The sequence below is a fragment of the Bos mutus genome, chromosome 10 (genome assembly GCF_027580195.1).
Source record: "Bos mutus isolate GX-2022 chromosome 10, NWIPB_WYAK_1.1, whole genome shotgun sequence".
Classification (NCBI taxonomy): Eukaryota; Metazoa; Chordata; class Mammalia; order Artiodactyla; family Bovidae; genus Bos; species Bos mutus.
This window is the reverse complement of record NC_091626.1, coordinates 60,183,411-61,303,787: the sequence shown is the minus strand read 5'-3', so window position 1 is coordinate 61,303,787 and position 1,120,377 is coordinate 60,183,411. Positions and strand designations below refer to the sequence as shown.

The following is a 1,120,377-nucleotide window of genomic DNA, read 5'->3' as shown; positions in this document are numbered from 1 at the left end:
GTTTGATCCCTAGTCAGGGAACTAAGGAGAAGGCAATGGCAACCCACTCCAGTACTCTTGCTTGGGAAATCCCATGGATGAAGGAGCCTGGTAGGCTGCAGTGCAGGGGGTTGTGAAGAGTCGGACACGACTGAGCGACTTCATTTTCACTTTTCACTTCCATGCACTGGAGAAGGAAATGGCAACCCACTCCAGTGTTCTTGCCTGGAGAATCCCAGGGACAGGAGCCTGGTGGGCTACCGTCTATGGGGTTGCACAGAGTTGGACACGACTGACGTGACTTAGCAGCAGCAGCAGCAGGGAACTAAGATCCCACATGCTGTGGGGCAACTAACCCACTGACCGCAACTACTGAGCCCACACGCCGAAACTAGAGGGAAGCCCGATGCTACAAGGGAAGCTCCTGCATGCTGCAACTAAGACCTGACACAGCCAAGTAAAGACACTTAAATTGAAAGAAAGAAAAGAAGCCATTCACTGGTTAAACATGGATTAATAGAAAACAAAAGTTCTTTTCAAAGAATTCTCAGAGAAATGAATTATAATATTCACAAACAAACAAGGAATTATGAAATAAGAAGTGAAACAAGAACATAAGATGAAAAAGAACTTATCAGAAATCATAAAAATAAAAAATCATGAGAGCTTCAGAAAGAGTATCTCTTCCTGAGCTGGAGGTACACATTTGGTGAGCTGTCTCTATCCGAGGTCAATTTTTGTGTTTCCTCTAGTTTTTATTTTTGCAGGCTAATTGTCTCCAGATGCTATTCTTCCTATCTCAAGGTTTCCAGGCCTCAAACTGGCTCTAAGAAATGGATATAGTACTCAAGAATCTACCAGTAAAGTGAGACCATCAGTTCCCATTCTCTGGACATTCTTACCAGTTGTCTCACAGCATTTGTTCATTATGAATTTGTTGTCAGCAATCAAGTCTTTATATAATCCAGGTAGTCAAACCCAGCTTCTCTTCCATAATCAGGTACTTGCAAGATTGACTTAATATGTATCTTTATTGACCTTTATTTTATTGGTTTTGACTTTGTAGTTCTGGGTATTATTTTTCATCTAAATTATGGCAAAATAAACCTTTTGGCTCTCATGTTATCTGCAAACATGGTATAGGCAAACTTTCTAATTCAAAAATACTGAAAAAGGCTCGACCTTAGAATCCACTAGTACACCAATGGAAACTTCTCTCCAGGGGATCAGAGGTCCACTAGCCAGTACTCTTTTGATGTGGCTGTTCAAACAAATGGGAGCTCATCATTGCTATTCTGTGACCCACTATTGTGTGGTATCCTGAAGATAATGCTTCTGTTTCCTCCTCTTTTTTCCCCTCTTCTGAATGTTTCTCATTGTACTCTTGACCTCAGGTTCACTAAAAGCTTTTTGCAAGCCCTATTTTACTCATGCAACACATATTTATGGGTATCTGCTCTTTGCCAAAGTTGATACTGAGATTACAATGGTGATGAGAAGAGACACAGTCTCAGCCCTCCTGAAACTCACAGGCTGGAGGGTAAGGCAGTCATCAGTCATATAAACACAAAAATAAAGGTAAAATCCCAGCTACATTAAGTGCTGTGTAGGAGAAATGCAGTGTGTTGAAAGTTTATAAGGGTGAAATTTCATCTAGTCTGGGAGATGTGGCTTTCCCGATTAAGTGAAATTAGATCTAAAACGTTAAAGTTAAATAGAAATTAACTTGGTTGAATACGGGCAGAAAGAAAGAGGAAGTGTTCCATGCACAGGAATCAGTAAGTGCGAAGGCCCTGTGGTGGGAGAGAGGACGTTTCATGAAAGGAAGTAAAAGACAACCATGGAAACTGGCATGGAGAACTAAGGAAAGTGAGGTGAGGGATGAGGCTGCAGAATGACCACTCAGGATCTTCTCTCTCTCCCCCCGTCACTTTCTTCGAAAAAGGAATACTCTTCTAGAGCAGCTTCTAGTCCTGCTCTAGCACATACTCTAATAAGTAGTATTATGAGATACTATTTATTTTCTTGGTTTAACATTTCATCATTCATATTCTGTGCTTTGGTCATAAGTTTTGTTATTAATCAGCTTCCTGTTCCATCTTCCAATCCCAAGAATTACTGAGTTACTTCCTCCTTCACACTGATACTTTGTTTTTCACATTTGTTCCTGATACTATCTGGTTTAAAAGTTTTGTTTCAGTGGCTTTTTCTTTTACCCCTTAAATTTTCTATAAGGATACACTTTGTTTTTTTTTAAGTGTTTTTAAAAAAAAATTTATTTATTTATCTATGGCTGTGCTGGGTCTTCGTTGCTGTACGTGGGCCCCCTTCAGTTGCGGCGAGCGGGGCTACTCTCCAGTTGCAGTGTGCAGGCTTCTCATTGCAGTGGTTTCTCTGGTTTCGGAGCATGGGCTCTAAGTGTGTGGACTCAGTAGTTGTGTCACATGGGCTCAGTAGTTGTGGTGCACAGACTTAGTTGTCCCTCGGTATGTGGGAATCTTCCCAGACCAGGGATCGAACCCGAGTCCCCTGCATTGGCAGGCAGATTGTTTACCAGTAAGCCACCAGGGACGCCCTGAGCATATATCCACTTTGGATGGATATATGCTCCATCTTGGGAGTATCTATTAGCTATTAATCATGCTTATAATTCATGACCCAGCAACACCATTTTTAGGTTATATATTCTAGAGCAGTGACTTCCCAAGTATGGCCCTATAATTATTAGCATTGCCTGAGAACTTGTTAGAAATGCAAACGCTCAAGTCCCACTCAGATCAGTTTAAAATCCCACCAGCTGATACTGATACAAGCTAAAGTTTGAAAAAAAAACCTACTCTAAAGAAATATCTGCACACATTGTATCAGATAACTTTCACTGTTAGAGCAAGTATTTATTTAGCTCACAGGTCTCCAGGTTGGCAACGTGCACTGGACTCAGCTAGGCAGGTTCTGATTTCCTCTGGCTCAGTCCGGTGCTGAGATAGCTGGGGGCTGGCTGGTGTAGGATGCTCTAGGCTGACACAGCTCAACTCTGTTCATGTGGTCTCTCTTTCACCAACATGCTGGTCTGGGTTTGTGCATTCACCTGGTGCTTGGACAAAGCTCCAAGAGATAGAAAGCAGAAGCATTCAAGACCTCTTGAGGTCTAGGCTTACAATTGGCACACTGACATGCCTTCCACTGGCTGAATTAAGTCCAAGGTCATCCTAGTTTCAAGTGGAGGAGAAAAGGACTTTATCTTTTAGGAAGAGCTGCAAAATCACATTGCAAAGTGTGTGGATACAAGGAAGGTGGAGATTGTGACTTTTTTTTTTTTTTTTGCCATTTTCTACATGTGTGCATATAGAAACAACATAAGGCTGTTTATTACAGCATTTTTTATGATAACAAAATAATGAAAACAATCTAAGTATCCTTCAGTAAGGAGGTGGGCAAATTGTGGCACATACATACCAAAGCATCCTATGTATTCACTGAAAGGAATGAGCTAGGTCCCTTTCTAGGTCAACAAGAAAAAATAAAAAAACTTTTTTCTTTTTTAATGAAAAAAGGAAACTGAAGAGCAATTTGTAAGACTAATATCATTCATATATTTTTTTTAAACCTATACAATATTACATATTTCTGGTGGGGTACACATGTTTGTGGAAATATTAGCAAGGTATATACATCTAACTTATACCAGTAACTATTCTTGGAGAGTGAAAAAGGAGGCAGTAATTCAAAGTGGTAGTCAGAGAGGATATTAGTTTTATCTGTTAGGTTCTCATGTAAAAAATACATTTATATGTATTCTGTGAAATTAAAAAACTTAAATTTCACTAGAAGCTCATTTCTGGATGAGTCTCTTCTTGACAATGTTCTTTCAGGTCGTTATGAAGATTCTGTTATTCACTCAATCACATTTAGTGAAGCCTGGAAGGCAATGGCACCCCACTCCAGTACTCTTGTCTGGAAAATCCCATGGACGGAGGAGCCTGGAAGGCTGCAGTCCATGGGGTCGCTAAGGATCAGACATGACTGAGCGACTTCACTTTCACTTTTCACTTTCATGCATTGGAGAAGGAAATGGCAACCCACTCCAGTGTTCTTGCCTGGAGAATCCCAGGGACAGGGGAGCCTGGTGGGCTGCCATCTATGGGGTGGCACAGAGTCGTACACGACTGAAGCGACTTAGCAGCAGCAGCTGTGTTCTATGCACTGTACTAGTTGCTAAGAGTGCTCAATCCTTTACCAAGTTCCCATCATTTTAGTCTCTAAGTCCTACAGTTTCTGACCCATATCTTCAAAGTCTCTAGCAAGAAATTCCAGGCTGTTTTTTCTTACTGCATCATGGAGTTCCTTGTTTACCAGAGAAAAGGGCAGTGGTTGGTGGGACTTAACCAATTTGGATCCCAGAATATGCACACCTCCCAGTGGACCTCCTCATGATCCAACAGGTGGATGCAGGGCCCACATACTGTGTCAGCATGGTCATTCATGTTCATCCCATCCCTATACTCTCTCACAAAACCTGTTCTCAGAGAGCTTGCTTCAGAAACTTTTACTGAGCAGAAGACAGAAGTCCATGTGCCTGTGTACTTGTTACAAGTGATGGGATGACAGGTAAATCCTTACCCAAGGTAGGCCAGATCAGATTTTTTGTACCAGAACTGTGTAACTGTGGTACAGAAATTCTGGTCAGTCTTTCTTGAGTAGTTGGGCTGGCAGATTCAGGAGGACCAGATAGCTACCTTTTCCCTCATGCACTGAGAAATAGAGAAAACTTGTCTGCAAAGAGGAGTTTCTTTGTTAGTTAGACAATTGAGAATAGGAGCTGCTTTAATTTGATGGCTTAGCTTCCAGCTTACCATGACTCTCAGTGTTTGGGAGGATGTCTACAGGAATTCCTTTAAAATTTCCAATAATCTCCCCAATTCTTTCTTTGATTTTCCTTTTCCCCCAAAATTAGTCTGATGGGTTTCTGTTAACTTTTAATCAAAGAGTCCTTTACTACAGCACCAACCATCACAAAGCATGTCTCCTACATGAGGTGGCAACCTATTCCTTCATGCCAGGACCTGCAAATCTATCTTTGGAATCAAGATACATACCATTCTTCTGAATGTCTGGAACAACACCCTGTATGGAGAAAGTCTTATACAAGGGAATTGCTTTGACGGTTTAGAATTTCATATTAGCTTCCTCTGTTTTGATATTTTTCTACTTCTAAATAATATATTGGCCAAAGATGAGCCTCAAAAAAAATTTAAAAAAATACATTCAAGTGAACAAAAGTGAAATACAATATATCAAAATTTTTGGAACAGAGATAAAGTTGTGCTGACTGGGAAATTTACAGAACTACTCCCTATAAATCAGGAGCTGCTATACTTAAAGAAAGAGTCAATGTATCAAATCAATAACGTAAGCGCCTACCTAGAAAAAGAAGAGCAAAAGAAGCCCAAATCATCAGAAGAAAGGGAATAATAAAGAATATATATCAATGAGATTGAAAATTAAAAATGAGAGAGAGAAAATAAATTAAAAAAGGCCTGGCTCTTTGAAAACATCAACAAAGTTGACACAATTTACCCAAAGCATAATTTGAATAAAGATCCCTGGAGAAGGGAATGGCTACCCACTCCAGTATTCTTGCCTGGGAAATCCCATGGAAGAGCAGCCTGATGGGCTACAAAGAGTCAGACGCACCTGAATGACTAACGAACTACTGTTAGGATAATAGTTATAGTGTAGTATTTTATAATTTTATAAGGTAGTATTTAACTTATAATTTAAATACTCTCCCAAGCAAAATCTCCAAGCCCAGATAGTTTCACTGGAGAGTTCTACTGAGTGTTTAAATAAGAATTAGCCCTAATTCTATAGAATCCTTTTCAGAAAATAGAAGAGAAGGGAATTCATTTTATATAGTAGTACAACCTTGACCAACCTAGACAGCATATTAAAAAGCAGAGACATTACATTGCCAACAAAGGTCCATCTAGTCAAAGCTCTGGTTTTTCCAGTAGTCCTGTATGGATGTGAGAGTTGGACTATAAAGAAAGCTGAGCACAGAAGAATTTATGTTTCTGAACTGTGGCATTGGAGAAGACTCTTGAGAGTCCCTTGGACTGCAAGGAGATCCAACCAGTCCATCCTAAAGGAAATCAGTCCTGAATATTCACTGGAAGGACTGATGTTGAAGCTGAAACTCCAATACTTCGGCCACCTGATGCGAAGAGCCGACTCATTGGAAAAGACCCTGATGCTGCGAAAGATTGAAGGTGGGAGGAGAAGGGGACGACAAAGGACGAGATGGTTGGATGGCATCACCGACTCAATGGACATGAGTTTGAGTAAGCTCTGGGAGTTGGTGATGGATACAGAAGCTTGGCATGCTGCAGTTCATGGGGTCGCAAAGAGTCAGACACAACTGAGTGAACTGAACAACCTTGATATCAAAACTAGACAAAAGTACTACGGAAATTATAGCACAATATCCCTTAGGAAAATGGATACAAAAACTTCTAAAACATATCAAATAAAATTCAGCAATATGTAAAAGGAAATATACTCCATGACCAAATGAGATTTATTCCAAGGATACAAGGTTATTAAAAAAAACTAAACATGCAACTATCATATGACCTAGTATTTGCAATTTTGAGCATTTAGCTCAGAGAAATAGGACTTATATTCAGACAAAAGCCTGTACATGAATATTTATACCACCTATATTCATAATAGTCCAAATGTCCTTCAAACGGGTGACTAGTTAAAAATATATATACAAACAAAAAAACCTTGGGTACATCCATACCATGGATTACTACTCAGCCAAAAAAGGAACAAACTATTGATACACACAACAATCTGGATGACTCTCCAGAGAATTTTGCAGAGTGATAACAGCAATTCCCTAAGGCACAGGTCTGTATGATTCCATTTATATAACATCCTTGAAATGACGAAAGTAGAGAAATGGAGAACGGATTAGAGTTTGCCAAAGGTTAAGGAGGGGGTAGAAGTGAGAGGGAAGTAGATGTTGCTTTAAAAAGGCAACATGAGAGATCCTTGCAGTGAAGGAGCTTTTCTATTTTTTCAATGCATCAATTGTCAGTATCCTGGTTGTGATTAATGTAGTACAGTTTTGCAAGACTGTTACCAAGCGGAAATTGAGAAAGAAGTACATAAGACCTTTCTGTCTTATTTTTCAGAATTGCATGTGAATCTACAGTTATCTCAAAAGAAAAAAATACAAAATTTTTTCTAAAACAGTAAAAGGTGTGTTAGGAACCAGGATGAATATTTTGAAACTCAATCATATCTATCCCCCATGTGAAATGCTTTAAACCTCCCTTTACCAACAGGAGAAAGTCCAGACTCCTGTGGTTAGGCATGTGGATAACTATGGAGAAAAACTTTTTTTTTCCTTGGGGGGAAAAATTCCACAAGAGTATCACATTTTCTCCCCAGCCAAGATGGTAGCCAGACCTCTGGGTCCTGAAGGTCTGGGCTTTCCTTACACCACCAGGAGGTAGTTAACAACTATAACTGGTCCTTTGAGAGGTCTCAAACCAACGCAGTATAAACAGAGAAGGGTTTGTCTTTACTAGCTATCTAATTTGCTCAGCCAAATCCTTTCCTACTGGGTATCAGGGAACTTTAATGACATCTTTTCTTGGTCCAAAACCTTCTAAGCCTTACCTAGCTATAAAAGTAGTGTGTTTCCTAGGGAATATTCAGTTGCATTAGATACTTTTTCCTCTGCCAAGTCCATTTTAATGCCCTCTCTCCTGGAGTTGGACAGGGTACCTCTTGCACGGAGGCCCTGGCAGGGCATGAATAGCAGTTGTGCAGTTTGTTGTTTTTTAACCAAGTTGTCTGCTTGCTTTCTTTCATCTCCGGGTTCCTTTCCTTCTAGTCCTTCAGACCCACACCCAGTGTCAGGAGCAGGTGTGGGGAAAGGGAGTAGACTGGAGAATGCTGGTTGGTACAGGTTCCCAGTTGCTGGGCCATGCAGCTGGCAGAGCCTTGGAGAACCGGCTCTAGAGGGTATGGCTGCCTGTGTACCTTGAGCAGGAACCACCGAAGACTGGCTTTGCAAAGCTCAGCAAGGCCAGGAGAAGCTAAGTGGCTCATGGAAATAAAGTTAAATGGCATAATCAAAATTTTAATTAGGGTTAACTCCATAGCCGGCCCACTTCCTTGCCTAGTCTTCCTGGGAATCTGTGCAAAGTAATTCAGGCAAGGGAGTGTGCATTCATATGAAAATTTGCACAGGAAGGTCATAACCTCCTACAGCTTCCAACCCCCGGTCCAGCACTCTGTGTACTGTCTTTTCAGCCTGTTTCTTTATCTCTATCTTCAAATGGAGACAAAATAGCCAGTGACATTACTGTAGGATTTCAAAGCTGGTAGGCACAGTAGATGTTACCTAGTGTGGTTTTTGTGGGATAGGGCATTTGGAAACGCACCTAATTACTTTTGCATAATGTGGTGGTGGGGGTGATTTTTAAAGTCCTCAATCTGTGGGAGAGTTGTACTGACAAAGATTCTCTCTTTGACCAAACTCTAGCCAGCCTCCTCTGAGCCCTCTTCTTTATTTATTTACTATTTTTAAAAGCAGCTGTGTGCCTTTTTTATTTATTTGACTACCCTGGGTCTCAGTTGCAACACGTGGGATCTTTGAATTTTGTTTTGGCATATGGGATCTTTAGTGGATCTTTAGCTGGCTTAAAACTCCACATTCAAAAAATGAAGATCATGGCATCTGGTCCCATCACCTCATGGCAATAAATGGGGAAACAATGAAAATAGTGACAGACTTTATTTTTTTAGGCTCCAAAATCACTGCAGATGGTGACTGCAGTCAAGAAATTAAAAGACACTTGCTCCTTGAAAGAAAAGCTATGACAAACCTAGACTGCCTATTACAAAGCAGAGACATTACTTTGCCAACAAAAGTCCATCTAGTCAAAGCTATAGTTTTTCCAGTAGTTATGTATGGATGTGAGAGTTGGACCATAAAGAAAGCTGAGCGCCGAAGAACTGATGCTTTTGAACTGCAGTGTTGGAGAAGACTCTTGAAGAGTCCCTTGAACTGCAAAGAGATCCAACCAGTCCATCTTAAAGGAAATCAATCCTGAATATTCATTGGAAGGACTGATGCTGAAGCTGAAGCTCCTTTGGCCACCTGATGTGAACTGACTCATTAGAAAAGACCCTGATGCTGGGAAAGATTGAAGGCAGAAGAAGGGGAAGACAGGATGAGACGGTTGAATGGTATTACTGACTTGATGGACATCAGTTTGAGTAAGCTCCGGGAGTTGGTGATGGACAGGGAAGCCTGGAGTGCTGCAGTTCGTGGGCATTCAAAGAGTCAGATATGACTGAGCAACTGAACTATCTTTAGCTGTGGCACATGAACTCTTTCTTAGCTTCGGCATGTGGGATCTGGTTCCAACACCAGGGATTGAACCCAGCCTCCTGCATAGGGAATGTGGAGTCTTAGCTACTGGACCACCAGAGAAATCCCTGAGTCCTTTTCTTGATGCAAGGCCTCAATTTTGACTATGAAGTCTTGAACTAATACTAACAGTTTCCAACAGTTCAAGGGCAACTTAAAGTGTCTGCCTGATAAAAACCCAAGGCTGCCAGAATCATTTACTGTTTGCTTCAGCAACACCCGATGATAGGGCCCCTGTCTCTTTGTGGGAGGGTAGGGGCCTAACTTTCAATTAATAATTAATAAGCTTCAGTCAATAAGCCAGTTAGCAAATCTAGATGGCTTTCAAGTGGACTAACGCCTTTGTCCAGTTTTTCGTAGTTTTTCCTTGCTCACTGCCTCCTTCCTTCTCCTCCATTCCCTCTGCACAAACAGAACTGGTGCTCAGCTTTCCTTCTACTGTCAGTTTCTGAATAAATCTGTTTTCACAAATTTAACTAATGTCCAGCTGTGTTTATCTATGACAGTTCACAAAAAAATTGTTCTGCCCAAAATACCACCCTTGAGAAACAGGAATCTTTTTTCTAAAACAAGGTCTCATAAGTGTTTTCACTTTGTGAAAATTTGTACACTTATGAACTGTGTACTTTTCTGTCTATATCTTATACTTCTTATATTATAGATCAATGGAACAGAATAGAAAGCCCAGAAATAAACCCATGTGCCTATGGTCAATTAATCTACGATGAAGGAGGAAAGAATACACAACAGAGACATAGTGCTGGGTAAACCGGACAGCTAATGTAAAAGAATGAAACTAGAACATTCTCTAACACCATAGAGAAAAATAAACTTAAAATGGATTAAAGACCTAAATGTATAACTGGACACTATAAAACTCTTAGAGGAGGGAAGAAGACTTCCCCAGTGGCTAAGATTCGGTGCTTCCAATGAAAGGGCCCCAGGTTTGATCCTGGTCAGGGAACTAGATTCCACATGCTGCAACTAAGTCTGCATGCTGTAGTGAAGACTGAAGATTCCAGGTGCACCTGGCACAGAGCTGTGGCACGTATATATAATGGAATATTACTCAGCCATAAGGAGGAACGCATCTGACTCAGTTCTGATGAGGTAGATGAACTTAGAGCCTATCATACAGAGTCAGGTAAGTCAGAAAGAGAAAAACAAATATCATATATTAATGTATACATGTAGAATCTAGAAAGATGGTACTGATGAACCGATTTGCAGGGCAGCAATGGAGATGCAGACATACAGAACAGACTTGTGAACATGGGTTACCAGGAGGAAGCAGATGGTGGGACGAATGGAGAGAGCAGCATGGAAACATACACACTGCCATATGTGAAACAGATAGCCAAGGGGAAGCCGCTGTGTGACTCCGGGAACTCAAACCGGGGCTCTGTGACAACCTAGAAGGGTGGGATAGCGTGGGAGGTGAGAGGGAGGTTCAAGAGGGAGGGGACATATGTGTACCTATGGCTGAATCATGTTGCTATATGTCAGAAACCAACACAATATTGTAAAGCAATTATCCTTCAATTAAAAATAAATAAATAAATAAAAAGACCTGGAGTAGCCAAATAAATATTAGAAAAAAAAAAAAAAAACAACCTCAGAGAAAGAACATGGGCGGAAGACTCTGACATAAATTGCAGCAATATCTTTTTGGATCCATCTCCGATAGTAATGAAAATAAAAACAAAAATAAGCAAATGGAATCTAGTTAAACTTAACAACTTATGCACAGCAAAGGAAACTATACACAAAACAAAAAACACAATCCACAGAATGGGAGAAAATATTTACAAGTGATGTGACCAACAAGGAATGAATCTCCAAAATATACAAATAGCTCATCAAGTTCAGTATCAAAAACAAAGCAAAAAGACATACAGATGGCCAAAAAGCACATGCAAAGATGCTCAATATCTCTAATTATTAGAGAAATATAAACCAAAACTATAATGATGTATTACCTCACACTAGTCAGAATGGCCATCATCAAAAAGTCTACAAGCAATAAATGCTAGAGAGGGGTGTGGGGAAAAAGGAACCCTCCTACACTGTTGGTGGGAATATAAACTGGTACACCCACTATGGAGAACAGGATGGAGGTTCTTTAAAAAACTAAAAATAGAGCTGTCATATGATCCAACAATGCCACTCCACTCCTGGGAATGTATCTGGAGAAAACCATAATTTGAAAAGATACCTGCACCTCAGTGTTCACTGCAGCAATATTTACAATAGCCAAGACATAGAAAGCAACCTAAATGTCCATCAACAGATAAATGAATAAAGAAAATGTATATGTGTACAATAGAATTGTACTCAGACATGACAAAGAATGAAACAATGCCATTTTCAATGACAGGGATGGACCTAGAAATTATACTAAGTAAAGTACAATAAGCCAGAAACAGAAAGTGCCATATCATATCACTTATATGTGGAATTTAAAAAAATGATTGAAATTAACTTCAATTAACTTTTTAAAAAAATGGACTTACTTACAAAACAGAAACAGACTCACAGACTTAAAAATAAACTTATGGTTACCAAAGAGGAAAGGTGGGGAGGGGAGAAATAAATTAGGAGATTGGGATTAACATATACACACTATTATATAAAAATGGATAACCAATAAGGACCTACTGTTTAGCACAGAGAACTCTATATTCTGTAATAACCTATATGGGAAAAGAACTTGAAAAAGGATACTGAGTATATGTATATGTCTAACTGAATCACTTTTCTGTACACCTGAAACTAACACAGCATTGTAAATCAATTATATTCCAATATAAAATAAAAATGTTTAAACGAATAAAGACTGCAGAAATACACCCACATAATTATAGTCAACTGCACTTTGACAAGGAAAAGGCAGCACAATGGAGTAGAAATAGTCTTTTCAATAAATGGTGCTGTAACAACTGAACATTTACATACATATGTACATACTTAGGCCTTACACTCTTTACAAATATTAACTCAAAATTATCTAAATGCAAAACTATAAACCTATAGAAGAAAACATAGGAGAAAACCTAGATGACCTTGGGTATGGCAATGCCTTTTTAGGAACAACACCAATGATATGATTAAATATGAAAGAGTTTATTGATATGCTGGACTTCCTAAAAATTAAAAGCTGTTCGGTGAAAGACAGCATCAAGATAATGAGGAGACCAACCACAGACTGGGAGAAAATACTTGTATAAGAAATATCTGATAAAGGACTACTATTCAAAATATAATAGAATCGAATCTGCCTGCAATGTGGGAGACCTGGGTTCAATCCCTAGGTTGGGAAGATCCCCTGGAGAAGGCAACAGCTGCCCACCCCAGTATTCTGGCCTGGAGAATTCCATGGACTGTATAGTCCATGGGGTTGCAAAGAGTCAGACACAAATGAGCAACTTTCACTTCCACTTTTCATTCAAAATATATATGGGTGTTTGTTTTTTTTTTCAGGTCCACAAAATAAAGAATGAGCTAACAGACTGCTTTAGGCATCTGTTTTAGTCTCACAGCTCTAAACAATTTCCAGTTGTAGATGTTCAAATATCCAGAATCCACGGAGAACAGAACAGACGACATAACTCATCCAGCCTCTGCTGCTCCGAGGGCCTTCTGTAATTCACAGCATTTGATGACATGTGGGCAGTCAGTTTGGCTGTGCTCATGGGCTGCCTTCAATTCACTGGAGTTCATAAAACCTTTCACAGAGAGTCATTACAGGGCCAGACATCTACGCTGGGGACGTACAAGCATGAACAAGTGCCAGGGCCTTCAGGAGCTCTTTGTTAGCAGAGAGGACAGGTGGAGAGTCTCTGCACACAGTCGACAGGCTCTGTCCTGCACAAGGGAGTCTGTGGAGGGGTGAGGGAGTAGATGCAGCCTGTGCGCCTGCGTCTGGCTCTGAAGGAAGGGTGACTCTTTCTAATATGCACAAATGAGCAAGGTGTGCTCCCTGCAGCTCTGGACTGAGGTGCAGCCTTAGAGCTCATTAATATAAAAAGAAAAGTGGGACTTCCCTGGTGGTCCACTGCTTAGGAATCTGCCTTGCAATGCAGGAGATGTGGGTCTGATCCCTGGTCGAGGAACATGCGAGAAGCAGCTAAGCCTGCACACAGCGACTACTAAGCCCCTGTGCTCCGGGGCTCATGTGCTGCTACAACTAGATAATCCATGCACCACAACAAAAGATACCCAACTAAGACCCGACACAGCCAAATAAATACATAAATATTCAAAATATATGTAAAATAAGAAAAGTGCTGTCCTAGAGGCAGATATCAATAGCTGTGAGGCGGGAGGAGGGAGCAGGAGAGTCTTCTGGGGGAAGAAGTTAAAGGGAGTGACAGAGATTGAGGGACATTTCACGAGGGCTTTGGAAGAGGAACAGGAATTTGCTCCTTTAGTGAAAGAACAGCAAACAAGGCAGGGGAAATAGAGTGAGCAAAGATTCAGAGGTTTGACTTTACAAAATCTGTTTCTAGAACAGGGAGCAGTTCAACCTGGCTGATGGAGGTAAGGTCAGAGGGTAGCCACAGCCAGATGGTGCCGGCCTTCTAAGCCACACTGAGCGCACTGGGCTGCTGCCCCCAGGCGAGTGGTTCTCAGATTCTGGTGTGGTCTGAAACACATGGAAAGCCTGTTTACAAGTGTGGTTTCTTTGGCTGGAGCCCCAAGGACGAGTTCTGATTCAGGGGGTTTGGGAAAGGGCTCAAGAATGAACATTTAAAATGATTTTCCTATAGGATCTGGGTATAGTGGTCAGCTGGTAAAGAATCTGCCTGCAATGTAGGAGACCTGGGTTCAATCCCTGGGTTAGGAAGACCCCCTGGAGAAGAGAAAGGCTACCCACTCCAGTATTCTGGCCTGGAGAATTCCATGGACTGCATAGTCCACTGGGTCGCAAAGACTCGGACAGGACTGAGCGGCTTTCACTTTCACATGGTGGTCAGAGAAGAAGCAGCGCTGAGACAGAAGGGTGTTCAGAGGAGTTAGGCAGCACAGGGCCTGCGGGCTCACTGGGGCAGAGCTTGCCAGCTACCAAGTGGAAAGAGGTACAGCTGCGGGAATCCACTTTGCCTGTACGTGCTCTTAGAAGCTATCTCAGAGGCCAACTCTCAATTAATTCCCCCTACCCCCAAATGCAAAGGTCTGGCAACAGCTTAAAATGTGAAGGAAGCAGACACTGGGGACAAAGATTTCAGGACTAGCTGTACCACCTGTGGGTTGGGTCACTCCCAGCTAATAATTACTTCCCTTCTGAGTCTCTGTCTGTACACCAGCAGGACCTCAGGGCCCCTCTCAGCCACATGATATACGACGTTTCAGTCCCTCCTAGAGAGAGGTTCTTTGTATAAGGGGATGTTGAATAAGGCCAGGAAAAAAAAAAGACTCTAACAGTGGAAGCTGGAACAGACTCAGAGTTGTTTTAGGGAAGGAAAGTTCTTTTTTTGCCCAAAACCTTCTCAAGCCGCCCTGAGTGCCTCCCAGCACCCAGCCCAGTGCCTTACACCCTGCAGGCATCTGATACATATCACGTAATGATGCACGGCATCAGGGTGTCAGTGTTGGCTTTCAGGGCTGAGCACATCTGAAATGCCTCCTCTGTACTTTATTCAGGCAATGATCAGCCTACATTTCATATGGTGACCCTACTAGTATCCAGACTTATTAAATTAGGGTTCTCAATTATCTGGGTATTTGAAAATATTCTCAGGTAACGATAACAGTAACCGTGGGAGGCTGTAACCTTTAGGTGATGGAATGGGGGAAAGAAGTAAAGGTTTTAGAGGTGATGAAAAGTTTTTCTTGGGCTTAAAAAACCTTTAATATATGCAGATTTGGGCTTTGAAACTTGCCAAATGGAGGTAGTTTTGTAGGATATTTGAAAGTATAATAGAAAGCCTATGCCAGACAAAGCAGCCTTTGGTTTGCTGGGGAAATGGTATTTCTTCCCAGCACAAATCAAAAGACAAGTATACATTTCCTCCACTGGTATTTTCTGGGACCGTCTCCCAGACAAACCACCACTGCTGGAATCCTTGTCTCAGGTAGCATTTCTGGGGAAACTCCAACTAGACATCAAGTCACAGGGAGGGTGACACTGAGGGCATTGATCTGTAGTTGGGGTGCTAGCAAAAGACAGGGCTATCACTGGGTTTGCAAAGCTGCAGAGAAAGTAGCTGGAGGGACCCACATTAAAAACGCTGAGGACAGCAAAGACTCATGGTAGAGTTGGCACATGTGGGAAGAGAGGGGTAACGTTGAATGGGTGCCTACTCTGGTGCTGACCCTGTGTTTGGTGTTGGACACACATCACCTCTCTCAATCCATACAACCCCAGTATAAATCAGGAAGATGTCATCTCAGGCCTGGAGGAGGGATTTAAACTCGGGCCTCTCTGGTGCCATAGGCTGTGCTTTGTTCCCAGAGCTCACCTAACAGCCCACACAAATGAGTAATTATCCGTGGCCAGCATGGTCTTTACAAAGAAGAGACAGGGGTGCCTTAGGCCAGGTGAGGTAAGGCATCCCAGGGTGGAAGGAAGGACCTTTAGGGAAGTTGAGGTCAGCCATACCGGTTCTCAGCAGATTCAGAAATTTGGTCTATGTTTCTAGCAGGGATCTGGCCCAGGAGAACTGAAGGAAAACAGTTAAACTCTCCAGAGACTTATGCATGATCGAGGAACTAATCTGTTGGCCAGATACTCATATCACCGTGTATTAGTTTCCTACTCCTGCTGTAACAAATTGCCACAAGCTTAGTGGCTTCAAGCAACACACACTGGGACCTAGAGATTATCAGACTAAGTGAAGTAAGCCAGAAAAAGAAAGAAGACTATAATATGACATAGCTTATATATGGAATCTAAAAAAGAATAAGATACAAATGAACTTACATACAAAACAGAAATAGAGCCACAGACACAGAAAACAAACTTATGGCAACCAAAGGGGAAAAGAGGCTGGGAGGAGGGATAAATTAGAAGGCTGAGATTAACAAATACATACCACACTATTACATACCAAATAGATAACCAAGGGGACTTTCCTGGTGGTTCAGTGGTTAAGAAACCACCATGCAATGCCGGGCACTGAGTTTGATCCCCTGGTTGGGGAACTAAGATCCCACATGCCTCAGAGCAACTAAGCCCACATTCCAAAACTAGAGAGTCCGTGTGTCACAACAAAAGAGCCCACAACTTAATGATGCAACGAAGACCCGAGTGCCACAGTTAAGACCCAATACAGACAAATAAATACTTTAAAAAATTTTTAAAAATAGGTAACCAACAAGGACCTACTGTATAGCATCTGTCAGTCAGTTGAGTTCAGTCGCTCAGTCATGTCCGACTCTTTGCGACCCCATGAATCGCAGTGCGCCAGGCCTCCCTGTCCATCACCATCTCCGCATAGGGAACTATAATCATTATTTTGTAATAACCTATAAGAGGAAAGAATATGAAAAGATGTATATGTAGAGCTAACTCACTTTGTTGTATACCTGAAACTAACAACATTGTAAATCAACTATGTTTCAATACAATAATAACAACAACAAAACCCCCTACAGATGTATTATCTTGCAGTTCTGGAATTAAAAACCTGAAATTTGTTTCACTGGTCTAAAATCAAGGTGTGGGCATGCCTGCGTTTCTTCTGGAAGCTCTAGAAGAGAATATTTCTTTGAGTTCTCCAGCTTCTAGAGACGCCCTTCGTTCATTCTTTGGCCCTTTCATCTATCTTCGAAGCCATCAGCACTGCCATCTCCCCATCTCTCTCTGATCCTGCTCCTGCCTCCCCCTTGGGATTATGTTTGGTTTATCTAGATAATGCAGCACAATGTCCCCACCTCAAAATCCTTACTAATCACATCTGCAAAATCCCTTTTACCACATAAGGTAACACAGAGACAGGTTCCAGGGATTAAGATGTGAATATCTTTGGGGGTCAACCAATGATATTCAATCAATCCACCAATCCTTTGGTCATTACTCAACTAACCGCAGTGGGTCTGTTTTTGTTTCCACTGTAGCAGGAAGGCTCCGTATAGTCTATGATCAGGGACTGCTTGGGGAACCTGAGACTAGAGCCTTGTGGTGTGGATGATCTGCATGGTCAGAGTTATCAGTCAAGCATGAGCCAGCTGAGCAACAATCCTCCATCCAACAAACAGGGAGTGGGAACCTCTGCTACTCAGGCCTTTCTCCTTGTTGATGCCGTGCATTTTCATCACGCAGACCACATGCCACTGGTCAGTTGCTACTCTCTAGTTATAGATCTGGGTGGATCCCAACTCCCCAACATGGCACGTTAACAAATCATTTCTTCTGGTGGTTTGATGGGACCTGACCTGTCTCATCCTCGGTCCCCATTAATTGTGCCTATTAACGTGGTCTGACAGACCATGTTACAAACCGGTCTCCAGAGACTGTGTTTAACCCAGGTCAGCCCAGGACCTCAGTGCTCCCTGCTCTCTCTCTCCCTCTCCCTTATGCATGTGTGCTAAGTTGCTTCATTTGTGTCCTACTCTTTTTGACGCCATGGACTGTAGCTCATCAGGTTCCTCTGTCCATGGGATTCTCCAGGCAAGACTACTGGAGTAGGTTGCCATGCCCTCCTCCAGGGGATCTTACCAACCCAGAGACTGAACCCACGTCTCTTATGTCTCCTGCATTGGCAGGCGGGTTCTTTACCACTAGCACCACCTGACTTTTGATCATATACTCCAGGCAGTCCTCTGTGGTTTTGACAAGCTGTTAGGAATTTTCTCTCTCCTGGATTCTGTGCACAGATAATCTCATCTATTATGTGTTTCAGGTTTAAAAAAAAAAAAAATTTATTTATTTATTTATTTGGCTACACCAGGTCTTAGTTGCTGCAACACAGGATCTTCGAACTTCACTGTAGCATATGAACTCTTAGTTGTGGCCTCTGGGATCTAGGTCCTTGACCAGGGACTGAACCTGGGCCCCCTGCATTGGCAGTGTGGAGTCTTAGCCATTGGAAGTCCCTCATTCACTATGTGTCCATTTTTATGAGTAACCTTGTCTCGAAGTTTTGAGAATAATTTACCTTACCTTCAAAAGTACTGACCTTTTAAAACAACAACTCTGACTCATAGCTGTCTGTTTCCCACTCAGTGTCTACCTCTGAAATGCACCCAAAGAATGTTCCATGGGAATCTATTTGCCAGGCACTGGGGTAAGGGCCCAGGGATATGACAGTGAGCAGTTGTGCTCCTGGTCTCACAAAGCCTAGAGACCAATAGGGAGATGAATCTTTATCAACTAATCACACTCATGAATGTGTAATTAAAAATGGAGGTAATTACTCCTTTAAAAAATGGAGGTAATTACTCTTAAGAAAAGAAACATGGTTAGTGAAAATTTAAAGAGACTGGCCCTAAATACGGGGTGTCATGGGAAACTTCCCTATGAAGTGCCATTTGAACTGTGATCATTGGGTGAGTGGAGGAGAAAGGTGGGGGAAGCTGTGAGGTTAATGTGGCTGCAGGCAGAGAGGGCTGGATAGAAAAAGGGTCAAGATGAGGTGGCAGAGGCAGGGAGAGACCAGGGAAGGGTTCTGGGTTTTAGCCTAAGAACAAAAGGTTTTTAGCAAGGGGAGGGTGTTGACACACTCAGATTTGGGTTAGAGCATGGCCAACAGATTTTGTTGGGGAGGGGAGTGCAGAACTGGAGCAGAGAGGGTAGTAAGGAGGCTCTCACAGTAACAGAGGAGACATGAAGGTGACTTGGTCAGCGTGATGGCAATGGAGAACAGAAGTGGCTGGTTCATAGGATTCCCTGGTGGTCCAGTGGCTAAGACTCTGCGCTCCCAATGCAGGGGGTCTGGGTTCAATCCCTGGTCAGGGAACTAGATCCCACAGGCTGCAGTTAAGAGTTCACATGCCAAAACTAAAAAGAAAAGATCCCACATGCCATAACTGAGATCTCATGCAGTCAAATAAATAATAAAATTAAATTAAATTAAAAAAAAGAAGAAATGGCTGGTTCCTTGTGGTAATTTGGAGGCAAAACTCATTCAGTTCAGTTCAGTTCAGTTCAGTCGCTCAGTTGTGTCCGACTCTTTGTGACCCCATGAATTGCAGCACGCCAGGCCTCGCTGTCCATCACCAACTCCCGGAGTTCACCCAGACTCACGTCCATCGAGTCAGTGATGCCATCCAGCCATCTCATCCTCTGTCGTCCCCTTCTCCTCCTGCCCTCAATCCCTCCCAGCATCAGAGTCTTTCCCAGTGAGTCAACTCTTCGCATGAGGTGGCCAAAGTACTGGAGTTTCAGCTTCAGCATCATTCCCTCCAAAGAAATCCCAGGGCTGATCTCCTCAGAATGGATTGGTTGGATCTCCTTGCTGTCCAAGGAACTCTCAAGACTCTTCTCCAACACCACAGTTCAAAAGCATCAATTCTTCGGTGCTCAGCCTTCTTCACAGTCCAACTCTCACATCCATACATGACCACAGGAAAAACCATAGCCTTGACTAGATGGACTTTTGTTGGCAAAGTAATGTCTCTGCTTTTGAGTATGCTATCTAGGTTGCTTGTAACTTTCCTTGCAAGGAGTAAGCTTCTTTTAATGTCATGGCTGCAGTCACCATCTGCAGTGATTTTGGAGCCCAAAAAACCCATTAGGGCATGTTGAACATGCAGGGCAAAAGAATGAAAGGCTTCAAAGACAAAACAAGTTTAATGGCTAACATAAATTCCTATTAACTGAATGTGTGTTTACATTCAACTGCAATCAAACACTTGAATGAAATGCTCGCTCTTGTGTATATTCTGACAGGCCTAATGAGAACAGACGCATTCAGTGTAAGACAGCTGCCCATCCTTATGAACCTGAGACATGACCATGGTGGTGGCATGACCATGGTGGTGGCTTCTGGAAGAAAATGACATACCCAAGATCAGGTCCTTGCATGGACAATATGGTTGCTGATTTTACCATCAGAATCTCTCTCACAGTCTTCATAGTAGAGGGAAGGGCTGTCTCTAAAACCAAACCACTAGCAGAGTGGGCTGACCTTAGAAGGAGAGGCTTACAATTAATGGGAGAATTCTGGGAATCCAACCCCAAGAATGCTGGCCTCTTTCCCCATTTGTGACTGCCTTTTGAACTTGAGGATTTGGCAGTCATTCAAACCAAATAACTCTGGGGTGCAAAAGCAACAGAGTCCAGAGCAATCTCTGGCTCATTGTTTCAGATTAGATGTCTTTATTGGGCAGGTCTCTGAATCCTTGCCCTTTTCACTTACAACAGATTCTCTGGTCTAATGAGAATCTGCACGGATATATTTTTCTTGATATGCTTTTCTATAACACGGAATTTGGTTGCTTCACTGGGAGAGAAATTCTAAGACTTTAAACTTGAGTCTCTGGTCCTAAGTATCTTGCTGGCATCACCTGGATGTTTCTCATTAAAATCACTTGTTAAAGTGAGTTGGCCCTTATGGAACATCCTGGAAGATTCTGTTCACCCAAGGGTCAGAGATCTGAGACCTCCGAGCTCAGCAAAGGAGCAGTGGGGAGAGAAGTGGGTATCCTGGAATGAACACTGAAGGCCCCCAAATGGGAAGTAGGGTCAGTGAGCTCCAAACTTGGCCATTACATTCAATTATACATTACGAAAGGGGAAGGGATAATGAGAACAAATTTGCACTTAATAATTATTGCATCCAGGACTTCCCTGGTGGTCCAGTGGTTAAGAATCTGCCTGCCAACACATGGGACGTGGGTTCAATTCCTGGTCCAGGATGATTCCATATGCCTCGGGGAACTAAACCGTTGTACCACTACTGAGCCCACACTCTGGAGCCCATGATCCACAACAAAAGAAACCACTGTGATAAGCCCAGCACCGCAACTAGATAAAGTCCACATGCGGGAAGAAAAACCCAGCACAGCCAAAAATAAATTAAAAAACCCAACCAAAACAAACCAAAACTATCGCATCCAGTCCAATGCACATGTAAGGCTCTGAAATCTCACAGTTGAGATCCATGCACATCTGAACCCTGACCTTCATCAAACCGCTACTTCATTATTAATATCTGTGATTCTCAACCTGCACTCTGAATCATGGGGGTGGAGGTATGGGAGTTGGGGGTTTTAGTAAACAAACATATGCCTTTGTTATGCTGTCAATCATTTCCACATGATAGGTGAGTCACCCAACTCACTCCATTTGTACCTTACCTGATCCTATAAGGCAAGCTATGGCCACTGCAGTTCTGTTCTGTTATCTGTCTACCTGTCTAGCACATTTGCCCCTGAAACAAGGCATTCACCTGTGTTTCCTGTTTGAGTCCAGCTCGTATTCCCTATCTTAGCATTTGAACCTTGTGTGGTTTAAGAACATGGATACTCACCTCTCTGACACTCTCCTTTCTGGTCTCTGCTAATTCCTGCCTTCAGGAAAATGACTTGGCTCTGACCTGCTTAGTTAGTGCCTACACCCCCCATTAGGGACTGTGGGCAGCTGCTAAGATCTTCATAAGCAATTTGTGAAGCAGGAGAAATTGGAGAAATTAATGCTCAGATATGGTAAGTGCTCCGTATAAGACCACCCAGCTGTGGACTTTACTGCTTTTTGATTCTATAATACAAAGAATTCATTGTTCTAATTTTAGTTGTTAAAACATAAAAAATTATTACCCACTTACTTAGAGAGTGAGGATTAAATTGATACAGATAAAGAGGAGCTATCCCATGTTGAGGTCAGGAAGGGCAGCGGTGAGGAGATACCCCTCATCCAAGGTAAGGAGTGGCAGTGGTTGCACCTTGCTGGAGCAGCTGTGAAGAGATACCTCACGCCCAAGGTAAGAGAAACCCAAGTAAGATGGATGATAGGTGTTGCAAGAGGGCATCAGAGGGCAGACACACTGAAACCAAACTCACAGAAAACTAGTCAATCCAATCACACTAGGACCACAGCCTTGTCTAACTCAATGAAACTAAGCCATGCCCGTGGGGCAACCCAAGACAGGCGGGTAATGGTGGAGAGGTCTGACAGAATATGGTCCACTGGAGAAGGGAATGGCAAACCACTTCAGTATTCTTGCCTTGAGAACCCCATGAACAGTATGAAAAGCAAAATGATAGGATACTGAAAGAGGAACTCCCCAGGACAGTAGGTGCCCAATATGCTACTGGAGATCAGTGGAGAAATAACTCCAGAAAGAATGAAGGGATGGAGCCAAAGCAAAAAAATACCCAGCTGTGGATGTGACTGGTGACAGCAGCAAGGTCTGATGCTGTAAAGAGCAACATTGCATAGGAACCTGGAATGTCAGGTCCATCAGTTCAGTTCAGTTCAGTCGCTCAGTCGTGTCTGACTCTTTGCGACCCCATGAACTGCAGCACGCCAGGCCTCCCTGTCCATCACCAACTTCCGGAGTTCACCCAGACTCACATCCATCGAGTCAGTGACCATTCCAGCCATCTCATCCTCTATCATCCCCTTATTCTCCTGCTCCCAATCCCTCCCAGCATCAGAGTCTTTCCCAATGAGTCAACTCTTTGCATGAGGTGGCCAAAGTACTGGAGTTTCAGCTTTAGCATCATTCCTTCCAAAGAAATCCCAGGGCTGATCTCCTTCAGAATGGACTGGTTGGATCTCCTTGCAGTCCAAGGGACTCTCAAGAGTCTTCTCCAACACCACAGTTCAAAAGCATCAATTCTTCGGTGCTCAGCCTTCTTCACAGTCCAACTCTCACATCCATACATGACCACAGGAAAAACCATAGCCTTGACTAGATGGACTTTTGTTGGCAAAGTAATGTCTCTGCTTTTGAATATGCTATCTAGGTTGGTCATAACTTTCCTTGCAAGGAGTAAGCGTCTTTTAATTTCATGGCTGCAGGTCCATGAATCAAGGCAAATTGGAAGTGGTCAAACAAGAGATGGCAAGAGTGAATGTCGATATTCTAGGAATCAGCGAACTAAAATGGACTGGAATGGGTGAATTTAACTCAGATGACCATTATATTTACTACTGCAGGCAGGAATCCCTTGGAAGAAATGGAGTAGCCATCATGGTCAACAAAAGAGTCTGAAATGCAGTACTTGGATGCAATCTCAAAAATAACAGAATGATCTCTGTTCATTTCCAAGGCAAACCATTCAATATCACAGTAATCCAAGTCTATGCCCCAATCAGTAACGCTGAAGAAGCTGAAGTTGAATGGTTCTATGAAGACCTACAAGACCTTTTAGAACTAACACCCAAAAAAGATGTCCTTTTCATTATAGGGGACTGGAATGCAAAAGTAGGAAGTCAAGAAACACCTGGAGTAACAGGCAAATTTGGCCTTGGAATACGGAATGAAGCACGGCAAAGACTAATAGAGTTTTGCCAGGAAAATGCACTGGTCATAGAAAACACCCTCTTCCAACAACACAAGAGAAGACTCTACACATGGACATCACCAGATGGTCAACACCGAAATTAGATTGATTATATTCTTTGCAGCCAAAGATGGAGAAGCTCTGTACAGTCAGCAAAAACAAGACCAGGAGCTGATTGTGGCTCAGACCATGAACTCCTTATTACCAAATTCAGACTGAAATTGAAGAAAGTAGGGAAAACCACTAGACCATTCAGGTATGACCTAAATCAAATCCCTTATGATTATACAGTGGAAGTGAGAAATAGATTTAAGGGCCTAGATCTGATAGATAGAGTGCCTGATGAACTATGGAATGAGGTTCGTGACATTGTACAGGAGATAGGGATCAAGACCATCCCCATGGAAAAGAAATGCAGAAAAGCAAAATGGCTGTCTGGGGAGGCCTTACAAATAGCTGTGAAAAGAAGAGAAGCAAAAAGCAAAGGAGAAAAGGAAAGATGTAAGTATCTGAATGCAGAGTTCCAAAGAATAGCAAGAAGAGATAAGAAAGCCTTCTTCAGCGATCAATGCAAAGAAATAGAGGAAAATAACAGAATGGGAAAGACTAGAGATCTCTCCGAGAAAATTAGAGATACCAAAGGAACACTTCATGCAAAGATGGGCTCGATAAAGGACAGAAATGGTATGGACCTAACAGAAGCAGAAGATATTAAGAAGAAGTGGCAAGAATACACAGAAGAACTATACAAAAAAGATCTTCATGACCCAGATAATCACGATGGTGTGATCACTGACCTAGAGCCAGGCATCCTGGAATGTGAAGTCAAGTGGGCCTTAGAAAGCATCATTACGAACAAAGCTAGTGGAGGTGACAGAATTCCAGTTGAGCTATTTCAAATCCTGAAAGATGATGCTGTGAAAGTGCTGCACTCAATATGCCAGCAAATTTGGAAAACTCAGCAGTGGCCACAGGACTGGAAAAGGTCAGTTTTCATTCCAATGCCAAAGAAAGGCAATGCCAAAGAATGCTCAAACTACTGCACAATTGCACTCATCTCACACGCTAGTAAAGTCATGCTCAAAATTCTCCAGGCCAGGCTTCAGCAATACATGAACCGTGAACTTCCTGATGTTCAAGCTGGTTTTAGAAAAGGCAGAGGAACCAGAGATCAAATTGCCAACATCCGCTGGATCATGGAAAAAGCAAGAGAGTTCCTGAAAAACATCTATTTCTGCTTTATTGACTATGCCAAAGCCTTTGACTGTGTGGATCACAATAAACTGTGGAAAATTCTGAAAGAGATGGGAATACCAGGCTACCTGACCTGCCTCTTGAGAAACCTGTATGCAAGTCAGGAAGCAACAGTTAGAACTGGACATGGAACAACAGACTGGTTCCAAATAGGAAAAGGAGTACATCAAGGCTGTATATTGTCACCCTGCTTATTTAACTTATATGCAGAGTACATCATGAGAAACGCTGGGCTGGAAGAAACACAAGCTGGAATCAAGATTGCCGGGAGAAATATCAATAACCTCAGATATGCAGACGACACAACCCTTATGGCAGAAAGTGAAGAGGAACTAAAAAGCCTCTTGATGAAAGTGAAAGAGGAGAGTGAAAAAGTTGGCTTAAAGCTCAACATTCAGAAAATGAAGATCATGGCCTCCGGTCCCATCACTTCATGGGAAATAGATGGGGAAACAGTGGAAACAGTGTCAGACTTTATTTTGGGGGCTCCAAAATCACTGCAGATGGTTGACTGCAGCCATGAAATTAAAAGACGCTTACTCCTTGCAAGAAAAGTTATGACCAACCTAGATAGCATATTGAAAAGCAGAGACATTACTTTGCCGACAAAGGTCCGTCTAGTCAAGGCTATGGTTTTTCCAGTGGTCACGTATGGATGTGAGAGTTGGACTGTGAAGAAAGCCAAGTGCCAAAGAATTGATGCCTTTGAACTGTGGTGTTGGAGAAGACTCTTGAGAGTCCCTTGGACTGCAAGGAGATCCAACCAGTCCATTCTGAAGGAGATCAGCCCTGGGATTTCTTTGGAGGGAATGATGCTAAAGCTGAAACTCCAGTACTTTGGCCACCTCATGCAAAGAGTTGACTCATTGGGAAAGACTCTGATGCTGGGAGGGATTGCGGGCAGGAGGAGAAGGGGACGACAGAGGATGAGATGGTTGGATGGCATCACTGACTCAATGGACGTGTGTCTGAGTGAACTCCGGGAGTTGGTGATGGACAGGGAGGCCTGGCGTGCTGCAATTCATGGGGTCACAAAGAGTCGGACACGACTGAGCGACTGAACTGAACTGAACATAAACAAGGCTTGGGTCACTGGGAGATACTGACTAAATTGTGTGCATATTACTCCCAAGTGTTGCTTTTTGTATCTAGTCAACTCTGGTTGTCATGACAAAATATTGTAGATTGAGTGACTTAAACAATAGATATTTATTTACTCACAGTTTTGGAGGTTGCAAGTCTGAGATCATGGTGCCAGCAAGGTCAGGTTCAGGTGAGACTTTCTTTTTGGTTAGAGCACACAGCGGACCTCATATGTCTCTTAAAAGGATACTAATCTTATGGTATCAGGGCCCTGGACCCTTATGATCTGAGGTAACCTTAATTATCTCCTAATGGGTTCTACCTCCAAGTATTAGCGATTAGAGCTTCACTTTAGGAATCTGGGACTTCCCTCGTGGCTCAGAAGGTAAAGAATCTGCCTGCAATGCAGGGTTCGATTCCTGGGTTGGGAAGATCCTTTGTAGAAGGGAATGGCTACCCACTCCAGTATTCTTGCCCCGGAAATCCCATGGACAGAGGAGCCTGGCCTGCTACAGTCATGAGGTTGCAAAGAGTCAGACATGACTGAGCAACTAACACACTTTTAGGAATTTAGGGGGACACAAGTTAGTCTTGAGAGTCCCTTGGACAGCAAGGAGACCAAACCAGTCAATCCTAAAGGAAATCAGTCCTGAATATTCATTGGAAAGACTGATGCTGAAGCTCCAATACTTTAGCCACCTGATAGGAAGAGCTGACTCACTGGAAAAGACCCTGATGCTGTGAAAGATTGAAGGCAGGAGGAAAAGGGGAAGACAGAGGATGAGATTGTTGGATGGCATCACAGACTCGATGGACATGAGTTTGAGCAAGCTCCAGGAGTTGATGATGGACAGGGAAGCCTGGCATGATGCAGTCCATGGGGTCGCAAAGAGTCGGACACAGCTGAGCCACTGAAGTAAGCGTATAACATGTGTCTAGAGAAATCACTAAATCTTGAACCAAAGGTCATCTTTGTTTGCGCACTCCTTCCCAACAGCTTTCTCTGCAGTTTCCTTTCCAGAGGCACAGAGGAGGGAGGGGAACCTCACTCCCCTCAGGCTCCAGGGAAGTTTATCCAAACAGACTTTAATTGTTCCAGGGTTTCTCCTGCCCTTGGATTGGTTATTCACACAAAAGCCTCAAGGATTCCCAGGGAAAGTGCCTCAAATTCTAAGACTCAGGCTTCTACCCTGGATTCAACACTGTGTTCACTGGGCCAATCTTCCCATCTTAAGGGAAACACTAAAGTACAGGGCTGCTTTTCATCCCCTGGGGAAGGAAATGACAACCCACTCCAGTATTCTTGCCTGGAAATCCCATGGACAGATTGGGCTAAAGTACACGGAGTCTCAAAGTCAGACATAACTTGAGACTAGACCAGAGAGCCATTTTACACAGGAAGTAAAGAGGATATTGGAAAACAACCCCAAGTGTAGGCCTGAAGAACTCATCTCAGTGACAGCCATGGCCTCCAGCAGCATCCTCCACGGTGAGAGGTCAGAGGGTTAGCTTCCCTCAGGAGAGGTCAGAACGTCTAGTTTTGTCCTAAGAGGCTTCTCTTATTAAGTTGTTAGAAGTTGTTAGAAGCTGGGCTCACTGAGAAAAATCTTAAGAGGCCCTTACTAAAATACTTTCAAGAAGCTTAAAGTGTAGCCATGTCAGCAGGGCTCTCCTGTGAAAGGAGAGTTAGGACATTTTAGATGGTCAGGGACCCGAAGCACTTTCTACAATGAGCTGGGCAGTTTTTCAGAGCTCTGTACCAGCAGAATGGGGTGAAGGGGTGAGAACTCATGATAAGGAAGCCCTGTAGTTCGTCCTCTTCAAGGTGTCCACTTTGGCTTCAGCCAGCAGTGTGCGCTCACTCACTTCAGTCGTGTCTGACTCTTTGCAACCCTATGGACTGTAGCCCACCAGGCTCCTCTGTCCATGGGATGCCATGCCCTCCTCCAGGGGATCTTCTTGGCACAGGGATTGAACCCTAATCTCTGAAGTCTCCTGCATTGGCAGGCGGATTCTTTAACACTAGTGCCACCTGGTCAGCCGGCAGACCAGAGGTTAATTCCCGCCTCTCTTGCTTATCTCTCTGTTACCAAGCTATCTCATTTGAGCTCATTTTCCTCAGCACAACCCTGAGAGGGAGTGTGGGGTCCAGCTGCTGACCCCGCAAAAGCCAATTACATGGCAAGGTTGGTGGAAAGGAAAATTTGCTTTATTTTGGAAAAGTGAGAGATTAAATAATTTAAGATCTATCGCTAGAGAAGGGTAGAACTTTGGAACCAGAGCCAGGCCCAAGAACAAACTTAAAAAAATAGTTCTTGAAAGTGGAGAGAGGAGAATGAAAGAGCAAAATGCTTTCTTAACCTAATTTGGCAAAAACAGTTGCATACTTTTACCTCCCAAGTGAATCTCTGTATTATCCTGTGGAACTGCTGGACGTACTCTTTTATTTATTATTATTTTTTCCACTCAGCTTGAGAGTTCCCTGACCAGGGATTGAACCCAGGCCCCCGGCAGTGAAAGTGTGGAGTTCTAACCACTAGACTGCCAGGGAATTCCCAATTTCTTTTGTTTTTAATAATTAATTAATTAGGCTGGGCTTCCCTGGTATCTCACATGGTAAATAATCTGCCTACAATGCAGGAGACCTGGGTTCAATTCCTGGGTGGGGAAGATTCCCTGGAGAAGGTAATGGTAACCCACTCCAATATTCTTGTCTGGAAAATCCCATAGACTCCTCCCATAGAGGAGTCTGGCTAGCTGTAGTCTGTGGGATCGCAAAGAGTAAGACACGACTGACTGACTAACACATTCAGGTTTTAGCTGTGGCATGACAGATCTTTAGTTGCAGCATGTGAACTCTTAGTTGTGGCATGGGATCTAGTTCCCTGACTAGGGATTGAACCCGGGCCCGCTGATGTGGAAATGTGGAGTCCTAAGCGCTGGGCAGTGGCTGCATGGCGCTGGAATGGCATGCAGCTGAGAGAAGATACCCCATGTCCAAGGTCAGGAGCAAAGGCTGTGAGAAGATACCCCACGTCCAAAGTAAGGAGCAGCCGTGAAGAGATACCCCATGTCCAAGGTAAGAGAAACCCCAATAAGACAGCAGGTGCTGAGAGAGGGCATCAGAGGGCAGACAGACTGAAACCACAATCACAGAAAACTAGCCAATCTGATCACACAGACCACAGCCTTGTCTAACTCAGTGAAACTAAGCCATGCTGTGTAGGGCCACCCAAGACAAACGGGTCATGGTGGAGAGGTCTGACAAAATGTGGTCCACTGGAGAAGGGAATGGCAAACCACTTCAGTATTCTTGCCTTGAGAACCCCATGAACAGTATGAAAAGGCAAAAAGATAGGACACTAAAAGGGGAACTCCCCAGGTTGGTAGGTGCCCAATATGCTACTGGAGATCAGTGGAGAAATAACTCCAGAAAGAATGAAGAGATGGAGCCAAAGCAAAAACAACAGCCAGCTGTGGATGGGACTGGTGATAGAAGCAAGGTCCGATGTGGTAAAGACCAATTCTGCAGAGGAACCTGGAATGTTAGGTTCATGAATCAAGCCAAATTGGAAGTGGTCAAATAGGAGATGGCAATAGTGAACATCAACATTCTAAGATGTTGCAACTAAAATGGACTGGAATGGGTGAATTTAACTCAGATGACCATTATATCTACTACTGCAGGCAGGAATCCCTTAGAAGAAATGGAGTAGCCATCATGGTCAACAAAAGAGTCTGAAATGCAGTACTTGGGTGCAATCTCAAAAACGACAGAATGATCTCTGTTCATTTCCAAGGCAAACCATTCAATATCACAGTAATCCAAGTCTATGCCCCAATCAGTAACGCTGAAGAAGCTGAATTTGAATGGTTCTATGAAGACCTACAAGACCTTTTAGAACTAACACCCAAAAAAGATTTCCTTTTCATTATAGGGGACTGGAATGCAGAAGTAGGAAGTCAAGAAACACCTGGAGTAACAGGCAAATTTGGCCTTGGAATATGGAATGAAGCAGGGCAAAGGCTAATAGAGTTTTGCCAAGAGAAGGCACTGGTCATAGCAAACACCCTCTTCCAACAACACAAGAGAAGACTCTACACGTGGACATCACCAGATGGCCAACATCGAAATCAGATTGATTATATTCTTTGTAGCCAAAGATGGAGAAGCTCTATACAGTCAGCAAAAACAAGACCGGGAACTGACTGTGGCTCAGATCATGAACTCCTTCTTGCCAAATTCAGACTGAAATTGAAGAAAGTAGGAAAAACCACTAGACCATTCAGGTGTGACCTAAATCAAATCCCTTATGACTACACAGTGGAAGTGAGAAATAGATTTAAGGGCCTAGATCTGATAGAGTCCCTGATGAACAACTATGGATGGAGGTTCGTGACATTGTACAGGAGACAGGAATCAAGACCATCCCCCAAAAAAGAAAATGCAAAAAGGCAAAATGGTTGTCTGAGGAGGCCTTACAAATAGCTTAGAGAAGAAGAGAAGCGAAAAGCAAAGGAGGAAAGGAAAGATATACCCATTTGAATGCAGAGTTCCAAAGAATAGCAAGGAGAGATAAGAAAGCCTTCCTCAGAGATCAGTGCAAAGAAATAGAGGAAAACAACAGAATGGGATAGACTAGAAATCTCTTCAAGAAAGTAGAGATACCAAGGGAACATTTCATGCAAAGATGGGCTTGATAAAGGACAGAAATGGTATGGACCTAACAGAAACAGATGATATTAAGAAGAGGTGGCAAGAATACACAGAAGAACTGTACAAAAAAGATCTTCACAACCAAGATAATCATGAAGGTGTGATCACTCACCTAGAGCCAGACATCCTGGAATGCAAAGTCAAGTGGGCCTTAGGAAGCATCACTACAAACAAAGCTAGTGGAGGTGATGGAATTCCAGTTGAGCCATTTCAAATCCTAAAAGATGATACTGTGAAAGTGCTGCACTCAATATGGCAGCAAATTTGGAAAACTCATCAGTGGCCACAGGACTGGAAAAGGTCAGTTTTCATTCCAGTCCCAAAGAGAGGCAATGCCAAAGAATGCTCAGGTTCAGTTCAGTTCAGTCGCTCAGTCGTGTCCGACTCTTTGTGACCCCATGAATCGCAGCACGCCAGGCCTCCCTGTCCATCACCAATTCCCAGAGTTCACCCAGACTCACGTCCATCAAGTCAGTGATGCCATCCAGCCATCTCATCCTCTGTCGTCCCCTTCTCCTCCTGCCCTCAATCCCTCCCAGCATCAGTCGTTTCCAATGAGTCAACTCCACATGAGGTGGCCAAAGTATTGGAGTTTCAGCTTTAGCATCAGTCCTTACAAAGAACACCCAGGACTGATCTCCTATAAAATGGATTGGTTGGATCTCCTTGCAGTCCAAGGGACTCTCAAGAGTCTTCTCCAATACCACAATTCAAAAGCATCAATTCTTCGGCGCTCAGCCTTCTTCACAGTCCAACTCTCACATCCATACATGACCACAGGAAAAATCATAGCCTTGACTAGACGGACCTTTGTTGGCAAAGTAATGTCTCTGCTTTTCAATATGCTTTCTAGGTTGGTCATAACTTTTCTTGCAAGGAGTAAGCGTCTTTTAATTTCATGGCTACAATCACCATCTGCAGTGATTTTGGAGCCCCAAAAAATAAAGTCTGACACTGTTTCCACTGTTTCCCCATCTATCTCCCATGAAGTGATGGGACCAGGTGCCATGATCTTAGTTTTCTTTTTTTTTTTACCTTAGTTTTCTGAATGTTGAGCTTTAAGCCAACTTTTTCACTCTCCTCTTTCACTTTCATCAAGAGGCTTTTTAGTTCCTCTTCACTTTCTGCCGTAAGGGTGGTGTCATCTGCATATCTGAGGTTATTGATATTTCTCCCAGCAATCTTGAATCCAGCTTGTGCTTCTTCCAGCCCAGCGTTTCTCATGATGTACTCTGCATATAAGTTAAATAAGCAGGGTGACGATATACAGCCTTGATGTACTCCTTTTCCTATTTGGAACAAGTCTGTTGTTCAAACTACCGCACAATTGCGCTCATCTCACATGCTAGTAAAGTAATGCTCAAAATTCTCCAAGCCAGGCTTCAGCAATACATGAACCATGAACTTCCAGATGTTCAAGCTGGATTTAGAAAAGGCAGAGGAACCAGAGATCAAATTGCCAACATTCGCTGGATCATCGAAAAAGCAAGAGAGTTCCAGAAAAACAGCTATTTCTGTTTTATTGACTATGCCAAAGCCTTTGACTGTGTGGATCACAATAAACTGTGGAAAATTCTGAAAGAGATGGGAATACCAGACCACCTGACCTGCCTCTTGAGAAACCTATATGCAGGTCAGGCAGCAACAGTTAGAACTGGACATGGAACAACAGACTGGTTCCAAATAGGAAAAGGAGTATGTCAAGGCTGTATGTTGTCACCCTGCTTATTCAACTTATATGCAGAGTACATCACAGGAAATTCTGGGCTGGAGGAAGCACAAGCTGGAATCAAGATTGCTGGGAGAAATATCAATAACCTCAGATATGCAGATGACACCACCCTTATGGCAGAAAGTGAAGAGGAACTAAAAAGCCTCTTGAGGAACGTAAAAGAGGAGAGTGAAAAAGTTGGCTTAAAGCTCAACATTCAGAAAACTAGGATCATGGCATCTGGTCCCATTGCTTCATGGCAAATAGATGGGGAAACAGTGTCAGACTTTATTTTGGGGGGCTCCAAAATCACTGCAGATGGTGACTGCAGACATGGAATTAAAAGACGCTTACTCCTTGGAAGGAAAGTTTTGACTAACCTAGATAGCATATTCAAAAGCAGAGACATTACTTTGCCAACAAAGGTCCGTCTAGTCAAGGATATGGTTTTTCCAGTAGTCATGTGTGGATGTAAGAGTTGGACTATAAAGAAAGCTGAGCGCAGAAGAATTGATGCTTTTGAACTGTGGTGTTGGAGAAGACTCTTGAGAGTCCTTTGGACTGCAAGGAGATCCAACCAGTCCATCCTAAAGGAGATCAGTCCTGGGTATTCACTGGAAGGACTGATGTTGAAGCTGAAACTCCAATACTTTGACCACCTGATGTGAAGAGCTGACTCATTTGAAAAGACCCTGATCCTGGGAAAGATTGAGGGCAGGAGGAGAAGGGGACGACAGAGGATGAGATAGTTGGATGACATCACCAACTCAGTGGACATGAGTTTGGGTAAACTCCGTGAGTTGGTGATGGTCAGGGAGGCCTGGCGTGCTGCAGTCCAGGGGGTCGCAAAGTCAGACATGACTGAGCTACTGAACTGAACTGAACCACTGGATTGCTAGGGAATTCCCTATCTCCATTCTTTGTTCCTCTAGTCCTGACAATTCAAATAGCATTACTTGGTCCCAGTCCTATTCAAACACAGTGCCCACGCAGACACTGAAAATGTGTTAGGGTATTCAGAGGCTGGACATATGACCCAGAATGTGCAACCATTAATCTTATCTCACACAGGCATCAAGTGAAAAGACAGAAGGTGGAAGTCCTCATTCAGGGACCAGAGGGTGGGTCAGCAGGGCCAGAGCTCCATGCGAATGAACCACAGAGCCACTGGGAAACCTGTTGTTTTTACCACCTATTGTATGGGTTACTGAGCAGCTTCTTAAGAGCTGTATTTAAATACCATCTTAAGAGTTATTCTTATTTCTATGTTGCGGGTCTCAGTTGGAAGTGTTTTCTTTTCAGTCTCCTTCATCACTGAGGGTCAAAGATCAAAGTCCAGGTCCACCCTTTGTTCTTCTTCCCAGAGTCTCCACCAGGCTGTCTTCATAACCCTCGTCTCCCTCCCAAAGATGCCTCCTTGCTCTGGGTGCACAGGTCCTAGGTCATCTCCCTTCAGCTGTCCCACGCTCTGCCTTAACCACCTTGCCATCAGGCTCTCCAACAGGGCATTACATGCTTTTCCCAGGTACTCAAAACACTTGTGTCTCACAGGAGAAATCCAGGCAGCAGAGAGTATTAATATCTTCATCTAGTACTCTGTCCACACCAAGAAGGTGAGAGAAATAATTGGTACCCAAACTTCCTTTTAGAAGAGGAGAGTAGCCAGCCCTGCCCCTGGAATGCACATCACAGCCAGGCCTGTAGTGTGTAGTGGAGTGGACAGACCTGAAATCGTTGACAGATATTGGCTGGAAATCACCCATCAAGAATTTCAGTTTTGCTATTAAACCAGCTATACAAATTCCAGATATTCTGAGAAGAAATATTAGATTGGCAACATGAAAATTAATTGGTATCCAACTGCGAGCATCTAGACCCAGTTGGAAGAAATGTTCAGGCAAACAGAATCTGGTGTGATGTTTTTAGCTGCTGAGAGGGAGCCAGGCCTCTTAGCTTTGCTGTTTGTGTCGGTTCCCAGGGGAATGTGAGTGGAAAAAGCCCCCTCCAGTTTTCTCAGTTTTTCATTGCCCGTTTGCTAGATGCCTTGCCTGAAAGAAATGGTGTGAATCTTGTGAACCAGAACCTTGGAAATGACTCTGACAGTCTCAGATGGGAGAGACAGTTTCAACGATGAAAACTTTTTCTCTTAAAAAAAAAAAAGAATCTCATACCCTTTTCAGTATTTCGTATTCTGGTGCAGATACACAATAAAATGCACGTGAAATGACTTGAGGCATAATTTTGATAAATTCAAAATCAGTCGTAAAATAATAAAGGGAAGTGCTTTATTAAGTAAAAAAATAATTGATTGTTAAAAATATTAACATAAGCAGAGGTTGATTTTAGGCATCCGGGGATGTTTAATTGTTCCACATCCTGGCTTGTCCTTTACATATATAACTTTTTTTTTTTCTGATAAGAAGGTAGATTTTAGAGGGAAAAAACTTATTTCATTTTAAAAACAGTCGCATGAAGCTCATCTTTGTTTTGCAGGTGAAGACATAGACTCAAAGGAACAAGGTCTTGTCCCGAGGTTGCACGCCTCACAAAAATCTCTGCATCCTCTTACTGGAGCCCTTCTACTTCTGCTAAGGGCATACACTTCCTGCATTTGAAACTGAGCAAAGGTGGAAATTCTCTTACCCAGGCTGTAGAAGGGGTCTGGGGAAGACAGGGTGAAGATCTTGAGACATGGGTGCAGGAAGGCAGAGGACAAGCCCCTGGATGAAGAACGTGTGAACAGCAGGTGGCAGCAGTGCCCTTGGAGTCTGGGTTTGTCCCCGGCAGTTCTTAGAAAGCAAGGTCAATAAGCACCACTTAAGGTGCAGATCCTAATACCTGCCCCGAGACATCTGACCTGCCTCGCACCCCTCATCTGCCTCCAGCTGAGCCAAGGGGACTGTCTTGATGTCTAGTAGAGAAAGGGTGCTGCCCTTTCTCTGCGGTGTCTCCCTGAGGAACTCACAGGGGAGACTGGGAAAGATGACCTGCAAGTCATTTACAGAGGAGAGGCTCTCACTGAGATCATTAATGTCACGTACAATGCTGTGAGCTTCGTTACCCTCTCTGTTCCTTGATCTGCTTTTCTGTACAACGGGCTAACAATGGCCACCTGCCTTGCAGAATCACTGAGATGACTGAAGGAACTGAGATGATACATACGTAGTCTTAGAACAGCATAGTGAAAGCAACACACACTCCTCGTTAGTACTGTTCTTTGTAGAGAGCTGTATCACTGTAGTGGGCTCTTTCATACGTCAGCATGTCACTCCATCCTTCCTCCATATTTTAAGATGTAGATACCACAGACTGAACAGAGAAGGACTCTGAGGTTAAGCCAGAGGAAGTAACACTAGTATGAACTTTGAAGTCAGATGAGGAAGTCAGATTCCTCTGGGGTGTGAGACCACATGCAAGTTGCTTAATAATGCTTTGGAGCCTCCATTTCCTTGTCTGTAGAATGGTGACAATATTGCCTATCTTGTGTGTTTGTTGTGAGCACTAAATAAAACCACACATATGAAGCCCTCTAGTATAGTTCCTCTTCGGAGAAGGCAATGGCACCCTACTCCAGTACTCTTGCCTGGAAAATGCCATGGACAGAGGAGCCTGGTAGGCTGCAGTCCATAGGATCGCTACGAGTTGGATACAACTGAGCAACTTCACCTTCACTTTTCACTTTCATGCATTGGAGGATGAAATGGCAACCCACTCCAGTATTCTTGCCTGGAGAATCCCAGGGACGGGGAGCCTGGTGGGCTGCCGTTTATGGGGTCGCACAGAGTTGGACACAACTGAAGTGACTTAGCAGCAGCAGCAGCAGTATAGTTCCTCTTATGTTCAGTTAAGTTCAGTCGCTCAGTCGTGTCCGACTCTTTTCGATCCCATGAATTGCAGCACGCCAGGCCTCCCTGTCCATCACCAACTCCCGGAGTTCACCCAGACACACGTCCATCGAGTCAGTGATGCCATCCAGCCATCTCATCCTCTGTCGTCCCCTTCTCCTCCTGCCCTCAATCCCTCCCAGCATCAGAGTCTTTCCCAATGAGTCAACTCTTTGCATGAGGTGGCCAAAGTACTGGAGTTTCAGTTTTAGCATGATTCCCTCCAAAGAAACCCCAGGGCTGATCTCCTTCAGAATGGACTGGTTGGATCTCCTTGCAGTCTAAGGGACTTTCAAGAGTCTTCTCCAACACCACAGTTCAAAAGCATCAATTCTTCGGTGCTCAGCCTTCTTCACAGTCCAACTCTCATATCCATACATGACCACTGGAAAAACCATATCCTTGACTAGACGGACCTTTGTTGGCAAAGTAATGTCTCTGCTTTTGAATATGCTGTCTAGGTTGGTCATAACTTTCCTTCCAAGGAGTAAGCGTCTTTTAATTTCATGGCTACAAGCACCATCTGCAGTGATTTTGGAGCCCAAAAAAATAAAGTCTGACACTGTTTCCCATCTATTTCCCATGAAGTGATGGGACCAGATGCCATGATCTTCGTTTTCTGAATGTTGAGCTTTAAGCCAACTTTTTCACTCTCCACTTTCACTTTCATCATGAGGCTTTTTAGTTCCTCTTCACTTTCTGCCATAAGGGTGGTGTCATCTGCATATCTGAGGTTATTGATATTTCTCCCGGCAATCTTGATTCCAGCTTGTGCTTCCTCCAGCCCAGCGTTTCTCATGATGTCCTCTGCATATAAGTTAAATAAGCAGGGTGACAATATACAGCCTTGACATACTCCTTTTCCTATTTGGAACCAGTCTGTTGTTCCATGTCCAGTTCTAACTGTTGCTTCCTGACTTGCATACAGGTTTCTCAAGAGGCAGGTCAGGTGGTCTGGTATTCCCATCTCTTTCAGAATTTTCCACAGTTTATTGTGATCCACACAGTCAAAGGCTTTGGCATAGTCAATAAAGCAGAAATAGCTGTTTTTCTGGAACTCTCTTGCTTTTTCCATGATCCAGCGGATGTTGGCAATTTGATCTCTGGTTCCTCTGCCTATTCTAAAACCAGCTTGAACATCAGGAAGTTCACGGTTCATGTATTGCTGAAGCCTGGCCTGGAGAATTTTGAGCATGACCTTACTAGCGTGTGAGATGAGTGCAATTGTGCAGTAGTTTGAGCATTCTTTGGCATTGCCTTTCTTTGGCATTGGAATGAAAACTGACCTTTTCCAGTCCTGTGGCCACTGATAAGTTTTCCAAATTTGCTGGCATATTGAGTGCAGCACTTTCACAGCATCATCTTTCAGGATTTGAAACAGCTCAACTGGAATTCCATCACCACCACTAGCTTTGTTCGTAGTGATGCTTTCTAAGGCCCACTTGACTTCACATTCCAGGATGTCTGGCTCTAGGTCAGTGATCACACCATCGTGATTATCTGGGTCGTGAAGATGTTTTTTGTATAGTTCTTCTGTGTATTCTTGCCACTTCTTCTTAATATCTTCTGCTTCTGTTAGGTCCATACCATTTCTGTCCTTTATCAAGCCCATCTTTGCATGAAATGTTCCCTTGGTATCTTTAATTTTCTCGGAGAGATCTCTAGTCTTTCCCATTCTGTTATTTTCCTCTATTTCTTTGCATTGATTGCTGAGGAAGGCTTTCTTATCTCTTCTTGCTATTCTTTGGAACTCTGCATTCAGATGCTTATATCTTTCCTTTTCTCCTTTGCTTTTTGCTTCTCTTCTTTTCACAGCTATTTGTAAGGCCTCCCCAGACAGCCATTTTGCTTTTTTGCATTTCTTTTCCATGGGGATGGTCTTGATCCCTGTCTCCTGTACAATGTCACGAACTTCAGTCCATAGTTCATCAGGCACTCTATCTATCAGATCTAGGCCCTTAAATCTATTTCTCACTTCCACTGTATAATCATAAGGGATTTGATTTAGGTCATACCTGAATGGTCTAGTGGTTTTCCCTACTTTCTTCAATTTCAGTCTGAATTTGGCAATAAGGAGTTCATGGTCTGAGCCACAGTCAGCTCCTGGTCTTGTTTTTGCTGACTGTATAGAGCTTCTCCATCTTTGGCTGCAAAGAATATAATCAATCTGATTTTGGTGTTGACCATCGTCTTATGTAGTAACACTTAAAATCATTAACAAGGTATCTTAAAACATACAGAAAAGTGTTGAAATAAAATTCACATTTTAAGACGAGAGAAATTGAAAGATAAACTTTTTCTCTGCCCATTGGCCTCGTGCTTCCCCTCTAGGGTACATTGTGCCTCTGCACTATGTGTTAACCAGATCTTCCCAAGGGCAGAAATACCTGTTCAACCATGAAAATCAATTTTTCTCCTTCTGGTGCCAGTCCTGTAACTGCATAGAAGATAACATTCCCTTCTCAATCCTGTAAGGGGTCACAGTAATTCCCACTCCCCTTGTACGTGCAGGCGTCTTTGGTGAACTTAATGTACAATGTCAACACATCATCCCTTAAAGCAGAACAGACTGGTCAGACAACCTGGGGGGATACTGGGCCCCAGCTAAAGGAAGTTCTCAGTTTAAATACTTACCTATGATCTTATCAATGTTACTTGTATTTTGCCTATTTTACAAGATTATTATTTCTTGTATTATCAAATATGTGATTGAGCCTCAGGTAAAATGAATGATTAGGTGACTTGAAATGATTGGCCAAAGATATAGTTCAATAAGATCAAGGATTGGGCTTCCCTGCGGGTTCAGTAGTAAAGAACCCGCCTGCCAATGCAGGAGACACAAATTTGATCCCTGATCTGGCAAGATCCCACGTGCCACAGAGCAACTATGCCCGTGGGCCACAACTACTGAGCCTGTGCTAGAGCCCAGGAACCACAACTACTGAGTCCAGGTGGTGCGGCTACTAAAGCCTTCACTCCCCGAAGCCTGTCTACAGCAAGAGAAGCCACCTCAGTGAGAAGTCCATGCACCGCAACTGGAGTAGCCCCTGCTCACCACAACTAGAGAAAAGCCCCACACAGCAACAAAACCCCAGCACAGCCATAAGTAAAGTTTCATATATCTATATATATAGATATGTGTGTGTATGTATATGTATACACACACATATATAGATCAAAGATTGTAATGGTGTATCTCTAGGTATGGGAAGAAGCAACAAGAGGGAACCATGTACTGAACAATAACAGACAGATGGTGCAGAGGCTCTGGGCTGCTGTTCACAGGGCCTCGTCCAGTAATAGCACAATAATGAAATACTCGCCTGTCCTGGGATGTCTAGCACTGTGAGACAAATTGGTCACTACATGCCTCCCAAACTTCAGTTGAAATTAAGACTGAAAGGGAAGGGATTGCAAAGAATGTTGCCCACCATCCAGTTCTCCAAGAATCAAATCATCAGTTGCTGCAGTTTGGTATATCTGAGAAGGGAATTCAGGGTGAAGATCTGGAATGACGCACTATGTGCTCTGGGAAATCTGGCAGAAGGCCTTCAGATAGTTAGATATTTTAAGGAAAATTTTCTTATAGCCTGGATTCTTACACCTTTGCATACTTAGAAAAGCACTGCAAACATCATCTAAGGTATCTGTTCCTCGTGACTAGCAACAATCTCCTACTGAGATGTGTGCTTGGTTGCATGTACCTCTTTATCAAAAGCACATTACTGACCTCTCCCCTTACCTCTTCAGAGCAGTTCCCCAGAGTATCCACTGTCTCCTGGGCTATGGTTCTCAGGTCGACTCAAACAAAACTTTCTGTTTCTTTCTTTGATGATTGATTAATTTTTTTCCTTGACAAATTTATAAGGAAAACAAGTAAAGTTACTCATGATCCTACCACCCAGAAATAACCCTGTTATTATCATAATGTGTTTTTTCCCCATAGTGTTTGTACATAACATGGCTGAGATCACATCACATATGTACAAGTGAGATGACCCTAAAAAAGAGGCAGAGCTGGGCTGACACCCTGGGGCGGCTGGCTCTGGGTCCAGACCTTCCTATGCAGCCATTTCGCTGTACTGCCTCTAAAAAGTTAAGGCTTATATCCATTTTGAGAAGCTGATGAAAAAATATTTAAATGTTTTAAGTTTGGAAATATACACTTACATTCAAAAGCACGTAAAGAAACCAGAAGTAGCCAAAATAATTCTATCATATAGTTAAAAGTTGGAATTTTGCCTGGAAAAGTATTAGTGTTTCATGTGGAAAAAATGTTAATTTCTACTATTTCTGTGTAGCCAACATTTTAATTATTAAAACATCACTCTTGAAGCTCTTAAAATGAGTAAGTTTGGTAAAATGAGTAAATGAGTCAGTTAACAAAGTGATTAAATTGACAAGTCAAGTGAACTGATTATGTCGTAGATTGGGTTTTGGGGGGCACTGATTTTTGGCAAATTGCCCTGCTTTTATTGGAGATGGAGCATTGCTTTATTAGAATTGGAGATACACACACACACACACACACACATACACACACACTTATTGAGTGAATAAATAACATGAATGAATGAATAAACTGAATTTTGCTTTAACAGAAATGATCTTTCCAAAATTTTTTACATGGTGTAATGGCTTTACATGCTGTCAGCATTTTAAGAAACTTGAGAGTTGCCTGAGATAGAAATTCTGGTTCTGGATCACAAGTATTCACCGTGTGCATATTCCTAGTTCAAATACATACTCATGGCTGATTGGCTGCTTAGTGAGAGCCAGTACTTGCTGTGGGTTCTTGGTCCAAGCCCCACACACTGTGAGTGAGCTTGGAGTCAGAAGAGCGAGGTTCCAACCTTGATAGGCTTATGCATTACTAGTCCCAGAACACTGGGTAGTCAGTGCACCCCCGAAATGTTTCCTCACCTGTAAAATGGGCATTGTTCTGACACCTGCCCCACCTTGTTCCCAGCATCACAAGGTGCAGGGAAGTACTAGAGAAGACCAGTTCATTATTGTGAAAATGATTAGACCTCAGGGTCTGAAGTGACCCTGGTGTGGTGGAGGGAGCCCTGGGAAGAGGGCCACTGCTCTGCTTTGCTCGGGTTGCTGCTTTTCTGGTCACTGGTGCCCATGACAGAGAGACACACAGACCCAGTAAACTGCCTTCCTCAGGTCACCTGCCATGAAGAGCAAACAGCATGGCTTTACAGCCAGCGTGTCCTCACAGCTACTTCCAGCCTGACTCTGCGCAGAGCCCCTGGTGCTGGGGTGACAGGGAGGGCCCGGGTTCTCCCACAGTTACCCCTGGGGCCCCTCAAACTGGCCTCTCCCCTCTCTACACTCCCAGCTCTGTACCCAGCCTGCAAGGCTTCTGAGGGGTATCTAATGACCACTTTTGTGAACTCAATGAAGGAAATTTGTAGGTAAAGACACCTGGCTTGAGAGGGTGGGGATAGGGAAAGAACACAGGGCCTGGCATAACATGAGCCCGGGAGAGCCTCAAAGACAAAAAATGGGGGAGAAAGAAGTCTGGGAAGCACTGTTTTTTTCCCTCCTCTTTTTCCTCAAGTGTTACAATGAAATCATTAAGGGGCAAAAAGGGGGGAAATGGCATTGAGTGCTGTATTAGAGTGCTGGGGAAGGTGACAGTCCATTCCAGCTACCATCAGGATACCTACCACTGCTAAGTCCAGCCAGTCCAGGCCACCGGCCCCCAGCAACTCCTTGCAAACACACCTGGACCTCCTGACCTGGGCAGGATCCCTGCCACCAACCAAGTAGTAATTTATCACCCGCTCATTCTGGCTCACTTTCTCCTTCATGAGTTACATTAGCCCTAGTGGAGACCTAACATAACAGTTCAGTTCACTTGTAAGGTGCTTATTTCTTCCAGAGAGCTTTATATATGCAATATAAGAGTTTATACATCTGCATAAAGAAGTGGTGGTATATACACACACACACACGTGTGCACATATACACACACGTAGAAAAGAATGACATGTTGCCGTTTGCGGCAACATGGATAGATTTGGAGGATTATGCTAAGGGTGAGACAGTGAAAGACAAGTACTGTGTGCTATCACATACATGTGGAATCTAAGAACTGTAACAAGCTAATGAACAGGACAGAAAAGCAGCACACTCACAGATACAAGGGAGCCAGAGATCACCAGTGAGGCAGGAGGGGCACTACAGGGACTGGGGAGTGAGAGGTACAAACGACACGGTGTGAGGCTACAAGGAGACATGTTTTGTACAACACGGTGAATATAACCAACATTTTGTAAATGGAGGGTAATCTTTCAAAATTGTAAACAATATACAAATTTTTTAAATGATTAAAAATGTATAACACATTGTATATAAAAGATAAAAATAGAAGCTTACACATCTGACTAGCTCTTCAGGGTTGAAAGCACTTGTGTGCAGATGGACTGTGAATTTGAAGGTTCTAGTTCACCCAATGTAATTATTATCTGACATCAGATAAGGCCCCCATCTCACTCCTCAGAGATCTGGTTCAACTTAGCCTATACCCCAGTTCCAGGGCCTGTGAACAGGGCTGGTTTCAGACCATAACAGGCCCTGAGCCTTTTAATTACAGAGTCTACATTCCACATTAGACCAAACACATCAGTATATACCCACATTTCACATTAAATATAACATTTTTTGCTGTGAAAAAAAATAAAAGGGTTTTCCTAATTTTGCTTTTGAAATTATTTAGGTACCCGTCATTCACTGACTATATGATTGGCTATGACTTTTGAGCTATTATCATACATACACAGGAAATTCTATACAGTGAGAAAATCAAACCGTAGGTTTCTTTTCAAATGTAAAGAACTGACAAATACTAAACTGAAAAATGAATGAAGTCAACATAATTACATCTTACAGATGTTTCATTAAAATGTATTACTTTCAATTTTATACTTTTATTCTTGTGTTTTAGGTCCATTAACTTGTTTCTCATCTCACATGTTTTCACAAGCTTTTGAAATAGCTGGTCTGCCAGGGGCCCTGTTTTCCCAAGGCCTGCTGGCCAGAAGATCCTGTTACTAAAAGACCTTCTCAAGACTGGCCTGGCCTGCACTTCACTTCTGGCATCTTCTGATTCCTGGTCACAAACTTAGCTCCTTCGTTGTCTCCTACAACATATCCAACCACACTGAATCTTCAACAAAGGGGAGACACAATAAGTTCTGAGGGCTGTGGACAGAGGTCACTTACATACCTCGCAGCTTTCTGCCCTCTGGTCAGCACTACCCTTTCACCCCCTGTCCACCATCCCTCATCCCACATCCTCCAATCTGCCTGTGGCCACCCTGCCCAGGGCAGCTCTCCAGGGTCATACCCTCCCCTTCCCTTGTCGGGCTGCTTCTCTCTGAAAGAGCAGACCTGCCAGGAAGGCTGCACTCCCCAGGCTCATTGAATTTCCTGTCTCCTTTCATAAGCATTTATCTGGTGCATTCGTTTCTGGAGAGCCCCTGGGCAGGAGCCCCTGCTGGCCACTGTCTGGATGAGGACTTCTCATCTCTCAGGTCAGAGCTTCTGCTTGCCTTTTCCACCATTAGAAACTAACAAGATCATGGGACTTCCCTGGTGGTCCAGTGGCTTAGACTTCACGCTCCCAGCACAGGGAACCCCAGTTCTATCCTTGCTCGGGGAACTAGACCCCACATGCTGCAACTAAAAAGATTCCATGTGCAGCAATGAAGACTGAAAACCCTGCCTGTTGCAACTAAGACCTAGTGCAGCCAAATAAACAAATTAATTAAAAAAAAAAAAGAAACTAATTAGATCAGTCCAAGTTCTGGTTTCATTGAAACTTCGTTTCCCCCTCGTGGTCTCCTCTGACCTTTAACGTTCCCCTGAAACAACATACCCCTGTCTTCACAGGATAATGGGAGGAATCAAGTGACAAAGTCCCAACTGAGACCCTGTCTTCCCCACTCCCGGTCCTGGGCTTTTTCAGGGTTTCTTTCCTTTTGACTGTCTTTTATTACTTGGCTTTCTTCATGAAAGAAATGCACTGCACTGTGAATTTCCTTCAGTAAACACAGACGCTTGGCTTGTTTGAGCAAACAGGGCCACAGAGATGGGACGGAGCAGAGGGGGCAGGGTGGGCAACAGGTCCATCTTCTCTGTTAACCACAGGAGGTGCAGTGTCCAGGGCCCACGAGGCTTAGGAGGCCCATGAAAATGTTTAATTTCTTTAAAAAAAAAAATTTATTTGGCTGTGCTGAGTCTCAGTTGTTGGGATCATGTTTAGCAGCATGTAGGATCAGGAACAGAACCTGAACCTGAATTGGGAGTGCAGAGTCTTAGCCACTGGATCACCAGGGAGGTCCTTTAATCTCTTTTAAAATCAGAAGGAAAAAAACAAACAATTTTTAGGTTGAAGGAAATGTTTCAATATATAATAATATTTGTCTTCATACCAATACAGACATAAAATAAAATTTAATCATTTTTTTAAGAAGGAAGGAGCCCACAAAAGCAAGAGTATCCAGGGTCCATGGCAATTGTAATGTGGCCCTAGTGGGCAGGTGTCTGCTCACTGAACTTTACATGTGAAAGTCCATTTAAAGTTGTGCTGCTGGTTGGGGAATGGAAAGTTGGCACCTCCTGAACTATGAATAACCATCACTTATGTCAGGTAAACCAGAGGAACTAATTACAAGGCTGGTTCTGTCTTCTGGGTCAGCATGGACTGGAGCCAGCAGCCCAATCCTCTTGTAAAGCCATGGACCACGCTCTGGGGGCAGGGGCTCAGCTTTCCCCATCTGGGGGGAAGTTCGCCTCCTCTCTTGGACTATCATTCCAGTTACAGCTCAACCCAGGGTTCCCTGAAGCTCAGGTAGGCCATCCATTAGAAGGCCTTGGAACCTTGCCTGGCCCATCCTCAAACCAGCCACTCCCACTGGGCCCCTCCTTTCCTCCCTGAAGCTTATTAGCATTCTCAGCAGAGAAGTGGCAGAAAAGGGTAAAAAACAACTTGAACTTTGCTCCATATACAGTCATATATTTGACTCCAATACAGTCAGCCCCGTATTCCAACCCCAGCTCTAGTACTTGCCAACTTTGTGTGCTTTCTGAGCCTCGATTTTTTCAATTAAAATGGGGATAACATTACCTGTTTATACAGTTATTGCAAGCATTGAATAAGAGAACCTGTGCAAAGTCTGAGGACCCAGTGGTAGCCTAGGGTTGGCAGCATGATAGTAGAGTCTAGGGCATATGTCTTAAAGTTGTGTTTTTGTACTTTCTGCAATATAAATAAATATTGATAGCTGCAGCAAAGATGGTTCTTCCTCTGGCATAGAGTAGTTCCTCTCACTCTTTTTTAATGTCCTAATCCTATCCATTAATAATCTGCCTTCATGGTTCTGTCTGCCACCCACCTCCACTAGCCAAGGGAAGACAGTGTGGTGTGCTGGGAAGTCATCTGGGTAAGAGCTCAGGGACCCTCAATTATAATGTGAACCCTGCTGCCCCTGAGCTGCAGAATCTTGGGCAATTTGCTCCAACAATTTGGTCTTCAGTTCCATATCTGTAATATTAGGTTTCCCTCTGTGAAATAATAAACACATATATATGTCTATACCTGATTCCTGACAAAGAATTCCTAAAACTCTTGAAAAATAGAGGTCCTAGGGAAATTTTCTAATACTTAAGTCTTTGACTCTAGTTCCTAACATATAGCTTCCAAGACCTTTTAATTTCCTAAGTGATAGGAGTGTCATTTGTTCTAATGAGGTGCCCTGTGGTCAAATTCTCGATAAGGATTTGTCACCAGAAGGACCAAGCCATGATCACAATCTTAGAACTTTCAGCCCCAACCCCCCATTCTCTGGGGCTGAAAATGGAGTTAATAATTGACCTGGCTTCCCAGGTAGCCCAGTGGTAAAGAATCTGCCTGCCAATGCAGGAGACACAAGAGATGCAGGTTTGATCCCGGGGTAGAGCAGATCACTTGGAGGAGGAAATGACAATCCACTCCAGTATTCTTGCCTGGAAAATCCCATGGACAGAGGAGCCTGGCAGGCTACAGTCCATGAGATGGCAAAGAGCAGGCACGACCGAGCACATACATACCTATATGGTGCTGCTGCTGCTGCTACTAAGTCGCTTCAGTTGTGTCCGACTCTGTGCGACCCCATAGATGGCAGCCCACCAGGCTCCCCCGTCCCTGGGATTCTCCAGGCAAGAACACTGGAGTGGGTTGCCATTGGTGAAGCCTCCATAAAAATCCCAGTAGGACCAGGTTCGGGAAGCTCTGAGATGAGCATTGACATGCTGGGATAGTGGCATGTTGCCACTCCACAGGCACAGAACTCCTGTACTCGGGACTCTTCTGGACCTCACCCTCTGTATCTCTTCATCTGGCTTTAATCATTTAATTAATCATTTTAATCATTTAATCTTTATTGTGTCCTTTACAATAATCCTGAGTTCTGTGAGCCATCCTAGCAAATATTTTAACCCAAAGAGGGGTCAAAGGAAATCTGATGTGTAGCCAGTGGGGGTCAGAAGTACAGGTGACAGCCTGGGACTTGGGACTACCACCTGAAGTGGGAGCAGTCTTGTGGAGCTGAGTCTTTAAAAAAATTATTTTTGCATTTTAATTTTTTTACTAATTAATTTTTGTTACAGAATAGTTGCTTTACAATGTTGCATTAGCGTCTACTGCATAACATAATGAATCTGCTCTATGTATACATAAACCGTCTCCCTTTGGGGGGACTGAGCCCTTAACCTTCGAGATCTGATGCTAACTCCAAGTGGACTGTGTCAGAACTGAACTGAATTGTAGGCCACTTGGCTGGTGCCAAACAGCTTGTTGTAGTGAAGAATCCACACGTGTGGTGTCAGAAGTGTTGTGAGTGTGGTCACTGCTTGGTTTTATGATTCTGGGCAATGGCAAAATTTCTTTACACAAAGAAAAGACTGGGGATTCTTTGTTTAAAGGTGTGTGCATGCTCAGTCATTCAGTTGTGTCCAACCCTTTGCGACTCCATGGACTGTAGCCTGCCAGGCTCCTCTGTCCATGGGATTTCCCAGGCAAGAATACTGCAGTGAGTTGCCATTTTCTTCTCCAGGGGATCTTCCTGACCCAAGGATTGAAACTGCGTCTCCTGCACCTCCAGCATTGCAGGCAGATTCTTCACCCTCTGAACCATCGGGAAGCATGACACTACAAAAATGGGAGATGGAAAAATTCACCAGAAAAGGCAGAGTGAAAGCCTTCTATTAACTTCCCTCAGTTGAAACCCTGAAGGTGGAGTTGGGTTTCAAGTTGCTTACCAACAATCCAGAGCCTGGCTAGAAGGCTCCTGTGCTGCTAGTGGCCTGCGAATTCTCATAGGGCACTGAGATGAGAAGGGAAAATGGAGCTTTAAGACTCAACACTGCTGAGAGCAACAAAATCCCCAAGGCAAATCCAGGAACACACAGGATTCCCGAGAGCCTGGGGGAATCACAGGTTTCAGGCTGGGATCAGGCTTCATCAACTTTCCCGACTGGGAGGTAAGGTCACACTTGAAAATCCCATTGCAACCAACTCAGCCCAAGTTCCCATTCCTTCAGGCAACCAGCTGCAAAACCGTAAGTTTGTGGAGAGAGTCTGTGTGAGGATGTGGGGCCAGACAACCTCATTCCGACTGCTAACCTGGAGGGGGGGTGGGAGGCAGGGGACAAGGGACACCAATTCTGGAATTCCTATCCTTGCCTGTTCCTGCCCACCCCGCTCTTTGCAGTTACAGAAACAATTTCATTGCAGACAGGTGATTTCTCAGGCATGTTGTTGGCAGTACATGGAATAAATCACTTTCTCCTCCACCCTGAGAAAAATTGTCCCTCTCCTGTAGGAGCATAATTCAAGCAGTCTGCCTCCAGGGAGCTGAGAGGAGTGCAACCAGTGCCGGTGGCCTAAGCTCCAAGAATTACGAGCAGCAAAAAGACACGATGAAGAGGAGGTGCCTCAGCGGTAAGGCAGTGCCTGCCTCAGATCAACCTGACACCGAAACTCAGACACAGGACGTTTTCTTCTCTCTACACCTAAATAACCATTTAAAGTAGAAGTATGCTGCTGCTGCTGCTGCTGCTAAGTCGCTTCAGTCGTGTCCAACTCTTCGTGACCCCATGGACTGCAGCCTACCAGGCTCCTCCATCCATGGGATTTTCCAAGCAAGAGTACTGGAGTGGGGTGCCATTGCCTTCTCCAAAGTAGAAGTATAAAACCCACTTAAACCAGGCTTCCTCAGTGGTTCAGTGGTAAAGAATCTACCTGCCAATGCAGGAGATAAGGGTACCATCCCTAGCCCTGGAAGATCCCACATGTGGTGGAGCAACTAAGCCTGTGCGCCACAACTATTGAGCCTGTGCTCTAGAGCTCACGAGCTGCAACTCCTGAGCCCATGTGCTGCAACTGCTGAAGCCTACGCTCCCCAGAGCCCGTGTTCTGCAACAAGAGCAGCCACAACAATGAGAAGCCGCAATTGTAGAGTAGCCCTTGCTCACCGCAACTAGAGAAAAGTCCACACAGCCAAAAGGACCCAGCACAGCCAAAAACAAATAAATAAAAATTATTATTATTAAAAAATCTTTTTAATTAAAAAAATAAATTTAAACCATGAGTCTATTTATAAGATTTCTACTTACACATAACTTTCTGGTAATCTATGTAGCTTCTAAAATGAGTGTTGGTTCCTCACTAAAATTAGATTATATCTAGTGATACAGATATATTTGTACATTTACATATTTTGTAAAAACAAAATACTGGAACAAGCTGATAGGATTAAGTGTAGGAGTAGAAACAGCCTCCTTTGAGAGCATGGAGTCAACAAACTTCTTCTAAATAGTAAATAGTTTAGACTTTGTGGACCTGTAAGTCTCTGTCACAGCCACTCAGCTCCATCATTGTAGCACAAAACAGTCACAGACGTCGTCGTGTCCCAGTAAGCCTTTACTTAAAACTGCTGACATTTGAATTTTACATAATTTTCATATGTCATGAACTTTTATTCTTCTTTCAAGCTTTTTTCAATCATTTAAAAATTTAAAAGCCATTCTTAGCTCTCAGGCTGTATAAAAACAGGCTGTGATTTGAAGAGTGCCCACAGGAGACAGTTTGCCCGATTCATCAGAATTCCCAAGGCAAAAATATAATGAAGGCAAAGTTTTGTTTTTGGTTGATTTAATCCTTTCCCTTCCCTATGGCGTACTATTTTAAAGTAAGATGGAAAAAAAAAAAAAAAAATAAGACCATGGTGAGGGTGGGGGTGGGGTGCAGTTTAGGAGTTTGGGATTAGCATATACAAACTACCATATATATAAAATAAGCTAAACAACAAGGCCCTACTGCATAGCACAAGGAACTACATTCAATAGACTATAATAAACCACAATGGATAAGAATATGAAAAAAATACATATGTATGTCTAATGAATCACTTTGCTGTACAGCAGAACCGAATACAACATTGTCAATAAACTATGCTGGTGCTACCTCAATTAAAAACAAATCCCATTCAGGGAAAACAGAACCACTCAGGGCTGCTGTGGTGGTAAAGGCACCCTGTAACCCTGCCCTTCATGCGTGCACGCGTGCTCGGTTGTGTCCTACTCTTTGCAGCCCCCTGGACTACCCAGCTCACCAGGCTTTTCTGTCCATGGAATTTTCCAGGCAAAAATACTGCAGTGGGTTGCCACTTCCTACTCCAGGGGATCTTCCCGACCCAGGGATCAAAACCACGTCTCTTTTGTCTCTTGCATTGGCAGGTGGGTTCTTTACCACTGTGCCACCTGGAAAGCCCATCCCCACCCTAAACAAAACCAAGCCTTCCTGAGACTTCCTTGATGGTCCAGTGGCTAAGACTCCCATGCTCCCAATGCATGGGGCTTGGGTTCAGTCCCTGGTGGGGAAACTAAAGACACTGCAACTAAGACCCGGCACAGCCAAATAAATAAAAATAAATAAATATTAAAACAAAACAAAAAGCCTGCAAACCTTCCTGCCTCGACAGCTGAAATGCCTTTAACAGAGGATAAGTTCTGGAATTTGACATATTAAATTAATAGCCACAATAAGGATAAAAATAAAGTAAGATAGGTGGGTAAGGAAAAAGGTAAGTCAAAGGAACACATTATCAACACAGGAATTTCAGAAAGAGCAAGGGAAATATTTTGAAGAAGGTCCCTCTTTTGCTACCTTGTAACCAACTACCGACTTTACCTTCAAGGCGAATGAATTTTGCTTCTGGCAAAATCAACAGACTTCTGTCGACTCCCACTATATTCCAGGAACACAGAGAGTGCAAAGATGAGGCAAAACAGCCCCTGCTCTCAGGTAGAAGAGAACTGCTATTAGATAATAAAAGGTCCTTTCCATTGAGTGCCAAGAGTCAATGATTCATTGAACAAAACATTTACTGAGCACAAAAAGGTAAAACGGTTGTCTGAGGAGGCCTTACAAATAGCTGAGAAAAGAAGAGAAGCTAAAGGCAAAGGAGAAAAGGAAAGATATCCATCTGAATGCAGAGTTTCAAAGAAAAGCAAGTAGAGATTAAAAAAAAAAAAAAGTCTTCCTAAGTAATAAGTGCAAAGAAATAGAGGAAAACAATAGAATGGGAAAGACTAGAGATCTCTTCAAGAAAATCAGAGATACCAAGGGAACATTTCATTCAAAGATGAGCACAATATAGGACAGAAACAGTAGGGACCAAACAGAAACAGAAGATATTAAGAGTTGGCAAGAATACACAGAAGAACTATACAAAAAAGATCTTAATGACCCAGATAACCATGATGGTGTGATCACTCACCTAGAGCCAGACATCCTGGCCGCGAAGTCAAGTGGGCCTTAGGAAACATCACTTATGAACAAAGCTAGTGGAGGTGGAATTCCAGCTGAGCTATTTCAAACCCTAAAATATACTGCTGTGAAAGTGCTGCACACTATATGCCAGCAAATTTGGCAAACTCAGCAGTGGCCACAGGACTAGAAAAGGTTAGTTCCAATCCCAAAGAAAGGCAATGCCAAAAATGTTCAAACTACTGCACAATTACACTCATTTCACATGCTAGCAAAGTAATGCTCAAAATCCTCCAAGCTAGGCTTCAACAGAACGTGAACTGAGAAATTCCATATGTTCAAGCTGGATTTAGAAAAGGCAGAGGAATCAGAGATCAAATTGCCAACATCCACTGGATCATAGAAAAAGCAAGAGAATTCCAGAAAAACATCTATTTCTCCTTCATTGACTACGCTAAAGCCCTTGACTGTGTGGATCACAACAAACTGTGGAAAATTCTTAAAGAGATGGGAATACCAGACCACCTTACCTGCCTCCTGAGAAATCTGTATGCAGGTCAAGAAGCAACAGTTAGAACCAGACATGGAACAACAGACTGGTTCCAAATTGGGAAAGGGGTACGTCAAGGCTGTATATTGTCACCCTGCTTATTTAACTTATATGCAGAGTACATCATGAGAAACGCTGGGCTAGATGAACCACAAACTGGAATCAAGATTGCAGGGAGAAATATCAATAATCTCAGATATGCAGATGACACCACCCTTATGGAGAAAGTGAAGAGCAACTAAAGAGCCTCTTGATGGAGGTGAAAGAAGAGAGTGAAAAAGCTGGCTTAAAACTCAATATTAAAAAAAACTAAGATCATGGCATCTGGTCCCATCACTTCATGGCAAATAGATGGGGAAACAATGGAAACAGTGACAGAATTTATTTTTTTGGACTCCAAAATCACTGCAGATGGTGACTTCAGCCAAAAATTAAAAGATGCTTGCTCCTTGAAGAAAAGCTGTGACAAACCTAGACAGAGTATTAAAAAGCAGAGACATTACGTTGCCAACAAAGGTCCATCTAGTCAAACCTATGGCTTTTCCAGTAGTCATATATGGATGTGAGAGTTGGACCATAAAGTTGAGCACCAAAGAATTGATGCTTTTGAAGAGTGGTGTTGAAGAAGACTCTTGAGAGTCCCTTGGACAGCAAGAAGGTCCAATCCATCAATCCTAAAGGTAATCAGTCCTGAATATTCACTGGAAGGACTGATGCTGAAGCTGAAGCTCCAATACTTTGGCCACCTGATGTGAAGAACTGACTCATTAGAAAAGACCCTGATGCAGGGGAAAGACTGAAGGCAGGAAAAGGGTACAACAGAGGATGAGATGGTTGAATGGCATCACTGACTTCATGAGTTTGAACAAGCTCCAGGAATTGGTGATGGATAGGGAAGCCTCCAGTGCTGCAGTCCATGGGGTCACAAAGAGTCAGACACTCTCTTTCAGCAAGCGAACTGAAGAAGAATTACTACATTCCAGGTCCTGGGTTGGGTCTTCCTCCTTTTCATTTGGTTATCTGCTTTTCTTAATGCATAAAAGTGTCAAGCTGGCAGTCCCAGATGGAACATCAAAGAGGGAAACCACAGAGTGACTGGTCTCTGCCCTAGCAGGGCTGGACTAGGGAGAGGTGAGTGAGAACTCCAGGATGCAAAACCAAGGAAGTCTTAATGTGTATGTGCTTGCATGACCTGGAGAGTGGGCACCTCCTTGAATTTTGCACTGTAGCGCCCCACCTGGCTGTACTGGCAGAGCCTGCTATGAGCCTGGGAGGGCTGGAATTGGCATTTTTGGGTTTGGGTTACCTAAGACCCCCCAACTCCCTGGTGAGGAATTACATCTTTCTCACTGTATCCATCCTGCGGAACTCTCCCATGGCCTTGATTCCCCAGAGACTAGGCTGGTGCGGGCGTCACAGGCTCCCTTCCGGACTGTGACTCCTGGGCTGAATGAGCTAGTTTCTGTTTCTTCCCATCATCTACAGTCTCCTGAGTAATGCTGACATTCCAGTCCAGGTCCATGGACCAGCATCGCCTGGTGCTGGTGAGAAATGCAGACCCTCAGGCCTGTCCCAGACCACAGTCAGAATCTGCATTTTGACAAGGTCCCCCACTCCTTCCACCATGGCATGGCCCTTGCTACAGCCCTTGAGGTTCACAACAGAAGGCCTGGCAAAGCAGCTTTGCTGAAAATGCACCACTTGTTCCACTGCAGAGGCTGGGTTTGATTCCTGGTCAGGGAACTATGATACCACGTGCTGCAGGGTCAAAAAAAGAAAAAAAGAAGTGGGGGCCAGGGGGCCAAGGGGCTCTTAATGTTGTTCAGGGATACTTGCCTCTTACAGATCCAGTCTCAATGTTTTTCTGACATCCTAGTGATAGCAGACCCTGATATCACAGTTAATACTGTGAGGAGACAAAATAATGAGAATAGTTTTACCAAAGACAATGAAACATTGTATAATGTCTGTATTTCACCATTGATTTGAGTGCACCCTTAGAAAACTAAGTGTAACAAAAACCCAGGACATTTTTGGAAACTGTATGCTCTAGCAACTCTTTGTAGAGTTTTATACAAGTACTCTTTTATGAGTTATATAAAATGTTATAAATGTAGGGAAAAAATGCACCACTTGCTGAAACTCAAGGAGGCTCAGGGCTGGCCCTGCCCTTCCCAGTTGGGCCTCCCTCCCTGAGGAGTCCTCAGACACACTCATCTGGTGCTTTGTTAATGGTTGACTCTAAAATAAAACAAATAGGTATTAATTTGATAAAATGATGCCAGCACCACCATTTGAACAAGCCTCTTTCCAGAGATGCCCCTCCTTTTTAAAGTGGAGGTGGGTGACTCAAGAGGCTACTTCAAAGTGTAAAGGTACTCCCCTCAGTCTTGAGCTAATATGAGACAGTGGTGGTTCTTTTTTAGAGACAGACCTCTGGTCTTTCTTCCTTTTAGAATGGGCCAGGAGAGTAGAGAAGAGGTGTCAACAACTCTAATACTTACTGATAGCCTACTACACACCAGACCCTGGACATATATTTTTTATTCTTTAATGCTATCATAAAGGACAGGCTTAGACAGAGGATGAAACAAATTCAGAGAGGCCAAAAGAACTTGCCTCAAATCATCCAGTGTCTACCTGGGAAGAACCAGACACTGAACCCAGGTTCTATGTGTTTCTGACTCACAAGAACATATGAAACCTAACACATTACTGCAGCCAGCCTTTGCCCCATGTGAGAGTAGTGGTGGGGGTGATGATGGCTCTGGGTGTGCATGTATGTGAACATGTGTTTGGGGATGGTGGGTTGGGGTGCTCAGGAGAGGCAAAGGCAAGTGAGAAGCTTGCAGGCAGGCCCAACTCCTTGTGGTGGCCGGCCATGGCATCAGTGAGATATGCAGTCAGCTTAAGATTTCACATGTTTGTAAATTAAAATGAGAGGACTAACAAGGACCTACTGTATACCACAGGGAACTATATTCAATACTTTTTAAAATTAAACATTTTGCGGGGGGGGGGGCACGTGGCATGTAGCATCTTAGTTCCCCAGTCAGGTATTGAACCAAGGCACCCTGTATTGGAAGTGCAAAGTCTTAACCACTAGACTGCCAGGGAAGTCCTATACTCAGTATCAGTTCAGTTCAGTTTAGTTCAGTCACTCAGTCGTGTCTGACTCTTCGTGACCCCATGAACCACAGCACGCCAGGCCTCCCTGTCCATCACCAACTCCCGGAGTTCACTCAGACTCACGTGCATCGAGTCAGTGATGCCATCCAGCCATCTCATCCTCTGTCGTCCCCTTCTGCTCCTGCCTCAATCCCTCCCAGCATCAGAGTCTTTTCCAATGAGTCAACTCTTCGCATGAGGTGGCCAAAGTACTGGAGTTTCAGCTTCAGCATCATTCCTTCCAAAGAAATCCCAGAGCTGATCTCCTTCAGAATGGACTGGTTGGATCTCCTTGAAGTCCAAGGGACTCTCAAGAGTCTTCTCCAACACCACAGTTCAGAAGCATCAATTCTTTGGCGCTCAGCCTTCTTCACAGTCCAACCCTCACATCCATACACGACCACAGGAAAAACCATAGCCTTGACTAGACGGACCTCTGTTGGCAAAGTAATGTCTCTGCTTTTCAATATGCTATCTAGGTTGCTCGTAACTTTCCTTGCAAGGAGTAAGCATCTTTTAATTTCATGGCTGCAATCACCATCTGCAGTGATTTTGGAGCCCAGAAAAATAAAGTCTGACACTGTTTCCACTGTTTCCCCATCTATGATGGGACCAGATGCCATGATCTTCGTTTTCTGAATGTTGAGCTTTAAGCCAACTTTTTCACTCTCCACTTTCACTTTCATCAAGAGGCTTTTTTAGTTCCTCTTCACTTTCTACCATAAGGGTGGTGTCATCTGCATATCTGAGGTTATTGATATTTCTCCCGGCAATCTTGATTCCAGCTTGTGTTTCTTCCAGTCCAGGATTTCTCATGATGTACTCTACATACAAGTTAAATAAGCAGAGTGATAATATACAACCTTGACGTACTCCTTTTCCTATTTGGAACCAGTCTGTTGTTCCATGACCAGTTCTAACTGTTGCTTTCTGACTTGCATACTGGTTTCTCAAGAGGCAGGTCAGGTGGTCTGGTATTCCCATCTCTTTCAGAATTTTCCACAGTTTATTGTGATCCACACAGTCAAAGGCTTTGGCATAGTCAATAAAGCAGAAATAGATGTTTTCTGGAACTCTCTTGCTTTTTCCATGATCCAGTGGATGTTGGCAATTTGATCTCTGGTTCCTCTGCCTTTTCTAAAACCAGCTTGAACATCAGGAAGTTCACGGTTCACATATTGCTGAAGCCTGGCTTGGAGAATTTTGAGCATTACTTTACTAGCATGTGAGATGAGTGCAATTGTGCAGTAGTTTGAGCATTTTGGGCATTACCTTTCTTTGGGATTGGAATGAAAACTGACCTTTTCCAGTCCTGTGGCCACTGCTGAGTTTTCCAAATTTGCTGGCATGTTGAGTGCAGCACTTTCACAGCTTCATCTTTCAGGATTTGAAATAGCTCAACTGGAATTCCATCACCTCCACTAGCTTTGTTCATAGTGATGCTTTCTAAGGCCCACTTGACTTCACATTCCAGGATGTCTCAGTGTACTCAGTATAATAACCTATAAAGGAAAAGAATTTGAAACAAAAAACGTATGTCTAACTGAATCACTTTGCTGTACACCTGAAACTATCACAGCATTGTAAATCAACTATACTTCAAGTAAAAATAAAAAATACAAGTGGAAATAAGCATATTTAGATTTTTTTTCAATGGTGATTTCATCAATGCTTTTTTGGGGAAATATTAAAACCTAAATTCTATCATGTTTTCTAATTCTTTTGGATCCCCTGCTTTTGCTGACACACTCAGTACACAACCCTGTAAGACCCACCTTAATGCCAGTTCTGAGGTTGAGGGTACCCGGCCCAGCTATGTGGAAGTGGTGGTGACAGCTTCTACCTGGGAGACCAGCAGTGCAAGGTGTGGTTAGGGAGGCGGGGAGGCTGCAAACTTTAGAATGAGCTACTGCTCCAAGAATTTCTGGAGTGCCTGTTTTCCCCATTCCTGGGCTCTGAGTCAAGAATGTAATTGAAGCCAGGGGACAATAGAGTGTGAAAGGAAAGATGTCCCCCGGTGTCAGATACCCTAGCCAACCAGACCCAGACACACAGAGCAGGTGCTTGGCTTTTGCTCCTGGTGCTGGCTGGGTCCCTGCACCCTGCCCCACACTCTGTGATAAAAGCCACAGCTCCTGCCTCTGTACCTCCAGAACGAGCTCTGACTGAGAAGAGCCTGCTTCCTCCTCCCAACCCCTTGTTTCCAGGCTAGAGATACAGAGGCAGGAGCCATATCTCAACAGAGGAAACCATGAAGCAGGACCTCAGATGCTAAGGACTTCCCAGAGGAGGGAGAGGATTTTGTTATTGTCTGAAGAAAAAGTTACCCTAGATAACCTTCTGGTGTGTGGGAAGAGGATCAATAGCCGGGTGAGCTGGGTTTGCATAGTGTCACTGAGAAGCCCCCATTGTGCCCTGGTGGAGACACAGGACCTGCATGCTGTCTTCTGGATGGCATGGGGGAGGTGGCTCCCACAGGGCTGGTGATGGTTGGCCTTTCCGTCTTGCAGGGTCTACTTAAGCCCTGCCTCCCCCACTGGAGAGGGGCTGTTCTTATTGTTCATCAGTTTTGGATTTTAGGGGTTTTTTGGCCACAATGTGCAGTTTGCAGGATCTTAGTTCCCCAACCAGGGATTGAACTGCCATCGTTAGTAGTGAAAGCGCAGTGTTAACCACTGGACCACTGGGGAATTCCCTGGATTTTAGTTCTGTAGGGCAATGAAACCTTATTTCCTTGTGATTTCAGGGGGAAAATCCAAGTGGGCTATCTGGCTCTGAACCATCCTGATGAACACCAGAGGCAGGCTTGAAAGAGCAAGGGCAGCACCATATGGCAGCCTCCCAGGTGAGTATGGAAGAGACAAGAGGCAGCCTTTTCCTTGAAGCCAGGGAGGGTGGCTGTAATGGCTGATGGCAGACACAAGACTCAGGTGTGTTTAAATAACAACACAAAAAAATGAAGCTATCTCTCTCTGAAAGCTTGCTGTGTCAGACACTGTACTAAAAACTTTACACGTAGCATCTTAATCATGCCCTGGATGCAGGTACTATTATTATCACCCCCATCATGCAGACAGAGACATTAAATAGCTTTCTCAAAGTGATACAACCAGTAAGTGGCAGAGTGACTTCAAAAATCTGGTCTTACTTCAAAGTCTGGCTTTTTGATTTTTGTTTTTGTAGTTGTATGTTTTTATTTTTGTCACACAAAGAAGGAGAGAGGAGGCGAAGGGGCGGAGCCCAGCAACATCCCTGGAACAGACTCTGAGGCATAGGTTCTGAGGCATACATTCATTCGGGTTTGTTCTGAAATGGCAATTTCAGTCCATGTTTCAGGAAACTCTCCAGGCTGTCAATCTCAGGGCAAAAAACTTACAGTAAAAACCTCCCACCTGTTCACCACATGGGGACACAACACAAAATGCAAAACAAACTTGTTTGGAAAATGTCCTTAAACAAGAATGGGCAAAGCCTGGGATTTTGACCTCTATCCTAGACCGCATCCGTCATAGTGCAGTTTAAGTTTCTCCTATTGCTGCTTCATCCATCTATCACCATTCACTACCAGTAGTTAAGGCTCTTACCAAAAACGGAGGTCAGAGTGACCCTGAGCAGTGCCTCGGAGACCACACAACAGTTCAGTTCAGTTACTCAGTCGTATCCGACTCTTTGTGGCCCCATGGACTGCGGCATGCCAGGCTTCCCTGTCTATTACCAACTCCCAGAGCTTACTCGAACTCATGTCCATTGAGTCGGTAATGCCATCCAACCATCTCATCCTCTGTCATCCCCTTCTCCTCCCACCTTCAATCTGTCCTAACATCAAGGTCTTTTCCAGTGAGTCAGTTCTTCGCATCAGGTGGCCAAAGTATTGGAGTTTCAGCTTCAGCATCAGTCCTTCCAATGAATATTCAGGACTGATTTCCTTTAGGATGGACTGGCTGGATCTCCTTACAGTCCAAGGGACTCTTGAGAGTCTTCTCCAACACTACAGTTCAAAAGCATCAATTCTTTGGCGCTCAGCTTTCTTTATAGTCCAACTCTCACATCCATACATGACTACTGGAAAACCCATAACTTTGACTAGACGGACATCTTTGTTGGCAAACACCCATATTCACTTTTATCAACTTCGGGTCTAAACATGGGTTACAGGAAAGAGTGGCCGCCATGAAAGCATCTGTTAAAGTTCAAGTTTGTGAGTTTACGTTGGTGGGAGGAGATGGGGGAGAAACAGAGATAACATGGAACTGGATTTCTTAAAGCCCTCTATTTCAACCAGCTTGGAGAAACTGTCTTGTTTGTTTGTTTGTTTGTTTTTTAAGAACCCAAAGGCTGGAAATCAAATGGATTGTCCAGTCCAGGCTGGAGCAGGAATCACTGCATATTGATAAACAGTTTAACACTATATTTAGGAAATCCTACACTTAAAATAAATAGTTTTTCCCCCCCAAAGTGTATGTTTTCATTTCCTATGAGTCAGAAAATATACAAAGAATTTCCTATCAGTTCTAGTTATAAGAACAAAAAAAATCAGAAAGAATCCAAATGTTTCAAAAACAGGAGAATAACAAACTATGGCATATTAACCATTTCATATAATGATACCGTGAAGACTAGATTAGCAAATAGGAAGGTATGCAAAGTTTTAAATAGAAAGTCCTCTGCATACACACAGGCAAAACACATGGAAAATAATTTTTTAAAGTGATAGTGAGACTTCTAGTGACCTTTTTCTTTATAGACTTTCTATTTTTACAATCTTTTGTGACAAATAAACTGAGAAATGTTTACAGTTATATGGTGCCTTGTACTTTAAATGTACATTTGGCTTATTTACCTTGCAGTCCTATATCCAAATATGGCAAATAGGTTTTCATTTGAATTTCTAAATCGCTACATGAAATTTACATATTCCTTTAAATATGTAACACCTATTTATTGCTGTTATGCAAGCTGGAGTTAATTCTCCCGGTTAGTGTTTTTCATTCAAATTTCATTATTCCATGTTAATCACTAATATTTTATTTTTCTTGGGTCGGAATCCAAACTAGTAAAGTGAAAGGGAGCTGCCATCACCAAGCAATTCCTATGGATACAGCAGTATAGGGACTTCCCTGGTGGCCTAAGGGTTAAGACTGTGCTTCTAATGGATGGGATGAGGATGTGATCCCTGGTCAGGAAATAAGATCCCACATGCTGTGCCCAAAAAGTAAAAATTAAAAAACAAAACAAAAAAAAAACACAGTAGTGAAAGCCCATGTACATTACCTTGCTTTCTGTCTTTCATGGAAGGCTGGAAGAAAGATTACCTAGAGACCCCCAGGGCTCCTATCCCATTAAGAAAGTTGAAGTCTGGCAACCCCAGCAGGTCAGGTGACTCTTCTCTAAGGGCCTCAGGAAAAGCACGGAGGAGTCTTCCCACGGACTAAATGAGTTCGTGGTGATGCTCATCCATCTGCTTTCCTGGGAAGCAAAGGCTGGCTCCCTGCAGACCTCCCTCATGGAGTAGAAAGCTGATTTTGTAATCTCGAAGAGCCTATGTTTATTTAGGTATACACTACTCTTTGCTCTGAAGATTAGGAGATGCTCTAAGAGAAAAGCAAAAGTATAGTAAGATCCCAATTTTTTTGTTTTTTGGAAAGTCAATGGCATAAAACAAGAAATGAGGGGAGGGTAAGAGGGGAAAAGTTGTAAATTAAGTTCGACGAAATAAACCTACAATAATGAGCAAAAACTTGGTGGTGAGAGTAAATAGTAAGATCAAAGCAGATCTAAACTAACAGAGCTCTAGTTTCTAAGGTTTGAGAGGTAAGGGTGAGTTGTGCATGACTGTGGCTGGAATACTCAAGAAAATTATACAGCATGCCCAGAAAAGCCTTTCCCATTGGTTTTAGGTGCTTAAAAATCTTCCAGGAAGGGGGAACAATGCCTGTTTTCCATGCACTTCTGTATAATTTACTCTCATTTTGCCAATCATATCCTATTATTATTATTTAACATGTCTGCATTGCCTCCTGTAGATTATAGACTCTTTGCAGCCAAAAATTCTATACTTTTTCCTCCAACCTCCAACATATAGTCCCTAAAATAATAGGAGTGCTTTTTAAGTGGAAATGGAAATTCTTAGTCCTGTAAGCCAAATTACTGATGTATTTTTGGGTAAGTTTCTTTTTGATTTGGACCATTTTAAAAAAGTTTTTAATGAATTTGTTACAACACTGCTTCTGTTTTATGTTTTGGTTTTTTGGCCACGAGGCATGTGGGATCTTGGCTCCCTGACTAGAGATCCAACCCACACACCCTGCACTGGTAGGCAAAGTCTTAACCACTGGACTACCAGGAAAATCCCTACTTACAATTTTAATCTCCATGTACTCTCTAGTCACTACAAGACGATATACAGAGTCCCTGGTGGCTCAGAGGTTAAAGCATCTGCCTGCAATGTGGGAGATGCGGGAGATGCGGGTTCGATCCCTGAGATGGGAAGATCCCCTGGAGAAGGAAATGGCAACCCACTCCAGTATTCTTGCCTGGAGAATCCCATGGAGGGAAGAGCCTAGTAGTCTACAATCCACGGGGTCACAAAGAGTCGGATATGACTGAGCTACTTCACTTCACTTTCTATGTTTGAGAGTGAGCAGAATAAGAGATTATAATGAAAAACTACAGCTGGAGGGGAAAGAGAGAAGACAAACCAGAAACAGGAGAAGGTCCAGATAGGAGTTTTCAAGCAGAGGATCAGGGATGGAAGAGATGTGAACAGTTCTGCCAGGATTTGAGACCAGATACACTTCACTGAGTCACATTTTCTTTACATTGATTACATCTCTATTTCTAGGCAAATTACCCACCACATTCTTTTTAATTTCTTGGGAAGGTGCTAAGGCAGACAGTCCTGGAGTATCCTGGAAAAAGAGAGTACTTTGTGAGAACAGAGCAGGAAGACACATGATGGAAATGGTGGTCATTAAGCTCAAGTAAGCCACTGATGAATCACTTTCCAGCTGGTTCCTAAGATACAGATAAGCCAGCCATCTCCATGAAGCTAGCACTTACTTTAAAAACGAAAATGAAAAACCCTATTGCCTGGGTGCTTGGTCACACTTCTAATATGCCGATTGCTGGACTTTCAGCAACAATGCCAAACCCTTTTGGGATAGCAATGGTGCTCACTTTGGATAATGGTGTCTGTAACCACAGCATGACTCAAGGGCTTAACTGGCAAACTGTTTTACTGTGAAACGTACTTTTCAGAGGAAGTGGGCTTGGGACAGGGTGGGTGGGTGGAGGTCCTAAAGCAGGAGGTGGCCAGCACATCAAAACCTGGTTCATCAGAAGGCCACAGGGCTATAGGATCCCACTGCATCTACTGGAGAATTTAATTTTCCATTTATGAGTTCAAGCAATGAGTTCCACTGGAAAGGCAGCATTTCAAACCCTGAGTTGATAGGAGGTTAGGACTCACTATCATCAACTGTACTCCCCTCTTACCTCCATCCCTATGCAGCATCCATCCAGGGGAGCCCACTCCTTTGTGCTTCTGGCCCAGCCATGTCCAGCTGGCCCCTTGGGAGTAGAACAGTGTTCTGTGTGTTCCTGGGCCACATACAGAAGGGCTTTTCACCTTTCTCGTCACTAGGTTTCCTCTGGAGATGGGGATCTACTGCAGTCTCTTAAGAACGAACGAGGGCTGATCTGTCTTCACTTGTATTTGCTGCAAGGTCAACCATCAGGATCTGATGTTCTGTTCCCTTTCACTCAGCAACACATCCAAATGCAGTTCAAGAAATGGAGTAACAGAAATTTTCAAGAGCCAGTATTTTACTTAAAAATGAGATATGGCTCTTGCTACTCTGAAACATTCTTCACCTTCTATGCACAGGTGATTATGCTGAAATTGTTACCTGAGCATTTGTGTCTGGGTCAATCAACAACCATACTGTGAATGCCTTTTATGTGGAAGTACCACTGCAAAGCCATGAACAGTCTACTGGAGATTGGTGCTCAGGATTTTCATTTCAAAAGGAAAAAGTTATTTCAGTTTCCCCAAGGACCAAACACAAGGGGAAGAAAAGGCTTGGGTCAAGGGCCAGAAGAACTGGAAGCAGAGGCAGGGCGGGGGTGGGGCGTCCACACACATCACCTCATTTAGTTCTCGGTCTTGTGAAGAAGTGCACAGGCAAACCATCTTTAAGGTTGGAGAAATTGCTGCACAAATGGTTAAGATTAACCAGGGGTCACTCAGGAAGTGGTGGAGGACCTGAAGCAGGTCTCTCTGGTTTCCAAGCCCCACCCTGTGCTGCCTAGCCTGGAGGGGAACTGGGGTTGCACACAAGCAGATGGTGACCTTGAGCAAGCCACCGAGCTCTCTAGCGTTGAGGACGATAAGCCTCTTTCGGCTCCGCATCAGCATTTCAGTTATGGCATTAGCCTTGGCAGGCCCTGATAAGGCCTTGACTCCCCTCTTTGTTCTCCATGGCTTTGGTAACAGACAGAAAGCAAGCTCACAGGCAGCAGGAACCAGTCTTATCTTTTAGGTTGATGCCTATTCCTCAAGAATTTGGCAAAAGTTGCAATCACATTAGTGAGCCCTCAACATATCTTCATTCATCGTTTGACACAAAATTTATGACATCTGTCAGAGGAATGTAGGCCTAAAAACCCTCAATCAAAACGTGTATACAATGGAAGGAATACTTCTTGCATCGCCTGCCATTCCTAGCAATTTCTTTCCAAATCTGTCTCCAATTTTCGAAATGATGGCTCCCTGAACACCTCAGCATTTTGTTTTGATTGGAGAATTCAGAGGATTTTCTTGGTATGTACATCTGAGGGCATTTTCTTTTTTAATCACATTTATGAATAGTGTTGAAAAGGTAAAAAAATGGTTAAGATAGATTCAAGCACTTTTTTGAAGTGAAAAATAATTTTTCTTGGAGAAAAAAAATAATCAGGCCCAAGGTTTTAAACTCTGGAGGATACATAACAACATACACAAAAGTTAGATTTTGTTTCTGCTAATGATATCTCTAAGAGCAGTAAGTACTGTTCTCTTCAATGCCAGCCAGCCTCAAAAGGTTCAGAATGTACCCACAAAGTGGTTTTCTTTTTTCCTTAATAAGACATCATAGAATTCCCATCACAAAATTAAGTATTTTTGGAAGATGCTTATATGCTTACCTTGTAACCTTTCTCTGTGGAGTTCCACATTGTTTTACCCTGAACAAGGCAACATGTCTGGCAGTGCATTCTGAAATCTGGGCCTGCTAAGTCTTGACAATGGAATTCAGAGTACGAACCTTTAATTCTTTGTCTGCACTACATGGTTTTCTAAATGGTGACTGTATCAGCGTCCGGCCTTGGTGTTGGCACTCTGAAGACCTGTCACTGTTCTCCCCTGACCTCACTGAGCAGCACGTTCAGAGACGATCACGCTGGGTGTAAGACATATGCCCCGTGGGGACAGGGCGTTCTTCCTTTTCTATGTATCAGAATCATCAGTTAATAACAATTCTATGAACTAGCATGAGGCCACAGTAATCCACTGATTTCATCTGGTCCCTGGAACCCGGGAGGAAGTTGGGCCCTATACCACCCATGGGGGTCAGGGCAGCTGCAGGCTGACTCAGCCTCTGGCCCCATCCTCCCACAACCGTATCTGCCTCCTCATCTGGTTCTATCTATGTCCAGGAGCTGCTTTTCTTCTGCTGCAAAATGTCTGAAACACGTGGAAGAAGAGCCCAAACAGGGCTTTGGAGTTGCACAGGCCTGAATTTGACATCTGACCACACTACTTGCGAGCTCTGGACCCGAGAGCAGGTTCGCTCAGCCTCCCTGAGCCTGTTCTGTAAGTGAAATGGGGCTGAGGTGAAGCTGAAAGAACAGCTCTAAGGCGCTCACGACGGGTTGTTGCCCAGGGTATCTAAGAGAGTCCTCATCGCCATCGGGCAGTTAGTGTTGTACCAGCATCCACCAGTCCCCTGTGGTGGTCTCTGGGCACAAGGGGCAGCAGCAGGAGTGGTCATTGAGTCCGCTTGAGGTACTGTGATGCATACTCGTCACCCGGCTCACACATTCCAGTCCCATGCTAGTAACCTGTGTGCTAGGTACCCATTCCATAGATGAAGAATCTGATTTAGGGACCTGACAGGCTAGGCAGCTAGGAAACGTGAAGTCAGATCTGGCTCCCCAGGTGAAAACACGCTGGCATAGGAAAGCTTTTGAGTGGAGGCAGGGGTATCTCTGTCTACCTGGGAGTGGGCAGGGGAGTGCCCAGGGCTGGTGAAGATGCGAGAAGGCTGAGACACAGAGAGTTCATATTTGCTTTGAGCAAAAGGACAGCTTTTTATTTAAATACCAAAAACATTTTGTACTGAGGTATAGCTGATTAACAATGTTGTGACAGTTTCAGGTGAACAGTGAATGGACTCAGCCATACATATACATGTATCCATTCTCCCCAAACCCCCTCCCCCCACGCCCATCCAGGCTGGCACATAACATTTGAGCAGAGTTCCATGTGCTATACAATAGTTTTTGTTGGTTATCATTTTAAATATAACAGTGTGTACATGACCTTCCCAAAGTCCTATCTATCCCTTTCCCTGGCAATCACGAGTTCAGTTTTCTGAGAGTCTGTTTTATAAGTAAGTTCATTTGCATCATTTCTTTTTAGATTCCACATATAAGGGATGTCATATGATATTTCTCCTTCTCTGACTGACTTCACTCTGTTTGACACTCTCTAGGTCCGTCCATGTTGCTGCAAATGGCCTTATTTCGTTCTTTTTAATGGCTGAGTAATTTTCCATTGTATATACACACCACATCTTTTTTATCCACTAAAAGGACAACTTTTTAGAGGTGGGAACTGTAACTCAGATGCCAGGCTTCTCTCTGGGTCTCTGCAGAGAATACCTGAGAAGAGTGTGGAAGAACAGCTAGAGATACTGGATCCTTTTCAATGAAAACATCTGTGCATCCAAATGAATGTTTCCGTTTTACTGTGTTTGCTTTATATGAGAATGTCCTCCTTTTCCCCTGTAGTACAAGTTTAGCCAATTAACAGTGTAATCTGTTTTTCTTTGCTTAACGTCTTCAAGACTGGCCAGTGATGTTTTCAGTTTCCAAGTCCAATAAAAGGATGTACTGGCATTCAGAACTCAAGCACGAGTTAGAAAGCAGAAAATCACCAAGATCCTTTACTTCTACTTAAAAAAAAAAAAAGTTAATATTCATTTATTTGGCTGTGCCAAGTCTTAGTTATGGCATGTGAGATCTTAGTTCTCCAACCAGGGATCAAACCCAGGGCCCCTGCATTGGAAGCACAGAGTCTTAGCCACTGAACCACCAGGGGAGTTTTTTTAAATAGAATCACTTCTACTTTTAAATAGAATCACACTGCTGGGGGACAAAACATTTGGTGCATTAACTCGCAATTTTTTGATGTGTATGATCGCCACTGCTAAAGACTTAGTTAAGAGTTGAGGAAAACTCCCCAAACTGGTAGAACCACAGCAAAAGGCCTACATGTATGTATGTGCAGATATAACCCATAACCTGGAGGAAGGCTGGGACTTGGGAAGGGTCCCCTGCTACTTGTTTTACCTTAGTCGTTCAGTTGTGTCTGACTCTCTGTGAGCCCATGGACTGTAGCCTGCCAGGCTCCTCTGTCAGTGGAATTTCCCAGGCTGCCATTTCCTCCTCCAGGGAATCTTTCTGACCCAGGGATCAAAACCATGTCTCCTGCAGTGGCAGGTAGATTCTTTACTACTGAGCCACTGGGGAAGCCCCTTTGCTGCTTGCTGCAACTTTAACAGACTAAAGGGATCCTGCTTTGAGTGCTTCTGGGAGGATCACACAAGAAACCCACTCCCTGCCAGACACTGAGATATTCGTAAGCTTTAAGAAACATGTGTCAGGGAAGGTAGGTCAGTCACGCGATCTGAAGTTCACAAAGTAAAAACGGACAAACGACAGGACCACCCTGTTTAGAAAACGTCCTACAATGTGCATTTATTCCATATCATTGTACAAGGCTTCCATACAGTTGTAACTCTTAAGACAATGTGTTTTCTTCACCATTGTATGTGGTGCCCACATCTTTCACTTGAACATGCTGGAAATCCACATCGCATGCTATCCCACAAGTTGTAACGAGCTGCAAATACGCCAATTAGAAGAGCACAGTGGCTTACAAAGCTTCAGCTTTAGTGAATTCTGGCAGACAGGATCCACAGTCTCACCTCATTGTAAAACTCACGACAAAATAAATTAGTGTTGGACAGACTTCTAAATCGTACAATATTTAAGGAGAGACCATAGTGGGACCTTTTGTTTAAAGTAGCACCAATCCACACCCGATTGTTTCCAACATTACCCTTCCTGGTCATTGGCAGTTTGAGTGGAAATCTTTCTGCTTCCTCAAGGATTCCTGGACTGACTAAGCATACTGTGTCGCTAAACTCTCTACGGTGTGGCAATGTCAACTTGGGAAATGGCACATTTAAATCATTGTCACCTTGAACACGGGCTTGCCTGTGTGTGTGTCTTCCCCACCCCCGATCTAGCTGGTATCCTGTGGATGTTTTTGTGACAGTGGTGAAAGTAAATAAAAAATGCATTAAGGGGTTTCATGGTAAGCATGGTGTTTAAAAACAAAACAAAACAAAAAGATAAAACAACATGAAAGAATGTGGTCGCAGCTAAGGAGGTTTTCACATGTTGTTTAACTCCAGTAAAGTCTGATCCAGCATCTGGTGCATACTAAGGTTTTCTTCTTTGGCATGAGCCACTTTCTCTGTGGTGGGATTAGAAAATTAAGTCATGAATAGCTGAGCTTTGGACACAGCGGTGGTTTGTACACTTAGGCAGGCAAACATCAATCACAAACACAGGATGAGATGATTAGGACCGGGCATGCTCGTACGACATGACTCATTTCCAGACAGGGACCTACAAAGGGGACGCTGTCCTGGACCTGAAGAAACTGCAGGCACAGCAGGCTCTCACAGAGCGGCCAGGTGAATCTCCACCAGTAATCCCCGGGGAACAAAATGCAGGTGGGGCTGGTGGATGTTCACTGCTCATGCGCTGTGGGAACCGGGAGAGGTGCGCGCAGCACTCAAGTTATAACAGCAGCAGACATTTCTGAGTTACAGGCAGCTAAGGTCCGAGAGTTGTGTTGTAACACAATCTCAGAGAAAACAAAGATGACATAACTAGGCCTTCTGACAACGTTTCAAGGATTTATTTCTGTTGCTCGTTTAAAAAAAAAATAACCAACATGTTTCATGCACACTCCAGTAGGACATTCTCTTATTATTCTCACAGTGTTCTATTTATTATTAGCATGACATTCTCACCAGATTCCAACAACACTGTTAAGACTAAATAAAAGCATACCTTTCAGACAATCGGGGACTTCTGACATGAACTCCTGTTTTCAAAAGCTATTTTGCCCAAGCATAGGTACATTTAATCATATTTCAAACACTATACCAGATACTTAGAAGTGAGAAATATGAATATGTAATAGGAATATATTATTATATATATCATATCCTATATATTATATATATATACATATATATATATATATGCTGATACACATCCTCTGCTTTGACTTTCTAATTTTAAGCAAGACTCAGTTCTCTGTAGGAAATAGAAAACATGTTTTTGGTTCTCATTATGCATCAGTCCAAACAAGAGGACCTGCTATTGCAAAGACGAGTGCTGAACTGATTATAAACATTGATCCATATACACAGATGTAATTTTACCATAAAAGCAGTTTGGGGATTAAAGAGAACTTAATTATTCCAGATATAAGAGGAAAATTGCAGGCAAGGCCAACCTTTCAACTGATTCATGTTCAATTCTGCAGAATTCTGCAGAAAGCAATCATTTCCAACCCTACTATCTGAAGGTATGACAGTCTTATATTTCCTGACACGGGCTGCATTCCTAGAATTCAGCCCAGGTTCTTCCCCACTTAAGTTTAATCCTCATTCAGGGCCAGCTTTAGTTGGTTAGTTAGGCGGCGGTTTTGCTCAAGTTGCTGGTAGAGTTGATCTGTACAGGTCAGCAAGCAGGTTAGCAGAAGAGAAGAGGCAGAAGGAAGAGAGGTTAGCTGGAGTTGGTGAGAAGGAGTAAACAGAACACAGAGATACCTCAGGTACTGGTCACTTGCTGAGCAGGTTCCCCTCACCCCATGAGAAGCTGTCCTGTGCTCAGGGAAGGCCTGGCTGACAAAGGAAGAGCCAGGACTCCTCTCTTGGCAGGAGGAAAGGGAAACAAGAGGGGGGAAAAGGATCCTCCTCCTTGGCAGGATCCGAGGAGGAGAGAGGGGGCATGTTCCTCATGCATCTCACTAAAACCACCATATGAACTGAGCCAAATGAAGCTTCTGGCAACAGCCTTAGGAACTGGGGCAGGGCTGGAGGTGAGCCTAGTAGGCCATCCATTCCTTGCAGGACTCAGTGACTGAGAGACTTGCCTGCAAAACCTTGACCTACTGTTTCTGCTCATCCCTCCCTAGAACCCTTTCATCTCCACTGCTAGGGCTGGCTTTCCTTTCAGGTGGCCCCGAGAGGGGCCACTCCCACTGTATTAACAGTTTTGGAAATGCAGAACTAATAAGCTCCACGTCTCTGCCCCAGTCACTGTGTTACACAGTATAAACTCTCATCCAGCTTAGACGTAGGGTGTGTTACTCTACACAAACAGCAAAAGAATAAGCACTTACCCCACTCAAAACTGATTTAACTGTTGACTTCCTAGAAGGATGGCATTCTCTGGTGCTAAATGGGCATGTATAAAATCCCAAACGTCCACATGGAGACTGGTGTGAAGTACATTTTGCCCAAGGGCATGTAATCTTCTCATTTGGCAAGGAAGGCAGCTGCTAGTCAGCCTTTTATCTGATGGGGATACCAGGGGATGCCCAAACAAGGACAAGAACCTGGCCCTTATCACGGAAAGCTGGAGGTTACAGAACTGTCTTGCATGCCAGGGACAACCTAAACCACAAACTCTAACTTAACGATCCTGAAGGCTGACAATCCTACACCTGGGGAGAATAAAAATGTTCAGTTTCTAGTTCCCAGGTTTGTTGGGAAATCAATCAGTCCTCATTTTAATGTTCTCTCATGTATGAAGAATCTGCCTGCAATGCACAACTGGGTTTGATCCCTGGGTAAGGAAGATCCCCTGGAGTAGGAAATGGCAACCCACTGCAGTGTTCATGCCTGGAGAATTCCATGGACAGAGGAGCCGGGAAGGCTACAGTCCATGGTCACAAAGAGTCGGACACAACTAGCCGGCTAACACTTTCACTTTCACATATGGTAGGAGATGAGGAATACCTTATATTCATTGTGTTTTTTAGCTTGGAATATCTCTGCCTTGTCTTCTTTGCTGATCCAAATGTTCTGAATATGCAAAACCCCAGTCAAATGTCATCTTCTCCAGGTAGCTCCCAATCAGAATTACTGTCTCTATTCCTCACGGATTCTAAATGTACACCATCTGTTAGGTCAGACCTGCTTCACTCATCTATCTTCCTACAAGATGGCCAGCTCACTGAAAACAAAGAACATTTCCAGTTCATCTCCTGACCACACCCTCCCTCCCTTTCATGATGTCCTGCATGTTTGGGGGCTGCAAAATTTAAACCCCACTAGCACATTCACACTCTCACGTGGGAGACATCATCATGGGCATGTAGATGTCTTAGCTTCTGAACCAACGTACAGTCAAGCTGGGATGAAAGAACTCTGCAGGAACCCTAGAGAACCTAGAGGGTTGATGTGAATGCAGTTTAAATGACAGTATCCTTACGGCCTCATTTGGACCTGCTCTACTCTGGCTACCATAGAACTGGTATGCTTGGGGGGCCTGGGAGGATTATGTTTGAAAATATTTTTCTTTCCTGTTCTACCTCCCCAATATCTGGGATGTCAACTGCCAAGCAATGCTTTTGTGGTTTGGTCCAACCAAGGCTATTGCAGCAGCTGCCTCTAAGTTGGCATGATCCACTGAGCTAGAAGCCTGGGCCCCGACAATTTCTTGATAAAATCAACTAGCTAGTCATCCTCTTGTGTGCCCATACCTTCTTGGGCTGTTTCAGATTTTTTTTTTTTAATTTGGCTAAACCCTGTGGCATGTGTGATATTAGTTTCCCGACCAGGGACTGAACCTGGGCTCCCCGCACTGGAAGGCAGAGTCTTAATCACTGGACTGCCAGGGAAGTCCTTGGGCTACTCCAGATTTGCCTTTGCAGTCCATCGGTTTCCCATTTCCCCCTGTAGAATATACCTAGAGAAAGTGTAAGAGCCTATGGAATGGTTCCCAAAAAATTGATGTGCCTCCAGAACTAACTAAACATCTGTTCAGCACAACTTTCAGACTTGTCATTTCTTTCTGTGGCAGAAAGCAGGGTTACTCAGAGAAGGGACCACTTTTATTACTCTGAATTTTAAAAGAACAAAGCAGGAATCAGTCAAAAGCAGGCCCAAGAAGCCTTAGGAAAAGAAAAGAAATTACAGGAGTCCTGACACTCTCAAGGGAGAGAGACTGTCTAGATTATAAATTTTTAAAAGTCTATTATACCACTACTAAATTCACAGCCCTCTTAAAAAGAGTACTTTTACTCTGTTCTGAAGTCTTTGTAGAGTGACTGACATTTTCAGTTTGCTCAAATTTATTTGAACATAGGGATATATAAGTACTTAGGCTCAGAAAAACTATACATAGATAACAATCACCCAAATTTAAAACACAGGAGAAATATAGTCAGATTGTTGAGGATGAGAAGTGTTGGGCATTAAGAGAGAAAACTCCACATCATTTTAAAGTTCTAATTTTGTGATATGTTTAAAAAAAAAATCACTTAAATGCTGTTCTTTAATTTATAAATATAACTGATAAACCATAACTGAACAATTTCTACTATTTTTAGGGGGTAAAAAAAAAAGAACCAACTTTAATAGCTATGCTTTAAAAATATTCACAAATAAAAAAAAGTTATCACAAAGATTATATAAGTATAACCCCTCCTAAGAATATATGATGTGCTTAAGAGCAAAAAAATAAATCTTGACTTGAACATACTCATATATTCCTAAAACCTAAGAGTGTCATTTCATGATCAAAATGAAGGTGGCTGAGGAATGAATATACTTTTCTTTGTGCTGTAAAAGGATGATCAACAATGATCTCAACTTACACTGTTTTTGTATCCATATCCTTTTCATCTTTCCGGATATTCTAGCAGTGTGGGTTGGCAGCCTTTCCTTAGTTAGCTACCCACTCTCAAGCAGGACCATCTAAATACCAACACAGCAGGCTCTGCTGCTGCTAAGTCACTTCAGTAGTGTCCAACTCTGTGCAACCCCATAGACGGCAGCCCACCAGGCTCCCCCGTCCCTGGGATTCTCCAGGCAAGAACACTGGAGTGGGTTGCCATTTCCTTCTCCAATGCATGAAAGTGAAAAGTGAAAGTGAAGTCGCTCAGTCATGTCCAACTCTTTGCAACCCTATGGACTGTAGCCTACCGGGCTTCTCCGTCCATGGGATTTTCCAGGCAAGAGTACTAGAGTAGGTTGCCATTTCCTTCTCCAACACAGCAGGCTCATCACACCCCAAACTCAACATCTGCACACAAAGGCCCTGCTCAAGGCAGACCTTCTGGCTTAAACAAGCAACATCCTCTGTGTGGAAGTTCTCAACCCATTTCATACACCAGTACCATCCCAATCCCTAAAAAACATCCCTGGACCTAACTCTAACCTTTGCAAACCAAAACCCAGAGATGGGCCCAGGCATGTGTATTTTGAAAAAGTTCCACAAGGAACTACCGCTTTAGAGACTGTTGATTTTAATGAATGATGTTCAGAATTGGAAAAAAAAAAAAGCAAAGCAGCAGCCAAAAATTAACCCTCCTGTGTGTGAAGCAGATTTGTGGTTTTATTCAGCGTTTAAACTAAAATATCAATAAATAAGAAGTAAAAAGAATAGCAAACAGAAACAGCTTACATAGTGTTTATTTTACACTGAAGTGAAGAGCTTCTGTACAACAGGAAGCACAGTGTGTACCTGGCCCTAAGGCAGGATGTGAAAAGAAAGAATCAGGGTCAGCTGGAGAACAGACAAACTGCAGAGCTCAGAGAGGTGGGACATCCAGCTCGATGAAGGGGTCTTGGGAGAAGTGAAGCAAAGAAACTTATCTGCATGAAGAGAAAAGGTGGGAGAAACAGAAAAAAAAAAGTGGTACAACAGAAAAAACAGGGAAGCTAAGTGAACAGATGAGAGCAGCACTCCAAACAGGTGAGAAGCAGACATGCAAAACCTGCTGCCAGTCACAGCTGTGGGAGGATGTAAATCCTTGCCCACCAGGGCCTGGGCCCGAGGCCAGCACAAGCCTCTTCTCCGGGAGGGATCATTGTAAGAAGACCAGTGAACAGAACTCAGATTTTAAGCTAAGCCCACCTTTCAGAGTACATAACCAAACGTGATGCTGCAAGTTTTCCTCATAGAATCACCACATTTTAGCAATCAGAGACAGATGATCTGATCTACCCCCTCATTTATAAATGAGTGGAGAGAGGATGCAAGTTTCTCCAGTTTCCATGGTAACAGTCATGTCTCCGGGGGTAGCATGATGATTCTATAATGTGTAAGGCAGCAGGCACATGCCAACACTCTTCAGACTACCATTTTTCTGCATGGGTAAAGGAATGACAGGTGGGCCTGGAAAGTGAAATTTCCAGCTTATGTGGAATTCAGTGCCATCTTGTGAGATTAAAAGGAAGCCTCTGTGAAACACTCCAAGTTAGAATTTAGTGGGGCAGAACCGGTTCAACGTTCAGGCTTGGTTAGTAATACGAAAGTTAGTTGTGTATGCTCCAGGTTCTCGTGAGATTAAGACTATTTACTCCACCCTTACTGCCCAGAAGTAGTAAAAGCTGGGCCATTAACCCTCAAACTCATATCACACAATCTGTGCTTTATGTCCCATTTCTTTGACACAGGTTGTGCTGTTTGCATATTACTTTTTATATAAACAGAAACTTAAACCCCTCCTAAAGAACACATGATGTGCTTAAGAGCACACAATCTATGCTTTATGTCCCATTTCTTTGACACAGGTTGTGGTGCTTATATGTTAATTCTTTTTATATAAACAGAAAATTAAAGGCTTGGCTACTCAGCAAAAGGTTCATTTTTGTCTAAAATTCTTAAAAGAAAGATGTGATGTTTTACAGCAACATCCTTTATGCTGTTCTGGATCAATTTCCCTCCTCTCAGAGCCTCAGTCATCTGAGGATGTAGAGTTCCTTAAATTTGTATTTTTTTTTTAATAAAAAATGTTCACATTATATTTAACTGAATCACAGGAAACTGGCTTTTGCTATTTCTTGGGCAATTCTTGCACAACTGCACGGCCTACTGATTTTACTTGAGCCTAGTGTACGTTCCTACAAGTACAGTGCCCAAGTCACTTCTATGCCAGTTCACTGCATGGTGGGAACGATCTAGCTGAGACAATGTGGAATGAATGGATTCTGAAAGGAAGACGGTTTGTATAGACAATCTACTTGGCCTGTATACTAGTAGAATGTGAAAAAAACCCAAACAATGACTCTCCTAGATTGTGCAAAGAGAGTGAGCAGAAAGGTGTAAAGGCAGAGATTCTGGAGATACAAGAGGGAGTGGTGGCGAACTGATCATATTAGCATGAGGGCACGGATGTGAGCAGGCAGGGTGGATGAACATTTACATGGAAGTCATGTCGTTGAGAGCGTGGTCCAGCTCCTCGCTGATGGCTTTGTACTTCAGTTTCTGAGCGTACAGCTCGTCTATGACCAGGAAGTGGAAGGCAGAGGTGCAAGGACATGGAGAGTGATCAAGAGATGGAAGGTGAATGAGGGTGGCAGGGACACCATCCCGACACAGCAGCAAGAAAAGGGCAATGCATGAAGGAAGTGATGCCGCAGCAGGTGGCCAATGCAGGAGACGTGCGTTTTGTTTTTGTTTTTTTTTTAATAAAATTGAAACAAAAACAGAAAAAACAAAACCCATTAGAAAATAAAACAAGAAACTCAATATGAAAATCGTAACAAATATGGTAGGTATACCAGTAAACCATGTTAAAACCCTAAACAAAACCACAGAAGGCTATCTCCCGCTTGGGGAGGAGCAATAGGACAGCTTTGCTTTTATAGAGCTATAATTTAACTGCACTGGAGTAGTCAGCCACCTGCAACTATAAACAGTGGAAAAAATAGCCACGGGCATTGTTTTGGAGGAACAATTTGTGACTACAGTCTGTAATCCTTATCTGGCTCCACCTTCAAACCACTGACTTCCTGACCGAGCTAGACCACTGGGAAATGGATTTCTCGGTGCTATCCAGACTACTCCCTGTGGCCTTCCCACTCAAGCTTCCTTCAGTGGTCCAGGAGGCTTGAAAACGGAGGAGAGCCACGCTTCTTACAGTGTCACTGTGCCAAGTTTGCACTTCAGTTTTTCTAACAATGAAGGTGTCATACCTTGCTGCGCTTTGGAGACTGTTTTGCACCATGTGTCACCTTCTCTTTTCCACCAGCTTGGGTATCATCTGAACCAACCCCCAATTCCTTCTCTAGCCCCCTCCACCTTTGGTACATATATTTTACATATTTTTTCCTTTCTTTTTTCACAGCCTTGGAGCTCAACATTTGGAATTTCTGAGAGACAGAGAGGGTGTTATCAAAATAAAACCTCAATATCTTAGCGAAGAAATGCTTACGTATAATGTCCAAGTGCAATAATGCCCTGTTACCCTCCACCCTCCTTTCAGGGCACAGAGCATATGCCAAGATGATTAGTAACTTAGAAAATAAACCCAAGCCCTTACATTGAATTCATACCTGGGGAAAGATTAAGTTGTGCCTAAAAACCAAATCCTTACCATTCTGACAATAAGAAGGTATCACTAAAGACAGAAAACACACCAGTCATTCTCACCTACAACCGCCTCACTCACAGTGAAAAATAAACCAGCCACACTTCTAAGAGTGTGCAGTAGAGCCACTTGGCATCTGCTGTTACAAAAAGAAGACGGGCCCCGTCTGGTGGCTAGAGGTCATCTGGTGATCAGAGAGCTTAAGAGCCATAGAACTCCACAGAGCAGACCGGAAAAATGTGCAAGAGCAAAGGAGTGTGTCAAGGAGGATGCCATGACTGGAAAGTCACTTTGCCACATCAGTATTCAGCCATAAGGACTAAGTTAGAAACAAGACTTAAGATCTTACCTTCCAAGTCATCAATGCTTTTCTCCAATTTAGTTACTGACCTCTCCGCAAACTCAGCTCGAGTCTCAGCCTGCAATAATTCAATTTATTTCAATCAAAATTGGGAAGTTTTAGGTGGCTGGTAGCTATAAAGATAGGGAAACCAGAAAATGAAAGTCAAGCCTGGCACCCACAAAGTGGTCTGAAACCACCCACCAGTGAATCACCACGGTGAGAGGTGGCTGGCTACCACTGCTGGCTCTCCAAGCCCACCCCGGAATATTCCTGGATCATTGTAACATTAAAATGAAAAATGTCTCGGCTCCATAGAGACAAACTCAATCCAGTTGGCTTTGTTCAAAACACCCTAATATTACCTCCTTCAGCTTGTCAGAAAGGACCTTGATCTCTTCCTCGTATTTGTCTTCCTTCTGCGAGTACTGTAATCAGAAAGAACGTTCCAGATGTCAGGCCACAGCTCACCCTATACTTGTGTCTTCTAATACAAAGAAAGTGCCAGCCCAGCCAACAGATGTTGAGCATCTCTCAGGAGGTAATGGAGCCTCTGGGATCAGATGGCATGCCACAATGCGGTCTCTGCTTTCCTGCCTATTGTTTTACATGGGATAAGAACAAGATCACTTATCCATTTGGCACTTCGTTTAAATTAATTGTTATGGATGACTCACATACTCAACACAAAATGGATTTTCCATTGAATGAAAAAATAAAAAAGAAAGAATCTGGTATCAATAACCATCAGGAAATCGCCTCAAAATGAGGCCTCTGGCTAAAGTCTCTAATGGACTATTCCTCTGACTGGCAGGGCCTTAGAAGGGAAAAAGCGGGTGTCTCTTGAGTAGCTCTTAAATGATGCCTCTCCCCGACATGGTGCTCCTGGCCTACCTTCTCAGCCTGAGCCTCCAGTGATTTCAAGTTGTTCGTCACAGTTTTCAACTCTTCTTCAAGCTCGGCACATTTGCTAATGTTTTCGATCAGAGGTAGAAAGGGTGGGAGACAGGCCAGAGGAAGGAGGAGAGAAAAAGGAGAGGGATGGGAAAAAAATGAAAACCGAGTCCTAGAGAACAAAGGGCTGCCTTAAAGAAGCCAAACCATCAGGGGCTGAGATGTCCAATTTCACTATGGACACTGCCCTGGACCTTCCTTCCAATGCAGAGAGGTGGGGAGACAAAATCCAACAACTTCAAAGTGTGATGATTTGGCTTCTTTTTTGGCTGCACCAAAGAGCATTTATGAAGGAAAAACAAAAGAGTATAAAGGACCCAAAGAAAGCACTTAAAGCAAGATATAAGATAGCAGAGGGTGTAGTGAAGGTGCAGTCGTTATAAAAACGGACCAGTAGGCATTGGAAGCTGAAAGACGCCTGGGTTGCAGTTAAACCTAAACCCATACATGAGCCATCAGTACCTTATCCTCTGCAGCCATTAATGCTTTCAAGGTCTGATCCATTATTCTTAATTGTTCTTCCAGCTGTCGAACTTGGCTGTTAGTGGACACAGGAAATGCACAAGGCCATTCTAAAAATCAGTGTGCAGGTAAGGCATGCAGTGATACACGCATTCATACACAGACACCCCACACAAGTCCTCCATGTTCCAGACTCGTGGCTCATCCATGTCGAATGAGCACATGAGGAGCCCGGAGCTGAAACAGGTAAATGTGCAGCTGCCAGAAGGTCATGCTGTTTAGTCACTGCTCCGCAGCACCCCACACAGGGCCTCCTGGCGCCGGGCCCGCTTACCCTTCTGAAAGCTCAGCCCGCTCCTCTGCACGCTCCAGGTCACTCTCAATGATGACCAGCTTACGGGCCACCTGCAGCAGGACACACATAAAACACAGACACCATGGGGCTTCCAAGCTCTGAGGACGGTGTGTGTGTGTGTGGGAGGAGAGCAGGGGCTAGACTCAGCCCCTGGGAGTTCTTGCCTACAAACAAGATGATCCTCTCTCCCGTGGACTGGAAGGGAAGCAACTCTCTACCAGGAATGCCCATGGAGAGGAGGCCATCTGCTCACAAAGATCCAGAATGGTCAGTTATGAGTAGGCAGGCACATTTGAAGTCTGACCCAACTGAAGCCTGTATAATTACACAGCAGCCAGACCAACTGTGGAAGGAGGGGAAGAGATGAAATTCACCATCTCTGAAATAGCAGGATGATGAGACATGATGCCTTTTATGCTGAAAAGGTGGGAGCTGCAAGGCAAGACTGAAAATAACCCTAAAAGAACTTCATCAATTTAGAGCTCTGTACCTCCACTTCCTTTTGTGGAGGAGGTTAAAAATGCCAACAGAAATAGCAAGAAATGCTAACATGAGAAGTTGGTAAGAGAACTAATGAGGTCGAAGGAAGAAAGGACCAGGAAGAAGGGATCCTATGAAGCATTTCAAAATTAGCGAGCATAGCGTAACCTGGAGAGGATGATGATGATGAAGAGTCAGTGGTGTTTCAGGAGAGCTAAAGGGAAAACTAAAACCTTAAAGAGTCATGTGGGCTCTTAACACAGGAGGGTGCTTTCATGGGGACATGACCAGGAGGTGATTCACCTGGGAATCGTGAGGAGAGAGGACAGACTGAGAGGTGCCTCCATGAATCCAGGAAGCGAATGTGTGGTCTGTGTCTCCACCCTGCCTAAACTGGGACGCACCAGGTGGATCTCACTAGGGATAACTGTTTGCATGGTGACAGCATGAGAGACTCCTTTCACAAAACATAAGAGACCCAACCTTCCCTGCTGTCTGGCCAAAGATCTTTTGTCCTAGTCTTTGAGGGTGGAGGGACAACAAATCCCTGGTCTTTCCCAGTGCGAATGACTCCCTAGCAGGATCAAAATTAAGAACCATCTTCTGGAGACAAAGGAAATCTCCTTCTCAAAAACACTCATTTCTGCTAAGGAAGCAGATGGTTTCATTGCTCCCCCAGTCCCTGCTTCTGGGCCATGGCTGAGACCCATGAGGCCTTGAGCTCTAGGATCTGACCTCTTCATACTTGCGGTCGGCATCCTCAGCGATGTGCTTGGCCTCTTTCAGCTGGATCTCCTGAATCTCCATCTTCTCCTCATCCTTTTGGGCTCGGCTCTCAATGACTTTCATGCCTCTGAAAAGGAAGATCGGCAGGAAAAGCCAAGATTTAGAGGTGCCTTCCATGAACTCCCATTGCACAGCCATGGTTTGTGAGGTTCAGTGTGACTGACCGACTGAAACATAGCTACTTTCATCTTCCAAGCCATAATGTGAGACTTTCCAGAGCCGAAGGCAGGAAAAGACATCCACTTCCCTCTCTCTGTTTATTGTGAAGGAAAGCTTATTCTTTTGGTACGGCTGACACTGTCCAGGCAGCTCATGTTTAATGAAAGGCACCATGGCATGGTCCTTTTTTTTTTGAATCTGGAAGGGGTGGAATCAGAAAAGCCAACATGCTTTACTTGCTGTATAAATAATGGGACTTCTTCCCTTTTCCAGTGGTAAGCCTTAGCCTGGAAATGGATCAAGGTTAGAACAAAAGCAAATTTACCTTTGTGTACTTTTTTCCCACAAAGAAAGTAATTTTTCTTACCCCTTTAGCCACAAATGTAACTATTAGATTGAATCAAATGAAACTGCTAGTATTTGACCATGCTGCTGCTGCTAAGTCGCTTCAGTTGTGTCCAACTCTGTGCAACCCCATAGATGGCAGCCCACCAGGCTCCCCGTCCCTGGGATTCTCCAGGCAAGAACACTGGAGTGGGCTGCCATTTCCTTCTCCAATGCGTGAAAGTGAAAAGTGAAAGGGAAGTCTCTTAGTCGTGTCCGACTCTTTGCAACCCCATGGACTGCAGCCCACCAGGCTCCTCTGTCCCTGGGATTCTCCAGGCAAGAATACTGGAGTGGGTTGCCATTTCCTTCTCCAATGCATGAAAGTGAAAAGTAAAAGTGAAGTCGCTCAGTCTGTCCGACCCTTAGCGATCCCATGGACTACAGCCTTCCAGGCTCCTCCGTCCATGGGATTTTCCAGGCAGGAATACTGGAGTGGGGTGCCATTGCCTTCTCCGAAGAGATGGTGAGTCATCTTTAAAAATTCCAAAACTCTTAGTTAGAAGAGACAACACACAATGGTGAATAATGAACTGAAAAACTTCAGCTAACGAGCTTTTTTAATCCTAAAGTCTGAAATCACCCTTTTCCCATGGTGGCAGGGAGCAGAAATGCACCTCAAAAATGGAGAAAGGGACAAAAGGATTGACTGCATATACCTGCCAGGTCATAGCACAGATACCGACTGCCAGTGTCTGAGACACTACACTGCTTCCTCATCTCTCTAAGGACAGAACTCTCTCCAGTATTATGGAGTCTTTCTTGGAGTGCTTCCAAGCAACAGGAGTACATTAACTTGAACAGCTAAGCATGAGAGAAAATGCCTGCTGGAATAACATGATGGCTGATATGGCCCTGGTCTTCCTTTACTACCACAAGGCTGGATCTTGGGGTCATAAGTCAGGGAGAGCCAGGTCACGGGGTGAGTGGGCTCAGAGGACATGCAGATCTGACTGTATTTACTTGTGCACGCATGACTTACCAGCTTTACTAAGTCCAACACAACTTACTTTTGTGGATTATATTTCTGGTTTATCTGTGCTTTCTCTTTCACTCATTTGTTGGGCTATTTGACAACTGACAGCCCATACTTTATTTACCTCAGCCTAAGCCTTCTTGGTGTATTTTAACATAAAGTTATCTTTTAAACAAAATGCAGAATTGCTCCATGGTCAGCAGGAATGAAAGAACCAAATCACATCCCTAGAACCTCCCGTTTATACATCCATCTCCCTCGCTGGGTGGTGAGCTCTAGGAGGGCAGGAACAGAGTCTTTTTCTTCTTTGCAACCTTGAGATTTAAAACAAAAGTGTTCCACTAGTGTTAAACAAATAAAACCAGTAGTTACCCCTGGATCAAGTGAGGAAATGGCACCAAGGTGCTGTGAAATCCTCAGACACCCAAGATCAGAGAGCCCTCTGGTTCCATCAGGGGGAAAGGTTGTGCTAACAGGTGGGCTGGACGAGGGGGCCTCACCTCTCACTCTCATCTGCTGCCTTCTCGGCCTCCTCCAGCTTCTGCAGAGCTGTTGCCAGACGCTCCTGGGCACGATCCAACTCTTCCTCAACCAGCTGGATGCGTCTGTTCAGAGAAGCTACGTCGGCTTCAGCCTGGGCAGAGAATGAGAGGTGTTTTAGTGTTGGAGAGGATGTGAGGGTAGTGCCTTCAAGAGGGGCTGGACTGAAACGTTGGTTCAACAAGGAAGCCTGGCTTTGTGGTGAGCTACCCTAAAGTGTGCTACAAGCCGTGGTCAACTCTGGAGTTGCTGGATATGTTCATCCATTGATTTATCCAGTGGTTGTCCACATATATCCACATATATCATCCCCGCGAGACAGAGAGACCGTCAGCAACACTTTCTCATTTGGTTCCTTTCTACCACAGATTTCAACAGGCTGGCTTTATCTGACTGTCAGAGGGGAGCTTCATCACAGCCACCTCACACGGTGGGGGATGAGGTGTGGATAGAGGCGACAGGACTGACCCAGGCTCCATCACACAAGATGAGAGGAGCTCGGCGAGAACTCTGACTCAGGAGTCTCAATTCTCCTTTCTTCTGATCACATTCTCAAAGGGGCTTTATTAAATATTTTAGGAACTAAAAGATTTTTAAGTTCAGTGGTTCTAAAATATAAAACCATACAGAGACACAACAAAACCCAGTAAGCCCCCGTGCCCTTCAGCACCTCTTGAGGATAACAGGTCACACTGGAATAGTGCCAAGACAAATTTCCCAAGCGCCTGTGACCTAAGCCTACAGGCATTTCTCACAAGTCAGGGTTGCTACAAGAAGAGTTTCAAGCTCCTTAGATACTGTTTTCACTTGGTATCTATCTCTGAAATATGCTCCTTTTTTTGGGATGTGATGTTTACCTACAGTTACAAGCATTTATTACTATGAGCCTCAGGACACTTGCAAGACTGGCTGAGTCCATTACATACACTTGCATTGGTGGCTGTTTAAATATTATGCACGGAAGTGAAAGATGGAATTTGCTAATCTGGTAGTGTTTCCTCATCTACTTTCAGTTCAGTTCAGTTCAGTTCAGTCGCGTCTGACTCTTTGCGACCCCATGAATCGCAGCATGCCAGGCCTCCCTGTCCATCACCAACTCCCGGAGTTCACTCAGACTCACATCATCTACTTTGAATGTGTGCTTATCCTGCAATGATGGGGTTTTCAGGACATTTGGGAGTTTTCTAAAAATTACGGCCTGCACTTAGGGATGATGCTAGCTCTCTACCTACAGTGCTATCTTCCTTACTCACGTTCCTTCTTATGTGCAAGGAATCATGATTCTCTACACGGAGTATGGGCTCAGTAAATGTCTACCGAATAAAATAAGCAAAAACAACTTAAACAAAAGCAACTTTCTGAGTTCTGGACCCATGGTACACGGGCTTGAAATGTACAAGTAGTGAGAGTCTACGATCACAGCCTTGAACTAAAGGAACATGAGAACACTCTGCTCTCTGCTCATCTAGATTTGTAAAATTTTAAAAGCCAAGTTCTCTCTGGGAAAGAGAGGTGATTAGGGCATCTCCAACCTCGGTGAAGGACTCTATAAAAACATTCAAATACACTTTTATCTCGTCAAAAATTAACTATGTAGTAACAACTGGCTGATGGAGGCAGGGAGTAGGGGGAAATGTGAAACGAATCCAAGGTCAGTTTACAACTGTACCCACCCACAAAGTCAATCATTATAGATGCACAGTGAGAATTGGGCCCCACCAGGTCTCAATGGCCAGTGAACATGGTTTTTTGGGGGCTGGCGGTGGCGGGAGGGATGAGGGTAATATGGATAACACATTTCTTAAGTACGAGAACTTTTAAAAGTTTTTAGCCCTGTATTAAAAAAAAAAAAAAAAAACTGGAAGAAGGTATACATTAACGGCATATCTTTGGGTCAGGTCAGATTTCTGTATTTTCCAGTTCCAGAAAAATTCTATTCCTTTTTTCACTCCCCTCAACAAGAATTATAATATTTATTTAAAGCAATACATTTACAGCCCAAAGAGTTCTACATTATACACTTCAGGTTTAACCAATTTCATAAAAATACTTGAGAACAGCTGTATCCACAGATTTAGACTACTAAATTATTTCCTTGCCCATTTTTCTCTTTTCTTTCCTGAATAACCTCTTTTAGATATGGTTCAAGGTAGAATTTATCTGCCTCGTATTTTGTCCACTGCTCTTTAGGCAGGATCTGCTGCCTCATGCTCAGGTCCAGCGCTCTCTTAATGCGAAACCCTCTGTCGTTATAAAGGTTCTCAGGAAGCCTTCTTATGGCTTCTTTTACATCGTCATTCTCATACATTGTATCATCTGGCATTAAGCCCAGTTTATTGAACCCAGTAGCCTTGCATACCATTTTCGAATACCCTCCAGCTCCACCTGCTTGATGCCGAAACGGCTAGCCTGTTTGCCATGTTGACCTGAGATAGAAGGAAAATTCTATTCCTTTTATGAACTGGGGTGGGAGGACAAGCAAGCAACTCTGAAAGCTGAAAACTAAAATGAAGAGCAAAACAAACCCACCCCCTAAAATACCACCAAGAAAAAAAATCAGTAGAGTGTCTAGGTCATGTACTCAAAAGTATTTTCTCCCTCTTTCTTAAATATGCTTGTTATAGGTGCTGTGGCCAGAGAAATGTCAACAAGATTTTCAAAACAATTTCTGTAGCCACCACACTAGAAGTTTCCAGCTCTGTTTTCAATCTGGGCCCTGACCTCAAGGACTTTGTACTCACAGAAAGGAGACTGTTTATGCTCTAGGGAAAGGACCTTTCAGGTGACAGGCCACTCTGGGTCCCCAGGCTCCCATGTACCTGGGGCGTTGGAGACAGCACTCCATGTTCATTCCTGCCTCTGCACAAAAGATCTCCCTCCCTGAGAGGAACCCCCATTGATCCAAATCTTTGCTCTTCTGGCCTCCACTCTGCTTTTTCTTTAGCTCTGGATGCAGTTTTATAAATGGAACTTCTTTCCCCCTTAGAGCATTTTGTAGAATCTACATTAGGGGTTGTGTCCTATAGGAATACCAGTCGACAGGCCCCATAGAGGGCACCCAAACAACAGCCAGGAATGGATACCAGTTCCAGGAGCCCCACTGGGTCAATGCAGAAAACAGACCTGTGAGTGGTCCACAAAAATGGGGTCTCAGATGTTTAGCTCAAAGGGTCCCTAATTCCCACAAATGGCTGTCTGAGTTCACCTGAAGACACATATTAAAAGTACACATTTCCAGGCCCCATCCCTAGAGATTCTGATCCAAGAGGTCAAGAGAGGAAGGTGGGAATCTGCACTATAAAAAAGCACCCACCCACCACCCCACCCAAAGACGCCAGCAAAGCCTACAGGAAGCACTTATGCAGCTCTTTGTTGAGCAAATAGGAAGAGGGAGGGACCTCTGACCCTGAGGGTTGAAGCATGCTTGGGTCACATAGCCATCAGCGGGAGACAGGACAAGTACCCAGTCCCTGCTCCTCCTGTACAGGCTCGCCTGTTTCACTTTTCAAGGCTTCCTGGAGCCTCAGAGAAGCCCTGGAATTGTTGGTTCTCACCTATGGGGTCTTTCCACCTTCTGACATCAGCACGGCAGGTTCTCTACAGTCACCCCCAATTCAAGCCCCTGACTCAAAGAAAGGCCTTCGGGACAAGGCCTAACCAGGACTAGGAGAACTGTACTCATTATCATCTGCTGAGCAAGTCCTCTCAATGCTTTTTGAAAAAAGGCGTGGTATAAAATCAAAAACATCATCAAGTAATACCAAGGGGGAACAGCTCACACAAGGACACAGAGCATTTGTTCTCAACCCAAGAAGCCAACGGCTGCTGCCCTGGGAGGTTTCACAGCAAGATGGGCAAAGGTGCTTGTAGGTTACAGCCTGGATTTGAATGCAGTATCTGGGGAGTAAGTATCCTTACAAAAGGTTCCCCAGGGAAAAACCTGGACTCTTCCAGGCTTCTCAGAAGAGAAGTACAGCCTTACAGTACTGGTCTGATCACAATTAAGTTTGGCTCCCTAGAACTGAAGATACATTCAATTTCATCAATTAAGGGCACTCTTTTCACTTTTTTTTTGGATTATGCTGTGTTCAAAAGGCTCACATCTCTCACCTTCACTAGCTTTTATTTCTGGTGTGTATTCTCTGAGTTCTGAGGCTTATTCAGGTATTTTCTAAGGTTGTTTTCATCACAATACCTGGGCAGTCTACTTAAGACTTCACTGGCTGTTGCCTCAGTACAAACCTCACAGCCACAGGACCTTTTGTTATTTAAAAAGCAGATATAAATAACAAGGCGTTTGGGAAGGGTCACGACCCCAGACGCAAATTATTTCCAGGCATGAAAATCCCCCTCAGTGTCCTAGGTTATCTTCTAACAAGGTAACCCATGTGTTGACACTGCTGGCAAAGTCTTTGTTTAGGATGTTAGTTTCTTTTATTTCAAAAATGCTATTGTGTCTCAACATGCTATGAGCTACTCAGAAAAGAGACTGCTATATTAGTAAAGGTTACCAACTGTCTTCCTGGAGAATTGTTGTTAAGCAACCACCAGGTGCCCTGCACTTGTGAGGTGCCTTAGAGCTGTATGTGCCTTGCCCCATCCCCTTCCACAAGGGGTGTGCTCAGCTGTTCACTCATGTCTGATCCTTTGCGACCCCATGGGTTATAGCATGCCAGGCTCCTCTGTCCATGGGATTCTCCAAGCAAGAATACTGGAGTGGGCTGCCATTTCCTGCTCCAGGGGATCTTCTTGACCCAGAGATCAAATCCAAGCCTCTTTTGTCTCCTGTGTTGGCAGGTGCATTCTTCACCACTGAGCCACCTGGGAAGCCCTCTTCCACAGGGCAGGTGTACACCATTCCTGTGCTCTTCTACAAGACGCTACAAAGCTACAAAGCCATCAGAGGCATGCCCACACAATACAGCAAAAATATTTCTCCAAGTCAGATCTGAAAGAAAACTTTTACAGGGCCTAGATTTTCACAAAATCCAGATGTTACAGTCAATATACCTAGAGACAATTTAAAAATAGCAATGACTTTTACTTTAAAAACAAGTAGTCCTGTTAACACTTAAGAAGAAATAATGGTAGGAGAATAGTATTATATTCTAAGAACAAATCCTCTGAATATATTTTCCAAGTCCTCCTGAACTGGAGTGCAGCATGGGATGATCACAGGTCAGGTCTTTTTATTTCATTCAAAGTGTAGTTGTCCAGAGACGGTTTCACCCTTTACTGTGTAAGACCAAGCCACTACTGCCAAGTTAAACTTCTGCCCTTATATGGTAAGGAAAGGGGGAAAAAAAACACGCATGACATTAAGGGGCACTCCCATGGATAAGAGATAAAAACAACCTCTCTATCCGCACCAAAGCCTATAATTCATGAGGCATATTTGTACAATGAGCAAGAAGGGATATGAACAGGGCATTGTAGTGCCTTAGCCTCATCTATATATGAAAGCAGAAAGGCAGAGAGTACACTCCTGTTATTGCCACCCTGGGGGTGCCAATGTGAACACAAAATACACTTTTAGAATCCTGGTCTCAGAAATATTTACCAATTCTAAAGCGGGAAAGGGCTGGGATTTTTGTAAGTTGGTTTTTCCTATGATTTAATAAAGTTACCAATTAAGAACCTACAGGTTGCAACTGTAAGTCCCTTTGTTTGCTGGGTACCATCCAGAAAGGAGAAAGGAGGACTGGCTTCTTCTTGCTCCCTCTTTTCCTTTGATAAGGACAAAAGACAAACAAAACCCCAGTGGGTCACAAGACCTAGAGTCAACCATTACATCGAGCAAAGTAGTTGCATTCCAACATTCTGAAGGGCCCACACACCTTGGAAAAAATAAACCAGTAGAAAAAGAGAGATGACTGCTTTTTCCAAGGTAAGTGCTGGTGTAACAGGGCCAATTAACTACAGCCTGTCTGAACCTTTGAGACTCTGAATGTAGAGGTAACTCTCCAAATATTTTTTTGCAGTGGTTCACGACTTTGTCACTAAACTTTTATCTCTGCTACCAAGAAAAACTGTGACTGCTAGCTTAACTCATAGCTATGTCTGACAACTACCAAGAAACCACCTTAAATTAGCTATCTTCAAGTTTCAGTTTTGTAAGTTAGGAACACCTCTCAATCTGAAATTCCCTCTTCTGTGGGCTGACCCAGTCCTTAAGTTGTTTTCATAAAAAGTTCTGTGTCCATCTGTCCCATCTTCTGGATAGACTATTTTCAAAAATTGCTTTAAAAATTGAAGTTATTTAAACTTTTTAACACAAAGCTTTGAAAAGAATGAAAGCACTACCTTTACCCAACTGGCCCAGGAAGAGTACTGTTATAAAAACTAAGCCCAAAAGAGAAGGTGAGTGTAATAGTCACAACGTGCCCTTCATAAAATTTATCTTCTGTGTCTAACATCAATCACCAGGACAGGAGTCCATAAGAGGCGCTCCTGTACAAGACCACATATACCCTTTCTTAGCAGGGGGAGGGAAGCTCTACCAACTTCCACCACTAACACTGCTTTGACCCATCAAACATTCCTTCCAGCCTGCCTGTGTCCTCTCTCTGTTCAAGTTGAAATAAGAATTACTGATTAGAAGCATTGAAATGGAGTGTTTTAAGATATAGTGAAATGAGCATCCCATTTTTAAAGCCCTTTGATAGCTGGAGAACTGAAAGCAAGGGAATAATGAGCGATGCAGAGTGCAAAGCCATTCTAATACTAACTGACACAAGGCACTAGTGTGCTAAGCGCCATGGCAACTTCTTTACACATACTCTTTTCATCCTCACAACAGGCAGGTACTACCATTACAAACATTGTGCAGTCCGCGAACTGAGGGGCTGACACGTTCAATGATTCGCAGCCAGGGTCAAAAGTTCTTATCCATCATCCTGTTCTGTTGGTTCTAATGGTTCAAGGACAACAGCGAGTCAGAGAAGGAGTTGGAATTCATTCATTGCCTGGCGAAATGCAGAAACAGCCACGGGACCTTTGCTGTCTTGTCCTTTACAGAAAATGATTTCTTGCCTATCGATTTCCTGGTTCCTCTCCATTTTATCTGAAACTGCATCTAGTTAGGCTTTCTTCTTAAGAGGATCCATTTGCTTCTAGGTATTTTATGCAACACAGGTCCCATAGCTTCTACAGCCCACCATAACACCATTACACACACTTCTCATTACATACACTTTTTCTCTAAAGGCTTCTATTAGTACTGCACGCTACAGTCCACGGGGTCGCAAAGAGTTGGACACGACTGAGCGCGCACAGGCCCCGCGCACGCGCGTGCCCACACCCTCCCACCCACCCAACAAGCACGACAGTGTATGAGCGCTTGTCCTAAAATTTCCAAGGTGTTTGAGTATCCTGATATAAAACACACATACTCAAACAGCGAACAAACAGCGAACGCCTAAACTACCTCTGAGATCCTGTTCCTGTTTGCTGGATACGTTTGCCTAGGAAAAACGAAGGAAGCCAGATATTACACTCAAAGTGGGGGAGGGGGAAGCCGGCGGGAGAAAACACCCAATAATCATAGCCATTTAGCCAACTTTTTCAAGACTCGGTAACAAAGGAACATCTATCTGTACAGGAGAACTTGGGAGGAGGGCTGGTTAAGAAAGGGAAAGGCAAAGGGCCGCATACTAAGTCAAAACACGCGCTGTCAGTGTCTCACCCACCCCACAGAAACAGGCTTTCAAGAAACCAAGGCTAGACAGAGATGGGCGAGTTCAGCATCCCCGGGCCTCAAAACCTGGCAATGCCTCAGACGTGATCTGTTAGCGTCCTTCCCAAAAGAACAGATTTCCACAAGGAGGGACCTCTTTTGTCCCCACCTTCCGAGTAAATAATGCCAGGAGGGCAAAGGGCACATCCCTTTGCCTCGGGGGACCCGAGGCGCCGTGTCGAACGCAAACACCCCACACAGAGCCCCTTCTGGGAAAGTGCTGCTTCCAGAACCTTCTCAACACCACTCCTGCTTTCCCCTCGGTTCTTTGACTGTAGACCAGAGAGATGAAAACGGCCGAGGTGAAGGGGCAAGACCCCTCCCCAGACGACACCTGCGGGCCCAGGTGCGCCAGGTGCCCCCCGAGGCAGGGGGAGGGGTAGAGAAGGTGGGCTCCGGGAGGACTTGCGGGGCGCCGGGGCGGGGGCGGGGGGGCGATCGGGGAGAAGGCGCCTCTGGTGGTGGGTGATGGGTGGGTCCCTTACGGTCTCCCTCAGCTTCCTCTCGTAGTCCAGTTCGCGCTGCAGGCTGCCCGCGCGCTCCTCCGCGGCGTCCGCCTGCTCCTGCAGGCTCCGAATCTTCCTCCGCACCGCCTCCAGCGAGCTGCTCCCCGCCATCGCGCCGGGCGGCGGCGGGCCGGCAAGCGGGCGGGCTGCGGTGGGAGAGGCGGGCTGCTGCGCTCCTGCTGCTGCTGCGGCTGCGGCACTCCGACCGACCGCCCGCCCCGCCCAGGCCGCAGCGCGCGACGGCGGCGCCCCCTGCGGCCCAGGCTCAGCCCGGAAGTCTCGGCCTCCCGGGAAGCTCAGGCGAACCGCAAGCGGGTGCGCGAGCGCCGGGGGCGGACCCAGCGGGCGGGGCGGGTCGCGCGCCGCGGACCCCGGGAATTCTCCAGTCGCGGGAGGCACGGCGCATGCTCGCGGCTGCCCGGCTGAAGGGCGCGGCGCGCGCTGCGGGGGCACCAGGTGGGCAGGAGACGGGGCCCCATGGCGCCTAGGATGTTACTTGGACTCCCAGCGCCCCGCCCTGGCGCCGCGGAGAACCCGGAGTAACGGATTTGGCTGCAAGGGGCGACGGTGCCGCCTACTGGCGGCGGGAGCGCTCCGCTCCGGATTGCCAGATCCCTGCCCAAGAGGGAGAGAAGCCGAGCGAGGGTTTTGGGGCTTAAATGTGTCCCCAAAGGGACTGTAAAGAACCCCAGAACACCAGATCCTAACCCAGCAACTCTCCTCCCCTCCAAACTCATGACGTGAAAACCACTAACATACTGCAGAGGTTAAACCTCCTAAATGCTGTCTTGCTGGGTTTTGGTTCTCGCCTGGCTGTGTGACTTGGAAAACAACGTGACTTCATCTGTAAAAGCGCGGTTAATAGTAATACATGCTGCTGCTGCTGCTAAGTCGCTTCAGTCGTGTCTGACTCTGTGCGACCCCATAGACGGCAGCCCACAGGCTCCCCCGTCCCTGGGATTCTCCAGGCAAGAACACTGGAGCGGGTTGTCATTTCCTTCTCCAGTGCATGAAAGTGAAAAGTGAAAGTGAAGTCGCTCGGTCGTGTCCGACTCTTCGCGACCCCATGGACTGCAGCCCACCAGGCTCCTCCGCCTATGGGATTCTCCAGGCAGTAGTACTGGAGTGGGTTGCCATTGCCTTCTCCAAGTAGTACATGAGGATTATGAAATAATAGAAAGCGCGAAGCACAATACAAGGTAAGTAGGGAACTCAATGATAGCTTTAGTTAATAACAGGCATTGTCTTAGAGGAGAAATACGGTATGCTGCTGCTAAGTCACTTCAGTCGTGTCCGACTCTGTGTGACCCCATAGACAGCAGCCCACCAGGCTCCCCTGTCCCTGGGATTCTCCAGGCAAGAACACTGGAGTGGGTTGCCATTTCCTTCTCCAATGCATGAAAGTGAAAAGTGAAAGTGAAGTCGCTCAGTCGTGTCCGACCCTCAGCGACCCCATGGACTGCAGCCTTCCAGGCTCCTCCGTTCATGGGATTTTCCAGGCAAGAGTACTGGAGTGGGATGCCATTGCCTTCTCCGAAATAAGGTATGAAACTCCTTAAATGAACTTACAAGACAGAAACAGACTCACAGACTTAGAGAATCAACTTACGGTTGAGGGGAAGGGATGGTTATGGAGATTGGGATGGACATGTACACTCTGCTATATTTAAAATGGATAACCAACAAGGACCTACTATACAGCACAGGAAGCTCCACTCAATCTTATGTGGCAGCCTGGAGGGGAGGAGAGTTTGGGGGAGAATGGATACATATATATTTGGCTGAGTCCCTTCCCTGTTCACCTGAAACTATCACACAATATTGTCAATCAGCTATATTCCAATATAAAAAAGTTAAAAAACAAAACAAAACACACACAAGCACTGTCTTAAGAGTCAGGCTATGGCCCATAACCATCTGTGGGACCTCAGACCTGCCAGCCTCTCTGGAACTTACTTTCTTTTCCATAAAAACAATTGTCTCAAGGGTCCCTTCTAGTTACAGCCTTCTCTGATTGTAGGAAGGTTGTAATCTGGAATCTGACCAATTCTGGGCTGGACTGAGAAGCCTTTTAAAAGCACACCAAGGTAAAGAATGTGACTGCCAATGCAGGTGGGTTCAACCCCTGGATCAGGAAGATCCTCTGGAGAAGGAAATGGCAACCTCTCCCAATATTTTTGCCTGAGAAATCCCATGGACAGAGGAGCCTGGCAGGCTACAGTCCATGAGGCTGCCAAGAGTCAGACACTTAGTGACTACACAACAACAATAAATACAGACAAGATACTGAACATTTCCTTTACCCCAAGGATCCCTCAAATTGCCTTTTGGAAGTCATGTTCACTTATCCCCTGCCTCATCCCTTATATAAGCCCTGGCACCTACTATTTTTCTTCTCTATAATGTTATAATTGTTTGAATGTTATATAAATGCAACAATACAGTATGTAACCTTCAAGAAGTTAAAAAAAAAAAAAAGCACACCAAGGAAGCCAACAGAACCCTATGAGAGCATCCGGCTGCAGCTGGATGAAAACCAAAGTGGACACAATCTCTGGGAACAAGTCTCGGTCCATACTCCCCTTGGGCTATGTTTTTAAATGTCTTCTAAATCTCATGGCTTTCTTTCCTCACCTTTCTCACAGAAGGCCCTTCAAGTCAGTTCCAATGTGTTTAAGTGTGGGAATAATGAAGAGAAAGAAAACACAGTTGACAACCCCCTCCTCCTCGAAAGCCCTAACAACTGAACTTGCTTTTCTGACTCATTTGCTAAGGACATTATCACAGTCTCTGCTGAGACTCACAAGTCCCAGCATGGGCTCTCACATCCTGTAGGTGGAGCCTCTCGCTTTGTTTCCACAGTTTGTCTAGTCAGGAGGGTGGTCACAACTGCTTCCCTAAGGGTACAGACAGTAGGTCTCCAACTTTGAGGGTGGGAGAGGGAGCATCTGGGAACCTTCAGGAGCCCTGGAAAATGCTGGACACGTGCACATGCTCCAAGCAGCCAACTAGTGACTTAATGTCTTGCTTTTCAAACACCTGGGAAAGTCAGTTTCAGGTGAGTTCACTTTCATGCTGATGTCATTATACAAAAGAGTTTAGGACAGTTGTTCACAGCCTTGGCTGCACATTGGAATCACCTCAATCCCAGCGATTCTAATTGGCCTAGGGTGCAGCTTGGATTTTAAGTTTTTAAACCATCAATGTTTAGTTAAGGTTGAGAATCACTGATTTAGGAAGAAAAGACCTACCTACATATTGGGAATAAAGACTCACATATTGCAGATGTCATAGACATCACAGTTATTAGGGAAGGGGTTTAAAGCCAAAGAAAATGGAGCCCTTGATCCCCTCCAGCCTCACTTAGGTGGAGAGACCATAAGAAATTCAAAACAAAGCCATCAGAGATTTGACCATGTGAATTACAACCTTTCAAGCTAGGACGAGCCCATTTCTGGAATAGGATTTGTAAATCGTTTGGTAGAAAATTAGTAGAAAAATGTTTTTAGCAGTAGAAAAATGTAAAAATATTTTACACTGGTGAGTAATGACAATCCAATGCCCTAGTCCCAAATGTAATATGATTCGACCTCAGGAAGTTGACCTCTCTCCTACCTCCTCCTTCCCTTTGTGACATCTGTCTCTTCCTCCTCAGGTCTTGACTATTTTTACTAGTTAGGAATCACTCTAAATAAAGCATTTCTTCACGAATGTCTTCTACATCCCTACAGGTTGCAAACAACCTAAAAGAGGAAGATAATCAATATACTACCCCCCCAAAAAAGTGTACCATATTAGGGACAGTTTTCCAGTGGGGGGGAGGGAACAGTTTCAGAAACCTCCCCCTCCTCCTGGCTCCGCCCACTCCCCCCCTCCCATTAGCTTTAAATATCCTCTTTGCTACTTCTGCCTCATCTCATTCCAAAGCTCCCTTAAACAAGATTTTTCAATAAAGACATGATAGCACCACATAGTTACACAATAATTATGATTTTTTTTCCCCCTTAAGAATTGTAGTAGCTTTTTTCTCCTCTTGCTTTCAGTCTTACTGGGCTATTTTCAAATTCTCTGCATTCTTTTCCTTATAAGGAATATCTCTCCTTGATCTATCAGCGGCCCTTTTGAAAAAGCTAAATAAACGTCCTGCTGGAGAATCTGGGGAGACAGGCCTCCTCCATTTAACCATATACGGAGCAGACATCTGATCTACATTATACAAAACTGGTGCAGAGTTATACATGTTTTTTGGCTCTTTTTCTAAAGCCAGGTAGTTTGTGACTTAAATATTTTAGCTAAATCAGTGCTTCCTTGAACCCCCTCTCCAGGGACCTTGCTCTTCACTGAAACTTTTTCTTTTTGTCAGATTCTAAATGTCCTGTGTCTGGATCTCTCATTTACAAAGCACGCTTGGAGATTACATTTCACACCTTTCACATCACAGAAAGCCTTTACTGATTTCAAAACCCAGACCCTCCATCAATGTATACTTTACTCCCATACAAAAAATTCTGCCGTTGCCCTTAGTCGTTCAACTTTCTGGGCATAGCTTTCCCTGGTGCTCATACATTCTTGAAATTGTTGCTCACTTCCCTAGGAATTCTTGCCTAATTGGGCCTCTAGGCTTAATTAGCTTCCAGAATGGTGTGAAAAAGAAGTCATTTCTTTGGAAATCTAATGCCTGTCTTGACTTATGCAGCAGAAGAGGCAAGCTCTTCAGCTAGAAGAGATTTCAGAGGGCAGAAGACAAAATACTGGCAGAGCTTTTGTGGTGTGTGCATCATCCTCGAGACTATGTGGTGGCTGTCAGAGGCTGGCAGGTTGGGGCGGGGCAAGCAGGGGAACCAGGGGCAGCTAGCACACTATACCATATAAAGCACTGAGCTATATATAACTCCCAGCTTACTTTCTGTATCTAGTGCCCTCAGAGTGCAGACCCAAGCAAGTATCATCTTCCCAGGCAGATCTGAAGGGCTGGATTAAGACTTCCCTGGTAAGGAGGCCTCAAGGGTTTCTGAGGCCCACCATCAAGCTTAACCTTCTCAGAATAAGTAGCACACACTATGTCATTCTTTCAATATAGAGGCCAGGTCTTCTGAATCCTGACTAGATTGGTCACTGAAAACCAGGCCTTCCCACCCACCAGAGATAGCAAAAAGAAAGAAAGTGGAGAAAACTAGGCATTCTGCTTGCACAAACCTTGGTGATGACACCTCAGAGGTTTTCTGCCACCACGGGGAAGGGTTCACCTCCAGAGTCCAATTTCAGTTGCTGTGTTCTCCCAGATTCTCACCACCCCCACCCGCCTCCAACCCCAGGGGTGAGGGAAAGAAGGAGAAAAAAGAGAGGAATGGATGAAATAAAAATGAACGTGTGCAGTAGCAGTTGAGGGCAGCATCCAGTGCTCTGGGCCATGGCAGGCTGTGCGCACGTGTCCAGCTAAGAGGAGGTGACCCTCCTCCATGGTTCTCTGGCCTCTGTGGTGACCCCCAGAGCAGGCCCCAAGGGCAGCAGGTGAGGGGGGCAGCGTGTGCGTGCACTTACGTCGGTGGCCTTTTTCTCCGCCAGCTCCAGCTTCTCCTGGGCATCTTTGAGAGCCTCGGAGTATTTGTCCAGTTCATCTTCGGTGGCCTTGAGTTTCTTTTGCAGCGACACCAGCTCATCTTCCAGCTGGGAGTGGCCGTGGGGGACGGGGACGGGACGGGGTGGGGGGTGCGGCAGGCAGCGTGATCCCGCAAGGGAGGGTTGTGGGTGCACAGAGCCAGAAGGACAGGGACAGCGGGAGAGAGAAAGGGAAAGACAGGGAGGGAGAGAGAGAGAGAGAGACAGAGTTAGCCATTCGTGCGCCGCGCCGCGCGCGCCCGGGGTACCTTGGCGGCGGCCTCGTCGGCGGCCAGGAGGCTGTCCTCTGCCTTGTGCAACTCCTCCAGCACCCGGTCCCGCTCGTCCTCCGACACCCGCAGCAGCTTCTCCTTGGCCGCTATGTCCTCCTCGAGCTGGGGGGCGGCGGCGGGCGGGCGCGGGCGGCCGGCACGGACCGGGTGTTAGACACACACACACAACACGGGCACCGGGTTGGCTGGGGCCCTTCAGCTTTGGGGCGCCACCGAGTTGGGGTTCAAGGGTCCTTAGGTAACCTCCTCTTGTCCCGAGGCTACTTCATACCCCCCACCGCTCCCGGGGACGAGACTCCTACCGAGGTCTCAGTGGGCTCAAGGCCACAACTTAGCATTGCAGAAGAAATGGATGGGCCCGATTCCGCGCCCGCCATACCCTCTCTTCTGTCCCATCTTTGTTTTAACCAAAAAAACTCCGTGACTGTCGTTCCCCACTCCCGGACTTCCCCCCTCCCCCAGTTGAATGTTTTATATTCCCCGGTCAAAAGTCCAGAAGAACTTCTAAAACTTTCTGGACTTGATTCCCTTCAACCCTCCTCCTCTCCCCCACCCCCAGATCCAAAACTGTTTTCTGATCCTCAGAACGAAGTGCCAGAGCACTTGATGGGACTTGGCGGGCTCCGGCAACCGGAGAAGGGAAATAAGCGTCCCCAGGTAAGAGAAAAAGTTAGAATAAGCCAGTTCTGCTCTTCCCCTCCCGCTTCTCAGGCGCCCTGGAGTGGGGATGGCTCCCGGAGTCCTCGGGGTGAGGGGCCAGGAAGGGGTGCTAGGCCGGGTCCCGGGGCTCCCGGCCCCAGGGCGGGCGGAGCGCGGGCGACCCGCGGGCGCACGGTTGGGGAGGCGCAGACCTGCTTGCTCCTGTCCTCCGCTGCCTTCTTATCGGCCTCCGCCTGCTCCGCTCGATCCAAGGCGTTCTCCTTGTCGAGCTTGAGCATCTGCATCTTCTTCTTGATGGCGTCCATGGTGGCGGCGGCGAGGGGCCCTGGGGCTGCGGCGGGAGCAGGGAGGCGAGCGCGCGGTGAAGCGGCGGAGCCGGAGTGCGAGCGCAGAGCCGCCTGCTGCTCCCAGATATGTACTTTCCCAAGGGGGCGACCGCATTCCTCAAGACAGCCAATACTTTTTTGGAAGAGCTTTTTTCTCCTGCCCCCTTTCCCCCTTCTCCTCCCTCCGCCCCCCGCGCCCTCCCCGCTGCTCCCGCGGGGGCTGCTCGCCCATTCGCTGCCGCCTGCCGGCCTCCCAGTTGACGGTGGATATGACTATATATGGGGACCCGAGCAGCCAGCCGAGGCAGCAGCCGGGCGAGGCCTCCCGTTTTCCAAACCTGAACGCCAGGAAGAGGGCACTTGGGCCTCTCCGGACCGGGGCCTCGGTGCTATCCTCCGCCCTCTGCGCCCCCTCCTCCCAGGGTTCACGCTCCGGCCCTAGGGTCCCCAGCCGAGCCGTCCTAAGTCACAGGAGGCCTGAGGAGCCAGCCGGGCAGGTAGAGGATGCGCGTCGCTTCCTGGGCCGCCAGACCCAGCGGCTCGCCAAGCATCTGACCTGGGGTCCCCGCAGCCACCGCGACGGCGCCCAGGCCCATGCGCTCCCGGCGCCCGCCCTGCCTACAGGGTGTCAGCCCGGGATGGCTCTCATGTTCTGGAAACTCAACTGGAGCAGAGAAAGGACAAGTTGGGAGGGAGGCCTGGGGTGCTGTATATGTCTGCTGGTGAGGGCCAGAACGTCTGCAAATCTGTCTTATGTGGTTCCCTGTCCCCCAGGGGAGAGACAGTTGTATACCTTAGGGACATAGGACCCGGTTCTGTGTGTGCCTGTGTGTGTGGTACTTCCCCAAAGGGTGGGGTGTGTTTGTTGGTGTGTGGGTGGGAGCTTGTGACTTTAACGGAAAAGGCTATTGAGTTTAGAGTCAGGCAACTTAGTTTTTTGGTCTCTATCACCAGCAGCTCTGTAACCTTGACAAGTGAGTTGGCCTCTGTGCTACATCTTTAAACCTGGGGATGAGGGGTAGATGATCCCTATGGTGCCGCCAGATCTAACTTTTAATCATTTTCCTTGCACTGAGTTTAGGGAGTTGGCCTCTTTCCATGTTAGGCACTCAGGTACTAGGTTACCAGAACACAGGGATAAATGTTATCCCAGCCAAGTCATTGTATCCACAGCTATAACTCTGAGGAGGGAACAGGCCCTGCTCTGTACAGTAAGCTCTGCTCAGAGGCAGGAGGATTTCCTCCTATAACTCTTACTCCTCCCAGTCCCCATGGGGAAAAGCCTGCTCTTTTCAGACTTTCGATGGGAAGGGAAGAAAGGGCTGTTCCCAAACCCTGCTTGAGACTGGCTGAGGCAGAGCTGGTGAGGGTCTTGTTGGGTCTTATTAACAGTCCCTGCAGAATAATTCACAACCTGTCCTACATGGATACTGAATATTCCCTGGACGGTATCTGAGCAGATCAGGCAGATCAAACAACTTGTAAGTCCTTCAGAGAATGATCAAGTTCCTCCCAGGATTTTATCAGGTTTCTTCCACTAACCCAACTTCCCAGGAGGGGGAAAAAAATACCCTGACCTAATGGTCAGAACACTAGATTTGTGTGCACAGGCACTGCATGGTACAGAAATTCACCAGGACCCTTTAATCACCGCACGTGAACCCAGCCACTGGAACACTGACAGAGTTCAAGGCCTCTGGGTGATATACAGATGTGTGGACCCCAGGGAGCTGACTTCCCAACTTGGAGCTCAGCATAAGGTTTATGAGTAGGGACCCCAGAGTTAGACCCTGGAATCCAAACTTGGCCTGGCTACCTCCTTGCAAGATGGCCTTAACCACGTTATAATCTCTTTAAGCTTCAGTTTTCTCTTCTGTAAGGTAGGTATACAAACTCTTCCCTCTTAGGGTTGTTACAAGGATGAAAATGAGATAAAGAATGAAAAGCATTTTGTCTAGCGCATAGCAAAGTACTCAGTAAATTGTGGCTGCTCGGGTGGCAGAGGGCAAGTCATCTCTTGTCTCTGGGCCTCAGTTTTCTCATTTATAAAATGAGGCAACTGAACTAGAGTAACTCCTGGAGGGACCATGTATTGTGAATTTTCTCTACTGTGCCAAACATAGAGAAGCACGCTAAAGTTCCCTTAAATGAACTAGTGTTATAGACCATCTATTCAAACACACCACTGGTGAGCACCTTTTATATACCAGGTAGGCACTAGGCTCCAGGATCCCCAATTAAGTAAGATACATCCATGTCTTCCAGGTGTTCAGCATGAACAGTGGAGAAAGAAGTAGAAATGACCAGGTCAGAGACAGACAGATAAAACTATTCTGACAGACAGATAAAAACTATTCTGAAAAGTGGTGGTTTTTAAACTGATTTTAGAGGAAGGATAGCAATTAGATAGAGAGGAGGGTATTGTATGAGCCAAGGGTAGAAAAGAGAATATTTGATGGTGGTTGGACAGTAGGTTCACTTGGGGATGAACTGGGACGTGAGACTGGAAAGGTAGATAAGAGGGGTGTATGGCAAAGGGGCTTGAATTTAGGGATTCATACATTCAGGCCTTATTGTTTAAGTTTAAAACATCCATTTTTTCTTCCCCTCCCTGCCTCTCTTACCTGCTTAGAAGTCAAAGACTATGGTGTCCAGTATGCAAATGGAGCTGCACAAAGCCAATTTAAAAAATTCCTTGGTACCATATCAGTAATCCCCAGACTGATGGGTTAACATAACAGGTCCCTGGCCTCAGTCATTTCCATTTCACCACCGGTGAGATTCTGCTCCATGAATAGCCTGGCAATCAACCAGGTTCAGCCCAACTTCATGGTCTGCACCATCCACTACCCTTCAAGGGTTAGGACCAGGCAAAATATCTTCACTTAAACAAGAATTTCTTCTATATTGGTCAGATCTCCTGGTCTTTGGATAACATCAAGGGTGTGGGCTGGGGACTTCCCTGGTGGTCCAGTGGTTAAGACTCCATGCTCCCAATGTAGGAGGGATGGGTTGATCCCAGCCAAAAAAAAAAAAAAGAGGCAAGCTAGACAGCCACGGGATATACAGTATATTTCTGTTCCCCACCTGAGTGGCTATGACTTAAGGACAGATCCATAGACTAGCCAGGGACTTAGGGTTGTGGCCTGTTAGGCAGAGATGGACTGTGCCTCTGGGCTTCTCTTTGACTGTAGTTTGAACTGAGGAGCATGGAAAATATGAATCCATAGCTGAAGCAGCTGAAACAAAAAGGGGTTATGATCTTGGGCTGGAGATCACTTGTAAGAGGGTGATTAAGGTTGTTTACAGATATTTGGGCTTTCTTCCCAATCAGGTCTTGGTAGGATTGATTGCACATCCCCACCCAATTAAGTGTGCTCATTTGACGTGCTTTGGCCAAAGAAATGTGAACAGAACTAACTTATGGTAGATACTATGAGTTAGTATGACTCACTGTGTTCTCTTTCAAAGTTGTTGCTGTTTTGTAGTCTGAATTTCCAAGTGGCTGTGGTAAGTAGAGTTCCCCTCTCTCCAGAACTAACCCTTGGTGGACATGTAGCACAAGCAAGATATAAACCTCTGCTGTTTCAGGCCATTGAGAACTGGGGGCTGTTTGTTACTGAAGCATTACTAGCTTCTCCTGACTAATATATCATGACAGGCCATGTATCATTTAAGGTATGAGGAAGCAGAGAAGTTGGTTGTAGAGAAAAAGAATGGGATAGACATATCATGGTAAACAGAAACACCATTAGGAAAAAAGACTGGGAAACAATGACCAAATCTCAGTTCTGGGGGTCCTTATAATTATACCCTTTCCTTCCTGAGGTTACATGAGAGAGTCAATGTTCCTTGGAAGTTGAAAAACTGACCAGATCATGGTGATGTGGAACCCCGCACAGGATCCTTGGTCCAGAGGTTCTGTGTGAACACCAAGAGCATCCTTGGAATTTCCAGAAGATTTCTCCAGTGCTTGGTATTCAGTCATCTCTCCATAAATGTTTGTTGAATGACTGTTTTCTTGGCTGTTAACCATACAAGTAGGAGAAACAGTTCCTGGGAAGGAACCACAAGAAAACTAGGCTCAAAAGACTTAATTCCATTCAAAATAGAGATTCTATGTTATGTTGCCTGAAGAATGGGTATGTGTTGTGATAGGGTAGGACAAATGTCCCACAAATATTTACTGAGCCCCTTTTGTGTGCATGGCACTTAACTAGAGTTTATAAGATCAAGGGAGGTGGGTAAGAGATGGATCTTTTCCTCCAGGAGAAGCATCTATGTATGTTACAGGGTAAAACCCTCTTGGTGGGGGGATGGGGTGAGGCGCAGGGGAGGTCACTTATTATGTTTTTCAACTATATTACTGTTGTCCCAAATGCTGTCTGGGCTCTCCCCCCCATAGCTGTGAGGAACATATTGCAGATTTTTAAAATACTTTTTTTGCAGGGGAGGCACTCCCCAAAGGCAGCATGTGGAATCTTAGTTTCCTGGCCAGGGATTGAACCCATGCCCCCTTCAGTGGACATGTGGATTCCAATGGACCACTGGGAAAGTCCCCATATCACAGGTTTTCTAGGAGATCTTTCATTTTAAATACACTGTCCCTTCCCTCTATAAGAGCCCCCATACCTACCAGACTATGTTTCCCAATATTTGATTAGAAAAGTGAGTCAAAAAAAGAAAAAAAAGAAAAGTGAGTCAACATTAGTGTAGCTTACTAATGTGACACCTTTAAAAGGAACACTTACTTGAATATGTACATCAAGGTCTGTTTGTTTACAAAACAAAACAAAAACCTTATTACCTAATAGTCCCACCCTACTTAACAGCAATGCCTCTCTACCTGTGTTATTGTGACTCCCCCAGAGTCCACAGTGCTGACTCACACAATTAAGGGAAAGTGAAGAATCTGTAATTAAGCTGATAGACAATGGCTTCATGCACTGGGTTTTGGAATGCAGCATGTCATGTCCCACGGAACAAGATACGGCATGTTCTTCTCATACACAAGAACATTTTCTTTCTTGAGGGTTTGTGATACTACCCTCAAGAACCCAAGGAAAATATGCTCTGTTTCTAGGGAGGGTTTGGAGCTCTGAGAAAGGTCTTTAGGACATCGCGGACATCTTCCTTAATTGTTTAGTGACACACTGCTGGTCCTGATTCTGTGGCGAGCTCCCTGAATACTCTTGCTATCTGGAGGGTTTGTATGGGCAAAATGGTTCTCCCAGTACAAAAAAAGACCACGAGTTTTCCTGTCTTATATCTTAATTCTCTTTCAATAGCAGCAACGAGGTATAGATTTAATCATGCTGACTCGTGAAATTGAGCTGTCTCAAGAATGTCAATATTGGAACATCCCTGGTGGTCCAGTGGTTAAGAATTTGCTTTCCAATGCAGGGGATGCAGGTTCGATCCCTGGATGGGGAACTAAGATCCCACGTGCCTTGGGGAAACTGAGCCCAGCTAGAGAAGCTCATGTGCTGCAACTGCTGACCTATGCTGAGCAACAAGAGAAGCCTGAGCATGAAAAGCCCTTGTGCTGCAACTTAGAGAAGCCCCTGCACACTGCAGTAAAGACCCAGTCAAAGGAAAAAAAGAAAGAACAAACAGCAATATTCTCTATGGCTGTAAAATTTAGAAGGCACCTAAAAAGCTTATTTTCTCTTTCTCACAACTTCTTATGTCAGCATCAGGATGAGTGCTATTCTCCTCTCTATAGATTAGAAAACCAAAGGCAGTGATGACTCAACATCACCCACCTGGGAGGTAGTTGTGTGGGAATAAGGATGTGAATGCCCCAGTTCCCAGAAATGGCGCTTTTTTCATTAACCATTCCCAACTGTTTTTATATTAATACTTGATTTTGTATTTAAAAGCAACACATTATAAGGTGAAGAGGAGAGGAGAAGGGGCCACCAGAGGTCTTGTCTACATATCATGGTGGTGCTCAGACACTCAGTTATGACCGACTCTCTTGTGACCCCATGGACTGTAGCCCGCCAGGCTCCTCTGTCCATGGGATTTTCCAGGCAAGAATACTGGAGTGGGTTGCCATCTCCAGGGGATCTTCCTGACCCAGGGATCAAACCCACATCTCTTACATCTCCTGTATTGGTAGGCAGATTCTTCACAATTAGTACCACCATATGAACATGGTTAAAAGATAATAGTAACAAGGCTGGGACTGAAGGCTCACCCTGCATGGCCCAGCCCAGGACTGCAGCCTAGGCTTCTAAAGGCACCCTCATTCCCCAGTGATAGGAGAACTTGGTGAGAAAGTATGGTTGGGCCAAGGCAACCAACCTTCTTGCCTACTCTTGTGTTTATGGCCCAAGATGGGACAAAAAGAACATCTTTATGAAGACAGAAGGATAAGTACAATCATTTTGTTCCCAGTAGCTTTAAAGGAGAGTTTGAGGTAACTGTTAGAAACCTACACCTCCTTTTTTAAAACCTTTGGATCAGCAAAAGGTTTAAGCTACCAGTCCATCCAGGCAGTGTGTTTGAGGAAAAATGAAGACAAAATATGTGATCAGGACAGCACTGGGTGCTTCCCCAAGCCAGAGCCTGGGCAGAAATGAAAGCATCTACAGACTTCACCAACTAGAGACCTGAGCCAGCTTCAGGGGCCACATCGAGGCTTTGGCATGGTTTTAATCATTGCTTCCCAGCAATTCCTGCATTCCTTCATATTGGATGCCACCTATTCATTTTTATATTTTTATACTTGGTTCTCGAGTTTCTACTGAGAACATATGTGAAAGTGACCTTTGCAGCCTCCCAAGTGGTGAGCAGAGCTCCACGCTTACTCTGCAGACTGTGAAACCTGATGCAAAAATGCCATGGATGTGGACAACCCTGGTGCCTCCTGCTCGAGCTGAGGTCTGGCTCCCAACCATCTGGGCTCTAGGAGAGCCGCTGCATTAGGTTAGTTCAAAATTGGGGTTTCTAAAATTTTATTTCTGGGCCTATGCCCACTACTGCCAACAGCTTCATCTTCAGTTGAGATGATTTGGTTTGGTGGCCTATGGTTCTGAAAATAGGCAATAGACTTCCTTGTTTTTATAAATACCCTTTCTTGCCTGACTAACAAAATCCTTCTTTCCAAGTGCATTCTACCGGGACCCTGGCTTCTCCTTAAGAGAGACTGTTGTCATGATTTAGTAGAAATCGCTATTTCTCAGTAGAAGTGCTTCTTTCAGTATGTTTTCTCCAGAGGACCATTTCCACCTCAGTAACTTCAGCGGAGGAAGGAGCCAGACCTTTCTCACTGCTTGAGGCGAAGGAAACTCTCTGTTCTTTTTCTGAAGTCCTGGCACTGGAGGACGGAGCTCCGGCTGCCGGCTGAGTTCCAGAAGAAGCTGGGTATTTTTAGTGTGGCCTTCTTTACTTCCCAGCACCTGCCATGATCTGTAACCCAAGGGTCTACTTAAATGCCAGCGAGATGACTGAGGACAAGGCAGCCTGAGCTAATGTCCTAAAATACCACCCAAGGGAGGCTTTTCTTGTGGGAGACATTGCATTACCCGCTCTGTTCCTCTTCTTATTCCTCCCCAAACTGTGGAGCTTCTATGGATCCTGGTTGGTATGTGTGACATCTGCCTTGGGAAGAGGTTGGAGAAAACCACTAGATCCGTGTACCTCGATGCCAGCCAATGTCGTTTTGATGATTTTATTCTTGGCTCCCAACTTCAATCTTTCTCTCTACTGCTCATGCCAGATGGAAGCAACAGGAGAATGTCTGTACACATTTCCCTGAAGCAAAATCCTCTTTTGATATCTATGAAAATATGTGGAGATTAGAGACAAACCCTAGCTAATGTTCTAGATCAGCCTGACAGGGTTGATAACAGGGATACCATTTTTTTTCTCATAGCACATATAACTCACTGGATTCATTATCTCCTAAAGATGAGGCAAACTGGAAATAGAAATAGGTTCTTAAGACGCCTGGTACATATATGGAGGATAGTGTAGCATGGGTCATAAAAGATAATGGGAATGGTTTGGATGTCTCTAATCCTGGAGTTTGATCTCAGCCCATGCTATGCACTGTGTGCCTTTGTGCCACTGTCAGACATACAGTAATGAGTTGGTCAATTCCAGGGCAGCAAGGAAATGGAAACAGCCATTCCTAAAGGAAATGAACCCTGAATATTCATTGGAAGGACTGATGCTTAAGCTCCAATACTTTGGCCACCAGATGCAAAGAGCCAACTCATTGGAAAAGGCCCTGATGGTAGGAAAGATTGAGGGTAGGAGGAGAAGGGGATGGCAGAGGATGAACTGGTTGGATGGCATCACCGACTCAATGGACATGGATCTGAGCAAACTCAGGGAGATAGTGAAGGACAGGGAGTCCTAGAGTGCTGCAGTCCTTGGGGTCTCAGAGAGTCAGACACGACTGAGTGACTGAATAACGATTCTAGGGCTAGCCCAGAGTGGAAGTTCTTCTGTGCCTCTGCTGATTTCTCTGGCTATTCTTAATTCTCCCAAATGCCTGGTCATAAATTTAAGAACTTATTTCAAAAAGAAGTGAACCAGAATTTAAATATTTAAATGAGTTTGCCTCTTTAAAGTGGTCACTTTTCATTTAGTTGAGTGAAAAATGCAAGCAGTGAATCACACATACCATGTACATTTTAGTAAACAATATGTTTGATATATACAGTATATATGTATAATACATATGTATCAGATCAGATCAGATCAGATCAGTCGCTCAGTCGTGTCCGACTCTTTGAGACCCCATGAATCATAGCATGCCAGGCCTCCCTGTCCATCACCAACTCCCGGAGTTCACTGAGACTCAAGTCCATCGGGTCAGTGATGCCATCCAGCCATCTCATCCTCTGTCGTTCCCTTCTCCTCTCGCCCCTAATCCCTCCCAGCATCAGAGTCTTTTCCAATGAGTCAACTCTTCGCGTGCGGTGGCCAAAGTACTGGAGTTTCAGCTTTAGCATCATTCCTTCCAAAGAAATCCCAGGGCTGATCTCCTTCAGAATGGACTGGTTGGATCTCCTTGCAGTCCAAGGGACTCTCAAGAGTCTTCTCCAACACCACACTTCAAAAGCATCAATTCTTCAGCACTCAGCCTTCTTCACAGTCCAACTCTCACATCCATACATGACCACAGGAAAAACCATAGCCTTGACTAGATGGACCTTTGTTGGCAAAGTAATGTCTCTGCTTTTGAATATGCTATCTAGGTTGGTCATAACTTTCCTTCCAAGGAGTAAGCATCTTTTAATTTCATGGCTGCAGTCACCATCTGTAGTGATTTTGGAGCCCAGAAAAATAAAGTCTGACACTTTTCCACTGTTTCCCCATCTGTTTCCCATGAAGTGGTGGGACCGGAGGCCATGATCTTAGTTTTCTGAATGTTGAGCTTTAAGCCAACTTTTTCACTCTCCTCTTTCACTTTCATCTAGAGGCTTTTTAGTTCCTCTTCACTTTCTGCCATAAGGGTGGTGTCATCTACATATCTGAGGTTATTGATATTTCTCCCGGCAATCTTGATTCCAGCTTGTGTTTCTTCTAGTCCAGCGTTTCTCATGACGTACTCTGCATATAAGTTAAATAAACAGGGTGACAATATACAGCCTTGGTGTACTCCTTTTCCTATTTGGAACCAGTCTGTTGTTCCATGTCCAGTTCTAACTGTTGCTTCCTGACCTGCATACACATTTCTCAAGAGGCAGATCAGGTGGTCTGGTATTCCCATCTCTTTCAGAATTTTCCACAGTTTATTGTGATCCACACAGTCAAAGGCTTTGGCATAGTCAATAAAGCAGAAATAGATGTTTTGTATACACACAAATATAAGCAATTTTGGAAATTTGCACATCTATCTGATAATTGAATTCACTTCCTCTGGGGAGGGAGTGTAGGATTGGATATGGTGATCAAAAAGGAGTGCAGCCATATCTTTAAGATTTAATTTGCATAAATGAATATTTTTATGAATTATACAATTAAATTATTAACAATTTCTCATTTTTCTTACTGTTGCTTTAAAATATATTCCTGAATGTATCACAAAAATTTCTAGAAGTCTTATCATAGCCCAAGTCTCTTAGAGGATGGAAAATCCACTTTGGCATGTATACAGGCTAAAGCCATACAGCAATTAAAAATCAGTTAAGGTGCTTCTCTGGTGGTTCAGTGGTAAAGACTCTACCTGCCAATGCAGTAGACACAGGTTTGATCCCTGGTCCGGGAAGAACTTACATGCTGCAGAACAACTAAGCCTGTGTACCACAACTACTGAGTCCGCCTCTAGGGCCGGAATACTGAAACTGCTGAAGCCTGCTGTACCCTAAAGCCCATGCTCCACAGCAGGAGAAGCCACTGCGATGAGAAGTCAGAGTAACTAGAGAGTATCTCTACAGGCTACAACTGCAGAAAAAAGCCCAGGCAGCAACAAAAACCAAGAATAGCCAAAAAACAAATACAAATTTTAGAAAATCAATTTAAAAAAATGGAGAATTACCTGGAGGTCCAGTGGATAGGACTCTGAGCTTTCACTGCTGGGAACATGGTTTTGATCCCTGGTCAGGGAACTAAGATCCTGCAGGCTGTACAGCATGGCCAAAAAAAAAAAAAAACAATTAAAAAATAAAGTGGTCCAGCCCAGCATTCTGGCCTTCCATGAGATCCTTTATTGCTAAGCCACTGTTGTGGCAAACTCAAATCTCAAGCTACTGACTGGAACAATCGTTAGTGCTGTTTTACAAGCCACGTCATAAAATTAGTTTCGTAACTTTACCATCTGTGTTTGGACCGAAAGCCACGTGGCTTCAGCTCAATCACTAACCAAATTTCTGGTTCCTGGCAACTTAAGGCTGTTCCAGAATGCCAACCTACCTTCAAAGGATAAAGATTTGCCTCATGAGGTAAATTCCAAAGAATGTGCTACCAAGTCTAAGGAGCCAGGCTCCTAGTGTGGAGCTCAAAACTATTTCTGGAAAAATTACAAATAAAAGGGTATATGGCAAGATACATTTACTGTATATTTCTTAGATAATGGAATTATGAGACATTTCTGAAATACTTTCTGTACTTTTCAAAGTTTCAAAAATGAACATGTTTTAATTTTATAATAATAATTAAAAATCAATAAATGTTCAGAGACTCCTTTCAGTTCAGTTGGCAACAATGCTTTATATGTAAATATGAGACCTCCCAAAGGAACGATTTTGAAAGGGACAGGGCTTATAACTCTGAATAATCTGTTAGGTTCCTTGCCATATTCTGCATGTTTCTTATTTCACAATCACAGGCTATTTGTGTACTTGTCTTAATGCCTCTCCCAGCAGGAACACTCCTTGAGTACTACTCTCCTTTTTCCCCAGGACCCAGCTTAGGACTTGCACTGAGTCCTAGGTAATAGCAGCAGCAGACTCTCACTAGACTAGGTTGAACAAGGCTAGGACTTGAACCCAATTCTGACAGACACCAGAGTTCACCTTCTTAACCTCTAGACTGTATCACCTCTCCCAATACTTAAGGACAGTGGACCCACAACACACATTTATTGAGTGAACAAATGTTACACGGATATATTAAAAAAAGTACAGTTGCTGGGCTTCCCTGGTGGTCCATGGCTGGGAATCCGCTTGCTAATGCAGGGGACATGGATTCGCTCTCTGGTGTGGGAAAAGTCCACATGCCACGGGGTAGCTAAGCCCGTGTGCCACAACTGCTGAGCCCATGTGCCTTAGAGCCCGTGCTTCACAACAAGAGAGGGCACTGCAATGAGAAGGCCTTGAACTTCAACTAGAGAGTAGCCCCCACTCACCACAACCAGAGAAAAGCCACATGCAGCAGTGGCACCAAAGACCCAGTGAACCAAAATAAATAATAAAAAATAAATGAAATTAAAGAAAAAGTACAGTTACAATAACTTGTACTGATAGGTTATTAACAGCAATAGGAAAGTCAGCTAGTATCGTCCCGGCTAAGAGAAAAAGAGAAGACAAAGATCACTGTTGCCTGTTTTCATCTCTGCTCACTCTCCATCCACTTCACTGTCTAAGCAGCCATCTGGCTGCAAAGGCTGTGTTTCTCCCAGGTGTATGTTCAGTGGGGGAGCCATTACTCACGTCCTTCTGTCGTCTGGGGAGGCCAACTTCCCAGACATCAGTCAGTTCCTCCAGGGCACAAATGCTGGTGCTTGCTCTCCAGGCTCCTCCATTACAGGGAACCCACAGTGGGTTCAACGTGACTCTTTTTTGGTACTTGCTGAGTTAGTGGGCCCGGGAACCCTGGAATTGTCGGAGATAAACAGAAGCCCCAAGTATCACAACCCACTCCCTGAGCACACCTGATCCAGGGCAAAGCCAGGCCACATATGAGCCTTCTTGTTCAACCCAAGAGCTGAATGGGTCCCATCTTAGAAGTCAATGCCAGGAGACAGACTGCCTTGTTTGGGGATAAAAATGCCTTTCTGGTCTTTGGCATCAACCAGGGTAACAATTTGAATAGGGATGATGGCCCTTTAATCTCTCTTAGCCTCAGTTTCTCCTTCTGCAAACTATAGACTATCCACCTCATAATATTTTTAGGAGGATTAAGTGTCATAACAGAACCATAATGTCTGTTGCTCCCCCTAAAACAGTTACACATAGGAAGATGATCAGGGAATCCTATTTACTCCTCAAAACAAACAAGCTTGCTTGTCTTGCTACCAGGTATGTCATTAGTATAAACCGTGGATGAATGAAAGAGGACATGTCTTGTCTTATGTTTCACACATGAGAATCGAGGGTATACACTTCTACTTGCATATTTTTTAGGGAGTTGGAAAGTACTATTTGAAAAACATTAGACTTTGGAATTAACCCAACCTGATTTTGCCATTTATTAGCTCTGTGACATTAGGCAAGTCACTGAACCTCTCTGGCCTCAGTTTCTTCAGCTGAAAAATGAGAGTAAATAATAGTACCCATTTCATCAGGTTGTTGTGATAATCGAGTTAATTGATAAGTGTAAACCAGTGCTCCCCAAACTGCCATTTGAGGGGCATTTCTGACTCTAGCACAGCATCCAGCTACAGTCCTTTCATCTGGCTCTGAGAATCAACTCTGGTTTTATAGACACGTGCTCTGCAGTTTCTCCCCCTGAGGAGGGTGTCCCATCACAGCACAGACCTGGCCCCCAAAACTAATTTCCTGGAGGCAGGGACCACCAACTGTTTATGATGATAATTATTATTGCAGATCATTGAAATTCCTGCCCAGATTTCAGAAGTCACCCACATGCAGGAGAGTTCACAGCAGCACCCTGAGTCCTGCATAATTCATGGTCAGAGTAAAGAACATAAAGCTGGACGTATGGTCCCAACTCTGCTCATGTCACGTGTGTGGGGCAGAGCCAGAGGCAGGGAACTGTGCTAAGTGTCCTTTACATACATGAAGTCATTTAATCCTTGCTGCAAATCCAAGAGAGAAGCCATTACTCCTCATTTTTTTGGATGTGCAAACTGAGGCAGAGAGTGTAAGTGTAACACAATTAAAGACCATTATCATTTGTAAGTGCTTTCCTCCTTATTATCTCACTTCATCCTCAAGAAACCTCATTTTGTAGATGAGCTGCTTATGGCTCAGTTTCCCAATTTTGCACAAGTCATAAGTGGTGGAGGCTGGACACAGACTCAGAACACTCCTATCCCCCAAGGCAAATTCTCAAATAACTGTAATAAGAAGCATATGGAGAAGAATGCCTTTCGATGATCCAGGTGAAATTCTGTGGCATTACAGAGACTGGTGAGCTCATATACAGATGGAAGAAATTGAGGAAGGATTGAAAGAGATTTTTAGACCTAGTGCTCAAGAGTAGGCGGGCAGTGCTGGACAAGCATAACTGGAGGAAGAACACTCCAGGAGGACTCTGCATGAGCCAAAGCCTGGAGAAAAGGAGTATCCAGGGAACAGTGGGAAGTCTTTTGACGGCATCACTGACTCAATGGCTACGAGTCTGAGCAAACTCTGGGAGATGGTGAAGGACAGGGAAGCCTGGCATGCTGCAGTTCACAGGGTTGCAAAGAGCTGGAGTGAACAGTAGCGACTGGACAACAACGAACAACTTTTGATGTACCGGGGAGACTGGTGGGCAGAGTGTGGAATGAGATCGGAAAGCCAGGATGCCTCTCACCTGGGCCATGGTACCTGCCACCTTGGCAAGTTGGGACAGACGGGGTGGTGGGTCGAGAACCCGTAGGTAGAGCTTGTGTCCTCAGAATCCCCTGACTGAACTTCCTTGGCTTCCCTGGGGGCCTATGGTTAGGGACAGGGTGGGGGCAGCAGTTGGGGCGCCACGTTATTTACAAAGTGCTGGGGAGATTCAGCAACTTTCTAAAAGCAGAAACAATAAAACTTTTATAGACTGTTACGGAGTCAGTTGCCCTTTAAGACATAGAAAGATTGTGGGTATGGGTTGGGAAATTTGCAGATCAGGGAGGGTAGGGACCAAGCTAGGGAGGGGTTAGAGCTGAGCATGGTCTCCTCTGGTTCCATGTAGGTTTCCACTTCCAGATGCATAGCTTATGGGAGGACACCAGCTCTTCTCTGAGTCTCAGTTTCCTTATCTACAAAATGGGAGATCAGAATACATATCACTCAGGATTGCTGCAGGAATCCAGTGAGATGTACAAATGTGTCTTGGGATATTACTTTCACTGTTATTGTGTACTATTATTGACCTTTTCTCATGGGTGAATACCTTTTCACCTAGAGAATAAAAGTCTTCAGGAGTCAGGGCCACATCATCTATTTCTTTTTATCAATTTAAATTTATTTTGAGGATAATTGCTTTACAATATTTTGTTGGTTTCTACCTTATATAAACATGAATCCACCATAGGTATACATATGTCCCCTCCCCGATGAAACTCCCTCCCACCTCCCAGCCCTCTAGGTTGTCACAGAGGACTGAGTTTGAGCTCCCTGCATCACGCAGCAAATATCCAATGGCTATCTAATTTTACATATGGTAACATATATATTTCAATGCTATATGTTTTGATGCTTTCAAACTGTGGTGCTGGAGAAGACTCTCGAGAGTCCCTTGGACAGCAAGGAGATCGAACCAGTCAATCCTAAAGAAAATTAACCCTGAATATTCATTGGAAGGACTGATGCTGAAGCTGAAGCTCCAATACTTTGGCCATTGGATGTGAAGAGCCAACTCATTGGAAAAGACCCTGATGCTGGAAAAGACTGAGGGCATGAGGAAAAGGGGATGACAGAGGATGAGATGGTTGGATAGCATGACTGACTCAGTGGACATGAGTTTGCACAAACTCTGGGAGATGGTGAAGGACAGGGAAGCCTGGCATGCTGCAGTCCATGGGGTTACAAAGAATGAGACTCAACTGAAGAATGGTAACAATGTTTCAGTGCTACTCTCTCAATTCTTCACACCCTCTCCTTCCCCCATCCCATGTCCATCTTTGACTGCTGCTACTGCTGCTGCTGCTAAGTCGCTTTAGTCGTGTCCGACTCTGTGCGACCCCATAGACGGCAGCCCCCTGGCTCCCCTGTCCCTGGGATTCTCCAGGCAAGAACACTGGAGTGGGTTGCCATTTCCTTCTCCAATGCATGAAAGTGGAAAATGAAAGTGAAGCCGCTCAGTCATGTCTGACTCTTAGCGACCCCATGGACTGCAGCCCACCAGGCTCCTCCATCCATGGGATTTTCCAGGCAAGAGTACTGGAGTGGGCTGCCATTGCCTTCTCCGACAGTGCCAAACAAACATGCAACAAATTGTTTCAACAAACCAAACAGACAAATGTTTAGTATAGTTTTGGAAGTCTTAGCTTATTCCCTCAAACTGTACTGTGCCCGAGCTGCAAGAAGCAAAGGCAAGTTTCACATCATTCTTCAATACTCACCAACCAAGCTTCATTGAGCCCTTGACCTGTGAGTTCTATTCCGTGGACCTTCTGCTCTAAAGGTGTAGATTATTTTAGAATCAAGAACATGGAAAGGTGATTGCAAATGAACGATCAAGTTATGACAAATGAGAGTCATCTTTGTGATGCTGTGGGCTCCTCAGCAGAAGAGAGAGTTACTTCTCTCTTGAGCCTCACTGGATAGGGCAGCCAGTGGGCTGCCTTTTGTTGAGCCCTGCACATCTTCCCCTGGAGGATGAGAATGGGGTAGAGGGTTGATAACAAACTGCTTCATTGTGTGTGCATGTGTGTGTGATTCCAGGAGCCAGCATCTGGGATGTTTTACAAGATCTGGTTAAGAGGAAGTCTTGGTTGTCCTAGGGGAGAAGGGGTCAGGGGCTTGGGGTTTGGATTGGAGAGATGATGGGAGACCTTCATTCCTGAGGGTGGCAGGACCCAGGGTGGGATGCCTGCTTCGACGCTTAAGGACCTAGGTGCAAACACCGTACTTACACAACTTTGGTTTCTGTCCCATGCCTGAGTGTGGCATGGTGGTCGTGGATATGTTTGTGGAGCAGCTCACCTTTAGAAGGACTCCACAATCTTTGACCAGGGACCTCAACTGTGACCATGAGGAACCACAACTAAAGGACTTGCTTATGGGTCATGAAAGCCCCAAAGAGAAAACAGAGAAACTACCAAAAAATGACCCAAATCGGACTTTACACTGAATTTGGATTGTGAGGAACCAGAGCCCAATTTGATTTAGTTCAGAAACATTTCCAGTAATAACAATTCTTACAGCTCAAGGAAGGCACAATGACGTGTGTTAGTTCAGTTCACACTGGTGAATGTTGTTAGAGAAACTGCTGTAGAAAAACTCCCATAAAGAGTACAAAGGGCAGAGGTTTACATGGAGAACTCAGGACAAATCTACATAGCATCTGGGTGATTTGGGTAGGGGGAGGAATTTAGTTTTGGAAAGAATACCCGGAAAATTTTATAAATTTGAAAAAGTAAGAGATGTTACAAAACCACAAGCAGTCTCTAGAGTGGGAAAAAGGAATTTGGGTGGGAATGTGTCATTTCACATTGTATTATCCTTTTTGTGGTTAGAGGATCAAGCTATAGAAGGCAAAGATATTTTGGGAAATGAGGACTTTATTTTGGTTACTCTGTATTTTGTTTCCATTTGATTATCCCCAGAGCTCTTGGGCTAAGTCCTCTTGCCAGTGAAGTTTCTTGACTTGACTCCTCATTGGAGACTCACAATATGGTGTCATCACTAGAGTTTCATTGTTATCTGTTTCAGAGACATTGTCCATTGTCGACAGGCTACAAGATGGGGAACAAAAACTGTGATAGTATGATTAAGCAGAGACAGCTTCCCTTGAGATTTTGGCATGGAAAGATGTGTAAAAGGCCCCCCTCATGGCAAATCTAGGTAAACTCAGACTCAGGAACTAGAAAACATTGAGGTGAGAATAGTGAACACTCTAACTGTGGGATGGGTGCCCGGCTGAGAAGGTCCAACTGCTGGATGAGCAAGCAGGGAAGGGCATTACTTATGGCAGCAGCTCAAGGATGCTTTGCTAGATTGAGGATGAAGAATCATAGTTGGGGGGAAGATTAAAAAACAAAACAAAACAGGGGCTGTGGGACGAATTGGGAGACTGGGATTAATGTACGTGCACTGCCACGTGTAAAATAGATAGTTAGTGGGAACCTACATCATAGCATGGGGAGCTCAGCTCAGTGCTCTGTGAGGACCTAGATGGATGGGATGCAGGGAGGGAGGTCCAAGAGGGAGGGAATATATGTATACATACAGCTGATTTACCTCATTGTACAGCAGAAACTAACACAACATTGTAAAGCAACTATACCCCAATTAAAACAAACAAACCAAGGGGACCGTTCAGTTCAGTTCAGTTCAGTCACTCAGTTGTGTCTGACTCTTTGTGACCCCATGAATCACAGCACGCCAGGCCTCCCTGTCCATCACCAACTCCCGGAATTTACTCAAACTCATGTCCATCAGGTCAGTGATGCCATCTAACCATCTCATCCTCTGTCGTCCCCTTCTCCTGCCCCCAATCCCTCCCAGCATCAGGGTCTTTTCCAATGAGTCAACTCTTCGCATGTGGTGGCCAAAGTATTGGAGTTTCAGCTTCAACATCAATCCTTCCAATGAACACCCAGGACTGATCTCCTTTAGGATGGACTGGTTTGACCTCCTTCCAGTCCAAAGTACTCTCAAGAGTCTTCTCCAACACCACAGTTCAAAAGCATCAATTCTTCTGTGCTCAGCTTTCTTCACAGTCCATCTCTCACATCCACACATGACCACTGGAAAAACAATAGCCTTAACTAGGCGGACCTTTGTTGGCAAAGTAATGTCTCTGCTTTTTAATATGCTGTCTAGGTTGGTCATAACTTTCCAAGGAGTAACTGTCTTTTAATTTCATGGCTGCAGTCACCATCTGCAGTGATTTTGGAGCCCAAAAATCAAAGTCTGTCACTGTTTCCACTGTTTCCCCATCTATTTCCCATGAAGTGATGAGACCAGATGCCATGATCTTCATTTTCTGAATGGTGAGCTTTAAGTCAACTTTTTCACTCTCCTCTTTAACTTTCATCAAGAGGCTTTTTAGTTCCTTTTCACTTTCTGCCGTAAGGGTGGTGTCATCTGCATATCTGAGGTTATTGATATTTCTCCTGGCAATCTTGATTTCAGCTTGTGCTTCTTCCAGCCCAGCATTTCTCATGATGTACTCTGCATATAAGTTAAATAAGCAGGGTGACAATATACAGCCTTGATGTACTCCTTTTCCTATTTGGAACCAGTCTGTTGTTCCATGTCCAGTTCTAACTGTTGCTTCTTGAAGGGGGCCGTAATGGGTGCCAAATCCAAAAGGTAGCTGAGGTGGCAGAGGAGAGAGGTGAGGGTGTGATTGGGAGGAGAGATTGGGCTGAAGAGTCAGGACATTCTGTGAAGGCAGTCATGTGCTAGAGTGCCCTTGACACCTGGTGGCTGGTTCACTCTCCAGAGGAGAGTGTTGATCTTAAACACTCACCCCTGAGTCCCTTGAGAATCTGTGGAAGTCATCTGCATGCTTGTCTGCTTTTCTTAACCATCCTGCTGCCTAGACTCGATTCTCTAGACTGCTTGAATCCATCTATCTAGTTGACCCTCGATCCCAAGTGGCCAGGGAGAAGAAGCACAAAGAAACCACAAGAGTCTACTTGGCCACAGACCAGCAACAATAATGAAAAAGCAGTTCCAATGGAGGCTCAGAAGTTGAAATCAGTAAACATTTTAGCTCATGGTTTGGTTTATGTCTCTCTACTTTGAGGAAAGAGATTTAACACCTTATACCAGCTGGATCCCTCTCCCAACTCACAGATGGATCTAATTTCTGCCCATTCTGCTCTCTACTTCACCAGACAGGGAGCCTCTTTAACTGTCTCTGCTGCACGCTGTACTCTGTTTTGGGCTCCTGGATCAAGCAAGGTCTCAGATGGGGTAATGGCAGGACCTAGAGCTGCAGTCCTGTAGACATGTGCTGAATCAGTCTGCCAGCTGGTCTATAGCTTTGGTTAAGCTGGCTTGAGCTCCAGGTCTGGGCTTCTGACTCATTCACCACTGATTCCCTAAGCTTCTGAGACTGGGTTTCTTTATTTTGTCCCTCATACTTCACGTTACAGCCTTCTCTTAGTCTGGAGTCTTGTCTTTGAGTCCCAGTACCTACCTTCTCTCCAAATTATACCCAATACTTTCCTCCCTCCAATATGGACCTAGCCTGGATCTGTCTGGCTAGCCAGGAGAATATTCACTGGTTATCTCCAAAACTCCTGTAGGCCAGCCCATCCCTCTGGACTTCTAGATCATCTGTGGCTGAGACCATTCTCCACAACCTGACTTGCTTTGGTGGGTCTCTCGTGTCTTGGCCAAACTTGTGTGACCTGTTCCCTGCCCTCTAAGCCACTGTTGTGCTCAGTGGTTTTAAAATCATTAACCCAACAGCCAGCAAACACTTATTTATGAAGCACCATCTACATGGTAAGACCATGATGCCGGGAAAGACTGAAGGCAGGAGGAGGGGGACGACAGAGGATGAGATGGTTGGATGACATCACCAACTCAATGGACATGAGTTTGAGTCAACTCCGGGAGTTGGCAATGGACAGGGAGGCCTGGCTTGCTGCGTGGGGTTGCAAAGAGTTGGAATGACTGAGCGACTTAACTGACTGAACTGATCTACATGGTTGGTGCTATGGGAGCAATGTTGCCCAGCCAAATGACAAATGAGAGGCAGTAAACATCAGTTTGTAGTGATATGAAGCCAAATGTGGCCTTGTTCATTTATCCTTAGGGGACAATTATTTGACCAAGACTGTTGATTATCTGTTGCTATATAACAAATTACCTCAACATCTGGTGGCTTAAAATAAGAAAAAAATAATGTCTCTCATTATTAGTATAAATGGTACATTAGTATAAAAATGTACCAAGGAAACATTTCATGCAAAGATGGGCTCAATAAAGGACAGAAATGGTATGGCCCTAAAAGAAGCAGAAGATATTAAGAAGAGGTGGCAAGAATACACAGAAGAACTATACAAAAAAGATCTTCACGACCCAGATAATCACGATGGTGTGATCACTGACCTAGAGCCAGACATCCTGGAATGTGAAGTCAAGTGGGCCTTAGGAAGTATCACTACGAACAAAACTAGTGGAGGTGATGGAATTCTAGTTGAGCTATTTCAAATTGTAAAAGATGATGCTGTGAAAGTGCTGCACTCAATATGTCAGCAAATTTGGAAAATGCAGCAGTGGCCACAGGACTGGAAAAGGTCAGTTTTCATTCCAATCCCAAAGAAAGGTAATGCCAAAGAATGCTCAAACTACCGCACAATTGCACTCATCTCACATGCTAGTAAAGTAATGCTCAAAATTCTCCAAGCCAGGCTTCAGCAATACGTGAACCCTGAATTTCCAGATGTTCAAGCTGGTTTTAGAAAAGGCAGAGGAACCAGAGATCAAATTCCCAACATTCACTGGATCATCAAAAAAGCAAGAGAGTTCCAGAAAAATGTCTATTTCTCCTTTATTGACTATGCCAAAGCCTTTGACTGTGTGGATCACAATAAACTGTGGAGAATTCTGAAAGAGATGGGAATACCAGACCACCTGAACTGCCTCTTAAGAAAACTATATGCAGGTCAGGAAGCAACAGTTAAAACTAGACATGGAACAACTGACCAGTTCCAAATAGGAAAAAGAGTACATCAAGGCTGTAAATTGTCACCCTGCTTATTTAACTTATATGCAGAGGACACCATGAGAAATGCTAGGCTGGAAGAAGCACAAGCTGGAATCAAGATTGCAGGGAGAAATATCAATAACCTCAGATATGCAGATGACACCACCCTTATGGCAGAAAGTGAAGAGGAACTAAAGAGCCTCTTGATGAAAGTGAAAGAGGACAGTGAAAAAGTTGGCTTAAAGCTCAACATTCAGAAAACGAAGATCATGGCATGTGGTCCCTTCGCTTCATGGCAAATAGATGGGGAAACAGTGGAAACAGTGGCTGACTTTATTTTTTGGGCTCCAAAATCACTGCAGATGGTGACTGCAGCCATGAAATTAAAAGACAGTTACTCCTTGGAAGGAAAGTTATGACCAACCTAGACAGCATATTAAAAATCAGAGACATTACTTTGCCAACAAAGGTCCGTCTAGTCAAGGCTATGGTTTTTCCAATAGTCATGTATGGCTTTGAGAGTTGGACTGTGAAGTAAGTTGAGTGCCGAAGAATTGATGCTTTTGAAGTGTGGTGTTGGAGAAGACTATTGAGAGTCCCTTGGACTGCAAGGAGATCCCAATCAGTCTATCCTAAAGGAAATCAGTCCTGGGTGTTCATTGGAAGGACTGATGTTGAAGCTGAAACTCCAATACTTTGGCCACCTGATGTGAAGAGCTGACTCATTTGAAAAGACCCTGACGTTGGGAAAGATTGAAGGCAAGAGGAGAAGGGGACGACAGAGGATGAGATGGTTAGATGGTATCACTGACTCAATGAACATGAGTTTGGGTCAACTCCGGGAGTTGGTGATGGACAGGGAGGCCTGGCGTGCTGCAGTTCATGGGGTTGCAAAGAGTCAGACATGACTGAACAACTGAACTGAACTGATAAGTCTCTCACAGATTCTGTGGGTCAAGTATTAAGAAGTGGTTTAGTTGGGCAACTATGACTCAGGACTTCTCATGAGATTGTAGTTAAGATGTCAGATGGATTGCAATTATCTAAAGGTTCGTCTGGTGCTGAAGGGTTTACTTCCAATATAATGCATACAACTTGGTGCTGAGTGCTGAGAACACTGTGTTTCTCCCCACAGGCCTCTATGTAGCTTCGTAAGTGTTCCCATGACATGGTGGCTGGCTTTCTCCAGAGCAAGTAATCCAAGAGACCAAGGATGGAGCAGCAATGTCTTTTATGACTTAACCTTGGGAGCTGCAGATGTCACTTCTACCATATTCAATTGGTCACATAGGTCAGATTCAATGTGGTGGGGGCAACATAAGGGCACAGATAATAGAGTTGAGGGTCACTGGGGACCATCTTGGAGACTGACCACCATGCCAAAGAACACTTCAGCTTAGAGGTCAGGAAGAAAATCAGTTTTATCTATTATCAAGATAATATTTATTTAATGCTTTATCTCTAATATTGGAACAGTGCCTAGCACACAGAAGGTACTCAATAAACATTGAAGGAATGCATGATTGAGTGAACTATATATATATGCATATGTTACTTTCACAAAGTACTTTGTAGTTTATAAAGTACTTTTCTAGATCTTTTAGAATCTGATTATCACCTCTGTGCAGTGGATCAGACTAGCATTATTAACCATTTTATAGAAGTATCGATATTAATATGCAGTGTTACTAATACCATTTTATTTCTGGTATGTAAAACATCACCCAAAGTCACACAGTTTGAATCTGATGCTCTTTCTTCCCCTGGTCTAGTCATACCCCAGGATCATGCTGTAATCCCAGTTCACCAGGCTATTTCCATCTCATTGTCTCTAAGGTAGGTTTTTTTGAAGTATAGGTGAAATGACCCTTGGGAATCTGAGCCAACTGCCTTTTATGGTTTACAGGACAGATTCATTGTGAAGCTAGTGACACTTAAGGCTCGTTACTTGTACTGGCCTTTGCAGGGCAATTCTAAACTCTTTGGCAAGTAAGAACCCTTGGTCTGTGACTTCATGTAACAAACGGAAACCATTCCAGAAGATGGTAACCTGCTGTTAGGCAATATTTACAGTCAGTCATGACAATGCAGCTGTAAGCACTTGTGAAAACATCAGTGGGTTCTCAGAATAGATGGTATGGCCAGCTGATTTCCTTAATCTCACAGGAGAAATCTCTCTTCCGTGACACCTGAATTTGCCGACAGTTTCAGTGTTTCCAACAGTTACATTTCTTTTTTTTCAGGTTTGTCTCCTGGGTGGAATATTTTAAACAGATATTGACTTAGGTTTTTTTCCTTAAAGAAACTCATTTTTCTTTAGCTAAATAATTGAGAATATTCAGATAAAAATGAGTTGACTATGGACTTCCCTGATGGTACAGTGGATACGAATGTGCCTGCCAATGCAGGAGTCACATGTTCAATCCCTGGTCTGGGAAGATTCCACATGCCACGGGACAGCAAAGCCCACGTGCTACAACTGGTACGGACAACTGCAGTACTTCACGACTACTGAAGTCTGTGCGCCTAGAGCCTGTGCTCTGCAACAAGACAAGCCCCTATGGCCGTAACTAGAAAAAGCCCACATGTAGTAACAAAGACCCAGTGCAACCAAAAAAAAAAAGAAACCATTCTGAAATCAACGAAATGCACATAAATTAATCTGATATCAAGAAATGAATTGTAACAAGAGAAATTTCAGTGCCCAAAGCATTAATTCATTAGGAAGAAGTACATTTTTGAAGATAAGTAATAAAAACAGGGCCTCAGACTTTTGATAATTCCATCTCTAGGGAGGGGCTCATCTGGGTGGGTGGCTGTTCCCCCACGAAGAAATATTCCATTCTCCATCCAGGGTCTGCGGGCTGCAGTTCCTAACAACCATAGCCAGACAGGGGACCCCAGTGACCTTGGCCTTCTTCTGTAGGCTCATGACTGCCCAGCTCCTCCTATGACCCACGCGACCCAGCTTCTCTCTAACAAGCCAGTTAGGAGTTCTTAGACATCACCAGATAAAAAAAAAAACCCAGAAGAAACATTCAGTATTTTGTATAAAGTAAATATTTGCGTCCCCTGGCTACTCTATCCTCCTTCAGTTTCAGAAGAACTTTTGTCTCTGGACTAGTCCAGCTGAAGTTATTTTTCTCACCATCTGTAAGGGGGATTTTCAAATTTTTTCCAACAAGAAAATAACCCTTGGGCCAAAGGAACTGTGAAAATGTTTAGTCTCCAGAAAGGCATGCAGACTCTCAGGGCGGCAGAAGCCCTGCAACTCAATTTTGAAGAGTGCCATTTTGTCATTGATGAAATAGCCTCTTTTGCTTTGCCTTGGCACACTCAGTGTCAAATTTCTGGCCCACAGTTCACAATAACTGTTCTTTAGGATGTCATGGAGAGATGACAGGGTGGGGTGCTGCAGGAATGCACAATTACTTAACTAGGTGGTGTGGAGCAAGAGAAGGGATGCTGGGCTGGGAGTCTGGAGAGCTGGCTCTAGTTCCAGTGTTGTTGTGTGATCACAAGCAAGTCATTTCCTCCCCACGTGCCTTAGTTTCCCCAATTGTAAAAAGTGTGATGAACTGGTCAATCTCCTTTGTAGTCTTAATGATTTATGAGTTACTCTGAGAGGGGGCCTAGAGAGGCCAGGGTCAGGCTGGTCTATACAAATGGTTTATATATGAAATGAGTGATGAAGGAGACCATTCTCTATGTATTCTTGAGGGGACAAGAGCAGTTTTACAGCATATACTGAGTTGACCAAAAAGTTCGTTTAGCTTTTTGCATAAAATCTTACTTTTTGGCCAACCCAATATTTGTACTAGTGAACTGTATCACACTAGTCCAATGGATGTGAGGGATACTTGTTGGGAAGGAGGGGGCTATGGTGATGATCAAAGCCAAGTTGACAAAGACTTGGTTCAGGAGGGCAGTGCTCACACTGACGAGCAAGGCAATCTGCAAGCTGGGTGAATAGTTAGGTTCCAAGGGACAGTCAGAAGGCGAAGGTTAAAGCAAGACCAAGTGAGGAAGTGAACAGCATACACAGTAGCCACTGGAACAGTTTGTAAGAGAGGCCCCTCCTGCCCATTCAGAGAGCCTTTTACGTGCTTCCTGCTGAATCAGGTGCTGATGGTAAGGGCTCCACACTTGGACAACCCACTGTTTTCCAGCTCAAGTTGTGGGGAGAAAAGTGAGTGTGACTGGAGTGGGATGTGAACCCATCCAATGTTTTTATGTGACTGAATATTTATGCAAATAAATATGCAAAATAATCTGTTGAAATGAAATATAAAATATAAATGATAATCAATTCATATCAACTTTGCAAATCAACATTAAGGCAAAATTTTACCTTAAAACTAAAGTGGAGTTGCTACGTAATCTCTTGAAAATGCAATTGAATGTTTAAAAATGTTTTTATGAATATAAAAATAAAACTATGATACCTAAAATAAAATGTGCAGGTGGAAACATAAGTAGATAACATGATTCTAGCTTTCAATATCTGTCTGTGGTCAATACAAAGAACTAGTCTGATGCCTCTGGTATGTTATGGCTGGGCCTGCCAATAAACAAAAGTATTATGATTTGTTTATTATCACAAAATAGCCCCTGTGTAATTGTTGTGAATACAGCCTTGATTTTTAAAACTGAGGTACAATTGACATATTACATTATATAGTTTCACCTTCTATGGTTGTCCTGAGGCTTACTTATGGTGGTATGTATGAAATATTTAGCACAGTGTTCAGTGTTGTGGTTATTCTATTATTTACCTATGCAGAACCGTCTCCTCGTCTTGCCTCAGCGTTGCCATGTAGACACACCAGGCTGTGTACACCAGGGCACTTGCAAGGCTATTGCCAGGAAGTATAACTGTTAGGTCACTTTCTAAACTTAAACAGGACGCAGTGTGTGGAAGGCCCGCAGGTGTCTGAGCTGACTGGGAGAGAGGAAGGATTAAGGAACCCATCAAAGCTAAAAGAGTCCTGGGACACACGAAGCATAGATCTTCAGTTGTCATTCTCCTCCTGGAGGGTGACGCTGTCTGGCAAATATTTCCTGCACTAATGGGGTGGTGGTGACGGCCCTGTCCTGAAGCAGCTCCCGTCAAAGGCTGGGGAGCTGGGGAGGAAGGAGTAACTTGAGACCTTGCTCCAGAAGGCCTGGAATCTCAGGGGAAACAGCCCCAGCCTGCAGACCAGCAGATTGCCAGGCTTGCCTCATCTCTGGGGTGGCCTCCAGGACAGGTCCTGCTTACAGCCTGGAGAAACACATGGGGCTGTAGTGGGCTGGGGTGTTCCTACCTGTCAGCTGACTCTCAATTACCTGCATGGGTCCTGAGAGGCACCCTGCTTTCCACTGCCCCACTGACCACAATATCTGCTATTTTAGGCCTTGGGAGGCAGGGTCTGCAGCCCATGTGTTATGCCGTCAGTGGAGCAGTCACTCGACAAACATTTGTAACCTCTGATTCATCTCTGGGCGTGGGGCCGGGCGTGCAGAGGACAGGAAGAGGGTCAGAAGGCTCTTCATTCCACAGCTTACACTCTGGTTGGGAAATGATATGGCTGTTCTCCAGCTGTTAATGTAATAAATGTAGGTCCTAAGTGTCACATTGCTGTTTTGGAGGGCAAGGGAGAGGCCCGGACAGTTGACTGGGGTGATTGAGGAGGGAGCCTCAGAGTAAGGGGGGCTTGCTTTCCATGTAGGATGACTCTGGACTTGCAGTTGCCCATCTCTCTGCAGGCCTTGCACAGCCAGCTTAGGTGCCACCCTCGCCCAGCTGTCAGGATTTGGGGGAGGAGGTGGAGGAGGGGCTTCAGCCTTTTGCCCAGACTAGTATGAGAGTGTAATTCTTCCAGCAACCTGAGATGAGGTTTGCAGATCACTTCTCATGAATACCCCAGGCTCTGGGGCAGCTTTTAGAAAAGGCAAAACACCATGGAACAACTTGCCCAGCTTAAAGAAGAGAGGGAAGGAAAAAGAGTTCCTGCTGGGGTGGGAGAGAAGCCACCTGTCAACTCCCAACAAAGACTTGGCAGCCAGGTGATGGAGCCACCTTGGTATCAGATCTTCAGCCCCCGTCAAGCCTTTAGGTGACCGCAGCCCCAGCCAACATCTCCCCCACCCCATTTCTCATTTAAAAATTTATTACTGAATGAAGAATACAAAGAGATAAGGTAAAATATGTTTTGACATGAGGAAATGTCCATGATCTGACTACAAAACTGAATATAAAGAGTGATTGTATAGATCAGGGGTTCCAAGCCTCAGCCACGTTAACATTTTGGGCCAGGTAATTCTTTGTAGGGGGCTGTCCTGTGCATTGTAGGATGTTTAACACATCTCTGGCCCCAATACATCAAAGGTCATTAGTATTCCCAATGGTACTTCTCTCCTGACCCAGCAGTGACAACCAACAAGTCTGCAGACAATGTCAGACGTCCCCTGGAGGTCACAGTGACCCTGGATTGAGAACCACTAATATAGGTGTGGGGCTTCCCAGGTGGCACAGTGGTAAAGAATTCACCTGCCCAGCCAACATCTTGACGTCATCAAAGACCCAAACCTGAACCACCAACCTAAGCAACTCCTTAGATTCTCAACCCACAGAAACCATGAGAAATAAGAACTGTTCATTGTTTTAAGGCACCAAGTTTTGGGGTAGTCTGCTACATAGGAAGAGATAATGAATGCAGGAGGGAGATCTCTCTTGGGCTCATGTGTCAGGATTGGTGGGATTCCACTTGACATTTCTATTGTTCATCCTATTGGAAAGTCCTTCATAAGAGAGAGATAAAGAGAGAGAGAGAGAAGAGCCATGGTGCCCCTTTGTCCTCTGCAGAGCTGGGAACAGGGATCAGACAACTCAGGCTGCCTCTTTGGCTCTCAGCTAAGCTAGCCAGCAATGCTTTGACCATTTTACCAGGAGTCAGCAAACTCTCCCTTAGAAGGCCTGATAGTATTTTAGGCCTTGCAGGGCACACACAATATCTCTTGTTGTTTAGTTGCTCAGTAGAGTCTGACTCTTTGTGACCCCATGGACTATAGCCTGCCAGACTCCTCTGTCCATAAGATTTCCCAGGCAAGAATAGTGGAGCGAATTGCCATTTCCTTTTCCAGGGGATCTTCCCAACCCAGGAAACAAAACCTGTGTCTCCCACGTCTCCTGCATTGGTGGGCAGATTCTTAATCACTGAGCCGCCGCGGAAGCCCTGATATCTCTGTAGTTCTGCTCTTGCAGCACATAAACAGCATTAGACAATACACAAATGAGCGAACATGGCTGAGTTCTAATACAGCTTAACTTACAAAAGGAGGGGAGTTATTCATGGGCTGTAGTGTTCTAATCCTAGGTTTTTATAAAGGAAAAACACATTATGGGAAGGTCTGTGGCCAGACAGGCTCAGAGGGCCAGAAGGACACTTCCCATAAAGGGGAGGCTGCTCACGAACTGCCTTACATGGGGCTCCACCATCGTCTTACCCTTGCTTCAGGAGGCCAAGATATTTAGCCTCTCTTGCAAACAAAACTACATGTGAAGTATATGTAAGGGACCTCCAGGTTTACTGACAGTCTGAGCATCTGTTAGGTATGTTACTGAGGAAATGGCCACACCTGCCGGAAAGTCCCTTTCAGCCCCGGGAAGAACTGCGTGTCAGGTACTGCTCCAGTGGTTAGCTTTCACACATATTACCTCCCCTTATCTCCTTATCTCCAGTTATTGTTGTACAGCAAATTAACCCCAGACTCAGTGGCTCACTCACATGGCTGGAAAGATGGTTCCCCTCCACATCACTGTCTCCAGGAGGCTGCTTGAGCATCCTCACAATATGGCAACTGGCTTTCTCCACAGCTACATATCAAGAAGACCAAGGAAGGAGCTGTAATGCTTCTATGACCCAGCTCTGGAAGCCACGTATCGGCATATCCGTTGCATTCTATTGTTAACCTAGGTCAGCCCTGATTCAATGTGAAAGGGACCATACAAAGAGCAAGAATACCAGGAGATAAGGATCACTGGGGCAATCCTGAAGGCTGGGTAGAATGGGTGAGTCCTGAGATTAGTGTCACACTAACAGTGTGTTTGTGTGTGTGCGTGCTCAGTTGTGTCCGACTCTTTGTGACCCTTTTGGACTGTAGCTCACCAGGCTCCTCTGTCCATGGGAATTTTCAGGCAAGAATACTGGATGGGTTGTCCTTTCCTCCTCCAGGGGATCTTTCCAACCTGGGGATTCACCCTGGGTCTCCTGCATTGCAGGCAAATTCTTTACTGCTGAGCCATCGGGAAACTACAAAATCTTAAGTTTGGGGGTTGTGATGAGGAGGAGTAAATGGAACAGACTCTTATCACCTCAAGTCTGTATGGGTGACTTGTTTTTCCAGGCCCTCAATATTGAGGGCAATAAGGCTAGGTACCGACAGCTATGGTTTTTAGCTACATTTGACCAAGTTTTCATCACTGGGATTCTATCCTTGAGGCTCTGCCATTCCTGAGACTCTGCAGTGAATGTTTCTCATTCTGTTCTGGCTTCCCAGCATCTGAATACCTTCCTAGGTGAATTTCCCATTGTGTGAGTCTTGGTAGGGGTGGGTTCTTGCCTGCTTCTTCAGTTTGTCAGTCTTTGATTTACCCTATGTCTCTCCCAAACCCCTTTGATATTTAAGTTAGCTATTCAGTTTCTGGTTTACAACCAGGAATCCTGGCTGGCCCTACAACTCCAGGAGCTGCACTCAGAGGAAGCTCATTTGGTGTCAAGGCCACTGCATCTCTAATGCTGTTATAGTAACAGTTGACAGAGTAGAACACAGACCTCAGAGTCAGACAAATCTAGATGTGAATCCCAACTGTGCCACTTTAATGCAAAAAGTTAACTTTCAACAAGTTATTTAACTTCTCTGAACTTGCATTCCTTCACCCATAAAATTAAGACAGCAACATTTAGCTTGCAAGATTGATCTGAGGGTTAGCATATAGCATTGTGCCTGACACTTGGTAGATGCTTAATAACTGCCCTTATATAGTAAATGATAATGGTTCCCAGGGGGTGCAATGGTAAAGAATCCATCTGCTGATGCAAGAGATGTGGGTTCGATACCAGTATTCTCGCCTGGAAAATCCAATGGACAGAGGAGCCTGGCAGACTACAGTCCATGGGGTCATAAAGAGTCGGACACGACTGACACACACATACTACGACAGCCACCATGCAGACGTGAAGGTAGTAACACAGCAGGCAGCAAGGAAAGCATTTCTCTCACTCTGGCCTCAGGGCACTCCCCAGCCTCCTCGCTGTGTGGACGCATCTAAACACACCACAGGCCATCGAGACTCATCTCTGGCTTTCATGCTCTATATGGACTCTGCTGGAACAAGTGAAGCTGCTCTTATATAATAATGGTGGCAACGATGGACACGTGCTGTGCTTCCTCCTTATGTAAATCCCTTTCAGGGTTTCTTGAAGATTCAAATTTACTCCTATCTGATGAGAGGTCTTTGGAACTTGAACTTCCCAATCTCTCAATAATAACTGCTCTTTAGATTTCTCAAAGCTGATCCTACCTGTGGAGTTGAATAGACTCTTCCAATAAAGAACTTGCTACAAGTCCTCTAGGAACCAGTCCACAGCATGACTGAAAGATTCCCCCAGTTTCATCAGCGGTGCTTTGCAAATGGAACTCTTTGTGGGCTGCCCTGAGAGCCTAGAGCATCCAAGGTGGGCCTGTTACTTCAGGCCTTGCTGTGGTCCTTGCACTGAGGTCTCAGGTCATTCAGGACTTTGGCCTGGGTCCCCATCCTGATGTAGCCTCGAGGCTACTAGAGACTCACTTGATGGAAAGGCACATTCTGAGATGCTCAGCTCCAGTAGGAACTCTGATTTCTCCAGTGCCTTCTTTGAGTGGGAAAGCTGGTCTGTGGTGTTTCTCCTTGTCGATCCTGGCTGCTGAGTCAGTGCCGGTTGTTCACAGGTGGTTTCAGTCCCACCCCATGTGGGTCTCTCCGAAGTTTGCTTGAGTTGCTACATCGTGGCACTGCCTTGCCCAAGAGAAAGCACACCATCATTTCTGTAACATCCTCTTAGCTACCTATCCTCTTGTGTAGGCAAGGAGGGACCACACTGGGTGAATACCTAGAGGCAAGAGTCACGTGGGCCCTTTTGGAGGCTGGATACCACACATCTCACTCCAAATAAGAGTGCTCACGGGTGGTAGAAAGTGTCCTGTATCTAAAGAAAGAGATGGAGGCTCTTATTGGTCTCCTTATGGTGGGCTGGAGAGGACTGGGGGTTGGCAGTTAGGACCTGGGCATCAGTGTTGGCTCTGCCCTGGCCTCCTGTGTGTCCTTGAATAAGTCACATCCCCTGGTGGATCTCTAGTTTTCTTAACCACGAATAAGAAAGGGTTTTGAGCTTGGGTCAGTGTGGCATAGGGGCCCAATCCCTGCCAGTTAGCCAGTTCCTTCATTTCTGTGGACTTCCATTTCCTCATCTGTAAATGTGAGGATAAGAACACTATCTCCCTCCTAAGATTGATGTGGGGAATAAAAGCTGTGCCATGTACTAATCCCACCACACAGAAGGTGCTCAGTAAATGTCTGCTTACATAATTAGCAGTAGAGATAGCAACATCACCTCTGGCTTTAAGATCTTTGATTCCACAATCTGCTCTGAGCCCTGAGAAAAAGGGGCTTCTGTACCCTCCTCCTCCCCCACTGGTTCAGACTCTTGATTCCCTCTGGGGCTGGCTTTGGACAGTTGCACTCAGGTCTCTGGAGTAGACTGGGGATGTGTGTCTGTTTCCTGTCTCAGCATCTGGTTCCAGGCACTTGCAAACCTGTGACAGCTGAAACCAGGAACTAAGCACCCAGAACAGTCTCACGCTGAGAGTTGGGGCCAGTCCTTGGGACAACTGTGAAATATATGATCACAGGGTGCAGAGATGGAGTGGGCCTCAGACGTCATCTGGTCCCTGATCTGACCACCCTTCCAACCTGTGGAGCTACCCTTCCTCTTCACCAGCTCTGTGTGAACAGCTGTCTGAAGACCCACCATCTACAGCTTGAGGTCCATGGAAGCAGCCCTCAGATGACTGTGGGCTTGAGCCCTGCCTGTCCAGACCCAATCTGTGACCAAGCCATTGTAAAAAGGCTTCAGCTGCAAACCTCACCCCTCTACTAGAGACCATGGGGAAGACATCCATCCTAGCAAACTCATTCTCCTCATGCTCAGCCAGGAACCACAGTCTCTTCAGGTGTCCTTGGGCTCCCAGGCTCCATCCCCACACTGCTCTGTTCATTTGCTTAGTTGGCCTGCCCTGCTTCCCCTATCCATTTATCTCCACCTCTCCCTGACAGTAAGCGCCTCTGTAACTTTGGCCTTTTCATTGGACACTCCTTTCTCTCTGCCTGCCTTCTTCTTGGGGCGGGGGTGGAGTGGGGGGGGTGCTGCTCTTCTCACATACCATTCTCAGGGTCAGAGGATTAGTCTGCAGTCCTCCTGGCTCCCTTAAGCCACACTTACACTCCCTTTCATCTGATAAAAGCCTTGGCTCCTTCACACTCACATCATTCACTCCACTTCCCATCCCTGATGCTTCCTTGGGCTTCTGGTCAACCATTTGCTCACTGACCATCTTGGCTCCTGTAGTTCTTTCCACCTCAGCTTCTTCCTGATTCCTAGGCCCTTCATCCTCCGTGAGGGTAACTTTTCCAAGATCCCAATCTCAACCTCATTGCCATGAACACTTTCTTACCTCAGCTACCCATTCCTTTCCCATAACAAAAAGGGCTGCTGCTGCCAAGTCACTTCAGTCATGTCCAACTGTGTGTGACCCCATAGACGGCAGCCCACCAGGCTCCCCCGTCCCTGGGATTCTCCAGGCAAGAACACTGGAGTGGCTTGCCATTTCCTCCTCCAATGCATGAAAGTGAAAAGTGAAAGTGAAGTCACTCAGTCGTGTCCGACTCTTAGTGACCCCATGGACTGCAGCCCACCAGGCTCCTCCATCCATGGGATTTTCCAGGCAAGAGTACTAGAGTGGGGTGCCATTGCCTTCTCCAACCAAAAGGGCATAACCCCCCAAATTCCAAATTCTAGTATCTCACTCCCTGGTCGTAATTGTTTCTCCTTCCAGCTTACTTTCTTAAGGTCTCCTGCAACAATTCTTTGACCTCATCGTGCACCCAGGCCTACAGGGACCAGTTCTTCCCCACTACCTGTCAGTGGCTTCACTTCCCTTTCTGTCTCAGGTTCCTTCACTGGACTCACTCCCTTGAACACACCTCCAACTCCCTTGCTCCTGTTGGCCTCCTTTGCCCTATACCCTCCTTGCAATAACATTTGGCCTCAGTGCAGGGCTCTTGTGTTTCTAGAGCTTCTGAAAACATATAATTTCCTTTGGACATCTCGGTGGTCACTACGCTGTAGGGCAGGTAGGAGAGCAGGAATTTCTATTCTGTCTTATGTATAAGGTACTAAGGCTGAAAGAGGTGAAGTGCCTCTTCCAGATTCGTCTAAAGCTGAGCCTCAAACCCAAGTTTCCTGGCCCCAAGGCCACCTCACCTCTCAAAGGCAGCTCTTCTAGAGTAGGTTGGGATTTGGATACTTGGTGACGAGTGTGTGAGTGGGGGAAGAGCACCCCAACAGAGGGGAGAATGTTCCCTAGTGATGGTGGGGGCAGGAAATGTGGAAGTCTAGAGAGAGCAGGCCCATGGTGTTCCTTACAGGCCTCACAGTGGCTGAGAATTCTCTCACAGGCTGTCTTGCAGAGGTGCACCGGCCATGAAATGCAAAACCCTATGCCAATTGGTAAGGCACACTGTCTGAAATAGAATTCCTCCAGCTTCCTGGCCTTCTGCAAATCCCATTTCTTTCCTTGTCAGAGCTACGGGGCTGAGGGCCCTGCCCCGCTCTGCACATCAAAGACACCGCCCATTTTCCCCACACATCTCTCAGAGGCTTTTAACCAGCCTCTGACAATAAAATCGCTTTTAAATAAAAACCAAGACTCAATATTCGGCAGGAAAGGGATTAACAGGACCAGTCAGGGGATGACATCATGCTATTTTTGTTGGCACTTACCCAGCTCAACTGTGAGGAGTCTGGGTGTGGAGGGAGGAGATACATATATACATACATATATTTTTTTTCTTTATTTTTCTTTTCAACTGACTTGGCTGCTCTGAGTCTTGGTCTGGAAAATCTGGGGAGCTAGAGGGAGCTGGCAGGGCTTGGGATGATCCTCTGTCAGGTCAGGGCATCTGCCAGCTGGAGGGAGGTGAGCACACCAGGTCTGCGGGGACAGAGCAGAGACGGGTGGGCTTTCTGATGTGTCATTTTCCTGGGGCCTCAGGCAATGGGCAAGGAAAGGCCCCATTTGGTGATCAGGCCCTCAGCTTAGAGAAAGGTGCCCTCCAAAGTGGGCAAATGTACAACCAGTGGTAGAGACAGATTGATCTAGAGAACTAGGGCCTGGCCTATCACCCACAGCCCTCTGGGTGATGCCAACAGGCCATGCCAGAATGACAGAGACCTGAGGGCCTTGGAGGACACCTGCTCCACTGGTTCCCAAACTTAATTTTTTTTGTTGTTAAGGAACTTCAGCTTTAGGTGGCCCACTGCATGCTGAAGACTGAAAGAAGACAAGCTACAAGGCTTGGAGCCTTCTGGCTGTACTCCCCTGGTTCCTGGGACTCCCTTGGAATCTAACACCAAACATACAAACCCAACATTTCTGATCATTCATTTGTGAACACTTACTTAGTGCTTTCTCCATGCCTGACATTTCTCCAGGTATAAGGGGCACTCTGGTGAGCAAAACCAGGCACAGTCTCCCCAAACCCACCCCATGAGGCTTATCTTTTGGTGTTGATTCATACTCGTTAAATAAATAATGACAGAAATAAATGTTAACTATCTCCACCCCAACATGCATGAAGAAATTCACTTGTTTCTTTTGTGCCAGATTCTTAGTACTCCAGGCTCTGGACCACCTAGCCTTTCCAATTTGGTCCCACACTTCCCTCCCACCTAACCCCCAGCACCATCCAGTCCTCGATGCATTTTTCCAGGCTTAACTTGTGTTTCCTACCTCCGGGCTGCCCCCGCTCCTCTTTTCTCCTTTCTCTCCCACCAGACATCTCCAGTGCGCCTGGAAAACCCCGGACAGCCCCACATGTCTGAAGTCTCTTCCACTGGAAGTGACCTTCCAGCCCTCCTCATCACCACTGCCTGGCCCTGGGAGAAGGGGTGCTGCCAGCATTGGCTGAGGAGCAAGAAACCTGGATGGGATCCCCATCCTGCTGCCAAGATCTCAGATGAGTCACCCAAGCTCACAGAGGAACTCGCCCATGAACTCACCTCAAGTCCAGACGTGTCTGATCATCTCAGGTGTGCCCAGCTCCTCACCGGGGGAAACTCCTTGAAGGCCGGGTCCATTCTCTCTTTCATCTTCTCCCAGTGCTTTGAGCTCATTTGAAGCCAAACATGACACTTATCCATTGGCTATGCATCTTATTGGGTGCTCCTGGGCCTGCGTCTCTCACTTGCTCATTTGCTGCTCAGAGCTTTCTTCTCCTGGGAAGACTGAAGAAGCTCCTGCTGGGGTCTCATTCAGACCCCCAAACATCTGTTGATCACCTTTTGCTCTCCAGATCCTGTGCTCGGACGGCATCTTCTCTTCCCTTCAAAGAGTATAGGACCTAGGCGAGGAAGCAGGCAAGTAAAACCACTGTGCTGTTGTTGTGGACTAGGTGGATCAGGGATTCCAGCCAGCTGTAGGCCCCCTCCCTCCTCCTTTCAGAAGGTGGCATTGTTGAAACTATAGGGGTGATCAGAAGGTTGGGTTATCCCCCTGTCCTCTCAGGCCCTCCCCTAGTATTGGCATGTCTGCTTCCTGGAACCCTGAGTTACTGGGTATTTGAGAGACTATGAGTCCCTCTCCTCTGAGGCCAGCAAGTAGATGAGCACTCTTTTGTGACCCCATTTTATTGGGCTTCCTGAAATAGCCATGTCAGACTGAACAAGGCATAAGTTGAGTTCTCTACTGAAGAAAAGACCCTGATGCTGGGAAAGATTGAAGGCAGGAGGAGAAGGAGACGGCAGAGGATGAGATGGTTGGATGGCATCACTGGCTCAATGAACATGAGTTTGAGTAGGCTCCTGTAGTTGGTGATGGACAGGGAAGTCTGGTGTGCTGCAATCCATGGGGTAGCAAAGAGTCGGACACGACTGAGTGACCGAACTGAACTATTGAAGAAGTTGTGGCCACTTTGGAATTATAAAGTAGAAGAAGAAAAGTCCTGTTTCTTATTTGTAAATTTATTTTACAATGTTGTACAGTACATTACACACCCATACATACACAACTGGAACAAAAGTGTCATAAAATCACACTTGTCTCTTTCCCCTGGCTATTCTTGTACATGCAATGGACTCTGTACGTTCTTTCTTTCTTTTAAAATTTCATTGAAGTGTAGGTGATTTACCATGTGTGTTAATTTCTTCTGTGCAGCAAGGTGACTCAGTTATATATTGTTGTTGTTCAGTCACCAAGTCATGTCTGGCTCTTTGCAACCCCTGGACGGCAGCACGCCAGGCTTCCCTATCCTTCACTATCTCCTGAAGTTGGCTCAGATTCATGTTCATTGAATCGGTGATGCCATCCAACCATTTTATCCTTTGTTGCTCCCTTCTACTCCTGCCCTTAATCTTTCTTTTTAAAATAACATGATTTTTATTCTGTTGTTCAAGTCCCTCCAATTTTTAAACATTTCATTATTTAGCATGTATTACTTGTACTTTTTTTAAAAATAGATTTTAAGGATAAAGAAAAAGAGTGCTTATTTGATTTGGACATTTTATGTTTAATGGATATATTACCATTAACAGGCAGATGAGAGTGAGTGAGCCTCAGGAGAGGTGAAATGATTTCAGGGCCCTTACTATAAATGAAGATATTTGACAATGGAATTCTGAGAAGGTGGAGGGAAATACATGTGTGTGTGTGTGTTTTAGAATCCATTGATAAAGGACTTGTCCCAAAGTATGACAATGGGAACAGAATTGGCTTGATCTTCTCAATTCAAAGTCACAAATAAACCATAATGGAAAAGAATATAAAGAAGAATGTATGCATATGCATAATGGAGTCCCTTTGCTGTACAGCTGAAATTAATATTGTAAATCAACTAGGCATCGATAAAAGTAAAAGCTAAAGTCACCATGGTGCTTGTGGGAAGTGTCCTGAAGGACTTCAAGGTCATGATTTGGAACATCCTGTTGGGGGATGTTTAAATTACACTCACCTGGAGAAGCATCTGACATGTTGGAGACTCTAGTGCCATACTGTACACAACGATGAAGGCTCATCAGCTTTGAAAGTAAGTTCGGTGACCTTCATCTTCTTGACCACTCAGGTTCTGAGGATTTAGGTCTATTTCTTATTCATTTGGATTTGCTCCTGAGTTTTAAAGGAAAGGCACTTAAAACAAAGTCCAAAGCAGAGGTCCCAATGACCTTCTCTTACACTCAACCTGGTTCCCCGAACCCTGAGCTTCCCCCACACTTTAGCAAGGGTCCAGGTCATCCCATCTCCACCTGGCTCCTTGGGAAACTTCTTCCCCTTGCCACTAGAAGTTTCCAACTCTCTGGCTCATCCTTTCTAGCCCCTCCTGATACTCTGGCCTTGGGACATTCATTATAAAGGATTACCCTTTCAGCTATTTGCTCAGCTTTCTCTATCCTTTCCTCTCCAGGCTCTCTTGTGGCCCCTCAAATCCTGGGGCCCAGCAGGGACCAAGGAGGGAAAAGTTCCATATACTGTAGTCCATGGTCACCAGAGGACATGGATTCTTCTCTTTGGATTTCTTCTTAACATTTCCATCAATGTGAGCTGCATGCATGTGGGTACTGTGATCTAATAGCACCATGAAATCACGAATATACTCTTCTCCCCTAAACAGTAATTAATGTTGGAGAGATAGTACTGTTTAAGCCACAGAAGAGAAATTTAGCTGTTCAGTGGGTGCTTGAGACAGCCCATACCAGCTTGCAAAAGGTGACTGATAAGTTTTCTGGCATTTGCAAGTCAGTAAGCAATGGCACCCCACTCCAGTACTCTTGCTTGGAAAATCCCATGGATGGAGGAGCCTGGTAGGCTGCAGTCCATGGGGTCACTAAGAGTCGGACAAGACTGAGCGACTTCACTTTCACTTTTCACTTTCACTTTTCACTTTCATGCATTGGAGAAGGAAATGGCAACCCACTCCAGTGTTCTTGCCTGGAGAATCCCAGGGACGGGGAGCCTGGTGGGCTGCCATCTCTGGGGTCTCACAGAGTTGGACACGACTGAAGCAACTTAGCAGCAGCATAATAAACACATTTTATTGAAAACAAAATTTAATAAACACTAAAAATATTTTACTTCCTTATTGTTTTATGACACTTAACATCTGTGTTCTTGCAGTTACTCACATCTACTGCATTTATCTGGTGTTAACTTCATGGCAAATTATGTCCTAATGCATGAGAACAGAAGAACTCTTGTAGTCTGTGGAATCAGAGAGATTTGGGCTCAAATCCTGGCCCATTAATGACCAGAAATGGTTTCTTTTCTTCCACTTTATTTTCCAGTCTCTGAAACAGGTTAGTGAGCAATAGCACCTCCATCACAGGGTTATTGTGAAAATTAACTGATATAATTACAAGCCAGCTGACTCCGAGAGGACAGGTATGCTTCCCTTTACCCACCTCTGCTCCTCCCCGCCCCTGGGATTCTGTAAAGGATGAGGAGGCTGCGCCATCCGCAGGCAGGGCCCTCAACCCTATGTCACAGCTCCTGTCCTCACAGCTCCCTGCTCCCACCTCTTAGCCCTTCAGTCTCCACTAGCAATGCTTCACATCACCCATCCTGGGGTGCTGCATTCTCCACCATACTCTGCCCACACTTCAAAAAAATATTTTTTTGGTTATACACCATAGCATGCAGGACCTTAGTTCCCCTACCAGGGATTGAACCTGTGCCCTCTGTATTGGAAGGCAAAGTTTTAACCACGAGACCACAAGGGAAGTCCTTCTGTCCATAAACAGTCCTGCTTTGTAAACAGCTGCTTTCTTTAACTCTCCTCAAATTAACCTGACATGAGGGTCTAACCTACTTCTTGCGGGGCCTTATGGAGAAACTGAGCACAGCACCTGGCACCTAGTAGGTGCCTCATGAATGGAGCAGAAAACTCTGTTCCTTGTTAAAGGGATACCTGGCATATTAATCCAGCAACACTCCCTGATGTAACGTGCACTTATCTGCATTGACAGAGGAGTCACTGGACCTCCAGGGAAGTTCTGCTACTTATCACATGTTATTACTATTTTTTTTTTTTATGAAGCACCTGTTGCGTGGCAGTCCCTGAGGTCTCTGGGGATTAACCTCTTGCCTATTGGTTTCAGCAGGGGAGGGGCTTGCTGGTGTTTCCTCTCTCATGACACCTACAGGCAAACTCACCAGTCTCAAGATGATGTACCAGTCAGAGCTCTCACCCAGGACTGAGCAGTAAGTCATTATCGGGAAAAGTGGGTTCCACTCACTGTGTGTTCTCTGGGGAGGACACACGCACAGGGGTAGGTGGCCCTGTCAAAATGGGCCTTTTTCTGGCCCAAACCTAGGTGTGAAGCTGTATGCCAAAGGCTCTCTCCCTAAGGGAGAGCCTTGGATGGGGGTGGAAGGCTGGGTTCTAGTGCTGTTTAGCTGCTGCCTTTCTGCGGGTGGACAGTGAATGGTCTTGGTTTCTTTCTCTGTAAACAGATGCTTGGTGGATTAGTTTTCTGAGGCTGCAGCAACAAAGGACCACATACTGAGTGGCTTAAAACAACAGGAATTTATTCTCTCACAGTTTGAGAGGCCAGAAGTCCCAAGTCAAGTTGGCAGCCAAACATCTGAGCTGGTTCCTTATCAGTCAGATTTGCCATGCCTTGTAGGTGTGTGTATTTGAGTATAATATCTTGTTAAAACTAGACTCTTACCCATCAATTTTGGATAGTTAATCAGTTATACTTCTGGACTCCTGCTGACACAGCTAAAGTCAATTGTGAAATACTTAAAGATCTAAATAAAACAAGATAGACTTTCAGTTAATCAGCATGCTGATTAAAAAGAGAAAAGTTGTCAGCAGGGTCATGCTCCCTCTGGAGTTTCTATGGCGCATCCTTCCTTGTTCTTCTGACTCCTGGTGACCCTGGAGCATGGTACCTCATGGTAGCATGGTAGCTACCTCATGGTAGCATCCCTCCAATCTCTGCATCTGTCTGCACTTAGCCTTCTTGCCTCTGTGTGTCCTCTCTCCTTCTTCTAAGGACACCAGCTATTGGATTTGGGGCCCATCCAGATTCAGTATGATCTCATCTTGAGTTTTAATCACTTACATTGCAAAGACCTCATTTCCAAATAAGGTGATATTCTGAGGTTCATGGTGGGCATGAGTTTTGGGGGGATACTATTTAACCTGCTAGAGTTGTGTTATAGGCTTTTAGTAGTTCTTACCAGTTTCAGCTCTTTGGAAGTTGGTGGGTATGTGGGATTCCCTAGTCAGGCACCTCTCCTTGGTTGGGATGCCCCTGCAAAAGACTGGGCGAAGCAGGATGTCCTCTGAGCTCTGTGGAGAAGAACCAAGAATTATTGGTGGGACGAATTACCAACAAGCAGCATGACTACCACTCAACAGCAGATCACATTCCCCTCTTCTTTTCTCTACTGTCACGACTTGGCCCTTCTACCCTCCTCTCCCTCCCCATTCCCTTCCCCATTCTTCCTACTGGCCCCTATTGGAGTCTGTCTGTGTGCAGGGCACCGAGCTAGGCACATCCATCATTTCTCTTCCTCCCAGTGGTGCAATGAAACTCGTAGCACTACCATCCCCACATAAGTTATAAACCTGAGCATGTGTACAGCTATGAAGTGGCAGACCCAGAATCTGCCCATAAGTCTGACTGATCCAAAGATCTCATGCTCTTGCCACATACCTGGATGCTTAAGCAACAGGGAAACAGGACTCAGCTCTGGCTTTACTTGAATGACACTTGTGTTCAAGGTGACATTATGAAACTGGCAAATTAATTTATAGAACTTCCCTCTGAGTTGTCATCCTCATCTTTTCTTTTCTCCCTGTGCCCCCAACCCCCATGGTGGTGTCTAGGACCCCAGAGTCTGCTCTGGCCCCTTCACTTTCTTAGGTCCCTCCCTCCTACCCAGGTAGCAATGTCTGATGGCAGCATATGGTGCTGCCCACACCTCACCCACAACCCTCCAAAGGTCTCTGCGTTTTCATTAGCATGTGGGCCTATGTGTGTGGAAACCCATTTTCTCTGCTCACTTTTCCTACCTTGTCCCTAATTCCTTCTAAGGGCACGCTGGGCTCTGCCTATTTGACCAGGATAGACATTCCTGCTGCGCTTTTAGAGCTTTTACCATAATAGTGTGCGGTCTAAACTTTTATTACACAGTAGTTCTTTCTGGAGGTTTCCCTGGTGGCTCAGTGGTAAAGAATCCACCTGCCAGTGCAGAAGACGGGGGTTCCATCCCTGGGTTGGGAAGATCCTCTGGAGAAGGAAATGGCAACCCATGTTCTGGAAAATCCCATGGACAGAGGGGGAGGAAAGGTAGGCTATGGTCCATGGGGTTGCAGAGAGTTGGACATGTCTGAGCACAGCACAGTTCTTCTTTGAGCTTAAATATAAACTTTTTATAGTTTTTGTTTAAAAATTTAAATACATACTATTGGAGAAGGCAATGGCACCCCACTCCAGTACTCTTGCCTGGAAAATCCCATGGATGGAGGAGCCTGGTAGGCTGCAGTCCATGGGGTTGCTGAGTCGGACACGACTGAGCGACTTCACTTTCATTTTTCACTTTCATGCATTGGAGAAGGAAATGGCAACCCACTCCAGTGTTCTTGCCTGGAGAATCCCAAGGACAGAGGAGCCTAGTGCGCTGCTGTCTATGGGGTCGCACAGAGTTGGACACGACTGAAGTGACTTAGCAGCAGCAGCAGCAGCAAATACATACTATAGCCAACTCCTAAACAACAGTACTTATGGAAACAGGGATTTTGTGTGCTTCATAGTTTTTCTAATACTTTAAACAGTTTCTTTTTTTTCAGCCTATTGTCTTCTGTATTCAGTGGTGTGGGGGTCACCGTTTGGTGAGTGATGATGAACTTAGTGGTGCTACCATGTCCTGCTGCCCAACTGAGGCACCCTCCAAGGATGCTGGGTTTTTTCTTGGAGGGTCATATCAGTAAAGATCAAGAGCAAAAGTTTGGGGGTTCATACACTGATGTAACTCTTTTGGAAATCAGTCTGGAGATGTGTATTAAGAGCCTTATAACATTTAAATTTATATTTCTAAAAAATAATTCCTGAGATATAACAATTCTCAAAGAAGGAAAAATCTGATTTCATAACTCCATTTATAATAGCAACCATTTAGACATTGATCTAAGGTTCCAATGATTGGGACAAATCATTTGTGGTGTATCCTTAATCGAACACTATGCAACTATCAAAATGATGCTTATTCTATAAATTAAGTGAAAGAAGCAAGACATACACAATCAGGATAAATACACAGGATAATCATTACTATGTAAAATAAAATTTGCATAAAAGACTTGCAAGAGATGTTGCTGAATGTTAGCAAAGGTGTTTGGAGAGTGGGACTACAGATATTTTCCCCTTGATTTTCTGCCTTTTTTTTTTTTTAATAATTTCCAAGTTTTAAAAAGTAAGCTTAAGAAGAGGGGATTAAACCACTGGTAAAATATTTATGTATCTTTTATTTCCACTCTGTGAACAGAGATAGTGCCATTCAGTCCAAACTGAAGTCTCCAAAGAGAAAATGAGGCATAACATGGTATGTAAGTGTGTGAATGTGAATGTGTGTGTGTGAGTGTGGATGTGTGTGAATGTATGTATGAATGTGTGTGTGTGAGGGTGCAGGGGTAAGTCGTATGAATGCCTCCCACTACAGATCAACAGGGAGTCCCCAGGGAAGGGAGACCCCAAACCCAATCCCCAAATGTCCCATTGCAACCTGCACACCATGGCCCTGGCAGTACTTGTAAACACATTGTCCTCTAAGAGCAGTGCCCAGCTGACATCTCAAGTTACTTCCCAGGGCCAGGGGAGAGAGTGGAGAGATTCTCCAGGGGTGGGGTGCCTCCTCCTGGATGTCTTCAGACAGTCCCTTTGGCCATCAAGTTTCTGAAAGGCCAACAAGTACCAGGGGGGCCCCAAGGTAGGCTCTGAGTTAGGCACGTGGGAGCAGAAAACAGGTGTTGAGATGAGAACAGGTGTGAACTAATGAGAATAGAATAACCATAACAACCAAGGAGCTACTCTTTACTGAGTGCCTATAATGCATACAGTAAATGTGATACCAATTTTATCTCTTTTAACCTTCATAACCACCCTAAGGGACAGGATTATAGCCCCTATTTTGTGATGAGAAGACAGATTCAGAGAGGTTAAGTAACCTGCGCAAGGTCACACAGTTGGAACTCATACGCAGGTCTGACTCACTCCAATTTTTTCAAAGCTGCTGCCCTGACTCCATGGAAGGGATCTAAAGCTATTCACCCTCTCCCCTGCTTTACAGGTCTGTTGAAGTGTTGGGTAATTGGGGGTGGTAATGAGTCAAGCAGTGGCTTTTGGGGGATATAAACCGCAAGTGCTGCTTTCACTTGCTTAATTAAGTCAAGTTCATCTTAGCCTACTACAGGCTGCCAACATGCTCAGCCTGGAGAGAGCCAGCATCCATGGGAGGTGCTGAGATGCTGATATGTATGTACGTGATCTCTTATGGCCTCAAAGACCAGCTTGCATGTACTTTATTAAGAAGGTAGTCATGTTGATTACCTTAATAAGAACTATGGTTAGGAGCCCCCCTTTCTCCCTGGCTCCCTCTCATGCATCAGGTTTCAGCCTGCAGCGCATAGTTGTGGTTAAATTTTCAACCCCTAAAACAGAATAGAAAAGACGATGACAGCTATAACCACCGGCCTCACACACACACACACACACACACTCTCTCTCTCTCTCTCTCTCTCTCTCTCCCCCCTTCATGCCATAACCATTTGCTGAAAATGCTGACTTAATCATGTCAACCTAATTGCTAGGTTGAAATAATGATAATGATGATGATGATGATAATAATAACAGAATTGCTTTCAAATTGTTTTGAGCAATGTTGCAACATCAAGCTGCCATCCTCATGCCCCAGGAAAGAATTTGCATTTTAGGATTCAGTTCATATCAGGCAAATGACTCCAGGAAGGTAAATGCAGTCTTTAATGAGGTTTTTCTTGCCTAGAGTGCAATCTTACTTCTTTCTGTAAAAGCAGGTAAACGCCAATTTTCTAGGCAGGATTTGGGCCCAAAGTCCAAATTTGCAATTACCAGAGGGTAGATTGTGCAATGAAATCCTGGGCTCTGATTTAAAGTGGCCTCCTTGCATTGTAGCTGTGGTTTCAGTGGGGGCCATGACCTGGTGGGTATGTGGCTCCCTGGCTCTCTCTGACACGGAAATGGTTTGAGCTTCTGTGGCACACCTCTGGAAACCAGAGTTGGGGGGCTTCCTTCCAGTGATGGCAGGTAGGCCACAGTCTGAAATGTTCCAGGTAATTGAAGACATAAGGGTGGAGATGAAAACCCCAGTGGTCCTTCAACAAAAACTTTCTGAGTGCTGACTGTGTGTAGCTCTAGGTAGTGAAGAAGGCTAGGATGTAGCCTCTACTCTGCAGAGTTTATAGCTGTTGTAAAGGAGAAACATGTATACAAATAATTACTTGTGATCAAAAAGTGCTCTAGAAAAGAGATGCTGAAGGAGCCAAAGGTAAGCTGAATCAGTAACATTTGAACTGGTTCTTAATGTATGAAAAGAAGTTAACCAGATGCAGGTCAGGGTGGGGAGGCAGACGTAGGGTATGCAGGGGAAGAAGGCATTTCAGACAGAGGCAACAGAGTAAAATAAAAGCAGGAAGAAATCAAAGGTATGTGAGATTAACATGTATACACAGCTGTATATAAAATAGATAATCAGGAGAGGGTGGGAGGTATGGAGAGAGTGACATGGAAACATACATTCAGTTCAGTTCAGTCGCTCAGTCGTGTCTGACTCTTTGCGACCCCATGAACCGCAGCATGCCAGGCCTCCCTGTCTATCACCAACTGTCAGAGTGCACCCAAACCCATGTCCATTGAGTTGGTAATGCCATCCAACCATCTCATCCTCTGTGGTCCCCTTCTCCTCCTGCCCTCAATCTTTCCCAGCATCAGGGTCTTTTCAAATGAGTCAGCTCTTTACATCAGGTGGCCAAAGTATTGGAGTTTCAGCTTCAACATCAGTCCTTCCAATGAACACCCAGGACTGATCTCCTTTAGGATGGACTGGTTGGATCTCCTTGCAGTCCAAGGGACTTTCAAGAGTCTTCTCCAACACCACAGTTCAAAAGCATCAATTCTTTAGCGCTCAGCTTTCTTTATAGTCCAACTCTCACATCCATACAGGACTACTGGAAAAACCACATCCTTGACTAGACAGACCTTTGTTGACAAAGTAATGTCTCTGCTTTTTAATATGCCATCTAGGTTGGTCATAACTTTCCTTCCAAGGGGTAAGCATCTTTTAATTTCATGGCTACAATCACCATCTCCAGTGATTTTGGAACCCAAAAATATAAAGTCAGCCATTGTTTTCACTGTTTCTCCATCTATTTGCCATGAAGTGATGGGACCAGATGCCATGATCTTAGTTTTCTGAATGTTGAGCTTTAAGCCAACTTTTTCACTCTCCTCTTTCACTTTCATCAAGAGGCTTTTTAGTTCCTTTTCACTTTATGCCATAAGGGTGGTATCATCTGCATATCTGAGGTTATTGATATTTCTCCCGACAGTCTTGATCCCAGCTTGTGCTTCCTCCAGCCCAGCATTTCTCATGATGTACTCTGCATATAAGTTAAATAAGCAGGGTGACAATATACAGCCTTGACGTACTCCTTTTCCTATTTGGAACCAGTCTGTTGTTCCATGTCCAGTTCTAACTGTTGCTTCCTGACCTGCATTAGGTTTCTCAAGAGGCAGGTCAGGTAGTCTGGTATTCCCATCTCCTTCAGAATTTTCCACAGTTTATTGTGATCCACACAGTCAAAGGCTTTGGCATAGTCAATAAAGCAGAAATAGATGTTTTTCTGAAACTCTCTTGCTTTTTCGATGATCCAGCAGATGTTGGCAATTTGATCTCTGGTTCCTCTGCCTTTTCTAAAACCAGCTTGAACATCTGGAAGTTCACAGTTCACATATTGCTGAAGCCTGGCTTGGAGAATTTTAAGTATTATTTTGCTAGCGTGGGAGATGAGTACAATCGTGTGGTAGTTTGAGCGTTCTTTGGCATTGCCTTTCTTTGGAATTGGAATGAAAACTGACCTTTTTCAATACATTACCATTTGTAAAACAGGTAGCCAATGAGAATTTGCTGTATGACTCAGGGAACTCAACCTGGGGCTTGGAAACAACCTAGAGGGGTTGGATGGGGAGAGAGGTGGGAAGGATATTCAAATGAGATGGGACATGGGTAAACGTATGGCTGATTCAGGTTTATGTTTGGTAGAAACCAACACAATACTGTAAAGCAATTATTGTTCAATCAAAAATAAATAAAAGAAAAAAATAGATAATCAGCAGGTACCTACTGTACAGCACAGGGAAGTATACTCAGTATTTTGTAATAACCTATAAGGGAAAAGAATCTGAAAAAGAAGGAGATACATACGTATGTATAACTGAATCCCTGTGCTGTACACCTAAAACTAACATGATATGGTAAATCAATTGTAGTTCAATTTTTTAAAAAAAGGTATTTGAGGAATAATCTCATCCAGCCCTACTGTAACTCTATCTGCTCTAACTTTCAAGGCTTCCAACTGCATCAGAGCCCCATTTTCTCGGTATATCCCTGTGCTACGGAGATGTTCGTGGGGTGGTAATTGTATTTATGTGGCTCTTTGCTATATAATACCTTTTTGTCATTCGGTTACAAAATATTTAAAAATTTCCATGATTATTGTTTATTTGACTCATTAATCATTTAGAAATCTATTTAGAAATTTTCTTACCACCTGGGTTTTGTGTAGAAATGTTTTGGTTTCTGACATAACTTTATTCCACCGCACAGAGTATGTGGCCCATACACTATCAATTCTTCAGTGCCGTTTGATATTTCTTTCATGGCCTAGGGTACATGATTAATTTTCCAAAAGTTTTATTTAAAAAGCTATTTATTCTTTACTTATGAGATTCAAGGGTCATAAATTTGACCCACAGTTCAAATCTTCTACAGCCTTTCTAATATTTTTGTTTGGACCCTTTCTGAGATAAGTGATTAAAATCCATCACTATGATATGGATTGTCAATATTTCCTTATAATGTCAGTTTTTGCTTTATGTATTTTGAGTCTATGTTGCAAGATGAGTATAGGTTCAGGATAGTTATATTTTTGGGGTGAACTGTTCCCTTTATCAAGACCTTCTTTATTGCCAAGTTTCTGTCTTCAGGTCTATTTTGTTTCAAATTAATACTGCTAAATCAACTTTCTTTTAGTTAATATTTACTTGGTATATTTTTCCTAATCTTTTGCTTTCAACTTTCTTCACATGTATATTTTGTGAATAACTTTAGCTAGATTCCAGTGCCTAAAACTGGTAATTATTTCTTGAACGAGTGAATGAAAAAAAAAGTAAATCCAAGCTGAAAATTTGTCCTTTAGCAGATAAGTTTAATATGTTTGTATTTGTTGTTGTTACTGATATATTTAACTAACCTCTATCGCTTTTTGTTTTCTAGTTACTTGTGTCTTTTTCGCTTTGTTGCCGTCTACTGGATAGATTAAATATCTTTTCCTTTTTTTCTAGCTTCAAAGTGATTCTTTTACTCCTTAACTGAACAATGGCACAATCACTTTTCATCTTTGTGTTACCAAGAAGAAAACAGAGAACAACTATCTATCAACTGTCTTTCGATGGGCACCGTGTTAGACATTTACTATGTACTTTGATCAGCACAGAACTCCTCTAAGCTCAATATGAGTATCCCCATTTTGCAGACAGGAAAATGGAGACTCAGAGAATTAAGTCACTTGTCCAAGGCCCCACAGCCAGAGACCAGCAGATCTGGGACTGAAACCCATTCTGGGTGACCCTGAAGGCTATGCACGTCCCCCTGCAGGCAACACTGCTGGCAAAGACTAACCTCAGACACTGAAGGGCGATTATCAAGGTCTTTCTTAGTCCTCACAGTTGTATTCTGATCAGCAGACCTCGTTATCGGTGTCTCAGTGATAATTCAGAAATGGAAATAAATAAACACAGGCCCGGGTACAAGTTCTCAGCAAGAGAAAGTTAAAAGCTGAGACGTGAGCAGAGCTCTTAAAACCCTCCAAAATGAAATCTTTCAAAAGCTGGATTACTCCTGTCAATATTTTTTTTAAAACAATATCTCAGAGTTGACCACTTCCTCGGTTTGGGAATGTTCTTTCTTTTCCAGGGCTTCCCTGGTGGCTCAGATGGTAAAGAATCTGCCTGCAATGTGGGAGACTTGGGTTCAATACCTGGGTTGGGAAGATCCCCTGGAGAAGGGAATGGCAACTCACTTCAGTATTCTCGTCTGGGGAAACCTATGGACAGAGGAGCCCAGTAGGCTATAGTCCATAGGGTTGCAAAGAGTCAGACATGACTGAGTGTCTAACACTTTCTCTTTTCGTAGTGGATAGCTGTCCACAGCCAGAGCCCCTTAATAAACACACACAAAGAACTGTCCTTCTTCCCACTATCTCTAAACACTGGTCTTTGGGTATTTGTTCTTTCTTCAAGTATTTGATTTCCTCCCTCTAGGAAGAAGGGCCATGAAGTCAGTGTTGTAGGAAAGTTGGGACAGAAGCTTCTGAGGCAGTACTGCATGCAGTAAGCTTTCAATGAGGTCACCCATGGAGGAGGTAGGGGCCATGAATCAGATTACCCACAATCCCCTTGGCTCCCAGCCTTCCCATTGCAGTATACAATGCCCAGTGGAATGATAATCTTGAATGTCCCACTGATTTTGCAGGGGTACAGGTGCATCTTTGTCTGAAGGACTGGCAGTTCCTTTTCAAGATGAGAGTGTGAAAGAATGTGACCAAATTCCTGAAATACCACTGAGGGACAACAGGCATGCCCAGCAACAGCACTGGAGCAGGTGGTTTCCAAGAGTGCAGCCCAGGGCTGGCCACAGGGCCTTACTGGGCTCTGCCTGGGATTTCATCTCCAGTGGAGGCACGTGACAAAGATTGGCTTTTGAGAGGCATTTTTCAAAGTGCAAACCACCTGAATCAGTATTGCCTAGGTGGGGGAAGGAGAGCAAGTGTGCTTTTTAAAATGCTAATTTGGGGCCCCAGCCAAGACTTACTGGGTCAGAATCCTATTGGATTCTGCATCCTGGGGGACCCCAGGAATCTGTACTTTCAATAAATGGTCCAGGTGATTTGGTACTCAGTCTAGATTGTTCTTCAAGGGCTCTCTGCAGGTGTCCGAAGCTTCTGGTGGGGTTGCCAAGCTGGTGGGAGCAGGCTTGTGGGAAGTGGACAGGAGTCCTGAGCCCCACTTTGCTTTCGGTTTGCTGTGTGTCCTTGACCAACTCACTTCATCGCACTGGGCTTCAATTCCTTGCCTGTTAAATAAGAGCCTACAGAGCTTTTAAATTGAGGGACCAGGTGAAAACTAAGAACTCGGGTCTCCATTTTGACATATGAATTTGAAGTGAGAGCAGGACTTCTGTCGTTTACTTGCTGAGTCATGTCCAACTCTTTCTGAACCCATGGACTGTAGCCCACCAGGCTCCTCTGTCCATAGCATTCTCCAGGCAACAATCGCCAGTCCCTTCTCCAGGGGATCTTCCTGACCCAGGGATCAAACTCAAGTCTCCTGCACTGGCAGGCAGATTCCTTACCACTGAGCCACCTGGGAAGACCTGAGAGCAGGACTTCTGAAAGGAGATAATACTTATGGCTAATTTTTATTGTGGGCTCACTGTGTTCCAGGCACTGTTGGACAGATTGATGTATATGAGCTCATTTTCTTTTCCCCACAGCCCAAAGAGGTAGGTATGTTCCTATTCCCATTTTACAGATAAAGAAATTGAGGCAAAGAAACATTAAAGTCATGGAGGAGGCAGAACTGAGTTCCAAACTCAGACAGTGAGACTCCAGAACCCTTGTCCTTAACAACAGAGTTATACCATTCTCAGCCACGACTGTCCTGCTGGCAATCAGAAATACCGGACACAGTTAAGAGGCCTGATCATCAGGCAAATGTGGCAGTTGTCTAAACAGAGGCGACAGGTGCAAAGCCAGAGAAGCATGGAAAGAGCATCAATAAACATCTGTGACTAATCAACCAAAGGGGACACAGCCTTACCACTTCTACAGGATTGTAAATGTGACTCAGATGGTGGGAATTTATAGCATCATGACAGGTGAGAGGGGGATCTGAAGGGGGAAGCAAGGCCCATTCTAGAGCCCCCTCTCCCCACCACCACCTGCCCGGAACACTGTGGGGTAATAGCTTCAACTACACCCTTTTCTTCATAGAGGTCCAAGGGCACAGATGGGTCCCAGCTTGTTCCAAAGACACATTCAGGAAGTTACAAAATGAGCATGAAGCCACGCCTCCTTCATCAGAAGAGACTTGGCTGGCAGGTAACACCAGGGCCTGATGTAGCAGCAGGCAGAGACTGAGCCAGAATTTGATCGTTGGTAAAGCAAGTCCCTGAGGAAGGTTTGGCTACAGGGAGTACTGTTTCCTGCTGCTGAGTGAGTGAGGGGCTGCATTTTCCATGAGAGTGAAGGACCTCACCAGGGACAGATGCCATTCCCGGACTTTCTCATCCTTGCAGCTCTCCCTGGGGAGGGAGGGATGCCTTGCATGGAACCCAGGGATCTTTGGGAGTCAGACCCACCTACTTTCCCAACCCCATGCTCAGCCTCTGCATTCCAGCCACATCTATGCCCTTTTACACTTTGGTATCTTTCCTCTGACTAATTAAAAAAAAATTAGAATACTTTTTCTTACTCTGGCAGTCTGAATGCACTTTATCCTTCAAGACCTGTCTCAACTCCTCTGAGAAGCCTTCCAAAACTGCAACACTCCCCCTCCTCGGATTTCCTCTCTCCTCAGAGCTCCCATCACAGCGGTGGCTGACCACTAGCACACACTTGTCCTTTGGCATTGCTAAGAGTTTTTCATGTGTCCTTCCTGTGAACACCAAGCTTCTCCACAGAGAAAGGTCTGTATCACACTCAGAGAGAAGCGCTCGGTCAGAGACACATAATTTTGTCATCCCAATGCCTGGTGAACGCTCAGGAGACGTGGTTCAATCAGTGAACACCTGATTCAAGAAGGGGGTCCGAATTTCTGTAAAAATGGGCCTGTAGTTTATGGGGACCTTTAGACTTTATTCTGGGAATAGGGAAGGACAGACACCTGAAGAGCCTGGCCAGATGCCACGTGTGCAGTTCTCAAAGAAGTGCCAGATGTGGGTGCCTCTAGGCCGCCCATGGCCACTTCCCCTCTTGGGTCCCCAGTCCTCAACTCACCATCTTCCTGTCTGTCTGTGAGCCCAGGTCTCTCCCTTTGTTCCAGTTCTGGAAATTACTCCATCTCTTCTAGGAAGGCTCTCTTGCTGAAATGGGATGGGGGAGACAATGTGAGCTTTCCCAAAGCTTCAAACAGCCTTCCCCTCTCTGACATTTCAGATTAACTGGCAGAGTGAATTTGGGAAAGCCCAGAAGAGGCCAAGTTTTGCCTCTTAGCCCCATTAGAGCAGCTGACACCCTAAACCCTTCATTAGAATCTCCTGGGCCATTCTGGACCTATTGGATTGGAATCCTCAGGGCACTGGCCAGGAACCTCTGTTTTTCTATTTTTCACAAGTACCTTGGGCACTTTTTTTTCTTAAAATAACCATCAGACAAGTTAGAAAAACCTCTGTGTTAGAATTTAGCTGCCAAACAGATAAATAAACTTCTGTGAGCTCATTATGTGAAAGTGGTATGTATTCATCATCTACATAGTGAACATTTGTTGAGCACTTAGGGGCTTGGCACACTTTTAAGCCATTTACATGTATTAACTCATTTGTTCTCTTTAACAACCCTGTGAGGCAGGCACTGTTATTACCTTCACTTAACAGATGAGGAAATTGAGGCACAGAGAAGTGAAGTAACTTACCCAGGGTCCCTCAGCTGGAAAGCAGAGAGCTAGGATTAAAATCTAAGCAGTCTGTGCCCGGAGTTTATACTCTTAACCTATGACACACAGAAGATTAGCATTATTAGAGCAGGGGCATGCTGCTACATGCTGTAGACAGTGAGTAAACATTCATGGAAAAGAGGAATTGGAAGCAGACCTAATGGAATGTTTGATTTATTAGCCTTTTCACTCAGAGACTGCCAGGTCCCCAACATCAATAACTTGTTCACTTTTACAGCATCCGCAGGGAGAAACTCTGGAGCCAGCAGTGCTCTTTTGGTTCTGCAGTTGAAGAAACCAAGCCAAGCTGGAGAGGGTGTGGAGAAAAGGGAACCCTCTTACACTGTTGGTGGGAATGCAAACTAGTACAGCCACTATGGAGAACAGTGTGGAGATTCCTTAAAAAAACTGGAAATAGAACTGCCTTATGATCCAGCAATCCCACTGCTGGGCATACACACTGAGGAAACCAGAAGGGAAAGAGACACATGTACCCCAATGTTCATCGCAGCACTGTTTATAATAGCCAGGACATGGAAGCAACCTAGATGTCCATCAGCAGATGAATGGATAAGAAAGCTGTGGTACATATACACAATGGAGTATTACTCAGCCATTAAAAAGAATACATTTGAATCAGTTCTAATGAGGTGGATGAAACTGGAGCCTATTATACAGAGTGAAGTAAGCCAGAAGGAAAAACATAAATACAGTATACTAACGCATATATATGGAATTTAGAAAGATGGTAACGATAACCCTGTATACGAGACAGCAAAAGAGACACTGATGTATAGAACAGTCTTATGGACTCTGTGGGAGAGGGTGGGAAGATTTGGGAGAATGGCATTGAAACATGTGAAATGTCATGTATGAAACGAGATGCCAGTCCAGGTTCAGTGCACGATGCTGGATGCTTGGGGCTGGTGCGCTGGGAAGGCCCAGGGGGATGGTATGGGGAGTGGGGAGGGAGGAGGGTTCAGGATGGGGAGCATGTGTATATCTGAAATTAAAAAAAAGAAAAAAAAAATCACTAATTGTAAGTGAAAAATCAAAAAAAAAAAAAAAATAAAGAGATTGTCTTTTCTCAAAAAAAAAAAAAAAAGAAACCAAGCCAAGGAGGCCCAATAGGCAGACTTCAGCATGGAAACCAACCTCCATCCAACTGATGAATGGGAGTCTACCATCTAATGCTCTGCAGCCACAGACCCAGCTATGGGTCCCTTTCTTATTACACAATTGACTTAAGGCCACAGGAATTTAGTGCAATAAATCATTCATGAAAATATGTAAATCAGATAACCAATAGGATGTCAGGCTAAAGCTGGCTTCTATTGCCATGACACCTCACTCTCACAGGCTTGGTCAGTGGTTGGACTTCACTGCTCTGGACCTTAGGACAGTATTCCTGCCCACCTCCTCTCATGTCCCCTGGTGAATCCAGATGAATTCTAGAATGTGTTCCAGCTGCTGCTAGCTGGAGGGAATCACATCCGACTTAGGAAAGTATTGAGATTGGGACAGGGTAATCTCAGCTCCACGAAAGCCCACAACTCTATTGTCTGGGCAGAGACTGTGGGCCCTCTCTTCCTTCTCTGGGTTGTGGAGAGAATGCCTGAGTGGAGGTGAGAGACGGAGAGGATGTGGAGGGCGAATGAGCTCCCCAGCAGGGCTGGCTCCCTCTGTTGGGCCATGTACCTGGGGCTACTCCGGTCATAGGCAAGAAGCAGGAGATAAGTCTCTCCTAACTCCCCTGAGATCTCTGGGGCTGGGGTGGGGAGAGGGAAGGTGGTCTCACCAGTGAGAGCTGGCCTACGGCTGTACACCAGGCCCCATCCTATAATTCAATGCAGCAGACAGCTGCCTCTGGGATGTGACTAAACAGAATAAATTGACTAGACTCCTCATGGCACCTCAGCTGTCTCTGTGCCTTATTTGTCACCACTATGACCATTCAGCCCTCCCTGAGGAGGCCCCTTCAAAATGTATCTTTAGATCTGAGAGGGAAGCCCTTGGTGGTGATGAAGCCAGGTGTACACCTCAGCCCCTGTGTTAGGCATCTGGGATGGAGCAGATGTGGGCGCTCAGAAGGGGACCTGGAGAAGAGAGTTGCAGGGATATAGGAAGGAAGCAGGGGAAGAAGAAGTGAAGAAGCAGAGTTAGAACTTCACAGCTGTGTCCCTATACTGCCCCAATCTTTCCAGCAGAACACTGGTTTACAACTTTGGCTGCACATCAGAATGAAGTGGGACATGTACCCAAGACAGCCTCTTCCCATCAAAACCCAGATTCTGACTTCAGTGGTCATCAGTATTCTTTATGGCTCCCTAGGGGGTTCAAATGTAAGCCAGGGTTGGCCCTGCCCTCACCACCACCCTGAGGGTGTTTGTAGGCCTCACAGGCAGGCTGCTGCATCATTTATTCCTAGGCTAAATGTGGGCCCAGCTTCAGTCTGTGGGAAAAAGCAGTTTGTTTTTTAAAAATCCCTCCACATGGGGAGAATTTACATCCCTAAAGTTCTGTGACTCTAGCCTGTGAGCTCTGTGAGGTAGAGACCACTCCTGCCTTGTTTTCTTGGGACCTCAGCATCTCTTACGGATAGCTTTTTAGGGGGTTTCCCTGGTGGTCCAGTCGTTAAGACTCTGACCTCTAATGCAGAGGACTCAGGTTTGATCCCTGGTTGGGGAACTAAGATCCTGCATACTGTGAGGCAACTAAGCCCAAGTGCCACAACTGCTGAGCCCTCACGCTCCAGAGCCCACACTCCACAACTAGAGAAGCCCGGGCAATGCAAGGAAAGATCCCACACGTCACAACAAAAAGATCACGCACGCTGTGTCAATATCTGACACAGCCAAATAAATGTTGGAAAAAAAAAAGAATGGCTGTTTGGTATCAGAGTTTGCTTCAAACCCTGTTTTCCTGAAATCTTTTGAGTTGGGGAAGCTCATTGCTGCAAATGATCCTTAACTTCTTCAACAGAAAAATGGGTTTAGCAACAACGAAGTTTACCTCACTGTGTTGTGAATATTGAGTGGGGTTGGTATAGGAAAGAGCTTGGGAAAGCCTGATTCAAATGCAAATTGTTTCACTGCCCCCTGGCTCTAACAAATGAGCTATTCATCCTTTATAAACCTTTTCAAATATCACTGTTCTGTGAATTCTTCAGAATATTAACCACACACTGTACACAGAATTCTATAAGGCACATATCACTCTATATTCAGCATTGATGTTAGTCAGTGGCTCTTGAGCTCTTCCTCTGCCAGGCTCTGGGCAAAAGGTTCACTGCAATGATGTATTTTTCATTCCAGGCAAGAGAATTCGAGCTCCTGAAGGGCAGAGGCCATACGGTGAATTAATCAATCTTGCACAGTTCCTAGAAGGGTTTTGCTTCTGGGAAATTTTTAGCAACTAAGACTATGTGTTTTTCAGTCTTGAGTAACTCTTGGGGATTTATAGAAAAAGTGGGATTTTGGAGTTGGGAGAAGAGAGAGCAAAGGGAGTTGGGAGAAGAGCGAGCAAAGGGAATGGTGAGTGGGGGCAGATGGCTTTAGGATGCAGGCAAGGGATGGAGAAGCAGGTGACTTCTCCTCCACATAAGGTCTCTTGAACAGTCTGGCTGCTTTGGAAGGAAGACATCATTGGTGGAGGGCCAAGGCGATGAAGCCCCAAGAACTTATGAGAAGATTAAAGAAGAGCCAGTTAAGCATGGTGGAAAAGTTAACAGAAGACAACCCTGAACTGGATCCATCTGAAGGTTCACAGTTTTCTGCACTCTTGAGATCCCAAAGGGACCCAGTGGAATGAGACAATATCTCAGAATCATGAAACTGAAAGGCATCAGCTTTAACTGGAAGAAACAGTAAGTGTCTTATTGTGTAGGGTAACAGCAACAGAGTTTAACTGATTATAAGCCTTTGATGAGAACTTTTGATGAAATAGGCTTTCCAGCAAAACCAGTGTCAACACTGACAAAGACAGTTCCAAAGTGCATTCCTCAGACATGAGCTCTATAAGATGTTAATAGGAATTGTGGGGACCTCCCTGGTGGTCCAGTGTCTAAGGCTCTGTGCTCCCAATGCAGAGGACCCAGGTTCAATTCCTGGTCAGGGAACTAGATCCCACGTGCTGCAACTAAGACTTTGCATGCCACAACTGAAGATACTGCATAACTAAGACCCAGCACAGCCAAATAAATAAATAAAAATAAATAAATAAATAAATATTAAAAAAAAAACGAATTATGTCAAATAGGGACTCCTATGGTCAATCAGTTTGGGAAATACTGGGTTATACATGTTTAAACCCTAGTTTCCCTCTTTTTTCTTTTTTTAATTGCAGCTTGTCTCAGAATCTCTAAAATGGGACTATACCTTGTGAATCTCCAAGAGGCATATGTAATATTTTCCAAATTAGTTCTAGCACAGAACTTCTGGTCTCTTCCCTTTCCTGTAGCACAATTCATAGCAATAGTGTTCCACAGAACAGATTTTGGGACATGCTGCTATAAGCTAAGCTCACTTGTACAAAAGGCAGCTATAAAAAATTCTAGACAGAACATCAATGAATTAAATTAAATTCAAAAATTTCTCCAGGAAAAACTAGTGATATGATTCTAGAGATATAAAGATATTTAATATTAGGAAATTAAAGGTAATTCCTAATATTAAGAGGTAAAATTTTAAAATATGATAATCTCAACAGATAATGAACATATATCTGAGAAGTTTCTATATCCCATCTTTATTTAAAAGACTAAAGACCCAGATTAGAAAAATAGTTCCTTAATGGGATAGAAATAATCCATAGTAAATTAAGAAATATTATTGATTTTCCTGATATTATTAAACATGGTTTTTTAAGCTATACAATGATTCACAAAACAAAATTATACATATGGAGGAGAAGATAAAATTATCATTATTTGCAGATGGTATAGTTGTCTTCCTAGGAAAAAAAGGGAATCAACTGATAAAGCATTAGAATCATTGAGAGAGTAAGAGATGCAGGATAAATTTTCCAAATCAATTCAAATTAGGAGAAGGCAATGGCACCACACTCCAGTACTCTTGCCTGGAAAATCCCACTCCAGTACTCTTGCCTGGAAAATCCCATGGATATAGGAACCTGGTAGGCTCCAGTCCATGGGGTTGCTAAGAGTCGGGCACAACTGAGCAACTTCACTTTGACTTTTCACTTTCATGCATTGGAGAAGGAAATGGCAACCCACTCCAGTGTTCTTGCCTGGAGAATCCCAGGGACAGGGAATCCTGGTGGGCTGCCGTCTATGGTGTCACAAAGAGTCGGACACGACTGAAGCGACTTAACAGCAGAGAAAATAGATGCTTCCAACAAAAACTTTAAAATATTAAAAAAATAAACCTCAAAAAGAATATGTAGGACCCATCTGAAGGAAACCTTTTCACTTTATTGAAAGATATTTAAAAGATCTGACTAAATAGATAGCCATACAATATTTATGGAAAATCTGAATATTGTAAAAATGCCGATTTTACCCAATCAATTTATAAGTGCAATAAACTTGCAGTCCAAGAAACTATGGCTTATTTGTTTATCACAATGAATCTAAAACTTATAAAGAAAAAGGGTTGAGAATAAATTTTTAAATCTATTTAAAAAAACATCTTTTGGCTACACTGCGTGGCATGTGGATTCATTTCCTGTCCAAGGATTGAAGTTGCACCCTTTGCATTGGAAGCATGGAGTCTTAATCACTGGACTGCCAGGGAAGTCCTGAGAATAATTTTTTAAAGGTTGAAATAAAAGTGATGATGGAGAATTCAAGCCATCAAGGATTAAACTCTCTTATAGAATAACGATAATTTAGTGAGTGAAACTTGCTCAGTCATGTCCGACTCTTTGTGACCCCATGGGATAGTCCATGGAACTCTCCAGGACAGAATTCTGGAGTGGGTAGCCTTTTCCTTCTCCAGGAGATCTTCCCAATCCAGGGACTGGACCCAGGTCTCCTGAACTACAGGTGGATTCTTTACCAGCTGAGCTACCAGAGAAGCCCAAGAATACTGGCTGCTGTTAAGTTGCTTCAGTCGTGTCCGACTCTGTGCGACCCCATAGACGGCAGCCCACCAGGATTCCCTGTCCCTGGGATTCTCCAGGCAAGAACACTGGAGTGGCTTGCCATTTCCTTCTCCAATGCATGAAAGTGAAAAGTCAAAATGAAGTCGCTCAGTCGTGTCCGACTCTTAGCGACCCCATGGACTTCAGCCTACCAGGCTCCTATATCCATGGGATTTTCCAGGCAAGAGTACTGGAGTGGGGTGCCATTGCTTTCTCCACAAGAATACTGGAGTGGGTAGCCTATCCCTTCTCCAGTGGATCTTCCTGATCCAGAAATTGAACTGGGGTCTCCTGCATTGAAGGTGGATTCTTTCCCAACTGAGCTATCAGGGAAGAACCTTATAATAATGTAAGCACTGTGGTATTAGGGAAGAATTGGCAGGCACAGTAATGAAACACGATAACCTTGAACCAGACCCTAGAATGTATGTGTATCATACACATGTATGATACATCCATGCATGCATATACACATACATATTAAGACAAAGAACTGGAAGGAAATATATTGAAGAGTTAATGGAGGTTTGTCTGGGTGGTTGGATTATGGGTTTTGACTTTCTTCTTCATATTTTTTATACCTTTCAAATTTTCTGTGATGGACATGTGTTCATGATCTAATCATAAAACAACAAACCTGTGTGTGTGTGTGTGTGTGTGTGTGTGCACGTATGGTTAAAGACTGCACACACCTCAATATGGAAATCCCCTGGGGAAAAGTCCCCTTTTTGTTGCCATTCCAGTCTCTGCCTCTCCGGTGTGAGCTGCTTTGAATGAGGAGGGGTGGGAAGGAGGGATGGGGTGAGGGGGACCAGGGCCTCTGGAGAGAGGGAAGGGTGCAGAGCAGAGCAGGGGTGGTTGGGATGAAATCTGCGAGCTTCACAGTTTTGCCCTAAACTAGGAATTACAAAGTCAAGAAACAACAGAAAGGAGACAGCTGTTTTCCTTGGCAGAGGAGCTTTGCTCTGAGGTTATAACACTGCCCTGAGAGTTGTAATAAATGATGGTGAGTGGAGAAAGTGATCCTGACTTGATCTGCAAAAATTGCACCTTGGGATTTCAATAAGGGTTCCAACTGGCAATATTTAGTAGGGTGTTTGTGGAAAAGTTGTCCTTAAACCTGGGGTGGGGGCTCTGGAGTTGCTGTAAGTACCCATGGGCATCTGGGCTCTCTGACTGAAGAACTGCTCCAAAAGCCATGCATGGGGATGGAGAGATATTATAGAGACCTTTGTTACTATGGCAACTGCTCAGTGGACCACCCTCCATCTGCCTAGGGAGTGGTATGTGGTCCTGATAGTAGGGCTATCAGTATTCTTGTGGAGAAGCAGATGGGTCTGCATTCAAGTCCTGCCTTGGATAAGGGAGGGTGGCTGATCACGTTCCTTAACTTCTGCTGGCTGTGATGTCTCCCTCTGTGGCGCAGAGACAGTCACCCTTATTTCTCCTTACCCCCGCCCCCTACCCCCAACTGGAGCTTTCTGAAACACTAATTAGGAATTCAGATTTGGCTGAGAGGGAAAGGAAGAAGGAAAATGAAAAGCATAGGTAGCATTTGAGCAATAATCCCCTCTGTGACCCCAAACAAACTTTGTCAAAGGCTGTAATTTCTGAAACAGCAGCCCTGGAGGCGGTGGCTGGGCAGTCATTTGAGGGTGGGGGTAGGTAAGAAGGGAACACTCGGGACGCTGCTTCAGGGTCATGGGACGCTGGTCATGGGACTGTCCTTTGGTTAGAGAATCACAGTTTTTACAACTGGAGGAGGGGGCACTCAGTCAAACAGGGAGAGATGAGGAGCTCAATAATTAACACTGAGTTAACATGGATTCTAAAATGAGGTCCCAGCACAGGGTTCTTTGCAGTGTGACTTTGGTCTGGGAAAAGCCAGATAAAGGCGCTATCATCACTATGAGGCTTCCCCTTTCTTTCTCACAGTTGTTCAGGGCTAGTAAATGCCAGAGGAAACATGATTTGAATCTTCCTTGGTTTTAATTTTATTTAATTTTGAAATACAATTTCAGGAAAATGTCTAAGTCAAGATGGCTTTGTAGGACAACCCTTTCAGAATTCTGTTTTCAAATGCTGAGGAAAGAAAGCCTAGATATAAGTTCAGTTTAGTTCAGTCGCTCAGTCGTGTCCAACTCTTTGTAACCCCATGAACCGCAGCACGCCAGGCCTCCCTGTCCATCACCAACTCCCGGAGTCTACCCAAACCCATGTCCATTAAGTCAGTGATGCCATCCAACCATCTCATCCTCTGTCGTCCCCTTCTCCTCCTGCCCTCAATCTTTCCCAGAATCAGGGTCTTTTCAAATGAGTAAGCTCTTCGCATCAGGTGGCCAAAGTATTGGAGTTTCAGCTTCAACATCAGTCCTTCCAATGAACACCCAGGACTGATCTTTAGGATGGACTGGTTGGATCTCCTTGCAGTCCAAGGGACTCTAGATATAAGGGAAACCCCCAAAATTCACAGGAACATTTAACATCCCATTGTTCAGTGAACAGCACAGGACACATATATATGCACTGCTATGTATAAAATAGGTAAACAACAAGGGCCTACTGTATGGCCACAGGGAACTGCATTCCATATTCTTGTAATAACCTTTAAGAATATGAAAAAGAATATGTGAGGCTTCCCTGGTGGCTCAGATGGTAAAGAATCTGCCTACAATGCCGGAGTCCAGGGTTCCATCTCTGGGTCGGGAAGATCCCCTGGAGAAGGGAATGGCAACCCACTCCAGTATTCTTGCCTGGGAAATCCCATGTACAGAGGAGCCTGGTGGGCCATGGGGCCACAAAGAGTCAGACGTGACTGAGTGACCAACACTTTACATATAAAAGCAACACAATGTTGTAAATCAACTATGTTTCAATAAGAAAAAAACGCAGAGGACACAAACCTGCGAGGCGGGATAAATGAGCTGGGGCACGGAGCTCTGCGGCTGGGAGCAGGAGGGGGAAAGAGGCCATTCCCGCTCCTTTTGAGAAATGGGGAGTAAAAGTACCCTGCGTCAGGGAGGGACAAAGCCAGGCCCCCTGTGCGTGACCAGGGAGGGCCCCCAGACCTGTGAAAGGAGGCTGAAGGGAAGTAGCACACTGTGCCGGTACTGCCTCCCTGAAGCTGCGGGCCAAGGGAGGCAGAGGAAGCAGGCCTGGCCGGGTAACCAGGACCTGGGCAATGCCAGCACCTTGCCAGAGTCAGCCCCAGAGAAAACCCAGAAACACCAATATTAGACTCGGCTGTGAACTGGGAGCCCTGGGTCAGGGCAGAGGCAACAGGACAGCGAGAGGGAGAGGGGGTGACCAGAGAGGGAGGAAAAATGCACAGTGAAACAGAGCAAACTCCAGCTCCAGAGCCATTTGCAAACCTCAGTTCCAAACTAGGAGGCAAAGGGATGTTAGAAAAGAGGGTCACCAAGCAGGAGAAGTGTTTCAAAAGGGATACAAAGGGAAAGAAACTTGAAAACCCAAGACTTTTGTAAAACAAAAAGCAGGCAGATAGGAGGCAAGAGAAAGATGGGTATAAAGAAAAAACAGCTATAAATTCTATCATTGAAAATATAGTTACTGATAAACTCAATAATCAATGTCAAGTTTAGTTGGGTGTAGATTCACTTTGCTGTACAGCAGAAAATAACACAACACTATAAAGGAACTATACATCAAAAAAATGTTTTTTAAAGAAATTATATGAAAAAAAAAGAAAAGACAGCACTGAGGACCTCCCCCAGAGGGAAAAGGAATGATTGAGACATATAGGCTTAACTAAGAGACACTAATATATATTGGATAATATTATATCCTAATATTATATTAGGATAATAACAATTGGATAGGAATTTCAGAAGATGAGAACAGAGAAATGGAGAATTATTTGAGGAGATGATGCAGGGAACCCAAAGTCGGTGCTCTCTGATGACCTAGAGGGATGGGTAGGGGAGGGAAGTGGGAGAAGGGTACAGGAGGGAGGGGACATGTGTATATCTATGACCAATTCATGTTGCTGTATGGCAAAAACAATCACAATACTGTAAAGTAATTAAAGGCAGAGGAACCAGAGATCAAATTGCCAATATCCGCTGGATCATTGAAAAAGCAAGAGAGTTCTAGAAAAACATCTATTTCTGCTTTATTGAGTAGGCCAGGCCTTTGACTCTGTGGTTCACAACTAACTGTAGAAAATTCTGAAAGTGATGGGAATACCAGACCACCTCACCTGCCTCCTGAGAAATCTGTATGCAGGTCAAGAAACAGCAGTTAGAACTAGACATGGAACAACAGACTGGTTTCAAATTGAGAAAGGACTATGTCAATGCTGTATATTGTCACCCTGCTTATTTAACTTATATGCAGAGTATATCATGTGAAATGCCAGGCTGGAGGAAGCACAGCTGGAATCAAGATTGCTGGGAGAAATATCAATAACCTCAGATATGCAGATGACACCACCCTTATGGCAGAAAGTGAAGAGGAACTAAAGAGCCTCTTGATGAAAGTGAAAGAGGAGAGTGAAAAAGCTGGCTTAAGACACAACATTCAAAAAACTAAGATAACGGCATCTGGTCCTATCACTTCATGGCAAACAGATGGGGAAACAATGGAAACAGTGACAGACTTTATTTTCTTGGGCTCCAAAATCACTGCAGATGGTGACTGCAGCCACAAAATTAAAAGATGCTTGCTTCTTAGAAGAAAAGCTATGACCAACCTAGACAGCATATTAAGAAACAGAGACATTACTTTGCCAACAAAGGTCTACCTAGTCAAAGCTATAGTTTTTCCAGTAGTCAGGTATGTATGTGAGAGTTGGACTATAAAGAAAGCTAAACTCTGAAGAATTGATGCTTTTGAACTGTCGTGTTGGAGAAGACTCTTGGACTGCAAGAAAATTCAACCAGTCAATCCTAAAGGAAATCAGTCCTGAATATTCATTGGAAGGACTGATGCTGAAGCTGAAACTCCAGTACTTTGGCCACATGATGCGAAGAACCAACTGATTAGAAAAGACCCTGATGCTAGAAAAGATTGAGGGCAGGAGAAGAAGGGGACAACAGAGGATGAGATGGTTGGATGGCATCACTGACTCGTTCGACATGAGTTTGAGCGAGCTCCGGGAGTTGGTGATGGACAGGGAGGCCTGGCATGCTGCAGTCCACAGTGTTGCAGAGTCAGACACGACTGAGTGACTGAACTGAACTGAAAATAAGATATATTAAAAAAAAAAGAAAAGAAAACAAACACAAAGCAGGACTCCACCAGGTAGGCCTGTGGGGAAGCTCACCTTTTCCTTCAGCGGATGTTGTTACTGGCACTATCTCATACAGTGCTCACAGCCACCTTCTGGGACTGATGTGAGATTTCCTGTTTTCAGATGAGGAAACTGGGAGACTGGCAGGTGGGCAGGCTTCCTTAATATCATACAGTCGCAAGTGGTGGAACTGAACGTCCATGTCAGGCAGAAATTTCCAAGTGGAGACAGGGTGACCACCTTGTCTCAAGGTGCCCAGGATCCTCCTGGTTTTAGCATAGAACATGCATTATGTTCTAGGTGTTATGGAGACATTCAGTCTCGGGCAAACAAACTGGGATAGTTGGTCACCCAAGGTCAAACGCACAGACTTTAGAATTTGACAGACCTCGTTTTGAATTCCACTTCTACACTGCCTGTGTGTTCCTGGGCAAATTATTTAACCCTTCTAAATCTCAATTTATTATCTGTAAAACAGTAAGAACACAGGCAATGTGCGATTAAATGGTGATTCATTTAAACCTCTTAGTTCCGATACTTGGCACCTGGCAGGCAACCAGTAAACGATAGCTGCTGTTAGACAAAAATGTTGCTTGCCATTCCAGTAAACAAGGAAGGTTGTCCACCATCAACCACTGCCACCATCCCCGATGGTGCACCCTGAGGGGAATTCAGGACAAAGAAAAACAAGATCCTGGTCCGAGATTGTTTATGTGTATCAAAGGAATAATTTCAGGGAGTCCAGACTCTTGCATCTTCCCATAAATAGAAAAGCACTAAAATCATTAACCTGAGATATCTGTTTTTGTCATAAGCGATCTTTTGATGCTTGACTATTTTTTTTTTTTTTTTCCAAAAACTCCTGTACATCTTGACTCCTCCCTTATCTCTTTGGAACAGTTCTTCAGCACTATTCAAGAGGCTGATCCCAGGTTATAGTCCCCTGAATAAAATAAAACTCTCAGCTTTTAGGTTGTGTGTGTGTGTTTTTTTTTTAATTGACAATTACTGCACAATTTGTGTGTGTCTCACTATGATGCTCCACCTGTATAGAGTCGATCCAGCTCCCAGAGGCTTTGGATGCCAGGATTAAGGGTACAGATGACATCCCTTAGGCCAGCAGTCCTAAAACCTAACGGTACATTGGAATCAGCTGGGAGCTTTCTTTAAAACCAGGACACAGCCTCAACAATTCCGAATCAGATTAAAAAAAAAAAATTCTGATTCAGCATGTCTTGAGGGAGGGCCTGCTGGCTCACAGTAAGAAATCTCTGAAAACTGTTTATATACCCTGAAACTTTAGAAGACTGTAGTCAGTGTCTTGGCCGGTTTTGCTGTCTATGAATGTTTTGAATTGTGGCAGGCCTTAGCTGTGGTCAGATTGGCAAAGTTAACTCAAGGTTAAGTCCTCTGTTAGCCAGGACAGGAGAAAAGCCCATTGTTTTTTGTTTGTTTGCTTGTTTTCTTCCTGAGGCGTGAGCTTGCAGGAGGGTGAAACTAAGAAGCATCTTGTTGATGCCCCCAAAGATCTCTGATGTGCATGATTCCTGCTTCTGTGTCCCCGGGCTGTGCTTCCCAGACCACACTCCTGGCAGTCAATCTAGGCTCCCACCTCTGCTTTTAGAAGGCATTCCTTCCCCACAACCTCATCAGAGTCCATTCCTCCTTAGGCCAGGACTTTCTGCCACCCATTCTTCATCAACACAGGCCCCTCTGGCAAACAGAGTGCGCACCATACAGTCAGTGTTCTCCAACTCTGAATCAAGATGGGGACCTACTCTGGGGCATGAATCACCTTCAGAGATGGTCTGGTTTAGAGCAGATTTCTGAACTGTTTAGAGATTGCAAAACAGCAAACAATATCCTTTTATCGAAAATATCTGTGAACCTTTTCTCAAAGCAAGTCATCAAATTGAAAAACCAAATAATTCCTATTGCCACCTCTTGCCCTTCAAACCGACATAAACAAAAACAAAACCATTATATCAGACTTCATTGCAATGAAGAGGTAGTGCCTCATCTGGTTTTACTAAGAAGATTCATATAACTTTCAATAATTCCTTCTCTCATGGCACACCTGGGCATTGTTAAGGGAACAAGCATTCTGTTAAATGACAGTTTAGAAATGCTGCATAAGTGAGGAAACTCCAAACTGAGAGGTAGAGGATCTCTGGGTTTGTCACCAATGGATCCAATGACCTTTGGCAAAGACCTCACTTTCTGGGCCCAGGTTCTCCTCCATGAGAGGGGGCAGGGTGTGGTGGGAGGTGACTGGAGTAGGTTTAAGTGGGATTAGTTCAGAGCTGTGTTGTCCAGTGCACTAGCCACTTTAAATGTAAGTTAATTTAAAATTAAATAGAATTAAAAATTCACAATTTCAGTTACACTAGCCACATTTCACGTGTTCAAAAGCCATGAGAGGCTAGTGGCCACCATATTGGACAGCGCAGATAGAACATTTCCATCGTTGCAGAAAGTTGTATTCACATCACTGGTCTAGATTAGAAAGTATACAATTCCATTCTACCACTTTTTTCATAGCGTGCCCCTGGCAGACGTTCCTAATCGATCACAGTAGTCTTTCCCCTGGATCTTGATATGTCTTCACTATCTTTCTCAGAGATCCCTGAATATGGTGTGAGAGAGATTCTGTGCTTCCAGGGACTAGATCTGAGTTCTTAACCTCTTCCGTGCTATAGCCCCTTTGGAAGTCTAATGAAACCTATGGATTCCCCTCTCAGAAGAATGTTTTTAAATGCATAAGACAAAATACCAAAAATTACAAAAGAAAGCAGTTATGTTGATATAGCTTTCAATATAATTGAAAAAAGAATAAATACTTGATATAATAATAGATATGCTTCTTTACTAATGTATCAAATAAGATCCAGTGGCAGGTAAGTTTTACTTATAATGTTATCATTGTACTGTAATTTTGAACCAATATTGAAAGAAAATGATTATTGTGAGATTTTTGCAATATTTATATTGAGATATAAACAATGAGTACAACTTCTTTGGTGAAAAATTAACAGATGGCAGCACTATTGTGGGGTGTTATCTTTATTCATAATTTAAGAAAATGCTAAATTTCAGTGAGTAATGAAAATAAAGATTGAAACTTTCCATCCAAATTCATGGACTCACTGAATTCTATCCACAAATCCCTTAGAATTTCCATGGACCCTGGTGAGAAGTCTCTGAAGGAGAGGACCTATGATGTCTCTCAGATTTGCCATTTCGTCGCCACATAAAATGCCCTTCTCCAATTTGTTCATGCATTTATGGAAGGTCAGTGTTCCAAGACTACAGTCCCTGATGGTGATCTCCCTTCTTCAAGAACATTTCGTACAGTTGGGATGACACAGAGTAGGGTGATAGTGAGGTCTGTTAGAAATGGAAAGGAGAGGTGAATGAGGAAAGAAAAAGGGGATCAGGGGAAACTGGAGAGATCCTTCTCACCTCTGTCACTCCCTTGGTGAAGATAGGAAGACAGGGATTAATTGCCACTGAGGACTGCAGCTGACCACATTCCCTCCACAAAGAACACGAAATGAATACCATGCACTCAATGCATGAAGCTAAAAACCAAATGGTTGGCATCTGGAGCTGACACCCCATCCTCTTAGTGTCCCCCTCCCCAAAGGCCTCTTACATCTTGACCTTCAGTACTTTTTGGACAGTTTTATGTCTTTTTCAAAACAAATGGAATGACCATTAGTGAAAAAGGAGTTTCTACAAACACCAGTGACAGTGAGGGGATAAATATTTATAGCCTGGGCTCTGAAACCAACATATTCTCATTTCTTACAGTGCCCGGAGCCAGATCTATGCCAGTGAAAATTAATTTACACAAGAATTTCTTTTCAGTTTATAAGAAACATGTGCCTACTACTTTCTTCTGGGAATTCTGACAGATCACAAATTCAGTCAAACTTACAAGAATTAGCTGGCTGCAGCAAAAATCAAACTTGATTTCCCATTAATCAACATTTCATGATCTTGGAGCCAAGCAGGAAATCTATCTACAGTTTCCCCTCTGGCAGAATGAGTTCCCATGGCAGCCAAAAAGTCCGTCTCTTTCTCTAACAGGGCCACTCTGGTGTGTTTAGAATGCATTGTTTCATTCCTTCAGCCTTTTGTCATTCATTTACTCATTCACTAACTTGTTTTAAAAATAAGTACTTTGAGTTACTGTGTTTTCAGACCAGGATTAGACATTAGAGGGATGAGAATTACCATTTATTGGGCACTTTTATGTACCAGGTACAATATGATACCCTTTTCCATCTGTTTCCACATTTAATTCTCACAACTGCCCTATAATGTTGGAATTATTATCTAGTCCTAGATATGAGGAGGAGAAGGCAATGGCACCCCACTCCAGTACTCTTGCCTGGAAAATCCCATGGACGGAGGGGCCTGGTGGACTGCAGTCCATGGGGTCGCTAGGAGTCGGACATGACTGAGCAACTTCACTTTATTTTTTCACTTTCATGCATTGGAGAAGGAAATGGCAACCCACTCCATTGTTCTTGCCTGGAGAATCCCAGGGACAGGGGAGCCTGGTGGGCTGCCGTCTATGGGGTTGCAGAGAGTCGGACACGACTGAAACAACTTAGCAGCAGCAGATATGAGGACCTCGAGGCCCAGAGCAGTGAAATAATTAACTAGTTAATTGACCAGACATTAATAAGTAATTCCCTAGAATGGAAAAACAAAAATGTATATGATCCTGAATCTCCAGGGGTTTGAGTCCAGATGGGGAGACAGTATCGATAGAGCTACAGTTAGAACTATAGGCATGAGAAATAAGAAAATAGAATATAAGATAGGCTGATTACATTTTGAAATAGAAGAGATAAGAAAGATACAGGGGACTTCCTTGGTAGTCCAGTGGTTAAGAATCTGCCTGCCAATGATGGGGGACAAGGGTTTGATCCCTGGTCCAGGAAGATCCCACATGCCATGGAGCAACTAGGCCTGTGAAATGCAACTTCTGCACCTCTTTGCTGCAGCTACTAAAGCTCACAAACCTAGAGCCCATGCTCTGCCACTAGAGAAGCCCAGGCAGTACAACCAGAGAGTAGTCCCCACTCCCCACAATTAGACAAAGACTGTACAGCAACGAAGACCCAGCACAGCCAGATAAATAAATACTTCAAAATGCTTTAAGATGGAAAGATATGGGGATCATTGTGAACTAGGAAGGTCAGTAAAGGTAGGCTTACATCAAAGGATGGAAAGACTTGGCAATTGGGAAAGGGTTGAAGGATGACATTTCAGGCAGTGCGGTGGTGGTGAGCAAAGGTCCAGAATCAAGAAATCAGATGCAGTTTGGAGATGGAGTAGAGCATGCCTTGAGGGTATAGACCTGTTACAGTGAAGATATTAATTAGCATAGTGCCTTATATGTGTGTCCTGCCTGCTAAGTCATTTCACTTGTGTCCGACTCTTTGCGACCCTATGGACTGTAGCCTGCCAGGCTCCTCATCCATGGGATTCTCCAAGCAAGAATACTGGAATGGGTTGCCATGCCCTTCTCCAGGGGATCTTCCTGACCCAGGGATCGAACCTGAGTCTTCTGCAGCTCCTGCTCTGCAGACAGATTCTTTACTACTGAGCCACTGAGTGAGTGAAGTCGCGCAGTCATGTCTGACTCTTTGCAACCCTATGGACTGTAGCAACCTACCATGCTCCTCTGTCCATGGGATTTTCCAGGCAAGAGTACTGGAGTGGGTTGCCATTTCCTTCTCTAGAGGATCTTCCCGACCCAGGGGTTGAACCCAGGTCTTCCACGTTGTAGGCAGACGCTTTACCATCTGAGCCACCAGGGAAGTCCACTGAGCCACTGGGGAAGCCCAAATACTCGATGGGGGAACAATCAGAAGCATAAGAGAATGAAAGAATATGTGGCTGGGAATACAGCTGGCTGGATGCAGTCAGCCTGAGTTACAGAGGGCTTTGTCAGGAGGAATGGTGTGTCCACTCATGGGAACACATTGAAATCCATTCCCCTGGAATCTAAACCACACAGGACTTTGGAGATAGATTTTGGTCTGGATAGAAGGGGATCATATGCTTATTCCTGATTCTTTATTTGTAAAGCATACATTAGAGTCAAATATATTAACATCATGAAATCAAAACCCAATCTATAATGAAGAGCTCTGGTAACCAAACAAAAAAATTTTTTTTAAAGTATAATCATGTACAAGAAACCCAAACATTCCATGATAGAAGAGTGGTAAAGTCAATGATGGGGCAAGATTGGAGACAGGGAGACTAGTTAAGAGCTGCTGAGAGCTTGACAGTAAGGACTGGAGAAAACAGAATGGATTTCAGAGATATATTGGAGGTAGAATCCCCAGGACATGGTGACTGATGAATTTGAGAGATAGAGAGGGTGGTGTCAGGAATAAGTAAGGACTGCATTTTTGACTTGGGTAACTGAGTGGATAAAGGTGCTATTTACTGATGGGGGACATGGGAGGAGCTGGTGGAAATGATAAATCTGCTTTCTTCCAGCTGAGCTTGAGACCTCACCAAAGATATTCATCACACAGTTGGATATATGGGTCTGAAGCTGAGGAGAGACATCTGAGCTAGAAACATAGATTTAAAAAGCACTGGCTATGCCTGGTAAATGAAGGTGTGGAAATGGGTAGAGTTGCCCTGGCAATACGTGTAGAGTGAGAAGTGGTCTAAGAGGCTTGAGGAACCCCAGCGTTTAATAGATGGATACAAGAATAGGAGCCCAGAATGGAGACTGATAAGCAGCTGCCAGAGAAGTAAAAGTAAAACCCAGGAAGGGAGATTTTTGGTTAACAGCATCACATGGTGCTAAGAGGTCAGAAAAGAAAGGGGCTTACCAAGGTCGATTGGATTTAGCAAAAAGATGGTCATGGGTAACTGTGGAAGGGACAATTTCCATGGAGTAGTGGGGACTGATCAAGTACTGTGAAGAGCAATCAGGAAGTGAGTTTAGCCAAGCTGTTTAAGAAGCTGGGCTGTGAAGGTGATAAAAGAGATAAGGTTAACAGCTGAAGGGGAACAGAGGATAAGAAAAGGTTTTGTTAAGATGGGACAGACATAAGCAACTTTAAATACTCCAGTGGAGTTAGTAGTAAAGAACCCACTTGCCAATGCAGGAGATGTAAGAGATGTGAATTTGATCCCTGGGTCAGTAAGATCCTCTGGAGGAGGACATGGCAACCCACTCCACTATTCTTGCCTGGAGAATCCCATGAACTGAGGAGCCTGGTGGGCTACAGTCCATAGGGTCGCAAAGAGTTGAACACGACTGAAGCGATTTAGAACACACGCACACAGGAGAAGAAGCAGTGGAAAGGACATGGAAAAGATTTGGAAGGACAAATGCTGAAATGGTAACAGTGATTATCTGTAGATAGTGGCATCAAGAGACTCTGAATGTCCAAAAACAGATGGAGTTTTGGTACTGTCTATCTTGTTCATATAGAATTCTCTAAAACATGTCAATTTACACATAGCTTCACTCAAATATGCAGAGATTTGATGGGAATATCCTGGCCCTGACTGTGTCAGAGAGCAGAGGAAGCATTTGCAATGATGGGAGCCAGCTTCCATCATGGCCCCCAATTATCTACACCTCCTGATATTCAAGCCTTTGTATGAGCCCTCCCCGCACTGAGTCAGGGATGGCTGTGTGGCTAATATATATTGTAAAATGACAATTAGGGCCAAGAACAGGTCCTAAAAAGCACTGGCACTTCAGCCCTGGTCTCTTCTGCTTGTTCTGGATGAAGCCAGCTGCTGTATCTCAAGGACACTCAGGATATCCCACAGAAAGGCCCACGTGGAGGGAAAAAGGCTGCTGGGCCAACATCAACTCACCACTCACAGGAGTGAGCCACTTTGGATGAGGGTTCTCTAGCCCCAGTTAACCTCTGGGTGCAGCCCCGAAGTCCAGCTGACACTGGGCTGCAACTTCAGGAAGGACTCTGAACTCGAGCTTCCAGCTGAGCCGTTCCAAAATTCCTGACCCACAGAAACTGTGAGAAATGTGGAATGATTATTGCTGTTTTAAGCTGCTGCATTTTGGGGGTGATTTGTCTTGCAACAATAAATGACTAAAGCAGGCACCTTGCACATTTTATGGGGCCCACGGGAGGTTTCACCTACCAGACAACAGTGTGGAGGCAATGGCATTTCACAACGGATGTACTGATCGTGTTAGATTTGAATAATGGGCCAGATGCTCAGACATTCTTTTGTGTGTGGAGCACCACCTCTCCTATGCTGCTGCACCACAAAAGTGAGCAACATGGGCTGTTTTGCAGATATTTAATGCCTAAGTGTTGTACATGACTCAGATATGACTCAAAGGTGTGTGGAGGCTTTCTGATACCATAATTTCAGGATGTAATTTTGGTGGAAGTGGACTTGAACAGTTTCAAATTGTATAATTAATGGCATTCCATTTCCATGACAACTACTAATTAATCCTGTCTGTTAGTGTGAACTTTTAGCCTGTGGGAGTTTAGGTCCTCCTCACTGACATGGGGGAGCAAATTACATTAGACTTTCATTTTTTAATAAAATGATTGGTGGTGGAAGGAAGGAAGGGGCGGGGTGGGGGTGGGGGTGCTGCTCCCGGGAGCCCACAGACCACGAATTCAGCACCTGAGCTTATCAAACCTCCTGAAGTCAGAGGACGGCTCTCTCCCACCTGTTTCCCCATTGTCGACCCACCACCTGGCACATAATGCTGGCTCGTGAAATATTCGTTGAACAACTAGCAGCTGAATAAACCATAGTTCCATTCCTCCTCCCCCGCTCACCGTACCCTTGGAATTTAACAGACACTCTTTAGAAGGTTTCAACCTGTCCTGCTTCTGCAAAGGGTCACTGAGGGAAAGCATTTCACATGGGAGCTGAAGTATTCTTCTGGAGCCACTATGGCCCTCCCTTTCCCCTCTCCCACCTCCTCATGGCCCAGGAGGGTTTGAAAGTGGGTTCCTCCCATAGAGTCCTCTCCTCTCTGGGAGCACAGCGCCTGGCACACGATGGGTCAGGTGGACATCACCACCTGGTTGAGTAAATGGAACACTGGCTGGAAAGTCAGTCACCAGCAGCCATGGTGGCAGCGTAACCAAGCAGGACCCTACGTAACCTTCCCAGAACAGCCTCCCCACCCAAGTCCTCTGCCTGCCTCTTGTCTGTAGAAAAACCGCAGCCTCCTAGGCTTCCCCAGGTTCCTAAGAGTGCATTTAATTGGAGAAGTTAAAAAATGCAAAAAGAAAGGAAAACAGTCAAGCGAGACAGAAATAAAAATAGTTTAGCCATTAAACAAAGTCAAGGACCTTTAGTTCTTCTTCAAAGACTAGAGATAATATTCTGAGCTGTGTCCTTTGAGCTGTTTTGTAGAGGCTGAAACCCCCTACCTAGTAGAAGAAATCATCTAGAGGCTTACCACAAGCACGTAGACCCCAGACGGGTTGGAACCAGAAGATTGATGATGCTGATGCCTGATTACCTCACCACCAACCAATCAGAAGAATGTCCATGAGCTGATCACACACTCCACAACCCCTCTCTCTCACCCTGTCTTTATAAAGCTTTCCCTGAAAGCCTTCAGGGAGCTCCAGCCCTTTAAGCACTAGCCATTCTGGACTCCCTGCTTGGTGCCTGCAATAAACACTGTACTTTCCTTCACCACAAACTGCTCAGTAGGCAGGTGAACCCAAGTTTGGTCTGGTAACAGTAGAAGCTGGAAGGTGTCTGAAAGCCAAGTGAAGAAACTCAAGTGAGATACATTCTTATCCAATAGACCCTCCTGGTTTCATTCTGTGGCCCAGGGGTAGAATGTAGCAGCTGGGAGACACTGCGGCTTTCCAAATTAGCTTGACCAAATCTGCTACCGTCCTTTGAAGGGAGGCAAATCTCCCTCAGGGCAGTTAAAGGATTTGTGCCTGGCCCTGGTCACTGTGGTCATTTCCAGAAGGAAACAAAAATAATTTTCTACCCCCACATCTGGCCAGTGTAGGGCAGGGAAATCACTTGCCAAGCCAGACAAAGACATTCCTGGCTTGCTCTGGGGCATTCTTTGAGCTCATCACCTGGGTCTGATGACAAGAGGAAGAGTTGCTGCTGGGGGACACAGGGAGCCAAGGAGCTTTCACGGGCAACAGGGAGGATCTAGTTCATACCACTGAGGCCACCAGCAGCTCTTTAACTTCCGTGATGATTTGTGGGTCTACCGGAGAGATGGATGGCTGGAGATTGGCAGAACACTTGTCCTGGATTTGGGTAGATTGGGGACACAAGGCAGCCTGTTGCTGCAATATCTGTACAAGAACACTTGTTTCTGAAACGAGATACTTTATTATAACCAGCTCTTCTTGCCTCTCCATTTAGAAATGATGGAGGCAGCTGGTCCTGAGAGAGGACAACATAACACAGGAATTAGAACAACTGTGTGTCCAGACCAGCCCAAAGGCTGTGGGTGAGTCTGGCAAAGCGTGTTTCCGGTGGTCTCAGGTACCCCTCTGTGGAGCATATTTCGACCCCACAGAGGCTCCTGTGTTCACTCCCTCCTTCTGCTCTATCAAAAATCTTCTCCCCATAAAGGCTCTGATATCAGTCATGGACACTGTAGTGAGAATTAAAGCCACACAAGGCTTTTCTCTGAATGTGCCTCTGATAAGTTAGTCTCATCTGTGAGAGGTGGTCTACTTTGGTTTCCCAAAGGCCACAGTGCAAATCAGGCTTAATTCAAATAAATTCTGGTGTTGATGCTTTATCTATTTTGTTTTGGCTGTGTTGGGTTGTCGCTGTGGTGTGTGGACTTTCCCTAGTTGCAGCTCCAGGGCTCTAGAGTACACAGACTCAGTAGTTACAGTACCTGGCTTAGTTGCTCCTCTGCATGTGGGAACCTTAGTTTCCTGACCAGGGATCAAACCCATGTCCCCTGCATTCGAAAGCAGAGTCTCAACCACTGGACCGCCATGGAAGTCCCTGGTTTTGACACTTCAGAAAAAAGAAGCTAAATAGTTTTTACTTTTTTTGAGAACTTGCAAAGTATGCAAGCTTTATTTTTTACCTTCTTGTAAATTTGGGAAGTAAGCTGGAAAGTTATTTTTTCTTCATGCTAGCAGAGAAGAAACTGAGGCAGAGAACTTAAATGATGTGCACAAACTCAAGGATGCATTCATGGGCTGGGATCAGCATGAAAGGACTCCTAACTGAGGATAAGGGTCTTTCCAGGGACCATATATGCCTATGTAGCCAAAGACAGCTCCACATACTGGTTCTCTCTTCCATGTGCTAAACGCTTTATGACCAACTACCACTTAATCCACACAACAGTCTTAGGAGGCGGGCAAGAAGGCAAGAAGAGCTGGTTCCCCCTTAAACAGATGTAGGCATGAGTGCTCAGAGAATTTAAGCAATTTCTTACTGCCAGAATTTTTTCACTCCAAGTCTCTAACTCCTAACTGTTTCTTCCACTCTTAGAAGGCCATTTAGAGCCTCCTCCAGCCCCTCTTAATACCTAAGTAGAGGGGGATGGGAATTACACAGGGGGCTGGAATTCTGAGGCCTCCAGCTTTGATGGGGGGAGGATTCCTGGGGACCTTTTCAAGTCTCCAGGGGACGGCAAGTTCCTATGGATGTGAAGATCTGCTGCATGTGCGCTCCGTTGCTCAGCCATGTCCAACTCTTTGTGACCCCACGGACTATAATCCACCAGGCTCCTCTGCTCATGGGATTCTCCAGGCAAGAATAGTAAAGTGGGTGGCCATGTCCTCCTCCAGGAGATCTTCTCGACCCAGGTATGGAAACTGTGTCTCATGTTTCCTGCATTAGCAGGCAGGTTCTTTACCATCTGAGCCGCCAGGGAAGCCCAAAGATCTGAGTTGGATGGGGAAAAAATGCAACTTTAGCTTTTTGAAACCACATACCATTTTAGTGATTTATTATCCTATAAAGGCTAAGAGGGCAAAAACAAAATAGAGGAACAAGTGGCTCCCTATAGAGAAAAGGGACTGGTCCCTGCCGCGTTGCTTGTTTATACAGAACGGGACAGCAGATGGAATTCCTCTCCTAAATGCCTCAGGCGAGGGTCTCGGAGCCTCTGAATTCCAATCCTGTGCTGTCACAAGACAGGGAGTCTTGTAAAATCAAGAAAGGACTTCAGTGTCTTCTGCTTCACAACCCTCTCCCCACCTCCAAAAGCCTGTTGACTAGGAAAGAAAGGTCACAGAACTTCTAGCAAAACTGCCCAGCAATTCACTGAAATAGAGCTTCTCCCAGCCATCTGCTTTCAACCCTATAACACCCAGTATCCATTTGTACGAGGTGCTGTTTATTTATTTCACACATTCAAATATATACATATTGTATACAAATCATCATAACAGCTAATATTTGGTGACACTTACTCTGTCCCCAAGCACTGTTTCAAGAAACTTGCATGTAAGAACTCATCTCATCCTCATACTACCTCTATGAGGTAGGTAATTTACAATGCTCTATAGATTTCCCAGGTGGAGCTAGCAGTAAAGAATCCACCTGCCAATTCAGGAGACACAAGAGACGTGGGTTTGATCCTTGGGTTGGGAAGATCCCCTGGCGAAGGGAATGGCAACCCACTCTAGTATTCTTGCCTGGAAAATCCCATGGACAGAGAAGCCTGGTGGGCTACAATCCATCGGGTTGTAAAGAGTGTGTGTGTGCACGCGCATGCGCGCACACACACACACACACACACACACACACATTTACAGATTTGGAAAATGAGGCATAGAGAAGTAAAACATCTTAGCCAGAGATAACACAGAGGTTTGAACCCAGGCAACCCAAATGCAATGGATTGCTCTTACCTTTTGTTAGAAACCATATCCAAGAAGACAGGAAAGCCTGCCTAATAGACATGTGAACAGTGCCTGGGGAGCACAGAGCAGGGCGAGTCCATCTGCTTGAGAGAGGCCAGTGGTGAGAAAGTGGTCTTTCATTGAAGAAGTGGTCTGTGAACTGAGACCTTGAAGATAAATGCTTTTCTGCCCATATGATCGATCAGTTCAGTTCAGTTCAGTCGCTCAGTCGTGTCTGACTCTGTGACCCCACGAGCTATAGCAGGCCAGGCCTCCCTGTCCATCACCAACTCCCGGAGCCTACTCAAACTCATGTCCATCGAGTTGGTGATGCCATCCAGCCATCTCATCCTCTGTCGTTCCCTTTTCCTCCTGCCCCCAATCCTTCCCAGAATCAGGGTCTTTTCCAATGAGTCAACTCTTCACATGAGGTGGCCAAAGTATTGGAAGTTTCAGCTTCAACATCAGTCCTTCCAAAGAACACCCAGGACTGATCTCCTTTAGAATGGACTGGTTGGATCTCCTTGCAGTCCAAGGGACTCTCAAGAGTCTTCTCCAACACCACAGTTCAAAAGCATCAATTCTTCAGTGCTCAGCTTTCTTCATAGTCCAACTCTCACATCCATACATGACCACTGGAAAAACCATAGCCTTGACTAGACGGACCTTTGTTGACAAAGTAATGTCTCTGCTTTTGAATATGCTGTCTAGGTTGGTCATAACTTTCCTTCCAAGGAGTAAGTGTCTTTTAATTTCCTGGCTGCAATCACCATCTGCAGTGATTTTGGAGCCCCCCAAAATAAAGTCTGACACTGTTTCCACTGTTTCCCCATCTATCTCCCATGAAGTGATGGGACCAGATGCCATGATCTTCGTTTTCTGAATGTTGAGCTTTAAGCCAACTTTTCACTCTCCTCTTTCACTTTCATCAAGAGGCTTTTGAGTTCCTCTTCACCTTCTGCCATAAGGGTGGTGTCATCTGCATATCTGAGGCTATTGATATTTCTCCCGGCAATCTTGATTCCAGCTTGTGTTTCTTCCAGCCCAGCATTTCTCATGATGTACTCTGCATATAAGTTAAATAAGCAGGGTGACAATATACAGCCTTGACGTACTCCTTTTCCTAATTGGAACCAGTCTGTTGTTCTGTGTCCAGTTCTAAACTGTTGCTTCCTGACCTGCATACAGGTTTCTCAAGAGGCAGGTCAGGCGGTCTGGTATTCCCATCTCTTTAAGAATTTTCCACATTTTATAGTGAGCCACACAGTCAAAGACTTTGGAATAGTCTATAAAGCAGAAATAGATGTTTTTATGGAACTCTCTTGTTTTTTTGATGATCCAGCGAATGTCTCATATGATCGATAGCTGCTCCTTAGAGTCTTCATGGGAATGGAGTAACAATGAGCTTATTACTTGCAGTAGTAAGAGCAAGAGCAGCAACACTACTAACAATACTGATGCAATGCTTAATTTACCCAGTCTTTTGGCAGGGGTCCAAGCTTTGGATCCATAAATCTCCTTGATCATTGAAACCTACCTTTTAAGGGTAACTTGTGTGCTGGCTGCAATTTGTTATGTCATTTAGGGCCCTCAACAATTCTGTGAGAAGGCTCTTAGTATTCCCATTGTGCCTATAAGGAAACTGAGGCTCAGAGGTGTTACTTGTTCACATCAGTAGCCTGGTTAGGATGGAGCTGGGGATTTTGTTGCTCTTTATATAGCTACGTTAAAAAGTTATTTATTATTTATTCATTTACTTTATGGCCACGCTGGGTCCTTGCTGCTGTGCATGGGCTTTCTCTAGTTGTGTCAAGTTGAAGGCTCAGACTTCTCATTGTGGTGGCTTTTCTTACTGCAGAGCATGGGCTCTAGGGTGTATGGGCTTCAGTAGTTGCAGCAAATGGGCTCAGTAATCGTGGTACATGGGCTTAGTTGTCCTGTGGCATGTGGAATCTTCCTGTACCAGGGATTGAACCCGTGTCCTCTGCATTGGCAAGAGGATTCTTAACCACAGGGAAGTTCTGGAGCTCAGTTTGAATCTATGTCTACATGACTTTCCCCCTTCCCCTTGGTCCCATTTTAATGAAAATCTTTCTAAAATACGCTTCAATGGCACCTTCCTTAGTAAACATGGAGCAACACAGTCCAGCCTGTTTTTCTTGCTGTGAGGCCAGCCCTCTGAGCACAAGCCATTGTCTGGTGTGTGCTTGAGCACCAGGGCGGGGCCTAGTCACTGCCTTGAGCCATCACTACTTGGCCAGAATTACCCTGTTGCTTTCCACCTCCCCATAGATACTTTGAGGGGATTATTAAGTTTTACAGGGTGACGAAGCTTTATAGCCCTATAAGTAGCTCAGTGTGTTCTGTTCTCAGAGTTGTTGTTTTTTCAGATTTTCACCTTGTGACCTTCTTTGTTCTCTGTCATCACTTCTAGAAGCCAGTTGCCTGGATATCCATTTCTACAACCTCCGCACATTTCCCTACTCTGTCTGGAACTGAGGGTAGAACTGAATCAAGACTGCCCAAGGAAACTAAAGGACTATGTTTAAAATGAAGTAAAATATGATTTGTGCCCATAGTAGAAACAGCCCTTCGGGCTTCCCAGAGACCTTCCTAGTTCGTACCTCAACAACACTGTGTTTTTGGCAGATACAGTGACATTTCCACCGTTTGACAGGTCTGAAAACAGAAACTCAAAGATATTAAATGGTTTGCTTGGATTCACATTAACTCATGAACTGGAATTTGAAACAAGGTCATTTGAATGCTAGTGGAGGTGATGGAATTCCAGCTGAGCTATTTCAAATCCTAAAACATGATGCTGTGAAAGTGCTGCACTCAATATGCCAGCAAATTTGGAAAACTCAGCAGTGGCCACAGGACTGGAAAATGTCAGTTTTCATTCCAATCCCAAAGAAGGGCAATGTCAAAGAATGTTCAAACTACTGGATAATTGCACTCATTTGGCACGCTAGTAAGAGGTTATACTCAAAATCTTTCAAGCCAGGCTTCAACAGTATGTGAACCAAGGATTTCCAGATGTAAAAACTGGATTTAGAAAAGGCAGAGGAACCAGAGATCAAACTGGCAATATCCATTGGAACATAGAAAAAGAGGGAACATAGAAAAAGATAGAGAATTCCAGAAAAAACATCTACTGTCTCATTAACTACACTAAAACATTTGACTGCAGATCACAATGAACTGTGGAAAATTTTTAAAGAGATGGGAATACCAGACCATCTTACCTGCCTCTGGTGAAACCTGTATGTAGGTCAAGAAGCAACAATTAGAACCAGACATGGAACAACAGACTAGTTCCAAACTGGGAAAGGAGTACGTCAAGGCTGTATATTGTCACCCTGCTATTTAACTTATATGCAGAGTACATCATGCAAAATACCAGGCTGGATGAAGCACCAGCTGGAATCAAGATTGCCAGGAGAAATGTCAATAACCTCAGATATGCAGATAACGCCACTCTAATGGCAGAAAGTGAAGAACTAAACAGCCTCTTGATGGAGGTGAAAGAGGAGAGTGAAAAAGCTGGCTTAAAACTCAACATTCAAAAAAATGAATATCATGACATCTGGTCCCATCACTTCATGGCAAATAGATGGGGAAACAATGGAAACAGTAACAGACTCTATTTTCTTGGGCTCCAAAAGCACTGCAGATGATGACTGCAGCCATGAAATTAAAAGACGCTTGTTCCTTGGAAGAAAAGCAATGACAAACCTAGAGAGCGTATTAAGAAACAGAGACATTACTTTGCCAACAAAGGTCTGTAGAGTCAAAGCTATGATTTTTCCAGAAGTCATGTACAGATGTGAAAGCTGGACAATAAAAAGGCTGAGCGCTGAAGAATTGATGCTTTTGAACTGTGGTGTTGGAGAAGACTCTTGAGAGTGCCTTGGACTGTAAGGAGATCAAACCAGTCAATCCTAAAGGAAATCAACCTTGAATATTCATTAGAAGGACTGATGCTGAAGCTACAATACTCTGGCCATCTATTGCGAAGAGCCGACTTATTGGAAAAGACCCTGATGCTGGGAAAGATTGAAGGCAGGAGAAGGGGACAACAGAGGATGAGACAGATGGATGGCATCACTGACTCAATGGACATGAGTCTGAGCAAACTCCGGGAGTTGGTGAAGGATAGGGAAGCCTGGTGTGCTGCAGTCCATGGGGTGGCAAGGAGTTGGACACAACTGAGTGACTGAACAACAACATTTCAATGCCTAGCTTCCTTCTGTGCCTACCGGGTCAGCTGGCAGCATATAACAATAGTCAGACATTTCTAGCCACTCACCTTTGATTTCACTGGGACAGCGACTTATCTGGGAAGATAGGGTTAAAAGGGTCCTTGGAATCAGGGTTCATGAACTTAAAGAACTCCCAGATAATTGTCTCAGCTCAAAAGCATCTCTCACATGGACCCTGAAAGCCACTCCACGAGACAATGATGGCCATAGGAAGTGATTTTTTTTTTTGGATTGGGGGGAGAGGAACATGCACTAAGCCACTATATATAGCCCATTAACATTCTAGCCATAATTAATTTTTCATTCATGCATTCATATGCCAGGTATCAAGTATCCTGGATTTTAAGATTCAAATGAAATAACCTTAACCTCAATCCATGTGTGATGGAACCCTCCCTCTCCCGCCTAATTTTTCTGTGGACTCTGGTGGGGAAAGGGGCTTGGGCTTTTCACCATTACCTTGGGCTCTGAGTGTCAGCTTCTACTGAATTAGTTCTGTGGATTTCTCACATCTATCCTCTCTGCCTTCTCAGGTCACGCTAGTGGTAAAGAACCTGCCTGCCAATGCAGGAGACACAAGAGACACGAGTTCGATCCCTGGGTCAGGAAGATCCTCTGGAGAAGTAAATGGATGGCAACCCACTCCAGTATTCTTGCCTGGAGAATCCCATGAACAAAGGAGCCTGGCAGGCTACAGTCCATGGAGTCGCAAAGAGTCAGATACGACTGAAGCGACTTATCTCACACACACACACACACACACACGCCCCCTCTGCCTTCACTCCAGATGTGCAACACTGCTCCACTTCTTTGATTTCCCATAAACTCATACAAGGTTTCTATCAGTGCAGCATGTGTCACTGAAGATTGAGGATATGGTGAGAGATGGCTCCATCATACCCTATAAATCCCAGAGTCAAATATCAAGTTCTTCTGCTCTTAAAAAGTCCTGTGGCCATTTCTATTTAGTTGGGTTCCTGCCATGTACATAGACTTTCCTCCCTTCCTCTTTTCTCTCCTCTGTCCCCCCAAATTCTAGTTCATTACTTACAGTAAGTAATCCTGTTTTCTCTAACCTCTCTCTCATCATATAACATTTTCTCCTTCCATTACACATTCATCCACTTATTTATTCAACAAAGCAATATTCACCGTAAGGCATCACGCCAGGTATAGCTGAAGATGCGAAGATAAATTTGACATGGATCCTGAGCCCAAGGAACTGATAATCTAGTAGAGGAGATAAGATACACACTGGATAATCCAGAACATGAGGTAGAAAGTGCTAAAAAGTTGAAGCATGTGAGGAGAGAGGCTTCACGTGCCGTGGGTGACCAGTGACCAATGACCAGGCTGCAGATGGACTTAGATCCTTCCTGAGAGGGGGAAGAAGAGGTCTACAGCCTGAGGCATGGCATTGTGGGTAAAGAGCAATAGTTGGGGACCAGGGGGAGCTGAGGGTGTGGCTGGAAGGACTTGGGAACCTGAGATGCTGCACCCAAAGAAGGGATCAGGGCACAATATTTCTCCCTCCTATCTCCACCTCCCAATCCTGACTCTCCTTCAGGCTGGGCTAGAGCAGGGTGTAAAGGGGAGTAGGTCCCTCCTCTGGATAGCATGGGTTGGACCACTTAGACTCTTCAATAACAGCAATGGCCAAGGTCATCACTCATACTTCTGTGTGTGTAATTATTAGAGGAAGAACCTGGCACACAGTAGGTGCCCAATGACTATTTGCTAAATGAATGAATGGAGGATGAATAGGACTGAAGATGGCTGTTTGGGTTTGATGTAAGATATAAATTATCCTGGTGAAAAGATAGAAAGGTGTAAGACTTGGGATCAGAGGTTGTGAGATCTGGATTTTAGTTCTGGATTTAGTTCTCTTCTATTTCCTAGCTTGGGCAGGAGTTCACTTAACCCATTCATTCATTCATTCAATGAGCACTGAAAGTATCCACTCAATGTCTAACTCTAGGTAACGAAAACTGAATGCAGAGCTGAAGTGTTATTGTACAGACAGAAATGTACCAAATGTTGAAATAACTGTGTACATTTAGAAAAGAGAATTTTACAAATATTAGGATAGAGAGGCACTCTGAGATCCTTCCCAGACAGTTTCAGGATTAAATAGGATGAGATGACTCTCGCTCAACCTCCCTTTGTCCAGCCTATCTGGGCAGTCTAGTTTAAAATAATATCTTTGGAGTGCATTTAAATTATTTATATCCTGTGATTTGCAAGTAGTGAATGCTGTTTCATTCTGACAAGTATCACTGCACTAAAGAGTAAGATGTAGAACACATGGGGCACATTGAATGAAAAAACATAGACTAGGCTTCCTTTGATCCTGTCCACTAATAGAGCCCAGGTGGGCTTAGGAGGAGCTCACACCTTGAAGGGGGAGGCAGGCTCCAGTCTGACTGCCAAGGAGAAGCATGTGTGCTGTGCATGGACTGAGGAGGCAGAAAAGAGACCCAACTCTGCTTCCGTGTGCTGGGGTGAAACAAGAGCATTCATTCCTTATTCTAGAAACATCCTGGGGCCCAGCTTCCATTTTTACTATATATGTGTATGTGTCTATATAATGTCATAGATTTGCATAGAGGAAAAGACTGAACGGACATATAAAGAATGTTATTAATAGTATCTGTCCCTTGAGTTCTTACTATGTGTCAAGTGCTTTGTAAATATTATTTCAGTTGATCCTATAACGAACCTACGTGGTGCAGTGTTCTCTCTGGTTTAGATGAGGAAAACAAGGATCAAGAGGTAGGCTCACTTGCCTGAGATCCCACCAGAATGGGCAATGGAGCTTCTCTACTGATGCTGGGCCTGTGCTGCCATGAACCACCTCCTCAGTAGTAGTATTAGTGACATGTAATCTCTGGGTCAGGGGATGTTGGGTGGTTTTTTGGTTTGTTTTTAATTTTTTTTGTGATGCCATGAGGCATGTGGGATCTTAATTCCCTGACCAGGAATCAAACCCACACCCCCTGCATTGGAAGTGTGGAGTCTTAACTACTGGACTGCCAGGGAAGTCCCTGTTGGGTGAATTAAATGTTCCTTTTGACTTCCATATTTTTAATTCTTTTCAGTGAGTAAATATTGCCTTTGTCATAAGGAAAAAGCAAAAGTGTAATTGAAACCTCTCTTTTCCCATTCTTTAGAACCATTCTAGGGAGTCATTCAACTTTTCCTGCATCCTTCTTCTCAGCATTCCTGAAGAGCCAGCAGCACCCAGGCCTCTGCCAGGAATCGGGAACCAGAGTTGTCCTCTAGAAAGAGCTCAGAGTTTCATAAGGCCTCTTCTGTCACAGTGTGGGTGTCACCGCTTCAGGTGAAAGAGTCAGGACCCCCAAGGAATTGTGTCAATCAAGGCGGGTCAAGATGGGATGGCGGCCACATTACTTCAGTTAGTAAAAACACATGTGCAAGATTTTAAATGGCCAGATTCTAGTGTTAAACATTACTTCCATTTTCAAAAAGCCCAATGAAAACAGAAAAAAAAAAAAATGTGACCAAGGGGGAAAGAAAATGAGAGCAGAATTACAGAAGACCAGCCCAGAGGAAGGTAAGTGTGAGCATACGTGTAGGAGGAATCAGAACAATTGTAGGCAAACGCAGGTGTAACTACAGTAACAGATTTGAAAAACTAGAAGAAATGGTAGCGTATAAATAGATGCGATGAGATGAAAAACTTGAATAGGTCAACACCGTCAACTTATATGTGAAACCTGAAAAAGTACAAAACCAAAATCTAAGTAATCTAATTTGTGAATAGAGATACCAATATACCCTTACATATTGGGGATAAATCCTTGGGTCAAAATGTATTATTCTTTTGATTTAATGCTAATATTTTATTTAGACTTCTATATTCATCAACAAATTAAAGGAAGAAAATGTGATCAGATCAATGGAGGTTGACAAGGCATTCAGTAAAATTCAGCAGCCTTTCCCAATAGAAATCCTAAGAAAAACAGAAGGAACTATTAATATATTAACTATAGTTAATATAATTAAATATCAAAAGACAACGAATACTACAAATAGTGATTTGTTAAGACACTTCCATTTAAATCAGGAACACTGTCCCCATTATTGTTAAATATTGTTTTGGAAGTTTTAATGGGTACAGAAAGAAAGGAGAGTGAAATAATTTGTAGAAAATTTTGGGGGAAAAAGAGATAAAATTGCCCATTTTGTTGATGGTATAGTTATATCTAGAAAACCTCAGTATTCTAGAGTTAGTAAAAGCAAACAAACAAACCCCAAAGTAACTCCTCCCTAATAAGGAAATTTGGCACTTGGTACCATCACTTCATGGGAAATAGATGGGGAAACAGTGGAAACAGTGTCAGACTTTATTTTTTTGAGCTCCAAAATCACTGCAGATGGTGACTGCAGCCATGAAATTAAAAGATGCTTACTCCTTGGAAGGAAAGTTATGACCAACCTAGATAGCATATTCAAAAGCAGAGACATTACTTTGCCAACAAAGGTCCGTCTAGTCAAGGCTATGGTTTTTCCTGTGGTCATGTATGGATGTGAGAGTTGGACTGTGAAGAAGGCTGAGCGCCAAAGAATTGATGCTTTTGAACTGTGGTATTGGAGAAGACTCTTGAGAGTCCCTTGGACTGCAAGGAGATCCAACCAGTCCATTCTGAAGGAGATCAGCCCTGGGATTTCTTTGGAAGGAATGATGCTAAAGCTGAAACTGCAGTACTTTGGCCACCGCATGCGAAGAGTTGACTCATTGGAAAAGACTCTGATGCTGGGAGGGATTGGGGGCAGGAGGAGAAGGGGACGACGGAGGATGAGATGGCTGGATGGCATCACTGACTTGATGGACATGAGTCTGAGTGAACTCTGGGAGTTGATGATGGACAGGGAGGCTTGGTGTGCTGTGATTCATGGGGTTGCAAAGAGTCGGACATGACTGAGCAACTGAACTGAACTGAACTGAGATAAATATGTTAAAGTGTAGGGTTTTTATTTCTAAACTAGTAGTAGACTAGCCATAGGAAGAAATGGAAAATAACTCATTCATAACAGCATCATAGTTATAATAAGTTTAGGAATCAATTTGAGAAAACAGGTACAGGAATTATAGGAAGAAAACTTAAAGTCTTAAAGAGCTGAACAAATGGAAGCACATCCATATTCTTGGACAGAAAATATAATAAGAAGGTAGTATAGTTTTAATTGGCATCTCGATGGCTTGCATGTCTTCTGGATAATAAGGCTAGAGGGCTTTACAAGATATTAAAACATACCGCAAAGCCTCTGCAATCAGAGTCGGAATAGTCCTGGCACAAAAATAGATGGATAGAACACTGAAACAGAAGAGAAAGCCCCAGAATAGTCACAATGCATGTGACTGTAATATTGGGTTGGCCAAAAAGTTTGTTCAGATTTTCTGCAGGATATTATGAGAAAACCCAAATGAACTTTTTGGCCAACCCAATATGTGACAAAGGTGAGATTTTATTTCAGTTGCAAGTGAATATTTCTTTTTTTTTTTAAAGAAAATTATTTATTTACATTATTATTTTTTTACGGCTGCACTGGTTTTTCGTTGCTGCCTCAGGCTTCTCTAGCTGACTGCAGCCAGCGGGGGCTATTCTTTGTTGTGGTGCATGGATTTCTCACTGTGGTGACTTCTGTTTTTGCAGAGCACAGGTGCTTGGCACATGGGCTTCAGTAGTTGTGACGACAGGCTCAGTAGCTATAGTGCATGGGCTTAGTTGCTCCATGGCATGTGGCATCTTCCTGGACCAGGGATTGAACCTGTGTCCCCTACATTGGCAGGCAGATTCTTAACCACTGGACCACCAAGGAAGTCCCTGAATATTTCTTTAATAAATGATAATCACATCATTGGCCATCCATATGAAAGAAAATAAAGTTGGATTCTATTCTTATCTTACACTGTATTTACAAATAAATTCTAGATTAAAAGCTTAAATGTAAAAAATAAAACAAAAATATTGAAATCTAGGAAAATATATGTATAGTCTAGGGAATAGCAATACCTTTTAATCTAAGGCAATAAACCTGAAAGCTATAAATGAAAAAAAATAGATTAATTACTACATGAAATTACAATATTAAATTTGAAATAAATGTATGATACCATAAACAAGATGAAAAAGCAAATGTTAAAGTTGGGGTGAGGAAACAGATACACAGCTCATATGACAGATAAAGGATGAAAATTTATAATAGAAAATTCTTATTAAATAAAAAGGATGAGTAGCTCAATAGAAAAATTACAGGGCAAATCCAAATTGATTGATAAACAAATGAAAAGATGCTCAGCCTCACTGCCTCATTACCAATGTAGAAAATGCAAAATAAAGTAACAATGAGAAGGACTACCCTGGTGGTCCAGCGGTTAAGAATCCCCATTCCAATGCAGGGGACATGGGTTCGATCCCTGGTGGGGGAACTAAGATCCCACATACCATGGGACTCCTGAGCTCATGCTCTCTAGAGTCTGTGCACCAAAATGAAGACCCCACACAGCAATCCCCCCACCAGAAAACAGTAACAATCAGATATTGCTGATGACTGGAATTGGGAGATAGTGGGAATTTCTGCTCATATACTGCCAATGCCAATGGAAATGTAAGTTATTAACTTTTTTTGAGAGGAGAGAGAAGCAATATGGCAGGACCTATTACAAGTAAAAACACACAGATCTTCCGACCCAGCAGTCTCACTGCTGGGTGTGCTTTCCACAGGAACAAAAGTATCAGAATGGAAGACTAGGCACGAGATAATAATAACTGCAGCCTGCATTGCAGGGTGACACAGTTATGTGAATACAGTCCTTGGAGGTGGGTGTAACACGATGGCATTGAGAGAAACACATGTGTAGTGGCCAAACATGGGAGATCGGGCTACAGTCTCTTGGTGGACAAACAACTGAGTGCCCAGGGTCCACACATACCATGGAATATTGGGCAGTCATGAAAGGGAATGAGCTGGATCTATACTAACTGGCTCAGAGGGATTTCCAGGATATATCAGGGAAAAGAAAGGCAAGGTGTGGAGAGATATATACAGCAAAGTCTCAGTTTTTGTGAAATATACTATGCTTCCAACCCCCTCACATTTGAATGAACATGAAGAAAGATACTTGAGGATACATGTCAAGGAGGGAGGCTGGGGAGGTAAGTTCAACCAAACCAAACCAAATCGAACCAGATGAGATCAGATCAGATGTGATCAGAAGAGAGTAGACCAAACCAGGCCAAATCAAGACAGATCAGATCAGACCAAATCAAACTAAATCCAGCTAAAATCGATCAAACAGAACACATCAAACCAAACCAAACAAAATCCAACTAAACCAAATCAAATGAGTGAAACCAAAGCAAGCCACACCATACCAAACGACACAGACCAGACTAAACTCAACTAAACCCAACCAAGTCAGTCAAGTCCAGAACAGACCAAACTAAACTAAACCTAAACAAAAACACATCGTTGAAATGTCTGTGATTAAGCATCATGTGTGACATCCCTTTCATGTTAAGGTATGTGCATGTCTGTATATGATGATGAATGAAATGATGGTTACTAAATGATCAGTGGTAACAGCTCAGTGTGGCGAGAACTCAGGTGATTTTTATTTTCTTTGTACTTTTTTGTGGTATTCAATTAAAAAAAATTATAGTATAGAATATATGTTATTTACCTAATTAGGAAAAAATTAGAAATCTTTTCCACTGTGGTAAAGGTTTCCTTTGAAAAAAGGAAAAGGGTTGCAGGGAGAAAAGAAACCTCTTGATTCAAGTTAGCAAAAGCTTGCCTCCGGGTCCTTCTGACTTAAGTTAGGAGGGGACTCCATCCCAGAGCTTCTGGAACACAAGCAGGACCGCTGACTGCTAAGCCCCCAAGGAGCCTTGTGCCCACAACAGTGAGTTTCTGGGCTCCAACCACATTGCGGTGCCTCTTCTGCATCAATTTGGCTTCTGCTCTGGGCCTCTTCCCAGGAATTTCGAAGGAGAGAGAGCAGAGCAAGCTGGTGGACGGTCCCTCTCCAGGACAGGAAACCCAGCCCTGCTGCAGAGTTCATGGAAACAAAAAGGGAAGTTCACCATGGCACAGGGCTAAGTCATACTGCTGGATAAGAAGGATCTCTCATTACAAGGCGTCATTACTCAGACTTCTCTCTCTCCAGACCCCAGACTGCTCTGAAACATGTGGCCTTCCACGGAGGCCCACGGGATTGAGAAGAGAGTGGGCTCATGACTCTACTTTCAGTTGTCTACTATCTAAAGCACAGTTCAGACTCTCATCTGGATCCCTGTTGGCTGGGCCTCTGGTGGAGCTTTCTATAATCCCCAGCAGCTCTAACTTGGGTGGGGGACATCCTTTACCCTCCTCCTCTGCACAGTGACTGATGTTGGAAGGGAGAGTCCCAAGGCCACAGCTCAGCACTGCCTGTCTTGTTTCATACACAGCTTGGGTTTCTGTGGGCTCTCTTTGTTCTTGGCTTTGCCATCCTTTTTTTTTGTATGCTCCTGACTCTCCCTGATTATGGGAAAGAGTTCTGTCTCAGGGTTAAAACGTGAAAACATGAGCAAATTGCAAGGACAGACAGATAGACAGACATGAGAACTAAGTTCAGGAAATGCCTTTCCAGTACTTTTTGAAGTAACCCTCTTGGCTTTGGGAGATATTGACAAAGTTCACCATGGTGCCTTGCACTAAATAGTTGCTCAATAAACACGGATTAGCATAAGGTCTGTGTCTTCCTATACTGTGTGTGAGAGGCCATGTGTGGAACCACCCACCTCACTCACATGTCAGCATGGGCTCATTTAGTGGATTAACACACACACCAAGACCACCTGTTACAGAAGATCCCTTTTGACTCCCAGGGATTCCCTAGGCACTGATGGAATGAGACAAGGGAGTGTATATTTTTAAAGTCTGGGACAGTGAGGAAGCCAGGAGGGAGAGGTAGATGCTACAGAGAAAGATGGACAGGAATGGAGTCAAGGAAAGGGGAAGAAGGCCATTCAAGAAAGGTTGGAAGACTGTTGAAGATAGACAACAGTAATGACAATAATAGTAATGGGATAGTGGCCATTGGTGAGGTGCTTCCCAAGGACTTGGGAGCTAAAACACTTCCGACTTGTCCTGCAGGGGATGTTGGTGGGGTTCCTTTTTACTTTACTTCTCAGTCCCCAGGCTCGGGAATGGATCACTGGGCCAGGGCCACATGTCCTCAACCCAGGTTCTCAGCAGCCATGGCAGAAGGGCATGCTCTTCAGCAGGAGATTAGGGTGATGGGAGAGCTGGAGGAAGCCTCTGGGGAGGGCTGGAAAAGCAGGGCAATGAATCAGCTATTGCAAAACCAGACAAGGGGGCTGAGCCTGAATCCCAAGCCCTGGGCCAGGTCCTGTCCCCGCAGCTCCGAGTTGGCCTGGGGAAATGAGCTCACTACTGGCTCCTGTCCAGGTCTGGTCAGCCTAAAATCAGGGCAGGTTCAGGATGCTGCGTGGTTTCCTGCTCTGGGCATTCTTGCCAGCCCCCATTCCCCAAACTGACCCCAGCAAGGCCCACTGGCCTGCAGAGGGTCAGGTTTATCTCCTCCAAGAAATCTTCCAGGCTCCCTAGAGACAAGACTTCCTCAAACTCTGGGTTTCTGTACATCTTGTTTTCTGACCCTGGAGATGGTTGGATGGCATCATCAACACAAAGGACATGAATTGAGCAAACTCCAGGAAATAGTTAAGGATAAGGAAGCCTGGCATGCTGCAGTCCACAGGGTTGCAAAGAGTCAGACATGACTTAGCAACTAAACAACAACAGCAAGCTGTTTCTGGGCAGGGCTTGACACCAGTCCCTTTCCTGGTCTCCACAGCACTTGACAAGCTGTCTGGTACACAGGGGGGTCCTTAGGGAACATCTGAGAACCAGCTTTGAAGTCAGAGAGATTTGGGTGCAAATCCTGCCTCTGCCTCTACTCAGCTGTATGACATGGGCCAGAGGCGTTTTCTGAGCCTCAGTTTCCTCATCTGTAAACTGTTGACAAATATTTTTTAGGACAGTATGAGTATTAAATAATTTGGCAATCAAGGTAGGGAAAACCACTAGACCATTCAGGTGTGACCTAAATCAAATCCCTTAAGATTGTACAGTGGAAGTGACAAATCAATTCAAGGGATTAGATCTGATAGACAGAGTGCCTGAAGAACTACAGATGGAGGTACATGACATTGTACAGGAGGCAGTGATCAAGACTATCCCCAAGAAAAAGAAATGCAAATAGGCAAAATGGTTGTTTGAGGAGGTCTTACAAACAACTATGAAAAAAAGAGAAGCGAAAGGCAAAAGAGAAAAGGAAAGATATCCCCATTTGAATGCAGAGTTCCAAAGAATAGCAAGGAGAGAAAAGAAAGCCTTCCTCAGTGATCAATACAAAGAAATAGAGGAAAACAATAGAATGAGAAAGACTAGAGATCTCTTCAAGAAAATAAGAGATACCAAGGAAACATTTCATGCAAAGATGGGCACAATAAAGGACAGAAATGGTATGGACCTAACAGAAGCAGAAGATATTAAGAAGAGGTGGCAAGAATACACAGAAAAACTATACAGAAAAGATCCCAGATAATCATGATGGTGTGATCACTTACTTACAGCCAGACATCCTGGAATGAGAAGTCAAGTGGGCCTTAGGAAGCATCACTACAAACAAAGCTAATGGAGGTGATGGAATTCTAGTTGAGCTATTTCAAATCCTAAAATATGATGCTGTGAAAGTGCTGCACTCAACATATCAGCAAATTTGGAAAACTTAGCAGTGGCCACAGGACTGGGAAAGGTCAGTTTTCATTCCAATCCCAAAGAAAGGCAAGGCCAAAAATGTTCAAACTACTGCATGATTGCACTCATCTCACACACTACCAAAGTAATGCTCAAAATTCTCCAAGCCAGGACTCAACAGCACATGAACCGTGAACATCCAGATGTTCAAGCTGGATTTAGAAAAAGCAGAGGAACCAGAGATCAAATTGCCAACGTCTACTGGATCATCGAAAAAGCAAGAGAATTCCAGAAAAACATCTACTTCTGCTTTATTGACTATGTCAAAGTCTTTGACTGTGTGGATCACAACACACTAGAAAATTCTGAAAGAGATGGGAATACCAGACCACCTGACCTGCCTCCTGAGAAATCTCTATTTAGGTCAAGAAGCAACAGTTAGAACTGGACATGGAAAAGACTGGTTCCAAATCAGGAAAGGAATAGGTCGAGGCTGTATATTGTCACCCTGCTTATTTAACTTATATGCAGAGTACATCATGAGAAATGCTGGGCTGGATGAAGCACAAGCTGGAATCAAGATTCCTGGGAGAAATATCAATAACCTCAAATATGCAGATAACACCACTCTTATGGTAGATAGTGAAGAAGAACTAAAGAGCCTCTTGATGAAAGTGAAAGAGGAGAGTGAAAAAGTTGGCTTAAAACAGAAAATTAAGATCACGGCACCTGCTCCCATCACTTCATGGCAAATAGATGGGGAAACAGTGGAAACAGTGACCGACTTTATTTTTGGGGGCTCCAAAATCACTGGAGATGGTGACTGCAGCCATAAAACTAAAAGACACTTGCTCCTTGGAGAAAAGTTATGAACAATCTAGACAGCTTATTAAAAAGCAGAGACATTACTTTGCCAAAAAAGGTCCATCTAGTCAAGGGTATGGTTTTTCCAGTAGTCATGTATGGATGTGAGAGTTGGACTAAAAAGAAAGCTGAGCACTGAAGAATTGATGCTTTTGAACTGTGGTGTTGGAGAAGACTCTTGAGAGTCCCTTGGACAGCAAGGAGATCCAACTAGTCCATCCTAAAGGAAATCAGTCCTAAATATTCATTGGAAGGACTGATGCTGAAGCTGAAACTCCAATACTTTGGCCACCAGATGTGAAGAACTGACCGACTGAAAAAGACCCTGATGCTGGGAAAGATTGAAGGCAGGAGGAGAAGGGGACAACAGAGGATGAGATGGTTGGATGGCATCATTGACTCGATGGACCTGAGTTTAAGTAAGCTCCAGGAGTTGGTGATGGACAGGGAGGCCTGGTGTGCTGCAGTCCACGGGGTCACAAAGAGTTGGACATGACTGAGCAGCTGAATTGAACTGAACTGATACACATGGCTCCATTCCAGCAAAGGTCTGATTCATGTAAAAGGTAGCATATGATTATTCTTTCCTCAAAAAGAGTGGGGCATATAGCTACGAGCTCTGAGAACACACTTAACAAATTTTTATTTTATTATTTTCCTTGCTATCGAACAAATTCAGAGAGGAAATTAAAATGCAGAGAAGAAAATAAATGCATTTGCTACTTTTTAGAATGAATTAATTTGTAATTAAAAAAAAAAAAAAAAACCACTCTCACACATCTGTCAAGCACAGCATGAAAGAAAGGAGTGATTTATGGGTTGTTTTCCCAGGAATGGAACCAGCCTCAGTAGAGAGTGACGGGCTCAGCCTGCAACTGGTCAAGAAAACTCCAAAATGTGTGAAGTAATGTCTGCAATTTCTTAGCACAGAATAAGGAATCTAGAAGGGTTGATAGGGGTTTCCCTGGTGGCTCAGTGGTAAAGAATCCCCCTGCCAATTCAGGTGACACTGGTTCTGTCCCTGGCCCAGGAAGATCCACATGCTTTGGAGCAACTAAACTCATGTGTCACAACTACTGAGCCCATGCAGCGCAACCACTGAAGCCTGCGTGCCCTACGGCCTGTGCTCTGCAATAAGAGAAGCCCCTGCAATGAGAAGCATGAGCACCGCAGCAGAGTAGTCCCCACTGTCTGCAACTGGAGAAAGCCCATGTGCAGCAATGACCACCACCGCAGTCAAAAACAAAGCATATAAGTAAATAAATCTTAGGGAAAAGAAGAAGTGTCAGTGACATCGGTATCCCAACAACCTACTCAGCGGGCATGAGCTGAGACCGTGAACAGTTGCTGGGGTCTTTCTGCTCCGCAGTGGTGACAGCTGACTTGGGGCCCCGAGTCCTGGCTCCAGAGGCAGAAAAGAGAGCAGGAAGGACAGAAATGCCCCCAAGCTCACCCCGGGGGGAGGTTCATTTTTGAAAATGAGAAACAGATTAGGAAAGCTGTAATGCATCCATAGCAAGGTGGTGTCTCTGGGGAGTCCCAGGCCCACAAGTCCACGGTCTGGAGGGGTGCTTGGGATCCCTGACTCAGGAGTTCTCACAGAATGTCCCACAGACCCTCGAGGGTCCCTGAGACTCCTTCACAGGGTTTGAGCGGCCCAGACAATTCTCATGTCCATACCACGGCTGCATGACACTTGCACTGCTGGTGCAAAAGCAGAGGTGGGTGTGAAGGTGGGCACTGGGCGTGAACCAGCCATCATCTTCGCCAGAATGAAAAGGAAAAACAGAAAGAAAATGCCATACAGATGTAGAAATCAATCTTATTGGTTACCAAAGGGAAAGGAGCAGTGATAAATTTGGAGTTTGGGATTAATGAGAAAGGAACAAAGGAAGGAAGAAAATGCCAGTTACAGTTAGAAACATCTTTGATGAAGCAGTAAAACTATTAATTACATCTCAGCTCTTGAGCAGTTTTTTTAATTTTTAATATCCCAAGTGATGAAATGGGATATATGCTGCCGTGTACCCAAGTCCACTGGTCATTGTCTCCAGGACAAACAGTTGTGCCACTATTTGAGTTGCGAGATGAACTAGTCACTTTTTTGGTGGAACATTGCTTTGACTGCCCAGAATGACTGACATACAAACTCCAGTTCTTTACGCTTGTTGTATTCGGCACACAGATTCCTGAAGCTGGATGAAGTGGATTTTCATCACTGGCCAAAAGAGCAATAGGAGCTAAATTTATTCTCTCACTCTAAACAAACAAATGAAAACAGCCAGGCAAAAATATAGAAAACAATGGTCTTCAGATACTAGACAACAGACAGTGTAAGTGAGCAGGACCCTATAATAATGCCTTCCCAGAATAGACCCCCAGCCATGTCCTCTACTTGCCTTGTGTCTGTAGGAAAACTTTAGTCAAAGAATAAATTTAATCAGAGAAGTGAGAAAATGAGGAAAATGAGGAAAACAGTCAAGCAAGACAAAATAATGATACTTTAGCCATTAAACAAAGTCATGAGTTCTTCCTCAAGGACTATAGATAATATCCCGAGATATTTTGCAGAGTGAAACCCTCACCAGATGGAAGAAGTTAACTAGAGGCTGACCACAAGCACGGAGACTCCACACTGGTTGGAATTAGAAGGTTGATGATGTTGACCCCTGATTACCTCAACACCAACCAGTCAGAAGGCTGTCCACAAGCTGATCATGTACCCCACAACCTCCCTCCCCGACCCTGTCTCTATAAACCTTTCTCTGAAAGCCTTTGGGGAGTCTGGGTCTTTTAAGCACTAGCTGCCCTGGACTCCTTGCTTGGGGCCTGTAATAAACACTGCACTCTCCTTCACCACAACAGATTGACTTTACCAAGTCTGGTTTGGTAACAACAGCTTGGGACAGTGATTCCCAGAGAGAAGTGAGTCCCAGCTCACTGTCAGAAGAGCTTCCAGGCCACATAGTGGGGAGGACATGCACAGAGCAGCCATCTCTCCAGATTGAGAAAACAGAGCTGCAGGTTCAGAGGGGCCCAGGTACCTAGGATGTGGAGTGCAAAGCACAGAGAGGAGAGAGAACTCCACAGGTTTGTTATTCAGTCTTTGATTAACAGAGATACCCACAAGGGCCTGGGCAGAAGATCACTGCTCCTATTAAAAGGATTCAAGACAGCAGCAACTTCACATAGATGAGGTTGTGAGGAGCATGGAGGGCCCCCTAAAATGACTCTCTTGGTGTCTTTGTCCTTCACCCCAGCATCTCTAACCTTTCAGGACCCAAATTAACCAACAGGGCTGAGGCTCAGGAGTGAAAGAGGCAAGGGGAGGGGAGAGGGTTTGCTGAGGAGGGAGGCCTGCGTTTTGCACCCCAAAGTGTTCTGGAACTCACTCTGGCCATTCCCACTTAGAAGGGGGTGGGGGTGGATTTACGAGGAAGTTAGTGAGACTGAAGCTGTAGGGTTCCTAACAGACAAGTCCTGGGCATGGCCTCTGTACATGTTTTTGTGAGCCTGCCCATGTTATATTTTTGTCAACTTTATTTTTCTTCAAAGGGGCTCTCAAATTATATAAGCTTTGGGGTTCCCCTGTCTGTGGACTGTGTGGCACACCCTTTATGCAACACAAAATGTCCCATTAACAAACCAGCTCATTTTTATTCATTCATCTATTTAACAAAGGTGCCCAGGACCATCTCTCGAACACAAGGCTGAGCAGGACAGCTGTGGTCTCTGTCTTTATGGAACATTCAGTCTAACATGGAGAAGGCAATGGCAACCCACTCCAGTACGCTTGCCTGGAAAATCCCATGGACGGAGGAGACTGGTAGGCTGAAGTCCATGGGTTCACGAAGAGTCAGACACAACTGAGCGACTTCACTTTATTTTTCACTTTCATGCATTGGAGAAGGAAATGGCAACCCACTCCAGTGTTCTTGCCTGGAGAATCCCAGGGGCGGGGGAGCCTGGTGGGCTGCCATCTATGGGGGTCACACGGAGTCGGACACGACTGAAGCGACTTAGCAGCAGCAGCAGTCTAACATGGGAGAAGGGAGTTAGTAATCAACCATGGTGATGTCACTAAACAGGTGCCGAGTGTAATGAAGGCGTGGAAGGCTGTGAGCAAGGCCCGCAGACTCTTCTGGAGGGTGGAGGTCAGGGGGTCTTCCCTGGAGAAGTACCAGGCCAGGTAATGGTGACTGATGGGAGGGGTGATGGCAGGCAGAACAGGCATCTGTGACAAAGCTAGGAGGGCGAGGAGCCTAGCCAGTGGGAAGAGCTGAGGATGGCTAATATGCGTGCTAGGGCCTGGGTGGGGTGGGGGTGAAGGATGAGGCTGGCGTGCTCAGTGGGGTCAGTCCCACTGGCTGCTGCCAGTTGGTATTAAGGATTTTGACTTCTCAAGTATTTCTTTTCAGAAAGACTCAAAGCTAGGACCAGACTGTGTTGGCAGGGTTTCAGCCCAAATCACAGGCTCTCTTTATGATTCCTTGTAATTCTGCTCACATCAAAGTCAAAATTGCCTGCATCTGGACGGCCACTCTCTCCAGGCCAAATTACAGACCCTGATCGTGAAGTGTCCAATGGCAACTCACCACTTCCTCCCACAGCCCCAGCCCTGCAGGCCCAGCCAGAGCCCAGCCTGAAAGAAGAGCCAGAGTGAACTGGGGCCAGGCCAGGGTATGGACTGACGGACGGCTGCCACAGAGGTCACCTGGGTGACCACACCTCAGAAGAAGCCATCTGGGACTGACCTTGCCAGGGAGTATTGGTACCCAGAGTAAACTGCTTGTAAGCCTCACCCTGCAATTTGCCTGTTGTGTTACCACCCCTCCCCAACACACAGACACAACCAGGTCACAACGGTCCTTAAGCCATTTCCTGGGAGCCCACAAAACCTCCAGTCACCCCTTAAAGAGACAGCCTCTGTCATGCAGTTAGGCTAACATATGGTCCTTTGAGATCAGCTTAGGGAAGGATTGAGGTGGGAAGACGTAGTGGGATCCAGCATTCAGCGAGGACCTGCCTGTTTTCTGTCAGACATTGTACTACTGGGAACTGGCTGCGTTGTGAATTCAATCCTCACCTGCACCTGGTAGACACCTGTGTCCCACAATAAACTCAGGACTCTTGGTTTAAGCTTTGGCTTTCATTCATGAGGTGTTGCGCTCAGAAGGAACACTGGTCCTACATCCAAATATAAAGAAAAACAATTTAAATTGTTTCTGTTTTCTCTTGAAAAACATCTAAATGAAAGTGTTAGTTGCTCAGTAGTGTCCAACTCTTTGCCACCCCACAGACAGTAGCCTGCCAGGCTCCTCTCTCCATAGAATTTTCTAGGCAAGAATACTGGAGTGGGTAGCCATTTCCTTCTCCAGGGGACCTCCAGTCTCCTGCAGGGCAGGCAGGTTCTTTACCATCTGAGCCACCAGGGAAGCGTTGAAAAGCATCTAAAGAGACTGTATATCCAAAAAGCATAACCAAATGTTTAGAACTACGGGCACACACACATCACACATCCCCTCATGAGAACAGAGTGGATGCTCCAAGACCTCTCATCATCCCATCTCAAAACACCCCAACCTCTCAGGGAACATGTCTCTCTTTCCTCTCTTTTGACTTCTCTTTTCTCCTCAGGATGGATGGTTCTTGGCGCCTCCCACCAACAATCAATCTAGCTTTCTCGGTCCACTCAGTGTCCACTCAACTGGACAGGCACAGCCTCCCACCTCTTTCCAAAGGTCTCTGCCCCAGAGCCACACTATTAATTCTCGTGAAGCCTTTGATGTTTGGAAGGAGGGAGGGGTGTGGCTGGTCTTGTAACTCTAGATTTATCTGCTGGCCGGCAGGCCCAGGTACCCCCTGGAGTCTGGCTCCTGTGTCCTGCTGACCTGCAGGCTGAGACAGTGGGAAGGGAGGGGGCAGAGCTGGTCCATCTCGGGAGGGGAGGCAGGTGGTGGCTGGAGCAGCCTTCCCTTCATCAAAGCATGCGGGCTGGCTGCAGTTTACAGGAGACAAAGGCCCCACCTCTGTGAGGCCTCTGCTGAGTGAGCCAAGGGGATCAGTACAGACAGAAACAGACAGAAACATCCATGCCATTGATTCTTTTTCTGCTGAAGATGAGAAGAAACAACCAGAGTTCTCCACAGCTGCCAAAGCGGGAGGGGCAACTGCCTCGGGTGTGCTTCCTGTCCTGCTCTGATTACCCTGTTTCCCCTCGATCTGATAAACCCCTCGGCGTCAGTGGTTTATCAGTGGCTGTGGTTCAGTTTCTTTCTTTCATGCCACTCTGCTTACAAATACTCCTTGATCTCCCTGGCAGACTCACTTGGGGAATTTTTACCAAAATGGCCCCCCAGTTGCCAGACCAATTAAATCCAAACCCCTGGGGTATGACTGGGGCATCCGCATTTTGAAAAAACTCTCCCCAAAGCTGGTCTGATGCATGTACATCAGTGAAGTTAGAACATTCCCTCACACCATCCACAAAAATAAACTCAAAGTGGCTTAGAGACTGAAATATGCAACACGGCACCTTAAAACTTCTAGATGAAAACATAGGTAAAATATTCTCTGACATAAACCATAGCAATCTTTTTTTGGGTCAGTCTCCCAAGGCAAAAGAAATAAAAGCAAAAATAAACAAAGGGGAGCAAATTAAACTTACAAGGCTTTTCATAGCAAATGAAACCAGAAATAAAACAAAAAGACTAACTTTTTGTTTTGTGGAATGGGAGAAAATTTTTGTAAATGATGTGGTTGACAAAGGATTGATTTCCAAAATCTACAAACAGTTCATACATCTCAATATCAAATAACAAACAACCCAATCAAAAAGATGGGCAGAAGACCTCAATAGACATTCCTCCAAAGAAGACATACAGATGGCCCAATAGGCACATGAAAAGATATTCAACATTGCTAATTATTAGAGAAATGCAAATCAAAACTATTGGTTGACCAAAAAGTTCCTTCAAATTTTTCCATAACATCTTACAGAAACCCAAATGAACTTTTTGGCCAACCCAACGCAATGAGATATCACCTCACGCCAGTCAGAATGGCCATCATCAAGTCTATAAATAACAAAAGCTGGAGAGGGTGTGAAGAAAAGAGAACCTACTTACGCTGTTGGTGGGAACGTAAAGTGGTGTAGCCACTATGAAGAACGGTATGGAGGCTTCTCAAAAAACTAAAAAGAGAGTTGCCATATGATCTAGCAATCCCACTTCTGAGCATATATATGGAGAAAACTATAATTTGAAAAGACATATGCACCTCAGTGTTCATAGCAGCAGTACTTACAATAGCCAAGACATGGAAGCACTTAAGTGTCTATCAACAGATGAATGTATAAAGATTATGTGGTATATATATATTTACACGCACACACAGAATATTCAGTTCATTTCAGTCTCTCATTCGTATTCAACTCTTTGCAAGCCCATGAGCTACAGCACGCCAGGCCTCCCTGTCCAACACTAACTCCTGGAGCCCACTCAAACTTATGTCCATTGAGTCACTGATGCCATCCAACCATCTCATCCTCTGTTGTCCCCTTCTCCTCCTGCCTTCAATCTTTCCCAGCATCAGGGTCTTTTCAAATGAGTCAGCTCTTTGCATCAGGTGGCCAAAGTATTGGAGTTTCAGCTTCAGCATCAGTCCTTCCAATGAACACCCAGGACTGATCTGCTTTAGGATGGACTGGTTGGATCTCCTTGTGGTCCAAGGGACTCTCAAGAGTCTTCTCCAACACCACAGTTCAAAAGCATCAATTCTTTAGCGCTCAGCTTTCTTTATAGTCCAACTCTCACATCCATACATGACTACTGGAAAAACCATAGCCTTGACTAGATGGAAATTTTTTGGCAAAGTAATGTCTCTGCTTTTAATATGCTATCTAGGTTGGTCATAACTTTCCTTCCAAGGAGTAAGCATCTTTTAATTTCATGGCTGCAGTCACCATCTGCAGTGATTTTGGAGCCCCAAAAAATAGTCTCTCACTGTTTTCACTGTTTCCCCATCTATTTCCCATGAAGTGATGGGACCAGATGCCATGATCTTAGTTTTCTGAATGTTGAGCTTTAAGCCAACTTTTTCACACTCCTCTTTCACTTTCATCAAGAGGTTCTTTAGTTCCTCTTCACTTTCTGCCATAAGGGTGGTGTCATCTGCATAACTGAGGTTATTGATATTTCTCCCAGCAATCTTGATTCCAGCTTGTGTTTCATCCAGCCCAGTGTTTCTCATAATGTACTCTGCATATAAGTTAAATAAGCAGGGTGACAATATACAGCCTTGACATACTCCTTTTCCTATTTGGAACCAGTCTGTTGTTCCATGTCCAGTTCTAACTGTTGCTTCCTGACCTGCATACAGGTTTCTCAAGAGGCAGGTGGTCTGGTATTCCCATCTCTTTCAAAATTTTCCAGTTTATTGTGATCCACACAATAAAGGCTTTGGCAGTCAAAGGCTTTGGCATAGTCAATAAAGCAGAAAGAGATGTTTTTCTGGAACTCTCTTGCTTTTTTGATGATCCAGCAGATGTTGGCAGTTTGATCTCTGGTTCCTCTGCCTCTTCTAAAACCAGCTTGAACATCTGGAAGTTCACGGTTCACATATTGCTGAAGCCTGGCTTGGAGAATTTTGAGCATCACTTTACTAGCGTGTGCTGCTGCTGCTGCTGCTGCTAAGTCGCTTCAGTCGTGTCTGACTGTGTGACCCCATGGATGGCAGCCCACCAGGCTCCCCCGTCCATGGGATTCTCCAGGCAAGAACACTGGAGTGGGTTGCCATTTCCTTCTCCAATGCATGAAAGTGAAAAGTGAAAGGGAAGTCGCTCAGTCATGTCTGACTCTAGAGACCCCATGGACTGCAGCCTACCAGGCTCCTCCGTCCATGGGATTTTCCAGGCAAAAGTACTGGAGTGGGGTGCCATATTAGCGTGTGAGATGAATCCAATTGTGCGGTAGTTTGAGTATTCTTTGGCATTACCTTTCTTTGGGATTGGAATGAAAACTGACCTTTTCCAGTCCTGTGGCCACTGCTGAGTTTTCCAAATTTGCTGACATATCGAGTGCAGGACTGTCACAGCATCATCTTTCAGGATTTGAAATAGCTCAACTGGAATTCCATAACCTCCACTAGCTTTTTTCGTAGTGATGCTTTCTAAGGCCCACTTGACTTCACATTCCAGGATGTCTGGCTCTAGGTGAGTGATCACACCATCGTGATTAACTGGGTTGTGAATCTTTTTTGTGTTCTTCTGTGTATTCTTGTCACCTCTTCTTAATATCGTCTGCGTCTGTTAGGTCCATACCATTTCTGTCCTTTATTGAGCCCATCTTTGCATGAAATATTCCCTTCATATCTCTAATTTTCTTGAAGAGATCTCTAATGTTTCCTATTGTTTTTCTCTATTTCTTTCCATTGATCTCTGAGAAAGGCTTTGTTATCTCTCCTTGTTATTCTTTGGAAATCTGCATTCAAATGGGTATATCTTTCCTTTTCTCCTTTGCTTTTAGCTTCTCTTCTTTTCACAGCTATTTGTAAGGCCTCCTTAGACAGCCATTTTGCTTTGTTGCATTTCTTTTTCCTGGGGGATGGTCTTGATCCCTGTGTCCTGTACAATGTCATGAACTTCTGCCCATAGTTCATCAGGCACTGTGTCTATCAGATCTAGTCCCTTAAATCTATTTGTCACTTCTACTGTATAATCATAAAGGATTTGATTTAGGTCATACCTGAATGGTTTAGTGGTTTTCCCCACTTTCTTCAATTTAAGTCTGAATTTGGCAATAAGGAGTTCATGATCTGAGCCACAATCAGCTCCTGGTCTTGTTTTTGCTGACTGTATAGAGCTTCTCCATCTTTGGCTGCAAAGAATATAATCAATCTGATTTCGGTGCTGGCCATCTGGGAATGTCCATGAACAGTATGAAAAGGCAAAAAGATAGGACACTGAAAGATGAACTCCCCAGGTTGGTAGGTGCCCAATATGCTACTGGAAATCAGTGGAGAAATAAGAAAGAATGAAGGGATGGGGCCAAAGCAAAAACAATACCCAGCTGTGGATGTGACTGGTGATAGAAGCAAGGTTCGATGCTGTAAACAGCAATATTGTATAGGAACCTGGAATGTCAGGTCCATGAATCAAGGCAAATTGGAAGTGGTCAAACAAGAGATGGCAAGAGTGAATGTCGACATTCTAGGAATCAGCAAACTGAAATGGACTGGAATGGGTGAATTTAACTCAGATGACCATTTTATCCACTACTGTGGGCAGGAATCCCTTAGAAGAAATGGAGTAGCCATCATGGTCAACAAAAGAGTCCGAAATGCAGTACTTGGATGCAACCTCAAAAACGACAGAATGATCTCTGTTCGTTTCCAAGGCAAACCATTCAATATCACAGTAATCCAAGTCTATGCCCCAACCAGTAACGCTGAAGAAGCTGAGGTTGAACGGTTCTATGAAGACCTACAAGACCTTTTAGAATTAATACCCAAAAAAGATGTCCTTTTCATTATAGGGGACTGGAATACAAAAGTAGGAAGTCAGGAAACACCTGGAATAACAGGGATATTTGGCCTTGGAGTACGGAATGAAGCAGGGCAAAGGCTAAGAGAGTTTTGCCAATAGAATGCCCTGGTCATAGCAAACACCCACCCTCTTCCAACATGAAATCTTACTCAGTCATAAAAAAGAATAAAATCATGCCGTTTGCAGCAACATGGATGGACGTAGACATTAACATGCTAAGTGAAGTAACAGACAAATGTTGTGATATCACTTATATGTGGTCTAAAAAATGATACCGATGAACTTGTTTACAAAACAGAAACAAACTCACAGACACGGAAAACAAAACTACCAAAGGGGAAAGGGACAGTGGAGAGATAAATTAGGAGTTTGGGATTAGCAGATATATGCTGCTGCTGCTGCTAAGTCGCTTCAGTCGTGTCCGACTCTGTGCGACCCCATAGATGGCAGCCCACCAGGCTCCCCTGTCCCTGGGATTCTCCAGGCAAGAACACTGGAGTGGGTTGCCATTTCCTTCTCCAATGCATGAAAGTGAAAAGTGAAAGTGAAGTCGCTGAGTCTTGTCTGACTCTTAGCGACCCCATGGACTGCAGCCTACCAGGCTCCTCCGTCCATGGGATTTTCCAGGCAAGAGTACTGGAGTGGGGTGCCATTGCCTTCTCCACAGATATATGCTACCGTATATAAAATAGATAAACAGCAAGGTCCTACTTATGCACAGGAAGCTATAGTCAATATCCTGTAATAAACTATAACGGGAAAAAATCTGGAAAAGAATGTATATATAGATACCTCTGTCTATCTATCTATGGCTTCCCAGGTGGCGCAGTGGTAAAGAATCTGCCTGCCCATGTAGGAGACACAAGAGATGCGGGTTCGATCCCTGGGTTGGATTGATCCCCTGGAGGAGGGCATGGCAACCCACTTCAATACTCTTGCCTGGAAAATTTCATGGACAGAGGAACATGGCAGGCTATAGTCCAAGGTGTCTAACAAAGAGTTGGACATGGCTGAGCAGACAGGTATATATGTGTATATTATATATAGACCAGAATCACTTTGCTCTACACCAGAAACTAACACAACACTGTAAATCAACTATAAATAAAATAAAAACAAACAATAAAAACAAACAAAACTCCCCCTGGGGTTTCTAAGAGAGAGCCAGGATTGAGATTGTGAGACCCAGAAACAGTCAGAACTGGGAGGCTCCTTAGCGCTCATTAGGAGCCCAGGCCCCTGGGGCACACTCCTGAGCTGGGGACCGAGCTGCTGGATCTGGGGGCAGGGTTGCATCTTGTTCAGCAGAAGGTGCTGGCAGGAGCCGGTGTGGGCAGGAGCTGTAGGGCTTCGTCGCTCAGAGAGCAGCACTGAAGTTCAGGCTAATCGGCAGCTTTTCCTTCCCCACCTCCCCCTCAGCATCCCACTGCCTCCAGAAGGCCTGAGCAGGGAGGAGGGAGAAGGGAGGCCTGAGGGCTGAGACTCGGCTTGGCTACCACGTCTCCAGGTTGCCCGAGGGCCACTTCTGCTTCTCTGAGTTAGTCAGTTCAGTCGCTTGGTCATGTCCAACTCTTTGCTACCTCATGGACTGCAGCATGCCAGGCTTCCCTGTCCATCACCAACTCCCGGAGCTTGCTCAAACTCATGTCCACAGAGTTGGTGGTGCCATCCAACCATCTCTGCTGCTCTGAGCTGGGTTCCAAACCCAAGGGAGTTTGGGCAAGTTATTAACCCTTATTAAATAGCCAGCCATTAATCTCAATTAACTTGATTGTTAATTGAGAAAAAAAAAGCAGCAAAAACAGCACACAAAAAAGTTCAAAAAACAGCTCAAAAATAGGGAGGAAGACTGTCAAAATAAAAATCACTCATGGCAGGCAGACAGGCTGCGGTCTTTGAGAACCAGTGGGAGTCAGGAGGTCCTATCTGTCCACCCTTTTGTGAAGACCTGAGGGGAGCAGGAGTTTGCAATGCTAAACCAGGAGCTGATGGACAGTTATAGGGCATCTGTTATGTAGATGAGCAATTTTCAGAGAATTGGAAAAACAAATAAATTCAAACTAAAAACCATACTGAATAGTCTATAATTTCTCTTTGCTACAAACTACATTTCAGACTTGTGCCCTGTCATTATATCATATAAACATTGATTAGAATCACACAGCAGTGTAAGTAGGAATAACAGGCGCTCAATAAATAGTTATTGACTAAAAATGCTTTCTAAGACCCTGAGATGGGGTATCAGTGGTTTACTTTGATTGTTACTTTATATTAGTGCATGTTTATTGTGGCAAGCTTGAGCGATGGAGAAAAACATAAGAAAGTTGCCTTGAGATCACTGTAGCGAACAGTTTTGTGTATATATTTCTAGTTCTCTTTTTCTATGTACATATACACAGCTTTCAAAGATAAAATCTTTGATGCGAAAGTAAGTGGGGCAGGGGGAGGATATATTAGAAGTCTGGGATTAACCTTTACATACTGCTATTCTTGCCTGAAAAGTCCCATGGACAGGAGAGCTACAGTCCATCGGGTTGCAAAGAGTCAGATGAGACTGAGTGACTGAACAACAAATCCTAGGCAGGAAGGATGAGAGGTCCCTAGTTAAGGAGGCTCTGGGTATGTTATGTACAGTTTCTAATCCCCCCTCTTCCACCAATTCATGGGAAGGACTGGAATGAATCTCTCCACTCTCTGAGCATCTGTCCTTTCATATACAACAAGGGATCTGGACACACTGATGTCTAAGATGCTCTGCAGATAACACCCTGAATGGGGCTAAGAAGAAAACAGAAAGTGGCCTCTAGAGTTGCAATCGTAAGCCTCAGGCAAAGGTGACAGATATATTAATTGAGAGAGGCAGTTGCCACGATAAGAGAACCCACAGGGCAAAACTTAGGGCCTGTGAATAAATTCCATTTTGTGACCTCAAAGCTCTTTTACAGAAGGAAGGGAAAGGAAAAGTGAAGTCACTCTGTCATGTCCAACTCTTTTCAACTCCGTGGACTGTAGCCTAACCTGGCTCCTCCGTCCATGGGATTTTCCAGGCAAGAGTACTGGAGTGCGTTGCCGTTTTCTTCTCCAGGGGATCTTCCTGACCCAGGGATCAAACCCAGGTCTCCCGCATTGCAGCCAGAGGCTTTACCCTCTAAGCCACCAGGGAAGCCAGGGAAAAAAGAAAGAAGGTTGAGATCACAGAGTGGGTACCTTCCAGGAAGTACATACAGGGGTCAAGGGGAATAATGGCTGGAGCAGCAACTCTCCTGGCTTATGGGATCCATAGCCTGGACAGAATGGGCCTGATATCAAAGAAGAGTCAGTGTGAAGTCACATAGCCTCCTGCACTGCACTGTGCCTCCCAGAGCTTGTGTAAAGCTTGGAGGTCAGTCGCACACCCTAGAGCCACAACCACCTGGTCACAATCCAGATGCTGAATGAGCAGGGCTGTTTCTGGACAAATTTGAACTGGTGAGTCTACCTTCATACCCTCCTCAGCCATCCCCCTTCCTTTAGAATTTTCCTTTGGTGCTTCAGATGCTCAGAGTTTCTTAGCAGCCTCCAAAAATGGTGCCTAATCAAGGTTGATGCCCTGTAAACACGGCCTGTGTTCCAGAATTTTCCGAACTTCTAGGTTTCCTCTCTTGTACCATTCAATTTGGGAGCCACTAGTCACATGCAGCTATTTGCATTTCAAATTTCTTTTCTTTTTCTTTTTTTTTGGCTGTGCTGGGTCTTCATTGTGGCACACGGTTTCTTTGCTGTGATGTGTGGGCTCCTTTAGTTGTGGCACTTGGGTTCTTTAGTTGTGGGCAAGCTTAGTTGCCCTGTGGCATGTGGGATCTTAGTTCCCTCACCAAAGATCAAACTCATGTCTTCTGCATTGCAAAGCAGGTTCTCAACCACTGGATCACCAGGAAATTCCTTTCAAAATTCAATTCATTAAAATTAAATAAAAATGTGGTTCCTCAGTCACACTAGCAACAATTTTCAATGCTCAATAGCTACGTGTGGCTAGTAGCCATCATGCTGGAGAGTGCAGATAAAGGACCTTTTCAGTGTCACAGCAAGTTCTAGCTGACAATGTTGCTGACCCCTCATGGCCTGAGCACTCAACTCCAAGGCTTCCAGGCTTCCTTACAAAAATCTGGATGTAGGAAGGGCAAGCAGAAAATGGTTTGGGAGACCTTGTGCCCAGAGTGTTTTAAACCCTTACTTTCAATTCCACTGGTTTGAAAAATTACAAGTATAGTTAATACTAGCAATGATCATTACAATGAACTGAATGTTTGCATCCCTCCAAAATTCCTCTTATGAAGTTCTATTCTCTCTCTCTCATTTTTGCTCGGTTGTGTCTGACTCTTTACAACTCCATGGCCTATGTCCACTGGGCTTCTCTGTCCATGAAATTCGCCAGGCAAGAATACTGGAGTGGGTTGCCATTTCCTTCTCCAGGAGATCTTTCCAACCCAGGGATTGAACCCAAGGATCAAACCCAGGTCTCTTGCATTGCAGGCAGATTTTTTACTGTCTGAGCCACCAGGGAAACCCCTTGGAAATCCTAACCCTCAGTATAAGTAGGACGTGAGACCTTTGGGAAGTGATTAGGTGATGAGGGTGGAGCCTTTATGAATAGGATTAGTGCCCTTATACAAGACCCACAGGACTTCCCTGGTGGTGCAGTGGATGAGAATCCATCTGCCAATGCAGGGGATGTGGGTTTAACCCATGGTCTGGGAAGATTTCTCATGCTGTGGACCAAGGAAGCCCCTGGGCCACAACTATTAAGCCTGCATTCTACAGCCTGTGAGCTGCAACTCCTGAGCCTTTGCCACAACCACTGAAGCCCACACGCCTAGAACCTGTGGGCTTCAACAAGAGAAGCCACTGCAGTGAGAAGCCCGTGCTCCACAAGTAGAGAGCAGGCTCCGTTCACCAGAACCAGAGAAAGCCCATGCCAAAAGCATCGAGACCCAGTGCAGCCAAAAGTAAATAAACAAATAAAGAGACCCAGAGAACTCTCTTGCCCTCTTTCTGCCATGTGAGGATACTATAAAAAGAGGGTCCTCACCAAAATCCAACCATGCCTGTACTCTAATCTTATGATTCAGCCTCCAGAACTGTGAGAAATAAACTTCCGTTGTTCCTAAACTACCCAATCTGTGATGCTTTGTTACAGCAGCCCAAGCAGACTAGCAGACATACAGCTGCTCTGAAAGCAATTCTGAGGCCACACTGGGCATTTTATGCAACATAGTGGCGGAAGGCAGGCAACTTAGTTGGTGAGGGGCCAGGAGGGGAGGGGTACAGAATTCCCAGAGCCAACACATTCAGAGAACAGCAGATGGTACCTGAAGGCTAAGAGTGATATCTGGACTTGCCAAAGGAGGAGACATATGGATGAACAAGGAAGGCATTCTGAATACTCCTGCATGCTTCATGTACTGGCCAGATCTGTCACCAAGTGAATAAAGCTCAGGAGTATTTTCAGGCATCATCGTGGCATGTCTCCTAGAGCCTGCCCATTTCCCCTCAAGAGCAAAGGCTGTCGGGAGTGTGTGTGTGAGTTAGTTGCTCAGTTTTGTTAGACTCTTTGTGACTCAATGGACTGTAGCCCACCAGGCTTCTCTGTCCATGTAATTCTCCAGGCAAAAATACTGGAGTGGGTTTCCATTTCCTTCTCCAGGGGATCTTCCCGATTCAGGGATCAAATCCGGGTCTCCTGCATTGCAGGCAGATTTTTACTGCTGAACCACTAGGGAAGCCCACTGTAGGAGTGTTCAATAACAGTAACTGTTGTACTTCAGGGAAATGTGTTTATTCAACACAATGTGTATTTAGGCACAGTTACTGTTCTTGGAAGGAAAGTTATGACCAATCTAGATAGCATATTGAAAAGCAGAGATATTACCTTGCCAACAAAGGTCCATCTAGTCAAGGCTATGGTTTTTCCAGTGGTCATGTATGGATGTGAGAGTTGGACTGTGAAGAAAGCTGAGCGCCAAAGAATTGATGTTTTTGAATTGTGGTGTTGGAGAAGACTCTTGAGAGTCCCTTGGACTGCAAGGAGATCCAACCAGTCCATCCTAAAGGAGATCAGTCCTGGGTGTTCATTGGAAGGACTGATGCTGAAGCTGAAATTCCAATATTTTGGTCACCTCATGCAAAGAGCTGACTCATTGGAAAAGACTCTGATGCTGGGAAGGATTGGGGGCAGGAGGAGAAGGGGACAACAGAGGATGAGATGGCTGGATGGCATCACTGACTCGATGGACATGAGTTTGAGTGAACTCCAGGAGTCGGTGATGGACAGGGAGGCCTGGCATGCTGAGATTCATGGGGTCACAAAGAGTCGGACATGACTGAGTGACTGAACTGACTGACTGACTGACTGTTGGAGAAGACTCTGGAGAGTCCCTTGGACAGCAAGATCAGACCAGTCAATCCTAAAGGAAATCAATCCTGAATTTTCATTGGAAGGACTAATGCTGAAGCTGAAGCTCCAATACTTTGGCCACCTGATGCGAAGAGCCAACTCACTGGAAAAGACCCTGATGCTGGGAAAGATAGAAGGCAGCAGGAGAAGGGGACGACAGAGGACGAGATGGTTGGATGGCTTCACAGACTCAATGGACGTGAGTTTGAGCAAGCTCCGGGAGATGGTGAAGGAAAGGGAAGCTTGGTGTGTTGCAGTTCAAAGGGCTGAAAAGAGTTGGACATGACTGATCGACTGAACAACAACAACTGTTCCCTCTGGATGGGTGCCTCATGGGACCCTTAACTAAGTGTAGATTATTCAAACTAATTTTATTTGGTGGCACTTGCTCTCAAGTTTCTTATTTTGATCTTGCTTTGATATGAGTTAAGACTGTTTTGGTTTCCTACTTTCCTGGAACATGCTGGGGAGAACACGTGGTCCAGCAGAGAGAGGGTGAACTTCAGCACCAGGCAGCTTGGCTTGAATCACCACCTTGCCCTGTGAGCTGTGAGACGGTAGGCACGCGATGTCACCTCTCTGCCTCAGAGTGCTGTGGCAGAGACACAGTGAGATAAGTCCACGAAATCACCCACACAACATCTGACCCAGAGGTGCCAGGAATCAACAAATAGTCTCCTCCCTCTTCTCCCACCTCCTGCGGAACTTATGGCTACAGCACTCTGCACTGCAATCTCAAATCAAACTCCTGCTTTATTTTTTCCCTCCTCCTTTGGCTTTGAATGCAGCGGCTGGCCGCTTCTTTACCCACCAGTATTTGGAAAGAGGAGGCATTCATCATTGGCAGCTCTCTTCTCTCTCCTGGTTGTGCAAATTTCTCTGCAAACTACCAATCCTTTATTTTGTGGCTGGGTTCTATAATTCACAAGTTGGTGTGGGTACTTCTTGGAAATGGCAGAGGGATGATCTTCTCTGGGGTTTATCGAAACTGCTGAATTTGAACTCTTTTTGCCAAAGCCCCTTCTGTAGGATGTGAAGCAGATGGTGGGTTGGCAGATGCTGTCCTAGCAGGAGAGAGGCGCCTGCAAAACAAGGACTCTGATGAAAATGTCAGTGAGAGGTGCCCAGGCCTGCAGGAGGGGATACTCAGCACAGACAGATGGCCTGGCTACAACACTGCCCTCTGCCTCCCACCAAGTACGGTTGTGGCTGCTCCATCCAGGATGGAACCCTCATAATCAATCAAGGTGTCAGTCCAGATGGCCTGTGACGAAGGCATGGGGGCCACAGGTGGGCAGGCAGGTAACAGAGCTCTGGCAGCCCCCTCCCGTGCATGGTTAATGCATGAGGTGACATTCAATCACCTCCCCATGGAGCAGTTGGGAGCAAGAGAGCGGCTAACTACACAGCAAATGACCAGCCTAGACACCACTGGAGTCAGGCTGTAGCTCAACAACCAAGTTCTGTGCTGGTTCCCAGTACATTGTTTCCAAAGCTGGCCAGGGAGGATTTCCTACAGCCTGGATTAAATCAGCTTACTTCTTTCCCTCAAGCTGAAAGAGAGGGCCTGGGGGCTTCTGTCTTGTGACCTGAGTGATGGCATGGTGATGGGGGGTTGCGGGGATCATTTTCAATCCTGGACAACTTTGGAAAAGACTGGCATGTGGGAGGGAAGTCAGCAAGCACAAGGTACTGGCAAGCCCAAAAACATGACTGACAGGGGAACTGTGGCCAAGACTGGGGATCAGGGCCCAGGGAGTGGGGAGAGGCTGCTGCCAGGGCAGGGCATGTCACCAAGAAGTCCCCATGCAAATGAGAGCTGGCGGCCCTGCCTGCCTTTAACTACATGGTGGCCCCACCTGGAGGCTGTTGACCCACCCATCCTGATCCACTAGGGGCCAGCTGACAGCTCCCCTTTGCCCCGAGACCTTGACACCCAACTGGGGGCATGGGAGCGGGTCTGTGTCCTCAGGGCAGGAGTGAGCTCTCAGCCAGATGCGAGAGAGGGGCCCATATTCTCAGTTCTCTTTCTGACTTCTTCTGTGAGGTCAGAGCTAGGAGTGGTTGACAGAGAGTGAGGGGACATTCTTTCTCTGTCAACCACAGGAAACTGTGGGCAAAATTTCAGTGGTGAGGAAATACATCTTCTAAGCGTCGAGTCGCCTGTCATTTAACAAGGCCCGGGTGTGTGGACTGGGTCAAAGTTCTCGTGTCTCAACCAAATTCCTTGTTACCACCTCCCCCTAGGTCTGTTCCACCCCTCAATCCTCCTGGTTAAGCATGACAAAGGGACTCTACTTCTGGTAACTCCAGCCAAACCCTTTAAAGCCATCCTCTTCCCCTCTCAAACCCCACATTCTTTCTCTCATCAAGCCTTGTTTCTCCTCCTTCAGGAAGCCCACCGTCTAAACCACCACCCCTTGTCTCCCAGCTGGTCTCCCTGCCTCCTATGTGACCCCATCCCAAGCCATCCTCCAACCTGCGTCCCCAGTGATCTTCCAGAACATCCCTCCCCTTGTAAGACCCCTGCCTGTGGTTCTCTACACTCCATGGGATAAAGCAAAAGCTCCTTTACCTGTCTTATTATGCCCTTTGTGGTATTACCGCTTCTTACTTTTCACAGGCCTCTCACACCACTCCCCTCCCCCACTGCTGGCCCTTCCACCACCATCCAGGCCTTTATTTATTCATTTTTATTAGTGACTCATTCACCAAATATGTATCAAGTTCTTACTGCCTGCCAGCCTCTGTTCTAGGTACAGTGAATACAGCAATGAACAATACAGCAAGGGCAGCAAATGATCTGCCACCAGAGAGCTTACAGTCTTTAGTGGCAGGGGTGGGGGTGGGGGAGCAGGACAAAAATATGTACTGAGCAAATACGCAGTATGTCAGACGATGATAAGGGCCAAGGGGAAGATGGAGCAGAGGAAGAAATGGTTGGTAGGGATTTCTAGCACTCACCTACATCCAATTGCTCTCTCCTTCTAGCCCATGGCCTAGCAGGGTCACCCTCCCTTGCTGTCCTCTGAAGTTAGATGGGGCTAATAGATATGTGGTTGCCAAGGGGGAGGGAGTTAGGGAAGAGATAGAGTGGAAGGTTGGAATAGCAGATGTAGGCTATTACATATGGAATGGACAATCAACAAGGTCCTACTGTGTAGCACAGAGAACTATAGTCACTACCCTGTGATAAACCATAATGAAAAAGAAAATAAAAAAAGAATGTATGCATACAGATAACTGATCATTTTGCTATATATCAGAAATTAACACAACATTAACTATAAATTAACTATACTCCAATTTTTAGAAAAGGAAAAAAGTCAGATGAAGCTATCCGACTAGTTCTTAGCAATGGGACGTGAGCCTTAGTGAGGCGAGAGTCAGTTTGGGGCTAAAGCGTTTACTGGGGCGAGGTCTTCCAGTGCTCGCTTCCCCAGCCTTCTCTGGCTCTCTCCAAGTGCACATTCCTCAGTAAGTCACTCAGTACTCTTCACAATTTTGACCTTCATTCTTACCTCCTTCAATATCTTCCCCAGCATCTCCCTCCATCCCCCTGGCTCCCCTTTCCTCCAGCCATAACAATCTACTCCTCCCAAGAAGACACCTTGACATCTTGTGCCTCCTTTCTCCACTCCCCTATCTGCCAACATTTCAAGGTTTGCCTCAGATTCTATCTTCTCAAGAAGTCTTCTTGGATTTCCTCATCAGGGTGAACTTTTCCCATCTGTAGGACCCCACCACCATTAGCATTTCTGTTTTAGCATTTCTCAGAGGCTGCGTTTGTTAGTTGCCTGGTTATATGTGTGTGCTCGCTAACCAGTTTTGGGGCTTCTGGGGATTGAAGACTCTGCCATATTCATCTCTGTCTCCAGGGCTGCTGTATAGGGTTGCGCAGGTGGGACTCTGCACAAGAACATCCAGCTTGGAAGTGAGGGGAAGGGTGAAGGGAGAGGGTTGTGGGAGATGATGTAGGCTGAGCATTGCTCACCAAGCTGTGCTGCCTGGCAACAGCCTGCGTCAGCCCAGAGGAAGAGATGACTTTTTACTTCACACAAAGATTCTGTACAGGTGAGAAGGGGCCTAGCCTGTGCCCCTCTTAATACCTGAGCATTTTGCTTTGCAGGTGATAAGGGCTTCAAGAACATTTGCAGGTGAAGCAGCCCAGTTCTTACCATAAATGCTAAATAGTGATTGAAGGCCGTTGATGAACAGAACAGATCATGCCCTCATGTTCTTTTCCATGGCTGCCTCTGTGGGCCACTTGAGTGGTTCACTTTGTTATGAAGACCCTGCATACGCCTGTGAAAGGATTTAGGAAATCTGTCCTGTATCACGACCCTCAGCCTGCAAAGCTGTCAGCCCCTCCCCCTTGGACAGCAGCCTACTTGTCCTTGTTCTCAAGTGGGTCTCAGCCTCGGCCACATCCTTGGGTGGCTGGTGGAAGATTCTACTACCAGAGTCACAGAAGGCCTGGAGCCAGCTGGAAAAATAACTGCATTTCTGACCCCAAAGTGAAAATTGTCCATTTTCGTGTTTCTACCTGGGCCAGCCCTCGGTGGCGTCATCACGTCCACCAACTCTTTGCCAAGCCCAGGGGGAAGGGAAATTGTTAACAGGAAATTCCTTTCAGGGGCGTCCAGAGGCCACCTGGACCTCCACATAGGAAAGTCATTAAAAGGAACAAGGGCTGTGCTTGGGGGCAGGAGAGAATGAGGGAAGGTGGGGGAAGACTATGAGGCAGGTTGGCCTGTCATGGCCTGAGGCCCAGTAGGTTCCCAGGCTGGGAATCACTTGGGGGAGCTGTTCCTGAAAACAGCTGAGACTGGTTGGGGTGGGGTGCGCCTTGACCTTCCAGGCTCTTGCCCTTCTGCCTGTGTCTTCGCTTGCTCTTCACTTTCCAGGCCCTGCATCTCTGCACATCTTGGCTGGTCAGCTTCCTTCTAAAAGTCTTCACTCTTCTGGCTTCTACAGCACGGCACCCCAGTCTCTCTGGATCCCTTCCCTCCCAGGGCTCCTCTGTGCCTCCCCTCTTCCCACCTCTGCCACCCACTCTTGGATGCTGGTGGACGTCTGATCTCATACTGCAAGCCTCCCTGGCTAGCCAACACAATGGAGGGTAGCCTCATAGCTCTTCTCCCCTTTGACGGGGTATGAGTGCACACACATAAGCTACTTTTTTAAAAAATCAAGAGTTTCCTACTATGTGTACTGTGTTCCTGATTTTACCTGATAGCACCATCATCCTCTGGTAGCAGAGGCAGAAGTCTGGAATCAACCTTGACTCCTATTTCTCATGCTTTCCAATTTAATCTTCTAAATCATTCTGAATTGCCCTTCTTGTCTATTTGGACTATGCCCACTCATCACCTCTTACCTAGATGATTATAATAATTTTCTAATTGGTCTTTCCATCTCCAGATTGGTCTCTTTTAGATTAAGCCTTTACATCATTAAAAAATAGGGTTTTTGAAATTGAGATGAAAGTCACATAATGTAGAATTCACCATTTAAACTATTTTAAAGTGTGCAGTTCAGTGGGTTTTTTGGTATATTTATAATACTGTACCATCATCATCACTATCAAATTCCAGAATATTATTATACCAGTGTTTTTGAACTCCAAGCCTTGGCCTATTACTGGGGGGTTATGAAATCAACTTAGTAGTTTGAAACCATTATGTAATTAAAAAAAAATAAAATCACCATAGATCAGGGATCATTGCAAAGGTGAAAAGGTAACTACTGTTTCATGAAAATTTTGTTTCACCTAGATGCTTTATATGTTTCTTGTGTATACAAAAAATTGAAATGAATTTCCAACTGTGAATCATGATTTTAAAAAGGGGAGCAAGAAGACCATTATGAGTCCACAGTGTCTAGCTAGAGAGATTTTAAATTATAAATCTAAGTATGTCACACACATCCCCCCCCCCCACCCAAATCTAATGCTTGCCAGTGGCTGCCTAGCTAAATCATTCATTAAGAAACATTTGTTAAGAGCCTAATATGTACAAGTCACTGTTCTAGGGGCTGGGATATAGCAGTAAACAGAGTGGACAAAAACACCCGCCCTGATTCAGTTCATATTCCATATGGGGGAACATAGTAAATAAGAAAACTGTACAGTATATTGGGGTTTCCCTGGTGGCTCAGTGGTAAAGAAGCCACCTGTCAATGCTGGAGATGCAAGAGACATGGGTTGGATCCCTGGGTCAGGAAGATCCCATAGAATAGGAAGTGACAACCCACTCCAATATTCTTGGCTGGAAAATTCCATGAGCAGAGGAGCCTGGCGGGCTACAGAGTCCATGGGGTCACAAAAGAGTTGGACACAACCCAGCAACTAAACAACAACACAGTGTTAAAAGGTGGTAAGTGCTCTGAAGGAAAAAAATTCAACGGGGTGCAGGGGTTTGGAGTGTAGATGGGGGAAGGAAGCTGATGCAATTTGGGAAAGGATGTCAGGGCAGGATTCATCAAGAAGTAACATTTAAGCAAGACTTAAAGGAGGTGAAGGGGTGAGCCATGTAGATGCCTGGGAAAAGAGCACTTGCACTGGAGGGAAGAGGCCAGGCAAAGATCCTGGGGCAGAAGCTGCCTGGCTGATCTGAGGGCTAGGGAGGAGGCTGGGAGAATGTGTGGGGGCCACTGGAAGGAGATATGGTCAAAGAGGGAGCTAGAAGCTAGGCCTTGTTGGGCCTGTGGGCCATTGTGAGGGTTTTTACATGGGGGGAGTGGAGCCATTGCAGAGTTTTGAATAGAGGAGTGACATGCTCTGGGCTACATTTTTAAAAGACCATCCAAGGACTTCCCTGGTGGTCCAGTGGCTAAGACTCCACGCTCCCAATGCAGAGGTCCTGGGTTCAATCCCTGGTCAGGGAACTAGATCCCATATGTTGTAACTAAGAGTTCGCATGCCACAACTAAGATTGCATATCCCATGTGCCTCAACTAAGACTGCTGCTGCTGCTGCTACTGCTAAGTCGCTTCAGTCGTGTCCAACTCTGTGCGACCCCATAGACGGCAGCCCACCAGGCCTAGGTACAGCCAAATAAGTAAGTGAATATTAAAAAAAAAAATAAATAGACCATTTATTGGATTAGTTTGAGGTTCACAGTCCTTTATGTTTTGGTCCTGACTACAGATCTAGATTCACTTCTGGCCACTTCTATCAGCAATACCAAAATGCTCTCATTTCCCTCCAGGTACTGTGATGTTTCCCACCCTGGGACTTTGCTGTTCATTTAGCTTGAAAGACCCCTCCCCTGTGGCTGGGCTCATTCTCCTCATATGCTCTCAGCTCAACTGCTCCCTCCTGTCTCAGTCCTCCCTTGGACTGGTTGATGTGCTCCGCTACTCAGCCCCCACCCTTCCCTGAATGTCTAGCAGTTTCCTGGATTGTACTGTGACTCGTGTTACAGTGTTCAGCTTGCTTGCACATCTCTGATTCCTGGGAGTCACAGGACCTTGCCTCTTGCATCTTCTCATCCCATTACCTACAGCAGTGGTGCCCGTAGATCAAGGAAGTAGTACAGGGATGGGTATTGAATCAGCTGTTGCTGCTGAGAACTCAGAGAGGCCTAAACCAATTGCCCAAGCCACGCAGCTTAGTGCTACCTGCTCCTCGCTGATGTCCCTTCCACTACACCTTGAGGTTTCTTTCCTGGGGTTCTCTGAGGTTTTCCTGGGGTAGGAGGAGTTGCAATTCTGCAATGTCCCTGGAGGAATTTAATGGATGGGATGGGACAAGCTGAGTGGTGGGAGGGCTGGGGTAGGGAAGAGACTTAGAGGTGGCAGCCTGCCTAAGGTTATGCCATGCTCACTGGACTTGGGGGGGTCCCCTTGCAGCATCTGGCTCTGGACCATGATCAGTCTACATGATATGCCCCAGGCCTGGCTGTATCTCTTCTGAGCAGCAGATCTCCTTACACCCAAAGTGCTTCATCACATTAGAACCAGATCAGAGGGGACAAGCCGGTGTCCCTGTGGCCCCTGGCATAGACAGAGCTTTGGCATAATTTGGGAGCAAACTCAGGGACTCCCCTGAGACACCAGAGTGTTCTGCCCTGGGCTGCCCGGCCAGTGCTCAGAGATTAGGAAAGAAGGGGTGCAGACTTCCCCTGTGAGCTCCTCTCTCCTGTGGTGAAAAAGACACACATGGAGGGGAGGGATAAGTGAGGAGCTTGGGATTAACAGATACACACTGCTATATATAAAATAGGTAAGCAACAAGCGCCTCCTGTACAGCACAGGCAACTCAGTATTTTGTAATAACCTATAGTTGAAAATAATCTGAAAATAATATATATTTTATTATATATTATATATATACACATTATATATTATTATATATTTTTATATACATATTTTATATAGTGCTCAGCCTCTTGGAGGTGTCCAACTCTGTATGACCCGTGAACTGTAACCTGCCAAGGCTCCTCTGTCCATAGGATTTTTCAGGCAAGAATACTGGAATTGGCTGCCATTTCCTACTCCAGGGGTCTTCCCAACCCAGGATTAAACCCGTATGTCTTGCATCTCCTGCATTAGCAGGTGGACCCTACCCTGTGCCACCTGGGAAGCCCTATATATTTTACATACAAATATATATATTCATTTCAGGTTATTTCTTATATATATATATTTATATATAATTATATATAATGCATATAACTGAATCACTTTGCTATATACCTGGTATCTAACACAGCATTGTAAATCAACTATATACTTCCACTTTTAAAAAAGCCAGGCACACAAGAACAGGGGCACGATTGAAAGTGAAATAAAAGGTCACACACTGTTCCCTTCCCACACGTTTTTTTCCTTCTTTTCTCCCCTGTCTCCCCATAGGCAACCAAGAATCACACTTTCTGGACACACTATGAGCTTCCTCTTCCAAGCATCTCTGCAGCCTAGACTTAGAGTTTTTCCTTCCCAGGTCTATTTCCTTATAAATATTCCAAGGTGAGGCTGCCAGCCGGTGATTTATTTACGAGGGAGTATCATTTCAAGCAGCTGTGGCTACTACACCTCTCACCAAACTTAGCCTCGTTATCTATTTTAGATGAGACCAGGATGATTCACTGTATCTTGAGTTTTCATTCCAGCCAAGCTAAAATGATTTCTGCTTTAAAAGATCTAGAACGTAAAAAATTGACAAGTCGAACGAGTGGCTGGTCTGATGGCGGCCACTACTTCTAGTGCTCGAACCTTCTCACAGGGAAGGCACCCATGTGTGCACACACTGGTGTGCCATCACCCTGGGGCCTCTGTCGTGGTTCTCCACCCCCAAAGGGAACCTTACAAAAGAGACAGAGGAGCGCACACGGCCAGGCCAGTCTTGCTATATGGCTGCTTATCCCAAATCTTTCTAAGCCTCCTTATTCCACCCCTGTAACTTCTGGGGGAATGAGGGCTCTCTTGGGATTTCCCAGAAGATGATGCCTGTGCCCACGTGCAGACCACTTCTGCCTGTGATTCCAGGAGATGCCGGAGAGTGAAGGGCAGCAGATATAAGGCAGCAGGTGCTGGAGGAGGCTCGAGGGGGCAGCAGTCCAAGGGGGTCAGGACGAACGGGTAGGGATAGGGAGGGGTAGTTGCAGTCTGGACCCTGGTTTAGACTTGGTGACAGAGAGGAAATGAGAAGACCTTCAAAGAAGAGATGATTCAAGGTAGAGGAGCAGACACTCAGATGTCGTGCTGTGGAGGAACAATAAAGGGAAGGCAGCGAGCGCTTACTGAACACTGCTATGTCCCAGTCACTGGGGTATGTACCAGAGGGTATAAACAGGTGTGGTCCCTCACCTGAGAGAGCACAGAGTCTAGTGGGGCGGGCAGGTGAGTCCTGGGTGCCATTAACTATAATACAAGTCAGGGGGCATCAGGGAGCAGTAGTGCCATTGTCAAGTCCAGAGGCTGCAGAGGGGCTGTGATGGACGGGCACCCCTGGTTCCAGGGTCCTCACCCCCAGGGCAGAGGGATGGCTTCCCATTAGGGGCTGGGCCCTAGGGGCAAATGCATGATGCCTCAGTTAAGGCTTTCAGTTTTCTGGAGGTCCCTGCCAGCTCCAGCTTCTCACATCAGACACAGGCAGGGTCATATCTTGTTTTCTGGTGTGGTGACTCAGCTGACCAAAATAACTCATGCTAGCAGCAGCTCTTTCTGCACCTTGTGGGCTGGGGACAGGCAAGCTGGGAAGGCCCACACTGCCAACCACGGAGATGAGAGGACTGCTCCATCTGACTCAGCCACAGATACGGAAGGGGAGAAGAGAAGCAGAGACTCAGAGAGAGACGGAGAGATGCAGAGTGGGGCTTCTTCTAGCAGTAAGGTCGGGTGCTCCTCAGCTCTTGGTTCGGCAGCTGGGGAAGTCACAGGGTGATGACTACCAGGGAAAACAGCTTATGAGTCTCAGAACTCAGGATGCTACCCCCCACCCCGAGACACTGCTGGCCACACCTGCAAGGTGGTGTGACTGTCCCCCCTAAAATGGACTCCTCCCAGTCAGTCTGTCTGCTCCCAACTTGCCCAGGCTCTCACACTTCCCTTGCTCTTGGCTCCAGGATGGTCCCGCACATTCTGTCCCCAGGATCCCCTTGTCTTGGCCCTTGGTTGCAGGGTATGAATGTGCACTTCACAGAATCACTTCACAGGTGCCCTTCTCCTAAGGCCGCCTCATTCTGTAAGTTGGGATTTGCCAGTGAAGAGGGTTGCCAATCCATCTTTCTGCTCATCCATATCCAGTTCACACACCAAGGCTCATTCATCCCCACTTCTTCCATCTAGAGTCAGCACAAGAAGCTCACATTTAAAAGTGGGTCTCTTACACTGTTGGTGGGAATGCCAACTAGTACAGCCACTATGGAGAACAGTGTGGAGATTCCTTAAAAAAACTGGAAATAGAACTGTCATCAGATCAGATCAGATCAGATCAGTCCCTCAGTCATGTCTGACTCTTTGCAACCCCATGAATCGCAGCACGCCAGGCCTCCCTGTCCATCACTGGGCATACACACTAAGGAAACCAGAATTGAAAGAGACATGTGTACCCCAACGTTCATCGCAGCACTGTTTATAATAGCCAGGACATGGAAGCAATCTAGATGTCCATCAGCAGATGAATGGATAAGAAAGCTGTGGTACATATACACAATGGAGTATTACTCAGCCATTAAAATGAACACATTTGAATCAGTTCTAATGAGGTGGATGAAACTGGAGCCTATTATACAGAGTGAAGTAAGCCAGAAAGAAAAACACCAATACAGTATACTAACGCATATATATGGAATTTAGAAAGATGGTAACAACAACCCTGTATGTGAGACAGCAAAAGAGACACAGATGTATAGAACAGTCTTTTGGACTCTGTGGGAGAGGGAGGAGGGGGATGATTTGGGAGAATGGCATTAAAACATGCATAATATCATATAAGAAATGAATCGCCAGTCCAGGTTCGATGCAGGATACAGGAAGCTTGGGGCTGGTGCATTGGGATGACCCAGAGGGATGGTATGGGGAGGGAGGTGGGAGGGGGTTCAGGATGGGGAACACGTGTACACCTGTGGCAGATGCATGTTGATGTATGGAAAAACCAATACAATATTGTAAAGTAAAAAAATAAAATAAAATAAAAGTGGGTCTGGCACCTTGCTGGGGCTTCTCTGATGGTTCAGCAGGTACAGAGTCCACCTGCCAATGCAGGAGACATGGGCTCAATCCCATGGAAACACAGGCTGAGAAGATCCCCTGGAGAAGGGAAATGGCAACCCACTCCAGTATTCTTTCCTGAAAAGTCCCATGGACAGAGGAGCCTGGTGGGCTACAATCCAAAGGGTTGCAAAGAGTCGGACACGACTGATCAACTAGGCATGCATCGCCACGGCACTAGGCTGAGTGCTGACCAACATCCTTTCATCTAGATAATAAGCCCAAGACACAGATACTGTTAAGTAGGGGAGAAAACTGAGTCCAAAGAGCGTCAGTGATTTGCCCAAGGACTGATCCTGAGGCTGAAGCTCCAATACTTTGGCCACCCAATGTGAAGAACCAACTCATTGGAAAAGACCCTGATGTTGGGAGAGATGGAAGACAGAAGGAGAAAGGGGCGGCAGAGGATGAGATGGTTAGATAGCACCACCAACTCAATGGATATGACTTGAGCAAACTCTGGGAAATAGTGAAGGCAGAGAAGCCTGGCATGCTGCAGTCCATGGGGTGGCAAAGAGTCAGACGTGACCGAACGACTGAACAACACAAACACCGGTGGTTAGGGTGCAGCTGGGTCTGGGCCCAGTGCCTTCTGAGGCGTTGCACCCAGGGTCACATCCACATGCCTCTCTCTCAGAATCCGACTGTGGTGCTCAGAGCCCAGATAACTCAGAAATACAGGTGATTTTATATTAATAATAGCAAGTGGAAGTCCTCTTTTCCTTGTGATTAGGACTTGTAGTTGGTTGATTAATCAAGCTGTAAAGTCAAAATAGGACATGCATAATCTTATTTTGATGTGAATCCAGGGCCTTTTCTTTAAAAATAAAAAAGCCCCCTAATGATAATCTTCTTTGTCTTGCACAAGCCACACTCATAATTTCTGTTTTTATAGAGAGAAATTAAGCCATGAAACAATTTAAATGCAGAATCCTAGATTTAACAAGTAGCAGTAGTGTTAGTTGCTCAGTCATTTATGACTCTCTGTGACTCCATGGACTGTAGCCAACCAGGCTCCCCTGTCTGTGGGATTCTCCAGGCAAGAATACTGGAGTGGGTTGCCATTCCCTTCTCCAGAGGACCTTCCTGACTCAGGGATTGAACCCAGGTCTCCTGCATTGCAGGTGGATTCCTTACTGTCTGAGCTACAGGGAAAGCTCCCTCTGATTTTTACTTATCTCATCTTTGAAAGATTTTTTAGTGGTTCACCTTTGCCAAGTTTTTCTTAAGTATTGTGTTTGTCATAAAATAGCAATAGTTATCTTTTGTTCCACTCCTCTCTTTTGGTTTATATTCCTTTTGATTAAATCGAATCATTACAGTGTTAAGTATAAGTATCATAAATAGATTGGGGAAAAAAATAATTGATTCTTGGTAAACATTTGGTGGGAGCCAAATGGTGACTGCCATTGTAGATTTGGGCAAAAGGCATTATATGTCTTCACCTGTTTTCTTCTCTGTAAGCTGAAGTGATTATGTGAAATTGTCTGGGAAGGCTCTCCTGGCCCTGTTAGTTTTGAGCATCTCAGGATCAGGTTTCCTGTTCACTCTCGTCCTTGGGGATCTCAGTCACCCTCAAGGTGACAGCACGCTTCCCTAAGACTGTAGTGACCATTTTGCCCCCACATGTTCTGCATTGAGCAGACCCATGATTCCTGCTGTTCATCCAGCTGCCCTGCAAGTGGGATGACCTGACCTCTCTTGGATGAACAGGTGAGACATTTTAGACGAACTAAATGCAAAAGCATATTGTCAAATGACAATTACTAAGATAGTACCTCTCTGGAGCACAAAGGGCTCTCTTATAAGAACATAATACATGATAAAGGAACTAATGTTTGGTATTAGAAAAGCTAAGTAATGGTTTGGGAAAAAATCATTTAGGCTCACATCTCAAACTATACTCAAAAATAAATAAAGTTTTTCTTAAATGTAAAACAATTTTTTCTACAGAAAAATCAAGACAAAATGTAACAGAATATTATCAAAGCCCTGGAGAGAAATGTCTCTGAAAGTCTAAAAGCCATGGATAAACTCACAAAGGGAAAGAATAATTGGTTTCACTGGTAGCTCAGAAGGTAAAGAACCTACCTGCAATGCAAGAGACCTGGGTTCAATCCCTGGGTCAGGAGGATCCCATGGAGAAGGGAATGGCTACCCACTCCAGTATTCTTGCCTGGAGAATCCCACTGGCTATAGTCCATAGGGTCGCAAAGAGTTGGACATGACTGAGGGACTAAGCACATGTAAAAATAGGTAAAAGCAGTTTGTGAAATAAAGAAAGGGGCGGCAGGAAATATTTCCAGCTAAGATAAAACATGAAGGGTTAACAGATAAGAAAACCAGCAAGACACCTATCAACAAATGTTTCCTTGTAAAAGAAGACATTCAACTGGTATGGTAAAAATTCCAAACTTTCCAGTAGTTACATACATGCATGAAAATTAAAATAAGAACAAATAAACCATTAAATTAAGCAGAACATAAAAACTTAGACTATTAGTGCTGATAAGGCTAGGAGAAAGTTGCCAGGTGGAACTATTAATTCCAACCATTTGGAAATTGATTTCACTTCAACACATTTAAAAATGGCCTTGTTCCCTTTGATTCTGCTTCTAGAAAAGCATCCTAAGAAGATGATGTTAAATATAGATAAGGCTATTTCTAATGAAGCTGTTCATCAGAACATTTTTAAAGGAAACACTATATATGTTACAGAAGAGGGATGAGTTAAACATCATGCATTAATGCCAACCCAATGAATGATTTTGCAGACATTGAAAGAATCAACACTACGGCAAGGTGGAAAATGACATTTACGTTGCAGCTCAGTGACCCTCTCTGAGCTTCAGTTTTCTTATTAACAAAATGTGGGTAGTAATAGTAATTTCCTTGAGAAACTATAATTTGAAAAGATATGTTCAATAGCAGCACTGTTATCAATACAAGAGCCAAGACTGAAATCAATCTAATTGACAGATGAATGGATAAAGATGGGGTACATATATACAATGGAGTATTACCCAGCCATTAAGAAAGAATGAAATAATGCCATATGCAAAAACATGGATGAACCAAGAGATTATCATACTAAGAGAAGTAAGCCAGACAGAAGAAGACAGACATATGATATCACTGACAAGTAGAATATAAAAAAATGATACTAATGAACTTACTTACAAAACAGAAGTAAAGCCACAGACATAGAAAACAAACTTATAGTAACAAAGGGGAAAGTAGGGGGAGGGATAAATTAGGAGTTTGAGGTTAACATATACTACTACTATATATAACATAGACAACCAGCAATGACCTATTGCATAGAACAGGGAACAACATTCTTTATTTTGTAATAACTTGTAGGAGAAAATAATCTAAAAAAGATACATATACACATACATACAAATATATACACACACATATATGAATCACTTTGCTATACTTTTGAAACTAACACAACATTGTAAATCAACTATTCTGAAAAGAATAGTAACTTCCTTAGAATGTGTTATAAGAATTGAATGAAATCATGTGTGCTGTGTGCTTAACCTAGAACCCGGGCTATGGGAAGCATGCAATAAAGGTCAGTTAATGCCATTATTTCCATAATTGTCAAATACAGATAATATAGAATTGGAGTGGAATATAAAAAACATAATAGTTATGTTAGGGTGGTGGGCTTATAGGTGTTTTTTCCCTTCTATTTTCCAAACTTCACATACTATTGATATATTTGGTTTATAATCATAACAGCTTTATTGAAGATCAATTTATATAGCATAAAATCTATCCATTTTATGTATACAGTTCAGTGCTTTTTAATATAGTACAGAATTGTATGACATCACCAAAACCTATCACCCTAAAAAGACTGCTTGTGCAAGTTTGTAGTCCCTTCTTGTTCATACCTCAGCCCCAGGCGACAGCTAATCTGTTTTTTTGCCTCTACAAAGTCACCTCTTTTGGACATTTCATACAGATGGATATAGGCAAAAATGGTCTTTGATGGGCTTCCCCAATGGCTCCCCAGCAATAAAGAATCTTCCTGCAACGCAGGAGACACAGGAGACCCACATTCGGTCCCTAGGCAGGGAAGATCCCCTGGAGGAGCATACGGCAACCCATTCTAGTATTCTTGCCTAGGAAATCCCATGAACAGAAGGCCACAGTCCAAGGGGTCGCAGAGTCTGAAGCGACTGAGCACAGCACAGCACAAGCACATGACCTTTTGGGTCTGGTTTATTTCAGTATATAATTTATGGGAGTTCAAAAGAAGAGTATGCCACTGTCATTGCAAAACAAAAAACAAAACAAAAAGCAGTGGTTGTTCCTTGGCATGGTTGTCCTTTACATTTTCATCCAAACTTCCAATAACAGCCAGGGTCCTGGCAGAAACAGATGCCCACTTGGAGAGGTCAACTCAAGAGAGTTTAATGGAAGCACTGTTTAGAGAGGGGCTGGTTAAGTGAAGGGACCCGATGGTGCATCATCCAAGGCCTCCCATCAGACAGCATCTGGTCCCACCTTGAAGCCTAAAGGACAGAGGGGAAGTGCAGTGGTGCTGGAACCTGCAGAGTAGGGCCAGACGAGCTGGCACAGAGGAAGTTGGTGGACGGTGGGTACCAACATCCCGACCTTGCTCCCTGTCCTCCATCTTCATCTGCTGCCTCCTATTGGCTAAACCCAGCGGGAAGGCAGCAGATTGGGAGCTCCTAGAGGTCAGCCTTCAGGGCAAGAGGAGAACAGAGAAAGGTCATGTATGGGCGTAGAGGGGCCACAGAGACCCCAGAGCACAGTTTTCCATTCATGTCTCCCTCTGTCTCCACACCCTCCAGCACTGTGCACTTAATCCCACTACAGCACTTGGAAACCTTCCCCATGCTGTGAACTTTAACATCCTCTTGCGTGTGTGTGTGTGTGTGTGTGTGTGTATTCGGTTATGTCCAACCCATGGACTATAGCCCACCAGGCTCCTCTGTCCATGGGATTTCCCAGGCAAGAACACTGGAGTGGGTTGCCATTTCCCTCTCCAGGGGATCTTCCTGACCCAGGGATCTCACCTGAGTCTCCCACATCTCCTTCACTGGCAGGCGGATTCTTTATCAGTGGGCCGCCTGGGAAGCCACCACAGGAGGTTTAGTCTCTTAGAAGAGCATTAGTGCATTTTGCTGTAATTCTGTGTTGGCATGACTCTCCATTTCCCTGGAGGGAAGTAGCTGTTTTAGTCATGATGCCTGGACTAGCGCCTGTCACATGGTAGGTGCCCAAAAAATATTTGTCCAAAGGAACAGTGCCCTCTAACTTTTCTGTGTTCCTGCCACTCCGTCCCATTAGCATCATCCCCAGTGTTGTCTTCTAGCTCAGAGGATGGATTTTAGTGTGCTGGTAAATGATGAATAACCTTACATTTTAGAGATGCTCTAAGATAAGGCAACTGCATCATGACCTCTGACTTCGGGATAAGCCCACAACCTAATGAAGGTGGGAAGTAAGAGTATGAATGCTCCTTTTGTACAGATGCAGAGTGACTTCCTCACCATTTTATTTATTGAAAAAATATTTTATTTGTTTACTTAGCTGCACCAGGTCTTAGTCACAGCACATGGTATCCTTGATCCTCACTGTGGCATGTGAACCCTTGGTTGCAGCATGTGGGATCTAGTTCCCTGACCAGGGATTGAATCTGGGCCCTCTGCATTGGGAGTGTGGAGTCCTAGCCACTGGACCACCAAGTCCCTGGGAAGGTTTTTAAATTTAATTAATTTACTTATTTTTGTACTGCACAGCATATGGGATCTTAGCTCTTAAACCAGGGATCGAATCTGTGCCCCCTGCATTCACAGTGCCGAGTCTTAATCACTGTACTGCCGGCCAAGTCCCTTCCTCATTTTAAGCAGCTCCAAGCATTTCACTTTCTCCAGGTCCTCTATCCCAAAGGAAGGGAACCTCTCTAACTTTTTGCTCAGCACTCAGCTTGCCCTCTCTGATTAGGGAGACAGTAATCATCCCTTGGACTGCAAGGAGATCAAAGCAATCAATCCTAAAGGAAATCAGTGCTGAATATTCATTGGAAGGACAGATACTGAAGCTTCAATATTTTGGCCACCTGATGTGAAGAATTGACTCAGTGGAAAAGACTGATGCTGGGAAAGGTTGAAGGCAGGAGGAGAAGGGGAGACAGAGGGATGAAATGGTTGGATGGCATCACCGATTCAACGGATGTGAGTTTGAGCAAGCTCCAGGAAGGAGTTGGTGATGGACAGGGAAGCCTGGCAAGGTGCCATCCATGGGGTCGCAAAGAGTCAGACATGACTGAGAGACTGGACTAAACTGAACTGAACCATCCCTAAAGCAGAATCAACAGAGTGAAGCTAAGACAGTGAGTGAAGTGGCATGAACCAGGCATTCACAGATGCCCAATAAGAGCTCAGCCCATTGGAGAAATCTGCTTTTGAGACTATCACCCATTTCTCTCATTTCGTTGGTTCTCAAGCTCCTATAAAAGTCCTCAAAGGAAAGAAAAAGAAAACAATTTTCACATTCAGGTGCCCTCCCAGCTGAAGTAGATGCCTCTGTGTGCAGCCTCAAATCCAGTGGCATTTCCTGACTGGCCACTGCAGTGGGCATTCCATCGGGAGCTTTGTCCTCCAAGTATCATCCCTGGCAGGGAGACTCCAGGCCACAGAACAGACTTAAAAAACTCCGAATCCTGGGCCACAGAGCAAAGTTAGTTATCTGGCAAGAGAAGGAGGAACGGCATTTGGGAGGGTAGCTACTGGATCCCAAGAAAAATACAGAATGAGTACAATGCCATGCAGATGACCATGAAAATGCCCCTTTCAGAAATGGTCCAGAGGGTAGAGTGGTGGAGCAAGAAGATGATCCTTTGAGCAGATCCTTGTCCAAACCCTGCCTTTGACACTCATTGGCTGGGGTAGGGGGTAGGGGCAGCATGAGGGTTCTCAGGACACTATTAAAACAAGATTTTCTGTTGGCTTCTTCCCAGGAAGGCAGCATAGCATAATTGCAAGGGCATGGCTTTGGAATGACACAGACCTGAGTTTGAATGTGAGTTCTGTTATTTACTAGAGCATGCACTGCCATTTTGCATAGGATTTTTAGCTGGGCACATTAGCCACTGAGCTAAAAGCTGCATTTCCCAGCTTACCTCATGGCTGGATATGATCGTATGACCCCAAGTGGGAGTGAATATGCAACTCACTCACCTGCCCTGAAAGTGAAGGAGCATGTACCACCCTTCCCCGTCCTGACTTTCCTATTGTCTGAAAAGTAAACAGGGGGTCAGGGGAGTCTGCTTGGATCATGCAAATCCCTCAGGTGACTGGCAGAAGCAAACCCAATTCATCTCTCTGTGTGTTAGTTGCTCAGTCTTGTCTGACTGTTTGCAACCCATGGACCATAGCCCACCAGGCTCCTCTGTACATGGAATTTTCCAGGCAAGAATACTGGAGTGGATTGCCATGCCCTTCTCCAGGAAATCTTCCCAACCCAGGGGTCGAACCCAGGTGTCCCGCCTTGCAGGCAGATTCGTTACTGTTTGAGCTACCTGGGAAGCCCAATTCATCTCTGGAGCAATGCAACTTCTATTTAGGCCTCAAAGAACTCCATAAAGAACCAAGGCATAAATGTTCACAAGACAGAGACTGAGAAAAAAAATATATGCAAATAACATATCTGAGAAAAGACTTTGTCTTAGTTCATTCAAGCTGCTATAACAAAGTACCACAGACTGGGTGACTGAAAAACAAGTGAGAGGTATTTCTTACAGTTCTGGAGACTGAAGTCCAAGATTTGGATGACAGCATGGTTAGGTGCTAGTGACAGCTACTTTCTTGTATCCTCACAAGGCAGAGGGAGAGTTAAGGAGCTCCCTGGGGTTGTTTAGCCATTTAGTTGTGTCTGATTCTTTGCGACCCCATGGACTGTAGCCTACCTTGCTCCTCTGTCCATGGGATTTCCCAGGAATACTGGAGTGGGTTACCATTTTCTTCTCCAGGGGATCTTCCCGACACAGGGATCAAACCTGCGTCCCCTGCTTGGAAGGTGGATTCTTTATCACTGAGCCACCTGGGAAGCACCTGGGGTCTCCTTACAAGGCCACCGATCCCATACATGAGGACCCCACCCTCATGACCTCCCAAAGGCCCACCTCCTAATACTATCACACTGGGGGTTAAGATTTCAATATATGAATTCTGGGGGGACAGAAACACTCATTTTATAACAGACCTGTGTGCAGAATAAAGAAAGAACTCTTAACAACTCAATAATAAGAAGATAAACATTCAATTAAAATGGGCAAAAGATTTGATTAGACAGTTCACTGAAGAAGATAAGCAAATGGTTAATATGTGATGAGAAGATGCTTAGTATTAATACCATTAGTCATTAGGGAAAAGCAAGTTAAAACTACAATGAAGTACAGTTTGACACCCATTACAATGGCTACAATCAGAAACAGACAACAACAAATATTGACAGGAATGTGGAGAAATCAAAATCCTCAAGTATTAGTATTGGTAGGAACCTGCTTTGGAAAAATGTTTCAGTTTCTTAAAACTTAAACATAAAGTTGCCGTGCTGCTGCTGCTGCTAAGTCGCTTCAGTCACGTCCAACTCTGCGACCCCATAGACAGCAGCCCGCCAGGCTTCGCCGTCCCTCTTAGAGATAATAATCAAGAGGAATGAAAACATATGTCCACATAAAGACTTGCATACTGTTCATAGCATCATTAATCACAAAATGGAAACAAGCAATTAGTGAATGGATAAACCAAATGTGCTGTGTTCATACAGTGAAAGACTAAGTAGAATGCTGAATGAAAGAAGCCAGACACAAAAGGCACATGTTGCATAATTCCATGTATATGGAAAGCCCAGAAAAGGCAAATTTTTAGAGACAGAAAGTAGACTAATGGTTGCCTAGGAGTAAGAGAAGGAATTAACTATGAATGAGTATAAGAGATCTTACTGGGATGATATAAAAGTTCTAAAATTGTATTATGATAATGGTTATATTACATTATACAACTCAATAAAGTCACAAAACTATTGAATTGCACGCTTAAAATGGATAAATTTTATGAGATATAAATTATACTTCAATAAAGTTGAGACATAGAATTGTATACCATTAAATTTTTCTTTTAAGAACAAGAACAAAAAAATTTTCAGATAAGCACAAATCAAGAGAGATTTTAAAAAGACAGTTTTTTAAAAAGACATTTTAAAAAGGAATCTTTAAAGGAGATAATTTAAGAAAAAATAATATGGGAAGGAAGATTGAGGAAGGAGAAATGATGAGCAAATAAACTAGGAAGGGAAGAAAATAAATTAACCTGATCCAAGGCAACTATAGGAGATTGCATAATTACCTTCTCAGAAAAAAGAATTTATAAATAAATTATTAGAATTAATGAGATTTTAACAAAGCTGATGTATTGAAGGTCAATATGCAAAATTCTGTTATACTTCAACACACCACCAACAATGTTTGAACATATAATTGAAATGATAAGATTTATATATAAACAAAATATGCAAAGTATGAAATTAACCAGACATATGCAAGCTCTTTATGGAGAAAATTGCAACACTTTCTTGAAAGTCGTTAAAAAAAATAAGCTGAATTAAGAACTAAATCATGTTCTTGGATAAGAAGATTCATCATTGTAAAGATATTGATTATTCACAACATAGTTTAATGTAGTTCCAAGAAAAGCCCTAACAAAATCATTTGTGAAACTTGAAAAGACTTCTAAAATTCATATTGAAAAAAAAAAACAACCCAAGATTATCTAAGACACTCTTGAAGAACAAAGACTTGGGAATTAATCAGCTTGCTGCTGCTGCTGCTGCTAAGTCACTTCAGTCGTGTCCGACTCTGTGCGATCCCATAGACGGCAGCCCACCAGGCTCCCCGGTCCCTGGGATTCTCCAGGCAAGAACACTGGAGTGGGTTGCCATTTCCTTCTCCAATGCATGAAAGTGAAAAGTGAAAGTGAAGTCGCCTCAGTCGTGTCCGACTCTTAGCGACCCCATGGACTGCAGCCTACCAGGCTCCTCCGTGCATGGGATTTTCCAGGCAAGAGTACTGGAGTGGGGTGCCACTGCCTTCTCCTTAATCAGCTTAATATAAAATAATTAAGATAGTGTGGTGCTAGAGCAGGAATGGATAAGTAGATCACTGGAGTAGAACAGAGAGATCAGAAACAGACATAAACATATACAGAAACCTGAATTATTACAAAACAGTATTGCATATAAGCGGGGAAAGGATGGACTATCAATAAGTGATGCTACAACATTCTTGATAAATGCTCCCTGAGGACTGGAGGGACATTGACTATCTATCTCACACCACACATAAAAGCAATTCCAAGTGGGTTAAGCACTAAACAACGAAATGCAAATCTATACATGGGACCAAATTATGTAAAAACCATATACACACACACACACACACACACATACACACAGAGTATATGTGAAAACTGGTGAAGACAGAATAAGGTCTGTCATCTAGCCAAAGTTTCTGGGTTTTTACATTGTACTATAGGTATACAAGATGTCACATCTATTCATTGGTTTTGCAACTCTCTGTGAGTTTATAATTATTTCAAAATTAAAAGTTAAAAAAAGGAAAAGCTATTAAATGTTTAGAAGACAATATGGAATGTGTCAAAGACCTCAAGGTGGAAAAGACTTTCTTAGCCAAGACAGACGATGTAGAAGCCATAAAGGAAAAGATGAATAAATATGATTACACTAAAGTTAGAAACTTCTTCATAAAATGACATCTTTTATAAAGAAGATAAGAATACAAGAAAATACATGTGCAACATATATAGTCACCAAAGAATTAGCCTCTAGAATATAAACTAACTATGCATCATCAAGAAACAGAAAAACAAGACTTCCCTGGTGGTCCAGTGGTTAAGATTCCACCTGCCAATGTGGGGGACGTGGGTTTAATCCCTGGCCTGAGAGGATTCCACATGCTGCAAGGCAACTAAGCCCACGCACTGCAAATATTGAGATCTGAGCAGCAACTACTGAGCCCATGTGTCTTGGAACCCATGTTCTGCAGTAAGAAAAGCCACTGCAATGAGAAGCCTTTGCACTGCAACTATAGAAAGCCTGCACACGGCAACCAAGACCCAGCGCAGCCAAAATCAAAAACAGATAGATAAATAAAAACAAAGCCAAAAACAACCCAATAGAAAGATGGGCAAAATGTACCATAGACATGTTCAGAGAAAAAATAAAAATAGTCTAGATATATGTGAAAAAAAAATCCCCAATCTACTTAGTAGTCAGGGATGTGTGAAATGGAATCTCAATGAAATACCATTTTATACCCAACAGATGAGCAAAAATTAAAAAATCAGACAGTATTAAGTATAGAAAGGGATGTAGAGAAATAGGAACTCACAAATACTGAGGATGGAATTACCCACTGTGGACATCTGGCAATAGCTACTAAAACTGAACATATACATATCACATGACCCAGTAGTGCTGGTGATAGGCAAACACTGGAAGTAACACAAATGTCCGTCCATAGTTGAACAGATACATTGTAGACTATTTACATGATGGAATACTACACAGCAATTAAAATGAACAGAACATAACTCTACAAAACAAAATGAATGAATCTCACAAGCACAAGTTTGAATGAAAGAAGCCAGACACTAAGGAATATATAGAAGATGATTCCATTCCCAAAACAGGCCAGATTAAAATATGTTTCTTAGTGATACACTCACAGAGGGTAAAACAAAATGAAAGGCAAAAAAAAAAAAAAAAGATTACTTCAAAAGTCAGGAAAGTGGTTATTCTGGGGCATTAGGGGAGTGGGATTTGCTTTTGATCAGTGAGGAGCAGACAAATGGCTTCTGAGGTATTGGCAGATATTCTCAATCTAGATCTGAGTCATGGTCTTTTTGGTATCCATTTGTAATTATTTCTTAATTTGTATATATGGTATAGATGGCGCTAGTGGTAAAAAACCCATTTGCCAATGCAGGAGATGTAAGAGATGCAGGTTTGATCCCTGGGTCTGGAATATCCCCTGGAGGAGGACATGGCAACCCACTCCAATATTCTTGTCCGGAGAATCCCATGGACAGAGGAGCCTGGAGGGGTGGGGCTTATGGTCCACGGGGTCGAAAAGAGTCGGACACAACTGAAGCACTTGGTCGGACACAACTTAGCACACACACGCACACAAACTTTTCTATATGTGTGTCTCCCAATGAAAGAGGAGGGAAAAGCAGAGCATGTTCTACTCTACATTTCTTCTATTACAGCCTTTATCACCAGATTACAGTTGCTCATGGCACCGTTGACCCATTACCATATAAGACACACGAGAGCAGGAATCACGTCCAGTTGTCCTTTTAGCCTTGCTGGGCACTGAGGAAGTGCTCAATGATTGTTCAGGGAATGAACAGTAACCTGCCACTCTTTGAAGCAAAGCCTGAGCTCCGGAAATGGCATCTGATTTTACAGCCTAACTTACCCTTCTGCCCAGGAATGACAGAAAAAGACTCAACCAGCAACTCTCACCTCCACAAGGGCGCTGTGACCACAGTGAACCAGAGAGAGGGGACACATCCAGTTGGCTGCCAGCTCTCAACACATCACAGAATGTTAGACAACTTGTGGAGAGAAATTACATCTCAGCTGGGTGGCTCATGATTTAAGGCCTTCAACATCCTCAGTGGATGGTCTGTGGTGAGAACTGTCAGGAAAATGTGCCTGCCTGGAGCCAGCCCCTGTCTAGTGAGGTCCCTGGAGAAACTTAAGACAATGACAACAGCCCTGGGTTTGTTTACAATGTATGGTTCTCTGCTTATGACCTGACATCAAGCCGCTGAACCCAGCTGCCTGGTAGATGATAGCAGTTTGCCTCCCCAACATGGGTCCCAGCAGACAGAGGAATAAGGAGGAAAGAGGTCAGGGAATCAGACAGTCTTTTGTTCCACGGGAAAACTGTGGTCTAGTGATTCAAGCAGAAAACCTGTATTTCTGCCTTCCTGCTCCCATAGGCTTGGAATGTGATTGCTAGCAAAGCCTGAGTCAAGTTAACCCACAGCGGTTGAGTCACAAAGGTCAGGGATGCTGGGGCTCACATATGGAATGGTCTGGGGGTACACACTTGGTGTTCACACATTCACTCAACAAGCATGCGTTGAGTGCCCACCACGGGCAGCTGTTGTGCGGGCCCCAGGGAGAGTGTCCAGAGAAGAAAGTCAGATCACCTTTCCAGACTAGACTGGTGCAGGTTGCTGTTCAGGAAGGCACAGATATGGTGGAATTGACCAGCAGTCTCAAGATGCTGGTCCTGAAGGAGTTTCCTTGAGGATGGAACTCAGGAGTTTTAGGACCAAGGAAAGGAGGCATCACCTTGCCAGATTTCTCATGGGAAGCCCTGGAACAGGCTGGGGAATGTCAATGCTTACAATACAAATCTGGGTTGACTGAACTATAAAGGGAGACACAGATGTTTGGGGAAAGACTCCCAACTTTTGAAGTTATATCAGGAAGAGTAACTATTCTTTTTAAAGAGCTGTGCCTTGCTATCATGGTTAGAGACAGCATGCTTGGCTAACAAAAGCATGAGCACCGAACCTCCCCATGGCCCCAGTAGCATTTATGGAGCCCAGGCTAAGGCCCAAACAGTCCTTGTGTGGTGGGATACATGCTGAGCCCCTCACCACGATAACACAATGGGCTTATGCTGTAATGGGGCTACATGAAACACTTTGTCCTTTTTCTTAAGAGTTCATCTCAGCACATTTTTTTTTTAATTGGAGCACTCCTGCCAAAATATGGAAAATATTCAGTGATCCTGTAAGAAGCAGGTTTATTAACTTATATAAATATTGATACTGAGAGGTGACAGGCAAGTATGCAGCTGTTTATAAGAATCATATACATTTCTGATCATTTATGTCATTAACCTTCTCAAATCTAAACTTAGAATTCCCACTCCATGAAATGTTTTTTGAACAGTACATAAAAGTGTGTGAAATCTGGATATTCTCAACTGTATATTTAGTTAATCAAAGAATTTTATGCATTCTGAACTCTTATGTGTTTAATTATGGATTTGAAAATTTAAAGAAGCATAAAAATAAACTATGATAGAAACTTTGAGAAACCATGGAAGAAAAATTAATTAAACATCAAAGGCGAGAGCAGACAGACTGCAAGACTGATTTGAAAGTCTACTGGTGTCTCAGTCAGTAAAGAATCTGCCCACAATATAGGAGACCACGGTTCAATCCCCAGGTTGGGAAGATCCCATAGAGAACGAACTAGCATTCTCAGTCGTATCCAGTTCTTTGCAATGCCATGGACTGGGGCTTGCCAGGCTCCTCTGTCCATGGAATTCTCCAGGCAAGAATACTGGAGTGGGTTGCCATTCCCTTCTCCAGGGGAGCTTCCGAACCCAGGAATCGAACTTGGGTCTCCCGCATTGCAGGCAGATTCTTTACCATCTGACCCACCAGGGAAGCCCAATTGTGGTCTAACTTATAATTAATGCCCTGTGTACTTTTTTCTTTTTATGTGAAAATTTAATAAAAGATGTCCTGTCCTGTAAACTCTAATATATACATAAATATATATATATATACATATATGTATATATATATTTACAAAAACAGCTCATACAACTCCATATAAAAAAAAAAATCAACAAAAGGGCAGAAGACCTAAATAGACATTTGTCTAAAGAAAATATACAGATGGCCCAACAGGCACATGAAAAGATGCTCAACATTGCTAATTATTAGAGAAATGCAAATCAAAACTACAATGATGTATCACCTCACATCAGTCAGAATGGCCATCATCAAAAAAACCTGTAAATAATAAATGCTAGAGACGATGGAGAAAAGAGAACCTTCCTACACTGTTGGTGGGAATATAAATTGGTGCAGCCACTATAGAGAACAGTATGGAGGTTCCTTAAAAAACTAAGTTACCATAATATCCAGCGATCTGGTTCCTGGGCAATATATATATATAATAAAAGGTGAAAACTTGAATTCAAAAAGATACATGTACCCCAGTGTTCACAGTAGCACTATTTACAATAGCCTAGACAATCAACAAACTAAATGTTTATTGACGGATGGATAAGGAAGATGTGATATAAATATTATGCAGTCATAAAAATTAATGACATTTGCAGTAACATGGATGAACCTAGAAATTGCCATAATAAGTAATTCAGACAAAGAAGGATAAATATCGTATGAATCATTCATAGCAGAATCTTAAAAAATGATACAAATAAACTTATTTACAAAACATAAATAGACTCACTGATATAGGAAACAAACTTATGGTTAGCAAAGCAGAAAGGGGTGGGGGAGGGATGAATTAGGAGTTTGGGATTAAAAGATACATACTACTAAATATAAAACAGATAAACAATGAGCATCTACTGCATAGCACAGAGAATGATATTCGGTACATTGTAATAACATATAATAGAAAAGACTCTAAAAAAATCTTTATATGTGAATATATAAAGATGTGGGCCTTGGCCACAGCAGATTTGGAAGCCATGGAGGGTATAATCAGACCTGGGATTTTATGAGTAATCATGATGACACTGTGATGTCCAGTTCAGTGAAGAATGATACTAAATTCAGGCTAGGCTGGAGAAGACCACAACAGCCTAGGGAGGCAGGATGAGGCTGCAACAAGGGAGGGAGGGACAATGGGGTGAGGAGAGGAGCTGGTCTGAGAAGCATGTTGGTGATAGATGGACAGATCTTGGAGTCACTTGGCTGATGGACAAGGAGAGCTGGACCAGAACATGACTCTGGGGAGGATAAGTCCAGGGCATGGAGGTAACAGGCTGAGGGACAGACCTGAGACAGATTCAATATGGGGGACATTGGAGTCTTTGTAGAAATGTCAAAGGGATCACCCAGGGAAGAAACTTAGAGAGAGCAAGAACACTTAAGGGAGGGCAGAGGAAGAGAAGACAACAACAAAGAGGAGGAGGTGGAGAGAGGTTAGTTGGCTCCGAAAGGTTGTTCTTTCTTATCATCTTACAAAGAAAACAGCTTCTTTTCTTGAGTGCCTCCAGCATCCTAGGCCCTTAGCCTCTATGACCTCTTTTTATCTTGTCTCTGCATTACTGACCTTTCTGTGTCCTTTCCTATGTCACCGTGGTGTGATTGTGGACCTCCAGCCTTTGTGGCGAGGTTAGCTCTATGGCTACTTCCCTTGCACAGGCCAGACCAGCAGTGACCCTTGGCTCAGGCATGGACAGAATGGAAGGACCCCCTGAATGACCTTTTGGACCCTACCCAGTTTCTTTAAACAATTCAGCTCTAAAGAAATAGCCCCCGTCATGGAAATCTATGGTTTCAAGTGAATCAAAATGGGCTTCCTTGGTGGCTCAGACGGTAAAGAATTCTGCAATACAGCAGACCTGGGTTCAGTCCCTGGGTCAGAAAGATCTCCTGGAGGAGGGCATAGCAACCCACTCCAGTATTCTTGCCTGGAGAATCCCATGGACAGAGGAGCCTGGTGGACTACAGTCCATGGGTCACAGAGAGTCAGACACAACTGAGCGACTAAGCACACACCGCCTCAAAATAGTCAGCTTGGGAGTTTGTTTCCCATAACAGCCCTCCCCTGAAATAGTGCTCTGAGGCTCTCTCTTAGTCAAACAAAAATGACACTGTGCTCACACTGTGCCTGTAGAGCGGCCTTAGAACTCAAGACCATGCTTTTTATGGGAACAAAGCCAGATGATGCTCAGGATCTAGTTAATGGAGTACAGTCTTTGCTGGGAGAGCACAATCTCCAGGTGTTAGCCCACGGCTGGGAGCAGTGTTCACTGTAAGAACATGGATAATCATTTACAAGAGCCTGCTCGGTGTCAGGCTCAGTGCCAGGCCCGGTGGGGAGGGGCAGGGGTAGGGGGATGGGATATGGCCTCACTATTGACTGCTTCAAGGAGAGGAAAGACAGAGGCCTGGAGCCTGTAAAGATAAGTACAACCCATCTTAGACAAGTCCTGCTGCTGCTGCTGCTAAGTCGCTTCAGTCGTGTCCGACTCTGTGTGACCCCATAGACGGCAGCCCACCAGGCTCCCCCGTCCCTGGGATTCTCCAGGCAAGAACACTGGAGTGGGTTGCCACTTCCTTCTCCAATGCATGAAAGTGAACAGTGTCGGACTGAAGCTGAGTCGCTTCAGTCGTGTCCGACTCTTCGCGACCCAATGGATTGCAGCCTACCAGTCTCCTCCGTCCATGGAATCTTCCAGGCAAGAATACTGGAGTGGGTTGCCATTGCCTTCCTAGGGAGACAGATACAGAGGCAAATCCATTTCAGAGAAATGAAATAGGTTGGCAACCTTCCCCAACATCCTCAATTTTCACACATTAAAAATAAGATTATCTTGGGGACTTCCCTGATGGTCCAGTGGTTAAGACTCTGTGTTTCCGGCAGATGAATAGATAAGAAAGTTGTGGTACATATACACAATGGAATATTACTCAGCTATTAAAAAGAACACGTTTGAATCAGTACTAATGAGGTGGATGAAACTGGAGTATGTTATACAGAGTGAAGTAAATCAGAAAGAAAAACACTTAGGATACAGTGTATTAACGCATATATATGGAATTTAGAATGATAGTAATGATGACCCTATAAACGAGATAGCAAAAGAGACACAGATATAAATAACACACTTTTGGACTCTGTGGGAGAAGGCAAGGGTGGGATGATTTGAGAGAACAGCATTGAAACATGTATATTATCATATGTGAAATAGAGCAGCAGTCCAAGTTTGATGTATGAAACAGGGCACTCAAAGCCGGTGCATTGGGACAATCCAGAGGGGAGGGAGGTGGGAGGAGGGTTTGGGATGGGGGACACATGTACACCCATGGCTGATTCATGTCAATGTATGGCAAAAACCACCACAATATTGTAAAGTAATTAGCCTCCAATTAAAATAAATAAATAAATTAATAATAATAAAAAAAAGAGAATTTGCCTGCCAAGCAGGAAATGTAGGTTTGATCCCTGGGTTGGGAAGATCCCTTGGAGAAGGTAATGGCAACCCACTCCAGTATTCTTGCCTGGGAGATCCCATGGACAGAGGAGCCTGGTGGGCTACTGTCTATGGAGTTGCAAAATGTCAGACACAACTTAGTGACAAATAATAACAACAACAATATATATAATCTACAAATTTTTTTCAGGATAGTGAAGTGAAGCTACAAAATATATTAAAAAGGAGTTACTGGTTTTGAATGGCTGAAATGTTCTAAACTTTTAAGATGAACTAAATTCTGAGAAAACTTAAGATATGATGTTTATTACACAAATCAACAACAGAAGCTTGAAAACTGCTCTAGTTTTGTAGGTCAGGCTGGCTAGAAGCTGCCAGGTATTTTTATACACATCTAGAACATGGGCATGGTAGGAATAATTCAGATTTATTCCGTTAGTAAATTTGATGGTTATATTTATTTTTTACTTTATTTTAGAATACAGCAGTTAACAATGTTTTGATACTTTGAGATACATAGTCAAGTGACTCAGCCATACATATACATGTATCCATTATTGTTGTCTATAATCATTACACTGCATTAGACCTCTAGGACTTTTTTACCTTTTGGTTGTAATACTCTTAAAAAACATCTGTTCCTGCACCCTTTAGCCCCTGGTAACCACAATGTTATTTTCTGTTTTCATGCATTTGGCAATAGGGGTGCCAACTGATGCTACAGTAGCAATCATATTGCAATATGTGAATATATTAAATCATCAGGTTGTATGTACACTTTAAACTTACACAATGTTATATGTCAAATATATTTCAATAAAAAATAATAAAATTTTACAGCACTGTTTACAATAGCTAGAACATGGAAGCAGCCTAGATGACCATCAACAAATGAATGGATAAAGAAGTTGTGGTACATATACACAATGGAATTACTCAGCCATAAAAAGGAATGTATTTGAGTCAGTTCTAATGAGGTGGATCGACCTAGAGCCTATTATACAGAGTGAAGTGAGTCAGAAAGAGAAAGATAAATACCATATTCTAACGCATATATATGGAATCTAGAAAAATGGTACTGAAGAATTTATTTGCAGGGCAACAGTGGAGAAACAGACATAGAGAATAGACTTATGGACACGGGGAGAGGGGAGGAGAGGGTGAGATATACAGAAAGAGTAACATGGAAACTTATATTACCATACATAAAATAGAGAGCCAATGGGAATTCGCTGTATGGCTCAGGAAACTCAAATGGGGCGGGGGAGAGGGGGGTGTTTCTGTATCAACCTAGAAGGGTAGGACAGGAAGGGAGATGGGAGGGAGTTTCAAAAGGGAGGGGATATATGTATACCTATGCTGATTCATGCTGAGGTTTGACAGAAAACAGCAAAATTCTGTAAAGCAATTATCCTTCAATAAAAAATAAATTAATAAAAAGAAAACAAAAAATAAAAATTTTTAAATGGGGCATGTATAAGCCTACATCAAGTTAAAAAAAAAAAAAAGACTCTGTGCTTCTTTTGAAGAAGGCACGGGCTTGATACCTGGTCAGGGAACTAAGATCCCACATGTCAGCGAGGCAAAGAAAAAATTAGAGTATCTTGAGGAAAGTTTTCTTTATACTAATAAAAGGTAAATTAGAAGCTTCATCTCTGCTTAGACTTGAGGGAAAACATATATTAAATATTGTGGTAAAGGATAAGAATCAACGGTTAACATAAAACATCACACTGAGCTAAAGAGTTTGTATTTCTTTCTGTTGTTGTTTAGTCACTAAGTCATGTCCCACTCTTTGCAACCCCAAAGACTATAGCCTGTCAGGCTCCTCTGTCCATTGGGTTTCCCAGGCAAGAATACTAGAGTGTGTTGCCATTTCCTTCTCCAGGGGATCTTCCCCATCCAGGAATCAAACTTGAGTCCTACTTGGCAGGCAGATTCTTTACCACTGAGCCGCCTGGGATAGCTGTATTTCTTTTTATTTGCCATCAATTCTATATGTTTAAGTCTTATTTAAAATGGTATATTTTTATATAATAGAATAAAATCCATTTAAATTGCTTATTCTCTGCTTTTTTGACATCTAAAATGATCTTTTTACAAAAACAGAATTTAGTAGAATCTTTGGATTATTTATCCAGGATTAAGGAGAATCTATCTGTAAGATTTCAAGATTAGATGTACGCACTATTATTCAGGTGGCAGGAGCTTATCCACATGAAAAGAATAAATAAAAAAATTGATGCCTATGAAAACATCAGTATATAAAATTATTATAATCACAACATTGTTTATAATAGCGAGAAATTAAAAACAAGCAAAATGCACAACAGTAGGGAACTGAACGAATTCATTGTGGATAAGTTCTACATTATTGCTGTTAAAAATGATGCTGTAGAGTAAATTTCTGGGGGTTTGGGTGTGAGGTTGGGTATACAGATTTTCCCACGTCCCCCTCTTTCCTTAAGATTCTGGCCAAAAGGAAATCGTTGGACAAAACGGTATCAAGATAATAGCATTATTACTAACAAGGGAAACACCAATAACCAGTACCAGCCTACAGGAGAACAGGACTTGGAGTTGATGCCAAACTAGAGCCTCCTTCTTCCCCTGGATACAGACTTAAGGACTTGTCTGTAGGAATGAGTAGGCCCACCCAATTATCTCTGAGTCCAGTTCCCCTACTGGCATCATGGACTTGGCTTGTCTCACTTGCATGGTTACTGCAGGAAAAAAAAGAGAGAGAGAATAAAAGAGGGAGGCACTGGGCCTTGCCCTGGATGAGTTTACCACACGGAGAAAGGAAGCTAAGGAGAGGTCAAGCGAGTCCACCCTCAGGAGCTGGCCTTTAACGTTTTAACTCTGCCCACTAGCCAAACAGAGCCTGATGCTGGGCCTCACTAGAAGAGCTACTTCTGCCCACTTGAGAAGAGTAACTGAATGTAGAGAGAGAAAACAGAAGAATGAGTTCCTTCCAACTCTCTCCAAGGGAAAGGAGATATGGGTTCCCTCCTCCATTTGTTGTGGTAGAAATACAAAAAGAACAGTGTTCTCCTCCCCCCAGTACATAGAAACATGAAAAGAATACTCTGATATATGGTTATTGTATTATTTATATTCTCATATATAAAATATAACATGTTTTAAATATTTTTTTCTTTACAGACAGATTTTTTTTTACCATTAGCATTCATTACCTTTTAAAAGTAATTCATTTTAAAAATACCAATAAAAACAGTAACATTAGGGTAAGCTGGGTAAAGTATGTATCAGAACTCTGTATTTGCAACATTTTCATAACCCACTCCAGTGTTCTTGCCTTGAGAATCCCAGGGATGGGGGAGCCTGGTGGGCTGCCGTCTATGGGGTTGCACAGAATCAGACATGACTGAAGCAACTTAGCAGCAGCAGCATAACTTTTAAATTATTTCAAAATAAAAATCTTAGGAGATACTAGCCTTGTAAATACTACAGCATGATGGAAAAGTGTTTGATGTCATAAACATCATCCGGTAAATGGGGTTTGCCTATGCCTTCTGTCCTAGCTGAGATAGAGCAGTAGGAACTGAATATACCCACCTACTTGAAATAACTAAAAACTGGATAAATGGTTTTCAAGACATTGGACAACAAGCAATGACGGTCAGGGGTCTTGGAGAGCTGGGAAACAACTAAGGGAAGCCTGCAATTACTCTCAGTAGAATTTACAGGCTATAGCATGGAGAGAGGGGGCCCAGGCGGATCCTTGGTGCTCCCCCCGAGTTGAGGGGATGGAACTGGGAGTTTGGTGAAGCCAAAGTGAGTAGCTTTCACAGGGCCAAGCACCAGAGAGGTGAAAGCTACACAGAGAGAAAATTCCAGAGATCCTCAGAGCAGCCACCTGAGTACTGGAGAGTACATTCGCATGAAGAAGTTGCCCAAAGCCGGAAAGAGAACCACCCTAAAGGATTAAAAGGAACAATCCTCAGAGGCCACACAGAACTGAAAATAGTGCTTGTTCCCACAAGCCAGATGGAAAAACTCATAATTCCAGAGGGCAGTGGTAGAATACACAGGAAGCTTTTGCCTCCGTAGTGGGAATAATTAACCTCAGGTGGAGTCCTCTAGATCCACCTAACAAGTCATAAAAGCAAAACCCAAAAGCATCAAGATGTTTCCAAGTAACTGAACTACGTCTCAGAACAAAGCTCAAGAATATTTATAAGAATTCAAAAATATCCAGTGCCCCCAAGTGCATGGCATCAAATAAAAAATTGTCAGGCATGCAAAGAAGTGGGAAAACAAGAGCCACACTGAGGCAATAAATCAATCAACCCAAACTGACCCATCCTTTAAAAATTGTGAGTCACTGTATTGTATACTTGTAACTTAAATAATACCATCCAGCAACTATACTTCAATAGAAAAATAAAGGGAGGACAAAAACACTTAAAAAAAAAAATGACCCAGAACTGACACAGATGATAAAGTTAGTTTAAAAGGACATTAAAACAGTTATTATAATTCTATTCTATATATTCAAGAAACAAATGAAAAGACTGAACATGTTCGAAGGTAACATGGAAGATATAAAACATATTCAAATCAAACTTCTAGAGATGAAAACCATGTCTGAGATTAGATTAATGGGAGATTGCATGGAATTGCGAACCTGAAGACTAGTGAAAGATTCAGTGCAATAAAAATGATCCAAAACTATCCAATAGAAAGAAAAAAGAGTGGGAAATAAAGGAACAGAGCACCACCGAACCATGAGAGAACTTCAAATATACGTGTAAAAGAAGTCTCTGAGGGAGAATGGGAGAAAGTTGGGAAACAAAAAGTTACTTGAAGAAATAATGGCCAAAAATGTTCCAAATCTGATGAAAACAATAAACTCACATGTCCAAGACTGGGACAAACTCCAAGAAACATGAATAAAGCTACACCAGGGCATTGCACAGTTAAATTGCTCAAAACCAACAATAAAGAAAAACTCTTAAAAGCAACCAGGAAAATAAGACAGATTATGTACAGAGGAACAAAGATACGAAGGTCAGCAGTTATTTTTCTTTGTAAATAATGTGAGAAAAGAGTGGAGCAATATCTTTTAAGGAATGAAGTTTTAAAAAATACAACTTGTCAATCTATAATTCTATATCTAGCAAAAATATTTTCCAAGACCAAATGTGAAATAAAAACCTTTTAAGACATACGAAGCTGAAAGAATCCATCAACAGCAGAACTGCAATATAAGCAATGTTAAAGGAACTTCTCTGGTCTGAAGGAAAATGACACAAGATGGAAACAGGGATCTCAGTAAAGGAATGAATAGCACCAGAGATGTTAACTTCATGGCTAAATAGTAAGATTTTAAAAATTATTTGGTGTGTTAGTCACTCAGTCATGTCCAACTCTTTGCAACCCCATGGACTGTAGCCTGCCAGGCTCCTCCAACCATGGGATTTTCCAGGCAAGAATACTGGACTGGGTTGTCATTTCCTTCTCTAGGACATCTTGCTGACCCAGGGGCTGAACCCCAGTCTCCTGCATTGCAGGCAGATTCTTTACAATCTGAGACAACTTAAATGACTTTTGACTGTTTGGGGCAAAAACAGTAACAATATATGATTACATTCATATGTGGAATCTAAAAAAAATTTAATACAAACAGACAAAACAAAAACTAACTCATAGATACAGAGAACAGACTGGTGGTTCCCAGAAGAGAAGGGGATTGAGGTGGGTGAAACGGGTGAAGAGCGTCAGTTGCATGGTGATGGATGAGAACTAGACCTTTGGTGGTGATCACCTAATAGAACATACAGACATCAAAGTATAACGTTGCACGTCTGAGGCTTACATAATGCCATGTACTAATTGTACCTCAGTAAAAAGTAAAACAAGGTAGTGTGGAGTTTGTAAAATATGTAGAAGTAAAACATGTGACAATGGCAGAAAGGCCAGGAATGAACAAATGGAGCCATTCTGTTATAAAGTTCTCATACATATGAGAAGCCCACTTGAAAGTGGACGTGGTAAGTTAAAGACGTTACCATGTGCTTTCCATTGGGCCTGTTAGGGAAGAACTGATAGGCTTGGAAAGACGCGGGTCAGGAACATCAGGATCAGGGCTGCTGATCCTGGGGATGGACTTGGGACAGGAGCTGGACACCCCCTCCCTGGTCAGACAATGCTGCAAGACCAGGGTAAGTGGGAGGAGGCCAGAGCCAGCCTCGAATAAACCATAATTTCTTAGACTCAGAACTGAACTTGAGTGGCAAGAGGGTTCTTTTCAGTATTTCTTCTCACTGGCTCTGCATTTAGAAGTCATGTGGATTGTTCCAGACTATAACCAAATAAGATTCCATATTCCCAGTGGGTGCTATAGTTCATTTGACATTTTTTGAGGCCAAATACAATAGTGTCACAGGTTAAGACATTGAGATTAGGAGGAGCAAAGATGGCGGAGGAGTAGGACGGGGAGAACACTTTCTCCCCCACAAATTCATCAAAAGAGCATTTAAACGTCGAGTAAATTCCACAAAACAACTTCTGAATGCCGGCAGAGGACATCAGGCATCCAGAAAAGCAATCCAACTCTTCGAAAGGAGGTAGGAAAAAATATAAAAGACAAAAAAAGAGACAAAAGAGGGAGGGACGGAGTTCTATCCCGGGAAGGGAGTCTTAAAAAGAGAGAAGTTTCCAAACACCAGGAAACCTTCTCACTGCCGAATCTGTGCTGAGCTTTGGAAGCACAGAGGGCAACATAACGGGGAGAAAAAATAAATAAACAATTAAAACTCGGAAGACTGCGAGTCCTACGGTAACTCCCCCAGCGGAGAAGCAGCGCAGACGCCTGCACGCGCCATTAGCAAGCGGGGGCTGGGCAGGGAGGCGCAGCGCGGGCTGCATCGCTTAGAGTAAGAATCTGGCCTGAATACCCTGAGCACTATCTGAGCGAAATAATTTGGGCTAGCAAACCAGACTGTGGGATATCTACCACGCGAAAAGCCAGCCCCAACCTAAGACACCGCCAGGCCCGCGCACGGAACAAAGAACTGAACAGAGATAGCTGGCTGCAGACCTTCCCCCTCCGGTGACAGGCAGCCAGAGCCGGAAGGAGGCAATCGCAGCCCCAGAGAGACATTATCTATAAAACTATAAGCAGGCTTCTTTGCTAACTAAAACTTCTTGGGGGTCTGGACGGTTAACATCTGCCTGAGAAGGTGTGCTGGTTTTACATCCAGATAACCGAGTGGCGGGGAGGCGATAAGTCGCAGCATTGGCGCTCGCCAAACACCTCATCACTTGAGCTGCTCGGACCTGGAAAGAGCACAAAACTCAGGCCCAACTGAGTCTGCGCCTCTGAGGACTGCCCGAGTGCCTGAACCTGAGCGGCTTGGACCTGGGAGGTACATGCAGCCCAGGGCCAGCCTCGGATTGTTCCCGGCGGAACAACCTAGAGCCCGAGCAGTGTGGGCAGGGAGGCTACATGCGCCGTGAGCGGGGGCAGACCCAGTGTGGCTGAGGCACTGCGAGCACACGCTAGTGTTATTTGTTTGCAGCATCCCTCCCTCCCTCCCCACAGCGCGACTGAACAAAGAGAAGAAATACAGCTCCATCCATCAGAACACCGACACAAGCTTCCCTAACCAGGAAACCTTGACAAGCCACCTGTACAAACCCACACACAGCGAGGAAAAGCCACAATAAAGAGAACTCCACAAACTGCCAGAATACAGAAAGGACACCCCAAACTCAGCAATTTAAACAAGATGAAGAGACAGAGGAATAGCCAGCAGATAAAGGAACAGGATAAATGCCCACCAAACCAAACAAAAGAGGAAGAGATAGGGAATCTACCTGATAAAGAATTCCGAATAATGATAGTGAAATTGATCCAAAATCTTGAAATTAAAATGGAATCACAGATAAATAGCGTGGAGACAAGGATTGAGAAGATGCAAGAAAGGTTTAACAAGGACCTAGAAGAAATAAAAAAGAGTCAATATATAATGAATAATGCAATAAATGAAATTAAAAACACTCTGGAGGCAACAAATAGTAGAATAACAGAGGCAGAAGATAGGATTAGTGAATTAGAAGATAGAATGGTAGAAATAAATGAATCAGAGAGAATAAAAGAAAACAAATTAAAAGAAATGAGGACAATCTCAGAGACCTCCAGGACAATATTAAACGCTACAACATTCGAATCATAGGGGTTCCAGAAGAAGAAGACAAAAAGAAAGACCATGAGAAAATACTTGAGGAGATAATAGTTGAAAACTTCCCTAAACTGGGGAAGGAAATAATCACCCAAGTCCAAGAAACCCAGAGAATCCCAAACAGGATAAACCTAAGGCTAAACACCCCAAGACACATATTAATCAAATTAACAAAGATCAAACACAAAGAACAAATATTAAAAGCAGCAAGGGAAAAACAACAAATAACACACAAGGAATTCCCATAAGGATAACAGCTGATCTTTCAATAGAAACTCTTCAAGCCAGGAGGAATGGCAAGACATACTTAAAATGATGAAAGAAAATAACCTACAGCCCAGATTATTGTACCCAGCAAGGATTTCATTCAAGTATGAAGGAGAAATCAAAAGCTTCTCAGACAAGCAAAAGCTGAGAGAATTCTGCACCACCAAACCAGCTCTCCAACAAATACTAAAGGATATTCTCTAGACAGGAAACACAAAAATGGTGTATAAATTCGAACCCCAAACAATAAAGTAAATGGCAACAGGATCATACTTATCAGTAATTACCTTAAACGTAAATGGGTTGAATGCCCCAACCAAAAGACAAAGACTGGCTGAATGGATACAAAAACAAGACCCCTACATATGTTGTCTACAGGAGACCCACCTCAAAACAGGGGACACATACAGACTGAAAGTGAAGGGCTGGAAAAAGATTTTCCATGCAAATAGGGACCAAAAAAAAGCAGGAGTAGCAATACTCATATCAGATAAAATAGACTTTAAAACAAAGGCTGTGAAAAGAGACAAAGAAGGTCACTACATAATGATCAAAGGATCAATCCAAGAAGAAGATATAACAATTATAAATATATATGCACCCAACACAGGAGCACCGCAGTATGTAAGACAAATGCTAACAAGTATGAAAGGAGAAATTAACAATAACACAATAATAGTGGGAGACTTTAACACCCCACTCACACCTATGGATAGATCAACTAAACAGAAAACTAACAAGGAAACACAAACTTTAAATGATACAATAGACCAGTTAGACCTAATTGATATCTATAGGACATTTCATCCCAAAACAATGAATTTCACCTTTTTCTCAAGCGCACATGGAACCTTCTCCAGGATAGATCACATCCTGGGCCATAAAGCTAGCCTTGGTAAATTCAAAAAAATAGAAATCATTCCAAGCATCTTTTCTGACCACAATGCAGTAAGATTAGATCTCAATTACAGGAGAAAAAACGATTAAAAATTCCAACATATGGAGGCTGAACAACACGCTGCTGAATAACCAACAAATCACAGAAGAAATCAAAAAAGAAATCAAAATTTGCATAGAAACGAATGAAAATGAAAACACAACAACCCAAAACCTGTGGGACACAGTAAAAGCAGTCCTAAGGGGAAAGTTCATAGCAATACAGGCACACCTCAAGAAACAAGAAAAAAGTCAAATAAATAACCTAACTCTACACCTAAAGCAACTAGAAAAGGAAGAAATGAAGAACCCCAGGGTTAGTAGAAGGAAAGAAATCTTAAAAATTAGAGCAGAAATAAATGCAAAAGAAACAAAAGAGACCATAGCAAAAATCAACAAAACCAAAAGCTGGTTCTTTGAAAGGATAAATAAAATTGACAAACCATTAGCCAGACTCATCAAGAAACAAAGGGAGAAAAATCAAATCAATAAAATTAGAAACGAAAATGGAGAGATCACAACAGACAACACAGAAATACAAAGGATCATAAGAGACTATTATCAACAATTATATGCCAATAAAATGGACAACGTGGAAGAAATGGACAAATTCTTAGAAAAGTACAACTTTCCAAAACTGGACCAGGAAGAAATAGAAAATCTTAACAGACCCATCACAAGCACGGAAATTGAAACTGTAATCAAAAATCTTCCAGCAAACAAAAGCCCCGGTCCAGACGGCTTCACAGCTGAATTCTACCAAAAATTTAGAGAAGAGCTAACACCTATCCTACTCAAACTCTTCCAGAAAATTGCAGAGGAAGGTAAACTTTCAAACTCATTCTATGAGGCCACCATCACCCTAATACCAAAACCTGACAAAGATCCCACAAAAAAAGAAAACTACAGGCCAATATCACTGATGAACATAGATGCAAAAATCCTTAACAAAATTCTAGCAATCAGAATCCAACAACACATTAAAAAGATCATACACCATGATCAAGTGGGCTTTATCCCAGGGATGCAAGGATTCTTCAATATCCGCAAATCAATCAATGTAATACACCACATTAACAAATTGAAAAACTAAAACCATATGATTATCTCAATAGATGCAGAGAAAACCTTTGACAAAATTCAACATCCATTTATGATAAAAACTCTCCAGAAAGCAGGAATAGAAGGAACATACCTCAACATAATAAAAGCTATATATGACAAACCCACAGCAAACATTATCCTCAATGGTGAAAAATTGAAAGCATTTCCTCTAAAGTCAGGAACAAGACAAGGGTGCCCACTTTCACCATTACTATTCAACATAGTTTTGGAAGTTTTGGCCACAGCAATCAGAGCAGAAAAAGAAATAAAAGGAATCCAAATTGGAAAAGAAGAAGTAAAACTCTCACTATTTGCAGATGACATGATCCTCTACATAGAAAACCCTAAAGAATCCACAGAAAATTACTAGAAATAATCAATGACTACAGTAAAGTTGCAGGATATAAAATCAACACACAGAAATCCCTTGCATTCCTATACACTAATAATGAGAAAACAGAAAGAGAAATTAAGGAAACAATTCCATTCACCATTGCAACGGAAAGAATAAAATACTTAGGAATATATCTACCTAAAGAAACTAAAGACCTATAAAACACTGGTGAAAGAAATCAAAGAGGACACTAATAGATGGAGAAATATACCATGTTCATGGATTGGAAGAATCAATATAGTGAAAATGAGTATACTACCCAAAGCAATTTATAGATTCAACGCAATCCCTATCAAGCTACCAACAGTATTCTTCACAGAGCTAGAACAAATAATTTCACAATTTGTATGGAAATACAAAAAACCTCGAATAGCCAAAGCGATCTTGAGAAAGAAGAATGGAACTGGAGGAATCAACCTACCTGACTTCAGGCTCTACTACAAAGCCACAGTTATCAAGACAGTATGGTACTGGCACAAAGACAGAAATATTGATCAATGGAATAAAATAGAAAGCCCAGAGATAAATCCACGCACATATGGACACCTTATCTTCGACAAAGGAGGCAAGAATATACAATGGATTAAAGACAATCTCTTTAACAAGTGGTGCTGGGAAATCTGGTCAACCACTTGTAAAAAGAATGAAACTGGACCACTTTCTAACACCATACACAAAAATAAACTCAAAATGGATTAAAGATCTAAACGTAAGACCAGAAACTATAAAACTCCTAGAGGAGAACATAGGCAAAACACTCTCCGACATACATCACAGCAGGATCCTCTATGACCCACCTCCCAGAATATTGGAAATAAAAGCAAAAATAAACAAATGGGACCTAATTAACCTTAAAAGCTTCTGCACATCAAAGGAAACTATTAGCAAGGTGAAAAGACAGCCTTCAGAATGGGAGAAAATAATAGCAAATGAAGCAACCGACAAACAACTAATCTCAAAAATATACAAGCAACTCCTACAGCTCAACTCCAGAAAAATAAACGACCCAATCAAAAAATGGGCCAAAGAACTAAATAGACATTTCTCAAAAAAGACATACAGATGGCTAACAAACACATGAAAAGATGCTCAACATCACTCATTATCAGAGAAATGCAAATCAAAACCACTATGAGGTACCATTTCACACCAGTCAGAATGGCTGCGATCCAAAAGTCTACAAATAATAAATGCTGGAGAGGGTGTGGAGAAAAGGAACCCTTTTACACTGTTGGTGGGAATGCAAACTAGTACAGCCACTATGGAGAACAGTGTGGAGATTCCTTAAAAACTGGAAATAGAACTGCCTTATGATCCAGCAACCCCACTGCTGGGCATACACACTGAGGAAACCAGAAGGGAAAGAGACACGTGTACCCCAATGTTCATCGCAGCACTGTTTATAATAGCCAGGACATGGAAGCAACCTAGATGTCCATCAGCAGATGAATGGATAAGAAAGCTGTGGTACATATACACAATGGAGTATTACTCAGCCATTAAAAAGAATACATTTGAATCAGTTCTAATGAGGTGGATGAAACTGGAGCCTATTATACAGAGTGAAGTAAGCCAGAAGGAAAAACATAAATACAGTATACTAACGCATATATATGGAATTTAGAAAGATGGTAACAATAACCCGTGTATGAGACAGCAAAAGAGAAACTGATGTATAGAACAGTCTTATGGACTCTGTGGGAGAGGGAGAGGGTGGGAAGATTTGGGAGAATGGCAATGAAACATGTAAAATATCATGTAGGAAACGAGTTGCCAGTCCAGGTTCGATGCATGATGCTGGATGCTTGGGGCTGGTGCACTGGGACGGCCCAGAGGGATGGTATGGGGAGGGAGGAGGGAGGAGGGTTCGGGATGGGGAACACATGTATACCTGTGGCGGATTCATTTTGATATTTGGCAAAACTAATACAATTATGTAACGTTTAAAAAATAAAATAAAATTAGAGAAAAAAAAAAATAAAATAAAATAAAATTTAAAAAAAAAAAAATAAACTAAAAAAAAAAAAAATAGTGGGAGACTTTAACACCCCACTCACACCTATGGATAGATCAACTAAACAGAAAACTAACAAGGAAACACAAACTTTAAATGATACAATAGACCAGTTAGACCTAATTGATATCTATAGGACATTTCATCCCAAAACAATGAATTTCACCTTTTTTCAAGCGCACATGGAACCTTCTCCAGGATAGATCACATCCTGGGCCATAAAGCTAGCCTTGGTAAATTCAAAAAATAGAAATCATTCAAGCATCTTTTCTGACCACAATGCAGTAAGATTAGATCTCAATTACAGGAGAAAAACTATTAAAAATTCCAACATATGGAGGCTGAACAACACACTGCTGAATAACCAACAAATCACAGAAGAAATCAAAAAGAAATCAAAATTTGCATAGAAACGAATGAAAATGAAAACACAACAACCCAAAACCTGTGGGACACAGTAAAAGCAGTCCTAAGGGAAAGTTCATAGCAATACAGGCACACCTCAAGAAACAAGAAAAAAGTCAAATAAATAACCTAACTCTACACCTAAAGCAACTAGAAAAGGAAGAAATGAAGAACCCCAGGGTTAGTAGAAGGAAAGAAATCTTAAAAATTAGAGCAGAAATAAATGCAAAAGAAACAAAAGAGACCATAGCAAAATCAACAAAGCCAAAAGCTGGTTCTTTGAAAGGATAAATAAAATTGATAAACCATTAGCCAGACTCATCAAGAAACAAAGGGAGAAAAATCAAATCAATAAAATTAGAAACGAAAATGGAGAGATCACAACAGACAACACAGAAATACAAAGGATCATAAGAGACTATTATCAACAATTATATGCCAATAAAATGGACAATGAGGAAGAAATGGACAAATTCTTAGAAAAGTACAACTTTCCAAAACTCGACCAGGAAGAAATAGAAAACCTTAACAGACCCATCACAAGCACGGAAATTGAAACTGTAATCAAAAATCTTCCAGCAAACAAAAGCCCAGGTCCAGACGGCTTCACAGCTGAATTCTACCAAAAATTTAGAGAAGAGCTAACACCTATCCTACTCAAACTCTTCCAGAAAATTGCAGAGGAAGGTAAACTTCCAAACTCATTCTATGAGGCCACCATCACCCTAATACCAAAACCTGACAAAGATCCCACAAAAAAAGAAAACTACAGGCCAATATCACTGATGAACATAGATGCAAAAATCCTTAACAAAATTCTAGCAATCAGAATCCAACAACACATTAAAAAGATCATACACCATGACCAAGTGGGCTTTATCCCAGGGATGCAAGGATTCTTCAATATCCGCAAATCAATCAATGTAATACACCACATTAACAAATTGAAAAATAAAAACCATATGATTATCTCAATAGATGCAGAGAAAGCCTTTGACAAAATTCAACATCCATTTATGATAAAAACTCTCCAGAAAGCAGGAATAGAAGGAACATACCTCAACATAATAAAAGCTATATATGACAAACCCACAGCAAACATTATCCTCAATGGTGAAAAATTGAAAGCATTTCCTCTAAAGTCAGGAACAAGACAAGGGTGCCCACTTTCACCATTACTATTCAACATAGTTTTGGAAGTTTTGGCCACAGCAATCAGAGCAGAAAAAAAGAAATAAAAGGAATCAAATTGGAAAAAAGAAGTAAAACTCTCACTGTTTACAGATGACATGATCCTCTACATAGAAAACCCTAAAGACTCCACCAGAAAATTACTAGAACTAATCAATGATTATAGTAAAGTTGCAGGATATAAAATCAACACACAGAAATCCCTTGCATTCCTACACACTAATAATGAGAAAACAGAAAGAGAAATTAAGGAAACAATTCCATTCACCATTGCAACGGAAAGAATAAAATACTTAGGAATATATCTACCTAAAGAAACTAAAGACCTATATATAGAAAACTATAAAACACTGGTGAAAGAAATCAAAGAGGACACTAATAGATGGAGAAATATACCATGTTCATGGATTGGAAGAATCAATATAGTGAAAATGAGTATACTACCCAAAGCAATTTATAGATTCAATGCAATCCCTATCAAGCTACCAACGGTATTCTTCACAGAGCTAGAACAAATAATTTCACAATTTGTATGGAAATACAAAAACCTCTCGAATAGCCAAAGCGATCTTGAGAAAGAAAAAATGGAACTGGAGGAATCAACCTACCTGACTTCAGGCTCTACTACAAAGCCACAGTTATCAAGACAGTATGGTACTGGCACAAAGACAGAAATATTGATCAATGGAACAAAATAGAAAGCCCAGAGATAAATCCACGCATATATGGACACCTTATCTTTGACAAAGGAGGCAAGAATATACAACGGATTAAAGACAATCTCTTTAACAAGTGGTGCTGGGAAATCTGGTCAACCACTTGTAAAAGAATGAAACTAGAACACTTTCTAACACCATATACAAAAATAAACTCAAAATGGATTAAAGATCTCAACGTAAGACCAGAAACTATAAAACTCCTAGAGGAGAACATAGGCAAAACACTCTCCGACATACATCACAGCAGGATCCTCTATGACCCACCTCCCAGAATATTGGAAATAAAAGCAAAAATAAACAAATGGGACCTAATTAAACTTAAAAGCTTCTGCACATCAAAGGAAACTATTAGCAAGGTGAAAAGACAGCCTTCAGAATGGGAGAAAATAATAGCAAATGAAGCAACTGACAAACAACTAACCTCAAAAATATACAAGCAATTCCTACAGCTCAACTCCAGAAAAATAAATGACCCAATCAAAAAATGGGCCAAAGATCTAAATAGACATTTCTCCAAAGAAGACATACAGATGGCTAACAAACACATGAAAAGATGCTCAACATCACTCATTATCAGAGAAATGCAAATCAAAACCACTATGAGGTACCATTTCACACCAGTCAGAATGGCTGCAATCCAAAAGTCTACAAATAATAAATGCTGGAGAGGGTGTGGAGAAAAGGGACCCTTTTACACTGTTGGTGGGAATGCAAACTAGTACAGCCACTATGGAGAACAGTGTGGAGATTCCTTAAAAACTGGAAATAGAACTGCCTTATGATCCAGCAATCCCACTGCTGGGCATACACACTGAGGAAACCAGAAGGGAAAGAGACACGTGTACCCCAATGTTCATCGTAGCACTGTTTATAATAGCCAGGACATGGAAGCAACCTAGATGTCCATCAGCAGATGAATGGATAAGAAAGCTGTGGTACATATACACAATGGAGTATTACTCAGCCATTAAAAGAATACATTTGAATCAGTTCTAATGAGGTGGATGAAACTGGAGCCTATTATACAGAGTGAAGTAAGCCAGAAGGAAAACACCAATACAGTATACTAACGCATATATATGGAATTTAGAAAGATGGTAACGATAACCCTGTATACGAGACAGCAAAAGAGACACTGACGTATAGAACAGTCTTATGGACTCTGTGGGAGAGGGAGAGGGTGGGAAGATTTGGGAGAATGGCATTGAAACATGTAAAATATCATGCATGAAACGAGATGCCAGTCCAGGTTCAATGCACGATACTGGATGCTTGGGGCTGGTGCACTGGGACGACCCAGAGGGATGGTGTGGGGAGGGAGGAGGGAGGGGGGTTCAGGATGGGGAACACATGTATACCCGTGGTGGATTCATTTTGAAGTTTGGCAGAACTAATACAATTATGTAAAGTTTGAGAATAGAATAAAATTAATTAAAAAAAAAAAAAAGACATTGAGATTAAGGAACTGATCTGTGAGATGGAGGAGATGAAAAGAATAAACACAGTGAAAAGAAGGCATGATTCAAAGACAACTCAGGGTCTACAATGAAAAAGCCAGACTTCATGAGATGAATTTTAACCAAGAGCAGGCTCCTAAACATACAGTGAAGTAACACACAGAAGTCAGGTTTCTCCACATAGAATAAAACATCCAGGGACGGCCCCGGTGGTCCAGTGGTTAAGAATCTGCCTTGCAATGCAGGAGATGCAGGTCTGAAATCTGGCTGGGGAACTAAGATCCCACATACCATGGAGCAACTAAGCCCACATGCTGTAACTACTGAGCCTGCCCACCAGAAGTAGAGAGCCTGTGCACAGCAACTACTGAGCCTGGGTGCTTCAAGCAGAGTCCATGTGCCTCAACAAAAGATCCCACAAGATGCCATGAAGATCCCATGTGCCAGAATTAAGACTCAATGCAGCCAAATAAATTAATATTTTTAAAAAATAAAAAAGAGAACAAATCATTTTAAGAAAAAGCAAGAATAAAACATCCAGGTGGGGGAACACATGAAGAAAGTCTTACCTCCATTTCACTGATGAGGAGTGCAAAGCTCGCACAGAAAGATTTGCCCAAGGATATGCTCAAATATCAGAAACAGGTCTTAAGACTCAGGCTTCTTGCCTTGTGATTTAGACTTCTAACTAATTTTAAACTGGTGCATCTTTGAAACATTTTAATGAAGTATAATATGTAGGCAGAAAAGTGAACAAATAAAGGATCAGAAACCGAACACACCAGCATAACTAGCACGCACATCAAGAAACAGCACTCCCAGCCCCAGAAGTCACTGCCCCCGCCCCTTTCCACTCGCTTTCCCTATGAATTGATTACTAGCCTGATATTCAAGCACATAGAATACTTTTGTCTGCTGTTTTACTTTCTAGAAATGGAAAGATAAATATTTTTTTGCTTCTGTTTGCTTTAGCTAAGCATTTTTTAGTGAGGTTCACCCATATTTTTGCATATTCATATGCAAAAATGAATTTCATATTGCATTTCATTGCATTTCATATTCATATGCAAAAATATGGATGAACCTCACTAAACAGTCTATATTCATATAGACTGTTCAGTCTCATTGCTGTACAGTATCCCATTAAGGGCTTCCCTGGTGGTTCGGGTGGTAAGGAATCTGCCTGCAATGCGGGAGACCCAGGTTATATCCCTGGGTTGGAAAGATTCCCTGGAAAAGGAAATGGCAACCCACTCCAGTATTCTTTCCCGGAGAATTTCACGGACAGAGGCGCCTGGCAGGCTACATAGTCCATGGGATCACAAAGAGTCAGACACGACTGAGAAACTAACATACACATCCCACTATGTGATTATGCCACAATTTATTCTTTCTATCAAATACTACAAGCACTTAAGTAGTTCTCAGTACAAAGCTATTACAAAGAATGCAGAAATTAAAGTCCTTTTAGGTGGCTCTGATGACTATATGTACACATTGCTGGTGGATACATATTTAAGACTGGAATTGCTGAGTCTTCAGGTATGTATATGCTAAGCTTTAGTAAACACTATAATTGTCAAATTTAAATTTTGGTTATCATAGTTTGAAAATCACCTAACTATAAAATTCAGAATTTGTTTACATCTGGGCATCAGTCTCATATTACTGAATAACTGTCTTCTCTGCTTATTTGGATCACTGGGGAGCAGCTCATGACTTGAACTTTTCTTTTCCTCCTTGGTGCTGGATACTTGGGGTAGGTATACAGTATCTGTTATATAAATACTTTCTTATCCAAATGTAGAAAGAACTGCATAGGCATGAGTCTGCTCCCAGACAGAATCACTGACTCAGACACACATTCAAAAGACACAAAACACCTCAATAGAAAGAATAACGAAACGAAAATTGGTTTAAAAACTTGGGAGCAGAGCTCATGGTTCATGAATCTTTGCCTCCCTCACAGTATCTAATACTGTCTCAAACAGAATAGGTGCTTAATGTCTATTTGCCAAATGAATGAAATCAAGATAGGGATGGCTGTGAATTGCATTTACCACCTACAGCTCAAAGGCAAGTGCCTTTTGAGATGGGAAAACAAGATGAATATAGAATCAGGTAAAAATTGGAGGAAAACATGCTTTAATCCAACTCACAGAAAATATTTCATACAGGAAAGAAACCTAAGTGTTTTATTAATGTTCTGGCCCCTCCCTCCAGAGACAGAGAAACCCTGGATCTCTTGCCCTGATCCTAAACAATGTAAAACTGAAGAACAGACAAGTTTGAGGTGCTGGACGTTAAACTTTATTCCTCAGTACCTGGAGGCAGTGCAGTGGGAGAAGCAACATTTGAAAAGTTCCAGTAACACCAAAGACAACTGCAGCTCTCTGAGAGACCCTCACCTTGAAGACTCAAGGTGAGCCCTGGGGTGGTGGCTGACAGAGGGTCTGAACACTGGCACAGACTCTGGTTACTAGGAATTAAGGTTCAGCTTCCCCGTTTATGCAGCAACAACGTTCATAAAGACAGGCTTAAGCCCTAAGAAACTGAGACAAGAGGGTAAGCTGTTTCTTGAAAGGGTTTTTTAGAGAAAAGCAGAGCTTTGAAAAGAGATCTGAACTTGACAGTGTCTTGAATCCCTCGACAGACCGTAGGCCCTGGCAGACAGACAGCATGTTACCCAGACGTGCATTTCTGCTGAGGGCAACACAAAGGAAGTGTCTTTTGTGCATTTCAAAGCCAGAGAGAATGAAAAATAGACCTCTGTGAGTTATGCTCATGGCCTGTTTTGACATCTCACAAGAAATCACAGTTCTGCCAAGGAAAAGCCAAGGGTTTTTGGTCAGGACCCAAAGGAGCCTTTCAAACTTCTCATTAGCAAGCCAGAGGACAGTGTGAGCGTTCTCACCCACCCTGTAAACCGTGGTGAATCCCCTTCATTCCAATCAGAAAAACCCACGAATATTTTTTTAAATGGGGAAAGAACTCGAAAAGGAGAATCACAGCTGTCCTACAGCCAGGATGGGAGGAGTGACGCCTTCTCAGGGCCACTGTCGGCAGGTGAGCCCAGCCCAGTCCCACCTGGGCTTGAGAGAGACAGGAAAGGAGATGTGGGATGGGATGGGGAGTGGAGAGAAAGGAAGGGAAGACGAGGGAAAAACTAGGAGCATTAGAGGTGGAGAAGAAAATGAAAGTTTATTGAGCACCTATTTATAAACTAAATAGTTTATTTTTATGTAAACTATTTCATTTGATCCCCAAAGCACCTCTGACAATGAAGGTGTATTATTCCTACTTTTGCAGTCAAGGAAATTAATGCTTGCCTAAAATCACACAGCCAGTCCCCTTCCCCTTGAGCAAGTGGGCTCTAGAGGGCTGTACTATGGCCAAATTGCTCTCCATGCGGTCAAGAGACCCAGGGGCAGGGGATTTCCCAGAGCCTGTGCATCCCTCATCTAGATGCTGCTCCAAGTACCTGCAACCCAGGAATCCCCTATCAGAGGACCCCCAAGCCTTCTTTCAAGGTCCACAGAGGTTTCTTCCCTGAGTCCATAACCCTGAAGGGGTGCTGAGACATTAATGTGTATTCCCAGGCCTCAGGGGGGTACCAAGGGGTTACTGTTGGCAGGGGTGAGCTGGTGTCTGCACCCATCCATGTGAGATTTCTTGTGATGTAGGATAGTCAGGGTTGGGGAAAAAGTGGGGAGAGAAGGATGGGACAGACACGGATTGGGGAAGAGGCTGGAGCCTGGGTCTTCTCACAGTATCAGAGCTGAAGTTCAAGGAGGCTGGGAATTCTGAATCAAAGCTGGACTTCCAGATTCTTACAAAGGTATGTTTATCAAGGTATAGGATAGAACTCACATTTAACCATTTGTTATATATATACATATACATGTAAAACATACATTTGTTATATATATGTTTATGTTTGTTTTATGTATAAATATAAATAAATAAATAAATATATATATAAAACACACATATATATTTAACTCTTCAATATTGAGCCATACAGCATGGCAGTCTTCATTTCTGCTCTTGCATGGCTCCTGCAAGTGTTAGTGGTGGGGCTGCGTACAGCCTATAAGAGATACAGCTGGTGGGAACTGAATCTAGCTCTGTCCAACATCAAGGGTGAATGCTTTCAACCAACTGCCCCGTGACTCCTGACCCCACAGAGAAGTGGGACACAGGAACAGAGCTGCTATGTAATTTATGGACATGTTCTCATTTTACAGAAATTATCCCAGATGATTTCCCATGGCAGGTCCTGAACTGTTATGAACATGCTGCCCTTGGAAAGCCACCTGCTCCTCTGGACTCAGTTCCCTCTGCTAGGAACGAAGGGCCGATGACCTCTAAGGAGTCATTCAACTTGAAGACGCTGGGCATCTGAAGAGTACTAAAACCTGTTTTCTGACTGTACTGGGTCTTAGCAATGACAGTAAATAACACTATAAAGACCATGATGGTGAAGATAACAAAAGGAACAAGTCACCTCGGACAACTGAAGGGCCAGGCTTTGGCCATCAATGTCTGGAAAGGGCAGGGGCAGTAGTAGGGAAAGAGGGTGGAAAGCTGAAGATCTCTTCTGTGATGGGAAACCAGAGGATCTAGGGAGCTTCTGGGGGTTGGGTCACTGGGGTCTGGCCCTGGGATCCCATCATGGCCCCTCCTGCTCCATGTCTTTTGGAGGAGAGGGGGCAGGAGGCTGGGGATAGACCCTGGAGAGCGAAAGAGTGCATTTGGGCCCCTGGGCAGCCAGAGCCAGGCTGAGGGAAAGGAGGGGCCTGGTTCTGGGTAAGGTGGGACCCTGACAAACTCCCCAGAGGACTCCCAGGTATGGGTCTTCTCATCTTGGGTCTGGAGATGTGTTTCTGCCTCTCAAGCTCCATCACCCTGTTCTCTGTGTGAAGAATTCTGCCTCCCTCTCCCTTCAGTTCAATAGGCTATTTCCTATCCATTAGCCTAAAGGGTCAGTGGGTACTGAGATTCTCTGCAAGAGGGGTGGGGTGGGGGGTGGCTATCTCTTTAGAAAGATGCATTGGTCTCTTGCCCCCTACTCTGAGCCTTGGATCATCAACCCTGCTCCCCACAGACCCAGTGCTGAGGCAGCTGGCAGTCCTCCATGGGCCCTGGTCCTCCTCAGGTGTGCTGAGAGAGGGTACAGGTGGGGAACTACAGGATGGGAGGAGCTTTGGATTCTTGAATAAGCAGATCTGGGGTTAATCTCTTGCTTCCTTCCCTAGTGGCTCTATGCTCTTGGGCAAGACTCTGCATTGTTCTGAGACTCAGTTCTTCTCATTCGTAAACTGGGGATGATAGTTTCCTATCTTTGAACCATGAATTTAACACCAAATTATACATGCATGTATTTCAGTACTTCATATTAAGGTCAATGTTGCCTTTAAAAAATAAGCAACATCATGCGTATGGATTTCCTCTTTCCATGCTGTCTCAACCCTCTTCACTTATTCTGTGGGTCTTTCCCAGGGCAATCAGATAAAAGGCATGTGCACTGGAATCTGGAATAAGACCTGGCAGCCTCTAGATTATGCCATTGGTCTCCCAAAGGGTTCTTACATCTCCCCAGACATTTCCCTCCACTGGACTTAAGCATCTAAGCATTATTTATGGAGAAGACCAGACAAATAGACAATGGAGGAGACAGGAAATCAGGACTTGTGTGTTGAGGAGAAACACATCTGGCTCAAGTTCTGGCTTAAAAGAAGGACCCGGCTTCTTTCAAGCAGCAGACAGCCTTCTGTTGCAAACTCTGCCAGGTCAGTCCCTGGATTATCAGAGTAAAACCCAGAGGACATGCAGGCAAAAGCCTTGGCTGTAGAAGACAGAGAAGCAGACGTGGGGAGCATCTACTGCATAGAAGTGGACCTCCAAAATGAGTAAGACATACTGTACAGCCTATGTGCTCAGTGGCCCAGGCCTGGGCAAGGTAGGGGTTTGAGGGGCTGGGTCAGAGCAGAGTAACAGGTGACAGGACAAAGAAGGTGAGCCAGGCTGTAGTTACGGCTGTGTAGGAGGTTGAATGCACAATCCCATTTCCAGTTCCTAGACTGCCAGACCTGGGGATGGTGTGTGCCCAGGCTGGACCAGACAGTAGCCCTCGGATAAGTGCTGAGACTAAAATACGCACAAAGGGATCTAGAAACATAAGTGAGAGGGCCATGGTTTCTGGCTCTGTGTGTGTGTGTGTGTGTGTGTGTGTGTGTGCGCATGTACAGCATGGGGAGATAAACGTCAATACTGATTCCACCAATACCTCCTCTAGACCTTCTTTCTGCACCCTCCTCCTCTTTTTCTTTGGCAAAAATCCCTACTTTTTGACAGTGTATCATAATGACTGGAATGATTCTTGGCTCCATAATTCTTTGACATGCACAAGACTTGGCAGACTCACAGGAAAATGAGGTCATTTAATAGAAACCTTATAATGATTGGAACCTGTGCTCTTTATGGTAGGCAGTGAGGCAAGGGACGAGGGGGAGGGAGAAGTAACCTGGGACAAAATCTTGTCAGTCGGAAATGTTCAAGCTGGGAATTTCTCTTCTTCGGGGAGGTGTGATGGATGGGGGGCTTTTATGTCTGGGAATGGGTTTCATACCATTGAGCAGAAGCCTTTGTGCTGAGAACATGGCTGGGTTGGCCTGCCCATTCCAGCTGCTTTGCACATAAAATCTGAGCAAGCTTATTTTAGAAAGATATTTAACGCCAAATGCCGAGTGCATGGCTCACACATACCTGAAAGTGGTGGGGGCCAGTCCATCACAGGACGGAGAGCAAATCAAAGTTGTCCTGTAACATTAGCCGCCGGGGGCAGGGGGTAAACTGATAGCTGACCGTGCTTACCCCATCCTCCAGAGTCACCAGTTCACATTCTCACAGGATAGCGGATTAACAGCTACAGGTGTTCCTACCTTGCCACATGCCCTGAAGTCTATGAGCCACTTTCTGCTATAAACACTTTTGAGAAGAAGCAGGGGTTCTTAGCACCACAGAACAGCCTGTGCACGTGCAACAAACTGCTCTTTTTTTTAAAAAAAGTATTTTTTGTATGGATCATTTTAAAAGTCTTTATTGAATTTGTTGCAATATTGCTTCTGTTTTTCATGTTTTGGTTTTTCAGCAGGGAGGCATGTGGGATCCTAACTTTCCGACCAGGGATTGAACCTGCATCCCCTGCAAAGAAAGATGAAATCTTAACTACTGGATCACCAGGGAAGTTCCCAATCTACTTCTTGATTAAAAAAAGAAAGAAAGAAATGTCCCTAGGGTCTAATGCTTCTCTAGTGAAGTCTATCTTTCTGGGAGACTGTGGCAGGGTTGGGGGGGTAGTGCTGAAAGGAGTGACGAGGCCAGGGTCTAGTTTTGGATCCTTTTCTTACTATTAAAAGCGCTGAGTTTCTTTGCCAGATCATCTGTCTGCTTTAGCTTTATTATATATATATATATATATATATATATATATATACACATATATATTTTTTTTTTGTCTGTTAACACACATTGATATCTGCCTATCCCTTGAGGTCAAAATAAATCAGATACAACACCCCAAGGTACTGTGAAAGCTAAAAGTGCAATAGGACTATTGTTATTTTGCTGTATAGTCAATGTTGGACTACTCTTTCTTATGAGCCCTAATTCTAATCAACGTGAGACATGTGAAAAGCCTAATCAATTCATCCACTTCATGTATATTAAGAAACTACCATGTGCTAGGAATTCTGAGATTCATGCGCTAGCCACTGAGAATATAAAGATGAATATTACATGATTTCTATTTTCAAATTGATTGAATTTTAAGTCCTCTGTATGCACTTGTGGGCTGTATATTTATGAGTTAATGAACTAACAGACATTTCACTTCCATCTGCCTTGGGACTCCAGGAGATATATAAACACACACACACTTATCCTCACTTCTTTCCAAAACTGCGACCCTCTGGTTTCTGCTCCTCTGCTTGTAGCTGGGGTGTGGCACAGTTAGCTCCACATGCAATCTTGCAGTAAAAGAGGGTCTAGTGCTCTCAACACATGAAGCTTTCAGGGCCTCACACAGTCAGTCCTTGGTGTTTCAGTGGGAGAAAGAGAACTCAGTTGAGTTCACTGAGACCTGGGTTTGAGTTCCAGCTTTGTTTATTAGCAGCTCTGTTACTTGTATTCCCTTTAGCAAGGCTGAGCCCAGCTTCTCAGCCTATAAGGCACCCCAGCTCAGCGTGCTCTCCTAGAAGGACCAGAGGAGCCCCCAGTTCAGATCCCTTCTCTACAGCTTGGACGGCTTCTTAACCATGCTGAGAACTAGTGGCAGTCATTCACTCACCCTGTAAATACTCACTGGGCACCTCCTCCGTGCCAGGCACTGCTCTCACCATGGAAGAAAGCAACAGCCAGGGGCCTGCTCTCCCGGAGCCCATCCTCCAGCTTCTTCATCACAGGGCTCTTCCCAAGGACACCCAGGCCTTGAAATCCCAAACAAGCATCTGGACTCAGCCCCTGTATTCTGATCTGGAATAATTGGTTGGGCTTTTTTTTTTAAACAAATGCTGCATTATTTCCACGCCCCCCCTCACCCCCGAGCCCTTTTTTCTTTTTGACCACACCATGTGGCATGGGGAATCTTAGTTCCTTGACCAGGGATTGAACCTGCTCCCTCTTCATTGGAAGCATGGAATCTTAACCACTGGACCACTAGGGAAGTCTCAGTTGTTGTTGTTGATTAGTTGTTAAGTCGTGTCTGACTCTTATGTGACCCCACAGACTATAGCCCACCAGGCTCCTCTGTCCATGGGATTTCCCAGGCAAGAATACTGGAGTGGGTTGCCATTTCCTTCTCCAGGGGCTCGTCCCAGATCAGGGATCAAACCCATGTCTTCTGCTTGGCCAGCAGATTCTTTACCATTGAGGCACCTGGGAAGCCCATAGGAAGTCTCAATACAGCCTTATTTCAATTGTGGTCTGATAACTGGGAAAACCAAGATCTAAACAATGATTTAGATCTTAATTTGTTCCCATGGTTTGCTTCCCAAGTGCTATGGCTGCTTTCAGGTTGGCCCAAAAACAGTGCCTGTGAGGGTCCTATAAACAGAAGGGTCTCATTCACAGCCATCAGCACACACAAATTATGGAAGTCGTGGCCCACGGGTTCTTTTTGAGTCGTGTGGGAGGGGCCTGGTGCCAAGCTGCAGACCCTGATGCAGGACCCAGGAGGTGCAGCAAAAAGCTGGGGTTTCCTTAAATCTTGCTGGGTTCCAAATTCCCCTGTCTCTGCATCTCAGTGGCCTCGTCTCCCACTGAGACTATCACTGGCCATGGGATCTGTATTAGGACCAAATAAAGCAATGAAAAGCTTCCTTGAATAAGCACACACACATGACATTTAACAATAAGAAAAATAATATCATTTCAGGATGATCTCACTGTCTATACGTTGATATCACGTGGCCCTCTTTGGGTTCACTTTTCCCAAGCCATTAGTTTTCCTTGGTAGAGAAAATGGAACTCACAAAGCTGTGTCTCTGGACAGAATGTAGCCCTGCTTTTGCAAACAGAGTGGAGGCAGTCAAAGAAAACGTGTGGGCCAGCGGAGAGGGCAGATGCGCAGGTTTGCTCCATGTTATAGACAAACCATCAGGCTTCCTCTGCAGGAATGTGTGAGGCCAGTCAGCCCAGAAGTCAGTCTAATCTGGCTGGGATGGAAAGGGATATTTGCATTCACCCAGGCAAGCCTGGAGAACAGGTGACAGGATCTACCATCCATGGTAGGCACAGGACTGACTCTCCTGAGACACACAGGGTCTGACTGCCTATTGGAGCCCTAAGAGCCACAGGATCAGCCTGGGGTGGGCGAGGGTAGGGGCCTCTGACTCCTTCCAGGGTGCCTGGTGTCCTACAGAGAGGCCTGACCCTCCAACATTTAACTTAGAAACGGTTCAGCCAAGGCCTTCTGGGCTGTAGGCTGGGTCAGCTTCCCATGCTGAGTGCAGGCCTGGAGTTTCCTGGCTCACTCACTTTCTGCCTCTTCTGTGACACAGGGTGAGGCTCTGTGATATGAGGGTGCCAGAGGTGGAACCTGCTGAGCATAGCCAGTCCCGAACAGCAGTGAGGATGCTGTGGGTGGGCAGAAATCCAAAAGAAGGGGGCTAACATTTATTGAGTTGTACTATACCAGATGGCTTTGGCTTCCTAGGTAGCTCAGTGATAAAGAATCCACCTGCCAATGCTGGAGACGTGGGTTTGATCCCTGGGTCGGGAAGATCCCCTGGAGAAGGAAATGGCAACCCACTCCAGTATTCTTGCCTGGAGAATCCCATGGACAGAGGAGCCTGGCAGGCTACAGTCCATAGGGTCTCAAAGAGTTGCACGTGATCGAGTGTCTGAGCACACACGCAGTATACGAGGTAACTTATGCTAGGGGCAAAAGAGGGCAAGGGTCATGCCTCCTGAGATTACCTGGGTTCAAATGCTGGCTCTGCTACTCACTTGCTGTGGGGCATTGAGCAAACTGCTTTACCTCTCTGGGCCTGGTTTCCTCACCTGAAAACAGGAGGGGTAGTGGGCACTTCCATCGTGGGCATCAGAAACAGATTCTGGTTCACTTAAACAAAGGGGGACTGAAGGTGTAGGTAACTCACAGAGGAGGGGGACAGCTGCAGACAGGGGGGCTCGGACACATCGAGCCCCACAGTTACTCCGGGGATCCTGGAAGCCAGACACCAGCCCAGGTTGTGTTCTCCGTTGGGGATGAATCAGGCCCTCTCAAGCATCCCAATCCTGATGGAGACTTCCCTCATGGTCCAGTGGTTAGGAATTCGCCTTGCAATGCAGGGGACATGGATTTGATCCCTGGTCAGGGAACTAGGATACCATGGGACATGGGACAGCTAAGCCTGAGCACTGCAGCTACTGGGCCCACATGCTGCAGCAAAGTTCCCAAGTGCTGCAACTAAGACCGGACACAGAGAAATAAATAAATATTTTTTAAAAAGAAAAAGGGCCAATCCTGGGGGACAGAACTCAAATGACCTTTCAGGGTCACCTGGCCAACCTATGGCTAAGAGAGGAGGTGAGACAACCTGGCCAAACCGCCCTGTGCGTGTGAAATAAATCCAAGTGGCTGATACATATTGCTGGGGTCTCCTGTGCCCCCACATCTCTGTCTACGTGCGTTTTCCGCTATCCTTCAGACTTCATTTGCAAAACAGGAATTGAAAGATAAAATTACTAAGGATTTCAGGACAGTGATGGCAAAGCATTAAAACCAAAGGACAGAGAAGGACAGAGATTGCTCTCAGGACAGAGCTGGTTGCAGGACCAGGAGATGGCATGAATGGCTGCTGGAGCCAAAATATCAGAGGAATCCAATGTATGGGCAGTATCACCCACTGATGGCATTGTTGTGAGGAACAAATGAGATCAAACGGTAAAGTGCTTTAAAAAGAATACATTTGAATCAGTTCCAATGACGTGGATGAAACTGGAGCCTATTATCTAGAATGAAGTCAGAAAGAAAAACACCAATACAGTATACTAACGCATACATATGGAATTTAGAAAGATGGTAACGATAACCCTGTATGCGAGACAGCAAAAGAGACACAGATGTATAGAACAGTCTTTTGGATTCTGTGGGAGAAGGCGAGGGTGGGATGATTTGAGAGAATAGCATTGAAACATGTAAATTATCACATGTGAAACAGATCACCAGTCCAGGTTTGATGCATGAGACAGAGTGCTCAGGGCTGGTGCACTGGGATGACCCTGAAGGATGGGATGGGGAGGGAGGTGGGAGGGGTTTCAGGATGGGGAACACATGTACACCCATGGCTGATTCATGTCAATGTATGGCAAAAACCACTACAATATTGTAATTAGCTTCCAATTAAAACAAATAAATTAAAAACAAACACCTCAGACAAACAGTAAAGTGCTTAGCACAGTGAGTCCTAAGCGGTCCCCAAGGTTTAGCTGCCCAATGACTTATCTTAATTCTCAACAACTGTGAAATATTGCCCCCATTTTCCAGATGGGAAACTGTGACTCCCAACTGGTAAAGAGAATTACCCAAGGCTGCCCGAATGCCAAGCAGGATCCTGACCCCAACACTGGCTTCAGAGGCAGCTACTCAAACTGCAAAGCCCTGTGCAAGGCAAAAATCGAGGGACCCTTTATTCAAAAAGCAGGGGGAAAAGATACCATTCGAGGAACTTAAACAAAGCTTTTTCCTTCCTCCAGTGTCTCTCTCTAGAGTATTGGTGTTTTTTTATTTCTACTTAATGTCATTAAATTAAAATTTTTAATTATTACTGTCAATTTTACTGGCCATTAAATTGGGCAATGCCAGTTTTAAATGCACATAAGAGCATTTAACTTGTATGTGGAGTCATCAAGTCATCTGCACGAGTGGTTGGCGAATCCAGAGAAGTAACATGAGTAAGAAAGGATAGAGTTGACTTCCTTAGATGTTCCTGCTTCTTGCAATAGCACTGCCTTCTTTTTGCCTGGAAAGAAAGTTTTGATTTGATTGGAAAGCGTAGCCTCTTGTGGTTTTCAGTGTCATAGGTCTAACACTCTTACCTTGTGCTGATGCTGGGTCTCACTGGATTCCCATGCATCATGGGTCCCCTGGAATTCTGCATTCACGGGGCACCTTGAGAGCCTTGAGCATGTGAGACAGCTCCAACTGGCTGAGACGTATTGCTGGGGTCTCCTGTGCTCACACATCTCTGCTTACGTGCATTTCCCGCTATCCTTCAGGCTTCATTTGCAAAACATAAATTGAAAGATAAAGTTACTAAGGATTTCAGGACAGTGATGACAAAGCATTAAACCAAAGGTGAGGCCCTTCTGAACTGGTCCTGCTTGCCGCTGACCTCAGAGCCTTGGCTTGTGGAACACACGTACCCCTGGCCCCAGGAGTCCACAAGCCTCTTCCTCCTCTGGGTTTACTTTTTGTTCTATGACAGAAACTGAGTTCTGCCATTAGGGCTCCAAGAGCTGAGGAGGAGGAGGAATGTGTGCCCAGGAGCCTCTTTGCACAGAGTATAGGGCCACAGGGACTGTGAGCTCCAGCAAGGGCTGTATTGTTCATACCCAGCACACTGTGGTGAGGGAGAGACACAGGTCTGCAACTGGAACCCTGATTCTCTGAGGGTAATGCTCCAATGGATCTGCCCAGCTTCAGCCAGCATGAAGCTGAGGGGTTGGAAGCATAGTACCCCTCAGGCAACTGTGTCCTGGGCCTCTTGGTTGCAGGTGGCCCCCAGGGTGAGCTCCCCAGGGAACATGAAGCACCCACAAGACTTGCTCTTGGGTCCAGAGCAGAGCGGGTACCCTGCCTGCTGACTTCTCCTCCTCAGGAGTACCCCTCCAGCTCTGAGGGCTGAGCCGCCACCTCTCTTAAGCATCAGACCCATGCTGGCTCTGTCAGCTCCAAGGGGCTCAGCCAGGATGCCTCCCAGGGTCTTGGAGGCCAGTTCTGGAAACTTCTCCCTCCCCTGCCCCCCACCTCTTGGGGATTCCAAGTGGTTAGAGGAGAACCACCCCACACCCACAAAGCTCAGCTACACACACATAGGTGCTTCCTGGGGATTTTATTGGCAATCCAGCCACTGGAGTGACCAGTAGGCCCCCTTGGTGTGGGTGGGAGGCTGAGGCAGTCTGAGCAAAGAGCCATTTCTCCTTTGTTCTTAAAGAAAAGAGAACAAAAAAGACTCAGATTTATCTTCTGTTCCCAAGAAGCCAATAGGGGCTTCCCAGATGGCGTTAATGGTAAAACAACAGCAACAGCAAAGAACCCCTCCTGCCAAGACAGGAGGCATAAGAGATGCAGGCTCAATCCTTGGGTCCTGAAGATCCCCTGGAGGAGGGCATGGCAACCCTCTCCAGTATTCTTGCCTGGAGAATCCCCTGGACAGAGGAGCCTGACAGTCTATGGTCCATGGGGTCGCAAAGAGTCGGACATGACTGAGCAACTAATACACACACAAGAAGCCAATAAGAATATTGACACTGTGACTCGTTTCTTACCTGTTAAACAGGAAATTTTTCAGAGGAGGGAAAGCGAGAAATAAAATGTGGAGACTGAGCTGTAATGGTTGTAAAGCCTCTCGACATCCCGGGCTCGGCCACCCACCACCTCCTCCACAACCTGTGCTAGCCTGCACCAGCCCCTGTGCCTGCATCTGGAAGGGAGACGGGGTGCCCCCAGCCTCTGTGAGGATTACGGCCATACAGGCTGGGACGTGCCCAGGCAGTGCTGCGTGGAGGTGCTGTCCTGTTGCTACTGTCCGATTTTCAGAAACTCTCCCAAAGCAGATTTGCTTCCTTTTAAGCAGACAGTAACCTTTGTCTCCACCAGTTTCAGGATTTTATATTTGAAAGAAAGAGCCACTGTATCAGAGAACAGGAAATAAGATTTGACCCACAAATGTTTCATTTTACCAACTGCCTTGGGGAAACTTTGTGGTCAACACCCTCCCTTAAAAGCTTGCTGTGGGAGCTCTGAAATCGTCTCCCTCATCCCTGGAGAACCTTTGTCTTCTTGGCAGGAGGATGCCTTTCTAGACCCACAGTAAATCGTTGTGGGTCAAGGGGCCCAGTGAGAGAGGGGTTGCAGCCCTGCAGTTAGGGCAGGCTGAGGAGGAACCAGGCAGATCTTAGGACTGGAGCCTCTTCAGAAAACCCTCCCTCTGCCCACACAGAAATACCATCTACCTTGTGAGGAAGGCCATCCTCCCACGCTCCTCTCCTTTGTTCTAAAATGTGCGCTCAGGGCCCAGAGTATCTCCATGGGCTGGGCCTGTCTGACCAAAGCTCCCGGGCAGGTCTGTGCCGCCCAACTGCTGCAGGATGCTGAGCCCTCCAGTGTGGAGCCATCTGCCGTGAACTCACCTCTCTGTCTTGGGTCAGAAAGGAGAAGAAAAATCCACTCTCAGGAGCTCAGGTCGGCGTTTCTTGCTCAGGCCCTGGAAGTGGGAAATGGCGCTCCTGGGCTGGACAGGTGCGGGTTACTGTCTGCTAATGAAGTCTTTAAGCCCTGCACGTGAACCCTGCCCACAGGGGCCCAGCAGCCTACGGGGCACTCTCATTAAAGGGCTGTGGAGGAGCTGGAAGAGATGGCTACATTTTAGGCACAGGAACAGCCACCAAAATTCCCTTTCCTTATAGACGCTGGCCATTCCATATTGGTGAGGTTGGCTCCTTACCCTGAAAACAGAGGCAAGGGGAGGAGCAGCAGGCTATGCCTGCATCCTGGCCCCTGCTGACGCCACCCTCCCCCACTCCCACCCCACACCCTCCTCCCCATGCCCTCCTCCCCACCCCCACTCCAACAGCACAAACATTTCTTTTGCTAGGCTCAAGGATGGGGGGTGGGCATCAGCGAGTTGGCGTCTGAAATGTGTCAAGTATAGAAACCACACCAGAGGGACTGGGTGTCTATTTAACATTCCAACTCTTCCAAGAAGCCTCCTTGACTTCTCCAGAGCAGGTAGATTATTCCTTCTTGGAAACTCACACAGTATGGACAACCTGTACTATAAATGCACCCTTAGATAGGAACACAGTCTGCCTGGCCCCAAATCTCACCTCTGTCATTGACTAGATAGATGTGTGACTCTGGGTGAGTTACCTTCTCTCTACTTCATTCCATTACTTTCACTTTCACTTCCTCTTACTTTTCTGAGAACACTGAAAATGCCCACTGCATAAAGTCATGGCAAGTACAGTACTTAAGATACACAAAGTGCTTAGAACAAGCTTTAGACAAGAGGCTGCTATTGTAGTCATATCATTTTTTTTTTTTTGTGGTAAAGTATGCATAACACACGGAGAAGGCAATGGCACCCCACTCCAGTACTCTTGCCTCGAAAATTCCACGGATGGAGGAGCCTGGTGGGTTGCAGTCCATAGGGTCGCTAAGAATCGGACACTTACTGAGCGACTTCATTTTCACTTTTCACTTTCATGCATTGGAGAAGGAAATGGCAACCCACTCCAGTGTTCTTGCCTGGAGAATCCCAGGGATGGTGAAGCCTGGTGGGCTGCCGTCTATGGGGTTGAACAGAGTCAGACACGACTGAAGTGACTTAGCAGTAGCAGCATGCATAACACACGGAGAAGGCAATGGCAGCCCACTCCAGTACTCTTGCCTGGAAAATCCCACGGCTGGAGGAGCCTGGTGGGCTGCAGTCCATGGGGTCACGAAGAGTCGGACATATGACTGAAGCGACTTAGCAGCAGCAGCATGCATAACACAGGGCTTCCCTGGTGGTTCAGCAATAAAGAATCTGCCTGCACTGCAGGAGACCAGGGTTCAATCCCTGGGTCAGGAAGATGCCCTGGAGGAGGGCAAGGCAGCCCACTCTGTTACCCCTGCCTAGAAAATCCCATGGACAGAGGAGCCTGGCAGGCTGAGGTCCGTAGGATCACACAGAGTCGGACATGGTTGAAGCAACTAAGCAGCAACAGCTGCAGCATACATAAAAATTATGATTTTAACCATTTTTAAGTGTTTAGTTCAGTGCCATTAAGTGCATTCACATTGTTGTGCAACCACTGCCACTGTCCATCTCTAAACCTTTTCATCATCTCAAATTGAAATTGTTTCATTAAAGAATAACCCAGCACTTCCCCTTCTCCCCAGCCCCTCATAACCTCTTCTACTTTCTGTCTCCAATCATAACTTTTTATATAAATGTCTTATTTTCTTTATTTGACAAGTAGTTATTAAATACTTACTTGGCACCTGGAACCGAAATAGAATTTGGGGACACAGTGGTCAAAAAGATTGATAAGAGTCTATGCCCACATGGAGCTTTTACTCTAGTAGGTTGAGGCTCAGTTCAGTTCAGTTCACTCAGTTGTGTCTGACTCTGAGACCCCAGGGACTGCAGCACACCAGGCTTCCCTGTCTGTCACCAACTCCCAGAGCTTTAAACTCATGTCCATTGAGTCGGTGGTGCCATCCAACTATCTCATCCTCTGTCGTCTCCTTCTCATCCCGCCTTCAATCTTTTCCAGCATCAGAGTCTTTTCAAATGAGTCAGTTCTTCACACCAGGTGGCCAAAGTACTGGAATTTCAGCTTCAGCATCAGTCCTTCCAATGAATATTCAGGACTGATTTTCTTTAGGATGGACTGGTAGCATCTCCTTGCAGTCCAAGGGACTCTCAAGAGTCTTCTCCAATATCACAGTTCAAAAGCAGCAATTCTTCGGTGCTCAGCTTTCTTTATAGTCCAACTCTCACATCCATACATGACTACTGGAAAAACCTTAGCTTTGATTAGACGGACCTTTGTTGGCAAGGTAATGTCTCTACTTTTTAATATGCTGTCTAGGTTGGTCATAGCTTTTCTTCAAAGGAGCAAGCATCTTTTAATTTCAAGGCTGCAATCACTATCTTCATTCTTGAAGAACTATACAAAAAGTTGAGGCTGGAAATGAGCAAATAAATACAAAAGACAATCTCAGATAGAGATGCATGCTACTGTTGAAAAAATAATTTGAACTTGGAAATAGGCAAATGAGAGTACAGTACATCCTTTCAAAGCCACACATGGGTTTTCTTTAACAGTACTGCCCAAAGATCATTCAGTACTCCAGAGGACACACCCATGTTTGATTTAACTATTTACCATTTGATCAGATTGCAGACACTGGGAGTTGCATGTTAACTTGCAGATTTCTTGCCAGTGGAATAGATTATCCCAAAGATTATGGGTTTATTATCCTGTAGGACAGTAGCCAAGTTTGTAGCTAACTAGACTGATGAACTATGGACGGAGGTTCGTGGCATTGTACAAGAGACAGGGATCAAGACCATCCCCATGGAAAAGAAATGCAAAAAAGCAAAATGGCTGTCTGGGGAGGCCTTACAAATAGCTGTGAAAAGAGAAGTGAAAAGCAAAGGAGAAAAGGAAAGATATAAGCATCTGAATGCAGAGTTCCAAAGAATAGCAAGTAGAGATAAGAAAACCTTCCTCAGTGATCAATGCAAAGAAATAGAGGAAAACAACAGAATGGGAAAGACTAGCGATCTCTTCAAGAAAATCAGAGATACCAAGGGAACATTTCATGCAAAGATGGGCTCAATAAAGGACAGAAATGGTATGGACCTAACAGAAGTAGAAGATATTAAGAAGAGGTGGCAAGAATACACAGAAGAACTGTACAAAAAAGATCCTCATGACCAAGATAATCACGATGGTATGATCACTCACATAGAGCCAGATATCCTGGAATGTGAAGTCAAGTGGGCCCTAGAAAGCATCACTACGAACAAAGCTAGTGGAGGTGATGGAATTCCAGTTGAGCTATTTCAAATCCTGAAAGATGATGCTGTGAAAGTGCTGCACTCACTATGCCAGCAAATTTGGAAAACTCATCAGTGGCCACAGGACTGGAAAGGGTCAGTTTTCATTCCAATCCCAAAGAAAGGTAATGCCAAAGAATGCTCAAACTACCGCACAAGTGCACTCATCTTACACGCTAGTAAAGTAATGCTCAAAATTCTCCAAGCCAGGCTTCAGCAATACATGAACCGTGACCTTCCAGATGTTCAAGCTGGTTTTAGAAAAGGCAGAGGAACCAGAGATCAAATTGCCAACATCTGCTGGCTCATTGAGAAAAGCAAGAGAGTTCCAGAAAAACACCTATTTCTGCTTTCTTGACTATGCCAAAGCCTTTGACTGTGTGGATCACAATAAACTGTGGAAAATTCTGAAAGAGATGGGAATACCAGACCACCTGACCTGTCCCTTGAGAAACCTATATGCAGGTCAGGAAGTTGGAACTGGACATGGAACAGACTGGTTCCAAGTAGGAAAAGGAGTACGTCAAGGCTGTATATTGTCACTCTGCTTATTTAACTTATATGCAAAGTACATCATGAGAAACACTAGACTGAAAGAAACACAAGCTGGAATCAAGATTGCCAGGAGAAATATCAATAACCTCAGATATGCAGATGACACCACCCTTATGGCAGAAAGTGAAGAGGAACTCAAAAGCCTCTTGATGAAAGTGAAAGAGGAGAGTGAAAAAGTTGGCTTAAAGTTCAACATTCAGAAAACGAAGATCATGGCATCTGGTCCCATCACTTCATGGGAAATAGATGGGGAAACAGTGGAAACAGTGTCAGACTTTATTTTGGGGGGCTCCAAAATCACTGCAGATGGTGACTGCAGCCATGAAATTAAAAGACGCTTACTGCTTGGAAGGAAAGTTATGACCAACCTAGACAGCATATTGAAAAGCAGAGACATTACTTTGCCAACTAAGGTCCGTCTAGTCAGGGCTATGGTTTTTCCAGTGGTCAAGTATGGATGTGAGAGTTGGACTGTGAAGAAAACTGAGCACCAAAGAATTGATGCTTTTCAACTGTGGTGTTGGAGAAGACTCTTGAGAGTCCCTTGGACTGCAAGGAGATCCAACCAGTCCATTCTGAAGGAGATCAGCCCTTGGATTTCTTTGGAAGGAATGGTGCTAAAGCTGAAACTCCAGTACTTTGGCCACCTCATGCGAAGAGTGGACTCATTGGAAAAGACTCTAATGCTGGGAGGGATTGGGGGCAGGAGGAGAAGGGGACGACAGAGGATGAGATGGCTGGATGGCATCACTGACTCTATGGCGTGAGTCTGAATGAACTCCGGGAGTTGGTGATGGACAGGGAGGCCTGGCGTGCTGCGATTCATGGGGTCGCAAAGAGTCAGACATGACCGAGCGACTGAACTGAACTGAGAAAACTAATAGGATGAGAGAGCTCAGAAATGAACCCATGTTTATATGTGCAATTAATCTATGACAAAGGAGGCAAGAATATACAATGGGGGAAAGACAGTCTCTTCAATAAGTGATGGCTTCTCTTATGACTCAGATGGTAAAAAGTCTGCCTGAAATGCAGGAGATCTGGGTTTGGTCCCTGGGTCGGGAAGATCCCCTGGAGACAGGAATGGCAACCCACTCCAGTACTCTTGCCTGGAGAATTTCATGAAGAAGGAGCTTGGTGGGCTACAGTCCATGGAATTACAAAGAGTTGGACACAACTGAGTGACTAATACAGCCTCAATAAGTGGTGCTGGGAAAACTGGACAGTTGCATATAAAAGAATCAGACTGGTCTACTTTCTCACTCCATATACAAAATTAAATTTTAAATGGATTAAAGACTTAAAAGGTAAGACCTGAAACCACAAAACTTCTAGAAGAAAATATAGGTAGTACATTCTTTGACCTTGGTCTCAGCAATATATATATATATATATATATATTTGGTTCTGTCTCCCTAGGCAAGGGAAACAAAAGCGAAAACAAACAAATGAGACTACATCAAGCTAAATAGCTTTTGCATAGCAAAGGAAACTATTAACAAAATGGAAAGACTGCCTATTGAATGAGAGAAGAAATTTGCAAACAATATGTAGGATAAGGGGCTAATATATAAAATATACCAAGAACTTCTACAATTCCATATCAACTCCCCCCCCCCAAAAAAAACCCAATTAAAAATTGTAAAGAAGATCTGAAAGGATATATTTTCAAAGAAGGCAGAATGGCCAACAGGCACATGAAAAGATACTCAATAACATCTCAAACTACTCCAAGCCTGGGCCAGCTGTTTCTTCCACCAGACTTTGTCTCATCCCTGGCTGTGAGAGTTTGGGTTCGGGAAGTGGATGCCCTGCAGAAAGGCATGGAGAGAGAGGGGCCAGACCTGGGCTGGCTGGTAGGAACCCAAGAGAGGAACGTCCAGTGAACCCCAAGAAGTTGCCCTAGGGCTCAGCAGTTGGCCGTGGTCACCAGTGTGTTGGATTCAGGGACTTGGTCGCACTCCTGCTGTAGGACCTGTCCAGTCAAATATGAGTGATACTTTCACCTCTAAAGCCCTCCAGAATTCCCTGAACACCACCCCCAAAACTACTCTTCAAATCCCCTTTCTTGCAGCGAAGAGTCCTCATGATAGCGCTACTGAGCAGTGCCCTCTAGGGAACCCTGTGTTCTGGCTGGAACCCCTCTGGGGGAAGGGATGACAGGCTTTTCACAGAGGCCCAGCCCACTCCAGTCCTCGGAGCGCCTGCTGTGCGCTCTTTAAGGTGCCATCAGCTGTTGTTAGGTCTGGGAGCAGCACAAGAGCTCGCCGGTCTTGTTCACCTTTGGGCCTCAGCACATCATATTGCCAGCACATACTGAATATTCCTTAAGTGCTTTTTAAATGAAAAAACAAGATGCAGTGTTTGGACCTTAATGAAATCAATGTGGGGACTGTCTTGTGTTACTTCAGAGCTCTAGCATGAGCAGAAGTTGTGTCTTAAATTAAGCTCAGCCTAACAGGCAGCTGTGTATACTGTTAAGCAGAGTTCTGGAGTCAGACGGCCTGGCTGTGCCACTTATCAACCCTGTGATCTCTGATAAATTACTTAATCCCTCCAGATCTAAATTTCTCTTCTGTTAAAACAGGGCTACCTCATTGTATTGCCATGAGGGTTAAAATAATTAAAAATTGTAAAGTATTTAAGAGTACCTTTGCACTGTGTTAGTATATGTTTAAAAAAAAAAGGGAAAACTTGCTAAAAAATGGAGTACACAATAAACAGTCTAAGTAATATGGTACTGAATTGTCCATAACAGAGGATGTGTTAGCTCTTTAAGATAATCAATCATAACTATTATCTATTAGGCACGTAATGTCCTCCAGCACTAATGCTAAGTACTATGCACTTTTTATCCTATCTGTCATTGTCTGATGCAGGAAACAGAGGCTTTGTGACAAGTTGAGATCCCTTAGCAGGGAGCTGTTGATTCTGAGGTGAGTCATGTTCAGGGAACACCTGGGTGCCCGAGGTCAAGTGGGGCATGGGAAACACGAGGAAAAGGCAGGTGAGTGATCTGTGGGCTGGAGGGAACACTCTAGGATTGGCCAAAGCCCAGGGCTTGGTGATAAGAAACCCTTTGTGTTGGCGCCCAAACGCAGAGGAAAGGCAGTTGGGGGCAGGGATGCGGAGGCAGCTTTGGTAGCAATCAATCAGATAGTCAACCCACCCACCAAGCCAGAAACATGCTGTGTTTGGCAATGGAGGGAAGGGAGGGGCTGACAGGTGCTTCCAAATGCCCCAGGTGCAAGGCAGTGTCTCAGCCGGTCCATGAAGCTCTTCAAAGCAGGTGTCCCTGCAGAGACAGAGCTGGAAAATACTGGAGGAGGGAACAGCAGGTAGATGGGATGAGCGATGGGGGGGAGGGGGGACTTCCTCGGCAAAGTGGGGACAAGCCTTTCACAGCAGGAACAGGACGGAGGACAGGAAGGGAGAGACATACCTAGAGGCAAAGAGGAAGGCTTTGCCGTTACAAAAAAAAAAAAGTGGAGATTCAGTTTTGTCTTTTATAATAAAAAAGGAGCTGAGATCCTCAAGTTAAGGGCATGAAGTCCTGAGTTTGGAGGCTTGAGAAAGGCATAGTTTGTAATAAGCCTGAGTGAGGTATCCTAGCAGAGCAAGAGAAGCAAAGAAATCTTGACCCAGCAGGCAGATCTGGGGAAGGAGGGTGGGAAATCAGGGGTGCTCAGCAAGACAGATATTTATATGTAGGGGAGGCGACTGCTAGCTTAGTCTCTCTGCTACTCAGCCCCCTGGTTCTTGTGTGAGAACTCCAAGTTCTGGGCACTCTGGGAACTGTCCTATTCACCTATAAGTTATTCTTTCTCCTTGTCCAGCCACTCAAGAGCACATGGAGCCCTTTCAGTGGCCCCATAAGACTCCGTGGGCTTACACATCTGGTATACTCTCTACCCACTTCCTTTACCCTGTGCCTTCTCCACACTGACTCTCAGGAAGACATCAGTGACCAAAGAGGGGCGTGGCTGCAGCCTCCAGACTGTGTTCCTGGATAAAGCCTTTCCCAGTTATCTCACCGGCGGCTAAGTGGGCATCTAATGAACACCGTGACTTTGTTTTCCAGGTTGGGAGAGTTGACTGTATCAGGTTCTCCATCAATAGAAGCTGCATCAGGCTGCCAGCAGTTGTCTTGATATTAAGGCAAGAAGTGTCTGGTGCTGTGGTCTGTACCTCTCTCCGTCCATGCAGGACCACTCCCATCATTGTCCTAACTGTGGGGTTCCAGGGGGTGTTGGGGCAGGGATGGCAAACACTTGAAACACACATCTCACCGTGCTTTAATCTGGCGTCTGTGGCAGACACCCATAATCTGTCATGCACTGTTTCTCAACACGGTACTCCAGGCAGCAGCACAAAACGAGTGCAGTGGGAAATTATTCCATTTGTCGGGTGGGTTGCTCCAACACCCTTCCTCCTGTGAAGCGGGATGGCTGAAGGTCAAGTTGTGAAGGCATGAGGTGTGGCTTTGCCCCTCAGCCCCGCTTCCCCTTTACTTCCAGAGCTGGGTTCTCTCCTGAAGGTCAATCTCCTCAGGGTGCTGAGGAGCTAAACAGATTATCAGGGTCATTGGTTGGCCACGATGGGAGGAGCAATGGGTTCCCATCACAGCCACGCCCCCTTCACTGCCTTCCTCTTGCTAAGGCTTTTCTTTTCTGTAAAGGAGACAAATGGCACCCACCTGTGAATCCTTGGCCCTAGGACTGGGCTCAGGATAGAAATGAGTCCCTGTATGTGTAAGATTCTAAATTGAAATGATCTTTATCAACCTAAGAAAATCTTACATTTAATCCCCAGCAACAACACTTCGCATATTTTAACAGGTGCTTTGAGGGCATGGGGCTTCCCTGGTGGCTCAGACACTAAAGAATCTGCCTGCAATGCAGGAGACCTGTGTTTGATCCCTGGGTCAGGAAGATCCCCTGGAGAAGGAAATGGCAACCCACTCCAGTATTCTTGCCTGGAGAATCCCATAGATGGAGGAGCCTGGTGGGTTACAGACCATGGGGTCACAAACAGACACAACTGAGCGACTTTCACTTGGGAGCACAGCTTTTTAGTTTGAAAGGAACAATTTAAAAAGGAATTTTAAAAAATGTACTTATTTATTTATTGGGTCTTTGTTGTGGAATGCAAGATCTTTGGTTTTAGTTGCAGCATGAGGGCTTTAGTTCCCTAACCAGGGATTGAACCCAGGCCTCCTGCACTGGGAGCTCAGTGTCTTAGCCACTGGACCACTGGAGAAGTCCTTTATGGTAGAATCTTTAACTGGCGTAGATATTTGGAGGCCTTGTGGCACCCTCAAATCTACCTCATGCTGCCACAGAACTCACATGTATATGGTGCTTAACCGGTGATAAATAAACAGCTGATAAAGGGTTTGGCACTTTCTCTTATGAGCACTCTGTTGCTATTTTAGTGGCATCAGCATGGCTTTGTAAATTTCCTACCTGGTAGATGCTGCAAATTCCTTACTTCCCCCTCCACCCATTTTTAATCAAGGGCTCATGATGGAAGGTAACTTGCTGGGCAGGGACCATGGTGGACAGAAGTTCTGTCTAGGCTGAAAATGTTTAATCTGGGATCATTCACCCATCTCTGCCCCCAAGGGCAGGGAGAGCATAGCCAAGCCAAGCCAAGGGGAGGGTTATTTTTAATCCCAAAGATGCAGCGTTTGAGAACAAACAGCCTTGGCCCTGGAGTACCTGCCAAATGAATGTGGGCCTGGAGGTGTCAGAACATGGCCACTTCCAAGAGCTCCAGGGCCCCTCCAGAAACTAGAGCTGCGCGGCCGTGCATATTTTTACACTCGCTGACTTGCTGTGGCCTCTGAGGGCCAGCAGGTCCTATGAGGACGGGGTGGGAATCCCATGAGCCATGACCTTTAAATCCAGTCAGGCCCTAACCTGAGATGGTGCCTGGCATCCCCACCCCTCCCCCAATTTCTCATTGCCTGATGCTCCCAACCCCTCCACCTGCTGCCCCGTCCCTATTCCAGCCTCACAGAGCTGAAGGCCACTGGTGAGTATGCTTTCTTTCTTTTATATTTTCCTCTTCTCTTCCTTTATTCTCTGTAATGCAGATAATTCATATTCATTGTAGAAAAAATAGAATATTGAGATGAACAAAAAGAAAAGAAGGGACCTCCCTGGCAGTCCAGTGGTTAAGACTCCAACTTTCCAATGCAGAGGGCATGGGTTCAATTCCTGGTCAGGGAACTAAGTCACAGGCTGTTCAGTGTGGCAAAAAAAAATTTTTTTTTTTTTAAATTTAAAAAAGAAAAGAAAAATCCCTATCACCCCCTGATCCTATCCCACTGTGGGTGAGGACCAGCACTTGGTAATACTTGGTGGATATTTTCCCTGACTTTTTGCTATAAATATTTTTTACACACATTTATTTTTTTCAAAACAGGAACTCCACCCAAGGCCTGGTACTGAGGAAATCATGACGGCTCCTCATTTAGGAGGAATGCTGACCTTCTTTCCCACTGAGGGCCACAGGCTTTATGGCCAGAGCTTTGAGAATGTTACAGGAAAATGCAGCCCAGTGCCTATTTCATACACGCAGTTCTCCTCTCCATCCTCATCTTTCCCAGCAGGAATCATTTTGCCAGTGTCAGGTTTTGTCTGTCCAGTTAAGAAGGCAGGCTCTGGGGACTCCCCTAGTAGTCCAACGGCAAAGACTCCAAGCTCCCAATGCAGGGGAGTCTGCGTTCAATCCCTGGTCAAGGAGCTAGACGCTGCATGCCACAACTAAAAGTTCAAGTGTATGCTCAGTCCTACTCTTGCAACCCCATGGACTGTAGCCCACAAGGCTCCTCTGTCCATGGAATTTTGCAGGCAAGAATACTGGAGTGGGTGTCATTTCCTACTCCAGGGGATCTTCCTGACTCAAGAATAGATCCCACATCTTTTGTGTCTCCTGCATTGGCAGGTACTTCGCTACCTGGGAAGCCCAAGAGTTTGAGAGCTGTAACTAAAGATCTTATGTGCTGTAATTAAGATGCAGCCAAATAAATAAATAAACATTTGAAAAGAAGAAGAAGAAAGCAGGCTCTGGAGTCAGGAAGCTTCAATCTAAACCCTTGCTCTGCTTCTAAATAACTGTAAAGTTGGGCAAGTGGCTTAAATCCTTCGTGTTGAATTTCCTCATTTGTAAAACAGAGATGAAGATAAGATACCTGTTACAGGCCTGGCATGAGAATTCAGTGAACTAATACAGGTAGAGCAGCTGGAAGAGAGGCTGGTACATAGTAAGTGCTCAATAAACATTAGCTCTTGTTCTGCTATAATGAGTATCTTCTTCACTTGTATGGAGCACCTTCTGTTTCTGGCACTAGTCAAGCTTCCTGTATGACTTGGGGCAAATTAATTATCTGATCTCTTTCTTACTTCATTCGATAGGTGTTCAAGGCAGTCGTGGAATGGGGAGTAATTCTGGGTACTTGGATATCAGGAGATGTAACACATTTGCATCATGGGGTCACTTTTAAGTGTTAAAAGCCATGTGGCTTTCGTTGGAATTCTCACCCACATACTACTCCAGTTGTATACTACTTTTGTGTCTGTTTGAAAACTTCCATAATAAAAATTTTATACATATATATGTATATAATATGTCCAGGGCTTCCCTGGTGGCTCAGATGGTAAAGAATCTGCCTGCAGTGTGGGAGACCCAGGTTCAATCCCTGGGTCAGGAAGATCCTCTGGGGAAGGGAATGGCAACCCATTCCAGTACTTCAGTATTCTTGCCTGAAGAATTCCATGGACAGGGGAGAATGATGGGTTACAGTCTATGGGGTTGCAAAGAATTGGACAAGACTGAACCACTAACACACACACACGTGTATATAATATATATATCCTAAAAAATCCACATCACTCTACTTTCACATTTTTTCTTCATTGTTTTAACATACTTCTTTACAATGTTAATCTTTTTTTCATTAATCAAGACAATGCAACCATTAGAAAGGGCTTCCTCTGGGACACAGTGGTGTTGACAGAAGCCATGGCTGGTCTGTAACAGGTTCTGACTCTGGGCTGGTCATACTCAGCTGTACTGATGACGTGCAGAATTCCCAGCTGACAGGTGATGGGGACAAAGAGCAGACACGCTCTGCACCTGGTGCCAGGCTGCCCAACTTCCTTTCTTTGCTTCCCAGTACTGGCTTCCGGCCCTTAGTTTGGGTCACCCTCATCTTATCTTTGTCAATGTCCAGCACTTAGTGTCCACCACTAAAACTCTGAGAACAGAAGAGGCGGAGGTTAGAGACACGCATCGGGATCAATCAGAACTTTCCACCTCAAGGTTAAGCGGCCCTGACGTCTGTCCCCTCCCTCTTCCGGGAAGCAGAACAATCAGCAGATTGCTCACATCTTTCTCCCTGGTTTTGGCACCCCTCCAGACTCTTGACAACACAATGTCATGTCCTCTGTTGAGAGGGCCAAGCTTACCTTGCTTTTTGTGATCATCCAGATGCATTGGCTGTTTTTGTTGCTACGAACGTTATTATTGTGAATAATTACAGCTTCCAATTACTGATTGATTACTGGGCATCAAGTGTTGTTCATCCATGGGTATGGTCTGATTTAATCCACACAACAGCCAATAAGGTAAATACTGTCATCCCATTTTTCAGAGGAAGATGTTGACGCTTACAAAGGCTGAGTGACTCATCGAGGGTCCCAGAGCTAATAAATGGAAATTGAAATCACAGGCTGATTCCAAAGCTCATTTCTTGTTGTTGTTATTTAGTCACTCCGTTGTGTTGGACTCTTTGCAACCCCATGGACTGTAGCTGCCAGGCTCCTCTGTCCACGGGATTCTCTAGGCAAGAATACTGGAGTCAGTTCCTTCCTTCTCCAGGGGATGTTCTGACCCAGGGATCCAACCTGCATCTCTGCGTTGGCAGGCGGATTCTTTACCACTGAGCCACCAGGGAAGCCTTCCAAAACTCACGCTCTTGACGCTATGCTAATTAAGACTCTTTTCCATCCTCAGAAAGAGGAGAGGGATGTAAAAGAATGGCTGGCTTTTACTAGGCCTACAGTTTTGTTGCTGTTTTGTCTATATCATAAACAGAGATTACCATGAAGAAGAACTCCTTGTTTCCTGGGCTATGGCCTTTCATAAAGGGACCCTAGGAGGTGGGTATGTTCATGTGTGTGTACCTCTAAATGTATGAGGGCTGTCCACAGGTAGAGGACTGTCAGGTAAGACTCAGCACACACGGTTCCTGCCTCGGTTCTGACACTCACCAGCCTGTTCTCTTGACCCAACCCATTCCCCCTCTCTGGGAATCAGTTGCTTCATCTGTAAAACAGGGATAACAAAACCTAGGTTACTGTCAGCAAGCACATTCAAGGAGATCCCAAGTGGGATGTGCCCAGCTGAGTGTCTAACTAAAGTAGAGCTTGAAAACAAAGGTATGCCTGAGACAGTGGTCCCACAGCAGGATCTGGAACAGGAGAGAAAGGGGCAGTGGGGGTGTGTGTGTGAGTGGAACGAAAGAGGGTGGAAACCATCCTGTTCTGAGCGCTAAGTCTGCCCTCTCTGCCTCAGGTTCCCTATCATCTTGCCCAGGGTGCTGGCCGGCTCTCCACACACCCTCCATCCTGCTCCCAGCCAAAAAGAAGATCCTGTTCCTTGTCCACAACACAGGTCACAGCCATGTGTTCTGGGCAGCAGGTGGTTGGCGAGATCCTAGTGGGCTTCTGGTCCAAGAAGTTTGGCCACCTGGGCTATGAGCCACCTTCTCTTAGGAAACCTAGAATCAAGTGCATTCCTGACCACCTCTCTCTGCCAAGAACACATGCACACACATACACACACACACACACGGACAGACACAAAGATGCACAGACACACTGGCTCTCTCCCAACCCACAGGGCCAGCGGTACCCCCTCTCCAGCTCTGACTCTGTCGTCTAATAAGGATGAGTGAGAAAGGGTCATGCGATTCCAGAGAGATTCCCAGTGCTCTCCTCCAAAAGCCTTTCAGTTGAATGTTCAGCTCTGGGCTAGCGTCCAGAGCCCAGGGCCCCAAGGCTGAGTCATGGGTTCCTCAAGCCCCAAGTCTCAGTTTTAGCCCAGTCCAGACCTTGGGCCTTTTAAAAAAAACTCACAGGTCATCCCTCTGAGTCAGCAAAGGTTCCCACAGAAACTCCATTTGGTGTGCATTTAATCACAGGGTATTTTTAAAGCCTCATCTGGAGGTAATTTGGAATTTAAATTACCAGGAGAGAGGATATTTTTACCAGAAGAAGGGCTTGAAATAGTTATATCCTGTCAGTTATTGATCAACCATTTCCAAAGGATTAAAAAAAAATAGACCTGTTTTTACCAAATATGTTATAAAAATTCCCTTCAGGATTTGCTCATTATTAGCGTAACTGATATAAATTGTTCCACGACACTTAGGAATGTGTTCCATGACACATTTCATGAATTTTCTAAATCAAATTGAATCATACTTAGACCTCCATCTACTGGGACCGCAGAAAATTCCCAGCCACTTGCCAGGGCCCCTCACTCTCCCTCCACACAGAACTCTGAGGCCTTCAGGATTCCAGAAACATGGAGAAGGGCACCGGGTCTGTGATGGTCACTACTGAGTGGCCTCTTGTCCAAGCTCTAGCAGACCACTTGGAGGCTGCTGCTGCTGCTGCCCACAGCATCCTCTCCAAATCCAAGGCCGTGGCGCACGTGTTAGGTCCCGGGCATCCCTTCCCCTCTTAGTCACTCCCCCAAGGCCCTGCCAAGTCCAGCGTGCCTGGTGGAGGCCCAGCACTCAAGGGTCCTCCCAGCCCTTAATGACTTCTGGGCTCCAGGCCCCCTCCCAACCCTCTCCATCTCTAACAACTAGTGTTAAGACTCCAAACCCTTAGAAAATCGAAGAAAGGCCTCTAACTTTTCCCTGGGGCAAGAGAAACCCAACCCTCCAAAACGCAGAGGCCTCTGGAGAGGAAAAGGGGAAAATAGCTCACATTCTTTTCCAGTGAGCCTGTAGAAGAAAAACAGACATGGTTAATTTCTCAATCACAGTAGTCCCTGACTTAGACAATAATTACTCGATTTACTTCGTATTGCACACTCTTTGGGGAGTAAGTAGAGAAACTTTTGGGACCAAAACAAAAAACAAAAACAAAACCCCTTCCTTAATAAAGGTTATGAAATCTTTTGGCTTCTGTGATTTTCAGGGTCTCTCTAGGATACTCCTGTTTGGACATGACATCAAGCCACACAGATGCCATCTAGTAGCTTGGTGTCCAGTAGCTTGGTCTCATGGTTGTTCTTCTTTGTGGAAGAACTACACTCCATTTGAGGACAGATGAGGTTGAGATGCTTCCTAGGTGGTACTAGCAGTAAAGAACCTACCTGCCAGTGCAGGAGACACAAGAGACATGGGTTCAATCCCTGGGTCAGGAAGATTTCCTGGAGGAGGGCATGGCAACACACTCTAGTATTCTTGCCTGGAGGATCCCTGGACAGAGGAGCCTGATGGGCTACAGTCCATAGGGCTGCACAGAGTCAGATACAACTGAAACGACTTAGCGTGTATGCATGAGGTTGAGATAAGGGATGACACTGAAATTCAAGTAAACATGGGTTAGCTTCAACTCACACCCAATACCACAGAAGGCAGGGGAGCTTATGGTTAAAGAGGAATGGCTGTGGAATCAAATCAATCAGTTTAAGTTCTGGCTCCATAACTTTTTGGCTGTGTGAATTTAGACAAGTTACTTGGCCTCTCTGAGCCTCAATTTTTCCATTTCTAGTATATCAACAACCTTGCAATTAAAAGAGCTTTTCTTTACAGGATTAAGTAAAAATTTCATAAGCAACTTGTGATTTATAATAAGTATTCAGTTCAGTTCAGTCACTCAGTCATGTCTGACTCTTTGTAACCCCATGGACTGCAGCCCGCCAGGCTTCCCTGTTCATCACCAATACCAACTCAAACTCATGTCCATCGAGTCAGTGATGCCATCCAACCATCACATCCTCTGTCATCCCCTTCTCCTCCTGCCTTCAAACTTTCCCAGCATCAGGGTCTTTTCAAATGAGTCAGTTCTTCATTGCATCTGGTGACCAGAGTATTGGAGTTTCAGCTTCAACATCAGTTCTTCCAATGAATATTCAGGACTGATTTCCTTTAGGATGGACTGGTTGGATCTCCTTGCAGTCCAAGGGACTCTCAAGAGTCTTCTCCAACACCACAGTTCAAAAGCAGCAATTCTTCGGCACTCAGCTTTCTTTACAGCCCAACTCTCACAGCCATACATGACCACTGGAAAAACCACAGCCTTGACTAGATGGACCTTTGTTGGCAAAGTAATGTCTCTGCTTTTTAATATGCTGTCTACGTTGTTCATAACTTTTCTTCCAAGGAGCAAGTGTCTTTTAATTTCATGGCTGCAATCACCATCTGCAGTGATTTTGGAGCCCCCAAAAATAAAGCCTGTCACTATTTCCATTGTCTCCCCATTTATTTGCCGTGAAGTGATGGGACCAGATGCCATGATCTTAGTTTTTTGAATGTTGAGTCTTAAGCCAGCTTTTTCACTCTCCTCTTTCACTTTCATCAAGAGGCTCTTTAGTTCTTCTTTAATAAGTATATATTTGATCAACATCCCTCTTCCTGGCATGGAGCTCCTAGGACCCTTGGAATTTCCTGTAACAAGTGTCTTTTGTTGTATGAATGAGGTGACTTTGGGGAAGCACATAGGTCGCCTCAGAATGGGGACTGGTCACCAGAGGAATCAACAGGTGATTAGAGACAACTTTCAGGCCTCTCTGGGGAGGGGAGAGCAGCTGAAGACTGAGTTCAGTCACTAAGGGCCAGTAATTCAATCTATTGTGCCCATGTAATAAGGCTTCTGTAAAACCCGAAAGTGGAAGAGTGGCAAGCTTGGGGGGGCATGGACACTCTGAGCCCCTCCCCACATACCCTAGCCATGCTCCTCTTTCACCTGGTTGTTCCTGAAGCATATTCTCTTATATATACTGGTAACCTGTTCCCAGGTGGCTCAGTGGTAAGGATTCTGCCTGCCAGTGCAGGAGATGCGGGTTCAATCTTTGGGTCAGGAAGATCTCCTGGAGGAGGAAATGGCAACTCACTGCAGCATTCTTGCCTGGATAATCCCATGGACAGAGGAGCCTGGTGGACTACAGTCCATAGGGTTGCAAAGAGTTGAAGAGGTGTTGGAGAAGACTCTTGAGAGTCCCTTGGACTGCAAGGAGATCCAACCAGTCCATCCTGAAGGAAATCAGTCCCGAATATTCATTGGAAGGACTGATACTGAAGCTGAAACTCCAATACTTTGGGTATCTGATGTGAACTGACTCATTTGAAAAGACCCTGATGCTTGCAAAGATGGAAGGTAGAAGGAGAAGGGGACAACACAGGATGAGATGGTTGGATGGCATCACCAATTCAATGGATATGAGTTTGAGTAAACTCAAGGAGTTGGTGATGGACAGGGAAACCTGGCGTGCTGCAGTCCATGGGGTAGCAGAGTCGGACATGACTGAGCAACTGAACTGAATTGAGTGACTAAGCACACACACATAATCTAGTCTAAATGTTTCTCTTGAGTTCTTGAGTTCTGTGAGCTGCTCTAGCAAATTAATTGAACCAAGGATGGGGTCACTGGAATTCGTAGTGTTTAATATGTTGGTCAGAAGCACAGGAGAGAACCTAGGCTTGCAACTGTCACATGTGATGGTGGCAGGTGGGAATAGTCTTGTAGGACTAAGACCTTAACAAGGGGAATCTGATGTTGTCTCCAAGCAGACAGTGTGAGATTTGAGTTGCAGGACACCCAGCTGGTGTTGGAGAATAGCTTGGTGTGGGGGGAAAACCACATTGAAATTGGTGACAGAATCTTACAACTATGACACATGAAGACAGAGATATCTCTGTGCCCAGAGCTTCAGAAATTAAATTTTGTACAGTTTTTCATAGTCCATAATATTTCAGAAAGGGAAATTCTCTGGCCTGGGTTGGTCTTCTCTGCCTTTATTGAATATAAACACATTCTTCAGCCACTGAGTGGACCACAGCCTGAATTCAACAGTGACAGGATGTGTGTCACTCAAGAAGCCAGACTGCCTGATGGAGCTGCCCTCTGAAGGACCTTAACAGCACCCAGGGAGCTCCAGCATCAGTCCTCCTCTCGGAAAGAAGCAAGGACTTAAATAATTAGAGAGTACCATGTTTCCTAAAAGTCTTGTTGATGTATCTATTCCCTAAAATTATCCTTCAGAAAAGAAGGAGTGGTCTTAGACAAGCTCTTAATTACAGGGTGTTCTCATAATAATTATATTTTTGAATAAGAGAACACTATTTGGAGAATGTGCAAAATCCTCAAAGAAACTCTATCGATGTTATTTTTAGGTTGGTAAGGAGATCACTCGACAGATTTTGGAGGAAGCAAAGAAATGAATATAAATGTACTCATTGCTGGGGCAAGATGTTCACAAATGTGAGTGCTGGTGGTGGTGGTTTAGTCACTAGGTCGTGTCCGACTGTTGCAACCCCATGGACTGTGCCCCGCCAGGCTCCTCCGTCCATGGGATTCTCCAGGCAAGAATACTGGAGTGGGCTGCCATTTCCTTCTCCAGGGGATCTTCCCAACCCAGGGATCGAATCCATGTCTCCTGTGTCCCCTGAACTGCAGGCAGATTCTTTTGCCTCTGAGCCACCAGGGAAGCACTGGATATCACTACAAACAACTGTTTAAAGATCACTGATCAAAACGATACTAAAACTAGTTGTTACAGAAATCATACATATACTCCCAAAAGAAACTTAGAAAATTTGTCTTACAAATATGCCAGTGGGTACTTGTGGCTTGGTATACATTTCCAGTAACAACAAGAAACACAGATTCACAAAGTGCTGGATTTCAAACAGTTTTAGGAATTAAAGATGACTGTGGGAGAGGACTCAAGAAGCAGCTCCAGTGAGAGAGACAGTGATGGTAAAGAGAAGTTGGAACAAATCTGTTCCATGAAATGCAAAAGAGGGGAAAAAAACGTAATCTTTCTCTGTGATTTTTAATCATGTGATTTGTAAGTTTGTTGTAAATAATATTAAATATCATTAGCTGTACTTGACTTTTCTGCCAACATTCCTAAAACTTAATACATTCGAGTTGTGTCCCTTTCCCAAAGTTTTTTGTTGTTGTTTGTTTAATCTCTCATTTGGAAAAAAAACAAAAGATGGTCAATATTCAGGGTTGACTTTTGCTTGGGTATATAATTTAAGCTGTAACAGGAAAGAAGGTGATGAAGGTCCCTGACCTTCCTTGCCAAGCAAGCCCAGCTGTACTGGAGGTAACAGACTCCACTTAGACTTGCTTTTATTTGTGCCTCTTTGGCAGGTCCAGGTTTGAATCCCTGGGAACCTGAGCACACTGAGGACATGTCGTTGTTCAGTTGCTAGCTGTGTCCTACTCTGTGGGACCCCATGGCAGCATGGCAGGCTTCTCTGTCCTTCACTATCTCCCAGAGTTTGCTCAAATTCATGTCCATCAAGTCGGTGATGCCATCCAACCACCTCGTCCTCTGTTGTCCCCTTCTCCTCCTGCCTTCAGTCTTTTCCTTTTGCAATGAGTCAGCTCTTGGCATCAGGTGGTCAAAGTATTGGAGCTTCAGCTTCAGTATCAGTCCTTCCAATGAATATTCAGGGTTGATTTCCTTTAGGGAACTTGGAACTACTGCCTTCACTTACCCAAGAGCAGATAATTGCCTGGTTCTTCCCAAGAAGAACTCCTAAATGCTCTGGACTGAAGGTGTCCCCCACTCCCCAAATTCACATATTGAAGTCCTAACCCCCAGTGAGATGGTGTTTGGAGATGAGACTTTGGGAAGGTAATTAGGTCTTAATGAGAAGATGAGGGTGGGGTCACTGTGGTGAGATTAGTGCCCTTATAAGAAGAGGAGGGGACCAGAGCTTCCTCTCTCTGCTGCATGAGGATCCAGGCAGAAGGCAGCCATCTGCAGGCCAGGAACAGGCAGCAAAGAGGTAATGAACTTCTGTCCGGCTTCCCTGTGGAACAGCAGAAGAACTGACTTCCTCTGTTCATGGCTTTCAAAGTCCAAGCCCAACACAGTGGAGAACCATCACTAAAACCATGGGTTGGAAAGGCTCATGATCCCACTGGGAGCGTATGGTTTCCCTCTCCCTACTGGGTGTCCCCCAGGCATCAAGGAAGGCAGGGAGGGAGGGTTACCAAATTCCACCCTCCTTTGCAGCCCAGGAGATAGTCGGGGGATAATTGACTGTCTGAAAAGGACCCTGTCAGGGCCTCCAGGAGCTGACTTCCCACCCCTTCATCCCCTCCCAGCTGCCAACTCTGTCTGAACCGTAGACAAAGCAGCCAGTTGTAACCGAAATGACAGAGTATAGAATATCTGAGGTTGTTTCCAATTAGTTTTTCAAGCAGTCCTACAGAAGGGGTTGGGTTTTTTTAAGTGCTATTTTGCACATTAGGTAATCATCACTTTCGGCCTCTCTGAGCAGAGCATCCAGAGTACCTTCTCTTGGGTCTCCTGGGCAGGAATCCAGAAGTTTCCATTTCATGGAAATCCAGAGCCTTTATCCTTCCTGTCAACATTGCTGATAAAAGTTGTAGATCATTAGATCCTGGGTAACTCAATGTGGCAGCAGCCTTTCATGATGTTTACTTTTTAAAAAAGTTATAAAGTCGAGAAGGTAAGAGCAAACTGTTCCTGGTGAGATGCCTTCCCTGTATCAGCTCTGTCTCCAGTAACGCTGCCCCATGTGGAGGTTTGTGCAGAAGCTTGACAAGGTGCTAAATGACCTCAGTTTATTTCAATGGGAGGAAGGTTGTTTTAGTTGAATTCATAAGCAGATCATAAGAAAATCAGTGAGGCCCAGTGGAAAATGGCCATGATGAGCAGGATTGAACCATGATGATTTAAACCCGTTGGTATTAAGGCAGAAAATGTATCACAAACTCCCCTTCCCTGAGTAGTTCATGAAACTTGGATACACATAGATGGAAGACCCTAGAGTTATGGCAAACCTTAGGCACACCTTTGGAAAGCTTCAATAAAGAAGCCTCCACCAGAAGCTCATAAAACCCAAGTGGGATGGAGTTTGGGGGTCAGAACAGAGCCTTCAGCTCCAGGACATCTTGGAGCTTCACCTCATGCTGTTCCCTTCTTCGTGGAGGCCATCCTTCCCCTCTTCCCACCTTGGCAACACCTAGCCATTCTCAAGGACCATCTCAGGGACTTTCCTGTGGTCCAGTGGTTAATACTCCACACTGTTAATGCAGGAGGCCCTGGTTTGATCCATGGTCAGGGACTAGACTCCACATGCCATAACTAAGACTTGGTGTAGCCAGATAAAGAAATTTTTTTTTTTTTAAGGACAAGCTCAAGTCCTGAAAATTAATTTGACATCAGTCTTGGAAAGTCCAAAATTATCACCTAGTTCTATAATCTACCCCCCTTTATACTTTTGAGCAAGAGTTTGAACACCATTGTTGACTGGAGACTCATTACCCCCAGAGATAATTCCTTCTAGCTCCAAATAGCTTCATTTTTATTAATAACAATATATACTATTTGGGCTTCACTCGTGGCTTAGCTGGTAAATATTCCACTTGCAATGCAGGAGACCTGGGTTCGATCCCTGGCTTGGGAAGATCCCTTGGAGAAGGGAAAGGCTATCTACTCCAGTATTCCTTCCTGGAGAATTCCATGGACTTTGGGTCCCAAAGAGTCGGACACAACTGAGCAACTTTCACTTTCATATACTATTTACTGTGTATTAACTTATGCCTGACAACTGTCACGTGATATAATTCTCACAAGAACCTTATGAGGGAAGGTTTTGTTTCTCTTTGGGAACCCAGGATGGACTGCACAGTGCTGAGCACACCTCTGATGGACTGAGTGGCAGTGGAGAGAGTATCAGACCAAGAGTCTGGCGTCCTGGATTCTGGTTCCAGCTCTGCCACCTCCAGACCAGTCTGGCCCATTCTCTAGCCTCTGTTTCCCCACATGAAGCAGATGATGTGTTGATGTGTGCCCCCACCTCTCTTTGATGCTGGCCAGCTAAGCGCTGGAGCTCTTTCAGGCCACAAGACTTGAAGTTAAGGCCAGGGAGATGGAATCCATTATTTAGACTGAATCACGTCTGCAGGCACCCACCTGGAGAAGCGGGAACGGTCCTTAGAGCACACAGCTGGCACAGGGAGCCAGGTAGAACCCATGGGCAAGCGCTAACTTCTGTAGGCACCTTGATCTATTTGTCCTCTACACTCTCCAGGCTGATAAAAAACAGAACTAACCCTTGCATAATTCAGAGTCTTTCAGCCTCTAACCTTTTCAGAATTTTCTCAATATTTAGCAAAATATAATTGCAAGAGATAATAAAGATACTCCACTCATAAGGTTATTATGAGAATAAAATCATGTGACAAATGTCAGGCAAAAGTTAATAAACAGTAAATAGTATATATTATATTATTAATTAATATTATAGTGACTGAGTGACTTCACTTTCACTTTCATGCATTGGAAAAGGAGATGGCAGCCCGCTCCAGTGTTCTTGCCTGGAGAATCCCAGGGACGGGGGAGCCTGGTGGGCTGCCATCTATGGGGTCACACAGAGTCGGACATGACTGAAGCGACTTAGCAGCATAGTATAGTATAGTATTATATTATATTATTAATAAAAATGAAGCTATTTGGAGCTAGAAGGGGTTATCTCCCTTCTTTTCCAAATCTCAATATTTCACACAGTGTCACTGATAATCTCCAGAAATTTCTTTGGAAAATTCCTTGCTGGAGGTGAGGAGGGTGGACTGGGTCCAGCCTCCAGCGTGGTGTTGGGGAGTTTTTCATTCATTCGCTCATGCACTTCACAACCTGTGTGTGGCAGGTGGCAGGGGTGGCTGTTATATCCCAGGCACTGTGCTGAGTGGTGTCTTGATCATCTACAATGATGAATAAGACTGGACATAATTCCTGTCCACAAGGGGTTTATAGTCTCACTGGTGCTAAAAATATTAAGCAAATAATCACACATTATGATTAAAATTTGTGGTGTCATAAAAAAAAAACACACACACACAGGGGGCTACCAGGGAGACCTATCTTAACCTGAGGGTGAGGTGGGATCAGAGAGGGCTTCCTGGAGGAAGTGGCATTTGCACTTAGACCTGAAACATTCAGGAAAGAAGCGTGGTGAGGGTTGGGGAGAGGTGGCTCCAAGGAGGGATAACGTGTGATCTGACCCACAACATACTGTGGTGGGTGGCATGGGACTCATAATCCCAGCTCTAGCTTTCACTGACTGTGAAACTTTGTGTGAATCACCTAACCTTTCTGGGCCTCAGGGGCTTTTCATTTTGTTTGGGTTTTGTTGGTTTGTTTTTTATCCCTTCTGTAAAATGAAGATCTGCTACCTCAAGCAAATGTTGTGATGCTCAGATGAAAGCATTGGCTAAGATACCACCCAGAAAAAGAATTCTACGTGAATAAATATGAGAGATTCTTATTATTGACATTTACCTTTGAAATTCACTGCATCTGTGAAAGTGAAATTGTCTGTGGGAGAACTTCAATTGACATTCAGAAAAAATGTGAGTGGAACGGGTTTTCCTTATTTGGATTCTCCACTTTAAATGCAATATTCCCAGATAATGTACAGACACATGAAGGGGATGCAGAGGGATTGGGAAACCTGGTCCCAGCTGACCTTGAGAGGGAAAAGCCAGCAGACGAGTGATGGGAGAAAGGGGCTTATTAAACAAACCTCACCGACAGTCACTCACCCTTCTTTTCCAGATGCGCCTCAGAACGTTTGCCAAGAACTCTAATGAGAAACAGACCCTCGCTCCATCCTTCACCTGCAGATTTCTAAGCAGAGATATTGCTGCCACTTCTGCTCAGAGTCCAAGAGTGGTTTGTTTTCAATTCTCCCTTGTAGTAATCGGGACTTTGAGAGCTGGAGAAAACAGTTCAGATTTTTCCTTCTTCTATACTCCAGCCAAAATGCACAGGGTCAAAAAACGAAAGGGAGAAAACCCAGGACATTTGGTGGAGGCCTGGGGCTAATCACCCACCGGAAGCCCTGGTAGTTAATTACCCAAACCTGTATGTTGAGAGGAAGCAGAGGAACCCTAGTTTGCACACAGAAAAGTTTACTCAGTCGTGGGACTGTCCAAGTTTATGGTCCCCACCCACCCACCCACCGGCTTCAGTGTGGGTCAATGAATCTATTGTGGAAAAAAGAAAGCCAAGGCAAGACCTTAGCCAGCAAAATGTAGAAGTGGGATTTGTCTCCTTAGCCTGAAACAGAGGTTATAAACAGAGATTTGCCAACTTCTACCATCTTGGATTGGGGGTTTCCTTCCTAACTGCATAACATTCTAAGACAAATGTGTTCTCCTCTTTTGTCTTTTGGGCCAGAAATCCAGGCCTGCCTCTCTTCTCCACCACCTGTCCTCGTTTCTCTGAGGACTGTTTCAATCTGTCTTGCTTGTTTCCTCTGCTTTCCACAGACTTTGCTTGCCTGCTCGACCTGCAGAGCCAGGATGGAGATTCTTTCTGCAAGGCACTCTCTCCAAGAAGCCAGCACAGACCCTCGCTCTCTCTTTCTGTGTTTACATACAACTGTGGGAAGACCATACTTTTCTATTTCTCATGTCATGCTGTCTCTTAAAAAAATCCTTATTTCTAAAAACTTTTCCTTCCTGGGACTCCCCTGGTGGTCTTCACTCCTTAGTTCTGATGGCTAAGACTCTTTACTCCTAAAGCAGAGTGCCTTCAATCCCTGGTCAGGGAACTAGATCCCACATACTTCAACGAAGATCCAGAGCAGCCAAATACATAAATATTAAAGTAGCGTGGGGGACAAAAACCTTTCCCTTCTTACAGGCAATCAGGATAATGGTTTGCTAAAAAAGAGTTGAGCTATAATCGGCATAAGTGGTGGGAAAACCCAATTCTTGACGTCCTTTTGGATCTGTTCACCCTACAGCACCCAATTTCTCTCCATGAGAGCGCTATGCTCTTTAAACCAAGCTTCACCCACATGAAAGTTTGCCAAGACAAACTCTCTATGCGGGAGGAGCTCCCGTCAAAGCCTCTTGTTGGAATAGTGTGCCATGTGCCAAATGAATGCGCAGAGGCTAAAAAACAAGCTGGGAAACCATTTTTATGATAAAGTTACGTGAAAAAGAAAAGCTGGAAGCAAAACTGGAATTTCATGTGTTCAAATGTATGGAACCCAAACATTAAAAATAAAAATGCTTGCTTAAAAATAAGAAAGGTTGAAAGAGAAGATTCCAAGATGCACTATAGCTGTGAGGATAGTTGAGTGGGATGAGAATGTGCTATGGGGCCAGGCTACTTGCCTCCAGGTAACAGCTCTGAGTGAATTCTAGGAGCCTCAGTATTCTCATCTGAAAATGCTCCTCCTCTCTGAGGGTTCTGGTGAGGATTAAATAAAGTGATGTATGTGAGAGTTCTGGGGGCCTCCCAGGCAGTACAGTGATAAAGAAAGTCCCCATGGACTGTAATCCACCAGGCTCCTCTGTTCATGGGATTCTCCAGGCAAGAATACTACAGTGGGTTGCCATTCCTTTCTCTAGGAGATCTTCCTGACCCAGGAATCAAACCTGGGTCTCCTGTATTTCAGGCAGATTCTTTACCATCTGAGCCACTAGGGAAGGCCCAGTGGTAAAGAATCCCCCTGCCAATGCAGGAGCTGCAGGAAACATGGATTCGATTGGGTCAGGAAGATTCCCTGGAGTAGGAAATGGCAATCCACTCCAGTACTCTTGCCTGAGACAGTTGGACACGACTGAGCAACTGAGCACACAGCACGCATATGAGAGTTCGAGCAACACCTCTTCAGCTTTAAGTTGTCTACTATTCTGCACTTTCTAAACTTTCCATGATGTTTGTATCCTCATTGTGGGGAAAAGTAAACTTATAATAACAACAATCTGGTCCAAGTCATTTCAAACAAGGTACATTTCAAACAAGGTAATGTTACCCAGATTGGATATCATATCTAGTGTGGCAAAACTTCTAAAGTGTTTCCGAAAGCTTTAGTAATAACTGGTCTAAAAGTGCAATTATTTTATCCTGCCAATAACGCAACCATAGACTCAATCTGCCATGGTAGAGAGAAGGTTTCATTTCTTTGTAATGATGGCTACTCCAGGGAGCACATTTTAGAATACTGATGCCTCCCACAGAGATGCAAGGAACTTGGCTTTCTGCTTTGAAAGATACCCAGCAGGCTGAATGTCTCTGAGGAATGAGAGTTCCCCTCCCCTAACCCTTTATATCCTCTGAAATGGCAACATTCTTCTCATCAAACATTTTCATTAGCATCCTATTGTAACCCATTAAGTCCTTAACAGCAGCTTTGACGGGTCCCACCTGTTTTCCATCAAGATTTCAACTGTAAGCCAGCACAAACACGTGTGATAAGTTGATGCTAAAATACCATGACACACTCCTTGGATTTACTAGCGTTTAATAAATGAAGGAGAAAGCTTTGCCTTTTATAGCTCTGAGCCTCCCAGGCCCAAAGCAGACATAGCTGTTGCTTCCTGCTAAGCATTCATCACCCACTGCTTCCAGATCCGAGGGCCAGTCACCTCCAGTCCCTATAAGGGCAGGAGGACCCCTCTCTTTAGGAGTAGCAGGTCCAGCGTTCTCAGTCCTGACTGTAGCTCAGTGTCAACCAAGTCGTTTTCTAAGAAGCCCCCAGGCCCAGGCCCCAGTCCCAGAGATTCTGATTTAATTGGTCTTTGGTGTGTGTGTGGTGGGGGTGGGGGGTGCGGGGAATGGGAGCTGGGGACTCAGGGAGTCATAGTTTTTAACAACTCCGCAAAGGCCTCTTGTGCATAGACAGGACTGGGATCTGCTGAAAGTGATTTAGATCATAAGCAGTATGAAGTGAAGTGAAGTGAAGTGAAAGTTGCTCAGTCGTGTCTGACTCTTTGCAACCCCATGGACTATACAGTCCATGGAATTCTCCAGGCCACAATACTGGTTCCTTAGGAGAATATAGTATATTCTACCATCATCTTGGATGATAAAACCTCTCTTCAAAGCAAAGTGCCTATCATATAAAGGTCAATACAACACCGTAGTAGAGATTCTAGTCAACATAATAAAGCAAAAAGAAGAAATAAGACACATAGACTGCAAAAGGAAATATCAGTTCAGTTCAGTTGCTCAGTTGTGTCTGACTCCTTGCACCCCATGGACCACAGCATGCCAGGCCTCCCTTTCCATCACCAACTCCTGGAGTTTACCCAAACTCATGTCCATTTGAGTAGCTAATGCCATCCAACCATCTCATCCTCTGTTGTCCCCTTCTCCTCCTGCCCTCAATTTTTCCCAGCATCAGGGTCTTTTCAAATGAGTCAGCTCTTTGCATCAGGTGGCCAAAGTATTGGAATTTCAGCTTCAACATCAGTCCTTCCAATGAACCCCCAGGACTGATCTTCTTTAGGATGGACTGGTTGAATCTCCTTGCAGTCCAAGGGACTCTCAAGAGTCTTCTTCAACACCACAGTTGAAAAGCATCAATTCTTCGGCACTCAGCCTTCTTCACAGTCCAACTCTCACATCCATACATGACCACTGGAAAAACCATAGCCTTGACTAGATAGACCTTTGTTGGCAAAGTAATGTCTCTGCTTTTTAATATGCTGTCTAGGTTTGTCATAACTTTCCTTCCAAGCAGTAAGCGTCTTTTAATTTCCTGGCTGCAATCACCATCTGCAGTGATTTTGGAGCCCAAAAAGATAAAGTCAGCCACTGTTTCCATTACTTCCCCATCTATTTGCCATGAAGTGATGGGACCAGATGCCATGATCTTAGTTTTCTGAATGTTGAGCTTTAAGCCAACTTTTTCACTCTCCTCTTTCACTTTCACCAAGAGGCTCTTTAGTTCTTCTTCGCTTTCTGCCATAAGGGTGGTGTCATCTGCATATCTGAGGTTATTGGTATTTCTCCTGGCAATCTTGATTCCAGCTTGTGCTTCATCCAGCCCAGTGTTTCTCATGATGTACTCTGCATATAAGTTAAATATAAAATTGTCCTGATGTGCAGATGGTGTGTCTACATAGAAAATCCAAGGACTATTAACAAATGCTATTGAAACTAATAAATTTAGCAAGATTGGAGAACCCAAGGTCAATGACAAAAACCAATTATATCTCTAAATCCTAGCAATGAGCAACTGAAATTTTTGGTTTAAAAAGCAATACCAGGGCTTGCCTGGTGGCTCGGTGGTAAAGAATCACCTGCCAATGCAGGAGAAATGGGTTCAATCCCTGGTCCAGGAGAATTCCACATACCACGGAGCAATTAAGCCTGTGCACCACAATTACTAAGCCTGTGCTCTAGAGCCCAGGAACCACAACTACTGAGCCCATGTGCTGCTTCTACTGAAGCCTGCACACCTTAGAGTCCGTGCTCTGCACCAAAGAGAAGCCACCACAATGAGAAACCCAAGCGCTGCAACTAGAGAGTAGCCCCTGCTCGCCACAACTGTGGAGAAGTCTGTGCAGCAAAGAAGACCCAACACAGCCAAGAATAAATAAATAAATTAAAAAAAATTTTTTTAAAGCAATACTATTTACAACATAAAAAAAACATGAAATACTTAGGTTTAAATTTTACAAAATATGTGTAGGACCTATATGTTGAAATCTAAAAGTCACCATTAAAGAAATCAAAGGAATCTAAACAAGTTACATAGATTAGAGGGCTACGTATTAAGATATCAATTATCCCCAGATTGATTGAGTATAGTCCAAATCAATATCTCAGTAGACTTTTTGTAGAAATCAACAAATTGATGCTAAGATTTATACAGAAAAACAAGGGACTTAGAACAGTCAAAACAACTCTGAAAAAAAAAAAAGGAGCTGGAGGGTTTATATTATCTTATTTCAATACGTACTATGGAACTAGAGTAATCAGGACCTAGTGGTATTGGTGAATGAAGAAACGGGCCCAGAAATAGATCCACATATTTATACGGTCAGCTGATTTTTGACAAAGGTACAAACACAATTCAGTGGAAAAAGAACGGGATTTTTCAACAAATTGTGTTGGAACAACTGGATATTCATAGTAAAAAAAAAAAAAAAAAAGAACCTTGACCCTTGATCCACATTCCATAACTTGTACAAAAACTAACTCAAAATGCACCATAGACATAAATGCAAAACCTAAAACTACAAAACTCTTAGAAGAAAACATAGGAGAAAAATCTTTCTGACACTGGGTTAGACAAAAATGTCTTAGATATGACACTCAAAGCACCATCTATAAAAGAAATGAATAAATCAGACTTTGTCACAATAAAAAAAAATCTGCTCTGTAAAACCACTAAGAAAATGAAAAAAAACAAGCCACAGACTAGGAAAATATTATTGCAAAATGCATCTGACAATGGGCTTATTATGTTCATAGTGCATAAAGAACTCTCAAAATTGAACAAGAAAACAAACAACCCAACTTAAAAAAATGGACAAAATATTTAAATAGGCAACTTAACAAAGACCATATAGATGGCAAATGAGCATATGTAAATATAACCAGCATTACTACTAGAGAACTTCAAATAAAAACCGCTATATACATTAGAGCAGCTAAAATTTAAAAAAAAAAAAAATTGATAATATCATGTCCTGTTTAGGTGGGGAGCAACTACAATTCTCATATATTGTAATGGTGTAAATGCAAAATGGTATAGCCACTTTGAAAAGCAATCTGTTAGCTTATAAAGTTAATAAGCACTTATCAAATGACCTAGCAATTCTATGTCTAGGTATTTATCCAAGAGAAATAGAAACATTTTCACATGACAGTCTGTATACAAATATTTACAGTGATTTTATTTAAAATTACCAAATGTGGAACTCAAATGTCCATCAATGGGTAAATGAATAAGCAAACTGTAGTATATCCATGCAATGAAATACTACTTAGCAATAAAAAAGGAAAACCAACCACAGATATATCTAATACACAGATAAATCTCAGATGCATTTTACCAAGTGAAAGAAAAGTGAAAGTGTTAGACACTAAGTTGGATCTGAGTCTCTGCGACCCCGTGGACTGTAGCCCACCTGGCTCTGTCCATGGTATTCTCCAGGCAAGGATACTGGAGTGGCTTGCCATTCCCTTCTCCAGGGGATCTTCCTGACCCAGGGATCAAACCCAGGTCTCCCGCATCACAGGCATATTCTTTACCGTCTGAGCCACCAGGGAAGCTAGACACAAAAGTCAGCAATTTATGTGATTCTATTTATACGACATTCAGCGAAAGGGAGACATTTAGGGACAAAGAATAGATTAATGATTGACAGAGGCTAGAAGTAGAAAGAAAGGATGACTACACACAGTGATATGAGGGAAGTTTGGGGGGTTATTTAATTGCCCAATGTCTTGATTGTGATGGTGGTTATATCAATATATGCATTTGTCAAAACTCATAGAACTGTACAACAAAAAGTGTAAATTTCATTGTATGTAAATTATACCTCAATTTTTAAAATGTTGGGGCATCTCTGAAATAAAGAAATATAGAATCTCATTGATATGTGGATTGGTTTGACTCAAAGGTCAAGCATTGGGTGCAAGTGATTCTTCTGCAAAGTCAATCACAAAATTAAAAGAACTGTATCAAGTTAACTAGACCAGTGATTTTAAATCTGGGTCATTGGAGCCCTGGGGATTTATCTAAAAAAGGTAATGATTAGGAATATGGAGTTATTTCCATATTTCAAAAAAAAGTCCTAAGAAAAGTTATGTTTTATATGAGTAAAATCTCACATTCTTTTGCTTTTGGCTGGAATTTTCTTTTTCTGCTGGTCATATGTAATTCATAGAGAGTTAAAAAGCCCAACCTGTAGCTTGTGGATAAAAGTCCTTCTGAAGACGAGGCTCATGGGGAGAAAATTGTAAAAGGGGTTTTTGGCAGTGAAAAGGTTGTGAATGGCCAGATAAAACCAGACATATGAGGGAGGTGAAGGCATACACTCCTCTGGGAAGGTCTGAAAAAATCCAAACATGGTTTTATTTGCCCGAGATAAATTAGGCTCATCCTGAGAAATGGTGGGGAATAGCCCCCCTCCCACCCCCCACCTCAGATCCTTTCAGGCCTGTAGGAGCTCCAAACCAGGCTGTGTGTAAATCAGAGACTGAACAAACCCTCGAGGTCCGATACCACATGTCAACCCCATCTAGAGCTCCTCTCTCAGTACTAGGACATCCCAAATGAAAAGAAGTGCGTTTCTAGGGACTTCCCCGGTGGCCCAAGGGCTAAGACTCCCACTCCCAACGTTGACGGCCTGGGATCAATCCCTGATCAGGGAACTAAATCCCACGTGCTGCAACTAAGTGTTCACATGCTGCAACTAAAAAGATCCCGCATGTTGCAACTAAGACCTGGCTCAGTCAAATAAATAGATATCTAAAAAAAAAAAAAAGTGCATTTCTAGGCCCAGCCTGAGCCTCTTTGTTGACAACTAGTTCATTGGTTTTATGATTGTTCATCGTAGCAAGAAAAGTTGGGGTTTTGCATCAAGCAACACTGAAACAAGTGACACTGAGCCCAGGCTGAGGTGGGAAAATGCAAGAGATTATGACAGCAACCTTAGACCCACCTGTACAGCGGCCAGTTAACATGCCCTCCTCTGATCAGCTTGCACACAGCTCAAGGGAGCTTAACGGGATTAGGGATAAATACCTTGTTGTTATTTTTAACATAGCTCAACTCTCTAGTAAATCTCTCATTGTCCCTGCCAGTAACCTCTTGGTAAGCAGAGGCATTCACCCTTAGAGACACAGCAGGCAAGACTAGACAATTATTTGTCTGAGACCTTACCCAGCAGTACCTAAAAAAGAGACTCATAATCTTTGACATCTGTGCCCTTTACGGCATGATAGGAAGTTTAAGTGCTTTGAAGCCAGGTAGAGCCAGATTTGAATACCGATTCTGCCACTTATGAGTCATGGTCAAGTTATCTTGCCTCTTTGAAGCTCAGTTTTCTTTAGAACAAGGAAAATATTACCTACCTCATAAAATTATTTACTTCACATAATGAATGCAGAGTCCCTGAAATGGAATTTATTCCCTAGGAGATGCTCAGTAAAGGTTGGCTACACACACACACACACACGTATGTACTAAAACCTATATTCACATGTAGCGTGCATGTGTGCTAAGTCTCTTCAATCACGTCTGACTCTTTGTGACCCTATGGATGTAGCCCGCCAGGCTCCTCTGTTCATGGGATTCTCCAGGCAAGAATACTGGAGTGGGTTGCCATACCTTCCTCCAGGGCATCTTCCTGACCCAGGAATCAAACTTGCATCTCTTACATCTCCTGCATTGGCAGGTGGGTTCTTTACCACTAATGTCACCCAGGAAGCCCATACACATATAAGTGTATATTTAAATTTTAATTAATAAATAATTAGAAGAAAAATAAGATGCACACTTTTTCACCTTTGAACGTTTCTGAGAGTGGCTTGTGTCTTTTAATTGATGTCAACCAAAATTTGCTAGCAGCAAATAGAGGAGTGACTCATGACATGGTTGTCATCACAGAGCTGTGCAAACTTAGCGGGTCTCTCCAAGTAGATCATGGACGTGAGAGCTGTGAGAAGCTGCTGGGGCTAATTCGTGCCTTGTGGAAGATTATCACTAGACACGACACATCCATTTGTCAAAAGTGCCTGGCTGACTTTCGGATTTCCAGTGATATGCAATTCAGTAATGGAGAAAATGAAACCATGAGTTTAACCAAACAGGAAATACATGCAAAACCTGACATTAACTGTCTTTACTAAGTACACTCAGGAGGTCAAGTCCACGGGTGCAGGCTCTGTAACTCTACATATCTTTGGCAGTATTTGCCTCAAATGGGAAGTATCCCTAGACTTTAAATGCAGAGAAAACTTAGAGTAGATTGTAAATGGTTACATTAAAATAGAAAATGACATGTAATTGTATAGATAAATAAATGTACACCATTATTCATTACAAATTTTAGACGAATTTTAAATTACAATATGATGTGTCATTTCTTTTTTTAATCTACATCAAATTGATGATGCATCTTATAATTGAAGGCATCTTATAATACACTGAACATGCTAATAACTAAGTCTGATAACCTCACATGGTCGTGTTTTCTGTGACATTGGCTGACTGGGCTGATTCAAAGGGAGCAGTGGCAGGCAAAATATATGGCCAACTAACACATCCAATCTCATTAATAATTAGGAAAACACAAATAGAGATTACAATGAGATGCCATTTTATAACCATTTTTGGGGGTAAAATGTGTAAAAGTCTGAAAATATTCAGGTGCTGGAGAGAAAGTGAATTCACAAGATCTTCTAGGCATTCTTGTAATTTAGTATAACTACTTTGAAAGACAGTTTGGTGTTCTCAATAGCCAACTCATTGGGAATGACCTTGATGCTGGGAAAGATTGAAGGCAGGTGGAGAATAGGACAACCGAGGATGAGATGGTTGGATGGCATCGCCGACTCAGCAGACATGAGTGAAAGTTGCTCTGTCATTTCTGACTCTTTGCGACTCCATGGACAGCGGCCTGCAAGGCTCCTTTGTCCATGGAGTTCTCCAGGCAAGAATACTGGAGTGGGTTGCTCTTCCCTTTCCAGAGGATCCTCCCTACCCAGGGATCAAACCTGGGTCACCTGCATTGCAGGCAGGTTCTGTACCATCTGAGCCTCCAGGGAATGGACATGAGTTTGAGGAAATTCTGGGAGATGGCAAAGACAGGGAAGCCTGGGGAGCTGCAGTCCATGGGGTCACAAAGAGTCCAACGTGACTTAGTGCCTGAACAACAACAACAGGAAGTTGAACACACATATACTCTATGGCCCAGCAATTCCATTCCTAGTCCAGGAGTCTTTTTGTTCATGTGGGCCAAGAATCAACATGAGGAAGAGGCTAGTTCAGCCCAGGACTCAGTCACACAAATGCTGGTATCACGACGTCCACTGTGCCTCTCTGTGTGTGCTTCCTATTTTTTTTTTTTTTTCTTTTTTGGCATAATAATTTTTTTCTTTTTTTTTTTTTTTTTTTTTTAGTTTTTATTTTATTTTTAAACTTTACATAATTGTATTAGCTTTGCCAAATATCAAAATGAATCCATCACAGGTATACATGTGCTCCCCATCCAGAACCCTCCTCCCTCCTTCCTCCCCATACCATCCCTCTGGGTCGTCCCAGTGCACTAGCCCCAAGCATCCAGTATCGTGCATTGAACCTGGACTGGCATCTCGTTTCATACACGATATTTTACATGTTTCAATGCCATTCTCCCAAATCTTCCCACCCTCTCCCTCTCCCACAGATTCCATAAGACTGTTCCATACATCAGCATCACTTTTGCATGCAAGATATTATAGACATGCTCAAGAGTTGAGGTTTAATAAAATTAATAAGTTTTACTGTTTTATTAAGACATCATCTTAATGAAACTGCCAATTCTTTTCTTGTGGTATGACAATGAAGAATGAAAGGTGGTATAGTGGTTAAGACTCCCTGCTTTTGACGAAGGGAGCCTGGGTTCAATCCCTGGTCAGGGAACTAGAACCTACATCCTACAGTGAAGATTGAAGATCCCATGTGCTGCAACGAAGACCCAGCACAGGCAAATAAAAATTTTTTTAATGAAGAATACAAAGAGCAACAAGTACAGTGAAATGTTACTGCCTCAATTTATGTTCAGTCACTCAAACTTTAATCAGCCATTGCTTGCCCACCATCAGTGGCATATAAAAATCAGTACAAATGTTAATAGAGAGGAGAAGGTAAATAATGTCTTAGAATTATTCTGAAAATAATCTGACCTTGTAGATTTCCTGAAAGGATATCAGGGTCTCCTAGGGCCAGGCCACACCATGAGATGCTGCTGCGTGGCATTCCATAATATGAAGAGCCTCCAAATTAATTGATGTATTCTAATGCTGGGCTTTCCAGGTGGCACAGTGGTAAAGAATCTGCCTGCCAATGCAAGAGACACAAGAGACATGGGTTCAATCTCTGGGTTGGGAAGAGCCCCTGAAGTGAGAAATGGCAACCGGCTCCAGTATTCTTGCCTGGAAAACCCCATGGACAGAGGAGCCTGGTGGGTTACAGTCCACAGGGTTGCAAAGAGTTGGACACAACTGAGCACACACGCAATACTGGTGGACGTTTGGGTAGTTTCCAGTTTGAGGCTATTGCAAATGGTTTATAGCAAGCTTTTTAAATAAAGTTTTCTCCCTGCTACATAAGATATGTACTCAATTCAGTGTCTAACATACAGTACATTTAATGCATTATGATTATTAAAATTCCCTTACAGAGATGTCCTCATTCTGTTCTGTTTGATTCCCCTATCCCATCCCACACAGGACGTAGTGGAATTTCCACGCCTACAGATAATAAAAGATGTTTTCTCAAAAAGCCATAAAGATAAATGAATTAGTCACACTGGAAAAGGCAGAAACAAAAATTCACCTCTTCCCTCCCCTCACCCTGGTCCCCAAGGGTATTCCTAAACTTTTCCATAGCATGGGGGCAGGGATAAAAGACTTAATGAACGGGCTGCCCATCCCCAACAGGAAGTACCTCTCCAGCCAAGAAAAGGACACCCAAAGAATGGCTGATGCCTGTCCCTTGGGGCCTCTAGGCCTCCTTCCCCTGCCACCGGGAACCAGAGGGTCCTACTCTCAGCCTGCTGGCAGTACGAAGGGGGAGATGGGATCCAAGTCCGTACAATTTGGAACTCAGACCATTGGAGGAAAGATGCAGAGATGGTGTGAAATTACTCTTGGAAACAGTAGCTGTTTGCTGGACATGCCCTAGCCCTGCTGGCTGCCACCCTGCCTCACTTGGTTCCCATCTACTGAAGCCTGGATTCTCTGGATTTCCTGCTGATGTGGGCTCCCTACAGACTTCTGTGCTTGAGTCAGCTCATGAATCTCTGTCACCTGCCCTCAGTGACCCTGGCTCACTCCAGCCCTTCATCGGAAGCCAATTCTAAGGATCCTCTCTCAGAAGGAGGTCAAGGCCAGGCTGCCACCCAGGGAGCCTTCGTAGGGGTCACCGCATGTTGGAGTCTGTTCACTCCAGGTGAACAGTGAATTCACTGTTCACATTCAGCCCTCCCTCCAGGCCTCACCTGGACGCACTGTCAGCCTCCTGATCGGGCAGCAGATCAAGGTGACAGCCCTCAGAGCCTCTTTGCTCCCACGGGCATTAGTCATGACCGCCTCCACTCTCCCAGTACCTTGTCTTCACCTCCCATGAGGGACAAATCACATTCTTCCGCAGCTGTTTGTTTACCCACCTGCCTCTGTGTCCCTCAGGGCTGTGGGCCATCAGGGTGATGATGATGATCCAGGAAGCAGTTTACACTGTAGCTGATGACCCAGCACCAAAATGACCCAGACCGAAGGGCCAAATGTGCTCTTCTTCTCACCTTCCCATGAGCAAGCCAGGGCTGAGGAACTCAGTTCTACAAAGAAGCCGCAATTTAGAAGGAGAAGGTTAGTTTTCAGAGAACATACTTGCGTGCTTTCCTTGGGAGAGAGCTTTGCTTAGATTCTCAGAGACATTTCCTAGCACGGAAGTTGCAAGGCACAGCCTACACCTGGAAGGTTGGAATCCTCACGAGCTCTACCTCCAGCTGGAGAGTCACCACAGCAGCCTCTGGACCCTCTGGACCCAGGAAGCAGCTGCCTGGAGTGAAACAGGCTACTAGAAGTGAAAAGCCCTGAGTGGCCAGATGAGCACACTTCCATAGCACCATTGGCCTCAGAATCCCATACCTGCTGGGGAAAGCCCCCTGGGAGTGATGGTGTTATTGGTTCAAGGGTCCTCAGGCAAACCTCCTTTACCTGCATGTGGATCCTTCTGAATGAAAGGTCAGAGGTGGCAGTGGCTGTATCACCCCTGGGGCCCTACTCCTGAGGCTCTATGACGCCAGGTGACTGCCTGGCCTGTTGCTGCAGCCTGCTCTGGGCCTTGTTTGCCCAGCAAGAGCTGAAGGGACATTCAGTGCAAAGTTCAGGATGGTCCTGGGCTGTCCCCCATGGCTGTAGAATTGAAGGGGACCCCAAAGGTCATCAGTTGCCTGCACCTGGCAAGGCCACCCCAAAGTTCTCCCATCTCTGGTCCAGGCAAAAAGCTGTTTCCCAGAAGTGGCGTTACCTGGGAAAGCATTCCCTGTGGGTCCCCTGAGTTAGCTGTCTTTCTCATTGTGACCAGACCTCGGGGAAGGTAGACAGGGGCTATCATGTCATGGCTGCAAGATAAGACAGGGTCCCTTCTCAAAGGGCATATTATTAAGTAGCCATGATCACAACACAAGGGGTTTTCAAAGGCTAGACTTGTCCCCTAACACTCCAGAGATTCCAGGGGCAGGCGCCTCACTCTCAGAAATCAGGAGGCAGAAGGTGATGGGGCACAGGATATGGGGCTAAGTTGGGGTGGGGGAGCAGCATTCTTTTGGAGAGAGAATTAAGGTGTAACAAGTTCCTTGGCTGATAACTTTTATGTTTCTTTTTTAAAGAAGACTTTTAGTGTGGATCATTTCTAAAGTCTACTGAATTTGTTACAACATTGCTTCTGTGTTTTCATGTTTTGGGCTTTTGGACCAGAGCAATCTTAGCTCCCCAACCAGTGATGGAACCCACGACCCCTGCTTTGGAAGGCAAAGTCTTAACTACTGGATCACCAGGGAAGGAAGTCCTGAAACTTGTATGCTTCTATCATCAAAAAATGATTCTATGAGGACTCATGGCTGATGGGCTACCAGAGATCAGCTACCCCCACCCTCACCATGGGCTCCACTGCCCTGAGCCTCTCCTGCGCCCCACAGCAGACAGAACCCACGGCTGAGAGAGAGAGAGAGAGAGAGAGAGAAACCTAGGACTGAGGGCCGCTCTCCCTGGACTCCTCAGACTCTCCCGTTTACCCCACCAACTCTCAGCTTCTTCACCTCTCAAGGAGGGAAATCTGAAACCTCCTAAGGGTTTTGTGAGGCTCCCGAGAGACAGGGCAGGTACACTGAAGTGTGAGGTGCACAGAGCTGCACAATGTGAGCTATTTTTAGTGTTATTGCTGACTGCTGAGTGTGGCCATCCCTGACGGGGAGGTGGCATGCAGAGAATGCCCAGCTGGAAGGGAAGTGGGCCACAGGGGACTTGCTGGGGCCTGTGATTCGGGACAGTGTGCCTGGAAGCCAGGTGTGTGAATAGGGAGTGTGTCTGAGGCTGTGGACACATACCCCACACACAAAAGTGTAGGTAGTACGGGCAACCCCGCTTTCAGGACCAGCTCTTCCTCTAGCTCAGCTTGGAGCTGGGAAGCAGAAACAGGGGGCGGATCAGAGCTTGGGGTTGGAGATGATGAGGGGGCTGAGGTGGACCTGCCTTGAGCGTCTGCTGTGGGAATGCCATTGAGCACATGCCCTCCACTGTTGCTGCCTGGCTGGGTAGAACCAAGCCCCTGTGCCTTTAAAACTGTTTGACATCTTTGAGATTGGAACCAGAGCTCCCCAGCGGAAGGCCAGCGGTAGCTCTGGAATGCTGTTCTAATAGAAAACTCACTCTGGGTGGATTTCAACCAATACTCCCACTGTCAGGCTTCAGAGCGAAATCACCTATTATGGTCCTGAAAAAAGCCCCAGATTTCCTGGGCTGATCTCGCACCCATGTAGGTTTGTGAGAATCAAGCTGTTTTCCTCTCAGGCTGTGCAGACTTTTCTTCCACCCCAGCTCACCGAGCCACCCTGAGGTTCCCATTTGGATGCAGGGCTAAGAGCTCAGGGCTGGGGAGCGAGTGCCAGGGTGGGCTGCCTGAGCCTCCTCTAGCCTGGCCGCTCCGGGTGAGCCTTGCCCAAGCACTCACTGTAGGCGAATGGCAGAGCCTGGACTGGCAGCCAAGACTCCCCTCTGCTGCTTCCCCCAGCTTCCTCCACTGCCTCCTCCCCCAGACCATATGTGGGTGCACATTTTGTGTGTTCATGGAATCCAGTTGAACTTGGACACTCTGGCCCCTCTTCATGGCCAGTCAGCTTCCTGATGGGAGGGTCCCTTTGTCCCACTGTGGGAGTTCCTCATTACAGCCAGAAGCCTTTCCAGCCACGTCCCTCCTGGGCTGGGCCCTGCCAGTGGTCAAGTCTTCTCTTCAGATGCAGGCCCTGGAGGCAGAGAGAGCAGGGTTGAAACCTGGCTGCTGTTCAGCAGCTGTGTTACCCAGGGCAAGTTATTAGACCTTCCTCATCCTCACTTTCCTTATCTGTAAAATGGGAATAGGGAATATAACCCTTTGAAGGTGTCAGGAGAATTAAATAAGCTAGGCTAAAAATAACAACCTAGCTCAAGAGTTCTCAAAATGTAGGTGGGGTCCTCGGAAAGTTCCCAAGATCCTCTCAGGGATGTGGGGTCGAAACTATTTTTCTGAAAATATTAAGATGTTTTTTGCCCTTTTCACTCTCATTTCCTTGAGGGTACAGTGGGGTTTTCCAAAGAGTACTGACTCTGTCAGGTAATGGAATGTGTGCTGGGTATTCTTTTTTTTTTTTTTGCAGTCTCTACGTGTGGCATGTGGGATCTTAGTTCCTCCACCAGGAATTGAACCCATGCACCCTGCATTAGAAGTGCAGACTTAACCACTGGGTCTCCAGGGAAGTCCCTGTGCTGGGTATTCTTGCTTTTAATTGTTCTGTTTTAATTTATAGAATAGTACATGCCAATAGATATAATACACATCAACAGAAACTCTCTGAGGTCATCGATAATTTTTAAAAGTGTAAAGGGGTCCAGAGGCCAAACACTTTGAGAAATGCAGACCTGGTACAACAATGGGTGCAGAGATTTTCTTGTCTTGGGCTGTCCTCCTCACCCACGTCTCCACTCTTCCGTTCATTTGGTTCCATCTTTTGCACCATCAAGGATGCATTTTACTGTTACTGTTCCAGTCCCAACTTGTACCTTCACATGTGGGAAGATTCTAAGTATTCAGCCTGATGTGTTGGTCATTGTTTCTTTGCTCCTATTGCTTAAAGGGGTTTATGTAAATGCCCATCTGGCTTGCAGCATGACCTCACTGTTGATATTATCCTGTCCAAACTGTAAAAGCAGTTTGGACGGTTTAAGAAGACTAAGCAGTGTCACTGAAGGTGAAAGTCAGGCTCAGACCTGTGGGTTTCCTATGGCTGGACAGTAACAGGGACTCCTGGAAATGTGGACATGGCCTTGATATTCAGCCAAAATCTGCTTTGCTTGGTCTTCAGACTTTGGAAGTTCAAATAGTCCAAAGTCTTCTTCAAGATTCTTCATCATCGCTGAACATTGAGTGTGATCAGTGATTTTGTGACTGTGTATGTGATTGTATCAGTTGGGGTTTTAGTCAAAATAACATAAGCCGTTCTAGGTATTTTCAATAGGAGGAGGTTGTGCAGGGAATTAGAGGCATTCACAACCTTGGGACAGCAGTGAGAGGAGAGGTCAGAAAGGCGGCTTTCAAATCTGGAAGTTCAGAGACCATAAGGAAGTGGTCAGACCATTCTGAGGTTTCAGAATCCTGGAGCACCTCAGTGGGTGATTCTCAAGGAGATGCCCCCAACCACATGCAAAACCCCACAGATGGAGCTGCTTATGTGCCTGTTTGGACTGCTTCTGAGACATCAGCCTCTCCTTATTTTCTGTATCCCCTCCAGATGCCAATCTTGGACAGAGCTAGCCAGGGAGTCTGGGAAGTCTTATTTTCAGGCTTCGTGTCCCTGTGGTTTGGGTGACTGCTTAGAAGTTCAGGGAATCAGCAAACAATATGCCTCATGATGGTTTGTGCTCAGTTATTGAGTTGTGTCTGAATCTTTGTGACCCCATGAGTGGCAGCCAGTTAGGCTCCTCTGTTCATGGAATTCTCCAGGCAAGAATACTGGAGTGGGTTGCCATTTCCTTCTCTCCAGGTGATCTTCTCTACCCAGGAATCGAACCCAAGTCTCCTGCACCAGCAAGCAGATTCTTTACCACTGAGTTATCAGGGAAGCCCTCCTGACAGCATATGTGGCTAATTGGCGAAACAATGTTGGTAGTATGAACAACCATTCAGAAAGATGTACATGTGAGTATTTCCTCTCAAACTCTGAGAAGTATTCTAGATGTATACTTGATTTTTTTCTTCCAAAAAATATTCTGCTTAGAAATTCTTCATGCTTTCTGAGATTCATTAGAAGTAAAGTGTCAGCTTTGCCACCCACCTTAAAATTTCAGGAGGTGCAAATGAAATGTGAAATCATCTAAGCATGCATGATGAATCATTCTTAATCCAGAAATTAAATAAAGTATATAAAGAGTGTTTGCTATGACCAGTGTGTTCTCTTGGCAAAATTCTGTTAGCCTTTGACCTGCTTCATTTTGTACTCCAAGGCCAAATTTGCCTGTTACTCCAGGTGTCTTTTGACTTCCTACTTTTGCATTCCAGTCCCCTATAAAGAAAAGGACATCTTCTTTGGGTGTTAGCTGTAGAAGGTCTTGTAGGTCTTCACAGAACCGTTCAACTTCAACTTCTTCAGGGTTACTGGTCAGGGCATAGGCTTGGATTACTGTGATATTGAATGGTTTGCCTTGGAAATGAACAGAGATCATTCTGTTATTTTTGAGATTGCATCCAAGTACTGCATTTTGGACTCTTTTGTTGACTATGATGGCTACTCCATTTCTTCTAAGGGATTCTTGCCCACAGTAGTAGATATAATGGTCATCTGAGTTAAATTCACCCATTCCAGTCCATTTTAGTTCACTGATTCCTAAACTGTTGATGTTCACTCTTGCCATCTCCGGTTTGATCACTTCCAATTTGCCTTGATTCATGGACCTAACAATCCAGGTTCCTATGCAATATTGCTCTTTACAGCATTGGACTTTACTTCCAAGATGAGTCACATCCACAGTTGGGTATTGTTTTTGCTTTGGCTCTGTCTCTTCACTCTTTCTGGAGTTATTTCTCCACTGATCTCCAGTAGCATACTGGGCACCTACCGACCTGGGGAGTTCATCTTCCAGTGTTGTATCTCTTTGCCTTTTCATAGTGTTCATGGGGTTCTCAAGGCAAGAATACTGAAGTGGTTTGCCATTCCCTTCTCCAGTGGGCCACATTTTGTCAGAACTCTCCACCATGACCAGTCCGTCTTGGGTGGCCCTACATGGCATGGCTCATAGTTTCATTGAGTTAGACAAGGCTGTGGTCCGTGTAATCAGTTTTGTTAGTTTTCTGTGACTATGGTTTTCATTCTGTCTGCCATCTGATGGAGAAGGGTGAGAGGCTTATGGAAGCTTCCTGATGGGAGAGACTGACTAACAGGGAAACTGGGTCTTGTTCTGATGGGCGGGGCCATGTTCAGGAAATCTTTAATCCAATTTTCTGTTGATGGATGGGGCTGTGTTTCCTCCCGGTTGTTTGACCTGAGGCCAAACTATGGTGGAAGTAATGAAGATAATTGCAACATCCTTCAAAAGGTCCCATGCAGGCATTGCTACACTCAGAGCCCTTGACCTTGCAGCAGGCCACCACCGATCCACCCCTCTGCCAGAGACTCCTGGACACTCATGGGCAAGTCTGGGTCAGTCTCTTGTGGGGTTACTACTTCTTTCTTCTGGGTCTTGGTGTGCACAAAGTTTTGTTTGTGCCCTCCAAAAGTCTGTCTCCCCAGTCCTGTGTAAGTTCTGGTGGCTCTATGGTGGGGTTAATGGTGACCTCCTCCAAGAGGGCTCTTGCCATGCCCAGGTCTACTGCACCCAGAGCCCCTGCCCCTACAGCAGGCCACTGCTGACCTGTACCTCCGCAGGAGACACTCAAGCACAGTTCTGTCTCAGTCTCTGTGGGATCTCTGGGTCCTGGTGTGCACAAGGTTTGTTTGAGCCCTCCAAGCGTCTCTGGCAGATATTGGGTTAGTTTCCAGATGCTATTTTGCCCCTCCTACCATCTTTCTGGGGCTTCTCCTTTGCCCTTTGACATGGGGTATCTTTTTGGTGGGATCCAACATTCTTCTATTGATGGTTGTTCAGCAGCAAGTTGTAACTTTGGAGTTCTCACAGGAGAACATGAGCACACGTCCTTCTACTCCGCCAAACTCAGGTCTCCTTGCTTCCATATCTTCCTTCCATAGCACAAAATGAATCAGATCAAAGGCTAACAGAGTTTTGCCAAGAGAATGCACTGGTCATAGCAAACACATAGAGAAGATTCTACACATGGACATCACCAGATGGTCAACACCAAAATCAGATTGATTATATCCTTTGCAGCCAAAGATGGAGAAGCTCTGTACAATCAGCAAAAACAAGACTGGGAGCTGACTGTGGCTCAGATCATGAACTCCTTATTGCCAAATTCAGACTGAAATTGAAGAAAGTAGGGAAAACCACTAGATCATTCAGGAATGACCTAAATCAAATAGCTTACAATTATACAGTGGAAGTGACAAATAGATTCAAGGGATTAGATCTGATAGACAGAGGGCCTGAAGAACTATGGACAGACGTTTGTGACATTGTAGAGGAGGCAGTGATCAAGACCATCCCCAAGAAAAGAAATGCAAAAAGGCAAAATGGTTGTGTGAGGAGGCCTTACAAATATCTGAGAAAAGAAGAGAAGCTAAAGGCAAAGGAGAAAAGGAAAAATATACCCATTTGAATGCAGAGTTCCAAAGAATAGCAAGGAGAGATAAGAAAGACTTCCTCAGTGATCAATGAAAAGAAATAGAGGAAAACAAAAGAATGGGAAAGTTGGACACGACTGAAGTGACTTAGCAGCAGCAGAGATCTCTTCAAGAAAATTAGAGATACCAAAGGAACATTTCATGCAAAAATAGACACAATAAAGGACAGAAATGGTATGGACCTAACAGAAGCAGAAGATATTAAGAAGAGGTGGCGAGAATACACAAAAGAACTATACAAAAAGATGTTTATGACCCAGATAAACACGATGGTATCATCACTCACTTACAGCCAGACATCCTGGAATGTGAAGTCAAGTGGGCCTTAGAAAGCATCACTACGAACAAAGCTAGTGGAAGTGATGGAATTCCAGTTGAGCTATTTCAAATCCTGAAAGATGATGCTGTGAAAGTGTTGCACTCAATATGCCAGCTAATTTGGAAAACTCAGCAGTGGCCACAGGACTGGAAAAGGTCAGTTTTCATTCCAATCCCAAAGAAAGGCAATGCCAAAGAATGCTCAAACTACCGTACAATTGCACTCATCTCACACGCTAGTAAAGTGATGCTCAAAATTCTCCAAGCCAGGCTTCAGCAATACATGAGCCATGAACTTCCAGATATTCAAGCTGGATTTAGAATAGGCAGAGGAACCAGAGATCAAATTGCCAACATACCCTGAATCATTGAGAAAAGCAAGAGAGGTCCAGAAAAACATCTACTTCTGCTTTCTTGACTATGCCAAAGCCTTTGACTGTGTGGATCACAATAAACTGTGGAAAATTCTGAAAGAGATGGGAATACCAGACCACCTGACTTGCCTCCTGAGAAATCTGTATGGAGGTCAGGAAGCAATAGTTAGAACTGGACAAGGAACAACAGACTGGTTCCAAATAGGAAAAGGAGTACGTCAAGGCTGTATACTGTCACCCTGTTTATTTAACTTCTGTGCAGAGTACATCATGTGAAATACCAGGCTGGATGAAGCCCAAGCTGGAATCAAGATTGCCTGGAGAAATATCAATAAACTCAGATATGCAGCTGACACCACCCTTATGGCAGAAAGCAAAGAACTAAAGAGCCTCTTGATAAAAGTGAAAGAGGGTAGTAAAAAAGTTGGCTTAAAACTCAACATCCAGAAAACTAAGATCGTGGCATCTGGTCCCATCACTTCATGGGAAATAGATGGGGAAACAATGGAAACAGTGACGGACTTAATTTTTCTGGGCTCCAAAATCACTGTAGATGGTGACCTCAGCCATGAAATTAAAAGACACTTGCTCCTTGGAAGAAAAGCTATGAACAACCTATACAGCATATGAAAAAGCAGGGACATTATTTTGCTGATAAAGGTCTGTCTAGGCAAAGCTATGGTTTTTCCAGTAGTCAAGTATGGATGTTAGAGTTGGACTATAAAGAAAGCTGAGCACCTGAAGAATTGATGCTTTTGAACTGTGGTGTTGGAGAAGACTCTTGAGAGTCCCTTGGACTTCAAGGAGATCCAACCAGTCCATCCTAGGAAATCAGTCCTGAACATTCATTGGAGGGACTGATGCTGAAGCTGAAACTCCAATACTTTGGCCACCTAATGCAAAGAACTGACTCATTTGAAAAGACCCTGATGCTGGGAAAGATTGAAGGTGGGAAGAGAAGGGGATGGCAGAGGATGAGATGGTTGGATGGCATCACTGACTCTATGGACATGAGTTTGAGTAAGCTCTGGGAATTGGTGATGGACAGGGAAGCCTGGTGTGCTGCAGTCCATGGGGTCACAAAGAGTCAGACATGACTGAGCGACTGAACTGAACTGATATAAAGAATATGAAACAATGAAGTGTTAGAGAAAAACGAGGTTTTCAAAAATATATTTTTATCTCACTCATCACACTTTACAACAGATTTCAAAAAAATGCTTGAAAAGATCATTTGTTACAGTTTTGAATTATAAATGCTAAATTTTTTAATTGTCAAAGCAGTTGCTATAGAGTGCTAACCATTTTTACAAATGGAAGCGCAAGGATTAAAAAAATATATATATATTTCCCAAAGTTTCCTATTGCTGCTATAGGAAATTAACCACAAATTTAGTTGCCTAAAATGACATAAATCTATAATCATACCATTCTGGAGGTCAGACTGAAAAGTAGGTTTTGCTGAGCTAACTTCAAAGTGTCGGCAGGGCTACATTCTTACAGAGGCTCTGGGGAGAATCTGATCTTTGCCTTGTCCATCTTCCAGAGGCAGCCCACATTCCTTGGCTCAAGGCCCCTTCCCCATCATCAAAGTCAGTCATCACATCACTTTAACTTCTGCTTTTGTCTTCCCATTTCCTTCTCTAACTCTGACTCCTGTGCCTCCCTCTTATGAGGACTTTGTGATTATACTAGGCTCACCCAGATAATCCAGGATAATCACCCCATCTCAAGATTTTAACCTAATCACACATTAAAAGTCTCTTTTGCCATGTAATGTGATATATTCACAGGTTTTGAGTCTCAGAGTATAAGCATCTTTAGGGGTCAGTGGCTGAGATGGTTTGGATGGCATCACCAACTCAACTGACATGAACTTGGGCAAATTCTGGGAGGTGGTGAGGTTCAGGGAGGCTTGGCATGCTACAGTCCCTGGGGTTGCAAAGAGTCAGACACAACTTGCTGACCAAAGAACAACAACAAATCTTTGAGGGGTCATTTTCCTGCCTACAACAGTTAAGAAAAATAATAAAATCAGAAGCGCCAAAACTTATGGGGGATTGAGCCTTAACTGATGTTAAAAACAAGTTATGTCAAGTTTTAGAAAGCATGTAACATTGATTAATTCAAGGTCTAGTGTAAATGAATTCTCTAGAAAGCCTTTCTAACATTTTTACATTAATCAAGTTTTCAACAAAATGATTGATTAAAAAACCCTCCTTGGGCTAAGTTCTCATCACTTTTAACGATTCTATTATAAAATAAATAATAAAGAGCCAAAAAACAAAAAATAGTTTATTGAAAAATGTTTTCCTACATTATACTGTCCTGTGTCAAAAGGTTAGAGAGATTATGTGTGCCAGCTGAGTGTGACACCTACTTAGCAATAGAAATGTGCAGCATAGTAACCACGCGAGCAATCTGAAAACTGATATTGCTGTGTGTTTTTTTTTCCCCCTTGTAGCATCAGATCAAAGTTTAAGGGTTTGAAATTTTAACTAAAATAACATTTCCCTTAATAAAATTATAAAATAATTAAAATCTAAAAGTAAAATTTCAGCCTTATTCTTGTATTCTCAAAGTTATTCTATAATCATGCTATTTGACTGATGTTGAATATTTATTTTAACACTTGGCCTTTCAGTTTCAACTAAAATGTAGATTTTGTGCGTTCTTGCTCATGTGCTCAGTCATGTCCAATCTTTGTGGTCCCCATGGACTGTAGCCTGTCAGACTCCTCTGCCCATAGAATTTTCCAGGCAAGAATACTGGAGTGGGGCACCATTTCCTTCTCCAGGGGATCTTCCCTGACCCGGGGATTGAACCGAGTCTCTTGTGTCTCCTGCATTGGCAGGTGGATTCTTTACCACTAATGACATCTGGGAAGCCCTCTTGTTAACCCTTGCCCAAGACAATACAGAGTATGAATAGAGAGAAACAGTGTTTTTTAATAAAACATTATACTTCTCTCTTACGTCTATCTGCTCTAGATATAATACACTTTAACTTATTAGAAAATGTCTTTCCTTACCCAGTTTTCGATCATTTGTGACTGGGTGTCTTGACTCTCTCACGCTCAGCTAGGACAGAGGTATTAACATACTTGTAGTTACAACGTCTATTTGTGTGGTTTAAAAAGTTTTCTTTCGTTTTTCACTCAACTGAATTTCATCATTTTCTTTTTTTTGTCTTTGTGATGTTCCAAGCTAATAACCTCCTGGGAGGCATCTAAAAGGATTTCAAACGTGGATAGCAACTTCCCAGTGATCAGCACAGAGTAAGCATCACTGGTTTTCATGCGTCCAGCTGCTTGACCCTGGCCCTGCAGGGCCCACTTACTGTCCAGGCTTAGGGCTGCTGGTCCCATCCCCCGCTTCCCAAGAGTGCTTGGTCAAAGTCTCTCGTGGGGGCAGCCTAGAGGCTCCACAGAGGGACTTTCCACCCTCATTTCCTCTAGAAAACGCTGTCACTTCCACTTGTCTTTTTTTTTTTCCAAGTATTTATTTATTTGACTGCCCAGGTCTTAGTTGGGGCATGTGGGATCTTTCATTGCAATATGTGAGATCTAGTTCCCTGACCAGGGATTGAACCTAGGTTCCCTGCATTGGAAGCACAGAGGCCCAGCTACTGAACAGCCAAGGAAGTCCCATCCTTCACTTACCTTTAACCAGCTAAATAGGGTGCTATACTTGGAGACAGGCATTAAGTGGCACCATCTTTCTGACTTGGTTGGCTGGTGTTCTGGTGCCTTCACGGACTTGTGACCTGGACAGCTGGCCCAGTACTCCATCCAGCTCTGTTAAGAATAAAAACTTTGGTGTCTGATAGGCTTTTTTTTTTTTTTTTAAACACTGACAGTAGCTTGTGGACAGCCCTTCTTCCCCATGATACCCAGCTGGGGACAACTTCCCCATCTACTTCTTCACAATCTTGACCTTTTCTCAGGAAAGTTGAGGCCTTAGTGGGGACCAAACAGTCCATAGTGAGATACTCCCTTAGGGTTTCAAAAGGCTTTCTGGTCCCATCACCCAGAGCAGAACATGGCACTAATTAAAGATGATTTGGATCCATTTAAAAGATTAAGGGGACCCTGAACTGATTTGCACCCAGTAGGAAAGGCTGTGCAATAGAAGTGGCTCTGGTTGTTCATCTGTGAGCTGGGTCAGAGAGAGGACTCCATCAAGGCGGGGATGAAAGACACTGTTGATCTGTGGATGGGATCCGGAGGTGAGGGGATGGAACTGGGGTTGGAGATGAGTTGCGAGAGGTAAGCCGACTTGCTTCACTTTGTGTGGCAGAACCTAGGTCTATCCACATCACTACAGATGACTCAGTCTCGTTCCTTTTCATGGCTGAGTAGTATTCCATTGTGCTCAGTCTCGTTCCTTTTCATGGCCGAGTAGTATTCCATTGTGCTCAGTCTCGTTCCTTTTCATGGCTGAGTAGTATTCCATTGTGTACACATATCTCATCTTCTTTTTCCATTCGTCTGTCACTGGTGTTCCAGGTTGCTTCCATGTCCTGGCTATTGTAAAGAGTGTTGCAGTGAACACTGGGGTATATGTATCTTTTCTGTATGACAGTTTTCTCAGGGTATATGCTCAGCAGCAGGTCAGGCTGCAAATGTAGAGAATGGACATGTAGACACAGCAGGGGAAGAGGAGAGTGAGGCAGACCGGGAGAGTAGGACTGACATATACATACTACCACGTGTAAAACGGGTAACTAGCGGGAAGCTGTTTTACAGCACGTGGAGCTCAGCTCTGTGCTCCGTGATGACCTAGAGGGGAGTGATGGAGAGGTGGGGGGAGGCTCAAGTGGGAGGAGATATATGTATCCATACAACTGATTCCCTTTGTTGTACAGTAGAAACTAACACCACATTGTAAAGCAATTATACTCCAATAAAAAACAGGGGTAAGCAGAGATCACAAGACTGCTGCTGTAGTCTGCTTGGGCTGCTGAAGAAAGCAGCGCAGACTATGTGGCTTTGAGCAGAAGTATACTGTCTCACAGATCTGGAGGCTAGAATTTCAAGACCAAGGTTCAGTAGAGAGTTGGTCCCTTCTGAGGGCAGGGAGGGAAGCATCTGTTTCAGGTCTTCTTCTTTGGCTTGTAGGTGGCTGTCTTCCCTCTATGTGCCCCTGTGTCCACATTTCCTCTTTTTACAGTAACACCAGTCAAGTTGGATTAGGGACCACCCTCATGACCTCATTGTAACTTGACTCATTCTATAAAGACCCCATTTCCAAATAAGGTCATATTCTGAGGTACTGGGGGTGGGTGTTGAGACTTCAACATATGAATTTGGGGGGACACAATTCCACTCATAACAGGCTCATGATAAAGTGTGACGGTGTCGTGATCTCAATATGAAAGTACTCTGCACAGACATAAACTTGGACACAGCACATGAAGTCAACCAGGTGTTCGTTTCTGGGCAATCACACTTAAGTTGATTTTTGATTATCATGCCTCTTCATAGTTCTACATTTTTAAACTTGAAAATATATTCATGTATAACTGGGTGAATACTCTGACAAATAAACATTAGTGGGGGAGGAGAGAAGAGTAAAAACTGCCAAGTTCCAACTGCCCATGCTCAGATACTGGCTCTGTCACCTTGCGGCTTCATACCCATGGGTCAGATAACTAAGTTCTATGTGCTTTGTGTCCTCATCCAGAAAACGGGAACAGTAAGTAATACGTAATAGAATATATGAAGATTGCATAAGTTAATATGCGTACGGTTCTTTCAACAGAAATGACAAAAACATAAGCTGTTATTCATTTATTGCAGTATTTTTGAGCTCTTGCTTGTACTACACGAGGTGCCAAAGACAGCCAAGTATACAGATAGTATCATGATGGTTAATACAAACTAAACCCTTTCTATAGGCCAGATGCCTTTCTAGGCCTTTATGTCATAGAGCATTTAATTCTCACCATAATTCTCTGATACAGTTCCCATTTCTGGTTCTCTCTTCTAAGTGGGGAAACCAAAGCACAAGGAATATTAAGCAGCAGAGCAGGATCTGAACAGACAGCCTGGTTTTTAACCACTTCGTTGCCACTCCCCAAATGCATCCAATAATGGGCTATCGGAGGCCTAAGGTGACTGAAGTCTGTCTCAGGCATCACAATTCATGGCACATAAGCTATTTAGGAAGAAGGGACACTTCACACTTAAATGACAGCACTTCAATACCAGGATCAGGGCACACCTGCCAGCTTGGCTGTACCAAATGCAAGGATGCTTTACCCAGGGATGCAGATCTGGAGCTTGGCGTCTGCTGGCTTCATGTGGATCCTCCTGCCTTGATTTTCCTTTCATTAATACAGAGATATTAGCATAGTTTGTGTCAAGATCCATGTCCACCCTCTTATTTTACTCTCAAAAGAAGTCTGTGACTCGAGAGAACGAAAGCTCAGAGGGGTTTTCACAACCTGCCCAAGATGACACAGAGGAGGGCATAGAGCTGTCACCAGAGTTGGGTCTCCTGACTCCTGGCCCACAGTTGCTCTTTCACTGGGCCCCGCAGCCTCCACAGGAGAGTGTGGGCACAGAGGGCTTCTCCCCTGGACAGAGGAGCGCTCACATGGCCAGGGAGCCTCTCCCCTGCCCCGCCTCCCTGCCTGTCCTGCTCTCAGAGGGCAGGGTCCTCTGCTCCCCAGCAGCGGACACAGTGCCTGGTGTTAATATTCACACATTAATGGGGGGATGGGGCTAGAAGGTACCTGGAGATAGCCTTCGTGTTTGAGTTCTTAAAGCACCAGACCCCTTTTCCAAGTGGAAATACACATGGAAGCCCAACACGAAAGCAGATAAAAGCAGCTCCATCGAAGTAGGTACAGGGTCCTGACTTTCAGCGTCCCCTTCACACATTCCTGCAGAAGAGGCTCCTGGGAACCTTCTGAAAACCCTGGACTCCATGAAAATTTAGTGTGAAAATCACCAATCTAGGGATTTCCCTGGTGGTTCAGTGGCTAACACTCTGCGTTCGCAATGGAGGGGGCCTGGGTTTGATCCCTGGTCAGGGAATCAGATTCCACATGACACAGTTAAAGATCCCATGTGCCCACAACGAAGATTGAAGATCTACAACTAAGACCTGGCACAGCCAAATTAAAAAAAAAAATTTTTTTTTAAAGAAAACTGCCAATCTAGTCCAACTGCACCCCCTTTCCCACCTCATCACTTGGAAGGCTGAGATTTACTGAGGGTAGGTGAGTTACACATGGACCCAAGAGCCAGGATATGAAGACAGGTCCCCTGACTCCATCCACTTCCCAGCACTCGTTTCCTAGATACACAGCCAGTGTTCAGTGTGTTCACACAGAGGACGCAGGCATGGAGGATGGAGTTTCTTTGTTTTCATTTTTCAATGATGAGAAAAACCGTGGGCTTCTTGGTTTGGAAAGACCACTTGCCCTGGAATCAGACGGAACTGGGTCGGAATGCCATTTCTACCCTTTAGCAGATAAAGATATTGTACCTTAGCATCTTTATCTATCAAATGGAGCCAATACAACTCATGCTGCAGAACTGCTGAGTGGTGAACCAGGCAGTGGATGTGATCTGGTCCAGCAACGACTGGCACAAGGGTGCTGAAGAAACATTTACTGCTTCATCTAGGAACTAAAGAGTTGGTATTCACAAAGCACAGACTCCATCTGTAAGAACTGAAGAACTGTCAGTAAAGAAACGGTCAAAATTACAGAAGTAATTAAGAAAACCCAATACGCCAAAATCCAGATTTGCAAACCAAATAAAGGTAAATGATTCTTCTTGCAGAAGGATTCTCCTATTTCTAAAACAAAACAAACAAAACTCTGAAACATGCACAGGAATCCCCTTTAAATTATGAAGTAGTAATTTTACTTATCCAGTCTTCAGGAATGTATTTATTGCATAAAAGCAAATTCATGACAACTTGGACAGCTCCCTCTCAGAACTGCCCAGGGTCTGAATTCCCATAAAGGGAGGAGGAATTTACTTCTTTTAAATAAGAGTTAACCATAAGCCTTTGAGATTAAAAAAAAAAATGCCCCTTGGATATTCTCAGCATAAATGTTTTGATCTCACGGTCACAAAGAAAATGCCATAAAGGGAAGTGTTTCAATAATACCACAGGAGTGTAATTCACAGGAGGAATCTTCTCACTGGAGGTTCATTGCACGTCTCTCTTTATCAAAACCGTTGCTTAGCTCTGTGGCCTTGAGCCAGCTAGGTGACCTCTCTGAGCCTCAGTCTCTGAGTCTATGATTAGGGCTTGGAGAGGGGGGCTAGTCTACATGTCAGACAACAGGCCTGCATTAGGCCTTGCCCTGAAAGGCCAGCTTCCTTCCCTGAGGCGGTCACAGCAGGAGATCTGGCCACCACTACTGTTGCCATTTCTGTGCTCTCTGTAAAACACTTGTTATTGATTTTGACATCAAACAGTCTTCCGAGCTGATGCCCGGAGCTGGACTTTGACCCACAGTGGACTGGGGAAAGGCTTTGCTTTGAAGGACACCAGGCTTAGCTGGATGCGGGTGGGAATGAGGCCAGCAGAGGCACCACGCTGTCTTCATGGACAACAGCTTTCAGCCCACCTGGAGCAGACGTCTGTGTACCGGTGAGTGGGTGGCTCGTGCAGGGCAGAGTTCTCATCCTTGGCTGCAGGTCAGACTCATCAAGGAAGCCTTTAGAAAAATACTGATGCTCAGCACCCACCTCGGACAAACTGAATCTGAGTCTTGGGGTGTTGTCACGTAGCCCTGCCTGATTCCAGGCCATAGTCATGGAACCAAACTCCCCTTTTGTGACCCTCCTTGGCTCAGGGGAGTCCAAACCACTGTCAGTTTAGGCAATAGCAGCGAAGCCTCCTGCCACATTCCTTGGACATGCTGGGACTTTTTCATTTTATTTCAGCCTCATAAACACTGGTGCTTGGCAAGACAGTAGATGAGCAGCCAGTATTTTGCGAAAAAATGTTAACAAGGACATTCAGGCTCAAGGAGATAAGGAAGCTCGCCTAAGCACACATGGCTGCAAAATGAAGACAACAGGATTCGGGGGCAGTTCGCTTGCCTCTGAAGCTAGTAACACCTGGGTTGGCAAACTGTAGCCTGTGGGCCAAATTCAGCTTGCTGTTTACTTTTATACAGTTGGGGAGCCCAAAAGTGGCCTTTACATTTTAAGACAAAAATAAAAACAAAGGCGATGCAACAACAGATGCTATGTGTGGCCTGCCGAGCCTAAATATCCACCATCTGGCCCCACTGTAGAAGTTTGCCAGCCCCTGGTTAAGACAGTGACAGATGCCTGCGTCTGAGCTCACGCTGGGATGGCTGAGGAGATGACCCTCGATGAGGTGTCCCTCCAAAGCTTCACTGTGACAAGCAGCCTTCACAGCGGTTCTGACCCTTACATGACTAAGGTCTTCAAAGGCTCTTGCAATCCTTGTTCTCCTAGCTTGGCATGAAGGTGATGCCCGCTCGTTTGGAGGCACCACAGTTTGCCGGAGCATCCCAGAGAGTTAAGGGCTTCGCAGTGTAGCCTGCTTTTCATCAAAGGCCTCGTTTCACATGCCGGGGCTGAGCCCAGTGGCTGGTCCGCCATAAATCAAAAGCCAGAACAATGACTGACCCCATCTGCTGTTTTATTCACTCCTATTTGATCCTCGCAAAAATTCTGTGAGATGGAAGAGAGGGTATTGTTATCCTAACTTGAAAAATCTTAGATGATGCAACTATGGCTCAGAGGTATAGAGGTGAATAGGCACACAGAGTGGCGGGCCACAATTTGAACCTGGTGGTCTTCTAATGTGAATTATCACGCTCTTCTAGGTTACAACAGCCTTGGCGGGGTGGTGGTCATCAGCCCAAGCATCCAAAACTTGGAGTTAGGAAAAAGAACTGCATGGAGACACACCAGAGGCTCATCGAGTTTTCTAGGGATATATTCCTTTGTTTTGACCTTCTATTTACCAGTTGACTGAAGCACTGGATTACTTCAAATGATGTGAAATCACAGGAGACTGACAGTATTGACAGCTAATTCTTGTCTTACAGAGGCACCATGATTTTGTCTGGAAGAAGAGATTACAACCCAACAGTTATAGTTTCGCTGCCTTATAAAATAATTAATTTAACAGTGATAACCCACATACTCTATTCCAGCAATGATTAATATTTTTCTTTTTGAATGAAACTTGCCATTCTGCTGGTTCCTTCATGAATGAATTCAATAAATCCTTGATGTATGTTCACTCTATATTTGTATAAGATTCATGTTTTTTAGCTTTTAAAATTATATTTTGACACCCTCATCCATGGATACAAATGGAGACCTCCAATATCAGATCTACCAAGATGCAGTGGTCATGCTGGGTGTTCGAAGAGTCTTCTCTCTGGGTGTATTCACCTACTGAGAGGGCAGAAAACCTTTGGAAAGGTTTGTTTTGAAAACAAAGAGGTTCCAAGAAGTCAAGCAATGTTCCCAGGATCATTCAGCTAGAGCCAGAACCCAAATCCCATGACTCCCAGGCCACATTCTGTCCCCTACACAAAGCCCAGGAGCCAGACACTGAATCTGTGTTATAAACGGCTCAGCTTCCTGCCTGTCTTATTCTCCCTATAACTTTCCTTCCCAAGGAAGCGTCTTCCTCCTGCTGCTGCTACTCCTGCTTCTATATTTCAACTTGACTTCCACTGGGGGGCCAGAGGAAAAAGCCAGAGCCTGAGCAAACAATACCAGGTAGACGATGGCACCACGCAATCCCAGATGCAGGAATAGAGGCCGAACCGTCCCGCTCCCTCCCTCTAATTTCCACTCCCCTGGGGTCCTCAGCTCTATGCTTGTGCCTCCAGACAAAATAGTTCAGGATTCCCTTGCCAAGTGATGAACAGAAAAAACAAACCCACGCCATACCACATAACCCTGCATACCAGACATTCCTCGGATGGTTTGCTTTGTAGGTGATTGGCCACAGACGGCACCACCTTACCAGTGGCAGATGTCCGAGAGAGCAGGCATGGAGACTGGGGGTGGAGGAAGTGGAGGACCTGTGCTCCTGGTGCTCGTCCCAGAGTCAAGAAATGGGACTGAGACCTCTGCTCTTCACATGCACATCTATTATTACTTCCATTCCCACTGAGCCAGCCATAAGCTGGAGTCCAGGCATGGCCAACATCACCATTTAGAGGTGAGTCCCAGGTTAAGAGTCATTCAAATACTTACTGAAGACCTGCCATGAGTCTAGCGCCATATTAGGCTCACAGGATTTAACTCTTGAAAGTGGAGGAGATGGGATTTTCTTGGGACACATTCTCAAGATTGCATTTATGTAGGCATGAGGCAAAAAGGAAACTTTACTGAATGCCTACTCTGTGACCAGATGCTTGCTGGCCTTTCCGCACGTGACTGCTGCCTGGGATCAATTACACTGTGTTGGCAACTCAGGCTGGCTTAAATATGGCAGGAATGTATGTGGTTAGGGACTAGGATGTATGAAAGAATTAGACATGTTGATCAACAATGTCACCAAATACCCAGATTCTTTGATTATCTTTGCCATCCTTGGTGAAGGCTCCATCCAGAGGCTGGTTTTACTTGTGGTCAGAAGAGGTTTCTTGATCCAACCCTGATGCAGGGTGGGGAGGCTGATGCCCCAGCAGACACTTCTTCCCAGTTCCTTGGCCAAACCAGGTTTTAGTTCATCTGAGAACCAATCACCATTGGGAGGAATGATGCTGTCATTGTGTTGCAAGAAGGGAGATCCCTTCCGGGGTCTGAGAGTGGGCTCTTGTCTAACACTCAAAAATGAACTGTCCAAAGAGACACATGTGCTGACAAAGTAAGAGACTTTATTGGGAAGGGGTGCCTGGGTGGAGAGCAGCAGGGTAAGAGAACCCAGGAGAACGTCTCTGCCACATGGCCCTTGAATTTTATGGTAATGGGGTTAGTTTCCGGGTTGTCTCTGGCCGGTTACTATGACTCAGGGTTCTTCCTAGTGGCACGCGCATCGCTCAGCCAAGATGGATTCCAATGAGAAGGCTTCTGGGAGGTTGGCAGGACAAATAGACCGGAGTCTTCTCTCTCCTTTTGACCTTTCCTGTATTCTTCCAGTTGGTGGTAGCTTGGTAGTTATGCATTCCTCACCAGGACTTCCTGATGTGAGGTAAGTCATGCATATGAGATAATTCATTGCCCCTGGCCAGGGTGGGCAGTTCCAGCCCGTGTTTCCCCCAACACTTGGACTAATCAGGCCAGCTGTAGACTTGCCGATCAACTCTCCCAAATTACTGCTGTGGCTCCGCAGGATAAGCAGATGTTGGGAGGTGAAGTACAGTGTTCAGTCCATATCCCCACAGGCTTGGAAGGAAGTAACTGGCTGAAAGTCACGTCTCTCTTAAGTCCAGAGCCCCCCAGGTGTGCTCTTTTCACCTCACCGTGCTGCCTTATGAGGCGAGAAAAAGGAAGGAAGAGGGGTTGGAGAGTCACATTTCAGGTGCCCTTCAGCTGCAAGGGGAAACTCTGGCTTTATTAAAGAAACCTCCAGCTCAGCCTTTCCCTTTTTTCCAGATGGCCTCCACATTCCGCTGGGATTTGGGCCATGAGCACCATTTTACAGCCATCAGCTCACAGCATCTGAGGTGTTTTCAATATTTTATTAACAACCCCCTACTGGCTGGCGCCCATCTTCTGGATTTTTCTGAACAACGGTGTTACCAGGAGGTTTCAGGATATATAGGATCAAGTTGTGCTTCCTTGCAGCTGTCTTAGGAAGGGAATCCCAGGAAAGCAATTTTCTGAGGAATTATTTTAGCAAAAGTGTTGCCCTCTGGCATGGTGGGGCCCCATGAGGGTGTGGGAAGGGAAGGAACAGCTGTAGTGTATGACTGGGTTTTTTTTTTTTTCTCCCTATTCAAGTTCAAATCCAAGCTGGAGTCCAAGACAGCTGATCCCCAGGTCATAAACACTGATTGCAAACTGCATGGTCTAACGATCACCCGGGCAATCAATCTTCATTGAATTTCTCACATATCCACAGCTCAGTTTTAGGTGCTGAAAAAGCTACATGTGACAAGATATGATCTCTGCCTGTGACCTAGATGAGGCTGCTGCACAGACGAAATATTACCTAGTAACGCTAGACAGAGCACCAGCCACGTGTGCTAAGGGGGCAGGGGCACAAAAGAGTAATTCCACTGGAATTTTAGGACAGGGTTTCCCAAGGCACGATCCTTAGAACATCTGTCCCTCAAAATATACTGGAATAAAAATAAAAAGTGCTTCAAGGAGCAAAAACAAAAACAAAAACTGGGGCAAAACCATATGTCAAATGCTCCTTTTGGAGGTAGCCAATATATTGGTTGGTCAAAAAGTTTGTTGGGGTTTTCTGAACGAACTTTTTGGCCAGCCGAATATATGCATTTCTTACAGGCCCCAAGACACCTTATAGAGAATTAAGACATTTGTTTGTCTAAATTTAATACAATGATTCTTACATTGATTTGCCCACAAAATGTCCTCTTGTTTTCCTTAAGGAAAACAGGAATGCTCTATTACTGTCCCATGGAACCACACTGCCCCCTGTGGTCACAACCTGCCAGGACACCTAACAGAGAAGACAATTTGGGTGCTGAGGGCTTTCCTCCCAGGAAGCCAGAACAGCCCCAGTGGCAGGAGGGCTTTGGCAGGAGCCATCTAATCTGCAGACAGGGGGCCCTCTAGGATGCAAACCAAGAATGGGCTCCACGGTGCACAAACATCCCACGCATCAGGTGAGCACATGGTGAGCTGGCAGACATAAAGGGCAAGCGTGAAGATTGTGGCCCTGAGGCAGAGTGCCACCAGCCTGAAAGCTTTGCTGCGTCTCTCCTCTGCTTCTCTGTCTTCTCCTTCCTTTCGGATGAAGCTCTGATTCCACAGAGCACACCTCTGCCCCGACTCCTCTCCCCAGCTCCTGGCCTCTCTGTGGTACTCTCTCTCCACCTGCTCCTTCCTGCCTGCAGGCCTAGGCCCCCAATGTCCTCCCTGCTCCTGGCAGCTAGCCCAGCCCAACTGTTTTCCATCAACTGCGGGTCTCCCCTGCTGGCCTCCCCGCTAGCCCACACTGTTGCTCGTGCCCTGATGCCCCACACCCTCCCAGCCCTCAGCCCAGCAGAAGGCAACTCGCACTAGTCTCACCTTCCTCGCAGGAGACTGCATTCTTCAGGAAGGTTTGAAGGGTACAACTGCGCCTTTTAGTCTCTTTCCATTTTCATCTTCCCTCATGCCCATGGAGTCTGGTCTGCCTCTTCCTTCGTGCTTCTCCTTGAACGCCCCGACAGTATCGGGGTGCTAGGACCACAGGACCGGGGAGCCTGGCTCACCCTGGGCTGCCACAATTACAACATGGCCTGCCTCTCAGAGAACCCAGTAAGAACTTCTTCAACATTCAGTTCTGGGCTTTACTGACCAGGATTCTCTTTCTAAAAAGTAAGTTCTAGAGTCCCACTCCAGTACTGTTGCCTGGAAAATCCCATGGATGGAGGAGCCTGGTGGGCTGCAATCCATGGGGTCCCTAAGAGTCGGACACGACTGAGCGACCTCACTTTCACTTTTCACTTTCATGCATTGGAGAAGGAAATGGCAACCCACTCCAGTGTTCTTGCCTGGAGAATCCCAGGGACAGGGGAGCCTGGTGGGCTGCCGTCCATGGGGTCGCACAGAATCGGACACGACTGAAGTGACTTAGCAGCAGCGGCAGCAAAGTCTCTGGAGAGAGAGGCCCAAGCGGACAGGAAGCTGTTAATGATGGCCTGTACCCATCCCCCACCTCTATGCCCAACACACACACACACACAAGTTGCCAGACCCACCAGGCACTTCTGCCTCCGGGCACTGAGGGCTTCTTGCTTTGGGATATTCAAGGAGCAAACCTGCCGGAATCCTGCCCTGCTCAGGGTGGAGAGTGTTCAAACAAAAACATATGGTTGAATTGCTCTGAACCACAGGGTTACTCTTGAACGCTGGTGGTTTAGACTCCGTAGAGAATTGTGATCTGAGAGAAAAAGACCCCCAAACAGGATTTTTGAGACACCAGGTAAGAGTAGAGCCAAGCCAGGCTTGTGGTAACCTGTACATTAAAAAAGAAAAGCTCCTTAGCTGGGTGCCCATTCAGTGACCCTCATACAGACGCAGACTCACCACCGACTCCTGTGGTCCCTACTGTCCCCGCGACCCCCCACCCCACCTGCCCCCTTCTTGGACGTCCTAGGCTCTACCACATGACACGTGGTTCCCTCTGCTCCAAGGTCTTTCTCTTTACCTCTGCCTAATTTCCATCTAATCTGCCAGGCTCAGATAGCTTCTCCATCAACTCTTAGCTAAAAATGAGCTTTGGAAACAAACTGGAGTTTCAGCTTCTGCTTGGCCACTGGTGTGTGATCTTAACACCGTGGTTGGGAGATCCCAGTTCTGTTGGCTGTGTGGCCTTAGGCAAATGACCTAACCTCTCTTAGGCAAAAGACCTAACAGTCTTACCTATGTCTGTGTGTGTGCTCAGTCGTGTCTGACTCTTTGTGACCCCATGGACTGTAGCCCACCAGGCTTCTCTGTCCATGGGATTTTTCAGGCAAGAACACCCTTATCTATACAATAAACATGAAAGACTGCCTATGCTTTGGCCTTCCCAGGTTCCCCAGTGGTACAGAACCCACCTGGCAATGAAGGAGACAGGTTCGATCCCTGGGTTGGGATCCCCTGGGAAAGGAAATGGCAACCCACTCCAGGATTCTTGCCTGGGAAGTAAACAGCAACGTGGGTCATGCTTTACATGTTGTGGTGGGGACTCAGGGTAATAAAGGCCCACGCCTGGGCACAAGTACCTACTGGTATAGTAGTTCAGTAAGTGCCAGGCATCTGGAGACAAAACCCCCTCTCCCCTCTAAGCAAAGCCTGTCCCGACTCCTGGCATTGGTCCTTCCTGCTATGGGATCTCCCTGAGAGGCTTGGTGGCTCGGCTCCCATCCTCTTTCCTTGCTCTGAACATCTCAGGCCCAGCAGCTTGGGACCCACTTACTCCTGAGTTAGTGACCATGGTCAGGTCATCCCCACACTTGGATTGTGAAGACAGAATCTCTCTTCTGATGCCCCCACAGAGCGATTCATCAGCTAACTGTCCCAAGTGCCTTGGCCTGAGCAAGGCCCTCCTTGGGCTCCTGGCCGCCTTTCTCTCCGTGCCGCTCGCCCTTATCCCTGACCACACTGAACCCTTACTTGTCCCCCTAAGCAACCAACTCCTCATGAATCCGGGTCTTTGCATGTGCCCTTCCCATTGCCTGGAACGCTGCCTTCACCTTCTCCCCCAGCTTCTCTGCCCGGGAACGCCGATTCATCAGGAGTCAGGCCAAACGCCCTCTGTGTGAAGGCTGTTCCTATTCAGGGTTTTGCCCTCTTTGTCTCCTGGCCTGGGGTCAAGTTTGTCCTCCCTGGACTGTGACCTTCTCCAGGAATAAGATAGGGGCCCCAGTGTGCTGCACATAGTAGGTGACGGGGCAGTGAGTAATTTTTTATAATCTTTGATTGTAATCAGCCTGATTTAGCTGCAGAGGGTGTGAATTCCCACAGACAGCTTCCAATCTCACGCCTGCCACTGCCCAACTTTGCTGAGTTGTTGTCCCTCTGAAAAACAGCCACAGCACCTTCCCCATTGTTGGTCAGGGCTGAGAGGGTTGCATGTCCAGTGCAGTCCATCCAGGACACCCCACAAACATCGGCACCCCCTCACCCACTCTTGGACGGCACACCTCAGACTTCCCACCTTCCTTTCTCTGATAGTCCCACCCCCATTTTTAAGTCAAAGATAGAAAAACATGACTAATGGGCTTAGTGATTCTAAATCACCATTTTAAGAGGAAAAAGCCTCTTAGTTGTCAGACATAGTGGTGACATTCTCTCCGTCGATATGGTGAATCTTTGACATTATCCTCTCACAGACTAGAAATGACGCACAGTTTCGCCAAGTCTGGTTCCCCCAAACAAGGACTCTGGCCAAACAACCTGCGTGCCCACTCTCTACAGGAAGGAGGGGTCACAATCTCTGGAGGCTGCCTTTCTGCCTCGGCTGCTGAAGGTAAAATGATCCTTTTGGGGTCAGGCTCCGAGTCAGGTTCACGGAAGAACATCTGCACAGGGCATCCAGCTGTGCAACCTTCGCATCAGGGGATGTGTGTGGTCCCACGGCCTGAACTCCTTGTCTGGGACCCTGCTTCTTTAGGAGGAGGATAATAGCATCTTCCTACTTAGGGTCTATTTCTTACTTGGATTTCCTCCAGAGTCAACAATGCTGTATGGAATTCAGTGGTTCCCTGTGGCTTTGCCTTGGTCTCTCTCTCCCTCACACACACACACACACACACACACACACACACACACACACTGTCTCCCCTCCTCTAACACAGGTTGGTGACTACAGAGCTAGTGCTCAAAGGGGAGTTTCTCTCACATGATAAAGACACAGTCTCCTCTTCCTCTTTTCCATGTTCCCATTCCCGTGAGACTTTCACACGGGTTCAGTCCTTTACAAGTTTATTTCTGGTGAATAATAAAAAAAAAAAAAATTTATGTGACCAGATCAATAAAGACATCACGACCCAGGGCAGAACTCAGCTATCCCACTTCCTTGCAGCTTTATCAGCTTGGAAAGAAGGTAGCTATGGGAGACCCAGCTGCATGCTTTGTGGAATCAGGAGCTGCTCACACGACTGGGATGCCTATGGGGGTGGGAGGGGGCTCTGAGGAACAAAGCCAAACCTCTTTACAGAGAAGAACTCTCTCTTTGTAGTGTTTGTTTCTTCAGTTCACAGATGCTCTGTCACATGCCTGTTCCTAATGCCCGTGAACATCACACACCGGGCAGATGCTCAGAAGGATGGAGCAGTCATCTCAGGGACATTTAAATATGGCGCCTGGGGACTCTGTAGGGGAAGATGCCTGCTCCACCAGAGGCCATCCTGAGGCCAGCACTTGGAGGAGGCTGTGCTGAGGTGGGACTTGAGTTGCTGATAAGCTCTCAGGACCACTGGGTTTTTTAATTCTACTGCCTCTGAGCCTGAAGTGAATATCCCCCAGTTCCTTGGGATCCCCTCAAAGCTCTGAGAGATAGCCATCACCTCGGTCAGCAGAGGCTGCCTCCTCCAGGATTCTGAGTGCTGAAACATATGGATAGCCTGTGCTGGGAGCACATAGCCCGATCCCTGGGGGCCCAGCCAGTGTCCAGAACCTCAGCGCTGGGGGATACCTGGGGGTTCACACCCATGGAGGAAGCAGGCTTGCTCACCACATCACCCTGCTGCCTGGCTCCCGTGTGAGGTTGTGGCTTTGGGAACACATGGGTGGTAGGGTTCACTCTCCTGGGTGAATTTTGGTTGTAACATTTTGAGAAATATGGAATACACTTTGGTTGTCTGTAAACTCACTAACAACACACCTAGAACGCAAGCAGGGAGAACCCATGAGGAGCCTTAAGGGGCTTTCTGGGATAAAGCACACAGGGCTCATCACTTAACCATGTGAGTGCTCTGCCGGCGGCCTGGGGGGCTCACAACACCGGACTGAAAGGTGCCTACAACCCAAGGTTCCTGCTGGCACTGATCACCTGGCCTGCACCTGACCCGATGCCAGCAACTTAAACAAGAGCTGCTTGTTCAACTGAATTGGCTTGAGCATTCTTACTCAAAGACTTCTTCTGAAAGGCAGAACCAAGCAAAGCCCAAACTCCCCAATCACCTGGCAGTTCTGAACTCCAGTTCAGGTTCCTTTTTTTGACCTTCAGATCAGTTCAAGTTTCCTGTCAGTTCCTCTCATGGGGCACACACCTACATACCTACTCCCCCTTCACACAGAGAGGCATCTTTATGCTCCAGGCTTGGAACCATTTTCCATCTGAAACCACTCTCTTGTTAGATGCTCTGAAATGAAAATTCACACCCGCTCCCCCCAAATTCATATTTCCTTTTGAAGGAAAACCAGAAGCCTCCCTCCCTTGCTGCCATCCGGGCACACCTACAGGAGCACCTATTACATCATGCCCGAAGCACAGCCTTTCCCCCATTTCATGAAATGGGGAGAGACCAAGTCAGTCACGAGGCCACTCATGTATGTGGCAAAGGGTGGACGGGGGAGGGGCAGATGAAAAACCAGCAACACGCCAGGTGGGGAACCAGCTTCCCTAATGCTCACAGCTGCAGAACGTGCCGGATGGAGGACATTCACCCAGGTCCTACAAAATCAACTTTGTTCCGTACCTGTTTTTTGGAGTTTAAAAAGGGCAGGCCTTCCACCTGGCTTTCTGATATCAAACTCAGGACAGGTTTTAAACGACTCTGAGGCAGGGACACAGAACTCACTGGCTGGCTCCTGGGATGCCAGGCTGTGACCCAGGACAGCTGGAAGGGGAGGAGCAATCACATAGCCTGGAAGACAAGGAGGTGATGGTGGGGTGTGGTGGGGCTCCCCAGAGGCCTGCTATGTGAGGCCATTAGCACATCTAGATCCTGAGCCTCTGGATCTGATTCCTAAGAGTCTCAGAAAGCATGGTACGCCCACCTGCAAAGGGATTCTTGGAGACAGCCCCCAGCCCACGGGCTAAGAAATGACAGGGTGCAGCCCAGACAGCAGTGAAGACTTGTGCTGGCCACACTTGAGCAGGGCGAGCCACAGATTTGTTAGTTTCTCCCATTAGATGGCAGGGCCCGGCCAGCTCCCTCTTCTTTAGGGTTGATTCCTTCATCCCTAGCTCTCTACAGACTCTCTCCACTTGCTTCTCATTTATACTGTATTTCTTGTAGCTTCCTACGTGCCTGGGAAAAAATTCTATGTGGAGGACTTACAAGTCTCTTATAAACAGGAGGAGCCATCCAAAGTTTAACTGCATTTTACAACCACGGCATGGGCCAGGGTCTGTTAAAGCAGGACCATTGGGCAAAGTCTACAGGTGATTCTTTTTGAGAACCAAAGCATCATCTTTTCCCTGGGTGGAATATTCAAGCTATCCTGTGAATGAAATATAAGATGTGAGACCACAGGACTGGATAAATGGAGGATGACTGCTGTCAACAGTTACCAGCTTTAAAAAACCACATACCTCCATCACCACTGTCTTCCCTCAATTAAATTTTTTTCAAAGACACCTGCTACCTGGCATTAGTAGCTATCCCACAAGCCATTCATCCTTCACATACTGTCTTGGGATAAGGCTCAAAAAAGTCTTAAAATGCCCTTCCAAGGAGAGGGCTCTGAAAAGAGAAAGGAGGTGGGGGTGGGAAATATAAGATTCTTGAACTGTCGCATCCAGAAGACAAACTCTGAAAATATCGTATGTCATCACTTTTAAGATGGGCTAATTAGCAAAACTATGTTGTTAGAAATTCATTATGGTGTTAGAACGCATCTAGGTTTTAGGACTATCAGGACATAGAGAAAACATCCATCTTGGGTTAGAGAGTGGGTGACAGATTTTTAAACAGAATTCTGAATGCTGACCATTTTGAGAGCAGAAAATCTGATATGGGACCTAGAAGACAGGGTCACCAAGGAATGGCTTTACTGGAGTTGAACCCTCAGTTTGAATGCCTAAGGTGGGGGCTGCTGTATTGACTGCTACCTGGAGGACCTGGGTTTATGTGGATGAATTTGTATGAACTCAAACAGCCTCTGCAGAGTAAGGAGCCCACACATTTTATTACAGCCCCTGCTCACCGAGCCCTGACAGTCCCCCATGCCTCTGTCCTTTGGATTATGGAGGAAAAAAAATCATTCAATTTTCTGGGCCACAGAATACAAGTTGGAGCTAGATTGTACAAGGAGCTTACACACAGAGGCAAAAAAGCGTGCAAACAGGAGCAGGTATTGTTCACCCTCCGGGTGAACCAGTGCTAGTGACAGGCAGGAAGGCCTGAGCTGCCCTCCTGGAGTCCACACTGGTTTATGTTTCTGGCTTTTATGAACTGTGTCCAACTCCAATGTCCACCTTCGCCTGAGAGGGAGAAGAAGATCTTTGAGTATCTATGGCATTAATGATTTCCCCCGAGCTGTTTTCGTTTTTTCCTATTAAGATTTCACAGCAGGCCCAGCAGCAGGCCTAGGAAAGGACCGACAGAAGCACGAGTGTCCGAGGGCGACGTAATACTGCCTTCGTTTTGGTAACAGTCCGTGAGCCCGCGCCCCTCTCTCCTGAGATGTGTGAGGTGGGGGGAGGCGGCGGAGGAGCTGTGGGGGGCACTCACTGTACCGTGCGACATCACGATCATGCAGCCGGTGCCTGACGGCACAGCGGAGGGAGCCGGAGCGCTCAGGCCCCGGGCTCGCCCCAGGGGGAGGTGGGCGGTGCCTGGGCAGTGCCCGGCCTCCCAGGACCGCTGTCTGTCCAGTTCGCGCGCGGCCGTCCCCTGGGGCGCGCACCCCTGGCTCTGGCCTTATCCTTCGTCCTCCCTCAGCTCAGTGGGTAGGAATTTATACTGCTGTTGGCGGATCTGGGCCAGTTTTTTCCTTGCTTCTTCCAGTTCTCGTTCCTTCTTCAGCATTTCCTCCTGGGCGGCGATGATCTAGAGGGAAAGCAACAAGCTGGAGGGGTGTGAAAGATTCTAGCAAACCGCCCTCCCCTCCATGCCTGCCTCAAGAGCTCCCACAGCCTCTGCTACCACGGGACACAGCACTGCTTCAAGACTGTGTACTCTTAGCTCTGGAGACCCACCTCTGGGCCATGGTTCAGGTTTTAAGACTAGTGATCCAAGACAATAAGCTGATTTCTGGCCCCTGATTTAATAACCGACATAACCTGCATCCCTACAATGCACCCGGCTCTGGTTTAAGCACTTTACATAGAGTGTTCCATCACCTCCATGGTGACATTGTAAAGTGTGGCCTATTGATAATGTCTCATTGTTCCAAAGAGAAACGTGAAGCTCAAGAGATGTGGGTCCACTTTCCCGAAGGGCCTCAGCTAGTGGAGTAGGACCCATCTCAGGTATTCTTGAAGCTAAAACTGGAGCCCTTAACTATTAGACAGCTTTCATATATTTATTTCAAGCCTCTAAGGTGTGATCTGAAGAATATTAGTTCACAGGTTTCAAGGGGAAAGGGTAAGCCTGTGCTCTAGAAAGCCACATAGATTTCTGAAAAGCAAAGGTCTTTTCAGAGCCTTGCTAGACTAACGAGCATTGTGATATCTAAGGAAGGAGAACAGAGTTCAGCCATTCCCAGAACTGCTGGATCACAGAATCTTCTTCATGGAATTTCTCATGGAACTACTGTATTGAGAAAGAGATTCCGGTAAAAATGTATCCTGCTGCTGCTGCTGCTAAGTCACTTCAGTTATGTCTGACTCTGTGTGACCCCATAGATGGCAGCCCACCAGGCTCCTCTGTCCCTGGGATTCTCCAGGCAAGAACACTGGAGTGGGTTGCCATTTCCTTCTCCAATGCATGCATGCATGCTAAGTCGCTTCAGTCGTGTCTGACTCTGTGCGACCCTATGGATAGCAGCCCACCAGGCTCCTCCATCCATAGGATTCTCTAGGCAAGAATACTGGAGTGGGTTGCCATTTCCTTCTCCAAAAAATGTATCCTATGTATTTCCAAATACAGGAAATGGTTCAGGAGGAGCTAAGGAAGGTGTGGGAATGAGTAAGTTCAGCCACGGAACCTCAGTGCTCCTGGTGGAAAACCCATCTTGCATGAAGGATTTATATGAACATACCCAAACTGCAAGCCCAGTTTCCTGACCTTTCCACCGCACTCCCATGCACAAGAATGCAGGCCCGCATAAGTCAGATTCCCATCCACTCTTGTAAAACTTCTGGGAGAGGGTCATCGTTCATTCTTTCTCTAGGGCCAAAGATCTGGAGTAGCAGCTCCAAATGCAACATTTGAAGATAATATTGCTGTCCTCTAACTCTCTTCTTTCCCTTTTCTATAAGAGAATCCCTGATTTTTAGGCAGGCACACTACTACTCAGAGAAGAATACTGCGTTTCTTTGCATCCTTTGCAGCTAGGTTGGCCATGTGACCGAGTGCTGGCCAATGGCATGTGAATTAACTGAGGCAGACAACTTCAAAGTCATGCCTGCCCTAACTTTTCATCTTCCTGCTGGCTGGAAACCTGAGGCGATTATCAAGCCATCTCAGACCGAGTGGCCAAGGGAACATCTCGGGGATGGTGGAGTGATAAGGCAGATGGAACCTGGATCTCAGACACAAAGAAGCCGCCATACCATGCCTGGACTCCTTATACCCAAGACTGTCTTACCAGGGAGAAATAAACTCCCATCCTGTTTAGGCCACTGTTATTTTGTGTCTCTATTATAACTCAGTGCTCATCTTAGGAGTAAACACTGTCTGGGTTTAATCACAAACCTGAGCAATGCCCCCTACAAACTTTGTTTTCACTACAACATCGTCATCATCAGCTTTGCCAAATGCTGCCTTCTGGGCTGCACGAACAAGGTTGTCTGAGGCTCTTTTCACAGCATTTCCTGCTGCCTGGAGAGGGGACAAGACACACATGATATCATTAAAAACAGTCATTTGGATTCAGCAAGAACAGACATGGAGGCACAGCTCACGAGACTAGGTATCTATTTATCACCCAATTATATACAACACAGTTTCTCTCTAGGTAGTATTCATTTGTCTGTCCGTCCACTCATCCACCCATCCATCCAACTATTTATCCATCCATCCATTGATTCTACCAGCATTGGCACCTACCTAACCTTAGCTCATTCATTAGATTGAGACACACTTCCTGGCTCCCAAGGAACATGCAATTCTAATGGGAATTACAGTTATGTGAACACATGATTATAGCACTATGATACGAAGGTTAACAGAAGCTTGCTCAGGAGCTGTCTCCTGGGTGAGAAATTCACCTCCTCCTGCCCCATCCAGCTGAGGCATACTTGAGGAATTGGCTCAGAGATCACTTTTTCTGTCCTCCTTGACCTTACCCACACCCTCCCACGCGCCCCTGGAATGCTCTGTGCTGGCTTCTTTGCAGCCCTTACCACACTTGTGGTTGCCTCTCTCGCCCCTGGACAGTGAGTAACTTGAAGGCAGGGGCTGTGACTTGAATCTTTGCATCCCCAGCACTGGGAGCAGTGGGTACCCAGGGCTTGTGCTCACCTAAGGCTTTCTGAGGGAATGAAGGGAACACAACCTACCCCCCGCCCCCCGCCACGGGAGGAACGGAGCCCTGCAGTAACTAGGGCCTTTACAGAAGTGGTTTTAGAGTCACAGCTGGCCTTGGGCTGCAGGCTCAAGGAAGTGGCAGGTGGTAAAGACAGTTACAGAAGGGATGGTCCTTATGCAGCCTGGATCTGCAGCGAGGGTGGACCAGGGGGCTTGCCCTCTGCCACCTGAGGTTTGGAATTTCCTTTTCATTGTGGTTAAGGTTTGGTTAAATCTCCCATAGTCCTTGCCCAGCCCCCTTAGAGTCAAGAACTTGCACTTGAGGGTAAGCCATCAGAGTGATGAAATTTTCTCAAAGTTAACTGGGGACTTCCCTGGTGGTCCAATGGTTAAGACTCCACACTCCCAAAATAGGGGGCCCAGGTTTGATCTCTGGTCAGGCAACTAGATTCCCACATGCTGCAACTAAGACCCAGTATGATCAAATAAATAAATAAATATGAAAATAAAAAGTTAACTGGCTCATCTGGTTGGTGGTTTAAAGTGGCCAAGGGGTTTAAAAAAAGAAAAGTGGCCAAAGGGGACCATGAAGGCTTGCACAAGAAGGGAAGGTCAGAAATTATTAGTGCACTTTTCTATGTAGAAAGTGAAGTTGGGTAACCTAAGATTCTGCAGCTGATAAATTATAGAGCTGGGATTCGAACAGAGGTCTGTGTAGCCCCAGAGAACCTCTGGGTCATTGTAAGGGACTCATACAACATTGCAGCATACAGTTAAGTCAGAAATGATGACATAAGAGTGATGCTCGGCTACACCTGTGTAAATCCTTAGGACTTACAAAAGCACTTTCACATTTCTTGATTCTTGTAAGAGCCAGTGCCAGCATCTCTATCCTCATTTTACGAAAGAGGCAACTGAGGCCTGAAAGGTTTGAAATGATTTGTATAGGACATTGCACTTAATGAACTGTAGAGGCATCAAGGTCTTGAACCTAGGTATCTGTAGAGGTCTTGAACACAGGTATCTCTTAACTCAGGATATTTTCCAAAGAAGTGTCCCCCAAATCCATAAATCACACATTCACAAACATGCAGCTCCCGACTTCCCCCCTGGGTTTATGCCAGGAGAAAAATGAAGGCAGGTGAAGGAGAGAGATTGACACAGGAGGACCAAACGACCGTAACACACTTTACAACTTAGGAAATAACAAAAAAGTCTGGAGTTTCACTGGAATCATTCAAATATTTCTGCCAGTTATGATCTTACATAAACATTTTTAGCAACATAAACAATGTGCATTACAACATTTATAATAGCAAACATCTAGAAAACTGGACACAAATATGTCTAATTTTGTAAAGAGAAATTCTGGAATAATTAGTTGATAGAATGTCATGCAATCATTAAAAATGAGACTCATGAAGAATGAACCAGTTAGCATTGCACAGGGCCATTACGAAGACTTTTCTTCCAGGAAAAAAAAAGTGTAATAAAATGTGAAGTGAAAAAATGCAGACTGTCTCTGCTTAGGATGACAACTAGACAAAAGCATTTTATATAAGATAAAAATAGGATGAGAAAAAACATAACATTGGACACATGAAGATGCTGAGGCTATCTTTTTCATTCCCACATTTCCTTTACTGTGTTTAAAATACTTTTATAATGAAAACAATCAGGAAAACTTAGATCCACTGGGCAGGATTCATGCGTCACCCTCATAAGTATGTTCTTTGAGCTCTGGGAAACCTTAGCAGCATCTCATATAAATTCTTCAGTCCTTTGGCTCCTTTCTTTAGCAAACACTAAATGAGAGCCTTCACTGAAACAGGTACCATCTTAGGGGTGAGATGCAAAGATAAAGATCTGGGACCTGCACCCAAGAAGCTCAGTCTCATCAAAGGCAGACATACAGATAAATCTGGTGGTACAGGGTGACAGGAACCATTAGGTTGGTCTGATCAGAGGCTCTGGCAGGGCAGAAAAAGGACTGACTCCCCAAGGCCTAGGAGTCAAGGAGGGCTTCCCAGAAGAGGTGGCTTTGGAGATGAGTCATGAAGGATGAGCAGGAGTTCACCAAGATTGGTCTGGTGGGAGGAGGGCCCCAAGACATGAGACCAGAAAGTACATGTGGAGAACATCAGTTTGGCGGGGCGGAAGGTATAGGATGCATGCCTCACGTGGCAGGAAATGAGAAACGTGGGACAGAGCTGGCTGATGGAAGGTCCAGTAGGTCATGCCAAGAAAGTTAGACTGCTTACCCTCTGGTGACACTTACCCGCTCCAACAGGAGTATTTTCCCACCAGCATCAGTGACCATTACCTGTAGCCGCCTCATGGCCTCCGAATCCTGATCAGCCTTCACCTTGCAGGCCACAAGCAGCTGAGCCGTGGATGCAGCTACCTGCTTGGCAGATGAGATGAGCTTCTCCTCGCTGGCGTGTCCCTGCACTGAGGCGTTGGCTGCCTCACAGAGACTGCTGGTCGCGGCTGCCACCATCCGGGCCTGGCGACAGTCAACAGAGAAGTGACCCCCAGCCCAAACCTCCCTCAGGGGATCTAAAAAGCCAATGGGGAAGAAGGAGAGAGCGACTCACGGCAGAAATCAGGCCCTGCGACCACTGTCCGTCGTCCGCAGCATTGGCAGGAATGGAACCCACCTAGAGAGGAGCATAGAAGGGGTAAGGAGAGTGGGAAGGTGCAGGGTGACTGCACCCCTCATGCCCTACTCATGACCTGCAACTGGACAGAAAAGCAGCTCATCAGACATGCAGCATCTCCTGGGGACCCCTGCCAATGGCACCTTTTCCCACACAGGACCCTAGCAGCTCCAAGACTGCAGGTCCTGGCCGGTTTCCACCTGGGCCACAGGCGACTGGAAACGCTCTCAATGGCCTCCTTTTAGCCATCAGGTACTACATTTCTGGGAAAATGGCTTAGGAACGATGGATGGGGCTATCTTGATATGTCTGTTTCCTCTGCTGACCCCTCCCCGTTTCTAACACGGGAGCCATGGAGGCCTCTTCATTTAAGAGGTGAGGGAAGCTGAAATCTCTCCTGATTCCTGACTCTGGAAGTCACACTGTGACTTTCTGGCAGATGATGTTAAAAAAGGAGTACATCTCTGTACAACTGAGCACAGATCCTTGTCTTAAGGAAATACAGACCATTTTGTCAGGGGTGGGTATAGAAGTAAGAAGCTGGAAGTAGGATGATCTCTGTTTCTATTTAGAAATTATGGCAACAAATAAAACGTTTTCTGATCAGATGTAGAAGGAACTATGGGAGCAAATACCTTTACTGGTGGGAGGTGTGTGGAGAGGTAAGAGATGAGTAGCTAAATTTGAATATGAAACTGGGGATCTCTTAGCAATTACAGGCATCACATGAGGGCTTGTTGAAGGTCAGATAAGGCCCCAGGGTTCTGCATACAGTTCCCCCAATCCAGCTGGACCGCTGCTGTTGTTGTTCAGTTGCCAAGTCATGTCCAACTCTGAGAACCTCTGTTACCAACTTTTTAAATGCTTGAACATATAAGTTCCTTGGAGGACAAAGCCTTGGCCATGCTCAAGTTCAATTCTCTAATATCCAACCCTCTGTCCAGCATGCAGACGAGTCTTCATCAAGATGCAGATGAACTGAACTTTCTAGGTAGGATGTTCTTCTCAGTGATCCATATTTGGTCTTTACATATCAACCAGTTAACAAGTCCTAGGTGAGTAAGGACTGCACTCTGATCCATCAATAGGGGATTAGTGAGAAGGGGAAAGGGACAGATTTATGCTGGCTGGGGAGATGTGCATACATTAAATTGGAACACAATGGTTTGGAAAGAGGAGCCAATGTACGCAGGTTGGATTAAGACATGGCTAAGCTTCCCTGGTGGCTCAGTGGGTAAAGAATATGTGTGCCAATGCAGGAGAAATGGTTCAATCCCTGGGTTGGGAAGATCCCCTGGAGGAGGAAATGGCAACACACTCCAGTATTCTTGCCGAAATATTTCCATAGACAGAGGAGACTGGCGGGCTGTAGTCCATGGAGTTGCGAAAGAGTAGGACACGACTTAGCGACTAAACAACAAAAACAAACAACCTTACGAGAGACTTCATGGAGGAAAACGGAAGGCCACTAGCTGAGCCTAGCCATCTCTATTGCAAGTTTTTAGGTCAAGACACAATTGCATCTGTCATCTGTACACTGACAGTAAAGAGCTTTTAATATCAAACAGAAGTGACTGACAGGTATGGTGACCAAATCTCCCCAACCTGTCAGGATTTCTGTGGTGCCTCTATGATTGAAAGTCTTTTCTGCAAGATGTAATTTCGATGGAGTGGTTCCATGCTATATAGGCATAACAGGACACACGGAATATTTTCAATTGAAAGGCCTTCCCACATGCAGGATTAGTCTAATGTACTATTAATCCTCTGGATCACTGAAAAAGAACTAAGCTTTCATGCTAATGCAGATGGAATGGGTGACTGGAGATAAAGCAGGTCGAAGAAATCTCAGCTTTAAAAACAGACCAGTTTTTTGACCAAAGGACTCAGGAAAATGCTAACTGCAGAGCTGGATGGCATTCAGCTCAACAGTCCTAAGAAAATGGAGTCACTGGAACTGAACAAGGTATTACAAAGCCCCTGACTACGGTGCTTATATAGCCATCCACCGGGAACATATGACAGTTTACATCTTTAAATAGACTAATGGACAGCAGGGAGATAAATGAATGTTCAGGCCCTGATGGCTGCCTGGAGGGGGAGCTCTCCTTAACAAGAAGCAGGTGAGAGGCCTGGAAGCCAAATCCTTCATTCTGTATGTTAAGCTGAAGCAGAGTGTGCAGTGCGATGGGCAGAGCAGGGTGACTCAGGGAGGGATGGGGCGACAGGGCTTCCTTGCTCAGAACACACGTGGTACTGCCTTTCCCTCGGTCCTCAGAGGCTCCAGCAGCCTGACGTTCCTCACGTGGCCAGCGAGGTTTACAAACCTTTCCTTGGGCCACCAGCTCCCTCTGGGCTGCCGAGGCCGATTTGACCAGGGCACTCGTGGCAGCAGCAATGGATTTAGCAGCCTCCAAGATCTGTTCTTCAAAATCCAGGGTCTCGTCCGCTTGCTATAACCAAAAGAAAAAAGCATCATACACAATTCATATCCCAAAGGACATTTTCTGCCAAATGACTTACTTCTCGGTCACCTGGCTCTTCAACTGTACATGGCTTCTTATGGACAAACCATACCCAGGGTAGAAAGGCTTAAGTTGGCTGGAGGCCTCTCCATCTGCTACCTCCCCCCACCCCCTCTCTAAAAGATAAAAATTACCAGCATTGAGATTCTGTACACATTTAAAATCAGGCCATTTTAAGACGGATTATTTTTCCAGACCAGAGTCTTTAAAAAGACATAAATTCACTGGGAAATAAAATATATACAAATATATACAAATGGTTTCATCAACATCAACAACTCAAATCAAAATAATCAATAATCAAAATTCAAAGACTAAGTGGTAGCACACTCTCTCGCCGTGTAAGGCTTGAAAAATGGGTTGAAAAAAGGAAGATGGCTATTAGCTGTTGAAAAACCTTATTTCTCTTGGGTGAAAACAAAGGTAAAATAGTATTTGCATTTCTGTGGTTGAGCAGAGAGTCACATGCCAACCAGAGATCACATGTGGTAGAAAGGAAGCCAGGCAATGTGACATCAAGGTAGGGCTGGCCCCTTGGAAGCCTGAGGCATGGCTCCACCTGGGGAAGAACACAGGCTCTGACTGCACCGGGGCTCTCAGGTCATCAGGGCTCTGCTCGAAATTCGCCATCACCAGGTTTCCTGCTGCCAAAATGCCTGGGTTGTTGAAGAGAAGCTTTTGGGAAGTTGGGCAAGTGTAAAGACCCTAGTCCCAGGCTCAGTGGGACAGAGCATCACCATAAAGGGTGGCCAGACTAGATAACCTGCAAGGTCCCCTCCAGCAGCATTGCTCTGTGGCCATGAGCCAGTGTGGATATGGATAAGTGCCTCTTTGGTCACAGTACCTTAAAGATGTGGCTGGTACCTTTCAGGCATTAAGAGATGATGGTCAAGTATAGCAATAGTTTTCTTTGTGTGTGTTCGTAAAATAAATGTAACACAAAATTTACTCTTCAAATCAACTTAAAGTATACCATTCAGTGGCACTAAGTACATTACCAATGTACAACAGCAATACTTTTTTAAGAGTGCCTACTATGTGCAGGTATTTACTTCCATGCACATTGACTTGTTTAATTCTCACCAAAAAAGCAAAAAGTCTTGCACTGAAGTTATCTTTATCCTTATATTTACATTGGAATACTCAGGCTGAGGGAGGTGGAGTACTGGCCTGAAGGAGGCCAGTGGAGGCATGAAGACTCTCGACATGATCTAAATCTAAGCTTCTCTGCCTTCATCAGGATAGGCTTTTCCCAGACCAGGCCACCTCTTAGGGCATCAGCTAGGGGCAGACTTCAGGTCAGAGGCTCCAAGTCGGCTCACGGATGGTCCCATGTGAACCACCAAACAGGATGGATACACAGATACAGTGCTTTTCCAGTTCCCTATTCTTTATGGGATTTCTCATGATTCAAGATGTGGCCATTCTCATTTCTGTTTTAATAACTCATTATCAGAAAAATATTTCCACGCAAGTCCTGTGGATCTGAAGACGGACGGCAGCACTTGAGAAGTTCTGAGACAGAAGCAGTATATTCTCTATTTCTGACAAAGTCTTGCTCCAGGAGCATTCAGGATAGAAATGGGCTCAGTTCCAAAAGATTAAGTTTGGATTCCTGGGGTGGGGAAGCCTGTGGTAATGGTGGAATATAAAATTTGTTTATTGAAACATAAAACAACCCATCGTAACACACTCTGGCATAAAAGGTACTGGTATATTGAGTTGGCCAACAAGTTCACTTGGGTTTTCTGTAACATCTTTAGGGAAAAACTCAACTGAACTTTTTGGCCAACCCAATACACAAGCCATGAAGAAATGGTACTGGGCTCTGATCGGTGTATTCAGTGACTTTGAATTAAGAACTTTTCTGGAAATTTGTTCTGCAAAAGTTAAGAAAAGTTAAGCTTATAAAAGACATAAGCACTGGGGAAGCCATAGAGTGTCTGAGTCCAAATGGAGCTCCTACTCCTTTTGCAGATGAGGAGATGGAGGCTTGCTGGTGGCTCCTAACATCTCCCAGGCCCTTTTCACAGGCTCTCAGCTATGCTATGGCTTCTAAGATCGAGTCCACTTCACAGGAGGTTTCTGATTTCCCAAATTTTAACATGCACAAAAAATGGAATTTCCTTAAAACTAAGTGCGAACTCTAAGCATGGACAGATCTAAAAGAATATCTCATTAGAATCAACGTAAAAGACCTCTCCCATATCTTTTGCTACCCTTGAAGTATTCTGTTTTGTTTTCATAAGACACATGGATTAACATATGCCATATGCACACTACTATATATAAGACAGATAACCATCAAGGACCAACTGTGTAGCACAAGGAACTCTACTCAATATTCTGTGATAATCTATATGAGAAAAGAATCTGAAAAAGAATTAATATACATGTGTGTGTGTGTGTGTGTGCATAAAATGAAGTCACTTTGCTATATACCAAAACCAATGCAACACTGTAAATCAACTACACTCCAAATAAATCTAAAAAAACCCCACGTGCTTGAAATATATATTCAACTTGGAAATATTTCTTATACCTACATATTTTTCTTGCCATGGCAAGTGTTGTAATGCCCTTTGATGAATATCTTTTCCTTTCTATAAGATCTCTAGATTTCAAAATAGACATGGCAGGAAGCCTTATCTCTGGGAGACATTTGCTTTGATTAAAAAGTATGAGAGTTTCCAAACAAAAGGCTTAATAAAGCTGACTGTGATGGAGAGCAAACATTTAAATGCTACAGTTGGGCACAGTTCCATGATGATATCTGCTTTCTACCTGCCAGATCTGTATCTTTCTGCAGGCCAGATTTACCATCAAGACTAAATGCCCACTTTATCTCTCCTGCTGAAATTATGCATTAACACTTGATGTTTCCTCACACCATACAACTTCTAGCCTAAGAGAAAATGGGATTTTTCCAAGTCAAGGAGAATTCATGAAAAGCCATGGTACTGCAGTCTGAGTTCCTGTTGGCTTTAGCTCCTCCCACCAACATACAAGATGGACTCTGGGAGAGGGGTGTGAGGGCAGCAAGAAGAAGGACATATGCTTAACCATGTTGCAAAAAAGGAGACAAGTGGAACGGGCGTAGTCTTTGAAGGCTTTCCCTAAATAAAACAATCACAATTCAAATGCTGGACTGTTAATAGAATAAACCCCACTGTAGCTGGGAGATCAAGAACAGTAACTTGGAGATGCAGCTAGGAAACCCTGGGAAATAATTTGCAGACCAGGACACCTGAATATGAGGAAATGCTTTCACTCAATGGGCAGGTAAACGGACAGCCCTTCCTTGCTCAGATCACTGAGGATCTGGTGCAAGATGCAGGTGGTAAAGGCTGCTGCTGCTGCTAAGTCACTTCTGTCCGACTCTGTGCGACCCCATAGACTGCAGCCCACCAGGCTCCCCTGTCCCTGGGATCCTCCAGGCAAGAACACTGGAGTGGGTTGCCATTTCCTTCTCCAATGCATGAAAGTGAAAAGTGAAAGTGAAGTCGCTCAGTCGTGTCCGACTCTTCACGACCCCATGGACTGCAGCCCACTAGGCTCCTCTGTCCATGGGATTTTCCAGGCAAGAGTACTGGAGTGGGGTGCCATCGCCTTCTCCGTGGTATAGGCTACCCTAGGGTAAATGCAGGCCTGGGCTCAAGACACCAGTGAGCTGAATCCTACCAGCCTGTGATCTCCTCCAGGGCATGGATTGTTGTTTTATCCAACTTATGTCTCTGGAGCATAGCATGAGGCAGAGAAACCCATGCAGAAAAGGTTTGTTGAGAGAATGTATCCATTTAAGATGAGTTTCTGAGTACTAGAGTTCAGCCAGAGGACAATTTACATGGTAAGCAAAGGGGAGAGGCATGGAGTAAGTGCCCGCATCAGTAACTTTCCTTTCCTGATCTCTGGGGATAACTGGACATACACATCAAGGCACTGGCTCCTGCCCTGTGGAACACTGTGGGTTGTTAATTGTATGCCCTGCCTGTATGCCTCAACTGGCACTCACAGTCTGACACTGATTCACGCATATACAGATGCAAAACACAGCAGCATGTTACTAAGAGGCCCTCTTAACAAAATAGTGTAACAGATGTTAAGCTAAGAATCTGCCCTTAATGAAGGTGTCAGCTGCAGCCTCTGAGATCTGAATCCACCTTCTCATCCTCTGTACAATACTCTTTCCCTGGTCTCTACTCCAAAAGAGTATTGACCAGGTCACCTGTAGTACTCAGCAACTGTCTTTTCTGGACTGTTGAGTAGACTCTAGCTTTGACTTTTCAGTAGCTTTGAGAAAAATCTAAGTACCCTTTTGCTGACATTTTTCCTGTGAGGTGATCTTCTCCAGAACTCCTTTTTTAAAAAGTTAGAGGTTGGGTGAGATCCCTCTGGGAAAGGCCACACTTTGGGCTGACTCCCTCACTACCTGCTTCCCGTGCACGAGAGAGCATTTGAGACTCTTGTTGTACTGATGGAGAAGAGGAAGGAGAGGGAAAAAGAGGGCGGAAAAGGGAGGCCTTTACTCATTTCTGTCTTTCGACCTTTCAGGAATTCTTGTTCTAGGGACAAATCTGACTCCATATTGGATCTGTTTTTGTTTTTAAACTTTAACGTCTGTATTCTATTGTGTTTGCTATGAGTTAAGAATGTTGTCTAGAACCTGAAATATATAAAGTAGCCCACTCTCAAGGCTCTGGCCTCTAAAGGCATAACACTTTTCCATTCATCTAGAGACAAAAAGTTGCAGAACAGACAATAACATGTGTCATGTTTGAGTTTATAGAAATGTTGTGACCAAACCTACACGGACAGCTGCAAGAACAAAGGATTCCAGAACCAAGAAGTTTGTACCAACCAAGCACACCCTCTTCCCTTTTAGTATTAAGGGAGCCTAAATCCTAACTCAGGGAAGATGGTTCTTTGGGACAGGAGTCACCATCTTCTTTGTCGGCTGGCTTTCTGAATAAAGTTGCTATTCCTTGCCCCCGTGCCTCATCTCTTAATTTACTATCATGTTGTGTGGCAAGCAGTATGAGCTTGGACACAGTAACATTCTGAGAACATAATCTTTGTGGCAGTTCACTCATTTTCCTAACCTACCTTCCAGCCTGCTGCTGCTGTTGCTGCCAAGTCGCTTCAGTCGTGTCCGACTCTGTGCGACCCCATAGACAGCAGCCCACCAGGCTCCTCTGTCCCTGGGATTCTCCAGGCAAGAATACTGGAGTGGGTTGCCATCCAATAGGGCAGTTATATATAAATTATTAATATACACAGAGCATATAGTAAATGCTCAATAACTCCCAATTAACTTCATTTTTCTTTCTATTAATACACATACTTTTTGTGGTTTTCAACAACAGTTTTTCAGAGTGTGAGTTAAACTAGTTTGTTTCTCTGCCTGAACCCTATTCTTCACCCATAATTCTAATACAGGTTCTAGCTGCTATTTCTGAATACAACCTACAATACAAACAAAAAAGACAAATCAAAGATAAATGAAGTGTCAAGCGTCGGCACTGCTTCTAGCTCCTCCTTTGACACCCAACCAGGAAATAGACAACTGGGTTTCAGTCCCTGCTCTGCCCTGTCTGGCCAAGTGATTGGGGAATTTGATGCCCTTCTCCAGATATCAAACAAACATTTCATTTTCTGCTTGTGAAATCTTTTTAAAGAATGCATGGACTAAAATTAGCACAGACTCCATTTTTACTTCCTTCCTCTCTTTTGGCCTCCTTCCTAAAGGATCTTTACTAACGTCCACCAAGCCCATCCTCCTACACAGGTCCCTGGGCATGCACCTGGCAGAGGAAGAACATTTCCGCCTGTGGTCCTCTTTTTTGCCCTTGTCTTTGTGAATTACATCCCTGAAACATCGTGTCCCTTCCCCGATGGACTTGACAGTGAAGGAGCTGAAGACAACCATAGGAGATGGCCTAAGGGTCACTAGCCTCATTTCTGCCTCCCTCCCTGAAAACCTCCTCTGAGGGATCACCTTGCTGAGTGCTGATAAGCATCATAGTCATCTCTCTCACAGCTGGCCACTAAAACCAGACTACAACTCACTGCACTATCTTTCCAGTTAGGAATCACGCTGTGTTTGGTGTTACTGAAGGCCTTGTGCTGCTATTGCTGCTAAGTCGCCTCAGTCGTGTCCAACCCTGTGCAACCCCAGAGACGACAGCCCACTAGGCTCCTCTGTCCCTGGGATTCTCCAGGCAAGAACACTGGAGTGGGTTGCCATTTCCTTCTCCAATGCATGAAAGTGAAAAGTGAAAGTGAAGTCGCTCAGCCATGTCTGACTCTTAGCGACCCCATGGACTGGAACAGGCTCCTTCGTCCATGGTATTTTCCAGGCGAGAGTACTGGAGTGGGGTGCCATTGCCTTCTCTGAAGGCCTTGTAGACACTTAGAGTTAAAAACAAGGTCATAAATCACATCAGAAATTAAAAAAAAAAATTGGGTATAATTTTTTTAAAGTGTGAACATCTGCATATAATTTAAATGTCCTCCAGGAAAAAAACAGAAGGCAAACAACAGGAACTCCATAACGTGAGTGAAGCATTTTCCTGCCAGGTGGAAACCTGAGTGGAACAGGCAGTCCCAGGTTCCTCTCTTTTGGTAGTGAGTCTGGCCACTAGCGGTTTGCTTCTGATTTTGAGTTGAGAGGAGCTGGAGGGGAGACCTTACCTGTACTCAAAGACCTGAACAGTATGTGAGCCAGGTCAGCTTCTCTTCTGGAGGACCCCAGGTGGGTTGTCTTTAGGACTACCACGCTTACTAGTCCTAATAAAAGGGAAACTTCTCAGAACCACGGGTACTGCCAAGAGACCAGAGCTGGTCAGCTGGCCTGGTCTCCCCAGGTTGATCTGGTCCCAGGGGAAACTCCAGGGAAACAGTCAACAGACAAAGCAGGTGCCAGAGAGAAAGCGCTGCCAAATGGTTATGCCAGCCACCTGGGAAGGGACTGGCCTCTGCACCCAGATGTGGAATAACTGCATGTTTCTGCAACATCTGATGGACAAAGTCCAAGCTAGTCGGATTAGTATTCTGGGAGCAGTTTTCCCACAGCAGCCACCACTCTTTCTTTAAATACCACTGGAATAATCTTTTAACTATTTCTGTTCTTTTTTTCCTGTATGTCATTCCAGATTTATGTTACTGATATCTATCCATCCATCTGTCCTTTATCAGAGGAGAAGGCAATGGCAACCCACTCCAGTACTCTTGCCTGGAAAATCCCATGGATGGAGGAGCCTGGTAGGCTGCAGTCCATGGGGTCGCTAAGAGTCAGACACGACTGAACGACTTCACTTTCACTTTTCACTTTCATGCATTGGAGAAGGAAATGGCAACCCACTCCAGTGTTCTTGCCTGGAGAATCCCAGGGACGGGGGAGTCTAGTGGGCTGCTGTTTATGGGGTTGCACAGAGTCGGACACGACTGAAGCAACTTAGCAGCAGCAGCAGCAGCATCCTTTATCAGAATCTACTAATTGCGCTTTCTATTTGATAGAAAAATTCTTAAAGATGTGTCAAACTCTTAAAAAAAATATATAGGCACTCGAGTGTCTATCTAGGTAGCATGGATGAAGAACAGATGACAGGATTTTTCCAAAGATTTAATTAGGTAGAATTGTTACACTGTAAAGCCATGTGACATGAATCCTGTGTGTGTCTGAGGAGGGTCTGAGAGACCCACTGCTCTATTTGGTGGGGAGTCATGTGGGAATACATGCTGACTAGGGACCCCACTCACCTTTACTCTTCCGCCCACCTCACGTCTCCTGGCCTGGAAGCAGCTAGTGGTACAGGAGCTCAATGTCCACTGCTTGGTCATAGAGAAAATGCTGTATCCTTCTCCCTGAACATCTGGCTGCCTTTTCCCATTTGCCCAACTAATCGGCAGAGCCTGCTGGTCAACAGCAAAATGTACCCTAAAAAGATATGTCAATTCTAATGTAGGGGCTTCAAACTTCAGGTCCTTTTAAACTGAGCTTTTCATTATTCAGAACAGCTTGCTGTTGCTTTTCCATGACTGTCATTTTGGCCAAACAACTTTAACTGGGCCTAAAACCCAAAACAACGCCATCTAGCTGCACGAAGGTAGCATTGACTACGGAAGCATCTTGGCTGGCGTACAGCTCTCTTCTCAATGAGGAGGATCCCAGGGACAGGCTCCACTTCCTGACTCTGGAAGCTGGGACCCCAACACTGTACTGACCTCCCCTGTGTCACCACTTGTCTGCTGCTGTGACCTGTCACTAGGCGGTCCCTGCCAGCAGCGTTGGGCTGGCTCTTAGACCCACCAGAAGAGGCTTTTCTAATCCACCTGTACACACTTCTGGCTCACTATCTTCATAGAGTAGTGTTTGTATGTTCAGGAGTGACCTTTACAAGAGCACATCCTCTTTGCTCCAAAAATCGGAGCCATTAGCACAATACTTCCCCTTTCAGAAAGCAGAGTTTTAAGTCTTTTGTTGAAAGAGATCAGAATGAACTCACATATCCTTCACAGGCTCTTCTAGGGGGAGGAGGTCAGAGCTAACCCAGTTAGGCTGTTACGTGCCAGGAAAAAATGTTTCACAATCCCGAACTTCCTGTTGCACCCAATTAGGCTATGGAATCACTTTCTGATTGTCGGCATATTCTAAATATTATCAACCTCTTCTGACAAGTTAACCTGCAACAGGAAACTCAACAGACAGAGTATATTCCACACTGCGTTATCTTTATTAGATATATTTCGTCCCCAAGGTTTATATAAAGCCCAGTGACTCACCATCCATACATTTGGTTTGGCTGATTTGGTTTATACATTTTGTTACTGTGGGTGGAAAGCAACGTTACAGAGAGTTGATTTGTGCTTGAATTTTTTGCTGAAAGCTTGATCGTGAAAATTACTAATTTCTAAATTGAAGATCAGGATAAAACTGAATTAAAATGAAATGTAAATCTAGATGTGTCTGGAGGTTATAATCCTGACCCTGTATCACAAACATGGGTTTTATTCCCCCACATTGAGCACAGCCTTTAAGGATTCATCATTGCACAAAACTAAGCTATACATAATACCTAAGCTCTTATGAAACATCATTAATTATGATTTGTTTCTATAATAAACAAAATAATCTAGCAGTACAGATACAGGTTTTAAATGCTACAAGAAGAAATGGAATATAACGAAAGAGATGTAATGAGTAATCTACCTCTGATTCTAACATATTCTTTCCTGTTGCCTTATAAGCTATATTAGGAACCCCCGGAGATAGGGCAAGACACTGTAGGAATATGTTTGATATATAGTTGGATTAAATAACAACCTAATATATCAAACATATCACACAGAGGCCTGCAGAAAGGCATCCAGGTCTGACTGAGCTGAGAATGGGGCACAGCATTGCAAGCTGCAGCCACGTGGGGGTGGGGTAGGGAGGGCGCCACTGTGGCACCTCCGTTACCTGTCTGTGGAGCACAGGAATGTCTGCAGGTATGGAAACGGCGCCATCAGCGGGATCCTAGGCACACGCACCTGGGCTCACCGACATTCTCATTTTGCCTTTTTACCATCTTCCCAAGCAAACGGTGGATCCAAAGATGCCAATTTGTTACTTGTGTCTGGGTGATTCCCGGTAAAAAGAGATGCTTACATTTTTAAGGGCCCAAGCTGGGAATATACCAGGAATCATCTTTACAAACTCTGGATCATTCTGTTTTTAAAACAGGCAACCTGGGAATGTGGTGGGCAAAGCAACGGAGACGAAAACACTGCCCATCCCCCAAACTCCCTCAAAGCAGTGGAGCTGCTTCCCAGGGACAGAAGCAAAGCACATTCACCCAATCTTGGGTGCCTGGGGTTTTATGTAGTTACCAGGGGCAGAAGTATGGCAGAAATGGCCTACTTACAGAACCCTGAGGATTTGGAATTGACTGACTTCCATTTTGGAAGGGGATGGAAAGAATTGGTTGGTCTCAAAAGACTGATTATGATGTCAGATTGGGATCTTTTTTTTTAAACTGGGGAGAAATTCCTTCTTGAAGTCAAGAAAGATATTTTATTTCATGCAGGCATTAACCACAGAGGAGATGGCATTCCCAGACAGGCACAGAATCTGGTCTTGGGTGATGGGTTCTTCAGAATGGTTTTATAGATAACACAATCCATGTGGTGGGAACCTTTGTCACTGGCTGGAGTGAGATTTTTAATCATTTTAAAGATTCAGGAAGGGCCAAATACTCCTTCATATGAAGACGGGAGTGACACAGTGTAGGTACCCCCAAGGAAGGGACTCAAATCAACACTTATGTCAACTGTGACCCTGGCTTTCCCTATAAATCCACACTGTAAACAGAAAGGCTGGGTGATCCTGGGGCAGCGGGGGAACGCGCACTGACCCAGTTCAGCAGTCATCACTAACTTTTTAAGTGCTATTATTTTTAAAACATTGTCTTATGAAATTTTAAGACATAGACCCTCCCACCACCCCAGTCCCACCATCATTCTTACACATTCCTCACCTGTCTCCTTCACTCACAAGTGTTTCTTTTAACAGAGTTGTGCTCATACTGAGTACATGACTCCACATCCTGTTTTCTTTTCACTTAATATTATGCCAGGAGCACCTTCTTCATGCTACACAGACTGATCATCCATTATTCTGAACAGCTACATACTCGTCCTTCAAGGAGACACTCAGGGTCACCTCCAAATTCTTGCTGCTTTGAATAGGATGAAAGGAGCAACTCTCTCATGCACACAAGACTTTTATCCTCTCTGGATTTCCTCCTCTGGACAGATTCCCAGAGGTGGGATTAATGGCTCAAAGGGTATGGGTAAACCAAAAACATCCCCCATGGGACTGCACCAGAGTTCCTGATACTAGGTAGGCCAAGAGGACTGGAACAGGCTAAACTGCCACCTGGAGCCCACGCAATGCTGCTTCTAGCTTGGTCGAGGTCACCTGACTCTGGCAAGTAATTTGCCTCTGATTCCGCATCCCTAGAGCAGGGATGCTAATGATGCTGCCTGGTGGACTTGTAAGGACCAGATGAGTCAATCTATGTAAAATACCTAGAAGATTGACTAGCATGTGCTTGGTACTCAATCAGTGTGAGTTTTTTTTTTTTTAAGCTAAGGCCATAAGCTCATGGATCCATGGAATAACTTTTGTTTCAGACATTTCCTAGGAGGTAGAAGATAAAAGTTCCAGAAGTGTATTTTTGGTGACAGTGATATTACTAAGTCTTATGACATGTCAGACACTATTTCTAAATTATCTAATATGTTATATTAATAATCCCATGGGGTAGGAACTCTAATGACCTTGTTTTTCAGATCAAGAATCATGAGATAAATCAAGAGCTGGACAGAGGGGAAGCAGAATTGAGAGCAGACAGAGCTCGGGAAGATCCTGCCGAAGGACAACAGGACTGGGGTTGAGACAGCAGCTCTTAGAGCTTGGGAAGTGCTGGGGTAAATTAACGCCAGGCTGATTCTCCAGGAGAAAGAGCAACTGACACGGCTGCAGCGCTAGCAGACAGAAGCTTTCCCCAGAGGACAGCAAAGTATGTGGCAAATCAGAGAAGGAAAAGGAAAATGAATTAAGTTTAAGCCTCAAAATCGCAGTTAATGGCTGCCTGCTTCTTAGCTGAAAGAAGTTTTCCACTCACGCTGAACGTATTTTATAAAGCAGAAATAAAGTCAAGTCCAGAAGACGGAGCTGCCCTTACCCCTACACTTAGCTCTGAAGTTTGCAGAGAAAAACTTGGTTAAAATCTTGTATCACCTAAGACCCTCAGGTTAAGGCCAGTAAAGAGGACCTTGACAAACTCAAAAACTAGAAGCTAAAACTCTGAAGTTTTGAGTTCAGATGAGAAATTCTAAAAAAGGCCTTTACCAAAGTTAGAGTGGCAATTAGGAGACTGGCTCTAAGAATTCCAAGGTTTTAAGAAGGTTTGCAAACTTAATAGATTGACTATATGCCCATGTCTATTTTACACACATCATGAGCCCAAGAACTGCTTTTGAGCACTTTGGTGTATTTTAGTACTCAAACTCCACCCTTTGTTTTTTTTTTAAAGGTACACTTTTAGGCATATCTAAACTGGAGATCCAACTTTTTTTTGAGAAGAGCCAGATTTTACTTCCTAATGTATGAGGGTCCTTGGAAGGGAGGTGAGGTTATCAGCAGGGACTTGCTTGATTAGAAAGATGGCTCCCTTTGGTTCCACCATCCTCCTGGTGAAGACAGCCATGGGGGAAGACGGGATTATGGTTTCTTTACAGGGTTGGGCTTTGTCCCCCAGACAGCACCAGTGCGCTGTCTTTTTACGAATTAATTGTCCTCTCTACTGCACTACCTTAAAGTATCTCTTTCTTTTAAATGACTTTCTCTTAACACATATTTATGATCTTAAGTTCTCAACATTTATCTAGATGACAACCATAGATGGAGAAAACATGCCAGTTAACCACAGTCTCCAGCATGTACTGAAAAAAGTCAGTTACTGGGTCCACTTTTGAGGTTCACATTGCTCTCTATTGATTTTTAAGGAAAGGAGAGACCCAGCATTGCTACTTTTGGTAAAAAGCATTATGGAAACCAGAAAATTACAGGGTGACAGTCTCACATTCAATTACTGGGGCTTTCTATAGAAAACATCCAGTACCTGCTTCATATAATAGTGAAACAAAAATCACGTTTTTCAAGAAACACCTGGATTCTTCCTCTGGCTATCCAAAGGTATTTCTTGGGGTGGTTAACCTGAAAGACCCACTCTTGGGTTTTTTCCATACCCTGTAAAAAGGGGCTAGGCAGGCAGAACAGGTTTGCAGGTTACTAGTTCAAGCACAGGTAGGGACATGAGCTCCCTGCAGCCCACCTGGCTCCACTCACAGCCATCCACTGGAAGACCTGCTGACATCAGATAAGCAGCCACACATGGACACTCACTTTCGGTTTTGCTCTTGGCTTCAGCTGCTCTAACTTCTTAGCAGCAGCCTCAATGGATGCTGCAGCCCCCAGTAATTCTGTTTCTGCAATGACGGTTGGGTCTTCGGGATCCACCCACTCTGTTCCTAAAATCAGTCCAAAAAGGGTCATTCTTTGTAGCTGCGGAACTCAGAGCAGTGACTTAATTGCAAACAGTATCGGGATTTGCATGCAGGCATGCTCCATAAGCCGACCAGCTGCACTCTCCTAAGGGATGTTCTCCCCAAGCTCTCGCAGAGACCAACTGGGTGCAGTGGCCGCCTGTCTGATCCTCGCTTTCCAAACCAGTTGTACAGACAGCCCTACCACAGAAGCAGCCGTCAGTGTGAGCTGCAAAAGTCAAGATCTTACAGACCGAGGCTAGCTTGAGTTTTACTCTGATTTGTAACTTAAAGCTCATGAATGCAAGTCAGCATCCACAGGAGAAATGAGATCATGCTGAGCACAGAGATTTGTCATTCTCTTCTGGGAACTCATCCTCATGAGTTCCCAGAAGAGAACAACCACTCCCCTCAATGCAAACAAAGGGAGATTGGTTAGAAAACCCTTCGTGGGTGAGCTGATTGCTTCCATGTTAACCATGAAGGGGTGTGTAAACAATGTACCCAGATAGCACCATTTCTAAACATGAAGTGTATTATTTAAATAAAAATAAATATTCAAAGAAAAATACAGAAGAAAATGGATGGCAAGACCCTTAAGAGAGAAGTGAACAGTTCTAGATGGATTATGCCATTTATGTTGAAGCACTTAATACATAACTTGTATTATGTATGAGAAAAGACTTGTTTCAGAAGGATATTACTTTTTAAGTCTAACTCTACTCCTATTTGCCTTTAAAAACTTCCTCACTCTATTCCTCTGGCTGTCAAGAAAAGGCCTGTGTTGGCTACACATCTTCTCTGCTCAGCTGGCTGTCCAGACTGCCCCACAGGATGACATGTGAGAATCCGGCCTACCTTTCATGGCCTCTGCTGCCTGGATGAGCTCAGTCACAGCGCCAGCCACGCGCTTGGAGAAAGCAGCCAGCTGGTGCTTAAGTTCTGGTGTTGGTTTCTGAAGAATCTGTGTGAAGAACACATCAGACATGTAAGGAAGATGGCAGCCATTGTGACAGGAAGCCCACTCTTGCTGGTGGATGCAGAGCTGGACCCCCTGGTTTGAAGTTGCAACTCTGTCCCTGAGTGACTTCAGAAACTTAGGGGAAACACCTAAGACTCACTGGCCTTCAGTTTCCTCACGTGAGAAATGAAAAGTTGAGGAGCAGGGGTTTTCCTAAGGTCTTTCTGACATACTTCCCTGAGACCATAAGGGAGATGAAGTTCTTAGTTGTCCTTTTGTTTGTACCTAAAACAAATCTACACACATGAAAATTACCCAAGGTGAAAGAATGCTCTGAGTGAACATGAAAGCCCAAGGCCACAGGTCATTTGGTGCTTGTGACAAAGCAAATATGGGGCCAGAAGACACGTGTGACTCAGGTGGGATCTTGGAGGGAAAAATCCCCAAGAGGAGGGCTGTTCCTAAAAGGACAACTCATTTCCAGGGTTCTGACTGCAAGCTCTCCTGGGAGAAGTCCTACAGACTTTCCTTCTTTTAAACCTAGCTTCAAGCGGCTTTAAACTTGCTTTTTTTTTTTTCTTTTTTTATGGTGTTAAAAAACATCCTAAAAAATAACCCTAATCCAATTTAAAGGACATCCTCAGCTGATTTCTTCCCAAATTAATTCAAGAACAGAACTGTGAAATAGATGAGCACTCCCTACCATCCTCCCCCCATGGATTTACATCTGACTTACACCATCTTCTTCCTCCCTAATCTTGAAATTTCCTTCTTTCAATATTCTTTTCTGCATCTCTTACCCATGCTTTACAGGGGTCATGCTGAGATTTAGAAATGCTCAGACATTCAGGAGGAAAGCACCACTCCTGATGACTATGGACAGTTTTGGAGCCTCTGAGCAGTAGACAAAGCATGGGCTTTGGCTTTGTCAAACCTGTGGTTCAAACCTGGCTTCACCTGCTCCTGGTTTGTGACAATGGGCAGATTACTAACCCCCCTCAGAACCTGTTTTCTTATTTGTAAAACTGTAATAATGTTTACTCCTTAGGAGTGGCATAAACATCAAACGGAATCACACACAAGAAGTATCTTGCACAATGCCTGGAACAAAGTAGGCATTCATGAAACGTTAAATTCCCTTTTTGGTGTCCTATACCCTTTTCACATGGCCAGGAATTGTACTCTTTCTCATGAGTTTGGAAAATATTTCTTTTGAATCCAAAAACTATAAGAGAATTTTAAGAGAAGCTTGGTGAAAAATCTGGGGTTGGGAGAGTTAACAGGGTTACACATTGACCCAGACATACCAGTGCACAGAAGACATTATGCTTGAACTGATCAGTCACAGATTCTGGAACATCACTTCCCAGGCCTCTATCCCTACCCTCCTTCCTCTGGCACTCTTCTAAATGTTATATTTGTTACTGTTCTGAGTTCAGCTGTTCTGTTTTTCTCATTTCCTCACCCTAGGACCTACCTACACATGTCACCATGCAGATATTAACTCAGTACAAACCTGTGAATGACTGAACAAATAAATGAAGTACAATTGTCTTTGTTTATAAATAACATGAACGTCTATGTAAAAATTTTTAAGGCATTTGTTAAAAAAAATAAAGGAAAAAAAGGTAAAATAAGTGAGTTTATTAGCAAGGTCACAAGATATAAGGTCAATCTACAAACACCAATTATATTTCTACATATTACCAGTGAGTAAAAAAAAATTTTCACTGTCAATATGCTACTACATATTAGGAGTGAGAATTAAATTTTTTTAAAAAGCAATACCATTTATAGTAGCATAAAAATTATGAAATACCTGTTAAATTTGATAACAAATGTGCAAGATGTGGATGCTAAAACTATATTGTTGAAAATATTAAAGAAAACCCACATAAATGGATAGATATACTATATTCATTGATTAGAAGATTATTAAGATATCAATTGTTCTCAGATATCTCCATGATCCTAGCCAAAATCCCAACAAGATTTTTTTTTAAAAGATACTGACAAGATGATTCTAAGCTGCATGTAAAATGCAAAGGACCTAGAACAGCTAAACCATTTTGAAAAAGAACAAAGTTACAAGTCTTATAATATCTGATTTTGAGACTCATGATCAAGTTGTAGTAGTGATCAAGACAACATGATATTGTACAGACATACAGATCAACGGAGCAGGAGAGAGTCCAGAACTAGATTCAGTTGGCCATATTGGTTGACTGATTGAGAACAGGATAATTGTGTCAACAAATGATGCTGGAACGATTGGATAGCCATAGGTAAGAAAATGAACCTGACCCTTTCCTCACACTACATGCATACATGAACTAGAAATGGAGTAGAAAGCTGACTGTAAGAATGAAAACTGCAGAACACAGGAAAATAACCGTAGTGATCTTAGCTTCTTAAATAGGGGACAGAACACATAAATTATGCTTTAAAACTTTAAAAAGCAGGAACCTGCAAGTTTGTCTTAGAACCTTAAAAACATTACGCTGCATGAAAGAAGCCAGTTACAAAAGACCACACGCTGTATGATTGTGTTTATATGCAATGACCGAAATACGCAATTCATCAGTTCAGTTCAGTCGCTCAGTCGTGTCCTACTCTTTGCGACCCCATGAATCGCAGCACACCAGGCCTCTCTGTCCATCACCAACTCCCGGAGTTCACTCAGACTCAGGTCCATCTAGTTGGTGATCCCATCCAGCCATCTCATCCTCTGTCGTCCCCTTTTCCTCCTGCCCCCAATCCCTCCCAGCATCAGAGTCTTTTCCAATGAGTCAACTCTGAGGCATAAAAAAGATCAGTGTTGGTCTTGGGCTAGGAGTGGGGCTGAAGGGAATGAGGAGGGCTAAAGAGTATCAGGTCTCTTTTTGGGAAGAAGAAAATGTTCTAAAATTATTATGGCCATAGTTGTACAACTCTTAAATACAGTGAAAATCAAGGAACTGTATGACTTAACTGGAAAAGTTTGTCATATGCCAATTATATCTCAATAAGGTCGTTAACAAGAAGAGAATTAACTAGGCAGCCAAATGAAAGAAGAAAGCGAGGAAGCTGGTAGTAAAGTATGTCACTCCAGAATGTGCCTCTTTGGCACACAGATTGCTTTCAGTTGGTTATTTTGAGAAAAGTCAGACACAGGAGATGCTCTGAAAACAGGGAAGTTACCCTTTGAAAGGGAAATACACATTTATAAAAGAAACCTCCTTCTCTGTACCAGTAAGAGAAGGCTGACTCAAAATCACAAGAGAATGCTGTCAATGAAGACGGCTCTGACTTGGACTTTCCCCAGTAGTGTAATGGATAAGAATCTGCCTGCTAATGCAGGGGACATGGATTCGATCCCTCTTCTGGGAAGATCCCATAGGCCCAGAGCAACTAAAACCATGGGCCACAACTGCTGAGCCTGTGCTCTAGAGCTCACCAGCCACGACTACTGAGCCTGCATTTTCTAGAGAAGCCACCGAAACGAGAAACCCATGCACAACAATAAAGAGTAGCCCCCACTTGCAGCAACTAGACAAAGACCACGCAAAGCAACAAGGACCCAGTACAGTCCAACAAGAAAAAACGCTCCGACTTAAATCTGCTAACAATCTTAACCCTCATTAACCCTGCTTTTCCTGACCACCTGCTCCAACCAGCCTCTTCGCACCATATACACCTTTCCCTTTTTTTTTTTTTTTTTGCCTAAAGGCAGTATATAATCGGGTGGCTTAGGCCAGTTTGTGAATTACTTGTTTTTCCCCTGGGTAGCTTCCATTTATCCATGGGGTACACATGTGAATAAAATTTTGTTTGTTGTTCTCTGGTTAATCTGTCATACTATATGCGATCTCAGGCAAGAACTCAGAGCAGAAGGAAAATTATTTTTCTTCCCCCACACTGGGATATAATCCTAAAAATAACTTGATAACCTTGGTGAACAATCTGCCTGCAATGCAGGAGATCCAGGTTTGATCCCTGGGTCAGGAAGATCCCCTGGAGAAAGAAATGGCAACCCATTCCCATATTTTTGCCTGGAGAATCCCCATGGACAGAGGAGCCTGGCAGACTACAGTCCATGGGGTCGTAAAGTTGGACACGACTGAGTGACTAACATACACTTGCAAACAAACATTCAGTTCTTCCTAAATGTTTAATATTTTAGATATAAGACATATCTTAGTTGCACTTTCATTTTTACTCAAGTTCTATCTGCACTTTTTTGTTTTTGGTCTGCATTGCTGTAATTTTTTTCCTTTTAAATATACATTTGTCTCCCGCTGCCAGACACTGTTGGATTTCCTTGGTGGCTCAGATGATAAAGAATCTGCCTGCAATGCAGTAGACCTGCGTTCAATCCCTCGGTTGGGAAGATCCCCTGGGAAGATCCCCTTTGGCTCCTCGCTCCCCTCTAGTATGCACTGTGCATCTGCATTATACGTTAACAGATCTGCCCAAGAAATAGCTGCTCAACCATAAAGATCAATTTTTCTTCTTCTGATGTCGCCATGTAACTCCTTAGAAGATAAAATTCCTTTCTCAATCCTGTAAGGGGTCACAATGATCCACTATTCACACCATGTTCATGCAGACTTCTTTGGTGAACTTTACGTACAATGTCAACATACCATTTCCCTTAAAGATAGAGATGGATGCAGAGTAGATTGTTTAGACAATCTGAGGAGATACTGGGCCACACCTAATGAAAGTTCTCAGCTTAAATACTTACAACCTTATTAATGCTACCAGCATTAATAATTACTTGTATTCTGCCTATTTTACAAGATTATTGTTTCTTGCATTACCAAATGTGTGACTGAGCTTCAGATAAAACTAATAATGACTAGGTGAATTGAAACGACTGACCAAATATATAGTGCAAGGACATCAATGACTGTAACAGTGTAACTCATGATATCGGAAGAAGAAACAAGAGGGAACTGAATCCTGGACCATAACAGACTAGTAAGACCGGTGGTCCAGAGGCCTCTGGTTACTGTTAACAGGGCCTGGTCCTATAACAGCACATTGAGTGGCCTATCAACAAAATCCTGGCCTGACCTGTGAATGAGCATTTCTAGTGCAGTGGCACAAATTGGTCACAAAATGCCTTCCAATCTCTGGTTGCAATTAAAACTGAAAGGGAAGGGAGTGTAAAATAAAGAATATTGCCCCCCCATCCAGGCCTGTAAGGATAAAGTCATTCTCCACTAAGTTACTGACCTATAATACATCCTCAAAGAAATTTAGGGCAAGGATGAGGCCTTTTGTGCTCCAGGAAAACCGACTGAACTGGTCCTAAGAGAAATAGATATTTTTAAGAGATTTTAAAAATGAACCTGAATTCTTACATCTTGTACTGTGAAAGCACTTTAACTAAGATGTCTATTTCTAGTGACTAGCAGCAAGCTTCTCCCGAGATGAGTGCTTAATTGTATGTAGTCTCTTTGCTAAAACCACATATATACTGATGCCTGCCTTCTCACTTTTCTCTTCAAAACAGTTCTCAGAGCTCTCTGAGACTGTCTCCCAGGATATAATCCTCAGGTTCACTCAAATAAAAGTTTTCATTTCTTTCTTTGATTGACTATTAATGTATTTCACCGACATGACAAAGAACTCATGCCTAGAAAATATAAAGAACTCTAATCAATAAGACAAAAACCCAATTAAAAAGGGCAAAAGATCTGAACAGAGATCATCTGAGAAGATATACAGAAGGCAAACCGGTACATAAAAGATATTCCATGTTGTAAATTAAAACCGCAGTAGACTTCTCTGGTGGTCCAGTGGCTGGGACTATGTGCCCAGTACTGGGGGCCAGGGGTCAATCCCTGGTCAGGGAACTAGATCTCACATGCCGAAACTAAGACCTGGTGCAGCCAAAATATATAAATATTAAACAGAAACCACAATAAGATACCACTTCATACCCACTAGAATGGATAAAATTGAAAAGACTGACCATTCTAAGGGCTCACAAAGACGTGGAGAAATGGGAACTCTCATATATTGCTAGTGGAAATAACCACTTTACAAAAGAATTCAGTAGTTTCCTAAGAAGTTAAAAATATACCCATACTATGATACAAATACTCCACTTTAATATATTTATCCAAGAGAATGAAAACATATAGGCAAAAACACATATATAGGATGCTCTTAGCAGCTTTATTTTTAACAATCAAACCTGGAAACAACCCAAGTATCCATCAACAGGGAAACAGATTAGAGAACACCATGTAACAATAAAAGGGGTGAAATTACTGCTACACATAAGAATGTGGATGGAATTGAATACACTGATGCTGAGTGAAAGAAGCTAGACAAAGAGTATACACTAGAGGATTACTTTTATATAAAAGTCTGGAAAGTGTAAGCAAATCTATAATAACAAAATGCAGATCAGTGGCTGCCTGGCAGTTTTGAAGAGTAATAGATATACTCATTGTTTTGGTTGTGGTGATGTTTTCACAGATGTATTCAAATATCAGCACTCAAACGGTAAACTTCAAATATGTGTTTATTGTATGCTAGCTATGCCTCAATAAAGCTGAAACAAAAGTGAAGGGTGTGGTAGGGAGATTCACTTAAATCATCCAACTGGAGTGGTGAAAGACTTCTGTCGTTAAAAGAACCTTGATGGAAAGAGAAAACCACTTCTGTATACACTCTGGCTCTAAGAAAGGGAATGGCTCTGACAACAAAGCACGCTATTTAGACAAGGCAGAGCAATGGAGGTCTATTTTTATTCTGCAATTAAGTCAACATGATTTCTAATAGCAGGAAACAGAACAGAATTAAAGTGCAGCTAGTGAAAGTGAGGGTAATTTTAACCTTGTCAAAGAGCTCATATTGTGGGTTAGCAGCAATATTGAACTGTGGTCACTGCAGAGGCCAATTGGCTGTCTCTCATCCTGCAGTAGAAGTCCTCCACGACAAACCAGCTAACAACAAATGCAGAAGGCCAAAACTGCTCAAACAGGCATAGCTAAAGCTGCATAAAGTAGCTCCCAGGGCAGCAAGGACAGGGTTCTGCCTAAATTAGATCCCTCTGTTTATAGACTGATAACTGGATTCTCAAACAAACAAACAAATCATTCCCCAAGGAAGGGTTCTCGATTTGGAGTTTCTAAATTCCCAAAGGATGGAGCGGAGTATCTGGGAATCCTCCTAACAGTTTAAGGGACATTTGTGTTTATGTGCTGATGTTTCTCCTATGAGGGTAGGGAGATGGCAGGAAATGGGCTTTTACCTAATTCAGGGAGGCCCAAATCCATGAAAGGTTAAGAAAGCTGAAATCATGATAGTTATTCGTGCCTCAATAGAGAAAAAAAAGGAGAATGGTATTGGTAAAGGATATAAAATTAATTATTGAGAGTTTTTTTTAAAACAAAATAAGAATCTGAAACAAATAAGACAAAATATTAATTAACAAAGTTAATTATAGATGGTAGACACACAAATGTTGACATGGTTTTCTGTGTTTTAAGATTTTTTTTCTAAAGTTAAACTAAAATATACAAATCAGCCAAAACAGGTGAGGAATCCTTGACTCTAAGATATTTGAACCGAACAAGCCAAAGCAGGATACCTTCTCCCACATTTTCGTGTGTCTAAATTTAAGAAAAACAGCCCCTAAAGAAGATAGCTGAACTTCTCTGGACCACTTGAAAGTGATCTCAGTTTATTCCTCTAAATTGCCAGACACTTTATCCAAGTGAGGAGGAGGGGAGGATGGGGAGTATGGTGTGTGTGTGTGAATCTCTAGTTTTCACTGCTTTTTAATTCACCACTCTCAAATAGCTTATCTTAGTATTCTTTCCCTCTACCCTAAAGGTAATTTCCAAATAAATCTAATGTCTTCTCTGAATTTGCAATTTGGCTTTCTTTATCTGACTCTAAGTTCCCTCAGAAGTGAACACTAGTGTCTATGTCTGTGCATTTCCATTTTCTTCATTTCTTCTTGGGTTGGGGCTCCACCAGCTCTGTCCTAAGCAGTCTTATGGCTCATGGTCCTCTCATGTGGAGGGCTTCCCTGGTGGCTCAAGTAGTGAAGAACCTGCCTGCAGTGCAGACGTGGGCTCTATCCCTGGGTTAGGAAGATCCTGTGGAGGAGGAAATTGCAACCCACTCCAGTATTCTTGGCTGGGAAACGGACAGAGGGGCCTGGCGGGCTGTGGTTCATGGGGTCACAAAGAGTCGGACATGACTGAGCAACGAAGCACGCACGCCTCTCATGAGGAACAATCTTCCTCATACTTAGCATCGTATTAGCCCAGATTTCTTTCAAATCTGTTTGGAGAAGGAGTGAGGGCACATGAGGTGAAATGTGAGCTTATTTTCAGCTGCAGGACCAAGGAAACTACCACTGTCTGCAGCTTGGAGGTCGGAACGCTGTCACAGAGGTTCCACCGCTTTCAGTCAGGAACTCGTATTTTTCATGTTTATGATAATGAACATTATTATCTGGATGTTTCCTTCCTGTATTTTTATTGGAAAATATCCTTTATGGAATATGTGCAAGTCTCTAAAGAAACAAAAATATATGAGCTAATTTTTTAAAACAAATATTTGATGTGATTTCATTCTTATCTTCTTGGACATTAGAACCATCAGCACTTGTCACCATAAATAGGCAATAACATCCTTCTTGCAAAACATGAGACCAATTCTGTACGCTGTATAAAAGTTTTCATGTCATCTAGCTTTTTTTCCTATTAGTGATTTCAAATTAGCACCAGCATTTTTCACACCGTAAATCTCAAAACAACTATGGGGAAACAGGACATTTATACTTCTGCTTTACTTATGGGTTACAATGATAATAATTGTATAGAAAAATAAAAAGAAATTCAGGTGGCAGGCTTCTAACAGACACATCGACCACCACACAATCAACCAAATTAGGTTTGAAAACATAAGGTTTCAGAGTCCTGTTTCTTTAGCAAATATCAGGAAGAACTCATAACAGAAACACCGGGGAAGCATAGCTAGCTGTAAGGTGCAGTGGTGCTCGTGGGTCCATGAAAAGAAGCGAGTGGTCGCTCCCCTACTGCCAACCTCTGGCTTCACATGAAACCTCCCTGTGGAATGTAACCTTCCTGTTCCAGAAGAACCTGCTGATTATCACTAGGGCTGATGCCTGACAGTCCTTGTGTCTGTGCTAAGGCGCTTTAGTTGTGTCTGACTCTTTGTGACCCTATGGACCGTAGCCCTCCAGGCTCCGCTGTCCATGGGATTCTCCAGGCAGGAATATTGGCATGGATCGCCATGCCCTCCTCCAGGGGATCTTCCCGACTCTGGGACTGAACACGCGTCTCTTACGTTTCCTGCGTTGGCAGGTGGGCTGTTTACCACTAGCGTCGCCTGGGAAGTCCGACACAGCCATTAAGTGGCCATAAAGCTGGGGTCTCTGAGTGTGTGGCCTGGGAACGGCTCCTAGGTCTTCCCTCACGTTCACTGACACCCGGAATCCTGGGCTTCTTCTTGAGCAAAGAGGCCGACCATTCCCCCTGCCCCCACCCCCAGGAGGCCTGTCTTCTGCCACTAACACACGGCGTGCAGGAGAGGAGCTGAGGAGACAGGAAGCGCCTTGGTGGATGCCGCATCTGGTTCCCAGGTACTGGGAGAGGGGCTACAGGTGGCTTGAGGTCAAGGAGGGGACCCTATGAGGGCTCCCTTTTCCTTCTCTCTTGGGAGAAACTTCTCAAAACAAGTGCAGGTACCTGTCCTTCCTCATGCAGACAGAACTCACCCGGGACTAGGGGGGAAGGAAACTCGACATTGTCACTGTTTGCCTTGAAGTCTGCTGCATCGTTCCATGCAGCTTCATGGATTTGGCAAAGACGCCACTGCAGGTGGGTCCCAATGCAGTAACATTCTCGTTAAATGGTTCACCAAGAGCAAAGGTGTGCAGGGGCCTGGACCTACTAACCCTGAGTCAGTTGTCAGTGCAACACAGATATGGACATAGGAGTGGGAAAAAATATGGATTAACCAAGAAATGGACCTGGAGGAAACAGGTGAAGTGAGGATCCCTCCTGTGAGTAATAGGAAGATGCCAGAATTGTGGTGCTGGAGAAGACTCTTGAGAATCTCTTAGATAGCAAGGAGATCAAATCAGTCAATCCTAAAGGAAATCAACTCTGAATATTCATCAGAAGGACTGATAATGAAGCTGAAGCTCCAATAATATGGCCACCCGATGCAAGGAGCCGACTCACTGGAAAAGACCCCGATGCTGGGAAAGACAGGGCAGAAGTAGAAGGGGCAGCAGAGGAAGAGATGGTTGGATGGCATCACTGACTCAATGGACATGAATTTGAGCAAACTCCAGGAGATAGTAGAGGACAGAGGAGCCTGGCGTGCTGCAATCCATGGGGTCACAAAGAGTAGGACACAGCAACTGAACAACAAGGAAGTATTAAACAACAGAGACAGAAATCAAAGCATAGGAGAGACAAGGAGAAACGGGGGGTCAGGGGAGAGCCCCACTTAGGAAGCAAGGTGGGCACTATTGCTGTAGCCCCGCACCTCCGCTCAGCCAGGACGGGTACCTTCCAGAAGTATTTCAAATAAGTGTGCAGCAGATGTAAGCTCAGCCAGTGCCCTGGCCTCCCCACAGTCTCACTTAATCCTGAATAAGCTGCCTGTCTAACATCTGAGCAAACTCAAGCCCAGAAATGGCAGTTGTGGAGCTAGTTTCTTGGCAGAGCCTGAATTTGAATTCGAGGGTTCTGAACCTTAGCCTAAGACTGTTTCTACTATGCTTTCTAATGTTTGGACATAACAAGATTCCATGTGTCCAGAACAGATCGTCTCATCCAGAAAATGATATCTTTTGGAAGCCTTACTGGCTTCATTCTCTTTACACTGAATTTCCTGCTAAGTGTGCTCATGGGCTGAAAACTTCAGTCCCAACACAGAGAGCTGGTTTGGCTGAGGGAGGCTCGTGCCTGCAAACGCTGACTGACCAAGATGTTCTCACCTGGCTCTCTGGGTCAGGAAGATCTCCTGGAGAAGAAAATGGCAACCCACTCCAGTTTTCTTGCCTGGAAAATCCTATGGACAGAGGAGCCTGGTAGGCTACAGTCCATGGAGTTCCAAAGAGTTGGACATGACTTAACAAAATGACTGAACAATAACAGTTACCTGGGTGAAGAATGTAAGTAATGCTCCCTTAGAAAACCAAAAATGCTTAACATCAGAGGGAAATTTAAGGTGAAGAGAAGGCACTGAAATGCTAGGATGGGGACAGCTGAGAATAGTAAGTAGGACATGGTCCCAGGTCTCCCATTAGTAGCTGGTAACCTCAACCAGGAGGCCAAACATCTTTGAGTCTTGGATCCTTCCTTTGCCCTGTGAGCCGCATGTGGTTGCATGAAAAGAGAAAAATTTCAATACCCAGAGAATCAAAAGTCTTGACAGTCTTTGAGGTACATGTGTTGTATATCTGAAAGTGATGGATCTTTTTTTTTTTTTTTTTTAGGTTTGGGAAGAAGCAAAAGTAACGAAGGGAGCGGAGCTACCGTCAAGTCTCTCCTGGGGTGTTGTTTATGACTCCTGAACAAGCTTTCTTCCCGACCTCCCTCAGTTCTTTTGGATTTGAATGGCACCTCTCTCCAGTCTACACCTGTATCTTGTGAGTTGGAGCAGTGAATTGTGAGACGCTTTTTGGCTCAATCTAGTCCGAGCCTTGCAAGTGGAGCTTGCATGAAGCTCTAAGTGGGATTTTCCCAAGGAAAGGATGCTTAGCTCCTCCCTAGCCCCAGCGCTGCCCACACCCCTCCTCACCACCAAGACGTGCTCCAGGAGGTCCAGGTAGCCGAGGGTGCACTCCGTCCCATACCGCAAGGCTCTGGTGCGCACCTCCTCACTGACATCAGGGTGGAAGGAAGCTTGCTGGAGAAAGAAAGGAAGGCCACCTTAAGACAGGAAGAACCAGGAGGCAAGTGGACCAGGCGGCCACGTGGTGCTGTGCGTCCTACCTGTTTCCACTTTAGGTTCTCTGACAAGTTTGTGTCTGGCTTTTTCCAGTGCCCAGGGGCCAGACAAAAGCAAGCGAATCTGGCCTCTTTTTTCTTCCTTTCTCATCATGCCGATGCTCACATCTTTTATTGAAAGGAAGAAATTCCTCACTCTGTGACCAGACCACACTACAGTCATAGCCAGTCTCCTGACCAGGCCCACTGGCTCCTGGGAACCTTCAGAGAGCGAGCTCCCCAGCACCCTTAAGGTGCCATAAATAACTCACATTATACATGTCGAGATAAGCCAACCAGGACATATGGTTAACACAGCATCTGGCCCCCCTTCTTTTTGTACTTGTGACCTGCTGACTTGAGTTACTCAAGAAATATCGTTTCACATGGCATGTCCATTCACAGGGCCACCAGATGAACCACATAACATCCAGTGATGTTTGAATTTTGAATAAACAATGAAAACTTTTAGCCTAAGTATGGGGCACCCTGGTGTGGCTTTTTTATTTTTTTGCTCAGTCTGGCAATCCTACCCATTTAGCCTTTCCTGCTAATAACTTCACTCTGGAAAGAACTCGAAGGGACTTACAAGAATACAAAAAACAGAAAACTGCTAAAAAAAAAAAAAAATTCACAAGTCAGGACAAACACAAATCATGCATTAGGATAAGAGGTCAAGGCAGAAGGGGAAGAGTGACCTGTCTCCATGCTTCCTCCAGTCAAATCCTTCTTCCCAGGGATTGGGGGCTATTTGGAGAATACCTGGGATTTCTCCTCACCTGCCCCCAATTTGAGTGGCCAGCATCTATCATTTATGAGCCTGGTTTTATTCATCTGAGAACTAACAGGCCAGGCCTTTAACTCCTTCCACACTTTCATCAGCCTTGCTCCCCCATGTCTCCAAGTGTGAGGACAGAGCCCAGGTCTGGTTCAACGGGGAAGACAAGGGCTACGATGCTCCTCTGGTAGGTAGTGCACAAGACCCTCATTGAGAGCTGTGTGGGTGCTGATGATCACTGCTGGTCATCACTGCTGGTGCCTCTAACTTGTCAGAACCCTTGGGGAAAGCAACCTAGCAATAACTAGAAAGTCACACCATTTGACCCACTAATTCTACTTCTGGGAGTTTTGCCTAAGGATATTATCCAAAGCATAGAAAAATACCCAAAGATGCCCAAAGATGTTCACTGAAGTTGATGATTAAGGAAAGTGCAGATAATCTAAATAGCTGATGGTAGGGGAAAGAGTATATTCATTAACAATGTATTTCATGCTCATTAAAGAATCAGTTACAATGACTTACAGTAACAAAGAAACAGTCATGTAATGTTAATTGTAATTGGAGGTATGAAGTTGTGTCTGATAAAGACATATGAACATGAAAGCACGCTCAGAAAGAAATACACACTGGAATTAACTGGGGGTGCAGGGAAGTCTGTGTCCCCACTGGAGCAATTAATGTAATCCTCCGTGTCTGGTAAGATGAGTCAATATGGGTTGTACCCCACTTCTGTTTCTGCCCTGGCTGCCCTGCTCAGACCCAAAGGCGGTGTTCAAACACCACCATGTAGCCCTCTGCTTGGCACAGAATTGTTCCTTCTTGGCCCACCAACTGGCATGCCTAGTTTTCTATCTATTTACTGCACACCTTTTCTAGAAAGCTGTCTCATTTCCTTTCTGCAAGGGATGGGAGATACCAGAGACCACAGGAAACGTAGGCATCTGTAAGTCCTGTCCTGAGAGGAGTCTCTGGGCTTAGCAGTGACCCTTGTCATCGAGTCTGGTGTTGGCATGTGAGCTCTGGCTGAAAATCAGGATGGCTTGAGCCAGGGAGAGATCATAATGAAGAGTCAGGGCTAGGCCATTGGCACCTGTACTTTAATCCTTAACCTCTTCCCCTGGAGATGGGAGCACAGGGGAGGAAAATCAGAGCTGTCTTCCATTTCACATCTGTAACACGGAGACAGAGGTTCCCGTTCACCATGGTGACCTTAATCTCTGTGACTGGGAGGCCACGAGGAGCAGAAAGAGACGGGACCGGAGCTCAGAGGGTACGATCTCAGTTCTGGTTCTGATTGTATGACCTTGGTCATGCCACATCACCTCTCCAATCAAATAAGGAGAATTCCTAGTTAGAAGAATTCCCTTACCCTACCCATCTAGGATCGATTCTAAAACTATGAGGTGCTCTGCATGTGAACCGTGGTGGTGCTCACTAGCCATATCTGGCTGGCAAATACTGCAGTGATGGAGGTTATAACCCAAACAGAATGATCACTTCTGCCAGGGTAGATCCCATTGAGGGCATCAAAACTGTACTTGGGAGACTTCCCCGGTGGTCCAGTGGTTAAGAATCTGCCTTGCAATGTAGGGGACGTGGGTTTGATCCCGGGTCAGGAAACTAAGATCCCACATGCCAAGATGTCAAGGGGCACTTACACCCTGATGCCACAGCTGTTGAGCCCACGCGCCACAACTAGAGTCTGCATGTCTCGAGGAAAGATCCCTCGTGACTCGACTAAGATCCAACACAACCAAATAAATAAAAGAAATAACATAGTAAAACTATACTTGGGGCCTGAGGAGAGAAACTGCCTGGCCCAGCACACGTGGGACTCGTGACAGCGGCCCCACCCTCTTGTCACCCTCTTCTCCTCCCACCTCCCCTCCCCCGCACCCCGGGGTCCAGGAAATGCAGTGTTGTTCGCCACACCCAGCCCTCTAGCCTGACTGCCTTGCCCTGCCTCTGCCCAGGGACACCAGCCCATCCATCCCTGCTGAGGAACAGGAGAAGCCATCGTCGGACCCTGCACCAGCTCTCCCCACAACTCACTTCACCACAGAGAAGGGCCTGTTCCCAAGGACCCCAAGGTGCAACAGCTGCTTTTCCCCTTCTGTGGTTCATCTCTATCTGCTGACCAGGGTGGTGGGGGTGGGGGGATGAGGGGGGGGGGGGGTAGGGGTGAGGTGTCACTGATCCATCATGGGGAGAAGTCAGGGTTCCAGGGACATGGCTATCCCCAGAAGGGTGTTGGACTGGGGTGGGGCTGCTCAGTGGGAGGTGGGGGGCCTCTTATGGCTCCTTGGCTTAACAGATGTAAAGTCAAAGTTATAAAGCTCAGGTTATAAAGCTCAGGTCTCCCCAGCTCTCTCCAGCAGCACCAGCTCAGGGCAGCTGCCCCTGCTGTCCCCCTAAGGGTCAGAAGAGCTTCCCCAAGACGCCTGGTGCTGTTTGGTTCCTCTAACTCACTCCCTCACCTAATCATGGCAATATCCTTCCTGGCGCAAAATGGCTGATCGAGGAAGCAGGTAAGGGCACAGGCTGACGAGGGGTGCAGTTTTCCTTTGGAGGGCCTGGGACAAAACCTCACAGTCCTGCTCCACTACTGCAGCCCCTATAAGAAGGTGTCCCCCACCTATTTAGGAAGAACTGAGAGATGAAGTGGGAGGGCAAGTCAGCAGACCAAGTCCACGCCCTCTTAAATATGAAGCTACCTCCAGAGTGTCACCTCCCATGGCTGACGGGCACACCTGTCATCAGTGTGCACTCTATCACACAGGCCAGGGTACTGAGCTGCTCACTCCTACACATGGCCAGTCCCTCTCCTTCTCCAGACTGACTGCAACAGCTCAGCCACGACAGAGCACCACCCTACCCACCCCAATCAACGCCAAGGCCTTTACCTTGCAGGCAGTCAACATGTCCGACACGGCCTTCCGGCTCAGATTGGCAGTGGCTATCACGTCCTCCTGTCGACAAGAGTTCCCAGCAGCCACAGCTTTGGCCGTTGCCATGGTGATGCCTTTGGTCATCCTGATGGATTCTTCAGGTGATGATGTCTTCTCAGGTACCTCTTTTGACTGGAATACCTGGAAGTGAGAAATGGAAAAGCTGAAAAAAGTCAAAGAGGGAAGAATGGAAATAACATATGCTTCCCCTACTGGCTGCAGCGCAGTGTCTGAAAACCGAGCCAGCTATGGGAGGAAACTGGTCAAATGGCAGGAAATCAGAAATGTAACTGGAGTACAGTAATATCATTCTTGCTTTCAAAATTCCAGCGTGGATAAGCCCCACACACCTGTCTGCAGCATTCCTGGGGGGAGAGTGTGGGGCGGAGAATGATCCACACTGTTAACATGCTTGCCTGCGGACACTGACACTCCATGTGCATTAACTCCACCCCCGGGGTGGTGGGGTGGGGTGGGGTGGACTGTGCAGCTTCCCAGATCTTCTGGCCCATTCCTGCTGATACCTCAGTGGTCCCCAGAAGCTCCACAGCCCTGATGCTGGTTCCAGAGCAAGACTGACCTGGATGAATCACTCTGGACTCAGCTCTCTCTCTTAAAGACAGTGTGAAGCTGGGGAAGAATAAAGCATTCCATTTCTTCTATTCTCAGCCTGTCTTACAAATATAACTGCCTAATTGTGTGGAGGTGTTCATGTCGAGCCTGCCACCGTGACATTGTGAATTATTTAACAATACTCATACACCTTTAGAGAAGCTGAAATACATTAGCTATGGTAAGTGAGTATCTCACTTTAAAATTCCACCTGCCAGTCAAGCCAACCATTTCTGCTTCCAGCCCATCTGCCACGGTTCTACCATGAGTGATGGATCCCTGAATACGAGGACCCCTGAAACAGGTGGGGCTGCTCTGTCTTCAGTCCTTGTTGTTGTTCAGTCGCTAAGTTGTGTCTTTGCAACCCCATGGGCTGCAGCACACCAGCCTTCCCTGTCCTTCACTATGTCCCAGAGTCTTCAGCCCTAGGCAGCCATGTTTGAGCCACGATTAGAAGGGAGGACCCAGCTGACATCCCTGTCATGTGCCCATCAGCGTCAAACATCACTAACCCCCTAAAAATGAACAACAGCAATCTACTGCCCAGGACCACCCCTTAATGCTGCAGTGTGATGAGCATGGACAGAGCCCTCCATGCTAACATGGGCCTTAGGGCTCATGCTACTTTGGGAACCTCCTATGTTCATGGACATGCATCGTCTAGGTCAATTCTTTTTTTTTTTTTGATCTAGGTCAATTCTAGGCTGACCATCTGTAATATCCCAGGAATTACAAATCTCTTTCATTGCCACTGTTTGGCCCACCCACACCTGTCAGAATGTGCTCTAGACTTTTGATAAGAAACCTCAGCCTAGGGACTTCCCTGGTGATCCAGTGGTTAAGAAACTGAGCTTCCAATGCAGGGGGTGCGGGTTCCATCCCTGGTCAGGGAACTAAGATCCCACATGCCATGTGGTATGGTATGGCCAAAAAATAAAATTAAAAAAAAAGAAAAGAAAAGAAACTCCTAGCCCATGTAGGCAGGTGAGAGCCAGGCAGCAGTCTTAAGGATACTGCCTGCAGTTTTTAGTTTCTTCTTTGTGTGAGAACTAAGCACAATGGCAACCAAGGTTGGAGTCATTAAAAACAGGACACAAGAACCCAAGTCTTCACCACTAAAACCCAACAGAATTGCTCATCTCTGCTGCTTCCCAGATGGCACTAGTGTTAAAGAACTCGCCTGCCAATGCAGGAGACATAAGAGATGTGGGTTTCACCCCAGGGTCATGAAGATCCCCTGGAGAAGGAAATGGAAACCCACTTCAGTATTCTTGCCTGAAGAATTCCATGGACAGAGGAGCCTTGAGGGCTATAGTCTGTAGGGTTGCAAGAGCTGACATGACTGAAGCAACTTAGCACGCACACACTGCTGACCCTCAGGAGCTTGTGGCCTTTGCAGGTGACTCTCTGAAGACTCCTCCTTCCAAAAGAGAAGCTGAATCTGTGAGCAGATCTGCTATTAAAAAGGAACCTCACATGATGGCCCATGTTGCCTCTGCATTTAAATTTTATTTATCTGCGATTCTTTGAAAAATATCCTAAAGCTGTCTGTGTAAGTCATTTGGCCTACTAAGAATAAAGGTACATATAAAATAATGAAAATAAATAGCATTTGTAATAGTAAATTAAAAAAAGAGGAATCTTAGTTTGAAGGTACTCATTTTCAGCATATTTGTTTCAAGGGATTAGGATGAGGCAATCCACAAGGCAATCCACGACCACCATGGAGTCAAAAGAACAGGAGACAACCACAGTAACCCCAGGATACCCTCATTCTAAGACAGTGGAACTGGGCAAGAGTGAACACAGGGTCGGAGTCTCTGAGATCAGACACCTCACGTGGAAGGCAGCCTGAAGTTAAAGGGAAGTGTCCCCAGTAAAAGCGTCTGGGTTTTCCTAACAGTGAACTCAGACTCCCACATCTATCTGTGTGCAGCAGGATGAGCTGCTGTTGGTGGCCATGGGAATCAGGCGAGGACTTCCCTGCTGTCTCAGTGAATAAGAATCCGCCTGCCAATGGAAGGGACACAGGTTTGGTCCCTCGTCCAGGAAGATTCCACATGCCACGGAGCAAGTAAGCCCATGTGCCGTGACTACTGAAGCCTACGTGCTCAGGGCCTGTGAGCTGCAACTGCTGAATTCTGTGCACCCTACAGCCCATGCCTCACAACAAGAGAAACCAGCGCAGTGAGAAGCCTGTGCACCGCAACAAAGAAACAGCCTGTTTCCCACAACTAGAGAAAGCCTGCATGCATCAATGAAGACCCAGTACAACCAAAAATGAATAATAAAATAAGTAAAATTAAAAAAAAAAGCATAAACTCAAGGCGAGTGCAAAGGGCCACAATGAGTTTTCCCTTTGCCGAGGCTCTTCTGCAGTGCTTTCATTTTATGCTGCTATTTTAGTGGAATTAAACATGGTCCCAAGTCATACATTAATTCATTTAATTACATTTGCAAACTGATCCTAGCCAAACTCTGAGGTCAGTATCACATAGGTTCTCCATGGCACAAGGCTACCAGCAGGCAGGTGAGTGGGCCCCCCTAGCTCAGGCACTCCAAGTAAAATCTCAGAGAAGTTGCACTGGGGTCGGCTATTGCACACAGGGCCCTAGGGAGGTGACTGGTGGCTCCTTACCGTGAGCTCCTGCTTCATGTACTCGATGGTGGCCTCTAGTGCCCGTGTGCCCCGAGTGGCCTCGTCCTCCACTGCCTTCACGGTCTTGAGGAGGGAGGTGACATTGGTCACCATCACCTGCATGGGAAGACAGGCCAAGAGAAAACAGTGAGCTGAGGTCCCATCCCTCTTAGTGCAGCTCTAATGTGCCCACACCTCTATGTGAGGAAGGAACTCAGATGCTCACTGCCCCCTTCAAAACCCGAGAGTGTCATCTCTGTCTCTCACTGGAGCACCCCTGGCATACTTGCCCCTGGCTGGGGCTCCACTCTACCTTGGCAGCCCCCTTGAGCTGGTACATGGAGGGGTCATCGGCAGGCTTGCTGGCAGCTCCCTTGGTAGCACCAATGAGATCTGAGAGGGCCTTGGCCACGTCTTTGATGGCATTGATCAACACTACCTGAAAGAGAGCATGCACCCCCGGTGAGCAGCCGCACCAAGATCACAGCACAAGAGCAGGGCAGGGGGGACCTGGGAGGCGGGGCTCAGTGTCCACAGCTCCCCTGCCCACAGCACAGGACCAAGATCACACAGCACAAGAGCAGGGCTGGGGGGACCTGGGAGGCGGGCTCAGCGTCCACAGCTCCCCCGCCCGCAGCACAGGACCAAGATCACACAGCACAAGAGCAGGGCAGGGGGGACCTGGGAGGCGGGGCTCAGTGTCCACAGCTCCCCTGCCCGCAGCACAGGACCAAGATCACACAGCACAAGAGCAGGGCAGGGGGGACCTGGGAGGCGGGGCTCAGCGTCCACAGCTCCCCCACCCGCAGCACAGGAGAGTCCCCAGGGCCTGCCCTTGGAGACTCCAGTGTAGGAGTCTGGGTGGAAATCCAGAATCCACGCTTGAAGAAGTTCCCTGAGGGAGGCAGGTACTGAGCCAGAATGCCGAACCCAGGTACAGTCTATCTGGCAAGTTCAGAAACATGTCCTGGCTGACAGCTCTGCTGAAAAGCTGCCTGTTAAAGGATGAAGGCAGCTAGGCAGACACCCCGAGAGGCAAAACCACTCACCTGTACCCAGAACTGGTCACCAAAAGCACTGAGAACAAAATGCACGCCCCCTGGCCTGGCCTGCAGCTCCCATAGCAGCCTGCCTGCATCCCCAAGTGGGATCCTGACCCACTCGCCATGCTACAGGCATGGAGGTCTATCTTTTTCCCCATTGGAAATCCTCCCCGACTCTGACCTCAGGGCCTCTGCTCCATCCCCTTCTCTGCCTGGACCCCAGCTTTTTTATCCTTCAGGTCTCAGGGCAAATGTCACGTCCTCAGAGATCCTACTTGACCACTTGCGCCACAAGCCCATCTCCACCGGAATGCCCTCAGCTCACCCTGCTTTATTTAATGCACTTAGCTGTAGTATAATAGTGATAAAGTAATGTGGAATTAGTTCATTATATACCATCTGCCTTCCTCGACTGGGATGGATGCTCCAGGAGGGCCAGCCTGGACTTCTGTTGTGTCTTGCACTCAGAACAAGGCCTGGCATGTGGTGGGCACTCAGCAAATCCTCAGGCAATGAGTGGATATACAGATGTGAACCCACATAACACTAGATGGAACTCAGCGCCTTCACTCTTCTAACTGAACAGACAACAGACCACTTCTGGGTGACTTGGAATCTCAAGTACCAGGCGTCCTTAGGAATTCCATGATGCTGGGTATGACATTTAAGTCTTCTGGGTCCAATAGCTACAATAACAACTCCTAATTCTTACAACAGCAGCTTCCCTGCACAGAGGGCAGTGTTCCAGGTGCCGAGCCAAGTACAACGCACACGATCTTATTTAACCCTCATCACTACCTTTTCAAGTGGGAACTACAATAATTGTGTCCATACTTGAAGAGCCTGGGATCAGCTGGGTTGGGATTCAGACTCTGGTCAGTGTGATGCCAAGGACACGGTCTTCACTTCCACACTGTATTGGGCTCCTGTGGCCCTGGCTCCTTATCTGCAAATGGGGTGCCAGCCGCACCCCCCCACCCCCCTACCACACTGCCGGCAGATGAACCAGGTAACAAATGTGAAAACATCTTAGAAACACTAGCGTCCCAGACACTGCAAGCACAGCCAGGCTGTGACTCCCAGCCTCCCACCCTCTCCATCTCGTGGCTTCTCACCCACAGAGTGCACGAACCTCTGCCAGACTCTAAAACCACAGGGCAGGCTGGGTTGTGACGGGGCTCCCGAGGAGGGGCTGCGGTGGGGACCACAGGGGAGAGGCAGAGTGGGCAGTTGTGCTGCTGACACCTGGCACAGGCTGTCCCCTCCCAGGCACTGGACACTGACCAGGAACAAGTGGGTGTACCTTTCAGACAGGGCATTTTGCACTGGTGGTCTCAAAAGAAGATGGGTTCTGGGACATCTGGATCATTTGGGAGTTAAAGACTAAGCAATTCGATACATTTTGGATTTAAATCCAAAGATCTAAATCCTCCCAGCTGATTCATTCCAGGTTGGGCCAGGCTCGGGTTCCAACTGCACTCATGCATTTTCTAGCTTTTCCTTCTTCCATGCGGGTAAGAACAATGCCCAGGCAGAGACTTCTGTGAATGCTTTGAATTCCACAGGGCAGTCAATCTGGGCTCTGATATTATCAAAGAGAAAGCCAGCACAGGAGTAAAAAGCCAACACATGGAATGTTTCCTTCAAGGGGCTCCACTCCACTGGAAGATGTCAGGAAGGGAGGGGTCACAGCCGTGTGGGAAGAGAGCTGGTGGTCTGGTTGTATTCATCAGCACAGTAGCTGTCATCAACTCTGGCACAGGACGGAGGGACCCTTCGTCTCCAGTGATGTCCAAATGGGCCTAACAGGCTTGTTAATTGAGTATAGTTTAAGCAATGGAAACTGAAGTGTTTACCATTTAATGGTGCTGGGGGGTGAAACAACAGAGGGATGTTTAAATTTTGCATTCAGGAATGGGAAGAATCCATCAATGCTGGCCATGGTTGGCTGTTAGTTCAGCAAGAGCTCAACTACTCTGTTGGGCATCCACAATGTGTGGAAGCCATGAGTTTGTTTCAAAGATCAATAAACCATGGTTTCTGTCCTTGAGGAGTTGATGGTCTTGGCTGGGGGCTGAGCACCCCAGCAGGTAACATCAGTGAAGTGGCTGAATCCAAAGCAGAGAGTCACAGAGCCTGGAGACCATCTCTGCCCCCCAGTTCCTCTCTCTCTTCCCCTTCAGAGTCAGATTTCTCAAATGGGGCATCTATACATACTGCCTCCTACCTTCAGCCTCATCTGGCCACTCCTCACTAACAGCCCTGACAGGGTGACCGCTGCCATCCATGGCGCTGGAGCTGGCTCTCACATCTCCTTTCTTGCCTCCTCGGCAGCGTCTCTGGAGGGCTGAAGCACTGCTTCCTCTTAACATCAGGCCCCTGGCTTTCTTCCCACCAGCTGCTGCCACTTCTCAGTCTCCTTGTGCATCTTTTTCCTGAAGATGGTCCAAATGATGGGTTCCTCAGCTTTGCCCTGACCCCGTCTCCTCATTCTCCTCTGTGGCTGTGGTCACTGTTTATTGGAGAACAAGCCCTGCATCCACACCCTCCAACCTGAGCCAGCTCAAGCCTACTCACTTGTTCCAGCTGAGTGTCTCTCTGGAACTTCTAATTCAACACACTGCAATCTGAATCCATCTGCATCTCCACCCAGGCCAGGCCTCCCTCCAGGGAGCCTCGGCTGGGTACCGGGAGCCACTGTCCATTCACTGATGTAGCCTGAAACACACAGTTGTCCTGGCCAGCTCCCTTGCTGTTATCTCCAAACACTCAGCGTGACCAATCATTTACCAAGCCCAGCAGAGACCTCCTTACAGATTCCTCTCAAACCTGTGGGCTTGTATCCATCGCCACGGCTGTGCTACAGTCCATGCCACGATCCTGCCTGGATAACTGCTTCCTACCAGTCCCTAAACCACAGACGCACCCACACACATACTGTCTATTCCCCAAGTTCCTATTCTGCCTTCAGTTTCTTCTAAGACCTGTGCATAGAGTCTGTGGGAACATGAGGCCTGACGACATGCCTACCTGGGTCTCGGGGTCATCAGAGCCCAAGCTGGCAGCCCCCAGCTTGACCACCTCAGCGAGCTGGGTGATGGTGGCTGCAGAGGACTGAGCTGCCTGGGCCAGCTTGTCTGGAGTGGATGCAGCCCCCGACACCAGCAATTTTGTGTCTTCCACCAAGGCCTTGGCTGTCTTCAGAATGTTCTCCCTGAGGGGAGGGAGTGCAGGGGAAGGGGGCAGACAAAGGGTAGACATTGGTCACTGGTAGTCAGGAAGAAAACAAACCCTGTGTGTGTGTGCTCAGTCATGTCTGACACTTTGCGACCCCATGGACTGTAGCCCGCCAGGTTCCTCTGTCCATGGGATTTTTCAGGCAAAAATACTGGAGTGGGTTATTTCCTACTCCAGGGGATCTTCCTGACCCAGGGAATGAACTCACATCTCTTTTGTCTCCTGCATTGGCAGGTGGATTCTTTACAACTAGCACCACCTGGGAAGCTCAGTTAGGAAGAAAAGAAATCCTCCTAAGGGCTTCTATTAAAGAAGAGAAGGGATCCAGTTCTCCTCTTGTAATAGGAGGCTCTCATCTCCATGTAAGAGAATTAGGATAGAGGAGAGGAAAGTCAGCTCAGAATTCCCAGTTAATCGTAAAACTTCAATTATAGATTCAGGGCTATCAGTTTGGTCCCCTTCCCCCGCCCCGTACCTTCCTCCCTGTGGTTCCTAGTGGCCCTGAAAATACTTCATAGCGACAGGGGGCTGTGAGGACACATGGGCAAGGGGACCTGGACATCAGAGCCCAGGGGGCTGAGTTTTGGAAGGGGTGACAGGGCACTGGGAATCACCTCCCCTGCCCAGTCTTGGGGCAGTGGAGAGAGGAAGAAAGGTGCGGGACACGTGGCAAGGACACGGGGGGATATATCCAGCAGCAAACGGAGACCCTAGCACCAGCCTCCGAAGCAGAGTCTGAAGAGCCAGCCTGGGAGAGACAGCAGACTTGGAGCTTCACTCTCCATTTAGGTAGGAGCTAAATGCCTGCCCGGGCCACTCCCAGTCCCACTAGGGTTACTGAAAAAATCGAGGGCATAGCTTTTTAGCTTAGGAATAAAAAAAAAGACGAAAAAGTTGGAACAGACTGGATGTAGGCTGTGAATGGCAGAGCTGGAACACAATTCTGTTTGCAGTTGAGAAAAGGCACTTATTTGGATTACGTGGTCCATTTCCCCCACTTGAACATCCTTGCAAAATAAAAATGCATAACCATATTTCTGGATGTTGGTCAGCATCTCCAAAGTCCATCAGGCCACAATGAACGTCTCCCTGTCCAGGAGCCCCCAGGATGGCTGTCACTCCCATACCTGTGGTCTGCGAATGTCTCGTTGTTCTCTGCATTCAGGGTCCCTGCAGTCGCAAACATGATGGTGGTGTCCAGGTCGGCGATGATCCCGGATACGGCAGTGGCAGCTGTGATACATGCCTGGGTCCCCTTGTTCCCAGCCTGGAGAGCGGACAGCACCAAGGATACCTGAGGGCAGAAAGGGAAAGTCAGTGGGTGTGGAAGATGGAGAAAATACAACCCTGAAGTTTAAAAACTAAAAAAAAAGACCACAAAGAACACAAAAAATAGAAGAGGAGGAAACTCTTCCAAACTCACTTTACGAGGCCAACATTACTCTGACACCAAAACCAGGCAACGATACCACAAAAAAAAGACAATTACAGGCCAATATCCTTGATGAACACAGAGCAAAAATCCTCCACAAAATATCAAGAAACCAAATTCAACAAAACAATAAAAGTATCACACACCATAATCAAGTGGGAATTACTCCAGGGTTGCAAGATTGGTTCAACATCCAGATATCAATGTGATATACCACATTTACAAAACAAAGGGTAAAAATTAAATAAGTCATCTCAATAAATGCAGATAAAGCATTTGACAAAATTCAACAGCCATTTATGAAAAACACTCTCAACAAAGTGCATATAGAGAGAACATATATCTCAATACAATAAAGGCCACATACAACAAGCTGATAGTTAACATTATATTCAAAGGTGAAAAGCTAAATGCTTTTCTTCTAAGATCAGGAACAAGACAAGGATGGCCACCCTCACCAGTTTAAGTCAATACAATAGTAGAAGTCCTAGCCAGAGCAGTAAGACAAGAAAAAAAATAAAAGGCATGCAAATTGGAAAGCAAGAGTAAAACTGTCCCTATTGGCAGATGACATGATATTCTATATAAAAAACCCTGATGATTCCATAAAAAAACACCAAACTTTTAGAACTAATAAATGAATTCAGCAAACTTGCAGGATACAAAATCAATAAACAAAAACCTATTGTGTGTCTATATACTAATAATGAACCAGCAGAAAGAGAAATTAGGAAATCAATCCCATTTATAACTGCATCAAAAAGAATAGAATACTTAGGAATAAATTTAACCAAGGAGGAGAAAGACTTGTGTACTGAAAACTATAAGAAGTCAAAGAAATTGAAAAAGGTACAAATAAATGAAAAGATATTTGTGCTCATGGATTAGAAGAATATTGTTAAAATATCCATACTACCAAAACCAATATACAATTTAACACAATTCTTGCCAAAATTAAAATGGCATTTTTCACAGAAAATGAACAGTCCTAAAATTTGTACGGAACCATAAAAGATCCAAATAGCTAAAGCAATCTTGAGAAAGAACAAAACTGGGGGCACTATGCTTTTAGATTTCAAACTAAATCAGAAAGCAACAGCAATGAAAACAGTATGGTAAAGGCATAAGAACAGATATGTAGATGGAATTAGAAAGCTCAGAAATGAACCCATTCATATCTGATCAATTAATTTATGACAAAGGAGCAAAGAATATACAATGGGGGAAGAACAGTATAGTCATTAAATGGTGTTGAAAAAACTGAACAGCCATATGCAAAAAAATGAAACTGTATCACCATGATTCACCATACACAAAAATTAACTCAAACTGGGTTAAACATAAGACCTGAATATAAGACCTGAAACCATAAAACCCCTAGAAGAAAATATAGCTGGTCACTTCCTTGACAGAGGTCTTGGCAATGGATCTGACACTTAAAGCACAAGCAACAAAGCAAAAATAAACAAGTGGAACTTGTTTACATATTGATATACGTATATATGTACATATATATGAATATATAAAACTAAAAAGCTTCTGCACAGTAAAGGAAACCACCAACAAAATGGAAAGGCAATCTACTGAAATGGAGAAAATATTTGCAAATCATATATTTGATAAACATAAATAGAACTCAAACTTACACAACTCAATAGCCAACCTCACCCCCCCCCAAAAAAAACCCATCATTTTAAAAACTGGCAGACTATCTAAATGGACATTTTTTCTGCAAAAGATACACAGATGGCCAATCAGTTCAGTTCAGTTGCTCAGTCGTGTCCGACTCTTTGCGACCCCATGAATCGCAGCATGCCAGGCCTCCCAACAGGCACATGCAAAGATGCTCCACATGACTATCAGGGAAATGCAAATCCAAACCACAGTGAAATATCTATCACCTCACATTGTCAGAAAGTTTATTCTCAAAACGAAGTAACGAGTGTGGGCAAAGATGTAGAAGAAAGTGAACCCTTATGCAACTTCTGCTGGAAATAAAAACTGGTGCAGGCGTATATGAAAAATTTTATGGAGATTCCTCAAAATATAAACATAGAACACTCATATGACCCAGCAATTTCACTTCTGGCTATGTATTCGAAGAAAAAGAAAACACTAACTCAAAAAGATATATGCACCTTCAAGTTCATTGGAAAACTATTTGTCATAGTCAAGGCATAGAAAAAATCTAAGCATCCATCAAAGGACATTAGATAAAGGGAATGTGGTACATATATGCAAAGGAAAATTATTCAGCCATAAGAATGAAATCTTGCCATTTTCAACAACATGAATGGACATCAAAGACATTATACTAAGAGAAATAAATCAAAGAAGGACAAGTGCCACATTCCTCCCTTTTATGCGGAATCTGAAAACAAAGACAAAAACAAACACCAAAGCCCAAAGATACAGAGAACAGATCGGTGACTGCCAGCGGCGGGGGATGAGGAGGAGGAATGGGTAAAAGAAGAGAAACTTTTTGTTCTCAGTTTAAATAAACTGAATAAAATTGAAAACAAAACAAATTCAATCAAATGCACAGAAAAAGAGATCAGATCTGTGGTTATGGTAAGGGGGTGGGGTAGAGTTTGGTGGTGGTGAGACAAGGAAACTGGTCAAAGGCAGAAACTTCCAGTTCTAAGGTAAATCCTAGGGATGCAGTGCACTAATGACGACTATAGCCAACACTGCTTTGTGATCTTTATAAAAGATGCTGAAGTCCTAAGAGTTCTCATCACAAGGAAAAAAATACATAGACACATACACTTTTTGCATTTGTAATGAAGTATGAATAACATACAGCGTTATCTGTCAACTATATAAATCTCAATAAATCTGGGGGGTGGGAGGAGTAAAAAACAAAACAAAACAGAACAAACAGAAGAGTGAATTTTCTCTCTGGGAGTCAGTGTGGCTTGGGGTTACCAGCAGTTTGGATTCAGCAGCCTGCCCGCCTTGGCACTGCCTTTGCTGGCGACACAACCTTGGGCAGGGTGTTTCACCTCTCTAAGTCTCAGTTTTCTCATCTGGAAAAGCGGGCTATTACTTCTTACCAATCAAGGCCGATGGGAGGAATAAGTGGGGGAAAATGCATGTAAAGTACTTGGCATGTAATAAGGGTTTACTAGATGGTGCTGGAGAAGACTCCTGACAGTCCATTGGACTGTAAGGAGATCAAACCAGTCAATCTTAAGGGAAATCAACCCTGAATACTTGTAGGAAGGACTGATGCTGAAGCTCCAGTATTTTGGTCATTTGACGTGAACAGCCAACTCGTTGGAATGGGAAAGATTGAGGGCAGAAGGAGAAGAGGGAGTCAGAGGATAAGACGGCTGGATGGCATCACCGATGCAATAGACATGAACTTGGGCAACCTTCGGGAGATGGTGAGGGACAGAGAGGCTTGTCCTGTAGTCCATGGGGTCACAAAGGGTCGGACATGACAACAACAGAGGGCAGGTGCTACTTGATGATAAAAACCACAAAAAGGGTTAAGGGTCAGGCTCCTATGAACAGTGTGCCTGTTTCTGTCCCCACCGATCAGACTTTCTGTAGAACAGCCCTCTGCTGACACTTGTCACTCCTTCCTTTGGCTGCCTCTTTACTAGAAATTCTCCAGAGTGGACCCCAAAGGGGCTGGAGCCCAAAGAGGATGCCTTCCTTTAACCTCTCTACTCCACCACTCCCTTGCGTCACCACCTGCCACCAGCATACTCTTATGCTTCTAGAAACATTTCCCCCACAAGGCAAGCTGGATCTGCCCCACCCCTGGGGATGGCTCTTCTGCCACGGTAGAGAGGAGCTGAGCTCCCTTCACAACCACCTCCTATCTTCCAGGCCTCCCTCCATGTTCCTGCCACACCAGCCCCCTCCTTCCTTCTCCAGCCACCTGCTGTCTTCCTCTTATGGGTCTGTCCTCCTGGCTGGGGATGATCACACAGACATACCTAGACAGGTAAGGATGGTGCTGGGTGGAGATGGGAGGGCAGGGAGATGCAGCAGGAATCTACCCGTAAGGCTAGATGCTCTGAACAAACCGACTCCCTGCCTCTGATCCCTCTCCTGGCATCCTGAGTCAGGGGTACTCTGCTTGGAGAAGCAGGAAGATGGAGGGAGGCCAGCTCAGGAAGATCAGCCTGCGTGGCCACGCTCACTGGCACCTTGCAACTTGGACCACCTCCTCCCCTCCTTCATGCTCCTATTCCAAAGTCTCCTACAGGGGAACTTGGCAGGAGTAACTTCAACAGGAAGGGCTTTCAAAGGAGGGAGAATGCCTTCCTCGAGCTGAGAGATTTATTTCCTCGTCCTGGGGAAGCCTGGCTAGTCCTGTGGGCTGCGGGAGACCGATGCCTGACCACGGTGAGAGACCACAGACAGAGGAGCCTCTGTCCCGGCAGCTTCAGGGGGAGGGTCCCCTGTGCACCCCTCAAGTCCCGCTGCCAAGCTTCTCAACAGTGCGGAGCTCTCTGTCCTACAACCCAAGCGAAGGACAGGGAAACACCCGCTAAGCACGGGTGCTGCTGCTGGCACCCCACGCGGCCTGTACAGCAGCGGCCCTGAAAAATAACTCCGAGAAACCAGCCAAGCAAAACCGTCAGCAAACTGCAGGAGGGTCCAGGAGGAACGGACATTCAGAATGGGGTGCTGTGAACCAGGGAAAACCTCCCAGAAGAAGGGGTGTTGAACAGACTTAGGGAACAGTGGTTGAAATCAATCAAACTTTGAATGGTGTGCCTGGCATGGTGCCAAGCTCTTTGACACTCATCACTGTATATAACCTGCATAACCCCTGGGCCAGGCATTCTTCTTCTTCATCCTCCCTTGACTGACAAGGAAATTGAGGTGTGGCGGGGGAAGTAGCTTAGCTGAGCCCTATGCTCTCTGCTATGAGAGTCTGTCTCTACAAACAGCTGCCCATAGAGTCAGGAAATGTCCTGTGGCTCCTGTCCCCCTTCCTCACTGTGTGAACTTGGGAGGCTTAACCCTGCTGACTGCACTGTCTCCTCTGGAAATAAACAGGTTACACAAGAGGAGATGTGATCCTTCTTACCTAGTCTCAGCACTTGGGAGCCTCCCTGAAAAGGGAGGGTGGGGGCAACCATGTCCCCAGGGGCTTTAGGAGAGGTCCTGGAGCTGACTGTGACTTGGACATGGTCTGACCAGTCTATCCATAGGAGAGCCCATCAAAGTGACCACCAGGGCCCTGACCTTGGTGGGACAGTCCCTCCGTTTCTCAGGACGACAGATCACCCCCAGCTGCCCTGGGGAGACCCTGGGTGGGAGCGAAGACATCTGGACCTGACCGGGCTGGCTGGTTTTGGGCTTGGTTGCCTGGTCTGTGCCTGGGCACAGCTGGGTGCCATTGTGCCCGCCTGGCCTGAGGGCTGCTCCTTACCTTCTCTGTGACAGCGCGGGCACACTCTATCAGCTCCCTCTTGGTGTAGCTGTCCGTGGGGCACACCTGGAGGGCCCCCGCCTTCTGCACCAGGAAGATGCAGCCGTGGCCCAGGTCCTGTACGCGAGTGCGAATCTGGAAGCCGATCTGTGGAGGCAAGTCCGGGGTGGGGAGGCGAAGTATGATGGCCCTGCTGTCGAGGTCTTCCCTCCATGGAAAATTTCTTCTATGTCCTAGGGGAGCCTGGCTAGGAAAATTCCACTGCTATTAGGAGCCTGTGTTTGGTGAACTATGGAATTTGGTTGGGTTTGCTTCCCTTTTCAGAGACTGTAAAATGCCCACAGTCCCCAGTAAGCAAGCTTGGTAATATTTGTTACCTTTTCTGCTGCATTGCTTATCTGTATCCTGAGCCACTAAGTAAGAATGTTAATTAGATGAACTCTGTGGGATTATTCATTCAACCCGTGTTTATTGAGCCCTTCCTGTGTGTCAGGGCCTCTTTGAAGCAGGCAAGGCATTTAATTTCATTGATTCCTCACAAAAGCCTGGAGAGGGTAATTAGAAGTTCAGAACATACAGCTTTAGTATAAAGCATATTTTAAAGGGTTCAGATTCTTACAAGTTGCTGTGTTTGCCGACCAGAACACCTTTTTTCCTCAGCTGTACCACGGAGTGAGAGCAGCCGTGCTGGGCCCAGGCTTCCTTTCCAGCAAGCCAGGTTGAGGTTTCCGTAAACAGTTACACTTTGAGAGCTGCTGGCCCAGCAGGCATGCATGCTTTTAATGACCTCTACGTTTGTGTGATCAGAAATGGTAATTTGCTTAAAAAAAGCCAAGTAAGCTCCATTATGGATAAGGTGCAGCTGTCTCTTTGTGGTGTAATAAATTCCACCTCCATTTCCCAACTATGGTTTTTCTAGTAGTCATGTACGGATGGGGAAGCTGGGCCCTAAAGAAGGCTTAGTGCCAAAGAATTGATGCTTTTGAAATGCTGGGCTGGAGAAGACTCTTGAGAGTCCCTTGGACAGCAGGGAGATCAAACCAGTCAATCCTAAAAATCAACCCTGAATATTCACTGGAAAGACTGATGCTGAAGCTGAAACTCCAATACTTTGGCCACCTGAAGCAAAGAGCCAACTCATTGGAAAAGACCCTGATACTGGGAAAGATTGAAGGCAAAGGAGAAGGAAGTGACAGAGGATGAGATGCTTAGATAGCATCACTGAGTCAGTGGACATGAATCTGAACAAACTTTGGGAGACAGAGGAGGACAGAGGAGCCTGGTGTGCTACAGTCCATGGGATCGCAAGAGCTGCACAAAACTTAGCGACTGAACAACAGCAAACTATCTCCCAAAGTTTGCATTCTTCTGGCTCCGTTTCACAACAATTTTCATTTTGGTCTGATCAATACAGCCCAAGTAAGCAAATGAACACAGAACAAAATACCCCTAAGCCAAGTGTTATTTTCAAAAATCCATCATAATTAGAAGCTGAGTGCTTATCCTTCCAGCATCTCTCAAGAAGAGTTACTCAGAGAGTCCAGGTTTTATGACTAAAACTTGGGAACTCACACACCTGGGAATTTGAGCTACCTGGGTGCAGTCTTTCAACATCATCCCGTGTGTCAGAGTTTAAGAAAGGGTGATTCCGGGGAGTGAGGAGGCTGCAGCTGCTCACTCTGTTATAGACAGACATAATGCTTTCAGGGGAAAATGTTATTTCCTTAACCCTCTGAGGCCCAAAGGATGTTTAAATCCATTTGGTAATGCATTCTCCTGCCTAGGAAGTGAGCTTCTGCTCTTTGGGGTGTCTTCTAATCACACATGAGCAGGTGCTACTAAAGCTCTGTAATTAGGCAGGGCTTCTTGCTGACCGTCTCCACATGGAATGAGACACGAGCATCAGGCCAGAATCGTGCAACCAGATAGCTCTGAAAACACATCTGGACTAGTGCAGCATCAAGGTCACCATTGAGAACGAGACAGGCTTGAATTCAGCCCACACAGTGGCAATGCCATTTAAGTGCATCTCTTTGCTGGGCATGTCTGCTGGTTTAAACATAAGGTCAACCTGAAGCATGGGGATGCCCCAGTAAAGACTATTCTCAGTCTAGCTCTAGAGGCTTTTCAGACCCATATGGTGTAACCCTAAGTTCTCAAGAGTCAGAGCAAGGGACTTCCCTGGTAGCCCAGTGGTTAAAAATCTGCCTGCCAATGCAGGGGACACAGGTTCAATCCTTGGTCCAGGGAGATTCCACATGCCAAGGAGAAACTAAACCTGTGTGCCACTACTGAGCCCTAGAGCCCATGCTCTGCAACAAGAGAAGCCAGTGCACCACCACAAGAGAAAGCCTGTGTGTAGCAAAGAAGACCCAGTACAGCCAAAAATAAATAAAATTTAAAATTAAAAAGAGTCGGAGCTCACCCCAAGGTAAGAGCTCTGCTGTCAAGGATGAGCACAGGTCTTTAAGGGGCAAGACACTAACAGGGAAGTCAAGTAAGGGGGGGATGGAGAAAGAAACAATCACAGACTTTCAAAATAAACAAAGACCTCATGAGTTCAGTCTTCCCATTTTACAGATGAGGAGACTGAGGCCCAGAGAAGTGCTGTGATTAGCCAAAGATCATACAGCCAATCCCTCACAAAGCCAAATGACAATCTAAGTCTTTCATCCCAAGCATGGTGCACTGTTCATTAGATCAGTGTTTTTCTAATAATTTTTTTTTTTTTTCTACTTAGCAGAACCCTTTCCCACTCCCCAAGAAAATGTTTCATGGAAACTCAACATCTAAAACTTAAGTAACTTGTTATTACTATACTCTTTCTTTGGAGTTAAAATTTATATTCTTGACTCAAAAAGTCAACAGTTGAGGCTAAGTGATCCAAACATGGGATTATAAAGGCCAGTTACTGCCTTGGCCCCCAACTTGTTTCTGTATTTTGCCCTGCTTGCATGGTGTGGAGGATACTCGCCTGTGCATAAAGCAAAAGGGGAGCATTTTCTTACAGATCCCTGGCCACCCCAGACAGAGCAGATGCCGTGCCAACCGGAGGCCAGCATAAAACCACCCATGCCCCAGGGCAAGGCAGGGGGGGCAGCAGTGTATGTTTAAAAAGGGAAACTTGAGTCAAACGTGCAGAACTTCCAGAGCACCAGCTGCTTGAGGGTTCTAGAGAATGTGGTGTGAGGCTACGGTGCCAGAAAAGACCTGGTTTCCAGAAGAGCCTTCTCCAGGCACCTCTCCTGCTCCCTGTACAGAGCTGAGCCTGGGCTTTCTGTTTGCAGAATGACAGGGCACTGGGGAAACCACAGGCCACTGAAATCACTCCCCAGTCACGTGGGGGTGGGAGGGAGGAGGACCCACTCCTGAGCCATTCCAAACCTGATATCTATGGGCTGACAATGATAAATGGTGGGAAGACACCCCCTCACCCCCCGCCACCACAACCCACTCATGTTCTCTTAGCCCCCTCAGAAGGCTGTGCTATAAAAACACCCCAACATCCTGATGTTCAGCCTCCTTCCTGGAGATGACATCACGTTTGTAGCAAGCAATCCTCTAAATACAACTATGGAGCTGGCACAGTGGTCACCAGTTAGGAAGCCCAAGGAAGACCAGCACCAGAAAGCAAAGGGATGAGACCAAATGAATTCAACAACAGAAAAGCTTTGGAGTCCTTAGTCAACCCTGGGCTTCGTCCTGGAGTCTGGGTTTGTGCTAGATCACATGACTATCTTCTATAGCCTGGTGTAGGGCAAAGAGCACAAACTGTGATCCCCACTACACAGTAACTTGTTACCTTATTACACTTGAAACATTCACTTACTGCAAAAAGTTATTTAAAAACAGGGCTTTGGACTTCCCTGGTGGTTCAGTGGTTAAGAATCCATCTGCCAATGTCGAGGACACGGGTTTGATCCCTGCTCCGGGAAGATTCCACATGCTGCCGGGCAACTAAGCCCGTGTACCTAGAGCCCTTGTTCTCAACAAGAGAAGGCACGGAAATGAGAAGGCTGCTCATATGGCACCTATAGAGTGGCCCCGCTCACTGCAATTAGAGAAAGCCTGCGTGCAGCAATGAAGACCCAGTGCAGTCATAAGTCAGTCAAATTTTAAAAGGAGGGTGGGTTCAACACTAACTATTGCAGCTGTGTGGCCCTGGGCATTTCTCAGAGTTCCTTGAGTCTCCTTCGTTTGCTTATCTACAAAATGGGAAGGGCGAATGAGTCTCGCCTTACACAATGCAGTTGAGGGAAGATGGGCCAGAGCCCATCACACCATCTGTGCCATATGGATTGGATAAATGGTTCGCATATTCCTATCTGTCTCCACGGGCACACGGGTTAGTGAAGGACACCAGAATCAACACACTCAATGCTACTGCAATTTCACGGGAGGTTTTGTACTGCTGGAGGAACATCCTAAAAGGGAATGCATTTTGAAAGGCTGTTTCAGATAAGGGCTTTAAAAATGCTAAGCTTCTCAAAGCAACACTAAACTTCTCAGCAAACAGGACTAACCCCTTCCACCTCCCACCTCCCCTCCCGCAAAGTGATCCAACTCACCACCAGTGTTTATTATAAAGGAATGTTGCTCCAAGACATAAAACTTGGAGTTTGAAATTGGCAACTTGGGTCAAGCAATACTTAAACCTCAAGAAAAACCCTCAATTCCCCCATCCTGCCCAAATAAAAGTAAAATGGAGAAGATTGTCTCCTGGTTTTGTGCCTTGCGGGAAATTAGAAGCCTGGCTTTCATGAAGTTCTGGCTCTCATTTCAATTGGAGGGAGTCTAAGAAACACTGATCCATCTTTTACTGCCTCAAACTAAACAAAACGTACAGATTTTTCTCAGGCTTCAAGATCAATTACATCGGAAACCAGGTCAAGTGTAATTTGCCTGGGAGAGCTTGTGGAAGTTGGAAAGGCAGTAATGGATGTTATCTGACAAACTACAGTTTCTCCTGAGACAGAAAACATGGCAGGGAAAACCAGCGTGTAGAGCAGAAGCAGGGCATTGCTTTCCCACCTACAGAAAGTGTGCCTTGGAGTGGAAAGTTTTAGGGACGTCTAGAGTGGACGCCCGTCCCATCTGGGGGAGAGGGCTGTGGTTCTCAGCACGGGCTCTTGACAAATGTTCCTGCCAGCTTTTAAGACACCCAGTGTTATGAGTGGTTACAGCAACGTGCTCTCAGACATGGCACCATCATCACTAAACCTTTCCACAGTATTTACATTTAGAAGCCGGTGGCTCACGGGATTTGTATCTTTTTCCTTCTTTTTTTAAAAAGAGGAAGTGCAGTTGCAGTGTAGTGTTAGTTGCTCAGTTGTGTCTGACTCTTTGCAACCTCTTGGACTGTAGCCTGCCAGGCTCCTCTGTCCGTGGGATTCTCCAGGCAAGAATACTGGATTGCCATTCCCTTCTCCACAGGATCTTCCTCTGGGTCTCCTGCATTGCAGGCAGATTCTTTACCATCTGAGCTATAGGGAAATCCCTTTAAAAAGAGGAAGTGCATCATAAAATGCCAAGCTGCCAGAGGGTTTTAACTTTTCTGGAGAAGGTATTGCAGAGATGTTAGCAAAAGTTTTGAATTTTCCATGGAAAAACTAGCAGATACAAAGCTCCGGCTTGATGTTCAGAGGGCAGAGCCAGGACTTTTCCTGTCATTGTCACATTCTGGAAAAGCCCAAAATGCTGACTCGGCAGAGCAGACTGCAGGCCCTCAGTGAAGGGGGCAGCTTCTTACTTGCCCTGGATATAAATATTTTCACATGCTGTGATGTGGGGCTCTCTTGGGTATACACATAATTCCACAGTCTTGGGGAAAAAAACTACATTGCTTCAGGGATCTCCTAGCCTTCTCAGTTTTCCCCCAAATATCTGTCTGGCAAATGCACACAAAGAATTTTCCTTTAGCAAGCCACCGGTAATTTTATATTCTCTCTGCCCCTCTGCGCTCCAGGTCATACTGCTCGTGTGTCTGGAATGTAAAACACATCTCAAGATGTAACGGTAAACAGGGGAAACCTTAATGGAAACGTCAGCTGCCGCAAAGGCAGGGCCAGGATGTAAAGGAACTTGCTGCTTTGCTTTTAGCAATGAAATTTTTTTCCTGGCCTATTTTGTTTCAGTGGTCTGGGCTGCAATTAGAAAACTGTTTGCTTCATACACAGGGTAGGGTTGCTAGCTCATAAGAACTCAGATGTGGAAAGTGTTCTATAGATCATGAAGTCTTCACTCAGCAATGCTGTTTAGGCTAGCACTGAAACTCTAGGAGTTGGTGATGGACAGGGAGGCCTGGTGTGCTGCAATTCATGGGGTGGCAAAGAGTCGGACACGACTGAGCGACTGAACTGAACTGAACTGAAACTAACCAAAGAAAAATCATGGAAATTCCATCTTTAAAGATTTCTAGAGACAAGAGATCCAAACCAAACCTCCCCCTACAATCACAGTCTCTTTTAGTTTTCAATCCTCTCGAAAAGCCAAACACGTCTTCCTTTTGTCCAACCAAGCTTTCCCTTACTGTAACAGAAGTTCCCTTATGCTTGTTTATGAAATTCAAAATTGCATGTTAATCAAATGAATTATGAGTCCAGTTGCTCTTAATAAAGGTGGGGGGGGGTTCTGTTTTTTGTTTTTTAAATGATGGGCCTGTGTAAAGAAATCAAAGGAATCTTATGTGGGTCTCTGATCATTTTTCTTTCCTGGTAGTGACTTGACAGACTCATGGCAAATAGAATTATTCATGCTGCAGTCTAAAAACTCAATCATCCTAAAATCTCAAAACGCAGGCACTGTTAGAAACTAAGGTCATCCCATGCTGGATATATATGTATGCAATACATATATATGTGGTACTCCCATTTACATGCATTGTTACAACATACGTTAGAAAGTGATTTGGTTCTGGGTCTTCACTTCAGTAGTGTCGCTGGGAGTCTTGGTGAAGACATGCTTAGACCTGACTCCCAGGAGAAACAGTAACTTGGGGACACTGTCTGTCATCGAAAGGAGAAGGGAAGACCAGCCACAACCTTCTGCCTTGACAGCCTGGTACATCTCAGAATCCCATGGATGTCGTTCCCTTGTTTTCCCTGGTCCCTGAAATTCACTCCACTGTTCTTTACTGCAAGCTGGTCTGTCTTTCTCTAGGGGGCCTTGCACTGGGTCAGGCCCCTTCCATGTGTTTAACACTGATACAGGTGTAATCAGGGACCCCAGAGTTTCACCCACCCTGTATGCTGGTCAATGGACCATTCGATTTCTCAGAGGTATGAGATATGGGACCTCTCAGAGAGTGGCTTCTGGAGTCAATCTTTTGCCACTTTAAGCCTCCTACAGGTATAGGTGTTCCAAGGTGAGTCTGTGTTGGTCGTTAAGGAAAGTGGCTGAGGGAAGATGGGAGGGAAGGACAAGAAGTCCACAGGGATCCAAGGACAGGGATCTGGACCAGTTCTTCAAAAGTTACCAACAATATTTGGGCAAGACTTTGTTTCACAAAAGCAGGCTGGCTACGCAGGTTTTTCTTAAGGGAGGGGTGGGTACATCCCATACTTGGCTTGTCTAATACTTCTGTGAGCCTTTGGAAAATATACAAATAATCAAGTAGGCTGCTAAGCAAGCACAGGAAGTACGAGGAGAATGGCAATGTGTGCCCTGCTCTTGGCATCAGGTGATGGGCTGGGGGACAGGAGACATGGCAGAAACTGTCAACAGAGTCCTTCTGAAAGCCCACCTCGCCAGGTGGCTCCAGCTCTATGCCCAGCAGCCTTAGGAAGGGCAGTGAGCCTGGAACACAGGCTGGGGCTGCTGGGTGTGAACCTGCGGGGTTGGCAGCAGAGGAGAGGGAACTATGCCTGGCTGTGGCTATCGGGGTGGGGTGTTCTGGAGTGGAGCTGAGCTATGGAGACTGCCGCCCCTCCCACCCCCACCATCGCCCGGCCGGGGGAGCGGGCACTAGTGTGGGTTTGCTTCTAAAAACAGGGACTTAAGGTGGCAGACCTCCTCTGGTTCCGCCGTGGCTGCTGCCAGCTGGCCCTGGAGAGCCAGGTGCCCATAGTCACTGGTCATTTGTGAAGCCAGTCCTCCCAACTCCTCCGGGTTAGTAACCGACTTAGTCATCTGGAAAAAGAAAACAAGCAAGACACAAACACACAAAGACACACAGAGAAAAGCATGAGAACCACGTGTTAATACCACTGGGAGCCAAAGGGTCTCATTCACTTTTAAGCTTGTGGCTTGCGTGTGGGGGCTGGACGCTGGAGAGCCCAGTTCAAGCAAAGCCCATGCTGCAGCCCACACGACAGGCCAGCGGGTCCTGGCTGGGTCAGGCGACATGCTCGGGTTCAGGCTGTGCAGTGTGGAGGCCGGGCCAAGGGGTCCACTCTCTGGGAGGTGAGAGCGGTAGCCTCCACCAGCCCTGCCCTGCGGGGTCACCAGGGGAGCCCCCCCGAGAAACCACAAGGGAGCCCAGCCCTGGGCAGGGCGCACCCCTGGTCATATGCTGCTCCCAGGCTGGTCTGGTCTCTGGGGACCCAGGAGCAGGTGCCATGCCACCGAGAGAGGGCACGAGGACAGGATCATCAGGAAATCATGCCTGCGGTGATGAGTAAGTCTAACGTTTTGGTGGCAGGAACTCACAGAACACAGCTTTGTAATAACACTGCTCTGAAGAATAATGATGTTTCAGTCATAAATTCAATGAGGAGAATACTGTAGCCTAAATGGTCAAGTTCTGCCCTTTTTACTCTGAAGATATTCTATAGTTATCTTCCGCTTCACAGAAAAACTCACCTTAGTGTACTCTATCGAGCTAATGTGCTTGCTTCTGTTTTTTTTTTTTTTTTCTCCTCTGACAAAAACGCCTCTTGTCTCACAGGGGCAGTCTTAAGCTGCCACCGACAGGTGTCCACGTCCCTGTTGGATCCAAGCCCTCCTCCCTCCGTCCCTCCTGTTCTCTCACTCTGGGTGACAATACTTCCTCACTCTTTGTGGCATTTGAAGTCCTTGATTTTAAAGGACTTGAAAACAAAAATCTGTTAAATGACTACACAACCATTCAAGCTGGACAGGAACATGGGCCCATCTAAGGCATGTTTACCAGGAAATGTCACAGGCTTTCGGGTAGAGGTGTGGGTGTGCAGGAAATACACACTGCATGCCAAGAGAACAAGGCTGTGCCCAGAGCTGCTCCACGTGACCCTGCCGTGAGGAGCACGATGACCCTGGGGGCCGTCGGTGTAGGGGGCTCTCACCCCCCAGGGCTCTTCACCCCTCAAAGCTCTAGCCAGTCCACCCAGGAGCAGCAATACTGGGCTCCTTAGGCGTGTGGACACCGAGGGTCAAGACAGGCGGGCTGAGAAACTTTCTTCCAGAAACTCCTGAGGCCACTGAAGATATTTTCGCCCCTTCTGTGATGCTCCCTGCTCAGAGGAGTCAGCACTGCTGGGCTGCCGGATTTGAGCCACGATGCCCCTAAGCGCTCCTGAGCAGGGCCAGCTCAGGGCCAACTCCAGCCTTCTCCTCGTCGCTGAGATGGGCACTGTTCCTTCCTCTGCAGTCCAAGTCCTTTTCAACAACATTGAGCCTGGCACAACTGCAGAGTTTCTAAGAACGAACAGCTGCCGCCAGGGGAGCCTCTGTGATCCAAGCTCAACCTCTAGTGGACACAAGACTACATGACAAAACCATCCGGAGAGGCGCCTGGCCTGATGGGGCAGGGACCACGAGGTGGCCCAGTCTGGTCCCTGCAACTCAGGCTTAGGTGGCAGCATCTAAGAGGCCATCTCTTAATTTTATCCTGTGACATCTGAGCCTTCGGAAGTTAAGAACTTTCTTACTAGGTCCTCGTATTAATGCTTTGAGGACAATACTTTTCTTTCCTTATACAACTTTTTAACCTATCAAGATAGTAGTCACTGAATCTCAATGCCATTTACAGCTAAATATCCATATAATACAATTCTGAATACATTACATTTTAGAAACAAAACAAAACAAAAAAGCCACCTCTAAAAGTTGCATGCCTTCTGTTGCCAGGAGAAAAAATTTTTCATATAACCACAGTGTTTCATTTTGCCTGAAAGACTGTCAATATTGTACTATTCATTATAAGCACTGTCCAAACATTAAAATTTGATTCATCAGACAATCTCAGTTTTGTCTCCAAATGCCTTCTCTTGTACTGTAACTTAAGCGTTAAAAACATCTCAAGTTTTCTGTGAGATAAATAGGATTTTGTTCTTTCTCTGTAACTCGCAACTTCCTTCTCATTTCCTCCCTTCTCTTCGCTCCCCTGTCCTCATGCCCAACTCTCAGTCATTTTCATCTGGAGCTTCTTCATGAGAAGAGTGTCCACTGTAGCCTGTGTCCAGTGGCCTGGGGCTTCTAGACCACAGGCAGCCAGAAAGACCACAGACTGGGATGAAGCTGGGGCCTGGGAGGAACTAGGAACACAGAGGGCTGATCTCTCTGCACCACAGACCCCAGACCTGAAGATCCAGTGGTGTGGTGGGTAAAAGGGCAGCCAGCAGCGGTGGAGCAGCCCCTTTTCTTCTTACCATTTCCTGAGCTGTTACCGCGATAGCTTTGGAGTATTTAACCACCGTCGTCTGATAGTCGACAAACGTCCCCTTCGGTTCTGGAGGAGTACCTTCATCCAGCTACAGGGGAGAGGAAAAGAGCCCAAGGGTCATCAGAGGCCTGTTCATTTTTGAACAAAATGAACAAAATGTGAGCTTCATTTTTCAGAATCAGTAACTTGGGAAAAATGGAGAGGCCTGCAGAGTTTTTTGGTCCAGAGTCAACAGAATCCCCCAGCTTCTGTGATAGGGACTTCTGTGACAGAGGGGCACACAAGTTACTCAGGGCACACAGACAAGGAGAGGCTCCCCGTTTGTTGGAGGAGAGTGGCAGGGCTGTCTGGAGGAATGGTGATCCAGTCAAGTCTTACCAGGTAAGGAGTATGCCATACACAAAAGGTGGGGAAGGAGTCTCAAGGAGCAGGATCAGCACTCAAGCATGTGCGGAGGTGTGTGTGAGTCGGACACATGCAGGAAGGTCAGAACGGAGAACAAAGAGCTGGGGGAGGACAAAGACCCTCCATCACAAAGGGCTTTCCTAGGAACGGTGTAGCCCAAAGATGTCTATGCTCTAGAACCCTTGCTTCTGATCTACCTTGGGGAAGAGAAGGAGGTGGAAACATAGGAAGAACTTGTTTATCTGACTCTAGTGCCACAAGAATTGAGAGATCAGTGTGGAGGGGAAGGGATAGAGGGTCTGCCCCTTGAAGGGCTGGAGATTTTACTGGCTCAGAAGACTTGATTTGAGACCTGGTTCCGAGACTTGTGAATGGGCCTCAAGCTGGGTATTTAAACTGGTTCTCTGGTCTTTCACTGGAAATTTCAAAGCTCATCATAAGGTTGTAATAAAGACCAACTGAGATGATACCCCATCTACATGAATGGAGTGGAAAGGATAAGCATGATAATGAAGATGATGATGGTGATAAAGTCCATGATGGTTATGAGGAAGGCAACCCATCCTCACCACCACCATCATCATGACTGTCACCACTGATTGCCAAACAATATTCTAGGTGAGGAGGCAAGGTGAACAGAAATGAATACAGCAAGAGACAGCAGTGAACAGGAGAGAGCTGTGGAGGGGGTGGGAATCAGGCTGGACCTATTTAATAAAGAAGTTTGTAATCATGAAGAAAATGGTGGGATCTGCAGTAGGCAATGATCTATCTGAGATCTCCCTGGCAGCTCTCTGCTAGACAGACTTCAGTCTGGGAACACACTAGGGACCACAGAGCAGTTAGGAAAAGGTTAGATGGAGTCTTCAATGGGAGCTACTTATCGTGAGCAGATCCCTGCTACAATGTGAGTTGAATGAATGTGTCACTGTAGCCTAGTATAATGTGCCTGCATAAACTGGATGTAATCGCTACTAAACCAACAACACAAACTCCAGGATAGACTTTTTTTTTTTATGTTTCTTTATCAGGAGATAGGGGGCCTCACTGGTCAAATGAGGACTGAGGTGTGGACTCACACACTCAGTATAAATTAACTGGGCATCTCGTAAGGGTCAGGCCACGTGCCAGGAACCTCCATATGAGATGTGGTGTAACTGCAAACGTGCCCGGATATTGGAGCTAGACGGCAGCTTAGAACACAGTGTCCACAGGCTGCCATGATGAACCTTTTCCCAGTGTGAAGACAATGAGAGCAGTAAGAACAAAGAAGTGACTATTTTAAAAAATAGGATTTAAAATTCATTTAGTTGAAAGAACTTTCCTTCATTCTGAAATTATAGTCTTTTTTTTTTTGGTGTTAACATGTCCTTTATTTTATGGAATATTACTGATGTAGATACCAAGGGTTTTGTTTGTTTTGTTTCTTTAATTACCTTCCTTGACCAAAAGGAAAAAAAAAAAAATCGCCCAAACACAAAAACAAACAAAGAAAAGTGACTTGATCATAAAATCCCAAAGACTGAGACTAAGCTCATTGAATGGAGGAAAACAAGGTTTAGAAAGCTTCAGTAATTTGCCCAAGGTTACCCAGAAAGCTTATTACTTCATGCTGCTAAGTGCTGCTAAGTCACTTCAGTGTCCGACTCTGTGCGACCCCATAGATGTCAGCCCACCAGGCTCTCCCATTCCTGGGATTCTCCAGGCAAGAACACTGGAGTGGGTTGCCATTTCCTTCTCCAATGCATGAAAGTGAAAAGTGAAAGTGAAGTTGCTCAGTCCTGTCCGACTCTTAGCGACCCCATGGACCGCAGCCTACCAGACTCCTCCATCCATGGGATTTTCCAGGCAAGAGTACTGGAGTGGGGTGCCATTGCCTTCTCCGTGGTAACCTATTAATTCTCAAACCTCTGTGCTTATATACAGAGAGAAAAGTCTCAAAGAGATCCTCCAGAGCAGAGGCTCTAAAAGTGTCAAGAACTGTACCCAAGTTAGAATTAACTTTGTGTACACTTGGGTTTTTTCTGTCACTCACTGCCTTTTGGAACTTCAGACAATGATTCTAATAGTATGTCAGTGTTTTAACCAAATAACCCAAGCTCAGAAAATGACATATTTATATAATATATACTTACATAATGTGTTGCTGCTTAGGTGATCAAAAGACCTGAGATATCACTTAATACAGAGTTCCCAGTGATGAGCAGGCCCGGGTGGGCTTAGCAAAGGAAAGAGACACTGTGTGGTACTTGGGATGTAAGGTCAGGGTAGATAGGAGTTCAGGAGCACCAGTGAAATCCCAGTCATAGTAAGTCCCCTACATATGAAGGAAATCTATTCCAAGAGCGTGTTTGTAAGTCCAGTTTGTTTTAAACTCCAAAAAGTTAGCCTTGGAGTTAACCAACTAACACAATCAACTATATAGCACTGTACACTGTAATAGGTTTATAATACTTTTTACACAAATAATACATACAAACAAAAAATAAACATTTAAAATCTTACAGTACAGTACCTAGAAAAGTACAGTAGTACTTTACAACAGCTGGCATACCAGGGCTGGCATCGAGTGAACAAGCAAGAAGAGTTACTACTGGAGGAGAGAGAGGAGGTAGGAGATGGTAGAGCTGAAGGATCATCAGCAGAAAGAGATGGAGGGCAAGCTGCAATTTCACTCATGCCTGACGTTGATGGCACAGGTTCTGGTTCCTTGCTGGAACCAGATGCATGTTTGCAACTTGAAGGTTCATTCATATATAGGGGACTTACTGTATATACTTTGCAGAACTGAGGGGGAAAAAACCCTCTGCTCATAGCCTCGGGGGCTCTTGTTATTAGCAGTTCCTAATTATTGCCCTCAGGTAACACCAGGCCTATTCCCCAGTACTTCCAAAAGAATCCAGTGTGTCCTAGGCTGAGAGCAGAGCTGTTACACCCCTGAAATCAGACAGTACAAGAGCCACTTTCCTTCTTGAAGAGCTATCACAATATGCAAGGCTCAAAGGCTATCAAAAAAGACTTCCCTCTTCTAGGGATTTATGCAACTCTTCCCTATAATAAGAGTGATGGTGAAAAGCACCTCCTAAGAAGGAAAAGATTATCATTTGACTTTCTAATTTGTACCTTGAGTTGCATTATTTAATATCGTTGGTAGATACAGGGCTTAATTTCAAAGTTTTGTTGTTCCGATTTTCTAAAAATCAAACAAGCCCACTAAGACTTAACTAAGGGCCTTGAGGAAGCGAATTCCATTCATTTTCTGCCAAACTGTGCAAAGCTGAAGCATGAGAAGCCCATGGCAGAAACTACTGGAGTGCTTTGACAAGGAAGCTTGGGGTCTCTGAGGGATCCCAGCACCCCAGCCCAGCTTGGGAGCTTATCAGTCTGATAATGTCTGCATAATGTTTAATGGGAATTATCCTAATGATAGTTTCAGGCTATCATCTCTTTACAGAGATACACACCAACCAATCTTCTCTAAATTAGCAATTAAAGACCACTTATTATCCTGAAAAACCACGTTAGTGTATTCACCATTGACAATGGACATTCCAAAACACAGATGAAGTCTGCAGTTCTTGGCTATGCTATCAGAGAATGGCAATTAGATGCTGATGAAGAGTTGTTCATTCTAATGAGCAGCAAGCTGGCACGACTAGGGAAGGATTCCTTGAGGACAGAGCACGAGATACTGTCCGGTCATCCTTTCCTACTGACCCAACTCAACTGAAGGGTCACTGGAGAAGAATTGATACCTCTGACATCTCTGTCTGCTGTTCTCTGAGGGTTTTACACTTACCATTTCAGTGGTCTCTGCAACGGGTTAGATGCCAGAACCATGGGGAGATTTTTTTAAATACTAGGATCCATGTTAAAAATAAATAAAGTAAAATAGATTAAATTAAATTAAAAAAAATACTAGGATCCACCACCCCACAGAGATTCCAAAGGATTAGGGCTGGGAGAGAGTCGAGGGATGTACATTCTAAAATGCTCCCAGGGATTCCAAAGGAGCCATTTTGAAGACCAGCACTTGGGAATCACTTCATTACTTCATTTTAGAGTTTGCTCCCTACAACAACTCTATGAGGTGTTCAGGGAAGGTAAATAATTACTTCCATCTTATAAGTGAGGGGACCAAGGATGCCTTCTCCATTTTTCCCCTGTGTAAATGTGGAAGGAAGGCTTACAAAAGTAAATGAATGAGTAATAAAGAATAAAGAGTATGCTGGACGTTCATTAAGCAGACCCCTCAAGAAAAGAGGAGGCTTGGCGGTGTCAGCCTGGACTGCCAGCTCCTTAGAGAAAAACCTCTGGGACCAAGTTCAAGGGAGATCTTGGAGGAAATGGAGTTAAGGAGTGCAGGAGGGCGTCTGGGAGCCCAGACCCACCTTGCTCATGGCTTCTGCGATGGCGTCAACCATACCTCCCACCAACCCCACTTCACTGGCAGCTTCATTCAGTGTCACCATGATGTCGTCCACGGCCTCTTTCATGAGCTGGGCGGCCTCCGTGATGGCATCGTGGGTGTGCTGTGCCTGAGAAGGAGGGGTCGGAAGAAGAAGATAATTGTAAGCTGTTTCCATAAGCAGAAGACAATGGTGCTTAATCTCTTTAAGAATTACTTCACTTTTTAAAAAAGATAACGTTAAAAAGCAGAATATAAAACTATATTCTCACTATGTAACACAAAAATGTATTCTCTATTTTTTCCTTTCCTTTTATTATATTTGTATACATTTCTTTGCCAGATAAATAAAAGCCAGAAGGACAAATAGAAAAAAATCTTTTTGGAATCAAAATGGAAAAAACCCCTGCAATTTCAACTAGCATCTTATGACTAATTTTATGTTACTATGTCTAGGGTGGTAGAAAAAGAATGCCACAGATTCCCTAAAATACAAATTGACAGATTTAATAGGAAAAGAAAAATGATATAAATAAAAAATGTGTTCACAACCAACACTGCTGCTGCCGCTGCTAAGTCGCTTCAGTCGTGTCCAACTCTGTGGGACCCCACAGACAGCAGCCCACCAGGCTCCCCCGTCCTGGGATTCTCCAGGCAAGAACACTGGAGTGGGTTGCCATTTCCTTCTCCAATGCGTGAAAGTGAAAAGGGAAAGGGAAGTCGCTCAGTCGTGTCCGACTCTTAGCGACCCCATGGACTGCAGCCCACCAGGCTCCTCCATCCATGGGATTTTCCAGGCAAGAGTACTGGAGTGGGGTGCCATTGCCTTCTCCGACACAACCAACACACTTCTATTCAAAGTTACCCCACACACTAGAATTCCATTTCTATAAACACGACTGGATTATGGAAAAATAAGTACAGACAGGAGAGAGAAACCTGCAAAAGGCTACATGGGCTTTGAAACTGAGTCACACATTATATTTACATGAGGTTGGAGGATGAATGGTGAAAGTTCTCCAGGGACAGACACTCTGCAGGCAAAGCTGGAGTGCTCATGAGTTCCCCTAGACAGTCCTCAGAGAAGCTTTAACAACACGTATGCAGTCCAGAGCAGGCACCGGCGAGTGAGTGCATGAAAGGCTGAAAGAATGGTAGTGCCAGCCTCCTTAGAAAACACCTAAGTGACAGCAAGATGAAGTGGGGAAGAGCTAAGGTCCTGAGGTCAAGAAAAAATTCTGGGGCTGAAATCTGTCTCCACTGCTAACTAGCTAAGTGGTCTGGGGTGAGGCTTCCTAAGCAAAATGGGAATGATTATAACCATGTTATGCAGTGAAAGTCTAATGAGGTGATACGGTTGCAGGCATCTTATCATGTATAATAAGAGCAGTCTAGTAGGGGACTGTGCCCTTACTCGGGAAATCTGACCTAATGCTGGGCAATTGGTGTCAGAATTCTATCGCACCAGGTACTGGATGCCCCCACACAGTGGTCACAGCTGCCCTGATGCTCCTCGGAGGAAGATGAACCCTTGAAAAGGACCAAGAAACTGCATCTTTACTTTAGTAGATGAGAAAGTAAGGAAGCCAATAAGAGATGGTAAGTGATAACTCCTTTGCATGATTAAATAAAAGAGAAGAGTTAGGAAGAGGCTACATGAGCCACACGAACTGGCTCAGCCTGTGGCATTGAAAAGTCACGGGAACCAAGCAGAGTCCTTTCAAATCAACATCTGATGAGATGTGAAATGTATTAATTATGGATGGTTATTCTCAAGGTGGGGCTTCCTATGTGGCTCAGTGGTAAAGAATCCACCTGCCAAGACAGGTTCAAGATGTAGGTTCGATCCCTGGGTCAGGAAGATCCTTTGCAGAAGGAAATGGCAACCCACTCCAGTACTCTTGCCTGGAGAATCCCATGGACAGAGCAGCCTGGTGGGCTACAGTCCATGGGTCACAAAGTTGAACACGACTTAGCGACTGAACCGTAACAACAACATTCTCAAGGCAATGGTGCTAGGACACAAACGTTAACTACTGACATTACTACTAAAATCACTTTAGAAGGTAATAATGTCAAATAACCTTGAGGAACAAAGATTACTTTGTTCCTTTGACTCTTCCCCAGACCAGTGTCCACCTTCTCTATTTCTCAGGCCCTCCATGGGGTTGGGAGGCACCTCCCTCCCAGACAAATTCCCCCATCTCCCTGGCACAGAGTTCTGGCTGCCACCTGGCTGGTTTCCTCACAGCTCCACCCTCTCATGCTCTGCCTGCAGAGACTGGCTCTGTTTGTCTCCTCCCTCCTCCCCTCCATCTAAATCCTAGCCCTTTTTTCAAGGGCCAACCTCAATACCACCTCCTCCCACAAGCCCTCCAGGGATGGTTGTGTGCTCATCAACCTTCCTCTACATTCCTACAGCCCTGAGAGGAAACTCAGGAGTCAAAGAGTCATCAGAAGGCAATGGCCTCAAAGTAAAGAACTGGGGGACAAGTGATGATGCCTGATTTCTGGTCATGGAAAACGATACAGCTTCTGCCTGGCTCTCTCTGAGGATGTGTGCCTTTGAAGTCTTCAGCCTCTATGTGAGAATGTTGGCTATCTTGAGGCTGTATGGCTGGCAGACTGCATGGTGAGACCACAGTAGAAGTAGCAAGGGGTGTTCCAGACCTCCAAAGTCCGGGTGATTTCTGCTCAGGAGCCAGACCCGGGAGTGACTGAGCCTTAGGTCCTTCAAGCCCCAGCGGCCATATGGCTACAGCTGCAAGAGGGACTGGGTGAGGACTGCCTCGTGGGGCCCAGTGGATCTGTACATCTGCCGGAGAGAATACAAAACTGGCAGTCTTTTAAAAGTCACTTCATTTCAGGGTGGCTTGTTTGTGGCAACAGCCGAGTGGGACAGCACCTAAGAAGGGCTCCTAACCCAGCCTTGGCATCAGAGAAGACTTCTCAGATGTGTCTAGGCCCTGGAGGAAGAATTCAGTCTCTCACAGGGTGAGGAGAAGCGGGGAATGGAGGCAGCTTCCAGGCAGAGGGGACAGCCTGTACGGAGGTCGAAGGGTGAGAAGGCATGTGCGCTGTGAAGAGGAGAGGAACGCCGTATGGGAAGGGTCTGGTGCAGTGCCTGGCACACAGCCCCTGCCCCCTTCTGCTGTCTCTCCAGCCAGGCTCTGAGCTCCTTGCAAGCCATTTGCTCTGCTTTCCTCTAGAAGATGGGTTTAAGGTGCTGAAAGAGACTCATATTTATTTTTGGAGGTATTTTTATAAGCATAGCCTTCACAGGCCACTGGTGCAAATCTCTCCTCTGGAGACTCATTCAGAAATAAATGGAGCCATCTTGGGACTTCCCTGATGGTCCAGAGGCTAAGATTTTGCACTCCTCATGCAGGGGGCCTGTGTTTGATCCCTGGTCAGGGACTAGGTCCCACATGCAGCACTAAAGATCCTGCATGCAGCAACTAAAAGACCCCACATGCAGCAATAAGACCCAGCACAGCCAAACAGGTAAACAGAAAAAAGAAAGAAATGGAATCATTTGTTTTTAGGCTTCAAAAGATCATGGGTGGCACACTTGGGGGCAGAGATGTGGTGTGTGTTGGGTGTGGGTCAGACTGGGCTCACTGGGGCTGTGATGACATGCCCCCACTCCTCTAACTGGACCAAGAAAGCCCAACATTCCTAAGGACGTTGGCAAGATGCCAAGGGTTAGCGTGTACTTGTATATGTGAAAGCCAACCTGTGGACCCAATGAGACTTTTGTTCAGTTTTAAAGTCTTGGTTCTTGTATCCTGGGCTGGGTATTTGAGCATTTTATAGACAATGCTTCATCTTAGGTGTCAGACAGAGGCCAGGAATAACAATAAACATCAAACCACAGAAAAGCGGCAATGCAAGGACAGCCGCTAATTTGCAAGGGACATTTCCAGGGGACCCTTCTGTGCTAAGCACTACGCTGAGTGCCATACACCTTCTGAAATCCCTACAGCACTCTGGAAGGTGGGGATTGGATGAGAGCCCTCTGACAGGTGCAATCTGGAATGGGAGCTTAAGCACTTAGAGCTTACAGGCCTGGTGGAGGACAATCGCCACTTACCAGCTGGCCATTTGCTGAGCCTAGGCCACCAGTCAAAAGGGAAATGAACCTATGGCTAGATCAGGTCAGGTTTACCAGCACTCCTGAAAAACCTTAATGGAGGGAATGTGCCATCTACAAGGGGGAAGTTTCAGCCTGTCCCTCTAAACAGGGTGCTTTTAAACAAAGTAAAACAACCAGGTACCATGTGGCAAAAGCAAGAGACCTCAGGATCAGGAGCTATCCAGAAAGTTGGCTGGGCGCCCCCTCACCTAACATCCTGGCATCAGCCTGGCCCCAGCTCTGTCAGCCACTGCGGCCTCCACACCTGACCATGAACTTATTACCAGTTCCCCAATTTTTTCCCGGAGGCTCACTCCTCGCCTCCCATGGCCTAGACTGCATGTGTCTTTCAACTCCAGGTAGCCGGCCACTGGATGAAACCCAGCCCTGGAACCTCACCCACTGCTGAAAACTAAGACATTTGGTTGATCTTTGTCCTCAGTTCCTAGGAACTTTTAACCCCTTAGTATTTCCCAAATGATCACACAAGTGTCTGTTATTTATGGTGGCCACACAGTAGCTTATGCCAACAAGATCTCATGGGGCCATTAGGTAGATTCAGAATGGGGCTGGCTGGGTCTTTAAGCAACACAGTATCACCCTGACTGCCACATCTGGGGAAATGAGGGGGAATGATGGAATGGTTCGTCATATGACTAAACTCAGTCCATCAAGGCTACTTCGTGAAATCCCAATAAAAGCTCTGGACTGGAAGCTGGTGGGTGATGCACAGCAGTAAACGGGAAGGGTGACACATCCTGAGGATGTGGGAGTTGCAAATTTGAGACCCTCCCAGATCTCACGCTCTGGGTTTCTTCTTTTGGCTGGTTATATCCTTTATCATGGACTTCTCAGGCGGTGCTTGTGGTAAAAGAACCCGCCTGCCAATGCAGGAGACTTAAGAGATGTGGGCTCAATTCCCGGGTAGAGAAGCTCCTCCAGAGGAGGGCACAGCAACTCACTCCAGTACTCTTGCCTGGAGAATCCCATGGAGAGAGGAGCCTGGAGGGCTATACAATCCATGGGGTCATAAAGAGTCAGACATGACTGAAGTGATTTAGCATGCACACACACGCATCCTTTATAATAAAAGTGTGATTGTAAGTAGAGCAATTTCCTGAGTTGAGTTGTTTCAGAAAATTAACCAACCTAAGGAGTGGTGAGAACCCCTGAATGTAGCCAGAGCTGGTCAGAGTAAGAGAGGTCTAGGGAGCCTGGAGCTTAGGGCTGGTGTCTGAATCGAGGGCAGTCTAGCAGGGGCCTGTGGTCTTACCCGGGGAATCTGACCTAATGCCAGGTAGTGGGAGAACCATACTGCCCAGGTACCATGCAGTGGCCGTGGCTGCCTTGATCCACCTTAGGGAGACAGGAGCCTTCCAAAAGACCCAAGAAACTCCTTTGGTAGATGAGAAGGTAGTGAGAGATGGGAAACGATAACTCTTTTGAATGATTAAATGAAATAGGAGAACTCCAACAAGAGGCTATGTGAGCCATAGGAAGGTGAAAATTGAAAAGCCACGGGAATCAAGAAGAGTCCTTCAAATACAACATCTGATGAGATGTGACATATGTGATCATGGATGGCTATCCTGCGGGAACTGTGTCAGAACGCAAAGCTCTCTCCCCGAGGGATGTGATGGAGGGGAGCTGGTCATTTTAGGCCAATGGTGGATTTCATGGCACGGAGAAGGTAAAACAAAATGCGCAGATTGCTTCATTTTGATGGAAGCCTGAAAAATGACATCTGTACATAATTCTTCAGAGAGAGAATCTCACATAAATATGATCTCATTGATAAAAAAGGTAAAATATAAGGTGCGTTTCTGTAAATCTCACTTAGACTGAAGTGACTATGGGTGGCAAAAAATGTCAGCAACTCTGTGCTTTTATAATAAAGCAAGTACACATTTTGAGGGAGAAGAGAGCGACTGGCCAAGTTATCTGGTTTTCCATAAAGGTATAGTAAGGGATCAGAAGCTAATTTGGGGAGTGGCAGAAGTAAATCACAAAACAGTTCTCTGAAACTCCCTGGAAAACATAAAGGACACTTCCCATACCAAGCATCAAAACCTACAAAAATACATCCTTGTTCTTGGCTGTCCCAGAAATGAATCACCCAGAATTCTGTTCTCCTTCATTCCACATATTAAAGTTTTACAGATACTTAAAGGGCCAGCTCAGAGTCTTTGAAGCCTGCTCCAATTACTCCATGCCTCACCCAGGACTGCTTTCTCTAACTCCAATGGCAAACCTCATCTTGATCACACTGCGGAGGCCAAACCCCACATGCAGGCAGCTTGAGCACACCAGCTTCAGACAGGGAAAGACACAGCAGGCTCTCAATTAAGGCAGGCTTAGCCATACAAGGACATCTGGAAAGGGGAGCTGGCAGGCTCAACAATGAGGTTGTTATCTTAGAATCTGGAGGGGCTCCTTGTTTTGTTCCTCACAGAACAACACAGGAGAAAAATCAGACTTCACTCCTCTTTGGAAACAAGTCTGAAGTCGAATTCCAAGGGAGCCTTACTTCTTTATTACAATGTTTCAACTACAAAGCCCAGTAAAGCAGGCGTGGACATCACAGGAGTTTGGAAAATGGAAGAAAAGGCTACTAGGGCAGACCTCACCTTTAGTAGAGAGAAAAAAACAACTAATAACGAGAACTGCCCAGTGATGGACACCAGGGGATATTTGTTGGAATGTTACAGGCAGAAGTTGGAAGGTCCCTTCAAGGAGGATGGGGGCGGGGGAATGAGTGGGGGAGGATTGGTGGGGGCCAGAGCTCTGGAGGTAGAGAAGGAGTGTAGAAGGGGCTCAGTGGGATGGGGTGAGGTCATACACCAAATGCCTTGTACTCGTGATTCATTAACACCAGGCTCTGGGCCTGCCTCTTTTTAATTTTTTTTCTTGCTAGATCAAAGCCACTGAAAACCATTCAACCACATTTTAACCACATTTCCTCTGCAAACAAGGACTGTGACACCTAATACATACATACATGCATATATCACCTAACACACAGCAAGTAACACCTAGTGAATATTTGCCCAAAGAATTAGCAATCCCCTGAATCCAAGGGGATTAAGTCTCTGCATTTGGCCTCTTAGGAAAGAGGCTGCAAGCCCAGGTGCAGTGTCCCGGGCTCCCTGTGACAGGCCTGGAGGAGTCAGCAGACAGCACGGGTGATTGCTGTTGGTGAGAGGATCCACAGCTAGTCCTGAGCTGCTGTCGCTCATCACACGTCTTAGTTCCTCACCTGGTGCTTTAGGCCTTTCACTGGAAATGACCCCACGCTGGTCTCCAGCCACCACCTCCAATCAGAAGATGTCATTATCAAGCTTACAGTGCTGACTACAAATGCTCAACCATGAGTTTCCTTGGCAAAAAAACAGACTTCCACGAGGACCTCAGAACCCACAGTCCCAGCAGATGTGCTAATATTGTAAACATGCAGAAGCATCCTAATTTGAGTTATTCTCTGAGAACAAAACTCCCTCAGGTTAGGAGTAGAGATGCGGCATTTAAACAGCCCTGGAGAAAAGACAACCCAGAACTGAGTCTTGAAGGTGAGTCCTGGCTCTTCCAGTTCAGGGATGGAGCAGAGTGGGTGGGCCTGACTCTGGGACACCTATCACTAACACATCACAGCCAAGAGGGCGTTCTTGTTCTTGCTCTGCCCAGCGCTTCAGCAACTAGACTTATTTCGCCAGAAGACTCAAAACAACTTGAGGGCCGAGGCTGGCTCTCAATATTTTTAGCATCCCCAGAATTAGTCTCTTAAGAGTTGCCAGATGCATGAGTGAAAAACTGAACATAGAGGCTGCAAGTCAAAACATTATCCATGCTGTTTCCAGAATGGTGTTTCTAGACTATTGGTGGGTTGTCATCATCCCACATTGCTCACAATAAAGCCCCAGCTGCTCCATGTGGGGAGGAAGCCGGTCACAATACAACCTGGACTCCCCTCCCATCCCACTGTCCCTACACTCTCCATGCCCTATACACACCAGCATGTACGTGCTCAGTTAGGTCTGACTCTTCGTGACCACATGATCTGTAGCCTGTCAGGCTCTTCTTGTCCATGGGATTCTCCCGGCAACAATACTGGAATGGGTTGCCATTTCCTTCTCCAGGGGATCTTCCAGACCCAGGGACTGAGCCCGAGTCTCTTTGTGTCTCCTGCATTGGCAGGTGAATTCGTTACCACTGTACCACTGGGGAAGCCCAGGCCAAGTGCTAAAAAGATCCCAATCCTTCTATAACTCTAACTATACCTTTGCAGATGCTGTTTCCTCTTCCTACCATGGCTCTAGCTACCCTTATATGCCAGGTAATTTCCTTTTGTTGAGACACATCAGCCCTCCTCCCTGTATCTCTCCTTGACCCTCCCAGCCCTGCTCCAGGCTGAGTCCGCCGTGTTTCCGTAGGGTGCAGGCTCAGCCCTGTCCCCACACGCACCTCATCAGACATCTCCGGCAACTCAGCAGAGACGTCAGCTTCCACATGTGTACAATGCGAACCACCTATGTCACAGAGTTTTTATGAAGATTAAATAGGATGAGGGCATAAGATGTCGTAAATGACATAGAGTCAGCACTCAATAACTATTAGCTCCGAGAACACTATTTGTGATTCTGACTCAGTCTAGAGTTTTCTCTGCTATACCGCTTGACTCATTTGAAGATCTTAGAGATACAACAAAACACACTAAGAAATACATATGGATCCCTGGAGCTTATAGGTCAGCATCCTAGAGAAATCTTTCCAGTAGTGCTCCCTCAAGTCAGTCTGCTTAGAAGAAGACATTCAGATCAGATGACTTAATGGAGGAACCTGTTAGAACAAAATATGAGTGTAGTGGGAAGCCTCCACACCCTCTCCAGGTTCTAGAAACCTGAGGAAACTTAAGGTTCATGCTGGATTTACAAGTAAAACAATCACTCTGACAAAATCATTCCCAAGAGAAAAGAACACGCTGCCACCATCTCTGGCCACTTAAAGTACCCGAGCGACACATCAGGCTGAAGAAATGTTCCACTTGCAAACTGGTGAGGGAGATTTTCATATTAAACTACTGTCCCCAGGCAACAGCGGCATATGCCACAGGTGACCGGGCACCATGTTACTCTTTGAACTTAACTACCAGGAATGGAAATGACACTTACTGGAAAACAACAGAAGTTTGCTTTGTGTAAGCTGCGTGTCAACACCAAGTAGGTGCCTGGCTGGTATGGTTTTTATTCCTGTAATAACCACACAGTATATTTTTCTTTCCCAAGGACTCTTGCCTCTACATACCTGAGCTCTAGAGCCTGTCAGCCTCAACTACTGACCCACACAATGCAGTTACTGAAGCCCATGAGCCTAGAGTCTGTGCTCTGCAACAAGAGAGGCCACCGCAATGAAAAGCCCATGCACGACAACAAAGAGTAGCCCCCGCTCCCCGAAAGTAGAGAAAGCCCATGCGCAGCAAGAAGACCCAACACAGTCATAAAATAATAATAAAATAATTAATTAAAAAAATGCCACCATCCAAAATGTGGAGGTGCCTTCCCTGGAGGGATATGATACAGAGGAACTTCTGATGGCTTCTCAGTGTCCTTGGTGAGTCCCTAGCATCCTGAGTTGTACCTTGGGGTTTCCTCCGCCTTCCTTGGCTGCATACAGCATCTGCAGGGCAGACTCTGCGAGCGTCTTGGTCTGGTCCAGCACCGTCATCTGCTGCTGATGGTCCAGAATCTTGGAGGCGACACCCACTGCAGCTAAGATCAAGGGCTCAAAGTAGCTCGCCAGCTGTGTCACCTTTCAAAAAAAAACAAACACATACATGAGTCTCCTTTAGGGGTCCCACTGGTGACGAGGGAGCTTCCTGGGTGGCTCAGTGTGCCAAATCAGGAGATGCAGGGGCTGAGGGTTTGATCCTTGGGTTGGGAAGATCTCCTGGAGGAGGAAATGGCAATCTACTTCAGTATACTTGCTTGGAAAATCCCATGAACAAAAGAGCCTGGTGGGCTGCAGTCCATGGGGTGGCAGAGAGTCAGCCACGACTGAGCACAGCACTACCACCGGCGGGGAGAGTGGGGAGAGACGAGGGCAGAGACGGAAAGAGTTGCAGGGAGAGGGAGATCTGCTGGACTCCACTTTTGTTTTTCTCTACTGTACATCCATTGCTATGAACTATAGTCGCCATGTTCCATTTATTAGATCCTCGGACCTTATTCCTTGTTCAGCTTCAATTTTGAGAGTACTTGTAATGAATGAACTCTTGCTTGGATTTCTATTCCTCTGGGAAGTTCTCTGTCTCTCTCTGATCATAGCAGAAGTGCTAAGAAATCTGTCCTGAGATCCAGAGTTAGGTGTGAGAATTTTACAAATCTTACATAGTTTTAACTTCACGAATAGAAGAGCTTTTGAAAGAACCAAAGGTAAACAACGTACAGACTCAAAAGAAAGGGGGCTAGGAGAGCGGCAGGGGAGCAGATGAGAGAAGCAGCCTGAGAGTAAGGGAAGGGAAGTCGCTCAGTCGTGTCCAACTCTTCGTGACCCCATGGACTGCAGCCTACCGGGCTCCTCCATCCATGGGATTTGCCAGGCCTTAGAGTAAAGGCACCCTCAAAAGGGTTTTAGAAAGTCAGCCCACTGCCCTCCACCCCCAAGTATTTTGACCAAACCATGGATTTGGGGAAAAAAAATGATTTCCCGTCAAAAATGTTCTGTTTATGATGAACCCAACCTGGGATAGATCATGGCACCTGGTCCCATCATTTCATGGCAAATAAAAGGGGAAAAAGTAGAAGCAGTGACACATTTTATTTTCCTGGGCTCCAAAAATCACTGCAGATGGTGACTGCAGCCATGAAATTAAAAAGACATTTGCTCCTTGGAAGGAAAGCTATGACAAACCTAGACAGTGTATTAAAAAGCAGAGACATCACTTTGGTGACCAAGGTCCATATAGTCAAAGCTATAGTTTTTCCAGTAGTCATGTATGGATGTGAGAGTTGGACCATAAAGAAAGCTGAACACTAAAGAATTGATGCTTTTGAACTGTGGTGTTGGAGAAGACTCTTGCAAAGAGTCCTTTGCAAGGAAATCAAACCAGTCAATCCTAAAGGAAATCAACCCTGCATATTCATTGGAAGGACTGTTGCTGAGGCTGAAGCTCCCATACTTTGGCCACCTGATGTGAAGAGCTGACTTACTGGAAAAGACCCTGATGCTGGGAAAGACTGAGGGCAGGAGGAGAAGGGGGTAGCAGGGGATGAGATGGTTAGATAGGATCAGCAACTCAATGGATATGAATTTGAGCAAACTTCAGGAGATAGTGGAGGAGAGAGGAGCCTGGAGTGCTGCAATCCAGGGGGGCACAGAGTAGGACATGACTTACTGGTTGAACAACTACGTGGGAGAACAAAAAAAGTCCATCGAGACAGTTAAGCGCTGCTACAGCAGAGCTCTGTCTCTAGTTGGTAACACTATAGATGGCGCACACAGTGGTCCCTTGGTATCTGCAGCGGGTTCCAAGATCCCCGTGAATACCAAAAATCCGAGGATGCTCACATCTCTTATATGAAATGCTGTAGTACAGTCGGCCCTCTGCATCTGTGGTTTCAGCATCCGTGGATACACGGGGCTGAGTGGACATGGTCACCAAAGCTCACCATCTACCTAGCATCTGTAATATCAGATGTTAACATTTTGCTGTACTTGCTTCAAATGCCATCATCTATTCCCACTTGGATAAAATACAAGAGGCGGGTGGTGGTGGTGGGGGCTGTGGCAAGGTGAGGGTCCAAAATATGAATGTTCATTACAGTAATACTGTGAGACTTCCTTGGTGGTCTAGTGGTTAAGACTCTGTCTTCCCAAGGCAGGGGGCCTGGGTTCAATCCCTGAGTGGGGAACTAAGATCCCACATGCTACAACTAAACCTATGTGCTGCAACTAGAGAAGCCCGCACATCGCCAAGAAGAGCCTGTGAGCCACAGTGAAGACCCAGCACAGCCAAAATAAATAAGCAAATAAAGTAAAATTATAAATATATATGTATATAAAGCTAATAGTGAGATAAGACTATCAGTGAAAAACATACACTTTTACTTTTCTATCCCCAATTACAGTTATCTTAGACATAGGTTTCAAAGCACTTGAGCAGGGCTGCTGCTGGCCCTTATGGTGCTTTATATGAATTTTAAAGGGGCTCCCCATCCTCTGAGCAGACTGATTGATGCCAAGGCACGTGACTTGGCTGGGTTTTGGCCCCCAGGCTCCCTGCTTCAGGCAAAGACCTCTGTGTCAGGCCCAGTCTGCATGATCCAGGGCACAGTCCTGCATGTTTGCATTGGATTTCATCTCCACTTCCCCAGGAAGGGCACTGGTCTCACCACCAAGAGCAGTGATGGGTCATCAGGAGTCAGGGCTCAGGATGGGTCCTGTCAGTACTAAAAGAGTAAAAATATTTAACACACTAGAATCCAACATGTTTTCTAGATTAGTTTTACTCAGATAGAAAAGAATCTGCCTGCACTGTAGGAGACCCAATTTCTATCCCTGGGTCGGGAAGATCCCCTGGATCCCTGGAAAAGGGATAGGCTACCCACTCCAGTATTCTTGCCTGGAGAATTTCACAGGCAGAGAAGCCTGGCAGGTTACAGTCCATAAGGTCGCAGAATCGGACATGACTGAGCAACTAACACTTTATTATTTTGAAAGTGCATTTTAGGGATTTCCCTGGTCCAGTGGTTAAGACTCAAAGCAGGGCGCCTGGGTTCAATCCCTGGTCAGGGAACCAGACCCTACATGCTGCAACTAGAGATCCTGCCTGCTGCAACTAAGACCTGGCACAGCCAATAAATATATATGTATTTTAAAAAGTACATTTTTTCAATGCAACTATAAAATGCTGTGCGCTGAGCATAAGTGAACACAGCTAACCATGTGCCTGACTGCCTCAGGGAGGGAGGGTGGTGGGGTGATGGGGAGTAAGCTATAGCTGCAAAGCCTCTAGATTCGAATTCTCCCTACTGACTCTGTTTTAAGACATCTTAGGCAGGTTCCATCCTATTATTAATACTAAATTTTAGTTTTCTCCTTGGTAAAATGTAAGTAAGTTTCTTCAGATTTCTCAGGGATTAATTCAGCATATGTAAAGGCCTTAGCACCGGCCTCCATGTGGTATAGCCTGCACTAGGGGTCCTTATTCCTCACATATTGTGGGGCAAAGGTTTCAAAGGCATGGGATTTTTTTTCTGTATTTAAGAAGTCTGGCAAGGACTCCAACAGCTTCTGTTCTTAGAGACATGATAGAAAAGGAAATCTTCTTACGTGGGTTAGCACAGAAGTTAAAATAAAACAGAATTTTGAGTATTTGGTACATGATGTGAGTCCCTAGGCCTAGGGAAGGTGAGTGGGTTGAATGGTGACCCCTCCCCAAAGGTATGTCCATGTCCAAACCCTGGAGCCTGTAAAGGTGATCTTACAAAGGGATCTTTGCATGAATATTTATGGATCTTAAGATGAGATCACTTTGCCAATAAAGATCTGTATAGTGAAAGCTATAGTTTTTCCAGTAGTCATGTATGGATGTGAGAGTTGGACCACAAAGACGACTGAGCGCCAAAGAACTGATGTTTTCACATTATGGTGCTGGAGAAGACCCTTGAGAGTGCTTGGACTGCAAGGATATCAAACTAGTCAATCCTAAAGGAAATCAACCCTTCATTGGAAGGACTGATGCTGAAGTTCCAATACTTTGGCCACCTGATGCAAAGATCTGACTCATTGAAAAAGATCCTGATGCTGGGAAAGACTGAGGGCAAAAGGAGAAGGAAGTGGCAGAGGATGAGATGATTGGATGGTATCACTGACTCAATGGATGAGTTTGAGCAAACTTTGGGAGACAGTGAAGGACAGGGAAGCCTGGTGTGCTGCAGCTCATGGAGTCACAAAGAGTCAGATACAACTTAGTGACTGCACAACAGCAGCAACAAAGATGAGATCATCCTGGATTTCTTGGGTGGGCTCAAAACCTGATGACAAGTGTCCTTAGAAGAGACAGGAAAAGGGAAGGCAGAAAAGTGGGCAAAAAAGTGATCAGGGAGAGAGACTGGCCAAGATTCAGTCAAGGAAGGCCAAGAACCACCACCAGTAGGAAGCTGCAAAGAACAGATTCTCCCCAGAGCCTGCACAAAACTTGTGGCCCTGCCAACACCTTGATTTTGGGCTTCTGGAGTCCAGGGCTGTGAGAGATTAAATTTCTGTTGTTTTAAGCCCCCCAGCTTGTGGTACTTTGTCTCAGGAGCCGTGGGAAAACAATCCAGGTGGGGTCTGAGAATCTGCCTTTATCCCTCCAAGTGGTACTGAAGCTGCTGAATTGGGGCCCCACATGAGCACCTCCACGAAACACTGGAACGAGGTGAGTATTAACCATCAGCCCATGATCTCTGTGGACCAAGGGCCCCTAGGCTACCTTTGTCTAGAACTCCCTTTCAGAAGATGAGCCTTGTTTAGCCAAAGGGCCAAGAATCAATTGATAACTCAAGTGACACAAGTTAAGTTTTCTTCTCAAGCCACCCACGGACAGAGGAATTAACCTTCCACACAAACAACATACTGGCAGAGATAAAGATATTACCCTGGAAGTTTAGAAATATTTTCTTATGAAATTCCTCCTGGAATCAAAAGCAGCTGTTGGGGACTTTACTGATGACCCAGTGGTTAAGAATCCACCTACCAAGGCAGGGGACACAGGTTCGATTTCTGGTCCTGGAAGATTCCATGTGCCACTGGAGCAGCTAAGCCCACTACTGAGCCTGATGCTCTGGAGCCCATGCTCCGCAAGAGAAGATACTGCAATGAGAAGCCTGTGCACCTAGAGAAAGCCTATGCTCTGCAATGAAGACCCAGCACAGCCAGAAAATAAAATAAATACGTTAAAAAAAAGTAACTGCTGAAACGAAGTTTGGCTTCTGTGTCAAACTTACTCTGCCCACAGTAGTCACATACACTGCACGCCAGCCTCCAGGCCTGTCCTTCTACCCAAGCAAACCATTCCACACCGGTGGACAAGCCCTTTTTTATCATAAAGGGGCTCAGTTGAGAAATGAAACTGGCCACACTTGAAATGGCAGAGAGACATTGACCATTTTAAATCTCAAACGCCTCTCCTTAGAACTGGCAGGAAGCTTAGTAGGCCCTTAGGTAATTTGAAAAAGCAGGAATATTGATTTTTTAAAATCAATACCTGCAGAGACAATTTGGCTACTAGATTTCTTGATCTGCACATTGCTGACGGTGGCACTGATAAATGCTAGGAAACCCTGCATGTTGCTAAAAATCCAATGTCTGTCCTCTCTCTGCTGAGGCCTTGACAAGTCAATGCTCCCTGAAGGATCTGCAAAATGACCCCAAACAGGCAAAGCGTTATGCAGTGCCTGAAACCATGTGGGTCTGAGTGCTCAGTTGAAGGGCTGACAGAGTAGCCACACTGAGGTTTTAGCCATTGAGGGTGAAGTCTGAAAGTCTGCTTTGCTTCCTCATGTCTGAAAATGGACACAATACCAGAAACTGTGGAGGAACACTGTGTCCTAAACACGCTGGGAAGAGGCTGGCCAGCCAGGGCAAAAAAAACGGCAGACACCAGGCCAGGAATGCCAAGTTCAGTCTCTGGCTTGTTCCAGGAAAGATGAAGAGCAAGAAGTAAATGCCTTGTTAGCTGCAAAGTCTGACCATGGCTAAGTTTTAAGACGCTTCAGTCGTGTCCGACTCTTCAGGACTGTATGGATTGTAGTCTGCAAGGCTCCTCTGTCCAAGGGATTTCCCAGGCAAGAATACTGGAGTGGGTTGTCATTTCCTACTCCAGGGGATCGTCCTGACCCAGGGACTGAACGTGAGGCTCCTGTGTTTCCTGCATTGGCAGGCAGGTTCTTTACCACTAGTGCCATCTGGGAAGCCCCAGAAAAATTTCCCTGCAGTTTCTGTCTCAATGCCAAGTCAAAAGAGATCCTCGAGGGGGTCATTTTTGGAGAAGCTGTTGAGGGAGGCTGAGTGGTCTTTTCTCTAATGTAGGCCAGCACTGACCTGGCTCTAACACCGGCCAAGAGCCTTTGAGGAACAAGAGCAACAGAATCAATATCCTCTCTCACTCCCACCCCCACCTCCTCCTTGCACTCTTGGCAGGGTCCCCGCACCCAGCGTCTGTTACCTTATGTCCCAGCTGAGCTGCTTCTCCCCGAGCCGCTGTGGCAATGGGATCGATAAGGTGCCCGATTTCCTGGACCACTGAAGTCAGCTGCTCCTGTAACGCCTGATAAGGAGACAGATCTGTCAAGTTTACCCCACAACAGCTCCCCAAGTAGTTGTACTGATTTAAAAAGGCCCATGTGAAAGATAAGGGAGGTCACAAAAAATGGATGTCAAAATGTCTGGGCGTACCCTCCAGCCACTGTTCCACTCTAGCCCTCCCAGGGAACCTCAGTTCCCCTGGGATGGACCCCCCAGTTCTACCAATAAGGGGCATGAGGTGGGCCCTAGGAACACTTTTGCTACTGGTTTCTCACTCAACTGGTGCTAGTGGTATCTTTTTTTTGGGTTACTCAGCATCATTACTGGAAGAGTGGAACTGTGGTGGCTTTCCAGTAAGGGAAAAGAACTGTGTCCAAATGGAAGGAACTGCCTTGGGGTCTGAGGGATATTCAGGTTGCTGCATCCTCAGTATTAAGAACCCCTTAAGTGGGGAACAGGGAGGAAGGTAACCTAAAAATGAAATTGGCTCTTAAAGCAGGACTATTTCCCAGACACCATCCAATGAAAATGCCCGATGAGGTGCCCACTAGGCTTAGGTCAGGCGCTCTATGCGCTGTACTTGGTGACACGGATACCATTGTTGAAAATGGCACCCTCAAGGCATTTCTTCTCAGGTTTGAGAGACAGTTTAATTTCTCCATCCCAAAGAATTGAACTGCTCTCAAGAGACGGGGGAGGTACCTAGATGATTCTGAAGTATGAAGGGGGTGAGGAATTCAAAGATGGAGAGTGCTAACTGGTAGTGGGAAAGATCAGATCCTTCAGTGGGAATCTTCCACGGAGCTTTCCGAGACAGACAGGATTTCTAGGTCAGAATGCTGGGTGTTTTGGGTCTGCACATGCCAGCATGGAATGGGGTGATTCCTAAAAAGGTGACAATGTCCTGCCTATTCAATAGGACATCTGGGCTACTTTCCCACCCAGCAATGCTGCACATGGGCTGGCGAGCTTTGAGCAGAGTTCACTCAATGAGAGGAGCAACCTAACCCACAAGCTTGGAAACAAAATCCTGGGTAAGAAATAAAAAAAGGAAAGAGAGTGATAGAGGTGGGTGGAGAGAAACCTCCACACTTTCAAGGGTCTTATTTAGCAAATTACTTCTGGTCTTCCCACTCATAACTGCAGTTAAGAATGTGAGACTATCCAGGCAAGGTTGTCTTGTTAAATTAAATATGGCTTGTTAAATTAAATATGGTATAAGCAGGAAGCACATGCAGATAAAAGGGAGGGATTTTCTTCCCAAGGAGAAAGTCAAGACAGAGGATATACTTTGGAAGGGTGGTGAAAGAATGGGAGAGCAAGAAGTGGGAGGGGTGATCATCATCTCAGTTTCTTGCTCAGGGTGCTAGTTACAGGATGTGCTTAGTTGGTGGTGGTCTATGAAGCTGCACACATGTGACAAGCACACTGTTTTGTATGTATATGCTACTTTAATAATAAGTTAACAATAATTCTAACATTCTACATGGAATGAGAATGCACATTATTTCTTTCTTTCCTTGGAAATGGGGAAGACGGATAAAGTTGGAGTGAAATAGTTCTATTAATAAAAATAACCAATTCCAACTCCAGACCCTGCTTAGAGACAGGCCAAAGTTCTTTTTTTTCCCCTATTCTTTGGCCATCCTACACGACATGCGGGATTTTAGTGCCCCAACCAGAGACTGAACCTGTGCCCCCTGCAGTGGAAGCACAGTGTCTTAACCACTGGACCACCAGGGAAGACCCCAAGGTTTATTGCTGATGAGCTCTGGGTCAGGAGGGAAACATCAGTCAATAGACCATCCAAATTTATTAAGCACCTTGAGTGTCAGGCACTTGCACACAGGAAAAAAAGGAGTATGAATCAGGGGACTTTGTAATAAGTAATAGAAAAAACTCAAGGGAGCAAAGTAGGAAAGTCTATTCTCAACTTCAAAATAATGGGCAAGAGAGGGCATAGTGGCTCTGAACAGAATACAAGAGGTGTCTCAATACTAGACACTAAGTAACAAGAGCAGAATCTGTGATTTCTGCATGGACAAAACACAGAGCATTGAACGCTGAATTTGCCCATTAGTCTAAAAAGCACATTGCTGAAATATGATAGGAAGCACTCAAAATTTACATGCTTAGGCCTGCTCTACTGAGGTATTCAACTGAATATGGTAACTCCACTTACAGATACACTTTTATTTGACAATAATCATTGCCTCCCAAATTTCAGCCACAGTGCACGTGTTCCTTCACCAAAGCATTGTTCTCTGCTCCACATGTGCCCTACCCCCTCCCAAGAACTTCCCAGGCTGGTTCCAGGGGAAGATGGTCCAATGATGAAACTCTTGCATCAACAACATGTTGGTACTATTCCCCCATTCCCAAAGCCTGGTGCCGGGATTCTTCAGTCCTTCCAGAGGCTTTCAGGCTGACCACACAGCCCCATATACCTCCACGGAGATGTCATCCCTCGTGGCCAAGCTCTGGCTGACGGCCGCCAGCGAGGCCTGCTCGATGTCCCGGATGCACCGGTTGATGCTGTCGATGGAGAAGTCACACTCTCTCTGTCCCGGGGCCTTGTCCCTAGAAGGGACAGGGCAAGTTGAACACAGGGTCCATGAAGTGCAAGTCCTACAACCTGCTCCAGCACTAGCGGGCCAGGAGCCCCTGTCTACTTTCTACCCCACTCCATTGCTTTAGCGAGTAAATCCCTGACTTTTGCTTGGCAATGCTTCTCTGCAGACCCTAGGCATTTCTTCATTTAACACTTGTGCTCAGTCTACTTATTTATGGTGGGAAGGGTAGGGTGCTGTCCTGCATCACAGGCAGGTTGCCAGGCAAATGAAACAGTTTGGTATTGGATTCTCCATTCAGTGGCTTAAACATAGAAACATCATTTAAACAAAATGAAAATCAGTGCATTTCCAGTGTAAATATACTATGCTCTCTACATTGCACACTACTCACAAAGTCCTGGGCTATGGCAGGAGTTAAAATATTTAGTGGATCTTTCTTCGCAAGGCATGAGAAAGTTGACGTGATCCTGAGTTTTAAAAGCAATTGAAAGACAAAATACAACTGAGGAAAGGGATGCAATTCCATACTGTGGGCTATTAACTTTGGTCAACTTCAAAAATGTTTTATCTACGCAGGGAATAACTTTTCAGGCTTCTACTATCACCAAGGAGGGTAGGGATGCCAAGAGTTACTGTAGGACCTAGAATATTCTTTTCATCTTATCAGCAAGGTAAGTTAACCATGAAGTGAAAGTGAAAGTTGCTCAGTCGTGTCCAACTCTTTGAGACCCCATGGACTATACAGTCCATGGAATTCTCCAGGCCAAAATACTGGAGTGGGTAGCCTTTCCCTTCTCCAGGCGATCTTCCCAACCCAGGGTCGAACCCAGGTCTCCCGCATTGCAGGCAGATTCTTTACCAGCTGAGTCACAAGGGACAAATGTACAAAGTACAAAGTGAAGTTGCTCAGTCGTGTCCGACTCTGCGATCCCATGGACTGTAGCCTATCAGGCTCCTCCGTCCGTGGAATTTTCCAGGCAAGAGTACTGGAGTGGGTTGCCATTGCCACAAGGGAAGCCCAAAGTTAAGCACGAATCCTGCTAAATATACAGTGGTGCTCTCTGCCTAAGCTCCTAGGTATAGACAATACGGTACAATGGTTAGAAGGACTGAGGCTAAAGCAAGCAGACCTGGAGATGACCTTGGGAATGTCATCTAAATTTCTTTCTGAATTCTCTCATCAGGAAAAGGGAGATAATAGCAGCATCTATTTACAAGGTTGTTATGATAAACATAACATTAATACAGGTAAAATGCCTTGAATAGTATCGAGCACGTAACAAATACTTAAGTTAGTATTTGTATTGTTGCGACAAGCGCTACCATTGGTCCCAAAGAGGCAAAGAAGAAAAAATGATGACAATAATCAATAACACTGCTGTTAAATAAAAGTCCCGATGGGCTTATCCCCCTCCTGCCCTGTCAGATGCAGGCTGCAAGCAATTTCGGAAGGAGACACTAACCTGATGGACGTGATGAGACTCTTGATAGAGTCAGACACAGTGTGGGAATGTCCGGCTAGCACAGACCAGGTGGGCGGGTCTTTGGGGTTGATGGCCAGTGAGCGGGCAGTGCGGATGAGGTACGATGAGCTTTCCAGCATAGTCTTGGCTGAGACCAGGATAGGTTCCTGTGCCTGGGAGCCCTGGGACCAGACAGCGGAAGTCAAGTGCAGGGCACACAGATTAAGTGAATGAGTTTGACCCAGGAAGGTCATGTTCTTTATCAAGACAGAGGGAAGGGAACCACGGAGTCTAGCTCACATGGAGCCTGGATGGGGAGAACTTGGGGCCGTGTCCAATCTTTAAGTATCATTTTTGAGTTTGACATATACCAAGAATCAGCCCCAAACCTACGCCCAGAGATTATTCTCAACATATAAAACCAAGACATCACCTTTTGAGAGATATACCAACACAGTTTCATTAACTGCATATGTCATCACCGACAAAATAACAGTGCCCTATGTACTGACAGACAGGGGTTTTGGAATTCTTAACTGTTCATTCCATTCAGGGACACACAAAACTAGCCACAGGCTTCAATGTCACTGTTGCTGTGAAGACTCCCTACCTCGGAGCTGATCTGGGCGGGAACGCTGACAAACTCAGGGTTGGAGGCGAATGCCGTCAAGTTCTCCACGGCTGCGATCAAGGGGGCGGTGGCGACGCGACACTTGTTGCGGTTGTCCTCGGAGAAGTCCCCATCCAGGGCCTGATGGGGGCAAACGCAGAGATCACTCCTGGGCCACAGCAATCACCGCCCAGTGAAAAGGTTCAATGGGAATACTCAAAAGGTCTGGTGAGTTCATAAACAATGAATAAGAACTGACGAGCAGGCTCTCCGCCATCAAGCAGACTGACTAAGTGAGCAATGATAAGGAATAAAGCACAACATATGGTTCACAGGCCAGCCGACCTCACAGTCCATCAACTCCCGGCTCACGTGCTTCAAAGGGTGCCCTGTTCTCCACTCCCCAGTCATGCTACCAACCTTGCGGCTGAGTCACTTTCTTCCCTACTTTTGAAACTATGTTTTGGCCCCTCCATTTCCACTCCAATTAATTCTATTCCCTCCCAAACTATAAAAATACAGTTTTTCACACTGTGTGGCACTTTGAACTTCTAAGTTTACCCGGACGTCCCTGAATAACTGACAGAGGGAGGGCTTTTGTATCTGCCCTTCTGAAATGAGCAAAATGGAATGCAATGGAGAAAAAACAGAACTATTTTAAAGTAGAGTTTAAACTAGTTTAAACTTTAAACGAGTTTAAACTATTTTTAAACTATTTAAAAAACTAGAACTATTTCCTAAAATATGGACAAATCTCACAGATTTAATGTTTAGGGAAGGAGGTCAGACACAATACGATACCCACAAATTCCATTTGTGCAAAGTACAAAGGCAGGTGAGACTAATTCTGAGTGTTGGCTGTCAGATCAGTGACACTTTGGAGCCAGTGAGATTAACGGAACACAAAGTGGGCTTCTGGGGGCTGGCCACATTCTGTCTCTTCATCTGGCTGCAGTTACTTAGGTGTGTTCAGCCTAGAAAATTCACTGAACTCTACACATATGGATTTTTTGGTCTATGTATCTTAAGCTTTCAAAGCTTATTTCTTTTTAAAGTTAGCAGCATTAATACCACATCCTTCTTCTCCTTTTGCCTTGGGTGTAAGATGAGATGGTTAGATAGTATCACCAACTCAATGGATATGAATTTGAGCAAACTCTGGGAGATAGTGAAGGACAGAGAAGCCTGGTGACTGCAGTTTATGGGGTTGCAAAGAGTTGGACATGACTTAGTGACTGAACAATAACACCATGACCAGAGCACTGAATGATTCATCACATCACCGATTAATAGCTGGCCTGGAAACCAATCCAGGAAAGCAGCCTGTGATGCATGCCAGGCAAACCCACAAAGGGTTAACACTTGGATCCAAAGTTCCCCGACCCCGGACTCCACATTCTCAAGTCCAAGACTGTTAGAACCAACAGTCTGTGATCCAGTGACAGCACTCCTGCCTCACAGCAAAGGGCTACATTTGAGAAGGCAGTTATGTTTGTAGAATAACATATACTTCCTTGTTAAATGACCAACTAAACTTTTAATGTAACCATTATGAGCAGTATATAAAAGTCAGTTTAGACAATTAGTGAGCAAAAAGCCAGAGGCACCAGAATTACGAAATAAACTGGATCTGAGATGGGAATGTTTCTATTTTTCAACACGGCAAGAGGCGGCAGGCATGGTTAGATTTAAAGGCTATTTGAATAACAACTATATTCCAATCAAGTCTTGGCAACTTGGGACAGTAATTATACATGCACCATGCTACTATTTTTCAGAGGAATCCCCATTAAGCCTCGTTAATTTAGTGTCTTTGCTAATACTGTGCAGAGCTCACCTCTGCTCAGGCCCTTCTCCACCAGACAGGCACTGACTTTGACCCAACCTTGCTCATTCTGCGGTTCTTCCAGGCCCAGTGGAAATCCAACGTGCCTGCTACTTACTCATGTTGATGGCTTCAATTCTGACTGCCACACGTACTCACTGAGTGTTAAGTTAGCACCACCCGTTACTGCCCTGCAGCACCACACTGGTGATGTGGCAGTGAGCAATCTCGCTGCTCTCATGATCTTACACTCTTAGCATCACTGACTGCTTGAGGTCAGGCCCTTCCAGCTCAATGGACAATGCCCATTCTCTGGGCGGTGCCACTTATTCCTCCTGCTCTTGCCCTCTCTGCTCTCCTCCCATCCTCTTCTTTACTTTCGACAACGCCCTCAGTCTATTAGGAAGGCAGATTTCTGATCATGTCACCAACCCTCAGGTGAACTTATGAAAAATGTCAAGATGATTACCCCAGGTAAATTCCAAGGAATGGTTTTTCTAATTGTGCAGTTTCATCAACTGCACCAACAGGATGATGAAAATATTTTTTTTTTTTTGAGCATGGGCCCTAAAATCATAAATCATGTGGCCCACTGCAGGTCAAGGGCGGGACCCTGAATAGCACAGACTGTGGACTAGGATGCCAAGCTCCAATCTGGCACCGTTGTTCATTTTCAAGAGGGAAAAGCACCGAGCGTCAGAAAGGATGGTTTGTTTACATGGAGAGTTATTTCACTTCTGAATGTGGCTTCCCCTCTGGGGATGGCTGAGACACCCCAGTAAACTGAATACTTAGATCTGGCTACAGGTAAATTTTAGGCAGGCATGACAGTTTTCATAGAGACATTCCACATCACATAATGACTAGCACCCCAGCCATAACAACATAAAGGTAAATCCACTGAGCCAAATGCGCAGGCCCCACCAGGAGAAGGGCACTCTCTATTCTGGGCCCGCAGCTCTGAATTTTCTTATTTAGCAAAATCTCACAGAGTTGTGGGAGAAATCATTTCTGCGTGTGCAACAGAATCAAGGCTTCATGGATTTCAAGGATTAGAAGGGATCTTGCTGCTGCTGCTTAGTCGCTTCAGTTGTGCCCGACTCTGTGTGACCCCATGGACTGTAGCCCACCAGGATCCTCTGTCCATGGAATTCTCCAGGCAAGAGTACTGGAGTGGGTTGCCATGCCCTCCCTCCAGGGGATCTTCCCAACCCAGGGATTGAACTTGGGTCTCCTGCATTGCAGGTAGATTCTTCACTGCTCAGCCACCAGGGAAGCCCCAGAAGGGATCTTAAAGATCACTTTAAGATCTTTAAAAAGCTCCAATGTTCCAGGTGACAAAACTAACACCTAGGAAGTGACATGCGAGGCTAAGCTCATGCCTCAAACCAGAATCCAAGACCCCTGGCTCCCTTCCCTCCTACTGACCTTAGAAAAGGCAACAAGAAAAGGCATAAGAAGCCCAAGAGGTTTTTTTTCCTCCCTCCTTTTTATCTCAAGAAACCCACTTTACCAATTCAAACAAAAGGATGATCAAGAAAGCATACTTACAGCCGAGTTTAAACTGGTTAGTGAGAGCTGGACCTGGTATCTTTTGGACGCCCTGGAAGTGCTTCATGGCAAAACCCTGAGCTTCAGCTCTGCTGTGAAACGCAAGGCTGAGCTCCGGCTTCTCAGAGCAACAGAAGCCGTTGTTGCACAACTTCTACTTGGCATCCAAACCTGAGTGACTGCACATTTAAAATAACATTCCATTCCCCACATCTGATTTGAGGCTAGGTAAGAAGCTGATGAAAGGGAGAAGCCGGCACGGGTGCATGTGGGGACGAGCAGGTAGATGGCACCCGTGGTTAGGGGTCCGTGTGCTTCCAACTTGGCCGGCATCGAGAGCAGGGCCTGGTCAGAAGGAGGGTGCACACATTTATTCTTTCTGAGCCATGCTTTGGGATTGCAAAGAATGCCATCAGTAGAGATTTATGATTCCTGGAGGCAGACATTCTAATGGGCGCTGATAACCCGCTGTGATTTAATCTGCTCCCTGCTCTCCAATGCCCCTCCGGGGAGGGGGAGGTTCCCCCCTTTCTTCAGGACTAGAAAGGTGTGGCGCTTAGGCATACCCTTGTGATTTAAAGAGAAAAATAAGGTTGACTAAGAAGTACAGAACTTAGAGCAAAATGCAGCCTTGATGGCAGCCATTTCAAGCATTTAGGGAATTAAATATTTATTTGTTCTGCTATTTGGCAGAATTCTTAACCATTCCTTAACTCAGGAGATCTATTTGATATGTAGTATGGTATCGGAGAAGGCGATGGCACCCCACTCCAGTACTCTTGCCTGGAAAATCCCATGGACGGAGGAGCCATGGATGGTGGGCTGTAGTCCATGGGGTCGCAAAGAGTCTGACACGATTGAGCGACTTCACTTTCACTTTTCACTTTCATGCATTGGAGAAGGAAATGGCAACCCACACCAGTGTTCTTGCCTGGAGAATCCCAGGGACGGGGGAGCCTGGTGGGCTGCTGTCTATGGGGTCGCACAGAGTTGGACATGACTGAAGCGACTTAGCAGCAGCAGCAGCAGCATGCTGCACTGAAAGGAACTTCACCATTTTTCTATTAGTAAATTAAAAACGAAGTTTATTGTCTTCAGCAAAGCCTGCCCCCTGATGGGAATTGAAAAGCCAAGCTCACTTCAGCAAGCTGAGGGGTGAGTGGGTCATTTCTATGTCTCCTGCGCTGCTATGGATCCCTGGAGTACTGGCGGGGGAGGAGGCCTCCATCTACCCCAGTTAAAGCATCCTGCATGCACAGGCCTTGCTTTCAGGCCATCCCAAGAGATCATTGGCTATAGGGAGCTACAAAGAGGGCTTGCCACTGTGAGGAGAATCTGAAAAGGAGATGAGATCTTAAAGGAGACAGGTTAGGACTGAAAACCAAGGAATCGGGCAGGAAAGAAAGGTTTCCCAGAATTTGTAAAGAAGAGTTTCTTACCTTTTCCCCTCCTTGGCCCATCTAAATACAGCCTGTTTTATGACAATCAAAAACCTTGATCGTAAAATGGTCAAGTTTAACTAAAGTTAGTAAATTACATGGCAATGAACTATGATGTCATTACTTTTCAATTCTACTGCTGTCTTCCACCCCTGCATCTCCCCAAACTTGCACACAAGCACTCTAAACACACCCAGGGATTTCTTCCCAGGCTGGTGAGAGGGGTTAGTCTCTCCACGGTATGTACTCTGCAGGCCAAGAGCGAGAGCGGGTTTGGAAAGAGCAGGGGATCTGGGTTTGAATTCCAATCCACTCCTTACTGGCTGAGTCACCCCAGGAAAGTTACATAACCTCCTGTAAAGATGGGGATGATAAGCACAGGGTGGTTGGTTGTGTGGCCTGAATGAGAGATCTATACAAAATATGGAACAGGCCTTGCTCAAATTAAATATTAAAAAATGTAAGCTTTCTTCATTTCTAATACCGTGGATCATGATGGTCATTAAAGTGAGCTGCCACCAGGATCCTGAGGGCACCTGAGCGTGAACTTTATTTATTCATCTTCAATCGATCTTGAGGTGCCTTTTACTTTTTTAAAAGGCTGTTTAAACAGCTGCACAATCTCTCCTTGGCTTCTGCTTGGCCCAGCCTGTTGACTAATTTCTCCAAAAGATTAAATTGGCTTTGTGGACAGAGGAGTCTGGTGGGCTAGAGTTCATAGGGTCACGGAGTCGGACACAACTGAATCGACTTGGCGTGCAGGCACAGTGCAGGAATGAGGTGTGTGGTATCATTTCCTCTGGAGGGAATGGGTGGTAGGGAAGCCCCGCTCCTCCAGGACTTGCCCAGCAACAAAGCAGCTCACCTCACCTCCATGACCGTGAAAACCCTTCAGTAAAGTCAAGCCTTCTGACACCCCTCCCTCCAGCAGGTCTGGTTTGCACAGAACTGGCAGCTTGCCTCTCTGACAGTCTCCTTTGGAGGCTCTTTGCCTGGGGTCAACTGTCTAGACGGCGGCTGTCTTCCCACCTGGTCAGCTGCTTGCTCTCTGCTTAGTGTCCCACGTCGGGCAGGCCAGGTTTACAGTCTGATTGCCCAGATACAAACACTACAGCCCAGCTACTGCAAGTGCCTCCTCACAGGGCACCCTGCCCTGCCACTCCCACCCCTGCACCTGTTTACGACCTCGATCACAAAGATGAACTTGTTATCAACATGGGATATTGCATTTTAAGAAGTTGATGCTCCACTGAAAACATTTAAACAACTATAAATGGAAGAGATGTCATAGGCTAGAATAGATTTAAAAAAAAAAGACGAAAGAGATTTTCCCAGCAATTCCCCATTCCCTTCTTCTTCCACCTTATCTCTTAGTCCAGAGATATGTAACCATGGTAGGGCGCCTCAGAACTGTCCCCCTCCCAAACACACAGCTCACCCCTCCCTACACACTATGCAGAAGGTTCGTAGACACCAAGGCTGTTGGTTTTTCCTAATAACTATGTCCATCACCAACGAACTCCTCCTCAGTGACTGAAATCACGAGAACAAACGAGAAGTTGCCCCTCACTAGAAGCAAGTCTAGGAGCCGAGCTTCATTGCCATCTCGCTCTCTCACCTGCAGCAGGTGTTACAAAGATTCCTGAGGTCTTAGCTCAGTGACCTACCTTTATGGTCTTCACCAGGTTGGCGGTGCTGTTGGCGACCTCCTTGGCGGACTGGACAAAGTGCCTCTTGGCCACGGGGTTGCCCGTCTTGGATGAGGCGATTCGGCAGGCGTTGCACAGGGCTGAGGTGTGCTTGGCGACAATCGTGGCAGCAGACAAAACCTACAAAGCAGGGACTGCGTTGGGGGCACCCTGTGCTTCAGTGCAGAGGGGGTCAGTTCAAAAGAAGGCCACCCTGGTCCCCAGCCCTGGATTCCCCCAACTCACACGTCTAGGGCTGCTGTAACTAAAACCCATGTCTCTAGCTCTGCTACCCCCAGAGTCCCACCAAGAAAGGGGAGGGCGAGAATTATTAAGGTAGAAAGAAGAAACAAAGAAAGAGAAAGCTGGCGCTGCTGTGGTGATGGGAGAGGGCTGGGCTCCAGGTGGTCTTAGAGGAGAGGCTGTCAGTATGCTTTGTAACCACTAGCCAGGAGGGATATAGCCCAGGGCCTAGGCTGGGGTTACCCAACAGAAATACAGTGCAAACCACACACCTAATTTTAAAATTTCTAGTAGCCACATTAAAATAAGTACAGAAACAAGGGAAGTTATTTTAAATAACATATTTAAACCTCAGATATCCAAAATATTTCATTTCACCATGTAATCCATTTAAGAAGATTAAACTTTCATAATCCTTTATCATACTAAGTCTTTGAAATCAGTCTGTATTTTATACTCACAGCCTATCATGGTTTGGACCAGTTACATTTCAAGTGCTTAACAGTCACGTGCAGCTGATGTCACCCCCACCCCCAGGCGGGCTGTAGGCACCTTATGAAGGGGTCTGGCTCAAGAATTTTGCAGGCTCCAGCTCAACTGCTTTTCTGAATCTGCCTGATCCACTTTGCCGAGGCTGGTAACACTCTTTGGCCTTAACTGGACAGGTGAGGCATCTCAGGTACACTGATGCTTGTTTGGGGTCCCGGTGGTCCCTGTATTATCTCCTTTACTGGGGTCCTTCTCTTGCCTCAAGGATACTGGTCCCAGGGTCAAGCATGGACGAGCCCCTCATGAGCTGCCTCTGCTGGCCCATATAGGCCACTCTTGTTCCTTATAGTACATACTGCTGGAATTACTGGGCTTACCAGGTGGTGCTAGTGGTAAAGCACCTGCCTGCCAATGCAGGAGACATGAGAGAGGCAGGTTCGATTCCTGGGTCAGGAAGATCCCCTGGAGGAGGGCACAGGTCGCACAGAGTCAGATAAGACTGAAGCGACTTAGCACAGTGGAATTACTGAACCTGATCCATGCCACTTGGGTATCAGAAGTATCATGGAAAGTCGCAAATTCTGTCTAGTTCTCAAATGTCTCTATGGCTCTTTCTGCACTGCAGGTTCTGACCCAGCTTTGGGGCCTGGGTCAGCACCACTATTTCCAGGAAGCGACCCTGACAGCCCCTCAGAGAAACCATTGACAATCCTGGCATGGTCATCATTACCCCAATCACTCCAGCTTCCAAATTTTATCCAATAGTAAGAGTTAAGGGGGTAGGGGATTGGGTCTTACTCATGGTGACCCTCAGTGCTGAGCACAGAACCAGTAATCCATGTATCTCCCCTGAACTGATGAATGGAATTGTGAGCCTCCTGATGAATCTCGCTGTGATTACACCACTGTGACTGCCTTCCAGCACTCCATTTCAAAGCACCTACCTGTATTCACCTTCATCATATTTTGCAATAATCCTCTAAGTCATTATCTGGCTGGCCTTGCAAGCTCTGAAAAAACAGTAATCTTCATTCTTCCAGTCTCCTAGCACCCACCTCCAAGAGCTCAAGGATGCACAGACTTCACATTCCTCACCCCCTTCCCCTGCCCAAGGTTACCTGTGACGGGCTGCTGCCGGGATCCACCAGGTTCTGGCACGCCATCTGGATAGCCTGGTTGGCCCTGGCAAACTGGATGGGATCCACAAGGCCCTGGTGGCCTGCCTGGCTGTTTGGATCAGAGACGCCGACCAGGTAAGCAGCCTGGGAGGGAGGAAGAAGGCCACAGCTCAGGCTCTCTGTGCACCTAGATAAGCCTCTGGGGGATTGTGGTCCCACAGTGTACATGCAGCAGTCATTCTCAGGTACTCCCAGTGCAAGGTGGTCAGAGTCATCTCATCAATAAGCGTTTAGGGGTAGACAAGCCGATGCTCGCTTGGGCCAGGGAAGTGCCAGCAGAAGTCTGCTATGGGCTCTGGGGAACAAAGTCTCCTTATTCTTAAGAGAGCTTTGAGAAGCTCTTCCAGGGGAACATGGTCAAGGATGCATGTAGCCCTGAGTGCTCTGGCAGCCACTTTATGACTCCGAGGAGGCCCAGGCTCAGCATGAAGCTTACTCTTTAGCTGGCAGATGGGAGAGGGAAAAAAACCAAGTGGGTGTAGACTGATGGCATGGAATTGCTGGGTAAGCCAACCCTGGAACCTGCCCTACATGAGGGCTTCTCATCTCATAGTCTAATGTATCCTTGGTGTTTTGGCCAATTTTTTCAAACAGTAAGTAAGAATGAGTAAGATGGTTCAGGGAAACAAAATAAAGGTAATATTTAGTCTCCAAAAGGACAAGAGGGTAGAAGAGAAGGTCTTTTCTTCAAACGCTTTGAGTGTGTTAGCCAAATAACAAGGAAGAGATGAATCTGTGAGGGGGCATTTTAACCTCAGCTCATTTCCCCTGAGATGTGAGGGGCAGAATAGGAGGGAGGCAATTTCACCCCCCAAACTAGAGATGTTTTTCTTTGGTTCAATAACATCTTCCAGGCTTGAGGTAACGTCAGATGATAAATCCTTCAAGGTAAATGCTGACATTTTTGAAAGTTCAGTGATATGAGCCCAGTAATTATTGGAAATGCACAGGACCTTCAAAGACGAGCCAGGAACATGCCTGATCACGTCTCTGAGTGATGGCATCTAATTTTTTTTCCCTCTGATTCTAAAAAAGAGCATGACTAAGATTTTTGCAACTCTAAAGCCTCAGAGGGAATTTGAATTATGTAGTACCCATCTTCCCCCCACCCCAAACAACTTATCTGTAACTATGACCTTAAAAAAATTTTTTTTTAAAAAAGCTGGCCTCTGAACCCTTATGTTGGCTTTATAGTACTCAGTGTCCTCTCCAGTTTGGTCTCTTCCTGGGGGTAACTGGCTGATATTTTGCCTAAATGCTCAGGAAGCAAAAGAGCCACCATGGTTTCCATGGTTTAAGTGGTGGTGGTCGGAGTTGGAGCTGAAGCCCCCCCATGCCTTCCTCGTGGACCAGGCACAGGATGGGCTGGAAGGCCTACATCATGGGGCATGGGGACCAGTCCCTTACCTGGGCTGCAGCCTCCGTCAGCCCACAGAGAGCCTTGGACGCAATCCCCACACACTCCCCAAAGGCAGGGAGGTCCCCGGTTTTGGCATTCTGCGAAATCCCTGCCATCGACTCTCCCAGAACCTGCAAAACACATCACCAGTGATATTGTGACCAGGATTCCTTCAGACCATGAGGTAAAGGGGCTACCCTTCCAACTTGAATACTCAAGGACATTTTATTTATAATATTTGCATTATTTTACTTTATTTGCAGTAAGAAGAGATTCAAGATAATTATATCGCTTGTATCTCATTAAAGAGAAATACATAATGAAAGTATGAAGCTTTCATCTAAAAGTTATCTATATCTCAAGGAGGTACAGTTAATATACACCAATCACTAAAGTAAAATCTATACAGGGCACCCTATGGGCAAATGGTCTAAATTGACCATCACACAAAATCACACATATCTGCTGAGCTGTAGATGAAGACACACCCAGAAAGTAGAAAACACACCCGTCCCTTCATTTATTTATTGACTGCTGCTGCTGCTAAGTCGCTTCAGTCGTGTCCGACTCTGTGCGACCCCATAGACGGCAGCCCACCAGGCTTCCCCATCCCTGGGATTTTCCAGGCAAGAACACAGGAGTGGGTTGCCATTTCCTTCTCCAATGCATGAAAGTGAAAAGTGAAAGTGAAGTCACTCAGTCATGTCTGACTCTAGCGACCCCATGGACTGCAGCCTACTAGGCTCCTCCGTCCATGGGATTTTCTAGGCAAAAGTACTGGAGTGGGGTGCCATTGCCTTCTCTGTATTTATTGACAGTAAAATCTAAATATATTTTTAAGGAGTGTACATATAAAGAGGAAGATAGTCTGAAACTAAGGCTAAAATAATTTTTAAGGCTAAATTCTTAAAGTATTTCCCTTTACTTTGAAAATCATTGGTATATTCTCTTTTCAGAGGTCTTGAAAATAATAGTCAAAAGTGATTTTAGTATTCAGAATACAACCCAGGGAGGTCAAGCACCCTGTACAAGGGGAGACAGAAGGTCACGGGGGCAGAGGCAGGGTGTCTGCCCCATATCTGGGGCTGTGTCTTCTACAGTCTCCTCACGTCCCAGGAAGGCAGGGGTTACTTTCCAGGGTCACAGATGGTAGAACTAAAGGACGTGCAAGGGACGCTTTAGAGAGACTATCAAATTCATGTCTAGAACACAACACAGAGCTCTTTGTCAAGATGCCATCTTGGATGGGCAAAGAGAGAAATTCCCTAAAGTTGCCTAGATACACAAAATAATCCAGTTTACATAAGGACTTGCAAAGCAGTTAGTGGGTATTTTTATGTACGGTATTTTCCTTTCCTTCTCCCTGCATCCCTCTTTAAGAAGAACAGTTTCTTTGGATCTAAGTGTGGGAAACACGTGCATTCTCCGTTTAGACAATCCACAGTACCATAAAGGATGCTGGACAAAGCAAACTCTAGTCTTAGCCTAACTTGAATAAGACTTCCTGACACCACCAATACAGCTGTGTCTCCAAGCAGAAGAGCCCAAGCCATTCTCATTGTAGGCTTGTTGTTGTTCAGTCACTATGACAGGTTGGGCTCTTTTGCAACCCCATGGACTGTAGCCCACCAGGCTCCTCTGTTCAGGGGATTTTCCAGGCAAGAACACTGGAGTGGGTTACCATTTCCTTCTCCAGGGGATCTTCCTAACTCAGAGGTTGAACCCGCATCTTCTGCATTGGCAGGCAAGTTCTTTACCACTGAGCTACTAGGGGAGCCCTGCTGTCTCCCCAAAGCTAATGTAAACGTGATGTAAGCTAATGAGCAGGAACACTCCATGTACAAAGCCAAATGGCAACTGCTCAATATCCATTCAGCTGACTTGCATTTCATGTCACCTGGTTCTGAGATGTTCTCAAAAACACTGGTGTATATGCAGAGTACATCATGAGAAATGCTGGACTGGAAGAAACACAAACTGGAATCAAGATTGCCAGGAGAAATATCAATAACCTCAGATATGCAGATGACACCACCCTTATGGCAGAAAGTGAAGAGGACTCAAAAGCCACTTGATGAAAGTGAAAGTGGAGAGTGAAAAAGTTGGCTTAAAGGTCAACATTCAGAAAACGAAGACCATGGCATCCGGTCCCACCACTTCATGGGAAATAGATGGGGAAACAGTGGAAACAGTGTCAGACTTTATTTTCCTGGGCTCCAAAATCACTACAGATGGTGACTGCAGCCATGAAATTAAAAGACGCTTACTACTTGGAAGGAAAGTTATGACCAACCTAGACAGCATATTCAAAAGCAGAGACATTACTTTGCCAACAAAGGTTCGTCTAGTCAAGGCTATGGATTTTCCTGTGGTCATGTATGGATGTGAGAGTTGGACTGTGAAGAAAGCTGAGCGCCAAAGAATTGATGCTTTTGAACTGTGGTGTTGGAGAAGACTCTTGAGAGTCCCTTGGACTGCTAGGAGATCCAATCAGTCCATTCTGAAGGAGAATAGCCCTGGGATTTCTTTGGAAGGAATGATGCTAAAGCTGAAACTCCAATACTTTGGCCACCTCATGTGAAGAGTTGACTCATTGGAAAAGACTCTGATGCTGGGAGGGATTGGGGGCAGGATGAGATGGCTGGATGGCATCACTGACTCCATGGACGTGAGTCTGAGTGAACTCTGGGAGTTGGTGATGGATAGGGAGGCCTGGCATGCTGTGATTCATGGGGTCGCAAAGAGTCGGACACGACTGAGCAACTGATGGGATCTGATCTGATCTGATTACCAAAGGTCAGTGTTTCTCAACCTTTCAAAGTATTATTATTACTGCTCTGCTAAGAAGTCTTTTTAGACTACCCTCCCTCCAATTGCCACCCATATTAAATTAAATACTAAGAAATCAGAATCTGTTGAGCAAGGTTAAGATTTGGAGAAGGGAGGATATAAACCATTGTATTATCTTAGATATTTTCACTGCTTGCACCCCCAAAACCCCCACAAGTTTTCATATCCCTTTTTTGGATCAAATTCCATAATATTTTATTTATTTTTTAATTAGGTAAAATTCATGGTTAATATTTTTCTTTTTTTATTTTCAAAGTAATTTATTTATTATTATTTTTTTACTTTACAATATTGTATTGGTTTTGCCATACATCAACATGCATCCGCCACGGGTGCACACGTGTTCTCCATCCTGAACCCCCCTCCCACCTCCCTCCCCATACCATCCCTCTGGGTCATCCCGGTGCACCAGCCCCAAGCTTCCTGTATCCTGCATTGAACCTGGACTGGCGATTCGTTTCTTATATGATATTATACATGTTTTAATGCCATTCTCCCAAATCATCCTCCCCCTCCCTCTCCCACAGAGTCCAAAAACTGTTATATACATCCGTGTCTCTTTGGCTGTCTCACATACAAGGTTGTCGTTACCATCTTTCTAAATTCCATATATATGCGGTAGTATATTATATTGGTGTTTTTCTTTCTGGCTTACTTCACTCTGTATAATAGGCTCCAGTTTCATCCACCTCATTAGAACTGATTCAAATGTATTCTTTTTAATGGTGGAGTAATACTCCATTGTGTATATGTACCACAGCTTTCTTATCCATTCATCTGCTGATGGACATCTAGGTTGCTATTATAAACAGTGCTGTGATGAACATTGGGGTACACGTCTCTTTCAATTTATGCCCCTTGAGAACACATGCCATAAATGGATGGCAACAGGAGTACACAGGAGAGTCTCACATACGGTCACTGATAGGCTTTCCCCAGCATGCCGTCCCAGGTGATGGACATGCATGCTTAGATTCACAATAAGACGTATCCCTGAGAGGGTATAAGCAGTGGTTCTCAGAGTGTGGCTCCTGGACCACAGGGCCAGACCTGGGAACTGGTCAGAAATGCACAATCTTGCCCATTTTGGGATGTACTGAATCAGAAACTTAGGGGTGTGGGTGTGGCCTAGCAATCTGTGTTCAAGACCCCCAGGTGATTGCGATGCATGGCTAGGATTGAGAAACACCTGGGCAAAGGCACCATGAGCCTTTTAAGACATGGGCACCCCCAGGCCTGCGCACACAAAGCACGTCCCGATTCCTTCCCACAGTGGGGAGGGACGCTAACAGCACAGTCAGGCTCACCTTGGAGTTTTCCATCACACTCTCGATGCAGTCAAAGTACGAGAGGTCACTGACGGGTTCATTGGGATTGTCCAACATCCCCTTGACAGTCTACAAAGGAGAACATGACTTAAAAAGCAAGCAAGCCTTAGAACAAGGGAAACAACAAAAAATACCAATCATCAATCTCCCTGGCACATGCAGCATTCTGATCACAATCGCTCATTGGACACATTCCTGGGAGGAATTTCAGCTGCAGCAACCTGGGTCTCAGTCAGGCCCTTCAGAAGGTGCAATTAACTCTCCCCTCCACCCCTAGCCCACCCTCTCTCACATGGTAAGTATTCCTATTTCAGAAAACTAAAGGTACGTAGGGTACGACCAAGCCACACCCACTGAGATAAACAATACAACCTGAATTGGTTAAGACTGCTTTATGGACAAGTGGGCACACGGATTTTATTTTTACTCACATATACTCTATGGGCATAAATAAATTTTCCATGAAAAATAAACCCTAAGTATGAATATAAATTGATTAGCACCCACCCTGTGTTCTGGGCCACCAGGGGCCTCATGGCCACCTTCATAGTAATAAGTGTTACTCTTGGGTTTTCTCTAATGCATCCTCTACATGCTACAAAATCAAATGTACAGGAAGACCATTTTTACTCAAAAAGTACTTTATCCTAGCTTCTCAGCCCTAGAAAAATCACTCTCAAACATTTTAGGTAGAAATTACTCATTCTCAGCCTCCATTCAATACTGGAGGCCTCTTCCTGTTTGAAATAAAGACTCTCTTAAAAAAACAACTCTTAGAGGAAATACGGAGGCAGGGGTGATAACCTCATCAAATCTAATTTTTCTTGAATTCCATCCCACGAGATGGATGGAATTCAAGATTAGAACTTTGGCCCCAAAAGTTTCCTAGGAAAGATAAAAGGCAAGAAGAAAGGAGAAGAACCTGACCCTGGAGGGAAAGGACAGACAGACACATGCTCTTAAATCCTCAGCAGCCTTTCCAGGGACGCACCTCGAGTTCCCGCAGGGCGTTATCACATTCCTTCTGGCCAGGAGCTTGTTGCGTGCACAGCGTGATGAGCTGGTTGATGCTCTCAGTCACAGCTCTGAGACAGAAACGGGAAGAGTGTTTTGGGTTGTGTTTTGTAAAGATCAACAGAAATTTACCCAATGATGTTTTGTGGGTTTGACAGGAATACAATTAATTCACTATAAAGGCTGCAGTCCCCTTTTGTGAGAGCTCTTTCACAAGGCTCTAAACCAAAAATAAACCAGTCAGTGAAGAGAGAATGAGAATCCACACCTTGCTTCTCATTATTTATTCACTGATTTACCCTTAAAAGTACAAATAGGTCTCTTAAGAAAAGTGTGGCTATATACTCAGAAGAAAGAAGTCACAACCAAGTTGCAAATCGCAAAGAGCTCCTGTTAACACTGAAGTCAGTATCCTTCACTAGCAGCCCATCAGGAATAAGATGATCTCAGCCAGGCTATTTTGGACAGCCTTTATGTAGTTTGGACTATTCTGTATATTTTAAAATAGTCACACTGTAAACTGTGCCTTATGATTTTAAAACCTCTTCTTTCCTTTCATTTCTACATGATTGACCAATTCCTAGAAGCTATACCAAAACTATTCTTTAGAAGAGCTATTTTCTTTGTTAACATTAATAGGAACCAGAGATTCTTAGATGATTTTATGTGTGTTTCTGTTCTTCTAAGAACTTAAGACACAGCCCAGATTTTTTTCTTCATTGGCAAGGGTTCTCCCCTTCCTGGGCAGTCACTGTTTAGGTTAAGCCATGGATATATTTTAGAAAGGCATGGTCCATTCTGAGTTAATTCCTTTAATAAGGTGTGAAATATGGATCCAGATTTTAATGGGGGGGGATATATGGAGATCTAATTATTCCATTACTTTTTTGATCCAGATTTTAATGGGGGGAGAATATCAGTTCAGTTCAGTCACTCAGTCGTGTCCGACTCTTTGCGACCCCATGAATCGCAGCACACCAGGCCTCCCTGTCCATCACCAACTCCCGGAGTTCACCCAAACTCATGTCCATCGAGTCAGTGATGCCATCCAGCCATCTCATCCTCTGTCGTCCCCTTCTCCTCCTGCCCCAATCCCTCCCAGGGTCTTTTCCAATGAGTCAACTCTTTGCATGAGGTGGCCAAAGTATTGGAGTTTCAGCTTTAGCATCAGTCCTTCCAAAGAACACCCAGGACTGATCTCCTTTAGAATGGACTGGCTGGGGTGATATATGGAGGTCTAATTATTCCATTACCTTTAAAAATGTCATCCTTCCTGATTTAAATTGCTTTTGTAACTTTGTGGACAATCAGTTGACCATATTTGTGTGGGTCTACTTCTGGATTCTATTCTATTCCATTGAACTGTGTGTCTAACACTGTTTGGATTACTACACCTTTACACTAGGTCTTAAAACTGAATATAGTATGCTTGTTTTTATAAATGAAAGAGAGAGAGAGAGAGAGAGATGAGATAATTCCCTAAGGAGATGTTACAATAAGGTGCAAAAACAAGACTTAAACCCATGCTTATTTGACTCCAGTGCCAGATCCAAAACCATTTTTCCACAGGGTGATAACTGGTCTGTACCTTTGGCAGGACCCTGAATGCTATTCAGTCGGTAACCACTGCAGCTAACGGGCAACTTAAACAAACAAAATAAAAATAGGATGCACATTGCTGCTGATCAGTAACACTGTCTAATGTAAAAATGCCTCATTTTATTAGTTAAATTGGCTTTGCAGCTTCCCACAGAATATCAAATTAGATGGAAAATGATGTTGCCAATGTACGAAGGCAATCAGCTTAATTATTTGATGAGGAGCTACTGCTTTGAATTTTAAATTTAGCAAGAATGATGGGAAGAAGAAAAACATTCCTCAACTCAAGAAAGAATCCTCAAATAGTTTCTGTTAGATTGATTCATTTAAAAAAAACAAAAAAGATCGATTCATTTATTTGGGGAAAAGTGCTTAACTATGTGTCATGGGGGAAGCACTGTGTCTTCCAGGTGCAAAGCAAAACAAAGACAAGTGACATAGCAGGACAGTCTCTAGTTGGGACCACCTTTGGAGGGTGCAGTTCATGACGTATTCATTGGAAGGGGCCCCCAAAGTCCAACACCGTGTTCTGTGTGGCAGCCCTCGAGACACATTTTAGAGTGGGCAGGCTAGATGTTTCAACATAGCAAAGGGTGCAAAATGACCCTAACTAGGATGACACAATCATTTGGGGAATATTTCCACATATCACACACACTTTCCATTTAGCTTCTTCAATGTTTCCCATTTATCTACATTAAAAAAGTGTGGTCTCTATATAAAGATATTTCCATTAGAAACTAAGTATTCATGGGAATTCCCTGGTGGTTCAGCGGTTAGGATTCAGTACTTTCACTGCTGCGGGCCCAGGTTCCACATTTGGTCAGGGAACTAAGATCCCATAAGCCTCATGGTGCAGCCAAAAAAACCCCCAAAACAAAGACACACTACTATGTATAAAATAGGTAACTAACAAGAACCGACTGTATAGCACAGGGAATCCAAAAAAGAGGGCTCTATGTATACATATGGCTGATTCATTTTATTGTACAGCAGAAACTGACACAGCAGTGTAAAGCAATTATACTCCAATAATAATAATAATAATAATAATAAAAAACCAAGCGTTTACAATTGGTGAATTCAGAGACTGTGTAGCTATTCATTGGCCTATTTCAAATATTTTTTAGAAGTAAAAAATATCTAATAAAAACTTGGGACAAAAAAAAAAATCCAAAAACCCAACAGACTAAGGGTTTGTGGTTGGATAATCCATAACAGTGCCAGCATGGCACTGCTTGTCTGAATGAGTCACTTGGTAATACTGATCCATGACTGAAAAGCATTATTTAGGTATCATTTATCCTCATAACTCATTTTAGAGTGTGAATTGCATAGCTAAATAAAAAATGTACAGAGGCAATTGGTTATGTAGATCTGACAATTGGAAATAGTATTTTTATGGTTCAAACTATAAAACATATTCATAAGAGCAAAGGATTAGAGAAAACCCAAACACGCAACAATAAAGGAATGACGAAGCATACAGTCTACAACATAATTCTGGAGATTATTCCTTGTATCACAGAATATTCATGATATACAACTAAGTTGGATATACAACTAAGTTAATGTTAGAAAAGAATATATAAATATATATAAAGAATATATAAACGTGTAAACCATATGAGCCAATACCAAAATGTTAAGTGATTTTACAATATTATTTTTAAAATTTATTATTACTATTGCTTGCCATTTATCGGCTTGCAGATCTAGTTCCCTGACCAGGGACTAAACCTGGGCCACAGTAGTGAGAGTGCCACGTCCTAAGCACTAGACCACCAGGGAATCCCCAAACAATATTATTTTAAAGCAAAGATTTTAGTAAATTGACTAAAACAATATGAACCAACCAACTCACATCATCATAAAAATATGGCCAAAATTAGTTGCATGCTACCTCTGCTACATGTAAATTCCATTAGGCTTGAATTGTAGTTATTTTTATTTTCCCCACAGTTTTTTTTGTAAAGATCAAAGCTATACAAATTCATTTTTAAAATACAAAAAATTAAATAACCATAATTTCATCATCTAGAGATAGTGTTTTCTTAAAATTCACTCTTTATCTAAGCATATGTAGCTACTCTCTGTCTTTAAACAATTGGAATCTACAACCTTAGATGTTAAAGGCTTTCTAACCTATAGCCAGTTAGTGTTCAGAGATACTAAATTGATTCAGACAGGAGTTTGTGAGCTCTGGAAGGAAACGGTTTATAGACAGGGAATTGGGGCAGAGGTGAGAGAAGAAAATCAATCAATTTGTGCTCATGATGATCTATTAAGCATCCAATAGCGAGCTTGGAGGGAATAAAGCAACTTCAGACAATTCCCATCCTTAAAGGAGGATATGCTTAGGAAAGCAGCAAAGAGCAAACCAAAATTTAACCTTTGGTATTCCCTGGGTCCTACCATCACAGGCATGGGGAGTAAAAAAATAATACAGTTTAAAGCTCTCTAGGAAAGCAAGATGCCAGCAATCCTGTTGGAGAGGCAAGATAATGAACAGATAAGACATGAAGGTGCACCAAAGGAAGCAGTGATGGGGGTGTGACATCAGACAGGACTGGTGGGACACAGGCAGGACTCGCTGGGAGTGAAAGAAAATTAAAGCCTTGACCACAGGTGTGGGCTCTGCCTGTTAGGGAGAGCCATACAGGGACCACAGCAATTGTAAAGTCGGGGCTCAGCAAGATCCCAATTTGGATAATGGGAACAGAACATTGTAGAGGAGACTAAGACAGAAGAAGGCCCAGTGTACACTTTTCTACTTTATAGCATGGAATTGCTATTTGGTGGGTCATCCTTTTTCACCATCTCTGGAGCCAGAAAGATGCCTGCCTGGCAGGAACCTCAAGGCAAAGGGCAGCATGGGGAGAGGCACCTCCTGCAAGGCCCTAGGGAGCCCTGGGAAACCGGAAAGCAGCAGAACACCTGGCTTAGGACGGTCCTGCTGCTGCCGGCAGTGGGCGTCAAGTCTTCAGCTCCCAAGAGTCCTTTTGAGCAGGGAGACTGTAGGCTGAGAAGCAGCTTGGGGGTGCTTGGAGGTAGAACACTCCTTTTTTTTTTTTTTTTTGCCACTGCAAATTGGCTTTTCAGTTCCTTGACTAAGTTTAGGGAGCATCAAACCAGCCCCAAGTCACAGAAAAAGCTGATAAACAATTACAAGAGTCTCTGGCCCACCCAACTGGCCAGAAAAGAGCCGGAGCCAAGCAGTTACACGGGAAGAAGAAGAAGAACAAGCCAGACACTCCACAGAAAATGACTTCCTCCCCACGAGGCATCAAAAACCAAGGGACCAGTTTGTACCAGGGCTCAAATGCAGAATGATGAGCAAAGCAAAAAGCACACATACTCTACTGCTCTCCCAGAAGTAAACCTTTTTTTTTTTTTTTTTTCTAAAGCAGGAAGAATCATGGTGACTAGAAAGAACAAAGAAAGGGTTCAAATCTGCTGACATAGGAGCAGGGTGGAGCTGAGTTGGTCCAGGTGTGGGTCCCTACAGTGGCATGGCTGGGGTCTTTGGACATCCACAGGGACAGGGAGGGTACCGCTGTCTTGAGAATAGGGAGGCCAGTGGGACTGCACATGAGGACAATAACCATCAGATTCCTGCTACCCAGCTCCAAAGGTGCTTATACACAGGACTTTTGTGAGGCCCAGAGAGGATGGCGGCCGTATGCCCTGGATGTGCCTGTCCTGACTGGACTGGGGCTGTCCTTTCTTACTCACTGTGTGTGCCCAGCACTGGGCCCATATCAGGCATGCAACAAAAATCGGTTTAATGAACAGATGAAGTAACAAGAGAATGAATGATTGCACCCCATGGACAGAGCTTTACCCCAAAGAGGAGCTGGCCTGACTCACTCAGGCAAGCTCCCACTGGGAAAATACCCCAGGGAGCCGAGCTTGCCAAGAAGCCAAGGAGAATAGGCCAGCAACTTCCTGCAGCAGTTCCAACCCAAGGCTATCAATTCACGTGATGATTTTTGAGTGCTTACTTGGCTGTGGAACCATCAGGCTGGGAATTCTCCCTATCAACTGCTGAAAGCCAGGACAGACAGGGCAACGGAAGCTTTCTCACCTCACCTCCAGGGCCCTTCCTCAATGTAACCACCAGGGGGCGTGCAGACACTCACAGAGCAAGGACACCAGCAATAAGCTCTCAGGTCCCGGAGTCCTTTCTTTAAGGGGCTTTCAAAATGCCCATTTATACTCTCCTTTCCTTCTCACAATTTACGAGAGACGTCAACACGCCTCTGAGTTGGAAACTGTAATTTTGAAAAGGGGCAAAAAATTGAAGATAACGAAAAACAACTGAGTTCAGGTACCTGGAAACATTCGCTGCTTTATACAAAGGCTGTTCTTGAAAAAAAAAGTGATTAAGAGGGTTTTATATCAGAAATAGCTGCTCAATAGAGAGGACATCACCGTTCCTCCTCATCCCCACCCTGAGCTCAGGAGGGCATGCACCTGCTGGAACAATCACAAGCAAAGCACAAGATGGAGGTGGGGAGATGTGAGTATGTATCCCATCACCTAGTGGCTCTCGCTGTTGTTTGAAGGTAAAGTATCTTTGGGCCTCCCAGGGGGCACTAGTGGTAAAGAACCCACCTGCAGATCCCCTGAAGGAGGGCATGGCAAACCACTCCAGTATTCTTGCCTGGAGAATGCCACGGACGGAGGAGCCTGGAGGGCTACAGTCCCCAGGGTTGCAAAGTGTTGGACATGACTAAAGCAACTTAGCACTCAAAGTATGTTGATGAGAATGAATGAAGAAATTCAAAAGTTTTCAAGGGAGTTGCTCTGAAATTATCTAAATCCCCCCATAAAAAATAATACTGCAAACAAAGAGGAGGCCAGAGACAGGTATTAACCAGTGGTACCAAGATACCTTGTCTATTGGGAATGGAACAGAGCTCAAGGGTGATGTGGGCTATACACATTCCTGTTTTGTGAATGGGAAAGTTAAGACGGGTTGAGTGGTCTGACCAAAGTAACCTACTTAGTCAAGCAATGAAGTCTGTATTAGAATTTAGGACTCCTGATTCTGACAACTTAAAAAAAGCCAGGAGAGATAAAGACATTGGAAAACAAGTAAGCAAACAAAACCAAATTTTAAAAATTTTAAGTAGAATTCAAGCCATGCTTTTTAAAAATCACTCATCTGTGTATTTTGAAAATGTTTCCAATTAGGCTACAAATCCTAACGGTCCTGCATTTAATCTTTCACTGCTGCTAGTTTTCCGATAAAGTGATACTAAGTAAGGCTAAGAAAACAGGCCTGCACCACCACAGAATTACAGAACACCCTACCCCCTTGGTTCAGGAATATGAATGTGGGATTACCAATATAAAATCTTCCTTAGCTATCACTGCAGTTTCTCCAGATACCAGCATTCAATCACTAGTCACTGAACTAAATTGCCAGAGTGGACGTGGAGCAGAAATTAATATCATATTACCTACTTCCTTGGGTGAAAACAACAGCAAAGAAGGACATTCACATCATCCCAAGTTCAGATTCATGTTTTAATATATTCCCCCCAATTTACTCTCATCATCACCCCATCCATCCTGACTTTGAGCCCTTCTGCATGTGACAAAGTGACCATGTTTAAATCTAGCTAATTAACATGGGTGCCAGGCTCATAGTAGTAAACACACAAGAAATGTTGAATGGCTAGTTGAGCATCTTTTTTTTTTTTTTTAAACTTTTCAGCATCTTCTGATTTCTTTTTAAAGAACATATGGTACTTTCATAATCTGAATGATATTAGCACTACTTAAAAAAAATCTAAGCCACCATATTTATAAATCAATGGAGGCCTTCAGTCTAAACAAGTCCTCCTGAAAAGGCTTTAAGAGGAGACAGAAGGCATCTTTAGCGGAGAATGCGCATGCAAATGAGTCCATTTAATAAGATACCAGCATCTATGTCACTCTCGCTTCCAACTCTGAGAACAGAAGGTTAGCACCACTTCTTCACTCAGCAAAAGCAGCAGGATGTCAGGCGGACCTCGCAAACACTGATGTTATTTAACCAACATGAAAGCCCATTTTGTTCCACACTTACCTTGCAGCTGCAGCCAGGAGATTTTTCGCATTGGGGGCTCCTGGGTCTACGGAGAGAGATTTGGCAGCTAACAGTAGCTTGCTGGAGGCCATGGAGATATTCTTGAGGTTCCCTATGACTTGGATCTGGTCTTCTTTCGTCTGGAAGGTGAAAAGGAGCTAAAGTAATTAGGGGCTGCCCATTTCTCCTAAGCAGCATTCAGAGCTAGGAGCAGTACCCTGAAATGGAAGGAGGTTATCTGTACAGATGGCATGAAGCCCAATTAGTCTGCAGACGCCTAGCGTGTCGAGACTCTGCCTGGTATCTACTGTTCCCCAAACAGATTCCCAAACCGAGATGCACACAGAGGCACAGAAATCCATTCCCAAGTGGGTCAGCCAAGAACTATGCTGTATCACAAGTGTGGGTATTAATGGGGGGAGAGGGTGGGAGTGAGTAAGAGCGTAAACAGACCAGGCCACAGTCCAGCATCTTGCTCAACAGTGCTGGAGATGTCCAGGGGCTGGTGCATCCCAGCCTGGCACATACCACCATCACTGCCTGGACACTGAGAGCTGACTGCATCCCAAAGGCTTCTGACTCTGCAAATAATACATTGCTCACCTGGCTTCCCATCCGAGAAACAGCCCTTTGTATATAACAGAGTAAGAAGCATGCTGGGTCCCACTTTGAGGGAGTTCGAAGCAAATAAATAGCTCGCAAATAAATAGCTCGCAAATAAATAGCTCAGTGAGCTCACCCCAGACCAGTCATCCTCCCTTGTTCTAAAGTAGGGGTTTAATCTGTTCATCTGAAGGAGGTAATTTTGAATCACTTGATACTCAGGGTTAGACACAACCTTTTCAAATGGACTCACCAAACCTGAAATAACATGAGTTTTTATAGTACCATACTACATTTGAAGTATAGGATGCAGGGCTCTCCTCCTTCTCTCCTCTGCCCTCCTTTCAAACAGTATAAGATGATGAGTTCTGCTGGAGGATCATGGCAGAAGTTATCGGTCATCTTCATCTCACACATAAGCTAATAGCGTCTTTGGGAATATCATTCCTGTAAGCTCACGAAGGTCTCTGAGCAGCAAAGATGATGTAAAGCCGTGGGCTGTTCACAGCTTCCCAGCTCCTATTTGCCACTTAGCCTTGGGGGCTGACAGTCCACCAGAGGCGAGAGGCAAGGGTCAGCTCCACTCGGCAACCCCCTCCCCCTCACCTGCGCCTGGCCTGCCATCTCAATGCCAGCATCGAGGAACTCATCGAAGTCATCACTGAACTTCCCAGAGGCTGCGGCCAGCTCTCCGCTCTGGCCCCGGGTGGCGTGGACCACTTCCCCTGCAGACTGGTTCAGATCGGCGGCTGCTTGGTTCAGTTCACTCTGGGCTTCCTGGAAGGGCTTTGTGCTTGGCGGTAACTGTGGGAAGAGAGGGCACAATTGCAGAAGTTTTACTGAGGGTAGAAGGAATGGTGGACGCGGCAGAGGGAAGACAGACTCTCCAGGATGCATTTCTGAATCGTTTAGGTGAAAAGGCTCTGTGTGGCCTGAGCCCACGTTACGTTTGACCTTCAAATAAATATACCCATTCACTTAAATTTGCTGAACACTTATTCAGTGCTAGACAGAGTGGATCTAAAAATAGTAAGGATGGCTTTCCACAGGGCTTCTGGTCTCCTAAGCTGCACAGCCAAGATTCATACCTGGACAGCCTGACTCTGGGATCTGCTCTCTGAACCCACGCTCTATCTTGGCATTCTCAGATGAAAACTTGCAAAGTTTTAGCTTTCTGGTACTAAAAGGCAGATGCTATTAATCTTTAAATCCTATTTTTCCAAACTAATAGTCACCAATTTTATTCATCAGTTGGTCTCTGCTAACAATATAGCTTTCCCTCAGAAGTGCCACTAGCAGAACTGTAACTGTTGGTAAAAAGTTCTAGAGAGTTAAGCTAGATTATATGAGTCACACCACACCCACTGTCTGCATACCTGGTTATGTGCAGGCACACAGCAGAGAAGAAACAGAGATGAAGAAGGCCAAGTCCCCCCAAAGGGGGCTTACAAAAAAAGAAGGGAACAAGCTCCACCGTGAAATTCCACAGACCACTCACTCTTTCAGTGAGTCCTGATGAGAGGTCAGATGATCCAAATCCTCCCCGTCAACAGCCTGCCCCATTCTTGGCTCACAGGGATAACCCAAGATCGAAGGGCAACGTGGGCTCAAGGAAAAAGTAAATTTTAGATGCTCTACCTGGGAATTCGGCTGATTGGAAAGCAAAACAAGGAAAAGGCAAATAGGCACGAAAACCAACCCCTAAGGGAAGGTGAGCTACTCAAAGGGTCCCTGGAGGGGAGAAGACCCCACCTGCACCTGAGGTGAGCCCAGGGCCCCAGGTACCCCTTCCCGAGCCAAAACCTCTCACCGAGTCCACCAGCAGCTTCTTGCTCGACTCCCCAATGCTCTTCAAGGCCACATCCACATCCTTCTGCCCAGGGAGACAGTTCACACAGTTATTCAAGGAGTGAGAAACGGCTTTGGCCACCTGAATACACAGAGGGAGAAAAGCCCCGTCAGAAAGCAGCTTCCAGGGCAAACAGACTTGCACATGTGTTGCGAATGGGCAGAGCTAAGAAAGACGGAAATGACCCGCCAGCATCTACCTGACACTGTTTACCATTGCATCAGGGCATTTAGGCCTCTCAGTGGCGTGAACATCCTGTGTCTTGGCACCAGCTGTGACACAGTGACAGAGCACGCTCTACCTGCTCTGGAGGCCAGGCCAAGTCCTGACTGTGACTCAGATACAGCCCTCCAATATTCTGTCAGGTTCCAAAACAAAGATGGCCAGTACCAAGAGGAAGAGAAACAGTTCCCTGCTAGGGAGTCCTGCAGAGGGCCTGAGGTGGAAGGAGGCCCCGAGCTCTTTGGATCACTGTTAGGCAGGCCTGTGATGAATTTCTGCTCAGTGACCCTCTGGTGCCATCACCTCCACACCTCACCCAGCTCAAGGGCTGGAGGGGCGCTCTGAGCTCTTCCAGACCAGCTTGGAGTTTGCCCACACGCTGCCTTTAAAGGAGGTTGTGAGGCTCTCCGTCCGTACTCTCTGGGAAGACTCATCTGAAGAGGCACTAGAGAGAGTTTAAAGTGTTGAGTTTCTAAACCAAGTGTATCTACCTCACCTCCCAGGCCAGGAAGAGGGATACATGTAAGTACACTAGGGCCCAAGACAAGCTTGCTGTGTCCAGACCCTTCAAGTTCCAAGCACAGGTCTCAACAAAACCCCTGTACTTTCTGTTGACTGAATTAAGAAGATCTCACGTTATGGGGGCTACCAGGCAAAGCTTCTGAAAGTGCTCATTACTGGGTGACAGCCTGTCAACATGTCACCGCGATGGTGACCTTAGCTGCCAGTTCTGGGCCTCACCTGCGCTAGTCTCTGCTGACTCTCGGCGTCTCCGGGTGCAATCAGGGCCTGTTTGGCCTCCTGGATGAGCATGGCCGAGCCCTCCATCACGTCCCGGGCAGAATCCAACATGGCGCGCGCAGCCGCCGGGTCACTCGTGGATGCAGCCACGCCCCGGGCAGCCTGGGCCAGCGTTTTCAGAGCTTGGGCCGTCTCTCGAGCAGCCACCCCTGGGGATTTAAAAGAAAAAAAGGCCCACCAGACTTTCTATTAGGTTTTATCCAAAAGCCATCCTTTTACTTGGGAGTAAATCTCTAGGTCCTTCTAAAGAGAAGAGAATCCTCAGACAGTGCCTAGCACAGGTAAGCTCCAAATTGCTTTTTATAAAATTTGAATTGATGTGCTTCTCAAAGAAGTAGCCCATGCCACTGGCTCTGGGCTGCTCCAAGAGGGATGTTACAACAAATGCCACACTAAAATCTATTTCTTTCTGCTTCTGTCACCTGCACTGTCCCGTCTGTCCTTAGACCTCAAATGCCAAGTGCACAGGATCCAACTCACAGATAAATCATTCTAATTCACTTTTCTTTCCAGTCATTTCTATCAGGGCATAACCCACATACAACAAAGTGAACAAGTCTCCCAGAACGTACAAATGTGTACACCCACGTACCTGGCATCCAGATGCAGATGGAACATTTCCATCACCTGTACTCCTTCCCAGTTAATAGACTCTCACACCAGAAGTAATCCCTATTCTAGTTTTTATCACCTTAGCCTAGTTTTACCTGCTCTTAAACTCCATGTTTATTGAACCACACAGTAGGTGTTCTTTTGTGTTTAGTTTCTTTCTCTGACCGTAACGCTGTGAGATTTACCCATGCTGTTACACACAGCAGGCCATTTCTTTTCCTTGCTGCGTAATATTCCATTATAGGAACACAGCAACATCTGCTTATCCATTCTTGCTGGACATTTGGGGACTGTTTCCCTTGTGGATTATTGTGAATAAAACTACCAGAAAAATTCTCATAGCAGCATTTAGGTAGACAAATGGAAGTGATTCTAGCAGATTTAAACCTAGGAGCTGAATTCCTGGGCCACAGAGTAAGTGTGTATTTAGCTTTGGTGGACACTACAAAACTTCTTCAGAATGTTTTTGACATTTTACACTCCACCAGCACTATATGAGAGTTCAGTTACTCTGCATCCTGGACCAAACTTGCTAGATTTTTTTTAGCCAACTCTGATGAGTGTTCAGCTGCATCTCACTGAGATTTTTCTTTTTTTGGGGGGGCAGGTGGCACTGCTCGACATGTGGGATCTTAGTTCCCTAACAACAGATCGAATTCATATCTCCTGCAGTCCACAGAATTAAAGTCTTAACTGCTGGACCACCAGGCAAGTTCCTTACTGAGGTTTAATTCTTCTGCCCCCAGTGAGCAGTGATGTTGGACACTTTTCTCAGTGGCTGTTTGGACATCCTCTTTTGTGAAGTGCCTGCTCATCTTTAAATTTACTTCTAAAGATGATGGGATTTGGTGATAAACTGTAAATATAAACCAATTCTTAAAAAACGATAGGACTTCCCTGGTGGCACAGTGGATAAGAATCCGCCTGTCAATGCAGAGGACACAGGTTTGATCCCTGGTCTGGGAAGATTCCACATGCCTCTGAGAAACGGTCTGGAGCCACAACTACTGAAGCCCACACCCTCAGAGTCTGTGCTCTGCAACAAGAGAAGCCACCACAAGGAGTATGCACACTGCCATGAAGAGTAGCCTCCACTCACTGCAACTAGCAAAAGCCCACAAGTAGCAACAGACTCAGCACAACCAAAAATAAATCAATTAAAAAAACTTTAAAAACTATAGCACCACCTCTCATGGAAAGGAGAGGTGCCACCCTACATGACACCTAGTACTTGGCACATCCAAGAAAAGGATGAAGACTGGAAATGCCAAAGCATGTGACAAAAGGCTCCTAGAACCTGCGGAACTGCAGAATATCCAGCCTCAAAGCTTGTCTCATGAAACCATTTCAGATGAGGACCAGCGCTGCAAAGCTTCTTATCTGTGGACACACTTGAGATCTGAGGTTTCTTACATCTCAGATGTGTAAGAAAGGGGTCAGACCCTGCTCAGTGCTCTCTGGGACACAGAACCATGAGGGATTCTTGTCAGAACCCACAACATCCGCATGAAAAATTCAGATCATCTTCTTTTTCACCACAGGCTTCAGGTATAGGCCAAAGGCCTCATCTACAGGCTTCGGCTGGGTGGTCTCCGGGCACCACTGAGTGTGGCCTTTACTGCCGCTGATTCAGCTGAGTGGGCACAGATGCAGCAGGTGGTCCTTGCCTTACTGGGGACGAGGTGACCTAATATAATAAAGAATGTGAAAGGCCCCAGACCCATAAAACAACCTCACAGTGTTGCAGGCTGGCTCATCTGTAAATATTTAGGAAGCCACACAGCTGGGACATAACTCTACAATCTAATCAAGAAAAATCACAAAGCTGCCAATCTACCCTTTATCACCTGGCACTTCTGAGCATAGCGTGTGGAATGAATGCATGTTTTTTTAAAAGTGTTTTTTATGGAAGAGGAGAAAACATTAAGATAAATAAAGCCAAGGTGAAGCAGACAGACACGCCGAGCAGAAGTCTGCATTTTATGCTGAAGTTGCTGGCACAGGTTGGAAGGACATCCTTGCTCAGAAGGGCCCCAGGGTGGTTAAGACCTTGTCCAGCTCTGGGGCTGGCGAGCTGCATGGGCTAAACTCCTGCCACCTTTTCCCTCTGGGCCTTGGTTTCCCACAGGTTGTAGGAGAGGATGAGACCGCATCTTTGACCAAAGAAAATTCGACACAGTGATTTCTTAGACCTCGCCTCTTGACTTCCTACAGGGACTCTTGAATTTATCTGAGTTGTATGATTTTGGAAGAATAAAACACTTATCACATCTAATTAGAAAAGTCATGATCATGCAAAAATCATTCACCAAAAACCTTTTATAGACTCAGACAGTTTTTCTAAAAGGCAGAAACCAGGAGAGTGGAATTCCAAAAGCTGAGGCATATGCACCCTATGTGTTTTCTGCTGAGGACTCACTATGAAATCTCTAGGCACATCAAGAATCCTCTCTGGAAGGATCAGGTTTTGGAGAAAGCAGAAGCCACACCAACAAATGGATGAAAGAGGACCACCAGATGCCAGGAAGCCCAATAGACATCGAAGTCTGTACATGGCTGAATTTATGGCAACGTTCTCAATAGTGATGTTGGTTATCATCAGGGTCATGTGTCCAAGCAATCACCACTCCCCCCCTGCCCCAAATTATTCCTGTAGTCAAGGGTGCAACATACCCCAAACTGCCAGTGGGAAACACTGAAGCAGACAACTATTTCAATAACCACAATCCTTGGAAGACACAGATTACGTTCACAGTATTCCTGCCAGCTACTTCTCAAAATACTGGGTTGGCCAAAAACTTCATTTGGCTTTTTCCATAAGCTGGAAGTGAAAAACCCGTACGAACTTTTTGACAAACCCAATATATTCAGCAACAGAGCTTAAGGAGACACATTAATAATATGAAATACAGGGGAATTCTTTATCAAATCATCAATCCTGATCAGAATTCATGTAGATTGTGGGTAGACAGCATTAGATCACATATCAAACTCACAAGGTAAAAACCATGTATGCATACTCATAGCTGATTCATGCTACTGTAAGCAGAAACTAAAGACATTATAAAGCAACTATACTCCAATTAAAAAATAAACTTAAAAATTCATGTATGAAAGATTTTTTTAACCTGCCCCCAAAGGATCTGGAAAGGGTTCTATGTAACTGTAATCAGACGAGACTAAATGCATTTTGAACACCATGCTGGCCAACCCCCACCCCCAACCCCGCCCCCCTGCCCCAGACACATACATCTGCATTAGAATGCAGTTCAGGGGTAGCTTGTGTATAACTTCTGAATACCCCACACATCACAGATGTGGAGAGGGAACTGACACCCAGAGAGAAGTCGTCCACACTCACGTCCTCTCCCTGCTTCCCATCAACTCTTCGACTTTATTGAAACAGCCGTCAACAGGGAGAGTCAGTGACTTAGTTTTTCCTTAAGCCAAGCGGATGCTTAAGTCCCTCTCTTCAGTGTCTTTCTAGGCAGACACTGAGCTGAGAGACATCCCTTTCTCCTGGTTTCCTTGCTCTAAGGACGCACATTCTCATGTCTTTCAAAGATTTCTATTGCTCAGCCTTCTCCTCAAAGGGTTCGGCAGGGTTATATCTGATAAAATTTTTCTTATTGAACCACTACCCCCACCCCAAGGCAAACTTCTCTACCTCCCTATCATGGTATCAATCAACACCATTTTATTCAAAATTTAAAAATATTTATCTCCAGCTCAGACTTCTCTACAGAGTTCCAGAGGCAAATATCTAGTTGCCTAATGAGCGCCTCTCTGTGGATATCCTGCAGGGACTTCAAATTGAATCCATTTGAGGTTGAACCTGGAATCCTGAAATTCCAGCCTTCAACATGTCTGCCCATGATCCAGTGTTTCTACCACAGTGTGTTCAGCCATGAGGCTAAACTTAGAGCTGTCTATGTTACTTTCCTTACTCCCATTCCTACCAACTTCTAATCCCACTGCCAACAATTGTCAAGTCTCTGTCTTTAATCCATCCCTCATCTCCAAGGCCATTTCTAAATACATTTTTACGTTTGGAAGTTCTCAGATCACGTACAGCTGAAGCCTGGTGTGAAGGACTTTGAGGACAGTCTTGTCAGCATGTGAAGTGAATGCAATTGTATGGTAGTCTGAAAATTCTTTGCATTGCCTTTCTTTGGGATTGGCGTGAACACTGACCTTTCCCAGTCTTGTGGCCGTGGCTGAGTTTTCCAAATTTGCTGATATATTGAGTGCAGCACTTTAACAACATCCACCTAGCTCAGATGGAATTCCATCACCTCCACTAGCTTTGTTCATAGTAATACTTCCTACAGCCCACTTGATTCCAGGATGTCTGGCTCTAGGTGAGTAACCACACCATAATAATTATTGGGTCATTAAGACCTTTTTTTGTATAGTCTTCTGTGTATTCTTGCCACCTCTTCTTAATCTCTTCTGCTTCTGTTAGGTCCTTACTGTTTTCTGTCCTTTATCATGCCCATTTTTGCATGAAATATTCCCTAGGTATCTCCAATTTTCTGGAAGAGATCTCTAGTCTTCCCTAATCTATTGTTTTCCTCTATTTCTTGGCAACGCTCTTATCTCTCCTTGCTATTCTCTGAAACTCTGCATTCTGTTGGGTATACCTTTCCTTTTCTCCTTTGTCTTTCACCTTTCACTTCTCTTCTTTCCTCAGCTATTTGTAAAACTTCCTCAGACAACCACTTTGCCTTCATGTATTCCTTCTTCTTTGGAATTGTTTTGTTCACTGCCTCCTGTACAATGTTACGAACCTCCGTCCATAGTTCTTCAGGCACTCTGTCAGATCTAATTCCTTGAAGCAATTTATCACCTCCTCTTTATAATCATAAGAGATTTGATTTAGGTCAAATCTGAATGGCCTGGTGGTTTTCCCTACCTTCTTGAGAGATTAAAATGCCAGTATTCTTTGGATCATGGAGAAAGCAAGGGAGTTCCAGAAAAACATCTACTTCTCCTTTATTGATTACACTAAAGCCTTTGAGTGTGTGGATCACAACAAACTGTGGAAAATTCTTAGAGAGATAGGAATACCAAACCACCTTACCTGCCTCCTGAGAAATCTGTATGCAGGTTAAGAAGCAACAGTTAGAACCTGACATGGAACAACAGACCGGTTACAAACTGGGAAAGAAGTACATCAAAGCTGTATATTGTCACCCCGCTTATTTAACTTCTATGCAGAGTACATCATGTGAAATGCATGGCTGGATGAAGCACAAGCTGGATTCAAGACTGCTGGAAGAAATACCAAAAACTACCAATATGCAGATGATACCACTCCAATGGCAGAAAGTGAAGAGGAACTAAAGAGCCTCTTGATGAAGGTGAAAGAGGAGATGAAGAAACTGGCTTGAAACTCAACATTCAAAAAACTAAGACCACGGCATCTGGTCTCATCACTTCATGGCCAATAGAAGGGGTAAAAGTGGAAGCAGTGACAGATTTTATTTTCTGAGACTCCAAAATCACTGTGGATGTTGACTGCAGCCATGAAATTGAAAGGCGCTTGCTCCTTGGAAGGAAAGCTATGACAAACCTAGACAGTGTATTAAAAAGCAGAGACATCACCTTGCTGACAAAAGTCCATATAGGCAAAGCTATGGTTTTTCCATTAGTCATGTACGGATGTGAGAGCTGGACCACAAAGAAGGCTGAGCACCAAAGAATTGATGCTTTCAAACAGCGATGCTGGAGAGGACTCTTGTGAGTCCATCAGACTGCAAGGAGATCAAACCAGTCTATCTTGAAGAAAATCAGCTCTGAATATCCAATGGAAAGACTGTTGCTGAAGCTAAAGCTCCAATACTTTGGCCACCAGATGACAAGAGCTGGACTTACTGGAAAAAGACCCTGATGCTGGGAAAGATTGAGGGCAAGAGGAGAAGGCGGTGACAGAGGATGAAATGGTTGGATGGCATTGTCAACTCAATGGATATGAGTTTGAGCGAACTCCAGGACATAGTGAAGGCCAGGGAAGCCTGGAGTGCTGCAGTCCATGGGGCCACAAAATGTTGGACACAACCTAGCAACTGAACAACAACAAAATCTCCACGACAAACCACTAACATTTCTTACATGGATAATTGCAACAGCCTTCTCACTGGTCTCAGTGGCCCCAACTTTGTTTCTAACTTATCTGCACAGGAAAGAAGGGTAATCTGCATTAAAGGGGAATCTAGACTGTGTCCATGGATGCAAACTTTTCAGTATTTTCACATGCTCTGAGATTAAATTTCAATTTATTTATTGTTTTAAAAATGTGTATTTATTTGGCTGTGTCAGGTCTTTGTTGTGGCTCATGGGCTCTCCAGTTGTGGGGCTTCAGCTTCAGAGTTGGTGGGTTCAGAAGTTGCAGTGCACAGGTTTAGTCGCCCTACCACATGTGGGATCTTATTTCCCTGATCAGGGATTGGACCTGTGTCTCCTGCATTGCAAGACGGATTCTTTTTTTTTTTTTAATAATTATTTTATTTTTGGTTGCACTGGGTCTTCATTGCTGTGCACAGGCTTTCTCTAGTTGCACCAGCAGGGGTGTCTCTTGTTGCAGAGCACGCGCTCCAGGTGCACAGGCTGCAGTAACTTCAGCATGCTGGTTCAGTAGTTGTGGTACATGGGTTTAGTTGTTTCACAGCATGTGGCATCTTCCCAGACCAGCTATCAAACCCGTGTCCCCTGCACTGGCAGGCAGATTCTTATCTACAGGACAACCAGGGAAGTCCGAAAGGCAGATTCTTACCAATTGACCACCAGGAAGGTCCCTCAATTTATGTAAATTTGCTTATGAGGCCTTTTGGGGCTTCCCAGAAGGCTCAGTGGTTAAGAAACTGCCTGTCAATGCAGGAGCCACAGGAGATGTGGGTTTGACCCCTGGGTTGAGAAGATCTCCTGGAGGAGGAAATGGCCACCCACTTGAGTATTCTTGCTGGGAAATCCCATCAACAGAGGAGCCTGGTGGGGTACAGTCCACAGTGTTACAAAGAGTCTGACACTACTGATGGATTGAGGATGTATGCATGACGCCTTTCAGGATCTGACCCCAGCCGACCTTCACAGCCTTATCTTCTCACTGCCTACCTCCCTGCCTTTTACTAGGATCCCTCTCAGTTCATTTGATTAGCCTTCTCCTCCTGCTTTTGGGACTTCACATATGCTGTTTCCAAGTCTACCTAGTTGGTACCTGCCAAAATGAAATGGGGCTATTCCTAGTCTGCTCTTCAGACACCAGCTAGACAGTTTGTCATTCTAGATGTTAATCAGTATCAGATGATACAAGTTGTAAAGCAGTCATTCCTTCAGTAAAAATCCATTTCATCATCTACATAAAATTTGGCAAGATTTCAGCAATGTGCAGAAATTCTTGAAACTACATCTCTATTATGCCCTACACTTTTAAAAATTTACATACACTTCTTCTCCGTAGATACTATGTGAGTTGTAATAATCCTTAAGACCCCTATCAAGTGTCAATTCTGCTTTAGTATCTTCCTTTAGCCTCTCATGAAGACAGAATTGCTCATTTTTACTGTTGTAGGTACTATATTACACTATGCTATAATTCTTGTGTTCGTGTTATGCTTTTATTTTCAAAGTAATAAATATACACAGTTTTTTAAAAAACTAAAGAGGCAGAATAACTTATTGCAGATGAATCCTCCCCTCCTGAGAGACAACTAGAAACACTGGGGAAAATATATGAAACATCTGTTTGAAGACAATGGAGAGGTACCAAGGAGCCAAGGTAAAGAAAGCCAAGATCCTGAAGAGAAAGAAAGCACTTAGAAATGAGTACAATGTTACTTTTCCCTCAAGGCATTTTCTAATTCGTAAACTGCTGCCCAGAAGCTGAGAGGCTGAGCAAAACCTTCTGCAATGGCGTGGGGTTGGGATGCTAAACATATAGTTCTGAGTTCAACTGTCAGAATGGCCCTCATAAACACCACAGGTGTTTGGACAGCTGGCACAAAGGGCTACATCATGGAACGTACATTGGAAATAGACTTTACAATATCCAGTCAGTTCAGATCCACTCATATTATGGTGATCTGCTCATTTCTAAACCACCTGCTAAAATAAAAGAATAATCCTCTGTATCGAAGAAAGCACAATCTAGAACCTCAAATTATCTCTACAATGAAAATACCAATGATTAGCATTAAATTTTTAAAATATCAGAAACATCAGGAGATAAGATCAATAATTGAAAACAGAGGGAAAAAACCCCAAAACAGACAATAAGATGCCCATAGTTGATCTTGACATTGGATCCTCAAGGCTGGGACTTTGGAACTTCCCTGATGGTCCATCCAGTGGTTAAGACTGTGCTTTCAATGCAGGGAGCATGGGTGTGATCCCTAGTCAGGGAACTAAAACCTTACATGCTACATGACCAGGCAGAAAAAAAATTTTTTTTTTTTTTAATTTTTACCTGGGTTTTAGGTAAATGTGAAAAGTATGTTGAAGAAGTTAGATGACAAGATAGAGAATTTCTGCAGAGAAGGGGGAAGTATAAGAAAGCTATCAAAAGACTAGTATAAAATATGACATTAAAAATTAAAAACCCAACAGAAGGTTTAAAGATAGAATAGACACAAATAAACAGAGGAATAGTGAGCTGCAGATTAAAAAAAAAGCCCACAGAATAAAGCATGAAGAAAAATCATGCCCAACATAGAAAAAAAGCATAGGAGACACATATAGTGAAAATGTCCAACATAGGGGGTAACTGGAATCTACAAAGAGGAGAGAAAAAATGGGATGGAAGCAATATTAGAAGGTGCAGTGGTTGAGTTTTTTAAAAGTGACCTAAGATAACAAATCTCATCTTCAAGGAGTACTAAAACCCAAGGCAGGATAAGTAGGCAAAACAGCACACAACAAAACTCTGGCACAGTGGTTGAAAATCAAAGACTGAGAAAATTCAAAAATTCAAAAAAAGATTGAGAAAGTTCAAGTAGCAGAGGGAAAACTAAAACCACATTACCTGTAGAAGAGTAAAGTGACAGCTAACTTCACAGCAGAAATAAAGGAAGCCAGAAACCAAAGGAATAACATCTTCAAAAGCTAGAAGAAAACAACTGTCAACCTAAAATTTTATAATACATAAAATTATCCACCCAAAATAAAGGTTACACAAGGCATTTTTAGGCAAACAACAACTGAAAGAATTGGTCACAGCAGACTCGCACTAAAGGAAGTAATGAAGGGAGTTCTTTGGGCAGAAAGGAAACAATCCCAGGTGGAGGCACACTGAGATCAGGGAGGAATGAACAACAGTGGAAAGGTCAATGTGGAGGAGCACTTGATTATTACTATGACGCAACTCTGAATCCGAATTGAGGAGGTTAAATATATGTAGAATTAAAACACTCAACAACAAGGAACGAGTTGGAAGAAAGATAAATAAAGTGTATGTGTCCCAAGATTCTTGCACTGTCCAGGAAGAGGTAAACATACTAACCTATATTATACTTTTAAAAAATTGTTAAAGAATAGGCAATGAGGACTTTCCGGGTGGACCACGTGGTTAAGAATCTACCTGCCAATACAGGGGACATGGGTTTGATCCCTGTTCCAGGAAGATCCCACAAGCCAGGGAGCAACTAAGCCTGTGGGCCACAACTTTGCTCTGCAACCAGAGAAGCCACCACAATAGGAAGTCTGCACACCGCAAAGAAGAGCAGCGCCCGCTCACTGCAATTAAAGAAAGCCCGTGTGCAGCAACAAAGACCCAGCACAGCCACAAAACAAACAAAATAGGCAATGAAAGTACAGAAAACCAATCAAGGGTAATGGATTTTATAAAGCACTTATAAATCCGAAAGAAGGCAAGAAAGGAGAGAAGAAGGGAACCTAGGGTAGGTAGGACATAGAGAAAAGAATAGTAAGATAACAAATTCAAACCTTGATATATCAGTAATTACATTATATGTAAGTAGACCAAATACTCCAACTGAAACGCAAATAGTGTCACAGCAACAAACAACTTCTCCCCCCATAAAAGGACAACTACATGATATAACAGGACACACATTAAATATAAACATAGAGCAAAACTGAAAGTAAAAGGGGAGAAGCTTGATGATGCATACTATAATGAAAACCAAAATATCTATGCAAAAAACTATAAAACAATATTCAGAGAAAGGAAACCTAAATAATGTAGACACATGCCGTATCCGTAGATTGTAAGACTCGGTGATATAAAAATGCCAATTATCTCCAGATTCAGGAAACCCAAATCAAAATCAAACCACCAAGAAAAAAAAAAAAACTAAAAAGGCTTTTATTGGTGGGAAGGCACAAATTGATCGGCTGCATCTAAAACAGAGTGGATATAAAGGGTCAAGGAAGTCAGGACTAACTTGAGGAAGAACAGTAGGGTCAGGGCACTCACGTTCTTGGATACAGTTAGTATAAAACTGCAGTGATTAGGCAAGTGTGGTACTAAGGTAGGAACAGGCAATTACAGCAATGAAAAAGAAGCAAAGTTTAGCAACTGATTCACACACATTGATTCACTTAATTTATAATGAAGTGGCCCTCAAGACCATTGGGGAAAGGAAGTGCATGGATGCCCTAGTGCAAAAACAACTCCACTAGGACCCCGTTTGCCACTCAGTTCCAGGTGGATCACAGTTCTAAATATAGCAAGTCCATTACAAATGAACAGGTTCCATTCCAAGAGCACATTCATTAAGTCCAATTTGTAAGTCCAACAAAAATAGCCTACCCAATAGGCTATTTTATAAAAAATAGTTACCCAACTGACACAATCAGCTATTCAGTACTGTAATAGGTTTATAATACTTTACACACAAAGAATGCATAAAAACACACACACACAAATATTTTGTCTTATAGTACAGTACCTGGAAAAGTACAGTAGTACAGTAAAACAGCTGGCATACAGGGCCTGGCATCAAGTGAGGCAAGAAGAGCTACTGACTGGACAAGGGAGAAGAGAGGGGAGAGGGTAGAGCTGAAGGACTGTCAGCAACAGGAGATGGAGGGCAAGCTGCAGTTTCACTCATGGCTGATGCTGATGGGATGCATATTTGCATCTTTGAAAGTTCACAGCCTGAAGGATCATATACAGGGGACTTACTATACGGAAAGTGAAACAAAGCTTCTAGACTATAACAGCGAAGAATATCTTTATGACTTGGAAAAGTAAAATTGTTAAATGGGACACAAAAAGCACTAACCATAAAGGAGAAGTACAAATTGGACTGTATTAAAGTTTAAGTTTTGTTTATCAAGATACACCTGTAAGACAGCAAAAAGGTAAGCCACAAAATATGTGACAACTAATTCCTGCAGATATATAAGGAAAAGACAGAAAATCAATATTTTTTAAAATGCACAAAAGACATGAAGAGATGCTTCACAAAGAAGGTATCCAAATGGTTGATACACTGAAAATATCCTCAACCACACTGCTTCTCAGGGACACACAAATTAAAAACCGTAATGTGATTCCACTACACACTGAATAGAAAACCTAAAATTGACAGAATAGAGCGGGGCCCAGGATGTAGAACAAGTAGAACTTTCAGGCACTGCAGGAAGGAGTGTAGCTGCGTAGCTGCACAGCTTTGTTTTCTGTTAAAGTTGCAAAGTCGTGTCCAACTCTTTTGCGACTCCATGGACTGCAGGCCACTAGGTTCCTCTGTCCACGGGATTTCCCAGGCAAGAACACACCCTCAGTTCAGTTCAGTTCAGTTCAGTCGCTCAGTCATGTCTGACTCTTTGCGACCCCATGAATTGCAGCACACCAGGCCTCCCTGTCCATCACCAACTCCCGGAGTCCACCCAAACCCATGTCCATTCAGTCAGTGATGTCATCCAACCATCTCATCCTCTGTCATCCCCTTCTCCTCCTGCCCTCAATCTTTCCCAGCATCAGGGTCTTTCAAATGAGTCCACTCTTTACATCAGGTGGCCAAAATATTGGAGTTTCAGCTTCAACATCAGTCCTTCCAATGAATACCCAGAACTGATCTCCTTTAGGATGGACTGGTTGGATCTCCTTGCAGTCCAAGGGACTCTCAAGAGTCTTCTCCAACACCACAGTTCAAAAGCATCAATTCTTCGGCGTTCAGCTTTCTTCACAGTGCAACTCTCACAGCCATACATGACCACTGGAAAAACCATAGCCTTGACTAGAAGGACCTTTGTTGGCAAAGTAAAAAGTCTCTGCTTTTTAATATGCTGTCTAAGCTGGTCATAACTTTCCTTCCAAGGAGTAAGTGTCTTTTAATTTCATGGCTGCAACCACCATCTTCAGCAATCTTGGAGCCCAAAAAATAAAGTCAGCCACTGTTTCCCCATCTATTTGCCATGAAGTGATGGGACCGGATGCCATGATCTTAGTTTTCTGAATGTTGAGATTTAAGCCAACTTTTTCACTCTCCTCTTTCACTTTCATCAACAGGCTCTTTAGTTCTTCTTGGTGTCATCTGCATATCTGAGGTTATTGATATTTCTCCCGGCAATCTTGACTCCAGCTTGTGCTTCGTCCAGTCCAGCATTTCTCATGATGTACTCTGCATATAAGTTAAATAAGCAGGGTGACAATATACAGCCCTGACGTACTCCTTTTCCTATTTGGAACCAGTCTGTTGTTCCCTGTCCAGTTCTAACTGTTGCTTCCTCACCTGCATACAAGTTTTTCAAGAGGCAGGTGAGGTGGTCTGGTATTCCCATCTCTTTCAGAATTTTCCAGTTTATTGTGATCTACACAGTCAAAGGCTTTGGCATAGTCAATAAAGCAGAAATAGATGTTTTTCTGGAACTCTCTTGCTTTTTCCATGATCCAGTGGATGTTGGCAATTTGATCTCTGGTTCCTCTGCCTTTTCTAAAACCAGCTTAAACATCTGGAAGTTCACAGTTCACATATTGCTGAAGCCTGGCTAGGGGAATTTTAAGCATTACTTTACTAGCGTGTGAGATGAGTGCAATTGTGTGGTAGTTTGAGCATTCTTTGACATTGCCTTTCTGGGACTGGAATGAAAACTGACCTTTTCCAGTCCTGTGGCCACTGCTGAGTTTTCCAAATTTGCTGGCATATTGAGTGCAGCACTTTCATAGAGTCATCTTTCAGGATTTGAAATAGCTCAACTGAAATTCCATCACCTCCACTAGCTTTGTTTGTAGTGATGCTTCCTAAGGCCCACTTGACTTCACATTCCAGGATGTCTGGCTCTAGGTGAGTGATCACACCATTGTGATTATCTGGGTCATGAAGATCTTTTTTGTACAGTTCTTCTGTGTATTCTTGCCACCTCTTCTTAATATCTTCTGCTTCTGTTAGATCCCTACCATTTCTGTCCTTTATTGAGCCCATCTTTGCATGAAATGTTCCCTTGGTATCTCTAATTTTCTTGAAGAGATCTCTAGTCTTTCCTATTCTATTGTTTTCCTCATTTCTCCCAGCAATTCCCCTGGGATGCCAAAAAATCACAAATATTGATAGTTTGGGGGAATCATATTTGATTAGTTTTTGTATGCTTAGCATCAAGCCCAGTAACAAGCATGTGGAATGTGCTTGAGAAATGTGTGTTGAACTGCTGAAATAAAAACATCAGGTTCATTGTCAAATCAATGAACTCCTCCCACCAGCCCGTGGTCTGTACCTGGCCTCAGGGCATCATGAAGGCGAGTCTCACCTGTGTAGTGCTCATTGCCTTGAGCAGCACAGGTCAGGAGCTGCGCCATGGAGGAGCCTACTGCTTTAGATGTACTTCCCAGGTCCTGAGCACATTTTTCCAGCTGTAAGAATATGCAACAGGGAGAAGAACTTAGAAGAACCAAATCATCCACAAAAGTCTTAGTCCCCAAATAATGCAAATCAAACTCTGGGCTTCAATTCTTTCCCATCTAATATACCAATGGCCCTACGAAGAAGGAGGGTGACAGAGGGGAAAGAACCCAGGTTTCAGGGTAAACAAATCTGAGTTCACACCCTGCCCTCTGCTCCCCTCCTCTACTTGCTACCTGTGATAGGTTTGGGTAATTCACTGAACCTCTCCAAGTCTCTGTGTCCTGAGATTATAGTATCTAGCTCAAAGGTTTTCAGAGAATTAATGTAGGTACTCAACAAATGGTAGCTATTAGTATTATGCCTTTAAAAGCTAATTCAGAAAGTCTGCAAAAAATCCTTAGTGAGAATTAATTATGCCTTGGCAGGAAGTGGGCAGACATCCAGCTGTTCCACCTTCCTGGCACGTGGGACCATTACCATTGTTCAATTTGATCATAATACTTTTATGGAATTCTAACCAGAAGGAAATGCAATAGAAATAGAGGCTTGGAGTGGTAAATGAGATTATAAAAACGGGCAAAGTGCTTGCTTCCCATGACGAGCACATCATCTTGCTTTGTCAACAGAATAAATAATTCAGAGAATAAAGTCAATAGAGGCCTAGGATACGAGTAATTGTTTGATTACTAGATGAGGACAACATTTTGGAAGAGAACTTTTGGGTGATCAGGAAGTGCATGCCATTTTAACTGCAAAACATGTTTTCTAAGAGGCATTTTCTTCAAGTAAAAAACAGCCTGGTCCATTACAGGCAACCATATAATACAGTACACACAACAATTTCTTAAAAAATTACATGATGTTTCTTGCATTCGAACTAACCAGTTGTTGTAGGTAAAGGCAGAATGGGCTCCTTGGAGCACAGAACTGTGCAATGGGACCCTGGACCACAGTTCAGAGCCGCTGGCCCAGGAGCCAATCCTGACCTCAACATTAGCTGGGGCACTTTAGGTAAGTGACTTAACCTCTCTGAGCCTGAGTTGCCTAGTTTTTACAATGAGGGGTAGCTTGACTTGATTATTTTCTGTGTGCTTCCTATGTACCAGGCATTGTTCAATGATAAATTAGTCTTCTTATATTCTTAACGTTTTTAGTTCATCCAAAGAGTGGCACTAGTTAAAAGCTCTCAGTGTAAAATATCAAGGACATGGGTTAGGGAGTCCTGTAGATCTGGGTTCAAACCATGATTGCGATGCTAATGCCAGGTAGCATGAAGAAGAACAGTGACAAACACACACCTCTGTTTTCTCAGCTGTAAAATGGGATGAACAACACTTGTTAATTAAGTTACTGTCAGGATAAACTAGATGGCTTGTGTGTGTATACACTGCTTAACAGGTGCTTAATAAATGAAGGTATCTCATCAGCAATGTTCAAGAGAGAGGGAAAGGAGAAATCTATATACAAACAAGGACAACTGGTAAAACTGTAGCCAAGAAAACCCTGGCACAGGCATTAGGAGGTATTGTAATAGGATTAAGTTAGATTTCTGGTGCCATCATCCCATGTGCTGTTGTGGGTTTGCTACAGCAAAGTGCTTTGTCACTGCCCATTATACGATGGAAAAAAATTTTTTTGAATATGATTGTTGAAAATAATTTGCATTTATCTTTATAACTTAACTGCCACCCATTTCACAGATAAAATACTTGGAACACGGAGATCAGGACTTGCTCACAACTGGTAGATGATATATCCTGAACCAAGAAAGCCAGAACTTCTATGTGTAAACACAGTTCATTCAGCTGCACTGGGCATTCTTTTCAGAAAAAGGCACAACCACCAGCAGGTATTGTTTATGGAAAAGAGGGGTAAATATTAACAGATGCCTGGTCATCCCAGGCACACCCTAGGGGAGCACACACAGACCCATCACCAGAGACCCCTTGGAGCCATCTCTGCCCTAGTTCTAGAGACATGGGGCCATCCTGGGCTTTGCATTAACAAAGCTTGAAATTTAGGCGCACTGACCCACAACTTCTAAAAATGCCTCAATGTATCCTAATTGAAGGTGAAGTCCCACCCCTGGCTGCCACCGATATCTCCTACCGTCTCCCCAGGGAGTGGCTTCAGCTGACTCTCCACAGCCGCCATCTTGGCGTCCTGCAGTTCACTCTTCAGGGTCTGCACGGTGCTCAGTGCTGAATCGATTTCCATGGGACCACAGGCTTCGTGGGCCTGTCAACAGAGATGGGAATATGTACACGAAGGTCTGCTTGGAAAAGCAACCCCAGTACCTTGCAACACATGAATGCTTTTCGGGATATAATCAATGACTCTCCTAATTTAGCAAGAGCAAGCAAAGGTAACTAGCATTTCCTAAGAGAACAAAATTATGCTCAGTTAAGACTTTAGTCCTAAGTTCCCTAAATAATCAATTGTGTGTGCTTCACAACAGGATATACTTAAAGTCTCCTTGAAGCTGTTTATATCTGCAATACACTGCCTCTCATACTAAGAGCATTCTTATTCACTGTGTCTGGGTTCTAGAAATGGGGCAACCAGCACAGGATGAGTGCACACAGAAACTTGGGAAGCATGTGGCAGCTGAATGAACAAATCAACAAATGAACCCAGGACTCTAGGGACAAGTCTATACCAAAATTCAGTTCAGTTCAGGCACTCAGTTGTGTCCGACTCTTTGCAACATGGACTGCAGCACGCTAGGCTTCCTATCCATCATCAACTCTCCAAATGTGCTCAAACTAGGTCCATTGAGTCGGTGACGTCATCCAACCATCTCATCTTCTGTCATCCCCTTCTCTTCCTGCCTTCAATCTTTCCCAGCATCAGGGTCTTTCCCCATGAGTCAGTTATTCGCATCAGGTGGCCAAAGTATTGGAGTTTCAGCTTCAGCATCAGTCCTTCCAAGGAATATTCAGGACTGATTTTCTTTAGGATTGACTGGTTTGATCTCCTAGCAGTCCAAGGGACTCTCAAGAGTCAATTCTTTTTCAAATCTCTAGATTGTAAACCATTACCTTTTCATACTGAAGGTTATGAAAGATATTTTTCCTTAGTAAAAACTTTAAAGAAAACTACTTTATTCTGTGATCTTTTAGAAACACTAGTCTCCAAATGCTTTCATCACATCCCCCCCAACACACTCATTAATAAATTATACACAAATATATTAAAAACAGGTAAATCTTAGCATCTTTCATTTTTAGATAATAGTAACAGCAGCAGCAGTACACACTATTTGATTGATTTCTGTGGTTAGTATTACTAGGTGAGGACGCTGAGACATAGAGAGGTTAATTAAGTTGCCAGGTTACAAAATTAGTCGATAGCAAGGCCAGAATTTGAATATTTAGATTCAAATTCTTCTTTTTTTTTAAAAAAAATTATTTATTTGGCTGAGCTGGGTCTTAGAACTTTGCTGTGGCCTACGGGATCTTTAGTTGCCACATGTGGGACCAGTTCCCTGACCAGGGATTGAACCCTGGCCCCCTGCGTTGGGAGCACAGAGTCTTAACCACTGGACCACCAGGGAAGTCCCAGAGCCTATACACTTAACCCTCACACTATATACAAAACTAATTGGAAGCTCTCACAGAATCTTCGTGAACCCAGTGAACAGTCTTGCTTGAGTCCCACTGTGGGGCTCACAGCTCCAAAGCAGTTGTTGGAGGGGGGTGTGTCAGGGTCACTGAGGAAATTTGTTAAAATGCAGACGTTTGGGCTCTAGAACCTGAGACGCTGACTTGGGTGCTCAGGGGCAAGGGCCAGGAGCCTCTATTTTAAGTGCTTCCGTGTGATCCCAGTGCAGATGGCCTCGGGACCTCTCTTTGAGAAACAGGGTTCAAAATAACTTTTTTATTAGATATAATCTAAATCTCTAGATTATGTCTTTCCTTAGGTGATATAGTACACTGTTATATTACAAATTCAAATCAGCTTCAAACTTTCTTCCCTTAGTCATGTATGAGGCTGCTTGCTTCTACAAAGGGAATGTTACAGTAAGGAACAATGAATTCATGCCAGAACTTCATGCTAATACCATATCAAACAGAACGGTAGGGAGGGTCTTCGGGAATTAATAAGTTCCAGAGACAGAAACTCCTCAATCCCTAATTCTGTTCTATTAAGAATCCTGGTAAGGTGAATGTTCCCATTTAAGACGTGGAAAACATTCAGGACAAAGATAATACAAATGATCCTCCAAGTTAGACCTACCACCTAAATAATTTGTTACTAAGTTCACAAGATAATGTCTGAATGATGTGATCACTTACTCTGCCCACAATCTACCTGGCATCAAGAAACAGATGACCAGTCTCCTCTAAGATTGTGAGAAATAGATCATTGCTAGTCCCAGCATAAGGGAGGAGGGGGGAGTATGTAACCTAGCATAGTTTAACCAAAGTCATCTGTAACCAGAAGGTGATAACTAAGTTGAGGAGACAGCAGTTAAAAGTGGTAGAAGTCAGTCCACACAAGCATATTTAATGGTTAAGCAAATGAAACAGACAATTTCATCAAGAAACATGCCCAGCAATGTTCTGGCCCCAAGGAACACCCAGGTCACAACAAGCAGTAAGGAATTAAAAGCTCCACTTGCGGCAAGCTAACTGCCATGACGAGGGTGCACTTGCCTTCTGTGAGGCGGTACGCAGCTCTGCCAAGCTGGTGGCGAGGTTCTTGGCACACTGGCTCAGTTGCATGGCCGCAGCCTGGTCGCTGACCGTGGGCACTGCAGCTTTGGCAGAGGATACCATCTTGCTTCCAGGCTGTAGAGAGAAAAACAGAAAGTCAGACAGCTCCTGGGCAGCAAGAGTCAGAGAAGAGAGACCCAGAGAGCAATGCCACCATATCAGTCACAACTTACTTTGGCCTAAAACAATGAACATTAAAACTATCTAGTTTCCCCCTAAATTTGCCACCCCAAATCAGATACTCTAGGGCAGGACACTCTAGGAATGTTTGAAACAAAAAGTATGTGTCTTTGTGGGTAGAGTGGGGAGTAAAATTAAAATTGGGATGGTGGCTTGAAATTCTTATTTAAAAAAGATTTGAAAGAGATTTCTCGTTAAAGATATTGTGTTTCTTGGAATAGCTCTTGAATATGTATCTCAACTATATCTAATAGACTATTCAGAAAAATACAGGGATATAAAATGAAACAAATGACCTCTCACATCTCAGAATCCAGGAAAATTTCAATATGTGTGGGTCCTGTGTGCATGCACATATATTTTCCAAAATAAGATCATACTACTTATTCTGTTTTTCAATCTCCTTGTTCCACATATTCTATTTTTTGATAGCTGTTATAACACTCCAGTGTATACATCTGTTATGACTTTTCAATTCTGTATTGAGTATGTTTTCATATTTTCAAATATAATAAACAATAATGTGATAAACACTTCTGTAGCTAAAATGTTGTACACATTCATTTTTTAAAAAAATAAATTCTACGAAATAAAGTTACCAGAGCAAAGAGTATACATAATTTTAAGGGTTTTGATATGTATGCTACACAATTGCTCTTAGCACAGCTATAACAATTTAAATATCAGGTCATAAATATCAAGAACATAGGAATATTATTAATATTTAAAGAATTCATGAGGATTTATATGAAAAATTAGCATGAATATACAAAAAGCATAAAGACACAAGTTTACATAATAAAAACAAATAACTGAAACATGACCACTGTTAAACACTGTGAAAACCACAGAAAGGCAAAATCAAACAATAAAAGCTTTACCAAGCAAATTGGTAAAAACTTTTTAATGATTGCTTTCCCATCTTGGAAGACATGTATTAAAAAGTGTGCTCCATACACTCTAGCTGTACACTTAGATTCATTCATCCTTCTGGAAAGGTTCTTCTATCACACAGAAGAAGAAAGTTTAAAATGTAAACTTGAAAAAAGTTTGAAACTTTCAGTCTGTTGATTCCATTTCTATTTATTTCTGACTCTGAACTTATTCTTGTAAAAGTCTGATGCACAGCAAGATTAGAAGAACAAAAGAAACAGGAAAACAAGTGTAGGGACTGGCAGAGTAAGCCCTGGAACACGTCCACACTGTACTATTCTAAGACCCTACAATCCTGCTGACCGTGGGACAGACACGGCTGCGTCCAGGCCCGCTAACCACCTACAGCAGAAGACAAACAACTGGTCTAAGCCATAATTCTCGATGTCCCAAGATAAAAATAAGCTGCTTGCAATCTGAGTTCTAGTAACTTACTCTGAGGAAACAATTTAGGAGGGGCAAAGATTTGAGCACACATTAAGTCTCTTTTATTTTTATCATATCACAGGTTGTTTATGATGGCAACTGACTGTAAACAACCTGTATGCCCAATGACAGAAGAAAAGCTAACCACTGAGTATAGGAGATGAGAGACTATGAATCAAAATCATCAATGTTCTTAATAAATGTTAACTTGAAAAACACAGTTAATACACAGTGAATCCCAAGAGAATGCATACATACATAAATGTGTTTATTTATGAAGTTAAAATGTGAGGAAGCACAAGCTTTTCATGTTCTATACCTGCATGTCAGAGCTAAGGCACTTTAACCAAATAGATGTATCAGTGGGTCCTGTAAGCAGAGATTTGAATAGACAGGGATAAGGAAGAAACATACCAAACCAAATTGACTGTTTACGGGGTCCAAGTTGGCAAAGTGCTGAGAGATGTGAAAACAAGAAGTACAAAGGGGGAGTGTTCCCACAACTTAATAGTCATATTTTTTTGAATTAAAAAAAAAGTGAACCTAGCCTCACTTAACAAAGACCAACAATACTCACTAATTCTACAACTGTCACAAGAAGGCATGACACCTTTGGAGAAGATGTACTCACTGCTTCTTGTTTCCCTGGCTATGAATAGCGCCATGAGATATTCCGGAAACTTGTCATAGTGTTAGTCATTCAGTCGTGTCCGACTCTGTGACTCCATGGACTGTAGCCCACCAGACTCCTCTGTCCGTGGAATTCTCCAGGCAAGAATACTAGAGCGGGTAGTCATTCCTTTCTCCAGGGGACCTTTCTGACCCAGAGATCGAACCAATCAAACCGGGGTCTCCTGCATTGCAGGCAGATTCTTTACCGTCTGCGCCACCAGGAAAACTTAATGAATAATGGCATGACGTATTCCAGAAACTAGCGAACCTAAAGCAATACTGAGTACTAGGCTGTTCTCAAAAAATGGAACTGGTTACATGTCTTCCCTCAGAGAAGAGAAATATAGATAGAAAAATGGCAATTTCCCTATACGTCGGCATCTTGCTTTGCCAAGCTCCATCTCCCTCTCCAGGTCTGCTTACTATGAAAACTTTGCTCTTGCTCTAGAATCTGTGAAGTACTCTCGTAAGGATAAAGGGAACCCCCTGCCCAGTGTGGGGTGGGGTGGGTTCTGGTTCTGGGGAAGAGCGGGGTGAATGCTGCTGCAGTACCTGGAGGAAGTTCTGGCTGGAGATGATGAGAGCCAGCTGGGCGCTCAGGTCTTCTGCTTGAGCTTGGCTCCCTCTGACCCCCTGGACCAGCTGAGGAATGTGATCAGCCACCGCCTGCAGGAAGCAAGAAAGATGAAAACTGAGCACATCCAGGATGGTGAGTTACCAACACACTGTGCAAGGGCAAATGCCCCAAGTGATAATGTTCTGTAGGTGTGCCTTCCCTCCTCGGGGGATGCCTGGTCCAGACCCTGCATTCACTCAGCAGCTGTAGCCAGCAGGGTCCCTGCCAACACTGCGTCCCAACACAGCACCTGTGGGAAGGCTCCTCCTGCACACCCCCTACCCTGTGGTCCTCCAGGTCCCAACACACCCAGCACAAGACGATCCTCTATAACTTGGCCTGAAAACAGTTTCACCAGTAGCAACTCATACCATCCTGACTCATGAGGATTGAAAACCCTAGAATTAAAGAATCTCTCTAATTTATAGGTAAAGTAGAGATTTATTCAGTCCCATGATCAGAAGAAAGTGAGAGAAATACTCAACTAACACTATACTTCAGCATGTCGATTTCTGACTTTGTGGTTATATGTTCTGTCCATCAACTTTCATGTCACCATGGTTCCCCTTCCTCTGTTCTCATTTCTTAAATGGGGAAACCCACTGCCCAGCGTGGGGAAGGGAGTACAGCATCCTGTGGTGAGAGCACTTGAAAGAGACCATCTCCACCGTGCCGAGGAGATGATGGCCTTTCACTCAGAGTTCTCCCACACGTCCTCTGCGCCCATGCCCCGTCTGACTAACCAGGCCCTCAGAGCTCATGGCACAGTGGCCAGCACTCTAAGGAAGGGCCCAAGAGCAGCCCACCCTGGTGACATGTTCTTTTCAGGAGTCCATTTAGGCAAAAATCTAAAAAAAAAAAAAAAAAAAAATTCGAGGAGACTGTCCGTGGATCCTCTCCAGCAATCTGGTCCACTTTCCTTTCTGCACAGCATCCTGATAAACAGCAATGCTCTCATCCCCTGACAGGGATACCCACAGGATGAGTATGTTCAGTTTCCTCATAAAATGCAGAGGTGAGGGGTTTCATACTATTTACCTGGACGCAAGAGGCATGTGCTCTCTGAGAAGGGAAATGCCATTTTGCTCTGCCTACTGGCGGCTGATGCCAGGCCCTGATAGGAAACCATCTCTCTCCATAGCAGGCACCTGGCTCTCAGAAAAACCCCCTTGACATGCACAGTTCCAAGGTCAGGGTCCTCCTGTATTGCTGAGGCTTTTCTACCAGAGAAAACTTGCTCCCTAATGAGGGGCTGGGCTCAGAGACCCGGGATTCGGGACTTAAAGGGTCCCGGGTGGTCTCCCTGCAGAAGTAAAGCCATTTCTAAAGTAGAGGCAACAACACCCCTCATGCATGCAGCATTGCAGAGGGGAGTTGAGAAAGGAGAGAGAGGGGTCATAAATCTAACATGTCCCTACACCCAGGTCCCACGGCGGACTGCAAACGCTTGTGGGAGACTTTAGTGAGAAACGGTGCCAAGATGTGGGCGACAGCTATGCAATGAGAGTGTGCATCTGGCACTGCTCAGGGCTCTCCCGGGAGTCAACTGTGGGCCTTCAGGGAAGGCGGCAGAGGCGTGCTGCACCCTCGGCGGCACTGTGGCTTCAGCATGGAATCAGGGCCTGGTCTCCGAAGATCCATCAGGTAACCAGAGTAAGCCCCGAGCACAGCAGCACTGAGACCAGGCAGGACGGATAAATCCAAGACTGAAGGTACATGCCACTGCTCAAAGGGAGGGAGGCACTTGGGAAATTCGATGCTTCATTACTGCTTCAGAGCCCGAAAATGGCCTCATCATCGACTGTCCTTGATTTGTGCTCACAAAAAGGAGGAAAAGAATCCAGACAAAGGAAAGACAACGCTGGTAAAAACATTGTGCTTCCCTTCCAAGTACAGGCCATCCACTTAATAGACAAAAGCCAGATGTGTGTATGTGTGTGTACACCTGAAACACGGGAGCCAGAACAAACTGGATTAGGGGCCTGGGTGATGGGTCTTAACTGAATTAGCTGGCACCACGTGCTCTAATGCTATCAGGGTGTCCTTCAGCAGACCTGGCTCTCCGGTGGCCAGAGCCTCACCTTGCAGCTCTGCACCAGCTGCTGCTGGGCCGCAGGGTTCTTGTTGGACACGGCTGCGTTCTGGGAGGCGGCGATGGTCTGTGTGGCTGCAGCCGCAGCCTGCTTGGCTGCAACCTGGGAGGGGGGTGGCGGGACAGAGAGAGGAGGTGAGCCAGGGTTCTCGTGTGCAAACACACACACACACACACTGATATACATCCCTCCACTAAAGGGGGGCACCGGACAGCTATAAGAAAGGGAGCGCCAGGCGCAGACTCCACCCTTTCAGCACCACTGAATCCTAACCTAGCTGAGTCCTGATGTCTTCCTTTGGTTTATGTTGCCTGGGACAAATGAAAAAGAGAGGCTGGCTTGAGTGTCCAAGTTCTGGTGTTCATTTTTCTTTCCACAAAAGACAGGGGACAAGTCCCAAGACCATATGGAACTGATAAGCAGCACCAAGCCTAAATGTTTTAGGAAAAAGGCCTCTCTCTCCCATGAGGCATGGGCTGCTTTCTGGGTCACATGCCAGGCACAAACACTGGTGCTCCTGACTTGCCTGGGTTCAGAAAGGCCCAGGCTTTTCTGGGCCTGGCACACTTAATCATGTTGACTCTCCAGTCTCCTTCCATGGACATGGAGGCTGGTTGTTTTCCAGAACCCAGAAAACTACACATGTTGGGATTCCTCACCAGACAGGCAAGTTCTGGCCTCAAATTCCCCCCAAATTGTATTCTGAGAGTCTCCTGTGTACATTTGTGAGATTCATTTTCTAAAGAATTTGTACCTATTACTTTTTTCCCAAGAATAAATGAGCATTCTGAAAAATGACAAAAGTATTTATTAGTCCCTTTCATACCTCTTTATTCCCATCTCCAATCTTCAAAAGTGATTACTTTCTATTGGAAGTCCTAAAAGAACATTACCGCCAACAAAATATTTACATTTTAGCTACATTTTTACATTTTTCCCTGAACATGTATATCCCTTAATGCCAGGGGAAAACAAACAAACAAAAAAACCCCACAAAAATCCTGGTTCCTCCTGAAAGAAAATTTGAATTTTATTCAAGACTGTTAAACTTTGAAAAGATCTTGGCTTTGTGCAAACATGACCTGAAGCAGTTTTTCAAACTGTGTCAATGGATCTAAACCACGGGACGTAAACGAACAGTGGCCCCAAACCAGCTGTTCAAGTTGCTCATGGCATCTAATACATTAAACTGCATCATCCATATTGATTTAGCTTCCTTTGGATGAGCATTGCCTTATGAATTCGACTGTTCTTTCAATGGACTCTCTGCAAATCTAAACTCTAGCAAACCAGGCTCTTTACTCCTTACTGACCTCCAGTCGGTTGACGATTTTTTTCTTAATAGCATTCTGGGCCGCAGCATTGGTTGCTACCCGGAGGCCTTCGGCAGCTTCTCTCAGCCTTTGCTGCTGGTCCTCGTTCTCAGGGTTGGCTGCAGCCCCCTGCCAAGGTGAAAGCAAAGATTTCAGGAGGTCCAGGGGGCAATGTGCCAAAGACACTGAATTTGTGCCTTCAATTTTATTTTTCCTAGGAGTACAAGATATCTCAGAATGCTCCGAGCAGTATCTTTGTGACAAAGATGTTTCCTCTCAATAAAAAAAAAAATCTACCAGGGGATGGGATGTTTCAACAATGCACAGCTAAACAGGAGAAATCCAATGGTAACACTTAAGGTGATAGCCTTCGTCATCCATATCAATTACCTTGTGGTCAGAAACCCACGGTTTAAAAGCTGTTAAGTCCCTCCTGCTCACATCTCTCGGGAAGAGCTATATTTTAATTAGAGTGACAGACACATATCCCTGCTGAAACATTCTCCTGTCCTGCTGTACTGGCGAATGAGAATGGGCTAAGATTACAGTATCCCACAGGGGCCCAGGTTGCAGGGAGGAGGGAGAGGAATGCCATTCAAAGTTCTATGAGGCAATGTTGTTCAAGAAAGACCATATCTAGAAATTACATTTCTAGAGAGCCTGAGTTGGCAAATGTATTCAAGTAGAATTGGTACCCAATTGTACTAAAGTAACAAGAGAAATTGATGCTGCTATCCTGGCATGGAAAGGGGAGGGTTCCATGCACTGCCGATGGCCATGCTTCCCTCGTGTAAGCCCATGGCTCTTTTATCACGTTACTGGAGAAGTCCAAGTGGATTTTACTTAGATAAGTAGGGTTTTGAAGAACAGAAAGGCTAAAGACAATGTAGGGAGAAGATAATTTTACTGCATGATGAGTGAGTGTACAAGTCTTAGTCACTCAGTCACGTCCGATTCTTTGTGTCCCCATGGACTGTAGCCTGCTAGGCTTCTCTGTCAATGGAATTCTCCAAGCAAGAATGCTGGAGTGGGTAGCCATTCTCTTCTCCAGGGGATCTTCCTGGCCCAGGAACTGAACCGTTGTCTCCCACATTGCAGGCAGATTCTTTACCATCTGAGCCACCAGAGAAGCCCCAAATCAACAAAAACATAAAGCTTATCCAGTCTTCTACCTCTACCAGCAATAAAAGCATCAATCAAGATTCTTCGCACAGGGCCTGGATGTTTTGTGACCAGCACTGGATGTAAATAGATGAACGAGTTTCTTTCCATGAACATTTTCAGGCTATAATAATTGCTTGCAAGGCAGAAAGAAACACACCAATTACTGAAGATCAATTTTTTGAACGTCTCCATTTCCCATATGGCCACCTAGCCAAGTTTACCAATTTGCAAAAATTGACTTCTCTGAACTGCGGTATTTATAAGAAGTCATAGAAATTCACACTGAGTGGAACAGATCTAACACCCATGGCAGAGTTGTACTGGCAATCTTCTTGGATGGAATCTCCCATTCTTTCAAATCTAAAACCACTTTCACTAGTCTTGATTTTGTGTTTCTAGCAACTAAAAAATTCTATCTTTGCACTTTGCACGTGAAAGGACTGTTAGGGCTCCTTTTGCATTCTTCTGCTTTCATGAGAGTCATTTTTTCTGGTCACTGGGCATTTTTTATCAATGCCTCCCATGGCACAGCAGCCTAAACTGCGTGTTCAAGCAGCAGGAAAGCACCATTTCTGTACTTTATACTTTATACTGTCTGGATCCTTCCTTAGCAATGTCTTTTATGATGAACATATATTAGATATGGGGTACTAATTTTGGCCTGCAATCTTAGTTACTGATTATCTATATTTTTTCTTCACATTAAATATATTCTTTGTAAGTCTAACTACCATATATTCTTTATCTTTCAACAAAATTCAGCAATTAAAATATTGCCATGATGACTTTTAACTATAAGATTAAAATAACTTAGAAAAACACTCAACTTGTCCCATTTAATATAAATAATCCAAAATAACAAATACTTTGGTAAGTCGGTATATGCAGTGAATGGGTCTGGGGACCACCACCACACATCTAGAAAAAAATGCGCACACTGGTCGGCTTAGTCCTGGTTATCTGATAATAGGCTTAACTTTTCTCTTAGTTCTAATTTTCTCATCTGTAAAATAAAGGACTAGACTTTTCACTCTGGAAGAGAGCATGGCAACCCACTCCAGTATTCTTGTCTGGAGAATTCCATGGACAGAGGAGCCTGGCAGGCTACAATCCCTAGGGATGCAAAGAGCTGAACACGACTGAAGCAACTCAGCACATATGCAGACTTTTCATTAAAGTTCTTTCCAGCCTAGCAAGTAATTTTTGTGAACATGAGGAGGTTTGCTTGAAATGGCTTTGTTTAAACTTAGAAAGAAGAGAGAAAAAAGGAAAGAAAACCAGTAACAACCTTAAAAAAAAAAAAAAAAACTTACTATAATCCAAAGGTCTAATGTGTATTTTTGCTAAAAGGCATGGTTAGAAGCAGAGCTTCTTGGCAGAAAGAGGGATCAGAGCAGAGGAAGGAAGTTCAGACTCTGCCCCTCCTTGGGATTCTCTTCAGTCCCACACAGGATATATCTCCGAGGACTCTCAGCCCCTCAGGTAATATAATGATGAGTTAGACAAGGAGGAAGGTCTACTGGATATCACTGCATGTCACAGACATTGAAAGTGAATGAAATTCACATACTTGGTTGAGATACCCTACTGTTCTGTTAGAAGCCAAGGAGATAGGCTAAGCTGTGGGGGATGTATAATGAACCTGAAAATGCATAGAAATACATACAACATGTTACCTTGGGGATATGAACTTGAAGCTGGTTTCTATTTTCTTATTCATATATATACATGAATTGTATAAGGTATAAAATTATATAAGGCAATTACATATAAAATCATATATAAGGTAATCTGCTGAATTTTGCCTATATATATATATATTTTTTTTCAGATTCTTTTCCCATATAGGTTATTATAAAATACTGAGTACAGAGTTCCCTGTGCTATACAGTTAGTTCTATCTTATATATAATAGTATGTATATATTAATCCCAAATTCCTAATTTATCTCTCCCCCACATCCCCTTTGGTAATCACAAGTTGGTCACTTATGCAAAATCTTGAAAGAAGTTTAGCTGAGAAGTCAAACGGAGGGTAAAGTGACATTAAGGCTACAGGAAGAAAACAGGTCAAAGTGAATTTACTGTTGAAAATCTCAACTTCAGTCACCATTTTCAATAACGTCAATGGCAATGACTCAATGGAAAGAATACTTGCTAAGCAGGGACTCTGCTATCTATGGCTGAGTCAGCACCATTTTCCTAAAGAGTTTCATTCACGTGTTCCATGATTTCCCTGTGTCCCACTTGAAGAAGGTTAAGCATTACAAAGCCATGTAGATTTTAAACAAATAAAAACACGTACTCTGTTAACCACTCTTTATCTTGAAGGTAACTTTCAGATTCTCACTTTCAATAACGTTCACTTTTCAAGTGAATAAATCCAATGTACTACCTTTGCAGCCTCCACCATGCGAGCTGTGGAGTCAGCCAAGAGTTTAGCTGCTGCCAGGAGCTTCTTGGAATTCTCCATGTCGATTTCAGCTTCCGCGTCTGACCTCATGGCGTTGACGAGGTCTGAGGTGGCCTGGGCCAGGACCCGGGCCTGGCGTACCATTTCACCTAGAGGGTGGGACAGAGGATGCAGTCTGTGCGTCTGCCTCTTAAAGCTCAGGGGAAACCTCAGGGGCCAGTACAGTCTCGTCTCTGTTCCTCTGGCAAAAAGGACAAAGAGAAATGAGCCTCCATGCTCCATTCCTAAGCAATGAAGCCAAGTCAGACCCAGAACCAAAAACATTCCCTATGGCTGCCAGGCCTGTCTACCCCAGAGGCATCCAAGTTCAGTCTCTAACTGTGCGGGATAGAGATGACATAAGTAACCTAAGAGGAACTTTTTATAAAGAGAAGGCAGGGAACAAGATTATGTGGATTTACTATATGCATTTATGCTTAGTAAATACTTATATAAAAAATACTATTTTCCACATGTCAAGAGTCTCTTACACCAAAGCCCCTATGATAAGCTCTTTGAGTAATGTGCATAGAAAAAAGTTATTTTTTAATTTTGAGCCTGCCTAACATCAGATGAGTGGTATCACATAACCCACTCTATTTGTGTCACTTGGCTCTAACTCATAGAAAGCACAGACCCCAGTTTCATGCTCAGATGCTGAGATCTGCTTTGGCCCGGTCTCCCTATCAATTATTTCTTTGCTCACCCTTTCCTTCCCAGCATTGGCTTTGATCTTGTTCTTAGGAACTGTGATTTTATTGAAATCTGTTTCAACTTCCTTTTGGAAGTGGGAGGGCTACCATCATAAACATTAAAAAATAAAACGATTCAAATATGAGCAATATCCTCCTTTGGGTCATTTGTGGAGAATCCTGAGGCACTATCAGCATGAAGGGGGAATGGGAAACTTCATGAAAATCATAATGTGCTCGATTCAAGGTACCCTGGATTAGCTCCTGGGACAAGGAAGGGACATTAGTGAAAAACTGGTGAAATCTGAATAATGTCTGTAGTTTAAAGAACTGTAATGTACCAATGCTCATCTCCCAGTCCTGACCAATGTCCTGTAGGCTGGGGGAGATGTTAAAAACAGAGGAGACAGGGAATAGTAAAGGAAAAGTCTATTACTCCAGCAACTTTTCTATAGATATAAAAAAATCCCACAATATGAAGTTTATTTAAATGAAAGAACCAAAAGAACCCACTTCTTAAATCACTTAAGAAAGATGGAGAAAAGCACAAGGTAGTTTTCTTAAAAAAAAAAAAAAAAAAAAAAAAAAACTCGACTGCTCTGTGCTGATGAATAAGTAGGAAAATAGACATCTTTCAAACTACTGGTGGGGTTGCAAACTGTGGAACCTTTCTGGAGAGAAATTTCAGACATATTTAAAATGAAAAATGTACATACTTATTGACCCAGAAATTCAAATGATGGGAACCTGTCCTATCTATACTCCCCAAAGTAAACAGAGATATTTTTACAAGAATCATTACTACATTAACTTTATAAAACAAACAAAAATTTGGAAATTACCATTAGAAAACTGGTTAAGTAAATTATGATGTATTCTTGAATAGAATACTATGCTCCCATTAGAAAGAATACTATAGGTCAACAGGCAGAAACATTCTAATATATTCAGTGAAAAATGCTGCAAAAGAGTATATGTCATAGAACTCCATTAATATGGAAAAAAAGAGGATGTTATACACACATACACCTATATCTAGGTAGGAAGACTGAACATTTCTGAACAGGTAAAACGGAAATTGGTAAGTGGTCATTTCCAGAGATTTAGATGGGATAGTGATGGGCTGGGTCTGCTGCTGCTGCTGCTGCTAAGTTGCTTCAGTCGTGTCTGACTCTGTGCAACCCCATAGACGGCAGCCCACCAGGCTCCCCCGTCCCTGGGATTCTCCAGGCAAGAACACTGGAGTGGGTTGCCATTTCCTTCTCCAATGCATGAAAGTGAAAAGTGAAAGTGAAGTCGCTCAGTCATGTCTGACTCTTCGCGACCCCATGGACTGCAGCCTACCAGGCTCCTCCGTCCATGGGATTTTCCAGGCAAGAGTACTGGAGTGGGCTGCCATTTCCTTCTCCAGGGCTGGGTCTGGGGAGACTTAATTTTTAACTAATAGGCTGAAAAGGTTATATATATATGTGTGTGTGTGTGTGTGTGTGTGTGTGTGTGTATGTATAGTGATGTTTGACATCTTAGGAAAACTTTTCTGGTTGGAAAGAAACTGCCCCTCACAAAGCTAGCAAATAGTCAGAGACAGTAAAAGGTCTAGCCAAGAGTATGGTGGCAAACTAACCAATCCAGAGCTATCCTCTATCTGGCCCCTACAGCTAGGAGGCAATATTTCTCTGCCTTCATCACCCCAGAGCCATGGATGAGGCAACTTGGGATCATACTTATAAGGGAAGAGCCAGCTGAAATTATTTAGACTAGTCAAACCTAGGTTGTTCATCTTGCTCCATCTTGCTTTTTCTATGGAAATCCCAATAAAGGCAGTGTCCTGAGCTCTCTCCTCAATCCTGTCTCTTGCCATCTGGTCAGAACCTGATGCCTCCCTTGTGACCCTGTGTGACAGGCAAAGACACCCTGACTGGGACCTCTGAGTATAATAAATGTCCAAGCCTCATTCTTGCCTCTTCCTGTGGCGACACCAACTTTACCATAGCCAACATGGACATTCTAGGAACAAAAGGGATATACTGTGTACCTAAATTATATATATACATATAAAACTCTAGATGACATTAAGTCTCTCGGTGTTGCTTAGATGGGCAGATTAGAAGCCTTCTATCTTTCCCAGCTTCAGAAGAAGGCTATGACTGAGAGTGATTAGCATTAGCCCTTTTACCAGGTGTCCAGGAAACCATCATCTGACTTGCTCACAGTCAGTGCCATCAGGGAACCCCACACCGCCTGGCCCACCCACAGCCCCAGCCCAGCCCCTCACCAGCATCGCCCATGGAGCTGAAGATGCTCTCGGTGACACACATGATGGTGTCGGTGGCCTGGTCGTAGCGACCGATGGGCTCGCCTCGGCTGGCGAACTGGCGTACGTGCTGCAGGAGGTCGTGGAGGGCCTGGCTGACCACGCTGGCAGCTGCGCTGACCTGCTTCAGCAGCTCAGTGTCGTCGGTGGCCGCCTGGCAGGCACGGACACAGTTTTCTACTGAGCGATCCACAAGCTTCCCTGCTTCGATCAGCTGCTCCTGGCACACGGGGGAGCTGATGGTGGGGCTCACGACCTGAAGCGAGACGGGAGTGGGTCTTGGGCGCCGCGTCACAACTCTAGTCTCCAGTGCCCACTAGCATTTCTGCCACGTCCTTCCCTGCCCTGGGCCTCAGTTCCTTACTTAGAGGACCAGCAATCAAACTGAACCGTCACTGGAGGTTTCTCATACTCGACCATTTCACTTTGTGATTTTTGGATGCCCACTAACTTTCACCTCCTTTACTGCTCTATTACTGTGGATACTACTGACTACTTCTGTAGAGAGAAATTTCTGATATTTACCATTCACACCTCTTCCTCTTGGGAACCTCTGAACTGAGTCTTCCAAGCTGAGATAAAGACTATGTCAAAGAATTATAATTTTTTTCCAGACATATTTCCTGGAAGTCTGCTTCACGGTTTAGAGAGTAGAGTGGGTTGCTTCAGCATCTGTGAAACTCGGCTGGTGAACAAGGAAAGCAGGAGGAGGGAGACCATCAATGATGCCTCCAATTGATGCTGCAAACCCTCTCCTAGGACTGAAAATGCCGGGGGAACCAGATTACAGATCCGTGCGTGTGTGCTCGGTTGCTCAGTTGTGTCCGACTCTGTGATTCTATGGCCTGGGATCCACCAGGCTCCTCTGTCCATCCATGGCATTTCCCAGGCAAGAAAACTGGAGTGGGTTGCCCTTCCCTTCTCCAGGGGATCTTCCTGACCCGGGGATTGAATCCATGTCTCCTGCACTGGCAGGAGGATTCTTTACTGCTGAGCCATGAGGGAAGCTCTTACATCTGTACAGTATGTTGTATCGTCAGGTGGAGAAACTAACACCTACCATCTTGTGATGCATTATCTCAGCAAAGATACACGTGGTTGAGTGGAAAGGGTATCTGAAGTTAGACCAGCCTGAGTTGCAAGCCTAGTCCAGGCACTTATGATTTCTGTGGCTGTAATCACTCAGTAACATCTAAGGGCCTCAGTCTCCTCTTCAGTAAACCGGGGGTGATGGTGCTTCATGAGGTTCTGTGTTACACAGAGTGTGTGCATCCTAATGACAACCATGAACTACATCATTATCCCTCATTCTGATACTGTGCAGTGCAGAAAGGGCTCCCACTATGTAGGTTATTACTGAACCCATGTATAATGCTATAACGGCATAATCCAAGAGCTCTTTGTGCACAGGGGTAAATAAGACATGCTGAGAAGTCCGAAGGGGAGACACAGCAATTTACATGCAGAAATGGCAATTAGACATGGAAAAGTACCACTGCTTCAGGACTTGAGCAAGGAAAAAATTATTAAAGTGGAATTGGACAGCTTATGCTAAAATACTACCATTTCACCTAAAAGACACCTGAAGCAAGCTCTGAATCTCAGACAATTTTAACAAGCTCTGCCCCTGCTTCCTCTCACAGACTGGAGGCGGATAAGAGCACGTGACACTCTGAAGAAAGGGCTGGGGTGCCCACCAGCTTACCTTGGCGCACGCCACTAGCTGGGAGGTAGAGAGGGCACACTGGGTGGCCGCGGCGATCACCCTGTTCTGCAGGACCGTGTCCTCAGCCACTTGGGCAACATTCTTTGCCTTTAGTACCAACATGGCAGCAGCATTGGCAACAGCTTTAGCCAAACTCATTAAAACGTCCTAAGGAAGGGGAAACAGAAAATAGTTATTTATATTTTCCCAGTCATCCATCAGAGCTGGAAAATAAAGCACTTAAATATTTTATGAAAATTCCATTCGACCTTTTTCCTTCAGTACTTTAGAATAACACTTTTTCCACTTATTTTACTGAAATGTCAAGTTAGTCTGAAAGCTAATTAAGGAAGGAGACTTAATCCTAATACTACAGTCTCCTATACTATAAGTAGCATAGGTTTCAATATAAAATAGGTTAATTTGAAGGAAGGGCTTTTTTTTTTTTTTTTTTAGGCTTTTGTTTTAACCATTGATTCACATTTGTGCATTTAAACAACACTCAGAATCTTGACAACACCTCCTGAGTATGTGGTAGATCCAGCTGAAAATATACACTGAGTGGTAGGAAGGATGAAATTCATGGCCCGCCATGTCATCATGCTCCACTGTGACTTGAAAATTTATCTTTTGGATCTCTACTTTGCACAAGGATCCAAGCTGTTATCAGAAATTCAGCCACATCTTGGCCTCCAGAGGGCAACGTTGAACATGCATGGCTAGGACCTCCAGCTCAATAGCTCATGAATTCTCTGAACATAAGTTATCCTCAGTGTTCTGTAGCCTTCTAGATGGAGATAAATTATTATGAAAAGTGGAAAGGGAGCCTATATAAATAAACCAGTCTCAAGAAGACCTCACCAATGATGCAAAGCACTCTGAGCCTTTAAAGATCAGTTTATGTTGCAGGTCAACATAAAGGCTTCCTGCCTGCAGGCTGGAGAATCCTTTGACTCCCCCATCAGGTCTGTCATCATTCTGTGACCTGAAGAATCACCACTGCTACATTTAATGCACTTCTTGGCTTTTAATATTGAAGGTCATTTATTTTGTTTGGAAATGCCTTCCCAAACATATAGGCCAATTTTATTTTCAACCAGCATGTCAAGGCTTTCTCCCAGAGGAAATGTGGTCAGAAGTCTTTATTAATTCATCAGATAATGAAAAGCACTTTTGATTCTGAATGCAAAAGGCACCCACAGAGTCTTTACAACAAGATATTTTATGAGAAGATATACTGGAAAGAGTGTTCTGCCTGTACAATTTTATACAGAGCAAAGACTATATGTTTATTGTTGCTGCCACTCTTTGCGACCCTATGAACTGTAGCTTGCCAGGCTCCTCTGTCCATGGGATTTCCCAGGCAAGAATACTGGAGTGCGTTGCCATTTCCTTCTCCAAGGGATCTTCTTGACCCAGGGATTGAACCCATGTCTCCCACATGGCAGGAGGGTGCTTTACCACTGAGCCACTTGGAAAGCCCAAGACCATATATGTTATGCAGGCAAATCAGAAACCCATGCATCCACCAAGTAAGGAGATTTTAAAATGGACAATAACAAAGCAGTCAGAAAAGGGCAGTTTGATCCAGTCTTTCTTAGGTTTCTGGTGTTTACTCGATGTCCAAGGAGAAGTCATAGCCTGTGCTGCCAAGAGGTGAAGAGGCCTTTGGGATCCGACTGGCACTCATCTGCCACAGAACTTCTAGAAATTGATCCCAACACAGCCTGCAAAGCTATGGTTCTTGGCCTTCTATCTCAATGCTTAGTGAAAGCAAAATTTGAAAGTCACAAATTATTATCAAGATTTTTAAAAGCAGTCTTCCAAAATGTGTCAAAGTATTCCTTCCCTTGAAAGGAATCCATCTTCTCACCCAGAGACCAAGATTTGGTCATGGTTTTGTTAGACTGATTTAAAAATCCTGATTCTCCTACTAATTTTGTCCACCCCCCCGCTCACAAAAAATACAGTTAGAAAAAGAACATGATCCTGTGGCTATAGTTGCTGACAAGGCCCTTGTCAAACTTTTCAACAAGACCACTATTATGCAGCTCATGTAGAATAAACCTTTGTTAACTCTGGGAACATGCAGTACACTGAAAACTCAAGAAAAAGCTCCAAGATAGGATCTCAAGAACTGGAAAACCAAGAGAGTAAGAAATCCAATGTCAGTAAGCCAGGGGTTACCCACAACTGGAGGAGACTGTAGGATGACCTTACTGCACTGGTGTTTACCTAGAGACCTTACAGAAACAGGAAACATTCAAGCCAGGTCTTTCCTGTTAAGAAAACCACCATGGGACACTATCCTGAACTTGAACCTGCTTCTCTAGCCCATCTGAATAGAAGCAGACATTGGAGGCAGAGTTTATATTTACACGTGATGGAAACAGTTTGTCAAAGAATAAAAGGGGAAAAATCTATTAAAAAAAAAAAAACCAAGAACCCACATGGATATATGAGATGCTTTAAGAAAGAGCTGTGACTTCCCTCTCAACTATTCCCAGACATTAGAAAATAAGTTGACTGCTTCAGGATAATTAAGCCTAGTAAACCAACGGATGAATCTCATATTTAACCAATTTCTAAGTAGGTACCTACTTACAAAGAACTACTTGCTCTAATACAAAATCCATAGGACAACACATGTGTTTGGGGATCTAATCAAGGGGAAGGAAGGATGAGGACATAATTAGCTTGGCTTTAGCAGGTTGTATTTATGTGGTCTACAGTTAGTTCTGTTTACAGTTATTACTGGCCACGCTAGCACAGAAATGGCTTCCAGGAATACCCCTACCACCCATTCTGTGTCTCAGCCTCCCTGATCACATGAATGTTCATGCACTGAATGTTCAAGCCTTAATGCAGGATCTGAACGAGTCCTGTGTCCCCAGCACCCCAGGAATGTGGAAAGTAGAGGAGAAGGGGCATGTTTAATGTATCCACAACATACATGATCATATCTTAGAGTAACTAATGCATCTCAAGGTGATGAAATCCAGTAGTTCTAGATGAAATAGCAAGCAAAATTGCCCCCCTTGAGGCAACTGGAATGCTAATAGAAAGCTGGATGATTTTATTCTAAATTCTACAGAAATTTCAAACACTGAACCTGCCATAGGATTTAGAAAAGGGTACCTTCCTGAAAACCTGGACTGCAGCAGTTTAATGAGAACGTATTTGTATGTTACTTGTAAAATTAAGACTTAGGAGGAGGAGGAAGAGGAATGAAAGGCATCTGCCCATAAGTATGTGAGAAGAGGAGTTCATCTGGCCTGAAGATCCCCAGCAGGAGGCCTCCCCACCCCATTTGCGGGGGCTGGGAATGGAGGCAGACAAGTTGAGATCTTGTCTGAGCTGGCAGTGCATCCAGCCAGCTGCAGACAGTGGCTACAGCTGGTCCCCAGAGGATATGTCTTTGGTATTGAAAAAAAGGGGGGGTGGGTGACAAAAGGGACTTCTCTGCCACACTTGTGGTTCTGAATATGACACAGACACATTCAAAGCTCTCAACACAATGGAATGCTTGTGCTATGTGGGAGCAGAGTGTATGGGAGTGCGTGTGTTTTCACTATTACATGTGGACTCAAGAATGATGCAATTCAAAACTGCCCCAAATAGATAAAACAAGACTGGCCATGAGTGGATAATTGTAGAGTTGGGTGGTTGATATAAGGATGGTTGTGACATTATTCCTTCCATGTTTGTGTTTAAAGAAAGGGCAGCATGCTGACTAGTGAGAACAGCTAAGCAGATGTTTCAATGTGGTGATGTATGGTGTAAGTGAATTGAGTTTTTCAATTAAAATTTTTTTTCGTTAACACATAAAAGATTACACTCTAAGATAATCCACCTTCACCCTTCTCTTGTCAGTTCAAGGAAGACTCCGTTTTTCATTACCTTCTCCCTGCTTGGGTCTAAGACCATCACTTAGGGTCCAAGATTATGGACTGCAAATATCTTACCTGGAATCGCTCGTCGGTCTCATTCTCTCCGATCTGCCGCAGAAGATCCCCGCTGGCTTGTCCTATGCTTCCAGCGGCGGTCAAAACTGTCTGTCGAGGCTACAAACACAGAGCACATCTTAGTGGGAAAGAGAATGCACTGCCTCCCCAGCAGCATCAGACAGGGCAGCGCAGGAAGAGGAGTCCTACAGGCTGGCTTCCTCCTGCAGCCCAATAAACTCTGGAACTGTCTGCCAGACAGGAGACATACATGTGCTTGTGGAATCTGTGCAAGGAACTACCATTGCTCAAAACCAGCAATGTCTGAATAGATTTGAAACGATCAATTAACAAGCCTCATTCAACTGGCAGGAAATTAGGGTACAGATTTGTATTCCCTTTACATGTGTATTTGTCATGTGTGTGTTAGTTTCTCAGGTTACATCTAATCAAGTAGCCTTGGGTGGGGGAAGGGAGGCTTCCTTCTAAGAGCCTGTTGTTGTTCAGTCGCTCAGTCATGTCCAGCTCTTTGCAACCCCATGGACTGCAGGATGCCAAGCTTCCCTGTCCCTCATCATCTTCCAGAGTTTGCCCAAGTTCATGTCCATTGCATCGGTGATGCCATCCAGCCATCTCATCCTTTGACATCCTCCTCTTCTGCCCTCAATCTTTCCTAGCATAAGGGACTTTTCCAAAGAGTTGGCTGTTCACATCAGATAACCAAAATACTGGAGTTTTTGCTTCAGCATCAGTCCTTCCAATGAGTATTCAGGGTTGATCTCCCTTAAGACTGACTGGTTTGATCTCCTTGCTATCCAGGAGACCTTCAGGAACCTTCTCCAGCATCAGAGTTGGAAGGCATCGATTCTTTGGTGCTCTGCCTTCTTTATAGTCCAGATCTCACAACCACATGGGACTACTAGGAAGACCATAGTCTTAACTATATGGACTTTTGTCAGCAGAGTAAAGCTTCAATTAAGGCGTTCAGTCATGTCTGACTCTTTGTGACCACATGAACCACAGCACGCCAGGCCTCCCTGTCCATCACCAACTCCCGGAGTTCACCCAAACTCATGTGCATTGAGCTGGTGATGCCAATCAACCATCTCATCCTCTGTCGTCCCCTTCTCCTCCTGCCCCCAGTCCCTGCCAGCATCAGGATCTTTTCCAATGAGTCAACTCTTCGCATGACGTGGCTAAAGTATTGGCGTTTCAGCCTTAGCTTCAGTCCTTCCAGTGAACACCCAGGACTGGTCTCCTTTAGGATGGACTGGTTGGATCTCCTTGCAGTCCAAGGGACTTGCAAGAGTCTTCTCCAGTACCACATTTCAAAAGCATCAATTCTTCGGTGCTCAGCTTTCTTCACAGTCCAACTTTCACATCCATACATGACCACTGAAAAAACCATAGCCTTGACTAGACGGACCTTTGTTGGCAAAGTAATGTCTCTGCTTTTCAATGCTATCTAGGTTGGTCATAACTTTTCCCTCCAAGGAGTAAGCATCTTTTAATTTCATGGCTGCAATCACCATCTGCAGTGGTTTTGGAGCCCCCCCAAAATAAAGTCTGACACTGTTTCCACTGTTTCCCCATTTCCCATGAAGTGATGCGACCAGATGCCATGATCTTAGTTTTCTGAATGTTGAGCTTTAAGCCAACTTTTTCACTCTCCTCTTTTACTTTCATCTTCACTTTCTGCCATAGGGTGGTGCCATCTGCATAGCTGAGGTTATTGATATTTCTCCCAGCAATCTTGATTCCAGCTTGTGCTTCTTCCAGTCCAGCGTTTCTCATGATGTACTCTGCATATAAGTTAAATAAGCAGGGTGACAGTATACAGCCTTGATGTACTCCGTGTAATGCTTAGCCAGTATCAAAGGCTGCACCATAGCTTCTGCACACAGTTCAGCAACCCCAAACCTTGCAGTGTGGTAACGTGAGCCACTGGGATGGAAGGAGCAGCTAGGGAAGCAAGAGTCCCATGGGTCTCAAAGGCTGCATCTACCTCATCAGAGCTTGAGTGACTTTGAGGGAGAATGGATCCATGTATATACATGGCTGAGTCCCCTCACTGTCCACTGGAAACTACCACAACATTGTTAATTGTTTATACCCCAACACAAAATAAAAAGTTAAAAAAAAGAACCTTGAGTGACTGCTCACCCCAAAGCTCACCTCTCCAGAAGTTGGCTGCACAGCTTTCAGCAAATCTGACACAGCCCCGGCGAGGGTCCTCGCGGCTCTGAGCAAGTCCTCCCCACTGCCCACCTCGTCATCCATGAGGGCTGCTAGCAGCTTCACGCCCTTGGACATCTCCGTCAGGTTGGAAGAAATGGTGGTGATGGCGCATCCCACGGCAGTGTAGTCGGTGTCCGCAGGATCACCTGGGACAGAGAAGGATTGACACCATCAGAGAAGGGCAGTGAAGGCTGCAGAGAGCCCAGGGTAACACGAGACAGGGGGTGACACTGGCAGCAGACCCCCACCCGCTTGCGACATCCTGCAAGAGTCAGGCATCTCGTCTCCCCATCTCCAAGGCTGCTCTTCATGAGGTCCTTTCACCCTGAGGTCTCACACTTTGAGATTCTGAGTGTGAACACCTTTAAAACTAGCATCTCACAGTCCTTTTCAGAAGGCCTCTCCAAGGTCAGCAGCTTGGAGAGGTCAACTCTGTCCCTGAAACACTGCAAGGCTGCTTGGTGATGCCAAGATCGTCCCTGGCTCTCACTTGACAATGCGAGGCTGAGAGCCATGCAATCCAGAGAAGACCACAGTTAGACAAGATGGAGGAAGGCACCCGTGACGGCTAGTCATACAAAACCATTTTGAGACTGTAAGCTCTCAGAAGGCAGAAACTGGCCTCAATAAACTTTGAAGTATGTCCAGCAGCTTGATGGACAATGAGCTGAGTAAGTGCTTTTCACTGAGGGTGCATGATATAGTCACAAAGGCAAGAGAGGTTCCCCGCATTTCTCCTGGGTCAGGTGGAGAAAATGCTTGAAGCATTGTGAGGGCCTAAAAATAGGCTCTTCTCTCAGAATAGGAAAAATCTGTTGCTTCAATCAAAGACTAAGAACTTCTTTTTTTTTTTTGAACAAAACCACAATACACCACAAATCCCTCAAGGACTCACCGGCTGTGAGGTTAACAACTGACGCGGTTCCAGCTGTGATGGCATCAACTTGAGAGTGGATTTCGTGTTTGGATTCATCCACTTTATTCTGAACCCACACCCTGGACGCCTGCAAAACCAGATAACTGCATGACACAATCGCTGCGCAGGGTTACCCAGGAAACCAGAGAAGCCGTGCCATAAAATGAGACCAGCATTCTGACCACACTCCTCTCACTGGGCCGGCACCTGTGAGGCCCTTACGTCATCTTTAACAATGTCCTTAACAGGTCTCTTGCTCATTCATTCATGCCACATGGAATGAAAATTCTCAATGCTTCTTACTCGGGCTACCTTTTATTTAAGATTTTGGAGACAAAACTCTCTATGGTTTTACATAGGTAAATCCAGTTAAAAAAAATGGAGATAATTAGTATCTTATAATAATACTGCCCAGTGGCACCAACGTGCATGCTCAGTCATGTCTGACTCCTTCTGACCCCATGGGCTATAGCCTTCCAGGCTCCACTGTCCATGGGATTTCACAGGCAAGAAAACTCGAGTGGGTTGCCACTTCCTACTCAATGGGATCCTTCCAACTCAGGGATTGAACTGCATCTCCTGTGTCTACTGCAGTGGCGGGCAGATTTATTACCACCGAGTCACCTGGGAAACCCACTGGCAGTAACTGTTGCTAATTTTCAACTTCATTTTTTTAGAGAATGGAGTGAGAATCAGGGTATTTTAGCTGAGAGTCTTCTCTCAGTGTAGCAACTGTCTTTTATGACATGAATATCATGCTGATGTGCACCTTTACTGGCAGGATTTTGAGGGGTGGTCTTCAGGACTCCTGCTCTGGATCCATAATATGTCATATGACATTGAGCAAACTTCACTCAGTTCCTGTGCCTAAATTTCTTCTACTGTAAAAACTCAGTGGTCTTTTGAAACCTTTCTAGTTCTTATACTTTATGCTCATGTGACTCTTAGCAAATTCTGCTTTTGGCCATTTCTGGTCTTAGCCAATGAGTGCTTATACTGGCAATGGTGATCCCATGGTAATAGATGGTTCTGGTCTCCTTCCCCAAATAGTCCCCAAATATTAATCTTGGTTCAGAGTATGTCTAGCACTAAAATATTTTATATATTAATTCTTCAAAAGTTGGTGAAGCAAGAATATTAAGTCCAGATATTTAAAAACTCCCTCTCCCAACTATGCTGGATATGGGAGGCTGCCATATGTATTTTCAGTCTCAAGTTCCTGAAAGCAAAATACTTAACAACTTCAGAGACTTGAGACAAACAGCTTTGAGGATGCTGCACCCTTCAGGTTTACAGGTACACAAATGAAAAACACATTGAGCAGAGAGAACTTGGAGGCAGCTGTCCTGACTGGATGAGACGAGGCTACAAACTGTGTCTTCGTTCTGCCCCTGTGATGTCCAGGCAGTACTACAGCCATGGTTTCCAACCCTGGCTGCATATGAGAATCACAAAGAGATAAAACACCATGGAAACCCAGGCCCCACCTCCAGCAACACTGATCTGCTTGGTCTGACCTGGGCCCTAGGCTTTGTCCTTTAAGCCTTTCAGGTGATTCTAATGTGCAAAGCGGGACAGAGAATGACAATGGTAGCCGGTGCTTGGCAAACTTCCCTGTGTACACAAAACAGCTGGGAACTAAAACATAGATTCTGATTCAGAAGGGCGGAGGCAGGCCTAAGATTCTGTACCTCTCACAAGATCCTAGGTGCTGTCAAGGCTGCTGGCCTGGGGATCACAATTTAAACAGCAAGGGACTAGATGATTTCATGCAATGGCAGCTATGGGAAGGCAGTTAAACGCCCTGCCTCACTGAAAAGTTCAGTAGTACGAACCCAGCAGTTCACAAAGCATGGTTCCCAGACAAGCAGTAGCACCTGAGAACTTGCTGGAAATGCAAATTCTCCAGCCTCACCCCAGACCAACTGAGTCAGAAAAAATGGGGGAGGGGCCCACTTTTAGCCTCTGGATGACTCTGAGGTTTGCTCGAGTGTGAGAACCACTGGGATTAACAACAAATCCAGCTAATACTCACTGGGCTCACACTGTGTTAGGTGCGGGGCTAAGAACTTTGTGAAGTGAAAGTGAAAGGTGCTCAGTCGACTCTTTGTGACGCCATGGACTATACAGTGAGAACAGTATAGAGAACAGTACAGAGACTATACAGTCCATGGAATTCTCCAGGCCAGAAAACTGGAGTGAGCAGCTGTTCCCTTCTCCAGGGGATCTTTCCAACCCAGGGATCGAATCCAGGTCTCCCACATTGCAGGCAGATTCTTTACCAGCTGAGCCACAAGGGAAGCCCACACACAAGGGAAGAACTTTTTTTCATGATTGTGTTGTCAACCCTCACAACAGCCCTTCTCAGGGATAACAAAGTGGACCTTAGAGAAAGTTGCCCAGAAGACATAGCCACTGAGCCGTAGGCCTGGAATGTGGGCCCCACTTGAGTCTAAGTTCTTAGCCTAAAGGGGTACTGCCAATAGCCCGTAGCATTTTATGATTCTTTCTTCCTGTGCTAAGTGCTAAATTGCTTCAGTCATGTCCAACTCTTTGTGACCCTATGGACTATAGCCCTCCAGGCACCTCAGTCCATGGGAATCTCTAGGCAAGAATACTGGAGTGGGGATCTTCCCAACCCAGGGATCAAATCAGTATCTTTTATGTCTCCTGCATTGCAGGCGGGTTCTTTACCACTAGTACCCTCTTCCTTGGGTGCAGCTTAAAGACAGGGACTCCATCTCTTAAAAAAAATATGGATTGGCACCTCACCCAGCTGGAGACAGAGATTCACCTCACTGAATCTAGCCAGAGCACAGAATCCCATTTTCTGTGAGGGCAGAGACATCAAATAAAAATGCTGAACTTCCCTGGTGGTCTAGTGGCTGACTCCACGCTCCCAAGGCTGGGGGCCTGGGTTCAATCTTGGTCAGGGAAACAGATCCCACAGGCCACAACTAAAGATCCCATGTGCTGCAATTAAGACTGGCACAGCCAAATAAATAAATATTAAAAAAAAGAAAATATTCTTAAAAAAAGTGCTGAATGACCCTCACCATATCCTGGCCGAGAGGTGGCAGGGCGTCGAGCTCGCTGAGGTCATCCTGGGCCTGCTGGACAGCATGCATGCTCGTGTTGATGGTCCCCATGAGGGCCTGCTGGGCTGAGGTCTGCAAAGGTAGGTAACACAGGGATCACACCATGCTCCTGGCCTGGCAACAGAGCCTCTACGTAAGCAAGGAAATTGGATCTGGGATCAAGACACAGCGGTCCAGAGTACCTCTCAACAAACTGCCTGAACCACCTCCTATTTCAACTGGGGCTGGAAATAGGTATTGTGACACATGAATAGAATACTAAATAGGGGTGTTTGCAATAGAGTGATTATAATCAGCAGAGTGTAGAGAGTGTAATTAGCTGACAAGAAGGCTCAGAAAGAGTCCCCTGCTGGGAGCTCAGGGGCCCCAACCCTTGAGTATTCAGAACAGAAGTTCCCCTGCACAGGAATCATGTGGGTGTTAGATTTGAATTCTTGGTAAGTAAATAAAGATTTCACCCAAACCTACAATACAGTCAACATGCTTCTTCACTCAAATCACTTCTGGGCTTTCAGGCTCTTCTGCTTTCAAAAAGTTCTTGTCCCAAAGCATGAGATTCCAGAGAGACTCAGGCAGATGAGCACAGTGCAAGAAACCAATGATGTGCTCGGGGGGTGTGTGGAGTGGAACGGACTTGGACTAGTTCTGAGCCTCTCTGAGGGGTACTGGGCTGATGAGCAAGTGGGCGAGCAGGGTCCTAGCCCTCACTCACAAACCACATGGAGAGGCCATTGGCTCTTGTCCAGCCCTTGAGGACACCTGTAGTCCTAGACAGAGCACTGCCAGAGCCACCCATTTAAAAGAAAACACACTGGGAATTGGGCATTTGGGACTGCAGAGCTGAAGAGCCAGGGTGCAGACAGGAAGTAGCAAGTGTGGGGATAACACACACAACCCATCACCAGGCTGGTATCGCTCCCTGGACACCAGGGCAGCCTAGTGATGCACAGGGCAGGGCCCCCGGGAGCCTCACCAGCGGGGGCATGTGACCGCGGTGCATCTGCCCAACCATGACCTGCTGCTGTGGGGAGGGCATGCTGCCAACATTGAAGGTCTCAGGCCCGCTGGAGCCAGAGCGCATTACCGCTGGCAGGGCCACCGAACCATGTTCCACCTTCCCGGTGCGATTGAACTGCTGCTGCAGGATGGTGGACCTGCGGGGAACAGAAGCTTTGGTCACTGCGAGGTGGCCGCTCACATGGAGTGTCAATGCGCCTGATACCACAGGTGTTAGCAGTGTTCATGCTGCATGCTATGACAACCAGTTTAAAAGAGGCAAATATAGACAGGATCATGAATGAGGTAACAGCACTCAAATGCTCAGCAAAACCCTGAGATGAATGAATCCTTTGATATAATCAGTACTGTAATTAATTACTGGCTTTATGCTATTAGCTGTTCAGAAAGACACAGAAAGCAATGACGTTCTAGGCCTAAGTGAATGTTCTGGATACAGTGATGTAGTATTTGGTAAATTCTACCTGAAATAGCATTCATTCAACACAAATCTACTGCATGCCAGGTTCTATTCTAAGCCCTGGGGACAGAGATCAGTAATCCTTAGTTTGAAGGAAGAAATGTGGAAATGAACTTCACATCTCCCTCAGCTTAGCTCTCCTTTCCCAGGTGGAAAGCCACTGACCACAGAGGATGTTTCAACACCTGTGGAGCCTTGATGACTGGCTGACCTTGGTACCTCGTCCAAATGATGTCAACTTAAGTCTGGGAAGACTCCCAGAGCATCTAGTAAAAAAAAATTTCAAGTTTTTACCTCTTGATATTTTCCTGGAATGAGAGGTGAGTGCCAAGGACTTTGAGCACATGAGGGTAAGACTCTGATAACCCAGAGGACAAACCCACAGGGAATGTGGGAGAGTCTGTGTTGCGGGGTGGGGAGGGAGTGGGGCAGGGTTGGTGAGTAGCTGTGTTAAGGCATAGGAGCCTCTGTCCCAGGATTCTGGAACCATCACAGTGTACTTCCTGTTGCCCAGGGCAAAGGTTGTGAGTCAAGTTAGGGTACCAATCGACAGGTATCCATGGAGGGACATTAGCATCTGCAGAGGAACTGGCACTAGAGAGGGTGTATCTAAGGCTCCTCTCAGAGCTCAGCTACATTCCAAGATCTCAGCCAATGTCTAATTCAGGGAGAAGTGAAAGATCTCGTGATGAGGATCTCCCTGGACTGTGATGCCCTCTGCAGTGGGGAGGGGCTGCAGTGGTGCCAGGCAGGGGAGGGTCCCAGCACTCAGAGCACAGACACTTACTGAGCTTCTCCTAGGAGAAGTTCAAGTGCAGTGGAATCCTGTGAAGCGCACAGTTGACCCTATTAGGAAGCACTAGCTTACTAACATTCATCTGATGGTCATTAATAACTCCAAGAAATCAAGTCTTTTGCCAGAGGGTACCAAACAGCACTTGAAATGCAGTACATCAAATTTGGTTCCAAGTTGTATACTGCTGCTGCTACTGCTGCTAAGTCACTTCAGTCGTGTCTGACTCTGTGCGACCCCAGAGATGGCAGCCCACCAGGCTGCCCCGTCCCTGGGATTCTCCAGGCAAGAACACTGGAGTGGGTTGCCATTTCCTTCTCCAATGCATGAAAGTGAAAAGTGAAAGTGAAGTTGCTCAGTCGTGTCTGACTCTTAGCAACCCCATGGACTGCAGCCCACCAGGCTCCTCCATCCATGGGATTTTCCAGGCAAAAGTACTGGAGTGGGGTGCCACTGCCTTCTCCAAAGTTGTATACTAATAGGGGACAAATAGAGAAACACTTTCAAGGGGATTACGATGCAAACTGTGAGAAAGTGGTACACAGCAGCCAAGGTGGAGAAACAGTGACTACGACTGGGCAAGTTCAAGATGCTGCCCTAGGACAGCGCCCTAGAGGAGATGTCGCAGACCTGAATCCGAGTCCTGGCTCGGCCCCAGGTGTACATCTCAACTGACCTCCAGGAGCTTCAGATTCCTCATCCACGGTCTGAGGATGACAAGATCTAGCCTACCTCTGCCACGGGGGATGTTGCTGGGATCAAGTAAGACAGCAAGATGGACACACACAGTATAGACAAGAAAAAATGTCACTACAATGCTCCATGAACATCAGGGAGTGGGCGAACAGGCTTCTCAACAGGTCTTGCCTATTCCTAAATTTTAATAAGTCTCAGTTTCCTCATTCACAAAACGGGGCTAAATTGAGACTGCTCTAAATTTAAAATAATGATAAAAATAGCAAATATGTATTACAATCAAGAGATTGCTTAATGTGCTTTATTTGTTTTATAAGCATTATTAAGAACTCAAGCATCGAAATCAACTTATGAGGTAGTACTATCAATCATTATTCATGAAGGAGACAGAGAAAACTTATAACGCCCCCAGGGCCACACATTGAAAAACAGACCCCAGATTGAAACCTAGTAACTCTGGCTCCAGAGTCCCTGTTTTTACCATTTCCTTTTGCTACCTCATGACATGTGTATCAAGCATGGCAGTAACTAGCGTCTCATAAACAAAAATTCCCCTACTGGGTAGGTCCCTAGCCCAAAAGATACAGAACTGAACTCACTCTCCAGGCTTTGATGATAATGATGCAGTTTATGAGATTTAAATCAGAAATTCAAAGTGGGACATGAAGGCTTACCATGTCTAAAGATGGAATTAAGTACCACATGGTCTTCCGTGTCTCCCTGAAATCCCCAGCCGCCCTCACCCCAACAGGACACCCTCAACAGTGATGACAATGGTCTGGGGACCACACTTTGAGAAGCAAGACTCATCTATCTCATCCATTATCACCTCCTCCACGTGAAGGACTTCAGGCAACCGGCCCAGAGTTGGCCTAGGAAACCTGCCCATGCTGGGAGAAGGCAGTTATCCCTGATCTTAAATACACTTACTTTTTAGGGGAGACAGATTCTTCTAACATAGTTGACTCCTCATCGCCCTCCAGTCCAAATCTATCTTTACTTTGTTTCTGAGGTAAAACAAGACAAACATGAAAGTTAGCAGGTCTTGACGCAAGATCCTTTTAAGGAGGCCTTTTAAAATGAGCCACATAAGCAGGTACATTAAGGTTGATCCCAAATTCCTTGTATGGGATATTTAATAAGTGATAGGTGAATAAAATTAATAGTTATAATGAAAAAGAAATGTAATATTTAATATATATATATAGTGCCTTTTGTATATATTATTGCACAGACAATTTCATATAGTTAAAATTAAGACACTAATACTCTACTGCTGCTGCTGCTGCTAAGTCGTTTCAGTCGTGTCCGACTCTGTGTGACCCCATAGACAGCAGCCCACCAGGCTCCCCCATCCCTGGGATTCTCCAGGCAAGAACACTGGAGTGGGTTGCCATTTCCTTCTCCAATGCAGGAAAGTGAAAAGTGAAAGTGAAGTCACTCAGTCGTGTGTGACTCTTAGCGACCCCATGGACTGCAGCCTACCAGGCTCCTCCATCCATGGGATTTTCCAGGCAAGAGTACTGGAGTGGGGTGCCATTGCCTTCTCCGAATACTCTACTAGAACTTGGCTATTTCAGCGGGTGGTATCTTGAAACCTTAGGAAAGGTTATTTTATGTACCACTATGGCATACAACACCCTCCCCCTCATTAAAACTGGATGAGAGAGAAAGAAAAAAAATGAAAGTAAATCTTTAGGCCCTCAACCCAGTTTCTAGAGAGGAAAACGTAACAACTACCTAGAGAGGAAGATGCTGAGGGGTGAGCTAGGCTCATTCATTAGCTAAATGATACACTTGCTCACTACCTGGCAGTCAATGACACAAATGTGAGCTGCAGCAAAATCAGAAATGGATACGCGGTCAAAGACTGCACACTCAAGCAATCTTAATGCTAAAGATTCCATTAGCGCATCAAGTACTTTACATGAGCTTTTTATTTTCCAGGTAGCTATACCATCTAAACTGAGACTTTTAAATAAAGAAGTGCTGTCTAATCTGCACAGTATGAAATACCTTTTTGAGGATGATGTCAATGTAGCCTGCAATCAGCTGGGATATTTGCTCTCCTTCAGTGGTCTGTACAGAGTAGTAGCTTTCCTGATACTCCCCAAAATCCTAGGGGGAAAAACTCACGTTAGAAGAAATACAGTCACATCACCAGTTTCAAAGGTGAGGGGGTCCAATCTTGGAACAAGTTCTGGCATAGATTCACTGTTCTTGCTCATCTCCCCTAAATACAACACCCTAAAATGTATTCAACAAACAATGGTAGGGCTCTGAAACCTGGAAAGTTGTATTGACTGGTGACCTCAGTATTCGAGGCACCACAATCTGATGAGTTCTCGAGTTTTATTTTATATCCCACATTTCCAAGGCTGGGTGCTGGAGAGGCCTGAAACTTGGAACCTCCAACAGGAAGGTTATAAAAGTCTGTTCTCTCTGGCCAAGGGACCAGGAGATGGGAAGCCCAACAAAGACCTAATTGGGAGCCTCAAGCAGCTTCACAACTGAGTTGCTGATGGGTGGCTGCAAAGTAGTGAAAGCCTGGCCATCCCAGGCCCTTCTCCACAACCCAGGCAGGCAGGTGGTCTGATCGCTCTGCAGCAGTGGCCACAGTGAAGCCCTGTGTCTCCCTCCCCTCCACTCACCTTCTGTGTTCCTAAGAAAGGTCACCTGTTAATAGTAGGTGGCCATAGGAATTACTTTATTCCCTCATAGACAGCACTAGCAGGCTTTGAGCAGGAACCCAGCAATGTCAGAAGAACAAGGCAGTCCAGAACATTGCCAGGGCTCAGAAAATAAATTTCCATTGCCAACTCAAGTCCACAGAAGTATGCCAGAACATTGGACTATATACCAGACCTAAACAAGGTGACTGTCTACGAAAACAGAGATTTAAAGAAGATCCTGATATAAAATCCATAGCATCTAGGATATAATTAAAAATCCACTACGCATGTCAAGAACCAAGATGAACACAATGTAAGAAAAAAAAAAAGATAATCAACTGATGCCAATACTGAAATGAATCAGATGTTGGAATCATCTGGTAAGAATTTTTAAATTTTGAATCATAAAAAATGTTTCAACAATGACAAAATCTCCTGAAACAAATGAAAACAAGAGGCTTAACAAAGAAATTTAAGTCATAAAAAAGAACCAGACTGAAATTTGCAAATAAAAAAATGCCATAATCGAAGTAAAAAACTCATGGGATAGATAAAATAGTACTGTGGAAATGACAAAGAACAGAACCAGTCAGCTCGAAAATAGACTGATAAAATTTAGTCAAGTGAAACAACAGAAAACAGGCAAAACAAAAGAGAGCTTCAGGGATCTGTAGGACAATTTAAAAAAGACCTAATACCCATATCATCAGAAACACAGAAGGAGAGTAGAGCCTCCTACTGTTGGACCAAAATATATACATACATTATATATATATATATATATATAAAGAAACAATGACTGAAAACTTATAAAAATTAGTGAATGATATAAGCCTACAAATTTAAGAAACTAAGCAAACCCTACAACAGAATAAGCCTAAGAAATCCACACCAAGAACTTGTGAAAACTGGAGAAAGACAATCTTCAAAACATTCATAGAAAAGCAGCATGTTACCTATAAATGAACACCAACACGATGCCAGAAAGTTTCTATGCTGAAACAGCAGAGGGCAGAGAGAAGTGGAATGACATTTTTCAAGTGCTAAAAGAATTGAGAATCTCAAATTCTGTATCTGGCAAAATTAATCTTCATGAATGAAGGGAAAATAAGAAGATTCTCCATCAGCTAAAGGAAAACTAAAAAATTTGTTGCTAGCAGATTTACCTTTAAAGAATGGCTTAAGAAAAAAACTCTGAATACACAGAAAATGAAGACAAAAGAAAACTGGTAACTTTAGAAAGAGAAAGAGCAATGAGATGGATAAAAACAGAAGTAAATTATATCCTTCACCTCATGCATTTTCTTCAATCTTATTATGAGGATGAAGCAAAAGTAATACCATCTCATGTAGTGGTCAATGTATAATATATAGAAGAAATACTTAAATAATTATACTCAAAAAGCATGGCAGGTAAGTAGACCTAAATGGAAGGAAGATATGTTTTCTGAAGATTCCTCCCAACTGGCAAGAGTCAATGCTCAAATTAGATAACTAACATTCCCACCAAGGCCCCTTCTTGATACCTTTTTTCTGATGCTCTGATGTAAGATCTTTCCTAGATGCAGATGTTTCAAGTGTTCATGAGAGCTGGAGAATGGTACCATTTAGGAGTTCTGAAGAAACTGACAAATTTCAACACTTTCTGATTCTCTTATGGCTCAATACAACTACAAAATAATTGCACTACTGATCTTCATATATCAGTGTGGCTGGCTATAGTGAGGGCCACACGGTATACTCTGCTAAAAGCAGATACTGAGGTTGGGAGGGAGAATTCAGAAGTTTAAAGGTCTGGAACAAACACACATCCTCCCGACATTCAGTGTATTTCACTTCAGGCATTTTGTTGTCATCGTCTCATTTGACTCTGGTAACTCTGAGAAACAGGTATTACTATTCTCATTTCACAACCAAGGACGTTAAAGCTCAGAGAGGAGAAGTAACTTGAGCAAAGGCATAGAACTGGGAAGGAAAGCTGATTTCGAACACTACCCCACAGTCTGTGCTATTCCCACTGTACAGCATGTCTCTTCATAGGCAGGCTGGGAAAACACAGCTTGGCAAGATGTCACAATTCTTAAGAGCTTATTTAGAAACTTCTAAAACTAGAGATGAGAAGCATCCCTATGGCCTCACAGCATCATCAAATTGTTTTTTAGGCTATACTGGGGATGGCATCAGAACCACAGAAGACCAAGAATCATCCTTGACTGGCTCTTTCTAATTAAGGAACTCAGACCGCCTTAGAGGACCGACCAGAGATAAAGAGGTGGCTAAGGAGACCCAGCGCTCAACATCTCCCTCACTTCTAGACCAGTGAGTACCCCCACTCCCTGCCCTAGGGACTCCCACCATCTGTCCCTCTCCAAGGCCAGGGAAGCCCAGTGGGCTTATCTTGTTTCCCCTGCCCCATGGTATCACCCAGAATATGCTAGCCCACTCATTGCTTCAGCCAGTCCCTACCAGTGTGAAGCTCTTGGGTGAGGCTGCCCAGCGCTTGACCGTGGTCAGTGGCCACTCCTGCAACACTTCCTTGGTCTTTTCATCCACACGCATCACTGAGTCTTTGGTGATCCCCAGCAGGCGAGGCACCAGCTTGTTCTTCCCTTTCATCTTTTCCTGAAACAGGAGGTACAAAGAATCAGTGCTCTTCCTCTGAATACATCTGATTTTTCCAAGTCATCAGTGATTTTGTGATTTTTTACCTGCGGTCAACTTACATCACTGTTTCAAAATAGGCGGGGCTGTTGGAAAATCAAGAGTTTTTTAAAGACTAGATAAATGACTCGTAAATTAAAGGGATGGAAGCTAAAACAGAGCTATCAGAAGACTGGAAGGATCCACAGAAATTGGAAAGATCCACAAGTTTTCTCTGCAGAGAGATACTGTCCAGAAGGTCAGGCTGCTCCAAAAACAGAGATTGTGACAGAAAAAACATATCCAGAGAAAAAGAAGTTAAACTGAACTCCCAGTAGCCACCTCAGTGAGTAACACAAAAAGGTTAATATAGAATTTAAATATGGCACTTCAGCTATTTAGAATTAACTAAAATTGCCAGAGTAGTTATCTTCTCATTACTAAGCACAGATTTTTTTAAAATATTCCCTGAAATATATTTCCATCTGGAGGCTTGGGTTTTGTTATTTTTAATGTGTATCTATGGACTCAAAATATTTTGATTGGTTTTAATAAGTTTTTAAAGAAATAGTTATCATACCTATTAAAATAATTTTTTAAAATAATAATTCCTACCTCATTTCATGCAAAGATGAGCACAATAAAGGACAGAAATGGTATGGATCTAACAGAAGCAGAAGATATTAAGAAGAGGTGGCAAGAATACACAGAAGAACTGTACAAAAAAGATCATCATGAGCTAGATAAACATGATGGTGTGATCACTCACCTAAAGCCAGATATCCTGGAATGCATAGTCAAGTGGGCCTTAGGAAGCATTACTATGAACAAAGCCAGTGGAGGTGATAGAATTCCAGCTGAGCTATTTCAAATCCTAAAAGATGATGCTGTGAAAGTGTTACACTCAATATGCCAGCAAACCTGGAAAACTCAGCAGTGGTCACAGGATTGGAAAGCTCAGTTTTCATTCCAAACCCAAAGAAAGGCAATGCCAAAGAATGCTCAAACTAAAGCACAATTGCATTCATCTCACACGCTAGCAAAGTAATGCTCAAAATTCTCCAAGCCAGGCTTCAACAGTACCATGAACTTCCAGATGTTCAAGCTGGATTTAGAAAAGGCAGAGGAACCAGAGATCAAATTGCCAACATCTGCTGGATCATCGAAAAAGAGAGTTCCAGAAAAACATCTATTTCTGTTTTACTGACTACGCCAAAGCCTTTGACTGTGTGGATCACAACAAACTGTGGAAAATTCTGAAAGAGATGGGAATACCAGACCACCTGACCTGCCTTCTGAGAAATCACTGAGCAGGTCAAGAATCAGCGGTTAGAACTGGACGTGGAACAACAGACTGGTTCCAAAGAGGAAAAGGAGTACGTCAAGGCTGTATATTGTCACCCTGCTTATTTAACATATATAAAGTACATCATGCGAAATGCTGGGCTGGATGAAGCACAAGCTGGAATCAAGACTGCCAGGAGAAATATCAGTAACCTCAGATACGCAGACGACACCATTATGGCAGAAAGTAAAGAAGAACTAAAGAGCCTCTTGATGAAAGTGAAAGAGAAGAGAAAAAGTTGGCTTAAAACTCAACATTCAGAAAACTAAGATCATGGCATCTGGTCCCATCACTTCATGGCAAATAGATGGGGAAACAATGGAAACAGTGACAGACTTTATTTTGGGGGGCTCCAAAATCACTGCAGATGGTGACCGCAGACATGAAATTAAAAGATGCTTGCTCCTTGGAAGAAAAGCTATGACCAACCTAGATAGCATATTAAAAAGCAGAGACATTACTTTGCCAACAAAGGTTCGTCTACTCAAAGCTATGGTTTTTGCAGTAGTCATGTGTGGATGTGAGAGCTGGACTATAAAGAAAGCTGAGCACCGACGAATTGGTGCTTTTGAACTGTGGTGTTGGAGGAGACTCTTGAGAGTCTCTTGAACAGCAAGGAGATCCAAGCAGTCCATCCCACAGGAAATCAGTCCTGAAAATTCATTGGAAGAACTGATGCTGAAACTGAAACTCCAGTACTTTGGCCACGTGATGCGAAGAACTGACTCAGTGGAAAGGACCCTGATACTGGGAGAGATTGAAGGTGGGAGGAGAAGCGGACAACAGAGGATGAGATGGTTGGATGGCATCACTAATGCAATGGACATGAGTTTGAGTAGGCTCCGGGAGTTGATGAATGACAGGGAAGCCCAGCATGCTGTAGTCCATGGGGTCTCAAAGAGTCGGACACGACTGAGCAACTGAACTGAACTGACCTCATACTCATGATACAGCAAATTCAAGATAGGTTAATAATTTAGAAAGAATATATAGTTGGATATTTTTGTGATTCCAGCGGGGGATGGGGTGGGATGTGGAAATGTATAGCACAAATGCCAAATAAAGGAAAAGATTAAAACCTTTAACTATAAAATAGATGGACTTTGATATATTTTTTTTGAAAAGAGAGAGAAATGAAAGAAAGAGACCTCACCATAAAAAATTAAAAGACAAATGACTGGTGAATAAATATTTACAACTAATAGGATGATAAAAAATTTCATATGCTTTATATGTCACAGGTTATCATAAATCAAACATATGTGGCAAAGAACATGATCAGAAAATGTTTAAAATTATAAAATAACTAGTTAATAAGCCATAAGAAGAAATTAGATAAATTTTCATGTATATATAATAGTTTATCTTTTATAAAATTAATGCTCAATTAAAGAAGGTATGAAAGAGGACCACTATTGATGGTGATTTAAAACAGCAAAACCTTTATGGAAGAAAATTTGTTAACCATTCAAAGCTTTAAAAATGTTCCCACTTTTAGTCCAATTTGCTTTTAGAAACTTATTAAAAAAGAAGTTACAAATGTGTATAAAGATAACAAAGCAAGAAGGCTTAGCTAGAGTTTTTCAGAGCAAAAAAATACAAATAACCCAAAATGTCAACTATAAGAGATTTGATAATTATGATATTCCAAACAGAAGACTACTCTACAATGGTGCATAATCATGCTCAGTCGTGTTCGACTCTTTGTAAGCCCATAGACAGTAGCCCTCCAGGATCTTCCCTCCACGAAATTCTCCTGACAAAAAATACTGGAATGGGTTGCAATTTCCTCTGCCAGGGGATCTTCCTGACCTAGGCATTGAACCTGTGTCTCCTGCCTCGGCAGGTGTATTCTTTACCACTGAGCCACCTGGGAATCCCTACTCTACAACTATTACAAATCATAGTACAGAAAAACAACTGGATTCATGATAATAAATTATTCACATTAAAAGAGTTTGTACAGCATGATCCTATGAAATAAAATTTTAAACATTTTTTTTTTTAGAAAACTCACTGCATGAGGAAATGGTAGCAATGATCATCTCACATGATTTGTATTATTGTCCTGTGCTTTTCCTTACTCCAAAAATTTAACTTAAAACACATTTCTAGTGGTCAGGAAAAAACAAACTTTTCAAGATTATTTGCAAAAATCTAGCAATTCCCACAGCACCACTACAAAAGCAATATGCAGACAAATTAGCACAAAGTGTACAAGTATACATGGATGTGTATGCAAGGGCACGTACTTAAACCAGTAGTGTGACCGATGCTTAATAAATATTATCATTAATTTTCAGAGCCTCCCTCAAATGTTGCCATCATCAGCACCATCAACTTCCCCACCTTGAAATGAAGGGGCCAGCAATGATAATAAGTGATAAAGCCAGGATTAGAACACAGGTCTGAGTACAAAAACATCTCTGACTTTAAAAGAGACTGTCTACCAGTTTACTACTTCTGAGGGAAACAATTAGAGAAAATGCAAAAATACCCCTCCCAGTTTCTGTGGGCGGTTCACAAACCATCAGACAGAGAAGGTCACGGCACACCTCCAGCTTCCTCCCAAGAGGAGGAGATAAAGGCAGTAGGAATCTGAGTGGGTGTCTGAGAAGGGGAATATAGCACTGTAAGAACCTCTGAGTCCTTAGGGAAAACTCAGGGACGAGTCAGATCCTTTGTAGAGAGGCTAGTTCCACCAGGGGTGAAATCAGTGCAGGGTGGACCATGCCAGTCAGCATCACTTGGCTTCAGGAGCCACTGGTTTAGTCATACAGGGTTGGCACCAGCCCAGCTGCCGGGCCTAGGAAGGAGATCAGAAATAAAATATGGTTTGCAGCTGTTGCCTTCCTGCTCTCAAATCTGCACCTCCCCAGTGAGGGGCTTTGGGGTGAGGCAACACAGGATCCTGATGGATTGCCCCGACTCCCGAGATCATTCTGGTCTGGGAGAGGAAACCACAGTGAACAAGCAAACAGCTTACAGTGGGCATTCCAGTACAAGTTCATAACTGGGGGTGGGGGAAGAGGGTATAAAAGAAACTCAGAAAACACTGTCACTCAGCAACAGGGACCACCATCAAGGGACACAATTATTTTTGAGTCTACCCGCAAAATGCAGAGCAGCTGGGGAAAGTTAAAACAGCAAGGGGCTTGGCTCTGTGCTAGTCATATAAGGGCTCCCCCAAGAGAGGATCTGCCTTAGAACCTTAGTGGCAGACCTACATAATAGGAGAAGGTCCAGAGGCAATAAGGTTCCCCCTTCCTCCCTAAATCTAGAATCTCAGTCCACCCCACACGTCTCCTCTCCAGTTTTCCAACTACAGACACCAGTATCCTTTTATCTCTGGGAGAAGACAGCAGGCTAGGCAGGATCCAGTGAAGACCCAACTCTTTTGTGCACAGACACATGTAGACTCTGGTTGCGATTCTGTGAGCTACCTAGCAACTTCTATCTTGAGGCAATCCTCATCAGGTTGGTTTTGTTCTGAGGTGTCGAGCTTGCGTAACTTAAAGGCAGGAGAAGGTACGTATTCTACCAAGGAGAGGTAGGATCCACTAATAATCCCAGCCTTTCTTCATTCAGGGGCTTCCCAAGTGGTGTGGAGGGAAAGAAGTGGCTTGCACTGCAGGAGCCGTGGGTTTAATCCCTGGGTCAGGAAGACTTCCTGGAGAAGGAAATGACAACCCGCTCCAGTGTTCTTGCCTGGAGAATCCCATGGACAGAGGAGCCTGGCAGGCTACAGTCCAGAGTGTTGCAGAGAGTCAGACGGGACTGAGAATGCACATGATCCTCTTCCAAGCACCTCTTAGCCGTTACTGAGGATTCAGTCCTGGCAGCTGGCTGTGATTAAGTCTGCTTAGCCTTGGGCTCTTCTTGCAGGTGTGTGTACTGGCTGATTCTTACATCACCTGTGCCTTACATCAGGTTCAGACTGGGGTGGAGGGATGCCAGTGGGCTAAGCTGTGGGCATGCTTTGGCTCTAAGCCCGACTCCAACGTGGCCTAAGTCCGTGAGCCTGCTGTGCTCACCAGAGTTCTACAGTGGCTTCCTGCCAAAGTGCTGCCTTGGTGCTTTGCTGTGTCATCAGTATGCTTTTCTTTTTTAATCTTTTAGGCACATGGCAGAGAGGGATGCTCAAAAGCAAAATGGTGTTAAAGACTCTGTTCATTAGCGGTTTCTCTCCCTAAAAACAACTGGCAATTCATTTTGATTTAATTCATGATTCTGAGTTGCTTTGAATGCCTTCTGTGATGCTTTTATAGTTCAGAGAGAAAAGGGTCAGCTCCCCAGGTTTCTCACCTCAAAGCTCTGGTTGTGGTTGCAAGGAAAGTTAAAGGCAAATTTATAAATCGGAAGGTTTACACAAAGATTTCTTGCAAAGAAACAAGATCTTTTGCAAGTCATGGGAAATGCCTTACTGTTCCTTATGGGGTTTTGAAAAACTTATCAAGATAAACTGCAAAAGATTTCAATGAAAGAGGAAGACTGCAGATGCTTACAGCTCCCATCTATTGAAATCATTTGTACAAGCGTCTCCTTTTCTATATTATTTCCTTTAAACCTCATAAAAAGTCAACGTCCTAGGTTAATAAACCGAAGTTTAGAAATGAAAGTAAAGTAACTTATGGAAGGTCAAACTATGTGCAAAGCCAGAATTTGAAACCCAGGTCTTCTTTCAGAGTGTACGTTCTTAGCCACTGAGAACACTGTCACGTAACAGGCTCATGAGAGTTATCCTCCCTACTGGGGCCAGCAAACCATGACAGGTACTAAAGCCAGTTTTCTGCCCCATCACCCCCCGATTTTTTTGGCCTTAGAGCTAAGAGTAAATTTTCTATTTCTACAGAGTTGAAAGAGATTCAAAAGAGCAATAATACTTCATGAAAAGTGAAAACATTATATTTCATAGTCCATAAATAAAACTTTACAAGAACATAACCAAGCTCATTTATTTACATATTGCCTACTGCTTCTGGGCTACAAGCACAGAGAGGAGAAGCACAGCCAGCAAGGTTGAAGACATTGACTATCTGGCCCTTTATTAAAAAAGGTTTCTAGCCCCTGCTCTGTATCATGATTCTAAAAGCCAATTAAAAGTTGGAGGACTCAGGGGCCAGGAATTAGGAGGCTGTAAGAAGGGCTAAGGAGTTGGCTAACCTAAAATTTACTAAATATCCCTATCTTCCAGCTACTATATTTATTTACATACATTATCTCACTTAATCTTCATTAGAGCTCTGTGATGACCTAGAGGGGTGGAATGGAGGGGATTTATGTTAATATTCAGCAAAAACTAACACAACATTTTAAAGTAATTATTCTCCAATTAAAACAACAACAACAATAATAAATGGGGAAAAAAGACCTGTCAGATTCTTCATCTGAACCTGTCAATGCACTACTTAAAATGCAAAAGAATTATAATTCCCATTTTTCACATGAAGAAACTGAGGTTTAAGAAGGTTAAAGATGTCTCTCCAAGTCATGAGTTTCTGCTATTTCTCACAGAGACAATATTATATCAAGAATTCTAGGCCAATCTTCCCAGCTCCAACACCCAAGCACTTTCTATTATAACAAAGAAAATACAGCATGAAGTACAGCTGACCCTTGAGCCACATGGGTCTGAACTAGGTTAGTCTACTTCTTGTCAAAAGTTAATTCTATAGAACTACATGATCCATGTTTGTTGAATCTACAAATGGGGACAGAATATTCACCAATATAGAAGGAAATATGATGGAAGTATCTATAAACATATCAAACTTGTTCTCTCACAATATAATATATGATTGATCTGAAGGCTGTGTGGTATAATTGTGTTCAATATCAATATCTACATTTTATAAATTATAATTTCATTGAGTTTTTTAATTTAGAATTCCGAATAGCCTATTCAAGTAATGAATGAATCACTCACTTTTAACTTACTTCTTAAATTATGCCAATGAACTTCCTTCAAGATTTGATGGTATGTTCAAATTGAGGACCTAGAGAAATATGTTATTTATGCCATTAAAACACATTCTACCCCTTATCCAAACAATTTTATGTGTATGTCTGCCATTCTGTGTGTGATCTCTTTTTACCATATATTCTAAATGGTTGCACATGGGTTATTTCATGTTTTTGACATATGTCATGTAAATTTACTTGTTCACTGAATTTAAAATAAATCTAAAAATTTTAAATGACTCTGTATATTGTTATAACATGTACAAGTATCTGCACACTGAAAATTACAAAATGTTGAAAGAAATCAAAGAGGATCTAATACCATGTTCATAGACTGAAAAACTCAACATAGTAAAGTTATCAATTCTCCCCTAATTGATCTATAATTTCGATGCAATGCCCATCAAAATCCGAGCTAAGTTTTTTTTGTGTGAATACAGACAAGGTTTTTCTAACATGTTCACGGAAAGGAAAAGGATCTAAAGTAGCTAAAACAATTCTGAAAAAGAAGAAAAAAGTGAAAGGAATCATTCAGGTTGAAGTTAGGGCATACTATACAGTTAAAGTGATCAGGACAGTGTGCTATCAGCAGAACGACAGATACGCAAATCAGCAAAACAGATTAGGGCACCCAGAAATAGATCCACAGCAATATATTCAAATTAATTTGACAAGGATACAGAAGCAATACAATGGGGAAAACACCTTTCAACAAACAGTACTGGGGCAACTGGACATCCACAGGTCAAAATGAACCTTGATCTAAAACCTTCACACTTCATACAAAAACTCAAAATGGACCAAGGACATAAATGCAAAACCATAAAGTATTTAGAAGTAAACATGGGAGAAAATCTTTGGAGCCTAGAGTTAGAGCTCTTTTAAAATTTTTTTAATATATTATTTGTTTTTGAGTTTTTCTGCTTTTAAAGTTTTATTTATTTACTTAGTTTGGCTGCAATGGGTCTCCGTTACTTTGTGTGGTCTTTTCTAGGTGCAGCCAGTGGGGGCTGCTCTCTGGTTGCAGTGTGCGGGCTTCCCATTGCAGGGCCTTCTGTTTTTGTGCACAAGCTCTAGGGCACGTGGACCTCAGTAGACGCAGCTTGTGGCTCTAGAGTGTGGGCTCAGTAGATGTGGCACATGGGCTTAGCTGCCTGATGGCATGTTGGATCTTAGTTCCTGGACCAGGGATCGAATCTGTGTCCCCTGCATTGGGAGGCAAATTCTTAACCACTGGATCACCAAGGAGAGTACCAGACAGAAACTCTTAGATGTAACACTTAAAACAAGATTCATAAAAAGGAAAACAATGATAAAACACTTGTCATCTAAATTAAGAATGTGTATTCAAGCCTGGCATGCTGCAGTCCCGGCAGTTGCAAAGAGTTGGACATGACTTAGTGACTGACTAAATATCAACAAAATTCTGTGAGAGATCTTGTCAAGGAGATAAAAACACAGCTACAGACCATGAAAAAATATTTGCAAATCACATTCAATGAAGGACTTGGATCCAGAATATATAAAGAACCCTTAAAACTCAACAGTAAGAAAAAAAAAAAAAATCTAACTAGAAAACTGGCCAAAAAAAACTGTGAACAGACATTTCACTGAAGGGGATACACAGATGACAAATAAGCACAGGAAAAGATGTTCAAAGTCATTAGCCATTAGGGAAATGCAAAATATAACTGTAATAAGATTTCATAAAACATATCAGAAAGGTAAAATTAAAAAAAATGATAAAACCACATGCTGGAGAGGATGATAAGAAACTGGATCACTCATATTTTGCTGGTAAGAGTGTAAAATGGTATAGTCACTCTGGAAAATAGTCTGGCTGTTTGTTATAATGCTTAATGTGTTCTTACCATATGGCTCAGCAATTGTACTCTTGGGCATTTATCCCAATGAAATGAACACTTCATTCACACCAAAATCTATACACAAATATTTATAGCAGCTTAGTTCATAATAGCCACAAACTAGAAACAACCCAAATGTCCTTCAGAGATGAATGACTAGACAAACTGCTACTTCCATACTACGGGGTACTACTCAGCACTAAAAAGCGATGGGGCTATTGATGTACATTATGACTTGGATAGATCTTGAGGGATTTCTACTAAATGAAAAAAAGAAGTCAAAAATTTATGTATTGTATGATTCCATTTATGTGGTACTCTTGAAATAACAGAATTATTGAGACAGAAAAGAAATTAGAGGTTGCTACTGGGTAAAGAGACCAGGGGAAGGGAGCAGGGTGTGAGGAGAAGCAGGAAGGGGTGGGAGGTGTCTATGGCCATAAAAGGGTAGCACAAGGTATTCTCAATGGATTAGAGTTCAATATCTTGACTACAGTGGTGGTAACACACATCTACACTTGTGAGAAAACTGCACGGAACTAAACACACACACATAAATGAGTACATATAGAACACAAAATCTGATTAAGGTCTATGAACTGTATGTACCAAGGCGGTTGCCTGGTTGTGACATTGTACTCCTGACATGTTACCATTGAGGGAAAATTGATGAAAAGAGAACTCTCAGCATCTTTATAATTTTTAAAATGCTGCTGCTGCTGCTAAGTCGCTTCAGTCATGTCCAACTCTGTGCGACCCCATAGACGGCAGCCCACCAGGCTTCCCCGTCCCTGGGATTCCCCAGGCAAGAACACTGGAGTGGGTTGCCATTTCCTTCTCCAATGTATGAAAGTGAAAAGTGAAAGTGAAGTTGCTCAGTCGTGTCCGAGTCTTAGCGACCCCATGGACTGCAGCCTAAGAGGCTCCTCCGTCCATGGGATTTTTCTAGGCAAAAGTACTGGAGTGGGGTGCCATTGCTATTGAGATATAATTCGCATAGCATACAATTCACCCACTTAAAGTATCTGATTCAGTGGATTTTGGTATCTTTATAGATATGTGCAACTATCACCATGGTCAATTTTAAAATATGTTCATCACCTAAAAAAAATTCCTGTACCATTAGTTATTACTCACCTATGTCCCATGATCCCACCCCACTCTTAAGCAACCATTAATCTACCTTCTGTTTCTATGGATTTGCCTTTTCTGGACATTCTATACCAAAGAAATCTTGTCATAGGATTTTTTTGTTTTTCTTGTGAAGAAATCTTCCTTCACTTCACATACCAGTTCCAAAATTCATCCATGCTCTAGTATGAAGCAGTACGTTTCATTTCATTTTATGACCAATTAATATTTCACTTCATAGATGTATGACTTTTTGTTCATCCATTCATCAGATGATGAATATGTTATTTCTACCTTTTGGCTAAATGCAGCTATATACTTTCATGTACAAATTTTTCTGTGAATATATGCTTTGAATTCTCTTAGGCATATATACCCAGGAGTAGAACTGCTGGGTCATATGGCATCTCTATGTTGAACATTTGAGGAACTGCCAGACTGTTTTCTAAGGTGACTGAACCTTTCCTACCAGCAGTAAATGAGGACTCCAATTTCCCTACATCTTTACCCATACTGGTTACTCTGACTTTTTGATTCTCTGCATTATTTTTCCAAGTTCCTGTGAATCTATGGTTATTTCAAATAGTTAAAAATATGATTCCATATATCTTTGCTAAAAGATAAACAAACATAGCAAATATTAATAATTTTTCTTCATTTCCTAAAGATATGTGTTTAAAAAATTTTTTTAACATATTACCACACTTCCTAGAATGCACAAAATAATGTTAAAGGGTAACTTGCTCTGATCTCAATTTCTGCAAGTTTCTCTCTAGCACTTCTCTGTTGAGTAGAATACTGGTGATAGGTTTAAAACATTCTATCCTATTGAGGAAGTATATTTGTATTCTAGAATTTTACAGAAATTTTTATAATGAATAGTTGAATTTTATCAAACACCTTAGGAGTTTTATTTAAAATGATCACATGATGCCATCTTTTCTAATTTTCTTTAGATATAGCTGATTTAGAATATTATATAAGTTTAAGGTGTGTAGTATAATGATTTGATATATGTAAATATTGAGAAAAGATTACCACAGAATGTTAAGCCATCCATTACTTCACATAATTACCTCTTTTTAGCTGTTATGAGAGCATTTTAAGTGAGAATATTGAAAGCAACAAAGGAAAAACAACAGATAATACACAAGGAATTCCCGTAAGACTATCTACTGATTTCTCAACCAAAACTCTGCAGGCCAAAAAAGAGTGGCACAATAGACTGAAAGTGATAAAAGAGAAAAACCTACAACCAAGAATACTCTACCCAGCAAGGTTCTCACTAACATTTGATGAATAAATCAAAAGCTTTACAGGCAAGAAAAAGCTAAAAGAATTCAGTACAACCAAACCAGCTTTACGACAAATGCTAAAGGATCTTCTCTAGGTGGAAAAGAAAAGTCCACAACTAAAAAGAAGGAAGTTACAACGAAAAAGCTCACTGGTAAAGGCAAATATACAATAAAAGTAGGAAATCACCCACATACAACTAGTAAGGAGGATAAAAGACAAAAGTAGTAAAACCATCTGTATCCACAATAAGCAGTTAAGGGATACACAAAACAATTAAATGTAAAATACAATATCAAAAACAGTAATCATGAGGACAGAAGAGTACAAACGCAGAGGATCTAAAATGTATTTGTAATTAAGAGATTAGTAACTTAAAACAAGTAGGTATATACATACGCTGCTATACAAAAAGCTCATGGTAAGTACAAGACAAAAATCTGTAATAGATATACACCGACAAAAAAAGAAAAAGGAATCCAAACCCAACACAAAAGATAGTCATCAAATCAGAAGAGAACAAAATAAGAAAGGGGAAAAAACAAATCCAAAACAACTACTGAAATGGCAATAGAAATATGAAAAGTGAAAGTCACTCAGTCATGTCCAACTCTTTGCAACCCCATGGACTATACAGTCCATGGAATTCTCCAGGCCAGAATACTGGAGTGGGTAGCCTTTTCCTTCTCCAGGGGATCTTCCCAATCCAGGGATCGAACCCAGGTCTCCCACATTGCAGGCGGATTCTTTACCAGCTGAGCCACAAGGGAAGCCCAATAGAAATATACATATTGGTAATTAGCTTAAATGAAAACAGACTAAATGCTCTGACCAAGACACCAAACAGCTGAATGGATACAAAAACAGGACCTGTATATTCGCCACCTACAAGAGACTCATTTCAGATCCAGAAAGTGAAAGTGAAGTCGCTCAGTCGTGTCCAACTCTTTGCGAACCCATGGACTGTAGCCTATCAGGCTCCTCCGTCCATGGGATTTTCCAGGCGAGAGTGGGCTTCCCTGGTGGCTCAGATCCAGAGATACATACAAATTGAAAGTGAGGAAATGGAAAAAGGTATTCCTTGCAAATGGAAATCAAAAGAAAGCCAGAGTAGCAACACTTAGACAAAATAGACTTTAAAGTCAAGAATCTTACAAGAGGCAAAGGACACTACATAATGATCAAAGGATCAATCCAAGAAAAAAATATAACAAATTGTAAATATATATGCACCCCAATATAGGAGCACCTCAGTATAAAACACAAATGTTAACAGGCATGAAAAAAGGAGAAATTGACAATGACACAATAACACAGGGGGAGTTTAGCATCACACTTATATCAATGGACAGTTCATTCAGATACAGAAATCAATAAGGAAACACAGCCCTTAAATGACACATTAGACCAGATGGACTTAACTTGATATTTACAGAGCATTCCACCAAAAGCAATAGATTACACATTCTTTTCAAGTACACATGGAACCTTCTCCAGGATAGATCATATGCTGGGCAGGATGTAAAAATGAGGAAGTTACTGGAAGAGTTTCCTCGTCAACTCAAGAACACACTCTCTGCTTGTTCATAAACTGAATTTCAAAGACCCATCTCTGTCCTTCTAGGTTGGAAGGCCAGCAATTTGCAAGAAAAAACAGATCTGAAGGCCACAGAAAATCTGCAAACCCATCTGCTGCTGCTAAGTCAGTTCAGTCGTGTCTGACTCTGTGCGATCCCATAGACGGCAGCCCACCAGGCTCCCCGTCCCTGGGATTCTCCAGGCAAGAACACTGGAGTGGGTTGCCATTTCCTTCTCCAATGCATGAGAGTGAAATCGATCAGTCATGTCCAACTCTTAGCAACCCCCATGGACTGCAATCTACCAGGCTCCTCTGTCCATGGGATTTTTCAGGCAAGAGTACTGGAGTGGGGTGCCATTGCCTTCTCCGAGCAAACCCATCTAACAGGATACAAATTAAGTACCATTAAGTTTGTGGTCAACAAACTTCCTAGTCCAGGGCACTCCTGATAACGTAAGTGAAACATTCTTAGGAGAAAGTGCTAGCAAGTAAAAGTAAAGGCACTCCTTTGGGGACTTCACAGTAGTGACAGAGAGCACAGCCAAGACACAGCTGTTCTGAGAGCCTGAGGGCAGCCAGGCTCACTCACCAGCCTCATAGCTAACTTCATGTCTGTCCCACTGCTCAACTCAGGGCCCTACTGCCAAGATGCTGCATGTGCAAATGCTAGGGGTCTGGGGACTACCCCTAGACTCTTGAGAGTCTCTTGGACTGCAAGGAGATCAAACCAGTCAATCTTAAAGGAGATCAATATTGAATATTCATTGGAAGAACTGATGCTGAAGCTAAAGCTCTAATACTTTGGCTACCTCATGCGAAGAGCCAACTCATTGGAAAAGACCATGCGATCCTGGGAAAGATAGAAAGCAGGAGAAGGGGACTACAGAGGATGAGATGGTTGGAGGGCATTACTGACTCAATGGACATGAATTTGAGCATGCTCTGGGAAATGCTGAAGGACAGGGAAGCCTGGTGTGCTGCAGTCTATGGGGGTGGCAAAGGGACAAGACTGAGCAAGTAAACAACAACAAAAAAGGGACGACTACCAAGCTTATCAGTGAACGCTTTTAACAAAAGAAGTGGTAAAGACAAACGCTCCCCTCCACCACACCCAACTCACCTTCACCAGGAAGAAGGACACACCATATGTCCGAAGGGACCGCGCCAATTTGACATACTTGACTTTGGCTTCTATTTCGCTCATCTCTCCACAGTTCTTGTGCTCCTATAAAAGTGACAGAGGCAGGGACCAGTTACCGCAGCTCTGACCACAGGTGGACTTAGTGAGAGCTACTACTTCACACGCCATCTATTTATTTGTAGATGCACGTCCCTGCTGCCCAAGGGTCAGAGCACACAGAAAGCACTAATGCAAGCCTTCTTAACTAGAATGTGAGCCCAAATTCCCTGTAGATTTTGCATTATAGGGAACAATTCATGCATGTGCAGCGTGACAAGAACAGGGGCCGTAACTGTAACCTAATTTTCAAAGCACTCTAGGTTTCAAAAGGTTCAGGACCAACACTTTAAACAAGGATTAGAAAAATGTTATTGTCCTGGGAGAGCTATCATTCTAATATACAGGCAAAAGACAACAATTTCCAAACAGCACGACATATAAAAGCCTGGACATCTCAGTGTGTGGAAACAATACTCGATTAAAAACTATGCATTATACACATGAAATTTATCTCTTTCAATTTATATTTACATTTCAATGCCAAAGAAGACTTTGATACTTTGGATTCACTAGAGTGAGTGTTTCTTGGCAAAGTTGACGACAAAGCTTTTCTTACTGGTTGCCTAGAATAGATAACTCTCTGAATTTTAGAATAAATCTGGATTTTAAAAACACACCAGTTCCCAGATTCTAAGGTACAAAAACAAATCTCAGGATTAAAAAAAAAAAGCTCCTTGTAGCTTCCTTGGTACACTTTAATGGAAAATCACCTTGTTTCAATGCTTCAAAGATAATGTCTTTGAAATTAAATGTATGCACATTTTTCTCAGAAGGGCTAAGTAACCTTTAGCAAGAAGGTATGGATTAAGATAATAAATCTGCCCAAAGTAGAACTGTCAGCTCCTTTCCTCCTGAGTCACTAATCATTTATTATATAAGTGGAGTACATGCACGGGGTCTGAAGCTTTTATGTACAGCGGCCCCTCTCAGACTAATAAATGAGGACAGGAAGTGAGGAGAATAACAAAGCTCTGACCATTCCCAATACCTGAAATATTCTCTTTTCAGCTCCTCTCTGCTTGATGTATTCTTTGGGCAGGAATTCTTTTAGACTGAGAGAGAGAGAGAGTAAAAAAGGTAAGGCATTTAATCGTACTCTATGATGAGAAGGAAAGAAAAAGAGACTTTTCATAAAACTCACAGTTAAGTTCCTAACTCTCAGTATTTTATGGTATAATTAATAACAGACGGCCACATCCCACAATGCACTTAAGTAGAACAGAAATATAAAAACTAGTCTGATAAAAGGGTCAAACTATTATAACATAGTTCAAGAAGAAAGAATGTCCTGAAATATTGTAAAGTAACAAAGCAAAGCACCCTAGAGCGTACAGTATGCTAGCTTTTGGGGAAAAAGGAGGAGGATATCCATTTTACACTTTTAATATGTATTTTTAAAACATTAGAAGGGTAATTCTAGTACAAGTAAAAATGATTCTTCATGGAAAGAAAGAAAAAACACGGAGAAGGGAACATGGACGGATATTAAACCTTTGACTTTTCCTTATACTGTAGTCTTCACTTTAGAACCAAAAGAAATCACAAAGAGGGTAAAATGCAACACCTAAAACTCTAAAGCAAATGGAAACAAATGAACCGAACAGTGTTTGATAGAGCCTAACTTTGAAAAACAGTCTTTGACTATATCCACCCCAATGAGATATATCTTTAATGTAAAATGCGCCACAGTAGACTTGTTAAATCATTATTTTTAAACTACTATCTACTCTCATCCTAAATATATACACAAATACACATACTGTAAAATTAGTACATTATATTATATAAGTTCAGTTCAGTTCATTTCAGTTCAGTCGCTCAGTCGTGTCTGACTCTTTGCGACGCCATGAATCGCAGCACGCCAGGCCTCCCTGTCCATCACCAACTCCTGGAGTTCACTCAGAATCACGTCCACGAGTCAGTGATGCCATCCGGCCGTCTCATCCTCTGTCGTCCTCTTCTCCTCCTGCCCCCAATCCCTCCCAGCATCAGAGCCTTTTCCAATGAGTCAACTCTTTGCATGAGGTGGCCAAAGTACTGGAGTTTCAGCTTTAGCATCATTCCTTCCAAAGAAATCCCAGGGCTGATCTCCTTCAGAATGGACTGGTTGGATCTCCTTGCAGTCCAAGGGACTCTCAAGAGTCTTCTCCAACACCACAGTTCAAAAGCATCAATTCTTGATTGCTCAGCCTTCTTCACAGTCCAACTCTCACATCCATACATGACCACAGGAAAAACCATAGCCTTGACTAGACGAACCTTTGTTGGCAAAGTAATGTCTCTGCTTTTGAATATGTTATGTAGGTTGGTCATAACTTTCCTTCCAAGGAGCAAGCGTCTTTTAATTTCATGGCTGCAGTCACCATCTGTAGTGATTTTGGAGCCCCCAAAAATAAAGTCTGACACTGTTTCCACTGTTTCCCCATCTATTTCCCATGAAGTGATGGGACCGGATGCCATGATCTTCGTTTTCTGAATGTTGAGTTTTAAGCCAACTTTTTCACTCTCCTCTTTGACTTTCATCAAGAGGCTTTTTAGTTCCTCTTCACTTTCTGCCATAAGGGTGGTGTCATCTACATATCTGAGGTTATTGATATTTCTCCTGGCAATCTTGACTCCACCTTGTGCTTCTTCCAGTCCAGTGTTTCTCATGATGTCCTTTGCATATAAGTTAAATAAGCAGGGTCACAATATACAGCTTTAACATACTCCTTTTCCTATTTGGAACCAGTCTGTTGTTCCATGTCCAGTTCTAACTGTTGCTTCCTGACCTGCATACAAATTTCTCAAGAGGCAGGTCAGGTGGTCTGGTATTCCCATCTCTTTCAGAATTTTCCACAGTTTATTGTGATCCACACAGTCAAAGGCTTTGGCATAGTCAATAAAGCAGACATAGATGTTTTTCTGGAACTCTCTTGCTTTTTCCATGATCCAGTGGATGTTGGCAATTTGATCTCTGGTTCCTCTGACTTTTCTAAAGCCAACTTGAATATCAGGAAGTTCACAGTTCATGTTTTGCTGAAGCCTGGCTTGGAGAATTTTGAGCATTACTTTACTAGCCTGTGAGATGAGTGCAATTGTGCAGTAGTTTGAGCATTCTTTGGCATTGCCTTTCTTTGGGATTGGTATGAAAACTGACCTTTTCCAGTCCTGTGGCCACTGCTGAGTTTTCCAAATTTTCTGGCATATTGAGTGCAGCACTTTCACAGAGTCATCTTTCAGGATTTGGAATAGCTCAACTGAAATCCCATCACCTCCACTAGCTTTGTTCATAGTGATGCTTTCTAAGGCCCTCTTGACTTCACATTCCAGGATGTCTAGCTCTAGGTCAGTGATCACACCATCGTGATTATCTGCGTCATGAAGATCTTTTTTTGTACAGTTCTTCTGTATATTCTTGCCACCTCTTCTTAATATCTTCTGCTTCTGTTAGGTCCATACCATTTCTGTCCTTTATCGAGCTCATCTTTGCCATGAAATGTTCTGTTGGTATCTCTAATTTTCTTGAACAGATCTCTAGTCTTTCCCATTCTGTTGTTTTCCTCTATTTCTTTGCATTGATCACTGAGGAAGGCTTTCTTATCTCTTCTTGCTATTCTTTGGAACTCTGCATTCAGATGCTTATATCTTTCCTTTTCTCCTTTGCTTTTCGCTTCTCTTATTTTCACAGCTATTTGTAAGGCCTCCCCAGACAGCCATTTTGCTTTTTTGCATTTCTTTTCCATGGGGATGGTCTTGATCCCTGTCTCCTGTACAATGTCATGAACCTCAGTCCATAGTTCATCAGGCACTCTATCAGATCTAAGCCCTTAAAAATATAACTAGAATAAAGTAAATGAGTAATTATGGTAGTTGTTAGAAATCAAGATTTTTTAGCATAAAATAGATAAATAGAGCAAAAGAAGTTAAATGAATCTTGCACTCTTTCATTTGAATGCAAATACTGACCTGAATGTTGATTCACTTTTCTTTTTCTGAAAACCTTTTCTAGTTCTGTCCACTGCAGAGGCTAAGGGCAAGGACAACTGGGTTGAGATGAGCACCCTAGTAGATCAGCCAGACGGTCTTCAATGTCAGTTCCACTAAAAAGAATCCTTGGAGAAATGACTGATTCTAGCTTTGGGACAGATGTATGAAATGTTTCTGGGGCTTCCTGTGCCTAAGGATCAAGTGAGTGACGTGAAAGTTACTCAGTCGTGTCCGACTCTTTGCAAACCTGTGGACTGTACAGTCCACGGGATTCTCCAGGCCAGAATACTGGAGTGGGTAGCCGTTCCCTTCTCCAAGGGATCTTTCCAACCCCAGGGTCTCCTGCATTGCAGTCAAGGAAGTTATCAAAATGACAATGGACTGACATCAAGGGATAACCAATCAGACAGGACTGAGCACACACTCCCACAACACACGAACATGATTTTTAAAACCTCATACAAAAGAAGAGAAAATAGAACAATGAACCCACTGCCCAGACTCAACAATTATAACTCATGACTCATCTACTTGCTTATCCACATTACCTCTAATGGATGATTTTGAGGCAAAGCCCAGACATCGTATAATTATTTTTATGTGAGGGGCAATTTGAGTGTCAGAAAGAATGAAGACCACAATGGGTCAAAACACAGGTGTGTAAAATTCAATAACGATTCTTAGAAATAATCATTGATCACCTTAAGAGGTTACTAGGGCACAAGTTCATACTGAAAATTGATGAAGGAAAAGAAACAAAGCTAATAAATGCAGAAGGAATAATAGAAATCCAAAATGATCATTTTACAACTCTGCATGGAATAGTCAATAGATCTAAACAAGCATGAGTGGCTGCTAAAACCAGTGACAAGTCAATGGGGGACTTTATAATAGATGGATGTCTGAGCCAAACCAAATGATCCATTTGGCATTACTGAAAGTGGGATAACCACACAACACATGCCTTCTGACTGATAAACCAGTAAGTATACAGTTTCACCTAGAAGTATTCTTGGCAATAGAGAAAAAAAAAAAAACAAGTAAATATATAACTGAATATGAATTTCTTTAAGAATCCAGATATAAATATAAGCTTAGCAAAAAACCTCATAATAGTTTAAAAAAAGAGAGAAACATGGTAAGTGATACTACCAGGATACTATGAGCCAAATCCCATCATGGTAAATATTATAAAAATAACCTAGGTTTTTCACAAATAAATGGCTTGCGGGTAGAGGTAAAAAATTTGCCACACAAACAGATTAAGAGAGTTTTAAGAAATGTATTTATGGGGTGTCACTGGTGGCTCAGTGGTGAAGAATCTGCCTGCCAATGCAGAAGACACAAGTTCAGTCCTTGATCTAGGAAGATCCCACACGCTAAGGAACAACTAAGCTTGTACAGCACCACTATTGAGCCTGTGCTCTAGAGCCTTGGAGCCACAGCTACTGAGCCCATGTGCTGTAATTACTGACGCCTGCACACCCTAGACCCCAGCTCTGCAGCAAGAAAAGCCCAGGCATAGCAACCGGAGAGTAGCCCCTCTCACAGCAACTAGAGAAAGCCTGTGCAGCAATGAAGACCCAGCACAACCAAAACTAAAGAATCATTTAAAAGAAGAACTGAAATCTGTTAGTATAGAAAGAAAGAAGAAATGTATTATAAAACCACAGTAACACAGATAGTATAGTACTGACATTAGAATAGAATTGAGAAGCCAGAAATTAACCCTTGCCTTACAGACAACTGATTTTCAACAAGAGTGCTAAGACGCTTCAATGGGAAAACAACAGTCTTTTTAACAAATGGTGCTGTGACAACTAGATATCCACATGCGAAACAATGAAGTTGGACCTCTTATCTCACATGACACATCAAAATTAACTCCAGAACTTCCCTGGTGGTCCAGTGGTTAAGAATCCACCTGCCAGGGCAGGGGACAGAGGTTCAATCCCCGGTCTGGGAAGATTCCTCATGCAGTGTGGCAACTAAGCCCATGCGCCACAACTACGGAAGCCCGTGAGCTCCAGGGCCTGTGCTCCACAAGAGAAGCCATTGCAATAAGAAGTCAGCGCAGCAGCTAGAGAGTAGCCCCTGCTGGCCGTACTAGAGAAAGCCCATGCGCCGCAATAAAGACCCAGGGCAGCCAAAAACATATAAATAAATGAATAATAACTTTAAAAAAAAGATTGCTATAAAAAATGAACTCCAAATGGATCACTGACCTAAATGTAAGGGTTAAAAGTTTAACTCTTAGAAGAAAAAGGAGTAAATTTTTATGACCCTGGGTTAGGCAAAGGCTTTTAAGATACAATACTAAAAGTACACGCAGCAAATGAAAAAAAGTAAACCGGACTAAATAAAAATCTGAAAAACTGAACTGCAAGAGAAATCACTGAAAAAAAGTGAAAGGCAACCCACATCCTGGGAGAAAATAAGTGCAAATTATGTATCTGATAACTACTTGTATGGAATCTCTTGCAACTAATGATTTTTTAAAAAACAATTAAAATGGTCATAGGGTCTGAACAGTCACTTCTCCAAAGAAGATATAGAAATAGCCAAAAAGGGTGTGAAAATATTCTCGACACCAGCAGCCATCAGGGAAACACAAAGAAAATCAATATTCAAACACAATATCACACCAGTGCATACCCAGTAGGACACCCCAATAGAAAAAGACAGGTCATAAGGAGTGTTGGCGGGGTAAGGAGGAATGGGAACCTTCACACATTGCTGGTGGGGATGTAAAATGGCACAGCTGTTGTGGAAAATGATTTGGTAGTTTCTCAAAACATTAAACAACAATTCCACTCCTAGGCATATATCAAGGAAAAGTAAAAACATATGTCCACATAAACATCTGTACATGAACGTTCATCGTAGCATCATTTGTAAGAGCCAAAAGATGGAAATAACTCAAATTTCCATCAACTGATGAATGGATGAAAAGAATGTAGTTGAGCCGTACAGTGTAACTTTACTTGGCAATAAAAAATGTATTCAGTATGATACATGCCATAACATGGAAGCACTGTGCTAAAGGGAAAGACGTTCATGGCAAAAGACTGCAAATAGTTATGTTTCTGTTTATATGAAATGTCTAGAATAGGCAAATCTATAGAGGCAAATAGGATTAGAGGTTGCAGAGGTTGGGGAATGGAGAGGGGGATCAGGGGAGTGACTGCTAAAGGACACAGGGCTTATTTTAGGAGGGATACAAACATTCTAAAATCAGGTTGTGGTGATTAGGTTGCACAATCTTGTGAATACACTAAAAAGTGCTGAAATGTAAATGGGTCAGTTGGATGGTATGCAAGCTCCATCTCAATAAAGCTCTTCTTCAGAAAAGAAAAACATCAACCACTTTAGGCCTTGTTTGGCTCGTCATACAAACCAAGTATAAAATGACATTTTAAATACTATGTGGGGGAGAATTTAACACAAACTGGGTATTAGATGTCATTAAAGAATTGCTGCTAATTTTGTTTGGCATCAGGATGCATTTGCAGTTAGGCGGGATTTTAATTATTTAAAAATTCTGTAATTGTCAGGAAAACATATTTAAGTATTGACATGTGAAATGGTATGCTGTCTTGGATTTGCTTTCAATCACACTAGCCAGAAAAAGGGGCAAGGGACTTCCCTGGTGGTCCAGTGGTTCGGAATCCACTTTGCAATGCAGGGGACACGGGTTCCAACTCAAGTTAGGGAGCTAGGATCCCACATGCCAAGAGGCGACTAAGCCCCAGCACCACAACTTCTGAGCCCGCACACCATAACTAGAGAGTGTGTGCAACTGAAAGAAGGATCTGAATGACCCAACAAAGATCCTGAATGCCGCAGCTAAGACCCGGTGCAGCCAAATAAATGAATAAACAAAAAAATATCTTAAGAAGGGGTCAAGTTAAGGTTCTGGCTACATTAAGACTTGAATCATGATGCCTCTTCAACCTGTAAACTGCATTTGTAGAAAAAAAATTCTGAATACATTTTCTGGAAGGTTGGGGAACTAGGTTTGAGCACCAGCAGAATACTCAAACCTAATCAAGAGACCCCATGTCAGTCCACAGGAAGGAACCTAGGGAACAACTGGGCGGCCACACCTTAGATGCTGTGACTATTGTTAAGCAGCTCTGGGGACAAAAAGGTCTGATTGAGAGAAGACTGGAAGACATCAATGTCACAGAAGAGGAAGCTGAGTCACAGAGAGGTCAGGAGACTTGGCTGAGGTCACAGCAGCAGAGAGCCTCTGACCTCCAGTTCAAGAGCGGATGCATGTGGACCCAGGGCTGTTCCAAGCTCCCCTTGGAGCACACGAACAATGATAACCAGGAAGCATCATGGTGGGCCACTGCTGTGAGCCTCTGGATGGCAGCTCCCACAGTATCAACAAAGGAGACCTGGCAAAGGTTACCTAAAGGGCCCCAAAAAGGGGCCCATGCCAACCCCCTCACAAGAATGACTGTTACTAGAAGAACACCAGATGGTGACTTGTTGGTCATTTATGGTGAGAAAGTTCTGTGTGGCAACAAGCTGCCCTTGACTCAGACTCTGCAAACTAACGCTCCCGTTCTTTTGTAGGAAGAGAAAACAACTTCTAGAAGCTCGCACTGGAGGTGTGACCCCTAATGTTGCAAGAGTCAATTTTGGGGTAGTGTACTGTAAAGTGCGGGCTTCCCTGATGGTTCACATAGTAAAGAATCTGCCTGCAATGCGGGAGACCCGGGTTCAATCCCTGGGCTGGGAAGATCCCCTAGAGAAGGGATAGGCTACCCACTCCAGTATTCTTGCCTGGAGAATTCCATGGACAGAGGAGCCTGGTGGGCTACAGTCCATGGGATCACAAAGAGTCGGACATGACTGAGAGACCAACACTTCACTTACTGTATTTTGAAATCTGAACTGAGGGAGCATGCATGTGTGCGTGCATGTGTGGGGGATGTATTCTTCCCCAGTAAATCAACAGCACGCACAGTGTCAGCAGGAAGCCAGAAAGAGTAGGCAGCCTGCCATCATTGCTGCCTGCCAGCGCGCGGGGGAGCAGTTCCAGCTCAGTTGTTTTTTTTTGATTACCAGACCCAAGTATGGAAGGTTCCTAAGCGTACATGTGAAATCTGTTGGCTTTCTCTGAGAAAATGAGTCAGATGGTCAAATCTGATTGGAAAATTTTCTCCTAATTAAGCAAGCACTGGCCAAGCCAAGTCCTACCTACTGCCTCCTGAAATATTCCCACCTTAAAAGGGCAGCCTGCAAACCCTCTGCCAGCCTCGTATGTATCATCTTTTCTGAGTGCAATAGTAACACTGATTACTAATACAGCAGACTAGTCAGAGTTCCTCTCACACTCTCAGATCCACAGGAGGCTGAAATCTGCAGCCAAAAGACTCTTCTCTCATGAGCTCTACTTTTGCTCTGGCTGAGTCAGTTGTCTTTCTTCTCCCGTTTGTATTGATCTGCGTTTATTCTTCAATCTCACTGCTGGCTGTGTATCACATAATTATGCAATAAACCAAAGTAGCCCCTAACCAGGGGCTAAAATAGTCCCTGGAACAGTACAAAAGAGAGCTTATTGAATGCTTCCTAACAGTAAATATTTACAAAAAGTTATTAGATATAAATAAAACATGTGAACTACTAAACAGAAAAAAAAAATTAAAATTTAAAAATAGTCTGTCCTCAGATTGCTTCATGATTGTCTTTATATTCTCTTATGGATGACGTGGTATATCCAACAAAGATAATGAAGAGCCCTATCCAGGTGACCCATACCAGGAAAAAAAGTTGGTCCTGTATCAAAAGACTGGGAAATAAATGCCTAAGTTGAAAGTTAAAATACAGGGTTTCAGAGAGGTAGAAGCATAGATTCTACACTTTAAATGATTTTGGGGGATGATCCAAGAAACAGTAAACCATGTTCATAGGGGGTTTTCCATTACGAACAGCTGCCATTTATTGAAATGCAAATACTGTTTCAGGGGTTTTACATGCATAAATAGATTAAACTCTAACAAAATTCTTGGAAGAAAATATTTCAACATTCCAGTTTTTTTATACATGGAACAGGAGGCTCAGTGATTCTCAGGAAGTTGCCCACAATCATAGCCAACAACTTAAGCCTCATATGTGGGCTCCAGAGACCATGCTCTTAGCCACTTAGCACTCTGGTCTTCCCATGTTACCCTTTGGTCAAAAGACATACCATATGATAGGTATTTGAGAACCTTGGGACAAAGAAACAGTAACACCCAATCAGATAATGGCAACAATGACCATAGTGGTGGCAGTCAATTTTTTAGAGATGCCAAGAGGCAATGAATAAAGGAAGGGGAATTTAATAAACACATCTTGGGGAGAAGGGTCTGGAGTCAAATCCAGACACTCACTTAAAACTCCATTTTCATATATCAAATGTAAGCTGCTTCTATAAGTAATTCCAAAAGAGGCATTCTAAAGATGTTCTCTGGTCTCAAAAAAAGTGCACAAGTATACGGGAGGCAGCATGGTTTGGGAAATGTAAACTGCGTCTCACCTGTCTCAGAACTCTCATCTTGAAATTGCACTACCAGAGGCAACTCCTACCTCTCTTAGCTGGTCTTATCACCTGGGAAGCATTTAATATTCCCACCTAGGAATCATGCTGCTCATATGAAAACAATGGCTGCCCTCTCATTCCTGGGGAAGGAGGGCAACAATATGAACATAAAGCAGTGAGGAGGGCTTCCCTGGTGGCTCAGTGGATAAGAATCCGCCTACCAATGCAGGGGACACAGGTTCAATCCCTAGTCTGGGAAGATCCCACGTGCCTCAGAGCAAACTAAGCCCACAAGCCAAAACTACCCATGAGCCCTAGAGCTCGGGCTCTGCAACAAGAGAAGCTACTTCACCCTGCAACGAAGAGTAGCCCCTGCTATCTAGAGCTAGAGAAAGCCCACATGCAAATGAAGACAAATTGCAGCCAGAGTTTAAAAAATAAAAACAAAAAGCGGGCAGTAACAAGTCTACCAGCACACAGTGGAGCTCTAAAGAGGAGAGGGGACAATGATATAGAGGTGCAGCAGAGACAGTGTCACTCGGGGATACGAGAACACCCAGGTTTCCTGAACCCATGCTGAATCACCAAATGACTAATAATATTTCAAATCTGGTATCACATAAAGTTTCAAAGTGTGGTCTGAGGACCAGCAGCATCGGTACCACCTGAAAACATATAACACGCGCCAAGTTTTTAGGCTTTGCGCCAAACCCACTGAATAAGAGGCTCTGAGGTAAGACCCAACAGTGTGTTTTAACAAGCCCTCTGGATGAGCCAGGGTGGAGGCTTCCCTGGCGGCTCAGAGGTTAAAGCGTCTGCCTGGAACATGGGAGACCCGGGTTCGATCCCCGGGTCAGGAAGATCCCCTGGAGAAGGAAATGGCAACCCACTCCAGTACTCTTGCCTGGAGAATCCCATGGAAGGAGGAGTCTGGTAGGCTACAGTCCATGGGGTCGCAAAGAGTCGGACACGACTGAGCAACTTCACTTTCGCTGGATGAGCCTGCCATAGGCTAAAGGCAGAGGACCCACTGGTCTAGTGGGCCGAAAGCTTAAATGATGGAGTTGGATACACTGGATTTAAATCTTGGGTTTAAATCCAGACTCAAAGATGAAAATGTGACTTAAGAATGGTCAAGTCCTGGTTAATTTGAAGTGATGAAGTAGGTGGAAGAAAACACTGGTTGAGTTGGAAAATAGTTACAGTGGCAAAAAAGTAGAGAGTGAAGATCACATGGGGAATGCACAGGCAAGGCGCTGAGGACCTGTCTCAGTCACACGGCAGTTCTGTGCTCCTGAACCAAACCCAGTGCCCTTCAGTGTAAAGGTGGGAAATCCCACCAAGGCTCACAGATAGCCTAGGGTTAGATACATGCAGAGGTTCCTGGTTTGAAAGTTATGGAGTCTGAAAGTCGTTAGGGAGGGAGACAGCAACCTTAGGAGGCTGAAGCTAGGAGGAAACAGTGAAGGCAACATTGACCAGTCATCACCACCCCAGACTGATGGGAGCACTCCCGGCTGTCAGGAGCATGGGACAAAAAACCCTCTTGCACTGCTGGTGGGAATGGAAACTGATTACAGCCACTGTGTAAGACAGTATGGAGATTCCTATAACAAACTAGGAATAAAACTACCATGTAACTGAACAACAGCACTCCTGGGCATATACCCTGAGAAAACCATAACTGAAAAAGACTCCTGTATCTCAGTGTTCACTGCAGCACTATTTACAACAGCTAAGACATGGAAGCAACCTAAATGTCCATCGACAGATGAATGGATAGAGAAGCTGTGGTGCATTTTTACAATGGAATATTTCTCAGCTACAAAAAGGACCACATTTGAGTCAGTGCTAATGAGGTGGATGGACCTAGAACCTGTTAAACAGAGTGAAGTAAGTCAGAAAGAGAAAAACAAATACTGTATACTAATGCATATATATGGAATCTAGAAAGAAGGTACTGATGAGCCTATCTGCAGGGCAGCAGTGGAGACGCAGACCCAGAGAGCAGGCTTACGGACACCGGGTGGGGAAGGAGAGGGAGGGAAAAGTGGAGAGAGTAGCATGGAAACATGTACACTACCACAGGTAAAATAGACAGCCAGTGGGAATTTGCTGTGTGACTCAGGGAGCTCAAACCGGGCTCTGTGACAACCTAGAGGGATGGGATGGGAGGCAGGTTCAAGAGGGAGGGGCATATCTATATCTATGGTTGGTTTATGCTGATGAATGGCAGGAACCAACACAATATTGGAAAGCACTTATCCTTCAGTTAAATATAAAAATAAATAAACAAATAAATAAATAAAATGGCATTATCTCCAAAAAAATTTTAAAAAGCCAACCAGAGGAACCAGTGCATGGGCAGTGGAGAGGAAGAGCGGGTAAGGCAGAGCTGGGGAGAAACAAAGGTGAAACTCTTGCTTTACTGTGGGTTTGAAAACAGAATCCACAGCCAAGTTATTCTGACAAAAGCACACACAGAAGGCCAACTACAAAGGAGGAATATGTGTTTGAACAGATGCCAAGAGAAAAACTGACTTAAGACTTCGTACTGTGTCAAAGGCTTTGTTTGTTGACAGTAGAATTATCTTGAGTTTGTGGGGGAAAATCTCGAGGTCCTCTCTGAAGCCTTCCTCAGAGACTCATACCCCGGCTGCAGTGTTTTCTCAGTGAAGCACTCCTAAGGAACATGGTAACGGACGAGGGTGAAACCAAGGAGGACGGCGGTTCCCCTGCCTGCCTGCACCCAACCACTGCACCATTTCTCCCCGAGGCATCCAGGGTCACGGAACCTTTGAGCCTGACCTCCAAGGTCTCTTAATTTTTTCCTTACTACGTGGTATATATCCAGCCTCAGTGATTACAAGCTTTTATCACCTCTCACACAGACTACAGCAACTATCCTTTTTAAAGACATTAACTGTGGAAACACGAAGTATAAAGTATACACCTCAACTTATATACCAATCATCAAGGATAAATACACGTTACCATATTGTCATATTCGCTTTATGATTGCTACTTCTCTGCTTTAAAGAACAAATTACAGATTGCGCTGAAGTCCCACACCATCCTTCTTTCTCACCCTATAGGTAGTCATTTTCCTGAAGGTAATTTCCATGCATGGTTTATTATGTTCCTACCTCTCCTTGTGTCTATAAACAATACATTCTGTTTCTCTTTGTATTTTTAAATTCAACAGATTCATCTTATAAAATATCATTTCCTCTGTGCTCTGGTGTCTTCATACATTAAAATGTGTGCCCATCTGAGAGGCATGAAAAAGCTATATCCTTATTGATTTTGCATTCTACATTGCTTACGAGGCTGAATATCTTTCCCTATCTTTACAAGTAAGTTGAATTTCCTCTTCTCTCAAGTGCCTGTGCATTATCTTGATCTTTTTCCCTAGTGAGGGTGCTCAGTCACTCTGTCATATTTAACTCTTGCGATTCCCTGGACTGTAGCCAATCAGGTTCCTCTGTCCATAGGGTTTCCCAGGCCAGAATATGCCATTTCCTTCTCTAAGGCATCTTCCTGACCCAGAGATCAAACGCACATCTCCGGCCCTGGCAGGATTCTTCACCATCGAGTCATCTGGAAAGCCCCATTTGGAAAACGTCTTTTGCCTACTGTTTTAACTTTCATTAAGGCAAGTTCGTCTGGAGAAGGCAATGGCACCCCACTCCAGTACTCTTGCTGGCAAATCCCATGGACGGAGGAGCCTGGTAGGCTGCAGTCCTCGGGGTTGCTAAGAGTCAGACACTTTCACTTTTCACTTTCACACATTGGAGAAGGAAATGGCAACCCACTCCAGTGTTCTTGCCCAGAGAATCCCAGGGACGGGGGAGCCTGGTGGGCTGACGTCTATGGGGTCGCACAGAGTCGGTCACGACTGAAGCAACTTAGCAGCAGCAAGGCAAGTTCGTCAACCTTCAGAACTCTTACATCACCCTATGTTAATAATAGAGTGTTTAAATTACTATAGCTTTCTAAGAAATTGGGATTAGTTGTGAGTCTTCCATATATTTCACACATACAAACATATCTATACATTTATTTTTCAGTCCTGCAGATGAATACCATGGTTGTCTGGACCTAGGTGATGATAAGCTGCTTTTCTCTTAACAGTTCTGATAAATTTCTTCACAGATTGAGTGAATTATCTATGTAGATAAGCCTATCACTTGCAACTGACAGTTTCATTTTTCTAATCCTGAAGTTGTTTCTTTTTCCTTTCCTTATTTCGTAACTTCTTTGTTACTTATTATCTCCCTCTACACTAGAACAAAAGTTCCATCAGGGAAGGAATGTTTGACTGTTTTACACTGCTGTCCTCAATGTCGGAGAAGGCAACGGCACCCGACTCCAGAACTCTTGCCTGGAAAATCCCATGGGCGGAGGAGCCTGGTAGGCTGCAGTCCATGGGGTCGCTAAGAGTCGGACACGACTGAGCGACTTCACTTTCAGTTTTTCTCTTTCATGCATTGGAGAAGGAAATGGCAACCCAATCCAGTGTCCATGCCTGGAAAATCCCAGGGGCAGGAGAGCCTGGTGGGCTGATGTCTATGGGGTCACACAGAGTCAGACACGACTGAAGTGACTTAGCAGCAGCAGTAGCAGTAGAGCTTACCAGGCAGAAGACATGAATAAATTATTTATTGAACAATGAATTTTGCATTCCTAGAGAAACCAGTTATAACTTGCAGTTACAGATAAACAGAAGTAATGCTGGACTTTACTGATTTTTTATGAATTTTAGGTAGGACCCATATTGAGTTTAAAATTTTATTGGTCTGTATTCAGTTCAATTTTGCTATTTGATCTGCTAGCTTCAAGGTAAGGTGAGGAATTTTTTTTCCTCTTTCTGTTCTCTGAAACAAAGTGAAGCTACTTTTTGTTTTGTTTTTGATTCATTTATTTTATATTATGAGGACTATTTCTTTCAAGATCATAGATCCATCCAGATTTTCTTATTATCCATTTTTGTCTAGATCTTCAATTTTTGGCTTCAAATTTCCATTTCATTTTCTTATGATTTTTAAAATCCTTATCTGAAGTTCTTCCCCTATAATTCATTACTAATGATTATTTTTGCCTCTTTCTTCTTTTGTTTTACTTGACCAAATCTACCAGAGAGTTATACATTTTATTAATTTTTTCAGACAGGCAGCTTCGGGTTCTGTTGATTCTCTCTGAATTTCTATTTCATTCTCTTGACTAAAACATTTTCTTTGTATTATTTTGATCTTGTTCTACTTAACACTTCCTGAGGAAGGTACGTTAAATTAGTCCACTAAATTTGTGTCTCTGAAATTCCCTGTTTCTCTTGCACCCATTTTCCCAACAATAGAGCAGCTGGGGGACACTAAATAATTCTTAAATTCCTGAAAACTCTGAGAATCGTTTAGTCTCTGATTTTCATTTTTCTCAATAAGCACCTTCACTAAGGTGCTTCTGAGTACAGAAATCATTAAGGGGTCTTAAGAAAGGTGAAAAAAAACAAACAAACCCCAAAACTCATAAAAAGGCCCATAGTAACTACCGTATGATCCAGCAATCTCGCTCATTGGTGTATATCCAAGGAAACTGAAGTCAGGGTCTGCACCCCATGTTCACTGCAGTATTATTTGGAATAGCCAAGATAGGGAGACAACGTAAATGTCCCTTGATGGATGAATGGGTAAAGAACATGTGTGGTAGATATATACAATGAAATATTTTCCACCGTAGGAAAAAAGGAAACCCTGCCATTTGTGACAACACAGGTGAACTCGGAGGGCAATATGCTAAGTGACACAGCCAGACAGAGAATGACCGAAACTATATGGTATCACTTACATGCAGAGTTCTTTCTTAAGCCATTCTCACAGAAACAGAAGATAGAAAGGGTGGATGTGAGGGCTGGGGGAGAGAGGTAAACTGCATAATACAGGTCAAAGTGTATGAAATTTACAGTAAGAATTTGGCACACAGCATTACAACTACAGTTAATAACATGGTTCAGTGTACTTCAAAGTTGCTGAGTCGATAAGCATTCTCAACACACACACACAGACACAACACAATGTGAGGTAACGGATGTTAGTTATTTTGATCTTGGTAATCATTCTACATGTATATGGACATCATATCATCAAGTTGCATACTTTAAAATATACATAGTTGTCGATTATTCCTCAATAAAGCTTTTTTTTTTTAAAAAAAGGTCCATAGTATGCTGACTCTGAGCACAAGTGCTACACAAATTTTCAAAAAATTAAAAGAAAATTAATTTTATCGTTAAAAGTTAAAAAGAAAGGAATTAAAGTCATTAAACATCCCTCCATGTACCTTACCCAAAAGCTGTGTGAGTAAAATCTCTGCCTGGCTTTATCTTCAACCAGGCTGTGTGACAAGGCCAATCTTTTATTTTTTTTTAACTGTGAACTGTTCAAAGCCAACAGTATATATGACAGCAAGATGGTGAAAAACAAAGACTAGCAGACATGGTTTGTCACCAGGGTCAGCACAGGGACCCTAACCCTGAAAGGTCTCAGACTATCCAACATACAGTCAGGGAACTGTGACCTCGCTGTTTTGTTTAAAAGGAGATGAATATTCTCAGGCAAGTTTTTACCTGTAATGTATGTGCAATAATATACACAATTAAACATCTACATTAAATAAAAATGCCTCATTACCTAGACTAAACTTGGCCTAATTAAAGAGTAAATCAAATTAATAAGAAAAATAATTTCTATGAGGCACATAAGCTTATTTTAATCTGGAACCCGAGTAAGGATACATATAACATCAGAGTCCTGAGCTTTATACCATAATCTCAGAAACAAGAAAGTTGAACACAATTGCTTAACCTTGGTGACCTCACATTACTAAGAGAAGGCACGTCTTTAATAGAGTGTAGGTGTGCCCATAAGTCCCAGGAGACAGTGTGTGAGCAATACCAGCATGCTGATACTGCACGTAATCCACACACAAGCAGTCGGTGGTGTGATGACACTCACTGGGATGTAATAGGCACAACAGAGCGGAAGCCAAAGAATCCTGCGATCACATTTTAAAGTACTTTCCTAATCTTGCTGCATACTGGGAGACCAGTGAAGGGGGCAACTTTGCCCTCCAAGTAGACATCTGTTTGTAAAAAATGTAAATCCCAATGTGACGAGTCAGAAGCTACCTGCAGAAAAAGTCTATGTAACCACAAACAAGCCACTTCTCCTCTCTGCTGCTTCTTCTGCATCCATAGCATAAAAATATACTGCTTGTTCAATTCACAAGGAGGCCCTGAGGATTATCTATCCAAAAGCTCCAGAGAAAAGGCATAAATAAAATGACCAGGGTAGCATCATTTCAGGTACCCAATGCAAGGCTGAATTTGGATCACCTTCTGATCAGGGCCACACAGGCTCACAGGTATGAAAGCTTAAAAACTAAACGTAAAACTTTTTGGTTCACAAATCTCTTCACTTTCTCCCATGCTTCATCAGTCACTGAAAGAAACAAAATACATTTCCTCCCTCCGGGGCTTAATTAGTTCTTTGTGCTGTCAGTTTCCGTGGCCATAATCCATAGGTTTATGATACCAAATGTATCTGAGGGACCAACTGTGAGGGCAGAATCCAGGAAGGTGAGAGTAACTAAAAGCTCATGTGCTTTCAGTTACTGGAAGGCATCTGGGGTATAAGAACAGAGAAAGGCAAATTTCCAAGTCTCCTGCAGGAAGGAAGTCAGACCAACTGGATACAAGTGGCCCTGAGGAACTTGGCCAAATGACTCATTTGGAGGATGCAGAATAAACTTAATGACAGGACCTGCCTAGAGCTAGTCTCAAACTCAAGGTTGCTATATGGAATACTGTAGGACAAAGCATCACTTTGGAAGGGCTCCCTGGGATTCATCAACCCAAGGGCAGAGGTTTTTTTTTTTTAATAACAACTCAGTTTAGACCCAACAGCACACGGCCCAGGCATTCTCTGCCACCCGGAGAGAAGTCTGATTTCCTTTTTACCTCAGGGCACGTGCTGGTCCCAATTACTTTCCACCAAAGCAAAAGTGAGGTCAGGGGCCAAATAAGCAGTTGTTATTGTCTCCTTTCAATAGACTCAGATACAGTATGATGAATGACCTACTTAATGCACCTCACATTGGTGTATCCTATAGAAAAGATGACGCCTGCCCACTCAGGTCAGCATTCCTGTCAGGTCCCCACTTGCAAAGCCTCTGCAAAAGCTGCACTCTACGTGAGAGCATGATTTTGACCAGGTTAAGACTTCCTGTAGTGATATTTTTGGCTCAGCCAAATATTTCATTGGATCTAAGAGGAAGTGGAAGAGAGAAAGAACAAGTGGGGGAAACCAGATAAAGGAAAGAAATATTATCAGAGAAAGAAAGAGACAAAATCCTTGGAGAAGCCCAGGCCAAACCAGAGGGGAAGATGACCTCTGACAAACAGCTGCCTACAAATGGTGAGGCTTGTCTGCTGGACATCTCTAGGAAACCCAGTTCCTAAGGCCCATGTTCAGTGACGAATCTTAGTGATGAATCTGGAGGGTTAGCTTTCTCTTGAACCCGTAAGTACTGAACCAGAAAAATCACCCCCATCATTTCATAAAATCAAACCAAAGACCAGATGGGTGGGAAGTGTAGAGCCAGTATTTAAAAATATATACATCACACTTTTTCAGAGCAGTGACAATTTCACTAAATTATACTAAATGATGTGAAACTCTCTCTTTTATACTCTGTTGCTCTAATACTGAAGTCTTTAAAAGAAATGCAACATGACAAAATGCTGCCCCATATGAAGAATATTCTAAAGAGCAGAGATTTCAGAAGATGGGAAAAGCGAGTATCTCAGTTCCAGAGATAACCTGGATCAGGGGTCCCCAACCTCTGGTACTGGGTCCGTGGCCTGTTAGGAACTGGGCTGCATAGCAGGAGGTGACTGCTGAGTGAGCAAAGCTTCATCTGTATTTATAGCTGCTCCCTATGGCTGCCATTTCCGTCTGAGCTCCGTCTCCTGTCAGATCAGCAATGGCTGATTCCCATATTAAATTCTCATGCATCACAATGTAATATAATAGAAATAAAGTACACAATAAATGTAAAGTGTCTGAAGCATCCTGAAGCCATCCCCTACCACTCTGTTCCTGGGAAAATTATCTGCCATGAAATTGGCCCCACGTGCCAAAAGGCTGGGGACCACTGCCTGAGACAGTAGCTTGGAGGGGTACCGCAGACCCTGTGGTCCAGAGGAAAACACACCCTGCCCAAAAGTGGAAAAAGCCCTCTTCATAGTCATCCCAACACTGAATTTCTAGGCCCCTTGCTTTCTCCACAAATGTCATCATATATTGAATCAAGTAAAAACTAACAGTCTCACAACTGACCAAACCTACAGTGTGTACGTTGCATAACAAGCTCAAAAATAAATAGTGAAAACAACAGAAAAAAGAAAACCAAATGGTCATTTACTCTAAGAATCCAGGCTTGTGTTTATGCTCCACGTGAGGTCCGAATTGAATCTGGGCTTGAAATCCACCAAACTCACATGCTTTCTCGAAGGAGACAGGGTGGGAGCCATTCAGGATATCATCCCGAGCCTGCAACACAAGAGGAAGCAAAAAGCATCAGGAGCTTGGGGGGACCAACACGATTTCTCCAGTTCCATGTTCCTGGCACCCAAGCCTACCCTCTCTGGGGAGATGAGGGGAAGCGTGCCAGCCAAGCCAGAGTGAGGCATTCATTCAGGACGCTGTGAGCGACTGTAGCGTCACAGAATTAATGCAAAGGGAAAACAAGTCCGTGCCCAAATTGCCTATGGATGGAAGGCATCAGCAATGCCCAGTATATTAAAACTAAAGCTTGAGTGCAATCTAGGGAGGTAGAAGTGATTGTGAAAAATAAAGGGGCCAAGGGAAGTCCTTGTATAATGACCAGATTCATAGGGGACAGAAATGCAATAGATTTTTATGACCCTAAGTGATAAAGTTAATAGAAAAATTACCTAGAAGTAAAAATCAACCCAATCCCCACCCCAAGATAAACAGAACAGACAAGCACTCAGTACTGCAGACATCTGGGTGAAATGATAAGCAAATACACAGTCCAGGAATCAGGAAGGCACTGCACTTGAAGTCTTTCTCCTGTTTCCTGACCCCCTCACTTGTGTTGCTATTTATTGTCTTTCCTTTCTCTAGTTAAATGACCCCCAGAACACTTTCAGATGTACACTCTGACCTGTGGCCCTGAGCCTTAAACCAACAAGCATTTTCTTATTGTCTGGATCTCTCTCTCCCTCTGGCCTACCAGCCTCATTTCTCCAAGTCCTTCCTCCATCTGCTAACTTGGGGGCCAGCAAAATTTTCCTGTAAAATGCCGGAGAGTAAACAAATTACATCTTCTGGGCCATGAACTCTGCCGTCAGAATGCGAGTGCGGCCACTGACAATACGTAGACAATTATGTGATAAAGAAGGGGATTTACCAGTGTGCAATATGTAAACAAATGAGATGTGGTTCCAATAAAACTTTAATATTTATAAACACAGGTGACACCGTGGCTGCATTTTGCTGACCCTCCCCCTCCCACATTATTGCTAAGAGCCAATAGGTTGATAAGTAAAAGGAGAGGAAAGGGAAGGAATACAGGGAAGAATGAAAGAAGTAAGAGAGGAAGGAAGATGTTTTCCTTGGGCCAACAGAAGTCTTTGGGACTGTCTAGTCAAAGCCCACATCTTACGTACTGGGTAACTGCAACTCAGATAAATTGAATGATTCATCTGAGTTTAAACAATTGCTTAATGGCAAAAATTTTAAATGTTATTGAGAGAATATCTTTCAGTTAATGAGAAATACTGATTTTCTGACCAATATCCATCCTTGTTTTCTAGATGTGAGCTAAGAAAGCAGTAGTACATGTGAATGGTGAGTATTTCCTGCAAAGCCAGAAGACAGAGAGAGACAGCAGTGGCTACCAGGACCCCCGATGGGAAGCCAACCAAAGCCCCTCTCAGGATGGCCGGCAGCACACAGTGGACGTCAACCTGCACCACAGCTCAACATGATTGAAAAGAGAACGTCACAGACACGGCAAGAACCAGAGCCCAGTTCCTGCCCTCCACCAGCCACAGCCGGAGTTCTGGAAAGCTCACCAACCTCGGGGTCTGAGCGTTCGATACTGTACCTGAACATAGAGCAAGTTCAGCTGCACGGGATCTCTTGAGTCCACATTCTGATCAGAGTAAAAGAACTTCCGTCTAAGCAGCAGTGTTTCATTTTCATCTACTCCTTGTTCTCTGAATGTTCGGCTGTGATCCAGCCAATTTACTGCAACGCAAGATGACATATGAAAGAACTGTGTCTACTTTTCCTCTTAGTTCAAGGGGATTAACCAAAACAGCAGCATGATGCAGACGTGGATTTTTAAAATGCTCATATTCAGTTATAGTTGCTTCTTAGATTAAATCTGAGCTCTTTAACTTGGCAAAGTAATTGGATGCTTACTACATGACATATGAAAAAGCAAATGACAGAGAAGTTCACAGCTCTTCTTAAGTTAGTAAAACCCTACAATGAATTTATAATATGCCCATTCCTTGGGTGGAGGAAGAAACAAGGAAAACAATGCTTTAAGCCGAGACAATCAAGTCTGCATTTTCTTTTAAGTCAAGACTGGCCTTTACTCTGATCAGGAGAAATAATTTATAAACTCTGAGCATAATGAGTTGCTACCCTTGACCTTAGGCAGAAAAGAGGAGGAAACTGGAAGTAATTGGGACCAGGAGAGGACAGGACACTGAGGGGCAGGGGAGGGGAGAACCCTGCACATGGCCCACCAGTAATCTCACTCATTTAGAAAATACTGGCCTGATACCTAGATGCATGGGGATGGATCGTTGCTCTATACTTCCCACAGCTCTCATTCCTACACTCCTCCCCAGGCTTAACACACACACACATACTGAGAGCAAGTATTTATTGACAAGCCTTGACTTTAGCACAGGGAATGTACTGAATGGACCTCCTCTCCCACACTAGCCGGGAGAGCATCATGCACAATATAATCTTCAGGATTTGTCTACCAAGGTCTCACTTGGAAAGAAGCATGCAATTGGAAATCGAATGAGGTAAAAAGAAAAGAAAAAAAAGAGAGAGATTGGAAAAAGGGTCAGAGGAAATGAAAGCCCCACTGAAGACCAACGAACATAAGGACAAGGATGACATCTTCCCAATGCAACAGCAAGAGAAAGAACAGTGAAAGAAAGTAAGAAGTTGGGAAGGTCTGAGTGAAATGTGCATAAAGTATGGTCCTTCTGGGAAGGTGTTGGGGGTGGTGTCAGCCAGTGCACAAAACACAGGCTTTGGGGACATGTAGTGCACACATACTTGTTTTTCTGTATATTAACTCTGTAGCCATAGAAAAGGATTTTCCTGTGGTGGAATTATATTACTATTTTGTAACCCCTAAGGAAATAATGGATGGAGGCAATAGTCATCCAAGGCTGTTAATGTCACAAAAAGGAAACAATCAAATTCAGCTTCCCAATGGACGTACCACATAGGAGTCGCTATTCTTAAACACGGATACACGTATCTGATCAAGCCTCCAGAACTCAGGAATTAAAAGGGACATATGAACATGTTAGATGACACCACAGGCATCTAAGAAAATCCAGAATATAGAAAATTGTATACAAGTAACAATCCAGGGTTCTCCCCTCAATAATTACAAGGCAAAAAAAAAAAAAAAAGAGAGAGAGAGATGGAGAGAAAGCTTGGGACTAAAAGAGTTAAGCAGCCTTTCATCCAAGCTTATTTGGACCCTAGTTCAAACTGCTAACAAAAAAGCTTTTTTTAGAAGGCAATGGAGAAACTGTAAACATGATGCATGTATTTGACATTAAAAGATTACCTTTTAGGTGTGAAATGCTATTATCACTTTTTTCCCCCGTAAGGGTCTTTTTCTTTTAGTGACACAGACCCAAATGTTCATAGATGAAATAAAACAAAGGAATAAAGACCCCTGTCTAGACCATACAAATTATGGGAGAGGAGAGAGGCGGGCAGCCCATGTGCCCACATCACACTTCCTCCCTGGACACTCACAGTCGTCATCCGTGTGAAGCTTGGCCTTCAGCTTCTCCATCTTCCTCTCATCTCTTAACAGTGTCCTGTCTTTTTTTAGCGTACCCGTCCCTTCTTCTTTCTTTTCTTCAATTGTTTCTTGGATTAAAGAGTATTCTTCATAGTTTGTAATTCCTAAAATTATCAATGAGTTTATCAGTTAGATTAGTGACTGCATTGCCATCAGTCCCTTTCGTCCTGGGGCCCGTAATACTCCAAGGAGTCCCTGGGGATGAAGGACAGAAAGAAGCCTTGCCAAGGGGGAAGGTCAGGGTCACTCCAGGGAGCATGCATCAAGTAACTGGCCACAAAGGAGGGTCCTCCACTAGGTAAGTCACATTCCAACGTCATGCTAAAGTCTCCTGAGTAATTTTTGAGTAATAAGAACAAAATAGAAATAGAACAGAGGAAGGTAAGACAATGTCAAACAAGCAGTGTCTGAAGGACCTGGGCTTCATTTTCATTATGAGAAAAATAAGACAGGAAAGGCCACTTTCTTCAAATATTCAAGCGGGTTCATATATTGCAACATCTGTAAGACGTTACCAAAAACCAAACGAACATTTTGGCCAACCCAATAGAAAGGAGACAGACTTGTTCTCTGAGGAGACAAATAGAAGCATGGTGGGGGGGCAATGTCTAATATGATTGTATAGGTTGGCCCCATGAGTCTTCAGGAGGTAATGGGGGTCAGTGATGCTTAGACAGAATCTCCCAGTCATGGATGGGAGCCTGAACCATATGATTTCAAAAACATTATTTTCAATTTGAGAATTCATTTAATTTTGAAAGGGAAATAAAAGCTCTCACTTGTGACTCAGAGAGACACTTAAGTGTTTACAATACCAGTTAGCCGGTTTGCTAATCAGGAAAATGAACACACTCTCTTGGGATTGCGCCAAAGTCAATGAGTTATGATATGTTCAAAATTGCCCAGACACCCAAAGTGGGTGTAAAAAGGAGAAGCATGTTATTAACAACAAAGCCAAATCCAGAAGCTTGGCATGTGAACACTCACCTATCCTGCTGCAGATAGTAACCAGGAGTTCCCCGACTGTCTTGGAGTCGTCCACCATCACCGTTTTCACAGATCCATCAAGCATCCGAATTTTCTGAGGTCTCTGTTTCTTTTTATATTCCAAAATATCCTAGAGCAAAATCATGTAAACATTTCATGTTGCATGGGAAATTAGTTAATAAACCTGGACACTTCTCTTTAATAAAAGAATTTTCCCTAGCTCCCTTTGATTCCCTCCTTCTAATTTTTCACAAGATTTTTGCCACTAATACAGAACCTCCAGTGCTAAACTGCTTACATAAAGATTTCTTTAAAAATCTGATAGTATACATGTATACCTGTGGCGGATTCATTTCGATATTTGGCAAAACTAATACAATTATGTAAAGTTTAAAAAAAAAAATCTGATAGTAAAATTGCACCCCCAGAAGTACTACTTATAGCTCACAGTTACTGAAAACTAACCTCTATAAAGTCAAAGTAACATATGTCCTTCTGAAAAGCTGAGAATGATCTGCTGTAATGAGAATTAGCAAAGGAAAATGCCTACTTGTTTTTTGAAAAGATTGTGCTTCTCCAATGGTCTCTTACACAGTAGTAAGAAATTTGTATATATATATATGTTATAAAAGACATAAATAATGCCCCCATAATTCTTCATTTAATGGTATATCACCAAAAAAGTGGTTTTCACGATAATGGCAAAACCAAAAAGGTAATAAGTTTGAGAGTTATGTCTAAATAAGAGATTTCTCTTTTACTACACTTCTTAAAAATAGAACTATGGAAGGAAAATTAACCGGCGCCTCACACTTCACTCTCATTTATGGAATACTGACTAATCTGATACGTCTGTTCTGTACATCAAAACCCAGTATATCTCAGAAGTTAAGTTGAACAGAATATAACACATTTAAAAAAAAATCGAAGTATAGTTGATTCACACATTGTATTCGTTTCAGGTATACAGCAAAGCGATTCAGTTACAAACATACCTTTTTTCAGGGCATCTTCCATTATATGTTATTATATGATACTGAGTATGGTTTCCTGTTACTCATTACTTTTTACTCATTATTTCTTCCCACTTCCACAACACAACCATTTTTGTTGTTAATATTACTGATAGTGATTAAACACAGCTAATATGAACTTTTTATAAAAGCAAAACACTGGTTATGATTTAACCTCTGACCATCTTTAGGATTGTAGACAGACTGACAGCTTGACAGAATGAACAACGTTTTTGTTCCCTCTGGATCCTTACTTTCTATCACCAGTCACCAGGGGCCGTCCTACATACTTAGAGGAAGATGCTCTACTTCATAACTACCATGGCCCAACAGCAGCATGTCGAAAGAGCTTAAAACCATAGCCTCATGCTGCTTTAATTACTCTGTGAAGTCTCAAGAATTTGGACTGTTGATATTTCCTATCACTAACCTGGACAGACTTTACAAAATACATTACATCAAAACTATTAAACAATGCTCTGAAATCAAAACAGATTTTCCAATCTCTCCTTTTCTTTGAAGCATAATCATGTTGGCTTCTATGGAAGGCCTAGGAAGAAAGTGATGAAAACTCAAAGGAAGATCAACAGCATACCCCATTTCTCAACATGTAGTAATCCAGTGTTCTGCCTGCTTCCAGCCAAATTCCTTTCCTGGGGTCTTCATCCGAGAGAAATAGCCCATAGTCAGACGCTGGAGGGAAAACAGAAGGAAAAAATAAAAGGTAAAGTGATGATGAACCCATCACTGACTTCCAGGCCCTTGAATCTGCTGACTTGGCAGGATGGGAGGTGGGCTCCTTCACCAGAGAAATACTTCATTCTCCAAACATGAGCAGCCACTGGGACTAAAACAGATTGAGAAGAATAAGAGCTGAGCTGCAAAACCAGCACCCACATACGAGGTTCAGATTTCTTAAAACCAGTGGGCAGTAGGTGTGTCTAAGGTTTAGGGAAACACCAGAAACAAAGCAGTCTAAATTTCTTGTTACTGAACTGGGCTTTTGTTTCCTACCATGTGCTTCTGGACTTCCCTGGTGGCTCAGACAGTAAAGCATCTGCCTACAAAGCGGGAGACCTGGTTTCAATCCCTGGGTGGGGAAGATCCCCTGGAGAAGGAAATGGCAGCCCACTCCAGTATTCTTGCCTAGAAAATCCCATGGATGGACGAGCTTGGTAGGCTACAGTCCATGTGGTTGCAAAGAGTCGGACACGACTGAGCGACTTCACTTTCACTTTCTTTCAGGTGCTTTAAAAGTCAGGCCAAGAACTCATGAGAGACCATGGAAATGATCACTTGAGTCCAAGGCCACCCAGGTAAAGAGGGGCTGATGGAGACTTTATACTTGGCATGATCCTTCCATCACCCCCACATGGCGTTACAAAGTAAAAGAGTTCCCATGACGTGAAGTCTCTGCTCCCCATACCATCAAATTAAGAGTAAAGTCGGAGAGTTAAACCCTGTGTTCTTCACAGAAATCCCTTAATCTAACCCAGGAAGTACAAGATGGTGGAGGCAGGAGGAAAGCGGTATCATTTCCTGTCTCAAAAGCAGAGACATTACTTTGCCAACAAAGGTCCGTCTAGCTAAGGCTATGGTTTTTCCTGTGGTCATGTATGGGTGTGAGAGTTGGACTGTGAAGAAAGCTGAGTGCCAAAGAATTGATGCTTTTGAACTGTGGTGTTGAAGAAGACTCTTGAGAGTCCCTTGGACTGCAAGGAGGTCCAACCAGTCCATCCTAAAGGAGATCAGTCCTGGGTGTTCATTGGAAGGACTGATGCTAAAGCTGAAACTCCAATACTTTGGCCACCTCATGCAAAGAGCTGACTCATTGGAAAAGACTCTGATGCTGGGAGGGATTAGAGGCAGGAGGAGAAGGGGACGACAGAGGATGAGATGGCTGGATAGCATCACCGACTCGATGGACGTGAGTTTGAGTGAACTCTGGGAGTTGGTGATGGACAGGGAGGCCTGGCGTGCTGCAATTCATGGGGTCGCAAAGAGTCGGACACGACTGAGCAACTGAACTGAACTGAACCCAGGAAGTACAAGATGGTGGAGGCAGGAGGAAAGCGGTATCATTTCCTGTCTCAAGATTTGTCTCTTCCTAAATGTGATTCAAGGAAACCTCTGAGACCCAGATGAGGGCCAGAGCTCCTGTTGTTTCTTAGAAAACAACTTCAAGATCTGTAAAGGTTTGTATCTCCACCAGAGCTTTTTAGCAATCCAACTCAAACAAAGTTTAAAAAAGTCTGAGAATAAACAGTAACAGAAAAGTAAAAACATCAGATATGATTGGATAACCAGAACTTGGGAACCTGGGCAATTTTTTTTTTGGGTGGGGGGAGGGGGGGTTAATCTAGAAATAACAGATTGTTTTGAATAATATAGATTATTATTATAGATTGTGTTTTGAATAATATAGACATTGCTTTTGGACCAAAAGATTCGTGGTTTTGTGAGTAACAGAACTTTTCATGAAGACCCATGCCTAACAATAACTGTCTTTGAATGTTTGATTTTTATGATTCCAATTTTTAAGGAAAGTTTTATTCCATTTTCACACTAAAGGCTTATGAATTCAGGAGTAACCTCAATTTCTTATGCATCAGTCAAACACTAAATAAAGGAAGGAAATGTAGAGAGAAGACAAAGGGAAATGGAAAATAAACTTGTATGACTGACTTGTTTAAACTCAGATTAACTGTGGCCAGTGGTTTAACCAAACATTAAACAAAACATGTATCACAATTTTTTTTTAAGGTCTGAGATAAAGATTAGAAGCCCCTGCAAAGTACTTGAAATATGATGCTTGCCCTGAGTCCTGATGGCAGTTCCAGTCTTCTTCAGGCTGCTGGCAGTAGAAACAGTGAAACAGGGCTCAGGATACACAAAAGCAATAACTGTTTGAGCAGCTTCATCTGTACTCTATAGGCCTTTATACCAAAAAGTGATTTGTAAACTGCAGAACACGTTGCTGAAGTATGAAAGGGACATGATGATGCTGCTGGTTCACTGGCAGAACTACAATGATGTCATTACAAGTTTTACATACGAGGCGAGTAAGGTCCAAGATAAGAATTTCATTCGAAACATATACACTAGCTGACCTGTGCACATATGCAGAGCCTCTGTTTCCTTAGCTACCAGGGTAAAATATACAAACACACTTCAAGCAGCCAGCAAATAACCAATGACCTACCTTGGCCAGTTTGCGCCTCGGGTACCCTTTCTCGAATGACTCGACACGCATCGTACACAGCCGTTGATGGCTCAAACTGCATGGTCTTGACCACATTGCAGTGGCGGACACAAATCTTTAAAGACAGAGCCACCATTTTCCCAGGAGATTTGAGGACCCTCACTTAGAGTGCCTGGAAAACACAAAGGGGCAAAGCGTGACATTCATGACACCTGGCCAAAAAAAAGTTACACTCTGAATCAGCTTTAAAAATCGAAAAATAAAAAAATGGCAATTAAAGAGGCTTTGGACAAAACTACAAATTAAACAAATTTAGAATAAGACAGCAGCACACAGTCTTGGAGTTACCACAGCGTGGCAAGGAGAGCCTCCTAGAAGGAGGGAACTGCAGGCGTTCACCAAGGCTCCTTCCTCAGGCTGCTCCCTACTTGGGGTTTTTCCAAGTATTAGTCAGTCGCGTCCAACTCTTTGCAACCCCATGAACTATATAGCCCACCAAGCTTCTCTGTTCATGGGGTTCTCCAGGCAAGAATACTGGAGTGGGTTGCCATGTTCTCCTCCAGGGGATCTTCCCGACCCAGGGATCGAACCTGCGTCTCCTGCATTACAGGCAGATTCTGAACCGTCTGAGGGACTGGGGAAGCTGTTGGGTTTTCCCAAGGGAGAGAGGAGTTTCCCAGGTGAATGTCCTCCACGTGAGAGGCAGAGCACCCACTGCTGTCTGCTGTAGATACCTGTCAGTATCCTCAATCATAGGGCTCCCTCCCCAGCAGTTCCTGGGCACAGAGAAGGAGCACCTCTACCCTCTGGTGGTGCTTCTCACAGCCAAACTGCACCACGTCTGTACCAGAAGACTTGGCTTGTAGGCCCAGACCCATCCCCAGGAGACAGCAACTGGCCACTCTGCTTCCATTTCCCCACAACAAGAGAGCTATGCTGTTTGCCCTGCATAATTCATAGAAGAACTGAATCCTGAGCGGACATCAATGCCAGGCCAATGCACAGCCATCACTAATGAGGCCAGAGTGAGATATTTTAAACACTCCGTGTGCCAGGCAGCTTCACACTCTTCAGGGGTCTCAATGTAGAGAAAAAGATGATTTAGTTGTTCTTTCATTCTGACAAAAGCCTGGGATATTTTACTTCTTACCCAGTTCAATGGCTTTAAAAATAGATAGGTGCTTAGGCTAGGTTTGAATTATTTCACAAAAGCCTTCTTTGCCATTTTATATCCAACCATTAAATACACTTTCCAAGTTGATGGCTTCTAGGTTATTCGAATTACCTGTTCTATTCCTTGGCCAAACTTACCCCCGACACCCAGCCCAGTCCAGTCTCTATCAGTGCAGGCCTTGGGTGCAAAAGGGAGGCACTTCTCTGCACCTGAGGAGCCAACACGGACTTACCCAGCTCACTGTCATTCTGGCAACCAAAATAAGGGGCTTCACAGCGAATAAGCTATTAGAATCCTAGAATGGCATGAATAACAAACCTTCAGGAGTGGCAAGCTCACACTCCTTTCTTATCTTTCATTAGATAGTCTACAGGAAGTAAGCACCACAGCTCCCTCTGAGAATGCAAACCCTAAGAAGCAACAAGGTGGCCACAGGCAGAGAGGAAAACAGGCTGACCAGGCCCAGGCCTGGGGTGGCAGCCTCGATCTGCTTCCCAGCAAGCCTCAGTGACCACTAGCTTCCTAATATCAAGCAACTCTGGTCACTTGGCTATGGAGAACACTTTTCAACAGAAGCTCTGGTATCCATGGGCAGGATGTACACACACTCTCAGGCAGCAGCCATTTGGTCTGTCCAACTGTAAAGTCATTCTGACCTCTGCTTACCTTCTACATGAATTCTGTCCATGAAAACATGAAAATATTTCTTACTTGAGAAATATCAAGATATACTTCTTAACAAACAACAGTATTTGCTGACAATCTGCCTAAATGGAATTAATTGACTCTAGTCTGGTCATTGGCTAGACTGAATTATTCAGAATATCTGATGGCTTTCCATCTACAATACTGTGGTCTTACAAAGCCATATATGCAGGCATCCCTTTGGAGATGTTGCAGATTTGGTTCTAGACCACCACGATAAAGTGGGATACTGAAATGGAGTGAATCACATGGATTTTTCTGGTTTCCTCGTGCATATAAAACTCGTTTATGCAATAATGTGGTCTATTAAGTGTACAATACCATTATGTCTGGAAAGAAAATACATATACTCTATCAGAAAATATTTTATTGCTGAAAAATGCTAGCCATTCTCTGAGCTGTGAGCAAGTTGTGATTGTTTTGCTGGTGGAAGGTCATGTTGATGAACGCTGACTGATGAGGGCAGTAGGGTTGAAGATCAGTCTGGCTGTGGCCACTGCTTGAAACGACAGTGAATTTTGCTGTACTGACTGACCCTTCCTTTCACAAAGGATTTCTCTATAGCACTTCTAATTTCCTTCGAGAACTTTTCCTCTGCATTTACAACTTGACTGCTTGGCACAAAAGGCCTAGCTTTTGGTCTGTTTTGGCCTGTATCACTAATGCAATCACTCCTGGCTTTGGACTTAAAGTGAGAGACGCGAGACTCTTCCATTTATTTGACCACTTAGAGGCCACAGTAGGGTTATTTACTGGCCTAATTTCAATATCGCTGTGTTTCGGGGAATAGAAGAGGCCAGAGGAGAGGGAGAGAGCTGGCTGGTCAGTAGAGTAGTCAGAACACACTTATCAATTAAGTTCCCTGTCTCATGTATGGGTGCAGTTCAAACAAACAATTATAATAGTCACATCACAAATATAATGATGAAAAAGTTTGAAATACTGTTAGGATTACCAAAATGGAAAACAGAGATATGAAGTGAGCAAATACTGTTGGAAACATGGTGACATTGATAGACTTGTTTGACTCAGTGTTGCCACAAACCTTTGATTTATTAAAAAAAAACACACACAAAAAACACACAGTATTTGTAAAGCACAGTAAAACAAGGTGCTATGAAATGCAGTATGCCTATAAGGTTCAACTCAACTCTTTTTATAGGCATATTTAATGAATCAACTCTCTAATTTGAGGAAATCAAAATGTATGGTATCACTTATACATGGAATTTAAAAAATAATACAAATGAATGTATATGCAAAACAGAATCAGACTCATGGATAAAGAAAACATGTGATTACCAAAGGGGAAAAGAAAAGGAGAGGGACAAATTAAGGGTGTGAGACTAACAAATACAAACTACTATGTATAAAATAGATAAGCAAGAAAGATCTACTGTATAGCACAGGGAATTCCAGCCATTATCCCACAACCCATAATGGAGCATCATCCATAAAAATACTGGATCACTATGCTGTACAGCTGAAACTAACATCATATTGTACCTCAACTATACTTCAACAAAAACAACTCTAGAGATAAATTGACAAATCTGCTGTGATGCAGACCACTCCATGGGTTAGTTTTTCCCCTGCGGCTGGTGACAACTATGGGGATTCCTGAACCTGTGAGATCCATGTGCATGAAAATGAAAGTGGCTCAGTTGTGTCTGACTCTTTGTGACCCCATGGACTGTAGACTGCTAGGCTCCTCTGTCTAAGACATTCCGCAGGTAAGAACACCGGAGTAGGTAGCCACTCCCTTCTCCAGGATATCCTCCCAACCCAGGGATTGAAACTGGGTCTCCCACATTGCAGGCACATTCTTCACTGTCTGAGCCACCAGGAAAGCCCCATGAGATGGCTGGTGGTAACTGTCAGTGGGAAAGACTGTGAAACTCAATGATTTCATGGATGCTGTTTATGAATACACCAAAGAGAGTGGGATGGTTAATATTTTTCATTCCCTGAGAACAGGAAGCAGTACAATATAAGTGTCCCTGCATGAAGCATCTGTTCCCAGCCTAATCATTGGATTTTTCTGAAGAGTAAATGAACGGTTTCTGCAGCCAAGCAGAGAAAGACTCAATCATAAAAGACAGAGCCATGACACGGGGTGAGAGCAGAATTGAGCAGCAGAACAGACCACACGGGAGCTCAGCAGGAGGAAGAACTAGGGCAGCAAGGAGAAAGGGGCAAATGAAGGTCTGGGGGCTGCTCTAGGACAGATGGTGCAGAATCAACGAGTAACGTGGGAGAGAAGCCCAGAACACTGGGAAGCAGAAGGCAAGAAGAGAAGAAGAAAAAATTGACGGTGAAGGAACATCTCTATCCAAAACAACTGGGAAAATGAAGAAGCCATTGCCTGAGGAGGAGAAAGGTGCTGGAAGGCACAGGTTTGGGGTGAAAAGTTACTAATGAGTTTCTTTGGGATGTATTCAGTGAGACGTAGAGCGGAGTCCAATACAAAACTGGAGGTATGGGACTTCTCTGGTGGTCCAGTGGCTAAGACTCCACACTCTCCACGGAGGGTGCCCAGGTTCCATCCCAGGTCAGGGAACTAGATCCCCCCTGCCACAGCCAAGAGTTCAAATGCCACAACTAAAGATCCCACATGCTGCAACGAAGATGGAAGATCCCGCGTGCTGCAACTAAGCGCTGGCACAGGCAGGTAGCTAGACAGAGAGATACACACACATATACATATAAAATATTTTTTAAAAAACTGGAGGTATAAGTCATCATAGTCAAATCCTTGGGGTTAGAAAGATCATCTAGGGAGTGAGCAAGAGTGGAAACAGACCTGAGGTCTGGACCACAAGAAGGCCTAGTGGTGGGGGAGGGAGGAGTATGGAGAGGGAGTGCAGGCAGAGGAAGCTGTGTCACACAGGAGGGAGCGATCACCTGGGTTAAATGCTAGTCACAGTTCAGGAAGAGGGGCACTGAGCTAGGACAGCTGAATTGGACAGCTTGGAGGTGTCTAGCAGCGGAGGTAAGAGGAGGTAAGAGGAGCGGGAAAGGCCAGAGCAGCAGCTTTACGAGACAGACGAGGAGAAGGGCTGGCACACAGAGTATGGAGACCTGCTGGAAGGCGTGGAGGGACAGGCAGTGGCTCTCATTCATGCGTTAAAGGCTCTTTATCCAGAAGCAATTCATCACATGCTTGCTGCACACTTTACAGAGTATCTATATAGCCCTGGCTGCCCCCTTATTACAGCCCAAGGGGCAGCCCCAGGATAGCTAAGTGCCCTTCCTGGAGACAAGTGCCTCACCACACACTGCAGCGTGCATGTGTGTGAGAGGAGAAGGTAGGAGTAGGTAAGCCATGGTTCAAGCAAAGGGTGCTGGACGGGAGCAGGCGAACCAGGGTCAATCCCAGCCTGTCGACACCTTGAATCTTCTCTCTCGGCTTTCCAGAGAGCAGGAAGTGACCAACTCCCACGAAAGGAGCCAGCAGACAGGTGATGCTCAGCTAACTCCTTCCCATCTCCTTGTCCTGATATCTCATGAGGGAGGCCACTCTCCTTAGTTTAGGACAGATGTTCAACAGAATAAGGGACACCAGATTCATTACTTGATCCGTGTTCAACTTTTCTACCCTCTAAAAACAATCACTGCAAAAACCATCAGTTTCACTACATGGGGACACATTACACAAAAATACAAAAAATCCGATTAGTCACCCTGAAAGAGCTGTGCACAGTGGTTGAAAACTACAAGGCTCCAATTTCTTCTACTAGTCTTGGCTCTCTCTCTTCTTATGACTCAGTGTTCCCAACCATGAAAGCATGAAACAAGACAGACAATTTCCTACATGGGAATATTTTTTTTAAATGTAAATTATGTACATAAAATGCTTTACAAATGACAAAATTCTGTATAAGGCATATTTACTACTAACACGCAAGAGGATCCCACACACAGAAAACCCTCAGTGAAGTTTTGAAACCAAAGTGCATAGAGATTTAATCACCATTCCGCCAGGAGCACAGCAGTGAGAAGTTCCTAGCCCTACTCTCAACATGACAGATGTGCAGAATGGACATTTGTTGGAATAAAGTGTCCTGACTTACAACAAAAAGAAAGTAGGCTTAAAGTACAAAGCAGCCTAGAGATGTCAGCAAAAGATGGGTATGTATTCAACACCCCTGAGAAGTCTCTATAGATCCACTCAGGCCCAAAGAAAATTAGGCAGCTCTGATGACACGTGATAAAACCTGACTTTGCCTCTCCACTGTGATGTTTTCAGGTCAGTGCAGCACTGACTGACAACAACTGACCCTCCTGTCCACTTTTCTGTATTCTTAGCCCTCCTGCTAATTCCTGGCCCTCCAGGACAGGAGCCTGGGAGACATGACCAGGCTGCTTCTTCTCATTTGGCTTCACAAAGACAGAGAACTGAACACGTGTGCTATTTCTTTCAGTCCTGTTAGAGTCTGATGAACCTCTATTCTACGTTCCTATCCTTGTTCTTCTTCTGCCCCAGGTGGAATGTCTGCTATAAAATTGGACCTTACGTTCCTGTTCTTTTTTTTTTTTTTTTCTAAAATACAGGTATAGGAATTCCTGGCAGTTCAGTGGTTAGGAGGACTTGGTGCTTTCAATGCCTGGGCCCTGGTAGGGGAACTAAGATCTTGCAAGCTTCGTGGTGAAGCCAAAAAAAAAAAAAGACAGGGTATAAAGGCATAAAACATTCATTACTCTCCTTTGCAAAATCTCTTCTCATTCTGACCATTTTGGCCCTGCGTGTGTGAAGGTTGCCTGGACCAAGACAGAAACCCTTCTGCGCCATCCACTGTGGAAGATGAGCCAATGGAACCAGTGGTGAAGCGCAGACGTTCTCTCCTTTTAAAGTAAACACTTTTCAGTCCCAGAGAGCTGTAAACAGCCCAGTGTGATGGCAGCGGCGCTGGCTTGAGGCTAGCTCCAAGCTCCAGTACACCCTGGGACAAACAAGCCTGACTCAGCCAGACCTCATCCTCTCTGAAAGCACACCCACCATTGGTCAAGATGAGCAATCACCCCTTGGATCTCTGTCCTGGTAAGTGAAGGCCATGAAGTGCTCCCACTGCCCCCGACCCCTGCCTTACCAACTCCCACCCTGAGCTGGTCATTTAAGTGCCACCTGCCTCAGTCTTCTCTCTGAAATAGGAGACAATAATAAATGTACCTCTAAGATGGCTAGAGAACTAAAGAAATTCATACATGCCCAAGGCACACAGAAAGTACTGGGTCAAGGTTTGTTGTTATTATTTATTAGTCATGGTAGTTGGGAAAACACTGGAAGCAGCATACTGTGTTCAGTCACGGCCTAAGCTGCAAACTTCACTTTATTGTTTAGTTTGCATCTATCATACACTAGATATTATGATGTTGGTGCAAAAGTAATCACGGTTTTACATTGGTGACCTTTGCTGTTTGATATTGAAATATATTCATAAACGTGGTTATACATCATTTTAATGTGTATTTCTCACTTTATGCTTTTTTGCTAATGACTTATTAGCTGCTGTGTATTTTATATTTATCTTAGATTAGGAAAAAGATGTTAGATAGAAAGTAAATTCGAGCAGTTCTCTTATTTGAGTTCAAAATAGGATTTAGAGCAGCGGAGACAACTTACAACATTAACAACACAATTGGCCCAGAAACTGCTAATGAACATACAGCGCAGTGGTGGTGGTTCAAGAAGTTTTGCAAAGGAGAGGAGAGCCTTGGAGGTGAAGAGTGCAGTGGCCAGCCATTGGAAGTTGATAATGACCAACTGAGAGCCATCATTGAAGATGATCCTCTTACAACTACATGGGAAGCTGTTGAAGAACTCAACGTCGACCATTCTACAGGTCATTCAGCATTTGAAGCAAATGAGAAAGATGAAGAAGCTTGATAAGTGGGTGCCTCATGAGCCGACTGCAAATCAAAAAAATCGTCCTTTTGAAGTGTCGTCTTCTCTTATTCTACACAATAACAATGCACCATTTCTCTATTGGATTGTGATGTGCAAAGAAAAGTGGACTTTATGCAACAAGCAGTGATGACGAGCTCAGTGGCTGGACCAAGAGGAAACTCCAAAGCACTTGCCAAAGCCAAATTTGCAACAACAAACAAAAAAGGTCATGGTCACTGTTTGGTCATCTACTGCCAATCTGATCCACTACAGCTTTCTGAATCCCGGTGAAACTCTCACATCTGAGAAGCATGCTCAGCAAACTGATGAGATGCACCAAAAGCTGCAACACCTGCAGCGAGCGCTGGTGAAGAGAAAGGGCCCAATTCTCCTCCACGACAAGGCCCAACTGCACATCACACGACCAAGGCTTCAAAAGTTGAAAGGATTGGGCTACAAAGTTTTGCCTCATCTGCCATATTCACCTGACTTCTTGCCCACTGACTACCACTTCTTCAAGCATCTTGACAACTTTTTGCAGGGAAAATGCTTTCACCACCAGAAGGAGGCAGAAAATGCTTTCCAAGAGTTCAATGAATCCTGAAAAATGAATTTTTATGCTATAGGAATAAACAAACTTATTTCTCATTGGCAAAAATTTGTTGACTGTAATGGTTCCTATTTTGATTAATAAAGATGTATCTGAGCCTAGTTATAATGATTTAAAAGTCACGATCTGAAACCACAACTACATTTGCACCAACCTAATAATACTTTCGGAGAAGGCAATGGCACCCCACTCCAGTACTCTTGCCTGGAAAATCCCATGGATGGAGGAGCCTGGTGGGCTGCAGTCCATGGGGTTGCTAAGACTCGGACACGACTGAGCGACTTCACTTTCACTTTCATGCGTTGGAGAAGGAAATGGCAACCCACTCCAGTGTTTTTGCCTGGAAAATCCCAGGGATGGCAGACACGACTGAAGCGACTTAGCAGCAGCAGCAGCAATAATACTTTTACAGGCATTAGGGAAGCAAAGACAGACATTCCTGCCTAGTTAGAACTTACTGTCTAGTAAACTTGTTCATCTTTATTCAAATCATATAACATGATTTTTTGAAATGCAGAACTATCCTGGGATGAGCTGTGATGCTGAACATTTTTGTGCATCAGATAACTGCTAGTACCTGGACTGTTGCTCTTAGATGTTGGTTGAATTCCCTCATACCAAGAGCCCAAAGGGAAAAGAATCTCACCCTCTGGAGCAGGGTTGGCACCACAGTAGGCCCATGTCCTAGGGCTCATCAATGTTCTCTGCCCAGAGTGACCTATATGAGGTGCCACTGGCTCTGCACTCTGCTAGACAATAGAGGAGTGGCACTCAGCTGGCAGGACCACAAGGCCAGGCCACCACGCCTCAGTGGAGTCCTGGATATGAAAAAGAGTAAGAGCTAACCACCAATCACAGCCTCTTCCTCCAGCACTGACTCCATTCTGACCCATTGGAGGACTGCTGTACCCAATTATGATTGCTGCACCTCACCCGCTCTGTGGTTCTGCTCCTCTCTCAGCAGGCAAAATACAATTCTGTTTAGTAACAGCATGCATCACATAATTAGCATAACATGTGGGCCTATACAAAAGCTACCATTCATCTGTATTTATATCCCCTATGAATGATTCTGCTCTCAAAGAAATGCCCTGGGAAGAGCTTCCCCTTCTCTCCACCCCTTACCTCCTCCTCCTGCAAGGGAGGAAGGAGGAAAGCTCATCTGACAAGTAAGAACCCATCTGGGTAGTCATAGCTACCCAGAGGTGCCTCCAAAGCAAAAGCCAGGGTCTTATACTTCACCTGTTCTCCTGGGCTGTTAGGTACCTTAGGGCTCTCCTTGAACATTCAGACCCCATATAGTGAGCCTGCCAGGCATACACAAGTGTCTATATCATTATGGCCACCTATGCCTCTCAAGGTCATAGCACAGTACCCACAAGTATCTTTGATAAATGTTTGTGGAATTAATAGGTACACCATGGAAAGACAGATGTTTTTTCTAAATTAGTCATTAGGAATTATTCACACTCACAGCATGACTCAAGGATGAACAGAGGGCAAACATCCCAGCAGACCCAAATATTCCTACTCATCCACAAATGTTTACACTGACCACAGAAACTTAACCTCCATGGCTCACAAGATGAAGTTCTCCATTTTAGAAAATGAGAAACAAAGAAAGAACCAAATCCACATCAGTTGGGAACAATTGGAAGATCCCTGGGGATCCCTTCTCAGGTACCTGTCAGAAAGGAAGGCTCAATACCTGTTTATTTAATGCACGGTTGGAGATACAAGTCAGCATTTTTAATTTCACCAAGAGAACCAAAGAATGCCTACAATGGGAAATTCAGAAGGATGAGAAAAATTCTTTGAGATTATTTTCCATGTTTAGATGAAGAAACTATAATCTTGAAACCAACAGATCTTCTCAAGGTCACATTGGTAGCAAAGCACAAAGCAGAGCTTCCCACGTTACCACAATGAACAGAGCTGGTTATGTACGCGGTATGGTCAGAGTCCTCCGAGGATCCCTCCAATTACCCTCCAATTCCCAGATGGCTCCTGGCACCTGAAACTCCATCATTAAGTACATGGTTGGTCATAATGATTTGTGTCCAGTTAAACTCTGCTGTAAAAGCAGACACCTACATTTATCACTGTATTAAAAAGCTACATTTCAGAACCTCTCAAGTAAATGAGATGAGAGCTGTTCATTATTAAAGATGATTCCTAATTACCAGGAAATTCTGAGGAGGGAGGGATAGGTTAGTGCAAATCAATCCAGAACCTGACACTGTTGAAAAAGGTCAATGAGCAGAAAAGCACAGGAAGACCCGCTAAAAGGAAGGAAAACAAACACCTACATGTTCACAGAGTTGTAATTTGCTTAGAGGCCATTTTAAATACATACAACATTTTGAACTATATGAGTAATCAGGCTCAAACTGCTTAGCTCAAAGGTCTGGGCCCCTCATTCACCCATTTGCACCCCTACTCACATTGTAAGAACTCTTCATTTTAACAGAACAAATGTATTTTCAATCCCTGCACAACTCAATTATTTTCGCCTTGTGGCATACATCTGTCTAAACATGCACCACCATGCTTCTCCATTCTTCCTGGTTATTCACCAGCATCAAGCTTTGCTTTTAGGGACTTCCTTGGTGGTCTGGTGCTAAAGAATTGGCCTTGCAATTCAGGGGACATGGGTTCGATCCCTGGTTGGGAAATAAGATGCCACATGCAGAGGGGCAACTAAGCCCGTACAAGGCACTATGCACCACAACTAGAGAGTCCGTTGTGCCACAGCTGCTACTGAAGCCTGCACACCACCACTAGAGAATCCGCCCTGCAGCGAAAGACCTCGCAGGCCACCGCTAGAGAATCCGCGCACTGCAGCGAAAGACCTCGCACGCCACCGCTAGAGAATCCGCGCACTGCAGCGAAAGATCGCGCACACCACTACTAGAGAATCGGCGCACTGCAGCGAAAGATCGCGCGTGATACAACCAAGACCTGACGCAGCCAAAGAAATGAATCTTTTTTAAAAATAAAAAGCTTTGTTTTTAGAAACTAGTCTTTCCAGAAACTAGAAACTATAGTCTTTCCAGTTGGCAGAAACCCTCTCTTCTCCTAGGCTCTCAGAATTCTCATCAGTAGCCCTCTTGGGGCAGGGGGGTGGGGGGCATGGGGGGGGGATTGGGGTAGGTGGGGTGCGGAGTCCGCATTGGAACAACCATGAGACGCTACGCTTGTGTCCATTAGGCATGGAGCAGTCAATGGCACTTTCACAGGTGTCTTTTCACATGATGTGCTCAATAGGTTACAAAGGAAAACGAGTTTGGTTTTGCTTTGCATTTCACAGATGGAGACAGAGGGTCTGGGAGGGTAGTGAATTCCTGGCCTGTGTGTGGCATATACTGCTGTCTCCCATCAGACTACTAAGAAGGCAGTGCTGGTTTTCCACTAATCCCTCTAGTCCACCTATGCTCACCAAGACAGTTGAATAAATCATCTATGAATCTCAGTCCCTTTGCACGTTACCTATCAGTCTTTTCTCTGACAAGTAAGGAAGAAAGCTCGACATTTAAACAAAATATTTCTCTGTATTTATTTGGCTGCACAGGCTCTCAGTTGCAGCACACAGGAGCTTTAGTTGCAGCATGAGAACTTGTTAGTTGTGGCATGTGGAATCTAGTTCCCCGACCAGGGATCAAACCCAGGCCCCCTGCATTGAGAGCTCAGAGTCTTAGCCACCAGACCACCAGGGAAGTCCCTAGAAGGCTCCACATTTAACTCTGATTTTGAATTCTTTTATATCCTAACTCATACAAATGATTTGAAGCTGTTTACAGAAATAGGACAGAGAAATGAAAGGTCAGGTCTAAGGAAAAAAAATAGAAGAAAAACAAAAGTGAAGGTCAAGACCAGGAGAACTATGAATTCTTTACTATTCATTTGGCTAACTGGGAATAAACACATCCTATTAGTTCTTCTGACCTAGTGACAAGCCTGTAAAAGCCTAAGAAAGGGATTCTTGAGGCTACTGCTGATGTTGACAAACACAAGCTTTGTCACTAAAGGAACACACCCCTGGCGTGGGTACAGATAGAATACCTTTCACTTGGGAGGAAAAAAGGAGAGGGCTTTGTTCTACAATGATATGGAAAAAATATATATTCAGTGTGTTTCTGACTGAACCTGGAAGAATGCATGAAAGGAACTGCACACAAGTTCCCCCTCAGGTCATCTTTCTCAAGCTTGTGCCGAATTTAATGCTAAAATAGCATACACCTGACTGAAGGTAGCTGCCAAGTGTGCACTTCACGTGTGAAGTGACAACACAGGCCATCATGCTTGGTTTCACTTAAGAAACTGAGGAAAATCTCCCAACTCCTAGCTCCATTTTCTTTCACTGACAGGGTTTTCACCGATGACCTCAGACCAATGAATTCCTGGCCACAAACCCCTAGCATCATCCATCATTCAAAAAGGTAATAGTGCGTGGTTTTGGCAAGGATGGATTCTGAAGAAAAAGGAGTATTAAAAACATATTATTTCTATTTCTTTATGTTAATCCATTAACCATAAATCAGCAGTGCATTTGTGTTAGAGCCCAGACTTAAAAATCTGGCACTTACGTGGAGAATGGAAACAAACCAAGGGATGTGACTAAAATTTACATTTCTGGAGAGTCAAAGTCCATCAGCATATTATCAGAGTACCAATCTCAGCATTTACTCATGAGACTAGATTTTCCAAAGGATCTCCATTTTCTATGGTTATTCATTCCAAGATCACCCTTGTTTTATAACTAAAAATTGCAATGTTTCAGTTACACTTAATATAGCCTGTGGTATCCCAAATCTCAGCCTTAGACGTCATTCAGCTCAGCTCTCTACAAAATACATAAATCTTTGCTCTAACTTTCCCATTCTTCTGAATTCCTTACCTTCATTTATTTTTTAAATTTCTTAAATCAAAGAGAATAGCAAGGAACATAGAAGCAATTATGTGTCTGGCACTTGTTCCAAGCCCTTTTCATAATCACTGAATCTTTGCCGTGACCCCAAGCTAAGGAATTTAGGCTTCACCCAGGGAAGACAACCAGGACACAGTGGTTCCGTGGCTTGACAGAGGCCACTGCTGAGGGCACTGCCTCCAACTGTGTGCTTTTAAAACAGAGAGAAACAGGGAAAAATAAATGCAGTGCTTGTGTTAGAAGAGTAGTACAATGCATGAGCTGTGTATTTTGTTTTTTACCAACAACTGGCTTTTTACTGGTTGTAGTATTACATGTCATACACTGAACTAAGCACTTGACTTAGTCAGTGAGAGACAGTCCTTATTTACCTTGGAAAATCAGGCTTAAGAGGCTATGTCTCCTAAGCAACAGGCTCACAGAGGTGCGAGGGGAGGTTGAATCTAGACTTTCTGTCGGCCCTGCCTTACCCAAAGAGGAGCACTGCTAACATTTTGACACACCTCCTTTCTTTGTTTATGCATAACTTTATGTAGGTTGGAATTCTGCATTCCAACGCTCCCCCCATTTTAATTACACAATCATCATTTTCCACAGTATTGCAAAGCTTTTAGGAACACTGTTTAAATGGGTGTGTAACACTGCAATGCAAGGCATCCTGGTTTACTTTGCTCTATCTTCATGTTTTGTGTACATCAGCTACCTGTTTTTGCTATTATGAATAAGGCTGTGAAAAGATTTTTCTATTTAGAAACTCTTGTTCTTTATTTCAGACTTTCTTAGGCTAGGTTTTTCTTTAAAAGAATCACCAATGTTTTTAAAATGCAACCCAGAAGATGTTAAGGTAAGAAGGAAAAATGAAATCTGAATGTACAGATATTGGTGGTTTGATTTATGGATTAGCTAAGTGAATATGCATTAACAACAGGAAAAGCCAGAAATCAATTTAGATTTTTATGATGCAGTCCATCGCACAGAATGATTCGGCTAGCAAGGGCTCAGGGTGCAAAGGACTCTATCCAAAGACAAAGTAGACAAAAGGCATGAATGGGGGGAAAACAGCTGGCATGGGCAACAAACTAGTTTTACAGAAAAGAGGCGGAGGAAAGATGGATGCTTAACACACATTTAAAAATATATTGTGAACAGTGGAAATAACAGACAAAAGAAATAATTAGACTTTACTAAATGAAATAGCATGGATGAGCATGGTCAATATCAACGTTCTGCTTTCTGTAAGCCCAAGTTTCTAAAACCATCCGGTAGACAGAATCAGAATTACAAGAAAGATATTAACAAAACCGAAGCACTATGATGGAGCACCATTTTCCTATACTTAATAAAATAAAGCCAAATCAAAAGTCTTGCCAATTACATCAGTGAGTGATGGATAAGATTTACATTTACATTACATTTCCAAATGACAAAACTAAATCTAATTTTAAGCCTGTGTACATAAATATTACTTCATTAAGAGCATGAAAAAGAAAGGAACACGTCCCCGGGGTTATGACATGAAATGATGAACTCTTGACAGCATGGGTAAGCATACCATAGTATTTTAAATTATGATTGTAAGATAGTGTTATAGTTCTCTATAACCTAGACTATTTGGAAAACAATTCTGAGAACATATACAGAACTTAAGCTAAAGGGGGATACACAACAGAAGAAAATAGAGAGACCAGTCAAGAGAGAGGGAAACCAAGGCTAAGGATCTCTGAAGAAATGGCAGGACTGAAGTGTGTTCTGGCTTTGAAAGTGAGAGTGCTTCATCAACAGGAATTATGATACAAATCCTGTCATCTATCAGTATTGGCTTATAAACCTGATACTCATCCTGTCCTCCAACTCAATACCTAACATATGTTTATGGGTTAAATTGTGTCCCCACCTCTCCCCATTCTTAAAACTCACGTATTAAAGTTCCAATCCTAAGAATCTCAGAATATGACTTTATTTGGAGATGGGGTATTTATAAATATAATTCAGGTTAAAATGAGGTTGCTAGAGCAGGCTCTAATCCAAAATAACAGGTATGCTTATAAAAAGGGAAAATTTGAACACAGAGACATGGATAGAGGGAAACTAATGTGAATAGACACAGGGAGACAGGCATCTACAAGCCATGGAGAGAGGCCTGGAAAAGATCCTTCCTCTCTAGCCCTCAGAAGGACACCTTGATCTTGGACTTCCAGTTTTCGGAATGGTGAAGCAGTCAATTTCTGCTGTTTAAGCCACCTAGTTGTGGCTTCTTTGTTACGGCAGATTCAGCAAACTCATACACTTAGACAGAATTATGGTTCAATTCAGATTTCAACTAGTAGCATTTTCCTAAATACAGGAAATTAGTACAGTTTTGACACAAACTGACTAACGTGTAGTAAATACATGTTTTCTTTATGAACATGTAAAGGTAGGCATAGGCTTTCCGGGTGGCTCAGTGGTAAAGAACTCACCTACCAATGCAGGAGATGCAGGTTTGATCCCTGGGTCGGGAAGATTCTCTAGAGAAGGAAATGGAAACCCACCCCGGTATTCTTGCTTAGAAAATCCCATGGACAGAGGAGTCCATGGGGCTGCAAAAGAAGTCAGACACAACTTAGTAACTAAACAAGAACAACAAAGGAAGGCACGGATGCAGCTACTGCCCTATGCAGCGGCACATGGACATGGATACGTTCCGTGTAAAGTCACAAGACTAGCAAGTGATGGCAGGGGATGGGGGTCACAAGAGGGGTAGGGGCTCTAACCTGGACATACCTACCTCCAAGGCCTTGCCATAATACCACCCAACACATCTAGATTGTAATGTGGAAAGGACAGTATGATTGAAGACAAGTAGAACTTGGAATTCTTAGACAAAAATATGGGAGAAACTATGTGTCTTATCGGAGTGATAAAATCGTATTTTTTGAGTGTGACTTCTTTTTCTCCTTTAGTTATACACTTTTTTATGAATTTAAATAAATTCAACTACAACAAAACAACACTTTCAATTACTCTAATCTTGATGAAAGGGAATGGCTCTCTTCCTTCTAAGATCATCCCATCCATTGTACAAAGAGACAGGAAGCTCCCCAGGCCTTTTTATGTCAGGCAATGACAAGCGGACCAGAAGTACCCACTGGATGAAGACAGGACTCTGGGAAGAGTCCGCTGAGAATCGTATTAGGCTGAGGGTGAGATGTGAACTTAGCCTTAAGCAAAGAACAGGATCTGAGTAGATAAGGGAGAGGATTTGAGTAGATGAGAGAGAAAAATAGCCCTCCAGATGGTGTTAGGAGAAGCTACCCTTTAACCCCAGAGGAAATTCAACTCTTCATTCAAGATTCAGCTTGTCTCCCCCTCCTACTCCTCTCTCAGACTGTACTCACCTCCCAGGATTTAGTGACCACCATGCCTCCAGGGCCCAGCACAGAGCCTGGGAGATGAGTAGATATTTCATAAAGACTGAACACTGAATGACTGTTTCTGAGCCTACTTTTCACACACTATGATGAGCTCCTGGAGGGCCCATAATTACTCGTTATCCACAGCACTGGGCAGACTTTCAGAACTATTTGATAAATAGTCGGCGGCAATTCCTCCATATGATTTCCTTTTTATCACAGAGGAACAAACATCAGAAAGAATTTATAGTTCTGTTAAAAATTAGGCCAGTTCCTTCAGATTTAAAATAACCCTCTTTCAGCCAAATTCAAGCATATCCCCTCCACTGTCTTGACTAATATTGAGACAAACCATGTCATGGAGAAAACAAATTTGGTCTTGGAGTTAGAACACATGGGTTTTGATGGCAGTACCACCATTTAGGGCCTGTGTGTTTCCAGAGTTAAAATGCACACCGAGTCTCAGTTCACACAAAACTCACTTAAAATAAAAAAGATCTTGTTGTTGGAAAAGTCTAACCACAGTATTAGCTGCTACTATTATTACTATTAATACCTAATATGCTATTTGGATTAAAAAAATGTGGAATTCTAAAAGTTATTCCACCTCCAAAAGAGATGCAAAGACAGATAATTTATAGTTATTTGGCTGGTGGACAGGGTAGGAAGGGTAATGGCTCCTCGATAAGAATTAACTTACTACACCCTGTCTGAGTGATTCTTTCTCCCCCTTACCTAAAAGGTAGTCTGTGGGATAATTTTATGACTCAGATAGGTTTCAGATGCAGAAAATTTTTAGACAAGGCAGGGTGGCATCATGGATACTCTAGTCCTTAAATCTTACATAGAACTAATTTAAAAAGAGAGACAACCAAGTTTCAGCCCTGGATCTGCTCCTCACTATGGCAGGAAGCCAACTACTGCAACTGAATGGTGTACAAAATGCTCGATCCTTAAAGAAGCATTCATCCACTTATTCACCCACATAGACTCACTGAGTGCCATTTACTAGACCAGATGCTCCTCCATGGACAAAGAGAGTCCCAACAAGCAATACAGGGTGATGAGTCTCGAATAAGAACTGATGTCACTCTGATCAAGAAAGTCCTCTCAGTGTTTAAGTGACTGTAGGATGGAGTAAGGGCTCTAAGTGGTTGTGAGTCCTTGAGGCTCCTGAAGAGCTCTAAGATTAGTCTGAGTCCTTGGCAGGCGAAATTTAACTGGGGGTGCTTCAGTTAGAATGGGAATGGTCTATAGTACAGGCAGGCAAGAACTGACCCCCCGGACAGCACTGCCCCACAGAGTGGCACAAGTCCTCAGCAGGACACTGTGTCCTTTTTGAATTATGTGGGCTTTCCTGGTAGCTCAGAGGTAAAGAATCCGCCTGTTAATGCAGGAGGCCTGAGTTGGATCTCAATTGGGAAGATCCCCTGAATAAGGAAATGGCAACCCACTTCAGTATTCTTGCCTAGAGAATACCCATGGACAGAGGAACGTGGTGGACTACACTCCATGGGGTTGCAAAGAGGTGGATACAACTGAGCAACTAACACACACAGGAGTGATGGAGTAATGTTATCTATAAATATTTATATTTTCCTGAGAAGATGCCTTTTTCTTTTGACATTTAGACTGACACAGAGATAGCCACAAAAGAGACAGGAAGCTCCCCAGGCCTTTTTATGTCAGGCAATTCCATTAAATAGTCCATCCCTCAACTGAGTTATTTTCACAAAATTCTGCTCTTTTTGGCCTTATGATTAAAGGCCTAAAAATAGCTGCTGGGGTTATCTCAAAAGCTGTGAGGAGGGGAGAAAACAACTTCTCATCAGTACTTATGTGACTACTGTGTTTTACTGGTGGCCTGATGGCATCATCCATTGTTATTCTCATGGGCTTACATCACCATGGCTCCCAATGAAGCTGCAACTGACAGGTTTTATCATTACCAACAGTTCATATATAAAAATATGACTATTAAAATACTACTATCAAACTCTCACGCTTAAAAAGAATGATAGATGGTTATTTGTGTTACAGAAGGTATCCTGACACACAAGTGAATTCACTGAGCAAGCCTTCTTGAAAATTCAATTGTTTATCATCAAGTCCTCAAGGGACTACAGCCTTTAACTCTGGGTCCCTCATCAAAGACAGTCTTAAGGGCCCCAGACATAAGAGTCCTGCTCCAGTCTGCTCTATTATTTCAGTGGATCTCAACTTTCTCCGGATTGGTTCTGATTTTAAAATTCCATGGCTCCATGTATCAAAAAGATTTTATGTACTCTCTAAACTACATACATTTATAATAATCAACCCTCCACTTTCTGGTCACCAAAGACTTAACCCTGATCAAAAAGCATAACCATCTTCTCCACACTGGGGTGCAGGAACTCAAACCAAGTAAAAGAGCTAGGCTTTCCCTGTGCTCACCTGCCTGCCTTCAGGATTTTCAAAATGCAGAAAGCATGCTCAAGGGCCTTCCAAGCAAAGAGGCATGGCTTTGCTTCAAGCTCCTTCTAAGGCTTCTACCTTCCTCAAGAAAGGTAGGTGAGCACCTACTGGGATTGGGCTCGGGGCTGCTCTGAGGGTCTCCACACTTTATGGTGGCTGCTGGACCAGGCACAACAGAATGACAATCCAGGAAGGACTGAAGCCAGGGCTGGGAGAAAGGACACATTAGGGAAGCCAGAGGGACCAGAACCAGAAAAGGATGGGAAGCTGATGGGAAGAAAGCTGGGGGACACATGGGAAATTGTCAGTCAAACTCATCTATTTTGCTTTTGGGGAGCATAATTATAATCCAAGCTTCCCCTGATTGTTACTATCTCAAGTGAGAAGGGGTTGGCTAAATATTTCAATGCCCCAGAAAAAAAAAATTATAATGAAAAATCCTTTCGAGTTTTCCCATGTACACCCTTGAAAGGCATGTATAAAGTTGACTGAGAAAAACTCTCTTCATTCTCTGCCCCCTGCCCTAGTGGTGGCTATCTCTGTGAGCCAGTCTAAATGTCAAAAGAAAAAGGCATCTTCTCAGGAAAATATAAATATTTATAGATAACATTACTCCATCACTCCTGAAATGTTAAACAGAGCAATTTCTTCATTCTTCTCTTTATTGATTTAGGTATGCAGTACATAATAATCAGAAAGCAAGAAAAAAAAAAAATAACAGAATGCAAGTCACTAGGTCATGCATCAAATAAATGGAGACCAAAAATAATATTCATTAAATCTCTCTGTGATATATCCCCAGAGAGGTACCAGAAACAAGAAATCAATGTCAAAAAAACCCAGCCTCGGGCCATTGGAGATTGGCTGCTCAAGTACCTCCTTCTGTGACAAGACTGTCCAAGTCTGTGGAATTCCTGCTCCAATATACATGCTCTCAAGGGGTAATTTTCACCAGCTGACTGAAGGGCCAGTGAGAAAGAGTGGAAATGCAGGGGGGATATCAAGTCTTCATTCAGCTCTAAAAATATTTTGGGAAAGTGAAGAGGAACTAAAAAGCCTGTTGGTGAATGAAAGTGAAAGAGGAGAGTGAAAAGGCTGGCTTAAAACTCATTCAGAAAATGAAGATCATGGCATCAGGTCATATCACTTCACAGCAAATAGATGGGGAAACAATGGGAACAGTGAGAGACTTTATTTTCTTAGACTCCCAAATCACTGCAGATGGTGACCACAGTCATGATATTAAAACACACTTGCTCCTTGGAAGAAAAGCTATGACAAACCTAGACAGTATATTAAAGAGCAGAGACACTACTTTGCTGACAAAGGTCCATATAGTCAAAGCTATGGTTTTTCCAGCAGTCCTGTACAGATGTGAGAGTTGGACCATAAAGAAAGCTGAGTGTTGAAGAATTGATGCTTTTGAGGTGTGGTGTTGGAGAAGACTCTTGAGAGTCCCTTGGACTGCAAGGAGATCAAACGAGTCCATCCTAAAGGAAATCAGTCCTAAATATTCCTTGGAAGGACTGATGCTGAAGCTGAACCTCCAATACTTTGGCCACCTGATGCGAAGAACTGACTCATTGGAAAAGACCCTGATGCTGGGAAGGATTGAAAGCAGGAGGAGAAGGGGATGACAGAGGATAAGATGGTTGGATGGCATCACTGACGCAATGGACATGAGTTTGAGCAAGCTCCAGGAGATGGTGAGGAGAAGGCAGTGGCAACCCACTCCAGTACTCTTGCCTGGAAAATCCCATGGATGGAGGAGCCTGGTAGGCTGCAGTCCATGGGGTCGCTAGGAGTCGGACACGACTGAGCGACTTCACTTTTACTTTTCACTTTCATGCATTGGAGAAGGAAATGGCAACCCACTCCGGTATTCTTGCCTGGAGAATCCCAGGGATGGGGGAGCCTGGTGGGCTGCTGTCTATGGGGTCACACAGAGTTGGACACAACTGAAGTGACTTAGCAGCAGGAGATGGTGAAGGACAGGGAAGCCTGGCGTGCTGCAGTCTATGGGGTCGCAAAGAGTCAGACACAACTGAACAAACTGACCTGAACTGAACCTCAGTTTTCTTGACCTCTATTAGACCTCATGTCTTCTAAAGTCTCAGGTCTGTTTTCTGGGTCCCTCTTATGAAACCCCAAGTTGGGTTCTACCAGCATGACAGTCATCTTCATAAGTGATAGTCAACTTGGAATAAGCAAGGATTATGGTGACTGCAGCCATGAGATTAAAAGACACTTACTCCTTGGAAGTAAAGTTATGACCAATCTAGATAGCATATTCAAAAGCAGAGACATTACTTTGCCCACAAAGGTCCGTCTAGTCAAGGCTATGGTTCTTCCTGTGGTCATGTATGGATGTGAGAGTTGGACTGTGAAGAAAGCTGAGCGCCAAAGAATTGATGCCTTTGAACTGTGGTGTTGGAGAAGACTCTTGAGAGTCCCTTGGACTGCAAGGAGATCCAACCAGTCCATTCTGAAGGAGATCAGCCCTGGGATTTCTTTGGAGGGAATGATGCTGAAGCTGAAACTCCAGTACTTTGGCCACCTCATGTGAAGAGTTGACTCATTGGAAAAGACTCTGATGCTGGGAGGGATTGGGGGCAGGAGGAATAGGGGACGACAGAGGATGAGATGGCTGGATGGCATCACTGACTCAATGGCTGTGAGTCTGAGTGAACTCCGGGAGTTGGTGATGGACAGGGAGGCCTGGTGTACTGCGATTCATGGGGTCGCAAAGAGTCAGACACAACTGGGAGACTGAACTGAACTGATGATTAATAAGTGTGATATCTGCACAGCTTTTCCAACTCAAGAAAGATGCCCCACTGTATTGTCAATTAACTCTATCAACTAGCTCTATCAGCTTGACTGAAAATTTTTTCTTCAAAAATCAATTAGTGTAATCTATCACATCAACAGGTTTTTAAAAAAATATCACGCAATCATGTTAATAGATGCAGAGACAGCATTTGACAAAATTCAACACTCATTAATGATAGAAACTCTCACTAAACAAAAAATAGAAAAGAATTTTCTCAACTTCACAAAGATTATCTATGAAAAATCTAAAGCTAACATTATACTTAAAAAGGTGAGAAACTTAAAGCTTTTTCACTAAGATCAGGTAAAAAGCAAGGATATTCCCTCTAACCACTTTAACATCACTCAGGGAGTCCTTGCTAATACAATAAGCAAGAGAAAGAAATAAAAGGTATACAGACTGGGAGAAAAGAAATTAAAGAGGATGACATGATTCTCTATGTAGAAAATCCAAAAAAGTTGACAAAAAAAATGAAAACCCTTGAAGTAATAATTGATTATAATGCACATTTGGAACATTCAAGTTAATATGTAAAACTGAATTTCTTTCCTATACAGAAACAATGATCAAAAGGAATTTAAAATTAAAAATTCCATTTACATCAGTTCCTCCCAAAATAAAATAGTTAGGTATTAATATAAGTCTAACAAAACACGTATAAAATCTCTATGTGGAAAACTACAAAATCTAGATAAAGAAAATTAAAGAAGCAAATAAATGAAGGGATATCCCATGTTCACAGAGAGGAACACACGATACTGTCAAGATGCCGGTTCTTCCAACTTGATCCATACATTCAATCAACCCATGTCAATATCCCAATGAGATATTTTATGGGTATCAATGAAGTGATTTTAAAATTTATATGGATTTCCATGGTAGTCCCATGGCTAAGATTCTGCACTCCCAATGCAGTGGGCCTGGGTCCCATTCCTGGTCAAGGGACAAGATCCCACGTGCTGCAAATAAGTTCACATGCTATGACGAAAAGATCCTCAGGCTGCAACTAAGACCCAGTGCAGCCAAATAAATAAATATAAAAAAAAAAAAAATGATTTGAATAATTTTTTTAAGTTTATATGGAGTGATAAAACTCCCCGAATAACCAACATGACATAGAAGGAAATAACAGTTGGACGGCTGAGGATACTCATTTTAAGACTTATTTACTATTGTACTCCCATTCCACAGTACCATTATCCACAGTAGCCAAGGTAAGGAAATAACCTAAGTACCTGTTGACAGATAGGTAGATAAAGGTAGTATGATATATATATACACACATGTATGCATATACTGTGGAATAGTTCAGCCTTAAAAGAGGAAGGAAATCTTGTCATTTGTGACAATATGAATGAAACTGGCAGACATTATGCTAATAAGCTGGACAGAGAAAGATGAATACTACATGGTATCACCTATATACGGAATCCTAAAAAAAAAAAAAAAAAAAAAAAACTTGTAGAAACAGAAAGATGCTCAACATTGCTCATTATTAGAGAAGTGCAAATCAAATTACAATGAATGTAAACTGCCACAGCCACGATGGAGAACAATATGGAGATTCCTTTAAAAACTAGGAATAAATCTACCATATAACCCAGCAATTCCACTACTGGGAATATTCCCCGAGAAAACTACAATTCTAAAAGACACAAGTACCCCAGTGCTCACTGCAGCAATATTTACAATAGCCAGGACATGGAAACAACCTAGATGTCCAGTGACAGATAAATGGATAAAGAAGTTGTGGTATGTTTATAATGGAATATTACTCGGCCATAAAAAAGGAATGGATTTGAGTCAGTTCTAGTGGGGTGGATAAACCTAGAGCCTGTTCATATAGAGTAAGAAAGAGAAAAACAAATATTGTATATTCATGCAAATACATAGAATCTATGGTACTGAAGAACCCATCTGCAGGGAAGGAATGGAGACACAGATGTAGAGAAAAGACCTGTGGACACAGTGAGGGAAGGAAGAGTGGGAGGAACTGAGAAAGTAGCACTGACATATAAACACTATCAAGTGTAAAACAGATCGCTGCGGGGAAGTTGCTATACAGCACAGGGAGCCCAGCCTGGCACTCTGACAACCAGAGGGGTGGGATGAGGGAGGGGAGGGAGCATCAAGAGAGAGGGGAGATATATATATAAAAATTATGACTGACGTGTTATTGTGCAGCAGAAACCAACACAACACTGTAAAGCAATTTTTCTCCAATTAAAAAAAAAACAAACCTTGTAGAAACAGTAAACAGGTAGTTGCTAGGGGACCGAGGGGTAGGGAAAATATGGACAGGTTAGTAAAATGGTACAAACTTTTAGATATAAGATGAGTAAGGCCTGAGAATGTAGTGTAAAACATTGTGACTATAGTTGATACTGCACTATAAAACTAAAGATTGCTGAGAGAGAACTAGATGTTCTTAGCCCCTGCCCCCCCAAAAGGGTAAATATGTGAGATAATGGATATCTTCATAACTCAATGATGAGATCCTTTCACAGTGTCTATAGAGTAGCAAATCATCACGTTGGCAGTTTCATTTGTCAATTATACCTCAGTAAAGCTGGGGAAAAACAGACTTACTACAAAGCTACAGCAATCAAGACAGAGCGGTATTGGCAGAAGAATAAACCAATGGACCAATGGAACAAAAGAGAAACTTCAGAAATAGATCCCCACAGATTCAATCAGTTGATCTTTGACAAAGAAGCAAAGACAATACAATGGAACAAATAAAGTCTCTTAACGAATTGTCCTGGAACAACTAGACAATCACACACAAAAAATAAATCTAGACAAGCTTACATCCTATACAAAAATTAACTCAAAATGGATCAGGAATATAAATTTAAAAAAAAGTATAAAATTCCTAAGAAAATAACACAGGAGAAAACTTGGAATACCTGGGATATGACCATGCTTTTTAAAACATAACACCAAGCACATCATGCCTGAAAAGAATCTATTGATAAGCTGCAACTGGTAAAAATTTAAAACTTCTGCCCTGTGAAAAACAGTATCAAGAGAAAATATTTGCAGAAGGCATGTCTGATAAAGGACTATTATCCAAAACATAAAAACAACTTTTAAAGTCAACAATAAGAAAACAAACCACTTGGTTAGAAAGTGGGCCAAAGACCTTTAGAGACATCTTGCCAAAGACATGCAGGTGGCAAGTGAGCATATGAGAAGATGGTGCACGTGATGTGTCATCAGGGAGATGTAAAGCAAAATGAGATACCTACCTATATGCCTATTGCTGCTGCTGCTGCTAAGTCGCTTCAGTCATGTCCGACTCTGTGCGATCCCATAGACGGCAGCCCGCCAGGCTCTCCCGTCCCTGGGATTCTCCAGGCAAGAACACTGGAGTGGGTTGCCATTTCCTTCTCCAATGCATGAAAGTGAAAAGTGAAAATGAAGTCACTCAGTCGTGTCCTACTCTTCTCGACCCCATGGACTGCAGCCTACCAGGCTCCTCTGTCCATGGGATTTTCTAGGCAAGAGTACTGGAGTGGGGTGTCATTGCCTTCTCTGATATGCCTATTAGGGTAGCCAAAATCTGGAACACTGACAATACCAAACGCTGTTGGTGAGCATATGGGGCAACAATAACTCTCATCCATTGCTACTGGGAATGCAAAATAAAACAGCCACTTTGGGAGAGAATGTGATGATCTCTTACCATACAATCCAGTAACTGTACTCCTTGGTATTTATCCAAAGGAGCTGAAAATTTATGTCCATATAAAAACCTGCACATGGATGTTTATAGAAGCTTTATTCATAACTGTCAAAACTTGGAAGCAATCAAGCTATCTTTCAATGTGGTTTAGTTGCTAAGTTGTGTCCAGCTCTTGCGACCCCATGGACTGTAGTCTGCCAGGCTTCTCCATCCATGGGATTCTTCAGGCAAGAATACTGGAGTGGGTTGCCATTTCCTGCTCCAGGGGATGTTCTCAAATGAGGAATCAAACCCAGGTCACCTGCATTGCATGCAGATTCTTTACCGACTGAGCTATGAGGGAAATGAATTAATAAACTGGTACCTCTAGACAAAGGAGTAGTGTGTGTGCGTGCTCAGCTGTGTCCAATTCTTTGTGATGCCATGGACTGAAGCACACTAGGCTCCTCTGTCCATGGGATTCTCTAGTCAAGAATACTGGAGAGGGTATTACTCAGTGGTAAAAAAAAAAAAAAAAAAATGAGCTATCAAGCCAGGAAAGGACATGGGGAAACCTTAAATGCATATTACAGAATGAAAGAAACCTATCTGAAAAGGCTATGTAATGTGTACTTTCAACTATGTGACATTCTGGAAAATGCAGAACTATGGAAACAATAAAAAGATCAGTGATTTGGGGGTTAGGGGTGGAGTTAAGTAGAGCTCAGAGGATTTTTAGGGCAGTGAAAGCAACTGTGCATCATATTATAAGGATGAATAGGTGTCCCTATATGCATTTGTCCAAACCCATTGAATGTATCACATCAAGAGTGAATCTTTAGGTAAACTATGAACTTTGATAATAGATTTGGGGTCAATATAGATTCATCCTTGGTTTAAAACCTTTTTTTCTTTTTTTACTCTGTTGAGTGATGTTGATAATTGGGGAGGTTTTGCATATGTGGAAGCAGGGGATATATGGGGACTTTCTATACTTTCTTCTCAATTTTATATTGTAAATCTAAAAATTCTCTTAAAATAATGAAATCTTATAAAAAATTGTTTTCCTCTTAGATAAAATTCTCAAAATTCTCTTTTCTTGGGTCTATACCTAGAACTGTATATACCTAGGTATATATCTAAACATAATTCTTTGTTTAATTTTTTGAGAAACTGCCTGCTATTCTGAATCAGCCACACCATTTACATTCCTCACCAGACATGAATGAGGATTCTACATGTTCTCCCCAACACTTACTGTCTTTTTGATCATAGCCATTCTAACAGGTAAAGTGCTATCTTACTGTGGTTTTGATTTGCATCTCCCGGATGACTAATGATGCTGAGAACATTTTCATGTGATTATTGACCATCTGTTTATCTTCTTTGGAGAAAGAGTTATTCTAAACCTTTTGCTGTTGTTCAGTTGCTCAGTCACGTATGACTCTTTTCGATCCCATGGACTGCAGCACGCCAGGCTTCTTAGTCCTTCACCATCTCCTGGAGCTTGCTCAAACTCATGTCCAAGGAATCAGTGATGCCATCCAACCATCTCATCCTCTGTCGTCCCCTTCTCCTCCTGCCTCCAGTCGTTGCCAGCATCAGTCTTTTCTAATGAGTCAGCTCTTCAGATCAAGTGGCCAAAGTACTGGAGCTTCAGCTTTAGCATCAGTCCTTCCAATGAATATTCAGGACTGATTTCCTTTAGGATTGACTGGTTTGATCTCCTTGCAGTCTAAAGGACTCTCAAGAGTCTTCTCCAACACCACAGCTCAAAAGCATCAATCCTTTGGGGCACAGCCTTCCTTACAATAAACCTTTACTCCATTTTAAAAACTGGATTATTTGCCTTTTTATTGTTGGACTATCTGACTTCTTTATACATACGAAAGTGAAAGTCGCTCAGTCATGTCCGACTCTTTGCGACCCCATGGACTATACAGTCCATGGAATTCTCTAGACCAAAATACTAGAGTGGGTAGCCTTTCTCTTCTCCAGGGGATCTTCCCAACCCAGAGAGCAAACCCAGGTCTCCCGCATTGCAGGCGGATTCTTTACCAGCTGAGCCACAGGGGAAGCCCCTTTATATATATACATATATATATAATTTTTAGATATATGTATTTTTTATTGAAGCACAGTTGATTTACAATGTTGTGCCAATCTCTGCTGTAGAAAGTGACTCCGTTACACATATATAGACAGTCCTTTTTATATTTTTTCCATTTTGATTTAGGACATATTGAATATCCCTGTGCTATACAGCAGAACCTTACTGTTTAACCATCCTATATACAACAGTTTATAGCTGCTAACCCCAAACTCCCAGTCCCTTCCTCCTGTTACTGCCCCCCGTTTTAGCAAGCACAAGTCTGGTCTCTCTGTCTGAGAATTTGTTTCTGTTTTGTAGATAGGTTCACCTGTGCCATATTTTAGATTCCCCATGTAAGTGATCTCATAGGGTATCTGTCGTTCTCTTTCTAACTTCCCTTCACTTAGTATGATCATCTCTGCTTGCCTGCTGGTGCTGCAAACGGCATTATTTCACTCCTTTTGATGGCTGAGTAGTATTCCATCATATATCCGTACCACATCATCTTTGTTCATTCACGTGTCGATGGACATTTAGGTTGTTTCTGTATCTCGACCATTATGAACAGTGCTGCTATGAACATAAGGATGCATGTATCTTTTTGACTTATAGTTTTATCTGGGTATATGCCCAGGAGTGTGATTGCTGGATCATATGGTAAGTTTATTTTTAGTTTTCTGAAGAACTTCCACACTGTCTTCCACAGTTGATGTACCAACTTACATTCCCAACAGCATAGGAGGGTCCCTTATGCTCCACACCCTCTCCTTATAGACTTTTTAATGATGGCCATTCTGACCAGTGTGAGGTAGTACCTTACAGTTTTCATTTAGATTTCTCTAATAATTAGTGATGCTGGGCATCTTTTCATGTGCCTACTGGCCATATGTAGTTCAGTTTATTACTTGTTTTTCTTTTGTTGCTTGTGCTAATGGTATAATAGTTAAGAAGCTGTTTCCTGATTCAAGGTCATAAAGCATTACACCAATGCTTTCTTCTAAGAGTTTTATAGTTTTACGTCTTACATTTGGACCTTTGATCTACTTTGAGCTAATTTTTTATATATAGTATGAGGCAGGAGTCCAATTTCACTTCTTCCCTATCAGCTTTTAAAACTAAGAAATAGCTTTCTTCTAACTTTCACTGAATAGTGGACGTAGGGAGAAAGAATAGCTATTTCCAAGTCCAAAATTAATTTATGAATAAGAAGAGAAGACAGCAACTGAATTTTTCCTGAAGAGTCTGAAATCACCTTCAGTAATTGTAGAAATCCAGTATTTCAAGCATTGAGGTGAAGCTCAGTGCTCTGTGATTTTCCAATGACCAGCCAAGTAAAAAGAAGACTTCACTTTTAAGGGATACCATGTGAAACCAACAAAATAAATAAAATTAATGGATAACAGTAATATACCCTGCACACTGCTAGCCCCTAAGGTATAGTATACATATAAATATATGTAACTCACAGTCACTTACCCTAATGGCTAAGCTTGTGAAATAACGCTGGTTTTCCAGGAAGTAGTTCAATTTCAATGAGTGAAGTAGTTCAATTATGTAAGCCTTTGGAGGAAAAAAGGGGTCAAATTCCTTTTAGGAGATATATCCTATTTGCTCACATCAACAGGGCTGGTGAAATATTCAAACAGGGGCACAAGGATTTTGTAAAAACAAGATTTTATAATCTTGTTGATAACCATTCCAACAACTCTTTAACTTTTTTATTGAGTATTAGACAGTGGACAACCATTTCATCAAATAAACAAAAAAAAAAGGAAAGAAAATTTCCTGATTTTGAAGACACAGATAGAAGAGATTCTCTAAATAGAGAATGATGGGAAGAAGGTATTAAAATGGCCTCTGCATCTTCAATTACCTTTAGAATAAATGTTCATGTATTCAAAAGAGATTTTTTCAAGGCTTAAATGGATTAGAACTTGGTTTAACTGAGTCTTTAAATTTTTTAAATAGCTTAATATTTGCCTTTTATTGGGTCTCACAAACACAAAGAAAGTGGAAAAAAAGGAAAATGTATTCAAAACCATGTTTAGAAATATGTAGGAAGATGAGTAGAAAATACATAAGATCAATATACCCATCATTCTCAAGGGAACAAATGTTTCATAAGAGCTTCTCTGAGCCAGGCACTTGCAATCAAAAGAAAACTGTCTCCCTCTGATAGCTCATGGCTTAGCCTCACAGGGACCTACCTGAGAACGTCAAGAAAACTTCAGAAAGTGCCTCATTAGAGAGAAAGCCATCCATAAAACTAACAGATACCCATGGAGAAAGACAGGCCAGAAATAAGAAATTTTAAAAACAAAAATAACAGGTTATCACTGAGATACCTTCTGATGCTCGGCTCAGAGTTCCTCTCTGAATCACCACAGAAAAGAAGAATCACCTTAGAAGCTGGACAGTCTTGGAAAGTGTCATGTAAGAGTGACATTGAAGTTACATCTCACACAGAGATGGGCTCACCATTTATGATAATCCATTATGCAGCAGACATATAATGATTATCTGACCTACACCATCCAGGGACCACATAAAATTGGTGACACCAAGGAAGTGATGGAGCCTAGATGATACCTACCTAAGTTTTGGTCTACCAGCATAAGGACTGATACAAAAAATGGAAAATTGATAGTTTCACCACCAAATAGGTAAGTCACCAGGAGAAGGCAATGGCACCCCACTCCAGTACTCTTGCCTGGAAAATCCCATGGATGGAGGAGCCTGGTGGGCCGCAGTCCATGGGGTCACTAAGAGTCAGACTAGACTCAGCAACTTCACTTTCACTTTTCACTTTCACGCATTGGAGAAGGAAATGGCAACCCACTCCAGTGTTCTTGCCTGGAGATTCCCAGGGACGGGGGAGCCTGGCGGGCTGCCGTCTATGGGGTCGCACAGAGTCGGACGTGACTGAAGCGATTTAGCAGCAGCAGCAGCAGCAGGTTAGCAGGATAGGAAATTATTGGAGTAGAGCAAAATGTAGCTGAATATGATTACCACATGACTGACTGCTGCAAGGCCACCCAGAACTCCCTGCTCTGATCCTATAAGCTACAAGCAACTTTTTGCTTTAGTGAGTAGATGGGTCCTCCTAGCAGCTTCCAAATTAAAAGTCCTCTCAAGATGTCTCCTTGAAATAGGAGACCTCCTCCATCACTTAACATCTACTTAGCTCTGATGAATAAGGCTTTATGAAAAGAAGGCTCAATTTTCCATTTACTGTCAGACTGTCTTTCCCCATACTTGGTATACAGAAACATCCAAACTTTCTTCTAATTCTAGATCTTAATTATGAGGATTAATTATCAAGACTTAATATCCAGACCTTCCTTTGAAAAATGTCTCTGTTTTAAGACAAGGTTAGAGAAAGCAATATGGTCTCCACTATAACTCAGACATACTTAACAATAAATCCATTTAATTCAACAAATGTTTCTTAAAGATTCTACTGTATACAATGTTTTAAGTGATAATATTATTTCAACTTTTGCTCCTGTTGCAATGGCACTGTCTAATTGGGATTTTGCCTGTACAAGGCCCTCCAGGAAAACCATGAAGTAGAACCTGAAGTTGTTCCTTTAAAACGCCAAGGAAGCCTTGGTGGGTGTAAGAACAGTTTCAAAACTACGATCATTTAATCTTATGCCAGAATTATACAGTGAGTTATTAGTAAAGAAGAATGAAAATTATAGCCCTCAGCTTCTTACCAAGACTAAATAACTGCAGCATGAGGTTTAAATAGAGCAATGACTAACAATTAACATCACTGTTAATCTTCAGTTTCTCAATGCAAAGAATCTTAGGTCGCTAGTACAATGATGAAGTTCTGATTCTGTATAGAACTGATTCTATAGAAAAGGAGAACATCCACTTTCCATATTGACAGTCCATGTGTGATTTCATCCTGTTCATAATTTTCCCTATTGGAAACTCAAGTCATAGTTCAACCAGAATCTTAATGAATGAAGAAATTCCAGTGCTTCAAAACTCCACATGACAAGGCAGAGCAAACAACACAACCCCTACCTGGAAAGAACTGAGAAGACAAAACCAGCAAGCTGAAAATAAGAATCATTCATTCTGGAAGTTTTTACAAGATGGTTTCTTAAAGAACCCAACGCTGGAGAAATTAGAAAAGGCAAAGAAAATTCATGTACTGCACAATGATACTGTAATGATGATTATAACCAATTTTTTAAACGCAAATAAGTAGAGGTAATTCTGGTACAGCTAAGAGACAAAACCCTTAGCATGCATTCAGTATGGCTCTATTTTTAAAATAATGCCTCTGACACACAGCAGTTCAATTTCTGTGTTAGCCTCTAAAAAGCACAAATCAATGTTTCACAATATGATTCTCTGCATGACGAACCTCTTCACTTATCTCAAGGATAATTGCAGCTATTAAATATTATTCTATGAATACAAGTTAATAGCAGAAATGAAGACTTAGCTTACCTAATCCCCTCTTTGGCTTGTTCCCAAAATTCACCAACTCCCTCCATCAGGAGGGACAAAGAGACAGCAAGACAGAATGGGAAATATCTATTAAGGCTCCTCATGATGAAAGCGACTGAGGTATCTGGGATATGATTCTATATCATTCTGCCTTTGGCAGGGTAGAGAATTTAATATCAAATCTTTCTGCACATCCAAGAGAATGGATCAGCCCCTTAAGAATTCTCTTTTGCCAAGAAACAAAATGGTCTACCTACTAGCACTGCATTAGCCTTTGGTGATGATGAAATTTTAAAAGGCATGTGTAATAAAGGCGTGGCTGGAATAAGCAGGCATAAAGCAAGTCGTTCCTTGCTTCTTTAACCACCAGCACTTACCTTAGTCCTTCCTTTCAACCCTCAAAATAATAAACACACAGTTCTATTTTAGTAGGGAAGGGTTTAAAATACTTATGTTAATATAACTGAACATCTGCCAAGAGGAAAAACACTAATATCTGTCCTCATCCCACACTCAAGCTTTTTTCCCCTCTATGTCCACCATTCAGTACCAAACATGACTCATGACATCTTTAGTTTCATCTATATGTCAACTTCACACTAGTAACCACAGACACCTGGTCCAACTTAAAGCTCTGCTTTGTAACTTCCCATATAGCATAGCAATATACAGGCCTCAAAGAGCTGAGTGTCCTTGGACAAGGCATTTATCAATTTGATTCCCACTTTCCTCTTATGTAATAAGTGGTGATCGTAAGAGTGGACTGCCAGCATCTAATGCCATACGTCTGGGTGCACATCATTCCTGTTGGCTCACCCCTATCAGGGAGAAAGCTAATCTCAGTCTTGGATCCTTGAGTTCATTTATCTCAAAAGACTCAGGATTTGAAATTAGGAAAGAAAATTTTAAAAGCCAGTAGTGAGCACATTTGTTTTTTTCCTACACCTCAGTCAATAGTGCTTTGACCTGGGCTTTTGACTGCAGATTTCTTAGGGCAAGAGACCTATTTAGGATGATGTCAGTAAGCTATTTATGTTATTACTCCAGCAAAGGAGAACAATAAACCCCTATTTCGGAGAAGGAAATGGCAACCCACTCCAGTGTTCTTGCCTGGAGAATCCCAGGGACGGGGGAGCCTGGTGGGCTGCCATCTATGGGTTCGCACAGAGTCGGACATGACTGAAGCGACTTAGCAGCAGCAGCAAACCCCTATTTTTGATGTTTTTGCTTGTTCAAATGGATGACAATCAACAAAAATAATCGTTCATATTTTCATAAGCTACAGAACACAATTCTAGCAGATACAAGGTAGAACTATCACTCTGAAAATCTGAATGTCAGTAATTTTGAAAGCTTCAAATGCATGATCAGCTCCTATTAAAATGTCTTATGTGTATTTACAAGTGCTAACGTCTCACACGTACCCTTCTGTGCTATCACCCAAATGCTCAAAAAATCATTAGGAGGAATGGTTTGAGGTTGAGAGCTGTAGGAAGACACATGCTGTCCAACTCGCCTTGTGGCACATGGGAGAATGTGGACTCTGCTCACCTTTCAGAAAAGAATGAGAATGGATTTTATGGGGAATGCAGACCTATCCTCCCTATAGCCTCCACATCCCCTGACTCCCTGTGCTGCACAATCACACAGGAGCAGCCCATAATCGTCCAGCATCCATTCCCATCTGCTCATTCATCTCTGCTTTCTCCAGCAAAATAACATCACCAGAGTGCAGTCCACAAGCCAGGCTGGTGACACGGAAGCCCAGATTGCCTGGATCTGAAAGAAGAATCTTATGGTATAAAAAGACAACTGGCTCCATTTAAGATTCCTCCTTGCCCATCAGCTTCAGCCCATGCTCCCTCTTAATCCCCTGAACATATGCTGTGGCAGTTCCTGTCCTCTCCCTGCCCTTGCCAGGGCACAGGAGCCTAGCTGTTCCCAGCAGTTGGTGACTTCCTCTTGGCTCACCACCGCGTACTAACAGAACGGATGCTAAAGACCAGTTCATGGCAAAAGGCATTTTCTCAGACTCTTAGACTTAACCACTGCCTACATCCACTTCCCTTTCACCCAATTATGATCTCTGACAGTGAAATATCCCCAACTCACACTGCAGCCTCCAAAGCCCAACCATACCCAATGTAGGGGGCTCCACTACAACCCTACGCTGTGAAAGGTTTTAGTTGTGATCAGCACGGTTCCAACTAGGAAGAGTTCTCCTAATGGGTTCGCTTAGGCAGGCGCAACCAGAAAAGTAGGTCAGAGGCCTGAGTTACAGTCTGAAGGCTTATATGCATGTTGGCTAGCAAAGCCAAGCCCCAGAGTTCTGGATGGTTTGCAGGATGCAAGCAATGCTATCTGCAGTTGGATCCTCCTGCTACTGCCCCCAATACTCCCACATCAGCCTTGACCAGAACAATGACAAGACACACTCCTACATCTTCCAGTTATCCCCAAAGCCCAACAACACTTCCCTTAGGTGGCAGGAAAAACAAGTCATCTAGATGTTATTGGTACAAACAATTTTCTGGTCACCATGCTCCAGCTGTCCCAGGCAACAACTTCTAATTAAGACAGGCCTGATCTTGCTTAGTTGTGATGCTTTTTTCCTATTTGGTCAACAGATGTCACATTAATGTGGTGTTTTTAGCTTTCATACTTAGGTTTAAAAAAAATAAAATAAAAAGTAAGCTGTCTTCTTGCCTTTACTCCATCATGTACTTATGCTTATTATGTAACTGTACATACACAGACATGCACACACACAACCACACACTTTTGACATAACACACAGGATTGTTAAGGGATTAAGTCAGTACTCTAAGCTCTTGAAGACAATCTGACAAAGCAGCAGAAGAAAACTGTCAAAGCTTATCCATTTCTTTGGTTTTTCCCTCATTACTGTGATAGTTGTTTTTTTTTTTTTTCCCCTCTTTCTGCCCTCCAAAGAGAAAATCTTACACCTTTCGACAGCCCAATTTCTGAGCCTAAGCTACAAAATAGCACTCTCCCATGCCCTGTGTCATTTGAGACCTTCCCACTTCTAGGTTCTCCAGGATCAAAACACTCCACACCCTTTCTTGGGGCTACAGACAAGAAGATTTGCTCAGAAGGGCAGAGGTGGCTTACTCTATCTGGTGAGTAGCAAAGAATTTCCTGAGTGTCACAGTAACTTTTAAATCCATCAGAAACTATCTAACACTAAGTTTTTCAAACTTGAGAACAAACATGGAAAAGTGACCATTTGCAAAGAGCAAGCATTGGAGGTTCAACAGTGTAAATCTTCCTGGATCTAAGGAATGTTAAACCAGCCATTGAAAACCAGCAGCAATGTATTACTTCTGAGTAGAAAACAAAATTCCCTCATAGCTTTACTGTGAAACCATTTGGAGTAGGACCCTTAACGTATATTCTTGGGCCCTGCAGATATATCAAATCCCTCACTCTCCTCTGTATTTAGGGGAACAGTGGAAATTCTGGACCTCAGCCATCATACAGTTGACAGCAAAGGAAAAATAATAATACCGCAAGCCAAAAAACCAATTAAGGGTAGCTCTAACAAGAGTAGTGAACTTGATGGGTCCCTGTTCAATGAAATGGCCAATCAACAGTTCTTATGAATGCAAACACGTCCCCACATACTTTACTCTTTTCAGCCTTATCTCCAGCCCCAAATGAAATACATGAACTTACAAAAAAAAAAAAAAAACAAATCAAAGGTCTTATGTCAAATGAAAAACTGCCTAATGATAACAGTCAACTCACTAAGAAGTAAAGTCTTAGAAGACAACTTACACTTTGAATTCCTGTCCACATTCATATTAGCAGTAGCCATAGAGCTGACTACCTATACTGCACAGTGACCTCAGCTTGTGCTGGCATGGATTAGCTATGATTTAAATTTAAGGTAAGATACATTTACATTCTATAAATGTATTTCATGCATGAACTACAGAATGAGCTTATGACTGCTATCTTATCAACACAGTCAGCAAAAACTCATTCACAAATTCATACTTGGTTTTGGTAAACAGAACCATCACTAGATCTCTGGATGAACTATACAAGAGGTGCTCACTTTTCCTTTGGCTTAAAGCTCTGAGATTTTCGAGGAAAATAGAACAAATGATTTTCCACATAGGTTCAAACCATTAGCCCCCTTCATGCTTAGTTGTGGAAAAACACATGGAAAGTAATTCTAAAATGCTAGACTATTTACCTAAACTCACCTGGTTTGGGACCCCCTTTCCCAAACAGCTCTGCTCCCACTGGTATGGTCATGTTTAATTCCTTTCTACTGTAGCACAGGTTTATTAGCAGAGGGCTTGCTAAAATCTCCACTGTCCATTCAAACAGTCACTCCGTATGGATATTAAGTAAAGAAAATCCACTTAGTGATGTGCCATTTGGAGGGGAGGTCATATTGATCATCCTGATTAGCACTGTCAGCTAGGGTAAGGAAGACTGGCTGGCGCTAAGGGCCAGCTGCGCAGGGCACACAGACCAAGACAATGAGCAACATCGATGGCCTCTGAGCCATCGGTCTAGGCAGTGATGGATGTCATGTGAACAGCTTATGGGGTTATTAAGGGTAGAGAACTGGCCCGAGAGAAACCCAAAGTCCATCTCCTTTCATTAAGATAAAGTTGGATTTTCCATGACACAGTGCAGGGCTAAGGTTTTGTCCCTTTTATCACTGACACACACAAAAAATCAATTCATATATTAAATAAAAACTCATGAGCATGTGTGTAAAACAAATTACAAAACGCTACTTGTCTGTTTTCTTTTAAATGAAGAACAGAATATATAAAATTCCTTAGTAGACACAATTATAGATTATTCAATTCTATGTTATTTAATCTGCATTGTTTAATGCAGATTAACTGCATTTAATTGCATGGTCCAAGGGAAGAACAAGAAACTGGGGCTTTCTCTGCATCCTTTTGTGCATGGAAGGGGTACATGCTTAATAAGTATGGGTACAATATATCACTCTGCAGTCTTCACCTTACACCTTAGACTGAATGGAGCCTGTTGCATCCTTCTAGACCAGAAAGAGTCCTTCCTAAGTTGCAATTAAATAGTTGAAATCAGAAATCATCAGTAAAAAAATGTCCCTGTATTTACACATACATATACATACTCACTTATACTTTTCCCATTTCTTTTCTTCTGTGCTCCCAAAAGAAGTCTCTACTATTAATAATTACTTAACTGTATAACCTGGAGTGAATCATTTTAACTTTGTGGTCCTCAATTTCCAAATTAAGACTAAAAATCATTTTCACATTAAGAAACGTCTACAAACCACAGGAACACCCTAAAGACTAAATTGAGTAAGTAATGCCCAGTAGAGTTCATATTAGAAAGACATTATTATCCTTCCCTTTGCTCTCCACCCCTTCTAGCACTTAGCCCTGTCAGTTCCAGAAAAGCTTGGCTCACGTGGAGCACCTCCCGGGAAGGATGACAGCAAATGCTTTCTTCTGGAGAGCAGCCAGGTTTTCGTGAATGTGCATACATGACATCTAAAGCTAGCAGAGTGATTTTCCAATCCAAATTGGCTTCATGTCCTGAGCTTGTCTGAGTTGGGAGGCTCTCTTAGTAGGATCACTAGAAATTCTGTGTGGGGAAATCTCTGGAGTTCGCCCTTCCTTTTGAGCATCTGATAATGAAAATAAGAGAGACTTTTCCATTGGGCCAATTCTTAATGGTCAGGGAGCCCTTCAGAGCAAATGAGAGGGCTCCTGTTGCAAGAAATCAAGCCAAAGAACATCACGTGGAAGCGCAAGGCTGCAGGCTCTTGGGGATGTTTCTCAGACACTTTGCCACTTCCATCACCACTCCAGGGGAACATATCACTGCTGCACAATCGAGTTCCGCAGCCTGAGGACTTGACTCACCTTGATTTATGCTTCCAGAACACACTTGGGAATATGGGCCTAGGGGTACCACACACAGGGAGGCTGAATCAATGTCCTCAAGATGCTGCATTTTTATCTCTATTGATCAAGAGTCACAACTCCCTTCAAAGACACTGCTTTCAGTAACTGCATATCGACTTCCCTTTCTCCTGATGATAACATGTGGGGCAGCAGATTGTGCTCCCAATGCTGTGCTTCCCAGTGGACATTCAAGAGGATCCCGTCACAGAGGGCAATCTTGCATCCTTTGTAGCGTTTCCATCTTGTTTGTTGACACCCCAACCCCAGTCCTTGAGCACTGAAGGTGTGAACAAATACATCCTTAAAAGACACAATCGATTTCTTATTCCTTAAGTCCCAGCTTGCTACACAAGCAGGTTTAAGGAATTTGAAAAATCACCGTGGTGGAATAGCAAAGGCAACAGCCATCTAGCCCCACAGACCACTTCCTACAAATTAAGATTTAAAAAGTCCACGGGAGCTCCTTCAAGTGGCACAGGATTCCAGTAAGTCGCCTTTTACAACACATTGACCAAATTAAAATGGAAGGCTTACCAGATACAGCAGCTTCCTGCACATGGAAAATTTCACTGCACTGAGTATAAACACTGAGTATAATCACAATTGAAAACCTTGCTCACCTCACAGCACCTCAAGCTGAAGGTCAGTAAGAGGATGGCCTTCAAACTATGCCATTTTGTAGCGGCTGTTACATTAATTCCCTAGAGCTGCCATGTGCATGCATGTGGGCTCAGTCACTTCAGTGTCTGACTCTTCACAATTACCATACAATGGGTGTCTTCAAACAACCGGACTTTATTTTCTTATAGCTACAGAAGCCAGAGGTCTGGAATCAAGAGTCTCTGGCGGGTCACCCTCTTCAGGATGACTCTAGGGAGTGTTATTTGCACAGTGGTGTCCCACTCTTTGCAACCCTATGGACTATACATACAGCCTGCCAAGCTCCTCTATCCATGGATTTTTCCAGGGAAGAATATTGGAGTGGGTAGCCATTCCCTTCTCCAGGGGATCTTTCCAACCCAGGAATCAAGCCTGGATCTCCTGCATTGCAGGCAGATTCTTTACCATCTGAGTCACCAGGAAAGCCCAAGCTGACTCTAGGGAGAATCACTCCTTATTTCTTGGAGCTTTCCGAAGGTTCCATCTCCACATAAGTCACCCTTCTCTGTGTATCTCTCTGTGTCCTCTCCTCTTTATATAAGGATGCCAGTCATCAGATTAACCCAGTACAATCACACCTCTATCTTTAAGCAATTGTATCTACACTGAATATTTCCAAACTGGGTCCCATACTGGGGTTTCAGGTAGACATGAATTTGGAGGGGATATTATTCAACCCACTACAGTTATTAATGAAAAGTCCAGTTGGACTCCTATGGCAAGGATTAGCTTGATATAAAAATAATACTTTCTGGGACTTCCCTGGTGGTCCAATGGTTAAGAATCTGGTTTATAATGCAGGGGACAAGGGTTTGATCCCTGGTCAATGAACTAAGATCCCACATGCCGTGGAGCAACCAAGCTCACACCACAACTAGAGAGTCTGAGCACCACAGCAGAAGCCCCTGCATGGCACAACTAAGACCCGATGCAGCCAAATAAAGAAATACATTAATAAAGACGCGTTCTGCAGAAATAGGAAAACAAAGACTATATTTAAAGCCATTAGAGCTGGATAATAGGGTATGTGAGTGACTCATCGAAGGAGATAAACTGAAGTTAAGCTAAGAAAAGCCACAACTATGAGTAAGCCCGCACCAAGAGCTTCCATACTTCTCTCTCACTCTTCTTTAAGGGGATAGAGAGCTGTGTCGTCAGAGCCAAACGTGGAAATTATATGACATTTTTCAGGGGGAAGAAAAACACTGCAGCTCTGCTTTCTTCTCCGCCTCCAACCCAAGGAAGACTGTGGACAATACACACCACACTCTCACCTAGACTCATTGCTACCCTCATCTAAGAATCAAACATCTCAGCATCCAAGCAACATAACTTAATCCAAACTTGGAAAAAGAAAGCACAGCACAGTATAGGCCAGTTAGAAATGCTTCATTTGCTTCTCCAAGTTGCTCTGCAAAAATTAAAAAGCACAGTTGTTCAATCCTCTAAACTAGCTTCTATGCTGTGAGTCTAACTTGTAGGATTAATAGAAACTTTAGAATAGAAGTCATTTTAACAATGCATATTTTCTAACTGAAACCTTATTCTCTACATATAAAGCTGGAAAAGGTGTTCAACATCTTCAGCATTACATTTCCCTCTGAAAACTAACACATCAGGAGAAACAATCTAGGAAGGTTCAGGAAACTCCTTCACCATTGCAAGCTCTCCAGTTTTCAGGAATAACCACCTTCATTGTACCATAAAAGTGTTTCCAAGAGGAAGACTGTTGAATGACTAATTCTCCAAGCTTGCTGCTCTCCCTGGTTCCTCCTGCGGGTGGACAGAGACTTGGGCTGCCTTCAACATGCAGTCCTGGCGAGCCAGTACCCTGGCTACAGTGGGAGAGTCTATGCCTCTGAGCCCCTCTTTAGAGCACACGGGAGTATTTTAATACACAACCAGTTCGGAACAGTCACTCCCAGTCCTCTAGCTGGGAGTTCCTACAGGGTCTTCCGTCAACACTAGGGTCCATGGTCTCAGTAATCACCTCACAGTAACAGGCTCCAATGTCTGAGAGCCTCCCTTTGTGCCCTGGGAGTAGCAGGGAAGACTGGAAAGAGGGATGAGAAGAATGGAATAAAAACTTTCCCAAGACTTCCCTGGTGGTCTAGTGATTAAGACTTCATGCTTACACTGCAGAGGATGGGGGTTCGACCCCTGGCTGGGGAACTAAGATCCCACATGCTGCGTGCCAAAAAAAAAAAAAAAAAAATAGTATGCAGGAATGTGATAATCAATGTACATGTCTGAATATATCTGAAAAAAAAAAAAATGTCAGTGAGCAGGAAATTCAAAAAAAAAAAAAAGGAAAACTTTTCAAATCTTGTACCAAGAAATCATTGATGAAGACGGACATAGACCTATCAGAGTATCTAAACAAAAGGTGGAATAAAGGAATAGGAGAAAACGTTCAAATTCCAGTTCAAATTCAATGAAACTCTGTAGAACTGTTTGCCCAGGTCTTGGGTGACTATGGCCCTCTCTGCTGTTACTGAAGGAGGAAATGTGTATCTTAAACAGCAACGGAGAGATGAACCAGCATGGATCATCAACCTCCTTTACGATTCTCCTTTCTTTTAAGAAAGGACTTTTCATCTGGCTGATGACAAAGCCTGCTTCCTAGTCCATACTTTAAATGCGACAGCATCTGTTTTCACTCGGTAGTAAAAGGTATGCATTTCTTCCTTTACATCTTCAGCACTACAATCTTTCTCCCTCCTCTATGCCCCTGATTTAGATGTTGCTAAAACCGCAATGAACAGAAACCTCAAAGGAGCACCACTCAGAGTGACAGGCACTTCAAACAGTTCAGCAGTCAGAGGTGTGAGGAGGCTTCGAGGGCCATGGCCGTGCCAGGCGGCTTCCGGGACTCAGGTGTGACAGCCCACGCCAGGCTGCTCACAGAGGCGTGACAAAGGCAGAGCAGCGAGTGTGTCTCCTGCTTCTATTTCGGTTGTGTTTCTTCTCTCTGCAACTCTGCTAATAGCTCTTTATAAATGTGCAATCGATGGTAAGTGGATACCTCAGCATATTAGATCAGGGAGGTGAAGCGTCGGTGTCACTCAGCTCAGGGAGAGAGAGCAGACTGTGAAGCCAACACCAAGAAGTGATCGCCAAGAGGCCTTCAAAGGATGGCCCTCAAGGGAGAGCACATCAAGGATGGCCATCGCATCACTGCCAACAGCGTCAGGCGGAGCCCTGCACTCAGCCTAACTCAGACGCAGCAAGTGGGCTCGGCCAGGCTAACTTCTGCCTCCTGCCGGGACACGTTGCAGCCGCTGCACTGTTTCCTTTACATTCATAAAGCTGACAGGATGGAAGTAAGGCGCTGACCTCACTCCAGAGAATGCCTGTGCACTGTGATGTATAAACTCACAGTCCAAACAATCTGAGCCCATGAAGCCTTACAGTTAAATCCAAACTCCAGTCAGGACATTTTATGAGCATGTGGCATACCACAGCCTTGTCCCCTTAGGTTAAAAAACCTTCCTGAGGGGACTTTTCTGTGGCTAAGACTTTGCCTTCCAATGCAGGAGAGTGTGGGTTTGATCCCTGGTTGGGTAGCTAAAAGAAACCAAAATATAAAACAGAAGCAATCTTGTAACAAATTCAATAAAGACTTGAAAAATGGTCTACATAAAACAACAACAAAAACTTTAAAACCTTCCTGAAGATGCACACTGGGGTGACACCTTCTCACCTGCCAGACCCAGTCCAGATGGCACAGGCCATATAGGCCACAGAGAGGAACATGTCACTTCTGCACTGCTCTTCTGAAAAAGTCATTATTTATTAAGTGCTTTCTAAGAAAATGAGTCCCATCACTTCATGGGAAATAGATGGGGAAACAGTGGAAACAGTGTCAGACTTTTTTTTGGGCTCCATAATCACTGCAGATGGTGACTGCAGCCATGAAATTAAAAGACGCTTACTCCTTGGAAAGAAAGTTATGACCAACCTAGATAGCATATTCAAAAGCAGAGACATTACTTTGCCAACAAAGGTCCGTCTAGTCAAGGCTATAGTTTTTCCTGTGGTCATGTATGGATGTGAGAGCTGGACTGTGAAGAAGGCTGAGCGCCGAAGAATTGATGCTTTTGAACTGTGGTGTTAGAGAAGACTCTTGAGAGTCTCTTGGACTGCAAGGAGATCCAACCAGTCCATTCTGAAGGAGATCAGCCCTGGGGTTTCTTTGGAGGGAATGATGCTGAAGCTGAAACTCCAGTACTTTGGCCACCTCATGTGAAGTGTGACTCATTGGAAAAGACTCTGATGCTGGGAAGGATTGGGGGCAGGAGGAGAAGGGGACGACAGAGGATGAGATGGCTGGATGGCATCACTGACTCGATGGATGTGAGTCTGAGTGAACTCTGGGAGTTGGTGATGGACAGGGAGGCCTGGCGTGCTGCGATTCATGGGGTCGCAAAGAGTCGGACATGACTGAGCGACTGAACTGAACTGAAGAAAATGAGACAACTCAGAAACTAGATGAAAAGGCAATAGCAAAAGCACCTTAATTACTGAAGTGTACCAGTGGCTACCCCCTCCAGGATTCTTGCCTGGAGAATTCCACGGACAGAGGAGCCTGGCAGGCTACCGGCCATGAGGTTGCAAAGAGCTGGACGCGACTAGAGTATAATCATGTTAAGAATTCAAGAAACAAATGTTCTGGGGAGATAGCAAAAGCCTCAGACTCACACAAGATTCCCTGTGAAATTCCCTGTGGCGCTAGTGGTTAAGAACCCACCCGCCAATGCAGGAGATGATAATAAGAGATGTGAGTTTGATCCCTGGGTCAGGAAGATCCCCTGGAGGAGGAAATGCAACCCACTCCAGTATTCTTGCCTGGAGAATCCCATAGACGGACGAGCCTGCGGGGCTACGGTCCATAGGGCCGCAGAGTCAGACATGACTGAAGCGACTTAGTAGTAGCAACACACAAGATTCCCTATGAAATTCCCTATATAAGATGAAGACTGGGGAGAAACTTGCAACACCCCTTAAGAGCTTTGACTGCATCTATCTAGAAACAGTTATTTTGAGAAAAAGCATAATGAAAGCAGTAAAAAATGTTGCAAAAAAATGAAAACTTACTCACCAGATTCTAAAATGACAATAAAGTTGAAATAACTACATCCTCACAGTGGTAGAAGACTCACAGATAAATTAGACACGATATAATGTTCATATGTGATAAAAAGTGTCACCAAAATTCCATGAGCAAACAGTACTTAAAAAGTGGTGCTATGAAAATTGTTTAATTTGAAAAAAAAAAAAAAAGATCATACTTCATACTGTAGGCCATAAAATTTACATCAATTAAAAGTTAGATTCTTTTAAAAAAGAAAACATAAAACAGAAAGATCTATGCAATTTATCTCAGTCGGAATGGCAAGGTCTTTCTAAGTAAAAACAACACAAGAGAAGAAATCACAAAGGGATTTCACAATATAAATAGTAAAAACATTATAAAATAAACCCAGAAGATAAGTAATCAACTTTGAAAATATGCTTACAGAATATTACTACCTATCTGAGAGATACTAGTGAGGGCTGGCAAAAAATAATTAAGAAAATAAAACAAATACCCTAATGCAAAATGGTTAAAGAACAGTAACAAATTAAAAAAAAAATGGGAAGGAAATAAAATGGGGGGAAAGTTCATCCTCAATAACATGTTTAAAGTACAAACCCAAATAAGACATTCTCTAACTATCATGTTAGGAGGTATCTGAACACTCATCAAGTTGGCAGGAAATACAGTGAAATACACACTTCTCTCTATAGGAGGTACAATTAAGGGGCACAGACAGTATGGCCATAGTATTTAAAGATTATAAATATGGCGGTCACATTCTTTAGACTGCTAACTTCCTTTGTAGATATTTAAAGGAGATAAATAAAGATAGGCAGTTTTTAGGTTTGAGAACATTTTTCACTCCTTTCATAACCATGATAAAAACTATTACAAATTACACATTCATACTGCACAAAGACTAAAAGAAAATCTTCCTACATTTATTTTAAATTATGTAATAATAAATTTTATTATCTTCAAATTCTGGTTTGTAAATGATTATAGTTGGCCATGTTTTGATTTCCTACAATGTGCATATACAGTAGACATTCTCATAATCAACTTAACTCTTGACTCAAAGCTACTCTTTGGTGGGTGTGCTATACCTACTATGGAGTAGTATGCCGACCAGAGTCTGTCTGTTCTGAAACCTGTTCAAGTCAGTCGTATTTATTATGTATTTGTATATTTAAATATCTGGGCTTCCCTGGTGGCTCAGTTGTAAAGAATCCATCTGCCAGTGCAGGAGATGCAGGTTCGATCTCTGGGTCTGGAAGATCCCCTGGAGAAGGAAAGGGCAACCCACTCCAATCTCCTTGCCTGGGAAATCTATGGACAGAGGAGCCTAACAGGCTACAGTCCAAGGAGTCACAAAATAGGTGGACACAACTTAGTGACTAAACACCACCACCTGATCTCTTCACACATGGATGGACATTTGGTTCATTTTAAATTTGGGAGTTGACAGTACTGGGTGCATGTGTCTACTGCCCGGCCTGTGACATCTGTGTACAAGTCTTTGTAAGAACATAGCCTACGTATTTCTCTTGGGTGAATCCAAAGGAGTAGAATGTCTAGGACATATGATAGGTGCTATGTTTGTTCAAAAAGTGATGCTGGGCAAATTTTTATTTGATTTTAAAAAGCTAGATCATAATTGATACTATACATGACAATAACATTTATAGGAATTGATAGAGATTTTAAAAAACTAGAGCATAAGACATGGGAAGCTGAAGAAACTGCCAAATGTTTTCCAAAGAGTTGTACCATTTCACATTCCTACCCTTAATGTGTATGAGTCCCACCTGCTCCATGTCAGCTGTATGTATGTTTTGTAGGACACGGGACCCCTTGTTTATGAAATACACACTATACACAGCTGAGTCTACTTTTAAGGCATTAGAGTATTAGGTGACCATCCTAATTAATTATGAGTGGGAATTTTTAATTTCTACCCTCTCCCTATAATACAGATGATAATGAAAAAAAAAGTACATTGATAACAATATACATCTATTGAGTGTTTACCATATGCTTGATTCTATGCATTCCATCTTGTAAATACTCTATGACCAGACAAAGCTAAGTGTGTGTGCGTGCTAAGTCACTTCAGTCATGTTCGAATCTTTGAGACCCCTATGGACTATAGCCCACCAGGCTCCTCTGTCCATGGGATGCTCCAGGCAAGAATACTAACATGGGTTGCCATGCCCTCCTCTCCAGGATCTTCCTGACCCAGTGACTGAACCTGTGTGTCTTACATCTCCTGCACTGGCAAGCGGGTTCTTTACTACTACTGCCACCTGTTGCTGCTAAGTCACTTCAGTCGTGTCCGACTCTGTGCAACCCCAGAGACGGCAGCCCACCAGGCTTCCCCGTCCCTGGGATTCTCCAGGCAAGAGCACTGGAGTGGGTTGCCATTTCCTTCTCCAATGCATGAAAGTGAAAAGTGAAAGTGAAGTCGCTCAGTCGTGTCCGACTCTAGCGACCCCATGGACTGCAGCCCACCAGGCTCCTCCATCCACGGGATTTTCCAGGCAAAAAGTACTGGAGTGGGGTGCCACTGCCACCTAGAAAGCCCTAATAAGCCACAGACTAAAGTTAAACCATTAAACCCATCTTATAAGTGATTTAAGTATGGGGAAAAGACAACAAATAAATTATACATGATCACAGAGCTAATGAATGGCAGAGTCAGAATCTGAACTCAGAAATCTGAGCACTGAGCTTTAGCTCTTAACTACTATCTGTATCCCGGAATCCCTAGCTATCATCTACACATTCCTGAATGTTGGCTATTCATCTTTTTTAGTACTTATTTATTTAGCTGTGCTGGGTCTTAGTTGTGGCATGCAAGATCTTTAGTTGTGGCATGTGGGATCTAGCTCCCTGACTAGGGATCGAACCCAGGCCCCCTGCATTGCAAGTATGGTGTCTTAGCCACTGGACCACCAGGAAAGCCCCTCAGTTTTTTATTTTACAAAGCTATGAATGATTCCTAATATTTCTTTTCAGTTCTACCTCAGAAACAACTGATTTCAAGTCTTTCAGGAACAGATTGAGAAAGAAGCCCTGGAATATTATTTTGAGCAGAACAAATGCTCAATTCTTACAATACCAACATTTCTACATAATATAAAATCAGCACAGCAATGACAGAGTGGATATTGATTAATTCAGTCCGGCACCTCACTGAGTAAATGCAAACGTTGGTCCTAAGCTGTGAGAAAGTATTATTTCAAGGAACATGGCTTACTTTGTAACAGTGCTTTTCTGGTGCAAAGAAGAAAAAAAGAAAAATAAATAAAAATAAATAAAACCTCCTGAGCAGACAGACTCATTAGCCACTGTGTGTCAGACTGCTGTCCTGTTACTGAAAGGCCTGACCATAAAGACCCAGGGCTGGAAGATAACCAGGTCAGCAATGTGTTGTATTTTAAGAACTTCCTGGCATTTGTAGCCATTATTCTAATGGGTGAAAACAGAGGGTAATTGTACAGCCACTTCTTTGTCTAAGGAGAGCCTAGGAGTCCAGCAGGGATTGAGGACAGTAGCTGCATTAAAGAGAAAGCAAGGAAAACGGCCTTTTCTAGCAGCGGCAGACTGTGATATCGACCATGTGATAGAGAATTTTGATTCATCATCAAAAGGAAAAGAAAGGTTAGAAAAAATAATCAGCATCTCCCCAGTACTGACACAACAAAAGGAAACAGTTCTACTACAGAGATTAACTCCGGGTAAAAGGGTCTTCAAGAGAAGGAGGATTGTTCGATGACAAATTGGATTTTTAATACCTACTGAGTGCACAGCACGCTGCTGGGGTTGGGGGATAGGACGTTAGGCAGTAGTTAGACACAAACAAGAAGTAGGAAACAGGGACTTTCCTGGTGGTACAGTGGATAAGAATCTGCCTGCCAACGTAAGGGACATGGGTTTGATCCCTGGTCCGGGAAGATTCCACATGTCACGGAGTAACTGGTCCCTGAACCATGATTACTGAGCCCATGAGCTGCAACTACTTAAGCCTGTGGCCTAGAGCCTGTGCTCTGCAACAAGAGAAGTCACGAAATGAGACACCATGCCCCACAACAAAGAGCAGCTCACCACAACTAGAGAAAGCCTGTGCACAGCAACAAAGACCCAGCACAACTGAAAATAAATAAATATTTGTTTAAAAAAGAAGGCAGAAACAGAAGGGGGGTCTCTATGCCAGGCTGCAGTTTATCATGCACTTGGGGAAAGTGCCTATGCCCCGGAAACAACCATGACGCACTCCGGGCCGGTCACTAGCTATTCACCACCAGCACCTTTGCTCACACTAAGTGCAGCCACACGTCAAGTCCTCCCAAAATGCTGCCTCCTTTACTCCTACGCAGAATCACATGAGGCAGGCATTGCTCACCTCCATTTTATAGATCATTAAACGGATTGGGGAGAGTTTCGCTACTTGCATCTACCCATGTAGCTGGTAAGTGGTAGGGTCAGGAATCAGTGCAGCTCTGTTTGACTCCAAAGCTGATGTTTAGTTACTAGGTTATAAAAACTCTCCAGAGCCTTCAGAAACTCTTGAAAGAATGATCCCTCTGGTTAGTGAAGGCCTGGAAGGCTTCCTGTAGGAAGGAAAGTCATGGCAGAGAGACTGAAGAAAAGGGGGCAAGAACATTACAGTGGGCAGCCAGTTGGTAGCATGTGGTCAAATACAAACATTCACCACTCACTTCATATATGCCAAGCTCTGGTGACAGTGATGAGAAACTCAGACCTCATCCATGCTCTCCAGGGACTCAATGTTTATCAAGAGAGGCACACACCTCCACGAGGGTGAGTCTACCAGGCAGGGACATACTCCTGAGGGTCTGGCACACTTGGCAAGCCCCACCATTTACACCCGATCTAAAAAACAACAGTGAGTGCTCTGTTTACCAGATAGCATGGCACTGCCACAAATCAATAGCATAAAGTCAGTTTTCATTTCCTGGGACTCAACAGCTTTGAAACTTTAATCTGTCCTTAAACTGGATGATACTTGCGTTATTTCAAATTATGAGAAAACAAGGAGGCTTTATAAATATTTTAATATCAGCCTATTGTTTTTTAGAGAATAGTTGATTTAGAATGTTGTGTCAGTTTCATTTGTACAGCAAAGAGATTCAGCTATAGATATATATACTTTCATTCTTTTTCAGATTTTTTTCTCATATAGGTTATCCCAGGATTCTGAGTAGAGTTCCATGTGATATACAGTAGGTCCTTGTTGGTTATGTATCTTATATATAATAGTGTATCTGTGTGTTCATCCCAAGGTTCTGATTTATTCCTTCCCCAGCCCCACCATATTCCCCCTTGGTAACCATAAGTTTGTTTTCGTTATCTATAAGCCTATTTCTGTTTTGTAAATAAGTGCATTTCTTTTATTTTTTAAAAAAAATTAGCTTCCACGTATGAATGAAATATGATATTTATCTTTCTCTGACTTATTTCGCTTAGTATGATAATCTCCAGGGTCCATCCATGTTGTTGCAAATGACATTATTTCATTCAATATCAGCCTATCCTAAAGTGACATAATACATTATACATGTGATCGTAAGATGCAATCATACCACTCACCCTTTCCTTTCTGAAAAATTCGGCCTTAAACTCATTAGGTGTGAAAGAACAAAACACGTGCCAGTAATGGGTATGGGAGGGGTACCATGGTGCTCAGAATAAAGGGAAACTAGAAGGAACCCCATGGTGTTACACTGGAATTTAAAGCACAAGTGTCAGTTTTCAAGATAGACAGGCAGGTTTTCAAGACAGACAAGCAGACAGATATACTGTTCTGTATGTCTGTAATACACACACACACAAAGCCGTAGTACTGGCAAAGCGAATATACGTACACACACACACACACACACACACACACACACACTCTTCACCATTTACTGATTCCATATTTCTGAATCCATTTACTCAGGAAAGTTTACTTGTAACCCTAAACTTGATACCTGCAGCAGTTTCCTGGTTATTCTTGGACACATGTAGAGAAGGAAAAACTGAGTGACATGATATACATTTTCCCAGCTGAGATTCAAGAAGGCAGTGCCCCGCCGTCTTGTTTCAGCTCTCACACTGTGAACATGTCCTTATTGTGGTCTATTTAGTGCCATGTTCTTTGCATTTTCTGTGGTTTGCTTGGTATTTACACTGCTTAAAACGGCCCCAAGCGTAGTGATGACCTGTCTTGTGTTCCTAAGTACATGGATGCTGCAACGTGCCTCATGGGGAAAACTGCTGTTGGCCAAGAGTTCAGTGTAAATGAATCAACAATATCTATTAAATACATTGTCTTTAAACAGAAACACACATAATACATGGTTACATACGGATTACTTAACAAAGATGTTGTGACCTGAGGCGGGCAAGAACCCAACCCTGTATTTCCCCAAGGAGCAATGGTTCAGTATTTGCTAATTCTATGTTCACTCTGGCTTTATAAATCACAATACTGTAAATATCAAGAACCACTGAGGAAGCCTGGGATGGATGATACCCCAGTAGCAAAGAGCACTCTCAGTGCCCAGATATTGGCTTCAAATCACCTTTTTTCTAATAAAAGCTACCAAAGCTCCTTGGAGAAATGGCTGGAAAAGGGGAAATATAAGATGAACCCGGCATTTCTTTTTCTATTAGAAAGTAAAGAATTGCTCAAAGAACGATGATGCATCAAAAGGCCACAGGAACAAATTCGAATGGGCTCCCACTGGTCACATCAAGAACAATGTGAACAGAAAAATAATAGTTACAGATTATGTCTTGCTGAATAAAATATGAAACATTAGTCCCTACCAAAATAAATAAATGAATAAACAAAATGAAAATTTGATAAGAAGTGGAATAGTTACACAGTTTCCAAGTATCTCCCAACAAAGTCGTTATTCATCGACTTTGAATAGAACAGAGAAAAACAAAACAACAATCAAAACCTTTACAGGAGTAAAATCTAGCCAACACAACCTCAATCATGTGATGACACAAACATCATCAGTAATGGGACAAAACTAGATTGTGTACCACATGTATGTGTGCTCAGTCGTGTCCAAACCTTTGTGACCCCATGAACTGTAGCCCACCAGGCTCCTCTGTCCATAGCATTTCCCAGGCAAGAATACTGGAGTGGGTTGCCATTCCCTTCTCCAGGATCTTCCCAACACAGGAATCGAACTTGAGTCTCCTACATCTCCTGCACTGGCAGGCAGGTTCTTTACCACTGAGCCACCTGGGAAGTCCAGTGACAGGACACAAAACGAACAGCATCATTCTTGTGATATTCTTGACCAAAGATGCACAACTTCAATTTATCCATGAGATAAGACCGTAACATTGAAAGATAAGCTACAAACTAATAGTCTTTTCAGCTGCAATAGTGTCACAGTCATCAAAGTCCAGAAGAGGCTCATGGACCATTGAAACTAAGGAAGACAAAGGACACATAAAAGACACGTGACAAGTAGTCACAATGAATGATTCTGCGTTTGGTTCTCTTGCTATAAAGAACGTGAAAGGGACATTTGTGGTGCAACTTGAAGGGCATCTGAGGATTAGATGGCAGTAATTGTGATGACTGCACTGTGGTTAGTTCAAGGATGGCCTTTTCTAGGAAACACCTGCTCAAATAAAAGTAACCGGGGATGACTCTGCATTAGGTAGGCAACTTAAAATCAGATGGTTCAGGGAATCATTCTTTGTGCTGTACTTTCAAGTATTTCTTTAAGTTTGTGATTGTTTCTAAAAAATTACAAAGTTTTTTTTTTTTTTTTTTGCAGTAAGCTCGGAAAGGAAGCTAGTCCAGATGAGCATTCCTTTCTACTAAGTTTTCCTCCACCTCTAAAGCAAAGAAACACCCGCCCCCACCGCCCCGCTACTGCATGCTCACAAGCCCTCAGGGCTCCCACACTGCCTCTGTCCTCCCCCAACAGGCACAGTCCCTGCAAGGGTTCTCAGGGTACACTGAAAGACCTCTAATTGCTCATCTTCTGGTTTCTGCCCAGTACTCCACCGGAACCCATTCTGGCCACTTTTCACATCTCTTCCCTGCTGATAACATAGGCCTTCCCTGTCCAGTCTGCCCCCCTGCCCAGCGCTGGACACCAGTGGGTGCTCTAGTGGACCTCCCATCTCTGACCTCCTCCCTCTCCGTCTCCTCTGGAGGCTCTCTACCTTGCCTAAACCTCATGATCCTTGAGTCTCCTCTTCCTCCTCCTCCTCTTCCACACCTTTGCCTGGTGGATCTTATCTGCTCTTAGGACTTGAAATCACCAGATCTGTAGAGAGAGGCCAGGCCTCCCTGTGTTCTCCTGATCCATGATGTCATCACATTTCCCCAAGATCTTTCACCATATCAAATTGATGCTATCAACAAAATCACCAACATTTATGCTACCCCCCGCCCCTGGGTTTCTGATCTCACTGGCAGCAATTCAGTTCAGTTGCTCAGTCATGTCCGACTCTGTGGCCCCATGAATGGCAACATGCCAGGCCTCCTCATCTATCACCAACTCCCGGAGCTTGCTCAAACTCACATCCATCGAGTCGGTCATGCCATCCAATCATCTCATCCTCTGTCATCTTCTTCTCCTCCTGCTTTCAATCTTTCCCAGCATCAGGGTCTTTTCCAATGAGTCAGTTCTTCACTTCAGGTGGTCAAAGGGTTGGAGGTTCAGCTTCAGCATCAGTCCTTCCAATGAATATTCAGGACTGATTTCATTTAGGATTGACTGGTTTGATCTCTTTGCAGTGCAAGAGACTTTCAAGAGTCTTCTCTAACACCACAGTTCAAAAGTATCAATTCTTTGGCACTCAGCTTTCTTTATCATCCAGCTCTCACATCCATACCCAACTACTGGAAAAACCATAGCTTTGACTAGACAGACCTTTGTTGGCAAATTAATGTCTCTGTTTTTTAAATGCTGTCTAGGTTGGTCATAGCTTTTCTTCCAAGGAACAAGCGTCTTTTAATTTCATGGCTGCAGACACAATCTTCAGTGATTTTGGAGCCCAAAAATATAAAGTCTGTCACTGTTTCCACTGTTCCCCCATCTATTTGCCATAAAGTGATGGGGCTGGATGCCATGATTTTAGTTTTCTGAATGTTGAGTTTTAAGCCAGCTTTTTCACTCTTCTCTTTCACTTTCATCAAGAAGCTCTTTGGTTCCTCTAAGCTTTCTGCCTTAAGGGTGGTGTCATCTGCAAAGCTGAGGTTATTGATATTTCTCCCAGCAATCTTGATTCCAACTTGTGCCTCATCCAGCCTGGCATTTTGCATGATGTACTCTGCATATACATTAAATACAGGGTGACATATACAGCCTTGACATATTCTTTCCCCAATTTGGAACCAGTCTGTTGTTTCATGTCCAGTTCTAACTGTTGCTTCTTGACCTGCATTCAGATTTCTCAAGAGGCAAGTCAGGTCATCTGGTATTCTCATCTCCTTAAGAATTTTCCACAGCTTGTTGTGATCCACACAGTCAACGGCTTTGGCATAGTCAATAAAGCAGAAGTAGATGTTTTTCTGGAACTCTCTTATTTTTCTATGATCCAACGGATGTTGGCAATTTGATCTCTGGTTCCTCTGCCTTTTCTAAATCCAGCTTGAACATCTGGAAGTTCTCGGTTCGCATACTTTTGAAGCCTGGCTTGGCTAGCATGTGAGATGAGTGCAATTGTGCCGTAGTTTGAGCATTCTTTGGCATTGCCTTTCTTTGGGATTGGAATGAAAACTGACCTTTTCCAGTCCTGTGGCCACTGCTGAGTTTTCCAGATTTGCTGGCATATTGAGTGCAGCACTTTCACAGCATCATCTTTTGCTACTTGAAATAGATCAGCTGGAATATTAGATCCATGAGTCAAGGTAAATTGGAAGTGGTCAAACAGGAGATGGCAAGAGTGAACATTGACATTTTAGGAATCAGTGAACTAAAATGGACTGGAATGGGTGAATTTAATTCTGATGCTAAGTCACTTCAGTTGTGTCCAACTCTGTGCGACCCCATAGATGGCAGCCCACCAGGCTCCCCCGTCCCTGGGATTCTCCAGGCAAGAACACTGGAGTGGGTTGCCATTTCCTTCTCCAATGCATGAAAGTGAAAAGTGAAAGGAAGTTGCTCAGTCAAGTCCGACTCTTAGCGACCCCATGGACTGCAGCCTACCAGGCTCCTCTGCCCATGGGATTTTCCAGGCAAGAGTACTGCAGTGGGGTGCCATTGCCTTCTCCAGAATTTAATTCAGATGACCATAATATCTACTATTGTGGGCAAGAATCCCTCAGAAGAAACGGAGTAGCCCTCATAGTCAACAAGAGAGTCTGAAATACAGTACTTGGGTGCAATCTCAAAAATGACAGAATGATCTCTGTTCATTTCCAAGGCAAACCATTCAATATCACAGTAATCCAAGTCTATGCCCCAACCAGTAATGCTGAAGAAGCTGAAGTTGAATAGTTTTATGATGACCTACAAGACCTTCTAGAACTAATACCAAAAAAAAAAGATGTCCTTTTCATCAGAGGGGACTGGAATGCAAAAGTAGTAAGTCAAGAGATACCTGGAGTAACAAGCAAGTTAGGCCTTAAAGCACAAAATGTAGCAGGGCAAAGGCTAACAGACTGTAGCCAAGAGAATGCACTGGTCATAGCAAACACCCTCTTCCAACAACAGATGAGACAGCTCTACATAGACATCACCAGATGGTCAACACCGAAATCAGGCTGATTATATGCTTTGCAGCCAAAGATGGAGGAGCTCTATACAGTCATCAAAAACAAGACCAGGAGCTGACTGTGGCTCAGACCATGAACTCCTTATTGCCAAATTCAGACTGAAATTGAAGAAAGTAGGGAAAACCACTGGACCATTCAGGTATGACCTAATCAAATCCCTTATGATTATACAGTGGAAGTGACAAAGAGATTCAAGGGATTAGATCTGATAGATAGAGTGCCTGAAGAACAATGGATGGAGGTTCATGACACTGTACAGGGGACAGGGATCAAGATCATCCCTAAGAAAAATGAATGCACAAAGGCAAAATGGCTGTCTGGAGAGGCCTCAAAAATAGCTGAGAAAAGAAGAGAAGTTAAAGGCAAAGGAGAAAAGGAAAGATATACTCATCTGAACGCAGAGTTTCAAAGAATAGCAAGGAGAGAGAAGAAAGCCTTCCTCAGTGACCAATGCAAAGAAACAGAGGAAAACAACAGAATGGGAAAGACTAGAGATCTCTTCAAGAAAATCAGAGATACCAAGGGAACATTTCATGCAAAGATGGGCACAATAAAGGACAGAAATGGTATGGACCTAACAGAAGCAGAAGATATTAAGAAGAGGTGGGAAGAATACACAGAAGAGCAATACAAAAAAGATCTTCATGACCCAGATAACCACAATGGTGTGATCACTCACCTAGAGCCAGAAATCCTAGAGTGTGAAGTCAAGTGGGCCTTAGGAAGCATCACTGTGAACAAAGCTAGCGGAGGTGATGGAATTCCAGCTGAGCTTTTTCAAGTCCTAAAAGAGGATGCTGTGAAAGTGCTGCACTCAATATGCCAGTGGCACCAGCAACCACCCAGCTGTCAAAGTTGGAAGTGAAAGAGTCATCCTTGACAGGCACCTGTCCTCTGCTGTCACATCCACTCACCTGACGACTGAAAACTTCAGCTCCTAAGTGTCTCTCAACACTGTCCTCTTCTCCAGCTCTAGAATACAATCGTCTTCTGCCCAAATTAGTCCAAAATCATCCCAACTGGGCTTCTCACTTCTGTTCTTACTGCCCCTAAACACATACTCCACGTCCTAAAGATCCCACTCATCTTAAATCCTTTAATCCCTGTTTTTAAGAAACATCCAAACTCCTTACTAGACATTAAAGATATCTTTGTCATCTCTATCTTTAATCCTCTGCACCAATTATATTACATTTTCCATCCTCAGCCTGCCAACAGTCCTGCTGCCAGCATCCAGCAGAATGCCGAGTACTCTACAGACAGTCAATGAGTGCTTACTGAATGAACCAATGTATCAGTTAGATGAGGGGACAATAGACCAACCTATTATCTGACAGACTCAAATCTTCAGATGTACAGAAGTGTTAAGCATGTGACTAAAACCCCTGGCAAACGCTTCAAAATGTCAGAGAGGGTCTGCACAAAGTAATTAGCAGTTCAAGGTCAAGGTCCTTGAGGTTAGATATTAAAGTGGAAGAAGGGAAACACAGTTGCTTACAATCAAGTACAAAGTGGTTCCCTCTATCACATGCCACAATAGGACTTGATGCCACTTTATTTAAGGTGTGGGGCACACTGCCCATGGTGTACTAATAGTAAACTCAAATATAGTGGGGCAGTGGGCTTGCCCAGGGACAGACAGACAGACCCAGATACCCACACACACACACACACACACACAAAAACACACACACACACACAAAAACCAAGGGCTGGGGAAAGTCAGGTCTGCTGCACATAGGGGTCAAATAAACTCTAAGAAAGAAAGAACAAATGACAACCAAAAACCAAATGAGGAACATTTATGGAAACTCACATGACACACAATGGTATGGAATGATCTTTCATTTATTATTTCTTATATTTACCCTAAAACTCCACTAAAATTTGGCCATTCTGGAGGCGTCACTAAAAATAGAGGCTATTAATAATAAGGTCCCAGCTAGGGTCACTCACTTTAATTTAGGTACCGCTGGGAGTCAAAGGAAACATGAAGTCAAGAAAAAGAAAACAAATGCAGTGGAATTAAGGCAAGTTTAGCTAAAAACCATAATTGAAATGGAATCAGTAATCTAATTAAGGGGTGGGGAGTGCCACCAACCTTTCCAGCCTCAGAAAGAGCACTTGATGTCTAGATGACAAATAAAAAGCTATCATGACTTCTAGTGACCCCAGGATGGCTCTGATGCCTACTAACCATTCACAGAGATCTTTCCCTGAGAGGAAAGACAGTCTATGAAGAGTCCAAGAACACTTGAAGGGCAGGAGAAAGCCCAAAAGCACAAAAAGGAAGCAACGTTTGTGGGACCCAGGACCACAGGTGAGAAAATCAGGAGATGAGAAGACCGAGGACCCTTCAGGCCCTGCTGGTACTGGTGATGTCACCACACCAACAGCTGCAGCCCACCACAGGGTGCTGGCTGTGGGCCAGCTGAACAGTATCTTACAACAAATGTTGTGGGGAGGATACTATTAATTCCATTCTTCATAGCAGAAAGGTCAATTCCACCCAATATGTAAATCAGGCAAATGGTGAAATGAAGACTTGACCCGAAATCTGCCCAACTTCCAAATACTGACCTTCTTTTTGAAGTACCATGTCTAGTTACTCCCGTATACATGACTATTCTTATCCAGAAGAAGAAAGGGAGTGTCAGGTTAAAACACTCACAGAAGAATCTGGTAGTGAGGAAGCTAGCCAGCCAAAGCATGGTGTAAAATCATCCTGCTTCACTGACCTTATGTTCAGGTTAGAACAACCAATGCTAAAGTAATGGATGACCAAGACAATACTTTAATTTACCATCCTTCATGGGGAAAATGAAATACTGTCCTCTAGGCCTGGATTCCACCATCACTGAACTTCTCCCTGTTGAATGATAGCTGTTCCTTTTCTAATATTACTCAAAATATTAATGAAGTGAAGTGAAGTCCCTCAGTCATGTCCAACTCTATGCGACCCCATGGACTGTAGTCTAAAGCCTCCTCTGTCCATGGAATTTTCCAGGTAAGTGTACTGGAGTGGATTGCCATTTCCTTCTCCAGGGGATCTTCCCAACCCAGGGATCGAACCCAGGTCTCCTGCATTGCAGGCAGACACTTTACCATCTGAGCCACCAGGGATAATTTCAAGCTAAAAAAAATCTTTGTGACATGGCAGATATTGCCTAAGTTTTATCAGTCACCAGCAATATGACTTACACTACTACTAAAACTAACAACTAGGAACTCTGGTGCAACACTAGTAACGCTAGTTACTGTGATCACTATGCAAGTCTATCCAAACAGACCACATGTAGCCAAGGAAGGGAAAATCAGATATTCTGTCCTTTTACACCTAGCAGTGGTGGCATATGTATCTGAAGAGGCATTTCCTGCAGTTTGGAACTGTGGCAAATACAGCAATTGGCTCACTTGTACAGAGAGGCTGCAAAGCTAACGTGATGCCCAGGCTCTTTTGCCACTGTGGGGCCCAACGGCCCATAGACTCTGCCAATGAGACAGCTGCACAGGTGACTTCCCTTTGGAACTAAGGCATGGTGAAAAGAGACAAAATGTGTATGCATCCTGAGAAGACTCTTTTAAAACTTCTTATTTAAAAAAAAAATAAAAGCTTTTTATTTTATATTGGGCTTGTTGTTCAGTTGCTCAGTAGTGTCTGACTCTGTGATCCCATGGGACTGCAGCACACCAGGCTTCCCCATCCTTCACCATCTCCCAGAGTTTTCTCAAACTCATGTCCATTGAGCCAGTGATGCTATCCAACCATCTCGTCCTCTGTCATCCCCTTCTCCTCCTGCCTTCAATCTTTCCCAGCAACAGGGTCTTTTCAAATCAGTCAGTTCTTTGCATCAGGTGGTCAAAATATTGGAGCTTCAGCATCAGTCCTTCCAATGAATATTCAGGGTTGACTTCCTTTAGGATTGACTGGTTTGATCTCCTTGCAGTCCAAGGGACTCTCAAGAGTCTTCTCCAACACCACAGTTCAAAAGCATCAATTCTTCAGTGCTCAGCCTTTTTTATGGTCCAACTCTCATATAAAGTACTGGGGTATAACCGATTAACAATGTTATGACAGTTTCAGGTGGACAGCCAAGGGACTCAGCCATCCATGTATATGGATCCATTCTCCCCCAAACTCCCCTCCCATTCACGCTGCCACATAACACTGAGCAGAATTCCCTGTGCTATACTGTAGGTCCTTGCTGGTTACCCATTTTAAATATAGCAGTGTGTTCAGGTCTCTCCCAAACTTCCTAACTGTTCCTTCTCCTGCACCTTCCCCGGCAATCACAAGTTCGTTCTCTCTCTAAGTCCATGAATCTCTTCAGAGCCATTTCTTTTCACAGGAGGCACAGAGCAGGAGCCAGCCATTCACTTGAGTATCTACCGTTCACCCAGTACTTACTGGGTTCCTCATTAAAGACCTTCCCACAGCAGCAGCCAGGGCAGCTTTCCAGATTCTGGCAGGAGATGAGGATCCTTAAGGTGGGGTGGGGTGTATGCTGGGGGCTTAGCCTAGAACTCACTCCTCCAAACCTTCCAAGGATCCTGGAAGCATTCGCCTCCAGGCTTAAACCTACTTCAGCTCTAACTCCCTGGAGGAGATCCTGTGTCTAATACAGGAAATGTGAGCAATAAGAAGAAGCTCATCACTTCTACTACTTTATTAAATTTGCAAAATATTAGGTATAAAATACTTAACCACAAAGGATAAAGAAACAAACTCAATCTATTTTCATTATATTTTGGTACAATATCATTTGGGCCAGGGTAATGCTTATACACCATCGTATCACACCATTTTATAAACCTGAACCTACACTGTAATTCACCTCATTCATAAACATGAGATAACTTGACCTACTTTCTAATATATTCAGCTCCTTCTTGTCTGCATTAATCTGCAGTGACATTTTAAAAGTTGCTCTAATAATTTCCATTATATGAAAATGCATTTTTCATTTACATCATCTTTGATTTTCCTCCCACAAACAAAATACTGTGTTTTTTCAATGGTTAGCCTACAAATGTCATGGGAAACAAGATGTACAGGACAGCTGATACAAAACGTTCCACAATGAATTGGGCTCAGTTTTTTGGTGGGGTATGAGGGTGGCTGGAGGAGGAAGAGGCAAAGAATGAGGCAATTTTGCCCAAGTCCACATAATATGGGATGGTGGGTTTGGCTCTCTTGTTGTATAACCTGTGGCAAATTAGAGAGCACAGCTTTAAACAGTAAATGTGGGCAATGGCACCCCACTCCAGTACTCTTGCCTGGAAAATACCATGGATGGAGGAGCCTGGAAGGCTGCAGTCCATGGGGTCGCTGAGGGTCGGACACGACTGAGCGACTTCACTTTCACTTTTCACTTTTATGCATTGGAGAAGGAAATGGCAACCCACTCCAGTGTTCTTGCCTGGAGAATCCCAGGGATGGGGGAGCCTGGTGGGCTGCCGTCTCTGGGGTCACACAGAGTCGGACATGACTGAAGCGACTTAGCAGCAGCATGATTTCATATCAAATAATGTAATGCTTTCCAAATAACATAATGCATCCACTCATCCCAGTAATTCTCCAATCTCAGGTTATAAAGAAGAAATCCACTTCTACTCTTGTAGCTGCTTACCAACTACATCCACACTTGACCATCAATAGCCTCTCAGGCTTGGGTTTCTTCCCTCTGACGAAGCCCTCTTTAAGCCCATTATCAACAATCCTTTTCAATAGGTCCTGCTGTGTTGAAGAACTTCCTCTGGCTCCCCAACAATGAGAGCAAAGGTTTGCAAACTGCGGCCCACAAACAAAGAATGGTTTTTACATTTTTGAATGGTTGAAAAAAATTAAAAGAAGAATTATACTTTGTGACATGTGAAAGCTGTGAAACAAATTTCAGTGTCCATAAATCTATTTTTATTGAAACACTCATTTATTTATGAATTGTCTATGGCTGATTTTGATTCCAGCAGCAGAGTTGACTAGTTACAAGAGAGATGGTAACTTAAAATATTTACAGCCTAGTCCTTTATGGTAAATGATTGCCAACTCCTAGCTTGGGGTGTAGCATCCATAGCTCTTGGCCTGGCAGTGCAGGTCATGGAAACTTGGATCTAACCAACCTTCCTAAGCCTTATTTTCGTTTATTTGAAGACATAACATCTACTTCACTGAAATGCTCTTCTCCATTTGTCCCCAACTTAACTCCTTTTCCTTCCTTGCCTTTTCCAAAGCTCCACTTAATTCCAACAGCTTTTAAGTTTTTTCCTAAAATTTATTATTATTGCTCTTATTTTATTTATTTAGCCACTTGGCTATAAGATCTTATTAATAGTTCCTCAACCAGAGACTAAACCTGGGACAGGGAAGAGAAAGCACCAAGTCCCGTTAGGATCTCCCTGTACCACTAGGGAATTCCCCCCACACCCCAATAGCTTTTAGATATCCTTCTCTTTCTCCATAAAAAGTGAGATCATACAGATTTATATTCCATGAGGTTAAAAAAGAAAAGTCATTTTTAAAGTGCCCAAAGGTATTCTCCATAGCACTATTTACAGTAGTAAAAGATGAAAAATATCCTAATGTACACCAGTTGGGCAGGGTGAACAAGGTCAAGGCAATTCACACAATGGAGGATGGGACAGCTGTGCCAAGGGGTGAACTTCATCACTATGACCACTACATTACACCACTATGACCACAACAGAACAAGAGCCAGGAGAGAGTAAATGAGAAAAAGCAAGGTGGAGGGAAGTGTGCACAGCATACTACTATTTGCCTAAGAAGGGGGTGAGATATAAATATTAATATGAAAACATACAACCATTTGCTGAGATTTGTTTTTTCAAAGGTGCAAGGAGAAGTCCCATCTTTTTCAATCGCTACATAAGGGGAGGGAGGATGGAAATGCATGTGTGTTCAGTTGCTCAGGCGTGTCTGACTCTGTGCAACCCTACAGACTGTAGTCCGTCAGTCTTCTCTGACCAAACGATTCTCCAGGCAAGAATACTGAAGTGGGTTGCCATGCCCTTCTCCGGGGGATTGTCCCAGCCCAGGACTGAACCCTTATCTCTTATGTCTTCTGTATTGGCTAGAGGGTTCTTTATCACTATCACATCTGGGAAACCCAGGATGGAAAAGGGTGTTTGCATGAGCAAACACCTCTGAACATATACACCTTATTTTATGGATGAGACATGGAAACCTTGACCATGTTGTGCAAAATTATTTAAACTGAAACTGAAAAAAAGAATTTCCTAAAAGCAAAAAAAAAAGAAAGAAAGGAAGAAAGCAATGAACCTAACTATATATCCAGTTGGTGGTATGATGACAGAGAAGAACTATTCCAAATGTCTTTAAAATACTCTATTGTGCACATAGCATGGTATAAAGCAGATGAAAACATATAACACCATTAGTGAAACAGAAATCTGGGTGAGTGAAAAAATACAAAGTTGATAAAGCTAGGTAAAAACCCTGTATATCTGAATTGCACTCAGAAGTATTAGTATTAATTAATAATGAGTTTTATCTCTGTGTATGTACACATACACACAGACACACATTCATCAGTACCTACTCCCTAGTTCAGTTCACTGAGAGGATCCAGGAATAACACTAAATCCAGTAGTAATAAATATTCCTAGTTTCTACATTGTACCTTCTAAATACTCAAAAGAACTAGGGTTTTTTAGAGAAGCAGTGGATCCAAATTTGGGGTACAAAATGGATAAGAAAAACCAATAACATTTTGTCATACAAGAAAGGACACAAAAACACAAATTATGCCAAAATGACTTGGTCAGTACTTTCCACTGGTTAAATATGGGACAATTTGAGTATCAATAATAATATTAAATTGAAAGACATCAGTAACATTTATACTGAAAAAAAGAAAAAGAAAAAAAACAGCCAAAAACAAAAAACAAAACACCCTCAATGTTAACTTTTAGATAACCCTACAAAAGAGAACTCATTGCTTTTTCAACAGAGTCAAAGCATCAAGCATTTATCCTGACATTTCTCTGTGAATCTCAGGGTAAACAAACAGTTGTGATTAAATGTCTTCCTTCCTTCCTTTCTATTTTTTTGGCCACACCACACTGCTTGCAGGATCTTAGTTCCCTGATCAGGAATTGAACCTGGGCCCCAGCAGTGAAAGCACTGAGTTCCAACCAGTGGACCACCCGGGAACTCCCTGAATTTCTTTTTATATATGTATTCTCATTTATAAACAAGGAAGGAATGACAGAATTGGCATATCACTATTTTGCAATCACTAATGAATTAAAAGACATAGGTAATAGGCATCAATGATCAACAGTATCACAAAATAAGACCACCGTTTACTATGTAATTCTTAATGAAAATACACAGCCTGCCTATGATATAGTCTTGCCAAATAAAACAAAAGTCTGTATATGAAGCTGACCAAAACTCGAGATTCAGTGAACAAATTACAGCAAACACAAGGAACAGAGGAACATGTTAAATGGCACTATGGGGAATCAATGATGAAAATCCAGATTGTGAAAATTTCTACAGCACAGTTTCTCAACCTCAGCACTGCTGACGTTTTGGGCCACATAATCCTTTGTTGTGAGGGGCTGTCCGTGTACTGTGGGTTGTTTAGCAGGACCCTTCGCCTCTACCCACTAGATGTCAGCAGCACCTCCGAGCAGTGACAATAAGAACTGTCTCTAGGCAGTGCCAAATGAAGAGAGAGGAGATCATCCCAGGTGGAGAATCTCTGCTGTCAAGGATAAACAGCCAGTTTCTCCAATAAATCACAAGGGTGGGAAAAGATGGAAGGGTAACCTGTAGATCAAATGGAGATTAGAAACATGTCAATCGACTACAATGTATTTTTTAAAAACTATTTATTTATTTACTTATTTGGCTGCACCAGGCCTTAGTTGCGGCATGTGGGGCCTAGTTCCTTGACCAAGGGATCGAACCTGGACCCCCTGCATTGGTAGTGAGGAGTTTTAGCTACTGGACCATTAGGGAAGCCCCAATTGCAATGTATAAACCTTATTTGGATCCTGATTCAAAGAAATTAAAAAAAAAACAGTCGAAGAAATTTGAACATTAATTTGATATTTAATGATATTAAGGAAGCATTGGTAATTTCTATGTTTTTGGTGTGATAAGGTTTCGTAGATATGTTTTTAAGTCTTATCCATTAGGGACATGTAATAAAATACTGACAGAGGAAAAAATTAAATAGCAAAGCAGTGCCTCCAAGTAACTGGTGGGAGATAGGAAGGTATACGTGATGTAAGACCAGCTAAGAATTAACCATCATTGAACTTGAGTGATGGGCATGTAGCTCACCATACAATTCTCTTAACTTCTGGATATGTTTGAAAGTCTCCATAAGGGCTTCTGTGGTGGTGCAGAGGTTAAGAAAGTCTCCATAATACAGAGGTATGAATAAATCAATCTGGCAGGTAATTTCAGTCCCAGTCCTCACAGAGCACATAAGCTCCAGAATGACCAGCAGAGGGATGTAAGAATCTGTAGTTCCCCAGGTCTGTCCAGTTTCTAAATGCCTCCTGGGGTCCTACTGGGATGCTGAAAGTAATCATATTGTTTACGACACAGCCCTTAGACACAGGAGCCAACTGCTTAGCTGCAAGTTCTTTCAGTACTGGGAGAAAACTTGTGTCGGGCTGAGTGGGCGCTAGAATTCTGGCATCTAAGGTGGCATCTGCCTAAGGGATATTCTAGGGCAAATTTGTCTATAAAGGATTTTTGCCTAAGTCTTGGATACAGACGTTCGCCTCCAAGTAAGGTATCAAATTTTCCTCATCCTGGAAGGAACCCAAGCTCTGTGAGCTGCCCAGCCCACCTCAAATCATCATCCTAGGTAAGAGAAAATAAACTTCTATCTTGTTTAACCTATCAGGATTTATAGTCTGTTCCACTATGCACAGCAAAACTTATACCAATTAAGCCAGAAATAAATTCTTCTTTCTCTTGGAAGACTGTTCTAGCCTACAAGAAATAGCCACTTCTTTCTCTGAACTGACTCTCTTCCTGCACATTTGTCACTGATGCCTCTGCACTCTTCCTGGAATTTCTTTCTTCCTGGAAACTTGCAGACCAAACACGACGATGTCATTGCGTGCTCCAGGGCCAATTCTTATTTCTGTCCTTCCTAGCTCAGAGCATTGACTGTGCCTCCTCTGAATCTGAGTTTCTGTGAACAGTGGCCACCAGAGAGGACAAGGGCCTTGCTGCACACAGCTTATCCCCCAGGCCTGTGTTAAACTCTCCAGTGGGACAGAAAAAGGAACCAAGAATCCTGTGTGACCCAGATGCCTAAGCCAAATGCTCTCCTGCAGCAGAGATAGAGTCATTCTTCACTCCTTAGAGGTAAATAAATGGACAACTATAAAATGTTCAGGGATTTGAACATTTGAACATTCCTGGGGAATGTTCAGGATCAGGTAATAAAAGACTAATAAAAAAGACTTCTTAAATGTCACTTATTTCCCTCTCTTGCTCAGGGGTTGGGTTCTATCCCAGTCTTCTAGAAGCTATGTTTATAGGCATGGGATAAAACCTTAACCAAGATTTAAATTATCCTAGGAGACTTTTCCACCAAATCACTTTTGCTCAAGTATCACTTGAATATAAAACTGAAGATCAATGATCTTTGTAAAACGGAACCAAAATTGTCTCACGTGTATTACAACTCTGTTCATTTAGCACACTTTCCTACCCTGACAACCCATCAATTGATAGATAAATAACAAATTGCCAAGTCAGAATTTATCTTTGCAAGATGATGGCAAGGTCACCTTGGACTAATCATTATCTAATTGAAATGTGAGAATTCACCTCTGATCACCACTTCAACAAAGGAAATACTGACCCCTCTCTATTCATTCAGTCTCAATTTCACTAAACTCAGATAGTTCCTCTATAAACAAACAAGCGTGCATGCATGCTAAGTCGTTCAGTCGTGTCCAACTCTTTGTGACCCTAAGGACTGTAGCCCACCAGGCTCCTCTGTCCATGGGATTTTCCAGGCAAGAACACTGAAGAGGGTTGCCATGCCCAGGCATTGTCTAAAGACATCTCTTTCATGCTTATTTCAGGAACATGCACAAAATAGGTCAAGATGTTTGGAGAATAAGCACTATTTGCACTGAGGACCCCATGTTAATGCCACCACCTTGACCTAGCAGAGGAGACAAAGAGGAACTCCATCTGTGGCCTCTGACACCTCAATGGGCTATGACACAGAAAGCAGATGACAGGCTCCATGGTAGACAGTGGAGAGACTGCTGGTTCCACTATTAAAGCTCCACCTGGGTCTACTTAGTAAGGCAAGCATCCCAGAGAAGGGAGAAGGACAACACTGTGTGGACCCAACAGCCATCCATCTGGTCACTGTCATAACAGTAACTCAGTAAACACAGTTAAGCCAGACGATTTACTCCGACCAGTCCATTCATGAGAGAAAGTAAAGTGTGTTCAAAGTACAACTTGATTGTCTCTCCAATCTTTCTAAAATAACTACCAAAACACACCTTATATTAAGATAATCAGAGAATTCCCCTGGTGGTCCAGTGGCTAAATGCACCTAACTCACACACAGATACTTGAAGGTCTAAGAAAACCCTTAGATCAATAACCACCATTGATAAAGCACCTTTCCAGTTTGCCAGCACGACAAAGAGTATAAAGCCCTCTTTATTACTTTGAATTCACAAAAGGGACATTAAGCAGGTAAGTACTTTCCAATTTCCAGTCATTCTGTATAAGGAGTCCCTGATCACACACTGCAGCCACAAGGTTGAAGATGGGAATTAAAACAGAGCTGATTCTACTAGAGCAGCAGGAATTTTTCGGGGGAAAGATAAGAGGTTTGTTGAAGAAAGCATGCAAGAGACAGAAGTTTTTTCTAATCTATAAAATTACAGCTGCCACCATGCCCCCAGCCTGTGCCAGAATCTAAGAAGCACTTCCCAGTGGAGACCTTGGATAGCTGTCATTGAGATTCTCAACTTCACGGTATACAAAACGTCAAGGGTAACATCTGTTTCATGGGGCTGGTGTGAAGATTTCCATAGACACCAGGCCTCTAGTACCGAGGTGTCTAACACATCAGGTCCTCATTAGATGGTGGTTAAGGTCAAAGATCAATTGGGCTTCACTGGTGACTCAGTGGTGAAGAATTTGCCTGCCTAGACAGGAGATGTGGGTTCAATCTCTGGTTCAGGAAGATCCCCTGGAGATGAAATGGCAACCCACTCCAGTTTTCTTGCCTGGAAAATCTCACGGACAGAGAAGCCTGGCAAGCTACAGTCCGTGGTCTCGCAAAAGAGTCAGACATGACTTAGTGTTTAAACAACAACAATGTCAAAGACCAGGCTACTGTCCCTTTATAGACACCAGAGTCTGAAGCTACTTTTCCAACAGCAGAAAACAACAACAACAACTTCTCCTGCCATCAGCGCTAGCTCACAGGCAGGTAGCACACCCAGAAATCAGTTCTTGCTAAAGCCTGTGCCAGTGAGACCTCCAAAAACAAAGTGGGTTCCCAGGAGGGATGAGAAGGCAGAGTCTAGAAAAAGACTCAAGACCGCTGGGGCTGTGTGCAAGGGAGGATCCACTCACATGTGCTCCATCGCAGGGCCTAGGCGTGAGGACATCAGGCTCAGAGAGGAAGAGATATAACCACTCCGTAATCTGACTGCCATGGGAGCAGCAGCTACCTAGTGATGATAGAGTCAAAGGTTGCTTCTTGGTTTTAACATTTGGAGTCAAGTCATGGGTAACTCATGGAAACCTTTGCAGGGATGAAAGAATATAATTATTACCAACTCCGAGAATATAAAAGTCAAAGGTACAGCTGCCCAAAATGGAAAGGCTGAGTGGAGGAAGGATGGTAGACAAGAAACAGTGACTTGAGGACCCAGAAACAGTGCCTCTAAGACTGGAAGGGGCTGCACGTGTCATCCAAGGGCACAGAGGGAGGATTCAAAGCATGAATCAGCCATAGAAGGAAGAGAGGTGGGGAGGTCAGAAAGAGCTAAACAGCCATCACAAGATACCAAAAACCTGCCTTTTAAAACTGATAAAGGGAGAAATGGTGCTGCAAGCATAATATTTATATATGTGGAAATCACCGAACAAGCAGGAAAAATGATCCGTGTGGGTGGGGTGGCGGGGACAGCGGAGAGTGGTTACTTCTAAGAAGTAAAGCTGGTAAGTGAAGGAAGAGAGAGGGTGAGATACTTGTTCCTTTCCATGAGAAGCTTTTCTGTAGCATTTTCTGTTTTTATCCATTTGCATACATTACTTTGACTTAAATTTTTTTTTTTTTAATGAAAGATCTTCTATAAGACCATTGTTTAGACCACAGCAGGAGGATTCTTCTCAACTTCTACCAGGCCTGACCTTGGTGTGTTGAGAAGACTGCAGCTGGCTTTACGCTGTGTTTACTTTATTTTAATCTTAACGAAGTCATGTTTAAACTCTACAAGTGCAGTAGGCATTTTACAGTTCTGGAAAGCTGTCCAATTCTGGTTTGTTGTAAACAGAATAGAAAGGCTTTGATGGTCATTTTAGATTGTCAGAAAATGGGGCTTCACAGCTAAGAAAACAAGAGAGTCATTTTCAAGATATATGTTCAATAGGCACAAGTATTCAGAGCCTTGGAGTCCATGAAATACAATCAATTCTTAGACAGCAAAGGCTCAAATCTTGAGTTCTCCAGGAAGGCTTTTAAACTTTGAAAGAAATTAACTGAGGAGCATAATTAGCCAAAAAGCTTAAGAAACAGCATATTCTACAACACCCATGGATTAAGTTTAATTACGAAAACGATCTGGAAATGGCTATTTTGTTGTTGTTGCACAACATTTAGCAAATACAGACAGCAGAGGAAGGACCCCATCACAAGTCTGGAAATCCTGATCAAGGAGATAATGCTAATTAGGACTCTCAGCCACTCCGGGAGCCCACAGCGGGCGGTAAGGGGCAATGCCTACAGTTGACAAGCAGAGTCACCTCAGGAAAAACCAGCTAATGGAGATGGCAGGAAGACAGAAGTGCATAACAGATTACATTTTTAATGAAGAAAAGCAAGCACAGGAACAACTTATCTTTTCTGACATAGCTGATTAAGTGACTGATACAGAGTAACAAATAGCTATGTAGATCCTGCCTTGAATTTTACAGATTCAATCCTCTCCTAAACAGCACTGGGAACTAAAAATTCCCCAAGAGCCAAAAACAATGTTTTTCATTTAAAATCAGTTTTAAAATATTTTTTCTTACTAGCCTGCAGGGAACATGGAGATAAGTTCAGATTATTGCATCTATTCTCAAATCTGGAATATACCATGAGTCATTAAGTTGAACACTAAACAAATCATTTATCACATGCTCTCGTCCATCTACTCTCCATCAATCTCTCTCATCTCTCTCACTTGCTTGCAATGCTTTAAAGCATCCCGTTTATTCTTGTGAAGCATGGTTGTCTCACATTTAATAGCTTATCGCTACAACATCTCACCCAGCATGGCCTTGCCTTCTGAGAGGCTCACAACATGACTGATTGATAACATTGCTCATTCTTTAAATTTTATTCAGAGTAGGACTGGCCCAGATCCCTACAATTCTACTTCCTCTCATTTATGTCAAAATAAAAGTGCCTCTAGCATTTATTCATGACTTCAGACACTTCCAGAAACGTCAACATTTCAGATCATCTCTCTTATTCCTATACATTTAAGAGAAGTGTTTCTGTTATTGTCATCATTGTTTGATACAGCTTTTCCCTTTAAAGAAAGCGGGGCGGTGGGCAGTAAAATAAATATCCCTGGGGTGGAAGCAACCCAACTGAAGCATACAAATCAGGCAGTAAACCAAGTGTCAGGCTGACAGAAGGGGAAACAGCCAGATAAGTCTGTCAGATTTCATTTAAGTTTCCCAGAAACTGGGAATATTAAAACACAAGAAAGCCAGACATCACTGGGGGGAAGAGTTTAAAAGGACTGAATCACCATGTTGCAATCAACAAAGACCATAGTTAACAACACAGCATCCTGAAGCAATCAGGGTTGGGCATGCGGCATCGTGAACCATGTGTTAACTACTACTCCTCCCTCACACTATCTCACTGTCCTCATACTCAGTCCATTACTGCCTGTGTCCTCCATCCACCCCACCCCTCCAACACATCCCCACATCTCCAAGGAGAAGTAAGCAAGAACCGTACTCTTCCGTTCTCTACAGACCCAGGGCATAAGAACACATCTGGCACACTGGTTTTGGATCTGAAATTGATGGGAAAGCCATATATCTGATGCTGGGAAAGACTGAAGACAGAAGGGGAAGGGGGTGACGGAGGATGAGATGGCTGGAAGGCATCACCGACTCAATGGACAGGACTTTGAGCAAGCTCCGGGAGATGGTGAAGGACAGGGAAGCCTGGCACGCTACAGTCCATGGGGTCGCAGAGAGTTGGACACAACTGAGCGACCAAACAACAATGGTATATCTGATGTGTTTCCTGTCCACTGTGCCCAGCCCTTCACTGAGACTGGCCACCTAGTGCTGTCTGCACATCCTCAAAAGACAACATCCGTGTCAAGACACCCAGAAGATCTCAGGGCAGGATGGCTCCTTTACTTTTTCCTGTCCTGTATATGTCTGGTCCCACTGCCCTCAGCTCCTAACTCTTGACCATGTCCTTGACCCCTTCCCAGCCTTGCATTCCTCGCACTTGGCATTTGCAATTGTGTCCAGAGTTAGATATTCAGCCCTTCTCACCCCTAGCTCTCAGCATCCCTACAGTGCAGGCAGACACTTATCCATCAAACATCACGTGTCCAGAGGCTGCCCACAGTGGTGTGAAGTGAGGATTCTGCACACTTTTATCAGACAACTCAACACACTGTCACGTCTTCATTTTTCCACTGACTGCAAGGTGGCTCACAGATAAATTTAATGTTCACATGGACGAGCCATTTTCACTTAGGTTCCCCAGCAGAACAATCCCTTGTCTTTTCACCTCTGACTTCTTGTCAGAGAAGTCAACCATGCCAGCTGTCACAGTACTTTCTGAAAATAGCCAATGTATATAACTAGAGTATATTTCTTTCCCACTTTAAAGGAATGATACAGTTTTAGAGGTAGAAGAGCTCTTATGAATCACGCACCCAGTATTTCCCAGAAATCAGTCCCCACCGGCACTAGTTGATGCGTAATGGTCAGTGGTCACCAGAGAAACAAGAAAGAGGAAGGAAATAAAGAGCGTTTTCACAATGCTAAACACAATCAAAAGGCAAATTCACGACACACCTACTTTTTCAGTATTAAAATATTTTTCTTTCATGAAATGATATTAGCAGATGCTAGTTATTTTTGAAAAATATTTATGAAAAATTGTAAATACAAAATAAAGAGATTAGCATATAAATAGAGAACACTCATGCACTATCCAGCTTAAACAATTACCAACTTCCTTTAAGTATAGCCTGAAAAATCTAGTAAAAATAGATCTTCATTTTCTGTTTTCCTCTTTCACAAAATATAAAAGTGTGGGAATTATGAGGCTGGGCCAGCCTCTACATTTTACAGATAAGGATTTGGAGACTAGCAGAGATTAACCCGTCTAGAGTTGCACAGCTGGTCGAGAACTAATATATCTGTTATGCCATGATACGGTTTTGGAGCAGAAACCAATCCTTTTTAACCTGTTAGACTTTAACTGAGTCACAGCCAAGACTTGAAGAAGACCGCCTTTTGTCTCTGCCCAGGGCACTTCATACACACTACTTGGGAGCAGAGAGAAGGCAATGGCACCCCACTCCAGTACTCTTGCCTGGAAAATCCCATGGATGGGGGAGCCTGGTAGGCTGCAGTCCATGGGGTCACGAAGAGTCGGACACGACTGAGCGACTTCACTTTCTCTTTTCACTTTCATGCATTGGAGAAGGAAACAGCAACCCACTCCAGTGTTCTTGCCTGAAGAATCCCAGGTACGGCAGAACCTGGTGGGCTGCCATTTATGGGGTTGCATAGAGTTGGACACGACTGAAGCGACTTAGCAGCAGCAGCAGGCACAACAAATACAACTAAATGAGGAAAACCAATAATCTGTAACCAATGTATACTTCATCTCACACTGTAGCAATTGTGTCCCATCGCTGGAGGGCTCCAGGAACCACTAAACTGTTTCAGCACAAAGATTACTGAAAATAGGTCCATCATTACTAAAAAAAAGGGTATCTTTTTAGATATCATGCTGCTACTGCTGCTAAGTCGCTTCAGTCGTGTCCAACTCTGTTCGACCCCATAGACGGCAGCCCACCAGGCTCCCCCGTCCCTGGGATTCTCCAGGCAAGAATACTGGAGTGGGTTGCCATTTCCTTCTCCAATGCATGAAAGTGAAAAGTGAAAGTGAAGTCGCTCAGTCGTGTCTGACTCTTCGCAACCCCATGGACTGTAGCCTACCAGGCTCCTCCATCCATGGGATTTCCCAGGCAAGAGTACTGGAGTGGGGTGCCATTGCCTTCTCCTTAGATATAAATATGCGTGAGTTAATATACAATATTTGACTTTTTCTTTCTTCACTCTGTATAATAGGCCCTAGGTTCTTCCACCTTGTTAGGACTGACACAAATACATTCTTTTTTATAGCTGAGTAATATTCCATTGTATGTGAGTGAGTGAAGTCGCTCAGTCGTGACCAACTCTTTGCGACCCCATGGACTATAGCCCACTGGGCTCCTCCATCCATGGAATTTTCCAGGCAAGAGTACTAGAGTGGGTTGCCATTTCCTTCTCCAGGGGATCTTCCTGACCCAGGGATTAAACCCGGGTCTTCTGCATTGCAGGCAAACACTCTACCGTCTGAGCCACCAGGGAAGTACCAATGTATAATGTAACACAATCTCTGTATCCGTGGAGACAGACCTAGAGAACAGAATTGTGGACACGGTAAGGGAAGGAGAGTGTGGGACTAATTGAGAGAATAGCATGGAAACATATACACTCTGTATGCAAAAGAGATGGCAGGCGGAAATTTGCTGTGTGACACAGGAAGCTCAACCCAGTGCTCTGGGATAACCTAGAGGGATGGAGTGGGGAGAGAGACGGAAGGGGAGTTCGGGAGGGAGGGGACACATGTATACCTCTGGCTGATTCATGCTGATGTATGGCAGAAACCAACACAATATTGTAAAGCATCCTCCAATTAAGAAACAAAAAAGGCTGCTGAAAGTTCCACATTAACTTCTCATCCAGTACTTCCCTCCCTAACTCCAAAATTATAAGGTAAATTTTGAGTGAGAGAATGACAGTCCACACAATAAGGTAAAAAACCAGCTACTAACCCCTTTTTCCAAGCCCTACCCTGCCCCCATCAAACTAGCAGACGGAAAAAAATCACACAGCAGTGGAGGTAATAAGACCAGGCAGCTACACTCCTATCTCACAGAACTGTGGTAAAAAAAAAATCAAACAAGACAGCATGAAGCGACAATGTTTTAATGCTCTGTAAAATTTTATCAGTGCAGGAAGGTGACCCAGTGAAAATAAAATAGTTTTTTTTAACAGACTCACCTAAATTCTCAGTTTATGTGAAATCGATTTCCCTGAAGCATCTGAGAATCCTTCAGCAGCAATACCTAAAACAGTTATGAAAACCATCAGAATCAACTAATGTTATAGACATCAGTTTTCCAAAAAAAAAAAACTCAATCTATACATTTGGTCATTTCCCCCACACTAAGTGCAAAAGGAAATAACTCAGGAAACAATGAATTTCCGCTGCAACACATGGGCTGGGAATTTTCTTGACCAACAGGGAATCGAGGTCCCAAGGCACTTATTTCAGAGACCAACATTACGTTCCAGTTGGCAAAGAAGCAAAACACATTATTTTCTTCCCTGTGATGGGAATGTTTAATGGCTTTAGATTTAAACAAAGATCAAATATATACATTATCCTTCCTGCCCCCACCTATATTTAAAACAAAAATCACAGGCACTGCACTGATTGTTTTTAAAATCAGCATCCATGAGCTCTTGTCTTATTCACTTTTTCCTCCTGTCTGGGAAGCAGTCCCGTCTTGCTTCCACTGTTTCCATCTTACTCCCAGTTCTCTGAGGCACTTGATATCCGAGCATTTAGCACCTTATCCATGCAAACCCAATTTGAAAGAGAGAAGAACCATAATAGATCACAGATTATGGCCAACAAAATGGGCCAGCATTAAACAATGACTGCTGTTAATAGTTAAACAATGGCCTGAGTGAGAACACATATATGAAATAATCAGACAATAAACATGCAGCCACAGAAACAGGTTTCATATGAAATAGACCAAGTGCATGTAATCTAGTCTGGGTAAGTATGTGAGACTAGTTAATAAAAGATGTTGGCTGGCTGTATGGGAGGAGAGAAAAATCTAGCGCGCTCTTTCTCTCTCTCTATTTAAAGAGAATAAATTCAAAATAGAATCAAATGAGTACTAGAAAAACATACAGATGAATAGTTTTATAATATTAAGATAGAAAGGCCCTTTTTAAACATGACATCAAAATGTAAAACTGAAGGACTGAGACATTTGGCTCGCAACATTTTTTTTTTTTAAATCTCAAATATAGGAAAGGCAAAAACAAGTAAAAAATAAAGACAACAAACAAACAAACTTAGATACTTTGGGTAAAATAAGAAACTAAGTAAAATATTCATACAAGAGCTAAAGGACGGACTTCCCTGGCCGTCTAGTGGTTAACATTTCACCTTCCAATACACGGGGTGTGGGTTCAATCCCTAGTCAGGGAGCTAAGATCCCCTATGCCTCAAGGCTAAAAAACCAAAACATAAAAACAGAAGCAGTATTGTAACAAATTCAATAAAGTCTTTAAAAATGATCTGTATCCAAAAAAAATCTTTTAAAAAAGTCAATAAAGAAATTAATACCCCAGCTCAAAATGGATGAAGCAAATCAATAAACTTCCCGTGAGAAGAAATAGAACAGTGAACGATAACAAATGCATGAAGAGATACTCAATTATACTAACAACAGGAAAACACAACTTAAGAAAACCGAGCTCCTTTTATCTGTCAGATTGGTGATGATGTCCAAGACTGACAGGAGCTGTTGTTATGGCCACAGCTCACAATGTAGCCACTTTGGCAATTATATCAGCATGTAAAATGGCATACCTTTTGATCTAGCAATCTTTCTCTAAGAATCTACTCAAAATATGTTATTGTGAAAGCAGAAAGATGGATACACATAACATGTTTATAATCACTGAAGGCAGAGGGAGTAAGTATCCTCAAGGTTTACAAATAGGAGATGTCAAGTAAACATGTATTTATTGATGATAGTTATTGGTATGAAAAGAGCCGTGATACACTTCTGAGTGAATAAAACAGGCAAGACTTCCCTGGTGGCACAGTTGATAAGCATCCGCCTGCCAATGCAGGGAACACGTGTTCGATCCCTGGTCTGGGGAAGATCCCACACGCTGAGGAACAACTGAGCCTGTGTGCTACAACCACTGAAGCCTGTGTGCCTAGAGCCCATGCTCCACAAGGAGAAAAGCCACCGCGATGAGACCTGCTGCATGGCATTGAAGAGCAGCCCTTGCTCGCCGCAAATAGAGAAAGCCCGTGCACAGCAACAAAGACCCAGTGCAGCCATAAATAAATAAATAAAACTTAAAAAATAAAATAAAACAGGTAAATGACCATGCAAAGTATGATTACATTTCTGCGTGTGCATGCCAGTGTTTCTAGATGTCCTTATACATGCTAGAAGGACGTTTATTAAAACAGTAATGATTGCCTAACTGAATTTTAAAGCACTCCTGCTTTTCTTATAACTGTTTGAATTTCATATAATGAGCATGACTTTTTTTTTCCCCAAAGAACACAGCGGAGCTGTTTTTTAATGTCACGCTTGAGTGTAAAGTAATACACTGCATAGATTGCTACTTTCCCTCCGTCACCTCTCTCTCCTCCTTGTAACGTTTGTGTCACACATGTGCTTGCTGTGAACACTGATGAGAGAGGTCCCTTCCTTCTCTCTGTTCCTGTTCATTCCTGAGGGCCACTTCATCCTTGCCTTAAGTTCCTAAGATACACCTCTATCCTTATTATAAATCTTTTTTTTTTTTTTTAACTTAAGCTAGCTTGAGTTTGTTATCTGTGACCACAGGAACCCCATGTAATACAGTGCTGCTTTTGATTTTCCACCTTCTCAATCATCCATTCCATTTGAAAACAGAACAGTAAATCTTGTAATCACATGAATGAAGATTTGTTGTACACAATGCCATGTATTGTTTATGACCTACAGCCAAAGGGACTGAAGCAGGCAGCTCAAAGTTAGTATAACAAAGGCACAAATACTATTCAATACTTCAAGAGATAGAGGAGCTCTTTCCTGACTAACATGAGAACCCATGAAAAGACTATTTGAAAAAGAATAAAAACAAAGGGGACATATTTGTCCAGATGGGCTATTTCTACGGTTAAAATAGTCTCCATTATCATGTTTTAACCACTTTGCAGATTTATTTTTATTGGGTTATATTTACATATGAAAAGCTTTTTTTCTTTCTATTTAGACTATAAAATACAGAAATGTATTCCCATAATGGGCCCATTATGTTCAATTTATCTCCAGCAGACAAATTTACTCTTCTCATTGCCCTATCTTTAAAGGTTCAGAAGTTCCATATAATACAAGAATCCTCCTAAGACTGTAATTACAAACCTGGCTAAAAAGCAACAAATATACAAATCCCTTCAGAGGTGTATTGGATGTCAAATACAAATTTAATTAATCCCCCTCAATCTCCCAAAGGGTCCTATCCCCAAAAAAATTTCTCTAGAAAGTAGAAAAAGGACTATCCAATTTCAAAGACAAGCCATCAAAGGTTTAACTTAAACATCTGTGCCTCCAGGGCATCACTCAGACAAACCCGCAGGCCACCCAGTGCCCACTGCTGGCCTCTGTTCTGACCGCACGCCCCCCACAACCCAGGGCAGGGGCACCTTTCTAAGTAGATAGATGGCGGAGCCAGGTAAGTCCATATTTGAGGCTGAGATGCATTAGGATTTGAGACAGAACATGGCATTTAGGGGAAGAGCAATAGCACAGTGATTTACAGTGACTGACCCTGATTCTGTCATTTAGTAGACCTATTAAAAAGCAGAGACATCACTTTGCCAACAAATGTCCGTATAGTCAAACCTGTGGTTTTTCCAATAGTCATATATGGATGTGAGAGTTGGACCATAAGGAAGGCTGAGCGCCGAAGAATTGATGCTTTCGAACTGTGGTGCTAGAGAAGACTCTTGAGAGTCCCTTGGACAGGAAGGAGATTAAACCAGTCAATCCTAAAGGAAATCAACCATGAATATTCATTGGAAGGACTGATACTGAAGCTGAAACTCAATACTTTGGCCACCTGATGCAAAGAGCCAACTCATTGGAAAAGACCCTGATGCTGGGAAAGACTGAAGGTAGGAGGAGAAGAGGCCAAAAGAGGATGGATGGTTGGATGGCATCACTGACTAAATGAACATGCATCTGTGAACATGGGCAAACCCCGGGAAGTAATGAAGGACAGAGAAGCCTAGCATGATGCAGTTCCATGGGGTCGCAGAGTCGGACATGACTGAGCGGCCAAATGACAACAATTAGTCATTTGGCTCTGGTGTACCTCAGTTTCTTCCCCTGTAATAATAATGCCCAGGAAAAGGGCTGTTGTGAGGATTAAAGGTAATAATACATCTAAAACAATGAGGTAAGTTCAAGAATCAAACATGACCTTGCTTGACCTCCAGCTCAGTGGTCAGTGAGATGGCCACTGCCCACAGGCAGAAACTCATTGCCTGATCAGAGCAAGGTCCCTAGAGAACCCTAGGACAGAATATGTCTCTACATAGGACACTTACCTATTCAAAATGTTTATTTTAAATATGAATAAGACCCTTCCAATTAAATAGGAATTTATTCTAAAGGTATCAGGAGCCTGTTATTTGAAGGAATGCTGCCTTTAAGTAGCCTTCTCTGGATCATATGATAAACCTCTTGGCAGCTCCCATGTTCTACCTTTTCTGGAGTATTTTGAGAAGTGTTTATAGACGTGATGAAAAGGCAGAAAAGCTGCTGGCTAAAACGCTTGTCACCAACAGAAGTACCTAACTGTTTTGTTTTGTTTTTTGCACATCTTGGACCACTTCCTACTTCCTTGTGGAAACTTAGATATAATTCTCCAAGTCCCATGTCACTCATTACCAGAGAAAAGAGAGGAATACTTAGATACTTCAGATGCAGAAATAAAATGAAAACGGATGGGTGAAGTTCCTAACACAGTGCATGGAGCCCAGTAAGCATCTAGTAAAAGGTACATCTTTAAATGATCCATCTGAACAGCAGTAAAGAAGCAAAACGCATATTAAGTAATCTGGGACTACGCAAGGCACTTTTTCACCAGGAGAGTCTTACGGACTCTTTGTTTTCCACATCTCACTTGGCAAAGTCCCCACAGGAATGCAAGGCCAAGTTGAAGGGGGTTTTAAGCCATGAAGAGCCTGCACAATGATTATGGCTGACCCAAAGGAGCCAAGAACATATCTGTCCTAATATTCCAATCAAAGATGGAAAATGGCAACATGACACTCAAACTTTACCCTCGTACCACCTACACGAGCATAAAAATAATAAGATAGGCCTGTGTGGGCAACATCTCAAGTGTTTTTGGTGCCCAAAGTTGCAAAAGGGCTTTAATAAGGCAAGACCAAGCAAAGGGGCAGGACAGCCACTGGATTTTAGCCAACCACGAGCAGAATATACTACTCTTAGCTTGAAGTTACCACTAACATTTGACACATTTATTACTAATTGCTCAAAAACAAAATCCAAGAAGAAAGAGACCAAGTGTGATGTTTCAGTAGCCATAAAATAAAGACAGGAAGAGCCAAAGAGAGAAAAGAGGACAAACTGTGAAGAAAAAATTCTTCCAACTTCCCAACTTCCTCCAATTCTACCCCTTGCCAAGGATTATTATTTTTTTTTTTCTCCTCTGAAACCTTGAGAACATTTTCTTTGAAAGCGCAGTTCAATAATTAGAGTCCAGCTCTACTGTGTCAGAAGGTATCTGACTCCGAGGGAAATGACAATTCTCTTTTCATGGCTTTCCTTGGCTGACTTTCCAGCTAGAGACTGGGTCCGGGGGTCAAAGGAAACTCAGTGAAGCCAAGCTCCAAGTAGCAATGCTCATGGCCCTCAGAAGTAAGGAATGATAGATGACCTTGACCTCTGCAAGCAGAAAGAAAGGCTCCACAAATCCCTCTGGATGCCTCTTCCAGCAAACCAGGAAGTAAGAGGTGTTATGCGTGAAAAAAGATTCTCAATATACATGTGTGAAATGTTGGTTTAAATCAAGGAGTTCCTTTAATGCAGAACATTTTGGACAGTTGAGTGTGCTAATGTGGATATAAATAAGAGGCCCCAACCTTATCTATATACAGATTCCTTTACCTTTTGTGGTCTATGTCTTGGTACACGTGCCCAGGTCGACAGTTTGGAAAATAATGTTATAATTAGTTCTTTTATGCAAATGACTATTGAAGGCTCACTCTGCCCCACTACACACGCAATGACATGACCAGGCACCATGCCCCTAAAGATCAGGTCACAGTGCAAACAATATTAATGCAAAGTGCTGCGAAACTTCTGTTTACTAGGAGGGTTAGAGAAGTGCTCTAATTACACTGCTTTACCTCCTTCAGTCTTTAGATGCTTTTCACAGCTGGACAGCTTGGGAATTGCCCTGAATTCCCTGTTGCATTATAATACACTGTTCTCCATCTCTCGTTTATATATAAGTAAAACTAAAATAGTAACATGAGGTAGAATGTAAGCTTTCACAAGAACAGGGACTCCTCTTGGTACAGAGCTATTCCTCCAGCCCTAGAATAGCTTGTACAAGGATGTTCCACAAATATTTGACTATTATGAATAAGTGTTAGTGACTCAGTAGTGTCAGACTCTTTGCAATCCCATGGACTGTAGCCTGCCAGGCTCCACCGTCCATGAAATTCTCCAAGCAAGAATACTGGAGTGGGTGGCCATTTCCTTATCTGCTATATGAATAAAGTACAGAATAAATAAACTTATATAAGTGTATCAACTCATTTTATGAGCTGGCCAAAATATATGCTCTACAGCTTTAAATTGATTTTTAAATGCTTACTGTAAAACAATTTCCTATTTTTTTTCCCAAAAGTAGTTTGTTTTGCCTGTTTCATTCCTACTAATATCTCTCATCCTTTGTAATTCCCTCCCACAAAACCACCCCTCTAAAATAAAGGATATTTTTCCTTTGACTTTTGGATTAGAAAGAACTTCAATATTCTGAACTTAATGTATAAAATAACCCTTGCAACACATTCAAAAGAATACATTTTAAAAGTTTTTGCTAAACTAAATTCACTGTAACAAAATAGGATAATGCATCAAAATTTTTTTAACAAGTATGCATTTTTTTTCTTTAAGGGGATGAGGAGGAAAGAGTAGGAAAAAATTGTTTTGGTTCTTCCTTGATCATTCAAAAAATTGACGAGACCTTTCCCTCGCCCATTCCTGACAAAACTATTAACGCCAGCGTGTTTCTATTTGGCAATTTTCAACTTTTGGTTTGGCTACAGTCCCTTTTTTTCTTTTTTTACTTTTTAAAAATTAATGTTATTAGAATATCATTGCTTTACAATGTTGCATTAATTTCTACTGTACAGCAAGGTGAATCAACTATATATGCCTACATGTATCCCCTCTTTTTTGAACTTCCTTCTCATTTAGGTCACCACAAAGCACTAAATAGAGTTCCCGGTGCTATATGCAGGAGGTTCTCAATAATGATCTGCTTCATACATAGTATCAATGGTATATCTACATATATGCATATCCTAATCTAATTCACTCCACCCTCCCATTTCCACCTCGTTGTCCATACACTTGTTCTCTACAAGTGTCTCTATTTCTGCTTTGCAAATAAGATTATCTACGCCATTTTTTCTAGATTCCACATATATGCATTAACATATGATACCTATTTTTCTCTTTCTGACTCATTTCACTCTGTATGACAGTCTCTAGGTCCATTCATGTCTCTGCAAATGGTACAATTTCATTCCTTTTATGGCTGAGCAATATTCCATTGTATATATGTACCACATCTTTGTCCATTCCTTTGCTGATGGACATTTAGGTTGCTTCCATGTCCTGGCTATTGTAAATAGTGCTACAGTGAACACTGGAGTGCATGTATCTTTTGGAATTCTGGTTTTCTATGGGTATATGCCCAAGAGTGGGATTGCTGGATTATAGTCCCGTCTCTTGCAGCAGCCCTGCCCTGTGCCACCAGCATGCCAGCCCTTCTCCAGCCCAGAGTAAACCATCTAAGAAAGTCATTTGAGCTATCCTCAGCTTCCCAACTGCACGAATCTCCGGGGCCCCTTTCTGCACCCCCCGCCTCATCTGGCCTGGCAGTCAGTGCCTCAGCACCAGTGTGCCCACACTCCACCTGGAACCCTGCACTCTGTACTGCTTCCCTGCAGTGCCCTCCCAACCTCCATGCCTCAAATGGCCTCTGCACACCCCTGCTCACCCAGCACCCCATTGAGTTCCACCTACTTCAGGGAGACTTGATGGACCACATCTTTGTTTCTACATTTACCATGATAAGTCACTTCAGTTGTGTTCCGACTCTGTGCGACCCCATAGACGACAGCCCACCAGGCTCCCCCGTCCCTGGGACTGTCCAGGCAAGAACACTGGAGTGGGTTGCCATTTCCTTCTCCAAGGCATGAAAGTGAAAAGTGAAAGTGAAGTCGCTCAGTCGTGTCTGACCCTCAGCGACCCCATGGACTGCAGCCTTCCAGGCTCCTCCATCCAAGGGATTTTCCAGGCAAGAGTACTGGAGTGGGGTGCCATTGCCTTCTCCGATATTTATCATATCACGTTCAAATAATCTATTTAAGTGTCTGTAGTCCACACAAGACAGTGAGCTGCCAGAGGACAGGAGCTATGACTCCCCCTGGAGCTCCCGCCTCAGCTCACAGCACTGTTCCTTACACCCATTATGTGCTCAGTAGGTATCTGAAGAATGAATGAACATGTGTAGTATGATTAATAACCTCGAGACACCGGGGATGAGAGTGGCAAACTTTAAGAGACTGGAGTACTACAGCAGCAGGGTCAGGGTGGGCTCAGGTGCGCCTGTGTGTGTATGTGTATACGCACACTCACACTGAAGAGAAGGGCTGCCTCATTCCATGACCCTCCTTCCTGCTTCTTCAAGGTCAAGGTTCCTGTTAACAAACCCCCGACTCCTGCCGCCCCACTTTCCTTTTTCAGTCCCAGGGGTTTTGGTTGATGACTCTCTCTCCTGCCACAAACCTAAGTGTCTTTGAGTAAGCGTCTCTCCTGTTTGGCCTCCTATCAATAAGGGAACTACACCTTTTCATAACTATACCTTTTTCCCCATCTCAAAGCAAAGAAAGGCTTTGAGATTTAACGATTAGAGGATGGTATAAGATGTCCCCCTCTAAGCTATTCCCTATCCTAACTCCTAAAGAACGTCTGTTGGCTCACTCCAGCTTGGACCCTGTGGGAGAGCAGAGTCACACAGGGACCCACAGTGCAACCTAATGAGAGACTCATTTTCTAGGCAGGTTGATAAGAAGTCTGGGGGTCCCCAAGGAGAGAGGGGTCTGGAATTTTCAAAGAGGAAGAAAGGACAAACTTTTTTTCCCCTCTACATTCCTTAGGATTATATAATAATAATGTATCCTGCTTGAGGACAGTCTCTGGAAAAAACCTTCTGGCTAATCCTGTTATCTTAAAATGTAAATTATGGGAGTAGGTCTAGTGAGGTCTTTACAACCTCCAGACGTTCTTTTGATTCACTGTAATAACTAATTAGAGAGTATATAATTCCATTGCTAACACTAGCAAGGGGGTACTCTTTCTGCCCCCTTCTGATGCCTATGTCAGAAGCTTTCTCTATCTCCTTTATACTTTAATAAAACTTTATTACCCAAAAGCTCTGAGTGATCAAGCCTCGTCTCTGGCCCCGGATTGAATTCTTCTCCTCAGGAGGCCAAGAATCCCGGAGTCTTTGCATGGTTCAGCAACTACCTTTCACTGATGCACATGGAGAGGCAAGTGTTAGTCATCAACCAGCGGCTGCTGCTGCTGCTAAGTCACTTTAGTCGTGCCCGACTCTGTGCGACCCCATAGACGGCAGCCCACCAGGCTCCCCGTCCCTGGGATTGTCCAGGCAAGAACACTGGAGTGGGTTGCCATTTCCTTCTCCAATGCAGGAAAGTGAAAAGTGAAAGTGAAGTTGCTCAGTCATGTCTAACTCTTAGTGACCCCATGGACTGCAGCTCACCAGGCTCCTCCATCCATGAGATTTTCCAGGCAAGAGTACTGGAGTGGGGTGCCATTGCCTTCTCCATCATCACTTACTACCCCTAGCCTAAACCAGCAGAGCATTTCTTTTAGGAAGGCAAGGTGAGAGACGATACCAATGTGAACAAAAAGGTTCACCTGTACAGTGGAATACTGTTCAACACTAAAAAGAAGTGAGCTCTCAAATCATGAAAGGACACTGAGGAATATTAAATGTGTATCATAAGTGAAAAGCCAATCTAAAAAGGCTATATACTGCATGATTCCAACCAAATGGCATTCAACAACAGAAAAGACAACACTATGGAGACAGTAAAAAGCTCAGCGGTCCCCAGAGGCTGTGGGCTCAGAAGGGATGAATGGGCAGAGTACAGAGGACTTTTAGGGCAGTGAAACCATTCTATGTTAAGCTATTGTGGTGGATACAATTCAATATACATTTGTCAAAGCTGACAGAACATACAACACCAAGAGTGGACCCTAATGCCAAGAATGAACCTTGGGTGGTTATGATTTGTCACTGGAGGTTCATCAATTGTAACAAATACCCTCTGGGAAGGAATGTTGATAATGGGGTGGGAGGGGGAGCTATGTATGTGTGTGGAGAGTGGGCGTGTAGGAACTGTGCTCACTTTTTGGCCAATTTTGCTATGAACCAAAAAGTACTCAAAAAATAAAATCTATGACAGTAAAAATAAAATAAGCAAGAAGAAAAGGGTGAGGTGTGATGTCATGGATGCCCCTCCCCTTCCCCAGCACTGAGGCCAGGGAAACTCCTATGGCAGAGCCTGGGGAGAGGCTCAGAGTGAGAGAAAGTGCGCTTGGCCTGCAGAAACAGTGGTGGAGGACCTGGGCTCCCCTGGCCAACTGGATAGCACTTGCACACAGAGCAGTGAGGCTGAACTTGCCCCACGTGGAGATCCAACCTGCTAGAAGTGACCCTGAGAAAGTCTCCTCCCCCACAGTTATTCTCACTGCCACCTCAATCTTTAACTTGTGGGCTACTCCTCCGTACTAGCTCCTCAAGAACTTCTTCTGTACTGAAATCATTCAACTGAAGAACACACAGAGAGAATACTACTTTGTCAAGTGGTAAACTATGTAAATTTCCATGCCAATGAAAAACCCATCAACAACGATGGAATATCCCAGGGCTAGGCAAACAGGTGGCCTTCCCATAGAGGAGAAGTATTAAACTCCTATGAATTCGTTTAAACACTTATTCTTCCAGCCCTTAAAACCTGGCTGCCCAGGTGTTGTGAGCACCATAAAAGCAACAGGAAGAATCAAGGTGCATTGTGGAAATTCATTAGCTTCTGGGCAACTTAAATAGGCATTACAGACAAGAACACGGGGCCTTTTGGGAGGATGGCTTGGCTAATCAAGAACAAGTTAGCTACTCAGGTATACATAATGTGAAATCAGGGACACTTTTTTTTAAAAATAAATAAGAACTTGTCATCACTTGACTGATCAGTAGCTATTGTATCCCTCATCATTCATCACTCAAACGTAATTTTGCTGCCCTCATATCTCTTACTATGTGCAATCTGGTCTTCATGAATGACCACCTGATACATTTTCCAAAAGGCTGAATCCTTCTGATCTTTGTTCCACTGGACAATGGTTCTCCTATACATAATCATTTTGGTACATTTCATTCAAAACCAAAATACTCCACAAGAAACAGTCTTTTGCCACTGAAATTTCCTCTTCTTGTTACCACATTTCGAATGTCAATCCTCCTGAGCCATATGTGTCCTCCTCCTTTCCCTGACCTGTCATTCCAAGCTCCTTCTTTTCCCAGGAGCCTTCCTTCCATGTGGTTTCCCCTACTCTTGCTGTTCTCTATGTTTTCACAGGTCTTGGTAGATTCTCTGCATAATTTGGCCATTCATTATATCATACTGTATTCCTTTCAATTCTGGTTCCACAAGATTCTATGATTCCAATAGATAAGGTGTCCAACTATTCCAACAGGTAAGGTGCCCAAGTGCCCAACACAAAGTCTGGTGCCCAGTCACCCACAGCCAGGGGCATCCTGGTTCCCTTACACCCATGTTAAGTGCAGAGAGCAGTGTGGGTCCTCCGAGCCTCACTCCACTCCTCTACAAAAGGCAGGAGGAGGACCTCCTTCACAAGCCAACCTAAGGGCCACATAAGCATAAGGCCTGGGGTAAAAAATACCTGTAACCAACACTGACTTTTTTCTCTGAAAGTGTTATCTCTGGGCTCTGGAACTGGAATAAAATGTCTGTAAGAGCAACATCAAGACTCACATCTTTCCTGTATTTCTTCAAGACATCTTCACATAAAGGAATGTTCAATAGATGCTTTTCAAGCTAATGGCAGTTACTGTTGGATAATGGATTTCAGAGCATTTTTTTTTTTTTTTACAACTTCATGTACCATTTAAATACCTAAAGCTTTCTATTAACAATTTCAAATAGCTAATAAAGAGAATAATGAATCCCTAAGTAATCATCACTAGTCATGTATAGATGTAATAAGAGTCAGACCATACGTAAAAAAGGCTGAGCGCCAGCTAAAGAACTGACGCTTTTGACCTGTGGTGCTGGAGAAGACTTGAGAGTCTCTTCAACAGAAAGCGGACCAAACTCTCAATCCTGAAGGAAATCAATGCTGAATATTCATTGGAAGGACTAATGCTGAAGCTCCAATACTTTGGTCACCTGATGCCAAGAGCCAACTCAATGGAAAAGACCTTGATGCTGTGAAAGATTGAGGCAAGAAGAGAAGGGAGCGACAGAGGATGAGATGGTTGGATGGCATCCCTGACTCAACAGACATGAGTCTGAGCAAACACCAGGAGGTACTGAAGGACAGGGAAGTTCATGGAGTTGCAAAGAGTCAGACACGAATTAGCAACTGAATAACAACAAAAGTACTTTTTTCACTCAGCTCCAACAATTATCAACTCATAGTCACTTTCATTTTGTCCAGACTCCCTCTTATTTCCTTGTGCAAATCTCCCTCACTGGAGATTATTTTGAAGCAATACCAGCTATTATCCCACTTCAATATAACTATTTTCTAAAACTACAATTTTTAAATCTGAAAAATGCACAAAAAGCCACTTTCACTTAGAAAAAAGAAAAATTCTATGCTTATCCATTAACATTATTGCCATCTCGTCTTCTCTGTCCCTGCTGCATACTGCAAGACACAGATGACTCAAGACAGACCCAGCAGGCCTGAGTTCTGATTCCCAGCAGCACAGGAGCTATCTGGGCGACTGTGGGCAGGACAGTCACACGGCCCCTCCCTGTAGGCCTCTGCTACCAAGGAGGAAATCAGAACAGGAGGGCTCTGATGCTCACAGTTCCCCTGCTTGGGCACAGCTAGAACTTTCCCTTTTCTATGTTTCTTTGTCATTCCCAGCACCAACTTCACTACCCAGAGTAACCTAGTCTCTACCTACTCTTTGCCAAAAACAGAATTAGCAAGTATACAGTATTTAAATGGCAAAGTCTCTTCTAGGAACAAGTTTCCTACATAATAACCTTGCATTAAAAAAAAATTTCCATATATATATATATATATATATTAAATCTCTCAAATAAAAAACAGAAACAATAAAGCAGTGTCCTGCTTGACTCTTTCCTCTGGTCTCTGCCCTTATGGAATAAGCAAAAGCAATTCTTGAGTTCCCTCCCTGCCCCTAGGTGAGACTAAGCAGCTAGTCCACAGAAATGACCTGCTAAAAATCACTGATACAAATAGCCAGATGCCTTTTGGGAGGAGGGGTGACTCCCCAGATCCCCCTACTATCCCCTCTAAGGTAACTATGAATTCCCTTGAAATTCTTCTGGACCAAATCCTAATTCAAATATAAAACTACTCACATAATTGTGCAAATTATCTCCCTCACTGTGGACTTCGGTTCTCAATCTACACTACCCAGTAACGTGACTACTAGTCATTCATGGCTAATGAGCCCTTGACTGGCGGCTAATCCAAATCAAGACGTGCAATGTGTATAAAGTCTACCAATTTTGAAGACTTAGTAAAATAGAATATAAAATACCTGGTTAATACATTCTGTACTGGGACTTCCCTGGTGGTTCAGTGGCTAAGACTCCGTGTTCCCAGTGGAAGGGGCCCAACTTAAATCCCTGGTCAGGGAACTAGATCTTGCATGCCACAAATAAGAGCCTACATGTCATAACTAAGACCCACCACAGCCAAATAAATAAATAAATATTCAAGAATAATGTGGGTTACTTATGGATAGCATTAAAAAAAATCTATAGCAAAGATGCTTTTAAAAATAAACAAGTAAATTCCATATTACATTTTGAAATGTTAACACTTCATATGTACTTGATGAAATAAAACATTAAAATTAATTTCAGCTTTTTCAATGTGGCTACTGGAGAATTTACAATTACATGCATTGTACAATATTTCTAGTACAGTGCTTCTCTAGATTCTAATTCCTTTTCACAACAGCAAAAATAGGTTTCATGTTAACCCACCATAACTGGTGTTATTTGAATACAAGCCTAAAGCTAGAATTAATTTACTTGGACTTCTCCTTCAAATTATTTTGTATACTTCCCCTAATGGTTCTTCTTGCCAATTCCCATTAACATTTAAATATTTAATTTAAGTGTTCCAGTAAGACAATCACAGCTACCTTGAGCATAAAATACCACGTAATCACCAGATAGACCCCATCAGACTTCAAGTCAAAACATTTAAAGGCTGTGCTATTTAAAAAGCAATTCCCAATCCTTATTTTTTATCTCGCAATCAGAATATAACATTTCTTCTGGCTGTTATGACCTTGAGTATTAGAATTTCACTGTATGCAGCTGAGAAAATACTCAAACCCACATTTCTACTATAAGACAAAGGAGAGCTAGGTACACTCCATAAATGTGAAGGAGGAAAGCCACTTATCTGCCTTCTACTGGTTTTCAACGGATGAAATAATGAACATCTGATTAAACATAGGGTTGAACAGTGATTTTTTTTTTAAAGTCAAACATTCTACCTGACCTCTGAAGGTCAGTAGACTTTACAGCTCTTCCTAGCTGTGTTTCTTTGTTATCAGCAGAAATCAGAATAAGTTGGAGCAATTTCAAAAAAGTTTAACAAAAAAACTGGACTCCATGGAAATTGATGAACAAAGTAAAACCTCCACTGTCTAGCCCAGCACTCTCCACAGGGTGGTCTGCCCACAACTAGCTTGTGACTGGTCTGCAATAACGCAAGTACAGAAATCGAGAGTAAACATTTGGAAAGTTTTATAGTAATCTGACAAAGTATTTATGTTGGTTGAATGTAATAAAAATAAAAGTGCTTATAGTTTATGTCTGTTTTAAATATTTCATCTTTATTGTATTTTTTTATTGACACACAAAAGTCGGTCAGCCCAAAACAAATTATAAATTAAATTATGATGGTTCCTTTCAGAAACACTAATCTAAACCAACCCACCAGAATCCTTCATTTTCTAATCATCTCATTCTTCATGTGTAGGACTTGGGAGGCATAAGGTAATGAAGGGGAAAGGGAGCAGAAACTACATTTTTGGGAAGGAAAAACCACCACTTACAAGAGGGTGAGTAAGGCAGAACTATGTCCAAGACACAGCTAGGATTAGGGTCTATAACACTGTTAGGGGAAGCACATTGACTGAAACCGCCCACTCTGGCCAGGCACCATAGTAACCATTTGCATGAGTTGTCTTAGGACTGGAGGTCCTGGTAAGGGACACGGAACTAATAGCCACCACCAACTGGAAGAGTTCAGGAAAGATCAAAAGGAGACACCACATGTCAACCACCTCCCAGAATCCTCCTCTCTGGCGTCCATCTTGGCTGAACAAAGCATGCACCACCAGGAAGGACTCTGAGTCAGAATGATTGGCTAAGGACAACCTGGAAACTAATCCCATCACCATAAAACCAGAGACTGTGAGCCACATGGCAAAGTTGTTCTCCTGGGTTCCCTTATCCTACTGCTTTCCACCCGGGTGCCCTTTCCCAATAAAATCTCATGCTTTATCAGCACATGTGTCTCCTCGGACAATTCATTTCTGAGTGTTAGACAAGAGCCCAGTTTCAGGCCCCAGAAGGGATCCTTCTTCCTGCAACAACTCTGTAATATTTTTACCTCTACAATACAGTGCCATTTTTCTTCAATTATAGCTTCTTCTTCTTCTTTCTTTTTTTTTTTTTTTTTTTTTTGGCTATACCATGCAGCTTACAGAATCTTAGTTCCCCAACCAGGAATCAAACCCAGTCAATGAAAGTGCAGAGTCCAGCTCTTTGCGATCCCATGGACTGCAGTATGCCAGGACTCCCTCACCATCTCCTGGAGGTTGCCCAAGTCCATGTCCATTGAATCAGTGATGCCATTCAACCTTCTCATCCTCTGTCACCCTCTTCTCCTTCTACCTTCAATCTTTCCCAGCATCAGCGTCTTTTGCAGTGAGTCGGCTCTACGCATCAGGTGGTCAAAGTATTGGAGCTTCAGCTTCAGCATCAGTCCTTCAGTAAGTGTTCAGGGTTGATTTCCTTTCAGATTGACTGGTTTAATCTCCTTGTTGTCCAAGGAACTCTAAAGAGTCTTCTCCAGCACCACAATTCAAAAGCATCAATTATTCGGTGCTCAGCCTTCTATTTTCCCAATTATTCTCCAATCCTATCACAATGTTGAGGTTCTTTTTTCCTGTTCTTCGATCTTAGTTTTAAAACAACAGTCACTTTACTAAGGTACTGATAAGCCCTAATTTCTACCTATCCTGCAACATCTCTGGGATTATTTCTCTTTTACTTGAATACCTACTGCAAAAATATTTTCAATGCTGGCTTTCAGTGGTACGATTTTGAGGGCATATACCTGAACTTATTTTTATTTTGCCCTTGTATTGTTTTTCACTTTAACATTTAAATGATATTGTGCTAGATAGGAAAATTGTAAGTTAAAAGTTCTTTTAGCATTTAAAAATTTATTTTTCAACTGTGTTTTTGCAAACAGAAAAGTCTGATGGCAAGCTTCTTTCTTTGTAAAAGATCTGCTATTTCTATCTGGAAGCGTTTAGAGTAGTATCATTGCTTTTGTTAGTCTAAATGTTGTTTTGTTAGTCTATATGCATTTGTAGTATTTTTTCTTGTCTCTCACTCTGAGCCGTTTCAGTTCACAGCCTGTTATTTAAATTTTTGAGACTCAGCAAAGAGTCACATTTTATAGCTTATAAATTATACCTTTATACATTTTAAAGCTTAGTTTGCACTTTAAAAATATTTATATATTTTAAAAATAAAATAAAATGCCATGGATTAAAAATCACTTTGTGATATGATATGCAAGTGATGGGTCCTGATTGACTATTAAATTATAAACAAACTAAAGTTCATATGTGGAATGATTACAACTCAACTGAACAAAAATGTCAAGTGTTCATTAAACATGCACGGAAATCAAGTAATGGTGTTTTCAAAAAGCCTTCTAGGTTGAAGTTAAAAGCCAAAAATTTTTAGGTGAGTAAGGAGCTCATTAGTAAGCATCAACCACATGCAAAAGGTTCTGAGGGACAGAAAACTGAAGAGGCAGCCTCTAAAGAATTCACAAGTGAGACAAGACAGATGGTACCCAAAATATCAAGGAGCAGAGAGTTAAGCAGCTTAAGCATCAAATGACTCGCACTGACTGTCACTTCAATTACAATCAGTCTCAGACTCCATTTCTAAGCACTGGGTCATCCCACAGAGAGGCTACTAAGAAGGCTGAGTCCTCCCCATGTCTGTGACCCAAGGTCAAGGGCTGAGCAAGGAGTCAGCATCCACACACCCGCCCCATGGCCAGTAGTCACCAGCTGTTCATGCCCAGCCAATTACTTCCCCTCTAAACCTCAGTATCCTCATCTGCAAAAAGGGTTAATAACGGATATCCCTCAGGATTATGGGGATATGGGGTTCTGATGCTAAAAAACTCAGGGATTTGAATTTGTAGACGGAAGGAAAGAAGCCACAGCCCAGAGGAGGAGGGGGACTCCTGGAGAAAGGGAATTATGGGGGAGGGGGCAAAGGAAGCTGCTTCTGCCCCAGAGCTCTTTCTTCACACTGGACACTGGCCGGGAGAGGAGGGAAGTGGGCCAGGGGGCACCTCAGGGAGCTCCGTGCTCTATGTGGGATAGGAGGGGTGTTCTCTATGAAAAGTGAGTGCCATTTCACCTTGCTGGGGAACACATGTATACCTGTGGTGGATTCATTTTGATATATGGCAAAACCAATACAATATTGTAAAGTTAAAAAATTAAATTAAAAAAAAAAAAGTGAATGCCAAGGAGGAGCTGGAGTAAGGGGACTCAAGCAAGGTGAGGTCTGCATGCTTCCCGGAGGAACCTGAGTGCATGGACCAGGGGCTCCTAAAAGGACACCCCTGTGGGAAGAAGCTGAGAAGTGGCTGTGGATTTCAGTGTGTGCAGGCGCCAGCCTCAAGCGGAGTCCCCAGAGGGAGCCTGCATTCTCCAAGCCCCAGGGCAAGGGCATGGGGATCCAAGCTCAGGTCCCCAGTCAAGGAGGAAGTGTGAGCAGGGGATTCTAATCGAGTGGGAGGAAAGGAGGAGTTTCCATAGGGAGGTTTCAGTGAGGTCAAAGAACGGAGATTCATGGTGTCACCAGGGTGCAAAGAAACTCTCAAGAGAGCTGCTATATTATCTGGTAAACCAACACCTGCCTTGGGATGTGGTTATGGAAACTGGAAGGAAAGGCCTTGACAGACAGCCAGTCATGGGTCAGCTGGGTTGTTAAAGGGCACACCTGCAGTGGGGGCTGGAGCTGCCAACCATGCAGGAGCCTGGGAAGGTGGGAAGGCCCATGTGTGGGGGATCAGCTCCCGGGGGATGCCTGGCATTGAGCCCCAGGGACTGCACATGGTAGGGAAGGAGCCACTGGGCAAGGAGGGGCATGGTAGCAAGAGATGATGGACTTGCAGGAAGCGCAACTGGGTGGTGGTAGCAGGGAGTCGACCCCTCCTCCAGACCCCTAGGAATGTCCTGCCAGGGCAACAGTGACTAAGGAAAGGCAGGGGCTATGAAAGAACCTGGAATCAAAGTGTCAGCAAGCAGCATTCCAGGCTCAGTTTTGTCACTCACAGAAACTGCTCGGTCACTAGGTACTCCACTCTCAGGGACTTCCAGATCTCTGGCTGCACCACACATTCTGGCATAGAAACGTTTGGCAGAGGACTTCCATGGTAGTCCTGTAGTTGAGAATCCGCCTGCTAATGCAGGGGACAGAGGTTCGATCCCTGGTCTGGGAAGATCCTGCATGCCACGGAGCAACTAAGCCCATCTGCCACAACTACTGAGCCCGTACTCTAGAGCCTGTGCTCTGCAACAAGAGAAGCTACTGCACTAAGCCCGCACACCACAACTAGAGAGTGGCTGCTGCTCGCTGCAACTTTTGCTTGAAAGCCCAAGCAAAGCCACAAAGACCCAGTGCAGCCCAATAAATAAATAAAAATTAAAAAAAAAAAAAATGGCAGTGAGTAGATTGAAAGGCTTCATTTAAGTGTAGGGGAGGAGACGGGAGGCTTACAGGCCCACCCAAGAGCACATGTGTGCTGAGGAGAAGCTACAGAGCAATTTAAGGTACCTGCCAGCTGAGTATCTTCCTTGAGAAAATGACTGTGCCCCATGTCAAGCCAGAGAACCTGAAAGGAAGAACTCACAGACTTTGAAGACAAGCAGGTACCTACTATGTTTCTGCCAGGCCAGGCACTAGGCCTAACACCTTCATGTATCCATACACTGGAAACAAAGAGAATGAAAGATGGTTTCCAATCTGTTCTGCCCTTGAATATCATGATTAGATGAAGAAGAGCCCTGCTGCTGCTGCTAAGTCACTTCAGTCGTGTCTGACTCTTAGCAGACCCCATGGAGACTGCTCCAGTCTCCTCTATCCATGGGATTTTCCAGGCAAGAGTACTGGAGTGGGTTGCCATTGCCTTCTCCAGAAGAAGAGCCCAGAGCAGAGCAAAAGGGACCGAGGAAACATATCAACCAAAGGCAACAGATATTTAGTACAAAGGCACTTTTAGGTTTAACATTGATTCATTTATTTTTAGAGAAGATAATTATGTTTAGAAAAAAAAAAGCTTCAATCTTTTAGAGTTACATACTGAAATATATATAGATGAAATGCAATGTGGAGTATTTAAACTAATCAAGTGAGTGGAGAAGGAGATCTTGATGAAACAAAACAGATTGGAATTAATAATCACTGAAGGGGGGGATGGGTACAGTGGAGCTCCTACTGTGCTTTCTGCTTCTGTAGATGTTTCCAATTCCGATTAAAAAACAAAAACAAATAAATGAGAGGCACTACATGAAGGTACAGTACGTTGTTTGTAACCTAACTGTGTTCCTTTGATAACAATACTGCAACACACTCAAAATTCTGAAAGTATGTTTAAATGATAGAAATGCCTCTGGCTTTAGAGGCAGATCAACAGTTTCATAAGGATGCAGTCTTTTCTGTAAGTTTTCTAAGGAAGCACTACTAGCCAGCTGTACGTACAGGCAGTCACGCTTGAGAAGATCCAGGAAATACATCTGCCCAAACAATGTGTCACCTTGACATCCAAGTTCGGCACCTTCCCCTCCGATGACACGAAGTAAGTTTGACTGATACACAGGCGTTGATAGGCAATAGACTCCTGTCATGCTTTGCTGCCCAGGTGAGGAATCAAGCAATGGAAAGATGCCAAATGTCAGGCATCCTCGATGTGACTGGCATCCCCGTCTTAAAGCCACCAGAGGAATGGCAACAAGTCAGGGAATAAGCCTGCTCTAAAAGCTAACAGTCAATAACGTCGATTTGATCAACGACCTACTGGCCTCACTTGTGTGAGACCCACATCATGACCAGATTGAGCACGACTAGGCTGAAAGGACTCGCAAGAAACAGGGGTCAAGGCTGAGGAATTGAACCACCACTCCTCCGTACCCAGCGCACACATACCTTTATCCTTTCCATCATCAAATTCAGGGCCCTATCCAGGGGCTGGACCTGCGTCCCTTGTGTCTTCTGCATTGGCAAGCAGATTCTTAACCACTAGCGTCACCTGGAAAGCCTCCTTTTGTGCTATCACTTTGCAAAGGATCGGCTTAAGCTGGTGTTTCTCTGCCTCGGGTGATTTTGTCCCCCTTCCCCAGGTAATGGGACACTTGGCATTGTTTGGATTGGACACTTTTAGCTGCCACAACTAACTAGGGAGAGGTGCTACCAGCGTTTGATGGGTGGAGGCCAAGGACACCACTGCTCAACATGCTCCCCTGTATAGGACTACTCCACACGACAAAGAATTATCTGGCCTAAATATCAATGGGCTCAAGTTAAGAAGACCAGGCTTAAACAAGGAAAATGAAAAGTGAAAGGAAGATTCAGACTTGTTCAGAGAGGAGGGAGGGCAGGAGAATGCGACTGCCTTCTGCAAGTTCTGTATCTACATATTTCTACCACTGTTCTTCAACCAGATGCGGTATTTGATGCCATGCCCTCTGCTGTAGCTCTTCTTCTTTTGTCCACTAACACGAGAGGGACCAGACACTCGAGAGACTACAACTGCCAAGACCAATATTTGCTCTTTTCCAACGGCCATGTTTACTCAAGATTACTCTGCCCTTGGTGAACTGGAAAGCAATTGGCTGCTGACACACTTGGAATAGAGCCGAGGAATAGTCTGACATCCTTGCTCATGGGTGGTGAAGAGATAATATGGTTAACAGATGAGCCGTCTCTAAAAACCACCTCAGCTTTGGGATGCAACCCCTTTGAAACCATTGGGAAATAAGTTCCTATCAACAGGGCAACCCTGATAACATTCTCAACAGCACAGGAGACCTTCGAGAAGCAGAAAAAGAATGGCAGTGAAATTAGGAAAACTACACAGAGAGGGAAGGGAGAGGGACTACAATTATCAAATAATTTAACGGCACTTTGACCTGAAGGAGACAGAAAGGAGAACTCACACCTAATTACCGCTCCATCAACTGCAGTTTTATAGCCAGTTGAAACGATATATGTATCTTGATTGTAAACCCAGAAATACAACCCACACTGACCTCCATGGTGACTAGTCAAAGATTCTCTCCTTGTTTGATTTTTATTATTTACATTTGCATAAGTGACCTGTTTATATAATAGATACTTCTGGTAACTGAAATTCAGCTGCACCTGAAGGGCACAATCGCAGATTTTCTCTCACGGGCCACAGAGCTTCATTTTTCACAGCCATTCATGCCCCTTTAGCACAAAAATTAAACTGTGGTAACTGCCCTGGTGGTCCAGTGGTTAAGAATCCACCTCCCAATGCAAGGGACGCAGGTTCAATCCCTGGTTGGGGAAAATCCCACGTGCTGCAGGGCAACGAAGCCCAAGCACCACAACTAGAGACAAGCCCGCACACCTCGATGAGCGCTTGCACACCGCAACTATGGCCCGACACAGTCATAAATAAATACATACATAAATAAATATTAAAAAAATTAAACTGTGGCTACAATCACTACCAACCAAGTTCACCTGCTAACATGAGACGCCAAGAGATTTTGGACTAAAGACTATACCAATGCCACACATGAATTCCAACTGCTATCCAATTCAAGAACGTCTGGGCAGAAGGTATGCCCGAGATGGCAATTCTGACATCCTGGCAACAGCGAGCACCCATGCCTGCTGATGGGTTCTTTCTCAATCTCCCATGCCTGGACTAACGTGGGCTCTGATGGATTCTTTCTCAATCTCCCCACTTCTGGGAAGGAGCTCAGGCACTAGACCCAGAAAGTCAGACGAGAGGTCCCTGCCCCAAGAGTGCATAACCTTAGGGTACAGAGCAGACCCTTGGTCGTTTCAAGAGAACTCACACCCAACCTCTGCATGAAAGGGTTGAATACTGACCTCTCAAAGGATAAGTCCATGACTTAATTGTGGGAACCTGTGAATGTGGCCTGATTTGGAAAAAGATTACAGATACACATTCGGATAGATACTGACAATACTGAGTTGAGATGACCCTTGGACTACACAGGGAAGTCCTAAATCCAATAAGAAGTGTCCTTATAGGAGCCAGAACGGAAGACACAGAAGACAGATGTCTATGTGTGGAGTGCGGTAGCCACAAGGCAAGGAATGCCCAGGGCCACAAGAAATGAGAAGAGGTCAGGAATGATTCTCCCCCAGAGCCTTCCAAGGAGCATGGCTCGGCCAACACCTTGATTTTTACTTCGGGCCTCCAAAACTATTAAAGAATACATTTCTGATGTAGTGAATGAAAGGTGGCAAAATATGCCGCTTTGGTATAATGATTATTTTCAGCTGTAGGCAAGGGAGAAACAGCAAATGCAGGGAGATGCTTTCTGTGATCTGCCCTTATTTGCCTCAAGATAAACCTCCAAAAGCAACTGGACTGTAAATCCCTACCCCTGGAGTTTCAGCACCCAGGAGAGGAAATACACCCTCCCTGCTTCTTTCCCTATTAAGTACATGTATTAAACAGATCCCCAGCCCCCTTCCCTATTAAGATGATGTTGTTTAGTCACTAAGTTGTGTCCGATTCTCTGCTACCCCATGGATTATAGCACGCCAGGCTCCTCCATTCTTCACTATCTCCCAGCGTTTGCTCAAATTCATGACCATTGAGTCAGTGATCCCATTCATGGATCACAGCCTTGTTGTGGCAAAGAGGCTTGTGTAACTCAATGAAGCTATGAGTCATGCCATGCAGGGCCACCCAAGATGGACAGGCCCTAGTGAAGAGTTCTGACAAAATGTGGTTCACTGGAGGAGAAAATGGCAACCCACTCCAGTATTCTTCCCTAGAGAACTCCATAAAGTGGTATTTAAGCCAGAATTCTACCTCTACCTCTTAGAGTTACTTATTATACCCCACGTGTATCTCCCATTACACATGAGGCATACATGTCAATAAACTTCTGTTTTTCTCCTGTCAATCTTTTATTATAGGAGGTCTCAGCTGAGAACTCAGAAGGGCAGAGAAAAAAATATATTTCCTTCATACATAAGCCACTCAACTTGCAGTAATTGGTTAACATGGTCCTGGGAAGCTACTCCATGGCCCAGCACTGGGCCTGGCCAGCCTTAGCATCTCAGAGTGGCCAGGTCAGGGTACACCTGGGCATATTCCAGAAGCTTCTGCCTGAAACTTGTGAAAAGTTCAGGTAGGCAGGGCTGAGGATATGCCTTCAGCCCTGAAAGCCCAGGCCAAGGATGTTTTCCAAAGGATGAGCTCTGCAGAAAGTCAAGAAAGTGATTCCATCTGTCATGGGCAGAGCACCACTGACAAGAAACAACCCCCCCCAAAGGGACTTGGGCGGGGGGCGGGGGGCGGGGGTGGGGGTGTAAAAAACACCCACCACCTTGAGGGTCCTCAGATGAAGGGTTGTTCATCATCAACCACCTTTCCTGACACTTCCTGAGAACTTCCCACTGGCCATACCACCCAGGTTACTACTTATTTTGAGTTTTGATTGCATCATTTTCTGCCTTTTCTTTAAATTGGTACCTCTTGCATATGTTGCTGCTGTTTAGTTGCTAAGTTGTATCTGACTCTTTGCGACCCTATGGACTGTAACTCAACAGGCCCTCTGTCTATGGGATTTCCCAGGCAAGAATACTACAGTGGGTTGCCATTTCCTTTTCCAAGCGATCTTCCCAACCCAGGGATCAAACTCGAGTCTCTTGCATTGCAGGCAGATTCTTTACCCCTGAGCCACTTAAGAAGCCTGAAAATTTTCATTTAGTGTTGCATCTGAAAAGACATTGGCCCTATTGGTACACCTCCTGAGAACACTGAAGCTGAGGGGATTTGAGCAGTTTGCCCCCATACTGTGGGTTAGCTGAGGGAGAAGCCAGAACTGTGAGTTGCAGCAGACTCCAGAGCGCATGTCTTCAGCCTTGGGCCACTCTGATCTGCCTCCCTTGCATCCAAGAGGCTGGTACTAAGCCCCCACCCCACCCCATTCCAGCGTGCTCCCTGCCAGGGCCCCCTGCCTAAGCCCCACTATGGCAAGGTCCCGTTCTTCCCAGCCTGAACCTCAGCCATGGCCCAGGCCCCTTCCCTTGACCCCAGTACCTAATGGTGTTCAACAATAATAGGTACATAAAAACGCTCATGCCAGGTATCAGGGGTTCAGAGAAAATCCAGACAAGAATAGGGAAGTGTAAACAAACGGTTCTGTCGTAAGAACCATAGGGGACCAGAGAAGAGGGAATTCCCGAGGTCCTAACTCAATGTGTCATCTTCACCTACAAAATGACATTGGCTCTGGCTAAAGTTAATGATCCCCATAAAGGCAGGCACCTCACACTCAAGCAAGGTCCCGTCACTCTGTAGGCAATGCCACTGCCCTCCGGGAGCCCACATGGCCTAACTGCTCTGACTCCAGCCTCTCTGTGCTCAAATCCACCCTCTGCCAAAGTTCCAGGAATCTCAAGGACATACAAAGCTTCACTACCTTTTCAGTCAGTGCTTTCTTTTGACCAAGCATTCTGACAGTGCACTTCAGACACCTTTGAAATACCTGGTCCCTTGAGCCAGCAATCACAGTGATGGCAATCTATCATCATGGAATAATCTTACATGCAGAAATGCTTTCATATATGAAGACATATATGAAATAAACCTTCCTTCTTCACCCTAACAAGAATTTGAAAACAACCCTATGTTCCAAAAGAAGGGGCTAAGTTATTAACAGGGTTTGATTCTCTTGATTGGATATTAATTACCTAGCTAGGAAAAAAAACGTTGTTTATGAGATTTTGAGAAAATGCTTACTGTCTAATAAATAGAAAAACCAGAAAGCTAAATGTACTTATGGCATGACCACAACCAACCCACCCCATGGAAGAGAAATCTGAGAGGCAGTCAGTCAAAATACAAGTGTTTCCTGAGTGGTGGGGCTCTACGTGTTTTTCTTTTACTTTTTAATTTTACCACACATTTTCTATAATGACAATGTTAAGAGCAGAGGAAAAATGAACTTCCTAGGTAAGACAAAAGATAAGGCTCCCAGAGCTCCCCACTGCTGCCGCAGCTGTTCAGAAGGGCACAGAGGACCCTCCACAAGTGAGTGCTACCTTCGGCCCTCAGCTTCTATAGCCCCTTCCACCCCGACCCTGTGCACCCCACCTTCCTGGCACATCTCGTTACTTAATATTCCTAGAAGCACCCTTACACCCTCCACCTCAGAGCTCCACACCCTGGTGTGTCCTTTTTTTTTTTCAGGGAAACTGAAAATACAAGGTTTATTAGTCACAGGTCCTGAAAGATAAAGGGGCATGCCTAAGATGAGAGAGAGGAAGTACAGATGTGGGTTCTGTCTTTAAAGGAGTGGAGGGGAAAGGTGACTAGTACTTGAAGAGTTCACTCTATATTGGTGAATTTAACACATAGGAGGAACTAGTGTGCAGGAAGAGAAAAATGGGGTCACTCAAGCAGTCAGTTACCTAGGTTACCCAGGACTCTCTAAAAGGGGACCTTAGTGGAAGGAGCAGCCTAGTTTTTGTCTGATTGTTTAGCTGGTAACTGTTATGCAACCAGTAATAGATTCATCTGAGATGCTGAGATGGATGTCTCTGAAACAGATGCCTCAGCAATTGAAACCTAATGTCAGCCACTTACACTGTAACTTTTTAAATGCAAAGACATTCCCCCAGTTTCTTAAGGAGAAACTAACTCCCCCAACAAAAGAAGGGCCTTTTTCTGTCTATTAAGATGCTTAGAGATCTGGTCAAAGTGTTCTCCCTCTTACAATAATCCTTTTTTTTTTTTTTGGTGTGGTCTTCCTGTCTCCCACTGGGATGCAGGTTCCAAGAGGGCACATGTTTATTACTCTGCATAAAGAAGGCTGAGCACAGAATTGATGCTTTCAAATCATGGTACTGGAGAAGACTCTTGAGAGTCCCTTGGACTGCAAGGAGCTCAAACCAGTTAATCCTAAAAGAAATCAACCGTGAATATTCACTGGAAGAACTGATGCTAAAGCTGAGGCTCCAAATACTTCGGCACTTGATGCAAAGAATCGACTCATTGGAAAAGACTGTGATGCTGAGAAGGATGGAAGGCAAAAGGAGAAGGGAGCTACAGAGGATGAGATGGTTGGATGACATCACCAACTCAATGGACATGAATGTGAGCAAGCTCTGAGAGATGGTGAAGAACAGGGGAGCCTGGCATGCTACAGCCCACGGCGTTATAAGGAGTCGGACACAATTTAGTAACTGAACAACAAAAACTAGCATAGCAAGGGTAATCAAAAGAGGTCCAAGTTCATTCGGGATTAATATACAGCTATGTAAGGAATTTAAAGGTGCAACTGTTGCCAGAAAGTGCCCCTCCAGCAATCCAGAAGCACTTCATTAATAAGTGGTATGTTAATTGTTGCTCACATACCCCTGGGCACAGATTCCCCTGAAATTCTCTACTGAGCAATAAGGTCTTAAATTTGGGGCCGATCATATTTCAAAAAGCTCTTTCAGGCATGTCATCTGTCAGCCTAAAGCAATTTATTGTGAAGATACTTTAATGCTTTCAAATTTTCCTTAGAATTCTAAGTTAGGTGACTTCTTGCTATTCCAAACTAATGAAAATTTTTACTGCACCAAAAGAATATTATGAACACTTCTCAAAATGATATTTATGAACTTTCTTCACCATGGCAAGTCAAGGGGAAGTTTGTGCCCTGAGTGTTAGCAGGGACCTCACCCAGCATGCATACCGGCAGTGTTTTAACACTTATTAGCAGCCTGTCTGGGGTTGCTGCTGAAGCTCTAGTAAGCAGACACACACCAATTAGCAGGTCAGACATGCACCTCTGCTGTATAAGGCTAACTGCACAGGTGACGAGGGGATATTTATAAGCAATTCTGAGCACATATGTGTCAGTGGGAAAAATGCAGCATCTTATATAGTTTGAGAAATTAACATGCTCAGGAAGAACAACATCCAAGTGTGATTTGTAAGAAAATCTATAAGGCATATAATCCAGGATGGGGCCAACCTAGGCAAAACCTGAAGTGGTCACAGAAGTTTCTCATCTAGGTCTGAAATCTTCAGAGATTAAAGTGGGTGGGTGGGAGTAGTTTGCCATCATGGGAAATAGCCAATCCAATCATCTTTGCTTTTACTGTGAGACCAGACTCTCAACCCCACAATAAAGCCAGAAAGCTGGGCTGCCTGATTCCTACTAGAATGTGACTTCCACTGAGTCTACAGGACTTTCCCCTAGTGGGGAAAAGCCCACCAAGCAAACCTCTTAAGACGCAGGTCTCCGTCACCATCATGCTTCCTACAAGTCAAGTGGCTACAGTTCTGAGGCCCTCAGACTCCCTTCCTCACCGGTGAAATAGGACAGGACCTGTTTACAGCTTCAACCTCTGACAGTATTAGGGTGTGTGCAATCATTTAAAAAATTCTAACACCATCACTGAAGATGTGTATATTGTTTTTTGTTTTTTTTTTTAATGTTCCCTACGAACTAATTTATTGGCTCAAGAAGTAGGAATTGCCTGCATGGCACTTGGTTAGGTGATAGGAACCTAGGAGAGGTCATGCCAGGCCTCTGCTATAGAGCTGTCCTCCCAATCCGGGGGAGGAAAGACCCAAACACAAAGGACTAGGACATAATGAGGTACACAGCGGCAGGGCTGTGGGGTTCATCCAGAGTGTTCTGGGGGTAGACTGGTAGGGGAACCAGAAGGAACCTCTTCATAAGGAGCTTCCCATGGGAGCTAGGTGGAGCTGGCTCTGGAAAACGACCAGGGCCACGGCAATTGGGTATCATGTGCAAGAGGGGGCAGAAAGCCATGATGTTTCAGAAGGGACATTTCAGGAAGGCCAGCCCAGGGGCAGACAGAGGGAGGAGCGGTCAGAGAGCTGGGCACCACCATCTCCGTGACTGCATTTCACCCTCACTATTCTGCAGTGACCATCACAAACCACAAGTTAAAAATGAGGACTGCTCCAAAGGATACACACACCTCAATGTTCATGGTAGCACTACTCATGATAGCCAAGATACAGAAGCAACCTAAATGTTCATCAACAGAAGAATGGATAAAGATGGGGTACATATAGGATACACGCACCTCAATGTTCATACCAGCACTATTCACAATAGCCAAGACACGGAAGCAACCTAAATGTCCATCGACAGAAGAATGAATAAAGATGTGGCACATACATACAATGGAGGATCAGTCAGCCATTAAAAAAGAAAGAAATGATGCCATTTGCAGCGACATGGATGGACTTAGAGGGAGTCTCAGGTAGCTCAGCAGTACAGAATCCACCTGTCAGGGCAGGAGATGCAGGTTTGATACCTGGGTCAGGAAGATCCCCTGGAGGAGGAAATGGCAACCCACTCCAGGGTTCTTGCCTGGAAAATCTCATGGACAGAGAAGCTTGGTGGGCTACAGTCTGTGGGGTCACAAAGAATCAGACACAACTGAGCAACTGACCACTCCCACAGGGATGGACCCAGAGACTGTCATCCTGAGAACTAAGACAGAGAAAGAGAAATATCATATAATATTTCTTATATCCAGAATCTAAAAAGACATGATATAAATGAACTTACAAAACAGAAAGAGACTCACAGACTAAGAGAAAGAACTTACGGTTGCCAGGTACGGGAAGGATGAGAAGAAGGGATAGTTAGGGAGTTTGGGATCGATGTGTACACACTGCTATATTTAAGCTGGATTACCAACAAGGACCTACTGTGTAACACAAGGAACCCTGCTCATTGTTATGTGCCAGCCTGGATAGGAGTTTGGGGGGAATGGATCCATGTATATGGATGGCTAAGTCCATCTGTTGTCCACCTGAAACCATCATAACATTATTAATCAGCTATACCCCAATACAAAAAAGTTAAAAAAAAAAAAAGTCCTGCAACCCAGACATTGGGACTCAGGCAACTGTCTCAGCAACCTCTTGCTGCATAGTTACCACACTCCTGGTACATGTAAGTTACAAGAGATAAGACAGATGGGTAAAAACAAACCAAAGTGGTTTCAATAAAAACACTATTTTAAGATCAGAAGTTGTCAAGGGTATCACAGAAACATATTTATGTAATATGGGGCTTAAATTGGCTCTAGAGAAAAATAAAATTAGAACATATCATTAGGAGACCAAATGCATCCAAACCACTAGGATGCAGCAGGAATCACCAAACTGAAGATTCATAAAACACTGTCCTCAGCATCTAACAGAGGGGTGGGGACTGGGGGGTCAGCACAAGAAGGAGGAGTAGGGGGAGGCTTCTCAAGGGAGAGGATGTTTAAATCTGCAGATTGAGAAGAGAGGAGAAGAAAGGGGGAAGGGGTGGTGGGATACTGCAAACAGGAAGTTCCTGAGAGGGGATAGGAACCTGGCCCAATAGGAAAACCACAAGCCAGAGGGTTGGGAATATTCTAGAACATGAGGCAGCTGATCTGCAGACTGAGGACAGCAGCAGGCCACTGGACCTGAGCACAGAGAATGGCACCCTTTTGCAAGAAAAGAGACTTTTTTATATAAACATTTTCCTCCACCCCATACAAAGTGTTTGGCTCACTGGTGCTTGGAGATGGAGGCAGTTGTCCCTGGAATATCAGAAGCCTGTGTGCACTTTCTGCAGGAGAGGGTGGGGCATTCAGCCACAGGACTCCCTGGAGGACTGTGACGTAAGGTAAACTCACCTGGAAAATGGTCCCCTGGCAGAGACCCTAAGGAGGGCCTCTGAATGACTCCGCACAATGCTCTCTCTGGCTCCTCTGGTGAACGCATTAGCTGTTCAGGAGAGGGCTTAAGGAAACACAGACACACCCGCTCAGGAGGGGCCCGGTGGGGCGGGTCACATTCCTTTGAAAACAGGGCCCTGCTGTAATTTGTGCAATCAGACCAGAGATTGGACGGCCCAGCTTGGCTTCCCATTTACTACAATATCTCGCTCCTGCTCAGGAAACCCCACCCGGGCTTTTGTTTGGAATTTTTGTTCCTTGATTAGGTGTAAGCCCTGTTATTCCCGCCACTCCAAAGTAGCACAGGGGTCTGATGGAGCCGCAATGCACAGCACAGGCAGAAACCCACTTCTGTGAATCAGGCAAGCGCATTCTTTTCTTCTCAGTCGTTTTAGAATGATGATTTCTTTTTCATTCACTACTCAAGAGAGGAAGGTGGAAAAAAAAAAAAGAGAGGAAGGTGGGAGAAGCAGGGACATTTTGTGCAACTGGAAAGGCAAATCAGTTTTATTCTCGATTTAGAACCATGCGAGCCCAAGGGACACTCCCGGGCTGTACGCAGAGCCTCTCATTGCCTCCTGACCTGGAGGCCTGGTACAGCTCTGCATTCAGCTAGTGAGAGGGGATGAAGGAGACCAAGCCCTATCTGTGCATCACATCTTTGCAAAGTCTGCAAAGTCTTCCTCCTGGCAGGAATGGCAGAGCTGCACTGTAATGCTATCTGACAGCCTTCCTTATGCAGTTCAGCTGGGATCCAACCCCTAGGGCAGGCTGAAGAGCAGGGCAGGGTCAAGGGCCAGTAGGAAGATAGATTCCAGAATGATTGACATTTCTTACAAGGAAAGACAGAATTTATAGGTAAATTTCATTTCAAAGCAGCAAATATTAGAATTGGCAAAAAGAATAAATCATTTCATTAGTTAGTAAGTACTCAAGCAACGTAGGAAGGCCTATCCTGTGGTCTGTCCAACCTCAAGTACCATAGGCCTACCTAACCTCCTGCCCTTCCAACAAAGCCTTCTGGGGCAGGGGTGGAGGTCTGAACCTAAGGCAGCTAATCCATCATCAGGTCAGGGACGTAACATTTAGGTGATCTGGCTCTAACAAGCCAATTTTGGCCTAGACTATCCCCCAGTCATTCTGATGGAACCCTAGCAGGGAGGTTGGAAGGTTAGAAGTCAGAAAAGCCAGGACTGGACCTTGCAAGTTCAAGTGCATGAAAAGAGGATCAAGGACACCTCAAGCTAGGCTCAGAGATGAGGGAGCCCAGAAGAGCACCTTGAGTGTCTCAGCCCAACTCCCCTGAGCCCTGGACATCCTATTCTTCCCATCCTGTGAAGTCCAAGACGACACATGGAAACCTTCCCCGCTGACCAAACTGATGTGAACGGGTTTCTCCCACAACCAAAGGCCCTTGCCTGAAATATTTGCCCAATGTGTGTACAGTGCTATTTCAGAGCTAAGACAAAATCTCTTACTGGAAAAACTGCAGAATGTGGCAGCATAGCTGCAAGAAAATGCTAGTGAGATAATACACAAAGTCTGGCTCAGAAATGGGCAGCACAGCTCACTCTGGGTCAGATTTGCCAGAGAGCACTCCTTAGGAGAGAAAGGACTCCACCTTGCCCAGGAAGAACAGGAAGGGTATATCTGAACATGGAGGACAAAGTTGATAATCCCTCTGTGAACAGGACTTCATTCTAATTCCTTTGGGCTGCAGCCACATCCGCTGGCCTCAGTCGCTTAGACTGTAGCCCACAAAAGGGGGAGAGGTTCTGCTGGCGAGCTCTCCTGCCCTGATTTTTGGTGATCCTAGTGAAATATAGCAATCCCCCGGGGTAGGCTACTTAGTGCTCTCTGGTTAACAACTGGCCTACAGGCTGAAAAGCAAGAGGCAGGTCAGGCTGCTGGGGAATCCTGCCTCTAAACTCCTCCCAACCTGGCTTCTGGTTCACATCATGAGCAGAAGGGCAAGGGGATGTTCATTCATAGCAGTCCAAGTGGAATCAGGAACTACATCCTGAACTTGTCAGAGGTATTCAGGGATGAGGATGAGAGTGGAGATAGAAAACAAACAAAGATGCCATAGCACATCCTTAAGCAGCTTATCATTTATCAGGAAATATGACTTGTACACAGCTGACCCAATCACAAGCATGCACACACTAACTGCTCACACTAAGCGCACACACCAGATCAGATCAGATCAGATCAGTCGCTCAGTCGTGTCCGACTCTTTGCGACCCTATGAATCACAGCACGCCAGGCCTCCCTGTCCATCACCAACTCCCAGAGTTCACTGAGACTCACGTCCATCAAGTCAGTGATGCCATCCAGCCATCTCATCCTCTGTCGTCCCCTTCTCCTCTTACCCCCAATCCCTCTCAGCATCAGAGTCTTTTCCAATGAGTCAACTCTTCACATGAGGTGGCCAAAGTACTGGAGTTTCAGCTTTAGCATCATTCCTTCCAAAGAAATCCCAGGGCTGATCTCCTTCAGAATGGACTGGTTGGATCTCCTTGCAGTCCAAGGGACTCTCAAGAGTCTTCTCCAACACCACACTTCAAAAGCATCAATTCTTCGGCGCTCAGCCTTCTTCACAGTGCAACTCTCACATCCATACATGACCACAGGAAAACCATAGCCTTGACTAGACGAACCTTTGTTGGCAAAGTAATGTCTCTGCTTTTGAATATGCTATCTAGGTTGGTCATAACTTTCCTTCCAAGGAGTAAGTGTCTTTTAATTTCATGGCTGCAGTCACCATCTGTAGTGATTTTGGAGCCCAGAAAAATAAAGTCTGACACTGTTTCCACTGTTTCCCCATCTATATGCCATGAAGTGATGGGACCGGATGCCATGATCTTCATTTTCTGAATGTTGAGCTTTAAGCCAACTTTTTCACTCTCCACTTTCACTTTCATCAAGAGGCTTTTGAGTTCCTCTTCGCTTTCTGCCATAAGGGTGGTGTCATCTGCATATCTGAGGTTATTGATATTTCTCCCAGCAATCTTGATTCCAGCTTGTGCTTCTTCCAGTCCAGCATTTCTCATGATGTACTCTGCATATAAGTTAAATAAACAGGGTGACAATATACAGCCTTGACGTACTCCTTTTCCTATTTGGAACCAGTCTGTTGTTCCATGTCCAGTTCTAACTGTTGCTTCCTGACTTGCATACAAATTTCTCAAGAGGCAGATTAGGTGGTCTGGTATTCCCATCTCTTTCAGAATTTTCCACAGTTTATTGTGATCCACACAGTCAAAGGCTTTGGCATAGTCAAGAAAGCAGAAATAGATATTTTTCTGGAACTCTCTTGCTTTTTCCATGATCCAGCGGATGTTGGCAATTTGATCTCTGGTTCCTCTGCCTTTTCTAAAACCAGCTTGAACATCAGGAAGTTCACGGTTCACATATTGCTGAAGCCTGGCTTGGAGAATTTTGAGCATGACTTTACTAGCGTGTGAGATGAGTGCAATTGTGCGGTAGTTTGAGCATTCTTTGGCATTGCCCTTCTTTGGGATTGGAATGAAAACTGACCTTTTCCAGTCCTGTGGCCACTGATGAGTTTTCCAAATTTGCTGGCATATTGAGTGCAGCACTTTCACAGCATCATCTTTCAGGATTTGGAATAGCTCAACTGGAATTCTATCACCTCCACTAGCTTTGTTTGTAGTGATGCTTTCTAAGGCCCACTTGACTTCACATTCCAGGATGTCTGGCTCTAGGTCAGTGATCACACCATCGTGATTATCTGGGTCGTGAAGATCTTTTTTGTACAGTTCTTCTGTGTATTCTTGCCATCTCTTCTTAATATCTTCTGCTTCTGTAAAGCGCACACACCAACTCCTCATAAAATAGATGAGGAAATCACTTCTAAATCCTGAATTCAAGGGAATTTTCATTAAGAAGTACAACTGAGTTGCAATATAAAATATTGTAGTTACATAGGCAAGATCAGTATTACCGTCAAAACATGATTTAAATGAGTAAAATGAATGACAATGATGGCTTTCAAGTTTTGTGTTTTTTTTTTTTTAAAGCAGCCAAGTGTTTTCTTTAAATGTAACTTTACTCAGAAGCCAATAAGCAAAGTAGATTCATAAAAGCAGAGCTTCTGTGGTTGAATGGGGGCACAAGACCTGGAGCTCATTTTCTGTAGGCTGCTCATGGGCCACCATAGCTGGAAAACACTTCCTGTAACATATTGGGGCTGATGTCTTTCAGGCACACGTGGTAATTGTAAACTCACCTAGTGGAAGTGTACCCAGGCAGCTGAATATACTTGCAAAAAAAAGGTGATTGTGTACAAGGTAAGGACTGAGATTTTTTATTTTAACTGAGCCTGTGGTTTTAATTTTAACTCTGCCAGTCTACCTCTGACAACCCAGAAACTTACCCCTCATCTCAGGGAAGGGCCAGAGTCCTAAGCTAACACACTAGACACCTTGTATGTCACTATCTGCCTCTTACACATCTTCTTCTTAAGTCTAAACTCACTCTGCTCCTGCGCAACCTCCAAAGTCCCTCTGAATCTAACCTTCAGTAAGGATTTTCTGAATTTCAACCCTTCCAGTTTATTCTTGGGGCACACTGATAATGTGGCTCTGAAACCGTTTACCTTAGTCTGAGACTTGACTTCACGTGTTGGGACGCAAACCCAGCCAAAACCCTGCCTGGGACTCGAACCCCAGTCTCTGGGACTCAAACCTAGCCAAAACCCACAGTCTTCCAGCTCAAGTCACACGCCTGGTTTTAGAACCTAGTGAAACTCAGGTTCTTGACATCTCGTGGCAGAAAGAATTCAGTGAAAGACTAAGTGATAGGTAAGAAGTGGATTTATTTAGAGAGAAACACACTCCACAGACAAGAGTGTGGTCCTTCACAGAGGGAGAGTACAGCCTCGAAATGTGGTGTGGTTAGTTTTTATGGGCTGGGTAATTTCATAGGCTAAAGTGTGGGAGGATTATTTCAACTATTTGGGGAAACGGGTGGAAAGATTTCCAGGAATTGGGCCATCACCCACTTTTTGGTCTTTGATGGTCAGCCTTGGAGCTGTCATGGCACCTCTGGTTGTGTTGTTTAGCTTGCTGCTGTGCTACGATGATCATATATTAAGGATCAAGGTCTAGTCGAAGGTAACTCGTCGGCCACCTTGGACCCACTTGAGTCTAATCAGTTTAAGTTGTGTCCTTGGACTATGTCATGGCTTCCCTGGTGGCTCAGATGGTAAAGCGTCTGCCTGCAATGCGGGAGACCTAGGTTTGATTCCTGGGTCGGGAAGATCCCCTGGAGAAGGAAATGGCAATCCACTCCAGCACTCTTCCCTGGAAAATCTCATGGACGGAGGAGCCTGATAGGCTACAGTCAGTGGGGTCGCAAAGAGTCAGACACAACTAAGCGACTTCACTTCTTCACTTGGGCTATGTCATTCCTTCAAAGGTTGTGCCCAGTCCCCTTCCCTCCTGCTTCAGCTCCATCTGCTTAAGGAGAATATGACTATTATATCCCAAGATTTCACCCAACCTGTGTCTATGCCCCCTCTGGCTAGACCCCCTCTACTGAACCTATGCTCTCCAAAAAATCTAATCATCAGGCTCATGTAAGTCAGCCTGGCCCAAAGCATGTTCCTAGGATTGCTGCAGAGGTCCTGAGGACCAGAAAGTCCTCAGAGGCTTCAGCAGCCTCCTATATGCTGTGAATTCCTTACAGGAGAATCAAGAAGGAGCACCTCAATGCATAAGAAACATTTCATGTGTACGGCATATCCCACATCACTGCCCTGTCCTTTGGGAAACATCAATGACTTAAACATTTCCTCCAATTATAGTCAATTTGATATTTTCTTATAAATACTTTCCTCTAAAGATAACTAAATCAGAAATACGTGGAAATGAGCCAACAAATGGTAAATTACAAGTAATGTCCCATTAAAATGACAAAGATGACAAGGATGCATGCTATTTCTACTCAATATTTTACTTCACCCTCTAACTAATGCAGAGAAATGAATTAAGATAAAAATACTAGGAAGGAAGCAGGATATCTTCATATTTTTTGCTAATGAAATGCCTGTCTGCCTAGAATATGGTCAATTATAGATGGCCAGATACAGTAACCATTTAGAAAATGCCATTTTAAAAAATTCCAATCATTATCAAGAAGGGGAGAAAGGGAGGGAAGGAAACGGGGGGGAAAAAACCTAGAAATAAACTTACCTATAAATATAACACATCAATCTTATCTTAAATTTTATTGAAGGACAGTAAAAGAAGATACAATAATGGAGATAACTACCGTTTCCCAGATGAAATAACTCAATATTGTTAAGACAGCAATTATCTCTCTCCCAGTTTAAAAAAATCAGTGTGACCCAACCAACACAGCAACAGGATATTCTATAGAACTTAAAGCTGATTCTAAAGTTTAATTGGAATAGAAAAATCTTCAGAATGACTATGTTTTTAAAAAAGAAGGGAAAACTATCCTGACAAAACTAAACATGCTGTAAAGCTACAGTAACTAAAATGGTGTGATATCATCACACAAATAATGAACAGGATACGGGACACAAGAAACAAATGCATAGATATCAAGGTGACAACAAACCTACCATTTAAAGGAAAAACAACAAACTATTTGACACACTATATTAGGAAAGTAAATAGTCATGTAACAAAAATGAAGTCACAAGCCTACCACTGTCAGACACAAAAACAAATTCCAGGCAGGTAAGAGGCACAGATGTAAAAAATTATAGAGCCAGAAAAAAAAAGTGAAGGCACTCATTTATGTATTTACAAAGCCCATGAAACAAAGAAAAACTTACAGATGTGGCAACACTACAGTTAAACCTTCTACATTGTATAAACAAAGCCAAAGACATGCAAAAAGAGACGTTATCTGCAATCGATATTTTGAGGAAGGCAACACGATTAGCTTGATCTATTACTTTTTACTCTCAAACTTCTTATCATGGTTAAGTATTTAACATTTGAGAACTCAAATATTGTTAATAATACATATTTAAATTTTTTTAACCAAAAAAGTTAATATGAAGGAACACTTCAAGTAAACCCTTTCATAAATATTCACAAATTAAAAATTAGTACAGTAGAAAAAAACTTGTTTGCTATTTGTCAGGAATAAAAATAAGATGACTGTGGGCAATTATCTAAAATATTTTCCTTTAAACATTGTCCTTAGTGCCTCTCCCATAGATATTCTGGAAGAGAAACTATGCACTCAAGCGGGTGTGCCTCTTGGTTTTTATGATTATCTGAATGCCTGCACGAGTAAACAAACAACCATCCCATAAGTAAACTAAGAATCTCCTAGGAGAGACCCTGTAACTCCCAACCTGTGGGAGGGATGTTCTCTTTTCTTTTCAAAAGGGATAGATTTTATAAAACTAAAGAGTTCTGTGAATTTTTCATAACAAATGCATTGTAAAAAATAAAAATTGTTTTAATCCGTATCTCTGCCAAATCCTTAAGTTTTCTCCACGTCTACAAAGAGACCTACTAGAGTCTTGTTCAAGTGCTGAATTTGGAATCAAAGTGCAAAGTTATTGTGTAAAAGACAGTCCCTTATTGCAAAATAGAATCTTATGCCCTGCAAAACAAAACCTTGTAGGCCCTTTTCGCTGTGAGGTGAGGAAATTCACACTCAGCCAGTGGCATGACCTTATATTTTCCATTCTTTTCAGAAACCAGCCCTTCTTGGTAAAGTCATACTTTTTATTTTACCATTTTCCAATAGTCAACTGGTAACGTTGTCTATGTGCTCACTCAGTTGTGTCAGACTCTTTGCAACCCCATGGACTATAGCTCACTAGGCTCCTCTGTCCATGAGATTTTTCAGGCAAGAATACTGGAGTGGGTTGCCATTTCCTCCTCCAGGGATCTTCCCAAACCAGAGATCGAACCCACATCTCCTGCGTTACAGGCAGATTCTTAACCACTGAGCCATGGGGGAAGCCCCACAGGGTACAATTTTCCTGTCCTAGAAACAGCATATATCATTTATTTCAAAGGTCTTTCCATCAATCAATGCTACTAATGTGTTAAGTCTTTCTTTCCCAGGAGCATTTTTGTTATCTCACTTTAAATCATCCTAGGTGAAAATTACAGTTTTCTGATAGAAATAAGGCTTAAAATTCTATCAAATGTTCATATCTAGTATCAACAGCTGGTACAAAGAGGTCTCACTTCCTCACCCTAGATCAGGGAGTTCTTATCTACAGGATTCCCAGTCACTCCAAGTAGTCTCTGTGGCCATGAAACTCATAAGTGAGCATCAGATGTCTTTTTTCCTCTAGTCATGGTGAGGGGAGGGGTTACAGAATCACTCTGACATAAAAGTGTTTCTCACATTGTAATCATTCCACGAACATCTGCGTACTAATTAATATTATGCATTTTGCCTGATCCTGGGCAATGTTTACCCACTGGCATCCACTGATTACTTTTCTATCAGGGAATTCAATTCTCTGAAATCCTCCATCAAGCCTAGTGATTAAAAAAAAAATCATAAAATTCCAAGACTGAATCTATGTTGTGTTCTGTAGCTTAGGCTACTGGCAAAAAAATAAATACAAATTAGATTAAAAGACATTTATCACAAGCTCATTGCTTAGCACAAAAATTAAACTATCACTATTAAATAGAAACATTATTTATGCAATTTTTCCTGACAACTTAAGTATTTTCTAAATAACGGGAAGCATTTTTTACACCTAAATTATATGAAGTAATAAGGCATAACACAAAATAGGCAAATATTCAGTTTCATCTGTATTAAATTATGGGTATAAAATGCATTTAATTTCATGTGTGTTTATTAAAAGCCTTGAAATGACACATACCAAATTCTTAACACTCTTTAGGAAATGGTGGGGGAAAGTGAGACGAAGAGAGATTTTTACAGTTTATTTTCTAAGTGTCTGTATCACTTGAATTCTCTAACACGTTCAATTTTTTTCATTTTAAAAATAGGAAAAATGCAGAATAATGCTGGCACAGATGCACTGGAAATGGCACTGTGGTGAATTGCTATGGCACAGGAAACTGATACAACATTTTCACCACATATGTAATGGTTTTCAATGTTTGTGTCCATTGACTCTGCAATTATTTGTTTTACCATTACCATGGCTATCTTAATTTTTATAAAGAAAATCAAAGTAGGTGAACATATATATCTCAGTAGATCTTTAAAATACAGGCTTTTGAAATGTAAGCTAGCCAAGTATCAGTAGAGTTGATCCTTGCTATTTGCAGTGGTTATGTTCTACCGTCACCACAAACACTGAACCAGTCAATAGTAACTAGTGCTTCAAAGGGGAAATCCAGGCTTAGGCAGGTTCCTGTGAGCCTCCAGTCACAGCAGTTTCATCAGCTCATCAATACATAACCCTGTGTTATGCATGTCTCCAGACAGATAGATGGATAGATATGACTGACATTGAACTCATGGCCAACAGCACCATCATTCATGCCTCAACGACGCTTATATAAAATACCCCCATTTTCTCCATAAGGCATGTTACAGCCTTCCTGTGCTTAAACACTACTCAGCACTGTACTTAGGGGCTGTTTGAAAGGGCAAAATCACCAATAAGGAGCACAAAAATCTGAAAAATGTGGCACTAAATAGACCCTGAAAGGGATACTTGTTTACAGACTGAGAGTTGAAACAAGGCACAGCATCACCTTATTTGACCTCAGCTGGGAACAGATGCATCAGGTGACTCAGATTTTTTTTGCCTCTCTGCACATGTGTGTATCCAAGACTAACTGTAAAGGAGCCAGGAGTATCGATTTTAGGTTTACAAATGAACTTTAGCAAGTAGACAAATTTGCAAATATGTAATCTTACATAATAATCAATTGTACGCCTTTCCCTTTATTAGATAGAACAACATTCTCAAAAGATTAACAGCAGAGTCAAGAGAGATCCGTGAAAAACTTTCTCGTCTCTGCTCGGTGGTTCTCAACCAGGTGTGATTTTGCTCCCAGGGGACATTTGGCACTGTCTGGAGACGAATGTTGGTTGTCATGATTGGGTCTAGTGGGTAGGGGCCAAGGATGCTACAAAACACTAGGAATGTACAAGACAGCCTCCGAACAACAGGATTATCTGGCCCAAATTATCAATAGTGCCAAGAATAAGAAATCCTGTGCTAAGTGACCTTTATCTTTACACCTATCAAGATACACATTAATGCCTAAACAATAAACAATTAAATGTCAAGGACAAAGCAGTTCTCCTACTTTATTGACGCCCCTTTACTTTCAAGCTTAATTATGTGCAACTGAAGGGGCGTCCCTCGTGGGTCAATGGTAAAGAATTCACCTGCCAACTCAGGAGACACAGGTTCCATCTCTGGTTCGGGAAGATCCCACATGCTGCAGAGCAACTAAGCCCACACGTCACAAATATAGTGCCTACACTCTACAGCCTGGGAGCTGCGACTACTGGGCCAACGTGCTGAAACCACTGAAGCCTGTGCACCCTGGAGCTCATGTTCTGCCACAAGAGAAGCCACAGCAATGAGAAGTCAGCATATGGCAACTAGAGTAGACCCCGCTCAGCACAAGAGAAAAACCCACACCTTAATGAAGACCCAGTGCAGTCAAAAATAAATAATAAACAAATGCAACTGAAAACACAAAACAGTTATAAGCTATATTGAGAAGTACTACTTTTCCCATCATTTCCACTTGAACAGGGAAACTCCAACAATAACACAAAACATTGCACCAGCCTGAAATTTTTTTTCTGCTTCAACACTAGGAAAGTAAAAATTATTGCTGCGTAGGTAATAAGAAAGTATAATCTGTAGTATACTGCTCATGAGATAGAGAAGTACACTTACTCCTAGCAGCTTTCGGATTAAGTTACAAGCCTTTGAGAAGGTTCTTATAGTTACCCTGTCTGAGGAACAAAATGCAACAGTCTTATGGCTTAATGATTCTATGAAAAAAGGTCCAGTTAAGTGGCCCCCAAATATCCTTACTGCACACTGAACCCATATGTCTTTAATATTATACATTTATTCAGTCTTGAATCAATCATATTTTTAAATAGTGAATCAAGCAATTTGTAGAGTGGCCTCCAAGGTCACTCAAGAGCATTTCAAAACCCCTGAGCTAACTTAACAAGGATAAATAATTCCCAACTGGGAGGCACACTAGTAGACTAAGAATTGTACTTGGAGTTTGGAACCTGAATTCTTGGCTGTGTGAGTTTAGAGCCAAGTGATTAATTTAAGAGTCTTTTATTCTGGAAAGATGTTTCAGCACAACTGTGTAAAAATAAGGCCAAGATACTGTTTCCTGTCCTAAGTATGCTCTGCTGGAGATTATACGCTCTGCTGCCAAATGCTTTCAACTTCCTACTGAGTCCTGCTGACGACTCAGACCTAGAAACCCTCTATCCAAGCTAGTGCACTAGGACGACCCAGAGGGATGGTATGGGGAGGGAAGAGGGAGGAGGGTTCAGGATGGGGAACACATGTATACCTGTGGCGGATTCATTTTGATATTTGGCAAAACTAATACAATTTGTAAAGTTTAAAAATAAAATAAAAAAAAAAAAAAAAAAAAAAGAATAAGGCTGATTTAGAAAAAAAAAAAAGAAACCCTCTATCCTTCTGCAGCTTCGCTGGCCACCCTCTCAGGCTCCCGCTCTTCTTCTCTTCCAGCCTACATTTGCAGCCCCACACCCACATACCACACTCCAGGCCAGGACTCTTCAGACCACCAGGATCAAAACCACCCAAGGAGTCAGAGATTAAAATGTGATTCTCAGCCCACATTCCTGACCTGCTAATTGAATCTTGGATGGAAGAGTCGAGAATCTGTATGTCCACTCCACATCCCACTTATTTAAGAACGATGTAGCCCAGCCACAGAATAACACCTGTGGCTTCCTGAAAATGTATCATTTTATCTTTGATTTATTGATCACAATTTCTATCGCCTGACTCTATCCCCTAAGCCCACTTTCAGCATGCTAGTGGAGCTAGGAAATGTCATCTGTTGTTAATACATACATTTGAGACAAATACCTCTTCTCTAAACTTTAATATGCTACTTATGATATCCACCACATAAAGTCAGAATTGTGCATTTATTGGCTGCCACAACCAGACCGAGAGCACAAGGGTAGAGATTATGTGCCATACCTAGCCTCATCCCCATTCACAAGCACAGTCCATGGCACACAGCAGTTCTCATTCGTTGAACAGATGGATGGATGGGTGGATGGCCTGCCTCTCAATGGCACTATTGAACTTCAGTAATTTTACATAATTTGTGATTAATGTTAATGTGAACAATCCAAAGACTCAATTGAGTACCCCACCCCTCAGAAGAATTTTGAGTGAGTGGATCTTTGAGTGTGAATTTTGAGTGAGAGCCTCACAGCAAAAAGGAGAGGTACTTCTCCAGAGCCATTCAAATTTGGCACTTTGTAGGGTCTTCATAAGTTGGCTAGTTGACTGAGCAAGTGTACTCCTAGCAAGGAGCAAAAGCAGACAATGAAGACGAGAAGGAAACTGGTCACCAAAGAACTTTTCTGGGCATGAGAAGACTATAGTTAAGGCCAAGGTTAAACATTCTTATCATCAAAGATGAAGACAAATCTGTAATTAGCCCAAATGGATCAGCCCACAGGATAAAGTCTAGACTCATTCAAGGTCAATTATCCTGGGATTCAAAGCTGTCCATAATTTACAGGTGGAATGGACTTTTTTTTTTTTTTCATTGTTAACCCATTGACCAAACCTCCTATTCACTTCCACCTTTCTAGATTTTCCTTTGGGAAATCACTATATAGCAGCCTCAGGATTTAGGTGCTGCTGCTGCTGCTAAGTTGCTTCAGTTGTGTCCAACTCTGTGCAACCCGAGAGACGGCAGCCCACCAGGCTCCCCCGTCCCTGGGATTCTCCAGGCAAGAACAGTGGAGTGGGTTGCCATTTCCTTCTCCAATGTATGAAAGTGAAAAGTGAAAGTGAAGTCGCTCAGTCGTGTCCAACTCCTAGTAACCCCATGGACTGCAGCCTACCAGCCTCCTCTGTCCATGGGATTTGCCAGGCAAGAGTACTGGAGTGGGTTGCCATTGCCTTCTCTAGATTTAGGTGCTAGTGGTCCTAAAAAATGAGTCCCAGAGGTTGACCCTTACTAGTATAAGCCAATCAGCCCCATCTTATCCCCATTCTGACTAATTGTGAGATGAACAGAAACTCAGGCCTAAGTACAAGGCATTCCCCTGGCTGCCTCGATGGTTAAGACTGGTCCAGTCAGAAAAGGCTCAGGTCTTTTATTTGATGGTATGGATGTGACCAAAGAACTATGTAGCCATGCTGCTGGCAGCCATCTTGTGAACATGAGGAAATCTAAGGAAATCTTGAGGACCAGCTCTGCAACCTGAAAAGTGGGCCTTTTCCCCCATAATCAAACCAAGGAGTTATCCAGTTTAAGCTAACTCGGGTTTTTCTGTTATCCAAAGCATCGTGATGCATGCCCATTCCTACTTTTCAAGTTGCTCTTTCCCTTTTCTCTTAGCACAAACATAGATCTACTATTTCAAGAGTCTGTACATTGTCCACTAACATAACTCATTCATTCCCACCTCCACACTCAGCATGTCATTTATGCCTAAAATGTTCTTCCCTCATTCTCTTTTATTCAAATTCGGTCTGTCTTCTAGACCCAGGCTGGCATCCTTATCTCTCTAAAGGCAGATATCCAGAACCATAGTTTTCTTATCTCCTCTGAACTCCTGACCTTGAGAACACCATCTTTATTAGTTGTCATCCATATCTCAACCTTACACTTTTTAAGAAATGTTTTTATTTTTAATTGGAGGATAGTTGTTTTACAATATTGTGTTGGTCTCTGCCATATATCAACATGCATCAGCCATAGGTATAGATGTGTCCCCTCCCTCTTGAACCTCTGGTGCTCTGTGACAACCTCGAGGGGTAGGATGGGGTGGGAGGTGGGAGGAAGATCCAACTTTACACTTTTAATGATCCTTTTAACATTTTATCCATTTTTAAAACAGAGTCACAAACTAGAATTCAAGTACTCTATATTTTTCAACCCTTTCTGAACAGCCTCTTGCACAATGTCTTATGGTTCGCAGAAAACCAATACATTTCTCCAGGCAAATTCAAAATGTGATTTAAACCTCTAAGTGACTGCCAGACATACCCTCTTACTTCACAAAGCAACACAGAAGATAGCAAGGAATTTTGGCATTACACAGTTGGCCAGGGTCCCATCACATTTCACAACCAGACTGGCAGTAACAGCTGGATGAAGATGAGAAATTCATCAGGCTGCCTCCCCGTGTGCAGATCACTGAAGGCCTTCCAGTGAAGATGCAGACTGACACTGCAAGTTCTAAAAAGTCCAGTCCCAGACCTTTCAAACACCTGTATAAAAATCATCCTAGGGGCAACACCAGACTAGAAAACAGGAAAGCACAGTCCAAGGCGTTCACAGAACAACAGCTCTGGTCACCTGTAAGCCTTTCATATCCTCTTTCAGGCTTGAAGTCTTAGGTTCCTTTATAGCACCCAAGGGTGCATCTGTAAGATTTAAATGAGAGTCATGCAGTAAACAGAGACTGAGATTTATCCCCCTTCACAGCGACAGTTAGACAATGAGTAAGGTGAACAATGGTATCAGGATCCAGGATTATTTCCACTGAAGACGACAGAAAATGAGAAAAGGGGAAGTATGTGTGTGCATTGTGTGTTCACACACAAGCAGCAAAGATGCTGATTCAGCCAAAGGATCAAAACAGCCCTGGCCACTCAAAGTCAACCCTTTGGTGTGTGGCGTGACAGGTCTCCTGCACAAAGATTTTGATGCTCCAGTTAGGGTCTATATACTATCACCTGACCGTGTTTTTCAACAGGTTATAGAAATGGAAGGGCTGCCTGACAAACTTTATACCACCGCTATAAATGATCTATAGCAACGGCTTTCTTATATGTATATACCTATAATGACTGAGAGCCTAGTGCCAGTTAATCCTCCCCTCCTAGAGACTAGTGGTTTCTTTGGTTTCTTGGCTCAATGGCCAGAGTCATCCATTCAGTACTGCTGCTTCACTCTTTTCCCTCCCTGTTCAACAGTGCCTTCTCTGCCTATGTCCTAAATGGGTTCTGAAGAGGTTCACAGATTGCATTTCATTGACCAGCCCCTGCAGACAATGTGACAGATCAAAGGCTTGTCAGCTGACACATTCCATGTCTTCTCACAGTCTCTGCATATCACAAGAATTACCGTGAGGAATTCAGTTCTACTAGTGGCTCAAGTTTGCAAATGCTCTCAAAATTGCCCTTTACTATTAGCCACGTGGCTAGAGATGGCTCTCAAAGCACTTTCTTTTTTTTTTTAATTTTTATTTTGTATTGGGGTATAACCAATTAACAATGTTGTGAGAGTTTCAGTTGAACACTGAAGGGACTCACTCAGCCATACATATAAATGTATCCAGTCTCCCCCAAACTCTCCTCCCATCCAGGCTGCTACATAACATTGAGCAGAGTTCCATGTGCTACACCACAGGTCCTTGTTGGTTATCCATTTTAAACACAGTAGCAGCACTTTTTGTTCTAAAGAGATCTGCCTGGGCTTTGTGGTCAGTGACCAACCTGGTTTTGCTTTTCTATCCAGATTGTCCATGGTGCCAAGATGGTGTCATGTGCTATCGCTGGCCCAGACTCTCCCTGGATCTGTACGCTAAGAAGGACCCTCTCTCCTATTCCCTAGACCGGACAGAAAGAACAAACCTTACAACTAAGTGAGGTTAGAAAACCTGTCTCCTAAGAAGCCAGTCTGGAAGACCAGTCTTACTGCTTCTTTCAAAAAATATCTCCCTAGCTCACAACTTTGGGCCAAGAAATGAAATAACCAGAATAGGGCAAAAGCAGAGGAGCAAATCCAAATAGCTGCTGTTTCACCAGGGGAAGAAACTAACCAACCACCGCCATAAAAATCTCTGCCCACACTTACATCCCTTCTCTGAATCCCACAGAGGCAGATTAGCCATGTCCCAGCGCAACGGTCTGCCTCTGTGTTAAAGGGGAAGTCCCTGTCCAGAATCTACTTCAATGAAGCCACGTGGTTTGCAGCAACTGCTTTTCTTTATAACCAAGAGGTCAGGAAAAGTGCCCCCTCAGAGATGCGGGAGACTGAAGTCCATGCCTGCTTCCTTCCCCACGCTGTGTGCCAAGCAGACCAGCCACATCTCCTATCAGAGGACCTGCTCTTGCCGTAAGAAGCACAAATGGCTGTTCCCCTCTCAAGCTTCCAGTCTTTCAGAATGTTCCAGCCCCACCTAATGTCCTGCATGCCTGGCACTACTGCTTCACAGAACCAACAGAATATGGAAACAACATCCCTTAGACCTGGGATGCACAGAGATAGCCAAGCCTGTCCCTGGTAGTCTTTCCAAACCATGTTCCAAGAACTGACAGGATCATTCTGGGACACAAATACCCGCAGCTTCAAGCTGCTATTCTGGGTATCCATTCAATATTTATTGAGTGCCCAGCTGGAACAAGGTACTGTCAATACAGCCCAGCCAGGTTAGGCTTGCAAAGGGCTCACCAGCACACCCTGAGTGGCATGAATTTCAGGGCTCTGTCCAGGAAAAGGGAACTATTGTCCTTTATTGATTTAGTTGAGCATAAAAGGATATGCAAATTTGCAGATTTGCAGGCTATGATATATCTGGAACACCACCAGAAAACTTGGAAACTAACACACACACACACACACAGTAGAATAAGACATATGTTGCAGCTACAAGGTTAAAGAGAGGCTTCCTCACTAGTAAGGTTTCTTATCCTATCAACCTGCCTTTTCCCCACTGTTTAACTTTTCTCCTATAAAGGAAAATGTGGACTTCCCCCAAATACCTTAATCATTATTGCAACAAGTAATCTATGAAAGGAAGAGCAAAGAAATGTATTGTTTTCCATCCCCCATTTTCCCATACACATCAGTCAATAAAAGAAAAAAAAAAAAAAAAAACACCAAAACACGTAATACACATAGTGAACTGCTCCCTGAGGTCACCCCCAAATCTCCACCAACTTAGGCTATTAATGCAATGACTATGCTGTCCCCACTGATACGGGAACAAGGAAAACTATAATAAAGCTAACTTATCCTGATTATGTTTCTTTATTTCTACTACAACTCAGCATAGAAATAGCACACAGTCACTTCTTTTGGTATCTCGGCTCAAACTTGCTTTTAAAAGGTCTTTCTCCAGAGAAGAGTAGATGATCACAGGGCAGAGGGAGAGAGGGTGTAGGATGGTTTGGTGGCAGGTAAGTTAGGAACAGTTGCTCCAGAAAATGAAAAACGTTCCAAAGCAGATCAGAGCCTAGCATCTTTGCAAGATTATGAAATTCACGTCTGTTCTTTTCAGGCAACTATGACCCTTCCTGTCCAGAGTGTGCAGGTTTTTCCCCAGGTGTCTGGAGACAAGCTTTTCTAGAAATACATGATAAACCTCACGTCTTCCATTCTAGTTATCATTAGGTATCATCTTCTGGAATGACCCATGAAAAGATGGCTGAGAATACAGATGCCCCACAGGAGGCATGGACTATACATTCTGAGAGTCTGGAAGAAGGGGTGCCCTGAACTCGAGGAGGTTGAGGGTACTGTGGAAGAGAGATAGAACTAGGCTTGGACCACTCAATGCATACCTGTTACAGGCAAGAAACTTCCACAATATTTTTGAAGGTCTGGAGAAATAAGAAACATTATTTTTTCAACTTTCAGGTATATAATACAGTATTGACTATAATCACCTTACAGTACATTAGATCCCCCCTATTTATATATTTTGTAATTGGAATTTTGTACCCTTTGATGGATATCTTCCCATTTCTCCCACCTATCAGCCCCTGGCAACCACCATTCTATTGTTTCTGTGAGTTTTGCTATTTTAGACTCCATGAAGTGATATTACACACTATTTCTCTGACACATTTCACTTAGCATAATACCCTCAAGGTCCACGCCTCCACGGTTGTCACAAATGGCAGGACTTCTCTCCTTTTCATGGCTGAACAACATTCTATTGTGTATATGTACACCACATCTTCTTTATTCATTAAGGAACATTTTGAAGGAATCTGAAATCTAGATTATTGAAGAACAGATAAGATTCATGGAGAGATTAACCCTAAGAACACATATAATTATAATAAAGAAAACTATAGATAACTTCATATGGAGCTTGGAAAGAGAAGGATGGCCTACTATATAGCACAGGGAACTCTGCTCAATATTATATAACAACCTAACTGGGAAAAGAATTTGAAAAAGAATAGATCCAGGTTTATGTATACCTGAATCACTTTGTTGTACAACTGAAACTAACACAACATTGTTGATCAAATATACTCCAATATAAAATTAAAAGTTAAAAGAAAAAAACGAGACTTGATGTGACCTCTCAGATACCTCTTAGACTATGGGGACCAGACGGCCATCAGATTCCTTGAGGGCCAAATGGATTGCGAAGTTCTCACTGGTCTTTACAGCAGCTACAGGCTCTAAATGTCACTCCCCTAAGGCTCCATCCTGGGTTCTTATTCCCTCTAGTCCTCCTGTAGCTGCCCTATGGCTCCCTATAGTAGAACTGAATATGGCTTAAAGTATGTATTTATGTGATTATTTTCATTAACTATTTGCTAAGGGCCAGGCATGTGTCAGAACTCCATCTAACATCTGTCTTACCATTTAGTCGGTGCTTATCTTTTCCAATAAGCCCATAAGGGCAGAGGCCATATGTACACTGCATGCTGTTTTAACTGTAGTCCCTGATATAGAACCTGGCATCACAGGTGCTCAATAAATACAGGGTGAATTAATCTAGACCAACCCCCTTACTTAAGAGTTGAGCGTACTGAGTTTCTGAACAATTAGACATGTAACCCAAGTCAGACTCCTGGAGAGTGACACGCAAAGGACTATGGGCTGAGACTTTCTGAGAAACAACACCAATAGTGAGGGTTGTCAGCCCTCAGCTAATAACCATCCTAGGGAAAGCAGCTTCAAAGGAGGTTATCATTTGGATGACAAGGTTCTGGGACCGGACAGAGTACTATGTTCAAACCCCAGCACTCAGACTTCGCTAGTGGTCCAGGGTTAATCCACCTGCCAATGCAGGGGACACGGTTTCAGTATCTGTTCCGGGAAGATTTCACATGCCCCAGGGCAACTAAGCCCGTGTACCACAACTACTGAGCCATCCACCTAGAGATCATGGTCTCAACAGGAGAAGCCACCGCAGTGAGAAGCCCGCATACACAACGAGAGAGTAGCCCCCACTCTCTGCAACTAGAGAAAGCCCACGGGCAACAACGAAGACCCAGAGCAGCCAAAAAAAGAAAGAAAACAGCCCTGTCTCTGTAGGGAACACCAATGAATGGCCTCCCAACACTCATTTCCTTCTAACAAACAGCCTCTGCTTGTATTTATGCTTCTCAAGAAGTTGACATCACTCCTCAGCTGCAGGACATGTGTTCTAAAGTCAGTACAAGCAATGGAATCCTTTTCCCTGGCCACAGTCATCCATTTAGGGCAAACACATGACCTCAACCAGTCCAACCCTTGTGAATTTCAAGACTTCTGCTTGCAGTGCTGGTTCAAAGTTGCTGGCTCTTCCTTGGTTGATGGAATGCTCTAGAGCTCTGAGGCTATTGTTGCTTCCATGAGCTGAAGACAGAATGAAGGTGAGGCCTCCCATACAGAGAAGAGCAGAGCTGAAAGAGTCCTATAGGGACTTCCCTGGTGGTCTAGTGGCTAAGACTCTGCATTGCTAACGCAGGGAGCTTGGGTTCAATCCCTGGTCAGGAACTAGAGCCCACATGCTACAATCAAGACTGAAGATCCCACACACCACAATTAAGACCTGGCACAGTCAAATAAATAATTAATTAAAAAAAAAAGAGTCCTGTAGACATGAAACTAGATCCCTAATGCCAACATGAATCTCTAGCATATCCCATCACTTTATTTCTTAGTCCCCAAACCACTAAATACCCTTCACCATTTCAATCAATCTGTGGTAGATTTTCTTTTGCTTACAACCCAAAGAATCCTAGTACATATTAGGTGTGTGACACTGGAAAAGCAAAAGTGGAGGTAATGTTTACTTCGAAAAGGATATCTTACAAATCAATGGGAGGCAAGAAAGGACTTACTGCCGGGACAACATCTGGCACTTAACAAGTCCTAAATACTCTCTACTTCTTATGAAGGGATTCACCAGAGTTCCGCTAAATAAGTCTTTTCACCCACCATATTAAACAGATTGTTTACAAATAATCTACAACTTAGCAAAGCATCTAAAGTGGCCACATGACACAAAAAGGTTGAAAGTCACTGACAATCAAGGCTCAATACAAAATGGAAACAAATATCCTTGAAGTTATAATAAACATCTATACAGTGATGTCTACAGGCTCAGGGAGTGATAGCCTTCTACTGTACATACACGTGTGTGAACAAAAATATGATGCCAGGAAAATCTAATGTTTGCAAAGCATTTCAAGAAGCCATCCTCTGTATAAAAGGGGACATTATCAATTGTGCTGTCTTCAGCACATTCTCTTCCGATTTCAAGCCCCTGTCAAACCTCCCCACACTCCCTACACTCCAACACACACACACAATAGGTACCTGGGCCAATGTGGTTCCAATCAAGCAGGCTGATCCCTGTGACTGGAGGGTGGGGGGTGTCAGCAGAGGTGGTTTTTCAGGTGTCACGTAGGCTTGTCCTTGCAAGTAGCATTCAGGGTCAAAACCAGAAAAGCTGGATTGTCCAAAATCCACAGGGCAAATTCCAGGTCACAAACAGAAGACAGCAAAAACTAACAGACGGGGGAAGGAAAGGTGAAATTTGGCCAAGACAGTAGGCAATAATAGCAATAGTCAATTGTCACCAAGCACAGCGCTGGGTGAGATGTTCAGTGTTAGATCTCTTTTCAGTATCACAAAAAACCTGTGAAGCTCTTGTTCTCCCTATCTTTAAGATTATTACTGAATCCTATTTTCAGGGCAGAAAAGGAGACGCAGACGTAAGCAGCAGAATTTTGGTCACAGTTGGGGAGGGAGAGGGTAGGATGACTTGAGAAAGTAGTATTGAAACATATACATTACCATATGTAAAATAGATATCCAGTGGGAATTTGGTGTATGATGCAGGGAACCCAAAGCCAGAGCTCTGTGACAACTTAGAGGGGTAGGATGGGGAGGGGGGTGGGAGGGAGGTTTGAGAGAGAGGGATATGTGTACATACATGTGGCTGTTTCATGTTGAACTATCACAGAAACCATCACAATATTGGCAAGTAATTACCCTCTAGTTAAAAAAAAAAAAAAACCACCAAAACCCACAAAAAAGTTCAATGAACCTCATTACCACATCACAGCTACAAAAATCTACTCAGTGAGAACCTTGCTTGATCTGTACCCACGACGCACTGCTCAGCGCTGCCCCACACCAGGAGGGCCAGGAAACCACCAATAAGTCATGTCAGCAAGCCCGGGTGAAAATTTGAAACTCCTAACTTTGACAGCACAAACCATGGCCTGTTTCGTCAAGCCTGCAAATCTCCATTCACTGGGCAGGTACAGGGTCCGGTTCTGTACTGTAGTGAACTGTGATCACCGCGAACATCGACAACAGAGCTGAGCTACCGCATGTCAAAGACCAGGGAAAGACCTCCAATCTTTATCTTCCCCCAGAAACTCCATTAGGGACAGGGGTCCTGGTACTGCCTCAACTCCTGGGTGATTTTCCCCACAAGTAGATTAATTTTGTCTTTCCAACTAGATCATGTACTGTGACCTGGGCATCTACTGCTAAACCGCGCTTCAGGATCAAATCCAAACTGATGCCCCCAGCTAGAAAGGCTTGCCACCTCCGGCACTTTTTCTCATCTCTCACATATGTCACCACCCCTAATACCCCGGAAACACTGAACATCTTGGCATTCCGAAGTACAACTCCCAGCCTTCTGCAAGGATTTTCTCACCTTTTGGCTGAAATGTTGTCCCTCCCCAAAATCATCAGCGATGGCTGAACATTCCTTTCCTCACTTCCAGAAAGCTTTCTGGGATAACCTTTTTGTTGTTCAGTCACTGAGTTGTATCTGACTCTTTGCGACCCCATGGACTGCAGCACACCAGGCTCCTCTGTCCTCCACTATCTCCTGGAGTTTGCTCAAATTCATGTCTATTGAGTGATGCTATTTAAGCATCTCATCCTCTGCTGCCTCATTCTCCTTTTGCCCTCAATCTTTCCTAGCATCAGAGTCTTTTCCAATGAGTATTCCTATAAAGCCACACCCATCTCTCACTCTCTGCACACCTACCCACATCATTTTATAGTGACTCCCAATTTTATTAAGTGCTTTTTGAGGGCTGGGAGATTTAGCTATTTTTTGGTTTTATTTTTTATGTTTAATGGAAATCTAAGAAATAATGATGACTTTGTCTGGACTGAGTTTGATGAAGAATATTTACATGTACCTGCCCAATGACTAGCTAGAGGTCTAGAGATCTAGTGAAAGTGAAGTCGCTCAGTCGTGTCCGACTCTTTGCGATCCCATGGATTGCAGTCTACCAGGCTTCTCTGTCCATGGGATTTTCCAGGCAAGAATACTGGAGTGGGGTGCCATTTCCTTCTTCAGGAGATCATCTTGACCCAGGGATTGAACCCAGGTCTCCTGCATTGTAGTTATGTCAAAACATACTTCTGTTCCTTTTTCAGTCTTCAGTGCCTAAAAGAGGAACACAGTAGGTCTTCAAATAATGTTTATTGAATAAAACAAGCCAAGGAAAGAATGAGATGATGGCCAGATGGATAGCAGGGAACACACCTCAAACATTTATTTGTCAACAGCACTTCATGGCCAGATCTAGATACAGCTGATGGACCAAGGTAATGAGCCTTTTGGGTTAACACCCAACAGACACTGTGCCTGCTTCCCTTCAGCCCCTTGGGTACCCGCTAATCCTAGTACTCAGTTATTCAATAGACAAGCTTGTGCTCACCCTGCTGACAGGTTTTACTATGATGCTGACTTCCATCAAAACTCCCTCAGGCCCTTGTCTGAAACTGACTGCAAACTCCTCATCTCTTGAGCATCCCGCTCCCACGGAAGGCACACTATTATCTGGATCACTTTAGCTGCACTTTCTGGACCTGGGCCCTCAGCAGCAAATTTCTTAGGAATGACACCATTACTACAACCAAAACTACTCAAAGCACAGTGGGTTGTCTTACCTACCAATCATACCCACCATCCAAGCTTGGCACATACAACAGGACAACTCTCTCTGTGCTCAACATCGTACACAGATAAAAACAAAAACGCTAGAATCTAAAATACAACACAAAACAAGACATGAATTGGGATTTCCCTAGTGGTCCAGGGGTTAAGAATCTGCCTTGCAATGCAGGGGACAGAGGTTCGCTCTCTGGTGGGAGAACTAAGATGCCACATGCTGAGGAGCAACCAAGCCCACGCAACCACAGCTACTGAGCCCAGGCACTCTGGAGTCTGCAAGCCACAGCTAGAGAGTCCCCGCACCACCGCAGAAGACCCCACATCATGCGACAAAGACTACGTGTGCCACAACGAAGGCCCATGCAGCCAAATAAATCAACAATTTTTAAAAGTAAAAATCCTTAAAAAAAAAGAAAAGAAAATGTGACAGAAATGAACATATATCTACGAAACAGAAACAGACTCAGATGTAGAGCACAGACCGTGGTTGCCAAGGAGGAGGGTGTAAGGGAGGGATGAAGTAGGACTTTGAGGTTAGCAGATGTAAAATATTATATATAGAATGGATAAACAACACGATCCGTTGCATAGCACAGGGAACTATATTCAATATCTCGTAATAAGCCATAACTGAAAAGAATATGAAAAAGAACATATATATAGTAAATCAGCTCTACTTCAATGAATTTTTTAATGCTCCTGAGATAGTGCATCTCCTATCAGAACTGCCTTGGAATCTGTCTTCTTATCTGAGGTTGGGGGAGGGGGGTACCATCAGGGAAAGGAAATCATCCCTACCTTTCCATGCAGGTAAGCTACGGTTTCTGCCTGAAGGTGAGCCTTAAAATTTAGATTCTACAGGTAGCTTCTCTTTGCAAATCACAACTGAATCACCCTAAACCAGCCTCCACCAGAAATAAGGCACTGGGTATAGTACTTTAAGGTCTATTGTCATTTTACGTTCCTCTAAAGAATAAAGATGTTTTATTATGGTAATCAGCAGGTTATAAAGCATTCGACTTCTCTCTAAAGTAAATCAGATATATCTCTCCCCAAGATTTTTTTTAAACCATTCCATTTGTTCTTAGAACTTACAACAATTTTTCAGAGCGACAGTACCAGGCTTATTGATTCACAAATGGCCTACGCGTGTCAAGTCGGTATATTGCTCTTCAAGTAGAAAGGAGTTGGAGGGGAGAGTTAAACCTTCTGATTCACAGGCAGAACTCACCTCCATTTGCCTCTTAGGTCATGTACATTGAACCCTGTGGACATAGAAATCTAAGACGCCAAATCTAAAACCAAGGAGGAAAAAATGAATACATAAAACCAAGGAGGCAACCTAAAAAGCTCTCCAAGACCAAACACTGGGGACAGAATTTGCTTCTATAAGTACGTGTCCCTGCAATGACCTTTCCATTTCATGATTTGGAGGGAATTTATTTATCTGGCATAGCTGAGTTGCAAGCTCACACTGAGGTCTGAGACCTTGGACAAGTTAGGCTACATCTAAAGCAGAGTATGGCAGAGTACTGATGATGAGAAAACTCTGCAGTGATCCTGTAAGAATTAGAGCTACTGGGGCAGAAGTACTCACAAGAAAGTGTTAGTTGCTCAGTTGTGTCAGACTCTTTGCGACTCTATGGACTGTAGCCCACCAGGATCCTCTGTCCATGGGATTCTCCAGGCAAGAATACTGGAGTGTGTTGTCATCCCCTTCTCCAGGGGATCTTCCCCACCCAGGGATCAAATCCAGGTATCCTGCACTGCAGGCAGACTCTTTATGGTATGAGCCACCAGGCAAGCCCATCCCATCAATGGCCATTATAATGTGATTCCTTAAACTCCTGATAAAGTAACAGAGGTAAAAATAAAGAAAGACGGGCGTTCTTCAAGGCCTTGAAGGACAACTGTTGTGACAAGAGGTAGCATTTAGGTCATTTGCAGTGATGTGGATGAACCTAGAGTCTGTCATACAGAGTGAAGTAAGTCGGAAAGAGAAAAGCAAATACCATATATTAAACATATATATGGAATCTAGAAAAATGGTACAGATGAAATATTTGCAGGGCAGGAATAGAGACACAGACACAGAAAACAGCCACATGGACATGGTTATGGGGAAAGGAGGGATGGGTAGGAAGAACTGCACTGACATTTATATACTACCATGTGGAAAACAGATAGCTGGTGGGAAGCTGCTGTATAACACAGAGAGCTCAGCTCAGTGCTCTGTGATGATCCAGAGGGGTGAGATGGGGTTGGGTGAGAGGGAAGCTTAAGGGGGAGGGGATATATGGATACATATAGCCGATTCACTTTGTTGTACAGTAGACACTAACACGACAGAGCGACTTCACTTTCACTTTTCACTTTCATGCATTGGAGAAGGAAATGGCAACTCACTCCAGTGTTCTTGCCTGGACAATCCCAGGGACAGGGGAGCCTGGTGGGCTGCCGTCTATGGGGTCACACAGAGTCAGACATGACTGAAGCGACGCAGCAGCAGCAGCAGACACTAACACAACATTCTAAAGCAACTATACTCCAATTTAAAAAAAAAAATTTAGGTCTTTCTGAATTCCATAAAAGGAAGAAGGTATCCTGATTAAATGTATGAACTGGACTCTTAAGATCAGTCTCTGCAGTAAAAAAGCTGAGCAATAAATCAGGGTTGAACTTGATAGAAGTACCTCTTTAAACCTTCTCATCCATCATCTAGCCTCTTAAATGAATCTAACCAATGGGTAAACCATCCGGGGCTGTGGTCTAAGAATAAGAACCAGTTGACGGACTGAGCAAGAAAACCCCCTCTGCCCACGAGGCTCAGCTTCCTCAGATGTAAAGAGTTGATTCTAAGCATCCCATAAGATCATCTTCTTTAAAGAATTTTAGAAACTTCATATGAAGCATGGCATTGGTCCACCTCCCAGGAGCTTAGCACCCCTGGAGAGCTGGTTCAGCTTCTGAACTAAATAAACCCTGCTGGAAGATGAGCCCCTAGCCCCTGAATACCAAGGAGCTATTAGTCCCAGAGAAGCAGACTTTCGCTGAATACTACTTATTTAGAAAACTCCTTTCATGAACAACAACTACAGTATCTATTCTTGGAAACAGGTTAGTTGGGAAAGCATTCCACTGGCTTTACACAGCCCTAGCAGGCAGCATCCATCCATCACTTCCCTCACTCCCACAGAGAAAGCGCAGGTGAGCCTGGGACATCGCTCAGCCAGCCTCCCGAATGCAGCTGCGTGATTACGATCGGTACAATTCCAGCACTGCACACAGTCCCCACGGAGGGAAGACAAAACCAACGTGCTGTACCAGCTATTTCACCACCAACAGGTGAAAAGAGCAAGTGGACAAATAATCGGTAAGCTCTAAGAAGTCATTTTCCTTGAATCCTTTTCAAAATTGCACCCAAATCGGTGCCACAGAAGGAAAAATGAAATGTCAGAAGCATGTGTCTTTGCTAAGAACCCTGACCTTTCACCTGCAGATACATTATAGAAGAATCAGAAGTGGCCCTCAGGCCTGGCTGCCCATTAGTGACACCTGGGCAGTTTCAAAAAGGCCAGTGCCTGGGGCTCCCTTAGACATTCTGTCAAGCTGGTCTAGGGTGTGACCTAGGTGCTGCTCTCCAACACTGCAACACACTGATTAAGAGGGTCTCCAAACTGAACCCACAACAACAGAAGAGAAGAGAAGGCGGCCATGTGTTTCAGTTTGTCATATTAAGGAGGAAAAATCAAAGTGCATTTATGAAAATCAAATGCCAGCAGTCAATCGTAAAGGAAATCAGTCCTGAATATTCATTGGAAGGACTGATGCTGAAGCTGAAGATCCAATACTTTGGCCACCTGATGCGAACAGCTGACTCATTTGAAAAGACCCTGATGCTGGGAAAGATTGAGGGCAGGAAGAAAAGGGGACGACAGAGGATGAGATGGCTAGATGGCATCACTGACTTAATGGACATGAGTTTGAGCAAGCTCCGGGAGTTGGTGATGGACAGGGAAGCCTGGTGTACTACAGTCCACAGGGTCACAGAGCCAAACACGAATGAGTGACTGAACTGAGGAGTCTTGAATGCAGTGGTGACTTCATGATTCTATATTTTTAAAAACTCACATGTACGCACAAAGAGTTACTGTATGGAAATTAAAGAGAAAAAAAATCAAATTATGGACTTATTTAACCTAGTTAATTTTTAATCTTAGCTGAATAGTAAGAACCACCCAAATCCTGTTGCCCAGGCTACACCCCACATCAATCACTTAAATCTCCAAGTATCAATAATTCTAAAAACTCCACGGGTGGTCCAATGGGCAGCCATATCTCCTCATTCCCCAGAGGAAGAACAGAGGCAAAGGTGATCTCAACATAGGTCCATAGAAATGTGGCTCCAAACCAGTGATCACACCTACATGTACAGTCCGTGATCCAGGGAAGTTCACTAACATCTACTCAAGTGTCCAAAATTTCTTTTCTATCAACTTTCATTAGGTTTCAAGACACTGGCATGATCCATAAGCCAAGTAAGAGCAGGGCTGGATAGTCACGAGTAGAGTACTCAATTGCCTCAAAATGTGCCGACAAGGGACTTCCCTGGTGGCTCAATGCGATCTGTCTGCCAATGCAGGAGACACGGGTTCAATCCCGGAACCTGAAAGACCCCACATTCCACAGAGCAACTAAGCCCATGCACCACAATTACTGAGCCTATGCCCTAGTGCCCTGGAGCCACAGCTACTGAAGCCCGTGCACCCTAGAGCCCATGCTTCGCAACAAGACAAGCCACCACAGTGAGAAGCCCATATGTCAAAATGAAGGGCAGCCTCTGCCCATCACAACTAAAAAGAGCCCACATAGCAACAAACACCCAGCACAGCCAAAAATAAATACAGCTTTTAAAAATTAAAAAACTATTGTGTAAACCAGGATGGGCATCACCTAGGACTGGTTAGAAATGCAGAATCTCAGGCCCTATCCCAAACCTGTGGATTCAGAAAATGTCTTAACAGGATTCTCGGTGGTCCAGATGCATATTAAAGTTTAACAAGCATGAGTGCTGACCAATTCTCATGTTCATTCAGCAGAGTTACTGAGCACCTGGCCTACATACTATATCTAGCAGTGAATAGAGCAGAAAAACCTCTGTCCTCTAGACGCTTCTATGGAGCAAAGGATGGAACTAAGGCCCAGGGCTGTGGGTCACAGAGAGAGTTAGCAGTAGAGACAGGTTTAAAACTTCTGTCTACTAAGAATACAGGCAACTTTCTCTAAAAATCACAAATATAATTCCCAGAAGAGAGGTTGCCAAATAAGAAACCAGAAGACAGTCTCTATATATCAAGTTAGAAAACTTTGGCATCAGAAATCCAGTTCCCATAAACCTCTACTCCCTGAGTAAACCAGCACCGCCAGATTACACCAGCCAACACGCCATGTTTACACAGGTAAGTTTTTCTCATAGGTGTCTGAACAGGATGAACGAGAGACACGCATTAAAAGGAAAAGCATCTTGACCACAAGCTAATACTCAAAGTCTTTCTTTAGATACTCTTAAAAATCTAGTCAACTGATAAGCCTCCCAATTTTTTCAAAATGTATTGTTCTGACACATTTAGATGAAAATCCAACTACTGGTGCTCTTCGCTTCTTCCTTGTCTCATAAACAAACGTCTGGTTGGAAGACTGCTAACATTTGTCCTGCTAGGTGCTTACGTAGACTATCCCTCTCGATCACACTGTCTCTACCATGCAAAGAAGAAAACCAAGGCTGGGCAAGGTAACTCGAGTAAACAAAGACACACAGGTAGCACAGCTGAAATGACAGAGCCACGCTTTAAATCTAGATCTAACTCCTAATCCCTTCCAGGCAAAGTGAGGTCCCTGGACCTCCCACCTAGAAGATTATTGCAAATGTAAACTCCCTGGTCCCAGCCTGGACCTGCTAAATCAGAATATGTATTTTAATCCTTGGTGATTGACGCCCACACTGACATCTGGGAAGCATTGAACACATAATCCCAAAGGCAAGTTAACTGGCAAACATCTTCGGTTCACTCCAGAAGTGGAGAGCAGTCACTTACCTGAGACTTGAAGCCACTTGTCACATCACAAACTCATAGTAATTCACATGGCTTGGTGCAGGGGGTCTTAATAGCTCCCTACAGGTTGCTGGACAGAAAGACCAAGTTTTCCCTCCAGGCAGAATGCCAGGGATGCTTACAATGTCTTAAAGCTTATAATGGTCTATAAGTTTGATATTAACAGGCCTGGGTTCAAACACCCACAAAGAAATAAATACTGCCCTAATTCAAGAAATAATACTGCCCAAATACTACTGGGCTTCCCAGGCAGTGCTGTGGTAAATAATCTACCTGCCAATGCAGGAGATGAAAGAGACTCAGGTTCGATCCTTGGGTCAGGAAGATCAAATGGCAACCTGATCCAATATTCTTGCTTGGAAAATTCCATGGACAGAGGAGCCTGGCAGGCTATACAGTTCATGGGGTGGCAAAGAGTCAGAGGACACGACTGAGTAACTGAGTACACTCACAAGCCCTCCTGGCATTAACCTCAGCAGTATGGTTCCTTGTTAAATAACTAATGAGGTGAGAAAGAAAAACACTATTATTCTCAGAATACACCTTACTGTGTATCTCTGTGTCTAAATATATACACACACACATATATATATATCTTAGTGTATATTTCTGTCGCTGTCTCATTTTATACATATATATATTTATATATATATGGCTGCAGGAATGAAATTAAAAGACACTTACTCCTTGGAAGAAAAGCTATTAGCAACCTAGACAGCATATTAAAAAGCAGAGACATTACTTTGCCAGCAAAGGTCCATCTAGTCAAAGCTATGGTTTTTCCAGTAGTCATGTATGGATGTGAAAGTGACTTCTTGGAAAAGACCCTGATGCTGGGAAAGACTGAAGGCAGGAGGAGAAGGGGACAACAGAGGATGAGATGATTGGATGGCATCACTGACTCAATGGATATGAGTTTGAGCAAGCTCCGAGAGTTGGTGATGGACAGGGAAGCCTGGCGTGCTGCAATCCATGGGGTTGCAGAGTCAGACACGACTGAGCGACTGAACTGATATTTAAAATGATCCTTGGAGTCTAGAGACTTGAGTAAGAGCTCTTACAACTAAATGTAGGCTTGATCCAAATTCGCCATGAGGAGATGGGGAGGGAAGGAGGATGACACCTAGGAACACATCCCCACCAGCTTTCCCTGACTCACCCATTTCCAGGTTTTAGTTAGTTTTGAATTTCTCGAATTGTGGATCACAGGCCGACTGCTTCAGAAATTATTTAAGCAATAAAAATGCACATTCCTGGGCTTAAGACTCCACATGTTTAACAATCCCCCCCCCAAAGATTTCTGCAAACATAAAAATTTTAGGACACTTGCTCATCTGACCTAAGTATCATTTCAGTGGCTCTGTCATGTCTGACTCTTTGCAACTGATATGAGAATTATCAGACTCATTAATCCCACAAGCCACGAGCAGTTAAGCCCACAACTACTGAGCCTGAGTGCCCCAGGGCCCATGCTCCACAAGAGAAGCCACCGCAATAAGAAGCCCATGCACCGCAGCTACAGTGCAGCCCCCACTCGCCACAAACAGAGAAAGCCTGCGCCCAGCAACAAAGACCCAGCACAGACAAAAACAAATAAATATTTTTTAAATAAATAAAATAAAATACATAACATCTTGAGTGCCTCTGAACTTGCAGCTAATGATTCAGGGATGAAAAACAAACCCATAATAGTACTAGGGGAAAAATACTCTATGAGTATTTCATAATAAATCCAAAAACACACTATCAAAGGAGTCCAACAATAAGTGATAAACTGGGATAAATTGTTTGCAGGTAAAACAAACAACCTCCTTAATATATTCAGAGTTCCAACAAATGGATAGGAAGTAGATCAACAACCTAACAGAAAAGAAGGCACAAACTACAAACAACTGTCAAAAGGAATTAAGACAGTTCTTCAACAAACCTATAAAAGGTACTCAACCCCACTTACAAGAGAAATGCAAATTACATCTGCGGTAAATCACTTGTTCATCTTTCAGGAAAGACAAAGATCAAAAAGATCCAGGAGTGGGAAACAGAACCCCATACATCTTTCCCCAAAGAAAGAAGTGTAGCAATAGCTATCAATTTTTTAAATTGATATTCATTTGACCCAACAATTCTTTTAGAGATTTCTTATAAATTCATGTATATTAGAAATCTTCATGAAGCTTTATTAAGAATAACAGAATCTTAGAAACCAAAAAAGAAAAAGTCAATTGTAGATGAATAGGCAAATAGGTTATGGTACATCCACATTACATAGAATACTAAGGAGTCATTGAAAAAAGGAACCAGAAACAGGCAGTTCTATATGTATTAACACCTATGTGCAAAGACCTACAAAATGTAAAGCAAAACACTAGAGAGTAACGTGGTAAAGCTATCACTTTTGCTGTAGAATATATATAGTTATACTTGTGCCTTGTGCTTAGTCACTCAGTCATGTCCGACTCTTTGCAACTCCATGGACTATGGCCCGCCCTCTGTCTACAGTATATTTCAGACAAGGACACTGGGATGGGTTGCCATTTCCTCCTGCAGGGGATCTTCCTGACCCACGGATGGAACCCACGTCTCCTGAGTCTCCTGTACTGGAAGGCAGATTGTTCACCTGCTGAGCCATCTGGGAAGCCCCATAGTTATATATACACAAACACATGCATGCTTGTCTACATACAGATTATCTCTGGATGGACACATAAAATATGAGAGAAGGTTCCTTCTGGGTAAGGAATCTTGTGTCCAAGAGACAGAGGGAGGAAGGATAATTATTTTCCCCATGTATCTGCCCTCCATGCATGTACTGGCTAGTGAAAAAAATTTTAAGAAAAATAAGAGAACAACCAAAAGAGGTGGGGAAGGCAAAGACTGGGGTAGAATAGAGGAGATGCGACCGAGTATAAAATGAGAGTTCTCCCCACTTCTTTCCTCAACAGTAATGGACAGTATGTGCTAAAAGCTCTAAAAATGTTTCCTAAACCCATGTACTTCCACTTCTGATAATTCATCCTGAAACACTGAAAAACACTTTCTGTACAAAGATATATAGGAACTGACCAGGTCAACTTTTATATATTCACTTAAATTATGTATCAATTTAAACTATATTTACATAATTTGAAACAGCATTATAACCTTAGCATTGTCAACATTAATTGAAAAATGAAAATATAAAATTGAATAAGATATAAGCTACTTAAAACATTTCCTCATTTTATTGAAAAAATATATATACATATGTTCATCTATAAATAAAAGAAAACATTATAAAGAAATGCACTAAAAGGTTAACAGCAGTTATCTTCAGGGTAAATAATATATGCACATGATTTCATTTTAATATATTTTCCACACGTGTTATTTTTATAAACCTAGAAAAATTAAAAACATAAAGATGCACAGAGAAAGATACCAAGAGGAAATCTATCAAAATGCTAACAGTTGCTGCAAGTTTTAGAATCTTAAGCTTATTCTAAATGCGGCTGGGTTCGGTTAGAATCTTAAGCTTATTCTAAACGCGGCTGGGTTCGGTTAGAATCTTAAGCTTATTCTAAACGCGGCTGGGTTCGGTTAGAATCTTAAGCTTATTCTAAACGCTGGGTTCTCTTAAATCTTATTCTAAACGCGGCTGGGTTCGGTTAGAATCTTAAGCTTATTCTAAACGCGGCTGGGTTCGGTTAGAATCTTAAGCTTATTCTAAACGCGGCTGGGTTCGGTTAGAATCTTAAGCTTATTCTAAACGCGGCTGGGTTCGGTTAGAATCTTAAGCTTATTCTAAACGCGGCTGGGTTCGGTTAGAATCTTAAGCTTATTCTAAACGCGGCTGGGTTCGGTTAGAATCTTAAGCTTATTCTAAACGCGGCTGGGTTCGGTTAGAGTATTAAGCTTATTCTAAACGCGGCTGGGTTCGGTTAGAGTATTAAGCTTATTCTAAACGCGGCTGGGTTCGGTTAGAATCTTAAGCTTATTCTAAACGCGGCTGGGTTCGGTTAGAGTATTAAGCTTATTCTAAACGCGGCTGGGTTCGGTTAGAGTATTAAGCTTATTCTAAACGCGGCTGGGTTCGGTTAGAGTATTAAGCTTATTCTAAACGCGGCTGGGTTCGGTTAGAGTATTAAGCTTATTCTAAACGCTTTCGGTTAGAGTATTAAGCTTATTCTAAACGCTGCTGGGTTGGTTAGGTTTAAGCTTATCTTAAGCTGGGTTCGTTAGAGTTATTCTAAACGCGCTGGGTTCGGTTAGAATCTTAAGCTTATTCTAAACGCTGCTGGGTTAGAGTATTAAGCTTATTCTAAAACGCTGAATCTTTAGCTTATTCTAAAACGCGGCTGGGTTGGTTAGAACATTAAGCTTATTCTAAACGCGGCTGGGTTCGGTTAGAACATTAAGCTTATTCTAAACGCGGCTGGGTTCGGTTAGAACATTAAGCTTATTCTAAACGCTGGGTTGTCTAGGTTTAAGCTTATTCTAAACGCGCTGGAATCTTAGAGTATTAAGCTTATTCTAAACGCGGCTGGGTTCGGTTAGAGTATTAAGCTTATTCTAAACGCGGCTGGGTTCGGTTAGAGTATTAAGCTTATTCTAAACGCGGCTGGGTTCGGTTAGAGTATTAAGCTTATTCTAAACGCGGCTGGGTTCGGTTAGAATCTTAAGCTTATTCTAAACGCGGCTGGGTTCGGTTAGAATCTTAAGCTTATTCTAAACGCCGGCTGGGTTTAGAGTTTAGAATCTTAACGCTTATTCTAAACGCGCGCTGGGTTGGTTAGAGTAGAATTCTAAACGCGGCTGGGTTCGGGTTAGAGTATTAAGCTTATTCTAAACGCGCTTTGGTTAGAGATTCTTAACTTATTCTAAACGCGCTGGGTTCGGTTAGAATTAAGCTTATTCTAAACGCGGCTGGGTTCGGTTAGAATCTTAAGCTTATTCTAAACGCGGCTGGGTTCGGTTAGAATCTTAAGCTTATTCTAAACGCGGCTGGGTTCGTTAGAGTATTAGAATTCTAAACGCGGCTTTCGGTTCTTAAATTCTAAACGCTGGGTTCGGTTAGAATCTTAAGCTTATTCTAAACGCGCTGGGTTCGGTTAGAATCTTAAGCTTATTCTAAATGCGGCTGGGTTCGGTTAGAATCTTAAGCTTATTCTAAATGCGGCTGGGTTCGGTTAGAATCTTAAGCTTATTGTTCCACTATTATAACACTTCCAGTAATGATCATTTTGTATTTTATCATCAAAAAACCACACTTTTGCCTTTGAGAAAAAGAAGCTGGCATCAGTTCTGGATTAGAACCCCCAGATAAAAGCTGGCCCAGGAACTGCGAGTTAAGCCTTGCTGTGTTCAGGGCGAGGTCTCCGGGTGCTCCCAGTCAAAATACCATCTGCAGAGAGAATCTTCCATGTTACTTCCACAGTGGGGCAGGAAGACATTTCCTACAAAGTTCCCAAGGCACATCTTCATCTTTGGGCTTGACTGACCCCTAGTTCCTCAAGAGTGTAAGGTAACAAGCCAGGTGGGTTTGTCCACAAAGCAGGGTTTTTGTTTGTTTGTTTTTCCTAAACATGCACAAAAGGTCAACTGTTTCTTGAGGGAGAGCACTGGAATTTTTATCCCCAGCCCAGTTGTACAAGACAAAGGTACCAGCTCACCCAGGCAGGATTCTATAAGGGGAGTCAAACTAATACCAGTGTGAAGAAGACCAAAGTGTGTTCATAGTCATAGTCAGTTAAAATGGTCTCTGGGGAGAACTAAACAGAACTTCCGATTCTAGCACCAGATGCCTGACACCTTTCCAGTTCCAGCAGCTCCAGCATGTACTCCTCACCTACAATCCAACCCACCATTCAGGGCCCATCCAAGCAGCAAAGGGAGACTCATGGCTCAGCGTGTCTTTGGTACCAAGTGTGCATGCGTATCCTACCTGTATACATACGCAAGCGTGTATACACTCAGTCACTAATCCATCCGACTCTCTGCAACCCCACAGACTGTAGCCCACTAGGCTCCTCTGTCCATGGGATTTCCCAAACAAGAACACTGAAGTGAGCTGCCATTTCCTCCTACAGGAAGGAGGACCCCAACCCACGGATCGAATCTGAGTCTACTGCATTGGCAGGCGGATTCCTTATTACTGTGCCACCTGGGAAGCCCCTTGTATAATGCAGATACACATACACACATACACTCTAACAGACTCCATAGATAGATTGTATATAGGGGCTCACATACCACAATGCCCACCCATACACCTAAGTCTTACATCTGCTTTATAGCCTAACTTTTCAGTGAATCACAACTTATCTGTACCCACACAGTCTTATCTATATACACAGTCTGAGAATAGGACCCAGACTCTGTAACCCTTGCATATCCTTTCACACAGAAACAGAGAACATTTCCAAAGTTACCAACAGAAATACAGACCACTAGGGACAGGGTCTGGGAGAAATCTACTTGGGCCAGTGTCCTAAGCTGATAGAAACAACATGAGATTTTACAGTTTTACTTCTATTTGGAGGCAGAACACTTTTAAGATCTCCAAGGGATTTGATAATGCCTCTTAACCCACTGAAGGAAGGGCCCTTGGGACCACTCAGACTGGCTAGACCACCCCAGAGACGAGGCCTGCACTGGAGCCGGGAGTGGCTGTCACTGGGTCTCAGAGGGGACTCTGACAAGCTGCAGAAGCAAAATCCCAGGGAGGCACGTGTGCAAACTAGTATCAGATCACACAAGAATGGCAGCTCTACATATGCATGTCTAAGGGAAAGGCACCCATGTCTCCACTGTCATCAGAAGATAGCATTCCTTAACTATTTTGTCTATCAGGTTTAAGTTTATCATAATATAAGAAAAGATAATAAATGTACCAGCAATCCCCATGACCAACCACACCACTGCCAACTCTCACACACCCCTCATGCCCTAGGACCACCATTAATGCAAGACTAAAGCCTTTAGTTGTGGATCCAACACCACATTGCAAAGAGTTCTAACAAACAGATGATCAGAATTGCTCAGCAGGGCCTCCCTGGTGGTCTAGTGATTAAGAATCCAGCAGCCAAGGTAGGGGACACAGGTTTGATCCCTGGTCTGGGAAAATTCCACATGCTGCGGAGCAACTAAGCCCATGTGCCACAACTACTGAGCCTACGTGCCACAACTTCTGAAACCCACGCATCCAGAGCCTGTGTTCCGCAACAGGAGAAGCCACTGCAATGAGAAACCCACGTGGCTCAGCTAAAGAGTAGCCCCCCCGCCCCGCTTGCCACAACTAGAAAGGCCCACGCAGAGCAACAAAGATCCAGCTCAGCCAATAAATGGAAAAAAGAACTGCTCAGCAGGCTGGTGCGGACCAGCCTGGGGGAGCTGACGGAAGGCTTCAACTAGAGGCAGGGGTGTGGTGAGGAGCAGGGCAATGAGCACCGCATCACTAGCCTCAGCCCCGCTGATGACCAACTTCTCTGGAACCTGGTCTCCTCCTCATCCCTTCACCTACTCTAAGGGTCCTTTTCTAGACAAAACAGCCTCACGTCTAAGTCAGTGTCCCATTTCCTGCAAGGATTTGGCGCTCTGTCCCTGAACATGTAATATGAAGCAACAAAGCAGAAGTCATCAAAATTGGCAAGAAATGGGTGATGCCATTAAATTTTCACCCACTTCTGAAACTTGAGGACAAGATCAAATAACCTGTACATTACCACAGAAAAAAACTGGACTATCCTTGAGTACAATCCTGCCAATGACCTGAGAAGACGAGCCTGGGGGAGAGCGGGTAGGGAGGTGCCAGGGGACTAGGGAATGACCCCATTTCAGAAGCAAACGCGGGGATGTATTCAATAAATTCCAGTAGCACCAAGTCACATGAATTTGGATGCACAAATTAACCCCAGGCTGGTTTTAAATCATCTCTAAGAGACTGTTACACATTTCAGGGAGATCTGAGAATGTTGTGCACATGATCATCGCTTTGTGCAAGAAGATGCCTGCCTCACTGAAGGACAGGTGGCTGCCTTTAGCAACTTTGTAAGTAGATTAAACACACCAAAGAAGCAGTGCAGAGTTCTGGATACCAGGATGAGACCTGCAGCCAGATGGAACAGCACAGGAGCTGCGTAACCTTAACCAAGTGCTGCACATTCCCTAAGCCTCAGATTCCTTACATGGAAGACTGGAACAGCAGCAGCATCCTCATAAAGATGTCACAACATGAATTAACACACAGACACCATGCTGGTAACCATGGCAACACGACAACATTATTCTTGTCCTATCTAGCTAACTTTACGGCTTGAGGTCAATCATTTGAACTCTGTGGTCCTCTTTTCTCCCCCTCAAGTAAAAAATGAAGGGAGGAAGATTCTTTCCAACTTAAAATCCTTTGATTCTAAGCTCCTGTCTGCTCATCTGCTGAGGAGATGCATCATGGAGAGCAGAAACAACTTGAACTTCTAGACCCTACCAGTTTCTGAATTATCTGTAAGAATGACTGAAGAAGAGTCAACATGCAATGGATTATGAATGCAACCCAAGTGACTGCAAATTCTAAAGCTAAAAGTCTCAGTCAGTGAAGTTGTAGGTAACTATTATCCCAACAGGTATCATTTACTGCCACTTACTACTTGATGGACATGGGTTTGGGTGGACTTCAGGAGTTGGTGATGGACAGGGAGGCCTGGCATGCTGCGGTTCATGGGGTCGCAAAGAGTCGGACACGACTGAGCAACTGAACTGACTATATGCCAAACACAGAGCTGTCTAAAATATACAATTTCCTCTATTCTTTCAGAGTGGAGAAGCAATAGGCTTTTTTTAATTGAAGTATAGTTGATTCACAATGCCATGTTAGTTTCAAGTGTATAGCACAGTAATTCAGGTGTGTGTGTGTGTATAATATTATATTGGTTTTCAGATTCTTTCCCTTCAATTCACTTTTATTCCCAGTGATACTGCTCTCCCGGGCTCTCAAGCTCAAGACCTTCTCTCTAAGCCACATTGCTACAAGTACCACTCAGCTCCAACAGGAACCAAAACAGCTTCCTACACACACACACACACACACACACACACACACACACACACCCTCTGGGAATGAGAATTTCTACATTAAGAGAAAAATTTGCAGTATAAAATCCTCCATTTACAAAGCTCCTATTCACAGCTTTTTGAAAGCCAGTGATTTTAATTTACGTAGCAACATGACATTTTAATTTCCCAGCCTTGAAAAGGCCAAGTTATCAGGGCACAGGAATGCTGGAACAGCCTGGAATTCCCATAAACAAGGAGTCCCAGGTGGTTTTAAGGGCTCTCCCTTAAAAGAATAGAAGGGCAGGGATTTATATTTAAAAAATGCCTCATTGGGAAACGCAGAGGAGTGTCTGTGTCAAAAAAAAAAAAACCCTCCATCCTGGGCCCTTCAAAAGGACAGAGGACCAGCATCCGATCTCTGTAAAACTGGGCTGCTCCACAACAGGCTGGCATCTCCACTGCCCTGCTGCCAGGTTAGCCCCCCAAAGCTGAGCTCTTCCTACCTGTGTCTGGATGCTCAACACGGGAAGGGAACTGAAGGGCATCTCACATCCACAGAGCACTTGCCTTTGTGGCTCTACATTTGCACTTGATTTTGATTCTGAGTAGCCTAAACAATGGGCTTCCCAGGTGGCGCTAGTGGTAAAGACCCCACCCGCCAATCCAGGAGACACTGAGAGACAGGGGTTCAGTCTCTGGGTCGGGAAGACCCCTGGGTCCTCCCTGGGTTGGGAGGAGGGCATGGCGACCCACTCCAGTATTCTTGCCTGGACAATCCCAGGGATGGTGGAGCCTGGCAGGCTACACCCCATGGGGTTGTAACGAGTCGGACACGACTGAAGCAACTTAGCAAGCACACACAGCCTAGCCTACATGATACTGACTTTAAAATTTATCGAAGACTACCCCTTGTCACTTTTCATAAATGTTCCACGTGTGCTTGAAAGTAAGTATGCTCCAGATATGGGAGCTGTGTTTTATACATGTCCACTGCCTTAAGCGTCTATATTCTTCACTGTTTTCATTGTTTGCCTGCATTTGATATATGAAATACTAGGAAATGGGTAAAATTTCCTAAAAATTGGGAGAATTTGGTTAAATTCTCCCCCTGTGCCAATGGACTTGTCAACTTTTCCCTTTGATATCTGGCCAATTTTACTCTCTTTACATATGTACACATAAACATGAAAAGCCATAAATAAGGGCAAACAAGTTTAGAATTATTATATATTCCAGATTTACAGTGTTGCAGATTTATATTAGTAGTTTGAAGCCAGCTTCAGCATCTGAACAGAACTGGGTACGACTCCCAACTCCATAACCTGCTCTAAGCCTCCACTTTCTCATCCATGAAAAGAAAACACAACCTCAAACCTCATAAGGTGCTTGAGAGGATTAAGTAAGAAAGAGTATATATTGAGTTGGGCAAAAAGTTTGCTTGAGTTTTTCCATAAGATGTTAAGGAAACTTCTGGCCAACCCAATACACTTAGCATAGGTGCCCCATTCTGAGGATGCTAGCTACTAACAAAACAGTCTATGACTACTTGCCTGATATCATGCTGCTATGCCACAGTATAGAAATGGAAGCCTTTGACCTCTTATTCATCAGAAAGCAGGATAGGGTGTCAGAGGCGGCAGATGTATTAAGTGTTTATTCCAGGGCTTCAGGGTTGGGGAAGTACAGGAGAACACTACCCCGTTCATATCTCACTGAGAATGTCAAGTCACATGGCAGCTGAACATGCCACCTGCCCCATCTGAACTGCAAGTGCCTGGTTTAGCTTAGTTCTCGTTGGGATTTATTTCGCCTTGTTGCTAGCTTGAGGGTTCTGTTGAAACAGCTGTACAATCGTGTACTTTATAAAATTCTAGTTCTGAGAAACACTTGGTAAATTCAAAGCAGGCAAGAATTAGTATCTAAGCTGTTGATTGCTTGTGAGTATTTATCCCAGCCCTGGGATCCTTGGAATTGCGTGTACGTGTATACTTGCAGTAGGGGGTGGAGGCTGTAAGGGGCCAGTATGTGAGAAAACAATTTCAGGGCAGACCATTCATTTCATTAGCAGCTTCCAAACCCTCAACAATATTCTCCCACCCCAGCAGGGTGAGCAAACCTCTGCCAGAGTCAAAGTTAACTGCACATCCGGGGGAGAAGATGCAGCTTTCTTCTCTGGCTTTTGAACTCTGAAATTGACACTTGGGACTCGTTCTGTCCTGAAATTGTCAGCTGTAGGAAAAAAAACAAGAAAAGCATGATAAGCCAGCCAGTAAATATGCCAAATGGAAGAACCATCTTAGAAAGCCTCAGCGGTTTTAGCAAGTCACAGATTTGCTTTAAAATAAAAAAAATAATTATAATAAAGCAAAATCACCACCAGTGCTGGAAAACAACTCCTTATGAAAGGTTTTTGCCTCCAGGTCCATTAAAAATGGGGAACTACAGAGAGCCCACAGGGCGTGCAGGAAGGCATTCAGTCCTGCTGCTGGGGCTGGCACAGATCAGCCCACACACAAGCTGGGCAGCACCCTGACAATCTGAGCAAACTGCATTCACAAGAACTTGATAAGCGGACAACACAGCCTAAAACAGCCTTACTCAGAAACCAAACCCTCAAAAGGTAGAAACCAACAAAGTGCACAGGGTGTCAAACCCAGGAACAACAAAAATTTAACAGGATTTACTAACAGAGTCTCCTTTATTTCTTGACATGTTCCCTTTAAAAGAGAGGAAGATAATGCAGCTACTTGGACGTGCTGCTTTCTTTTCTTTGAGAGTTGCACCACTATTTGTCAAACGGGTGTCACCAATGTCAACCACTCAATTCACACGCCCACAAGTGGTCCTGCTAATCCGATCCCAGGGCTCTCACATTCCACATCAGCCATTCTTTGCTTGCCTCAAAACCACTGCACAGACGTGAGAAACTCAGCCAGAGGGAAGGGATATAAGAGGGGGACATGATCTTCTGTGCAACAAAAAACTACATATGATCACCTTTCCCTTCAAGCTTTAGGCGTGCTCTTTAAGCACCTCTGACCCAGAATTCCAAGGATCAGACACACTTTCCCATCAATCTTTTAATACATGAGAGACAATAGTTCAAGGGAAAAGATGAGTGAGGTTTTCACTGGGGTATCCTCTCCCTCCTTCCATGCGAGCCACCAGGCAAGAGCTTCTAACTCAACCCTTTGCCTTGGCAAGGACTAAGTAGGGCGGAGAAGGCAATGGCACCCCATTCCAGTACTCTTGCCTAGAAAATCCCATGGTCAGAGGAGCCTGGTAGGCTGCAGTCCATGGGGTAGCGAAGAGTCGGACACGACTCAGTGACTTCACTTTCACTTTTCACTTTCATGCATTGGAGAAGGAAATGGCAACCCACTCCAGTGTTCTTGCCTGGAGAATCCCAGGGACGGGGGACCCTGGTGGGCTGCCGTCTATGGGGTCGCACAGAGTCGGACACGACTGAAGCGACTTAGCAGCAGCAGCACAGGGACTTCCCTGATGGCCCAGTGGTTAAGACTGCACTTCCAATGCAAGGGGCGTGGGTTTGATCCGTGGTTGGGGAACTAAGATCCCACATGCCTAGCAGTGTAGTCAAAAGTAATAATAATAATAATAAAAAAAAAAATAAACTAAAAGTCTTATTTTAAAAAAATTGAAAACGATATATACTAAAGTTAAAAGGTCTCTAGCAAAACAACCTAGGGCAAGTGAGCAGACAGCCATTACAGAGATGACTTTACACTTCATTCTGTCTCCCTCAGATTTTCAAAAAATCTTGCTGATTTTATTTTCCAGCTAACAAAGGTATAATGCTGGTAAAACAAATTCAAACCTCATTCCATCCCTGTTCCCCACCCTCCATCAAAATAATGTGAGTGTAGTTTGACAAACTTTATTCCACGTGTTTTTTCCATGCCAACGATGGCTACATTAACTGAACACTTGCTGCATTCCAGTTACAATTCAAACTCTCCACTGTGTACCATTTGGCTTTCATCTTCATAATTTCTCTATGAGGTGAGTATTTCTAACCCACTTTATGGACAAGAAGATCGACTCAGAATGGCAGGTTATTTGCCCAAGATCACATCCCCCAATCCTGCTAATGAGGTCAACTTCTAAAATCGCTACATACACACACTCTTTTTACCTGCATGCTGAACCTCTTAAATACACAATTTGTTGCTCCTTTTCCCACTTAACAACATACATGGTCATCTTTTCATGTACCTCTTTGGTCCCTACACTGTAGCTCCAACTTCTGTTTTAAAGAAAGAAGGCTTTGATTTATTGTTCTACTGCCAAAGGGACAGGGAAAGTGGGGGGAGGAAGGTAAGAAATAAAAGCTACTACTCACGATTCCATATTTTCCGTGCATTTAAGATGGAAACTGTGGAGGTTATCTGTTTAGCCACTTCAGGAAGCTTGTGAGCCTGTGTATGCGAATATATTTTTGCACGAGTAAACACTGCTTGGTTCTTGTATCTTCCACATTAAAGTCAAATTTCAGCATGTAGACAGGCACGTGCCATTTCTCTCCAGAATAAATACACATTCGGGAGGGACACAAACCTCTACAGTGACAAAGATTTCAGATCCCCAAAGAAAGATGGCATTTTATTTCTCAGTTCCTGGCTCGTTCCCCACCCCCCTTTTTTATAAGACACTAAAGACTCTTTTAAAGAGAAACTACAGGGATATTTTCTTAGAAATACAATTTCAATTTCACGAGCACATAACATACTCCCTTCTAGAGACTATGCTTTGTTGAGAATTGTGCAGCCAGTTTTATAGTCTTCAACCAAACGGAACTTGACTGCCACAAATTATACTCCTTCTACACCACTGACGAGACACACTTCCCTTTTTTTCATCCCTTTTGCCTCCTGGCCTGATTCTAGGGGCTGGCATATCCTGCATCAGCTTTTGGAAATAGGAGAATACTGGAGTCATCAGTTCCCAATTCTCCATTTTGCAAACAGACAGAATTTCCAAGGTTAAGCATATTTAATACGGTATTATCATCTCCTGCTAATGATTCCTACTGAAAAGGTACAGGAAGCAAATACCCTCAGTGTCTCATTTATGAGCCACTAGGGATGCAGTTTTAAGTAAGGATGTAAGCAGTAACAGAAAAAAAAAAAAAATGAGCCTTGCCCACACCAAGAATTCCTTGACTTGGTTCCTATCAATACTTGGGAGATATTTACCAACTAAGTGAGAAATACTTTACCCTCACCCAGGGATGCTGGGTTAGCACATCCCCAACTGTTTGGGTGATGTTTATCTTTCATACAAAAAAGCACAGTCAGGAGAGAAGCGTTTTATCTGGCTTAAAATCCCCAGCTCTGTGGTCAATACTGTGGGCTCTGGAAGCTTCAGACCAAGTTCACCCAGTTCTACCACTTATAGCTCTATGACCTTGGCCAAGACACATAACCATTTTGTATAATATGGGGACAATAGTAACTACCTCAGAATTGTTGAAATAAGTTAATACTTCTTTTTTAAATTTTTATTTATTTTTCATTGGAGGATAATTGCTTCACAATGTTGTGTTAGTTTCTGCCATTCATCAATATGAATCAGCCACAGGTATACATATGTCCCCTCTCTCTTTGACCTCCCTCCCACTGCCCAGCCCTGTAGGTTGTCACAGAGCCCTGGGTTGAGCTCCCTGTGTCACACAGCAAATTCCCACTGGCTGTCTATTTTACATATGGTAATTGGCTGTCTATTTTACATATGGTAATATATATGCTACAGTGCTGCTCTCTCCATTCATCCCACCCTCCTTCCCCTGTTGTGTTCACAAGTCTGTCTGTTCTCTGTGTTTGCGTTTCTATTGCTGCCTTGCAAATAGGTTCATCAGTACCATTTTTTTAAACTCCATATATATGTGTTAATTTATGATATTTGTGTTTCTCTTTCTGACTTACTTCACTCTGTATAACAGGCTCTAGATTCATCCACTTCACTGAAAGCAAAAGTCGCTCAGTCGTGTCCAACTCTTTGTGACCCCATGGACTATACAGTCCATGGAATTCTCCAGGCCACAATACTGGAGTGAGTAGCCTTTCTCTTCTCTAAGGGATCTTCCCAACTCAGGGATCGAACCCAGGTCTCCCACATTGCAGGCAGATTCTTTACTAGCTGAGCCACACTGGAACTGACTCAAATCCATTCCTTTTTATGGCTGAGTAATATTCCATTATATATGTACTACAGCTTATCCATTCATTTGTAAGTTAATACTTCTAACCACACTTAGATCTCTGTGTGGGACATGTAAGTGCTCAATAAATCTTTAATATTATTATCTATTCTTTCAACATTATATTTCCATCCTATACTCAAAATGCCACACTAATAGTAGCTCTGTACTGAGTACCATACTTTTCCATGCATTATCCCACTCTAAGGTTAAGCTTATTTAATAAGCCATCATCATCAATTCTGGAGAAGGAAATGGCAACCCACTCCAGTGTTCTTGCCTGGAGAATCCCATGGACAGAGAAGCCTGGTGGGCTACAGTCCATGGGGTCGCAAAGAGTCAGACACAACTGAGCAACTGTCACTTCACATCAATTTATATTGTCCTCAAAACTAATGCCAGCTGAGGCAGATAGTAACTCAATTTTCTATTGAAGCATCTGAGATTCAGATATGTTTAAACTCTTACCTAACATCCTACATTAGTGACCTGAAATCTGAACTTGAGTTTGTCTTCAGAAGCTACACTCTGCCTACCTCCCCAAGCCCTGGGCTCCTTTCTGCCCCAGGCACAAGTCAGCACAAAGGAGTGTTACGAGTCAACGTCTACCGAGTCCTCACCAAGTGCTGGGCCCAGAGTTAGTGCTTTATACACACTCCCACTCCAGACAGTAACCTTGTGGATGGGTAAAACCACCACTCCCAGTTTTCAGATGAGAAAATTGAGGTTTAAACAGTTGAAGTACTATGTGCAGGGGTAAAAAATTTACTAGGAAAGCTAGAACATGGGCTGTAGAGTCTCACATAATTATTTTATTAACAAAAACAAAGAGGAAAGGAGGAAATGTTCCAACAGGCCCAATAAACCTCTGTACCAGCAAATCAGTATGTTTTGAGGAAGAGTTAACACATTTGTTTCAAGATGGGCAATGTGGTAAGACACACAGCTCCTAATTCTCTTAGAACAACATGAACAGCATATGTGACTATTTTTTTATTAATTAGATGTAAGCAGAGTTCTCAAACAGCCTGTATGGCAGAGTAATTTGTGCTAAAAAAAAACAAACAACAACAACAAATACTGGAGCAATGAACAACTAATCAGATTCATTACACAGCGATAACCACCTCCTTTTTCTCCAGGGCCCTTAGGAGAAAGTGGGCTGCTGCTGCTGCTAAGTCGCTTCAGTCGTGTCCGACTCTGTGCGACCCCAGAGACGGCAACCCACCAGGCTACCCCATCCCTGGGATTCTCCAAGCAAGAACACTGGAGTGGCTTGCCATTTCCTTCTCCAATGCATGAAAGTGAAGGTACTCAGTCGTGTCCAACTACTAGCGACCCCATGGACTACAGCCCACCAGGCTCCTCCATGGGATTTTCCAGGCAAGAGTACTGGAGTGGGGTGCCATAGGCTTCATAATCGAAACCCCTAACAAATTGAAAAAAAAACAAAAAAAAACAGGCACAACTGTGCTTGGGGTATCTTTGCTTCTGTAACAATGTAACTCAGTCATTTTTCCAAAGAAAACATGAAACCTCACATTTTATCCCAAGGAGAACAAATACCTTAAACTTCTCTGTGATTGTTAACAGCAGTTTGGGGTATGAAGAAAAGGAAGAGGACAAACAAAGAGGAGTGAGCCCACAGAGCAGTAAAGCAGGACAGACAGACAAGGAGAGGAAAGGTGGACACTGGAGGTGCTACAGAGGAGGAGGAGGGGTCAGAATTCCAAAGATTCCAAGTTAGTAACACAGCCTCGCACTGTCTTTGGGGAAGGAGACACCCCCACCCCTCACTGATATCTCCTTAGCTCACTCGCCCATATTCATTGATCTTCAACATTCAATAAAACGGTGCCCGGGAGGGAACTGCTCACGTGGGGAAGGACAGGGAGTGGGTTCCACCATCTTCCCATCTCCAGCATCACAGCTAGAGCAGTACCATCACCTGATGGTCCAAAGCAGCAGTCCCTGAACTTTTTGGCACCATGGACCAGAGGACAATTTTTCCATGGACTGGGGGGTGGCGGGAGGGTAGTTTGGGGATGATTCAAGTGCATTACATCTATTATTATATCAGTTCCACATCAAATCATCAGGCATTAGATCCTGGAGGTTGGGGACCCCTGGTCCAAAGGAAACCCACATTTGCCTCCTCTCTGTTCAATCTGTGCCTTGGCAAGAAGTCTCAGGCCCAAGTTTGCCAAAATAGTATTCTGCCTCTTTATCATACAATTGCTCACTTCACCTCTTACCTGAAATTGCCAGCAAACTGTTCAAACATACCTTTCCACTATCCCAATGATGTGAGGCACAGATACTAAGACAGATTTCATAGCATAAAGCAAATAAGTAGTGATGAGATTGATCACCTGCCTACCAAAGATTCCAACCGGCTTAACGCCAGGCAGGCAGAGACTGACAGTACCAAAGGCAGAAGGACACGGGGCCTTCAATCATGGGGAAATGAAACAGAGGGCAGAGGGGGAACTCTCCAGGTCGGAGCAGCTGTCTAAAAGCAAGCATGCTTCCCAAGTTGAAATCAAAGGACTTGAGTTAATTACAGGTCACTGACAACTCCACACAGTGAGCGGATTCCCTCAGCTGACAGAGAAATTTTGTCTTACTTGTAGTCAAAAGAAATCTCAAGTGAAATTTAAAATTCTTCAAGCGGAGGAGCACAACTAACTAGATGTCAGCATAATGTGATTAGGACCAAAATAAACCTACAACCCACATAAAAACACTAAGCATTTAAAGCGAGGCGGGCACAATGCTGTGTGTCACTTGCCAAGAAGAGAGAACAGAAAATCACATATTATTCTGGCCCTTGTTTTTTTTTTTTTTTTTTAAAAAGCTTTCGTTGCCCAAAACCAATAATAAATTCTGAGTACATCAAGTCCTCTTTCAATACTGCCTTAGCCTCAGCCAATAAATATTACTAGTTTAAGAGAAGCTGCAACCTGAACCGCAGAAAAAGACATGAGTTCTATTTGGACATGCCACTTTCTCTACACCCACATCTCTATCTATAAAAGGAGCTGGTTGGATTGGCTCACCCTTCAGGTGTGGGTGTATCCTCCAGCGTCTTGAGTTTGGGGATTTGTTGTGATTTCAGTTTTGTCACAGCCATGTCCTGTTGGAGTTGCCCATCTTGTTGGATGAGGACTCTACTGGCATGGGACTCAGTCGGGCACCGTACAAAAGTGATATGTCACTAGCACGGCTGGTATGGGCGTGATAAACACACACAAAGGGAAGGCAAAGAGTGCCTACCAAAGGGACGCCAAGTATGTTCTGCTGGATTTATTTATACTTTAGGATCTCACCACTGCCAAAAGAATTCACAGGAGTCTGATATGAAAACACAAACAATCATGTATACAGGGCAAGTGAAGTGAAGATAAAATAAACCAGAACCCACAGGGAGTTCTCTCCTCCACCACGATCACTGAGTCACTGGTAAGCAAGTCCACACAAATCAGGTCAAAGATAACTTCTACGTAAGTAACAATCCTGCAAACCTTCGAAGCATCCTTTTCTTAGGTGAGAATGCTCATCAGAAAGTTTCCTAAACTCCACAAATAATAGGACCCTGCACAAGTTATATCTCAAAGAAAAGGGGAAAGAAGGCTTAAAGTCCGTGTACAGGTGCACCAGACACAAGGCCATGGTCACTGGCTCCTGGGCACAGGCGAAGTCTGCAAACAATCCATTAATAGGAAAATGGATACATTGTAGTATATACACACAAGGATTTAATACACAGGAATAAAAAGGAACAAACCTGTGAAGCAAACCATCACACACACAATGGTGAGGAAACAGGAGCAACAGCTAACTGACACAATAAATTTCCTTTTTTCGGGGGTCAGAATCGTATTAGGAGAGAGTGACCAGCCACCTACCACACAGATTTAAATAGGAGATCACAAAAATCCGAGAAGTAAACACAGCATTCAAATGGGCCTTAGAGCTCCTCTAACTCAGCTCCATCATTTGGGGAAACAGAGATGGAGTTCAAAGGCACACAAGTCCTTACATTCCAGGTCTAAACCGTTGTATCAGACCTGCTCCACTCCTAAAAGGTTTGCAAGGTACATTTCTGCTCTCCTTGTGGATATGAGGTACATAACAAGACACATCTTCCTTTAGTAAAAGTTTTCACTTCCCCAAGTTGTTAATCCCACACCCCAAGATGATTAAACTCTTCTCATTAGCTATGCCCATTATTTAGTGACAATACCTGTTAAGACTCACTTAAGGGCAGCTGAAAGATTAAACTGAGCTTACAACTCTCCAAGTCTTTAACCCTTCAATTATCATCATAACCTGCCACAAAATTAACTTCCATGTTTTGAAATAATACACCAAACTGACATACAATTTCTGTTTTCTTCCCTCTGTCAAATGTCTGTGCCCACGAACTGTGAAATTTTCTTCAAAGGTTCTTGAAGGTCAGCTTATGTTTACATGCTAATGACTATTCTGAATTAATTACAACTCTTCATTAAACAACCTCATCTGCCTAATACAAGCTAGGAAAGACCTCTGAAAGAAAAAAAGCCACATTAAAACTCTGTTCCAAAAATATCATACACAGTTCTAAAGGAAGACCACTGGGGTGTTCTCTTGAAGGGATCACATTTGACCTTTTTAACAGAATTATATTTTACTGACTCGTTGGAGGAAGTTTTAGGGTTATTTTTTTCAACATACTACCAACATAATGAAAGCAAGCAAACCTCATTCATAGTCTGTTCAAAACTTTTGCTCTCAAGTAATAAAAAGAGGACCTCTGGGAAATTAATTACCAAAAAGAATTGAGAAAGAATTGAAGATGTGTTCATATTAAGCTGGTAGCCTTCAAGGGATTTGTGGCAGGAGGGGAAGGGGCAAGTCATAGTGTGTGCTGTGCACATAATTTAAGCAAGAAAGTAGAAAGACAGGCCCTCCAAATTACAGCAAAGATAACACTGAGGTTTCTGCCTGCTCCCTAACAGGGAACTGTCATTCTCTCTTGCTTCAATAAGGGGGGCTGGGGGAGAAGAGATTAACATGTAAGAGATCTGGAACATTCTCTGTCTCTAGTAAAGACAGAATTCAGGGCTTCCCTCATGATCCAGTGGTTAAGAATTCACCTTGCAATGCAAGAGACATGGTTCAATCTCTGATCCAGGAAGGCTCCATATGTTGCAGGGCAACTAAGCCTGTGTGCCACAACTACTGAGCCTGTGCTCCAGAGTTGCAGCTACTGAACCCACGTGCAGCAGCTACTGAAGCCCACACTCTCTAGAATGTGTGCTCCACACGAGAAGCCACCATAATGAGAAGCCCCCACGCACCACAACTGGAGAAAGCCCAAGCACAGCAACGAAGACCCAACATAGCCAAAAATAAACGTACAAAAAAAATATTTTTAAAAAGACAGAAATTGGTGTGATAAAGCCTGACTCACAGCTCCCACACATCAGGCTACAAATTTTTATGCCAATTTGATCTGTAGCTGCAAAATGTCCTGCAGGCCCTGAGGGGGCCTGTAATTCAGTCAGTATTTACCAGGCACCAAATTCATGCACAGCTGCTTCAAGACCCTGTTTGGACTGAGGACTGGGCAAGGAATTTGAATTGACCACATGCTTCTCATGTACAGGACACTCTTCAAGGCCCCTTACCTGGCTGTCCCATCTCAGCGTCCATTCTCACAGTCATCCTACAGAGAAGAGTGATGGGCCATTTCCAGGGGCAGCTGGAGGTTAAATGACTTGCCCAAGGGCACATAGCTCAGGGACAGAAGCAGGAGGGGAACCCAGGTCTACACGGCTGTCACATGTACTCCCTCCACTGCCCACACAGACCCCAGGCTACAGGACAGCCGCCCCCCTCCCCTGCAAAGATGAAGGAAACTCAACATTTGCAATAGAGCAAGGAACTTAAGACACAGTAAAAGGACATGAACCTTGAGGTGAGATGACATGTCACAGGGGCTTGGGGAGGAAGACCCCACCTCACAGGCAGGTAGTAAGTGGACCAGAAAAAGTGCAAAGGAGGAATCACTGCTGCTGGGCTTTAGGGAATGAGGTGGACACCATGCCTAGTGACAGGTGGACAAGTACAGCAAGCAAAAGAAAAACATGGCTAAAGTACACAGGCCTGCAGGGTAGATACTTTACACAGGAGGTGGTGTGGGGAGATGAGGCACTGACAGGAGGAAGACAAAGGCCACCCTTGTGAGGAGGGCTCAGATGACCAACTGGGTTTATATGTCATCCACTGGAGAAAGTGGAGTCAGAGGGCATATTAGCCCATTCGGGGTGCTATAGCAAGGACGTATGTATATGGATGGCTGAGTCCCTTTGTTGTTCACCTGAAACTATCACAATATTGTTAACTGGCTATATTCCAATATAAAATGAAAAGTTAAAAAAAAAAACACTGCAGACTGAGTCGCATAAATAAGGTATTTGTTTTTCACATTTTGGAGACTGGAGGATCAAGGCGTGAGCAGATTCAGCATCTAATGAGGTTCAGAGATGGCCATCTTCTTGCTTGTGTCCTCACATAGTGGGAGGGCAAGGGAGCCGAGAGGGATCTCTTTTAGTTGGTGTTAGAGGTAAAGAATCCAACTGCCAGTGCAGGAGACATAGGAGTTATGGGTTCAATCCCTGGGTTGGGAAGATCCTCTAGAGAAGGGAATGGCAACCCGTGCCAGTATTCTTGCCTGGAAAATTCCATGGACAGAGGAGCCTTGGCTATAGTCCACAGGATCGCAGAAAGTCAGACATTAGTGAGAATGCAGCACCTACAATCTCATTCATGAGGATTCTACCGTCATGACCTAATCACCTTCCAAAGTCCCACCTCCCAACACTGTCACATTAGGGGTTAGGATTTCATCGTATCAATCTTGGGAGAACACAAACATTCAATCCATAACAGAGGGTCTTGAAATGGAGGCTGGAAGAGAATGATTTGGGAAAGATTGAGTATTCACTTTTGCAGGCTAGATGAATGGGGGACAGATACTGTTACAAACTCAAGCAGGAAAGAACAGTATCCTAGGTTTGTAAATGTCCAGAGTACCCTTTCCCAAACATCCTTACCCAAACCAGCAGTGCAGTACAGAAGATTTTTGAAGGATGGTTTCTCCTTCCAAGAAACAAAGATACTATGGATAAATAATACATAAACAAATAGCTCCCAATTTTTTATTCACCTTAATGTAAGGAGAACCCAAGAATTATCAAGAATTGGTTCAATGTCTATTCAGTTAATAAAATCACCGAATTTAAAAAGTCTATTAAGAGAAAATATAAAATCTGAAAGGGAGAATTTTGCCTTTGAACAATTATCATCTATATTTCTGAAGTACATCAATAAACATCTTGATAGAGAAGACAGAGTGTTGGTTTAGTTATGAAAGATGTATATAGCAATCTATGTTTCTGTGACACTTCTGGGTCTTTTTAGAAAGAGTTACTGTGATATTTAGGTTTATCAATGTTATCAAGAATAAAGAAAAGCTTAGAAGTAGAAAACAAAAAAGGTTTTCTGACCCAGAGACATTTCTGAATTAATAGGCCCAGAAATGAGCCACTCAAAGAGAAGAGATAGAGAAAACTCAGCCAGAGGGCCCTAGAAATGATGCTCTTTCCATGAAATGGAGGCATGTCACCATTAAAAGATGAAAATTTTACTTTGCTATGACAGACCCAAACCATGCAGAGACATCAAGGGGCTGGAAGACTATGTGACATGGCAAACTGTGAAAAATTCATCCAGCTGTATTAATGTCAGATTCACCAGCCTTTAGTTCTAACTCGTGAGCAGAGCCTGGTCATCAGTGAAGGGTATTCCTGTGACCACTGACCAGGACTAGACACTGAAACCAGGGCACCAGGAGGAGGCCTTTAACTCACAGCCTTTTACAGAGAAGGGTAAAACCAATCGGGTTGCTACTGGCTCCTCGGTAAGACATCCAAAAAAGACCATATGAAGGCAAATTAAAGATCTATTTTTATTTGAACTAAAGACAAGAAATCTAGAAAAACGGGGCTGTTCATTCAACCCTGGCTCAAAAGAACAGCTGGAATACATCCTGAGTTAGAAGTTTTAGTCTCTAGAAATTCCACAATGGTCAATTAATGAAACTTGAATTGAATATTAAGAATTAGGAGTGAGGACTTCCCTGGTGGTCCAGTGGTTAAGAATCTGCCTGCCAATGCAGGGGACACGAGTTTGATACCTGGTCCAGGAAGATCCCACGTGCCGCAGAGCAACAAAGCCCACGCACCACAACTACAGAGCCCATGCGCACGGGAACCCGCACTCCACAAGAGAGCCACCCCAAGGACAGGCCCACGCACTACAGCTAGGGAGCTTCTAGCTGGGTTGCCCCAACTTGCTACAACCAGAGAAAACCCTTGCACAGCCATAAACAAACAAGTAAATGAAAGAATTAGGGGTGAAATTTTTGAGTATTCATCTCTAGAAACTCAAGGAGCATGGCTACATCCTCCCACAAGGCATCCTTCTTTTGGGGGTAAAAAGGCCTCTACTTCCCACGTGTACCCCCAGAGGTGCACTGCAGGCAGGGGAGCTACAGGACAAATGTGCCATCTCTTACAGGCCAGTCAATCCTCCTCTAGGATTTGGGAAGAAAAATACCATTTCTATGTTAAAAGAGATAAGATGTGCTATGAGATGGAATACAAAATTGAAGTATTCATAAGAAAAAAAAAAAGGGGGGGGGACCATTTAAATAAATTTTCACAAGCCTCTAGTGGGCAGTTTGAAGCCAGGCCCAACCTTTCAGGGGGTGGGTGCTGAATTTTTCATGTAGAAGCAGAGAGTACTTCCTATAATCTCATCAGCCTTTCTTTAACTTAGAAAGATGCCTGAACACGAAAAACAGGCTGAGTGACCCCTCAGATGCCTGTATGTTTTACTATTTTGATATGTCACAGGTGCCAAGTTCTCCTAGTTGCTGCCTAATCATCCTTAGTGAATCACCCCTCAGAAACAGCTGGAAGCAGCACAACCAGGAGGATCCACGGCTTGTGGTCACTCCTAAGCGAGGACAAAAGACGGACTTGCTTCAGGCCTAGCACTCAGCAATCAGGAGTCAGCCCACTGGCATTGCAGGCACTTGTTATCAAAGTGCTTGGGAATAGGTGGCGCTAGTGGTAAAGAACTTACCTTCCAATGCAGGTTCCAGCCCTGGGTCGGGAAGACACCCTGGAGGAGGGCATGGCAACCCACTCCAGTATTCCTATCTGGAGAATCCCAAGGACAGAGGAACTGGAAGGCTAGAGTCCATTGGGTCACAAAGAGTTACACACAACTGAAGCAACTGAGCACAAAGACCTATGGCCAAGGCCAAGGGACAACCTGTACGTCTTAACTTTTACACTCCATTCCAAATGCGACTTACCTTTTCGGAACTTGGGAAGGGCAAGTGGTATGACTTTATAGCATGCATTTGGATTCTCTAGAGGCTGTCCTTTCACATCCATAACCACACACTTTGTCATTAATTCTCAGAGTTGTTTCAAGGGCCTGGAGGCACCCAGTGGGGAGAGGCAGGGCGATGCTTGGTGCTCCGGCCCATCACAGTCTACCCTCAGCTGCAAATCACCAACCGCACTACTACCCTCAGGTGGGCAAAACATCACCATGGGCAGATCAGCAGGTGAAAAGAAACAGAGGCTCCAAACGGGGCCTGGGGCTACAATAACCAAAACTTACAAATTAAATGATGTGCTAATTTCCAGGCCCAGCTCAAAGAAGTAGTCTTATTATGTGTCAGACAAGATCCGTGTATTTTGCATGTATCATCACCACACACCTATGTCAATAATATCTCATTACCTGAATTATCCCAACGCCTCTGTCCATGGAATTCTCCAGGCAAGAATACTGGAGTGGGTAGCTGTTCCCTTCTCCAGAGGATCTTCCCAACCCAGGGCTTGAACCCGGGTCTTCTGCATTGCAGGCAGATTCTTTACCATCTGAACCACCAGGGAAGCCCAATCTCAACTCTAGCCTAAGATAAGAGCCAACATAGTCCCCATTTTACAGCTTAAGAAAAGAACTTCAGCAAGATGAAATGTTTGCCCAAAGCCACTAAGCAACATCCATGTCTGACTGCCCCTGAAGCCAGTGCCCCTACCCTCTGGGTCACTACCTCACAGGGCCAACGCTTCTGCACCCACAGCCCTGAGTCCTTGAGAAGACAGCATGTTCTGGTGGATCCCCAGTGCTGACTGATGGGCTGACAAGACATGTCATGATCTGGGACACTGAATGTGGGCCATTTGGGGCCCTGGAACCACAACTTCCCAGCTCACTTTGGAAAGTGCTTAACAAAACCACCAGGGACAACATCAAAAAGAATGGGAAAATACAGTCTGTTGGTAGGATTCCAACCTGAAAACTTCTCCTATGTGTTAAGAACATTCTGCTTCATGTGGCTTATAAAAATAAGAGCTTTAAATACAGAATTAATTTCAAACTAACATCCCTATCCAAACCCCAGCCTTAATGTTTCCTCTTCTTATTGGGAAACAACAGGATGTGGACACTGAATCAAAGCCATTGGATTCTCTCTTGCTCTCAAGGGAGCCCAAGTATAAGAAAGTGGCTGAGTAAAGGGAGTTCCAGGCAGGGAGGTGGAAGGTGGGCAGGGGTCAAGGCAGGCTGGTTGGTGGTCCTGCTGGGAAGGGAGGCATGTGAAAGGCCAAGAATTGACAAGCCCCCCCTAAACCCCTTTCCTCCCTGGCTCTGTGGGATGAGTGAGATGCTAGCAGGGTGGGGCTCAGAGAGCCAGATGGAGCCAGTCCTAGAGTTTATGCGTTCCAGGCAAAACATGCCAAGGATCCAAGTGCGGATGGACACTCCACACCCGGCTGCTGAGTCAGAAGTGGAATCCCAATGCCAAAACATTCTTTGAAATCTAGATCCTATCAGAAAATCCCTTGGAATTTTGCTCAGACAGGTTTGAAGTGTCAACTGGTATATCTGTATTTTATTATGATTATCACAAGCTAGAAATTCATAAGATAACAGAAATAGAAGGTCATCAATGGAATAACATGTACCAAACGCTATTATCCATAACTGGCTAAAACAAACAGGCTTTACTATTGAACTGAGGCTTTAACACACAAGAGTCATTCTTCCAAAAAGGTAAACCCTTACTGAAAAAAAAAAAAAAAGTCTATTTATATTAAATAGCTACTCTAAGATCCTGACCCACTCAAAACCACCCCTGTCAGCATGACCAGTATATGCAGACATGATGCACAGGATGATGGCTAAAATCACAGACCCTAGAACCAGACCCCTTGGTTCAAATGCTGGCTCTGTCACTAAGTATCAGTTCAATTCAGCTGCTCAGTCGTGTCCGATCCTTTGCGACCCCATGAACCGCAGCACACCAGGCTTCCCTGTCCCTACCAACTCCTGGAGCTTGCTCAAACTCATGCCCATCAAGTCGGTGATGCAATTCAACCATCTTATCCTCTGTCATCCCCTTCTCCTCCTGCCTTCAATCTTTCCCAGCATCAGGGTCTCTTCCAGTGAGTCAATACCTCACTTCAGGTGGCCAAAGTACTAGAGCTTCAGCTTCAGCATTACTCCTTCCAAAGAATATTTAGGACTGATTTCCACTAAGTATGACAGGATCCTAAGCAAGTTACTTAACTAATCTGTAGCTTAGTTTCTTTATCTGTAAAATGAAGATAAGAACAGGACTTTCACCCTAGGGTTGTTAAAAAGGCTAAATAAATACTGGTATTAGAACCTGGTTTATGGTAAATCCATCCATAAGTGTTTACTTGTCATAGTTATTCAGTTCAGTCGCTCAGTCCTGTGTGACTCTTTGCGACCCTGTGAATCGAAGCACGCCAGGCCTCCCTGTTCATCACCAACTCCCAGAGTTTACCCAAACTCATGTCCATTGAGTCAGTGATGCCATTCAGCCATCTCATCCTCTGTCGTCCCCTTCTCCTCCTGCCCCCAATCCCTCCCAGCATCAGGGTCTTTTCCTATGAATCAACTCTTCGCATGAGGTGGCCAAAGTATTGGAGTTTCAGCTTTAGCATCAGTGCTTCCAATGAACACCCAGGACTGATTTCCTTTAGGATGGACTGCTTGGATCTCCTTGCAGTCCAAGGGACTCTCAAGAGTCTTCTCCAACACCACAGTTCAAAAGTATCAATTCTTCAGTGCTCAGCTTTCTTCACAGTCCAACTCTCACATCCATACATAACCACTGGAAAAACCATAGCCTTGACTAGATGGACCTTTGTTGGCAAAGTCATGTCTCTGCTTTTGAATATGCTATCTAGGTTGGTCATAATTTTCCTTCCAAGGAGTAAGCGTCTTTTAATTTCATGGCTGCAGTCACCATCTGCAGCGATTTTGGAGCCCCCCAAAATAGTCTGACACTGTTTCCACTGTTTCCCCATCTATATGCCATGAAGTGATGGGACCGGATGCCATGATCGTAGTTTTCTGAATGTTGAGCTTTAAGCCAACTTTTTCACTCTCCTCTTTCACTTTCATTATTATTAGAGAAATGCAAATCAAAATTACAATGAGGTATAAAACTCATACTGGCCAGACTGGCCATCAAAAGGTCTACAAACAATAAATGTTGTAGACAGTGTGAAGAAAATAGAACTCTCCTACACTGTTGTGTGTGTGCTAAGTCACTTCAGTCATGTCCAACACTGCGACCCTATGGACTGTGGCCCTCCATGCTTGTCTGTCCATGGAATTCTCTAGGCAAGAATACTGGAGTGGGTTGCCATGCCCTCCTCCAGGGAATCTTCCCAACCCAGGGATAGAACCCTTGTCTTATGTCTCCTGCATTGGCAAGTGGATTCTTTACCACTAGCACCATCTGGATAGCCCCCTACAATGTTGGTGGGAATGCAAATTGGTACAGCCACTATGGAGAACAGTATGGAGGTTCCTTAAAAAAGTAAAATTAGAAATATTGTATGATTCAGTAATCTCACTCCTGGGCATATATCTGGAAGACCAAAACTCTAATTCTTTTATTCAAAAAAAGATACATTCATCTCAATATTCATAGCAGCATTATTTACCATAACCAAACATAGAAGCAACCGAATGTGCATCAACAGAGGAATGATTATAGAAGATACGGTGTGTATACACAATGGAATATTGTGCAGTCATAAAAAAGAATGAAACGGTGCCATTACAGCAACATGGATGAACCTAGAAACTACCATACATACAGAGAAAGACAAATATTATATGGTATCACTTAAATGATGCCAATGAATTTATAAAACAGACTCACAGACATAGAAAACAAACTTATGGTTACCAAAGAGGTAAACAGGGGAGTGGATAAATTAGCAGTTTCGGATTAACAGATATCCACTACTACATATAAAATAAACAACAAGGAACCACTGTATAGCACAGGGAACTATATTCAATATGCTGTAATAACCCATAATGGAAAATAACCTGAGAAAGAATAATATATATGTGTGTGTATAACTCAATCACTTCGCTGTACACTTGAAATACAACAGTAATACAACAGTGTGAATCAGCTATACTTCAGGAAAGAAAAAAAGTGTCACTCTCACCATCACATGTATGTGAAGCAGCACTAAAGTAAATGGTGGTTAGAAGTAATAGATAGGACTTCTCAGGTGGTACAGAGGGTAAGAATCTGCCTGCCAATGCAGGGGACACAGCTTCGATCCCTGGTCTGGGAAGATTCCACACGCCTCAGAGCAGCTAGGCTCGTACACCAAAACTACTGAGCCCGCCTGCTGCAACTACTGAAGCCTGAGAGCCTAGAGCCTGCGCTCTGCAGCTGGAGAAGCCACTGCAATGAGAAGTCCTTGCACTGCAATCAAGAGTACCCACCACTCCCCAGAACTAGGAAAAGCCCAAACGCAGCAATGAAGTCAGCACCCAGCACAGCCAAAAACAAATAATTTTTAAAAGAATAGTCTATTCACAGAAGGAAGGGAAAATAATGGCTATATACAGATCTTTAATAGGCTAAAACTACCACAGAAAATAATCTATTGTAAAAAGGAAAACATAAGCCTAGACATTTTAAACTAAAAAAGTTTATGCTCAAAGCTTGAACCCTTATATTCAAGGGAAATTTAAGAAAGTGAACTAAGTTATAAAATTTTTACTTTTTATCACTTGTTCAAAGTTAAAATGTATTAAAAAATAACTTATTTCCCTACTTCATAAGTTAAGTGTTAAGTTAAGAAGCTAGTTCAACTAGCTCAGTTGTGTCTGAAACTTTGCAACTCCATGGACTGTAGCCTGCCAGGCTCCTCTGTCCACAGAATTCTCCAGGTAAGAATATTGGAGTGAATTGCCATTCCCTTCTCAAGGGGATCTACCCAACTCAGGGATCAAATCTGGGTCTCCTACATTGCAGGCAGATTCTTTACCATCTGAGCCACCAGGGAAGACCTACTTCTCTAAATTTCTTTTCAATGCAATACCAATTTGGCCACTTTTATTTCAAATTGCCCACATCTTAAAAATTTTTTTTCTTCAATGCTTAAAAATTTACTACAGTGGTTAAAAATTCATCTAGAAGAAAACACTACATTTTAAAATTTACCACCATAATTAAATGGTACTTTTATTCTTCTCTATCAAATGTACCAATTAAGGCTTACTCAGAGAGCCACTGTGAAGAATTTACATGGAATCTTACTTATTCTCTAATGAGAAGTACAAAAAAAGAGAAAGAAAAGAAAAAAAAAAAGAAATCCAAAATTTACAACCGAAAGAAAGAGAAAGCAAGGCTTGAAATTTCACTAAGGATAGCAAGTAAACATTCTGCATGTCAAAAATCAAGTTCTATAAAGATTATTTCATATAAAATTATGAATCTGGTTTTCAGGTACAAATGATATGATATGGGAAACACCTCATCTATCTTCCTTACAAGACAAAAGGGCAAAACAGTCCCAAAAACAGCTTGTTAAAGACATCTGTGCTTCTCCTGCCGGGTGCTGCCTACATCCTTGGGAAGACAACTCAATTGCTTACTAGGCATGCCACATTTTATTATGCCTCAATTCCACACTTCCTCTGATCCACCGTGTTAGCATTTAATTACCACCCAATTAATTCATAGCAGTAACTCAAGCTCATGGGCATTTCTGCTTTAGTCACAGCAATCAAACCAACCACCCAAAGCCCACCCTGCACTTCCCACCCACCTGTGCTCTGTCTCCCAGCCATTTCTCTGGGCTATGACTGCAAAAGTCTACAGAACATCAAATCTTCTCCAGCCTTAGCCACAGCTGCCCAGAGGAGAACCTGTCTTGGGTTTCCAGTGCAAATATCCCTACTGGATGGGGACTTGGTATTAGGAGGAGGACAACTCAAGCATCCAATGGGGTTTCAACTAAATGAGTGGTTACCAAACTAGAGGAGTGGTATCCCTCAGCAGAAAATCCCCACTCCTCCCTAAGCTATGCTGATTGATAACTTTCCCTTCAATGTCCTCCCCCTTGAGAAAACAACCTCAAGCCATCATTTCATTAAAACCAGCCATTTTAAAACCTAAAAAGTAGAACGGATATCATCTTTCAATAAAAGGTGATGCTTTGAATACATTTATCTTAATAGAAAGTATCTTTATATTTTTTCTCCTGTTGACTTTTTTTTAATCATTTATTTAATTTGGCTGCACTGGGTCTCAGTTGCTGCATGTGGAATCTAGCTCCCTGTCCAGGGATTGAACCCAGGCCCCCTGCATTGGGAGTGCAAAGTCTTAGCCACTGGACCACCAGGGAAGTCCCTCCTGTTGACTTTTAGAATGATTCATGGATCAGTTCTTTGGGATACACCAGCTTAAATGGTTTTAAGGTCCCTGCTGCTGCTGCTGCTGCTAAGTCGCTTCAGTCGTGTCCGACTCTGTGCGACCCCATAGACAGCAGCCCACCAGGCTCCCCCGTCCCTGGGATTCTCCAGGCACGAACACTGGAGTGGGGTGCCATTTCCTTCTCCAATGCGTGAAAGTGAAAAGTGAAAGTGAAGTCGCTCAGTCATGTCCGACTCTTAGCGACCCCATGGACTGCAGCCCACCAGGCTCCCTTGTCCCTGGGATTCCCCAGGCAAGAGTACTGGAGTCGGTGCCATTGCCTTCTCCATCAAGGTCCCTACTGACCCTTAAGTTACTTAAGCACAGCCCAGCAAGTGTTTTTAAATTAAAGAAAAATTAAGATGTTTGATTATTTGTCAACAATAAATTAAAAAAAAACAGAATTATTGGGTCATATGGTAGTTCTATTCCTAGTTTTTTAAGGAATCTCCATATGTGGCAACCTAGAGGGGTGGGATGGGGTGGGAGATGGGAAGGAGGTTCAAGAGGGTAGAGATATATGTATACCTGTGGCTGATTCATATCGTTGTATGGCAGAAACCAGCACAACATTGTAAAGCAATTATCCTCCAATAAAAAATTAAAAAAAATAATCTGTGGATCATTTCACATATGCTCATCAACAAACAGATATACAAGCCCAAAACAAGAACAACAGGGAGCACTGTAGGATTAAAATGAAGCTTTCTGCTTTCCTGGTATAATTCCTAGGAAGATTAATATCCTGTCTAAATGCCATTCTACTCATACGTGATTCCAAAAAGATGTTTTTCTGGCTCTACAACAGAAGCAAAATCAGCTGTTTTAACTTGGGGCCCCAGAGTGTAACTCTCCAGTTGCACAGCTATTTATAACTACAGAGAAATGCTTGCTTCTGCCACATCAAAGTATGCAAGACCCCAGGGAAAGGTCACAACACATTGTTACTTGTTTCAAACGCACTGCCAGTTTAAGATTCCCTCAACCTTTGGGTGCACTTTCCTATTAAGAAAGCTCCAGAAACAAACTAAAGGGTTTCCTGGCAGGAGGGCTCTCACCTTACCTACATTCAGCAGATTTCCTAAGAATTCAAAAAGCTCGCCTGAAGAGCTGGATTCCACTTGGCTGTTTGTAGGATGATCTGAGTGATGCTCCCATGCAGATATGAACTTGCTCAATAAATATTTGCAGAACATTCCCTGCTTAGAAGCACCCCAGAGACTCTCCTCAGTCTTCTCCTCCCACCACACCCAAAAAAGGTCCACTTTTCCGGACGGTAGCCTGGGCTCTTCCACAAAGTGCCACGATCCGATGTGCTGTAACAAATGCCACGCTCTCAGACCGAGCAAGGCACACAAATGATTTCAGAGAACAGAGAGGTCGCTTCCTCTTAGAGAGATGGTGGTTGGCTGGATTTGAGCTGAACGCTTCAGGAAATTAACCAGGGAGAACGTATGTCAGGAAGCCTTTAACCGGGAACTAGAATGCCAGCTCCACTAGGGCCCGATCTTAGGGGTCTTGCTCAAAACGGTGTTCCCCACATCTTAGAACAATGCCAAAAAGTAAAGCTCTCTAAATATTTAAGAAAAATAAAGGAAAGAACGGTTCTAGGTCTATCACTGACTTAGCTATCATGTCATTCGCTTCACAGCATTCAACGACCTTGGATTAACCTAAGAACCAAGTCCAGGATGCCTAAAGGGGCAAATTTCTCCCCTCCACACTGAAGGGGAGAGGCAGACAAGACTCCACACTGTACATCAGAGACTGGCAAATGGGGTGCATGGAGAACTTCTTTCACCCTTCCTCACATCAGTCATGAATTCTTTAATTTCTACTGATGTCACAAAGCAGTCCTGAACCCAGCATGCAGAAGGGACCGAGTTGAAATTTTATTTAACATCTAATACTCGTGCCTACAAGAAGACAGAGCCAACACTGTGGTTGGGAGAAGTCCAGGAAATGCACCAGCCTGGGGCCACCAGAGAAATCACAGCGCTGAGTGAGGGGTCACCCACCAGCTGTGCTCCCCACCCCCAGACCCCAATTAGAGGGCAGGTGGGCCCCAGTGGGCAGAACCCCAGGACAGAACTGCCGGAAGAACACTAGCTAAAAAGGAGGAGTCCTTGCTTACTAACGTGACGGCACAGGACTGTTTACATGTCAGCATTTCCTAGTACATTTTAAAATAGGCTTCTTTAAATGAATGTAAACCAGGTTTGAAACCACTTTTCCTGAGCTCTCTGCATAAGCTAAAGTGAGATTCAGTTGTAAAATAAGAGGAAGAGGACAGTAAGAGAACCAAAATCTACTTTCTGAAGGTACCACCAAGAACATGGCTTTGGGGTTTTGTTTTTTGCTTATGTTATCACCCAATAGCAGTGTTAAGAATGCTCCAGAATGAAAAGAGAAAAAACAACTTCCTCCTCTGCTACCCCCTCAGCATTCAGCACACTGTTCCTCCCTCATGATTGCTGCTGCTGCTGCTGCTAAGTCGCTTCAGTCGTGTCCGACTCTGTGTGACCCCATAGACGGCAGCCCATCAGGCTCCCCCGTCCCTGGGATTCTCCAGGCAAGAACACTGGAGTGGGTTGCCATTTCCTTCTCCAATGCATGAAAGTGAAAAGTGAAAGTGAAGTTGCTCAGTCGTGTCCGACTCTTAGCGACCCCACAGACGGCAGCCCACCAGGCTCCTCCGTCCATGGGATTTTCCAGGCAAGAGTACTGGAGTGGGGTGCTGTTGCCTTCTCCGCCCTCATGATTACATGATTACAATAAAATGTAGTCAGTCCTTTGATTACAAAAGAATCAACTATTAGGGTCTACCTAAATGAGCTATCAGAAATATCTGTTTATGATCTACCTCAAGTTCGTTTTTTTTTTTTTTTAAATTACAGTATAGCCTAAGAATCAAGGTTCCCTTTTTTCCATCTAGATACACAACAGTTCTAGCATGACTTGTTGAAAAGCCAGCCTATTCTCCATTGAATTAGTTTGTCTCTCTGGTGGAAGTCTATGGACCACTGATCTGTGGTCTGTTTCTAGATTCTCTGGGCTTCCCTGGTGGCTCAGATGGTAAAGAATCTGCCTGCAATGCAGGGTTCAATCCCTGGGTTGAGAAGATTGCCTGGAGAAGGGAATGACAGCCCACTCTAGTATTCTTGCCTGGAGAATTCCCTGGACAGAGGAGTCTGGCAGGCTACAGTCCAGGGGTTCGCAAAGAGTCAGACACTACTGAGTGACTAACAACAGTTTCTAGACTCTCTAGCCTGCCCCAGGGATCAAGTCTGTCTGCTTACAGGATGCTGCACTGTCTTGTATCTATGCCATTTCATAGTAAGTCTTTAAATTACATAGTGTAAGCCCTCCAACTATGTTCCCCCTCAATTATTTTGGCTACTCTAAGTCCTTTGCATTTCCATGTAAATTTTATAGTTTGTTGATGTTCTTAAGATTTTTTTAAATACCTTTCTGGGATTTTGATTGAGACTGTATTGAACCTTTAGGTTAACTTGGGGAGGGGAATCTCTTAATGTTAAGTCTGCTGCTGCTGCTAAGTCGTGTCCAACTCTGTGCGACCCCAGAGACGGCAGCCCACGAGGCTCCCCCATCTCTGGGATTCTCCAGGTGAGAACACTGGAGTGGGTTGCCATTTCCTTCTCCAATGCATGAAAGTGAAAAGTGAAAGTGAAGTCGCTCAGTCGTGTCTGACTCTTAGCGACCCCATGGACTGCAGCCTACCAGGCTCCTCCGTCCATGGGATTTTCCAGGCAAGAGTTCTGGAGTAGGTTGCCATAGTCTTCCAAACCTTAAACATGGTATCCATCTCCATTTTCTTGAGGGTCTATCAGAATTAAGCAAAAACATAAAATCTAGGGCATCTACCTTGTGTGTGTCAGGAAAGAAAGAACAGTTGGAAAACAATCTCTGCAAATTTACAACTTTACAGTTTCTACACGAGCTCTCCATGTGATGAGTTATATTGAAGGATAAATAAAGGCTCAGGAATGCAATTATCAAAAAAAAAAAAAAACAGCCAGATGCAGAACCAAAATACAGGTACTCTTTCTCCCTCAATTCAGGTTCTTCAGTCTTAGATACTGCACAGCTTGCTGAAAACTAGGAATCAAAGGGAGGTTTGTCAGGAGAGAGGATAACTGAGGAAGCAGTGTAAGCCGCACTACAGGACAGACACCTGCTCCTAAAGGAGCTCAGTGGGGCTTCCTTCCTCTTCCTTGTCCTCAGCCAAGCTCACAGGACAGAGGAGGAAGAGGAGGAACCACCACAAGAAATTCAGAGCCAGAAAAAACCCTTCTAGAAAGGCCCCAGCTGGAAAAGAGCCAGGAGAGGAAACGGGCAGGCATACTAGAGGAGCTCCACAGAGCACAGCCGCGGGCGCATGCATGGTCACCAGGATGCCTGGGAATTTCTAAGAAGGGAAAAGCTGAGGAGGAGGGCGGGCACTCTAATTTCCTTTTCACTCTACAGAAAAAAAAAAAATCAGTTGCCTAAGGAGCTTTAGAAGGTGGTGACAGTGAGTAAATCTACTGCGCGCTTAAGAATTCTCTCAATGTACAAAAGCACATTTGGGTTAAGTAGACAAGTCCATGCTAAAAGGTGAAGTGGAGGATTCAAGCTCAGTGTACGATAAACACAAATCACATCAAGATATGCAGTTAAGGGCTTCCTTGGTGCTTCAGTGGTTAAGAATCCACCTGTCAATGCAGGAGACACAAGTTCGATCCCTGATCTGGGAATATCCCACATGCAGCAGAGCAACCAAGCTTGTGTGCCACAACTATTGAGCCTGAGCTCTAGAGCCCATGTGCGGCAACTGCTGAAGCCTTGTGCCCTAGAGCCTGTGTCCCACCACATGTGAAGCCACTGCAATGAGAAGCCTGCGCACCACAACTACAGAGTAGCCCCGGCTCACCGTAAGTAGAGAAAAAAACCCGAGCAGCAACGAAGATCCAGCACAGCCAAATAAATAAATTAAAAAAAAAAAAAGAGACAGCTAGTTAAGTCCTTACTGGTCCCCAGTGCCTGAGGATGGTGAGTTCAGACCTCAGAATCACAGACACAGAATTTAGGGTCAATTCTGTGCAGAGTCAGGCCATTTGTTTTACTGAGTGGGTGCTTTTTATTCTCTAAATGTTTTACATTATCAGAGATTATCTACAGTAAACACATTACTTCTGAAATTAAAAAATAAATAAGATGTCTTAAATGGCTATGGAGGGAGTGTATCTACTCTGCTGCAGCTCCAAAACCAGCCACATAAATCCAGGCAACATGGATGAGCATGGCCAGGTCACGAGGTATGAAGCACTTGGCCTTGGAAGAATGAGCAGCTAATAGAGTGGTATTTGACAACACAGCAAAAACAGCTGTAAAGTAAAAGCCTTTCAGGCTTTACCATGTTACTTTCCTCCAACCCATCTCTAGGTTTTATGATATCTAAAATGAAAGGATTAGCCTCAAAGTTGTTACCAGGAATGCAAGAATAAGAAAGGGAGACAGAGGTGACATGAAAGTAAAGTCTAAGACCATTTATCACCCAGCTTTTATATTTCACACTGCCCTGCAATTTTACAAGTGGCAATTCTCACAGCCTGCCTATGTGTTCATGTTTCCAAATTCCATCTCCAAACGTGGATGCAGAGCCATTGATTACGCCCCTCTGTCTCATCCTCCAGCTAAGCCAGAAGCCAAGCAACAGAAGACACAACAAGAGTTTTTGTGGATCAATAGAGTTGTGATAGGGGCTTCCCAGATGGCGCTAGTGGGAAAGAACCTACCTGCCAGTGCAGGAGATGTGAGACGTGGGTTTGATCCCTGAGTCGGGAAGATCCCCGGGAGGAGCGCATGGCCGCCGACTCCAGTACTCTTGCCTGGAGAATCCCACGGACAGAGGAGCCTGGCGGGGCTACAGTCCACGGGTCACAAAGCGTAGGACACAACTGAAAGAACGTAGCGCTCGTGCTTGCAGAGCTGTGATAACAAACTGTTGAGTCCAGAGTGCAGTGAATTCCTTTCCGAAATTCATCATTTCAGGAGAGCCCAGCCATCACCGGCCCAGTGCTCCTTCCTGGCAACAAATCTGACAGCCTGAGCCTGGAATGACTCGTCCAAGGTCAGGCACCAGTGGGCAGCACAGGCTTGCCACCCTGGCTGACCCCCTTACCGACTGCTTTTCCCGTTATGTCACAAAGACAACCTTCCTCAGAAACATCAAAGCCTAAAAATCTCAATTTATATCCCCTGAAGGGGAAGCTGGCAATCCAAGCATTTGTTTTTGGCAACTCTGTGTTCTATAATGGCACTTAAGAAAAGCTGTCAAAGTTAGAAAATTCAAGCTACAAGGTCTTTTCCAAGAAAAACAGGGCTTGTTTTAAAAAAAAAGAAAAAGAAAAAGAAGAAGGAAGTAAACAGCCTTGTAAAGGAAAACAGATCCCAAATTCTGTAAAGCTTCATGCAGCTGAGGAAAGCTGTGGTGATTATCTCCCATTCAATGCAGTAGACTGTCCCATTCTTTTATTTAATATTTATTTACTCACTTATTTATTTACATGTGTCGGGTCTTAGTTGCAGCATAGTAGCATGTGGGATCTTAGTTCCCGGATCGGGGATCAAACCCATGTCCCCTGCATTGCAAGGCAGATTCTTAACCAGGGGATCACCAGGGGAAGAAGACTGTTCCATTCTCGAAGGTGGAGCCGTCTCTCACTGGGCCCATCAGAAGCCTAGGACTAAGAGGGCAAGGCAGACCACAAAGCCATGCCATATGCCAAGCTGTCTGCATCCCACACACCCTACTCTGTCCTAACCATGCTTCAGTGCTTTTCAGCCAGTGTCGTAGTACCTGACCCTCTATGGACATGATATCCATTTATTAGTTATCTACCTTGGAAATCAACCTCTCCAAAATCAGCTGTCAGAGTCATGAGATCCTTCCAATTACATCTTTAAAAACTAACTACGGAGCAATCAGAGTCTTCATTAGATACAGCATAAAATCATTTACCACCCTAAAATCCTGCTAGTAAAACTAGGTGCAATCAAAGAAAAGACAACCACTTCTACAGGTCAACCCACATCAATGGGGATGAATCCTGCTCACTGTGCCTCTTCCTTCCCAAGGATAATGTACAGTCACTTCTGTGACTTAGATATTCTGCACCACCGCAGATGGCTTTACAATGCAGAGAGTGGCTGAATCATGAAAAGCTCTAATCAAGAATTAAGGTTTAATAAAGTAGATACAGTGTATGTATATACATACATATACATACAGTGGAATATTACTCAGCCATAAAATATTGTATATGAACAATGCGGCTTCCCAGGTGGCACAGTGCTGAAGAATCTACCTGCCAATGAAGGAGAGTTAAGAGACTTGAGTTCGATCCCTGAGTTGGGAAGATCCCCTGGAGTAGAAAATGGCAACCTGCTCCTGTATTCTTGCTTGGAAAATTCCATGGACAGAGGAGCCTGGCAAGCTACAGTCCATGGAGTTGCAAAGACATAACTGAGCAAGCACTCATGCAAGCATATGGACACACATATATGGGAAAAATCGGTAATAGACTATCTTATTTACAAAGCAGAAATAGAGACACAGATGTAGAGAACAAACATACAGATACCCAGGGTAAAAGGGAGGATGGGGTGAATGGGGAGATTGAGACTGACATATATACACCATTGAGTCTATGTATAAAATAGATAACTAATGAGAACCTACCTTACAGCACAGGGAACTCTACTTAGTGCTCTGTGGAGACCTAAATGGAGAATTCACTTTGCTACACAGTAGAAACTAATAACATTATAAGTAACTATACTCCAATAAAAATTAATTTAAAAATTAAAAAAAAAAAAGAATAAAGGTTTTCCCAGGGCAGTCCAAGTACAAGCTTCATTTTGAGAAGAATCCATCAAAATCTCAGGGTGTTGTATGGTAGAAACCAATATGACATTGTAAAGCAATTATCCTACAATTTAAAAAAATTTTAATTAGAAAAGGCAAATGTACAGAGTACGAGAAATGGGTGAAGAAGACCAAAAAATACACACTTTCAGTTATAAAATAAGTTAAGTTCTAGGGATATAATGTACAGCATTGTGACTACAGTTAATAATACTATATTGCATATTTGAAAGTTGCTAAAAGGTAGATCTTAAAAGTTCTCATCACAAGAAAGAAAAAAAAAATCTAACTATATAAAGTGATGGATGTTAACTAAACTTACTGTGATGATTATCTCACAGTGTATACAAATACTGAAATCATTATGTTGCATACCTGAAACTAACATGTTGTATATCAATTATACCTCAAAGGAAAAAAAAAATGGAAAAAAAAAACCCACCTCAGGTTGGTATCCAAGCAACCCCACGGAAGGGTGACCCCCTTCAGCACAAGCCTAGCAAGGACGGAACTGACGGAAGTTCTCAATGGCCAGTCATGAATGTCCACCCCAGCCTTCCCCATGGCCTCCGCCAAAGGCTTGTTTGATAAATGCAAGCCGAGAGACACATGTGACCGGCTCAGGAGGAAGGGGAACAAAGGGGACTTTGTATAGTCCTGAGTATGCCATCCGATGGCCCAACCCACGTCCTTCAGCCAAATGGAAGCCAGGAGTACAGACAAATCTTTTCTTAAACAATGCATGGAGGGAAGCTTACCTGGCCCAGTCTCTCTCAGCCTTTTGAAAAAAGTCTGCTCACTGGGATGGTCTCTACCATGCCCATGGCACACTGAACCTTTATTTAAGCAGAATATATCTACACTTCCAAATGTACACAAAATGCCTTTCTCAGTGGCACTATTAGTGAGGAACAGAAGTGCTTTGCCAAGAATGCAAGCCCCCTCAGGTTCCCAAATTCTCAAGATCAGGTTCAGAAAAGATGGCTTGTGAGAACTGTCTTGAAACAATGATATCTTTCTTCTGCATCTTTAACTGCTCAAGAAGACTATGCATGTTAAATAGCAGGACAAAGTTACTCAATTGAAGCAAAAATTCCTTTCCCAGTAGTGCTCCCTCAAGAAGGAATGTTACATTATGTTCAACTCCAAGTAAGAACTGGTAGAGCTTTGGATGGCCACAGCAGAAATTCCAGGTCTTTCTCAGCCATTTCTAAGGATGTTTTGTTAAACATAATCTTTCTCCCCTTACCTTGTTTTAGGTTTGCCTTCTGTGAGCCTGGCTGTGTTTTGGCACCATGAATACAAAGGCAAGTCAGGGACTTCCCCTGTGGTCCAGTGGTTAAGACTCTGCACTCCCAGTGCAGGCGGTCTAGGTTCAATCCCTGGTCAGGGAACTAGATCCCACGTGCTACAGACCCTGCATTTCACAACAAAGATCTAATGTGGTCAAATAAATTTGAAACAGCAACAACAAAAAGGCAAGTCAGACTGCCCTTGCCCAACTGAATCCCCATTTAATCCACAACAAAGGTGCCCTCTTGTTTTATGACACAGAGGCCAGCCACAATGCACCTCCCTGTATAATGAGCAAACGAGAGACAATGAATATTTGGTTCCCCAGTGAGGTCTATGGCACCGTCTTGGCCAGGAAGTCCTACTACACACACTTTAAACATGAAAAAAAAAAAAAAAAACAACCCACCAATGGTTACCACCCATTGGGACATTCATTCTTCTAACTTTCACCAAAATTGCAATTTTGAAACAATGTGAGGAAAGAATGTTGAAGGAATGACAAATTTTAGCAAACTAAACTTTTCAACCACCTTTCTCTCAATTTCAAAATATGTTTGCTTAAAAGAAGCCTGGTTTCAAGTCATATCCAGGCCATTTCTCTATTCAAGTTTTTAAGTAAAAATAATGTCTGAGAGCAGAAAGATTAGACTGCAAATACAAATGCAGGCCCAGGGGGGAAAAACTGTCAAGTTATTCCTAGAATCTTCCATGAAGTTAGCATGGCATGTCTGTAATTCTGTCTTAATAGGTACTAGAGCAAAGATCCAATCTTCTTTCACTGGTCATATCATCATCAATGACTTAAGACTCCACTATATTCCATCAATACATTTCTTTTGTTTAACAGTAACCTTTAAACAGCTCTCAGAGCCTATTAACTCCTTGAATGGTTTTGCCAAATTTCTCTTAACAATTTTTCATCTCTTCCACCAACTTCTCCCTACTCTTCCTAAAAGGTAATGCTCAGTAATGAATATTTATCCATAAAAAGAACTGAACTTTAGGGGGAAAAAATCTCCTAGAAAGGATAAGTTCTGTGGAAAAGATTTCACCAGGTGTTGGGGGTCATTTGACATCAGGATGCACCTTGTACTCCTGTGAAGTATACTCAGACAGAGGTCAGGCTTGTGGCCATCTCGGCTCTCCAGGATACAGCCACCAACCCAGAAGCATATTTAAAAAAGAAAAAAAATCTCTTCAGGGAGATGAAGGCATTGTCCAATAGCTTATCACACTTTGTTTCTTTTTAAAAAATATTTTCTTGGCTGCGCTGGATCTTAGTTGCAGCACACGGGATCTTCGATCTTCACTGTGGCATGAGATCTTTAGTTACGGCCTGAGAACTCTTAGTTGCAGCATGAGGGATCTAGTTCCCCCATTAGGGATCAAACCCAGATCCTCTGCCTTACTGCATTAGAAGTACAGAGTCTGAGCCACTGGGCTACCAGCGAAGTACCCCCAACACTTGAAAGCAAGTCTCTCTTACCTGAACTCAAAATTGTTGACCACTGTGTATGTTTAACTCCAACAAACTTGCCAAGCGGCCCTTCTGCCAGAGAGTAAGTAGCCACTAGTCAAGAAAGGACAGGCACAGTGACCGTGGGGGGACTGACCGCTAACCTGGAGGGAGCTTGAAAGACTCAAAAGACTCAGCACTAAAACTGCACCAAAAAAAGGTGTGAGGACCTACTTTGTGGGATTCTACAGTTCTCCTCAAATCACTCACTCGTGCACCACAGGAGTTATGAAATGACAACAATTCTGAATTATCAGGAAACATGTTGTTGTAGCACATGCTTGAAACAAAAAAGCAGAAGAACTATTTAGACAGATTTCCAAAGGGTTTTAACTGAATTAAGTTCAAGAGCTTTCAAGGGTAAGAACCTATTCTCTGAATGAAAAGTTCACACAATGTGAAATACACCTCATCCCACAATGAAGCTGGATAAAAGAAGGGTAGAGACAGCGTTCTGTTTTCACATTCAATAGTTAACCCTTCATAGCAACTTCACTACACTGTATGATTGCTTCGTATCATCCCAGCTCCTTGCAAAGCCAAAGGCCTTCCTGTCACCTCACCCATGCAGGGTTTGTGCACAAGCTTGTAAGAAATTTCAAGTAGTTACCGAAGGTATAAAAAATAAATAGCCTATCAGCCTTTTAATGACCTCAAAGACAGAGTCTTTTTAACATAATCTCATAGGCCAGTGGATGATGCTAGGGGCTGCTCCACTGTGCCAAAAAAATGCAAACACAACCATAAACCTACATGAGAGATATTAAGAAAAGCAAGTTCAGGTTAGATAGAAGAGCCAAAGCATTTACTTTAAAATCTAATTCTGACTTACATTTATAAGAGGTATACAATTCTAGACTGAATTTCTCAATTAAGACACAAAGCTGGGGATGTTCTTAGTTTTCATACAGCAAATTAAAAGCCATCAGGACTTGGGCATCAGTAAAGAAGGACCAGGTGATGTAGAATACAGAGAAGAACCCACAGCCCATTACCAAAAGAAGAAATTATATGGATACTGGAATGCAGTTCTTTTTTCTTTTTATTTTCAACATTAATATGCCTTCTCAACTTAGCTTATGGTTATATTAAGCTGACTATGGGGTCTCTGGCATAAAACCATTCTCAGGAAGAAAAAAAAAATCATCCTGTGATAAGGTTTTTGAGTGACCTGTGGCTACTTGAGTTCTGGGTGGCTGCAACTTAAGGACAGAACTTCGTGAAATCATTTCAAAGTCATCAACCCAAAGATAAGGCTAGACCTAGACACAAGCTTCTTCCCATCTAAGGATGCAGGAGCCATTGATTCATAGGAGGGCACTTCCAGAAGGAGCTGAGAAAAATACTAATAGGCTGTGAGTGACTCACAGTCATTCTAAACAGCCCTCCTAACAACCCAATTAAAGATCCAGCCATTTAGCCTAATTTTTTTCACCTCCATAGGTTTAATCTTCTTAGAATCAAGTACTACGATCTCCAATAGAAAACAAAGTAACCCTCACTTGTGATGCCCAGATATGTTGGGGAGGAAGTAAGAGAAAAAAACACAAGTGCAGAGATACCATCCACAGACAGAAGAAATACCAGAACTCCTCTGTGCTCAATAAACACTCATTCATTTATTCCCCCAAAGAACTTTTACTGAATCCCAGGTATGCCCTCGACACAGGGGATGCGGCTAGGAATAAAACCAGTACCTCATTTTTGAAAACCAAAATTTCAACACACTGAGGAAGTGCGGGAACAGTCCAACACTAGAGAAAAAATCATAGCCCAGAGGAGGAGCAAATCACCTCCATGTGAGAGAAGGAGACAGAGTCAGAGGTTGCTTCACATCATGGGGAACACAGGCAGAAATAATGAAAATAGAGCACAGAGAATCCTCCTTATTTGGCTACAGAACATTGTTCATTTTACAAGTATAATTAAATGAAACATTAATGAGTATGTGTGTACTCAACAATAACAGGCAAAACAACTAGACATTAGTCACAATCCATAGAGGTGATTCACATAATTAAAAAAAATTAGACCTATGCAAATCACAGCCCCATCCTTAGGAGGAAAGGCATTAGTAGACTAAATACACAAATGTATAGAATCAATATTCCATTGCCAGGGAACAATCAAGCAGCGATCACACACAACCACATGGGAGCAGAGCTTCTCAAACCTTAATGTGCACACACACAAGCTGGAAGCTGGGGTGGAGCCTGACAGTCTGCATTTCTAATAAGCTCCCAGGTGATGCAGACAGGGCTGGGCCCGTGGCCCACTCTGAGTGATGCTCAGTTCTGACTGAGCATCCTAGACATCTACATAGGGGGCTCATAAACGAGACAAATTCCAGTCCTCATCTGAAACCTAATGAGCAAGAATCTTAGGAGATGAGGTTCCCTGTCATTTCTCTCTAAACTATAAGGTGGTTCTCAAGTGCAGCCAGACTTGGGAAATCAGTCACATAGACTTTTTGTATACCGCACCCCAAGAAACAGGTCAGTTCTTTTCTGTACATAGAAAATGCCAGCAGCTGTAGAAGACATCCATGGAGATAATGAGTCAGAAAGAGGAAGCCCAGCTAACCTGACCAGGCTGATCAACTTGACCATCGTGATGCCTAGAATCACAGCCTCCACAGGCTGACACCTGTCGTAGAATCTATCTTGACTCTTTTCATCCACTATAACTATAACCAAACTATAACCAAAGCTAGTGCTTAGATCATTATCTCTTTAGCTTCATAAAACACACCAAAGAGGAAAAGGACTTTTTCTTTGTTTTTGCCTAAAAATTATAGATAAGGGGTCATCCATGATGAAAGACTGGAAAGAAACCAAAAGACAAACATGCAATTAACCAGCCCAATGCCTCCAGGCTCCAGTCTTGAAAGGGCTCTTCAGCCACACACACCCTCACTACAAAGTGCAATTCTTTTAATAAAAGGGACTGAGTGGAATGTAGTCTTTCAAGGCTTTCATGCACAAAATCGCTTCTAGAAAAAAGGAAAAGTAATCGTTTACCATCTCCAGTGGAATAGGTGATAGACCCGGGTCCATCTGAAACACCAGCATTTCATGTTTCTCTATGTCCACTTTACATCTAAGGAGACATTTCTGTTCTATGTATTCAGCCTCTTGCTCCCAATTTCTATCCATCTCATTAAAAGTTGTAAGCTATAATCCCCTTCTCACCCCTGCTTACCCTGGCAGAGGGCAGGAAAATTGGAAAATCTTCAACTAGGATGAAGATGTTCATAGCAGTACTAGTCACAGTAGCTGAGACATACAAGCAACCTAAAAGTCCATCACCATATAACTGGATAAAGAAGATATGGTACATACGAACAATGGAATATACCTCAGCCGTGAAAAAGAATGCCATCTGAAATAATGCCATCTGCAGCAACATGGATTATTATGCAGCAACTACAGATTATTATGCCAAGTGAAGTAAGTCATAACAGAGAAAGATAAAAACCATATGAGATCACTTCAACGTGGAATCTAAAATACGACACAAATGAACTTAAGTACAAAACAGAACGAGATTCACAAACAGAGAACAGGCTTCTGGCTGCTCAGTGGGGGAGGAATGGATTGGAAGCTTCAGACTGGCAGATGCAAACACTTTCTATGGGATGAACGAACAACAAGGTTGTGCTGTATAGCATAGAGAACTACACTGACTATCCTGTGCTAAATCGTAATGGAAAGGAACCTGAAAAATAATCTATATATGCATTTTTTAAAGATGTGGTGTATATACACAATGGAATACTACTCAGTCATAAAAAGAAATTTCTCCATATGCAACAACATGGACGGACTTGTAGGGTATTATGCTAATGAAATAAGTCAGGCAGAAAAAGTATTTATAATATCACTTATATGTGGAATCTAAAAACCATAACAAACTAGAGAATAAAAAAACCCTAGTAGATTCACAGACATAGAGACAAACTAGTAGTTACCAGTAGGGGGTGTGGGGGGTACAAGACAGAGGTAGGGAGAAAAAAAGATTATTATGGGATTATATGAACTCATGTATGTGAAACTTTTGAAAACTGTAAAGCACTATAGAATTTAAAGAACTCTTCATCCAATTTTTTTTTTTAAGTGTTGTCAGTTCAGTCTCTCAGTCATGTCTGACTCTTTGCGACCCTCTGGACTGCAGCACACCAGGCCTCCCTGTCCATCACCAACTCCTGGAGTTTACTCAAACTCATGTCCATTGAGTTGGTGATGCCATCCAACCATCTCATCCTCTGCGATCCCCTTCTCCTCCCGCCTTCAATCTTTCCCAGCATCAGGGTCTTTCAAATGAGTCAGTTCTTCGCGTCAGGTAGCCAAAGTATTGGAGTTTCAGCTTCAACATCAGTCCTTTCAATGAATATTCAGGACTGATTTCCTTTAGGATGGACTGGTTGGATCTCCTTGCTGTCCAAGGGACTCTCAAGAGTCTTCTCCAACACCACAGTTCAAAAGCATCAATTCTTTAGCCCTCAGCTTTCTTTATAGTCCAACTCTCACATCCATACATGACTACTGGGAAAACCATAGCTTTGATTAGATGGACCTTTGTTGGCAAAGTAATGTCTCTGCTTTTTAATATGCTATCTCAGTGGGGTTCCCTGGTGACTCAGACGGTAAAGCGTCTGTCTGCAGTGCGGGAGACCCAGGTTGGATCCCTGGGTCGGGAAGACCCCCTGGAGAAGGAAGTGGCAACCCACTCCAGTACTCTTGCCTGGAAAATCCCATGGACGGAGGAGCCTAGTAGGCTACAGCCCATGGGGTCGAAAAGAGTTGGACATGACTGAGCGACTTCACTTTCACTAGGTATTGTAGTCAGGGTCAATAAGCAAGGCCATGTCCTCCTCCTCTCTATTTAATGCTCTGGGGAGAAAGATCCAAAGCTCCCTCAACTATACATGGATCACATCACTCAAATGAGAAAAAGGGGGATGGGGGAGCAGCAGCTTGCAATTCCTACCACGTGCCACACACAGCATGTTCATCTTTCTATCTTGAGTCCTAGGAAGGTAACTGTATAAAGAAATGAATGACTGGATAAATAACTGGAAATAACAGGATGAACAACATCCTGTCCTCCAGGACTTCCATTTTCTAGCTGGAAGACCAGACAGCACAGTGTAACTGCAAGTGCAGTGAAGGAGGTTCAGGCTCAGTGGCAGCTAGGAGGCGATGAGGCCTGCGTCAGGACTCAGGTCTTCCCATTCCATGTCACTTGCTCTGCTTTAGCCCATGTTGCGTTCTTGGAAACAGATGTCAAAAGCCTTAGAGGAACAGAGAGGGAGGAGGGCTCAGCTGGGAGTGGAGTGGCTGGGGAAGGCGGCAGGATGGGGTGGCATGTGACGCAGGCTCAGGCGAGGAACCAAACTGCCTGGCTGTCAGGGGCCCATCACTTGCACAGCTGTCTTGCAGCAAATCTGCTGGGAATCGACTACCATTTACTAGTTCAATAAGCATGGAGGGGGGATGGGGAGTGGAGGTGAGATGGGGGAGGAGACAGGGCAATGTCTTTTCAAATGTATGTATTTTTTCCTCTTTTAAAAAAAAAAATTTTTTTTTATCCTTATCTGCTAGGACTAGGAAGGAAAGGACAAAAGCCTAGGATAGGAAAGAAATCAAGATGTTTTTCCCCTCCAACCAAAAAAATACACCGTGGGGACAGTCAGAGGTTCCTGACAATTTATCCCATCTGTGGAAGCATGACTCTCAAAATGGAGAATCACCCAGAAAATCTCCTATGGGGCCTGAACCTCTGCCATGTAATGATTTTTCCTTCTTAAGGGAATAAAGGTTAACAGAGTGCAACCTTTTTTCTAAATAAGGTCGCACAGTCCTTTTCGCAATCAGATACCTGCTCTGAGAATTAACACATCCAAATCCCCTGCTTGAATGGACATCTCCCTAATCTACTTCTGGAGAGGCGCATGCTTTTGTTTAAAACCCCCAAGACCCTGCCAGCTGAGGTCCAGCCATAAGCAGAGACTGTAATTTAATTTTGCCAAGAGCTCAGGACCTCAGTCCTAGGGAGAATCAGCCCTTAGTAAAGGCTCCAGGGCCGAGGCACACCCCCCTCCCCGGCCATGCCCACCCCAACTATGAGGGAACACACAGACCCAGGGGGTCTCAGGGCCCTTGGGATAATTGAAGATGCTAACTACAAACACTGAGGATCAAAATGCATGTGACACCTATTGGCCGGTCTGCTGTCCCTTGGCCTCCTACCATTTGTCTTCCTGGAAATAAAGGAATCCCAGTATTACCCTGACAGAGGGCAGCTGCACACCTAATTCAGGCAGATCTAAATGCCACCTTCCTCACCAGGATCCTCCCTTCTAGCAGACAAGCAGGCTCAGTGCTGTTTACTTAGACGTTTGATTTAGCCACTCTGTGATGGGCCTTATAATGTGGGAGAGTAAAGGGGTGATGCTGGGTAGATATGGGAGAACTTTTGGTAAGGCAAGCTTAGAACAGATTCACTCCAGACAATAATATGCTCAAATTCAACCTATACTTGTAAAAAAAAAAAAAGCCAAGGGTAGATGGGAAGACAGTTACTTATTGTACAAGTATTATGAGCCAGACATGGGGATGGAGGCTTTACCTGCATTATCTTGCTTAGTCCCCTTCTCACAGCAACGCTACCAGGTGGATGGGTTCCCAGCATTTCACAGGTGAGGAAACTGCAATTCAGGAGCTCTCTAACTGGCCTGCACTCATGCAGCCATTAGATGGTGAGGTAACATTTGAACCCAGATCTGGGTGACCCGTGTCGGGCAGTATGGCTCTGCCCTCTGACACAATCGAAGATTCTCAGATGAAAGTTTACTGTTGAGTTACCAGTGCTGCAGCTGGCCAACAGCAGTTCAGAGATCAGACTTCCCAGATCATGGTTTACACCCATGAACTGGACCCTCCAGCTACAAACTACACACATCCTAACCCAGCGTCCCAAAGGAGGCAGAAGGGAACACAAGGCAAATGCAGACTTCTGATCCTTCTTCTACCCCAACAGGAAGGCACAAACAATCCGAGTGCTCCAATGTCACACAATGAGAAGGTGGCCAGAGCATCATCCTCGGCTAGCGCACCCTTTCCAAAGCACCACCTCAAATCACCAGAGGCTTCAAAAGTGGCCATGTTCTCTGTGATTACACAAATTCCACCAGAGGGGCACTTACCCTGGTAGTCCAGGGGTTAAGAATCTGCCTGCCAGTGTCGGGGATACGGGTTCTGTCCCTGGTCCAGGAACCAACATCCCACATGGGGTTCCTGAGGCAGATGGTCAAATGAGATACGAGAGAGGGGAACAACCCAAGGACTCTTATCAGTCTGGAGGGTTTTGAAGTCAGCACAGCATCCTGAGTCACAGAGGGGAAAAGATAAAACTGTGATACTTATCTACTCCTTTTTAAGTGGGAAAGTATATAAGATACTTCAGACATTTGCAAAAAAACACAGTAGTCTCACCTGTAATTGAAGGAAAGCTCAATCACTTAGCTAAAACTTGCTAATCCTGAATTCCTCCTTCCTGGAAGATGTTCAAAGTAAATGAACCACCACTACATTCTCAGAGGGTTTTTTGTTCTTTTTTTTTAAGATCTTTCTGATGTGGGCCATTTTAAAAGTATTAAATTTGTTACAACGTTGCTTCCGTTTTATGTTTGAGTTTTTTGGCTGTGAGGCATGTGGGATCTTAGCTTCCCAGCCAGAGATCAAACTCACATCCCCTGAACTGGAAGATGAAGTGGTAACCACTGGACCACCAGGGAAGTCCCTTCAGCGTATTACTTTTCATCTATCCTAGCTCTTCTCAAAACCTTATTCTTCACATTTTCTGGACATCTTTGTTTGCATCCATCAGCCTCACCTTCCCTTCCCACACCTTCCCCAACACCTACTCCCCATCACAACCACCACCAGATCACATTTATCCAGCATTTCTACATTAGATACAGAGGATCCTATAAAAAGAAAGTCATGCTTACTTGGCCAAAGCCCCTTCCTCATACAAAAATACCATAGGCAGAAAATCAAATGATGCTCTATCAGTGTCTTTAAAACTTAAGAACATATTAACAACTCAGAGAAGCTTTTGCTGATACCAAGATACAAGATACAAAGATACAAAACAAGGGATTAAATTATTAACATTCTTCTAGGAGAGATGGACAAATGGCAGCCCACTCCAGTATTCTTGCCTAGAAAATCCTGTGGACAAGGAAACCTGGTGGGCTGCTGTCCACAGGATTGCACAGAGTCGGACACGACAGAAGTGACTTAGCATGCATGCATGCATTGGAGAAGGAAATGGCAACCCACTCCAGTATTCTTGCCTGGAGAATTCCAGGGACAGAGGAGCCTGGTGGGCTGCCGTCTATGGGGTCGCACAGAGTCGGACACAACTGAAGTGACTTAGCAGCAGCAGCAGGAAAGATGGACTGTCTCCAAATCTAGTTGCCCTAAGGCTGTCCATAATTTTTACTCAAATTCAGGCATAAGCACAGCCTGAATATATGGCCTGGGAATATATGGCCAGGCATATTTATTTTTCCAAGCATCTGTCTCTGGGATGTAGTGAAGGTCTGCCATCACAATTCTTCTGATGACATGGACAAATGTGCTCTAAGTCATGCAGTGATAACCCCACAAATAAGTTAAGGCACTACAACTGCCTGGAACAAATCAAAACACTATTTAAGAAAAAAATGAATTCATAAATCAGTTTAATCTTTATAACAGTTCCTTTTTGAAAAGGGCAACATCCTTGAGGTCAGGGGTTGTGTCATATTCCTTTAAATGTTCCCCCTCTCCAATATTTAGCAGGATACTGGGTAGAATAGTCAAGACGTACTGTTACTCATGAGTATTTTTGAAACCTCTATGCAGGTCAGGAAGCAACAGTTAGAACCGGACATGGAACAACACACTGGTTCCAAATAAGAAAAGGAGTACGTCAAGGCTGTATATTGTCACCCTGCTTATTTAACTTATATGCAGAGCACATCATGAGAAGCACTGGGCTGGAGGAAGCACAAGCTGGAATCAAGATTGCTGGGAGAAATATCAATAACCTCAGATATGCAGATGACACCACCCTTACGGCAGAAAGTGACGAGGAACTAAAGAGCCTCTTGATGAAAGTGAAAGAGGAGAGTGAAAAAGTTGGCTTAAAGCTCAACATTCAGAAAACTAAAATCATGGCATCTGGTCCCATCACTTCATGGGAAACAGATGGGGAAACAGTGGAAACAGTGTCAGACTATTTTTTTGGCTCCAAAATCACTGCAGATGGTGAGTACAGCCATGAAATTAAAAGACGCTTACTCCTTGGAAGGAAGGTTATGACCAACCTAGACGGCATGTTAAAAAGCAGAGACATTACTTTGTCAACAAAGGTCCATCTAGTCAAGGCTATGGTTTTTCCAGTAGTCACGTACGGATATGAGAGTTGGACTATAAAGAAAGCTGAGCACAGAAGAATTGATGCTTGTGAACTGTGGTGTTGGGGAAGACTCTTGAGAGTCCCTTGGACTGCAAGGAGATCCAACCAGTCCATCCTAAAGGAGATCAGTCCTGGGAGTTCATTGGAAGGATTGATGTTGAAGCTGAAACTCCAATATTTTGGCCACCTGATGTGAAGAGTTGACTCATTTGAAAAGACCCTGATGTTAGGAAAGATTGAAGGCAGGAGGAGAAGGGGACAACAGAGGATGAGATGGCTGGATGGCATCACTGACTCGATGGACATGAGTCTGAGTGAACTCTGGGAGTTGGTGATGGACAGGGAGGCCTGGTGTGCTGTGGTTCATGGGGTCGCAAAGAGTTGGACGCGACTGAATTGACTGACTGACTATATTTCACTTTTAAAAGTACTTTCCCCCCTGTTTTTTTATCTTATTTTGTATCTTATTTTACTGACCCTAGACTGCATGTTGCTATGTTGTTTGCTTCTTAATAAAAAGTGGGATCAACAGCTCTAGGGGTCAGCAAGGTCAAATATTCAACAGGAAACAGCGCATAAAGTGGAAGAAGTTTGAAGCAGAATAAGCGTTAATCAAAGTAATATTGCCAAGGACTTCCCCGATGGTCCAGTGGTTAAGAATCCTTCTTCCAATGCAGGGGAGACAGGTTTGATCCCTGGTCGGGCAACTAAGATCCCATGTGCTACAACTAAGACCCAATGCAACCAAGTAAGTTTTTTTTTAAAAAAAAGGTAATGCTGGCCACAAACTGAAATGCCCAGAGCTCTAAACAGCACATCTTTCCCACGTGGCAGTCTCCTGAGTCTTGAGTTACATCTACAAGGAATCCCATGATTGCTTAATGAGCTGGGAGCAACCATCCTAGGTCTTAAGAATCCCACAATCAGTCCAAGAGCTTACACACCTGATATTCAACACCATGCAAGCTAACCAGACCCAAGCAGCTCAATGTCAGAATCCATGTCAGAAGAGATCATGAAAAGAAGAATGCAGCGGCGGCAGCCTGGATCATCATCTTTTGCATTTGTCAAACACATGTAAACAAGAGATTTCTCCACATCCTCATCGATCCTTTCCACTCCTACATAATTTGGAGACAGGCAGGACAGTCAGATGGAGTCAAAGGGAACTCAGGGTTCACAAGGCTTTTGTAGTTCTGTCTCCAGGATTTACTCTTGCCACAGGGCAGAGAGGATGCTCTGTTCCTGCCTCAGGCAAGTTTTTCCTATAAGTGGGTTCTGAGGACATCAGCCTTTTCACCTGCATTCAGGAGCAAACCCCGCAGAGAACAAGAGTGCCCACTTCAGGCAAGTCCCAAGTACAAAGAGCACCTGCAAACCAGACTTCCCTTTAAAGGAGGGTGTGGTCCTCTTTACATGCTCACCTCCTCTGGGAAACACAGATTAAATAATACAAGCTCAATATTAACCAAAGGGTCGCGGCTAAGATTAGTGTAGGACAGAAAGACATCTTGTGCTTTCTGACGTGATATACTGAGAAAGGTTCAAAACATCATTTATGTAGCATTCCTGACAGAAACACATCCAATCATGAGGAATCTCCTAGTGAGGAATTATCATACAAATCCAAATTGCTAGGAAGTAACTGACATTTTTTTAAGAGTGCAAGTCAATGCCATCAAACACAAACACACACACACACACACGCACAGAGGCAGAGGGACTGTTTCCAATTAAAAGGATGACAGAGATGTGACAACTGAATAAAATCAGCACGATCCTGGACTGAATCCTAGGTCAGGGGAAGAGTGGCCATAAAGGATGTTATTGTCTTAAGTAGCAAAATTGGGGCATGAACTGTATATTCAACAATAGGACATCAATGTTATACGTCCTCATTATAAAGCAACTATATTTCAATGAAAATTAATTTGAAAACAATTTTTTTAAAGAAAAAGATATGCAGATTGGGGAAAATGTTATGTATGTTCTGTTTTACTAACTAAACTATAGTTACAAAGAGGAAATGTCTTTGTTCTTAGGAAAGACATGCAGAAGCTATTTAGAGGTCAAGTGGCTGACATGTGTAACTTCAAATGGTTCAAAAAAGATAATAGGCATCAATATGGAACAATAAAGCAAATGAGGCAAAACAGTCATAATTGATGAATGAAGGTTAGACTATACAGGAGTTCTTTTGTACTCTGGCAACTTTTCTGTAAGTTTATTTTAAAATAAAGCTTTTTAAAACAACATAAATTCAAATTCCACTTGCAAAGTATTTCTACAGTAACACTGGTTGAATAAGGCAAGGCCCCCATCCCATAGGAAAAGCACCTGTCACCATCCACCCAGCCCCAGACCCAGGTGATGTGCCCCTCTTCCACCTCGAAGTCAATATCTGGCCAAGCTCAACCATTGCGATTCATCTCCCAGGAATTTGAAACTGAGCCAGGAAGAGGTGAGAACACTGAGCAGAAGAGAAGGCAACTTCAGGTACGAGGGCTCCGCATAAAGAGTGGGCAGAGGAGTGGGTCTGGTTTTGATGAGGAGGACGTGGTGACACAGGACAGGACTGTCTCAGAGCACGAATGAGCACATTGGTGGTTATGTCTCAGGCACACAGCAATCCCTCAATACAGGCTGGCTGCAATCAGCAATTACTGGGCAGAAATGTCTCAGAGCACGAAAGAGCACATTGGTGGGTATGTCTCCGGCACACAGCAATCGTTCAATAAAGGCTGGCTACAATCAGCAATTGCACTGAACAACTCCACAACTCCACCCCACCCCCGCTTCATTTTAGCTACCTCAACTGTGTCTGTTTCTTGGCAACAGACCATCAATACAACAAGATTAAGAGTCCCCATGAACTCCTGCCCACAAAGGTAGACTGGGGAGTGCAGCCACCCACCCCTCTCCTGCTCCCAAGCTGCCGCCCTGTTTCCACCAAAGAAGGGACGGCTCCTTCTATTCTCATACCCACAGCCTCTTATCCAGGGACAAACTGGCTGCAGCAAAGGGTGCAGCCTGTAACAGAGACCACTCAACCTCTACCAGGCACGACACACTGTGGCAAACAGCCAGAAGGAAAAGACCTGGGCCTTGACCAGGCAGGAAACCTGGATCCTTGTACTACGAACCGCAGTGAAAACCTGGTAAGTTACCTCTCTCATCTGACCTGCAGGGAGACAGAATAATGGTACCCAAAGTTGTCCACGTCCTCATCTCTGTAACCAGTGTGCATGCTACCTTACATGGCAAAATGCACTTTGCAGATGGGATTAATTTAAGGACCTTGAGGTAGGGAGATTTTCCTGGATTATCCAAGTGGGTCCAGTGGAGTCAAAAAGATCCATAAAAGCACAGAACCGTTCCCAGCTGTGGTCAGCGGAAGATCAAAATGTAGCAGGATTTGAAGATGGAGAGAAACAAGCCAAGGAAAGCAGGTGGCCTCTAGAACCTGAAAAAGGCAAAGAGATGGAATTCTCCTCTAGAGCAGGGGTCCCCAAACTCCAGGATCTAATGCCTGATGATCTGAGGTGGAGCTGATGTGATAATAATAATAGGAATGAAGTACACAACAAGTGTAATGCGCTTGAATCATCCCAAAACTATCCCTACCCCCTGCGTGGTCCATGGAAAAACTCTTTCACAAAACCAGTCCCTGGGGTCAAAAAGGCTGGGGACTGCTGATCTAGAGCCCCCGGAGGAACAGAGCACTTGATTCTAGCCTCCTGAGACTCGTATCAGGCTTCTCAGCTGCAGAATTGTAAGATCAAATAGATTTATGGTGTTTTAAGTCACTCAGTTTGTGGCCATGTGTGACAGCAGCACTAGAAAACTAACAGGGACTTTATTCCCTCCTCTGGAAATGAGAGGGTTTTCATCCTTTCTGAGAAGTGGGGTCAGTAGAACTCCTGGGGCACCCCTGGAGAAACCTTGGCCCTTGACCATAAGTTCTCTGAAGGTAAGTAATTCACAAAACCAACAACCTCCATGTCAGATGGAATTTATTTAGTATCATCCGCCCTTGTTTTGTGGGCTTCCCAGGTGGCTCAGTGGTAAAGAATCTGCCTAGCAATACAGGAGACTCAGAAGGCATGACTTTGATCCCTGGGTCTGGAAGGTTCCCTGGAGGAGGAAATGGCAACCCACTCCAGTATTCTCACTTGGGAAATCCATGAACAGAGGAGCCCCTGGCAGGCTATATATAGTCCAGAGGGTGGCAAAGAGACAGACACAAGTGAGCATGAGCATGCATGCCCTTGTTTTGTATTTTGCCACTAGAACTCATTCTTTTTTTAGTAATAAAAATAAAATGTCTCCCAAGTTACTAACTAATTGGCAAACCCCAGGGGCCCAGAACACCAGCATCCACATTGTATCCGCTTGATCAGTAAACATTCCCCCAACAACCACGCCCACCCCAGAGGACTTTAGCGCTGTCTCAGATCCAGTAGTGAAATCACCATGGCCGCCTTCCAGATTTCTGAGTCATCTTCACCACTGCAGGTCCAAGCAGCAGCAGCTGGATTTTGACCTCAAGGCACCAAAGCCCAAACCCAGCCCTGGAAATTCAGCTGCTGCACAAGGCCCCCCATCCCCCACCTCCCTTCTCTAACATCTTCCCTATGCAACTGCCCTGCTGTCTCCTGGGAGCCATGCAGCTGGCTGAAGGAGATGCTGCCAAGTGTAATCCATGGGTGTAGTGATGCGCTCCAGCTACATCACGGGAGCTACTTAAACTGATTGCCTCTGTTCTCAGGAGGGTGTTTGAGGGTATTTCTTATCACGGAAATATTTACAATGAATGAAACATCTGGGGAAGACAGCTACTGTCCTAACTCTGATGCAGCCTCACTAGAAAGGCCTATGACAAACCTCGTGGCTGTAGTGAAGACGGTAGTTTTTTTGAGCAGAGCCTATTTGTAGCTTCCACTTCTTTATTCTCCCAAGAGCTGGAGAGTGTGTGTGCCCCCTGCAAGTGCAGTTCCAAGTACAAGAGGTCAAAGTCCATCAGAACAGACCTGGGAACAAGGAGCTGTTGTTCCTTCTGACAATCTTTGCTGCATCTATTCAAAACTGGGGCCACCAGGGGGGTTTCCCAGGGGGTCTATTCAAGGATAGAGATTATCACCTCTAAAGCAGAGAGCACCTAGATACCAGGGACTTGTACTGGCAATGGTTCTGGCCCAAAAGGGAGTCTGTTCTAAGCACCGTGGTGCAGGAGTTGGCCAGACAGGGTGCCGGCTGCTCTACAAAAGGAAGAAGCCTGTTTTAGGGTGGGCAGGCCAACAAAGCTCAGCCACGGGGAGTCTGATCACCTTTTTATCATCCTGTCATCGCCCACTCCAGTTAAACCAAGATCTGCCACAGATGCCTGCCAAATGACAACGCAGGACCATGGCTCTGCCTTGGAGGAAAGTGCTCCTGAAACGTCACACAGTCATTCTGGGTGCCCGGGAGACCCCGGCCACAGACAGCCCAGCACGGCCACGATAATCTGCCCAAGAGTCTCCCTCTGAGCAGGGGCAGAGGTGGGGAACTGGAGAAGGGGGTGAGCCCACAAATGCCTGGGCAGAAGGCAGCCGCCTCCAACCTGACCCACATCTTCCCTCTCCCGTGTGCTGCAACACACGCTCCGGAGCATCCATCAACAGCACCACTCTGTACAAACAGAACGAGAAAGATGCAGAGAAAAGGAGCCTGCGGGGAGGAATCGGCAAGTCCGGAGGTGAGGCCTCAGAGGCTGAAACATAGAACCAGAAAAGACATCCTGGCAACCTTGCTACTCAGAGACTTTGTTTGAAGCCCTAGAAACTCCTAAACCTGGCATGGCAATAATTCTTTTTCAAGTCCTCTATATATGAAGCTTTCAAAATGACAAATTTTCAGGACTAACAACATTCTGTGCTAGTGACAGCTCTTAGGTCACTGGGCACCTAAGAGTATCTGATCTTCTTAAAGGTGAATTTTTAAAGGTGCATAGCTTCTGACCTCAAGAGTCTACAGAAATGCCACATGGTCTACAAATAAATATTTTAAAAATGCTCACTACAGTTTAACAAAATGTAGGGAGAGGGAGGGTAGGAAGCCCAGCCAGCAATGAGAGAATGAAAGCTCATAAACTTACATTTTCATGTAAAAAATAAAACACAACAATTAACAACAACAACAAAATAATAATAATATGTGGTCTTTTAATATAGGGTCGATTTTTTTAGCATGGAAAGTGTGTCCATAATAGTTTTTAAAATATACTACACAGATTATTATACCATATTAATTTAAAAGGAGAAAACATGTTTTCTCATGTTTTTTAAATAATATCAGGAGTATAAAGAGTCCTACTACCACTTTGAAAATACCTTCCCTTCTCACAAAGAGCAAAGGGTGTCAACAGTATCCTTTATTGTTCTTAAAGCAGGTAAGGGCTCTGTCTGCAAGGAGGGAACAGTTGTAAAAAAAAAAAAAAAAACCTGCCAAATCCCCAGTCATTCCTTTAATTAGACATCTTGCTTTTTTAGGCTTTTCTTTTTTTAATAAAGAGAAACATGCCCCTGAGGGTCCCAAATGAGAGAAAGCATTGGGATTGGAAGTCACCATAGACCCACAACTGCAGACAAGGTCATACAACAGATCAGAACATCCCAGTTGGCTGGATAGGGGTGCCTCTGGGTAGTCAGCCACAGGCTGCGGGCGAAATCCTTCCGTGCCCCAAACCCCACGTGCCCTGGGAGCAATGCTGGCTCTAGGGTTGGCATGTTGAAATGAGGGAGATTGAGAGAATCCTGCAGAGGCAGAGGCGGGAAGAACCGCAAATCACAAAGTATCCGAATGTTGTTTATTGCTTCATTTGAAGGTCTGTGTCTATCCTTCGGCATCCTAAAACGTATTACATTGTGAATTTTTAAGTATATCTGATACAAAAAGGGGAGACAGTCCCAAATTTGGCAACCCTATAGCATGAAACAGAGGTCCAAGGGGCTGGACAGCTTGACTGGGCTTACCAGAAGGGAAGAATGTCATTAAAGGGGGAGCCATTCTCTTTCTTTCTACAAAATTTTTACTCCTCTTCTTCAATTACATGTTGTAAATTATCTTTGTAACTTTGTAAAGTACATTACATTTTAAAGAAATATAAGCAAAACCTGTTACAGGAAGAGTATACTTACTCTTTTTTTTTTTTTTTTTTTAAGACCCTCATCCAGCCTCTCCCCTATTACTGAACATAATTGAAGAACCCAGAGAGGAGAACTTAAGTCCACAAAAGGCAAGGAAACACTTACTGTTGTGTTTACCTGTTAAGGCTTGCAATTACCAGAGATTCCTCTGACTACTGTTACCAGCAGCCTGTTTGCTCAGGGGTTCATCAGCAGTGCTTATTAAGCCATTGCTCTTCTGATACACTGGCTTTAGACAAGCCAATGGAAGAGAGAAAATACATTGTTGGGTTCATTTAACAAATGTTTATTGAGCCTAAGGCTGAGTGCTGGGCCCTGGGATACAGGATAGATAAAGCATAATCCCCCTGTCCTCAGGGGCTCTTTTCTACAGACCAAGAAATTGGCTTTAGACATGAGCAAAGAGCTCGACCAGAGGGAATACAGCCAGACAGCAGGGGAAAGGGGCACTTCAGCTAGTCTCCGAAGAGCGAATGGCCAGGATGAATACACAGTGCTCTAAGAACATCATAGCTAAAACCACTCTCTCGTCTCACCTCCTTCCTTTCACTGTTGAGGAAACAAGTCCAGAAAATAGAAGCCACTAGACATTGGTGCCAGTATGACAATGTAAAGTGCAGGTAAACACTCTCGGGCCCAAGGTTACCCACTACAGAGCAAGGAGGTAAATCCAGCTCCCACTCGCTTTGAATCCTTAACTCTGGATGCAAAAGCCTAAAGAAGTGAGGAGGAGCTGCTTCCAAGATCCAATTTTACATTTTCATGGGTGGGCGGGCCCACCTTGCCACTCCGGTGGGGAGGTACAGGCATGAACTTGGTAACACAGACTTTGCAACACAAGCCTAACAGTACAGTTCCTCCATTGCCTAAAACATGAGAATAGGAGTGCACACCTTGCCTCGAAAACCGAGTTATAGGGATTCAACCTAATTCTGCATTTGGTGAGTGATTCAGTGGTTCAGAACGTAAAGCATCTGCCTATAATGCGGGAGACCTGGGTTTGATCCCTGGGTCGGGAAGATCCTCTGGAGAAGGAAATGGCAACCCACTCCAGTACTCTTGCCGGGAAAATCTCATGGACGGAGGAGCATGGTAGGCTACAGTCCACGGGGTCGCAAAGAGTTGAACACGACTGAGTGACTTCATCTTCAGTTTCACTTTTCAGCTTATACACAAACTCAGCATATATATGAAGCCAAAATCACGGAAACCTCATTCAAAACTTAAAACTCATAAACTCTAGAATTGTGTACCTGATACAGAATAGACAAAATAACCCTGAGCAGAATGAGGTTATTTGGAAATGGTCAGATACAAGAATCCCACACAGTGATCAGAAAATGGTCTTCAGAAACAATGCAATCAGGACTTCCCTGGTGCTCTAGTGGTTAACAATTGGCCTGGCAATGCAGCGGATGCAGGTTCAAGCACTGGTCAGGGAACTAAGATCCCACACGCCTCAGAGGAAGAGTCCACCCAGCCAAAAATAAATTAATTAAAATGTTTTTAAAAATGCCTTCAACCTGACTTCTCACCTTCTGCCTCCAGCAGGAGCCATCAAGGATTAAGTTGTAGCCCTGAATCTTAGGGCTAAAGGCAGTTACGCAAGCCCCCTAGAGACCTGTCACTGGGGAGGCTGGCGGGAGCCAGCAGGGGTGGGATGAAAAGCCAGCCTCCCCAGTGCACTTTTCTCTTCCCAGTTCATTTCTGCGAAGCAATGACCAAGTTCCTTCTATAACTCAAGAGGCCAAAGTGCTACAGAAGCAATATTTTAAAGCTGATACACAGGGCAGGGTCATACCCTCTACGGGTAAAATGAGGGTGAGATGGAAGAAAAACAGCACAAATAATCAGCAATTCAGTCTTGCCACCAGTAGTAAAGTTCTCTTTCTAGTTGTGATGCCGGTGATGAAAGAAAGAAGAGAGAAAACCCTGCCCAAGGTCCAGCAGACCAGGCCGGACCCTCGTCTTACTTGCTACGTGATCCCAGGCAACTGCCTTCACCCCCGACCTCAATCTTGTCCTCTATGAAATGGTCACTACCTGCCTCGTGAGTCGTCAGGAGGCCTAAGGCACAAGGTCATGTGCCAAGTGCTTTGCCTTAAACCTCATATGTTGTAAGTATTCCATAAACGGTCACTGGAACTATTAACTACCCAAGAGGCAAATCAATCTGGCTCTTTGTAAAAACTACACGACTTTTGAGAGGCCTGACTGCAGCTGTACAGCAGTGCTGAGCCGGCAACAGCAACACTCGGGAGAACAGCCCAGGGCCAGTTCACCAGCTGGATTCAAGACGCCCTCTTTGGCAGCTGCGTCCTGAGCCTCCCCAACAGCCCCTTGAACCCTCTCTCTGCCTGCTTTTTCTGTGGTCGGTTCTCTGCTTCCAATATAGTCTCTCTTCTCAACAACCCACTTAAGTGCGTTAGCCTAGCTGAGGCAGCCTGCTCTGAAAAACAAGAAACAGCCCCAGTGTTTTCAGAAATGCTGACTTCAAAACAGGCACACTCATCCTACGAGGCAGAGACCTCATAGGATTCCACCTCAAGAATCTGAAAAGCGCAGAACTTAAAGGGAGGATTTCCCTGACAACACCATAACACAGTATAAGGAGATACGAGCTCAGACTCTGGTGAGGGTAACTTAACAGGCTCCCATACTCCCTGGTCAGGCTCATATCTCAAACCACTCAGCCTCACATCGTTCAAGAGACGAACCCACCAGAGAAACTCCCGCAGGGTCTCTGAGGGTTTTGCAGGCACACACCCTATGCAGTTCACCGAGAGTCACACTCAAGGACAAGTCTCATGGGCATCAGGATCCCCTTAGACCTTTCTTCTCCGAGTGTGAGATACAAATCAGCAGCTTCAGCATCACCTGGACCTTGTGAGAAACACAGGCTCACAAGCCCCGCCCAGACCTACCCCATCGGGGTCCCCCTTTTAACTAGATGCCAGGTGACAGTGCTTGAGAGTATTTAGAACAAAGTATAGCCAGAATGGACTGTGATTGTTGACTCAGGTTTTCACTCAGTCTTTTCCTTTCTTTGTGGAAGAAAGGCAACTTTAGCCACTGGCACATAGTAGATAATCAATATTCGTTGAATGGATGAACAGATGAATGGGTAGTCTACCAAGTGACTCAAGAAACTTACCCTGTATTAAGTGCAAAGAAAGATGCAAGCATGGGCCTCAGAGACATTTGGGGGCCGGGAGAAGGCATCTAAAGACGAGGTTGTCAGTGGAGGCCTCTCTAACAGGAGCTCACATCAGGGGCGGCATGAAGCTACGCTGTGATGGATGAGCAGGCACATGCTGAGAAGAGGATGTCAGCCCTACAGGTCAGCACCTACACTTGCAACATAAAGGGTCTCTGGCTGTAGGCCAGTAAGGATAGATAAGACTCATAAGTTTCTTGGTCCAATGGTTAAGAACCCGCCTTGCAATGTAAGGAACATGTGTTCAATCCCTGGTTGAGGAACTTAGATCCCACATGCCGCGGAACAACTAAGCCTGCGAGCTGCACCTAAATCCATGTGCTCCAGAGTCCTTGAGCCACAACTAGAAAGTCCGTGAGGCACAATGGAAGATCCCACATGACTTGATGAAGATCCTGTGTGCCACAACTAAGATCCAACATAGATAAATAAATTTTTTTTTAATTTTTAAAAGAACCCTGGAACTAAGAAACTAAAGGGAAAAGAAAAAAATTATTTTAAAAAGACCCATAAGTTGGGCTCTGATGGTAGAAAAGAGCAGCTCTCAGGAGGCACATTCAGCAGGTCCCCGACTGTAAGACAGTTGGGGTCAGGAAGGCCGTGTCTGGAGTCACAGTTGCCATCTCCATGGCTCCTGGAGGAGGGTGTGCCAGAGGAGGGCTGAAGAGGGAAGCAGTCCATCAGCTAGACTCTGTTTCCTGGCCACAGCCCCTCCAGCCCAGAATCCCAAGCAGAGACATGGAGATTACTCACTGTTTTCTCCAAGTCGATCCAGGAACTTGCAGCCGAGCATCCAAGGGTCCAGGAGCTCAGTCCAGATGTTACCCTGCAACAGCACACTGGCCAAAAGGAGACAAACAACAGGAGTCAGTGCAGGTGGCCACGTTAGTGAGTAAGCAACACTGTCTCAGCATGGAATGACACTGACGGGGTTCAGATGATAAACAGCAGAAAAGCAAAGTGCCCCCTCGGAGCCAGTGGTCTCAGAGCGCTGTGCAGTGATACGGCAAACTCCTCTGCCCTCAGCGCCAGCAGAAGCACCGGCCCACCAGCAGCAGCTCCAGAGCAGTCTCTCTGCAAATCCCCCGATATGGAGTCTAGAGATAGGGCTGCAAAGGGCCCTTGGAGAGAATCAGGCCCAGCCCCTCTCTTTACAGACAAGAAAAGCCAACACTTAGAAAAGACAACAGGCCTTGTCTAAAATCAGCAGAGTATAAAGGCTAAGCCAGGAAGGGAATCGAGGAAGCAAGTCTATAAAAAAGCATAAGTTTACCTGTAAATTACCTTCCTTCAAGAAACCTGGGTTCTAAATAAATGTTTTTCTTATCTGTTCTGGCTCTTAACAGACAGACAGAGCAGCCTGCAGTTCCAGATCTTAATTGTTTCCCGAGTTCTCTCTCCTTTATCCCCAAAGACTTTGAAGAGCCAAACTAAAACTCCTGGTTTTCTTCAAAAACAAAAGAAAACAAGGGAGAAAAAGAAAAACCCCAGGACTGTTCATATTTGAGTACAAGACGAAAAACCTAAAAACCTTGGAGAAAAACTTGAAGACCTAAAAATTCTGAATTTATGAGATATAAACAGCACAGAACAAACACAAAAGCTTCTCTTCCATACATCAGGTTTATAGACCCGAGAGACTAGAACATTCCAGGGACATGCCTGGAGACCATAAGAAGTGGTACACTTCAAAGACGAGGGGGCTGTCTTGTTAAAATAAAATGGATGATCAAAATGCCAAGTCTTTAAAAAAATGACACTTCTGATTATGTTTTTTTTTTATGAATTGTCGTCTAATTATATATTTAAAACATAATTATGTAAACCGTTACCTCTTCCCCTGGGGTTCTAGTTCCAACTGACCTTGACAAATCAATGTAACCTTGGGCATATCACACCTAACCATGCACGTCTTCCATCAACTCATCCATGAAAAGGCAGTGATGGGATAAGACTCAACTCTTCAGCTGGAGACTTCTGAAAATCCCCTACATTGCTAAAACACGCTGAAAGTACCTCCCATTAAGTCAGCTTATACAAAGCATAGTTACTCGCCTACTTTGAAAAAATGAATGTCAGTCATTATAAATTTAAATTGCCATCTCTTAAGAAATAACTACAAAGTTGGTGTAACAGTAGTCATGTTCTGTTTCCAGGGAGTTTACTTCAACAGTGACAAATCTGCCCCCACCTACACTAAATGGGGTATCTGGGTCTGTTTCCCCAAAGGTCCGTTATTATTTATAAGGATGAAAGTTAGGGTTTCTTTTGCATGAAGTGGAATTTAGGCAGTGAGGTCATTTGTTTTGAAACTACAGCAACCATTCCAGTTTTTTCCCCCCATTTTAGCATTTCAGTTACTCTGGGTCAAGAGTAAAAGATTAAGATTTCAGAGAAAATCCAAAGCCTGGTAGGCCACCCACAGAATGGTCAAAGATTCTGCCCTGGACAGTCCAGGGCACAACTAACCAAGGGGTTCCCTTTCCCAAGTTAGGCAAGTTCACTGACAAAAAGTCAGTGCAGACTTGCACACACACAGACTCATACATATTTCAAAGAATGTTCAACAGTCCCAGGATTCATTTTTTAAAAATAAACAAAAAAACAGAACCTACCATACTGACCACATGGTTCCTGATCCTTACAGGGCAGGAGGGTCCATAAACTCCTCTGGAAATATGATGAACCCTCTCGCCCAGAAGAAGGACATGATAGATTCAGTTTCAAATTTTCACAGAAATTTCTCTGTACCTCTGGCTAAGGACCCTGGCTTAATTAAAACAAGGAATCCCTTTTCATCTTTCTCTCTGAAATTTGTACAAGCTCTTGGTAAAGAGGGTCATGAGTGACAGTCCCATTTACAAAGTGATACACAAGGGCAGGGACCGGTGAGAAAACTGGCTTCGTGCAGCTCTTAGGATGGAGAGTATGACTCTGCAGCCAGCAATGCTAACAACTGTTCTTGAGGCCCTGGCTGTGCCTGGGAGCCTTTGCCAAACAGTTTCAACAGGGACCTTCCCAAATCTGGTTTTGCACTTGGCACTCAGTTCTTCAAAACAACAAAGAATAGCACAGAAACATATATAATACCATATGTAAAAGAGCCAGTGGAATTTGCTGTGTGACTCATAGAAGTCAAACCGGGGCTCTGTGACAATCTAGAAGGGTGGGAGAGGGTGATGGGTGGGAGGCAGCTTCAAGAGGGAGGGGACATATGTATACTGATGGCTGATTCATTTCAATGTATGGCAGAAACCAACACAATATTGTAAAGCAATTATCTTTCAACCAAAAATAAATAAATTAAAATGGCTGCAACAACACAACAACAAAAATCAACAAACATCTGCATGACTTAGGAATGCATACTAAGGTACCAAGGATCAGTTAAAATGAAAAACCAAGATGCTTATCATAACTCTGAGGTGATAGGGGGCGATTTTTTTTTGTTGAGATATTTGTAATGTTGATTTCTTAGCCTGGCTGTTGGCTTCCCAGATGTTCAGATTATTCCTATACGTTGCATATATTATTCTCCATGTATGTCACAGAGTAAAGCAATCTTCCTTACAGAGAGATTCAGGCCAGGGACAAGGCTCTCCAGGACTTGTCATCTCAGCCCCAGCTCAAGACACAGCAGTAAAACTGCACTGAGCCCAGCAATGGTCTGAGGGTGGGGCCCACCAGGGAACAGTGACCAGCTCTGGCCCCTGGGACACCATCTATAAATAAGTCTTTTTTTTTTTAAACAAGTCCACGCCCTGGGACAGTCCGCTGTTCTGGGCTGAGGCCACGCTGACCTCCGACGCTGCCCATCACTCTGGGAAATGCTGGTGTTGAGTTTCTGTGAACTCACTGGTCTTCCTCTGCCATGCTTGGCAGGCCTATATCCTGGGGCACATTCTGTTACTGTGAACAATCTCAGCAAGTCTTCCTGAACCGCTGAGAAAGGAACAAAGCCCACACTCATATGTGGAGCTGGCAAGACTGCTTAGCCATCTCCTTCCTCAGCTGGATACAGAGGCTGGAGGGGCCTTACGTGTTCTCCTTCAGCTGCCTCATTACTCCACCCTCCTGGTGAGAATTCTGCTCATTCATTGAGCGGTCAAGACATCTACTGGCCAGAAAAAGAGGTAGACAGTGTAAGGAGTTGTGACCAATATGTTTAGATTCCTATCCCTTTTGTCGGAGAAGGAAATGGCAACCCACCCCGATAGTCTTACCTGGAGAAATTTCATGGACAGAGGAGCCTGGCGGACTACAGTCCATGGGAATCGCAGAGTCGGACACAACTGAGCGACTAACACTTACTTACACTTACTTATCCCTTTTGCACACTTACCAATACTATCTTGATCAAATAAGGAAAGTATGCTCCTTGCCTAATAGTTTGAGCAAGAGCATGCCATTCCAAAAAGACCCATCTTAGGGTAATCTTACTAGCAGATGAGGGGCTTCCCAGGTGGCACTCGTGGTCAAGAACCCACAAGCTAATGCAGGAGACATAAAAGACATGGGTTCAATCCCTGGCCAGGAAGATCCCCTGGAGAAGGGCATGACAACCCACTCCAGTACTCTTGTCTGGAAAATCCCATGTATGGAGGAGCCTGGTGAGCTGCAGTCCATGGGGTTGCTAAGAGTCGGACACGACTGAGTGACTTCACTTTCACTTTTCACTTTCATGTATTGGAGAAGGAAATGGCAACCCACTCCAGGGTTCTTGCCTGGAGAATCCCAGGGACGGGGGAGCCTGGTGGGCTGCCATCTATGGGGTCGCACAGAGTCGGACACGACTGAAGTAACGCAGCAGCAGCAGCAGAGTCAGACACAACTGAAGCAACTTAGCATGCACACACGCACTAGCAGACAAAGCTCTGATTTTTCAGTTACAACAGCCAAATATTGACACTATGACATCACATAACATTTTAACCTGGTTTGGAATAACCTACACCCATACCCTGTGGCTTTTTCATACTGTTCATGGGGTTCTCAAGGCAAGAATACTGAAATGGTAAATGCAGCCATGAAATTAAAAGATGCCTGCTCCTTAGAAGAAAAGCTATGACAAACCTAGACAGTATATTAAAAAGCAAAGACATTACTTTGTTGATGAAGGGCCATATAGTCAAAAGCTGTGGTTTTTCCAATAGTCATGTACAGATGTAAAAGTTGGACCATAAAGAAAACTAAGTCCTAAAGAATTGATGCTTTCAAACTGTGGTGTTGGAGAAGACTCTTGAGAGTCCCTTGGACAGCCAAGAGATCAAACCAGTCAATCCTAAAGGAAATCAACCCTGAATATTCATTGGAAGGATTGAAGCTGAAGCTCCAATATTTTGGCCACCTGATGTGAAGAGCTGACTCACTGGAAAAGACCCTGATGCTGGGAAAGATTGAGGACAGAAGGAGAAGAGGATGACAGAGGATGAGATAGATGGATGGCATCACCGACTCAATGAACGTAAGCTTCAGTAAACTCCAGGAGACAGCGAAGAACAGAAAAGCCTGGCATGCTGCAGTCCATGGGGTTGTGACGAGTCAGACACGACTGAACAAGAACATACCCTGTGGAAGACAGACACACAGTAGACCGTGTTCCATAAAGGAAATAGTGCAGCTCTTCATCTCTATGTCTCTTCTACTCTTCTCCTAGCTCAATTCTGCAGTTCAAAAAAGCAAAGCAAGGGAGTTCCCTGATGGTTCAGTGGCGAAGACTCCATACTCTCAGTGCAGGGAGCCCAGGTTTGATGCCTGGTCAGGGAACTAGATCCCATGTGCCACAGCTGAGACTTTTACACATCAATGAGGCCAAAAAAATATTATTTAAAAAATGAAAAAATTTTATTTTAAAAATAAACAACGCAAAAGCCAAAATACAAAACCCACTCTCTAATATGTCACCTTCAAAAGTAGAACATCCCTCTGACTTCTGACCTTTCTCCTGAGTTCAAGACTGGCATAGCTTGCTGTGTGCCTGTGTGTGTGTGTGTGTGTGTATGTAAGCACTGGACAACACGCATGCATGCAAGCCCAACATTCTTGATGGACTCAAAACAATAGCTTACAGGGAAACTCTCGCTCAGAGCTCAGGAAAAGTAAAGGCCAGCCAATTCCAGAAAAACAAAGGGTTTTAGCAACTAACACGAGAACAAAATGATCTCATGCCCCTTTCCCACTGCGCCTGCGCCTAAGTGGGATCCTTCTCAAACTTGAAGTGCTCACTCAGAGGCAGTCACTGTTTCCACCCTAGGGAAACCCATGGGGAGGACGGCCAAGCCAGGAAGCAGATTCCAGAGGTAGCTTTTTGATGTTTAACCCAGAAGACCCACAGACGGGGGCTCCTCAGCCAAGGAGGGGCCGGAACGCTCAGTGAGGCAGGAGACCTCATCCTCAGGGCATGAGTCACTACGTCCAATAGCCAGTTCCTTTACATCAAGGGCCTGGCCCAGGAATGAAGGTGGACCCTCCAATAACAGGCCTGAATCTCTGGGGCCCTAGACTGTGCTTAAACTTCCTTTCTTTCTCTCTTTTTTAATTCATTTTTGGCTGCACTGGGTCTTGTTGCCGCACATCTACTCTCTAGTTGTGGCGCTCAGGCTTCTCACTGAGACGGCTTCTCCTGTGGCAGAGCGTGGGCTCTAGGCACACAGGCTTCAGTAGTTGCAGCACATAGGCTTAGCCACCCCGAGGCATGTGGGATCTTCCAGAACTAGGGATCGAACCCACGTCCTCTGAAATGGCAGGCAGACTATTAACCACTGGACCACGAGGAAAGTCCCTGTGCTGACTCTTTCAATCCTCGAGATTCTCTTACGTCTCAGCGAACACAGACAGGAAAAGACCACACTCACAGGGCTCCTGGTGCCTTCCCCCCATTATCACATAGAGCGGCACACAGGCTAAAGGGACAGGTAAAAGCAGGGAGCGTGCTCCAGATTTCCTACACAGTGCAGACCCCACCCCCCGCCCTCCACTCCACAAACACACCAGAGGAGTTGTAGTTCTGGCTTCCTTGGAGAGAGGAACCATCAAGACGTAAATGCTCTTAAATCAATTTTTAATTCATCCCAAAAGCCCCTACATGCATTTTTAAAACAGCAAAAAATAATTCTAAGGCATTATTAATTTATTCTGTAAGCAAATACTTAATACATATGGATTAAGGATCCCTTGAATGACTTCCACAACACAATGAAATAGCCTGTGTTCCACCTCACAGTGGTGCTGGGGCAGGGATTGGGGGAGTAAAATATAGCCCCCAAAACACCGGCCATACCTAGAGGCTATTCTGTTTGCAAGAAACTCTAAATAAGTCACGTGTGAAGGTACGAATTATTTTTGAAATCAGCCAAACCTGCATTGCCTCCCGCAGCTGGGTGATCTTCTCCAGCGCACAACCCCCAACCACCGTCCCATGCACAGCTCTCCTGCAATTCCCTTTGCAGGGACCCCACCACTGTGCTTTTGATAGGGTACCAAATCATCTCTTCTCTGGTGTCTCACCTGGAGATCCCTGAGGGCAGCCTTAGTACCCTACACTGGGCACCCAGGAGATCAATAGTAAGGAACAGGTGGAAAGAGGGAGAGAGGTGATAACTTACAGAGGCCACTGCAGGTAACTAAGAGGAACGATAATAAAATTTGGGGAGGAGGACAGGTATAAGTGTACCTTTCCCTGCCCCCAGACCAGCATAGCTCAGCCAGTGCTCAATCAAGTTTGAAAACCCAGGACTGTGATAAAGATACAAAGAAACAGTCTTCCCAGAGGCCCAGCCCACATTGAGCAGCCAGCTTCCCCATCCATCAGCCTGACAGCAGCAGAGACAGAAGTAGACTGGAAGGCGCTGGGTGTCCTCTGCTCAGAGCTGCGTTTTCCACCTCCTTTCTCCTTTCTCTCCTGCACTTGACGTTCACTGATTCCAGCTGCAGTTCAAATCTCTTACCCGGGGAAAAGGCCCTGCACACCCTGACCCCCTCTTGAGCTCCCCTGGCTCAGCCACTGCACAGAGATGCCCCTCCCCTCCCACCCCCACAGCCGCAACCTAGCCCTGGGAGTGTGTCTGGTATCTGGGATTCTCCCCAGCCCACCACACCCTGCCTTCTCCTCGCCCCCTTTGAGGTTTGTCCCCAAGCCATGCCTTCCAGGAAAGCCCAACACCCTCATCTGATATCAATCTACCTCCCCTCAAAACCCAGATCAAATGCCCTCAAGCCTCCAAAATTACCCCTCTGAGCCTCCCAATCAAAATTAGCCTTTCCTTCTCCATATATGCCATGCCAGAGGCTTTTGTCCCCCTGTGAGACACCCAATATCCAGAGGGTTAGTTTCTGTGTGCCCTTTCACACTCCTCCCCTAGACTGAGTTCCTGGAGGGCAAGAATGCTATGTAGGGAACAAAGATAAAGGTGGATCAAACAGTGAAGCCTCTTGACATAACAGTCCAGACTCGGATACCTACGAGATGCCTATGCCTTGGTGTTAAAGATTCTTATGGGTTTCAGGGTGACAATTCTAGAATCAAATCAAGCACACAAATAGCCTAAACAAGGGTTTATGGGTTTGAGGTTTTTTTGGTTTGTTTGTTTGGGTACACTCTAGTAACTCAACCACTCAACCATATTAGTCCATAAGTTCAGGCTCTATCTCCCCAGGAAATAGACTTCTTCAGTGTTCCTTGGGGACCAAAAAATACTGCAACTTCAAAATGCAGAGGCACACTCCTCTTTAGAAAAGACACAGTGTCTCGATAAGTAACATTATTAAAGAAGCTGAATTTATAAACTCACGCTCATGGCATAGATTTCTTTTTGAGACAGATCAACCCACACACTTTTTCTTCTGATTCATTGAATGTGTTATGCGGGTCTAGAATCCAGACATTTCCTTAAGTCAGAAAATCCATTTGCTTGTGAAAAGACAGAAATGGCAACGTCGTTATGCTGGTCTCCAATGAGAAGCCGGCTTACATGCTCCAAATAAAGTAAGGAGGCAATATTTGACCCCAGTCAAGAAGCCTCTGGGATCTATTTTCCCCTCAACACAAATGTTTCTCATTTGGTCCAAGCTCCATTTCAATTACACGCCAAGAAAAGACAAAGAAAAGCCCACTACCACCCACTCCTGCTTTCATGAAAACATTATAAATTATCTTTATTACGTCATATAGTAAAGTGGCCTCACATAAGGCAACGCTGACAAATGGTTGCAGCAGCCGCTTTCCTGCCTTGTTCATAGGTGTCCCCCTGCTTGTCCGCCAGGCAGTGGCCTTTCCTCTCCAGAAAACAGCCTGGGGACGTGCTGATGCCTTTGATGTTTGTTTCTAAAGGACTGTCATGAACATCAACAGAATAAAACAACTTCTGTGTAACATTAAATAATGTTTATTTCAGCAACAAAACTTGAATGAATACAGTGTCTTAACAGTCTATCTTTCTTCAGCTAAGTCAATCCCAGCTGCAAGCTGGGAGGTCAGTAGTTTTAACTTCCACCTAGAGCCCACAGGCTGGGCTTCCCAGGTGGCACAGTAGTAAAGAATCCACCTGCCAATGCAGGAGACATGGGTGATGCAGGTTCAATCCCTGGGCCGGAAAGATCCCCTGGAGGAGGAAATGGCAACCTGCTCTGTATTCTTGCCTGGAGAATTCCATGGACAGAGGAGCCTGGTGGGCTACAGTCTATGGGGTCGCAAAGAATCGGACACCACTGAGCGACTGAGCACAACAACAGAGCCCATAGGCCAACTCCCTTGTCACCATTCAGGTAGAAGAATTTCAAAGAAATTGAAATCACCAAGCTATCTCCTCTGGCACTGTCCTTCAATTAAGTAAACTCTTAAGTGTTAAGCTCTGAGGGTCCTACAGGCTCACACTCCAGAATGGAAGCCAAAGCTTTCCCATTTAAACCAAAAAGAAAGGAAGGAAAGCGTGAAGCATCTGAATTCTAAAGACTAGACAACCTTTATCATCAGTGTCTCTTCTTCCCAAGGTCCTGGATGGTGATTGGTATGAACTTACACAAGATTCTATACTCAAGGTCTACCTTCTTCATTCCAACCAGAAATTTTAGATGCAGTAGGAAACTTGGAAATTCCTGGGCCCATGGCTTATCAAATTCTCCTGCCAGAATTTCACTAGACAGAAGAGGGTGGGCCACCAGGATTGGGAAGCCATTCATAGCAAGCATGAGATGTTCTTCATTTCATTCAAGTTCTATATCCTAGCTTCAATTCTTATCAGGCAGATTTTCCACTTACTCAATATGTACATGTGGCCAGTGCCTCTCGTGGCTTGTTCCACCTCTCCCTTGAGATGTTCTTTCTGTCGCTTCCTTAATAAACTTGTTTAAAAATATATATATTTATGTACATGCTAAAGTACCTCATCTTCCAAATTCCCTGGGTGAAATTAAGGCTCCAATAGTAACCTTAGGAGAATTCTGTGATTTCATACACCCAGGCTACGTTCACCACCCTGCACTTCATTGTGGTCCAGGAGGCAGGAATCTTGGCTCCGTTCTTCCCGCAGACGAGGAACCTGAATGTGTGATGACTTTACGAAGCGAGTTGGAGGCAGCCCCAAGTACAGAACCCAGGTCTCCGGCCTCTGAGTCAGGGCTTTTCACCCATGTGCATCCAACAGTTCATGGCCACCCAGAGTCAATCCTTAACTCATAAGGTCCTGGTCCGCTTTAAAATCTGTCCCTACCTCTGCTCTATATTCAGGCAGGTTTAAGTTAATCAGTGTTTTCTTCTGAGCTTACCTCAAGGTTCACAAAATAGGAACTTGAATTTTCATGGGTTTCAGATTGCTAAAAATCCCCTTGGCCTTTGGAAATGTTTTGACTTCTCGCCCACTCACAGTGCACGGTGTCCCCATTGACACACAGTGCCTAAAATTAAACGTACAAGCTGCTTCGTGAAGGGCAAGTCAGCATTCAAAATCTAAAAAGAAAACCAAATCAAATCTACAAGGGAAAAGTGTCATCCCAAACACAATGCAATTCAGTTCAGAACCATGCTGACCACTTTCCTATAAATGGCCTTGGAGCCAGTGTTATCTACTGTTAGAGATGGTTCAGATGGTAAAGAATCTGCCTGCAATGAGGAAGACCCAGGTTCAATCTCTGGGTCAGGAAGATCCCCCGGAGAAAGGAATGGCTACCCATTCCAGTACACTTGCCTGGAGAATTCCACGGACACAGAAGCCTGGCGGGTAACAGTTCATGGGGTCACAGAATTGGACATAACCAAGGGACTAACACTTTGACTTCACATTTAAAAGCAAAAGGGGAAAGGGGCCATGCCAATATAAAAGTTATATCTCTCAATTTCGAGGGGCATCATATACATCTAAAGCAGTGGTTCTCCATAGGGAGCACTTTTAACCCCTCAAGGGACAGCTAGGGATACTTGGAAACATTTTTGTCTGTCACAATTTAAGTGGGAGAGGGAGATGCTACTACTCTCTAGAGGCCAGGGTTGGGGCTAAACATCCTATAATGCACAGGACATCCCCCACAAAAAGAACCGTCCAGCCCCAAATGTGAATGGTACTGAGGTTTAGTACACGTACCTAAAACACAGGAAGAATACTAGGGTGAAGTCAGGAGTCCTGTTTCTTCCCCCGTGGGCTCTTGGTCTGGGCAAAGCACCTGAATTTCTGGGTCTCTGGTTCACTGTCACTCAAAGACGTTGGCCTGTCTCAGAGACTTTGCAACCTCAGCACTGAATTCAAACATTACCTCTGCAAGCCTTCCAGCATGGCAGCTCTCCAAGCCTTGTGGCTACTGTTTCTTACCCTAACACCCTTCACCAGGGGCATTTCCCACCAGTCCTCTCTCAGGTCCATCACATTTCCCTTGGGAGGAGGAGCAGTGCTGAAAGCGACCTGTTTCTTAGTATCACCAAGCGCCACACACATCCTCGGTGATCTCTGAGGTCACAGAAATAAAAGCAGAGGGTTCCTGGATACAACCCTCTTCCAACTCTAAAACCATTCTACGCGGTCAACAAACCAAGGACAGACATGTAAGCTTCATTTTACATTCTATATTCTGCTTTGAAAAAATGCCTAAGCAAAAAAAAGAAAAAAGTTTTATAATAGAAGAAAACAGCATGGCTACAATGGTATTCAATGATGTAAAAGGTTTTTTTGCATTTTCATAATATTTGGCAGCCATCAACCAGCCTACCACCCCAACTTAAGGAGCAGACTCGGTATGAAGTCACAGTTTTGTGGACAGTCAACATGAGACCATCTTCCCATTCTCAAGACCTTCTCTACTGGCTCCAGCTGTAGACACCACTTCCATGAGACCAGCTTAGCTGAGAGGCTGAGCCCCTCCGTACACAATCCAATGGTATCTAAAACCACAGAACCCAGGAATTGTTTTACAAGTAGAATTCTCATTTTTAGGAAAACAAATATAACCTGTCTGACTAGGGGGAGAACATCAACATGTTAAACTGCCTGCATAAGTCCACATTGCTCTCTCTCTCAATGAAGGCAAAAGAGCAAACCATTTGTCCAGTCATGCTGCTTAGGAATCCCCTTGTCTCCACTGCGCTCAAAGCCAATGATTCTCCAGATCCCAAGCTGGGACACAGTACCTGGATTCACAGGAAAAGCAGAAGCCAACCAGAAGAGAAAAGAGGGAAGTGTAATTTCTAAGACTAAAATGCAATAGCACACACCCCTGCTGCAAGACGAAGGGTTTTCACACATTTCATTTGCCTCAAAAAACAAATAAACCAATACTCCCCACAAGTTTCCAATACATCCATTATCCATAAAGCAAATGGGAAGAAGAAATTCAAAAATCATTTAAGAGGAAGAACAAAAACTAGTGAAAACTCTACAGATGGCAACAGAGAGTTAATGTCTTGAGGCAAGGCTTCCTCTTGGCAAGTACAAATCCGAAATCATAATAAAGATGCTGAAGGATTTAGTCATGAGCCCTCCCCTCTGCCATCAGAAGGAATGGCAAAAATGCAGAGTGAGTGCTGGGAGCCAGAACATTTCATTTCTTTCTAACTGTGCAAAGAATTTGCATTTAAAACGAGCATTGCATCAGTGCTTCTAAGAATGCTTGATATTGCGCTGCTAAGAAGAAGAAAAGTGGTCCTCCACAACATCAAATTTCTAATTATTTAATTGCAACACAAGTATCTGGGTTCCCTGGTGGACTCAAGAACACTTGTAGCTAATTACATCTTCCTAGTCAGGTGAAACTTCAAACACAGTCAAATACAGACAACTCTAAAAATACACTCAAAATCACATTACTAAACAGTAACAAGGATAAAAAGTACCTTCCTGGTGACTAAACACCCCATGAGTCAAACTTTACTTTCTATATAATTTCACATTTACAAGGAAAGTAGTATCAAAGAGATAAAGATTTGTATGAACTAAAAACCATTAGGAAAGCAAAAGGCATTTTTTCTTGAGCAGCTGTTTGTTGAACATCTACCGTGAGAAGGATGGGGTGCTGAAGCAGGATCAAGGTAGCAGGACTCAGTGGCAGGAAAACCCAAGAGAGACGCCCCTCCCACCCAAGCCAGGAAGGGGAGTGCTTATATACACAGGACCTATAAATTAATAACCCTGAATCTCAGCATCTACATTCAAAACACAAAACTAAAATTTGATTTTTTTTTAAAAGGAAGAAGGATGAAAGAGAGGGATCCAGGGAGAAACACCAGAGAGTGCCTCATTTCCTTCACCAACAGAAGTGGCATCAGGGCTTCCCTGGTGGCTCAGATGGTAAAGAATCTGCTTGCAATGCAGGAGACCTAGGTTCGATCCCTGGGTTGGGAAGATCCCCTGGAGAAGGGAATGGTAACCTACTCCCAGTATTCTTGCCTGGAGAATCCCATGGACAGAGGAGCCTGGAGGGCTGCAGTCCATGGCGTCACAAAGAGTCAGACACAGTGGAGTGACTAACACTTTCATTTCACTCCCTTCAGAAGCAGGATCAGAAAATGGGGATGTCAGTCAATGGCTTTGTCCTAAGTAATTTGTTAAAAGTGGGAGGGGTTTTGTCTTCTTCACTCAACAACATCGCAGAGTAGAAAGAAATACTAGAAAAATATTAATACAAGTTTTAAAAAAAAGGGTTACCAGAGCCGTGGGGCTGGAAAGAAGGCAAGAGCACCCTGTTTTGCAGGGGAATAAATGCTCCAATGAGACACGAGGCTCTTGTGATCATAGCCACCAGCTGAACTGAACAACACAAAGGGAATTCTTGGGAATCTGAAGCTGTTTTCCCATCTCCTTCCACATCTTCCTCATGTGGGTGGCTGCTCTGCGGTCAGGATAGCTTTTCACCAGCGCTAGATGACTTCCTAACAAGGGCATTTTAATTAAAGATGAGACATGAGGCAATGCAAGCGAAAAGAGCCCTCAGCTAGGGATGGTGTCCAGCCTGAAGCCTCCATGCAGCTCCCGTTCCGACCAGGGCCTGGCACCAAGCTGGCTTCATACGTGCTGGTTCTGAATCTGGACAGGCGGCCTGGACCCGCTGGCAAGAGCCACACCCGCAGCTCAGGGCCATTTCCTGTGCTGGCTCTCCCGTTATTTCAGCCTACTTCGCTACCCCACCCTTCTCCCCCAAACCGAGTGTCCCCCCCAGCTAAGCAGACTTCCCCAGCATCCCCAAGGGGTGACACCTCTGTCATCCGTGCCTGGCAAATTCCCAGGCTGGGGATCTGGACCATGAGGGTCCAGGGAGATGAGTCACTGGCTCAACACCAAGAACCCAGCAGGTAGTGCTGGTTTCCAAAACAGATGGCCCTAACGACTCATGGAGCAACCAGCCAACTCCATGGTGCTTCCCTTAACTGGACCGCCCACAGGGCTTTCAGACTGAGGCCAAGGGCCAGCTGTGGACAGCTGATGCATGCCACCCCACTCTCTTCTGAGGGTTTCTATGAAACAACAACAACAAAAATCCAGCCCTCCTCCTCCTCCTAACTCCTACACAGATTGTCCCAGGCCATTACCTCATCAGCTTGGATAGGGTCTAGCCAACACTTGGACTTTCCTGTGCTGACCCGGCCATTCTTGAGCCAGCAGCAATCTCCCTCAGAGCTCTCGCGTGTGTTCTTCCCTCTGCCTGCAGTATTCTGGCCCAGGTGCCTCACCTGGATGGCAAACTTTCATCCTTCAAGTCTTAGCTTAAATGTCATCTCTCAAGAGACTCATCCAAAATACCTACCCCCTACTCCTCGGCTCCCCCCTCACTAGGCTTTGCTCCTCTTGCTCCCAGCTGTCGGCCCAGGACTGGAGCGGAGCTTGGCCCATGGTGGATTCCCAGGCATGATTTACTCCACGAATGAATGCCCCGGGAAAAGTAAATCAAAACCACATCTGAATTCTCGCTCCTCAGAATAAATCCATCCGTGTCAAAATGCACGTACAAGAATATGCACATCAGCTTGTTTATAAGAGCCCAAATCTGGAAACTACCAAAATGTCCGTGAACAGAAGAGACCCTATGAATAAAAGGAATAAATACTAGACAACATCGGGAATGACAGTCTACAATTCACAGGGCAGCATGGAAGCATCTCACAACCGTCATGCTGAACAAAAGCAACGAATAACAAGGACACACCGGCAGGTTCCATTTATAGAAAGTTCAAAGTCAAATCAGGAGAGCGATTCCAAGGAGGACGCAAAGTCGCTGTTGGGGGCACCTGGGATTCTGGCTACACTCTTTCCTGATCTGGACACAGGTTATACAAGCGTGCTCAGTTTGAGAATTCATCAAGTTGTAAATTTATGATTTGGGTACTTCAATTCTATTTCAACAACGCTTCAAAACAACATCTGAAATAAACATGGGTTTCTTTTCTCTTTTTAAAAAAATATTTATTTATTTGTCTGCACCAAGACAGATCTTTGATCTTTGTTGTAGCATGCGAGATCTTTAGTTGGGGGCATGCAGGATTCAATTTCCTGACCAGGGATCGAACGAAGACCCCCTGCTTTGGGAGCACAGGGTACCAGGGAAGTCTCTGGAATTTTTCTCTTAAAAGAGCCAACTACAGACACTATTCTGCCACAAGGCCCGACATCCTACACCCAGGCTTCCTTGGATGGTGTTTTATGGGTGTGCAACACTAGCCTCCCTCTACATACATCTAGCATGTTGTCCAGCTGCCATGTGACTGCATTTAAGGCTTCCAGGGCTCAAATCCACCAGGACAATGCTATCTGCTACAATATTCTTCTTCCTCATAGTCCCAGAAATGCAAGACTGGGTCCTAACATTACTGACTTTAGATGGAAACAGGTGACAAGAATCACTGCCTACATAGGCTGAATGCTTGTATCCCACTTGTCCCTGCCCCCAAAATTCATATGTTGAAATCCTACCCCCCAGTGTGATGGTATTTAGAAGATGGTTAGGTCATGAAGATGGAGCCCTTGTGAGTGGGGTTAGCACCCTTATAAAAGAGACTCTAGAGAGCTCCCCAGCTCCTTCTACCATACAAGGACTCAGTGAGAAGATAGCCATCTGCTTATGAACAAGGAAGTAGCTCTCAGATACCAAATCCATCAGCACCTTGGTCATTGTAGACTTTCCAGTCTCCAGAACAGTGATACAAATTCCTTTTGTTTATAAGTTGCCCTGTCTGTGGTACTGTTAGAGCAGCCCGAATGGCCTAAGATGCATTCCCCTACAATCACAGCACATGGGCAGACACGTGAGGCCACAACTCAGCTCAAAACCCAGTGACCTGGACTTCCCTGGTGGTCCAGTGGTTAGGAATCCACCTGCCAATGCAGGAGACACAGGTTCCATCCCTGGCCACGGGCATTCCACATGTCACCGGGCAACCAGGCCCTCACACCGCAACTATGAGCCCATGAGAGCTTGTGCTCCACAGCTAGAGAACAGCCCCTACTCGCCCCAACCAGAGAAAGCCTGTGAGCAGCAGTGAAGACCCAACGCAGCCAAAATTAGTTTTTAAAAAACCAATGACCTGAGGCCCTGGGTCACACAATGAGAACAAGAAGCATGGGTTACCTTCTATCTTTCTAGTAATTTCTTCTTCTTAAAGTTGTTCGTGAGAACCAATCATTCAAGGGAAACTCCTCTTAGGCAGGAAAAAAAAAACCAATGAGTGACAAAGCAGTGGCCTCTTGGCTCAGTCCAAATCTTAGGAGCAGAGACAGCTAAATGGCCCCAGGCCAACTATGATCTGGAGGACACACGGCCAGCAGAGAATCAGAGGGAGGAAAAGAGAGGACTGCGCCTGCCCAGGACATCTACTGAGACACAGCCAGTGACAGACAGGTCTGTGCGTTCAAGGGCCCAAACCTCAAATACCAGTCAGATCATGATCCTACTGCCAACCTGCAAAACAGAGGTCCACACTCGACTTGCCCGGCATGCGTGTGCACTTTCACTCACACACATTCCACACACTTGCACACACACTCTCACCTCCAACTCAAATAAACTTCCCTCTGTTGAAATTAATCTCACCAAATATTCCGGCTTGAGGAATAGTGCAAAGGTATACAGTTACTAGGGTTTCCCTGGTGGCTCTGACAATAAAGAATCTGCCTGCAATGCGGAAAACGAGGGTTCAATCCCTGGGTTGGGAAGATCCCTGGAGAAGGGAATAGCTACCCACTCCAGTATTCTTGCCTGGGAAATCCCATGGACAGAGGAGTCTGGCAGGCTACAGTCCCTGGGTTCACAAGGATTTCACCTTCCACTTTGTGGAAGACACAACTTAGCAACTAACATTTCCTCTTTCACACCCTGCTTTATAAAATATGTCCCCTTCCTGAATGAAGTACATTCCTGTTTTGTCATCCTATCTATCTATGCTTCTGCCCTGGAAAGGTAGAAAGAGCAGATCAATTGATCTCTGTTGCAATTCCTTTTTTTTAAACCAGACCCACTGGTTTCCAAAGGTAACCTGTGCCGTGTGAATGAGCAGACTCCTGGGATGGAGGTCCCACTACCATGGCCCCCACTCAGGTCCACTTGTCACGGGGAAGTGAAATGGGAGAGGAGGACAGGAAGAAACTGCCTGGCTGAACTCGTCTGGGCAAACAACAGGACCCCTCGAACCGGCACGAAACTCTCAGTTCTTAAGTCTGTGGAACCCCTCCCCCACCTAGCGGTCTGGGAGCCGCTCCAGGAACGGTACAGACAGCCAGGACCAGCCAGACACGGCCCTTTCCTGACAATGAATCCATGTGCCGTTTCTCATTAGGCCCAGCTCAGGAGGAGAAATGAGAATCACACAGGGACCCAGGGCCCCAAGGTGACAGCAACTGCAAACTTGCCAGTTCTAATTCCCATCTCAAGGAACGCGCGGCGGTGCAGGGGGCAAACCCTGCCTCAGCTTGGGCTTGGAGAGCAAGTGGAAGGAGGCACAAGAGCAAGCTTTGTCCCCCATCGCTGGCCCCAGGGGAGCGTTCGCCCATCGGCGATGCCAGCAGAGCCACAACAGAGCTGGTCCGGGAGCCGCTGCGAATAAAGACCCCATTGTTGCCGCCTGTGAGGTTTTCAAAGCCCACGACACAGAAGCCAAGGCCTGACAACTGTCGGGGAGGAGCAGCAGGTTGGACTTGTCTCGTCACCATCATCTGAGGAAACCTTTTACCCATTTTCTTGGCCAACCTGCCTCCCCACGACTGCTCTTTACACCAGGACAGGGAGCTCGAGACATGACAGGCCACAGGAAAGGACAGAACAGCAGGGACTCCGTCCTGGGCGTGCAAAGCGGAAGGTGACAAATGAGAGACTGGCTAAAGGTGAGCAGAGAAGGGGACCAAATGTGACTTGGCCACCCTCCCTGTAACCCACCCAGGGTTCCTGCACCTGGCATCTGGCCCTCACTAAGGCACAGGCAAGCATGTGCCTTTGCAAGTTCCCACACACCTTCCTTTTGTCCAGTCCCTCAGCTTGTCACGGCCTTGTCAGCCAAAGACGGCGAAGGCGCCAACACAAACCAGCCAGCTTCCTGCCTCTCCAGATCCCACAGCCCTCAGTCCCGGCGGGATCCCTCCCTGGGCAGGACCACTTTCCCAGGGAGGCAGGCCATTTGAAAAGCCTCTTCTGCCAGTAAGGCTGGACCACCAAGTAAGATGGGGCCCAGCTCCCCTGCACAGTCATCCACCCCTGCCTGAAATAATTCACAGCTCAAATATTCAGAGTTGCTCAGTTGTGTCCGATTCTTTGCGACCCCATGGACTATAGCCCACCAGGCTCCTCTGTCCATGGAATTCTCCGGACAAGAATACTGGAGTGAGTTGCCATTCCCTTCTCCAGGGGATCTTCCCGACCCAGGAACTGAACCCACACTGTAGGTGATTCTTTGCCATCTGAGCCATCAGGGAAGCCCAAATGTCCCCTGGAAACCCAAGGAGATCCCCCTTTACAAAGAGCAGACAGCACATGGGCAAGCTACAAGGCATGTCAAACACTCACAAATTTTAAGACTTATTTCGAAAGCATGATGTCCTACTATCAAACCCTCTCCTCCCCAGACCCCCATCCCACAGTCTAATCCTAGGGATTCAAAGAGCCCTGCACACCCTCTTTCCTTCCAGAAGGCAGCAAGAGCAGACAGAGCAAGGGAGAACCTCAGCGGTGAGATACGTTCCAGACAATACCCCGGGACAATGCCAAACCCCAAGAACAGAAATGGCCATACGTGTCTGTACGGAGATCAGAGCCTCTGAAAGCACCCTGACTATGTGATAAGCCCTCGTACCCACCCCAACCACTAAGAATCTAAAATTAGCCAGAAAAAGCGAGCACTCAGCCCCACTTCTCCTACACAGCACCTGATAAGTGTCACTACCTCCTCTGGCAATGGCTTGTCTCGGGGAGTGCTATAAATACCACCGAGGCCTACCCGATGTGAATTATGAATACCAAGAATAGTTTCAGGGTTTCCAGGCACTGGCTATGTGACAGAGGTGTCAAATTCAAAGTCGCCTGTGCAAGACGCAGATGCAGGGAACACGCAAACCCCTTCCACCCCGCCCTGCCTTCTAAACCTTGGGGAGGATTCCTCCAGCACTGCCACCTCCTGCACGGCTGAAACCGCTGCCAGCACCACCGCCCTAGAAATCCAGTGAGATGCTCTTCGCTTCTTATCAAATTGCTAGGAAGTTTGAGATGCAGGGACTTAAGTGGTTTGAAGTTATAGATAAAGACAAGTAGGATTTTAGCTTTCTTAGGTACTTAAATCTCAGCGCTTTTAAGGGATACGTGTGTGTACTCAGTCACTCAGTCGTGTCTGACTCTTTGCAACCCTATGGACTGTAGCTCGCCAGGCTCCTCTGTCCATGAGATTCTTGGAGGCAAGAATACTGGAGTGGATTGCCGTTTCCTATTCCGGGGGATCTTCCCAACCCAGGGATCAAACCCACATCTCCTGCATTGCAGGAGGATTCTTTACCACTGAGCCATCAGGGAAGCCCTTTAAAGGGGTGAGGCCCTTGCAAACAGAGGCTGGCGGGGAAGCAGGTATTGACTGGATGACCCCAAGCGATTTCTGTCTCCCTTGCACCTTGCATCCAGAGGGTGTTTAATTGATGTCTGTGGAATGATCTTCAATTGGGGGGCTTTCAGGGGTTCAAAACTGCAGAATCCTAACCCCTAGGGTCTTGGCTGGTGGCACTGGCACAGATAAGGGAACTTGCTGAAGAGCAGAAAGTCAGCTAGGACACTGGATTGGGTGAGAGATAAAGCCCTCGGCACAGGGAGTAGGGAATGATTTGGGAAGACAGAAGGCCAGGGATGCCGATATGCATAGACATAAGAAACAGGACTGACGGGAAGACAAGAAGGTGGGTCCACGCAGTATCGTGTTCCAGAGGCGAAAGGGAGAGAGAGTGTTAAGAGAAAAGGATGATAAACAGCAAGGTGTGAAGGGAGGCCAAGGATCCAGCTGTGACAGTTGGCCCCCAAAGGGGGTGGGGAGGATCTTCCAGAACAGTGTTCTGCTCAGCGGTAGCTGTGGAAGTTGAAGAGCAAGGGCAAGAGGTATAGGCTACACCTCTTTTCTAAAGTTTGTCAACTGATATCTAACGACACTGTACTAGTAGTGAGAAGAAAAATAATCACTCCCCATCGATTTACAGCCCTAGGCTTTTAACACCCTTTCTCCCCAGTGTGCCTTCCCGCCTTTGCGTCTTTGTTCTTCCTTCTCTCCCAACCAGAACAATCTGCTTTTCAATGTCGTACAGAATCTCCAAGCTCAGTTGAGGCTGCACCTCTGGGAACCCTTCTAAGTTTCCCAGGTCCCCATCACTTCCTGTCCCTGTTGGGTACCACCCTCCTGACCCACAAATGGCTGCGACTGTGTGTCCTCTCTCATCACAAACTCCTGTAGACAGCGCCAAGGTCTCACTGTTTCCGTGTTTCTCTCAGGAGGTACCATAATCCTTTGTCCATGAGACAGCCTCAAAAAACAGCAATTAATAAGACTGTTTCTTTAAAACCAGTTGTTTTCTCCCTCCTTTGCCCAGATTCTTTGCGCTTAGTAACAGTCGTAACTGCCCACACACCATCCCTATGTCAAGTATTTCCCCAGCGTGTGTGATTCTGTCAGCCCCTTGGGAAGAACAGAACGTGGCAGTGAATCTAAAGGACTGGATTTGGGGGTGGAGGGAGAGAAGACAAGATACTAGAGTTTCTCTCTTCTCTTCCCCAAGTACCGCCTCCCCCAACCCCACTCCATCCCACATAGTCAGAGGAAGCCAGGGCCTTGGGAAGAATCCTCTGGAGGCATCACTTCCAACCTTTATCCCAAGGAATTCAGGACTTATTAAGCTAGCCTAGGTCATTTTCTTCTCTGAAGGGCTGAAATAATGGAAATCAGACTTCTAGAGTCTGAGCTAAATACCTGGAGCTGGGATTTCCCAGATGGTCCAATGGTTAGGACTCTGCACTTCCACGTCAAGGGGCATGGGTTCAATCCCTGGTTGGGGGACTAAGATACCACACGCCTTGCCACACAGTCAGAAAAATAGAAAACCTGGACCTACATGCTTGGAACAAAACCCCTTTCCTGCCCCAAGCCCTGCCCTCCCAGGGTCAAGATGAGGTCTGACAGAACTGAGCCAGGAGGAGCCAGTGGGCCAGATGCAGCAAGTCTAACAACCAGACCTAAAAATGACCCGACACTCCATGAAGGTAACCCCACATGGTAATTCCCACTAAGGCTCCTGGACAGAGAAGCAACAGCTGGGCAGGAGATAGACAGACCTCCAGCAGCCACCAACCTCAGCCAACCACACTCCTCCAGTGAGCCTGGAAGCTGCAAGGATGGAACATGAGAATGTCAAGGCCTGGCCTCTCTCATATGTGGGGGCAGCAGCTGAAGCCCTCTCTCCCTTGGGGTCCCAGAGGCCCCCCTTCTCTCTCCCATTTCTGCCTGCCTCTGCCACCAACACTTGCTTGAGGACTGCTCTGCAAACTGACATCAGTGGAAAGGAAACATCCAGTCTATAGTCACAGTTGAGTCATTAATTATGGCATTAACTTTCCTGGGGAAGAAAAAGGCCAAACGAGCCACCAATTACTAGGGCTTCAAAACACCAAAATGAAGTGCGTATGCCCTTACGGTGAACAAAGGATACTGCATACATATGTCCTGGAAGTTTCAGGAGGCATCCTCAGCAGGCAGACCCCTCAGCTCTCCCACAGGCTGCTGGGGGCCTGCGATCGCATTTGTGGGTGGGCCTGGCCCCGTAGAGAATAGCATCAAACACTGATTTTCTCCATCTACTCACCAGCAGCTCAGGAAGGGCTCACACTGTTTGCAAGGCCTGAAAACTATTATTTTCTGTCCTCCAAAACACAGCCCCAGGAAGCTAAATCCGAGAGGGAAGGGATAAGTGCAAACAGCCACATGGACAACATAGAGAAAGGAGAATTCAGTGCCAGGTTGACTTAGAGCAAATAGTATCGGTGGCATTTTTGTCGAACTCTTAAACAGAAGACGGACTCCAAGTGTCATCAAAGAGAAGCAACCTGAGGACAGTTGACTGTTAAACAGGAAGGGACAAGAGGGAAACTTGGAGTCAAGTTTCCATTTTTCACACTATATAAAACCACCTCTCCACAGCTGGCTCCATCCATCAACAAGAGAAACCCCAGCTGGGGCAGGCCTGCAACAGGCCCTGGAGAATCCCTCAAATACCCTCTCCAGGATCCCTGCAAACTGCCAGGTATCATAACACCTGCACGGGAATAATGAATAACTGGAGATCAGACCTCCTACTTTTGACACCTGTCATACACAGGTCGTATTTTGATCACCAGTGGGTACTTTCTGCCGCTTTATCTATAGACACAATAGACAAGAGCCTACGCGATTACTATAAAAATCCGACTTTTAGGAAACAAGTTTTTAAAATTGTTTAATATCCACCAAGAGTAAGTTGATGATGCCAAGTCACCTCTCCCCTACCATCAAATCTGCCCATCTCCTGAGATCTTTTTTACCCAATTATCTGACCTTCTACCCAAGAACCACTTTGTGCTTACCATAGGGTTGCCCAGACTTGGCAAACAAAAATACAAGCTATTTGGTTAAATGTGAATTTCAGAGAAACCATAAATAATTCCCAAACACAAGTATGTCCCATGCAATATTCATGACACGCTTCTCATAAAATTATTCACTGCTTCTCTGAGACTTAAATTCAACGGGGCGGCCTGTATTATATCTGGCAAGTCTAGTTTGACATTCTAGAGAAAACACTGAAGCCTGACAACAGCTGGAAGCAAACTTTGGGATCCCCCAGCTGTCGCCTCATTCCACACAGAGGATTAGCTGAAGCGGTGCACTGGCCTTGCCGCTCTGGGCACAAGGACAGGAGAGGGAGGCGGGAAAAGTCTCTACCACACAGAAGTCAAGCCCACTCTCCACTACTTACAAGGCTTACTGAAAATATCAATACAGAAAAAATGTGAACTTAAACACACAAGCCAGACACAAAGCAAGCGTTTTATGCTTCTACTTATATGAGGTACAGAGATTCCTAGAGACAGGAAGTAGAATGGTGGTTGCCAGGGGCGGAGGGGAAGGAAGATAATGACAAATTACTGTTTAATGGGTACAGAGTTTCAGTTTGATGAGAAAGTTCTGGAGATGGATGGTGGTAGTGGTTGGGTGACTTATGTGTACTTACTGCTCCTGAACCGTACATTTAAACGGCTAAAGAACTAAATTTTATGTTATGTATATTTTACAACTTTTTTCTTTTATATTAGCCAATTTTCTCCTCTTTTTCACATTAGCTAGTAGCTTTTCCCTCCCTTAAGCCTAATTTATCTCTAACTTCATGGAGTAGGTATCGCTGCTAAGATTCTCACAATGTATGAGGAAATCACATCAGCAAGACAGGGATGAAAATCAAGATTGGCGGGTGGAGGGGGAAGGGGGTGAGTCCCTATACCCAGCTGGCCCCATCGATCAGGGCCTCCCAAGGCCCCGCAGAGGCACCCCACCCCCCACTGCACCCGCCCTGCTCCTGTGTTCTCAGGCCCCGTCATCATCCTCCACCCAGCCTTCAATAGGCTCTAGAAACCTCTCAGGAACTGAACTCAAGAGAGTCAAGAAAGGTCAAGGAGGCCACTGGGCCTGTGGAAGCAGAGCCCTAAGCCCCACACCATCTCTGTAGTCGGCATACTTCTCTTCTCTGAAACAGTAACCAGGTCTTAGGGCTCTAAACTTGCCTTCAGGAACGTGAAAAAGCCAAACAATAGCTGAAAGACAATTGAAGGGAGAAAAACCAAGTTTGATTCCTCTGGGACCAAGAAAGGGTTCTTTCCCATCCGCTCACATAGTGATGTCACACACACATCCCTTCTACCACCCGACTCCGAAGGCTCCAGGCCAGAGGTCACTTCAAACACGTTCTGGTGTAAAGTTACAGGTCACTTGCCTTGCAAGGGCCAAACAAAACAAGATTTGGGGACTTCAGAAATGGCTCTGACATATACAGTTAAAAAAATAAAACCCAGGCAGAGTCAAGGGCTAGAAAATATTTTCAAAGGCCACAAACCTGTGCAAGGGTCCACACGTTGTCTGGAGACAGCAGGGAGGCTCCCTCACTCAGTCCTGGTAAGTCCCTGGGTCGATCCTCAGGGCTGTGTAGACTCTCCCTCCCAGGAACCCATATTCTTTTTTTTTTGCAGGGGGGTGGATTTGGGGTGGGGCGGCGCACCGAAAGTCCTTTAGGAATCCGGATTATTCTCAGCTCTTACTTGCCCAATCTGACCCTGACCTGGCCAGACAGCTAAGCAGCCACAATGACCCCTCATTCCCCACACCAGACTCAGCAGGGCAGACAGAGGGACAAGGGGGTGGGTCTTTAGCAGGGGTTCTCTTACCTCTCTGAGCCACAGAATCACAATGGAGATTCCCATGCCACCCCCACCCCATCCCCAGATTCCTCTCTCCATCTAGTGCAGAGTCCAAGGATCACCAGGTTTGGCAAGTACCCCAAGCAATTCCAAAGGAAGGGGACCCTCAGACCACACACAAAACAGAGGCCAGATTTAAGCTTTAAAAAAATAAATGTTAGAGCAATTCAATGATACATAAGAATGCTCACAATATAATGTTTGGTGGGGAAAAGCTGAATAGCCAACTTCATATCCTGGGGTCCAAGTTGAATATTTATATACACACTGAACTTGTTTCCAAGTTAACTAGTGGAGGTGATGGAATTCCAGCTGAGCTATTTCAAATCCTAAATGATGATGCTGTTAAAGTGCTGCACTCAATATGCCAGCAAATTTGGAAAACTCAGCAGCGGCCACAGGACTGGAAAAGGTCAGTTTTCATTCCAATCCCAAAGAGAGGCAATGCCAAAGAATGCTCAGCTACACAATTACACTACCACACAATTACACTCATCTCACACACTAGCAAAGTAGTGCTCAAAATTATCCAAGTGAGGCTTCAACAGTATGTGAATCGTGAACTTCCAGATGTTCAAGCTGGATTTAGAAAAGACAGAGGAACCAGAGATCAAACTGCCAACATCCGACAGATCACAGAAAAAGCAAGAAGGTTCCAGAAAAACATCTACTTCCGTTTCATTGACTACGCTAAAGCCTCTGACTGTGTGGATCAAAGCAAACTGTGGAAAATTCTTCAAGAGATGGGAATATCAGACCACTTTACCTGCCTCCTGAGAAATCTGTACGCAGGTCAAGAAGCAACAGTTAGATCCAGACATGGAACAACAGACTGGTTCCAAATTGGGAAAGGAGTATGTCAAGACTGTATATGTCATGCTGCTTATTTCACTTATATGCAGAGTATATCATGTGAAATGCCAGGCTGGATGAAGCACAAACTGGAATCAAGATTGCAGGGAGAAATATCAATAACCTCAGATATGCAGATGACACCACCCTTATGGCAGAAAGCAAAGAGGAACTAAAAAGCCTCTTGACAAAGGTGAAAGAGGAGAGCTGGCTTAAGGCTCAACATTCAAAAAATGAAGATCATGGCATCCAGTCCCATCACTTCATGGCAAATATATGGGGAAACAATGAAGAAGTGACAGACTTTATTTTCTTGGGCTCCAAAATCACTGTAGATGATGACTGCAGCCATGAAATTAAAAGACACTTGCTCCTTAGAAGAAAAGTTAGACAAACCCAGACAGCATATTAAAAAGCAGAGACATTACTGACAAAGGTCTGTATAGTCAAAGTTATGGTTTTTCCAGTAGACATGTATGGATATGAGAGTTGGAGCATAAAGAAGGCTGAGCACCAAAGAACTGATGCTTTTGAACTGTGGTATTGAAGAAGACACTTGAGAGTCCCTTGGACTGCTAAGAGTCACACCAGTCAATCCTAAAGGAAATCAATCCTGAATATTCTTTGGAAGGAATGATGCTGATGCTCCAATACTTTGGCCACCTGATGTGAAGAACTGACTCGTTAGAAAAGACCCTGATGCTGGGAACAATTGAAGGCAGGAAGAGAAGGGGACAATAGATGATGAGATGGTTGGATGGCATCAGCAACTCAATGGACATGAGTTTGAGCAAGCTCTGGGAGGTGGTGAAGGACAGGGAAGCCTGGCATGCTGCAGTTCATGGGGTTGCAGAGAGTGGGACATGACTGAGCAACTGAACATACAGCCGCTGAATATACATACAGCCAATACGTATCAATCAGTACATATTGAACTTGCTTCCAAGTTAACTAATGAATAAGACTTCCTTCTATAAACATTTTTGCTTCCCTGGTGGCTCAGAGGTTAAAGCGTCTGCCTCCAATGCGGGAGACCCAGGTTCAATCCCTGTGTGGGGAAGATCCCCCGGAGAAGGAAATGGTAACCCACTCCAGTATTCTTGCCTGGAGAATCCCATGGATGGAGAAGCCTGGTAGGCTACAGTCCATGGGGTTGCAAAGAGTCAGACATGACTGAGTGACTTCACTTTCTTTGACTTTCTATAAACATGGTGATTTTCAGACACCATCAGCTTCTGAATCTGCCTGCTCATTCATCCATGCTCTGATGCCAGCTTCTGGGACCCTCACCATCTGAAAACAGGATCTGCTATTGAAGGGAAGAGAGTGATTAGTAGGGAGAAGAGGGTTCCAGACCAGGATCTTTTCTGATTCAGAGGACTGAAGGGTGAGGACTCCCAAGACACGCTGAGAGATCAGCAGGGAAACTGGCTGGCCAGAGCAGAGATTTTGCAGGAGATGGAAGAAAACAACATTAGAAAAGTGAGTTGGGGTCCAGCTATATATGCAACTGGGGCCACTTGAGCAGCACTGGAGCCGCAACACACAGTGAACTGTGTGCCAGAACTTGACGACAAGGAATGCAAATTGTTTTACAACCAGGACAGGGAAGAAACAGCAAGAAGGAAGGGGGATGGGGTAGGGGACAGTGGAGAGTAAATCAGAAAATACAGACAGACAATCATCCAACTACCCACCTTTGACTATGAATATTAAGTCTGGAAGCCCAGCCACCTTCCAACTTTCTCTTGTCTTTACTATGCATAGCTGTGGCAGAGGTTCTGTTTGCTTTTGAGGAGAACTTGGCACTCCAGAGCCAGTGGCTCGAAACACTGGAGTTGTCCTGATAGCAGCAACTGTGATTTCTCAACCCCCTTCCTTGTGCCAGCTCACCTGCCTTTCAAGCATCCACCTCAGCCCCAGGCTCCAGTAGCAGAGAGAGGAGTGAAAGGGAAAATGCCAGCATCAGGACCAACTCTGGCATGGAGCATCCTTCAGAAACAAAGGATTCCCGTTATGCACAAGACTTTCACAGACCCCCTTCGTGACAAACTACAATACCAGGCACCACCACTTATCACCCACCAGCCATGTGGGCCTCCTCCTTTAAGAGCTGGTCTATCTCTAAGGCTTCTCTTGGGAAATTAAGCCACTTTACTTCAGGCTTTGAAAACTAATGCTTAGTGACAAGTTATTTTTCCTACTGTCAAAGAATAATACCCAGAATTCAGTATTCTATATTAAAATCAGTTCTTTTTGCTATACATCAAAAGCCCATTCCCTCCTACAAATGGCAAAGCTGAGATACCATACCAAGGGATGTAAAAAGCAGCAGCCAGTTGCCCTGCAAAATCACACCAATAATACCCTCTCTCGCCCTGAAGAAAGAAGCCCCCAACACAAATAAAGGAGAAGAAACTGGAAGAGAATGCACCATCTTAGTCATCTGTTAGTGGGATAAGCTGCATTTTGACATTTTAAACTAGGTCAGAACTTGGGCTCTGATCTTGGGCTTTCTTTATTATTTTTATTTTTTGGCTGTGCTGGTCTTTGTTGTTGCACAGGCTTTCTCTAGTTGTGGCGAGCAAGGGCTAGCTAGTCTCTACTTGCGGTGAACGGGCTTCTCATGACAGTGGCTTCTCTTGTAGAGCATGGGCCCTAGAGTACAGGCTTCAGTAGTTGTGGTACATGGATTTAGGGACCTCGTGGCATGTGGGATCTTCCGGGATTAGGGATCAAACCCATGTCTCCTGCATTGGCAGGCAGATTCTTTACCAGGGAGCCACCAGGGAAGTCCCTGGTATTGGGCTTTTAAAGTACTTTCTTACTTTATATTTGGAGTAACAGATTGGTGAGTATAGAGACTCCTTCCTAAATTATGATGCCTAATAACCAAAGCGTATTTCTAATTCTTTTGGATCTCAATTACAAAGCCTGCTGTGCTTAAAAAAAAATTTTAAAATTCTTTGATTAAAACTATTAGCTGCACCATAAGATTAAAACATAAATGTCTTCTCCTCCAATGGATTTCAAGTGTTTCAGCCTTTAATCAGAAGTGGTCAACCTCTTACCTCTTTGTAACAAAGAATTCCTCATGGGTTTTAGACAAGCATCACATGACTGTGAGGGCACTAGAGGGAAGAGCAGACACACAACAGAATCAACTAAATGCGGAGGAGAGGCTCCTTCCAGCCTGCCCACTTCAAGTCTCATTCTTCCCTCCCTGGATGGCTCTAATATGATCATGCGTTCTTATAACTACATTTGCAAATGACTGACTCAATTCAATAACTGCTACCTAATTATATCTAGACTTGGGATGTACTTGTTTGAGGGAAGCTATATGGAATTAGGGCCTTAACAACCGGGAACTCTGTTGTTCTTCACTGCTGTGAGCCTGTAGTCTACAGCACTGGTGTCTCCCCAGGCCTCCCCAGGGCAATTCTGGACCCAAAGGCTCCAATGGAATCTAATGTAAGGTGGAGATATAGGCTCAGTGGGGCCAACCAGAGACAGGCTTCCAAGTTCAGCTCCTAAATCCACGGCCTTGGGGGTGAGCTGAAAGTACAGATGCCTCGGCCCCTCTGGAGGACGCTCCACCAGCACCCTGGGGAGGGGCAGCCGCAGGTGACAGTGCAGCCTTAGCAGTTCAGCCCTGGCTCACTGCAGATAAGCAGTAGCAGTTCTAGGTAAGGGCCATCGGCCCCTCACGATAGCACATTAGCCAAGTACGAAGCTAGAAACCAGCTTATTGCTGATCAATATAGCTGGTACAAAACCAGAAAAACACTGGAGTGAGGAGTGGTAGGAAGTCAGGTCCCCTAATACTCTCAGGGGATTTGGAACTTGAGAGGGGTTAATTTTATCAAAGGAGCACTTCCAAAGATGACTGAGCCTTTGAAGAAAGAGTCGGGGTCCTGTGCCATTCCAGTCACTTGTCTTGCCAACTCAGTCACAGGCTTTTTCCATGTACTTCCCTGGCCATCCTGCTTGAAGCCACCTGTCCCCACTTTAAACTCCTAATGTACATCACTTATACAACTTCCCAAATTGCACCCCACTCCACTAGTGAATAGTCCATGACCTTAAAAGAGAACAAAGGGTTTCTTGGACAATAAAGTCTGATAAACCAAAGATTATGCAGATGTGTATTCATTATGGAGACTATGATTCTGAGGTTTTAATAAATTGTTGAATTTTATTTGAGGAAAAAGCAAGAGAGTTCCAGAAAAACATCTATTTCTGCTTTACTGACTACGCCAAAGCCTTTGACTGTGTGGATCACAATAAACTGTGGAAAATTCTGAAAGAGATGGAAATACCAGACCACCTGATCTACCTCTTGAGAAATTTGCATGCAGGTCAGGAAGCAACAGTTAGAACTGGACATGGAACAACAGATTGGTTCCAAATAGGAAAAGGAGTACGTCAAGGCTGTATGTTGTCACCCTGCTTATTTAACTTCTATGCAGAGGACATCATGAGAAACGCTGGACTGGAAGAAGCACAAGCTGGAATCAAGATTGCTGGGAGAAATATCAATAACCTCAGATATGCAGATGACACCACCCTTATGGCAGAAAGTGAAGAGGAACTCAAAAGTCTCTTGATGAAAGTGAAAGTGGAGAGTGAAAAAGTTGGCCTAAAGCCCAACATTCAGAAAACGAAGATCATGGCATCCGGTCCCATCACTTCATGGGAAATAGATGGGGAAACAGTGGAAACAGTGTCAGACTTTATTTTTGGGGGCTCCAAAATCACTGCAGATGGTGACTGCAGCCATGAAATTAAAAGACGCTTACTCCTTGGAAGGAAAGTTATGACCAACCTAGATAGCATATTCAAAAGCAGAGACATTACTTTTCCAACAAAGGTCCGTCTAGTCAAGGCTATGGTTTTTCCTGTGGTCATGTATGGATGTGAGAGTTGGACTGTGAAGAAGGCTGAGCACTGAAGAATTGATGCTTTTGAACTGTGGTGTTGGAGAAGACTCTTGAGAGTCCCTTGGACTGCAAGGAGATCCAACCAGTCCATTCTGAAGGAGATCAGCCCTGGGATTTCTTTGGAAGGAATGATGCTAAAGCTGAAACTCCAGTACTTTGGCCACCTCATGTGAAGAGTTGACTCATTGGAAAAGACTCTGATGCTGGGAGGGATTGGGGGCAGGAGGAGAAGGGGATGACAGAGGATGAGATGGCTGGATGGCATCACTGACTCGATGGACGTGAGTCTGGGTGAACTCCGGGAGTTGGTGATGGACAGGGAGGCCTGGCGTGCTGCGATTCATGGGGTCGCAAAGAGTCGGATACGACTGAGGGACTGAACTGATCTGAACTGAAATGCAGTTGACCTAGGAACATGTTTTCAAGGAAAACCTATTACTTACTTGCAGAAATGAAGATCTACAGAAGATGTGGGGAAATGCTGAGCTATCCCATTCACTCAACAACTCATTATGTCACATCTTATGTTATTTAAGTGACTTGAATATTTATTCAATTTTTCATTATTTAGTTCTGTATGCATTTGGGTATTATCTTAAGTAGAACATTCATTTAAGCTAAGATCACATCTTACATGCCTTTGAGTTTCCAGAAGCCCCAAGTCTACCTGCTATAGAGATACACTCAAATTCTTTTAAGTGTTAGCTCTGACATTATAAAACATGTGTGTTAGAATATATGATTTTTAAAACCTCAGTTCATCAAGTTTCTATATACATATGGGCTTCCCTGGTGGCTCAGTCAGTAAAGACTCCACCTGCAATGCAAGAGACCCAGGCTGGATCCCTAGGTTGGGAAGATAACCTCAAGGAGGAAATAGCAGCCCACTTCAGTATTCTTATCTGGGAAATCTCATGGACAGAGGAGCCTAGAGGGCTACATTCCATGGGGTCACAAGCATCGGATGTGACTACACTACCACACACACACATACATATAAAAGGGGCTTCCCAGGTGGCTCAGTGGTAAAGAATCTGCTTGCTGATGCAAGAGATGCTGGCTCAATCCCTGGGTCAGGAAGATCCCCTGGAGGAGGAAATGGCAACCCACTCCAGTATTCTTATCTGGGAAATCTCACAGACAGAGGAGCCTGGCAGGCTACAGTCCATGCGGTCACAGAGTTGGACACGACTGAGCACACCTGCACGCGTACACATATGTATGTATGTATACCAAAGCCCAGGGATGTAAATGGGTTGTCCAGTATCATAAAAAGTTAATCAAAGAACCATGAGAAGATCCGAGGCCTTCCAACTCCTTAGTCTTCCTTCTGTAATTTAAGGAAGGCTTATCCTTTCAGGTTCCAGTTGGTTTTCCAGTAGGTGAAAGAATGAATTTCAGTGATTTGAATACTCTAGGGAGCATGACACACTCTTACCAAGTAAAGAACAAAAATGAAAAAAGATTCAAGTAATAACAGAGGTTCAGGGGACTTCCCTGGTGGTCTAGTGGCTAAGAATATGCCTTTCACTGCAGCAAGTGTGGTTTTGATCCCTGGTCAAGGAACTAAGATCTCACATGCCACAAGGTACAGCCAAAACATTAAAAAAAAAAAAAAAAGGGGAAAAGTATATGCGTCTTGTGCACACACGTGCGTGTGCGAATCTATTTCTTCCTAAAGGTGTCCAGTGATAAAACCATGATACCTCTTATTCCTCCACTAGTCTCAAAATGACATGGATTCAATCCTAGCAGATCTATATCAGAACCACTTGGGAAGAAAGCGGGGGAGGGGTGTCATCTGCTAATACAGAAAAAAGACCTCCAAAAGTGCAGGTCTCAGCATTTTCACAAAGCCCACAGGTGACACCAGCCCACAGACACAGATGTGAACTACAGGTCTGGAGGCCTGGAGCCAACTGTCTCATTTGCAAGGGACTGCCCAACGGACATTTCAAGATTTCACTCTACTCCTAAAGGTCAATTTCCTCCAACAAAGACTCTCCGACCCACTCTTCCCCAAGCCTGCCATTCTCTTTCCTGTTCCAGAATCCCTCAGTGCTTGACTTGTACAGCTGACAGTGAGAATTCTCCTGTAACTCCAGGGCTATGAGACACAGTAACCGTGACTGTTAAAGCACACATCGTGGGACCTCCCTGGTGGTCCAGTGGTTAAGAATCCGCCTTCCAAGGCAGGCAGACTTGGGTTCGACCCTTGGCTGGGGAACTAAGATCTCACATGCCACAGAGCAACTAGCCTGCACCCCGTAACCAGAGAGAGCCTATGCAGCCAAAATATAAGTAAATAAATGCAATTTCCCCCACATTTAAAAACAAAATAAAGCATACACTGTGCTTCTTTGTATTAAGACTTTTTAGTTCCTCACAGGGGCCCAGACGTTCTCAGCCCATGCACAGACACTGCAGATGTCAGGCAATGCTGCACAAGCATTGCGCTCTGCTTCTCCCCTTTCCAAGCCACTCCATAATGCATATTAGAAACCACACCAGGGAAAACGATCTTATTACAAAGTGATCTTATCACTTTGCTCCCTACTTTCCAGTAGGTCATCCAAAAGGATGGTGTCTCAACCAGTAATCAGTAGCAAACCACCTCAACACAGCTCACAATTGATTGTGAGTCGCAGAAGTGTCAGGACACTGGGGTTAAGAACTGTTGACAGAACTAGTCACTAATATCCTTATGCTGGTGTTGGAAATGAAGACACAGAAAAGAAGACTAAGCAATGATGGTTCTCTAGAAAGTAGAAATGTCCATTTGTTCAAAATCTACTTTATTGCATTTAAGGGGATAAATTACTGACTATGGGAATAGTCCTCACAAAGCTGGTAAATCACAAAAGCTCCAAGACAATGGCCTTATAAAAATCTGAAGACTACTAACTAGGGAATCCCCTGGCAGTCCAGTGGTTAGGACTTGTTTCACTGCTGGGGTCCAAGTTCCATCCCTGGTCAGGGAGCTAAGATCCTATAAGCCAGGCAGCATGGCCCCCCTAAAAAAATGAACAAATAAAATTTTAAAATAAAAATAAAGACTACTGTTACTGTACTTCCTTTGTGGAACTTATCCCTTACCTTATAGACAAGAACCCCAACATCAAAACTTCCCTGGTGGTCCGTGGAAGACTCTGCTTCCAATGCAGGGGGTGCAGGTTCAGTCTCTGGTTGGGGAACCACGATCCCATATGCCGTGTGGCATGGTCAAAAAATAAAATTAAATTATAATAATAAATAAAAAGGACAGCATCCACAGGGCCAAGACCATCTGAAGGCTCAGTCCGCATGTGGTTTGTCACCTCTGTGGACAGCACAAAGGTAACCAACGACCTCATGTTGGTAAAGACAAAGTCCATTTCTCAGAACCCCTCATCCTACCCTCTCATCAGCACCTAGAAGTCCTACCCTCACTCACCTCAACACCGCCCATCCCCTCGGTTTTCCTCCTCCTCCTCTGGCCGTACCTCCCTAGTCTCCTCTGCAGGTTTACCCTGCTCTGCTACACCGTGAACTGGGAAGGTTGCTCCCAGGCTCGTATCAGTAGGTACTCAAAGGTTTGCTGACTGAATGGTGAACTCTGTTTACACTGATGGATAAACTGCTGGAAACCAGATTCCCATGCTACAGGCACCCTACAGAACGATCCCCAGCCTCTCCAACCAGCAAGGCAACCGGAAAAACCAGGGTTTGCATTCATACCCTACTCTCTCCTCCTCCCAGTGCTCCTTGATTTTTTCATTTCAGGCTTAGGAACTTGCTTTTTTCCCATTTCTTTTTGTTGGGGATGGTTTTGATTCCTGTCTCCTGTACAACATCACGAACCTCCGTCCATAGTTCATCAGGCACTCTGTCTATCAGATCTAATCCCTTAAATCTCTCACTTCCACTGTATAGTCATAAGGGATTTGATTTATGTCTTGAGAGTCCCTTGGACTGCAAGGAGATCCAACCAGTCCATCCTAAAGGAGATCAGTCCTGGGTGTTCATTGGAAGGACTGATGTTGAAGCTGAAACTCCAACATTTTGGCCACCTGATGCGAAGAGCTGACTCACTGGAAAAGACCCTGATGCTGGGAAAGATTGAGAGCAGGAGGAGAAGGGGACAATAGAGGATGAGATGGTTGGATGGCATCACCCACTCAGTGGACATGGGTTTGGGTGGACTCTGGGAGTTGGTGATGGACAGGGAGGCCTGGCGTGCTGCAGTTCATGGGGTCACAAAGAGTCGGACTCAACTGAGCAACTGAACTGAACTTAGGAACTTAAGAGGATTTTGATTAGGTCTCTTTTGAGGTAGCTGGAAATAAAAATTGTTCAACAGGAAAATAACTGCTCCATAACAGGTTTATTAAAGAGCTCCTTCCTAACTCAATGTATTTTCCTTTTGCCCAAGCTTTAACATTTTAAACAAAGAATGCAGACCTTTTATCAGTAAAGGTCACTGTCCAACAGAAATTGCTGATGGCGGTAAAACAAATAGTAGTTTTATATTAAAAAACAGTGAGGGCAACAGGAAGGGCATGTATGAAAAACAAACACTGTAGTCAGAAGAAATACTAGACAGCATCTATAAGTCTGATCTTTTAAAGAATAAAGATAACATATTAGGGGCCTGCTAGGTAGCGCTAGTGGTCAAGAATCCACTTGCCAACGCAGAAGACACAAGAGACCCAGGTTCCATCCCTGGGTCAAAACATCCCCTAGAGGAGAAGTGTCAACCACTCCAATATTCTTGCCTGAAAAGTCCATGGACAGAGGAGCCTGGCGGGCTACAGTCCATGGGGTTGCAAAGAGCTGGACACAACTAAGGGCACACACATATAACACCTGAGCTGTGACAGGCTGAGCGATGCCCTTCCCCCAGAAGATGGTCTCCTAATCCCCAGAACCTGTGCAAACGCTACCTCACACGGCAGAAGAGTACGTGCAGATGTGATTATGAACCTTGAGATGGGGACAACATCCTGAATCATCCAGCTGGGCCCAGTGTAATCACAAGGTCCTTAAAAGAAGTGTCTAGGTCAAAAGAAAGGAGAAGTGACACTGGAAGCAGAGGTCAAAGAGCAACCTAGGAAGATGCTATGCTGCCGGCTCAGAAGATGAGGCCACAGGCCAAGGAATGCCAGCTGCCTTTAGAAGCTGGAAGAGTCAAGGAAAGAGAATCTCTCCAAGAACCTTCAGAAGGAGCATAGCCCTGTTGACGCATTGTTTCTAAGACTTCTGACCTCCAGAACTATGAAGATAATTTTGTGTTGCTTTAAACTAGTAAGTTTAAGGTAATCTGTTATACTAGCAAAATGTTTTTATTTCCATGGCTGAGTAAATCACCTGAAATACTTAAGCTCATTTCTAATGAGATAAAAACAGAAATTTTCCTCTGGCAAGTAGGAAGTATGAATACCATTTTTCAAAAGAACAGGAGTACTTTAATGAGTCCACCTCGCCAGCCTTTCATGTGAACGTTCATATGGGCTTCCCTGGTGGCTCAGTGGTAAAGAATCCACGTGCCAATGCAGGAGATGTGGGTTCAGTCCCTGGGTAGGGAAGATCTCCTGGAGGAGGAAATGGTCACCTGCTGCAGTATTCTTGCCTGGGAAATTCCACGGACAGAGGAGCCTGGTGGGCTACAGTCCATGGAGTCACAAAGAGTCAGATATGACTGAGATACTGTGCACAAAGTCATTTATGCCCTTAGTGTGAACAAGCATCAACTCCTGATAACTGCCCCAGGGAGCAGATAGAATAAAGCGAGAAGTCAAGTTCCAACTGAAGGCAGGTTTACAGATCTCCACGGTGTAAATACTCTCACCAAAGCCAAGTAAAGCCACCAATGTAATGTCACCGAATATCAACTTGAGAAGAGATGCAGTCAGCTCACATGAGCAGCTATGAGACAGCTGGGCAGTTCATGCCCTAATTTTCTGATTCACAGTACTTAATATGTGTTTCCGGAGAAGGCAATGGCACCCCACTCCAGTACTATTGCCTGGAGAATCCCATGGGCGGAGGAGCCTGGTAGGCTGCAGTCCATGGGGTCGATAAGAGTCGGGCACGACTGAGCGACTTCACTTTCACCTTTCACTTTCCTGCATTGGAAAAGGAAATGGCAACCCACTCCAGTGTTCTTGCCTGGAGAATCCCAGGGACGGGGGAGCCTGGTGGGCTACCGTCTATGGGGTCACACAGAGTCAGACATGACTGAAGTGACTTAGCAGCAGCAGCAATATGTGTTTCACTTTGATGGAGGTACTATGAGATTCTTTAGCAAACAAAGTACTCTTTTAATTAAATAAAAGTTTGGGAAACAGCACTATACCTTCCCTCGGATATTCATACATTAAAGGCTCTGACAAGTTCTGCAGGCTTTTTTGTGTTTTATTTTTTAAGCTCAGTTATCATAGTTCAACTCTGTGTTTTGTACTTGTATTCACGGATGGGGCCACCTGAAGCTTACTCAAGTTAGAAAGCTCTTTTTAGGAGAGAGGATACAAGATTAGGTGCAGACCCTTGGTAGGGACCCTCTATTTGAGGGATCCTGGAGCTCCAACCTTATAGCTTCATGGCAAATTTCATCCGTGCATGTGTTGAAATCTCCCTGCACTTACCAACACCTGACATTGCACTAGTTCAAAGATGCACACACGTTAAGAAACGCTGTCCCAGAGCATGAATATGAAACAGGCCAGAAACAGAAAGTGCTTGCTTAACAAGGTATCTATTCTACACCAATGTGACTATATCTGGACCCTAACTTTGTTTCCAAGGGCCAGCTTCCAAAAGATAGAAATAGCCTTGTTTTATAGGCTGCTTCCTTCAGGAAAGTATTCCCTGTAATAGTCACTGATTCATGCTTTCAACATTTCCTGAGCACCACACGGGAGGATACAAAAAAAGGCTGAAATAGCCTCAAGGAGCTAAACTCTGAAAGAACAGCAGATGTGCACCCACACCACAAGCTGCTTGTCATGACAGCTCCATTTGAGATGGGAGGTATCAATCTCAAGTAGAGGCATGGTGGTCAATAATTCTGCTATGATGATCTAGGAGTCCATAGCCAAGGGCAAGATAGGGACAGAATGGGGATAGGAGGAGAGAGTAATGAGGTTGCTATGGAAACCCTCCCCAGAGCAGTGAAGGACAGCCAGCACTGCCCTCCCTCGTCCTTGGGCACAAGCACCACTCTACCACCCTTCAGGCTATGGGTCTATTTCCAGAAGAAAAAAAAAAAAGCTCCGTTATTAGGTTACATTTACAGACCTACTGAGAGAACAATGCTCTTGCTAAGTTCCCAGATGCACCTCACCCAAGGAAAAGGATCTACCTTTAGGCCTAACCTACCTAAAAGATACAGGCTTCCTGGTGGCTCTGCTGCTGCTACTGCTGTTATGTCACTTCAATCGTGTTCAACTCTGTGCAACCCCATAGACAGCAGCCCACCAGGCTCCGTCGTCCCTGGGATTCTCCAGGCAAGAATACTGAAGTGGGTTGCCATTGCCTTCTCCCCTGGTGGCTCAGTGGTAAAGAACCTGCCTGTCATTGCAGGAGATGCAGGTTTGATCCCTGGGTTGGAAAGATCCCTCAGAGAAGGAAATGGAAACCCACTCCAGTATTCTTGCCTGGGAAATCCCATGGGCAGAGGAGCCTGAAAGGCTACACAATCCATGGGGTCACAAAACAGTCAGACACGACTTAGGGACTCAACAACAATAAACAACACCCAAAAGATATATAAGAATCAAGAATGACTTGGTCTCTATCTCAAGTTCAGGAATAAGGAGTTTGAACAGGCAAAGGTGCACCATACATCTAGTATTTTAATTTGGCAGTGATTAGATGATAAAGTCTGGAGAAGGCAATGGCACCCCACTCTAGTACTCTTGCCTGGAGAATCTCATGGACAGAGGAGCCTGGTGGGCTGCAGTTCATGGGGTCGTGAAGAGTCGGATACGACTGAGCGACTTCATTTTCACTTTTCACTTTCATGCATTGGAGAAGGAAATGGCAACCCACTCCAGTGTTCTCGCCTGGAGATTCCCAGGGACGGGAGAGCCTGGTGGGCTGCCGTCTACAGAGTCGCACAGAGTCGGACATGACTGAAGCGATTTAGCAGCAGCAGCAGCTAAAGTCTAGGTTATATGTAACCTCTGGAAAGTGGAAAGAATCAAGTTCATGAGAGGTCTAAACTGTTGTCCTTGTTGAAGGACAACAAGGCGCATGAAGCTGGGGAGGTGGTGAGAAGGAACCCAGGACAGAGAGTTCAGTGTCTCACACACAGTGGGTTCTTTACAAACATGTGTTGATTACATATGAACATGTCTGAACCTAGTGAATGAAGAGACCATCCCAGCTGTTCAGCTCACGTCTCAAGTCTAGTCACAGGACTCAGAGCCATGCCTTGCATGCTGTCAGCACTCCTGTCCAAGTACAGGAGTTCCTGTCCCTAGAATAACCTTGATCCTGGTTAACCCGGAGACCACAGCAAGGGAGACCAAATACTTTCTTGTCCCCTCGCTAAGGGCTCCTGACTTCAGCCCAAAGCAACTTTTAAAATGCCAAGTTCACTGGAATCGAGGCCAAAATCTCAGTGTTCCCATATGACAACTCATTCCCAAAGGGGAAAAGACCAACACTGACCAGAGGCTTTTACAATCAGAGTCACTGACTCTGGCCATTCACCAGAAATAAATATTTATTCCCACTGGAGGCCTTCCAGAGGCTGGTGGCATGCTGACCCATCACATAAAGACTGATCAGGATAGGGCAAATGGCCCATGCCTCAGGACTAGCTGTGTCCAGGATGAAACACAGGTTTCATCACACCTGCCAACTCCCAGGGACTGGCAGTGGCTCCCTCTCCTAGGATCAGTAGGAAACTGTCATGATTTTCTAACAATATCTGCCACAGGCACAAAGTGATAGCACATGGGCTATTTACTGCCCCTGGTCCTGGTTTACTTACATTGTATGAATTTTATACATGCATATGCTAAATATATACACATATGTAACAATATAACCCATTTGTAAGTCCCCCTGATTAGCTTTAAAAAAAAAAAATAAAAGTTTTATTACAAACAATTACATCTAAATTGCAACCATACTGAAGGGAAAGAGTAGGAAGCATGACTCCAATCAGAGCCCAACATGTGGTAACACAGCTCTTGCTGGGAGGATCCAACTATACAGGCTTGTCAGCCACAGGCCTTTCCCTCCCCAAGCAGGAAGCTCCCGGGTGCAGAGAGAGGAGTCGCTGGGGAGGCACTTCCTCCCATCCTTGGGATCACCAAGTGCCTGCCTTGGCTTGGGCCTTTCACAGCAAATTCAGCAGGGCGAGGAGGGCTGACCCTTGCAGACCCACCATTCACTGCTCAAGGCTCTGTTTGGGGGACTTCCTTGGTGGTCCAGAGATCAAGAATCCACCTTGCAATGCAGCAGATGCAGGTTCAATCCCTGGTTGGGGATCTAAGATCCCACACACCATGGAGCAACTAAGCCCATGCACCGCAACTAGAGAGTCCGTATGCTGCAATGATGCAACAAAGGTCCCATGTGCTGCCATTATGATGCGATGTAGCCAAGTAAATCAATAAAAATACATTTTTTAAAAAAGGCACTGTTTGGGGGTTTTTACACGGTCTCAGGAGCCTCATAATCATCCTTAATCCCAAACTTTGAGCTAAATACAGTGAATGCTGGCTCCCCCTCACTTCCAACTTCCCTCTTTCTCTAGCTACATTGGATACCAGGACAGATCAGCTATGTATCCAGCCATGCGAGATGAAACATAAACACTGCAAGGGCTGAGAAGTAAGGAGATCAGCAACTCCATGATGCTGAAAAGGGTGGCATATGTTTAGAGCAACACTCTAGCACACAAAGCTATGTTTCCACCTAAAGAGGAGAGAGGAATCAAATGGAATTTGTACAGGAAAGTGTAAAAGTGTCAGTCATTCAGTCATGTCTGAGTCTTTGTGACCCCATGAACTGTAGCCTGCCAGGCTTCTCTGTCCATTGAATTTTCCAGGCAAGAATACTGGAGTGGGTTGCCATTCCCTTCTCCATGGGATCTTCCCAACCCAGGGATTGAACCAGTGTTTCTTGCATCTCCTGCATTGCAGGCAGATTCTTTACCATCTCAGCCACCAAGGAAGCCCAACTTTCCTCTCCTTGTATAGGAAAGGACCTTCCTTTACAGGCAAGTTTGTCTTTCACTTGCAAGGATATATCTATTTCCACAAGGTAAAATGAAATAGTCTGTTTAAATATTCTGGCAAGTGCAAAAAACTAAAAAAAAAAAAAAGCAAGGAGGTGGTCTGGCTGCTCCTCAGTGTCCCCTCTGTTTTCCATGAATAATCACTACCGGATTAGGTCATGTTGACTATTTCTAGAGCAGCAAACAACGGCTCAGCGCCAGACATCTTGGAAGTAAGTTTGACTCTCTGACTAAGGCTGGCTTGTGATGCTTCTCTGAATACTTCCTGGCCCTGAGGTCATCCCACTACATCCTCTTTAATGCCTGCCTTCCCTTCGAGCTGTCAGGACCGGGGCAGCTCCCACCAGAGGAGGGGGTGGGAAAGAGGATGGACTACTGATGTCTGGTGCTCCTCCTGAACCCTCAAGCCTGCAAATCAATTCACTGCACCGACAGTTGTAGCATAAATGATTCATAGCTGTGTTAATCAATACATTTCTGCAGACACTGCTATTAACTCTTGGTCATTTCAAGGGGAAAATACATTTCAGAAGCTGTTGTGCCAACCTGGTGGACACAAAATCCTGGAGCTTTGTGAAAGTATCTAGTCACACAGCGGGGGGAAAAAAGGTAACCTGACCTACAATAGAGATGTTAGTATTCTTAGGCAGAGGCTGGGATTAAAAGCTCATGCCAGTAAGGAGATGGCTCTACACATGCCCAAAGCAAGAGCTACGACTGTGACCCTTGCCCAAATTTACCTTTGCCAACAGAAACTGAGCAGCAGGGCAAAAGAGTACCTGTCTTTATAATTAACATTTCAGGTCACAAATGGCAAAAGAAACAGCACCATGATAGTAACATCCACGCCCAGTACCATGACAGACATTACTAATCCATCACCACACTCTGGGCCACAGAAGCCAATTTGGCCTCATGACTTCTCTCACCTAAATCCTCTCAGCAGCCTCTCTAATGGCTAGGATATGAAACTGAAGATGAAACCCATTCACATATCTGCTTAACTCCTAACACTGCTGTCAATGATGTACTAATCAGGAAATACTCCTGGACTGTGGGCAAGCTGCACACTAGCATGGGAGCTGCTCTTTAAGAGGGCTTGATGGTATTTTATCTAAAGTAGCTTATGATCAATAAGAGATAAAACAGAACCATGCAAAACAAAAAGCCAATGTGATAGAAGTCCATTGAACAAATAAATGTGTCGGCAATTCTGAGGAAATATTAGAGGATGCACATGAAAGAGAAATCACAGAATCAAAGAATTGTGGAGCAAATAACCCAATCTGTAACACAGTCCACGAGACCCTCCCCTCGCAACCAGGCCCCTTGAGCCTTCTCTCAGAGACTTGCTCCAGCCACTGTGGCCTTCTCTGGTTTCTCTAATACAGTAAGCCCTCCTGCTCCAGGGCCTTGCCCCGCAGCTTCCTCAACTTAGAAGACCCCATGGCACCACTCCACTGACACCCTGCCATCCACTCCCTTGAGTCTGAACACCCTCCACTCAGACTACCAGCTTCCATTCAGACATATGCTCTGAAGGAAGCCCTCCTGAGCATCTTCATGACCACACCACCCCAGAGCAGCATAAGACTCCTGGTCCTTCATCAGCCCTCATCCCAGTTTCAGTGACTCTTGGAGTGAAGCCCACATCCTGGCTAAATTTTCAACTAGTTCTGTAAGGACAGGGCAGATGCCTGCTGTGTTCGCCACTGCATCCCCAAAATACAGAGCAGTACCTGGAACCTACAGGGAACACTGAATCAATGAATCGATAGATCAGTGTGCAAGTAGACAATAAGGCAGAGAATTTAATTAGAGCTGAAGGTCAAACAGGGGTTTAGAAGATGATGTGTGATGCAGAGGGTGATGGAAGTCAGGAGAAAGATGTCTACCTATGACATAAGTTTTGAAACAATTAGGCACAAGAAAGACCCAGAGAGAGTAGAAAAGGCAGACAAAAACAGTATCATGAAGGATGATACAAACCCAAGTCATGAAATAAGTTTAACCACAAAAATTAAGTTTTCTGCAGGGAAAAAGCTAACAAAATCCAATGGGGGAAGTATGTGTATCAAGTAACAGAAGAATCACTTCCCGACTATGTAAAAAGCAACTAGAAATCAATAGGTGATCCAACAATATAACAGACAGATGAGCAAAGAACAAAGAGACAGTTAACAGAAAAATACAAATGATTTAAGCACAGAAAAATATGTTCAAGCTCACACATAGTAACTGACATAAGATACCATTTTTTTCCCAGCAGATCAGAAAACACCAAGAAATTTGGTAACACACTGTTCATAGGGTGCAGGGAAACAGGAAAACCATGCGTTATTGGTTAGACAATTAATACCTTTTGGAGGACAGTTTGGCAAATATCAAATTAAAGATGAATGCCCTCTCTGACTCAACCATTTACTTCTAGGAAGTCATCCCACAAATGTGTTCACACTTGTGTGCAAATGTGTGTGTGTTTGCATCAATAGCATTGCGTAGGACAAAGGAAGACTGGAAACAAGCTAAATGTCAATTAATAGGAAGCCAGTTAGAAGAGCCAATGGAACACTGTACTGCTGTTCCAGAATGAGGCGCATCTATATAGTCTGATGTATTGGGCTGGCCAAAAAGTAAGATGTTACAGAAAAATCCAAATGGACTTTTTAGCCAACCCAATAAAATGATTTACAATGGTAAGTTTGTTGTTGTTTTTTAAGAAAGGTATATAGAAGTATATAGAGTACTCCATTCACATAGGGGATAGGAAAAGGCAATGAAAGAAAGGAAGAAGGACTACTAAATATTCACACACACACACACACAGATTATTTCCAGACCATACACGACACTGCTAATAGCGGTCATCTTTGGGAAGAGACCTTAGCTTCTAAGGTACAGGGGTTGGAGGGAAACTTTTCATCATATACCCCTTTTTACAGTCTGAAATTTTTAACCACACGATTTTTAATCATTTACCTTTGTAAAAATTAACATTAAAAACAGGGAAGGAAGACAGATGACTCCAAAATACAAATTACTGAGAAAGGAAGAGAAACTAGACAGGAGACCTGAGTCATCAAGATTCAAATATCCAGGCTGGAACCCAGAGGGGCATGCTGAGATAATGTCCCTCATACCAGAAGAGGGGCCCTTGGGTATAGAGGCTGTGATGAGCAAGGACCCTGGATGACAACCTTGACCCAGAAGCAGAGCCCGCTTTGCAAGTAGACCCCAAGCAAGCAAGCACAGGCATAAAACATAAAATTCAAATGCCTGAGATCTGCCAACACCAAGCCTTTTAAAAACTGAGGTCAGTTACACTGATGATAGTCACTTGGTATGGGGAAACTGTCCTCTGGGCTTAGTAGGCCCTGACAGTTTTTAGAACTTTGGAGAATCAGTCCTCCTGAGCCACAGGAAAAGGTCGGTCCAGAGGGCGACCACAGCTCTGGAGTTGATTTAACAAGAGAACAACAGGTTACAAAGTAGAGAGCCTCAGGCTTCTGTGTCAAGTTGTCCCCTGGGTTCCTGAGGCCGACAGCTACAGATGACAGTCACTGAATGAACTGCCCAGCCAGAGCCGAAGGAGGGCTGCAGTCTTCCTCTCAGGAAAACAGCACCATTTATCCTTAAAGTTTCAACTCCCTGGGTGTTTGGGTGGAAGACCCTAAGGTGGAGACCCTGAGTTCTTCACCCTAGGAGGACACATTTCTCACCACTTCTGCCCTGCTATTTGAGGCCTGTTTCCACTGCCTCTTTCAGCACAATTCTCTAAAATAGAAACCCGGTGACCTAGGCTGTGGTCTATTTCAGAAATCATGTTAAACACATCTGGACGGGAAAATGCCTGCCTGGCAGGGGCTTCTCCTTGGCACTTAATAAGCTAGAGCACAGACACATCTCTGTCTCCTGCCAATCGTGAGTGATCTTTGGAGTCAGTGAGTTTCACAGGCACAAATATTTCGTAAATATGCATTTTAGTGAATAAACCAAAAGAACTTAAATTATTCATAGCCAAGTAGTAGTTTTAAATCTAAGTATTCAGATTAGCCAGTTGACTTCTAGGAAGTTGCCAGCGACCTAGTCAGAGCTCAATACGACACCTTCTTGCAGCTTCTTGGCCTCTAAGCACCTAAGCCTCAAAAGGCCTAAAGGTAATAAAAATAAAAACACCTAACTGGGACTTCCTTGGTGGTCCAGGGGCTTAGACTCCACACTCCCAAACAGAGGGCCCAGGTTCAATCCTCGGTCAGGGAACTAGATCTTGTGTGCCACAACTAAAGACCAGGCACAGACAAATATTTTTAAAAACACACACACCTAACACACATTAGCACAACTCTGCAAGCTTTTCAAAGTGCTCTCACACATTCTCATATGTACACGGTACACGTGATACATATGGTACCCTGTATGCTTCCAGCCCAAAGTAAGTGTGGCCGAAGCATGCTGCATGGTACATAGTAGCCTCCTCAATAAATAGCAGAAAAGAACGATTTATCTTGAAAGGAGAAGTTTTCCAGAAACGTGAGACAAGAAAGTAAAGCAACATCTCAGGCCCAATTTCGTACAGACGGATTACAAAAGTTATAGCACTCCACAGCTCAGAAACATTACTTTAGGGACTTTTAGAAACTTCTAACTGCTTCTGATTTTTCCTCATAGTCACTCTAAACTCATTTTCTCTTCAAGTGGAGGATTATTTTTCCTTTGATGTTTATGTACTTCTTTTCCAGCAATTTTCTCTTATGAAAAATCTAATAAAGGCATAGTGTTAAAAACTTTTTTTAATTAACCACACATATACACAGCCCAGCCACTATGATACCAGGATGAGGCCTGCTATGATTCTGAATCACAGGTGAATTTGGTATCCATATGTACTAAGTTGCTCAGTCATGTCCGACTCTGCAACCCCATGGACTATAGCCTGCCAAGCTCCTCTGTCCATGCGATTCTCCAGACAAGAACACTGGAGTGGGTTGCCATGCTCTCCTCCAGGGGATCTTCCCAACCCAGGGATCAAACCCACGTCTCTTAGGTCTCCTGCATTAGCAGATGGGTTCTCTACCACTAGCATCACCATAACTGGAGCTAAAAGAGCAATCTGTCCCTTCCTGGAGACGCTCCCTGACTGTCCCTCTGATCCACGGCAAGGGATGTGCTTGCGGACACGGTCAGGGCCTGAGGCCTGGACGGGTCTACCCTCTGTGCATTCCTATCCCAAACATTTTGTTCAGCAGAAATGAAATCCAAGAAAACAGTAACACCAAAACCATTGACAAGGACCAAAGAACTGGCTACCCATCAGTTTCAAGTCTCCTATTCTAGAACTTTCTCATTCCTTCTATCTCTACCCAAATTTCCCCCAAAGCCTTGGTCACAGCCTGAGGGGACTTGTGGCAATGAATATGCAGCTTTCCCCCTTGGACAAGGGAAAGTTCTTAGTACCTAAGAACCAAATGATGCATGCTTTCTTTCTCCCCTTCGCACATTCGTCCAAATGGAGAGGCTGAAGAAAGCCGCACAAATTCCTATTTGCTGAGTTCTTAGGATCCCTTCAGCCTCTAAACTTGAACCAAACTCAAACAAGCCACTTGTCGATGTTTGGTTTCAAGATTCCAGAGTCTGAGACAACATGTGGTCCTTCTGGGCACAAACCCTGAGAAATCAAACAAGCAGTACAGTCACAGTTGTAGTTACTCAACCCTGGAGGGGGTTGTTCTGGTGTCCTGAGGATTCGGCACATGTCTCAATGGCCTAATTATGTCATTACCTAATTTCATGTTTAATATATCAGTGTGTGGTCAAATTATAGCCACAAATATGTAGGGGTGAATGCTGGGGCTTAACTAGGCATTTACGCCTGGGGCTGTGCTGGGTTCATGGCAGATTTAAAACCTTGATACTATTAAACTAGGTCTCTTTTTAATGTTCATTTTAGACATATACATAAATGAACACACTTCCCTTGTCCAAGGGGGAAAGCTGCACATTTATTGCCACAAGTCCCCTCAGACTGTGACCAAGGCTCAGGGAGAAATTTGGGTACCTACAGCCCTCTGCCTGGGCCCTTCAGAAAGATGCTGACCTGTTCAAGAAGAGGTTTTCCTTCAAACCTCACTCTGTAGACCTGGGGCGCTACAGGCAACATCGTTGCTCAACAAGAATCCAGGGCGAGGTATCCAGTCTCTCAGTTCCTCTCTTGTGCTTGATCAGCCATGTTACAACCATCATCTTGGGAAGAACTGAAAGGCTTCTTTTCCAGGAAGCCTTCCAGATGTTCATACAACACCGATCTGTCTGCTGGCTAAAACTGAGGCATGCTCAATTGTGTCCGACTCTCTTGCGACCTCACGGACTGTAGTAGCCTGCCAGGCTCCTCTGTTCATGAGATTGTCCCAGCAAGAATACTGGAGTGAAAAAAAAAAAAAAAAAAGAATACTGGAGTGGTTTGCCATTTCCTCCTCCAGGGGATCTTCCCAACCAGGGATCGAACCTGTGTCTCCCGAATGTCCTATATTGCAGAGAGATGTTTTTACCACTTAGCCACCAACGAAGCCCCTAAAACTGATGATCATTCAATAACTGTCCTGAGCAACTTAACCTTACCTTGAAATTGCTGCCTCCGTCTAACAATCTTGCTGCTTCATTCTAAGTACTGAGCTATGTTTTATACTATGTTCATAATCCATTTGGGTTTAAATACAAGGCAGGGCACCAGTATACACACAATGAATACTTATTAGCTGTGTTGACTGCGTCTCCAACAGTGGGACGGATTTTCTCCAGCACTCATCTGAACTCCTGCAGAAGCAAGCCACTGTGCCCAAACTTTGAGTGCAAATTAACTCACGAGTGCTAAACTTCCCAACACAAACTGCTTGCCCCCAGTAACCCAGATTAAGTGCTATTTAGAAAACAAGGGTCTAGGGGAAAAAACAGCTGCAGCCCTAATTGGGGTCAACATTCTATAGGCAGGGAGAGCTTGGACAGGAAATGGCAGCTGTAGAGTTGGTTTTGCTAGCTTTTCTATGGCTTAAATTGAACCATAGATGACCCAATAAAACAGGTACACTGTTTTCAAGCTCACAGTAATTTGCTCTCCACTTAAGAAACAAAGCAGTTGTTTAACTTTCCACACAATGGTATGTTCCCCAAAGTCAGTTAAAACTGTAATGGAACTGTCTCCCTTCAAAACACTAATAGTATCAATCACTGCTTCTGTTAGAAATCTAATAAAAGTGTTCAGAATATGTAAATACTTGGGACTAACAGACACCTAATTTTTTTAAAAAAACCTGTATACATTTAGAACAGAAATAATACATGTTGGGGAGGATGTAGAGAAAAGGAACCCTGGTACACTGTTGATGAGAATTGATGTAGCCACCATGGAGAACAGTATGGTTTCTTAAAAAACTAAAAATAGAATCTAGCAATTTCAATCCTGGGTATATATCTGCAAAAAAAAAAAAAAAGACCAATGCAAAGATATATACACCTCAGTGTTCATAGGAGCATTATTTATAAGATATGCCAAGATATGGAGGAAACCTAAGTGTCCATAAACAGATGAACGGATAAAGAAAGTGTGGTATGTGTATACAATGGAATATTATCTCAGACGTAAAAAAGAATGAAGTTTTGCTATTTGCAGCAACATGAATGAACTTGGAGGGCATTATGGTAAGTGAAGTAAGTCAAAGGAAGACAAATACTGTATGACATCACTTCTGTGGAATCTAAAAAATACAACAATAATGAATATAACAAGACAGAAACAAACTCCCAGATACAGAGAATAAAATAGGAATTACCAATGGAGAGAAGGAAGGGGGAAGAGGCAGTATAGGGGGATTTTATTAGATATAAAATAAGGTACAAAAATATATTATACAACATGGGGAACATAGCAAATATTTTACATAGTAACTATAAGTAGGTTATAAACTTTAAAAATTGTTAATAACTATATTGCACACCTGTAATTTATATATATCAAACTATTCTTCAATTTTTAAAAACCTGTACACTTTTAAAATATTCCAAAAAACTCAAAAACCAGAGTAAATTAGCTTTTTTAGAGTATCACTAAATTAGAATTATTATAAAGTGAAAACGTTTTTGCAGTCAGGACCAGGATTTCAGGAAATTTCTGTATTTATATGAATTATGTAGGAATCCTAACCAGTGATCTTAGATCACTTCTAAGATGAAACAATAAAATCCTTTCTGGGAAAGTATCAGAATTTCCGTCCTGCATCATCCTTGCCAAGGAAGCTGAACAGAGGCACAAATACTCCAGCACTTACTTATGTCTGTTCCTGTATCGTTTCTGGTGTTTCTGACATCAGCGTGCCCAAGGTTTTAGGAATTCACAATTAAAGTAAAAATGACTAGGTCATCCTGCACACCTTAACCAGGAGTCAGCCAGAACACTGTCCAGCTTCTACTGTGAAAACCAAGCTAAACTGCTGGTGCTCCTCCAGAAGACTTCCAATGTGCGTCCTTTCTCTGGCTTCTCTGAAAGTCACTGATACTTACATACACCAACAAGAGTGAAATTCCCCCTGAATTATGAACCTGGCAGCCAAAACTTACAGGATAATAAACCGTGAACAATCAAGACACGTCTAGAGTGAGTAGAAGCAGGGAACCATTCTTAACAAAGCCATGTCTGCCAGAACCACAGTGAAGACTGAGCCACACGCAATTATAACACATGTGCTTCTTATAAACTGTAAGACGTTTTTAGATTTTTAAAGCAACTGAAGGGAAGGGTTTGGGCATTTTCAAACCGATCAATCAGTTCACTCTGCTGGCTTCCCAGCATAGCCACGTCATACCACCCCGGGCAACACCATCACACGCATATAACCCTGCTCACAATTTGCTGCTACCAGGCATCTTCTCCACTACTTTCCTAAAATAGTACCATCACTAGCACCACACCCCCAGAGGGGATGGGGTGTTGACTGAGGACTCACCCCGACCCTCAAGACAGAGCAGCAAGGGCAGAGAGCCTGGAGACCTGTCAGGGTAAGTGACATGTTCTAGGGCCTGTCTTCACACAGAAGTCTCCCCTGGGAGACTTTGAAAAACAGGGTCCCACATTCCATGCAGAAAGGCTCTGATTCCCTGGGTCCAGGGGGGTTTAAGTCTGCATTTTCAAAGCTCCCCTAGGTGATTCTAGAAGGTCAGACAGGATCAGGAATCCATGAATATTAAATCCCTATTACTAATAACTTGAAAGAAAGTGAAAGTCCCACAGTTGTGTCCAACTCTTTGCAGTACCATGGACTGTAGCTTGCCCTGCTCCCCTGTCCATGGAATTCTCCAGGCAAGAACACCAGAGTAGGTTGCCATTTCTTTGTCCAAAGGATCTTCCCAACCTGGGGATCGAATCTGGGTCTCCTGCATTGCAGGCAGATACTTTACCAACTGAGCCACTAGGGAAGCCCAAAAATATGATTATTACTCCAGGCAAGAATACTGGAGTGGGTTGCGATGTCCTCCTCCAGTGGATCTTCCCAACCCAGAGATCGAACCCATGTCTCCCACATTGCAGGTAGATTCTCTACCATCTGAGCCAAACCTGACCTATAGGACATTGTGACATTCTTGGAATTCCCACACCTGCAGTTTAACACAGGACATACAACACTCGGCAGGTCATCAATACACAAACGCCTCTTCCAGAAGGACCACACGCCATCCTTATGGAGAAAGGAACACAATGCTTTGTAAAAGCTTTTTCTCTTCTGAGAAGCACATTCAGTAGTGGGAAAGAATCTAAAGAGACTCTGCTGTGAATATGGAAAACCAAACTGAAGCAGCCCACTCTGGACACAGCAGGCAGGAGACGGAAATGGCCCTTGAAATGGTCAGCAGTCAAGGCAAATCCGCTTCTCGTGCTTTCTTTCTTGAACTAAGTTTACAACCCTGCTCCTACTGTTGTTCTTAAGATAAATCCTAGAGACACAAACATTCGGTCTACATTAAACACAGGCCACAGAAACCAAATGAGGAAGGAAACGTCTGTGCGTCCACAAAGGCAAACAAACAAACAGTGTTTCAGGCTGTAAACCTTTACGGTTCCAGGAAACCAAGCTGCAGGTTAGCTGTCACTAGAGTTAAAGCCACCACCACCAGATACAACTGCCTCTCCCTCCAGCCCCCTCCCCTCACTCCTCCACCTAACCCCTGAAATCCTCTGCAAACATGCCAGTCTACCAACGACATGCCAATCTACCAACGAAAGTAACATCCCCAATTATTAAACATTAGGTGGAGAAGGAAATGGCAACCCACTCCAGTATTCTTGCCTGGAAAAGTCCATGGACAGAGGAGCCTGGCAGGCTGCAGTCCATGGGGTTACATGACTGAGCATGTGTGCATGAGGGTGGAGGGTCACGGGTTGGTAGCAATAACCTGGTAGAACTAAAAAAAAAAAAACATTAGGGACGTCTCTGGTGGCCCAGGGGCTAAGACTCTGAGCTCCCGATGCAGGGGGCCCAGGTTCGATCCCTGGTTGGGAAACTAGATCCCATATGCTGCAACTAAGACCCAGCACAGTTACAAAACAAACAAACAAACAAGTTCATGGGAGGGCAGCTAATTAAAATAAACAAGTAAACAAATAAACATTATTTTTCTTCCAACAAATCAATGAATCTCCCACCTTTCCTTGGGAGCAGGCTATGAAAAGGGGTCTGAGGAAACAAGAAACCAGCAGAATGGGATTAGGGGGAGATGGGGAGGGAAAGAGGAAGGTGGAGGGTGCACATCCAAGAAAATGAGGGCTGAGCTTGACGTCTCAGCCACTTGCTGGCCCCATGAATCCTCCCCTTCTGAGAGCGGAGCTCATAAAACAGTGAGGAGCAACACATATGTCGGTCATCCCACAAAGACTTAATGATGCCTTCCAAGTACCTGGCACCAGGCCCATCCCTGGGAACAATCCTCAAGGAGCTTTGAGGAAATTCTAACGGTGATCGAAGGGTAGGCACCCTTTGGAGAGTGCCCGAAGATGGAGAGTCAGGGAGACTGCTACCAGGAAGTAGACTGCTACCCTGGCTAGGACTGCTACCTATCCAGGCTGAGATCCTGTGTACCTGTCAGTTGGTCAGTCAAGAGGGCAGGGAGAGATAACTTCCAGGATATGGGCATGGAGGCAGGGCCAGACTCTCCAGGGATCTGGAGCCCAAGGGGCTTGTCCAGAGGCAAATGATCTGACCCGACCTGCAGGTCAGAGAGACTCCTCTCCAACTGTGGCCTAAAGGAGGAGGCAGAGGGAGGCAGCAGGATCTTCGATGTACAAGAAGGCTGTGCCCGAGGTGGGCACCAAGGGCAGGTTTCTGCTGGGAAAGACCACCACCACCGCCACCCCCACCCAAAGGTTTGGTGCAGACTTTTAACCTGGCCACCTTATCAAAAAAAGGGAGAGAAAGAACATAAGAAAAAAGGAGACAAGACTTGTTTCATGAGTGTAGCAAGAAGGCAGTTCTTAGATAAAGCAGCATAGGCAGCAGCAGGGGGAACCCAAGCTCCCCAGCAACACCATGCCCTGAATCCCACTCCAGGATGGAGCTGTGAGAGGGACACCTGCAGACAGACCCTCACCCATCACACCAGGCCTCCAAGCCGTCACACCTCTCCTGGAGGCCTAAGATCCACCCCGTTGACACTGTCCCTCATCTCAGACCTAGCAAAGTGACCAGGGCTGGGTCTGTTCACTGATCGACCCTTGGTGCCCAAAGTGGAAAAGGGGCTCAACATTGGTTAAGTCAATGGTTCTCAATGGGGTTATTTTACCTGCCATGGACATCTGACAATGCTGAGATATTTTGATTGTCACAGTGAGGGCAGAGGGTGATGCCAGCATCTACTGAGCTGGGGCCACGGATGCTGCTAAACATCCTCCAGTGCACAGGACAGCCTCTCTCCCCCTCAATAGAACTGATCAGCCCAAAGTGTCAACTGTGACAAAGCTGAGAAAGCCTGGGTTAAATGAAACCAATGTAAGACTGGGAGCAGCAGGCTCAGGGTAGACAGCACCTCTGAGACACCTGGGGGACTAGGCCTTGGCACCCACAGCACTGATGCTGCTAAAGGTGGGGGTTGGGGGGAGTACCCACCCACCTCCAACCTGGCAATGGTCAAACTCTGCCAATCTCCCATCCCTACTTTTCCCCCGCTGCTGCCTCTTCCTGCCACCTTCAAGCCCCACTTGGCGGTGGGGATGCGGGGGGAGGAGGAGGACTCACCCAAACCACTCAGGAAGTAGATGGTATCTCATAAGAGAGGCTACAACAAGGCCAAAGTAGAAGAAGCCTGGCCAAAGAGGATGAAAGCAAGAGAACCTCACACAGATCATTTTTAAGGGCTCAGACATAAATCTGGGCAGCCCCTCCCCCAAGAGTTCCTGGGAGACCCATCTTTCCCGGCCCTTGCTTCTCAGACCCATAACTCCTCACATCTGTGGACACCAGCATGCTCACGTGCACAGCCCTCAAGACCCACGTGCGCCGAACCCTCCCCTTCCCTGCCTGATATGTCCGTAGAAATGCCCAGAAGCACCCCAGCCAGAAGCCAGGCATCCTGCTCCTCACCTGCACTCACTCACTCACTCACTCCTTTAGCTCTGCCCCGTGAAGACCCCCAGAACCAGTCCCTCCTCTCCCCTCTCTAGCCCTTTGCCACCACAAAACCCAGATTTTTGATATTTCTCACCCAAGTGGTGGCAATACCTCCAGGGCTAAGCTTTTCAAACTTTGCAGTAATCTAGGAATATAGAGGTGGTGTCTGGAAGGCTTGCTTAAAATGCTGATTTAGTAGCTACGGATGGAGCAGAGGAATTTCCCAAGTACACGGATGCAGTGCTCCCAAACCACATGTGGCCCAGCAGGCTTTGGAAGCACCCCACCTCCACCCCCAGAGAGCTGGCACTGTGCTCAGCTCTGTGGCCCTGGCACCACAAGGCAGGGCCTCCCAGAAAAATGCCTCCTGAGGGAATTAACACATATTACACACATATACCACACACACACACACACATTAACACATGTACACACATATACCACACACACGAAAAATGTCTCCAGAGGGAATTAACAGACATATACACACGCACAGCAAACTGACTGAAAACCACAGCCTCCTGAGGGAATTCACACACACACACACACACACACACACACACACACACACACACACACACACACCCAAACTGATTGCAAACCACAGCAGACAGATAGGACTCAAGCACCAGCTTCTTTCTAGCATCCCCATCCAGCGATGCCAATGATCTAAGAGTGAGTTCAGACAAATGTCCAGCTTTGAGCCCCAGTCCCCATCATCCTAGAAGAACTCACCAGGAAGTCCAGACTGAGGTGTATCTGGATCTGAAAGGCTCTTGTCCACATCCCCTCTTCTCCTCCCATCCCAATCCCTGCCCATAGTGGGTGCCCCCCAACTCTCCCAGACCCAGCCCACCTCCCTCCCAGTCAGAGTCCAGGCAACAGGGTACCAACCCAGGTCCAGGCCAGGCCAGAGGCCCCAGAAGGGCAGCAACGGCTTTGCTGCTCTGCATCTCCTGAGGGTACAGGGCCTAGAAAGTGTTTGCTAAAATGGTAAAATCAAATGAGGGGAGAAGACAGTGAACCGTTGCAAGCTGCACCTTTCCTTTCCTTTAACTTGTGGTACAGCACTTGACAGCCCCACAGAAAGGCCTGGAAGGAGCAAGCTAGTGACAGCAGGAGTCGCTTCTTGGACACATCACCGGCCTCTTCAGGCCTTTGCCAGGCAAGGTTTCAGGACCCATGCTTCCACACAAACGCCTCTGGCCAGGTCATGTTCTGGACTTCCCATGCACTGGAGAAAGGCAACTCCCACCACCAACTCGCCCCACCCTCACCCGGTAAAGACACAGTTTTAACTGGTCTGGAGGCCTGAGAGGGAAATTTAAGACAGAAACAAAAAGCTGGTGGTTTCAAGGCCTCCCAGCAGTTCTGACACAGGTCTGGGTTGAAAACTGTCTATGAACAATCATTATATTTGGGCCAATGAAGAGTTCTCCCCAAAAACAGGGATGGGAAGGTAACAGCAGCAACTATCACTAAAAGCAATGTGACAAAAGTTACCCACCGGGACTTCCTTGGTGGTTCACAGATTAAGACTCTAAGCTTGCAATCCAAAGGGCATGGGTTTCATCCCTGGTGAGGGAACTAAGATCCCACATGCTGGGTGGCATGCCAAAAAAAAATTTTTTTTTTAATAAAAGAAAAAAGCTACCTACCAAGTGGATCCTGTAGAACCAAGGCAGACAATCCTGATGTACCAGCACTTTCATGAGGCTTAATTCAACCCAGGAAGGACACAGCCATGCACAAGTTTACACAACAAAGCACAAATGTGTCGTCCTATCTCCGGGAGGAGACAAACACCAAAGCAGGAACATTTACTCCCTAAACCACTGTACTGATGGATTGAGGCAACTGTATACCAGCCTCTTCCAGTCTTCTTAGGAACCATCCCTTGTGAAGTCCAACCCTCTCCTATAAAAGTCCACCCAGCCTCTGGAATGCAAAGAAGCGTCTGTTACAAGACTACTGAAGTCAATGCTACTTTACCTCCACTACAAGGTGAGACCAAGGAGCCCTGTGAGAGAAGGCAGCTGACCAGGCTGCTCAGTGGACGCACATCCCAAAAAGAGAGCTCAGAGCACACGTGGAGACCATGCCGGATTTGCATCAGCCCCATGGGCAATTAACCCAGATGCACACTAAAATCACCTGGGGGGGACTTCCCTGGTGGTTCTGTGGTTAAGACTTTGTGAGTCTACTACAGAGGGCAAGGATTCAATTCCCGGTTGAGGAACTAAGACCCCTCCATGTCATGTGGCACAGCCAAAAATAAAAAAATTAAAAATAAAATCACCTGGGGGCTCTTGTAAGACAAGGATGCTTGGGCTGCAGCAGTGGTGTTACAGATGACACTGGTTGGGGCAGGGCGGAGCGTGGGTGGAGTGTAATAGTTCTCAGGTGAGTGTAATAAGCAATCAAAATGGAGAGGCACCAGCCAGTCCCCAGGAGGAAGCCAGCTATGCAGCTGGAGAAGACCTGGTAGCTGGTACGAGAACAGCTCTCCTGCCATCTGCTGCACAGACTCCACTTCTCTAACCCCTGCAGACCTCACCCAAAAAAGACAGGACCAAGGATGTCCCTGGTGGTACAGCGGATAAGAATCCGCCTGCCAATGCAGGGGGCACGGGTTCGATCCCTGGTTTGGGATGATGCCACATGCTGTGGAGTAGGTAAGCCCATGCACAAGAACCACTGAGTCTACGCTCTAGAGCCCAGGAACCACAACTACCGCGCCTGTGCTCCAGCGCCCAGGAGCCGCAACTACTGAAGCCCTGAGCTTGTACACCACAGTGAAGAGTAACCCCTGCTCACCACCACCAGAGAAAGCCTGCGCAAGGCAGTGAAGATCCAATGCAGCCAAAAAAAACCAGAACCAAGCCTGTCTGAGGCCTCACCACTCAGCTTCCCATCCTTCCTACGAAGACGCACAATTCCAGCCACCTCCCAGAGAAGCTCGATCCACACAGCCTTCAACAGGGTGTGGGGCACAGCAAACACAATGTTTGTTCCTGTCCACTGTTCTGTCACTACCATCTTCAGGCTTAAGAGAAATAACCAGTGAGCACTTCCTCTGCCAGGCCTTGCGCTAAGTGCCTTATGCATTGGATCATTTAATCCCATCACAACTCATTGAAGCCAGTAACCGTTATTATTTCCATTTTACAGATGAGGAAAGTGAGGTGTGGCCAGTTAAGAACTGAAGCAGCGAGCTGTGCCACTAGAACCACGATTCAAATCCAGATGGTAGGGCTCTAAGTCTTTGCTTCCAGCCATTCTGCTACTCAGACAACATCGAGTTAGAATTACCATCAAGGTCAACTATGGCAGAGAGCAGATGTTACCCAGTGAAAGCAGAGTCCATTAAAGCCCTGAATTTGGTATCTTAAGAATTTCATCAGCAGAGATGGGGGATATCTGATTCTTACTGACAGTTCACATGGATAGGTTTTAGGGACCATCCATTTGTTCTTACATATTTGCAGGGTACCTATCTATTATAGGTAAGATATAGAGATGGGGTGTTGGTAACATGGAGACACACAAGCCACTCCCTCCTGATGACTTTCTAAGCTAATGTGATTCTGGGCTACATCAGGACAACCTCCTCCTCATAGGAAAAGCCAGCCCCATGTTGCTCTGCACTGGGCTGCATAGCTATTTGAGTGATTGGGTGGTTATTTCATGTTGGTTTTAAAGACCAGGTGCCCACACTCCACTCTAGACTCTCTAAACCAGTCTCTGGAAGAAGGTCCAGGATATGCCAGCTTACAAGGTTCTCCAGCTGGGCTGAGAACCAGTGACCAAAGAATGGAAACAAGAAGGTCAACAATCCAGAAACCTCACATGTGAAGAGTTGTTGAAGATGGGTTGAATAAAAGGGACATTTAGCCTGGATAAAAGATGGAATGAAGGGTGGAAATGGGACATGGGGACTTCCCCATGGAAGGCATTTCTACATTGCTGCTGGGGTGCCAGGGGATAAGATCAGGACCAATGGGGAGACAACAGGGAGAGGAGGACAACTCCTAAGAAAAGAAATTTGGGGCCCCTTCAATTTGGAGATCTCCAAGCCTCCTCCCAACTCTGGTTATTGTGCTCTGAAAAGCTGCAGTGTAAATGACCTGCTACCCAGATAATCAAAAGATAATTACAGTAATATAATAAAAACTGCCATTTAAAATTAATAGCAACTAACTGCTTTTGAAGTTCTAGACAAGAAACTTTGATCTCCTTGCAGTCCAAAGGACTCTCAAGAGTCTTCTCCAACACCATAGTTCAAAAGCATCAATTCTTCGGTGCTCAGCCTTCCAACTCTCACATCCATACATGACTACTGGAAAAAAAAAATAGCTTTAACTTACAGACCTCTGTCAGCAAAGTGACGTCTCTGCTTTTTAACACACTGTCTAGGTTTGTCAAGGAGAAGGCAATGGCACCCCACTCCAGTACTCTTGCCTTGGAAAATCCCATGGACGCAGGAGCCTGGTAGGCTGCAGTCCATGGGGTCGCTAAGAGTCGGACTTCACTTTCCGACTGAGCGACTTCACTTTCATGCATTGGAGAAGGCAATGGCAACCCACTCCAGGGTTCTTGCCTGGAGTATCCCAGGGACGGGGGAGCCTGGTGGGCTGCCGTCTATGGGGTTGCACAGAGTCGGACACGACTGAAGCGACTTAGCAGCAGCAGCAGCTAGGTTTGTCATAGCTTTCCTTCCAAGGACCAAGTGTCTTTTAATTTCGTGGCTGCAGTCACAATCTGCAGTGATTTTGGAGCCTAAGAAAATAGAGTTTGCTACTGTTTCCACTTTTCCCCCGTCTATTTGCCATGAAATGATGGGATCAGATGCCATGATCTTAGTTTTTTGAATGTTGAGTTTTAATTGGTCCACTCACTGGAGAAGGGAATGGCAAAACTTCAGTATTCTTGCCTCAAGAATCCCACTCATAGGGGTGCTCAAAGGATGCCTTCTGAATGACTGAATAACACACTGATTTCATTTTTAAGTCAGGATTGGTTAACCATTATCATCCAAAGTGGTATGAAATTCTATTGAACATTTTATTCAACTCAAACTTCATTGCTTTTTAAATGAGACCATTTAAAATTGTTTACATGCAATACAACGAGCTGGCAGAGTCCTTGCTGGCCCACAACTGGACCATGAATGCACCAAATTCTGGACCATGTGGCTTTCAAGCATGTCTGCTGTACAGTGTGACACTGTTTTGAATTTCCCAACTTTTTAACAGTTGATTGCTGTTACTGTTCTTTGACTGGGAACCTAACATAAAATCCAAAGGGGACTTCCTGGTGGTCCAGTGGCTAAGGCTCTGTGCTCCTAACGCAGGGGACCCAGGTTCAATCCAGATCCCACATGCTGCACTAAGAGTTCACATGCCACAAAGAAGAGCGAAGATCCTGCATGTTGCAACTAAGACCATGTGCAGCCAAATAAATACGTCAATTTAAATTTTAAAAATAATTTAAAAGAAATATATCGGAAGGAAGCCAAGTTGGATCAACAAGGAACCTCAAAGAGCCCTAGGGGAGAGCCATCTTTCAGGAAGTAGACCTGATGGAGAAAAGGAGTCCCTGGAGCTGTCAGGAACCAAAGAGTTCAGGCTTCCGCATGGAACACAGCAGCCTTTATGAAACGAATGCTCTCCCCATCTTGCCCCCAGGAGGACACACTATTGAGATGCGGCAATGGTTTAGAATTTTTAAGTGGCCAGCACTCACTGCTCCTTACATATGCAGGTCACTGAGGAAGACCCCAGAAAGCATAACTCTACAGCAACTTCTGGATCCAGCAGCTTCTTTGTGGCCTTCCAATTCGCTTCTGTGATAGACCAGGGTCTAAGCCTACAGAAATATGAGTCATACATTTTTTCTTACAGAAATATAATTTGAGTCATATATGTGATTTTAAATTTTCCAGTAGCCACATTTAAAAAAGTAAAAAGAAACACGTGAACATGCTTTTAGTAATGTATTTTATTTAATCTGATATACCCAAAATATTATCATTTCAACATTTAATCAATATAAAAAATCATTAATAAGATATTTTACAGTCTTTCTTTTATGCCAAGTCTTTGAAATCTGGTGTGTACTTTACATGTACTGCACACTTCTTAATCTGGATACAAAATCTTCATTGGAAATAAACGTGTGATCTATATTGTGAATTCATAACACTTACAGCTGAAAAGGCTGATTCACACACCCAAGTTATTCCAAACACACTTACAAGTTTTCCTATCACCAAATTGAGAAACTGATTTTAAATTCACATTTAAATGGATTACGTAAATTCAGAAATTCTCTTTCTCTACCCCACTAGCCACATTTCAAGCATTCGAGAGCCATATGTGGCCAATAGCTACCATAATCAGACAGGACTGAGGGGTCTTCTTTCCAAAGCACTCCATGTTGAAAGCTTTCTTTTCTTAGTCATCAGAAGGAAGGGCTGCTCATAGGGTAAAAGCATGAGGGATTTGTCGTTGTTGTGAATATTTGAAAAGTTTTTTTGATTCTAGATCAGTATATGCAGTTAATGGCCTCTCTTAAGGATGACAGGTTCAACCAGGAGAGAGACCACGAGGAAGAGAGTGGAAGCAGATTTCCAGAGCACCTACTGTGAGCCAAGCACTGTGCTGAGTGGAACAGCCACTTCCTACTTGGTCCCCACCATCCCCTGGGTGACTCATCATTAAGTAGATTTAACAGATAAACAATCTGAGATCAGCCGCAGTGAGGGAATTGCCCAAGGCCCCACAACTCTTCAGAAGGACCCTTCCTTTCTCCCCATGCCACATCAAAATCCAAGGATTAGGGGCGGGGACATGCTGTGTCCTCTTTTTTTTTTTTTTTTTTTTTTACTTTTGGCCATGCAGCATATGGGATCTTATTTCCCCGACCAGGGATCAAAGCCATGCCCCCTACACTGAAAGTGCATAGTCTTTACCACAGGACCGCCAGGGAAGTCCCTGTGTCTTCTCTACATTTAGTACCAGGTAGAATTCAAGACAAGCCAGAATGCAGGTAACCAGAGCTGACAAACCACACACTGGTCTGAAAATGAATGTGGAGGGGAAGGAAGGGGGAGCAAGAGGATAAAAGGGAGGGAAAGATCTGAAAATGCTACTTTTTACATTTTTGTCCCACTAAATACAAAATCCTTCAGTGGTGCCCCCTCACTGCCCACTGGCACTGTTGTGGCCAAGAATTGGGTGCTCGTTTCCCACCGCCAGGCTCGGAGCCCTCAGAAGCTTTACTTAGCTCTAGCTTCACAAGTCTCCATCTAGACTGGATTCGGTTCTTGCAGAACCGAGGTGCCAACTGTGAGGTTCCCACAGTAGGGCTGAATCAGGCAGGGAAAAGAATTTTCTGACTTGGTAAATGAAGGATAAGCAATTCATTGAAGCATCATCTGATAGGAAATTTCTGTACATAAGCACTGCCAGTCAACTCAAAGTTTCTTGGCAAAACCTCAGAAAGACCAAGGTAAAGCAGTTTCAGCTTCCTCAGGACTTCCCTGGTGGTGCAGTGGTAAAGATTCTGCCTGCCAATGCAGGAGACACAAGAGAGGCGGGTTCACTCTCTGGGTCAGGAAGATCCCCTGGAGGAGGAAATGGCAATCCACTCCAGTATTCTTGCCTGGAGAGTCCCATGGACAGAGGAACCTGGTGGGCTACGGTGTCCATGGGATCACAAACAGCTGGACACATAACTGAGCACACAGGTGACCCTGACGTGAGGCTTCCTCAGGCATTAGAGGAAGGAAGCATAAAATGCCGGGGCTAAAAGGCACATAAAATCTCACTACATCCTTTAGAGAAGAGCCAGAGAGTAAGCGGGTGAGGATTCTGATTGGAGGGGGAAAAAAGACAAATGTATTGAAGGCAACAAATTGGGGAAGGACGGTGACAAATTAAGTGATTTTTATCACCTTATAATGGCAGGGTGAGTCAGATAATGAGCAAAGATTGAAACCCGAGCAGAATCCTATGGGGCCTTTCCAGGTATAGAAGTCCCTCCTTGTGCCCCATTTCCTGTCTGTGAAAAAAAAAGGTTTAGTCTCCTAGGCTTCCCAGAGTTTCAAAGAGCACTCAGACTCAAGCAGTTAATGATTAGAACAGTAGAGTCACAGGATTCCTAGTTCCTCCCAAAGGGATATAGATAACAATCTGATGCATATCTTTGATTGTTCCACAGAAACTAAGACCGCAACACAGGTGGAGGATGGTGAGGACATGCTGACCACAAGCCTATAAACCCTGGACCAGGTGGAAGCAGAAGGCTGATGACTGAGATTCCTGAAACATCACCCCTGCCCTCACCCCTATTGTTGCCTTTTAAAACTCTTACCTGAAAGCCACTGGGAAGTTCAGGTCTTCTGGGTACAAGCTGCCCGTTCTCCTCGCCTGGTGCCCTGCAATGAACACGGTACTATACCACAACACGGTGTCACTAAATTGACCTTGCTGTGGTTTCAGGCAAATTCTGTCTGCTGTACAGAATTATCCTTCAGGACCTTACTGCTTGGGGGAGAAGAAGGTGGCTCTGCCCAGGGGTACCCCAAGGCCTGATGCCGTCTACGAGGCACTCCCAACTGGAGCTCCAAAAGCTGGTTTGTAACTCAATCTGCATATATGTATGATCTGGTAAGATTTCTTAGCCAGGCTGCCACGGCTGTCCGACCAGGCTTAAGAAGAGAAAAAATGGCAGCTTGGGGAAATGAAATGGAAACAGAGCCTCCAAATCATGAGACCAAAGAGCTTTAGTCCTACCTCTTTTTTCACATGAGAATCCTAAGATACTCCTAAAAGGTAGTTGTCCAAGGTCAATGTCTATATCTGTAGGTAGGAACCCCAATGAACTGAGGAAGATCCCTGATTCCAGGATACATAAGCCACCCTCACCAGGGAAATGGGGCAGGGCTGCTCACGTAAGGTCAAATACTAAATAAGCCTCTCTCACAACTGCCTGAGAATCACCTCTTTAAACTGTAATCATCGAGGAAAATAAAGCTCAGTTTCCTGGGAGGAATAGGACTTAACTTTAGTTGTCACCAGCCTCCAAAGTGCAAGCCCTACCTCCAGTGGTAAAGACTTGACAAACGGAACAATTCTATCTTGAACGCTTGAATACAATGCATCGTACCCACCTAGCTACAGAAAAGACTGAGAATTCTTTCCACCTTTGTAATCTCTAGCTTTGCAGTCCTCGCAACAGGCTGCCTGTGATATGTATCACATTCTGGTTTAATGTTTATTCAATAACAAAATGGTTTTCTTTCTCTTCTCTTTGTGGGGAGGTGTTCTGGGCTGGGAGGAGATTTTGTCTTTAATTGTATTTCCCTAACACTCCTCATAGAAATGCCCCAACCTGCACCCAGATCCGACCTCCTAGAAGTTATTTAAGTTATTTTTTATTTTAGTTATCTTACACTAAAATGGGGTACTATTATGACTTTATGATGTGGTTGGCCATATGGGCAGGGGACAGTCATCTCCATAACCCACTCAGAGATCCTAAAAGAAAAAGCAGATTGTAGCTTGGGGACAGTCTTTTCCATTAGCCCCTCATACCCCAAGGTCCAGAGAAACAATCCCAGCAGATGCCAGAGCCCCTGAGCTATGGCTGACTCCTCCCTTAAACCGTGCCCTCTGCCAGGAAAGACGGACAGCTGCCCCTTCCTCTGGGTAAACCCCCTACCATGGCAGGAATTCTGTCTTACTCCACTCTTGCTGTTGCCCGGCACAGAGAAGGTATGAATGAATGGAAACCTTTAACTCTCCTCTTTTCCCTCAAGTCAATACTATCTCCACACTCAGTTTGATTCAGTTGGAAACATTTGTTCCACAAGGAAATGTTTCTCAAACAGAGAGCTCTGTTTGAACTGATGGAATGAAAACATCCTTTCAAGAGACGAATGCTCATCAAACATTTCTGCTATTGCACAGCCAGCAGAAACACAGGTGAAAAACATCCCCTCTTAACCCTGCTGCTTGTTATGATGTTTCCACAATGGAAATCTGTCTCTCTGCAAGGTCCTCAGCCAGTTTTGGCACCTCTCCTGTTCTTTCCTCCCTGCGACCTGTCCATCTCTGTCTACCCCTGACAGGAACACTGTCAAAGACATCCTTGAGAGGAAATGTCCTGAAATTGATTCATCGGAGAAGGCAATGGCACCCTACTCCAGTACTCTTGCCTGGAAAACCCAAGGATGGAGGAGTCTGGTAGGCTGCAATCCATGGGGTCACTAAGAGTCAGACACGACTGAGCGACTTCACTTTCACTTTTCACTTTCATGCATTGGAGAAGGAAATGGCAACCCACTCCAGTGTTCTTGCCTGGAGAATCCCAGGGACGGGGGAGCCTGGTGGGCTGCTGTCTCTGGGGTCGCACAGAGTTGGACACGACTGAAGCGACTTAGCAGCAGCAGCAGTCACCATCAGAGCATGCTTTTTGCAAAGACCGGTCTGAGGTGAGCTGGACGGACCTATCCATCCAGACTGTGGGCTACTGTTAAATATTACTGAGCACTAATGGAAATCTAGCTCTATGAACCCCCCATTAACTTGGCCTGGGTTACCAGAACAAGAACCCAACCCAATGGGAAGGCTTCGGGAAATGATCCACCAGACTGAACATCCGAACAGTTCCTACTGCTTGAGAACTATACGGCAGGGACTTCCCTAGTGGTCCAGTAACGAAGACTCCACATTCCCAATGCAGGCGACGCGCGCTGCATCTTTGGTCAGGGAACTGAGATCCCCATGCCGTGCATCACGGCCAAAAGAAAACGAAATAAACTGACTGTCTATATTTAAAAAGGAAGAACTACACAGCAGCGGTTCTCAAACCTTGCTGTGCAGTCCAACACTCTGCAGAACTTGTTCCAACACAGGCTCCTGGACCCCTGCCCCAGAGTTATGAATCAGTAGGGGAGGGAAGGGCCTGAGGGCTCTGCCTCTCTATCAGTTCCCAGGTGATAACTGTGCTGCTGGTCCCAGAAGTACACTTGGAACAGCTGAACACAGCACGTCAGTCACCGGTTGAATGACCAAGCTAGAACCTGGCTTCTTACCAGACTGGCCAAGGTGCACACAGAAGCCTAGTGGTTCTCAAACCCAGTCCCCGCAAAACACTGGTATTCTACCACTGAAACCAAAGCATGGGATTTCCCCTCAGCTTTCAAAACAAACTAAACCTCTGGCACTAACAAATTACTTGCTTCTGTCATAATCTAAAAGGATCTAATTTCTCGACACATTATATACTTTTGTTAATACTTCATTGATATATATATATAAATAGATAACCAACAAGGACCTACTGTACAGCACAGGGATACACTCAGTATTTTGTAATAACCTACAAGGGAAAAGAATCTGAAAAAGAATAGACATATATGTGTATATAGAGATATATGTATATAAATGTGGTGGGGCTTCCTGGGTGGCTCAGTAGTAAAGAATCTGCCTGCCAATGCAGGAGACATGGGTTTGATCCTTGGGTCAGGAAGATCCCCTGGAGAAGGAAATGGCAACCTACTCTAGTATTCTTGCCTGGACAGAGGAGCCTGGAGACTAGTCGACAGGATCACAAAGAGTCAGGCATGACTGAGTGAACAACAACAATGTATATGTGTGTATGTGTGTGTGTGTGGTATGTATGTATGGTGTTGACTAAACAACAATTTATATGTGTGTGTGTGTATATATATGTGTGTGTGTGTGAATCACTTTGCTGTACATTTGAAACTAACACAACATGGTAAGTCAACTATACCTCAGTGGAAAAAAATAACTTCATTGAGTTCAACCAATATGACACATGACTGATAAGAAGTTGTAATGGCCGGGCTGACACAGCCAGCACCACAAGGAAAGACAGCAAAATTCAGTGCACTTGGCCTCTAGCTCAGGTCCAGCTTCGCTAAAGCGTTTGTCTCCTCTGACTGTGTCATCAGGATGTTTTAACTACTTAACACACCCCCAAGACTGCTGGACAAAAGAAAGGTTTGGTTGTCCTCAAAATTCAATCTAGTGAACAAAATGAAACAGGCACACACATTACACTTTTTTAAACCAAGGCAAAGTGTAATCTATTTGCTAAGCCATCACAGGCTTCAGATTTTCCACACGAGCAATGAAGCATCACAGAAATGGCCATATCCTCCCCATGCCTGGTCAGCAGGGCCCTTTAGGATTCCCCTCCTCAAGCCAAAGGGGTTTCCCAGGTGGCTCAGTGGCGAAGAACCTGCCTGCCAATTCAGGAGATGCCGGAGACTCAGGTTCGATTCCTGGGTCAGGAAGATCCCCTAGAGAAGGAAATGGCAACACACTCCTGTATTCTTGCCTGGAAAATTTCACGGACAGAGGATCCTGGCGGGCTGCAGTCCACAGGGTCACAAAGAGTCAGACATGACTGAGCACGCACACATGCACTCAAGCTAAAAGAACCACCAAAAAATTTCAGTCTTCCCACAATTTAATTTTAAAAATGTAATATGCGTCTGTCCTTGGCAAGAGCATCTAAACCCATACTGCAACTACGAACATAAACATTCTGCCCACGTCCAGCGCAGAGCCTATCCCTGTCCTGTGTGCCACAGGACACTCAATTTGATGCCTCAAGCCAAGAAAAACAGCCTAGTGTCACACCCCCAACCACTGGACACTTACCAGCTTGGGATTTTTCCTTCCTGACCTTTATCCCTTGAATGCATAAGGTGGACTAGCAAATGAAACCAGCAGATTTAAATATTCTATTTCATTAAAAAAACAAAACACTATGTTAGCTTTAAAGGGGGGGCTGGGCCAGAACATCTGGATCCAGTCACTATAAAATTTCACATTCTTAGCATCTTCCCTCCCATAGAGAAGGCCGCAGAGCACAGGGACAGAGCACAGATGGAATCCCTGGACCCTGACCCAAGCTTTGCCACTAACCCAACACATAACCTTGGATAGAGTCCATGACCTCCCTAGGGCTCAGTTTCCTAAAGAGTCTCCGTGGCCACACCACCAGTGGTAACTGGTAATAGAATTCAAATGCTGATGAATTTGTAATGACCTTCATTTTTCTGCTTAATTTTATCTGCAAAGATTTCAATTCTCCTGGGAAGAGACAGAGCCATTGTTCCTTTCTCTCTGGGGCCATCACTTCCATTGCCCCTCCTCCCCATCCTCCCCTCTCCCTGGCGGTCTCAGCACTTCCCCAATTTAACTTCTCCAAGAGGGGGCTGCGATGAGAAAGAGGGCCCCTGGGAGAGCTTCCCAAATTGGCACTGAGCTCTCTTCGACTAATGTCTAGCACAGCAGGCCTTTGGTTCATCAAATAAGCTTCTAATTGTCGTTTTGGAAATTTGTGTGGACGTTTATTTCAAGCCATTTGGCAAGAGCCTCACAGGGTATGTTCTCTGACATTGTGCTTGGAGAAGAAGGATTAAAAAGTCTGGAGGAGCATTAGAAAAATTGCACTCCATCTGACCCTGACCTTGGATGGAGATAAAACAACTTTTTCAGGGATCCACCACCAGGACGATACAAACTTCTGCAGGTCTCCAAGAACTCAAAGGTGCTGACTTTGACATTTGGACCTAAGTTTCTTCCCAGGAACAGTGAGAAGGGGTCTTGACAGGGTTAATGATGCCAGAATCTCAGCTTCTCTATACACCGGGGCCAAATCAAATCTTGAAGACAGTTTTGGGTGAAATAGAAAAGGATAGTTTTATCACTTTGCCAGGCAAAGGCGGACACAGTGGACTCCTGCCTCAAAAAAAAAACTTTGTGTCCCCATTTGGAGACAATAGAGAGGAGTTTTATAGTAATGGTTCAAAGAGGGTGTGATCAGATTGTGGACATTCTTCTGATGGGCTGATGGTGAGGTAAGTAGGAGTCAGCATCACCAACCTTGAGGTTCCAACTGATCTAGGGTCTACATGCTTGTGGACAGTACACCATCATTAATCTTAACTTCTCCCACTTGGAGGGGGTTTCAGTATCTGCAAAACAATTCATAGATACTGTTGTGTGTATCCTTTGATAGGGAACCAGGGCCTTGACCCAAGATTGCACTATTGTTTCTCTTGACTGTTTGTTTCTCCCTTGTCTTACATCCCCTCCCTTCCCTAATTATCAACTGCTTGAATCTACCCATTGGAACTCTGGGAAGGTCATGGAGGCTGAATGAAGGCTATTTCCTATAAGCAAAGAAATGGAAGACACAGAAAGGCTTTGTGCCCAGGAGCCCCACAGGGCCGACTCTGTATCATGAATGGACGCCAAGGGCTACGGCACACTTGAGTGTTCCCAGCAGTCCTCTCCTGTCCCCAGGTGGCATTCTTCCCAGGTGCAACACTAACAGGCTGAGGGCCCTGACATCAGGCTAGAGACACACCCTCAGAGTCTGTAAGTACTGGAGCTTCAGCTTGTGTGTTCAGTTCAGTTCAATTCAGTCACTCAGTCATGTCCGACTCTTTGCAACCCCATGAACCGCAGCATGCCAGGCCTCCCTGTCCATCACCAACTCCCAGAGTCCACCCAAACCCATGTCCATTGAGTTGGTGATGCCCTCCAACCATCTCATCCTCTGTCACACAGCTTGTGTGAGGAGCACTCAACTTGGAATCAGAAACCTGAGTTCAAATCCCTGGCCTAACATATCTTCTGATTCCTCAGAAGAAATAATCAGACCTGTTACCACCACCTCTCTGGTGTAAAATGTTGACAGGTGTCCCTGCCCTCTAGGCAAACCCTGCACCAAATTGATTCTGGATATACATTCAAGTTGGGATCTTATTAAAATGCTGATTCTGAGTCAGCAGGTCTGGATGGAACTCAAGAGTTTCAACGAGTTCCCTGCTGATGCTGATGTTGCTGATCCTCGGAGCAAATTCAGGTGGCAAGGACAAAGGGATTTATGACCTCATCCAGGGTTTCTCAAATATCCCCTGTAAGAATCACACGGGGTAACTGTTACATACACAGATTCTAGGGCCCAAATCCAGACCAGGGCAGGCCTGATGAGCTGTCAGCTTAGCAAGTATTCAAGTGAGTCTTATTATCAGAGAAGTTTGGGAACTCTAGTCTAGATCATCTGCATCTCTCATTTTACTTTATTTTTGGCTGTGCTGTGTCTTCATCGCTATGTGAGGGCTTTCTCTAGTTACAGCCGGGGGTGGGGGGGGCCTCCTCTCCAGTTGCAGTGCTTGGGCTTCTCACTGCGGTGGCTTCTCCTGTTGTGGTTTGCAGGCTCTGGGGCGCACGGGCTCGGTAGTTGTGGCTCACAGGCTTAGTTGCTCTGCGGCATGTCGAATCTTACTAGAGTGTGGATTGAACCGATGCCCACTGCATAGCAGGTGGATTCTTAACCACTAGACTACCAGGGAAGTCCTGCATCTCTCATTTAAAACTCCCAGGCAGCCAGGGGCAGTCCTTACTTCCTTTACATTGTTCTCTTCAGTGAGAAAAGAACTTAAAAATCTAGTAACCTAGCTCCTGCTTCCGGGATTAGGGTGAGAGCACATTTAGAGATGTGCTCCCCCCAAACTTTTCCAAGTCTTGGCACACCTGGAAAATTATCCTCTTTGTCCAGCCTGAGCTCTGCAGGCCCTGAGAGCCAGAGGAAGGAAACGGGCATCACTATCTCAGTGAGCTTATGATCATAACCCAGCTCCCTGGCTAGAAAGAGCTGCTCCCACCTCAATCTCATTAGTCAATGAGCAAAACCAACTAAGACAGCCCTCCAATATATTCCTCCATCGTTCTTCAGATGATCCAAAACACAAGAGAAAAAAGCAAACATTCCAAACTCCCATTCTGAGGTTGTCCACAAGAGCCAGTGCAGCACAGTGGTGAGAAATACAAACATATTTACTCACCCTAACAAATTACAGATAATTACCATGTGCCCAGAAGCATGCATAGTATGCTTTACATTTATGATCTCGTTGAATCTTTGCAACAAATCCTTGATTCGTCTCTTTTATTGAGGTCACTGACGCTTACAGAGGTTAGATGACTCCCGCAAGGTCACACTCTGAATAGTGGTCACCATATTACAGGTTCCTACATGTAACCTTTGTGACACTCAACCCTGCCAATTACAAATTGGCCCTTGCTGAGGGCATTTGCCATCTGCCTCTATGGAGATCAAACCCTGTGCCTTGCAGCTGTTGAAGTTCGACATGCCCTGAACGGAATTCAGGGTGGACAGTGAAGCACTCTGTGCTCCAGGGAAACTGGTGGAACAGGTCTTTAGATAGATGTTTTCAGAAACTGACTTCATGAGCCCAATCTTTGCATCTCCTCATATCTAGAAAAGCACTGAAAACCTTCATGATAATATCAGCTCTTTCTGACTAGCAGAAAAGTAAAATATGTGCTTGACTCATTGAACTTCCCCTTCACCAAAATCACATATATCAGTCTTCCCCCACGACCTCTTCGGAGCAGTTCCTCAGAACTATCTGAAGTGCTGTCTACCGGGCTGCAGTCCTCATTTTGACCCAAATAAAACTTAACTTGAAACTCTCATGTAGTGCATCTTTTTTTAGTCGACAATCCTCTTCTGATTTGTTTTAATGCCTCCTGCCCACACGTACCCTCCCAAACTGTGCTTTCCATGAAAGCAGGGCTCCGGTCTGGGCCATATCCACCATGCATGCACCTTAGAGACACTCAGAAAACGACCTGCCAAACTGATGAATGATTTCAAAGCCAGGGCTCCTCCATGATAACAGAATGCCTCCACTCTACAAGGCTACAGGTACACCTAGGTTTAAAACACCCCCAGCTGATAACACATGAATTTACAAGACCTAAGTTGAAAAAAAGATGGTGAAGGGCAGTGGTCTGGGAGTCAGAGGCATGAAGGAAGGATTCTTCTCCCATTTCAGCCATGCTGACCTCACATCTGGACGAGCCACTTGGCCTCACGGAACTGAACCTCGCTTTCTCCATCAACATGATGGTTTTATTCATCCCCCAAACCTTTGTGAACTTCCACCATGCACTAAATGTGGCACTGAGATGAAAATGATCCAGATGGGTGGGAGGCGACTTCCCAGGTGGCTCAGTGGTAAAGAATCCTCCTGCCAGTGCAGGAGACATGGGTTGAATCCCTGGTCTGGGAAGGTCCCACATGCTACAGAGCAACTGCTGAAGACCACTTGACTAGAGACCGTGCTCCACAACAGAAGCCATCACAGTGAGAAGCCCACACACGCTAGAGAGTAACCCGCACTCACAGCAGCTAGAGAAAAGCCTGCGCAGCAGTGAAGACCCGGCACAGCCCACACACAAAAAAGAATGGGTGGAAGGCAAATCCCACCCCTCAGTCCTGTGCCGTCCCCACTCCTCCCACCCCACTAAGGACCAGCGAAGGTAAAGCACACAGAACACTTTTCAAACAGGTATGGAACAAAGACGAACCCAGGGGAGTCATGTGCGTCACAAACGACATCTTGAATTCAAAAATTAATTCACAAAAAGAATGGTTAAAGGGACAAGTTCCCCTGGAACATTTTTTGGAGACAGATTCATTTAAGTATTATTATGTACAGTAAATTTCACCCTTTTTAAGTGTAGAGATCAATCGATTTTGACAAACACATGCAGTTTCTGCAGCAATGTTAAAAGTAGATTATTCACCTCTAACTTTCCAAGAATATGTTACATGAAGTAAAGAGGGCACACATGGCTTGATGACACAAAACTAACTCTAGCTTCTCTTTCTAAAAGTAATGGTCCCCATTCTGCCAGAAAGAAGAACCTAGAAGTGAAAATCTTGTCTTTGGGGGAAAAAAAATCAATTTGTAGATGCATCTACAAAGCAAGGAATGGAAACTACCAAGATATACTGGTCAATGCAGTTGAATTTCCTTTACTAATGGGAGAGTCCCTCCCCTTGACAACACCCCTGCTCATATGAAAGCATTTACCTTTTTTTAAAATATGCAAATGGAGCCCAAGAACACAAACCTATTTCTACCATAGGTCATCTTTAGCCACTTGTGCAGTTTAAAACCACAAAGCCTCCTTGAATTCATTCCAAAAATCTCTAATAAGTTTCACATGACTATCAATGCTCCAAAGGAATTTACCTGGACAAGGAGCACAACTTTCATTTTAAGACGTATCTTAAAATGAATTGCATGAGCTTATGTACAAAAGGGAGGGAGGTGATTATTCAACTAGAACTCTCAAAATCTGTTAAAATTACATCCCAGCTGCAGAACAAGGTCCTGGTAACTTCAGACTACAAAAAGAATTACAAGTCGGAAAATGGCAACAAATGCCACTGTAAACAATCTAACAGTGTTTTGTTATTTTTATGTATTTATTGTCAGCTATACTGGGTCTTCGTTGCTACACGTGGGCTTTCTCTAGTTGTGGTGAGCAGGGACTTCTCTCTGGTTGCAGTGCATGGCCTCCTCGTTGCGGTGGCTTCTCTTGTCGCACGTTCACAGACTGTAGAGCACCAGCTCAGCAGTTGTGGCACACAGGCTTAGTTGCTCCATGGAATGTGGGATCCTCCCAGACCAGGGGTCAAACCCACGTCTCCTGCATTGGCAGGTGGATTCTTAACCACTGGACCACCAGCAAAGTCTCTAACAGTGTTTTTAACCTTCCTATTTGGCTGGACTCTGGTAAAAACCACAGGGTTTTCCAAACCCTGGCTGAGTGGCACTGAAACCTCAGTATCCCTAACAATCTTCTGATTATGAAAACTCCCTATTCTTGGGTCCCACACAGATCTACCAAATTAGAATACCTGGGGCCTGGGCAACTACAGTATTTAACCTTCATCCTTTAACCTTATTCCTGGGTAATTCTGATCATACTTGACCTAAGGACCACATTCTAAGAAATACACTGAGAGAGCATGTGTTTTGTTATACAGTCATCAAAATAAAGTCAAGTTGGTGAAATAACTTGAACACTGATCCTGAGTATAAGTTATATAATCTACAGGCTAACGGCCAAGGCTTAGGAATGTTTTTGTGATTCAGAGAGAATGTCATTGTAATATCAACAGATGAACTACACAGGGATAATCTTTCATTAATACTGGGTTGCCAGTTCTGTGGTCCCCAGACTTGTATCTCAGAATTTTTGAATACCACGTTAGAAAAAAAATCTCTAGGGCTGGAGCCTAGAAATCCAGGTTTGAAAATTTTCTCTAGGTGTTTCTTCTGTACTGGGCACGCGCCACCACACTTTATTTCCTGTGAATCCATTTTATAACGATGAATACTTAACAGTCACAAAATTTTTCTTGTCCTCTTGCCAGCTCTATTTCTGCCTTGATAATGCATGCAATGCTTATGTGCTACCACAAGGCAACAGTTTAACTCTCACCCGCTCCCCACTGCGCCGCAAGGTGCGTCTGTACAGCACGGAAAGTTCAAGACAGATTTGTTGTCCATTAGGTAAGAGAGTGTGCACAGCCTGGCAGCCAGAGGCCCTCCTCATCAGTATGGTGGCAGGGGCATGATCTACGAAGGTGCTTCTAGGCTCAAAGCACCCCAATTCCAGTGAGCGCCTTCTCAGGATGTCTCCAAGGGCCCCCCAAAGCCGCCAACAGAAAAACACAAACTTAACAGTGTTGGTGGGTTCCCTCCCCGCCAAAAGCACCTCCACGGCACAGTGCACTCGTTCTCAAATATTGCAGTGCAACAAAAAACCTCCAGGGGAAACAATAAAAATACTTGGCCGTGTGTGGCTGCACAATATGGCGTGTGCGATCTTAGTTTACCGACCAGGGATCAAACCTGTACCTTCTGCAGTAGAAGCATGGAGTGTTAACCACTGGACCTCCAGGGAAGGGCCCAGAAACAATAAAAATACTGCTTCCTTACTTGCAACCTCAGCTTCTGGTTCAGTAGCATTCCACAAAGTCTCCTAAATCTTAGTATTTTCAACGAGTCTCCCAGGAGATTCTTATGCATACCAAGACTTGAGAAATCACCACTGTTACAGGAGACATCTAAGATACAGAGGAGAAAATCTGAACTTAAAACAAATGTACCCAGTGTTTAGTGTGTAAACCTTGGAACGTATCAATTTCCTCAAAGTAGAAATAATTCCTGCCTGCCATGGCCGTTCTGATGGCAGAAAATACAGACAAGACCTTAGGAAAATATAAAGTCCCAGGTGTGGGTCAATGAAACTGTTAGGTGCAGAATGACAGGCAAGGGTCCCTTAGCCTAAAGAGGTAACTTCAGTAACAACCATTCCATGTCAGAGGCAGACTCTGAGAAACAAGTCTGTCTAACAATGTGTTATGCCTTAAATTGCATCCCATCAAAAAATAAATGCTAGAGATTTCCATGGAGTATCCCCTGACAGTTCTTTCCCTGTCAAAGAGAAAGGCTGACCTAGAACCACTTGGGCTCCCTTTAAAAAAAAAAAAGGGGTCCAGTAGTTAAGACTGTGTACTTCCAATGCAGGGGGCAGAGGTTCAATCCTTGGTCTGGGAACTAGATCCCACATGTTGCACAGTGCAGTCAAAAGAAAAGAAAATGTTGGAGTCCTAACCCCCAGAACCTCAGAATGTGACCTTATTTGGAAATAGGGTCTTTACAGAGGTAATTAAGTTAAAATGAAACTGTTAACAGTGGGTCCTAGGCTCCCCTGGTGGCTCAGATAGTAAAGAATCCGCCTGCAATGCAGGAGACCAGGTTTAATCCCTGAGTTGGGAAGATCCCCTGGAGAAGGGAATGGCAACCCACTCCAGTATTCTTGCCTGGAGAATCCCATAGACAGAGGAGCCTGGCGGGCTACAGTCCATGGGGTGACAAAGAGTCGAACAGGACTGAGCGACTAACACTTTCACTTTCACTCCCTTATCTGTTGTGACTCATGTCCTTATATTGATACAAAGAGGAAATCTGGACACAAAAACAGAGCTGCCTAGGGAGAAGATGGCCATTAACAAACCAAGGAGAGAAGCCTGAAATAGATGCTTCCTCGAAGCAACAGTTAGAACTGGACATGGAACAACAGACTGGTTCCAAATAGGAAAAGGAGTACGTCAAGGCTGTATATTGTCACCCTGCTTTTGATGTATGCAAAATACATCATGAGAAACGCTAGGCTGGATGAAGCACGTGCTGGCATCAAGATTGCCGGGAGAAATATCAATAACCTCAGATATGCAGATGAAACCACCCTTATGGTGAAAATCGAAGAAGAACAAAAGAGCCTCTTGATGAAAGTGAAAGTGGAGAGTGAAAAAGTTGGCTTAAAGCTCAACATTCAGAAAACTAAGATCATGGCATCCAGTCCCATCACTTTATGGCAAATAGATGGGGAACAGTGGATACAGTGGCAGACTTTATTTTGGGGGGTTCCGAAATCACTGCAAATAGTGATGGCAACCGTGAAATTAAAAGACGCTTACTTCTTGGAAGGAAAGTTATAGACCAACCTAGACAGCATGTTAAAAAGCAGAGACACTACTTTGCCACAGGGCTTGTAGATTCCACAGGGCTTGTTCTCATATCTTCATCAGGTATATTCATAAAATTATATATACTCTACTTGTCAGTCAGGACCATCAGACACCCAGCTCTTGGGGGACAAGGCATCACAGTCTGGGACCTGTAGCAACTGTCACAAACTCACAGCTCCAACACTTCTGGAAGTTCACCAGCCTGAGAGCAAGCAAGTGATTTTTCATTCTGACAAAATAGTGCAAACCCACCTTACACAGCCAATCAGACTCCCTTTTTTCTTCCATCAGCACCTATGGGCAGCTTTTCACTTCCAGTGGTCTGAGAGCTGGTAAGTTACCTTCAACATGCAGGCACCCAGAGACCCTAAACAAGAGGACCCATAAAAGCCCTCGGGACATGATCCTCTCAAACCGAACACAGCTTTCATTCTTGACTAAGTGGCAAAACACATTGGGAAATGCTCCCAAAGAAAATATACAGTCCTGCTAATATGCATTACACCCAGAACCCCACAAGATCACAGTCAGTAAGCAGAGGGAGTGTGGGAGAGAGAAGAGCGGATTGGCCTGGTTGAAATGATTACGCAGCCTCAGGAAGAAGCCATGTCTGTCTAGAGTGCAAGGCTGGCAAGCATCACCCCTGCTGGGCAGCTGTCCCCAAGGCCCTGGCTGATTTTACCCCCTTCATACCCTTTCTGGGCAATGTCTCCTAGAAGGCTCCCTTTGTTGTTCGGTGGCTCAGTCATGTCCAGCTCTTTGCAACCCCAAGGACTGCAGCACACCAGGCCTCCCTGTCCTTCACCATCTCCTGGAGTTTGTTCAAATTCATGTCCATTGAGTCGATAATGCCATCCAACCGTCTCATCCTCTGTCACCCCCTTCTTCTCCTGCCCTCAATTGTTCCCAGTATCAAGGTCTTTTCTAATGAGTTGGCTCTTGGCATCAGGTGGCCAAAGTAATGAAGCTTCAGTTTCAGCATCAGTCCTTCCAGTGAATATTCAGGATTGATTTCCTTTAGGATTGACTGGTTTGATCTCCTTGCTGTCCAAGGGACTCTCAAGAGTCTTCTCCAGCACCACAGTTTGAAATCATCAATTCTTTGGCACTCAGCCTTCTTTATGGTCCAACTCTCACATCCATACATGACTCCTGGAAATAGTGTCCAGGTCCCGCTCGCCAAGATCCCAAATCGAGGGGAGTCTGGGAACTAGCACAATCAGCCTGTTTAAGGAGTTTTCTTGGTGACTTTTTTTAATATTTATTTATGTATTTGGCTGTGCTGGGTCTTAGTTGCAGCCCTCGGCATCTCCAATCTCCACTGTACCATGCGAGGTCTTTCAGTTGCAGTGTGTGGGATCTAGTTCCCTGACCAGGGATCAAACCCAGGTCCCCTGCACTGGGAGCACAGAGTCTTAGCCACTGGACCACCACGGAAGTCCCCACTGGTGATTATGATACATGCCTAGAGCCTAGAATCATAGTCATGAATTAAAGTGTGGGTTACCCGGGCATCCCAGAAAATGGAGGCCGTGGTGGTCAGGAGGGTGGGAATTCAGAGCCAGTTGTCCCAAGGGACCCCATCAGTCACATTCTCTGGGACTCAGTTCTGTCCCTGTCAAAGAGAAAGGCTGACCTAGAACCACTCAGGCACCCTTTTAAAAATAAATAAATAAATATAAAACACTGATAATAAAAATAAAGATATCCCACAAGACATCACTCTTTCTTCCTGGAAGTACTAGACTCAAGGGCTGTGTGGTGCGTATCAGGCTGCCCGTGGCTGACATCTTACCCACAGGAAGAGCTCCTTCACCTCATGGGGAGGGCCCAGGAGTGACAGATGCTAAGCCCAATGCAGAGCCCTTCAAGGAGAAAATTAAGCCTCTTAAAGTGCCCTTGATGTAATCTCTCAAACCCAGGAATAAGCCACACTCTTCTTGGAAGATTTACCATGCATGACCTCAGGCTACACTCAGGAAATATCTCCACTTACATCAAACTAGGTCCTGGACACGGATGCCAAGCAATTAAATGGGCAGTTGTGAAGCATGCAAATAGCGAGAGAAGACAGGGCCTTGATTTAAACACACAAAGTCTGGAGGCTGAGAGAGTAGTGCAGAGGGAAGCATAGAACACTTCACCCATCTGCAGGAATTCACTCTGCGAGGGCCTCAAACACTGTGCGAGTGAAAAAGAGCCATCTCTCCGTGTGGTCGAGTGGACTCTGGGGACGAGTGATGAACCAAGACAATTCACCAGAACACTGAGGTCAATGATAAACACTTAAGACAAGTGAACTTACGTCTTCAACCCAGTGGCAAGTTAGCAAGCAGACCACTTAAGAGCCCCTCTTCAGAGATAAAAGCGAGAGGCAGCCATTTGTCTCGGTCTAGCTGTCCTCAGCAGGTGCTTTCCCCCACTCGACAAGTATTTAATAAGGACAGGCTTCATTCATTCAGTGCTTGGACTCCCTAAATCTCAGCACATGACCTAAGAAATACTGTCCCCCAGAGACGCTGCTTTTCTACCTCAACACTACTCTCTTCCTTAACTCCAATCTGGAAAACAATAATTTTTCCTCACACAAGGCTAACTCTATAATCAACAAGTTTTCCTCATCAATTACTCACATTTTTCTTGTTGAATGAACCTATCTATGAAACAGAGACAGACTCACAAAGAACAGACTTGTAGCTGCCAAGTGGGAGATGAGGGGAGGGGGAGCGGGGGGAATGGACCGAAAGTCTGAGATTAGCAGATACAAACTAGTACAAAGAATGGGTAAACAAGGTCCTACCACACAGCACAGGGAACCACAGTCAATATCCTAGGATAAACCATAATGGAAAAGGATATGGGAAAAAACGGCGCGTGTGTGTATAGATATATATATAAAACTGAATCACTTAGATGTATAGCAGAAATTAACACAACACTGTAAGTCAATTACATTTCAATAAAAAAATTTTGTTGTTGATGATCTCCCATGTGCCAGATGTTGTTTGACTCTTGTGGACAGGGTGCCATGGATGGTTTCTCTCACGAGCTTACATTCTAGTGCCATGAGACAGGCATGCAATGAATCATGTATGTAATACAGGCAGACCTCATGTTACTGCACTTGGCTTTACTGAGCTTTGCAGATGCCACTATTTTTACAAACTGAATGTCTGTGGCAACCTTGTGTTGAGCAAGTCTATCAGGACCATCTTTCCAAAAAACATTTGCTCATTTCCTGTCTCTGTACCACATTTTGGTAATTCTCACAATATTTCAAACCTTTTCGATATAATTATATTTGTTAAGGTGATGTGTGATCATAGATCTTTGATGTAACAATTATAATTGTTTGGCAGGTACCATGAACTGCACCCAAATAAGATGACGAACTTAATAAATGTGTTCTGGCTGCTACGCCAACCAGCAGCTCCCCGTCTCTCTCCTTCTCCTCCAGCTTCTCTATTTTCTGAGACACAATACTGAAATTAGGCCAATTAATAAGCCTACAAAAGCCTCTAAGTGTTCAAGTGAAAGGAAGAGTCACACATCTCTCACTTTAAATCAGAAGCTTGAAATGATTAAGCTGAGTGAGGAAGGCGTGTCAAAAGCCCAGACAGGCCAAAAGCGAGGTCTCTTGAGCCAAACAGCCAAGCTGTGAATGAATGCAAAGGAAAAGTTCTTAAGGGAAATTGAAAGTAATACTTCAGCGGATAGACAAATGATATGAAAGGGAAACAGCTTTATTGCTGACATGGAGAAAGTTTTATCAGTCTGGATAGAAGATCAAGCCAGCCACAACATTCCTTTCAGCCAAAGCCTAATTCAAAGCAAGGCCCTAACTCTCCTCCATTCCAGGAACGCTGAGAGAGGTGAGGAAGCTGTAGGAGAAAAGCCTGACACCAGCAGAAATAGGTTAGCGAGGTTCAAGGAAAAAAGCTGTCTCCATAACATAAAAGTGCAAAGTGAGGCAGCAAGTACTGACGCCAAAACCTGCAACAAGATATCCAGAAGATCTAGCTAAAATCATTAATGAAGGCGGCTACACTAAACAACAGATTTTTCAATATAGATAAAACAGTCATACTAGACGATGTCATCTAAGACTTTCATAGCTAGAGAGGAGAAGTCAATGCCTGGCTCTGCGAAGGACAGGTTGACTCTCTTTTTAGGGGCTAATGCAGAGGATGACTTGGAGTTGAAGCCAATATTCAGTTACCATTCTCAAAGTCCTAAAGCCCTTAAGAAAAAGACTCAAGCTATTCTGCCTGTGCTCTGTAAATGTATCAACAAAGCCTGAATTACAGCACACCCAGTTTACAACACAGCTTACTCAATATTTTAAGCCCACTGTTGAGACCTACTGCCCACACACACACAAAAAAAATTTCTTTTCAAATATTACTGTTCATTGACAATGCACCTGGTCATCCAAGAGCTCTGATGGAGATGTACAATGAGATGAATGTTTTTCATGTTTACATCCATTCTGTAGCCCATGGATCAAGGAGTCACTTCAACTATTAAGTTTTATTCTTTTAAGAATTGCATTTTATAAGGCTGCAGATGCCATAGACAGTGATTCCTCTGATAAATCTGGGCAAAACAAACTGAAAACCTTTTGGAAAGGATTCACCAGTCTAAATACCATTAAGAACATTCATGATTCATGGTAAGACGTCAAAATAACAACATTAACAGGAATCTGGAGAAGCTGATTCCAACTCTCATGGATGACTTTGAGGGTTCAAGGTTTCAGTGGAGGAAGTAACTGCAGATGTGGTGGAAACAGCAAGAGAATTAGAATCTGAAGTGGAGCCTGAAGATGTGACTGAATTGCTTTGATTTCATGAGAAAACTTGAATGAATGAGGAACTGCTTCTTATGCATGAGCAAAGAAAGTAGTTTCCTGAGATGGCATCTGCTCCTCATAAATGCTGTAAAGGTTACTGAAATGACACCAAAGGATTCAGAATATGACATACCCTCAGTTGAAAAAGCAGCAGCATGGTTTAAGAGAACTGACTCCAGTTCTAAAAGAAGCTCTACTGTGGGTAAAATGCTATCAAACAGCACTGCCTGCTACAGAGATCATTCATGAAAGGAAGAGTCAAGCCATGTGGCAAACTTCATTGTTGTCTTATTTTAAGATGTGGTCACAACCACTGAACCTTCAGCCATCACCTCAAAAATAGGTTAGCAGCCATCAACATCAAGGCAAGACCCTCCACCAGCCAAAAAAAAAAAATATGACTTTCTGAAGACTCAGAGGACGGTTATCCCTTTTTTGCAATAAAGTCATTTTTAATTAAGATATGTACATTGGTGTATTTTAGATGCAATGCTACTGCACACTTAATAGACTATGAAAGTGAAAATGTCAGTAGCTCAGTCATGTCTGCCTCTTTGCAACCCCATGGACTGCAGCCAAGCTCCTCTATCATAGAATTCTCCAGGAAAGAATACTGGAGTGGCTTGCCATTTCCTTCTCCATGGGATCTTCCCAACCCAGGGATCAACTCAGGTCTGCCACACTGCAGGCAGATTCTTTACCATCTGAGCCACCAGGGAAGCCTATTTACTATAATATACTATATACTACATATAGCCTATATACTATAATAGACTATAGTATAGTATAAATATACTCTAGGAAACCAGAAACTTTGTATGACTCACTTTGATATTCACTTTATTGCAGTGGTCTGGGACGGAAGCTACACCATCTCCTAGGTATGCCTGTTATCAGGGGATGACACGTGATATGAAAACAAGGAAGAGGCTGAGAGCAGGGACAAGGGGGAGCTAGGAAGACCTCTATGGAGGCGATACTGGAACAGACACCCAAGTCAAGTGAAGTGTGAGAGAACAGCCCCCACCTTCAGAAGCCAGGAGGAGGAGATCAAGCAGCAGAGCAGGAGTTGGAACAGCCTGAGTGTAGGAGGAAAACCAGGTGAGGACCGTGGCGCAGAAGCCAAGTGAAGACAGCCAAAGAGAGAGCTGGCTACCTGCTGCCGAGGCCACAGGCAATGACAACTAAGCGCTGGCCACCAGGCATCACTGGCGCCTGGAGAAGTGTACTTTCTGTGAAGGGATGGGACAGAAGCCAAATTGGTGGGTTCAGGACAGAATGAGAGAGGGACATGGAACAGAATGTATGACAATTCTTTTGGAAGATACTGACTCCAAGGGAGAATAGAGGAATTGGGAGAACCGTCAACTGGGATATCGGGTTAAGAGTGTTGTGTTGGTGGTACTTTTCCCCTCAAGATGAGAGAGACTACAGTATGTTTCTCATGGAGATGATCCATCAGAGGGAGAAAGCTGATGGTGCAGAAGGGAAAGAAGATTCATGCACGAGTGAGAGCCTTGCATGCCAACAGGGAACAGGCTCCAGGGCTGTGCAGCTACAGTGCAGGTAGGCTAGCAGATTTAGCATGAGGAAATGATGAAACTACTTCCCAACTGCTTCCTTTTTCTCAGTGAAATAAGCCAAGTCATCAGCTGCCAGTGAGGTGGGGACAGAAATACAGTGGGCTCTGCAGTGCCAAGAGTCCATCTGGAGGTTTATGGTCATAAATAAAAAGTGAGACGATGCAGGATGGCTGGTTTTCTCCAGCCAGGTTCATCAGCCTGAGGCAGGAGCAGGGTGGACAGAGGATGGGGTTTTCCTAGGAAAGTAAGATGAAGGGAGAAATAGTCAAAGAAGTTGTGGGATGTAGGCAAGCACCCTGGGGTGGGGGTTGAGGGTGGGGCATAGGGGGAAGAGATAATAAGGGTGACAGAGGATGAAGAAGTGCAAGGGTCACCAGGTCAGAGCCCCTTGGAGGGTGCAGGCTGGGTGTACTTGGGTAATAACAGGAATAAGGCGAAAGAGAAAAGGCGAGGGTCAGATGGGAATGCTTGTCAAGATTTTGATGGAGGTACAGTTATTGGTAATGATAAGGTCTACACTTGCGATTCCAAGTTTAGTGGGTAATAAAATCAATTTAGCCGGTCATGACCAGCAATTTTTTTTTAATGAGACAAAATAAAAATATGTGACTACATTACAGCTAGTAAGGGTGAACACTGTTTGTGAAACTTGGTTCCGTTGTATGTATATTTGCATTGGGTCATCACATAAGATGTATTTCTCCTATAAATCGGGGTTTGAAAAAAAAAACTCCCCCAGGACACCAGGGCAAGGTTTCTCTATCGTGACACTGCTTATGTTTTAGACCACGTAATTCTCTACGTATGGGGGCGGGTACTGGGGGAGTGCATTATACAGTGTTTGCCAACATCCCAGGCCTCCACTCACTGAATACCTGACGCACTTCCATGTCCCCTCAAGGTGTAACAAAAATGTCTCTGCATGCCTGTGTGCTCAGTTGCTCAGTTGTGTCCGACTCTTTGAGACCCTATGGACTGTAGCCCGCCAAGCTTCTTTGTCCGTGGGATTTTCCCGGCAAAGAATATTGTAATGGGTTGCCATTTCCTCCTCCAGGGAATCTTCCTGACCCAAGGATTGAACCCAAGTCTCCTGCGTCTCCCGCATTGGCAGGCAGATTTTTCATCACTGAGCTACCCGGGAAGCCCTAAAATGTCTCTGCTGCTCCTGCTGCTGCTAAGTCGCTTCAGTCGTGTCCGACTCTGTGTGACCTCATAGATGGCAGCCCACCAGTTCCCCAGTCCCTGGGATTCTCCAGGCAAGAATACTGGAGTGGGTTGCCATTTCCTTCTCCAATGCATGACAGTGAAAAGTGAAAGTGAAGTCGCTCAGTCGTGTCCAACTCTTCCCGACCCCACGGACTGCAGCCTACCGGCTCCTCCACCCATGGGATTTTCCAGGCAAGAACACTGGAGTGAGTTGCCATTTCCTTCTCCAAAATGTCTCTAGACATTGCCAAATAGCCTCTGGGTGGCAAAACTGTTGAGAAACAGCAGTCTAAGAATAACTGTGGGAGGGATGGCTGAAGTAGACAGAAGAAAGGATAACTAAAAGAGAGTTGGTCAAAGGACTGAGTTGGGTGGACAATCTACATAGATGCCCAAGTTACCAAAAATGTTGATCAGAGAAGGGACTGTGGTCCAGATGAACATCATCTTCAAAGAATAAGGCAAAGTGACCCTGAGAACTGTAGATGCATGTTCTCTACCCCAGCTACATATTAGAGTTACCTGGAGAACTTACCCACCAATGTCCAGTCCCCATCCAGACCAACTAAATCAATATCCCCAAGTGATCCCAACACGTGGCCAGGGTGGAGAACCCTACAGAAGGGGTCCACCCTCCAGGGGAGTATGATGAAAAACAAAAAAACAGGAACCAGAGACTAATAGGCTTCTCTGCTTTCCCATGAGAATCCACTACAGAATATTTAAAATAAACCTGAACTTTGACTTTCACTGTAGATTAACCACACATCCATGTATGAAACATCATTATATCCCCAAACACCTACATCGGATACAGACAACAGTTCAGTAAAGTAACTCAAATAATTCTTTTTCTCAGCTAGGTGAAACTGATAAAACTGAGTTAATTTGCCTCGACTGGCATTGTAACTTCCATCCATGAAAAGGTAGAGCACTGGCTGGACAAGAACACAACAGCTGCAAAACACAAGAAACTGTTCCCCTACACCAGTGGTTTGCAAAGTATGGTCCAGGACTAGGAAGATCAGTGTCATCTGCGAACTTGTTAAAAATGCAAATTATCAGGCCCTACCCAAGACTTCCCTGGTGGCTCAGACGGTAAAGCATATGCCTGCAATGCAGGGGACCTGGGTTCAATCCCTGGGTTGGGAAGATTCTCTGGAGAAGGAAATCGCAACCCACTCTAGTACTCTTGCTTGGAAAATTCCATGGATAGAGGAGCCTGGTAGGCTACAGTCCATGGGGTCGCAAAGAGTCGGACACAACTGAGCGACTTCACTCACTTTACTCACTCACCCAAGACTTGCAGAATCTAAAACTGTGGCTCAACAAAGTGGGTTTTAACAAGTCCTCCAGGTGATTCTGATGGTGAAGAATCACCATCTCCTGCCTGCAATGCAGGAGACCTGGGTTCAATACCTGGTTTGGAAAGATCTCCTGGAGAAGGGAATGGCTACCCACTCCAGTATCCTTGCCTAGATATATCCTTCCCACAGATGGGGAAGCCTGGTGGGCTATAGTCCATGGGGTCTTAAAGAGTCACTGTGCAGGGGATTCTGAGGCATTCACACCTGGAAACCACTGAATCTAAAGCACGGTTTTCAAATTTGCAGCACAGCCCTGGCTTCCAAGTGGTTGAGATTCTGAGTGTCCCACCAGCATTCAGAGTCATGTGATATGTACTTTTTAAAATGTGAATGGAGGTGTCACTGCTTTTGAAAGTTTCATTTTTTTGGTAGTGACTGCCAAGAACTCAAATACTATTAAGTTTCAAAAAACACATCTAGAGGCAGGATTGAAAATGGTACACAGGTAGAGCAATCAGCTAAGCTAAAGATAGTGTGGATGGAGACCGGGATTCAAATGCCAGCAGAATCATTTAGCAGCGACGCAGCAGCAGCAGCAGCAGCTCTGGGCTTCCCTGATGGCTCAGATGGTAAAGAATCGGCCTGCAATGCAGGAGATCCGGGTTCGATCCCTGGATCGGGAAGATGCCCTGGAGAAGAGAATGGCTACTCACTCCAGCATTCTTGTCTGGAGAATTCCACGGACAGAGGAGCCTGGCAGGCTACAATCCATGGAGTGCAAAGAGTCTGACATGACTAAGCAACTAACACACTCATGTCTCTCTCTCTCTCTCAGGCTCAGGAAAACCAAGTTTGAGGACATGCTGCCTGTCTCCTGGAAGACTCTCCAGTTGGCCAGAAGACCTCCCCTCTACCTTCAGAATGGGATCAAAGAAAGTCAAGGAAAAGGGTTTCACAAACTCTTATCATCACTGTCCTGGGAGACAAAGGTAAATAGCTCTTCTGGAAGCCAAGGCTTATACTGAAGGATTTCACTTAAAGTTGGGAAATCTCAGAATTTTAGAAGATAATTGAAAGTTTCCAAAGAGACAAGAGATTGCTGCAGAATGGATCAGGAAAAAAAAAAAAACAGAATATTGCCCAGTTTTTGTTTCTAAAATGGTTCCAGACAAATTTCCTATTCATTAACCAAATAATTCTTTAAAATGTTTTCATATGAAAAAAGCCTGAATGTTTAGGCAAGTAAACCATTCAAGGTGTATAGGGAGCAAGTTAATCACCCCTCTGCCCCACAGCTAATTTTAAACAATATTCGGTTTTAATGTGTCCTTCCATATCTTTCTTCAAGGTCATACACATAGGGCTTCTTTTTTAAATCAGAAATAGTATCATACCACATATGATATTTGCCAACTTTTTTATTTACATATATCATAGACATCCTTCACAAAATAATCTCTCTATATATGGATGAGAGGGTCCATATATATGACCCTATATATTCATCCTACTGACGGAAACTCATAATGCTTCTAGCTTATTTACTGTAGTAATCTGGCAACAAACATCCTCACACACAGATCCCTACATGCTGTTTCTACTTCTGCAAGAAAGGATTCCAAATATGCGACTGCATACACAAATATACACATTTCAAATTTTCACTGAAACTGTCTGCTTTCCCACAAGGGTGTACCCATTCATACTCCCACCAAGAGTCTGAGGGTTGCCTCCAACCCACCTAACAGAGGATGTTACCAACCTTTAAAACACGCACTAATTGGATGAACAGAAAACTAACCGTTCTTGGCTTTTTAATTTGCATTTCCCTGACCGTGATGTGTTATGAGAATCTTTTCACGTTTATGACCATTTGTATACCCCTTATCTCGAGAATTGCCTGTTCACATCCTTTGCATATCTTTGATCATGCTGTCCTTCAAGTACTATTTAATCTCATACTATTGCCCTCCTCCACCTCCCAATCTACAAGATGCATAAAGTATAAAAGATCATGTTCTAGGAACTGGGTGTGTGGGGTGAGGCCAGGAGATGTCTAAGTACACAATAAACCCTCAAAAACAATCAGAATAGCAGTGAATAGCAGACTTAGAAAATTTTGTTTGAGTGCAGCTAAAAGAGTAAAGGGAAATACAAATATTCACTTCCTATTCTACATATTCAGAACAACATCACTTTGGATGAAATTTAATTGTTGGTTAACGGAGAAATGAAACATTGTCCTAGCACTGACTCTAACAACCCACTGTGAAAGAGCGGCAAAAAAGCCGTCTTGATTCACAGCTCTGGGTGGTACCTAAACAAAGGCTCTCAAAACCAAGGGACACCTGCCACTAAGCCATAGGCTTGGTCAACAGACAGGTGAAGTCCACCTTAAACATTTTGTTCTTTTCTTGTTTTATCTCCACTGCCATCCAAGGTTTTTTTGCCTTTGAAAATTTCCTGCTTATTGAGGAAGGGAATTGAGGACAGCCTACAGGGGAGTTTGATAGAGTTCAGATTTCTTAACTCTTTTAACTTTAGGCAAAACATCTGGTTATACCCAGCATTTATCCCCATTATTTGTAATAGTTCTGTTTGGCTTATATTTTAACTAGTCTCCTTATTAAATATAAGAGTAATAGGATTAAAAAGTTCTGGGGGAAAGTACTGTAATTAAAAAGGCACCAGTTGGGTATATGTTAAGCTGTAATTCTGGTCCTGCTTATTAAGTTTTCCTTCTTGTCTTTAATTTTTTTTTTAACCCATAAAAATAACTTTGAATTACTTAACTCTTTTTTAGTACTTCCTGTATTGGCTAATTCACCACCTCAAACCTCCAAGAAAACATTATGACTCAAAAGTTCTGAAGTAGTAATGTCAGATATCACAAATTTTAGACACTGTCCCAAGAGTCTGGGCATGCCACACACACACCACAACACACACACCACACAGTAACTTGACAGGCAGTTCTCCAAAATGAATAAACATTTCTAACCTCTTGAAGTTATAAAATCTTAATAGGAAAAAATTGCAGGAACTTTGATCAAGCCAAGAAGTTATAATAAGAATCAGGCTGCTAAGTCACTTCAGTCATGTCTGACTCTGTGCGACCCCATAGACGGCAGCCCACCAGGCTCCCCTGTCCCTGGGATTCTCCAGGCAAGAACACTGGAGTGGGTTGCCATTTCCTTCTCCAATGCATGAAAGTGAAAAGTGAAAGTGAAGTCACTCAGTCGTGCCCGACTCTTAGCGACCCCATGGACTGCAGCCTACCAGGCTCCTCTGTCCATGGCATTTTCCAGGCAAGAGTACTGGAGTGGGGTGCCATCGCCTTCTCTGAAGAATCAGGCAAGAGGCAACAAAGCACAATCTGTAACACTTTGTTAAGAGAGGCATAAAAAATATATATATTGAATGAAGATACAAGGGTTTATAATAAAACTTTTAATTTTTAATTTTAGCTTTATTGAGAATACTTTAGATTTTTATTATGTAATGTTTAGCACATGCACAAAAAATATGTGACATACATATAGTTATTAAGCACAATACTAAGATGAATAAATACATCTTTAGACTTTTTTTTTCTGAGCAGTTGGTAAAAATTTAAATTGTTCACCACCTATAACCATCCTTAACTGCTCTTGGAAACAAATGATCTGCTGGTAACAGGGGGAGGAGGAATGGGGGAATCAGTATAATTTGAGCTATAGAAGAAACTAGACTAAAGCAAATAACACACACACACCTCTTTCTAAAACCTGACTTTGCTTAAAAATACTTTAGGGAATACTGTTTGAAAATCCCCAAACAAGTAGATTTAACAGTAGATGAATTCAAAACCCATATAAATAAACCTATGCCTATAAAGAATATCCCCAATAACTCAATGAACAGGGCCAAGTTTTAAAAGTGCACTTTCCCTTTGGAGGTAAAAGCACATCAATGCCAAAAACAGAACCTCTAATAATTCTTCAGTACTCCTTGATGACCTGAGTGGGTACAAAGACAGAGAGAATCCAAGGACTTCCCCAATCTGAGGAGCCCTGTGTTTTCTGATTCAAGGCACCATTTCTAAGACTGGCAAGTTTACAAAAGGGATGGAGGCTTTCAGCAACTAATTTGATTCTCTCCTAAATTAATTATGCTAATTCTAGAAAAATGTATCTTAGGCTCAGGTTGTTCTCCACAGTTCTAGGGCTCAGTGAAAACAAAATTAGCATTTTTGCAGGTATCCCTCCTCTCTCAAGGTCATGTGTCTTGTCACATCCACGGCCTCTCCCGGGTTTTTGCATAGGTACCCCAGATCAGCCAAGGAAGATAAAATGTTGGAAATTCAATGCCTGACATTCTCACTGGATAGTATTTATTGAAGGGACAGACCTAAGAGCAGCCTAAATCCTGACATCACAGGGCACATCTCTGAGATGAAAGCCTCCCCCCTCCCCCACATGCTCTCAGTGATCCCTTAAAGCCTTTCCAATGATGAAGCCCCAAAGTGCTGACATGACCTCAATACTATGGCATCATTTCTCTAGCCAAGGAAAAAGGCTGGCACGTTCCTGCCAGCGAACTGTAGGTCAGCCAACTCGCCCTTCCCCTGCCCCTTCACAAAGCAGAGATCACAATCTATCTCAAAAGTAAAGATTTCCCCACCGCCCCCCTCCCGAGAAGTCGCCAACTCCAAGCTCTGAAGAAAGGAGAATAGCGCTCAACCTGACGAATGTCACCACTCAGCACCCCGGGTTCTATCAGAAGCCAAAGTTCAGTGGTATTTAGAGCACCGAGCTGCTTGTAATTTATTATATCTGGGGGTCCAGTTCTCCAGAACACCCACCCCGCCCCGCTACTCTCGCGTCTTTAAATGCGTCTCGGACAACACCAACACTTCCGCTCATTCCCCTCTCTCATCGTCTAGAAATAGCCAGAGGTTAGTTTTAACCACAAGACAGGCATTCTGAATCAATCTCCTTTTCCCAAGTCACCTGGGTTCTTCACGGGCAGCAAAAATCCAAGTTTCCCCACGCATCCCGTGAAACCCCAACTTCTGGAATGTCCCCCTGACCTCGCCTCCACCAGCTGGCACCGCGGGGAGAGCCGAGCACGCAGCCGCGGGCGCTGCTGCTGTCGCGGCCGCAGCCAGAGTCGAGAGGAGGCTCGGGCTGGTCTTCCGCCACGGGGTCACCGCAAACCACGGACGATAACCGGGGCTCCTCCTTTACGCTGGGAGTGAGCTCCCGCGCTCTGACGGGCACCCAGGAGGGTCCTGGCGCCAGCAAGACGGTCCACACCGGCGCCCGACCGGGAAAAGCGGTCAAGCGCACGGCTCCAGCGGAGCTCTCCGGCGGCCGCGGCCGCAGGAGAGGGGCGTGTTCCTTGCGCCTCGGAGCCCGACCGCCGCGTCTCAGCGGGACCGTGGACCGAGGCAGGCAGAGCGCGCAGTCTCTGACGGCGGCTCTCGGCCCTCAACCCCGGCGAGCCGGCCTGGCGACGCGCTGCAGCCCGCGCGCCCTTGCGGGGACAGGCGCGGTGCGCGCCCTGTGGAGCCGCCTCCGTGCCGGCCTGGGCGCACAAACTTTCCCGGGGAAAACCGCTCCAGCCTCTCCTGCCGGGGCGCCGCGCTCTTCCCCCGGCCCACCAGCTGTTCGCCCACTCCCCTCGGTAGCCAAGACCCACTGAAAATATGGCGCCCTCGAACGTCGCTCCTCGGTCCCCTTGGGGAATCCCGAAATGCCGGTGTCCGGGACCCCTGGCTCCCGACGGGGGCGAAATTTCAGCTCCTGGGACCAAGGAAGGAGAGGGCGCCCCTGGTCCAGCGCGAGGACAGCGGCGGCACTGAATCCCAATCCTCCCCTCGCTCTTGGTCCCCCAGCTTCCAGCAGTTTGCTAGTGGCGAGATTGCCAAGTAACACAATCGTGAAATCGGCAGGTCTGAGAGTCCGGGACTGGGAAAGGAGCTCAGCACCGGCCGGCTGTCTTTGCCCGGAGCCCGGCCGGAGACTTGTTTGCAAAGTGGCGCTGGAGTCGGGGCGACCAGTGCTGGAACGAAGCCGCTCTGCCCGCGCCAACTCTCCCGGCGCGGGGGCCCGGCCGGGGCCGAGGGGACACTCCAGACAGGCGGGGCCGCTTTTCAAAGCCCAGTTACCGGAAACCCAGGGGGAGCCCCGCAGGGGACCAGCTGCCCACAGCTAGGAATCCGCTCTCGGGAGCCGGCTGTGAGGCTGTTTGCAAACCGCCGCGCTCGGGTCCAGCGCAGTGAAACATACATGTGCAATAGACAGGTGCATTAATTTCATTTTATTTTTATTTTCCTGCAAAAAGCTCCCTAGAACATCAAATCTGGGAGCTTTGCGAGGTTTTTTCTGCATTGGCATCACTCACGAGATGCAAAAGGAAGGGGAAAACCACCCACATTTTCCTTCTGTAAAGGGGAGGGAAAAGACACGAGAAATTCATGCAACGTGCATGCAGCTGGAGGAAGAGGAAAACCCGAGTGAGCCGTGCGCCTTACCGGGGGATGCATTTACTGTCTCACTGCAGAGCGCCTGCCTCGGAGTGCAGCCGGCGTCCCCCAGCGCGCCCAGCTACCGCTCCGCTCCCGCAGCCGCCCCAGCCGCTGCCGCCGCCGCTGGCTCCAGGCGCGGAACAAGAGCCGAGGGCGAGCGCGAGCGCACGGCCCGGGAGCGCCGGGAGGGCAGGAAGCGCGTCATCACTCGGGGACGGCGCGGCCCCGCGCGGCTAGGGTTCGGCCGCCGCGCAGCGCGGCACCGAGGTTGGGCAGGCATGGGCTCCACCGGGCATCTCTTAGGTCTCTAGCCAGCCGTCCGGTGCTGGGAGATTTCGGGGGCAAAAGGGGGCGCCGGCCGAACTGTCGCAGAGCTCGAGTCTGCTGTGTAAAAAGGAAGGGAATGCACCGTCTTGGGGAATGGGGCCCCTGGGTCCGCAGAGCGCTTCCCCAAACCGCTGGCCCGCCGCGGAGGGGAAGTGAGGTGAGGTTCCAACATAAGGAACCTGGTGGGCTCTGGGGTCCTTTAGCGATGCTGTCGGTGGGAACCCCAAGCAGGATTGTCCCTCTCTCTAAGTGTCGCACGCGCCGACACCAAAACCCACCAGGTCAGAGATCATTTAGGGATTTAGAGAACGGCTTTCAGGGATGAGGGGGTGTAATCTATTAAATTCAGCAGAAGAAAATTTTCTCCTGCCTACTGTGCCCTTAAAGTCAATGATGTATCTTTGCAATTACACAGCCATTAGGAAATGTTGTAGGATGACCTGAAACAATGAGAAGTTTTGGAGGTCAGGAGACATCGCAAAACACTATGTACTATATGATGTCATTTTTGAAATTATGTGGAGAGGTAGAAAAGACTGGAAGCAGAAACCAAGATGTTAACTGGGGCTCGGTAATTGGAGTTGTGGGTGATTTTTCTTTGTCTGCTTAGTTCTAGTTTGTGATTTTTCTATAAGGGACACATGAAAGTGAAGTCGCTCAGTCGTGTACAACTCTTTGCGACCCGATTGTAGCCTTCCAGGATCCTCGGTCCATGGGATTTTCCAGGCAAGAGTACTGGAGTGGGTTGCCATTTCCTTCTCCAAGGGACATACATAACTTTTGTAATTACAAATAAAATGTTTTTAATAAGAAAAGACCTTGCATTTTTCTCCATCCCAATATAAAATAATCAGGATTAACTCCTTTTCCCAAAAAACAGGTAGCAAATCTCTTTAATTACTCCTAACTGAAACTACCACAACTTTTTAGTGTTTCTCAGAGCATGAAACTTCTGCCCTTATGAATTGGAGACTATGTAAATTGATCTGTCTCGATGAACTCTGTTGAGACATTGGATAAGGCTGGATACTCTATAAGAAAAAAAAAGCATGTTCTTGTCAGGGCTGATGGAGTTGACTTTACTATGACCACAGATGTTAATAACAGAGAACAGCTTTGTAACTTATTTCAGAAAATAAACTTTATAAAGCAAAAAGCACAGTTAGAGAACCAATGAACTGGCTACCTGAGAAAGTTCAAAATGGTTCTGTTCACCACACTCTTTTAAACATTCCCCAGTCTAACAATCACTGGTGGTGGCAAGAAGCCACCTCAGGGGATGGTTAGAAGAGTAAATGTTTATTGATTTTTGTAAGAGATTGGTAATAAGGTCATTAAATTAATGCCACCTAAATTGTCCCTTGGTTTACTGACCGTATTTTTATAGCTCAAATGACAGGTTTGTGTAAGAGGCTCTTCAAGACAAAGAGAAGAATTGACTACAACTAAAGCCATTTTCCCCTTCTGCTTAGTTGTTAGTTCATGGGTCCCAGTGACTTCTTGTCAAACATCTCAAAATTAGATTTTTTCCCCAACTTGGATTTAAAGATTTTCCATAATTTAATTCACCATTCTCAAAATATCCCATGTTCTCCCTCTGCCTGCCAGTGAGAAGCTGTTGAATTTTAGAAAGTAATAGCAAAGTTATTTCTTGTGCCTCTGTACCTAAAAGGGCCGGACACTTAGTAGGTACACAATAAATACTTGTTCCATGAAAATGGCATATTTGTTCACTGTCTACTTGACTAGTTCCTGAGATATTTGAAGAGTCATCTCTCCTGCTAGACTATCAGTGCAATCCTGGGATACCAACATCTTGTAGAGTTATATATAGCATTGGTTTAGTCCAGTAATTTCACTCATTTCAAAATAGCAGCTAAGCCTGAGACATTCAGAGGAGTGAGGTGCAGGTGTCTAAATATCTATGCATTATGTGTTCAATTAGCCTATTTTGTGGTTCTCAGATCAATCAGACCCTTTCCCCCAGTGAGAACATCAGTCCTAGAATTCTTTGCTTTAGTCTGGGCTTCTAACCAACTGACTTTGAACACTTCACCTATCTTTATGATGTCTCAGTTTCTCTAACCTCTCTTAATAACCTCAAAGCCATTTATTGTTTCTTTAGAAAAACCAACTCTAACCATTCTAATGGCTAATAGTTTATTTTTCAACAGTTTTCCAAATAAAAGTAAAATAGATTTTACCAGTAACCTACAGTAACTGCTTTGAAATTGAGACACCTTCTGTAGACCTTCAGTGCAGTTCAGTTCAGTCGCTCAGTCGTTTCCAACTCTGCGACCCCATGAACCGCAGCACCCCAGGCCTCCCTGTCCATCACCAACTCCTGGAGTTTACCCAAACTCATGTCCATTGAATCTGTGATGCCATCTAACCATCTCATCCTCTATCCCCTTCTCCTCCTGCCTTCAATCTTTCCCAACATCAGGGTCTTTTCAAATGAGTCAGCTGTTCGTATCAGGTGGCCAAAATACTGGAGTTTCAGCTTCAACATCAGTCCTTTCAATGAACACCCAGGACTGATCTCCTTTAGGATGCACTGGTTGGATCTCCTTGCAGTCCAAGGGACTCTCAAGAGTCTTCTCCAACACCACAGTTCAAAAGCATCAATTCTTCAGTACTCAGCTTTCTTTATAGTCCAACTCTCACATCCATACATGACTACTGGAAAAACCATAGCCTTGACTGGATGGACCTTTGTTGACAAAGTAATGCCTCTCATTTTAATATGCTGTCTAGGTTGGTCATAACTTTCCTTCCAAGGAGTAAGCGTCTTTTAATTTCATGGCTGCAATCACCATCTGAAGTTATTTTGGAGCCCCCAAAAATAAAGTCAGCCACTGTTTCCACTGTTTCCCCATCCATTTGCCATGAAGTGATGGGACTGGATGCCATGATCTTAGTTTTCTGAATGTTGAGCTTTAAGTCAACTTTTTCATTCTCCTCTTTCACTTTCATCAAGAGGCTCTTTAGTTCCTCTTCACTTTCTGCCATAAGGGTGGTGTCATCTGCATATCTGAGGTTATTGATATTTCTCCTGGCAATCTTGATTCCAGCTTGTGCTTCATCCAGCCCAGTGTTTCTCATGATGTACTCTGCTGCTGCTGCTAAATCACGTCAGTCGTGTCCCAATTCTGTGCAACCCCATAGACAGCAGCCCACCAGGCTCCCCGGTCCCTGGGGTTCTCCAGGCAAGAACACTGGAGTGGGTTGCCATTTCCTTCTCCAATGCATGAAAGTGAAAAGTGAAAGTGAAATAGCTCAGTCGTGTCCGACTCTTAGCGACCCCATGGACTGCAGCCTACCAGGCTCCTCCGTCCATGGGATTTTCCAGGCAAGAGTACTGGAGTGGGGTGCCATTGCCCTCTCCAGATGTACTCTGCATATAAGTTAAATAGGCAGGGTGACAATATACCGCCTTGACATACTCCTTTTCCTATTTGGAACCAGTCTGTGGTTCCATGTCCTTAAAAGACAGTTACTTCTAAACTATTTCTATAAAGTCAGCTATTATTAGTCCCTCTCTTTACTAGTTACAGTGATCATAATTCATTGTAGACCAGCAGAAAACCTGATCTAACAAGTTCACATTCTTGAACTCTGTCTCCATCCAGCAGAGGAAAACATGGTAGCAGTTTATCTTAGAGTCTAGAGCTTGTGATAAAACTCATTCCATTAAGCAATTTACCAAGTCTTCATATGGTCCCATGGAGAAGGAAATGGCAACCCACTCCAGTATTCTTCCCTGGAGAATCCTATGGACAGAGAAGCCTGGTGGGCTACAGTCCATGGGGTCGCAAGAGTCAGAAACAACTTAACGACTAAACCACCACCACCACTACATTGTCCCAATTCCTGCCAAGCAGATCATTAGAAACTGAAAAAAATGCACATTTTGTGTGACTAAAATGTACGATATTGGGGGAACTAAATCAAAGAGATAGCTTCTGAGTCGATTACAAATATATCTGGAACTAAAATTTATTTTTTTCACTAGCTAGACAGCATATTAAAAAGCAGAGACGTTACTTTGCCAACAAAGGTCCATATAGTCAAACCTATGGTTTTCCAGTAGTCATGTATGGATGTGAGAGTTGGACCATAAAGAAAGCTGAACGCCGAAGAATTGATGCTTTTGAACTATGATGTTGGTGAAGACTCTTGAGAATCCTTTGGACAGCAAGGAGATCAAACCAGTCTATCATAAAGGAAATCAACCCTGAATATTCATTGGAAGGACTGTTGCCAAAGCTGAAGCTCCAATTCTTTGGCCACCTGAAAAAAACTTTCAAAGAAAGAACTGACTCATTGGAAAAGACCCTGATGCTGGCAAAGTTGAAAGCAGGAGGAGAAGGGGACGACAGAGGATGAGATGGTTGGATGACATCACCAACTCGATGGACATGAATTTGAGCAAGCTCCGGGAGTTGGTGATGGACAGGGAAACCTGGTGTGCTGCAGTCCATGGAGTCACAGAGAGTCGGACACAACTGACTGACTGAACTGAACTGAGAGCTATAAACACCAAACCATACTTGCTTGGTGCTACAGAAATTCTAAGAAATTGATCTATTCACCCATTTCCCTATTAGCCATAACCTCTTAACTTCCTATTTGCACATATGCCTAAGAAAACCCTATTGTGTCCATGTTGAAAAACAAAAAGAAATTCCACCAAACATTTTGTTCTACTTTTGTTAATACTTTTGTTCATATCTTGTGGTATATTTTCTGGCATTTCCTCAATACAGTACACCAACAGTTCATGATATTTTCAAAATTGCCTTACCCATTCCAAGAAACAGGGTGGACAGGGGAACCATGTTTTCTGAAAATGTCCTGTTACTCAGAACCAGAGATGGAAATGGGATGCTTGAGCTTCTATTTATTCTCATTTGACACTTTTAGGTTTATAGAAATCTCTCCATCTGCTCTATAATTTTAAGATCTAGGAGAGATTACTACCTAATAATTATAGACAGAATATTATCTGAGTTTCAGTACAGCATATAATTGATAAGTTACTTTCATTTTATTTGAAGGGCAGATTTTTGACATTACGCAGAATTAATATATTTTAGCTTTGTAGCTATCTCCATGGATAGAGCCTCACCTTATTCCTGACATTCAATGTGGAGTGGAGGATGCAGATTTAAATGTTTTTTTTAAGAAAAGGAAATCATTCACATGGATTCAGGAAACAATTGTTATTATTGTACCCAACACAGGAGATGCTTGAGATTTATTTTGTTTTCCTATGATATATAAAACACACCAGTGAAGGTTCTTTAAGTATCTCTGAAGAACATGCTATCTGGAAGAATTCCAGTAATTATGATGTTAAACTGGATTTATCTTTAATCCAAATCACATGGTTAATATCAGCATTCAGTTCAGTTGAGTTCAGTTCAGTCGCTCAGTCGTGTCCCACTCTTTGTGACCCCATGAATCGCAGCACGCCAGGCCTCCCTGTCCATTACCAACTCCTGGAGTTCACTCAAACTCACGTCCATCGAGTCGGTGATGCCATCCAGCCATCTCATCCTCTGTCATCCCCTTCTCCTCCTGCCCCCAATCCCTCCCAGCATCAGAGCCTTTTCCAGTGAGTCAACTCTTCACATGAGGTGGCCAAAGTACTGGAGTTTCAGCTTTAGCATCATTCCTTCCAAAGAACACCCAGGGCTAATCTCCTTTAGGATGGACTGGTTGGATCTCCTTGCAGTCCAAGAGACTCTCAAGAGTCTTCTCCAACACCACACTTCAAAAGCATCAATTCTTCGGTGCTCAGCTTTCTTCACAGTCCAACTCTCACATCCATACATGACTACTGGAAAAACCATAGCCTTGACTAGATGGACCTTTGTTGGCAAAGTAATGTCTCTGCTTTTGAATATGCTGTCTAGGTCGGTCATAACTTTGCTTCCAAGGAGTAAGCGTCTTTTAATTTCATGGCTGCAGTCACCATCTGCAGTGATTTTGGAGCCCAGAAAAATAAAGTCTGACACTGTTTCCACTGTTTCCCCATCTATTTCCTATGAAGTGATGGGACCAGATGCCATGATCTTCGTTTTCTGAGTGTTGAGCTTTAAGCCAACTTTTTCACTTTCCTCTTTCACTTTCATCAAGAGGCTTTTGAGTTCCTCTTCACTTTCTGCCATAAGGGTGGTGTCATCGGCATATCTGAGGTTATTGATATTTCTTCCAGCAATCTTAATTCCAGCTTGTGTGTCAGGAAGCAACAGTTAGAACTGGACATGGAACAACAGACTGGTTCCAAATAGGAAAAGGAATATCAGCATTATGTGAGACAAAATGTGTCCCTTTTGGTTGCTTGATAACTGAGTTGAGAAGACTTGTTTGGGGTTATTATACTGTGGCTAAAAACATTTTAAAATATTTTTAGTGTGGATTATCAAAACTCCTTTACTATTAAATGTCTAACTTTTAAGTCTTTCTTGTCATTAGGGATTTTTTTTAAATGCTATATGTATAAACATATTTTCATGAAATGTTCTCTAATACCAAGGTATTGTAGAAAGACTTTTAAACTAAAAAAAAAAAATTTTTTTTTTAATCTGTGATCATAGTTAATTGAATAAGAACGGCTGGTACTTCTCTGGTGGTCCAGTGGTTAGGACTCTGACTGCCAATGCAGGGGGCACAAGTTTGATCCCTGGTCTAGGAAGATCCTACATGCTGCTGAGCAACTGAGCCCAACTGCCACAACTACTGAAGCCCGAGCACGCCTAGAACCCACGTTCTGCAACAAGAGAAGCCACTGCAATGAGAATCCCACCCACTGCAACTAGAGAGTATCCCCTACTCACCACATCTGGAGAAAGTCCAAGTGCAGCAACGAAGACCCAGTGCAGCCAAAAATAAATAAATTTTTAAAAAAGAATGGCTTCTTTGGCTCTAGAGATGTATTTACTTATAGGTGCCAAAAATTTTGTTTAGGCATCAAACCAACTTTAATTTTAAAACAATGTATTTATGTTCATGTAGGGAATATTATTCTAAATCAACCTCAAATGGAATAGACTGGTTCTAAACAAATAAGATGATTAAATTATGGCGAAGTCATTAATTGTTTTTTATTACATAATTGAAAGTGATGAACTGAAATAGAGTAAATGTAGGTAGAAATTAGATATTTTTAATGTTTCTTCAGAGAGGTAAGTGATGGCTTTGGGTCTACATCAAAGACAAAATAAATATATCCAACACAATTGTTACTTGCCTATTTCTTTAAATAGATTTAGCAAATATTTGTTGGATTAATGCCAAGACTCATGATGAGCAAAACACTCTCCCTCCCAGCTGCGCAGAATCCAACTGAACAAAATACAGTCCTTGCCTTTCTGGGGGGCTTCCCTGGTGGCTCAGGGAAAGGCTACCCACTGCAGTATACTTGGGCTTCCCTTGTGGCTCAGCTGGTAAAGAATCCACCTGCAATGTGGGAGACCTGGGTTCGATCCCTGGGTTGGGAAGATCTGGAGAAACAAAAGGCTACCCACTCCAGTATTCTGGCCTGGAGAATTCCATGGACTGTAGAGTCCACAGGGTCGCAAAGAGTCAGACATGGCTGAGTGACTTTCACTTTCATTCAGAGTGACTTTCACTTTCATTCAGAGTGACAAACTCTTAATGTTTCAGTTCAATTCAGTTCAGTCGATCAGTCGTGTCCCACTCTTTGCGACCCCATGAATCGAAGCACGCCAGGCCTCCCTGTCCATCACCAACTCCCGGAGTTCACTGAGACTCACGTCCATCAAGTCAGTGATGCCATCCAGCCATCTCATCCTCTGTCGTCCCCTTCTCCTCCTGCCCCCAATCCCTCCCAGCATCAGAGTCTTTTCCAATGAATCAACTCTTCACATGAGGTGGCCAAAGTACTGGAGTTTCAGCTTTAGCATCATTCCTTCCAAAGAACACCCAGGGCTGATCTCCTTCAGAATGGACTGGTTGGATCTCCTTGCAGTCCAAGAGACTCTCAAGAGTCTTCTCCAACACCACACTTCAAAAGCATCAATTCCTCGGTGCTCAGCTTTCTTCACAGTCCAACTTTCATATCCATACATGACCACAGGAAAAACCATAGCCTTGACTAGATGGACCTTTGTTGGCAAAGTAATGTCTCTGCTTTTCAATATGCTATCTAGGTTGGTCATAACTTTCCTTCCAAGGAGTAAGCATCTTTTAAATTCATGGCTGCAATCACCCTCTCAGTGATTTTGGAGCCCCCCAAAATAATGTCTGACACTGTTTCCACTGTTTCCCATCTATTTCCCATGAAGTGATGGGACCGGATGCCATGATCTTCGTTTTCTGAATGTTGAGCTTTAAGCCAACTTTTTCATTCTCCTCTTTCACTTTCATCAAGAGGCTTTTGAGTTCCTCTTCACTTTCTGCCATAAGGGTGGTGTCATCTGCATATCTGAGGTTATTGATATTTCTCCTGGCAATCTTGATTCCAGCTTGTGCTTCTTCCAGCCCAGCGTTTCTCATGATGTACTCTGCATGTAAATTAAATAAGCTTTTAGAATGCACCAAAAATAATGGTTTTCCTTACCAATCCTAGGCACAAAGGCTTAGCTGTAGTCCTTGTAGCCCAATGTTCTGTTGTCCAGAGCAGCTCAAAACAGACACCTTCGGATATCAGCTTGGCATCATTATGTGTTCATTTAAATCTTAGCGATCAACTACAATGCAGGAGTTCAAATGAACTGGCCCATATGTCATTTGTCTCACCGTTTTGAATATACTTTTACTTCCTGCCAACCAGATCCATCTCCTGAAGCTTCCTCAGGTTAAGAAGATTTAATTGTTCTCATTTTGCCTCAAAGGTGATTCCATTGAGTTTTATCAAACTTTCAGCATTATATAAACTCAGAATTTTCAGCATTAGAACCACCTTTGCAAAGACTGTAAAGCTGGCATTATACACAAATATGTGCAGGGTTAGGTTAGTGAGTCAGAAGGGAGCTAAAAAGAGAAGGAAATATCCATTCTGATGATTTGTAATGCATCAGCTCTTAACATTATTCTTTAAGTATTTTCCCAGTGCAATATGAATAATACTAAAATTTAAAAAAAAAAACTCAAGCATCAACTCAATTAGCTTAATTTTTTCTACCCAAAGGTAAAATAGAAACAAAGGGATAACATTTCATCTTCCTTCATATCAGAATATATGCAAAAACATCATTTTGGTCTCCTGTGAAATTAAAAGATTTTAATTTTTTTAATGTATTAATATGTGGGTCAGAACCACAAGGCCACCATGGAAATATAGGGCTCTTTACAATAATCAGTGGGATGAAATAGTACTTTAATATCATTTACCTCTCTAATTCCTCTCCATGCCATTCTAACTTTTATTAATAATCCTTATTGTTACAGTGAGTGAGTGAAAGTTGCTCAGTCATGTCCGATTCTTTGCAACCCCATGGACTATAGAGTTCATGGAATTCTCCAGGCCAGATTACTGGAGTGGATAGCCTTTCCCTTCTACAGGAGATCTTCCCAACCCAAGGATCAAACCCAGGTCTCCCACATTGCAGGGGGATTCTTTACCAGCTGAGCCACAAGGGAAAGTAGTTGAGTACAAAGTTTCCAACACAGAAACTTCCTGCATTCACTGGGCTTCAATCATTCTAACATAACTCTTTCTTCATTATCCATATGACTTGGCACAGCTAAATAGAATTCTTAATTAACCATAAAGACAGTCAAAATTAAATAACAGTTATTCAGAGGTTCCTTCTTTTATGCCTAAAATTAAAAATAAAGCATTAGTGAAATTATGTTAAACACTATCAATTTGATGATGACAAGTGTCTGACTCATCTTTTTATCTCCTGAGACCCAGTGCCCATAGGAGCAGGCACTGAATATATGTTTATTAAATAAATTTCTCTACCATTATTTAGATAAATTAACTCCTTCAGCTGAATGTGGCCGACAGATACCCAATTTACAACCAATAAATGACTAGGGCACTGAGAGGAATAAAACTAAACTAATGAGGGCCGAATCTATAAAAACTAATTTCTGTCCTTTTGCAACATCTGCATATGCTGTGCTGTGTGCTGTGCTCAGCCATGTCCAATTCTTTGCAACACCATGTACTGTAGCCCTCCAGGCTCCCCTGTCCAAGGAATTTTCCAGGCAAGAATACTGGAGTGGCTTACCATTTCCTCCTCCAGAGGATCTTCCTGACCCAGGCATCAGACCCGGGTCTCTTGTGTCTCCTGCATTAGCAAGCAGATTCTTTACCACTGCGTCACCTAGGATCTTCTCTTTTAAAAATTATTCGAGGAACTCCCCTGGTGGTCGAGTGGCTAAAATTACTTCGAGCTCCCAATGCAGGGGACCTGAGTTTGATGCCTGTCAGGGAACTAGATCCCACATGCCAAAACTAAAGATCCTACATGCCACAACTAGGACCCAGCACAGCCAAATAAATAAGTTAATTAATTAATATTTTTTATCATTTGAATAGCCTTCCTTCCATCCTTGTCTCCCAGTCACCTAGTTCCTCTATTCAGAGGCAATCTTTTTACTAGTTACTAAGGTATCCTTTCAGGATATACAAATATAAACATATTTTCCCTTTTCCCCATGAATTGTAGTATACTATTCTGTGACTTTCTTGCTTTGTTATTATTTGTAGGTAGAATTTTTTTAAACATGGTATTACGAAAATCTTAAAACATCTACCAAAAGTAGAAAGCATTATGTAATGAACCCCATGTACTACCACACCTAATTTCAACCATCTCAAGGTATTACCACTTGCTTTGTCTATTTTTTTACTTGTATTGTATATTTTATAGCAAATCTCATACATTGTGTCATTTCATCTCTATTCCCTAAGTACCTTCTACTGTCTAAATTCTATGAACATTTTCTTGTATAACTAATGCCATTATCCCACATAATAAAATTAATTCCTTGGTATCATTTAGTGCCCAGCCTATACTCAGGCTTCCCCAATTTTCTTTGTTGTTTTTAAATATTTATTTAATTAACAGGAGCTAGTGTATAGCACATGGGACACTGCTCAATGTTATGTGGCAGCCTAGATGGGAGGGGAGTTTGGGGGATAATGGATACATGTATGTGTATGGCTGAGTCCCTCATTGTTCACCTGAAACTGTCATTAAAAAAAAAAAATTGTTGACCTGCTATACTCCAACAAAATTACAAGTTTAAAATCAATCAATAAACAATGTTTTATCTACTTTCCCCTGCCGGGTCTTGCCGCACTCGTGATCTTTGCTGTGACATGCAGGGTCTCTTAGTTGCGGTGTGTGGGATCTAGTTCGCTGACCAGGGATCAAAATGCAACCCTGCATCGGGAGCGAGGAGTCTTACCCACTGGACCACCAGGGAAATCCCACCCTAATTGATAAAATGACAAACACTAGATTTACTCTCTGTGTTTGTTATGCCTCCTTTCATCTTGACATCTGAAGTAACCCATCCTTATTTTTCTGGTGGTACTGACTTGAAGACAACTGTTTACCATCCTGTAGAATGTTTCACACTCTGGATCTACCTGTTCTCCTGTGTGCTGTTGCTTACTTTGTCCTCTATCTCCCTATTCCTTGTAAACTGGAAGTTGTTTCTCTCAACTTAATTAGGTTCTGGTTGAAATTTGGGGCAAGCAGATTTCATAGCTGGTATGAAATCGAGACTCAGGTTCATTCCCTGGGTTGGGAAGATCCCCTGGATGAGGAAATGGCAATCTACCCTAGTATTCTTGCCTGGGAAATCCCAAGGACAGAGGTATCTGGCGAGCTACAGTCCATAGGTTTGCCAAGAGTCAGACATGACTGAGTGACTAGACACACACACTGCATGTCTCACACCACACCACACAAGGCAACACATAATGGTAAGTTGTCCAAATTTCAGTGAAACTGAGATTGACCAGTGGGTTCAGAAGGTGCCATCCTGGTGTTTTCGTAAATTTCCCACAAGCCTTTTATCAAGGTGTTTCATCATTGATGATTTTTGCCTATATCAGTGATTCATTAAGGGCTATAAAATGGGAGTATTCTAGCAGTACTGTGTGGTGACAAGCACCTTCTTTACCTGAACGGATTCACAAGATCTTAGAATTCATTGTGAACTGGAAAATTTACAACCAAGTTCATGGAAATACATGATCCCAAGAATTAGCACTAAGAAGTTTCCAAATCTGTCTCAATTCCATTCAAGTGAAAATTAAAAACTTGTAGCTTCAAAATCTTTGTTTTTAAGGCTTAAAAAGTCTAGATCCATTTGGGAGGAACAGATCTTATCACTTGGGTGGGGGGGGGAGTTCTGCAGTTATATAACATTATAAATATAATCTACCGGGAATGTCTCCCATATGCACTAGGCAGCCCAACATATCTATAGAAAGAATATTCTCACTCAATATGAAATTAATTATAGAATTATTCCCTGTATAGAATGCTAGAAAGATGAAAACAATCCTCTCCGGAGAGGAAATCTCCAGGGAGATGAATATTTCCAGAATTGCAGATAAGGGCCAGCAAAGAGCTAATGTGTGGCTTCGAGGCCAGAGAAAGGGAGGATGTTCAAGCATTGGGCATCTCTCTAAAACGAGGGGCTGTCTCTTGTCCAAACTTAGACTCAGTAGGCTTCTTACTCAAATGCCTACGCCCTGCTCCAACAGATTCAGATTTGCTAAGTTTCTTCCTTTAAAAGCATCCCAGGAGAAAATGATGCAGTGGTCCAGTGCCTTAGCGGCCTTTTCATATTGCAACTGTTAGATCAACATGATACGTGTCCTAAAATGAAGTGAAAGTGTTAGTAGCTCAGTCATGTCTGACTCTTTGCGAACCCTTGGACTGTAGCCCACCAAATTCCCCTGTCCCTGGAGTTTTCCAGGCAAGAAAACTGAAGTGGGTTGCCATTCCCTTCTCCAGGTAGTCTTTCTGAACCAGGGATCGTACCCAGGTCCCCTACATTGCAGGCGGATTCTGTACCATCTGAGCCACTGGGGAAGCCCGGTATGTGTTCTACCCTATTTTAAAGTTGAAAGTGTAAAGATCTCTTTAAAAAGAAAAGAGGAAAAAAAAAAAAGGAAAGAAAACAAGGCAGTGGGTCCAGAGATCACATTCAGAGAAAAAACCCGCAGTAACTACTGAGGGTTCTGAATCTCACACCTGTACACACATTTGCCATTGTCTAGTACACCTGGGAGGGACTGGGGGCAGGAGGAGAAGGGGACGACACAGGATGAGGTGGCCGGATGGCATCACCGACTCAGTGGACATGGGTTTGGGTGGACTCCAGGAGTTGGTGATGGACAGGGAAGCCTGGTGTGCTGCGGTTCATGGGGTTGCAAACAGTCAGACACGACTGAGCGACAAGACTGAACTGAACTGAGTAGACTGGCTTCACTGTAACACTATTTGTCTCTGAAGTGTTTCCTCAAGAACTATATCCATTACACTACACTGGGAAGATACATGCATTCTCCATACTCTTTGTGCAAGTTCAGCAGAGCCCCTTTATCAGTGCTCAATAGTATGCCCTGCAATTGTGGCTGTGCCAAACAGGACTCTGCTTGCCATTGAGTTGAGTGTGACAATGATTACTTTTACTCTGCATGCCCTCCCACCCCTTCTGCCGTTATTTCTGTGCTGGAGAAGTTTTGACCTCCGATGGCTGATAAAAATGTGTCAGTCATAGTGCAAGATCCATCATGGATGAGCAACGTGGGAGTGAGACCTTAAGCTGTCGACAGGCTCCAGGGCCTCCTAGGAAGCAGCCACAGAGGGTAAAGAGCAGTGGGCAATTACAGGTTGGTGAAGGGAGATTTTCTGGAGGGAGAAAGATAGTAAGGTATATCGCAGCAGGGTGGATGGGCCAACAAGAAACCAGGAGGGGAGGCCTGAGACTTCAGAGGAGGTTGGAAGAGAAGTGAGGAGTACCTACCAGTGCAAAAGTTTGGAGACATCCATCTCCAAAGAGACTAGTGATGACCTCGTTCATCACTGAGTTCGTGAGGCAACCTCATCCTAGTCTCTCCCCCGCCAAATCCCCACAACACAGCTTAGTTCTGTGTTGGGCTTTGGGCTGGATAATGAACCATTTAAGAATGGAGAAACACCAAAGTGTAAGAGATGTGTGGAGTGTGTCCATGCTCTCTGCAGAGACACTGAAGGGGCTAGGGTAACCAAAAAAAGCCACAGTGGAGGGCTGGAGAGAAACACTGCACAGGATAGAATATTTTTGTTTCAAGAGTGTGTTAAGGAACTCAGGTTCTAGGGAAGTGAGCTAAGAGTAGAAGAACCACTAGAATGACTCAGTCGCAAAGAACTAGGAGAGTGTCCCAGTTCAGAAGAGTCAAGGGATAGAGATGTTGAAAAAGAAATACAGAGACCTGGAGTTAGGAAGAAGCTAAGCTCCAGTCTACTTGAGTAGGTCTGAGTAGGACATGATATGGAATGGATGGGATGCTTGAGTTCCCTTGACATATGTATGCTTCAGAAAGCAAAGCACAACAAAATAGATGTTTTAATACATCAAAACCCTTCATTATTAAGAACATTATTAATGAGTCACTCAAGTAGATGTACCTGAAGTATCTAGTGCTATACTAGGCACATGGAAATCTCCTAGTAACTGTTTTTTAGTGAATAAACAAATAATAGGGCTTCACTGATTCAATGGATATGAGCTTGAGCAAACTCTGGGAGATAGTGAAGGACAGGGAAGCCTGGCACGCTGCAGTCCATGGGGTCTCAAAGAGCTGGACACGACTTAGCGACTAAACAGCAAACCAATGGGTGGGACTCAAGCCAAATGATGCTTCACATCAAACAAAGTAAATGGCCTCTTTGTAGCACAGACAACTCTAGCGCCATCCCACCATCCACGTCCCTGCTCTGGTTTTCCTTGTAGCACTATACTTGACTCACATTCACATCTCTGTCTTGTCTACCAGATCAAGCTGCCTGATGACTTGGTTCCTGAAAGGCCATATCTTACTCATCTCCAAGCCCTCAGTTCTTACAAGGTCACTGAGGATAGAGTAAGTGCTGGCAAATACCTGTTGAATGAGTGACTTCAGGAATGAACAGGTAGTTACTTATCAAAAGACTCAGATCTTTAATACTGACTTGGTCCTATGTCACCTAAGCTGCCCTTTCTGTTACCCCCTCAATGCATCTTACATATCTGTAAAAGTACCTTACATGGATGGGAAAAAAAAAATGAACTGGAAAGTTCTAGAAGAAAAGGAGACCCTTAGAAAGCCATGCTGTCATTTGGAAGACAGTGAGCACTACTACAGACTACAGTTATGGTTTACCAAATAACCTCAACAGCGGCTAGATAGCACCAGTGTGGTCTGGTCTTGACTCTGGTTTTCTACTTTTATGTTCTTTGGTGTTTTTTGGGAAATGATTCAAAAACTATTTCTCATTTCCACAAAATGAGCATAGCCGGGGCGGATCATTTCTTCAGGAGAGATGGCGGCCTCCCACATGACCACAAACAGTCTGGCAAGTGATAAAATGTGAAATTACTTGTAAGCTGAGGGCAGTCATTTCTAGTCCCATTTCTTGACTGACAGTTGTTTAGATTAAAACCAAAGATATTCGTTTGACTTTAATTCTTCTGGTGAGGACCTCTTTTGAGGGTTCTGCTTTCTGCCTTACCTAGATCTAGTCACAATTATATAAGATCAGTCCTGTCTCAAGTAATCACTTCTAAAGGCAGGGAGTGGGAGGTTTACTGAGGAGGAGAATGAGAACGGAAATGGGAATCAGGAAACCTAGGTGGCTCCTTGGCAGATATGTAAGCTTGGACATGTCCCCCATTTTTCACATCAGAGTATTCTCACTTGGAAATGGAGCTGATTGGGTCCAAAAATCCATAATTCCACTTCCAGCTTTCTGTCATTTCTCCACACATCTGTAAAACAGACAATCAGTGCCATTCACTTACCACTTAATAATCTATTGCCTTGTACTGTGGTTAATGTACATGGTCCCACAATAAGAGTGTAAGCTCCTTAATGGCTGAGACGCATCTTTTATTTTGTGGTGGTTGCCCTGGTACATCCACTGAGGAATCTCTTCCCTCTGTTGCTGGAAGTGTTGTTGGCCAATAGCTCCTATCTGAGTCCCTCTCCACCCTTCCTGGTACAAGGGAAGTGTGTGTGAGTGGCGTGTAGGGTAAAGATAGCCAGTATCCAACAACTAGATGGTTGATGTGGGAGGACTAAGAATAGTGGCCAAGGGGGGACAACTCTGAAGAGCTGCCCCAGAGCAGAGCATCCCTGGAGATCCCTGAGGTCTTTCTGTGACCAGCCTCTTCCTCCATTTATCCCGCTCTCTTCACTCCCTCACAGGTGTGGTTAATAAGAGCGTTTCTTAGTTGACCTCCTGCACACACATCTGAATCTCAGAGCCTGCTTTCTAGGGGCTGTAATTATGTGCCTGGCTACCTTCCCGTCTCCTCCCATGTACCCACCATGTCCCCTGTGTAAGGTGGGCTGAAATGAGCTGGAGTCCACAGGGCCACGTAGGTAGGAGAGAAGCCCTGTTCCTTGTCTCCACAAGTGCTGAAACTCACTGTGTTTCTCCCAGGCTCCAAATCTCCACCAGCGAAGCCAAGAACAGACGAAATGCTCTCCATGGGTAAGGCACCCAGGAATGATTTGTTCCTGCTCATCTCTTTTCTTGTGTACGTCTAATTCCTGGCAACAGCTAGAGTGGAGTGACTGAGTCCTATGTAACACAACTAAGACTAACAGAATATTTAAAAATTGGCCGGTCTCCTTGTGTTTCTAAAGCCAGAAGGAAAAAAACCCTGGTTTTCAAGCTGCTTCCTCTCCCAAATGAAAACCAGGAGGAAACTGATCACACAGGGATGGTCTGGCATCCATCAGCATAGATGGTGTCAAGGTGTTTAGCAAAGCTTGCTGCTCCCTTCCATAATAAAGGGAAAAATTGCTTTAGGCAACTCCTCTCCCCTCCACATATTCTAATACATTTACTTGATTGCTCTTATGAGCAAGTTGTGTCATTTTTAACCAGGTTAATTATAGAACCTACACACACAGCCACACACACACATCTTAATCTGTAGAACCAACTGACTGTGCTTTATCATCTTGTGTTCACATAAACCTTTCAAAAGGATACTTGCTTTTAATACGCAATGTCATTTCCTTTCTGCTGTATGCTTTTCTTGGATAGCCAGGAGTATCTGTGCCTCATTTTTCCCCTGCTTTTTTGGTTTGAATCTCAGACATTTGATATGATTTATAGAAGCACAGTCCTTTGAAATGATAAGACAACGAACTGCAGATTTGGGGCATATTTAAATAATTCAAACATTGTCGGAGACATTGTGATTCCAAGAGGAAAGGAGAACAGTCGACACCAGAAAATTTCCTGCTGGAATTCTGCCAAAGAATAGCTGGCCGTCCTGGGGAGGTCCGTCATTATGGGACTTTGCTGTTTGTAAATTTAATAAACGGCTCACATCTGCTTATAATATTATGGAAGCCTCTGCTAGCAGTGCTTCTTCCATAAAGCACATGGTTTGTTTTACAAATCGATCGATGCTTTCTGTTTGTGGGATTTGTCAGGGTGGACAGTGGAAACGCAACACCTGTATTTATACAAAAGAGCCCAGGCGGCTGCATCTGCATCCCACTTGTGTCTGAATCGCAGTGTGACCCTGCTGGAACCATCTAGTCCTTCCTCAGCACGTATAACCTAGGCCTGGGGAGGGACTCGAGGGCAATTCATCCAGAGTTAGTGACAGAGTTAGGGTTCAGGGGTTCAAAGGGTGTCAGAACCCTCCCTCCCTCCCTCTATATCCTTCATTCCTTCTTTCTTTTTTTTAATGTTTATTTTTATTTATTTGTTTATTTGGCTGCGCAGGGTCTTAGTTGTGGCACACGGAATCTTTCACTTGCAGCATGAGGGACCTTTAGCTGTGACATGCCCACTCTCAGTTGTGCCACGTGGGAATCTAGTTTCCTGACCAGGGATCAAACCCAGACCCCCTACATTGGGACTGCAGAGTCTCAGCCTCTGGGCCCCCAGGGAAATCTCTTCTTTCTTGCTTCTTTTTGAGTGACCGCAGCATACTTCTCGTCCCCATTTGGGGCACACGCACAGCATCCTTGATCTGAGCGTGGTCCCCCTCCTATCTGATCCATGCACTGCGGCCTCCCTTCCAATCAGGCCACCCCTCTGATGTGTTTCACATGCCTCGTTTTCATTTTTATGAATCTTAAAAGTGTCTGTTTCTCCTCCCCCCAGACACTGGCTTTGAGGTCCTCCCACGGTGCTCCGTGTATGTTACGTGTATGTAGTACCTGTGAGAACGCCGAGCGCCGCAGCCTCCTCCGGGCACTCGGCTTCTCCGGCTGTAGCACCCTGCCACCCTGCCATTCCGTCCCACTGTGGTTCTGCAACCCCATGTCTGGGCTCCTTTGCACTCCTTCAAGCAAAAGACATATCCCCTCCCCCCTTTTATAAAACTTATAAGGCACAACAAATCCAATGAATATAAGCGATTTAGCAGTGGCTTCAGTAACCTTTCACCTCTAGATAAATTACTGGTACGATTTAATACAATACAGACGGAAAGTGTTCAAAAACTGTTTTATGCAATCAAAATGGGCAGAATGTTCTGAAAATGTTTTCCCAGCACTAACTTCCGTTCTCAGGAGACAAATATCTTCATTGTTAAAAAGAAAGAAAAGAACTTTGGCAGGAGTACAGCGGGGAACTGGACCATTTCTCTGAAAGACATTTCTGCAATATGTATTAAAGGCTTTGATCCACTAATTGCATCTCTAGGAATTTATCACAAGGTAATAATAAGGAGTGGGTGCAAAGATTCATCAAAGAATGTTAGCAGAATTATTATTTATAATTGTGAAAAAACTGGAATCCATCTCAATGTTCCACAATAGAGGATAATTTATTCTACTAATTAATACATTCTACTAATGAGTTCATTCAACACATGTTTATTGAGTTCCTGCTGTGTGGCAGGCAGGGTGCTAAAGGTTGGGCATATAGGATGATCAGAATAAACAGGGTCCCAGGGGCTTCCCTGGGCTTCTCCAACGGCTCAGGGGTAAAGAATTCACCTGCAATGCGGGAGACACAGGAAATGCGGCTTCAGTCCCTAGGTAGGGAAGATTCCCCCAGAGGAGGAAATGGCAACCCACTTCAGTATTCTTGCCTGGAAAAACTCCCATGGACAGAGGAGCCTGGCAGGCTAGAGTCCATGGGCTCGAAAAGAGTCGGACACAACTGAGCTTAAAACTGAGCTTAAGCACTAGTATGACCAGGGACTTCCCTGGTCGTTCAGTGGATAAGACACTGAGCTCCTAATGCAGGTGCCCAGCTTCAATCTCTGGCCAGGGAACTAAGATGCCATATATCTCAACTAAGCTTGTGCATGGCCCACACACCTCAAGTAGATAAGCCCACATGCCACAAGAAAGAGCCTGCCTGCCCCAGCAAAAATCCAGCACAGCCAAAAAAATTAAAAATAAGGTCCCATTCTAGAAAACAGAGAGCCATTCAACCTGATGCACTGAAAACATTCATGATAGAATAAATGATAAGAGCAGGCTAAAGAAAAAACATTATTATTACAATGTGCAATGTTTTATTTTTAGATTTATTATTGCAGAATGTTATTTTTTAAAAGCAAAGGTATAAGTTAAATACAAAATAACAGATGTGCACTCAAGGCAGCACCTGGTCAGCAGAGCAGCCAGACACACCCTTGGAGGCAGTGATGACCCCCAGAGGCTCTTGTCCCTGGGGCAGGTTAGCACTTATGAGTTAAATTACCATTATGAGTTATTTAACCCTTGGTCTGCTGAGCTGGGGGCTGGGAGGTCTGAGTTCCACTTGAACATCGTGAGAGCAAAGACAGGCTTCCATCTGTTCATGACTCTGTTTCTTACCTGTAAAATGAAGATGCTGGACTTGGGGGTCCCCTCTAGTCCCCTTCAATCTGAAGTTTTTCCTTTCCTCCTGATTGTATTCCACATACTATCATTTTCTTATTTTCCCCCCTGTTTTGTGACATTTGTGTTTTTTCAACTCTGAGTGACTGAACTGGGTCACTGCTCCGTAAATCCAGTTGTCAGCCTGTCACCTGTGGAAATGACTGGAAATACACGATTGCCTGTGCTGAGAGCAGCATAGCTGGGCTGTACCCGTATGTCCTTAGGGTTTTCTTCTCCGAACTGCATGTGTCACTAATAAAAGGCAAAACTGCTTCTGTGGTCACATACCAAAGAATCGAGATTTTTATTTCATATCTCATATACTCTTCTTATTAAAAATGTTTACTTATAAAGTTAATTTTCTTCTAAAACTAGATTTTTTTTCTTCTCATTTTAGAATTTGCAAGTCAAGTGTTGCTTCACAGTAAGAACATAGTATTCCATCAAAACCTAGGGAAACATTTATCATCTTTCTTTATAATATAGTTATTCTGAAATACCCTCTCTGATGGCCACTGTACAATGATTATATTTTGAACTGTGAAAAATCGAACATAGTTGCGTTTTAGGAGATGGAGAGTATTAGGAGGGTTTGGAGCAATTGACAGATCTGCTGGAAATGTCTGAAGGGCACTTGTCAGGATGACATTTCACACTCTGCCTTGCTGTCCACCCTTTGCCTAGTCTTTCTAGACATGCTTCCATTCATAATTTTAACAAATACAGTATCTGATGACATATATTATGTATAGTAACTCAATTGTTCTTAAACTTTGACAGTCAAAGCAACATATTATGCTCATTAAAAACATAGATTCCTAGGGACTTCCCTGGTAGTCTAGTGGCCAATACCTCTCACTCCCAATGTAGGGGGTATGAGTTCCATCCCTGGTCAGGGAACTAGACCCACAACTAAAGATCCCAAGTGCCACAACTAAGACCCAGGCAGCCAAAATAAATATTAAAAACATAGGTTACTGGACTCAATCTTAGACCTACTAAATCCTAAATCAGAATCTCTGAGGCTAAGGCCTTGAGATCTGAATTTGCCTCCCCACTCCATGTGACTCTCAAGTACACTAAAATTTGAGAACCCCTGAACATTATCATTTTATAATTAAAATTAGCCACTCTTGAGTATTTTATCTTCTCACTTATAATCCCATGTTTCCTTTTGTCTAATATGTCATAATTCCTGAGGCTTACCCTTGAAACAGTCTCCACAACTAATCTTTTCTTTGGAAAACTTGGCCATTAACTTCCTCTTTGTGTTTGTGGCTGTGACTAGTTTTATCCAGGAAGATCCCAGGACAGGATCTCATTTCTATCCGTTGTTACTATTTGGAATTGATTTTAAAGACACTAAGGTCCTTATGAAGACACAGCTGACTTTGTTCTGTTGTAGGTTCTGGGATTAGAATGTCTTTTTTATGTCAAAAAGAAAGAAAATAATTCTTCTCTTCGTTCCCACTCAAGTGCTCCTCCAGTATATTCCAGAAGTTTTAACCCCAAGTGGGATGTAACTCTAGCCAACACCAGCCTGCTTAGATTTTATCTATGGAAAGAAAGTAGAAGAGAGGAAAGACAGCAACAAGACCTCAAACCAAAGAACAAATTTTAAAATTGCTCTTTCAAAACACAAATAATTAAGAAAAAAATACAAAAAAAAATACCCCTTAAAAAAGATTTCATATTTCTATCTCCCTTCCCCAGCCCTTCACCACAACCCCCTTCTCTTTAAAAGAAAAAATAAAAACCCCTTAATGAAAACAAAATAATTAATGTAAAGTATTCCAGTCTTCCCCCTCTCATTCCAATGTCCCAACTCCCTACTCTGGGAATGAGTTCAGCAGTTAGAACTTAGTGATTAATTTTCTGACCAAATTTATGTCGTTTATTAGTCACATATTCAGGTGACTTTCTGTATTAGTTACCTACAGTTATGTAACAAGTCATCCCAGGTTTGGTGGATTAAACTATAAATATTTATTATCTCACAGTCCCTGCAGGTCAGGAATCCAGGAGCAGCTGACCAGTGTGGTCTGGCTCAAGGCACCTCACGAGGTGGCAGCCAAGATGTCAGCCAGAGCCGCGGGGCAGACACTGGGCTTGACTGCGGCTGAGGGTCTGCTTCCAGAGTGGTTCATTCACGGGCCTAGCGAGTCGGTGCTGGTTGTTGGCAGAGGCCTCAGTTCCTTCCCACACTGATATCTCCAAAAGACTGTGGGAGGGTCCAACGGCTGCTGGTTTCCCCCAGAGGGCACAACAGAAGCATTTCCAGAGAGGCGTGAAGGTAACATTAGGGACACAGAGATGCTTCGGAAGCTTTTCTCAAGTTCTGGTTCTCTATTTTTTGTTCTGAGGTTGGTTAGTGTTCTTCTTTTTCCCCTAACACTATACTAACAGTCATACTAGAATGCTGTGGGGGACATTTCTTTAAAAAGGAAAGTTCAGGAGACTTCCATGGTGGTCCGGTGGTTAAGACGTTGCACTCCCAATGCACGGGGCAGCAGCTGGACCCCTGGTCAGGAAACTAAACTTCTGCATGCTGCACAGTGTGGCCTAAAAACATGAAAAGGAAAGTTGCCTCTTTTTTTTTTTTTTTTTAAGTTGCCTCTTTTTTGCCCCTGTGGCAGAAGGCTGCTGGCAAGGGTGAATTTTTTTAGTTCTCCAGAGAAATACATTCACATGTAAAAATGCAAGTATATCAAGAATACTAGACTAGGTTGTGTTTCCCTGGTAGCTCACATGATAAAGAATCTGCCTACAACACAGACCTGGGTTCGATTCCTGGGTTGGCAAGAATTGGTAACTTCAATGTTCTTGTCTGGAAAATATCATGGACAGAAAGCCTGGTGGGCTGTAGTCTGTGGGGTTGCAAAGAGTTGGATATGACTGAATGACTAACACGTTCAGAGTGAGTGGCCATTCTCTTCTCCAGAGCATCTTCCCGACCAGGAATTGAACCTGGGTCTCCTGCTTTGCAGGCAGATTCTTTACTGTCTGAGCCACCAGGGAAGCCCCCACCCAGTATACCTGGGTTTGGCTAAATCATCTTCTAGGCTGAATATTTTGTTGTTCAAAATTGAGTAGTTGTGAGACCAATTATCTGAAGTCTTTTTGGAATTGGAAATCTAGGAGGCAGGGGTTATCATATTGGAAACATATTTTGAAATAGATCAGAACTGTATCTATAAGCTTTCTTTGACTCTGGGCATCGAGGCTTTTAATAAACTGTTTAGTTGAGAAATGACATAGGAGGAAACAAAATCCTGGACCAGAGCTCTACAGACCAGGTTCTAATCTCATGTGGCCCCTGACACTCTGTATGTCATCCTGGGCCTCGCTTCTCCCATAGGAATACATGGTTGATAATGGTTTTTTCCTTCTACATTGAATAACAGTAATAATATCAAAGTATCCCATTATTCCTGAATAGCTTAGCCAAAGATTAACAGTGGAGCTATTTAAACCTCTGGAGATAGATGGGGAGAAAGAAGCAGTGAAAGGAAAGTAAGAGAGGATTATAAGGATGCTTTAGTCACCAGCTGTGAATGAGCAGCTAACTCTGGGAGGTGAGACTATGGAAAGAGCTAAAGAAGCTCACTTTCCTCATATCAGCATGGTGATGACTACACACCATGAGGGGACAATCAAAAGGAATCATGTACAGAGCAGATGACACAACCCTTATGGCAGAAAGTGAAGAGGAACTAAAGAGCCTTTTGATGAAGGTGAAAGAGGACAGTGAAAAAGCTGTCTTAAAACTAAACATTCAGAAAATGAAGGTCATGGGATCCGGTCCCATCACTTCATGGCAAATAGATGGGGAAACAGTGGAAACAGTGAGAGACTTCATTTTTGGGGCTCCAAAATCACTGCAGATGGTGACTGCAGCCATGGAATTAAAAGACACTTGCTCCTTGGAAGAAAAGCTATGACAAAGCTAGACAGCATATTTAAAAGCAGAGACATTACTTTACTGACAAAGGCCTACCTAGACAAAGCTGTGTTTTTCCAGTAGTCATGTATAGGTGTAAGAGTTGGGCCATAACGAAAGCTGAGCACTGAAGAATTGATACTTTTGAAGTATGGTATTGGAGAAGACTCTTGAGAGTCCCTTGGACAGCAAGGAGATCAAACCAGTCCATCCTAAAGGAAATCAGTCCTGAATATTCATTGGAAGGGCTGATGTTGAAGCTGAAACTCCAATACTTTGGCCACCTGATGTGAAGAACTGACTCATTAGCAGAGACCCTGATGCTGGGAAAGATTGAAGGCAGGAGGAGAAGGTGATGACAGAGGATGAGATGGTTGGATGGCATCGTTGACCCAATGGACATGAATTTGAGCAAGCTCCGGGAGCTGGTGCTGGACAGGGAGGTCTGGTTGTGCTGAACCCCATGGGGTCGCAACGAGTCAGACATGAATGAGTGACTGAACTGAACTGACCTGACAAAGCAATTGTAGCTCCCTTTGGGAGCCTTCACTCTTCACCCATGTCCATGGTTAATGTGAGGTTTATCACATACTTTTATTAAAAGTTGATCAGTTGGTCAATAAAGTATCCACTGTAGTTTAGTTTCTTTCCGTAGGCGAATTTAATAAATTTGTACTAAAGTCCAATCTTTCACATGCAGTTTTTCTTAGTTCAGTCTGATTTCTGACATATAAAAACTATCTTTCATTTGCTAGGTCCCCATCTGAGATCTTTGTGGTACACTTCATCTTCTATTTATCTATGCATCTTTAAAATCACTGAGCAGTTAGGGACCCATTTTGATAAAAAGTATTGAAACTTTTTAAACTATTTATTTACTTATTTGGCTGCACTGCGTCTTAGTTGCAGCACACAGAATCTTTAGTTGCGGCATGCAGGATCCAGTTTCCTAACCAGGAATCAAACCCGCACCCCTGCATTGGGATCTCTGAGTCTTAATCACCGGACCCCCAGTGAAGTCTCAGTACTAAGGTTTTAATACTTCATCCCTTTGTGTATGTCTTTTTATGTGTTTTTTTTTTATACATAGTCCTTTTATGTGTGTTTATGCATACATAAAGCAATGCATGATGGGAAAAAAGAAGCCCAACTCTGCCCTTGTGGAAAGTGTTAGTTGCTCAGTCGTGTCTGACTCTTTGGGTCCCCATGGACTGTAGTTCACCCCACTCCTCTGTCCATGGAATTCTCCAGGCAAGAATACTGGAGTGGGTATATTAGCTTCCTCACCAGGGATCAAACCTGGACTTCCTGCTCTGGAAGCCTAAATTTTAATCACTGGACCCTCAGGGAAGTCCCCCTAATAATTTTTTAATTCTTTTAACAAATAATCCTCTAGAATGGACAATGAGCAGGCTTATGCTGTGTAGTGGAAGAAAATAGTAGAAAAGATGGTTCCCATTCTTGCTTTTACGGAGTTTACAGCCTACAGAGGAATATAGATTTATAGCAGGTACTTTAGAAGGAGGGGTGCCGAGTGCTGAGAAATCATGTGAGAATTTTTTTTAACAATTTCTTTCTTTCTTAAATTTTATTTTATAAATTTTATTTATTTATTTTTGGCTATGCTGGATCTTTGTCACTGCTCAAGGGCTTTCTCTGGTTGCGGCAAGTGGCGGCTACTCTCTAGTTTCAGTTCACGGGCTTCTCATCAAGGTGGCTTCCCTCTTGCAGGGCACAGGCTCTAAGGCGCATGGGCTCAGTAGTTGTGGCTCACTGGCTTAGTTGCCCAGCGGCTTGTGGAATCTGGGAAGATTCCAGGGATCTTGATTGATTCCAGGGATCAAACTTGTGTCCGTTGCATTGGCAGGCAGATTCTCAACCATTGGACCACCAAGAAGATCCTGTGAGAAAGTTTTTTATGCTTGTATCATATTAATCTCAAATCTGCAACTTTAGCTTTCATGATCTGTAAACCCAGGAAACGGAGGTGCTGGGCAATCTCAGGCAGGACTGAAGTAGATGACAGATCTGTTACTGGGCTGGAAGTAATGGATGAGGTCCCCTGTGACCCAACCCAGGAATGGGAGAAGGGCCACACCTCACCCTCCTAATAGATACTGCAAGATTTTTTTCTCTCGTGAGTGTTAATGGGGTTAGTTTTGTGCCCTCAAGACTATAAGCTAGAGTCATCCCTCAATTTATCTTTTGTGTTTAAAATAACATCAGCTTATTCAAGTAAAAGAGACACCCATAAAATCCACTGATTTGAAGTGTACCATTCAAGGATTTTTAGTAAATTTCCTCCGTTGGGCAATCATCACCACAATCTAGTTCAAGAACATTTTCTGTCGCCCCTGAAAGAAACATCCTGCCCTTTCGCAGTCATTCCCTGTTCACGTACCCAGCCTCAGGCAACCACTAATCTATTTTACATCTTGATAGATTTGCCTATTGAGGACATTTCATACAAATGGAATTAAACAGTATGTGGTCGTTTGCGTCTGGCTTCTTTCACCTGGCATGACGCTTTCTTGGTGCATCCGTGTTGTAGCTGCTCTCTGCACCCTTACTGCTGAAGAATTGTGCATCACTTGGATGTTGCATATGTGATCCCCTCACCAGCTGATGGATGTTTGAATTGTTTCCATCTTGGAGCTATTATCCTTGATTTCGCTTAGCCCCTCCGTGAACAGGTCAGATTGCTGGCAGAATTATCCTTGTTTTTGCCCCAAATGCAGAGTCACAGTGCCATTAAAGCCTTCAAGCAGCATCCTCAAGAGAATGGATATTTAATTCTTGTTTTTTTCTTAAGTCCTCTTTCTCTGCGTGGTCTCTGTCTTTTGTCTCTTCGCTCTGTCACTTCTCCTTCTTACTCCTGCCTCACTGTCTCTCTCTCTCTCTTAGCTGGCCACGACACAGACAGCATGGTTCATTGGCAAGAGCCTTAAGGGGCAAGCCAGAACATCTGGATTTCAGCCTGCTGTTAGCTAGACCCTCTCTGGGCCCTAGTGACTTCATTTGAAGGAGAGTACTAGATCTAGTGACCTATTGATCACTAGACTGGAACAATATTATTTTACTCATTTTTAAAATTAATCAATTTATTTATATATATTTGGCTGTGCTGGGACTTTGTTGCTGTGCAAGGGCTTTCTCTAGTTGCAGTGAGCGGAAGCTACTCACTAGTTGCGGTGAGTGGCCTTCTTATTGTGGGGGCTTCTCTTGTTGTGGAGTACAGTCTCACACTTCAGTAGTGGTGGCGCACAGGCTCGGTAGTTGTGGCGCATCAGCTTAGTTGCTCCTCGGTGTGCACAATCTTCCTGGACCAGGGATCAAACCTGTGTCCCTTGCATTGGCAGGTGGATTCTTAACCATTGGACCAGCAGTGAAAGTGTTAGTCGCTCAGTTGTGTCCAACTCTTTGTGACCCCATGGACTGTATAACCCACCAGTCTTCCCTGTCCATGGAATTCTCCAAGCAAGAATACTGGTGTGGGTTGCCATTCCCTTCTCCAGGGCATCTTCCCCACCCAGGAATCTAACATGAGTCTCCTGCATTGCAGGCAAATTCTTTACCATCTGAGCCACCAGAGAAACCCACTGGACCACCACCACCAGGGAAGCCCCTATTTACTCTTTTAGTAGAATCATTTTCTTAAAATAAAATCTTAGTAGACTCTCACTGCATAAAAGAATAAGCTGCCACAAAGTTTGTGGTGGAGGGTGAAGTTTAGGATCCTGTTGACTCTGTCTGGGGGTGTTCTATCTACCTCAGAGCTCCAGGGTACCCAGCTTGAAATGCCCTGGGCTAGTTTCATTCTAAGCATCTATCTGTGTTTTTAAAATCTCAGATTATCCTAGCCCTTCTCCAACATATTCAAATGGAAGGAACCAGGATAGTGATCATAGCAGTAAACATAAGAATCAGAAAAATAGACCAAACTCTAACATTTTTTAAGTGTGTAAACTTGGGCAAATTATTAAACTTGAATCTTAGCTTCCTCATCTGTAAGTTGCAACTGGTAATAGATATGGTGATGTCACATCATATGCACATTTAATATACCGGTTGTGCGTAACATAATGTGCATAATGTAAAGTACAGGCTATAACTGGCACGAAGAGAAGTTTACTTATTATGCAGGTCCTGGTTCTATTTATCCTTAGCTCCATTTCTCACCTTTTATCTGCTCTGTGTCTTGGGCAATCAGACTGATCCCTACAAGCTGCATCTGACTCCATTGTCTGCTGGCTGGCAGCTATGTTCCACTAAAGAGAGGAGCTGGTTGGAGACCAGAGGGAAGGAAGGAGAGGCCAGGGTATTTCTCCCTCACCTCATCTTGGATGGCGTCTCCTTTATGGCTCCACTTCCTTCAAAGCTGGCCCACCTTGTTCTGGTTTAACTCCAGTGATCCCAGCCCACAGGTCCTGGTTACACTTTTTTCTGTTTTCCTCCATCCAAGTGGTGGTAGAGGCTTCCAGAAATTGGGAGACGTTTGATACCTTCACTGTCTTTTGTTTGACTTCTCAACTCTCATCTTCTGAGCGCTTCTATCACCTATATACCAATTTCCTATATTCCAGCCCATCTATTTGAATATCCAGAGTGGTTTTTCTTCTCTTGGTGAGACTCTGACTTTTGCAACTAAACACTTGGCAAAAGAGAGAGAGATAATAAGAATCTAAACAGGTTGGGTGGGACTTCTCTGATGGCCCAGGGCTAAGACTCCGTGCTCCCAGTGCAGCAGGCCCAGGTTCTATCCCTGGTCAGGGAACTAGATCCCACATGCCACAACTAAAGATCCCATATGCAGCAACTAAGACACAGCATAGCCAAATAAATAGATAAACAAATAAATGTTAAAAGTAAATAAATGGGTTGCTCACCTCCACTAGCCATTCATATCAATGACCTAGTGCCTTGAGTGAGAGTGAGTCAGAGACATGAGCCCCTCAGTCAGGCTCCTGTCCTTATTGCCTACTCCCCACCATTGGGCTTAAAGTTGTGGAGGGTTTTAATATATCCAGGCCTCTAAAGGCAAGCTAACTTATTTACATAGACACCAAACCATGTGTTCAGCACTTTGTGATCAGGAGACGTTAAGTAGATGTGATTTGTCCTTTGCTGATGACTATAGATCGCCACCCTCCCTGCCCCCACTGCCACACAAGATAAATGCTGCTGAGCATCACAGGACAATATGAGGATCAGATAAAATCGTGTGCGTGAAAGCAACTTATAAACTGTAAAATTTAAAACAAATATAGGGTATTATTATTACTTATATTCCAAGGCTAGTTCTTCCAAGAACAGTGCAACTTAATACTGCCTTTTTATGGGACTTAACAAGTCCTTTATAACTCCGAAGTTACTTAGGAAATTGTTCCAGGGTCCTTCATTGTTTTAAACAACTGTTCCACAGGGGAGATGAGGAGAAGGCATTTAAGTTCACAGTTTTGACACAAAAAATCCCCAAAGTAATGTTCTTTCCTATTCTATAAAATGCATTGAAATTTACAGAATCATTCAAAGGCCACGTTGCTCTTTGTCTTGGAGATGAAATTGGTTTTGGGGAAAGTATGACATTTTCTTCTCTTTACCTAGCTAAGCGCTCAATGCCAAATTAATGTTTCTTAGTATTTCTTTACACTTTCCTTCTCCAGTTACCTCGAAACTAAAATTAGAAAAGGAAAAGAAACTTAAATTCCATTTTCTTTTTTTCCAAGTCAGAAAGGCGACTTTTGATAAACCACAGGATTTTCACATTACTGTACTAAATGACCTATGCTACTAATGTGAACTGCTGCTGCTGCTGCTGCTGCTAAGTTGCTTCAGTTGTGTCTGACTCTGTGTGACCCCATAGACGGCAGCCCATGAGGCTCCCCTGTCCCTGGGACTCTCCAGGCAAGAACACTGGAGTGGGTTGCCATTTCCTTCTCCAATGCATGAAAGTGAAAAGTGAAAGTGAAGTCACTGAGTCTTGTCTGAGTCTTAGCGACCCCACGGACAGCAGCCCACCAGATTCCTCCGTCCATGGGATTTTCCAGGCAAGAATACTGGAGTGGGGTGCCATTGCCTTCTCCGAATGTGAACTAGGCCCCTATAAATTTTTTCCTCTGAAAATATGGATCTTATGGGCACTCGTTTTGAACAAGAAAACATTTTTCTTAAGTTTTCATTCAAATCTTTAAATGCTTTAATGGCTTGTATTTTAGGACCAAAAACAACCTTCTGTTTGATTATAAGAGGTAATGAAGCTAATGAAACATTCATCCAAGTTGGACTATCAGTTACTAATCTCAATTTCACAAAATAATAATGATGATTACAATAAGCCCCAGGAGATTGCTGTCTTGGCTTTTTAAAATTAGAATTGAGAAGGAGTTACTACCCAAACATCATAAAATTTGTTCCCTGGATGCTGCATGTGAAAAATTTGTCTCTGGTGACACATACCCGGCTTGGACCCATAGGATGACGAAATACCCTTCTTATTGCCTGATCTTTGTTTCGACTGCAAATTCAGCAATAGATCTGAATTTTTGTATTCAGCTTTTAGATTACTCCAAGTGTCTCCAAAAATGTAATAAAGAGCTCCAAATCAATTTTTTTATTGGTTCAAAATACAGTTTTTCTATTGAGACAAGCACTGATGGATATTGCTGGATTTTTACCAGCATGTGTATGGGGGTGGTGGGAGTGGGGAGGGGGTTGGAGAAGGATGAGGAGGGACAAGCTGGGTCTGTCCTGCATTACCCAGGGCTGAAGTCTTACAATACATGCCATGTAATCAGGCTAAGAACAAATAATCCCCATGAATAAATTTACAGTAAATTGACCTACATTTCACATTAGATAAAGCACACTTAAGTCATTAAATGAATTTCTCCCTCTGGTTCATTAGTTCTCAGCGTGCTCTGATCCTTTATCCATTTGTCATATAGCTCATGAAAGCTGAATAAGAAAAAGAAACTAAATTATCGTGTCCATCCCTTTACCGGGTCAGGACATGTTCCCCACAGAGGAATTATGACAATATCGGAGATTGACTGGCTCTCCTCTTGATCTTGGCTAAAAGACCAAGAAGTTACCTTCGACGTATGGGCCTTATGGCACTCTGCCAAGCACTGTGCCCATTAGCAATGATGTGCCCATGCTCGCCCTTACCCAGAAGTTATCTAGTGCTAAGAGCTTAGATTCAGCATTTTGAGAGCCCTCGAGAATGGATCTAGTGACAGTTCTGAGCATCATAGTTGACGATTAAAGAGGTTGGCCTTTTAAAAAAATTCTCACTTGAAGCTCAAACACTCTCTCTTTCCTCTCTGAAGGTACTCATTGAGTAAAGGTGGGATGGAGGGAAACAATGTAGGGTTGCCTTGGGTAATATTTGCCACACCAAGTGGACCTACTTTTTTAAATTGAAGTATAGTTGATTTACAACGTTGCATTAGTTTCAAGTGTACCTCAGGGTGATTTGGTTATACTTGTATATGTATATATCTGTATTCTTTCTTTTGACTCTTTTCCATTATAGGTTATTACAAGATATTGCATGTAGTTCCCTGTGCTGTACAGTAAATCCTTACTGTTTTTCTACTTTATGTATGCGAGTGTGCTTCTGTTAATCCCACGCTCCCTATTTTATAACCCCTTCCTCCCCTTTAGTGGGCTTCCCTGGTGGCTCAGATGGCAAAGAATCTGCCTGCAAAATGGGAGACCTGGCTTCCATCCCTGGGTTGGGAAGATCCCCTGGAGAAGAGAACAGCTACCCACTCCAGCATTCTTGCCTGGAGAATTCCATGGACAGAAGTGCCTGGTGAGCTACAGTCCATGGCGTTGCAGAGAGTTGGACACAACTGAGCAACTTTCACTTCACTTTTTTCCCTTCAGTAACCATAAGTCTGTGAGTCTGTTTCAGTTCTGTAAATAAGTTCATCTGTACTATTTTTTTAGATTCCACATATATATGATATAGTAATTGTTTGTCTCTGTCTGACTTACCTAATTTAGTAGGAAAATCTCTAGGTCCATCCATGTCGCTACAAATGGCATTGTTTCATTTTTTATATGAATGTTTTATATATATATATATATAAATATATATAAAACATCTTTTTTATCTATTCATCTGTTGATAGACATTTAGGTTGCTTCCATTTCTTATCTAGTGTAAACAGTGCTGCTATGAACATTAGGATGCATGTTATCTTCTCGAATTAGAGCTTTTGTCCTTTCTGGGTATATGCCCAGGAGTGGGATTGCTGGATCATATGGTAACTCTATTTTTAGTCTTTTAAGAAGCCTCCGTACTGTTTTCCATAGTAACTGTACCCATTTACCATCAACAGTGTAGGAAGGTTCCAAGTGGACCTATTTTTAAATAGCATTATCCTTTTTGGTGAGGGACTTGTGGCATTTCATGAAGCTTCTGGTCTGGCTTTGGAAAGTCTGAGAGACAAAGAGATGCTAACATTAGCAGCTGAGGGCAGTATTTTAATAAATAAGGTCATATATACAGTAATGCTGTAGGGTAGAGACAGATCTGCAAAGAGGAAAAAAGGAAACCAACACAAACAAGACTAATTATCTGTCATCAGTGGCTGCCTTCAGAGTTCATGGGGTCTTGGTTGTCACTAGTTAGATATACGAACAATGGAAGGAAGGAGGTACACTGGGAAGACTAAACCTATGATATTTGTCCATAATATTGGCTGGTGCTGTAAGAGGTACATAGGAAAAGTGGAGTATGTTCAGAAGTGAGTAATACAAGAGAGGCCAGGACTTCCTGGTCCAGTGGTTCAGACTGCACTTCCACTGCAGGGGGTACAGGTCCGATCCCTGGTCAGGAAACTCACATCTTGCTTGCTGTGCAGTTTGGCGAAAAAAAAAAAAAAAAAACACCACCAAGAGATGCCATATAAAAATTTATTATATTAAAATAACATACGCTAAGACAAGTCCAGAGCTAAGGACTAGAGATACAGAGATGAATGATACCCTCCCTGCCCTGAAGGAGATAACAGCTTAGTAGCTATGATCTGAAGATTGCTAGCTAGGTAAAATGAAGACCCTGGTGCTCAAATTCTTCAAAAATCATCATCTAGCAGAGGGATTAGTCCTGTTCTGTGTGTTACTAAGAGTAGAATTAAATCCAATGGGCAGAAGTTCATTTCAGCTCAATACAACAATATCAGGTTGACATTTTTAACTTTTAGAGGTATCTAAAAGTATAACGGACAGCTTGGAGAAACTGTGAAGTCTGCATTCTTAGGAGGCCTGATGATGTGCTGGCAGGAATATGGGGGTAATAAAGGCACTCACTCACTATTTATGAATCAGTACACCAGGTATGCTACTATGTGAGCAAAACCCAGGATCCTTTTCTCAAGGAATTTGTACCTAGTGGGAAAAGACAAATATGAATCAAATGATCACAAAAATACATGTAGAAATGCAACGGGGGAAAATATTTGGATGGAAAGACACATGGCATTACAAGAATAGGTAAGAGTGCTTGACTTTGTGGCAAGGTCAGGGAAGACCATGTAGAGCTCTCAACTGAGTTGAGATCCAAAGGGTGAGCGGGGGTAGAGAAGATCATTTTGGGAAGAAGGACAAAAAGCACAAGGTCCTATGGTGGGAAGAAACCGCTGATGATGGCATTTCTCGATGACCTTTAAGGTCCTTTCCTTTTAGGAATTTTAATTATTTATTGAATGAGAATAAATAAACGAAACAAAATTCAAAAGTAGGGAAGGTGATCAAGTGAAAATAGATCTCTCTTTCCGCTCTTGACTTGCTGAAGACAGTAACTGTCACAGGTCTATCTGATCCTTCTGGAGGTATTAGACACATCAGCCAATATTCCCTCCACAGAGTTGTGGCTCCCTATACACCATTCAGCATCATGCTTTATTCTCCAAATGGTAGATCTTGAGGCTTGAGAGAGTGTCCTTTAAAGCTACTTGGAAGTTTTTTTTCTCTTTTTAATAGCCATTTTTATAGCAGTCCATTAAAGAAGGGACCATAGTTTATTTAATTTCTTCTTTACTGAACCCATTTGAGAAAATGGCAAGCAATGTAGCAATGAATATCCTTGTATGCATTGGGTTGACCAAAAAGTTCGTTCAGGTTTTCTGTACCATTGTATGAAAAACTCAAATGAACTTTTTGGCCAACCCAATACATAATTTTGCACATTTAAAAATATAACTGTAATGCAAATTTTTGTTTTATTCCTTAAAAAAATTTTTTTCTTAAATTGATGTGGACCATTTTTAAAGTCTTTATTGAATTTGTTACAATATTACTTCTGGTTTATGTTTTTGGTTTTTCAGCTGCAAGGCAGTGGGGTCTTAATTCTCTGATGAGGGTCTGAACCCACATCCCCTGCATTGGAAGGGGAAGTCTTAACCAGTGGGCCACCAGGGAAGTCCCTGTTTTATTCCTTAAAAAAATCTTTCATTTCTCTTCTATTGGCTAAAATGATACCTGCTTATAGGGAGGTATTTAAACATTGCAGAAATACATCAGGCAGAATGTGAAAGTACCCAAGAATTTTACCCTCCAAAAATAACCACGATGACTATTAGTTTACCTAGATGATTTCTAATCTAGCGTAACTAAAAAAGAACAGACATGGTGCAAAGATCAGAGAGTAAATGCCAGAATATCTCTATGTTTGGGGCTCCTGTGGGAGAGAAGTTGCCAGAAAGGACTGATGGTTTCCTCTATTATATTAAGGGTTTTTAATCTGTCTGGGCTCCATAGATGGCTTTGGAATGCAGATTAATTTATTAACACAGCTGTATTTTCCAAAGAAGGGGTTTATAGCTTTCATCAGATTCTCAACGGAATCCCTTGAAAGTCACGTCTGACTCTTTGTGACCCCATGGACTGTAGCCCAGGCAAGAATACTGGAGTGGGTTGTCATTTCCTCCTCTAGGAGATCTTCCCCACCCAGGGAATGAACCCAATCTCCTGCATCTTTTGCATTGGCAGGCAGATTCTTTGCAACTAGCGCCCCCTGCCACCAAAAGAGAGAGGCCATTCTTGTTTAAGAACCATGCTAATCTTGGCAGAGGTCTCTTCCAAGAGTTCCCAAATTCTTATGGAATCTGAACAAATTATTTAGCCTCCTCTATAAAATAGGGATAATAATTGTAATTCTTAGGGTGGTTGTGAGGATGAATTAATATTTATAAACATTTAGAAACGTTTCTGTCCAATAACAAGACTTACATACATGTCCATAAATTAACTCTAGTTCCTATATCCCCTGCCTTCCCAACCCCAGTAAGAAAACCAAGGTCTGTAAGTAAAGAACAGCAGACTCTTGACAAGCAGCCCAGACCTCCTGAATAATTTCTACTACAGAATCCTCCCCAGGGCAGCATGCTAACCCTATCCAGGGATCAAAATGTATCTAGGTCAGTTGAGGAGGTGGCTAAGGCAAGAGGACGTTGAAGCACTGCAGTAAAACTTGGTGTTAATTTTGCAGCTAGTAGGATAGTCTTTCAGAGAAGGCAATGGCACCCCACTCCAGCACTCTTGCCTGGAAAATCCCATGGACAGAGGAGCCTGGTGGGCCGAAGTCCATGGGGTCGCTAAGAGTCGGACAAGACTCAGTGACTTCACTTTCACTTTTCACTTTCATGTATTGGAGAAGGAAATGGCAACCCACTCCAGTGTTCTTGCCTGGAGAATCCCAGGGACAGCGGAGCCTGGTGGGCTGCCGTCTATGGGGTCGCACAGAGTCGGACACGACTGAAGCGACTTAGCAGCAGCAGTAGCAGCAAGATAGTCTTTTGGGAGAAGGGCATGGCAACCCACTCCAGTTTTCTTGCCTGGAGAATCCCCATGGTCAGAGGAGCCTGGTGGACTGCAGTCCATGGGGTGAGAGAGAGTTGGACACGACTGAGCGACTAAGCACAGCATAGCACAGGATAGTCTTTTAATATAAAAAATGCAAATTAAATTATATGGGATAAATAAATACATACATTCACACATACATACATACATATGCCTTATTTCTATAAGAAATTATTTAATTCTCAATAGAGGAAATTTTTTCTCTAACAGCAAGAGAAGAAAGTACCTCTAAATCAAAATAACTAAAACCTCTCAATTAGGATATGGATCCAGCGGGAATTATGACTGCTCACTCTTTTCTCAACCATTACCCTCTTCACAAAAACGTAGAATACATCCACACCCACACACCCTGTCCACGTCCAGCATCCTCTACTTTACCCAGTTGCAGGGCACATCCCACACCTGTTTGGTGGGCTTGGGATGCTGCTCTTATGTGGATCTGGGCTCTGTGGACAGGCCTAAGAACAAGCAGTTAAAAAACAGTCCCACTTGCCTGTTTCCTTAGGCCTGTGCCACTTCACTGGCAGCTCTGTTCTCTAGGCCGGAAGCTGGAGCCCAGAGCCTGGTCCACATGAACCTAGCAACAGCAGACCCTGAATTGTTCATTTGAAACTCCCTGAAGAAAGCTTCTTATCAGCTGAACTTGCTGTCTTTAAGGTTTTGATCTTGGCAAAGTTGAGTCATTCTAAGTGCTTCTGTGTGTGGTTTGGAGAAACATTCAGACAGGGCTGCAGGGCCAGCTCCTCACCGAATCATCCAGGATGAGCTCCTGTAGGGACCCACCGGAGGCCAGTCCCTGAGGAACATTCCCAAGAGTCATGATAACAAGATGTGCTTGTTTATTTTATTTTTGGCAGTGGAACTAGTTTTCAAAGCACAGTCACACTCAGGCAGGTTGGGGCAGGTATGACTGACCCTTCCTTACAGCTGAGAGAAGAGAGGACTAGGGGTGGGAACTCAGGGTTCATGGTACTATTAAGTTGCAAAGGTAAGACAGGAATGCAGTTCTCCCAATGCCAGGCCCTGTGATCTTCACATTCTTTCGGTCTCAGACCACCCTGTAGAGCCAACCAGGTTTGTCTTGGAAACTCTCTGCCCTTTTGGTGATCCAGTGCGCTGCAGTAGCCTGCAAACTCATTGTCAAGCTGAGACCTGCCTCCCATCAGTGAAAGGCACACGTTCTGAATTGCGCTTTTCTCCATCACCTCATCCGATCCCTCACTGTCTTTCTGCACAGATCATAGGTCAAAGGGGAAAGTAGTGGAATTAAATGCATTTGTGCATAGATGTGAATTAATAAATAATTAATGAGAGATCAGGGCTTCCCTGGTGGCTTAACGATAAAGAATCTGCCTGCAATGCAGGAGCCACAGGAGACATGGGTTTTATCTCTGGGTCCAGAAAATCCCCTGGAGTAGGAAATGGCAACCCACCTAGTATTCTTTTTTGGGAAATTCCATGGACAGAGGAGCCTGGCAGGAGACAGTCCATGGGGTCTCAAAGAGTCGGACATGACTGAGCAACAACATGCATGTCACATTAAATACTTTGGAATCCCCAAACATAGGCTTCTGGGAAAGTACAGGTTCAAGAGCTATTGCTGGGCACAAAAAATACATCATAAGGTATCTGCTTGCCTCTTTTTCTAAAATATTTATTCATATTTATTTGGCTGTGCTGGGTCTTAGTTGTGGCATGCAAACTCTTAGTTGCAACATGTAGGATCTAGTTCCTTTGACCAGGGATTGAACACATGCCCCTAGCACTGAGCGCTCAGAATTTTAGCCACTGGACCACCTGGGAAGACCCTGGTTACCTCTTTCTAAAAAATATTTGTATTTATTTATGTGGCTGTGCTGGGTCTTAGTTTCAGCATTCAGGACCTTTAGTTGTGGCATGAGAATGCTTGGTTGCAGCATGTGAGATCTAGCTCCCCTGGCTCCCTGTACTGGGGCACAGAGTCTTAGCCACTGGACCACCAGGGAAGTTCCGAGAGTGTTTTATACAAAGGTCAAAAGCAAAGTCAGCATCCCTTTTGGGAGTCTCCTGAACGAGCACCACAGTTTAAACCTCTGCAGCTGACTTCTGTTTGCACCAAGATTCTAGGGTCTCCACCATTGCATGTAACCTAGAGGGCTGCTTCTCAAACTTTGGAGTGCTCCAGGATGGCCCCAGAGTGTTTGTTCAACACTCACCTTTTGGAGCTGCTCCCCACACCTGCTAAATTACAATCTCTGATGAGAAGGTAGGCTCTAGGTGGGAGTCCTGGGCTATAATCCTGCTTTAGGAGAGTTACTTAATTGATTTGTGCCTCAGTTTTATTGTCTATAAATTGGGGCTGACAGCATCTCCCTGAGGGATTACTGAAAGGAATGAACAAGGTTGTTCAGTTGCTCAGTCATGTCAGACTCTTTGTGACCCCACCTGGAGGAGCAGGGGCTCCCAGGGTCCTGCCTGCTATGGCTGCTGCCAAGTCGCTTCAGTTGTGGCCGACTCTGTGCGACCCCATAGACGGCAGCCCAACTGGCTCTCCCATCCCTGGGATTCTCCAGGCAGGAACACTGGAGTGGGTTGCCATTTCCTTTTCCAATGCATGAAAGTGAAAAGTGAAAGTGAAGTCGCTCAGTCGTGTCTGACTCTTATCGACCCCATGGATTGCAGCCTATCAGGCTCCTCCGTCCATGGGATTTGCCAGGCAAGAATATTGGAGTGGGGTGCCATTGCCTTCTCCGCCTGCTATGGCTAGGGGGTTTCATTTCTTCAACAGAGTCTTTTGTTATTGTGGCTGAGCAGGGCTGGAAGCAGGAGGTGATGAAATATTGCTTTATGTGTCTCTCTAACTTTTCAAAACTATGTCCTTCCACCAACGGGTGATGTCATTATCCCTGTTTTTCTGTTGAGAGAAATAAGGTTCAGGGAAGCCCTGTCACTTGCTTAAGTCCACGCAGCTTCCAGATGGGAGGGTGAGGATCTGAAGCCAGTGTCTGACCCCAGAGTCTACCCTTCACCTCCAGCGTCCTCTGGGAAGGCTCCTGTGTCCTCTTGTAGCATCTGCCCCTTGAGCCATGCTGCAGGAGGTCCCCTGCTTTTCCTCTCCAATCCTTCTTTCCAGTCTTCCTATTCAGGTTCTACAGACTTGTCTGAGTGACACAACACTATCATTTGGTATAGACTCCAAGTGAGGCTGAACTCTTGCTGGCTGTGTTATCTTGGCCAAGTTAGTTAGCCTCTCTGGGCCTTCGTTTCCTCATCTATAAAAGAAGACTCAGAAGGCAGTGTAATCATGGTGTTATTGTGAGGACTGTGTCCTAGGCTCAGCTCAGAGCCAGCACTAGTCATTTATATGTGACGTCTTTATAGTCATTTGTATTGATTACACTTTCATCTTTTAGGGAAAAAGTTGGTATCCACAGTTTGTGTACCAAATCTGGCCCATCACACATTTTTGTATGAACAGTGAGATGAGAAGTTTTTACATTTTTAAATGGCTGAAAAAAATTTAAAGAATACTATTTCATGACACATGAAAATTATATACAACTCAAATTTCAGTGTCCAAAATAAAGTCTTATTGAAATACACCATGTTCATTCATTTGTATATAATCTGTGGTTACTTTCCCTCTATAAGTTCAGAGTTGAGTAGCTGTAACAGAGACTGAACTGCATGTCTGGCAAAGCCAGAAATATTTCCTATCTGATCTGTTATAGAAAATGTTTGCCAATCCCTGATATAGGGAATAAACAACTTATTCTAAAGTCTTCTGTGTAGACCTGTCCTGGGCTATAAGTAGGGAGGAACCCTCTTAAAAAAAAACAGGTTTTGAACCCCTGGTGGTAAAGAAGGAGAAGTAAGGGACTTCCCTGGTAGTCCAGTGGTTAGGAATCCACCTGCCAATGCAGAGGACATGGGTTTGATCCCTTATCAGGGAACTAAAATCCCAAAAGTCATGGAGCAACTAGGACTGTGCGCCCGACTACTGAACCCAAGCTCTAGAGCCTGTGCTCTGCAACAAGAGAACCCTGAGCACCGCAACTAGAGAGTAGCCCCCCTCACTGCAACTAGAGATAACCCACATGCAGCAATGAAGGCTCAGCTCAACGGAAATTAATTTACTAATTAAAATTTAAAAAGAAGGAGCAATGAGACTCCTGTGTAACTGCTGACCATGTTGGAAGGAGCAGTTATGTGGTGTCACCACAATGTAGGTCTTGGACACCATGAGGCAGCCCACAAAGAGTGTTGGCAGAAAAGGTATAAAGTTGTTAGCTAGGATTCAAAGAGACCCACCCACCATCTTCTCCCAGCAGACACACCTGGCTTCCAGAACTTCTCAGCCTGCATTTCATCTAGCGGGGTCATGAGATCGAGCCCTGGATGAGGACTTATAAGCACAAAAGCTGTACCAGCTTCCAGAACACTTCCTTAAAAATAGTTAGCATGGTCACTCCTTCTTGGCCCTTTCTTTTGCTTTGTTGCCTGGGGAATGACCGAAGATCTAGCATCCATGTCGGACCATGAAAATAAGAACCATTTCCTTGGAATGATGGAATAGTGATCTGGAAGCAGGCTAGAGCTCAAGGACTTTGAGGAAAAGGGACATTGCTCCTGGCCTGAATTCCTTACCTCCAGACTTTTACAGGAGGAAAAAAAAAACAAACAAAACTTTGCTGTTATTTTGAATTTCTTTTTAAAAAGTCTTTAAATTTTTTATTGGCATATAGCTGATTAACAATGTTGTGATGGTTTCAGGTAAACAGCAAAGGGACTCAGCCATACATATTGGAATTCTTACACTGAGTCAAACTTAATCCTAACTGATACAGTTTGCAAGGTGTCTTCTGGTGATAACTTCCTCTTTTCTGCCAGTGGTTCTTGACCTTCATTTTAATTGACTTTCCCTGTGTCAGAGTGTGGGGAGCTGTGGAGGGGGAGACAGCCATCCCCTGTGATTGAAGAGGTGGAACAGGAGGGTGGTGGAGCTAAGTAAGGGTCCTTCCTTTTAGCTGATTTCTGTGCTTGCCTTCCTCAGCCTGCAAAAAATGATGGCTGTTCCGTCCCTCATCTGAGCACCGAGCTGGGCACAGGCAAAGAGGTTTTAATTTATTTTTTTTTATTTCTTAAACTAGCCATCTGCAGGCTCAAAATTTATCCTCTGATAGTTCCCCAAGTACTGAGGGCAAGCATTGCCTTATCCAGTGGACTGGTCACTTCCATCCGTACTTGAGTATATGTGCTGCTGAAGCGAGTGTACTTCCAGCCTGCTTTAAAACTTGCATTGCCCAATGTTTCACATTACCTGTAAAGCCAAGAGTAACATCTTTAGTCCAGCCATAAACTGCTTCAAAATATGGCTGAAGCCAACTTCTTCATATCAGCCCCTGCCTTTCGGAAAATGAGAAGTGCAGCTGCTGAGACGTTTTACTTGAATAAAACGCAGCTTTCCAGTGGCATCCTGTTCCTCAGGATGTTGTGTAGATTGGCCACTAGAGAGACCCTTCTCAGAGTCGAAGACTAGTGTGTGTGTGTGTCTGTGTGTGTGTCTGTGGTGGGTGGGCTTCCTCACCTAAGAGCAGGTGGTAGAAGACACTGATCTGGACTGGCGCCCTGAATATTTGCTCAGGCAGATTGGATCAGGGAGCCAGGAGGAAGTGGGGGAGGGAGCCCTGGAAAATCTGGTCCAGACCTGCCTTGTGGTCCTAACACTCTCTACAAATCCAGGCACTGAACAGACTAGGATATTCTTTATTTTTTCTCCATACCCTGCAATATGTAGGATCTTAGTTCCCTGACCAGGATGGAACCCATACCTCCTGCAGTGGAAACTCGAAGTCCTAACCACTGGACCACCAGGGGAGTCCCTAGGATACATTTTTTTGAATTAGGACTCAAATCCTTTACTTTCCTAATTCAGGAACTCAGGAAACTCAGGAATCGAATGGATTTAGAGATCACAATACCCCTTTCTATCTCAATGCACTTTCCAAGCTCAGGAATCAGATAGAATGATGAGGGGTAAGGTAAAATATTCCCCTACTTGATACCCAATGGGTCATTATTTCATAAAAATATAATTATTAAGCTTATAGAACAAAATTTATTTCTGGAGTCAGGTTTATTAAAAGATTGCAACTTTTAAGCTGGTTACATATTTTTTTCTCTAGAACCAGAGTGATGACAAGATGGTTTATAACTGTCACTGTTTTCCTGGCCATGGGTTGGCTGCTATAGCCTCAGGTTAAATTTCCTCAAAAGATGTCCAAGATCCTCCACAATATTAGCCGTGTTTTCCTAACCAGCTAAACCACCTCACTGTCTACCCATATATGTTTGCTCATTTCTTGCCTTGGCTATCAGCTCTCTGTGCTAGGAACTTACTCTCCCTCTCCTTTGCCTTCCGAATATAATCCCTTTTTTTAGAAAGAAATACTGCTCTTCTGAACTGTAATCCTCAGAATGGATACCACCAGTTCAAACACTGTAGAATTTACCTGTTTGCTTTCCTAAGGTGCATGCACGTAAGCCTCCTTCCGTAACAAAACCATAAGCTACTTAAAGATGAAGACTGGGCCAATGCTGTCTTTTCTTTCCTTTCCGTTTTCACTTCTATATCCAGGGTCAGGCTAGTACCAGAATTTCAATAAGTATGTCTGGGTCCCTGCTAAATGTGCCACTTGTTCAAAGACAGACATTCAACTCAGAAGTGCACCAGGACCAAGTGGGAACCAGAGATAATAAAACCCCATAAAATGCAATTTCCTGTTTTCTGTGATTCCAGAGTCAAAGATTTCTACCGTATCTCCTAGGAAATATAGAACGAATCAAAATTGAAAAATGGAAGGAAGCTGAACTGAAAAGCTGCTAAGGAAACAAAAACAAGCAACGAGTTTTCCTGGCCACAGATTTCTCCCCCTCCCCCAACCCAGGTGACCAGTTGCAAGGTAAGGACATCCTTTGCCAAGTTCAGAGTACTGGATGAGTTCAGAGCCTGCTGCACCTTGTGTAGGTATGGCCACTCATTCCATTCTGTCTTTTGAAACCTCTGTAGGTGAGAGGCTGACTAAAGGTGCTCTTCTAGCAGCCAAGGACTTCTCAGATGGCGCTAGTGGTAGAGAACCTGCCTGCCAATGCAGGAGACGACACAAAAGACTCAGGTTAGATCCCTGGGTCAGGAAGATCCCCCGGAGGAGGAATTGGCAACCCACTCCAGTATTCTTGCCTGGGAAATCCATGGACAGAGGAGCCTGACAGGTTACAATCCATGGAGTCACAAAAGAGTTAGACACAACTGAGCAACTGAGCACATACACATGCCTAGCTGCCAAGGCAAAGGGCCAAAGACCGGATGACGGTCCTGTGTCTAGAGGAGGGCTCTGAACTTTGACTTGGCAAAGTGGGCAGTGTCCATACTACATTACCCAGACTATCTTGCTAGCTGCTCTTGGTGGGAGTCTGCCACTGGGGACTCCAAAGCAGGAGAAGAAACCAGCTTACACTGTCTCTTGCTCTTGGCAGCATCAGAGGGTGGTGAGCAGGGTGGTGAACAGTGAGTGGCAAGGAATCTAGGTGGCCAGCAGCGGTGAGGGCACTAGCATCTTGATGTCTGGGGCATCTCTTCTCCCTCTTTTCTCCTCCCCTTCACTATCTTTGCAACCAGCTCTTTGCATGAAATATGCAGAGCAGATACTGATTTCCCAACTGAACCTTGCTCATACAGATGCCAGATTAAATAGTCCATAACCCAGATGCTGTGGATATAACAAAAGGCCCAGGGGGAGACCCAAACAGGGCAGAAAAGTGAGGAAATGCAGAATGGAAGGCATTTGGGACCAGGAGGTCAGCCACCTGAAAGGAAGTTTCCTCTGCTGTTCGCAGGTCAATGAGTGAGCACTAAATGGTCAGCTGGGTATTAGATCAGACCAAGCACAAAGTCAGAGACTATCCTGAGAAGAGGTCAAAAGGAGGAGGGAAGTGTGGAGAGGACACAGAAGTTGTGTGTGGAAGAGAAGGGCCACTAAGAGGCAACGGGGTGGTCATATTCCCAAAGACACTGCCATTTCACTGCATGGCTTGGAACTGGCCTTAACGCATAGAGTGATGAGACAGTTAGATTTCAGGCTATGGCTTAGGGTCACCCATTGGAGTTAAGGCAGATTTGATAATACACTGTACTTTGAAAATATCTTAAAGTGGATTTGATGAACTTTAAGAAACTCAGGACTTCCCTGGTGGTCCAGTGGTTGAGAATCTGCCTGTCAATGCAGGTGACAGGGGCCAGGTCCAGGAGGATCCCACATGCCTCAGGGCAACTAAGCTCATACGTCACAATTATTAAATTCATGCTCTAGAGCTTGTGCTCTGAACCAAGAGAAGCCACCGCAGTGAGAAGCCTGAGCACCACAAGGAACAGTAGCCCCTGGTCGCTGCAACTAGAGAAAACCTGCGTGCAGCAACGAAAATCCAGGGCGGCCAAAAAATACACACGTACATAAATTCAGACCTTGCTTGGGCTGTAAATTTGGTGTTACCCCAATAGAAGTTCTTGCTTTCTCAGTGTCCCTCAGTCCCTAGGTTGAACTTGGTTCTATCAAATAACATGCTGTAAAGCTGATGGGATATCACCAAGAACAGGTCACAATAGGCTGTTACTTGTCTTGTTAGTGCTCTCTTTCATTGGCTCTTCTCACTTGCCGGCTTTGATAACACCCTTGTGAGTTGTCCTGTAGAGAGGCCCATGTGTCAGGAAACTGAATGTGCCCACTGGCCAACAGCCCACAGGGAACTGAATCTTGCCAACGGTCTCATGAAGAGATGCCTTCCCAGTTGAGTCTTGAAAAGTCTTCAGATCCAGCTGACACCTTGAATGAAAGACCACACCCAGATTCCTGCACATAGAAACCAGGTGCTAATAAATGTTGTTTTAAACCTCTGAGTTATGGGGTAATTTGTTACACAGCCTAGAGAGCTGATATAGATACTCCACCTTGAGTTTAGCCAAGATGAGGTTTTCTTACCCACCCCCTCCTCTATTTGCAAATCCAAAGCATGAGCCCCATTCAGCAGTGCATGGACAGGGATAAATGACCAATGACTCCCTTGAAGACCGACCCAAAGGAGAGGCAGGATTCTTTGAAAGGAAAAGAAGCATAGGAGATAAATAAACTAAGAGGGAGCAGTGGGGGTGTGGGGAAGGTGAAATTGGGGGAGACCTTACAGAAGGAAGTAGTCCTGACAGCTGAGAGCTAGGCCCACACCTTAAACAGGGGCTGGGTTACAAGTGAACTTTCATCAGGGCTGACTCTCAGCCACATACTTCTCTGTATGTACAGTCTGGAAGGGTATATGCCAGTCTCTTGACAGTGGAGACCTCCAGCAGATGGGATTAGAGAGGACCTTTTCTTCCAACTTTGTAGATTTCCATCTTGGATAATGATTTTTAAAAATTTTATACTATTTTTATAAACATAAAAATTATATTAGTGAGTACTATAGAACCTTCTTGAAAATTTGATTTGGATTGCATTAATTTGATAATGACATCATCTCTAGAATAATTTTCTTGTCCTGTACATTGTGTACAGTGTTACTTTTACACTTTTCAGTAACATTTGGTTACACAACACGTGTGTGTGTGTGTGTGTGCGCGCGCGCTGTGTATGTTAAGAACAGAATAACTAAAATGCATCAGCTGCCTTCCCTGTGTTGCCCGCTGTTTATTCATAGGCCTCACTTTAGTACTGCTGCTGCTGCTGCTAAGTTGCTTCAGTCGTGTCCGACTCTGTGCAACCCCATAGACGGCTCCCCCGTCCCTGGGATTCTCCAGGCAAGAACACTGGAGTGGGTTGCCATTTCCTTCTCCAATGCATGAAGGTGAAAAGTGAAGGTGAAGTCGCTCAGTCATGTCCGACTCCTAGCGACCACATGGACTGCAGCCTACCAGGCTCCTCCATCCATGGGATTTTCCAGGCAAGAGTACTGGTGTGGGGTGCCATTGGACTAGGAAATAGGTATTTACAGATGAGGAAACAGGCTCCTGACTTGCTCGGAACTGGGCTCCCAGTCTGAATCAAGATGAAACAGAAGCATCGTCTTTTCTCCAGGTTCCCTATAGTCTAAAGCAGTGGTCCCCAACCTTTTTGGCACCAGGCACTGGTTTTCCAGAAGACAGTTTTTCCACGGATGGGGGGTGGGGGGTGGTGAGCTATCAGGTGATAATTCGAGAAGTGGGGAAAGATGGGGAGTAGCAGATGAAGATGAAGCTGTGCTTGCTCACTTGCTCACCTCCTACTATGCGGCCTGGTTCCTAACAGGTTGCAGACCAGTACCAGGCCACAGCCCAGGGGTTGGGGACCCCTGCTCTAAAGAACATAAACTGGGTGTAGACGAGATAAGCTGTGTGATATCCATTCCATAGTTCGTGAACCTCTTTCTCCTTTGGCCAACCAATCACAACCTACAATATACTATAGAAGCATACATTAGTATGGAGTTGTGAACTGTTGGGGTTTAAAAATATTAAAACTTAACTTCACTCTAATGATTGTACTAGCCTACATGAGACACTTTTATTTCAAGAATCCAGGATTTTCATCAACATTAACGGTCAGCATCCTCAAGCACTTTCAGAATGTACCATATATTTTTCCATTTCACACATCAGTAGCCACTTTTCTTTAAAGTTATGTGTTTTTAATGGGTATAAACATATTTTTTTCATATTTCAGAAGAGGCTTTCTTGAAGAAAACTAGGGTCAGATGAGACTCTTTTCTCTTGGAGGCTCTAGGCCATCTGCTGAGAAGCTCTTAGTGGCACAGGGCAGAGCAGGTGCTCTGAAGTCAGAGGAACTTGGTTTGAACCCCGATTCTGCCATTTCTTTTTTTCCCCATATTTATTTACTTATTTGGCTGTGCCAGGTCTTAGTTATAGCACACCAGACCTTTGATCTTTGTTGCAGGATCTGTAGTTGCAGCACGTGGGATGTAGTTCCCTGAACAGGGATTGAACCCAGGTCCCCTGCATTTGGAGTGTGGAGTCTTAACCACCGGACCATCTGGGAAGTCCCTCTGCCATTTCTTACTGTGTGTCCTTGAGTAACTTACTTTACTCCTTTATCAGTTAGGAAAACAGAAACCTGTTGTTTTACCAGAGAGAATTTTATACAGGAAATTGATTAAATCAGTGCTACAGGGACTACAGAAGCAAAAGGTAACCCAGCAAGAACACAATAAAATCACAGAAAGCAGCGGTTTTGTCCCCTCTAGGGCTGCGGGGAATGGGGGGAACATGAAAGAAAAGCTGGGGTTCTCAGAATCTAGAAGCTGTCAGGAGCGACATTGTGGAGTGGGAGCCCAGATCTTTGAAGGCAAGGGCCATCACTGAGAAGGTGTTGACAGGTGCAGGAAGCTGAGGGAAGTGGCAATCCCTCCTTCCCTCTCCTTGCACCCCTTGTTGGCAGAACCTGACAAAGCAAAGAAGAAGAGAGGCTGCAGAATCCCAGCTCAGTGGTGCTAGTGGTAAAGAAACCTCCTGCCAATGCAAGAGACATAAGAGACATGGGTTTAATCCCTGGGTCTGGAAGATCCCCTGGAGAAAGAAATGGTAACCCACTCCAGTATTCTTGCCTGGAGAATCCCTTGGACAGAGGAGACTTGTGGGCTACAGTTCAAGGCATCTCAAAGAGTTGGAAATGACTGAGCATCTAAGCACACATACACAGCTCCTAGAGTCACAGCACAGTGTACGGGGTAGCTGTGTTGCCCACATCTGAAGCCTCAGCTTCTTCAAAGAGAATTAGAAATGATAAGAGTACTTACCAAAAGCTTGCATTGTAACCGAGCAGAGCCTTGTGCGGTTCCTGGGCAAAAAGCCTTCTGGGTCCCCAATTTCTTGTTTGTAGGAAATAGATTTCATTCTGCCTCCAGGATCTTCCTTGAGTTCCAAAGGGCAGGTTGAAGAAGCTGCTGATGAGGGAAGGGAGGGGGTTCAGGGAGAAGGAAGGAACTATCAGGAAACAATAGTGCAGCCTTACGGTAGGGCCCCGGTTCACCCATCAAGGGACACACATAACAATACCTTTGAGCTGTTTTGCAGATACTGAAACCCCCACCTGTGGGCATGCTGCCCACAAGGAGGTAGACCCCAGACCAGTTAGAATCAGAAGATAATGATGCTGACTCCCAATTACCTCACCACCAACCAATCAGAAGAATGTCCATGAGCTGATCATGCCCTCCTCTATGAACCACTGTTATAAAACTCTTCACTATTGCCTCCAGGTTGAGACACAGTTTTGAGGACATTATCCTGCTATGGCCCCCCTTTTGCCTGGCAAAGTAATAAAGCTATCATCTTCTAGTTTGTCCAAAACTTTGTCTGTGAGAATAAATTTGGCACCCATGTACGGAGGCCGAATTTCGGCTACATTATAAGCATGAAATGAGATCACGACATTGAAGTGATCAACCCAGTGCCTGGCAAATAGCAGTGATTCATTTTTGGTGACTTACTGTTTTATTGGAAAAGACTTTGATGCTGGGAAAGATTGAGGGCAGGAGGAGAAGGGGATGACAGAGGATGAGATGGTTGGACGGTATCACCTACTCAATGAACATGAGTTTGAACAAACTCCGGGAGATGGTGAAGGACAGGGAAGCCTGGCGTGATACAGTCCATGGAGTCAAAAAGGGTTGGACGTGACTGAGATACTGGACAACAACTGTTAATAAACCACATTCAGTTTAAGACATACGCCATGGAAATCAGTGTCAGAGTGTTAGGTGGTTAGAATAGGAACAAGGAGTCAAAAATGGCGGTAGCTAAAAGACAAAGAAGGAAGAAGCCTGCGGAAATAGAACAAAGGAAGACCCCAGGACCAGAGTGAGAACCGCAGGTGAAACATGCAGCCCTCCTGGCTAGCCCAGTTTACAGAGGGCAGGCTCAGGGAGAGGGAGCCAAGACGGATTGAGGCTCTTCTTTCGGGTTGGCCCGCCCTCACGCCTCAAGGATGTATTTTTCCTTTGCTCGCCAAATAAAACGGAGCTGTTATCGAGCTGTAACACTGGTCTGCTGTTTCAAATTTTCACTGTGACGAGACAGAACCGAGGAACTTACCCACTACCCCAACAAAAGAATAAAAAACATTTATTTCACTTTTTAAATTATTTTTTTAGTTTATTTTAATTTGAGGCTAATTACTTTACAATATTGTAGTGGTTTTTGCCATACATTGACGTGAATCAGCCATGGGTGTACATGTGTCCCCCATCCTGAACCCCCGTCCCACCTCCCTCCTCATCCCATCCCTCAGGGTTGTCCCAGTGCACCAGCTTTGAGAGCCCTGTTTCATGCATCGAACTTGGACTGGTGATCTATTTCACATATGGTAATATACATGAAACATTTTTTTTTTAATTTTATTTTATTTTTAAACTTTACATAATTGTATTAGTTTTGCCAAACATCAAAATGAATCCATCACAGGTATACATGTGCTCCCCGTCCTGAACCCTCCTCCCTCCTCCCTCCCCATACCATCCCTCCAGGTCGTCCCAGTGCACCAGCCCCAAGCATCCAGTATCGTGCATTGAACCTGGACTGGCATCTCGTTTCACACATGATATTTTACATGTTTCAATGCCATTCTCCCAAATCTTCCCACCCTCTCCCTCTCCCACAGAGTCCATAAGACTGTTCCATACATCAGCGTCACTTTTGCTGTCTCGTACACAGGGTTATTGTTATCATCTTTCTAAATTCCATATATATGCGATATTTTTTATGTGCAAATTGTTTATTCACATGTGAGGGTGTCAACTGGTAGAGGAGAGGAGGACACAGGAAGGGAAAGGGGGTGAAGAGAAGGGAAAAAAGTACCTAAGCCTTGGGAACAGTGACTTAAAAAAAAAAAAATTTTATTTGGCTGCTCCAGGCCTTAGTTGCAGCACACAGGATCTTCAACCTTCATTGTGGCCTGCAAAACCTTTTGTCGTGGCATGCAAACTCTTAGTTGAGGCGTGTGATATGTACTTCCCAGACCAAGAACTGAATCCCGGCCCCACTGCATTGGGAGTGTGGAGCCTCAGCCACTGGACCGCCAGGGAAGTCCCAGTAGTGACTCTGGCTTGCAAATGTTGGTTATACTGGTTACACAGCAGCAAGCAGGAACATTCTTTGAGTAGGCCGACTAGGCATATCAGTTTATGGATTTTCTAAATATCCTGAGAGCTTGGCTGTGAGTGCATTGGGCAGACTAGTGTGTGAGCATCCTTCTGCCAGCACCATCCCCTTTGTGTGTGAGCATCCTTCTGCCAGCCCATCACCTTCGTTAGGTAAGGGCTGCACTAGTTCCCTCCTTGGGAGGTCTCACCTGGGTTGGTACTTCAATCTGGGTCTCACCAAGTGATTCTAAGCCTTGGCTGACCTTGTAATTGCCTGGAGCTTTGAGGAACTGAAGCCTAGCTCCATCTCTACCAATTGTGATGTAATTAATATGGGGTGCTGGGTAGTAGGATTTCTAAAACTTCCCAAGGTGATTCTGAGGTGCATCCAGGTTTGAGAACCACTGCTGTAAACAAACAAAGCAATCTGAACTGGTGTTGTCTGAATTAACAAATCAATTCAATTTTTAAAAATAGGCCTGCTTAGGGACTTCCCTGGTGGTCCAGTGGCTAAGATTCTGAGGTCCCAATGCAGGGGGTTCGGTTTCAATCCTTGGTTAGGCAACTAGATCCCACGTGAGGCAAATAGGAGTTCACATGTCTCAACTAAAGTTCCTGCATGCCACAACAAAGATGGGAAATCCTGATCCCTGAGGGCTGCAGCTAAGACCCAGCACGAGCTGAATAAATTGATTAACCAATTAATTAAAAAATAAAGAAAATAAAAAGTTCAGCTTAAAGAGGAAATAATTGACAATAGACCAATTTTTTTAGCTTAAGAAAAAGAAAGGAAAGGAAAAAACATGAAATGTTTTACTAAAACAAAGTAAGAAATAGGTAAACACTAATAGCCCTTTCCCAGATCTATTAAATTAGAACCTTGGAGATCTGGTGGGAATCTAGAGGCTTTTTTTTTTCCTTGTTCATATTTTTTTCCCATATGGCTTATCACAGGGTATTGAATATAGTTCCCTGTGCCGTACAGTAGGAGGGAATCTCAAGTTTTAAAAGTAGTCCAAGTGATTCTGATGATCCACCAGCTTGGGAAACTCTGCAGGTAAAGTACAATTCATTAACTTTTCAAAAATTCCTCTTGATATTAACATCTTCTTGGCGTAACTTGCCTTCATGTTGGATCCAGACTTAATTAGAATATGTCCTCCAAGTATATCCTGCATTTTTGCAACAGATCATTCCTGGATTCTCTCAAAATCCCTTTGACTTAAAAACCCTTGCAAATTTTCACAGTTGTAGGCTGTACACACTTTACTAAAGGACAGTCTTCAGTGGTGGCCTTTGCCCACCTGATTTCTTCCTAATAGCAAATGCCGAAGGTTAGGTACAGTGTGACTTGAGTAATGAACAGTGCAGTCCTGGAAAATGAGCCTGTTTGGGGCAGTCAGGAAGGCAGGGCTCAGGATGGGGAGGAGATAGCCCCAGCCCTTAGATTCTGAGTTGAAGAGGCCAGCATCTCAGCGGTGCCTTCATTCAGTAGTGGGAAAGGGATGAAAAACACTTTTCCCCAAACTGATCAAATAACCCACACCACGGCCAATTACAGGGCCAGGGGAGGCTGCAGATTCATTAGATGGCCCTGGGGCCCATGTAGGGCCCATTATCACCTCTAGGTGTGTGACTATGTTGGGTGTAGAACAGAGCTTCCCTGTAGTGGGGTTGCTCACCAGAGTCCTGATGACTCACAGAGTAGGCTCAGTTGGTCATTTTGAAGGCCAAGGTATACAAAAACACCTAGCTAAGTATAGTACAATTTGCGATGAAATGTGATTGGCGTGTGTTATCAGAACATTTCAACACCCACCTTGGTCAGAATAGAGTGGTTTTCTTCTCTATAGATCAGTGTTGTGGAAATGCAAAGAAGGGGGGAAAATTAGAAAACAGTGTATGCTGTAAGATTCAGTTTATGTAGAAAAGTAATTTTATGACTAGAAAAAAGCTGGAGCGATAGATTAAATAATAATATGTTAATAGTTTTCTTTAAGTGTGGGACTTAGCAGTAATTTAAAATCTCCTGTTAATCTATATTTTCTTAAGTGTGAAAGTGAAAATGTTAGTCGCTCAGTCTTATCTGACTCTTTGCAACCCCGTGGACTATAGCCTGCCAGTCTCCTCTGTCCATGGAATTCTCAAGGCAAGAATACTGGAATGGGTAGCCATTGTCTTCTCCAGGGGATCTTCACAATCCAGGGACAGAACTCGTGTCTCCTGCATTACAGGCAGACTCCTTATCGTCTGAGCCACCAGGGAAGCCTATTTTTTTTTCTAAGATCAGATCAGATCAGTCACTCAGTCGTGTCCGACTCTTTGTGACCTCATGAATCGCAGCATGCCAGGCCTCCCTGTCCATCACCAACTCCTGGAGTTCACTCAGACTCACATCCATCGAGTTGGTGATGCCATTCAGCCATCTCATCCTCTGTCGTCCCCTTCTCCTCTTGCCCCCAATCCCTCCCAGCATCAGAGTCTTTTCCAATGAGTCAACTCTTCACATGAGGTGGCCAAAGTACTGGAGTTTCAGCTTTAGCATCATTCCTTCCAAAGAAATCCCAGGGCTGATCTCCTTCAGAATGGACTGGTTGGATCTCCTTGCAGTCCAAGGGACTCTCAAGAGTCTTCTCCAACACCAAAGTTCAAAAGCATCAATTCTTCGGCGCTCAGCCTTCTTCACAGTCCAACTGTCACTTCCATACATGACCACTGGAAAAACCATAGCCTTGACTAGATGAACCTTTGCTGGCAAAGTAATGTCTCTGCTTTTGAATATGCTATCTAGGTTGGTCATAACTTTCCTTCCAAGGAGTAAGCGTCTTTTAATTTCATGGCTGCAGTCACCACCTGCAGTGATTTTGGAGCCCAGAAAAATAAAGTCTGACACGTTTCCACTGTTTCCCCATCTATATGCCATGAAGTGATGGGACCAGATGCCATGATCTTCATTTTCTGAATGTTGAGCTTTAAGCCAACTTATTCACTCTCCACTTTCACTTTCATCAAGAGGCTTTTTAGTTCCTCTTCACTTTCTGCCATAAGGGTGGTGTCATCTGCATATCTGAGGTTATTGATATTTCTCCCGGCAGTCTTGATTCCAGCTTGTGTTTCTTCCAGTCCAGCATTTCTCATGATGTATTCTGCATAGAAGTTAAATAAGCAGGGTGACAATATACAGCCTTGACGTACTCCTTTTCCTATTTGGAACCAGTCTGTTGTTCCATGTCCTATTCTAACTGTTGCTTCCTGACCTGCATACAAATTTCTCAAGAGGTAGGTCAGGTGGTCTGGTATTCCCATCTCTTTCAGAATTTTCCACAGTTTATTGTGATCCACACAGTCAAAGGCTTTGGCATAGTCAAGAAAGCAGAAATAGATGTTTTTCTGGAATTCTCTTGCTTTTTCCATGATCCAGCAGATGTTGGCAATTTGATCTCTGGTTCCTCTGCCTTTTCTAAAACCAGCTTGAACATCAGGAAGTTCACGGTTCACATATTGCTGAAGCCTGGCTTGGAGAATTTTGAGCATGACTCTACTAGCGTGTGAGATGAGTGCAATTGTGCGGTAGTTTGAGCATTCTTTGGCATTGCCTTTCTTTGGGATTGGAATGAAAACTGACCTTTTTCCAGTCCTTTGGCCACTGCTGAGTTTTCCAAATTTGCTGGCATATTGAGTGCAGCACTTTCACAGCATCATCTTTCAGGATTTGGAATAGCTCAACTGGGATTCTATCACTTCCACTAGCTTTGTTCGTAGTGATGCTTTCTAAGGCCCACTTGACTTCACATTCCAGGATGTCTGGCTCTAGGTCAGTGATCACACCATCGCGATTATCTGGGTCATGAAGATCTTTTTTGTACAGTTCTTCTGTGTATTCTTGCCATCTCTTCTTAATATCTTCTGCTTCTGTTAGGTCCATACCATTTCTGTCCTTTATCGAGCCCATCTTTGCATGAAATGTTCCTTTGGTATCTCTGATTTTCTTGAAGAGATCTCTAGTCTTTCCCATTCTGTTGTTTTCCTCTATTTCTTTGCATTGATCGCTAAAGAAGGCTTTCTTATCTCTTCTTGCTATTTTTTGGAACTCTGCATTCAGATGTTTATATCTTTCCTTTTCTCCTTTGCTTTTCGCTTCTCTTCTTTTCACAGCTATTTGTAAGGCCTTCCCAGACAGCCATTTTGCTTTTTTGCATTTCTTTTCCATGGGGATGGTCTTGATACCTGTCTCTTGTACAATGTCACGAACCTCTTTCCATAGCTCATCAAGCACTCTATCTATCAGATCTAGGCCCTTAAATCTATTTCTCACTTCCATTGTATAATCATAAGGGATTTGATTTAGGTCATACCTGAATGGTCTAGTGGTTTTCCCTACTTTCTTCAATTTAAGTCTGAATTTGGCAAACAGATCCTAGAGAACTCCTTTAATCTTTCTGCCATATTGAGAACATGTTGAGAAGATAGCCATCTATGGACTAGGAAATCATCCCCACCAGATGCTGACTCTGTAGGCATCTTGATCTTGGACGTCCCAGGCCCTATGAGAAACAAATGTTTGTTGTTTATAACCTACCCAGATTATGGTATTTTTAAATGGTGCATGGACTAAGACAATCCTACTTCTTAAATTTTAATTTGATAGCTTAAATGGTGCATGGACTAAGACAATCCTACTTCTTAAATTTTAATTTGATAGCTAAATTAAAATTTAAGAAGTAGGATTGTCTTAGTCCATGCACCATTTAAAAATACCATAATCTGGGTAGGTTATAAACAACAAACATTTGTTTCTCATAGGGCCTGGGACGTCCAAGATCAAGATGCCTACAGAGTCCGCATCTGGTGGGGATGATTTCCTAGTCCATAGATGGCTATCTTCTCAACATGTTCTCAATATGGCAGAAAGATTAAAGGAGTTCTCTAGGATCTGTTTTATAAGGGCACTAGTCCCATTCAGCAGATGAATTCTGTGCAACACAAACATTCAGTCTATAGCAATGGCTTTATAGACAGGAAAGGAAAAGCTGTGGAGAAGCAGAGTCTCATGTGGGCTGGGGAGAAAGATGTTGGCAAGCCCAGTTTCCAAGTCATTGTGCAGACATAGGATAAAATTGCATAATGTATCAATATCTATTTGTTGGTTGACTTGTTTAAATCAGAAGGAAGAAATCAGTGGAGGAAATGTCTGAGGTGCACGTAAGGAAATCACATTTAAGTAAGTAAGGAGACCATATTTGAGTCATCATGTTTCCCTGCAAAGTATCTCATAAAGGCTCTGCATATAGTTTTACATGAAACATGTCTTTCATGTGTTTATCTGTTGAAGAAGAGAGAAATTTTAAGTGGTAGCCCTTCAAAGAGAAGGCCAATTTAATGCAGTATAAGTTAAACATTTGTGTCCTGGCAAGGGCTTTTTTTTTTTTCTGGAAGAAAAGAAAAAAAATCAGAGCAAACCTCATCCACTTGTGACACTCCCCAAACAGATTTTGATCTTCATTCCTCCAAAAAAAAATTTTTTTTTCACAGTTTAGTTCTCTCTCCATTACACTTTGAGGGCCTTTGATCTCCTCAAATCCAGCCTTTAGGAATAGCCAACTAATTAATCTTCTCCCAGAAGCAGATGCTTTGGAAAAAATGGTAATTAGGAGGTGAGTGAAAAAAGCTTTCATCTCAAATATTTACTAATGAGTAAGAATGTTCATCTTACCTCTGCCCCAGAAGACTACAGAGTTCTGTCCACCCCAAGTCTGGTTGCACAAAGGTCTTTTTGATTTTTTTCTTTTTCATTTAAATTTCTCATCACAGCATCATGTTTTGGTAAGCGGTGGATTTTTGAAGTGGTCTTTGTTTTGGGTTATGGTTTGCAATTCTAATTGTTATAATCAAGCCCGTCAACTCCATGCTGCCAGACGAGAATGATCACATTCTACCATAACAAATTGGGTAGCACCTGCTAACCAGTTGGGGAGCCCCAGGAAGAGGTCCCTCACCCCTCTAAGGCCCAAAGATGGGGTAGAAGTGAGGTGGAATTACACAGGGGTAGAGGGAGGTGGGTAGAAAATGAGTAAACCATTCTACATGGGAGGATTTCTTCTCCCAGTATTCTGAACAGGTAAAAATATTAATTATTTTTTAATAGATAATACATGCATGAGGCACAAAATCAAAAAGGTACAAAGAGGGTGGCAAAGGATCAGATGCTTAAATAGCATCACCGACTAAATGCACTTGAATTTGAGCAAACTCTGAGGCATAGTGGAGGACAGAGGAGTCTGACATGGTGCAATTCATGGGGCCGCAAAGAGTCAGACATGACTTAGTGACTGAACAACAGCAACAAAAGGATATACAATGATGCGAAATGTGTTTCACGCAGGCGCATAGCTTATGGCTATGCGTGTAGTTCACTGCACAACTCCCGGGAAACCTAATTCATAGTTTAAAATTTTTATGTACTTATTTTTCAGGATAAACTCTGTTTTCTTATTATATAAACAATCTATCTTGATGGAAAATACTGAAAAGTCCAAATTACGTAAAAATAAACTGTCTTTCCAGCCAACTAGCAGTAACATCTGCCTGCGTTTGGATGTGGTTTCTTTCAGCTTTTTAAAAACACATACATTTGCTAAGTGCATTGAATAACACACTTGCATTAACTAATTGCAATTCTACTCCCATCTGCTAGTCACTTCAGCATCCTCTCAAAGTCTAACCATAGCCAGGGCCCAGAAGGCTTCGTTTCATATAAATAAAATAATGTTTAGGTTGTGGATGCCTGGCCTAGTCCAACATTTAAATTGTCCAGTCCTGATACCTGAGCCCCAACTCCAAGCCTGGGATTGGCCAGGAAGTGGAGGTAGGGCTTCTGGTAGGGTCAAAAAAACTTTTGGCAATTTTAAGCAACTTCTGGACAAAACCTTCGCTTTTCTTGGCCCTTTTGGGGTTTTTAAAAGGGAGTGGTTACCAAATGCCACAGGTCCATGAAAAGGTTTTCAACTATTCATATCGTGAAAACAAAAGGACAATGCAACGTTTTTCAGAGTTAAATGTATTCAATATAAAAGGATTGTCTTTCATAATGTCTGACTTTTTTTATGTTAAAATAGGCTTTTCTTTTAGAGATGGTGAATGTTTAAAACCGATTTTCTTAACAGTAGCAAAAAGTTGACAATCTGGTATCAATGCCTTAAATTATTTTTAAAGTTGTAATGACCTGTGAAATCTTTGAGCTCCATAAGAACCTCTTACTGGATGAAACCATTCCATAGTAGGCTATGTTACGTATTCACTTCCCTTGCACACCCAAGGCACTCAGTGCACGTTTGTCATTGCTCACAAAGCGAGTGGGGATGAGACTGGGGTGGGGAAGGGGGAGTTAACTGGGTTGAGGCTCCCTGAAACACTAGATCTGAGAAAATTATTCACATTTGCTGCAATGACATTATTGCCTACCTTAAAGAGGACCTTTAAAGTCTTCATATCTCTGAATTGCTCCTGAGGACATTGCAAGTATCAGTATTCTCATTTTATGGAAGAGGAAATGAGAACTCTCAGAGACTAAATTGCCCAAAACCACACAGCTGCAGAGTTTAGACTGGAACCCAGGCTAGTTGGACCCCAGAGACGTGACATCTCCCCTATACAGCATCCGGATCACAGACAACCAGTTCAGGACCCCTGAAATTTGAAATTTTCTTTATCTACCTCCCTCTTCCCCCAAAAGAAGAAAAATACTAAGGGGGAGGAAAAGGGGAGGTGTCATCTTAATTCTCAGTAGCACTTTGGTTGATAACTCTGAGCCGCTTCCACCTGAGTAATAATGGCTCCATTTCAAGATCAAATTGAAGAAAAATCATAAAGAGCTAATCCAATTTTATGCAAACATAGCAGATGAATGATCTGTATTCACCCTCAGGTTTCCTTTTTGCATTTTTTCCCCCTCTCTAAATTTACTGGCTTGTACCCAGCCAGCCTCAATTTGATTTAATGGAATCCCTTAAGGCTGAGTCATGAATGTTTATTCACACTTATATGTGCAAAGCACACAGTTAGATTCAAGCTTCTTGAACTTGAAGGTGCAAACGAATCACTTATGCATCTGGTAAACACGAAGCATCTGATTTAGTGGGTCTGCGGTGGGATCTAAGAGTCTGCATTTCTAACACGATCCTAGTAGATGCTGAAGTTGCTGGTCCTTGGAAGACCCACTGAGCAGTGACATTTTAGGTAATAATTTTCCTAACTAGGTAATTTCTGAGCTGTTTTCCACAATAAAACCTTCTTTCAGGAAAAATAGAGATGTGGATGGGCCTGGAGTCTGTCATACAAAATGAAATAAATCACAAAGAGAAAAACAAATATTGTATATTAAAACACATATGCGGAATCTAAAATGGTAAGGATGAACCTGTTTGCAGGGCAGGAATAGAGACACAGATGTAGAGAACGAACATGTGGACACAGGGCCGGTAGGGAAGGGTGGGATGAACTGGGAAAGTAGCACTGACATATATACAGGTACAATAGATAGCTAGTGGAAACCTGCTTTAGAGCACAGGAAGGTCAGCTCTGTGCTTTGTGGTGACCTAGAGAGGTGGTGTGGGGCTTCCCTGTTGGCTCAGACAGTAAAGAATCCTCCCGACAATGCAAGAGACCCTGGTTCGATCCCTGGAGAAAGGAATGGCTACCCACTCCAGTTTTTTGCCTGGGAAAGCCCTTGGACAGAGGAGCCTGGGGGGCTACAGTCCATGGGATTGCAAAGAGTTGGACACGACTGAGCAACTAACACGCACACACAGGGGGTGGTAGGGGGTGGGAGTGAGAGGGAGGCCCAAGAGGAAGGGTACATATGTGTACATACCCCTGATTCATTCCACTGTACAGCAGAAACTAACACAACCTTGTAAAACAATTATACTCCCTGATTTCCTTCTGTGTGGATCAGAATAAACTGTGGAAAATTCTGAAAGAGATGGGAATACCAGACCACCTGACCTGTCTCTTGAGAAACCTATATGCAGGTCAGGAAGCAACAGTTAGAACTGGACATGGAACAACAGACTGGTTCCAAATAGGAAAAGGAGTACTTCAAGGCTGTATATTGTCACTCTGCTTATTTAACTTATATGCAGAGTACACCATGAGAAACGCTGGGCTGGAGGAAGCACAAGTTTGAATCAAGATTACTGGGAGAAATATCAGTAATCTCAGATATGCAGATGACACCACCCTTATGGCAGAAAGTGAAGAACTAAAGAGCCTCTTGATGAAAGTCAAAGAGGAGAGTGAAAAAGTTGGCTTAAAGCTCAACATTCAGAAAATGAAGATCATGGCATCTGGTCCATGGGAAATAGATGGGGAAACAGTGGAAACAGTGGCTGACTTTATTTCTGGGGGCTCCAAAATCACTGCAGATGGTGACTGCAGCCATGAAATTAAAAGACGCTTACTCCTTGGAAGGAAAGTTATGACCAACCTAGACAGCATATTAAAAAGCAGAGACACTACTTTGTCAACAATGGCCCATCTAGTCAAGGCTATGGTTTTTCCAGTGATCATATATGGATGTGAGAGTTGGACTATAAAGAAAGCTGAGCACTGATGCTTTTGAACTGTGGTGTTGGAGAAGACTCTTGAGAGTTCCTTGAACTGTAAGGAGATCCAACCAGTCCATCCTAAAGAAGATCAGTCCTGGGTGTTCATGGGAAGGACTGATGTTGAAGCTGAAACTCCAATACTTTGGCCACCTGATGCGAAGATCGGACTCATTTGAAAAGACCCTGATACTGGGAAAGATTGAGGGCAGGAGGAGAAGGGGATGACGGAAGATGAGATGGTTGGATGGCATCACCGATTCAATGGACATGGGTTTGGGTGAACTTGGGAGTTGGTGATGGACAGGGAGGCCTGGTGTGCTGCAGTTCATGGGGTCGAAAAAGAGCTGGACACAACTGAGCAACTGAACTGATTTCCTTCTTTACGATTATAGAGTTATAGGCTTCTGTGATAGCTCAGTTGGTAAAGAATCTGCCTGCAATGCAGGAGACCCCAGTTCAATTTCCAGGTTGGGAAGATTCCCTGGAGAAGAGGAAGGCTAACCACTCCAGTATTCTGGCCTAGAGAATTCCATGGACTGTATAGTCCATAGGGTTGCAAAGAGTCAGACACGACTGAGCGACTTTCCCTCACTCATTCATGTCCATGGGATTCTTCAGGCAAGAATACTGGAATGGGTTGTCATGCCCTTCTCCAGGGGATCTTCCTGACCCAGGAATCCAACAAGCATCTCCTGTGTCTCCTGCTTTGCAGGCAGATTCTTCACCCTCTGAGCCTTCAGGAAAGCCCATTTGCTTATAGCTGATTTGTGTTGTTGTACCGCAGAAACCAACACAACTTTGTAAAGCAATTATCCTCCAGTTAAAAAAAAAAATGAAATCATGCAGGAGCATGGCTGACCACCTGCCCCTACATTTTGGCCTCCTGAACTTTTAGGACACAAGGAATCAGACTGGTGAGCTTCCACTCATTATGAATTAGCACATTCCCAGAACATGAGCGATGGTATTCTGGTGGGTTCTATGTTTAGCATCACATGTCAGGATATCTGGCAACTACTTTTTAGAATTTAAAAAAGAAAGTGCTTCAGAAAGAAAATTGCCTAGTGACAGAAGCAACTTTCAAATAATTTTTAGCTTTCAGAGTATTTTCTTCCCTTTAGCAATTATATAATTAAGTGCCTGTTGCTTAAGGTTTTCCTTCCTTCTCTTTGTCGCTCCCTGCTTTCCTTCCTTCCTCCCCTTCTCCTTCCTTCCTTTTTTCCTTTCTCCTTCTTTTCCATCTGTCTATCCATCCATCTGTCTTTCTTTAGGTAACTGGGGATTGTCTACAAATATAGATGTGCTGGGAAGCAAAACTTAACTTATATGACATGCATGGAGCTATAGTTTTTAGGAAAGTAGAGTTTAACAAAACATACTTAAAATTTTTTCTCAAAGTGTTTCCCACAGAACACAGATCTCATAGGATGTGCTGGTAAAACCAACCAAATGAAGAGGTTCTGTGCTCTTAACTGGGAAAATTTCCTAAATGTTACATGTGGAATATATCTCTTGTAGATTTATGATGCCCGTTAGTATATTAAAATCTCCGGGAAGTACTTTTGTAATACATTTATATTTTTTTTAAACTTAAAATATGGTCTGTGGATTAGGTCAGCTGAGTGTTGGAATTGTTTTCATACTGGTTACTGATAAGTATTGAAATGAACAGAGTAAGCATTTAGAAACTTTAGAGAAATTTGGCAGAAAAATGTTTGTTGACTGTAATAAATTTCATTTATTTGGTGACAAGTTTTATTATATTTGACAAAAAATGGCCTGAGAAAAACAGAATAAAAGAAACACTGGTCATTCATTACAGAGAGTTAGAGAAGCTTTGGTTTAAACCAATTTTTCCAGACCTATTTGACCAAAGAAACTCTGTTATCGGCCACCCTGTTAGCAGCCTGAGGAATTAGTTTTGTACGCGGCATCTTGGGAAATGCTATGCAAAAATTTTAACTGTACATAATTTAATATTCAATAACTTCAAAAGTACTTCAGGATTTTGAGGACCTCAAATTCATAATTTAGACAAAGTTTTTTGCCCTGCTGCATATAGCTGGCTGGTAGTTTTAACGACTAAACATGTGTACCATACAGATGACCAGGCTGCAGGATTTGCTCTGTGAAGAGCTTATAGCTCACATTAAGGATTAGAGACAGTTCTGACAAGGCTGTCAGCAAGGGGTGAAATTTGCAAAAGGTGAAAAAATTTTAAAAAAGGAGCGACATGAAACGAAGTACTTAGTGCCAATTAAAATTTCATGCTTTGTCAAATCAACTGCTCATATTTTAAAGAAATTTAAGACTGCCATATAAGTTATAAAAATTTTATTTCATTTTATCATTCCTTCAAATCTGAGTTGAAAGGATTTCTCTGTTTAAAATGTCCTATTTCCCCCAAATTACCTTAGCTCAATGCTAATTTAATCTCTTCATTATTCATTCAAATTTGCAAAGTTAAAGGAAACCATGATAATGAAAGGAGAAAAAAAAGGCTTTACTTAAGTATATATACATACCTATGTGCTTGCATACTAAGTCTCTTCAGTTATGTCCGATTCTTTGCGACCCTATGGGCTGCAGCCTGCAAGTCTCCTCTGTCCATGGGGTTCTCCAGGCAAGAGTACTGGAATTGATTGCCGTGCTCTCCTCCAGGGATCAAACTCCAGGGATCTTGACCCAGGGATCAAACCTGCGACTCTTGTTTCCTGCATTGAAAGGTGGATTCTTTACCATTAGCACCACCTAGGAAGCCCCATACATACGTGTGAGTATATACTAATAAATAATACATATATATTGTATGTATGTATATATATAATAATTATACAATACGCTGTATTACATATGTACACATATATTATGTATGTTAAGATTGGCAGTTCTCTGGAACACACTTTGGGAAACTCTTATAAAACCCATTCAGAAAGCAAAAGTGAAAGACGCTCAGTCCTGTCTGACTCCTTGAGACCCCAGGACTATGCAGTCCATGGAATTCTCTAGGCCAGAATACTGGAGGGGGTAGCCTTTCTCTTCTCCAGGGGATCTTCCTAACCCAGGGATTGAACCCAGGTCTCTCACATTGCAGGCAGATTCTTTACCAGCTGAGCCACAAGGGAAGCCCAAGAATACTAGGGTGGGTAGCCTATCCCTTCTCCAGAGGATCTTTCTGACCTAGGAATTGAACTGGGGTCTCCTGCATTACAGGCGTATTCTTTACAAACTGAGCTATCAGGGAAGCCCAAAACCCATTCAGAACTGAAACTTTATTCACAAGAGAAATACATTTAAAACCCAATATCACTATATATTTTATATATATATATAGTGACTATATATATAGAAATGAAGATTTTTCACAATTGTACAAATTGTATAAAATATGTTATGTACTATATCCCTGGGTTGGGAAGATCGCCTGGAGAAGGGGATGGAATCCCACTCCATTATTCTTCCCTGGAGCATTCCATGGACAGAGGAGCCTGGCGGGCTACTGTCCATGTGGTCGCAAAGAGTTGGACACAACTGAGTGACTAACACACACACACTCACACATATGTTATATTAGTACATAATATATTTTAATATCCAATAAAAACTACCCTTGAAAGTATATTTAAAATCCACTGACAAGGCTTCCTTCTGCCAAAATTTGTACAATTGATCACAGACTAATGAAATAGACAAATAGACAAAAGTAGCTAATTGTGGCAGGTGAACGGGAGTGACAAATCTATATTTCATAAACTATATAGTAATAGATACGGAGTTTTAAGATGTATTTCACTACTGAATGAAGTTTCATTTCTAAATGTGTTGAATAAAGTTTCCCAAAGTGTGTTGCAGAGAACAGTTGGTCTTTACATAAACAAGGGATTCTATGTTCATGAGTCTCATTACACCATTTCTCTCCAAGTTCACAACGTATATTAGCGTCTTAGCTCTTGGGGCTATTATAACAAAATACCACAAACTGAATAGCTTGCAAACAACAGTTGTAGAGGCTGAAATTCCAATGTTGGGGAGAAAGAAAATTTCCTCTACCCTCCTAGATTCTTCTGACTTATCTAAGGATTAACCTGACATGAGACAATTAACAGGAGAAAATAGAATTTAATGTCATATGTACGGGAACCCTACATACATGAGAGATTCAGAGATAGAAAGGTAAAATGAGGTGTATGTGCCACGTTGAGCTAAGGAATAGGATAGGGGCTTGGGGCTTCCAAGAACAGGAGGATCCATTCACAGGATGATAAGAAGAGATATTTGGTATTACACGTTTGCCCTGCCATATTGATGGGGCCACTTGGATAAAAATTTATCTGTGGAAATAATTCTTTTTTGGGGATAATCTCCAATTGAAGTTCTTCTAGATTGTTAAGGGAGAGACCATAGTTTCTCTTCAACCGCAGGGTCTTGATTGCCTTTAGCTCAAAATAATCCTCATGCAAAAATGACTTATTTTGGGAAGACTTGTTCTGAACCTCTACATCAATATCCCAGTGCTAGCATGGTCAGGTTCTGGCTAAGACCTCCGGCCAGATTGCAGACTCCAAACTTCTGGATGTGTCCTCACTGGGTAGAAGGAGCTAGAGAACTGTGTGGTGCTTCTTTCATAACAACAATAGCCTCTTTTGAGAAGGCTGCACCTTCAGGACCCAATCATCTCACAATGGCCCCACCTCCTAACACTGTCTCATTGGGCATTAGGATTCCAACAGTGAATCTGGGGATGAAGCAGGTTCCAGTAGGAATTAGCATATAAATGACTCTGAGGCACGCTGCAGTAAAGATACTGCTTAATTTTGTTTAAATAAAACTTTGCAAAATTTAATTGACCATGAGATTTAAACATATTTTATCCATAGTTAACTACCATATTTTAGAACTTATTGTGGCCCAGGCAGCTTGCAAGAATTATTTTCTTTAATCTATTGCTTCAAACACACACACACACACCATTTCTTTTTTTTTTAATTGAGATACAATGGATATATCATTGTGTAAGTTAAAATTTTATAGCATGATGATTTGATACACATATATTGCAAGATGATTACAGTACATTTAGTTAACCTCCATTACCTCATATAATTACCTTTTCCCTCTTTTTGTGGTGAGAACATTTAAGATTTACTCTCTTAGCAATTTTCAAATGCGTAATACAGTATTGTTAACTATGGTCACCATGCTGTACATCAGATTCCCCAGAACCTATTCATCTTATAAGTGGAAGTTTACACCCTTTAATCAACACCTTGCCATTTCTCCACATTTCAGTCCCTGGCAACCACCATTCTAGTCTCTTGGTTATTTTATTTTATTAAAAAAATATTATTTATCTGACTGTGCAGGGTCTTCGTTGTGGGGTTCAGGATCTTCAGTCTTCCCTGTGGCATGCAGGATCTTTAGTTGCGGCATGCAAACTCTGAGTAGCAGCATGTGGGATCTTGTTTCCTGGCCAGGGAGGGATTGAACCTGGCCCCCCTGCACTGGGAGAACGAAGTCTTAGCCATTGGACCACCAGTCCAAGTTTGGTTATTTTAGATCACATACATGAGTAAGATCACACAGTATTTGTCTTTCTCTGTCTGACTTATTTTACGTAACATAACGACTCCAAGGCCTATGTATGCTGTTGTGAACGGCAGGATTTCCTTCTATCTCACGACTGAATAATATTTCATTGCTTGTACACGTGTCACATTTTATGTATTCATTCATCTGTCGATAGACACTTGTTTCCATGCCTTGTGAATACTGCTGGAATGAACATGGGAGTATAGATCTTTCTTTGAGATAGTAATTTCATTTCCTTTGGATTCATGTCCAGAAGTGAATTGCTGGACTACACGGTAGGTCTATCATTCATTTTCTGAGGAACCTCCATACCGTTTTCCATAGTGGCTGCACCAATTTACATCCCCACCAACAGAGCATGAGGGTTCCTCTTCTCCACACACTCCTCAGCATTTGTTATCTTTTGATAACAGCCATCCTAACAGTTGTGGGTGATATCTCATTGTGGTTTTGATTTGCATTTCCCTGATGACTGAACTGAACTGATGACTAGTGACGTTAAACATATATTTACATATCTATTAGCCATTTGGAAGTCTTCTTTGGGAAAATATCTATTCAGGTCTTCTGCTCATTTTTAAATTAGATTATTATTATTTTTTCTATTGAGTTCTATGAGTTCCTTGAATATCAAATAGATGGTTTGCAAAGATTTTCTCCTACTCCACTGGTTGCTTTTCATTTTGTTGATTGTTTTTTTTTTTTTCACTATGCAGAAGCTTTTTTTTTTTTTAAAGCTCAACATTCAGAAAACAAAGATTATGGCATCTGGTCCCATCACTTCATGGCAAATAGATGGAGAAAAAGTGGAAACAGTGGCAGACTTTATTTTCTAGGGCTCCAAAATCACTTCAGATGATGACTGCAGCCATGAAATCAAAAAGCGCTTACTCCTTGGAAGAAAAGTTATGACCAACCTAGATAACATATTCAAAAGCAGAGACATTACTTTGCCAACAAAGGTCCATCTAGTCAAGGCTATGGTTTTTCCAGTGGTCATGTATGGATGTGAGAGTTGGACTCTAAAGAAAACTGAGCGCCGAAGAACTGATGCTTTTGAAGTGTGGTGTTGGAGAAGACTCTTGAGAGTCCCTTGGATAGCAAGGAGATACAAGCAGTCCATGCTAAAGGAAATCAGTCCTGGGTGTTCATTGGAAAGACTGATGTTGAAGCTGAAGCTCCAATACTTTGGCCACCTGATGTGAAGAGCTGACTCATTTGAAAAGACCCTGATGCTGGGAAAGATTGAAGGTAGGAAGAGAAGGGGATGACAGAGGATGAGATGGTTGGATGGCATCACCGACAGGATAGACACGGGTTTGGGTGAATTCTGGGAGTTGGTGATGGACAGGGAGGCCTGGTGTACTGCAGTCCATGGGGTCGCAAAGAGTCAGACATGACTGAGTGACTGAACTGAACTGAACTGAGAAGCTTTTTAATTTATAGTTCCACTTCTTTATTTTTATATTTGTTGTTTGTGTTTTTGTTGTCATATATTAAAGAATCATTGCCAAGACCCATGTCAAGGAGATTTCCCCTATGTTTTTTGCAAAGGATTTTACAGTTTCAGGTCTTACAGTTAAGTCTTTAATCCATTTCAACTTAAGTTTTTGAATTAATAGCTTATTTTTGGCTGTGCTGGGTCTTTTGTTGCTGTGCTCAGGCTTTCTCTCGTTGTGCTGAGCGGGGGCGACTCTTCGTTGTGGCGCGCAGGCTTCTCACTGCGGTGGCCTCTCTTGTTGCAGAACACGGGCTCTGGGCCCATGGGCTTCGGTAGTTGTGGCAGGTGGGCTTAGTTGCTCCATGGCATGTGGAATCTTCCCAGACCAGGGACTGAACCCGTGTTCCCTGCATTGGCAGGTGGATTCTTATCCACTGTACCAACAGGGAAGTCCTCAACTTAATTTCTGTGAGTGGTGTAAAGCAGGGGTCCAATTCCATTCTTTTGCAGATGATTATCCAGTTTTTCCAACACCGTTTGTTGTAGAGATTTTCCTCTCCCTATTGAGTAGTCTTGGCTTCCGAGTCAAACATTAGTTGATTGTCCATGCTTACTCACACACAATTTCATCATTATCCTAAACAGTCAGTGTTGATTCTTTGGATCGAAGGAAATGTTAAGTGAGAAGATAAACATTTCATCACATATTATGCTTATCTCTTTATATATTTTACTCTGTAATGTATTTGACTTCTTGGTATTTTAATTATAAACATTTCCTTGTGTGATAAAAATTACATAAATAACAAGTACATGGTTTCCCTTAGTTAATGCTGGCAACTCAAAATGATTAACAGCGTCTCCCCCAGAAACTGTTTTTCTCCACAAAATGTCCTGAGATTAAACCACGGAAAGGAATTCTTTGGTGCTCTCCATATTTGTATTTAAATGCTCATATTAATGTGATAAATAAAAATAACCAAAATCCTCAAGGAAATAAAAGCATAGCACAACATCTTTGTGCTTCGAGCTGCAGGGTAACAGTTGAAGCAGTACAATATGTGTGCCACATGGGCTCCTGTGTATCCAGCAAAGCTAGGCCAGGTTCCAATCTGACCTCAGGAATCCTGTAATATTTCTAATGTAAGGTATAGAAACACTACCACATCAGGGGAAAGTCTGTTTTCTTTTTTCCTCCTTTTTTTTATGTTGAAGTTAAATCAGCTACTGAAAAAAGGATTTTAAAAACACATTCCTGTAGGAACAAGCTTCAGCACATTCTGAAGCTCCAGAAATGTAAACACAACTTGGAATTTGAATCCGGATGATTCCTGACAGGATCTGTGATTTGGACTTGACTAAAAGTTCTCAGTCTGATTTTCCAGGCCTGCTCCTCTCCCCTCCTGCTTCCCCGACTCTGCTCAGGCCTTTGAAATCCGCACCAGCTAACAGCCGCTGGAGGTAGGCAGAAGGGCCTGGCAGGGATGGGTGGCCCCACCTGTGTCTCAGTGGTGCCAGCCCCAACAACTGTTCACCGGGCTGGTAGAAGGGCAGAAGGACAGAAAGACAAATCCAAGGGCCAGAAGTCAAAGGAATCACGGTGACAGAGGGGTAGTTAGAGTCAGGGGAGAGGAATTTGGGTGGGGAAAGGCCTGTTCAGTGGCTTTAGTGTGAGGGGTTTGGCTTCTCTGAGGGATTTGTTGGAATCACACAGCACCAGTGAATTGGGAGGCCTCTCACGGAAGTGCAAATTAACAATAATTCCCTTTAAAAAACATAGCCACCTAGGTGGTATTCTTAAATCCTCTGATCCTGTAAACCCAAAAGTTTGAAACGTGATAACTGCTACTGATTCCATCAGAGGTAAACAGACCACATACACTTTTCAGACTCAGAGGTGAGCTCCACTGGGGGTCTCCCTCAGGAGGGCAGAACATCCCAGGAAGCCCTGGTTTTGAAACTGCACCACCTCTGACTGGGACTTGAACCCAGCCTAAACCCATCGTGGGAGTTGAACCCATGGTCTTCTAACTGAGATCACACCTGGTCTTGGGACTTAATGAGACTCAGATTCTTTTTTTCAACCTTTAATTGGAGGATAATTGCTTTAAAATGTCATGTTGGTTTCTGCCATACAACAGTGTGAATCAGTCAAAGGTTTACATATGTTCCCTCCCTCTTCAACCTCTCTCCCATCCCCTACCCCATCCCACTCCTCTAGACTGTCACAGGGCACAGGGTTGGAAGCTCAGATTCTTGATATCTCATTGAAGAAAGAATTCAATGAGAGACAAAGTGATAGGTAACAAGTGGATTTATTTAGAGAGAAACACACTCCACAGACAGAGTATGGGCCATCTCAGAAGGCAAGAGGAACACCAGAGTATGGGGTTGTCAGTGTTATAGTGTCGGGTGATTTTATAGGCTAATGAGTGGGAGAATTTGGGGGAAAGAATGAGGATTTCCAGGAATTGGGCCACCACCCACTTTTTGACCTTTCTGGTGGGCCTTGGAACTGTCCTGGCCCCTGTGAAAGTGAAAGTGTTCGTTGCTCAGTCTGGTCTGACTCTTTGAGACCCCATGGACTGCTATAGCCCACGAGGCTTCTCTGCCCATGGAATTCTCAGACAAGAATACTGGAGTGGGTTGCCATTCCTTTCTCCAGGGGATCTTCCTGACCCAAGGATTGAACATGGGTCTCCTGCATTGCAGGCGGTTTCTTTACTGACTGAGCTACCAACGAAGCCCAATGTTACAATGAGTGTATATTGAGGCTCAAGGTCTAGTGGAAGGCAACTTGTCTACCGTAATCTTGGACCTATTTGGTTCTAATCAGTTTGTGTCGTGTCCTCAAGCTATGTCATTCTTTTGTGCACTGTCCCCTTCCCTCCTATTTCAGTTTCAGACAGCTATGATGAAGGCCTCCTCGAGGTAGAAGCCAGACAATCAGGCGCAGCATCACAACTAAGTCTGAGCACACTCAGGCTTTTAGGTCCCCAGCCCAATCGCCTAGAATACTCCTTATCACGTCTTCTTTTTAGGTAAGGCCTGAAGGGCAGGGCAAAGGCACCTCTGGTAAAAATGCAGCCTCAGCCTCGGGGGTTATGACTTCAGATACCCATGATTCACAGGAGACACTTCTTTGGAGGACTGCCCTGGGCTACATTCAGCCACTTGTGCAGAGAGCCTGAAAGACCTGGAAATTTCTGCCTGTGGGGCTTTTAGCCAATGACACTGGACCTGGATTCATTGCCTCAAATCAGGACAGACTCTGAGGTGCAATGTACTCTCTGGAGCTCCACTGCAATATCAGATTGAAGCTACCTTCTGTAGGATTTTCTATGAGCTCGCAGCTCCTTCATAGGGAAGGAGCTATACTTTCCCCTTTATCCTTCTAGGTTCTTGGCTGAGACTCCCCTATAATAAAAGACAGGTTAACAAGAGAAAAACAATTTAAATTACATATGCACAGATACACCTATGGGAGTTCCACAGAGATATGAGACTCAAAGAAGTGAACAGACCAAGAAACTTTTATACCTTCTAGACAAAGAAGCAATACATTTGTGAAGAATTGACAAGTGGTTTGGGCTAAGGATAGTAACCTGGTGAAGAGGTAACAAGCTTTGTTTAGATAGCCTTCGTGGCCCTAAATTCCCTGTCTCTGGTGAATGTCTCCTTTCCTCCCAGCACAGGGAAGGCACCTTTCAAAGGGAGATTTATCTCCTGCTTTCAGGGAAGAATGGTGAGATCAGAGAGACCTTCCTGTTTCTGTTTCTCAAATTCCTTTATCTTAAAGAATAAAATATTGTCAATGTGTTAAAGTGACATATTTCAGGGTAATAAAACAGGAGGGAAGGGGGCGGGCCATAACCTTTGAAAGAATGATCAAGGACACAGCATAAACTTTTTAGAACCAAATGGGTCCTAGACGGTGGGCAAGTAGACTTCTACTAGACCTTAAGTGTTAGCTGTTCAGTCATGTCTGACTCTTCGCGACCCCATAGACTGTAGCCTGCCAGGCTTCTGTCCATGGGATTCTCCAGGCAAGAATACTGGAGTGGGTTGCATTCTTTTCTCCACAGGATCTTCCCAACCCAGGGATCGAACCTGTGTCTCCTGCATTGCCGATGATAGCTTACTGTGAACGGTGTCAGATTCGTGATTTCCGAAGAAGATTTGGCTTTGGGACTAGGGACCAGGCTTGATCACTCAAGAGCTTTTGTGTAGCAGAGTTTTATTAAAGTATGAAAAGGGACAGGGAAAGCTTCAGACATAAGACATCAGAAGGGGGACAGAGAGTACCCCCCTCGCTAGTCTTAGCAAGGCCTTATTTACTTTTATCAGACCCACTCCTACAACATACATCTTAAATTAACAAGATTAGAACTAACAATAGAAAGGTCTTACCAGACCCACTCCCACAGTATACAAGTTTTAAGATAACAAGATTAGTCAGAAGGTTCTTGATAAGGAGAAACATATCCGGAGCAAGAGACATTGTTATATTGACTAAGACAAAGCAATGTAGAAAAAAATGTTTGTCCTTTTCTCCTCCTTGAGATCCTCAGACTCCTCTCTACTCCTTGGGAGCCCCAGACCCCATTCTCCTCCTCGGGGACCCCGGACTTCTCATCAACCTAACTAGGAATTGACTCTCTCACAGGTAGATTCTTTACTGACCTTAAGCCTCAGTATATGCTCGCTGTAACACATCAGCAACCTAAATGACACATTCACAGGCAGCACAACAGTTCCAAGGCAGACCAGTCAGTTCAGTCGCTCATTTGTGTCTGACTCTTTGCAACCCCATGAACCGCAGCACGCCAGGCCTCCCTGTCCATCACCAACTCCCAGAGTTTACCCAAACTCATGTCCATTCAGTTGGTGATGCCATCCAGCCATCTCATCCTCTGTCGTCCCGTTCTCCTCCTGCCCCCAGTCCCTCTCAGCATCAGAGTCTTTTCCAATGAGTTAACTCTTCGCATGAAGTGGCCAAAGTTAGCTTCAGCATGAGTCCTTCCAATGAACACCCAGGACTGATCTCCTTCAGGATGGACTGGTTGGATCTCCTTGCAGTCCAAGGGACTCTCAAGAGTCTTCTCCAACACTACAGTTCAAAAGCATCAATTCTTTGGCACTCAGCTTTCTTCACAGTCCAACTCTCATATCCATCCATGACCACTGGAAAAACCATAGCCTTGACTAGATGGACCTTTGTTGGCGAAGTAATATCTCTGCTTTCCAATATGCTATCTAGGTTGGTCATAACTTTTTTTCCAAGGAGTAAGAATTTTAATTTCATGGCTGCAATCACCATCTGCAGTGATTTTGGAGCCCCAAAAAATAAAGTCTGACACTGTTTCCACTGTTTCCCATCTATTTCCCATGAAGTGATGGGACCAGATGCCATGATCTTCGTTTTCTGAATGTTGAGCTTTAAGCCAACTTTTTCACTCTCCTCTTTCACTTTCATCAAGAGGCTTTTTAGTTCCTCTTCACTTTCTGCCATAAGGGTGGTGTCACCTGCGTATCTGAGGTTATTGATATTTCTCCTGGCAATCTTGATTCCAGCTTGTGTTTCTTCCAGCCCAGCGTTTCTCATGATGTACTCTGCATATAAGTTAAATAAGCAGGGTGACAATATACAGCCTTGGCATACTCCTTTTCCTATTTGGAACCAGTCTGTTTCATGTCTAGTTCTAACTGTTGGCTTCCTGACCTGCATACAGGTTTCTCAAGAGGCAGGTCAGGTGGTCTGGTATTCCCATCTCTTTCAGAATTTTCTACAGTTTATTGTGATCCACACAGTGAAAGGCTTTGGCATAGTCAAGAAAGCAGAAATGGATGTTTTTCTGGAACTCTTTTGCTTTTTTGAAGATCCAGCTGATGTTGGCAATTTGATCTCTGGTTCCTCTGCCTTTTCTAAAACCAGCTTGAACATCTGGAAGTTCATGGTTCACGTATTGCTGAAGCTTGGCTTGGAGAATTTTGAGCATGACTTTACTAGCGTGTGAGATGGGTGCATTTGTGCGGTAGTTTGAGAATTCTTTGGCATTGCCTTTCTTTGGGATTGGAATGAAAACTGACCTTTTCCAGTCCTGTGGCCACTGCTGAGTTTTCCAAATTTGCTGGCATTGAGTGCAGCACTTTCACAGCATCATCTTTCAGGATTTGAAAGAGCTCAACTGGAATTCCATCACCTCCACTAGCTCTGTTCGTAGTGATGCTTTCTTTTTTTTTTTTAATTAATTTTTTTTTAAACTTGCAATGCTAGTGATAGAACCAAAGGCCCATATCTACATCAAACAGGAGAAATGTAATGGAAACTAAACAATTTTACGTAATAACATTGCCTTGCTCCTATACAGTCAAATGGACATTCAAAAGGACATGATTTTTCTGAATGTTTCTTTCAGAAAGTTAGAATTGGATGCCTGCAAACAATAAAACTAATAATATATTAATACATAATGTTAATAATACACAGTTGGTCATTCTTTTTCCTATTCTACCACAGCTAACTGACTGGAAGTCAGTTTTAGTAACTACTACTAACATAAGACCCTCGTCAATAAGTGAAGATATATAGGAAAATCCATGATATATCTAAAAAACATCAAAGATAAAATGATGATAAAAAAATACAGTGACATCTTAGTTGATATAAGAAACAGGATGATTATGAAAGCAAAGCCCATGATCACATACAGGCCATGGAAGCCTGTGACTGTCATGAGTGTTGACTTCTCCTTCATCTGAGGTTGTAAAAAGTGCTTTGTAAAATCCTGAGGTTTGCAGCAGTTGTAACCTTCTGAAGAGACTGTAATAAAAAGGGTTTCTAGAATATCCTGATGATTTCCATCTACCACGCTGTGGTGAGCTCAAGCAATACATACTCCAGAGGACAGAAAGCAGACATGTTGGGAAGTGGGGATGACTTCTACTGCACTTAGGGAGAAAGGACATGTTGCTAGTCAGCCTAGTACAAGTGCAGAAGCAACACCTTAGTGATTAAACCTTTAAAGACTCTATAAAAATGACAACGACTGGTAGGAATAAACCTTCAGAAGTGCCTTCTCAGACCTCCTGTCATACGCACAAGCATAATAAAAACACTGAGTTTTCATGGTCTCACACAAAATTAGACTCACTTATGACAATGGCCAGAGAGGCTTCTATAAGACATTGGGGCTGGGATTTACTGTAGGATGCACATCAGTTTCAGTTCAGTTCAGTTCAGTCGCTCAGTCGTGTCCGACTCTTTGCTGAATCTCAGCACGCCAGGCCTCCCTGTCCATCACCAACTCCCAGAGTTCACTCAGACTCATGTCCATCGAGTCAGTGATGCCATCCAGCCATCTCATCCTCTGTCATCCCCTTCTCCTCCTGCCCCCAATCCCTCCCAGCATCAGAGTCTTTTCCAAGGAGTCAACTCTTCGCATGAGGTGGCCAAAGTACTGGAGTTTCAGCTTCAGCATCATTCCCTCCAAAGAAATCCCAGGACTGATCTCCTTCAGAATGGACTGGTTGGATCTCCTTGCAGTCCAAGGGACTCTCAAGAGTCTTCTCCAACACCACAGTTCAAAAGCATCAATTCTTTGGTGCTCAGCCTTCTTCACAGTCCAACTCTCACATCCATCCATGACCACAGGAAAAACCATAGCCTTGACTAAATGGACCTTTGTTGGCAAAGTAATGTCTCTGCTTTTCAATATGCTATCTAGGTTGGTCATAACTTTCCTTCCAAGGAGTAAGCGTCTTTTAATTTCATTAGAAACCGAATCTAATACTTTCCATGTTTACTAGCACAAGAACAGTGAAAGATCCTTGTAGAAGAAAGTCAGACAGACATGCTTCTGTTTTATCATAGAAGCTGCTTAACTGGTCCTGCTCACAGACAGATTGCTAATTCCAAATTTATAGACAGTTATGCAGATATTCTTTACCAACTGAGCCACCAGGGAAGCCCTAATAGCTCAGTTGGTAACGAATCCGCCTGCAATACAGGAGACCCCGGCCTGATTCCCTGATCAGGAAGACACCCTGGAGAAGGGATAGGCTACTCACTCCAGAATTCTGGTCTAGAGAATCCCATGGACTGTATAGTCCATGGGGTCACAGAGTCAGGCACGATGGAGCCACTTTCATTTTCACATGCGGATATCATTAAAAAAAAAAAATGTGGTAACAGATCTAGTACCTTTGTCAAGCTAACGAATGAGTAATATAAATATGAATAATTAACTTCGTTCTTCATAGTTATTACCATCCAGTATTTGCTTTGAAAGGAGTTGAACTACTCATTGTTAAAGAGAAATGATCCTTTCCTCTCTGAAACATTTGTGAATCTTTCAGTTGGGTGTGGTGAATAACATACTTAAGGATCTAATACATAAAAATGCAATAGGCAAAGCACATAGATTTTCCGCTCCCTTTCTCAAAGGATAGAATATTTTGTATTTGCCCTGATTTTGTGTCTTGACTTCATGTACAATTGTATATTGATATTTTTAGTTGAAATACAATAGGACTAAAAATATTGATATAATACTAATAAATCATGTTGGTATGTGTGGTTGTCACATAGGATTCACAAGAGATTTACATTCACAGTTGTCTTTAGCTTCTTCGTGAATCTATACCATGAATGAAGAGCTTTTCTCAACATATTTCGCTGAGGGAACTACAAGGATGACAGGCATAATACTATGCTTCAACTCATGGATTTCTAAGCATTGCTCACAATACAGATCTGATTTTCAACATTAGGGTTCTTTCAGTGTCCTTGAACAGCATTTGTTTTTCTGTTCAGTTCAGTTCAGTTCAGTCGCTCAGTCATGTCCGACTCTTTGCGACCCCATGAACTACAGCATGCCAGGCCTCCCTGTCCAGCACCAACTCCCAGAGTTTACCCAAACTCATGTCCATTGAGTCGGTGATGCCATCTAACCATCTCATCCTCTGTCATCCCCTTCTCCTCCTGCCTTCAATCTTTCACAACATTAGGGTCTTTTCAAATGAGTCAGCTCTTCGCATCAGGTGGCCAAAATATTGGAGTTTCAGCTTCAACATCAGTCCTTCCAATGAATACCCAGAACTGATTTCCTTTAGGATGGACTGGTTGGATTTCCTTGCAGTCCAAGGGACTCTCAAGAGTCTTCTCCAACACCACAGTTCAAAAGCATCCATTCTTCTGCACTCAGCTTTCTTTATAGTCCACCTATATATTCCAGACGAAGTTCAAGGGAAGCTGTGATGCTCACTGACCTTGAAGGAGTCCACACAGAATGAAGAAGTACTGTGGGAAGTCTATTAGTAACCACCGTGTCTTGGGTCCTCTGGATGACCAGGCTCCTCAGTCCATTGAATTCTCCAGGCAAGAACACTGAAGTGGGCTGTCACTTCCTTCTCCAGGAGATCTTCCCGACCCAGGGACCGAACCCGGGTCTCCCACACTGCAGGCAGACTCTTCACCAACTGTGGTCCACACCCCTCTGCTCCGCTCACTGGATGCTGATCAATGGGGACCCAGGAGCCCACGAAATGGGCGTTCCCAGCTGCAATGGCGACCTGTGAGAGCACAACTGGGACCCCCGCCCCCCGATGCCCATAGTGATGCTTTCTAAGGCCCACTTGACTTCACATTCCAGGATGTCTGGCTCTAGGTGAATGACCATGCCATCGTGATTATCTGGGTCGTGAAGATCTTTTTTGTACAGTTCTTCTGTGTATTCTTGCCACCTTTTCTTAATATCTTCTGCTTCTGTTAGGTTCATACCATTTCTGTCCTTTATCAAACCCATCTTTGCATGAAATGTTCCCTTGGTATCTCTAATTTTCTTGAAAAGATCTCTAGTCTTTCCCATTCTGTTGTTTTTCTCTATATCTTTGCATTGATCACTGAGGAAGGCTTTCTTATCTCTCCTTGCTATTCTTTGGAACTCTGCATTCAGATGCTTATATCTTTCCTTTTCTCCTTTGCTTTTCACTTCTCTTCTTTTCACAGCTATTAGTAAGGCCTCCTCAGACAGCCATTTTGCTTTTTTGCATTTCTTTTCCATGGGGATGGTCTTGATCCCTGTCCCCTGTACAATGTCACAAACCTCCATCCATAGTTCATCAGGCACTCTGTCTATCAGATCTAGTCCCTTAAATCTATTTCTCACTTCCACTGTATAATCATAAGGGATTTGATTTAGGTCATACCTGAATGGTCTAGTGGTTTTCCCTACTTTCTTCAATTTAAGTCTGAATTTGGCAATAAGGAGTTCATGATCTGAGCCACAGTCAGCTCCTGGTCTTGTTTTTGTTGACTGTATAGAGCTTCTCCATCTTTGGCTGCAAAGAACATAATCAATCTGATTTCGATATTGACCATCTAGTGATGTCCATGTGTAGAGTCTTCTCTTGTGTTGTTGGAAGAGGGTGTTTGCTATGACCAGTGCGTTCTCTTGGCAAAACTCTATTAGCCTTTGCCCTGCCTCATTCTGTACTCCAAGGCCAAATTTGCCTGTTACTCCAGGTGTTTCTTGACTTCCTACTTTTGCATTCCAGTCCCCTATAATGAAAAAGAGATATTTTTGAGGTGTTAGTTCTAAAAGGTCTTGTAGGTCTTCATAGAACCGTTCAACTTCAGCTTCTTCAGTGTTTCTGGTTGGGGCATAGGCTTGGATTACTGTGATATTGAATGGTTTGCCTTGGAAATGAACAGAGATCATTCTGTTGTTTTTGAGATTGCATCCAAGTACTGCATTTCGGACTCTTTTGTTGACCATGATGGCTACTCCATTTCTTTTAAGAGATTCCTGCCCACAGTAGTAGATATAATGGTCATCTGAGTTAAATTCACCCATTCCAGTCCATTTTAGTTTGCTGATTCCTAGAATGTTGATGTTCACTCTTGCCATCTCCTGTTTGACCACTTCCAATTTGCCCTGATTCATGGACCTGACATTACAGGTTCCCATGCAATATTACTCTTTACAGCATCGGACCTTGCTTCTATCACCAGTCACATCCACAACTGGGTATTGTTTTTGCTTTGGCTCCATCCCTTCATTCTTTCTGGAGTTATTTCTCCACTGATCTCCAGTAGCATATTGGGCACCTACCAACCTGGGGAGTTCCTCTTTCAGTATCCTATCATTTTGCCTTTTCATACTGTTCATGGGGTTCTCAAGGCAAGAATACTGAAGTGGTTTGCCATTCCCTTCTCCAGTGGACCACATTCTGTCAGACCTCTCCACCATGACCTGTCTGTCTTGGGTGGCCCCACACAGCATGGCTTAGTTTCATTGAGTTAGACAAGGCTGTGGTCTGTGTGATCAGATTGGCTAGTTTTCTGTGATTATGGTTTCAGTGTGTCTGCCCTCTGATGCCCTCTCACAACACCTACCATCTTACTTGGGTTTCTGTTACCTTGGACTTGGGGTATCTCTTCATGGCTGCTCCAGCAAAGCGCAGCCGCTGCTCCTTAGCCTAGGCGAGTCACCTCTCCTGACCTTGAACGTGGAGTAGCTCCTCTCGGCCCTTCTGTGCCCGCGCATCTGCTAAAGCAGACCAGAAATGTCCAAAAGTGGGTAGTGGCCCAATTCCTGGAAATCCCCATCCCGTCCCCAAAATAGCTAGAATACCCCTTCCACTCATTAACCTCTGAAATTACCTAGCCATATAAAAACTGATAACTTCATACCCTGGGGCCCCTCTCACCTTCTGAGATGGCCCAAACTCTGTGAAGTGTGAAAATCACTCAGTGGTGTCCGAGTCTTTGCGACCCCATGGACCCTTTATGACCGAAGGACCTGCTAGGCTCTTTTGTCGATAGAATTCTCCAGGCAAGAATACTGGAGTGGGTAGCCATTCCCTTCTCCAGGAGATCTTCCCAACCCAAGGATCAAACCTAGGTCTCCTGCATTGCAAGCGGATTCTTTACTGTCTGAGCCACCAGGGAAGCCTGATAGGTAAGAAGTGGATTTATGCAGAGAGAAACACTTTGTTTCTGAATTATTTCTGTGATGAGACATTAAGAACCTGGGCTCCATTAAGTCCTGGGACCAGGTGTGTGATCTCAGTTAAAAGACCATGGGTTCAAGTTACATGATTTCAGCAGCATGTCTTGAAACCCACCACACCTTTCACTCTTCTGCTTCCCCATCTCTTCACCAGTCTCTTCTGGAAGCACTTTGTTCATAAATCATTTGTTCCCGAATTCTCCTCTTGACATCTGCTTTTGAAGAAACCAACTTAAAATGGGCAGTTCTTAAAATCCAGGTGTCCCTGAGAAGAATAGCACCTTTGAGACACAAACGGGCCAGTTCATTATTTGACAAGTGCAGTCCCATTAAAAAACTGAAAATAAAAGTCACTCTGTCGTGTCTGACTCTTTGTGACCCCATGGACTGTAGCTTACCAGGCTTCTCTGTCCTTGGAATTCTCCAGGAAAGAATACTGGAGTGGATAGCCATTCCTCTCTCTAGGGGATCTTCTCAACCTAGGGATCAAACACAGGTCTCGATTTAATTAAAAAGTGCTTGCTCCTTGGAAGAAAAGCTATGAAAAACCTAGAGAGTGTATTAAAAAGCAGTGATATCACTTTGCTGACAAAAGTTTGTATAATCAAAAGTATAGTTTTTTCCAGTGTACGAATGTACGAATGTGAAAGTTGGACCATAAAGAAGGCTGAATGTGGAAGAATTGATGCTTTTGAATTGTGGTGCTGGAGAAGACTCTTGAGAGTCCTTTGGAGAGCAGGGAGATCAAACCAGTCAGTCCTAGAGGAAATCAGCCCTGAATATTCATTGGAAGAACTGAAACTGAAGCTCCAACAATTTGGCCATCTGTTGTGAAGAGCCAACTCATTGGAAAAAACCCTGATGCTGAGGAAGATTGAAAACAAATGGAGAAGGGGGCGACAGAGGATGAGATGGTTGGATAGCTTCACCAGCTCAATGGACATGAATTTGAGCAAACTCGGGGAGACAGCGGAGGACAGATGAGCCTGGTGTGTGTGTGCTGCAGTCCATGGGATCACAAAGAGTCAGGCCTGACTTAGTGACCAAACAAGGTTGGCCAGTCAGGATTCTAGGCTGTGATTTCAAAGCAAAAGAACTGCTCACTTATCTGGCTACTTTTTAACCATTCCTCTGGTTCTCTGTATAATGAGAATGCAAACTAAGAGAAGTTCAAGGCTGTACTGTTTGTACTAATTTAAAAATTTTAGCAATGTTTTACACTATCTTAAAATCATAACCTATAGAAATAATGCAAAAAAAAAAACCAAGTTTCAAATGATCTTTTCCTCTAGGCACCTAAAACCCAGGTGTTTGGGTTTTAACTCTACGATCTTGCTCCATTATGTATTTTTAAAAGTTACATGTAAACAGGCACCGTTTACTGAATATAAAGGAAAATCATTTGATTTGAGCAGGACAGGAAATATGAACAATTTATATGCCTTGAGGCACAAATGAGAAAGAATGGTAGAAGTTGTAAAGTCTGAATGAATGGAATCTATTCATGTTCTGTTAAATAGCCTGGGACCAAAGCAGAAAGTATGTGATATTAACTTAAGTAAGTACCTAGGGCTGAAAATACAGGGTTTTGTTTTGAAAATGTGAGGAGATCTAGACCAAGTTAATTTTAAAGTCCTAGATGGATATGATTATTAATACTTACACTTTGTTGCTTAAAGTGAGATCAGGAAAAGGTAAGGGTGTTAATAGGACATGAGATTTTTTTAGAAAACGAATTTTAAAAATTGTTTTTGTGGACTTCCCTGGTGGCACAGTGGATAAGAATCTCCCTGCCAATGTAGGAGACACGGTTTGATCCCTGGTCTGGGAAGATAACACGTGCTATGGAACAACAAAGCCCGTGCACCACAACTGCTGAGCTCGCACTCTATGGTCTGCTTGCTGCACCTACTGAAGCCTGCAGGCTCTAGGGCCCATGAGCCACAACTATTGAGCCTGTGTGCCGAAACTCCTGAAGCCTGTGCGCCTAGAGCCTGTTGAGTTGAGTTCAGTTCAGTCACTCAGTCGTGTCTGACTCTTTGTGACTCCATGGACCGCAGCATGCCAGGCCTACCTGTCCATCACCAACTCCCGGAGTTCACCCAAACTCGTGTCCATTGAGTCGGTGATGCCATCCAACCATCTCATCCTCTGTCATCCCCTTCTCCTCCTGCCCTCAATCCTTCCCAACATCAGGGTCTTTTCAAATAGGTCAGTTCTTCGCATCAGGTGGCCAAAGTATAGGAGCTTCAGCTTCAGCATCAGTCCTTCCAATGAATATTTAGGACTGATCTCCTTTAGGATGGACTGGTTGGATCTCTTTGCAGTCCAAGGGACTTTCAAGAGTCTTCTACAACACCACAGTTCAAAAGCATCAATTCTTCAGCGCTCAGCTTTCTTTATCGTCCAACTCTCACATCCACACGTGACTGCTGGAAAAACCATAGCCTTGACTAGATGGACCTTTGTTGGCAAAGTAATGTCTCTGCTTTTTAATATGACTTCTAGGTCGGTCATAACTTTCCTTCCAAGGAGTAAGCATCTTTTAATTTCATGGCTGCAGTGACCATCTGCAGAGCCTGTACTCCACAACAAGAGAAGCTGCCGCAAAGAGAAGTCCACATGTTAGGGGAAGCACACTGATTGAAACCGCCCATCCTGGCCAGGCACCATAGTAACTATTTGCATGAGTTGTTTTATGACAGGAGATCCTGATAAGGAATATGGAACTAATAAGCCACCACGAACCGGAAGAGTTCAGAAAAGGTCGGAAGGAGACACCGCGTGTCCGTCCACTTCCCAGAATCCCTTTCACTAGTATCCATCTTGGCTGAGCTGCGTGCGCCACCAGGAAGACTCTGAATCAGAATGATTGGCCAAAGACCACCCGGAAACTAATCCCATCACCATAAAACGCGAGACTGCGAGCCATGCGGCAGAGCAGTTCTCCTGGGTTCCCTTACCCTATTGCTCTCCACTCGGGTGCCCTTTCCCAATAAAATCTCTTGTTTTGTCAGCATATGTCTCTTCTCGGACAATTCATTTCTGAGTGTTAGACAAGAGCCCAGTTTTGGGCCCTGGAAGGGGTCCCCCTTCCTGCAACACAGGCACCACAGCTAAGAGTAGCCCTGGCTTGCTGCAGCTACAGAAAGCCTGAGCACATCAACAAACACTCAGCACAGTCAAAAATAAATAAATAAATTGTTTTTGTGAAGTATATTACACCAGAGAATATATTACGCATGAATAGTCTGAAGAATATAAATGGCATGTACCTGTGTACTCTGCACTCAGCATTAGAAATAGATTATATCAACACTTCTGAGGACTCTGAATCCTCTGTCTCTCACCTGGCACTCTTTCCTCTCCTTTAAGGCATAAAAGTCAAACTATTAGTTGCTCAGTTGTGTCCGACTCTTAGCGAGCCCATGGACTGCAGCCCACCAGGCTCCTCCTCCATGGGACTTTCCAGGCAAGAGTACTGGAGTGGGGTGCCATTGCCTTCTCTGTAAGGCATGACAGCTATCCTAAAATCTGTATCTATCATTCTTTTGCTTTTCTTTATAGCTTTACATATATGTTTGGAGACTTTAACAATATTTTGTTAAGCTTTGTTTGTTGTAGATCTTTATATAACTAGAATCACATTGTATTTTCCTGTTAACAGCTTTTTCTTTCTTTCAATATTGCTTTTGAGATGTGTTAACTGTAGTCCATTCATTTTCATTGTACTATTTTATTCCACTATACTTATACCATCATCCTCAATCCATTCAACTCTTGGTGGGATCTGATGTTGTAAAACAACAAATCTGGCTTTATGAATGTTTTTCCGGTGCACAATTTAAAAATTCTCTAGGGAATACTTTGGGCTTCCCCTGGTAGCTCAGCTGGTAAAGAATCTGCCTGCAATGCAGGAGACTCCAGTTCAATTCCTGGGTTGGGAAGTTCTGTTGGAGAAGGGATAGGCTACCCACTCCAGTATTCTTGGGCTTCCCTGGTGGCTCGGATGGTAAAGAATCCATCTGCAATAAGGGAGACCTGAGTTCGATCCTTGGGTTAGGAAGATCCCCTGCAGGAGAGCATGGCAACCCGCTCCAGTATTCTTGCCTGGAGAATCCCCATGGACAGAGGAGCCTGGTGGGCCACAGTCTATGGGGTTGCAAAGAGTCATGTATGACTGAAGAAACTAGCACACAAGGAAAACCTAGGGGTGGAAATACTGGGTCCTAGGTATGTGCATCTTTAACTTTTAGACAATGCGTGGGTTCTAATCAGGTGAGGCCTAACAGTGTTTTGCTTCAGGTGAGTAACACTACCTCTTACCTCCTGCTCTGGATGCTCAATTTGGAAATATGGAAGGACTTAGCACCTTCTGGGGCAAGCCTCTGACTGATGGTGGATGAAGCCTGTGGCTTCCCTCTCTTTCTTTACCGCCAGGAGTCAGAGATGCAGTTCCACCAGTTCCTCAAAGGAGGACCCAGAGCACCTCTGGCAGCAACACAAAATGCCTCCTTAATCTCTCCAGCTTCACTCCCTCTTTCGATTTTGCCCCAGGGAACACCCTCTCCAATACAATGCTTTGTTTTATTTGGCTGTACTTCCTGGGAAGTCCAAGCTGCTGCTGCTAAGTCACTTCAGAAGTGTCCAACTCTGTGCGACACCATAGACCGCAACCCACGAGGCTCCCTCATTCCTGGGATTCTCCAGGCAAGAACACTGGAATGGGTTGCCATTTCCTTCTCCAATGCATGAAAGTGAAAAGTGAAAGTGAAGTCACTCAGTCATGTCCGACTCCTAGCGAGCCCATGGACTGCAGCCCACCAGGCTCCTATGTCCATGGGATTTTCCAGGCAAGAGTACTGGAGTGGGTTGCCATTGCCTTCTCTGGAAGTCCAAGCTAAGCTATGCTTATTGTATTATAAACTTTCACAGCTATATATTTTCTTCTGATTTCCCCCACTAGTTGTATCTCAACACATTTTGATGTGCACATCTTTTGTTGGGGGAATGGGGAAGTTCTTAGACTTCTCCAATTTTCACTAATTTTTTGTCATTGATTATGAATTATTTATGTGTCTTTATATTTTAAAATGTATAGATTTTAAAGTTATTTGATTTTTTAAAATTTGTATTGGAGTAAAATGGTATGGACCTAACAGAAGCAGAAGATATTAAGAAGAGACGGCAAGAATACACAGAAGAACTGTACAAAAAAGATCTTCACGACCCAGATAGTCATGATGGTGTGATCACTGACCTAGAGCCAGACATCCTGGAATGTGAAGTCAAGTGGGCCTTAGAAAGCATCACTATGAACAAAGCTAGTGGAGGTGACAGAATTCCAGTTGAGTTATTCCAAATCCTGAAAGATGATGCTGTGAAAGTGCTGCACTCAATATGCCAGCAAATTTGGAAAACTCAGCAGTGGCCACAGGACTGGAAAAGGTCAGTTTTCATTCCAATCCCAAAGAAAGGCAATGCCAAAGAATGCTCAAACTACCGCACAATTGCACTCATCTCACACGCTAGTAAAGTAATGCTCAAAATTCTCCAAGCCAGGCTTCAGCAATATGTGAACCGTGAACTTCCAGATGTTCAAGCTGGTTTTAGAAAAGGCAGAGGAACCAGAGATCAAATTGCCAACATCCACTGGATCATGGAAAAAGCAAGAGAGTTCCAGAAATAACATCTATTTCTGCTTTATTGACTATGCCAAATCCTTTGACTGTGTGGATCACAACAAACTGTGGAAAATTCTGAAAGAGATGGGAATACCAGAACACCTGACCTGCCTCTTGAGAAACCTGTATGCAGGTCAGGAAGCAACAGTTAGAACAGGACATGGAACATAGACTGGTTCCAAATAGGAAAAGGAGTACATCAAGGCTACATATTGTCACCCTGCTTATTTAACTTCTATGCAGAGTACATCATGAGAAACGCTGGGCTGGAAGAAACACAATCTGGAATCAAGATTGCCGGGAGAAATATCAATAACTTCAGATATGCAGATGACACCATCCTTATGGCAGAAAGTGAAGAGGAACTAAAAAACCTCTTGATGAAAGTGTAAGTGGAGAGTGAAAAAGTTGGCTTAAAGCTCAACATTCAGAAAACTAAGATCATGGTATCTGGTCCCATCACTTCATGGGAAATAGATGGGGAAACAGTGGAAACAGTGTCAGACTTTATTTTTCTGGGCTCCAAAATCACTGCAGATGGTCACTGCAGCCATGAAATTAAAAGACGCTTACTCCTTGTAAGGAAAGTTATGACCAACCTAGATAGCATATTCAGAAGCAGAGACATTACTTTGCCAACAAAGGTTCATCTAGTCAAGGCTATGGTATTTCCAGTGGTCATGTATGGATATGAGAGTTGGACTGTGAAGAAGGCTGAGCGCCGAAGAATTGATGCTTTTAAGTGTGGTGTTGGAGAAGACTCTTGAGAGTCCCTTGGACTGCAAGGAGATCCAACTAGTCCATTCTGAAGGGATGAGCCCTGGGATTTCTTTGGAAGGACTGATGCTAAAGCTGAAACTCCAGTACTTTGGCCACTTCATGTGAAGAGTTGACTCATTGGAAAAGACTCTGATGCTGGGAGGGATTGGGGCAGGAGGAGAAGGGGACAACAGAGGATGAGATGGCTGGATGGCATCATTGACTCGACGGACGTGAGTCTGAGTGAACTCCGGGAGTTGGTGATGGACAGGGAGGCCTGGAGTGCTGCGATTCATGGGGTCGCAAAGAGTCGGACACGACTGAGCGACTGATCTGATCTGATCTGATCAGATAGTTGATTTACAATGTTGTGTTAGTTTCAGGTGTACAGAAAAATGAATCAGTTACATATATATATCCACATATAATATCTATTTATCTATACCTATATATATCTCCACTTTTTTTAAGATTGTTTTCCCATATAGGTCATTACAGAATATTGAGAAAAGTTCCCTGTGCTGTATAGTAGGTCCTTTTTAATTATCTATTTTATCTATAGTAGTGTATATATGTCAATCCCAATCTCCCAATTTTATTTACCACCACCCCCCACCATTTCCCCTTCATAAAAAGTTATCTTTTATAAATTAATTTCTATGTCAATTGCATTGTGATTAGTGGATAGGTCATGTTAGGCACTGATTCTTTGAAATTAATTATGAAGATTTGCTTTATGGCTTACTATATGGTCATTTGTTATTTAACATAGCCATTTCTTAGTTTTTTTGTAACAGTGTTCTTCTCCAAATCTTCTGTATACTTGCCAATTACTGTTTTGTGTGTTTAACCTGACAATTACTGAGAGAAGATTACTAACATCTCTCATTATGATGGCAAGTCTGTCAATTTCTCCTAGGCATTAAGTTTTTATGTATGTATTTTTGCTTTGTAGTCAGCAAAAGAGGTTAGTCAGGCTTAAAAAATGTAGTTGAGGTCAACAAAATGATTGCTTCAGCATCTCATATTCTCCTAGTCTGTTTTAAATGGAAAGAAATGGGTAAAACTCAACTGAGCCAGTTCTTCTTAAAGTAATGAGTGAACAGGTAAGGAAAACCTAATTTGTCTGTAATGACTTGTTCTGTTTGACTATATATGGATTCTCCACACAACTGAATTAGGCCAATTAAATGCCCAAGTAAATGACATTTAAATGTTTAAAATTTAAAAATATTTAACTGTTTTCTCTTCCTATCTTTTCATTTTGAAAAATTTCGAGCATGTGTGCATGCTCAGTTGCTTCAGTTTTGTCTTACTCTGCAACCCCATGGACTGTAGCTCACCAGGCTCCTCTGTCCATGGAATTCTCCAGGCAAGAATAGTGGAGTGGGTTGCCATTTCCTTCTCCAGGGGATCTTTCCAACCCAGGGATGAGACCCACGTCTCCTGCATCTCCTGCATTACAGGCAGATTCTTTACCCCTGAGCCACCTGGAAGCCCTGAAAAATTTCACACCTATATAAATTTGAAAGAATAGTATAATGAAAGCACATACAACATTTAAACTCTTTTCCCAAATTCACCAATGTTAATGTTTTGCCAGATCTGCCTCCCCCTCACCTTATATAAATATTGTTAGTTGAACCATTTAAAAGTAAATCGCAGATGTTGTAACACTTCACCCTTATATGTTTTAGCCTGTGTCTCCTAAGAACAATGGCATTTTCCTAAAGAACCATGAGACCATCATGTCATTGAAAAATTTAATATTGACTCAATAGAATTATTTAGTATACATGATGGTGGTGGTGGTGGTGGTTTAGTCACTAAGTCATGATTGACTCTTGAGGCCCCATGGACTGTAGTCTGCTAGGCTTCTCTGTCCATGGAATTCTCCAGGCAAGAATACTGCAGTTGCCATTTCCTTCCCCAGGGGATCTTCCCGACCAGAGATTGAATCTGAGTGTCTTGCATTGCAGGCAGATTCTTTATCATTGAGCCACCAGGGAAGCCCTTATTGTGTGTGTCTATTTTTGATATTTTTTGATTGATATTTGATATTTTTCTTATTCTTTTGCATTGTAGGTTATTACAGAATATTGAGTTCCCTGTGCTATACAGTAGGTCCTTGTTGGTTACCTATTTTACATATAGCAATGTGTATATGTTAATCTCAAACTCCTAATTTATCTCTGTATCCCTCAAATCAATTTTTAAATACTGCTTGATACATTAATACTATTCTGAGAGATTCACCATCAATCAGGACATATTAGAGGGCCAGAGAACAAATTTGTTTTAACTTTAACTCAGCATTTCCTAAACTTAGTTGCCAATGGAACCCTACCCTTCGTTTTTTGAAACGCAATAAATACCACTTATTCCAAATTTCCTTGATAATGAGGCCTGTTTTCCAGTTTTTTCCTGTCTCCTCCCTCCAGGGTCATCCTCATTGAACGCTGTTTCAGCGAGACTGCAGCCTCAAACACAGTTTTCTAACTCAACCACAAGGTGGCTCTGCTTGTCTTACAAAAGAAGGCTGCAGGCACCTTCCAACATCTGGGCAGGGCCTGACACAGCCAGGGTTTGAGGCTGTGCTACACAGGGTAGTCTGTTCTAGAGAAAACTGGGGTCTTTGTTACCTGTGTACATGGGTTAAGTTAGAACTATAGTTCCCTGATCCAGATGGGTGAAGCTTTCAGAAGGATTTTGTAAGAACTGAGATTTTCTGGTTGTCCCTTCCAAGTTTCTGTTTTGAGGGTACATTTCTGTAGAGTTCATGAACAGGACACTTTTCTCCCAGGTCAGTGATGAACGAAGCACCTGAAATCTGGAAAGAGGCTTCTCCAGCAAGCCACTGATTCCAACTAAGCATATTTTTGTTTCCTTTTAGGTCTTTAAGAACAAAGAAATCTTGAAGCAGGGAGATGTTGGTACTGAGCTCTATTGCATCCTAACCTCCGGCTTAACCCTAGGGGTTGATGAATTAATTTTAATTAGCAGCAGCAGGAGCAATTCAGCGGTTGAGCCTATCCTGACTGAGTTGTTTCTGAAGAACTCCTTTTTGCAGATATATGCATTTTTAATGAATGGGAACAATTACTGTCCTTTAGGTCAGAAAAGTGATGTTTCTCACTGTGTTGAAAGAGCTTATAATATAAGCTGTGCTGTGGGTAGGCAAGAAGGGTTAATGATTTCCAAGGGTGTCAGTATCCTTGTGGTCACCAATTCTAAGGTCTGTGTTCATAGATGTTAACTTCAGATATCTTTAGGAAAAATCTCTTTATATCAGCTGGTTCTCAGTCACCCACTCTGTTCTTTTTTAAGTTCTCTCTCACTCCAGGTTTCATTCATTCATTCACTCCCTCATTCAAAAGATTTAGTATCTATTCTTTGTAAAGCACATAGTAAAACGCTGTAGGAGGTTAGAAGATGAATTCTCTTGACATGGAGGTTGGGGAGGTGTGAAATAGACAAATAAATAAAAAGTAGCAAGTTAGTCTGTCTAGCTTACTTTCAACCCTCACCTGCACCCTGTGTTCAAAGATACCTGATGTCTCCAATCTGATGAGTCTATGACCAAATTTGTCCTGTCTCTTTTTCACCTTAGTTTTCAACTTTCTCACATCTGCTCAATCAGTTGCCACTTGTCCATTCATTTTCTAACATGTGAAACATTACTGCCATCTTTCCTCTGCTGTCATTTCCACTCAGCCTTCTGACTAATGCCCTTTTAATTTTGATCTGGTTGTGTTTCTGCTGGAACTTCTGGGAATTTCCAGAGCCCACCCCACATCCACATTAGTAGTTGTCGCCTCTGAAACCACTGGAGTCACAACATGAGTACTGAGATCAGCTCAGTTCACAGCAGCCTAGGAAACTTTATTGGCTGCATGGTTAGCTGTATTGCTGCTGCTGCTAAGCTTCTTCAGTTGTGTCTGACTCTGTGCGACCCCATAGATGGCAGCCCACCAGGCTCCCCGTCCCTGGGATTCTCCAGGCCAGAACACTGGAGTTGGTTGCCATTTCCTTCTCCAGTGCATGAAAGTGAAAAGTGAAAGTGAAGTCGCTCAGTCATGTCTGACTCCTAGCCACCCCATGGACTGCAGCCTACCAGGCTCCTCTGTCCATGGGATTTTCCAGGCAAGAGTACTGGAGTGGGGTGCCATTGCCTTCTTCGAGCTGTATTGCTAGCCTGTTCAAATGAGTACTCTTAGTCACAGGCTTAATGTGGCTGAAAGCCCATGTGCCATATTGAATACTTCTCATCCTAGGTAAGTTCTCCTTCCATCATCATCATAATCCAGATACAATGATAAGCAAGGGGACATTATGGAGAGGGAAGTAGGGATGCGACCTTAATCCCTAATACAGATGTATGTGTTCTTTCAGGTCTCATTTGATGATATTTTCTTCCTGTGGATATATATGACTTATCACATATACCTTCCTATGAGCAGTAGAAATGCCTGTGAGTGTACTTGGTAGCTCCTGATATTGTGACTTCCAGGATGATTGCTTCAACATGTAGGTATCTTCCCAAGAGACTTGTATCAATAAGATAAATACTGGAATTACAAAGCCTTCACTAGATAGAGTAAAAGGAACAGCCCAGCTCTAACTCCTGGACTATGCTTTTAATCACAAAGGAAGTCGAATGACTATTTCAATTGTAAGATTTAAAGAAGAAAGTGAATTATCATTGGATGCTTTATATACACATCACGTTAGGATGCTGCGTAACGGAGACTCAGGGAAGGTAGAACACAGAGTAAGGCAGGTTTTATTCTGATTCTCCATCTCCTTAAATAGAGAGCTTCGTTTGTATCTTTTTCCTCAACCTAAGTTTCCTCCCCATGTCTGTTATCTAGTCATGTGATCTTGGTGAGTCATGTAATCCGGGGTGATATTAAAAATGTTTCTGCTGATGTGAGGCAGGCTCTGCTCTTCAGAAGACAGTCCCCAGGTTTCCTGCTGTGCTAAGCATTAATCCTTCCTTGGTGGATTGTGATGAGGTCCAGGACGCCCTGGGGGAGGGTCTGGGACATCTGGAGCAAGAGAAGCACTTAGGAGTCTTGGGGCAATAGCTATGTACTACTTGGCTTAGAATTAGTTCAGCATTAAATGAACTGATGTGACCGCACTAGTACGCATGATCTTTTTGAGGGAATGTTCCTCATCTGTGAAATGGGTATAAGATCCACTCTGCCTTCCTGCGCTATGTATATAAATATTCTCTGGGCATGGTAGAGCCCTGAATAACTGAAAGATGAGATCAGAGTTCTTGTTTTATGGGTAAATGTGCCTCTGGTGGGGGAGGTGAGGCACTTTCCCAGTGGGTGAGGGTTCAAAAGGGCTGAGGTTGTGAGAGGGACTGACTCTACTCTGAGAGTACCCAGAATTTCAACAAAACTAAGAGCTGATTGTGGACAGTGGGGTAGGCCTGCCAGAAGAGAACTTTCAGCAGCTATTGGAGCCAGACTACAGGCTACGTACGAGGAGGACTGGAGCTCAGGGAAGACGAAGAGGTGAGGAAGAACCACCCCCGCTGCAGGAACTGTTTCCCAGGACTGCTCTTCACTGACCCCTGAAGTGTGATTTTGGGGTGAGTGGACAAGAGATGGAGAGAAAAGGAAAACCTTGTTTCAACTGTGACCCCATCAGGGGTTTTCTGCCAAAGAGAATATAATTAAAAGTGTATGGCTAGGGACTTCCCTGGTGGTCCTGTGGTTAAGATCCCCATGCAGAGGGCCTGGGTTTCCATCCTTGGTCAGGGAACTAGACTGCACATGCGGTAACCAAGACCTGGTGCTGCCAGATTAATTTTAAACAAGTGTATGGCTCATAAAAGGTACTCCGTGTATGTTGATAATTAATTGCCTATGCAATGTATACTGAAACAATATTGTGTAGAAGATACTTAAAGTGTGCTTATTATTTATCTGAAATATCAGAAGTATCTAAGTTACATGTCTCTTTAATTAGATTTCCCTGATGATTCCGTTCTCCTTGATGGATCTTTGTTTTGCAGAATTTGCTTATTAAATTCCTTACAGTAGCAATCTAAATTCCACTGCACTGTAACACATCTACAGTGATCACATCTAACTAAGTGCACTACTTTGTCTATTACACATTCATTAATGAGCAAACACATTCAACAGTAACATTATGAGCCAGTTTACTGAGCATGTACTGGCATATAAACAACTTTGAGAACTGTTCTTCAAATTTTATTTGTTGAAACACATAATACCATCCTTTGTGGCCAAAGCTGCTTTTCCATTTTCTGGATTGCATTGCTTCTCTTGACCAATGACTTTTAAAAATGTCCACTGACCTAAAAAGAGCACTGTCAAAAAAATTTATTCCCGTCTTCAACCCCACATATGACTCTTTCACTTGCTCCCATGTCAGGAGAATATTTAGTAACTCCATATAAAAGACAGAATTCTGTGGGAGATGAAACTATTTCAAAAGATAGTTATGGTAAGGGTAAGTGCCATAATAATTATCCACTTCAGGTAGGAATTTCTTTACCTGTTCATAAATAAGGTTCCTTTTAAGAATATCCTTGACATTCAAAGGATTTTTTTTTTTTTTGCCAATACTTTCCTTATTGCTTTCAAAAAATTCCCGTAAGTAATGGCGTTCTATTAAAGCTGTTTGTTCTTTCAGCATACATAATCCTATTGCTAAAGAGATATTGAAAATTATGAACAAGACATAAGTAGGTTTCACTCAATGGATTATTGGGATCTTTTCTTTAACATTTGACTATTATTTCAGCACTTCAAATAAACTGATATTTTCACACCTGCAGGTTTTTTTAAAAAAATTTTTTATTTTTAATATGGACCATTTTTGAAGTTTTTGTTGACTTTGTTGCAATATTGCTTGTTTTATGTTTTGGTTTTTGGACACCGAGGCGATATGGGATTTTAGCTCTCTGAGCAGGGATCAAACCTGCACCCCCTGAATTGGAAGGCAAAGTCTTAACCACTGGGCCACCAGGGAAATTTCCTCACACTTATATCTATTAAAGAGAGGCAACAGGATTTAAATAACAGAATGGAAGAATACTGAGTAACACCTGTGTTAGGGGTGCTGGGCCACCTCCACACTCAGCGTTTAGATGTGTTCCTGACTTGTTACAGAGCCATGGCAAGGATACACAGCCAGGTCGGAAGGGGGGAAGACTCCAGTGGAGTCTGGAAGAGTCACTGCCCTGGCTTCCCAATGCTCTCTTCCTCTCACAGGGGTCACACTGAATATACTCTTCCCCTGGCAACATGTGTGTAATGTTCCTGCCCAGGGAAGGCCATTAGTGTCTTAGTGCCCAAAGTTGCCTCTTTTTAAATAATTTAGAATAACTCTAGATTTACAGAAGAATTGTAAAGATAGTAGAGTCTCCACTTACCCATTTCCTCTATTATTATTTTGGCCACACTGCACAGCATGCAGGATTTTAGTGCCCAGACCAGGGATGGGATCCATGCCCCTGGGAGTGGAAGCACAGAGTCCCAATCACTGGACCACCTGGCAAGTTCCAATTTTCCTCTGTTATTAGCATCGCATTCATATGGTATGTGTCTGTGTGTGCTCAGTCATGTCCGACTCTTTGTGACCCCATGGACAGCAGCCCACCAGGCTCCGCTCTCCATGGGATTTCCCAGGCAAGAATACTGAAGCGGGTTGCTTTTCCAGGGGATCTTCCTGACCCAGGATTGAACCCAAGTCTCCTGTGTCTCTTGCTTTGGCAGGCAGATTCTTTACCACTTCATCACTTATTGGACTTTTTGGTCACAACTGGCAAATCAACACTGATACTTTATTGTTATCTATTTGGGCTTCCCTGGTGCCTCAGATGGTAAAGAATCTGCCTGTAGTGTGGGAGACCTGGGTTTGATCCCTGGGTTGGGAAAAATCCCCTGAAGAAAGAACTGGCAATCCACTCCAGTATTCTCGCCTGGAGAATCCCCATGGACAGAGGAGCTTGGCGGGCTATAGTCTGTGGGGTGGAAAAGTCTGACTGAGTGAGTAACACACACGTAGTTTATTCAGCTCCCTTTTCACCCAAGTCCTTTTTCATTCCAGGATCCCGTCCAGGACACCGCATTACAGTTAGTCATCACGTCTCCTCAGGGCCTTCTTGATTGTGACAGTTTCTCAAACTTTCCTTGTGAACTGATCCCAAGTCACTGCTAATTATCAGTGATTATTTTCTTGATTTGGGATTTTCGTTAAAGAATAGTTTCTCTCTTTCTTAAATATAAAAAAAAAAAAAAAACGTTTTTACCTCTCAGTCCCTTCTGTTGGTCTTCCCTCAGCTAAATCTGCAGGAGGGATCATAAGGAATTGTCCAGATCTTTATTTGGGAGGGATGTGTATGATTTTTAGCCAGTGTTGCCATTTAAGTGATGTAAGTACCAGTAGCTGTGGCAGGAAAAAAAAGCTAAAACAGCTCTAATTGCTGAATTCTTGCAATTTATTGAAAAAAGCTGAATATAAGACATTGAAGGCATTCTGACATGATCAACATAGGATTCAGGGCAAAATTATGCAGGATATATTCTGCCTATACTCTCTGGTAATCCCTATATTGGGGTCACTATCCTGGGACTCTCATAGGGCACATGGCTTGCTCTAACCCTGAGGATAGAGGCAGCCTGGGAACCAGATAATCCCACCCTACCCCAGGGCCTCCACCAAAAGGAGCCTTCCTCCCTTGTTTTGAATTTTCTGACCCTGGTTCAAACCTTGCTGGCACCTATGGGCTTTTAATATTTTGTGCCCCTGGCTGTTATACAATATTTCACCTCAAAAATATAGCCTCCCCCTCACCAAAGGGTGCACCTCTCCAGTGAGAGGACCTGGCTAGGTAAGTGGAGGTGACCTACCGCCTCTGGAGCTTGGAGGAGGCCCAACCCAGCACTGCAGAGAAAGAGGGGGCAAAAATGTCTCTCTATTTTTGGGGAGACAGAACCAGCTCCTGGGCCAGCCTGAGGCTTCCTGGTCCCACTGGAAGCCCCACTGGAAGCCCGGATCCCCACTGGTGCAGGGGTTGAGGGGGAACCCCTCATCCCTCCCACTCACCCTCTGATCCTGGTCAACTGGCTTGATTTCTCTGAGCCCAGTGTGGATGACAACAGTCCCTGCCTTTCAGGTCCTTGTGAGGCTCAACTGTCACTCATTCGGCTATCCGGGAGCTTTAAATCCCACCCTGTGCAACCCCTGGGCAGTTCTGATGTAACTGGTGTGGGCGCCACAGGGACCACAGTGGTTTGAAAATGCAGATGATTCTCACAGCAGCCTGACCTGCCGCTCTGAGGGGACAGCTCTTCCTCTGGGGATGCTGGCCAGGCTGCTGCTTTGATGAGTGAGGGTGCCACTCCCCCATGTTCTTGAAAATATGACCCCAGGGACGCCTGAGCTCCACCGTGGAGGGAAAGCACTTAGAAAAGGCTGACAAGGGTCCTGCAGATGCGCCCTGGGCTTTCCCTGTTGGCCCTGCCCGCAGCTGGATGCCTCTGAGCACCAGCCCAGCCCCAACACAGGCGGGGACCCACAAACCTGCCTTAGTGACCCCTCTGCTGGGCAGCCATCCCCATGGGGACCCAGCCTCCCCTGCCAGATGCAGGCCCTGGGCCTGGAGGGTGGGGTTTGGGGTGGGGGTAGGGCACCCTACTCTGCCACCTGTCACTGCAGAGAAGGGCTGCGGTCATTGGAGAATGAAGGAGAAGAAAGCTGGAGGCCCTGGGGTCGGGGAGATGTCTGGGGACCTGGTAGGCAGAGCGACATCTGCTTTCCTCATCCTGAGGAGAGAGGATCCACAGAAAGTTCCAGAGCCCAGAGGAAGAAAGTCTGGGGAGAGCCAGGCATCCTGGGGTGGGGGTGGTGGAGTGGAGAGCAGGGTTTCCCAGGGATGCCTGCACCCCCGAGCCCGGCCCTGAACAGAGGCCGGAGAGCAGGTTGTCTCCGGGGGCCACATAGCGCTGGCTTGGGAGCTTCACCCAGAGTCCAGTTTCCCCAGTGGAAGCCAGAGCCCTCAGCCTCCCAGGACCCCAGTGTTCAATGGGTCAATGAACAGCCGGCAGGCATGGGGGCTAGAGTCCCCGCGAGAAACTTCAGCCATGGGAAGAAGAGGCCAGAAACCCAGTTGTGGGGTTTACTCAAAAGACAGGGTCCCAGGTTCCTAGCCAGAGGGAGGGAAGGAGAGAGAGGGAGGGAAGTATGGGGAGGGGGAGCGTGGTGCAGGGGCTTCAAACCCTTATGAAGGATGCTTGCCAGTGATGAGTTCTCAAGGGATGTTTTACTTTCACCTGAGAAGAGGCAAATTAGGATAGGCACTTCTCTTTGCAGTGTGTTGGGAAGTGGTAAATGCTTCTACCTAGCATCTATTCGGAGAAGGCAATGGCACCCCACCCCAGTACTCCTGCCTGGAAAATCCCATGGATGGAGGAGCCTGGTAGGCTGCAGTTTATGGGGTTGCGAAGAGTTGGACACGACTGAGCAACTTCATTTTCACTTTTCACTTTCATGCATTGGAGAAGGAAATGACAACCCACTCCAGTGTTCTTGCTGGGAGAATCCCAGGGATGGCGGAGCCCGGTGGGGTGCTGTCTATGGGGTCGTGCAGAGTTGGACACGACTGAAGCAACTTAGCAGGAGCAGCAGCAGTTCTTCTGGGGTGCCAGTATTATGGGGGGTAGAGTTTAGGTCCTCCACCTTGAGCCCCCTGGGTTTCTCCCTTAATCATCTTACCTCCATGAGGCTATGGAAACTGAAGTTCAAGTTCATTTTCAAGACTGGGAGGTCTACCGCTGATTGGCTGCCTTTGTTCTTGTTGTTCAGTTGCTAAGTCGTGTCTGACTCTGGCTGACTTTATGAAGTCCTTACGATAAAAGCTGATTGCAATGCATAGCTTACCTTTCTAGATTCTTGGGGTTTTGGCCTCAATATTTCTTACTTTGCTGCCCAGCTCATCTGTGTGTTTAAGAAATTAAAAAAATTTTAATCAGAATTTGTTTTCAGAAGCATGCTTGTTCAGGACACTTAGTCCACCTTACCACCAGAGAGGGAAGTGTTCTCAGTTTTTTAATCTAGAAATTGAGGTAGTTGGACTGGAGAAGAGGGTCCTAACATTTTTTGGGACAGACTTAAAAATCTGATGAAAGTTAGGGCCTGAGGACTCTCTTTCCAGGAAAATGTATGTGCATACATACAAAATGCATGCATGCTCGTTCCCGTGAAGCTGTTCACAGACTCAAGGTTAAGAACTCACAAACAAGCTGCTCTCTGAAATCCCAGCCAGAATTAACATGGGCTTGCTGTGTTCTCTGTTCTGGGAGAGAGTTTCCGTGTCTCCTCTTAATAGATCTGAAGAACAGAGACTTTCTTTTGTGAACCAGGGCTTCCAAGAACTTCAGGACCTGTCAGAACAGGGCAACAGACTCACCAGCTAAGACTCACCTGGTGTTGAAGCAGACCCCCTCTTATTCAGTCATTCATTCAAAAAACATTCACTAACCTAGTTCCAGTTATCTATTGCTGTAACAAACTACCCCAAAACTTAATGACTGAAAGTGAAAGAAACTGAAATGGCAACCTACTCCAGTATTCTCACCTGAAGAATCCCATGGACAGAGGAGATTGGGTGGCTATAGTCCATGGGGTTGCAAAGAGTGGGACACGACTGAGTGACTAGCACTTTCACTTCCACTCATGGTTCTGTTGGTGACTGGGCTCAGCTGTGTGTTTCACTTAGGACTTTTTGTGTGGTTGCAGTCACACAGTGGCTGGGGCTGGAGTCATCTTGAAGACTTAGTGTCATGTCTAACAGTTGATATTGCCAGCTAGAACCTCAGCTGGAGTTGTCAGCTGGAACCCCTGTATGTGGCCCACGTTTCCTCCTAGCAGGATGAGTTTCCCAAGAGAGAGAAAGCTGGGCAGAAGTTCTCTTACCTCTCAAGACCTATCCTTGGAAGGTATTTGACACTCCCTGATAGTAGAAAAATTAAAGGATATGCAGGCATGTTTTAAAACCACTACGTAACCCCTCCACATCAAGCACTGGACAAAGCAATTGGGATGAAGAGTGGTGAGTCATACAAATCCTGCCCTTATGTTGCTTGGTCTAGTGGCAGAGATAAACCCTAGTAAACAGTATTACCAGTATGTACACAATTATAAACTTTGATGGTACTATGGAGATGAGTACAGGGAGAATGAAAAATTGTATTACATGTTTGTATGACCTGGACCAGAAACCCAAGGGAGAATTTCCTTAAGAGGAGACATTAAATTCCTAGCAAGTCTTTTTAAGTCTCAAAATCAGTCTTGAATCTGTCCACTCCCCTCCATTTCCACTGTTGCCAGAGCCACCAGCATCTCTCACCCAGATGGGTTCATCAGCTTTCTAACCACTTCCAACTTCTACCCCTACCTGCCACCCAGCCCCCACCCAGTTCCTTCTCATAGCAGCTAGAGTGAGTTAAAATGTTAGATGAGGTTGCATGTTCGTATGGCTTTATTTATAGTTGACAGACAAATGGCACCTTTTAAGTGCACTGTTTGATGAGTTTTGACATATGTACCCATGAAGCCATCACTACAATAAAGTTAATGAACATATCACTCTAAAAGTTTCTTCATGACCCTTTGCAATCCAAACCGCCCTCTCTCACTTCCCACCCCCTAAGTCACCACTAATCTGCTTTCTGTCACTGAAGACTAGCTTGCATTTTCTAGAATTTGATGTAAATGAGATTATATAACATACTATCTTTGGTATGGTTTAATGATTTCATTCTGTTACCAATAGTTACTTTTTATTGCCAAGTAGTATTCTTTCATAAGGGCTTCCCAGCTGGCGCTAATGGTAAAGAACCTCCTCTGCCAATACAGGAGATGTAAGAGATGTGGGTTTGATCCCTGGGTTGAAAAGATCCCCTGGAGGAGGGCATGGAAACCCATTCCAGTATTCTTGTCTGGAGAATCCCATAGACAGAGCAGGCTATGGTTTATAGGGTCGCACAGAATAGGACATGACTGAAGCAACTTAGCATGCATACCTGCAATCTTTTATATGGATGTAATGCAATTTGTTTTTTCATTTACTTTTTGCTGGACATTTCAATCACTTCCAGATTTTAGCTATTAAAGATAAAGCTATGGGAAGTCTTTGTGTGGATATATGCTCTCATTTCTCTTGGGTAAATAGCTGAGAATGGAATAGCTGGATCATGGACTTGGTATATGTTTAACTTTGAAAGAAATTATCTAAATATTTTTCCAGAATAATTTTACTATTTTCTATCTCCTCTCCTGAAGTGCCCGAGCTTTTCTGTTGTTCCACATCCTCTCCAACACTAAGTATGAGCAATCTTTTTTATTTTAGCCTTTCTAATTGGTGTATAGTGATATCTCACTACGGTTTTGATTTGCATTTCCTGGTGACTAAAGATGCTGTGTTTTTATCATGTGTTTATTGTCAGACTGGCGTGCTGCGATTCATGGGGTCGCAGAGAGTCGGACACGACTGAGTGACTGATCTGATCTGATCTGATTGTCAGACTCACACACACACAAGCCAAAGCCAAGGCCTGCGTGGTTCAACTTGTAAGGATACAATGAGCCACTTTCAGTTTCTACAGTTACTTATGTAGGTAGTGAGTAGAAGAGTAAGCTAAAGGCGCCAGCTCCCATGGTTCTTGCCTGACACAATAGAAAGAATGAGACTGAGACAAAAAGGGCCAGATGACTGTGTCATGAAATAGGGGAAACCCCATCACTGAGGAGCCAGTTCTAAACTCAGCTAAGAGGTTTTATTTTCAGCCAACTCTTCTGATGAGGTGGGGCCTCCCAGGGAAGATTGCCTCGAGCTTCTCACAAGCCTCCGGTCCTCTCCTGTTCTCCTGAGACATTATGCCAAGACTCAGACAGGCTGTGATTCAAGCCTTTGCCTGTAGGGTTGCCGCAGCTTGCCAGGGTGAACCTGTTTCCCTAGATTTATTTACTATTCATGTTATTTTGGAAATTTTTAAACTTAAAAATTTTTATTTTTATTGAAGTATGGTTGATTTACTCATGTTCTCTTCTTTGATGAAGTGTCTGTTTAAAGTTTTTGCCCACTTTAAAAATTGGGTTGTCTGTCTTATTGAGTTATAAAAGTCCTTTATATAATCTATATATAAATCCTCTCTTGGATTTTATGCTTTGCAAATAATTTCTCCCAGTCAGTGGCTTATCTTTACATTCTTATTAAAGTTTAAAATTTTGATTAAGTCTAGTTTACAAAAATTTTCTTGGGGTTCTTGGTGACAACATATCTAAGAAATCTTTGTCTAGCCAAAGTCACAAAGAATATCTCCTCTATTTTCTTGTAGAATCAGTAAGTTTTATAGTTACAGGTCTTATATATAGGTTTATGATACATATTGAGTTAATTTTTGTGTATAATGTGAGAAATAAGAGTGGAGGCATTCCCCCCTCCCCACAGATACCCAGCCAGTTGTGCCAGTACTGTTATTGACAGTTTCCAGCTGGGCTCCAGCAAGGGTCCTCCTGGCTGGTGAGCTATGGAGACTGAGTTGGGTTCAGAAGCAAAGGAAAGCATTCTTTGATTAAAGAATGGAGAGGTGAGAGCTCAAGCTCTAGAGTCCAGACTCTCCTGGAGAGGCAGAGCACCTGGCTGCTTTTTAGGGGTCTTGGCAGTGGGGGAGGGAGCAGGTGCCAAGTTCTCTGCTGCTTTGCACTCTCCAGATCTCAGTGCCAGGCACAGTGTCTCTGCACACGGCCCACTGCGGCGCCATCTTGAACTGAGGTGTCATGTCCAGCACTTCTGCACACGCTCCTGGAGCTGAGGTGTCAGTTCGGCCATTTTGGAAGGAACTCTGTCGGGTCTGAAGTGCTGGGCACTGCAGTTGTGTGCTGGGATAGCTCATCTGATGTGTTAGGTACAAGGCTTCTGCACACAGCACTTACAGGCAAGTAAAACTAAATTAAGCAAAAAAGAAGTTAGACCTCATAGCCTAGATTCCATTTTATTCCCCTGTCCCTCCCCAACCCCCACCCCAGTGGGCTTTGCCGGTGACAGCACCACTCCTTGAAAAGATTATCCTTTTCCTGTTAATTACCCTGGGAACGTTGTTGGAAACCCATAGCCATATATATATGGAACTACTTCTGTGCTCTCTTATATTCCATTGAGCTGTATATTTATCTTTATGCTGATGCCACACTGTCTTTTAAAAAATCTTTATTTATTCATTGGACTGCTTGGGGGCTTGGTTGCAGCCCTCAGGAGTTCTTATTTGCAGCAGGTGAACTCTTAGTTGTGGCATCTGGGATCTAGTTCCCTGACCAGGGACTGAACCTCAGCCCCCTGCACTGGGACCTCAGACTCTTAGCCACTGAACCACCAAAGAAGTCCTAGTACCACACTGTCTTGATCACTGTAGCTTTATACTAAATCTTGAAATCAGGCAGGGTAAGCTCTCTAATTTTATTGTTCATTTATTAAATGGTCATCTTAGATTCTCTGCTGCTAATGTTATGCTTCCTTCAAAAAAATTTTTGGTAGCTTTTTTCCTTTTTCTAAGTTCTGAATATATTAAATTGTTCCCTACAGTTTGTTAAAATTACTCTGTGAAGTCATCTGGGCGCAGGTCATTTTGGAAGAGTAGGGATTACTATCTGACAGTTTCCTGGAAAATCATCTGTTTCGCCTACATTTGCAAGTATATTTGCCTGAGTAAAATAATCACTTTTGACTCTATTATCTTCTTTTAGGGAGGGCTTAATTTTTTTGTGTTTCTGATTTTGGGTGTCTATACCTTTCTTTTCATTGTTTAGGTTATATAATTTATTTTTCAAAGAGTTAACCTACTCTTTAAATTTAATCATCCAAAGAACTAGCTCTTTAGTTCTATCCTTTTCCTGCTTTATTTATTGTGATGCTTTCCACTTTAATCTTTATTAATAAGCTCTTCCTGTTTTCCAGATTTTTGAACTGGATGTATAATTTATAATTATTTTTTACTTAATGGAAGAATTTACATCTATGAATTTTATTCATGGAAATGCTTCTGCTGAAAGCCATAGATTGTGATAGTTGATGTTTTCATCATTATTATGTTCTGGATGGTCTACAACTTTAGAATTCATTTCTTATGCACAAGAGCAAAAGGAGTTCAAATTTTTCCAGGTGATAGAATTTTAATCTCTTAATTTTTAGTTTCATTTATTCAGAGAATATTGTCTACACAATTTTCAATACAATATTTCTACTTTGGGGACTTTATTGAGTTTTTCTTTGTGGTATGATAAATGGTCAGTTTTGCAAATATTTCAAGGGGTTTTGAAAAGGTCTGTCTTCTTTTTCAATGAATAGAGTATAATATACATCAGTGAAAATCTACCCATCTTTAAGTTTAAAAGCTGAGAAGATATTTTTTGTGTTTCGTGGTTATATACTAGATTTTTGCTTCATGGATATTTAGGAATCATGAAGGTTTTATCTATTTTTCCTTTTATCTATTTTTCCTTACCTGTTTCCCCTTTCATTTCTCTTCTATTTATCATATGTGTAATAAGTAAATTCATTTTATTTTTAAAATTGGATGTTTCACTGAAAATAGTGAATGTTCTATGTTAAGTCAAAAGTCATATGTTGAGTGGAGTAATTTAGAGTTCTTCCTTTATAAAGAGAAAGCTTATCTATTTTAAATTTACATGATTTCCTATTCCTTTTTAAGAGTAATGGACTTACACATGTACAAAAAAAGTGGCCTATTTAGGCAGATGTGATTGTAATGACCATACTAGGGTAACAACCTAACAATCCATCAATATATTTATAGAATGACATGCAGCTCTCAAGAAATATGGAAAAAGACCTACATATACAGACATGCAATTCTCTCAAACAGTAAGTGAAAAATGGAGTGTATGTACATGCAGGCACATATTGTAAAGACAAGAGACAAGACAAGAAAGATGGTCAAAAGGTTGTTGTTGATTGTTACTCATAAGGACAGGTAGGAGGTACATGGGACATTTTGCTTTTTACTCTAAATTTATTCTAATTCCTTGATGTTTCATGAGACCGTACAAATATTGTTTTGTTATTTTTTTTTTAGTGTCTAGGCCCTCAAAAGTAGAGGATAAAGGTGTTCTGTACCTCTAGTCTATGTGTAGCATGTATGACAATACTGTGGATGAGATGTTTTCCTTTTTCCACTTGTCAAGAGGCCTTGCAATTTCTTTTCTCACACTCCCTTTCAGAACGGTTGTGGCAAACACGCCACTCCTTTTCAACTGTCCTTGGTATTCAAAAGTTATCCACCTTGATATCCTACCTAAGTGCGGGTAATGGGCAATGTTAAGATGCATCCTTACATTTTCTCCAAATAGAATTTATCTGCCATTGTCCTTTTCCCCTAAAGTTTATTTCTTGCTAAGTGAAAATGGGTAGTAATGTATACTTAATGCTAACTTGAAACTCGTTACAAATGGTAATAATCCATGGATATTTTTTGCAAAGGTAAATCATGGAACAAGCTAGGTAACATATTATTACTCTTGGAAGATATATCTGACTCTGATGCCCATGACTGAACATTTCTCAGAAGATTCTGCTTCCCTTTCCCTCCACCTGGGAATTGGGTGCCAGCATTCCAGGCGGAAGATGAAGTACAAGGGCAGGAGCTCTACTTTCTCCCACCCAGGCCCTGCTCCTGCTGTATCCAGTCCCCTCAGACTTACCGAGCACTGAAGTGTTTGCAGGAAGGTGTCGGTGCTCCCCAGCCAGCGATCTATGGTACAGGTCTGAAGACACATGCGCCAGAATGTCTTCTGTCTCAGGCACTGATTCCCTGGAGATGTGTGAGATGAATCGGGGCAGCACAAACCTGCTCTGCTGAGAAGTAGCCCTGACAGTTCCATCCTGGCCCTTGGAATGGGGGGCAGTCCAATGTCTAGTTTATCAGTTTCTCCTAGCTGTCCGCCTACTTCCTTTGGCTGGAAACTATCCAGGCAGCAGACTCACTGTCAGATCATTATCAGGGATGAAATCCTGGAATCTAGAAACCCTGGGCACAAAGCCCCCTTTTCCCCTAATTCTTTTAAAATTTACCATAGGAACCTGGATCTGCTTTCATCCTGCTTCCTAAGAGAATTATATTATTTTAGAGTTGTTGAGGGACTTGCGGAAACCATGCATTCAATCCCTCATTTTACAGATACAGTCACTGAAGTTCAGGGAGGGGAAGGGTCTTGCTCAGGATCAGGCAGCTGACAATAAAACATCACAGACTGAGTCTCTGCCTTGCCCTTCAGCTTGCAGGCCATCAGATACTCTTATGCCAGTGAGCACATCACAGAATTTCCCTCACAGTTTCAATTTCAAATAGTCTGTATCTCACAATAAGACAATACTGTTTTATTTGATAGAAACTTAGGCTCACTACATGTACTTCTGTGGTTAAAATCAAAGGTTTAACTCTCAAATTCCAAATCTGAAACCCTTTAGATATTGGAATCTCTTTGAGAGCCTGATGAAATTTATGAAACCTTTTCACCAGAAAATCCTACTCACATATACAAATATACTTTTGCATGCAATGTCAAGAGGCCTACAGACAACTTAAAGTGCACCAACGTCTACAAAGTATAGGTTCAGAACACTGATTTACAAGTAGAAATTTCAATATTGGTCAAGAGGATGGAAGCACCATAATAGACAAAGGTGTGCAAATATGAGGTGGCAGCACTCAAATCATAAGTACTACAATGACAAGGAATATTATATGTTCACACCTTAGAAAGATCCTTTTAACCTCTCACTACTGTGTGGTTTGAAATAGCTCAACTGGAATTCCATCACCTCCACTAGCTTTGTTCATAGTGATGCTTTCTAAGGCCCACTTGACTTCACGTTCTAGGATATCTGGCTCTAGGTGAGTGATCACACCATCGTGATTATCTTGGTTGTGAAGATCTTTTTTGTACAGTTCTTCTGTGTATTCCTGCCACCTCTTCTTAATATCTACTGCTTCTGTTAGGTCCATACCATTTCTGTCCTTTATCGAGCCCATCTTTGCATGAAATGTTCCTTTGGTATCTCTAATTTTCTTGAAGAGATCTCAGCAGTGGCCACAGGCCACAGGAAAAGGTCAGTTTTCAGTCCAATCCCAAAGAAAGGCAATGCCAAAGAATGCTCAAACTACTGCACAATTGCACTCATCTCACACGCTAGTAAAGTCATGCTCAAAATTCTCCAAGCCAGGCTTCAGCAATATGTGAACTGTGAACTTCCTGATGTTCAAGCTGGTTTTAGAAAAGGCAGAGGAACCAGAGATCAAATTGCCAACATCCGCTGGATCATGGAAAAAGCAAGAGAGTTCCAGAAAAACATCTATTTCTGCTTTATTGACTATGCCAAAGCCTTTGACTGTGTGGATCACAATAAACTGTGGAAAATTCTGAAAGAGATGGGAATACCAGACCACCTGACCTGCCTCTTGAGAAACCTGTATGCAGGTCAGGAAGCAATAGTTAGAACTGGACATGGAACAACAGACTGGTTCCAAATAGGAAAAGGAGTATGCTAAGGCTGTATATTGTCACCCTGCTTATTTAACTTATATGCAGAGTACATCATGAGAAATGCTGGGCTGGAAGAAGCACAAGCTGGAATCAAGATTTCTGGGAGAAATATCAATAACTTCAGATATGCAGGTGACACCACCCTTATGGCAGAAAGTGAAGAAGAACTAAAAAGCTTCTTGATGAAAGTGAAAGTGGAGAGTGAAAAAGTTGGCTTAAAGCTCAACATTCAGAAAATGAAGATCATGGCATCCGGTCCCACCACTTCATGGGAAATAGATGGGGAAACAGTGAAAACAGTGTCTGACTTTATTTTTCTGGGCTCCAAAATCACTGCAGGTGGTGACTGCAGCCATGAAATTAAAAGACGCTTACTCCTTGGATGGAAAGTTATGACCAACATAGATAGCATATTGAAAAGCAGAGACATTACTTTGCCAACAAAGGCTTGTCTAGTCAAGGCTATGGTTTTTCCAGTGGTCATGTATGGATGTGAGATTTGGACTGTGAAGAAAGCTGAGTGCCGAAGAATTGATGCTTTTGAAGTGTGGTGTTGGAGAAGACTCTTGAGAGTCCCTTGGAGTGCAAGGAGATCCAACCAGTCCATTCTGAAGGAGATCAGCCCTGGGATTTCTTTGGAAGGAATGATGCTAAAGCTGAAACTCCAGTACTTTGGCCACCTCATGCGAAGAGTTGACTCATTGGAAAAGACTCTGATGCTGGGAGGGATTGGGGCAGGAGGAGAAGGGGACGACAGAGGATGGATGGCATCACTGACTCGATGGATGTGAGTCTGAGTGAACTCCAGGAGTTGGTGATGGACAGGGAGGCCTGGCGTGCTGCGATTCATGGGGTCGCAAAGAGTTGGACACGACTGAGTGACTGAACTGAACTGAACTTAACTGTGTGGTTAGTTAATATCAGTAAACCAATTTTGTCCATGAGGAAACAGAGGATCAAAAATTTCAGGGACCATTCCACTTTGCTGAAAAATGGCAGAGTCAGAATTAAAACAGATCTTCTCTCTAGCACTGTCTCAGCTACACTACTTGCAGATTTGTCTCAGGATCATTCTTGAACAACTAAAGGCAAGAGTTCTTTTTTTTAAAGACGTGGATCTTTTTAGGGTTTTGCAAAAATATCCTTAGACAGCAATATGAGTTAGAGGCTGACTAACCTCTTACAAAACCAAAGGAGTATAAGCCTGTAGCTACCCTCTGAGCTTTTTCTAAGATCCCGGAGAAGTTCCCAGAATAGACTGGTTGTGACTCGGGATGAGCTCTTATAACCACCAGGGCAGATTCCACAGAGGTGGTTGACATGAAGCCTTCCTACAGCTGTATTTCTCCAAGAGCTAGCCTAAGCAATGATACCTAACATGCAGCCATGAGAACATGATTGCTTTGGTTCTGAGACCTGTCACTGTTCTAAGAGAAAAAAATATAGATTTTTTCCATCCTAGTCTATCCTATTTTCCCACAGGACAAATGAGGGATGAGTTTACAAGCAGAGAGAAGACAGAGCCTCTGCCAAAATCTTAGAGAAGGGAAGCAATAAAGGGCACACAAACAAATTTTACTTATTTCATATGTGAAAAGAATTCTAAAGCAGGATAGTGGGGTGACATTAGAAGTCCCTGTATATGAAGTCAGGTTTCAAAAGAAATAGCAGTGATCCTTGCTGCAGTGCTTCTCACCCACCCCAGGCAAGCGGGAAAAGTTTAAAACCCTTACAAATGTGGGTCTTACTGCTGACAATCCCTGGACTTCATCACTTATAAAGCAACTCAAAGAGACACAGTGGGGAGCTACATGTCTTTTTCACCCTAATATGAGTTATTCTGGCCTTGTGCCAAGGGACAGCTGAACGATTTATCAAGAAGAAGTGAGCATCCCAAGATACCATAGAGCACTTGTTAGGGGAGTGAAAAACACAGAAGCCAGAACTCTACAGGAGGTGGAAGATCAAAAAAGCAACTTTCTGTATTTCATGAAGAGATCCAGGACAGTCCCTCAATAAAGATTCTATAGAAATCTAGAGATTCCCCTCCCTGCAGAGGGTGGCAGTTTCCTAAGGCAGAGAGGATGAGAACCCCGAGCCTACCCATAGTCAGAAATTTCAGAAGTGGTGCCAGTCACTTGTGTCCTCAGATAGGGGCAAAGCATAGGTTCCTGTGTATTTCAGGCCAGATTCCTGGTGACTGCACTCTCCCTTCAGTGACAGCTTGGAAAGTGGGGAAAGAAAAGGGGTGTGGGATTTTGAGCGTATTTTTCACGTTCGGCATCTGGTCTCTTCTCTAAGGATGAATGAAAGTTGGTTTTGATAGGGGGAGTGGGAGACAGAACATGAAGGTTCTGGGTACCTGAAGGAAGGCTAGAAAGAAAGATAGAGCATCAGAATGGGAGATGGGAAGCTTGAGAACAAGCACCAAAGTCCTCTGTGGGTCTAGGGCAGGCTGAAGGAAAGCTTCATAAAGTCCTCAAGATGCCCTCTACAGAATACATGGTAAAGCTTTAAGCTTGCAGGACAAGATCTTATGTTTATAAATCAGATTATTTCAGAAATGATCACCATTAACCTCTCCCAAGAAGGGACAAAGTGTAGATCGAACCTACACAGTCAGTCGTAGAGGAAATCAGTCCTGAATATTCATTGGAGGGACTAATGATGAAGCTAAAACTCCAACTCTTTGACCACCTGATGCAAAGAACTGACTCATTGGAAAAGACCCCGATGCTGGGAAAGATTGAAGGCAGGAGAAGAAGAAGACGACAGAGGATAAGATGGTTGGATGGCATCACCAACTTGATGGACATGAGTTTGAGCAAGCTCCAGGAGTTAGTGATGGACAGGGAAGCCTGGTGTGCTGCAGTCCATGGGGTTGCAAAGAGTCCGACACAACTGAGTGACTGAACTTCGTTGCTTTAAATTTAGTAGATCCCCGAGGGCCTTGAGCTATGTTCCTGATCTGCCCTTGTTTCTCCCTTGGGAAGTAGCTCAACAAAATCACGTGTAGTTGGGGAGGGAGCTGAGATCATTACCTTAGTGAATTCCCTGCCCTCTTAGAAAAAATGACAACTTGGAGTTAGCCTTGTTGCACAGGGGGAAGAAAGAGAATAAGTACCTGGGAGGTGGCAGCCAAGAAAGCAAAAAAAAAAAAAAAAAACAAGCAGTAGCTGGGAGAGCAAGAAGCAAGTGGTTATGGTTCATAACAAAGTCTAGAGCAAGTTGTGGGACAACTGGGTTTCAGACACTCCTGAAATACAGGCTATAGAGGCTGCCATGTCTCAAAGCCGGGCAGGGTGAGGACACAGAACATTCTTTTTTGTAAGCCAGAGCTTACTGAAGGGGCATCGTCTACCTTTGCCCTAGACAGGGGAAACAGACGTGTGTAAGCCTGTTGTGAATCTTTCTAATGGCTCAGAGAGGCATAGAGAGGCATATGTGAAACCAAGGTGATTTCTGAGGAGCTAGAGCTGGGTTAATGGCAGGGGTGCCAAATCCCAATCTGAAGCAATGGGGAAGATCCAGGAAAATGTTTTTACTGATGCAAGCAAGAGGAGAAAAGATGAAACTGTATACTGAATTTTAAAGCCAAATGATTCCTTTTGAAAGTTTTTGCTGTATTCTTACAGTTAGTCCTTTCTAATTTTAAAAACTTTTGTTTATTTTTGGCTGAGCTGAGTCTTTGTTGCTGCACCTGTGGGGCTTCCTCTAGTTGAGGTAAGTGGGGGCTGCTCCTTAACCGAGGTGCGTGGGCTTCTCACGGCCGTGGCTTCTCTTGTTCCAGAGCATGGGCTTATTCTCCCAGAGGCATGTGGGATCTTTCCAGATCAGGGATCAAACTTGTGTTCCTTGCTTTGGCAGGTAGATTCTTAACCACTGGACCACCAGGGAAGTCCAGTTCTGTTTTTTTGGTGCCAAATTTTTTTTTTTTTAATAAAAATGACCAGGGAATACAGAGTGACTTGGTTTTATGAATTTTTGTTAAAATGTTCTTATGAGGCTATATTAAAAGTGCCAAGCCTATATTATTTTTGTTTGTTTTGTTGTTGTGTAATTTTGCTTGCTCATGTCTGAGACATACTGGGAAAATTCACAGCATCCTCAGCTGACTTTTAACATCACATCAAAAAAAGCCTGGGGTGGCAGGAAACGTTCTCCCATATCAGCAGACACCTGCCCTTCCCTTTGTTTTTCCGCTCCTATGGTAAATGGGTCTTCTGGGCACAGGATTATTTTGGAAACACCTGCCAGTCCTTCAGACCTCTGGGGTGCTGCCCAAATACACACTCTCACTTCTTTCCCTTCCTTGTTGCAATAAGCTGTACCTGCTTTCCAAATTATTCCCCCAAACCTTCCCATATGTAGAGACAGATGCTATTTAATATTTTTTTCTCTTTTCACAGGGATGTTGGATGATGTGGAGATAGAGATAAGAAGAAACAGGAACCAAGGAGAGAAGGAGCAGTTCCATGATGTACACCCCCTCCCTGTACTTGCTCCAAGGATTTGAAGGGCCAGAGCAGGCAGTGATCCACTCCCAGCTGTGCTGCAGCTCAGGCCAGACGAAGAGTACTAAGGTGCCTTCAAATACCACCGGCAGGAGCAGGTAATATCAAGAGACTGATAAGGGAGGAGTTACTGGTCTGACTGCCTAATTATACAGTTTTGTTTCTCAAAACTGCCTCCTTTAGGCAACCCCTAACCCCTGACCATTGCTGCCACCTATACTCCAAACCAATTTATAACACAAAACTTGACTCTCTCAGAAGACTGGCTCATGTGAACACCCACCTCACGTAGTCCAAGGAAGTCTCACAATAGTATCTATCCCACCCCCCAAGATTCTTCTCACATTGGGTGAAATCAAGTATAACTGTCCACCCCACCACAAGTTCCACCCTAATTGAATATTTCTAAGAATGAACCAACAAGAACAAAAGTTTTTGACCAAGGGTCTATATACAGCCTTAGGAGTTTAAGGACCTGCAAACAGGGCCCCAAATATATATATATACAGATTTTCTCCTTTAGAGTACTTTCTATTACTTTGGGTGAAAACTGATTTTTTTTTTTTTGCATTCACCAGATGTTTAAAAAATTTTCTTTCCTATTCCTCATTCAGGAAAGACCAGACAGTAGAATGGCCAAAAAGAGAAGGGGCCAGAGGAGAGGCAGAGTTTCGTGGACCACCCAGCAGAAGAGGACATAACCAGGGATGGGAAAGGAGGTAGCATTGTTCCCTCTTCTGGTCTGTTTGTAAATAGGGAGTGAAAGCAAGAGATATCCATCAACCATCCCCTACTCCAGGTTTTTATTCAACAGCCCTAAATGTCACCCCGATCCCTCTAAAGGATATGGCAGCACCTTTAGAGACTTGACCTTGCAGCTAACACCTACATCACTTGACATCCTAAGTATTATAATATATAATACTTATATTACCTGAAAGATATACTTGGGCCTCATCTGATGTCCTTCTGCCACCTCTGAGACACACATGCAAAGAAGGCCATTGTGGGAAAGCCTCCACCCTCTACCATATACTTATTCTCACTTTAGGCCAAGTCATCTATCAACAGAGAGACGGGAAGGGAATCCAGCTATAATCTTGGTTTAAAAAAAGAAGAATAGAAGAAAAAGCTGTTATTTTTTAGCCATTGTGAAGGTTATATGACTGCTTCCCAAAGGGCAACTGAGGGTTGGTTTGAATAAAGGAGGAAAGGACAGAACATGAAGGTTTTGGTTACCCAAGAGGAGGGCTCAGATTCACTGCAAGGGAGGTGGCAAGGCTGGAAGACAAATACCCCGACCTCGTTGAAGTCTACAGAAGATCCTGGCGACATTCCTAATCCCTGGAGAATTCTCCCCTGGGAAACATGTTACTAGCAAAAATGGAGAACCATGGATGTCTCTGACCACAAGTGCTAATCGCTAATTATTTGCCTTCGTATCCAAAGAGCTTAAAGGAGGTTTTGACACGATGGTGCTGAGGACATCAAGACACTGGGCATGAGGAGGATGGCTATCAAGAAGATGGAAGAGGGAGATGAGAGGACGAGTGAAGGAGAGCAAGAAAACAACCTTATCTTCTTTCTCAGAGAAATCTGGGGCAAGCCCTGGTGAAAGATTCTAACTATGCTCTAGGGCTACAGTGTGATGTATCCTAGAGCAGGCATGGTGAGAATGCACAGCCCATCTGTATTTCAGAGGTTTCAAAAATATGTTTCTTCTCTGTCTGCCTGGATGAGGGGAAATGCGTAGATCCCTGAAGTCCAGACAACATTCGTGTTGGCTATTGCACTCTCCCTTGGGCTGTAGGTTGACCATCAAGACGAACTATGGGTCCTTTTCCCCTTGGTGTGATGCACCTGGTCCTTGCTGAAGGACACATGATTTTTGGTTTTGCTAAAGGAGGAGGAGACAAAACACGAAGGTGTTTGTTGACTAAGAGGAAGCCTTGACAAATACTTCAACTTTGAAAAGGGACGTGGGAGAAGTCGGAAAGGACCACACTTCACAGAAGCTCAAAAGAAAAGGACCCCTCTGTTATTTATGGCCCAAAGATACTAACAGCAAGAGAGAGGGGTGTGTCTGAAACCAGACAGAATGACAACTCTTCCACAAGCCAGAGATTGAGGAGTGACGTAAGCCACCTCTGTCCTAAGGCAGGGAAGGCACATCTTTGCAGACTGAGACCTCCATCTTTGTCCCCATCCCCTCCCTGCAGCACCTTGGAGAGGAAGCAGTGGGGAAGGTTTGATTTCACTTATGGTGAGTGATGTGACCTGTGATGACTCACAAGGATGACTGTGAGCTTGTGTGGGCAGGAGGATATCAAGGAAGTGGGTACTGCAGAGGAGCCTGCCATGGAAAATACTGACAGTATTGAAAGGGCAGAGGAGGAGCTGGAATATAGCACCCAAGCTCCATAGACACCAGGGCACATCTCAGAAAAAGCTCCAAAGGTAGGCCTACGGTGCTACCCACCAATCAACTGAGTTCCAAGACAGGGGATGCAGGTCCATGGTTTGGTGTTGAAATGTCTTTCATCAAATTACAGTGATGGTAGACACGTGTGTACTTATATGTGTTGCTTAATCCCACCCTTAGTAGATGCTGATTCAGGGAAACTAGAGGAAGTCTCATAATTTCTCCCACAATATATATAACTGAGGATGTGGCAGCCGTGGGCCCAGTAGTCCTAAAGTACCCAATTAACACTTCCAGTGGTGCCAGAATCTTTAAAGGTCTGACTCTTTAGCCACTAGCCACATAACTGGCTCCCCGTCCCAGTATAGTCTGTGGACCCAAATTTAGGGTCATTGAAATCAGTTTCTGCCCAGTATGCATGAGGAATGCCTTAACCCCACCAAGCCTTGCATTCAACCACAGTCCAGCTGCAAGAACATTGGCATTATTCCTGCCTTTGGCAGGGTATCACATAATTCACCAGCAGGCAATTTAAGAGCAAGGAGCTGGTCTCACTCATCTGATTTCCCCTTGTTTCTAAGCCTAGTGCACAGAATAGTCAGCTCTCAATATGTATTTATTAAGGAATAAAGGAAAAAGGGAGACGAGGGCAGACAGAGAAAATATGCTTCTGGGAGAAAGGATACAACTATGTACTCTTGCTGTCCTCTCTTGAAAGACTCTAACCCCATGCCTTTTTTCTCTCCTTCTTCTTGCCTATATCCTTCTTCCAGTGACCAATTATTTCTTTACTTTTAATGTCACCTAATCTCTTCCTGTTTTTGCCTTGTTTTTACCCATATTTACTTTCTCACCATTTCTGCTTTTCTCTTACTCAGGTTTTTGCATATCTCATCTGCCTATTTTTTTCTGTTTGATCTCTTATTCTATCATCTGATGACATTTTATTTTATTAAATAGGAATGTTGCAGCTTCAGGAGAGTAAAGGGGTGAAAGAGTAGTTATAAAGCAAAAGTGTCATCTGGGAATTTTCCATATTGGTAGGACCCATTCATCCTTCTTCCCCTAGCCTGTCCCAAGGAATCAGAAAGGACCATTCAAGGCTGTCCCACCCCCATCACCCTCTGGGCTCTATCTGGTCGCCCTTCCGGTCTACCAGTTACCATCAACAAGGGAACTAACCCTTTGAGGCACTGCCTAGCTTTCTGTCCTCTACTGCACTATCTCAAAGAAACAAGCCCCAGGTCCTATTTCTGAGCCTATATTCTACAATGAAGACCTATTTCTTCAAAAGCCAAAAGAAATCCTTGTTTTCTCCACAGTCTGCTTTCCCAGAAGCTGACATCTGAGAACCCCACATGCCTGTCTAGCCTCGGTACTGAAGTTTCTAGGAACTTTGTTAGATATGCACAGAGACTGATTAGCCCTTAATTAAGGGATGAATCCCAGCTTCAGCTTTCAAATACCCTAAGATCAGCTCCACTAATTGAAAAGAACCTTCACAGAGTAGGGGCTTTGAACCTTAGCATTACCAGGGAGTGACTCCCCACAGTAGGTTCTCTCTATTTGAAGAATAAAATAATTTCCTTAAAGGCATTACAATGTAAAAAATTTAATTTATTTATGGCTGTGCTGCCTCTTTATTGCTACATGTGGGCTTTGTATAGCTGTGGTAAGAGAGGGCTCCTCTTGCTGTGGAGCATGGGCTCTGGGGTGCAGGGGTTTCAGCAGTTGTGGCACACAGGCTTAGTTGCCCCTCCGTGGTAGGTGGGATCTTCCTGGACCAGAAATCAAACCCATATCCCCTGCATTGGCAGGTGGATTCTTAACCACCGGACCAACAGGGAAGTCTGCCATTACAATTGAAAGTTCATTTTTTTAAAGCATTATAATACATGCAAAAATGTAAGGAAAAAACGTTTGCTTCCTTTACAGAATGAGGTAGGGGCAGGCAGAGATCGGGGCTACTACCCTTGCATGGTGGAAAAAGCATGGCTATGTGTGGAGACTCAGATGGCAAGTTTGCAGATTGCAGTCAGTGAGTACCTGTGAAAGTTGGTGCATCTGATTTCTAATGACGTGGAGGGGAGCACACAAGGGCATCTTTCCCTTTTTCAGAATCCTCGCGTGTGTGCCTGGGAAGAGGATCTAATTACGCAGACACAAAATAAACTGTCTAGAGTCACCACCTGTCTGATAAAATTGCCCTCAACCAGTGACTCCTGCTGTTCAGATACCAGCCCCTTTATGAGAATTAGTAGTCTTTGATACAGTCCAAATTCTTTCAACTCTAAGAAATTTGAATGGCTTTGATGCCAGGGATATTTCTTGAAATGATGCTTGTGGGTTTAAATCTTGCATTGTTATTATTTAGATTGTTGAACATTAAGTCCAAGATTTTCGTTCCCCTTTCAGCAGGGCCTAGGATTTGGTGTGCCCACAGTACACTGTAGATGTGGGTAGGAGTTGCATAACTGTTTCATCCATTTCAATTCTCTGACCCTTGTGATTTAGCTCTTGTTCTTAAAATTGTTCTTCGCAGTTGTTCTTAAAATTACAGTGGCATGTGCATTTCTGTCCTCTTCGTATTTGCTTCTGTCTTGAAGAAACACCTTTGTTCTTCAATCATCTTCCCCTTTGGCTCGGTACCTCCAAATTGGGAAAATGGTATGTGTAGCCACATTGGAGTTGTTTTCTAAGCAGGAGTTCCTCTCGAGTCAGCTTAGTCTAAAACTTTTCCTGACCTTTTCTTACATCCTACTTTTTCAGGGCCTGTCCAGTTCTGGTTCTAAACAGGGTATGAATATGCCTTAATGGTGGACTGCTAGAGACACCAGCAAAATTTCTGTCCTTCCCCAAAATAAGGCTTTTAAATTCAAAGGCCTATGAGTGAGAAACTGAAATTCCATCATTATTCTGATTTCCCAAGTTTAAGCAATTGCCTTTTAGCTCAAAGCAAATAAAAGGGTCCAAAAGGCAGAGGAGAGCAAGTTCTGAGGCTAGAGATGGAAAGAAGGGACTAAAGAACAACAGGATATGAAGAAGGAATGCAAAAAGGATGAGAGCATCACTGGCCTTCCAGTGATGACCACTCCAGACAAGGAGTGGTCCTTGTCTCTGCTCCACTCCTCTCTGTTCAAGCTGTTACTGTGAAGAGCTGCTTCCGGCAAACAACCCATTGAGGGCAGAGGGCCTGGTCAGCTACGTCTGAACTTTGTTCAGCCACGTCTGGACTTTGTTCAGCCCTTCTGTGTTTATTCTCTCTATACCTTTCCCCCTCATCTGTCTCTCTCAGCTTTTTGTGGTGTCGTCCCTTTCCTTGCCCTCTCATACTCTTCCCTTCATTGCTTATATTTGCTCCCTATTCTGTTTTCCTAGCTTGTCCTCAGTCTTTCCCTTGGTCTCCCAAATCATGCCATGACCCACACCTACAAGAACAAAGGACAGCAAGAGGAAGGAAATCATTTCTTTCTAATTTATGGACCGACCCTTTGAGCCAAACTGATGCTCTAGTTGATGCCCCATCCTTGTTTCCTTTAGAGTTCACACCCAGTACCCTCCAAATTCCATCATCATGGAAGCTCTACTGTTTTCCGAAAGTGTAATCTTAGTCTCCCCCCTCCAAAGAAAAATGTTCAGTTTCATTGTAGAAGGCCACCGCAAGAACTAGTTATTTAAAGGCTGATTTCTTCATACACATCTTTTTCTTGCCTCTTAGACTGATGTCATCTCCCCAAGTTCTTGTTCCAGTGACTTTCTCCCCAGACCCAGTTCAGCAGACTAGAATTTCTGCCAGCTCCTCCACCCAACCCCAAGGCAAACGATCACGTGATGTGAAACATTCCAAGGACAACTCTGAAGGCCATGTCAGATGTTGGCCCTAAAAATGGAAAATCCTCATGGCCACTGTATTGCATGTATAGAAATAACAAATTACAGTGTTGTACACCTGGAACTGGCAGTGCTGTAGGTCAACTACCCTTCAATAGAAAATCAAATATAAATTAGAGAAAATTTTAGCAGTATGCCATAAGGCTGATGTTTTATATAGCTATTATTAATATAATTTATTAAAGAAAGAATATTTTTTAAAAACCGTTAAGTTATTTTAAAAAATAGACAACCTCAAAGTTTTATGCTGCCTCATACCAGGTGAACCCAAATGTCAAAATTCCTTACCCCATTAAAAAGCAAAGTTAGTTGCTCCACTGGACAGGGAATCCTTTGAGACCAAAACTCATCCATTGTTTCATTCATAATGCTCCAGTGAGCCTAGCGCATGGTAAATGCTCCATAATTGACTAAAATGATTTCTCTAAATATACCAGAAAAAATCAGGGTTCACTCTCTATAGTGTATCATCTAGATTTGGTGACAAATAGAGGGGAAAGCATGTGGTGCTGTGTGACACAAAGTATAGAATGAGTAGGATTTGATAGGATTTGATTGGAACATGAGAGGAGAGAAGGAAAACAGGAAAATTCAAGACAGGAGATGCCCCAGGTTGTGATAGACTGTAAGCTGGGCACAGATGCACATTTTTGATGATCTCAATTGCATCCGGGAATGGAGAAATCTGTGACCTGCAGATCCCTAAAGGAACCAGAAGTAGGTTTTCCTCAACAATTGTAATCAAGAAAGCTACTTATTAGGGAGAAAAAATTGTCTCAATATTGAGTTAAACAAACCATCTGCTCTCCTTGTGGTTCATATTCAACATCTATTAAATTCAACTGTACATTTTCTCCAAATTGAGTATCTTTTATGTCATTCTTTTTCCCCATAATAAAGTTTGAGTTTGGAGTTTAATTTACAGCCACCATGTGCTTGTCCTATTAATGGGCTTTATAGACTCCTGCAGCTCAAACCCACTCTCACTCTAAGGTCAGGTCTCAGGCCACAGCTTATGTGGGAAGTGTGGGCCCATCTACAGTTCAAGTTCTCAGCTACCGAGGTTTTTGATTTTCCAGTTTGCTATTTGCTAGGGGGGAATCCTCTCGACAGTAGCGGCTCTTTACAAAGTCAATTATCTTTACCATCTTTTGGACCAAATATAAGTAAAGTAACAGACATTTCTAGGTGGTAACACTCCCTAAGGTCTGACGGAAGGTCAGGGGTTGGAGTTTACTTGGCTTCTTGACAAGCTTCCTGGCAGGGGCCATCAAATATCCTAGTGATATTGTCAAGTTTTCCATTTAGCATATGGGGGCTTCTTGTCAGGAGTTCTGGGAATGCTGGCTCATTCAGCAAGGACAGGCTCAGCCCCTCTAACAGTTCACTCCTTCATTCATAAAGCTATGTATTGGAGCACCCACAACATGCCTGTCTCTCACTGCGCTTAGCAGTGGGCGTTTAAGAGGACAAAGTGTAGGAGCTAATGGTCATCACTGATAGATGTCCCCAGGGCTCTCTTCTGCTTGTGGCAGCTTCCAGAAGCTCTTCCTTCTTCAGTTCACAATGTCTACAGTTTCTATAGAAAATTTTTAAGTTTCTATATTGCCTGACTGCTTCCTGCCCTGTGTTCCTGTATTTTTTAAAATGTGCTACACTCAGTATGTCTTCAAATTTGGAAAACCTGGCAGTGGCCACAGGACTGGAAAAGGTCAGTCTTCATCCCAATTCCCAAGAAGGGCAGTACTAAAGAATGTTCAAACTACCAGACAATTGCACTCATTTCCCATGTTAGTAGAGTTATGCTCAAAATCCTTCAAGTTAGGCTTCAGCAGTACTTGAATTGAGAATTTCCAGATCTACAAGCTGGGGTTAGAAAAGGCAGAAGAACCAGAGATCAAATTGCCAACATTTGCTGGATCATAGAGAAAGCAAGGGAATTCCAGAAAAACATCTACTTCTGTTTCATTGACTGTGCTAAAGCCTTTGACTGTGTGAACCATAACAAACTGTGGAAAACTCTTAGAGATGGGAATACCAGACCATCTTACCTGTCTTCTGAGAAACCTGTATGCAGGCCAAGAAGCAACAACAGACTAGTTCAAAATTGAGAAAGGAGGACAACAAGGCTGTACATTGTCACCCTGTTTATTTGACTTCTATGCCGAACACATCTTGCTAAATGCCGGGCTGCATGAGTTACAAGCTGGAATCAAGATTGCTGGGAGAAGTATCAACAATTTCAGATATATGGATGATACCACTCTAATAGCAGAAGGTGAAGAGGAAATTAAGAGCTTCTTGATGAGGTGAAAGAGGAGAGTGAAAAAGCCAGCTTAAAACTCAATATTAAAAAAACCTAAGATCATGGCATCCACCTCCATAACTTCATGGCAAATAGAAGGGGAAAAGGTGGAAGCAGTGACAAATTTCTGCTTTTGGGGACTCTAAAGTCACCATGGATGGTGGCTGCAGCCATGAAATTAGAAGACAATTGCTTCTTTAAGTAAAGCTATAACAAACCTAGACAGTGTATTAAAAAGCAAGGATATTACTGTGCTGACAAAAGTTCGTATGGTCAAGGCTATGATCTTTCCGGTAATCAGGTATGGATGGATGTGAGAGTTGAACCATAGAATGCTTTTAAACTGTGGTTCTGGAGAAGACTCTTGAGAGTTCCTTGGACAGCAAGGAGATCAAACCAGTCAGTCCTAAAGGAAATCAACCTTGAATACTCATTGGAAGGACTGATTCTGAAGCTGAAGCTCCTAAATTTTGGCCAACTGACTTATTGGAAAATATCCTGATGCTGGGAAAGATTGAAGGAAGAATGAGAAGAGGGAAACAGAGGATAAGATGGTTGGATGGCATCACTGATTCAATGGACATGAACTTGGGCAACCTCTGAGAGATGGTGAGGGACAGGGAGGCCTGGTGTGCTGCAGTCCATGGGATTGCAAAGAGTCGGACATGACTTGGCAACCGAACAACAACAGTAAAATGTACTTAATATAAAAGTTACTGTTAGTGACATTTAGTATATTCATAACTATCACCAGCATTTAGTTCTGGACAATTTTCACTACCCCAAAAAGAAACTCTATTCTCTTTATAAACAGTTACTCCCCATCCTCTGCTTCTTCCCCTCCCACGACCACCCAGCAGCCATGAATCTGCTTTCTGTCTCCATGGGTTTGCATATATAGATATTCCTTAAAAACTGAATCATGCAACATAATAACCTATGTATGTGTCTGTCTTCTTTCATTTAGTATAAAGCTTTCAAGGTCCATCCATTTTATAGCATTTGTCAGTGATTCACTCCTTTTAATGTCAGAATAGTATTCTGTGGTATGGAATATACCACATTTTATCCATTCATCAGTTGATGGACCTTTGGGTTGGTTTTACTTTTTTGGCTATTATAAATAGTGCTGTTCATCCATGTTGCTGTACATGGCATTATTTCATTCTTTTTTATGGCTGAGTAACATTCTAGGATACCGATAAATCACATCTTCTTTATCCATTCCTCTGTCTGTGGACATTTAGGTTGCTTCCATGTCTTGGGTTGTTTTTACTTTGGGGCTATTAAAAGTAGTGCTGCAAGTTTTTGTTTGACACCTGTTTTCAATTTTTCTGATATAAGCCTCGAGTGAGATTGATGAATTATATGGTAATTCTAATTTATTAAGAGGTTTTCAAACTGTTTTCCATAGTGGTTGCACCATTTTACAGTCCCACAAACAGTCTATGAAGGTTCCAATCTTTCCACATCCTCACCAGCACTTGTTTTCTGTTTTTAATTATAGCCATCCTAAGGGAATGTGAAGTGGTACCCTCTTGTGGTTTTTATTGCATTTCCCTAATGGCAAATTATGTTGAGCATCTTCTCATGTACTTTTTGGCAATTTGTTTATTTCCTTTGTAGAAATGACCATGCAAGTCCTTTGCCCATTTTAAACTGTGTTTTGTCTTTTTGTTGTTATGAGTTCTTTATATATTTTGGATAATAGACCCTTATCAGATACATGAGTTTAAAATATTTTCTCCTATTCTGTAGAGTGTCTTTTCACTCTCTTGATGGTGTCCTTTGATGCACAAATGTTTTAATTTTTTTTTACTGAAGTATAATTGATTTACAGTGCAGTGTTGGTTTTGATGTACAGCACAGTGATTCAGTTACACACACACACACACACACATTTTTCCTTTATAGATTATTACAAAACATTGAGTATAGTTTCTTGTGCTACAGTAGGCATTTATTGATTATCTATTTTGAGTGTAGTAGTATTTATTTATATGTTAGTCCCGACCTCCTAATTGATCCCTCCTCTCCTTTTCCCTTTGGTAAACATAATTTTGTTTTCTATGTCTGTGAGTCTCTGTTTTGTAAATAAGTTCATTTGTATCTTTTAAAAAATAGATTCCACATATAAGCAAAAATCATATGATATTTGTCCTTCTCTGGCTTTGTTGTTGTTCAGTTGCTCAGTTGTGTCTGACTCTTTGTGACCCCATGGACTGCAGCACACCAGGCTTTCCTGTCCTTCACCACCTCCTGGAGCTTGCTCAAACTCATGTCCATTGAGGTGGTGATGCCATCCAACCATCTCGTTTTCTTTCGTCCCCTTCTGCTCCTGCCTTCAATCTGGCTGGCTTACTTCACTTAATATGATAATCTCTAGGTCCATCCATGTTGCTGCACATGGCATTATTTCATTCTTTTTTATGGCTGAATAATATTCCACTATATACAGGTAAGGAGAAGGCAGTGGCAACCCACTCCAGTACTCAGGCCTGGAAAATCCCATGGACGGAGGAGCCTGGTAGGCTGCAGTTCATGGGGTCGCTAGGAGTCGGACACGACTGAGCGACTACACTTTCACTTTTCACTTTCATGCATTGGAGAAGGAAATGACAACCCACTCCAGTATTCTTGCCTGGAGAATCCCAGGGATGGGGGAGCCTGGTGGGCTGCTGTCTGTGGGGTCACACAGAGTCGAACACAACTGAAGCGACTTAGCAGCAGCAGTAGCAGCATATACAGATAAATCACATCTTTATCCATTCCTCTGTCAATGGACATTTACGTTGCTTCCATATCTTGACTGTTGTGAATAGTGCTGCTATGAACATTGCAATACATATATCTTTTCAAATTAGAGTTTTCATCTTTTTTTGATATATAGCTAGGAGTAGAATTGCTGGATCATATGGTAGTTCTGTTTTTAGTTCTCCAAGGAAGCTCCTTACTGTTTTCCACAGTGGTTGCACCAATTTACATTCCCACTAACAGTAGAGGAGAGTATATTTTCCTCTGCATCCCCTCCACATTCCAGCCTTTATTATTTGTAAACTTTTTGATGATGGCCATTTTGACTGAATGAGGTTAATACCTCACTATAGTTTTTATTTGTGTTGGTCTATTGGAAGGAAAAGTTATGACCAACCTAGACAGCATATTGAAAAGCAGAGATATTACTTTGCCCACAAAGGTCTGTCTAGTCAAGGCTATGGTTTTTCCAGTGGTCATGTATGGATGTGAGAGTTGGACTATGAAGAAAGCTGAGCACCAAAGAATTGATGCTTTTGAACTGTGGTGTTGAAGAAGACTCTTGAGAGTCTCTTGGACTGCAAGGAGATCCAACCAGTCCATCCTAAAGGAGATCAGTCCTGGGTGTTCATTGGAGGGACTGATGCTGAAGCTGAAACTCCAATATTTTGGCCACCTCATGCGAAGAGTTGACTCATTGGAAAAGACCCTGATGCTGGGAGGGATTGGGGGCAGGAGAAGGGGATGACAGAGGATGAGATGGCTGGATGGCATCGCCGACTCGATGGACATGAGTTTGAGTGAACTCCGGGAGTTGGTGATGGACAGGGAGGCCTGGTGTGCTGTGATTCATGGGGTTGCAAAGAGTCTGACATGGCTGAGTGACTGAACTGAACTGAACTGAATAATTAGATATGTTGAGGTTTGTTTTTTTTTTCATGTATTTTTTGGCCATTTGTATGTCTTATTTAGAGATATATCTTTTTTGTTTGGTTGGCTTTTTTGTTTTTAGAAATTATTGCTTTATTTGAGAAACTTACTTCCAAATTACTTTTATGTGTTTTAAAAAGTCATAAGGAGCAGTCAAGAAAAAAAACATATATAGTTTCCATAGGAATAAGGACAAAAAAATGGGGTTGATGACTGCCAAATGATATTTCCTAAAGGAAAAAAGTGTAATATTTAACTTCTTTTTTTTTTTTGAGGTGGGGTAAGTGAACTACATACATCATAAATAAAATTTTCTTACTTTACAAGGAGGAAGGACTGTGATCCTGTTTTTGATGCATATTAAATACAAAAATCCACTGTTCTGATCAAGATGAGAGAAGAAACATCATTCTTCAGCACTTCAGTTCTCGCGCGATGAAATCCAAAGGTCTGTTGAATCCCCCTTTTCCATTCATGTACTGCCTATACTTTCTCTTCTGAGACACGTTTATGGCACAGGCATTTACAGAGCCATCCACCTTTTTCCCTTTTGTGGAGTCAAAGGAGGCAAATCCCATTAACTTCATCATTTCTAGTTCTTCCTCTGTTCTGTTGCTTACTCAGTTATCTCACGTTCTTTGCTCTTTGTTTTCTTTGTCCTCCTCATCTCTTCTTTCTTTCAGTCGAGAAGGGGAGAGAGATGTGGATCTGTGTCATCTTGGGGACCTGGAACGCCTTCTGTGCGGGGAGCGAGAGTGGCTTCCTCTCCGATCTCCCTTCCTGGACTGGGACCTTTCTTGGTGCCTGTGTTCTCTTTCCTGGGACGTGGACCTGACCGCCTACGCTCCCTGTGACCCATTTGGAATACTCCTCCAGGACCGAGAAATATCTATTTAGATCTTCTACCTAAGATTGACTTGGTTGCTTTTTTGATATTGAACCACATGAGCTGTTTGTACAGTTTGTAAATTACTCACTTTTTAGTCACATCACTTGCAAATATTTTCTTCCAGTTTGTAGGCTGTCTTTTGATTTGTTTATGGTTTTCCTTTGTTGTGCAAAAGCTTTTTCTTTTCTTTTTTAAAAAAATATTTAACTGGCCTGTGCTGAATCTTCGTTGCAGCATGCAGAATCTTATTTATTATTTTTGGCTGTGCTGGGTCTTCTTCATTACAGTGCATGGACTCTTTGTTGTTGCACACAGACTTTCTCTAGTTGCAGCAAAAAAAAAGGCTGCTCTCTAGTTGCAGTGTGAAGGCTGCTAATTGTAGTGGCTTCCCTTGTTGGAGAGCACAGGCTCCAGAGCACATGGGCTTCAGTAGTTGTGGTGCTTGGGTGCAATAGTCCAGGTGTGTGGGCTTATCTGCCCAGTGGCATGTGGGATCTTAGTTTCCAGACCAGGGATTAAATCAGTGTCCCCTGCATTGGCAGGCAGATTCTTAACCCCTGGACCACGTATGTGGGATAGTCCCAAGTATGTGGGATCTTTTAGTGGCAGCATGCAGAATCTTTAGTTGCAGCATGTGAACTCTTAGTTGAGGCATGCAAACTCTTAGTTGCGATATGTGGGATTCTAGTTCCCTGACCAGGGATTGAACCCGGGTCCTCTGCATCGGCAGCTGGGAGTCTTTATTTAGCCACTGAACTACCAGTGAAATCTCTGCTGTGCAAAATATCTTAAGTTTAATTAGGTCCCATTTTCATTTTTATTTCCATTACTCTCGGAGAAGGCAATGGCACCCCACTCCAGTACTTTTGCCTAGAAAATCCCATGGACGGAGGAGCCTGGTAGGCTGCAGTCCATGGAGTCGCTAGAGTCCGACACGACTGAGCGACTTCACTTTCACGTTTCACTTTCACGCACTGGAGAAGGAAATGGCAACCCACTCCAGTGTTCTTGCCTGGAGAATCCCAGGGACGGGGGAGCCTGGTGGGCTGCTGTCTATGGGGTCGAGCAGAGTCGGACACGACTGAAGTGACTTAGCAGCAGCAGCAGCAGCAGCAGACCAATCCAAAACTATATTGTTGTGATTTATGTAAGAGTGTTCTGCCCATGTTTTCCTCTGGGAGTTTTATATTAACTGGTCTCACATTTGGGTTTTTAATCTCTCTGAGTTTATTTGTGTGTGTGGTGTTAGAGACTTCTCATTTCACTCCTTTACATGCAGCTGTCCAGTTTTCCCAGTACCACCTACTTTTTTGCTTCTTGTTTTTTGGCTGTGTGGCACTGCTTGTAGGATCAGGGATGGAATCTGGGCCCACAGCAGTGAAAGCATGCAGTCCTCACCACTAGACTACCAGGGAATTCCCCCAGCGCCACTTATTGAAGAGACTGTCTTTTCTCCATTGTATATTCTTGCCTCCCTTGTCATAGATTAATTGGCCATAGTTGCATGAGTTTATTTCTGGGCTTTCTATTCTGTTCCATTGGTCTATTTTTTTTTTTTTTTCCATGCCAGTATTATACTGTTTTGATCACGTAGCTTTATTGTATGATCTGAAGTTGGGGAGCCTGATTCTTGCAGCTCCATTTTTCTTTCTCTAGATTGCTTTAGCTTTTTGGGGTCTTTTGTGCTTCCATACAAATTAAAAAATTTTTTGTTTAGTTCTGTGAAAAATGCCACTGGTAATTTGATATGGATTGCACTGAATCTGTAGATTACCTTGGGTAGTATAGTTGTTTTTACAATGTTGATTCTTCCAGTCTAAGAATATGGTGTATCTTTCCGTTTGTGTCATCTTCAATTTCTTTTATCATTGTCTTGTAGTTTTCTGAGTACAGGTCTTTTGCCTCCTTAGGTAGGTTTATTCTTATGTATTTTATTCTTTTTTTAATGCAGTGGTCAATAGGATTGTTTCCTTAGTATCTCTTTCTAATTTTTTGTTGTTAGTGTATATAAATGCAGATTTCTATGTACTAATTTTGTATCCTGCAACTGTACCAAATTCATTGGTGAGCTTTAGTAGGATTTTAGTATTTTCTATGTATAGTTTTCTGAGCTTTCCCAAGTGGTTTAGCAGTAAAGAATCCACCTGCCAATACAGGAGACACAGGTTTGATTCCTGGGTTGGGAAGATCCCCTGCAGAAGGAAATGGCAACCCACTCCAGTATTCTTGCTTGGATAATTTTGTGGACAAAGCAGCATGGCAGGCTACAATCTATGGGGTTGCAAAAGAGTCGAACATGACTTAGTGACTAAACAACACATATAGTGTTCAATTATCTGTCATCTGCAAATAGGGATAGTTTTACTTTTCCAATTTGGATTCCTCTCACTTTTTCTTCTCTAATTGGTGTGACTAGGGTTTCCAAAACTATGTTGAATAAAAGTGGCAAGCAAGCATGGGGATCCCTGTCTTGTTCCTGGATCCTTTCACCACTGAGTATGACGTTAGCTCTGGTTTTGTCATTTATGGCTTTTATTTTGTTGAGGTAGGTTCCCTCTATACCTACTTTCTGGAGAGTTTTTTTTTTTTCAATAAATGGATGTTGAATTTTATTAAAAGCTTTTCCTGAATCTATGAAGATGATTATATGGGTTTTATTTTTCAATTTGCTATTAAAAAATATTTATTTGGCTGTGCCAGGTCTTAGTTGCTATGCATGGAATCTTCAGTCTTCATTGCAGCATGTGAACTCTTAGTTGTAGCATGCAAACTCTTTGCTGTGGCATCAGTTTGATATTTTTATTTTATTTTTTAAATTTTATCAAAGTATAGTTGGTTTCCAACGTTGCAGTAATTTCTGTTGTATATCAGTGACTCAGTAATATATACACATATATTATTCTTTTTCATGTATTTTTTCTTTATAGTTTGTCACAGGCTATTGAATATAGTTCCTTGTACTATACACAGTAGGACCTTATCATTCTCATCTTCAGTTTGTTAATGAGGTGTATCACACTGTTTTGTAGATAATGAAAAATCCTTGTGTTGTTGTAATAAATCCCACTTGATCATGGTGTATAACCCTTTTAATGCATTGTTAGATTTGATTTGCAAGTATTTTTTTGCTTGTGGCTATGTTCATCATTGATATTGGCTTGTACTTTTCCTTTCTGTGTGTGGTGTATCTTTGGTTTTGGGCTTCCCTGGTGGTTCAGTGGTAAAGAATCCACCTGCCAATATAGGAGACTCTGTTCGATCCCTGGGTCTGGAAGACCCCTGGAAAAGGAAATGGCAACTCACTTCTGTATTCTTGCTGGGGAAATTCCATGGACAGAGAAGCCTGGCAGGTTACAATCCACGGGGACACAAAGAGTCTTGGACACAGCTTAGTGACTAAACAGCAAAAACAACAAATCTTTGGTTTTGGTACCAGGCTGATGGTGGCCTCATGTAATGAATTCTGAGGTGTGTGTCCTTTATTTTCAAGTTTTTTGGAATAGTTTCAGAAGAATAGGTATTAACTGTTCTCTAAATGTTTGGTAAAATTCACTTGTAAAGCCATCTGGTTCTGGACTTTTGTTTGTTGGGAGTTATTAAATCACAGATTCAATTTCAGTACTTATAATTTGTCTGATCATATTTTCTATTCTTTCCCAGTTCAGTCTTGGGAGATTTTACCTTTCCAAAAATTTATACATTTCTTCTAGATTGTCCATTTCATTGGCATATAGTTGCTTGTAAAGATTCTTATGGTCTTTTGTTTTTAGTTGCTGTTTTTTTAAAAAATTTGAATCATATCTTTTTTTGGGGCCACACCCCATATCATGCAGAACTTTTTCAATCAGGGATCAAACCCACACCCCCTGTAGTGGCAATGCAGTCTTAACCACTGGATCACCAGGGAAGTCCTCTCCTATGGTCCTTTGTATTTCTGTGGTGCTGGCTGCAACTTCTTTTTCATTTCTGATTTGATTGATTTGGACCCTTTCCCTTTGCTTCTTTATGAGTCTGTGATTCTGCCCAAAAGCTTATAAATTTTGTTTATCTTTCAAAGAACCAGTTTTAGTTTCATTGATCTTCACAAAAGTTTTAATTCTGATGAAATCCAATTTATTTTTTGAAAATTATTTGTGCTTTTGATATTATATCTAAGAAACCATGGCTAAATCTAATGTCACAAAGATTTACCCCTATATTTTGTTATGAGTTTTATGGTTTTAGCTCTTATATTTAGTTCATTTTGAATTAATTTTTGCATAAAGTGTGAGGTAAGATCCAGCATCATTCTTTTGCACATGGCTATCCAGTTGTTCCTACACCATTTGTTAACAGGACTATTCTTTCTTCATTGAATAGTCTTAGCATCCTTGTCAAAAATCAATTAACATTCAATTTATATTTCTGGAATCTTAATTCTACTTTATTGATCTATATATCAATCTTATTCTAGTATCACATTGTCTTGATTATTATAGCTTTGTAGTAAATTTTGAAACAAGGAAGTAAATGTGAGTCCTCCAACTTTTTTTTTTTTTTGTTTTTTGGTCCCCTTTCCATTCTGTATGAATTTTAGAATGATTTTTTTCAATTTTTGCAAATAGATCTTTGGTTTTGTTTTTTTAAAAAATAATGATTGCATGGATTCTGTGGATTGCTTTTAGTATTATCACTATCTTAACAGTTTCAAGTCTTTCAATTCATGAAAATGAGATGTCTTTTCATTTTAGATAACCTCTTTAATTTCTTTCAGGAATGTTTTGTAGTTTTCCTTGTATTATACACATCTTGGTTAAATTTGCTCCTAAGTATTCTATTCTTCCTCATACTACTGCAAACAGAATTTTAAAAATTAATTTCCTGTATGGACTGTTTATTGCCAGTTTATAGAAATACAGCTGATTTTTGACCTTGTATAAAGTTGATGAATTTAGATGAATTTTAGCTCTAACATTTTTTTAATAGATTCTTTATAGACTATTCTATATATAGGATTATGTTATCTGTGAATAGAGAGAGTTTTACTTATTTTTCAATTGGTTGCCTTTTTTTTTTTTCCCCTTACATGGTTGTTCTGGCTAGGACTTCCAGTACAATATTGAATAGCAGGGGTAAAAGTGAGCATCCTTATCTTGTTCTTGATCTTTAAGGCAAAGATTTCAGTCTTCTATGCATATGAGTATGATATCACTGAGCTCTCTCCAAGAGCTCACAGGCAGAGCTGCTCCTTAGGCTTTCCTGCTGGTGGGGGCTGATACCATCTCCTCCTGCCTTTAACTCCCATGGGGTCCCTAGTCTGTATAGCCTTGGTTCCCTTCCAAGCTCAACAGTTCAGGGAAAATCTTTTAGCTCCACGGCTGGGGACCAGCTCCTTACAGAGTCTCTGGTAGCAGTTCTGTTCCACGCTCTTTCAAAAAGTTTATAAAGACCTCCTTGGAATGGCACTAGGAGACTGAATAAATCTATCATTGCCACACCAGCTATAGTTCTCAGGCCCTCTCTGGCACTTCGTGCACTGGGGGCAATGGTCAGGCTCTTCAAAGAGAAAAAACCTGTAAAGGCCATTGGCCCACCGCTCAGTCCTACCCCAATCTTTGTTGGTCTTGTAGCCACACTTTCCACCACATTTTCATGTGTTACAGGGAATAGATCCCATGAACCACAACAAAAGAGGCATACAGTCTCTAATGAAACACACCAGGAATGGAATTAAGCCTCTCCCATCTTCAAGAGCTTCCTCAGTCAGAACCTTCTTTCCACAATAGTGAGATTCCAGCCAGCTTCACATCCCTCTTCAAAGAACTGACCCCCAATAAAATCCCTAGATGTCCAGCTTCCATCAGACATTTTTACAACCCTACATTGAGCAATCAGATGCCCTTCAAAAGAGATATAAGCAAGAGCAGGTTTTGAGATTTGAAAAGTAGAGAGAGGACCAGGTGGTACTAGGCAACTGAGAGGAAGACGGGGCTTGGATGGGTGTGAAAAGACTGCAAATAGACTTCCCTTCTGAATAGCTGGCCCTCAGGCCAACCCTGAAAACAAGATCCAAACAAGATCCAAATAAGTACTAGAAGTGATGTGTAAAAGAGACACAGTCTAAGAGAGGCAAGACTAGAGCCCAGCTGGCATGGCAGGCTTTCAGGGGAGTGATGGGTCATCTCTCCGTTCTAAATATCCTCCTAAACCCAAAATACCCCTTCTTGCTCCTTGTTTTTCTCCTCACTGCATCCCTCCAATAGACCAGAAGAGCCTGGATGGGACTTTAAGGGTGCCAGCACTATCACTGGGTAGAGGAGTAATGGCAGCCAGCGTTGATAGATGGTAACATCTAACTACACAGAGCATTCTGCTTGTATTGAACTCATTTTACCTGCCCTACATCACGCTGAGGTTGGTACTAATTATTATTTCATTCTTACTTTACAGTTGAGGAAACACAGAGATTTCAAGTAACTGGCCCAATGTCACACAGTTGGTATAACAGCAGGACTTGAACTCTGACAGTCTAGCTATAGCCTCTGACCTCTAGTGCCTGCGTCTTTCCATGGTGACTGGGAATTTCTCTGGCAAGATTTCTTTTCCATCAGTGTTTTCTTCCTTTCACTTTCCCTTCCATTTTATTCTTTTAGCTGAAGAACACCACTTTTGGTTGCCGCAGTCCTCCTGGGACAACATTTTCTCTAACTTTTCCCAGTCAACCCCTTCTAACCTGGACTTTGCTCTGCTACCTGCTCCCCAACCTCGAGGACTTGCAAACGTCTTTCTCCTTTTCCCTTTGAGCTGAGAGAACTGAAGAGGAGGTCTGATTTGGCAAGGGAGACTCCTTGCAAGGTCAGAGAGATACTGCGTGGTCAGCAGGATCTGAGCTCCAGTGTCTAAATTTCCTCCATGTTCTTGGGGGAACCTGCTCTCTTCCACCCTCCCTCCTGCTTTTTGATCACTCTGTCTCCTCCGCTATTACTCTCCTGGCCTGTGGCTCCTCCCACCCCCAATACCCATTTCCATTTTTTCATTGCTTTATCTGTTTTTCTCTGCATGTTCCCCTTCTCCTGATACATGTTCATCTCTGGAATATTTTTCCTCAGCTTACTTTTTCTGCATATATCTCACTGAAGTTATGTCTGTGTCTGTTTTGTGTGTGTGTGTGTGTGTGTGTCTGTTTTTTAATGCTGATTTTTTTTTTTTTTTGTCGGGTGAGCCCAGAGGGGAGCAAGAGCTCAGTAAGATTTATTTATTTATTTATTTATTTATTTTTAAAGATACTCCTATTCTCTTTTAACGTGGTTTAAAGGCCTTTGCCACTTGTGCCCTCCAAAGTGATGCTGTAGCCATAAGCACCTTGGCTCTTTGCTCTACCCTTTGGAGGTACCATTCCCTTTGCTAGAAAGAATTTGCCACCCTGAACCCACTATTCAGCCAACTCCCACTCATTTTTCTAGGCTCAAACACTGCTTCCTCCAGGAGGCAATCAGTGACCACCCAGGTGTCTAAGATGGGCTTCCAGCCTGTCTTTCTGCTGTTAAAGCAACAGTCATGTGTACTGCATTTGCCTTTTATCTTATATGTCTCCCCATTAGACTTAGCTCCTTGGAGGCAAAGATTTACTTCCAGACTTACTTCCTTTTAACGGAATAAAAAAAGGTCTCCAGTTCTTGGGCCTCCCTAGTGGCTCAGCTGGTAAAGAATCCACCTCCAATGCGGGAGACCTAGGTTCGATCCCTGGGTCGGGAAGATCCCCTGGGGAAGGGAACAGCTACCCACCCCAGTATTCTGGCCTGGAGAATTCCATGGATTGTCTAGTCCACGGGGTTGCAAAGAGTTGGACATGACTGAGCGACTTTTACTTCACTTCAGAAAAAAGGCTGCTTCTGGCATGCTTCCCTACCAACTAGTCTCTTACCACATCATTCTCTGAAACAGTGGCTCATTTCTGCTGATCTGGGGATTCTACAAGCCCAAATACTACCTGAGTCCTCCTCCAAGTCTTAAGAGGCTTTGGTTCCTTGGGGGTGTTTCTTCTGGCTTCTCAAGTCAATCTCTTGTTTTTGTTAATTAATCATGGAAGAAAGGTTAGGTGGAGGTTTTGTGGAGTCCTTCTTGTAACCACATTGGTGGCTCCACTTCTAGGTAGGAAACTTAGGTGAAACCACATATAAGCCTTCCCCACTGCTCTGTAACAATAGTGTGCTTTTCTCTAAGGGAGGCACCATATCTTAGTTTTTTCCTTATTCTCCCAACGCCCTGAAAAAACATTTGTGGAAATGTTTCATTGACATATATACAATATACATGTGTATGTGCGTGTGTGTATATACCTACGTACAGATTATCTAGATATAGATCTTCTACATAGATGTTTCTTTCATAAAATATGTATGTTTATATGTACATATCTATATATAACTGAGAAATTGTGAATTTGGGCCATAAACTGGATTTTGAGAGGACCCAGTCAGTTCCAACACCTTTAAATCTGAGCCGTGAAATTTATGTATTCTCTTAAAGGAAAATGTCTTCTCCAGTAGCTTTCAGCCAAAGGAAAACTACATCATTGCTAGCATTCTGCCTGTAGTGTCTGTTTCTTGAATGTTCAAACACTGGTTAGTCAATTCACATTTCTCTGCATGTTCCCCAATCCTAGAGAGGGAAATCTGAGCCACGGCAGATTTTAAGTTTCCTGTTGCTGGTTTCACCCTCAATCAGGGCACCCAGCAGGGTGCGCTCTGCCCTGGTCTCCCTCCTGGTGGTGGCAGCTTCCTTAGCTGATCTGCTCAGAGTCACCCTCTCCACAGCAGTGCCCTGGCTGAGTCCTTTCACAGACCTTTCTGTGCCCCAAGCCCAGGCATTCAGGAGCTCTCTTGAGACCCTTATGCCACATCTCATGATATCCTCAGTTGTCTTCTTTTATGTGATTTTCTTAGCTATTTTAGACATTTACTCTCCCACGTGATCTAAGATCATCTTATCTGATTTTGGAACAATAAACAAAAGAATTCTTGAGCTATTTAAAAAATCTTCCATCATAGCAAATATTTAAAGAAATCAAGTTCTCATTGCATGGCTAGTAGTTTTTGCTTGATACACTTAGTAGCTGTATCCCTAGGCGTAAATAAGTTTGTGACATAATTTATTCAACCTAGCTTCTTAGTGATAGTATTTATGCTTTCTTGTTTATATATTTTCATTTGACCATTCTTTAAATTCTTCAGGCCTTTTGAAAGCATTTTAAGTGTATTTCTTGTTCAACAGCATATAACGGGTTTTTTTTTAAACTCAGTTGCATACTGTCTTTTAATAGGGAAATTCAGCCCATTTACATTTCCTAATAACTATATTGTTAATCTCCCTTTTATTCCTTTCATTCTACTTTATGTTCACCATTTACCAAGGGTATCCCCTTCTCCACTCTTTTTTTTTTCCCTTTCCTTAGTTTTCACTTTCTCCTGGCTAATTTAGAAACTCTACTGTGTTTATCCATTTTGTCATTTTCTCCCACTTTCTGACACACATGATCAAATGCATGTTTCTTTTCTGGGAAATAAAAAGATACAAATTTTCCTCCACTCCCTCCATAAATTCTATATATGTTGTCACAGAGAGAGGACTTTGCCCAGCCATATTTGGCTGAGGAGGGGTAGGGCAGGTAAGCAAAGTGGGCTCAGACCTGAGAATGGGACTCCAGGAGCCCCCATCCAACACTGTCTCTATGGACAGACTAGATCTGACAGCTCCCAGTTACCAACACCCCAAAAGCCCTACTCTTAAAGCTGGAGATGCCTCTCTCAAGACTTGATGCACCTGTCCTCAGACCCCTTTGGGGACTGATGTGGGAGGAGGAGATAAAGAGGCTGCACCAGTAAGTGCACTGAAGGGAAGCTATGGGGCCCCTCTGTCTGCAGAGCGGATATGGAAAGCTCCCCACACCAAAGCCAGCTGGGGCGCTGGGCAGCCGGAGTGCTGGGGGCTTCGGTGCTCATAGGGAGGAGGGTAAGGCGTGATGGGGAAGAGTGCTCCTGGGGATCACGGCTCGGGGAGGGGCATATAAGATAAACAAAGAGGCCCTGCTGGGGAGGCGGGACTGCAGGAAGACTGAGTTCTATGACAGGGGCTTTCCTGCTATGGAGGATGTAATTTTAACTGGGGAGGAAAGGACAGTATCCTGGGTCTTGTGACTGAAGTGTTTCTTTTCAGGGAACATAGAAGTTCTGGGGTAGTCAGTCAGCCTCAGATTGGGAGTGGGCAGGCCCCTCTACCCTTTGCCCTCGGCTGTGCACTGCATATTTAAGAGGTTGGTTCAGAGCCTGCGTGAGACTCTTCATTCCCCATGGGGAAGATGGACTCTCCAGCTCTGGTCAGATTACTCCAAAAACCCAGGATCCTAGACCCCAGAACACCCTAAAGGACAGTGAGGGTCGGGGGTACCCTTTCTCAGGGTCTGCAAAGGGTTCTGTGAAAAGGAACGCATTTCAGCTCCACTATCTAATACTGGGTTCTCATAGAGTGTTGGGCATACAGATGAGAATAAGGTGCACACTAAAGGAGGCTATGGCTCCTTTGGTGGTGGGGAAGCAGGAAAGAGGCTACTAATTCTCATCTAAGCATGGACTACCTGACAGGCACTGTGAAGTACAAAAATCCTGACAACAAGCATTGTCAACACTCATTCAGATGAAAAACCAGAGTCTCTGACTGGATGGCCTGCCCAAGGTAGCACACCTCATCCGTGTGGAAAGCTCAGATGAAAGCTGATCCTGTCCAATTTCAAAGCCCAAGTCCTAACCTCTAGACGCTCTCAAGTTGTTTTGAATACTCCGGTAGCCATAATTCGGAATCTGGCCTTACACTTACCAGTGAATGGGGAAGCTACCCAAGGACTGAATAAATAAGATACAGGAGATCCCTTGGTGACAGGGCAGTCTGCTCCCAATTCACAAGTATGCAGTGTGGGTTGTCCTCTGGTCCTTCTCTTAGGGGAAGGTATAATTAATTACTCAGGTCCCTCGGCCCCAAACCATGGTCAGAATCCCCACTAACCCTTTCCATACCAGTTCCTTGTCCCCTAAGCTGCCCTTGCTTCCTCTTTCTGTTAGAACCATACTGTGTGGGAAAGGCCTGTGAGTATTAGAGGAAGTTCCCCACAAGAGCAAACAGGTATCTCTTGATCAGGTTGTCAAAGGGCTTGGTTCCCTGTTCCCACAGTCTCTTCATATCTCTTAAAAAGCCTTTTAAAATATATTTGCATTGTAGAAAACACAGATAAAAGGAAAATGGAAAGCATTCATCTCATCACTACTAAATAACCACTGTTCCCATTATAGCAAATCTCTCTCCATCTGTCCTGGGAAAGAATAGGTCTGTGAAGCAAAGCTTAATTGTTGCCTTTGTGGAGGTTAGAGGTTATAAAGCCTATAGTTCTTGTAAGAAGTTTTGTTGGCTGTTTAACCCATTGTTCAAAAGACTCCACCATACTAACTTTATAATTTAGATAATATAGGTGATGTTTATTAAACCTGTTATCAACAGGTAATGCTCAATTAAAAATGTTTTTCAAAATGGTATTCATTAAATACCTGAGTTTAATAAGCCAAGCACAAAAGACATACAGGTAGTGCTTGCCATGGGCAGAAGCCCTTTGGATCTGAAGGGTAGCCAGGTAAAGGACATGTGAGTAACTGAGACCCAGGAGAGGGTGATGAAAGGACATAGAAAATGCCAAAAAGACCCAGGAGAGGCCAGGAACACGGGAGTGACAGGAGCACAGATGCCTCAGATGCTTCAGAACAAGGGATTGTATGACCACCTTTGCTCAGCCAGAGCCCTCTTACCTGCAGATGAGAGCCAGAGGGCCAGTTGGGCAAAGGGGGCAGGGATGAGGCTTAAATGCCCGCCTAAGCATCCAGTGGAGCAGGACAAAGGAGAAATGGCTTCATTTCTGGGGAGGATTAGGAGGTGAGAAAGGGGCACCTGCCCTGCCCCCATGATCCAGAATAGTCAAAGACTGTTCAACCCATCAGGTTAAAAAATTGAGACCAGAAGGGCTGAAGAGGGCAAGGAGAAGGCATACAGGTCTGCCCGCCCCCCCACCATGTGCAGTGTAGAGCTGCTAATCTGGCATCCAGAGGGCCCACATGGGGTCTCGTTGCTGTCGGGGGAGATGGGCAGACAGCCACCACAAGCGGGACAGAACCCCAGCCTGCGACCAGCCGAGAGCGTCCATGTGACACCCCCAACGTCTCAGCGGGTGGTGTAGGGCTGGCGCACAGAACTCCAAGGTCACAGGAATGAAAGGAGGCGGGGCTGCCCAGGAGAGAGACCACCGACAGCTCACCTGGACATCAGCCCGGTCATTGGTCAGATCCCGGCAGGGAAGCTCTGAGAACCCTGCGCACCAGCCCAGTCACCCGGGAGACTCCGGGGCGGGGCGGGGGAGAGGGCTGGGAAGGGCACGAGGGGCCGGGCTGTCGTTGAAAGGCGTTGGCCGTTGGCGGAGCCCCTCCGCAGTCTTCTTTCTGTTAAGTTCACTGCTGGAGTCAAGGTTGGCCACACGCCCTCAAGGCTGCAGCAGGCTTGCCAGTCGAGAGGCTGTGGAGGTTGGAGACTCGAAAAACTAAACTGTTGCCCAGGCCTTGAACTGTAGCAGAGCCATATATTCTTGTGGTGACCGTGGCCTTAGGAAAAGAAATCTTCCTCTAGGATGATTAGGTTGGAGCTGCGCAAGCTTTATTAATATAATGCAACCGGCCTATGGGGTGACCTTGGAGGAACCGCGGGAACATTTCAAACCTTGTCCTGGGCAGGGGGTTATATGGTGGATGTCAAATTGGGTAGTTACACCCATAAATACAGAGTTTGAGCTGATGACTTCTCTTTAGCTCAAGGTTGAGGATTTTTAGCCAAGTTTTCTGATTCCAAGAGGGGAGCAGACATGCCTCCTGCTATGAGTGACTGATGGGATCATTGCCATCAGTTTAGTGACACCTCCACATAGTTAGGGTTTCATGGACTCGGCCTCTGCATCCAGATTCCTGTCCCCATGAGACAAGCCTAGGGGTTCCTGTCGTCATTCAGGCCATCTCTATTTTCCTTCCGTTCCTTTCTTTTCCCTATCAAAGCCCTCTCCTTCTTCATCTCTTAGGATACAATAGTTTAACCTCTCTTCCCCTTCTTACTAGATATGAGGAATTCCCCAAATGACTTTTAAGTCACTTTGATGTCATTGGGGAAGTCACTTGGTTATGGTTAGGGTTACAATTAGGGTTAACAGTTAAGCATGCTGTTAAGGTTCAGGGGATGAGACAAAAGAATATTGCCCTTCAGTGGGTTCCCTCCCTAGTGGGAGGAAGAGTCTGGTGTCTTAAGTAAGGCAGACATTCTGGCTTATAGGTTAAGTGGGGTATGTGAGCTGCATTAAAGCTCTGAAGTTTGTCTGTTGATGAGGCAAAATTTGTGGTGGTCCTGCACTGGAGCCCTGAAATGATATTGGACTGGATCTGGATCTAGGCTTACCAAGAGTTGCTGGGCATTATGGGATTGGGGATGGGTGTTTTTCCCAGAAACCAGAACTGGGGAAATAAAATAGATAATACCTGGGGTAGTGAGAAAGGCTGCCTTTAAGGTTCTGTGGTGGGGCCGCTCTTAGAACTTGTTTTAAAATAGGTTAAGCCGGTATAGGAACTGTTCACATCCATGGTAATAGTCATTAGAAAAGACTTAACTGCAGTCTTCAGGGACCCAAAGGAAAAGAGGATGGCACATCACTGCTGATAGTTGTTCCTGACCTAAGAGACACATGTGGGCTTAGAGGAAGACCAATTCTTCCTTCCGGAATTATTACCCTGTCTCTGTAACTGGGCCTGGAAGATAGAAACAATATCGCAGAGAGAACAAAATGGCAGTCAAATGCAATTTTAAGGGTTGTTAAGAGTTTGGGATCCAATCCTGAGATTGAATGCCATTTAGCACTTAAGGTCTGGGAAGTGGGTGTCAGAGTAGCAGGAGTCTGGTGGAGAAGGGGACATATGATATTCATTGTCAGGCAGTTTGTCACTATAAATGGCATCTCCATGGTCTGCTTACATCTTCTGCCTAACAGGAAGGACCCTGGATGTATGATGTCAGCTATGCATCCACGTTCTAAACTGGGGAAATCTTTTTGGTAATTTGCTGCTTTGGTCTTTTAGCTCTCCCCTCCGTGTTTATATCAGCAAAGTGCCTAAAGTTAGCCTGTGCTGTTGTTCCCCCACTGAAAACATGCCCTCTATGCTAAAGTGGGAAAGAGTGTTGGATTCTGGTGGGAATCTAGGGTTGAATTTGTAAGGATTGTAAGTCTTGTCCCTTCCTCCAGTTGTGAGATCATCTGATGAGGCCAGACACTTTTGGAACCCAGATTAGAACTGGGAAGAGGGAGTTTGCAGAGGCAGCAGCCCTGAAGGAGGTTGCATTATGATCAGAAAATGGGGAGGTACATGAGATGCGTAGCAGTGGTGCTGAGCAAGGGCTTGGCTGCAGCCTTAGGATGCTAGCTGGGGCCTTTGCTGTCACTCAGAACAGGGCCTCGAGCTGCCTCTTTGGAGCAGTGTGCAGAAAAAGCACCAGGTATCCTTGTGTTGAATGAGGAGACATACCCCTGAAAGCATCAGTTCCCAGGTTGATGGTAACTAGAAGAGTTTTTAGGGTTACTTTGAAGAAGCCAGAGGATAGGCTAGAAAATACCTGAATGGAAATGTCTTATTCTTTGTGATAAGACAAAGGCAGGGGAAAGAATGATTTCTATTTATTGAACCCTTGGGCCTTGCTTTTGTGGGCCTCTTCTTTTTGGCTATTGCTTCATTTTTCATCATTTTGAGGTATTCCTCTTTTTAGAATTTTTTTTTCTTCTCGCTTGCTTTAGGTCTGTCAATCCTTACCATAAAGGAAAAATAAATGAGGCCATGAATAATGAAAAAACTAGAGTAAGGAGAGGAGAAACCAGGAAAATTGTAGAGAATAAAAACATTAGGGAGTTTAGGTTACAACAGCAGAGAGAGGAGAAAAACTTTGGGGGGGGGAATTAGGAGGAAAAATTGATTCAGGTTAGAGATGATGTGAAAGGAAAGATAGAGGAATATTGAGGAAAGGGCGAAGGCTAAGAAGAGCGAGGCTGCTAGGGCAGAAGCATAAGAAACCCACACGCAAAACAGGAAGAACTAAACCTCCTTCCCTCTGTCTCTACTTTGCTGCTTTTCTCCCTGCTTTCCTTCCTACGCTGAGTGTTGACTACATGCCAAGTCCTGTACAGGCACTGAGGATAAAAGATGAGCAAGAGTCCTTCCCTGCCCCATAAGAGCTTATATGTAGTGGGGAGATAATGTCTAGGCTGTCTGTAGGATTGTGGGGTGAGAAGTGGGTTTCCAGGAACTCCCTTTTCCATGTATAGGTAAAGAGAGGACTAAGAAAATGAAGACTTCTGCCCCTGGAATGGATCCTGAAGTTTTCTCTTTTAATTGTTATTGGCCCGAGGGTGGAAGACCAGCTGATATGTATGGTCTAAGGATTCAGACTCTACTCACTACTTCTCTTTGCGTTGTATTTTGGGGAAATGTTATAGGCACCCGGCAGGGGTCTGAAGTGAGTCAGGGATAGGATGTTTCTTGTGTCTGGATGCCACACCCACCAGGCACCGAGAGAGGGGTCAATGATCACATCTTTCAATGAGGTTGCAGGTCATTCAGCAGCAACGCACCTTGGGCTCTTGCTTGGCTGTCATGCTATGTGCAAAAGAGAGTAAAAGAAGTTGTGAGAAAATTGGGAAGTACAAAGAAGGATGAAGAAGCATCTTTATCCCCAAATAACAACAACAACAACAAAATAATAATAATCTGAAGAAGAACAACTTGGTATCCAATTTATGGGTTCCTAAAGTCCAGGAAGCCCCCAAACCAGAGAACACATACCCCTCCCCCCGCCCCAGCACACACTTTTGTAGAAGAGACCGCCAGTATTTAAGGGTTGTGAAGAGTCTTTGCTGAGACTGAGGAGGGAGGTGGTGGGACAGAGCAGAAAGAGCCAAGGTTTTCAACCCTTGATGGGAGAGCCTTTCGCGGGGAGGTACTTTTGTGAAGGTATTTAAGATCTTCCATATCCTTGCAGGTGGAAGAGTATACAGAAAGTTTCCAGAACAATAGCCTTCTGAGAGACTAAAGGTTTACTATGCATCTAGGTTTTTAGTTTTATAAAGCAGACATTGAAAACTAACTGAGTTTTGGGCAACAGGGTTGGGTTTTGAGTGGATCTGGGAACTCTTTCCTACATGCTCTGTTTGGAAGGTATTCCCTTCTGTTGATTGAGAGAGGGCCTCAAGGTCCCTGGCCAGAGTCCAAAAGAGCCTGGAACTAATGTACTGAATAGATGGACACTAACCTATAGACACAAGGTCGGATGAAGGACATTGGCTGTCCTGCTGTCATTTTACCAAGTATTTTGAGTGTTTTGTGTACCAAAGTCCTGTAATGATGGGTGGCATGTTAGGTTGGACAGATGTCTTCACTACAACAAGAGCAGCACCACCATATTTGCTCCATCACCATGGGCCTTTGAAAACTTTCAAAAAATTGCCACAGTCCTTGGACAGTATTTAGTTTTCATGGACCCACGCCAGCAACAATGGCATAAAGTCACAAGAGATTCCCCATCTTCATTTCTTTGAGCAGATACCCAAAGGAAGAGTTCTGGGAGTGTGACCAGAGACTTGACAGAGGTTCTGAAATCTCTGACTTATGAATTGATTAGGGGTTCTCACCTTGCTTTGCCCTACTGGAGGTGTTTCTCTGGCCGTTTAGCAAGTTTCCTGACATCTTAGTCTTCCTATGACTCTTCCAAGTCTTTTTTCTAGCTGTCATAGCTCCCTTTTGGTATGCATTATGCCTTTCCTAAGATGTTACTGGCTGTTCTCACAACTAAGCTGTTCTTTGGGAAAGGCCAGATATTTCCTAACTACGGAAAAAAACAAAAAACAAACTTGTGTACCTCACCACTTCTGGCATCTGGTTTTGTTTTCCTTTAAATAGTGTTTAGTGTCTGGACTCCAAAGCCTGTAATTCTAATGACATTTTTCTGGTAACCCGGCCTGGGAGTAATGCTTGCAGAGTATGGTGACCCAAGGACTAAAGACCAGATAAAACCAAGGAGGGTCTTGGAATGTAGTAACGGAGAAACCAGACCCTTATTGTCCTTCCCTCCCCGCTATTGTAACTATTAATGGATTTCAGGTCCTCCTGAGCAGTACAACCTCTCTCTCCTCCTACCCGCCACAGGGAGAAGGTATTTGCCTTACTCCCTTACTCTTCCCCCACCCAATATACGTGCCTCATCCAATCAGCAAATGACCCGCAAGACCCCTGTCCCACTCCTTGTACCCTGGGTATAAAAGTGGACTAAGGATCCCTGTTCAATGCCCGTTCTCCCTCGAGCTGCCCGCTGTTCTAACAGCGTCTCCCATTCTAATAAATTATTTCCCTCTCATTCTGTCTCATGTCTGGAAATTCTTTTCCAACCTGTGCCTGGACCATGACACAGAGTGCCACTATAAACAGCACGATAGGGCGCCAATCTGCGGTCTTACAGTCCTCTCCTACTTGTTGTTCAATCTTAAAAATAACTGCTTGTTGAAATGGGTTGCCAATGAGTTTTCCCTGGGTAGAACCTTCATTCCAAAATGGAAAATATTATATGTGAAACTGTTTTGAACAGGGAACAAAAAGCCTATGTTCTGGTCCAGGCTGCAGACTTATTAGCTGTGTGAATTTTGGCACATCTTCAGATTGCTTTGGGTTTTGGTTTCCTCATGGGGAAAATTGGGATATTATACCTACCTCACAGGGTTGTTGTGAGGATTAAATGTGCTCTATAATATGTCATACCATATAAATATTTGCAACTTTTTGTTAGGATATGAGTTCTTTAAGAATATTCCCTTGCTACATAGCAGATATGCTGACATTTCTGCTATCAGATTAAGGATTTTCACTGTCATGTATTGTATAGTTGTCTTTGGAACAAAAGTTTATGTTTTCAGGTAAATATTTCTGGGTGGAAAGGATTCATAGCTTTCATGTTTCCTAAAGAAGGGATTCATTGCCCTAAAAATGTTAAAATTCAGCAGTTCGGAATTGGAAAGTTGGATTCAGTAACAGAAATTTATTGCTTCCAGAAGGTCCCTTTTAACACATCTGTAGTAGTTGCAATGTTTTTTAGATAGTCAAATTCTTAATGTGGCCTGATGACTATACAGAATATTTGAAATCAGGGCTGAAAATCTTGGACATATTGTATATTGTCATGGTAGCAATTAGATTATCCAATTGCCTACAGTGTGAGGGTAGGTGTAAAACAAATTAACTTATTTAGCCCCATGAAAGTCACCTTACCTCATAGAATCTGTTACCTTATTTGTGAAGTGTAAGAGATTGGACCTTAAAGATTTTCAAGGTTGAATTCTAGGTTGAATTCTCTAGGAAAGTGAGACCAAAGTTTGACTTTGATGGAACCCTACTGAGGACAAAATGAAACAGGCTCTGTGGAAGAGGAAAGAGAGGGAGTCTCTGAGTGAGCATCCCGGAAGCCAACCCTCCATAAAAGTGGAAACGTGGGCCTGCTGAGGTGAAGAGCCAGAGTACTCCGGGCAGTAGAAGAGCTGGGGTCTACTTAAGATAAAAGACTCTGATGCACCAGAGGCTTAGCCTTCACCTTTCTCCATGGGACTAACTTGCCAGAACAAGCTGTTCCTCAACAAGAGAACACATCATCTCCCAGAACTTTCAAAACTTCTTCCAGTTCTCACAGGAGCAAATGCCTGGAGTCTTCCCACTTTCCACGTCAGGAGGTTTACCTACTTTCAGAACATGCTGCTCTACAGACATCTGAAGCTACAAGTAAGTCAAGGAATGACAAGGCTGTTTGGAGTGGTGAAGAGAACCCCAAGACTGTACTTTTTTAGGGTGCCTTGGAATTCCCACTCCCACATGAGGAATTTTAAGCATAAAACCTTTATATTCTTAAATTTCTTTTCCAATATATGATTATTAACTAAAGTCTATAGTTTACATTCACTATAGGGTTCAGTATTTGTGGGTTGTTTTTTTCTTTAACTGGCTTGAGGCTATTTGTGCATGTTGGATGACTGTCTCATCATGTAGTAAGTGTATATTTAGCAGCCAAAGAAACTACCAAATTGTTCTCTGAATTGATGGTACCACTTTACATTCCTACTAACAGCGTGTGAGTATTCTATCCTCACCAACACTTGACATTATCCTTTTAATTTTATCCTTCGGATGGATTTTGAGATATCTCATTGTGGTTTAAATGTTCAGTTCTCTAATGACTAGTGAGGCTGAACATCTTTCATTGTTTTATTTGCCATTCATATTTTCTTTGAGGGCTTGTCTTGTGGCTCAGCTGGTAAAGCATCCAAAATCCATGCTCTTAACCACTACCTTGTTTAACCTGCCTCAGAGGCCCCACTGCTCTGCAATCACCGGGCTTGAAAAGCTAGGCTTTTATTTCTGAGCCTTAGCTCTTCACACACATACTTCATAGTTCATTGTGAGAATTAAATCTATGCGTGTAGATCTGTGCATGGTGCCTCACTAGTAAACATGAGCAATGTGAGTTATCAACAACATCGCCATCACTACTATTACTAAGGGCCAAATGCCTACAGATCCATGTTTCCAGGTTTGCCTGCCCCTCACACTCTCCCTCACCTGTTGCCCTGCGCTAAGGTAGGTCTCTGACACTCACAGTTACTCCCAGGCTGTCTCCACCTTAGTTTCCAGGCTACTATGTAGCTCAGCGGCTTCCCTTTTGGCTCAGCTGGTAAAGAATCTGCCTGCAATGAGGGAGACCTGCGTTTGATCCCTGGGTTGGGAAGATCCCCTGGAGAAGGGAAAGGCTACCCACCCCAGTGTTCTGGACTGGAGAATTCCATCGATTATATATAGTCCATGGTCTTGCAAAGAGTCAGATATGACTGAACAACTTTCACTTTCTATTTTCTTTGAAGTGTCTGTTCAAATCTGTTGTCCTCCTCTCCACTTATTACTGAATTTCAAGAATTTCAGATATAAGCCCTTTTACAGATATATCTGATGTTTTCTCTCAGTATGTTTCTTGTCTTTTCATTTAGCAGTGTCTTCTAAAGAGCAGAAATTTACAATTTTGATTAAGTCTAGTTGATCAGTTTGTTATATATATATATATATACACACACATATATATATGTGTATATATATACATTGTATTTTAGGAGTAGTATCTAAAAAAACTGTAGCCTAACTAAAGATCACAAAGGTTTTATTTTGCTTTCATCTAGAAGTTTTATAATTTTAGATTTTACATTTTGAGTTAATTTTTGTATATGGTAAAAAACGTTGTATATAGTCCTTCAAAAATACAACTCAAAGTTCACTTTTTATTGGCATATGGGGATCCAGTTGTTTCAACACCACTTACTGAGAAGATCATTTCTCTCTCTACTGCTTTGCAACTTTGTTAAAGATCACTTGTTAATATATGTGTGCTTCTGTTTCTGAACTTTCTATTGTATTTCATTGATTTGTTCATCTTTGTGCCAATATCATATTGTTTTGATTACTACTACAGTAGCTTTACAGTAAGTCTTAAAATCAGATAGTACTATTAGTCTTCTGACTTCTTCAAAGTTGTTTTGAATCTCCTAGGTCTTTTGCATTTCCATGTGAGTTTTAGAATGAGCTCATCATCAGTTTCTCAAAAAATGCTTTCTGGAATTTTTATTAGGGTTACTTTGAATCTATAGCTCAATTTTAGGAGAATTGCCGTCTTAGACTGAGTCTTCTGAACTATGAGCTATGGAATAGCTCTCTATGGGTCTCCTGTAATTCAAGCAGATTCTTCACCGTTTGAGCCACCAGGGAAACTTACTTGTTAGATCTTCTTTAATTTCTTTCCACAATGTTTTACAGTTTCAATTATAGATCTTGTACATCTTTTGTTAGATTTATCCTAAGCAGTTCATATTTTTCAATGCTTTTGTAAATGGTATTGTTTTCTCAATTGTTTGTTGCTGGTTTTGACAAATATAATTGATTTTTGCATATTGATCTTACACCTTGCAAATTCACTAGGCTAACTTACTAGTTCTATTAGGTTTTTTATTTTTAAGACTTCATCCGATTTTCCTGTCATCTGTGGATAAAGGCAGCTTTATTTCTTTTCCATTCTGCATGTCTTTCCTTTTTCTTGCATTATTGTGCTGGTTAGAAACTCCAGTACACTGCTGAATAGAAATGGTGAGAGGGAACATGTTTTTATTTTTCCTGAACTTAGGAATGCGTTCTATTTTATACCGACAAGTATAGTCTTACTAAAATTATGATGATAGCTATAGATTTTCTTAGATGTCCTTTATAAGATTAAGGAGGTTCTCTTCCATTATTGATTTGCTGAGAATTTTAAGAATGGATGTTGGATTTTGTCAAATGGCTTATCATCCTCTGAGATGATTATGTATTGTTGTTGTGGTTATTTTGAAAAAATAAATTAGCTCTATTGACTAGAAAAATTTAGGAGCAAAAGGTTACTTTTTTAATAGGGATACCCTTATTTTATGATTCTCTAGCAATCAGCAAACTTTTTTTGTAGTTAATATTTCAGATAATATTTTAGGCTTTGTAAGCCACATACAGTGTCTGTCGCTTATTCTTTGTTTTTGTTTTTTTAAACTATTCTTAGCTTATATTCTAAAATTTTAGTCTGGCCACCTGAACTAAAAATAATCTTAACATTATTACATGATTGGCTATATAGTTGTAAAAAGAAGCAACTTCAGTAGCAACAAAAAGGTATATGATTACCAAACCAAAATTTTCTATTGGCCCTTTGCCAAAAAAAAACCTTTGCAAATCTCCTATTCTAGAATATTGTTACAGAATACTTTTCAAGGAGTAATACATTTTCACATATTGTATATGGCCTAGATAAAATTAAGCCAAGAGTGGTAGCTTCTCCCCATCTGTAATCCTAATCCTTAAACTGGGAATTCTTTTTTAAGTGTGATTATTAAATATGTGGCATGAAGAAGCAGCTGATAAAGTCAATTTCATTGTTAGTCTGGAAATTAATTGATGGCAACTATGCTTGACTTCTCAGACATTGGAATACCTGGCTTCTAAGTTTAGAAACAGCACTGGCTGAGACTTGCTTCTTTGGAAACAAACCAGGTATAGTCTTGATTGGCTGGGTGTTAAATACTCACTTTAAGTGCGTTTAAAACTGACACTTGCATAGCAGTAATTGTATTCCGGGTATTGTGTTATGGGTTTTTTCCTCTGAGCATGTCTCCTTGTCTACAAAATGGGGATGATAATGATGTTAATAACAGCTTTCTTGTAGAGTTGCTGGGGGGCGGTTTACGTTACTTAGCTAAGATGCTTATACAGGTGGAAACAGAATCTGGCTCTTAACTCTATATTGTGCTATTTCCCTAGTGCATTAAGTTCTCCTTTCTCTGCTTCCTCCGTTTACCATTTGATCTTCTCCATGTCCTCTAGGTTGTCACAAAGACTGAAAAGTTCCATTAACACTAAATAAAGTGAACTACAAGATTTATGGTAGTTTTTAAGCAGTGTTCAATTTTAACTTGCAGTACAAAACAATGTTTTATTAATCTTCATTTTGGTCTGGACTTAATATCTGTTCAAGAATTCAAAACCTTATGAATGAGGAGGGTTAGAATATTTTATAAAGGGAGAAAGAGAGAGACAATAAGAATGAAATTAAAGAAACTAAGAACTAGAAAAGCTTGCACCTGTTTCTTACCTGAATATAGAATTGAAATTTGGAGGTAGTCAAAGTACTTTCTCCCTTATTTGGCTTCATTTGGATCAATTTAACCAATTTGTGTGTTTTTGAAGGAACCTCTATGGGCTAACCATCAACTGCATGTCAATTATGACAGTACTTTCAAAGGTCAACAAACAAAATAACCCAAATCAAAATGACATGTCATTCATTATAAACTACATTGATTCATTCCTCATACCATGTACATCCTCAGGGTTACTGGTTTTCTTCCTAGGGAATGGGCCAGGATGCACCTGTCTGATGGGGCATTCCACACAGATCTACACTACTGATTCACTCTTGTGACTAGTTTCCATCCACTTCCCTGGGCTAGGCCTGATTCAGTTCTCCCACAGGCTCATGGTCCTTGGTTTTCCCCTTTCAGCATAAGTCCATTGCTCTATTACCAAGCCCCTAGTCGTATGGCTTCACATATACAGCAGTTAAGTAGTGTGGGTCTCTTTCTGCCTGGCAGGGGCCCACCATTTGACCTATAAGGGAATCAGGGAAAGCTACATTATTTTCAAGCTACAACATTTTCACTTTTTCTTGAGCTTTCAGTGAACTCATGTACTTTCCCATCTGCCTAAAGCCTTTTTATTTTACCCAGATCTGTCCTTTCCCAAGTTCCTGGGCTCTGAAGTGGCAACTGTTACACTGACTATATTTAAAACTCCATCCTAATATCATCAACTATTACTCACATTCATTGTCTAAAGTAGCTTCATGTCCACCTCCCTAGAGAAGTACCTACTTCTTAAGGGACAAGTGTTCTATTGTGGAACACTATCATTTTGGTAAATCTAGAAAATACCAGCAAGCAATGAGATAAAGATTGGATCTGCAACCATCCGGAGTCAACTTGCTGGCCACATTTTAGTGGATATCCCCACAGTGTTTGCCCTATATACATTTTTTCTTTCAGAAATGGGATCATTTAGTACAATTCTGTCTACCACACTGATTTTTTTTAATGATCTTTCATATAATTGTGCTTTAATTTAATTAATAAATTAACAAACTTGTTAACAAATTAACAAAATTAACAAATCTGCTGTTGCCCACAGGCCCCATTCCAGGAGGATTTTCATGTGGAAGGTGAATGGACACCAACCAGAGACTAGAGACATTGAGAACAGGGACCCCCCTGTGTTGCTCCGTCTCCTGAGTGAGAGGGCAAGTGTGCTTTTAAGTGTGGGATATTTGAATTCTTTTGTGTGAGGTTTCTTTGAAACTGTGCATTTCCATTCACGAAACAAATGGTGCCATAGAATGCCTGGCACTAAGGTATATAAACGATTTACTGAAACCTTCTTGACATTTGTGCTATCTCACAACATATGTACTTCAAGGCGATACTAGAGCATTGTAATAAAGTGGACTTTTGATGACATATGATCTGACAAAGCGTTTATTTGTGTGAAATATCTTTCAAAGATGACACAAATTAAGTAATATGTAGTACTATATATGTTTTAGATAAGGATTTCTTCATACTACTTATATACAAAAATGTCATACAACTTGAAGCCCTCACTTGCAAAGGGCAGCAATAAGTGTTATGTATTAGCCACCGGAGGGCTCTTCACTATTTAGACTGTACCAAGGCCAAAGTCTTAACTCTGAGAAAATATTCAAGGGAATGTGGGGAGCTTTTGCTTTTTAGTCCATTGGTTCACTCTGAAGATGCCTGAACTCCGCTGACCCTGGGCTGGTCTGGCTGCAGTGAACTTAGCACTGCTACTCTCAAAAGCTATGTCCACGGTATACAGCTTCCCATGGGGCCATTATGTTTTCTCCCTTCCAAGATGCCTCTGTCTCAGGGATGCTGAATGTGAGTAGAGTGATAATATTATTATATTAGCTACCATCCAAACTGGAAAGCCCAGCTACCTCAGTGGATCCAGAATCCATCTGTTCTTCAAGTTGGGCAGTTCGTCCTGAGAGCCTTGTTGGGTCTCTGTCATCTAGTCAAACAAAGTGGTGACGAAAGGGGTTATTCAAGCTGGTTTATCGGCACTTGGCTTGAACATGCACACGGTATCACTCCAACTGTGAACCAGAAAATATGACTCAAGACAAATGTCAGACTGTACTTAAGTATAGAGAGACTTTTAATTTTTAACAAGGCACTCCAGTCATCTCTCTTAAAAAAGACCCCCTTCACAGCACACAGAACTTTAAAAGAAGGCACAGGGACATGGCAGATTATGCTAACAGTATTTGAATAAAATGTATTTAAGGGAAATGCTAATTGCAGAGAATGTCTGGCATTTTAAGAGAAAAAATTGCTCTTAAGTCGAACCAAGTTTTGTCCTTTATATTATGGAGAATGAAAAGTATTTTATAGCCCTTTAAATTTCCTTAAGCAGCAACTGTTCTTTAGCAAATCTGGGAAAGCTTCATGGATGAGGCAAGACCCTGGCCAAATTGAGAAATTTTCATGTTTCCCTTGGGAAACATTTGAATAGTCTTATTGAAAAGCAGAGGTGTAGAGGTGATCTCTCTTTGCTATGCTGTGCACAATTGATTTGGTTCCTATGATGATGCCTGTCTGTGTCCCAGCACTGAAGTTATGCCATCTTCTCAATTGATGAGAATGGATACTGCTGACAGTAATAATAGCAACAGGAATAATGTCTCACTTTTGTTTGCCGTGTGGCTGAACCTGGCTATTATCATGAATCTCTAAAGTCTCAGGTCAAATACTACTATTTACTGTAATATTTTCTGTTTTCTCCATACAAAATTGATGCTCTTTGGGTTTTCCAAAATGCTTGTTTTTTGTGTGTTCCATTACATGTGAAAAGTTTTCTCGTAAAAGTTGCAGAAAATGTACATAATTCCATAGCTCCAGAGGGAGTAGTTTGAGAAGCATGGTGCTAAATAATAACCGACCACAGCTCTCACTGAGTGCCTGCCTAGTAAGGCATCAGATGGTGCTCTGTGAGGAGGAATTTCTGCAACCTGGAATAAAGGGAGATTTGGGGAGCACCACTCAGGCAGCAATCACTTTATTAGTTGTATCTTATTATAACAAAAAGTTGTTGGGGCCTCCCTGGAGGTTCAGTGATTAAGACTCCATGCTTCCAATACAGGGGACACAGATTCGATCCTTTGTCGGGCAACCTAAGACCTTGCATGTCACATCACAAAAATAAAAAAGAAACCATTTCTTCTGACTGGGCCTTTGGAATTAGTTCCAAGCTCAAGTTACACGTTACACTCTTTTGTTTATTGCAGGTAGAAAAATACCTCCTAGATAGCTGAAAAGATGAAATGATAATTGAGATATATTTAGTGTTCTAGGAACTAAATATGTTCCATGTAAACATAGCTTGGAGTAACCACTGATTGCATCTTAATTTTGGACACTGATTAGCATTCAAAACCAAGAATAAATTAATCAAAGACAAAACTGCACATGTCATTAAGAGTAAACCATTCTTCCTTAAAGGCACTTTTCCCAAGTTACTGATCTTCTTCCTTGGGGAGAAGTCAGAATCCTTCCATCACATGCTCAGTTCAACTCAAGTCAACCCCTGGCATGTAGGTGCAATGGGGAGTTCCTGTGCAGCGTCCCATGACAGGCATGGGGGCTTTTCCCACAGGAAGATGTTAATGTCTGTCTGCAACGGCATGTTTCCTTAACTTTCTCTGAGCTGATAGACTTCAGGGACATAGACTGACATGCACACAGTTAGGTGTTGTGTTGAACGGCCTTGCAGCACACAGAGCTCATTTGATGTGCTCTTTTGTCAGCCCAATGAGCCGCTGCTTCCGCCACCACTCTTTGGTGGTGGCCCTAGGAAAGCCCCAAGTGAAACTGCAATGTTAGGGCGTATCTCGTGAGACAATTACTTTTTCAAATTGTTTATGCTTTGGAGAAGTATTTCAGAGAACTCATGCTTCCTGACGAATTTCTAGACTAGAAAGAAACAGGAGAAATTATTTTTAATATTGTATATTATTTAACCCAATATATCCAAAATATTATCATCTCAAGATGTATTAAAATTATTAATGGGATATTTTACATTTTTAATACTAAATCTTTGAAATATTGTACTTTACAGTTAAAGCACGCTCCAGTTTAAACCAGCCACATTTCAAGTGCCCAAAAGTCACATGTGGCCGATGGTCACTGTTTTGAACAGCACAGGTCTAAACCTTCTTCTCTTACTTAGACCTCTCCTTTCCTAAATTTCCTGGGATCTGAAGTGGCCAGTATAATATACAAATTCCATTTAAAGTCCTGTTCCTAATTTCTTCCCCTGGTGATTAAACAAATCACTGCTTGATTAACATAGTCATAAGGCCTGCTCTTCATCTACTCTTCAGAGGAGAAACAGTTTTTTGTCCTATTACAGAAGTAACATGCTTATTGGGTTGATCAGAAAATACATTTAAGCAAGAGGAGAAAAATTTGAGTACTCCATAATTCCACTGTCCAGAGATAACTACACACCCTGTTTTAGTGGCCATTCTGAAAGATTTCATATGTATATCTTTACCCAGAAATGAGATTGTATGGTGCACATTGTTATAATTATTGTCATCTATAACTTCAGTTTAAGTGATCTCTAACATAATGGATATTATTGTGTTGTTTAGTTGCTAAGTTGTGTCTGACTTTTTTGTGACCCCATGGACAGTAGCCACCGCTGGGGTCCTCTGTCCATGGGATTTCCCAGGTAAGAATCCTGGAGTGTGTTGCCGTTCCTGTCTTCAGGGAATCTTCTCAACCCAGAGATCGAACCCGTTTCTCTTTTTGGTAGGCAGATTCCTCACTACTGAAGCCATGGATGTTATATCTCAGTTTATTTAACCAGTCAGCCCAGAGGTTATCAGAAATGAGGACTTGGTCTAGACAAGAAATGAATATTATCTGGATATACCTTAAGTAGTCTTACCACTCAGGAAGGACATGAGTGCATTTGTGATTAAATGAGGGATGGGTGAATTGTGTTAAGTGGAGGAATCTTTAGGATTAGATATTTCTGCAAATGGAGTGAAGGATGCCAGCATGTGCAGAGTGGCCATGGTGTGTGTGTTTTGAATGTGTCAACTCTCCGGTAGTCACTCCAGAGTGAGAATAGTCACATGAGGCTATGGTGTGTTGCTCAGACTACCACTCCCACTTCAGCTTCTAGGCACTCATTCTCCTAGCTGCTAACAAAACACAGATAAATTCTTCTCCAGGAAGGAATTGCCTTAGTTGAGGGACTCAACCGTGATCAAGGTCATGCCCACTTCCCTGGGAGACCTCTTGGCCAATGACTGATTGATGAGGGCAAGAGGGATAATAATTGCCTGCCTCCTTACCCCACACTGAGATAACTCCTCAGGCCTCTCCCAGTTCCAGAGCTCTTTGTGGAAGCTGCAGAGGCCTCTGTGGGGACTGCCTTGCCACTTTCGTGCCTTGGCCCAATCCTGCTCTCTTCACGCCCCCCCCCCCACAGGTGTATCTCTCAAGAGCATCTTCTTCCAATAACGCAGTTAACGTGCACATCTCTAGTTTACTGTTTCTCAGGGAACCTAGTCTGTGACAGACACTTAAAATTTTATTGATCTGACAAAGAGTTTGTGTATATTTTATAGAAACAACTCAACTATTCTAATTGTAATAGTTACAGATTTCTCCACAATTCAGGTGTTACTAGAAATGTCACATTTCCCTTCTAAGTGAGATCTGGCTTGGATTTCTTGCTTGAGAAGGCAACTAAAAATGTTCTGTATCTCTCCTTCTCTATGGCTCTTTCCAGGCTTCCCTGTTGGCTCAGACAGTAAAGAATCCACCCTTCAATGTGGGAGACCTAGGTTTAATCGCTGGGTTGGGAAGATCCCCTGGAAGAAGGCATGGTAGCCCATTCCAATATTCTTGCCTGGAGAATCTCATGAATAGAGGAGCCTGGCGGCTACAGTCCATGCGGTCACAATGAGTCGGACACCCCTGAAGCTACTTAGCATGCATGCATGGCTCTTTCCTTACCATTTGGGCTGTACCAAGATCCCAGGTCTCTGGTCTGACAAAAAGTTGACAGGGGGGTGGGGACCCCCTGCCCAGGCCTTAGCAGTCTTCCCTTGAGGGACCCCTTGCCCTGTGCTGGCCTGGGCCCTTCCATGCTCTACTCTGTACTCATGTGGCTCCACAGCTCCCCACGTTGAGGAAAAATGCTCTACAACCTAGTTCCTTCCTAGAAATTCCAGGCTTTATTCAGTCATTTCCTTATTCATGATGAGCAGATTTTATTCTTTAAACAGCAACAGTTGGTTGTCAGCCAGTTGGAAGCAGCCTCAGGAAAGTGGCCGAGCCTTAAGTGAGTTGGCTAACTTTCACGTTTCCCCTGAAGAGGCAACAATTATAAATATCTCTACCCAAGAAGCAGAGGTGTGGAAGTGGCCTCCGGTTCCTGTGCTGGGAATAACGGGGTGGTTCAATTTTTATGGGGATTCCTACATTTTTTCCTCTTTTAGAAATTCCCCAGACGTCACTGATGACAGATGGATCAGACATGGTGTGATTCAGTCATTGTTGTGGGTTGAATTGTTTCTCCCCAAAATATCTGTGGAAGACCTAACTCCAGTACCTCAGAACTGGGGTTCTTGTGACCAAGTTTAGAAAAATAGCATCTTTACAGATGTAATTGGTTAAGATGAAGTCCTATGGGAGTAGAGTAGACCCTTAATCCAATAAGACATGTGTCTTTTTAAGAAGAGGTGAAACACAGAAGCACAGACACAGGAGGGAGAATGCCATGCATAGAGGCAGGCAGAGACTAAGTTGCAGCTGTAAGCCAAGGAGCTCCCAGAGCTTCCAGCAAGTAACCAGAAGCCAGGAAGAGGCGAGGAAGGATACTTCCTACAGGTTTCAGAGGAAGCACAGCTCCGCTGACATCTTCATTTTAGACTTCTAGCCTCCAGAGTCAGAAGACAATTTCTGTTTTCTATTTCTCAAAAGACATCATAAAAATATGAAAAGCAAGTCACAGGGGAGACAGGTACAGTACTTAAAAGTGACTGAGAAGTAGTGTTCAATGTGTGTATGTATGTACAAGAGAAAGAAATGACACAATAATGTATTTTTTTTTAATTTAAAAGAATTTTATAGAAGAAAGCTGCATGATTAATTACACACAAAATTGCTACACCTCAATTATCAATGACAGGAATGCAAATTAACATGATAATTTACTATTTTAAAATCACTATATTAGTATCTAGGGCTGCCATAACAAGGAACTACAGACCACAGGTCTTAAATACTGGAAACTTATTTCTGCACAGATCTGGAGTTAGGAGTCCAAATCCAGATGTTGGCAGTGTTGACTTCTAAGGGACTCTCTCCTTGGCTTGCAAGTGACCATCATCTTCATATTGTCTTCCCTCTGTGCGTGTCTGTTCTAATCTAATCTCTTCTTCTTTTTTTTTTTTTTTTTCTATTCTCTTTTTATAAGGATACCAGTCACATCAGATTATGGCCCCCTCTAATGACCTCATTTTGGAGAAGGAAATGGCAACCCACTCCAGTATTCTTGCCTAGAGAATCCCAGGGATGGGGGAGCCTGGTGGGCTGCCATCTATGGGGTCGCACAGGGTTGGACACGACTGAAGTGACTTAGCAGCAGCAATGACCTCATTTAACCTTAAATACCTCTTTAAACCGGCCATTTTGGATGATAAAGAAGGCTAAGCGCCAAAGAACTGATGCTTTCAAATTGTGGTGTAGGAGAAGACTCTTGAGAGTCCCTTGGACAACAAGGATGTCAAACCAATCAATTTTAAAGGAAATCAACCCTGAATATTCATTGGAAGGACTGTTGCTGAAGCTAAACCTGCAATCCTTTGGCCACCTGAGCCAACTCATTGGAAAAGACCCTGATGCTGGGCAAGATTGAAGGCAAAAGGAGAAGAGGGCAGCAGAGGATGAGATGGTTAGATAGCATCGCCAACTCAATGGACATGAATTTGAGCGAACTCCGGGAGATAGTGAAGGACAGTGGAGCCTGGCGTGCTGCAGTCTATGGGTTTGCAAAGAATTGGACACGATTGAGATACTGAACAACAACAGCTTTAAAAGATCTTGTCCCTAAATATAGTCACATTCTGAGCCACTACAGGTTAGGATGTCACATTGTGAATTTTGGGAGGGCACAATTCAGCCCACAACACTCACCAGATTAGCAATATTTTAAAATCTGAGGCGTCCCTGGTGGCTCAGTGGTAAACAACCCACTTGTCAGTGGAGGGACGCGGGTTCAGTCCCATATATTGAGGATCGCATATGCCGTGGAGCAACTAAGCCCCTGCACCACAACTATCAAGCCTGCGCTCTAGGTCTTAGGAACCACCACTTCTACTGAAGCGGGAGTGCCCTAGAGCCGGTGAGCCACAGCAGAACAAGCCACTGTAACGAGAAGCCTGTGCGCCATGGCTAGACAGTAGGCCCTGCTCACCACAACCAGAGAAAAGCCCACACAGCAACAAAGACCCAGCACAGCCAAAAATAAATAAAATTATTAAAAAACATCTGATCATACTACATGTAGTTGAGGATGGGAGCAATAGCAAATCTTATATACTGCTGTGAGGAAAGTGATTTCACATTAAAACTGAAGGCGCAAATACACTAGAGATGTACTCTAGAAAATCTTTGCACAGGTGACTGAGAAGACCTGTATACCTGAGCTCATACAAGCTGTGGAAAAACTGGAAACAATCCGAGCATCCATCAGCAAGAGAATGAAGCATGTTTACACAATGGAATGCTGTACATCAGTAAGAATGAATGCACTAGAGCTCTACATGGGCACGTACATGAATCTTACAATGTAGAATGAAAAAAAAGCAAATTGTGAAGAATGTTTAGAATTATCATTTTTATAAAAAATGGAAAAAATTTTTAGGGAGAAATATGTATATGTGTTATTATTTAGTCTCTAAGTCTTCTGACTCTTCTTGACCCCATGGTCTATAGTGCATCAGGCCCTTCTGTCCATGGGATTCTCCAGGCAAGAATACTAGAGCAGGTTGCTATTTCCTTCTCCAGGGTATCCTCCCAGCCCAGGGACTGAACTCAGGTCTCCTGCATTGGTAGGCAGACTCTTTACCACTGAGCCAACAGAGAAGCCTACATGTGTATATGCAATAAAACTAATATTTAAAGAGGAGGGGAGGGACTTCTGTGGCAGCCCAGTGGCTAAGATGCCTCGCTCAATGCAGGGGGCCCAGGTTCAATCCCTGGTCGGGGAACTAGATCTCACATGCTGCAATGCAGATCGAAGATCTTCCTGCACGCCTGCAACTAACACCTGGCACAGCCAAATAAACAAACAAAATAAAGGGGTGGGGGAGAGAGAGGGAGAGAAATGAGAGAACAACAACCCCAAATTCAAGATAATACTTAAATCTGGGGAAGAAACAAGAATGTGGTTAAGAAGTGTTACCTTGGGAGCTTCAACTGTTTTCAAAATAGTTTTTTTTTTTTTAAGCTGGTTGGTGGGTAAAGAGGTGTTCACTATATTATGCTTTGGTCTTTACATACATGAAAAGCATTTTTTTCTAAAACCTAGAAAAGAAAAATTGAAGAAAATGTGAATGGAATCTAGAAACCCCAGACAAAGAACAAAAATAAGTCTTCAACAGGAATGTTACTTCTGGTCAGCATTAAAGTAGTGATAGGAAAGAGAATGAAATACTTAAAAATTTGGTTGCTATTTGCAGAGAAAAGACAGATAAATCAGTGACTGACTACCTAGGATCAAGCGTTTCACTGGGGATCAAGACTAAAGAGTTTATTTTCTAGACAGCCCATAAGGAAGTATAAGCTGCTATGCATTAATTAACTGTGTTCACCAATTTTAGTAAGTCATATCAAGTACTTGATTTAATATGAAAGTATCATAATCACTATCATAATGTAAATGTACATACATGGTTAAAATTTTAAAAGACTATTTGACTTACAGAGATGGAAATAACATTAATGACACTGTACATAACTTGGATTAAGCAGTAATTAAGACAAGCGCCACCGGAAAAAACACACAACTACCCCAGGAAAGAATATACTAACTTAGAGTGGAAATGAAAAGTTAATACTACAATGAGGATCCATTGTATAGCACAGGGAACTATATTCAATATCTTGTAATAACTTTTAATGGAAAATAATTGAAAAAGAATATATATATATATCTGATTACTTTTCTGTACACCTGAAACTAACACAACATTATAAAACAATACTTCAATTGAGAAAAAATAAAGTTATCCCCAGCCTTCTCACGGGGGCTTCTTTCACACCTTGTTCTTCCCATTTTGGGGTCATAGGTAGTGTCAATTAGTGACTTCACTCAGGGTTCTTAGCTAATTGCATGTCTTTTCCATTTTCACCATGTCAGGCGTTAGCTGACAATAGATTCTCTGGGTCTTTATTATGTGGATCACCGCAAATCCTATTTTGGAACCAAGGTATGGTATAAATACAGAGAATCAGTACACTTCCCAAGAAGACAAGGATTCTGTCTGCAAGTGGTATAACTAGTGATTTCCTACTTAGGACAATTGCATGTTTTAATCTTTTAGGTGCTGGTATCATCAATAAGCGGAGAAGGCAATGGCACCCCACTCCAGTACTCTTGCCTGGAAAATCCCATGGATGGAGGAGCCTGGAAGGCTGCAGTCCATGGGGTCGCTGAGGGTCGGACACGACTGAGCGACTTTCCTTTCACTTTTCACTTTCATGCATTGGAGAAGGAAATGGCAACCCACTCCAGTGTTCTTGCCTGGAGAATCCCAGGGACGGCTGCTGCCTATGGGGTCGCACAGAGTCGGACACGACTGAAATGACTTAGCAATCATCAATAAGGTGTGTAGTTTCAATGCAAGGCCTTGGGATAAGGCTTTCTTTTCCTTTTGTCTACCTACCTAGAGAGGAGATGGGTTCAGGAAAAGCAGCTTTGAGGGTGGCACTATACTGAAGTGGTTAAAGCACACAGGGAATGAGCTGAAGTGATCTGAATTTGAGTCCCAGCGCCACTCTTACCAGATGGCAGATTTTGGACAATTGTTTACTCTCTACAAGCTGCAGTTTCTAAATCCCTACCTTCTTTAGAGGGTTGTTTAGGGATTAAATAAGACCCCAGTATGTAGTGAGTATCCAGTAAACATTAATATCATTAATGGTATAGTTTCTTTAACAATTTCAGAGCCTGAATAAAAGATGATGGTGAACCTTTTGTATTTATTTGTTGTTGCTGTTCAGTCACTCAGTTGTGTCTGACTTTTTGTGACCCCAAGGACTGCAGCACACCAGGCTCCCCTGTCCACTATTTCCTGGAGCTTGCTCAAATTCATGTCCATTGAGTTGGTGATGCCATCCAACCATCTCATCCTCTGTCGTCCCTTTCTCCTCCTGCCTTCAATCGTTCCAGCATCAGGGCCTTTTCTAAACGAGTCAGTTCTTCACATGAGGTGGCCAAAGTATTGGAACTTCAGCTTCAGCATCAGTCCTTCCAATGAATATTCAGGATTGATTTCCTTTAGGATTGACTGGATAGATCTCCTTGCAGTCCCAGGGACTTTCAAGAGTCTTCTCTAACACCACAGTTTGAAGGCATCAGTTCTTTGGTGCTTAGTCTTTTTTTTGGTCCAGCTCTCACATCCATACATGACCACTGGAAAAACGATAGCTTTGACTATACGGACCTCTGCAGGCAAAGTAATGTCTCTTCTTTTAATATACTGCTTAGGTTGGTCATAGTTTTTCTTCCAAGAAGTAAGCATCTTTTAGTTTTCTGCAGTGATTTTGGAGCCCAGGAAAATAAAGTTTGTCACTGTTTCCATTGTTTCCCCATCTATTTGCCATGAAGCGATGGGACTGGATGCCATGATCTTTGCATTCTGAATGTTGAGTTTTAAGTCAGCTTTTTCACTCTCCTCTTTCATCTTCATCAAGAAGCTCTTTAATTCCTCTTTGCTTTCTGCCATAAGACACAAAATAATGAAATAATGGTGTTATCAGAGTTTCCGCTGGGGGGAGGAGGTTTTCACTTTCTACTATTGTGATTTAAGAATCAGGAAGGATACCAGGCCTCTAACTCTGGACTCAGCCTATAGCTATTGGTTTAGATGAATGAATAACTGAAGTGTATCCCAGTGTAAGTAATTTAATTGTCCTGTATCTTAGTTCTCTTCTGTAGAATATTAATCTATGGAAAACTAATTGTTTTAGAAAACCCTCTGTATAGAGATTGTGTTTATAGGTGTGCTTATGTTTTTCCATGAACATGGCTATACTGGTAGCATAATTTCTCAAATCTCATGTCCTGCTTTTAGTGGATTTACTCGATGACAGAAGTTCTGTGCGTTCATGTCACAAAGACCTTCAGGAGAGGAAAAGCCATTTTCACTGAGGTCTCATTGGAAGTGAGCTGGCTCCTGGGCATATCATGCAAGTGTGCTATGCTTAGAGAAGGCCATTCACCCAAGAATTTGCAGACTGGCCTGAAGAATCAGTAGGAAATGATCCAGTCAGAGACCTCTGGGAATTCTTCTGCTTGCAAGTTTGACTTCAGCAGGTATGGTTACTACTCCCTGGCTGCATATTGATTCACACTTGCCCTCTCAAAAAACAGAACAACAGTGATCACTTTTAAAAGAAAATATTAACTATTCACTTATGGAAAACATTCACTTTCCTTACCTTTAAAAATTTGGAAATAATGGTACTTAATCCAAAGCAAAGATAATGGAAAATACTTAGGAGACCAAGTTGCTTTAAGAATGAACGTTCTGGATGTTAAGTGCAATACAAAACATGCACACAATCTCTGACACATAGTGAACTCAGTGAATGAAACTGAACTGAGTGGATGAATGGAAGGAGAAAGGAAAGAGAAGGAAGAAATTAGCAAAACGCTAGAATTTACAATACCTGAGCTGTGATTCATAATTTGACTGATAGCCTCAGTTTCTTTTATCGTAAACAGAAGCAATGTCCACTGCATTGGTTTGTTGTGAGAAAGAAATTGAACAAAGCAGAGAGAGATGTGGTTAAAAGCACATGACAGTCATAAGACCGGATCAGGCTAAATACAACACAATATAATTCATCAAATATTGACTGAGCACTTTTTATTTCCCCGGCATTGTATGTCCAGGCACTGAAAGTGGAGGAGATGAATAAGACAGCCAGGCTTGTCCCTTAGAGAGGTCTGCTTTGGGATGGAGGCTGACCCAGGTTCTAGACAGTAGCCCTTTTCTTTATTTTACATATACTGATAGTAGGTCCCGCAGATTCCTCTCTGGTCATCTTACCACAGTCCTTGCCCTCAAGAAATTCCTAGTTTAGTAGGGAAGACAAACTTGTCAACCAAAAATTGCACAGCAGCCTGCTGAATGCAGCAGTGGTGGTGCCTAGAATGCACAAGAAGGGAATAAGGAGACATGGAGAACTGTAGTGAAGGAGGCGAGTAAAGGATTCTGAACAGGTGGATGTCTGGCTGAAGTAAAACAAAAGGAGTTCTTTATAGAGGGAAAAAAAAAAAAAGGCAGAGAAGGGCATTTCAGATTACAGGAAGTGTCACGTGCAAAAGCAAACCGACAGGAAATTGCTAGTTCCAGCTTCTGCCATTAATTAGTTCTGTTGAACCCTTTACAGGATTTCATCAAGTCCCACTGGACTTCCAGTTTTCTCATCTTAGAAAATGAAGGTTGGGAGGGAGGTATAGGTCGAGAGGCAACGTGGATTTTTTTGTTAGGTGCTTGAGTAGAGAGAAAAGGGCAGCTTTGAATTATCATGTCATGTTTAGGGCATGAGCCAAAACCCCATTATTTGTGACAATCAAGATGATAGGCAGGGACTTTCCTAGTGATCCAGTGGCTAAGATTGCATTCCCAGTGCTTGCGACCCGAGGTTCCAACCCTGATCAGGGAACTAGATCCCACATGCCGAAACCAAGACAAACAAATAAATATTTAAGTTGATAGAGCCGGTAGACATTCAGAGATTTTTGCATACTTTAATTCACCCACTCCACCAACATATATGGCATTGACTGAGGCAGTCAATGATACTCTTTAAGAAGGCCAAGGTTTAGCAGAGGGAGACAGACGCATAAATAAGTACACGAGTACCATGGGAACTATACTGGTCTACAGACTGCAGGTTCATGGGGGCAGTAAAACAGAAGCTACTAGTGTGTGTTGTTCACATGTGGGGTTGGGGGTGAGGAGAGGGGGACAGGATTTAGCTCCCAGCTAAAAAGAACTTCTTGCTTCCTTATCCTTCACCTTTTCCGAGAAGCCGCCGGCATTTTCAGCCGCCAATTCTTCCTGGCAGGCCGACCCAGGCGTTCTCCCTCTACCGGCAAACTTTCGCAGGCCCATGTGAGCGGTTCCCTGCATGCAGAGCGGATGCAGGCCCCAGGGCTGAGCAGAAGGGGGCTGGCCTTCGCCACAGCTTCGCTCCCACGGGAGCCCCAGCAGCTCTGGCGAGAAGGGGCCGCCGGAAGGGCGAGCCGGCCGGCGCCTCCAAGGGTTGGATTCCTGGCCAGCTGGGCGGGACTCAGGCTGCAATATAAGGGGGAGCGCCCCTGTCCCGGCTACAGTGCTGAAACTGGAGCGTCAGCAGGCACTAGAAGGCAACTTGAAACTTACGAACCAGAGGGATTGAAAAAGAGGCAAAGGTCTGATTTCTACATCTTTGTTTAATTAGTACCAATGAATGGAAGGCGGGTGGCTTTGTGGGCGCGAGCGAGCTCGCCGGGACTGGCAGGGGATCGTTGGCGCGCTGATACCCCGAGGGCTCTGGATGGGTGTTCAGCCACTCTCGAGAGGCCCGAGGAGCCCAAACTCATTCGCTTCTCTCCTCCCGCAGGAGCGCTTCTTCCCGCCACTCCCAGCCCCAGCCTCTGAGGATGCGGCTCCTCGGGAAACTGCGCGCCTCGGCGGCGAGCAGCGCGCCTCTGGAGCCTGCCTTCTCCAATGTGCTCACCCCGAACCGCATCCCCGAGTTCTTCATCCCGCCGCGGCTGCCCACCCCCTATGCCCCCGAGTCCTCCCCACCGGCCGCCGCGCTGCCCCGGAGGTGCGCTGCTGAGCCAGACCTTTGGCTTCGAGGAGCCGACGACGGCGCCGGGCGTACGGACTGGGACCCGCGCTCGCAGGCCGCACTCTCGCTGCCGCACCTGCCCCGGGCGCTCACTGCCTACGGCTTCTGCGCGCTGCTTGAGAGCCCGCACACCCGCCGCAAGGAGTCACTCTTCCTCGGGAGCCCGAGCTCCGCCGCGCTCCCGCCCGCGCCCCGTCCCCGGGCCCACACCTACGGGGGTGGCGGCGGAGACGCCCCCCTCGCTCCCGGGGCGAGATCCCCCATTGCGACCCCCGCAGCCCGCGGTGGCCCCAGCCCGTCCCTAGACACGCTCGCCCCGCCGCCCCGCTGCCGCCGCCTCCTACGCGCCCCAGAAGGGCTGCTGCGCCGAGCGTTGCGGGCCGGGAGGAGCCAAGGCCTGGCCCGCGCCCGCTCCGTCTCCAGCGGGGACGGGGAAGATGAGGACGAGGACGAAAGCCGTGCCAGCCCCGGGTCCCCAACGCAGGCCCCAGTCACATCCCTTTCGCCGCATCGCGACCCGCGTCCCGAGCGCCTGGAAGCCGAGGGCACCGTAACTCTGGGCCGCGCCGGGGGCGCCCTGCGTCTGGCCGCCGAATACAATCGGGCCAGCGGGCGCCTCCGTGTCCGGTTGCTCCGTGCTGAGGGCCCGGCCGGAGGGGCCGCCGAGCCCCGCGCCCCAGTCGGCTGCCGGATCAGCTTCGTCCTGAAGCCGCGGGGCGCCGTAGTCCGGCGCAGCCGCAGGGCCGTCTTGGAGCAGGACTTGTGCTTGGACGGGCTCTCGGAGGACGAGGTGCGCCGCCTGGCCGTGCGCGTCAAGGCCGAGAACCGGGGCCGCGGGCTGCAGCGGGGCCGCCTGCTGGGCCAGGGCGAACTGCTGCTGGGCCCCCTCCTGCTCCTCTGAGGGCGCGCTCTGCCGCGGGGCCTCTCGGACACTGATAGCCACTGATATTGTACAAAATAAATGTTATTTATTTATTTTTCTAATCATGTTCTTGCTTTGTTGCCGTTTTAATTCAATGTCCGGATTTGCCATCGTTTATTGGTAGGGAAGGATAAAATTATGACTCCCTCCTCTATTCAAAACACTCAATCCTTTTTTCCAGGCCTTTTTTTTTTTTTAACATAAGAGATTGGCTTGTGGCTGGACGAAAGGAAAAACAACGACACTTCATCTGCGTTGTTTTGTCATTCCTAATTTATTAATATAGCAATACCAAACGACTTACGGGTTTTTTAAAAAATGGTATTCCTTCAGCATCATGCCCAAGGCCAGGATGGACATAGGCAGCTTTCCATGTTTGGTGTGGTGCGGGTTCATGTTCTCATTCGTGCACACACACCTCAGGGTGGGAACCTTCTGTCACATGAATACCTTGGTGAGAAAAGAATTCCTTTTCCATGAAGAAAGAACAGGATCTTTTTGAAAGTGGAGTCGTTAATAATGGCTGAGGAAAAAGCAAAGAGAGGAAGCAAAGGAACTTCCAGTGGATGGTATGTGGGCAGTAGATACTCCTGGCCTCCCCTTCTGCCTTCTCCAGAAGGAGCCCTGGGAAATACAAGCTATTTCAGAAGGGAATTCATTCTTGTCTCTGTAAACAAGGTGATATTTTGCTTTGTGGCTTTATTTCTGCCTAACTATATGTAAGGTGCTCTGTCATTTCAGTCCTGTCTGACTCTTTGAGACCCCATGGACTGTTGCCCACCAGGTTCCTCTGTCCATAGAATTTTCCAGGAAAGAATACTGGAATGGGTTGCCATTTCCTACTCTAGGGGATCTTGCCAGCCCAGGGATCAAGTGTCTCTTGCAAACAGATTCTTTACTGTTGAGCCACTGGGAAAGCCCTGTACATAGTAATTAATCCTATTGGATTTCCCAGACAAGTTGAAATGTAAACTGCTAGTTTTTTGAAAACAAGGTTCTAAGAGAGGGTTTCTTAATCCAATTTATTTTCATTTGTTTATTCAACAAATAGACCTGAGTCCACTGGAAACTGATTATACCCAAGAAGGTATGCCCTTGACTATAGGTATCTATGGTGTGATGGAGAGCAAGAGGAGGTTAGAGAGTGGTCTAGATTTCAGTCTTTTATCTGGTGCTTGTCACTTGTCTGTACTATGACAAATCAGTTCACCTCCTGGAAATCAGTGAAAGGAGGAGTTACCTACCTCACCAGGTTGTGTGACGATATGCCTTAACATCCAAATAACCCTTAAATACACCTGAAATATGCTAGCATCCCTGAAAAGACTTGAACTGTACTAGTGAACAGGTGCTCAATGATGTTCCATAAAATGAACTCCTTCATTTATTCTCCTTTCTTTCTAATTGTTTCTCCTCCATCCTGGAGTGGAAGCTAGCAGAATGAATGGCCACCTGAGACTGAGGATTTAGGGCAGCCCAGGTGGGGTTATAGAACTGTTCAGCATCCCCGTGGTGAATTTCCCCAGAAACAGTAGTTTGCACTCATGCTTCATCAAAATGCACTTCAACATTGTTATTAGCAAAATGAAGTTCTAGGTACCAATTTGGTTAGAATAAATAGATAAAAATCCTGGATTTTAAGCATAATTTCAAAGTTGACAAATTAGCCGTTAGAAATCAGCTAATCAAATGACTTCTGAAACTGATAATGTACCGCAGAAGTGACAGGTCCAAAGCCAGTGACTAGCTGGGCTCAGACAAGAGCCAAGGTGTCCTGACTTCTGCAGAGGACTGACCTACCCTTTGTTTTTTCCTTCAACAATTAGATGTTGAGTTCTTACTCTGAATAAGAATGGTACCAAGGTCAGGGGACAAAGCTATAAACAAGATAAAGTTCCTGTTCCCCCAAGAGTTAATTTTTGTAAGGGTACCAAACGAAAGCCAAATTTTGTTGTTATAGTTGCGGTGACTATCATAAAGACAATAAATTATGGAGGGTGATAGAGATCCTGTGGGTTGGGGAGGTGGCAAGTGGGATGTTCTCTGGGACAGAGTGGTCAGAAAAGTCTCCATAAGATCTGAGGAAGGAATCATCCACAAGAGAAATCTGACCTATCCAAATAACCGCTTAATATGGACATATGACTCATCAATACCTCCAAATCAGAATTCTCGATTTTCTCCTCCCAAATCTCTTCCTCCCCTGGTTTTCCTTATTTCACTAAATGGCACGATCCTTCTTTCTTTTACTCAGACCAGAAACCTGGAATCAGCTTTAACTTCTCTCTCACACACCCTCCACTTTTCTTAGATGTAAATGTCACCTCCTTAGAGCATCCTCCATTGGCCATCGTATTTTTAAAAAGCATCATTGTCGCTGGCACTGCTTTATTCTTTTCCATAGCACTTAGCACTACTTTACATTATATTATAGACTTATTAATTTTTGTTTATTTTCTTTTCAACTAGAATGCATGCTTTATAAAGACAGATTTGTTTATTTATTCAGTGCTCTATTTCCAGTGCCTAGAAAAGAGTCTGACATATAGTAGATATTCAACAAGTATTGATTGAGTGTTGAATGAATAGAGGAAGAGATTAAATAAATAGAGGAGAGTGCTTACTCCTTGAAAGGAAACTTATGACCAACCTGGATAGCATATTTAAAAGCAGAGACATTACTTTGCCAACAAAGGTCCATCTAGTCAAGGCTATGGTTTTTCCAGTAGTCATGTATGGATGTGAGAATTGGACGGTGAAAAAAGCTGAGTGCCAAAAAATTGATGCTTTTGAACTGTGGTGTTGGAGAAGACTCTTGAGAGTCCCTTGGACTGCAAGGAGATCCAACCAGTCCATCCTAAAGATCAGTCCTGGGTGTTCATTGGAGGGACTGATGTTGAAGCTGAAACTCCAATACTTTGGCTACCTCATGGGAAGAGTTGACTCACTGGAAAAGACTCTGATGCTGGGAGGGATTGGGGGCAGGAAGAGAAGGGGACGACAGAGGATGAGATGGCTGGATGGCATCACTGACTCGATGCACATGGGTTTGGGTGGACTCCTGGAGTTGGTGATGGACAGGGAGGCCTGGTGCGCTGTGATTCATGGGGTCTCAAAGAGTCGGACGCGACTGAGCAACTGAACTGAACTGAACTGAGAGGACCTAGGACCAAGTACTGAGACAGTCCAACATTTGGAAATGTAGAGGAGGAAATGTCAGTGTAGGGGACAGAGAAGCAGCAGCCAATGAGGTAGGGGAGAGGCCAGGGTAGCACAGAGTCCTGGAAGGCAAGATAGGAATGTATTCCAATAAGAAGAGGGTATTCAACTCATTTACATCCTGCTGGAAAGTCTAGATAAATGAAAACAGAGAAATGCCTATTGACATTGGGAAGATGAAGATCAGTGGCGAACTTGACAGGAGCAAGTCTAGTAAAATAGTGACATTTGGAACCAAACTAGAATGGATTAAAACATGAGTGGAAGGAGAGAGTGCACAGACAAAGTTTTGGATGAGGAAAGGAGAGAAAAAGAGCTGTAGCAGGAAGAGAATACAGAGTCAAAGGATAATCATTGCTTAAAAAAACTTTTTAAAAGATTTTTTTCATGTGGACCATTTTTAAAGTCTTTATTGAATTTGTTACAATATTGCTTCTGTCTTATATGTTTTGGTTTTTTGGCCTGAAGGCATGTGGGATCTTAGCTCCCTGACCAGGAGTTGAACCTGCATCCCCTGCATTGGAAGATGAAGTCTTAACCACTGGACCACCAGGGAAGTCCCACATTTTGTTTTAATCTGAAAGAATCCAGCACATGTTTGGAATTCCCAGGATGGAGGGAGGTATTGATAATGAAGAGAAAGAAAACCGGCAATAATTATGGAAGTACAGTCTTATAAAAGCAAGAGAGGGTCCAGAACACCAGTGGGTAGAAACAGGGTAAAGAACACACATTCCTGGTGCAGCTCTTGTTCCACAGCTCCATTCTGCCATCCATGCATCATTCCATCCTGGGGCAGCTCACAGTTGTAGTCTGAGGATGCTGGGACTACCCTCTGATTTCTCATCAGAGACCAGGCTAGCGAGAAGGCCTTGTTTCTACAAACATTTCCATAAGACTAAGAATGAATTTCCCTGGAAAACCCCAGTGAACTTCTCCACGTGTTTTATTGGCACAAATTGAATCCATCGCTGAGTATGAGGTCAGTGTCTACTGAGGCCCATGCTTCTTCCTATTAGGAAATAAGACGGGAAATGATGTGGAGTATTAAAATAAGCCAAAAGCCTGATGCTGGAAAGACTTCGCTTCAAATCTTGGCTCTGCTGCCAACTAATTGTTTGATCTTGGGGCACATGTTTAACTTCTTTGAATTGAGGTTTTTGTCTTTTCTAAAATACTGAGTGTGAAGACATGTGTGTGTGCTCAGTTGCTCAGTCGTGTCCAGCTCTTTTGTGACCCCATGGACTGTAGCCTGCCAGGCTCCTCTGTCCATGGCATTTTCCAGGCAAGAATACTGGAGTGGGTTACCATTTCCTCCTCTAGGGGATCTTCCTGACCCAGGGATCGAACCCTCGTCCCCTGGATCTACTGTGTGAAGGTGGCCAGGGTTAAAATAGAGAATTCCATTTCATCCCAGGAAGTTTTGCATTAACAGAGGGAGGGGCCCTTCTGTTTTTGAATATATTGTGAACACCCTTCTTCAGCGCTTACTGACGAGTATAATTTTGCTGAATGGTTTCATGTTCACCTGTGGTTCTAGTCTTAAGTCTGTACAAAGGGCAGGCTGCTGGGAACCTGTCTGGGTGGCTGCACTAAGTGACATAAACACAGAGAATTGAATCTTTCCATTCCACTGGTTGTGCCCTTCAGACTCCATCTGCCGTGTTCCCAAGAGAGGAACAACAGCTCCGCTGGTGTGTCCTAAAATCCAGCCATTACCACGAGGAGGTTTCATCGTTTGCGAACAGCAAGTGCTTGATAAATATCCCCGGTGATCAGACACTGTTTGTCCTGATATAGAAAATCCAAACTTTATTTTACTTGGTAAAAAGAATAGGATTTATTTTGCAGATTGCTAACACTTTTTAAAAAAGAAGCAGTGTCTCCTGTCTTCACCTGTCAGGCTGCTGCTACTGCTGCTAAGTCACTTCAGTCATGTCCGACTCTGTGCGACCCATAGATGGCAGCCCACCAGGCTCCCCTGTCCCTGGGATTCTCCAGGCAAGAACACTGGAGTGGGTTGCCATTTCCTCCTCCAATGCATGAAAGTGAAAAGTGAAAGTGAAGTCGCTCAGTCGTGTCGGACTTTTCTTGACCCCGTGGATGGCAGCCCACCAGGCTCCTCCATCCATGGGATTTTCCAGGCAAGAGTACTGGAGTGGGGTGCCATCGCCTTCTCCAGTCTGTCAGGCAACAGTGCCTCGTTTGTCAGAACTGCCCTCACAATGCTCAGGATCCTTCTCTCTTCCTCCTCCTGGTCACTGTGGCAGGAGCCACCCTCTTTCCTCTGCTTAGGCTGCTCTGCATTGCCTCTTCACCATCATCAAGCTTTTAATTTTTATTTTGAAATACTTTCAGATTTACAGAACAGTTGCAAAAACGGCACTAAAAATTCCCATATACCTTTCACCCACCCAAATTCTCCATGTGATAACATTTTCCACATTTTTATCATGACCATTGTTTATTTACAATCTACTCTTGGTACCCATCTGTCTTTCTTTTCCTGAAAGATTTCCGAATAAGTTGTGTACATGTGCCATTTTGCCCCTCAAAGCCATTGTAAGGGCATAATATGCTGAAAGCAAGAAGGCCCTGCTCACCCCTCTGTGTACAGACAAAGCCATTGTAAGGGCATAATATGCTGAAAGCAAGAGGGCCCTGCTCACCCCTCTGTGTACAGAACACCTGCTCTACTTTTTTTTTTTTTTTGGCCATGTCCCACAGCGTGTGGGATCATAGTTCCCAAACCAAGGATTGAACCCCCACCCCCTGCGTTGGAAGTCTGAGTCTTAACCACTGGACCATCAGGGAAGTTCACCTCCGATCTTTCCTGAGAACCTCTGACGTCTGGACCAACGACGGGCACCAGTGACAGTGCCAATAGTTCTGTTGGTAAAACTTGATTTCCTGCTTTTAAGATGAAAACATAAATATCTATATTGATATCTTTTTCTCTGAAATGGATTATCTTTCCCCTAGGGTGCATAGAATCCATAGAATCCAATCCTCTAGATTTTTAATTGTCAAGGAGATCAAGTACTCATTAGGAAGATGAATCTACTTATTCCCTGAAAGAAATTGCTTCGATCCTTAACAGAGAAATCGAAGAAGTCTAATACAAACAGAGGAATTCATAGAGAATGAGCAGAGAGTGTAAATGTTAGCCTTTTTGAGGCTAGTAAATTGCCAGCATTCATTGAATCATAGAAAAAAGCAAGAGAATTCCAGGAAAACATCTACTTTTGCTTCATTGACTATACTAAAGCCTTTGACTGTGTGGATTACAACAAACTGTGGAAAATTCTTAAAGAGATGGGAATATCAGACCACCTTACCTGCCTCCTGTGAAACCTGTATGCAGGTCAAGGTGCAATAGTTAGAATTAGACATGGAGCAACAGACTGGTTCCAAATTGGGAAAGGAGTAAGTCAAAGCTCTGTATTGTCATCTTGCTTATTTAACTTATATGCAGAGTACATCATGAGAAATGCTGGGCTGGATGAAGCACAAGCTGGAATCAAGATTGCTGGGAGAAATATCAATAACCTCAGATATGCAGATGACACCACTGTTATGGCAGAGAGCAAAGAGGAACTAAAGAGCCTCTTTATCACAGTGAAAAAGGAGAGTGAAAAAACCGGCTTAAAACTCAACATTCAGAAAACGAAGATCATGGCATCTTGTCCTATCACTTCATGGCAAATAGATGGGGAAGCAATGGAAACAGTGAGAAACTTCATTTTTTGGGGGCTCCAAATCACTGCTGATGGTGACTGCAGTCACGAAACTAAAAGATACCTGCTCCTTGGAAGAAAAGCTTTGACAAATCTAAACAGAGTGTTAAAAAGCAGAGACATTATTTTGCCAATAAAGGTCCATCTAGTCAACGCTATGGTTTTTCCAGTAGTCATGTATGGATGTGAGAGTTGGACCATAAAGAAGGCTGAGCACCAAAGAATTGATGCTTTTGAGCTGCAGTGTTGGAGAAGACTCTTGAGAATCTCTGGGACTGCAAGGAGATCAAACCAGTCAATTCTAAAGGAAATCAATCCTGAATATTCACTGGAAGGACTGATGCTGAAGCTGAAGCTTCAACACTTTGGCCACCTGATGTGAAGAGCTGACTCACTGGAAAAGACCCTCATGCTGGGAAAGACTGAAAGCAGGAGAAGGGATGACAGAGGATGAGATGGTTGGATGGCATCACTGACTCAATGGACATGTTTGAGTAAGTTCTGGGAGATGGTGAAGGACAGGGAAGCCTGGTGTGCTGAAGTCCATGGGGTCACAAAGAGTTGGACACGACTGAGTGACTGAACAACAACAAAGCATAGTAAATATATGAGGCCTTGTACTGGGTTGGCCAAAAAGTTCATTCCTATTTTTCTAAACATTGTATCAAAAAAAAAAAAAAATGAACTTTTTGGCCAACCCAGTACTTGTGACTTGTCTGACAAGTGATTTCTGACCACTCTCTTCTAATGAGCACTCTGTCCTGTAAAATTTGGATCAGTAGTGGGTATTTACTGATAAGTAATTACTCCTTGTGGCGGCAGTATCTTGATTTTCTTAAGTGGCATCTCTCTACCAGTTCTCTCAGTTGATACGTTTCAGGTGATTCTGCATCATTTCAGGGGTAGGCTGACTCTGGCCTGGCCAATGAGAGTATTTCTTACTCTTGGCCTCAATGATTGGTTTGAGGATGGAACTGTGATCCAGTGAGGCTCACGTTTGGTTCAGTGAGATTCAAACCCAGGAGTTGTGTTGAGAAGTGAAAGTCACTCAGTTGTGTCTGACTCTTTGCAACCCCATGGACTATACAGTCCATGGAATTCTCCAGGCCAGAATACTGGAGCTGGTAGCCTTTCCCTTCTCGAGGAAAGAGAGAGAAACAGACAGACAATTTGTGTTGAGAAAGAGACAATTTGCTACTGAGTTTGAACCTGATGAGACGCAGGCCTGGAGCTCCTGCTTGCTTTCTTGCCAGTGCATTGAATGCAAGGATAAAGGCAACGTGAAGGGGAGCAGAATGGTAAGTGGAAAGTTAGCATCCCAGCGACATCACTTGCCTTCTGAATCTAGCTGTGGCTGTAGCTGTGTTACCCTTCATCTCTCTTCAGTTAAACTGGGTTTGAATTGGACTTTCTGTCACGACATCAAAAAAGAACTTTGACTGGATATGCCAGAACTTGAGCTCACCTTATTTCTCATCTCCTCCCCATTATGGACCCTACTTGTCTCCTTGATTTCTAACTCAGGAAGTCAGTGATGGAGTGAGGTGCAGAATCGAGCAAGACTTGACAATGGGGTAAGTATGTATATTTAATGTGTTGATTGGTCACTCAAAAAGAAAAAAAAAAAACAAAAACATCTAGAAGCTTAAAGATTTGTTTGTGGGCCAGGTCAAAATATGCCCATGTCAAGATGACCGTGTCAAAATATCAAATACTTTCCAGGTAAGGCTGTACCTGGCAGCAGTTCGCTTGAATGGCATGCATCACATCTTGTAGGAAACAGGTCTCTGAAAAGATAATCTTAGAAATTTGAAGCTTGCAAAGGGACAACAATTTGAGAGGTGCTGTTTGTGTTGTGAAAACATTTTATATGAATAATAACAAGAATTTCCTGCCTATCACTTTCTAGTCTGTAAAATGTTTTCACTGAATTTATTGCTCTTGATCCAAACAGCAACCCTTTAAGTCAGATGTAGATACTTTTACTGTTATAGCCAGTTGCCCTATTTTACAGATTAAGAATTGTAATAAATTACTCCTGCAAGCCCAGTAAGTGAGGGAACCAGGAATCAGTCCCAGATTTTCTGATTATATCAACATGTCCCAGTGGAATTGTCAGCTCTTTGAATCAAGGTCCATTTCTCACACATCTTTACATGTCCCTGCCAATGCCCACCACCCACCACCCCTCCCCTGCCCATCCCAGCCCAGCTGTATTCCATGAGGTAAGCCTGCAGTGAATGCAGATGAAATGGTTCTGTGCTGGGCATTTGGGGACCAAATCAAAAAAGGACAGGATAGAGAAATGTCCCTTGGAGCTTCAGGCAGTTGAGCAGTTGTGAGAGGTCCCTTAGACCAAACCAGAGTTTTATCACCACTAACCTTCCTTCCCTATTCTTCCTCTCACTTCCACAACCCATATTCTAGGATGTTCTGGGTGTCAGTCACAAATTTTGAAAACTCTGTAAAATTTATTATAGGAGGTCCTTGTTTCTGATAATCTCAGCTTAAAAAAAATTAAAGTAAAAACAAAAATCAAAATTGCGCCCCCCACCCCAAAACCTGGACTTGATGTGGTTAGTTAATGATAAAGAGGAAAAAAGAAACAGAAGTAAAGTTCCTATTTTAACTTTGGTTTTGATTTACAGAATACATTAATATCACTGGATTATATGCCTACATAATTTAAGCAGTTCACCTAGAAGCTTGGCTACAGTGTAGTTTAGACTATAAAATAATGGCTCAGAGATATTAGTCATGGGATAGAAACTTTCAGTTATAAGGTGAATAAATTCTGGAATCCTGTACACCATCTGTACAGCATGGTGACTGAAGTTAATAGTAATGTATTACACACTAGAACTTTGCTAAGAGAGTAGATCTCAAGTTTTTCAACACAAATATACACAAAGTAACTGTGGGAGGTGATGGGTGTGTTAATGAGATTGTGATAATCACTGCACAGTGCATACATGTATCAAAACATTACCTTAAACACCTTAGATATATACAGTTTTTAACTGTCAAAAATGCATTAATTAAAATATTTTAAAAACTAATGGCTGAAAGAGACAGATTTGTCTCTAAAGGGACACTTGCTTGACTTAATTTTATATCCATGCTTGATTATGCTATTTTTCTCCCAAGGTCAAATTGGAGTCATTCTGGATTCACTCCATGGTCACTGTAGAATCCCACAGTGAGTATTTCTGGGCTCCCTCAATGCTGCAGTGAAGAACGCTCCCCACTGCTCCACAGAGGCAGTAAGTCGGGAGAAAAGTCAGTCTTTGCAGAGATAGACAAAACTCAGCAAGTAATACATATCATGAATATTACTGCTATTAGGAGTGTGCGATTGTGGTCATGCTTTTCTTTATTCATAATCTTTTTTTTCAAAGCTGAGTTTATAATTTAAAAAACAATTAAAACACCCCACTTGATTTTACAGAGATCTGTCTTAGAACCTGAAAGAATGATCCTTGAGCGCAGTGCTTAATCTTGCTAAGCCTCAGCTCTATGTACATTCATGGTGATGGTTTAGCCACTAAGTCAGTCCATGTGACGCCATGGATTGTAGCCAGGCAGGCTCCTCTGTCCATGGGATTCTTCAGGCAAGAATACTGGGGTGGGCTGCCATTTCCTTCTCCAAGAGATCTTCCTGACCCAGGAATTGAACCCTGGTCTCCTGCATTGCAGGCAGATTCTTTACCAAATGAGCTACATGAGTCAGTGAGTTAGTGAAAGTTGCTCAGTCGTGTCTGACTGTGACCCCATGGACTATACGGTTCATGGAATTCTCCAGGCCAGAATACTGGAGTGGGTAGCCTTTCCCTTCTCCAGGAGATCTTCCCAACCCAGAGATCAAACTCAGGTCTCCCACATTGCAGGCAGATTCTTTACCAGCTGAGCCACAAGGGAAGCCCACTGAGCTACATAGTAGCTTGGAAACTAAGGTGGAGACAGCCTGGGAGTAACTGTGAGTGTCAGAGACCTACCTTATCACAGGGCAACAGGTGAGGGAGAGTGAGAGGGGCAGGCAAACCTGGAAACATGGATCTGTGGGCATTTGGCACTTAGTAATAGTAGTGATGGCGATGTTGTTGATAACTCACATTGCTCGTGTTTACTAGTGAGGCACCATGCATAGATCTACATGCATAGATTTAATTCTCACAACGAACTGTGAAATATGTGTGTGAAGAGACAACTAAGGCTCAGAAATAAAAGCCTAGATTTTCAAGCCTGGTGACTGCAGAGCAGTGGGGCCTCTGAGCCAGGATAAACAAGGTAGTGGTTAAGAGCATAGATTTTGGATTTTAACCATCTCTCTTCTACTTATGAGCCATGTGACCTTCAGAGATTTACTTTTTTCCCTGTGTTTCCTTAGTGTGAAATCAAGGTGTAACACCACCTACCCTGGAGAGTTCTTGGGAGGATTAAATCAATAAATATGTTAATTACTAGCCTATTTCAGGTACCTGTCAGGTTGTTTCCTTTAGACCAGGACTGAAATGAAAGGATGTTTGCAGACGCAGAGTCACAGTGGGACCTCCTTCTTTAAAAAAATTATTTGTTTATGTATTTGGCTGCACCAGATCTTGGTTGTGGCACACAGGAGCTTCGGCCTTCGTCGCCCCTTGCAGAATCTTTCAGTCACAGCATGTGAACTTTTCGTTGCAGCATGTGGGATCTAGTTCCCTGACCATGGATCGAACTCAGGTCCCCTTCATTGGGAGTGAGGAATCTTAGCCACTGGACCACCAGGGAACTCATGTCCACCTTCTTAGCTGGAAGTCTAGAAGCTCAGCTCTCCCGGCTGACTTTGCACAGGGTGGACTTGTGTTTCGGCCCCCAGCCTCGTCCCGCTGTATCCCTCCATCCTCTGACTCTGGTACCTCCGGGCCCACTCAGCCTACTCCCAGCCTGCGGTGGAGATGCTGAGGCTGACTCTGCATATCCTGCCAAGTCCCTGGCTCTGGAGTGATCACTAGGGACCATAGGTGTTGATCACATGTGTGTGTGTGTGCCCACCTTTGGGAGAACAGAGTGTGAGAAGGGAACTTTTGTGTGCTCCCCACGCTGTCTGCATCAGGACCTCAGAGACTGGGTGGGGCTGGAAAGCAATGCTGGGAGAAGGGATGTTGTTGCTGGAGAAAACCCCTGAGTTAGGTGCGGGGCAGAGGTTCATCTATGGAGGGGTGTGATGAAAAAGTACATTTACCTCTTTGGGTGTCCTGGGCTGGGCCCCTCCTCAAAGCAAAACGGAAAAAAAATCAACAATGAGGGATTTGTGCGTGAAAATGAGCTGGTCTCTCACCAGAATCTCAGCAAGGAGGGCTTGGACTCTGTCCCACATGGCAAAAGGCAATGCTTTTGCCTCTGGAAGTGAGGTTGTTTTGAGTAGGAGGAGAAGGGCAGTGCTGGGCAATCTCTTGACTCCCAGAGAAGAACCAACCTTGGTCACAGAGGATCAGGCTTCTAAGTAGGAAGCCTGTTCCAAGATCTTTTCAAGCTGCTTGGGGCTGAAAGCCTTCTGTGGTGGGTACCTTTTGGGATGGGGCTGCTAACTTACTGGTGAGCCTGGCAGGAAGGCCAACAGTGGTTGGTGAATGTAGCCCCTACCCAGAGCTGCCTGGGGGCAAAGAAGGACAAGGGAGCGAGGAAGACAAGGGTGTTAGGATGGGAGTGGATGCTGCCAGCACTCAGGGATGTGATAAGGGGGGGACTGATGGGAGGATACAGCCGTCCTGGAGCTGTGTCTTCCTGCAACTGCCAAGCAATGTGCGACTGGAGGAAGGGTGAGAACAGGAAGAAAAGGAAATTGTGATGGGGTGGGGTGATCAGGACCCTATTGAGAGGGACAATTCTTGATCCTTCTTTTGGAGGTTTTATTTGGGCAAAAGGTCACAATTTTTTAAAGTATTATTATTTACCATCTCATTCTGAGTGCAAGGCACTGTTCTAAGTGCTTGAAATTTATTCAGATATTTCATGCTCAAGGCCAGGGGTTCCCAACCTCTGGGATCTAATGCCTGATGATCTGAGGTGGAGCTGATGTAACAATGATAGAAATAAAGTGCAAAATAAATGTAATGCTCTTGAATCATCCCCAAACCACTGCCTCTTCCCCCGCCCCCAGTGCCCATGGAGAAAAACTGTCTTCCATAAGACTGGTCCCTGTGCCAAAAAGGTTGGGGACCGCTGCTTGTGGCATTATTGTTCCTACTTTGCAAACGAGCAGAATGAGCGACAGTGGAATCTAGTATCTTGCCCAAGGTCACACGACTAGGAAGGGGTAGAGCTTGGATTTGAACCCAGGCAGGCTGGCAGGAGAGGTCCAGTTCTTAACCCTAGTTCATCTCTTTGGAAGACTCTAGATGTGGGCCACGGCACACACTAGAAGGCAATGGCACCCCACTCCAGTACTCTTGCCTGGAAAATCCCATGGATGGAGGAGCCTAGAAGGCTGCAGTCCATGGGGTCGCTGAGGGTTGGACATGACTGAGTGACTTCACTTTCACTTTTCACTTTGATGCCTTGGAGAAGAAATGGAAGCCCACTCCAGTGTTCTTGCCTGGAGAATCCCAGGGACGGGGGAGCCTGGTGGGCTGCTGTCTATGGGGTCACACAGAGTCAGACACGACTGAAGTGACTTAGCAGCAGTAGAGACGTGGGCTAAGGAGCCTGTTGCACATAGAGACATTGGGTTGGCAAAGCAGGGAGAATTTGAAAACAAACTTCATCCATCTCCCAACCTTTTTACAGGCACTAACCTTAAAAAGGGCTTCTCTGGTGGCTTGGTGGTAAAAAAAAAAATCCACCTGCTAATCCCAGGAGACCTGGGCAAATTAAACCCCAAACTGTTTAATCGGTTCTGTTCTTTGTGTTTCCATTCACTGTAATGTGGTCATGGTTACAATATCATTTTTGTTCCCAGGAACAGAATTCCTGAAAGGGAAAGGATCAGGTGAGAAAAAGAGGAAAGTATGAGAGCAGAGAGGTTTCCTGATACCCTGAGCTCACTCCAAAGTGCGTTAGTCTGGACTGAGTTTTCCTTGCTGATGGGCCACAATGGTTCGCCCTCTTCTAAAGAGGAGAGCATGATTATGGAACCGTAGAGAAGGCTTGGGGTTCACTGGTAGCTCAGACGGTAAAGAATCTACCTGTAATACAGAAGACCTGGGTTTGATCCCTGGGTCAGAAAGATCCCTGGAGAAGGGAATGGCAACCCACTCCAGTATTTTTGTCTGGGAAATCCCATGGACAGAGGAGCCTGGTGGCTACAGTCCATGGTGTTGCAGAGAGTCAGACATGACTGAGTGACTAAGCACAGACACAACCTTAAAAAGTAAATCCTGTGGGAATAAGGCTTAGAGAGAATGTCCTAATGTACTTTACCCTGAGATATTAATGCTATAACTATTCTGGAAAGCAAACATATGTTTACCTTCCAGAAAGTTTTTCTGAAAATGGATATCTTAAGGACACTTTAAAAAATAAAAAGTAGATACATTCTTTGAAAGGGGACAAATAAAAATAATTAGTAAAATAACTAATGCACAGAAAAAGCTAAAAATCTTAAAGAGATTTGAGTAGAACATTGGATGTGGATTTGGTTCCAGGTACATCATGTGACAAGAAACCCCAAACAGTTTAATCAGTTCTGTTCTTTGTGTTTCCATTCACTGTAATGTGGTCATGGTTACAATGTCATTTTTGTTCCCAGGAATAGAAATCCAGAAAGGGAAAGGACCAGGTGAGGAAAAGAGGAGAGGGTGAGAGCAGAGAGATTTCCTGATGTCCTGAGCTCACCCCTAAGTGCGTTAGTCTGGACTGACGAGTCCCCATTGGTTCATCCTCTTCTAAAGAGGAGAGCGTGATTATGGAAACTTAGAGAAGGCTTGGGCTTGCTTCACTGGTAACTCGGATGGTAAAGGATCGCCTGCAATGCAGGAGACCCTGCTTTGAGCCCTGGGTCGGGAAGACCCCTGGAGAAGGGAATGGCAACCCACTCCAGTATTCTTGCCTGGAGAATTCCATGGATGGAGGAGCCTGGTAGGCTACAGTCCATGGTGTCACAAAGAGTCAGACACAACTGAGCAACTTTCACTTCATTTCAGACAAGGTTTATGAAGCATTTCCTCTGGGCTGCCTTCAAGGAACTTGTAATCTTGTGGAAGAGAAGGCATGTCTACAAGACAAGACAAAGTGAAAGAGTCCAATGGGGGCAGAAGCCGAGACGCTGAAGGGCTGATTAGCTACAAGGCCCCCTCCCGGGCAGGGCTGATCTGTGCTCTTCCTTCTGCTTTCTCCCTCGTGGTTCCTGAGTGGGAACACAGCACCCAGGGCTGATTCTGATGGAGATTAACTCAGTTCCCAGGGTACTTTCCTAGAACACACTCTGGAAGGCACCATGAAGTGGGGGACACAGGTGGAGAGTTTGATTTTCACGGAGCCTCACCCGGAGCGTGGGGAGGCATGGACTGGTGGAACAGCCTGGGATAACTTACCTGTGCCTGGGAGGCTGGGTCCAGGGCCAAGACAGAGGATGCAGGGACAGAGGGTGCCATCTTGTTGGAAGGCTGGCTTCCTGGGGGCTGGAGAGGGCTTGCTCAGTTTTGGGGTGTGAGGAACAAAGGAGGTCGCAGTGAGGATTTGGGTTGGGGGTAAGGACTATGGCAGTATCTATGTCCACACACTATGCCTACACACACCAGGCTTCCCTGGTGTCTCAGTCGGTAAAGAATCGCCTGCAATGTGGGAGACCTGGGTTCGATCCCCGGGTTGGGAAGCTCCCCTGGAGGAGGGCATGGCAACTCACTCCAGTATTCTTGCCTGGAGAACTCTCACAGACAGAGGAACCTGGAGGGCTACAGTCCATTCAGTTTCAGTGAGTCAGACACAACTGAGCGACTAAGCACAGAACAGCTCATGCCCACACAACAGTTGCCCTGGGTCAGCTTCCTTACCTCCTCCCCCACCTCCTCAAGCTCTGTTCCCAGAAGCTTATATGCGACCTGAACATTTGCAAAATGGATTCTATTTTTACGCCTTCCTGTATTATACTTCCTAAGATGTTTTACCATTTCTGTTTGGTCCTCAATTGTCAGTTTCTACAAACTTCAGATTTAACAAATGTTCTGTTTCCTCCTCTCCTCTTCAAGCCAAACTTCTCCCTAACTCTTCCAGCTCACGTGTGCACACTCTTAAATATAAAGGAATGGTTTTGTTTAAAGGAGCACTCCAAGATTTCCTACTTAGAATTTGCTTTTCTTTCTATGCATTCTCCTACTATTTGTGCAGAGGCAGAGCGATGTCAGACCATTTGAGTTCCATTAAGGCTCAGCCACCTAATACTTAAGTGACCTCAGGTAATTTACTAAACTTGTATCAGCCTCAAGTTTATTACTGAGAATAACAACGTCCATCTAATTTAGGATTGTACTAAGAATTAGACATAATACATGCAAAGACCTGGCACATAACAAGCACTTGGTAATGGATATTTATATTGTTGTAAAAGAGATCATTTCAGTGCTTTTAATACTTTGATAAATAATCCACAGCAGGCACAATCCTGGGAATCTGTAACTCTGACACCGTGAGAATTGCTCAGAAGCTTTTAGGTGTGTCCTGTTTCAGGGAAAGTTTAATATTTCATGGGTTGTTTGGAGGTAAGGATTAAAATAAGCTGTTTTCACAGTGAAATGTGTGTACGTGGTTGCTGAGTTGCTTCAGTTGTGTCCCATTCTTTTCGACCCTTTAGACTATAGTTCTCCAGGCTCCTCTGTCCATGGGATTTCCCAGGCAAGAATCCTGGAGTGGGTTGCCATGCCTTCTGCCAGGGGATCCTCCCGACCTAGGGATCGAACCCTCATCTCTATGTCTTCTGCATTGGCAGGTAGGTTCTTTACCACTAACGCGACAGGAGAAGCCTGTTTATTGTCTACCTTGACACATTAGACTCTAACTTCCATGAGATCAGGATTTTCATCTTGTCTTGATTATACTGTATCCCCAGTACCTAGAATAGTACTTGCCACATAGTAGGCACTCTATCAATATTATCTGATAAATGCATGTCAGATAATTTCCAATAAACTGTTTAGGAAAACAAGAAGACATGTTTATGTTTTGTGTGTGTGTGTGTGTGTGTGTATTTATATTTTTTCTTTTTAGATCTCTGACAACATTGGTCATCACTTTATTCTTTTATAGTTTTATTTATTTATTTATGGCTGTGCTGGGTCTTTGTTGCTGCAGAGGCTTTTCTCTCATTTCGGCGAGCAGGGCTATTCTCTAGTTTCGGCAGGGAGTCTTCTTGTTGCGGTGCCTTGTCTTGTTGCAGAAGCATGGGCTTCAGGAGTTGTGGCCCTTGGGCTCAGTAGCTGCAGCTCCCGGGCTGTAAAACACAGGCTCCATAGTTGTGATGCATGGGCTTAGTTGCTCCTCTGCATGTGGGATCCTCCCGGACCAGGGATTGAACTCATATTTCCTACATTGGCAGGCAGACTCTCCACCACTGAGCCACCAGGGAAGCCCTGGTCATCACTTTTTAAATGCTACTAGATGAATGCCTTGTCGTGGGGCCTGCCTGGGAGGACAGCAGTGGCTGAGGGAGTAATGCCAAACCTGTGGAGTTGGGGTAAGCTCACGTGGTGTGATAAGGCCCCAGAAAGCACATAGAATTCCCCAGGGCACCCCAAGAGGAGCTCAGCAGTGACTGAGAGCCAGTTGGTCCACCCAGAAAGGCCTGGTGTCAGAACCAAGAAGTAGAGTGTGTGGGCCCAGAGAGCAGAGGCCATGATGAGACGTGAGCATCTGTACTGTGACCAGTTCATAGGAATGAAGACCAGCTGAGCACCGTGAAACCACCACTCAGCACAGCCAGGCACCTCTGACAACGGTTCTCTGTACATATGCCTCCCTGTTGAAAGGAGGAATGAAAGGTAGGGAAAGGTGGGAAATCTTGAACTGATGGAGTTTAAACTCTGAATTCACCATGTTTAAATGTGAGAATTATGGAGTTACTGTAAAGCCAACACACACATACACGCACGATGCAGAAATCCCTCCAGACAAAATGCTTTCATGATATCTAAAGTCAAGTGTTTAAAATTATGTAATTTCAAAAAACAACATGGGTAACAAAACCTCAGAACATGGGCTCTCTAAAATCCTTGCAAATTGGTTTGGCCTGGCAGGTGTCAGGGTCAAAGTTAACCTGATAACTAAATTGTTTAATGGAAATGCGGCTGCTTGTGGGAATTATAACTTGTTTGAACTTTGGTCTAAGTTGGCAGTTTCTAAAGAGACAGGTGGCTGAGGTGAACACTAGGATTGGGTTACACAAGCCAGAGTCTGGCTTCACTCTTGCTCTTTTTTAAATTGAAGTATAGTTGATTTACAATATTGTGTTAGTTTCAGCAAAGTGATTCAGCTATTACTTTGTGATATATATATATATATTCAGATTATTTCCCATTATAGATTATTTCAAAATACTGAATATATTTTCCTGTGCTAATTCCCTATGCTATACAGTAAAACTTTGTTGCTTGTTAATTTTATGTATAGTGGTTTGTATCTGTTTAAACCCATGCTCTTAATTTATCCCTCCCCTCTCCCTCTCCCCTTTGTTTATTTTCATGTCTGTGAGTCTGTTTCTGTTTTGTATACAGATTCATTTGAACTATATTTTAAATTCCACATATAAGTGATATCATATATTTGTCTTTCTCTGACTTAATTTAGTATGATAATCTCTGGGTTCATTCATGTGGCTGCAAATGGCATTATTTCATTACTTTTTAATGGTTGAGCAATATTCCACTGTATATATGTATCACATCTTCTTTATCCATTCATCTGTCAATAGACATTAGGCTGCTTTGATGTCTTGGCTATTGTAAACAGCACTGCAATGAATGTTGCGGAGCATGCATCCTTTTGAAACATGGTTTTCTCTGCACATATACCTAGGAATGGGATTGCTGTATCCTTTGGCAGTTATATTTTAGTTTTCTAAGGAACCTCCACGGAGAAGGCAATGGCACCCCACTCCAGTACTTTTGCCTGGAAAATCCCATGGATGGAGGAGCCTGGTAGGCTGTAGTCCATGGGGTCGCTAGAGTCGGACACAACTGAGTGACTTCACTTTCACTTTTCACTTTCATGCATTGGAGAAGGAAATGGCAACCCACTCCAGTGTTCTTGCTTGGAGAATCCCAGGGACGGGGAAGCCTGGTGGGCTGCCGTCTATGGGGTCGCACAGAGTTGGACACGACTGACGCGACTTAGCAGCAGCAGCAGCAGCAAGGAACCTCCGAGCTATTCTCCGTAGTGACTGCACCAGGTTAAATTCCCACCAACAGTGTAGGAGGGTTCCTTTCTCTCCACCCCTTCTCCAGCATTTATTACTTGTAGATTTTGATGACTGGCTTTACTTTCAATGGGATGTTATGACTTTGAGGGCAGTGTTCTGCAGCTGCCACAGTTGTTCTCATGCTCACATGGGTAGCATGAGACCCTGGGTCTTGATAGCTACTGTATCTTAGCCTTTTGTCACTCGCGCTTTTCCAGAAAAGCCCCACAAGATTCGTTGTTTAGCTGTAGACAGAACATACGGACTGGGAATCTGGGTTGGGGTGAGAGAGTCATTTCCTAGGCAGGTTGATAGGAAATCTAGGGGTCCCCAAGAAGAGAGGGGTCTGGAATTCTCAAGGAGAAAGAAAGGACAAACTTTTCACAGTCTTTGTAGACCAGGACCTGGGGACTGGAGTCGATGAAAATGAGAGGGTAACAGGCAGGAAGGCCAGGGGTCTCCAAATGGAGGAAATAGCCTGCAAGTGTCAGACATTTTTATCTCTCTTAAGCGACAGGAGGAAACAAACTAGCAATATTTTTTCCTTCTCTATACAAATTTAAAGGGAGGTTTCTCTTAAAATACTGTGTTGCCATAATGACACCTGGTTTCGCCTGAAGTTAGCTATGCTTGAGCCTAGAGATAACCAATGCCTTTTTCTTACGGAAATATTTGTCTTAAGCTATGCTAATGTACTATGCCTTTACCCTAAACTCTGTCTCCAAGTCAGTTCCGCCTCTTGGCCCAGAACCTACTTGACAAACCAGTATGTTAAACTCAGATATTGTTCCCCTAATCTATGTAAATGAAACTATTTGTATGGTGAACCTTCTTCAAGATTCAAGTTAATCATTTTATGGCCCAGGATAAACCATTTGGTGCCAAGATTATCCCAAAATGCATCTTATGGGTGAGGGGCCTGGTGCCATTCTGAATTTTAAGACATTCCTTTTTTTCATTAACAGACTGCTAGTGACTATATAACATCCAGCTGAAGACTAGCAGGGGGTTACTCTTTCTGCCCCCTTCTGATGCCTATGTCAGAAGCTTTCTCTATCTCCTTTATACTTTAATAAAACTTTATTACACAAAACTCTGAGTGATCAAGCCTCGTCTCTGGCCCCGGATTGAATTCTTCTCCAGGGGCCAAGAATCCCAGTGTATTCACGTGATTCAACAACAACCTTTCAGGGGGACACTTGGGAAGTCATGAGGACAAGTGGATGGCATGAATAAAAGGCTGGGAATGGAGGAAACTTCCAGGCCTTCAAGTAGAATGGGACACACACAAGAAATGAGAACTGAGTGAGAACTGAGTGAGGTGTTCCAAAAGGGGACTGGTTGACACCAACAGTTATCAAATCTGGGGCTAAATTAGTTGCTAAGAAGACTTGACGCTAAACTCCACAATGTGTCTGACTAAACTTTTTTGCATTGGATCACGGTAGGGCCCAGGAACTGGGAACAAGAATGGCCCTGTTGGTGCAGATTCTCCAGCTTTGGCCAGGAAACAAGCTGGGTCCAAGAGTCTGTCCCAGCATCTGCTGCCTTGAATCACAGTATAACAGTGATAAGAGTCCCACAGGCCTGTGTCCTGTCACCCCAACTAGACCAGAAGGCAGGGACCGCACTGCACACTTCTTTGCATTAAGCACATCATTCACCTTCTTGTTGATATTCAGTGAATGTATGCTCTGGATTGATGGGTCTTTGTTCCTTCAAGTTACAAAAAAAAGACTGAAATATCATCTCCTGGGTAGTCTGGCTATGTTCAAAGAAGTTGTTTTCCTGGTTTCCTGCATGGAAAATGATGAATAATCATGGAGCTGGAAGCAGGGTCTAGGAGGCCTCTCTGGGGTAGGGGAAATTTATGAGGCGGGGTGGCTCGTGGTCAAGTCAGGGCACGAGGGACACTCTGGAGATGCTCTCACTTCTCCCTGCCACAGACTCCCATGGGCTGCATTCCTCTGCAAGACGGAGCTAAAGGCACTGCTGGGCTCCAGGCTCCGCCCCGTGTCTCAAGTCTCCAGCAGTTACAGTCTTGACACATATGCTTTTCATTTTAGGTTTTGCTCACTAAATACTTCCATGTCCTCTGTCTCCCAGAATCCTCATGTTCAAGGACTCTCCCCTTCCTTGGAACTTTGGAATCCCACCAGTCTGAGTGCGTAAAGCAAGGCCCAGTGTCCTTGATTCCTTATGATTGTCCCCTTAAGGCAGCTCTAGACTTGGGCTTGGTGTGAGTCAGAGATGATGGGAGAGAAGGAAAGATTCTCTCTTCAGGCCCAGGAAGACCAGATAATTTGGTGCTGGCCTCTGCTCTGAAGCTTCTTGAAGGGACCAGAGCCAGGAATTCCAGAGCAGGGTTGGGGAGGTCAAAAGAAGCTGATGAGGACTGAAGTGCTAGAGGCAGAAGGAATCAGGGATTGTATGTTGGTCTTAGGGAGAGCCTGAGGTCAGACCAAAATTAGGATGAGGGTTGGAAAGGAGGGTGGAAATGGTCAGGTAGAGTGGCTTGATTCAAAGGCAAAAGGTCCAAAGAGACACCAAAGCTCTGACAAGATCATGGTTGACTTTTGAAATAGCTCTGTCCTTGGAAGGTAGAAACAAACTATATGAAAGTCCCAGTGGAGAATATAAAGGAATTGTTCAGATTTATACCTGCATCAATTCTTTTAATGTTTGTAGCTACCATGTTATTGCCATGATAATGCCCATTTATGCCCAGTGTAGTAATATGAAAAGAGTCCTAGTCAGGTTTCTGGGGTCTGGTCTCTTCAATAGAAAGACACTTATCTCTCTGAGCCTCAGTCTTCTTATCTGTAAAATGGGACAATAATATTGCTCTCAATGTGCTGACAGAATTGGAGGTAATTAAAGTGATTTCCTAAGAAGCCCAAAGGCCAATACCATTATAAAAGAAAGAGTTTTAATTGTTTACTGTCCCAGCTATGGAAAGATGTGAATTTGGAGAGGTTATGTGTTGAGGGTGTAGACAAAATACTAGCATTTTAAATTTATTTCACATGTTATTTGTTTTTTCTCTTGGGCCTCTGAGATGAATAGGAGCCTCTGAGACCAAATTTTAAAAGGTAAAGACAGACATCAGTGAAATTTTGGTATCCTGTAAGCAGAGCCCAGTCTCCTGATAAGATATTTACATTTCCACTAGATATTAATGGACATGTGTTTTAACAGAAAAAAAAAAAAAAAAAAAGGCTTTTTCAGGTCTTGATAACAGTCTACTTGAACCATATTTCTTAGCCAGCCATATTTTTGCTTGCCCAGAGAAACAAGGTCTCTATTGCTGTTGGTTAGTATTGATTTTTTGCTATGTTGATAATCCTGTTACAATTTCACCTCTTTTTAGTATTTTGTAAACAGTATCTTAATGGTGTATTTCAAGCAAAAAGATTTCAAGAATTCTGATGACACTGCTGTGCAGCCAGTGTTTACTTGTGGACCTGTATCAAAATGAGGATTTATGATGGAATATGGGGTTCAAGGGCTTAATTATAAATTGTCAAAATGCTAGAGACAATGAAAGAAATAGTCCATTGGGTTTCCCTCGTGGCTTGGTGGTGAAGAATCCGCCTGCCAATGCAGGAGGATTCAATCCTTGATTCAGGAAGATCTCACATGCCTCAGAGCAACTAAGCCCATGCACCGCGATTATTGAGCCTGTGCCCTAGAGCCTGGGCATCACAACAAGAGAAACCACTGCACCGAGAAGCCTGCACGCTACAGCTAGAGAGCAACCCCGTTTGCCACAACTAGAAAAAAGCCCGAGCAATGAGGACCCAGCACAGCCAAAATGAAGTGTTCTTTTTAAAAGAATTTTTTTGTTCTTAAAGAGCTGGCTTAACCCAAATGAGAAACAATTCTAATGCGACACTAGGGGAAGATCTGATAAAAACACAAGGAATGATAGTAAAAATTTGAAGATTTAAGAGAGTAAGAGTGGAAATAATGCCCAAGAGAAAAGGTTACAAAATGGGATCAGAAGTCTCAAGGTCCTCAGTTGTAAATAATATGCCTTTGTCTGTACTGTTGTATCAAAAGTAACTTATTGAAATTATTTTAATTTGAATACTGTGCAAACATTTCAGAACGTTAGGAAACAAAGAGGATATATCAACCACAATTCTACCACCTTATCACACACAGCTAGAATATTTTCATATTTCCTTCCCTATTTGCTAACTTTTCAAAATTACAGTTGTACACTTCCTACAGTGTTGTGCATTTCCACATTTTACAGTCTTCATAGTTATGGTTTTCATAGGCATGTTTTGCTTCCTTCACTGATTTCTTTTCCTTGTCTTACAAATATATTCAGATTTCTTTTAATTGAAATTTAGTTGATTTACAGTGTTGTGTTAGTTTCTATGTATACAGCAAAGTGATTTAGTTATACAAATATATATATTCTTTTCATATTGTTTTCCATTATGGTTTATTACAGGATATTAAATATAGTTCCCTGTGCTAGCCTCAGATTTCTTCATCATAAAAAAGTATTCCTCATCTCTTTATTTTAAATAGAAAAATTCAATATATATATTGCCAAGTGGAAATAAGTCAAGCTCAGGAAAAAAATGTGTATGGAATGCTCCTTGCTCCTTAGATGGAAGACATCCACTTTGATTATAGCCAGTATAGAATTTTGAGACTCTTCTAGATAGGAAGGGTTATAATTCTACCAACAGTAAAGGTTTTGTGCTCTGTTAAGCAATTCTTGGGCAGCTTTCCCTTTCCCCTACAATCCTTATCTTTCTCATTTGCTTCTTAATTTAGTATTATTTCCATATTCTATCTGGGGAGCCAAACCTATAAAGTCACTGCCTCAACTTTATGATTCAACCTCTGTTAGGTACCCATTGTTAAAAGATAAACTGAAGCATATTAAAAACTTTAAGAGTTTATTTGAACAAAGATCAATTTCAATTGGGCGGTGCCAGAGTGCAAATGGTTAGGAGCCCTCTGTGGACAGGAACTTAGGGAGAGAATTTTATAGAGGAAAGGCGGAAGCAAGGTAAGGAAATTATTGATGGGCTCTAACTGCAAGCCTCGGTGGCTGTTTGTGATTGGTTGTCCTTATGTTTCGATTTTGTAATCTTGAGACATTCACAGGCATAAAGTGTGGTTTGCTTAAATGGGCTGCCATGGCATTAGAGCCACCTCAGTCTGATGATCTCCCTGTTTAATTGGTTTAACACCGTTTACAGGACCCCAGGAAGGTTTGATATAAACCCCTTAGACCTGAGGCAGGACTTAGCCTTAATACTGTGTATTTACAAACTAATTTGCTTCCAGACTGCAGTCATTGCTCTGCCGTAGAGTCCTTTTAAGCCTCAGAATTAATCCCTACAAACACCTAGGGCATGAGAATATTTTGCACTTTAATATTGTATCCCATTAGTATATATACCTGGGGGCTTCCCAGGTGGCGCTAGTGGTAAAGAACCCGCCTGCCAATGCAGGAGATTTAAGAGACATGGGTCCGATCCCCGGGTCGGGAAGATCCCCTGGAGGAGGGCGTGGCAACACACTCCAGTATTCTTGCCTGGGGAATCCCATGGACAGAGGAGCCTGGCAGGCTACAGTCCATGGGGTCGCAAAGAGTCGGACACGACTGAAACGACTAAGCATGCGCGCAGCACATACACACAGGTCAATATTTCTTGGAAAGTAGATATGAGCCAAGTATTTTAATGAGATCCCCCACTACTTAGATTAATTATCATCAGTACTTGATAAAATCAACCAGGTGATTGCTTCACTTTTCTGAATTATTTTCCCAATTTCAGAACCTACTCTTTTAGAACATCCAAAGCCCTCACTTTCTCCCAATTTCCTCTCTTTTTAGCAATGCATATTTCAGCACTTAGAACACTGCCCAGTACATAATCGGGATTTAACAAATTTATCAAGTGACTGCATGTAAAGTATGAATTCTTATAAAGCACTTACTGAGATGCTATGCAGTGTTTCACATCAGACCTTCTTTAAATCCTATAATCTTGCAGAGTAGGTATTATTATCCCCATATACAAAGGAAAAAAGAAAGATTCAGAGAATAAAGTGGCTTTTTTTTTTTTTAAGTTCACTTGTCCACTCGTGGTAGGTTGGATAATGGTCCCCCAGAGATATCCACATCCCAGTTCCCAGAACCTATGGATACATTGGGTTTCCTTGGTGGCTCATACAGTATATTTGGGAGAGCTGGGTTTGATCCCTGAGTTGGGAAGATCCCCTGGAGGAGGGCAACCAATCCACTCCAATATTCTTGCCTGGAGAATCCCCATGGACAGAGGACAGAGAAGCCTGGCAGGCTACAGTCCATGGGGTTGCAAAGAGTCGGACACGACTGAGCGACTAAGCAAACATGAAGACATTGCCTTACATGGTAAAGGAGACTTTGCTGAAGTATTATGCGGAGGATATTGAAATGGGAAGATTACCCTGGATTATTAGGAGAGGAGTGGTCAATGAATCACAAGGGTCCTTAAAGAGGGAGGCAGGAGAGTCAGCTAGATGGAAGGCAACATAATGATGGAAGCTGAGGGAGAACTAGAACCCATGACATGATTTGAGACTCTGAGCCAAGGAATGTGGGCAGCCTCTAGAAGTTGTGAAGGGTAAGCAACAGATCCTCCCCTGGAACCTGCAGAAGGAACACAGGCTTGATTTTGGCTTGTAAAACCCACTTTGGACTTCTAATGTTCAGAACGGTAAGATTATACATTTGTGATATTTTAATACACTGTGTTTGCAGTCATGTGTTACAGCACTTGTGGGAAGCTAGTACACTGCTCTAACTGGTCTTCAAGGGGGCAGGACTCATAACAGCAATATTACAGAGACCTCATCTTTTCTCACCCCACTCCTGCTGTGGGGCTGGTTCTTTGGCCTGAGATGAAATCTCATGCTGGTACCATAACTTCTATGTAATAAAAGTCCCCAGTCACCTTAGCCCTTTAAATCATCTCCAGTAATAATTAAAATGTCAATTACAATGTAATTTTTATTTTTAGCTGTTCTGGGTCTTTGTTGCTGCTTGGGCTTTTCTCTAGCTGTGGAGAGTGGGGGCTACTCTCTATTGGGGTGCAGTTTCTCACTGCGGTGGCTTCTCTTGTGTAGAACAGGCTCTAGGACTTGTGGGCTTCAGTACTTGCAGCACATGGGCTCGGGACTTGTGGTTCCTGGACTCTAGAGCACAGGCTCAGTACTTGTGGTGCATGGGCTTAGTTGCTCCACAGCATGTAGGATCTTCCCAGACCAGGGGTCAAACCTGTGTCTCCTGCATTAGCAGGTGGATTCTTTACCACCGAGCCTCTAGGGAAGCCCTGTGTAATTTCATTTTTAAAACACAAACCCTAAACTTTAAACATGAATCTTCTCTGTCTCCCCAGCCAGGACCTCTGATGGAACAAACCTGCCTTGGACACTGGGTCTCCTGACATCACTGCTTCTTTGCACATCAGACTTGCTTTACATTCAGATGACTCCAAAAGTTGCAGTGGTGAGAGGAAGGAAAGGAAAAGACAGGAAGGGTCTTATTTGACCAGCCCTGGTCTGATTTCAGTTTTGTCTGACCTGGCAAGTGTCTAAGGATGAGTTTCTCTTTGGTGGTTTTCTTGGAGATGAAGAAAGAAAGATGGATTTCTTTCTTCCAGGCTGAAAATCCTTTCCCTTCCATTCCCTTGTTGGTGGTAGATGTGTATCGTCTGGCTGGTCATTTAGTAACTCCTCCCTCTACCCCTCTGATGCTCAGTACAACTTTGGCCCTTATTCTTCCAAGGCAGACCCCTGGGGTGGGACCCCAAGGTCTCCAGGCAAGGTCTTTCTGCTAGGGCTCCTATCTGGATCTGGGCAGACACCAACACATCCTTGGACCTCCAGGAGTGCACTGACACCATAACAGCAGCCCCTTCTCCTGGCCCAGGCTGCTTCCGCCGCCTCTCCTCTTGAACTGTTTCACTGACGAATGCAGTCCTCTGAGCAAACAGCATGGCTCTCCCGCCCCCTCCTTTCTGTCCACATCACACACACATCTTCCTCTTTGGCATGAGGGCTGGGACTCACAGTGCCCTGGCAGTTCTCTAAAGAGATACTCCAATCTCCAGGTTCTCTCCAGCTCTCTGACTGGACTCACAGCGCCCTGGCAGTTCTCCAAAGAGATGCTCCAATCTTCAAGTTCTCTCCAGCTCTCCGACTGTTACCTTTTGGGGTTTGCAAGTGGTAACAAGAGTTCCAGCTACCTGGAAATTTGAAAGCAAAATTGATACTTTGCCATGCTGCTATTTTAAGTAATGTGTACATCATTTTTTCACAACCAAAGAAAACAAAAAAGTCAACTTAGGTTGCAATGGGAGATTAAAATAAATTGATCACTATGTCTAGTTCTGCTTCCCCGAATAAAGGAAGCCTTGACCTTGTCCAATAATAGGTTTCTAGCCACTGTAACTGCTTCCTCAGGGGTAGAGTTGTCATCTGATTCTTACCTGACTTGAACAAAAACTTTACCCTGCTGACATCTGACCGCAAGTTGTGACTTTTGAGGTTATGACAATCACATGCTGCTTTTCTACCACAACAGCTAATTGAAACTAGGTGGCTTTTTCTAATATTGAGTGTTTTCCCTCTTTAAATATCTCTATGGATTTTCTTTTAATTTTTGCCAACCTGTCCTTCTGAAGACAGATTCCCTTGAATCCTTTTTAAAGTAAACTTCTTTTCTTTCCTGGGCTTCCCCGGTAGCTCAGCTGGTAAAGAATCTGCCTCCAATGCAGGAGACTCCAGTTTGATTTCTGGGTCAGGAAGATCCCCTAGAGAAGGGAATAGCTGCCCAGTCCAGTGTTATGGCCTGGAGAATTCCATGGACAGAGGAACCTGGCAGGCTACAGTCCATGGGATCGCAAAGATTCGGACATGAAACTTCTTTTCTTTCCTAAATGCTTTTGTCTCTGAATCTTCTTTTCTCAAATCCACATGGGCTGTCCATGCAGCCTACACGGTGGGCATCTATCATCTTGGACATTGTCTCGTGTTAGCCAGAATTGAGAATGACATCACGCCACGGTCACATCTCGGCCCACGAGTCGGGTACGAGACTGGGAGTCATAACTGGGCATCATGGAGTAAAAGTGCCCGAGCTTCTTTACTCACTCTAATTGTGTTTAGACTTCCATCTCTCCTGGAGCTGGACAAAGGAAGGCGTTGTCATCAATGCCTCCACTTTCTTTAGGTGACCTAAGAGCTTCAATGCACGCACACCTTTGCTCTTAGAGCTGTGTGCTGGAGGGAGCAGGGTGCCTTCAGGATGATGTACAGTAAGAGGAGGCCAGAAGGAACCCTCCCCTGATGGCAGGGTCACCCACTGGTGACTTAGTTAATGTGGGTACCATGTTCTTTTCCAGGCCAAGGCTGTCACACCACTGCCCTCTAACCATTTCCCATCAGCACTGCCATCTTTCAGGTTGGGCTTCCCCGTGCTCTCCAACATGTCTCCTGTTGAACTTCCTGTCTCAGCACTGGCTGCGTCCCCTGAGACCCACCACTCGGCACCCAGTCCTGATGCCCCTGGTGCTGCTGGCTGTGTCTCTGCCCACCTCCATCAGACTGGTTTTACCTTCACCTGCCTCCAACAGACTGGCCTGACCTAAGGGTCTGTGAGCCGGCTAGTCACTAACAGCATTAACATTAGCACAATAGCCTGAGCAAGGTGACCAAAGTGACACCTTACCTGTCCTCATGCTTCTCATTCTCATTACCTTTTTTTTTGAATGTGCTTTTAGGATCAGTTGTGTGCTAAGGCCTGTGGAGACCTGAGTACTCACAGCCTGGTGAGGGGAGCAGACTTGCAAACAGATGACTGCCATCAGTGTGATAAAACACTGTCAAGTTCGTTTGTAAAAATTGATGGTGATCTTAGCGTGGTCTCCTACCCAGATGAAGGCACTCTGCTCAGTTCAATGTGAGGTTCTTAAAGTGGAACAGGTGCCATGATGGCTATGACTGTGTATGTGTGTGTGTGTGTGTGCGTGTGTGCTTCTTAAAGCATTCCTTCCTCTCTGTGATGCCAAGGATAGGGTCACACGCACAGGATTTAGGCAGAATCATAAGCCTAGGTTCCATCTCTACCAGGTGGCCTGGGGAAAGCCATTTAAATACTCTGAGTTTCAGTTTCCTCATCCTTGAAACCAAAATTGAAAATTGCCTCACAGGGTTGTTGTGAGGATCAAGAGTTAATGTATACGACAAACGGAACACACAGGACTTGCAGTGACTCCAGCCAAGTTTGGGGGTGTTTGTTTAGAGTAGGCTGCAGGCTGGCTGCCCGTGCTGGCCTTGTAAATGCCTTGGGCTCTTGGAGAGCTGGGAAGAACCCCGCTGTGCCTGCCATGGCGTCTCCTCCCACACCCTGGGTCCTGTACACACATGGGCAGAACCTACCTGCTTTGCTGCTCAAGTTGCCAGGAATATTGGCTGCTGCTGGGAAACTGAAATGAAGAAGGGGCAGTGTGCCAGGGAAAATAGGAAGTTGGCACATTTGAACAATAATGGGGATTTTTTTTTTTTTGGTTGGGAGATAAGGGTGTTTTTGTTAGTTTAAGAGAGGCAGGGGGCTCATAGCAGTTATCTGAACAGAATTTGTTTGTGATGGTTCCAAGCTGCAGAGCTGGCAGGTGCTGGCACTAGGTGAAACTGAAGTGTTTTGAACCCAGAGGAAAATCCGAAGGTTCCTGATTATTGCTATAGTGCTAAAGTCTGCAGAATGGACCAACACTCAGGCCAACCTAGAGACTCGACGGAGGTAACAGAGATGCTGCCGAGACCCTGGGACTGGGTGTTGGGCTTGTGATAAGATAAAACCAGTAGCTAGGGGGAGCCCAGAAAGTGTCAGAGCTGAGGCCTCTTCTCTCCCTGGTCTGCAGTGAACAGGCTGAAATACCTAATCAGGGGACCAGGGAAGAATTTCTCATGGCCCCAAGGGTGAATTCCTAGACATGGGCTCTGTAACCCTGTGCTGCCTAGTTCTGCAGTCCAAGGTCAAAGCCCTCTGTGAGCTGATGCAGTCTAGCCCTCTCTCAACCTCACATCAACCCTCTTGGCTACATACCCTTCACTCTTTAAAATCCCCTGATCTTGCAGATGCCCTTCTGTATCCCTGTAACTTTGCTGCTGCTTGACATCCCCTCTGCCCCAGCCCGAACCCGTCGCCTTTCTTATTTGTGACCCGGGGATGGGGTGGGGGCTGCAACATCTTCTCAGTACTCTCAGGTGGAACTGATACTCCCTCTTGGGTTTCCTGGGGCTTTTCCTGGGTACAAACCTGCTTAATAAGCTTTGCTGCAACCCCATATAGGCATCTGTCTCCCCCAGTGAGGCAGATGGCAGAGCCTGTGTCCCCTTGGTTTTCCTTATACCTTCAATAAATTAAATCTCTGATGTGCTGATGTGCTCAGTTGCTCAGTCATGGCCAACTCTTTGCAACCCCATGAACTGCAGCAACCAGGCCTCGCTATCACCAACTCCCTGAGTTCACTCAAACTCATGCCCATTGAGTTGGTGATGCCATCCAGCCATCTCATCCTCTGTCGTCCCCTTCTTCTCATGCCCCCAATCCCTCCCAGCATCAGAGTCTTTGCCAATGAGTCAACTCTGCGTATGAAGTGGCCAAAGTATTGGAGTTTCAGCTTCAGTATCAGTGAACACCCAGGGCTGATCTCCTTTAGAATGTACTGGTTGGATCTCCTTGCAATCCAAGGGACTCTCAAGAGTCTTCTCTAACACCACAGTTCAAAAGCATCAATTCTTCGGTGTTCAGCTTTCTTCACAGTCCAACTCTCATATCCATACATGACCACTGGAAAAACCATAGCCTTGACTAGATGGACCTTTGTTGGCAAAGTAATGTCTCTGCTTTTCAGTATGCTATCTAGCTTGGTCAAAACTTTCCTTCCAAGGAGTAAGAGTCTTTTAATTTCATGGCTGCAATCACCATCTGCAATGATTTTGGAGCCCCAGAAAATAAAGTCTGACACTGTTTCCACTGTTTCCCCATATATTTCCCATGAAGTGATGGGACCAGATGCCATAATCTTCGTTTTCTGAATGTTGAGTGTTAAGCCAACTTTTTCACTCTCCTCTTTAACTTTCATCAAGAGGCTTTTTAGTTCCTCTTCACTTTCTGCCTTCAGGGTGGTGTCATCTGCATATCTGAGGTTATTAATATTTCTCCCGGCAATCTTGATTCCAGCTTGTGCTTCTTCCAGCCCAGCGTTTCTCATGATGTACTCTGCATAGAAGTTAAATAAGCAGGGTGACAATATACAGCCTTGACGTACTCCTTTTCCTATTTGGAACCAGTCTGTTGTTCCATGTCCAGTTCTAACTGTTGCTTCCTGACCTGCATATAGGTTTCTTAAGAGGCAGGTCAGGTGGTCTGGTATTCCCATCTCTTTCAGAATTTTCCACAGTTTATTGTGATCCACACAGTCAAAGGCTTTGACATAGTCAATAAAGCAGAAATAGATGTTATTTCTGGAACTCTCTTGCTTTTTCAATGATCCAGCAGATTTTAGCAATTTGATCTCTGGTTCCTCTGCCTTTTCTAAAACGAGCTTGAACATCAGGAAGTTCATGGTTCACATATTGCTGAAGCCTGGCTTGGAGAATTTTGAGCATTACTTTACTAGCGTGTGAGATGAGTGCAATTGTGCAGTAGTTTGAGCATTCTTTGGCATTGCCTTTCTTTGGGATTGGAATGAAAACTGACCTTTTCCAGTCCTGTGGCCACTGCTGAGTTTTCCAAATTTGCTGGCATATTGAGTGCAGCACTTTCACAGCGTCATCATTCAGGATTTGAAATAGCTCAACTGGAATTCCATCACCTCCACTAGCTCTGTTCGTAGTGATGCTTTCTAAGCCCCACTTAACTTCACATTCCAGGATGTCTGGCTCTAGGTGATTGATCACACCACGGTGATTATCTTGGTCGTGAAGCTCTGTTTTGTACAGTTCTTCTGTGTATTCTTGCCACCTCTTCTTAATATCTTCTGCTTGTGTTAGGTCCATAGCATTTCTGTCCTTTATTCAGCCCATCTTTGCATGAAATATTCCCTTGGTATCTCTAATGTTCTTAAAGAGATCTCTAGTGTTTTCCATTCTGTTGTTTTCCTCTATTTCTTTGCATTGATCACTGAGAAAGGCTTTCTTATCTCTCCTTGCTATTCTTTGGAATGCCGCATTCAAATGAGAATATCTTTCCTTTTCTCCTTTGCTTTTCACTTCTCTTCTTTTCACAGCTATTTGTAAGGCCTCCTCAGTCAGCCGTTTTGCTTTTTTGCATTTCTTTTCCATGGGGATGGTCTTGATCCCTGTCTCCTATACAGTGTCATGAACCTCTGTCCACAGTTCATCAGGCACTCTGTCTATCAGATCTAGTCCCTTAAATCTATTTCTCACTTCCACTGTATAATCATAAGGGACTTGATTTAGGTCATACTTGAATGGTCTAGTGGTTTTCTCTTTCTTCAATTTAAGTCTGAATTTGGCAATAAGGAGTTCATGATCTGAGCCACAGTCAGCTCCCGGTCTTGTTTTTGCTGACTGTATAGAGCTTCTTCATCTTTGGCTGCAAAGAATATAATCATCAGTCTGATTTTGGTGTTGACTATCTGGTGATGTTCATGTGTAGAGTCATCTCTTGTGTTTTTGGAAGAGGGTGTTTGCTATGACCAGTGCGTTCTCTTGGCAAAACTGTATTAGCCTTTGCCTTGCTTCATTCTGTATTCCAAGGCCAAATTTGCCTGTTACTCCAGGTGTTTCTTGACTTCCTACTTTGGCATTCCAGTTCCCTATAATGAAAAGGATATCTTTTTTGGGTGTTAGTTCTAAAAGGTCTTGTAGGTGTTCATAGAACCATTCATCTTCAGCTTCTTCAGCGTTACTGGTTGGGGTATAGACTTGGATTACTGTGATATTGAATGGTTTGCCTTGGAGATGAATAGAGATCATTCTGTCGTTTTTGAGATTGCATCCAAGTACTGCATTTAGGACTCTTTTGCTGACCATGATGGCTACTCCGTTCTTCTAAGGGATTCTTGCCCACAGTAGTAAATATAATGGTCATCTGAGTTAAATTCACCCATTCCAGTCCATTTTAGTTTGCTGATTCCTAGAATGTTGACGTTCACTCTTGCCATCTCTTGTTTGACCACTTCCAATTTGCCTTGATTCATGGACCTAACATTCCAGGTTCCTATGCAATACTGCTCTTTACAGCATCAGACCTTGCTTCTATCACCAGTCACATCCACAACTGGGTATTGTTTTTGCTTTGGCTCCATCCCTTCATTCTTTCTGGAGTTATTTCTCCACTGATCTTCAGTAGCATATTGGGCACCTACCTACCTGAGGAGTTTCTCTTTCAGTATCCTATCATTTTGCCTTTTCATACTGTTCATGGGGTTCTCAAGGCAAGAATACTGAAGTGGCTTGCCATTCCCTTCTCCAGTGGACCACATTCTGTCAGAATGTGACAGTCCTTTAGTAAGGAGGACTTACTAAATATAAAAATGAAATGAAAAATTATAGCATATGAAACCGTATGATACTGACATTGGCCAAGAACTAGAGATCAAAGAACCTAAAAACAAACCAAAACAGCCCTGCATAGTTGAAAACTAGGTTTTTGAGGAAGGTAATATTTTAAATGTTTGAGAGAAGGATGGGTAACATTTATTAACTTTTATCAAGATAACTAGCTATCCTTTTATACAGAAAATTTCTTCCTGATTTTGTGTGTGTGTGTGTGTGCATATGAACTTGGGCAAACTTTGGGAGATAGTGAGGGACAGGAAGGTCTGGGTGCTGTAGTCTATGGGGTTGCAAAGAGTTGGACACAACTTAATGACTGAACAACAACAACATATGGAACGATAGAGTCAGAGGCAATTTGGGGCTTTTCCTTTTGGTCCAGAGACTTACTGGTTTAAGATATGAGACTCCTCTTAGAGGGTCACTAGAATAAATTAGAAGGGTCTTAGGTGGCTTACAGTATGAACAGTTTTTTGATGATGATACGTGATGTAAGAGTGAACACATAACTATGATTGATTGACTGGAATGGAGTAGAGAATGAGCTTGCTGGGCATGTTTGGTAGTAATCACAGTTACACCCTGATAAGCTCTTGACAAAACCAGTGCTTACCTTGGCAATGACCAGCTCTCTACCTGTGCTAAGTGCTCAGGGGAGCACTGCCCATCCCAGGAACTCCAGACGCAAGTGCTCTGTGTCCCCTGGAAGGAAGGAGCTACTCCTTACCTTTATTTTATGTTTAAATTTATTTACGTATTTGGCTGTGCCAGACCTTAGTTGAAGCACATGGAATCTTCCACCTTCTTGGTGGCATGCGGGATCTTTTTTAGTTGTGGCAAGTGAACTCTTTGTTGCAGCACGTAGGATCTAGTTCTTGTGCCAGGGATCAAACTATGACCTCTTGCTTTGGAAGAACAGAGTCTTAGCCACAGGGCCACCAGGGAAGTCCCTACCCCGTAGCTTTAGGGGGCCCACCATTGGTCTGGCTGGGAACATAGCTGGATGGGTATATCTGTACAGGTGCCTTCTCACTTCCGTACTCCTACTGCTAGCTCTCTGGGTCAGGGGCAGTAGAAGGCAACAATAAAATACATTTGAGTTTTATTGAAACTCTTGCTGTAAGTGTGTGCTGTCTATACTAGGTCCAACCCACAGAAACAAAAGCTAGACACAGTGTAGTGAAACTGCAAAAGTTAGAGGATACAGAGAAAACCTTGAAAGGAGTAGATGGAAGGAGAGAAAGGAAAGAAGCTGATGATAACAGGAGAAAGGCTTTGGAAAAGAGATTTTTTGGCTTGTTTTCTTGGTGTTTGTTTCTAAAACTAAGAGTGATTTGAGGCTATTTATGCTAAGGGGAAGAAACTCTTTTTTAAAAGGCTTAAGATAGAGGAGTTCTGATAAAATGTGGTCCACTGGAGAAGGGAATAGCAAACCACTTCAGTATTCTTGCCTTGAGAACCCCATGAACAGTATGAAAAAGCAAAAAAATAGGACACTGAAAGATGAACTCCCCAGGTTGGTAGGTGCCCAATATGCTACAGGAGATCAGTGGAGAAATAAATCCAGAAAGTGTGAAGAGACAGAGCCAAAACAAAAACAATACCCAGTTGTGGATGTGACTGGTGATAGAAGCAAGGTCCAATGCTGTAAAGAGCAATATTGCATAGGAACCTGGAATGTTAGGTCCATGAATCAAGGCAAATTGGAAGTAGTCAAACAGGAGATGGCAAGAGTGAACGTCGACATTCTAGGAATCAGTGAACTAAAATGGACTGGAATGGGTGAATTTAACTCAGATGACCATTATATCCACTACTGTGGGCAAGGATCCCTTAAAAGAAATGGAGTGGCCATCATAGTCAACAAGAGTCGGAAATGCAGTACTTGGATGCAGTCTCAAAAGGAACAGAATGAACTCTGTTCATTTCCAAGGCAAACCATTCAATATCACAGTAATCCAAGTTTATGCCCCAACCAGTAATGCTGAAGAAGCTGAAGTTGAATGGTTCTATGAAGACCTACAAGACCTTTTAGAACTAACACCCAAAAAAGAGGTCTTTTTCATTATAGGGGACTGGAATGCCAAAGTAGGAAGTCAAGAAACACCTGGAGTAACAGGCAAATTTGGCCTTGGAATACAGAATGAAGCAAGGCAAAGGCTAATACAGTTTTGCCAAGAGAACGCACTGGTCATAGCAAACACCCTCTTCCAACAACACAAGAGATGACACTACACATGGACATCACCAGATGGTCAACACTGAAATCAGATTGATGATTATATTCTTTGCAGCCAAAGATGAAGAAGCTCTATACAGTCAGCAAAAACAAGACTGGGAGCTGACTGTGGCTCAGATCATGAACTCCTTATTGCCAAATTCAGACTTAAATTGAAGAAAGTAGGGAAATTCAGGTATGACCTAAATCAAGTCCTTTACAATTATATAGTGGAAGTGAGAAATAGATTTAAGGGCCTAGATCTGATAGATAGAGTGCCTGATGAACTATGGATGGAGGTTCATGACATTGTAAAGGAGACAGGGATCAAGACCATCCCCATGGAAAAGAAATGCAAAAAAGCAAAACGGCTGACTGAGGAGGCCTTACAAATAGCTGTGAAAAGAAGAGAAGCAAAAAGCAAAGGAGAAAAGGAAAGATATACCCATTTGAATGCAGAGTCCCAAAGAATAGCAAGGAGAGATAAGAAAGCCTTCCTCAGTGATCAATGCAAAGAAATAGAGGAAAACAGTAGAATGGGAAAGACCGGAGATCTCTTCAAGAACAGTAGAGATACCAAAGGAACATTTCATGCAAAGATGGGCTCAATAAAAGGACAGAAATGGTATGGGCCTAACAAAGCAGAAGATATTAAGAAAAGGTGGCAAGAATAAACAGAACTATACAAAAAAGATCTTCACGACCGAGATAATCACAATGGTGTGATCACTCACCTAGAGCCAGACATCCTGAAATGTGAAGTCAAGGAAACATCACTACGAAAAAAGCTGGTGGAGGTGATGGAATTCCAGTTGAGCTGTTTCAAATCTTAAAAGAGGATGCTGTGAAAGTGCTGCACTCAATATGCCAGCAAATTTGGAAAACTCAGCAGTGGCCACAGGACTGAAAAAAGTCAGTTTTCATTCCAGTCCCAAAGAAAGGCAATGCCAAAGAATGATCAAACTGCTCTACAATTGCACACATCTCACATGCTAGCAAAGTAATGCTCAAAATTCTCCAAGCCAGGCTTCAGCAATATGTTAACTGTGAACTTCCAGATGTTTAAGCTGGTTTTAGAAAAAGCAGAGGAACCAGAGATCAAATTGCCAACACAACTGGATCATTGAAAAAGCAAGAGAGTTCCAGAAAGACATCTATTTCTGCTTTATTAACTATGCCAAAGCCTTTGACTTTGTGGATTACACCAAACTGTGGAAAATTCTGAAAGATGAAAATAGCATCTAGGTTGCTTCCATGTCCTGGCTATTATAAACAGTGCTGCGATGAACATTGCAACCTAGATGCCCATCAGCAGATGAATGGATAAGAAAGCTGTGGTACATATACACAATGGAGTGTTACTCAGCCATTAAAAAGAATACATTTGAATCAGTTCTAATGAGATGGATGAAACTGAAACCTATTATACAGAGTGAAGTAAGCCAGAAAGAAAAACACTAATACAGTATACTAACGCATATATATGGAATTTAGAAAGATGGAAACAATAACCCTGTGTACGAGACAGCAAAAGAGACACCGATGTATAGATCAATCTTATGGACTCTGTGGGAGAGGGAGAGGGTGGGGAGTTTTGGGAAAATAGCATTGAAACATGTATAATATCATGTATGAAATGAGTCGCCAGTCCAGGTTCAATGCACAGTACTGGATGCTTGGGGCTGGTGCACTGGGACAACCCAGAGGGAGGGGAGGGGAGGGAGGAGGGAGGAGGGTCCAGGATGGGGAACACGGGTATACCTGTGGCGGATTCATTTCGATATTTGGCAAAACTAATACAATATTGTAAAGTTTAAAAATAAAATAAAATTAAAAAAAAGAAAATAGCAGACCACCTGACCTGCCTCTTGAGAAATCTGTATGCAGGTCAAGAAGTAACAGTTAGAATTGGACATGGAACAACAGACTGGTTCCAAATTGGGAAAGGAGTACATCAAGGGAGTATACTGTCACTGTGCTTATTTAACTTAAGTGCAGAGTACATCATGAGAAATGCTGGACTGGATGAAGCACAAGCTGGAATCAAGATTGCCGGGAAAAATATCAATAACTTCAGATATGCAGATGACACCCCCTAGAACTAAAGAGCCTCTTGATGAGAGTGAAAGAGGAGAGTGAAAAAGTTGGCTTAAAGTTCAACATTCAAAAAACTAAGATCATGGCATCTGGTCCCATCACTTCATGGCAAATAGATGGAGAAACAGTGGAAACAGTGGCTGACTTTATTTTTGGGGGCTCCAAAATCACTGCAGATGGTGACTACAGCCATGAAATTAAAAGACGCTTACTCCCTGGAAAGAAAGTTATGACCAAACTAGACAGCATATTAAAAAGCAGAGACATTACTTTACCAACAAAGGTCTGTCTAGTCAAGGCTATGAATTTTCCAGTGGTCATGTATGGATGTGAGAGTTGGACTATAAGAAAGCTGAGCACTACAGAATCGATGCTTTTGAACTGTGGTATTGGAGAAGACTCTTGAGAGTCCCTTGGGCTGCCAAGAGATTCAACCAGTCCATCCTAAAGGAGATCAGTCCTGAGTGTTCATTGGAAGGACTGATGTTGAAGCTGAAACTCCAATACTGTGGCCACCTGATGCAAAGAGCTGACTCATTCGAAAAGACCCTGATGCTGAGAAAGATTGAAAGCAGCAGGAGAAGGGGATGACAGAGGATGAGATGGTTGTATGGCATCACCGACTCAATGGAGATGAATTTGAGTAGACTCCAGGAGTTGGTGATGGACAGGGAAGCCTGGCATGTTGTGGTCCATGGGGTCATGAAGAGTTGGACACAACTGAGTAACTGAACTGAACTGAACTGAAGACAGGGGAGAAGATTGTCTCCAGAATATGATCAATGGTTACAGCTTCAATGACCACGTAAGCTATCATTCCCATCCCCTCCTTTAAAATTCTTATTCTCAACTACCTCCCTGACTTTAGCCTTATCTGTAATATCTTAATTTCTTAAATGAAAAAATCCATTAGAGTCATTAATGAATAATTGGAAATTAATTTAAAACCCCCAGTTCAGGAGGGAGGCAAGTTCTTTTAAAGAATGAGATCCAGTATATTAAGTTAACCTTAAAAATACATTCCAATATACTTGTTTCACATGCATGCTTCATGGACCATAGCCCACCAGGCTTCTCTGTCCATGGAATTTCCCAGGCAAGAATACTGGAGTGGTTGGCATTTCCTATTCCAAAGGATCTTCCTGACCCAGGGATCAAACCCATGTCTCCTGTATCTCCTGCACTGGCAGGCAGATTCTTTATTACTGTGCCACCTGGAAAGCCCCTAATTTAGGTGCAGACAAATACTGTTTGATTCCACTTGTAAGACTTCCACCTTATAAGGTGGAAGGTCAAATTCATAGAGTCAGAAAGTACATTGGTAGGTGCTGAGTCCAGAGGGTGGGAGTGGGGTGGGGAGGGGAATGGGGAGTTAGTGTTTAAGGGGACAGAGTTTCAGATTAGGAAGGTGAAAAATCCAGGAGATGGATAATGGTGTACAACAGTGTGAATGTACTTAGTGCCACCAAACTGTACAGTTAAAGATGGCTAAAATAGAATGTTTTATATTATGGAAATTTTACCACTATAAAAAACTATTGGAAAAAAAAGGGTGAGGTCCAGAGCATAGGTGACACAAAGTTTAAACTTGGATAGAGAGGAGTGAATGTAGTAATAATGAATAAAGACAGGAGAAAATGTGCAAAATACAACAAAAGATAGTATTTTTCTCTAGGAAGTGGTACACACATCCTTTCACACACTGGGTTCCAGTGGGAATGCCTTTTTCTAAACTTGGCAGGTTGGGGGAGGGTGCTCCTCAGGTTTCAAATAAAGGAAATGTGACCAGGCCCCTCATCCCATCTATTGGTCCATTGAATTTGAGGGAACTGTTCCTTTATACCCATCCTGGTAACTCATTGTGCTAAATTGTATGAATCCTCTTTTGAGCTGAGCCAAGAGAAGCTGCTGACAGGTAAGGCTTGCCTCGATGGATTGATTGACAGGGTCGTAATATATGGGTGGGTCTACTTGGTCCAAAGGACTAAGAATAAAGTGAGCAAATTAGAGAGGAGATCAGCTGCTGAGCATCAGGAAGTGTGGAACAGAGAAAGGCTGAGGATAGTGTGTCAAGGAAGCTGCTGAAAGAATTGCCAATGAGCATCAAGGCCCCATGGGTCAGGAAGATCCCTGGAGAAGGAAATGGCAACGTACTCTAGTATTCTTGCTAGGAGAATCCCATGAACAGAGGAGCTGGGTGGGCTAGAGTCCATGGGGTTGCAAAGAGTCAGACATGACTGAGTGTGCTTGACTGAGTGTCTGAGCACACACATCAAGGCCCCAAGTGAAGTTCTTAACCTTCTGTCCAGGTAGAAAAGTGAGATAAGGAGTGATTTCCTGTTTCATTTTACCTAAAATATCACAACTTCTTTTACTCACTAGTTCTTCTGCAAAATGATTGTTTGAGTTTGAAAGTTGCTCAGTCATGTCTGACTCTTTGAAACCCCACGGACTGTAGCCCACCAGGCTCCTCTGTCCATGAAATTCTCCAAGCCAGAATACTGGATTGGGTAGCCATTCCCTTCTCCAGGGGATCTTCCCAACCCCGGGATCGAACCCAGATTCTTTACCATCTGAGCCACTGGTGAAGCCCTGCAAATGATATGGGTCTGAATTTTTCCAAGGACTTATGCATTTCTAACAGCTTGCCTGTAGTATCAGTGATTCAGGAGCAGTCAATATTTGTACAGCCTTGTGTTACTTGAGGTTGCAAATGATTACCTGTCAGTAGAATACAAGCAGTTTCCTAATCTCTGAACAGGCTTATTGTATTTTTCCCTATCGCAGACTTTTAATCTTTTGTTGAGAAAAAAGCTAAAGTAGAAAGGCCACCTCAACATAGTGATTAAGAACACAATTTCTGGAGAGGGGCCCTCAGTGGGTGAATCCTGATTTCAGTATTATGGCCCTGTGATCTTGCAAGCTGCTCAATTTCTTCGGGTCTGTTTCCTCATTCTACATAATGTGAATAGTAGTAGCATGGGCCCCCTAGCATTGTCATAGGAATAAAATGACATAATGTAAGCAAAGTGCCTTGAGTAGTACCAGGATCCAGTAAACACTGAATGCATCGTGGTTGTATACAGCACATGTAAGAGGAATGTTAAAAGATCCTGGGTGGTCTGTGAATGACTAAAAAATAAATCAGAAGTTTAGAGTCTGAAAGAGATGGTTGAGATAATTTCTGTGAGGATGGTAAATACCTAGCCTATTTTCCACCATGGCAGATAATCACTAATCAATTCTGAAATTCTTTCCCACGGAACTCAGGAGTCTGAGTCCTCCAACAAGGTATCTTACATGATCACTACCAACTGATTGGTGTGGATCCTTGAAATGAAACCCATCTGCCACCCTTAGTTAACGAAGTGACCTTTCTAGTGTGTCCCAGGTGATTAGTGTCAGAGTCTGGACAAAAACAAGAGTCTCTTGTTGCATTGTTGACTGTATCCATCACTGTATGCTCTATAGCCTTATAGAATACAAAATCTTAAAAGGATCTAAAAAATAAATGCTCTTGGAAGGAAAAGGGTAGCTGGAAGTAAATTTGGGGGCTGAAGAAAATGAGAAATGGGAAGTTATTATTGTCTACACTTGAACTCTTTTCAATCTTGGCCGTTGGTCGTGGTTTGGATGATGGAAAAATTTAAGATGACTGCAGAAATCATGCATTCCACACCATTCCAAAAAACTTTGTTTACTAATTCAACAAACATTATATTTGGTAGAAATGAGATTGTATGGAGGAAGAGATTCCTCTCTACCCTGGGGCAGAGAGAAAGAGAAAGAATTCCTACAAGAAAGACATGGACAAAATTGGGTGCATCAATAATTTCATTTCAGTAAAGACACGTTCAGGGTACCATGGGGAACAAGTGGTCAATTCTACACAGGGGAATGGAAATCAGGAAGACTGCTTGACCTGAATCTTCAAGGAAAAATTAAGCTCTGTCGACTAAAGAGAATAGTCAAGCTAAAAGTTGAGAGTTTGTGTTTTAATTATTGACAGTTTTTAGGACTTCAAGCCCAGGAGACAGCATCTCAAGTGACCATGAGAGAATTTTTCCGAGGAGGTGGTGGTGGTGGGAGGTGGGAGCAGTCAGGTTATACACAAGTTTGCAACAAGGGGCAGGTAGTCTGAACATCAAAAGATTATTGTTAATTAAGGAAAACCAGTTATCTTAGACTTAAGGAATTTAGCACTTTTCTATGTATGGGAAGAGTTTGGGCTTGCTGAAATCATTCCTTTCTATGCATCTCAGCTATCTGGGGCCAGTATCCTGGGGCTCAGTGCTTGTGGTAGGGAGTGGAGGCAACTTGATGGTTGCCAGAGAGTGGGCATTGTTCTTCCTATGCACTCTCGGGGCTCAGAAATTCATATTTGGAGGGTCGGAATCGTTGATAGCTGTGATATCTTTGTTTATTGATATGGCAGAAAATACTCTATTTCTCACCTCAACAACCCAGAGATTCTGAAAAATGTTAGTAACCATACTGGCAGGCTAGAAGTTGCATTTTGGGGTGATGAGATTTATGTGGACTTAAATTTACTCTGTTATAAATTACTCCTAATAGTCATATGGGCTTCCCAGGTGGCACTAGTGGTAAAGAACCCGCCTGCAAATGCAGGAGACACAAGAGACATAGAGTGGATCCTTGGGTTGGGAAGATTCTCCTGGAGGAGGTCTTGGCAACTCACTCCAGTATCCTTGCCTGGAGAATCCCCATGGACAGAGGAGCTGTCCATGCAGTCCATGGTGTCACAAAGAGTCAGGCAGGACTAAAGCACCTTAGCATGAATAGTTACATGGTTTTGTTAAGGGGAGGCCACAGTGAATGTTGCTGCCTGCCATAAAACTAATGTCACAAAGCAATGTTTGCCATGACCACATCTCAGGAACAGATTGCTTTGCATATTTACCTGAGGGCCAAATACACTTCCTAGTCTACTGGCCTCTCCTCGTATGTCTGAAAGGCGAATGTCAAGGAGTTCACTGACACTGTGGGAACCCTGCAGGTTCAAACCTATGTGAACTCTAGGCTTAAACCTGCAAGACCAAATTGATGCTTTACCCTGTTTGACGTCATGGTCTTAAAATCAAATTTGTTTACCCTCAATCTTCCATTGTTAAACACACTCTGGTTATTGTTCTGCTGTTTCCTTAAGAGAAAAAGATAAAGAGGCTCTAAAATTTTAGGCTATAAAAAAACTCAGGGTGGCTGCAAACCTGCCATCCAGATGCCCTTGGGCAATTGGTGGACAATGAAACCTAGGGTCAAGTAGGTCACTCAACCTGTTAAGGGTAAAATTGGTAGACTGACTTCTAAAAGTGTTTTTCCACTTTCTTTGCCAGGGATAAGAGGAAATGCATTCAAAGAGGTCAATAAAATCAAGTTTGCCTGGAGCTTTGCGGCTAATGAAAGGCTCTGTTCCAATGTGGACCATGGCAAAATATCATTGACCCAAATCCTCTGTTGAATGAACACCACTGAGAGATGCTGACCCAGTTTCTTTCCGTATGGCCTTTATTTTCTCTTTTTATGTTTGGATTTGAGTTACTATGGATGCCAAGAGACAAAGGTTTTTTTGGGTCAAAGACTTGGTGTGATTGTGAAATCACTCCTCTAGGAGCCACTGAAATGAAATTTGAGGCTGAGCCTGAGATGCCCTTGGATTATATCAAATGTAGATTAGACTCTTACAGAGGAAATTTGGCTAAAACAAATGTCAGCCTTTTTTACCCAGTGGTGTTAATAGCTCTTAATGCTTCAGGCCACCATGGAGTCAGGAGCAAGATTGGAATTAGGAGAAATGGCACGCTGCAGGGAACAGTATGAGGGAGGGGGCAGAAGTGAATGGAGGTGCGTGGGCACTGTGGGCAGGATAACAGTCTAGAGCCCCTTCAAAGATTGTTTGACGTTATGTTGGAGGAGTGCTCTGTCTGGAAGGAAGAGAAATGAGGTTAAGTCTATCACCACCAAGAGCCTCTCCTCTCTGGTCTGGGCTACTCAGTTCTGGATCCAAATTTGTAGACTCCTAACAGAAGACAAGATGGTTGGATAGCATTACCAACTCAATGGACATGAGTGAGCAAACTCCAAGAGATGGTGAAGGACAGGGAAGCCTGGTGTGCTGCAGTCCATGGGGTCTCAGAGTCAGACACGACTTGGTGACTGAACACTAACTCAGCAAAGCCAAAAAAAAACCAAAACAAAACTCTGAAGGCAGCTGAGGTATTTACTGCTCTTTGTTATCAGAGCACATCTCTTGGGGATCTAAATGCTGCATTAGTATATAATAGCATACAGTACCATGTTGCAGTAACTGTGATGTTCTCTGAATTTCTGCATTTCTGGTGGGTCTTCTGTGCCTTGTATAGAGGACTGCCCTAGGGGAATGACTGGCCAGTGATTCCTGCTGGAGAAAACCAGTAGTACTGTTAGGCGAAGCACACTGATTGAAACCGCCCACCCTGGCCAGGCACCATGGTAACCATTTGCGTGAGTTGTTTTATGACAGGAGATCCTGATAAGGAATACAGAACTAATAAGCCACCACCTAGCGGAAGAGTTCAGGAAAGGTCTAAAGGAGACACCGCGTGTCTGTCCACTTCCCAGAATCCCTCTCGCTAGCATTCATCTTGGCTGAGCGATGCGTGCGCCACCAGTAAAGAATGAATTAGAATGATTGGCCAAAGACCACCCGGAAACTAATCCCATCACCACAAAACCCTAGACTGCGAGCCACGTGGCAGAGCAGTTCTCCTGGCTTCCCTTACCCTACTGCTCTCCACCCCGGTGCCCTTTCCCAATAAAATCTCTTGCTTTGTCAGCACGTGTCTCCTCGGACAATTCATTTCCGAGTGTTGGACAAGAGCCCAGTTTTGGGCCCTGGAAGGGGTCCACCTTCCTGCAACAGTACCGGGAAGAAAACCCAGGATGCCTGCTCTGAGCCCACACGCTGGGATAGCCACCAGAGAGGGTGTTCTTTGAGGGGTTCTTTGTCCAGCTGAGCATGGGTGGGCAGGACTATAAGCTAAGTCCTGAGAATAGAAGAGCAGCCCGGAGGCTGAAGCAGCCAACTCTGGTTACAGGGCTGGGCTCACCAAACAATGGTCCTATTGTGCTAAATCTTAAAACATGATAAAAATATAATTTTGAAAGAAATGTTGAGTCTCAGTATTCAGAGCCTCTCATACTAGTGGCAAATTTTCTGTGTTCAATTTTGGCCTCTGACCTCATGCCACTTTTCCATTGTCATGAATCTCCTCTGTTTCCTTAAGACATTTTCATACAGCATCTTATTTCTTATTGTTCAGGTACAGTTCTAGGCACTGGAGGTGGGGCTAGCTCTATTCTCTTGGATACTATGTTTTACTGGATGAACAGACAGAAACAAAGACATAAGTATATAGTACATAATAGATGCTATATGAGATGGTTGGACGGCATCACCAACCCGATGAACCTGAGTTTGAGCAAGCTCTGGGGGTTGCTGATGGACAGAGAAGCCTGGTGTGCTGCAGTCCATGGGGTTGCAAAGAGTCAGACACGACTGAGTGACTGAACTGTACTGAACTGATATACTATATTATACCATATCATATCATTCCATACCATATCACATCATGCATACATATATTTTTTGATGTGAACCATTTTTTAAGTCTTTATTGAATTTTTTACAATATTCCGTCTGTTTTATGTTTGCTGTTTTGGCCATGAGGCATGTGGGATCTTGGATCCCTGATCAGGGATCGAACCTATACCCCCTGCATTGGAAGGTGAAGTCTTAACCACTGGACCACCAAGCAAGTCCCTCATACATACATTTTTTAAAAGTGATGCTGAGTCTCCTCCCTAAGGGAGGAGAGAAGGTGGGGTCAGAGAGGTGTCTCTTACACATTACATCTTCTCTGGCTTAGAGCACGAATTCCCTGCTATGGATGAAAACCTGGACTGGGGAATAAGTTTTCCTTTCAGTAGGAGTCGCACAGGAGGCAGGAAATGTGGGTGAGTTCCTTGAGCGATACTTCTTGCTCTAAGCAAGGGGGGCTGCTGTGTTCCTAATCCCTGAGACTGGCCTGACGGATGCTGGATAATCCATCTGTTGAGCGTGGCTGGCTGGCAGAGAACCATGCTAGCAGTCAGGGCCAGCTCAGTCTCTTCCTATCCCACTCTGACAGCTTATTTATCTTATTCACCTGGGTAACAGTTGTAGCAAAGTGGAGTGTGGGGTCTCTGCCATTAGAGATGACATTATGCTGGACAGCAGAGCCATCCTGTTGTTTAGTGAAAAGACAATGACCCTGGCCTTGCGCTCAGCCAGAGGGACTTCATCTCTGGTGACCTGGCTGGTGATGACCGGGGCATCTGGGGACTCTGATTTAGCAGGGGGCCGGAAAGAGAAGGTGAGGGGTCAAGCAAGTCTAGGTGGTGTTGGCACACAGGAAAGGGCATGGAGAGTGACAGCCAGCAGGTGTGCAGTTACGTTCTGGGACGAGAAAAATGTTTTAGGATGAGAGAGGGGTGACAGTTCCACAACTTTCAGGATATACTAAAAACCACTGAATTGTGCCCTTTTATAGGGTGAATTTTATGGCTTATGAACTTTATCTTTTTTTACACTTATTTTTAAAAATTTTATTGTAGTATGGTTGATTTATTATCGTGCATTCGTCTCAGGTGTACAGCAAAGTGATTCAGTTATGCATATAATGTGAAGTAGTAATTATCACAAATAACTTCAAATTCAGCAGAAAGGGGGGAGGAGACTTGATTTCCTGACCTCACCTCTTAATATTCTTCCCATCTCACCACAGCCACCTCTTAATTATGTTATTATGTTACCTTATTTTTCATCAAAGGAAAACATCATAAATTCAAAACCATCTGACTGGTTCTGCTTCAGGGTGCCCAGGGACTTGTGGTTCCACTTTTGTTTATAAGCGATGTCATTTAATCCCAGCTCAGGCAAAAACAAAAGCAGTGCGCTAACAGGAAGTCACTGCCAACACCTGTACACAAGAGCACAAACACGAATTACCATAAGAACAGCACGTTTCTGAATCATTGGTGTGATGAGTAAGTGAGAAGAAGCCAAACAGGGTCGCAGTATTGCTGAAGGCCTGAGCTGAGTTATGGCTCCCAAACTGTTGAATTGTAGAGAGGCCTAGGCAAGGGGGGCTGCTGTGTTCCTAATCCCTGAGACTGGCCTGACAGATGCTGAGGAATCCATCTCTTGAGCATGGCTGGCTGGCAGAGAACCGTGCCAGCAGTCAGGGCCAGCTCAGTCTGGCCCTGCAATTAAAATCAGGGGGGGAGGGTCTGCAATTAAAATCAGTAACCCCATATCCTAAACACAAAATGACAGCACCACCTTGATAGGAGAGAGAAAGGAAGCACATTGTGCAGAAGGTGGAAGCTTTGAGGGGAGAAAGTAGTCTTCCCCTGGCTTCCTATAACCACAGTAACACCTTGAATCCAGTGGAGGTGGGAAGCCTTACAACCATCGTCCCTTGACTTACTGGGAAGATCAGCAAAAACTGCTCCTGCTTATGCCACTTCCACCTATAAGATCTAAGGATGTCACATGGCCTTCCTGAGCCTCAATTCCTTCATCTGTATAGTGGGGATAGTAATAGTTCATCCCTGGTAAGGTTGATAGAAGGGTTAAATGGGATACTGCCTGTGTACCCTGCCTGTATACAACTAAGATATTAAAAATATGGTAGCTTTTCTTGGCCAAGAGGTAGTCAGGAAGGTGCTGTGGTCTGATTTAACAGACAGAGGAACTGCAGCCAGAAAGAGTGATTCATGGCCTTCCAGAGACAGAACTGAATAAACTCCTGTTTTATGGCCTAGCCTAACACACTGTCAATGTTATCGTAAAGATAATATATAAAAGAGGTAAGAGAGGCAAAACAGAACATGGAGCCTCCCAGAGTCACTTCCCAGAGAACTCATGTTGCAAACTGTCTCCTGCCTTCTCTTTGTGTGTGTGTGTGTGTGTGTGTGTATGACTGCATCGATTCTTAGTCGCAGCATGCGGGAGCTTGGTGTGGCATATGTGGGATCTTGGTTGCTGCTTGTGGGATCTTTAGTTGTGGCATGTGAACTCTTAGTTTTGGCATGGGGGATCTAGTTCTCTGACTGTGGATTGAACCCAGCCCCCTGGCACTGGGAATGTGGAGTTCTAGCGTCTGGACCACCAGGGAAGTCCCCTGCCTTGTCTTTTGAAATCACATGTCAGATTATGACACAAGTCATGTAAATTCCCCTTTCCTTTCAGGAGAAATTCTGGGCTTGCTGCTGGGACATTTCAGGCCCTTTTGTCAAGGGCCCAATTCAGCTGGCCAGACTTCCCTCCTGCTTCTTCCCTCAGTCAGTTCTTGGAGTTTCCGGGCCATGTGGGTCACCCTACATGTCTTAGCACAAGTCAGAGCCTCTGTTCAGAACACTCTTTCATCTCCAACTCAACCTTGAAGGTCTGTTTCCATTGCTGCTGCCCCAAGAAGCTTCTTCACTCACTGGGCTTCACTTCACTGTGGTTTCATGGGTGACTCGTCATGCACAAGGACTCTGTGTCTGAAATCCCGTGGATGGGATGGGATGGGATGGGATGAAATGAGATGGGATGAGATGAGAGAATCTTACAGTTAAATATCTTAAAGCCGTGGGTCCTGAATCAAGGCTAGCAGTTTGCTGAAGCTGTTGGTTTCAAGCAGGAATATAGAGAAATCTTTCTTTGGTCTGTTGGCCTTTCAGAACTTAGGAAATGTAATAGTCAATTCATTAGAAACATCTCAGTCGTTGGTGATACATACAAGCTAACACTTACTTATAGTTGATTAATACTGGAATTCCAAAATTGAGAGCTCTCTGATTTAACTTGCTCATTAGAATGATAATACTGTTAGGTCTAATTACTGCTGCTGCTGCTAAGTCGTTTCAGTCGTATCCGACTCTGTGCGACCCCATAGACGGCAGCCCACTAGGCTCCTCTGTCCCTGGGATTATCCAGGCAAGAATACTGGAGTGGGTTGCCATTTCCTTCTCCAAAAAATCTAATTACTACCCCCCCGAAATTGCTGTGGGATGATTCTGAACTGTGAGCTCTCTCTGAGTATTATCCTTTTGTATGGTCAGAGTCCTGACTTGTATATTTTAGACTTCATTCAAATTAGAAACTTATATTTACTATTGGGCTGTAAAACATTTTGAGTTCTATATTGGATTGTGAAAGTGCATCCTTATTGCACTTTTGAGACAATCGAGACACTAATTGAGAAATTGGGACACTATTCTCTCTATTGACACAATTGTCTCAATTGGGACACTAATTGAGAAAGTTACTTACTTTCACAGTAAATGCACTTTTTAAATATTATGATCTTCATTATATGAAAGGCATAAATCTTGCCAGATTTCATTTCCCTGGAAAGATATACAAATATTTGGATAGTAAAATGTATCTTTTTAATACAAAGAAAGGAAATTTTTCTTGCTCTTTAGAAAGGAAAACTATTTTTTTTCTATTCTGTTTATTAAATATTTAACCAATTTAAATAAATAACTTAAGGTCTTAAGTGAAACATAGAATTGGAGACACTGAGGTCACAGATCCACCAAAAACCCTTATTTTAATTTTTATACTTAACTAACTAAAATAACAGGAACTATACCATTACTAAACCATTGGTAATATTTTTATACATATTAAGTAATAATTCCTTAGAAATGTTTCAGAATCTGCTTCCCTTGCAGTTTAAGCGAGAAGCTTGTGTGAACATTTATATGCATGCCTAAAGGTATTTTGTTTTCCTTGTCTGATTTTATGACTTGAAACTGGTGGTTCTTGTCATCAGCTCCCACCTTGTCCCCAAAGAAACTCACTTAAATGCATGCCTTAACTCTCCTTCTTCTGAGAAATGGGGGATGTGATTAAAATACCAGGGTTTACTTTCTTTGTCTTGTTTCAGTTTTTAAAATTTTACTTATTTATTATTTTTGGTTGCACTGCGTCTTTGTCACTGCCTCCTGGTTTTCACTAGTGGCTAGCGGGGCCTCCTCTCTGCTTGTGGTGTACAGGCTTCTCATCGTGGTGGCTTCTCTTCTTGCAAAGCATGGGCTCTAGGGTGTGCGGGCTTCAGTGGTTGTGGCATACTGGCTTAGTTGCCCCATGGCACGTGGAATCCTCCCAGAGCAGGGATTGCACCCGTGTCCTCTGCAATGGCTGGCAGATTCTTAACCACTGACCACCAGAGACACCTTGTCGTTTTTAATCTCTCCCCAGGATGCATTGTAAATACCTTTACTCCTGACCTGCTATATGGACTATAATTTTTTTTTCTCTCCCTCCCTTTCCCCCAACCTCAATTATATCCAAAGAAGTGACATCTGATCATCTGGGTGCTGAGGAGGTGTGTAAAGAAACAAATAATGCATGCAAATACCAAAACTTGGCAAAAGAAGAATGTGTCAATAGGGTGTAATTAATTATCTTATTTGGGGAACAAGATATAGATTTCCTAACAAAAGTTCATCCAGTGGGTGAATGAGTGAATAAATTTGTAAAGATAGAAACAGGATGAATAAAGGGCAGGGTGAACTTGGGCTTGAAGAACAAGAATAATGACTGCTTTTATTTGGTTCAGGGCAGGAAGAACTACAAAGGCATGAGCCTGTTTGGGGTAGATGATATCATGTTTACAAGTGACAAAGAGAAAACGCACCTGTTTTTTAACTTTGCCATTCTATCAAGGTTAATGATCAACACAATGCAAAACATGGGGAACAGGAAATGGAAGCCCAAGGTAGGGGAAGAAATGGGGGGAAAAAAAAACACCTGTTTTGAATAAGTTCATATCCTGATTCAGTCAAATTGCAGGTAAATGGACTAGAATGCCTGTCAGTCATCTCTGAGGAATTATGAAAAACAGGAAATATGGAAAGGCTCAAGGTAAGAAAACACTGCTCTAGACCCAGCCAACCCAGGCCAGAGCCCCCATCCCCAGGCCTCTGGCTTTAGCCTTCCAGCCTCAGCTCCCTAGTAAGTGCCTTCTGTGTCCCCCTTCACACCCCAGGCCCCAAGGACCCAGACCTGGGGTGGGAGCTGCCTCCCTCCTGGTGAAAGTCTTGCCACTGCCCAGCTCTCAGGCATGCTGGCCAGGTATGGCTGGGCTCCTGCAGGCCTCTGCCCACCATGGGCCCAGCATCCCCCAAGGCCTGTGGGCCCCCAGGTGCTGCCTGCCTCCCCCAGGGAGCTTCTCAGCCCCATGTTGGCCTGGGACGCTGCCTGGGCAGTCCATGCTGGCCAAGGCCAGCCAGCGGTGCCACCTGCTCCTGTTCCATTGGCCCCAGGCTCTGGCAGCTCCCCACTGACCCCCTGCCTCCACCCTCTGATTGAGCTCTGCATGTTCCACTAACCCATGTAGGTGGCGGGTGGAGGAGCCCGGCTTTGGCTGCCTTGGAGGGCAGAAAACTAAGCTGACCATGGTGGGCCTGCCATGCTTGCCCCAATAAAAGCAATTCCAACCTCAAAAAAAAAAAAGAAAAGAAAGAAAGAAAGAAAACACTGCTCTAATTGTCAAAAAAGGAAAGGAGGTAGAATCAGGACCTAACCTGGCTGCCCAGTGGTTAGGACTTCATCTTTTAATGCAGGGGGTTTGGATTAGATTCTGGGTCAGGGAGCTAAGATCCTACATACCTTTTGGCCAAAAAACCAAAACATAAAACAAAAGCAATATTGTAGTAAATAAAGACTTAAAAAAAAAAAAAGGAAAGAAGGTAGAATCTAGAAGCTCCCTAGGGAATTAAGTGAATGTTTTGTGAATTCTTAGTCAAGCAAGTAGAAATTTACCAAGAGCCAGCAGTGGCTCGCTGTAAATCATACCCAGCGATCTTTTATTTCCCCTTCCAATGGGACTATTGGTCGATCAGATCGGGGGTATGTATGTAGCAGGTATGGTATATCTGGACTGTAAAGAGCCACTAAATTTATAAAATGAAGAAATGCTGATTGAGTTAGGAGAGAGATTAATCTGTGACTTTTTAAAAGACGGAATCTAAAACATTATTGATTGAAGAATGGGTGACAGAATGGAAGAAAGCTTCTAAATACATTCTGAAAAGCTTTGGTCTTTAACAGTCATGTTCAGTGTTCATATCAGCGACTCAGATTCACACTACACATCTTAATCGAATTTGAGATTTATAGAAAGACAAATGATAGTGAATTTGGTGGTAGAATTAGGGCCCAAAATAATTTCAGCAAGGTGGAACAGCTGCCTGATGTCATCAAGGTGGAATGTCATGGATGGAAATGTACAGTCTTGCAATGACTGATGAGTATAGGAGAAGATCTGGGACACCCCTGGTTAAGGCTCCATGCTCCCAAGGCAGGGGGCCTGGGTTCAATGCCTGGTCAGGGAACCAGCTCCCACATGCCACTACTAAGACCTGGCACAGCTAAAAAAAAAAAAAAAAAAAAAAACTGCTTTTGCTTAAAAAAAAAAAAATGAAATACAGGAGAAGACCTATGGGAAAATGAAGTCGTTTTCATAAATCTGGATAAGAAGATCAGGACTAGAAATGCATGAAAACATTGGTGTGGTCTTTCTGATGATGAGGGCTGTCTGGCAGTGAAAAGAGGTGGTACTCTCCCTATCACTGGAGCTATGAGAGCAACCAGGCTGAAGAACCCGCTATAGACAGTGATTTCCTGGACTGAATAAGGGTTGCTGCGTTCAGTGACCTCTAGGGGGCGCCAGGGCCAGGCCCTGTAGACAGGGGTCCTCTCCCAGGTTGGCTAAGCAGGCACCAGCCACAGGGAGGAAGGCAGCAGAGGGGGCTGGAAGGGCAGACTTCCCGGGTTCCAGGCCCTCTCCTCGCTGCATGTTCTGTCCTCCAGCCCACTGTGGGATTGCCCCTTAGTGCCCATGAATTTCAGGGCAGGTGTTTCTGACAGTTTTGGTCACTGTGTATTTCTTGTCCCTGAAGCTGTCTTCTTTAACCATTAGGACACCGGTGGAGTTGGGACCAGAGCAAAAGTGAGCGGGAGCAGGAGGTCATGAGACAGTTGGGGCCACCATATGGGCAGAGTGCATGGGATGCACAGGTGGTCTGTTGGCCTAAGGGACCAATATGGGGCAGCCATCGGCAGAGGGGATGGCTGACCACGAGCTGACAGAGCCTGATCTGTGTTAACGTGTGAGGGTGACAGTAATGGAAAGAATGAGACAGGAGGGAATTGCGAGGTAATTACTCCTTGACAGCCAGATAAGGAAAATGAGATAATCCGCAGCAGTGGGGACAGTGATGAGTGCTTATGAGCTTTAAAGGCAGAAAGCCTCAGGGTTGAATCTTGGCTCTGCCCCTAGTCAACTGTGTGTCATTTAACCCCTTGAGCCTCTCTTTCCTCTCTAGTCTGAAGGGCACAGTATACCAGCTCTCGTGTTGTCAGAAAGAATAATGGAGTCTCAGGCCTGATTGAAAGCATGTGCCTAGCATGGAGGGAGTCTTTTGGTCTTGTTTTGTTTTCTGGCCTTGTCCTACAGCATGTGGGATCTTAGTTCCCCAACCAGGGATCAAACCCGTGCCCCCTGCAAAGGAAGCGTGGAGTCTTAACCACTGGGCCACCAGGGAAATCCACAGAGGGAATCTGGAAAGGAAGTTCATCTGGGCTCTTCTCCTTTCCCTGGCTTCTATGTTCTCCTTTTTTCTTTTTCATTTATTTTCTCAACTGTGGTAGACTGGCCAAAGCCAGTGCGCTATTTCTAAGCAGGGTTGGGGCAAACACTCCCATAAGAAACCTGACAAGGACGGTGGGTGGGTCCAGGGTTGACAGCTCCATGGCTGGCGGATCAAGGCCACTAGTTGTCCTTCCAGGGCCATTAATTTAATAGAATATCTCCTTGTGCAAGAGATGAAATATCATCTCCAGAAAAATGGTGGTTGTACCAAACAAGCCCCCTACCCCTCTAGAAAGCTGCCTGGAGCTCCAGGGGTGTTAGTGCAAATGAGATTGGTCTGTGTTTCCTATTCACATGGGCTTCCCAGGTGGCACAGTGGTAAAGAATCTGCTTGCCAATACATGAGACACAAGTTTGATCCCTGGAGTAGGAAAGGTCCCCTGCAGTAGGAAGTGGCAACCCACTCTGGTATTCTTGCCTGGAGAATCCCATGGACAGAGGAGCCTGGTGGGCTACAGTCCATGGAGTCACAAAGATTTGCGTGTGACTGAGTGAGCACACACATATGCACATGGCAAGTCATGCTTAGACACTAACCATCTTCCTTGTGGCAGCAACCATTTAGGCCAAATTTCTTGCCCTTCCATGTCCTCTCTCTTCTCAGACTATCCCCATATTCCTTGCCCAGTGGACAGCAGTGCAACTACTCTGCTTTCCTCTACTCATGAACATTCTCTGTTCATATTGAGTTGGCCACAAGGTTTGTTACATAAGATGTTATGGAAAACCCAAACAAACCTTTAGGCCAACTCAATATTTTGAGGAGTATCTTGGGAAAAAATACACCCATGTTTTGAAGAAACAAAACCTTAAATCCAAATGGATGCATGGGAGTCAACCTTCGCAGTGTGAGAAAACACATCACAACAACACTGGTTATGTGCTGCAATTAGTGATGGAGAGCTTCCTTTACACTCCATACAAGCCTTATGTCTTCCATTTTCGGGGCACTCACAGGGCCAGACACTTGTACATAAAGTCATAAAATTGCCCCCTGCAAAATGAGAAGGGTGTGGCAAGCTATTTAGAAACAATGGAGAAAAGCAAAGAAAGAAACTAACGAGATTCTAGGCACTTTGCAGGTTTCTGGGGACCAGAGCATAGTCACTCTAGCCCTGGGGAGCACTAGTCAGCCTGACCCTGAGTGTCTGATGGTGAGCCTGGGTCCTGGCTGAGGGCAGGCCTTGAAGAGCTGGTGGGTGGGTATAGGTATATCATGTGCCATTGTTTGACCACCTTCTCTACAAGTCACAGACTTGACTATTGGCACGTCAGTTGTTAGATGGTTTTTATTGTTGTTTTTTAACACACATTTCTCCAGTGATTTTTTTTTTCTTTTAAAGAATGGATTTTGGAGAGAAAAAAAATTGGGGGCAGAGATGTATAGGGTAGAAAATATTGATTAAATGGAAATGTAAGCTGTCTTGCTAACTGTTTTATAACTACAACAAACTAGTACAGAGAATGCCCTGTACAAGACAATAAAATTTCAAAGATCGAGCCATTCTCTTAGGCAGAACTGAAGATTTCGGTCTTGGGTATTTGGAATTTAGCCTGCAGTCCTTGTGTTCGGATGGATAACAGGGTGCGTGGGGCACAGTCCATGCTCTGATTTGAACAGAAGAAGGGCCACTTGGCACAGGTAGCAATAGATGAAGCGTGGGTTTCTTGTGTCATGTAATTACAGTTGTTCCTCCCCATGATGCAGCGTCAGGTGGGGCTGGACTTACTGTCAAACCCCTTGACATCATACTTCTTCCTCTAACCTGGCAACAGGAGCTCAGTGACCCTCCTACCCACATGTCTCCTTAAATTGTTAAAAATGTATCTCTTTAGAGAAGGAACTCTAGCTCTCCCAAGTATTTCCTATCTCCTCACTAGCTCAGCTTCCTGAGAGAAACCCCACTTTCCTTCCAACACAGTCTCTGTTGGTTTGGGTTTTTTTTTTTATGTTTATTTATTTGGCTGCATTGGGTCTTATTTATAGGATGCAGAATTTTTAGTTGCAAATGTAGGATCTAGTTCCCTGACCAGGGATCAAACCTGGGCCCCCTGCATTGGGAACGCAGAGTCTTAGCCACTGGACCACCAGGGAAGTCCGTATAGTCCCTGCTTTTTGCTGAGCTAGTTGGAGAAGATTTCTGTTCTTTTTGCCTAAAGGAAAAGGCGTCTGAACAAAGAGGATGGTGCACAGTTGCTTCCTCAGCCTGGGGCAGCAAAAAGATGCCTGTGGGTAGGAGGGGGAAATTGACTTCACTGAAGCAGCACTAAAAACCCTTTGAAATAGCTGAGGTGTGGACAGAGGTAGAATTTGTTAATGCCAAGTTTGATCATCATTCCTTTGTTCCATGACTAGAAAATGTGGGTTGACCCTTTAACCACAGGGTTCCATAACTATCATTGGAAATGCTTTTCATCTTGTTTTCCTGTTTACCACACCTCAGCTCAGCAGAGAGAAAACAGCCTATCAGTGACATTCATATTAACGTAGGTCAAAGAGACATGTGAGTAATGTTTGGCTCTAGGAAAGAATGTACAATAATGATGAGAGGGATGTGAGTAAATTATTCTGACAGTGACTCAGTCATTCCGCTGCCCCACATGAATCATTTGTAGAGGCCAAACAAGTATTAATACAGAGACATGTCCCAAACACAGGGACAGATTTGACATTCTGTAATAGCTCTCTTTGTCACTGATGGTCCAAAACAGATGAGTTTTGGAACATGTAATTTTATTGCTGAAATCAATCAAGGCTGGCCTCAAGCCAGGGCTTAGAATAGCTGTTGCAACTGTCTGGCAGATGGAGAGATGGTTGCCTCAGGCCTCTTGGGCTTGCCCTTCTGTTGGCCCAGACTCAAACCTGGTCCCCAACCCTCTATCTTCCATCCCAGACCATGGATGCTGAATCCCTTCCCCACATCACTGAGGGTCACAGCTCAGACTCAGCGTCACCACATGTTGGTGTGATGTAGCTTGGCCTCTCTTTCTCAGAAAGTAAACCAAACCAAACAAACCATTATTTTTCCATGGCCCACAGCACAGTCTGAGTCATAAAGGCCACCAGTCATTTTGAGAATTTTCTCCCTCCTTTGGGAAAGGATTTCAGGCTTGGCTATGTGCTGACATCTGTCACTGCCCTTATTGTGGGGCACTAGGAACCTCCTGGAACTCTGGTGTCTTGTTAAGAGCACTGACCAAGGAGGCTGAAGTTAAAGGTTCTCATTGTAGTGGTGCCATGAATGGGCTGTGTGAGCCGGGCAGGACTCCACATTTCTCTGGGCCTTATTCCTCCAACTATATTGGGCTCAATTTAGGCAGGGATCGGGGTCCTGCAGAGATGCTTCAATTCAGTTCAGTCGCTCAGTCGTGTCCGATTCTTTGTGACCCCATGAACCGCAGCACACCAAGCCTCCCTGTCCATCACCAGCTCCTGGAGTTTACCCAAATTCATGTCCATTGAGTCGGTGATGCCATCCAACCATCTCATCTTCCGTCATCCCCTTCTCCTCCTGCCCTCAATCTTTCCCAGCATCAGGGTCTTTTCAAATGAGTCAGCTCTTCGCATCAGGTGGCCAAAGTATTGGAGTTTCAGCTTCAACATCAGTCCTTCCAATGGACACCCGGGACTGATTTCCTTTAGGATGGACTGGTTGGATCTCCTTGCAGTCCAAGGGACTCTCAAGAGTCTTCTCCAACACCATGGTTCAAAAGCATCGATTCCTCAGCACTCAGCTTTCTTCACAGTCCAACTCTCACATCCATACAGGACTACTGGAAAAACCATAGCCTTGACTAGATGGACCTTTGTTGGCAAAGTAATGTCTCTGCTTTTTAATATGCTGTCTAGGTTGGTCATAACTTTCCTTCCAAGGAGTAAGCGTCTTTTGATTTCCTGGCTGCAGTCACCATCTGCAGTGATTTTGGAGCCCAAAAAAATAAAGTCAGTCACTGTTTCCCCATCTATTTCCCATGAAGTGATGGGACCAGATGCCATGATCTTCGTTTTCTGAATGTTGAGCTTTAAGCCAACTTTTTCACTCTCTTCTTTCACTTTCATCAAGAGGCTTTTTAGTTCTTTTTCACTTTCTGCCATAAGGGTGGTGTCATCTGCATGTCTGAGGTTATTGATATTTCTCCCAGCAATCTTGATTCCAGCTTGTGTTTCTTCCAGTCCAGCGCTTCTCATGATGTACTCTGCATATAAGTTAAATAAGCAGGGTGACAATATACAGCCTTGACGTACTCCTTTTCCTATTTGGAACCAGTCTGTTGTTCCATGTCCAGTTCTCACTGTTGCTTCCTGACCTGCATACAGGTTTCTCAAGAGGCAGGTCAGGTGGTCTGGTATTTCCATCTCTTGAAGGATTTTCCACAGTTTATTGTGATCCACATAGTCAAAGGCTTTGGAATAGTCAATAAAGCAGAAATAGACGTTTTTCTGGAACTCTCTTGCTTTTTCAATGATTCAGGGACTCTGCAAACTCTTGAGTCAAATTTCATTAAAATATGAAAGTGGCTTTAAACAAGAATAAAAGACAGAATGATCAAACAGATCCAGTGTAATTTTAACCATAGGAGATATGAGCATATGAATATATATTTACATGTGAACTTTTTTTGTAGCCCTGGGAAAAATCTTGTCGAAACATCTCAGCCATGCATATATTGAAATCTCTTGTAGATGTGTATTGATCTGGAAGCTTGTCACTCCTTGCTGGTCTTGTGTGAAGGTCAAGGCTGTGCATGTGTCTTAGCACAGCTGTGTGGACCTCACTGGATTGAAGGCTGGGCCAAGTGCAAATGCATCATTACAGAGTTATTCTCTGTGAATTTATGAACATGAAAAATTATGTTATAGATAATAAGCAACGATTGTCCATTCTTGGTGCTGATGGATATATATACACATATATATAGATATAGATATATACACACACACACATGGATATATACATATACATATATATATCTTCAAGCTTTCAGTTTAGTTCAGTTCAGTCGCTCAGTCGTGTCCGACTCTTTGTGACCCCATGAACTGCAGCACGCCAGGCTTCCCTGTCCATCACCAACTCCCGGAGTTTACTCAAACTCATGTCCATCGAGCCAGTGATGCCATCCAACTATCTCACCCTCTGTTGTCCCCTTCTATTCCTGCCTTTAATCTTTCCCAGCATTAGGGTTTTTCCAGTAAGTCAGTTCTTCACATCATGTGGCCAAAGTATTGAAGCTTCAGCTTCAGCATCAGTCCTTCCAACGAATATTCAGGACTGATTTCCTTTAGGATTGACTGGTTTGATCTCCTTGCAGTCCAAGGGACTCTCAGAAGTCTTCTCAAGGGTCTATTGAACACCACAGTTCAAAAGCATCAATTGTTTGGCGCTCAGCTTCATTTATGGTGCAACTCTCACATCCATACATAACTACTGGAATAACTATAGCTTTAACTAGATGGACCTATACAAGCTTTAGGGATGTTTTTCTCAAAGTGTCTCCCAAGACTGACAGAAGAGCTGTTAAAAGACTGGGACCATTAACAACATGCAGCCCAGTTTCCTAGATCCTGAACAACTCAAACAACAAGTTATTGAAGATGATAGAAAATGTAACTGTCATCTAATGTCCTAATTTCAACACAATCTTCTTGTTCATACATTTTTGGGTTATAATGAGCAAAGGTTATACAATTGCACTGAAAATTTTTATATTGATGAAATAGGATATGTTCCTGTTTTATAAATATCAGGATCCAGGGTAAGATTTCGTTTGAAAGAAGAGAGATAGTTCCTTCTAGAAATGTCTGCACTCTCCTGGGGGGATGATCCTTCCTACCTTACACTGCCCTTCCAACCAAGGCCACCCCATAAGAGGAGGACACCTATCTGGTGTGATTGAGGCCACCAGAAAAGTCCTTGCTATTTATGTGGTTTTCTTTACCAAGAGGTAAAGCCCCTTTTTTCCCTGGTGAGGCTGAATAGTTATCATGGCATGCTTCTGGATTGAATGTTCAGAGAAGTAGAAATTCATATGAGGTGGCAAAGCTTGACATCAGAGCCTTTCCAGAGAGCAGATTTTGGCTGCTGTGGCAGCTCCCAGGTACATAAAGGAGGTAAAAGGGGGAAATGGAAGCTGGAGTTTTTGGATTTCCTCAATGGTTTTGGCAAGAGAATTTTTGTTCTAACTCTAGAGAAAATAATTTGCTGATGATTGGGGTGGGAAGGCTCAGTATTTATAACATACCAACTATGAGCTCATAGTCGTAGGGGACATTCTTACCTTTGATGTCTTAATCCTTACAACTACTTTGCAGGGTAGTTACTATTACTTCCAAATAATAGGTAAGGTAATTGAGATGTCAAGAGACTAAATACTTTGCTCCCAGCAGTCTGCCTGGTAAAAGGCAAGACAGGATTGAAAAGCCTGGTCTTTCCTTCACATTCCACATCAGGGTAGAGGATCGAGCCTGTAGCCCTTTTTCCCTTTGCTGGAACTAGGAGGGGAATGTGCTTCCATGACATTGGAGGTTTGTGAATGCAGCCAAGATGATAGCCACCAGATGAAGCTGGAGGATGCACTGTGGGAATGAGCATGTTGGCACTGGGGTTTGACCTTTGCAGGGAATCTCACGGCAGTCTGAGTTGAGTCATTCCTCCTGGTTTCAGCTGGAAGACGTGCAGATGAAGCTCCTAGCAAGGAAGAATTGAGGGGAAAAACAAGATGAATGAGAACCTCTGAACCTATCCTCATGGAACTTTGTATTTGTTACTGATTGACAACAGTCATAACAAGTCCTTCTTGCTTCCAGCTGATTCTAGTTACTGATTTAACCAGGGCGTTGTAATGTGGCTGCAATTCTGTGCACGAGGCTTTTGAAGCTGTTAATTCCGTCTGCTGGCTTGGAGCTCCGGTGGGCAGAGGCTGTCCCATTCAGCACCCTCCCCAGCACCTGACACACCAGCTCTCAAGGACAGTGACCCCCTGCAGAGATGGGCCCAGAAAAATGCACTGGAAAACAAAATCTCTATCAGTAATTTTGGTGGACAATCAGGGCTTAGACTCACTCACCTAGTACCTAATAGGTGGTCAATTTATTTTTCTTGAGCAATTTAGTAAATAAAGATTGAATGTCACAGTGACCATGGAAATGCACCATGGATCTCCTGCCAGCAGTGGGATAATTAACTGAGGGCCCCAGCTGTGGCCTCTTTGAATCCACCACAGTGTTTGCACAAGGCCATGTGTCCTGTGGGCTGGCTTCCAGCCAAGAACAGAACATGGCGAGGATACTCAAGGTGTCCCATTGCTGTGAGACACATGGCTCCTCTAATGGGCAACTGGCTTGAGGAAACCTTTCTTGCCTGTTATGGAGTGAATTGCATTCCCCCAAAGTTCGTATGTTGAAGTCCTAACCCCAGTACCTCTGAATATGACTTTTAAGAGGTAATTAAGTTAAAATGGGGGCTCCCCATGTGGCTCAGTGGTAAAGAATCAGCCTGCCAATGCAAAAGATGCAGGTTGGATCTCTGGGTTTGGAAGATCCCCTGGAGAAGGAAGTGGCAACCCACTCCAGTATTCTTGCCTGGGGAATCTCATGGGTAGAGGAGCCTGGTGGGCTACAGTTCATGGGGTCAAAAGAGTCGGACACAACTTTGTGACTAAACAAAAACAAGTTAAAATGATGTCATGATGGTGGACCAATCCAATATGACTGGTGTCCTTATCAGAAGGGGAGATGAGGGGGATTTCCCTGGTGGTCCAGTGGCTAAGACTCTATTTTCCCAATACAGGGGGCCTAGGTTTGATCCCTGGTCAGGGAACTAGATCCCACATGCCACAGATAAAAGATCCTGCATGCTGTACTTAAGACCCAGTGCAAACAAACAAACAAACAAACAAATCCTAAAAAAAAAAAAGAGGAGGATGTTATGATATAGACCTATACAGAGGGAAAATGAAGTACAAACACAGGGAGAAGACAGGTATCTACAAGTCAAGAAGAAAGCCCTTGGAATAAAACCAATCCTGCCAACACCTTGATCTCAGAAATGTAGCCTCCAGAACTATAGGAAAATTTCCATTCTTTAAGTCTCCCAGTCCATGGTCCTTTGTTGTGGCAGCCCTAGGAAACTGATTTCAGTCTATCCGAAATGTTCTTAGAGAACCTACAGTCTGAGACCTTTCCTCCCCCACCTCCCAGTGCCGCCTTTCTCTTCACAAGTGACAGCCCTGCTTTGGGGTCTGGAGTCTCTCTCCCATCTCCCCTGGCTCCCACTGCGCCTTTTCCCTCACAGGTGTTTCCCTCAATAAATCTCCTATATGTCTAAGCCCCTCTTGGCATCCGCTTCTCAAAGGAACTGAGCTATCACAAATGTGATATGTAACATATTCCTGAGATTATCTTTAGACTTTTTAAAAACAGTAATTTATTTATTTATATTTGACTCTGCTGGGTCTTCTTGCTGAGCAGGCTTTTCTGTACTTGCAGCGAGCAGGGGCTACTCTCCAGTTACGGTGCATGGGCTTCTCAGTGCGGTGGCTTCTCTTGTTGCAGAGTATGGGCTCTAGAGCCTGCAGGCTTCAGGAGTTGAAGCAAGCGGGCTAAGTAGTTGTGGCTCCTGGGTTTTAAAGCACACATCAGTCTCCCTTGCCAGTATAGACAGGTTTTTAATGCTCTGACCATGTTTTCTGCCTTAGCCACTGGATCACCAGGGAAGTCCTGAGATTATTTTAAAGTCCTGAGATTATTTAATGCACAGGCTCAGTACTTGTGACACACAGGTTTTGTTGCTCTGCAGCATATGGGATCTTCCTGGATCAGGGTTAGAACCCATGTCTCCTGCCTTGGCAGTTGGATTCTTTACCACTGAGCCACCAGCTGCTGCTGCTGTCACTTCAGTCGTGTCCGACTCAGTGCAACCCCATAGACGGCAGCCCACCAGGCTCCCCCGTCCCTGGGATTCTCCAGGCAAGAACACTGGAGTGGGTTGCCATTTCCTTCTCCAATGCATGAAAGTGAAAAGTGAAAGTGAAGTCACTCAGTTGTGTCCGACTCTTAGAGACCCCATGGACTGCAGCCTACAAGGCTCCTCTGTCCACGGGGTTTTCCAGGCAAGAGTACTGGAGTGGGTTGCCATTGCCTTCTCCAGGGGAGCCCCTAAATTTTTAAAACATTTATTTTTATTTGTTTGGCTGCACTGAGTCTTAATTGCAGCATGCAGTTTCTTCAATCTTCTATGCAGCATTCAGGGTCTTTAGTTACTACTGCACGTGATCCCTCTGTTCCAGCATGTGGCATCTAGTTCCCTGACCAGGGATTGAACCTGAGCCCCCTGCTACTGGGAAAGCTGAATCTTAGCTACTGGATCACCAGGGAAGTCCTGAGATTATTTTAAAATAAGCTCTAGTAGTAAGTGACAGGTTTTTTTGGGGGGGAGGGGGAAGTATTTTACACATCAGTCTCCTTCCAGTATAGACAGGTTTTTAATGCTCTGACCATGTTTTCTGCCATGGTCCTCTGGGCAACACAGCTGTCTTGGGGCTGCCTACTTCTGTTTGGGAAGGGAAGGGAAGGGAAAGAAGTGACCCCCATCTCGTAAGACTATAGCTGCCAGAGCTGGAAAGGACCTCAGAGATGATCACTCAATTTCTGCCCCTTACCTTCATTTGGAGAGACCGAGCACCCACATGGTTAAGTGTCCTGGTGACTCACCAAGGTCACAGAACTGACAAATGGCTCTTATTGACATTTCCATGAATGTGTTTTTTTAGAGGTAAATAGATACTGTTATTTAAAATGACATGTTTGGATCACCTATGAGTTACTAGTCACTTTTACTGGTTATCTGTGGTCCTGTTGATGAAATTCTGGCTCTCTAGTCTCACATGCAGTCAGAAGGAAGGATGCATTTTTCCCTTTCACCAATACCTGGGGCTGTTTCTAGGTACAAGCTTCTGACAGCATGTGACGGGGTTGATATTTTGTGAGCTGTCAGAGAAGATAAAGCCTAGCCCAGTAATTGAAGCGCACAGTGCACCCACATCAAATAACAAGGCCTGCCTTGGGCTGGCAGCAAGCTGGATAGGGTCTGCCTGCCTCTTCCTCCATCTGTCCCCAGCAGATCTCATGTGGCATTGCCAGCAAGCTGGCTGCGCCTGCCCTCATCAGCTTGGGGTTGAGGAGGGGGAGTGTGGGGCTAGAGCTACAGGACAGAGGCTCTGCTTGAGTCCAAGGCCTCCCACCAGTCTTTTTTCTTCAAAATCAAGTGAATGGCTTGTGCTATTAATATGGGAATGAGTGAAAGTCATTCAGTCGCGTCCAGCTCTTTGCAACCCCATGGACTATACACTCCATGGAATTCTCCAGGCCAAAATACTGGAGTGGGTAGCCTTTCCTTTCTCCAGGGGATCTTCCCAACCCAGATCTCCCACACTGCAGGTGGATTCTTTACTAGATGAGCCACAAGGGAAGCCCAGCAAAACTGGAGTGGGCAGCCTATCCCTTCTCCAGCAGATATTCCTGACCCAGGAATCAAACTAGGCTCTCCTGCATTGCAGGCGGATTCTTTACCAACTGAGCTAGCAGGGATGCCCAAGTTGCTCAGTCGTGTCGGACTCTTTGTGACCCCATGGACGGTGTCCATGGAATTCTCCAGGCCAGAATACTGGAGACGGTAGGCTTTCACTTCTCCAGGGGTCTTCCCAACCCAGGGATTGAACCCAGCTCTCCTGCATTGCAAGTGGATTCTTTACCAGCTAAGCAACAACGGATGATCCTAATTGTTAGGGAAATGGAGCATCCTCTGCTTTCCCACACCTCTCTGAAACAGGAGGCCAATTTAGGGCTGACTTATAGCCTGGTGGCTCAGAAGGTAAGGAGTCTGCCTGCAATGCAAGAGACCCAGGTTTGATCCCTGGGATCGGGAAAATCCCACGGAGAAGGGAATCTTCTCCAACCCATTCCAGTATTCTTGCCTGGAGAATTCCATTAGTAGAGGAGCCTGGTGAGATATGGTCCATGGGGTCACAAAGAGTCGGACACAACTGAACGTCTAACACAGGAACAGGTATAGGATAAGAAGGGCTTCCCTGGTGGCTCAGTGGCAAAGAACCCATCTGCCAATGCAGAAGATGAAGACTCGATCCCTGGGTTGGGAAGATCCTTTGGAGAAGGAAATGGCAACACACTCCAGTATTCTGGCCTGGGAAATCCCACAGTCAGACATGACTTAGCGTCTGAGCACGCACGCACGTAGGATAAAAACACCTCACAATTTCTGAGTTCCAAGAAGCCCTAGGACCCAGAAAGTTTCTTCCAGAACTTCAAAAATTTCTAAGGCAATGGTGAGGCAGAGCCTAACTCCCCTGGGAGGTAGCCCAGACACTATTATAAAAGTTACTTATTAATAAAAAACAAAAAATGCAGGCAGGTGCTCACTTTGGCAGCACATATAGTAAGATTGGAACGATACAGAGAAGACTAGCCTGGCCCCTGCATGGATGACATGCAAATTCCTGAAGCGTTTCATTTTTTTTTTTTTTTAGCCAGCCTGCAGGCTGTAGTTTTCTGGTTCAGTTTTTTTTTTTTTTTAAGTGCATTAAAATATTATTTAACTTGCTGAGTTTTTGGTGCCCTCTTAAATTTTACACCCAATGCAAGTCTCAGCTTTGAGATACCTACTGCTTTCTGTCCAGCATCTCCTTCTCCTTGGTACCAGGACACCCAGTTTCTTTGGAAAATTAACCCTCTGTCTCTGTTCTTACTTGTGTGGTTTGGGTGGGACTGACCCCACCCCTAATCCAGGAATGGGCTGTGATTGGCTTAAACCAGCCAATATATCTCTTTCCCATAGGCTGGTTGGTTCAAAGAGAGGGCAATTAAGCTTGTCCAGGGACTTCCCTGGTGGTCCAGTTGCTAAGTTCCATCCCTGATTGGGGAACTAAGATGCTGTCTGCCGCAGGGCCAAAAATATATGCGTTTTTAAAATATATACATTAAAAAAGGCTTGCCCAAGAGGAGTGACCTAGGGAATTAAGCTGGGAATGCAGAGCCACAGATACCTTCTCCTCCTTAGGTTTGTGGTGAAAGATTTCTGGTCAGAGATTGCTGGGAAAGGAGCTTCCCTGGTGGTTCAGATGGTAAAGAATCTGCCTGCAACGCAGGAGACCTGAGTTTGATCCCTGGGTCAGGAAGATATCCTGGAGGAGGAAATGGCTACCCACTCCAGGAGGAGCCTGATGGACTACAGTTCATGGGGTCACAAAGAGTCAGACACAACTGAGCAATTAACACTGAAAGTAAGCTTGAAGCTCTGGGCCACTCTATGGATCCTTCTAAAAGGATGAATCCCAGGGTAAATGCAGGTTCTGTGAGGTCTGCAGCTTATACAGTTTTGGTGATCTCTTTAAGAAAATGAGCAATAATTATAAATACATAAGTACCTATGTGAATATTTAATTTGATAGAGAAAAGAAGACAAATAACAAGCTAGAGAGAACTGACAAATACCATAGGCATAACAAAATCCTGATAAACAGCATGAAATTTTTATGAATGAATATTTGACACACCTCGAAAGTACTTTCCCCAAGTTTTAGGCTGTATACTACTTGATCACCTCTTTATATTACATTAATTTAATAATATCAATTTTATAGAGAGGAAAAATAGGTATTCTTCCCTTTAGTATGAATTAATTAAATATTTTACTATTGATGGTTTGGAAAAGTTAGTTTCAGCATTATAATTCATTAATGGTAGTGTCATGGAATGTTTTTAGGATTGCTGTCAAATATGGAAAGCTTAAGCTTCACTAGCTTCGTGGTAGCCCTACCTCTTTTTAAAAATTTCACTTATTTATTTGGCTGCTCTGGGTCTTGGTTGCAGCACTCAGGATCTTTGCTGCAACATACAAACTCTTCATTGCAGCATACAAACTCTTCGTTGCAGCATGTGGGATCTAGTTCAATTCCCTGACTGAAGATCAAACCCAGGCCCCCTGCTTTGGGAGCACAGACTCTTAGCTGCTGAAGCACCAGGGAGGTCCCTAGACCTATCTCTTATCTTACTCTTTTCCCCAACACAAACTACATATTAGATGATGTCTTCCTGCCTCTTAAAATCTCTACGAGACTTAGTTCAAATTTCTATTCCAGGCTTTATTAAAAAATACAATGCCCTTCCCAAGACTTCTACAATTTCTGTGTAGGGTCTTATATACTCATGGTAGTGGTTTTAGGGTAGCCCAACATCTCTTCTCCCTGTTTCTAGTAACATATTTTTGGTCTTTTCTTCCCCCTGTATTGGTGAAATACACAGTGAAATGGGTTGTTGTTGTTTGGTCACTACGTCGTGTACAACTCTTTTGTGATCCCATGGACTCTAGCCTGCCAGGCCCCTCTGTCCATGGGATTCTCCAGGTTTGGAGCACCTGTCCCATATATAGAGCCTCCTGGCCACCATCTTTGGTTCTGGAATGGGCATGAGCCTCAGTCAGAATTTACGATATTCAGGGAGTCTTTTGTTGAAACTATTGGGAAAGAGATGTTTGCTGCCTCCTAAGAAAGTTTTAGGTTAAAGTATTAAAAGTGTCCAAGTAATTGCAGGACTGTGTGAACTAGTTTGGAGAAAGGAAGAAAGCTGGGCTAAATTTAGCCTTTTTTTGCTCCTTTGTAATATTTGGGAAAATATTACAATCTAACATGTTAGATTTTTATCTAATATCTTTGTTAGACTGATGGATGTCATGGTTACTACCAAAGGAAAGAAGATACGAAAAAGGGAACCAAGGAGAATGAGCAAAAGACTGAGTTTAATTTTCTTAAGTAGAGGAAGACATCCAGATTCTTGACTTTTAAGAATAAAAAATGGGCCCAGCCAAGGGTAGGACAAACTAATCTCTTTACAGCCAAAAGGGTTCATAAACCTTAACCCAGTGACCTATTTATTTTGAGTAACATTTAGTATATAGAGTGTTTGAGTTGGGAGGACCCTTCTTAAAAGGCAGGGCTTAGAAATATTAGGATTTCAAATATTAGGATAAAAAATAAAGTTCATATTCAATGGGAACTTGGCTTGTTATTTTTATTAATCTTATTTCTCAAAGCTTCAATGACACCAGGAATCCCCATATATAGATAGATAGATAGAAAGAACTCATGACAGAATTTGTTATTCACCCATTTGCTCTCCCATGCAACGTGACTCATTCCGATCATGAGAGCCCTTTTTTAAGTCTGTGTCAATGTGTTTATGGATCTCTCTCTTCCGCTAGACTTCAAGCTCCTTCAAAAGCTCTTTCTTATACTGCATTTTCCCCAACAATGCCTGGCCAGATTTGGAGTCTCACTTCTTTCCCTGGCTGATAAAATATCCTTGGACAAATTATTTTAACCTTTATGAAAGGTCTCAGCACATGCTTCATGCAGAATATATGCTCTTCCCTCTGAGCAAATGAGGCTGAGGGGAAAAAAATGATGATTCCCAGGAAACCATTAAGAATATGTGTGATAAGAATCCAAGACTTTTGCACGCTTGGCCCAAGCATCTTACTTGCAAATCTTTCTTCAGCTAAGAGAAAGCCATTGCTGGAACTCATCTCCCAAATCCAGGTTTTTCATGTTTGACAGGAGAACTGTAACCCATAGCAACTCCTCGCCATGATGGATATAATGCTATACCAAAGGAACCATGTGGCTGGGCTTTATGCACAGCTGATTAAATATTTGAGCAACTCATTTTATAATGTGACTTCACTAAGTGCATACTTATCACACCAAATCTATTGGCAATTAGAGGGCTCAGAATCTCCTTGAATGCAAAGGCACATCCTTCACTGCTTAAAATAGAAAAATCACTAACCGTCTCCTGATGGATGCAAATAGAGATGTATGCCATTTTTTAATGACTCAGCCAGAGACAAGTCCCTGTCAATGGGACTCCTCCGAGGTTGCCCAAATGTTACATGACAAGCAGCTGTAAAGCATGATTTAGAACTTGTATTCTGGTGGTAAAACAGAGTGAGTGTGTAGCTGAGGTTGGGATTTACATTCATGTTAAGCTCCTGGCGAGCAGTAACTGCCTTTTCAGTTGTCCATAGCTGCTTCACTTCCTCTGACGTCAATGAATTAGGCAGACTTCCTTCTAAACACATTAAAAAAATAAAAAGAATCTAATGAGTTAGAATTTTCCATTCACTTGAAGCATACTGACTCATGACCAGAATTTTTTTTTTAGTAAATGGAATAGAGTGCCATAGAATAGAAAACCTCAGCATCTTTCACATATAGTAAGAGTAGGAGTGTTCTATGTATGTCTTAGTTTCATGCATGAAATGTATTATTATATAAATGTGTTACTTATGGTGGGTCATAAGGAAAAATTGAAAGCTACTGGATTTGAGGATGCAGGATCTTTGTTTCCCAACCAAGAATCAAACCTAGACCCCTTGCGGTGGAAGCTAGGAGTCTTCACCACTGGACCACCAGGGAAGTCCCAGGACTCTTGTTTTTAAGATGACTTTACCATCATCATGGATCACTTTACCATCTTTATTTGTTTTCAGCTATTACCACAAATCTTTCAATGAAAATTAAATACTGTCAGAGGTCATTTTGGTAATAACATCCACTATTTGTCGGATACCTACTACATCCCTGACATTGCGGAAGTTGCTTCCCAGAACTTATTTGCAAGCTAGGTTTTAATATTCCTATTTTAGCACTTAGGAATCTAAGGTTTAAAGCTGATCACTGGGGACTTCTCTGTTGGTCCAGTGGCTAAGACTCTGCACTCCCAGGTTTGATCCCTGGTCAGGGTCCTAGAACCCCTATGCCATAGCTAAGAGTTCTCATGCTGGAAACAAAGATGGGAGATCCAGCATGCTGCAGCTAAGACCAGGTATAGCCAACTAAATAGGTAATTTTCAAGAATTAAAAAAATAAAGCTGTTCATTTGGTGTGTCCACCATCACACCAATGGCAAATATCTCACTTTAGGACTCACCTTCTTTTCCTTATGCACATCATTTTAATGAAAAAATGATAAAAGGATAAAGTGCTCTAAAAATCTGTTAGTTTGGGTTTAGAAGAGATTTGAACTCTTTAGACATGGTTGTTGGAGAATTTGCCTTGCACACACAAAGATCTGGGATAATACTGGGCAAGATAGAGGCAAAAGAATGTATCGCCAACTGCCCACACTTCCTTGAAACTGACTCAAATGATCTAAGGAAGATAAAAATAGAAGACACTGGGCATCAACTCTGAAGTCAGAGAAAGTGTCCTCTATATGACCAGCTTGGTGGAATTTCAAGGAATTTCACATGTAATCACAGCTCTGTTTACTGAGAAAGTAGTACTAAGTCATGGGAAATCCTAGTAGCCTCCCCAGTCCCTGGCTCAGATATCCTTAATTTGGAGGGTTGATAAACTGCCATCTCTGCCTCTAATCGCCTCTCTTCCTCTTCCTCCCAGACCTTCATTCAATGCTTACCAACACGAGCAAAGAGATCTCAGGGTGGGTTTGTCTCTCCTGGGCTTTCTTGCTCTTAAAACACTTCCTTCTATTGGCTCCTTGTTTTCCCAACTCCTGTGTAATGTATTCCTTGCCTTAAAGCTCCATGATTTTAAGTACTCAGGGTCATTTCTGTCTTCCAGGCTAGACCCCGACTGAGTCACCATTCTCTGAATCCCAGTTATATTCAGCTGGAACGCTTTGCTACGTGTCTGCGTGCATACATGTTCAGTTGCTCAGTCACATACTCTTTGAAAGCCCATGGACTGCAGTCCACTAACTCCTCTGTCCACTGAATTTTCCTGCCAAGAATACTGGAGTGGGTTGCCACTTCCTACTCTGGGGATCTTGTTGACCTAGGGATCGAACCTGAGTCTCCTGCATCTACTGCATTGGCAGGAAGCTTCTTTACCACTGAGCCAACTACGTGTTTACCCGAAGATAAGTATGGCCTTGTGAGTGGGTAAATAATAAAGTGTCTGAGAAATTACCTACATGCAGGTGAGATGGAGAATGTGGGCTCTGGATCTCAGGGGACCTAGCTGTAAAGCAGCATCATGACTGCTCTCCAGGTCTGAACCTTTGATGGTAGACTCCCATCACCTCCTGGAGCACAGAACTATCTGGACCTCGCTAAGCAGGGGAAGGAAGGAAGGAAGGAAGTGCTCCCCCACCACCTCCACTGCCATATACTTAATTCCTGTCTAATGACTGTACACCAAATAAAGGTCTTGCCTGGCTGTAAAAAGGACAAAGATCCAAGATATTCAGGGGTTTCCAGCTAAAGTATATTCTTCACCTGGCCTTGGCTGTTGGTATCTTTAGATTTTATAGTAAATAAAATGGATCTGGAGATAAAACTCATAAATAAGAAAAACCTACTTATACTTACAACTTTATTTTTATTTTTGGCTGCACCATTCAGCATGTGGGATCTTGATTCCCAGACCAGGAATCGAGTCCGCACTCCCTGTGTTGGAAACACAGAGTCTTAACCACTGGACCACTCCAGGTAAGTCCATAACTTTATAAAATTAACATGATACCATGACTGTGTGTGCGTGCTAAGTCACTTCAGTTGTGTCTGACTCTCTGTGACCCTATGGACTGTGGCCCACTAGGCTCCTCTGGCCATGGGACTCTCCAGGTAAGAATGCTAGAGTGGGTTGCCATTTCCTTCTCCAGGGGATCTTCCCAACGCAGGGATTGAACCCACGTCTCTTATGTCTCCTGCATTGGCAGGTGGGTTCTTTACCTTTAGCGCCACCTGGGAAGCCCACCACAACTATAAGGGAGACACAAAAGAAATGTAACAATGATAAAATTTATTTCAACATTTAAATGGTAGGAACCACTTCACTAAAAGACAGTGAATTGATCAGATGGTTGTTTGTATACCTAATAAATGAGTCAGGCTTTAAAAGAATAAAACAGATAAGATATCATCCAAAATATAAGGGAGAATAAAAGAGCAATAGTAGCTGGGGAAGTCACTGCAGGAGGAACTAGTATGAGGATACATATTAGCAGAACAGAGTCATTTATCTGTGATAAGAGAAAGTGGGAAGTAACCTTAGTTAAAGTAGGGATAACATGCCAAGATAAACTACATACTAACATAGTGCAGAAAAAGAGGAAGTGTGACATCATCTCCCTAACAGACTCAGACTTACTTATAAATATAGTATCAGTTGTTGGTTTTGTTATGAGATTAACTGAAGAAGAACTGGGTTTTATGGCAGAATTCCTATTTTTAAATCCTACCACATGTTGAGTTTTTAAAAATTCCATCTCTAGTGCATGAGAACAACTTTGGAGACTGTATACTTCAGTAGGTGATGAAAGGTAAAAGATAGACTGGAGGAAGAGCCATCATTCAGGAGTAGACATTGAAGGTTATTAGTAGAGTAAGGTGGAGAAGAACCCAGGCAATCCTAAATGTTTAATTGCAATACTAGGTTTCTTATCACTTCTAAAAAATTATAAATAAGTGATAGCAAAATTGTGAATATTAAGAAAAAGTTTTACTAGGAAAATTCATGATGTTTATTTATAAACATATGTTAACATATAGCCATATTTTAATAAGGAGTAGGAAATGGCAACCCACTCCAGTAATCTTGCCTGGAAAATCCCATGGAGAGAGGAGCCTGGCGGACTACAGTCCATGGGGACATGACTGAGCATATTTTAATAACATTTGGATCTAAATCTGTTTAAGAATCTGCTGAAGGGAGTCTCAAATGTCTTTAGTTACATTTTTACATGAGACAGTTATAAATACAGACTAACAGGTGTGTGCAGTACCAAATCAGCAAGTGGACTTACTCTCCACAGTGATGAACAACTTTTGATATATTTCTGAACAAAACAAATTACTGATTTCCATAGGATTTATACTCATGAAAAAAATCAGTTTCTGTTAAGATAAATCCAAACTGACTTCAAGTTACATGTAAAAACAGAAGTAGGTTCTGTTCATGCTTAGTTGCTCAGTCATGTCTGACTTTTGCGACTCCATGGACCAGGCTCCTCTGTCCATGGAATTTTCAGGCAAAAATACTGGAGTGGGTAGCCATTTCCTCCTCCCAGGTTGGGGAGATCCTGGGATCTTCCCAACCTAGGAGTCGAACTCACATCTCTTGTGTCTCCTGCGTTGTAGGCGGATTCTTTACCCACTGAGCCACCTAGGAAACCCCACGCTCATATAATGATAAAGAGGTTTTTCCACTATGTGGATACCTGCTGGAACATTTAATAGTCATGCCAGACTTGGAAAAATTCTTCCTTATCTGAAACTATCAAATTGCAGGCCACTTAGGATTCCCAGTGTATCCACCACAGGAGGACAGTGTTCCTATGTCACTGTGCTGACCAAAATCCCTTCTTCAAATTACCAAAATACCTCCTGAGATATGATATCATCCCATTAAGAACCACTGCTTAAGTCATGAGATGAGCTTATCTGACTCTTCCCCAGCTGTTCTATCAAGAGCTTGTCTCCCCTCCCCACTCCGATGCCGGGGTGACCACAGGGGCTGAGCTGATGCCTGTTATCCAGTGCACGGCTGGTGTGGCTTTCCTGGGACATGGCCCAGCTGCTGTGTGTGGTATTGCACACAGGGCGAGCAGCACATAGTCCACCAACTGGGATGTGAGCCAAGGAGAGGGAGGAGGAGAGGTTTCTATCACATACCCCATCAGAGGATACGTCTTGACTCCTAAACTTTTACTATGAACATAACAACAGCTTATTCAGCAGGATTCCTCTTGCTGCTCCTCCCACTTCCAGTGATTGAAGGATTCAAGATCTCTGGAGGGTTGAATGCTGATTCATCAATTCCTCTGTCCAGGCCCTTGCTAGCCCACATGATGGTGATGGTGATGCCATCCTATAAAGTACTAAAAGACACCCTCAAGATGCTTCAGTAGGAAAATGCCATAATATGCTGATTTTGTTGTAATAAATCCACAGATCTGTAGGGTCTACAGCGTGAATGTTCCCCTCCCCCACCTTCAGTCCTCAGTCAGCTCAAACCTTTGGGCAGCCCTGGATTTTTCAGTCTGTATGAATCAGGCTGTGGCTCCTCCTGGTCACTGCTGATTGTAATCATTCTGACTCTGAATTAACTCAGCAAACACCTATTAATCTCCTACTACGTGTAAGGCTCTATGCTCAGCCCTGAGAGGGAAACATAAAAGGGATTATTAAGACAGGGTCTCTTGAGGAACTCATAATTTAAGTTTGTGAAAAGAAAGTGTGCTGTGTATTTCCCTGACTGCTGCTTTTGGATTAGTAACTTGAGATAGATAACTTGCTGAAGTTTATTGCAGATGGTTTTCCAATAGGAATTCAACTGGTCTCCTACCAATATCTTAGTAATTGTGTGAGATATGAGGACTGGGAGAAAGAATCAATACCTTAGACATTTAAAAAATTGGGGCATAAATGACTTTTTCCTACATAAACATAATTGCTTTGGAATCTGCATCTTGCTGGAAACTGTAACCTCTTGCCTTGTAAGAGATTCAGTTTTGTCTTGAGGCCAGGTGGAAGAGTCACTATTTAGAGTCTGCTAAGCATTTTTTTCTAGTGATTTCTGGTGAGCTGCTTTTATTTTTCAGCTGACAATGCACATTGGATGTGACCTTCCCAGGGAAAAACTGCAAGCTAAAAAAATTATATGCCTTTAATTAGTTCTTTGACATAAATACAAAAATCATATTTTCTTTTAGGAGCACTTCAATTCTGTTCTCATGATTAAAGTGCACTAGTAAATTCAAAGGATCACTCAGCAAGTTATAAGAGTTCAAGGACTAGAACAGTACTGACTTGTTCACATTCCAGACTCTAAATGATGTCATTTAAATTGGTGAAAAAAATAACTTCAAGAAAAATGTATTGAATCAGGCAATACAAATTTGACAAAAGATACAAGAGATGTATTTCAAATAACCTGCGCATCAAAAAGATCATCAAAGATCATCAAAATCATCAAAAAGAGAAATTGAAATTTTCTGTAAATGTGCTACCATAGCATAACATACCATGAAATGAGGGCAAGGTTTTCTGAAGCATATTCTTCGCAAGTCTTGTTTTTGACAACTTGCGTTACTAGCAGAATAGCTTCTCTCTTCCCAAATAAAAACTCTTTAAGGAACTCTGGAGGAAAAGAAAATTTAACAAGTTACCACAACTTAGAATTAAAAGTGCTTCCCAGGTGGCTCAGTGGTAAAGAATCTGCCCACTAATGCAGGAGATGCAGGTTAGATCCCTGGGCTGGGAAGATCCCCTGGGGAAGAAAATGGCAATCCACTCCAGTATTCTTGCCTGGGAAATCCCATGGCCAGAGGAGTCTGGCAGGCTACAGTCCATGGGGTTGCAAAGAGTTGGCCATAATACTTATGCCCTTATTAGCAACTAAACAACAAAGAAGCAGAATAAAAATGAAGTTATAAAATTATCAGTGATATGATTCACATTTTAAAGTTTGTTTTGTATTGACAGAATACCTTCTTTACTTTTTGTTGCTGGTGGTTTCAAATTTCCAAGTTGATAAGCATAGTAATTTTTCCTTCAGAAGAAATAATGGTATTTGGTTATTAATAAAGTTATGTTCCCATGTGTAACAAAGTAAGCCTATTTTTATGTACTAGGGGTGGGTATTGGAGGATGAACATCTGTTGTTTTTCCCTGGCATCCCTGTGCTCTCTCTCCTGGGATAGCACCCCCTTTCTTGGAGGAACTGGCCCTCCATCACTCCATGAGGTTTTGCTCCCACTGATGACAGTGGTACCCTTCCTTGGCCATGGTGATTGGCCCAGGGAGCATCCCAAGACTAGGCTATGCCAGTCAGAGGCTTCCCTCGGAATGGTGTTGCTCTTCTTTCCTCTGAGGTTGTTAGGCTAGTTTAATATATGCTGAAGATGTTGGCAGCAGTGGTCTCCACCCATGATTTTCTCCACTCCATGGAAGAGACCTGATCACTGGAGGAGAACTGGAGATGGAGTGAGAGACAGAGAGAACCGTAGACGGGTTGCTGTGGTTTAGTATCTTTTGATGATCCAAGTTCCCATCCTGCTTGACAATACCCTGTGCACCCTTATTGCCAGCATATCGAAATCATTATCTCAACCTTGTTCCCAGCTGTAAACCATAATAGTGATAGGAGTAACAGTGAATACTTACTGAGCTTGTTTGTTTAAGCTGTGCCAAACCCTGTAGTCCCAGTGTCTTATTTTGTTCTTACAACCACTGCAGAAGTATTATAGCCTAGCAGAAATACTGCCTCTAGTTTAAAGTTGAGGAAACAGACACAGAGAAGTTAAGAAATGTGTCCAAGACTACATTTTCTAGAGACAGAGCTGACATCCGAAGTTAGGAAGTTGCACCCCACAGCCTCAGTGAGGTTTCCAAGATTCCAATATGAGAGATGCAGACACAGGAATTCATGCCTCCTCCTTGAAGCCCTCCTGCATTACAGAGGTGATATTAAACTCCCTATTATCTCAGCTTTATTTACCCTTATAGCCACTTCTCCAAGAGGTTAACATAAGAGGCAACACAGAGTGTGATTAAGAGTCTGGGTTCAAATTCCAGCTTGACCTCTTCTAGTGACCTCAGCTTTAGTTTCCTTATTTGTAAAGTGGGGATAAAAATATAGTACCTCACTCTTGACATTGTTGCCTGCATTTAGAGAAGGATCTGTCTCTTAGTATGTAAGTGTTAGTTGTTATCATCCTAATGTTCTCCAAATGTTTTTGATGTCCATGTTGCCTCTCTGGGTAGAGTTTAAGGTTTGTGAACCTTGAGTCCCTTGTCCCTCTAGCATCCTCCAAAGAGGCTGATGATACATCACACAGTGTGTGAGGAGGAACACCGAGTAGGCACTTATGGATTAAATGCCTGTGGGTGAAGCCTGCTATTTTTTGACTCAGTGTCCTGACTCATAAGCATTATTAAAGATGCATAAGGAAAAAAAAAAAAAGGGCTTCCCTAATAGCTCAGTTGGTAAAGAATCCACCTGCAATGCAGGAGACCCCAGTTAGATTCCTGGGTAGGGAAGATCCCCTGGAGAAGGGATAGGCTACCCACTCCAGTATGCTTGGGCTTCCCTTGTGGCTGAGCTGGTAAAGAATCCGCCTGCAATGTGGGAGACCTGAGTTTGATTCCTGGGCTGGGAAAATCCCTTGGAGAATGCAAAGGCTACCCACTCCAGTATTCTGGCCTGGTGAATGCCAGGGACTATATAGTCCATGGGGTCAAAAAGAGTTAGACACAATGGAACGACTTTCACTTTCAAGGCAAAAATGCTCATTTGGAATTTTGCTTTTCATGCCCTATATTCACATTATCTGTGACAGTGGAAACCTACATTAAATGTTGTGTTAGTCTCTCAGTTGTGTCCAACTCTTTGTGACTCCATGGACTGCAGCTTGCCAGGCTCCTCTGTCCATGGGATTTCCCAGGCAAGAATATTGGAGTGGGAAGCCATTTCCTTCTCCAGGGGATCTTCCTGACCCAGGGATCAAACCCAGGTGTCATGCATTGCAGGCAGATTCTTTACCATTTGAGCCACCAGGGAAGCCTTATGTTTCTGCCCTATAAAATCAGAAGACCTGAAAATCAGACACACTTTCTGGGAAGTTCCCCAGTCCTGGCTCAACATTTGAAAGCCTGACCTTCCCAGCAACCATCCAACAGGTGGTGGCTTGGGGAGGACCACGGAAGGGAGGGAACTGGAGAGGAAATATGAGCTCTGAGAAAACAGTTGTCTCTTTCAAAATATCACCAGCAGAATGAGGCGCGTCACATCCAGCTGACATTTTCATTTTATTGAAGAGATGCAAACAAAGGGTTGTGTAAGGGCTTCAGCATTTATTGAATCAGGGTTAATAGCCCTTGGGGCTTTACTTAGCGAAATCACAAAGATCACCAGGCTTACGTTACTAGAGTCATCTTAGAGATGAACAACTTCATTATTTGTCAGCTGGTGACATCCATTAGTAGGTAATTTATCTCTGCAAATTGTGTGCATGAGCTTAAAGTGCCAATTTCAAATTTGAAAGAAAGAACAAAGCATTGGAGGTGGATTCAGAACCTGGATCTTCTACCTGTACCTGTGTGACAATCCAGAGTCTTCTATGTAAAACAGATATAATGAGTGAATTGTGGTGAGAAGTTGAGATAATATATGGCAAGTACCTAAACCGTGCCTTGAAAACATTTGGTGCTCAAAAAATAACGTCAATGAAAGAGATGATGTCAAAAGGCAATGGACAAATGGCTGGGTTGAATGTTACCAGATTTTCATTCAACAGTTACTTCCTAATCAAACATTTGGACCAGGCTATATCCAATTTAAAGATTCAGATGCATGTGTGCTTGCTAGCTGAGTTGCTTCAGTCTTGTTGGACTCTGTGCTACCCTCTGGACTATAGCCGCCAGGCTCCTCTGTCCATGGGATTCTCTAGGCAAAAATACAGGAATGGGTTGCCATGCCCTCCTCCAGGGGATCTTCCCAACCCAGGGACTGAACCCACATCTCTTATGTCTCCTATATTGGCAGGCAAGTTCTTTACCACTAGTGCCACCAGATACATACTTTAAAAATGGAGTTTACCCCCTTAAAACTAACATTTGAACGAATGTTCAACTGGCCTCATTACTGATAAGTTTCTCTGTCTTTGTATTTTAACTGGTACCTTGTAAATATGGGGCTTTTGAGTATAAGAAAAAGGTTTAAAACAGGAATAAAATGTGTGACAATACCTTCTTATCACATTCTTGGCAGACATTATTGATAAATTACAGTTTTTCTTTTCCTTGTTGCTGAACCCAGATGTGGTTTCTCTTTTTCAACACATTGCTCCAGATAGACTTTCCTAATTGATCACATTTGATGTTTGAAATAAATTCTATTTGTCATCCTGGCTTAAATTCAGATAATTGAAAAAATAATAGAAGCCTATGGGGTAATTGGAGAAGGCAATAGCACCCCACTCCAGTGCTCTTGCCTGGAAAATCCCAGGGACGGAGGAGCCTGGTGGGCTGCAGTCCATGGGGTCGCTGAAGGTCGGACACGACTGAGCGACTTCACTTTCACTTTTCCCTTTTACGCATTGGAGAAGGAGGTGGAGGCCCACTCCAGTGTTCTTGCCTGGAGAATCCCAGGGACGGGGAGCCTGGTGGGCTGCCGTCTGTGGGATCGCACAGAGTCGGACACGACTGAGGCGACTTGGCAGCATGGGGTAAATAATTTAGCCAGGTGGGCCCTATGTGCCCCTCAAATTAAATCACAAGCAACTATCTATGAGGTTCAACTCAAGTGGACAAAACCAAAAACCCATCCTTCTTTATGACTCTGATTTTGCTGGTTATAATATATTGGGGGGTTTTGTTTTTAACTATTTGATTAATTTATTTGGCTGCACCAGGTCTTAGTTGCAACATGCAAACTCTTAGTTGTGGCAAGTGGGATCTAGTTCCCTGACCAGTGATTGAACCCAAGGCCCTGAATTGGGAGTATAGAGTCTTAACTGCTGGACTACCGGGCAAGTCCCGTAAAGTAGTTTTTATGTTGAACTACTGGTATGGAATTGAATCCACGCAACATGTTTGCTTTGAGACCTTGCTGTGTGTAATACTTGGAGTTATCACCAATATGACAGTGCAGAAAGCACAGAAGCAGTCTGTAGAGGGATCTGGGGGTTGTGGTGCCAAGTGCATGCTGCTCCCTGTCATCAGAGGAGCAGAAAGGATGGACGGAACCTGCACACGAGAGCCCACTGCATGCTGGAGGCCTCACTGGAGCTCTTGCCTACAGCAAGGCACACAAGGTTGTTCTCCAAGCCAGAACTAACGGTGTGGAGGCTTGAGGTAGACTCTGACGATGACTCAGAAGCCAAAGTATTTCTCATTATCCAAAATTTAAATGTTTAGCTTGGAGGAAAAGTTAGGTCCAGTGGTTCATACCATCCCCTAGGCAGCTCCTTTAACATTAGCGATTAGTGCTCTGGCTCTACTGGAGATGGGGACCAGAGCCAGTAGGAAAACCAGCACATCAGAATGGCCATGGATTTGCAAAGTGTACTCTTGAAGTCCAAGGGATTCCAGGAGGATTCTGGAAGCAGTTATGGGAGTGAATAGGAGGCTGAGAGGCAGGGCTTGAAACTATGTCCAGATCCTTGACATATTTCTCACTGTCTCTAGTGCTTCTGCCCTGAATTCGTGTCTGTGCTTTCATCCTCATTGCCATCTAGTTTATTTTCAATGCAGCAGCTATAGTGAGTCTGTTAAGACAGAAGTCGCGTTAGGCAACTCCTTGACTCAGAACCCTACAGTGGTTTCCCCATTTCACTCAACGTAAAGGCCAGATTCCTGGCCAGACTCTTCAAGGCCTTGCACAGTCTAGCCCCCTTTACCTCTCCAGTCTCTTCTGCCGTCCCTCTCCTCCTCGCCTACTGCCTCCCTGCCACCCTGGTATCTTTGCTGTTGCCCCACTGTGCAGGTGTGCTTCCACGCAGAGCCTTTGCTCAGGCTACTCCCTCTCCTGGGTGCTCTTCTCCCAGACACCTACTTGGTGGTTTCCTCACTCCCTTCTCAAATATTTGTTCAAATCTCACTTTCTCTATGAGAACATCTCTGACTTCCTTCCCTATTGCAATTTTCCCCACATCAGCTGGGCACTCTGGATTCTCCTTCCTCTAGTTTACTTTTCTCTTTCTTGTTTTATCACCTTTTATTTATACCACTGTTTTTACCATGATTTACCAACATACTACGTATATTTACTATATGTTGATTTACTCTGTTTATTGTTTATCTACCTTCTTGCTGAGAAGGAAGTTTCATAAGGGCAGGGATATTTATCTGTTTTGCTCACTGATGTTTTCCAGAACACTGCCTGACACATAATAGGACTTCAAAAAAACATTTGTTGAATTAGTGTATGAATAAATGAATGAGTTTTTGGGTCCCTCACCTCTTCATCAACCAGAGCAACTTCATCTTTAAAATGAGCATTAATGTTAGATCTCTCTGTAAGATTTCATTTTCAGTCTGTTCGTAAAATTTTATTTGAAAAAGTCCATTTAGAAACCACCTCTCTTGTCCAATGCTGCCTTTACGTATATTAGGGGGACAGCGCCCAGAGGAGTGACTGGTCTGGTTAGAGCAGAACCGGGAGAGGAACCATCTCTTTTATTTATAATCTCACCCTTCTTCAGTCTTTCACTCTCATCATGCCCACCTAATGCCTTCCCTACTTCTTCCTTATCTCTTTACACCTGCTTTTAAAGAAGAAGCATTTCATAATTATTTCAATCAATAGTTCCACTGCTGAGAAATAGTAGCAGAGCTACTCTCTGAAAACTCTCCTCCCCTGCTTCTTTTTAAAGCTCTGGTTACCATAAGTGACAGGTTTATAAGTATGTGATAAGCTGGGTTTTCTGTTTCCAGCTCAACCACCTCAGGTGTGATTAGGCTTATTGATGCTGTTATTACCAGCAATTAGCTTACATAAATATCTGTATTCTTCTGGCTATGCCAAGTTCCTAGAAATTTCGCAAGCATTTCTCACATATGCAAAGGTTAATGAAGTGATAAACATCACCATCTGTTCTCTATTTTCCTCCCCAGGATTTTTTTTTTCCCCTTCTCTTCTTTTTTATGGTATCTTATGAGAAAAACAGTTGGTTAATCAGTCAGCCAGAGTTATAAACCCTTCCTGGGCTTTATCTTGTTTCCAACTTTAAATAAAAAGGAAAAAAAAAATCCACAAAAGAATTGCTAATGCTTATCTCAGTGAGATTTTGATGTTCTGGAGTGAACAATTTGACCAGAAGGACAATATTAAGGTGCTGATGACAGAGCATCATAAGGGTACCCCTCCTTCTAGGATGGGTGGTCATGGTGGTTGCAGGGGCTCTTCCCTCAGTCCGAGATGCCCTGCCCCCAGGCCTACCACGGTTGGCCTACCTCGGTCTCCATATCAGCACCGTCACCTGAGACAGGGCTTCCCTGTCGCCAGTCTATCACATCACTCTTGTGTCATTTCACATTACTTCCCATACCTTGTTTAGCTATCTTTTAAAACTCATTTACTGTCTGTCTCCAATCCCCTGGATCCAGGACCCCTCTTTCTTGTTCCTTTCTGTATTCCAGTGCCTGGAAGAAGGCTTGACATGAGTTGCATACTTCCATATAACCATGTTTTAGAAGCTTGTACCTCATTTAGAGTTATTCATCTCTGGGTCACCTGAATATTTTTTTTTTTGGCAGACACAGTCCTTCCCACTCTGTGGAAGCAGTTCGCTATATTTTCTTATCTTTGTTTGAAATACCCAAAGTGGTTTTATTTTCATGACTGGACCTGTCAACAAGTGATGAGATCACCACTCAATATCTGAAATGAAAAACAAAAGTGAGATTATTGCCCATTATAGGTAGAGGGCTGTGTTGGTCAGCCATATCCATTTTGAGCAGAGAAGGCTGCTAATATCTTTTAGGGGTGTTGGGGAAAGCGTGGAGGTCAGGGATTGGAGGACTTTTTGAGGCAAAACTGATGAGGTTCTCTGCAGCTGCTGGCTGATACAGCTGAGACAGTTGTTGACTGGTAGTCACTCAGAGGCAGGTTTACAGAAGTGAGTCCATCTGATTGACTAGCCTCCAGAAGTGAGGGTTGATACTGGTTGGTTGGTTTTAGAAGTATGTTCAGTGCGGCAAATTGTTGATCAATGAAACAGGTTTAATACCAGTTTTTGTGACTTCTTATTACCATAGTTATATATCAGTCTTTTCCTGAAGTTAATGGGAACTTATTGTAAGGCTCAGTCCTAATCAATACACTCACTTAGTCTAGTTCTGAACTGTAGGTCTGTTTCTGACTATGCCCCTTATTAATGTTGTGACATTTTTTGAAAAAGTTACTTAACTTTACTAAATGTCTTGCTCCTCGTTTTTAAGATGTGGCTAATGATACCTACTTCTAGGGTTATTGTGAAGATTAAATGTTACAATGGTTGTGAAAACTCTGTAAACTTCTCAAAACTCTGAAATCTTCTCAAAATTTAATAATGTATTCCAAGATGATGTGTAAATTCTAAAGTGCTATAATAAAAAATATATCATCTTTTTTAGTATTTATATTATTATTATCTTGCCCTGTTCTTTAAGACTCAATTTAAGTCCTTTTTCCTCCAAGAAAATATCCCTGACTACCCAAGTCCGGAGAAGGAAATGGGCAACCCACTCCAGTATTCTTGCCTAGGAAATCCCACAAGCAGAGGAGCCTGACAGGCTACAGTCCATAGGGTCACAAAGAGTCAGACATGACTTAGCAACTAAACAACAACAGCAACCCAAGGTTGAATTAATAAACTGATCTTTGTATTCTCTCAGTTTTGATGTTTATCATCTATACCACACAAATTAGCCCTTACAACTTTTCCACCTCGATTTATTCAATATATTTAATTTCTGGTGGTTGGTCTTATTTCCTCGAGCACATTTTAAGTTACTTAGGGCACAAATCTTATCTTCATTAACATTAAAGAATAGCAGAGTTGGAGAGCTCTTGAGACCAGGAGCTCTGGTCCTGGTAGCTAAGTAGTAGCACAAGTATCCATACCTCTGTGTGAACCTACACAGACATAGCTAATCAATCAACAGCACTCTTTGCTGCTGAGTCCGATGTTGTCTTAACAATCATTTCAACATTGCAGTCCAGGCTACCACTATAAGTTCAGTGGAGCTTATGCCTGATATGAAACCTACTTGCCATTCTGGAGCTACTCCAAGCTTCTCATTTTCCAAATGAGGAAATTAGGACCCAAAGAGGAAGTGACTTGCTCATGGCATGCATAGCCAGAACTAGAACTTGTGTCTCCTATTTCTTGTCATCTTCTTTCTTCAGTGTTGTTAATATCCCCAAGGGTGCCTGACACAGTTGCTAAGTTCATACTGGGTGCTCAACAAACACTTATGACCGTCTTTCTCAGGGTTGAGTTTACTCAGGTATTTGAAAAGCAGAGTATTTCACAATGTTACTGACATCGTAATTTAATATCATTGGCTCTGCTTGGGGTGACAGCTTAATTCATGATTGTGAATTATTTGACATCTCAATTCAAATTTGTAATTTTCAAACTCTTTTCCTCCTGTAATAAGATCCACAAAAGATATCCCAAATCTATTAAATACAAAACCCCTTTCAGCACTTGCAACAGTCTTATATCAGTCATGCAAATGGAGTCTATAGTTGTACAAAACCTTCTTGGTTAAATATGAAAAACTATATCAATCGCATTCATAATGAACATTAGATTTAAAAAGCTTAGTTCTAAAAACATATTTGCCCAAAACCAGTTTATTCTCCTCCAAATGATTTAAGACTGAGTTTGCTGCTTATGAGCAAATTATTATTGCCAGTTCTTTTTCCAGGCACTTAGAAAGGTGCTTAACAAAATGCAATTAAAGGCAATCAGTTCAGTTCAGTCGCTCAGTTGTGTCCGACTCTTTGCGACCCCATGAATTGCAGCACGCCAGGCCTCCCTGTCCATCACCAACTCCCAGAGTTCACTCAGACTCACGTCCATCGATTCAGTGATGCCATCCAGCCATCTCATCCTCTGTCGTCCCCTTCTCCTCCTGCCCTCAATCCCTCCCAGCATCAGAGTCTTTTCCAATGAGTCAACACTTCGCATGAGGTGGCCACAGTACTGGAGTTTCAGCTTCAGCATCATTCCTTCCAAAGAAATCCCAGGGCTGATCTCCTGCAGAATGGACTGGTTGGATCTCCTTGCAGTCCAAGGGACTCTCAAGAGTCTTCTTCAACACCACAGTTCAAAAGCATCAATTCTTCAGCATTCAGCCTTCTTCACAGTCCAACTCTCACATCCATACATGACCCCAGGAAAAACCATAGCCTTGACTAGATGGATCTTTGTTGGCAAAGTAATGTCTCTGCTTTTGAATATGCTATCTAGGTTGGTCATAACTTTCCTTCCAAGGGTTTTTAAAATCCCACAGGAAATACCATTGCTCTTTGGGGCCTCTTGTTGTAAACTAGACCCCGACATGGGAAAAAGGAGATTGGAGAGGAAGGTTTCCATGCTCAGAAGCAGTTCAGACCAGCAAATCCTTTGAGAGAATCCTTACTATCCATTAACATATGGCAATAGTTTTACCTACAACAGTAGCCAAGCCATACTCATTCCTTTTCACTTGCTGTGTTATCTCTGAAAACACTGTGCCTTCTACAAATACGTTCAGTTCTTTAGTTACAAGCCTATTAAATTTAGGGCTTTTCTCCTCACAGTACTTCTCTTCCTCATTTCACTTTGTAAAAGAAAATATAGCAAACTGAAAAAGACAGTTTATTAAGGTGTATTAGGATTCCCTTGTGGCTCAGCTGGTAAAGAATCCACCTGCAATGTGAGAGACCTGGGTTTGACCCCTGGGTTAGGAAGATCCCCTGGCGGAGGTCATGGCAACCAACTCCAATACTCTTGCCTGGAGAATCCCCATGGACAGAGGAGCCTAGCAGGCTACCATCCATGGGGTGTCAAAGAGTCTGACATGACTGAGCAACTGAGGACACACAGGAGAGATCACCTTGTTCATAGCCTTTAATCCTGAAATCACATCACTTAGAATTTATTCAAGAAAAAAAATTAGAGAAAAAAATTGGGAAGAATGAAAAATGTTCAACAATAGGGATAATGTGATATTAATTATTATATGCCTTCTTCAGGAGCTTTAATACCAAGGACCAATGGCAACACGAACAACTCAAATTATAATCATAAATAAAAAAATAGGGACTTCCCTGGTGGCCCGGTGGTTAACACTTCATGCTCCCAATGCAGGGGGCATGGGTTTGATGCCTGGTCAGGGAACTAAGATCCTACATGCTTTGAGCCATGGCCAAAAAATAAATTAATTAAATGAAAAATAAAGTAAATTAAAAATAGAAAAAATTCTATGTGTACATAAACTATTCTTGAAACTATGTAAGTACTGGCATCCTTATCAACAAATACTGGCAAGTAGTGAATAAAGACAAAAATTATTTAAATAGATCAGAGTGGCAGAAGAGTGGTTGTGGGTTTTTTTTTTTTTTATTGAAGGATAATTGCTTTACAGAATTTTCTTGTTTTCCATCAAACCTCAACATGAGTCAGCCATAGGTATACATATGTCCCCTCCCTTTTGAACCTCCTTCCCATATCCCACTCCATTCCACCCCATCCCACCCCTCTAGATTGAATCAGAGCCCTGTTTGAGTTTCCTGAGCCATACAGCAAATTCCCTTTGGCTATCTATTTCACATATGGTAATGTAACTTCCATGTTACTCTTTCCATACATCTCACCCTCTCCTCCCCTCTCCCCCTGTCCATAAGTCTATTCTCTATGTCTGTTTCTCCATTGCTGCCTTGAAAATAAATTCTTCAGTACCATTTTTCTAGATTCTGTATATATGTATTAGAATATGATATTTATCTTTCTCTTTCTGACTCACTTTACTCTGTATAATAGGTTCTAGGTTCATCCGCCTCATCAGAACTGACTCAAATGCTTTCCTTTTTATGACTGAGTGATATTCCATTGTGTATATGTACCACAACTTCTTTTTTTTTTAATTTAATTTTTTAACTTTACAATATTGTATTGGTTTTGCCATATATCAACATGAATCCGCCACAGGTATACATGTGTTCCCCATCCTGAACCCTCCTCCCTCCTCTCTCCCCGTGTACCACAACTTCTTTATCCATTCATCTGCTGATGGACATCTAGTTTGCTTCCGTGTTCTAGCTATTGTAAATAGTGCTGCAGTGAACAGTGGGATACGTGTGTCTTTTTCGATTTTGGTTTCCTCAGGGTATATGCCTAGGAGTGGGATTGCTGGGTCATATGGTGGTTTTATTCCTAGTTTTTTAAGGTATCTCCTTACCATCTTCCATAGCAGCTGTATCAATTTACATTCCCATCAACAGTGCAAGAGCATTCCCTTTTCTCCACACCCACTCCAGAATTTATTGTTTGTAGACTTTTTGATGATGGCCATTCTGACTGGTGTAAAGTGATATCTCATTGTAGTTTTGATTTGCATTTCTCTAATAATGAGCAGTATTGAGCATTTTCCCATGTGTTTATTAGCCATTTGTATATCTTCTTTGGAGAGATGTCTGTTTAGGTCTTTTCTCCACTTTTTGATTGGGTTGTTTGTTTTTTTGGTATTGAGTTTTATGAGCTGCTTGTATATTTTGGAAATTAATCCTTTGTCAATTGTTTCATTTGCTATTATTTTCTCCCATTCTGAGGGTTGTCTTTTCACCTTGCTTAGAGTTTCCTTTGCTGTGCAAAAGCTTTTAAGTTTAATCATGTCCCACTTATTTACTTTTGTTTTTATTTCCATTACTCTAGGAGGTGGGTCATAGAGGATCTTACTTTGATTTATGCCATCGAGTGTTCTGCCTGTGTTTTCCTCTAAGAGTTTTATAGTTTCTGGTCTTACATTTAGGTCTTTAATCCATTTTGAGTTTATCTTTGTTTATAATGTTAGAAAGTATTCTAATTTCATTCTTTTACATGTCACTGTCCAGTTTTCCCAGCACCATTTATTGAAGAGGCTGTCTTTGCCCCATTGTATATTCTTGCCTCCTTTGTCAAAAATAAGGTACCTATAGGTGCATGGGTTTATTTCTGGGCTTTCTATCTTGTTCCATTGGTCTATATTTCTGTTTTTGTGCCAGTACCATACTGTCTTGATGACCACAGCTTTGTAGTATAATCTGAAGTCAGGAAGATTGATTCCTCCAGCTCCATTCTTCTTTCTCAAGACTGCTTTGGCTATTGGGGTCTTTTGTGTTTCCATATGAATTGTGAAATTTTTTGTTCTTGTTCTGTGAAAAATGCCATTGATAATTTGATAGGGGTTGCATTGAATCTGTAGATTGCATTTGGTAACATAATCATTTTCACAATATTGATTCTTTCTAGCCAGGAACATGGAATATCTCTCCATCTGTTTATGTTGTCTTTGATTTCTTTCATTAGTGTCTTATAATTTTCTGTGTACAGTTTTGTCTCCTTGGGTCAGTTTATTCCTAGATATTTAATTCTTTTTGTTGCAATGGTGAATGGGATTGATTCCTTAATTTATCTTTCTGATTTTTCATTGTCAGTATATAGAAACGCAAGTGATATCTGTGTATTGATTTTGTATCCCGCAGCTTTGCCAAATTCACTGATTAGCTCTAGTAAGTTTCTTATACTATCTTTAGGGTTTTCTATGTACAGTATCATGTCATCTGCAAACAGTGAGAGCTTTACATCTTCTTTTCCAATCTGGATTCCTTTTATTTCTTTTTCTTCTCTGATTGCTGTAGCTAGAACATCCAGAACTATGTTGAATAATAGTGGTGAAAGTGGACACCCTTATATTGTTCTTTATTTTAGGGGGAATGCTTTCAGTTTTTCACCATTGAGGATAATGTTTGCTGTAGGTTTATCATATATGGCCTTTACTATGTTGAGGTAGGTTCCTTCTATGCCCATTTTTTGAAGAGTTTTAATCATAAATGGGTGCTGAATTTTGTCAAAGGCTTTTTCTGTATCTATTGAGGTTATCATATAGTGTTTATCTTTCAGTTTGTTAGTGCAGTGTATCACATTGATTGATTTGCATATATTGAAGAATCTTTGCATTCCTGGAATAAACCCAACTTGATCATGGTGTATGAGCTTTTTGATGTGTTGCTGAATTCTGTTTGCTAAAATTTTGTTGAAGATTTTTGCATCTATGTTCATCAGTGATACTGGCCTGTAGTTTTCTTTTTTTGAGTTGTCTTTGTCTAGTTTTGGTATCAGGGTGATGGTGGCCTCGTAGAATGAGTTTAGAAGTTTTCCTTCCTCTGCAATTTTTTGAAAGAGTTTTAGAAGGATAGGCATTAGCTCTTCTCTAAATGTTTTATAAAATTCTCCTGTGAAGCCATCTGGTCCTGGGCTTTTGTTTTTTGGGAGATTTTTGATCACAGCTTCAATTTCAGTGTTTGTAATTGGGTTGTTCATAATTTCTATTTCTTGCTGGTTCAGTCTTGGAAAACTGAACTTTTCTAAGAATCTGTCCATTTCTTCAAGGTTATCCATTTTATTGCCATATAGTTGTTCATAATAGTCTCTTATAATCCTTTGTAGTTCTTCACTGTCTGATGTAACCTCTACTTTTTCATTTCTAATTTTGCTGATCTGATTCTTCTCTCTTTTTCTCTTGATTTTTTTTTTTTTCTTCTTCTTGACAAGCCTTTAGTCTGGCTAAATGCTTGTCAATTTTATCTTCTCAAAGAACCAGCTTTTAGTTTTATTAATCTTTACTATTGTTTCTTTCATTTCTTTTTCATTTATTTCTGCTCGGATCTTTATGATTTCTTTCCTTCTACTAATTGAGGCTTTTTGTTCTTTTTTTTCCAGTTGTTTTAGGTGTAAAGTTAGGTTGTCTATTCAATGTTTTTATTGTTTCTTGAGGTAGGATTGTATTGATATAAACGTCCCTTTTAGAACTGCTTTTGCTGCATCCCATAGGTTTTGAGTTGTCATGTTTTCATTGTCATTTGTTTCCAGAAATGTTCTGATCTCCTTTTTGTTTTTTTCAGTAACCTGTTGGTTATTTAGAAATGTGTTGTTTAATCTCCATGTGTTTGTGTTTCTTACAGTTTTCTTCTTGTAATTGATATCTAGTCTCATAGCATTGTGGTTGGAGAACATGCTTGAAAGATTTCAATTTTCTTAAACTTACTGAGGTTTGATATGTGACCCAAGATGTGGTCTACCCTGGAGAATGTTCCATGTGCACTTGAGAAGAAAGTGTATTCTGCATTTGGATGGAATGTCCTGAAGATATCAATGAAATCCATCTCATTTAATGTATCATTTAAGACTTCTGTTTCCTTATTAATTTTGTTTTGATGATCTGTTCATTGGTATGAGTGGGGTGTTAGAGTCTCCTACTATTATTATGTTACTGTCAATTTCTCCTTTTATGTCTGTTTTTCTTAATATAAATTTATTTGTTTTAATTGGAAACTAATTACTTTACAATATTGTATTGGTTTTGCCATACATTGACATGAATCTGCCATGGGTGTACATGTGTTCCCCATCCTGAACCCCCCTCCCACCTCCCTGCCCATCCCATCCCTCAGGGTCATCCCAGTGCACCAGCCCCGAGCATCCTGTATCATGCATCAAACCTGAACTGGCGATTCATTTCACATATAGTAATATACATGTTTCAGTGCCATTCTCCCAAATCATCCCACCCTCGGCCTCTCCCACAGAGTCCAAAAGACTGTTCTTTACATCTGTGTCTCTTTTGCTGTCTCACATACAGGTTTATCGTTACCATCTCTCTAAATTCCATATATATGTGTTATTATACTGTATTGGTGTTTTTCTTTCTGGCTTATTTCACTCTGTATAATAGGCTCCAGTTTCATCCACCTCGTTAGAACTGATTCAAATGTATTCTTTTTAATGGCTGAGTAATACTCCATTGTGTGTATGTACCACAGCTTTCTTATCCATTCATCTGCTGATGGACATCTAGGTTGCTTCCATGTCCTGGCTTTTATAAACAGTGCTGTAATGAACACTGGGGTACACGTGTCTTTTTCAATTCTGGTTTCCTTGGGTGTATGCCCAGCAGTGGAATTGCTGGGTTGTATGGCAGTTCTATTTCCAGTTTTTTAAGGAATCTCCACACTGTTCTCCATAGTGGCTGTACTAGTTTGGATTCCCACCAACAGTGTAAGAGGGTTCCATTTTCTTCCACACCCTCTCCAGCATTTATTGCTTGTAGACTTTTGGATAGCAGCCATTCTGACTAGCATGAAATGGTACCTCATTGTGGTTTTGATTTGCATTTCTCTGATAATGAGTGACACTGAGCATCTTTTCATGTGTTTGTTAGCCATCTGTATGTCTTCTTTGGAGAAATGTCTGTTTAGTTCTTTGGCCCATTTTTTGATTGGGTCGTTTATTTTTCTGGAATTGAGCTGTAGGAGTTGCTTGTATATTTTTGAGAGTAATTCTTAGTCAGTTGCTTCATTTGCTATTATTTTCTCCCATTCTGAAGGCTGTCTTTTCACCTTGCTTATGGTTTCCTTTGTTGTGCAGAAGCTTTTAATTTTAATTAGGTCCCATTTGTTTATTTTTGTTTTTATTTCCAATATTCTGGGAGGTGGGTCATAGAGGATCCTGCTGTGATTTATGTCGGAGTGGTTTACCTATGTTCTCCTCTAGGAGTTTTACAGTTTTTGGTCTTACATTTAGATCTTTAATCCATTTTGATTTTATTTTTGTGTATGGTGTTAGAAGGAGAAGGCAATGGCACCCCACTCCAGTACTCTTGCCTGGAAAATCCCATGGATGGAGGAGCCTGGTAGGCTGCAGTCCATGGGGTCGCTAAGAGTCGGACACGACTGAATGACTTCACTTTCACTTTTTCACTTTCATGCATTGGAGAAGGAAATGGCAACCCACTCCAGTGTTCTTGCCTGGAGAATCCCAGGGGCAGGAGAGCCTGGTGGGCTAACGTCTATGGGGTCACACAGAGTTGGACACGACTGAAGTGACTTAGTAGTAGCAGTAGCATGGTGTTAAAAAGTGTTCTAGTTTCATTCTTTTACAAGTGGTTGACCAGTTTTCCCAGCACCACCTGTTAAAGAGATTGTCTTTTCTGCATTGTATTTTCTTGCTCCTTCGTCAAAGATAAGGTGTCCATAGGTGTGTGGATTTATCTCTGGGCTTTCTATTTTGTTCCATTGATCTATATTTCTGTCTTTGTGCCAGTACCATACTGTCTTGATGTCTGTGTCTTTGGAGTAGCGCCTGAAGTCAGGCAGGTTGATTCCTCCAGTTCCATTCTTCTTTCTCAAGATTGCTTTGGCTATTCGAGGTGTTTTGTATTTCTATACAAATTGTGAAATTATTTGTTCTAGCTCTGTGAAAAATACCGTTGGTAGCTTGATAGGGATTGCATTGAATCTATAGATTGCTTTGGATAGTAAACTCATTTTCACTATATTGATTCTTCCGATCCATGAACACGGTATATTTCTCCATCTATTAGTGTCCTCTTTGATTTCTTTCACCACTGTTTTATAGTTTTCTATATATATGTCTTTTGTTTCCTTAGGTAGATATATTCCTAAGTATTTTATTCTTTTTGTTACAATGGTGAATGGAATTGTTTCCTTAATTTCTCTTTCTATTTTCTCATTATTGGTGTATAAGAATGCAAGGGATTTCTGTGTGTTGATTTTATATCCTGCCACTTTACTATATTCATTGATTAGCTCTAGCAATTTTCTGGTGGAGTCTTTAGGGTTTTCTATGTAGAGAATCATGTCATCTACAAACAGCGAGAGTTTTACATTTTCTTTTCCAGTTTGGATTCCTTTTATTTCTTTTTCTGTCCTGATTGCTGTGGCCAAAACTTCCAAAACTATGTTGAATAGTAATGGTGACTGTGGGTACCCTTGTCTTGTTCCTGACTTTAGGGGAAATGCTTTCAATTATTCACCATTGAGGATAATGTTTACTGTAGGTTTGTCATATATAGCTTTTTTTATGTTGAGTTATGTTCTTTCTATTCCTGCTTTCTGGAGGGTTTTTATCATAAATGGATGTTGAATTCTGACAAAGGCTTTCTCTTTATCTATTGAGATAATCGTATGGTTTTTATTTTTCAATTTGTTAGTGTGGTGTATTCAGTTCAGTTCAGTCACTCAATTGTGTCCAACTCTTTGCGATCCCATAAATCATAGCACACCAGGCCTCCCTGTCCATCACCAACTCCCGGAGTTCACTCAAACTCATGTCCATCAAGTTGGTGATGCCATCCAGCCATCTCATCCTCTGTCGTCTCCTTCTCCTCCTGCCCCCAATCCCTCCCAGCATCAGAGTCTTTTCCAATGAGTCAACTCTTCACATGAGGTGGCCAAAGTATTGGAGTTTCAGCTTCAGTATCAGTGAACACCCAGGACTGATCTCTTTTAGGATGGACGGGTTGGATCTCCTTGCAGTCCAAGGGACTCTCAAGAGTCTTCTCCAACACCACAGTTCAAAAGCATCAATTCTTCAGCGCTCAGCTTTCTTCACAGTTCAAATCTCACATCCATACATGACCCCAGGAAAAACCATAGCCTTGACTAGACGGACTTTGTCAGCAAAGTAATATCTCTGCTTTTCAATATACTATCTAGGTTGGTCATAACTTTCCTTCTAACGAGTAAGCATCTTTTAATTTCATGGCTGCAATCACCATCTGCAGTGATTTTGGAGCCCCCAAAATAAAATCAGCCACTGATTCCACTGTTTCCACATCTATTTCCCATGAAGTGATGGGACCAGATGCCGTGATCTTCGTTTTCTGAATGTTGAGCTTTAAGCCAACTTTTTCACTCTCCACTTTCACTTTCATCAAGAGACTTTTTAGTTCTTCTTCACTTTCTGCCATAAGGGTGTTGGAAGTTTACCTTCCTCTGAAATTTTCTGGAAGAGTTTGAGTAGGATAGGTGTTCGCTCTTCTCTAAATTTTTGGTAGAATTCAGCTGTGAAGCTGTCTGGTCCTGGGCTTTTGTTTGCTAGAAGATTTCTGGTTAGTTTCAGTTTCCCTGCTTGTGATGGGTCTGTTAAGATTTTCTATCTCTTCCTGGTCCAGTTTTGAAAAGTTGTACTTTTCTAAGAATTTGTCCATTTCTTCCACGTTGTCCATTTTATTGGCATATAATTGTTGATAGTAGTCTCTTATGATCCTTTGTATTTCTCTGTTGTGATCTCTCCATTTTCATTTCTAATTTTATTGATTTGATTTTTCTCCCTTTGTTTCTTGATGAGTCTGGCTAATGGTTTGTCAATTTTATTTATCTTCTCAAAGAACCAGCTTTTGGCTTTGTTGATTTTTGCTATGGTCTCTTTTGTTTCTTTTGCATTTATTTCTGCCCTAATTTTTAAGATTTCTTTCCTTCTACTAACCCTGGGGTTCTTCATTTCTTCCTTTTCTAGTTGCTTTAGGTGTAGAGTTAGGTTATTTATTTGACTTTTTTCTTGTTTCTTGAGGTATGCCTGTATTGCTATGAACCTTCCCCTTAGCACTGCTTTTACAGTGTCCCACAGGTTTTGGGTTGTTGTGTTTTCATTTTCATTCGTTTCTATGCATATTTTGATTTCTTCTTTGATTTCTTCTGTGATTTGTTGGTTATTCAGCAGTGTGTTGTTCAGTCTCCATACGTTGGAATTTTTAATAGTTTTTCTCCTGTAATTGAGATCTAATCTTACTGCATTGTGGTCAGAAAAGATGCTTGGAATGAGTTCAATTTTTTTTGAATTTACCAAGGCTAGATTTATGGCCCAGGATGTGATCTATCCTGGAGAAAGTTCTGTGTGCACTTGAGAAAAAGGTGAAATTCATTGTTTTGGGGTGAAATGTCCTATAGATATCAATTAGGTCTAACTGGTCTAATTGTATCATTTAAGTTTGTATTTCCTGGTTAATTTTCTGTTTAGTTGATCTATCCATAGGTGTGAGTGTGGTATTAAAGTCTCCCAGTATTATTGTGTTATTGTTAGTTTCCCCTTTCATACTTGTTAGCATTTGTCTTACATATTGCAGTGCTCCAATGTTGGGTGCGTATATATTTATAATTGTTATATCTTCTTCTTGGATTGATCCTTTGATCATTATGTAGTGTCCTTCTTTGTCTCTTTTCACAGCCTCTGTTTTAAAGTCTATTTTATCTGATATGAGTATTGCTACTCCTGCTTTCTTTTCATCTCTATTTGTGTGGAATATCTTTTCCAGCCCTTCACTTTCAGTCTGTATGTGTCCCTTGTTTCAAGGTGGGTCTCTTGTAGACAACATATATAGGGGTCTTGTTTTTGTATCCATTCAGCCAGTCTTTGTCTTTTGGTTGGGGCATTCAACCCATTTACATTTAAGGTAATTATTGATAAGTATGATCCCATTGCCATTTACTTTATTGTTTTGGGTTCGAGTTTATATATCCTTTCTGTGTTTCCTGCCTAGAGAAGATCCTTTAGCATTTGTTGGAGAGCTGGTTTGGTGGTGCTGAATTCTCTCAGCTTTTGCTTGTCTGTAAAGCTTTTGATGTCTCCTTCATATTTGAATGAGATCCTTGCTGGGTACAGTAATCTGGGCTGTAGGTTATTTTCTTTCATCACTTTAAGTATGTCCTGCCATTCCCTCTTGGCCTGAAGAGTTTCTATTGAAAGATCAACTGTTATCCTTATGGGAATCCCCTTGTGTGTTATTTGTTGTTTTTCCCTTGTTGCTTTTAATATTTGTTCTTTGTTAATTTGATTAATATGTATCTTGGGGTGTTTTGCCTTGGGTTTATCCTGTTTGGGACTCTCTGGGTTCTTGGACTTGGGTGATTATTTCCTTCCCTATTTTAGGGAGGTTTTCAACTATTATCTCCTCAAGTATTTTCTCATGGTCTTTCTTTTTGTCTTCTTCTTCTGGGACTCCTATGATTCGAATGTTGGAGCATTTAACATTGTCCCAGAGGTCTCTGAGATTATCCTCATTTCTTTTGATTCGCTTTTCTTTTTTCCTCTCTGTTTCATTTATTTCTATCATTCTATCTTCTACCTCACTTATCCTATCTTCTGCCTCCCTTATTCTACTGTTGGTTCCCTCCAGAGTGTTTTTTATCTCATTTATTGCATTATTCATTATATATTGACTCTTTTTTATTTCTTCCAGGTCCTTGTTAAACCTTTCTTGCATCTTCTCAATCCTTGTCTTCAGGCTACTTATCTGTGATTCCATTTTGTTTTCAAGGTTTTGGGTCATTTTCTCTATCATTATTTGGAATTCTTTATCAGGTAGATTCCCTATCTCTTCCTCTTTTGTTTGGTTTGGTGGGCATTTACCCTGTTTCTTGACCTGCTGGTTATTTCTCTGCCTTTTCATCTTGTTTATATTGCTGTGTTTGGGGAGGTCTTTCCGTATGCTGGCAGTTTGTGGAGTTCTCTTTATTGTGGAGTTTCCTCACTGTGGGTGGGGTTGGATGGGTGGCTTTTCAAAGTTACCTCGTTAGGGAAGCTTGTGTCGGTGCTCTGGTGGGTGGAGCTGGACTTCTTCTCTCTGAAGTGCAATGAAGCTTCCAGTAATGAGTTATGAGATGTCAGTGTGTTGGTGTGTCTTTGGGCAGCCTGTATATGGAAGCTCAGGGCTGTGTTCCTGTGTTGCTGGAGAATTTGTGTGGTATGTCTTGCTCTGGAACTTGTTGGCCCTTGCGTGGTGCTTGGTTTCAGTGTAGGTATGGAGGCATTTGATGAGATGCTATTGTTTAATGTTCCCTGGAGTCAAGAGTTCTCTGGTGTTCTCACAATTTGGACTTAAGCCTCCTACCTCTGGTTTTCAGTCTTTATTCTTACAGTAGCCTCAAGACTTCTCCATCTATACAGCATTGATAATAAAACATCTAGATTAAAGATGAAAAGTTTCTCCACAATGAGGGACACCCAGAGAGGTTCACAGAGTTACTGGAGAAGAGAAGAGGGAGGAGGGAGATAGAGGTGACCAGGAAGAGAAGAGGGGAAATCAAAAGAGGAGAGAGCAAGCTAGCAAGTAATCACTTCCTTTTGTGCTCTCCACAGTCCGGACCACTCAGAGATGTTCACGGAGTTACACAGAGAAGAGAAGAGGGAGGAAGGAGAGAGAGGTGGCCAGGGGGATGAAGAGGAGAATCAAAAGGAGAGAGACAGATCCAGCCAGTAATCAGTTTCCTAAGTGTTCTCCACAGCCCAGAACACACAGAGATTCACAGAGTTGGGTAGAGAAGAGAAAGGGGAAGGAAGAGATAGAAGAGATAGTGGAGAAAAAGGAGAGTCCAAAGGGAGAGAGAGCAGTCATGCCAGTAATCTTGCTCCCAAGTAAAAATGGGAACTGAAGATTGGGTTCTTAAAGGTACAAAATTGATAACAAATACCAAAAGGCAAAGATTAAAAATCTAGAGTAGAGGTTGGATTCTCAAAAATACAATATTAAAGAAAAAAAAAGTCACAAAAATTATTTAAAAAATATATATTAAGTTTGATTTATAAAATAGGGTCTTTTTTTTTTTTGCAAAGTAATACTAGGTTATAAAAATGAAAATTAAAGGAGTAATAGAGGACTTAAAAATAATTTTTTTAAATTTAAAGAATGATAATAGTAAAAATATATCTAGGACTTTCTCTGGTGTTGTTGTGGACAGTGTGGGGTTAGTTCATTTTCAGATAGTTCCTCGATCCGGCTTATGCTTCTCAAGATCTATAGGCCCCTTCCTATGTAGTCAGTGGTAACTACAGGGTTTTAATCTACTGCAATTCTCACTTCCAAGGCGGTTCCCTCTGTTTGTGTTAGCTTTTTCTGTTTGCTGGTCTCTTCAGTGTCTAATTTCCGCCCTGACACAAGGGGGCGGTGGTGGACACTTTTTTAGGCTCACTTGTTCTGTTGTGCTGTGGGGAGGGAGGAACACGGCAAACAAATAACACTGGCGTGTGCTCGCAGTGTCTCAGCCACACTGGGTTTGCCCCTGCTTATGGCTTGTGTGCTTTCCCTGTCTACACTGCTTAGGCTCTAGGTTGCTCTGCAGGGAACTGTCTGAAGCCGGCCGTGGGTTGTATGCACTTCCCAGGTCTAAGCCGCTCAGATTCAGGTACTCGGGTACTTCACAAAGGCGCAGACTCGGTTGGGCCTGAGTTTTGTGCTCTTCCCAGGTCTGAGTAGCTCAGGTGACCAGGTGCTTGGTGAGCGCAGTCGCTGTGACTTACCGCCTCCCCCAACCCAGCCGCTTGGTTTTCTGGGTGTACAACTGGCGCACCTTCTCAGGTGTGCCGTGTGTCTTTTCTGGGGAGCTAATCTCTGGCTGCAACCCTCCCAGCGGATGTCGACCATCCAGAATCCCAAGAAGTCTTGGTTAGCAACGAAGCCTGCTTGTATTTTGGTGGATGATGCCTCTCTGGGGCTGTGATTGCCCCTTCTGGCTCTGGCTGCCCTCATCTGTCTGTCTCCGGCGGGGGATGGGCCGGTCCTCAGCCAGCTAGCTTTGCTCAGTCCTTTGTTCTGTGAGTGAGCCTGGCGGTGTCTTAGGTTAGGGCTTTTCATGGGACAGCTATCCCACAATCTGGTTTGCTATCTCAAGTTAGTTCCCTCAGATTGTCCTTGGGGCATTCAGGACCAGTACTTACTCTAAGCAATGCAGCCCACGGTTCCTCCCTGCCCAGCCCCCGCTTGCTAGTGGCGGATGTGGGCGTCTGTGCTGCTTCTCCGCTGGGAGTTACCTTTGGGCAGGTAATCTGTGGGTTTTGATATATTTTTTTTTCTTCCGTTTATGTTGCCCTCTGAGGTTCCAAGGCCCGCCACAGACTCGCCAGTGAGAGTGTTTCCTGGTGTTTGGAAACTTCTATCTTTTTTAAGACTCCCTTCCGGGGATGGGTCTCAGTCCCTATCTCTTTTGTCTCTCTTTTTATCTTTTATATTTTTTCCTACCTCCTTTCAAAGACAATGGGCTGCTTTTCTGGGTGTCTGATGTCCTCTGCCGGCATTCAGAAGTTGTTTTGTGGAATTTACTCAGTGTTCAAATGTTCTTTTGATGAATTTGTGGGGGAGAAAGTGGTTTCCCTGTCCTATTCCTCTGCCATCTTAGACCATCCCCCCTTTTATATCTGTTATAGTGTTTGTTTTGTGTATTGAGATGCTCCTATGTTGGGTGCATAGATATTTGCATTTGTTATGTCTTTCTCTTTGATTAGTCCCTTGATTATTATGTAGTGTCCTTTCTTATGTCTTGTAATCTTTATTTTAAGGTCTATTTTATCTGATATTAGGATTGCTACTCCAGCTTTCTTTTGCTTCCTATTTGCATGGAATTTATTTTTCCATCCTCTCGCTTTCAGTCTATATGTGTCTTGAGATCTGAAGTGGGTTTCTTGTAGACAGCATATACATGGGTCTTGTTTTTGTATCCTTTCAACCAGTCTGTGTCTTTTGTCTGAGCATTTAATCCATTTACACTTAAAGTAATTATTGATATATATATTCCTATTGCCATTTTCTTAAATGTTTGGGGTTGATTTTGTAGATCTTTTTTCTTTTCTTGTATTTCTTGACTATATAAGTCCCTTTAACATTTGTTGTAAAGCTGGTTTGGTGGTACTGAATTCTTTTAACTTTTGCTTGTCTGAAAAGCTTTTTATTTCTCCTTCAATTTTGAATGAGATCCTTGCTGGGTACTGTAATCTTGGTTGTAGATTTTTCCCTTTCAGCACTTTAAATATATCCTGCCACTCCCTTCTGGCCTGCAGAGTTTCTGCTGAAAACTCAACTGTTAAGTGTATGGGGTTTCCCTTGTATGTTAGTTGTTGCTTTTCCTTTGCTGCTTTTAATATTATTTCTTTGTGTTTAGTTTTTCTTAGTTTGATTAGTATGTGTCTTGGCATGTTTCTCCTTGGGTTTATCCTGTATGGGACTCTTTGTGCCTCTTGGACTTGATTGACTATTTCCTTTTCCATGTTGCGGAAATTTTCAACTATAATCTCTTCAAAAATTTTCTCATACCCTTTCTTTTTCTCTTCTTCTTCTGAGACCCCTATAATTCAAATGTTGATGTATTTGATATTGTCCCAGAGGTCTCTGAGACTATCCTCAGTTCTTTTTACTTTATTCTGCTCTTCCAAAGTTATTTCCACCATTTTATATTCCAGTTCACTGATTCATTGCTCTGCTTCAGATATTCTGCTATTGATTCCTTCTAGAGTATTTTTAATTTCAGTAATTGTGTTGCTTATCTCTGTATGTTTATTCTTTAATTCTTCTAGGTCTTTGTTAATTGATTCTTGCATTTTATCCATTTTAATTTCAAGGTTTTTGATCATCTTTACTATCATTATTCTGAATTCTTTTTCAGGGAGTTTGCCTATTTCCTCTTCATTTATTTGGACTTCTGTGTTTCTAGTTTGATCCTTTATTTATGTAGTATTTCTCTGTCTTTTCATTATTGTTTTTAACTTATTGTGTTTGAGGTCTCCATTTCCCAGGCTTCAAGGTTGAATTCTTTCTTCCTTTTGGTTTCTGCCCTCCTAAGGTTGGTCCAGTGGTTTGTGTAGGCTTCATATAGGGTGAGATTTGTGCTGAGTTTTTGTTTGTTTGCTTTGTTTTTCCTCTGATGGACAAGGCTGAGTGAGGTGGTAATCCTGTCTGCTGATGATTTGGTTTGTATTTTTGTCTTGTTTATTGTTTAGATGAAGCATTCTGCACAGGATGCTACTGGTGGTTGCGTGATGCCAGGTCTTGTATTCAAGTGGTTTCCTTTGGTGAGTTATCACTATTTGATACTCCCTATGGTTAGTTCTCTGGTAGTCTAGGGTCTTGGAGTCAGTGCTCCCACTCCAAAGGGCTTGATCTCTCTCCAAGGACCAGCCTAGGTCCAATCTATCAAGACAAATTTCATCTGAAATGAAAGGGCCTTTACTTGAGTTCCAAAAGCCAGTGCAGAAGAACACAAAGGAGATCCCTGACTCAGTGGAAACTTGGTATTGCCTGCCATGTGGACTGGCCTCCTTGGATTGCAACAGATGACTAGAGGGTCTGTCCTTGGCAGTGGTCAGCAGAACTGTGGTTGTCTTTTGATGGTGATCATTTGTTAAAATGTTCTTTAATAATACAAAAACTTAACAGTCTACCAGTATAGTTAGTATTATGGCAGATGAAGGGAGAAGGGTTTCTAAATTGGGAGTCAAGATATGTCACTACCTGACAATATGATTCTGCAAAATCCTTTCACTGTTTGATCTCACTTTTTTCATCTATAAAACGAGGACACTGAGCAACATTTTTCTAAGTTGATCTAAATTCTATTATCTTCACAGACTTACCTTCTTCTTTATTTAAATCGACATTTTGAAAGTGTTTGCTACTATGTACAAAATAGATAACTAATGAGGACCTACTGTATAGCATGGAACTCTACTTTGTAATGACCTATATGGGAAAAGAGTCTTAAAAAGAGAAGATATATGTATATGTATAATTGATACACTTTGCTGCACAGCAGAAAGTAACACAACATTGTAGATCAACTATACTCCAAATACAAATTAAAACAAAAAAGTCAAATGTTTTAAAATGTTTAAGGATGGTAAATACTTGTCACATTTCAGGGCCTTGGTCCAATAAAGAACTCTCAAGTCTCAATCCCAAGTTTAAAGAAATGAGTTATATAACATAAAAAGTAATATATCTGTCTTGGTTCAAAATCAGTCATTTTTTTCTTAAGTGAAAACCTTTGATTTGTCCTTTTTTTCAGAAAAGCTCATACTTAGAACTACTGCTGAATACATAGTTAATCATGCAATAAAATATCTTTAAAAGATGGAGAAATAATGTTGTCCTTGGGCGACATGATGTTTTGAGTGAATAAATCTTGACTGCTAACATAGGATGAGCTACTTTCTGCTAATTGTTGCAAGGCAAAGTGGTATCTATGTTTTAGTTAATTTACATGCCAGGACTTCAGCAAGCCAAAGTTCTCCACACGTGGGACATGGTCACCAAAGATGCTCCCAGGGGCTGTTGGGGATTTAAGAAGCAGTGTTTCCAGAACACAGTTTACTTATCTTGGATTCAAAACTTAGTTCCTTTTTAAGGTTGCCCTTCTCCCTTTTCTGTTTAAACCCAAATCCAATCCACCTCTTGGGTACCCAAAGTTTAGTAGAGGCTGTGTGGTCATATGTTGTTGTTGTTTAGTCGGTCAGACGCATCTGACTCTTTGTGGGCCTGTGAAGTGGTCATATGCACTCAGTTCCAAATCAGTGTCTTTCCTTTTACCAGCCATATGAAATGCATCTTTTCTGAGCATCAGAATCTATTTTTTTAATGGAGTATAATTGTTTTACAAGGTTGTGTTGTACTCTATTGTACAACAATGTGAATCAGTTGTAAGTATACATATATCCTCTCCCTCTTGCGCCTCCCTCCCACCCGGCCCTTCCCACCTCCAGAGGTTGTCGCAGAGTACTGAGCTCCCTGTGATATACTGCAGCTTCCCACTAGCTACTTATTTTGCACATGGTATTGTATACATGTCGGTGCTACTCTCTCACTTCATACCAGCCTCTCCTTCCTCCCACTTCCCCATGTCCACAAGTCTGTTCACTACGTCTCCATATCTATTCCTGCCCTGCAAATAGGTTCATCAGTAGCATTTTTTCTAGATTCCACATATATGCATTAATAGACAATATTTGTCTCTTTCTGACTTACTTCACTCTGTATGACAGAATCTAATTCATCCACATCACTACAAATGATCCAATTTCTTTCCTTTTCTGGTTGACTAATATTCCATTGCACATATGGTACCACATTTTATCCATTCATCTGTCAGTGGACATCTAGGTTGCTTCCATGTCCTGGCTGTTAAAAAGTCTTTTTATCACTTGGCAGTGGCACAAAGATATCTAACACTGATTGTGTCTCTAGTACAATGTCTGGAACATCAGTATTAAATAAAAGTCAGAGCCTTTCTCATTTCTCAATTCCCCTTTTTAAGAATCCTTGTCTAGAGCACTATTATTTGTAACATTTGCTTTGGCAATTTGTATTGTTCCTCAAATGATTCATATAACTTATCTACTAAATCCCTTAGATGTCGGGTTCCAGCTACAGGATAAGCAACTATTGAGCATTCCAGAAGCTTGGGGGAAAAGTCCAGAAATGTCATCCGTTATGAAGAAACCAAAAATAGAACCACTATTTACTGAGTGGTTCTACATAACAGGCCCTGTGCAGAGGACATTGAAGTCATTATCTCCTTTAATCTTTACACAAATCCTATGTGGTAGGTAACATTATTACGTCTGTTCTAATGAAGAAATGACATTTAGAAAAGCTAACTGACGTGACCAAGAGACATGGATAGTAAACATCAGCTGAGATCTGGAATCCATGTCCCTCTGACTTTGAACATGAACTCCTCTTTTAAAAAATGAATTTACTGTCAATAACCACCACTTGGAGAGTTGCTACAGTCTCCAGGCCCAGATTTGTATGTGGAGTGGCACCTTGGACTAATGGCTGTCAGAAACTGGCCCTGCATCTGTGTTCTAGCTCTGATGGCACCAGATAGCTCGTATTTCTGCTCTCCCAGCTTCAGGGTGATACAGAAAAGAAATAAGAGATTGTCAATTCCTTGACAAAGATGATTTCTATTAACCTACCTACCAAAAAAGTAACAGTGTCTCTAAGCTCCATCTATTCAGACTTTTCTCTAGTAATATAATTATTTCCTTTAACTGACTCTCACAAAATTGGATCCTGATCTATGGTAAATCTCTTTTATCTGAATTGTTTTAAACAACTAAATTACTGGCTTTGGGAAAGAAGTTCAATGATTCATGAAACTTGAAAGGAATTGTCATTGAATATTTTTAAAAATTCTGATGTTCTAGGATTATTTTAATGCACCAAGATATTTTATAGCTATGTTATATCAAGATAATAATGGTTACATTACTTTGAAATTCCACCCTAATTGAGACCTTTGCCTAATTATTAATGCTACATTTTAATTATTAAAGTAAAACTGTCATCAAAATTCTTGAGGGGACTGAGGTACATGCTTATAACAACACATAAGCAACAGAATAGAAACTTTGTAAAATGTAAAAATATATATATAGAAATTTGAATATGTATTTCCTTCAAAAGATCTTTATATGAGCAAGCTTTGGTGAGGATGTAGGGCAAACAGAATTCTGACATGTTGGTGGGAAAGTTAAATGGTATAACCATTTTGTCACTTTCTTATATGATGATCCACTTTAGGTATTTACCTAAGAGAACTGAAAGTGTATGCTCACACAAAATCTTGTACATGAATAGTCACAGTAGGTTTATTTGGAATAGTAAAAAACTAGAAACAATCTAAATCTTCATTAATAGGTGGATGTTGGTTCTGCAAGTCTAGCTTCCTAAATGGGGTCAGATTTTCTTTTTTAAAAAAATTTATTCTATTGAAGTATAGTTGATTTACAAGATGATGATAATTTCTGCTTTACAGTAAAGTGATTATATATATATGCATATATATATATATATATATATATATACACATACACACACACACCCACCCACACATATGTATATACATATATATATATATATATATATTCATTTTCCATTATGGTTTTTCACAGGATATTGAATATAGTTGTTCCCTGTGCTATACAGTAGGGCCTTGCTGTTTATCCATCAGGGGGTCAACTTTTCTCTAGCTGCTTCCCTGGTGGCTCAGATGGTAAAGAATCTGCCTGCAATGCAGGAGACCCGGGTTCGATCCCTGGGTTGAGAAGATCCCCTAGAGAAACAACTGGCAACTCACTCCAGTATTCTTGCCTGGGAAATCCCATGGACAGAGGATCCTGGCAAGCTACAGTCCATGGGATTGCAAGGAATTGGACACAACTAAGGACTAACACACACACAAATAGTTGTCAATGTATACTGCAAGCAACAAGGCAACCACTAAAGAAAATTTTAAAAGAAATATAACTGATATAAAGAGGGAGAAGAGAAAATGAAATCCTATAAAATGTTCAGTTAAAACAAAACAATGCAGAAAAAGAAGGAAAAGGGGTAAAAAAACAAGTAACAAGTACAAGGAATAAATAGAAAATAGTTACAAACAGGTGAATAAAAAGAGTTGTGGTTTATTCATTCAATAGCCCTTCATTTAACAATACAAAGAAACACAGTATTGATATGGAAAAAATATGGATATACCTCAAAATACTAATGCTACGTGAAAGAAGGCAATCCTCCCACTGACTCCAAATATATAATTTCTCTATTTACATAAAATTTTATAAACTAATCTGTAGTGAAGAAAGCAGATGGTTCCCTGAGGACCAGAGAGGGGAGGTGAAGAGGGCAGGAGAAAGGGATTACAAAGGAGCATAAAGAAGCTATTAGGAATCAGGAACTTTCATTATCTTGATTTTGGTGTTGGTCTCATGGGTGCATGTGTATGTCAAAACTCATGAAATTGTATACATGAAACAAGTGCCATTTATTGTATGCCAATTGTACTTAAAATTTTTTTTTAATAGCTTACATGAGGAAAGATAATGAGATATGAAAAAAGCAGTGAGCATGGAGGTCTGAGAGGTCTGTAATTAAATTCATGATTTACTCAGTGCAAGACCTCATGAAACTTTTTAAATTCTTCTGAGTAGAAACCAATACAATATTGTAAAGTAATTAACCTCCAATTAAAATAAATTAAAAAAAAAAAAGAAATGTCCTTCTCTGTAAAACGGATATTGTCTGTATCAGTTAAGATTGTGTTCATATACATCTGAATACTTGACAATGGCTGAAACAGGTAAAGGATGTATTTGTCTCATAAACAGGAACTTTGAGTTTAGGCTGTCCAGAGCTAGCATGGAGGATTGGTGATGTTATTGGGGAGCTAAGATCATTTGGGAAAGACTAGATATCTCTTCAAGAACATTAGAGATACCAGGGAAACATTTCATGAAAAGATAGATACAATAAAGGACGGAAATGGTATGGACCTAACGAAAGCAGAAGATATTAAGAAGAGGTGGCAAGAATACAGAGAACTACACAAAAAAGGTCAAGAAGCAACAGTTAGAACCAGACATGAAACAACAGACTGGTTCCAAATTGGGAAAGGAGTACGTCAAGGCTGTATATTGTCACCCTGTTTATTTAACTTCTATACAGAATATATCATACTGGGCTGGATGAAGCCCATACAGAAATGCTGGGCTGGATGAAGCACAAGTTGGAATCAAGATTGCTGGGAGAAATATCAGTAACCTCAGATAGACAGATGACACCACCCTTATGGCAGAAAGTGAAGAAGAACTAAAGAGCCTCTTGAATAAAGTGAAAGAGGAGAGTGAAAAAGTTGGCTTAAAACTCAACATTCAAAAAAACAAAGATCATGGCATCCGGTCTCATCACTTCATGGTAAATAGATGGGGAAACAATGGAAACAGGGACAGATTTTATTTTTTTTGGCTCCAAAATCACTGCAGATGGTGACTGCAGCCATGAAATTAAAAGACGCTTACCCCTTGGAAGGAAAGTTATGACCAACCTAGACAGCATATTAAAAAGCAGAGACATTACTTTGCCAACAAAGGTCTATCTAGCCAAAGCTGTAGTTTTTCCAGTGGTCATGTATGGATGTGTGAATTGGACCATAAAGAAAGGTGAGTGCCAAAGAATTGGCACTTTCAGACTGTGGTGTTGGAAAAGACTCTTGAAAGTCCCTTGTGCTACAGGAGATCAAACCAGTCACTCCTAAGGAAATCAATCCTGAATATTAATTGAAAGACCTGATGCTGAAGCTGAAGCTCCAATACTTTGGCCACCTGATGCAAAGAACTGACTCACTGGAAAGACCCTGATGCTGGGAAAGATTGAAGGCAGGAGGAGAAGGGGATGACTGAGAATGAGATGGTTGGATGGCATCAGGAACTCAGTGGATATGAGTTTGAGCAAGCTCTGGGAGATGATGAAGGACAGGGAAGCCTGGCATGCTGTAATCCATGGGGTCATAAAGAGTCAGACACCACCGAGTGACTGAACAGTAACAACAAAGGTTATTTTACTGTCCTTCATGATGTCTGCCATTTCTCAGGTACCTTGTGTCCTAGCAGGGAGAGGGAAGGGGCAGAGACACCACCTGCTGACTTCCCCACATCTTCATTGGCCACAGTGAGTTGCTTAGCTGTCCTTAGCTGAAAAGGGGCCTGGGAAGGCAACTTTTTATTCTCTAGCCTCTATAGCACAGAAATTAAAGCAATAAGGGTTTGGATTGTGTGTTGAAGGAGACAGACTACAGCATCTAACCCCAGGTACACTACGAGTAACTAGCCCAAATTGTCTGTGAGAAGATTTAAGCATACAAGGATAAAATTGGAGCTAAGACTCCAACTTCCCTGGTGGTTCAGTGGCTAAGATGCCATGCTTCCAATGCAAGGGGGCCTGGGTTAAATTCCTGGTCAGGGAACTAAATCCCACTGGCAGCAACTAAGACTCATGCAGCCAAATAAATTAAAATAAATAAATATTTTAAAATTTTTGTTTGAAAATTATAACATTGCAGAAAAAAATCATGTTGCTATTTGCTTCCTAATATCCTGAAGGCCTAATCTGGCCAGAGTTTGTAATCCTCTCAAATTAATGCCAAGACTATTCATGGCACCATAATAAATCCTTAGCTATGGGATTTTGCTGTGCTAAATTATGCACTGCAGTGAAAAGTGGGTTTATAAACTCTATTGGCTGCCTCAAGTCAATTTCATCTGTTGAACTAATAAGCTTGAAGGCAGATCTCCTACATAGAAATGTTGAACCCCACAGGAAGTATTTCTCACTAGTGATAACTTAATAGCAGAATTCCTAGGAAAACACTTCTCAGATCCCCTGGGAGGTCAAGAAGTCCTCAGATCAGGACATTGGATTAAAATATGATAGTAATATGTATGTAACCACAAGAGGCTCAGTGTCAGTATACAGGCCTTTCTTAACCATCCAATCTAAGGTACCCCTTCACCCTAGCTAGTCATGCTCTTTACCATTAGCACATTTAATTTTCTTAAACACTACTAAAATGATTTGTTTATTGTCTGTCTCTTCCCCTGGCTTTAGAAACTTAATTCCCTATGAGCAAGGACATTTTATGTCTTATTTACATCTACAAATGTAGCATCTTGAACATGATAGATGTTCTAAATGAACCTCTTTGGTACCTTTTTATCCACTTATATATTTTTATTATTTTAATGTCATAGGGATCACATAGTACCCACTTCTTGCTCTGTCTCTCAAATATCTTTGACTAAAAGAGTAATTTTTACCTAGGTCCTGGGGATGGATTTAGGGAGAATTGTTGAAGTCTGGGTAAAAGAAAATTAGATTCTAAAGAAACAATATTCTAGGCATGTTTCAGTCATATCAAAGCTAATATTTTAGATGTAGAATGCATTGTCTTAGCAAGGCTAAGTGACCAAAATATTGATTTGATTTTAAATTTGCACTTAATGCTATTTAAATCGACATATTTCCCATTGTTGTACAGGTTTTTGTTTTTGTTTTAATATGTTCAGATATTAAACCACAAAGAGACAGGATTGTGCTGTGTCATTCACGGGAAAGATATGGGTACCTAAAGCTCAACTGGAAACATGAGAACTCTTAAAGCAGTTTTCTGCAACCAACAAACTGTTGCCACACACACCCAGCTTCATTATTACTGGGAAAGTTTTTTTTTTTTTTAATCTAAAATATTTTGGCACCTTTTATGCTCAGATAGCTATATTTAGTTATTTTTTGTGATGTGACTCTTCCTGTCATCTGGTATTAGCACACATCAAGGTCATTGTGTTCTGGCATTGGATTGGTTGAAATGGTCCAATAGGAAGAAGACAGACCCACTGCCAGAACACTCGAGGGATCCACTAGAGCACAGCAAAATAGAAACCAAATTTGCCCCTAGAAAGACTGATGTCCTCACAAAAATGAGCTCTAAATAAGATTCCTTAAATGCAAAAAAATTCACATTAGATCAGTCTTAAAATAATTTATGCACAAGTATTTTTCCTTTCTTGGAAACACTGGTCCAAGAGCAAAATGAAGACAGAACTGTGTGAATAGCTCTTTTACTAATTGTATAATATGGGGCAATCGACAATTTGCCTCTCTGGTCCTCTTCTATGATACACAGATTTGTACAAAATGATTCTCAGCATTCTTCTCAGCTCTAACATTACATGGTTTTATGATTAATGATTCTATTTAAGTCATTTAAAATCTTTTTGATTAGGCTATTATATTATTTAATGAACTGTGACTTAACATTAATGGAGATTCTGTTTGGGTATTCCCAAACTGTTATTTCATGGAAAACTTAGGTCCCTGATTTGCACCGATTTACCTTCTTAATAAAATTACACTTCTGTCCCCAAATTGTTACTTGTATATAATCTAGTGTCAATCATGGTTATAGTGTTTTCTGGAATAAATTGTATGATTTGAGCCATCAGTGCAATCTGTTTGTATTTAAAAAAAAATAAAAACATGATGGTATTGTAAATACCCAGGTTGTTCTCAATTTCCATTTATTAATATTTTCCTTTTAAAGTACTGCATATGTGAACTCAGTCACTGTACCAATTCTAAATTCTAATGATTAAATTCTAAATGATTAAGAAGGTTTTATATATATTATATACCTGAGTCTTCTTCATTGCAGGTGAATTCTTCACTGTCTGAGCCACCAAGGAAGCCCATATATATATATATATATATTTTTTTTTTTTTTAAGCATTGGTTTGAAGACCAAGGAAACAGTGACTGTGAGTAGATAAAAGAACGTGTTAAAGATATGAACTACCATGATGTCATCAATCATTTAATCAATCAATCACTTTGAACTTCCAGATGTGACTGATTTTGACAGTCAATGAATTCACACTCTTCACATTTGTTCAGTGAATTTCATTATAAATATCTATCATAATAACCCATCTTCAGCTTATGCCTGGGCTATTATTAAAACTGAAACTCTTTTCTAAATAGCATTTTTCATGAGCACCAATGGATAAAACTGTCAGCAGCTTAGTAAAAGCAGAAACCATTTCCAAACCCAGACTGATAATGTAGTCATATTTAACAGTACACCACATGTTTAAATATTTTCAGCCCTCATTTAGGATACATTTTCCTCCTATATGCATAAGAAAGGAAGTAATATGGCTGGCTGGCAATGAATTTGAGGGATGAAGGAAAATCATCCTTTAAAAGATAGTAAACCTATTATTGGGCTTCCCTGGTGGCTCAGTGGTAAAGAATCTGCCCATAATGCCAGAGATGTGGGTTCTGTCCCTGGGTTGGGGAGGTCCCTTGGAGAAAGAAGTGGCAATCCACTCCAATATTCTTGCCTGGAAAATTTCATGGACAGAGGAGATTGGTGGGCTACAGTCCATGGGGTTCCAAGAGTCAGACACAACTTAGTGACTTAAAAAAAAAAAAGTGAAGTTCTCTCAGTCATGTCCAACTCCTTGTGACCCCATGGCCTACACTATCCATGGAATTCACCAGGCCAAACTACTGGAGTGGGTAACCATTTCCTTCTCTAAGGGATCCTCCCAACTCAGGGATGGAGCCCAGGTCTCCCACATTGCAGGTGGATTCTTTTATCAGCTGAGCCACCAGGGAAGCCCAACTGACTAAACCACCACACAAACCTATTATTACCATCAGAAGCCAGAGGAGGAAGAATACCATTATAGGTACTCTTGACTCTGCCCTAGCACATTAGCTCACCTGGTGCCAATAAGACTGGTACCCCTTTTATCTATGACTCCGAGGTCCTTAGTTTCCACCTCAGTCAATTGTAGACCCAGCTCATCTCAATGCCTGATGTCAGCAGCTTGAGATGATAAATCACTCATTTTAATGTATTTGCTTTTCTACTGGAGGGTGAGAAATGTGAGGAGACCTCAGCCTCAGAGTCAACAATTTCAGATATAAGTTGCAGTTTCACAACGCTAGTAAGATAAGCTTTTCAGACATTGTAGTATTACTTATACAGCTTTATGAGGAAAATACTGATCACTTAGGTGCAAATCCTTCTTGTCTTTATTCTGTACCTCCATACTCTCATCTGTAAAATGGGGATATAGTCATACCAGTTTTTAAGGTTGTTTTAAGAATTAAATAAGTTGATTTTTGTAAAACTATTACAATTATTATTTAAGCTCAGAATATTAAAATGGTTTCAATTCTTCCTACGTTTTTCCAAGATGTAGCCAAGAGTACGAGATTGGAGTTCCTACTAACAGTTCACTGTTGACCTTTAACAAGTCAGTTTCTCTCTCTCCATCTCATTTTCTCGATCAAGGTCTGAAACAATGCTTCAAAAGTAGTTCATGTTCTAAGATGGTTTCAATGGATGTTGTGGAATGAACAAACTTCAAAATGAGGATATTGGAGCAAACAGACCATCAGGAAACCCTCTAACTTTAATACTTCTTATGATTCATTATCTCTCAATAAGACCCTGGGTAACACAGGAAATGCCATTGGTTATCCACATTGGGAAACACCACTGCAAAACTCCATACTGTTTACTGAAAAATAATGTTGACAGTATATACACAAAATATCCACAAAGACAAGTGTGTGTGTGTTAGTCACAGTTGTGTCTGACTCTGCAACCCCTTGGACTGTAGCCTGCAGGCTCTTTTGTCTGTGGAATTCCCCAGGCAAGGATACTGGGGGGTGCCATTGCCTTCTTCAGGCAATGAAGAACTAGTAAGATAAGCTAAGTAAGTAAGATCAGGGGATCTTCCTGATCCATTGCAAGCAGATTCTTTACAGTCTGAGCTACCAGGGGAGCCCCCTCATAGCCAAAGCTATGGTTTTTCCAATAGTCATGTATGGATGTGAGAGTTAGATCATAAAGGCTGAGCGCCAAAAAGTTGAGGCTTTTGAATGGTGGTGCTGGAGAAGACTCTTGAGAGTCCCTTGGACAGCAAGGAGATCAAACCAGTCAATCTCGAAGGAAATCAACCCTGAATATTCATTTAAAGCACCAATGCTGAAGCTGAAACTCTAATACTTTGGCCACTTGATGCAAAGAGCCGACTCAGTGGGAAAGACCGTGGTGTTGTGAAAGATTGAGGGCAGAATGAGAAGGGGCTGACAGAGGATGAAGATGGCTGAATGGCATCATTAACTCAATGGACATGAGTTTGAGCAAACTCCGGAAGATAATGAAGGACAGGGAAGCCTGGAGTGCTACAGTCCGTGAGGTCTCAAAGACTGCGACACTATTTAGCGACTGAATAACACAAAATATAGCATCCTTTATCATGGTAATTAATCCAACATCATCTCTGCCAGTACTGGACCTGAGTAAACAAAGACCTGAGGAGAAGAATGAAAACACATTTATTTTGTACAAAGCGGCTGTCAGTGTCCGAGAGGCCCCGCGGCAGAGCGCGCCCTCAGAGGAGCAGGAGGGGGCCCAGCAGCAGTTCGCCCTGGCCCAGCAGGCGGCCCCGCTGCAGCCCGCGGCCCGGGTTCTCCGCCTTGACGCGCACGGCCAGGCGGCGCACCTCGTCCTCCGAGAGCCCGTCCAAGCACAAGTCCTGCTCCAAGACTGCCCTGCGGCTCCGCCGGACCACGGCGCCCCGCGGCTTCAGGATGAAGCTGACTCTGCAGCCTACGGGGGCGCGGGGCTCGGCTGCTCCTCCAGCCGGGCCCTCGGCACGGAGCAACCGGACACGGAGGCGCCCGCTGGCCCTACTGTACTCAGCGGCCAGGCGCAGGGCGCCACCGGCACGGCCCAGAGTTACGGTGCCCTCGGCCTCCAAGCGCTCGGGAAGCGGGCTGGGAGTTGGCGAGGGGGACGCGCCCGGGGCCCGCGCCGGGGATCCGGAGCCGGAGGGGCCCTCGTCCTCGTCCTCGTCGTCTCCGTCCCCGCTGGAAACAGAGCAGGCGCGGGCCAGGTCTCGGTTCCTCTGGGCCCGCAGCACGCGGCGCAGCAGCTCCTCGGAAGCGCGCAGGAAGCGGCGGCAGCGGGGCCCGGGGCCGAGCGCGTCCAGGAGGGAGCCACTGCGGGCCTTGGGGGACGCAATGGGCGCTCTCGCCCGGGGCGGGAGGGAGTCGTTTCCGCCGCCGCCCCCGTAGCTGTGGGCCCGGGGACGGGGCTCGGGCGGGAGCGCGGCGGCGCCAGTGCCCCCGAGGAAGAGCGACTCCCTGCGGCGGGTGTGCGGGCTTTCGAGCAGCGCGCAGAAGCCGTAGGCAGTGCGCGCCCGGGGCAGGTGCTGCAGCGAGAGTGCGGCCTGCGAGCGCGGGTCCCAGTCCGTGTGGCCAGCGCCGTCGTCAGTCCCTGCTTGTTCGTCCCAGGAGTCTCGGACTGCAGTCAGAGTCGGGCAGGGCACGAGTCGCGGGGGGATGCAGAACTCGGGGATGCGGTCCGGGGTGAGCACGTTTGGGCACCCGGCGGGCGTGAGGGCCGTGGCTCGGCGGGCTCCATCCTGGTAAAGCCGGTTTCTGCCCCGCAGGAGGCGCTCGGGTCCCAAGAGGAGCCGCTCCAGGCACCACATTAGGCAGCAGGTGCCGGTTCCTGAGGAAGCTCTGCTGGAGCTGGTCATCCTGCAACGCACAAGCACACACGGATCTCAGAGTGAGCTCTGCAGGGCACAGGAGCTCTGGTCTCCGGTCTCTTCTACTTACGGGGTGCCTCCTCCTGCCTCCCTTGGAACCAGGCAAACTGCCCCTCACGCTGCTATTGCAGATGTTTCAGTGTTTCTCTGATGTCTTTGGGTTTGTGCCTTAATCTAGACCTGCCCTCGCTGTTCTAAGGCAGAGCTTTTCAACATGTTTGCCTCGCGTTGTCCTTGGTGCCAAGAGGCACTATGCTTGTGCAATGGTTTCCTGAATCCTTGGATTATTGCATTCTAATCCTCAGAGAGATTTAAAATATTTATTATCCTTTCTAGGATATTTGGCTTGTTCCCCGCTTTTAAGCTCAAAGAGCCTCAGACAAGTCCCTGGGAGAGTTAAGCAAGGCTATGGCCTCTCCTAATATACCTGGGGTCCAGCGTCATATAGGTCTCCGCATCGTTGTGCCTGGGGCACCAAACTGTAGAAGTGCACGGCCTCTGGGGAGATCAAAGTTCCTGCTGCAGGGTTCAGTAAAGTTTAAAGGCAGTCGTCCTGAACCTTTATACCTGAGGCCTGGGAAGCCCGCCAATGGGCGGGCCGAATTGGCACTGCTAGGTAACCTGACGCCAAGCCTTCCAACTTTGGCTCTGCCACGTGGCTGGATCCGCAGTGCAAATTCTAGACATTCACTTCTAAATGGGGGGTGCTTTTGTTTACTTATGTGCAAAAGAGGGCTCAGCCTTTACTATATGGCAAAGTCATTGTGAGGATCAATCGGCATACTGAATTGAATCACAGAAGCTCTCTATACCCACCGTGAAGAGGATACAAACCTCGAGTTTGTTTCATTCTTAGTTAATATCCCCCCCACCCTCCAAATCCAGCCTTTACTCTGCCCAGGTTTCAAAGTTCCCTACCTGCCTTCTGGCTTTCTGCTCTGATTTTAAATAATTTTCCTTTGTTGACTACAAACCACTGTGTGTACAGGGAACCTTATAGGTTGCTGGAAATATTCTGCATCTTGATCTGAGTGGGGTTACTGGGTTGTATTCATATGTAAAAAGATAATCTAGCATGCATTTAAGATTAGATATAAGATTATGTATCTTATACCTCAGTTTAAAAAATAACAACCCACTTCTTAAACCTTGTGTGCTGATTTTTAAATTGGGAAATTATATTCCTGCACACATCTGGGCTGTTGGACCCATCCTTTGGAGGCACCCTAACCACATCTGGCCTTTCTAGACTGTGCTCACCTGAGAGATCTTTTCCTTCCTTTGAAAACTGACCTAAATTTACTTTCTAAGTGACCTTCTTCCAGCTAGCTTAGGTTGAAAGAGATCTGAGGCATTTTGTTTGGGTGTATGTTATTTCTGGGCTTCCTTGGTGGCTCAGTGGTAAAGAATCTGCCTGCGAAGCAGGAGATGCATGTACCATCCTTAGGTCAGAAAGGTTTCCCGGAGAAGGAAATGGCAACCCACTCCAGTATTCTTGCCTGGAAATCCCATGGACAGAGAAGTCTGATGAGCTACAGTTCATGGGGTCTCAAAAGAGTCAGACAACTAAACTGAGTTAGTTGTCTAAGACAACTAAGAAAATCAGACAACTCACAAAAGAGTCAGACAAAGCAAAAGAGTCAGACTTAACAACTAAACAGCAACATGCTATTTATGCTTAAGATTGAGTTCAGTCTTTCAGTCATGTCTGACTCTTTGTGACCCCATGGACTGCAGCATGCCAGGCTTCCCTGTCCATCACCAACTCCCAGAGCTTACTCAAACTCATGTCCATTGAGTCGGTCATGTCATCCAACCATCTCATCCTCTGTCATCCCCTTCTCCTCCCGCCTTCAATCTTTCCCAGCATCAGGGTCTTTTCAAATGAGTTGGTTCTTCACATCAGGTGGCCGAAGTATTGGAGTTTCAGCTTCAGCATAAGTCCTTCCAATGAATATTCAGGACTGATGTCCTTCAGGATTGACTGGTTGGATCTCCTTGCAGTCCAAGGGACTCTCAAGAGTCTTCTCCAACACCACAGTTCAAAAGCATCAATTCTTCAGTGCTCAGTTTTCTTTATAGTCCAACTCTCACATCCATACATGACTACTGGAAAAACCAGAGCTTTGACTAGATGGACCTTTGTTGGTAAAGTAATGTCTCTGCTTTTTAATATGCTCTCTAGGTTGGTCATAACTTTTCTTCCAAAGAGCAAGCATCTTTCAATTTCATGGCTACAGTCACCATCTGCAGTGATTTTGGAGCCCCCAAAATAAAGTCTGTCACTCTTTCCACTGTTTCCCCATCTATTTGCCATGAAGTGATGGGACCAGATGCCATGATCTTAGTTTTATGAATGTTGAATTTTAAGCCAACTTTTTCACACTCCTCTTTCACTTTCATCAAGAGGCTGTTTAGTTCTTCACTTTCTACTCTGAGTGGTGTCATCTGCGTATCTGAGGTTATTGATATTTCTCCCAGCAATCTTGATTCCAGCTTCTGCTTCATCCAGTCCAGCATTTCTCATGATGAACTCTGCATATAAGTTAAATAAGCAGGGTGACAGTATACTCCCTTGACGTACTCCTTTCCCGATTTGCAACCAGTCTGCTGTTCCATGTCCAGTTCTAACTGTTGCTTCCTGACCTGCATACAGATATCTCAGGAGACAGGTCAGGTGGTCTGATATTTCCATTTCTTTAAGAATTTTCCACAGTTTGTTGCGATCCACAAAGTCAAAGGCTTTGGCATAGTCAAAATGCAGAAATAGATGTTTTCCCGGAACTCTCTTGCTTTTTTGATGATACACTGGATGTTGGCAATTTGATTTCTGGTTCCTCTGCCTTTTCTAAATCCAGCTTGAATATCTGGAAGTTCTCAGTTCACATACTATTGAAGCCTGGCTTGGAGAATTTCGAGCATTACTTTGCTAGTGTGTGAGATGAGTGTAATTGTGCAGTAGTTTGAGCATTCTTTGGCCTTGCCTTTCTTTGAGATTGGAATGAAAACTGACCTTTTTCAGTCCTGTGGCCACTGCTGAGTTTTCCAAATTTGCTGGCATATTGAGTGTAGCATTTTCACAGCATCATCTTTTAGGATTTGAAATAGCTCAACTGGAATTCCATCACCTCCACTAGCTTTGTTCGTAGTGATGCTTCCTAAGGCCCACTTGACTTCACATTCCAGGATGTCTGGCTCTAGGTGAGTGATCACACATCGTGATTATCTGGGTTATGAACATCTTTTTTGTATAGTCCTTCTGTGTATTCTTGCCACCTCTTCTTAATGTCTTCTGCTTCTATTAAGTCCATACCATTTCTGTCATTTAGTATGCCCATCTTTGCAAGAAATTTTCCCTTGGTATCTCTAATTTTCTTGAAGAGATCTCTTCAAGAGAGATCTTTCCCATTCTATTATTTTCTTTTATTTCTTTGCACTGATCACGGAGGAAGGCTTTCTTATGTCTCCTTGCTATTCTTTGGAACTCTGCATTCAAATGGGTATATCTTTCTTTTTCTCCTGCCTTTCACTTCTCTTCTTTTCATAGCTATTTGTAAGCCCTCCTCAGACAACCATTTTGCCTTTTTTTGTTTCTTTTTCTTGCAGATGGTCTTGATCACTGCCTCCTGTACAATATCACAATCTCCATCCATAGTTCTTCAGGCACTCTATCAGATCTAGTCCCTTGAATCTATTTCTCATTTCCATTGTATAATTATAAGGGATTTGATTTAGGTCATACCTGAATGGTCTAGTGGTTTTCCCTAGTTTCTTTTATTTTAAGTCTGAATTTGGCAATAAGGAGTTCATGATCTGAGCCACAGTCAGCTCCTGGTCTTGTTTTTCCTGACTTAGATCTTCTCCATCTTCAGCTGCAAGGAATATAATCAGTCTGATTTCCATATTGAGCATCTGGTGATGACCATGTGTAGAGTCATCTCTTGTGTTGTTGGGAGAGGGTGTTTGCTATGACCAGTGCATTCTGTTGGCAAAACTCTGCCGGTGCCAGCCAGCAAAGCTGATCAGGTCCCGAGAACGTGCACGGCGGGGCTAAGAAAGAAACTAAAGCAAGAGACTACAACAAAGATGGGGTCGAGAGGTTCAGACACGTCTCCACGAAGGGACGCAGTCTGACACCAACTTTATTCAGCATCTTATATTTATACAGAAAAGCGTGAGAAAGACAAGACAGTTGACATTTTTTCTTGGTTGGCCTATACATCTTACAAACAGTCACAAGAAATCTTGAGAGCATGGGAATGGCTCCCTGTTATTATTTCTTACACCAGATAACATTTCTCTGTGCGTGAGAAGTTTGCACAGAACTCCAGGTGCCTGCAGTAAATAAGCGCCTAATCTCTGGGGTGGCGGGACAGAGAGCTATGTTTGCAAGCAAACCCTCAAGGACTGAGGCAGCTCCCAGAGCTGTGTCCTTTGGACAAAGGACCCTGTTCTAACGGGCAGCTCCCCGCAAAACTCTATTAGCCTTTGCCCTACTTCATGCTGTACTCCAAGGCCAAATTTGCCTGTTACTCCAGGTGTTTCTTGACTTCCTACTTTTGTATTCCAGTCCCCTATAATGAAAAGGACATCTTTTGGGGGTGTTAGTTCTAGAAGGTCTTGTAGGTCTTCATAGAACCATTCAACTTCAACTTCTTCAGCATTACTGGTTGGGGCATAGACTTGGATTATCGTGCTATTGAATGGTTTGCCTTGGAAACAAACAGAGATCATCCTGTCATTTTTGAGATTGCATCCAAGCTTTGCATTTCAGACTCTTTTGTTGATTATAATGGCTACTCCATTTCTTCTAAGGGATTCTTGCCCACAGTAGTAGATATACTGGTCATCTGAGTTAAATTCACCCTTTCCAGTCCATTTTAGTTTGCTGATTCCTAAAATGTTGATGTTCACTCTTGCCATCTCCTGTTTGACCACTTCCAATTTGCCTTGATTCATGGACCTAACATTCCAGGTTCCTATGCAATATTGCTCTTTACAGCATTGGACTTTACTTCCATCACCAGTCACATCCACAGCTAGGTGTTGTTTTTGCTTTGGCTCCTTCTCTTCATACTTTCTAGAGTTATTTCTCCACTGATCTCCAGTAGCATATTGGGGAGTTCATCTTTCAGTGTCCTTTCTTTTTGCCTTTTCATACTGTTCATGGGGTTCTCAAGGCAAGAATACTGAAGTGGCTTGCCATTCCCTTCTCCAGTGGACCACATTTTTTCAGAATGCTCCACCATGACCTGTCCATCTTGGGTGGCCCTCAACAGCATGGCTCATAGTTTCACTGAGTTAGACAAGGTGGCTGTGTGGCACTGGAGTAACTTTGAGGAGATACCCCACATCCAAGGGCAAAGGAGAAGCCCCAGCAAGACAGTAGGAGGGGCAAAATAGCATTTAGAATCAAACCCCATACCCACCAGAGGCACTCAGAGGGCTCAAACAAACCATGTGTGCACCAGGACCCAGAGACCCTACAGAGACTGAGACAGAACTGTGTTTGAGTGTCTCCTGCAGAGGTATGGGTCAGCATTGGATTGCAGGGGCAGGGACTCTGGGTGCAGTAAACCTTGGTATATCATAAGCCCTCTTGGAAGAGGTCACCAAATACCCTACCATAGAGCCACCAGAACTTACACAGGACTGGAAAACAGACTCTTGGGGGGCACAAATAAAATCTTATGCACACCAGGACCCAGGAGAAAGGAGCAGTGACCCCACAAGAGACTGACCCAGACTTGCCCGTGAGTGTCCAGGAGTCTCCAGTGGAGGTGTGGGTCGGTGGTGGCTTGCTGCAGGGTTGGGTGCACTGAGTGTAGCATGAGACCTTTCAACAGAGGTCACCATTATCTTTATTACTTCCACCATAGATTGGCCTCAGGTCAAATAACAGGGAGGGAATATAGCCCCGCCCATTGACAGAAAATTAAGGATTTACTGAGCATGGTCCCGCCCATCAGAACAAGACCCAGTTTCCCTCTCAGTCAGTCTCTCCCATCAGGAAGCTTCCATAAGCCTCTTATTCTTCTCCATCAGAGGGTAATGGGATTAGTGACCTAAAGACCCAGGAGAACTGCCTCGCCACTATCTATCTATTGTTCTTGTTTATTCGCTAAGTTGTGGCCAACTTTCTGCAACGCCATGGACACTAACCTCCAAGGCTCCTCTGTCCGTGGGATTTCCCAGGCAAGAATACTGGAGTGAGTTGCCATTTCCTTCTCCCAGGGAACTTCCCTACCCAGGGATCAAACCAGCGTCTCCTGTGTCTCCTGCATTGCAGGAGGACTCTTTACCATTGAGCCACCAGGGAAGCCCATACAATAAGATAATGCAGATGAAAAGTTTAGCATACAGCCTGATATACACAATGTCAGATATTTATTGTTAGTACAGAGGAGAGTAAATGTTCATTAGTCCACTTATTCATTCAAAGTGATATTTACTGGATGCATCCTGGCTTCCAGCCACTCTGCTAGGCAGGTAGATCCTGCTGTACAAGATCATATTAGCTATGCACTTCTGTCAGAAGAGGAATGAAATAATGAGGCTGAGGCAGAAATGAGAAGAGACTGTTTATATATCTAGCCTGGGGGCAGGGTGGGTACGTCCTTGAGTTTGCCATGCCCTTGACTACCTACTTCTTTGTCTTCACTTGAGCTCCACTCCTGGCCAAATTTCTTGTTGTTGTTGTTCAGTTGCTAGGTCATGTCTGACTCTTTGCGACCCCATAGACTGCAGCACGCCAGGCTTCCCTGTCCTTCACTATTTCCCTGAGTTTGCTCAAACTCATATCCACTGAATCAGTGATGCCATCCAACCGTCTCATCCTCTGTTGTCCCCTTCTCCTCCTGCCTTCAATCTTTCCCAGCAGCAGGGTCTTATCCAATGAGTTGGGTCTTCACATCATGTGGCCAAAGTAAGGTCACTTGACTTCACACTCCAAGACGTCTGGCTCTAGGTGAGTGACCATACCATCATGGTTATTTGGATCATTAAGACCTTTCTTGTATAATTCTTTTGTGTATTCTTGCCACATCTTCTTAATCTCTTATGCTTCTGTTAGGTCCTTACCATTTCTGTCCTTTATTGTGCTCATCTTTGCACTAAATGTTCCCTTGGTATCTTTAATTTTCTTGAAGAGATCTCTAGTCTTTCCTCCATTTTGTTCCTCTATTTCTTTACATTGTTCACTTAAGAAGGCTTTCTTATCTCTCCTTGCTATTCTTTGGAACTCTGCATTCAAACGGGTGTATCTATCCTTTTCTCCTTTGCTTTTGGCTTCTCTTCTTTTCTCAGCTATTTGTAAGGCCTCCTCAGACAGCCATTCTGCCTTGTTGCATTTCTTTTTCTTGGGAATGATTTTGACCACCACCTCCTATAGGATGTTATGAACCTCCATCCACTGTTGTTGATCACTCACTCAGTAATGTCTGACTCTTTGCGACCCCATGGACTGCAGCATGCCAGGCTTCCCTGTCCTTCACTATCTCCCAGAGCTTGCTCAAACTCATGTCCATTGAGTTGCTGATGCCATCCAACCATCTCATCCTCTGTCATCCCCTTTTGCTCCTGACCTCAATCTTTCCCAGCATCAGGGTCTTTTTTAATGAGTCAGCCCTTCACATCAGGTGGCCAAAGAATTGAAGCTTCAGCTCAGCATCAGTTCTTTCAATGAATATTCAGGACTGATTTCCTTCAGGATTGACTGGTTGGATCTCCTTGCAGTCCAAGGGACTCTCAAGAGTCCTCTCCAACACCACAGTTCAAAAGCATCAATTCTTCAGTGCTCAGCCTTCTTTATGGTCCAACTCTCATATCCATACATGACTACTGGAAAAATCATGGCTTTGACTATATAGACCTTTGTTGGCAAAATAATGTCTCTACTTTTTAATGTGCTGTCTAGGTTTGTCATAGTTTTTCTTCCAAGGAGCAACTGCCTTTTAATTTCATGGCTATAGTCACCATCTGCAGTGATTTTGGAGCCCAAGAAAACAAAGTCTGTCACTGTTTCCATTGTTTCCCCATCTATTTGACATGAAGTGATGGGATCAGATGCCATGATCTTAGTTTTTTGAATGTTGAGTTTTAAGCCAGGTTTTTCATTCTCCTGTTTTACCTTCATCAAGAGACTCTTTAGTTCCTCTTCATTTTCTGCCATAAGGGTGATGTCATCTGCATATCTGACATTATAGATATTTCTCCGAGCAATCTTGATTCCAGCTTCTGCTTCATCCAGCACGGCATTTCTCATGATGTACTCTGCACGTAAGTTAAATAAGCAGGGTGACAATATACTCCCTTGACATATTCTTTTCCGAATTTGAACAGGTCTGTTGTCCCATGTCCAGTTCTGACTTGCTTCTTGACCTGCATACAGGTTTTGCAGGAGGCAGATAAGGTGGTCTGGAATTCCCATCTCTTGAATTTTCTACAGTGGGTTGTGATCCACACAGTCAAAGGCTTTAGCATAGTCAATGAAGCAGAAGTAGATGTTTTTTTGGAATTCTCTTGCTTTTTCTATGATGCAGCAGATGTTGGCAATTTGATTTCTGGTTCCTCTGCCTTTTCTAAATCCAGCTTGAATATCTGGAAGTTCTCAGTTCACGTACTATTGAAGCCTGGCTTGGAGAATTTTGAGCATTACTTTGCTACCGTATGAAATGAGTGCAATTGTGCGGTAGTTTGAACATCCTTTGGCATTGCCCTTCTTAGGAACTGGAATGAAAACTGACCTTTTTCAGTCCTGTGGCCACTGTTGAGTTTTCCAAATTTGCTGGCATATTGAGTGTAGCACTTTCACAGCATCATCTTTGAGGATTTGAAACAGCTCAGCTGGAATTCCATCACCTCCACTAGCTTTGTTCGTAGCAATGCTTGACTTTGCTTGACTTCGCGCTCCAGGATGACAGGCTCTAGGTGAGTGATCACACCATAGTGGTTATCTGGGTCGTTAAGATCTTTTTTTGCATAGTTCTTCTGTTCTTGAATCTATTTGTCACTTCCACTGTTAATTACAAGGGATTTGATGTAGGTCATACCTGAATGGTCTAGTGGTTTTCCCTACTTTCTTCAATTTAAGTCTGAATTTGGCAATAAGAAGCTCATGATCTGAGCCACAGTCTGCTCCCAGTCTTGTTTTTGCTGACTGTATAGAGTTCTCCATATTTGACTTCAAAGACTATAATCAGTCTGATTTCAGTATTGACCATCTGGTGATGTCCATGTGTAGATTCCCTTTTTGTGTTGTTGGAAGTGGGTGTTTGCTATGACCAGTGTTCTCTTGGGAAAAGTCTGTTAGCCTTTGCCCTGCTTCATTTTGTACTCCAAGGCCAAACTTACCTGTTACCCCAGGAATTTCTTGACTTTCTACTTTTGCATTCCAGTGCCCTATAATGAAAAGGACACCTCTTTTGGGTGTTAGTTTTAGAAGGTCTTGTAGTTCTTCATAGAACTGTTGGACTTCAGCTTCTTCAGCATCAGTGGTTGGGGCATAGCCTTGGATTACTGTGATATTGAATAGTTTGCTTTGGAAACGAACAGAGATCATCCTGTCATTTTTGAGATTGCACTCAAGTACTGCATTTCAGATTCTTTTGTTGAGTATGAGGGCTACTCCATTCCTTCTAAGTGATTCTTGCCCACAGTAGTAGATACAGTGGTCATCTGAGTTAAATTCGCCCATTCCGTCTATTTTAGTTCACTGATTCCTAAAATGTAGGTATTCACTTGTGCCATTTCCTGTTGACCACATCCAATTTACCTTGATTCATGGACCTAACATTCCAGGTTCCTATGCAATATTGTTCTTTACAGCATCAGAATATACTTTCACCACCAGTGAAAGTGAAAGTCTCTCCATCATGTCTGACTCTTTGCGACCCCATGGACTGTACAGTCCTTGGAATTCTCCAGGCTAGAGTATTGGAGTGGGTAGCCTTTCCCTTCTCCAGGGGATCTTCCCAACCCAGGGGTGGAACCCAGGTGTCCCGCACTACAGGCAGATTCTTTACCAACTGAGCTATCAGGGAAGCCCTTCACCACCAGACAAATCCACAACTGGGTGTCCTTTCCACTTTGGCTCAGCCTCTTCTTTCTTTTTGGATCTGTTTCTCCACTCTTTCCCATTACCACACTGGGTACCTACTGACCTGGTGGGCTCATCTTTCAGTTTCGTTATCTTTTTGCTTTTTCATACTGTTCATGGGGTTCTCAAGGCAAGAATTCTGAAGTGGTTTGCCATTCCCTTCCAATGGACCATGTTTTGTCAGAACTCTCCACCATGTCCCATCTGTCTTGGGTGACCCAGCACAGTGTGACTCATAGCTTCACTGAGTTACACAAGGCTGTGATCCATGTGATCATTTTGATTAGTTTTCCTTGATTGTGGTTTTCACTCTGGAGGTCATTCGATTGTAGCTCTTGCTTCTTCTGTCTGCCCTCTGATAAATGAGAATAAGAGGCTAATGCAAGCTTCCTGATGGGAGAGATTGGCTGGGGAAAACTGGATCTTGCTCTGGTAGACAAGGCCATTCTCAGTAAATCTTTAATCCAACTTTCTGCTGATGGGTGGGGTGGCACTGTGTTCCCTCACTGTAGTCTGTCCTGAGGTGGCCCACAACTTGAACATGCAGTCTCTGTGTGCTTAGTCGCTCAGTTGTGTCCGACTCTTTTCGACCCCATGGCCAGACTCCTCTGTCCATGGGTATTATGCAGGCAAGAACATTAGAGTGGGTTACCATGCCCTACTCCAGGGGATCTTCCCAACCCAGGGATTGAACCCAGGTCCCCCCATTGCATGCAGTCTCTATGGTAGGGCTAATGACGACCTCCTCCAAGAGGACTTAGGCCATGCCTCTTAGGCCTTCTGTGCTTCTGGCCCTGTGGCGGGCCATTGTTGACCCACACTTCTTCAGGAGACCCTCCAACACTCAAAATCTCTTGTGGGGGTCACTGCTCCTTTCTCCTGTTTCCTGGTGCACACCAGGCTTTGCTTGTGCACTCCAAGCGTCTCTGGAGGGTATGAGGTTTGATTTTAACATGATTGCTCCCATTCTGGAGAAGGCAATGGCAACCCACTCCAGTACTCTTGCCTGGAAAATCCCATGGATGGAGGAGCCTGGTAGGCTGCAGCCCATGGGGTCGCAAAGAGTCGGACATGACTGAATGACTTCACTTTCACTTTTCACTTTCATGCATTGGAGAAGGAAATGGCAACCCACTCCAGTGTTCTTGCCTGGAGAATCCCAGGGACGGTGGAGCCTGGTGGGCTGCCATCTATGGGGTCGCACAGAGTTGGACACGACTGAAGTGACTTAGCAGCAGCAACAGCTCCCCTTCTAATGTCACGTTACAGCTTTTCCTTTGTCCTTGGATGTGGGGTATCTTTTTTTTTTTGCCTTGGCTCACTGTTAAACCTGTGGGAGAATGTTTACCAATTATACACTCAAGGGTCACGTGATTGTGTTTTGACTCATCTTTTCTCAGGAGGCAAGATGCTGTTAGCTCTGCAAATGAGAGCCCAGAGAGCCCTGGATTACAATAGTGAGGCTCACAATCTGAGAAGCTGTCTGAGAAGTGGTTAAGCAAAGCTGTGCTGTGGAGGGAGAGATGAATTAGTGGTAAAGAAACATAGACTTTGGAGTTATCCATCCTCGGTTCAAATATTATGCAGCTTTTTAACTATGGAACTGTGGCCAAGGAAATTAACTTCTCTGAGTTGAAGTATAATGGCGGTTACAAGGCCTACCACACATGATCACTGTGAGGGTTAAATGCATGAAATGCCTGGTACATAGTAAGTGTTGGCTATCACTTAGCAGTTATTATTATATGAGTCTGCTTGATTAAGGATTAGGTGATTCACACATAGATTCCCTTAAAAACATTTCTTTCTGGCCAAGCCAAGTAGATTTGCTTTGTTTTTATTAATAAATCACCTTCTTCAATAACACTTTGGAAACATTTCCTATATAAGATGTCTTGAAAACAGCAGAAACATGCCCTTGCATGGCTGGTCCCCTGTGACCACATTAAGCTAATGTTTTACTTACCTCGGAAGCATGATCCATGCAGTACTCGGGTGGTTTGTCTAACAGGATGAGGCTCTGTTCATGGAACACGCAAATCTATTCAGAGGAAGACTGTCATTATCCGAGCTCACAGCTATGGGAACATTCAGTGATGGAGCTGGAAAACAATTCTGCAAAGCAAGCATAAATAGATCACTCACCATCGAGGTCAGAGGTGCTCTTGGAGTAGAAGAAGACACACCATTTAAAGCAGACCTTGAACTTCCCTGGTGGTCCAGTGACTAAGATTCTGTGCTCCCAGTACAGGGGGCCCAGGTTCAATCCCTGGTCAGGGAACTAGATTCTGCATGCTGCAGCTAAATATCCCACATGTTGCCATGAAAATTAATGATTCTGTGTGCCACAGTTAAGACCTGGCTCAGCCAAATAAATAAATAAATATTAAAAGATAAAGCAGACCTGCAAGATAACATATAGATGTCAAGGAAAGCAAGAAGAGGAAAGTTTATAACCAAATAAAATACTGGTGTTCTGACTTACTCATCTCATTCAACAGAATTAGAGTGTGAAGTAATGCAAAGTACACAGACCAGGGAATTGGGACACTTGGATTTTAGCTCTGATAGTAACTTCCTGAAGGACTTTGGCTAGTCCCTTAATTCTCTCTCGCACTCAGTGTCTCCATTTGCCAAAGGAGGGGGTTGGATTAACCAGATGATATTTGATCTCTTCTCTGACATTCTGCAATCCTCTCACAAGCCTTCTCCCAGTTAAACTTCCAAACTTTTCTGAAAAACCACAGTAGCATTCTTATTCTCTAGCTTTCTCCTCCATTTCCTTTCCGCCAAATCCCTTTGTTTTTCTAAACAAAGTTGAGGACTAGGAGGAATGGGGTGTGGGTAGGAGGTAGTAGTGTGACACTACAATTTCTTATTTTTCAGTCTTAAAGCAAAAGTCATCAATTTCTAAAGTGTCCCTAATTTTGACTTAAAAAAAAATAGAAAAATATTTTGCTAATCAGTTTTTATTGCTCAATCCCTCCCTAGCTTTTGATCGCCTTTGTTAAACTTCTCATTGTTCTGAAGCCAGAATGAATATAAGAGCTATAATTAATAGAATGCTTATGTTTTTTAGTTAACCTGTGTGTCCAAATTCCTTTTGGTATAGTGTGTTACAGGGCAAATGATGCTTCTTTCATTAGTTATGGTTTGTTTTGGATTAGGATTTTTTCAAGAAGTATATGAAATTTGGAGCATTACTCTGTGCACATAATAACCAATTCCTCAAAATATACTTAAAAAGTAAAATATTAAAACTTAAAAAGCTTTTTATCCTATATGGTAATAGCATTATTTGTACTGACAATTTTGAGCTGAATTTTTCTACTCTGAGATTTTCCATTCTGTCAGTACCCTTTCAAAATAAGATCTCTGAGAATTATTTCTAGCCTAGTGGTGATTTGACTCTACTTATTAAAAGAGAAAAAGTGGCAGTGCTCAGGGAGCTAAGGGAAAGAAATACTTGCTGTGTAGTTTTATGTAAATCATTTAATTTTACATAAATCACTGACTTTAATTTTCCTATAAATGAAGACAGTACTATTATCTGCATTACTTGTCTCGCAGATCTTTTGTGAGGATTACTTGAAAATGTATACCTTGGCATAATACTGAAATGATAGCTCATGAGGTACAGCTGCAGAAGTATTAATAAAATGGAATCATGCTTATGAAGGTAGGCATATGCATTATGTTACATTCCTTCAAAAGTGTAAAGTACCATAAAAGTATAAGAAGTTATTGTTACGCAAGGATTAGTATTTCCCACTTCTCCCAGCAAATTTCCCCTTCTATTCCATTTCCTTGACCACACTCTTCGGCTTGTGACATCTCTTTTATCCTCTTGTACAGTTATTCATATATCCTTGCATTTTTTGGTTTCTCAACTTTTTCTGGTGCACGCCTATTTCAGTAACAATGTATGGATATCTGTATGGATCTATCTATACATCTTTTTTTTCATTCTGTCTAGTGCATAGTTGGTGTGTATGTACAAGGGGAGAGGGGTGGTTGGGAGCAGATTAAAAACAAGTTTGGCACAGGTTAGCGGGTGATTGCATAGTTTGGATGATATATAAAGAGAATTTAGGAAATATGCAAAAGCAGAAGAGACATGTTTGGCTGTTAATTGGTTGTGGATGGTAAAGGAATGAAGTATGAAGTGCTTCAAAATACATCCTAGGTATTTTGTCAGGGTGACTAAGCTAGGAAAAACAAATGGTTAATGTTTTATTTTCTGTGGGCTGGAGTGAGGGATGAAGGTGGTTATTGATAGCATTAGTACTGCTTAGTGTGGATTCTTTTCTTTTACATCCATTTTATATAACACCAATTCTAGATATTTTGACTTTTTTCTCCGGTGAACTTTGTATTTAAGGAATGATTTTTCTTTTTGATCCTCTTATTAGTCTGTTCAGGCTGCTATTACAGAATACAACAGGCTGGGTGGTTTAAAAATAATACAATTTTCACAGTTCTTGAAGTTAGGAAGTTCAAGATCAAGGTGCCAGTTGATTCAGTCTAGTGAGGCCCTACTTCCTGGTTCATAGATGTCAGTCTTCTTGCTGTATCTTCACATGGCAGAAGGGGTGAGGGAACTCTCTGGGTTCTCTTTCATAGGGGTACTAATCCCATCCATGAGGGCTCTACTTAATTAACTAATGACCTAGTTACCTCCCAAAGGCCCCACTTCCTAATACTCTGACAGTAGAGGTTAGAATTTCAATATTTGCATGTTTTGATGTTTGACAGAAAACAACAAAATTCTGTAAAGCAATTCTCCTTCAATTAAATAAAAAGAATTTCAACATTTGAATCTGGGGGTTACACAATGTCCATAGAAGTTGTTTAAGAGCAATTCACACATAGTTTTTCAGACATGTGCAGCGAAGCATTTAATAAACATGTGACCACAAATAATCTCATTATCCTCAGGTTTATGTTTGCAAACTATCTCAACAGTATTTTCTTTTTCATAAATTTTAAAAAATGTCCTGTTCTCTTAAGAGAATTGGCTTGTCAACGAGTGGCTAAATTTTACTAAAATTCCTTGAATTATAAAAGTCTCACTTTCAAAAAGTCTTGGCACACCAGAAATAGTTCAATGATTAAAAGAGATGAAGTTAACAGCTAACCTACAATTAAAGGGAAAAAAAAGCAAGTACTACGTCGTTTTGTTCTTTATTTCCTTAACTTAGTATGTAATTAAGAAGTGACTCCTGAATTAACTAAGAGCCAATCAGGCACAGAAGGGAGTAAAAGAACGAGTTAACGAAATGCATACTGAGCTCCCATTCTGCCATCTTATGATGCAGTTCTGTTTCCCCTCCTCTCACTTGCAAATTACTGAAGTGTGTTTTGCCTCAGAGAGCTGGTGCCAGGTGCGGCTGATGTGTAGCAGAACGAGGGTGCAGGGTCTCCTATTTTCCCCTCCTGAACGGATGGTTACTTATGAGGCTGCTCAGTGTGGACTGGAGGCCTGGGAAGCGCCGGGTAGCCATTCGGTCGGCTCCGGCGCCGATGCTTCCCACCCGGACGACGGAGCCTTACGGTCCTCAAGGCAAAAGAGACTCAGAGGAAGCAGAGAGACCGTCAAAGATGTACCCGTGCTCAGCAACTCCTGCCTCCCTTTTCT

The 1,120,377-nt window shown here is 43.7% G+C and overlaps 4 protein-coding genes, 1 long non-coding RNA gene, 4 other non-coding genes and 2 pseudogenes across 45 annotated transcripts; 4 read left to right on the top strand and 7 right to left on the bottom strand.

Annotated features, from left to right (window-relative positions):
- Nucleotides 1–57,113: 57,113 nt before the first annotated feature.
- Nucleotides 57,114–65,482, top strand: LOC138989400 (uncharacterized). Of its 2 annotated transcripts, XR_011465662.1 has the most exons (4): nt 57,114–57,385; nt 57,762–57,860; nt 62,658–62,900; nt 64,709–65,482. It is a non-coding gene; the product is annotated as an uncharacterized lncRNA (long non-coding RNA). The 2 variants fall into 2 exon arrangements; XR_011465663.1 differs by lacking the exon at nt 62,658–62,900 and having other exon boundaries at nt 57,119–57,385.
- Nucleotides 65,483–67,007: 1,525 nt separating this feature from the next.
- Nucleotides 67,008–96,623, bottom strand: TPM1 (tropomyosin 1). Of its 24 annotated transcripts, none has more exons than XM_005890248.3 (10): nt 96,385–96,607; nt 95,510–95,635; nt 95,184–95,309; nt 81,362–81,495; nt 79,292–79,409; nt 78,056–78,126; nt 77,200–77,275; nt 76,671–76,733; nt 76,315–76,384; nt 67,008–67,817 (listed from the first exon to the last, which is right to left on the bottom strand). In XM_005890248.3, exons 1-10 carry the CDS (start codon nt 96,496–96,498, stop codon nt 67,735–67,737), a joined length of 981 nt encoding a protein of 326 aa, XP_005890310.1. In that variant the 5' UTR covers nt 96,499–96,607; the 3' UTR covers nt 67,008–67,734. The 24 variants fall into 24 exon arrangements, with proteins under 24 accessions (XP_005890310.1, XP_005890316.1, XP_005890313.1 ...); XM_070378023.1 differs by lacking the exons at nt 67,008–67,817; nt 77,200–77,275; nt 95,184–95,309 and adding exons at nt 73,045–73,245; nt 74,799–74,877; nt 77,722–77,797 and having other exon boundaries at nt 96,385–96,617; XM_005890255.3 differs by lacking the exons at nt 67,008–67,817; nt 95,184–95,309 and adding exons at nt 73,045–73,245; nt 74,799–74,877.
- Nucleotides 81,502–89,608, bottom strand: LOC138989399 (cytochrome b-c1 complex subunit 7 pseudogene; annotated as a pseudogene).
- Nucleotides 96,624–332,690: 236,067 nt separating the features above from the next.
- TLN2 (talin 2) lies at nt 332,691–829,868 on the bottom strand. Of its 13 annotated transcripts, none has more exons than XM_070378009.1 (60): nt 829,710–829,868; nt 739,432–739,517; nt 668,190–668,380; nt 616,788–616,852; nt 543,529–543,700; nt 540,922–541,019; nt 539,314–539,443; nt 538,278–538,430; nt 536,356–536,498; nt 534,646–534,773; nt 515,650–515,713; nt 514,542–514,646; nt 500,074–500,229; nt 496,952–497,053; nt 495,866–495,942; nt 492,943–493,123; nt 491,928–492,041; nt 488,851–488,959; nt 487,893–488,101; nt 485,739–485,837; nt 481,774–481,941; nt 480,030–480,324; nt 477,006–477,172; nt 473,448–473,576; nt 472,123–472,236; nt 469,978–470,091; nt 467,155–467,289; nt 464,606–464,734; nt 462,369–462,504; nt 448,023–448,231; nt 447,021–447,140; nt 445,817–446,014; nt 444,608–444,747; nt 436,907–437,000; nt 435,895–435,984; nt 431,746–431,868; nt 430,279–430,422; nt 428,408–428,569; nt 421,926–422,066; nt 421,316–421,497; nt 419,727–419,859; nt 417,200–417,301; nt 410,629–410,799; nt 400,846–400,992; nt 396,036–396,137; nt 393,478–393,597; nt 385,471–385,617; nt 379,768–379,934; nt 378,434–378,617; nt 374,674–374,799; nt 374,361–374,477; nt 371,066–371,251; nt 367,194–367,301; nt 355,298–355,403; nt 354,300–354,424; nt 341,150–341,275; nt 338,760–338,822; nt 338,486–338,668; nt 335,389–335,514; nt 332,691–333,579 (listed from the first exon to the last, which is right to left on the bottom strand). In XM_070378009.1, exons 5-60 carry the CDS (start codon nt 543,662–543,664, stop codon nt 333,451–333,453), a joined length of 7,662 nt encoding a protein of 2,553 aa, XP_070234110.1. In that variant the 5' UTR covers nt 543,665–543,700; nt 616,788–616,852; nt 668,190–668,380; nt 739,432–739,517; nt 829,710–829,868; the 3' UTR covers nt 332,691–333,450. The 13 variants fall into 13 exon arrangements, with proteins under 13 accessions (XP_070234110.1, XP_070234114.1, XP_070234113.1 ...); XM_070378013.1 differs by lacking the exon at nt 668,190–668,380 and adding an exon at nt 572,746–572,829; XM_070378012.1 differs by lacking the exon at nt 829,710–829,868 and adding an exon at nt 828,184–828,200.
- Nucleotides 465,980–466,052, bottom strand: TRNAG-CCC (transfer RNA glycine (anticodon CCC)). The gene has a single exon. It is a non-coding gene; the product is annotated as a tRNA-Gly (tRNA).
- Nucleotides 829,869–951,974: 122,106 nt separating the features above from the next.
- Nucleotides 951,975–960,328, bottom strand: LOC138989578 (U4/U6.U5 small nuclear ribonucleoprotein 27 kDa protein pseudogene; annotated as a pseudogene).
- A 29,522-nt stretch (nt 960,329–989,850) lies between these two features.
- On the top strand, nt 989,851–991,385 carry LOC138989525 (C2 calcium-dependent domain-containing protein 4A). Its single transcript, XM_070378525.1, has 2 exons — nt 989,851–990,003; nt 990,195–991,385. The coding sequence occupies exon 2, from the start codon at nt 990,235–990,237 to the stop codon at nt 991,327–991,329; it is 1,095 nt and encodes a 364-aa protein (XP_070234626.1). The 5' UTR covers nt 989,851–990,003; nt 990,195–990,234; the 3' UTR covers nt 991,330–991,385.
- A 48,883-nt stretch (nt 991,386–1,040,268) lies between these two features.
- Nucleotides 1,040,269–1,040,398, top strand: LOC138989624 (small nucleolar RNA SNORA2/SNORA34 family). Its single transcript, XR_011465881.1, has one exon. It is a non-coding gene; the product is annotated as a small nucleolar RNA SNORA2/SNORA34 family (small nucleolar RNA).
- Nucleotides 1,040,399–1,047,366: 6,968 nt separating this feature from the next.
- Nucleotides 1,047,367–1,047,439, bottom strand: TRNAG-CCC (transfer RNA glycine (anticodon CCC)). The gene has a single exon. It is a non-coding gene; the product is annotated as a tRNA-Gly (tRNA).
- Nucleotides 1,047,440–1,056,770: 9,331 nt separating this feature from the next.
- Nucleotides 1,056,771–1,056,875, top strand: LOC138989674 (U6 spliceosomal RNA). The gene has a single exon (XR_011465918.1). It is a non-coding gene; the product is annotated as a U6 spliceosomal RNA (small nuclear RNA).
- Nucleotides 1,056,876–1,103,418: 46,543 nt separating this feature from the next.
- Nucleotides 1,103,419–1,105,772, bottom strand: LOC102264509 (C2 calcium-dependent domain-containing protein 4A). The gene is made up of 2 exons (XM_070378524.1): nt 1,105,071–1,105,772; nt 1,103,419–1,104,632 (listed from the first exon to the last, which is right to left on the bottom strand). Exons 1-2 carry the CDS (start codon nt 1,105,085–1,105,087, stop codon nt 1,103,480–1,103,482), a joined length of 1,170 nt encoding a protein of 389 aa, XP_070234625.1. The 5' UTR covers nt 1,105,088–1,105,772; the 3' UTR covers nt 1,103,419–1,103,479.
- Nucleotides 1,105,773–1,120,377: the final 14,605 nt, after the last annotated feature.

What these genes read in the sequence shown, in the direction of transcription:
- LOC138989525 (XM_070378525.1), top strand. Translation starts at nt 990,235, where the DNA reads ATGCGGCTCCTCGGGAAACTGCGCGCCTCGGCGGCGAGCAGCGCGCCT.
- TPM1 (XM_070378032.1), bottom strand. Translation starts at nt 96,498, where the DNA reads ATGGACGCCATCAAGAAGAAGATGCAGATGCTCAAGCTCGACAAGGAG. An exon ending in CGGGCTGAGCTTTCAGAAGG is followed by an intron (nt 77,798 to 78,055) that starts GTAAGCGGGCCC and finishes GTCCACTAACAG; the next exon opens with CCAAGTTCGACAGCTGGAAG. An exon ending in TAATGGCTGCAGAGGATAAG is followed by an intron (nt 76,734 to 77,721) that starts GTACTGATGGCT and finishes TTCTGATTACAG; the next exon opens with TACTCGCAGAAGGAAGACAA.
- TLN2 (XM_070378009.1), bottom strand. Translation starts at nt 543,664, where the DNA reads ATGGTGGCTCTGTCTTTAAAGATTTGTGTCCGCCACTGCAATGTGGTC. An exon ending in TGACGGAGGCTGCAGCCCAG is followed by an intron (nt 430,423 to 431,745) that starts GTAAGGGACTGG and finishes CCTCCCTCCCAG; the next exon opens with GCTGCTTACCTGGTCGGCGT. An exon ending in CGGTAACAGCTCAGGAAATG is followed by an intron (nt 393,598 to 396,035) that starts GTAAGAAGAAAA and finishes TTCTTTTTCCAG; the next exon opens with ATGACTAAGTCGGTTACTAA.